Raw genomic sequence first — 1,153,433 nt, forward strand, 5'->3', positions numbered from 1 at the left:
AAAATGTCATGAGGAGCTTGTATGCAATTGTAAGAGAACATGCAACGACCCTGCAGTGATCAGCATGTCTAAATACGATCAGGAGATTATTATTACGCACCATTTAATAATGGAATAAATATTCACCTCAAGTAGCAGTTCTTCTTCATAGAAAGTCTTTTATTTGTCTGTCAAAATGAAATCATGTTTGAGTGTGTTTTTAATTACAATAAAATAACACGCGATGGAAATAGCAGCCCTTTTTTTAGCATTCCCTCTCGCATCGTGTTGCATCGTTCATTTTTAATTGTACTGTATAAGTGAAGTAATGATTTCTATCAAAACTATTAATTACTTACTTGAAACACAGCAGGCATTTTTTCTGCACTCACTATGTGTGGGTACACAGAGAGCTTAACACATTCCCAATAAAGGTTGTAAACAAGTTGAATGCTGGGGGTTTTGACAAAAACTCACGAGAGTCTGGGAAAAAAGACAACAAATTCAGAGACAGCTATTAAATAATAAACAGTTTATAACATGAAAACTGGATTCACTGAAATAGATATTAAAGAGTCAAAATGGTCAAATAAGGTTCTGAAGGCCCAGTGTGTAAAACTTACGGGAAGCAGAGATCGAATTAAGAAATACACCGATTGGCCACAACATTAAAACCACTGACAGGAGAAGTAAATAACATTGACCATCAATTGACAATTCAATGTTGACCTGACATTCATGTGGATGCTACAAGTACCGCCCACCGCCCCATAGCAATGCCACTCCTTGATGGCAGCAGACATCCCCAGCAGGATGCAGCCTGACACAGACACACAAACACACAAAAACAGTTTAGGAAAAACCATGAAGAGCTCAAGGTGTTGACCTGGCCTCCAAATTCACTCTGATGAGTCACGGCTGTTTTGGCACAAGGGAAACCTGCACAGTATTGGAAAGGTGGTCATAATGCACTCATCATCAGTATGTGCTCGACGTGCATTGATTCATTTTAAAGTGGTACACCGAGTGCAGGTGTAAACTGGCGGATGCAACGTTGTTCCACATTTATTGGTTAGGTCCTAGTTATATATGTGTTTATGTATGCACCATTAAAAATCAATAAAAAGAACTCTGAAAGAAAGAACTTCACATCTATAATGGAAGGGGGTCCTCTTCGATGGAGACCACCATGTCTTGCCGCCATCTTGCTAGAGTCGTCCTTAAAAGGCAAAGCACACACAGTGGCAGCCACTGCAGCTTCTGCAGTACGCTCAGAATCAATGGGGTGGGGGAGGATACTCGGTTGCAGTCTGTTAGATGTCACTAAATCCTGCATATGGGTCTGTTAAGTCCTCTTCTCCATTCAGTGCACGACTTTCACCTCCTTTGGTGTTCACAAACACTTGCTACACTATGAATGCCCTACAGGGGTGACCAGCTTTCTGAATTTGTGTACCTTTATCCCGCATTTCCGTGATGGCTGCCTTATCTCCCCATATTTGAGTGAGGCAGCTGAACACACTGTGGCCTTCTTAGCTCAAGGAATGAAGCGGAGCCCGGCAGCAACTGTCAAACTGAGCTCACCTTACCTAATGCCTGGAGTTAAAGAGCAGCTTTAACTACCTTTAGGCAGATTGCTATTCACTATTCAGCTAAGCATGGTGTGCTATTTCAACAAAATACATTGCATCAGCAGTAATTCCCACAGTAAATGAATAGTTAGAGCACTTACTTATATTCACAACATATTTGTTCTCATTGGGCCAGTGGGAGTCGATATTTTCCCTCATGTCTGTTGAAATAATAAATTTACTTTTACCCCATAGTCCAATCAGGTGCTTTACATTTCAAAGATTTGTAAGCGCTCATTTTTTTGGGCCAGTGCACATAAGAAAAATATATTATCATATTACAATGTTGTCTTTAATCACAAGTAAATCCCACACTGCACTTCTGGTGCCTATAATTCACCATATCTTTTACACATATGTTTGGAATTCAGTGTATATGCAAGTGGTATAAGAAGCATAAGATTGGTTCCCGTGTCACTGAAGAGCATTGCATACTTTTGCCTACTAATGTTCAAGTCTGAAAGACACTGCTGACATACTCTAGCATTTGCACAGTACATGACCTGTTCATATTAGTCCCCCCCCCCCCCCCCCATTTCATTTTGTTCGGTTATGTTTGTCACTGTCTACGCTCTGAATGTGTATCAGAAAGCCGGCGTTAAGCTTGTTATTTATTAGAGGACATGAGGGGCAGTGGAAAAGCCCTTAGCTCTAACCAGACAGCTTACCCAGGGCGGTGGAGCCTGCTAATGCGATTGGCTGAGCTGCAAGATGGGGGTCCCATCAATGAAGACAGACTTCTCCCCTCAGGTAGAAGAAATCCAATCACCAACGCCTACTTTTCATTTAGACATCAATCCATGAGTGTGTCCTAAATAATAGTGTGAGTTAGCGAAGCATGAAACTATCGCTGTCACTGAATGTTAAATTCATCTATTACCATGCCTGCATACGTCTAGCCAGCCTAACAGTTAGTGTGTATATGGGAATACTGTGTTGCAATGAGTTGACACCTCTAATGATAAGAGGATTTTTTGTGAGTGTGGCTTTTTGTGGGGAAAAATGCAGTTCAATATCCAACAGATCTGACCCCGTATGAATTGAGAATGCTCTTTCATGTTTTCTTACAGTAACATTTGTTATTCCACTCATATCTTAGATAAAAAAAAAATAAAATAAAAAAAAAAGTTTTTGACAGCGTAATGATCCAAAGTGTGCTGGTGTGCTGCAAAAATAATTCATGTGTAATCACATAAAGCGCCAAAAATAATGAGTTTCTAGCTTTCTCCATTTGGGCTTTCTGATGGGGGCTGATGACAGGACATAAAGGCCTCGTCTTCCTGGAACAGTCCTGCAGGGAGAGCCAGCAGATTTAAAAGGAGCTGGGAGGAGGAAATCCTACTGAAGTGGAATTATTAATAAAAATTTCTAACAGTGTTGTAGAAATGACTGGCTGAACAAAGAGCCGGCTTAGAGCGAAGGAGAAGAGAAGAATCCTAACCTGTAGTGATCTCCTGCGAAACCCTGAAGACTCACATTTATATTTCCAGTTCCTACGAGCTCGACAAAGACGGGGACAATGGGAGATGGACTGCTGCCCGGTGAGGGCTGCACACAATTGAGACTTTGTGGTGGAAATTTGCGTCATGCTCTCGGCGGGGGCCATATTGAATCTAAATGTGCTGTGTGCAAGGAATGCAGAAGCCCAGGGGAGATGGCCCAAATATTTATATGACTGCCCATTGCCAGGTGCAATTGACCTGAAGGAACGATTCATGTATGCGTGTGTCTATAAATGTACATGCCACCTTCTTTAAGAGTGCAACATAACCGTATGTCCCCAGGTAAAATACGCCATATAGGGGTTTTGAGTGTTGGTGAAATATATATATGAGGAGCAGATAAAACAGAAGAGCAGGTGGAAGTAAGAGTCAAGGTAGTCGAGGCCATCTTTGTTCTCTGGGCTACTTGACTGAGCTTCTCATTACTGTAATTCCGCTCATAAGCCAGTCAGTTTAAATCTTTTCTCTCCAAGAACGGCCTGCTTTAATGACGCAGAAAAATGAAATCCATGATTTCAGGGTTCATGCATCACAGGCCTCGTGCCGTCAGGCAGGATGCTCAAAGTCAGCTTGCAGTTATGCCAAGTTTGCAGTTCATCTTTAATAATATTGATCAGCTCGCAGCAAGCTAAATTATTTCCAGCTCCGGAGAAAACTGTGGTGATATTTCATCATAGATAAAAACAGCTTTTAATCTCATTTTGTTTTCTCTGCAATGTGTATTAAAGAGACAAAAGAAGAAAAAAAAACGGACAGACGTTAAGCGTCAAGCTTATGAGAAATGAGACTCAATTATCCCTGTTTTGACGGAGGTTATAATGAAGGCTTGAGGGTTGCACCCAAAAGGATTAAATTTGCAGTTCAGTTTAAAAATTACCTTGATTCCTCATTGTGTGAATTAATTACAGTTTACCCGTATTTAGTCATGAGTGTGGTAACGGCCTTTAAAATTTAAAAAGCTTTATACTGTATTAGACCATTAATCAAGACATGTAACATGTACAAGCACGCGCAGACACGCATTCCCACACCCACCCCTGGTGCTCCCTAAATGGCCATATTCAAACTGAAGACTACTGAGCCGTCCACTGGAGCTGTTGGAGGTTAAGTGTCTTGTTAAAGTGATGTTTGATGGAAGTTGGCGGTCCACTGGGTAGCTCAGTACTTATTGTATTCCCAGAAACCATGGCCACATGTGTCATATAACCCGCCATGACTGACACTAAATTTTTTCAAGAAGAACAGTTCCTCCCAGATGGATGGCATTCAAGTGGAAAGAAAAAAAAACAAAAAACGTTTCGGTATTTGTAAGACAGAAACTTACAGTCACACAGTCAAAACCGGCTTTGCAACATTTCAAAGCAAACAAGTTCTGTGTCTCAGCTCCTCCCACAGACCCAGAATGTAGCTTAGTGTGTGTGTGTGACTCCATAAGCAGCACCCTTCACTCAGCCGGCTGACACTGATTTCACTTTGTGCCGACTTTCCCTCTCCCCGCGTGAAACACAGGCTCCCGCGGTGCGGCTGATCGATGTTGATCTGGAGGATAAACCTTGTTTGTGTGCAGGATTAGAGAAAGTGAAGGTGTCGCGAGGGCTTTGTGCGGGAGAAGATCTCTGTACTCATGGATTACCTTGGTGGAGCCCCTGGGAAGTTTAGGGACTTCAAGAAGGATGAGTTTGAGGTAGACTGGATTAAGGTGGCAGAATGCAGATGGGGTCAAGTGTACCAGGTCAAAATCAAACTCTGCCAGCAAAAATGTGCCCTTAAAAGTTTTGACGCAACCTTGTCTGGGGACGACTTTTACAGGTGGGAGTTAACAATCTAGCGAACAACTCTGCACAGTTGTCAGATGCAATCACTGCTTGAAAATATTTGGCATACTGCCTTTAGACTTATATTGAACAATCTTTCACTGTGATTGTTTGCAGGTCTGCTTTTGTAACATGATTGCTTCCAGTAGTCAAAGTTCAAAATCCCAATATGTATTACCCAAAGCTTTTTTTTTCTATCACAGGAGAATAATAGAAGAGGCATCCACTATAGCCAAATTGAAATTCAAGCACATAATGCCCATTTACGGAATGTGCAGTGAAGCAACTGCTATCGTGATGGACTACATGAGTAATGGATCCTTGAACAGTCTTCTCGCCAGTCACAATCTGATGTGGCCAAAGAAGTTCCAGATGATTCACGAGGTCTCAATGGGAATGAATTTCCTGCACAGCATGAAACCTCCACTGCTCCACCTTAACCTGAAGACGTCCAATATCCTCGTGGACAACCATCTCCATGTCAAGGTCAGTGATCTCTTTTGCATTTTCTCCCATTTCTGGGAAACACTGAAATGATACTATCCTTCCTTTTCCTCCCTAAGATTTCAGATTTTTGTATAATCCACTGGGAGGAGGGCATGAGCAAGACGTCTTTCATGGAGCATCTGACAGCAAGAGGGAACATAAGTTACATTCCTCCGGAGACCTTCACTCAGTGCCCTGATCCTCCAGGAACTACCTTTGATGTTTACAGGTCACTTCCCAAGGGCATTTTTCAAAATTGCACCATTGAAATTGCAGCCTTTTCTGATTCACTGCACAGTCCACCATTCACATAGTATAGCCTTGCTCTCTGCTGTATATATTTTCTAATCTTTCCCCAGTCACAGGGGAATAGTCTGTAGGCTTGACTCAGGTCTGTAACAATTATCCTTTTTTTAAGAAAAAAAAAGGAAAAAAAAAATTTCTCAATGCCTTTCATGTAAGAGACGGACATTCACCGAATACACTGCATCCAAATGTGAGAATATTGGCACCGAAGTGTCTCTTTCTGCTTTGATCTGCAGCTTCGGAGTAGTGATATGGGAGATTCTGACACAGCAGAAGCCGTACGCAGGTAGGAATTACTTCCTTTGAAATGCATCACATCTTCATATCAAATGGATTTTAAGGTGTTACTTAAGCAAGGAGTCATGTAACAGTCAACTGTTACTTCTGGTGACCTAATCTTGCTATGGGTACTTTTTTTTTTTATTCAACATGCGTTAACATGCTGAGGACAAATATATGAGTCTAAATAAGACATCGTTCAAAGTGATGGATGGCAGACATAGTTTTCAGCTAATGCTACCCTTGATATCAATGAATCGTTGGTTAACTGGTTTTGACTGAAATTACACAGTTATTTTATTTAACATCACAAAATTAATGACTAGTTGTCTTTACATGAGAGTTATACAAATCAAAGACAGGAAATTAGGGATAATGACAGAAGCTATCCAACACGGCCTTTGTGAATATTCTCATAAACTGAATGTGGAAGGTAATTTGGCCCGTTGCCCCACAAATATTTTGAAACAAATACTGACACACTGATTGCTCCCTGCATGCGGTCTACAGTTAAACCTTGTGTCTGACATTTGTTTTGTGGACACAGGGTACAACGTGACCACGGTGCTCTTAAAAGTGTCACATGGCAAGAGACCCAGCATGAAGGCGTTTCCTGAAAAGAAGCCCGTTGAGTGCGAGCAAATGATCAGTCTCATGAAGCAGTGCTGGGACCGGGATCCCGAGAAGAGGCCACCGTTCTCAGGTGGGAAAAAAGTAATAATTATGCTTTCAAAGGAGACAGCAGAGGTTATTTGAGATGTCAATAACATTTAGATTTCAAAAAGTTCTTGAGTGACTTGAACCAAAAATATGATGCCAGGATTTTGGGGGTTACTTGTTCAAAGACCAGATGTTCTTCTGTGAAGATGTACAGTGGCAGCAAAACATATCACAAAAGAGGCATTTCATAGACAAGGAACACGTGATTTCATCATCCATATCTGACAGTCAAATGATGCAAGAAATTATTTTTCCCTCCATGCTAAGGTCTAACTAAGGTGAACGTTGCATCTCATTTAACAAAAACAAAATCACTATTCTCTAACATATGTAAAACACGTTATCCCCTTCAATGATACGCCCTGGGAACACAATCTTGCATGCATCCCCTGAGTAAAATACATACATTCAAATGAGCATTAATCATTTACACAAGGTGGGTCACCCCTGTTTAAGAAAACACTTATATCTTGATGAGTGTCATTTTTATTCATAAACACCAGCCACAGAAATATGTGAAGTTTAAAGAAGCTATTATTACCATATCTATGAAAGAATTTGGCTGTAATCCATTCACAAGCCTTGTTTTCTCTGTAGTGGTGCAATAGTCAGAAGATCCCATCGAGTGTTTCTGGAGTATCATTAGTTTGAATTGTCAAACTCAAAAACAGTGCTTGACTGCTATTTTGTTTGCAGACACTGTGAAGAAAACAGAACCTCTGAGTGAAGTCCTGAAGATCCCCGGGTCAGTCCAGATTCACAAGAACATTGATGAGGGGCAGAAATCAGAACCTCGGATGGATCCGCAGAAACAAAAAGTTAGTTCTGCTCGATACACCTCTCCTCCTCTATCCACTGTATCTACTCCATTTTTAATGACTTGGAGAACAGGCGTCAAACATACGACCTGTGGCCCGCAGCCTGAGGTTGCAAAGAGCAAAAATTAAATATAAGACTGCAAACTTTCAATGAAAATAACTGCTATCCCTAATTTGTCGACTGTTTTTGTAAGAGAAGTAGACATAACACAACACTGAGACCCGAGACTAAACAGCAGACGGCAATGTTCCCAAATTGCACTTATTTTGCTTAAGAAAAATATCATTCATTTTTAGAAGGATAGTTTATTATATGTAAACATTCTCCTAATTTACTTGTTCTTCTTTGCACTAAAACAAATTACTTACTAATAGGTTATTATGTTGTTATCTTACTAGTCTGGCCCGATTGAGATCAAATTGGGCTGTATGTGGTCCCTGAACTAAAATGAGGTGGACACCCCTGACTTAGGGCAATTGAACCATAAGGAAGAGGAACAGGTGACCATCATCAGCATGCTAACTTGCTCATGGTGATGCTAGAGAAAAATATGGGCAATCAACAATTGGCTACTGTTGGCAGGAACTCAAAATGTGTTTTAAAGCGGCCTGCGCCTTCCTGCACGTTCTGATGGCAGGATTTGTATTTCAGAGCCTTTTTAGAAGAAGAAAGAGCAACTCACTGTAGCACATACGGTGAAACATTAGTCACCTTTTCTTCGGGTCCTGACTTGTTTGGCAGAAATGGCCAGATCGCTAACTACCTGGCTGCCCTGCAGATAACTAGAAAAGAAACAGGTTATACAAGGATTAATGAGGCTCACAGGTTTCTAATATTTGGCCTGTTTTGTTATTTTCACACGCTAGGGACTCCTTATATGTGCCCCATCACAGATTTTGTTAGGTACAGCACTCATATGCGTTTGTCATGTGCTACATAGAACCTAGGATCAATACCGATGTCACATATCAAAAGCATGTTAGAGCAAGCCATCACAGAGCCCGTGTAGAGTGTGAATATATATACAGTATATGTGGACAAAATTCCTCTCTTTCTACGGTGGGTGGCCGCCCTATTGTCCTGCATGCTTGTTATTTCGTGTCTAATAATTGACATTGTCAAACCGGTTGCAAATCTGTTGTATCATCTGGTGGATCCAACACTGCCAACGAAACACAACGGTTGAAAAGGCTGATTAGGGAACAGATTACAGGTCCGTTTCTGTTCTTCCTGCTATGTTACACAAGCCCTGAGATCCTTCAGTGGAAAAAGAAATATTGTCCTCTCTTCAGCCTCTTATGTGAGTGTCTGTGAAAATGTTCATGCCAGTTCCAGCAGACAAGGTGGCCAAAAAGAGAAAAGTACTCCCACACTTTCCAATATTCCGTGCAAATAGGGCGCTGTGTGTATTCATCCTCAGGAGTTAAATTGAGAATAAACAACTGAAGTGAACTGTACGCAACATTTAAAAGGGGCTTTGAACGCTTGTGCTCACCTACTGATTAATACAGTTGCCTATTAACCACTTATGATTGATGTAAAAACCAGTGACTTTTGTTGTATTTTGTCTTTTTGTCCCCTTTAGATCACTCTGCCTGAGATGTCTGTCTTGCCTTCAGGTAAGAACATAATAGAAAAAGGAAAATCATGTTCAGTGCCTGGAGGGCTGACATTTAAAAAGTGCTATTTACATTGCTCTAACATTTTTAAAATTACATCTTGGACTGAAAAGTAGAGTCAGCTATCAGCGGAAGAAAGAGTAAGAGACACATTCATGCAGCGCCTTTCATTTTCCTCTGGAAGGCTGATTAGGGCATTGACTAGAGATGATTCATAATTCTTTTTCCATTTGTCCTTTTATAGTACAGCTTCTTTGTGCATTTAAATCCATGTGGACACACAGTGTGCTCAAACACTAAAAAGCAAGGCAAACATTTCTCACCTATGGCTGGTGTTGATTGAGCACGACGGCCTTGCGAATACATCACCCTGCTATTGTGCATTCATTCAGGCACATAGCTGTAAACAATCAGATGACTTTCATCAAGCAAAATTCATAAAAATAAAGGTTCATGTGCAGACACTGTTTTCAGCATTTCTGCGACTCTATCTCATATAACAGCCTTTTCTTTTCATAGATGGCCAACACGGAAAGGACGACATTCTCTCTCTTCTGACCAATAAGGACTTCAGTAGTTTCAGGCAGTCTGTGAAAAAGGAGCATGTGCACAAAGAGTTTTCAGAACAAAGGAGGCTCCTTCACTACGCAGTGGCCAGTGGTGATACAGAGAGTGTCGAGCATGTCCTGAGCCTGGGCGCTGAAGTCAACTGTGCAACTGTGAGAGGTTACACTCCTCTTATTGTTGCTGTTCTACACAGGTTTGTATAGAGGTATTTAAAAAACTGTTTTACAAGTCACAGGCTTTTTTTCTAGTTTTCTGTTTCTTCCTGTTATGCTTAAGTACCTTTAGGATACTGTGTGACATAGACAAGATAACTCATCCATTCATACTTGTGCGCTCATCAGTCTGGCTCGCTCTGTCAAAATGCCACCCAAGTTCTTCGCTTTCAACAATGATGACTCAAACATTTGCCGAAGACAAAGTAGACAAAGTCATAGAAACGTCTGTATCTTTCCTTGACGTGTTCCATCTTTATTGACGTCGCTGTAGCCACGGTATTGATGCAGAAGTCTAAATTACCTATTAGTTCCTTGATTTACTTAGTTCTGACTATGCGAATATGACATCCATTCGGGACCTCAGTTGTGCACGTTTTTCAGAATTTGATGAGAGAGCTTTACACCTTCAAGACTGAGTACTGTGGAAAATGTCGTTTTGTCCAACAGTCATCAGAGGGATGACAGAAGCTGTCACAAATTAAAGGCAGGGTGTGTAATTTATTTTTGGTGTTATTTTGTCCAAATTTGATAATGGCCTCTTAGCATATTCATAATTCAAGTGTTATGAAAGAACTATTGACTTCTGTGCCTCCTAATGGCCGTATTTACAGGCTTTGCAAAAATCGGACTGTATTTTTCCACCAATCACAGGCCATTTTACACAGTTTTGGGTGTCCGTATTGGTCTGTGAGATCTAATTCATACTCAAATAGACAAAGTAATATGTTCATGATGCAGTCTACGTGAAAATGTGGTTAAAAATAAAATATCTATGGCCTAAATGTCTCCTGGCTGTATATTCTGCTGCACACGTATGAGAGTTACATCAATATTGTTGTGTGAAAATATGTGTGGTACTCCAGTAATGAAATGTCTTCTCATCAGGCTTCATGACACCGTCTCTTTGTTGCTGGAATATGGTGCTGATGCCACCCAGGGAGATGAGGACCACTGGACGGCGCTTCATTTCGCTGCTCAGAATGGCGATGACAAGACAATCCGTCTCCTGTTGGACAAAGGAGCGGTGGCAGATGCCCGGGAAAAAGCCGGCTGGATGCCCCTCCATTTGGCCTGCCAGAATGGCCATGAAGCAGTGGTCCGCCTGCTGCTTTCACGGCTGTCGCAGGAAGCTATCGTAGAAAAGGAGGAGGCACAAGGAAGAACCTCACTCCACCTCGCCTGCGCCTACGGGCATCTGAACATTGCCAAGCTCCTCCTCTCTCAAGGAGCAGATCCCAATGCGACCGACTTTTCTCACTCCACTGCTCTTCACTTATCAGCTGAGCAAGGCTATAACCGAGTAGTCAGACAGCTGGTGAAGAGTGGGGCGAATGGTGACAGCGCAGACAGCAGAGGATACACTCCACTTCATCTGGCTGCTCTCAAGGGTCACACGGGTATATGCAGGCAGCTGCTGTCAAACGCAGCCCGACCAGACTCTAGGACCCTCCAAGGCTGGACTCCCATGCACCTGGCTGCCCTAAAGGGACATGAAGCCACGGTGGTCCACCTGCACAGTGAGGGTGGTTCTGTGAATGCAAGAGGTGACAATGGATGGACTCCACTCCACCTTGCCTGCCAACAGAGCGAGTCGGAAGTGGTGGCAAAGCTCCTTGAAGCCAAAGCCGACCCAAACATCCCCGAAGACAGCATGGGATGGACCCCGCTTCACCTAGCCTGTAACAGCGTCAATTTCCAAAGCGTCCTCCACCTGATAGCGCATCACACAGACGTCAACGCTGTAAATGCAGAGAAGTCTTCGCCGTTACATTTGGCTGCCCTGCATGGCTGTGTTCCCATTGTAAAGGCTCTGCTACTGAATGGAGCAGACCGGACATTGCAGGACTCTTCCGGTTCCACGGCTCTGAATGTCGCCCAGCAGTGTGAAAAATGGGAAATAGTGGAGCTATTGGAAAAGGAAGGTTGACTATATCAAACTTGGTGAAACCAATATGAGCAAAGTGCTAGCACTAACATGTTAACATTCAACTGAAACATTATCCTCCTTTTGAGTTGGGCTAATGAAGACATAGTTATAAAAATATATTATATTATTATATACATATTTCATTTGACGCTGATTTTCTTGTATTATTTCAAAAATAAATGTGCATTTTTGTACAATTTCACCAGTAATTTAACTTTTGCATAAGTGCAACAGAATATATGGAAATTATATGAGTGAAGCAACAGATGGGGTCAGAATCAGGTGATGTATCCTACTGATTCCTCAACAATGGAAATGAGAGTAGTCACTGCTGTGAAAATGACTTATTGAAGCTTTCATTTGATTAAAGCTGCAGCCCTTTGTGGAGGTATTATTTGTCTAAAAATCTGTTTAAAGCACAGCTGACGGAATCCAGGCTGGCATTTTAAACAGCAACCCGTGTAATTCTTGGACCATAAATGCACGAGTGACTAGCCAAGACAATTGATTATCAATCATTCCCCAATCCCAAAAGACAGAAGGAAGCACTGCCCAGCTCATGCCACTCACACTCACCACAGCCCTGTGTAATTTAATTGAAATGAAATTCATAGATTCAGGAGCTGTTTTGACCTGCACGTTCACAGGATTTTTCCCGGAACCCCTAGAGGCCAACGCTGATGAACGGGGTCGGAGTTTAGCTGCATCAAATTACTGTAGATGAACAGAGCAGAGTTAAATAATTGGACTAGATTTTTTTGTTTTCTGTTATTTTTATTATTTTTTTTCCTTTCTATTTTTGGCAAGGGAATGTCTGCAGTGTCAGTTTTGCAGTCTGCAGTCAATTTTTTTCTCATGACATGTCTGACCCTGAGCATATTAGATGCTGTCTGTTAGCGTCTCTGGGCTGTCTCTGAGCGTTATATCATGACAACAAGGAGCCATCAATCCTCTTCTAATCCTATAGCGGCATTACAATAATTGGAAAAAGGCTTTATATGTGTCATCGTGTTTCTGGTCACCTTACCAGTACCTGTTAAAATCTAACCCAGGAAAATATTGTGCAGAGAAAGACTTCATAGTTACACTAAAAGATTCAGGCCCTGAAACTAAGTATTTATTTAAATTGGCAGACTGATAACATTATGTACATTTTAATTATATGGATGCATATTCCCTTGACACGCTCGATTTCAATTTATTTTTCTATCAATTTTACGCGCTTGAGCATGCTTGGATTCTGATAAACAACATCCTGAATTATGATGCACCAGCGTGTTGTTTTTTTTTTGTAAATGATCCTGACAAAGCGAAGTATCCGTTGGCCCTGCTGTCACTACAATTTATCTACAAGAATTTGAGAAGCAGGTCTCACAGAGAGAAAAGCAGCTCTCCGGAGAGTTGAGTATTTCAGGTTTAGTGGGATGATTTAGAGTTGAAGGTGTTCTTCTAGCAACATAAACTCTCCTGTGAAATAAAACGAAACCTTCAGTGTCCTCACGATTGGAAGCAAAACACATTTGAGTGCTTGTTATCTACAGCAAATGGCCTGTTGACTATTTAACAGATGGGAGCGACACATACATATCTGTGGAATCCAGAGCTGTGCCATTCTGTAACCTGCCTAACAACGTTTTTGTCCTTTTAATGTCTGAATGAAATAGGCCTTTGTTTCTAACCATGCTATTGCTCTTAATGCCAGTGCCTGAAAAAAATGAAACTCACTTTGCCAACAACATCTAATCAGGCCTACATTAATCAATGGTTCTGCCCCAACCTTTTTACACACACGGTGACACATCGGATGCCTTCTATCTCAGCCAGTAATTGGGTTTGCAGGCACCTAAACTAATTTTATTTTCTAATAGGGAGACAAGCAGGAAGAAGATAATGTCATGCAAGTAGCTCGTACCACAAACACCCAGAGCAAAAGAAAGAAGAGAACTGCTTTGTAGTCTTCTTTAATTTGAGTACTTCTGATGTATTCTTCCCTTGATTTCCCCATCCTGATTTATTTAACATACATTATTCATATAGAATGGAATGATAATTAAACACCTTCAGATGCTACTCCCCCTTGTGCTCTTGCTCAAGCTTTGTGCAGTGCAATTATACCAACTTGTACGATTGTTTTAAAGTAAATTAAACACTTCACTTCCTAATTGCATTCATAGCACTGATTAAAAATGGCTACAGCTCACAAGATCTGCATCTGCACACACTGCAAATTTGCTTGTGTATTCAAAGGCGATAGTATAAAATACTACATAATACTTATTCAGATGCAGGCCTCCTACATTCAGTCGGATTTTGTTTTCCTGTGTCGCCCAAGCCTCTGCACACCGTTCAGTGCGTTCACCAAGGTTTGAGGGCACAGATGACGTACAGGTCTGGCTGACATTCGCAGCTCTCGTCTTAATGATGGGATGTAATCTGGCTACTTATCAGTAAAATTTAGCTTCTCAGAGGAGAGCCATTACGCGCTCTGCAGAGTCCCTCTTAACAGGCAGGGTTAAACTCGGCACTGAGCCGTGCCCCGTGGTGTTAAGCAGTTGCAATCACGACCGTTGCAGCTGTGTCTTCTGACCCAGGTGTGCAGGCTCAGCAGGGCCAAGCAGGCAACCAGGCAGGGATCTCTGTTCCTTGCCACAATAATTGACTGAGTGATCTATCATGTCTCCTGGGGGAGGATTTTTTCCAGAGTGATGATATGGAAAACATTTTTTGCCCCCGTCATCTCTTAGCGACCTCTCACTCTGTGATTCAGGAGAAGAAGAAGAAGAAGAAGAAAAAACGTCTGTAAATCCCCAGTGTTGTTACTTGTGACCTCAGTGAATCTCTGCTCGGGTTACTGAGTGAAATACTTTTTTGTTAGACCTGTAAAACACTTTGTGAATTAATTTCTCATCACGTAACACTTTGCATAATTAACACACATTAAGAAGCAGCATGCATACATTAACTTTAGAAACATTATGTTTAATTATTTCCCTGTGTATTATCTTGTCCTACACTGCAGACTGGATACTCAAAGCTATTGAACTATTGCTATCGAATTATCTGTTTTTCTCCAGTGTATTCTTATTATCCTTCCAGCTCCTACCCCTTGGTGTTGTCATGTTAGGGTGAAATGATTAATGGCGGATCTCACTGCTATCTAGCACAGAGCAGAAACTATGGAACACTCCATAAAGGTTTGAATACTCAACACATTACACTTTGCATAGTTTAGCAACATCCTCCTATGGGAATAACTGTTTACTTCTGCTAGGGTTTATGGAAAATCAAGTTTGTGTGTGTTTATTTAATCCATCACACTCCTTTGCCTTTATAATACTCGTTAACACAGAAAATTACCTAATTTAGCCAGCATTAGCTCAGGCATCAGTACCGTTTTGAGTCAAAATGTCCACGTCCTAAAAAATTTCTTCTTATTTCCTGCATAAATCCTTGAAACAACTTAAGCACTTTACAAAACTGCATCATTGAAAGAACCTCTAATTGCCAGTTTGATTACTTAGAGTCAAACAAAAAACAAAAAAATTGCTATTTTTTTAGTCTTGGATATGACCAGTTTTCTAAAAAATATTGAATTAAGTGCATAATTACTTTTTGTACAGCATCAGACTTAAGATGTACTACCCTCTTGTGACTTTAAGGGACATTGACTGCCATTATAACCACATTTTTTAAATCTCTCAGCCATGACACAATAAAATCATTCATTCTGCAATATTAGGGATTCATTCATGAGAAAAATGGTCAAATGTGTCATTTCTAGTGTTCAACACTACAATCAGCCATCGTCAGGATATTGTAGAGGTGCAGGACAAATGATGAGGAGGCAGGGAATCCAGGGGGAAAAGGGGTATTTAATGACAACAGAAGGCGCTGCGGAGGGAAGGGGGGATAATCCAAATACGAGAACTAAACTCAAAATACACAGCACGGATAAAACGACAAAAATCACAGGGACAAGGGCATGGAAGGAACGCATGGAATACACAGGGAAGTAACACAACACAACGACGCGACGGGGAACAAAGGTAAGCTAAGGCAGGGCTATATACACAAGAGGGCTCAGGGATGACAAGACTCAGGTGAAACTAATGAGGGCAACGACACCAGGAGAAACCAATAAGCAATCGACACACAAGGCGGCTCATAAGACAGGAAATCCAGAAACGTAACTAAATAAAACAGGAAACACAAAACATGACACAGACAGACATCATGACAGAAACAGAAGGCACGACAGACAGGAAATAGAGAAACTAAACAAAATAAAACAAAAAAAAAAACTCACAAAAAAAGGAGAGACACGGAACCATGACACCCATTATATGGCCTCTGGTCACTTTGGAGGAGCAAGATGAAGATGTTCTTCTCTGTGGAAAAGGGTCAGAATGAAAAACGCGTGGCCTGTAACTCCCAGAGAGAAGCAGGAAGGTAAAAACGTCCTCGGAATGAGAGTCTGATGTGGGCTTTGTAGTGGAGTCAGATCGTTCTACTTCCTCTCCTGATCTTGCTGAGCAGTGGTTTGAGAGCTCCAGTGCTAGTGCCAGGTGCCATTTGTGCAACATTGCAAAAGAATTAGCAATTGTTTGGTGCTATGGTGCATCTAATAGTAGATTTTTGTGCTTGTCTAGCTAAGCAAAAGGTTTTGATGCATGCTTTTAGGGCAGCACCACCCCTTTGCGTTTTCACATAATGCAATAAGAGTTGTGTGTCTCTTTCTCAAAGGCAAATTTAATATGTAAGTGAAAAAAAAGAGCACAGCAGGTCACAATAAAATAGGTCTCTTTAAAGCTTATCTGTGTTTTGTTCCTGTTTGGGTCCTGCTGCGAAAGAAACCGCCTCTGCAACAGGGGCTCTCAGCGGCTGCAGTTTAAAGTTATATTGCACCAATAAGGCAATTCACTTAAAGTTTTTCAAGTATATTATTATGTTCTTCTTTGCGAGGCGATTATCACTTAATGGCCGCAAACTGCTCTTGATAAAACATTTTAATGTAATGGGCAAGGCATGATAGAAAAAAACATAAAATATCATAGGGATTTTAATACCATTAGAGTAATTTACAGGCTCTCTTCCCCAAGACTCTAATGGCGTCATAGGGAAGGACATTTAATTGTCCAAGATTCACCAGAAGAATCTATGACTCAGGAACAGCACGTCTGGAGGAGTTCATGTTTAATCTGACCATGGCTTTTTTACAGAATAAAAAAAAAAAAAAAAACAATCTGGATGATAGCTAATGGGTTTTTTTTGAAAGACAAATAAGGACTATATCCTTCTGTTTGATTAATCACTCATTCCTTTTTCTGTTAGGCTGATTCTCTTTCATGTTCTTGTTTCCTTCCTTCCTTATTTTTTTTTTGTAATTCAATTTTTTTTTATTGTTAGTCTTCCAGTTTTAAAATGCACTTTTGGAAATATTGAGTAGTTGAGTTTTACCACCAAAAAGACACAAGTCTGGGGTCAGAGGAATTGTGAATTTATGCTAACTACTTCGGACAACTTCACCCCAGAAATGTGGAACTAGAGGAAATTTTCCAGATGGAGGAAGGTTCCCATACCAGTGTTATACTTCCAAAAAGTTGTCCTTCATCAATTTAACTGTATATTGCATAAATATCCCATTTGCTTCCCATAATCTGACAGAATATTCATCCATCTGTCCTGTGAAAAGTCCAATCATAATTTCCTCTGCCATAACGATTAGATGATTCACTATATACACAACAACTGATTCATTTGTAAAATCAAGAAGGCGTGTGGCAGGTTAAACTCTGATCGGAAATGAAGTTCTCTGCCAATTCCTCTAGAATTAGTTTTCGTGTTTTCACTAACTTTAACTTTATGTATGTGGGATTAACTAAAAACTTTTAACATGTAGAAAAACAAAACTACAGCTCAGCTGAAAAAGTAATTTATTTTAATGCCAGATGAACTTAAGAGCACCAAATCAAGAGACAGGAATAAAGGCCGATGAGAAGGTCAAACACTTGACTTTGATGCCTGTTCCAATAATGTGAAATCCAGAAAATTAAAGCTCTCGTATTATTCATATGGATATGCTTTCTACATAAAAATGAAAAAAAAGAAGAAAATCTATTGTTTTGCAGGGATACTGGAAAACGAGTCAACATACTTTTCCCCTCCCAGTTTAATAAAAGAGCAGAAGCTTTACTGAATAATTCCAATCCTTTAATGGCTTGAGGAGTAAAGCCAGGGGAAAGTCATGCAGGAGATTTAAAGTTTTACGGAAGTTTTCACTGCAGCGTAATGAAAAAAGATTTATTGCCACTGCTGAGAAACTTCACTGAATGTCACAATATCAAAATAATGTCCAAACGCTTCTCCCCTGTGACGAACTGCCAGGATGGAACCGACTGTGAATTAAGCACCACTCAGATATGTATCTGTTTCATTTCCTCCTGCTTTCACCCCTTGTCCTTCAGGCTTCAGTAAAAATTACATCCAACCCCGGTAGATGAAAGATAATTGTTTTCATGACAAGCCTTTTCTTCCCTGAAACCACAGATCAGAACAAGAGTTAATCCTGATGCTGCTCACTCCGTGTCACTCTCAAGTGCGTTATGCATGGCGTACAGGCATGTCGAACAGGTACGTACACACAAGTCAGATAAACTAAGATTAGAGTTGCATAAACAAAACGAAACAGCCTCAGGCTGAATACATTCAACTAAACAGAAACTTTGGCTGCTGCCATCAAGGAGTGACATTGCTCTAGGTTGGGGGTGCCTGGTCATGTGGGTGGTGCATGTCTTACATCCACATGAATGCCAGGTCCAAAAGTTTCCCAGCAGAACATTGCATTGTCACAAGATGGTCAAAATTATTTACTTTAACTGTTGGTCCTGTTGGTGATCATAATGTTGTGGCTGATCAGTGTACATGTTCCAGGACTCATATTGTCACAACAATGAATCAGCCTCATTTGGTGTGTACCAGGCAGTAGTGTCCGAGAAGAAAGTTAGCAACTGATTTCCCCCAAATGAGTCACTCAGAAAATTAAATGTCATTTTAAAAAGAAGAAAACAGAAGTTCTTATAGAATTGTTAACCATACTATATGTTTTTTGTTTGATATAAAAGGATTATTTCTTTGAACAGAATGTATTAAGATTCAAACGCATGCCTCAGGATACAGGTGGTGGATTGAAAGACAAAGTCCAAAAAAATCTCTAGGAACAGACTACGACATTTCTGACATGACGTACAAAGACTAACTGGCAAAGTGGGAAGGAGACACAGATTTAACACAAAGGCGACAATGAGGCACAGGTGAGACACATCAGGAGGAACAAGACATCGGAAAGGACAGCGTTAGTAGCTTCCAAAATGTAAACAATTCAACATGATTTTCCGATTTTATGTATCAAGTATGCAGTGATTATAGGTTGCTGCAATAAAGCAACCCTTAAAGAAATTGAAGAACTGAAGAATTGAAATATCAGTAACCGTACACAGTAAATGACATTCCCACCAACTCAACACATTTCTGAAAAATTAGCAAAGATTTCCCTACAAAAAAACAGGAAAGTCCATGCATGAAGCTAATTCTTATCGAAAACTGCTGACTAAAGGTATCTGACGTATCAAATATGATACATGTGGTGTTACGGGGTTGATAATTCTTTTTGTGCAAAGAAGAAAGTATGAATTGAGAACAGGTTTTCTGTTAGAACCCCTCAACAGTCCTTAAAGCCTGGAGTGAGAAAAAAAAATCAATACATCCAATACAAGTGAATGGTGTTTTAGACTCTTGGAAAACCTTCAATTATCCTCTCTGTGCACTGTAGGTAAATATATACTGTATTATTAATCTTCAACACGTCAAACATATTTTCTATTTATGAAAAAATAAATCTCTGGCCCTCAGAAGCATTCAGATAATGTATTCTGAGTTTCTTTTTTCAGTTTATTTTCTTTTGTATCACGATGTGTCAGTTGGATATATCACCAGGTGACAGCTATGTCTTGTTAAGTCACACCCTTAATGACTGTCAGGCTTTATCTGTGATGGCTCAGCTGCAAGGATGTTGATGTGGTCTCTCGTGCTGATAGCTGACAGGAGAGCAAAAGCTTTCACCCCCTGTTCTAAGGATGGACGGTACGGCTAAGATGACTGGAGGACACGCAACAGGCAAAGGATGTTCAAAACATCAAAGCTAATCATTTTAAGAAATGTGGTCGCCTTATTTAAATGCTGATGCGAAACACGCAATTTATTAGGGGAGCTCTCTAACATTACGATGCTGCCTCATCAGGAGAACAAAGCTTTAAACTCTGTGTTTCATCTATTTTACCCACACAACCCACAGTGTGGTAATTGCCTTTACCTTGATTTAACATTTGGTGAGATAACGAGCCTCAGCACATGGATCCCTGACTAACACTCAAGTCTAAGACAAGAGTCAGCTGGGAAAAGAAATAAATACTAAAATGAAATGTATTTAGATGATGTACTATAATTGCTATCTTAGAGTATAATAGATGGCGCACAGAATCCCCCATATTAATGTTTGAATGAAAATACAATGAACTCCTGGTGATGTGGATTGTTTCATAGGCTAAGGGAACAAGTAGCTGGGGGATAAGACTATCAGACTTTTGATAGGCCGAGGTCATTAATCCAAGACCTGACAAAACACTCCGAATACCCCTGACAAATCTAATGAGACACCAAAAAACTGTTTTCTCTGTAAAATTAATTTCCCAGCACACACAGGATCCTTCTCCACTCTGTCTGAAATTAAATTATTGCAGACGTGCATTGAATCTTTTGTTTGCCCGTGTCCTATTAATCCAAAAGTAGTTCGTTTCAACTTTAATCAGCCTTTCAAAAACACCACATCCTTATCCAAAGCAGCTTTGGAGCCAGTAAGTTAATTGCTTGTTTGGCAGCTATTGGATGGACTGCTGGAAAATGTTGTCCAGGCAACTAAGATCTCCAGAGCATGAAATACCACTTTACAATTACAGTAACACTTTTAAATATGCATACACTTTCTTATTTAGCACCATACCTTTTAAATTCAGTGCAAGCTGCCCCCAAAATGAAAAGGCATCCTTTTGAAGTTATGAATTGTAATCTTAAGCCCTATTCACACCTGAAGGCATTGCATCTCGTATTACCAAGAAGTAGCTGTTTTCTTCTGTTACCGCTTCATAAACCCCTTCACAGTTTGTAAACAATGTGATGTATTTTGAGGGGCGGGGCTTAACTGGAAGAAAAAGATCTCAAACACTATAGCTTGTAAACGGCGGTTAGCATATTTGGCACGTATTGATGAGGTGTGGGCTCTCCAACAAAGATATTACAAGAAGTACTGTAGAGGATAAAGTAGCAAATGAAACGTCTGCTTGGACACTAATGAAACACGCAACTAACATTGCGTGAGCTAGTGGTTAGCATTGGCATTAACATGTAACAAGAATCCCCTAAATAATGATTAACTTAAAGTAATTTCAGTCACAATTCAGTCTAACCCATAATGTTTTCCAGGCTGAAACTGATGATGCATTACATATTAATCTGAACTGATATGAAGTGTGCGCGTTTTGCATTTTGTCTCACTCCAATCCTTTCTTTTCATCGCCAAAGCCAAACCAAAGTCGTCTACCACAGGCAGTGGATGGTATGTGATAAAACTGATAAAAGTTTTTGATTTTGGAACCAAAAATACAGCAAGGCAACATTTTCATGGTTGAAAGTGACAGCGTTCGCCTCAAGCTTCCCTCTGTTTTGCCTCCAGCTAACCATATACATATCTATGCCAGCTAACACTGTGATGTCACAGTGATGTAGGTCATAAAGGCGTGTACAGTATATTTGGAACAAAATACTATCAACAATACCACTGGTTCCATCTGATGATCGTATGAGAATGATGGTGAATTAAGTAGCGTTTTGTTGTGTTAAACATTTGTGTTGGTGTCATGTACTATGTAAATACATCAGTATATCAGTTTAATTAAACTTTTTTACCCACCCATGTTGCCAAAGGCCTTTTCTGTACTATTATTGGCTTCAGTTCACAGAATTTAAGCTCCTGCCTCCTGTAATCAAAGCACATAAAATTATTTTAAGCTTTGAGACTGGATGTTTCACATCCAAATATGGCTTTGGTCTCATTGTTAATTTTTTAAGTATGTGCTCTTACAACGATAATTACTTACTAATTAACAAAATTCAATTGTAAAGTGTTCTCTCAACGTGGGTCAGGTGCACCACTCTAATGCTTCTCTGCGGAAATGATGGAGCACGGAGTTCAGAAAGTGGAACACATTAAAAAGAGCTAAAGAGGATAAAGACAAAAAGAATAAGACGAACTGATTTCACCAAGAATGTGATTATGACTCTCCACTCTGCACCAAGAGGGCTCTCCAATCGCTCACTTTCACTCACAGTACAATTAACAACACTCCCCACTGCTCCTATACCGAAATCAAGCCACTGATTTGATAAATTGTGTTAAGATTTAGATTGATACCCTGCCTATGGGGATAAATGATTACAAATGACTCAAGGCCATCTTCACAGCCCTCCGCTAAAGAGGAGAAGAGCCAGGTGGAGTCAGATGGTTAAAGGGGGAGGAGGAGGAGGAGGGAAGGGGATGAGTTGAAAAGCTCAGCTCAGTGAACTTCACTTCAGTAATTTTCCTTCAACATCATACCATCATGCATATCAAGCTAAATTTGCAGAATCAGAGAGAAAGAACAGGACGTGAAGTATTCTGAATCACTCATATCTGCTGCAATATTTTCAATGTCTTACAATTTTCTTCCCTCAGGCACACTTTATATTAAATGACTTCTTTGTTTTCAAACCTCAGTGTGCTCCTGTTTGATGCTCTCAGTTTCCCATCCCCATGCGACTGATTTGCTGGTGCCAATATGAACCAAAGAGTGCTTCCTCCCTCATGACACCATGACTTATTTCTTCAAGAGTTTCATTGTAAATGCAGACAGTCATTATCACTATTCATCTTGAGAAACATCTTGCGACATAGTGAAACATCTTACATAAAATATGTTAAAAGCAGACAAATCCATGGAATAAATGCTAATAATTAGATGAATATTTACATGTAATGCCATATGTTGACCTCTGATCCACAGAGGGAGGACATGTATTGTGAGTGTCATACATTATGCAGTAGGTGGGTAGCAGCCACAGCCTGGGTGGGTGTTTTATGCTCAGCTATGGCTGGCTGAGGCCCAAGTCTGCACATTACTAGAGGACCTGGCTCGCTTACTGATTATGGCAATAACAGTCAAATTATATGGTTGTGTTTGTATTCCTGGGATGTATTGATAACACATCTGTCTTCTTGGATAAAAGTACTGTGAGGTCAGACACATTGTAGAATCACAATTATTTCCAGGCTGAATAGGAGCCACAGAGGGTCATTACACTACACCTTGGAAAAACCCACACAACTAGATGCAACCACAAATGCAACCTTAGTCTGAGCAGAAACCATATCCACGGCATCACAATCAACGGCCAGAGCCAGACAGAGCAGCTGTACTCACAGCCTGTGGCTGTGTACTGCTGGAGTTTGACCTTTTGAAAGGAGTAATAAGCATTATTCTAAAGTGTCACATCATCTCTCCTTTCTGTAGTATCAAAACATTTCCCTAAACTGACAGTGTATTATATAACCTGGCTGGACCAACACGTCAACTCTTCATATGGATAAATGGGAATGCAAAAGGGAAACTGAAAATAATACACAACCCTCTCTAAAATCTCTGCTATTGGTGCTTGAGAACAGTGTTCAGTTAAATTAGAAGAGTGTCTTTATCTCTCTGATAGCTCATATATATTTGTTAGGCTCAAATGTTATATCTATCATCGCTTTAGTGATAAAAATGTATGTGTATGAATCCTGAGGTTAATCGCATATTTGAAGCAATATCTGCCTCAGTCAAGGGTTGTGACAAGGGTTGTGACAAAAATATTCATACTTTTAACAGGCACCTTGTTCAACACTAAAACGAATACAATAATTTAATAGTTTTATCCTTGAGGGGTGCTTAAGCAATTGATGGCTACTCCAACAGGCACATATTTCAAAAAGGTCACGATAAGAGCTGCTCATATTGTCGTGAGTATCTCATTGGCGCCTGAACGATGATAAGGCCAAAGGGACCACAGTGCTTCAAAGGGGCTCTTTTCAAATAGCATATCAGCTGCTTGACATTTAGTGTGAGCAGACCAACTGAGTGCTTCACTTTTAGCAACGTAGAGTAAGTGAATAATTAATCTTGTAACAATAATTAGCTACGTTAATGATAGAGTGAAGTAGTTTTTTTTTTTTTTTTTACTGCGTAGTGCTGCATTCTTTGCCAAACTGTTCCACGTCTGCCGTCTTTTCTGGGGGAACAGCAGCATCTTTCATGGCATTCCCACCAGGGACAGCCTGCTCCATGCCATCCTACATCATGTTTTACAGCATAGCATATAGCAGGACTAATGAACCGTTGATGTTGACCAGCTGTAATTATTCCCTTTATAGCCTTGCCATTAAACTGAGGCTCTTTTTAATTCCTCTGAGGTTTTGAATTGCTCTTGCTGCGCAGGTATAAATGTGAAGTAGGTTTTAACGCCTTTAACATTCAACGCCCCAAACACTGTTCAAGTGAAATTTCTGACACTGTATTCTGAATGGCATCAATTATACATTGTTTAAAAGATCAGCTCTGCCAAACATTTGTTTCATAATGTATGATAACAGCTGTATGGTGCAGTAGAGCTACCTTTCGAATTGGATTGGATAAGAGTGGATAATACCACTGATTTTTATCATTGTTGTTGTGGAGTGATGACAGCACAGGGGTAATGCGTTCATATCTGGACAAGCTTGTTAAAAACTGGGCAGCAACATTCTGTACAAGTTGGAGTGAAACTGAAGACTGGCTGAGGCCAATGTGAAGGGCATTACAGTAGTCCAGTCTTCTCGACATCGACCTGCAGAAAGGCTTCACTTCGGCCAAGAGACGGAGCTTGGTCTAACAACAGAACTGACCTGTTTATCAAATATGAGCCCATTGTTGAAATCTTACTCCAAGTTTTTTACATGTGGTTTAAAAAAGGGGGCCAGAGTGCCAGAGTTTGTTGACATAGGTGATGTGACGAACAAAATACATTCAGCTTTGCTGTTTTTCAAGTGCAGGAAATTACATGCTAGCCACTGCTTTACATCAGTAATACAACCCAGTAACTTACTAATTGCAGTATTTTCATTGAGTCTCATAAGCAAATATATCTGTAAATCATAATTAAATTTTTTTTATAATTGATCCCAGAAGAAGCATATACAGTGAAAACAGAAAAGGGCTGAGAATAGGTCCCCGTGGCACCCCACAAGGGAGGGACACATATTAAGAGCAGAGGTCACAAATCATCAGAGAAGCTCCTGTTTACCAGGTCCGTCCAAAACCACTGGAGAGTGGTGCCATGGATGCCAACATACTGCTCTCGGTGGGATGGAAGGACTACATGGTCGACTATATCAAAGGGTCGCAATGAGTTCCAACAGCACCAGCACAGCGAGATTCCCAGCATCCACAGGCAAGGCAATATCATTGTGACCCTTGCTGATTCAGTGCTATTTCAGAACCTGAAACCAGATTGGAATGTATTGAGAACAGAATGCATCTCTAAAAATGTCTGCAACTGAATAAAAAACTTAACATGTTAGGTAATTAATTCTGTACCAGTCTTCTTTAAAGAAATGATTTAAATGAACAAAAATAATCACGGCAATTTAAGAGAACGTGCATGGAAAGAGGCTTGTGCATTTACCAAAGAGCTGGACTTGATAAAGGTCACGCTCCTCAGAAAGCTGCTCTTCAGAAAGCAGACATTTCCTCACTGTGTCTCTTGAGCAGGCATAGAGCAAGGTGTTAGCAAGTCTTCAACTTTTGAGGGCAACCAGTCAATTGTCTCAAAGGCACTTTGTCTCACTAAGCACATGGCCTTTGGGGCCCATGAGGAGAATAAATGCTGCTGGTCCAGCAGAGGGTCCAGCAGTTGACGTGAAAAAAGAAGATTTTAACAATGCAGGGTTGCTATCGTGAATCAGTTAATTAAGATTTGCCTCATTATTTGAACATGCAGTCGGCACAACAATGCCACGGTTTGAACTCTCCTTCTCCAACCACTGGGGCTATTTTTGGACATGCTTGCCATTGATCTCAGTAGAGCTGTATATTATACAGAGTAGAAGAGGGAAAAGATTCACTGGAAAGAGGGAAGAGAAGGGTAAATAGAGGGACCTAAAATCTCTCTGTAGAGATCCTCCCCCGTGTCAGCTTCTACACTCGTGCACAGCTGGCTGGCAAGGTTATTGACAGTGTCTTTATACCATGCGTAACATCATAAATCACAGGTGAGGACCAGTGTTTGGTTATGTGTCACATCAGATGCAATATTAAGAAACATACTAGACTGGGGACTGCAGAGGTTGTGAGGATGAACAGTATGTGTCCCAGTTTGTCACTGTGTTGTGGTTAGCACTAAGAATAATGGAGTTTCAGAATCAGTAGTATTTGGACTGGAATCCTAGGGTACTGCAGAATGAATGATGCTAGGGACCAAGTGGCCAGCATTCAGACATTTTCCCTGATATAATCAGAAATTTAATCTGTGACATGCTGCTGCTCTGCAGAAGTAGCAGCAGTAAAGAAGATATTAAAACTTAATAGTCTGGCAACAAAGAATGGTCACAAAGACATTGCATTACATTTTAAGCTACTCTGGGTAACACTTTCTATGAAGGTTGTATTTATAATGCCCTATGAATGCACTCATAATGTTTTATAAGGTGTCTATAAAGCATTATAATGGTCATTATTACCATCTATACATATTCACAAGTCGCCATAACCAACTTCATGATGCATTATGACAACTGGTTATGAATGATTATAATTTTAATCTGAATAGTGCATTATAAATATGTCAATATCTGCCTAGTCACTTGTTAATGTTATGATGCATCATAACTACTTTGCTTTGCTAAATGTGCATAGTGATGCATAATGAGTTTTGACTTCGCCTATAGTGCTTTATATCTGTAGTTATAAGTATATGTAATAAAGTTATAATAATGTATACATCTCTCTACAGCACACAGTCATAAAAAGCTATGCAATATCATAAGTGCTATTTGTCAGCGCTAAGTAAAGTGACAAGAATATGACACTATTGTTAACAGATATAAGTTACTATGAGTAATTAAAAGGTGCAATGAACTAAGTACAGAGTCTGGCATCTTTACCCCATATGCACAATGTCAATATCATAGGTGTTATTTGTCAGCTTTAGGTAAATTAGTGCAAATGAGGTGTTGTGGATATAAGACTATTATAAACAAATATGAGGCACAAGAAATTAGAGCCTGGACAGTAAAGACAAAAGGAATGCATTTAGTTCACTTTATTTTCATTTAAACCAACACACATAATCAGAATGATTATCAATGTTCTGAGCACATTACACAAACACATGAAACAGGCCACAAAGTGGCACAGCGTGGTCCTAGAGATGTGGCTCTTAAAAGTGCCTTTGGGTTGGTGACGTGATTCAGGGTCAGAGGTCAGGAGATGGTTTGACAGCAACTACAAGAAGAACAGAGGCAAATCTTTAGTGCTCTAGCTGGGTTTGTTTTTATGCAGAAAGGTTTGATTGAAAACACATAAGCAGATCACGTTTTTTTGTTTAAAGCAGCGTAATGAGACATTGTGTTACCGCATATCGTGCAGGCACCGCGATTACCCGTAGATGGCTTAAGCTAGCTACACGAAAGTTACCAGACACGGCTAGTTTTAATTCACAAATTAGATCGTTTTCATATTCTTGCGTTTAATGATTGAAACCATTCGAAATCATTGCTTTAATATGTAAACGATGTGCTTCATGTAAGCAAAGTAAGACATTAGCTCACAAAACATTAGCAGGACAGAGAGACAACCTACCTGTCCTGGAGAGGACTCAGAAAAAGGAAAGAAAAGACGCTTTACGATTAGTACATACAGTCAATGCTTTACGACAGTGGGAGGAGCTGGGGACGGAGGTGGGTGGGTGGGGTCTGAGGTCAGGGGTCATGGACTAAAGACTGACATTTCTACAACAATAATAATATAAATAAAAACGATATTAAAATAATATCTGACGGTATTCAATAAAGACGGACATTTCTAGCGATCCTGTATAAGAGACCGATATAACAAATAACCATTAATTTTTTTTTCGAATCTCAAAGTGCCGAATCCTGCAGCAAAATTGACGTTACATTAAAAACCGAAATAAGACCATTACAAATCCAGTCTAAATGAAATAAAATCAAACCTCTTCATTGCGCAGTGTCACATTGACAGTCGTCCTCATAGCACGAAATAACTTCCAATTGAAATACATCAGTTTGAAATTCGTTTCGAGCGGCATGAAAATTTGAGAAAAATCGGCAGGCACCAAACAATACATTAATTTTCGTGACAGTTTCACATCCACCGTGACACCGCTTCTTTATAAAGGGTCGCTAGAAATGTCCGCGTTTATTGAATGCCATCAGATATTATTTTAATATCGTTTTTATGTATATTAATATTATTGTAGAAATGTCATTCTTTAGTCCATGACCCCTGACCTCAGACCCCACCCGCCCACCTCCGTCCCTAGCTCCTCCCACTGTCGTAAAGCATTGACTGTATGTACTAATCGTAAAGCGGCTTTTCTTTCCTTTCTCCGCTGAGTCCTCTCCTGGACAGGTAGGTCGTCTCTCTGTCCTGCTAATGTTTTGTGAACTAATGTCTTACTCACATCGTTTATATATTAATGCAATGGTTTTGAATGGTTTCAATCATTAAACGCAAGATAATGAAAACGATCTAATTTGTGAGTTAAAAATAGCCGTGTCCGGTAACTTTCGTGTAGCTAGCTTAAGCCACCTGCGGGTAATCTGCGGTGCCTGCACGATATGCGGTAACATACTGTCTCATTAGGCTGCTTTAAACAAAAAAAAACGTGATCTGCTTGTGTGTTTTCAATCAAACCTTTCTGCATAAAAAAGCAAACCCAGCTAGAGCACTAAAGATTTGCCTCTGTTCTTCTTGTAGTTGCTGTCAAACCATCTCCTGACCTCTGACCCTGAATCACCTCACCAACCCAAAGGCGATTTTAAGAGCCACATCTCTAGGACCACGCCGTGCCACTTTTGTGGCCTGTTTCATGTGTTTGTGTAATGTGCTCAGAACATTGATAATCATTCTGATATTGTGTGTGTTGGTTTAAATGAAAATAAAGTGAACTAAATGCATTCCTTTTGTCTTTACTGTCCAGGCTCTCATTTCATTGTGCCTCATATTTGTTTATAATAGTCTTATATCCACAACACCTCATTTGCACTAATTTACCTAAAGCTGACAAATAACACCTATGATATTAACATTGTGCATATGGGGTAAAGATGCCAGACTCTGTACTTAGTTCATTGCACCTTTTAATTACTCATAGTAACTTATATCTGTTAATAATAGTGTCATATTCTTGTCACTTTACTTAGCGCTGACAATTGGCACTTATGAAATTGCATAGCTGTTTATGACTGTGTGCTGTAGGGAGATGTATACATTATTATAACTTTATTACATATACTTATAACTACAGATATAAAGCACTATAGGCGAAGTCAAAACTCATTATGCATCACTATGCACATTTAGCAAAGCAAAGTAGTTATGATGCATCATAACATTAACAAGTGACTAGGCAGATATTGACAAATTTATAATGCACTATTCAGATTAAAATTATAATCATTCATAACCAGTTGTCATAATGCATCATGAAGTTGGTTATGACGACTTGTGAATATGTATAGATGGTAATAATGACCATTATAATGCTTTATAGACACCTTATAAAACATTATGAGTGCATTCATAGGGCATTATAAGTACAACCTTCATAGAAAGTGTTACCCTACTCGGTGTTGTGAGGAATAGGCACTTAAGATACTTATACCGCATTGTATACCATATGCGTTCATGTGCCTGGCACTGTGAATTACTCTGAGCCCTGCATTCAATGTGTTTACACTAACAAGCAGTTAATCATTCATACATCGAGTTGTGATTTAAATGTTTAATCTCCAGTGATGCTTTTATTCACTAGTACTAAATTCAGATTTATGTCAGTGACAGTTATGGAAAGGCAATGTTATTGCCTCATGTGTGCACTGTATGACTTACTGATAAGCCAGGGAATTTCGAGAATTCATAAATAATGACACATAATAACACTTAACCACTACATATGTTAATTAAAGTGATGTATTAGCTATTATGATGACAGAACCAGTGTCAACAGCCCGTGTGTCAGATATGATTGGTGCTCGTCCAGTGTGAATGGTGTAGGAAAACCCCCCAAAGGGAATTTATTATGGGTATTACATACACACATGTGTGACACAGGACTATGGAAGATGCATATAAATACACATGGATCATACACTGCCTGGCCGAAAAAAAAGTAGCACACTCTAATATTTTGTTGGACCACCTTTAGCTTTAATTACAGCTTGCATTCACTGTGGCATTATTTCGATAAGAAGCTTCTGCAATGTCACAAGAGTGATTTCCATCCAGTGTTGCATTCATTTCTTCTTTTTTTTTTTTACCAAGACCTTGTGTTGGTGATGGGAGAGTCTGACAACTGCGCAAAGCCTTCTCGAGCACATCACAAAGATTCTCAATAGGGTTAAGATCTGGACTCTGTGGCGGCCAATCAATGTGTGAAAAAAAGATATCTCCTGAACCACTCTCTCACAATATGAGCCCAATGAATCCTGGCATTGTCATTTAGGAATATGCCTGTGCCATCAGGGAAGACAAAAACCATTGATGGAATAACCTGGTCAGTCAGTATATTCAGGGCTTTGGGCATAATGTTGCCCAGTTTTCGATAACGCGTTGGACAGTCCATAACCCAGTTTTATCAGTTTCTGCTTCAGTCTCCCTAGATGTTTTCTCTGCTAGATGCATGCCAATGATTTGACCCTTCACAAACTGACTAACATATTTTCCATGACCACAGGATCAACATAGTTGTTTAAGAAATGAGAAGCTACTCATTATATCAGTTGGGGTTAAATAACTTGCTGCCAGCTGAAAGATAATTGCCTGTGCAGTAATTATCCAATAGCAGTCTCATACCTATTTGCTTAGTTAAATGCAGGTTGTGACTTTTTTTTTGGCCAGACAGTGTATATTGAGCAGTACCAGTAAAACAGACAAATAAACCCAGCTGCAAGAAAATTCGATTGACTACTACATGACATGCTTAGGCCTCTTATTGTCACACAGGATTATTTATAGTAAATCAAAGGAAATTTAATCAGATTATTTTCAATCAAAACGATTGATTTCTTCTTCATTTATCCTTAAAAAATATACTTCCAAGGCAGCCTTACTCTGATAGTGTTTGCCAGGGGGGCAAATAAAATCCAAATGTCCTAGGAGATGATACAAGTCCATTAAGCTCTGTCACCAAGTATATCACATCAGTTACTTCACTGCCTGAAGGGACTCAGTGGAATTGACAACAAACAGCTTTTACTGATTCTGCTGTTGTGTGACAAAAAAAATAAAAAAATAAAGGAAATTAAAAAAGATAAGAAATGTCAGAGCTGCAATCAGAAATTGCATTGCATTGCATTTTTACTGGCTGGTGTGGCAGAAAATGAAAGCACAACTGAGGGCTGAAGTTGTCCTCATTACAACTAAAGACTGTGATGTTAGTTAAATGAGTTAAAGCTTGCCAAGAGAATGGTAAACGGGGTGACTCACACCGATCAAGTGTAACATTATGATATTGTGTAGGTCTCCCTTGCGCCTCCAGAATAGTTCTGGCCCATCAGAGAATGGACATGGGTCTTCTGGGGGTGTCCTGTGGTGTCTGGCAACAGATGTTGTTAGGGGCGGTCTTTGGGTGCTATGGGTCGAGGGGAGGGGCCTCTGTGGATTGTGATATAAATGCATCGCCACATGGAATTGGTGCAACAAGTTGTGTAGACTACTGACCCACATTCCAGTCCAGTAGGTGGCGCTACTGCAGCTGCATTGAAATTTGTGATGGAAATTTTCTTCATTATAATAATAATAATAATAGATTAATGAGTGCTTAAATGCTAACCTGCATGTGACGTTTACTGGCATACTGTAAATAATGTGAAAAATGTGAACTACCATGCTGTGTGACTTATCAACATGTTTACTCATGTATCATGACTCATCCTTATCTTGAAAAGTCTTGTAATTTAGATACTACTTGAAAGTATTAGTCTACTAAGATACAAGTTCTTATGTGCCCAGGTACATTAAACTTTATTGTCGACTTCCTGGGAGCTTAACAGATGAACAGGGAAGATGAACAATGCAACATTTAGTAGTTAAGAGATAAAGAAGACCAACTTTCTCTAGTCTTCATTAATTTAGAGACTCTGAATGCTTTGTGTTAGTGTCTAGATGCTAAATTAAACACACCAAAAGACCAGAGTGTTCTTATTTCTTTTATTTCAACAGAAAATTCCCAAAACACATCTGCCAGTTAAACCAAAAGAAGAAAAATAATTGGCATATTAAGACATATTTTATAACTTTATAATACATATATTACATTTCAGTGTGGGGGAAAAAAACAAAAACAAATAGATCAAAGGTCAAACGAGTATGGGTGAAAAAATGGTTGGAGAAAATCTGACTATAGTAGAATGTTATTTCTCTTAAGGGATGATTATGGCCCAAATCTCCTGCAGCTTGAGACCAGCTCATTCAGTAATATGCTACATCTTGTTTCTCGCTCCAAAAAAATAGCTAGACTCATAAAGGCCCATTCCTGTTGTTTAGATTTTATTCATTTTATAAAACAATTATATGAAAGTAATTGAATAGAATATTTTAAAATAGAAGTTGTCATCCGTTTCCAGTCTTAATGCCAAGCTAAGCTTATTCATAGCGGCGTCTGCCTTTAAATGACCAGCCTCGTCCTCCAAAGCCAACATGATGCGTAACTGCATTTCACCAAAGAAAATGAGGAAAAGAACAAAGAAGAAAAATAGAATAAATCCATGTTTTATCAATCATAGTTCAGCTGTACTGCCAACACTTTCTGCACTGTTGCCACTCATTTACATTTTCGAAAAACGTCAGGTCTCCTGACGCAGCAGAAACAGTCGAATGGTCCATGTCCTGACTATCCAGTATATGCTACCGGCAGGTACATCACTCACCGATTTGATAAGTGCCTTGAAAAGCAAACATTTTTCATTCTGTTGCTCTAGTCATGAGCGGGGAATTGCTAACAGCAGCAGAAGAAATGTAATATCGTGTTGTTGTTGCTGGCTGTAGTCCTACATGATTTTTTATTCCCTGATGCAATACTAGATCGTCTCTGGTCTGACTCGGGTCATCATAAAGATTGATGTTAAGCTCAAATGAAAGAATCAGCTATTCATGAGAGCTGGTACAAAGACGCTACCCTATCTCCTACTGGTCCAAGACATGTGGATATGAATTCTTACTCCTAAAGCACAATATAGGCATGTGTACATGACACCACGTAGAAAGTTTGATTTTGAATCTTTATTTTTATTTGTCAGTTTTTCACACTCTCTCTCTCTCTCTCACACACACACACACACACACACCGGTTGGCGAGAAACCACGTTATTACAAATAGTGTCACATTTCTAGCCCAGATTTTCTCAACATCAGGTACAGAGCTATCAAATGGACTTCGGTGTGTGTTGGGTAATAAATAACAACATATGAATAAGAGCAACCAGAGGAATAAAGTTGTGTATGAACGCAATTATCAAGTCAGTATATGCACTTCCAGTCAAAACACACTTTCTCATTGAATTGAATGAGAAGGTGTGACCCAATTTTTTGACTGGTAGCATATATCAAATTTGATTCCTCTTCTTCCCACATCGTACTTCTTTACTTTTCAGTGGCACACAATACGAGTCATTTTGATAACTCTGTACCTGATGATGAAGAGCCACTTTAGCCCTGATTGTATTTTATCTAAACGTATTAAAAAAACTGTATTTATCATATTGGCTATTTCTATGGAGCTAGAGAGCTTTAGGGATGTGCATGTCTTCTGCACACTAATCCCCTAAATATTCACATTTTTTGTTTTATTTTTGAGTCCTGAATGTAGGGGTTTGTGGTTTCACTAAGTCACCAGCAGTCTATGGCTAATATTCATCAAGAGGTGACCATTTCTTTGTGGATAGTGTCTTCAAAAGTTGAACTGAACATGTTGCAAGTCCTGTCGCCCCAAACAACCATACATAAATGTATTGCTGTGTTTAAAGTTGTTCCCCCACCCGGAGAGCGGCCTCAGGAGCTGGGCACCTTGTCATGATTCAACCCATTACACCTGGAAGCTGCTCAGTTCGCATGCAGGTCATTACCAACAACCTGCAGACCAATCCTGGGAATAACAGAGACACTGCTGAATAAGGACATGCCATTTATGGGTCTATCTGTATAGACACAGTGAACACTGATATTTTATGTGGCACTTAACGATGTACCTTAACGTCATTTATTGGAGATATTTTGCAGTATTTTTTTTTTTCTTAAACACACATTTCATGAAAAGTCAAGTAGAGGAGCAGTGTAGCATGCATCACATATCCATTGCAGGCATATAGTCACAGTTAATGTGTTAAGAGAAGCTATGTATAGTACAGCAAATAATATTATTAATAATAACAATAATTATGATAATATTAATAATAATAGACTTTATAAAATTGAAAAAATGCAGATATTGGCAATGCCACATTATACAGCAAGTAAATCGTCTCTTGTCATTTACACACATTCCGATCAGTGATAGATTTCGAGAGTAAGAGCTGACGTTTCAGTTGTAACACTGCCATGAACACTGACTTGATAGCTTGTTTTCCGTCATCAAAACATAAAGTACACAGACAATAAATAGCAGTTTGCCACTTGCATGTGTTTGGTATACACAGATGGCTCCTTACGTGACAAGCACAATGATTTCAGAGACCAATATTACTTTTTTTTTTTTCCTCTCTCCATGAAACAGGTCTTCGTTACAGACATTTCTTGTTTTACATTCAGTGATTTGGAGAACAGGACTCCACAGACAATTCACATATAGAACCAGTTTTTCAGTCACTTAACTCCTCAATGTTAAAAAGCAGTTTCCCCACCGCGGTGCGTTTTCCTTAATAGGATGAGGTATTTGCCAGAAGAGATGCTTTTATTCATCGCTTCTCCCTCAGTCCGATCGGTTAAACGACGTTGTGCCTTAGCAGTGCAGGATCTTAATGAACGCCTTTCTGAACTCCACATTAAAGGTGGTGTATATGATGGGATTTACAGCACTATTGACGTAGCCCAGCCAAGTGAAAGCATTATACATTTCGGCCGGGACCTTGCATTTAGTGCAGTGGGTGTTCAGGATGTGTGTGATGAAAAACGGCAGCCAGCATATGATGAACACACCTGGGGAGAGAAGAATGGAAACATTCGAGAAGGACAGAAAGATTGAGGAAAAAGGAAGAAGAATGGGGATCTCATACTAGTCACACTAATGTGGTTAGCACACGGAGAAGTCGGATTCTTAAGTATGAGAACGATTTCCATTTGTTGCATCACTGCCTGACTTGTTTTTTTGGGTCCTACCAAAAAAAAAAGATGAAAATAAAAACACGTGCAAAGGCAGCCAAGAACTAGAAATATGTGAACTGCACACTACAGTAATGGCATGTGGTAAATTGGAACAGAAGCAAATATTTGGTCCTGATAAATGTAAACCAAGCATCCCACTGGTTTGATGCTGTGATCACTGCATGACGCTTTGCATGTTCAAAGCCCACATCAAAAAATAGCGTAGTTATTTGGTTGTAAAAATTCCTCATCTTATCTTCGGGTGCGTTTTCACATAAAACAGCATCTTTAGTTAGAAGGGAATGAACTTACCAAGGACGATGGCTAACATCTGAGTAGCCTTCTTCTCCTTCTGCTGGGAGATCTTCCTCTTGCTCAAGGTTTTCACAGAAGTCTGAGTCTTGCCGTTAGGTAAGGCCTGCGTCTGGAAGGCCCTGGCTACAACGGGTGCTGGATCCCCGATGGGCTCTTTTGCGGGATTGCCGTTCTTTTCTGCCTTCTGGCCCTCCTCTGGGGGCGTAGGAGGTGTCGAAGTGGGGCTAGCGCTGGCCTTGTTCGGCATCAGTAGCTGGTGGCTGGTGGCTGGAGTTTCTCCAAGAGCGCCCTGTGGCTGGGGCTTCTGTTTCTGGCTGCTGCCGCTGTTGTTGAGCTCATCCAGCTCCAGATCTTCCCCCTCGTTGACAACATCCTTGATAAATATCTGAGATCAGAAGACATGGATACAGATCAGATTTTTATTTTTTTATTTTTTATTTTTTTGCTGATGCTAAAAACTGACGAATGAAGGTAATAAACACATCACACTTCATTTCTTTATTTTAGCTTTACTGTGCTCAACGGAGCAGAAAGATGATGAGATATTTTCCTTTCAAGGTGTTGTCCTATTAAATAATCATGACCGAAAAGATATTGTCTCATCAATTACAGTTTCACCAAAAAAAATGAGAACTAGAAAAAAAAATAACACACACCACTTTCTTCTTGTTGACAGGAAAACTCCCATTAGATTTAACAATCATGGTGCACAACCTCACATCCTCTGGATGAGTGCACTTATCCTGAAATGAAAACAGCTGTGTCAGGCAAGGAGAGGGTACAATGTCAAAGCAGCTGAAAGCAACTGACACAAGAGCTTTTCTAAGCACAGGTCCCACTACCTACTAGGTCAAAAAAAGGCTGCATTGAGCTCTGGCTCTTAAGGAACAGCTTTGACTGCTGCTGAAAACCAAATCCCTTCGCTTGACAGTGTGAACGAATGCAATTCTTGACACAAGTTCATCCAAGAATCAAGAGCATTGAAGAGTGATGCCTAATTAGTAATGTTCTATTACTCCATAAAGACAACATACATTATCTATCAATATGCCAAAAATATAAACCTTGGTGTAAAGCTATGAATAAACATGAGAAATAACAGTGCACCGGATCAAGAGCATTACTTGGCTTCTTGTACAGAGCTCATTGCGTTTGCCTATGTCAGGAAAATCAATGTGCAGAAAAGCTAAAGGTCATTTGAGGGCCATCATGATAAATGTTGCGCAACGGCTTTTGACAACGAAACGCGCCAAACGTAATGTAACACTGAGATTAAAACTGGCCTCCTGGATGGAACGTGTTACGGAGCATTTGATTATGAGGTAAAGAAAAACAGTGTAAACGCAAAAGGTGTCACCGAGCCTTGACATTTCAGACCCTTTGGTTGAATGCTATCCATTGTATTTTCAAAGAAAATCAATCATCTTGCTGTCTGCTGCCATTTTCCCCTTTACGCTGTGTTTCTCTGCAACATAATGCTTGCTCGTAAAGCCATCAATAATAATTGGCTTGAGAACATTTATTGCACTTTCATGAGGAAACGAATGAACCCAAAGGGCAAGGGACCTCTGCTTTGTTTTTGTTTTTTTTGGCCTAAACTGGTTGAAAAGACATTATTCCAAAATATTAAAGAGCTCTGGTATAATAAGTGCGTAAATCGATTCCCTGTTTCGTAGCGAAGTCATAAACTCCTGGCTGTACAAAGAAAATCGTGCTGCTACAGGAGCTCACCTTCAGCGACGCGCCCACATCAGGGTCGGCAGCCTGACAGGCACGCAGCTTTGGTTTTGTGTTCACACGTTTTCTGCGCTTCCTCAGGACCACATAAATTTGCACATAAACCAGCAGGGTGATGATGAAGGGAACATAGAAGGACACAATGGAAGAGTATACCACAAAGGCTGGATTGGCAATCACACAGAGAGACTCATCACGAGTAGCTGCAGAGATAAGCACAGGGTGAATAAAGACCCACCCCCCAAATTATGTAATGTGTGTAATTTTTGTTGTTTTCTGCGACTTTGCCTTCCGGAAAACTTTTAACAGAAAATAAGAACCTTAGAGCCTGATAGTAGGGGTTTCTCTCTTGATTAAAATTGCTTGAAAATGCATCATCAGAAAATGTAATCACTTCTACACTCCCCTCACTTGGAGGTCATTCAGATAGTTTAAACTTCCCCTCTCACATCCACTGCAGTCTCACCTCTCTTGGGACTGGCTTACAGCTTATCTAAAAGGCTGCCACATGGTTCCTATCTGGCGCCAAATGCGGAGATCATATCATCCACAATTTTAAATCCACTGCACTGGTTGCTTAAATTTAGATGTCACTGATTTACTTTCAAAGCTAAATTGGACCCCTCTTTTTTTTTTTTTTTACTTTAACTCTGCACACCAAAGCACACATGTTGGACTCAGCTGTCCTGTCTGTTCAGTTTCTGAATCCTAAGGGCAGTTTTAGTCAACATCTGTATACTGTGGATGTGGCTGTTATTGTGCAGCTCATGTTTTGGCACCTCGTGCCAGGTGCTATCCAACTTCATTACAGGAAATTCTGGATCTAGTGCATTAAAAGAGCTAAAAGTGTCTAGGCCTTGCTTTTAATTTTTGCCTGGGTTTGTGAATCTGTCTGTCAGACTTCATGGAAGTGATTTACTAAATTGCTGGCATACCACTTTAATTGAACGGTTCGTTTCACATGGCACGCTGACCTCGTTACTCAACCCTCACTAATTCACTCAGCTGGAGCAGCTACCTTACACAAACACATGCGCCGTGTGCTCGGGATGACCATTGTAAATACGAATCTCTACATTGTATTTACTGCAAACATTTCACATTCACACTTTTCTCAACACTTTCATAAATTCCATGAAACTTTGGACTCAAAGCGTGCTGCTTCTGCGCCTCCCGCTTTCATGCTTCCTGCAGCTTGATCCGCGGACACTGCTTGTTTGAAAGGCCCGAGAGCCGGCTGAATCGACATTACATCAAGGCACTCAAAGGGGATGAGTGGAGCTTCAAAGTGACTGGATAAGAGCCATGGGAGCTGGTCAGCAACAAGTTGGCTCCTCCCAAAAAGGCCTTAATCAGGACCGGTAATCCACCGTTCTGTGGAATAAGCAATCGAAAGGGCCTGTACAATCGTAGTTGACTGGGAAGTTTTCAATAAGACTGCCCATTGATAAATAAAATCCACTGACAGACAGATTAAAAATCCACAAAATCAAAAGCAAAACGAAGACACCAAGCGTTTTAGCTCTCAACCTCCAAATGCACTAGATCCTGAATTTCCTGTAAGTGAGTTGGATGATACCAAAACATAAGCTGCACAAAAGCAGTAACATCTACAGTATACAGATATTGACTTTTTTAATCAAGTCTGTGTGGCAACAATTTGTCGATTAATCCACAACTGCCCTTTAGATCCTAGAAGCTGGACAGACTTACAAATAAATAATGCTTTGGGTGTAGTGATGAATAATAAAGTGCACCACCAGTACTAAACTGCTCTAACAATTTAGTCGCACATTAAAAATTAAATAAATTCGAAGGCCGGACAGCAGATACGTACGATACTTTCTCTTACCTGTGTTATTTAGGCCAAACAGCAGGGGACACGATATGGCGAAAGACAGTACCCACACCACAGAGATCATTACTGTGACCCTTCTCCTGGAGCTGTAGCGAGTGTTGTACAGCATTGGCATTGCAACTGCTGTGTAACTGGAAGGGGTGGAGACAAGATCCGCCACAGTTAGCATGTATGAAAACAGGAAACCTTCGCACACAAAAGGACACATCCAAAAATGACGAGCTCAAGCTTCGACTTCTTTCATTTTTGATTTAATGATCTGCGGCTGGATGCGCCCTCCCTGTATTTGCTGTTCTCCTTCTTCATCAGTTGAAATTTTTAGCACAAAGCACAGCAGAGAGCAAGGAGAATGTTGCCTGTCATTCTTGATCAGAATCTTTTTGATGGTGGATTGGCCCTTTGGTAGCGGTTATGCGCTGTAGGTTTTGGTTCACATGACAATGAGATACTGTAAAGCAGGCTGTGTTGTTGTTGTTTTTTTTACTTTCACTCCCTCAAAAGAGAGACCTTATTTAACCTCGCTGTGTAGGCTGACCTTATTAAGCAGCTTGATTTGATCACTAGGAAATGTATTACCTTTTACAGCGTCTCAAGAATTGATTTCTGTCTCGTCATGGTTGAAAGAATCAAGGCATGATAGAAAAGACTTTTTTTAGGAGAATATTCAGAATCACGGCCTTAATGAAAACATGCAAGGGAAATAAGAATAGATTCAAGATAACAGCGTATGCAATGTCATTTTTGGACTGTCACACATCCATGGCAACACACTGCCATAAAGACTGGACTGAAACAAAACCAAGACAATGCACAGAACATATATATATAGACTTCCTCTGAACATGCTGACCTTGAAATGTACCTGCGTGGTATTTTGATGGCATGTGCAGAGCACAGGTGGTAGGAGAAGCGCAAACGGGTGGGAGGTTAATTAGAATCCGACGGCGCGTTGAGGGTTATTGGTATTTTGGTGGAAAATGTGACTCAGGCTGCGCGCTGAGCACAGATCACTCAGAAACACGCCTGCTTCCCAGCTGCTGCCACCTTTGTGATTTTAAGAATAGCGAACTTAATGCTCAGAGAACACGTGTAATGATAACGGACTGGTGCTTAAAAAATAAATGAATCATTCTGATGCATCATCTGCCATCCACCAGTGAATGTGTGAAAATTTGCATTAAACATTTATATGTATGTATATATGTATATATGTATGTATGTGTGTGTGTGTGTGTGTGTGTGTGTGTGTGTGTGTATTGCATAGAATTTGCATAAATTAGATATTTAGTCATGTCTTTTAGGACATCTATTTTCAGATCCCATTTTACTTTTAGTATAATGGGAACAGTGCGGTCTGAAATAGACTTGTGGTTGTTGCTAATGATGTAAGAACTTGCCACATACTCTTGCAGAGTATGTGCACGTGTCTACGACTTTATGCATTTTCAGGTTTATTCGACTCAAATTTCTGACGCAATAATTGAAAACACAGTTGAAAGTCATCTCAATTATTTCATACAGCAGAACAACGAACGCTTTTTGTTTAAAAAATGATGTACAGTTTTAGTAGATGTTTGTTTCTCACTGAATCTGGACTAATGTTCGAAACACTGCGTGACTGTGTGGCACATAAACAACAGACAAGGTTAATTTAGAACGATTTATAAAGTGACATGTATGATCATTTACAGACCTGAGGGCATTAAGTGTCTGTGAAACACTGTTAGCTAGTTGTTTTAATGTCTTAATGCGGTTAATGTTTAAAAAAAAAGTTAAAGCAACAGTGTAGTTCGTATTCGATTTTTGGATTAAATATTCCATCAGTGTTTTACTTGGCCCAAACCATGTTTTGGAGTAAAAGGGACTTTCGCAACATTGTACTTCTGGTGTGCAAGTTTTCTTCTCTCATTTTCTTGGCTACCATAGTGACAAAACCCACTCTAACACAAGACTTTAAACGCACATATACACACAACTGCAGGAGGCCGCATACCTAAATTAACACTTATTGTTTTCTTCAGCTTCTCTGACATCAAGCCTCGTCAAGTGTCGTGTCATTTGCATGACTCACAATGAGCATTATTATAAAAGACCGTTTTCTGATTCCATTTACGAACTGTCTGCTTTTTGGCAAACGTACTTCTCTGGAGTTTTCTGAAACCATATTTGGCACATGCACATTCATATCACCTCCCACACAACAGCAGTTTTGTCTTAGGCCCATTAGTCTCCTGCTTCTGAAGGGGAAGTGACTTGATTGGCCACTGTTGTAGGGCATTCAAACCGTTAATAATGCATGGATGTATATAAAGAAACACAAAACTAATTTATGCTTACACAAAAAAATGAGCCCGTTATTTGCTCACCATCCCGTTTTCTTCACGTTATTGAAAAAGAACAAAGCTATAAGGGCAAGAAACAATCCTTTGATGTATAAATCACAATGCAGCCCAAAGCTGCTGAATTGATGAAAGGAAAAACATTCGTGTGCGACTGTTATCTGAACTTTTATAAGAGTGGACCTCAAAATGCACTACAGCCGGGGGAGGGGACGCTTGGACCCCGGATTCTGTGACACTTATCTTCTCCGTGATTAGTATTCACGTGTCTGCAGCCAACGGGAGAAGTCATAAACCATATTTAAATGTAAATGTGGAGGCAGTTCCTCTTCTGGGGCGCTCTAACATTTGTGCAGACCATGCAAAATCAATGTTCGTTAACAAGATTATTCAAATAAATAAGCTACCACGTATATTGTATAAGACACATCCGTACTATCAATCGCTCACTTCAATAAGAGATGAAATTGTTTGTGTGTGTGACCATGGTGGAATTTTTTTCTTCTTTTTTTTTCTTCTTAAGATGAAAAAGCAGCCAAGCAGAAAATCATGTAACATTAAACACGACAGGATGTCTTTGATATGCTTCAGACGTATTCATTCACGTCTTTGCACTTTTGATACATATTCAGCATTACATGATTACTTGCTACAGTTTTAATATTGGTCGCTCAGGCTTAACATGCTTTTCAGAAAAACAGCTTCTCCTTGTGACCGCCTCCTTCAGCTGTATCTGATCCGCTGTCATCTACCAATCAGTCATCATCCCAGTTACACGACTAAATGCATTTATTTATTTTATTTTATTTTATTTTTAGCATTAATTAATAAAGAGCTGTTTTTGCACCAATTTTTAAAGCTGCACTTTGTACCCATTTAAAGCTGCTGTAATAAATATTTTTAATAATATATCAAATGATGATGCCGTATGTTCAAAGGGCCGCTTGTAGCGACAAACCAAGAGAGAATTACCGTCCCGAGTTCCCCCCAGCTCTGAAGAGCATCTCTGCAGGATGAACAGGTTGTATTTTGAAACGGAATGAAGAGCTTTGAAAAGGTTGAAAGTCAGCGTTTGAAAGTTTGAAATCTAATAAAAAAAGGGGTTGCGAGCATGAAACTGCGCTTTGAAGGCTTGCGTAAGCACGCTTTGTACAGTGTGTCTCCTACAAATATTGAGAGATTTGGTTTTGTCACAGTTCACTTCATCTTTCAATATGCGATTAAAACGTTGTTTGTAAAGCTGAGTTTACAAACCCATTTTTCCTGCACACGTTTGCAAGTCGCATGATTTCTTTCGTAACCAAAAACAGACAGAAAAAAAATATCTGGTTGCATGTACTCTTAACCTGCAGCGTACACCATGTTTGACTGACTGACAAAGTTCCTTTTTTGTTACTAGCTAGCTAAATTTATCAACTTATTATTTGATGAAGTTATTTGATGGTTAATGTTATGTACAGATCTTTTTAAAGGAATATTCATCGTGCACTGTATGCTTAGCTGCACAACCAAATCTCCCCTGTTAACATTTTGATAGCTAGTTTTTGCACCCACAATGCAAAAGAACGAGAGCCTGTCGATTTGGCTGCAGATCGTCTTAGAAAGACGTTTTCACTGCAGAATTTGAAGAAAAAGCTGGATATTTTGGAGAAAAACTGCCCAATCCCAGAGCTAGCTAGACTCATCCAGCCAGGAAAAGGAAACTAGGGCTGACAGGCTCAGATGAGAACTCTGTAAATGGTTTCTTATGTTTTGGCGAGTGAAGTGAATTATATTTACATTTTTTATGTATACTTGGCATTTTATTAGGTTGACATTAATGCTTCTGCTGGATTTGAACTGTTTCTTGCTTTTGTAATGACATTCATCTTGCTAAATGAGATGAATGTCTATGATGCAACGTCCTGTTTTATTACATGTCTGTTTGATGTTGATGGTTTCTATAGCAGAATTATTTTGAATATGGATTAGATTAGATTAGATTAGATTAGATTAGATTAGATTAGATTAGATTTTATTGCCATTACACATGTACAGGTACGCAACAATGAAATGCAGTTCAGCAATTAGTCTATATTTTTATTTAGTTGATGCATATGTTGTTTCTAACCCACACGATGTAACATAGTCAATAGAGTCAATGAAACTGACAAAAATTGACAGGGAAGTGTGTTAGTGAAATAAAAAGGGGTCCAAAAGAAATAAAAGACCAGTCAGAGTCATTTTGTTTGAAATAAATTCAGCTCCACGGCACTCATTTGACGTGTATGACTACGGTTACTGTTTTGTCCATCGCTACTTAAAAACCCACCCAAATGATTTGATACTTCACGTGGCACAATCAGTTGCTAACAGAGCTAATCCACAGTAATTTTCCACTGCAAATAATTTGCGGGTTTGGAGAGTCGGACTTGGCTTTTAATTTTGCTCTTGTCTTCAATGAGGATGACCTTTGACATATTTTTTCGAGTAGTAAACAGAATACAGCTTGCTTTCCTGTCACCTCCAGATTTAACTTATTTCTGATATTTTAAAACGATATTTTTTTTGTGCTGTCTTTCCTCCACCTTCTCCCTCTCATGTTTTCTCTGCATTCAGTTTATAATAGGCAGTTGGATTTGTCTTTTAAAGTAGACATAATAATGAATTATTATATGCAGTTAGAATTACTAAATGTGTTAAGGTTTTATGAGGTTTGCGCTCGGTTGTCACAGGTTGCCTGTTATTAAAAACATTGTTTCATTGTTTAGTTTGTTTCATATCCAGCACATGCCGCTGACTGAAATATGGCTGGCCTCCAAAGCTACTGCTGGCAGTGTGATGGAGCGCAGATATTAGCCATTGTGTTTCACTCTCCTACGCACTTGTCAAGCAAGTTTTCATTAATTTATTCACCCTTTTTGTTCCTAAATTGCAGCAATTTGTCATATTGAGGAATTCACATTTATGCCCTGGAACATCCGGTGGCCAATTATTAGGACATGCTGCACGTCATTATCAAAATAGAAAGAATATTGGTGTTGTGTATGGCGTGAAAAAAAAAAAAAAAAAATCCATGTCTGAAATTCATTGTGCAGACACACATGCGTGCCTTGACGGGGGTGCATGCAAAAATAAAAAAATACAAACAACAAACAAGCAGCTCCCTTCTGCTATTCATCAGGTAAAGATTTCCGCTGACAATCCACACTGGAACCATGACAGGCAGGACTAAACAATCTGCGCAGCAGCAAACTCACCGATCAATGCTGATGGCACAGAGATTGAGGATGCTGGCTGTACACATCATCACATCCAGAGTGACAAAGATGTCACAGTGGATCTTGCTAAAGCGCCACTCTCCCACCACCTGGAATAGAAGAACATCAACAAACGGCAGTTTAAAGCAACAGTCAACAGAGCAAAGCTGTAACACTTGCCACGCGAAAGCAGGTCTTTGACAGATATAATATGTTCCCCTCCGCCAACGACGACAGAAAAACAATCCTGACAGTGGAGCTTTCTTGTATGTTTTTCACATTTTATTTCCACCTTGAAAGACAGATTTAGAAGAAAAAATATAATTTGAAGGCCGTCAATGTAAAGTTATGTTCCCTCTGATTGACTGACAGATCATCTGGTTGGTTTGTTCATGACTCTTGGCATCTTTTCACTGATGAAAGAATTGAATACTATGGATTATCGGAAAAAACCACAGCCACTCTCAGTGTAAGTTGGATGATTGTCTTTCATCGAAAGGCACCTGGAGCTACGTATGTTAAAAGACCTGGTCGAAACCTATTTGTATTCATGCCACCGTTGTTCTCCGTTACATGGTCAAATCCCACGATGAAGGTAACAGCATCAGTGATGCTCTGACAGGTCGGACACTACCCACCTCGCCTGATGCCACAAGTCTACCTGCCTGTCTATCCACGGCTCTATAAAGGATAAAGACAAAACAAAGAGAGAGATGGTGTGCGTGTCAAGGGACCAGTCCTGCCTCGTTGACGAATCTTTCACTTTTAACATGGGTCTCCTCTGCGTCTCAACACAGCCATGTTGTTCTCCGCATTCATTATGTCGTCTTTTTACAGCCGTCATTAAGTTCCTTGCCCTTGATATTTATACATCAGCGCACGGGCGGCTCCTCCCTCATAGCGCCTATCAAAAACAGCCCTGCAGTTACAACAGCCTCATCTGTGCTGCAGCCCAGTTCAAAATTATAATTTCAGACATAAAAGACTCAAAGAGTTAGAGCAGCTATACCAGTCCACTCAAATTGTGAGGATATTCAATTGCGTTTTACAGAAATTAAATCAAAACAAATGCACATCCTAAAAAAGTGAAGATATATTAACGGTGGAATATACTACACTTTGCTCTACCGACTAATGTATAACTCAATATTGTCTTTATATGCACTTCATAATTCTGAATGTATCAGCAATAAGATTTTATTTGCAAAGGCAAGGTGTGGGGAAATTGAAAAAGCAATGAGGGGGTCTGGGGAATTGAGAAAGCAGTGACTTAGAATAAGGGTGAAATGAAACTCAACCTCTCTGTTCTTTCACTTAAAAAACTTCTGTCTGCATGAAAATATTATTATTAATAGACAGTCAGACAGTGTGCTCTCAGTATTAGCACTTAAGGACCGCATAGGCACTTTAATGGACTTTTAAAGTGTCACTTACACGCTAGTTTACTTACTTGCTAATTAGTCACCTGAAATGCATACTGACATAAACAGTGAGCTCATCCCCTGAGAATGTTTCTCATTGCCTTGAGACACGCTGTGACAAGTTGGGTGTGCATGAGATTTTAACAGCAAACTTTTTATTTCAAGGTCTGTGGTTCTTGAGTTGTGACGAAGCTGCTGTTTATTTTTCAACGGGGATGTCACAGCTCGATGCAAATCTCCCTTGTAATGAGATACTGACGCTCAAATGAATCTCAGTTAATATTTGAAATTAAATTCGTTCATCTTGTGCAAGAACCAGAAAATGCTTTTGGTTTTCAGGGTTGCCTTCATATTGTGTGTCCCACTGTGCGTCCTTACTTGTGTTGATTCATGCTCAGCCCTTAGATTTTACACTGGGATGAATTCATGGAAATAAGCTTTTCTAAGCTTTGGAAAGGTTTTAAAGTCAGTAGTAAAGCTGCTGCTTGTACCTTGAGGTGGATCGGGCCTTATTTGCATAGTAAACCCAGTGTTGTCATGGATCTCTGTCTGTCATGTTCCATTTTGTTTCCTGTTTTAGTTTGGTTAAGTTTCCGGTTTTGTGTTACTCCCACTGTATGCCCCCTCTTGATTGCTTATTGTTGGTTTCTCTCTGTGTGATTGCGCTGATTTGTTTCACCTGTGTCTTGTCATCCCTTGGCCCTCCTTTGTATATATAGGCCTGCCTTTCCCTTTGTTCCCTGTTGTGTTGTTAGTCTTAAGTCCTCACCTTAGTTTCAGTCTCTGTGTTTTACTCCCATGTTTTTGCCAGTTTTGTAATCCTGCCACCGCTGCAGTTTTCTCTTGGTTTTCTTTTCTTTTTGTTTGTTTTCTATTAAATACATTTAGGTAGAAACCCCCGGCCTCATCTTTTTGTCCTGCACTTGGGTCCACATCTCCACCACCCCATGACAAATGTTCTACATTAAAGCTGGGCGACTGCTGTGCAATGATGCAGAGCTACACTCCGCACAAACTGCGCCAATGCACGGTTTCATTTAAATATAACCAATGTGCCAAGCAACATTGTGTCAAGACTATCCACATGCTGACACTTTTTTTTTCTGTCTGAGAATTGGAAACATGATAACGGGATATATTTCCCTTTCATAGCCATCAGTCTGCTCTGTCAGTTGTCTCCGATTTTTAGTCCTACACTGAACCCATGTCAATCACATGACCTGACAGCGGTTGGCAATATACGTTAAAACAGACCTGAAAACACACGGTAGTGGTGCGCGCTGCCTTGAAAGAGATGTTTATGGCTGCAGCCTGCAAAACCACCCAAAGCCTTCAGAGAACTCATGCCTCTGACCAGATCACCGGAGCTAATAGCCAATTATACACTCAGAGCTAATGAGCATGTTTACTTTCTGAGATAATGAACATTTCCCACTAATTACGCTTGTCATGATATCAAAAGCTATTAATACAGATTCTCAAAGGTGAGATCTGGACACTGGGTATTCAGGTTATTGTACTGTGAATTTATCATTTTAATTTATAGTGTTTCAACTACATACAAAAACAGAAGTGTACTTAATTCACTTTGATTTATACCAGACTCTTAACCTCATCCAAACTCTTCCCCCACCTACGCTCTCTGAATCAGTCACACTTGGCAAAAAACGAAAACTGTGGTAATTAATGCAAATTTAGCATTTAATAATAAAGGGCAAGTTGAATGCCCTGACCACACTCTGTGACTAAGCTCACACTGCAGTTCATTCTGATACATTATTAACATGGGAAACTCAGTCACGCCTATGGTCAGTGACATTCTGGTCTGAATTAAGAAGGAAATAAAAAGTCTACGCAAATTCAAAAAGGGGGGTTGTGCAGTGATGAGACTGGAGCTATTTTGGGTCTTGTAATGAAACCAAACACCACAGCAAACCCCTAAGTGTGTTCGCTGTCGTTAGTTGAAGACATATTTTTTTTTTGATGCGTCTCTGATGGAGGAAGCGTGAGAGGAAAATAATTAAATCTTCCATCCAACCTTCCACTCTTCTGAGCTGTAATTCCTCCAGGATATAAGGTCGTTTTCCCTCGGCAAGGAAATCGTGAGATTTACCTCAGAAACAACAAGAAATTGCAGCATTCCCACTCCTGACAAATTTCTTATTTATACAGATTTGCACTCATCCAACTGCTACTGTCTCGTCGTTTATCCCTCCTCACATTAGCAGGAGGTGACGATCTAGGAGGGGCACGCCAACACGCCAACATCAGATGAGGATCCCACTCCAAACACATGCTGGGTAATCCAGTTTGACTTGGACCAACAGTCAGCGCTTAACTCTCAGCATGTTATCCCAAAGAGGACTTCACCCCCCCAAAAAATGACTGTCATTAATCTTTCTGGATAAAATGCCTGTACAGTCTTGGTTTAAGTCTTTCCTGTGGTGTGAACCTGGCGTGAGTCGCACCCCCTTCATATGTGTTCTGCCATACTGTAATCAAGATCTAGATAAAAATCTGCATTGCTCACGTGAGTAATTTTGAATTTCCAATCTAAGTTAAAAATAATAAGAGCGTGCCTGCAGAAACAAGGGCAGCACATTACCGGACGAGTGTCCCTTTTATCCCCTGCCTATCTGTTTGCATGTTCCCCGCAGTATAGATTTGCAGGAAACACATCTGTCAAATTTTGTGTCCAAAAACATGCTGCGACTCGTATTTGATGGCGGTTCCAGCGCTCGGCGCACTCCACGCCTGTGACCTGTAAACAAACACAGTGAGCAACACACACCTGTACAATTAAACCCCTTCCCACCATCTAACGTTCACTTTTCCACTGCGATATCAGACTCAGTAAATTACTCAGAAAACGTTATGCTAGCATTTGGGGCTTTGATACATGGCTGATTACAATTCAACTCCCACATCCCCGCCATGCTTTGAAGTGGACTCCCTCTGTGTGTACCCAGCTGCCCACATCAACAAAGAAGGCAAGTAAATACTTCTAATAAAAAACCAAGCACAGCGTGCAGGTTGCATATTTAATGGATAAACAATCTTGACTGATTATTAGTGCTAATGATTACACAAAAATGGTTTGTTTATTCGGACAAATTGTACTAGATTGTTTTTTTTTGTTTGTTTTTTATACTCCCCACGGATGTAATATTACTGCAACAGAGTGGCACTTTCCCAATCACCAGTGTGCTGCATGTTCAAAAAAACACACAAACAGGCCTGGACTATGACATTGTATGGATGCACTGTAATCTGATCAGAGTGATAATCATCATGACTCACAGAGAGAGAGACACAGGAGGATTAGAGTCCCTGTTGTCTTAGATTGCCTTTCTCTACATCAGACAGCGTGACCTAAAGCCTAATGGTCAGAAATAACCCCGGGACAGAGAAGATAGATACAAGAGATGACAAAGACGAAGGCGAAACAGGCAGAGATGCGTTTTTTTTTTTTCGCAAAGATAGCCCGCTTCCTGCTTGCTATTGATTTGCTAGATTTGAGATGATTTTATGCTCGACCCAAGGCTGTGTTATCTTTAAGGTTGCAGTTGTTAGCATGCCTAGATGAAAAGGAAACGGCAACGATATCCCGAACAGGAAGGCCAAATTATATATGCCAGTATTTGCAAGTATTATTCCCAGAGAGATCTGACCCCTGATCGGAGAGACTGGTCTGACATGTTGCCATTGTCACTTAGTGCTGCTACATTACAGGCCTTTAACCACTGGCAGGACTGATGTTTACGATGCTGACATGAACACATTAGCCCTCACCCTTGCTTCACCTTGAGCCCCTGACCTGCAGATAACTGCGGGCAGCTTGCTTTGCTCAAATGCTTTTCACCAAATTTCACATAAAGGCATGTCAGAATGTGCTTGGCTATTTGGGAAAAGAGAAGTATGAATAATGTTCAGTTCTTTTGCTGATATTGGAGAAAGAATGTAAACAGCTGTTACATAACAGCTCATACACTACAGCAATCATCTATTTCTTCTATTTTCTCTCTAAAACAATGAGAGGAAAAGGTTCAGAGGGAGCAGAGATAGGGGGAGCATGCTGCTTCATAGGGCAGGCTATTTGTGTCTCTTCAAATATATACAAAGATTACTGTGTGTGTGTGTGTAAAATGGTGTATGGCTGTGTGTGCGTTTCTGCTACCGTACCTCTAAGTAGACGACCCAGGGCATGACCAGCGTGGCCACCAGAAGGTCAGCGACAGCCAGGCTGACAATCAGGTAGTTGGTGGTGGTCTGCAGAGCCTTTTCTCTGGACACAGCCATGCACACCAGCACATTGCCAAAGACGATGACGAAGATGAGCAGAGTGAGCAGCATGGCGTAGTAGTTGTAAGGGTGCTTTTGCTCCCGACCGGTTTCGTTGAAGCCCCATGTTCCGTTTTCATAGAAGCTGTCATTGTAGGCATACTGGGTAAAGACATCCATTAGCTGTGAGTGACGAAGGCCAAGAATGGGCCCTGCAAAGCATGCAGACAAAAAAAACAAAACAAACAAAAAAAAAAGAAAAACAGCATTTGAATGTTGGTGGATTCACATGAATGTTTTCAAGCGGAGAGAAAGAACCGTAATCAGATATTGCCTTAGCATCATCTGTATCCATGCAGTAATTGCTTTACAGAAGCAGCTTAAAGCCCGCTGCAGTCGGTAATGTGTCTGTCTTTATTTTGAATTATAGTGGCGATTCCAAATGTGTTCAAGATGATGCGGAAGCCGTCTGCCATATTTCCATCAGATGAAATTATAGCCACAGAAACGCCAGCATCTTTTTAAAGGGAAAAATAAGACATTCATTAAGGAAAATGCTGGAAATTCAAATGAATCCTGCCTCCGCATTCACCCCAGCACATTGTGACAAGTTTTTACCCTCAACTAAAGACAGCTGGTATAAAAAATATATTTTGCATTTTATAGTATTTTTAATTTTTTCATGAGCAAAAAGTTTTGTTCAATATGTGCTTCCAATACAGCGAGACAATACTGTGTTCAGCACTGAGACATTGAAAGCAAGGTTAATGTAGCTCTTTTACACAGTATATTTTATGTCTTTTGCTGCCTAACCAACTGAAGTCTTGTTTGTAGATCAGGGTCTTCAACATTTTTCAGACCGAGGATCCCCAAACTGATGGAGAGATTAAGTCAGCCAAGTGTATATTTAGAAATATACATTATCATCATTTTGCATTCAGTATTTACCTATTCAAATAATACACAGGTTCAAATATTATTATTCTTTTATTATTTCAAACATGTACAACAGTAGGGTGACCGTGCAATTGCCTGAACATAAATATAGATATATCATGCACTGTTAGCTTCTCTTCTGTTAACATTGCAACGTGCATCTGGTGGGATTTCACCTGGGGAATGAATAGGCTCTCGACCAGTTGCGGAGGAACCTGACAGAGGAGGCTTAGATTGACAGGTCTAGTGTGGTGCTCTGTGTGAAACGGTTCTCTTCTGACATATTTATAAAATCTGTTGGATACACGTGTTAATGTGTATTTAAAGAAGTTTTCATTTGTGGGGGAAAATTGTGGGAAAAAATATAAAAAATAAAAAAAATTCGAATCAACCAAAGATACCTCCGCGGACCCCCTGTGGAAGACCTATGTTGTAGATAATGTCCTGTTTTATTTTGATTTTTATCCGTGTCATATTAAACTTAACTTCTTGTTTGTGCTTGCCTTCCTGCCTGTGTAATTGTGTCATCATGTTCCTTAATAATCCAGCCCTTGCCCCTTTGAGATGATTTGTCTACCTTGTCTGTGTTGCAGCCTGAATTTGCTTTACCTTCTTGCTTTCACCTCATTCATTTTATTTTTTTTTTTTGGATGATTTACATACTCTGGACTCCACTCCCCGTCTGGATTTCTTTACATTTGGACCTCCATTTCCTCATCAAACAACATTTCCTACAACAACTGGTGTTCAGTGGAATATGTGACATCATGAGTATGTTAGCAGAGAATATGATACAAACAACAACCTACACAGTGAAATACTGAAATATTGCTTCATGACACTACTAGAGCAAGTCTGTCCGTCAATCTTCTAAACACAAATACCAGCGCTTCAAAATGTTAGCACTAGATCTTTGCTTCAAACAAATATGTGTACGTTTTATTTCATTCATTCATACAAAGTGCTCTGAAGAGACAATAAACCACCACCCAACCTCCTACGTTTACTAGCTCCCTGTTTTTCAGTGTGGCTGGCAGTGAACTTGTTTTAACAATCCACATTTCTTCTGAGAGGGTTTAGCCTGTCTCAAGTGTGCTCTTTATGTGATCCCAGACTGACTAGATGATGTTGAGATCCCGGCTCGGCGGGAGCCAAAGCAGCTTTTGCAGGACTCTATTCTTCTCGGCACTTAAGACACCACCTTAGGAGTCTTCGGGCTGTACTTTTAGTATTGTTGTCATGCTGTAGAACGAAAATTAGGATCGATCACATGCCTCCCTGATGGGAAGGCTATTATAGGTACCTTGTCACCACTGTACTGGCAACAAACCCAGGAGCATTCGGTACAGCTCTCACCCAATGTCGCTTCCAATTTAACCCAAATAGTCAAGGCAGTTATTACTGGATGAGACAACTCAACATTTACCAGCTTTAGAAAGTTATAGTCAGTATTAAGCTCCTTCTTTAAAATGTAAGATGCATACTTCAAATGTTTTCTGACATCTGACCTGTTTCTTATAATGAACCCTCTAAAGTGCAAGTGCGCACGCACTGACGGCTCTTAACACATAACCCCAGTCTGGAGTTTGTTGTTCTTGCATCACCCATGAGCGAGATAGGTAGCCATTAGTAGCTCAGACAATAAATAAATCATCAGCAGCCCTGAGTCAGCTTTTAGCTCACGATTGTTGTGCAATTTTTACTTAATAGATTACACCCCCGCCCCCCATGACACTTCAGCGGTTTCAGAAAATGAATGAATGAATGATATACGTAACCATGCGCAATATCTATTTAATATATCCATCTAAAAAAACATGTACAAAGCGCAATTGTCCTTCGCGAAAAACTGTAATGGAAATGAAGTTACTGGAAAATCCTATAGTAATTCAGTCATCTTATACCATGTGTTTCATTTTTTTTAATGTTTTTTTTTTCTGTTAGACAGATTAATTGAGCTAGAAGCAAATTTGCCATCTCGCCCAAACACTGTGGTGATGATCCAACATTGTTCTAAGTGGTGACTAAATATCACTTTACTTTGATCCATTTGTCCATTAATTTTTTTTTCCTCCAATAACAATGTCACGCCTTCTCAGTGAATTTGACGCTGAATATCTTGTTCACAGATTTGCCAAGTCAAACTGGGGGGGGGGAACTAAAACGCATGACAACCTTTCAGAATACAGGCAGATCCTATTTTATAATACTCCTAGCAGTGCAGCTCCCTCATACCTGTCTAGATTAATGTTCATGTCATCCTCTGCTTTCGCAGCTCCATTTTCAACCCCTTCCTTCCCTCTCACTCACACTCTAATTGGTTCTGCAGCCTGAAATCCCCTGTCTAAATCTAACTCATTTTCCAACCCAACAATTATTTTCTTACCCTTATTAGAGTTTGTCTTTATTTTCTATTTAAGTTATGACAGTTATCTACTTCCCCCTTGCTACATTTCAAGGAAGAAATGTTTCACCTTTTCCTCTGCTACATTATTTAACCATGATAGTTACAACTTTCTTTTAGTGTAAACTTATAAAAACTTAGCAATAAAAACATTGTTAAAATGTACAAGTGTCAAAGCAGTGTCAATAAATCATTTTAATCCAAAAAAACAACCATACCATATGATTGATTCAAAGAGGAACAATTCCTGTGATTGCTCTTCTAAGGTGGGGGAAATGTGATGCTGCTGTATTCTACAGCGAGTTCAGATGTTTCTCAGCAGTGATTTCTGTCTTTAAAACAGTGCCACAGGCAATATGAAACATGCAGCAGTTATCTTTAGCAACTCTGACACATGTTTTACATTTTTTTCCTTGATGTGTTCGTGTTTCCGGCAGGTTTTTTTCATGGTATCATTAATGAACGCCGTCTCTTCAGCCGGGTCCTTGTCGCTGTAGATGCCAGTAAACAGCACAGACATTTGCTACCTGCTTGTGCACTGTGTAACACTCTTGAAGTGACTTAAGCGGCACCCTGGTTTTATCCCGTTTTGTGGCCCATATCTTACATCTATCTACGTTTGTCTTGTAAAAAGCCCTTTTCAGAGAGTGTTTTGTGTCCTTTTATGAATACCAAGTATTGTTATTCTGAGGTCCTTGAACTTCTCTCTAGATCAGGACATTTCAAAGGACAGACTGTCAGTCATTTGTGAATTTTTAATAGGGCCTTGTACGTCCAGCGTACAGTACATCTGAATGTCACTGCGTTGATGAAATTACTTCTAAGAGGTTCACACTCTTGGTCTGGCCTTGACAATAAATTACATGACTTGTGCAGAGGGTACTTAATCTCCATATTACGTACGCATACGTTTATCAACGCAACAAAGTATTTATGCTGCAACACTGAAACATTGACACATTTCTTCTCTTGAGACACCTGGTAGCCAGCCAAAGGAATAAGAAAAGTTACCAGAGGAGGGCAGAGGAAAGCCTCAGAGAAAGAAGCGGGAGAAGGAGGATTAAGTGAGAGAAGAGAGCGAGGAATCATAGTGAGGGAAGCGTACTCCCGTTAGGATGTGTAAGCATTGCTCTGGGGCACCAGTCTGTGTGTGTACCCTGCAGATGCCCTGTGCTGTCCAATCTTATTTATTTGCCCACTCTACTCCCTTCGTTACAGTATGTGAAACTGTTCCCACTGCTGCCCGCTCATAAACAAAAGCCTGCGCCGCGCTCATCATCTCTGATGCCTTAACTGTCTCCAACAGATTTTGTCCTCTGTGACGTGTGCTCGATGGAAACAGGTGACGCCTCTCCGGCGGATAAATCAGAGGTCAGGGTCAGCGACTAAAAACAAAGGCAGTGTCCTTGTGCTCAATGAATCCTCAACATACACGACACCTTCTGCATGTTAAACCATAAGCCAGTGTCCCCTTTAAATTCAGCGTCCGCAAAGCAATCTAATAATAAGTTTCATCTGCGGGGCTAAGTAGTTTAGTTTAGTTTATATTTCTGGCTGCAACACAATAAGCGAGATTGATTCCACCGCTGCTAATTCAAATTCCAAACCAGGTTCCCACCCACAAACAATGTCATTTATGGGAATCCTCAAGATAGCGTTTACACTAATTGGACCGTGAGCACAAAACACAACACTAGCTGATGAGTGAGGTGAAGATGTGATTTTGAAGGGTTTGTTTGCTATTGCAGGCTTCAGTTTCCCCCCTCTTCCTTTACCTGAGACAGGTGAAGTCAATGTTAATCATGGTGTCTTGTGTTCTCTCCCTCAGGTGAGGCTGATTGGGGCAATCAGAAGGAGCCTATAAGTAGGGGGAGGACGCGCTGCCCACTCTTTCATGTCTTTCTCCGCAACAGCAAGAGCTGTTGTGTGCAAATGTCTTATGTTTGACGGGTCTTGTGTTCTTTATTGTCTTGGTTTTGTTTTTGATTAGGGATTAGTTTGGGATGTGTAGGGTTAGCAGGGAAACACCAGCTCCTACAGCCTTTTGAGGGCTGGCCTAAGTGGCTTCTCCTGTTTTATTTTCCCGGCCCATCGGATTTAATGTTTATTGTTCAGGTTGCTTCTGTTTCTTGTTAGCAAATTGAGGTTTAAGGCAGCTTTGGGGATCATAACCCTGGCCTAGTCCTTGTTGTCAGAATGCTGAACATGAACAGCTTGGAAACTGCTAGCCAGCCAGATTTTTTTTGGACCGAAGTTGAGACTATCCATACATGGTCCCAGAGCCAGAATTTCACACAAAGATCTACTCAGCAGTTATAAAATCACTGAAATAACAGATCTTGCTGAACATAGAAATGCACCTGGAGGCATTTCTGCTAAAAGAAAGATGCTTTTAACGTTGTCCCTATAGATTTATGTATATAATTTTCAGGGTTTATGAGAATACGCTAAGGCTTAGCTTAAAAAAAAAAAAAGCCAGACAGCTTGGAGTACACAGTGAAAATGAAATGGCAAGTTGTTAACTACGAATGTTTTATGAGGGGCATGTTGCCTCAATCCCCTTGGCAATTTGTAAATGAAGTGCTCTAAAACTGCTAATTCAGCTTCTGCGGAAATGACATCGAACAGATGTGTGTATCGGTCAAAGTGAAGCTAAATGATAGTTTCAGTCTGAATATGAGGCTCCTGTCAAACACAACGCAAGACTGTGTTAATCTTCATCAAAGAACAGGCTAAGGCCAGGATGAGCATGGATACAATTAAAATCTGTCATGTAATTATTTCAATGCTCACAAGGATGTGCTTATTACGGAGTCCACACCTGGCCTAGAAAGCAAAACTCTTCTATAGGGAATGAGTGTTCAGCCCAGTCTCATGTCATTTCCCTTCTGATTATTGCCACCGCACCAAATGCTTGAAACGGAAACTTTGAGAACTTCGTCATTTCTTTGTGTGCAGTGGAGATCACTCTCATAGGCAGATCAACATGGTGAACAATTGGCAAACAAGGTGCAAAATACAAGGTTCTTATCTGAACGCATCAAATGCACAAATAATTTCACAGTCGACAGGTTGTAGCTCTTCGTAGCTTCCTAACCTCTCCACTAATAGCAGCTCTTCCGGTTTCACCTTTTGAATGATGAACACAGACGAAGGAGAAAACTCTTAACGGCCATCTGCTGGTCTGAATTACGCGTTTCCCTCCATGCAGGGGCAGAATATGCAGTAGAGTTATGGGGAAACTGGATTCCTTTAACTGACTCGAGTTCATGTGAGTCACTCCAAAGAGCCAAAAGAGAACTGGGTATTTGAGTCGCTGAGTCAGTCACCCAGATGCAAAAAAAACCCACGTCTTCACAAACTCCACCAACTCCCAGTCCCCAGTGATTCACACCGCCAACACCACTGATTCGAAATGTAAGAATGTTGCGTCCCATCCATTAAATGTACAATATAAACATAAATTGCCAGGATTCAAAGAATATGGGCAAAAAATATTCACATAAGAAGTTTTGTTCCTATCTCTTCACATGAGACAATTGTTTTTCTAATGTCAATTCATAATGTGATGCTGAAAGGGTGGAACTTTATAGCGAGGACACTGCAGCATGCAAACAGCAGTGAGTCACACATTAGAGCTGTATTTTATCTTTAAATTTGACAGCGGAAAACGAAGCGGAAAAATCATTTAACCTCCTGATTACCTTCTGCAAGACAAACATAACGCGTATAGTGAATAATTTCTTTGCCAGAGATTACCGGAACCGAGCAGCAGACTTTCAACTCAATAAGGGAGCAGCTCTCCCAGCGGTGAGAGGGTGCGTGTGCTGCTGCTGCTGCTGCTGGGGAGGAAGTGAGCAACTGAGGGATTTGTTTGTTTTGTGAGTGCGGCAAGGCTACTTTGAGCAACTGCGGGATTAATTCGTTCACGGCTCATAGCAGGGAGGGGAAGGGGAAATTGAGTTGAAACCTGAAACTAGAGCTGTTGCTTTTCCCACGTGGCTAATACAGCAATTAACTTGATGCATTGTATATATTTTAACGAGTTAGAATAGCACAATAGTGGCATGTTGTCCGGCCTCTTCCTTGTAGACGCGGGGACGAGTTAATAGAGACAAGGAATCATGATTCACCTGTCAGTTAAATGAATCTCGGGTTTCAAGCGATTTGTTCTGGACTCGTACATACAGTACGTACCAGCTGGAAGTTGGCTGCTCCTTTTGGTCCAGACACGGGGGACGTGAGTCACACTTGACCTTCCATGCCAGCAGTTCTTTGGTGCTTTGGTGCGTCCGTATCTTAACAGAGTCACCATACTTCATCTTGTCCTTGTTTGTTTCCTCCCTACACTGCTTGGAAATGTTTTGGTATGATAAAGGATTTCAATTAAATACAACTATGCTACTAAATGAATATTCACTCTCAAAGAGAACTAATTGGCTTTTCATATCTGCAAAGATACAACTGTGTTGCTGATCAATACTGCTTTCTCTGTAATTATTTCCTGCTTTGAAAAGACACCTTTCAGCCCATGCTCTATTTTCCAGAAAACGGCACTTTGTGTTTTTCAAACAAAGAAAATTGGGATTTTGAGGTACTGCAGCAATTAGCCACAGTTTTTTTTTTTTTAAACCCATAAAAGTGAGTCCTTTGTTCTAGGCATGTCTATTTGTAGCCACCGCAAGTGACACTTGTCAGTGGTGTTGCAAATCTTCTGTCATTATCCTCTCAGCCTCTCAGAAGCTGCTGCGTGTCTTGTGGAGTGTAAATAAGACCATCAGTTATTGACTGACGCTCTATATTTACTGCTGCTAAGAAAACTCTTACATATAAACTCCCATAGATGAAATGACCGTGGTCCGACTGAGAGCTTTAACTTCACAGTCGCGCAGAAACGAAGTAGCCCCATGGGTGTTTTTTCATGTCCTATTAAACAAACGTGGCAGCCAGACAAATAGACAAAGTGTGAAAGCAATGATAAAAAGGAATCAAGTGGACAATTATAGATGAAATTACGTGAAAATTGTTGCACCAGTTGCATCAGTTACCATCACTGGATGTGGATGTGTGTTGGGAACCAGCACTGCCAGTAAACTGGCGAACTGAGGTGAACTGCGAAGCCCAGAACAATCGAATGTTAAACATGATCTGACGTGTAGTGCAATGCATTTCATCTTAAATAATGGCTTGGCTTTATGCTCATCAGCAAACATGCACAAATCCAATGGCCCAAAGAGGTACACTTTTGTATGTGCGGGTCAGGTTACATAACATGTTCACACTTTATGTTAGTGCTTGCCTTGAAAATCTACTCTGAGCTGAAATGCTGCTTTTTTTGTCTAATTGACTGATGGAGAGGTTGCAATGGCATATCCAGTTCCACTTAGCAACGAATGAAGTAAGGCTCGAGGATTTGGTGTTTAACATCTGGGCCTCTTTGTTTGATACTGTTCCAAATGTCAGAAAACGACTTGCTGTAGTAAATTACCGTGAGCATTTATTCACAGTGATGGACTTGGAAATGTTGTGCAAGGTCATGCACCGCACAAGTGGGGGAAAAAATAAAGTGAATGACCCGTGGGCTGGGGGGCACGACTCTTGTGGATCACAAGAAAAGCACATTTGTAACGGCAGAGCAAATAAAAAATAGTCACTATTATTTTGTCAACGATCAAGGGAGGAGACGTTTGCTTTACAGACTACATACCTCTGGTTTCGTTTTCTTTTTTTTTTTCTTTTTTTTGAAATGAGCTTTTCAGTTTCATTATCGTCTTCACTTGCATGGTTACCCCTTTTCTCTTCATATTGACAGTTAAGTGCAAATCAATCTAAATGGCCAATCACCTCAAGCCACGTGTGAGATCCTTTGAGCACGAACCATTGCTTACGAAAACATAAAAACACCATTTGCTAGCCAAGTGTGTGATTACATTTAAAATCCATGCAGATTAGTGTTTTGCCTGGCTTGGCTCAACGACTGGAAGCAGACGAGCTTTGTTGTTGAGATGTGACTTGGACGAGAGTGTACCAACTTGGGAACACAAAGTAGAGATTCTCAGTGCAGGTCTTATGTACTTTAGTCGGCTCAATAACAGCAACTGGAAATGTCTTAAACTGGGTAATGACGAGGCTTGAATGTAGTAGCATCACTGCTGCGGAGTCCATCAGCAACATTTATTTGAGGCACTATCCACAGAGACCTGCTAAGATTCAGCATTACATGAATACTGAGAGCTGTCCCCGCCATAAGGTATTCTTTCCCACACAGCCTTAACCGTACAGAGCATTTGCATTATTAAACAGGTGGATCACAGAGCAGCAGCCACAGCGTATTCAGCTCTCATCATTAAACAGGTTAAGATGGTGCTCCAGCCGTCCAGGTGACCTCGGAATTGTGAGCAGCTGACCTATCCCGGATAAAAGCCTTAAATAGCCTAACCTCACTTCCTACCCACAATCCTTCAGACTCGCATCCATCCACATCCACTTATTCCCAGGTGACCCCAGCGCCGATCCGTGAGAGCAGTAGGCATTATCTGAATATCCTGGATTTCCACAGCAGTGACAAGGCCTTTCTTGCGGACCAGAGAGCTCCCTGGCATCAACTATCCATAAATAAATAAATAAATAAACGGACTGATAAGCCAGTAACTGCCCATCTTTCATTTAGGGTTCAGCTGTTTCCTTTTTTTTTCTTTTTTTTTTTTCCATCAGATAAAGTGAAGAGTTTCTTTCCGAAAAGAAATTGCCAACGTTTGCGATATCTCACACAGACACAGTACGAGTTTATATAAAAGAGATTGAATCTACCAATTTCCAAACAGGGATGTTACAGCGGTGGGAATACACGAATGCCATTTGGTATGGCTTCCATGCTATTGTATGAGTCAGCAAATTAAGCTGTAACTATTTTATTATAATGAGACACAATAATGTAATTACAGGGTAGCAAAAGAGGCATGCCTTTACCTAGCGATTATAAAAATCGAGTCTCGAAATAACTGAGACATAATTATTTTATAATTCGCTCTTGAACACATTGTCTTTTACTCTTGCAATTATCTCAATGTATCCCAAAGTGTTTTTTAATTACAAAACGCATATGGCATTCTGCTGTTTTTAGGTGGTAAGCTTGTAAAGGCTGCCACTACAAAATGATTGTAGTATTACCTTTTATGCTGTTCATTGATAGAAATACTCGTGAAATTGCCATCAAATCCGTTACATTTTAAATGGATCGCGAGTTGGTATCAGGGGGAGGGTGCAAAAAAAAAGCGAATCATCAGGCAGGTTCCTTGTTGCTGTTGAGTACTAATCTCATCCAATCATGCGCCAGAAATGGAGTAATCAGTTTATTAAACCGCGCAATAAACCGCGCTGCTAATCTTACACTAAGCCCCATTTAATCAGTCATTTGGCCGCACTGAATGGCTGCTATATTCTACAGTCATGTAATTTGATTGTTAAACTGGCGTGAATACACAAAGACGCAAACGCGCACTCTGTGTGCATGCAACAAAACATTTGTCAAGACGCACCTCGTTGTTGTTGTTTTTGCCTGTTGCGCCGTATCCCCATTCACATTTGTGTGCGTTATTAGAGGGATTCCAACAAAAACCAATTGAGTGTCAACTTAAATGGATTCAGAAATGTAATTTGTGGCTATTCTGACAGAGTAATTGTTTTTTCTAACCTGATTACACCGATTATTCACACCGGGATTTTATAGAATTGCTTAAGGTAACAGACACAAGCATTTCTGCCTACAGATAGGGTATATTTAGTTTTTCTCTGTGGTCTTTGCATTATTGAATGTTGTTGTTATTTCCAGTATCGGTCTCCACAGAGGTGAAGCAAAACCTCAAACTGATACCACTCTGTCAATACTGTCCAAGAATTTGATTTTACCCTGCGATAGCCTTCATCCTAATGAGTTTTCTATCTGCCACAGGCCCCTTTTTTTTTTTTTTTTTTTTTTTTTTTTCCCAGGTCAAAGTGACTGATGCTGGAAAGTCAATGACCACCCAGTGAATTCCCTTTCACAGAAAAATGGCACCCTTTTGTTGCCGCACGAGTGAAGAGACAAGTCATTGCATTTGTGAAGCCACTTTTTTTTTTACGGGCTGGCTGTGTAGGTGGTAGCTGCTATGACTTTTACTGTGCTGAAAATAAACCTGCTTATTCAGAGTAGCAATTACTCCGTCATTATCTTGCCATTGCAATTATGGCCCCTTTCTCTCTGCACTTATCATTACCAAAGTTTTTTTCCTCGTAGCACCCATGAAGGTGCATTTGGCTTGACGTGACATGCGTCTGACACAAGAGCAATAAATGGTTAATGTTGAAAAAGGCTCCCTCTTAATAAAAATTACCAATGTAAAGGCTGCATTTTCTCATTTCCTTTAATAGCAAATGTGACAATCCGCCCTAAAGGCCACACTTTCTAGTGCATTTAGTAAAATATCCACATCCTAATAAACCACAGATGTATGAAGTGTTTAGGTTTAAAAGCAACATTTCTATCTGTGATTATAAATCCCTACTTCTCTACAGTATGCAGCTGATTATCATCTCTCTGCTTAAACAGAAAAAGAAATAAAGGCACACAGAAGTTTCTTTTACAATGCTGGAGAGCCAAGTTGACTTATGAGGGGGGAAAAAATAAAAAATAAATTACCATAGAGACCACTAGTCATTTATTTGATTGACATATGCAATAACCTGGATCACAGGAAATGGCTTTCAAAGTGCAAGTTTTAACACAGACAAGGGAGTTTTCACTTTGGTGGAGCTGTCACAATGAGATGAAAACAAATGATATACTGGAGACCATCCAGGAAGCCTCAAGACAAGTTGCACTGAAAGGATGGAAGGAAGGAAGAGTGAGACTAAATGGCTAAATAAAAGGCATTGATGCCCACTCAAAAACACAGAATTTATAAAATTCCACCTATGCGTGATTGCTGTTACAGTCGCACATAAAGGTTATTGTAGTGGCGATTTAAGCCATTACCTGCTCAGATCGAGCCATAAGGGTAAAAATGGTAGGGCATACGCACACTGGAAAGAGAGGAAAGGGAGGTTGGTAACAAGCCTCCATCGACCTCATTAGGTTGTAGGGAAGCTCCAACCTAACAACTGGTCTTGTCTCTTGTGAGGGTGCTGCACACACACGCATGCACACACACACATCCCTTGCTGCTTTTCCATTACACACCATAAACACACCGGCACACAAGCGGGTATGGAGGCAGGAGCGCGCACATGCAAATATCCCTGCACAGTCTCCCTTCCCATGATTTTTCCTGACACACCTTGCCTCCTGAACAGAGGCTCATATGCCTCAGGTAAATCAGTTGTTACTTGAGGTACTTTTCGGCAACAACTGTCTTGTTTATGAAATAGCTGAGGCAAACACAACAGGGTTTTTTTTGTTGTTATAGCTATGACTAAGCTTACCGCACAGTCATCTAGCTTTAGTTTATAATCCTGCTGGTCGGTGTTGTTCAGAGATTGACTGAAGCAGGACCAGTGTTCATTTTGGTAATAAAGATGAGTAAAACTTGTGTCTTTGGTTTTTGTAGTATTTCCTTTCTCTCTCATTTTCTGCTAAACTACACACAGAGACCTCCAGCCTCTACCCCTCTTCAAGCTAGGTGGAAATGCAGTATAATCTGGTCATTTTTTTTATCTTGTTCTATAACGAATCTGCAGCCAACTGTGACATTTGTGGCACACCTATATTGCTTTCATTAGTTGTGGACATATAGGACTGAGCTGGAAGCCTCAGTATGATCCAAACAAATGTCAGTGATTACAAAGTTATTATTAGAAACAGAAAATAATAATCTTTTAAGACACAAGGGTTCTTGTCAATGAAAAGTTTACTTGTCTGTGCGAGAATTACATTCATATTCAAAGCGCTTAGGAGAACTTAGGAGAAATAAAATTGATATTTATATATATATATAATTTTTTTTTTTGAAAATGCACTGTGTACTCGGACTCGGACGGTTACAACAGATCTACAGCGAGTTCTTGGGGTGGTGAAGTGCGATTCTGTCAGTTTGCCAGATACAGTGGCTACGAAACCTCAACAATGCTTTGTGGTATTTACATTTGCATAGTAAAAGTTTTTTTTTTTGTATAATGGTGTTGGATTCTTTTGGTGAGACAAGGGGAATAGGTAGGATTTTAAACACCTGTTCCTCCTGTGGGCGTGACCGACGAGAGGAACACATTTTTAAGTGACACGTCGCCTCTAGACTGAAGGTGGCAGCCGAAACATGTCAGGTCTTTAAAATCTTACCTATTTCCCTTATCTCACCAAAAGAACCAAACACCATCATTGAAAGTTAAAGAAGACAAAATGAATGTTTTTGAGCTAAAAGATGTTTCCATATCCTCTGTTGCTGAGGAAAGCTTATCTGCAGTTTGAAAGGCAAGAAACTTACTTATCGGCGCTTTTCAGGGTCTGCCAATACCCTTGTGGTATAAACTGTATATACGTGTGAATGTAACAACCACAAAGCATTGTTGTCAGGAAATCCCATCAGTTGCTAGAAAAGGCCGTCCCGAATTACAGCCAGGATGCTCCGACCATGGGCAGCACAAAAAGAGGCCAGAGGCACCACATCTATAGAGGCAAGGATCGACCACAGCAGACAGGACCCAAGATGCAGACTGTGCAAAGATGCCCCAGAGACAGTACAGAAACTGTAGACTAGACTGGAGGAGAGAGTACACTGGGAGATAAACATGTACGTAGTTCGGATAGTGAATACGAAACTCTATGCCAACTATGGAGCCCACAAGTCCCGATGGGACACAACACTGAAAGTGGGTGCGAAAAAGACTACTGAGACGTCAAGATCCCCTGGGACTTCAAGATCCAGAGTGACAAGTAGCTGCTGGCTAACCTTCCACACAGAGAGCAGAAGAGGGCAGTTGTTAGAGATGTGGCACTTCCAGCTGACAGCAACATCAGGCAGCGGGAACCTGAGAAGTTCAAGAAGTACGAATAATCGGAACAGGTGTGGAAGGTGTCAACGGTGGTTCAAGTGTTAACAGGAACCCTAGGGGTTATGACTCCTAAACTGCTGTAGGGCCTCCCGTTGTTTCCAGAAATGGCATCGCAGATCTCTGTGTAGAAGAGAACACAGCATGCAGGACTCTCACTGCTGGGTCAGTAGCTAATCTGTGTCTGCTGCAAACAGCTGCCTGTGGTTTTATGCTTGATTTTGGTCAGATCCATTGGCAAGCAACCAAACAGAAAACCAAAACAGTTCTCAGTTAAAACTGGCTGCAAGGACAATGTTAGTGCTGGGGTGGTTAATTCTCTGTGGGACTGGCACTACACGCAACCATTTACATAACCAGGACTAATCACTCTGTTGGGTTCTAGTTGCTGACTTGTTCAATCATCTGGTTGTTGCAGGCATTGCTATATTTAGACATTAGAATTTACTAAGAAAGTATTTGATTAGATGTTCATTTATCAAGGCTAAGACCAAAAGGTCACACAGGAACTATGTTTGCCTTGTTCCCCAAACAAAAGTATCTCAGACTGTTGAGGACAATGTGAAGGAAGATGCCACTGAAAGGCTGTTTAGAACATGGGAACATGGCCAGCTTTTATTTGGTGCTTGACACGACAGGTTGGGGGGAGGGAAAAAATCAGAGTGATGCATGAGTCATGTTATGCCAAACTCAAACCTGACACATCACCCCACTTCATCCTACTTTCACCTTTTTAATTGTCTGACGTTTAAAAGCTAAATATTCACAGCCAAAGAACAGCTTTTAAACAAGTTGTGGAAATTTGTTTTATACACAACAGCAAAGAGTCTGTGTGCGTCAGGCACCTTTTGCTGAAGCTGAAAGGGTCTGAAACTAACGTTATTAATTTAAAAATCACCAGAGAAACAACCTTGAATGGACCACAAAGTCTGTCTCGGGGCATTTAGACCCAACACTCTACACAGTGTGATAACAGGGAAGAAATTGCATGTCTCCTGAGAGATTCTTGCTGCTTTTGCTATGAATCTTCATTCCCTTCCCTACTGTCTAATAGTCATCCTGTCAATAGCTGCACAATGTTTTTGGTCCCACTAGTACAAATTGTTACTGTTAAAGAATTCCCCCGTGGGCTCATGAGAAGTTTTTAAGCCATTTGCCTCCAATATCCTATAAAGCTCTGTGAGCTGAGAGATCTTCTGTCCAGTGATGTTCATTTTACATGTGTCTGAATTCAATACACATGTGCATTCATGCACACATATTGTGTGTGACAGTACAAGTCGCCTGATGTCCTGTGAACAGTGTAGCTAACTGTAGCTAAAAACACTTTCACACCTCTTAGGCAAATGTAGCACGTGTGTCTATTTCCACAGTGTTTAAGTGGGACAGAGTCATAGAAAGCTTCAATGTCTTTTTCTTACCATCTTGACTTTTGATTGCTGATTGCTCAAACTTCAACAAACAAGGACCATTGAGCAAAGCACAACTGTGCGATGATCCATTTCTCTCCAGCAGGGCATCGTGTCTGTTATTTTTGTCTGTTTTTAGACGGCCACTTTAGCAACTTTGTGTTCCAAATATAAAGCTGCATCTGTGAAAGTGTTGGTGATAGTCAAATTTATAAACTGCACAATAAAGATAGTGTGTATGTGTGTGTACACCTCACCATGATTACTGAGTACTGTTGGCACTTAAATGTAACGTATGTGTGATAGCAAATAGAAAGAGAAGAGTGTTAGAAAAAGAATATCTATCTAGCGAAAGACTAAACAGAGCCTACTGATGGTAACAAAATACTGGCCACAGGTACTCGTTATGCATACAGTTAATATAAACACACCACTAATGTACGAACTGACCATTCAGCTGGCATGATATAACTTTCTCAACATATAACTGTAACCTGGAGCATAACCAGATCACGATAGAGCTCCTATTGGCTTTTGGACCTAATTGGCTCCTCCATCCTTTCAGTGATGGTGCGGGTCCCTGGAGTGCTGATGTATTTGACGTGCTGGTGAATGGGTTTCATGAGAGAGAAAGAATGTAGGCCAGTCAGATACATTCACAGAGATCCATAGAATTAAATTATTTACTTACTACAGCGGGGCTGCTTCAGACACATGACCACCATGCATATGCCTTAAGTAGTGGCGAGCTGTTTTGGAACAGGGGGATATCACATGTGTCTAGTGCAGATAGTGTATTGCACTAGACTATACTATGTATGTTTAACCTGCCGGCAATGTGGGGGCCTTTTTGAGCATCAATTTAGCACACTGAAAAACTAAACTATTTATGTTTCGGATGGAGGCACATGTACAGGTCACTGAAGCTCCTCGGCAGTGCTTTTTGAAAAATGTTTATTCTGGTCTAAACAACGTTCCTCCGAAGCAGTATTTCCTCCTTAGAGTGACACAACTATATGAAACATCTCATATAGTCTCCTAGGCTCTGTTATCCCTGTGCCGCAGTTAAAAAAAAAAAAAAAACATCTGTGAACCTTGACATTTATGAGGTTTCACTCTTGCAAAAGCATGACTGCGACACGTAATTACGTTGGTACACAAAACAACATTTTACCGGCACTAAAGCATGCAGCGATAAATTAGTAAGCATCACTTCACCTGCCAGAGTTGATCCATTTTCCAAATATTCAGTGCCTTGGTACTACTGAAAAATTAATAGATGACTGTGACATTCCCAAGAGTTTATTTCCTTGTTTCTCATGTAGCTTTCTGTCATGTTTCAGAAATCTGGTACCATGCAGTTAACTACAATAAAAACGTTACCCACTGCAGTTTCCGCTCTTGCAAAACCTGACCACAGTTGTGCCTTCCCAGTTCCCTGCGTGGGGGCTTTCTCTGGTGAATGCCTTTCACATTAGTCTGTTTAATAAGTAACGCTGCGATTGCAGAGACCGGATCAAGACGCAGAACACTGTAAACAACAGCAACAACTTTTGTTTGGATTTGTAATTAGATTTCATAAGCACAAGCCGTGACACTGTGTTGTTTTTGTCAAATACATGTCATTGCTCTAGGGAGCAGTGTGTTGAATTTAAATGTCTGTATTGACTGACCAGCTGCGTCAAGTGGCTTGGTTTAAAAACCTCTTAACCACTGTGTTAATAATGTGCCTTATCCACTTGAACACTATACACCATCCTAATGTAAATATCCTCATATCTTCTATAAAGAGCTGAATTTTGCTTATTATCTGGGCTTCTTTGCCTTATTTTATCTCAAATGATCATTTGTCTTATTTTACATGGACATTTGTCAGGAAGGATGCTTCCAGGAGATTTGATTCAGAGGAGCTCCCTGTGCCAAACAACTGGGCTAGACGAGCGCTGCATCAGGCACCTCTGCTGAGGCTTATTTTCCACACAAGAAGGTGTGACAAATCAGAGACAGGAAAGTGTAGAATTCATAATGTGTCTTGGATGGATGCCAAACAGTCACAAAACCCAGCCTCGGCAGATTAACTAAAGATGCTTTCACAAGGGATTAGCAGTTTGCTCGCCTCTTTTAAGGGAGCATTTAGATGGTTAATTCTGCCCAAGTGGAGTTGACGTGACCAATTTTCCCAGTCAAATAAAGCCTGACAGTGTCCTTTTTAATGACAGCCTCAATTTGCCTACCAGGTGTTATTACCACCTCCAGAGATCTCTACCTGCTGGCTCAATGAACAGCTGCTGACCAAATGTCAGTGCAGTTTTTAGTCATTGGTCGTTAGTATTTTCCAGAAGCCAGTCACATGTCGTTCTTATTTTCTCTTCTTTTCTTCTAAAAGTGATTAAAGGATATTGATGTAAACCTGATCATCAATCTATCTTATTAAGAAGAATTTGAAAACCAAAGCGCAATGCTGTGCACCCAAAGAAAAGGCAATTAACACCTTTAAATTTGTAGTAAAGTCTGGCCAAATACATTACACTGAGAATTATATAAAGGTCAGCAGCACTCTTGGGCAAGTACCAAAAGGTGGAAACGCACACACGTTTATCAGGAGAGCTGCACATAAACAATACAGTTTTTTTTGTTTTGTTTTTTCTTCTCTACCTCATTTATTTCGCCTCCTGGTGTTAACGTGTTAAAGCTTCTCAGGACAGGTTGTGCAGTCACAACAGCAGTTACCTGCCCTCCACAAATTAAGCCTTGTGCCGAGGACCCGCTGTCTCTGGAGAGCCCGACACTAATTACAAATTGGGAAGCACAAACAGATCTGAAACCGCGATTTGGTGAAAGGCACGTTGACAGAGGCACAGTGCCGCTCTGGAGAATTAAACTGTAGCTCACTTAGAGCACTTTTCCTAGCCTGGATTAGGACGGAGACTAAATGTTTGATGTTTTGCATTAACGGCCAAACCAGGATCAATAATGTAAATAGTCGTCCAATACCAGTAAATCCTTCCTAGTGCGTGTCCGTGTAACGGCACCTATACTGTGCTGAAGTGCGCGCACTCACTCATTCACAGAAATTGTATATCCACAGCTTTGGACGACGTATTGCGCTACCATGTGAATCTATAGCCCCAATTACCTTGTTTTTCTCAAGTTTGGTACATCTCACAGAAAACAAAATTGTCTTACCTTCACGCCATAAGTTTGACTGAATCTTTGTTTTTGCAGGCACCGACTGTTAAATCCAAGAGCATCCACAGTTAGCTCCCACTGTATCCTTCATTTGCTTTGCACATTGTTTACTCTTTATAAATTAATCGAGTCGGTGCAGCGGCTCGGGTGCGAGACATTAGTACGAGCTCGTAGGAAAAATGATGCGCTACTGGGAGCAAAACAGCTAAAATGTAAAAAAAAAAAAAAAAAAAATAGAATAAAGAATAAAAAGACTTGATTTACTGCTTTCCGCAGGTTTAGGAAAAACTCGAATAATGGTTTTCCACAGCTTCGATCTGCAGAAGTGAAGCAGGAGCTGAAACTGTGCAGTGTCCTTGTGGTGTTCAGCAGCTTTACGCACGGAGCGGAGTTACCTTCGGTACTGACGGAGGCAGGAGACACAGACCGTAAAGAACTGGAAAATCAAGGCGGGGTTACATCCGTTTAATCCCTTGCAGAGACGTATGCTTCTTTTAATGTGAAATCGTGTTCTCTTATGTTTACCTCAGATTTTCCACTCTTCACTTTCACTTCACTCTGCGCTTTTTAAAAATATTAGTAACCAATTGGGGGGGCGCAAGATATGAAATTCAACTTTTAATGGCAGGATGCAGTTTGTTTATAACTGGGAACACGTTGATTTTAGTGTTTGGAGACTTGGAGAAAACTACAGTGAACACTGCGTGTGGATTTATCCCACTCGTATCATTTCGTATCGTTATATTGCACGGTCGCTTTGTTTTTGTTTTTAATATAAGAAGAACTCATATCTCAGTTCTTATAGCTCTGGTGGGTTTTATCTTCCTATTAAATCATGAACTCTCTTTCACAGGGAATGCTTTGTGAAAACAATTAAGCATCTGAAAGGACAGAAAACCAGGAGTATTATGAGCCTTGACGACAGCACTGAGAATAAATGCACAAAGCATTTCACATTACTGAGATTTATTTACACCTTCATCTGGAATTTGATATTCAGCTGGAAATTACCCACACAGTGTCACCTGCCTCAGACTGTGCACATGAAGAGACATACACATGAGAAGAAAAGCAGTTTTACTGTTCATCAGGATCCATTTTTGACTTCCCATGTGATGCCCCACAATAGGTAGACTGAATGAAGGGGGGGGGGGGGGGGGGGGGGGGGGGGGGGGGGGGTTAAACAGAAGGTCCTTATTCCAGTCCTCATTATTTCAGATCTACACTTGTAATCTTTTACAGCTTCTGAATTAATTTTTCATGAAGCTCATGGGTGGTTATCGTAGAATTCTCCTTAAGATGTACCGGGGTTTCACATCACATTGCTCTGTGGGCAAACACACATGTGAGACTTAAATAAGGGTTATTTGTTAAAGCATAACCCGGATAATACATGCATGGTAACACAACACTGAGTATAATCAATAGAATGCCTTGTTCTCATTACCAGAGGATAAAAATGAAGACGAGCGCTGAACAGGTCTATACTGTCAGGGTCTAAGACCACTCGGCTACACTTTTACATTAAGCCCTATTAAATTGACATCGAAATAAAATATTAATGGTAGACTGCTTGCACAGAAATACATTAGCTGGCATCACGTAGGCCTGACATTCTGTTGTAATTATATTTTAGTTTCTGAAAGCAGGATTCTTCTGAAAAATGTTTTAATTATTGCAGCATTGCTTAGTTTCTGAACCTGAACTCATTTTATGAATTGTGGCATGTCTTAAAAGCTAGAACATGGCAAGATACTTAAATTTTATTTAATTTATTCCTTCAACTTTGCACCCTAAGCCCAACATAAACATACACAACAGTTATAATTAGTCTCTATTCTGCAGAAAGTTTGGAGGCGCAGTCTAGGACCCACGGACACTCTGAGGAAATGTAGGTAAGACGTGTTTGCAACATGAGCAAAGCAGCGCAATCTGAGGGGACACATGCACAACAAAATCAAAAGATGAATCCCAACAGCCAGTAACTACGTAAAACATCACATATTTATGATACTAACGGAGCATTCAGATTTTCTTATGTTGGAGGCAGCCCTCACCAAAAAAAGGTTTTCTCGCGTTTGTGCTCTTATGGGGACATCTATAGCTAGGCAGATGACTTTGTCACTGATCCACGCACAAACACACATACACACACCACTCGGATTCAAATGCCCATGCAGAACGCACACAAACATGCACTCTCCCCAGGCTTGTTGTGGGAGGCGCAAACACATCTAACTGCTCACTGCCAAAAGGTAACACTGCAGCCTGGTGCTGCCTGATAAGGCCTCTTTTAATAATGTGTGCTGATGGGTTGATGTTGGCAGGTTGCTAAATCAATCACAGCAACACTGATGATACTATTCTACCGACCAGCTTCACCCTCAAGTTTCAGTAATGAAATGTTTTGTAATCCACTAAACGATTTCTTCCAGCGACTCATAATGCTGCGTACAATATTTTTTCTCAAGGGGGGTAATGTTCACTTTAGGAACCGACATTCATTTTGAGCCTCATGTTGAAGAGGGATAGCCAAAGCTCAGGGCCACCACCGGTTTGCGGCTGCCGACTTAAAGTGTGAGCTGAGAACCTTGACGTGACACAAAAGGCTCTTTCACTCTCAAACAGCAAACACACGCACACATTCACCATCAATTGCTCCTGAAAGTGAATCATATTTTACGCACCAGCAGTCAGTGCTTTAAAGTTCATCCCATCCAATAAAGAATTTATGATATTGCCACCGGTTAGCACCAAATAAATACGTGACATATTACGCTTGGCACCTAGGCCGGTTCCCTGGCTAACGCTGGCGCTGTAACCTGACATCCTGAGTGCTGAGTGAGACGGAGACAAAGAGGCAGAGAGTTCTGGCATGGTTCCCATGCTTAGAAGACAATAGTGACATCAACTGCAGTGCAGAAAAGAATTAAAGGAGAGATGAGGAAGATGTGATGAAGAGATGTCTGTCTGTGAGGGAAGTGCTAATAGCTCCTTTCAGTGCTGAGAGACGAGATGTTTGGAACGTGCAGTGGCTAATTTTCTGCGTTTGCTTGTCAACAAATTCCACAATGAGACCAAGACAAAAAATTTTAAAAATTGATGTGCTGCACGTCTGATCACGCACAACAGATGCACCATGAACCACAGCGACACTTTCCTTCGTGAAGATGAACACTGTGGATTCTTGGTAGCCCCAAAAATAAAAGCTGATTATCCATGTCAGTGACATATGCTAAAAACTACAGGATCCAGCTGTTGGTGCTTTTGCCGTGTTAGGCATGCAAGTGATCACATACGGCCCTGACTAACAAAACTCTGTCTGAATAAATTGTCACAAAGATTTCTCTTGGTCTTACAATTATTTTGGTGTTCCCTTGACCTCTAGCCTCCAAGATGTCAAAAACACTTGAGTGTTTGGTGGGAAAATAAAGTTTTGCTGATATTTCTTGTTTTAAACCATGCTTTATTTTTATATTTTTTATGGATGTTGGCAACCTAACCAACATGTTGGGGTGATCATTGTGCGCATACAGCTGCTAGTGTTTAGCTAAAAGAGTGTGTAGCTCCTAGTTTGGTTGTAGACTCCAGGGCTTATTCTTTGCTCCCCTTTCCACTGCAACTTATTGTATTTTGCATAACACAGTGGAGTATTTGTTTCTATTTACCCTGTGGACTATTTGGATCGTTTTTAAGAGCGGTGTTCTTAAAAATGAGCACTGGGAAGAAGAATAAAAAGCATAAATGAGGAAATGAGCCAAGATGCACAGTATGTATCGTATTCAAGTAGAAAAAGAACAAGACGGACAGAGCAACAAACAGAAGACATTTAAACAAAAAGGCCTGAAGTGAATTTATATGCATTTTTTTAACAAATTAATTATGAGTAGTGCTCATCCTAGAGATGGCTGCTCAATGGACTATTAACTGAGCAGCCAGTGTCAAGAAAAAGCTAGACGCTGGTTTCTGCAAGAGGGATTATTGTTTATTTCATCACTGTGTTCAGTTGCACAGTTTCCCGCAGAATTTTGGAACTTTTGTCATTACATTGCAGTGAAGCTTTTGCAGCAATCAGGGCAACTTTCCGCCTTGTTTCTTTGTGACATTCTATCAGATGCCACAGCGCAGCGGCTATGGGCAGGAAGAAGAAGGAGGAGGGGTGAGAGAAAGTGATGTTCAGAATGAAGAATAAGTGTAGGAGCAGGAGGAGGAGTTGTAAGGTGAATAATCAAAGCTGGGGAAAAAAATAAATAAAAAAATAAAATCTTAAAAATCTTATCAGAATCATAACCAGGCACTGCATCATTGTCCACAAAGAGAATTGGATGCAAATTGTGGTTTCGTGAGATCAGGGACATGGAGGCGGGTTACAACTGGGAGAACAGAAAACAGCCCATCTACTGTAATTGTAAAGCTCAAGGTCAGTCACTGCTGAAGCTGCCAAGTCAAGCAGCGTGTGAACAGTGTGATGGTGCACAGTGGAGGTTACTATACATTCATAAACAAGCCTGTTGACCTTATGGCCAGTCTGGACTTAGTTCTGGGAAATGACTGTCTGCCTAAATTGAACTTGTCATGATAATGTATCCTCTTCCATCTGCCTGGAGCTGATTGCAGGCAGATTTGAAATTGAAAAGGTTTGTAGTGATTATGCTCAACTCAGACGCCAAATGGAAAAGAAGCAGTTTACAACTTGATTGGATCCAAAAATCAATTCACATTTGTCCCTGTTTGCTCCTATGTACGGTATATTTCTATGCAAATTTACTTCCCTGCTATTTTAGTTTCTTCTTCAAATCATGGGGCATAGATGGATCATCCAGATGGAAGGATGGACGGATAGATGGAACAGACGCTCCAATTCTACAGATGAACAAAAGATCAAAAGAAAACCATGAAAAGGCTGCAGAGAATAAACCATCCAACCTTGTGCACCGTTTTGCTGTTAATGGCAGTGGTGCTGTGGCATGCCACTGACTTTATTGGTTTTACTGGGCTGAAGATCGGAGTGCTGATTCCTCCAGCGACTGCTAGCTTAATCAGCTCCATGCGGGCTCAGTTCCACAGAGGGTCACATGTCATGTTATATCACAGGACTCATGGTTTTCAAGCCTTTGTTAGCTCATTCATTATTTGCTCATTTTATGCGTAGGTGAGATGAATACTGTTGATGAAATCAATTTCAGATTAAATACACAATGCATCATATGGTTACGCGTGCCTGCTGCATGCATGGGAACTAGGATATTCAGCTGCATGACTGACTGTTTCCGATGTGGTATTTTTATGATATAAGGTCCTATATAATTAAAAAATAACAGAAATACAACAGTAAGTTATGGTGGTTCGGACATACTCCGATCTATGAGTCCAAGCGGTTTTATTTTTGTCTCAGCATTCGATTATGTGCATGGCGTCCTTGAGGGCCCATTATCTTATAGTTTTGATTTGACTGACAAAACACGTGTTAGCCCTTGCACGCATAATAAATTTGACCTGTAGCTGGTTTGTTTCTACCCACTGATTTACATCTACAGTTACACGTATGTGTCGTGTCACCCGCCACTCAGTGTAAACTGTCGTACATGTTGTTCCTCAACTCAGTTCTCTCATCTCAAGTTGCTGTTAACAATGGTCAGCACACATACAGTATAAGGAAGTCTTAGTTCACGTTCCTCATATCAGGATGACAGTTGGCTGCACTAGAAGCCCCCAAAACATTGAATGCTGCCAGCGGCTAAGTCACAGTAGCCGATAGGCTCCAGGTTGCTTTGACCCTATTATTATTTTTATTAGAGTGCACTTTTTTCACCTTTTGTACTGCTTCCACACTTTACGTTTTTCGGCTTCCCACACATATTGCAAAGCGCTTGCAAAGCGCATTCACACAGCATGGTCCCGCCTTCCCGCTGAGACCAACCCTCAGCTGTTGAGATTAGAGAACAGCCAACAGTTTTGCTTTCCCACAATCACACCAGTGCACCAGCCCCTGCACTGTGTAGGAGAAATGGGACAACAGACGAAGGAATATAAAGAGGCACAAAAAGGAAAATTCACAACGAAAGATTGGGGAAACCTCTTAAATTCATTTTTTTTCCCGTTTCTTTCCAAGGTTTATTACATCACCGGGATGGCAAAACAGGGCTTCTGCAATCATCCCCCACTAATGTCAAGCGAAGACTACTTTAGCATTCGAGGCAGGCGTGCGCATCACCTTTTGCATGTGTACTATGTCTTCACACTTGGAGAATAATGCCTCAGCAGCATTTGGGTATCATCCTGAATGTATATCACTCATGCTCCTTCCCTTTTCTTTTTCAGTAACCAGTGTCATTATGTGGAGGAATGCACACAAACACCATTTCTCCTGAATATTTCATTTGAATATTTTGCCCCTGTTAGTGTGCTGCTTGTAAATATGCCCCTCTAGCTTCATGCTAATGTCCGAACTAACTCATTATTTTCCATGTTGGCCTGAAATAGACCATTTCAGATTTTTCAGAGGCAGAGAAAAATATGCTGTGGAGGCTTTTGCAACAGTATGATGCTCTTGAGTAAATAGCCCAGACGGCAATAATCAAAGTGCGAAGCTTTAAATTAAAAAGTTTATTTCTTGTGAATGCCTCATATCCCAATTGATAATTGGCTTCTGCACTTTGTGCACAATTTCAGCTGATCACATCACTAAATCTTCTTCTTGCTTTTAAAACTGATGGTTCATCATGTTTTGTGTTTTTTTTTTTTTTTTTTTTTTTGTTCCCGCATGAGGAATTATTATTTATTTCCTCTGTAGCTGACACCATCCAGTCATTTTTTCTGCTTGGCATAACTTGATGAAGAGGGCAAAGTTGGATTTATTAAAAAAGGAAATAACAGACAAATGGCAGAAAAAAAAAACAAAAGATAACAAAAAGACACAGAGTTGCTGGTAGGGCTAGAAAGACTGGCAGAGACAGACAAACACAGAATCTTTGGTAATGAAGGCAGTAGGACATGAAGTGCCCTCAGTAGCAGGGGGATAAGGATCTTTATTTTAAAGAAGCCAACTCTTGACAATAATTGGGAGCTAGTGACTGTGGTGGTGAGTCTGTGATGTGATCATTAGCCCAAGTGTGGAGGTTTCCTCCTCTGTGAGCGAGGGGGCTGGGAGGGGGGCTGGGAGGGTGGGGGGCGTAGAGGACAATGAACAGAGATAGCGAGACAGGCAAGACCGAAAAGTGGAAGATGTTTTTTTTTAGACCAGATTTAAGGTGCCAAAGTTCAAAATCTCAAGGGGAAGGATGCTCAGAGTCAACCCTGACAGAGGTGGAAAATACCCAAGAATACTCTCACTCATCCAGGACACCCGCTGCCACTCAGTCCGCAAGGTGTGAAGACTGAAAGTACAATAGATCTATGTCAGGGAAAGCAGAGGGGAGCAGCTGGTGGTGCTTGTGCTGGATTGCATGGCAACATTGAAAATTGGGCCACTGGCGTCTTGCTGCTATACGAGGCCTCAGTCTGGTTAAAGCAGGGCCCGGGTATGGTTTGAGAGGTGGATGCCTGACTGCATTCACAGTGTGCCAACCAGCGTGCCAGCTATTTGCTAAATGAATAGTATCAGCTTTAACACCACAACAAAAGGGCGAGCACACCGCCAATCACATTACATGTCTCATTACTGCTTGTTGCGTTTTCGTCTTTGGGAGTATACGTGCAGCATGGCACACACAGACATCTGAAACGGTGACAACAGGCTGGAAACGAACACACCGCAGATGGGCATCAGGGCCTGATTGAAAATACAAGGAAAGGACTGCAGCTTCTACGATACCGCCTGCAGTGAGACATGCATATGATTTTTGTGAGATGTCGTGTCTCAGTATCACATAAGGTAACCGTGTGACTAATTCATCTTGATCCTTTGCCATCTATCTCCCTGATGGAGGGCTTTTGCCCTTCACCGCTGGGTCAAGCTTCAGACTGTCACATCTCCACCACCTGACTACCGTGCCCTTCTCTAATTAGTTACAAATGGAACCACAGCTCCAGCTAAATATTTTATTTGGTAGTGAAGGTCATGCAGAAACCCTGTGTAGGATGTTCTTTTGCAAAAACGTTTGATAATTGCAGACATACTTGTTTTTTTTTTTTAAAGTCCAGCAATATGGCCACAACAGGCGTCGTTCTGCTTTACTCAAGGAAAAAAATAATAATTTTGAGAAAGGCCCTGGAGCACAGCTCTCTGTGAGTGTGTCAGCAAACAACAAAGATGGAGAAATGAGCCATGTCCTGTGGAGACCCAGCACATTCCTCCTACATCGCAGGCAGTGTAACTGAAGCATGCATAGTCTGTGTCAAAGGGCACTCATTGATTTGTATGACAGTGTAATGGCTACACACACTGGTTTAGTCTTACCTGCTTACATTACAGCATTGCTCTTTCCAGCCCCATTCCTTTCAGGTCCGTGCTGGGACCATGTTATTCATCGCGTCACAGTGGGAGAAATTTACTGTTCAAACACTCTCCTCATCTTCATTTTTGGATTATGCATTACCCCAGAACACTGAGAAACTGTGATCTGTATTTACATAAGGAGTCTGGACCAGGCAAGAGGTCTCCTTGCCCAGGGTGTGATGGTGTTCTCAAGTGCCGTCTCCACTGTCTCTACACACACACATCCTCGGGCAACTTATGTACCGCTTGTATTCGTGCATGGAGCCTGTCGGCTTCAAAACCGTCCGTTCTTTTCTCTATTTCAATATCTCTATATACTCTCTACCTTCCACCGTGTGCCACATCCACAGTCACGGCCATAGCGGAGCAGAAAGTAATCTTTGTAGCGTGTTGCCTTTTCCACTTCTGGCTCCCTTCACATTTTATGCTGCACTGAATTCTGGGCATCAGTTGGGACGGTCGAGGGCCCATCCAGAGCCCGCATCACGAAATTAATTTCCACCGTAAACCTGTATTCATGCGTGCGCCTTGCGGCAGTTTGTGTATTAATAATAATCCTTGGTGTTCTTTTTGATTGCAATAGTCATAACTCTTATGAATACCAAGAGACCAGAGAGGACAGGGGAAAGCGTATTCAAAGAGATGGGAGACGAAAAAGAGGGAGAGATAAGAAGATGGGATGGGCAGGGGGCCAAGGGAGGCTAGGGGGAGTCCATGAGTAATACAAAATGACACCACAAGAGAGAGATCAGAAGCCCCCTGCTGTCTCAAACGACACAAGGAATGTATTTTTTTTTTTTAAAGAATAAGTAAATGATTTACCTCATGCATTTATTCAATTATAATCAAGTGACACTCTACAGGGAAATCACACTCATAAGCACTGTGGTTTCAATCATCTTTCTGTATGCATGTAAACAAACTTTATATTTTGTACTTCGCAGCAGGTTGAGGGAGTGATTCTGGCCAACCAAAAGCTTTGAAATACTTAGAAATGCAGTCTTTAAAGGGACACGTACAGCACAGACAAGCTTCAAAGGTCTGCTGGGAGCAACACAATCTGGAGCGTTTGTGGCCTTGCCTGTTGCTTTGTGATAGCGCCATCTATTTGACTGGCGTGTGCGTTCACGTGGCTGTTGCTGTAGACAATGTTTGCGTGTTTGAGACCGGTCCGTATCTGGTGGACTGACTGCTGACAGAAGTCCTCTCTGTCTAACGTGTTATTGACTGTCACTCAGTGGGACCTTCACAACCATCACAATCAATTAACATCTTATCATATAGCCAAGAAGTGGCTCCGCGTGGGTTGATTTCAAGGGCAAATATGATATGAGCCGAGTAATCCACTCGCAGAGTTTATTATGGCGCCTCACCAGAACACTCGGGGAAATAGGAGAAACCTGGGATGGAATGAAATTAGAGAAAAACACCTTTTCCGCGTATAGGATATAAAATCTGAATCATTAAATATACGGTTTGTAGTGTAAGCATCGACCTTCCACAGTTAGTAATCCAGCTTCTCACCTCGTGTCGAAACGGCGCCGATTGCAAAGCGCTTGTTCTCTACATAATAAGCTCAGATGTTGTGAAGGTGCTGGCGAAGTTTTAGCTCACATTCAATTAAAGTGAATGCGCTCGAGTCGATAAGCGTCTCTCTTTAAATCCCACTGCACTGTATGTATAGGCAATGCTAATGGGAATGTGTACAAAAGCCTTTGAGATAGCTTCAATGGGAAGCTCATCTACATAGCTAACTTTTGAAAGCAAGACCCAGATAATAGTTGAATATAAACTAATCTTAAGTTTAAAATGGTCACTTACATAATCGCTCTATTTTCATCACTTGAAAATGAATTTTATTAGTTTAGCTGGGTTTACTTTAGGCCACAACTTGGAGGGGTATTTTTTCAGTTTTTTTTTTTTGTTGTTCCTATGTTACTTACTTGATAACAGATCATGTGCACTAGAAACAAATATAAACACCGGAGGCTGCGATCTCCTTGCGTTGTCAGGCAGTTTGTCACCGTCACCAAGAAAAGTGAACTCTGCATTTTTTTTTCTTTATCTCTAACCTAGTTCGACGGTTTCTGTGATGTGCTTCACAACAATGAACCATAGGAGAGTTGAGTCTTCGATACCGAGGAAGATTTCTAAATCTAACAGAGAGGCGGAGAGAGTCTTTCATCTTACTGAGAGATAAGTCTGGCGATGGCTAATTCAAAGCCTCTGCAATTGATCCAACAATATCAAAAAAGAAGAGTTAAGATATGCTAATAATAATACAGTGTGTTTATCTCAGCCACACATTGGCCTTTCACATTGTCCTCTTTTTCCCTAGCTGGGACAGACTTTTTTTTTTTTTTTTACTTTAATTAGATTTAATAGTAGATATCCAATCCTTCAGAGGTCGCACTATCTGGCGTACAAAAGTAATATAAAAAAAAACCTTGCACTTACTACTTCACTGGACCGCTGTCTCTTGTAAATTAACAATGACCCATTTTATTTTTCACGTATTCTCATTGAAACTGACATCTCTTTTTCAGCGGAGAGACCTGTGAGAACTGCGTGAGATGAGGAATTTTATCCGATTTAATCACACCTGTGGGTGTGCAGGGTGCGCAACTCAAAACTGGCTAGCTAACCAGCCCCTTGTCTATGCATCGTGTCGGATTGGATGGAGGGATAGTGGGCGAGACGTGCTCACGCAGGGGACAAGTTGATATGTATTTGCTGCATCTGTGCAGAGCGTTGAATTTAACAGCCCACCAGGTGAGGTGTGTGTGTATAGAATCGAGAGTCTGATCCAGGCTTTAAAGCGGTGAAGGACTGAGAAAGTGTATTGCTCTTTTCGGATGATGAGATTCACCTTGCACCCCGCCCACTAATTCCTCTTGAGCGTCAGTGATTTTTGAACCAAGGCACAGCTCCTCCGCCGCTCAGTCGTCTTCTTCGACATCAAGGCTTTGACCATCCCCCACCGTTGATTCTGCCGAGCTGTTAGCAGTCAGGTCGGTCTATTAACATCACGGTTGACCTGCTTTGCACTTTCCCAGCAAGCTTAACCTCCCTTATTTCAAGGCAATCCTGTTTTTAAAGGCGGGAGACCTCAAGTCTTGTTTATATAGACAGATGAAGCATATTCTTTCCAACATCAGTTCATTTCGAGCTCGGCACCCTTTCCTCTCAATTTTCCAATTTGGTGTCAATGCACGGATTGTTAGAAGATACGAAAGCAGATCCACATTCTCTAAGCGTTTATTCTGAAGAGGAATACTGCACGGCATGGAAACTCAAGTGTCATTGAAAAATGGATGTCAATAGTCAAGAGTGAGAGGTTCTATAAGGGAGAAAGCTTCACATGCAGCTTTGAAAGAGCAGCCTTCCAAGTTCACTTGTCGCTATATGAATAAAAAGAGGAGTAAAACACCAAGAGACCAATTGCTAATTGACTCTAAAACCAGGAACAGTAATATATGTGCGCACACACAGTGTGTTGAAAGTGACTTTGTATTGTCTATCACTTTACTGCCAGTGTGAGAGACAGAAAAAATAATGAACTGAAGGCGCAGATTTCTGTTGTCAGTTTGTTTTTTAAAGGTATGCGGTTCACTGACACACATATCAGCGTCTGCATTTTTACTTTGAAATATGTAGTTTATCCTCCAGCTTTCCTAGTGAAGATGGAGGTACTGTACACAGAATAATTCACTGTGTGTGACTGGGGAGACTAATATATTCAGTCTGCCTTTTTACGACAAGATTGAAACAAGAAAGCCGGCGCATTTATTTTTTCTTCTCCAGGAAATGGATTTATTGAAGGACAAATACATGTCATAAAACGTGTACTTGTGTGTGTATATACTGTGTCTCTCTCTCAGTGTATGTGTGTGTGTGTGTTATAATAAACACTCAAGAGAGCCAGCTTTATTCATGTAAACTGTTACGCTTGAAGAAAAATGGCCGAGAAAGCAGAAATACATGTACAATATCTGGGAAACCCAATTGTCTTAAGCAGAATTACACGCGCAATATCTGGGAAACCCGATTGTCTTAAGCCCCTTGTTTATAGTGCACGTTTGTAGAGCAGTCAATATCTGCACGGAGACAGACTCATCTGCGCCATTAGGAGACCTTTAAGAAATGAATTACTACTTTTGGAATAAGGCAAAACATACACGATATCTGTAATGATTTTGCCCTTAGTCGAGGTAAGAGGCATTTCAGTTCATATTAGGTTTACCATCCCACTCCTCTTGCCCGCATGCCTCACACAAATGCACCAGCAGCATAAATTACCTCTTCAGAGGAGCAGAATACAAAACCTATTATTGGTTTGCTTGTAGCTCTAAATGTTCAGCATCTCTTCTTTGTACCAGTGTAAAAAGAAACTATTTTAAGGTGTAATGTTGAAGAAGGAAACAGTGGAGAGCGGGTTAGCTAACCAATGTTGGAATGTGAGCTGAAGAAAACTCACATTCTTCTTTACAGCGTTTTTTTTTTTTTTTTTTTGGTAAAAAAACTAAAAAAAACTAAAAAAAAGGCAATTTTGATAGAGCGTTTCTGACCTATTCATTCATTCATTTTCTTTAACCGCTTGTCCTCTGGAGGGTGGCGGGGTTGTTGGAGCCTAACCCAGCTGTCATTGGGCGAGATGCGGGGTACACCCTGGACAGGTAACACAGAGAGACGGACAACCATTCACACTCATAGTGCTGTCCAATATGTTGAACAGGTATTAATCCCAGGGTTACTGAATAACAAACTCAGCTTCTTTCATTTTCAACAAACTACTTATAATAGTAATCAGTCTGGACCAACGATGTTTTTTTTGTTTGTTAGTTTTTTTCGTAAAGTTCAGAAAAATAAAAGGAGTCTCATTACTCCTGATTTGAACTCCCTGATCTAATACCTCTCAGTTTATCCTGTAATATGATATTATTTCTTCCCACTACACACACACACCATGCTTTCATGTAATCCTCAGGTTTTCGGTGAAAGTGCAAAATTCATATTTGCTAGTGTCGACAGGTTAATTGGTTCGGGACAGCTGCTGAGAAGCAATTTGTCTACTCTTATCAGAAACGCCTCGTCTCAGTCAAGGTCTATTCTCACATTCATTCACACCTTTCCTCCTCCGTTGGTTCCCACAGTTGCGCAGGGCGTAACCCAATCCAATTCAGCCTATATCAAATTCACTTGATTAAGTGATTTTTATGGCGCAGCGTATAGGTCAAATTCGCGAGGGGAGGTGTATTTGATCTACTGCGGAGAGGTGCAACAGAAAGGTGCTTAGGGAAAATATACTGTGGAAGGTGCAGAGAGTGCGCGGATGCTGTTTGCCTCCCCCTCTGGCTTTCTATTACTTTTTTTTAGTGCTAGACAAATCCGAGGTACACAAGTGAGTGTAACTGAAGCAGCTGCTGGATATAAAGCCAAGACATGTTGTGTACCAGTAAACACCACTATATTCAGGGTTTCGAGTCAAAGATCTGGACGTTTTGTTGTTGTTGTTTTTTACCATGTAATTTACACTTCTCACTAAATGGCACCATCTACTCAAATGTTTACTTTAACCAGGCTCTGCATTACGGCCATCAGAGCCATTTATGATCTCTCTGTGGGCCAAAGCACATTTCGGCTAAGTGGCCTGACCCTTTGTAAACCGTTTGCCATTGCCTCACAATCGCACTTATCCTCTTCTCCCCCCTGCAGTCCTCTCTCCTTTGAAACAATTTGTGCCCTCTGTCAGCTGAAGAATAAGTAGACCTGGGAAGAAACAAACGAGGTATAAACAAACAATATCTATAGAATCTGAAGATAAGTGAATATTAATAGAGCAGTGGTATTGTTGATTTTATCATGGGCATCTAGTCAATTCAAACTCACCACCACAAACTTCCCTTATGCATAAAACAACTATGGCTTCCCCCTTACGCAGTGAGATATTCATGCAGTAGGCCCAGCTCTGCAGCATTTTCTTATACCTTCAATCTTTTTCCATATTGCAATGGTCCAGAACTGTAACAAAACTCTGACTGAGATATGACACTGTAATCTCGTTTTGAAATTAATGTGTACTCGATTAGTGCAGTCACGTCCCCTGTACTGTATGAATTTGGTCCCCACAGAGGTTGCAAGGGGAAAGAAGAGTTTAATTTCTCTGAGGGCCACATACCCGAAAAACGCCTGTCAGGATCACATGCACATCGCATTAACTGCTTGCGAGATACTGTCGGCACATGTCTGCTAAACTTCGGCGTGTTAGCTTTTTCAGCGGGAGCTTGTTGGGACGCAGATGTCAGCGTTTATCTTGAAGCACCCTTGTCCTTGTCTGTAGCTTCACGGAGCTGCAGCAGCGTTTTGTAGACGGACAGATTCAGCTGCGCTTTACCAAGATAAAACACATATTTGTTCAGAGCTTTGCCGTATCTATTATATGATATAAAAAATTATGCTGCCACATTTTCTTTTCTTTTTTCCCCCTTACGATTTGCACTTGCTACAAAATCAAGCTTATGAGGCAAAGCTCAGACTACACTGTCTAGGTATACTGGCGACGGTTGCCAGGCTGCAGCTGCCGCTCTCGCTCGGTCTGATAATCTGTGTACTGTGTACCACTTGTCACTACGCTTACTGCACTCTCTGCCACAGAAAGACACTGACAGAGAAAACATACGGATACCTCTAAGTCAATACATGTGTAAATTAATGTCTTATATTGATCTCCAGTTGTATTTGTCCTAGGGCAAACGCATCATTAAACATCCTTATATCGGCTCTTTCAGAACTTTACCATAGCTGTAAATAATAATGAAACTCACACAAGGAAGTCTTTAAACCACCTTTTCACAGCTTCACTTGTGTAATTACTGCAATCTGTCTGTGGAGGGCAGAATTCATAACATGATTTGCTAACATTATTACTGGTGCTACATTTTTTTTTTTTTAAGTAGGTTTAGGTCATGCTACGACAGTCACTTCTTTCCACTAATGTAACTTCCTGCTTCTCGTCAACCACTCGTCTTGATTCAGGCCTCTGACCCGAGTCAAGGTCAGCTGTTTCCACTGGTAGCAAACTATTGCTGAGATATAAAAGGAATTCTTCAGTAACTGGCCATGCTTTGTGCTTTGCTATTGATCCAATGTGTTCATTAGTTGCTGCTCCAGCTTATTAGTTAAGTGACAGAGGATGCACACATTCTCTGCCAGGGAAGCTTGACGGCTCACTCAGAGTACCAAAGCCAAAATGATAAAAAAAAAATACCCAACAAAGAAAAGAATGACTCATTCAAAAAAAAAAAATGAAAATAAAACAAAACTGTGCAAAAAAGTGCGTAACGGTGTGTTAACCAATGCCAGAGGATTTCTGGAAATTGCTGACTTGTGGCAGACAAGAACTGCTTTTATTTCTCATTGCCCATCTAAAACTTCACCCTCGGCAGATTAAATCTGCTGGTGTGAAGTGTATAATTGAGTTCCATCCAGCGAAAAAGTGAAACGAGTCTCGGGTTGTGAGACAGGGCGAGTTATAATTTACAGTGGTTGCCTTGACTGAGTCATGTTTGCGAGCGTCCCTGGGTGGAGGGCTTGCCTGGAATTCCAGCTATGGATCCGAAAACACCTATTATCAGACAGCAGCAGCTCCCTTGTCAGAGACTGGGTTCTGTTTTAAAACCCTCTCCTTCCCCCTATCAGCTTTTGAATACACAACGTAATTGCAAATCATTGAGAAATCAACAAGATTCATTTCCCTCTCGGCCACTTTTGTGTAATCAAGTCTGGCGATGCATCTTTTTCAGTGCTTCATCTCCCAAGAAATCATGACTGCATTAAAAATCGCAAAATAATCCAGTTTGTGTTTGTGTGCACATTTTGAAAAAGACAGTATTCTTACTAATTCGGTCACAAGGCTAATTAAATAGAAAATTCCACTAATATTCTTGTTTACATGCAGTCAGTCAGCAGCCTTACTCTGATAAATATATCTTTCAACTACATGCAAAACACTTTGGAAAAGGTTCATGTTATTTCATTGTGGGTCTTTTCGTGTTTGTAAGTTAAATAAATAAGATGCTCTGTAGGGCACTGTTGTGGTGGTTAGCGCTGATGACTGAGAAGATGTTCCATAACTTACTGCAATATCCGTCTATATACAAACTCTTTATTTTTACAAACTAAAAGCCAACACGTTACTTGTAGTGCTCTTCAAAATATAGTGGCAGAGTGGTTCAAAAGGCCACATTTATACACTGAATTGCAGCGATAGTACGTGAGTCCTAGAATTAAAATAGCTTTCTGTGAACAAAGTCGGTTCATCTATGAATCTACCTTTGGAGCACAGTATTCCTCCAAACTGCTTCAATCCCGTGAACTTGAAGAATCTGCCCTTGGTTTTTTAAAACACCAAGATTATCTTTAACATGCACTCACTTGCCCTTGGCCAATTCATGATGATAAAAAAAAATATATATATATATATTTCATCCAAGCGAGCAATAGTATTCACAGAGAATAAACATCTTTGTTGTTGTATTTGTAGGTATCTCAACATCATTTCAAATGTGCATGTATCCCTGCTTTGTTTGGGTTCGACTCACAGGGCTGATCCAGGCAAGAGTGTCCTGTGAACATGCTAAAAACACGTAGTAAACACGGTGTAAACTGCAGACAGTCCACTTGTTGATTTATTAGATAAAAGCCCACATCTCAGTTACCTTTGAATTCATCCAGCCTGCAATGTAATGTTCTGCTTTGTGTCAGTTTGCGCGGCGAGCCTCAGGTGTGGCTAAACACACAGCAGTGATTTAGCACTTCTCTGGCAGCCAGGTGTTCATTTCACTAACAATAGAGCTGCGACGTCATTGCGCTGTGGGCCAGCTCCATCCTCTCATCGCAAATTAGAGAGCAGGGCTCAGTCACTGCCTCGCTTCCGAGTCTGACTTGTAAATGGTCTTTTTATTTAAGGCATCCTCTTTGTTTCGCTATTCAAAGATGCCTCTTGTTTGAATTGCGGGTGAATTAAATAAAGGAGATGGATGGGAAAGAGGAAAGGTTAAGGTATACGGTGAAAGGGGTTCCTGTTTAATTCATAGATTCAGTTTTGATTAGAAGTTTAAAACAGCTGGGGTTTTGGATTATTTTTTTAATTATCTTTTTTTTTTTTTATCCAGTATCGGCCCACACTGGCAACCCTTATCGTGTAATGACAATGCGAAGGCTTGGGCTAAGTGATTTATTTGGAAACACACACTACAGATAAAGGAAAACACCCATATTGGCTACAGATTAAGAGCAGCACTACTGAAAATGTAAACAAGTGCCTGCTACGTCTAATCCACACCACAGATGGGCAGAGCAATGGAAGCGCTCAGATGGATGCATGAAATGATTGTTGTTGGCTAACAGACACAGTCTCCAATATTGTCTATTGACAGGTTTCCCTGTGTGTGTTGTGGCATTACAGTTTGTATTGGATTTAAGGAAGAATCCGGCGAATCAAAATTGCTTTATGGCTATATGAAATAGATAAGAATAGCTGGATTTGCAGAATATTGCTCTGCAAATGTCATACATTTGTGGAACTGCGAGAAAACTAACATGAGATGTATACATAATAAAAATCTACCACTAGAGATAGAAGAAGTCAGAGAAAATGAAATACCAAGTGTAGGGCTAATGTTCAAAGGGCTTTGAGTGATTGCATGATAGTAAATGAATATTCCAGAGAAGATGGGTTTCTTATTCAGTAGTTAGGAGCAGCTCTCTATTTGTCAGACACCTCCACCTCTTCGCTCTGTGCCAATGTTACCGCGAGGGAATGATAACAGCTCTGCAACAGAGATGTTGATACAATTATACTGACACTCCAGATGAATTCACAGGGAATGCAAACGGTGTCCAGAGGTACAGTGCTTTGAAGTTGGACAGGTGAGATTTAATGGCTGACAGAGACGCCATAAACACCTGAGTGATGTGTTGTGTCAGCTTTCTATTCCCATAATAGGCATCGACTTTGAAGAATGTATGAGTCAGGGGGGTAAAGGTAAATGGCTAATCAAATATTGACCATATAATTGCGCGATAATGTAGCCAATTAGCACACGCAGGCCGTGGAAATGCTGACAGTGGATTCTGTCCAAAAGCAAAAATTGAGATGCAATGATTTTTTTTTTTTTTTTTTTTTTTTTTTCATTGAACAGGTCTGTGAAAAAAATATGACAAATGTCACCAACAAAAATTGCTGAAAGGCACTAAAGACCTGTCTCAGCATGACCTTATATAGACAGATTTGGTGATATATATTGTAAAATGTCATACTGTAGGTAACCTGGTAGTTTGATATTTTGAGAAGCTTTATTTTTATTGCTTCATTCTTGACGAGAGTTATATTAGAAAATAGTTAGATGAGAATACTGACCCCTCTATGATGCCTTTTAGAAATGATGAGACTACAGCCAGATGAAAATAAAGACTTGAAGTAGAATAAAACTGATAGCTTGGCTCTGTCCTACAAGCTCCTCTATAGCTCACTTACATGCATCATGTTATATAATATTGTTTTTGTTTTTGGCAGGGTCGTTGGTTATTTCCACTTTTCTTTTCAATGTTAAGCTCAGCTAAATAGCTGGTGGCGCCTCATATTTATCAGACAGATAGCATATGACAGCCGTATCTGTGTTCTCATCGAAAGCAGGAAAAATGCATCCTCCAAAGTGAATCCCATGCACATGTGATGTGGAACATATTTCCTGTTACATCTATTTAGACGAGAAGGGTCCAAGCGCTCTAGTTACTCTTCTGCAGTGGCTTACTTTTCAAACAAGCCACACAGTTTTCCCCAGCACATCGTTTGCTCTCAAAGGTGCGTCTTATTACTAATTTATTATCAACACAGCTCGATCGGAGGAAAACAGTCTGAGGCATTGAATTCCAGTTTTATAATTTATGTTGACAAAAAGAGAAATCTTTCACAATCCAAAAATATCTCGCATCTCTCCTTGGCTAGAAACCCATAATCAAGCTGAAACTTGCACATTCCAGAGATGAATTAATGGTGTGGGCTTTTTTATTTATTTTTTTATTTATTTTTATTTTGTGCGTGTGCGTAAAAGTCAACAGCCCTGCTCCGTCTAGAAGTCTACAGGATGAAATGTGTGAAGATTTATAATTATGAGTGGGATGCCCGTGGTTATCTCGAGGAAGAAAGCTTGCATGGGAGAAATTATTCAGTTTCTGTGCCTCCATCTGAAATGTATTCATTCATCTCAAGCAACTAAAGGAAATCGGCCGGCAGGAGAATTGCTGCGGAAGCACCTCTCTCGCTCTGACCTAGTGCGATACAATGCTTTGAAAATCCCTTTTGACTGTACCACACGGTGGACTCTTCGAGAGGAGCGGAGAGGAATCAGAGTTTGTGATATCCCAGTTAGGAAGCAGAAAAGTGAACCATAATAACGACTCACTTTACTCACTCAATATGTTTCCATCTATCACAACTATCTAATGCTAAAAGAGACAGAGCCCACGCCCACCAAAGTGACTATTGATCAGCAATCAATAACGTGTGTTTCTTTCAGACTGTGATGTGTGGCAGCATGCCGTATCAAAGCTCGGGCCACAGCCAAGTGTTTCTGATCGACCAATGACTGATAAATCAACTACGCTATCATCTGAATTCGTTGCAAAATATCACAGTCCTCAGCAAGAAATCCTCCTCCTCTGGCCAACCTGGCGCCCCAACGTGTGACAGACAGAAAAAAAAAGGCAGCGCGGCATTCGTTGCACAGCTCTGATTACATGTCAGTGTTTGATGACGTGATACTCTTTACACTAGGGGGAGACAAAGACCCTTCATAGACAGACATGCATGTGCGTAATAGATTGCATGATTAATGATTTAAGGTCAGGTCTGCACATTTTGCTCAAGCACTTTAGGCAACTTTAAAACCTCTGAGAACAGGCCAGTGGTAAGAGCTGGGGGGGAAAAAAGTGTTGTGTGTACAAATTGCTTTATTAATTTAACAAGGAGCTTTTCATCAATAATGACCCTTTGTGTGATTAGCTGTTTCCATTTAAGAGGTGAGAAAATTAACACCAAATTATGAGTGTTAGTAGTCACCGCTAATCCGCCTGCTTGGTGTGACGTGACTTAAAATGCTCACCACCACACGGAGGCAGCTGGGCCTCAGTTGTTTAATTGAAACGTATTTTGGTAGAATGTGGGCCGTATTACTGGGTTGTATCCTCAGGGAGGCACATTGTAACAATAGAGTAGGAAAAGGAACAGACAGGGACGGAGAGAGAAAGGGGGGGAGGGTTACAGGATTGCACTTTCACCATCCATTGCAAAGCTATAATGTCACATTGTTCCTGAGTTTATGGGATGTGTCGCACAATCAATAACCAATTTATGTGAACTTGATGGATGGATAAAGAGCGCACTAGTTACATTAGTTATGTGCCATTCAGACAATATACTTGACCTTGGTTTGTGGTTTGCGGAGGCATTTCTTCTCTTTCTGGTTTATCAAACCTCTTCACACCATGGCCAGTGACTGCCGTCTTCTTTTTCTTTTTTTTTTTGTACAGTAGTAAGAGTATTAAACCACCATTTTTCCTGGAGCTGCGTAAATGAATGCGTCCCAACTATCATATGGTAATATCTTCGCCAAGCAATCTGCCTTTCTACAGGCATGCCTGTGTTGCTATAACAACAGCTGCTGCTGCTATATCTGTCACTGCTGTGGGTCACGGCTAGCTAAAAGAGCAACGTACATCACATTTTTCTCTAACCGCCAGTCTCTGCTCTACCGTGTGTCCACCTTTTCTCTGCCCTCCATTAGGTCTCTCTCTGACCTTACTTTAAGATAAACACTTTGCTACATTCAGTGCTGTCATTATGCCCAGTGAAGTCTGACAATTTAAAATACACTCGGTTCACCTCAAGCAGAAACTAATCGAAAGTCCTTTCCCGCAGTGAGCTGGAGTGAGCTGAAAACACCAGAGGTGCGTGTTGCGGATGATTTAAAGCCCACTCTCTTCCTTTCAATACCACCGCGGCCACAGATAATAAGAGGAGCATAAGACGGAAGCTTCTGAGAGTCAATGCTGCATTTACCTCTCGGCATCCTTGTAAAAGTAAAAGTCTGAAAGTGGACTGCAATTTCAATGGCATCTGAGCAATGACATGAAAGCAGTAGCAGCAAACAAGAGGAGAGCTTCAGACTGTGGAATGCATTGTATTTAATAGTTCAAAAGCAGCTCACTCACACAGGAGATATTATATCTTAAGTAGACAAAGACCGGCGTGGCATGATAGAATCACCAAATAAAGAAAGTATATTTCTACAGTGTTGTACTATAGAAACAGGCACAATATAGCAGGGCTACTACAGAACATCGGCAACAGTCAAAGCTTCAAGGAGGAAATGTAGCCTGATTGTATGCAGTAAGTAAGATTCAACCTATTGAATGCACTTTGACATCGGTGCAGAACACGGATTAAAGATTAATATATAGGAAAGACCTCTAGATCAGTGGTTCCCAACCAACATTCAGAAAAAAATGTTGATGTGGGATATTGACAGGATCAAGCAGTCAGTTGCTAACATCACTAGCTAATCAGAAGTAGGGTGGGCGTGGGCAAATGGTGACAATACCAAACTTATCTTTTCTCTTCCAAGTTAACCTGTAAAGTGAACGGTATTGGAAGTCTTTCCGAGTTGGAATACAGAATTCCCAAGTTTTTGTGAAGGCGTCATCAAACTCGGAAAAATTAAGCTAGGAGCTAGGAGGGATGAAGCCCCGCTTTTCTCGGATACAAATAGGGGGTGCTCCAAGAAAAAAAGGGTGGGAACCACTGCTCTAGATGAATTCAACAGTATTGGCTTGATACAATATCATTTGTATTCCTGTAGTGTGTTTCCGTTACATATTTGTTTCATCGATGCATACAACGAAATGGGAACAAACGCACATCCATACGGTATAAAAGCTGTGCAATCCCATTTCCTGAAAAATTGTTTTGGCCAATACAAATAAAACTGTGACCCAAAATCTCTGCGAATCTATAAAAGTGTAAGAAAAGAAAACTAAACATGTTCCACAGAGTTGATATACTTATATATATATATATATTAACAGCCTTGACAACAATAGGACAGATTCTTTCCAGGGATCATATGTAAAGCACAGAGGCACTACCCACTACTAGGATGTCTACTCTGGCAGATCCAAATGAAGCGTGGCTGGCACTTATCTGATAGTAAGTGATGGACATGTTTGTTCTTTAACCTGATGTATTTGTAAAAGCACTGTCTGGCACGAAGATAGAAAAGACAGACAGAGAGGGAGGAAAATCGGGAGCACTCGGAAGCTTGTGACTGGCTCTTCACAAGACATAGGCCGTACACGGGGGAGGTCGGTTGGCAGGATTCCCATGGCTGTCTGGGGGTATGACGCCTTCATGTCACATGATACTGGAGCCCCATCGTGAGTGGTCAATACCTAAGAGGAGTAAAGAACACGTTCTGCCTCATTCCACATGAAATCGTGTAAATCCCACTTAACATCTGCAACGGTATATAAAGCTTACATCCCCTAACAGCTGTGATGTTTATGAATATTGCAACCCAGTATCATACGCATGCAAATTTCACACATTTCACATGCTGCATTTGCATTTGCTGTCTTCACTGTGCAGATCTGTGCTGGGGAGTTTAATATAATACTTGAAATGATTAATCACATATTTCTTACGCATGTTTTACCCCCACATTAAATATATTCTAACATTTCTAATGGATAAGCCTTGAAAGGGTAGAGGAATGAAGAGTGAGGACAAATGGAGGATTTGTGATAAGGTGGCAGTTCCATAAATGAGAGGAGAGGAAGCCCTCGTGAAGGGAAGGAAGGAGTGAGGGGAGATGCAACAGGAGCTCGCACAGTTATTATTGCACAAACAATGGGTGAATTCCATGATTGGGGTATCGGGTTGAGAGAATCACATGTAAAATACCGTGTCAACGACAACTGCTTTTATTCGGTAACAGGAGCTGCTGGATTGTCTTTCTGCTCAGAAGGAATGGCTAGGTAGTTTGTCCTGTGGGCAGATTGGTAAAGAAACAGAGGAGTGTCTAAGATCTGGTGGCATGGTTCACTCCAGCGCCATACACCAAAGTCTAATGCTCGCAACAGTGACGGAGTTTCCATCCTTTTAAGACAGGGAGGCTGTATAAACATTTGGCTCTAATTCATAAATTTGATAAAAACAATAAATAAATAAATAAAAACACTGTAATGCTGTCTAATGTCTCTACGGCTTGCACATTAGCAAGACACGACATCCTCATTCAGTATTAAATAGCAAACTTTCAGCTTGCTAAAAACCAAAGTACCGTGACTAAACATGTTCTCAATTCAATATAGATGCACACAAACCGTGCAAATGATGCAAAATTCATTTCAAGTGGAGTGAGCTTTGTGACTCTATCAGCAAATTTTCAAACTCATTCACTTCTTGAGATTATCACTTTTGGTTGCATGACTAATGTGAACAGCCGCCACTAATGCATCGCTAAATTCAAAAGTAATTTCAAGGCAGCGTGCTTGTGGTACAGATCCATTAAGCCCATAAGGGTGCAGCCTCTTCGAGTGGAAGTATTTTCTCGCTGTGAGATGTGTTGCCATGCAGGTCAATGACGGCTATGGAGGGGGCAACAACTCGTTTACTCGGCAAAAACCGATGAGGTTTACAATGTTACGCGCATTTATTACTTGATGCTTAACTTAATGTGCGCCCCAGACCTTGTTCAGTAAGCTTTATCTAAACGCCGTGGGTACATACGGATTATAATCAATTAATTATTACTTATTAATAAAAACAGAAGTCAGCAGCCTGCTCACGGCTTAGAGGACCTATTGTTGCACAGTGCCTTCTATTGCTATTCTGTGAAAGCATTTGCTTTTAGTTTTTCAAATCGGTTTGTGAGGTCATATTTTGTGGAAACATTTTATTGACTTTGATTTGTATTTTTTATTTTCGCTTTATTGTTTGCAATATAAAGCAAACATTTAAAAGTCATTTTAAAGCGTTGCAACTCTTTTAGAATTGAGAGAACATTGCAATGTTCAGTTTGGGCTCTCGAATTAATCCCAGTCTGTTGTTCTTGCAACTGTAACTAACAATTTACATACAGGACAGAAAAGTGATATTTCCATTTTACCATTTGCCATGGTACAAGGCTTTTTCAAATGAAATAGAGGATTTAGACAAGAAAAAAAAAAGCTTAATCCCCTCCATAAGCAACAACAGGCATCTTATAATTTAATCCCTCTCTTCTGAAAACATAGTGTGGGAAAACATCGTACGTATAAAGAACAATGGTGGCTTTATGTGTCAGTGACGTAGTCAGATATGGGATCAGCATTAACCGTTTGAAAAATAACAATAACCGGGTCAGCATGTGTGCCGTGTATTATCGGTGGTGATTGTCTTCAGGACATAAATTGCCTGTTCAGAACGTGTCAAAGTGGATCTGCTGGCTTAGTCAACGCAGGGAAATCCGGTGGGAGCTGACTGTACACGTGTCTTTGACGGCACTGACAAGGTGACGCGAAAAGTCAGTCTCCGATGGAGCTGACAATCCATCAGAGATGTAAAAAAATAAATATATAAATAAAATAAATGTCGTTTAGGAAAAAAAAGAGAAGTCAGCAGTGCTCAGACTTACTCGTGCCCGTCAGGGAGTTCAAGTGAAAAGACAGATTACTGTTGTAGGAGAGTCGCAAGCTGAGCCAGTGTAGACTCAATTACCTCTGTGTCTGTGTGTCTGTCTGTTTGCTTTATTTGTTTCATTCACATACAGGCTGCCTTCTAAATCTCTTTTCCCAATAAGTCATAAATAGATTCTACGTACTAATAAGAAATTCAAGCATACTGTGTTTCGAGTCATAAGAAAATAAAACAAAAACACATGCATGTATATCTGGAGATGTCACAGCAGGTTAGTGCTGAGGACACACAGTGTTTCAATTTGCTGTCCAGTCACATCCCTGCTCTCACTTATCTGTGTGTGTGTGTCCGTCTGTGGATTTGTACATTTAGCTGTGTGAGACTCACGCCGTGTCCTGTGCCTGCTCATCAGACTTTGAGATCTTCCTGTAGCAGTAGACCATTTCTACCAGCAGCCAGAAGGTCAAGAACACGAGCAGCACATACATCATGATCTCGGAGTAGATTGCCGTGGGGTCTGCAGTGGCTGCGGAGTACAAACAGCAGCGGGGGACATGCATTATTCAGCAGCAGGCACACCCTTGATTTATTTATTTATTTATTTATTTTTTGTGCAGGAAAGAGCAGTCAAGACTTTATTTTTCGTGTTTAAGTAAGTATGCTAAGCTCGTTCAAACCTGCGGAACCGTAATCGGCTGTCAGTCACGATAGGGGAGGCAATGTGTCTACATTATACTTGAACAGATTGCTTTCATTTGATTAGTCCAGCTAAGCATGTATGTAATTATCACTATGAATATGAAATACATGTTTTCTGGCTAGCATCCTGCTTACAGATAAACTATAGAAATTATACACAACACTATGTTGCATACAGAATAGCATGATCATACCTTATGATAGTAGAGTCTTTATGAGGAGTTAAAGGTGCCCTGTGGAGAATTTTCCACGTCTTATCTTTGAGATGTGACGAACATACTGGATACATTAACCACCCCAAGAGGCCTTTTTTTTTTTTTTTTTTTTGCTTTTTGCTTTTAAATTTGATGTTACATCATGTTTATTTTCATGTTGAAACTAGTGTATTGCACCAATTGTGAATATGTACTTAAACGTATTAAAAAATATAAATTAAAGCGCAATCCAGTCGTAAAATCACAGAAACTCCACAGGGTACCTTTGAGAATGAAATAAGATGAATAAGGGCAGTGGTTCTCAGAGCATGAGGACGAATTTAGTTTGTAAGTACAGCAGAGCATTACATTTTATCTTTTTTATATGCGTATTAAAGACAAGAAATGCAATGAAGTTTTTTTTAACAGTTTTTGCTCATTCCTCTTCCACCTCTTCCACTTTGTCATGCCTCCAATGTAAGTAATTGTGACCCTTTATCTGTATTCCTATAGTGTGTTACCATTTCCATCCACGTCCTTGTTCTGGCTCAAGAATATATACAGTCTAATGTGGAAACAGTGATCAAATTGGTTAAATCAGGTAGATATTTTGAAGTCATCACATTTTAATTTTGTACTTTCGCTTTGTCACTTGTAATCTATAAGGAAACACTTCGAAAAGCAATCTTTTAATAGACCGAACAGGAGGAAGGATTACAGCAAGCAAAATCTGTTTCAGTGCACATATGGGCGCTGATAATTGCTTGGGCAAAAAAAAAAAAAAAAAAGTGAACTCATCCTTTGAATATCTTTCATTTGAGGATGATTTTGAGCCACTGCGAACCACTGTGCCAGCGAGCGTGTGTACCAAATCCCAGAAAGCCTGCTGACCAGACAGCTGACAGCTTTTTTTCTGATTTGATTCTGCAGTCCCTGCAAATAGAGGCTATTAGAGTAATATAATCCCTTAGATGGGAATGCACAGATATGTCGACCATGAGCTAATCCATTCTACCACTATTGACATCATTGCTGTAACATGATGTTCGGCTATAATGTAGAGGACACTGGTTGCAGGCTTTGGGAAATTTGATACGGCTGTTGAATGTAATATGAAGAAGACACTTTTAAATATGTATACATTGGAAAAAAAACAAACAATCAAATTGTACTATATTTTTTTGAAAAAATGCATTTCAGAGGTTACTCACAACCTATTCACACTCTTCTTTTTAGGATGCAAAACAAACACTTGATGCAACTAGCCTATCTTCATACGCCTCTGGCGGATCTGTATACCATGAGCAAGCATACACAGAGAATGTGAAGTTAAAGAAATGGGGAGGATTAAGTAGTGCCAAATATACATGTTGTATATTCGATTAAGGTGGGGAATGACACGTTCAGCAAGCCAAGCATTCAGGAAGCAGAATACATTACCCCTTATAATAGATAGCAAAGTAGTTGGTTTGAATTAACCCCTTCACTCACAACAGAAGAAAGCGTTGATGGACAATAAAAGGCAGACAAAACAAAAACACACAATTATTCCTCCTACATTAATACAATCACAACAAAGGGGAAAAGAGGAAAGTGGTGTTGTTAGTGGCCTTCACACTGATGCATCACTTAGCGAAAACAACGAGTTGAAAATATATAAATTGGAAAGAGCCCACTTATCGCGGTCTGATAAACGCTTTATACAACATCAGATGAGGGGCATGTACATGCACAAAGAGAGCACTCAGTACGCAGGAGTTAACACAGCACACAGGCTCATGTTTCTCTCTGTATTAAAATGTAGAGCAGTGAAGTACTGAAGAAATCATCACAGCAAAGTCTTTTGACTGGATCTAAGTCAGTTTGATAAAACTAGATCATGTAAATACGATCAGCATGCATAATCACTCCCCAAACACACTGCGGCCTTCCAGCAATTCCAGTATATTTTACCAATATATAAACCCAGCATTTTAAGTTAAACACCAGCACAGAGGAAAAATGCGAACAAAGAAGAGGCTCAAATTTACGCACCTTTCTTCTTCACATTCAGAGTGATGTTCTTGATAATGGAGAACGAGGGACTGAAGAAGCCAAACTCGAAGTCACGACGAACGTGGCACTCATAGAGACCGCTGTCGTTAAAGGTGACGTTTTTGATTCGAATGGACATTTCTTGCAAGTCTTGGCTCCCATTCCAGGTCAGACGGCCTTTAAAAGGTCCATCCACTTCTTCTGCAACATTATCCTCATATTTGTATATCTACGAAGACAAGAGGAAAAGCACAATCTATGCATGAACACATGTATACAAATACGAAGTTCCATCTGATAAGCAGTACTGTAACAGCAACCTACATGGGTTTTCTCCAGTTTGTCGTCTTCCTCTTTTTGTGCAATGTAGTACCAATTCACATATGTCTTTGCTTTGACCTCCTCCCTCTTCATGCAGGAGATGCAGGTCAACTTCATGGATGTCCCCAGCACGGCCTCTGTGTCCGACGGGACATCGACACATACCGGCCTGCTCGGGGGGACTGAGGGAACAGGGAAATGTTTCAAAAGATTCAGCACAGCAGTCAAAACGTTCACAGTCGAAATACGCTCGAAATTCTGGTTTTCTAATCGTGTATTCTTTTTGGAAGTTTGACCTTAGCTGTGCAGAATGGTGCACATGCAGAGTTTGGCAGAGGACGGCTATCTGCTAACTGGGGAACATGAATCTGTGCCAAGACAAGATCACTGTGTGATATCGAAAACTTGAAACCGTTAACCATTACGATTGACTTACCAGGACAGTTGGAATAAAACAACAAATGCACATTCATGGATTCTTTATCAAGGGGAATGTATATTTTTAATGCACTGCAGATGAATTAGCCCTGAATAACTATTCATACCAGTGGATAGGTTTTATAATACACTTGCTGCATTTAGTGTGCATAAAGGAAATCATATGTCATGCAGCAGGAGTTTCTCTTTTGAGTTTTTGAGAGCAACCTTTAATATTCATCACTGAACCCAACAGATTGCCTCAAAGTGGCCCTTCTGTAAATCTAAGAGGATTTTGAAGTAGAAGAGCTAAAAGACAGAGCTTCAAATCATCGTGCAAATTATTATTTTTTTTTTCCATTGACTGACATAATGTAACCTCTTATGCTACAGCGAAAAGCAAAGCAATAAACACATGACCCAGTCTTCCTTGTCGAGTTCATTAGCCCTTGTGTTTTGTGTCTAGCTCGGCATTGGATTCAGTTTAAAGGGAAACTCAATGACCGTTAAAAAGACATAAATTCGGTTATACATCTCCGTGAACACAGGAAAGACTTCAGTCACAATGAGCTGACAGCAAATCTGAGAGTATCCAGACCAGCAAGCACTAATGATGCCCTCTGCCCATTACTGTTGTTCTGGCAGAGGGAGGGATAAAAAGATGACAAAACCTCAAGTGGTGTGGGAGGAGAACAGTGAAGTGTTGTAATGCATTTCCTTCCAACCAGTTCTTTCTTTCATTTCCTACAAGTAAAAACATATACAGTGTGTGGGAAAATAATTCCAGCGATTGTGAAAAAAAAAGATGGATTTCTTGTATGTGTGTGACTGTTGCAGTGTTGCTCTTATGTAACACAAAGCCCCCTGGGTAGACAGTGACAACATTGATTCAATCTCATCCTTTTTTTAACTCTGGGCTCAAACAAACAGAAACAGCGAGACAGAGATTGAGTGCCAAGGAGGAAAATAAGGAATGGGGAAAGAAAAAGAGGGGGAAAGCTTAACCTTGGTGTCCTCTATTTGCTTGGTCTAGTTACTTCACAGAAATGCTGACAACTCTGATCTATGCTGCACCCTGCGACGTCAGTGAGTCTGCTGTGAAACTGGGTCTTGAGTTCACAGCCAGCTGGATTGTTCACAGGGCCCGTGATTAGTCATCGATGCGCATGTAACCCAAAATCTGACGGCACAAGACAGACAACAATCAAACGCTGTTAGCATCTTGCGTAGTTGCACTTACCGAGAAAAACCAAAAGTACCAAAGTGGGAAGATGAACTCTGTATTGAGTTCTCATATTCAGCTCTTCCTGGAGCTGCTGGTGGAGAGTGTCTCTTTAACTTTTTTTGCTTTATTCGAAGTCGTCTTCACAGGAGGTCTGGGATCAGATAGCGGTTGTTGGAATGACTTCAGGACTACGGACAGCGCCTCTCCTCGGTAGACGAGAGCGTAGGAAACTTCTCCCACCGCGACTGAAAATACCAACTAGAAGATTTTCAGGTTACGAAACCCCAAAACAGTTGATCGACTGAGGTTATTTTCTTTCGCGTTGACGTACGAATCAAAGCCTCCCAGCGACCAGCGGCTCGTGCATCATTAGCATGTGAAGAACTAACTTCATCATTTCCTCCACTCGGAGAAATGATCAAGTCGTGAAACGCCGATTAATAGGACCTGTTTCCTCTTCGCCCACAGCTGATGTCATTCAGTCCGGATCCATCCAGAAACGTCAGTAGAAATGTCTTCTTGGGGAAAAAAAAAGAAAAAAAAGGAACCTGTGGATTCTCAAAAGCCGATTTAGTCACTTACTGCTGCGAGACCTGGAGTCCTGTTCGCGCACAAACAGCAAAAACAACGAGCTCCGGCTCTGTTATTTCAGAGCTCAAAGAATAACATTATTGATTGTCTGAAGTCTGTTTCCTCCATTAAGGATGACTGATGACATTTCCCAGACGCGGCTCACTGCCTTTGTTTTTCAGCAGTCACTTGGCGCTGGGAGAGGGCTTGATACGCATGCGTGAGTCACTCCCTCCTACGTTACAATGTGCATGATCATATTATTGTCATTTGGGGAGGCCAGACCAACTCATGATGAAAGGCTGTTCGCTGCTTTAACTCCAGCAGCTGAACAAACGAAACACAGACTGACATTATGTCATGTGTGCATATACAAACCTAAGTTTTATTAAAGCTCCTCCGTTTCCAACGAAAAAAGAAAAAAAAACTGTCTTTCTCTTGTGTGTTATATAATCTTGTTTAGCAGCTGCTGGCAGGGCTCATTTCCAGGACGGTTCATTTGTCACACATCAGTAGCTGCATTATTCCTACTTCCCATGCAGCTTTAACCGTGATAGAGTTCAATGGTCAAGTCTTTTAGTGGTATGCTATGCAGTATGTTGCCATGTGTGTGCTTGCAGGCATAGAGAATAAGCAGGCCTGCAAATAATACGAATGCTCACACATAACACATATATGACACACATGCATCCAGCCATTCATAACCCATATCTGTATTTTGAAATTATATATAGGATAAGCTATTATACAACTCGCACAACTATATTTGGGTACAAACTTATTCTTGTTTTATGACGTGTTTGAGTTTGCCTCACTTTTCTTTTCATTTCCTTTCTTTAATGACTTAGTGGAAGATCACTGCTTAATAGGAGCGGGAAAGAGGAAATATTTTAACTAATTCAGTTATGACCCATTGTACCAACAAAACCTGCACCACAGAGGACTGAAGGGGCTGATGAGCCTGCAGTGATTTAACTCTACGATAAAAAGTAAAACATGTGATGATGTCAATCCAAGGGTAGATTCGTCCGTCTGTCTCTGATCTATAGACCTGCATGCCAGCCAGTATGGATATCAGCAAACTTCCATCAACGGATTGATGAGCGCGCAGTGTGCTTTCTTATGGGAAATCCATTCCCAGCTTTAATCTATATTTATTCTGTTATGCATGAAAAGCGCAGTGAAACTACTATTTTTTGTAACACAAAGTCATTTAGATATCACTAATATATGCAGAAATATTCAACTTGAATCTTTTTGCTGCAGAAAGAAAACATTTTTTTTTGTTTGTTTGTATTTTTTCTTCTACATTTGACAGCTACAGTCAATTATGTCAGTTTTAACATAATTATACATCTAACCACAAGAGATTATGTTTCTGTGTTTTGGGTTACATGTCACATGCTCTCAGATTGGTTGTAATGTTTGATGTAGTTATCTGTCAAACATGTTGAAGAACAAAGAAAAATGCTCCAAGATGAACCTGTGAGCTATGATAATCTCACTGGGACGAGACAGTATTTAATCTTGCAGCCTCTGTTTCTTGAATAATAAGAGGATTAATCCAAAGGAGCCGGGAAAGAAGATAAAAACAGGACATTTCTGTCTTCAGTTTCTTTTGTTATACATATCTGGTAACATGAGAATGAGTGCACATTTAGGCCACGCCATCTTTGAGCCATAAAATGTTGACAAGCGCTTGAAGAGTGAATCAACAGGTTTTGTTTGTTTGTTTTTTTGCAGTGGTGCTTAAGAGTTGCTGGTGGAGATTGTAACACAAAAAAGAAGAGCAAAGCAGCAGCTGAGTGCACAGTTGTGTTGCTGTCAGCATCAGCAGTAAGCTGTCACGTTGAGGAGCAGACTAAATATGGCAGACTCGGCTGAACCACATCCTGGAGATAAGGAAACCATAGCAACAGTAATGCAGTACCATGGTGACTACAGGAGGCCCGCTTAGCGACAGCCTGCAGACTCAGGAAGACAACAGGAAGCCAAAAGCCCTGCTCTGTTTTTTTTTTTTGTTTTGTTTTTCTTTACTGGATTTCAGTGTGTATTAAAAGCAAAGTATTTTAAAGAGGTCTGAGGAATTTCATGACAGGATGCATGCAGGTGAAGTACACAGCACAAAAGAGGTGCACAACATGAAGTGAGTCATTTAAGTGCAGAAATGAGTTGGTTAGAGCGTGTATGCGTTTGCTCATGTATGTAGCATTGATGTGTGTGTGTGTGTGTGTGTGTGTGTGTGTGTGTGTGTGTGTGTGTGTGTGTGTGTGTGTGTGCGCATGTCTACTTGAGGATATGCTCGAGCAGAACCGATTTCTAGGGATTTGGAAGGATTTCAAGATTATAACATGATTACAGCGGACAGCCATGGATCAAACATGTTGGAAATTGAGATGTAAACCTCATGTGATGCTTCCTATGAAAACCTCTTAATGCTGTGATGTGGAAAACATAAGCCGGACTTTACTTTCCATCATTTAGTGTATCTCCATATACCAATCGGGCAGGAGAAGCAAATAACTTGGGACGTTATAATGTGTATGTAATGCTGGGAAACTTAAGGTCCTGGTATTTGTGCGGATGTTACTCAGACATGTAGCACCCACCTAGACCAGACTAGATACGCCCGTCGCATAGCAATGACACTTCTTGATGGCAGCAGCCAGCAGGATGCAGCCTGACACACACACACACACACACACACACACACACACACACACACACACACACACACACACACACACACACAAAACAGATTAGGAACAACTCAAAAACATAAAAACCAGCACAAGGCCTTGACCTGGCCTCCAAAATTCACTAGATCCCAAACTGTAAAAAGTATTCATGGGCCCCCCTAACAACAGTCTGTTGTCAGGCACCACTCAGAAGACCCATTTCCATTCTCTGATGAGTCACAACCATTTTGGAGGCACAAGAGAGACCTGCACAATAATGTTATGGCTGTACTCTGTCATGCAGATGCAATATGAAATATTTTAATTATAAATGATTAAAATGTCACACAAATAAATATATTGCAAGTCTGCATGGTTTTAATGCATTTGACTATTTATTTTGTATTTTACTGTGCGACGATCAAACAAGAAAAAGCTTAGATAGTCTAGATAGATGCTTTATTTCCGATAGATGCTTTATTCATCCTAAACTGGGAAATTTCACAGTTGCAGCAGCACTTGACACACACACACACAGACACACACAAAAACCACACAAAGCCAAGTGTTCCTAAAAATAACGCCTGTGTTGATCAAAGCAACTAGAGCAAGCATAATGTTTTACTACCGAACTTCACAAAGATTTCCACCCACATGACTCCAGTGTGGCTCTGCGCGGAGTTATGCGATGCCACACTCCGCTGTGAGCTGGACACACATGCCACATCACTGGCATATCAGCTAATCTAACTGATGAGGCAAATAATCAACTGGAGCCACTGGACCACACCCTACACACACACACAAACCCATATACAGCCACTGGGCAGAGCCAAATTCTGCCAGGGGTACTTGGCACAGAGCTCTGAGCTAACGCTGATAGTAAGTGAAGACTTGTTCCATCTGACCTTCTGATTTGGCACACAGGGCCCTGTAGGAATACTGACTTTCTATTATAAGACCCAGAACTCTATGTGTCAGATAAACCACTGAGCTAGAAGAAGGCAGCAGTCATGCAACATAGGCTTCTCTTCAGGAGCAGATCCAACTGGCTTTCAGGTTGTTCACCGAATGTTAGGTTCACTTGGGTTAGTCTGTTAGTCACAGAAAAATCTCGCTACAATGAAAAGAGGTCAGAGAGTAAAGGCAGTCCATGTGTGTGAGACAGATAAAAGGGGGAGATAATGAATGTATTTTAATATTAAATATTCACAAAAAACACATGGGTTGTCACCTCTACACAAGGCAGGCGCTGTTATAATCAGAAAGCAGCACAGAAACACCAACCTCGTGCTCAGTCGGCTGAACTTTATTGTCTGATTAGAATATGGTAATGAACAGAGCCCTTCGCTGAAGCCAGTATTATCTCCTGACTAAGAAACTATTTGGACAAGATGACAGATTGTGTCAGGCCACTGCTTGCTGCCAGAAATTATTTCTGTCTGTTAGCACAGATAATTGAAAAGGACACAGCCGAATTGTTTTAAAGCTGGTGAACGTTAAGGCACAGGTCAGCCGGGTCGCGCATATAATAATGGATAATAAAGGCCGAACATGAAAGAGCGCAAAAAGGCAGAAGTGCCCGTATAAGAATTAGCATTTATCGACATTCAGATCCACTTTCTGATCAGCAGACACTCACAAGTCGTCAATATCAGTTTGTCCAGTTGTATTTTCTATTGTGAGCTGACTGTTTAGCTCCTGTTTTCCAAACACACCGAGATGCAGATGATCTTGTCCCTCTGGGATCTGGCAGTCCTGCAATATGTCAAGGATATTGCCCTGGACGCTGTTCCTCCTCTGCTGGTCAGGAATATGACTCTCTAATTTATAGCTACCAAGACCTCTGCTCTCTACGGGTTGTTGGCTGTGACTCTGGCCAGATGAAATACTGTCCTGCCACCGGTCACAGGCAGGACTGTGGCCATCTACACCTGGATAATGCTCATGATCCCCCCGCTGAGCAGCGCTCCTGTCGACTTGTGCGCGGCCTCTTGTTCCATCTTTTGACTTGATGTCGCGCTGCTGGCACTGCCTGATCTTGCCTAATGTGATTTGGAGCTCATTGAGGCGCTGTGATACATAGCGTCTCTTCAGCTCCAGCAGGATTGTTCCATTACGACTCAGGCTTGGCACACTCGCTGGTGTTGCCCCCTGCAAAAGAAAACGTCACAGACTAAATATTGTAGATGATGCGTGCTAAAAGATCTAAATGAATTCATGCACTCTTAGGAAGCAAGTAGGGGCGGAGATAATATCCGTGCATACTTGATTCACTCATTTTTCTTTGAAGTCTTTAAAAGCGAAAGATGAAGATGTATAAACGCTATTTATGTGTATGAAATTCTATATAATGAGCAGAGGGAATGTTCCAAGCAAATATTTCACCTCTCGCAAATTTGCATCAAATAAAACACAAAGAGGTAATTTTTCAAGCCCTTTGCAACACACTTAAATTACCACACACATTAATTTTTCACATCACATAATTATATATGCTGTGTGTGATATTCCTGCTAATTACCGCAGAATGGTTTCCAGCACTGTCCTCTCTCTCTATTTGAGCTCTCTTCTGTAGCTGCATGCTCAGCTGCAAGAAAGACTCATTCATGCAGTCAATTTCTTCCTCTATACATGACATCTGGAACAGGAGGAAACGGTGAAGCAACATCTGGTGCTTGGAGTACACAGATGAGATTATTAGTGTTTTAGATTTGTAACGGTGATACCTGCACTGGTGTCCCTTTTGGTGGTAACCCTGCACAAATGAAGATCCTTTTTAATTCTTCAAAATTGAAAACATCCGTAAAATATTAAGCATATTAAGGAAGAAAAGGACAGCAGCTAAAGGAACTTGGTAATATGTCTAGTGGGAGAACAACCACCTCTCAGAATAGCTTCAACGCTTTCATTGGCGTGCGGTCATTAAAGTCATGAACTCTGTGCACTGGGATATTGGCCCATTCTTCTGGAACAAAGAATCTTTAGGTGATAAAAATTGACTTTCTCTCCACCACTAGTTTAATGATGTTTCTATCTTATGGAAGGAAGAGACGTATCAATGGCTTTAGTCTGAAATCACTTGTTCATTAGTTTGTAGGTGTTCATTAATTATTATAGAGTAATGGAAACTCGGCTGACTAGTCGATGCCAACGAGGCTCCGCAATCACACAGCAGTGGTTTAAAGGGGATAACTAAAAGGGATTAAAATGAATTAAAAATGATTGACTGATCAAAGTTCAGAGGCCCTGCATTAGGTTATGGATTCATGTTTACTATGAATATCAATACCCTCATTAACCAGTTTGCCAGCTATTAATATCTGTTAGTTTCTGTTTATACTGTATAGGATCAATAACCATGCATATCGTCTCAGGAGGCTTTACATAAACAGGAAAAAGCGTTGAGCAGAACAGAGCTCACATGGGGGCACCCGTCTGCTTGAGGCTGGAAAAAAGAGGGAGGGGGACAGAGGAGAAGAGAGCAGCAGAGTGAAACAGACAAATCAATGTATGCATCTGGATAAAGTGTGAATGCAGAATACCAACAGTACATGATACTAGGGGATGCATGATACGCGGCCAATTAATAATGGAAGCTTATATAGTGAGCTGTAATAAGTTTCAATGCCAATGACAGTCATTACATTACAAGGGAATAGGCTTTCATAAAGACTGTATAGGAGGTATCATAAACAAGTTATGTAGGAATAAATAACTATAAGCAACAACTTCTTCATATTCTTCAACTTTACTTTACCCGCACTAGAATTAAATACCTGTCTCTGAGTCCTGAGCTGAACTCTGTTTGATGTTGGTGATAAGCTGCTCCAGCTTGAAATATTTATATCTCTTGAGCCTAAATTGGAAGAAGGGGAGAAACGTTATGCAGTGTAATTGCATTATTTTGCTCATGCTATTTTGCAGGTTTTCACAATCTCACCAACCTGCTGGCCAATAGGTGTTCGGTGAAGCGAGCTTCAGTGGGAACTCTAATGTTGAGAAATTCCTTTACTAATGTGCTATGCCGTCCCTCTGATACATCAGAATGTGACTGATAAAAGAAGGCGCACAATGTTATCTGCCTCCACTCAGTGCTGTATGGGAATGATAAGAGGGGTCTGAATAGCACTTACACACCTCTGCTTTGCTCCATTTGAAAGAAAAGTTGAACAGTTGAAGGCTTAGAGCCGAAATGGCTTCGTGGAGAGCTTGCATAAAGCTTTGGGCTTTGGATCCTGGATAGAAAATATATACATATCACCAAGGAGATTATAAAATCTGCTTTCAAAGATGGATCCCACCACTATTATCCTCCACGCCAAATTGCCTTTGAGGACTTCTATTAGTGTTGCTCTGATCACCTGATGCTATGTAGGCCATGGACTGCAGGATGATAGCGGTGAAATGACCCACGTGCTGGAGTGTTGCCTCTGTCAGATAAAGGATTTGATTGGTCGCATCGAAATAAAAGTCCCCAGAGCAATGCGCCAGCAGACTCTCATTAGACGAAGGGATTGACTTGGCCAGTAGCAGAAGCACACTGGGGAACATGGGGCAGTTTGAAAGCAACTCCATCATCTGACAGCCAAATAGGAAAATGGCTGAGTGCTGTGGTGAGAGGTTGTCCAGAGGAGCAGGGATGAGTTGCCCAGCGGGGTTTGCCTGGCCTGAATGCTGCGTGGCTGCTAAAACAAAACAAAAGAAGGGTTTTTAGGCTTTAATGTGAGCATTTAGTTTCTCTTTATCAGGTTTGAACTGATACTTTCTGTATTCTTTCTGTACCATTGTGCGGATGCTGATTTGACTCATCTTTGGCAAGGTTCTGAAGAGAGTGCTGGATCTCCTGCAGAGTCTTGAACAGTGGAGATACAGAGACCAGCTTGGACAGGTCGTGATCACTTAGACAAGGCGCTGTGCTCCGTGCATGAACTAATGAACAGAGAAAGTACATATTACTATAAACGTGTTGATGTTACGGTAAATGCAACAAACCACTGAACAGATGTGTCCTTAACCTGGGTAAAGGGGAAGAGATCCTCCTTTGGTCATATTCACTGATGAAAACTGCAGACAATTTGAAAGACGAAATGATTCACTGCAATGTCAAAACGAGCAACAGAAATGGAAACAACCTCACTGCAGTACCTGAGTATAGCACACGTCGGTGTCACTGGGTTGCATGTATCCAGCCTGCGGATCACTGACATCATGAGGACCAGAATGACAATAGAGGGGCCCAGGCGAATACTGGCTCTGCCAAGACTCTCCTGTCAGCCTGCATAAGAGAGCCTCCACTGACCTGAGAACAGCTCCCAGTAATGATACAAAGGCCTCAGCTAGAGTGACGGGAATGTTCAATCCCACACACACACAAAAAAAAAGAAGAGAACAGGAATGTGACATAATTTTACTCTCAAAGCACTATAACAGATTTAAAAATAAAACAATTAATGAGCACATTACAGAAATAAAACATGATAATGGGCTTAAATCTAACAGAAGGAGACATACTGAGCTTTTTTGGCTTCAGCTGGATAACTCAGCTTGGCTTAGTTTAGCAAAATAAAAAAATTAATATAAAAAAGCCATAAAAAAGCTGAATGCTGAATGGAGTCTGGCTTCGTCTGTCCACCTACCAATACTTAAAACATGTTATAATTATAGTTCAGTTAATCCACAAATTACATGGGGGGGAAAAAATCTAAATTTTATTTGTTATGCCAAAATTGGCTGTAGAGTGGTGTCAAACTTAAGCAATCAAGGTCTTGGCAAGAAAGTAAAAATGCATATGTTTGAAAATGACCAAACTCTTCCCTTAATCAATCAATACGTTCTTTTATGATTCTATAAGAATTGACTAGTGATGATTATTTATTTATTTTTTAATAGAAGACATTCTGTCAATTGATCGTCGAACGTATAACACAGTCATTTTCATATCACCTTGTGTATCTCTCTCTCCCTCACTGCTGTGAGGTGGCTTATCCTTCATTACGTTGTGGACTAGCATCTCTTTAAGAAGGATCAGTTTCTTATCATCCATACTCTCAAAGACATTCTGAAAGAAAATATAAAGTTTTAAAGTGCTGTTAAAGGTAGCGTTTAAAGTATTAATAAGCTACAGTTAATGGATTTGCTAATGGCTAATACCCTCACATGCATTACAGATTAGGTACTAATGAGACAACTTCTCAATTGAAAGGTTTGGGAAATGTTATGGAAAAGTGGTATCTGCACTGCATACTTCTTTAATGACAGTACAAGTTAAAAGTTGCATTAGGATTTTCCACATCCTGGCAACCAAAAAGTAACCGACCTTGAGGGATTCAGTCTGTTGACAGATGTTTCTATAAAACTCCTGCATGTCTTTGCGGTGCCGGGCCAGCTGTGAGGCTATGTGGAGGTTCTGGTCCTCCAGTTTGTCATAAAGAGTCTTCACATTAAACTCCTCCAAATCGCAGCACCCCAACACACTTCCTAGATGAGAGCAGTAAATATTAATATTGGCTAAGTTATTGTTATCACACCGTCCTTAAGATTTAAGGAGGAGCTATCACAATGCATGGCTGAACCTAGAAATCAAAAGCTTCCTCCTCAGCTTGGCTGTGTTGTAATTCAGTAGAGTATGCCCGGCTTCCTTTAGTGATAACAGCACAAGTCATTAGAGTCTGATATTAGCCATTATTTTCTTTATCATCCATCAAATGGGGAATAGGCTGTTAGCTGGGAGCCGGTCATGCGTGAAGGGTCCTAATGATGAGGCCAATGGATATTTAAAAGCCTTACCACGCTGCATGAATAATGCAATAAGAAATAACAGAGAAACATTAAAGTCAACTCCACCTTCAAACACTAGCAGAGACTAAAAAGTGTAATGCTTGAAAATCAGTCAGATGGGAAAGAGATCCCGGCTTTTCTTTTTTTATAATGATAATAATTTTCTGGAAATATTTTCAGTGTTTGGTTGCAGCTCAAGTGGCTGGATAACTGCACGTTAAGATGTCATAAATGTCCATCAACTGTAAACTGTGTTGGTCTTGTGATGAGTGATTGTATGTAATTAAAGTCAAACTACAGATCAGTTCAGTGAATAGCCGACTGCAACACTACACTGTTATCCAGAGGATTACATCCAGACATCGCTTCAGTGATATGAGAAAATAATTAAGGCTGCACTGTATGTCAGATGTAGGAACTTTAAAGACTCTGCCACGACTTAACATCGTCTCCTCCCTTCCTTTTGTTGATTTGTAAAATTATCATTTTGTCATTGTTCTGGGTCGTCCTACAATCCCAGGTTCACATTTTGTGTATGCAAGTTCAGTAAACACCCCACTACAACAAACTTTGGAGCCCTGGAGCAGGACATGGAAGAGACAGAGTCCATCTGGCCAAAAACACAATGTGCACCAGCACAATGTGTTACCTTGTGCTTACCTCCCTTAGAAATAGCAGGTTCCTCTGCTTCCGCTCCTTCTCCTACACCTCTGCTACCAAGATGGCCACCTTGGCTTGGGACAGCTATGCTGAGTTACCAAACCACAACATTTTTGTGTTACATGTTTAAATGTTTTATGTATATATGTATATATACGGTTGCATACCTCCTTTCTGCTTCTTTACTGTTCAAGATGGTATTTTCCTACTTGGACATTCACCATCAATGTCTTGGCACATACAATACAAAGTCAGTTCTCCTGTCACAGCAATGTACCTTTCTTTGCTGCAAACACACTCCACTGGACAGAAGGGCTCCCCAAGGCTGCGCCACTTCGGCTTTGTCCTCCACTGGGAGACAAGCTTTGCTTTGCCGGGTCGCAGTACTAGAACTGTGGTGGTCAGGACTATAACCGCAAGCAACAGGAGACTCAGGATCCCTGCACACAGTCAGCGTGAAATCAGAAAAAATAGTATTTGCGGCATGACTTCATTTGCTACCAAGGTGCAGGAAACAGGAAAAGAAAATGCAGAAAGGTCAGGACTCCGCAGGCACACATCAAAGGTCAATTTATTGCATGGAACTAATAGATCGTCATGTTTCAGCTCATGTTTATGTTACGTCCTCGAACCCCTAGACCGTGGCATAAAAGCTTTCATCAGTGTCATCAAGAAATACACTGCAAAGGACATTTTAAATAATTAATGTTTGCGATGTAGGTATGTAATGTTAGTTTAAATGGAAAAAGTCAATCATGTAAAAAGGAGACGAAAACAAGAAAAACACCTACCAGCAATCATTCCCCAGTCAGGTAGAAGATTGAGTCTGTGTTGCTTCACAATCCCATATCTGACCAGCTGTGCCGGGGTCATAGGTTGAAATACAGCAGCCCTGGGATCACACTGTGTCCCCTGTTCGCTGACCACCACTACCATGCTCCACTGTGGGACAGCGTTATCCACAAAGACATATTTTCCTGTTTCTGTAAAGACATGGGCAAACCTAGGGACAGGAGAAGGAAACAACGTGAGACCAGAAGAAGGGGATGACTACAATTTTAAATTCAAGATAAGAAATATCGTGTGGACTATGGACTACCGTGAAGAGTTGAAGTTTGTCTGTTTCATGAGTATTTGCAAATGTCGGAAGGCACCAAAGTCCCAGCTGGGGTTACTGTTGAACAGATGGTCTTTTTGATACAGTGGAAAGTGGCTGAGATGCCGGTCTTAAGGATTAAAGATCAAAATGAGAGTGTTTTTTTTTTCTTTTAAAAAATGCACCTTTATGATAAGACCTTTGTGAAAGAAAACAAAATCAGTGGTACCGGTGTGGTTGATAGCGAGATGAAAAATGAGCATGTCACCAGACGAAAGACAGGCTATGGGGTTGGGGATGCGTGGAAAGACAGCAAGGTGTCCATCATTTTCTTCCTCTGTGTCTCTTCTAGTTCTGTGTCTCGTGTTGAGGACTTCGATCGGTTCTGAATAGACATAAAATGTTTAACAATTCCTAAGCCCATGTTGTACATCTTGTAAAACAATATACTGGATAAAGAAAACAGAAACATTAGAAAGATAAATCAATAAGAGAAGTCTGGTCACCTGACAGAAACTGGCTGACAAGGTCTTTGTTAGTTGGAATCCAGCCAAACACTCCTTCAGGGTCAAACTGGACCAAATGTATTTTCCCAATGTGGTTTGCATGGATATCCGGCCCTAAAACATTCATCATGGTCTGGAAGTAAAGAGAAATGACACACAGAGGCAACAGTATATACGCTGTGATTGTAGATTATCATATTTCTTGTGACTAATGAATCTTTAGTATACCATGTGCACGAATGTCTGTTTTAAATAACTGTATTCAGTTATTATAAATCATGTCTTCCATGACCAAACATAATGGTAAACACCATGGCTGGATTTAGATAAATCCTGCACTACAGAAAAATACCGTGGTTGTTTTATTATGTTCCACGGTTGTCTGAAAATGATAAAAAAAAAAAAGTAATTTGCTTCCACATATCTATAAACTGGGCTAAACCCACTCACATATTCATAATGGAAAAAGATAAGACCATGTAGCTATCTTGCTGAGTTACTACACACTTTCATGTAGGTCTTAATTATTTATGTTTTTCCTTTACCAATGATCTGCAGCCGCAACACTTTTGCTATGTAGTCGTGCTGAGACCAGCTGAGGCCCTGATAAATGCTGTGCCAAGCTTTCCGCTAGCTAATCGATGTAGCTAGACGCTACAGTCTGATGAGTCCCCTGGCTGCATCGGTGTAATACTAATGTTGTATTTGTATTTAGCATTTTAATGGTAACTCATTCACAGGTTTAAGGGTAACTGATTAATACGTCTGACAAGAAATGAACTCATTTGGATAAACCGATGTGCTTTCAAGGTTAATCATCATCAGCTCGTCAGTGGCCTTGACAGCTTTCCCCCTCACCCTGGCCCAGATCATGCTGTCTTTTTCTTTGAGGCTGAGCAGCAGGTGTCCATCTGGCATGAGCTGGGCAGAAAGTTGAGGCAGTCTGGAGAGGCAGGAAGTATTACAAATCTCCTCGGCAGATATGTATCGCTCACAGTTGCAGCTGGGGTTTCGAGATCAGAGAAAGACCAAGAGGCAGAGAGACTGTATATCAGGCTAAGTAGCTACTAGAAATCATATTTTATTAACATGAAGTCTTATTAACAAAGTGCCTTTGGTATCATTAACTGACTTAATACGCTCATGTCAAGACTCACATGCCCATCTCCACATCCAGACTCCCTCCGTGCGGTCCACAGGTGATATCACAGGAGTGAAGGGATGGTGACACGCACTCTCTGGATGCTGCCAAGCGGACCTCTCCTGGGGCACACCGTCTGTTCACCTGAAAGACGCAAACAGACACTGACATCTACATGAACTTGAAACGCAGGGATGTTGCCGGCCGTTACATCATCCAAGCCTTAACTAACAGACATTACATTGGATTTCCCACATCTCACGGTCCTGCGCTGATATCCATCTCACATAAACAAAAACAATGTGGAAGCAATCATGTCAAGTTTATTACAAGTTGAGAAAAGTTGTCGATATGTTTAAGAGAAAAATAAACACCAGTTACTTGCACTTGGTGAACTTATATATATTTAATATAGTTTGAAGAACATACAAAAAGATGGGGGACTGATTTTACTGACCTCAGGCTGGCAGTCCAGCTCACTGTCAGAGGTAGAGCTTTTGAAATCAAGTTCATTGTAGAAGATAAAGCCAGTTCTGCACAAACATGAACCATCCGAATACTGGAACGCACGGTTCTTACCGATGCAAGTGCAAGAAGAAGAACCTGAGGAAACACAATGTGATCACCAGACATTCCTGTACAGATAAACAAGCTTTTTTTTTTTTAAACTGTGTAATACTAAAAATATAAGTATATGCTGTTATTTAACCGGCCGGTGAGGAGGAGGAGCTGCCACATGGGAAGCAAGCCTTCTGGGCAGGCAAGTGGTTGTAGGTGTCAGCTGGACATGGGTGACAGTCGGCCATTTGTCCAGCATAGGTGTGGTTGCCGAAGGTGCCAGATGGGCAGGGTATCGGTTGGGTGGATCCCATGGGACAGACATAGCCGAGGGGGCAAGGGTTACTCTTGTAGGCTTCTGTACCTGTGGCATTGAAATGAAAAGTTATTTGGAGTTATGTCAAGAAATGAGATTGTAAATAACTTATATTTTGTAGATGTGGAACACCTGGTGGGCAGTAGTATCCTGATGGACATGAAATGCATTTCAGAACAGGGGAGAGGTTTGGACGATAGGTGCCCCCCTCACACACGCTGCAGCAGCTGTTCTTCGATCCTCTCAGCCCGCTGGCGTTGACAGGCATGGAACCCCCTTCGCAGGACTTCAATGCAGAGCTATTGGCTGGGCAGTAGTAGGGAAACAGACACCTGCGGAGCATGGAAACAGAGTTATTTATAAAGCTTTAATGCACACCCAGCAGAATGAGTCAAAACCCATTAAGCTTTCATCGTCTCAGCCTCAAAGCCCCTCATTTTCGTATCAATCTCACGGCACACAATTGTTTCCATGCCAGATTTTAGGTTATTAGACCTTTCGTGAACTCACAGTTGTTTGGGGTTGTTGTAAGAATGGGATCCCTCTGGACAAAGATAACCCTCTGGACAGACTTGAGGCTCAGCAGTTTCAGGTCCACAGTATGAGCCAGCCCTGCACAGCTTCTCTGAAATTGCACCTGGATTATGTGCAAAAACTCATTTGACTAAAACCTCATTGCTGATTTTTGGGGATTAAGGTTTTTATAAAAAAATATCATCGCATACAAAAGCTGATATGTGCTCTTATTATAACTTGTGCTAATAGACCTACCAACGGGGCACTGATAAGAGGCCCTGCATGGGATCCCTTCCACATTAGGCTTTCCTGTAACTCGAGGGTCTGGGCAGAAGGTGCCCCCTGTGCAGGGTTCACATTGACTGGGTGCAGCCGCACCTGGAAGTTGCCTCTTGGTGCCTGCTGGACAGAATACAGGGGGTCCAGACCCACTACACCAGAAGCCAGGTGGGCAGGGGCTGTTGGAGTAGTCTGTACGCCCTGGGAGAGCAAAAAACAGTAATGAAAGACTTTTTGAATCACTTCACAAACTGTGACCAGAGCAGAAGTAAATTTGCTGCAGTGTCACTGCACATATTCAGCAGAACCACTGAGCTAATCAAAATGACTGCGACATAAGTGTACTACTTTACTTTTCCCTATTTAAGAACACTTTTTTTCTGAGAGGGGAAACCATCTTATAGGTTATTATTCATTAAGTAAAGCAACAATGTGGCTGTAATACTTTTGTGAGGGAGATTAGAAAAATCCAACACTCAATCATTACTTTGGCCTCAAGTGACAAGTCCCAAATTCACTTAATTCCCTCACATTGTACTTCCTTCACTTTTATCTCCGACACTGGCTCACACTACTGCTGTGCACATATACTTAAAATTAATTCAACCCAGAGAAGCAATTTGCTTTTGAACCGTCCTTGCAAATGTAAATTTAAACCCACCAGAGGGACGTGTGCTATGTTATGGGGTATTGTTACATTTCATTGCAGTACACAGACGGCAGAAGACATGACAAAAAAGAAATGAGCAACAGAAACGATGAAAAGGTCACCTCTAACCGCCATGAATAAGCGGCCTGCATTTGTATCAGAGTTCATCTTTCTAGTCAGTGGTCTGAGTGAGATGCAATGTGTCGGACCTGTGGTGTTACAGTGTGAACCGGGGGGGCACGGCAGGCAGTCACCCTTGCTGTCTGCTCCAGGGGAAGCACGATAAGTGTATAGAGGACACTGCCTGGGCCCCGTCCCTCCGTCGAAGTCACTGCCAGGCAGACCATCACAATAGTGACCAGCAGGACACAGATGAATCACTGGATCCCCTGGAAAACAGAAATCAGCAAGGAGATATGTTTCTGTGTGATTGGAATTTATTTCAACAATTTATTAATCACTTTTAAGGCTCATCAGGTCTATGCAATGTTTTACTGGCCTGTTTATTTACATTGGCTTGCTCACACTGCTCAAGGGAAGGCTCTGCTTCTTCTTTATAATTTTCACACTGTTGTTTTTACTGTAGCCCCAAAGCCATCAATCTTGCCAGTAATACTAATTTTAAACATGCAAGAAACAATTACAGTAGCAACTGAGCACAGCTGCCAGGCCCCAAACTATACTGTGCCCATCCTGCCTCCTGATTAGTTTTCAGACTGAGGAATGAAACTTCGCATTTTTTTATATAATTTCTCAAAACCAAATCCACACTTATCATTTAATATATTTAAACACAAATATAGTACCAGGTTTACACCAATACTGAGGCGGACAGGGTAAGCAGTCCTGTAGGCTGGCACCTCCTGGGGTTCTTCTAATGGTATTTGCAGGACATAACTGAGCCTGTTCTGTGCCTTCAGGACAATAGAAACCTAGAATAAAGAATGCATTCTATCATGATTTATCCTCAAAGGCTTAATTGCAAGAGGGAACTTTAACATGTTTTTTTTTTTTTTTTTACATGTAGCATTTATACTTTCACTTTGTTGTTTTGTAAAATCAATTATTTGTACCTGGAGGACATGGCCCTGCACATTGCACACCCCACTGGCACCAGGTCAAATTGGACAGAGGTCCCTGAGGGGTAAAATCTGCACTCCCAGAAACGCAAATGTACCCTGCAGCACAAACACCCTGGATTCTACCAGCTCTGCAGAAAAATATGTACAGAGTTGGTTAACACACCCAGTGCATACACACAGAAACACACTGTACATATGCCCATTAATATTTCAAAGACACTAAGTGCATGCTTCATTGGATAAATAGAATGGTAACCATGTTTCACCTCCCATACTTTACGACCATTATGAACATGCATCTCTAGGTGTTAATTTGAGCATTCAGTGCCCCGTAACCCTTGAACGTGCTGCACTCCTGCATTCTGCTAATTATGAGTATGATCAAAGCAGAGATAAGCGTTTTCCTTTAAGCATGCATCTGCATGCAAGGCACCCTTGGGTCTAACTGTGTGTCAGTGCCGGGTATACGTGGGCGTGAGACACGTGCAGCAGGTCCATGATGTATCGAGTGTACCTGCAGAACTTCCCCGGGGGGCAGGGTAAACACTCTTTCTCTTCCTGTAGTCCTCCCTGGTGTGAGTGGGTGTACGTCCCATTAGGGCACGGCTGAGGTACCATTGTGCCTAAAAAGAGGCAAACAGGCAGAAATGTCATTTATTATATCACAAAGGCAATAACGAAAGCCTTCAGCTTGCATAAAACAAGTCTAAGATTTGATTATTTTCCTGTTGGTGTCAATCTCTTATGGATGTTTCACAGTGCTTCATTTTTTAGCATACCTGCAGGGCAGAATGAGTGTGGCGGGCAGGGCCATGGCTCTCCTACTACGGCCTCCTCACAGTAGTATCCAGGTCGGCAGGGGATGCAGTTATCTGAACCTGGGTTTGGTTGATATTCTCCCGTGGGACAAGGCAAGGCCAGGGCAGATCCTTCCGGACAATAGTGGCCCTGGGACAGAATGGAAATGATAAAGGCTCATCTGCGAGATGGCATTGAATTTGGGAATAAAACAGCGTGCCGCTTTTATCAGGGACATGTTTGAAAAACAATATGAACAGTGGATATAGGAAGACACATGAAGGCAATTCAGTGGGAGAAAGAAAACAATTTAGGGTTGTGTGAATAACATTACCCTGGGACAGAGAAATGCATATGGAGTGGTTGAAGAGAAATCAAAGGGGCAGTAGAAGCCAGCAGCACAGGGGCCACTGGGGCCGGCCAGACCCTCAGTGGAGCAGTAGTGACCTGCAGGACAGGCTGAGCAGCTCTCCATGGATACGCCTCCTATAACAGGGCGACAACAGTAACAGTTTCTGTATACACTGATGCTTATATGGAATTATTCAATTGAGCACACATCACGTTGTAACAGTACCAGTGGTGTTGCGAATACTGCCAAGAGGACATGGGACTGGAGAGAGGCACCCTCTTGGACAGTAGTGGCCCACAGGACAAGGGCCATTCTTGGGGAAGATTTCGGAGCCCTGAGGTGTTGGCTCCACAGCTCCACTTTGGCAGAAATAACCCTCCAAACATTGGCCTAGAGAGGAAAAGAAAATGTAAGTATAAGGGTGTGTGCTTTTGCTTGAAGGCTTCAATAATGTCACCACACAGCTGAGAGTCTGGTCACCTTGTGGCATTAAGGCTCCGTATGAGTCACAGTACACTCCAGAAGGACAAGGTGTGCAGACAGAGACAGCGTGAGCGCCGGTCTGGTTGCTGAAAGTCCCTAAAGGGCAGGGCTGAGGCAGGGCTGTTCCCACAGGACAAAAATGTCCTAAGAAGAAAGCAATGATGACATTTTAATGCAAAAGAAAAACTTGGACATTATTGCTGGTGCATCATAAATGAGAAGCAAATTGCTGTGGTTTTGTTTTGTTTTTTTGCACCTGCTGGGCAGGTAGAGGGCTCTTGAGTGGCTGAGGAGGAACACATGGTTCCTTTGGGGCATATCATGCACTTAGCTGCTCCAGGGGCAGGGCTGTAAGTGCCAGGTTCACAGGGCACCTCACTTGCTGAGCCAAGAGGACAGCTGTGGCCAGCGGGGCAGAGATAGCCATGGGAATCGTCAGATGGAGTGGGACTGGAGCTGCCACCCAAGCACACATACCTGTAGGCGTAAACAGGGAAAACAAACTTTGTATTTGCTGCTGCCATTAGCAAGGTTGAATCTGTCTGTGAGGTGACAGCATTTCAGAGGAAATGTCAAAAACAGGTGTCGGCTCAGGACATATTTATTGGATCTGCTTTCATTAAGGTAGAGACAACACTCCTATTTACATTGACTTAAGTTGCATCAGTATTAATTTGATTGAATTAGACAGACAGATTGGAGGTTCTTATAAATTAAATGGTCTGAAAAGCACCATATCTTTTTTTAATGTTTATGCAGATACCATTACAGTTATTATCCTGCTAGAAGTTCTGCTTATTATTTATAAGAGATTACCACAAGTCTAGAGAAGAACAGGGAGAAAATAAAAATTCTTAAATAACTGATCGATATTTGAATTGCACTTTAATTCTTTTGCCAAATCTGTTTTCGGATCTTCCCATTTCTAATCTGCCGCTCAGGTAATTTAAGATGATGAGGAGATTTGAAACCGGACAAATTGAAGGGCCTGAGTCGAGATGTTTACCCAGCCTGACATGGGAGAGCATCTGAGAGGTCTATTAGTGCAGGACTGTCACAGAACGATCCAGGGGGGCACGGCCGACATTCGTCAGGCCCCTTCAGTCCTCCAGAGATGGAAAGAGAGCCCACAGGGCAGGGGAGCGGATAGCCAGTGCCGGAGGGGCAGTAGTGGCCAGATGGACAAAGATGACTTAAAGTAGAATTTCCCTAAAAACATGAAAATAAAATAATACTGTAACAACATTCATTGCATTTGTACTTATGATGGCTCAGAATACAAAAATGCACATATCTGTATTCAGCTAGCTTCTGGGGAAATTGGTTCATGGTCAAAGCACCATAAATTTACATAGAAAATATCCTGGAAATGCTCCTTTGTGGTATCTTATCTAAGCATTTACATTATACCTAATGGGGCTTTGAGAGATTATTCATGAGGCGTCAATCCATGACGACTTTGAAATTAGATAAGGGGTCCCCAATATCATTATTATCATTAAGAATATTTACCTTGTGCAAATATCTTTAGAATAAACAGAGAACGAGAGCAGCACCTGATACTCAGTAGAGTTCGGGCTTGTTGATCCAGCAGGACAGTAGTATCCTGCTTCACAAAGTCCAGTGGGCTGCGACAGACCAGACTGAGTGCAGAACGTTCCTGCAGAACACACCGACAGAATAATGCCACTAACATAAACAAACTCTTGACTGATCTGGTCTGAACACATGTGTTATTTTTTAGATTTACTTGGGGTTTGAAGCAAAATAAAGCACAGTCTGTTTTTTGTTTTTTCCATACCAGCAGGGCAGGGCAGACAGGCATCAGGACTGGAGGCTCCAAGCTGACTCTGCACAGTGCCAGGTGGACAAGGGAACTCTAATCCTAAAATCAGACCTGCAGGACAGTAGTATCCAACAGGACACAGCACAGGCTGGACGGTACCTTCAACTGAGCCACACCAAAAATGAAATAAAAAAAAAATCAATTCAGACGATATCTAATGAGACTGTAAAATAAAGATGATGAGAGCTGTAACATCAATAAGCTGCGAGTACTTCATCTCAAAATGATCAGCTCTGCTTCGATTAGTAAAACTGTGTGCACGCCTGAATGATTTTGAACAACCAAAAGAGAATGTGTGTGAGTTTCATGAAAAGATAAGGTGTGCTGGTAGCTAGCTAGTCGGGGATTTGTCTCCTTTAGACATGTCTGGGGCCGGACCTGTGCCCCTCACCAAAATAAAACAAACATACGCCAAACAGTTGTGTGTAACTACTAAAAATTATTTATATCCCATATTTTGAATTCCTCTCAATACTGCTGTTAATCTAGTCTAAAAGTCAAAAAGGGTCCATGTCTCCCACCTTGACAGTAGTATCCAGGGGTACAGGTGGTGCAGTTGTCTTGATGTGTGTTGCCTGTTTCAGAGCTGAATGTTCCTGCAGGACAAGCAAATGGAGCTGCTGTTCTACTGGGGCAAAAGAAACCAGCTGGGCACAGAGCCTGATCTGCTTTACTGGAGCCCCAGTCACAATAAAACCCTGCCCAGCAATCACCTAAAACACAAGAGGTTAAAAGAACATGTAATCTGTCAAACCACTAGGCAGAAAAGACAGGGCATATTTAACCTATCCCATAATACTTTACAACTAATTTGCGGCATAAGGGCAGTGTGTAAAAGTGCAGCGCCTTCGGCCGTGCCAATGACTGAGCATATCACTCAGTGCAACAGTATGGCTGTTGATGCATTTTAAATAGCTTTTTCAGAACAAAGGAGCCCTATGGCATAGATGAATGAGCACTGGCTTTAGCTTTACTGACAGAACATTTTATCAGTGGTTTTGGTGTTTTTTTATGTAATAGGTGACAGTCAGGCAACCAAAAATATCACTATTTTATTTAATTTCACCATTCAAAGATTTTACGTACATATTAATTCCATCTACCTGCTACAAGGCCTTGATGGCAGAAAATCCCAGGTGGACAAAGTGATCCAGTTGCGTTGTCTGTTGGATTTGGCACCTTGGCGCCCATGAGACAAAGAAACCCAGCTGCACAAGAACCTGAAGGCTCAACCAAACCTTCGGAGCTACAGAACTGACCCGCTGGACACGCAAGGCACTGACCTGCAAACACAGAGATTGACACCTTTGACTTCGGACCTCACAGTAAAACAAGCTTCGTGCCAAGATCAATCAACAGGTCTCTGAGATCTTTACACTTTACTAGACGTGTCAAGGTCTGAAGCAAATTTGATGAATTAGAAAAGAGAAGAAAAAAAAATCTAAATTTAAAGTGATTAACCCAAGTTGGATTTTTCCACTATTTTTACATTATTAAACCACCCGGCACAAAAACTGTTTCTTCACCTGGGCTGTCAAGGAGCACGTGACCATTCCCAAATAACTCTCACTACACGTACATATTACTGTTCAAATTCACTGCTATATACAGATGTATAGATGCATATACCATTTTTATTCTGAAAGTCTTATTTATGTTGTACACTTTATCTATTTTTTCATACGTTCTTATTTTATGCTTATTTAAGTGTTGTTTTTATTTTCTTGTACCACTGAGCAAAGTGACCGGAGTCGCATTCTTTGTACGTGCACACATATCTGGCCAATAAAGTTGATTCTGATTCTAATTCTGATTAAATCTCAGATTTGATAAAGACACTTCCATTAGCCTTGAAGTCAGACCAACCACTCCGTCCGCAAATATTCTGTGGCAAAAAGTGGAATATTTTTTTGTTGGGAACAGATCTGAGTCAATGACATCATTTGGCTCGGCTTTATGTGTTAGGAGGTGACTTGTTGCCCTCTTTTGATTTACTTTCATGTCTGCTTTTCTCACCTCAGGTGTGTGGAATGAGCTGCTGATTGCTACGCTGGGGCTGGGCTGCCTTCCCACCTGTTTCACATCTCTCGTTATGTTGAACCATGCTTAAGGACTCTCCACTCTACCATTCTCTGCCAGTTCTTCCAGTTGCCAGTCCTCCAGCTAGCCACCGGAATCGTATTATTTGTGTATTAGACTTTTTGCTCAGATCTTTTGTTATTAAAACTTCTGTTGAGCCTGAACATCTGAGTCCTGCGCTTGGGTTCATTCTCTCCCATTTTGCCATGACACACAACATTATGTGGTCATGGACAGATGATTAACAGCGATCATAAATGTTGTGAGTTGTGTGGAGTTGAAATTGTTTGCAAAAAATGGTTGTGACTGGTTGTAGGACTATCCAATTGCATGCACAGGTATTTTTTTTGTGTGTGTGTTTGAGTTGAAATGCGCCTCATGATGAAATCCAAATCCCAGAATCATATTCAGTAGGGAACTGAGCACGGTCACACCAGGCTGACCAGTAACTGAAGGTGACTGAAGTTCTCGAGCGAATAATTATTCTCACTCGTGGCCGTGAGCCCCTGGTTGGGGTTGTAGCTGCCTTTGGGGCATGGGAGAGGCTGACTGTCTGGACTCTCTCTGGGACAGATGTATCCAGCTGGACAGGGCTGAGGGCTTGACACTCCCCTGGTGCTGGAACTCAACGACTGGCAGTGGAACCCCGGGGGACAGGGATTACATTCTTTCTGGCCTGGCAAATCCTGGAACCAGCCTGGTAGAGATATTCAAATGGTGAAGACAACTTGAGATGGCTAAGGAGTTTTGCACACTACAAAGAATTAGCAGTTTTGTAGATTTATGTCTTGTTTACCAAGCGGACATGGTTTGCAGTCATCTTTGCCTTTTCCTCCAGCCTGATTCTGATAAGAACCAGCTGGGCAGGGTGAGGGTACACTGCTGCCCTCTGCACAGTAGTGGCCCACTGGACAAATACCTCCAGATGCTGTTGACATTGGAGTTGCAGATTGGGCTCCTTCCAGACAGTAGAAACCTGGTGGAAACATTTTAATTCAACCTTTGCAGAGCTACTCTTCCATGTCGAGACAGACAGTGCATCACCAAACATAATGAAAGTATTATTTATTACCTGGCATGCAAGGTCCGGAGACTGCGGAGAGGCCAGACTCTGAACAGTAAAAGCCAGGGCTACAGCTTCGACACTGAGAATCATCCACAAGCCCGATTTGGTCACTGTCAAGATATGTTTTATAGTAATTAAAGTATTAAGTGAACACATCATTCTTTGCTTGTATGTCCGCGGTAAATCAAGTTTTACTACTAGCGGCAAAGAGATGAGGTTTAGTCACCATAACATAATACTGCACAACTGACGCGGTTCTGTATTACAAATACTATAGTTTGTGCAAATAAAAGAAATGAGAGATACAAGAGGATGTGCACCTGAATGTTCCTTTAGGGCATGGTTGTGGTGCAGAGGTCCCCACCGAGCAAAAGAACCCAGGGGGGCACTGGAATCCAGTCACATTGTCTAATGGTGAAGGTTCAGAGGCTCCCCCAATGCAAACAAACCCTGCAGCACATGGCCCATTAGGGAAAGTCCTCCCTTGAAAGAAAAGTTTTTTATCATCTTAATAATAGACCAACGATTTACATCTGCCCTTTCCAATTAAATGGCTATTGTGTGCAAGATAGATTTCTTGCACGTAAAAAGTGTATAATAGCCATCAGAGGAACTGATGCATTGTACCTGTTCCTTTACAGTACATTCCCGGGTCACACAGCGAGCACTGCCATTCCTCAATCAGACCTGACGTGTTTCCATAGGTCCCTGATGGACAGGGGTGTTGATTTGACGATCCACTGGTGCAATAAAAACCTCTGTCACAGGGAACTGGATGGGCCATTCCTGGCGTATAGATACATTATTCAAAAAGAAACATTTATTTTCATTCCTTAGAGAACTTCCATGATTTAAGGGTTGATTATGTTTGTGTCCCTAGTAATAAACGCATTTGTCATTCGTTAGAAACACAAGCTGTACCTTGATCTTGACAGTAGAAACCAGCAGGGCATGTCTCACAGCTGCCTTGCCCTTGTCTGAACTGGTAGCTGCCAGGAGGACAGGCTGTCGGCCTGACACTTCCCTGGAACAACCATTAAATTGGTTTTATTAGACTTTATATCTGGACAGTATCATGTGTCATCAGTATTACTAGAACAATGTATTTCAGTTTCATTATTTGTATTGCTATCTTATCTCTAAATTGCTTATCTCCAATGCAGGCACAAGATATGATCAGAAAGTGCCCTTAATGCATTCCATCAGATGTGGAGCGCACAGTGAAAAAACAATAGCAGTGAAGGTGCACGCGAGGACAGTCCTCATCCACACAGGAAGAAAACATCAACTGTCTTTAGTGCATCGCAGTGCACTTGCACATAACAGAATAACAACTACAGCTGAGGAAGAAGACTTATGTAAAGGCATCACATACAATATTCAGCAGTGATGACTGACAATAGCTTGAAGACTTATACTAGATGGCTAACCTTCTCGCAGTAATGTCCCACTGAGCAGGCATGTTGTTGTGGTCTTTCAGAGCTCTGTCCCTCAGGACAGAAGTAGCCTTCTGCACAAGGGCCACTTGGCCTTGCTGTCCCTCTCTGGAGACAGTAGTGACCTGCAGGACACAGCTGGCAAGCCTCAACTGTGGATCCACCAAGAGTACCTAGCAGACAACACATGATTTACACACTGACTGAAAGTGAATTCATAAACTGATAAAAAACAATGTACACAGTATTTGTTGACTTGGAACAGAATCACCAGATCACTTTGTAAATTGACATAATTAAAGCATTAAAAACGCTAACAATGTTATTTGAATACAAAGTACACCCGTAGTCCCTCATCAGTTTCTAATTCATAACCATACAAAGGAGTTATACAGCACATTTTAATAGGATTCTAGTTGTCCGCCGCGAGACAAGAATACAATTACACGATTAAACCACTTTGTGACTGCAATTATTCATAGGCGCTCGAGGGGGAAAATGCTTCAATGGAAGTTTTCATATTTTCCCACATCACTGAACTGCAAAGATAGACACCAGTTCACGTAAGGACATTAGCAGGGAAAACTGACAATGTGTGAAGCAAGGAGGATTAGGCGTATTTCTCAGTTTGGTATTGTGTCTGATTATTCATTCATCATTAATTTGTGAGCCAGAAAGGGCCAGGGATTACAGACTTGTCTTCAATTGTTTGCCTTTCAAAGGAAGAGAAATCATGTAGCACAGAGTTTTTAATGTAATGACAATGTTCACAAAGATGATAAACAATACATTTAATTAATCTAGCAACCCCAGCCATATTACGAAACTCATATTTCACCTTTTAAGGTTCCAGGAGGGCAGGGCAGAGGAAGTGGGGTTCCAACTGGGCAGTAGTGTCCTGTGGGACAAGGGTTGATATAGGGGTCTGAAGAGCCTCGGGGGCAGTAATATCCTGCCGCACAGGGCCCTGACGGGGCATCTAGGCCAGTCTGATTACAATAGGAACCAGCCTCACAGGACTGAGGGTAAGCTGAGCCCAAAGGACAATAGAAACCTGAAAAATAGCAATAAAAAGTCAAACTATTTAACTTCAGCAAGAAAAAAAAGCCCAATCAAGTGGATTACGCTTCCTATGCATGAACTCTCTCCAGGGATAGAGGATTTTCACACTCCGAACTTCTACTTGTTCTATTTACATTTTACTAACCCAGGAGATGTTCTTAAATGTTTTAGGGAAAGCATTAATTTTCATAAACTTATCTCAACTTGAGTTTTGAAGCTACCCAACCTTTCTAAAACTCTGTATCAAGGGGGGAGGGCTTTCACATCTCCAGATCAGCAAATTTGAAGCTTTCAGAAGGAGGCTCATCCAGTGGTGGAAGTCTCTACGTGATGATCGGTATCTTGTGCTGTCTTCAGTGAGTTACCATGAAGATAATTTCATACAAAGTGTATTTGGCAAAATCATTCATTCCTCAGACCATCTGGTCCAGACTCAACCTTTCAGTCAGTGTTTTTCTGAAAAGTGTTCAAATGAAACTCAGATTGGAGCAGTAATACGGCACACGCTGCACCCATCAGATGCAATCAGTCATATGTCAGAGCGGTGAGAGTAAGTGGGACCACCATGTACAATGTCATGCGCGAGGAAGATAACGTGTGCGCCTGAGGGGATGAACGAAGCATTGCATGTGCTGCGAGTTCACTGTCAGAGTTCACCCACCTCTAGGACATATATCTCCTCTGTAGGTGGAACATACATAATGTGGACACTTGAGACATGTCGTCGAGTGAGTCACGGCACGATCTGAATCTGCCTGTGGCGCCGTTACCACTTTGATCCAGCCAGAGTCTTCCCCTATAACAGAACATGGCAGATAAGGCATGAAAAATTGCTAAGCTAAGAGAAGCCAAAGAGCAGCTCGCATTCCTTTTCCACGTGCTGGTTTAGCGGTGTTACAAGGAATCAATGCAGTGTAACACTGTGAAGCAATGATTAATTGTACTTGGCATAAGGTCAATGTGAAAACACTTCACTGGACATTCATCACGATATGTAAAGCTCGACTCCGATTAAATAGTCTTTTAAAGGAAGCATTTATTGTGTCATTACAAACTTAAGAAACTCATATTTTACCTGAGTTATTGAAGAGGGGCAGATTGTGGATCTGGTAGGCGGGGTCTGTCTTCATGGCATAAACCTCCAATACTTCAAGAAGGCAGCCGAACAAAGATGAGTTTGAGCGAGGCGTGGGACTATCTGCACCTCCAGGACAGAAGTAACCTTCTAAACACAGACCTAACACGGGGGAAGAAAACGATTGTGAGCATGGAATGATTATCTCACTCATAACATTTGGTCTTGTGAGTTACACAACTGTGAAGCAAGTCTGACTTGTGTAACCCCCCCCCTCCCACCTGAGGGCTGTGAGGCTCCGCGATCGGCGCAGTATTGACCAGGGGGACAAGGACGGCACTGGGAGTAAGAGAAAGCTCCAGGCTCAGGGAGGAAAGTGCCAACAGGACAGGGTTTAGGTGACCCACTACCCCGAGGACAGACATGCCCCATGGGACAAACATCTCCATAAGGCTGGGACACAGGATAAGGCTCTGTGGACCCCAGGAGACAAAAATGTCCTATGGTAGACAAAGTGGACAGAATTTGCAGTGAGAATGCTGAAATATTGACAATGTGTATATATATATATATATATATAAGTGAACTGTGTGCTTGGGGGTAAACTAAGGCCTAATACAACAGAGACATAAAAATGAAAATACACTCCAATTTCTCAGTTCTTTGACATAAACTCCCAATGTGATTTTAGGTTGTCAGACCTGGGCTGCAGGGTCCAGACGGCTCTGTCAGAGCACTGCTGTTACAAAAGGACCCGGGGGGGCAGGGGGAGCAGTCACTCTGGGACTTCCTGCCAGCTGATGGACTGACATGCCCCACTGGACACGGAGATGGAACAGATGTACCCTCCATACAGTAAAAACCTGGGCATGGTGGTATGTGTTATTTTATCATAAACATGAGTTGTTTGTGTTCAAGTTATGACTTATGCATATATATGCGTTACCTGGGGGGCAGCTGTTACAGGTGGACTGGCCGGGCAAAGACTGAAAAGTGCCTGGGCTACACATGGCTGGCTTAGCACTACCATACGGACAAGCGTGACCAGGTGGGCACTGGAATTCTATGAAAGTAAATGAAAGAGAAATACAGTTCTGACAATGGTCTTCTTAAGCACATTTGCATCACAGTTATCCGTGAAATAAATCCAAGCTGCCATATTTCGCTGTGACCAACATGGTGCCATGGAAACAAAGAAGTGAAGAAGACTGAGGCTCTGAGGAGTATTAATGCTCTGCAAATATCCAGTGGGAGGCAGGGAGAAGAGGAAGCAGGATCGGCTGCGGGTGCCTTGAGTCTGATAGAAATGAGCTTGATGCTATTTATAGGTTCTGGGCCATTTCATGCTCAAATTAGCGAAACATCATCTCAATAAAATTCAAAAAGGCAACGTGGAATCTCTAGGTGTGCAGGTAATGTAGGAGGAGGAGGAGGAGGCGGAGGAGGAGTAGGAGGAGGAGGAGGCAAGCTCATCCGAAGCGTAAAATCACCTCCACGTTGCATGTAGAGTAAGGGTCGGAAAGCGATAGATAATTACAGAACGTCAGTTACAGAGCAACTAAACTTAGACGGAGAGCAGGAACAGGCTGTGCATTACATTAACATTTCTGGAAATCAGTGAATAATAACACGCCAAATGGCAAGCGCCAGCTGAATCAAGAAAAACAGCAGTAAACTGTAATCAATCAAACGCTTGTAACTGGCTTCACTTTACTTCAAAGTGCACTTTTCTTTTTGTCCCACTGAACAAACTGTATCATGACCACATTTTAGGCTGATTGTCTCACCATACGTGATCACACACTGCATGGAGAAAAAAAGAAAATGATGAAGTGCAAAGACCACTGTGGTTAAACCTTAGCTGACCCCTGATGATGTGCATTGTACCTGGCTGATGTCCAGACACTGATCCTGCAGGACAGAACCACCCGGGGGGACAGAGAAGGTCAGCCGAGGTCTGAGCCCACAAGGGGCAATAAGTACCCGGGTAACAAGCTTCACAGTCAGCCTCGGACTCTGCTGCAGACCTCCCAAAGAAAGTGCCTATGTGGAGGAGACAAATTACCAGTAAAAATGTCTTCCATTGTTTTTCTTCTTTTTTTCCATTCTCACACACACACACACACAGATAAGGAAATAGCATGGGTCATATGTGCATGCCATTGCGCAGGCTGCTTTAATTCATTTCGTTTAGTTGCCAGCTGACTCTTATGGCAGTTTTATTGGACTCCCATTAGGTTTTACAACCTACTTTAAAGTTCTGGATACATTATGTCATTATACTGTACCTCTGAGGGCCTTATAACACTGTGCACCACCTTTAAAACCAGTGTAATAAAAAGCCAGAGGTCGCACACATACAGTAGTTCTCTCCAGCAAGTGAAGGGGGATTTATATACTTCTGTTCAGCAGCACACTCTGGATACATCGTAACAGAAACCATTTCCTTTTCTTATTTCAGAGCCGTGTCTGGATGTGTTGGTTTTTCTACCTGGACGACAGGGGCTTGGCTTTGCACTCCCTTTAGGACAATAGTGGCCTGCAGGACACACATCACCATGGAGCTGACCCTGGGTTGAATCACCAGGAAGTGGAGCTGGAGATGCAATATCTCCTGTAACTGAGACAATAGACCTTTATTGGATGTCATTACTCATTAGGTTAGAGAGTGAACTAAAAGGCCAGGGCCATTTTCTGCAATCTCAGGGATAAAAATACTAAGAGAAAGCAGTGGGGGACTGGTAAATGTTTTGTGAAGACCTCCTCAGCTCTGTTATGTCAAAGGCTACGAAAATGTTAAATGAAAGCAGAGGTGCACTGAAAAAAATATTCTGCACAGAAAAGTATTTTTCAAGCATGTGTCAAATAACCTTGGCTTTTTTTATTTTTTTTTATCACACATACCACGTTTCAAATAACCAGTTGTGCACATTCCAATGCATTTTTTACCACAGGAGACAGGAAAAGGGCGAGAAGAAGAAGACAAAGCATGTTACCTGTGATATTACTCAAAGGTGTGGCCGTAATGGATCCCGCTTTGCAGAAGAAGCCAGGGCGGCAGGGCCCAGATGGGGAGGAGAGACCAGCCTTGGCACAGTAGTGACCAGGCAAACAGGGCTGACATATTTCTATAGAAACTGCTCCTGATAGACCAAAGAACACAACTTCAATATTTGATGGGAAAGAATAAATTATGACATGTTTAATACAGTCGATACATTCAGCTAAGCCAGTCTATTATGTTCAAATGCCACCAGCAGTGTATCTGTGTAATTATTCAACGTTATGTCACCATCTATGGAGCTGAAGGTGCCTGCAGGGCAGGGAACCATGTAGCTGGTACCCTGTGGGCAGTAGGACCCTGCAGAGCAGCGGCCTCCTGTCGGGCCCTCCTCCGGTTGGGGGGAAACAGAACCATGGATACAGAGGAAACTGGGGCCAGAGAGATGATGAGGAGAGATAAATGGGAGGAGTACGTAGGAAATGATGGATGATGAGTAAAAAGGACAGGCAGGTATAGACGGAGCATACGGGAAGTTTAATTATAGACAAGGCAGACATACAGTAATTAAACAAAAGCAGGATGTGTTTCAAAGTCTGTCTGTGAGCACGATGAAGTACGTATTCAGTTTGTCTGTGCTTACCCAGGAGAACAGAACCCAGTGGGAGCAGCGAGTCCAGAGGAACTGCAGTATCTCCCCGGAGGGCAGAGCTCACAGCCTGACTTATTGGACAACCCCATCTGCCTGCTGAAGGTGCCAGCTGGGCATGGGAATGCTACCCCTGTCTGTGTCCCTGTAGATAAATAGTGTATAATAGCTGCAGATGGTCCAACACTAAACATCTCAGAGCAGTCTGTGATGACTACCCTCATCTTGATTATTCACCATAATGTCTATTTACACAGTTAGGAAGCCATTTACTGTTTCAGCCACTTGAAATACTAATCAAACAGTTTGACCCTGCAGCATGATTCATGCCACATGTGTATTCGCGTGTATGTGCAAACATGACATGATAACATAATAACATAATAGCTGCATTTCCCCTTTCCTACCTGGTGGGCAATAATGTCCTTTTGGACACAGCATGGGAATGTGAGTCCCAGACACATGCCCTGTGTCAGCATCCACAAAGCCGGCACAGTAAAATCCTGCTGGGCATTTAACACACTCTGCCTGTGGATGAGTAAATTATGCACATCAATTTCTCTACACAGTACAAATTCGAACTGATGACTGCAGATGTTCACTAAAACCCACGGACATTAAAACTAAATGTGTATGTTTGAGAGCTAAGCTGTTAGAGCATTATCTCTTTGAATTCCGGAGAGCAATCATTTCCTCTGAAATGTTCAAATCACGCAACCTTGCAACACAATGAAAACACATTTTTATAAGTCATATGAAGTTCAGCAATAGCCACATTTCAGATGTAGTTTTAAGTAGAACATATACTTCAGGCTGTTATGTCACATTCTGTACTGTCAGTCAGTGAAGGTTATTTTAACTGAATTATAGTCGATGTTCCTCGTCTCTGGGGCAGCATGTAAGCAGCTACTCATTCTCATCTTTCTTACCTGTCCAGGTAAATTCTGATAGGTCCCTGGCAAGCAGGGTACCTCTCTATCAGATCCAGGTGGGCACCTGTTTCCAGGTGAGCAAGCTACCGAGTCCTGCTGGCTGCTGTTTTCTCTGCCTGGACAATAAGAGCCAGATGGGCAGATATGAGAAGGGAAAGAGAGCCCTCTGGTGACACACAGGAAACCTACAAAAGAGCAAAGGCTGTTGAGCACTCTCAGAGACAATTCCTGAAGGGACTATAGCAAAAACAATTCAAGTTATGTAATGAAAGCCTGATCTTCTGACAGACAACATATACACTTTATCTATAATGTGTGCAGAATATGCTGAATTAGTTTTAACCTGGAGGACAAGGCAGGCAGTCGGCGAGATGAGCGTTTCCGGTTTTGTTGCTGTAGCTGCCTATGGGGCAGGGCAGTGGCGCTGAAGACCCCTGGGAACAGTAATGACCTTTAGGACATCTGTCACCTGTCGCCCCTCCATCATCTGGCGTGGGTGACCAGGCCCCAGAGCGGCAGAAGTACCCTGCGCCGCATTTCCCCGATGCAACAGCCTTCCCAGGAGAATCACAGAAAAAGCCTGGATCAACAGAAAAAGAGGGGTGAAATTGGATGAAATGGAAGATTACTTTAAATTAGCCTGCACAGCAGAGACCTGAGAATGAGCTCTGCATACTGTACGAACCCAAGCTGAGATGCAGTGGGTTTTTTTTCTGCTTTTGTTGACATTTTCATAATAACATCTGCTTCTTGTGGTGCTCAATTATTAACTTTAAGAGAGAGAATTTCATTTTCTCATTAACATGCACCGGGGGTCAGTTACTTAACCTTAAGAGCTCTCATAATCATTAGCACTAAGTGATGCGTGACCTGGAGGGCAGGGCAAGCAGTCTTGGGGTTTTGCCATCCGAGTGTGGGGATTGATGAATCCAGCCGGACACGGGAACTGGTGTCTGGACCACGTCCCAGGTGGGCAGTAATGACCCGCTGGACACTCGTAGCTCTCGGACAGAGACCCGTTACCCCTTACGAGACAGTAAAAACTAACAAAGGCAGAAAAGTAGAAAAGAAAACGAATATATTACAACTTGTTTGTTGGTGTTTGCGACGATATTTGTGGATTTATGCTCGCATGCAAAGCATGAGGAAAACTCCTTTATGCGTGTTAACATCCAAAACATGTACTCTGTGCGCGGTTACAGTTGTTGAATAATGCATCATGTTTGTATGTATGTGAAAATGTGTATCTGTTTATGGTTCTGTGTGACTGTGTGTGGCTGATAAGCGAGTTTACCCCTCGGGACAGGCACTGCAGCTGGCTCGGCCGTCTTCTGTGCTGATGGTTCCCAAGGGGCACTGTCGAGGAGCCACGGAGCCCTCAGAACAGTAATAACCTGGTTGTGCGAAGACAAGAGCCATGAAAGAGATGCACACTCGGGCGCACACACAAAGACGCGCACAATACACAGGAGACGGCGTTCGATTTCCAGTGTCAACAGAGCAGCTGCTTATGTTCAGCCCTATTAACTTGAAAGAGTGTTTTGTTTACCTGTTCGCTAAGCTCACTCTGAGCTTATGTAAATTTGAAACTTAATTATGTGCACCGAAAATTCCCATTTCAATTGTGTTTCCAACAATGCTATGTAAAGTGTAGCCTTACATAGCAGTTTCCTGCTACCTGATTGAATTATCCCAGTTTTTCTGATTACTTGCTAGGTCAATTTTCTATTTCTTTTTTTTTTTTTTTACAAATGAGATGCAGATGTCTGAAATTCTAAGGAGACCTCACAACCTTTCGGGCAGGGTGCTCCACGGCCGTCTCTCAAAGGAGGGTCAGGGCGATCCGCACCACCCGAACAGAAGAAGCCTTTCCAGCACTTTCCTGATGGTGCTGAGAGTCCTGCAGCACTGCAATAGTAACCTGGGAGACACGGCTGGCAATCCTCCTGAGAGGGGAAATGAGAGGGACGGGAAGTGAGAGGGAGAGAAACGGAGGCCATGAGAAAAAGAAATAAAAAGCTTTGATTGGAAGTACATACTGATTAGCAGTGGCAACGAAAACACTATACATTATCATATACTTTACATAGGATACAGTACAATAATACTGCAGTGCATAATGCAATTAATATGAATGAGAAATATAATAATTTAGTGATCATGACATGTCCCTTTTCCCCATTGAAGTCAGTTTTGCTATGATCATTTCACACCAATAGTACAAAAAATTTAAACATTTTCAAATGCATGCTGGTGTTATTTCAATTGTGAAGACTTCTCTCAATCACTGTCATGAAGACATGTGAGTGCAATATTGAGTAAAAGTGACCTTTGAGACTAATTTGCTGAGGTCAGAGAACGTTCCTCGTGGACAGGGCAGAGGATGGACGGTGGCCTGGGGGCAGTAATGACCAGTAGGACATGGCCCTCCTTCTCCTGGTGAGAGACACAGAGGTTATTGCTACTATTTATCAACCCTCTGAAAACAAACTGCTGGACAAAACGCTGTGCAACAAATGCGTCATCCACATCCGGAGAATTACTATTTCTTCGCGAGAAAAGTGCAGTATTACCAGAGTACACTTTGATCCGCTTTCTAAATATGTGAATTTGGAATGTGTGTCTTGTAGAGACATTTGTTTACCTGCAGCCTGCGCAAGAGGCTGTGGAGAGATGTTTCCATGTGAACAGTAATATCCTTTCTGACATGGTCCAGTGACAGCTGTGCCATTTCTAGAAGAGCAGTAATGGCCGCCGTCACACTGCCTGCACTGAGAGACAGACCAATAGCCCGGGTCAGGGCCGTAAGTTCCCTCTGGACAGCTTCTCAAGTCAAATCCAGTTCCCTCAGGACAGTAAAAGCCTGCGGGCCACAAAACAAACACAAGGAAATGCATAAATGCGCAGAGATGAAAAAAAAATTTTAAAGTCACAGATAATAGGATCAGCTTTTGTTCTAATGGTTTGTGGTTGCTTTTTCTTTTAAGAAAGAATTTTGCTTCATCAAACTTACAGAAAGGTCACACTGCATTTTTAAAGTGATTTGGAGGGCGCGCAAAACAACACACACAAACCTGCAGGACACAGGTACAGAGAGCCGGACACACAGTACCAGCCTGGCACACAGAGCTCACACTGAGTAGCGTGTGAAACAGCCACATATGTCCCTGGATCACAGGGCACAGGTTGAACAGATCCCTCTGGGCAGTAGTGACCCTCAGGACATGGCCCCCCTGTGATTCCGTCAGTAGGAGTAGATGTGACGGCTCCCTCTAAGCAGAAATATCTGCATAAGGAACACAACAGCACCTGTTACCATGTGCTAGTTTGCGACCCTCTGATGATTCGCTGGCTTTGAAGAACTTCTTCACCGGTGGGTTTTAAATAATAACAAGGACACAAGTGATATTTATTTCTGAAATTCATCAGTGTCTTGCGTACCCCTCACTACAGGGCCCGCTGGGTTTAATGAGGCCAGCAGAGTCGCAGTAAAAACCACCCAGACAAGGCTTACAGTCTTCATGACTATGCAGGCCTGAGCTGTTCGACCAGCTCCCTTCAGGGCAGACCTCAGGAGCAGTGGTCCCTGTCCAGAAAACACAAAATTATACAAATCTTACAAACATGCACAGACTATTCAGAAATGGTAACAACGGCACTGCATGAGAGGCGCTGTGGCTTAATTGGTTAAAGCACCTGTGTAATATACAGGAGAATCCCAGAATCTAACCATTTCATTTTCACACTTGTTTACCTTCTCTGGGTGCGTCACTCCATACACATACATGTAATGTTAGATGGTGATACGTAAATGAGTGTGCTTGGCTGTTCGTCTCTCCGTGTTCAGCCTATTTGGCAACCTGTAAAGGCACACCCCACCTTTCACCCAAAGCTGAGATAAGCTCCAGCCCCCTGCGATTCTCGACATGAAAAGAGATTATAGATAAAGGGTGGCTTTACATAATATAATCAGAATTTAAGTGGAATTGAATGAGCGTCACACTTAAGCACCCATTGCTGGGTGCATCACCGAGCAACTCATGGCAAGAGTTTACCCTACATCAACATTTTATAAGGCATAGATGGGCACAGCGAACTTAGAAAAATACAAGTGCACAAATAATTTGAAGAAAACTGAGTCACAGATAAAATGGTTTAAAATGGTAACTGGCATGAATAAAACATTGCAGCCATGGGCTATCATAGGATAAAAGCCTCACACACTCTAAACCTGGTTTGACTGGCTGGAGAAAGATTCAGGACAAGAGAGGACAGGCCAGTTACCTGAGGGGCAGAAGTGACCAGGTGGACACAGGGAACCTGAGAGTCCATCCACTGGGGTAGGAGAGGACGCACCTTCTCTACACCAATACCCAGCGTGGCATGGTCCTGTGGGTGGAAGAGTATTACAACACACGTTTGTTAATATCTCTGATCTCAAGGCGGCCGGACCAGTAACATAATACCATGATAATCTAGCGACTTTTCCCTTTGTTTAAGTGCAAAGAAGAAGAGGTGTATTAAGAACACGTTTACATTTAATGAACCATAATTTTTACATGTTTTAAGACAAATAAGTGCAATTTCCATTTAGATCTGGCTCTCAGTGTTGTGAAAATCTTACTAAAACACTGCGACCCCTAGAGGCCAAATTAGGAATAGCAATACTTACATTGAAAAATTCCACTAAATGTCTTCTGTCATTTTCCCACTTTCGCAAATTGATCCTGCGGGCCAGATTGGACGCTCTGGGGGGTTTTGGTTCAGTTTTGGTTCGCAGGCCTTATGTTTGACGCTCCTGTGCTAGAGTCTTCAAGATCCAGGTTTAACTAATGCATCATCCACCTGAATCTCCTCAATTAGCTTTTGAGATACAAGTTTCTGACGCAGATATTACAAAATCTAGGCAAACACAGCAAATCAATACTTACCTGGAAAAAGCGTATTTGCAATTGAGTGAACTGCCTATGCAAATATTTAAAACTCTAAATAGTCTACTTTTGAATTTAATATCAACATATTAGCTTCCCAAACCACACATGATGAATATTGAGGAGACTGTGAAGGCTGACTGTTGCGATAAGATGAAATGAAATGAAATGCTGTGTCGTGTCATCATGAGATGAGATCTCTAACCTGCCGGCTCTGACAGTCCAACAGACGGACAGTAGCGTCCAACAGCACAGGGCATGCAGCCTGCTGGGCTTTCTACGCGCTCTCTTGGGTTGAAGGAGCCGATGGGACAGGGGTGTTTGTTTGGAAGGGCTGCACCTACAGGACAGTAATGTCCTTTAGGGCATGGCCTCAACGAGGAGGCATTGGCCTGACCCAGTCTCAAATCACAGTAGTACCCTTGAACGAGGAGAAATACTTATTTTCAGACATGGATAGAAAATGAAACACTTTTGCATGTACTGTTTTGAGGTATGTAAAGGCTAAAAACTTGTTGTTTTAGACAAAATAATAATAACAATGTATTTGTTTTATATAGCGCAATCATCTTCTGTTGGGAATTAAAAAAAAAGAAACAGTTATAAGTGATCCTACCTGCTTTACAGATAATGCATGACGACTGTTTGCCTCTGTCTTGGTATGACCCTGATGGGCAGGGCTCTGGAGCTGAACTACCATCAGAGCAGAAGTGACCAGGAGGACATGCCAGAGCTGTAGCCACAGTCTGACCAGGAGGACACCAGTAGCCTGAGAAGGTGTTACACAATGTACAAGGATAGAAGTAGTTTGGGGCTTTCGCAGAGACTTTATCGAACACACCTTCTGTGTTTTACATGATGTGTCATGCGGATGTTTCGACTGACCTTGGCTGCAGGGTCCAGACGGAGCCTTGAGGCCTGCTTTTTTGCAGTAGTAACCAGCGGTGCAAGGCTGACAACCAGCCTCGCTGGTCAGACCTGACACTGGGGAGAAAGTACCAGCCGGACACAGCTCTGGCTGCTCTGAGCCCTCAACTGAGGAGTGAAATAGACAGATAATCTTATCATTCATTCATCTGTTCATCTTTTTTTATATTAATGTGTATGCAAACTTATAGGGCAATAGAGTTTATTCTAAGATATATGGGTTAGACAGTATGGAGAGCAGCCCACACATGTCAGGAGTTTATCAGCGGGCCAACACAAATAGAAACAAGCTGACTCACACTTTCACCAACAGGTAATTTAGTCCAATCCACCTGAGTCATAATTTCTAGCTATTTGGAGTCTCCAGTTCATATAATTTGCATATCTCTGCGGCTGTGAAAATAAACTGCAGACCTTTTCTATAAAAACAATTCCAATCAATTCCAAAGTTTCTCTATGAAAATATTAGGTTATGAGAAAACTTTGCAAACTCCTGTACTCCGCTCTGTGATGAACAACCTTTACAAATTAGAGCTATTCTAATTACTTAGATCGTGGCCTCTGTTTCCTGTCTACTTTTGCAAAAGGTCACACTATGTAGTTACTCTATGGAAATTAAACACAGATTATCAGCTTGCTCTTTATCCTGACATACTGTAAATGTGTGGTAGTGATAATAAGAGATATATTTTCCTTTGTAACTCATCAATTCAAGTCATAAATATCTCAATATGCCAAGCATATGTCGACCCAATGCACGACCGTATGGCTATTAATAAAAACCTTGTTGTCAAGTTAGTGATACAAGTGTTCCAAGGCAGTAGACACGGGCTTACCACAGTATGTCCCAGGTGGACAGATGCTGCCTGTTTCTCCATCTGTTGGTCTGGCCTCAGTGGCTCCTCCTACACAGTAATACCCTGGGGAGCATGGACCCATCGGCAGAGCCAGACCTTCAGAGCAGCAAAAGTGATTTTGAAAATTTAGATTTGCCTTTTATGTACCGCAAAATAATACGTATAAGTTGCCAAGAGATTCCCATCTGACCCAGCAGAATAAAGAGTATACAGTCAAAAGAGCTGGAATTGAATTGTCTTATCTGGTCTTTTACTCTTTATGCATTGCGGACCATGCTCTCAATAGAAAAACAGATTACATGGAACAGTGTTGCCATCGCCTTAGCATACATAGTGGCCAGAACAAATGAACAACAGCTGCACTGTCAAAGAAGAAATGCAAACCCATATATCAGCCTCAGAATAACACAACGGCAATACGTGCTGTTACTGTAAGTTCTGTTGGTTTTTTAATGTAATGCCATGTTTACAGCAATTCAGTCTCCTGCTGGGAAACTTTTGGACCTGGCATTCAAGCAGATGTTACTGAGACATGTAGCACCCACCTAGACCAGACCAGCCACCCCTATCTCAAAGCACTGACAGTCCTTGATGGTGCTGACCTGGCCTCTAAATTCTCTAGATCTCGAACTGCACTGGAACAAGCCTGATCCACAGAAGCCCCTGTCTTCATAACTGTTCTGGTCATGAGGTGGTCATAATGTTATGCCTGATCATTGTATAAAGACATAAAATGTAAGGTATAAATCATAAATAATATTTTAATATAAGCCTATATTTATGGTAAATGTCAAACCCTGTCAAATACATCTTTCTCCAGTTTCCTGGTGACCGTGTGGTTGAGGCACTGATCACAAACACTAATATCACTGGTTGTCAAATATCATGTAGTTTGAACTGAACACCTACCTGTGCTGTTATTCTCAGTGTGGATTAATAAGCGTTGTGCGTGACTAGGGATACTATAATCAATATCCAAATACCTGAGATGTTACAGAAGGTTCCAGGTGGACAAGGAATGGGCTCTGAGCTGCCCAAGGGGCAGTAAAATCCCACTTGGCAGCGCCCCCCTGTGGAGGTAGCTGGGCAGAGACAGTTGGCATTTGTGTAATTGTCTAGGTCAAAGGGCTGGGAGTTCCAAGCCGCTGACACACAGAACCAACCTGGGGAGGAACAAATGCAGAAAAATACAAAGCGTGAGAAGATGATGTTGATAAATGGATGTTTCCAGTTCTGTCTACACGTATCTCTGTGACAAACGTACATCCATGCAGCATATTCTTGAGCATGACCGCCGGTATCACATGATAAGTTTCTGAGCACAGAATAAAACATGATGCACAACAGAGCAGGACGAGAGCAACACGGAGCAAGGTGAAAGCAATGAGTCATCAATGAGACAAACATAAACAGCTCAATGTACCAGACAGCTACGCCTTTATCAGCCAGAGACGTGTGAGCATTTTGTGGTTCGCACGTGGAGACGGGCTGTTTTTACATTTTTGTACGTATATTAAATACACAGAATTATTTAGAAGCTGTTGTTGTTGCTGAAATGCGGCTGGCGTCGAGTTGTGATGTTTCGTGCTTAATGTGCACTCTTTGTACTCCACCTCAAAGTCTTTCAGGCTGCTTTGGCGTGACTTGCCAGTCCCTGGAGACAAAGGGGTTGCCACAGAGGACGAACTAGACGCTAAAACTCGGCAGCCTGACTGCGATTGTATCTTTGGAATAAATCAGCAAAGACTCTATTACTTACCAGCCTTGCATTTTCCAGACACTTTGGTCAGCCTTTCCTTTTCACAGTAGTGTCCTGGAGGACAAGGCAGGCAGCTGTCCAGACTTTGAGTCATGGGCTCTGGGTTGTAGTAGCCACGAGGACAGGGAAACTGGGTGGCATGCCTTGTTCCTGTTCATGTAATACAATTAAAATTCAGTGCTGGTATTTGCAATATAATGTAGCAATATGAAGACACACATTCATGACTGATAGAGTTTTGCATAAGCATACCATCAGGGCAATAAAATCCAGGTGGACAGGGAAACTTGCTGAAATCGCCAGTCTTTTCTGGGCAATAGTATCCAGCAGGGCAGCGGGAACACGCTGACTGGCCTGTGAGGTTGGTGTAGGTTCCAGCTGGGCAGGGCACCGGGCTAGCAGTACCCTCAAGGCAGTAATGAGCTGGTGGGCAAAGCCCTCCTTCTGAGCCTGGAAAAGAGAGAAAAAATAATTAGACGTGGAAAATTACTGAAATTATGATTGATAAGTACTTAATGTGCTGAATACCGTGATAACTCCCGATTAATTCTGTAATCATTCATTCAACACCTCACACAAGCGGGTTTCCTGCATTTATTTGCATTTGCTCCGCTTTATGATGGTTATTCATAAGATTTTTATTCACACATTATACATTAATTGCACATTCCCCTGTTACGTTTCATGAAAGAAATTACTTTAATGAACAATAACTGCTGATACATGGAACCCCACAGAAATGATTAATGGAGGAACTGAGAGAAACTAAGTTCCCTTTAAAAAGAAGTAAAAAGTTAACAATTAGCAGCCTTTACCTGTGGCTGTTGTGTCTCCACCTGGACAGTAGAAACCCGCCCGACACAGGCCAGATGGGTGAGTAAGACCTGCAGTGCCACAGAACCGACCCGCAGGACACAGGCTGCAGCCAGAGGCGTCTGTCAGGTGAAGGCTGCAACCACACACAGTAAATGTCAACACACACAATATCATTTAAAGGTATGTGATGTAATAATGATCGTAACACTTCTGCAACACCAGCCTGTCAGAGTAGGTCCCTGGTGCACACGGCAGAGGAAGGCTGGACCCCTCAGGACAGTAATTCCCCTTTGGGCAAGCTCCACCTAATCCTGTACTGAAGTTGCCGTCAGGGTTTTGAAAGTTTACACCTTGAGAAATTGCACGTCTTTGTCAGGTGTCCAGTCCAGTTTAGTTAATTTACATGTAATATTGATTGACTGTGGTACCAACTGTGCTGACATCATACATGCAGTGTACCTGCCATGCAGTAGTAGCCAGCTTGACAGGGCCCAGCAGGCTCAAACAAACCCCAGTCCTCACAGTAGAACCCTGTGATGAAAGCACGAAAATAAGATCATAACGGAAACAATAAGCTTTGGAAACATAACCTCTAATTATGCTAATTAAATGTGGTGAGATATTCTATCAGTGTTTTTACTAAAATTAATATTTAGTTTGAACACTAAATAAATTTAAGTTTAAAGAATGAGCTCAATGCACTACACATGATTCCTAGCGTATGTAGTGAAGTATAATAAATCTATGAGCTGCTGAAAACCATGTCACAATACCCTCACCTGCTGGACAAATGAGGCACTGCTCCACTTGACTGAGGCCAAACTGAGGATTGTATGTTCCAGGTGGACAGGGCAGGATGCCCTCAACACCACCACCGACACAGTAGTGTCCCGCTGGACAGGGCTGAACCCCCTCTCCAGACAGACAGTACGTCCCTGAGGGACAGTCCTCACAGGCTTCTGCCCCTTTATCCAAAAAAAAGAAAAAATGTGGTAATGGCTGGATTTGTATCTTAAATTACTGATGTGTTGTTCAGTTTCTTCACCAGAATTTTGTGTACCTGTAGCTTTTGAGTGCGTCCCATCAGGGCAGAGTTCAGGTGAAGCTGAGCCCGTGGGACAATAGTGTCCAACTGGACAAATGTCCCCTGTCACACCATCTGATGGCCTTGACAGTGCAGCCCCTCCTGAACAGTAATACCCTATAAATTAGAGGATACAAATGATGATTTATATTTTCTGAAAGTGCCTACTTTCTTAACATTTCTTTTAGGTGAAAAAAAAAAAAAAGAATTACATAATTATTTATTGATATATAAGTAGGCAAAGACAGACACTTCTACCCACCTGTGAAGTATATAAATACAAGTGCGGCTCTACACTGTTGGATAACAGTTTGACATTTAACAAGATAATTTCCAATACCTGGATCGCAAGTCCCTGAAGGCTGACTGAGCCCAGTGCTGTTGCAGTAGAATCCAGGGGGACAAGGCCGACAGGAGGACAGATTCTGGGCTCCCACAGTGCTGCTCCAGGTTCCTACAGGACAGGGGTGCTGCTGGGGGTACTTGGTCCCTTGTGGACAGATGTAACCTACAGGACAAACGCCGCCCGAAGCCACTGCCACCTGCGGGGATGATAGCGTAGCAGAAATTTAATTAGAATTCTTTATTTTTAGATATAGTTAATCATTAATCTCATTTGTCAAGTAAAGATGCCAAGAACTGGACCAAACAAGCAATTTGCAGAAATCGTTTTTTGGCTGCTGTGGGCAGTTTCAGATGGCAGCTGTCATTCATGTCCTACGCAGCTCGTCCGAATAGCACTTCACTTATTAATTTAACTAATGCAAACTTGAGCTAAACATGCCTTCACTAATTCATACCAAATAAAAATACTTGAGCAGTCAGTGTGTGGAAAACAAGTAGCTGCCACCGAATCAACTACACAGCTTCAAAAGAGGCAAGTTAAAAACTGGTATATTTCCACCTCTTTAATTGCCCTGTATTTTTCCTTGTCTGTGCTCCTTCCCCCGCTCATATACTGCGCCAAGCCGACAAACTACGTCACTTGAACAGAACCAAGTTCTTAGTTTACATCATTAAAGTGCACACACCAGACACAATGTCTTGTATATCAGATGTGAACATGTTTCTTTCTACATAAAAGCTTTTGACACAGTAAACAAAGGATACATGTGTTAATATGACATCAGTCAATTACAGCCCTTAATAATGTCCCCAAAAGAAGTAGTTTTGAAAGCAGTTTTTTTATTAATACATTGTTTTCTTTTCATTATGCACTTTTTATAAAAGACAAACTCTTTAATGGAGACGCTGCTGGAGGCTGAGCTATCAAAGTGGTCACTCTTTATCTTACTGGAGAGGCAGTGGAGGCTCCGGAGGTGCAGTAGTGTCCTGGGTCACAGGGGCCCTGAGGTTTAGAGAGGCCACTTCTGCTACAGAAAGAACCTGCCTCACATGGACGACACTGTTGTGCAGCTTTGGCACCGGGCTGGTCAGAGTAAGAGCCCTGAAGAACCAGATACAATTTTTTTAATATCAGTTCTGTGCATTTGAAGGTAAATTCATGTAGCTAGAGAGGAAGAACACCACCTACAGTAAAGAAGACACACAATTTGAGATCTGAATCCAGTTGAAAGGATACAACCACACGTTCACACACACACACACTAATGCATAGATACGAACTGGAGGACAGGGCTGAGCAGTACTAGACCCTGGAGGACAGTAGTGTCCTGTGGGACACAGGGAAGGTTGGGACAAGCCTGTCTGGTTGCACAGTCTGCTTCCCTGACATTCCATACATGACCGTGCCCCTCGACGCTGTGAAGGATTTACAGACAAAGGAGTAACCTTGACTATGACATCATCATCCCTTATCTAATTTTAACAATACACTTTCAGTGTAGCAGCACTTGGTATTCTGTCTGTATCATTTCCTACCGGCTGAAAAGTACCAAGAGGACATGGTTCTGCCCTGGCTGCTCCCTCCGAGGTATAATGACCTTCCTCTGCTTCTTTCTGAACAGGTGAAGCTGAGCCACCAGTACAGTAGAATCCGGGGAAACAAGGACCCGAAGGCGAAGTGTTGTTGGAGCCTGAACAATAAAAACTGACAGGGAAAGAAACGCGTCAGTTGTGTGCGCAAGTCCAGACTTCAGTTTCACACAGTCCTCTTATACAAATCAGCTGATGATGATGAATAAACATAGAGCAAGGAAGAACGGGGAATGAGCATGAGTGACTTTACCCCGGTGGACAGCTGACACACTCCTCGGATCTGCTGAGGCCAGTGCTGTTGCTAAAGGTGCTGGAGGGACAGGGGAGGGGAGAGGATGAAGCTGGAGGGCAGTAACTTCCTGCTGGACACAAACCTCCAGTTGGTCCATCAGCTGGAGTCTGGAGACAATAACAAAGAGGAAAATTGCAATATAGGGAATTCAGTTCCTGAAACATAGGTTCTCACAATAATAATAATGATCATTCATAATTCGTACTGCAGACTTGGCTCCCTCCCTACAGTAGAAACGCTCTTTGCAGCTTCCAGAGGGCTCCGACAGCCCTACACCGCTGCAGTATTGCCCCCCACCACAAGGGGTGCACTCAGACCCATCGTTGAGAGCAGAGCGTGAGCTGAAGCTTCCTTCGGGGCACGGTTTGGGAGTAGAAGTGCCGTCTGGGCAGTAAAACCCCTGAACAGTGACAGACAGAGAGAAAGGGACAGTCTGATATTTACAGATACTTACTTCACATACGCAGACGAAAGGACACTAAAAGACACGGCCTCGTTCATGCAGAAAGATTGTTTTTCAAAATGCCAGATGTGCCTACCTGAGGGCAGACTAAGGGCATGTGACTTCCTGGTCTGTTGCAGTAATATCTAGATGGGCATAACATGCACGCCTCACCACCGTGACCAAGTGTGTTGTTTCTGTATCTGCCGGCCAGACATGGGTAGGTGTACGGGTAGCCGGTGCCTAAGGGGCAATAGTGCCCATCAGGACACACCCCTGTCTGAAGTATCACAACATAAAAAAAATATATATATATTATTGACATTATTATCTATAATTAAAAATGACCACAATCACACTTCTGTGCATGTAACAATATATCCTTAAAATAAAGTATTATATTTGTATGATCAAGGTTAGGTAAACTACATTTGACATATTATATTAAATGTATTTTTTCATATTCAATTCAGGTCTTACAGGACTGGTAATAGGCTGCTCCTGAGGCTGCTGGGAGTAGCAGTACTTCCCCTCAGGACACTGGACACACTCTTTAGCATCACGCAGACCGGGAAATTCGCTGTAGGTGCCATTGGGGCAAGGAACTGGGTTAGGTTCCTGTGAACGACATCACATTTTAATGTCCCTTAATAGACCTGAACAGCATAACACATTTGAAAAAAAAAAAGGTTTTCTTGTCCTGACTCACGATGCCTCCTCCAGGACAGTAGAAACCACGAGGACAGAGGGTGGCCGAGCGTTGGGGGTCTCGGGCCAAACCCTGAGAGCAGAGAAAACCTGGGGGGCACACCATGACGCTCAACATGGCTTCCTCGCTAGTGGTCTCATTACTGCAGTAGTGGCCCTGCAGGCATGGAGAACACTCCGCAGATCCCTCGTCCTACACACGAGTGAACGTGAGGAAACATTCCTGGAGCTGAAGTTAAAGATATCAAGCAGTATGGGGGAGGGATGGCAAAATCGAGACTGAAACTGCAAAGGAGTTGAGGATCTAACTTCTGAAATTCTGCGAAAGCTGCTTTAGCAGCAAGCACAAAATATGAACTTTAATAAAAAAAAATATATATATATGACTTAAACTACGCTTGCTTATATAAAGATAAATATACTTGATGAGTAATATAAAGCAAAATCATGTGGGTGGAAAATGTTAACCTAAAAATAGGACAAACAGAATGGCTTATAGCTTGGTTGTGTCAGTTATCCAGTCACATTGGACTGTGCTATAGATGGGTCCTTACAGAGTAGCTGCCAGCTCCACACACTCTGGGGGTGACAGTAGCTGAGAGGGGACAAAAATAGCCAGCAGGGCAAGGAGAGCAGTCCTCCAGCCTCCGACCTCCTTTCGAGCGGCGAAATGTGGAGCTGGAGAAAGTCAGGAGGTAGGGGATATACTAAATCTCACTTATAACACCAGCTTGAACCTTCGATCTACCCCACATAGCAAATGCCCTTCCTTATCGTCCTTCTCACATCTTCCTTCACACAATTACCACTTACGGTGGGCAAGGTGCAGGTTTGGAGGTGCCCTGTTGACAGAATGAGCCTTCAGGGCAATTCAGGCAGTCTTCTCTGTGCCTGTTGCCCATTTGGATGCTGAAGGTGCCTGCAGGGCAAGGAAACTGGGTGCCATACGCAGTCCCTGGTGATGCAACAATGACATTGTTATGTCGACACCAGTGACTCATTATTTTTAGAAGAGAAAGACAAACTTTGTGAAATTACTTTTTCATGGAAAGCTGCGGTTTGTAAAGCACACTGAATCTAAAAATACTGTTGTATATTTCAACTATATGTTTGAGAGTATTTTTACATGCTACCTATTTTGTCTCTTAAGTTACACTTGTGTTCACCTTCAGGACAGTAATGTCCAGAGCTGCAGCGGCCTGACGGAGCTCCAGATCCGGCCAAACAGTACCAGCCGTGTGGACAGGGCTGGCATTCACTTTCAGCCTCCAGTCCACTCTGACCACTCCATGTCCCCACAGGACACTTGTACTGGGTTGGGAACATGGTTCCAGGTGGACAATAATGTCCTGCAAAGCAGGAGAGTGGTGGTCTCTGGACACCACCAGTACCTAATAACACATACACAATAAAGTCACCGGAATATGAAGACACATATATAAGATACATGTTTTATTGTTTTAAAGTGATCCTGAGGAAGTTATCATAACTTTTATCAAATATCTCATTTGTGATATAATGTGCCTTTACACTGTTACAGCTTTAAGAATATGCACAAGAGAATAAATAAATATGGATATATGGCTCTCTTTGGTAGAGGTATTCATTGTTAAGTCTGATGTGAAGATATTCGTATAACATAATTATGCACCCTTGAGGCCCAGTAAAAATCAATACGGTGATTCACATCACTTAATAGACTATATATGACAATGATAAATCATACAGAGTTACAGGGTATAAGCATTTAGATGTATTTCTGATTATTATGAGAAATATTAAACAGTGCCGTCAGAGGTAAACTGATCAAGTATATGAAATCTCACCCCGAAGACAAGCATATCGTGCCGGACACCGCTGACAATGGGAGCGGTCAGTGAGGTCACTGCGATTGCTCATAGTACCTGGTGGGCAAGCATTGGCTGGGCCATTGGGTTTCGACGAACCAGGTGGACACACATACCTATTAAGAGGGAAGAGAATTAATAAAGGGTCATAAAACATCTCTTTGTGACATTACACAAAAGATTCAGTGCTTAATCATATCACATGTACAGCACTGACAGCACAAGTTTACAGTATCGTGAAACATTACTTACCCCTGCATGCAGTCCACATCTGGGGCTCTCAGGGCTACCTGTGTACAGGCCTTTCCTGCATAGCACTCTCTGCAATCAGCCAACTCATCCTGACCCTCTAAGGGGTTAAAGGAGCCTGGCGGACAAGGCACTGGATCACTTATCCCCTCAGGACAGTAGAAACCAGCCAGGCATTTCAGACAATCCTTAACACCTGGAGGGAAACGTAGCGGACATGGTGGAGCACACAGTCAATCTACTCCTTAAACGTGTATGTTAGATTCTTTTAGAGGTATCAGTTGATGTTTTACTCCTGTTCTCTCTCCTCTGCCTGTGTAAGTTTCCGTTCACAGCCATCCATTATTTTTCCTATAGTGGACTGTTCCAGCTTGCCATCCACGCTTGTTGTTTTGTTGCTAAATTGGATGCTTTCTGTTTGGCCTCTTGGCATCCATCTGCTGCTATGTTTCATCCTTATATTGCAGGTTATTGTGGTACCGAAATAACGCTTATTTTTATTTTTCTGAGGTCTTGTCTCTGTAAATTGCTCCCATAAATTTAAAAAGGCAACAAGGAAAACCGGTGGAAGCTTGGTGCAAAACAACAGTGGCACAGTATATAAACTCACTTATTCCCCCCTGATGAGGGGTGAAGGTCCCTGGAGGACATATCACCTCTTCCAAGGTGCCAGCAGGACAGTATCTACCCCGAGCGCACGGCAAGCCAGGACCCGATGAGCCTGTCATACACACATATGCAGGGCACAGTGGGCTTGGTGCGCCATGCAGCAACATTAACCTCCTAAAATCCAGCTTTATTTCATGTTCTTTTTTTAGATGTAGTCACTTCCCGTATTTTAGAATTTGCTGCTCCACTGAAGACGGGGTATTGCTGCTAAGAGTTACCTGCAGGACAGTAGCGCCCTTCTCTGCATCTCTTGCAGGCTGCCCTACTTGTCTGACCCAGTTGTTCCCCCGCTGTACCAGCAGGGCAAGGTGACCCATTAGGGGTGGCGGTACCCTCCTCACAGTAATAGCCCTGTGGGCAGAGGAACTGGGAGGTGGGCCGCTGAGGACTACCTTCCAGACAGTAAAACCCTAGAGGAAAGTATTTATAGACAAGAAGAGCATTGGTTAGAAAATATGATCAAGACGTGCAGAACGATTAGTTAAACACAACTGGTTTATTAGGTTTGTGAAACTATTGCTGTGGATGGATAATGTTAAGGGAACAGTGGTATGGTTTTCTGCATTTAATATAGTCTTTGGGCTATATAGATTTGTTGCCATTAAGACTGTACCTGCAGGGCAAATGGTGCAGTCTCTCAGTCTCTGCAGGCCTTCTTTAGAACCATAAGTCCCTGCAGGACAAGGTAGAGATACACCTGCCACACAGTAATGACCTTGGGGAAAGTAAAACACATGTAACATATTTAGCTTCTTCCAAGTGAAATGACTTATCTAGTGGTCATAAATACTAACCTATTGGACAAGGGATGCAGGCTAACTCTCCCCTCTCTTCTCTGTATGTGCCTGGTCGACAGGTGATGGGTTGACTAGTTCTGTGGACGGGTAAGCCCCAGCGAGGGGCCACAGCTCCACCACACAGTAAAGATGTGTCATTACAGCTACGGCACTGGGTCTGTCCAGGTGTGGACGACCAACCAGGAGGACAGGGGAGCGGCTGTGACATCCCGCTGTCTGGGCAGTGGCTTCCTAAGACAGAGAGAGGACGCATTTTTAATCTTTGCGGGACCTTCTCAGTCACAGGTTTTAAATCTGCTTATACACCGAACACAGTATGGGAGCAGATGATATATATTGTCTTATAACTGGACTACCTGCTGGACACTGCAGGCACTGAATAGTACACACAGTGGAATAGGAGCCTGGGAGACAGTCAGTGCACACAGTGTGATCCACGTTTGGCTCCTGGCCAGGCACACACTATAAGGCAGAGTTAAGACGCAGATAAAGATTATAGCGAGTATTCCGCTATTTAGGCAGACTTTAAACAACCATACATAATGACAGGCTAGAATTTTGTTTGTTTTTTTCTTTTCTTTTGTGTTTTATCTAAAATAAAACCTAAAAGACTTTAATCGTGACCTTGTAAGGAAAGCCAGAGGCGCAGACAGAATCTACAGGGCATCTCAGACACTGTAGCACCCCTTCAGGAGAATGTTGTCCTGGGGGGCATAAACTAAGCGTCCCATTGTTTGGATGACATGAGAAGCCCGCAGGACACAGTCTACAGTCCACTCTGTCCTCTGAACTGATTAAACCTGGAAAACAAGGCTGCACCATAGGTCATTAATTAATGAGAGAATGGGAGAAATGACAATGAACTACTATACAACTCATTCCAAACTGAAGACTTTCCTTTTGTTTTTACCTTGCAGACAATGATATTGCTTTTCCCCGTATAGAGGTTGTGTGTTCCTGCTGGACATCTATTAGGGGCTGATACATTGCCAGGGCAACTATAGAAAAGAAATATGTTCATTTATTATCTGTATTACAACTAAATATCATACCAGATGAGTCCATACACATGTTTGCATATGTACATTTTATTTCAGATATTGAGAAGAAATTCTTCAAAGGAGCAAACTGTCTCTTTCTTTGTTGCAAGCAGTTCAAGAGTTTTAGAGAATACAGATGTAAATTTTTAAAGATGGTTGATGACTTACAAGTGACCAGAGGGACACTCCAAACACTGCTGGTGGGAGAAGTACTGTCCTTGTGGACACTGACCGAGGTCTGCCTCTTCGCTGAGTGGGAGCTCGGCAATCCATTCGGATGACACTTACATACAAAATTAATGTAGAAATCTGTCAATCGTCGATATTTGACAGCCAATTCATTTTCAAAGACACTGCTCTTACCTGAGGTGATGCCAGATTTTGTCAGCAGTAGAAAAATCCATGAAGCTGAAAAGTTTAACAGATGCATTGCTCTCTTTGAGTCCGTTATCACCAATACTCTAATCAAGTATACAAGTACATAAGTAACACTTTCTTCAAAGACTGTTCGGTCTTAGCCTACAGCCTATGATTGTTTAGAGGCATGAAAGTGAGAGGCCTCTGAAAGTGAAACATGCACGAAATGTGATTCCCGGGTGCATACTCTAGCTAACAATGGTGTGCAGTGGTGTTCTGTAACTGTATCTGCTGTGTTCATAATGCATGAGCATGTGCCAGAGCTAACCTAGTTAGTGGATCACTTCAATTATTAATGTTTTCCATGTAAGTCATTAAGAGGTTATAAAGAGGACAAATCTTTTATATTTGTACAAATCTAATAGATTTCTGGAATAGGTTAAATTAATTTCCCCAATGGGGATTAATAAAGTATTATTTTATCTTAATGACGAATTTAACATTATGTTTTAACATAAGATATCTACGCCTGTCTATTGCCCTTCAGATACTTAAGATTTCAAAATAAATTATTCAATCCTTGTGTGAAATGGAAGACAAATGTATCCTCTGTTGAAGCAGGGCGTGAGCTGTGGGGCTGAATCTGCACACATGTGCAAACTGCATACAATGTAGATTTTTCCAAGGCAAGTGCTGCATGCATGCATTGCAGTAATAATGCACTTGCAAATAAAAAAAATATTTAAATATGTGTATCGTTATTGTGTCATCATGTTTCCAAAATGCATTTGCCTTTTTACACTTGCAACTGAAATTCACTTGGCAGGAAGTCAGCTGCAATAAATGGAAAGTTATGAATTATTTTTACACAGCTCTGAATCCCTTTGCTTACCACTTCCTGCACCCTCGCCCAATTTCTGGCGCATATATGTGGGTTTCTTTTTTTTTTTTTTTTTTTCCTGCAGGTGCATGCATCACCATATCACAAGAGCACAATATTCTTAAATGCATGTTTGAAAGCGAGAAGAAGACAAACCAGGAACAACTATGATGCTCTTAGTCCACTTGACTTTACTCTATTTGGGGGTAACACAAGGTAAAGTATACATTCTATCTGTCACTTCTTTAGACTTTAGTAACACATCAAGAAAAAATCATGCTTCGTGCTTGAGGTAACATATTGTTTTTTTTATTATTTTTTTTTTTTAATAAAATAAAATTTCTCTTTGCAGATTTTGGGAGCTGTGTTAACATGAAGAAAGCAATTGATTACTTGACCGTAGAGTTGGGCGACACACTTACGTTAAACTGCACCTACAATTGCTCCAGTGGATTTGTCCGTGGCTGTTGGAGTGAAGCATCAGACAACTCCGGCTGTCACGGCGTGCTGAGCAAGAGCGACTTTTGCACAGTGTCATTATTTCTGACAAATCTGTGCGCTGAAGATCTGAAAAAGAACTACACTTGCTACACAGAACATACAGATGACCCGAAACTTCCACAAAAAACAGAGCGAATCGTTTTGCTTCAGCTCCCAGGTAGATGGACATAGTTGCGTCCAAATTGAGATTTAAAGATTGTCTTACAGTAGAAAGCCAGAAATAAACAACATGTTGTATTTTTGTGTTTTCAGCTCCAAGTCATGTCCCAAAGTGGACAGTTACCCCAAAAACAGAAAGTAAAAATGGTGAGGCACCGTGTTTTATAATGTCTAACTCTAAACTTTTTCATACATTACTGTTTTTTAACATAATGTTATGTACATTTTCCAGCATCTCTTCCTGCTAAGCCGAAAGATTCAGGCGGAGGTTAGATGACACGCATGTGAACTTTATTTTGAAATAGCTATTTACATCTTTTTGTGTACATGATAAGTTTCTATAGGTTAATATTGTTGTTTCCATGTTAACAGGAGAGTTTACTGGTATTCAGGTACTGGCAACAGTTACTGTCGTCGTGGCCATCATCCTTGCAGCACTAGCTGTTTATCTGTGTTTGAACCGGAACAAACACGGCTGGAATGATAAAGGTGATTACAAAGAATAAACACTACAGACACACATTTGTTGTACAAATTAACTAATAATAATATCTTTTTTTTCTTTTTCTTTTTTTAATATAATTGTACTGAAATTGTTATGCATTCAAGGGGAGCCTGTTGTGTCCAGGTCAGGGTGAGTACAATTAAGAACCCGCACTGATTTTCATTTACATTTAAAAATCCATCATTTGTAAATTTTACTTTATTTTTCATTTTCCTCATCTCTTCACATTTCAGGTCACCACAACCACCACTGCCTGCCTTCCTACCACTAAAGGGTGTGTATTTTCAAATATCCCCCCAAAAAAGGGGCTAAGGCTCCAAATTTAGCTCTGCCACTCATACCTGTCATTTTCTCCAGGGACACTGTCGACACCAAATGAAAGAGTGACTCTGAGGCTTCCTCCATCAGGTAAGATGATCATGTCTCTTTCTAAGTCCCACAGCATCGCTGTTTTTTATTGAGAAACTGATAATTACTGACGAATCGGTGCATGTCTTTGACCCAGATAATGAAAGTGACACCGAAGTCCCATATGCTGACATAATGATCACCGTCCGTGGTGTCAGTACACCAGAGCTCACTCAGGTCAGCTACTTGATTGCTGGAGAACAAAAAGAGGTGAGAGACAAGACTTCATGCCGATTACTTGCAAAGCAACTTTTTTGCCTCATACATCAGACAACTAAATAATTAACTCTAAAGCCTGTACAGGAAATGTTGATGTTATGATGACGACTTATAGACTACGGTGCATGAGGAGCTAAAGTAACTATGCAGAATATAATACATATATTATTATCTTAAGTTTCAGTGAATATACAGTTACTTGGCTTCGCTCCACAACAAGCTTAAGCCTTTGGAGAAAAACTCATTCTGCTCAACGTACAGCACATCAGTCTTTATGGGGTTTCCAAACAAGACACTTAAAAATGTACACTAATCATAAAACTTCATGTGCTTCTCTTACGTGTTTATCCAGTTTGTACACATTCCATTAGACAGGAATTTCACAAATACACATGCAGTTGCCCGTTTATTTATGCAAGGTATCTAATTTTGGAGAAGCCCCTCAGTGTGATGGCATTAAAATTAAACAGCTCTACGGCTTTCAAAATGCTTGAATCAGTGGATCTATAAACTGTAAATTAAATTGATCTACCAACAGCTTGAAGGTTTTACACAGACGTTACGATTTAAATGGATTTTACTGCTGTTTGCACATTTGCAGACTCCAGAGAGTTTATGCAAACCTAATTAATAGTCAAACAAATAGTTACTTGCCAAAAATGTGCTTTCACTTTTTTCTCTCTCTCTCTCTCTCTCTCTGCTTCCCCTCCAGTGGTGGGGAGATGAATCAAGGCCCCACCTGCATGCCTCACGTTCAGCTGACAGACTCCATGTACCCCAGCCCAGAGAGGTCAGCCGAAAAATGAGCACCAACTCTGAGTATGCAGTCATCACTTACGCCTGACTGAGGCTGCTCTTGCTGGAAAAGGAGGAGAGAGAAGAAAAACATGTATATTTTAAAAACCATATACAGTTTAACAGTTTGTTTGATAGCGTGATTTTGTTTAACATGTACTTATTATACAGGTTTTCTTGCGTGTGCTATGTAAATTTTGAACGTTTGCGTTAAATAAAGACAATATTGCTTGTGAGTTGTCTGGTATCTGAGCCTTCTCGGTATCCGTAGTCACAACCGTTGCTTAGAAACGCATATCAACAACACAAACTGCAGCTAGCTTCAGCTTTAACGTTCAAAAGTAGCTACAAGTGTACACGAATTAAAAGCACTATCAGGTAACAGGTGAAACAATTTTTGTGTGACATTTTTGTAAATCTCACTGAATACATATTTCAGCTGTTTGTGTGTTGTGGCCGCCATATTTAGCGACGAACGTTTAAAGAATAGGAAATTACTTTAGCTTGAAAAGTTACCGGTGTTAGGTAGCTGCTCACTCCGTCCTTGCTACATATCAGGAAGTGAGTAAAATATTGGAAAAAATACAACCTTCGACTTCTCAGATAGCTGTCAGAGGCGTTACCAGCCCCCCATAAAATGTCAGTGCCTTTCTCCAACACTCACCTCCGAGTCCCCCGAGGATTTGGTACACTTCTAGAGGGATTGACCCGAGAAGTCTTACGAGACCAGCCTGAAGACATCCCTAAATATGCTGCACAGTACTTCAACACTCTACTCAAACAAAGAGAAGGTAAGTGTAACTTTGCACGTGATAAAAGGAAACAAATGGGGCTGTCAAATCACTGTCACCGCTGTCAAATATTGGTTTTGTTTATCCTTCTTTGCAGAGAGTGACATGGACCCCGCTGAGTGGGCTGCTAAACTGGAGGACAGATTCTACAACAACCATGCGTTCAAGACTACTGAGGTACAAAATCAGCATACAGCACACCAAGAGTAGAGTGCATGATTAAAGTTTCGTGACTTTTAAGTCACTGATCTCACCATACTTTTAAAGTTTGTTTCTGTTTTTTTCTCCCAGGCTGGTCCTGAAAATGAAACTACCTCTGAAGTGACTATTTCCGAGTGAGTCCCTGAACTTATCCCTAACTAAGCCAGGAGGATCAACAGCAGAGGGAGAGGAGGAACATGAGGGAAAGAAAAGAAAAACACAGTATTATTTTTTCGATGTGTATTACTAAAAGAGTTTGTGGAGTACTTTGATGTGAGGTGTTTGTTAGAAAAAAAAAATCTCTAAAATACATTGTGAAATAGAGGTCTACAAGTAGTAGACCATCAGCCAATAGTGTAAGCACTATTAGACCTTCAGCGTCAAGGTTAAGAAGAAAGGGCAGAGCAGATCAACAAGAGACCGCCAGCTGAGGGAAAAGAGTCGCAATTTCCAGATGAGTGTTCCAGGCATTTTTAAGAACCATTTTAATCTCTATTATTATTCACAATATCTCATTTCCAATCAGTAATTTCTATTGTCATCTACTTTTTAGAGAAAAATCGTTAAAGTCCCAAACTGAAGATGAATCAGGTCATTCAGCAGAAGCCTCACTTCTTTCCACCACACAACCTAATGTGTCTGATTTGACTGAAGGTACAGCTGAAGAAGAAACCCATAATCCTATATCTGTGGAAACAGGACTTTCAGAAGTTGAAGCAATCAACAAGTTCCCAAATGCAGATATACAGGCAGATGAACTGAGTGGTACAGACGAAGAGAAAGACCCAACTACACTCGATCCAGTTGACAGTAACGCTGATGAAACTTGTTCCACCTCGGTTCCAGACCAAAATAAACCACAGTCTGAGTTAGAGCCCACTGGCTTGTTGTCATTCGGAGGGATTTCAAATGTAGATGTGTGCGCTCAGGAGTTAGGAGCGACAGAAGATGAGGGTGCTGATAAACAAGGAGCTGAAGATAACGAGACTGAAGAAGAGGAAGATCATGTTGCAGAGCCAGTGGACATCTTTCCATATTCTGGCCTTGCTGATGTGGATGTGTGTGCTGCAGAGCTTGGAGGAACAGAGAGAACAATGGAAGGACCCACTGTTCAAGGTGAAAAACATGGCGTTGAAGAGGAAGAAGGCTTAAAACAGTCTGAGGAAACTGGCGTAGAATCCTCACTGACTCAATCTGAAATCACTGAGGGCAACCAAGAAGAAGAAGAAGAAGATCAAGCAGAAAAAACTAAAGAGGAGAACAGAACAGGGACTAAAGCTTCTTCTGGGGAGACACATGAAAGTTTAGCTCATACTGTGGGTGGTTTAGATGGTAATTTCATACCAAAGGAGGATTCTTTAGTGGAGATTAGCTTTGAAGATGTTCCAGAGGCTCAACAGATTACTGAAGTTGGGGAGAAACAGCCAGAGGAAGAGGGTTCATTAGAGGTCTTAGAGACTAAGATATTAGAAATGCAGCAGAAGGAAGAGTCCACGGAGCTTGCTCCAAGTGCAACAGACCAAAATGTATCTGATACCCAAGATTATGATATACTTAAAATGGAGGGTGCTGAAACAAATGTTGTCCCTGAAAGAGAGAAAATAGAAAGTCAGCATGAGGTATTGGATATAATACAAGAGCACGTGGACACAAATGATTCTAATTTAAATGACAGTGATGATGAAGAGAAGGAAAAAGGTGTTAAAAACATCAGCTCATCAGATCAGCCCACTGGTGAGGCAGAAAAAGAAAACCAGGAGGATACAACTGATCATAAATATGAGGATAGTGAGGAGATAAGCCAGAGCACATTTCACCAGGGTGAGGATTCTGAAAAGGTGGAAAATGATGTCAAATGTGATGAGACAACAGACGAGGTTGGGGAAGGCGGTTACAGTGAGATGGAGGGTCAAGAACTTAATGATCATGGGCCAGAAAAGAATTCCTCACAAATGACTCAATCAGATACATCTGCGGCTGGTGTGGAAGCAGAGAGTGCAAACTTTGAGGTAGGTGTACTGCATCTAACCGAGGAGAACGTGGGGATTGAGAGAGCACTTGAGGAGTCACAGCCAGGAGATACAGTGGAAAAAGAAGAGGTCATGTCAAAGGAAGCTCATGAACTTTCAGAGGCAAGGACTGATTCTGAAGGGCAAGACAAAGGTGATGCAATCCAGGAAGAAAATAACATCAGTCTCACTGCGGACCACCAAGGAGAGGAAAGGACACTGGAGACTGAGAGGGACACCACAGAGTTTGAAGGCAACAGTAGTGACAAGGTAATCCATGATTAATCTCAAAATGATCAGTAAACACATTTCTGTGTGACTTAAAATGACAAATTAACATTTTTTACTGATAAAATTGTTCAGACTGTTTACCGTATTGTGCTGTAACTTGAATCGATATCTTGCTTTAATACACTGGCCAAAAAAAAGTCCCCACCTGGATTTAACTGAGTATATAGTTACGAGCCTCCTACTGAATAATTACCATATGGGTGATTGTGTTTTTGCTGGAAACTAGTTATTTAACCTGAACTGATGTAATGAGTCGCTTCTCATGTCTTCAACAACCATGTCAAAAGACAGTTCCCATGGTTGTGGATAAGATTTTAGTCTGATCTGTGTCTAGAGTCTAGAGTTACCCTATTTCAGAGTGATGGGGCTACAGGGTATGAAGAGAGTCAGATGAAGTGATGCCCCCATCATGCTTAGTGCCTACTGTACAAGCCTGTGGGGGCAGTGCTATGATCTGGGGTTGCTAACGAAGCTTATTGAAACAGTGCCACAGTGAATGCATGTTGTAATCAAAGCTAAAGACTTACACTTAGACAGACTTTAATGATCCACTAGGGAAGTTACTTGGTCACCGTAGCTTAGTTGCACATAAAAGAAACAACAAGTAAAAAGAAAGATAAAATAAAATATAAAAAATAAGTATTATCTAGTAAAACCAAATAGAAAACAGTGTAATCAAAATATGTACACAATTAGCATTATGAACAAATTTAGTTGGTTGGCACAACAGTGTCCAAGGTGATCCAGTTGAATCCAAAGAAATGTTAGAGAGTGCGACTTTTTATTGGCCAGGCACTGTAACATCTCCACAGGCCGAGGGTGAATGTTTGAGAGAGACATAGCTTTAGCTTAGGCTGCAGTCTGCTCTGCTTCCATTCCTGTCTCAGGTAGCCTATAAATAAACCCTTCAAGGACAACCCCGATCAACATTGGCCCTCATTTCTTTCCTCCCCTGGACTCTCTGGGGGTAGATGCTTGAAAATATCTCTGAGAAGTTCTGGGTGACATGTGGTAGTTTCTAGTTCTTTGAATGTCAAAGAGAATAATTAACAGAAATGTCCAGAAAGTCTCAGAGTTGGGTATTACATCTGTATTTATTCTGCTAGGGGTGTGCGCTAGATGCCGTTTGAGGCCTCCGCTCACCAAATGCTCGTAGAAACTGTAATGCAGTGGCTTTGTTAGTGTCAGAGCAGCTCTCCTCTTGGGAGCCACCACAGCCTCCGCAGATTGAAACTTGATTCGGTAATCTATCATCATATAAGACGGACTAAACAATTTGTCTCTTGAATTAGGCCGCTAACATTTTTACTGCTGTCACATCACAGTTAGCCCCGTCTGATTTGTCTGGACCGAGCGCACAGGGAGGGAGTGTAGGAAGGGGTGCTGAGAACGTTACTATGGTAACCCCTCACCATCCTGCTCTCTCTCTTAGTGTCGTCATGGAATTAATAGGAGATGGTGATGCTGATAGTTGCTAGGCACCCTCTGTATCAGTAATCTACCTTTTATAGCAGCTTTAAAAGCAATGATTAAACCGTAAAACATGACTTTCCGTATTGTTGTACTCACTTAGTGGTTGACTTTATTTCATTTAAACTTTATGAAACAAGACCACCACAAGACTGTAGAGTAAATAGGCCATCTATTCTAGCAGTGACCTAGCCGCAGCATCTCAGATGCCTGCTATGTTTTTCAACTTTTCTACCCTTAACTCTTTCTTTACAAGTTTCCACAATAATATTCCCGTGCCACAATCATCTTAGGTGGATAAATACTATTGTAGTTCCACTAATGACCATACTAATACAAGAAGACCACATCTATAATGATTAATCACGGGGAATTTAATTACACTGTTCGTAATTCCTTAAAATTAACCGTGCGAATTGACTGATAAAGCAAGTCAGCCGAGTGAAATTAGGCGTGCACATAACTTAACATATTGCCTGGACGGTTAGCGTCAGAGATATAACTCAGATAAATGGATGTTTTCGGTCTCTCCCTCTCTCTCCGTCTTGTCTCTGAGGCTGGCAGCGGCGTGTGGGCGGCCATACCAGCTGGGATCAGAGGGATGGAGAGGGCTGTTAGCTCACTCTGCCTCTAATAAATTTATAACACTTCCTAGTGTAAAACGGTCCAAGATGCTTACACGTTTCTTATTTTCACACTATTAGTAGAAGTTGAAAGTCAGCAATTATTGTTTTGCGACCATCTGGCTTTGACATAGTATTTCTAGTTTTAGTTTATCATTGTAACACAGCGATTTTTTTTTTCTTTCATCCTGGTAGCCACTTACGTTTTTCCAAGTTCTGTCCAGACTGTGTAATTTTAACTTATGTGGAAAAAAAATAAGTTTTAACTGTATAGCGCTGAAATAGAAATGCATTCCAATGTCGATCACTTAAGTAAGTTGCGCTTGGTGAGCGTTGAGGTGCGTTAAAGGATCGCAGCAGTAAAATGAACGCAGTAGGTCAGCAACCTTAATGAGAGTGAAAAGACGGAACACATGCTGTTATGTTTGTAGGAGGTCTCTTTTTCCCTCCCTCCCTCTTTCTCTCTTCCTCCCTCTCTCTCCCTCTCTCACTCTGTGCGTGAGCGGGTGTTACTGAACATACAGTGATTGTTAGTAAGAGCCAGTGAGGCATCTGTATTATACCGGAGACTCATTTAAAGAGAGACCTGCTTGGTAGAAAATTTTAGGCAACACAAGTCGTTCTAGGTCAACTCACCTGAAGACTGAAGTCATCTCCGAGAGTGAGAAATGGACTGTCACAACGTAAGTAGACGCTTCAGATGAACTTTTTTTCCAATAAATGGTTATTTTTCTTCCTTATTTTAACCACTGCTCTGTTTGTAGATGCACAAATAGTTCGTGCAGTTTTGTTAGTCGCTAATAATAGTTACTAGTGTTTGGTTGTCCTCAAAGTGCCTGCTGCTGTGTGTGTTGTCAGTTGTTTTTCCCAATTAACCAGGGTGCAGTATCTTACCCATTGTTTATTTATGGTTCTCAAATCATGAATTTTTCACAGAGAAGCGACCACATAAAGGCCTATTATGAGACTGCCTTCAAGCCCGTTTATCATAAGTGAATAATATTACATGGTATTTGCATCAGAATGTTTCCCATCAGTCTGTCTCTGTCAGATTAAGTGTAAGTGTCCCTGAGACAATAAATACAATAGGACCCTCGAGAAGGTGTGTTGCCAGAAAAATCCAGTGCAGCAGCAGCAGCAGCCCCACGTATCTCTGCTGCTCTGAAAAGAGCTGGATTCTGGCTGCTCAGTGAGCAGTCAGACACAGAGGCTAATGAATGCTGGCTGAACAGGTGGGTGGTCACACTCCTACACTGGAGGGGTTTCACTGAAGACATGATGCACTGCTTCACCGAGGTAGTGGGATGACAGTGGGATCGTTCTGTGGGCTGCCTTTGTGTGAAATGTCAGCCTGTTACCATAAGCAAAGCATGGGGCGCAGCCGATTTGTGTTCGCCACACAATTTGAATTGGTGTTTACATAACTCATCAGGAACCATGGCACTATTCCACTGACAGTTTGTGACAAGCAAGACTTTCTCCTCCGCCCACCCCATCTTTCCTTTGGGACAGTGGACGCTGTTCTCTCAGTGTCTGGATGAGTGGCCGGTGTTGACTTCAGCAACATTTTTTTGCTGGGTCATTCTTTTCTGCCCAACATTGCAGAACAAGAGGTTCTTATTATTCGTTAAACCTAACCCCTTTTTAAACTATGAATTCAGTTTTACTTGAATATCTATAAATATACAGTCAAACATGCAGCTTTGTTTTTTTTGTTTTTTGTTTTTTGCAAAGCAGGCTGCTCTGTTGTGTGTGACAGATGATTAATTGTTTCTCAGTTATGGATGCCATATGTGGGCTAAATGTGATTTGTGGCTTTCCTCATAATTTTCCAGAACAAATAAAAGCATCAAGCAGCGGTAGCCTACGACAAAATACTCAAACCACCAGTGTTTTACACAGTGTGTGATAAGAAGCGAAAGAGAGAGGAAAAAACAGGAAAAGTAGGGTACTGACCTCTTGAGAGTTTCATTGAAGTCATGTAAAAGCACAAATTGCTCACTGTGTGTAGCAAGTTGCAGTTAACTTTTCAAAATATGGTATGCAATCTGTTAATTAATGATCTGTTGAAGAATCTCCGCTAGTGTTTTGCAAAGAAAACATCCTCATATGATCATGAAATCTGCTCCTACTGCGATAACCCGCTACTTTGCTTTCTCCTCAACAGGAGGAATGCAGCCGGCCCCAGGAGGAGGAGGACATCATGGACATCCCACTGGATGACCCAGAAGCTAACAGGGCCGCCGCCAAGATCCAGGCTGGCTTCCGCGGGCACATGACCCGTAAGAAGATGAAGCCAGAGGACAAAGCCGAAGGGGAGGAGGTGAGCAGCACTGGGGATGTGCTCAACGGCAGCCAGGGGGACGCAGGTCAGTGGTGTAGAACCACGAGATAAGACTAAAGCGCCATAATGTCGTTTAAAAGGGCATTATGGCTAGTGACTAAACATATGGTAAGAGAAGCTCCCATCAGGAGCTGTAACTACCTTAGGTAAGATAAGGTAAGTGAAGAGAAACATAAGTTTCTTACAATCAAATTGGTCCCTTGAGTCTTGGTGTTTAAACAGTTCAACATTTTATGCACAATACAAAAAATAAATGGGAGATTTAAAGCAGATAACCTAGAAAAACACAGTGCAGTTTGATCTTCCAAGGGTGCCACTCATTTCTCTTGGTTGGAGATTGGTCTTTTCTGAGAGACTTAAGCGTAACGCATGGATGCAGCCCATTTAGCATTTCACACTTTAGTAAAGGAATCAGCTTAAACGCTGTAAATAATTAAATACACCTATTAGAGCCTCTTTTGGCTCAACCCAAGTGTGATTAATACAATACATAACTGTGTGACTCATTTAATTACCCCACTGGGTCTCCAGCTGCAGATGATTGAATCTTTCAATTAATTTTTCTCTTACAGGGGTTGTAGGAATGTATTTCTAGATGGGGCGTTGAATCGTTAGAGATGGAAGATGCTTATCGGAAAGTTCGTGTTACATTTGGAAGATGTCATGTTACATTAGGGTAATGTTTAAATACTGTATAAGGTTATCAGGTTTTTTTTTTTTTTTGCACCACTACGGAGAAGTAAAGACTTTTTTTCCTATGTTTCTGCAAATGACTTACAGCACAAAACGCGCACATTTACTTCAAATATTCTCTAAAATCATTCCAACTACCAACTATGTTACCAGAATGAGAAGAGCAGCAAGATAATGCTCTTGAGTCCCAGACGCTTAAAATTTAGCATTTACTAAGACAAAGCTCCAGTTTCTTTGGGGGTAGCGGTTGACACAAGGGATCTACGTCAATGATTCTCCCTAACCCAGTTGTTGCCTGCCTTGTATCCTTATGAAGGAGATGTATTTATAGCTCCAGGTGCTTTAGGTACAGTGTGTGCTTCAAAGGAACTGAGCAGAATTAATGGACCTGTCGGACTGGAACCGAGCACACGGAGCACCTCCCGTTGGGGGAGACCCCTTTTCACAACGGAAATGCTCATCAATTATGTCAGCCATCACAGGGATTTAAGTTCTTAGGAGTTCACAGTCCTTTAAAACTACTTATCTAGTATAAGTATAAACGAATAGTAAGATACACAGTTTGTGAAAATGAGTAGCAGCACAGAGGCAAGTTTTTTTTCTTTTCTTTTTCCAAGTATTTTTTATATTTATATTTATATATCCTTTTTGTTGTTTTCAATAGATCCACCCACAAGTGACCTTATAGTTTGTGACGATGCATCAGAGCCTTTAATCCTGACCACATGAGTGAATACAGGAAAAAAAAAAAAAACTCTTTCCATGCTCCGCACTGCTTAACTATGCCTCCTTGCCTATTTCTGTTTTTAGAGACAGGAAGATCGGGGGCAGTAGAGAGCGACGACACATCTGTGCCAGAACAGTGACGCCCCTGTCCTGACCTGGATGAAGAGAGAGAAAGAGAGGAAGCGAAGTAGAGAGAGATGGCTGGCGTAGGCTGGCTAGGCTGGCTTTCAGGCGCACCTTTTTACCCCAGGAGTCATTTTCTTTTTCTTTTTTTTTCGACACAAATTAGCAGTAGAAAACGAAACGTTTTCAGGGCGTGTTATGTGAATTTTCGTGAACTTTAACACTCCTTCTCTGCTTCTTCGGCAGCCTCATCAGTACGGATGTCTTTGACCCAGAATTTGCAACTCACTGCATGTACTTGTGAAACTTCTGGTAGTGTGCTAGTTTTTAGATGATGATCTGTGAATGTGAAATGAATGTCCTCTAAATGCTAAACAGGGCTTATTTTGGATGGATCAGTCCCTACCGTCTGTGTATAAACCTTGTACGCATCACTTTTGGTGATTAGTGGCTTAAAATATTCATTATTTTGCATCGTTTCCTGATGTGCTTGTATCTTGACTACTATTTATCTATTTGACTTGCTTACAAAACGATTAAAACATCAAAAGAGAAGTAGCTATGTATGTTCCTATCTGTTTATTACTACCTTTCGGAATCACGCGATTAGTAAGTTCTCAACACATTTCCAAGCATTTTCTATAAATCTGATCTTCCAGAACACTACGCATGCAGTAATTTACACTTTTACAGATGCATTTGGTACAGCTTTACCTTCTAAGACACTGGTTGGATGTGCTCTGTTGTTGTGTTGATGGGTTTTACTTGTTTGAGTCATGTTAATCCGGGTTTGCAGAATTCCATTGTTCGCGGAACAATATATGCTTTAAAAACTGAATAGTAACGTGCTGAACTTTGGTGTAGAATCATGGCATTACACTAATAAATCCACCTTAAATGCACAGAGAAATGTCTGTTTTAAACTTTATTAATTTAAGGGATGTGTTTGTGTCACCTCGTGTTTCTTGCCTTGAATTAAGAGTTTGGAGTTTTGTGGATTACAGGAGGCAGAGCAACATAAGCTGATTGACTCATAACAATACCTGGCATTTACACCAAACGAATGAACTCATTGTACTTAAAATAAGACCCATAAAATAATTAGATTGTACGTGGTTGTAGAGTTTGGACGCATCAAGCTACACGTTTTCGTCCTATCGCCGAGTGCGCTGAGGACACGGAGGGATTCGTGCGCCTGTCAAGCATCCTACGACACCTGCCATTTTGCAATAAGGCCGTTATTAAAGAAAAACACGATTTTGCATCATCTGCCGAGGCAGTCTTGTTCGCTTTATGAGAAACAGGATAGAGCATCTTCAGTCTCCCAGTGCTCCCACTCAGCCCGCCCACACACATCTGAGCCACACAGCGCACTGCACAAACTCAAAACTGCACATGCCTTCTCACACTGAAAAAACACACAGCCCATACTTTAGCGTGCAGATCACACTCAAGTCACCCGTTTTCACTTTCTCACTCTCTCTCACACACACACACACTTTGGCTCTGTCACCAGCTGTAGAGATGGGGCAACCAACATCTAGCTCACAGTGGTTTCTGCAAAGCCAGAGTGCGAATGCTTCCTTCTCAGACTTACATTCCTCCTCCTCCTCCACCTCCTCCTCCTCTTCCTCCACCACGATCTCATAAACATCCTCTATGGGTTTTATATGGACCTATTCTCTCTTTTCTCCTACTCAGTCCCAGAGGTGCCACGGCCACGTTCTCCTGTCTCTTTAATGACTGTGGGTGAACAAATCAATATCCTGCACACCTCCAAACATAGCACAACACCCACTTCGTGCTGTAGACTGAAATACGAAAGTGAGGGGAAAAGACAGCTCTTCAAAACAAATGAAGTGAGCTGGTGTTACGCGGGATATTAATAGATCGGCGTGCGATCGAGTTTGTAAAACACATGTCAGAGTATCACAACATGTTAAGCCGGAGCTGGACTATTATTAGGCGTAGATCATAAGAACAGATCTGCTTGGTTGGTTCATTCTCCTCCTCAGACAGTTTGTCAGTGTGAAAAGATGTGCGCGGTCTCCTGGGTGATAATTAGAGATGAATAAGCCAGGACAAACAGCAGGGGGTGCAGTCTTTCCAGTGGTTATGCCACTGGCCTCGCCATCTTACGGGTGATTTGCGATTTATTTCGTGTCACTTTTTCCACACATTAAGTGAGAAGAAGATGAGGGATATGTTGTCACAGATGACAAAATAAGTAGCGTACCCCCCCCATCAGTCAAAACACATCTCTTTGCATTTTGACACACTTTGTCACGTCTGCGTGCGTGAGGAGGTCTTGTTGCGGACCAAAAGTGACAATGTTTCCTGTCACAACACCGAAATTCACTGAGACGCACAGGCTCCGTCTGTTCCCCCGCCGTTCCTCCGACTGGAAAGTGTCCCCCCTGATTTAGAGCGCGTTGCAAGATGAGAGGGAGAGGGAGGCGCTGCTTTTAGAGAGGGCAGAGGTGGAGGGGAGAGGTTCGACTTTGATGGCTCACTACACAGAGGTCTGAGCTATGGGAGAGTGGTGGCTAACAGCTGCTGTTTCCCACATCAACCTTTTGTTTTTTTTATTTTAGCTTTTATTTTCTTATCAGCTATGCTTCCTCCTCTGCGTGTAAGAAGAAAAAAAACCCGGTTCTTTGTCGTCAAACAGAATGCTCCTAAAAAATCATCACAAAAGACTTTCTGAAAGTGGGTGAGATGACTTATAATGACTCATTCAGACGGATCTCTGGAAAACAGTGAAAAGACTGATGGAACACATGGGGATTTGACGCATAGCAACATGCTTGGTAAAATAAAAACCGACAGCCAAGCTTACGAGCAATTAGGCTCGACAGGAGAAAGATCTGAAGTGTGAAAGTCTTCCATTCAAACTACTGTATCATGCCTTATAGTTCTCAGGCATGAGTCACATCATTGTGATTTTGAGAAATGAAAGGTGATGTTCTCCTTCCTTCACAGGCATATTTGAGATTTAAACATTTAAAAGCTGGAAGTTTCTCTTAAAGGGTAACCTCCGGCTCTTGAATTCTCTCAGCTCGCCTCCTCAATGTATCTTCTACGCCACCTACAGGGCAAAACAGGTACAAAGCCTATTTTTGATATGTTTCTTCTACAGTTTATATACCCTGGCAAAATGTGAAAAATATTGTCCTTTTTTTCAGATTTATTTTATTGCTCATTTTAAATCATGATAACAAGTTGAACCACCCAAATGGCCACTATCAAAAAGACTGGTCACAACCATTAATGTTTGGATAGGAGTCAATAATACCCAAGATGAGAAGTACACCAACCCCACAGTGAAGCTTTGAGGACGAATATCTGATGTTTTGAGTTTTTGTGAGCTACACGGGGACTTTGGTTAAAATTTATGGCAAGATGAATGTGTAAATTTTAAGAAAATACTGGAGGGCAGTTTCCACTCATCAGCCCAGAAGCTGCTCGTGAAATGTTTAGGGACTTTCCAACATGACAATGAACCAAAACACAAGGCCCAATGGACCTGTTTTTGGCTACAGCAGAAAAAAAAGTTTGGAGTGGTCATCACGGTCTCCTGACTTCAGTATTATTGAGGCACGTTGGGAAGATCTCAGAAATGCAGGTAATGCAAGAAAGCCCAAGAATCTACAGGACCTGGAAGCTGTAAGTGAAAGAGTGTTGAGTTTATTGCTCCGGTCCAGAGTGGAGTTTGCACAACGTGACAAAAGTGGGCCAAAGAGGGGGAAATGTGTTGTCTTTCAAACTCAGGCATTTTTGTGCTTTAAGTGGATTCCTCTCGGAGCTGGTTGCAGAGCAGTTGTTCCTCTCAGCAGGAACCTTTTCAAAGTTGCTGAACCCCGTCCTGCCTTAAACTCATTCCTTATTTATTCAGTGTGGGAAAATATTCAAAATATTCTTCAGGATAAATAATTTTCAAAAGAGGGTAAACTTTTACTTACTTTTTTTTTTTTAGCTCTTTTTTTTTGAAAGGGCAGTGTGGAGTGGGAGAGACGAGCTCATTTACACTATGTCTCTGTCTCACATGAACACACACACAGTTGGCTGTTGTTGGCCATGACTGGGGTGCTGTGAGGAGAGTGGGGCTCAGTGTGACCAGGCAGAGGCCAGTGTTGCAGGCAGGCAGGCTGTGGGGAGACTGTCGAGCCGCCGGGACGTGCCCAGGGTGGATAAAACATGCTCACTAAGTGGGAGAAAGACTCTGCCCAGGACACAAGATGAAGGTGGAGAGGAAGCCCTCCTCTACAGGCGACGGTATCACTGACATTCCACCACTGCTGACGCTCCTTGGCCTCCTCCTCCTCCTTCTGTTCGCAGGTAAGTCCAGTCGTTTGTTCACCTATCCATAGAAAAAAGGGTAAGGACCTTCAAGAGACTGCAAATTTTACTAGTAAGCAAAGAGAAACCCGACCGGGCCCATTATCATTAAGTACCATTTCAGTTAATGCCTTTTTTTTAATTTTTTTACAGCCTTTAGATTGCTTTCTTTATTTACGTTATTTTTGTATGACTTAAAATCCAAATAAAACTCACATCCTCATGTTTTCATGCCAAGTTAATCCAGGTTAATTTACTTTTAGGACGTTTTGTACTTTCCCTTGTATTCCACGGATTTGCAGCACAATGGATTCGTTCATGGGTGGTGCTCGACAGTGGGCCCCCGTTTCCAGCTCAAAGGAGCATGGAGAGGCCATTGAAGGTGTTCAAGAAAGGGGACATACAGGTTAAGTGTGATGACAGAAAGTTTTGTGGAGAACTGCTGAATTGGCCTCTTTTGTGCACGGGACGCTTCGGGGCGAGTTTATTCAAGAATAATGGCGAGCAGCGGTTTACAGAAGTGGTGTTTTCGGTTTTAAAGATGCACGGTTTGATTCCACGGCCGTACCATGAGCGCAGTTTACGCAAACAGGCCAGTTTTAGTGGAATCACTGGGTCCAGTGTCTATCTCCAACTTCACCGCTGACAAAGAATTTCTCTCTCTAACCCTCCTCTCGCTCTTTTCAAGGGAGGAAACTAGTCCCAACAATCATGCCCTTTGTCTTATTGCCTTGGCAACCCCTGTCAGGCGGACCAAATGGTTACCACGGCAATGAGGCGATGCCCTGCTAACTGCCTCGCTGCAGAGAATTGTGAACAGAGCAGAGTCTCCTTCTCTCCTCTTTCTCCCTCCTCGGTTGATCTCTCCATCTCTGAGGCCTAACAGTAGGATGCCCCTCGCAGGCCCGCAGCCAATGTTTAGACCTCCATGTGTCCAGCTACAGCTGAGTTATAGGAACCTCCACTGTGAAATATAATAGCTTTGCTGTGTTTGGTTTCCATGACAGGGCTGGTCTATAAAAGGTGAAATGTGGCTCACACTTTAATACCTTATCCCTGTGTCCCTGTGGGAGGTGGAGGACAACTGAGGAGCACAAATCAAAATTAGTACATCGCTTGTTCACTCCGAGAGGTCGGGAGGAATTCCTGGGGAGGGGTTTCTGAGAAACAGATTAGCAATCAAAACATGATTAGACATCGTGGGCCTGGCTAAGAGCAGCACGAATGAATGTTTAGTTTGCACGAGGAGCATATAGTGAGCTGATAAGAAGAAAAAAAAACTGCATCAAAAAACAAACCACAAACATCTCTTCTTAAATTACAAGAAGTCAGAATGATATTAAATGTTTTACTGTGTTCTTTTCTGTCTCTCTACCCAGCCTCTCTAGCAGAAGGTCCCCCCTCCTCCTCCAGTTTTTCCTTGTCGTTGCTCAGAGATTGTTTTGGGTTTCAGACTGCGAACCATCTTGAGACAATGTGTTTTGGCACTCACGCTACATAAATTGACAAAACAGATTTTTATTTTGGTACATCTAAAGTGAGTTTAAGCTTCATATCGCTCAACCTCTGCACATTTAAACACTTGCGTCATTCTCTCTGGCTTCTTATCACAGTGTGTACAGATGTGAACCACAGGTGCATGTAATTATTTGAAACGCGCTGTGGTGTTGATATTAACAGATTTTAAAACTGTATAGTATATATTTGGTTTTCTTTGGGTACTCCAGTTTCCTCCCACCTCCAAAGACATGCTTGTTAATGGTGATTCTAAATTGACCCCAGGTGTTAGTATGAGTGCGAATGGTTGTTTGTCAATGTGTTAGCCTTGTGATAGGCTGGCGACCTGTCCAGGGTGTGCCCCGCCTCTCACCCAATAAAAGCTGGGATATATGCTCCAGGAACCCCTGCGACCCTATAAACGGTAGTAGAAGATGAGATGAGATGAGATGTATTTTGTTTCTGGTGAAGTTGAAAACAAAATAAATGAAAAGCAACAGGTATACAGGCACTATTCATGAACAACAGATTACATACAATGTCAAATAGTGCATAATTTTCCACCATTGTTGCACAAGATCACAATCTCTGCTGTCTTCATTTCCCATTCGCATTTTCAGCCATGAAGTATCAATTGGTGTTTTTTTTTTGCATAATTTCCACATCTATTCCTCCTCGATTTATGAACTAATGTATTCTCTGATCTTTCCTCCTTGAAAGAGCATCAAAGGCAGCCAAGAATATAGTCTTTTGCTTACTCCGTGTTCACCTCTATTTAAATATCAGTTTAGTATCACTTCACATCGGTCTGTTTGACTTTTTTTTTCTTCACAGGTGAAGTGTCGGGGGTGAATGTGACCAGCCAAACCCAAGTGGTGAGGGGCACGGTGGGCAAAGCGGCCCTGTTGTCTGTCAGCTACTCCAGCAGCAGTTCTGACAAGCCTGTTATCAAGTGGCAGCTGAAGAGGGACAAAGTGAAACCCGTCACTGTTGTTCAGTCCATAGGAACGGACGTCATAGGGAACCTGAGGCCAGAGTACCGCAACCGCATCCTGGTGTTTGAGAATGGGTCCCTGCTGCTCCACAACCTGCAGCTGTCGGACGAAGGGTCGTACGAGGTGGAAATCTCCATCACAGACGACACCTTCACTGGAGAGCACTACATCGAGCTCACTGTGGATGGTACACGGCTTCACTCTATTTTGTAAAGTGCCGGCTGCTCTCGTGTTTCAAAACATCAGCCAGAAAATCGATCAAAGTTCAAAATACAGAGTGACTCACAGCGTAGATGTTCTTCAAAGAGCCTAACGGGATTTCACTCGTCAGATTGAATAACTAAAGGTCAGCAACCCTTGCATGTGCTCGAATTTCAGTGTTTTTGTCCTGCTATCCTCCTCAGTGCCTGTTTCCAAGCCTTACATCCAGATGATGGCCTCTTCTGTCTTGGAGTACAGCGAGCACTTCAGCCTCCACTGTTCCCACGACAACGGCACAAAGCCCATCTACGGTTGGCTGAAGGGGGGCAAGGATATGGCCAACGACTCGCGCCTGCTGCTCTCACATGACCAGAAGGTGCTGACCATCGCGCGCGTTGTCATGTCGGATGACGACGTCTACATCTGCACGGTGGAGAACCCCATTAGCAGCATGAAGAGCTTCCCTGTCAGGCTCACTGTCTACAGTAGGTGGCATGTTACACCGGTAGGACCTTAAATAATGCATTAGTATAAATTATGAATGAAGAGGTGATGGTATCATAGCGTCTGATAGGTGAAGGGGCAAAGGTGGTAGAGGCCTAAAAACACTAAATAATATGTTTCGTATTTAAATTATTAATCTGCAAAGTAGGGCTGTTTAAAAAATCGCAATCTCGGTTCACACATACACATGATGATCTCATTTCAATCTCAACGATTCTTAAACATTTCATTTCACAAGCGGGTCACAAACAAATGCTCCCATTTCTTACCGGATTATTTCAAGCGCCCCTAAAGGCAGCACTGCCGCTGACTCCTCCCTCGACCTATGGTAAAGCGTCTTTACAACACGTGATTCCGTAAATGGCGGAAGCCCGTCTGCAGTTGAGTGTGTGGAAACAGTGAGGGAGAGAAGCACGGGGAAGTCAGCGGTAAAGAGAGTTAAATGGATGGCGAAGAAACCTCAGGTGGTGGGGGCGAGAGTCGCCCACAGACCCGAACCGAATTCATGCATTGAATTCGCATTGAAACGTAAGCTCTACATTCTAAGGAAATCTCAATGTTTGATACTCTACTTGAATGACCATTTGAATGATTTTTTGTTTGTTTTGTTTTGTTAAAGTTCATCAGTGCAATTAACATTTTCTAAAAAAAAAAAAAAAAAAAAAAAAAGAAGTGCCAAAGAATCGTGATCTCAATTCTAAGCAAAAACAATCGTGATTCACATTTTTTTTCCGGAATCGTGCAGCCCTACTGCAAAGTCACGAGTAACTAGCGAGACATTGAAAAGAGTTTCAATATCTAATTACTCTCATATATAATGTAGTATAGAAAAGGTACGTACTAAGTAAATGAGTAAAGCTTTAGTGACAAAATACTAGTGGTTCGTGGGTCTGATTATTTTCTTTTCAGCAGTGCCAACCAATCCGAAAAATTCGTGTCTGACTGTGAAGAAAAATCTGAACATTACTGCTTATTTTGCACAAACCGTCCACTTACAGGAGCCAGCAGAAGCAATTATCATCTCAGGCTGGCCCATACACAGGCATGCTGGCCCCTCTAACAATGTTGTTTACAGCGAGTGCAAATCCCGGCTGTGATTGTAACAGAGTTGGCTCGGAGTCAGCTCTTACTGGGCACCAGTATACAGTCGCATGTCACACTGAGGGAGAAGGGAGGAGAGAGAGAGGCGGTCTAATCTAATGAATGGACGGTTATTTATGAGCAGAGAGATGAACACGGAGGCAGGTGGGGAGGACGCTCTGCCTCAGTGGACCACAGTAATCTCGACTTCATTATTGCTGCACCACGATGTGCTCCATGAAGACGCGGCTACGGGGCCCTCGCACTGCCCTTCTGTTCCCTGCGCTTGCACAGCAGCGAGACACAAAGTCTCAAAGTGACTACCCTAATGTCCTGCTTCGCTGCACCCTGTTCATGCCAGCGCACTCGAAACTTGGCAAGCAGTGGGAGGAGAGAAAAAAAAATCAAAACTCGTTACAAGCTCTATATCCTGGCCACGTTTTATTGCCTTGTAGATGCAACTTCATCTAATCCTGCACATATTCACTGTCAAAAAGGAAAATGGACTAGTGGAGGGTTTGGTGATGTTATTGTAAAGCAAGTCAAAGTTGGAAGTTTGTACTCATGAAGCAAAAGTACAAGTTAAGCTGATCAAACTTCTTTTCTTTCTTTCTTTCTGCTGTGGTTTGGCCCTCCCTGTGTCACTCTGGTTTAGGACGGAGCTCGCTATACATCATCCTGTCCACCGGGGGCATTTTCCTCCTAATCACCCTGGTGACAGTGTGTGCCTGTTGGAAACCTTCCAAGTGAGAGCCACTCTTTTATCCCATTCTTCTTTCCCTCTCTCTCTCTCGTTTGCTCTTGTTCTCTTTCTCTTGCTCCGTCTTTCATTGGCTTTGATATTGAATTTGTGGATGTGGCTAGAATCTCAAGTGGTGCAGTGCTGTCACCATGATGCACGACGCCGGACATTTAGTTGGAGAAGTGAAAAGCACGGTTAGTCTACCTGCAGCTTGTGCAATAAGCTCTTCTAAGCTGATTCTTGTTTGTTTTTCGTTTTTTTTTTTTCCCCGCTGTAGAAAGAAGCATCGACCTGTCCCCCAAAGAGCACCTGTCTATATAGAGCAAAGTGAAAATGGCCATGACGGTGAGCAACAACTCATTGTGTATTTAAACCATATCGTGCAACACAGTACTTCTGTAAGCAGACTGTAAATCAGTGCTAAAAATGTATGTTAATGGTAATAAATCTTTTGCAGTTGATGTTGTTCCCAAACCTACTACACTTGGTAGAAGGAGCCCCATGCCACTCTATGTTCTCAATGAAGATGTAAGTCACTTGCTTCTTTGCAAAACATTTTTCTTAACCACATTTTCATAAAACTTTGCAAAAATTATAATTATGGAAATGGAGAAAAAAAAATACGTCTTAAGACCAATCATCTTCGGTTGACTGGTTGGGCGTTATTAGGAATATCTGAAACTCACATGACTAGGGCCTGTAACCTCATTATTTTTAATAATAATAATAATGTTATATTTGGACCTGAATGACTGGAAAATTCAGACAAATGGTTCTGGAGACACTTCACTGAAAACCACAGATGTGAACTGCTTAATCACAATGCCAGGGTAATGTTTCTGAGCAAATCTGCAAATCTACCCAGTAGTTGTTAAAAACATTGCTGGTAGGGGTATAGTTAAAGGGTCATTAAACTTTGTGGGATTCTGGTCTAATGCTATAAACATGTCCAAGCTGATATTTTGGTTCAAACTGCACCTTTTTTTTATAGATATAACACCAGTGCTGTGTATCATTATCTTATTTCAGGAGACTCTGGAGCATTTGGAAGAAGGTTCCGTCAACGCTGTGAGCCAATCAGAGCTGAGTAACCCCGCTATCTACGCTCCAGCCCCTCTGCCTTCCTCCACCAGATCTGAGAGGCCCATCTGGTCCACCCCACGCAGGTACCCCCGCAGCCCCTCTCCCCTGGCGCAGCCTATCCTGCAGCCTCTTCCTGGGCCTCCCCTGCGCCCTCTCCGCTCGCCCGCTCACTCCCCCGGCACGTCTCCGCGCAGTTTCAGCCCGATAAGAAAAGTCCGCCCTCCGGTCGGCATCCCCACCAGCCATCTGCCCGTAGAGGCCGAGTGTCCAGACCCCAGCGACCACTGTCCCTCACAGCAATGATAGCTGCACAGATGTGTGATTTCACTCTGTGATATGCGAAGTGCACGTGTAGTTGCATCCCGCCATGTGAATAATGGATCTGATGCACTGAGACAAGAGTTCACTATCAGCTAACTTTCTATCTTCTGTTATTTATCTATTTCTCTATGGCTATGCACAGGATCTCTGTGAACTTTCGATGTTATTCTCAGAAACAGAAAAGTTAATCCTGTCCACCAGCACGTAGTATGTTCTGTATATGACGCCGAGACAGTAAAGTATTTACAGTTCTGATATATATTTTTGCTCCTTGTGGAATTCTTAATTTTACGGGGAAGTTTTGATATGGGCCTGTACATACTGTATGTAAGTTCATAGTTTTTAAAGGTAGAGCATTTTTTTCTTTTCAGCAATTAAACCACACACTATTCTTATTGCACGTTAAGTCACTTCATAATCCAAGGTAATAAAAACAATTGAAATAGTTTGCTGTTTGTCATCTGATTTCTGTAGAAATTATATTATTTATGGCAGTTGGACAGACAATCCTTGAATTTATCCCTTCCCCGATTCTTGATTTTGAGCGTAATTCTCTTTTATTCCATAAGGTGTCGCCCAAACATTTCTTTAAATACTGTATTCTTATCTGATGCACACTGCTCAGAAAAAATAGACTGGCCAGGATGTCCAAATGTGTAGATTTATTTGTCAAATATCAAATTTACTTAAAAATTACCCAAAAGAGTTTTATACAAATCCTTAAAGTAGACAAAGGGAACTCACTCAAACACAAAAAAGTAAAAATATTATACTTGTGCATATATTTATTCAAAATAATGAGAAAATGAGCCAATATTACATATCTGTGAGTTTCAAATGTAAGTGACAACTACTTTTAAGTGGCACTGTATGTACACACATAGTGAATTTGTAAGTAGGAATGACACCTGAGGCAAAGTGGGAGATCAAAACTCTGACATAATGACCCTAAAGCATGTCATCCACACTTGCACAAAAAAAAATTACTCAAACTTAGAAGGGCAAGCAGACAAGATGTTGCTTTTAGTTGTAGCATTATTGGATGTTTGACCTGAACACTAATATGAGCCAATCCAGTGCATGTCAGTGATGTGTGATCAAATATTTAATGCAATCACCTGTTTCAACAAGCTTTGCGGAACATGCCGTGCTCTCTCTGTAGGCCCTTCATTTTGATTCAGTATAACCTCCAGACCACAATGAAAATAAGTTTATTCAACAGGTGAAATTACCAAAAGGAAAGCTAAGCCTCTTCCTCATCATGACAGACAGGAATTTAATATGTGTGAACAGATAAGCCAATTTAGTAAATTTGGATTATGGACAGTCTGGATGACAGCATAACTGTGAACGTACACGTCTGAATAATAAAGGACCTGAACCTCCTCTGCATTGTATAGATCAGCATGGTGCACTAATCACTGCCACACATATTTAATAAAAAAAAAAAAAAAATATTACTGAATAGTTTAATGCACTTAGCTAGTGAGGTAAAAGCCTGAATGAGTAACGAAGCAACCAAACGCACACACAAACATACACACACAAATGTGGCTCGGTATATCACTATTATCAGGATAATGTGTCCCCTCGGCGGTCCAGCTGGACACTTTTTGTCATGAAAATCGGCCTGATTGGACTGACTGCTTTTATCCTGAAATGCACCTTCCATCGCTGAAGGTGATCGCTGAGTCTTGCGGTTGCATAAGCAAATCAGATTCACCCGTTTTGATCTGAGCTTCGCCTTCTTTGTTCTGCTTGAAACGCCATTTATGCCTCGGCACACTCGGGCTCATGAATAGACATTTTCAGGCACACACACACGCACACACACACACACAGCCACAGCGAACGCACAAACATGTGCATAATCGCTCGTGGTAATTGGAAAAATTAAATGTCCTCAAACAATGAAAGGGGGGGCATCCTTAGTCGGGCTTGGAAACTGGTTTAGATCCATTTTGATCTCACATACTATGCATTAGTCATACAGTCTGCACCGTCATATACTGTTCTCACCCTCCTCCTCCTCCTCCTCCTCCTCCAGTGTGGCAGAAGAGCTGGGAGGCCAGGGCAGTAATTAGACTCTGGGGAACAGCATCACATCAGTGTGCAAACAGTACGTGTGTATGTGTCTCTGCAAGTGCTTGGGCAGAAGGTGTCTATGGGTTTATTAGAGACGATATATGATGCTCTCCATATCTAATTAATTACCTCCTTCTGGTGCCTGGTTGAGCCGTCTTACTGATGTCCTTGTTCACACCAACCCACTGGGACGATATCCCCAACAGAGCAGTGACTTTATACTTGGAAAGTCCTTATCAAGACTTTTTTTTTTTTTTTTTATGTCTAGTCTATAACAAGCGTGGCCTTGGACTCTGTGCAGGTCAATAAACAAAACAAGTGAGGAGGTCTTGACGGTTGCCTGGAATTCTTATGTCTTAACAACTCTTAATGTTTATCTTAAATTGTGATATCTACTTGTTTTATAGCTAGTTCATTTTGTTTTCTGTATTAAAGCTCTAAAACACACCTCTCGCATACCGGCCCTGCAGTGGTATAAAAAGTAATAATAATAATAATTTACATTTACATCTTGCAAATTTCAGGACAGAAACAAAAAAAAGACAAATTAGACAATTTAGATAAAACAGACAGGACAAACAGCGCAGACCTAGACTTTAATGATCCACGAGGGAAATGACTTGGCCGCAGCAGCTTGGTTGCACATGAAAGTAAACACTCTTAAAAACCACAAGAAAGATAAAGTAAGATTAAAACTGAGACTGAGCTAACTGAACATGTGACGACTGGCTGACTGTGGTGGACCAAAAGCCTGGGGAAACAGACAGGTTTTGAGGGTAGCTTTGAATGAGTGCAGGTTTGGGGCGATGCGTATCTTGAAGGGGCAGAGCCACGCTCAAGGATCCGTCCCTGAAAGTGCATCGTCTGGTGCATCGGGTGAGGATTTTGTGGGAGATGTGGAATTTTTCAGGGAGCCTGTGAAGGTGAAGGGACGCTATGGCGTCAGGGCCTGGTGTAGGTGACAACCCTGGCAGCTGAGTTAGACATAGTGGAGTCTGAACATGAGAAAAGTTAATATATTTTTTGTAAATAACTGTTGCGACACTATCTAATTTAGAAACTGCACCACTTTTCTGGTTGAGTTTCCACTTCAAAGACACACATTTCCATATCAATAAGTATGTAGTGCCCAAATAGGCCAGGTTATCCATGACAGAAATGAAATTACTTTTCTTTTTCACATCATTAATCAGAACACAAGCCTTCCAGTTTGACTCTTTGGACCTCACCCCAAACCATTCAATTAAAATTTCCATCAAGATGCACCTCAAAAAACAATATCAGTAGTATTATTGCAAAATATAATATTGTATTGTATTGTATTAGGCATTTTTATTCCATGTATGTATCTGTGCTTTTACTTTTAACTAGACTGTATAACATATAATAGGACATTGTTAACACTGACTCTTTTATGCATCACTCACTATACATCCTGTCTGTTTACTCATATTTAACAGATTACATCAAACCTTTATTCGTTTTATTAACTGTTTATTTAATCCTAAAAAAAATAAAATGTGCCCTCAAATCTTCTAAAAGTGCTCTGCTGAACACATCTGACCAAACCATCTGCTGGAGCTGCTATCAACAATAGAGTGGATAAGTGGACTGGAGAGGGCAACACACACACACACACATTGACACACTTACATAAGAAAAACAACATATTACAACATATATACAACACATATACATACACACATACCAACCAAGGACTCACATTGATGTACAGTAGATGTGTGTCATAACACACACAGTATCCAGCTCACTGTCTATTTGAATTTAAAATAAGAAGTTTCTTAAGTAATAAGATTTGATTGACCTGTCTGATCACTGCAACCTTGGGTGCCTCACAAGTGGACATTATATGTAAGTACCACGTAAGCAATTATTTCCATCCTACGTTTCGAATTTTAAAGACCAAAATAAAGTCAATAAATAGTACAGTGCCACTTGAAAATATGCCCACCCTTAGTAAGAAGTGGAGGCCTCCTGATAAGATATAATTTTCCATCATTTTCCATGCAAGCTTGAGTACTTTAATCAGTGCTTTGTTTGTGCACCGTGCGCCTTCTGGTCCGACAGTAACTGCTGTTTTCTTCACATCCCAGGTTTGCATCAGATAGCAAACAATTTGTGTTCAGCATTCGTTTGTTAAAGCCATAACGCTTGTGTGTTTTTGTCCTTTGAATCAGATCAGGAGGATAAGAGCTCAGGTAAAATCCCCTCACCACTTAAGACGTTAGGGCTGTCTCTTTTTTTTTCTCCATGGTAACGGTCCCATGGCAACCAGAATGAGTACCAGTTAAATTCGTAGTACTCCATACTCCCTCACACCTTCCCCACTACCTCCATCACTCCCTCCCTCCCCCTTCCTCTCTCTCTCTCTCATTCTCTATCTCTATCTCCTCCAAAGCTTTCCATTTCAGTCAGAATAAGAAAAAAGGGGTTAGGTTTAGCACACGTGCGTGTCTGCATGTGAGTCAGCCGCATCTTCAGCACCTGGGACTTAACCTCCAGCCTCCGCAGAGGAAGCTGCATCCCTGACACTGTGAGTTTAGCAGATGTGCCGCTGCTTTCCATCTTTTTGAGTGTGTTTTGATTGTTTTTCCTGTTTTCCATTTTCTTTTTTTTTCTTTTTTTTTTGTATTGCATTGTGGAAATTGGCTGTGCATAGTGGAAAGTAATATGGGGACAGTTTATTAATTATGTTTTAAGTTTGTTGTGTTAAAGTTTGCCATTAATGTTCCTCAAAAATTATTTGCAGATAGAGAACTAAGCATGCTCATCTGGTTTTCTTTCTTTCTTTCTTTCTTTCTTTCTTTCTTTCTTTCTTTCTTTCTTTCTTTCTTTCTTTCTTTCTTTCTTTCTTTCTTTCTTTCTTTCTTTTTTTAAATCTCCTTATGTCATATTTTATAGTTTTTAACAGGTAATATGTGAATAAACTCAGCCATGTCTTCATACAGAAGACAAATGTGTGTTCACTACTTATTGTATTTATTTATTTTTATCCAGAGGATCCTCAGGAGAAGACCGCGACTGTCTGCTCTTCGGGTTTGTTAATCAGGACTCTGGGTGTATAAGAGAGGAGAGGGAGGTCGACATGGGCTCCAGCTCCTCCTCCTATGCCCCTAAATCCATTTACCTGGATGTGGATGGGAAGGTGCAAAAGGTGGGTCCCGGTCCAGATGTTTTGCTTTGAGCATCTTTTTTTTTTTTTTTTTTTTTTTTCATTGTTTATATTCTTGAAAATAATGTAAAATTAGGTGCTGATTGGAACAAAAGACTTCACAAATACATGTAAATAATATTAATTAAATAAGTACCTGATAAACAAGACATACAATATAGATTTAACATAAATTAAATAGTTTAGTATTGTAACTAGGTCACATAGCACTTGTTGCAGATATGCAGAATTGGTATTTAAAATAATGTTACTTATCTAATATTAACACTCAAAGTAAGTATAAAAATCACAAGTAAAGTTACTGCAATTAATGTCGAAAAAAATCCAAAACATTTTAATTGTCACCACCTTTGGGACACCACTGGTTGATTTCAATTTGTCCTCTTAGTCTTTGATGTTAATGAGAATTTGATAATTGGTTTAAATGTAAATCCGAGCCACTAACCTACTAATTAAACAATTTCCCTCCTGGACTCCGATAGCAGCTATTCCCAGAGGTTTCGCGTCTCCCGAGGAGGAGCTTGAATTAGACGCTTGTCCATTTTTGCCGTACGGGTGTCACTGACAGAAACAAACACCTGTTGTTCACAACTTACTCTGCTGCCTTGCATCTCGCGGATGCAAATATGGATTTAGATCTGTTTGTCTCTTTATATCAAAGTTTCTAGAGTTGCCAGTCAAGTTTTTTAATCTGTGGCGATACAGAAACCAAAAAAAAAAAATTAAATAAAAGTTGAAGGCTGACTTACTGAATCTTAGTGGTCACGCAAATGAATGGTGACAAATGGTTTTAAGGTCGAGTTTCATGCCGCGGAGTTCCAAACATGTACAGAGAAACACTTGCCTGTCCGCTGATGTGGAGTGCTTCAAGTAGAGAGCTGGCGATGACACATGTCTGCTCAAGAGCCCCGAGCCGCAGGCCTGAGGCTGATTGTTTGTCTGCTACACCTGCTCCCTTCAAGAAGCTCAGTTTGTGCTGTGGGTTGCACACACCCACTCCTGGATATCAATCCTCCGGAAAAAGATTTTCACACACTCCTTACACGTACTGTACTTGCGCCTCGTAAACTAGGCTGATTTGTTTGCGCTTGACAGGCGTGGATAATGATGATATTTTTAAAAGCTCCATGAAATCCCAGACTCCAGCTGTCGTTTTCTCTCACATTGTCTCCTCAGTGGCTCTCTCACACTCTCGGCCTCATTCAGGCATTAAGCGGAGCTGACCTTCGCGTAACTCTCCCATGTGACCTGGTTGTCTGAAAAACATGAAACTGTGTAACTTTCCCTGCACTGCAAAAAAAAAAAAAAAAAGGCCTTGGCCAGCAGCTGTTTCGAAATTGCTCCAGTGGGCTGTTTTTTTTTGTTAGTAACTGACACCACCGCTTTGTGACCTTATTCCTAAAAACCAATTGATTCACTGTGCATCAGCAGCCTCGTGGAAAACACTTAAGGAACCGCTTGTGTTTATGCTACAGGTGGTGTTCAGCCGCCACTGCAGTCCATGTGACATCAAGGAGCTTCTGTGTTCCTCATCCAACATTCCCAGGTTGGTAGTTCAGTTTGGCTCCTCACATGTAGGTGACATTAGAGAGATAACAATAAAAAAACTATGTTACGAGTAGCTCCACAAAGGAAAGAAAAAGCAACCAAGGGCATACACCGGCATGTAATAATCAAAAAGACAAAATGTGTTTTAGTTGCACACATTGGAGCAGACAGTGATGGATGATGCAAGCAGGATTTCTATGCTGTTTGCCTTTTATTTTGGTTTGCTTTTGCTGAGGGGCATTACGTTTGTATAGGCTGTTGTTTTAGTAGGTTTTCTCCCCTCTTTTTCTGTCTGTGCATGTCCGCCTTGTAAAAATCAAACACGATTTACACGATATCTGTCCTGAATAACGTCAATACCGTAAACGTTTATTGAATGTAAATTATGTTGATTTGAAAAGTGCTCTAGAAATAGAGATTGTTCTGCTTCATTTTTGAATACAAAAAGTGAAAAAGCTTAATTTACAAAACACATTACCAAGGATCTGGTGTAACATAGATGAATAGGTGTGTGACCTGAGAAAAGTTCATATGAGTGTATACAACAGTCTTCCTCTAACTACAGGAACACTGCCATCATGATGGTGGATCCAGAAGGTGCCTTGGTCTCCATTGATCCCACCATGCCCACCAACTCTCCCAAGTAAACACCAGTATTTTATTTCAACTTGTGGACTAAAAAAATAAAGGTTTCAACTGTAAATCTTATATATAATAACTGCACATCTGTTTATTTATAATTTTTTTTCCCAGCTCTTTGTACAAAGTTGTCCCACTGTCTACCGGTCAGCTTGGAGGTAACAAGTCCCACTGTCTCATAAGTTTCTGCATAAGCGGCGACACCTCTACCGTGATGCTGAGCTTGAAAACAAATTTATCTTTGCAGAGAAGGAGGACATGTTTCAGAATGTGTTGTCCCAGGTGGCTGATCAGTTCAGCAGGTGAGACCTTCACGCTAATCGAAACGACCTCACAAACAGCATGACACTAGTGTGCTCCATTGATAATCTGCAAGTTCAGTCAGTCCAGTTTTATTTCATTTTTAATTGTCATGAACCCTCAGCTGTAACGCATCTCATTCTCTGGTTGTTTTCCGTTGCCCTTCTCCCACAGGGCCTTTCGCATCAATGAGTTAAAGACCGAGGTGACCAACAGGCTAGCCATGTTGGAAAAGAGAGTGGAATGTGAGTGCTACATTTGAGGGAAACCTTGTTTTAAAAGGAGGAAACGTGTGCAATGAGGCAATGTTGCTTGTCTTATTTCAGTGGAGGGCTTGAAAGTAGTCGAGATTGAGAAGTGTAAAAATGATCTGAGGAAGCTACGGGATGAAATGACTTCAAGAGGTGGTGGCAGGTGAAACTAAGTTACATATAAAAGCTAAGGCTAAAGCTTTAAATGCAAAATCAAAACGATAAAATATATAATGAGATTCCTTGAAATGTCCCCCAGGGTTAACTGTCCGTGCAAATACAACTTCTCAGACGATGGGAAGAAGGTCACTCCCAGGCGAGATGTCCCCAATTACCCAAAGGTACGTCCGATCTGTGATACAGATGCTTCTCTTCACCAGAAGCCACTTTTGAATAGCTTGTTTTCATTTGATGGTCTGATAACTCCTTTTTTAAAAAAAACAAGTCTTTTATCTTGCACGCACAGTACACACTCTCTCAGGAGACCATTGAGGCGCTGAAGAAGCCAACGTTCGATGTCTGGCACTGGGAACACAATGAGGTGGGTTGATGTCCAACAGCTTAATTCCATTCAGTGTCATTCAAGTGTCATGATGTCTGACTTTGTGTTGCTGCAGATGCTGAGCTGTCTGGAGTACATGTACCATGACTTGGGACTGGTGAAGGAGTTCAACATGAACCCCATCACACTCAAACGCTGGCTGGTAAAGTCACAGCAATAAGACAACAGAGAGGATAAACTGGATTTCAGTTCAATTCCAATAATCAAGAAGACAATCAGAGTGTTTTTGATTTAGAGACTGTGCATTCATTGAGCTGAATGACGGATTCTCTGTCTTCCAGCTGGCAATTCAAGAGAACTACCGTAACAACCCTTTCCACAACTTTCGTCACTGCTTCTGTGTTAGTCAGATGATGTATGGCATGATTCACCTGTGCAACTTACAGGTATGGGTGTGCATTCATGTATGTCAGGGATTTCATTCAGCTGAATTATATACACCATTTATGCACTTTTACATAATGATCGTCGCCACAAAAGGATCGTTTCTTGCCTTCTAAGACTGGATAATCTTCCTTTCAATTGCATTATTTTGACATCTTTTTTTTTGTTGTCCAGGAGAAGCTGACTCTCACAGACATGGGCATTTTAATGACAGCTGCAGTGTGTCATGACCTGGACCACCCCGGCTACAACAACACGTAAGACTCACTATTCTGTCTGTAAGGGTGTTGACGGATAGAGCACTGCAGATGCCCGTTGACCCCCGGTATGTTTTGACATCCTCCGCTGTTGTCGATGAACTGTGAAACTAGTTCAGCATGGAGAGAGCTCAGGTATGAAAACAGGCCGATTCAAATCGCTGTGTTGTTGACGGCTGAGGTTTCAGGCTCGTGAGAATTTCTCTTATCGGAGAAAACTCATGAGGCTACTCCATCCGTCTTAAATCTCAAATCTCAGATTCATTCATGGATCTCACCCATCCATCAGGTACCAAATCAACGCTCGCACAGAGCTGGCAGTGCGCTACAACGACATCTCTCCGCTGGAGAACCACCACTGTGCCGTGGCCTTCCAGATCCTTTCTCTTCCTGAGTGCAACATCTTTGCAAATGTGGACCCCGAGGCGTTCAAACAGATCCGACAGGTGAGATGTGCATTAAAAGCTCTCACCAGTCCGTTCATGCTCAGTTACATTTGAATCCCACACGGTCGTCTCACGTATTTGACTCTGATTTCATATCTTACGTCTTACAATTGCAGGCAATTATCACCCTCATCCTGGCCACTGACATGGCACGACATGGCGAGATACTAGACTCCTTTAAGCAAAAAGTGGACAACTTTGACTTCACCAACGAAGAGCACGTGACATGCGTATGTACACATAACGCCTTGGAAGATCACGTAGCTGTGTAGTGCACAGATGTGACCTCGAAATAGGCAGTTCTTCATTTGCTCAGAGCACTGTAATCAGCAGAAACCAGATGGGTTAGTGTAATAGGGAAAGTGGTTACAGAAATACAGCAGATGCCACAAGACAAACAGACTTTTTTGTTGTTGTTTACTGTAATAATGAATAGACGTCTTTATCCTGTGTGTGTGACTATTGCACATGTGTTTGTGCATGTGTGCGCTTGTGTTTTCAGCTCAAGATGGTTTTGATCAAGTGCTGCGATATTTCCAATGAAGTGAGGCCAACTGAAGTGGCTGAGCCGTGGGTGGACTGTCTACTGGAGGAGTACTTCATGCAGGTGACTCCAGCCGGAGCGTTCACTTCAACCGGTAATACCATGATGTGACGATGCCAACTTAAATAACAACTATTCCTCTACTCTGGTTCGCAGAGTGACAGGGAGAAGTCAGAAGGTCTGCCAGTGGCCCCTTTCATGGACAGAGACAAAGTCACCAAGCCCACAGCTCAGATCGGGTTCATCAAGTTCGTCCTCATCCCGATGTTTGAGACTGTCATGAAGGTAGAGCTACTGTGCGTCTCAAAAGATGTGCTGCTGCTGTAAACAATTAAAAATCACAGCTTGGATGTCTTCCGTCAGCTTTTCCCTCAGATTGAAGAGATCATGGTTCAACCTTTGAGAGACTCTCGTGACCACTATGAGGAGCTGAAGCAGATTGATGATGCCATGACAGAGGTAGAACCTATTCTATCTATCTATCTATCTATCTATCTATCTATCTATCTATCTATCTATCTATCTATCTATCTATCTATCTATCTATCTATCTATCTATCTATCTATCTATCTATCTATCTATCTATCTATCTATCTATCTATCTATCTATCTATCTATCAACTTTGCTCAATCCCACACATTTTTATGCTAAACTCTGTTAAATATAGAGTGATTATGTTGAGTATGTAAGCCATACTGATGAGTGTCAAAACTAAATAGCTAACATAAACATGAACATAGACAAATTCATGCATTCTGCACATATACTTTCAACAAACTCTCCTCATTTGCCAGCTAGCTAATAGGGCTACGACATGTGATGATGAGGTTAATGTTTTGCTGTCAGTTGTTTGTAGCAGTGGGGAGGAATGAGACTTGTTCAAAAATAGTTTGGAAATGTGTTTATTTGATTTTCTTGTTGAAAGTTAGATGAGAAGATCAATAACACTTTATCTGTCCTTTTGAATTCAAACTCCCGAGACCCCACGTCCTCATATGGGAACATTAAGTTTTAGGTTTTATGCTGCTTCTGCTTCATTTAAACCCTTTGTCCTCATTAGTGGACGCTCTAGTCCGCCATCTATTTGTAGCAAAGGCTCAACACACTAGTCGGTGTAAAAACATGATAGCAGATTCATTCTACAGATGCTCGCAGGACAAAAGTGGACGAGGTAGAAAACATCATTGAATTTTACAGTTGAAACTTAATTTAACAAATTTTATCAATTGCTACGAGCTACAACGTCGCTAAAAAAGCACTTGTTTGAGGACCTTGGGACTTCATTGTTGTCTCTGCTCAGCCATATTCAGGTATTAAAATAAACAGTTTTATATTTTGTCACACATTGAGTGACTTTATTATGATATAAATAATGTCGGAATCCCAGTGTCCACATATGAGGACATTCTTTTTTTTCCAAAAACTACTAGTTCCTGTTCAAAGATGATGCTTATGTTTTTATACATATTAGGTTTCACTAATCCCAAGTACCATGGAGAAATTAAAAACGCAGACCAAATAAAAGGTTAAAAAGAGGATAAGGTAGCAGCAAGCACTCGGTTAGCTTAGCTTAGCTTAGTTTAGCTTAGTGCAGTGACAGAAAACAGGAGGAGACTGCAAGATTGGCTATGTCAGCTAGTAATAACAACAGTCTTCCAGTTCACCTAAAGCTCATTAATTGATGCCTTGTATACATCCTCTACAACACCAGGCACTTTTTGACTTAAGTCCCTATATTTAGTTGTATAATAACCTGCTGGAGAAAGCAGTCCTTGTTCTGCACGTCCCCGCTGCAGGAAATGAAAACAGTGGTTGTTCTCAAATCTCAGTTTGGGGTCTCATAGCTCTAATGTCAGGGTAGATATTTTCACAGATAGTGTAGACACACGAATGCAGCACCAAAACAACATTTAAGAAAACCTCAGTAAAATGTCAACCAACAGTAGTAAGAAAATTAGCCTTATAAAATGATAATTAAATGAAGCCTATATGCAATGCTGACATATGTTGCACAGTTCAGTGTTGCAGTTAGATGGTTAATGGTTTTGACCAAGACCAAAGCGCAAAAGACATCAAAAGAAATAAGAAATAAGTAAATTTATATCAGAATAGAATTGGTATCATTGTATCTTTTTATATCAATATTTTCACATTGTGAACTCACAAACCAGGGAATAAGACTGCACGAGCCTGCACACATGCAGCGATCTAAATTTGCTTGCATTGACATGTTGGTCCCTCCCGCAGGGAGGGAAAAAATAAAAAAGTAAACAGGTGAATTCATGTTGACCCACAGAGCGTCATTTCAGCGTTTCACTCGAAGCGGCTTAACGCTACCTGTTATTAGTCATGCAATTTGTTTCACATGGGTGGGGTCTCTCTCTCTCTCTCTCTCTCTCACACACACACACACACTCATCAAATCACTTGCTAACATAAAGGTGTGTCTTTTGTTCAATGAGGCACAGAAGAAAAAAACTGAAAATATGTCATTAGGCGGGAAGAAGAAGTAAGCTCTGCAGTGGGTGAGGGCAGTGGTATTCGTGTAAGTAAAAGTAACTGACTCCCTAGTTGTAGCTTTAGTTCTTAGTTTTAGCGTCATGAGTGCTCTCTGTCTCTGAATCTCTCCCTGGGCTTGACACTAAAACTTTCCTCTGTACTGAACTCTATAAAACACAGACCTTTAAGAATGGGTTGCACTTTCATCGCTTTGGATTCACTCACATATAAAAAACAAAATTAAAAAAAAGTTAGCAAACAGAGGATCCTGTTTAGCAAAACAGGTTTAGCATGAAAATGTACTGACATGGTTGAAACTGTCCGTTGGATTGACATCAAATAAATTACAAAGAAAAGAAAAAAAGTTAATTGCCGTATATATTGGGCATTTTAATTAATTTGGTCTCTGCAGTATGTCATGCAAAATCATGGCTTCATTCTCTCTTTCACCATGACAGAGACAATGGAAACAAAGTGGTGAAACTGTTGCTCATTTGTTTCTCTCTTAATTTTTTTTTCAGTGACCAGACACAGAACATTTTCTTCTCATGAGCTGAGACTGAAACCTCTTTTTCTTAATCCCGCTTGGACCTTTTCCACAGAAATAAAATAAAAGTTTTCACAAGACTCTGAGTAAGTTTTGACTTTCCACAAAGAGGGCAGTCAATCCTAACTCATAGCTCTAAGGCAAATTCAGTCTAATTGCTTTTTTTTTTTTTTTTAATTTGGACAACAACTCCCTGAGCCGAGCTGTCAAAGAGTCCAACCCTATAGTTTTAGTTTCAGCGCTTTTCCTCTAAGGCCCAACTGTTTGTTTCCGAGCCTAATTACAGCTCTTATTTCATTGCAGGGGTCTCCTTTTGTGATCAAATACAGGAAGGACTTCAACAAACGTGAGTGAGGCCCCAGTGAAGACACTCTGTGTTCAGAAGATGACAGACGGAGCAGGAGGGCATGACAAAAAAAAAAAGAAAAAGAAAAAGAGAGTGAGAGAGAGAGAGAGAGAGAGAGAGACCACTTGGCTACATACTGAACTAAATTTAGGCGTCACGGTGGCATATCTTGAACTTTGACTTAGACTTTTGCACTGGATGTTACAGAGACGGACCTGTTGACCTCTCTGTGTATTTATGGTGTTTATGTTGTTATTTTTGTTTCATAGTGCCTCAAAGAGTTTGAAGGAACAGTATGATCGATTGATTGCCATGCATTTTACCAATCACTTCCGAGCAGGCCGAACGGACCAAAGGTTTGGGAAATTTTTCAGCTAAACGATAAATAACTTCCTTTTATTGTCCCAATTTCTTTAGTAGAGAAATAAAATGCACCAAAGTGAGACGTTTACACCTCACTGTAGCAATAAGGTTTTGATTGATATAGTGCATGGTGAGTGTTTTCCATAAGAATAATGCAGCTTCATGCATAAACACACACACACATACACACACACACAAAAACGCAGTTCGTTAGACTCACAACATTTTTAGATGTATTTTTTCAACACTTTTTGACTAAATAAAACCATCCAGAACCATATACTGTCGAATGAGATCTGTGGAAGGCTTTTAGCATCTCACAATACACAATCGTCAGTGACACACTGCTCATATATGAAGGGTAGATGTTGCACATTTTAGAGTGGCTTCTATTTTAGTCATGATCAAGGTTTTTCTTTTCAGGCATAGTATTAGGTCACTATTGATGGCCATAGGACCCAAAGACCCACCACTAACAACATCCTCAGAACGCTCATGTCCATTGTCTGATAAGTCAAAAGTGTTTTTGAGGCACAAGGACTTTAATGAATTTAAAAGACAGAGATTGATTGGCTCAGAAAATGTGAGCAAACACATCATTGAGTGAATAGTAGTGAAGTTAAGACTGTGCCATTAATCAGATTAATTCACGGTTTATGTCAGTGGAAAATATGTGAATGAAGTGTCACATAAACACCGCGTCACACCTCAAACTTCACATGCAGATATTCCAGTTAGTCTCTGAGAACCGTCCCGATTAATGTTTTACTGCCACATTTCAGACTTGAGGGCTTGAATGCATTCAACATGTGCTGCAGAATTATGAGTATACCACCCAAAGGTGCCACTTATCTCAGCCCACGGCCACGCCCCTCCACCTCTCTTTCCACAGCGTCCCCTCGAGCCATGACAGGTCTTGGCGGTTTTCCTCCGGCTACTCCACTGTTTTTTTTTTTTTTTATTACATTTTTGGCAACGTGTTGCCAATTACTTGATAATTACCTCACCTGCGGGCCTCCTCCTCTGACTCATGCTGGATGCCACCCACATAACTCTGATGAAATCACACAACCAAAACAAAGAAACACACAGCGTGAATCACCTAATTTATTGTGCACCTCTTCGCGTAGGCTTGCATTACAAAATCACATTGATTAATCGGTAAATCTCAGTCACACGGTGAGTTGATGTATCTATACCGATCCATTCATTTCCGTGTTGCGGACGAGTTATTTTGATTTCATCTCGGCTGCACTCACTGATGATCTCAGAGCAATAAAAAAAAAAGAAAAACAGAAGATCACATGTGATAGCTGCCGTTGACATGAGGGAAGAGGAGTAGGCAAAGTTGAGCGCGTGTGTTGTTTGAATGAACGTAATTGCCCGTCGTCGTCTCCACACGGCGTGACAGCGTGTATTGACATTAACCTGGAGGAATGCTCTGATTTAACAACATGATAAACATGTACTGCACTCTGGCCCAAACCGAAGCACCATCGCGTTTAAACAGAAGAACCTCATCAGAGACAAACTCAATTTTTAAATGTATTTAAAAATACAGATCTTTTCTATAAGTGACTATAATTGACTGACATCTTGGTTTCTCCTCGAGTGCCTCCAACGCTCATGATCTGTTCCCTGTTTCACTTCCTACACCAAAGATCGCTGTGATGGAGCATCCACCCAGCCTGCGAACTTGTCACTCAGTGCACTGTTAGAAGTTTTCATGAACGCTAATTAAAGTAACTGATATCTAAAAGCCTTTAGTGATTGTCTTTGCCTTGAGGCTGGGTGTCACACCGTGCTAAACTGCCACAATACTTCAATGGGCCCGTTGGCTTACGTGGAAAGTGAATCCTGTATCTATTGCTACAACATCCCCGTTGCGGTTAAATGAGCAAGTGTTTAATTCTTCTTCCAAAGGGCTTGCACGATATTGGAATTTTCCATGCAAAGGTATGAGAGGGGCTTTTGCAGTTGTGACATTTGATCAGAGCCTTGGCTCGCAAACTGTCTCCATTTACAGTAAACAGTGCAACCTCAGTAGTTTTATTTACCTGCAAACATTAATACAAAAGTTAATTTGCAGAACTGCTTCTCTGGAACTGGGCTTTTCAGGATTTCACATTTTGTTGTAACAGCCAAAGCAAAGCCAGATGTTGACAGCACCGTTCATTATCCTGACGTATTATTTAACCATCTGAATTTTAGATATACGACTAGACATGCACCACAATGTATTTGATTTTAACACTTGCCCTTTGCAATCCTGTTAGTGCATTATAAAAACAAATTTTCTGAATGTGCCCGGATATAATAAAACCTTTAGCTCACATGACTGAGCAGCTGTTACAGCTTCCTTGTCTCTCTCATGTGAATGAGGGCCATTGTTGTCATAGCAGGGTCTTGCTGCGTGCACTAGAATGGTTACTTTTCTTTGTCACTGTCAACAGCAAGCATACAACATGGCCGACACGGAAGAACTATTGTTTATGATATCATGAACGTAGTATTATAGTATTAAGCATAGGTCCTCTGGTTTGGTCCAGGGTGTGCCCCACCTATCGCCCGATGACAACCCAAGTGGTTATAGAAGACGAGAATGAGTATAAATACACAATACACACAATAAAGTTTATGTTTAGGGATATGCCAGGTGGCTAAGGTTAGTGCTGTAAGAACAGAAGGAGGTGGTCCAGATTACAAGGCATTAAACAACACACCACATTCTCAAAAAGCACCTGTGCACCATCAGAAGTCTGTAGATCCAGTAAACTCACCTGGTTGTATTTCATTTTCAAAACATTTTCTTTGATTTTCTGCTCCCACCCCCAAGTTCTCTCTTTATTCCAGCCATGGGAAACCGGTGCCACCTTCTGATAACGACATTTCAAAAATTAACTTTGCCTGAGAATTTCTGAATCATGTTTTACTCATAGTGGTGCTCCCCATGACAAGGAGCCTCTTTGTGAAAAGAAAAGTTATCCAATCCTGGCAAATATGTCCAGTTTGTGTCTGGATCCATCCGGGCCTTTTTTTCAAATCTACCACTTGAGGGTGCCAAACGTAGAAATGCTCCAGTTCCACACAGGTGGCTTTAATTTCCATTACCAGCTATAACTATTCATTTTACATATGAGTCCTTTCAGCCTTATGAGAGATTTTCAAAAAACTCTGGCTCCTCCCGAAACTCATCTCAAAATCACGGGTTTGCAGACCTTCACCGGTGGTCTCACGAGTCCTGAGCCAGGAGAACGTTTAAAATAGAAACCAAAAGGTAATTTGATCCAGCTTAAACCTCTCTATTTAGCTTTATCGCAGCTTATCAGATAAAAGAGCATGTGAGAAGGACGTACAGTATTCAGGAATGTTGATTAAAACTGATAAAATGCTCATTCTTCAAGGCAGAGCGGGGCCGAGTGAAAGCACATAAAGCCTTGTAAATATACGTGCGGTGGTATTCGCCTGACATGTTCACTTATGGGTTATGTGCACATGTTAATGGACACTGACAGAGCTTGATCAAAAACGCTTTCTCTGTGTGAGACGCCAGAAAAGCTCTTGGAGTCTTTGTGTGTGTCTGTGTGTGTTCGGTGAAGAACTATGAAAAGAGACACATTTATAGTTGTAGTCAAGAGCTTTGGCCACGACTAAGGAAAACGTCATTTTCCATTTCCTTTTTGTCTTTTTTCCCACCCTTTTCTCCAACTCACCGTGGAGAATTCCTCCCATGTGCATGTGCTCATCCGGGGGTTAAGGTAAGTGTGTATGGGAGTGCGTGTGCGTGCCCGCTGTCAGCATGCCTTCCAGGGTTAAAGTCTTGCAGCGGGAAGAGGTGGATGATCCGTGGCCTACTTTCAAGGGAACCTGAACAAAACCGAAAACACATGGCGCAGAATCGTTACGCATCATAGTACTCATTACTGTCCACTTATCTGTTCTTCATTGTTCTTCATTAAGTGTTTCCAGCGTGTCAGGCAGTCATTTTTTATTTTTTTTTTTATTTTACCGTGACCTGGAGGAAGTGGAGGATTCTCCAACAATCCTTGATTTACCTTCCGTCCGACCACGGCTTAGACCCGTGGCATCGGTCAGGGGAATGAGCCAGCCGCGCAATATTTTCTCTGGTGACCCGACAACGGCTCAGCTCGGACCTGTTTCATGTGAGCAAACACATCACGCAGACAAAGCCACTCTTGTGGGAGAGGCACTTAAATCATCATGGATGTCCCATTACCCCCCCTCCGACTCCCACATTGGCAAGAATGCCAAGTTCCTTGTTTGTCCACTAGACAGTGAGGACACAAGCTAAATTAACTGGAGACATTGCATCCCCGCCGATAATAGCAAGAAGTCAAAGGTCAGAAGTGAAAGTTAACACCCTGCATTTTTGTGCCGGCAGCTGAAGACTCTGTGGAAGAGGGAACAAAGAGCGTTGTCAGATGGCATAAATCTGACCACCAAAACAAAATTGTTTTTCTTTTCTCTTTAACATTTACAGCGGAGGAGATCCTGTAAATCAGTTCTTCCGATTTTTGCTTTCTGCTCTCCCCTCATTCGAAATGTCAAAGTTTTACGTCTCGTTAACAGGATAACTAGATCCGAAGAGTTACTATTTAAGAGCGACGCTTCTTTTAAAGGCTGTGAAGACCTCACGCATTCAGCCACAGGGGCCCTGCAACACCTGCATTACATCCTGATAAAACCAGTCTTAAACGTAACGTTTTCATGAAATGCTGTCAGGTGAGCAACAGAAGGCTTCCTGCTCTTTAAGTAAGCTGTAAAATCGTTGCATTGTCAAAATAATTTTAAAAGATTTGGGTGTCGGTGTCTATACTTAATAGGTTCTTTTTTTATATAACTAATGTAGAAACGTTTTTTCACTTTCTTACATTTTACCAGTTTTCTTAAAGTCTCCCTTATCACATTTTTTTTGGCTTATGTGTCCATGTTCTCAAAAATGGCTCTGCACTGCTGAAACCCCTTTTTGATTTAATGCAAAAAAAAAAAAAAGTTTTTATAATGTAGTTGTTTTAGCATTAAGTTTATTCAGGAACATCATTCATCATAATTTATCATAGCGCCACCGCATGCAACCTACCCTCTTTTAGGTCACTGCAAGGTTTACCTATCAAAGGAAACATTGACTTAAGTAAATATTGAAAGATCTGATTTCCAAAGAGCTGTGCACATAGAGGCTATCTCGGTTCAAGTATCCCTTTCCTGCATACCAGCATCATTTAGTCTTTATCCTTGACGTGCTCGGCTCCCACATGCAGGCGAAAAGCCCATTGTCGAGAGCAAAGCAGCTTCAGCTCTCGTGATGTTGTCAGAGGATGGATTTACCTAAAGGCTGCAAGCTGTCTGTGTTTTTCCTGTGGTGTCCTGTTTTTCAGTCGACATTATGCAAGGAGGTGAACTTTATACAGACTTTGTCATCACGCTGGCGAAGGTCTACCATGCCGCACCAAAGAATTAAGCAGACAATACCAGTCTCATTTAATTTTCTTTCACCCAACTTTCACTTTCTTTCAATGGTAGCGGTGCGGCGAATGCTTATATACAGGATTGTGTGCACTGTGTACAAGTAGGTTAACACTCTAGATTTGTGTTTTGTGGGGAAATAAAACCCAGATTGTGCTTAAAGCAAATATTAGACAGAACAGAAACTAGGAGAGATATTTGTTTTCCACCAACTGTGAAGGCCGTCGGGGGAACATGTTGTCCCACTTTAATTCTGTACAAAAACAAAAAAAAATAGGAAACTAAAGAGCGCTGCACAGTCTCTGTGGTTGTATTTTCGCACAAGTCGTACTGTATGTGTTAAAATGGGAGCAGATATTTTTACAGTGTTGTGTTTCTTTAATTTAACCAAAAGGCTGAAAAATGGGCCTGGAGTCACAAAAGGCAGCTTTAATGTTTCCCTCCACTTACAGTTTACAGCCTTCCAAAAACAGACATTTTACTGGTTTGCCGTTTGTTGGGAGAAGCAGTTAAATTAATAGCTTCGCCAGTCGAGTAGAACGCTGGAAAATCAAAAACGAAACATGCGGATTTAAAGAACTAAACAAAACACAAGCAGCATACTACTACTGTATATTTAAAAAGTATGTCAAGAGGGCTGACAGTTGGAAACGCTAATCCAGTTCACTGACAGTCCGCCGAGGGAGAGGCCTGCACCAGTTTGTTTACAGCTTGATAATCTGGAGCAAGCATCTTGATTGTGTGCTGGCAGAACATCAGCAGCCATGCCGTGACTGCCGGGCCACACAGCAATTACACTGGCCTCTTATCTGCGTGAATAGCAGGCCTGTTACTGCAGCAAAGAAGGGCTAATGACAGATGAACATATGGAGTATGGTTACGACAAAAAGCACCTTAAATGCTTCTCTCAGTCTCGAGTAGTAGTGAAAAATGGGGTTGGGGTTTGGTTTAAGCGATGCTAATCACAATTAAAAACGTGAATGTTTTCAGAAAGTTCAAGAGGTCCTGTCCCTGACTGTTCTTTTACCTCTGCTTGATGCTCAGCTCAGCTACTCAGTGGCTGCCATTAGTCTCTGGGTAGGTATATTTAGCTTCTTTGCATGCTACTTGTAATTTTTCTGCATTGCGAGACTAAACCAAAACAGCAAACTTGGAACCAAAAGCTCCACTGAGCCGTCAGGAACTGCCTGAGTAGACATAACACTTCCTCTGCAGTCAAATGCTCATGTGTCTGTTGGCTTCGGTTTTCTATCAGTTTATGTTACACAGTTTCGAGCCCATGTTTTGTCATGTTGGCACACTGTATTCCCCTTTGTGCCGTTGCTCATAACAGACTCAGAGACAATCGCGGCCCATGGATGTCGTTCAGTTTAGCTGCTCTGGTTAGCAGTGCTTGCTTGGATGGGAGAAAATAATTACACACAGTTTTTTTATAGTGAGCCACCCAGTAAAATGATTGATGGGGTTTTATACTTTTCACAACTAAGAGCCTACACCGTAGCATATGCTGAGGTTGGTGTGTTGGCGTTGTTCTTTAGTTATGGTGCCGAAAATGCTAGTCAACTGTGTTGAGTTTTTCTAGGACCAAGCAGCTCATGTGGGAGCTAATAAATGTTACTTTTCCAGTAATCCCTGAAACACAGAAGTAGGTGGAGGAGGTTTAGTTTTCTTTCCTCGTCTGTCCAATGAGAGATGCACTTCATACCAATCATGGTGGTTTCCCTCCGTGTCGCTGTGGTGTGCTGTTACATCTCTAAGCTACTGTGCTAGCCACAGATCCAGAGCAGTAGCATAAATCCAATTTTACTTTAAGAGGGGCAATTGGACATACGATACCGTCATCATGGGACAATGAGCAACAAAGGCTAACTGTAACGTTGCCTGTGCTTGGACCAAAATTGTAAAATTGATCATACAAGCAGGTGGCGCTCAAAAAGGGGATACTGGAAAAGCTAGTGTTGCCTGGGAAGGTTTTAGGGGTGGAGGCTCGGAAGCGCTACAAATTACAGAGCTGACCTCTCCTGAATCATGCTGATCAGTTGCTGTGCAGTTCATTGATTCTAAGTGATCACACCTTTGTTACAGACGTTCATCGACAGCCTGGCCTCTGTTCGATGGCCAACTGTTCACTCTAGATAATCAAAGCCTTAACCGGAGGCACAAGATAAGACCTAACTTAAATGTATGCCTGCACTGAAACTCCACACGTTTTGCAGCTCACTATACAAGCTTATAACCACACTTTGACTCTGTGTGGTTACATGCACATTAAGGGAGGTTTAATTGCGAAGGAATCTGTGTTCAGTTACTCACCTCTGAATGACTCCCAGCAACCTTATTAAATGCTCCCCCCTGTGAATTAGCAGTAATTTCTGCTTTAACCCCAGCAGGGAAAGGCTTTGATTAATTAAATATTGACTAGATATTCCCCTGTATCCTGAGCAGATGTTCTCAGAGTCATGAGTCATGTGATTCCTCCGAACCACGACCACGACAAACACCATCTGATGAAAGGAGTTTTATTTTTTTTGTTGAGACCCTGACTGAGCATCAGCAATTGTGAAACTCCACATTTTCCCACAGTTTTAACCTTTAGCTTGTTTTTTTCCCCCCTTTTGTTTTACCTTAAGTAGTAGTAGCAAGATTGTTGAAGTTCTCTTGACTGACAGTACCCGTTTACTCCAAGTCCATGTTTGCCAAGTATAGCACAATAGAGGCTTGATGCTTGTTACAAGGTCTATTAAAGATGGTTGAGTCCATGTTTGCATTAAAGACTATTAAAGCTTGCACAAACAGGCTGGAATGAGACGTGTTTCTGAATAATCGCGAGCGGTTACAGAGGAGGCTCAAAGTATTTGTATATGCATTTTCTAGAAACAAAGACAACGGTAGCTCCACCTGAGCTATTATATCATAAAAGCTCTGACCTGCCATAATGGGGAACGATAAATGATACGTTCCTACGCCTGTGTTTAAAGTGGGATTGCCTTTCATCTGCTGCTGGGGCTCTGCCAGGAAAGATTCTCACTGTGGGGTTTTAACGCTGCAAGCCATAAGCCCAAACATGTTTATTTATTTTTACAATTCAAAAGGAGCCCCCCCCCCCTTCACCCCCTCAACACCACCACCACCACCATCACCACCCTCCCACCTCCCTGCTGTATATCTCCCCTTCTCCCTCTGTTATTAACTTTATGGGAATTTCCATGGAATTCTTTCGTAAGCGATTGTGTGGCATGAGGAAGCGTATGCGAGGCTGTCATGCCTTTCTTAGTGAGGCAGAGGTGATTTCACCGTATTTATCTTTTTGAACCATGTCCCTGTAACCGATGGCAGGACATCTGGATGTCCCTCCCCCAGTTAAAAAAAAAGTAGAATAATTGAAACAGCAAGCATTTACGTATTTGAGATTGGGTGAGTTTAAATCTAATCAAATGATGAAATCATCTAAATTCTGCATAAATTAGGCAAAACTCTCTTCTCTCCTCTTCCCCTATTAATGGAGTGGACTCCGTGCACGACTGTGGCATGTTTAAAGGTAGCTAATTTGAACATGCAGTGTCATCGTGTTTACTAAACTGACTCTAACCCTAACCCTCAAGTAATGTGTGGGCGGTAAATGTACACGTTTTGTATCTAGAGGGGCCACATTAACGAGCAGGAAGCCATGCAGGCAAATGTTCGGGCACCTCCCGTGGCTACATAAACTGGCTCATTTTTGCAATAACTACTGTAAACTCCTTTAAACTTCCCATAAAGGCTCTGCACTGAGCTGTACTGTACCGCCACTCCCCCGCTGCAACCCCCAAAGTCAGGCCCCTTCCAGTTAGCCTATGATATGGTAGCAAGAGAGGGCCCCGGCTTAGGGAGGTTTGCAGAGAACACTGTCTGCTGCAGAATGTGTTATAGTTCCAGCAATTGATAAAAAAAATATGTGTTGCTCCTGAAGCCCAATTGATGAAATGCATTTTATGACCTAGTGCATTTTTAATGGCATGTAGGTATTGTTGGTTTTATGTTCTAGCCTGAAGTGCACCTCCCCAGAAATGTGACCACACAACGCTGCGAGGCAGACCACAACAGCATTTTTTTTTTTATCCACATCTCACAGTTGTCAGAGAAGCACAGAAAAAAAAACTCTCCCTCCTTCTGCCTCCTACACACGTCTCCTCTCCCTTTTCCTCCCTGGTAAAAATGAACGTCGGCCGGCATTTTATTAACTTCAGCTCCAACTTGAGCTGTTCAGTTTAACTCAGCACTGGTCGCGGTACACAAACAAACTAGAGTCAGCAGAATACACGCAGAGTAGTGTTTTAGCGGAGTAATTATAGAACAATGCCGACGCACCAGCACGCAAGTAAAGACGCTTACAGCAGCATAGCCTGCTATACGGTGCAGGCCCTGTGCAGTTACAAAATAATAAACCTATTTAAGGGGGAACAAGGGGGGGGTTCTTTGCCTGTAGCCCACCAGTCTAGGTTTGCCACTGTTGTCATCTGAAATGTGGAAAAGAAGTAAAGTACAACCCTCCATTTTGTACACATGTAACATACATACTGGGGCCAATATATTTGAACACAGGCGGCCTTTTATTTATTTTAAATTTAGAGCGGCAATAACTCTTTGTAACTTGATTATATACACGAAATCTATCGTGAATGACGTTTATTATCAAAGCTGTCAGCGCGATAAACGCGATTCTTCTTCTTTCTCTTTCTTTTCTACTTAATTGTCATATAACCTTCACTGAGCTTCCCACTGTGTACAGAGTGTATTATATATATTTACAAAGAGCTTCTCTTGGCTCGCCCCTAGACATGTCTCCCGGCCGTCGTCCAACTTTTCTCTTCTCTTCTCTTCTCTTCTCTCCGTTGCTCCATGCAGGCCTGCGCTCCAAAAGGGTTACCGTGGCCCCAGAGCCCCTCGTGTGTAAGGGGATATCTCCAGTCGGCCTGCAGCAGGGAGCTCGGCTGCCGCCCCAACACACTGTAGGCAAAGCAGTTAAACAGAGGGAAGAAAGGAAAGGAAGGAAAGATATGAAAATATCATCAGAGCACAGGGAAGCAGCTTCAGTTCCTCCAGTCCTTATGTAAATACAACGCACTCTCCAGGGCGCACGCACGCACACACACACACACACACACACACATGCACAAACACTTCTGGCATCTGTCTGGAGGAGAGATCAACTGCAGATCAACCACAGAGCTTGGCTCTCCCCCACTGGCAGCTCTCTTTCTGCAGAGCTGCAGAGGTGAAACATCATCAGCTTGTTGCTTTTGGAGGCCTTCTGATTACCCCCGAATACTTTGTTCAAGCAAACCCATGCGGAGGAAAATATTACAGCTACACGGGGAGTATTAGGGGTATTACTGCATAGCTGCATGTAACAGTGATCAGCTCACAATGCAAATATTGTCTTTCTCTATCTGGAGCTTTCTCTCTCCACCGTGAAAGAAAAGTCTTCCAGATGCTCTTAATCCATACTTTGGCATGCCATTTAAAAATATGGAAAGCCTCGCCGGTTGCAGAAGAGTTGGTCTGCGCTCTATTTTCTTTTTGTTTTGTTTTTCTCCCCTTGTTTAATCCACAGGCAAAAAAATTGTTGTTTTGGTGAACACTTCTATATGGGTGGTATAAATCCCCTGTCGGCCATTTTAAGCTAATTTTGTGCAAGTCCATGCACACACATACGTACACACACGGCTGGAATGCAGTATTAGCACCCTGACTGCACTCGGAGCTGAATGCCTTGCAAATACGCACAATTGTCCCCCATCAAAGGGTGGAAATACTTCACATTTTTAAAAGTAAGAGTGGAAGTGCATGTGTGGTTCTGACACTGGCAGAGGTCCTCCAGCGGTGTGAGCTAAAACCTAGATTACAGTAGCCTAATGTTTCACAGCAACACCCGCATGATATCTTAAATCTAAATGAATACCGACACATTTAAATGGAAAACAGATTACTCAACACCTCCCTACCGGGGCTTTGTAAAGACTTAGCGCATCCTTTTTGAGCCTGGCCCAGATCTAGGAGATTGGATTTTTATTTCCCAGCTGCAGGAGAATGTCGAGATTACGCGCGTTAAGATAATGAACTTCTGCAGCTGTGTTGTCAGAATGAAAAAGCAAACACGCGGCGAGAGTGTGTACGGGGACGAGACAAGGCGCGCGGTGTCTATTTCACAGGTTTTTGCCTTTAGGAATGCAAACAGCCTCTCAGCAGGAACAATCGGGAGAATATTCCCGTAAATCTGAGGACCGCCAAACTGGAGTGCACAAGGAAACAACAGGGACGGGAGGACATTTAGCAGCAGGTCAGTACGGGTGAGTACGACACGCAGGTTGTTTAATGATTTTCACTTTCTTATCTCTCGTTCTTAGCAATACAGCAACATAAAAATAGTTCTTTTCTGACTCACGGCGGGCGCACAAAGTGCGAGTGAGGCACGATACTGACGTGACAAACTATGCGCTGCCTGTTGTGTCAGTAATTACCACAGGACAGTGCAATTGCTGGTTAATCATTAACGCCCTCGGTACACTGTAGCTTGTGTCTGTCTCTCATATCTGCCTGTAGGTAAACAGCCAGCTACTGCACTTTGGACTGCTGTATGTATGGATTCGTGGAAATTCAGATTGCTTCGAAAACTGCCCCTGAGTTTTGAGGCCGCATGCATGCATGATGTTTCACCTATGTGAAAGTTTAATAAAGATGTAAGCCGTTGCAGCCCATCACCTACTCTTGGCTCAGAGAATACTCCGGAGCTCCATCACAAAAGCCGAGTGTTTGCCTAACCTCATCTCCTCCAGCCTACCAGGATCCAGGACCCGGTTTGGTTTGCCTGGCCCACCTAATAATGTTTGCTCTTCTTTATGGCCTCTTTGTTTGTTTTCCCCTTCACTAGTGCTGCCACATTTGGGGTCGCCAGCCCGGAGCTGAGCCCACCCAGAATGACAGCGATAGAGATAACACAACTGGGGGTTTACTGCAGGGACGCCATCCCTTCTCCCCGCAACACAGCGCACAGAGTTAATCTACCATTTAATGTGACTCTGGGATCTTCCTTCAAGCACAGCGCCGCTTTCATCTGTTTGGCAGCTCTCACCCGAGGATTGTCGAGCTTCCCCTCGGGGGCATCGTAAAAATTAAATAAGGTACACGAGGGGAATAAAGGAGTGTATTTTCCCTCAGCTGAAATCTGTGAATCAACCGTGCGCTGTCATCAAAGGCAGCAATTACTTGATAGATTTATTTCGGGAGGTTTCGCAGTTAACGCAAGAGGTGTCGGGAAGATTAAAAATTATGAAAAACAAGATAAAGATATACATTTTCATTGCCACTTTTGCTTTTAAGATAAGAAATGCAGATCAGCAGAGCCTCTTACATCTTATCTTCTATTATTTGGTTGTAGGTGGTTGACTGTAGTGGTGATTTTCACAGAACTAGTCTCATTTTCACACATTTAGGACGCAAGAAACCAAACAAATATGTGGGATAAATGTGTATGATCTTTTTTTTTTTAAGCAATATGCAGATATATAATATAATAGTTATTGTTTGCTTTCTGATCAAGGCCAACTGCAAGTTACAATTTATCCAACCCTTTATTTATCCCTACATGAGAGAGCGACATCCACAAAACTATAATTTACAAATCCGAACAAACACCTCTGTTATAATTGTTGGGGGGGTATTATTAGCCCTGCTCGCTGGAGTGCAGGAGAATCACATGAGGCCTTTAGGGGGATGGGCAAGAGTTTTCCGAGGGTGGTGTGGCTTTAAGAGTTTACTACCATCCCTGCGCCCTCTCACTCGCACACACGGAGAGAGAGAGAGAGCGCAGAAAGTTTGGTGGGATACCGACGGGTAGGAAGTGACGGGACTGTATGAATTTCAGGAGGAGGAAAAAAAGGAATATCAACACAAAGCAGAATGAGAAGCAGCGTGCGGTGATCGTCTGGCTGTGAGCTGTAGTGCGTGTGAAACTGAAGTGCGCATGATCTTAAACAACAACACCGGAGCGAGAAACTTTCAATGGGAGTGAAGTATGTTCCCCACAAGTGAAAAGCAGAGATTTTAGTAAGCGGATTGATTGGAGGTGCGCTTGGAAGTACTGGCACACGGGCGGGGGGGCCATATGGAAGAAGTGTGAGGTATGAACTAGCGAGAGCCCCCGCTTTCAGCTTGAAGGGGAAAGACTTTACGCAAAACCCAAGAACACAGTTGGGGGATATGAACGCAGAGCTGTGGGTTTCGCCTCGAGTTTTTCCTTCATGGGCTTCGGTCTTGCGTCTTTGGGGATGTTTGCGAGTTGCATCTCTGCGGCTTCGGTTCGGATACTGACCCGTCTCTGCGCCCTGGTGCTGGTCGTCGCCGTGGGACTCGGTTCGGAGCTGCGGGTCCGCGTCCGGCTCGCTGACGGACTGGTGACTGAGGAGCTTTTGGAGGCGGACAGCGAGAGGGACTCGATATCGCTCGAATTCAAGCAGGGAGACGGGACGCTCATCACTTTCGTGGCGGACTTCAAACAGGTGAGAGGGAGTCCAGGAAACACTCCAACCAAACGCCGCTGAGCCTTGAGGGGACATTTCCCCCTATTCATTCTGACACGAGTGATATTAGATTTAAGTTTAGCGCATTCAAGTGTTTAATTAACTATAAGTTATCATAACTTGTTACAAGAGAGTCAACTCAACGGTTCCCAAAGTAAAGTCTGCGGCCCATCAGCGGTCCTGGAAGTCTCCAGGAGGTCCAATTAAACTGAGTCTTAAATAGAGGGGATACGTGGTTGATGTGAGATTTAAATTGTGCAAATTCAAATGTTTGAATAACTGTAAACTTCACAGTTTCCAATGCAATGTCTGCAGCGAACAAGTCTCAATGCGGCCCCCAATAAAACTGTGTCTTAAATAGAGTATTACATTCGTAATTTATTCTGCTAGTAGAGAGGTAAATACAGACATAATTCAGTCATTTACATTAATGAAAGCTGGTGAGAGCCAGTGAGTTTCATGTAAAGTGAGATGCCTCAAGACAAAATCTGATCAAGAGTTGTGTATGATTCATATTAACATCAGCAAAAACCCCAAGAATTATGAGTTTACTATTCCTTCATCCTGCATTCCTTTTACTTTTCTCATGACCTACCACAAATGTGTAAAGACCTTTTTAAAGGCTGAAACCATTTAGACACAACGACCTCTCGGCTCAAGATGAACCGTCGCCCCCTAAGCAAGTATGCAAGGTCACAAATCTGTAGCTTAAAGGAAAATCGCCCCTAAAGCTTACAGTTGCTGTAAGTCACGGGCAGCGAGTTTGAAGCAGCGAGCTTCATTCATCTTTTTCCATCACAGTGTGCGTTTCAGAGGTCAGGACAGCTGTTGCTCCTTAGATGTGGACGCCCACAGACCCCAGTGGCTGTAAAGCTCCTGCTGCTGCATGGGTCCAGTCCAGAGCTGATCATAAGAGGCCATTTTTAGCATTCTTCTAAAAGTAGATGAGCAGATCAAGTGTCCCCACCCGTTGCAGCAGTGTGGTCATGATTTCCTTTTTTTTTTTCTCTTTTTCTTTTGGAAAGATGACGCTGTTTCAGTTTTGACACATAAATGTCCTGGAAGGAAAAGCGACGGCTGCTCTGGACCAGGGGGGTGGGTGCTCTCGGAGGCACACAGAGCTGAGGCATGTGTCTGTGATGGTTGCTATCACACAGAAGCTGACAGGCTGGCGAGATGTGAAGGGGGAGATTTACCAGGATTAAGTGGGCATGTCTGACCTTTTTGATCTGCACGTCTGGTTCACTAACTAAAACAGCTAATTTAGAGTTGAAAGAGAGGAGGCCATCGCCCCCGATCACTGGAGACACAATGACAGAAAGAGACGTTCGCTGATCTGTGAGGAGCGGGCGTCCCCTCGGTGGTGCGGTTGCCCCTCGTCGCTTGCACATGCATCTGCACATATGGTTTTGTTTATTAGAATAAATCCAACAGAACCTCTTAGATCACTTTATTTTTCCGCTGCGTGATTTATCCGTTCCAGTTGTAGGTCAGCGTCCTTGCCCTCCTCTCTTTCTTTCTTCCTCCCTCTGTCCCCCTCGTTGTCTCCTGCCCCCCCTCCATCCCCCCGTTCCTCCCGCATGTGGTTTTCATTCAGCTCTTGTGCTGCATCTCCCAAGATTTATGGAAAGTTGGACGAGCTGTCACTTCCAGCTGCCATGAATATACAGTTCAGATGAATGCACGTGGGAAGGAGAGCATTTTAACAGGAATGTTAAACACTGTTCTAACCACGCCACGCAGCCAAAAGGTGGATAAGCACTGCAGCACAGGTTAATGTACTCTCTGGAAGAATTCATTTACACTCGTCACTGAACAAACAAGGATGTGTAAGATTGCGTCCAAGAGACAGCAGCCCATGGGCTCACTGCCTCGTTGTGAATACGTGGCAAAAAACAACTAAACGTTTTAGCTGTTGCGGAGTGGTTCGCTTGATGTGAGGGAGACGTTTAGTCAGCCTTATCCAGGCAATGAATCACTGTGAGAATGAGCAGCGATTTCAGGTGAAAGCATGTGGACATTTGGGAAAGAGGATGTGTGTCATGTTGAGTAAATCTCGTCATGCGGGTGAAACTGTCGAGTAAATTCAAACCGCTGAAGGGGTACGATGTCAGGATTTCATGAAATAAAGGAATCCTGGGAGGGACTTGGTTACCCACCACACTTATTCTGTAACGCAGCGTCATAAAGGGATTTTATGTTTGTGATTTTTTTTTTCCCCCCCTTGTGTCTCGATGAAGTATTTACAGCCACATCTAGCCATTATGTCAAATTGCGGCTATCTGTCTGCAGCTCAGTGACATGCTGAGCGTCCAATTTTGCAACTCCAGACAAATCTGAACGCAGATGTGCCGTTGTTTGAATTGAACAGTCACTTGTTTGCAGAAACCGCTCCAACAATTTATGGTCTTACACAGTCAAAAAAACCTTGAGCTGAACATAAACCACGTCTTGGAGATTAATCTGAGGGAAATGTCTCGCATATTTGAAGGGCTGTCTTGGGTTTCTCCAGATGTAGGGAGTTTGTCGGAGGGGCTAATCAGTTTGTGCTCCGTGTGTCCTGCTTTCATGTCCAACTAATGGGTTTGATCAATGCAGGAATGCGGGTGACTTCGCAGCCCTCTCGGCTGAGTTAACGCTTTAAGAGGGTTTAATATCTGGGATGCAGTGGTGCACATCCTTTCGGAGCCACACTTGCATGTACCATATAGCTTTATAGCATGAGATCTGAGGGGACAGATTAACCTTTGGTACATTCGCGAATAAGGTGTGAAAGTGGGTGTTTACGCTTGAAAATAGTTTTCGCTAGTGTGGATGGGAAGCAAAGGGGGCAAGTGACCAGGATGTGTAGAGGGAACAGCGCAAGTTACAGCGATAACAGGTGGAAAAACCGTCAGTGACAAGAAGTGACGAATAGGCTGTTCCCATGTGACGGAAAGATATAATTCAAACTCAGACATTTACAGCTTGGAGACGAGCCCTCAACTTATGTTCCTATTAAATCCGCCATGCTGATAGCGGCCTCAGAGCATTGGATGAGCCCAGATTGAGCGCTGAATGTATTCTCCTTTCAAAAGTACCGATAGGACGAAGACCTAGCTTTATACATACACCTGTCACTGTTTTTATGTCCCACTTGTTTAACTTGAGAAACATTTGAAATCATTTTGAAATACTCCAACAGGTTTACATAGGAAATCAAGGCCTTGGAACGTCTACTATCAACCAACGTTCAGCTTCTGCACAAAGCTCAAATATTAGTTTTTGAGGGTGCATTAATCTGTAAGCTTTAGAACTAGTCACACACCAGTCAGTGATGATTCGAAAGGTTTCGTAAACGGCACTTATAATGCATTGTCAGGCATTTTCCCTCGGAGCTAGATCACTTTAAAAGAATCCACGTCAGTGCGGATGTGGCGCGAGTGACTCCTCAAAGTAGCGATGGGTCATCGGACCAGCCGACGCGGGGAAGCCCCTTGATGCTGTTTCACACTATCATGTTTACCGGGGCTGGCTTTAGCTTAGACAATGGCGCTGCAGTGTGAATGAGTGTGTGAGCCGTTTTTTTATTAATTCTCACTTCATGTTGACTTTACAAACCGGATTGTGTTGCAGCTGCAAGCCGCGTTGCCCTCGGGTCAGTTCACTGTAGTGTGCGTCCTGAATGTCTTCAAAGCGCAGAGGCTTTTTTGGACACACCCAGCAATAATCTTACTGTAAGAATGAATTGGAGATTCTCCACACGCCCTCGTGTGCTATGTCGAGCACATAATAAAAGTTGTAGGGGCGGAGCCAGGTTGGTTGGCCTTTCTGTTTGCCGTCCCGTCGGGATACAGATTGTGACCCATTTTGCCAGGTTCCCGGTACTCTCTTGGCTTTCACATGCAATTTTAAAAAGACGAACTGATCAGTTGGATTTAGTCTGTCATCTTTATTGGCCGTCAGCCCCATGTGGGAGGCCTGCTGGCAATCCTGTTTGTGCTTTCTTCTTGTTTGCCAAGAGAAGCGAATGCATGTTGTTTTTCTCTGATTGCAGGTCAGATGCAAGTCAGTACAGTCGCCACATTTCCTACTTGGCCCTTTCTTTCGCCTGCCACACCTTCCCTCTTACTCAGCCTTGAAACACCATCCCACTTTGTCACTTGCACAAACATGTGCAGTGGTATTTTTGCAGGTAAGTGTCACCTGTAACTGTCACCAGGAAATGCCGCTGAGACAGTTCAGAGCAGGTTAGGGCCACGAGTCCTTCCGCACCGCTGCTGCGAAAGGTGACGGTGAGGCACAAACAGCCATTTAGGGTTTGTTTACGTTTCAGCAGTAACTTTAGAAGACTTTGACTCCCACGACGTTTCTCTTTTTATGCTTTTTTTTTCTATGTGGAAGAGATAAATTCCTCAGATATGTTATATGTTTAGCGAAAGAAGATGTCTGATTCAGAGGAGCTGCAGTCTTCTTATCTCTGCTCATGATGAATGACGTATCAGTTGGAAGCGCTTGGAGGTCTTTTGCCTTTACACTGGACTAGTTTCTTTTTCTGCTCCGTGCAGCTTGCGTTTGCAGTGAGCGCAATGAGAGGGTCTTTCCACAGATAAACTCATACGCACGTCTTTTTTCCTCCTTTTGTTCGCCGTCGGGTCTGAATCCCAGGAGAGCACCTTCTTCTGTGGCCTCGGTGTGGCCCGTCAAGGCCCCCACATGGGCCCCCTTTGGCCTCTCATGGCCCCTTTGCCCCTGTTGGTGTCTTTATCCTTCATCCCCCTCCCACCAGCCGACCAGATGTTCATCCATAATGCTGCTGATAAAGAAAAAGCTTCTCATTCCCACAGTTTCTCGCATGCATCCAGGGGAAGAGAACAGAGCGGAGAGCGGAGAGCAGAGACGGCTATCGTCAACCTTTTCAGATATTTCTTTTTTTCCTATGCGGGACAGTGGACGGCACGGTGCTGTGATTGCAGCCTTTGAAGGGCAGGGAGACGGCCGTCGTGGCTCGCGGTGTACATAGTTGTTATCTTTCCTAACTAACTCTGAGGTTTTAAGATTGCGTTTGGCAAGTTTAAAAAAAAAAAAAAAAAAAAAAAAAAAAAGAGGTAACAAAGCACTTGCTCTTCCAAAAGCTTCCGTTCTGTTTTTCCCACAGTATCCTGAAATGTCCTTTTGTCAAATTTATGACTGTATCCTTCTGGGGAACAGTCGCCTGCTTAGTTTCAGACTTCTTTATTGCTATTTAACTTAAGTGACAGTGCAGACATTGAAGTTGAAAAGCTAAAGGCACAAGTGTCCACATCTGGGAAGGTATTACATCACCCCTTTGCTTGTCAAATAAACAGATCTTGTGTCACTCTTTCAGACATACAACAGCTTTTCTGTTGGCAAAGGTCTGACAAAAACAAGAAAGCCTACTATTGAAACGGCCGAGGGCTGTACTTAGTTAATAATAATACCATAATATATTTTAGTGCTTTGTTTTTGTGTCTCTCTTTGCGGCAGGATATGACAGATGTGTAACAACAGTTGGAGGCTGAATGGGACTGTAGCCATGTCCATTGTTTATTCCTTATCTATCTGACTCATTTCCTTCCCTGTTAGTACTCAGTTGTAGCCCCCACTCTCATTTCCTGAATGCAAAGTCTCCATAAACAGTTTGACTGTCTGGTTAATTGTATCCAGACTGTGTGTGTGGATGAATTTCTCCCTCTTTGCGGTCGGCACACATTTCGCACAGGTCTGAAGTTTTTTTTTTTTTTTTTTTTTTTTTTTTTTTTAACATATCGAGTTCGATCTTAAAACTCTGGCCATCAGAAAAGCAAGCTGCCCTCCATTGTTGTCAGGATTATAGGCAAGGGGTGGGTGGGTGGAGGGGGGCACCTTTCTTTCCACAGCCTCCCGTGTTTTGATGGTCCATTCACTGCCTCTGTTTACTAATTGGTTGCCTCTCTGGACAGCCAGGTGTGACCAGCCCCGAATGTGACTCCGCATTCCTGCCTTTGGAGCGACTGTAATTAGCTTCGACTCGAGCGTTTCTTAGCTTTAGCGGCTTTTCTCCTGCTCCTTTTGTCCTGTGTGCGTCTCTTCCTCTCCCCCTTCTCTGTCTCCCAAAGTGATCTTTAATCTCTGCCTCTACACCTGTGCTCTCTGACTGGCTCCCCTCTTGCACGCACCACTGCAAATACCCTCCCCATCGCCAAACATGGTAAATCCATATGTTGATGTTGAAGCGCATTCAGAGCAGTCCAGGTCGGCTCGGGATCTTAAAGGTAAATATAGCGTTTCGTCGCGTCAGACTAATGGTTTCAGCTGGGACTTTGTGTGATTTAATCTGCTCTGTGTTGGGCTGTTTAATAGCGCTATAAATACAGACATGGGTTGGTGCTTTTCAGAAGTTTTTGGTTCCAGCGTGAACTACTTGACCAGTTAAATACCTACACAGGCTCACATTGGTCACTGGTGACTCATCGGGGCATGCCTGACCAACGGTGCTCTGCAGACAGCCAACAGCTTTATCAACAGACAGGGTCTTAGAGGGGATTTGAAAACAGGAAGAACCCCCTGCACAGGGGGACAGCCTCTGGCACACTGTTTGTGTGGGGGGTGTTTAAACACATCCTTGTTTGCAAGTGTGCTCTGGTACAGTTAGTGTAAAAGGTGTTGCACAAATCCCACGTAAATGTTTTACAATTTAAGCCTGTCTTGGTGACAGAGCCGTCATAGAAAAAACAAAACAAAAAAAAAACAAGCTTTCTTTTAGTGTTAGCCTTCCCAGCTCTCATTTTCACAGCCAGTAATCCAGGTACACGCTCTGTGAGGTGACTGTTTGGCCAGCTAGGTTACAGTGCAGGAGAATGTCCACTGTAAATGGCACTCTTTGACTGCCTGAATGGGCTTTTGTGCACCTCTTAAATAATCTGGCGCACCAAAGGTAACCACCAATGAAACGGGGGGCCCCCCACCCTCTCTCCTGTTTAACAGGTCTTGGTATGACCCACTAGTCAGGCCGCATGAATGCAGGCTTGTGTTTGGCTGCCGGCCAGTGGTAGTTTGTCTCCAAATGGACTAAGAAGTCCGGGGTGTAAGAGGGGAATCTGTACTTGTGTGGATTATTTATAGCCGTGCTGACATTTACGCTGCGCTGGTCTGCGAGAAAAAAACTCAAGGCTATGCTGTCCTTTGATTGTGGCGTCTTTTTAAAGACAGGGCCATGTTGTGCTTTTAATTTCTAATGCGCGCACCTGGTGATTTTCTCTAATGTTGGTCTGCAAACCTTTAATTTTATTTTTAGAGTCTATGGAAATGGAAATACACTTCAGGCTTGAGGCCTCACCTTTTTTTTTTTTTTTTTTTTTTTTTAAAAGGAGTTGTTGTGAATTCAAGTGGCCTTGCTCTTCATTTTCAAGCTCCGGCAGGTCTACCTGATGATGTGCTCCTAAAGCTTGTGTTTTCCTGTTCATGTTTCACTAACCTACTGTTTGGCAACCTGGGATATTTACGCACAGCAACAAGAAACAGTTACTCCCCCCTCCTACTGCTCCCACACAACCTCTACGATATTTGTCTGATCTTCTGTCAGAGCCATAATGTACCTGTATCTTTCCCCTTCAGCAGTTTGCATAATACCCTCAGGTTAAAAGAAAAAAAAAACAAAAAACACCACCAGCCCACTTGGAACATTTAAAAAGAAGTAGCTGTTGTTTGATCCCTCAGTTCTGTCCTCATTCTCTCTCTCTCTCTCCCTCTCTCTCCCCCGGTGTTTGGATGTTACCTGTCATCAAGAGAACAGGTGTAAGGCCTCCTTTTAATCACACCACCGTGCATTTCGCTCTTTCTGCTTTCTTTTATCTGCCTCTGAATGGCAGCATGAGTCAGTGTGCACATGTGCCAGCGCTGGGTTTCAGGCATGAAGTGAGTCTAGTCTTGTCCAAACAAACAGCTGAATCCAGCAGCTTCTGTCTGGATGGGGGACGTGGAGATGATGTCACTGCTATTACTCTGTTTGCTTCCAGAAAATAGTTTGGATATTACTTTAGCGGTGCCTCAATTGTTGCGATATCGGCGCTGGTTTGTTATTGCACTTTGGGGACGCAATTAAACGTAATTTGACTTAATTGTAGACTGCAGACAGGTAGATATATATTTTGTTCATTTGTATATCTGTGTTATTTAATGAGCAGTTCTTATTGAATTGGATGAGGTGCTAAATAGCATGTTTATGCCTGCGCACTAAGTATCACCCTGTAGTCAACAGATGCTTTGCTTGTGATGAGAACATTCAGATTGTAGTTACACGCCGGATGGTGTTTTTGGCTGCGCGCAGCAACTGGACTTCAGGAAGTTACGGTGCCTTTTCCAAGGATGAGTAATGCACATAGCCCCCCTCATAAAATCACAACTTGTCATCGTCACACTTTGGTTTCTGTTTGGACTAAACAAGCAAGATATAACATGTCAAGTGGCGGTGAGCTGTACAGGTGATCGTGGGTGGATTGTGTTACCTTTCTGACAGTGGCAACTTCCTACTTGACTGCTGGTGGTATCTTTTTATCTATGACACCCTGACACGAGAGGGGTATCGGTTTTCTCATCTAGAAACTGTCTGTGAGAAAACGTTACGGAGACCTTCTCGGAATTTACAGGAAAAAGCTGGTAGATTGACATCACAGAGGGAAATGCTGCATCTTCTACTCCACTGCGTCGCCCTGGGAGCTTTAAGATGAATATTTTAGACGCTGGAAACACGGTTTTTCTTTTTTTAAAGATGAAACCAGTTATTTCCAGGCATTTTTTTGGCTTCGGACATCCCACCAAAAGCAGCACGTAGTCAGGGTCACATTTCAACATTTCAAATGTCTGCGAGATAATAGCTCTAAACTTTTCACGTGGTTTTATTTCGGTTAATGTTTAAATGGTGCAATATCTCGGAAAACGTATCTGGAAAAAGTTCAAAAACTCTGAAGCTGACCTTTTTCTGACCATATTTAGGTGTGTGTTAAGAGTCCAAACTAGCAGCCACTACAATAATATGCTGCTTTAACACTGATCCTTCAGTATATATAATCTAAAAATGTCATAATACAACAATATATCAATCCAAACCAATACTTTTATGCTGTCTGCACATTGCTGCTTATACTTATGTACTTTGACCTGTGTTGGATTTTCTTTCATTTACTGCCAAGTATTTTTGCATTTCTGTATTTTACTGCATCTAAATGGATCTGATAGTGTAGTGGATTCTTCCACTGCGCTAGCACTGTCATAATATTCCCTCTAGTGTGTGTTGTGTAATTATGGCGCACCGTTTGTAAAAGTTGTTGCCACAGTACGTAGTGTTGCTCTGCCCGTTCCCCTTTGGCCTGAACCCAAATGCAGGGCAGCAGGAGTACACACTCATTAATCAGGACACATGAGGACACAAGAGGAGGAGGAGGAGGAGGAGGAGAGAGGAGGAGGAGGAGGAGGAGGAGGAGGAGGAGGAGGAGGAGGAGGAGGAGGAGGAGGAGGAGGAGGAGGAGGAGGAGGAGATCTCTCAGTGTCTATGCTTAACCGTGGAACTGGGTCCAAAGAAGTTGGTGGAGCTGCCCTGCTTCTTCTCTGTAATTACCCAGAGAGCCTTGGGGCAAATCCATGCGGCTGACACGAATGCCTTTCCTCTTCCTTCTCCCCACACACACACCGACACACGAACACACACCGTGTCCCTGCGTAGCTCCATGTGTCTGCAATATGGGAGGTCCTGAAGCCACGGCCTCTGCGTCTCCCTGCGCTCGAGGCCAAATGGCACTTTTGCCCGTCTCCTTCTCGCTGTTACACATATTCCAGCTTCCTCTAGTCTCTTTAATTACTCGCTTTTTTATCACAGCGTGCGAGTGACTGTGGTGTCTGATTTCCGCTGCCTGTGTTTCCATGGCCCTCTGAGTTCATGTTTTCCAAAACTCTGAGCGGTTCAGAGATTCAATCAATATTTGCTCAGTAATTTTCTTTCCAAAGGTCAAATAGTATCGCATGATTGTCTTGTGTAATACCCATGCTTCTATTGTACGCCTGCCAGGAGCTCTTTTAGCGGACAAAAAGTGCTTCTTGGAGTGAAGAACTAGCGATCATGCAAAGTAGTCTATAAAGAACTACGGAGCGCAAACACTTCGGGAAGGCATGGTGTATTGCTTTTGTGCCAGCGTGTATTGTTTTTTTTTTCCACACCGGAAGTGGGACCAAAGAGCTTAAGGAAAACTCAATGGGGTTATCTCTAGGCTTTTTATCTGTCCCAGAGTTCCTCCCGCTCAGGGACAGGACTGCTACTCCTCTGGCCTCTGCAGCCTGTTTGCTTCAGACGGGTGTGTGAAAAGCGGAGGAGGGGTGCTTGGGACTGTGTCTGTGTGTGTGTCTGTGTGCTGAAGCCGAAGCCAAGGAGGGGAGGGGACGTCTGATGAATAGGAGGACAGGTCTGCTACTCTGCTCTCCCCACCGTCTGAGCTTCCCATCATGCTTTGCATTCTCACTCACAGGGCACTTTATGGCCTTGGGTTTGGTGCCAGATCTCTCAGACACTTGCCAACAGCAACACATTTTTTTTGTTTTTTTTTTTTTTGAGTGAATCTCCACTATCAACATTTTCCTACTAGTACATTTCCACATAAAACGACGCGGCCAAATGTTCCTAATTTCTGCAGCATGTGAGAAATTCTGATAAGTTTCTCCGGGAATGGGCCCGCGAGCTTTAATTCGACAGTACAAATAACCAGAGCGCGGCTGCAGCTTCTCAGGCCTACAGACAATAAAATGTATCAACAAACTGTCAAATGAGGCTGCAGCGAGCACAACCCCGCTCTTTACTCCTAGCAGACAGTTGTTTGATCATCTCTGAGCTCCACATATTGAATTACTTACAGTGTCTGGAAAAGTGCTACATTAAGTACCGAAACAGAACGAATATTTGTGCTAATCTGTATGAGCCTGCACATATAAATACTAGGCTATTATAACCTCGCCCCACGGACCACTTCAATGTCTCCTTGGGAATCATCTGTTTATCTGTGCAGCCAGTCATCCCTTTCATCCCCTGTGTGTGTGTTTTTTTTGTTTTTTTTTGCAGGATGTGAAGATATTCCGTGCGCTGATCCTGGGCGAACTGGAGAGGGGGCAGAACCAGTACCAGGCGCTGTGCTTCATCTCGCGGCTCAACCGCAATGAGATCATCCCCAGCGAGTCCATGGCCCGTCTCAGACAGGTACAGAAGAGCTTGAGTTATTGCAGTCATTTTTACATTGCTCGGGGAAATCGGAGGGTGTGATTATTTTCTGCTGCCTCCGCAGAAAAACCCTCACGCCATTCGCCTGGCGGAGGAGCGGCGCGGACTGGAGCAGCTGACGATGAGCGCCGCGGTCAATCTGAGCCGGGCCTGGCAGCTCAGCTCCCACATCCACAACATGTGCAGCGAGGCCCGGGAGGCCATCTACACCAGGGAGGCAGATGTCAAACACTGGCTGGACAAAGGTCAGGATTATCACTGGAACTTGCGGAAACTCTGGCCCTGGTGTTAACATAGGTCTCAAGGCACCAGTTTCACATTCTGTATGCAAACGGCACGGTAGACTATTTTCCAAACAGCTGCTGTCTCCAATGGCTCGTCACTTACTACCGTTTCGGAACCACAGGCAGAGCTGTATTTTTTTGTGTTTGCATCCAGACTTGACACAAACAAAATGAGCTATGAAGTCTGAAAGCACATGTGTTATTATTCAATTAGGTAAATGAAGACACCGGCCATTATTGAGAAAATACAACATTAAAACCACTGACAGGAGAAGTGAATAACATTGAGTATCTTGTGACAGTTCACTGCTCTGCCGGGAAACTTTCGGACCCGACATCCGTGTGGATGCGTAGCACCCACCTAGACCAGACCAGACCAGACCAGACCATACACCCCCACCCCATAACACTGACACTCCAGCAGGATGCAGCCTGACACAGGCACATGCAAAAGATGGTTTAGGAACAACTGGGAAAACATGAAGAACAACACAAGGTGTTGACCTGACCCAAACTAATCAAGTATCTGTGGGATGCACAGGAACAAGCCTGATCCACAGAGGCCCCTCCCTTCAACCCATAGGACCCAAAGGCCTCCAATAACAACATCCTGTTCCCTCACAGCACAGGACACACTCAGATGTCCATTGCCTGATTACTTAAAACTGTTTTGGAGGCACAAGCGAGACCTACACAATATTAGGAAGGTGGTCATCATGTTATGCCTGGTCGGAGTATTTAGCTTACTACTGTACGACTACATCAACATAAACAAAGGGCCAATATGTTGATGAAACTGCACATAGTCTCATCTTTAGCAGATGAATTATTGTTCAGGTGCATTCATAACTTTGTTAATTAAGAGCTACAAGGACAGAATGTTTTTAAGACTCTCCTAGTTAACAAACACTCGGTGGAGCCTTTTTTTTCCCCTGACCATATTTCAAAATAACAGCTGTGTGTTTCCTCTAAACGAATGAGGCAAAACTCTGCTTATGATTAGGCATAAACTGTCTCTTGTGTTCCCACTGTTGAAGAAATGTGGTCACAAGAGGCCCGAGCCACCTTCAAATGTGGTCTCAGTGATCTGATCTCAAACGCATCCTCAGTGCGTGTGTTCGCCCCTGCACAAGCTGGACGGATGTGATCCAATCAGGATGCATGTTAGTACGTGCTCTGAACGGGGCATGTGGTCTGGTCTGAGTGAAAGACGGCTCTGCACACTTTATCTCTGCGCGAACGTTATTTATCTCCCCAACACTGTCTATCTTGTTTCTATCCTCCAAACACCTCTTTCCACTTCATTTTAGAGATATGACTCCACGTGCTATCTTCGTGCTTCTCGATAAGGCTCTGCGCTTGCTCATGCTATCTGTGCCCCCCCCCATTTATCTTTACGTTCCACATTTCACTTGGACAGTGTTTGAGTGTGCGCATTTCAAACTTATTGAACCATTTGTTTTTAAAAGTTTGCAGTTGGATCCAGATTCTTAATGGCCACGAAGTCCCAAATTATTCAGGCTGAGGAGAATCCGCATGACAGCGCCATTGTCCACTGACAGCTTTGTTATATAGGCAACAATGTTGATGGTCATGGTTCACCAAGCACTCCACACCGTTATCTGCAGAGGGAATCATGGTAGCATCCACTTAGCATAACAAAGCTTCCCTTTTGCTGCCCTACGTACCCTCTTTTTCAGCCACTTTGTTCGGCCCCTCCAGTTCAATACAGTACTTAATTGAGTGTAATCAGAAAGAGGGTGATTTGCACAATGGCGAGCTTTTGTTTTTAAATGCCACAAGCACTAATGCGTCTCCTCTGTTGGTGTTATAGGATTGGACAGCTCCATATTCGAGGTCTTGCCCCAAACAACAGAGGTGCCCAGCTTTCAGGCCTGTCATTCTACTAAAGACTTGTGGCAGCCCTGTCTCTGCACGTACAGCCTGCGTTTGGAGTGGTACCCGTGTCTGCTGAAATACTGCCGAAGCCGGGACACGACGGGAAAAGGCTCTACGTACAAGTGTGGCATAAAGAGCTGTAGCAAGGGCTACCATTTTACCTACTACGTTCCCCAGAAACAGCTCTGCCTATGGGATGAGGAGACCTAGCATTTTTCTCTGCAGGGTTAAGAAAGACTCTTTTTTTCCTCCCCTTTGCCAAGCCGGTGCTTCTCCACCCATGCTGTTCAAACTAAACCCAGTAAGACTGGACCTCGGTTTATGTGATGCTAAGTGTGGCTGTCTCAGGTGGGGGAATGCTCCGGTCCAGATGTCAGTGGTAAAACAGACGAATTCAGGTTCCAAGTGAGGCCAAAACCTCGTTAGGAAGCTTCTCCTGGGTGAAATGACGTCTCACTGTCCGATTTGCGGCGACTCCGCCAAGAAGCTGTCACTTTTGTGCCTTTTCGGAGGAATTATTGGAGCAACAATGACCTCTCAAGCAAGCTATGGTATGCACAGAGCTGGACAGCGCACTTGCGGCGGGTTAAACGCCGGCGGAGGAACAATAGCATCCCGTTCTAACTCAGAGTAGCTACACAAATATAATCTTCCATCCTTGTGAAGGAAAATTCAGATGGTGGATGTGTCCTCCTTTCAAAGCTCTGTGAAGAACTGTTTATTTCCAGTGAAATGTCAGTTTATAACAACGTAAACAGGCGGAGTAAGAAAACCGCCTTTCCCAAATGCTGGCTTTATTTATTTTGGTTGCAAAGTGAAATTATGGAGGACTATTTTTGTATCTTTTTATTGTAATAACTTCATCGACCTTCTTTCCCTTTTGCATTAAACAAGCTCTTAAGTCCACATTTCTAAACCGACAGCCCTCTGTAAGTATTCAAACACACTTTAACTTCTTGGCTGTTTTGGATGTTGTTTCTCATCGGTATGTCTTCATTGGTGTACAGACGGAGTAGATCAGCAGACTTATTATTATATTTAAGGAGAGAGTTTTAGTTCTGGTTTGTCCCATCAGAACCTATTCCCACCACTCACATTCTTAGTTGGCTTAAAAAGTGTCAAATAAACCAAAGTCAAAATAAATACTGTCAAAAGAAGGGTATAAAGTTTCTAGAAATTACCTCTTCTCTTAAGTCACTAACTCTGCAGCGTCGCTGTTTAAATCATCTCTACTGCCATCTTCTGGTCAACCAGCGTTTCAGTTTCTTATGCTCTCGACTGTGTCCCACTGCCAAGATTTTTATTTCAGTCACAGGTTCTGTCTGTTCATGTCACCAGTTTATAATTTATGCAAAATCCCTCATCATTTATGTTTCATATGTAATTCAAGGAGCACTTCTTGAATGCGTGGGACCAAATTAAATATTGTTCACTTGACTTGAGAAACAAGTTAGAGTAGGATTTTGAATCGTCTTACCGCCGTCTTCATTTCGGTCTGTACTGCCATATCAAAATTTTGTGTCTTTCTGTGTTCTGCTAACTAAAGAACCAAATGAGTGAAACATTTCTAATTGTGGCCTTTTTTGGTGATCAAGTGCCTTAACATTTCCACTGATGTTTTTTTTTTTTTTTTTTTTTTTTTTTTTTGCTATGTAATTGTAGATTATTTTTTCTATGAAAGAGTTTTGAATATGTTTAAAAAAAAAAAAAAAGCAAAACACAAATGTCACCAAGAGGAGAAAATGAAGCAATTAGGTGATGTACTGGTTAAGAGCTGTTTTACATAAATTGTTTCAATAAAGTTTTTCTGTGCACTGCACATAGAAGTGTTCAAATCACTGGAGGGTATGTTGGAGTCACATTATTAGACTGTAGAAAGAAAATAAGGTACGAGGAGGAGGAATTATAATGATTTTGAATTCTCTTTCTGATGATTGACTGTGTCCATGCAATAATGTGTTCAATTGATCCAAATGTGGGAGGTCAAACACAGATACAGAACAATGTGTAAACAAATAATATATTATGAGAAGATATAATATAATATAATATAATATAATATAATATAATATAATGTCTCCATTTTGTCCCTCTGCTGGAATATGTGTAATACATGTCATTGGCCACATGGTGTCGCCAATCCACAAAGAAATATTAAACAGCCCTCCTCCCATTGCTTTGGGAAGACATTAAGAAAGATAGACATATGCTTTTTTTTTGCTGTTAAATATATAATAGGACCAGCATATTCTGTAACTACGGTATAGTTCAGTCTAACACAACCGTAGCAAGGCTGTGTCGCACTACTAGCTTGTTGCTACGTTTGCATGTACAGCAACTAATAATAATTAACCGGAGTCCAAGGATGCTGAGGAGAGTTGTTCAGTTAAAGGACAACAAATAGCAGCAACAAACCTTCTTCCAGAAACATATCTTCAGAGGACACGGCAAAAACACACACACGTAGACAGGATGTAAACGGAAAGACGGCCATATGTGTACTGTCGAGGTAAATTATATATTTTTTTACTACGTTTGTGAGCGTGTTATCGCCCAACAAAATGCGTTGTTAGCCTTTTAGCTTGCTATCTGACCCAGCTAACTGGCCAGTTAGCCTGTTGTGACTGACAGCATCCTTTTAACCGAGGGATAAGCTGCTGCCTTTTGAGTAAACCACCAACATCGTCGTCATCATCTGCTGCTAGTGGGGTTACGGTGTATATTATATATTTTAAGCAAAGGGGAATAAAAACCGTGCAGTTAAAAACAGCTAACTGCCGATTCCTTTTCAGGGTTTCCATGGGAACGTAATTGTTGCACTAGCAATGTTCGTCTAGAAATCTTCTTTAGCTTTCATCGTTTAAAAAGAAAACAGCCTCAGCAAATTAACTTCATTTAACTCTGCCCTTTTTCATTTATATCATTATCAAACATCAGGCAGCCTACTCTACTAAACGCATTGTATGATAAGAGCACTAACTTACGCCTGAGCTTTATCATGGTCAGTTTACGTTGAAGCTGCGTGAGAAATGTGGTCATTTTGGAGAATATATTTGGTGGTAATGCTGAACTGTATTAAATTCAACTCAAAAGTGTTTTTAGCCTAGCCTGCTGATTCAAAATAGAAATTCAATAATACTACAAGTTGCAGTTTCCAAACACAAACAACTCTTATTTTAAACAATTGCTGAATACCACAACTTTCATGAAGCTATGTAGTGCAGGGCTGTTTTATTAGAATACATCTGTGTACCTAATAAAATGGCAAGTGAGTGTAACTTTCACAAGTGACTGACAAGTCACAACCTTCGTAAAGGAACCCAATCTGTAAATGATATCTTATATCCCATGCTTCTGTACATCTTTTAGTTTTTCTCTGCATAAATACCAAGAAAACGTTAGATTTTGGATTGATTCATGAATTTATGTTTTCAAAGGGCACTTGTCATTTCATGACCACTGCAAGATTCTTTCCCCCTCACGGGAACAGTCTGAAACCCAGCACCCACTAACCTCTCATCCAGTTTCGAAACAAGCTTGAAGTCTTTGAGAATCGCCTCGTTCCAGTCCCCTGAGGTTGGGCCTGTCCGTTTGCGTGGTCTCACCTCCTTGTACAAACGTCACAACAGAAGAAGAGACGTCCCCCTCACCCCACCAGACCCTCAGCCGGCCAACTATAGTGCTATTATAGTTCAAGCAAAGGCTAATTGTTGGTCACTTACAAAGGGTGCACAGTCCCTGGATGGTAATTCTGTCTCTTTCTACTGTAAGCGATATTACAGGGCAACATGTCCCTCCTTTGCATTTTTCTCCTGCCGTGCAATGTGATTTGAAGTTGGCTTAAATGAGTATCAACGAGTTGGACTAGCTGTTTTATTTTTATTTTACTTTTGCATTTGTTTTGTTTTCTTCAGAAAGGAAGATGGTTGTAATTGTGGCCTGTGCACTCCTGTGCCTCTCCTGCTGGGTGTCTTTCTACTTCATTTTGTGCAATGTTAACGGGTCAAGGAGCAACGAATGGAACTGCCGCCTTGTCACTCTGGTACATGGCATCCTTGCAGTATGCATCACGGGGTACATAGGCTACGTGGATGGACCCTGGCCCTTCACTTATCCAGGTAGGACACCTACCCTCTGATCGGTTAAATGATACTGCCACAAGAATGCACACATACAAAGTGGATGCTAGTCTACAACTTCTATATCTCTTAAATATTTTGCTGTAACTTAAGCATTACCTCAAGGCTGCAGTTAACTAATATTTTCACTAGTGACTAATCTGCCCAGATGTTGGAACAAGGTGATGTTTTGGTTTAAATAAAAACAAAAAAACAAATTCTCTGGCTAATCAATTGTTTCTTGATTGAACAGTCATTTTCAGCTGCAGATTGTTTAACATCATGTCAAATCTCATATCATATGCCAATTATTTTTATTATAGTGTGTGCATGATTGTTTTTGCTTTTGTTAAAAAAAAAACAATGTTAATTAAAGTTTCTGTTTTGTGGACGCCAGGTACCAAGAACACCCCCCTGCAGATAAGCGCCATGTTGGTGAGCCTGGGCTACTTCATTTTCGATATGGCGTGGTGCGTGTATTTCCGCACAGAGGGACCCGTTATGCTAGCCCACCACACCATGAGCATCTTGGGAATCCTGCTGACCCTGTGGTTGGGGGAGTCTGGCATCGAGTCGTGCGCAGTGCTCTTTGGCAGCGAAATCACCAACCCCCTCCTGCAGGCACGCTGGTTTCTCAAACAGACGGGACGCTACGGCACTGTGCTGGGGGACGTTGTGGACGTCCTGTTTGTGCTGCTGTTCGTGCTGATGCGAGTCTTCGTGGGAGGCACAATGCTGTACTGTGAGCTGATCTCCCCGAGACCCAGATTCTTCATCAAGTGTGGAGGAGTGGCCATGTACGCGCTATCCTGGGTCTTCATGGTGGACATTGTTCGGTTCACCATACGGAAGAGTAAAAGCTGGCAAAAACAGAAGAGAGGCCACCAAGAGATTGTAGCAGCTAATGGCCATGAATTGAAGAAGGAATGATTGGACTGCATGTCTCTAAAGGAAATCTGTTTACTTTGGACGCACTATCTAACGTGCAGAAGAAAACAAGTTCTCTTTGTTAACCTGAGATTAAAGAGGTTTTTTTAATATAGTACCTACCTATTTGTAAGGTCCGATACGTGTGCATTTTAAAGAAATTCATTTTTTATTGCATTTTTACGTAAAAGGTACCGTTAACAAACAACACAGATGTAGTTTGTCAACAAAAACCAAAGCACTTTCTATAAACACATGAACAGATGTTGCTTTCAGTTGCAGTGAACTGTGGCCTAGTCATATGTGGTGGTGTTGCTCCAAAGGGAAGTTGGGAAAGAAACAGTTTACTCAGCCTTTGCTCCCTGTGAAACATTTTCATTAATTTCAGAAAGATTTTATTGGTTTCCATGTAATCCTTTTTTGTTGTTGTATGTGAGCAGATTTTAAAGGTCTACTCAGGGAAATTAGAAAATATCAGAAAGTTGGAATGAATTTCGGAGAAGTGTGTGTGACGCGTTTAATTTCTTTATTTAGTCAAGTTCATTGTACTTCTAATATTTTTTTCCCTTTTGTCTGAAATCCAATTACAGAGTCCCACAATACACGTGATTCATTTTATCTCCGTCACATAGAAGGATTCATGAAGAGGAACTAGTCAATTACATGGTTTGACGGTGGTAATGAATTTTTACTTTTTGTGTTATTTTGAAGTGTCTGATTTCAGCAAATGTTTGAACATGACTCCACAAGATTAATGTTCTCGACAAACGTTTGTCCTTTGTGCAGATAGCTCCAAATTAATTGAATTTAATAAAGTGTTTGGTGAATGTTTCAGTCTCACAGAGATTTGTCAGGCAATTACATTTGTAGTGAGCTATTATACATTGTGCCAATCAGTTGTCAGTTCTTCTCCATTTGTGTTTTTGAGATGCTCTACGCTCTTTGAGGTGAATGTAGGCTTCTGTGAAGAACATAATGAGTTACCAAACTGCTAGGTTTTTATGTTCTTATTAGTATCAGCTGTTCATGTTTATAGTTTTACTTCACATACATGTGATGTGTTGCTCTCCTGGAGTGTGTTTACCTGGCTGCTGCTGTCAGGAGTCTCTGTATGCATTACTATTATATCCAAGAAAGTACAACATTAACTGGTGTGTGCCTTAGCTGTCTGAATGTACTTTCCCCGTTCTTGTTTGTTTTTTTCGTCTTGTACAGTACTATAAAGTGTAAAAATCAGTTTGGGGTCTCATGATTCACCTTTGTAATCCCAGTCTAAAGTGAAATAAAACTGTGATATGTTGTCAGTTTGTTTTGTTCAACAACAAAAATATCTAAAGGATTAGTTGTATTTCAATCAGTAGATGGGCAGATGAATGATTGGATTGAGGCTGAAGTTACCCAAGCTGACCACACGATGGTGCTATATCAATTGTATATAAATGTTCACTGAGGAGACATGGGTAGGGTCCTTTGGTAATTCTCAAATGAAAAGAAGAAAAGAAAAACATATATATCATCAGTGTGAAATAGTGACAGAAACATTAGGTAGGTTAGTTTGATTTAGTTTATTTTGTATCATAAGCATGAATTAGACCGTTCTTGTAGTGTCAGAGTAGTAGTAGTGGAATAGTTTATAAGTTTAATATAGTGTATGATACTGTATGTAATTGAACTAGTACTCTGAGAGTACTGGTGCTGCTATTGATTGGGTGACAAGATGGATAAAGAAGAGTATCACACATATGTGTGAACATGTACAAATAATTAGATAGTTAAAGATAATGTATAACACATAATTAACCACATCCTAACATGTACTCAAAGGGTTACTAATGCAGTCAGTGAATATTGATTGAATAAACTCGTTCGTGCTTTTAGGGCTTACATACGCTGACTCTGCAATGGTTTTCACATGGTTTTCCAGCAGAATAAATGCATGGACGAAAGCCTTAAGATACTTGTGTATCTCTGTATGTTGTGTTTCACACACGTACAGAGAGCGTGTTTTCTTTTAATAGACTACTTGCCTTTTTTTCCAGGTTTTCTTTATGAGTGAGTTAAGAAGAGTTCATGATAATAAGGGTGTACATTACGGACTGGACAGTAAGTAATGAATACATCACACCACTGTTTTGTCACAGACCAAGCATATACAGGCAGAGAGCCATAGAAAAACACAGTTGCCAAGTTAATGAGGCGCGTCCTTGTTTACAACTGGTATGAAATAATGCTTGTCCTTTATGAGTTGACAACTGTCTTAAACAAGTAACTGATTTGTTTCAACTGATTATTTTCTGTCACTCGACTAATCAATAAACTACCAAATATAAAGTCTCTTACTCTTAGACAGAGCACAGTCGAATGATCAGTTATGTTAGTATATATGTGTTTACATGGAGGTTTATTTTCACAGTTACTTTCTTAATTAATAATTTGGTCTATAAAGGGTAAACAAATTGTGTCCGTCAAGTTTCAAGATAAGTGATGACATCTTCAAATATTTTAAGATATTCAATTAGTGAAGACGGCAACAAAAAAATGCAAACCCTCACATTTGAGTAACACTTTTTTTTCTTTCTTTTTTGCATGGCAACTGTTTTAAACAAATAACTGCTTTGTCTAAACTAAAACTTATTATATCAGTCAACTAATCAGTTGATCTTCTAAATATGAAATATTTTGCTTTTGGACAGAGCAGTGTGTTTAGTAGTCAAATGATCACCAGTCGGGATATTGATTAGTTACTAATAGTCTAATAACGTTAACCTAAGAGCATAAATATGCCTAAATGATTTACAATATCAATAAAAATACCAATGTGCTCGCTGTGTTTTCTGAAAACGTCCAAATATGACTTAGGCAATTATGCTATAAGGCTTATATGCATGAGGGCTTTTATAATAATAATTTAGTCTGTAAAGTAGACCATACAAACAGTGTCCATCACATAGGTCCATGATGATATCTTTAAATACTCAATTAGTGAAGACTAAAAATTTGTAACTTGTAAGTTACATGTACGTGTATGTGAATCTTTACATTATGTGAGTTTTAACCAGTGACTTGACATTTGCCTCTTAAAAAAAAAAAAAAAAAAACTTTAAACAACTATTTAAGTTTTTTGGTTGATCGAGTGAACGATTAATCGACTTATCTGCCGGTCAAATGTGCATAACAACATTGTAAGTGTTGTTCTTTTCATTCATTCTAACCCAGGTATATTTAAATTACATAATACTAACGCGAATACTACACTGCTATCCCTGGTGGCGGAAGTAACAGTCGTTGCTTTGTTGTTATCATTTTTTTGGTGTCGTTTTACAGCGCTCTTCGCTGACATTATGCTGAAAACTAAATTTTCCCATCTCCCGGCGGAAGTGGTTAGTGGACTCCAACAGCTAGCTGGCTAGGGCGTTGCTAGCGGCAGAAAGTGGGATTTTTTTGTGGTACCTCTACACAAGTTGTATTCTTGTTTAAAAAAAAAAAAAAAAACAACAACGCCGTGCGTCGGGGGGAAAACTGCGTTTGATGTTCTGCAAAAGTTTTACGCCCCTTTCACGGTTATTCTCGGTCGTCGTTTCCAGGGGAGGGCTTGTTACTTTCTGTCCCGTTAGCTGGCCACATAGCTAGCCCCTGGTTTCTTTCCATCCACGGGAATTCTGCCGAGAAAACACTGAATCCTGGAAACATGGAGTCAAGGAGCGTAGCGCCGAGCTAAACCACTCCGCTGGCATTTTTCTTCCCTTCAAGGAGACTTTTTTTTCTTTCCCCTGAAGGACGTAACACGGAGGCATATCGCACGCCAGCCCCAACATACATGAGGTGTTGTGTATGTATATTTTTCGGTCGTGGGCCGGCTCATTGTTGCGAACGGGAGTTTGCTTAGTTTGCACACGAAGCAAAGTTTTTTTGCTGAAAGAGCTCATCTGTTTTGTTAGCTAGTAGCTGGCGAGATTCAACAGCTTGTCGCGAGAAAGGCATTTCACGAGAAAAATGCGTTTGTTTTAAACTGTTATTTCAACCGTTTTTTTTTTTTGTTTTGTTTTTGTTTTTTTGAGTGTTATCACCGGTTAGCTTCAATTTGCTAAATTTGTAACACGGCTCGTTTTAAACTCTCGGCATCGAGCGATTCTCATGGTCACGGGAGAGTCTTCCCCACAGACACGGACACGGACGCAGACAGGCATTTCTGGGAGCAGGGAATACCAAATGGGACTGTAGGAATTTCCAGCATCTTCAAAGATCATTTAAGGCACCGAGGCCGAGCGAGGGGTGGTGGCAGACGGACTACATCGCAGGGCCAAGGGTGCCTGTTACATTGGAGCACGGATTGTTTACACATTTCACATCGGCGGAAAACTGGGATGTGATTGCAAAAAAAAAGGAGTCATCGGAGGAGTTCATACATGCACGACAACTTGTGCCACCCGGAGAAGAGTATTTATTCTTGTTGCCCAAAACATTGTATATCGCCGGAGGAGGACGTCATCTGACTGTACAAACGACTACGACCGAGGCCCCGATTCATTTTTTTAAGGTCTGCACTGTAGATTCCTCGCTGCTATTTCATTTTTTAAGTGGGGGGGTTGTGGTGTTTTTCGCATACTGTTTGGACGTGCCTTGCAGCGGGGCCCATCAGTATCCTCACACAGTTAATTGATCCTCTGCACCGTTCTCCAAAAAAATCATCGCCTACTTCGGACGAATGCCAGAGAAGGAAGCTCCAGGAAATCGCCTCACCACACTCTGGAAAATGTTAATAGGATATAATTTGCTGCAAATCTAGAACCGGAAGCCCAATGAGTGACACACAGTCCAGCTTCACTGACAGGTACAGTATGCAACCACCTCCATATTCCTGTTATTTGCACGTCTTGTGCACACATTGATTGCTCAAAGTGTATAGAAAGAGCGTTTTGTTTTGTTGACGTTGATTAATCTGGAAACACGGACCCACAATCGCATGACAACACATCTTACACGGCTCAAGTAAAACACAGCTTTGTCTTAATGCCCGGGTAATAACAGTGTTATACAATTACTAAGGAAGGACACCAGATCTTGATGGAAACTCTGCTGATCTCAGCATGGGTAATGGAGTTCTCTGCGGACCATAAAGTACTACTTAGTCGTCCAAGGATTGAGAAGGCTTGCTACTGTTTGAGTGGCAGAGAACAGTCATCTGTGATCCCTGTACACCTTTTAACATCAGTATTACCCGTAAGCCTTTAAAGCTAACCTTCTCCGACACCTATTAAAACAATCTCTGGATTTAGACAAAAGCTTAGCTCCGTGAGGTAAGCATCTTATATAAGGCAGCTGTCAACTCACTGGTTGGACCAGATGACTAAATAACGTGAATGCACTAAATATTAATCAGGGATCCGGGTTGATTGAGGGTACACAGTCCATCAGTAATATTTGGCTTGCACGAGTCCAGGAATGAATTGCTCTGTGGTTTTCTACCTGGAGAATAAAGAGGTTTCTATTCTCGATCTCATGCATCCTGGCTATAAAACAAGAAGTGAAGTTTTTGCGTTGCGTCAAGCCTTCCCACCTGAGTCCCACATACCTGCAAAGAGAGCAGGCCAATACACTGGAATGTGGTCACTAGACCCAGAATAGAGGGGAGATTATTGGGCACAGGTTGGGATATGAAATATCCTCATGGCTACAGCTGGAGGCTAAAGCCCAACCCCATTTTATATGACCCCCTCCCCCACTTAAATGATGGCAACTGTGGCTGGCACCAACTGTTATTGTGGTGCTTTTATTGTGTGTGTGTGTGTGTGTTTTTTTTTCTCCCCCGCATAGTATTCCATGACAGAGTGCGTGGCACTACTGAGCTAACTGGTGTAGATAGTCAGATATTTCTGGTTGTTTGGTTATGCAAACCTACAAGTAGATTGAAACTGCAGTTGATAAGTAAAAACCATGCATGCATTCCCGATGCCGTGCAACATTTAATATTAAATTGTTGTTAGTTTTCAGATTCTTTTAGAATGCCACACTATATATTTGGTGACACTTGCTCCAGCATGTGCAGGGTTAAGACAGTGCCACACAGATTTCTTGAGAATTCCTATTTCCTTTAGGCGGAAAGTGTGGATGGCTATCTCTTTCATCCGTTTGTTTTGGTTTGTCAAGTTTGGTACCCTTGAAATCACAACTGTTACTCTACCGGTACATCAAGATGCGGGCCAAACAAGAAAAAAAGCAAAACCGTGTCACATCCGCGCATGTGTCTCGCTCTGTACCTCTGTCGCACAAACATTGGAGTTGGCCTGGAGTCAAGATTATTGTTCAGGATGCAGCAGCTTTTGAGGATGTGCACTGCAATAGCTGATGTTGTCAAGTCTATTGATTAATAAACTCTCTCCTCAAGTCTGTCTGTATTCCCCTGATCTGGCTTTCCATCCCCTCCATACGTGGTTTTGTGCATTTTGTTTTTCACTCGGTTGACGTTGGTGTTAAGTATGCATTCAGCATCCATTGGGGTTGGGCCGCCGGCCGCTGGGTCAGTTTAGTGTGCTGTTAGCTCTTTGTCATAGAGTTCTGCTGATCTCCACGTTTTTTTTCCCACCCCCCCTCTGAGGCCCTCCCGGGAAGTGGTGTTGGTGACATCACTAATAGTAAACAATAGCCTTCAGTGGGAGCAAACTGGCCGCCCGCTGTATATTCCCCCCCATGTCTGTCAGTGTGGGTCAGGTACGTTCAGGGAGGCTGGGTCGAGTGTGTCTTCATGATTGCTGAAAAAATGCGTTACACTGAATCCGTGTTGCACCTAATAAGTTTGTCATTAATTGATTACCTATAATTTATTCTAATGTAACGGCACTTCTTCATTTGTCCCTGTTTGGCAGTTGTTTATTTTGTCATTATTCTGTCAGTTATAATGACAAGTAAGGCCTTCAGGTTGTTTATTTTGTCTGACTATCAGATAAAAAAACACAACAGTACAACAATAAAATGACACATGGAAAACCGATAAGAGATTCTGCGACTAGTAAATGTTTGGCATTTTAACTTTTGATGGTTAAATGATCATTCATGCATCATATCTTTTATCAAATAATATAAGTTTTATGGAGCAATAAAGTAATTAAGTCGATGCTGGTCGATCGTAACATCGCGCTGGAGTTCAAATTTCGCCTTACTGCAAGGAAGTTTGCTTCCTCACGATAAACGTTTTCATGAGTGGTCCTGACAGCTCGGTCTTGCTCGTATGCGTCTCTTGTAGTTGGCATCCCTCCCTGATAATGCAGCATGCTTCTGCTCCATCTAGTCAATGCTGATACCGGGGGAAGCTGTGTCAGCTTCTCTGAACTGGGCAATAAAACGAACACCCAGAAGTCATTTAAAAGCTCTGATCAGAAATGGCCCCAACTCAGCACACAACAGAGTATATAAATATAATATAAATATATCAAATTTCAGGAGAAAAAGATAACCTGTCATATCCAAGAGGCAGCTTAAAGACTGCTTCGCAATTTTATGTCGCTCAAAGGAAGCAAAAACAGTTGCTGAGCAAGAGATTACTCTGTGGCAGTGTCATTATGATGATGTAATTATGCAATAGCTGGAGTTAAATTATGAACATAAGTCTTTCTTGCAACCCTGTTTCCAAAAGGCCTCCTTTTTTCAAACAAACACATTCAGAATTCAACATGTCTAAAAAAAAAAAAAAAAATAGCAAATAATTCTTTACGGTACCGTGCCATGTAGTGGTAGAGTGGTCTGAAAATTGCAAACAAACAGGAAGCACAACTCTAATGTCCTACATTTATAAAGAGCATCATCGTTTTGACCCAAATGCGAAACATTTTCACCAGAAACCCTGAGTGGTTTTCTAACTGTGTTTTGGTATTTAGTCAACATGAGTGTCTGCTTAACTTGCATACCAATCATGGAGAAACCGAATCACGACAATTAAACGGAGGTATTTGGAGTTGGTAGCATTGAGCAAGATGAATATGTTTATTTAAAGAATCATCTGCTTGTCGCTGCAACCACCCACAGATGCATGCCGGAAAGTCTCACCGATCTGTAACACTGGTACCCTGACGGCTTTTCCATAATCGCTACTGCAACAGCTGTCCCGTATCTTGTCTTATGTGTGATCCGTGTTTTAATGGCCTTTACTAATTAATCCATGCTGTTTGCACTTCATGCGAGGACTGGAGTTATTTTACCGTTGCAGCTAAAGCCGACGGCGATGCATTTAAGACGAGATATATTTATTTTTTCGACATTAGGTTCTCCGTTCCTTAAACCCGTTGAGGTTTTTTTACGGATGGTAGAAAGTTGGGCTCCTGATTTTTCTTTATTATTATTGAAAGATGTTAACCCCCAAAAGTCCACACCAAATGACCGGCTCGATTCTTAGTTTTGTTTATTTATAGAATGTAAATGAGGACCTTTGGAAGATTGCTCACACCTGGATGTCACTTTGGCAGGCACACACCAACTCCCTCCGTACTCCGCTCGTTCTTTCCAGGCCCCATTTCGCGCTTTACTCGTCGCACTTTCAATCACACGCATCTTTTATTCCATTCTTTGCACCGGTCAGTCCCTTTTCTCCTGTCCTGATTTCTTCTTGACTTATCGTAATCAAGTTAAGCTCGTCTATAGAGAAAGGAATGGAGAAGGCATAGAGGGAAGAAACAGGCGATGCCCCAGGGATGGTGATGTTGGAGGGTGGGTGGAGTCTGGGCATTGAGCTGGGGCTCCCGAGTGCATGGGGGAGTCGGGGGTCTATCACCCAGCTCTGTGATGCTGATGCTTGTGGACACCCTCTACAGTCCTGCCCTGTTAGGCAAAAGAGCTTCAGGGCCCAAACATTACTTTCACTCCACAAAAGACAGGATCACAACAATAGCAGAAAAAGGGGACATGGAGAGAGAGAGCTGTCTTGCCCAAGTGTCATGTCCATGTATGGCGTTTATGGCCTTAAACTAGGCTACTGCCTTTGAGATAAGTCTGCCACTTAAGAGGGAGTGATATCCTAGTGTTGATAGATAGTGTTGATGAATTAATTTATTGCTGTTAACTTGTTAGTATATTGGTTCTGTAAATATATCAGTAATATTTGTTGTATTTGTTATTCGCCGCCCACATGAACAAATCATTTGTCTGATCACACCATTGCTCCTCAGTGGGAAGTAAGCATGATGGTATGGTAACTCTGAGCTGTGCTTACGGAGTGGACATTCGCTCATATTTTCCTCATTAATGATGCAGACGCTTCAACACGTGTGCTTGTAGTCGGAAGTGCATGACTGCTCACTTGTTGTCTGGAACAGCAGGAAATAGATGACTGACGTTAAAAAGCGGCGTCTCTGCTCTCGTGGGTCCCGTTCCGTGGGACTTTTAGTGAGGATGCTCTTAACTGAGCGTTGTCTCCTCTGCGAGGAGCTGTGTTGTGAGGAGAGGCCAGTGACCCACTGCTGCCGCTTCACTGTGATTAATGTTACACTGTCTGTTTCTGCTGATTCAGACACACTAACACACGCCAACGGGTGTCAGAACACAGGTTTTATCACCTACTGGCATTTATATTAAGTGGATGACTGGAAGGATAGGAAGAGAGAATTATCACCCCTTTTTCATAACAATCTTATATGTGTTTAATCTTTCATGCCAATGAATGTCCGTTTAATATGGAGGCGTAGTGGGGATTTTAGCTCTTGCATTCATCTGGCTAAAAAGTGTGGATAATGCCATAGATGGTGCGTTTGAGGGCCTTAACACACCAAGGTGACGGTCGACTGTTTGCCGGTGTCCACGTGCATCTGTGGCCCTCGATTTAGTGGCTTTTCAGCGCACTAATGACACAGGTACTTTTTTTACTCTTCAGCCAATTGAATCAGCGGCGGAACGAGTCTGTAAGAGAGCTCTGTCCTAGCTAACCAGTGCACAAGAAGAGATGCAGATGTGACAAAACTAAACAAAACGGACGAGTTCCAAGGGCACACAGGCGGCTCTTTTCAATTTTCATCTCATCTTATCTGAACATCCAAATACACAAACACTTTCACAGCGATATGATCATGTAGGATTAAAAAAAAAGCGCTGATCGACAGATCAGCACAATTCAGGAGATGTCTGCTTTGATCGACTGTTTGTACCTGCACCTAACTTCCTAGCCTAAAAAGCTAATAAGCTAATAGTGGTTCTTCCAGATCCTCTTTGGAATGAGCTCTATAGACTATTGCCCCTAAGGTAGGGGTAAAATGTTATAGCCATAGTTGTTGATTTGCGGGTTTAGTAAAGGTTTTGATCCTGTATCCATGCAGTGTCATGCTGTAGGTCTGCGTCTGCATGTTTATTTCAGATCAGGATATACTGTAAAGTCACACCAGAAAGTCTGGTTAGGTTCCTTCCTGTGTATCTGTGACCAACACTTCTTAACTTTCATCAACCAGACACCCTTTCGGAAAACACCCTTAAACAAAATACTCAGTTCAAAGAAGTTGCTCATTGATTAGACATAGCTCTGAGGTTTATGTGGCAGGGCTCATGACTAGCAACTAGCGACTAGCAGCGTGGAGGGCGTAGCACCACCTTCTTCCCTTTCCCAGTGCTCGAGGACAGCAGACAGCATAGCGTGAAGAAATGTCTATCCCCCGGCCCTCATGTCAGGAATCCTGATGAGGTTTATTGGGGCAGAAAGGGCACAGTTTTTCCCCCCGAGGCTGTAGCTTGAGCTGCAAAGCTATTGGTCTTGTCTGTCAAACACACAAACTACAACGCCCTGCCTCTCTCTGTCTCCTGCTCTTACTTAATCCCGCGTTCCTTGAAATCCATATTTCAGTGTATGCAGTGCCGCGTGGTCGCGTTAATAAGGTCACATATCGAGACTGGCGATCCTGTGTTTGACATCAGGCTCGAGCGTTGAACAGAAGGGTTTTTTAAAAAAAGTGTGGGTGTAGACGGCTTCTCTCCCGGTAGCAGGGAGTGGAAAGGAGTGACGTCATGGTGTGTTTTTGTGTGCACCCGCATTGTGTGACTCAGGTACATAGATTAGATAACAAGCCGTGCGTTTGTATTCTCTCCTCTTGGCTGCCTGCTGGCAGGAATCGGACTTTTCAAGAGACTGTATCATTACACCATTGAGATAGAATCGCAGACCTGTTTTAAAGAGGTGGCATGAATGGCTGGCTGCTTGAAAAAGCAGACGCTGCCAGCACCATAAGACACTTGGCAGGCCCGGCGGCATGACTCAGCAGCACCAAACGCGGCGGAGGACATTGTGCCGTCACCACAGACTCAGCCTCTCCGGCTCTGCCAAGTTTTCCGGCATAATCTAACATCTGAGGATGTGTTGCAGAGTGTGATGTTGTATTTCATCTCCTGGAATGGGCACGCCTCGGTCTGATCTTTGCAGCCTGGAGGGCAACACCCGAAACCGTCCAATCGTCTCGCCGTTTCAGACAGGCCACACCTATCCCAGCCCCAACAACACCTGTGCTGTGAGCTGTGCTGCTCTTCCTCTGGTAGGGGCTCTGTATTACTTCAGCCTCCCTTAGTACAAGTTACAACAGCTGCATTGTATCGCGGGGAAAAGGCAGGGTCAAACCTGGCTTATTAAGTCTGCTGCGATTCTTCAGTTGGGTACGGCAGCTGCATCATGCGAACTCTTAACTTCTTGATCAGTTTCCTGTTAATGTTAGTGTTTTTTTTTTTTTTTTAATAAATTGCTTATGATTTCACTTTGAGTTAATCACTTGCCTAAATGTGGTCAGGACGATTCTAAACAGAACCGAGAGCAGCCTGAAGTGCTTCCTCTGAATCTTGCTCATGCTGGTGTAGTTCCTTAAACACTGTTTTCCTTCCTCTTCAGTTTGGAAGACCCCCTTTACAGAAATGGCCGTGTGTCAGAGTCCTGCTCCCTCGGGACGGTTCGTCCCTCCCTCCTCTAGCTTCTTTTTCTCTCCCTCCACAGTCTGGTCTGGTCTGAGCGTCTCTCGCTGCCACTGTTGCTGCAGTTGGCCCAGCTTTGCCACAGTTTTCCATCAAAACACCAAACCTCAATGGAGCATTCAAGCCCAGGCCCGCTCCAGCGCTGCCCCTCCCTCTCATCCCACCCTTTTCTGACTCTGCCTTCTTTCTCCCTTTCTCCCTCCCTGCGCATTTAATGGCCTCATCCAGGAAGAGGTCCTAGCTCAGACTTTTATGGCTAGGTCTGAAGAATTGAATGAGCTGAGGAACTGATTATTAAATGTTCTCTGCGGGTTTTCGGAGAGAGAAAAAAAAAAGTTTTATTTTAGCATGTTGGTTTTAGAGTTTCTCCTGTATCTACATATCATCTGTAGTCTGCATTTTTTAAAAATAAAAACCCACACATGAAAAACATAGTAGTCATAGTTACTCTAGTAGAAAAGTTTAAAAGCTCCAAAACTATCAGTGCTTTTACCTCACTATCATTTAGGCCTGTAGATGGGATTTAAATGTAATGCTTAAAACTCTTTTACACAGCCGCTACACAGTATTATCTCTTCTGATGGTAATTTGTTAATTACTCTCCTAATTAATTGTGTAAGCTATGAAATGTCAAATAAATAAAATAAATAGTTGCAGCTGTGATAAGTATATGGTTCTAATAACAGAGTACATACAGTAGCATATTATTAACATATCACTAGGGCATAGAACAATAATATTGTGATGGTTTCCTAGACTGTCAGGCCACGTGGGCTATGACTATGTGTCGGTGATATTTTTCAGTGGAAACATTGCCCTTGAAATGGGACCCTTTAATATATCCAGTCAGCCTTGCAGTCCCTGGAGTCAGTATCCATCAAGATACAGAGCTACCACAGCAAACACCTCCTATCAGAATGGGCTTAGTCACTGCTGCACTGTTTCCTCTCCCACTTCAGCCGCATACAGTATTCCTCTGTTTTCACCGACTGGCGACTTTAGACAAACCTCAGCTATTACAGTTAAGGTAATGCACTCTCTGTGCAGTCTATTAAGCTCTCCACATGACCATGGCAATTATTTACTTTTAACCGTGACCTCTGGGTTACAGATGAGAGCAAGCTGTGGTTATCATCCTTCAGCGACTGTTAGTAGAAAATAAATGAGATCGTATCAACCAATAGACGGTTTTTTTCTTTAATAGCGTTTTTCAGAAAATAAAATAAAAAATCGGCCCTCTGTTCAAAGTAATACTTTTCTGATTAATATCTGTTAATTGCCAGCAGGTTGTTGCTGTTAACGTTTGTGTAGCATCGACAGTTCGGTCATTGAAAAAAAAATCTATCTTTGGTTAGATCAGACCGCCCGTGCAGTTTTACTAAACCACAGTTAAAAGCAGCAGAATATATCTGATGTTTACCAAGGAAATGATCAGCCTAGCACCTTGACTTTTAAGCTGCCTCACAGGTCTTTGTGGGCGTCTGCTGAATGGTGCTATTACTGTAGATATGGACAGCTTTCACAGGAAGTTTTATTTGCAAATATAACACAACCATCGTCTGCTTTTTACAGTGTAAGACGGTTCACATGCATCAGATTGTTCCAACCGTGCATTGACTACCTGATAATGTATTCAAACGCTTTACAGTTTAAGTCTTTCCAATCTGTCACTGGCGAAATAAAGAAGGAAATGTAAGTAATGTGACAGCAGTGCTCTTTTCTCCTTAACTTACCAGCACGAGGTCAACTTAGTGTAAGTGGATATTTATCAGCTCTTTCTGCTCATGGTGCAACAAATCCCCAAAACTGAATGGGGCTCTTATGCCTGTATTACATACCACATAAATCAGGTATGATAGCTAGTTGTCAGTTAGCTGCTTGGCTAATGTACTCTTCTGTGGAGTCTTGTAGTAGGCCTTGAGCTTGTGGTAATTACTTCAAATGTGGCTTTGTGAATTCCTCTTTCTCAGACAAGGACACATTTCCTTCCACATTGAAAGTAACTGTCTTGTTTGATTTCACTTTACAATTGTTGTCTCTTCTCTCTCACGGTAGCGTTGAGGAGGCCTGATTGGACCATGTGATGTGTGTTGATGTAGTTATTGAGCTACTATATAGCCTCGGTTTTGTATGGGCAAACACAAGGATAAAAGATGAAGGTAATACTGTAATCGTGGCAGTTAACTCGTTGTATGTGTTTTGTTTTGACTGTTCCGTCATTGTGCAGTTTTGTGTTTTGCCTTAAACAAAATAATCGTACTTATCTAACCCATAATCTGAGTACAAACATTTTAGCGACCTTCAGAACCTACATATCATGCTGCTAATTGCCCGACATCTTTCACATTCAGAAGTTTCAGTAACAAGACTGATGCGTCACTAATTGAGCTGTGCTCAAAATGCGACTTTCTTAACGCGGTCCTTGTCCCAGTTTACATGCAACAAAGAAAATCGAATAACTGACAGGAACATGTCCTTCTCCCCCACTCTAGGTGGCGATATGTGTGTTTTCAGTGGGTAAATGCGACCTCTTTTCCGGTTGACCTATTACGTCATATAATAAACGAGTCGCTCATGGGACAGGATGGACAATAAAAAATCTTTTTTAATCTTGTACGTAATGTCTGTGCTAATTATGGTGCAGATAAAATACATGCTGTCCGTAGTTGCAAGTTGTTGTTCTTGGGTCATACGCCAGTGCAGCGAGCATGGAGCATGTGCACACTTGTTGTCTAGTTTAACTCCAATTAAGGCGTATACATGTTGGTGAAAATCAATTTCCAATCGCATTATCTGAGTGTCTTAGTCGGAGCGAAGCGTATACATGCATTAATTTTTTTTTTCATGTGCATGTGAACGTTCTGACTATCTCACTACCGCCACTAGAGCTGTGTTGTAGTTATTTTGTTAAGCTTTTGTGTGAATATCTTTTTTAAAAAATTACTTTCCCCACTGTCAGTTTTGCTGGTTGACCCAAAAACCAACGACGGTGACATCAGCACTCTCGTCTAACCCAGCAGAAGTTTGTAATGACAGAGAAAGTTTTTATTATCTGGTGGTTAAGGGCAACCAGGCAAGCTTCTCAGTCCAGCCCTGGAGTGGTATGTTTGTGTGTTTTCACCAGCTTCTGCCAGAGGCCTGGCAGCTTCGTGTTTCCTTCCAGCAGGGTATTTTTGGTTTGCTGCTTCAGAGTGGCACCTATAATTTCAGAAAAAAAAAACGGGTACGGCTGTGTGTATTTATTATCGTGGTGGAAGCCTTTTTATGTTTGATATGCCTGAAATTCATCCAGCAGAAACCCTTGTCATTTTAACTGCTTGTATGCAGAAGAATCTTCTCATTCCTGCAACCTTCTGTTGCACAATTTATTCTTATTGACCGACCTGCATAACTGTTTGAGGGTTTTACTACCTCTTTCATTATCAGTAATTTCCAGAGTTGCTTTTTCTCCTTTTTTCAGCCCCCCCCCCCCTTTTTTGTTTTGCTTAAATTTTTGCACTTTCAACACCTAATTTGGTACATCTACAGTCTTCCTGTTCCCTTTTCTTCTTCTGTGCTTTGTAAATATAGTTCTCCATGGCTGCCTTTTTCCCTCTTCTTAGACGATTAGACGACTTTAGACGATCTTCTTAGACTAGACGATTTTTAATACTAGATGTTTTCTAATAATTTTGCCCTCTGCCTGCTCTGCTCTCACTAATGTACTTTAGATACTGCATGGTATAATATCCTATCTTAGACCTTTTACACTCTTCTAAAACACCACATAGAAGTGTAGCACAGACACCAACGGCAGCCTGACGCATCATCCAGGCCTAGAACATGGTTTGCCTGTCATGTTTTCATTTGTTCCCGTGGCATCAACCAAGAACAACATCTACCTACTCAGTTTTGCCATCTCTGAGCTTGTGCCTTCGCAGCTACCACTTCAGTGTGTGTTTATGTGCTGACTTTTCCATCTCTCCAATTCAGAGGTTTCTTAGGGAGTGGGCTACTTAAAGCTAGCCTTTTTTTTTTTTTTTCTGCTGGAGGCTCTGGAACTTATTACAGTCTGAGGCATTTTCATAAACGGGCCATTCAGCTGCCCCGGCATGACTCTGAATGGGACACAGTGTCGCAAGGAGAAAGAGAGTTAATGTGGGCCAGTAAGTCGCAAAAACCTCCTCATTAGGGCAGGCTGGTCTTCTGAAATGTCCAGTTATCTGTACTGCTGTTTTCGCTTATAGCACCGTGCATTTCAATTTTAAAGTGTCCAAAGCAGCTCTTTGCTATTGCTAAATTACATAAGTGCAGTGTCTCGACACCCCGAATAAATGTATTGCAATTAAATGTGAAAATGAATTTACTGTTGCGGCATTATTTCCAGTGACGCGAGGAAATCTTTTCCATGTTTTCCACTTCATCACAGTAAAAATAATAATAAAACCGGGTCTAAATTTAGACTTTATGGTAACTATGTAACAATATGACGCTCAACCCTGTGGAAGTGGATTTTCTCACTAAATGGCAAAAGGTGGCTCCGTCCGCCCGGAGAAAAATGTGACGCTCGGACTGTGAGGACCCCAATGCCGAATAATGCGTTAATGATAATTGGCAGAAGCTTTATGAGTGTCCAGAGATTTTCTTTTCAGTGGAAAGTACATTACAAATGAAATATGTGATTACCGTTGCCCTTTAAATAGCCACGGAAGAGATTGTGTTTAAGAGTCCCTCAATAACTGAGAGGGAACCTAGAATACAAATGGGTATTTTTCCTGTTTTAAAGTCTACTGGAGTTTTCTCTTTTGTAAGATCGTGGGAGTAGGCTTTTGTGAGAAGCTCAGTCACACACATGCTAATATGCACTCTTCTTTTTTTTTTTTTATCCCCTTTCATTGATCTTTAAATGTAGAATTGATAAGCAATTAACGCCTTCTGTCGGATTTAACAGTGTAGTGTCTTCACATTTCATATCTTATATCTTTTTATTTTATATAATTTGATACAAAAGTAAGTCGGTGCGTCAGCTTCCTAGAAAATGTCACCCTTTCCATATGGTGCGGACTCTGTGGGAGTAATCAGGCGGCTTTGAAGGAAACAGGCCATGTATGTTGTTAGGATATGATTATTAGAGGCAACTTGTAACGTCTGTGAGGAACACAACTGCGACGCACACACACACACACACACACACAGACACACAGCTGAGATCTGAGAGGCGGATGGCGTTTGACCTGGAAAAGACTGTAATCTGCAGCTGAAGAACTCTGATGTTTGATCAGGATTATCATGTTTACCGCCGCATGAGTCTCGGGAGAAGCTGTCGGCGTTGGCACCGTGTTTTTCTCTAGTCCTATATGCATGAACAGCTCAGCTTTACAGTATTGTATTACATTGGTAGTTGTCACGCTCATAGTCGTTCTGTTTTATCTTGCAGGTTTCCCAAGAAAGCAAACAGGTAAGAATCTTATTTAATTTCAGAGACATGCATGCTTCTGAGTTAATAATCCTGTGGTGCACACACACACACACACACACGCACAAACCACTGGTTTACATACACAGGGGTCCAGATGAGGGAAATGAGGTAGGTTTTTATCAGGCCTGGTGTGCTGTAACACAGAAGTCCTCAGAGTTTTGGACCAAACATACCCCACCAACCCCCCACCCATGCACACACATACACACAGAGCGAGGGACAAAGGGGTCCCTCTTCTAAGGGCGGCCCATCACTGCCTTTCACTGTGAACAGAACAGTGGCCTTTCACAGTTGGGGCCAGTATAGGCAAAGGCGGCCATACATAGCCTCCCGAGGTTCAAGCAGGAGTCTAGCCTTGTGGCATCTCCGCTGAGGAGCAGCCTTTCTCTGGCCTTGCACTCTGGGCACTCAGCAGAGCGACTCCACATCCTCTCTGGCCGTCACATTATACAGTAGACACACTCAGCTTGATTCATACACTAGGAGGTCCTCCTGCCACATTATTCCCGACGCTGAAATGAACGATTGTTGGTTCTTTCTGTAGCTGCAATGCCTCCTGTATCTTTCCGTTCTTACAGTGTATAGTGAGACGCATGCATTACAGTGGCTCGGCCTCTATAAAATGCTCCACACAACAGAGCGCAGTGTTGTATTATGAACACACACGCTGGACAATGTGCTGTTTAACTACCTGGGTCTTACAGATGTTTCCCCTTTTCCAGAACAAGCAGCATTCTCACTAAAGACCACCCCCCGGATAAGAAACCCAAAAGTGACAAACCCACGCCATCTTCCAATGAGTTTGACCCTACAGGTAACTTCCCTCTTTCATTTTCAGGTTCCAGTTTCTCTTATTCATGTCTCTTTCACACACTCAAGCGCTGTATGCGACACTGACTGCCTCATAAGTTTCTTTCTGTCACTCTCGCCTATTTCTGTGTATTTTTTATCACGCGCACACAGACGCACAAACCAAGTGTGCAGATGACAGTTTGCACAAGGCATGCTGGGATGGTGAAGAGTGTTGTGTGTATCTTGCTCATGTGCAGTTGTCAAAGACTAATGTGTATCAATCTTTACTTGTGTGGTCTGACCTAAGAGAACTGTTTGGAATCGACAGCTTAACATTTAGTCTTTATTGGTGACACTTCATTACAGTGCATTTCAGTTAACCACTGCAGAAACATATTTTGCATTACATGCTGATTATCTTAAGCAGATAAACAAAGAATGGCTTGATTAATGGAGTGAAAAATCTCCAGCTGTGTGTATAATTCTCACACGGCCGTCGTAGTTTTACATAAATCTTTTGGTTTTGTGTGCTCAGAAAACGGTTGGGTGGTCTCGGGCTTGCACAGACACTTGAGGGACACAGAGAGAGAGAGTTGCTAAGCCTGTTATGCACTCAAGTTTATGGCAGGGTGAGGGTGTTCAAAAACAAGCGAGTTTGATATGGTGACAGTGAGATATGACTGAAGCTTCTGTGTTCATAATAAAACCGAAAATCCTCTGCGCCACATGGTGGCTTATGATGCAACGAAACACAGACAAGATTTGTTTTCCCCGCGGTTACACAAGGCCTCGCTGCCTGTCTGTGTGCAGCACCACACTAAAATCTTCTTACCTACTGAGGTTAGGACCGTGTTTGGATTGATGCCTACGACCTCATATCCGCAGAGAAGCAAACCGGTCTTTATGGATTCTCCTTTGATCGTTATTTGTCATGAAATGTTGCATGTCTGCATGATGTGTACTACTGCATGCCCCTTTTTATTTATCTGCCAGTTGCATGAAGTCATTAACACCGTTTTCCTAGATTTTCTTCTGATTGTACCTTTTCTGTTATCATTTTTGAAGTGGTTTGGGTTGATTAGGGAAGGACACGAGTCGAATCAAGTCCTTTATTTCCCGTAAAGGCTTAAATTGTTGTAGAAATAAGGCTTATTTTAATTATTAAACCAATTACTTTAGGCTCCATCTCTTAAGAAAATTGGGGTGGATAGTCACACCCAAATTTACATGGACCATATGTAGTTTCTTTATGCTACATATTCTTTATAGTAAAATTGATTGCACACTGAATTAACTGGGGCCTTTTATGTTGTAAATGTTCAGTTAAACGATCCATTCATGGAGTCGCAAATTTAATTTAAACAAATTGCTAATTTTAGTGACACCTATCCAAACCATTATGTTTTATTTAACTGCCTATTTGTTCATTTAATTTTTTTTTCTTCTCCCATGATTGTTTCTCCCTCATGATTTTCTCTTTCCTGTTTTGTGTTTCCTTTTCCTTGTGTTGGTTATTGTTTGTTTGTCTGTTTGTCTGTTTGTTTGTGTGCTGCTGTTCTGTCCGTGTCTGTGTTCTGCCTGGTGGGGGCTGTGAGCAGAAGCTCTGGTGGTGCAGAAGAGTGGCAGCAGCAGTGTGCTAGCAGAGGGGAAGCCTGAGTCCTGTGGTAAGATGCTCCTGCTAGGATTGGCCGGTGCGACAGCTGCATCGATTACGTGCTTCCGATCCGGGTGTGAAATTGCCACTAGCTGATTGTTTTTCCACAGATTACCTGCAAATTTGTATTATTGCTATTAAATAAACTGACTAAATGGTCGGAGCGTTGCCCACTTGCCAAAACGTAAGGCGTAATAACCATCGCATGCTAATATAACAGTCCTGCACTAGATCTTAGCTTCATGACGTTTCTAGTATTTAGCATTAATTCACTAGTAACTGTTTTCAATGACTGAGAGAGTCAGTCTGTTTTCGTTTTGGAGGCTGTAGTTTGCAGACACACGTTTCTTTTACATTCTAGTCAGTGGGCTAGGCTAAATAATCGAAACACGCCACAAATTACATCCTGCAGAAAGATCCCACCTTCCTTATGCTGTTCAAACATTTAAACAGTCACAAGATGGATTTAAATGCATCCATTTTCAGCATCACCACAATTTTAGGCCGACTGTGTGCACAAGTGTAAAATCTTGGCAGCGTGTCTAAGCTGGTGTATGTAACAAATGAGTAGTTAACATATTGATTTTGGATTAGCAGGATGCGCAGTTTACTTTCCTTCACCAGTTGACCCAGGTCACGACATCCATGTAGACGTATGTAAATTTTCAATTACGGGATCTATTAAGGGAACTCAATTAAGTTGACACGGGACAAATTACGTCCTTACAAGGACTTACTCATGCTCATAATAAAGCTAAACACCCACTGAACAATGGCTTTAGTGACTTGCTCTTGGCCGAGTCTCAGCATCCCTGCAGTGATGGAGCTTCGTCCCGATCGACTGCTCTCTCGTGGTTGTTACATCATTGCAGGTTTTCGCTGCCGTCGGACAACAATAAACGAGTCAGACGTTGTCAGATAAGGGGAGATTTCCAGCTAAATCGGTGACCTCATGTGCAGCGAGTTTACAAAACAACGTCTGAAGTCTGCTCTCGAGTCATGAGTTCCAGTTTCGGTTTATGACGGTCCACTCCCTGTCTAGGTCACAGGTCATCAAGATAACACAGAAATATCACATTCAGATAAGCACAAAACGGTTCCTTCTAGTCTACGTTTTGTCTGATATACGCTGTATCCTGATGATTTCTTCTTTGTGATCGTGGTGCTGCAGGTATTATCAGACAGTATTAAAGGTCAGTTTATTCTCTAGAGCACATTTCCTTCAGTGTATCGGGAAAGGGTGCTGATTGCAGATTAGTTAAAGCTCTGAATAAAACATTAGCTCAGATGGTTTAACCCGATCACCGATCATGTCAACGCTCCCGCTCCTCACCGTTTACCAAAGACCAACCTCAGGAACACTGTTAATCACGGGGCAAAGGACAAACATCTAGAGGCAAATTCACACCAGCTCTATAACCCACATGGCTTCATCTGCTTCCTTGTCACCCCCTTTTCCCTTCCCCCTCAGCTCTAGACCTAACCCTTCTCTCTACACCCCTCCCCCGAGCCTGGGGCTTTAGGTCCCCCCCCCCCCCCCCACCTACCAAACCTCTCTCCTTGTATTGGCTGCCCTTCCTTCCATTCTTCCAACCCCCACCCCTCCGCTGCCCTTATCGATCGACTCACCTCTCTCTGGTTGATGTTGCGCTGACCGGGAAATCTCAGACAAACAAAGAAAGCAGATCAAGGGTCATCGCCTCCCTCAGCCCGGGTCACTCATAAAAATCCAAGAGGTGTTAAGATTATCGGCAAAACCTGCCTGCTCTTCTCCTGAACCACACGGGACGACATATTTGTGCATTTTACATTCTTTGCATTGTGTTTTCTTTTGCGTGCGCTGTCCTGTCAGTCTAGTCAGTGTCGGCCAGGCGTGAGATAAGCTCTAATCTGCCATGCTAATGAAACCCCGCATTAAGAACCTGAAAAGTTACTTTTTTTTCCCCGACTTGTGAAACGACAACCTTTCGCCTGAAGTGTTTTTACTTCTTATTTGTTACTACTGACTCTTAAGCAACTGGAGGTAGGTGCTAGGATAGGGTCATGTTTAAGTGTGTCTCTAGACAATACACATACGTACACTAAAAACCTGACAGGACGTTCCCTCTGTCCGTATTCCCATAAAATATCTAATTTCTTAGTGTAAGTAATGGGCGGCAGGCTGTCTTTGTGGCCAGGGTTTGAGGTAGAGGGACGTCCGTTTACAGAATATGTAACACCTGATCTCTTTCCACAAAAAAGTTGATTTTTCTACCATTTAATCAACTGCAAAGTCAGATTTTTGTCACTCACAAAAATCCATCCACACAGCGCACGTCCTAATGTGACGACAAACACGGGGGCTTTATCTTTCACAGTGTTCCTCACTCATTCACCGTGTTAAATAAACTTCCTCTAGTGACTTCCTGCTCCTTTTGAAGACGCTCTTATGTCTGTCTGTCCTGTCTGTCTCACTTGCAGGTCTGGTCCATCGATGTGTAATCATCCAGAAAGATGAAAATGGCTTTGGGCTCACTGTCAGCGGTGACAACCCGGTGTTTGTGCAGCTTGTCAAAGAAGGTACGGTTGAGTCTCAAACTTAAAAGGGACGAAGGGAGGATATTATTTCAATGGCTGCTTCTTGTCAGCTGCCTTCGTAATGTGGATTTGGGCTCCGTTTTCATGCGCGAGGATCTCCCAGATGCGAGCGGTAACCGGCTCTCGGAGACCTCCGCCGCTTTTCAGGCTCGTGACGTCACCGACTGAATGCTTTATTTCCTCCTTGGTAGTTTCGCTGTAGCTGCAGCTTCTGCTTTATTATGAGGGGGAATTTGACAGGATGCTTCTGTGGTCCCCCGGTCGTCTCTGACTGCGCAAGGGCCACATAGGCTGCTGCCAGGTAACAGAAAACAAACGAGTGCAGAACTGATGGAAGACTTTCACCGCGCTGCCGTCAAGGCCTGGCAGTGTTTAACTATCCCTATACGGCTTCCAGTTTGTGCTTCTGTTACTGACTCAGTAGAAAGAGCAATCTACTTAGTTTCATCTGAATAATTTATACAACTTCTCTGTCTTTTTCACCGCATTGTGCACTGAGAAGCAAACATAATGAATATCTGTAGTAGCGTGCTGCGGTTTACTGCTTCCCTGACAGATCACATCTAATATGGAAATATGTTCTAGTGAGTTATCAGTCACGTCTGTCCTGATTTTAGACCCACTGTTTTTGGATTGTGTTTGTAGTTCAGTGTCACGAGTTAAAATCTCCACACTGACACAAACTCCAAGAGCCCAAATCTGTTTTGGTTCACAGAGTACTTTGCTGCTGACTACAGAGGCAGACATGGCTCTCATAATAACCTGTCTCATGCCCAAATCCCTTTGTTTGGGGTGGAGCTGTGAAACAGGTCCTTCTCGTAATATAACCACTGTTATGGTTTTGTCAGAATAGTCACTTTGCTACATCTGGTCTGTCAGGGTTGTATAGTGTAACAGAAATATCAACAATTGCATCACGAAGCTGTTGTTTCTTTTTGTTTTTTTTGTACTTTATTTTCTCCCATCGATTTCTTTCTTCCATTAGTTTGATGTCGTTCCTTCCATTTTCTGTTGATTTGATGTTCTCTGTCCTCTGTGTTTGCCAGATGGGGCTGCAATGCGGGCAGGTGTTCAGACAGGAGACAGGATCATTAAGGTACCGAGTTCATCTATTTCCATGTCCTAAAGCTCCTAATGTCACCGTTCTCTTCTCAGTGTCTGATGCGGAGGCTGTGGGCTGCCACCTACTGGCCACTCAGCATCGCTGCACTGTCTGTGGTTAAAATGTTATGTCCTAAAATGAATTTGTGCCTAGAAGGTTTTGGTTTTGTTAATTCTCATCATTTCTCTCTTACAGGTTAACGGGACCCTTGTTACACATTCTAACCACATTGAAGTGGTGAAACTTATCAAATGTGAGTTCCTGTGTCTGAAGTTTAGCCACGTTTTCAAAATAACATTTAAACTAAAACTGAATTAAAACAAAATCCAATTGTCTTTGTTGTTTAATTCTAGCGGGCTCCTATGTGGCCCTCACAGTGTTAGGGCGCCCTCCAGGGCTTGCCCAGATCCCTTTGCCCGAAGCAGAGCCTGAAATGTTGGGCGTTAGCATATCATCTCCAAACTCTCCGGCATCAGAACGCCCCTACAGTCCTCAGGACCGCCTCTCCTCTCCACAGCCACCATGGGTACTAGAGACATTCATCTCTCTCTGTCTCTTAACAACATCTCTGTTTCTGCAAAGTTATTTTTAAACGCAGCTATATTTTATACACCTAACATATGCTCGCATTCTTATCATCATCTGTATTATGAGCCACAGTTCTTTCTTTCTGCTTTTCAACTTCCCTTTTCGTTTTTCCCCACAGGATGAGAGCAGCACTGTCTGCAACCAGAAGGCTGACATCTTGCAAAAGAAGCTCTCAAAAGAGCAGCAGGAGCTGCAGGTTAGCATAACAATCACTGTCACTTACCGTCTTCCCTTCTAACACCTCTTCTTGTAGGCGGTAGTGAGGTGGTTTCCCCTTTTATTGCACAGCTACATAAACCTAAATCCTCTTTAAGGTGCCTCTGTTGAAAATCAAAAGTATCACCTCTCGCTTGTCTTCAAAAAGAACAATGTTTTGGGTTTGGAGACGACGTGCACGCTCGATGAGACTGCTGTTACTCATGCAGTACCTTTCTAAACATTCACTGCAGCATCAACATATGATATATTCTGCTCGACTGATTTTGTACCAGCTGCAGCGACCTACTGTTCCTGCTCTGATTACTCTCCTCTTTCCGTCTAGGCCATGAAGGAGGAATACAGCAGGAACCCCTCCCCCAAACTACTGAAAGACATCCAGGAAGCTAAAAAACACATTCCTCAGCTGCAGGGTCAGCTCCTCAAGGCCACTGGGACGACACAGGTACCAGCCAAATTTAGAATATCCATAGAATATCTGGGGACTCTGCTGGCAGCATCCTCTGTATAATTTTGTGTACAACGTTTAGACCTCGTTCCAGACAAACATTAATCCTAATCTTGTCATAGGATTAGGCTTCCTCTGTGGGAAGCCACTCTTTTGTGTCTGTGTTACAGCTTATTTTATGCACATCACTCACTGAGCCGTGCATTATGTATATCACCGTATTAGTCTGCTGTATGTGAATTCTAGGCATATTGTATGAGATTACACTCTTGAAATATTCACAAATCCATGTATAGACTGATATATGGTTAGCTTTGTTTGTAGCCTGAGCTGTAACATAGATAGATAGATAGATAGATGGATAAATAGATAGATGCTATAATAATCCCAAGCTGGGAAATTTCAGGGGAACGTCTCTTGCTGTTTATAATCACTAACAAATCCTGCATGTATCCTCAGGATGCTGTTCCAGGTGGTGATGCAGAAGACAGTAGCTTGTTTGAGACAGAGCGCACACTAGCCCTTAAAGGAGACAACAGTACAGACCTGTCCTGGAGCAGCACTCCTGTAAGTTCACAAGCTCCATCCCATTCATTTGCATGAGCTGAGTCAGATCTGTGTACGTTTTCAAAGTTTCTGGTGAATCTTTGTAAAATATCGAGATTGAATGCGAAGGTAACGCTTTGTTGCACGCCCACCTTCCAGATATCTCGCATTTTCGGGCACGTTTCTCCAGAGAGCCAGTTTCAAAGAGAGTCATCCTGCCCCAGCCCAAAGAGCACACCCAGGAACAGCCTCAACTCCTGCCACTCCCCTGAGACAGAGGACGCCACTGACCTGGTAGCCACACTGTTTGGCATCTACTAGTTCTCCTCAGAATAATGATGGACTCCCCTCTGCTGGTGTACACTGATGTTTGACAAATGTTGGACCACGGGTGGGAGTTCAGGGGAGTGTAATCTCACAATACGCTGTTGTTTTTTGCTTTGTCTGCAGGACTCTCTGTCTCCTACCACAGTCAGCAGTCCCTCCTATTCCCGCCTTGTCTCGCAAATCATTGGAGCTGAAGATGATTATTTTGATTCAGACCAGGAACAGGTATTTCTTCACAGCGTAACGTCAACATCCCGTCATTCGTTATTCATTAAAAACTGCAGGGAGTTTGAAATACCTGTTTCAACCGTTGCGCCGGCTGTGTTTCAGGCAAACGGCCAGTGTAACAGCTTTAATAGTATTGAGCAGCTCAAGTCTCGCCCCGCCCACCTCGCAGCCTTTCTGCATCACGTCATCTCTCAGTTCGACCCTGCTCCTGTGGTAAGAGACCCTTCCTTCACGCGTTGTTAAGCATCATTTATGTATTAATTTCATGCTTTTATAGCATCCTGGCTGACTCTGAGGTTTCTTTTTTTTTTAATCTTTGTGCCGTTCTCAGCTGTGCTACCTCTATGCTGACCTCTACAAGCAGACCAACTCCAAAGAGACCAGACGGGTGTTCATGGACCTCCACAACTTCTTCATTGACCGGGGAGCAGTACGTCTTCTCAGTGTTTTTGTTATAGTAAAACACACGAGAAAAAGTCTATAATTCTTTGTTTGTTTGTCTTTCTTTCTTTAATGCCATGCCGAATGTTATGTTTCAACATTACTACAATCCTTCTCTTTTTTTGTTGTTAAATGGAATGTTTTTTTCATTTTCATTGCAGCATTTAAAAGTTACCGTTCCTGAATCTGTTTCCTCTGATCTTGGTGAGTATTTCTTTCGTTGCTTCTTTTGTTTAGTTTGGTTGTGTGTCCAGAGTCGCTTTCAGGCGGTGATATTTTTCATACTTTTGCACTTCTATAGTTCATTGTGTTGTCATTGTTTTAATTACTTAGTCAGCCGTGCACACTCTTGACAAACGTGTTAGGAAATCAAATGCTCTAACGGTTTGGAAAGCATTACTTAACTCTAGTACCACCTGTTTGGTGTGCGCGTCACGATCCCTCTGCGCTTTTGTGTAATGTATGAGTGTGTGTGTTTGCAGATCGGCGGCGGACAGAACTGATCCCAGAAGAAATTAACAGGCAGCATGTTCAAACACTGCAGGACTCTCTGCTTCCTGACATTCAGAAGAACCTTGAGGACTTTAGGTAAACTTTCCAACTGTGAATTTTTAGTTTCGGTTCTGAGCATATTGTCAGTTCAACGGTTCATGCAAGAATAGAAAAGAAATCAGTGTTCACTCGATTGCTCACTCTTTTTAGTCAGGACTTATATGAAGCCAACAGTCAGTCGTTCGCCGGTGTCGGGTCATTGATAGCCTGATAGTCTCTGTGACTACAGTGGTTCCAGTGTGTCCTGCACCGTTGGCACTAGTTGGACCTGTCGGCAGCTTTGCAGACCATTCAGCATTTTGAAGTGGAGCGTGTCGGTCATACTTTTTTTTCTGGCTGGCTGATCAACTTGGATAACCACTGCCTGAGAAGAAAAGTGGATGTGACAAAACACAAATTGCAATCCAAATTTAATTACGCCAATATTTTCATTGTTCCAACCGGGCCTCGAACCGGCGACACTTTCCCTCTCCCTCTATCACTTTACTGAGAACTTGTAGCCTCCTAGATGAGGATGGGTACAGATACTTTGTACCATAACGGCACCAGTGCTGACGCAAACTGAAAAGCAACACCGATTTCAGTGACACTGGATTTTTAGTGATTTTTAATTGCCACCCCCTTAGTTATTTTCTTTCCTCCAAGAACTTTATTCAAAATTTGTAAAGTGCAAATATAAAAAAAAATGGATGGAAGTGAACCTTCAAAATTCCTAAGGCCAAACGGTCAAAAGTTTGGCTGTACTTCACCTCAAAAGATGCAGACTCTGCAACCTGCAACAAGTGCTCAAAGAAGATGTTGCGCAGGCTATTTTATATTAATTAATTTATTTATAGTTATTATTTATTTATAGTATTTTATAGTATTTATAGTATTTATTTATAGTATTTAAATTATTATTCTGTTCAACTTGCATGTCACAAAATGCCTTAAAAATTAAATAAAAAGGCACAGTTTCTGCCCAAAATTTGTATGTTTTCCATTCATTAAGCACCGCTCCAGGCACCATTTAATCACTGGCACCGTTTCAAAACTACTGTTTTGGTACCGGTACTGGATAAAACCTTAACGATATCCACCCCTACCCAACTAGTAGTTCTTCCAGTTTCTGCTTTTCAATGACAAACACAAACCATTGCCACCTGGTGGATTAAAGAGGTATTTCCCTTCACCAGGCACAGTGGTGCAAATGTGTAATGTGTGTCAGCGTCCGCCTTTGTTGCCTGTAGTTCTTTGATGTCCATTGTTTGTATCCGTACTCTAAGGCAACCTGATCTTTTTGATACATGCAGGCAGAAGCGCAGTATGGGCCTAACAGTGGCTGAAGTTGAGCTGGCCAGACTGGACCACGAGAGAGGCAGAGACCGTGTCACTCTAGAGCGGGAACGCTCATACGCCGAAAACATCATTGCCAAGATAGAAGATATTCTGTGAGTAGCGCTTAATTCAGAAATATATAAAGACTTTTGTTTGGCTACACATCCACACAATCCAGAACTCCCTCTATCTCTGTTTAGTTTCTCTTCTTTGTGTTGTTTACAGGTTATCGACTCAGACCACAGAGGAAGAGAAATGGTAAGAATCCTTATTTATTTGCCCTGTGGAGCATATGGTTAATTGATAAGAAGAGCATTCCTTAAAACATGTGGTGGAGATTATCTGGGGCTTCAACAGCTCTCATGGCCTCTCAAACCATCTGTTTCTTCACATTGCATTTACGGTCCATCATATGGCTCACAATTATCTAATAGAATTATCTAGCCGTGGCTTATTGTATTAGATTTTTTGACTACTTCAAATTAGTAATAAAAATCTTTTACGGTATCAGTGTCAGTGGCAGTATTTCTTCATCTTTGAAGTACAGTCTTTGATGTTTCGACTGAGAGTACACAACACCAAGATATTGGCGTCATCGTGGCCCCGCTCTGCAACCCCCACGCTTTACAAATTAAGCACTCGGGCATTCTCTTGAAGAAAAACATGTAATTTATGCACTATGTTTATCTTAAATTATGCAAAAGTGCGACTGGTTGAAACAGTCCTGTTTGAAATGCCATATGGTCGCAGCACAGCCCAGATGGTTTGTGTAGAAATTGTATGAGAACGACTGGCGTGACATATGGTACAAGTCACAATATGGATACTTGTTCTCTTCAGATTTCAGCATTGTCTTGTTTTGTTTATTATGATTCAGAACGCAGCTCAAGTATTTCCACTTGTTTTTTTTCTGTTCAGCACCACAATGCAGTATGTTATCTATACGTACATGAAGCACCTTGGAGTGAGGGTTAAGGAACCTCGCAGTCTGGAGTCCAAAAGAGTCCGGATCAGCTTTCTTCCCAAGATTAAGGTACTTCACATGCATCTTCTACGCTGAGCATTCCTCCTCTCCCTTTATCGCCTACATGACACTTTGCCTTCTCTCGTCATTTGATGATCTACAGAAAAGCATGAAGGCTGAAAAGGAGGGAGAAGAGAAAGTTAAGAAAAACAGATTTCAAAGTATCCTTGCACCTCAGCGTCGGCCCAGTCGCATCGAAGCAGCTTCAGGTAAGTTGCGACTGTTAAATGAACCAAAGTAGCGTCAGTACTTCTGAAGCTTTTTTTTCTTTAGAAATTCTGACGTAAGTTTTCTCCTCAGTGGGTAAAGCCCTGGACAGTCGCCCCCGGCCTCAGAAACAGTTGTCTCAGCCTTCGTTGGGGGCAAGCGACCACGCGGAGGCCGTCCGTCTGAGAGGCAGCCAGTCGAGCGAGGGCTCCGAACTCACGCACTTCATGGCCGTCAACACTTCATCCCCAATCAGCGCCACCTACAGCTCGGACAACAGCCGGGACGCTGAAAGTTGTGAGCTGCGAAGCGAACAAATCAAACTAGAACATTAGGTTGTGATGGAGGAATGGTTTCTAACTCATTTCTCTGTCTCGCCAGGTGGGACTCCAACCTCAGGCATCTCCAGGCTGAGTGACGGCCCCCAGCCCGACCCTCTGGAGGGGTTGACGTACGCTGCTCCAAACTTTGATCTTTACAGCCTGGACCAACTACAAGAGGACGACAGAGAAAGCGACAAGTGCGTTTGTCGTCACATTTCGCAACACGATTGCATTAAGATTTCTAATTTACGTCATTGATTTCCCTGTTGATTTTTTTTTTTTTGTAGACCTCATGAGGGAACACCAAAGGCCATAAGAAGGTAAACACTCAAAAGAAATAATGCTAATAAAGGTAATGGGGAATTTATTAACTAGATTAAAAGCTAACGTTTCTTCTTTGCCATAGGCTTGAGGGACTGGGAGCAGCTGATGTCCAGAGTGAGGACGACCAAGGGACGGACTCCGAGCACGATCCCCCAAACTGGCAGCAGCTGGTGGGACGAGACGTCCTAGCGGGTCTGAGGCCTCACGAAATCAAGAGACAGGAAGTTATTAACGGTGAGAACTGAAGTGAACTGAAGCTACATTTAATTTTTTAAAGAATGTAGCAGCTTTTCTGTCTCTTCTTTCTGTCTCACAGCTGTGCAGGGGAGCATTCGCTGTGATCCAACCCAAAGTCTTGTCAAATGTACACTATGTTGAAGCGCGTACAGAGCTGCCATCTTGAATAAACGTCTTGCATTGTGTCTGCAGAGTTGTTTTACACCGAACGAGCACACGTGCGGATGCTGAAGGTTCTGGACCTCGTTTTCTACCAGAAGCTTTCCAAAGAGGCCATCCTGCCTCCCGCCGACATCAAGAACATCTTCACCAACCTGGAAGAGATTCTGCAGCTACATGGTAAACACACAAAAGCACCAGACACACGCACCCGTCTGGAATTTGCCATAAAGTTTCATGTATGCATGACTGATGTCGAACCATTAAGATGGAGTAGCACGCACCAAAAGAAAGGAAGCGTGAATTAAAATAAAGCTGAACTACAGCAACATACACATAGACCATCACATTGTCATGACGCATTCTTCGTATTTGTTATCTCAAAGCACACGCTGACTACCCGGTGCTGCCTTTCCTTTTGAATTTCAGTTTCAATACTTGAGCAAATGGTAGCCGTTCGGAAGAGAAATGAGTCTTCAGTAATTGATCAGATAGGAGACGACTTGCTCTCCTGGGTGAGTACAATTCTCCGTCCAAAATTGTATTTCCTCTTTCAAACAATTTCTTATATTGAATACATTTCAAGATGACTGATATGGTAGGGAAAAAAAAAAACAGTGTGCACAAAGAAATTGAACTGTTGCCCTGAAATTGCTTCATAGCAAGAGGGGGTTGTTGACGCTGGTGTGAGATTGCTTTTCTCAGCCATGGTCCTGTTATTTTTTGACATGATGTCTGTACACGAATGTGGCTTTGTACAGTTTATATGGGACGGAGCGGGAATTATTGGCTTTTTTTCTTACCCTTCACATAAAACATGGCATAGTTGAACACCTGCTTACCCCCTGTAACAAGAGGTGTCATGGCAGGGGAAGCAAGTGGGGGGGGAGTGTTAGCTTGTTCCTGAGTAAACGGTTATGTCAGACAGTGCCCCAGATTTGCCTGACATTTCCGCATCTCAGCATAGTGTGTGATGTATCGGATGTGCGGTAGCCCCGTAAGGGCTCGCAGCCCAGCTCGTCTAAAATCGCTCTATGGGGGATAAGTAGGGTAAACGGTCCCCTGAGGGTCTGAGCATTGATCCCGTCTGCGCTGAAATCTAAGCCGCCTATGAGGACGTAAGCCCGGCCCCCCTCTCTTCCGGGACTCGCTGCACTGATTAAATACTGGACATTTCCATGGCAACTGCCCCCTGTCCCAGATCGCTTGAGTTACTGTCCGTCTCTGCTCCGTCCGTCCGGTCTTGTGTTGGGTGGTTTACAGTTCAGCGGCGCAGAGGAGGAGAAGATAAAGCAGGCCGTGGGGACGTTCTGCAGCAACCAGCCTTTCGCTCTGGAGATCATCAAGACCAAGCAGAAGAAAGACTCCAGGTTCACGTCGTTCATTCAGGTACTCGCATCATGCTCACGGGTTAAACCACTTATATATAGATCTGTCAACTGAATGGCAGCCCGAGCTACTTTTAGTGCGGTTCACTCAGGATTTATGTTTCTGCTAAGGCTGTGTAAGTGCACCCAACTTGTGTTTTGTTGCTTTGCAGGAGGCAGAGAGTAACAGACAGTGTCGCCGCCTGCAGCTTAAGGACATCATTCCTGTAGAGATGCTACGACTCACAAAGTACCCCTTGCTGCTAGACAACATCGTCAAGTACACAGGTGCTGTAGTGTTGCCTTACCACAGCTCTTACCACAATTTGTTCATGTTTTAATCACCACATCTCTAAAAGCTACACACACAGTCAACTTGCAACAACAGATAAAGCTGTTATTACAATCTTCAAACAATCTATCAGTTATGTTCTTAGTTAATTGTACAATGAATGGCAAAATATCCCAGTCACGAGTTTATTCTGTTGCACGGAAGAATGGATATACACAGAGAAATTACGCTTTTAAGCCCCTGTTACACTCATTATCTTAAAAAAAATACATTCAGTTTCCATCTCCACTGACTTGATAAGCGATACTTTATTACATCTGCAGCCTAGGATGACTGTACAGCTCGCCGCACCAGTGCAAGCGTCTGAAATATCTTTCCTGATTATCTGATCGAAATGAATTCACAGCCGCAGCGTCGCTGCTTGTGACCAACTTGAGTCGACTTCATTGTTATTTTCTCCAGCCTTTCTCCCGTGATCCTCTGATCAATTACAACCTACGAGGCAGTTAATGCATTGTGGAAATTAATTTACTCACGTTGCGAGTATCCATGGCAACCAGCCGTATCTCATTTGAATTTAACAATCCGAATCCATTATATAAAAGTGGAATTCGACAGTATCATAAAGTAAAGTCGTAAGCAACGCTCTGTGTGGCAGCATGCCAATTATTAGTAAATTATAGCAACAAATGGAGAGATAATCAGTTTAATGGCGCTGGAGTGATGGTGTACATTTTGGGAAATGTCACGCCCATTATTCGGTTCGTTTTATTCTTGGCTGGGGTTTGGGTGTCACACTGAGAGAGTGGACTAACGATAAAGTATGGCCAGCCATTATGGGACCATAATGCCCCCCTCTGCTTTATCATAATTTTTGAGAATGATGGTGTGTTAATGCTCGAGAGAAATACCAATTTGTCAGACGGCCCCCAGCAGAATTAAGGAGCACTAATTCTATTTGATTTCATAACATCTTTTAGACAATGCTGTGGAAAAGGACAAAGTTAAGCAGGCAGCAGACTGTTGCAGAAAGATCCTCAGTCACGTCAACCAGGCTGTGAAGGAATCTGAGGACAAGCAGGTACGACGTTTTGTTAAATCCCCTTTCAGTTTTATGCAATATCCTAGATTTCTTCTTCCTCCTCCTCTTCTGTCTTATCGTATGTCCTGCTTTTTTTTCCCCCCAACTCGCTCTGCCGCAATTTATTTTTTCACTCCGTGCTTTGCTCCCCAGGCAGTGGCTTCCTCTTAAAGAGCACTTATTTATCCTTTTTTTTCCCATCTCCGTTTCTCCATTTCCTTCCTCTAGAGGTTGGAGGACTATCAGAGAAGATTGGACCTCTCCTCTCTAAAGCAGACGGACAACCCCATGATCCTGGAGTTAAAGGTGAGTAATCTGCGCGAGCCATTTAGCTCCTTTTAAAGCTTACTCAGTTCTTGTGCGCCCACATCTGCAAGATAAAAAAAAGCACTTTGTGAAAGTTGACTTCATGCCCAGCAGCTAATATTCAAAAGCTGTTTTATTTTCCTGTTTATCAGAACCTGGATTTAACCAAGCGAACTTTAGTGCACGAGGGGCCACTATCGTGGAAAGTGAACAAGGACAAGACCATCGGTTCGTAACGGGTGCTTTATAAGAATTTTATCATCGCCGCGTTGCTCATGTGGCGCAGCGTTCGACTCCAGTTGCCCAATGTCTCATGTTTGACTGCAAGTTTCCTTTCGTCTCCTGTCAGAGTTGTACACGCTCCTCCTAGAGGACATCATAGTTCTGCTACAGAAACAAGACGAGCGTCTGATCCTTAAGTGTCACAGCAAAAACCTGGCAGGCAGCGCCGACACCAAACATATCTTCAGCCCCATCATCAAACTCAACACTGTGTTAGTGCGCTCCGTGGCTACAGGTCAGTTACCATGAAAATGTTGAGTAACGTAACTGAAAACATCACGTATGTGGCCTGAATAATATTCATCTCATCCCAAATCTTCTGTTCACCCTCTCTCCTGCCAGACAACAAGTCCTTCTTCGTTCTCTCCATGTCAGACAACGGAGCCCAGATATACGAGCTAATGGCCCCCACAGTCTCGGACCAGAGAACGTGAGACCAAGTGCCCTTTGATTGATCCATATCATTTTTATCGCTCCAGTCATTAAACGGCCTCATAACTGTTATTTTCCTACCGCACAAGGTGGCAGCGTCTGATCACCCATAGAGCTGAAGCCATGAAAGTCAAGCCTCACAGCGTCATACCGTTACCTCAGACCGAGTACGTTCCTCGTCATTATCGCTTCAGTTTGATCAGATCCGACGGTCGCCGGGGTTTGAGTTTGACACTAACGTGAAATGATTCTGCTTGTGTGCCAGTGGAGACCGAGACAGTGTGGAGATCATTCCGGCAGGTGTTTCCAGATTGGGCGCGGACCCAGATCGCACGTCCACCGGCAGCACGCAGTCCACAGGTATATACACGCAGCAGCTCACTTATTATTTTTCCATCCGCATTACTTCAATATTCCACCCTACTTTCATGTGAAGGTTAATCTTTTTTTTTTAATTATGCGACCTCTGAGAAATGTAATTATACCTCCTCAGATAAAGAGAGCAGCCCGGCCTCTCGAAGTGCGTTGCAGAGCTCTCTGCCTGGTAACAGTCCGTTTGAGGGGGTGAAGGCGGATGAGGACGAGGAGGAAGGATTTGTGAAACTGGAGATGCCTTACGAAGGGGCTGAGGATGGCAGGGAAGGAGACTCGTTCAACATGTTTCCCTCCAGGGCGGACGAAGCACTAAAAAGCTGTAAGCATGCATCAAACTTCAAATCAAACTGCTTCTTTTATAGTTAACTATCAGTTTTTAAATAAATCTTAATCTGTGACCCCCTCCTCAGTGGCAGCATTAAAGCAGGTGCTGGTGACCCAGTTGATGTGCCAGGGGCCAGCAGAGATAACCAAACGCTCCACAGGGGCCCGTCTGCTCAGGACCACGTCTCTGAGGACCCCCGTAGACTTCCGCGCGCGGGTGACGGTCCACAACGGCTCAGAGAAGAGCAGCTCCCAGACCGAGGACATGGCTCAGGACCTGGGATCTGGGGACACCGGCTTCTTTGACTCACCTGAGGATTATGGTGAGCATGCACAGTCGGAGCCGACTGATTTACAGATGCAGCAAACAATCACTGTAAGAACTGTGACGTCTTTTTCTAGGGCAGCAGCTTCAAATGGCTTCTTTTGACTCTCTCAGCAGGATATTTAGTCCTGGAGGGTTACGGCGGCACAGGGGAGAGCAGCACAGATGATGACATCTTGGCATCCACTACAGGGAAGCAGCTGAGCGCCTCGCAAGGCTGCGCTGCCGACTCCGGCATCAATTTGAGGTTTTCCTCAACCTCGCAGGCCGGGAGCCTCTCCTCTTTCAGCAGACAGGTCCTGTCTCACCTCAGAAATCTTCAGGCCAACCTCAGCTACCTGAAGGTACCTTACATTTGTTCCTCCTATCCTCCACACTTTACTCACTGTGTGATGTATCCTCCTAATGGTCGTTTTTATTGCTTGATCTGGTAGTAAATTGTTTTTCCCCCGCAGGAGGTGGAGTCCAAGTATAATAATCTAATACGCCAAAGGCCAGAGAGGTCAGCAGCTGACACAGATGGAAACAAAGGTATCTCCGACATGCTCCACAAATCACAGATTACCAGTTCTCAATATATGAATCTTTTCCCGTGTTTTGATCCTCCGTCTTAATCTTTTCCCTCAGATAAGAGATAGTGGAAGTCTGTGCCGCAGCTTTTGGCTCTGGTCCCAAAGAGGAAGTACCGACTCGTAGTCTGTTCCTACTTCTTGTGTCCTGGACTTTCTGGACGTCCTATAAGCTTGTCCTCTCACTGCTGAGCCCTCTAATTTTTTTTTTTTTCCATCGCCGTTGCCCGCGGTCGCCACAGAGAACGAGAGACTTGAGTGTGAGCAAACGTTTAAAGGGAGGAGTCATCTTTGTGATGCCGCGCCCCTCCCCACCTTCCTCCTCAGCACAAGGCAATCAGGGAAGTGGGATTGCCCCAGAACCTCACCCCTCTACCATTTAACACCCATTTCCCCCCCCTGAACTCCCTGCAAGAAAGAGAACTTATACCAAAATGTACAAAGATGTGTGTTTAGAATATATATATATGAAACACAAAAACAAGAAAAGGAAAATTTTAAAATAATGTATTAAGATTTTTTTTTTTTTATCCCAAGATGTATTTATTTTCTTTCTTTTTGTTGTTTTTTTTTTTTTTTTTAAAAAAGTGTTTCCCACATTGCTTGCATGCTTTTGGCCATGGTGTTAACTTTTTGGCTGCTTATCCTGCTCCAGTCGCACAGGGTTAGTCGGTGTGAGCATTGAGTGTGCGCTAGCATACCCCTGATGAACAGCAGGACTATATTCAGACTGGTAGAGGCCGGAGTTGCACTGGTGATGGATAGATCCCATTGTGTTTTAAAACCTCTTTGAATTGTGTCTAGAATTTCAGATAAATTCTAGGTGTGGTGTAAACTAGAATGAAGAGTCCGTAGGCTCTGATCTGGTCCTGTTGCATTTCTGTGCTGACTCCTTCGTCCTCCTCACTGTGAGAGGTATTCTGCCTCCTCTTCTCCTTTTGCGTGTGGTTCTCCCCCTTCTTTTTCCCTGTGAACATGTACGGGTGTGATCCTTCTTCTCTTCCTCGCAGCCCAGTTGCTTTCATGCTTATTTATCCCCCTCCTACTGCTCTATATGTCATGCTTCCTCATCCGCCTCTGGTTATCTTGCCCTGTTGAACCCGCCCCACCCCTCTTCGTCTAAAAGGAGCGGTCGTGCTCCCTCAGTGTCTGCTCTTGACAGAAATGCTGCTTCTTTCTGCTACTGTTGGCAATGCTGATCTGACTGCCTGATAATCTAATAATGTCATGAAGTTCAACATATACTGTAAAATGATTAGAAGGTTATGCATAACTTTACGAAATAAATGTGCCATGACAAATCCAACAAGGAAAAGTGTGCATGTCGTTATTGCATACGCTGACACTTTTTTTTATCCTCATGAAAAGATTTTACGTTACACAAAATACATTACATTGTAGTGTACTTATTGAATGACAGTTTCATTAACGGAGTAATGATTGAGGACCATTTTTCTGCAATTTAAGATCAAGGACACCTGAGCGTTACTTAAGATGGATCAGCTACCTGTCCTCAAAAATGTTTCCCATCCTTGAATTTCTCCACACCCTTTTGTTAAAATTACTCATCTGAGTGAGAAGGAAACGTTCAGTTACGCGATTAATCTTTAAACCTTTAAGAAAAGACATGAGATTGTAACTAGCCTTCTCATCCCATTTTTTTTCTACGCATGAATTATAGTTCCTGTTCAAAGGGGTCAGTGATATTAGGCAGTATATTTAAACCTACTACTTCAGCTGCTCCTCATGTGCCTGTGTGACCTGTACTAGATGTATCACAGTTAATCGGTCAGATGTCCTTGTATTTGAATTCCCATGGGATGACGTGTCACCTTCACACGTGTAAGATTTTTAAGTTATTTAACATTTCTCATCATATTTACAGCGGCATTAAGTTACTGGTTCGTTCGTTTAATTAAATTAAATGACCGAATGTGATTTACAAATTGACCTGCCACAAGCTAAGCTAACAGTGCTAGCATGGCACTCGAGTCAACTTGCCAGATGTGAGTCTAGCAACTATTACCTATCCATACATCCGGACACAACATTAGCAACTAACTGACGTCGTGTTTGTTTACAGCTGACAAATTTGAGTGCAATTGCGAACTATGAACTACGAGGGAAACGGATAGCTAACGTTAGCTAGCTTGCTAGCTGCTAACTTTGCTTTTGTTGCCTTGCTATTGTTTTTTAGTATGTGGACAGGAAAACAGCGATCTAAAGAATTTAATAAAATGCAGATTATAAAGTAGACTGTAAGCGCTTAGTTTACTTTCTTCTTAAATAATCACTTATATATGATTCAAACTAACTACGACGGAGACATCTAACTTAGCTAGCTAGCTAGTTGCTAATGTTTTTTTGTATGTGTGTGTGTTGGACTATGGTGACCAGACGTCCTCGATTTCTGGGGACAGTCCCCGTTTTGGATGACCTGTCCCCAGACTAATGCTGTCCACGAAAATGTCCCCGATTTTAACCTTTTATGAATGAGAAAGAAAGAAACAAAAATGTTGCGGCAGACTAAAACAGTTATTACGGTAGGTAAATGATAATAATAACAATAATAATAATGATAATATAGGTAAAAGCAACTTTCACAATAAACCTAAATAAAATAAGAGGCTATAAAGTCGACTGTAAGTATGTATTTTACTTCCTTATTAAACGGTCACCTGTATATAATCCTCCGCTAACAATAAGGGAAACAGCTAGCTAGCTAATTAGCCAACAATTTAAATTTATTTCTTTATTGTAAGCTGGTAATTTAGGAACCTACGGTTACTTTTAGAGACTGAAACTAAATTTTCCACATTTACTGTTAAATGTTAATAAGCTACACAGGATGACAAACTGTCTTTTGTTAAGAGCTTCTGAATGTTTGACAAGTCAAATAGATTAACTCACTATATTTTTTACTATATTTTGATTATTTCTGCAACATTCACTCTTTTAGTTACTCCACTATATGCATTTTATTTCTCACTCCACTGACGACAATACATACAAAATGGTACAATTACTGTTTTTTATTATAGAATAAAGCAGTAGAAAGTAATTTAAATGTCATGCAGCTTTACCAGATGGAAAATTAGGGATGCTTAAACAGTAATGCATATTTGGTCTAGACTTTATTTATTTATTAAAAAAAAAAAAAAAAACATTTTTAATTTGAGTGTTTGCTTATTGAATTTAAGGAGCATCTCTACCTTTACCAACATACTGCCAGTTTGTTCTTTGTGGAAATGGGAGAGACAACTATTTGATAGTAAAGTAATAACAATTTATTTGAAATTTAAAAAAAATTAATCTTGTATGCACTTCTATTGAATGACAGAAACGCAATTTCACTTCCATCAAGTTATAACATATTCTTAAATCGCCACCTGGATTTAACTAAGCGAATAGGTATGAGCCCTCAGATTGGATGATGACTGCATTTGCGATTATCTTTTAGCTGGAAACAAGTTATTTAACCCCAGTTTCACGTGTCTCATTGCAACACGTGAAATCTTAAGGCTCTTTTTGCCTCGAAGCAACTTTAAAACTGAAAACCCAGTCAGAACATTTGGGCAGCGTAGACATTTTTAGATCATTTTAATTTCATCCTCTTAGTCAAATGTCAGGAATTTCCCTTAGACCTTAACAGAAAGGAATGGTTTGTGTAGACATTTGGCAGCACTAAATGTCAGGGCAGTGAGTAATCTTAAGAAAGGCATCAGAGGAGAGGTTTGATCCAGGACACCACTGGTAGAAGGGGATGCTCATTACCAGCAGGTGGCAAACTTCCCCCATTAAACTACATGTGGAGAGGACCCACCCTAAAACCTGCAGTGACATCAGTGTTTTAAATAACCCAGGGTGACTATTGGTTTTCCAGATATATTTGACTCTGACAAATAAATGGACTAAGAAATGTCTCCTAATGGCTTCCTTAATGAGAGAAATCTACGGTCAAGTGGATCCCGCGGAGGACTGCTTGGCATTTATTATGACCTTTCCCAGGTTTACTGCTAACAGTAGTTGTGTTTATGTCTGGCAGTAATTTCGCTAAAGAAGAAATAAGAATCCTCAGAGCCTGAATGACACCTTTCCCCTTTTTCTCTCTCCGTCACCCCGGCGGTAGGCATGCTGCAGTGAAACGGAGAGAGGAGAGAAGAGAGAGGATGTGTTACGAGGAGACGGGGAGAAGCCAGACGAGGTATAAATTGGAAAATGTTAAAAAAAGGAGGGAGAAAAGACAATAAATTAAGAGTAGTATAAAGGAAGTGGCGACGGACGAGGTGTGATAAAGACACGGGGAGGATGAAGGAAGGACAGAGGTGACAGAGAAGGGACGGTAATTGATTGTCTCGTTTCTCCACATGCGCCTGTCATTGAGCTAATTGGAGTGGCGCAGACAAAAGAGGAGAAAAGTGTCAGTCACGTCAGAGTCTTTCAGGAGGGCGCCTGGTGTCAAGCTCCGATGAGACGAGCCCTTCTCCTCGCCCCGCGTCGACTGCGAGTCAGGGAGGCGAAATGAAAATTTCCGCTGTTGGAGGACTCCAAATTTGGTCCTGTGTGTCCCAAATCATTGTTGCTTTCTCGTCTGCACCCTCTTTCAAGTGATCCTCCTGAATATGGCGTAACAGAAAGCATTCACCCACATGTTCCCAGATGGTGATTTATGTAAATCTGGGATATATTTAGGACCGGGAATCAAGTCGGAAGATTCGATGCGTTTACCTGACGCCGCGTAACACAAAGAGCGGTTGATTATGGTGCCACGCATCATTAGGATTGTTGCCATGGGGCTTAATTCCAAGATAAGCATCCTTGACTAAATAACTCACCTGTGACAGGGAGGAAAGTAAACTAGACTTTTCGCTGTAGTTGGGGACCTCTTTTATCCACAAACAATTTTGGAATAGTCAAACTCTGAATTTCATGACTGAAATCGAGTTTTCTCGTCAACACACACACGTGTGCATCTACAGTATGTGCCTGCACATTTCATTCCCTAAGGAGTTTCTCATCAATATGCTAATCCAGCCGTGAGTGCAGGTGTTATATATTTGATTTCATCCTTCATCGCTGTGTGGAATTACCCGCCCGTTTTCGCTGCTGCCTCACTGGATGCTATAGGCTGTGCTGCCACACATTAACGTATTCAGTGTCACTACCCATGGTAACACTTGCCGTTTTCACTCAGCGATCCGAGCACACGACGGGCTTCCTCCACCTCGTCTGCGTGCTTCATTTTACCGGTTTGCTAGAGTGCTGCGTGCGTCAGTTTTCATCTGGGTGTCACCTGAGTCGCCACCCTCATCGATACGCAGTCAATCACCAACATGAACAAGGTGTGAGGTCAAACTTATGCTCAGGGAACAAGTAATTAGTTATTTTCCTCCATTACTTGTGCATAGTTTTTCCAGTGGAGGCACAGCGGGGTTTTTTTTTTTTTTTTGCAATAAATCACTGTCTAGTTGCGTGGTTCTCATCAAAGAAAGTAGAAAGAAAAATAATAAGAAAATGATGTGAACAGCTCCTGAAAAGTTAAACTCAGCTGTTCGGATTTTGATTTATGACTGTGGTTCTCTTTTTGGAGGACACAGTCTTTATAACTGCTTATCAAACAACCCCTCCCCCATTTACTCTTCAAGGACTGTATTTAAAACTATTTTTTTCCCCCTTCTTTTTTAATTTATTTATTTTTCCCACACCCAAAGTTAATAATCCGGCTGCACTGTCAAATGCACGTCGCACTCAATCAAAGAGGTTCGATGTTTCCTCGCAAAATGGTCACCTCAGTTATAACCTGTTTCCCAAACGGGGCTCCTGACCTTATGAGATTGATTTTCATGCTGCACTTCTCCCCCCTTCATCGAGCGCAAGCCAATATCAGATGGATTGGACTGAAGATCAATGTGCCCTCCACAGTCTGGTTAATCCATAGCCTCTCTGGAGTAATCACTGTCCCGAGCACGACAATGAGACGGGCGGGACGCGGAAAAGATGTGTTAAGCCAACGCTCGGAGACGGATGGACTGACTCCTTTAAATGGGAGGATTATGCTAAAAACGCGCCACTGAAAGAGCATCGATTCACGCGTGCCAAACAATAATAAAAAAATGGACACCTAAACCCATTCAGCAGGGCTGTTGCTGTGGGACACTTTTTAATCAACCCATCCAAGAATGAGTAGGCACCTGTGACTTGGCTTGGCGTTAACTCTGTCTAATTACCGCACCGCACTTTGATGCAGTGTGTGGGTAAAGCGCTGCGGGAGGGCCAGCTGGCACCGGGCTCGGTTCAGTCTGCTGTGAAAGAGAAGCTGGAGAGAGCGCCGCACGGGCGTCGAGCTGTGACCGGGGACCGCGCCCGGGCGGAGCGTACCTCAGAGCCGTGGCACGACGCCGCTGGCAGGCGTGCTCTCCATGATTCGTGATGACTTTTAGTGACCGGCGCTGGCGCGCAGGCTGTCCTGCCAGGTTGCTTGTGCGGAGAGTGTTTTCGTGTCCGACGCCGAACGACGAAGAATAACATCAGACATGAAAACAAAAGTGGGTTGACGGACACACGGCTGCTGCATCCTCCAGGCATGTGACGGGTGACGGCAGTGAACGGAGGCTGCCACACTCCTCCTCCTGATGCTGGATTTGCCTCAGAGGAGAACGTGATTAGTTATTAATCATCCTTAATTCATGGCTGCCACAATAACAACACATGTAAGTGGAAGAGTGGTTCAAAACAGAACGCAACACAGTGGAATGCATCTTTTTCAAAGGGTTCGTCCCTTTTCTTGCAAACTTTGATGGGAGGACTGATGCGACCCTCGTGACTGTTTCATAAATATAAATGACAAACTATCCCTTTAAAATCTGAGCATAATTACTCAAATTTATCTATCTTAACTAGAGAGACAGATGAGCAACGTGAAGAGTAGCTATATTTAGTAGGTATCTGATACCTGCCTGTGAATGTTTATATAATCGTTGCATAAATCTGACTGTGTGTGGCAAACTCCCTGTTTTAATTTCGTACAATCATAGTTGTGAGTCACTGAACGTGAGTCATCAAGGCTTCGTGAGTCTCCCTTTCTTCCGTGGAGTGTACAAAGCTGGCTTAATTGTGTGATTGTTCTTGGTAAGCGTGCGCAGTATAAACAGGCGTCCCGGTTTTCTTTAAAGCCCACATCAATAACTACAGCACAGTGTCCTCTCACGAGTTGCCGATACCGCACCGCTGCGTTGGTTTATGTTTAAGGCATGAGCGGCATGAATTTAACATGAGCTTTGAAGCTGAACAGGTTTGTTTTACATCGGCAGTATTTGTAAACAGTGAATTAAAAAGACGGATTCAGTCTTAAAATGGAAGAGAGGCAAAGCGCATATGTTTTCGGGTATAGATGAAGCTTTTGAAGCAAACCGGAACCTAATTCATGTGGAGAGTTTTTAAAAAATATGAATCCAGAGAGTTTGGTCTGACCACTTTCTGATCCCATTTTGGCCCTTTTCTGGCATGAGTAAATGCGTAAAATCAGCGATGCATCTCAAGGATATATTGACCAAGTGGAAAGTCGATTCTCGTATTCAGAATGTTGGATACGGGAGCAGTAAGCAGGAGTAAAGACCTGAGCAACTTTGATAAGGACCAAATCAATCAAATGGGTCAGAGCACCTTCATAGCTACAAGACAAAGTACAAACAACACGTTCGACGGACGTGTTCATAATGTTTTGGTTACTAATATCTGACTTTTTTTTTCTTTTTCTTGAATAAGTCAGCAAAGGCAGTATATGCAGCAAGATTCATCCAACCCTGGTTTGATTTGTGCTCTTTCACACTAAACAGCGCAATGAAGTATTATGACTACTAATTAATTAAAAAAAAGAAGAAGAAGAAGAAAAAAAAACTGGGGTTGTAAAATTGATGAAACACTTAAGACTGTCAGTGCAAGATTTGTCATCGTAGTGCTTTTAAACATTTGAGTGCTTGATGGGTTTGAACTGTTGCGGTCGTGTGACCGGTGTCCGCCGAGGCGTTGGGAGGGAGGGAGGGAGGGAGGCAGGCCCGGCTTCGCCTCGCTCAGCATTCACAGCTCCTGCTGCGTCCCAGCTTTAGATAAGGAGTGGTAACGCGCGCCTGTCTGAGAGTCCTGAATGGATTGTGAGGTCAGGTGATTTAATCTACCTGACATGTTCCTGCAGAGCGCTGATCAATAACGCTCCTATACTGATGCTAACATCAGGAAGGAATTAATGTGCTTTAAGATGAATAAATCTAAGCGGAATGAGTGTGGGAATTAAAAACGCCTCCTTTTGTTTGGTCGCCTGTCGCTGTTCTCTCCGCAGGCCGGGGGCCTTAAACCCAGTCATCTGGAACTTCCGAGAGGGTCTCCTGCCGTCTGCTTTAACTCATCTGACAGCATCCTGCTGGCTTTTGAAAAGGGCATGAATTCAGTGGACACTAATAATCCCTGGTAAGGCCTTAAGGTGAGCTGTCTCTGCAGACCTACTGGAGCAGAAGTTGACCCACAGGTTCTGCAAAGAATGACTCCAGTCAAGGGCCCTGCTAATCCCACTAAAATGGTTCACAAGGGCACTATTTGGCAGAGGGGGGAAGTAAGGGAAGAGCACCTATTAAGCGGCGGCCCCACGGAGAGCTTTCTACTCTTCGACATTAACATCTTCACCTTGGAAATTGGATAAAAAGTGCTTCTGGCTTTCAAATCAGCTCGTGCAGCGTATGGGCTTCCGTCAAATGTTATGGTATTTTGACCTATTGAAACAATGCCCTTCGATTCATTCTTCCGTTTATGAGCCGGAGCTCGCGTTCTTCAGAGGCATCTCCTGTAGGAAATAGCTGATCTGGAATGGTCTTTTTATTTGCCCTGTTTACGGAGGTCATGCGCTGATAGTCACAATGTGCCAGTGGCTATGATGTAGCTGCCTGATTACAAAAATACACTTTGCTGATGTATGGCCTATTCTACAGACGGGGGGTACTGAGATCGGTGCTCTTTAACCCCTAATAAAGTCAGGACTGACGATTGACACCCAGACTGGATTGTTCCTGAGCTGACGGAAATGAAGAGAGAATGTTGTGCGTTTTGCGCGTTAACCCGTAGGTGAAATTGTCCCAAATTCAAACTGACTTCCTGCTTCTTTCTGGGTCAAAGATGTATCTGCTTGAGTCATACCTGGATAAGCTAAGAGCAGAGAAGTGAGTGGCGCGTGTTGTCTCAGTGGTACATCTCAAGGATGCACTAGCCAGAGATAGCGAAAAGTCGATTCTCGTATTCAGTGTGCTGGATGCAGGAAAAATGTACAAGAGTAAAGACCTGTGCAACTTTGATAGAGGGCCACATCGATACAGCCAGACTTGGTCAGAGCTTCTCCAAAATCGACACGGCTTGTGGGGTGCTCTCTGCTTTTCAACAAAAGATAAATCAAAGCTATTTTTTGATAGGCGTGGTTATTATGTTTTGGCCAGTCGATGTATTCTGACTTATCCTATGGACCTGAAAATGACGGCGCACGCTATGTTTTATAATGATGAACGTTTTACAGAGATGACTGTTCGATCTTCCTCATAAACAGGAATGAGAGTTTTGTGTTCGTGTATCATCTCAAGTTTCGTCTCCCACTCGCCAGCCAGATGCCCCACAAACCGCCATCTGAGTCCTTCCCCCAAACTATTACTATAAACGCTCCCACCTGTTCTCATCGCTCGTTTCTCCTGCCTCGGAATGAGCAATAGAAACACTTAACGGCCCGTTCTCTTTAGCTGAGTGTCATATAGCTCTTCTGTGTGCCCGGATAAAGGTTCGCTGCGAGTGACGAAATTGTCCAAACAAAGCGTGTAAGTCTGGATTTCCTGCATCACGCTCCGCAGCAGCTCTTCTACAAAGAGACTTATCCGCTGTAGCACACGCGGTTCAGATCGGAGCGACGACCGACCGTACGATTGCTCTCCGAGCTGTCACATACACTTAGACTTTGGCTGGGCTTGACTTGGCTTTGTCACTAAGGTGGAAAAAAGGGAATTCTCGGTTTGCCGCTCCGAATTCTTGACACTCTTCACTTCTTCGCCCCTTTATTACCCGCCCTCTCCCTCTTTTTCTCCATCCCTCAGGTTATGTCTTACCATCCCTCTCTGGCTACTGGAAGGAAGCCAGAGCCATTAGCCTGCTGTCAGTCGGAGAGAGGAGGAGGATCTGTCGTGTTAGCTGACGCAAAATGAACAGCACCGCTTGGTCACACGATGCACAATACCGGAGGACCTCAGGGGCTGGAAGGTGATGTAGAAGACAAAGACGGAGTGTTTGTTTTCGTACGCATGGACACAAAGCCAAAGGACCTGACACATACATACAGTCGGCAGCACTGCACCGGTGCAGCAGTAGCCTGATTCATAACTGATGAATATTTACAGCTGACCAGGCCGTGTCTGAAACTGAACTGACTCACTGGGGAACCGAGGTGTCGAACCACTTGTGGTCGAAAGTTGTAAATCGTTCCCTCATTGCGGGCAGCTGTCAAAGTGAAGGGTCTGCACTCCGTGTACGCGTTGACATGCGTGACTGTGTGCGGAGGAATTTACATTTACGTACATATATTTATGTGTATATATGTACAGGTCTGTGGCTCTGGGAACGTGTGAAGTGATGGAAACCTGAAAGGTAATCCAGTATAAGCAGCTGCTCACCTTTTCTCGTATATATCAGTAAAACAACTGCTTCCCATATCTTTGCTCCAGGAAAGACGCCAGCTTAGTATAACTTAAAAGGAAACATATTCATTTCTTTTCTGCAAATGGTTTAGTAATATGAGGCTTTTACAGTCAATACATTTTCTGTAATTACCGCTGTAAATCTGAACTTTAAATATTCATCACTGAATGTGTGTCTTTTTGTGTGGTTGTGATTTGGTGTGTTGATTTAAATCCTTAAACTGGTGAAGCACATAGTTGATATGAGCTGAAAAGTTTTTTTTTTTTTTGCCCCAATAATTCATAATAATTCATGAAACTGTTTGAAAAAGAACAATTCTCCAGCATTTAAACTCTCGCAGTCAGCCCACAGAATAATTAGAAACCGAATATACTGAAGGTGATGAGTGGTACAGCTTCGTGAAGTTAAGTGCAGAGGTCACTCCAGCGCTCTCAGACACAACAACCTCTCAGGCCGACTAGTGGATAAGGGTGTAGATGCCAAAACAGTTGTCAACAGAGTAACTCTCTGAATGCTAACGAGGGAAATTGCTGACAACCCATGTCCTGATTTGTCAGTAAATTTTATTCCCACTCATTGCACCTTGCCTCCTCCCTTCAATCAATACAACAGTAGTGATGCACCCGCTCCCTGACTTCAGCATAAATGTGTCATCCGTTGTGAGTTGCACCACGCACCCGTTTGCATCATAGCGCGGTGACTGTACCCTTGTCCTGCCGTTTCAGCATCAGCAGCCTTATTCACATCCATCCCCTCCCACACACCTTCGCTGCAGCTCATTGGGTATTTAAGTCTTTGTCAATAATGCCTATTGCAGTGTCAGTGGGCTGTCTAATTACAAAATGGCTCTCGCTCAAATATAGTTTGTTGGGGTTCAGACGCGGCCATGTGAGCATGAATCAAGGCAGACACAGTTCTCTGTTACCAACGGCAGATGGCCGGGAGACAGTGGCAGACTCTTGCGCTCGAACGCAACATATTTATATGGTTGATTTTCCGTCTTGCTTCAGTGACTTGTTCTAACGTTCCACAGTAACTAGATTCTACTCAATAAGGCGTATACTCTAGCGTGCTTCAGTAAATGCGATGCAGCTGTCGCCGCGCCAGTTCCACTAGTCAGATTTTCAGCCACAGTTAAGAAATTTCCCGATGCACCATTAACAGCCCATTTCACATCAGGAGACGCACACCTCTGTGACTCGCGCCTGAAACGGGACATCGGACACGCTCGTTCAAATTCTAGTCACTCTTGAGCTGCAACGCTGCACAGCAAATCAGTCCTGCTCAGTGGTTGTTTGGACATCCAATCCCGTCTGCCACCACACTGCACTGACCTGAGGAAAAAACAGCATTTATGCCTTCAGTGTGACCGTGTCAGGAATATTGGAATTGTTTCTTCTCACGTCCCCTGTTAAGTGAATGTGATGGTACAAATACGTTATAGATTATAGTGAGAAACCAGGTCCATTTTTTTTTTTTTTTTTTGTTATTAGAAGTCAAGCAGAAAAAATCATTTGACATCTCCTTTGGTGCAACAAAGAAACAGATGTTGAGTGAGTGTGCTGTGCATGCCTGTAATTGGAAGGATTTGAAAAAAAAATGTGCTGACATAGACAATAAAAAAAATAATAAAATAAATAAATTTTTGTCTTTAGTTTAAATGGACTGGGATGGATGGATTGGAATTATGAAAGAGTAACAGATTAAAAGCATGCCTGTTCTTGTTTTTGGTTTCACTTGAGTTCAACAGATTACCCCACACAAAGTTCAAATGTTTGAATGGTACCAAGACTGCAACCTGGGGATGTATTAAAAACGATCATTAAAAAAGCGAAATCGTTTTTGTCGGCATGGGAATGTTCTGATTGAAATATGCTATGAAAAATGGAACGCTGGGTTTTTCGGCTGCTTTTTTTTTTTTTTTTTTTTTTTTCTGAGGCTTTGGAATCGACGGGCAGCTCTGAGATGGGCCGACGGTTATTAAAGATCACAGAATCTGAGCGCAGATTTCTCAGGGGGTCGGGGGCGGGGGTCAACTGCTGTGTGTTAACAAAACAGCGGTCAGTTACATATCAATTGCGGACAGATCATGAAATTCAGCTGCAACTAAAAAGTATGTGAATTTGTATTTAATTTATTTATCTTTGCAAGTTCTTAATACTCCTCCCAAAGGCTTAACCTTTATCCACTGTTAGTATAAATCTCTAAAAAGACGGTAGAACATTGAGTGCTATACTTGCTTCTAAATGCTCCTTTTTTTCCATTAGTAACATATAGGTGGTGCCCACTTTTCCCCTCCAGATGTTTATCATGAAACCCCAAACGCCCCACCACTCATTTAGAACCGAAGAAGCTACTTGGATGAGTGGTGAAGCATCTCCCAGTGAAGCCAACAAGTGTTTTATGGTTTTTATTATGACCTGGATGACTGAGAACCTTCACAGGTGCGCTTGCTTCTGCTGCATCTTTACAACGCTGCAGCTCTCACTGACTCTTCCTCCTCGTTATTATCTGACAGCATTATGATTGGATTTTGAGTTACCAGGGACAAACTCCTGATAACGCAACATAATAACTGTGATTTATCCAACACGTTTAGAGACCAGCAAATAGTCAAATACACATTCGCCGTGGCTTTGCGTTGGTCCCACGGGGCTTATGAAAAATTAATAACGCTCGGGCTGCATTACCAGACACAAATATCCTATTACGTTCCCATTCTGGCCACATATAATGGAATGATGATGCGCGCTACATCCCTGAGTCTCACTTTTCAGCTTGCTGATTTCATTTTATTTGGTTGATAATAGATCATAAATTACTGAACACGTAGCTGATTGTATAATATGCAAATTGCAGTGGTGAGAATGTGCTCGAGGACGTAGGAAATCTGCTGCCGTGCATTAAATGAATGTTATTTGAAATATGTGAGATGCAGGTGACGTCTAAGGAGCAAAGCCCTTGGTGTATTCTAAAAGCAACTAAAATCTCCAATCCTCGGGAAAAAAAAACACGCGTCAAATGCGTCTTCCCTTATCCGCCTGTATGTGATAACAGTTGTGAGATCCCTGCGAGCAATTCTCTTTTAATCACTGTTGTGTGTGGACAGGCTGCTCTTCAGGATTTCTCTCCACTGTAATGACAACGTGGCCATGATTGTTGGGTGCACCGAGGGCGGGGTGAAAATGTCAAGACGGCATTCTCGACGAACCCCTTCACGGCTCTCACGGCCAGTTAACACCAACCTTCACCTTTCGCTTGCATTGTTTGGCGTTTGAACTATCATTCAAGTCCACGGCCATGAGCCCACCATTGAGCCGTGCGTCACAGAATAGACTTCTTACTGCTGATCACCATCCCTCCCGATGAACCCGTTGGGCGCTTCGGAGTCTTGGATGAGTGGAGGTGATGCTTGAACGAAAAACCAACCAACCAACCGACCAAACGGCCAGTTAAAGGGCAAACACGGAGCAGATATATGACCTTATGTGCAGCTATTAAATCCCCACAGATCTTGACAGATGCAAAGCCAAGGCTGTTGGTTGTTTGTGGATCATGCAGAAGGTCAAGTGGAGTCTTCTCTCGGGGTTATAGTGTGTAGTTTCCACCCTGAGCAGGGGGGGGGAGGGCACCTTGTTGCTTCCCTTTTGGTGCCCTCTAAATGTTGCTGATGCATTCACAGCTGATGGGGTTAAATAAATTACAATGTGTTTATAATGTAGTCTGCCTTAGGGGAGCAGTAAACAGGTAGGAAGCTGCATAAAATGGTGAGTTTGTCATCGCTCGCCTCTGAATCTTAACATGTCTTTATCATCTAATGTATTTTCAGATCAAGAACCTTCCAGAATTGAAAACTTTTAAAAAAGATGTGCTTTACAAGCACACTTCCCAGGAGTCTTTTTTAAACAATCCTGTAAATACACCAGGAGTCCGGAGCGTCTTCCTTTTTCATGTTCGGTTAGTAGTCGAGTGGGGAAGGCACCCAAAAAAAAAAAAAGAAAAACATATATATGCACCCCCACCCTCCCACCCTCATTCTGACTGTGAATGTGTGCGTAAGAGAGAGAAGATCGCCCGCACCTCAGTCTGCCCTGCATCTTTTCAGCGCACCGCAGTGGATTCAGCCGATCAGTACGGGACTACACAGCCACAGCACAAGATGTAAAAAAGAAAGGAGGTGTTTTTTTTTTGGCTTTGAGTGCGTCTCAGAGATACGTTTGTTTTATTTTTGGACTGAGCACCCCGCAAAGCGAGATCACTGCCTGGCTTTATCTTTTCCTGCTTTCTTCTTCTTTGCGCTCTCGCCTCAGTGGTTAGTGGGATGCGGGATACGCAGCATCACCGGCAGCATCGTTAGAATAAAACAGATTCCTGTTCAGCAGGCCGGTCAAAAAAAGGGAAAAATAAAACTCTGTTGGGAAAGGACTGCTCCTTTTTTCTTCTTCATATTATTTTTCATTTATTATTATTTATTTTTTTACTACGCGATAAAGTAAAGGGGATATCTGTCCAACTATTTGGGATGTTTTCTTTTTTTACTACAACCCCTTAAACCGGAGATGATGTGGGCATCCAGGGATCAGATGTAACGGGACTGCTGCTGATCTTACCGGTGTTTTATCTGCCCGTCTGTCTGTGCACAGAGTGTCGGAGGTGGAGAGAGTCGCGGATCAAGAACCAGAGAACTACACAGAGGGGGAATTGAGTTACTCTGCAATTGCGCTTTTTTTTGCAAATCGACGTATTTCTGCGGGCAGAGCCTGTGCCAAAGTACCAGAGATCTTTTTTTTTTTTTTTTTTTGATCCGGACAAGGATCCTGCACAGGTAAGATTCTTCCAGCTGTTTTAAAGACATGCGATATAGTGTGATGCTTGACTGGTTCATATGCTGCGTTAAAGCGAATAACCTACTTGTCATATAAGTCTATTAGATCTCTGTGCAGGGGAACTTGATACTATAAATTATCTTTATATATTTATCTTTATATATTCTATCATGGAGCCTATTTCTATTTCTCCTTGTTTTTATTTTTATTTTATATTCGCGTCTCTTAAACTAATTGTTGCATGTTGGTTTGAATGGAGTGCAGAGCTCGGTTCAGCGTCTCGATGCGGGCTCACAAATCATTAGTTGGTACGAGGATGAAGCCGGGGACGTTTCAGTCGTGATGGATGATAGGAGGACTCACCTAGATAAAGTAGTCACTTTAAGTGGAAGGATTCAGATCATGTGTACATTCACTGAGCTGTGGCTATGTCTGTACCTATTGTTGTTAAGCGTTGATGTAACACTCCGTGCAAGACGTGGAGTGTGGACTTTCATTCATTAGATTATTTATTTCAAGGGAATAAAGGGGGGTTCATATGATGGGATTTAAGATGGTTGGGGGGTGGGTGGGGTGGGGGGGCGCTCCTTTTTGGCACCACCTTGTGGTTCAGTTTAGTGTCTGTTTACGGCTCTGCTCGTGGCATCCAAAGGTTTTTGATGGTGTTATTTATAGCATGGTGGTAAAAAAACAAAACAAAATCCCACTTCTTATTGTCTCATGTAATTAAAGAGATGTGCAGCGATGCAGTGCCATTAAATTGAAATGAAGGCTCGTTCTTACCTGAGGCAATGAATGGTTAAAACTACAAATGAAATATTCCGCTATTCTTGTCCATTATATGCATACAACTTGAATATTTATGTCCTTGTTCAGAAGACATGTTTTGTGTGTGTTTGGCTTCCTCTGTGTGCACTTATTACCCCCAAGCAAGAATTATTTTCATTTTCTACTGCCTATCAGCCTATAATAGTTGTTAGGAACCACCTGTTAGTGCTACACAGTTGCCAGCCAATGCCAGCATTTTTGCAAGCTCAAGTGCTTTGCGTTGATCTTGCAATGAATAAATGCTGCATCCATATAACAGAAACTGCTTTGCTGGCTTTCTCTTGTTATAAGTCACATATTTGCACTACGGAATCAATTTCACATTGGTAGGTTGATTTACAGCCTGGCATTTCTAATTCACATAGCATTTGATGCCAAGTGCCACAGCTGACGCCTCAGAGGAAGCTTGTCAGCTCAGTAGCTGGGGACGGGGGGTGATGTTGGATAGGCTGTGGGTGCGATTAGTATAAACTGGCTGCATAGCTGGGATTTATTCTTGTGCAAAAGTTCAGTTCCAGCAGCGTTTTTGTTCCAGAAACAGAGAGATATTCACAATCCAGGAATAAACACTCAGCAAGCATATGTGAATTAGTCATGTGATGATTGAATTAAAAATATGTTAGTCTTATTGGACATAGATGCACACAGATAGGTATATATGACATTAACCGAAGTCAACACACTAGTGAAGACTGTGAAGAGCTGCTGAAAGTTCAAGAAGCTCAGTTGAGGTAATTTTGTCAAGCTACTTTCATACAATTCTTACCTTTCTGCCATGTTGCACAGCACTTAGTAAAAACTGAACATGAACAACTCCGACTGCTGCCTGACCTTTGACGCTTCCCTCATCCCCTGACGCGTGCGGTGGGAAAGTGAAGGTAGAGGGGAGGAGCAACGGAGTGAGATTCAGTGGCACCAGTGAGAAGTGAAAACAGTAATTAAATGCAATTCAGTTCTATATGTGTCAAGGTTCAGATACCTCGGTAGTCTGGCCAACTACTATTAACGTTATTATCGCAATTATAGCATTTCAGCGTCCCGCTGTTTACAGTCAAATGCGTCGTTTTTCGATAGAATTCATTCTCTCGCAAAACTACTCCAACCATTCTTACCTCGCCAGAGCTGTCCCGGTAACGTTAGTCATTAAATTAGGAGGAGGTTGCAGCCATAGACATATTATGGTTGCAGCTGTTTTGTATGCAGACTTTAGACTTTAAGAATTACCTTCAAGTAGATTAATTCAGCTAGTCTGTGGGAACTTTTTTTCTCTCCAAGGTTCATTGAACGCATCATGAACGGTTGTGAGAACGACGGGTAAGATGAACCGGGTTTAGGTACATTTAGATAAATTGTTTTAGTTTCAAGATGGATTTTAGTGTGTAGTTTTTATGTTGGATATTTACCTTCGACTCGTATAGGACGAAGGCTCCTCTGGTGAGTAATGTTTATTTAGTTGGTTTGAATATCCGTGAAACTAGCCCTAATTAAGAGAGAACAGGTCAATAATTAACTACACCTGGTAGCGGTAGCACGCAAGCTAACATAAGCTAACAAGGTTTGTTTTCCTCGAAGCTAAGTCAAAATAAAAAAAACGGCAAACTTTAATTTAAACAACCCATACGTTGTTTGACAAATAAATCATCGTCATTACTTTTAAGACATTATCTGAGTTTTTATTTTTATATCAGTTGGAACAATATTCAGTGCTAAATTTACCTTTGAAAAGGGAGACAAAGCAGTAAGTCAAGTAAACCGCATTTTAAAGGCGGAGTTCCGCTCTTATCAACAATATATAACACTATTGATAAATTAGTAGTAGTTAGTATAAGGAAATACGTCTTTTTTTCTTTCTCTCTTTTTTTAAAGCATGGACGCTGCCATCTTGCCTACTGTGACCCGTGACGTCATGGGGTTGGTTGACTTGGCAATTCCCATAGACATAGTGAAAGAGAGAGTTTGAGAAAGACGGATGGTGAAGGATAGATAGTAGAAAGTAGATCATATTCCTATATCTATACACTACGTAGTAGTAATGAGCTTACTCAGTTTCTGTCAGAGCTGACTTTAGTAAGCTCAGCTAAAAGCAGTATTCCTCAAATGCCTACTGGTCCAACATAAACATTAATAGTTAATTAGCTGGCAGACTTTAGTGGTAAAAATACTACTTGGCATGCATTTAACGGCTAATGCTAGCTACTTATATGAACGAAACAGACAAGTTAAAACTTATCTTTAATGAACTTTGAAAAAGTATTATTATTTATTACCCAGTTGCCTTTTCAAGAGTCCAAACCAAAAAGACAAATAGGCTTTTTGTGATCATTTCTATTATTAATCAGATTAATATTGCAGGAAACTGCATTTCACTGTTATTCACTACAAAACTACAAAAGATTTTGTATGCAAAACCAAATCTAACAAAAAAAGTTAGTTCACAGCTACAGTTTACATAAAATCAATAATTTGGACAAAAGGAATAAGAACAAAAGACTGCACAGTATAGTTATCTATCTATCTATCTATCTATCTATCTATCTATCTATCTATCTATCTATCTTACATCCCAGAGCATTAAAACGTATATTAAAATATTGCCCAGTGCTAATTACACTTTAAAGAAATAATACCACCTATACTGCCTTTTTTTATGCAGAAGTATAGTACCTTATTTGATGTTTCCTTTTCCCAGTTGTCGAGCTGTGACAGACTTTACAGGGTGGTTAATTTGCTTTTAATAGAGGACAGTAAAAGAGATGAAGGAGAAGGCGTTCTGCACCAGGACTAGTCCAAGTCCCAGACCAGCAGCAGCACAACAGTTGCCTACAGGTAAAGACGTCTCTGTCACAGATGTTCAGACCATAGGGATCCCCCTCTTGGATTCTGTCACAAATGCTGTTTATGGAGGTACAAGCTATACAGCTCTGTGTTTTTTTGTTTTGTGTCCTGACCTAGGTGGATGTGTAATCTAAGTATAAGTCTTTTTGGTCAAGATCAGTTGGTACGGCTGTGTGTCTCGCTTCTGTTTCTGAGATAGGTTGAGATTTGCTGCTTGCTTCACTAGTTTTTTTTTTAAAATTTATTTGTCTGTGTGATCCAGAGTTTATGCTGTGCATTACAAAACAGCTCCACTTTAACAGAGAGATCACGGTGAAGAATTGGTGACAGCTGATGCACGTTGAACAGTGGTTGGTCGTTAGTTTCGACCAAGGACCTGATTTCCAGTACATCTGGATTCTTTGGTTGGTTGTTGCAGTGACGACAGTGACCTCAATGTTTTTTTTTCTTGGGATGACTTTTTTTTTTATTTATAATGTACTTAGAAATAGCCCACACATTATCCATCATAGGCGCATAGCCCCTGTCATATTAAAATACATAACATTTAGAGCTGGGCCATGGTCCAGACCCAGGTCACAGACTGTTCTTCATTGACGTCTAGACTAGAATAGACATGTGTGTAATTGGGTCAACCTCCATGACATGTACACTTAATTATTTTATGTTCTGTTTAGAATTAATAAGATACCTCTTTTAGCCCCAGAACTGATGCTGGTTGCAGATATACTGCAGACCCACTCTGTAAATTGAATATAGTATGCAGAACATTGTAATGATTAATATTTATGATTATGATAATGTAAGTGCCTTCTACTCCTATAGTTTCTTAAAGGTTACGTGATTACTAGTAAAACAAATAATGATGCTTAAGGTAGCAGCGCTTTAAAAGGACCTCAAAAGAAACAGAACCATGCTAATTTTCTATTGTCATTGAGCAATTAAACACATCCACACATCTGAATTGCAGTTCTGTTAGAAATTAGTTCAATCTGCTGGAAGATTTCTAACTCTCAATTATGCAGTTTCTTTGGTGAACTGTGTTTCTCCTTGGTATATATTATTCTTCCAGCATTTTGCTTTTGAGTCAGTCTGTATGAGCAGTGCTTGAATCCATTGCTTTCTCTAAAATTTTAACCCATGATTACTAAACAGTTTGTTATCCTTTACTAAACAAACTATATATAAGTCAATACGACTAAAAAGGAAATTTGACACCTCAATTATAGCTTTAATTTAAGAGGTGTGTTATATAAGGGATGACATGGCCAGTCTCTCCTGAGTGTGTGTGACATTGCTGCTGAGGTCTTGGCTAATTGTGTTGAAGGTTCATTATCATCAGCCTCTCTCTTCCTCACAGTGAGGGACAGAGTGACAATCATTAGTCCTTAACAAAGTCTCTTTTCCTGCGAGTGGAAAGGAGCAGCGCTGTCGTGCTCCGCATCCGCCCTTCTTCATTTATCCAGACGTCACTGTAGTTTGCTCATGCTCTTGGTTGAGTGCTCACACACACATTCAACATGCATTTAATATTTTCCTTTTTTCTTTTTTGAACTAGCCAAACTGAGGTTACTTTGTCTGTCTGCTACCATAGGTCATGCTTAGCATATTCATTGTTGTAAGCTAAATGCTGTTGAAGTCCCCCCCCCCCCAAGGTTACGCTAACAATGTCCTTCAAATGATAAATGCAGCAGGTATGCCTCTCCACCTGCTGGATTTCCGCCCATAGTATACATTACCATACAGTATTCAAGGTTGAATGTTTGGGGCAGATCTTTGAAGGGCCCGGCTGTTGGCTAGGATAGACCCTCTACGTTTTTGTTGAAGAAGGTCATGAGTAACTCTGACTCATACACCTATCAGGCATAACATTATGACCACCTTCCTAATATTGTGTAGGTCTTTCTTGTGCCTGATAATGGACGTGGACTTTGTGAGGGTGTCCTATGGTGTCTGGTAACAGAGTGTTGTTATGGATTGAGAGGAGGTGGCCTCTGTGGATCCGGCTTGTTCCACTGTATCTTACAGATCAGCTTGGGATGTGGTGAATTTGGAGGCCAGGTCAACACCTTGTGCTATTTGTCATGTTTTTTGTGTTTGTGTGTGTCAGGCTGCATCCTGCTGTGAATGGCTGCTGCCATCGCTTCAATGTTATTCACTTCTCCTGTCATTGGTATTAATGTTGTGGCTGATCGGTGTATGTGCGCACAGTCTTTTACTTTCCTACGTTCTTCACTTGCCGTCCTTATTATGTTGTAAGCTGATCTTTACCCACCCTGATAATAAAACTGAATTCCCATTTCGCATCACTTGATCATTCAGTCTGACATTGAGTCCTTGTTAGCCGGTTTTCTGTTTGTGGGGGTGTATTTTGTTTTCTTGCGCTTTAACCTCATTTCCAGTTGACACAGGAGCTGCACAAGCAGTTTCTCAAAGTAATTAACTTCACGTCTTTACCAGCAACCAAATATTTATGTCAGTTTAACAGCTGCTTTTTATGCAAGTAAACTTAAAACATGTATAGCGTAATTGATTTCATCCACGTCTGTTACAGTCTTTTCGCTGCTTTTGCTTCTAAGCCACTGGCCGTGATTGCTTTCAAACCAAGAAAACAGACATCAGTAAGAGCAACATACACAGACACCAGATCTGCTTGAGCTGCTAGAAAATCAGTGATGTGGTGGAACAAAGACAGCTCAGCCAGCCCAATCATGCATCTAAAGTTGACCTGAATGTGCACAGTTGAGGAAAGGGGTCTGCTCATTTTTAAATCTAACTAAGCTTTCAGACTTTAGCTTTAGATGTTACACTTTCTTTGTAATGCTTATCTCACCTCAGACAAGATAACAAACACAAAAAAAAAAAAAAATGAACAAACTTTGTAACTATTTCATATAACTATGTTAGCTTTAGACCTTCATGTTCAGTTTACACTGTGGAGCATGGTGTTAAAGCTTTTATTTCTCACTGGCTCTGACATTTTGTGTGAAAAACAGTTTGACCGAGATGAATCAGGCGGCATTACTTTGTCATCAGTGGACCCATAGGTCAGCATTGATTCGATTAAAGTAATACAAAACCTAGAAAGTCAGAATTGATTTTGTTTCAGTCAAACTGATTCATAGTCAAACAGATTCATGTTCAGTCACAACAAAATTGAGTTCACTGTTGAAACAAAGGTGCTAGCTGTGTTTTGGAAAAATGAAAGCGTTAGCTAAAACTGAGACGCTGTTGGAAAGACTGATTTAGAGCTGCCTTCGCAGGGATCAAAGTCAGGTCATACCGAGTTACATTCTGCAAGCATGTACCAGGAGTTATCCGTGGTATTTGATGGCGATTTATTTGTGAAGAAGGAGGGAAGAGCAATGGGACTTTTAATTATGTCTCACACCATGCTGTGAGCCGCTGTATAGGGAGATTTTATAGTCAAACAACAATCACAGTAGGCTACTAGATAATAAGTGTAAGTAAGCAGTGTTAGTCTCATTTGTGCAGTAACCTTCAATATGGAAGTGGAGATTTCTTATCCAAACCTTAAAAAGATACCTTCCGATCCTCACTGCAGCTCATTAGAACAGGCTGGATACACCTAATCTAATGCAGCCCAATGGTTCAGCAATAAATTCCACCTACCAGAGAGGCATTCATTCAGTTCTCTGTTTATTGTTGAGGTTTTAGTTTGTTTAACAGGTCTTGTATAGAGAGATGTTTCTGATAGTTTGCTCACCACTTGAAGATGAAACATATTAGACAGACATTTAATATGATGCAGCGTGTTACAACTCTGTTGACCTAACTGCAGGTGTACCTACCGTATTTGCCCAACAGTGTTTTTTCTAAATTAAATTAAAAGTACATGTTTATGTAGAAGTTTCATGTAAATAGTCATGAGTAGTGAGCAAGTCTGTTTATTGGTCAATTTGTCTGCATCCAGGACCACTAGAAGGTCAGATCTCAGATTAAATAACCTCTACAATTCATTGGAAAGAGAAAAACATTCTAGAAATGGAAAGCTAGGGGGTATTGTCTGGCTCTGTTTTGAGTAAGTGCTATGCTGAGCAAATGTAATATTACATCTGCGAGGGCCATTTGCAATGTGCTGACAAGAAAAGTGAAGTAAGATTCATGGTCTCATTGTGCACTTGATCAATTGATGAATTGGACATGGAGCCCAACTTTTAAAAGTTGTGAAGGTTAACCAGCTACCACACATCCATCCTTTAACCCATGAAGCATGTGCACAGCAGCCAGCAATGGGGCGAGGTAAAGACTGTCATTTACTGGTGCTGGTGTACTTCAGGGGACCATTGCATAAGACATTTGACAACCTAAGATTACACTCGAGACAAATTCTCTTTCAGATACAGCATTTTAAAATCTTTGTGTCCCCGGTGCAAGAGCACCACAGAATAGTCAAAGGTCATGGCCTAAAGCACATATAAACAGTGTGTGTATCCTCTTGAGCTTATATCTTTACAGATTTTCCTTATGACAGAATACCTGTGTGCACGCTGTGCCTCTGGGAGCGGGTCATCCGTCTGTCTGAGGTGATCCATATCCACTGCACGACTTGTCAACTGTTTAGACAGTGATAAATGAGAAGAAGAATATGTGCAAAACAGGCTGTCATAGATAAAGTAGGAGTTCTGACCTACCGGGGTCAATAGAAAAGAGAAAAAAAACAGACCTACATGCCAGTCGTACTATATGTGGTCCTCGTCTGCACAGCCAGTAAGGTGGTCCCGCAGACTGTCAGTCTCTGTTGGTTTAGAGACATTTATATACAGATAGCAAGCAGACGTAGCAAGATATAAGTTAACTTTTAAATCAAAGTTTAGATTTAAGAAAATTAGAGCCAAGATTTTATTGTTGTTGTCAGTGTTGAGGTGAAAGAAATATTGTGCAACCGTTGATTTCATAAACTATGACAGCTGTTAGTGGCAGATTTAGTTACTTGCTGGCATTTAATGCAAGTTAATTATTTGTTGTCAGCCAAAATACAGAATGAAAATGCCTTGTTGATGTGCTCAAATTTTCAAAATCAATTTTTGTAACACTTCATCACTCCATCCGTCACATGACAAATAACACTCTAGTCCTTCGAAGTCTAAAAGGAAAGATATCTTTATAAATAACCTTTAACCACTAGAAACTAGTTGGTTGTACCACATCATGTTTATACACCTAAAGTATCTTTGTAACTGATTATTAAATAAATAATTTGACTTGTGTGGTATTTAAAAGCAGATGATGGATAGATTTACACCTCGCATATAATAAGTGCCCTTCTGCCATAGATTTTTGCTGAAGGACTGGATGACACTTGTGGATAAAGACACATCAGCAGGATGAACAAAGAGTTTGTGCAGCTTTGAGGCTGACTTTTTTTTTTTCTGTCAAATGACATGGGTGGGAAAGGAATCACAATGGCCGAGACAGATTTGGGGATGACAGTGTTGCAGTGAGGAGTAGAGGGCAGTTACCGTTTTGACAAGTCTCAAGTTTTAAACAAGAGCTGCAACTGACAGTGTTTTGCTCGAAGACGTTTGAAGTCGTGATTAAGTCCAGTACACCTCTGACTCGAAGGCTGCCCATTTTACAGGGGCTGAGGCATTTTTCTTCTTTACTAGTACTCTAAGGTTGTCCCCATCATTATAAAACGGCATCTTTCCCAGCTCAGCTGACTGCTCCTCCGATAGAGACAAACCTCTAATGGCACATGAACAGCAAATGAACTTAATACATAGTCTCCTTATTGATTTAACAGAAATAAGATGTTTGTATTTTGGTGGCAACGACAACCAAACATTTCTAAGGATTAGAAAGTTGAAGGAAACTATACTTTTACTTGTAAACACATTATATCACAGTTGATTTATTCCTGCAATTGGGATCCTAAAATGACAACCAAATGGCCAAGTTGTTTAGGAGCACACAGGGGAGTAGCAGAATGGCTCAAAATGAATGTCCTCAGCAGGCGACTCCCGCCTGCTGAGGACATTTTGAAGGCTCTTGCTGAATGTTAATCCTCCACTTTTCTTTTCACACATTCCTTGTCTATTTCTTTAACATTTTTATGTGTCATAGTTTGAGATGTCAGTCTGTGAAACATAAAAAAATATTTTTTTTATGATTACCTATTATTGGTAACTATGCTGTTACTGGAACTGAGTTGAAAGTTAAATAAATGTACCATTAATTAATTTATTAATTAATCCTACAAAATGACTGATTCACTAGTTCATATTATTGTGTTGAGCAATTAAAATTGCATTATATTATACCAACAGATATTGTGTTTTGCTTAAATATTTAATCTAGGACATGCATGTCAGATTAAGTTAAAAGAAACAAAAGTAGAATTTAGCATCTTCTTTCAAAGGAAACTAAAGCTGCTGCATTGACTCTGGCAGTCGGAAGCCAATCATTCGCCAAGCTCTTAAGGTCACTGCACAATGTGTGTACTTCAGACCTGACCTCTGTAATGGACTTTGAAAAGGCCTGAGACTGGACTAAAGGACGAGGAAAGGGGAGACGTTTAGACTCTTTGTTGACTCAGATAAGCGGTCTTCTTTCTGTATCCTTGTCCTCATTATTATCCTATAAGGGATGTTAGATTTTCACCACTGCAAATCAATAACACATTAAAGTTGTAAAATAATAAAAGATATGCGAGTGGACGGAACAGAGCTCGCTCACTTTTTTATTTGGTAATCATCCATAATTAACGTCTAATTTTACAGATGGCTACAGCTGCCAGTGATTTCGTGTTGGAGGTGAATGCAGTGCGCACTACTTTCTGCTGCTCTACTGGTATCTCTTCATCTGCCAAGGAGCTGCCCTTTAACCTTGTGGTTAGTTCATGTTTGCCCGATGACAACTCCTCAGGTTGGAAGATTGGAGTAATAACTTGGAAAAAATAAGCTTGGAAATAACCTTGCGTGTCTAATGTCTCCTTTTCCTTTTCATGACTCTTGTTGCCATAGTAGCCAGTCCCTAATCCACCACTTTGTGTCATTAGGAGGATGAGCCATAAAATCTGGGTTAAGGTACCATCAATACAGGAACGTGGTGCAATTTGGCCCCAGGTCATGTTATCAGACTGTTGTTTAGTTAGATCAAAAAATGACGGGGTAGTCACTGAAATTATGTCCCCAAAACAACACATAATACTACATAATCTTTTCTTTTTTTTTTTCCTCCACAGAGAAGAGTTTAATCCCTGTCTTCCTTCCAGTAGCATTATACTGGGGCAGGATTTTCTCTGACATATAGGGGCATGAATTTATTCAGGTGGACACTGGACACAAGCAGCAAACTTTTTTATTATGAGACCCAGTGGCTTTGAGATAAAATAGGTTACTCGGGGGCCAGCAGCAGTAACACCGGCTGTGTGTGGTCAGCCACTGTGAAATCAGACAATTTTAAAGAACCTAAAGCAAGTCCTGGCACACAGATATTTCCCTTCCCGATTTAACAGCCGCCAACAACACAGAGTGCAAAAAGTGTCAGATAAACAGTCTCAAAATACACTAAGAATGTGGCAAAGCTTTGGCAAGACTAGAAAGACGTCTGATCTTTAAGGCCTAAGTTTAAAAAATATAAATATATTTAAAGTGTAAGATGAGTAATTAAGATGTTAGTTGTATGTCAAATAATAATAAATATAATAAATGCAAATGTGTCTATACAAATCAGTATGTATGACTGATAGTTTGATGATTGTATGGATGATATCAATGATTGTTGTCAGACAACAGATCTCCTTCATTTGAACATCTGAAAATGATACTTTTTAGACAAATAGTCCATCCTGTATATGAATATCCTTAGACTTGGACAACCTCAACCAAGAGGAGTTGCAGCTGAAGCAATTCTTTAGCTTTCTTTCTTCAAGACTTTATGTTGATATTTTCTCCAGTTTTACAGTCGCTATTTAAGGAAATGTGTCAATCTTTACAGTTACAAACTTCAACAGACTTATAAAAATTTCAATATGGAGATATGCTGTAAGATGCTCATGGTCAATATATTGTGTTTTACATTCACGTTAATTCAGCCACGTTGTCCCACTCTGAGTCACAGCCCTGAAGACTATCATATTCAATCTGTCTCTGTTTGACTACTTCTCCCAATGGTGCGTGCAGAAAATGAACATTGTTAGAATTGATCCTGGTGCGTCGCTCGTAAAGCTCCCCATCTTGTGAACCAGCCCTCCGTGCCTTTTCCATTTCCCCCTCGCTGCTGTGCGTGCCAGTCGGCTTCGGCTGGCAGGCTTGTACTTCACCGTGATTTGTGAACGCAAATTTTTACAAAACATCAATATTCTCTTTTGAATCATGTCCAAATGGGCAATTGTAGTTCTACAGACAAGAGCAAGCTCTATGCTAAATATTGTGAGTTCTTTAGCGTTGCTGGATTACTCCCGATTCAGTCTCCAGCTCTCATTAATTTTACGATGGAAATTAGAACTTTGCTCTCGGTTAGTTTATTACGACCACACAGCGTGAGACGTATACTGTACATTTTTATGTATTGTGGATCTTAAGTGCGGCTTTAATACATAAAACCATAATCTTTCTCAATCTGGCTTTGGAAACTGTACACAGTAGAGTAGGATGCCTCCTGTGGGCTGAGGGAGACTTGTACTGCACAATAAATTTTGCAGCCCCCAGAGTCTAATCCATAGCAGAAAAAATTGCACTCATTTCTCTTGTAGGTTTTAACAAGTGTTATGCTTTGTCTTATGTTGACAGAAAACACTAGTTGTTCTGGTCCCTAGGTGCTGGGTCTAAACATGGTGGTCTTAAGTGCACGGTTCCTGCTTTATTCTTTCTGCTCTCTTTATGGGAGATTCGGATTTCAGTGGTTCGCCCTAGGCTGCCGCGGATCACTTGCCACCGACTCGCACCTTTCTCCTCGACATACATCATTTAGGTTGGTGAAGTTGCGGAGGTGTCTTCCTCCCCCTAGTCCTCATCAACATACACTTGTAGCTTCACAAGATCCCGGTATTTTACAGAGGCCCCTTAACGTGCAGCATAAGCTATGTGACTTTCCCGTCATTCTAATTGTCTGGTGGAGGTCGTGAACCAGTGCACATCTGGACCTTTCAGCTTGATTGACATGCGGCAGCAGGGACCAGTCATATTCCAGGTTCCGAGGCGGTATGTCCTGGCCACTTTTTAATCATGTTCTCCGGGCTGGAGCTGATAAGAGATGTAAGGGTGATTGTGGTTCAAGGAGGACGTCCTTGCACGGGGGCCTTGGGATTATGGCTCTTCAGTGTGTTCTGACTGGGGGAATTAATACATCAGTATTCAGATGGTAGCCCCCTTGAGGGGGTTACAGAGTTACTGGAGAGATTTGGAATGGGAAAGAGAGGCTTACACCATAAGGGGACGTGAATCGAATGCCCTAGGATTGTGTGTAATCTGTGAACTCATTCCATTCTGATGAGCACAGCAGATGACAGTAAGGGTGTTAATAGCATTTTAGATATGATGAGCTCGGTTGACCTTAAAGCTCTGTTTCCACTTCGTTTTCAATACGTGAATACCACCGATATGAACTGAGGCAACGTTTCTCTGTAAAAGGTGTGAAGAAGAGAAGTAACTCCATGCCCCTGCTCCCAGAGATTTCCAGGCTTTCTATCAGATATCCAGAAAAAAAAAAAAACTGTACTAAATAAAATGAGATCAAAAGGGGCCAAAAATAGCCCAGCCATTTTTGCATGTCAGGGCATGCGAGAATTTACGGGCTGGAACGGCGGGGGTTGGTTATCTTAATGTACAATGAAGGCACAATTTAACAAGGCGTAAAAACTTAATAAGCTGATGTATCGAAAACATACATTTTGGACGGATCATATTGCAGCTTGGAAACATTTCCCCTAAGTACCTAGCTTTATTGGTCATATTCAAGCAATGTGGTCCGGATAGATTATGGCTGACAGTGAGCTAACTGACTTGCACAAATCTTATGTGATGTGTGTCAGCATATAGATAGATACTCAATTAACACTCATGCATCATAAGGGACATTTTTGTCCATTTGTGCAAATCTTTCCTCTACATCTGGCATCATTTTTGGCTGTTAGTGCAGGTGGCACAATTTTTTGTAACAAAGTCTCTTGCTACACAAAGTTTGAAATTCTAATAGGTCAAGAGAAGACTGTGGAAAAAAAAATACTATCCCCTTGAGTCAAAGGGCAAAAATGTCCACATCCAAAAAACTGCTGTAAAAACCGATTAATATTTTTTTCTGCATAAATCTCTTAAACCACTTCAGCACCAAAAAACTCAAAAATCATTTTGAGGATTTTAACCTTTTAAATGCCAGTTTGAATGCTACTGTTTGAGGCTGAATAATTTTTCTTTCTCAGTCTTGGATATGAACAGTTATATAAAAATATTGACTTGATTACATTATTAGTTTTTGTGTAGCATCAGATTTATAATGTACTACCCTCTTGTGACCTTAACGAACATTGACTGCCATTATAACCACATTTTTAATTTCTCAAACATGACACAATAACATAATTCATTCTGCAATATTAGGGTTTCGTTCATGAGAAAAATGGCCGATGCATGAAATGTTATTTCATTAGTCATGCTTAAGTTTTTAAGTTTAGCAGGCTATTTTAAGGTGTGTGTGTGTGTATTCAAAGCCACATATGCACTCTTTCAAGAAAATAAAAACACGGGCCCCTCCTCTTACTGCACTTCACTGTGAAGAAAACAGCGGTTAGTGAGTTTATGGACCTGGCTGGAGTCCTGTTACAGACTGTTTTTAGCTTGGCTGTCTGGTCATTTCATTCCTCTGACAACCAAGCAAGATGAAGATGTTCTGCTTTCAAATTTTTTTTTTTTTATTCTTAATGACTCAAGAGGTAGTCATTTAAACTGATGGCGGAGAGTTAAAGTCTGGCCATATGCAATAAAACACAAATGAACATGTTAATGCAGAGAGAAAAACGGTGCTCACTGCAATCTTTTTCTTATTGTGTGTGTTTTGCATGGGGTGTAAATTAAAGGTGAAAGGAACCCTAAATCGTCGTGGCCACTCCTTCACTTCTCCTCCAAAGGGTCATTAAATCAAGCGCTGGCATCCTTACTTGAATTAATAATTCCCAGTGGTTGGCGGATCCATTTATTTATTCGTGTATGCTTAATTGCTTAATCACTTTCCTTTAAATATGCTTCAAGGGAGATTATATTGCTAGTATAGATTTCATGACATTTGCTCACATTGCATACTTCAATAGTAGTTGTATAGTACACAATATACACAAACTGTGTATGTAGTAACGTGTTAAATAGTAGGAGCTAGGTGTGCTATTGCGTTTGTGGTGCGTATGTTTCCTTTGATAAATGTGCAGTTTCTACTGGACATTTATCCTTTCTCACTGCAGAACGACACGGGTTTCTGTGCATCCTATGAGATATTCAGAGATTTGCCAAGTCTGAATAGTCATATCAGTGAACAAACTCACCCATAGTACATGTAGAAATAGTCATCCATTCAAAACAGTTATTTTATTCATTTTTCTGTCCTTTCTGCCCTATTTGTACGGTTTGTTACAGCTCTCTATTTCCTGCATGTCTGTCATAGCAGCGATGCAGGCAGAGATAATAAAAAAAAAAGATGTATAAGAGATTGCATATAATTACCTGTATGCTTATTCTGATCACAGTGTGTAACCTGCAAAGGGAGGAGACTGGAAAGTTGGAGTTTGCTGCCTGAAGCTTCTCATTTAGCCCACTCTATGGGTGCTCAGTCCACACTTCAAACGCACATCCCTACACGCACACACATAAATTTACTTTGCTCTTCTTGATGCACCAGACCTTTTATCATTATAGAACCATCTTTTCTGACCTTTTCAAGCATGATATTCATGAATACATGGGTAATTTTCTCTCCATAGTCTACATTAAGTCGTCCCAGTAGCATTAAGAATAGTTTTGCAAAAGGGGATTCTGTGATGTGTCCTTGGCAGCTCACTGGCTAATTGGGCTCTCATTCATTTCTAAGTAATTTTCGCAATTATATTTCGAAAGCATTATAGTGTAAAATATGGTTAATGTAAAATCTATGTGCTACAAAGTAGGAATTAATTAAATATAGGCATATATGTGTTGTAGACTGTCATGTCTAAGTTACAAATACAGGAAATTATGTTTATACTTAATATATTTAACATACTTGCAGCTTTATGATCCCTGGTAAACATTTCTTTGTGTTATCTGGTAAAAAAAAAAGAAAAGAAAAAGAAATTAATTGTGTGATTATGTGTGCTCGAGGCCTGAACAATAAGCTGCATGTAGTGCTTCATTAGAGCAGTTTCATTATGTAAAACTAATCCAAAATGTTCCGTAGCTGCTCTGGCGACACCCCTTTGTTTTACGGTCGTAGCTGTCGGCTGTTGCGTTAGGTGGATGGGCTGACTCAGGTGCATTCGAGTCAGAGCAAGAAAAATGACACGGTGATTGCCCACATAAAAGAAGCAGCTATTCAGGATGGAGTTGCCATCTCTCTTTGACGTTTAATTTTAGCTATGTGTATATACTTTAAATTTGCATGATTTATCAAAGGCGCGGAGAAGTTTTGCTGATTTAGTGCATCAAAAAAGTTTTCAGCCCCACTGTTCCTCACCAGAGCGTTAATGCATTTTTTATGAAAACTGCTGTTTGTATTAGTGGAGGAATCTTTTCTATCAAAACACCTCATTTCTACGCTGAAAGAAAAAGCTTTTGAGAAGCAGCAAAAATATTTAAGTCATAGAAGTGGCAGGGAAGGCAAAATGAATATGTCCACTGCCAGTTCTGACAAAAACACTGAACACATTCATTGCAAAAATGTGCAGCTTGTTGTTTTAATGGTGACTGCCACACAATGTTAATTAGCTTGTACTATTCATTATTTACCATTCAACATAGCCTCCGTTTGTATAATGTTTTCAAGTGAAATGTGGCTAATTATTTTAGAGGAGTCAGTGCTGTGGATTTCATTTTCATAAGCTGTTTAATGTACAGTAATGCAGAATACGTGATTAACATCAACCTGGTCATCACCATCTCTCCACTAGGATTTACTTAGTGATACGTTATTAAATAATACGAACAGTCTGAGAGAACCATCACACAACTACCTCTGCCATATTTCAAAGCTGCTGATTGATTTTTAGCTTTAGTCTGAGCCCTTTTGTAAAACGTGAAAGGGGGTGTAGAAGAGAGAAGAACTCCTATAAAAATTCCCACTATCATACCAAGAGACAGCGTGCTTATCTGAGTACACAGCTGGCAAACGTTGAAGAAGCAGTTCTATCTGAACAAAACAGAAGTTGCTTGGATAAAAACAGTGCCCACACGCAGTTCCAGACCTAATCTTTTCCCAAACCTCTTAATTATCCTCTCTGATTTACATGGATTTACAAGCTTGGAGGCCAGGCAGAACTACCCTGGTCCACAGAATTTTTGTCGGGAGAAGTTGGTCCGGCTGTGGCAGTGAAATAGTTTGGGTGGGCTTCATGCAGCGACAAAAGAGCAACAGTGGTGTAGTCATACGTGTCATCAGAGCACTGTGAAATCTTCTTTATTGTCCTGTAACCATGACGCCTCATGATGAAATCCAAATGCCATGTGACCATATTCTTAATTAGAACTGAGTCTGGCCACACCATGCTACAGTCCACTGAACAAACATACATCCAGTGTTTGCTATATTTTGTCAATAATTAGTAAAAAGATGGATGATTTAATGTTGATGACCATTTTAATGAGGAATGCATTATTATGAGTTATTATGTATTTAACAAAACTCACTGTAATAGTCCAAATACTGATGCTGCCACCTCATTTTTCGAGGTGGATGTTCTCTGTTGTTGTGTTTCTGCATTGTGGCTTTGCTACAGTGGTGGGTTGTTAGTTATGGTTAGTTTTGATGACAAATCCTGCCACTTGTTGGGTCTCTTTTTAAAGACGTCACAGCCTTCTGATGTTTGGGCTTTGGCCTCCTTCATCATTTGTGGTATTCTTTGCAGCGAGAGCCGTCGTTTGTGGAGACGGACAATGCGCTGAGGTTTTCAGTGTCATTGATCATGCTGATGAGTTGCTACAACTTAAATGCATACACTGATCACGCTATCAAGGATGCAGTTAGTCCATTGCCAACTAAGTATCGGTAAACCCCTCATTCTTGACTGCCACTCTGAAAACACCTTTAGTCATTATGTCTTTAGTGAGTCGTTTTCTAAAAGGTAGGCAGGTGTAAGATTACATGCACCAAACCTCGTTTTACCTTGATTTTGTGAGTGTTAGTGGAAGTGCGACTCCACTTGCTGATGGACAAGTAATATCATTCCTATCACAGCTTGGGTCTGCTCCATTCACATCTGTTTCGATAATGCCTTGTGTACACTTTGCGAGGCTACATCTGTTACTGAGCTATCTTCGGCACCCACATCAAACACCTGCTTCTTCACCTCCTGAAATGCAAATTGCTGCTCCATGTTTTTCCTCCGTTCCTCCACTAAGCACCAGCATTGACTTTAGCATCTGAAACACCTGTGGTGATTAAACAGGCCCTGGAGGGGGCCTGGGTAAAAGAGGAAAAACCTTGGTAGCTGAGAGAAAAAGACAGACAGTGGCAGATTGGTTGCTGAAGGGTTTGTGCACGTGTATGTGAGATAGAGAAAGATATTGGTAAACAAAAGGTGTCTAGTGGCATTTTATCAGCTAGGTCTAGTTTCCTTAGACGTAGCAGGTTTCCTCAGATCTTCTCTTCTCCCTATTAATAACTTAATTAGCCTAATGAGTTGAGCAGGGAGGGGGAAAGAAAAGGAGAGTCAAAAGCTGACGATTTTGTTGCAGGCAATTATTGTACCGTCCTTCCTGTCCTGGCCTTATCTGCTGAAGGGGGAGATTGGGATCACTGGACTAGCAACGTCTTCGAAACCTGGTGTGTGCTGTGGAGTCTGGTATTGATTAGACGAGCAGAGGAGGAAGAAGAGGGGGAGGAGTCTGCAGACAGAGATTAGTGGACCCTGATGTTCTTTGCTTTCAGCTTTGCTTTCAGCCACTGCTAAATGGATATATTACAGAGCACATCACTGTTAGCCTGTCTGACTGGGTCCTCCTTTTCTCCCTCCTTTTTTTTCTTCTGCTGCTTTTTCTTCATCATGCATGTAGTCATGCTTGTCTTACTAATATCCGTAGTTACATCAAAGGCAAAAGCTGTAGCACTTGAATGGCAACGCATGCACATCACCAAATGTATATGTGGCAGTCGTTGGCACAGACATTCTCCTTCTTCCAACCCTGCACTGTGTTGGAGATTTTCTCACACAAAATATAAATAGGCAGTAGTCATGACAGTATCTCTGCTGAACAAACAGTAGAAGAGGTCGCGATGTGTTTTGTTTCATGCAAATTAGTCACACAGGTGTCTATAGCTCAAGACAACCACTCAATATGCAAAACATCAGGAGGAGAGGTGCAGGCTAATCTAAGGCTACCATCACTTCCAGTGCAGCTGCTTGCATATATTTCCCACAGTACAGCTAATGAGGCAGATGACAAGTTGTAAGGCTTTGACATTTTGACAGTGGCATATAGATCTCTCTGTTGAAAAATCTAACTTTGTACCCCACTTGTCTGATGTCAGAAGATGAAACTTAAAGAAACGCCATCAAAGAATTGAGTTTTGACACTTGTTTACGACTAAAATGAGATTGCATCTGGTGCAATCAGCCATACTTGCTGGAAACAGAGTTTTTCCAATGGTAGACATGAGCTGTGAGTCTGGCCGGTGTGTCGTGAGTTTTCGTGCTGATGTTAAGGTATAGCATTTTAGTATGTTGTAAGAAAAAAGACGATGAATATTAGCATGGGGAATTATTCATTTATTATTCTCTTACTATGTTTCCTTCTTTGTTGTTCTTCTTCTTTGTTGTTGAGAACTTTTCCAGCATTTTCATCATTTCTTCTAACTTGGAGTGAAATATAGATTCCATGCAAGTTATTATTCAAGTCAGGCAATCACTGATGGGATATATCTGATCGATATTGGGTCAGACCAACCATAATAAGCAGCCACGATGTGATCGATCCCTAACAGATACATTTACACCGTCATAAAATGCAGTATTTCCAAACACATTCCTTTGTTCATTTAAACTGTCTTCTATAAAAATGTATATTTACTGGATCTGTAAGCTGTGAATGAAGCAGGTCCACTTTGACTAATTTAGTATAGTGTCAAGGTTAGAAGTGTTGCCAGTATTTGACTTTTTTTTATAATTATTGACAATGGTGTTTGTCAAACGAATGTGTGTGGACTTTATTAGACGGTGTTTCCCTAATTATTGACTAGTCAATAAACTCTTCAGCCACACAGCAAGAAAGCCAGGGGAGAAAGGATGAAGACAGTCAGACTGAGGCAGTGATGAGACAAAGTTAAACACACATGCAGGAAAAGGAAACAGAAAAGTGTGGTTTTAGTGTGGTCACACACTAAAAAGTTGCTAAAATCAGATTGAAGAAGTTTATTTTTTGTCACTTAAACCTGGCTTGCCTGCTAGGGAGTCGCCATCTTGAAGTGACGTAATTGAATATGTCACAGGGTTGGTTGGATCCCTCTGAATGCCCTTGGAAATGGACGAGGATAAAATGGATAGAGATCTTGAGCCCCGTATAAATCCTGCTGGATATACTTTTGAACCAATACGGTGTGGGAACCGAGCAGTGGTACCACTAAGAGTGGAAGAAATGGTGAAATCGGTGGTTTAGAGAGAAGAGCGTGTTGGCAACGCTATGTGGTGTCAGTGTGACTACTGCTCACCGATGCCATTGTTTCAGAAAGCATCTGCTGGACTATTTAGACCTAAACATGGTCTGTCCTGTATCACCACGGTGCGTACTCTCTACATTATATGCTGTGAGGTGGAAGTGTTGGAAGTAGCAATGCTTTCACTAAAAGACGTCCAAGCAGAAACACTCTGTGCGTTTACATACACAGCTTAACCGGCCTATGCTCAAAATTAGCTTTGACTTCCTGAATCTGGTCCTTTTCCCAGTTTACATGCAATGGCGTAAATCGAATAATTTACGGGAACATGTCCTCCTTCTCCACAATACTGAAGGGGGCGGTACAGGAGGTAGAACGGTCGTCCTTGGGCAAGACACTTAACCCACGTTGATCCCAGTGTGAACTCCACTGATGTGTGATTGTGAGTGAGTGATGTTGGTGGTGGTCGGAGAGGCCGTAGGCATGGATTGGCAGCCACGTTTCCGTTTCCGCTGTGACTACTGAGGTAGTTTACCACCACCAGGGGGTGAGAAAATAATGCATTCAGTTGTAAAGTGCTTTGAGTGTCTATGATAAGGTGCTATATAAAACCAAGGCATTATTATTATTACTATTATTATTATTATTATTATTATTATCACACTAATGTCACCCTTTCCAGTTGACCTATTACATCATATAATAAACAACTGGAGTCATTCATGCAATTTAAATAACAACAAGATGGATAATAGTTCAGCTTTTTTAATCTCGTACTTAATGTGCGCGCAATTTAATGGTGGAGGTAAGATGTGCGCTATCCCTCAGGTGGTTCTTCTACCGGCTCTGTTTATCTTCTTCTTCTGCGACTGGCTTTCTTAGATGTTTTTGTTCTGGGAACATACGGCAATGCGGTGAAAACCGATTTCCAATTATTATCTGGGTGTCTCAGTCGGATAAGGAGAACTCTGATATTAGTCGGAGTAAAGCGTTAACGCGTGCTTAAGTTGTCCAGTTACAGTCAGATTATGGTAATATATATATATATTTTTCCACGTGTATGTAAATGTACTGACTGCAACTCCCTGTTTGTAGCAGGTAAGTCAAGTTTGCTAAAACAAGTACACGATGCGTGTATCTGACTAAAACCATCTATCTTCTGCTATCTTTCACCATCCATCTTTCTCCCTCTTCTCTCTTTCACTGTTTGTCGCTATCAGAATTACCAACCCCATGCCATCACGGTTACGTATTTATATGCTAACATTTGTTAATAGTGTTATATATTGTTGATGAGAGCGGACCTCCGTCTATAAAAAGCAGTTTAGTTGACTGAGTCCTTCACTTCCCCATCAAATGTCTAGTTTACAAAAAAATGGAAAATGAATTGACCAATGAACATTAAAATAAAATTAAGTAATCAATATAATCAGTAAACACGACAGAATCAGTCGTATCTATTTGCCTGCAAAAATGTTGACAAAGCTTTTTTTTTTGTCACTACTTTTGTTGATGGGTTACTGAATATCTCCCAGTATTTTCATGTCTCTAAGCAACAGTAAAAATTTCGCACAATACTATACTATTAAAACGTATCCATAGCAACAAGTGTCACTGGGTTCTCAGCAAAACGGACTGATGTAGATTCGTCAACAAGGAGCTTATGGTTATGATTTCTGTGAACCACTTTTTTTTTTTTTATCTGGGACGATATCTGCCCAGCTGTCATGCATATTTGCATTTGAATATAATTCATAAACCATTTTTGCAGATGTCCGAACACTGTACTGATGCAACTTGATGGTTTAGGGCCTCTGTTTGTCCATCGCTGGGTTTTCATCACAGCAGAGAGGTTTATTACTAATGCTATAATGAATCACTTTTGAGTGTGATTGCCTCTGGACCCTTTGGGAAAGGTACTGTGTGGCTGAGAGGGCATTTGGCCAAGTCACGCTAAAATAGGAAGCACAACTAATAAAACCAGAGTGCAATAGGTCAGGTGTCTTGGACAATTGACCCCCCAGAACGATGGACCCCTAGTAATTTTTAAGATTTTGCGCAACACATATAAATTGACAGAAAAAGCACATTTTGGCGTACTTACACATTCACTGAGCAAATTTATTCTTTTCTGGCCAAATGTACAGCATCAAAGTTAAGGGCACTTGTAGTACGTACTACTTCGCAAAATAATTATGAAGGGTTATCAGGTTGCTTGTATGAAGTATGGCTCATGATTAGGACTGAACTTTATTTCACAGGTATTGAGGCGAGTGTACACCCTGCATCTTTCTCTAGCTGACATCTCATTAGAGGCATGTCAGGTTCCTCTGCACAATGTTACAGTGATTATACTGCAGGGATGGTGTGGTTTACTGTGATGGAAGGAAAAAGGAGAGAGGCTCCTAGCTGCCTTCTGCTCTCATCATGAGCAGTGATATGACCGTAGGGTTAATTGTGATGCCAGTGCAAGAAAAATCAAAAGCTCTTTAAAGCCCAGAAAGTACCATTTGTTGTGCGCTTTTCTCTATCAATAAAGTCTTCTTAACAAATTGCCCAATTTAGGTCTAATATGACAGTAATAACTTAAGAAGTATTAACAGATTTTTTTATTTATGTATTTATTTTAAAAATAAAATCCATCTGTTTGTGTAAAGTCTGTGATAGACACTTTCCAGTCCATGACCTGTGCCGTCTCTAGTGCTTGGTGGTTCCTTTGTGCCTCAGTGTAGTAGCCATTGGGATTTTATATCCGATGACATCAACACACCTCCATTAGAGTAGTGCTACATTTTGGTATAGTTCTCCGACCCAACATACACCAATCAGCCACAACATTATAACGAGGAACAACAGGAGAAAGAAATAACACTGACCATCTGGTGACAGTTCAATGTTCTGCTGGGGAACGTTTGGATCTGGCATTCATGTGGATGTTATTAGACATGTACCCTCCATCTAGAACAGACCATTCACCCCCGCCCCACAGCAATCCCACTCAGCAGCAGCAGCCATCCCCAGCAGGATGCAGTCTGACATAGGCACATGGACAAAAACAGTTTGGGAACAATTGGCCTCCAAATTCACTAGATCCCAAACTATCTGTGGGATGCGCTGGAACAAGCCTGATCCAAGGAAACCCTCCCTTCAAGCCATAGGACCCAAAGGACCCCACTAATAACATTGTGTTGCCAGACACCATAGGACACCCTCTGAAGGTCCGTGTCCACTATACTATATTATACTATACTATGGATGGACTATGGAGGGACCTATACTATACTACTAGCTTCCATTGAGGGACTTACTGTACACAGGCCATAATGTACAACCAACAGTTTATCACCTCAAAAATTACTTGGATTGGGTTTTGGCTTTCATAGTTAACCTACTTTAAAAGAATTACAACAGATATTAAAGCCCAATATTTCAGATAACTCTCATGATACCTCTATAAAATTATTTATCATAACCATGCTTAATATTATCTGCTTGGAATTTACAACTATACTCTTTATTCCTCTTCCTGTCTTCTAAACCAACTAATTTTAAAGTGATGCTAGAGAAGTTTATATGCTCTAATCAGTCTATGACAATAAAGTGACCTTTTAACTACTAATAAAAACTTTAAAACAAACATACAAAACAATATGCACTTGAAAGACGTTCTATCCAGAGAGTTTGTGTATATTTTTATTTATTCTGATGCTCTAGCATAGTTCCAAGTGTATTATCATAAAGTTATCCTTATCTGACAACATTGTAATCTCAGGTAGTTTTGAGGCATATATGATACTGAAATCTGTAAATTGATGGTGCTTTATATTTTGCTTTGTTTTGTTTTCCTCAACAAATATTGGACAGGTTCCGATCCAGGTGTATTTATGTAGCATATACTATACTGTGTGTGGTTAGATTTTGGCATGGTTATGATGATACTACATCTTTTGGTGCTGATGCTGCAATTCCCCAGACAGTACTTCAGATGCAACCCCCTGGAAACATTTATCTGCTGATGAAGGTGCTGGTTCTCGATGTGTTTATAGGGCTTCATTGCACTCTTCCTAGTGGTATTTCCTTCACTTGTGGGGGCTCAAAGCCAAACACAACAGAATGCCTTTAATTAGCTAGAGTCTCTGCACACAAAGATAATTCTGAATAATGCAGTCACAGTACCTAAGGCTGAATGAACACACCACTTGGCTCATGCCTTGGTTTCTCCATGGGGCATTTCAAGATGTTTTTTTTTTTCCTAAACTGAAGGTTAAGTGTTATAAGGACACTGCACATAGGTGAGAGAAGGCCGTCCAATCGTATTGACCCAATGATTCATCTTGCCTTCCCCTGTGTTTTGTGAATTGGGTTTAGTTGTGCTGTAGCTTTGTTGTAAGTGGGCGGACAAGGTGACCCGTGCCGTAGATCAAACTGCTGAACAACTGTTTGGGGACAGGGTCCTGCCCGCCTGACTGGACATCATTTTTCTCCATTTAGCCCCATCTCACACCTGTAATAGGGTGGTCGTCCACATGAATGCCCACGCCTCCGCAGGGACGGAGCCACGTTCTCACTCACATTGCTCCGTCATTAACAAGAGTCGACAGATTTACGGCACTCTCTCTGCTCGGCTTAAAAGGACAGCTGTCAGTTTCGTCTTTTAAATTCTTTTTGAATGAACTGAGTGGTTTTTAAGGTTTCTTTAGTGCTTTCACTTGATAGTTACTGTTTTAAGCTTTGCCATTGTCAATTCAAATCAGAGTATTGATTGCAGTGCTTCGGCTGCGAGAAGCTTAATGCCCTAAAATTAAAATACCCTGCACATAGTGTAGACTGTTTAGACAACGGCTGCCATTTTAGAGAGACCATGCCGTGGTATTTTTTCCTCTCGGATACACTGACCTACCTGAACCGGTTCTGCTGAAGAGAGGGGGTCTCCTGCTACCAGAAGAAAAACTTTCAAAGCAGTGAATATAAATGTCAAGTTAGAGCGATGGACATTTATTCATACTCTTTTAAAAATTGTGTAGAAATATGTTTGCCTTTGTGCCCTGCTTTTCTCTCTTTTTTTACTGCTTACTTTACCTTCTTCTGACTTCCAAAAGTATTCAAATTTGATTCTTGAGATAAAAAAATCTATCCGTCTATTTAAATATTCATTTGTTAGGTTTGCCTAGGCAGAGAGCCTAAGCTATTTATACAAGAATAACTGCATGGCTCAAAGGTCAGAGTCGGAAGACATCCCACAAAAACTCTCTCTCAAAAAATGGTATTATGTGATTAAGATTCAGTTGGAGCTGCAAGTTTCCTTCATATGGTCTTTTATGAGAATCGTGATTAATTTAGTATTTGTTAAATGTTAAGCTTAAACCATGAATGAAACCAGTTCCAGTCCCATATATGCATCACATGTGTCATTTTGTGACAGGGTGTCATTGGTTTTATTTTACTTATTGCTGGGAATCGTTTAGATTATGACAATTGAATCCATTATGCTTATTGTTTCAGGTTTGTAATGACTTGATTCCAGTTCTATGAGGACCAGAGAATAGACGTATCACTTAAATTGGCAACCATTTTGGTAATGGCTATTTCTCACATTTTATGGTTTTAGCTTCTCAAAAGTTAGTTATTTGCTGCTTTTCCTTTTAATTGCTTCAATGATTTAATAACTCTGAGGTTTGTGCTGTTGGTCAGACAAAAAACTAGTATATGTCAAATACAGTTAGATTATGAGTTTTGTGTCAGTCCATCTTTAAATTACCGTAAACAAATGCTTTTTGAGACGTGGCTTCTATGAGCAAATCTAACTTTGCTAGCTAGCGATTATAAAGTTTAGCGAGTTAACATTAGTCTGGAGTCGTTTCCTTTGGGTTTTGAACAGTTCTCTCTTTGTAACTCTGCTTGGTCTAAAAAATCAAGAGAACAAACATCGTGTTTTAAAAAATTGTGATAACAGAAGTTTTTATTAGCGAACAATGCAAATAGCTTCTCATGCTGCATGAGTTGTCCGTGCTGTTTTCCCCATCAGGTTAAATAAATGAATAAAAGCTGGCAGGTGATTGTATGGGAAACCCAATGAAATAATCACCAGATCATTTCTGCGTTCTTTTAAGCAGCACGGAAAGTCTAAACATCATCAGCGAAAACACTAGCATGCTAGCATGACTATAGGCACAGATGGGTAGCCAGGTCCTGGCAGATACACAAATGTTAATTATGTCATTTTCACACATGCCCTTTTACACCTCAAGGAACTGTATTTGAGAACTGAAATGTCTGAATCATTCAGACTCGTCAATGAACAAGCACGAGCTATGAGTGAAGTTTGCTCAGGATTCTCAAAGCAGAATCGAAATAAAAATGTCCTCACAATTTCATTGTAATCTAAACTCTTCTAAGATGTAAGATCCAGTACATGGATTTAAAACTTTATCCATATCACATTAAATATTATACCATACAGTCGGTGTCTTAAAGAATTATCATTTATCCCAAGACAGACATGGAGTCCCTACAGAGACCTATCAACATCAGGGAGTCAGTCCAGGATAACACAAGGAGACATAAAGTCAGCCTGAATCCACAGAAATGTAATAAGGTCCTTTTGCTTGACACAACCTACCGTGTAGTCACGCCAGACCCTGATTTAATTTATCTTTTTGTGTCTGTGGTGTGCATGTTCCACTTTGTTAATTGATGAATAAATAAAATTAATTTATTTTTACAAGCACCCTTACTCTCACTGCTTTCAACGTTTGCATGGTGTATACACACACACACACACACACATGGTTAATGACTGCTATGCGGAGTGAGTCACACCAGTTAATGTGTGGACGAGCAAAATTAAGTTCGAGAGCAGCTGGGCTCTTTAACATGCGAGTGAAGAGCATTTTCACAACTGTCTAAGGCATTCCTAATTAAAACGATAAAAGGCAGGTCCCAAACACGTAAGCAGTAAAGACTCGTCACTGTGGACCAGGCAGCCTCTGAAATCAAACTTTTTTTTTTTGTCTGTTTAGTAGCTAATTGTGATCATTAAATCGTGAAAGCACCTTTGATCCCATCTTATGAGATGACAAACCCTGCTGCTTTCAAGCTTATGTGATTTTTAAGTACAGCTGACAAATTAGTACGTACCTCATTGAGGGAACTCACTCACTAATGATAAAGACATAGCACCGTTAGAGGCACCTTTACCTGACAGATGGATATTGATCGCTAGTTTGCAACTCTCATATGAAAGCTAGTGTTTTTGCCTTATTTGACACAATAATACTGACAAAAGCGAACATGTGGTCTTCATCTAACTGGCTTTGTGCATATTAGATGCAACAGAGCACTCTCCTTGATGCTTGGTAGTCCAGGGCATGTGCCTGGCCTTGTGGGGGAGTATTGATTGGTTTGACAATGTAGCCAGAGCCCTATTGAGAGACGCATCTTGCATTTTCTCCTGACAAAAATCTAGAGCGCTGCCCTACGTGTCCGTTGTCTGCGTGCGCGCGCGCCGACGGAGGAGTTGAGCCAGGACGGTAACAAGTTTGTGTACACACTCATTTGCACACCATCTGCAACTTAAAAGGACAAAGATGACAACAGAGTCGGTATAAGTGGTGAAAAAAACCCCCACAGGGCCATTGTCCTCACCTTGACTGGCGTCTCTGAGTGCTCGCAATACGTTCTCTATCAGAGGATCAAAGAGAGCCGGGGTTGCTCTGCTGTGTGATGTGTTAGTTGATTGTAATTGAAATTGCTCCTCTCCTCACTCCAAGATAGAGGCTCTTCTGTTATTTTCTTCAACTATTACCCCTTTTGTGCTTGCGGCAGGTAGTCCCCTCCCTCCACCTTTACCTCCCTCGTCTCCCCGCCCCTCTTCTCCCCATCCTTTTTTATTTATTTTTTTTGAGCTGCTCTTCACTCCCCACTTCCTAATGCTCCCCTATCTTTTACCCATTTTCCTGCCTTCCGCCCCAGAGCGGAATGTCAATGATGATCTGAAATTGTGTTTAGGATTCACACAGTGTCCTGGTATAAGCTCATAAGAGTAATTAGATCTTCACCCCCTGTTGTTTCTGCTCTTAAAATGGAGGCTATCGTTTCCGTCCCTTCTCCTCCCCTATCATTTGACATTCTGACGTATCCACGGGCACAAAGGGAAACAAAGGAGAGCGAGAGAGAGGGGCAGAGGAGGCAACAAGAGCTCTGGAGGAAGCAGAGCACAAAACTTGGTTAGAGGAAAAGAAAATGGGAGCATTTTTGTTTCTGATACACACAACATGTTGAGATTCCTTTAAAACAACAGGCCCACTAGCATATTCTGTACACGGACGGCTGAAGAAATATATGTAGGAGAAGAGTATGTCAGTGTTATACACACACAGACACTGTCTCATCTTCTGTTTCACTACACAAAGGGAGCATATTGTCCATATGTATGCACATGGAATGATGACAAATCTTTATTCAGCGTTGAAATACAGTCTGACGTGTGTGTCATGTCCTTGTCGGTGTCTTTTTATCGTCAGGCTTCACTGCTACTTTTCTACACCAGGGCAATTCTAATCCTTAAGTGTTGCCGGATCACGTTTGGCAAACAGACAGGAAAAGCCACAGCTTATGGCTCAAGGGGCTCGGAGTACATTTTAAATCTGTTTTCCTTTTTTTTTTTCAGCTTTGATAATGTAAGCTTTGATAGTTCAACTACATTTAACCAAGCCACCATTAGTGACAAAATGGCATTATGTTGCTGCACCCAGACTGCTAAATTATTGAACAGTTCATTAACGCCTTTACAGGTGCCCACTAAACGTTGTGATTTCATTATATCATCACAACATAAAAAGGTTGTGTGATGATGAGTGACCGTTCCATTCAAAGGCCATAACACATCATGTCTTTTTTTAAAAGTGTTATCTTTAGAAAGCCAGGCCTGTGAGTCATGGATGCCCTGATGTTTTTATACCTCAAAAAGTTTCTCCCGTTCCCTTGTATTTGCTACAATGCCACAGAATAAATGATGTCACTGGACAAAAGAAGAAATCTCAGTACGTGATTTGCAGTATACCAAAAGGACAGACATTTGCCAGCAGCGTCAGGCTACTGCTGAAGATCTGTGTTCATAGTTTTTGCGATGCATGTTGCTTCACTGGCCACAGTCACAGCTTTGCAGATGATTCTGTATGATATGTTGGTGAGTACACTGATGAGAGAGATCCTTGCTGGTGGCTGTTCAGCTGATTGAACTATTGCATGAGAAGGGAAAACAAGTTGATGCGGGTGCAGGACTTTTGTACCGTGGACTGTCCAAGTTCAGACAGTGGGGAGATGTCACGGTCGACCTCGTTGAGGGTAGTTCTCCAATGTCATTTTGGTGTTTTCTGGCCCCAGGCCAGTAAACTTTTAACTCCAGCTTCTAGCAAGAAAAAGGAGAAATCTTTCTTTTGTTGATTGTTTGAATTATTGAACAAAACCTCAGTCTGTAGTCCAAAACGCTCCTCCTTGCAGCACAATGTTACGTTTTAGTTGTATTTAGAAAACGTAGTAAATTTGAACCACGTCTTGGATTCAGGTTGGAATCAGGGTGTTTGTGTGTTATTTCATAAAAAGGTCTTTCTGCCCACGAGAAATGTCTTTTTAAAAAAATCTTATCTTTAGAAAACCAGGCCTGTGAGTCACGGATGCCTTGACATTTTTATACCTTAAAAAGTTTCTCTTGTTCCATTGTATATGCTACAATGCCACAGAAGAAGACATGATTTCACTGGACAAAAGAAGAAATCACAGTGCATGATTTGCAGTATACCAAAAGGACTGCACCGCTTTTCTGAACAGGTGCTTGGAGTCAGAACGGGAAAATAGGCCAGTTTTCTGTTGTGGTGTCCATCTGCAGCTACTGTGCAACAGGAGTACGAGGTATGTATCTTCCTGATTTACTGCTGTAGCCGGTACATGTGCAAATCTGATTTTATTTCCTGAAATACATGGATGAATGTCTTTGTAAACATTTACCTGCTTTTCATTTGAAAGACTGCAGGGACGCACAGAATAGCCTTGATAATGGTAACTGTGGCTTCAATCGCAGCGCACATTTTTAATAATACAGTCAGAGTTTCAAAATTAAAGTCAACTCCATAAAACAACGGCTGGACAGATTCGCCTCAGTTGGCTGCAAAGTTGTTCCGAGGAATTCCCGACATGCCACTGAAGTAACAGTCATAAAACCATCAGGCTTTCTTCAAAAAAGTAATAAACATAATGGCATAGTTTAACCTTAACTCTTTTTATATAAAGCCATCTTTCATGACTCATTTTTGTGCTTTCTAAGACGACAGGGATGGCATTTTAAATGATGCACTAAAGGTTTTGTCCTTCAGGAATTACTCAAGTGAGGGTGGATAATATTTGTGACGTCAACGCAGCAATTTATTGGGCTGGAGAATAAAAAATGATGGATGTTGAAAACCTTATCTGTCTGAGTAAATACTTGATCTGCTGGCCCATCCCTCCTCGCAGAGACATCAATATACATCTGAGAAAATGTGAGCTGGGATATAACTTATTTCACATTTTACATAAAGTTTTATTTGGTGTTTATGCTTTTGCTGGAAGTAGCAGTGAAGATATACACAGGCCATGCGGTGTGCATCCGAACCAGTAAGCTGTGCGAGGTTTATTCATTGGTAAAGAAAATAAACGTTCTGTTGTGCCAGTAAAGTTCAGGCTTTAATAATTATTTGAAATGGGTTAGCTGAATAGGAAACCTGTACAACTGAATTCATGCATCTGCTCCATGATAACACTTTGTAGGGAGAGTTTCAGTGTAAAACGGTTTGGTCTGCAGCGATTCTAACATATTTGCCACGCTGCAAAATGTGTGCTCTGTCTCATATGTGAGAGACTCACATAAACCCATTAGACATAGTTCTAAATGTTCCAGTTCTGTTCTGTTCACCAACAAATGATTCATCGCTAGGAACACCACAGCGATCGCTGGAATTGTAATAAAACAATGCGCTGCTAAATTACACGAAAGTGATAAATGTGAGTGCAAAAAAAATTCTAAATAATGGAATTATTATGATGGGCTATAAAACAGCCAGGAAAACCATGAACCAAAACAATGCAACAGAAAACCAAATCATATTAATGTGAATTTCTTTCAGTGGCTTATTGGGAATTGCTTGCTGTTCGGCTGCATGAGGGGGCCCCAAATTGTGTAATTAACGACAGAATAAACCTCACAAAGCAGCTGGCAGCTGCCAAAATTCCTCTTTTGCAAAATAAAAATACAGTAATTTGGAAATGAAAGTGTACTTTTGTCAAATTTCAAATGTTTTTTTGAGTCATTTTACTACAACCTATCCATAGCTTTGCCTTTAACAGGAGGGTTTTTACCCCCAATCAACCTTTAGCACAAACTTCAGATATTATGTCCTGTTTTCATCCACTTGGTTCCTTTTTTATAAATGAGATTTAAAAGCTGGTTTTAAGAAGTGCAACAAGCGTAAACTTCATTATAATAATATCATTATTCGCTCCGTGTAGATGCAATAAGTCTGTGGCACATCAAAGAACCATTTGATTTTGAGAAAACAAACAATCCATTAGTTGTTGCAGGGGCCTGAGTGCTCTGTGACCGATTACCCTCCCCTCCACTTCGATCCAGCACAGCACTTATTCTTCCCCATCATTCTCCAACCTGTCTTCCCCTCTCCTATCTCTCCTTGCTGTCAATGCACCGGTCCCTCTTTACACCCTATCTGCTCCCACTTTTCGGTGACTCAAGAAAACATAGGTCTCAAAAATCAACGCGCGTCCTTCTTAGTTAGATCGTCCACAGATCCTAGATAGACCGCGCGTATGACGTGAAAATGGTAAAAAATACACCACTCTGCTACACTTGGTTGTTAATAACGCCTGAATTTATCAGAGGGGCAGCGTGATCAAAAGTGTCTGTTCGAGGGTGAAAAAGAGAGAGCCGAAATGAGCATTATGTGGAGGTTCCAGGCTGCCACTTCTAATCTCCCACAGTCAGGGCTGCAGATCGACGTAGCGCGGCTAGCTGCCGCTGATGGGGCTCGATGTGAATGTGGTGGGAGTGACGGCACACTCCCACGGAGAGGCAGAGGCGGTAGCAGCAGCCGCTGATTAATCCTCATGCTGGAACCGCTAATGATTTATTTATTTGGAAATTACAGAGCCCTGGGAGAGCTGGGCACAATTGATAACAAAACCCAAGAGCGAGGGTAGGGAGAAAGGGGAGGGAAGGGAGAGAGGCTCAGAGATCCAACACTTCCTCCCACCTCAGTGCTTGTATGGGCATGTGTCTACTTACGTGTGTGTGTGTTTGCGCTCACCCAGGGGGTCGAATCAAAAGGCTAATTGTCATATTGACGTCGGTGCAAAATTTCCAGTAGCATGTTTTGCTTATTCAGAACGGTGCATGGGACTTTTCTGCTGCAGGCGAGCGTTTAGCGGCCGCACAGGACCCCCGCTGTGAAGATATTGATGTTTGATCACAGGGTGTCTTGCTCTAAACGTAGGGATCAAGGTTTCGCGCGAGACAGGCAAATGATTCGTTATTTTTATGGCGAAGCTGGGTAACAGTGTATGTAAACCTCTGCCCACTGTCTCTGTTTGAAGCAGAATGTGGCTTTGGAGCCTGGGGTGGCAGACTCATTAATACACAGCCTCTTTACATCCATGAAAGCCCAGAGAAAACATACAGCGCAGATTCACACTCCGCGAAATTAGTTAGGATCATAAGCCATGACATGATGTGCTCTGAGGGGATGGCTTGTTCTATGTTTGCCATTAAAGGATGTGACAACGTGAATGGTGGGCTGGGTTGATGACCAGCTTTTTTTTCTTTTTTTTCTGCGTTAATGTTTTTCCAGTCGGTGAATCACAACGAGTGTCGTCTGCTAACATGATTCATTTTGGCTCGTGAACATTTATTAAAGGAGCTCTTCTCTTCTTACCAACCTTATATAAGCACTGTTGGGATCGCAGTGGCTGTGGAAAGGCAAATGAGACCTCTTGATCTTCCCGAGACGATGGTTGAATTTGGATTGGAAGTTCTGATGTTATTTGCTTAGGGGTGTTTGCGGGCTCGGTTGTGTTCATGCTTGTTTACAGTAGGTGTGAATCTAAGAATGAACTTGTTAGACTCTTGGAAGACCCTGAAACATAACCTCAATAAATTCAATAAAATCAAAAAATGGACTCGACTTCAACGTCCTCTCCGGACTTTAATTAAAAATACCGCCTCGCTGCAGACATCACTCCTACCCATTGCTTCTTTGTCAGAAGCTTAGCAAACGCTGCTCTGCATGTTGGATCTGGGCGCTGCTGGATAGAAGTGCTGGATACTCGAGACAGTTTTTTTTTATTTTTATTTTTTTTTATTTGCTGACATCTGACCGATATGCTATATCGGTATTGAATAGGGACACACCTATAGATAGACACACAACAGATATATAAATGAAACTATATATTTTCTTGTCACTTTGCTGCTAATAATACTACCACACAAATACTGTTAATGTCGTCCAGGGAACATTTATTTTTCTGGATTTAGATTTGTTGAGATCAATCAAACTTCCTTGTGAGTTCTTCTTTGTCAGGAAATAATGAATATTTGGAGTTGTTTTCATTCATTTTTTTTTTTTAGTCCTTCACTCCAACTTTCATTGATTTTACAGATATAAAACAGCTTTTAAACCACTGGCACTAAAGTAAATGCCACAGAATTTGTTACATTAGAAGTCTGAAAAGAGATTCAAAGAACTGAACAGAGCTGCAGGTTTCACGATAAATAACCTGTAACGTTATCAATCTCTTCACAGTGGACCTGAGTCATATTGGTTTTATATAAAATTATCTTCATACCATCTCTGTGATGGATTAACCCGGTCACTGCAGTTTGTCAGGCTGCTGGAAACATCCGCCCGGCTACAACAAATGTCCACAAATACTGTTGGGACAACTTTATCGGTCCAGGAAATCTGTCTTTGTGTACTGACACATATTTATACTCAGAGCAGAGAGTGTTGGCGCATGTAATCCTGCATCACCTTAATATTAGCAGATATGGTGACTCTGGGCTGTATAAATCTCAGTGCCTGGTTTGTGTTAGCGTTATTATTATTATTATTTTAGCTTCAGAAAGAAACCAGACACCACCAAACGCATTTTCACAACTTTGTTACACCGTTAGCAGAGCCAGGCAAGTGACATTTTTCTGCAGGAAAGTTTAGCTTTAATTTATTCAGGTCTTATGACAACACACCTCTAACTCCATCTCTTCAAACAGTAAAGCAACTTGGTGCTACACCAAATACACAGCATGTTGTCTGACACATTGCATGTCCCTTGTCCATGTGCCTTGATAAATAGGGAATTTATTTATTTAAGAAGGGCCAAATGCACAAAAAACATTAATCTTGTAAGACAACAAAAGAACTCTTGAGCCAGGTTATAGCAACATTTGCTAATTTCCACCTGTAGTGACTGGGCAGATAAGAACTGATGGAGAAATAATATTAAAATCATTGAAATGTGACAGGTTAAAAATGATATGATGGTAAGAGGACAAAACAGGGAATATTGTTAATTTAAATAATAGTTTAGAAGTAATGGCTTCTAAATATTTTATTTTTAATTGATAACAATTGATAATTTATTTTTCATTTTAATTTATTAGTCAGTCTGAGTTAATGGATGAATGTATGCAGAGTGGACATTTATACACTGCTAGTTTAATATATTATATTTGGAATATAGAAGTTTATGTGAAGCTTCACATTATGCATTACATTATACATTTATTCTTCCGTACTCATTTCCATTGGATTAGCTACGACTGTACAGCCACTGACCCACAGTTACAGCTCTCTTTTAGCTGTGGTGGGTGAAGTTGTGGCTTCGGATGCGGTTCCTGCTGCATTTGCAGTTCAATCAAAGATACTATGGACGTGGTACCTGCACCGTGACGTATTTTACTGACATTAACATTATTCAAGAACACACCATCATGGAAAGCAGATTTTGAGCCCACAGCAGTTGTATTATAGATCAGAGATGTGTTACAGATGCACCGCATTAAGACGCTCCTCCTGCACAGTCAGGCTGCACACATGCAACTCATCAACGTCACACAGGCACACGTACAACACCTGTGTTTTGCTAGCGTTACACCCATTGTCAGTGAACGTGGGAGAGCCATATCATTCCTTGTCAGTCTTAATCACAGCTACAGTCAGCCTTGGCAGCAGTTATTGAGAGGTTAACTAACTCGTTTGTTTTAACTAGCTCTGTTTATTATCCATTAGTAGCAATGATGTAACTGTACGCCCACTTGAGCTTTGGTCACAATCAGCCTCCACCTGTTTCATAATACTGTAAAATAAAAAACTCAGCTCAACCTTTCTTTATGGAGCAGAGGGAAATATGGAAAACACATGAGATAATGCAAAGTATAGCAAGGGAATGTCAAACCTAGAGTTTCGATGGCTCTGTCACACCAAAAAGTCATTTGAAAGCCTGTGGTGTAGGCAGATAACATAAGCATTGCAATGCAATATCTTTCAAGCTGTACTCCTCCCTTCCTACGCAAGTAAGTTCTTGGGATTGTCAGTTTCTCAAATACTAGGTGAAACCCTTTTGGTGTTTGTTTTCTGTGAATAATATATCTTAGCCACTTGCTGTGCTTTCTCCATACTAAGTATGTGACTTTTGGACTTGGTAGTTCTGACTTGACAAGTTTTACTCTAAGTATAGAGTCTGGAGGACACGAGGATGGAAAATATATTCCTGGGCACCTGGCTCGCTGTGAGTGTTAAGGGTTGCTGGTGTCTGTGTTGGTCCTGTGATAGACTGACGACCAGTCCAGGGTGTACCCTGCCTCTCGGCTGGAAACGGCTGTGATAGTCTCCAGCAACCTCCGCAACCCTAGTGAGGATAAGCGGTGGTATAAGCTGTAGATGACAGTAGCTGAATAGATGAGACACCTGGCTGTCCCACGTTCACACAGGTTACCTCCCAATGCGTCATCGATAATAGTGACGGGGCAACAACACATCTGGGCATTTTGCCTGCACTTGGTCAGAGGCACATTTTTTCCTGTTATATATAGTATGTGTGGTGTTGAGTGCCTGTACATTACTGGTGCAACCGTGAAATTTCCCAGATTGGGATGAATAAAGCATCCATCTATCTGTCTTATCTATTTTAAATGGGACCAGTACTTGGACTGCAAGAGATTCACAAGTCCACATGAACACAAGAAACACCCACCCTGTCTTAGACCTGACAAATATTTACACTGTGGTTGAGAGTCCTTGTTTGTTCGATCATTAAAAAAAATCCAATCTCCTAAGTACAAACTGCAGTGCTTTGTTGACAAGGTACTTCATAAAGCAAGTTTAATATGAACCAGTTTACATTGTGTTTCACAAGGGGAAGTTATTTTGCTGTATCCTGAATAAACTTCAAAAGAAAGGACAAGAGGGCACTTAATTAGCTCACTTACTTCGTCAGCGCAGGTTTTACTTCATGTGGAATCTGCATTTTTTTTATTTATAGCAACTTGGGAGTGGGGAGGGGGGAGATACAAGGCTATAAATCTAAAATGAATTACGTACTTGTTACCTGTGATTAGCGGCTAAACTCATGACAAACTGCCCTCATAGTATAGTTACGTTGAGAGTTATAGTTTTGTTCTGAAATGCACAGTAAGGCTAACAGTAATGTGAGATGACAAATGAGACTGGACGAACAAACTAAGTGTTTTATCCATGTGTCTACTTGAAAAGTCACATCTCCAACATTCTCTGGTGAGAAACATATTCTGATGAGGGCATTTTGAAAATTGTAATTATGCTTTGGGGTGGGTGTGAGTGGATCTTTTAGCCCGCTGGCGAGTGCATCAGTCAGAGCGGGGCTAAGCAGAACAGATGCCCCCTGTGACACCGTGACTCAGCCTGATTAATCTAAGGGCTTTGCTCATATTAAAAAAAAAACACAGAGAGCAGAACATCACTCTTCTTCCTGTGCCATCTCTCATCACCACTGCTCTTCCGTTTCCCTCTATTTTTGTTTCACTCCACCTCTGCCTTCCCCCTCTCTAAGAATCTGCATTCTTGCCCCGCTTTACTGTCTCACATCCCACTCAGCTCTCTTTCTTATTCTCTCTCTTCCCCTCCCGACCTTGCTCTCCCTCTCCTTTGCCTTCCCTGCACTCTGTGCAAGAGATAAGTGTATGCGTCTCAGGATTAAGGTGAATCTCCTCATATGTTCTGTTTCTCGCTCCTTGGAGGGTTGCAATCTGCTCAATGGGACGTGAAAGCTTCTTTAATTGGAAGAAGCATGCTGAGCCGTACGAGTACATAGGGGTTTGGGTAGGACTCTGTGTCTGAGCCCCAGTCAGTTTCTTGGTCCCCACCTTCTAATTTGATTCTGTGCCTCACTCGTCTTGTTTTTTCGTTTTGTGAGTTTCCGCGGCAGGCAGCGGTTCTGTGAAAGAACTTCAATCAAGTCAGCTTAGCTGGTTGCATTAATGGCCTTTGATCAGGCCTATATCTTCCAGAGCAGATTTCTCTCCAAATGCGTGTTGTTATTACATGTAAATTGCTTTGTAGCAGGTTGACGATGTCAGCAAAGAAGTCATTCCCATGTTTCTGAATCTCCTCTCGTATCTCACGTAGAAAATCGTTGTGATAATTCTTCGGCTTGTTCAGCTGTTGTATCTGACTGAATCATTCTCTTCAGCCGTCTGCCAAATTATTGGGAATAGCTTGCAGGAAGCACTGTAGACACAGCCCGTTAGCGCTGGAGGCTAAAAACTAAACGTGAAAATGTAGGATGTATCGTTTGGGTCAGTGATGGATTTAACGCAAGATCATTAGTCACAACGCTCATCTTTTCATTATCTTTCCTTAGATAGATTCTTGGCCATGGTGATTACTGTGGTGTTCATTATGTGGGTGTGTCATCGCCAGGCACACTTATTAAAACTCAGTTGATTGGGTTCAAGCTTCTGTCAGTGTCATGTTAAATTGATTACCAAAGGACTGAATTCTGAGCCACGACCTGCAGGATACAGAATATTTCATCAACCAACATACAGTAAATAGCCCGCAAGGTCAAAGCCCATGGAGATGAAACAAAGAGATCAGATGAGACTCAGCATACTTAACCCTACTTAAAATCCTCAGGAAAAACGGCGAAAGTCGAAACCTGTACCTCTGCACTGCAGTGGCAGACAGACTGGGATCTTTAATTAAACTCTTAAGGTCAAGAGTGTTCAGAAGTCAAGATTTTTAACTTTGACAAGTCATTAACAGCCTCGACTTGATTCAGTAGCCAGATTGGTATTAATCATGTACTGATGCTGTTGGTGATAAATAACCTTCATGATTAGTTGGGAATGGTAAGAACTGAAAGTGATGGATAGTTATTGGGATGGTAAGCTCAAGTCTAAGAGATACTTTTTAAAAATGAACAACAATCAGTCCTGCTCTGTGGAAGTTAGCGTTGTGAGTTTGAGCCCCTGGGTAAAGGAATTCAAGTGTCTCTGGGTGTATTTCATGTTAAAATGGAGCGGTAGACGGACAGGCACTTTGGTTCAGCAGATACAGTAATGCAGGAGCTGAATTACACTGTCGTGGTGAAGAGAAAGCTGAGCCGTAAGGTTGAATTTTCGATTAACCAGTTGATTTACGCTCCAGCTCTCACCTATGGTCATGTATTTTGGGTACCGACTGAAAGATGAGGTTCTGCCTTAGGGTGGATGGACTCAATGTTAAATATAGTGAGGACCTCTGAGTAGAGCCGCTGCTGTTTAGCACTGAAAAAGTAGATGTGGTCTGGTTAGGATGCCTTCTGGCACCTTCCCCCTGGAGATTTACTGGGCATGGCCATCTTGGAGTAGACCCACAATTCAACTGGAGGGATTAAATATATCTACTGGCCTGGGGAGGTGGATGGACGTCAGTCTGCAGAGGATATTTTATTATGACCAGCACAGCAGTCAAACAAGTTGGAAGAGACATCAGCATTATTTATTTTTTTGGCAAAACTCACGGTGAACAAGAATTACTTTTTTTTGGTAAGACAAATAAGGTACAGACTTTCTTTGTGTTACACCATGTGAGATAATACGAGGAGACGTTGTCCAAAAGTTGAGTTCATATCTCTTCGTACCATCTGCCACACATCCGCCCTAAAAAAAAAAAATAGCTGTGTGTTTTGCAGTTCGTTGAATCTGCCACATTCACTCGCAACCCACAACACATCATGTCACACGGCGCTGAGCAGTATATACAGTGGAAGACGTGGACTGCTTTTCTGGCATTGAATGACTTGAACCTTATCAAGATGAATGCTTCCACGGATGACCGTCATGTGGAGTACATATGAGTTTTCAATCCTGTCAGGAGATCAGCTACATCAGCTGTCCGGGCCTGTCACACGCCGCTCTGAATCCGACGTGCCCGCTGACTCTTTGCACTCGCCTCTGTATCCAGGTTTGAATTGGGGGCTTGAAAGGGTGATTGGACCGTGGACATGTGATCCTTATTTAATCATGCATTGATGTGAGTAATGATCCTTCACTTCGACTTGGCCTGAAACAATGTGCACCGATAAGCAGCTAATGATGAGATGCGTGTTCTCCGACGGACGGCCGCAACATACACTCTGCGTTCTGTCTCGTCTGCTTTGACTGGCACCCCAATATGAAAACTATAGCCAGGTGTTATTCTCCCTCAGCTTTTGTGAGAGCCTGTAATTGCTTTGCGTGGTGTCCCTTTTTCTCTCGCTTTATCCATCTACATCCCGTCTATCCCCACCCGTCTCATCCTTTGTGATGTTCTCTGCCGTCTCGGCCTCTGACGTGAGGCTTCAGCCTCCCCACTACTGTGATCTCACCTTAATTACTTAAGTCCTTCATTCCCAACTCATGCCTGTTTCATTTCAGCATCACCCTCTGACTTGTCTTACCTTAGTTCCTCTGAATGGCACGCCGCTGCACTCATGTCGCCGGCCCACACACAGAGAGAGAGCGAGCGCTCTTTCCACCTTCACCCTGTATGATGCCTCACCCTGTCTTCTCGCTCCAGCTTCATTATCAAAAGTTTTCTGCTTGCTGCAGGGGGTGTTAGAGATCAACACTGGAGCAAACTCATTAAGGCAGAATAATCATTAAACTGAAAATAAAAAATACTAATATACTATAATTTAATCACATCATTGTTATTAATTACAAGTCTTGAGAGGCTTCTTCAGTTCCCTAATGATGAGTGCATGTATGATCGCAGGAAAGAGAGGAAGAACGCGGTGAGAAACAAGAGAAGAGAGGCCACGCAAAGATTTGTCCCATTTGACAAGGAAAGCTGTGAATAAAGATGACTGCCTCATCTATCAGCCTCTAAATAAAGAGAGCTGTTTTACTGTTTAATGGTCACTCCACTGTGCTTCTATCACCCAAATGAGTCCGGCTGACATTTCCTCTTAAATTCCATTAAACACAGAGGCTCGCTTTGTCTTCATATGCGGCTTCTCAGCTTCCCATAATTCCCGTTTGCATGTGGTATCTGCCACCCAGAGAGCATGCTGGTCCGAATGAAACGCATGGGATTTACATGCGGCAATTGTAGTCACTATTTTTGTACGCTCTGTTAATATTAATTCCCCCTAACCCCACTCTCACGCCTTTTACACCCTGGCTAATGTATGTGTATGTTATGCTCACTAGCATCACATGTGTTTAGAGTCCCTGTGGGATCTTTTCAGGTTTTAATCTGTTTAGCCCGGAGGGTGCTGCTGAGCCTAAATGACTTTTCTAAGTCTTAATAATAAATGTCCAGTAAAATGAATTGTACCAATTTGTGCAGGAGCTAAAGTCCCCTCATCACCATCAGCAGCACCACTTCCAAGTCTTTTACCTTGACTTATTTTTGCAATATTCCTCAAATATTATTATGATCGAGAACCGTCATTACAGTTAATTTTGCATGACTTCACAGTGTCTGCACCGCTGACTTCAGCCCTGGACAAGCAGATCATTTGTAAGATGCTGAAGTCAACTGAGGAACACAGGAATTCGTGTACGTTTTAATGAATAAATCCTCTCGGCTCGTGCGTGACAGCAGTGTCTGTTACTCAGATGTAAACCTGCCACGGGGTTTCCACTTTTAATGAAGGATGTATTAAACCTTCTCATGTGTCAGACATTTTTCTAGTGCCTGTTGTTGCAGAAACAAAGGCTCTTCTAAAAAATGATTTTATCAAACAGAACTGTCCGTTTACTCGTCTATTTCCTGCTCACAACTTGTTAAAGAATTCATGACTTGGTGAGCTTGTTTGTCTTAATAAAATCAAACAGAATGGTGGAAAGATGAATAAATAATGTGCTTCTTAATGATAAGAAACAGTTCACACTTCATCAATAAATACTCCTTTTCTCATCACTATTTGACATTTGCATGCGGACGTACTTAACTTACATTAGTCTCACACCATATATATGTGTAATGATTAAATCAATATTGAGTCACTGATTTATTGCCTTTTGGATTCTTTTAAACATTTCCACCATCATGGAATCTGTGTCTCTCGTTCCATTATGTTTGAGTTTCCTGTTTTATTTTGTTAAGTTCCCTTGGTTTCCTGTTTTGTGTCATCCTTTTTGCATCCTCCAACCTTAAAACCTACCAACCTGACAAAGTCACCATGACAACTGAAATGTATTTCAAAAAAAACTTTTAGATGTTTATCCTGTCATCTTTTAATTATTACTATTATTATTATTAACAGGTAAAACCATTTATGTAACAGTCATTTTGAGTGATAATATTACTTTGTATTTTTGAATTTTTAGATTATATTACTGATTATATAATAATTGAGTGAAATAGACAATTTAATTGTATTGTGCTGTGAAAATTAACCACTTTACCACTATTTGCATTTCATAAGCTTAATTGATTATTAATCTCTAAAGTGGCAACGGTGGATTGAAGGAAATTGCTGAAAGTAGCTGATTATCAGAGTTAATGTGGCGTGAAAGAATTATTTCTAAAATAACAAAACGGCAAAGATGTGTAAATTCACAAACTCAGACTTTTCATTTGAAGTTTTAAAGACACAACACTCATAAGAGTGTGTTCACACTCCATGAAGGGAGCCTTCATCTGGAGATGGAGGGGAAAGGTGAATTTATGCTTATATCTAAAAGTAGCACATGGTTTCTCTGTCTCACACACAGACAAATGTGTGTTTCTACGACTTTATCTTATTGTTATTTCACACAGTGTCGCATTGCCCGGTGTTTCATATTAGCAAGTGTTGTAGTAGTGTTCAACTGGAGAAATTGTGGTGGAGCGTAGTGGGAGGGGGCTTCTGTGTTCACAGTAAATGTGGGTTTCAGATCTTCACAAAAATGTGACCGAAGCTATGATAACGTAATCGTCTGAAAGCGCTCGCGTTCAAACAGAAAGGTCAACTCGATTCTTTTCTGGATGAAGAACAATTGATACAACTGATTTTGTTGCATGTTAATTGACACGTTTGACCTTTCTCTAAACTTAATAATAAGCCAGTGGGTTGTGTTTATGTGAAAAACAAAGATAACAAAACGTCCTACTCGTTCTCGTCCTCGTGCTGATCCTGTAAACGCGGTGTTTGTTTGGAGCTGGCTCGCACGATTTACACTGAACTTATTCATTCATTGAGTCATTCGTCTACACACACACACGGACACACTTATTAGAGTTTTGTAATAATTGTCACTCACAGAGTCACGTTAATCCAATTGAGATGCTGCTACTCATCCGGGCCGGATGCCGTAAGTAGCTGAAGGGGCTTCAGGATATGAGATGCAGGCATGTGAAATCACAGAGCGAGGAAAGGTTGTGTGTCTAACTGTGTGTGTGACTGTGTGTTCAGTGGGCATCAGTGTCTTATCTCTCCCATTGTGCTGCCGCGCATTAATGAGCTAATTGCTGTTAGCGTGTAATTGCGACGTTAAGTACAGATGGACAGCGCTGCCACTACACACAGATCGATTAAATGCAATTCAGGACCCTTGTCCTTATTAATGGCTGCAGCATCGTTGTCACTTCGTGCATCTCGTCCAATGAAAACAATGATAACCGCAATAGACAAGGAGTAACTGATTACAGGTTGGCTGCTCTCACCTTGCCTCTGTCTTTAGGATCCGGATACATAACACACACAAACCACAATGAGCACTTTCACTCGCCTTATTCGCTCTGTTTCCCTCTTTGATTTGTTGACCTCTAAACCTGGCTTTTACTTTGCTGCTGTTCAAAGGAACTGTCAATCTCAAGGCACTAGTACAAAACGAGAACCCTGTTTTCAAAATTAAGGACGTTTCTGGTAAAAAACCTCACATCATGCAGTCCTGTGTTTTAAACAATTTTTAAGAATACAACACGTGTAGCATCTCAAACATCTAAAGCGAGTGTCTCGATGTAAACCGCAGCGTTGTGAGTCGCGAGGTGGCGGGTATTTGTGGATGAAGAGTTGAGTAATTGTTGGATTTACCACCTCCCTGTGCCAGTAAATGCAACACAGTCGTGGTTAAATCCCGAGATTTGTTCTGACTTTTCAGTGCGGGTTTCATAAAGTGCCAACAGGCGCTGAGAACACAAAAAGTATTTAGCGAGATAATTTTCTTTCTGTCACTGGGCGCGGATCAAGATGAATGATTTATTTGACCAAGATTAGCTGGTGTTGTTGTTCAATATTAGAGCTGGGCTGTATTTGCGACGGCGTCCCTCCCCCCATAGCTTACAAGAGGGTAGCAGCAGGCCTGTACATGTCCCAGCGGCCCCCATCTCCAGCAGCACTGTACCTCATTCATAACTCTTGTGCTGTGCTGACACTCTGATTAATGCGACCAGACATCTGCAAGCTGCCTATGCCAGGCAGGAGCAATGCACAGAGTCTATTCACCGAACAGCCAGAACTGTCATATCTCCGTCCACGTCAGCTCGTGTCAGCCCCCCCATCAAGGCCACAGGCTCCCCTTCACCTGGGGGTGGTCTCCCCGGCAGCTTTGTTATTTTTTTTTTCAAGGAAACAGCCTCCGTTCGCAGTCATTATGAAAAGTTTGCACCCGGTCCCATCGAAGACGCTTCCTTGCCTCCTTGGGCCTTTTTGTTCTCGCTCCTTTAATGAGAACGCATGTTGGGACCGTACGACGCATTCGCAATCCGCCTTGATCTCCGCGTTCTTCTCCGGCTGCTAATCACCACCCAGAATCGGCCATATTTAAAATTGAATTTGGAAGAGCCAATGCAATTTGGTCAATTTCTAGACTCTCTGACCGCCGTAATGTAGAACTAATGAGAATCTTGAGCCTCTAATGATATCATTGAATTTATCTCAAATGTCCGAATGACTTTGGACGATCGCTTTACTTTGTAGCTTCGCGAGGTGAACGTCACTTGTTTTCTTAGTGTTTTTTTTTTTTTTTCTCTCCACGTAACACATTGCAGAGCCTCATTGAGCAACTGGCACACATGCACACTGCTCTCTTTACTGCCATTAAACACATACCTGGGGTGCTTGGCCACCGTAATGATGCTTGACTCCAGCACCCACAGATTGGCTTCCAGTGTCGACCATCAATCTACCCAACGAGAGCTCGGCCGCAGTCTGTAGTGGCTGTCGACACGTCGGAAACCTCGTTTGTTAGGTTGCCGCTGAAGCATTTTGAGCATTTGTGTTACTTTAGCGGCATACATGAAACGGTTGTTGATTTGACGGAGGTTCGGCGTCGCCACGTAGCTGCTGGTAAACAGAGAGAGAGAAGGAGCGCGAGGTAGTGAGGTCTAGGAGCGAAATGAGCTTGGCAAATGACGAATGCCAATAATGGAAGCCTCTCGTCAGTAAATAAGCGGAAAATGAAGACACCAGCAAGTCTCTTAAAGTTCATTTGTCGATCCCTTCAAAACGTGTCTCAGATTGTGCTTAGTCATGTCCTCAGCTCATTTCCTCAAGTTGATTGAATCACGGCGGCGTCGGGCGGCCGTCGCGATAGAGGGGTGAAGCGATGCTGATGTCCACGCGGGGAGAGAAGAAAAAAAAAAACGTAAATTGTGTTTAATAACTCCATTCCTTTGACTGTCAAACTCCACACCCCCACTTCATCATCCTATTTTCATGGCTCTGTTGGTACCATTACATCGCTCTATTTCTTTGACAGCAGTGATCGATTTTATGTTATATTTAAAAGAAGGGAGGGCAGAGGTAATAGACCCATTTTTATGTCCCTCAAATTACTTCAAGGCTCAGTTTTTTGTTTTTTTTTTATATATATACATTCTGCACATGTCATCAATTCACAGATCTGTTGTGCTTCCAGAGATACACTAATCAAAACTGTGACAGGTGAAGTGAACATAGTGAAAGGCCGAAGTGAAAGCGCCGGTTTTTCACGGCGTGTTTGTGTGTGAAATTTCACAGGTCCTGACACTGTCCGTCCCCGTCAGGGAGCGAGAATCTATTCATGTGCCGAGCGCCGCGATTCCACCGTGAATTCTTTTTAGAGAGAAGGAGGCAAATTGTGCGAATGTTGAAAGCAAAGCCTTAGCATGAGATATTACATATGGCAGGGCAATTTCCATCCCGAGCAGGAGCGGCCCTCCTCGTCCGGCGTTTAATTTTCACATGTGATTGCAAAAGATTTTTTCCGAGAGCGAGTTGGTACTCAGACTCTGTCAGATTAGTTTCAGTGGAATTGGCACCTTTCCCCATATCTAATGCAGTAAATATGGAACAGCCACCGCAATCACACTCGTGTTGTATTTTATGACTGCTCGCATAATTTGAAATCATCTCCTCCACCTAATGCGTGCGCCGGTTTCCCGTGTGGAAGCAAAACAAGTAGGTGTGCGCCCACATAAGATGTAAACCCACTTGGTTACTGATTGCTTCCAACACTCGCGTCTTGAAAGCTTGATTTTCATGTCATGAGCTGCCATCTCGGAGCAGGTGAACGCCGTTAAGCAAGCGTCTTAACAATCTGCGCTCGCGTCAGTCATTATGCTGCATTACAGCCCCTGCTGCATCCTCACCCCCCCCCCACCCCCACCCAACCACCCACCCGCCTCGCCCCCCTCCTCCTCCTTCTCTGTGCTTTCGCAGAGACAGGAAACAAGTCTCTGGGAAGTGAGGCTGCACAAAACCCACGACAGCATCTCATTATCCACTAAATAGCACCAGATTAATTACAATGACAATGACAGATGGCTTGTTACTGGATCATTGAGACGGGACCCGGGGGAGGGACGGAAACATGCAGGTACAGAACAGTGACTGTACAGCAGTCACACACGTGTAATATTCCCTCCTCTAATCCATCTGCTGGACCCTTAATTTTTTATTGCACAACGAGCTACACAAGAGATATATACGCTCTGTCCTCTTTGCAGAAACAAGTGCACACCGAGGAGTGCTGCAACGTTACCGCAGACGCTCCACAATGTTAGAGACCAGCGTCTCAGTCATTCATTAGTCCAGATTATTTGGAGGGAAGTATAGAGTGTAGTCAGAGCTCATTATTTTCTATTTCGGCGCCACGCTTTCACAATTTGTTTCCTTTTAATTACTTGCGGGGACCGAACCTGCAGATCTTTTGTGTTTTCCTCACAATTTTCCTGCCAACTTTTATAATTGGAGGTTTCCGTTCAGTTCTTTTCGCAGAAACATCCAGCGGCTGTCGCTGTGAAGCGGCCGTTTCCTCTCGGGGGGCAGCGTTCGGAAAAATGTTTAGTTGGGTCCCACAAACAAATATGAATTCGTCAATACATTATCTACACAAAGTACTGCAAACATTGATGTCCTTTCCCGGCTCCCATTTGCCCCGTCACAGGCGCAATCTGTAAATTGCTCAGCTGATCCTCCGCTCTTAACATGGAACTCCGTGCCGCTGCCCAATTTATTTGGTGCTAGTGAATTACATGCTCCTGCTGGTGTGCTACTCAAAGTGCCCTACATTTATTCAGTAGCTGCAGAGCAGAAAGAATAGTGTCAGGTAAAAGAGAGCGAACAGGTCTTTGTTTCTCTTCGGCAGATACAAGTGTCAGGTTCAACAGAGTGACGTGAGCCCTAATTTTAATCAGGGTTATATTCAGCGCAGACACTTTTTCATAGCAGCACAGAGGCTTTGATTTGAGTGTTGTTGTAATTTTACGCGAGACAAGTCTGTTAAATGTTGAAGTCCCAAATGAAGGTAGTCGGCAGGGACGGGGGAACCTGGAGTCTAGATACTCCTGGTGGTGGTGGAGCAGATGGGCTGATGGAGGGTGTTGGCTGAGACAGAAAACAGTGTCAATGGGGAGGAATTCATTTCAAGAAAAGGGAGATGGAACTGAAACGGAGAAAGTGACAGCGTGAGAAGGTGTTGATGAGGGAAATAAAGACCATTTATTCTGTAGAAGAACAGAGGTAAAACATGTGGGAGTAGATATTCCTTATATTATTACTGAACATTGGTAAGTAATAGTAAATAAAAATTCAACTTCACAGTAGGTGATATTCTCAAATGTCTAGTTTTATCTGATTTGATCAAAGCCTTAATATTTTTGATTTTGTGTTAAACGTATTAAACACACTTGAATCGTCTCTGGAGTCTTTGGCTCAGCTTCCTTGTTGAATTTCACTAAACCTCCGTTTGTTTTACCAGCTGAGCGTAGTAATGATAATTTATTTAGTGTTTGCATTTGTTACCATAGTGTTTTGTTAGCTGAGAAAGTCTGTCAAAGGCCATAGGATCATAACTTCCAATGGTGAAGTGTCACTAAACACATATGCAAGTACTGTTACTTAGCAGTTGTGAACAGTTTTGCTTCCTAATACTTAAACTCTGTATTTAGAAACAGCAGCTTTTTACGCCACTACATTTATTTGACTTCTTTTGTTGGTCGACATTATGAAACACATGTTTAACACATTTGAATATGTAAATTTTAAATCAGTCTTCCCCACCGTTCAGGCCTGTGACCCTGTTCAAAAATAAATGTGCTTGTCGTGTTACATGGATGAGTGGTTGTGGAGATTTGACCTTTAAACTTCATAAAGAGCTCTGCTCAAAAATTCAACGTTTGATTTAAAAACCAAAAAAGAAAAACAAAAAACAAAGATTAGAGAAACATCCAAACCCTGAAATCAGATTTTCTCATCATAACTTTATCTGCTTGTCTTTCCTTTGCCCTGACGCATTTCATGACCTCTCGGATATGTGAGGTCAGCCTTTATTTTGCACTGATTTCTTTTCTAACCTCACTGCGAGTAGGATTTTAAATGTTGTACTCGTACACGTGAAGGTACGCACACGCCAGTGCAACATCAAGAGCAAGAACTGTTGACAGCCGAGGCTGGGGACCAAGGCCGACTGTAACGTCTTTAAAATTGCACTTGAACATAACACAATGGCTACAGCCAATCGCCAGCTGGCACATACAAACTCTCTGGAGAAAATAATTGCGGGAAACAGAAAGTGCTGCTGTGAAGCTTGTTACATACTCCGCGAGACGGGAGAAATTTCTGTGTATAATATGTTTTTGCTCCTAGGACTGCGAGAATAACAAAGGTTTTTTTTTTTATTATTATTGTTTTTTTTTATACATCTTGAGAAACTCAAGTACCGAACTCTGGGGAAGTCCTCATACGTCACACAAGCATTGTGGGAGATGCGGGAGATGACCAACGAGAGGCTCTTTTCTTATTATTTTTGGATGTTGGCCACTTGTTTTGACGACCTTATCCGTCAGATCTCACTGTTGATTCATCATCAACCCACACACACAGTAAGATAATCTCTACCCAGGAGAGATTAGCATCAATACTAACATCTGGGTGCTCATGGAGTGGCCAGCAGCATTTCCACTTCCAATCACAGAATAGTAACCGGTAACCGGAAAAAGTTCTGTTCGGTTGATGTGTCAAGAACTCTCTTGCTGAGTATGTGGGAGAGTAGGAAGCTAGGGAGATCTACAAACTGCTACCTCATGATATTGGTATTTCTACTTAAATTATCTAAATACTTTTCCCCATTGCTGTTGACAAAAGTGTGACATTACATAATATATTTTAAACAAAGTAATTAAGCCATAAACATTGTTCACTTGTTGATGCTGCTCTGCTTTTATTGCATTTTCTTCTTCTCTACACCTTAGTACCACAGCATGACGGTGCTTTCTCACGACCAGCCATTATTATTTCCCTGGACATTCACTCTTCTGAGTGCTTTAAAAACAAACAAACAAAAAAAATCACCATCAACACTTTTTTTTCTTCTTTTTTTTTTTACTGAGAACAGTTTGCCAGTTTACTGTCCTGCGACCGCCCAATGGTTTCATCTGAGGATATAAAAAAAGTAGTCGAGATTGAAATAACATCATTTGGGAAATAGATTTTTAAAGTTGTAACTACTTTGATCTACGTTTGTTTGCTTTGTATGGATGGACTCCATATTGTACTTTTGCCATACTGTAAAGTATGATATGGAGCTGCGTAAATAACATTTACTGGACTTTCTCTGGTGCTTCTGTTTCGTAAATGGAAAAAAAAAAAAACACATGGCAGACGCACACAGAGAAGCTACTACTTGTTAGATTGTGCAGGGGGTACATATGTTTTCATCCCTGCTGCCCTCAGCTTGTTCTTTGTGTCTGTCAGTCTGAGTCTTTATCTGTGTTACCTGCTGCTTTGAGATGAAATGCCGTGTTTAGTAGATGAAAGCGTTTATTGACTTTGACCAGTTCTAGCGGTACGAGCGTAAGCACGCCCATCTCTATACTTCCTTTCTTCGGAGAGCGTTTTACAGGCCACTGGCATCTCCATATACTGTACAGCGCTGTAGATCTGGGGCTCACACTAAATTCAGTTGGATATAGATTCAGATTAGGCTGCTGGAAATCTACTTAGCTGTGAAATCAAGTCCTCAACAGTTCCACAGTGATTTAGGCAAGCAGGTAATAGTCGTGTTCCAGAGGGTGCTGACTCTGAAAAGCTTTTTGGCGACGGTGGCTGCACAGTCGACTCCCTGCATAAAGCTAAAATCGTAGTTTCCGCGTACTGTCAGCATCGTATGCCAAAAAAAGAAAAAGAAAAAACGGCTGAAATTAAGTTCTGAGGCTGCCAAATTTTTTTTTGCAAGAGATTGTGTGAAAGAAAACCATTTGTTCAAATGATACTGTGACTCGGTACTAACTTGAAATGGATAACTTTCTGTGTGCTCACTCTTTCTGTTATTTTGGCTCGGTCGTAAGGTGTAAAATTGATAAGCACATCCTCTGTTAGGAGAGTTTGGAGAGCATCACAAGTGGTGCTAATAGTGCGGTGCACAATTCTCCACAAAACACACACATTTAATAAAGATGTCAGTTACAATAAAAGGTCCTGTTCAAGGCCGAGGACTAACTGTATGTGAAATATGCACCAGGGGTCTGTGTCTTCTTCTGCTATTGCAGTTTTTACAATCTTTTTATTTAAATCATACAACCATTGTCGTCATAGCTACAGTGCATGAGCCAAACTTTTAAGATACTTTCAAGCTATTAAGTGCATTTACACTTAATATCTTGATGTGAACGTGACCAGAATTCTGCCTCTTTCTCTGATAACAAACATCATCTCTCACCGCGTGATAACCTGGAGATGCATAAACGGCACAAATTGGGTATTTATTCTGAAACATCTGAGCCCTACTTCTGTGCCTTGAATCTTGAATAAAACGTCTTGAATAAAACATCAAGCTCATTTGGACTTGCTAAACGTTGACCTTTATTCACGAGTTACTTGTTTACTTGCTCGGTCATTCGAGCTGTCTCAAATATTGTAATGAGAAAGTGTCGTAAACGAGAGCCGTTTTAATCAGTGATTAAAGCTTCCAAAATACACCAAAAGCTTAAGATTATGAATGATGTAATTAGCAAAACATGTTTAATGGTTTTACATCATTCAAATTTCAAACGGTGTCTCTACTTTTAGAGACTTTTCCTACAGTCTTGTTGGAGTTCCTGTGTCTGCTGGACACTTTCTGGCTGATTTTCCTTCACATTATAACAGCGATAATACGCAGCAACTGTAACCACACTTGGACCCATCAAACAAAAATCAAGATTTCCAATGATCTAATATCTAATATATGCACTTGTCTCTTCCATGACTTATTCTTATGCTGTCCCGTTAAGGAAATAAAACTGTGGGAAACAAAGCCCATCCTCACTAACACAACAGAGTCGAGGGGTTTATTCGAACCAGCCACTTACAGCGACGTGTAGCTGAGCCTCGGTTACATCTGTTCAACCCAACTCATGCTCTCAATCCCATCAGAGAAAGCAATAATAATGTGCCAAGCTGTCATGAAGGCAAACACTTGCTATTTGTTGATATTATAACAGTAAGTCAAAGAATTATACAGTTATACTATTAAGCTAACGATATAATCAGTTGTGTTTGTCGTGCAGGTCTTTCTTGGGAAGAAAAATGAGAACCTAAACAGCTGATAATATTTCTTACTGAAAATGGAAGTAGTCAAAAAGCAAAGTGCATTAGTTCCACTAAATCCAGATCTCAAATGTCTGGCGCAGAATGAATGACTCCTGACGTAGCTCACGCGTAGATTTCTGTTCATCTTGGCTCAGTGCTGCTGAATAACAGCGCTCTTCAGTTTGGTACCAAGGTCAGCTCTTAATTTATGATGGTGACTCTTGTCATTCTTCCCGCATCGACTTCTTTCATACATCCCCGCCATTTATTTATTTATATTTTTTTGTCGGAGTCTGCATAATAACCTCGGTGGAACAATGTTCACAGAAGAACACGCAGGATTCGCAAGGTCGCGTTGAACTCAGGTGGAGGACTGAAGTGGCGAGGTGTCGAGGAAGAGCATGAGATTCAATGGTTCCAGGTGTATTAGAAGGTCCCTCAGCTCACGATAAACAGGATAACAAATGGTTATGGTTGCGTAGCTATTCACTGAACTGAATTACAGTCGAGCGGCGGTCTCAGTAGACTTTCAATCATATCATCGCTACATCCCAAGAATCCTAAATATGCGGCATTGATGAAAGATGAAAATGAAAGATGCGCATAAGCTTATGTTGTGCGTCATATGCAGTATGTCATTCCTTTTGTGTTCCTCTTTAATTTATTTATTATTTTCTTACTGCATTGGTTGAAAGTTAAAGTCACCCTAGTTGTATTCTCTGGTAGATTGGACGGCTAATGAATCTGCGAAGGGCAAAGATCTCTCTGGGAAAACAAAAAAGCCTGGATGTATGAAATTTTTGTCATTGTATTTAGTCTGGGCTGCTTTATGTGCCCGTATTGGACATTCATGTCCAACTTTTCCCTCTCGGTCAGTTCCCTCCCTGCAGAGTGTTCATTACACCCGGCTTACAAACCTGACGGTGATTTCACTTCACTCATTACTTTACTCTCAATCAACTTGTCACCCTGCTGTCGTCTGACTTCATTTGTTCAGGTACAGGTCTCGGGAATTTGTAAGTGCTGGACATCTCCTCATTAATACTGTTTAATGAATAGTGTCTAATGTTTGACCCAATTCATCTCAGCCAAACAACGTGTCAGGATTACGGTTTAACATTGAAGATATATACAGCGATCTGGCATAACATTACGGCCACTGACAGGAGAAGTAAATGACACTGACCGTCTTATACTGATACTGTGCTCTGCTGTTTTTGGACCTGGTATTAGCGTGGATGCTACTTAAACACGTACCACCCACATAGACCACACCAGGAATTATAGATCAAGAAATCAAGAAATCATTATCTGGACTGAATAACACTAAGCTAGTGTTGTTGAGGCCTTGTTTATGACGGCATGACTTTTGATCTCTTTCTCTCTCTCGTAATAAATAATATTATGACATGCTCTTTGAATGTGAGTCCAGGACTGTTGCAGTCTACAGTTCATTCCTGTTCCAGTGGCAGCACATTGGACGGCAGCCAGTTTCATAGATATTAATGGGCACTTTAAGTGGAGAGACGGTATGAATGGCGCAATGAAAGGGAGGACAAAGCCAAGTATGTGTGTGTGACAGAAAGTTGTGACGACTGCGTTGAATACAATGTCTGACCCTTGAATATTAAAGGATTTAATGTTCGGGAAGAAGGAGGAGATGTATAATGGCTTTCTATTATACGTGACTGTAGAGGCACAGTTTGTACTTTTAGTTCTATATTTAAAATTCACTAATGGATATTAGCTCAGAAGTACGATGTAAACAAGAGTATGACTAATGCATGAAATTAGGTGATGCCGTACCTCTCCATAATGTTTGTTTTTCTTTCTTTTACTCTCACTCACGAGGCACGAGTAAACATCGCAAATCAACCATTAAGGATCAGACGCTAAAGAAATAAACCTTGTTCCATAATGTTAGTGCTCAGGGTATTAAAACCGTCAAATATGTAAATACAGCAGCTGTATAGATAAGAATAAATTTTACCTTGTAGCTTGCTGTTCATCACCAATCATTGAGACCATATCAATAACAGAGGGAAGTATTGATCACAAACTAACAACCAACGACTTAATACTTATGGCAAGATTTTTTCCGTGTGCATGACAGTTGAAGTATTCAGCCGTCTTGTCCTCATGCATCTTCACTTCGGTGGTTTATAACTGTCAGAAACTCACATCTTTAGACACACATTGTGGTCTCTCAGTAACTTAACCACCTGGTCTCTGACTGCTAAACCAAAACTATGTAAATTAATCTGAATGTGTGCAGTATTTATATTGTGTGTGTTTTGTGTATTTTAGATAAAGAGACGTACTTTTAATTAAGATATTTATCCAAATTCGTCCATGTAAACTGTTATTACAGATAGCAGAGTGCACACAGCTGACAGCCTTTTCGTTTCTTTCCTCCTCCGTTTTGTGTTATGAGCATGCTGGTGGTGTCTGCGCTGCCAAATGGAATTGCCCTTACCTCTTATCGTTTCAGCCTTTTAGCAAAAAAAAAAAAAAAAAAAAAAACAGTTGCCACACAGTTTAAAAATAAGAAGTTGTTGGGTTCGCCTGAATTTCTTTGTTTTGGAAAAAAATGCGTTGGTTGTGTCGGCTCTGTTGGTTGAATCCTATAATGGCTTTTATCAATGAAATCAGAAGAAAATAACATATTGCATGCAGCATTCACTCAAACACAACTCTGATTGGTTAAAAAAAAGCTACTGTTGTCTCATATACGACCCAGCTGAATGTAAAAGGGTTAAGGCATTAATGAAGTTGTTTTGAACTTTGAATTTGCCTCCTTAGCCGCCATTGTACCGGAGAAACCGAGGGCCATATACCATATTTTTCTTGTTTGATGACCACTGATCCTCTGCTGCAGGTTCATCTGGGTATGTACACGCCTTTATTTGAGTGCAAAGAGCATGAGTATAGTCAACTATTTGAATTTTTGTCAAAGAAAGTTATCAACTAATGCAATGCTGACAAACTCACTGCAGATAGTCCTGACGGACCCACATCATTAATGGCGTCACCCTACTTGTGTAATGCAAATGGCAAGAAATGAAACATTTCAGGAAAAAAAAGTGTTATTTGTTCAGGAGAGTGAGACCATTTATCACATATAATGTGATGGAGTAGCTGTGGAAATCTTGGAGAGATGGAGATTCCAATGAATTTCATTTGTGGGCCAGTCAGCAGAACGCCTCCACATCAGAGGCTGAACGTTTTCAGAGATTCCGGGGAGTGTTTTTAAATTTGAAGCAAGATGAAAAAGGCGGTGCGCCATTATCTCGTTCAGTGCAATTACTGTGGCGGATTTGCTCAGGGAAGATTTGCTTTTATCATGTTTATTCAAATGTTTATGTTAATTTGTTAAAAGTGTGCAGGTTGTTCTCGTTTCCTTTTTTTTTTCTTTTTTTCGTGCGACTTGACGTCTCTCTCTGGGTGGGTGGTTGAAGTCTGTAAACAAGTTGAAAGGAAAGGAAAAAAATTCTGTATAATGTTGTGGGTTGTGATGAATTCAGAAAGAGGGATTCCCATGCTTTTAATTAAGAATACGTATAGATGCATAACACTGACAGAAATTGAGAGAAATGTGCCGCGTACGAAACTCTAACGTCCATTTCTAAAAGCAGCATTGAAGAAAAGTGGTGTTTAGATTGTTTCATGTGGAGCTGGAGTATAGAAATGAAGTCGAAGGAGTCTCTGGGTGGCAGACACTCTGCAATAATGAAAATGATGTAGAATGCTGCATTGATTTACTGGTGCCGGGCAGTATGTTGTGTTTCAGTGTGAGATAATAGTCTGTTAAATTGTAGCGAAGATAACCGTTCCAGTCACTTGGTTTGATTTCTTTCTTTATCAGCGCTATGAATTTGAGATGGACTGGCCTTGGCCTCACCCCACTTTGGCAGTGTTGTCCTTTCCTTCTTTCACACAGACACAGAGGGTGATGTTGACCGTTACAACAACGTTAGCACCGTGGGCCTCGCCTTCTTTTATAATTAGAAATCGCGCCGCGCTCCTCGTTCACGAATTCAAGTCACCGACTAGTCGCAGCGGCTGTAACGGAGGGAAGGATGGAGGGGCTGAGTGGATGAGAGCGTGTTGCTTGGAAGAACAGGCTCGGAGCGCGACGACTGTCTCTCTCTGGGTGTCATCCTCCTTAATCACTAAAGCAGGGCTCCCAAGAAGTCGTCACCGGGGCTGTTTCAGTCAGCAGAGGAAAGCCTTGACTTGTGTTTTGTGGATTAAATTATATTCAGTTTACAAAGCATGTGGAGAAAGCTTTGACGTGGTGACGAGTGATGCCCTCAGGCTCTGCGCGGGGTATGTGTCCCATGCCATGTGTTAGAGTTAAGGCAGGTGTTTTCAGATATCCTGCTGCACCGAGGTCTCGCAGTAGATGTCACAGCCTGTAGCAGCTGCGTTTGTTGTGAGGAGGGAGACAACTCTGGTTTATGCCGTAGACATGTTGACGGCTGAGGTAGCGAGCTTCTAGTCAAATCGTCTGTTACAAAGGAAATTGCTGTTACATTTAAATTTCACTGTTATCCCGCTCTCAAGCTGGATTGCAAATTGAAGGATTGTGGTTCAGATCTACAAGAGAGGGAGTCTTTGTTGTGTGTTTGATGTGTTTTTAGTCCTAAATGTTTTAAATTTCTCAGTGTTGCTCTCTACATGTTGCATTGAGATTGTGAGCGCGGTTGCTTTAATGTGCAGCCCCTCTGAAAATATAAACGACTTGTTAGTAAAATTGTAAATTGTAATTGCAACATTTAAAATCGATTAAGGTTTATTACGCACAAGATGGTCGACATCATTGCGGAATCTATGCCCACCAGCGCCTTCGGGATTGCCATTATTTAACGTGGTCAATTAAGACGCCAACAAGGACAATATTTTGGTATAAATGAAAAAATGCAAGAATAAAAACTCTTAATTCTGTCAAAAGTAATATAACGATAATAAAGAGCTACAGCCACGTTACAGGCTCTACAAGGCTAAATGCAAGAAAACAACACAGTAGCATGCTCACAGTGATGCTAGCATGCTAATGTTTAGCAGGTATAACATGTAAACCACCTTTTCTGCCCATCTTAACATACTAATATTTGCTATCATCAGTGCTTTTGCATGTATTTGGTCATAAACCAAATTAGTGATCAAAGACACACTAATATTTGGCCCAAAATTCATTGCTGTCTACCTCATAGTTGTCTGAGAATTCACTGTTTGGATCTTCAATGCTCAGGATCAAAATCATAGGATTCATGGTCTCTGCAAAGAGGATATCTGCGCGCGGCAGCCAACGCTGTTTGAGATATTTCAGTGTGGACCGAAGTGAGTGCCTAACCAACCAATTGACAGCGCAACATAGGCGTCCCTGAAGCCATGCTGGTAGCTCGGTAAAGACTGAACTCCAGCACAAGACAATGGGGTTAATGGTCTACGAAAACAGCTGGTCCCCGTGGCCCGCTGCATACAAGCAGGAAGGATGAACACAAGGAAAGGAAAGCCGCTCAGCAGCCCATGATGGTTAAAGCAGCCTGTGGCCTGGGGTGATATCACTGTGAGGCCCAGTGTGTGGCTGATCTGATTGAGACCATAGATCCAGCCTATCCTGGAGCACAGAGCTAAAGATGGCCGGCTGTCTCAGGGAGAAGGTGATTGATGGAGGCAACCACAATCTAATTTGGAAAGCAAATGAAAGGCGTATTCGTCTCATGTCAGAATACGCGGACATGTCTGCACGTACCGCCACCCGCCCGGCATCCGAAACCATTGTTTTGTTTGACTTTTAATTGTGTTTTGTGCATGTTTTGCTCGAGGAACATTGTCTAGACATATTGTCAGTCAGGATTTGGTCTGATGAATGTCTCTGTGACAGGTTCAATGTGGCAAATTGTACGAAATCCATGTGGGCTACACATACCTTGAGAGAATTCTCGATCAACAAATACTTTACCTCAGGCCTGTCTACATTTTACATTCAGGGAACATCCGTTATGCACATCTTCCATCATTTGTTCATCAGATTCATCATTCATGCCTGTTCTTGATCTTTTTCTGTCAGCCTTTGCCAGTTTGCTTGATTGTGGATATTAAACACTGCTCGATTGAATCAGTGGTTTTAAGAGATCTTAGAAAGTGCTCGTAGTCTCAAGTGAAACATTCATCAACTCTGTGTTGTGATTTTTGATATTGACACCCTAAACTAATTTCCTGGTTCATACTTTGCCAATACAAATTTCCTGAACCGTAGTTGTCACTTGTAGTTCAATAAAAGAGCGTTAGTCTCAAGAAGATGAAGTAGGAAATTAGTTCAGAAAATGAATTGTCTTTGCACATTATTTTTCTATATGTCATAAGCATCAGCATATATAATGCCAACTTTGAGCTGCAGAGCATGGGCTTCTCTTGTGAATTCAGACTTCATTTTCTACGAGGTAAAACAATTACTGGCAGGCAATACTGCAATTTGAGTTGATCAAATTATTGGGAGGCAGAGGAAGGATGGGAGTCACAGAGAGGTGGGTGGGCGGGACGCAGAGAGATACACGAGAAGATGAAATGAGAAGCCACAGGCAACGAAGTGGAGGACGTTGGAAAATAGGAAGGGAACCAATTAGACAGGACGAACGACAGAGCCACGAGGTCAGGAGTTTAGTTGGCCCCGCTCTCTTTAAACCTTAGACTTTGTTCACAAAACAATAACATCGATTCACAAATAGAAATAGATTCACAGTCTATCCAGCAATACAGTTCAGATATGGTTTGTGTTGGTCTAACTCAAGGGTCCCTTTAACTTCATCTGGCATGAGGGGCAAACATTTGAGGATCAGAGTTAAATAATTAATGTTGCATGTGCAATCGATATTTACTAGCTATGTGCAGCAAGCTAACCCTGATGGCCTGAGTGTGTTCTAGTAACGCGAATCAATGCGCAGCACACAGCTTTGCAACGAAATGAGTTTTACCCACAAATATAGTTAAAGAAATAAAGAAAATCAATCAATGGCTTATATAGCGGTTGGAAGCCGCTAATAAACCCATGCGAGAGGATGTCATTGAAAAACGGTATTAAAAAGTGATTAATAAAGTAAACAAAAACTCTAAAAATAAGTATTTTTATTTCTATAAATGTTCAACATGATTGTGGCCTAACAGTACTACCTCATTCACGACAAACAACTGTAGGCCACTACGTCTCCGCTAATGACTGCAGCTGTGATAGAACGAGGAAAACAAACAGACATCTGGAAAAGCTAAAGACCATTTGAAGTGACAATGTGTGAACATGAAAAAAAATATGTTTTCTGACATGTCGCACATACATGTTAACATCTAATTAAACAGCACGCCGTGAGGCAATCAAGAGGGAGTCAATTAGTAGCCTAAAAGTCTCAAGTAATACTCAGGCATTTGATTTGATTGGATTTATTTGACAATTTCATTTATAATAACACCAGCTCTGTCAAAACATACGTGCAAAAGAAGAAAGAAGAAAAAGTCAGGATTGCACAATAAAGCCCAGAGGCTTATTTCCGTTGTGGTCCTTGGAGGAGGAGGAGGAGGTGGTGGAGGGGAAGGTCAGGACAGCAGATCTAAAATGGCCAGATAAACCTGACAAGCTGCGAATGGTTTTAAGATTTCCTGGCAATCTATTCCATAAAGTTATTGCCACATACAAAAAACTTTCCTTCCCCATGGTACTCTTAAACCTGGGTGGAACGAAGTCTGTGGAACTGCCTGTAGTGGAATGGTTATGAATATCCCTCACCTGGAGGAAACAATTATTGAGGGACATCACAATGCACAATTCTATGCATCATGCACAGCTCCATCTGTGAAACTGTTTCCTCTACTTTTGATCACCCAAGATTCTTAAAATGAAAAGGTGATTAAGGTGAGTTCTCATCGGGAGTTTCAGAATAACGCTAACGACTTTGTTTTGAGAAGTCTGTAGTTGGATTTTAAGGTATGAAGTTAAGCCATTATACCAAGAACAGGCAGGCATTGTCAGGCATCTTTTTAGCCTGGCCTACATCTAACATAAGACTGTCCAGCACACAGTCAAGGTATTAAAGCACAGTGTCACTAACAACAAAATTAAAACCAGGGGACTTTTTCAATTTCATCTTTGTTCCAAACATTATGGATTCTGTTTTTCCTAAATGGAGTGACAGCTTGTTATCAGTCATCGACCTGCTGATATTAAGAAATATTATTAAATCAAGAAAAAACAGTACTGCAGAGTCATCAAAGTATAAAAAAATTCACTCGAAGAAACAGACTTCAGGTCATTAATGAATAAAATGAAGAGTAGTGGTCCGAGTACAATCCCTTGTGGTACTCCAGTCCATAGGCCTAGAATGCTTCCTATCTTTGAGGTAAGATTTGCCCAACTGATTGCTTTGTCATTAAATCCAGAGGTTTTCAGTTTGGACAATATATGGCATGATCAACTGTGCCAGATGCCATACAACAAGGAATTCCTCGTTCTATCTCCCTCCTGATGTAGTCACTTAAATACAATAAAGGGGTATCTTGTGGAGTGGGATTTACAAAATCCAGACTGAAAATCATATCTTAATTTGTGTGAGGACAGGTAGTGGTCAGTTTTACTAAAAATTATCTTCTCAAAGATCTTTGACAGGCAGCACAAGATAGAAACAGGTCTATAGTTCTCGTGATCTAGTTTGCTCCCTTTCTTGTATAGAGGCACCACTCTACCAAGTTTAAAATCACTAGGGAAAAGACCTTGCTCAATTGAGAGATTTACAATATGGGTAATGCATTGAGTAATGATTTCAGCTCCGTTTCTAATCAATCTCGCTGGAATATTATCAAGGTCAGTTGCTTTGGAGCAGCAGGCAAAGCCCAGAGAGAGAAATGACAATATCTTACCTGCACTGGTAGAAATTTTACCTCTTCCATCTTGGAGGTCCATGTAGCGGGACCAGGTGGCAACTCTATTTAAAAATGCAGCAACTGCCATTTTTAAAAGGTCGCCAAGTGTAACACGTTCACTGAAGAGGCCACCTGGCACTGCTATGACTAAAATGGTTTTAGCATGCCAGGTGCTACATCTCTGCTGCATCAAATTTGGTTGCAGTTGAGAATTATTAGAGCTAAGTATTATATTTGAAACCTTATCCACAGAAGCCAGCGTAATTCATTTTGTCCAGCTGTGACTGACTAAATTTGAGGATGTTTTTGAAGCATACTGTTTTGCCTCTTTACTTCATTTTACGGCAGCAGTCAGCATTGTCTTGAAGGACATTCTTAAGATGTTTTTGTGGCCTCCTGCCCTTAAGTAGATTAAGTCTTTGTTGTGCTACATTTTTGTTGCATCATTGCCCCCGAGTTCCTCTTCTCAGTAGAACCCAGTGTTGTTCATTTTGGCCGTACAGTTTCGTATTTAGTACTGATGAATCTTGGTGGAAAAGGTGGAAATAAAAATAAAAAGGCTTGTTCCGAAGGAGTTAAAAAGACAAGTGTGTCTGAGACGACATTACTTGTTAGAGTGGATGTTGTTTGCACATTATTCAGCTTACATCCCTTATTTTGCGGCAATAACCAATTAGCATTCAAGTTATGTGGAAAGAAAGCCTTGATCATTACAGACATGGCATACATTGCCCTGTTTGCGTGTGCTTTTATCTGGAGTATTTTCTAATTACTCACAGAGACCACAGCTCTCTGCAAGAGTTTGCTATGCATAATACACCACCTGCAGATCACGAACCTCTGTATTTGTATATCATAGTTGTGTATTTTGCTTTAGGAAAGCCACATAAAGAGAAACAAGCCCCCATTAGTGTTTCCATCAAGATCAAACTCTCATGACCACATTGGGATGAAAACTGTTAACGGCCTGAAGTATGTCACTCATGAAAGCATGACCATTATGAATCAAAGGGATAGATGTAGGATCATCAGTAGAACATAACAACAGATGCATAATTGCTCTTAAAACATGTTTCCATTAGCGCACTCCATAAACACCATTGATTTTTAGCAAAGATTATAGTTTAAGCCTGCAGGTTCAAATCCTAATTAAGATGATGGTCTGCTGTGGTAAGAGGACGGTATTACCTAACAGATAATGTTCGTGATAACATCACATTTTATGGAATGGATGGATGAAATGTTACACCCGGAAGCCTCTGAGATATTATCTCTCACAGAAATCACTGATATTTTTCTGCAGTGTTTAAGAGAAATAGAGGAAATATTTGACGTAACACTTGAAGTGCCAGTCCTCTAGCTTCTGATCAAAATACAAATGTTCAGTGGGTGTCTTCACGTTTTATCAATGTAAACTAAAGAGGGCACATATATCTGGCACTGTGCGAATGCCATTAATGATGATTTATCTAGATGTATATAAATCATATATGTATGTACACTGGTCAGGCATAACATTATGACCACTGACATGAAACACAAATAACATTGACCATCCAATGGTTTGCTACTTAGACATCTTGTTACTTAGACAAGTACCACCCACCTAGACCAGACGAGGTACCTGCACTGCATAGCAATGACACTTATTGATGGCAGCAGCCATCCCCAGCAGGATGCAGCCTGACACACACACACAAACAAAAATAGTTTAGGAACAACTCAAAAAACACTTAGAACAGCACAGGGTGTTCACATGGCCTCCAAATTCACTAGATACCAAACTGATCATGTATCCGTGGGATGATCAACAGAGGCCCTTCCACTCAACCCACAGGACCCCCCACCCCACCCACTACACCCACCCCACCCACTAACAACATCCTGTCACCAGACATCACAGGACACCCTCACAAGGCCCATGTCCAGTCTCTGATGAGTCACAACTGTTTTGGAGGTGCAATGAAGACCTACACAATATTAGGCAGGTGGTCATAATGTTATGCCTGATCTGTCGATCACAAACGTTGTATCTTCCTCAGAACTTTGTAAACAGCTTATGTTTGTACTTGCTAAAATTCTGTAATCAACAAATAAATGACACATTAATGTGATGTCAAATACAGGGAATTAAAATAGAATTACATTATTGCTGCCTTCAGACCTTTTGTTGAGAACCGCCCTTGTCCTTGAGCTACCACATGCCTTACGCGTGCGTTTTGTATGCCTGTGTGTCCATGATTGTGTTGATTTCATTTACAGCCTGACGTCTAAGCAAATGCAAGGGCCATTTGACATTAAAACGTTTAATACATTCATAAATTAAACTCAGAATTCAGTGCAGCTGCTGGCACGCGCCAGCGCGCATCTCTCAAGGCCCTTTCTCAATGTCAGCTCATCTTCATGGTCAAGCATCTCATCAAAAAGCCATTATTGTGTGTCGTTGTGTGTGTCTGTGTGTGTGTGTGCGTCAGCTGCCTGTGATTGGCAAACAAGTTGAGAAAGAAAACAGACTCCAAAACAAAACTTGAATTACCTGGTGAATAACAGACAATACAATAGAGGGGTCGGATGCTTTATGAAGCACTAAGGGCATGAGACTCGTAACGATCACAGGAGTGTGTAAATTAGCTTATGGCAAACAATGATGGTAATGAATGACTGCTTATACGAGGGGAGATGAGGCTGGAAGGAGCAGAGGCAGCTGATAATGAAATATTGTCAGAGAAGCAGTTGAAATGAGCCGAAATAGTTTTGCATGTTTGTTTATGGAGTATTAGGGTTCGGTGTTAGAAATGTGAAAGGATTTTTCTGCAGCTGGAGTTGCAAGGTGGCTCGCTGGAATGTGTGGTAGCGAAAAAAGGTGCACGGGAGGTGCTGATGACGTCTTTTATCAGTGAATTGAAGGTTGTGTTCACTTTTACAGAGTATGTTGTCAAAGGGAAATGTTTCAGTGGTGAAGAACGGTATAAACCCAGTCGATAGACACACATAGGAGACTGTCCATCTATTTCTGAAACCAGGACGTCTTGGGTGCCCGAAAGAATATAGGGTATGTTTTGGTTTGTGACGACGAGATTGATTTTGTCTGCTGGTCATAAATCAGATGTCAATGTTCTTGTCTCAGTGATCGACTTAAAGGGTAGAATTTGAATCTTGTTGAAATATAGATTTTTTTTTTTCCTTACGAAACGTCTCTTGCCAGCAGTAGAGTCATCAGCAGGATTCCCTGACAAAACCTCCGGAGGTCGTGCTGCTGCACCGTCTGCTTCCATGGAATCGGTGGTAAATTATGCATATACCTGTGTACCCCCAGGGGAAAATATTGTACTCCGGGTCATGCATTATAAATGAACGTGAACAACTGTAGGATGCACCGACGCCTGGTATCCTTAGGTGAGGTTAAAACCCACCAGGATTCAAAGTCATGTTTCTTTGGTAATTCTGTCCACCTTGGAGACACGTGGGAGGACACTCTAGTAGTATTGAGGCTACTGCTGAGGATCACTCACAGGCTGCCGGGATCAAAAAGGTCTATGAAATCCTTCCTGTACACCTCAGGCCTACAACATTAGTTTCCCGAAAGTCCGCGGCGTTGCGTCAGTTGGAGCTTTGTCAGGAACCCACCCGACCTTGTCTTCATTGTCATATCTGGGTCTCTTTGTAGAGTCTCACCATTGAGTGGCACCTCTCCATGCTAATAAAACCAAATCGTTCTTTTTTTTTTCTTTTCTTTTCTTTTTTTTTTTTTCATATGTCTTGAATATTGTCAAGTTCAAAGCCAACGCTGTCTTCTCAAGTTCCCATTCTGGGGTCACAATGTGCAAATGGATGTGCATCTCTGTTCGCCGCGAGAAGACGAGCGAGAGAGTAACAGTGGGAGAGAGTGTGTGTGCAGCTGCTCGTCGGTGTGTCTAGTGCAGAACTGATTTAAGGCCCCAGGCCACAGGAAGAAGGCTACTCTACACTCCAGGCACGTCCCTGAAACCAGCAGCAGAGGAAGCACTATTGCCATTCAGTGGCGTCGACTGCAGACACCTAAATGAGTCTGTTCTGTCCTGCAATGCCCAACGTGGCAGTCTGCCACTTACTCAACTTCGCTGGCTCCTAATATGGCCTCCCCCTCCCGCTGCTACCTCTCTCCTCTCGCTTGGAGTTCATCCTTCCTTTTTCTGCCTCTTTAAGCCCATCAGTCTCACAATCTTATCTGTGTCTTTTTTCGGCCCCCGCACTCATGCATCCCTCCTCGTCCGTCCTTGCGTTTAATCTTTCCGTCACCTTTTCTTTGCGTTCACAGTTCAGCTACCGCTCCCCGTTCGGGTTAGCGTCCTCTCACGGCTCGACATAAGCCAGAAGCGTCAAACTGACGCGCTCGGAAGTGGCTGGAGGGTTCGGGATATGTGTAGTTTGTGACCTAAATGTGTCGCGGCCGCGGTCACGGAATTACGAGCGTGTCGCGAGGGAAGCTCTTCCTCTCCGAGGCGTCTTTGTGCTAATTAACGCGCATGAGCCTGGGAAACAAATGTTTATTTACCTGCTGTAAATTATTTCAGCCTGTCAAAATCTACACAGGCCGTGTCAACTCTGTGGTAATGGCTTGTCAATCAGAATAACTTCCGCTGAATGGCGATGGAAAAACGTGACCCACAAAGTGAATCGGCTCAAATGCCTTTTGCTGAAATGAAAATATGGTCCTCTGTGTTTGGGATCATAGCTAATCATGCACCCGGTTTCCTTTAGATCATTTTCCTCACCGTCTGTCATCTGTTCTCTCTGCCCCTCTGGAGCTTTTTACTTTGCCTTCCTTTCCACGATCTCATGTTCTGTATTATGTGTTTAACTAAACTATTTTTTTTAATTTTTTTGTATCTGTGTTGACTTTCAACCAATATAATAAAAATTTGTCTGTGCAATGTTGACGAAAAATGTTCCGGCAGCTAGATTATCAAACAATAGAGGGATTACGGCTTTTGTTTTGATTGAATCTGTTTGCCTCTGAATATATTATTTTACACTCACTAATGTCTGTCTGGATTGTTAGAGAAAACGCTGAGGATTTGTTTCTTCGCGGCTGCGTGTCGGCGCCGTCGCCGTACACAACTTTTCACCTAATGTCTTTTTTGCCACCTGGGTTGTTGGTGGGAAAAAGGAGCTGGATGGCTGTTAGCATGAGGGACGGTGTGGTGACAGCTTTTGAATTCTAAAAGCTTTATCGGTCCCCTGCAGCCTGCCTGGACAGTTTTTCTGCTGCCTCTCATCTCTCCTGTGTGTTGCATTGAATATGGTTCTCCAATTGGGGTCATGGCACCGGCCGATAGGAAGCTATATTCTTTTGTAACTAGAGGCAGAGCTAAAGAGTTCAGCATTAAGAACAGCAGCAGAGAGGTAGAGAGCTGGCAGGAGCTGGCAGGTCTGACCACAAGCTGACTGACGAACCCTTTGAAGAGTCTCTTTGATGCACTGCAAACATCAGAAAACAAGAAATACAATGGTGAGATTTGCAAAATACAGATAACGGCTTCAGGGCAATGCCCTCCAGTGCACTAGTCCTAAGTGTTGTCACATTCTTGGTGATTGCATATAGAAATTTAGCTAAAAAAAAAAAAGATCTGGAGCTTTTCATTATTTCATATTATCTTTATGAAATTGAATTGTACAACTATCCTGATTTAGTTTTCCCCACTTTCTTTGTCCAGTGATGAGTTCAGATATTGTCTTCAATATTATATAACCAAAGATTTTCTCACTGGGATAAAAAAAGAACGTATTAAAAGAGCTTCATCAGACCTTTTAACTTCTATCACCAAAAGTCCTCCCACAGAAGATTCACAGTAATTTATCAGAAGCTGAATATAGATGAATACTTTTATTTTGTATTTGAATATCAAATGAATGTCATAACAATGAGTTGCTCCGAGACTCAAACTGTGAATATGTTGGATGTAATTTTGGAATTGGCGATGACGTTTGCGCCTGAAATATTTTCATATCCATTTAGAGCCGTGGTTCCCAAACTGGAGTGTGAGTCAGAGATCATGAGAGGGCCCACTGTGTTTTAGTAATAATGATAATGATGAGTCAAAAAACTACAACACAAAAAAACTAGTATGCTACTTGCATCTCTGTGGCCATGACCAGTTTAGAAGCACAACTAGGATGAGCTCGTCAGCTATCTGTTCTCTCACTGGACGAGCTGGTCCTTCTCAGCTGACTGACAAACGCAAACAGGCTGAAGACTCACAAGTATCAAACAAGAAGGTAGAACTACATGTCAAGAATCACTTAACTTTGTTCCTTTAAAGAACAGGACCAAACCTGGCTCAGTTTGTCATGTGGTGCAAGTAAAGGGAGCTCCGAGGATTAAAGTTTGGGAACCACTTACTATGAGGACATTTTTTTTGAAGCTTCTACCGCCTGAGCGAGGCCTGCAATCTTTCAGTTTCAGACTTTTTGCTTTTAGTACTAGCAGCAGCATTACAGTAATGGCATATACTGTACATTCCACCTGAAATGTGGTAGGAGTGTTGGGTTGCTATACTGCACTCCAGAGCGCAGATAAATCAAAGCCTTCCTAACCCGTCACCTCTGCTGCAGCAGCTCTTTGGTGCTGTCTTGTTTGCCCATTTGTCCCTCTTTCCAGATCACCTATAGAAATTGATGCTCACGCCAAAGCAAAAACAGAAAAATCCATATTGCTCCCCTGCCCTTTTCCATATTACATTGATTTCACGGTAAAATATCAATCTGCATATGTCATGTACCGCAACTCTCAAAGTCATGCTAGTAGTAAATCGACATAAAGTCGCATCAGGACAGTTTTTCATCAAGTTCTTTTGTTTTATTATTATTATTTTTTTTTTTTTTCCTTTGCGGATCCAATTAAGGAGAAATCTCCATCCAATATAAGCCGCGGTGCATTTTGTTCATGAAGTGCAAACAACATTTTTGAGTACACTTTGATTGAGTACACACACACACACATGCACACACACACAAACTCATTAACTTGGTCAGTCACTGCCGTGTTGACAGCTGTGAAAAACTGCTCCCATAAAATCAGCTCTCACTTCACTTTCTGTAACTATTAATTAGGAAATATCCAAGTTATCAGAAGAAACACGCTGACACGAGGTTCCCCCTATAGTGCGCCGCCTGTTTTTCTCCCTCTCCGAACTTTTCCTGAACAGATGGAAATACCTTTCTGCTAACCAACAACTAAAAACATTGATTTACGTTACAATAATAATAAAGGGTGCGTGTGAAGAAATGCGGCGAGACGCGCGGCACCGCACGCCATCTGCGAACTGCACGGATGAAATGAAGGTTTCACATTCCCACCTCGCTTTGGCTCTGCAGCTTCACAGCTGGCTTCGCAGCTACAGCACGTGTGTGATGGAAATGTGTATCTACATTTTATATTTATCACACTTTTGATTTATTTTTTTTTTCCACGACGCGCATTTTGACTTGTTCAGCAGCCACTGGTTGTATCAACCGTGGCATTTGCTGTTGTGCGACGTGAGTCATAGTGATTGGTTCTTCCATGACAAAACATGTACTTGTTTATTGCTGAGAGTGACATTTGTTTCTCAGTCAGCGTATGTATCACCCGTTTGTGTCACAACATGTTAGCTCTTCCGCATCTTGACTGGAGCTAATAATGCTGCGATAGCGTAATCATGTAAGATTAAGTTGGAGTTTGAACTTGGAAAGTGGGTGAGTCCGGTTTCTACTGACTGATAATTATAGTTGGCAAATTAGTTGTTTGTGCAACCTACTAAATTAACAATTACCTGTTTGTCAGTTGCCATATGAAGTGTGTTTATGATGTTCAACACTTGTTTCTGAGCGTGAAAGGCTGAACATTATCTGTGCGAGCTTTGTCTACCCATTATTTTCTATAATTGCTACAGACCAAATTTTATTTGAGCGTGAGAGCTTGCAGAAAAAATCCAAGGCTTCCGGCCAATCGTCGCTGTGCAGATGGTCCAAAATACATGAGAACAGCTTCATCAAGTCTCGTCGTAATCCTGTTGTAGTGCAGTGGGTTGTGGGTATTTTAAAAAGTGCCCTGCAGCTAGTCTGGACTGTTTCTGCTACATCACAATCATATCAGTAGCAAATGTTTCTTAACCAAAGGACAGCTGCTTATTTCTCGTAATGTGCTATGATTTTATGCACTTACAATGGAGAGTTTTTTTTTTTTTTTTTTATGCAAGCGCGGAGGATTTATTCAAAGTCGGTTTCCTTTTGTTGTTTTTAAAACTGCTGGACACTTCTGGTATTTTTCTGCCTTCACATATGCAGTGTTAAAGATATTTATTGCATTACATTTTGAATCCCTAATTAGAGTCTGCAATGCACGGTGCGAAATGACTCCAGTTGATGACATTTACTGGCAACAGTACAGTTCATTTGAAGTGTTGACGTTGCGCTTCAGACGTGGTCCTGCAATGCTGCTGCTCAACTGATGTAAAAGTTACTGTGTCTTTTATTGGTCAATGCCGGTGAAGTACAAAAGGAATTTTAATCCTTTTGGCAGCGTGTGATAGGAAATGGATTCTGTACCTTTGGCTTTTATATGGCAGCCTGAAGCTTTGAGATGGGTAGAACGTAAAGAAAGGGAAAAAAGGGAGAGGGAGGGGAAATGAGTCGGAGAGAAGAGCCGGCTGAATGAACATTCAGCAACAATATCCTTTCTGCTGAAACTTTACGTATGTCAGCACTTCAAAAAGTTTCCCCGTTGCTGTTTAACCCACATCCCGCCAAGAGCTCCGCATATTCATTTGATCTAACCTTTTATTGCGTTGCTGCTGTAAATCGTCTCGAGCTTAGACCCGTGCGTTCCTTAAAACTTGTTGCAAGTAATTACAGACGAGTGGATTTCCCAGCTGAGCGAGACTTTGAGCACAACAATTGATTCATCTCCGTGGAGTCACTTTAGTCGCTGGAGGACTTCCATGACATGTTGGTAAAGTAGCAGCGGTAGTAGATATCCGTTTTTTTGTCACACTGTCTCTTGAGTGAGAAACCAGCTCCATATAATGAGATCAAAACGGCGACAAGACCAACCACCAGAACTTAATTATCGTCTACCAGCGATATAACAGCGTGCTTGTTTGCCTCAATGGTCAAATGTGACAGCTGAACTAAAAATGGTTGGGCCCAGTCGTTGAGGTGTTGAAAGAGGTGTGCGCGGTTGGTAAAAGGAATCGAGACACGCCATTAATAATCCAACCCGCGCTCGTTTTTTTTACCATAATGTTAAAGTACGCTGGGTGAAAGTTAGAGCTACGCTTACGCTCATGACTTACGACTGAAGCTTTTAGCGCTTAACAAGGACTTAATGGTTATGTATGTGTGTGTGCGCGCGCGAAGATAGATTACGTGTCAAGTTCATATGTGCTTACAGTGACTCACCGCATCTGGTGTGACGTAAGAGGGCGATTTCACCGCGGCGCTCGGTGATTAGGTGGATCTCCAGGGAGAAGTTTAATTCTCCTCTGAGTAAGAGTGCCATTAAAATGCAATGACATGAGATTAATGCTCATCTTGTAAGTGACATTTACTTTCTCATTTACTGTGGAAATTGTCTGGCAATATTGTGCGCCAGGCGTTGTTTGGAATGCTGATGAGTTCGGAGAGCTGTGCGAAGCGTGTGCCGTGACAGTATGAAAAATGCCGGATGTTCCGTGCGAGGAGGAAGGGGCCGTCTAGCTGAGTAAGGGACAAACCGTAAAATAAGACCATCAGCAGAAGTGGACGGTGAACTTTGAAACTGCGGTTTACAGTGTAGACTTGCGGTGTGTTGGATAAATGACTGCCCTCAGAGTTAGTAATGGGACTGCGGCACCAGATATGTAATTTATGAAACACCACCGCTGTTTGAAAGTTGCTTTTTGAAAATGTGCAGTTCGCTCGCGCCTTTGTTCGTCTTTTGATTTCCCTTGCGCTCTTGTGATTTTTACTTAAACCCTATACAGTGTGAAGCTGATTGCACTTCACGAAAGATTGTGTCCTCCTGCTTTATATAGCCATATTCATCCTCTTTTGTGTTTTCTGACTCATGTTTCTTTTCTTTTCTTTTTTGCTCTCTCTCCTACAGAGTGCCTCAGCTCAGCCTGCAGAGACCGAACTGTGTGTGCGCGCGCGTGTGTGTACATACACACTTGTGTGGGAGCCGAGGGGCCACACACTGTATGCGTATGTGAGATGAGGAGAAGCTAAGTGGCTACCGCAACCACGCAGATCACACAGCCTCCTGTGCTGCAAGATGGATTAGAGCCCCACACCTCAGGAGATCAAAGGTAGGGGAAGATGTTTGGTAATCAGCCGCCACTCTCCTGCCCTGTTCAATGACTGCATGGGGAGAGTGAAGGAGGGAGAGAGAGAGGGAGAGAGAGGGAGAGAGAGAGAGAGAGAGAGAGAGAAAATAATGAATGACAATGAGTTTAGATTGAGGACTTTGTGCCATCTGTGTTCTGAGGGCTGTCATATCCATGTGTGTAAGAAAGACTAATGGACGTCATGAAAAATTCTGTTATCGTTTCATTTGTCAAACTTTCTATAGCTCTTTGAAAGTGCTTCCATCTATACTTAACCACTTAAACCTAAAAGCCCGGAAACACCAAACCTGCATCAAACAACTTCCTCCAGCAAAGGCCGACTGTGACATCGCTTCAGGTCACCTGTGTCTGGTCCATAGACTGTGGGCAACGTGTCCCCACTTCGTTGCATTGCCCAAACTGATGCTATTTCCCCAGGCTATTACAGGCGGTGCCATCCTGTAACTTTGGAGCCAGAGTCTGCGCAATATGGTCTGTAATCGATAACCCACCCAAACTACCTCCAAACGCACTCGTGTTTTCATTTAATTAATACTGCGCTCAGCTCTACTTTCACCAGTTATAAAAAAAATGGCGGATTATACACTGCGCTTCATTTTTTTATTTATTTATTATTGCAGTTGGCATTGCAGCTTGTAGTGATCATGATGTCACATCCTGTTTCTATAACTATTTAAAATGGAACTTCTCAGAAAAATAGAGACTTGAAAATTATGTGTATTTTAGTGTCCCACCTCTTCCCATCCATTAACATGGAGCAGGTGGAGCTTAGGACCTATACTGCAGCCAGCCACCAGGGGGAGCTCTACTTGCTCTGACTTAATTTGTGAGGCGCTGTTCTGTCGTCCATCTTTATACTGTCTATGGTCTGGACCAACAAGTTGCACTTGAACACACTGCGAAGGCTGCAGCCTGTGGTGACCTGACACATAAGTTCTGTGCTTGCATGAAATGAAATAACTGCTCATACCAGCAGGTGGCAGTAGTCTGTTTTCATCATTCAGAAAGAGAAGTCGGAAGAGCTACAAGCTGAGCTGGTCTCTCTTGACTCATGCCGATGAGTTTGTCTACATTTGATTCATTGTAGAGGAACGTGTTATACTGTAGTTGAATGACTGGATACTCAGATGAGATGAGCTGTTTGAACTTTGTTATGTAGCGTGCTTTTGTTATTTCAGGTTCTCTCATCGTGCACTGGTTTGCTCAGCTGAACAGCCAGAAGAGAGAGCGATCTCTTATTGACACACTCTGCTGCCAATTCCACTCACTGACTCAGTTAAAAGCTGCCGACAGTGATCCAGCTAGTAGCAATGGTGCGAGACACAGAACAAAAACTAGTGTCACTGATGCTCACAGGCTACGTGACACCGCTAACAGTTAGCTGCATGTATCACCTACGTTCAGAATTAACCACTGTAGGAACTGCTATCGGTAATATACCTTGTATTACTGTGACCATCCACAGTACATTGCCAGTACCTTTGTGGATCATCATTAAAAGACGATGTACAAGTGACAATACATACGTGACATATCACCTATGGACAAGAATCATACACAGCAGTGAAGCAAGTAGTGAAACAAAACATGAGCAGAGACTAAATTTGTTTTGAAATGTGTTGCCGGTTTGTGGCAGAATTGGTTTATACTGCTGACACCACTTAAGGCGGATATCTGGGTTCAAGAGGTTAATTCAAGCGGAAAAGTATCACCAATCTGAAAACATTACTGGTAAACATCAAGATAGACCTCTGAATTGCCGCCCACATCTCCAATTTTGTCAGCGGTTCCAAAAGACCTGGAGTTGCAGACACCACAGAGCCGGGAAAAAACACACACACTTCTGCTCGCCGTTGCTATTAGTATGCTGTATCACTTGCTCTATCTATAAATAAAAGCAACAGCAGAGGCAACAAGTTCTCCAGCAAGTTCTCCGGGAGGGGTTGAAAGTAATTCTGGAAAATGGGGGGAAAACGCTGACTGAATTAGAAACAGATGAGGCAGGTTAAAGAAAAATAAGGACGGAGCATAAAGGTGAAGGACGCTGATAACGCGCCGCGAGCTGATATACTCACCTGGAGCTCTGCTTCCAGCGGCTGCACAAGAAACTTTATGCTACAAAGATAGTAGTCGCTGTGTTCGAAGAACGGGAAATCTCCCAACTCTACAGCATGTCCTGCCAAAATAAATAAATAAAACGGCCATATCTCTATCTGCATCCTCATAGTGAAACACCCCGCGTTGATTTTTGTCGTCGCCACAATGTGTAAAAAGCAAAAGTGGACCTTTTTCCCATCACAAAATGTTTTTACAGCACTTACCACTGACAACAAAAGCTTCTTATTGGTCTATAATTCAGCACTGTTTGCGTGAAAATGGATTACTTTATTGGGATTTCTTCAGCTGAGAAGCTTTCGTCCGTCCATAAAAAAAAAAAAAAAAAAATGGAACCATAAAAAATGCATTTTCTATCTTCTCTTTTTACTGGTTTCTCCCCCATGTGCTTTTAACAACAAGCCCGGAGGATGAAGTTTTACCTTCAGTTACCTCCTCTCAAAAAAGGCACTTTCCTTTCCATTCTAAGTATCCTTTTGTAAAGATGTATGTTTCCCTCGTGATTTGTGTCAATAATTCCATATTTTTCAAAGCTCCTGTGTAAAAAAATGCTCCTCTTTGAAACTGTGACTAAGATAGAAATCTCAAATGCAAATCATTTAAATTTGTAGGAAACTAAGTTTTATTGCAATAAAATCAGACAAAGAAAGAAAAGAAGTCAAAATTAAATCCATCTAATTAAAACAAATAATCTCCCTGAGTGCTGTTATTACATGAGCTGACTACAACGGATGAGACAGGAGGCAATATTTCAACATTTTAGTACGTAGGTGATTTACGTCAGTAAACGTTGAATGCTTTTATTTTCACGTGTGTTGGAGGCAGCAACGAAACAAGGTTCCAGGTGACTTCAAAGTAACCTTTTGTCCTGAAAGCATAAAAGCAGGCAGACAATTTGAACACACCGTGACTTTCTGTTCTCTTATCCTCTCAGGGCCGCCTCTCTACTTTTTCTTTTCTCTGTGACCTCTCTTACGCTTGCATTTTGTTTGATTTCTGACAAGACAAGCTCACAAAAAGCCGCAGAAGAAGTTTATTTTTAGCCGAATAAGGTGCCAGACCGGACCCTATAGAAAATGACTGCTAGTGTCAGAGTTGTGAATTGCGCTGTTTATTTAGAGGACAGGATTCGTCGTCGTCTGGAGGGGAGCCTCCATCTGCTGCCCGCTGTGCTCTGTTAAGACAAAAATGACAAAGCATCGCAGGAGGCTTATTGGTGAACGGTGAGAGGATCTGGATCAGCAATCAAGCCGACGCGTTTTAATGGAATCAAAGAGGGGGAATGTTAAAGGGAAATGAAACGTGCATGTATTGGTCCTTGTACTGCGAACGAACTACCGTATTTCCTCTAATAGTGGCCGGGGCCTGAATACCTGGCCATTACTGGGAGCAAATGTTTATTAGAGGGGGGCCTTTATTTCTAATTCTTTTTGTTTCGTACAGGTATGTACCGGTATATTTGCTCAAATTTTTCACGGATGGTCAGAACGGATCAACGAATAAATGACACCATTGTATTAGTTTGAATATTCATTTATTGGGCAAATTGACGTATTAAAAACACACATTACGGTACCGTACACATGTCAAAACTTTACGGCAACTTAAATGCCCATATCATACTTATTCTTTGCGGGTCGATACTGAAGCGTTACGCAGCTTCTACTCCTGTATTTTGCTCTGCATGTTTCAAAACCTTCTCCTTGAAGTTCACATCAAATTTTCTGTTTTGCACCATGCTGCTAAAACTCCCTGTTTATACAGTGTTTCGTCGAAAAGCTAGTTTCGTGTGGCTCTTCAAATCTGTTGGTACTCGTTGTTACTACATTTGTCTGACATCAACACACACTGGCGCATCCATAATGATGCAACATAAGGTTATTTTCTCTTTGATCTGGCCTGTATTTGAGGCCGACCCTCGGCCACTATTAGAGTAATTACGGTAAATCCGAATTAACACCTTTGCTAAAGAGGCGATTCGAGATATTCGAGCAGATGGACGTATAGAGCATAGAGAACGTTTCAATAGACGGCTTTGTTACGGCAATGAGACGATGGAACGGAGGATAAAGATATTAAACAGTTGCTAAAATCAAAGATCACCTGCTAGAGAGTCGCCATTATGAATTGATCGAGTGCTTCATTTCCCCTTTAAGAAGGACCCTTACAGTTGGAGATGAACAGCTATGTGGCATCAAGAGACCATGAAATGTTGAAGTGATGAGAGGCGATGCTAAGAGAGCGAGCAGAACTCATTTCAACTTTAAGGTGATTGACATACGACAAGTTGAGTGAGTTTTTCCCAAATGTTTATCACAAGGAAGCACCATCCAAGACTTCCTTCCACCAACTGCACCACTCTGATATTGGACTCGTGAGTGTCAGGCTAACCCAGATGGAGTGGCAGCATCATCGACAGTATTTCTTCCCAAATAAAAAGCTGTGATGGCAAAAGGACTCTGCTCTTGGCAATCCATAACTTTGATCTGAAAACTGTTTTAGGCCTGTCAGTAAAAAAAAGTGGATAAATGGCTCAGAGGTAATGTTAAAAACACATCAAAAATGTTGAAGCTCCGTCTGTACACATTCAGTATTTTATGTGCGTTTTCCTTTCTGAAATTGAAATTGGCTGGAGTTACCTGGGCAAGCGCGGTCTGGTTTCAGCGACCCAACTGTCGGCGACAAAGCGACAGCTGATGAGCAAATCGCTCTATATGTGGATGAGGCTTTAGAGAAAAAAAAGGTAGAATAAGTATACAGGGCAGTTTTTTTTTTTTTTTTTTAAATCAAATCTGCATTAAAATTGTCTTAAGATCTTACAGACGCTGTCACTGTCAGAGCTGTTCGTCCACCAGAAGGACACACTCAGCCTGTACGAAGAATGAAGGATAATTCACCATCAACTTTTCAATTATTGTAACAGAATCTCTACCACACAGACGCACACATTCTAGTAAGACCACTGATTTAGCCCATGTCCTATTACTAACTCTTACAGGATGTGTGCCAGTGAGAGTAAACCCAATTCATATTCAGGATAACGCGCTTTTTCATACTTTTTAAGCCACCAGATTCCCCCAGAGGCGGCTTCAGTTTGCTGTGAATGCAAATGCCAGAACACACATTGTGCTGTAAAGACACTGGACTTCTCTGAGGCACCAGTGCCCTGTGAAATCCACTGCTGACGGAATTTGACTTTTTACTGACTTTGGCTCAAGGAAAATGGTTCCAAGAGACGGCTTCCTTTTCATTGCTCGCGTGTGCATCATCGTGTTTGAGGTGCAAGTATTAAACACCACTTTGGTGCAGATGGTGTGTTATAGCCCCTTCAGCTGCACCGTTGTCTGTTCGTTGGACATGTTGGACGGGTTCCGGTTCAGTATATCTTTCTCATTTGCTGCACTTAACCATTGTCTGCACATTATTCTCCTTTAGCAGAACCAACACGTGTCTGTCATACCCAGCTCCTTCTTTTCCAGAGGAAGTCTTGTGTGCTTTTGCGCGTCCGTATGGGTTTGTGCGCATTGCATGTCTCTAATGAACTGTTTATATGTCTGAGTTGACTGAATTCATGAGTCTGCCTTAACCTGTCTTGTGTTGCCGCTGGGCTGCCTGCCTTCGCCGGCTGCTCCTGAGAAGCAGAGATAAGACCCGCTGATGTTTGTCTGCTCCCTGGCAGATTACTGAGGCCGACAGGTACAAGGACTCTGGCAGCCGGCTGCAGTGTGTTGGAGGCCGAGGCAGAACTTGCTCTGGATACCTAAGCTGACCAAAGCACCAGACCAGCCGAAATACCATCTGGCATCTACTGTGTGTGTGTGGTACTTGCTAATTGCTGTTCAAAGGGAAACACATATGGAAGAATGTGCACCGATCAGCCATAACAATATGACCATGCTATTGTGCAGGTCTCCCTTGTGCCTCCGAAACAGTCGTGACTCATCAGAGAATGGACACGGGTCTTCTGAGGGGGTCATGTGGTGTCTGGTAACACAGTGTTGTTAGTGGAGAGGTGCCTCTGTGGGTCATCCCATAGATATTTGATCAGTTTTGGTTCTAGTGAATTTAGAGGGCAGGTCAACATTTTGTGTTGTTTTTATTTTATTTTATTTTATTTTATTTTTTTATAGTTGCTCCCAGACCGTTTTTGTGTCTGTGTATGTGTCAGGCTGCATCCTGTTGGGGATGGCTGCTGCCATCAAGGAGTGTCATTGCTCTGGGGTGGGGGTGTCTGATCTGGTCTATGTGGGTGGTACATGTCTAAGTCACATCCACAAGAATCCCAGGTCCAAAAGTTTCCCAGCAGAACACTGAATTGTCGCAAGATACTCGATGTTATTTACTTCTCCTGTCAGTGGTTTCAATGTTGTGGCTGATCGGTGTACGTAGCTCTGAATATATATTTGAAATCTATGATATCTATTTTAGTTTGTTCATATTGTTAATTAAAACCTAACCACTAATATAATTGGATAAACAGTGACTGCAGTTCAATTTAGTAGATCACTCGTACACCGAGACATGAAAGATGATAAACATACTGAAAACTCTACATCTTAATATATGGTTTTGTTTGCTGTAGTTTTTATTCTATAACATATTAAATTATATTTTCTTTAGAAATGAAAAAAGAAAATTTGATGAACAATATATACAAACAGCTCCTTCATTGTAGTCAATATTTAGTTTGAGCATTTCAGAATAACTGCGATATTTTTTGACCTTTAAATTAAATTTTAGAATATAATAACAGACATAAGAAATACATATTTATCAGCTGTTTTTGTAGATACCATCGTAGAAGTGGTTAGTTTTGGTTGTGAAAAAGGATGATCTGAACCTGTGCATGATGGTGCCAACCGTGTTTTGTATGCGTACTCCTAGAGCAGCAGGCTGTGAACAATTAGGATGTGATTAAAGCACATGGCCCGTTTTTTTTGGTGCTTTTCTAATTAGGCCTTTTCTGTTTCTGTTAAGAACATTTCGCAGGGTTCTCGGACAGAAAATCACTCTTGTTACTTCATCCACAGAGGCGAGGGCAGAGAGGGTGAAAACGAAAAAGGAGCTATAATGGAGCTTCTGTGAGGTTTGCTCTGGGTGTTGAGGAGATCAGGAGTTTTATCTGCATCATACCTTTGTGTCTCTGGTTTTCCAAAAAACTAGAACATTCTACGGCTGAAAGGCAAAGTGGAGAGAAGAGCAGTCGACAGAGTTAAAGTGTTGATGTGCAGAGACCAGACAAGACGACGGGTCGGAGACAAGTGAAAACACAGAGACGAGTGAAACTGTCTTATCAAACTTGTTTTATAAAATAGATCACAGATTGTTTGGTACATCTTTTATCAAATTAGGTATTCCTTGTACACCGAGCCAGCCACAATATTAAAACCACTGACAGGAGGAGTAAACAGATTTGACCGCCTTGTGACAATTCAATGTCAATCATTTGGATCTGGCTTTCAAGCGGATGATACTTAGACAAGTACCACCCACCTAGACCAGACGAGGTACCCGCACTGCATAGCAATGACACTCCTTGAGGGCAGCAGCCATCCCCAGCAGGATGCAGTGTAGGAACAACTCAAAAAACATGAAAAACAGCACAAAGTGTTGACCTGGCCTTCGAATTTACTAGATCCAAAACTGATCAAGCGTCTGTGGGACGATCCACAGAGGCTCCTTCCCTCAACCCACAGGACTCAAAGATCTGCAGTCAGACACCTCTGATGAGTCACAACTGTTTTGGAGGCACAAGGGAGACATACACAATGTTGTGAATGTGGTCATATTAGTGTATATCCTCCACTGTACTTCATTATAGATAGATAGTCACCTTATGTTTAAAAAATGTCATTGCTGGATAGAATCTCTAACAAAAAAGCCTGACTATGATGTCGCTTAACGTCACCTGTGTCTTTTGAAATAGTTGAAAGAAAAAAAGCTCACGACTGGACAGTAATTTCTGTGTCTCACCAGCAGGGGAGGTGGCAGAAGTGTCTATTTGTCGTTCAAAAGATTGGGGGACAGGAATAGATACTATTAGCTGTAGAAGCTCGAATGTGCTCTAACCAAACATAAGGTGCTTGTCTTAACTTCAGCCCTCAGTTTGTGTTATTTAAAACTCTGGTTGATCCGTCCTCCCTGCCTCTCTGCATCTCTCTGTCATGCGAACACATCTTTCTTTCCTCTCTGCGCCTCACCGTGTTCCTGTTTGATTGAGTTATGTTTGATCAGAACTGTTTAAATAGTTGTTTCAATATTTACGTGACTAATTGTGAAGATGCTGCGTGATTGCGACTCAACTGGCAGATTATAAATTGTACGCCCCCCACGTCATGTGGTAGACAGGGCCTTCGACATGCCTGACAACTTTACTGGAAGATGAAATTAGAAAAAAAAAAAAAAAGAACACTGACAAACACACAGGAGCAGGAGAATAATAGAGGATTCATGCACGGAAAGCCTTGACTGCAAATATACATGGAGGAGAAAAAGCACAGAATAGGGAGTAGGTTTTAGAAAGAGTTACAATGCAGATTTTCCTAAGGTGATGCACAGCTTATGAATGAGCCTCAGAGAGAATTAGACAGTGACTCATAGTCACTGACTGATGAGCAGAATGACAAATAATTTAGGAGAGCATGTGTGTTAAAACATGTACTACTTCTTAGGTCCTTAAACAATGAAACCGTCCAGCACACTGCCATATTGCTCAAATCCCAGGTTTACTGTGTAAGAAAGTTACTGTAATTAAGAGTGAGCCGTCTTAGATAATGCCTGCATAGCATATGGGTGAACGCAGGGGTGGCTTTTGGCACTTCTCAGCTTGCAATCAGTGGCGGCATCTGGCGCTGGTGAATTCCAGGAGATATTCGAGCAGATAGACGTATAGAGCACAGAGAACGTCTCAATAGACGACTTTATTGCGGCAATGAGACGATGAAACGGAGGATAAGAACGAATTTAGCAAAAACATTTTCATTTAAAAAAAGATTGTGCAAAAGTGGGTTTGTTAGTTTTTTAGTTTAATTTTAATTTAATTTGGTTTAATCATTTCTAATTACCTGGTTAAAACCAGAAGAATCTTTGCTATAAATGTTTTCCACACCCTCTGCATTTCAAACAACGAGTTTGCTGTTCAGCCGTGGATGTTGAGGGTAAAGCGCTGCTTATTCACTCAGCCCTCGCACATTTCTTCATATCAGCCCTTAGATTAAAAATGATGACTCCCCCCTGGTCGCGGGTCACACAAACACTTACGACTCAGTTGTGCAACATGGAGCAGTGATTTTTGTCAGCATTAGGAACAGCTGCTGGGCTTTATCGGCACATAACAGTGCGTAATAGGAAAATCAACACCTCAAGAAGCATAACCTCTGTGAGGTCTTCTCTGCCGCTTGCGTTGCTGTTATTTATGATTGCGCTCTGTAATTTCAGCTTCTTAAAAAAGATCCCCAGTTAAACTCTGTGGCATAAATCATCAAGTCACATAATGCACTGGTTCTGTTGGTTTTCTTTGAATTAGCGGTCGTGTACTGCGGACTAACAGGCAGCCTGTTGAATGGCAGCGAATTCCCCGCAGCTACAGGTGTCTAGGACCAGAAAACACAGAGATATATGGAGAGTTTCAAGGAGAGGTAAAGATAAAAGATAGAAGAAAGAAGAACCAAGTTAGAGATCATTGGTATGAGGCGCTGCAGAAGGGAATAATAGATAATAAGAACTATAGAGGGAGGTTCAGAGAAGGAGGGAAGGCTGTGAGGACTTACAGCCAGAAACTGAGGCAGGGAGAGAGACACGACACCTCAGATATTGGAAGCTGCTAGGGAGGCAGAGAGGGAGTTTGATGAGTGGGTGCGGCGGGCAAAGTCCCCATCAGCATTTCTAGATATGATCAGTGAGATACTGAAGGGCAGCGACGGGCAGAGGGGCTGGACGCGTCAGCTGGCTCCAGCGGTGTGTGGTGAGGGGTGGTATTGTTTCAGCTTCTGTAGACGCTCTCCAATCCCATTTATAAATTGGAAGCACCACCACTCACAGTCACACAGAAACTGGCTGCTGTCACTGGGTAATCTGGCTGATAGATGGAACCACTTTGCCTGGCGGATCTAATGATGATGGGTCAGAGCTGGAACATGACTGTGGGGTAACATGAAGACGTCGGTGGTGGCTGATGGTGCTCTGTGTGGCTGAGGGGGAAAAAAAAAAAAACACTTTGATCCAATTGATTTCGCTCATAATTGTCTGGTTAAGGCTGGTTAGAAGTACTAATGGGTCAAAAAATTGGATGCATATTGTGAACCCAGATTGGCTCCGAATCGCATCGAGCCTTTTTATCATAAAGCAAATGTTGGACTTATTCAATGTCTAGTTAGAAAATTGCCACCATGGTGGAGGAGACACCATCTGCACTCACCAGCAGCATCACAAAAGGGTTGCTGGATTAGAAAATCACACCGTGATAGTTTAATTTTTAATGGTTTAAGTAACACATATTCATAAAAGTACTCTTTCAAACAGCCTGATTATACAATGAGGCATGTGTGCACAGAGGGTTTCAGTTGGCTGTGCTCCTTCCCATAAGGGGAACGGAGCACACACACAGAGGAGCTTGGCACAGCTTAGCGTGTGCAGCGCAGTGAGAGTTTCTGTCTTGCAACTATGGTTATGCCGCTCTCTCTCTCTGTATGCCATGGATGCATACTGTTAAAGCTACAGCAGATTTACAGCTCAACAGTTGATTGTGTTACTTTCGAAAACTGGTTCTCCCACCAGGAGTTGGTGCTGAAGGGTCTGACATGATGTAAGGACATCTGATGTAATCTTTTTCAGAGCCACATACGTAGCACAAACACTCTTGATAGGTTTTATTTATTTTTTCCTTCAAGGCTCATGCCATCTCAACACTAACTGATACATTGCTGTACCTAAGATATAGTGGTGTCTGAAGATTATGTGAAACGTTTTTTAAGAATTACAGCTGAGGCATTGCCAAGTTTTGGAGTTGGGGAGTATTAGAAAGTTTACTTCTAGATGTAATTCACATTTCAGTAAAAAAAGAAAAGTGGGCCGTCTTGCGTAACTAGAAAACAAAAAAAACTAAATATGTTGGATCAAATCTGAAGTAGATGAAGATCATTTTGTACCTTTTATTGGCTGGAGAAGAAAAAAAAAAACAATTACCAGAAAACAGCTGAAGACAGTAGTAGTTAATGTTGAGGACCTGGCTGAAGTAATGAAAAATACATATAAATATATATATATTTGATGAAGCAGTAAACTTTCTCCAGACAATTTCGATGGACTCTGAAGAACCTGGATTGAATGTATAACATAAATCGATTTGGAGGATGCAGCTTGTGGGGCGTTCTGGTTTGACGCCTCTGAGTTTGACATTTTTCAGTTTAATTTTGCGTCGGGAATTTATTCACGGCGTCTACTCTGGTAATTTCTCTGTAATGTTTTTTTGTTGTTTATGTTGTAATATCTTGCAATTCAGTTTAATAAAAACAATGCTCGCCTTCACAGCTACAAGCAAATACTGTTACTCATTAATTTTTCCCCCATGAACCTGCAGCCTCCGAATAATCAAGGATTGCATTTGTATTCAACCCTGTCCCATTCCATGCTGTTGCGCATGCAGAGCTGGGATGAATGAACACGGTTCACATGCCATATTTCCATTCTCGCCGGGCTTTTAGCTTCCACTGAGCCGTGAACAGCTCTCACGCGACAGCGCAGGTACAGAGCATCTGCGAACAGCAACGAGACAATTTGCTGTCGGATAACCTCGTGGTTGCATGTGAGTGACGGGTCCTTATCAGAGCTCCCAGCGGCTGATCAAAGTTGAAAGGGGGGTCAGGCTGAATTAAAGACTAGCTAATTAAAACGTCCAGGGAACGTGCCAGCCCTCGTTTCATTTATCTCCTCGAGCACAGTTGGGTAAAGAAAGAGAGTTGTGAGAAAAAATAAAGGTGCGTTATCCCACGAGTTAAACTTGATCTGATATTAGGGGATAGATAATTAAAGTCTGTGTGTTTAGCAACAATCGGAGACATGTTGTTCTATGATATCTTGTTTAAAAGTCCCTCCTGTGAGTGAGTATTTTTTTTTTTTTTTTGGGTAGGAGATTGGCAAGAGTTTGTGCACTTGAAAGCAGAGTACAGTCAATGGATAGATCGAGGGCCCGGGCAAAGAAATAAAGCATGTAATGGGACATCCATAAACGCCCTATTGTGTTTTCTGCCCGCTCTCAATTTGTCTTCGTGGCATGGCCTTTTTCAAAGCTTCCATTTTCAAAGTCTGTTGGCAGAACAGAGACTCTGGGGTTGTGTATTTGCATGTGTGTGCGCGTGTGTGCTTTTGTATAGAAGCATGAAGGCTGGTTCTTGGGTGATATAAAGGTCACTCCCAGATCTACTGTGTAGACTCCCATCAGTTGGCGGGGCTTTTCTCTCCGGGGGCAGATGGAGTTTAGAGCTTACGAAGACCAGACCGTGCATTCACACACACACACAACACACAACAGAAAAAAAAGCAAATAAATAAGCTGAAGGGAACTGCTGACTCTGTTAAAATAACATTGTGCATTTGTGTGTCTTCTATGGCTGAAATATTTCACATTTTAACACATCAAAGGAAACTTTCCTTTGTAAATCTTTGTGAAAATGTTCAATCGATTGAAAAAGCAGTGCTTATACACCAAGCATCACGACATTAAAACCACTGACAAGGGAAGTAAATAACATCTTGTGACGATACAATGCTCTACAGGAAACTTTTGGGGCTAGCTTTCGCCCATTCGGCCCAGCAGGATGCAGCGTGACAAAGGCGCACACTCCCAGAGGCACACAAAGGCCTCCTCTAACAATATCCTGTTGCCAGACACCATAGGACACCCTTAGAAAACCTATGTCCATTCTCTGAGGAGTCACAACTGATATGGAGGCACAAGGAAATAATTAATTTGGAAATAATCATTAGCTTACCCTGGATTCTCCCCCAAACTTTTCTTTATTTACTGATGAAAACAAGTTTATTCAAGTTCTCAAACTACCCCTAAACGCTCCTTAGACATAGAAAGTAACACCCAAGCAATAATACTAATGTAGGCGTGGGAGAGCCTGTACCATCAGGTTGTCCAATAATCTAATAGTGTGTGTTCTCTTGCACCGGAGTTTTTGTTGTGAAGGTGTCTGAGGCTGACTGACACCGCGAGCGAATCATCCTAATGAGATGCCATGTTGCTCTGTGGAAATGATTACCTCAGGAGGAGAGGCATTAGATTGATGAGGGCAATCTAATGCCTCCTTCCCCGGGATGCATCAGCGCCTCCGTCCCTACCGCCACACCATTTAGACGAGGATGCTTCTCTCCCTCTCAGCCCCGATGACCTGTAACACCTCCTTGGGGAGTTAAAAGGGGCGAAATCTGTGCTGTACCACCTTAGCTTCAAGTGACAAAATCAATCCGAGTATTCTGCGGCTCGCCTGGAAGTTCAGTTTCTTAAAGTCATCAGTCACACCTTGCCTCAGCACATGCTGATTCCATGGCAACCCACTATTACCCCTGACTACTGGGGTAATATCTTTATAGATCTTAAGTCTCTGATGTTTAGTCTCTGAGCTCAGTCGTCTAAAATGACAGATAGAAAAAGGATATTTGTTTGAAAATGCAAGCGGGGAATTTGAGATGTGGAATAAAGATGTGTCGTTTAGCAACAATTATGGTGGATTTCTCCTAAAATTTTAATGCTGATTTATCGACAGCTGAGGTTATTGATGCAATAAAGGATGATTGCTGAGTGTCCCATTTGTTACTGTTTGGCCCAGCCTTCTGAGTGAGATTGCCTCTAAGGTGGCTTAGAGACCCATTAATCAGGGCTGGGTTGATCGCTTCTTGGGTCAGCAGTGATCTGAGGTGGGGGGAGCTTCAGGAGGAGGATGCAGCAGTAGTTTAATAGCTCACAGTTAAAGCAACGGTAGAAGTTGTTTTCTTCTCTGTGGTACTTGTGTCCGTGTAGATCTCATTTTCATATTTCATCACTTAACATACGTTTTGGATTATTGGAAAGCGGACAATGATGGCAACATTTATCGGTGCAGACATCAGTTACATAGATTATGGTAATGAGTCTGATAAATGTCAGTAAGATTAGCTCAAAGACTTGTCACTACTGTGCTTGTGACAAGTGTTGGTGATGGTGGAGTGACTGGTAGCTGGATGCTTTAAGCATTAGATTGATAATGGGCAACTTGTATTCACAAACTTGAGCATATTCCAACAGGGTAAACAAGCCCCACTTCCCCGTTACTTTCTGTTTCAAATTGTCCATCGTTTGCATCAACTTCGACAAGATCAAACCTAGTGACGGTGCAGTTCTTGAATTTCTTGAATTGTCAATTACGTACTGATGATATAATTCATATTTAGCTTCTGTGTATTTAATCTGCAACAACCTAGCAAGCAACAAACTGTCCATTTGGCCACATGTGAGGTAGATCATTCCAACTGTGAGCCTTGCATGGGTTAATTTCGGTTAGACTTTCGAGGCTAACTATACTCAGTGGTGTGAAATGAAGCTGTGATCGGTACCACTTGGTTTTTAAAGAGCTAGGATAATAAAGAGAAGTGAGGAAGTATATGAATTGATAGTAGCCAAGAGTTCTGCAGAGGACGTAATGAATGAACGTACAGAGCAGAGTGAATGAAGTTGTCCTCCTGGTGAAACCTTTACTTAGCTCCATTCAACAACCTCTTTTCCTATCTCTGGTAAAGCATCAACAGAGCCATACGCATGTTTTACAGGTGAGCAAATGACCCTGTCAATCTAGTAATTATGAAGTGGAACGACTCCAAGGTAATGAAAATTGTCATCCGGCTGCATAACTTCACAAGCAGTTTATACAGTGTAAACTGTAAAGTAATGCATACATGAATACCGTGCAGATGTCTTACATGACACATAACTGAGCCACTGAATGCTGACTTCTATTTATGATTCAAACTTATGTGTATAGTTCAGAACAGTTCTATTGTGCCCTGAAGACATCATACTAATACATTCAGACCTTGCTTGTCTCTTTCCAGACTCTTTAGTGCCTAATGAAGCTAAAGCCTGCTGTTGGTAAAGCAAGGATGCTTAAGCCGCCCGTGTTCTAGTGGTTTCTGTTCTGCCTATACAAGATCTCACTTAACATGCTGATGTAGCTCTGGAGTGGATCCTTGGGGAGACATAAGGCAGCTCTGAGGCCAAGGCTTAACTCTGGGATTTGATGCTTCACCTTTTCTCAAGTGTGCTAGCGCTCTATTGATACTTCCTACAATGTATATACTGGGGTTTCTACCACAAGAACATTCCTCAGGGACTAGCAACCTTTAGAAATACTTAGAGCAGGGACCAAAGTCTAAGGTACGGTAAGTTCCAGGGACATTTTCTCTTTTTTACCCGTCAAAAATCCCTGATCATGGGTAGTACTTTTCAAAAGTACAGGAAGTTTGGGGCTGCCAACTATTCATGATTAGTTTAGTGCTTGCAGCATTTTATCTCACAATTAAACTTGTGTTTTCTTACTTTAAATCTTGTATTTAGACCGTGGTGGAAATTTAGCTTAGGAGCAGTCTCAAGGAACCTTTTAGTTTCTCTTCCAAAGTACCTCGGTACTTTGGGTGGAAATCTGACTTGTCTTTAATAAGTTTCTGCTAGAGGCGCTTATTACCATCAACATCTTTATATAATGAAAAAAAATAGTGTGTTAATGTATCACCTGCAATCTACTTTCCTCAATATCCGAATCAGATCACTTCTGCTCAAGTTTAATAAAGGCTCCGCATTGCTTGCTTTGACTTTCTTTCTTTCTTTTTCTTTTTTTGTTTTGAAGTAAACTCCTCACCTAGGAATTCAAACCGTCTGCAACACAACAATCATCAGCTGTGTTTGTTGTTCCTTGAGTAGATTACATTCAGGCCATGAGTCTGCCAAGGACATTACGCTTGTACTGTTTGGCAGGAACTTATAGCACTGGATAGATGCTGTCAGTAACACTGATCCACTTTACTGTATGAAGTATGCCATCAATAGGGCAGCTCATCATCCATGCACAGAACTGCTGGTTCTCAGTTTAGAGCAGCTATATCAATGAGCAGATATAGATTTTTCTCCCTCCCCCCACCAGCCACACCGAGTCTTAACCCTATGGATAGCCAATATATGTCTGATGGTTGGTCTGTGTGCTATTGAAACATTCGTGGTCCTTAGCCCATGAATCCTAATGGCTTTAGTGATACTGTTCTGTCCTTAGGGTTAGGGTTAGGAAGATCTAGAGGAATTTACGGACCAGCACAGGACAACCAGTGAAGTCAAGTCTGGGTGTAAAGCAAACTGAACAGACTTTATTTAAATACAAAGGCAAGCGAAAATCTGCTTGAAGCATAAATAGTGGGGGAGGATTGGACCAAAGCAACAAACAAAAGGTCTAACCATCTTCTGTACTAAAGGTTGTAACAAAAAAACACACAAGTGGCACCAACCAATGATCATAGTGTAAATAAACACAAGGTTACCTACGTGATAAGGTTTATAGGGTACTCCAGTCTTACCTATAGTCCACACCTTCCACCACAACTAAAATAAATGGTACTTAAATATCCACACGTCTCGATGACAAATAAAGTAAGTAGAAGAAATCAAAATAAGAGCCAAGTAATAAAGTAGCTTAGTAGGAAACAGGGAGTAGAGACTGGATCAACTGGACCGTCAGGAAGCGAGGATCCCTTCTAATGTAGTCTCTGGATCATAATTGGATGATGTGGGGCCGAACCAACCAATCAGCAGACTTCTCAGGTGGAATCAGTTGTGGAATCAACTGTGAAGAGGGGAGGGAAACAAAGGAAATACATCGCCCCTGCACGGCACGTAAATGATACTTTTCCTTTCTCTGCTCATGATTTCAGTTTGTCGAGTCTTTTGGTTTATGGCTAAATATTTGCTCTTGGCATTCCACAACACAGCTGTGCTATGTTATTTGATACATTCTGGCATTCTTACATTGGCAGCTGATAGTACAATGGATAGCTGACGGGAACTGTTATTTACAAGGTATTAGGAGCCTGCCAATTTCAGGTTTTTGTGAGGAGTGCTCTTCAGACAATAAATTATATCCATTATCTCCCAATTTTCTGTGGCTTCCATCGACTACACATTGTATACAAAACTGATGACAGGAACCTTTTCTATCCACTTCTCAAATTAAATGAGTCATTCTAAGATGCTCAACAGTGAAAACACTGGAGCCATTTTATGTTTTTCTATTCAGATTTCAATGTTTTTAGAGGCGAGATGCGTCATCTCTTAAAAGTGGTTTTTCATTGCCGTCAGTATGTTACCTGCCAGAAAACACAGACACACTGTCCTTGAGCTCCAGAAATTCTCAAGTGAACAAAGACAAGTGAGATCTCTATGATACGTTTGCCTTTGTATCTTCTCCTCATTCTCGAGTCTCGTGCCTTTCTCTGCCTTTCTTTTTTTCCTGCACAAACACGTACACACAGCATTCTGTTTTCAAACTCTCTGCTATTTATAGGGAGTGTGTCTTTGCAAAAAAAGTTTCTGCAGTATATTAAGCAGTGTTTAAAGGTTTTTACCGGCACTCTGAGTGTTATACTGAACTAGCTAATCCCCAGCAGCATCTGGACCTCCCAACAGTTGATAGCTTTCTATAAATTTTAGCAGAGCATTGCAGCAAATCGGCAGCAAATTTATTCATAGTTCAAAATCTATGCATGATAATGGTATCATTTCAGTCTAATCTCAGTTGACATCTTAAACCGTGGTTTTAGCACTGTGTACCGTGTACTGTTTGTCCAGTTTAAAGCTAAATAGTAAGGAATTGGCCCTTAGTCTACTATGGAGTAGATTTGCACAAAGTAATGAAAGGATCTCTGATCTCCCATTGAGTATGTCAACTTACTTTGTCATAGCTCCATTAAACCGTTATCAACTTGTCTGGGTTTACACTAGATCCATAATTTCAGAGTGATCATTCCTCCCTAAATATAGATACATTCTTCTGGTTTCAAATGAAAGGAATAATACAAGCTTTGGACGTTTGATCTTCAAAAGAATTTGTTTGTACAATTTTATGAAACATGTCACCTATCAAATTTTATTACAGAGATAGGAGGATATGATGACACACGGAGACACAGATTTTATTTTTGACTCTCCCTGTCAGAGCAAAATGATCAGACAGACGACCAGATGGGGTTCACACAGATTCTCTGTTCTTCCAAATTATCACTATTACTAATTTCTAAAAAGAGAAAAATCAGCTTGTTCAAAGAAAAAGCATGATTACACATTATGTTAGAAAGACCTAAAATCAGTGATGGCAGATGTCAAAACTGTTAGGGAGCACAGAATGGATGGTTTGTGTATCAGCTGAAGGTGTTCCTGTGCTTTGTCTTTGAAAAAGTTCATTTATATGATAATTCATGTACTGTCCTCTAATAATGTGTATAGGGTAAGTATTGTATAGTAAATATGATAATTTTATAAAACCTTTCCTTGAACATCACTTTTATGTCTTTTTTTCACTTTTATATATTTTTTAGAGGTGTATTGCTGTGCAGAGACACACCTCTCTGCCTGGACAGTGGATGTGCAACTGGTAACAGCTAAAAAAACAAACAAAAGAACTAAACAAAACAAAAGTGTGGGCTTCAGAACGTAACCAGAAAGCATTCATTCAGTCATTCATTTTCTGTAACCGCTTTTGATTGACGCAGTGATTAATTAGTTTGCACTCGTTAACGCCGCTCCCTCTCTTCATTCGCTCATTCAATCAACTTGAATGTTGCGTTTACAAACAGTAACAAAGCGATATATATATTATAACTTTAAAATAAATGAATTAAACTGGTGAACAGACCTTTTCTCCAAATAACTAAACACTAAATCTTGAATAAAAGCTTAACAGCGAGTTGCAATTCAATAATCATCACTTCTATTAGTCATACCCTCTCCCTTTTAAGGTTTTATAAATTATTTTAAACGGACGGACTTCTCAAGTACACCCTATAAAATCTGAAATCCTGCATGATGGATTGTATATTGTTCAATTAATCAGAGCATTTGAATGATGACATTTAGGTGGTTAACATGTTTCATGAACATTAGCTTTCGATTCGATGGGATTGATTTGACATTCTCAGTATAGACTCAAGTTAAAAACTGATTGACGTTCTTTTCCTCTATATGTGAACTAGCATTTGTCATCGGCTTCTTCCAGGTCCGCTCTCCTCTGAGTGCTTGTCAGGTGGTCGCTGACCTTCATACATGGAGAACTGTATGAAATATTGGACAGTTGGGTTGCCATTAATAGAAAGAAAGAGGTGTCCAGAGAGCAGCAGAACAGCGAATGGACACGTTGAGAGACAAAAAGGCAGAGCGGTCTCCTTCTCTCTATGGGAAACGGATTCCATTCTCACTCTCACTGAGGAGTAGCGTCCATGCTGTGGCAAACAAACCGCCGTCTCTTTGTACCTCCGTCTCTGTGTAATTGCACCCTTGGCTCTTTTTTCACATAGGCCAGATTTATCTTGGTAGCAAGTCTCACCAATGCAGCACTATCCACGAGTCGCTCCAGCTCCCCTGACAAGGCTTGTTCTCCCATCAGGATGACAGTGGGATTCACCGTGGGGGATTTAGCGCTCACTTCCTACACACGAAATAGAAATAAAACTTAGAATACGCTTCCATTTCTGCCTTAAGTAGCAAATGCATCTGTGGATCCATGAGAGGCTGCTCAGTTGTGGCAAATAGAGGCACTGAGGTAATTCATTACCATTATCCCTTGATTGGCAGTTATTTGGATGGCTCCTCGGCTGTAGTTTGGACGTGTTGACTCAGTATTTTGCTCGGCTGCAAAGAGGGTTGCTGGGACTTACATAGGTTTGGATCAATGGCTGGGTTAGCAGGTGGACATCCTGGGTATGTGCGGTATGCCGGTCCCTGCAGTGTTTACTCTGCTGTTCTGCTGAACAGTTGAGGGAAATGATGAAATAGCTCTGTCTGACAGAGCACTGTCATGCCTCAGTTAGCGCTTTGGGAACCCAGCAGCCACTGCAGTGCAGCAGACCCACAGATGGGCAGAGCATAGTTGTTTTTAATTCTCTTTTTGGGAAGATTATCCCTAGACTTTAATAAAAGTTGACGGAGCATTATTGTTAATCTGTTTGTCGGTCCATCTATTTGATCCATGAAATAGAATCGACGAGGAAAACATTACCTACCCACCTGACGTGCTGTTGATCTTCCACACGACCTGCAAAAGCATAGGTTCTAGCTGGTGTGCAGCGATGTTTAAGGATGATGGCACATATCAGGCTAACATCCAACTGAATGTTCGGATCCTCGATTTCCTACCGAAGCGTTGCCACTGTCAGCTTGTTTTCTTCCCACAGTGCATCCCGGTGCCCCATTTCCTCAGGTAAAATACACACAAATAGTCATTCATATGCCGTTGAGGAATATATACCATGAAAATTTAAATACATATTCATGTACATCCACATTCATCCTCACAGGATGAATACTGAAGACTTAGGTAATCCTCCTCATCATCTAGAGCTGTCAACATCTCTGTATTGTATGGATTGGCTCATGCTTATTTAATGTTTCTAGAGAATATGTCATCTAATGATTGCATGGTCTTTGTTCCCATAAGGTTCACATTCTCAATAACTAGAAAATGAATATTGACTTTTCATTATACTCCATTATCAGGCCTAAGTGCAGCCTCGTGGAGTCACTACTATATCTGTAGCCTCCTTGTCTTGTTTTAATTTAAAGCATATATTTTGCCCTTGTTTCACGACTCCGATACGTACGTAACACGCTGCAACAGCTCGTCTTTCAGCCTCACAGAGTTCTGTGAGAGAAACTACTGAAGTTAAACTACAACTTTATAAAAAGTTTAATCATCATTCTGTGTATCCGTTGAAGTGAAACCAGCATGAATTATGCTATGACTGGAGTCCATTCACACATTTTTCGTTTTTTTTTTTTACCTGTTGGTATTTTATCTTTCTTTTTGACAGAACTACTTTACAGCTCCAATGCACCTAATTTATGTAGTCAGTGGCTTTGGCATTCACACATTTTCCATCTGGATATGTACCAATATTCCAAACTGATTTCCATGCTGCCCAACAGAAAGCAGTGCTACAGAGAAACCACCAGCAGCTAGACTACGGCGGTCTGAGAAAATGAGTGTTCCATTATTTATGCTCCCCTCACTAACTTTATGATGCCGTTAGGTGGTCATGCTGTTGTCCTCTGTCTCCTTTTATTAGCTGTGGTGCACTGCTGCATTTTAATGGATATGTCAAAGAATGAAGTTTCCTTTTGGCAATGTAGCAAAGAGACTGTTTTTTCGGGCTCAGTGAAACAAAAGAGTAGACGCTGCACGTCATCAGAAGAGAGCGGTTTTAATGAGCTGGTTTGTATGCCTGCCAAAGTCTAACGCTGAATGTGTAGCATTTTACTAGCTAAGCACTTTTTACCGGTACTGGTCAGAAATTTATTGGTATCTACTGTGTAAGCATAGTGATTTTACCATAGCTGCATTCTTTTATTTGACTTCAGTATCCCATTTCCTCAAAAACTTGTTTTTATTTTATGAGTTCTCTGTTTACCTAGTGAAGATACTGGTGTTAGTTTCCTTCTCTTATATCCTAATGGCACTTTTTAGCAAATACAGCAGTTTAAACCATATGATCTCACCACCCAGAGATAAGCCCGAACGTACAGCCTCTCTGCTTTGCTTCGTACGGTGTGATGGTCCGACTTACAGTCTGCAGCGGCAACACAGTTAGCGACGAGGGACAAACCTTGTTTAGAGGAACCCTACCTCTGTTCTTTTCTGTTTTTTTCAAATCGGAGGCACCTGTCCAGTCTTTAGCAAAAAGCAGTGATGCAGGTAAGAACTGCGATGCCCTCCACTTCCCTCATACGCACACAGATTGCTGAGATGGAGAGGGACAACATGTTAGCTTGGAAGCCCGTTTTGACGAGCATGCAGTTAGAGAATCCTCTATGAATGGCTTATTGCGCATACAAATAGTGTCCTTGCATACTTCTTCTAGGGAAAGTGTATACAGGCACTCATTGCCTGTATACATGTGGCGTGCAACAACAGTGTAAATTCAAACCATTCCTAGCATTTCATCCTGTATCAACCACCCACTACCCTGTGCAGCTCAGTGCAGTGGCATTTGCTAATTTACTGTACAAAGGCTGAAACACACAATACAAACAAAAATGGCATCAACATTCATAGGTTACAGATACAGTACAATAAATAGAACAACAGTTAACTTACCCGTCATCTACTGTTAGTAGCCATGATGTGCACCATTAGAAGCTAATAAAGAGTGGGAACATTTTCGTGACCCTTAATAATAAAACTGTGTCTAATATAAGGGGTAAACTAATGGAAACATGCCAATTTGAATCATAAGCATGAGCATATGCACTGTGCATTACTATACAGACTGATCAGTCACTACTGCATCTATTTAAGATTGCAGATAAGAATCATTGATTCATTTTTCACATACTACTGATTATAATCTAATAAATAACCTCTCCTTTAGTAGCTGTATCTGTGACTCAGCTGTCTCTCAAGTTCTAGGGATTCTAGTCTTTGGCATAAACCCGGATATTAGAGGGTTTCATTACCTAATTAGTGTTATCAATTTAAATGCAGGTCACGGAAATGAAGAGTGACATTCATTAGCGCTGTTTACGGCAACAGCTGACCGATTCCTCTGCTCTTAAGCATGCGCCATTGACTCTGCGCCAGAGAAACAAACTGCTCACGGGACTTCATAGTCGTTTTCGTTTCGCGTGCTCCGTGTCACACGGCATTTGTTGAATACGTGACACCCTCAGTGGAAAGACAGCGCCCTGCCCTTACACATAGCTTACGAGCCAGCTCTTGATATTTAAGCGGGATTATAGCGATGCCATACCCCCAACCCTTCAGCTTATTTTGCTAATATGTTTGAGTCAAGGTGTGAAAGAACACCAACCTTTCGCAGCGGCAGTGTCTACTCGCCCTGGCTCCAGTTCAAATATCAATATTGAATGTGTCTTAATCCTTCCTGTCTCAAGCATACCCGTGGGCAGATCTCATATTAATGTCTCTAGTTCAGAATATCTGTCATTAAAAATAGAACTTCCAAAATGCAAAAAATATAAAGAAGTATTTCTCCGCTGCCAGTGTAGTTACACCTCGTGCCAGGTAATAACGGCGTGAATCACGAGAAGGCCAGAATGGGCAAGAAGGCTCTCTTGATATCTAAAAGGCACAATTGGAAAGCGTTGCCTCGAACAAAATGCCATGGCTATCTGCTGAAACTGCGAATGGAGACATTTTGTACTTTTTTTTCAACAATCCCGTTATCCTGTTGTGACACCACACAGGGAGTAAGAGGGAACAGAACAAGAAGGATAACACGCAAGACTATCTAATAAGACCACTTGTCTCCAGGCGATTCCCATGTTGATGTGCACCCCAAGTGAATGGGGATGTAACCTAGGCAACATCCAGAAAAAACTGTGTTTAGAATTAAACACAGTGTATCAAAAACTCCCGCTGCAAGATATTCCTGCTGTTGTTGCCTACAGCAGTTTAACTAAAAAATAACATCTGGTAATAGGTGTTGGTGTCGTAATTGTAGGCTTATTAAAGTGACTGAACTGAATAGACCCTACTGACAGGCCAGACTTAGGGCCATGTCTTTGTGTGCTGGGCCTGTGGTGGACTGCCGACCTGTCCAGGGTTTTACCCCGCCTCTCACTCAATGACAGATGGGAGAGGATCCAGCCCTCCCGCCCCTCACCCCCACCCAGCCCTCTAGAGCACAAGCAATTACCGATATTGAGTGAATGGTTTTGACTAATTATGAACATATTGCTGCTTCCCTATTGATCAGGCAATGGATAGCAAAAATACAAGGAGACATCGGGCTGTCTTTCCAAGGAAATTAAGACATTTGTTAACCCTTTAGCAACAACAATCCATCCTAGGTAACTTAACTCTTGAATGTATTACATCATTACAATAGGAAAGCAGTGACTTAATTATTAATTCATTCAGTGTCCTTGTTTGTTTCTAAATTGTTTTGTGGATCCTGGCAATTTCATCTGTCCCTCGATCCGTTTGATCAAAGTGTTTTTTTTATTTTTTTCCAGCTCACTATTTTCACATAGCCTTTACTTGGTGGTGTTCAAGGATCCAGGTTCAAGGAGAATGATGAAATGAGATTCTGATCTTTTAGTGTGTTTGTCCTATTGATAACTTGAAATTATATGTTTGCCTCCACAGTTCATATCACTGCATCGTTGTTTTTTTCCCCCCCTTTCCCTCTCTCCAGCGTGCTCGCCTTCAGCCCACTGGTGCTCCTTGCATTTGCTGGACCGCGTACAGTATGAGTACAGCTGGCCCTTTGTTTCCTCAATTTAAAACATTACAGTGTTAAGTGGTGTTCTTTTACTTACTGCAGACACAATTTATGTTTCTTTAATATGCAGGAACACCACAGTGGTATGCATCAGGATACTAAACAGGCCAGCAAGCCAACTGTTTCCTACAGTATGCAGATAAGGAGCACTATTTATTCAAATGTTCAAACACAGGTTAGTTCTGCTTTGGTAGCCAGGGTAGTTGCTGTTGTGAAACAGCCTTTCGGCTAAGCCACACAATCCCTATCCTCCTCTTTTCAGAGGCTTTGGGCTGATTGCAGAGTCTTCTTCCAGATAATGTCAGGTCAGGGATTGTTTACCACTTCGAGGTACCTTTCTTCTCTCCATCAAATCCCAACTTTGAAAGCAGTCATTGTTTTGCTTGAACTTCAGCAGGGAAAATGGTTGCAAACAGATAAATAGCTACATGCAGAGGAGTACATGTGCAAACACTCCTACATAATGTGGTAACATTGTGTTTGAAGTAGAGACTTCATTCGAAACATCTCTGAACAGTGTGGATCGGTATCCCACACAGCGCATCCCTGCTCCCTCAGATCAGCGTTCAACCGTTCTCCCATGTGGCCAAAGCTTGGAATGAATGCAACACACTGATGTATCTCGGCAGAGAGGGGCAAAGCTAACAGTTTGGTTGTCACAAGAGGAAGGTTTCAGACAGTTAACTATGCTAATCCCCCCAGTATTTGTAAAGCCATAGGCTAACCTTCAGGTTATTACAGTAACATTTTTTCATTGATTGATTGTGTTAATTTGCAGTTTCAAGTCAGTTTTTAAATTTCTCAACACTACAGTAAATTAATCACTCCATAAGTTGCTACTTGAGGAAAAAAGGCCACATTTTTAATGCTTGTTTGAGAATCACTATATGTAAATCTTTTTTAGTAGTAGATCACAAATTAACCATTTTCAGCATCATAGAAGGTAAGTTATTTCCTGATACAGTGATACCAGGGTGATTATAATGTTCCATCATTGTGTTGTTCAGATTATTAATTTTTCAATTTGAATAAATATAAGCAGTGAACATAAAACATTTTTATTCACTATACTTACATAGTATTTTAAGAAAGTGCTGCCTTCGATAATTATGTCTGCAACTAATAATTTAAGATGAAAATATATACATTATATATATATATTTAGATAGCATCAGTAGCATTACAACTTGTCTCCAGATGCTTTAACGAGACCCTACAACTTTGTTTCGTGTAACAGGAAGAGACCGTGAGCAGAACCCACCACAAATGAGGGGACACACACATCTGCTTGAGGTTGAAACAGAAATACTGAAAAAAAGAGAGGAAAGAATTGAAAACAGGAGGAACAGAAAGAACAGGATAATACGTACATCTGTCACACGTCCGACTAAAGCGAACATGAATGCCCGTTGACAACATCTCACGGCTCCACGTATGATCAAACATACATTCAGAGTATCGAAAACTGTTTCATTCTGCATTATCTGTGTGGTGTTTGTTTTTGAGGCTTGTTTAGAAACTTTATTCACTGTGGACACGATCAGATCGAAATCTCATATTATTATTATTGTTGTTGCTGCAGTTAGAAGTTAATGAATTAGCCGAGTGCTAGGTCAGTGAATGTCGGTTGTATCGGCTCGATAGCACCGTGTGATTGTGCAATATTGTTTATTTTTGTGAATATAATATCCATTGTCTGGCTGGCTTTTTAAGTTTTAAATTAATTTTGTGTCTGTGTAGTCAATGCAGGATCCTCATAACGATAGGAATGCAAGAAGGCATGTGTGTTTCCCACATGAGCATGTGAACGTGTGGGTGAGAGGCTGAGGTGGACGGGCAGGGAGCGACGCAGGTCATTGAAATGTAGACAAGCTTTCAGCCAGATGCTGCAGAAATCAATCGCACTGTAACAGATGGAAAGATCACTAGTAGCGTGATTCTTTCACCTTATTGTACTGGGCCCTCCCCCTCCCCATGGGATATTCAAGATGCCTGTCTTCTATAATGAGTGTAGCCTATAGTTCGAGCACACACACATGCTTCTTGGAGAGGCTTTCGCACAAATTAGGTCTTTCTTTTGACGTGTAGAGGTTTTATTTTGGAGAGTATTTCGGCAGTCAGTAGGATGTTTGTTTTCAGGGCGATAAATAACCACGACGAATGGAATCAAGGTGGAAAAGAAGAACACACACTGTGGTATACCACAGTGCCTCAATCGTTTCTTCAGAGGAATTTTACATTTCCTTGAAAAGATGTTGAATTTTCCACAGTCACACCTTAGGGGTTGAATTGTGTTGAGTTTGATTCTCAAACTTTTCTCCAGTTATTGTGCTCAGTATTGAATGGTAGAATATTGCCTTTTCTCGTTGTGTTTGAGAAGAAAGCGCACCATTTATATTCATGCCTATTTATGAAGTTATTATGGCTTTTCTATTACAAGGCCCATCCTTTAGTCAAAGTGTATTATGTGTTGAATCCTGCTTTCGGATGAAACAGTATTTGCAGGGAAGCCTGTTCCCAGCAGCTTGCTGATTTTCATATTGACATAATCTGTAACTGAGCCAAGATTAGGTCTGGTTTCCCTCCTTTGTGCAAACCATTGTTTAAATTGATAATTTTTACATTCTAACACAGGCGGTTGCCCGGATGTTTTTCCCAGAAATACACACAGCTGTTCTCTGTCACTCTCTATCTCTCAAATGAATCTTTAGATGTTGTTTGAATAGTTGACAGTGATGGCTGCTGGACAGGCCAGTTGGCCTTGACGGTATTATCTGTCCCTTTGGTTGGCACAGCTTTTGATTTTGTCAAAATAACTGATAAATGTTGTTCACACAGTGGAACATGTTGCCAAGAGCGGTTTGAATGAGCTTGCCCACTTGTGAATTGGATTTTTGTTGCCAAAAGTCTGCATTGTTAATGTAAAAAACAACAAAAAAAAAAGTACATTACACTGGGCCCCAATCCACACACAACGATACCAGTTAATTTCTCTGCAGATACAAAAGCAGTGACAGCGTGAGCTCATTTTCCCTTCTCCTGTACGGCTTTTTCTGCGTGACATAATACGCAATATCCCGGAGAGAACATTGTACCATATATCCACCAATACTGCAACGCTCATGAAAAAAAATGTCATTGTTCTCCAGACAAAAGAACGTGTCTTGTAGGGGAACGGTTATGTCAAGTTACTCCTCGTGTTTTACTGCAGAGTTACATCTAATAAAGGGGATGCATCTGCTGTGAATTCCTGTGACACCTCCTACGCTACGATGCTGCTTTACTGTACCTTAAGGGAAAAAAGTGTTGGTAGACAAGGCACCCCTTGAGAGTTTGGGAAAACAGACAGATGCGCGTAGACGCCCTGATAGATATATATACGAACACGCGGGGATAAAGTGAACACTACAAAAGCACAGAGTTAGGTTAAGGTGCGGACACAGCCTTTTCACACTTTAAATTAAATCAGCAGCTTAACTTGTTATCAATTAAAATGTAGAACACGGACCTGTGCTTGTATTACAATGTAGACAAATTGCTTTGACATACAGTCACACAGTGCACAAGCAGTTAATCAAGAGCACGGCGGACAGAACTTATCAGTATTATTCAAACAGCAATACAAAACCTAAACTTAGACATCCTTTCATAAGCCTTGGATTCATCTTATCCTGCAAATTGCTGGAAGTGGGATTACGCAAAGAGTTGTGACAGTTTTCAGCTCTAAAGGCTTACTGGCACGGCCCTCTTCTTTCAATCTATTTGCACCAAACTTGCCCACCAGTTTGCAATCGGCAGCCTGTTTCCAATTACAGTCTAATTTTACCAAATGATTTCCGAGTGTTGACTGACAAGCTTAATGAAAAATCCCCATTAAGACCGTTTCAGTGTGATGAAGTCATTAAATTTAATGCATCACATGTTGCCAGCTACTGTGTGCGGTAAGCTCCGGAATAAATTCTGAAGGTTATCGAAGTCCACAGCGCGATCGCTCATTTCAAAGTGACCGCTCGCACCAGCCTGCAGTCTCAGAAAAAAAAAAAAAAGAAGCTACGCCAGCATCCACGCCTGGTCTCATGGGACCTACGCGCCAACGCACCTTTGGGAGCGTTGTGCTTGGCAACTTGTTTCCCAGCAAGGTCACACCATAAAAACATACTGGTGGTCATTTTAACCAACTCTTCACAACAACAGCTCTATTAATAAATGAGGAAAACTAGTGAATTTAATTCAAGTAAATATCAGCTGGTTTGTCTGAATTTTTTCAGGTTATGTCCAGACACATGCAGCCTTACTATAACTTGACCTCCAGTATGCTTTGACTCGTATTTTTAAACTCTGAAGTTTAAAGCCCAGAAATATTTTGGCCAGACGAATGAAAAAGGAGTTGGAAAAACTTTCAAGGTAGGTGATATTTGCCGTCATTGACTAAAATCCTTTAAACAATGATGAAAAACAACTGAAGGCCCCCATCCTTTTTAGCATAATGTTTGTTAACACTATACTCTGTCAATAATGTATCGGTGGTCTGCTGCGTTGTTACCATCAAATCTGTCAAATATTCCGTCAACCAATTCAAGCATTCAAGAAAGTCTTGCACTAAGGTGCAATCAAATACATATATATATTTTTCAAAGTACAGTATATTGCTAAGAAAAAAAACAATCCCTCTGCAGCCATGATAGGAGATCTGTGAGCCACCATTCATTTTAGTGTTGTCATCTAATTCTAATTCTTAATGTTTGCTGACTGGCGCTTAATACAAATGAGATCACTTTACCAATATTTAATCATAAACATTGACTATACACTGATCAGCCGTAATATTATGACTAATGCCTAATATTGTGCAGGTCTCCCTTGTGCCTCCAGAGCAGTTGTGACTCATCAGAGAATGGACATGGACATGGACCTTCTGATGATTGTCCTTAGAGACAATCATATGTTTCAGAGGCAGCCAGTCAGCAAGTAGTCACACCAGCAACTAGACAGTCAACACTTAACAATGGATACATTAGACATACCAGCATAGACCAAAATAGGTTTTGTACCAGGCTGTGAAGTTTTAACATTATTAGGTTGGCATATTTCAGCCTCAAATTAACATGCTGGGAAACACCAACTTGAATATTGTTGGTTCAAAAGCTAATTTGGCTGATTGTATCTAAATTATGTATCTGCAGTCAAACAAAATGCTCATAACTAATTTAACCTTCTTTTAACTGGACATCCAGCACTCAGGATTGTCTTGGGAAGCTGTGTCTGCACGGACTGGCAAATTTGCATGTTTAAGAAAGAGAAAGCTCTCAACTAAAATGTTTTCGCTTACTGCTATTTTGAAGTGCCATTAAATGTAATCCCAAATCAGCTCAGGGGGTGGGTTAAAACGCCTGCTCCGTAATGAATATTTATATTCAGCGGATCATCTCTGACCCGGGATGCTGATCCGATATGAAACAAAAAGAATTAACACGAAATTGCACTCCTTACCAAAACATGCACCCAGAACTCTGGGAAAGGGGTAGTTAGGGACAGATCCTAAGATGAGGGTGAGCACTTAGTGTTGGGAGCTGCGAGGAGGTGTGGAAGCGAGGCTGAAAGAAGTAGAAACAGAAAGCTGCAGTGTGTAGGTGGCGCCCACGCAGCTCAGCTTGGCTTAGGTTGCCCTGCATTAGCTACAAGGCTAGAGCCTGGGTGTTGGAAATCTCCTAGGAAAGGGACATATCAAAGACAGGGCAAGGGGCCACAATACAGCTTACACATCCAGTCAGAGTCAGCCACGCACATGTGCATTTATGCGCGCAAACACAAAAGGAAACAGAGAACACACTTGCTCCCTGAACGCCTATTGATTGCTTTCTGTGTCTCTCTTCTGCTCCTCCAGTTTCGGAGTCCCCACAATAAAGGCCTGTCTTCAGTGGAAAAAAACATTTAGCGGTTGGAAAATGCAGCCCCAGCCTGCAGCCAAAAGCTGTACACACACACACAAAAAAAACAACAAGATAGTGTATAGGCTTTCATACTAAAAGCACGTTTGTATGGAGAAGTATTGTGTTTCTTTTGGTTACATGGAAAACTAAATGCTTAGTGAAAAGGATGGCTATTACACAGAGAGTCTATTGTATTAAAGGAAGAAAAGCTGCTTGGCCTGGTAGGCAAATGACATCAAAAGAGACATCTTGGCATGCCTTTGGGCTTTTGGCATGTTGACATGCCACAATCAGACACATCTTGCACCTTTTATTTCTTCTTATTAGCTTTTGGATCTACGCACAAAAACTAAACAAAATAGGTGACAACCACCAGGACATGATTTTTATTATTATTATTATTTTTTTTTTTAGTCACTCCTGGAGATGATTCTCGCTACACTATCTCCACAGGCGTGTGGATCGTCCCTGGCTTCCGCGTGTCGATATTGTAAATGTTACTTGCTTCATTTGTTCGTGACATAACGAACGTGTCTCCTATAGCTCTTTGTCAGCATTGTTATTATTGCTGCAGGCTGAGTGTCAGACTTTGACAACTAGGTTTTGTAGTCAAGGACTGCAGAGTATTGACTGGGGACATTGGCTCCAAGAGACTCATTACGAATAGGCTTTTGTATGAGGGAGATTTATATATACAGCGTGTATGCTGCTGTGTATGTCTTTGTGTGCGCAGGAAGCTATAATATAACACACATTCAACTCTTGTATAATTAATGGGCTGCTTTCTAATTTTGTATATTTGTGCAAATAACTGGAAACCTACAGTCTTTGCGCTGTATAATTTAAGGCGGTGTGTCTCCGTTGTTATTACCCTATCTGTCTTGCCATTTTTTTTTTCGAAACCCAGACAAACATTTAGCTGACAGGTGGTGGCAAAAATGTCAAATCTAATGATTAATTTTAGTTTTTTTTCTTTTTCCACTTTGTCCATCTTGCCTCTAATCACTCTCCGTCTTGGGTCGGTTCGGCGCGTGTGTGGGTTTGAGTCCTGTCACTTAACTACTGTATGAGGGGGACTTCAGAATGTCAGTCGGTCGAATATGATTGGTGGGTCACAGGATGAAAAGCAAATTGATAGAGGGAATGTCTGTTTGCCTTGAGAAAACACGACGCGTGGACCCATCATTCAAACGCCATTCTTCCTCAGAGTTGCGTTCAGCTCAGGATACTCTGACATTTAGATATATATTAAATAGACCATTGTCACTAGTAATAGCATGGATGGAATTGCTGCTTCGAGAGCTAATTTAATATGAAAGATAACTGATTTTAAGACATTCAATCCAAATGCATGCGTGTTTAAAAAAAAAAAGTGAGTGCTGATGGATGATTGAAATTTTGACAGTGAAAAAGGTTTTGGGCGTAATAGTAATTTCCAAGATTATTATTGTAACTTGCCCAATGTGACTACTTAAGCTGCACATTAAAGTAACACAATATAAAGCAATGAATTGACATGAGCAGTTGCCTAGCAACTAGTTTGGCTTTCCATAGTTTTGCTGAGAAAATAGCGTAGCCTCCACTTATGTCAATTCTCCGGCTTGTGCCACTGACACGGCATCTCCATTGTACAGTATAAGGGCTTTTTGTGTGGTGGAGGATATGGATAGGATGCATGTGCCATTTCTGAGAAAGCAAAAAGGGAAATTAGGGGGCTTTAAAATGCCTTGGCATTTCAGGCTGTAGAACAAATGGAGGAGCACGAGAGAATCAATTACTTGTGCGGTCGGTGCCACTGAAAACCATTGTGAGGCTCAGTCATTCTTGTGTTCTAATTCTTTAGACAAAACAGTTCACAGTCTGAATGCCAGCGTCGTACTTGAAGGCACCGTAAAGAGCAAGCATTTCGAATGGCATTAAAACGCTCAGGCCGGCAGCGTCGTCTCTCCCAGGTTGAGAAAAGTGGCGAGGCTCCTGTTCAGTGCATGCTTAGACGGTGCTAAAACAAGGCAGCGTGCCATTTTATGCTTTTTAGGGCCGCTAATGGAAGTTATTTTTAGAAAACATTGATAAAATGTCTTTCTCGCTCTTCATATAAATTCCTCTCTCTGTTTTGTGCTCACGTCGGCCCACTGCACTGAGATGAATCAAGTAAAAGCCGGTATTGCGCGAGAAAGTGAGGCACGCAACGCTAGGACCCACACTGATGTAAGACGGGGCTAAAAACAAAGCCCCAGCTGTCATTTTCACATCTGTATTTATGGTGGTCGTTTGAGCTAATTCCCTTCTGTGAACATGAAATATCGTGAAGAACCTTCTTCTCACCTCCACTAATAACTGCTGTTGAAGCAGCACATTTCCCACTTATGTGACTGTCTGAAACTAAATAAATAAAAAGCTGCATGCCCGGTAACGTTGGAACCACCAAGTGGAAAACCCTTAAAGTGCTGCGATAAAGTTCAGACAAGACTGAGAGAACAACATTGTTTTGACACCTCAGTGTGAAGCTGTTGTTTTTTGTTTTTTGTGTGTGTGTGTGTGTGTGTGTGTGTTTGTAGGTTTGTATCCACTTGTAGCCAGCTTGAACTCTTCTACTACTATATTATCATCTCTCCCTATAGATAAAAGCGCACACAGTTTGGAGGCGGGCACCAGTCGGTGAATTGTTCTACTGTTACTGGCCACTTAAACAAAGCAGTTAATGAAACTCAAACACAAATTCATCTTATGGGCAGTTTAGGCTTCAGCGTTACTTTGACACCGTGGCTACGGCATCAGCCCAGACACTACACCAACTCTGAGTCCTTTGCAATCACTGCTTCCCCTCAAGTGATTCTTTAGAATAAAGCTGAATTTATCCCTCTGCAGCATGAAGCTGACCTTGGTTTCGAGTTATACTTGTGCGCTGGTCACAGGCGGTTTAGGCTTCTGCATCAATTTGATGCCTTCGACGACAGCACATACGCAGAACGTAACACCTAGCTGGATGTGCGCCTCCTCGGAAATGTGACTACGCAAGAGCTGTGATTGGTCCGCTTTGTGTTTCTGCGCTTCAGCATTTCTGACTGCTTCTCCAATTTTAGATGTTTTGGATCAATGAAGATGGAACACATCTAGCAAAGGTTGAGAAATGGAAACAAAAATCAACTCAAGGAGACACAACAAAGAGCCATTCATACCTGTGCACTGGCTCGCTCTGTAAAAACTCTTGTAGGTACCGTCTTTCTTGCCAGTTGGATTCATTTTTTGTTTCGAATGTTTGTATCTCCAAACCTCCTCGTTTAACTTTTCCTCCAAGTGTTCCATCTTTATTGATCCAAAACAATCAATTCAAAATTGCACGGATGGAGAAGCAGCCAGAAATACTAAAGCAGAAACACGCCACTGCCAAATGGACCAATCACAGCACTTGTGAGATGCGTCGCCGAGGTGCACGTCTGGAGTCGTCGTAGTTACGGCATCTAATTGATGCAGAAACCAAAACCGCCTACGATGAGGGCGTGTATTTTTGGCGCCAGCGTCGGCTACATGCATAGGTTACGGCATCTAGTCGCGCAGAGGCATAAACTCTTTAAAAACTTTATTCTAAAGAATCACTTCAGTGGAAACACTGCCTGCAAGAAACTCATTGAGTGTGTCAGGGTCAGAGATAAAAATCATTCAGAAGAATTAATCAAAGCATCATCCAAAATTAGATTCCCAGATATATTTGTTTGTTTGATTTTTGACCTAGAACTATTTATATTCTAATAATACCTAGAGGAGTGTTAGAGTTGAGAGAGGCTGCGGATGACATTTATTTTTATCTTTCCCCATAGCGCAGATATTAATATAGTAATGACTTCTAATCAGATTTATTGTATGCTCACACATACAAGGAGTTTGTCTGATCTGTTGCCAGGTCTCAGACATTGAGTTACCCTCTATTATTAGGCCACAATCGAACACGAGTGCCTTGCTAGCTTTCACGAAGAAAGGATTTACCACAGCCCCTCACCGTCTGGCTCTGCCGTTTAGTTGGAGCCTTCCTGCCCTTGTTCTCTTCCCAATGTCACAAACCACACAGGGCTTTATTTAAGTTTAAAGGAGCGAGGGTGACCAGTCAGTGTCCATCACGACAAAACAACAACCCTTTCTTTTATTTCCCATTCCCCTTGTCTCACTCCTTCCGCAGTGTCTGCCTGTGTCTGTGAATCTCTTGAAGCCTGGCAACAGATCAAAACACAAATGACAGCCAGAAACCATGACAATTTATCTGTCTATTTATCTAGCTACATGTTTCTTTTTTTTCAAATTGCAAATTTCACAGAACTGATGGTGATGTCTCCATGCTGCTTGTTTTTATGTGAACAGCTACAGTAGAGCAAAGAGTAACTGATTGTCATTGATTAATCGGTTAGTGGATTAATGGAAAAAAATTATACTTTTTGTTCATTGCAAAGTTGTCTCACATTTACAGATTTTAAATTTGACTATTTTTTGTCTTATGAGTTATTAAATTCGACAGCAGTTCTTGTACTGTTAAAAAAACTATTCATTTGATTATCTGTGCTTTACAAAATGAGAAATGTTTCTTATTTTCTGCACATTGACCTAAAAAATGTCTAAAACATTGCATTCGTGGTGGTGCGACACCAGTATGTGTTGATGTCCAGTTCGTGGTGGCGCTGACGGAGGCGCCATCTGTTTTATAGCTCTCGCGAAAGTGCTCTATAGCCCATAGGAGGCTTTCGGCAAGTGATGTTCTGTCATTGTAGAGTGTCTCGGATGTTGTAGCCTCCTCTCTGGGCTGTTGTCATTCTGCTCGGCCGAGCAGTGTATCTTACGTGACACTGCTGCGCTGGTTGAGGGATGTGAACAAGAGGAGCAAAGAGGGGGGAGGAACTTTGGGAGGAATAAGATGACAGAGGGAAGGGAGAGACGAGGTGAGGTCACTGGCTGAGGTTAGAGGATGTGTGAAGGGGCCAAGAGAAGCGAGGCAAGAGGGAAGAGATTGAGGGAGAGTGCAGAAAGAGGATAGGTGGCATGCTTTGATATTCTGCCTGGTGGAACCAAGCATGTATCAGCTCTTCAACTTCCCTGCTCCTCCGTTGGGTGATGAAACCCCAGTTGCAGTAAATTAAATTTAATCAGAAAAAATTTCCACACAGGCGAGCTGTGAAATTTCATAATAAGTCCTGGTGGGTGCGAGTGCACGCACGTAAGCATGTGTGTTTTTTACGATTGTGGATGCATGACTCTTTGAATCTGTGCCTGTGTGCTTATGAATGCACATATGGGGGGGGAAAAGAAAAATTATATAATCACGGGCTCCACTCAGTAATAACGTGCCAAGTAGTTACAGCTTTGCAGCTGCGGGGTTAAGACATCATCATTGGAGCCATTTACAACCTCACATTTCCTCCGTGTTTATCCTTTTTTCAAAACCTCATTGAACGGTTTTAGTATCACTTTATAGCGGCACCTTTGAAAGGCTTTAATTTCTCACCAAGGAAATTGTCACCTCCGGGGAAGAGTTTTTACTGTGAATGTTGGAATTTTGGACACGTTACACATGAGAGTTGAATGTTGCGCAGGTTAAATTAGGATTTTTTGCAGAATTTCTGGAAAGTTGCTTGTGTGCCCTCAAAATATATTTACTACAATGATACAGCTTGATCCTTAGTGTCAGTTGAGAACATAAGACTGGACATCTTTGTCTTTAGGTTCATCACTTTTATATATCTCCCTGAGTTACGAGGATCAACCATCATAAATTCAAATTATTTGACAATGGCACTGCATTATTTAACAGGGTGGCAGATACGCCTGGACCAGTTTAGTTTGAACTGCAAAAAGGCTTCAGAAAGTAAATCTATGCCCGTGTCTACGAATTGAAATGTCTGATGAGTAGATATCTCCCAAGCCAGTCTGAGGTATCAACATAGAAGCCTATTCAGTCATATTTTCATAGATCAATATTTGCCAAGAAGATGATGATAAAAATTTAATAATCACTCTGCGCTTCAATCTTTTCATTGTGAATTATTATGCGAACAGAGTGACCAGTGGTTGATTCTGTTGTGCCAGATGGGTTTTGCAAACTTTGCTAATCTCCAACAGTTTCTTTCTGATTTCGGAAAAATCTACATGATGTAATGCTTTTCTTAAATATTGGATAGGGTAGATGATAAATATTAAAGAACAGACATGGAGACTGTGACTCCTTCAACACACATTTCAGAATAAACAGAAGAGTCAAACCTTATTCCATGTTAATCGACTTTATACTCTGCATTTCAGAGTTTCAGGCTTTTTAGGTTGTGGATAATTGAAACTCCAAACACAAACAAAGTCTCAGAACACAAAGTGTGAATGATTTCCCCCACCTGGCTGCAGACGAGAGGAAACTGGGTGCAACTGGGCTTGACTTGGAAGAGAAGCTGAATTTATTTTTAGTTATAATACATAAAGAGGCTGGTTGTAGTTGTGCATAAAATGAATAAATGCTAATTTGCACATTTAAATTCTTTGGTAGCGTTTCTACACAATTGAGTAGGCAAGTTAATTTGGTAAAATGCATAATCCTACAGCATGTGTTTAATATACACAAAATGAAAGCCTTAATTTGTCCACCTGGGAAGAACAACATTAGAGAGTCCTTTAGAGATTAGTTAGTGTTTATAGAAAGAACACAAAGTCAGTTAGCCTCAAAACATGGGGCCCTTCATTTAATTAATGAAAGCCCCAAGTCTGTGTCCATGCTAATTCACAAAGACGTGTGATGTCCTGTGTTTCCACTCGGCTTGAGCAGAAGGAAACACGTGTGTTCACTTCCTTATGACCTCTTGCCGTTGTGTGCAGTGATGGTATCCAGTGCTCTGAGCTTTTGTCTTTCCCACATCACATTCAGTTCTGAGTCTGTGTCAGGTCAGAGACATGTGCAGGTAAGTTCTTTATATTGTCACTAACACATTTTTATTTTTTTAGACTATTTGTACAAATACACTTCAATGCACAGAATTCACTACTGCACATAATGGGCTGCAAGAGTGAGAATGTAAAAGCGATTGCAGAAGTCTTCCTGACATGACTAAAAAAGTATCCTGCAAGGACAGCCACTATATCCACATGATTAAACTTGGACTCTGTGCTGTGAAACAGCTTTCTGATTTGACATTTATAAAAAGCTCAGAAGATTGTTTACTTCAGATCTGACCGATATTGTTGTTGCGCTGTGAGATTTAAATATTTAATTAAGTTGCCGCTTTGTAGATTACACGAGCTGTCTGTCTAATCGGAGGCTGTAGTGGAAACACATGCTCCCTCTCCTTTGCGATGACCATGGATATTTAGTGAAATTCAAGGAAAAGAACATAGTTGTTGGCTGTCACTCATCAATCAAACATTATTATTGACATTTGGATATCTGGGTCACTGCTTAAAAGAAACGTCTTCTGACACATAGACATTTATTTAGATGCACACATCAATCTGTAGCAAACTGTTTAAAGTAAATGCAATTCTGTACCAAAATAAGCACCAAAATTGTATTATGCAGCCTATTCCCGTCCACTCCTTTCGTTTCCTCTCAGAGATACATTCACTTATCAGGGAAGAAAAAAATCCACTGATGCAATAACCTGGTCATTCAGTTTGTTCAGGTAGTTAACTGGCCTCATTCTTTGGGCATTGTGTTGCTGAACCTAGACCTGAGCAACTGCAGCAACCCCACATCATAGCACTGCCCCCACAGGCTTGTAGACATACCTATTAGACCAGGAGTCACCAACCACATTTGTCAGAGGGCCAGAATTTTACTAGACAGTCACCTTGGGGGCTGGCCCCAAATAAAATAAAATAAAAATAAAAATTTGGCATAACATTATTATTTAATGTTTATATATCTTTTAATTTTATTACAAAACTGAAGGCATTTTTAGCCTTTATGAGTCAGGCCCCTATCACTTATACCACAGTCAACCACCAGGAGTGCTAGAGATATTTTGCCTAAACTCAATTCAAGTAAACTTTATTTATAGAGCACTTGGAAAACAAACACAGTTGAAACAAAGCCTTGATAGGTTCATCACTGGCTTCAATACAGTTTCTGTTGCTTTAATATAGCGGACCACATGATATTTTCTCCTTGATCTAGAATTTTGGAATCCAGTCGCGGGCCGGATTGGACAGTTTGGCGGGCCAGATTCGGCCCATGGGCTGCCAGCTGATGATCACTGTAATAGCTGCTAGGTACGGTGGGGGCATCACTTCATCTGCCTCTTTTCCTACCCTGATGCACCATCACTCTAGAGCAGGGTAAATCTGGACTCATCGGACCACATGACCTCCTTCCATTACTCCAGAGACCAATCTTTATGCTCTCTAGCAAAATGAAACCTTTTTCCCAGGTTAGCCTCACTGATTAGTAACTTAAGACTACACGGCTGTTCAGACCCAATTCCTTGAGTTTCCTTCGCATTGTGTGGAAATGCTCTTACTTTCACTATTAAATATATCCCTGAGTTCTGCTGTTGTTTTTCTTCAATTTGATATCATTATTTCTTCATCAAAGGTGATGGTTCCCCAGTCTCCTTCCAGTTTTTAATAATGTGTTGGACAGATCTTAACCCAATTTTAATAGTTTATGTTTCAATCTCCTTAGATTTTTTTCTCTCTGCGTGATGCATAGCAATGATTTCACCCTTCTCAAACAGACTAAAATCTTTTCCACGATTATGGGATGAGTCTTTAAGAAGGGTTGTTTAAGAAATGAGAAGCTGCTCATTGCATCAGTTGGGGTTAAATAACTTGTTGGCAGCTGAAAGATTATGCTTGCACAATAATCCTAAAATAACCCATGCAGTAATTATCCAAAAGGAGACTCGTACCTATTTGCTCAGTTAAATCCAGGTGGCGACTGATAAGAATACAAAGACATATCTGGTCTGGGAGGCTGTGTAGAGGTGGACAGAATATCAATAAAGGAGTTATAGCTCTTTCTGGCATTGCATAAGTTGTAATTTTTAAAATATAGGTGCAGTAGTTGAGATATAATTTATCTTTTTTTACACTGTGAAAATCTGTCTACATAACAGGTGGGTTGTTATGTAAATTTCACAAACAGTCCTGGTGACAAGGTACAGCCTTGATGGAATTCACATTGTTGTTTCTGACTATTATGTTGGAGGAACTAAGCATGTATATAGGCAGGACTCTCAGGCTGTCAGTCAATCATCATTCCAACCCACATATGCGTTCGTAACTGAAATCATTAGAAGAGACATGTTTCATGTGAACATCTTCATGAGAAAGGGACTAAGCTATGCCTTTTCTCTTTTAAGGTTATGGTTTAAATCTTTTAAAATGTATCAATCTATATACAGTTCACAAGTCAACATATAGTGGTACTCTGACACTTAGTAGGTTTTTATTCCTTACTCTATCCAGCTGTATAACAGCTCATCTTTTAGTAACAACTAAGCTACTTTGACCAAGCAATGTCCCTTGTGGATCATTAAAGTCTGTCTAAGTCTACCAAATCATGCTAGAGATACAGTTATAGAATCAATATGAGCTTAAAGTGCAGGCTCTCAGCTGTAATTTGATGGGGTTCACATCCAAATTGTTGGAAGGCTTTAGGAATAGGAATTCTTTAATATGTAGGCACGTCTTTTTCAAGGGACCAAAAGTAATTGGACAGTTGACTCAAAGGCTATTACATGTGCGGCATGGGATATTCCCTGGTTAATCCTTCGTTATTTAAGCAGGTAAAAGATCTGGAGTTGATTATACATTTGCATTTGCATTTGGATGATGTTACTGTGAGTCCACAACATGCAGTCAAAGGATATGTCAGTGGAAGTGAAACAGACCATCCTTAGGCTGAAAAAAGATGAAATCTCACATTGAGATAGCTGAAATATTAGGAATGGCCAAATCATTCTTTTGGTACATTCTGAAAAAAAGAAAAAAAGACCGCATTGGTGAGCTTGAGAACTCAGGCCTGGACATCCACAGAAAACAACAGTGGTGGATGATCCCTGGATCCTTTCCATCATGAAGCAAAAAAAACCCAACCAAGTGAAGAACACTCTCCAGGAAATAGGTGTATCAGTGTCTAAGTCTACAATAAACAGAACTTTGTGACAGAAAGTACAGGGGGTTCACCACAAGGTGCAAACCATTAATCCGCCTCAAAAATAGAAAGACCAGATGGGACTTTGTCAAAAAACAACTTAAGACACCAGCCCAATTCTAGGACAGCATTCTTTGGACAGATGAAACTAGCATCCACCTGTACCAGAATGATGGGAAGAAGAAAGTATGCAGATGGCTTGGAGCAGTTCATGATCCAAAGCACACCACATCCTTTGTAAACCATGGTGGTGACAGCGCGAAGCATGGGCATGCAGGGCTTCCCACAGCACTGAGTCATTAGTGTTTATTGATGATGTGACAGAAGACAGAAGCAACCGGATGAATCTGAAGTGTATAGGAATATATTTTCTGCTCAAATTCCGCCAAATGCTGCAAAGTTTATTGGACAGTGCTTCACAGTACCAGTGGACTATGACCCAAAATGTACTGCAAAAGCAACTCAGGAGTTTTTATTTATTTATTTATTTTAAGACTAATAAGTCGAATATTCTGCAATGTCTGAGTCAATCACCAGATCTCAAGCCAATCAAGCATGAATTTCACTTGCTTAAGACAACTCTTAAGGCAGAAAGGCCCACTGACAGCTGCAGTAAAGATCTGGCAAAACATCACAAAGGAGGAAATCCAATGTTAGGTGATGTCCATGGGTTCCAGACTTTAGGCAGTCATTGCCTGCAAATGAATAAATGAACGTGTTATTCATTGTAATGTTAATTTGTCAAATTACTTTTGAGCCCCTGAAATGAGGAGCCTTTGTTTAAAACTGGTTACTATTCCTTAACATTTGATAGGATATTTTTGTTTAACCACTTGAATTAAACCTGAAAGTCTGCTCTTCCTTTGCATCTCAGTCATTTCATTTAAAATTAAGTGTGGTGCCATGCAGAGCCCAAATCATGGAGACTGTGTCACTGTCCGTACATTTCTGGGCCTAACTGTATTCATGTCTTTCTAAGGTGTGGCATCTTGAAAAGATTACGTGATCAAACAACTTGTACACATTGTTGAGCACAAGGACACGGATGACATCAACTTTGTCATTTTAAGTGAGGTGCCGTTGCAGACAGAAACTCACCTTTCTTCCCCTCTGTTCATTGTGAGCTTTGATGAGCCTTGGCTTACTGCTGCTCTCTTGAGTTGAAGAGAACATCTGATCTGATTTAATGATGAAATGCATGATTTGCATGAATCAAGTGTGACTGTGGAAAGGATACATGCGAAGCAGGACAACTTCTGTGAAGCTCAGTGCCTCATCATCACTTTTTGACAATAGGCCAGGATTGGGTTGCAGAGAGTGATTGTACTTTCCATGTTAATGATGCCTTTTGCCTCAAGTGCATGGCTACTGTAAGACTGTGGTGCATGCAGATGTTTCTCTTGCATCTATAAACAATTGCTTCAAGCACAACGGTGTGTTTGCATCCTCCTCTTTGCCCCCCTAACTCTCGAATACAGGGTGGATGTGCTTTTGTTGTTGTAGTTGTTGTTGCATCATACCAGCTGCTCAAGTGTATACATATGTCCCAATTTATATCCTAAAAAACAAACCTGTAGTCTGTATTGATGAGTTTTTGAGCTCAGACCACCCTTAGTTTTGTGTGAGCGCATACAGCGCTCACAGCTTCCATCACAACATGACACAAGATTACATGAATACCCTGCATTTGATAGATAAATAACAGGTTCAGGACACTGAGGTAGGAAGAAAATTAGTTTCTCCACTGCTCCCTGGTTCTTGTGGTTACTATGGACACAAAGAGGACTTGTTTACAGAGGAATTTCAAGCTAGCATTAGATGCTAATCAGTCAGTGTTGGTCCATATTTTCTATGAAGCACACTAGAGTTGGAGGAACGATAACTTGAAAAAGGAAAAATACATTGACAATTCTATCAAATGGCATATCTATTAATGATACCATTGATCACATCAGGGACATAGAGATAAATGAGAAAAATAAGGAGACATGGCAGGCGATAAAGGCAAGGATATTTGCTAATCAGGTCAATCAATTCATTACGCCCGGGCTCTGGCAAATGCCCCACCAACGTGTCCAGATTACGCAAAGATTCTGAATATTTCAACCGACCGCACACAATAGTCGAATCAATCATGGGTAGATAGTTGGCAGATGCTTGATCTGCTGATAAATATGTGTAAATTCATGGTGTACTGCTAATGATGCATTTTCAAGTCGTGGCCCAGAGAGAAGAAGTAACTGAAACCCCTGCCCAAGTCTGAGCAGGTACGCACCTCAGCTGAATATCTGTGAATAAAGGCTGATGACTGCAGGAAATATATGCAAGGACAACCCAACCTGGTGACCTACTTTCTGCTCATAGTGTCGCTACCCTTAAAGTAACAGTTTTCCAGTTTCTGGTTTTGTTACTGTTCATTTCTCAGCTTACTATGGCTGCTTCCTTTTGGTTTAAATACTCTCTGCCATATTTCAAACTAATAAATAAGACACATTTTTGCTGATCAATAGCAGAATAGTGCTGAGCTCAGTGATGAGACCTTTTGCATTTGCATGGTCAATTCAGGAGCAAATGCTTTTCGCATGAAGCTACAGAAACGGGAAATGTTCTGTTAGCATGTGAAGCTATGCCTGAACCAATCGACTATTGTCTGCTGGCTTGAATTCTGCACTCATATCTGTGTATGAGGATTACATAAAAAGTAACTTCATTCGTTTGAAGCTGGAATACCCGGAGAGACCCCACACAGGCACACGGAGAACCTGCACACTCAAAACCTTCTTAGGCATCAATGCTCACCACCACACCACTTTGCCGCTCCCTATAGAAGGTAACTTATGAAACATATTTATTTCTGTGAATGTCTCCACAGACTTCCTTCTGTCCTCTTAAAATATATACAGTAAATATTGCTTAGTCTTCAGACACCTCCTCCACCTCCATAAGAACAACTGAGGAACCCCCACCTTTCATCCTCTCTTCCTCCATTTCCCTCAACGCCGCCTCACCTTTATCTTCCCCTCTCCTCTCCTCCCGTAGTTGCTTGATGCATGCCTTCCTACCCCCTTCCTTCCTGTTTTGCCACCTGCACAAACAACCTTGGACTCCCCCTGATTCATCTGATCTTGTGTCTCATTCGGAAACACATTCCACAGTCTACGTCTTAGCTCGTTCCCCCGTCCGTTTCCATTCCCCCTTTGACCTTCTCAACTTTTCAACTTTTCTGAACCTCGCACAGCCCTCGGCGCCGATTCACCAAGATGCCCCTGTCTGACAGTTACCCGCCCGCGGGCAGCTATGCTAAACAAGCTTGTGTAGTGTTGTGTGCAAGCTTATTCGAAGAAAACTTGCAGGTTGGGAAATGTCACAAGCACAAGTCATGTTTATATCAGTCCAGTACACGGAAGCCATACAGTTGCATTTGTCAATTTTTACTCTGTGCATTTATGCTTTTTAATACAGACAGTTGTATTTTCAGGTTTCTTTTAAAATGAATTAAAAGTAATCTACCTGGAGATTCAACTGAAATGGCAAGTCTGGTTTAAAAAAAATAAATTAAAAAAAATTGTGGATTCACTAGTCAATGAACAAGAGTGGAGAAGAAGTGGCCGAGGCTCAGGATATTAAAATACAGGTATATTGTGGAGTGGGTGACAAATGCCAGTCCAGCATTGTGTTAGTGTCCCTTAGTGTTGCATATATGTGTTTCAGGTAGCAGCAATCTCATAAAAAAATAATAAAAACTGTGGTCGTATTCCAAGGTCACAACAGCACAACGCATTGAATAGTCATAAAAGATGAAATGGAGGTGGATTCTGCTTATTATTATCTGCAGTCCTTCAGCCTACTTTCTTTTGTGGCAACGGACTTCCAATATATTTTTGTCTGTTCCATACAAACATATATATATATATGTGTGTGTGTGTGTATATATATATATATAAATTAAAAATGTATAGAACTGATCTCCTTTTCTCTCAATTCCTCTTCACCCCTTCACCATTGCCCTGTGTCACTGACTACAATGTATTCTGAGCAGTAATTAAGCAGAGTAATCCTGTTTCAGTGACAATGAACTACAGCAACCATAGATCACATATCCTCATGAAATGAATCACTGTGGAAATAATTGTAACATTACCGGAGGCATTGCAGAGGAGGAGCACTCTGTAGCTGCACAACATCTTACACATAGCCTCCGGACACTATGCCTGCTGTAAACCACATGGACCTTTGCAGAGACGTACTTCATTAATCAGAAAATTAATCTTTCCACGGGTTAAAATGGGTGATAAAAGACCTATGTGTGCGTGTGTGTGTGTATATATATCCACTTGTGTGTCTGTGTGAAGTGTGTTTCTGTATATTTCAAAATGTTGCTGTTCTCAAACCCAGAGCATACATCATTTTGCACAGTGAAGGTCAAACATCCAAATGCATTACTGAATGTAGGGGACGCTCTAAATTATGGGCAACGGAAGCTTTTCACAGCTGATAATGAAAGCCACAATAAAAACGTAAGTTTGCGCATGTGTTTGTACTTACACCGCCTGATTAGACGTCCTCTCAGGAATTGGCGGACATGCGCTGTGCAAAATGTGCTTGTGCTTATCAGGGCTGCACAGTGAACACCGCATTCAGTTTAGTGCATTGAATTTGGTAATATCCCTCATAGCTCCTCCCTGTTTCACCCTAATCCATCCCAGCTTTTGAGCACAAACTGGTTTCACTGTCCCTTGTACTCCACCGGTCACTCATAACATTATGACCACTGACAAGAGAAGGAAATAACATTGACCATCTTGTGACAGTTCAGTGGGAAACTGGGAAACTTTTGGACCTGACATATTCGTATGGATATTATATGTCTATCTCTACAAAAAAGTCTGACTAAGATGTTGCTAACGTCACTTGTGTCCGGAGAAAAGTTGCCTTTGAACACAGTGTGAAAGACTGAAGCTCATGACTAGACAGTACTTTCTTTTGTTACCAGCAGGGCAGGTGTCAGTAGTCCCTATTTGTCATTCAAAAGTTTGGGAGACGGGAATAGCTACTATTAGCTGTGGACGCTAGAAGAGCTAAAATCATCTACCCTGGTTGTCCAAAGAACCCAGAGAAATTTCTGTCACCAACTTGTCCTCCCTCTGATTCAACATGCTGAATCAGAGGAAGGAAGGCAACTTGCAAGTGATGGCCCTACTAAAGCCTAGCAAAACTCCCGCATTGGCGAATTCTCTCACCGTTTTTATTGTGCTTCTTCGGTGTTCATCGAACTGCATTCTGCACGGTGTCTGTTTTACTGTAGGAGTGGGACTCATATCTGGGTTACACTGGAGATCAGGGAGGCAGGAAACCTTGCAAGTGTTCTTCGTCTCCGTGCTCTTCTCTGTGCCATGACAAATTGCTTAATTAGAATGCATAGGAGGCAACATGAAGGCAAGGGGCAAAATACCATTCAGATCGCAATTAATTTCAAATGCTTGCTGATGGAGTTTTATTTCTGTCGAGCTGGAAGTTTTTCTTCCTGTCTTTTGTCTGAAACTCTTATAAACTAACTTCAGATTGTTTTCCTGCCTCGTCGCGTCTGTCATTATCACGTTCTTGCTCTCTCTTAATAGTTTGTCTCACTGATGCTCAGTAACCCTCTCTCTATAGTTACGTTAAGGCTGTGCAGCTTGTGTAGGTGGATGTCACTTTCATCGTGGAAGTAACCTGACAATAACAATACCTTCCTCTTCTTGTTTCAGCTCAGAAACTGCCGCGATCAGTTTGATATGCTTTGTTTTTGCAGGGGTCATTTTGAAATGATTTCCTGTTTTCATGTCTCGTTTAGCATTTTTTCTTTTTGTTTCGTGCCTTTGGCTAATGGGCGTTGTGCCTTGAGGCCACATTTGTTCATAACTCTTGTGCAGAACTGTATTTTAGCTGAGCTGCTGCTTCTGTCTAAAACGCCTTTTTATTTATTCATGTCTGACCGAGGGCTCAAGCAACAGTGGTAGGAAGATGGAATAAGAGGATTTTCAGATTAATTAAGCGTTTTCTCAAAATGTCATGGTTACTCGAGCGTCGTCCAGGAAATGCTAATGACTTACGCTGATGATTAGCATAAGATTTTTAGATTCACATTTTTAATATTTGAATATATGCTCCCCATTTAAAAAACTATTTGTTTCATTGTGACATTTTTTCCATTTCATTTGAGCCTATCATGTTTATGAGACAACCAAACGTATCTTGTTTTTAGCTGTAAATCAATGACTTACCACTCTGAACTTCTCCAGGTCAGAACTATATATTTTCTTGCTTTGATGATATGAGTGCTACTCTTATAAACTATAAATGTTATACTGCCAGAATGATTTTGACATTGGAAAGTTCAACACGTATCAAGACATATGTATAGCATCCATATAGGGCTTCGTTGTCTGTGAGCACATGGTGTGACGTGTTTTTATTTATATTGTAGCACTTCCACTGTAAAGATCACACTGATCTCTGTCTGAATGAAAGGCAGCTCTCAGAGACACTTCAACGGCTTCTGTGTCAGAAATAAAAAGTTGGTTTCCTCGCAGCTTTTATCGATGTGTACAGGGTTCTTGAATAATTTCAGAGTTGGGTGGGTTTAGGACAGAATCTGAGTTGCTGCTGAAACACTGTTTGCTGTTTCTGATGTTCACCTCCATTATCCACCACCCTGCAGGTACAAGCCATTTCTCTCGCCGACTGTGCGCTGCCACAGAGGCAAGTTGAATCTGTGATTGTTTTCCAGCCAGGCTTCCATGATGGATGACTAGCATGGCTGCTTATTATGATGCCTACACACCATAGGTACCTCCAAGAACGGCAGATACGCTCTACTTAAAGCTTGAGCATCTTCCCTTAAGCAGAACACACATTGCCAGTGTGACACAATCACAAAACATGTTCTGAACGTGTCAGATAATGTCCGTTCAGGCACATTCAGCTGAAACTAGATGCTGCCGTGTCTGTTAATGTCTCTTACTGTACCAGTGTGGGTGCACTTCATCGGCTGCTTAGATCACACAAAATTGATTAATTGAACTAATTAGGGCACAATTTATGTTTTTCTTTTCACTATCAGTCCAAACACTTTGCCTTTGAATCTCTCCCAGTAAATGGTACGGAACAACATCAATTGTGAGGCGACGTTAGTGTGGCAGCATCTTGTAAAAACAATCAGGAGTTCTGCCTCTGACTCATGTCATTACAGTTTTAGCTGCAGCTGAAGAGCAATTAGTTGCGGGTGCAAGTGCCAAGATGAGCAGACTTTAGTTAATTACATAAGATACTTGACCCACATCGGCATCATGGTTTAAACCTTTTGAATTAATTAATGGACAGCAAAATCTACATTTGCAATGTTCCTGATTCCTCCAGTACGCAAACTCACTGCGGCATTGACTTTCCTTATATAGTTTCATGCAAGAGTTAGCAAATGGATTTTATGCGTCTTTGTTTATCACCTTGTGATTGGTTGTCTCTGTTCCCTATTACAAAGACTGAATACCAATATTTAACTAGAGGGAAGGTTGCTGATGATTATGTGGCCATGGTGACGATATTTATCTTTTATTTTCCTCTATACTGCATAACGTGTGTTCACTAATGCCATTGGGCTTCATGATTGTTTTGGTCACAGTCTAAAGTATACAAACATTCGCATTTTTAGGTATTTCCGTAAAGCACGTTAATGTTTTAAATCAGACAAAATAAAAATATACCTAAAAGCCATAATTGTGAGCAGAGCTGCCTGTCAGCCGTCTGATATTAATGGGAGTAAATTTGATGTGTATTGGACACGGTAAAGTGCAGGGCTAAGAGCACTGTGTCCTCCACGTCTGCGGCTTTACTCCGTCTGCAAAGAAAACAACCCATAGATATGTCTATAATTGTGGTATTAGAAGGAGGTCTGGCTTGTACCTCATTAGAGGAGGAGCACATGGGACCTTGGAGCCTTTCAGGACAGGCAGGGGAGAGAGAGATTGACAGAGAGAGGGATGGAGAGAGAGATTGATTGCTTAGTCACAACAGAGATGAAAGCAAACTGCAGCAAAAAATGGACACCAACATACAGACAGCTGCACACAACAAACCTCAGGCATTTAGTAAACACGGGGCACACACGAGACACATCTATATGAATGCTGTGGTTGCATTAATGGTATCGATGACCAGGTTCGTGCAGTATTAACTCAATGCACTTGGAAACATAGGTAGATTAAATTCAAAGTTGCTTTGGTGATGTGTTGAAGGACAAAGTCACAAAAAGCATTCCACTTAAACATAGAGCTTCTCATAGTGGGAAGAGTACAGTCATGAGGTCTGGGTAGATGAATGGGTCAACAGAACGTCAGATGCGATGTCACATTTATGCAGATGCAGGAAGTTTGAGCTTCAAGAAGACCTTTTTGAGTGGATGAGGACTTTACTGTGACTACTTATCATGAATACGTGTTAATGGAAGCTTATTGGACTTTTTTGATTTTTCTTCTAATGACTCAATACAGTGATGTCAAGACTTGATAGCGACCTTCTTTGAGTAGGAGGGGACTTTGCTGAGACTACCTAGCTTGCTAGCTCGTTAACAAAGTAAGAACTTACTGAATGATCCTAAGAAATATGACCGAACCAAGCCATTTTTGTGCTAAAACAAACACCTAAAGACACAAGTTTCCCAAAAAGTAATTGGTTTCAGTGGAGCTTGCATTTTGAAGTTCTTTAGCATAACAACAGCATCCTGTACAAGAGCCACTGAATTGGCTGGCTGTCCTGCTGTGTATGAAATATCATGAGTTTAGTGAGTGTATGAGGCCTGAATAGCATCTCTTTCTTTAGGCAAAATTGACCCCAGTATTTTATCGGCTGTCTCTCAAAATACTCCCACTTTAAGAGATGGCCTCTGATTTAAAACTAGAGAAACTTCAAAGATGCATTTCATTATGCTTCCTTCATGTTTAAGGTAGGTTTGACTTCACTTGCACATGAAAAGGAGGGTACCATAAATAAGGCTTCATTTGTTATTGTTGCTCTCAGGACTGTCCATGAGGTGCACCAGCGAAGCATTTACCTCCCTCCACCGCTCAAGTCGTTGGTTGGAAGGTTAGGAGACAACCCCAGTGGTGGTGATGGCCGGCCGTGCAGCAGCATTCAGCCTGGGAGTTCATCAACACCTCATTAGTTTTTGTGCTCTACCTCTGTGTTCTAAAACCAAATACAGGCAAAACACCTTGGCGAATACTGCACCTTGCAGTTTGACCCTTCACGGCTGATAAATTAGAATGACAAGCTGTTATGATTCGGAGGGACATTGATTTTGAAATCAAGTTTGTTTCCCTCCGATGCGTTTTGCCAATTGGGAGCCGTAGCCGCACGAGTCTGCCAGGAACATATTTTCAGGCTTGTCTGCTTATGACTTGCGTTTCTACTTCTCTCTCTGTTGCCCTTGGTGTTGCACAGTGTGATTGAGGGTGTATATCCCCCTTGAGTATTCTGTTGGTCTGAGTCATTTAGTACGGAGTGTGAAGGGCATCAAATACACTAACGCAACGAAACAAACAGTAGGCAGGGTCAGATATACACCAGTTTGACCTTTGCGTGGTAACACACACAGCGTATACCATACACGAGTAGCAGAAAGAAAATGTAGCATTTACAGCAGTTGAGTGCATTGGGAGATAAAACGAACATTTGTTCCACATCCTTTCATGTTTGATTCAGCCCTGCCCTTTTCTTCCCTTTCTCATTTCATTTCTCCCCTTACGCGTCGCGAAATAACACTGATTTCTGCCTCTCCACGGGACACTTGTGGGATTATCTCGCCTGTGTAATTCCACCGGGCACCTCCAGGAAATTCAAACCACCAATCAGACACAATTGTAGGTGCGATCACGAGAACTCATTTTGGATGATTGTGAATTGTGCTCTCTTGGTTAAGTGAAATCTTAAATGCAGACAGATGTAATAGAGACGCTGTGGAAGTCATTAGCATTGTGCTATTTATAGGCTGGTTTTTGATGAATTGTCGGGTGTTAATCCGTATGCGAGTTAGGGAGAAGGAGATAATCAAATATAAGTGACTGAAACATTTGCATAATACTCTATGCATGTTTATTTACACGGAGTTTGTGTTGAGCAAAGTCCTCACTACAGGGCCTGTTTACATCAAATGAACACAAAATGACCTGAAGATATGATATTAACAGCTTTAATTAAAACCTGAGCCTTGATCTGAGACTCTGCTTCATTGCTGCCTGTTTTTCCTGGTTTGCCAGGAAAGCTGCAGATAATCAAGAAGAGAACAGAAACTTGTTAATTTATGTAGTTTCACAGGTTTCTTCAATGCTATAGCCAGTCCTCTTGAAAGTACTCATCATACACTTATTGTCACTGTGCAACCCACACTGAAAATGGAAAGGAGAAAGACTTTGAGTTTTCTGAGGACGCAAGGAAGAAATGTTCTTTTAAACCAATAAAACCTGGCCCGAAAGATCAAGGTACAACGGTGTGGGTGATTCCATGGGAAAAGACTCAGGAAGAGCACAGTCTTGAACATGAAAAGGTTGACTGGAGTAAAATGCGGGTTGACAAGTCACAGTGCTTCCGGGCAAATGTTCTACGGACAGATGAAGCAAAAATACAGCCTTTTGGCAAATCACAACATCTGTATGTTCTTTAACAGAAGAAAAAAAAATAAAAAATGTCAGCCCCGCAGTGAGAAAGACTCCAAACTGAAATCAGTCAAAACATACAACTAAAAGCACCTAAAGGCCGTTTCCCGAACATCCTAGGAGTCCTGATCTTAATCCAACCGAAAAGCTGTGACTGCTGAAACTCTCAAAGAAGGTACTAATCAAACTGGAGAGAAATGGAGTGGCACGCTTGTTGAGACTGAGCCAAATTACCAGTCGACGAGTGTGGCAGTCTCATTAAGAGCTGCGTACAAAAAGTGTTTGATTACAGTGATTCGCCCAGAAGGGTTCGGTTAAGGGTCCAAATATTTATTCCCATTTGTTATATTTGAAATAACGTGTTCAGTCAAAAATCAAAAGGAGCATGCTGTTATATTATTATATTATATTACGTGTGAAAAAGTGGGTGCCAGTTACTGGTGCGAGATTCTCGTTGAAGAGATGTGTTTTTCCTCTTGTTTATTTGAGGAAAAGTGTCACTTCAGCCACATTTCTGTGCTCTTTATAGTGATCAATCGTCACGTCGAAATGTGAATGACATGTTATTTACCAGGGTGGTGACCACGTTCATTACAAGCTATTAAGCCTTTCCAGCGCTGTGCCCGTGTTGTTGCATGCCTTGCAGGGAATCTCAAAAAGGTTGGCGAGCATTAGTGAAACGACTGATCATTGATTTGCGTTATAAATGTATGAATTCAAGAAAACCAATCATTCGTTCTTCTTTCTTTTTTCAAGGCAAGGCCGTGCAATGCAAGATATTATAATAGTTTACACACTGCTTTGAATAGCTTAAATTCAGATCAGATCAGTGAGATTGACATGTCACTGGACCTGTTGATACATTAATGTTTTAGCCTCTTCCTGCACCTTCCTACTTTAAAGGTTTTATAGATGAAGCTGACAAGAGAATTCAAGCGGAAAGCAACACAGATCCCAGAAATAGCTTTGTTTACCTCATCTGTACATTTCCCGTCATTGAGATGACTATTGATTAGCAATTTGTTACTTTCCACTAGTCACTCCCATCTGCTTGTGGCCTGACCGGCAATAAGTGAGCGGAATGGATGGATGCCCTTGAGTTCCTCTCTTGTTATGTACTGTAAATGCCTTGGGATCACCATCCTCGCGGTGAAGAAAATGCATGAAGCCGGCCTTGAAAAGGGGTAATAGGGTAATCATATGGGACATATGGCGACTGAGCCGGAAGCCATGCGGCATGCACTCGTAGCAGAATAACAGATGAACCGGTCCTGCAGTCTGATAATGTTCAGTTTGAAGGCAATGCTGGTCGGCCCGAGGCTCGAGTCATTTCTCCAGCAACCCTTACAGTGTTTAAGTAGCCTGAGGACAGCGCTCGCTGTGACACTTCATTTATGTGAGCAGATTATTGCAAGGGGGAATATTCAGCCTGCAAATATCCGAGGTCATTGTTTAATTACAGGTTCTAACTGTGTCGACCTTTAGGGATGATTCACGTCCGCTCTGCTGCCTTCGTGATGTGGAGCCAAATTCGTTCCTGGCCTCCAAAACAGCCTGGTGTTTATTTCATACCTGCAATCAACAACATTGTTAAATATGGATGGGACGGACTCCCATGTGATCATCCTTTACTAGGCTCTTTGAACGTCTCTGGAAGGTGGTTGCACCAGTTTTGGTCATTTTCTCAGTTTATCCATCCTTAATTGTGACTTTGCTCCTCCACTCCACTGTTCTTACACAATTCTGTTTTCTTTTCTCTCTGACTTAATCACGTGAACATGGATGACATATAAATGAGGTGAAATACAACACAGTCAGCGGGAATACCAGACACGTTAATTATAACGCAGCGTGGTTACGTTCTGTCGAGAAAGGACCTCCAGGACTGTTTGAACCTTTAAAATTAGGCACCTGTGAGTGCCTTTATAAACAAGCCATTTGTGTAGCTGTGAGTGCGTTATCGGTTGTGTTCCCCCTCTTCTCTGCCAGACCCACTCTGAGCAAGGCTGCGGTTATTTCGAGAGGTTGAGAGGCTTGTTTGAAAAATGAATTAATAATGTTTTTGGACTGATCAATCAGTGGCTTCGCTACAGCATTAAGCCTGCTCGTCTCTCTTGTTAAGCTGGAAGTGTTGTTGTGACAGCCGGAGGTTTTGCAACCCAGAGCTGTGGGATGGCAGGATTAATTCAGATACAGCCAAAAGGATTGCCGTTATAATTGCAGGCAGAACAATTGACGCCCACGCCTCACGTGAAGACACTGCTTAATGAGTCAAGACTTAAAATCTGAATGAAGCTAGTGGCCAATCTGATGAAGATAAAGGGCTTAGTTGCCGGGGTGGTGACACCATGCATCTCAAGCTGTTAAATTATACTCAGCGCAGAACAGGTTTTTCAGTCGAGAGTGTCTTGCTTTGCGAAAAAATGCACCTGGGAAATCTGTCAGGAATTAGTGAGGATAAAAAGATGACTGATTTGTATCTCAAATGTATTCATTTAAGTAAAGCTTAATGCCTCACAGATTGTGACCTTGACTTCCTTCGTTCTTTCGGATGTTTCGTTCTTTCGTAGGCTAGACACACTGACAAAAGACAACTCTGCAATAATTTCCTTTTGTTTTTTTTTATAAAATAAGTGATGTTAACTCTTTAGAAACGCTTCTGCCTGACTAAGCATTCTCACATGTATCTCACTTATTTTTATAGCCCAAGGTTGTTTTTGGACTGAAATATGTTGATATTGAGATATTTATTATATTTTTTTGCATTGTATGTGTTTTTTCATTTTTTTTTTTTTTTTCTATCCTGTGTTACATCACTCGATTGCATGTTTCTTTTCTTTTTCCATCCCAAAAGTCTGTCCCAAAAGCTGTTGTGCTGGTCAGTTATTCTCACTCTGGCCTGCAGCCTAAAACGCTGCACAAGGAGTTTGTTGTTCTGGGAAAGTGTATCTTTCAAAAGTGAAACCAATTCCTGGTACAGGGAAGCTCGAACAGAATAGAATAGAAAACCTTTATTTGTCCCACAATGGGGAAATTGCAGAAAAGACATGGCAGTGGTGAGATTTGAACCCACGCCTTGTAAACCTGTGGCTTATGTCAGAAGTGGGATTCGAGTCCGTGCCTCCAGGGGTGACTGCAACCTGAACGCGACACAGAAGGACTGGCCGAGTGTTCACTTAATTATTTCTAAACAAAGCACTGCTGTAAATTCTCCAATGGACTCCCCTCTTATATTAGCTTAGAGGATTCTCTTACAGACATCAGACAGTCGGATTTCCACCAGACCTGTATTGCCCCTGACAGGCGGCCCGTCGAGGTTTGGTGTTAATAAAACGCGTGCTGACTGCTGGGACATGTTGGTGAACGTCACACTGTCTGTGACAATTCAGTTCATTCCTGAGCAGAAACTCGTTGGGCATTTCAGAGAACAGGCCTGTGACAGACATTTTCCTCATACAAATACCTTCTACTTTGACAAGTTCATTGCTTTTTTGTGTTTTTTTTCTCACGTCTAGACATTTCAAACAGACAGACTCTCTTAAAGCTCACTGCAAACACTCATCTGAGTAGGATGTATACCACGTGCATATAATTTTTTTTTGCATCTTGTCGCCTTCCTCAGCCAATTTGCTTTTGTGTCAGATCTGTGAATCCCAGTGCAGCTGCGCTACATAAATATAAGCAAATGTGTGAGTTTAATTATGCATCTGACTTGCCTTTGGTTTAAGCTGTCACATTTAATTGTCCGTTTGCAATTGAATTACACGACGTTTGGTGTTTGCTTGACAGTTTTGATGTTTGGATTGTGTAAAGCGTTGCTCTGACAAGGCAAGTCAAACAACTGTCACACCAACCTGCTCTGTCAATCACTGATCCTCCCACTTGTTGCTCCGCTGCCTCAGCAAAGACGATCTGAAACCTCTTACTGAGGCGCTCATCCTGAATGTGGAGCAGCTCATTTGGGACGCTGTAGATTTTACTAAATAAGAGTTGGAGTTGGCTTTAAAATGATAACGTTTCTCTTGGAATTTGTAGAATAATTTATTAATAGTGACAATAAAATTGGTAGGTATTCTGTCTGACACCCTTAGAAACAAGTGCAGCAGTACACAGTTTAGTTCATCTCCCCTGTGGAGGCTCAGCAGCTAGTCGACATCGACACATATGTTATTTTTAGTGGCTCAGAACCACTTCTTGGGTTTTCACATGTGTAATAATGTTTGTAACACACAAGAGCATTGATCCTGTAGCTTGGTTACTAAGTCAGCATTTTAATGCTACATCCAAAAACAAACCCATGAACATCTTAATGCTTCACATGGATGCATGGATACACCTCGATCTGGATGACCCACGTTCTTGATCTACGTTTTTGTCCCACCCCGTGGCTGAGGCCACACCTGCGTGGGTAGTTTGCAGCGATCAAAAACAGGAATCAGATGTGTTGGCGCTCCAGACACCTGGTACTTCCAGCTAACGTAACCATGTTTCTGAAAACCAGGATATGGACTTTTGCCGTATGCGGCACATAAAGACCACGTAAACTCATCCATGCAAAATACAACAAGCCTTTTCACTGAACTCTCCCAGTATTTTGCCACAATTGTGCTTCTAAGAAATTGTGTTTCGAACAGAAACAGAGTGAGATGCAGAGCAAATTGGGGCTGTTGCCAGTCGGTGAAGATGATGAATGTCTAAGGTTAGCGTCGCCGCCGGCTAGTCAGTCAAGAAAGCCATTACCTCTGCCCCCCCATCAATATCATGTATTAGGGTGAGGGTAACTGTCTTGTTTATGGCCTTGCATACTTCTCAGAAGACAGAGCCGCTCTGCATTAGTTTACTCCTGCGCTGCCCACCACTGATAAAACAAACTCGCTATATTTGTACATCTGTTAGCTCCAACAGCGGTAAACAATTTATTGCCCGTAATGAAAAAAAGTACAGTTTAAACAACTTAACCTTAAGGATTGGGTAATATAAGCCATTCTCACAGTTTTTCCTTCTAATTTTATCACATAAAAATGCAAATGTTTACAATATGTGGACTTTTTACTTGATTTTGCTCTCAAACACACACACACACACACAAGCACCAGGAGCTTTAGAGGCTGAGATTTGAGAATGAGATAGAGGAAATATTATTATATTGGTTTTGAGTGTCCTTTTTCCTCCAAACGCTGTATAAACACAACGACCAATTTGTCAAGTGTGACATTCACACTTGAAAGTGGTCTGTGCTGCAAGACTGTGTCCCTGCGTGGCTTTTGTAAATATGGGACTTTAGCAAAAAAATTATTCTGTGTCCGTGTGTGTGTGTGTGTGTGTTTGTGTGAATGTGCATGTTTGTATTGAGCAAGCGTGGAGCAGCACCAGTGAAATGCGGCATATTAATAATTTGTCACAAGGAAGAATTGCTATACCCTACTCGAATATAGTGCAAATGTGTTGTTTTTTTCCAAACCGAAAACCTCCTTTATCAGTCCTCCTGGTATTTTCCAGTCTTGCAGCCCAATGAATGAATGCAAATTTAACCAATCCCCACATTATTTTGACATAAATATAACCATCTGTAACCCATTTATCTGAGTTTTCCTTTGCATATTTTTTTGCAGTTCTTTATTTATAGCACTAGTAGCACAGAAAGATTAATTCCCAAAATATATTTTGGCTTTTGCTGCAGTTAATTACATCTTTGGAGTGTTGTGAGTTTGTTTTTTGTGTTTTTAAGCTGTATTAATTGTGTTCTGGCTACGAGTGAGGAGAGAAATAAACATAAAAACAGGCTGATTTTAATATGTTGGCAAATACCTCCTCAGGTTTAAAGAGCATGTTGTTCAACACCGTATTTGAGCGCAGTGAAATCTTTAAAGGGGATTGACTTGCTTTTTTCTTTTAAATAAATCAATCACAACAGAAAATCTTTGTTACACTCTATAGTATATCTGACGCTGACTCTTTGTTTCCAAAGCCTTGTTCTGAACGGCTATGATTACACACAGCAGTCCCTTTTCTCTCAATTCATTTCACCGTCGTAGCCTGAGCTGGCTTTACTCTGCGAGTGAAGAAACAAAAGGAGAGTTACAATGACCGACATTTTATTTCACAATCCTCAGCCTATTCGGTATTCAGGGGAGGCTTACGCTGAAAATGCTGTGGGTACAACTCTATACTGTATGATTGCCTGTCTGTCTACCTATTCCTGCCAACTCGCAGTAAAAGTAATCTGTTCCATTGTGCTCTTCATTCCTCCACAGCCGTTGCGTCTGCAGTGGGACTTGTTATAGACTCTCAGGGAGACTCATCACAGCCGTATCGTCGCGAGGTATCTCTCCAGTGTGTTGGTTTTTATAAAGACTAAAAATATCTAGAAATACTGCAGCAGTGACCCAAATTTACCAGTTAATAATTGTTCTTCAGACTTCGATGCTGCAGAGGCGGTGGAAGAAGAACTTATAACCTTGCATGCAGTGAGGAGAACACACATTGTATTATCAGTAGCAGGGTCAACCGGGAGTCTTTGTGTCTGATGGGGAGCCAGTATGAGCTTACAGCTTTTGTACTCTTCCTAAGGCTTCTAAATTATACTCTCTCGTACCATGCGGATAGCTGCACCACAAATGCAGGGTTGTTATTATTTTCACTTAACAAACTGGTGGGTACATAGACATCTGCACGGACCCTCACGCACACCCGTTGATGACCCCCTGGGATTCTTGCAGAAAGTATAGCATCAGCTAATACTAAAGAAATGTGTTTCTAAAGGGAACCGTCCACAGTGTTGTTGGTTTCTGCCTTGATGAAAGAACTAAATCATAATGAAAGAACCACAGTGATTAATGTTTAGACTTCAGGCCTGAAGGTAGAATGTGTAACGGAGAAGGATATTTGAGATAGAAAGTCTTACGTAAGTGGAGAGAGGGGATGCGGAGAAACAGTGACGTCACCCCGAGACTTCCTGAAGTGTGGTTCAGTGTGTTTCCTGTAGCTGTCGCCATCTTGCCAGTGCCCGACTCCACTGTCACTCAAAGTGGCCACGTCATTAAGAAGGTGCAACTCTTAGTAGACATCAACCGATATGGATTTTTAGGACCAATACGTTTTTTTTCTACATCAGCATTGGCCGTTGGCTGATTTTTCTCCCTCCATTTACATGATAAAAATGATACAATGGCAACAAAAGTTAAGTCTCAATTTAACCAAAATCATGAACATTTATTGAACTCAAAGAATATTTAAAGCTCTTAAACTTAGACAGACTTTAATGATCCACGAGGGAAATTACTTTGTCACCGTAGCTTTGTTGCATATAAAAGTAAACTCTAGGAAAATAAAATAAAATGAGATTAAAGTAAAATAAAAATATAAAAGTGTAATCAAAAAAGAATTACAGAATTAGTATATGAAAAAAATTTACAAAAATAGTTGGCAAAACAGAGTCCGATGTGGTTGTTTGATCAGTTGCATAGCAACAACGGCATGGATCGTGTCATGTTTATTTAGTCGATGGTGTTACCTTGTCGTTGTCCGCTGAGGGAAGGATGCAAACGCCAACGGAGTGTGTCCAAAGCCGACACAGTCGTACCTTGGGCCTATGAACCAGGTCTCCAAAGCTCTTCTCATGACACACTCCCTCTGGGTGACATCAAGCACACACAAATAAAAATAAAAGTGGTAGAGCACAAGCAGGGGTGATTCTAGGGTCAGAAAAGTTAGCTAGCAAACTCCTACATAACAACAACAACAGTAAAAGTTAGGGCAAACAAAGATCCATTTACTTTGTCACTCAGCATCAGTAAAAGTTAGGGCTGTTGCTAACGACTGTAACCTTTAGCGGTCCTGACGTGCTAATCGGTCGTCCGACCGGGCTATAGGGCCAAAAGAGTAATCGGTTGTTTGGTAACCGTTTAAAAAAAAAAAAATAACCAACAGAATTTTTTTTTTTTAACTCTTGTTTTAAGGGGTGCTTGACATGCCAATGGGTATCTTCCAGTTCCAGGTGCACACACTCTGCTAGTGGGGGAGGGGCAACGTATGGGCTGCACGGGTCTTAACCAGCCGATATATCGGTGGATCTCTAACTCTTGATGTCATAAATAGGAAAGCTATGTAGAAATGTACCTCCCATAGAGGTAATATTTATATATATTTTATATTTATTTCTACTGTAACTTTGGGCATGCGTTTGGACACGGACTAATGTGGCCATTTGCAAATTTTTTCCTGGAGGTTGCAAGCTGATCCACTTTTGTATCTGCACAATTGAAGACAGAGTAGAAGAAAAAGTTAAATGAGTCAAATATGCTGTTTGTTTCTTGGGAGAAGATTAGAAATGTATGGTAAATTAGTTATACCTGAAGATACTATGGTTCACAAATTCTTCTCGATTTCTGTAATATCAGAACCTCTCACTTTTTATACAGCTTCTTCACTTGTATTTTTCTTTTCTCTGTGGAATCACATATGTGGTCAGAAACATTAAAGTGGCCGCATGCATTTGAGGCAGCTCCGCAAAAGTGCAATAACAATCAAATAGCAGAGACATGAATCAATTTGTGCTTTTGTTTCTTAGATGAGGAGCGGAACTGAAATTGATGACATAGATTAAGGAGTGTTGAAAAATGAGGGCAATCATTCGACTCAATTTTCACTTTACCCCCACATCGAGTGTATTGGAATTTGTGCTGAACTCTAAAATGAATGGGCCGATCTCACTGAAGAACCATTAGCGTTTCAGATTGCATTGACTACCAGTCTAATGGCTGCCCAGGCCGGGGTTTCTACTCAATGGGGATTTTGCCTCTTAAGGCTGCTGATACATATCTGGGCTATTATTGATATTGATTTTCCATTTTTAATTTCACATGTATCAGATCAACTTGCTGTATGCGTTTTTTTTTTTTTTTCCAACTCCCTATTACAGTAAAACAAAAGTACATAGAAGTCGTAAAGGGTTAATTATTTCAATACTAAACTCTGTGTCCTGGGGTTTCAGATGTTATTTCTATGAGAAAATTTTATACGGTTGAAAACATGCTGTTTTAAAGTCAAGCTAATTGAACAATGAATCGCTACTATCCCTGCGTGCATAACAATATAAGCTGTAAGGAATTTTCACTACTCAATTAATTTTGGCCTGGGTCTCGCTTTTTGCTGCTGTTCTTTCTCTTCCTCTTCTCCCCTGCGAGCCTCGGGGGTGAGGTTTTTGCAGATGTTATTTGCATAGTTTTAATACATAAAGGCTGTGAAATGATCTTGATGTGTTGACGGTCCTATCCTATCGCTTTCCCCCCACGGCTCTCCTGAGCAATAACGCTGTGATGTAGTGCGAGAACTCCCAGGACCTGTCTTAGGCAGAGAGCATCCGAACGTTACGTAAATACCGGGAAAAACAAACAGTAGGCAGATGAAGGTAAACCACAGGTAAAGGATTATTCAATGTGGTTGCCAGCTCGGTTCTCTGATCGTCAAATTGCAGTGGTTGGGGGGGTTTATTCTTGCCAGTGTGCGTCAGTCATACTGATATCCTTTTCCATAGCCGGAAAACCTGCCAAATATATCTGCTTTGCTTTTAGTTACATCAATAATGTAGTAGCAGCAGATACTTTCACGGTGTCAGGTGTTACAGGCATAGAAACGTGTTTCAATACCGATGCAGGTAACAACTCAGCAACACAAACTAAAATATTTAAGAAAATATGTCAGTTTTAAGAAGGAATTTGGTCCATAAGAAGCTGAAGCTGAAACTATCTGTCCTGTCCTCTGCTATGTAGAAAACTAGGCTCAATCTTAAGTCATGAATTACCGCTAGTTATTGCAGAACCCTGAGTGGGTTTTCAGGTCTCACTCTTTAAACACTGTCCTCCACCGAAGTCCAGGAGGCAGATGAGACACCCACGTGTTAATGCCGAGACGGCGTACTGGCATTTCTAAAACAACCACACAGATCCAACAGGGACTTGCTTTATTTATTTATTATTTTATTTTTTTGTGATAATAGAAGCCCTACATTTATCTGTCTGGCAGTGCTAACCCTCCAGTCTGCTACCTTCACAGGAGCCCTTACTGACATTTGGATGTGGAGCCAACAGATAAAACAAACTTACTGCATTTGGGAGGACAAGTCTGCAGAGGTTTATTTTCTGTCTTGTCAAAAACAAAGTCTTTTCTTAAGTTCCACTGAGCTTTCTAGTATAATACAGTCACTCTGGTAGCACTCGTCACTGACCTCTTTCAGTATTTAAAAAAAAAAGTATAGAGCCCAAGACTGTTCTCTGTTCTCTGTCTCTGCCTCGGCTCACCACCCACTCCTTTACCTTTTAAAAGCTGTTAGAAATCAAACTCTGATTTAATTTGAGCAGGACTTTTATACACCGAGTTACAGCAGAGTTTCACATTAAGTTTCTGATGTTCCCTTTGTTTCGAGTGTGCGGTCAACACAGTCAACACATGTATGCTGAACCATGACTGGTGTCTCTGGTGGAAATATCAGAGATGTCATTGACATCTCCTTTGCATCAATGGGATGCAGTCAAGCGATAAACCTTTTACAGTTTCTTGGTCACTTTATGCGTGTAAATACCTCAGTTACCAACAACCTGGACAAATTATTTGAGTAGAATAGTTCTGCAGCTCTTCAAACTCCTGAACGCCTGAAGTTTAGAGAGTTAATAAGATGCATTTTCTTCTAAAACAAGGACAAAATCCTTCTATCTTTCTGGAGGTGAATTGTGGGTCAGCTGGAACCGGTTCCCCTCTCTGAAATCTTCAACAAATAGAAATAGAAATAAGTTTATTCATATTTCTCTCAAGACTCATCCCCTCCGTTCGTGCCTCATTATCCTCGCTGTGGTGAATCTTTTGAAGGAACAGGTCTACAATCAGCCTCCCTTTTGATTTATCATCTCTCTGACTGCAGCTCTTTTCCGTTTTCCCCTCCCACCATCAATGTTTAAACAGCCCCTTCTTTAACTCGGCCGTGTGTGATTTCAGCGAGTAAAAAAAAAAAAAGAACAGAAAGTAATGAATGTGCACACAGACCGCATTATCATATTAATATCTTTTGCACGTTGTACTTTTTGGCGTATCATCTTCTTGAAAGAAACGCCTTGTTTATTTGCAGGAACGCTAAGTTTTGTTCAAAAGAAAATAAAGTTCAAAACAGCACCTGAGCTGATACGGATGCATAATGAAGGAAGATAGTAGCATAGCCAGATTTTAAGTGTATCAAGAATCTGTTTCCTTTTTTTCCCCCCATGTTGACGAGACACTTTGACTATTCGGAACATGTTGTACAGTTTTCTGCCTGCATCAATAAGAGGTAGCAGGCCCGCTGATGTGACAGATGCATTCTAGCATAACTGGCCTTCACTGTAAAGCAAGCAGCAACATTACAGCCTAAGTGCGTGTGCTACAAGCGGGATCTGTTTGAAGATGATAATGATTGCTGTGAAGAAAAGGCAGCTCTGGACAAGTATTTCAACCCGAATCGTTTCCCATCGCGCTCCCATCTCACGCTCACCTTACTTGACTCTGGCTCCCCGCCGCCTTTCCTTCGGTGACACAAGTAAAAAAAGAAATCAAAAGTATCCTCTTATCCAGTAACGGAGAACAAGCATCAACGGGGGAAGCAGAGTAATCAAGATTCCCAACACCGCTACTCAGCAGTGTCAGACTCTCACTAACATAATCCCAGCATGAAACAGGAGGGATGGAGGGAGCCAAAAAGGAAGAGAAAGACGAAGTGGCGTATATCTGCAGGTTTATTAGTATTCTGCGTAGCTCTGGTGTCTGTGTGATGATGCCTGATGTGTAAATGCTGTGCTGTGCTCTGTGTATTTTTCAGGTGGCTGTGACAGGGGCACCCCCGGGGCAGGACCCATGAGGAGTCATAGAAGATGCTCACAGCCTGGGCGCTACTGCTCTTCTTAGCCATGTGGGTGAGATGCACCTCTGGTGGCCCGCTCTCCTTCCGAATAGGTAAGTTGCAATAATTTTACAACCAGGTGACGGTGGGAAAAACACATATTTTATCAATCAGAACTGTTTGATTCCTATCAACTGGCAAAAAACTGAATCAACAAATATCTCTTTGTTTTTGCTGAACTTAACCCTTTAAGAGCTAAACATCCGCCCACCCATAAAAAAAGAAAAGCTTGCGGTGTCTGAATTACCGTAATTCACTGACAAAATTCCAAGTATGGCCAAACACTGGGAGGATGTTAGGAGGAATTTGTTGATAAAACCAAGTTAGTTATACCCGTGAGATGTCACAAAGGTCTTCAAGACAAAAGCACAAATTCAAAGTGTTTGGCAACACTTTGAATTTTGTCAATCAGTTACGGTAATTCAAGTACTGCATGCTTTAAGGGATCGCCGCGATCCATTCGGTTTTAATGGGTTAAATAAAATTATAATTTCTGTAGGATGCCAAGTCACAGTGATAGTGCAGCACAGACTCTTATAAAAGGGTCTTAATTTGTTCAGAAATGTTTTTACGATGTATTAATTCATACTCAGTTGCACAGCTTTGACTAACAACCAAGCAGCCACTTCCGCCGGTGGGACGTGCCAAAAAACAGATTCTCGGATGAAATAAAATAAAGTTTACAGTTAGGTACAACAGCTGAATCCCTGTAACAGATTTCCCCATAAATATCTGTTATTTATGGGGCAAGGAAGGCAGATTTTTTTTTTTATATAGCTCACCCATTTAAGGAGTATTAAGGTTTTAAGTTATGTGCAGTCAGCGGTGCGGTTACTTTCAGTCACAGATGGGTACTGTTATAATATTCAAAATATTTCAGTATTCAAAAATATTATTTTTTTCTACTTCATTTCCTTTTAATTTCTTTTCATATGTTCTACCTGACAACACGTGACACTGTCACATTTGTACTAGCAGTGCCGTCCTAACAGTGTCTGTTTATTGAGTAGTTACTATGATCTTAGACCCATTTCCAACTCCTAACCTGCAGCACACCTTGAGCAAACCAGTCTGGCCTGTTCCCCTATGACAGATTTCAGCATTTTGGACAGGGAGGATAGCATATTCATGTCTTTGCCTGGGGGCCCCCTATAACCTAGAATCACCACTAAATGTAACCCATGTAAAATCTCTGAATTAATATATTTTTTTAGACTTTGTTTTTCCAACATCATATGATGATTGTCGATTGAGTTCGTAGGTTTCACCGCCAGCAGCTTTGAGCGTTTTAAGACAAAAGCATCGCACTTTGAAAACACCACAGTAATTCGCTTCTTCTGGAAATAGTGGCAGATCGATGGACGAAGGCTGAAGCTTATTAGACGTTGCATCTGAGAGGGCACGGTTCAAAAGTCTCATAACCTGCCTGAGCGTGCTGGTAACCAATGGGGGTGGTTTCTTCTTGTTATTATTCTCCCACAGTCAGCAGCTCTCTGACGCCCTGTCTCGCTCCCCATCTATCAAAAGTTTGAATGACTGCCTCTTTATTTATGTATAGACCCCCATTCTTAGGTGCGAAACTGTGTGTGTGTGCGCGTGTGTGAACTGTATAGAGAAACAGATGGGCAATACAGATAAAGAAAGAGATTGAGAATAAGATTGAATCTTCAGTTCACAGCCTGTGCTCACATCACAATCTCTCTTCTTTTTTTTTCTTTCGGATTTGTCAGCAGGGAAGAGAGGTGGAAGTCAATAGCACAAATAGTATATACAAATCCCCATGTGGTTATTGAAGGCTGGCAGAACCAAATAAGGTGTTTCTCATTGTGATGAATTTAATGCTGATCTTTACTTCTCATGTGAAAGAGAACAGTATTTTTAGCTTTCCAGTATTACAAAGGTCAACAAAATTGAGTCAGTTCCAATCAATGTTTCTTTTTTTGAACTAGGCATTTTCGTACCAGTCAATAGTTTCCTCTCCTTTCTGCTCGGCCTCACAGCTCAACCCCTTCGACGTCTGCTGAGTTTTTGGTGGATTTGTCCACAGTGTCCCAAAGTCTGTATTTCCAAAGCACAGCTTCAGATTTTACTTCACCGTCACAAACAACACACGATCGTTCCTTGTTTGTGAACACTGTTGAATAAATGACTAGCAGCCCCATGCCTTTACCACCTTCCACCTGACTGCACAATAGCACCTCCAGAGCAGTGGCGCTTTGTTCGTCTCAGTTGTGTTGCATCATTGGCGGATAATTAGGCGCCTGGCTTGTTTTTTTTTTTTGTTTTTTTTTTTTTCTCCTTTTCTTCTAATGTCATCCGTGCGCAGTATCCGTCTCTTTGCCAGTGTATTTTCAGTAGAAGGCATAGATATGCACAAATAAACACACACACACACCAAGGCACACAAACAAACACATACCCCCAAACACCACCACAAATTCCCTGCCATTTGCACTCCAGGAGATGGTATTTAACGTGGCTGTCCCCCGAGGCCTGCCTGCCTGGCATAATGTCACTGTCTGGCCTTCTCTCGGCGCAGCGCTGCCAAAAACAACCTCCTGTCCCCACCACGGTCCCCACCAGGACCAGCCAGCAGCCAGCAGCCGGCAGCAAGCTCAGTGCAGGTGAACTGAGGAACTTCTCTTTGTCCGGGCTGTTGTTGCGTCAACCATTTTCCTCATGCTGGTGAAAAACTGCTGCAAACATAAGGAAATTGTTTTATATTTGGGTGTTGTGTCTTTATTGGTGACGTGATGGGAGGCGTTGGAGACAGACAGGGAGTGATGAGATGAGAGAGGGGATGGCAGGCAGCAAAGGGCACCGGCTGGAATCGAACTCGCACCGCTGCAATTTCTGCACTTTTGCTGTCGTTTTGCAACCGCGTGTGACTTTTAATCGGGAATTAAGTTTGGTCGCACGCCATTTGGACGTCATTATGGGGACGTTTTACCCAATACAAGAATAAATGTTGGAAATTGGCACGAGAAAGTGTAAATACCGGCTTACTTAACAGCTTAAAGTAATCAGAAATATCAGCGTTGGCTTAGAGTACAGGAGTTTTAACGTCAACCCCAGGTTTTGATATCATCACACACTATAAAACATTTTCCTTTCTGATCTCAACTGTGCACACACACACGAGGGGGAAAAAAAAACAACGTTACACGCACTACTCCCTGATCTGGTAGATTATCCAGAATTGCACTGAATGCACCGGCTCACAGGGAAGCGGACGTAAACACAATGCAGACTGCAGCACAGCCGCTCGCTGTAAATCTACTCATCTACACTCCAGTCAAATCAGTGGTTTGCCAACTGCAAACCTGAAGAACAAGTAAGAAAAAAGAAGAACTCGCTCTGACTTAATGATACTTTACGACTGGAGAGAGAAACTAATGTGACGGATGAGAAAACGTCAACATGGGGTCTAGCCTCAAGGGTTAGTATGTTAACACCATCAGAGACTCCACATCTTTGTAGTTTTGTTATTTAAAATCCCAAATATGAAACATCTCTGACATTAATCAGATGGTCCTAGTGGTTCCGGAGGTTTAAGGAGAGATCAGTAGATCCTCACTTTACGTAGTGTTTACCATTTATTTTCATGCAGCCTCCAGCAAAGTTGGATTAATCACGGACAGCGTGTGGTCACAGCGATGAGATAGTGTCTGACTTTGTTAATAAAGGGAGTGAAAACGTAGGAAAATAACCCACGTGATCTTTAATTATAGCTCCATTCATCAGCACTGCCAACTTTATCTTACAGTAGAGAGCCCCCCACACACCACTCCGTGAATGTTTCATGCAGACGCACACACACACACACACGTGGTGCCATTGCCCAGTTCAAAATAACAATATGAGAGTCAATTATCTTCTGTTCTTAAATCAAAGGCAGTGGGAGGTTATGTAGGAGATGGATTCCTTTTCCGTTTTATAGCCCCCATTGAAATGAACTTAATAAGAATAGTAGCAGGACGAATGGTGTATTGTGATCATTAAGATTTAAAAAAAAAAAAAAAAGTGAATCTCAGTAACATGTAGCGAGTCTTTTGACAAATAGCCGTCTGCTTTTCCCTTAAAGAAACCCAGAAAGCAGCACATCGAGTTCAGCTGTCTCACAGCTTACAGAATACTGTATTTCCTATCATTGGGATTCACCACAGGCCAAGCCACCCCCCTAGAAGAGCGCTGAATTTAGCCGCTGGCACCGACTGGGTGTAGACTCACTCTAGTGCTGTGAAATTCCCTCAGTTATCCTCTCGCTTACCTTAAGTGTTCTGCCTGTGGTACTAAAAGCGCTCAGGCCTTGGGTTTAATTTCCCAGCGCGTGTGGTCCCTCTTTCACCATCCAGTAGACTGAGGATTATTACTGCCTTTCGCTGACATGTTCCACAAGCAATATCTAATGTGTCCAACACCAGGATTTGGATTCATCCAGGGTCTCGAATAGAACTCTCGAATGCCATTTTCTTGTTGGCTACACTCAGATGCGCAAACGCAGAGTTGGTAGCAGGACAGAAAACCATTTAAATGTTGTGAATGATTTTACATGAGCGACATTCCCAAAAGCTCATCCCTTTGAGGATGAACAGTATGACCTCACGAACATTAAATATGTTTATCCTTTAGCTTGAGAACCTTATGTTAATAAATGGATTTATTTAATTGTGCGTCTTATCCACCGTTGACTCTATCTGATACAGTTTGTTTCATCGATCACGTAGTATTTCCATTTCAAGATGTGTTTATCTTGTCAATATACACTTGTTTACTTGGAGTAAGTGATGCAATGGGCAGCGGGGGGATGTATTAAAGAATTATGATTTGCAGCCACTGACATTTATTCGAATAATTACTTTTCCTACTATCGTGCCCCGAGGGAAACTTCAACAGCCAAGATGTCTGCGTTTGTTTATTTGTCCATTTACTGAGTTATTTAGCGTCTCACTCCATTAAGAGTCACAGTGGCAACCGGGTGGGCATGCATTATTTCCTCAGTGGCTTCCTCCAGCTCTGTCAGTAACTCCCAAACGCTCAGAGGGCAGCAGGGAGATGTAGTCCCGCCGGCAATGTCCAGTGATACTCTCTTCTGGTTGTACACCTCCAGAGGGACAGACACAGTGTCATCCTTAAAAGATCCCTTAAAGTCATTAACCTGACCCTCCCTGAAGCAGCACTTTAACACCGTGGTCATCCTGAAATGCTAAACTTCCACACAAATGTGGCCAGAATAAATTAACAACATATTCCTACAGCCTCTCCCCAAATACCACATGCTGCTTTAGTGGTTTACTAGGCTCCATAAAGTAAAAAACAAACAACAACAACAATAAAAACTGATACTGATAATACTGGACATAAATGTTACTGTTTAATATGTAGTATTAGAGTTCACTTTTACCTAATATTCATATTTAGTGGCATAGACAAGCATCATAATGACTACTTAGCTAATCCTAACAGTGATTTTATCCAACATTTGTTCTCAGCTCTCTTTCAATTTGGACTTAAAAGTACAATTTTAAATTAATAGCAGATTTAAAACATTTGAATACACAACATCAAGTTTTTAAATTGCCTGATGTTTTCTTAACATTAGCGTTATCAGAGCGCTTTTAAAAACAGCAGGAACACTTTACCCGAAGTGACAATCAACTGATTTATGTAAATAGTTTCGAATCAAGTCCCACGTATTAGCAAAACAACCAGTGTTGACATTTTAACTTAAAATGAAACAACGGTGAAATGTTGGGGCACGTGTTCTGCGTTCAGTCTGCTCATAAACACACACGCATCCACTTCCACATTTCTTTACGTTGCTCTACAACCACTGAGGTGAGCCGCAAAAACCGGCAAAAAACGGCTCCGCGGGAAAACAGAACTCTCGTTGCTTCTCCGCTCCCTCTTCTACGCGACAGAGGAGACGTGATAGAGGATTCTCAGTGGGCCAAATTCAATTGGCTGCACTTTCCAAGCAGCCGAGGCTGAGTCTGCTCCATCTTTACCTGCCAACGCGGGCGCCGTCGGAGCTGTTAACAGGGTGGGATGCGGCGTGTTGTGAGATGGAGATAAGGAAGGCAAAACACACTCAGCAACCAGTAAGAGTCCCAGGAGCATGAATGTTTAACTTTAGGTTCTTGCTGTGATAATGTGGGATTTTTTTTTTATTTATTTATTTTTATACATATTGTATAAAGTGTATTGTGTACACTTGTTTAAAAAACTACCCGCCCTAAAACTCGTACCCTTGCTTGTCCCACATTTGGCAAATAAAATGCATAAAATGGGATTCATTCCACCCAAACACGTAGAAACCACTATTTACAGATGTCAGACGCACATCACGTCACATTCGAACCCACATGCTTGGTGTGTGCCGGGGTTTCGTTCCTGTGATATGACACAAATGTGTAATGCTTGTGTGTGTGCGTGTCGCCGCACTGAGGGCATGTAGGGTGGATCAGTGAAATTGGAACCCACAGGTAGAGTCTAATAGTGCAATTAGCCCTGCTGAGGTAATACCCACAAGTCAGCTGCACCACGCTGTCAGTTCCCCGGGTTCAGGCCCATCTACACTCACAGTGACTTATTAAGGCTGGCTGCTAGAGCCACCGCAGCTGAGTCACTGCGCCCTTGCCTCCAGTCAGGTTGATTCTGCCCTCGTGCGCTCTGATTTCAGCTGGCATCTATGAACTAATTTAACTCGCTGTTACTGGAAGAGCGGAGAAGATATGAAGTTGAAGGGAAGGAGAGTAAATAACTATGAGGGGAAATATCCTGTGTTATTTTCTCGGTATTGAGGCTGAAGGTGAAAATGATGTCCAGCTCAGGAGCCATATGACTTTCTTTTTTTTTTTTTTAATCAATCTCCCTGCTTTTATGTGCTGTGCGAGTCATTAGGTTAATGACACTCCGACATGTGTAGTCACAGACCTGAAGCTACAGGGCACATTTGAGCTAAGCCTTTTTTTTAAAAAAAAAAAAAAAAAAGACAACCACCTGTTATGAGCCAACTGCCCAGTTTTCTTTGATTCGCTCAGATGCTGCTGAAGGTAATCAGGACAAAACGGCGAAGCTCAATTACGAAACAAGATGTTTGTGTCCGGAGGCTGTTCTTTGTCAAATTGCAAAGTCAGTCGCCTAATTTGAAGATGCTTGTTAGAGGTTTTGGGGGAAGGAACTCACTCGTTTGAGCTGAATGCCGCCCGTCTACAGGCACAGACAGATCTGAACCCGGGGCGTCGACTGAAAGGGAGAGTTTGTGATTAATGTCGGGGGTTTTAATTACCAGGGCAGGTGCTGGGACCAATCGTTTACAGGATGGCAGCAACGGCCGATAGGACTGACGTTATGCGATTATGCACGCTACTTTGTTCGTGAGCTTAGAACATGCATTATTCACTAAATCTGATAAAGCCACAGAGCACAGGTATGTGTGTGTGTGCATGTGATTATTTAGCTTTAACTGCAAACACACACACACACACAAAACGCCCCGAGTTAATGCATCCCCATCGGAATTGATGACGACAGATGCGAATAAATGTTTGCTCATTTGCCTGTGCTCATGTGAAACACGCTCACAAGTGCGCGCTCACAAGAAATGCTTTCGGTGACTTCGGATATACACAAACATGAAAACACTGCTCTTTAAATTATTAACTAACTAATTACAAGCTGCAGGGGGATGTTTGCGGATGTGTAATGGAGCTTGCGACATGCTGAGATGGAAGGCATGGGCTCAGTTTATAGAAAACACAGTGAGACAATCAAAAGTAAAGATATGTCCTGTGGTGGTGTAGGAAGAAGGACAGAACCAGGGCTTTTGGTTGAAGTTTCAATGAAATGAGGTTGATGATCTGAGAAATTTAATACAGGATCAACACAAGAAAATTTATTCCCCTTGCTCACACTAGACAAGATGTGAAATACTTTTTTTTTTTTTTTAGGAACAATATCTGCGCACCCAGTCTCATGTCAAAATGTGAAATACCTACGTTTGTCCACAGTGCAAAAACATGAGTTTCACAATTTGGGGCTGAAAATTGTAAAATGTTAACGTTTTTTTAATCCTGTTTATTTCCAACCCAACCTTCCTCAGTATGAATTAATCAGATTGATTGAATATATTCCAAATTTTTACCCCCCCCAAAAAAAAATAAAAATCCTCTCTTTGATTTTCCGTGGACTCTGTTTTAATAACACACACACACGAAAGCAATTTCATGTTTAAAAGATGTGACTTTGAAACGTACTCATCTGATTTGTCACGCCCATGAGGCTTCATATCCTTCATATTCTTCTATTCGAGGAGTTCGGATTTCGTATGCCATCACTTTGAAAAATAGTTTCTGTGTATTTTATTTTTACAAGAATGAAAAAAATAAGAAAACAGCGATGCAGAAAACTCAACTCTGTAATTTCACCTCAAAGCATGTCTTGCAACTGAAAAGAAAAATAAAACTGAGCTTCAGTTTTCTCTCTCATCATCTCTCAGGCCTTATTTTAGGTACAAACTAGAAAACTGTGTGGCACTGTTGACTGTTCATAAATATTGACCCTCTGTGACGTCACCAGTGAGTTTCAATGAAATCTGGTTTTGAAGCTCAGTGTGAGGGACACTGGTTGAGTGTCTTCCTAGCTCCCAGCTAATTAAAGAGGGAGGAGATAACGAGTGCAGCTTCTACATACAGTATGTAGACATCCATATTAGTACTCGCAACCTGTCACTCAAATCAGCCGTGCCCTTATTTGTGAATCATTTTTAAGCTTTGATATGATCTGAAGGGCAGATTTATTTTGAAAAAATGCCTGCACAGTTGTTTCAGTTACAGAGTCACAAAATATTTTATTTTCAACAGGCTGTATTTTTTTATTTTTTTATCATCATTATTATTTCTGCTGTGAAATTGGCCACTTTAACACGGTGATCTAAAAGGGTCAGCTGGCTTTTGGAGCCTGGTTTTTGGCACTTCTGTGTTGGCTTCAATTTTCAATCGCTTTCTTGTTTGCTTATGTTATAATGTTTGCTTTATTGTTTTTTTTTTTTTCCCCAGATGTAACTGTTTATCTTAGCTTTTGAAATGAGACAGATATGATCACTCATATATAAATTTCCTATTGCCTGTCTCATTGTCGTCATTCGGTTTCTGTAGAAACACATTCCTATGCGTCGACGCCGTGGTCTCTTTGTAAAATCCAGGATCCAGGAATCCAGTCAGAAATTGTTACGGTTATATTTAGAGGTGCGCAAATACCTACCCACATCAGTAAACTACGGTCGTGTTTCTGCTCCATACTAGTTATGTCATCTAAAATAACTAAGACTTGGATTTTCTCAAGGAGAAACAAGTTTTTTTTTTTTTTTTTTGTTTATATTCATTGCACAATTTGCAGACGAATCTGCACAAGACAAGGACATCAATTTGTTCCCAGGAATAGCTGTGTTTGTGTAGCAGAACTTGAGTCCCCTCATCCATTACAGTCAGTGCATTGTGGAGAGAGCAGCGCTTTTAAGGGGAATTAGAAGAGATGATTTGATTAGAGATGATTGATGCCAACTCACCACTTATTGTAATTTATTCTCCCTGTTCTAAACCAATTTACACCTGCAGTACGCGAGCGCCACTGCTGTGCTAATGCCTTTGGCCTCGGCATTACTAAATGTGGTTGCCAGGGCCAACCATACGAACTCTGTGAAGCCGTGCCAGTGCTTTCACCTTGGTTCCTGGAAATATAGCTGTAAAGACTGAAAATGACACATTTTTTATGTCCTGTGGACCCTGTGGCCATTATCTGCTGGCAGCTGGAAAGGAATCATAGCATTTGTTAACCAGGCTTTGATTAGGGCAAAACAACACAACAACCATGAAAGGTTCCCATGAATGCATGTGTTGGCTCATACATACACAATTTATAAGCGTCACTGCCAGTAAAGTCTCCTGATGTCTTCACATGGAGATGCTTGTTACTCTGATGCAGTGACAGCGTTTTTACGCTCTGATAAATCAACCAGTGCAGCACTGCCATGTGTCACAACATGTTCTGTATCCACAGTACGTATCTATGATCACCACATTTTTTTCTTCAAGACACAGCATCTGATCTTTTACTATCATATGGATTTCAATAAAGCTGCAATGGTACAACATGGTACAAACAACAAAACATTTATCACTGGCTGCGTTTCCACTCCTACAAATACCTAGATATCTCAATAAAAAACTGGTAATGGAAATATTTACATTTCGAAAAACCTCTCAAATGTCACTAAAACACTTTAACTCTTATGGTTTTTCAGACATATTGATATAACGGTTTATTGCAAAAGTGCAATGGGACGTCTTTTCCCCGTCAGGGGTCATGTGACCAGTTCATTGGAAGACCATTTACTCAAAGCGAAGCCTCGCGTGACCAGAAATTGAGAGAATTATGGGATATCACGAGAAGAGACTTTACGAGAGTTACCGCTCATTCACAACACCTTTCAATGGAAACACGTACAATTGTTGAAATTTTGTGAAACAGTGTAGCATTATCAGAACGGCAAGGCTGCTGATAATGTGACTCCTTTGGCTCTGTTGGTTGTGCCATCTTTATGCTGAACATCTCCCCGCAGCTTTACAACAAAGTGGTTTTAACATAATCATCTTAAACATTTAATTTCAAGTATGACCATATGCAAATTAAATTAGCCAACTGGAACGAACTGCCAATGACCCACATCATTAACACATTCATCATTTTGAGCGTGACATTCTCCATTGAGAACAGTTAAATACTACGGCAGATTACTGTGTGGACCATTATGAGGATGATGGCAGGTCATTTCGGCTTGGCGGTATATTTTTTCAAATTCAAATGTGCAGGTAAGGACGGAAGGTATTATATCTCCGGGACTTGATGATAATAAACACTGCCCTCCTGATGATGGCGTCTCACCTCTTTAAAATCAACTGGGAAAAAATATAAATGGTATCATTATGGATAATAAAAGCTATCACATTCATTCTAACTCTGACAAATGCACAGAAACTACTGAAGTACAGCATCACTCGCATGAACAAACCAGCACAAGCAGATGAAGACAGGAAGACTAGGTCAGCCTGCAGGTTGTCCCAGAAACAAAATTCCTAATGCGCTCAACAAAATGGCCGCTCCAGGTGGCTAATTACTGAGTTTACTTTGGGTCGCACTTGAAAACAATTGAAAATGATTTCTGCTGGAAGCTTGTACCTGGGTCTTCAATATCCACTGTTCGCAGGCTGTTTTCAGACCCACCATAGCCACGCTAATGGGAAATACACCAGACTGAGACAAATGTATTAATTATGTTACTTTTTTTTTGTGTTATGTTTCTTTGTATTTTCAACAAATAGAAAATCAATATATGTTTCAACACTAGGGAATAGCTTTCAATAATATTTCATGTGTTTCAACAAAGAAAAGACATTCAACTTGTATTGTTTATTGTGACAGTTTGAAAGCCACGAATAGTTAATCATTAAATCAGGGGTTTTCAACGTTTTTTCAGGCTACAAACACCCAAACTGTTGGAGAGATTAAATAAAGATCCTCTATGTACTATATGTGTCCTATATTAAACTTGGCATAATGCTATTTATAAATATGCATAATTAATACATTCAATATTAAGCTATTTGCACAGGTTAATTTTTTTATTTTTTTTTTTATTTCAAACATGTGTAGCAGTAGGGTGGCTGTGTAACTGCCGTAAACATAAACATACCTGACATGAACACACATACATACATGGGATTTCACCTGAGGACTGAATGCACTCTTTTTAAATTTGTGGGGAAAATATATATAAAAAATGTCTCATCAACCAAAGATTTTGTGACCCCCCGTTGCAGTACATCCATGGACCCCCTAGGGGTCACGAACCACCTTTTGAAAACATATGTATTAAATTAATTATCCACATTAAATTTATCTTTATCTTTGAAATAGTCTAGCCCCGGCCACCTACACAAAGTAACTGACAGACACTTTCAGTGTTGACCATGTCTTTTATTTGGTCCTGCTCGTAGCCGTGTTAGTGTAGGGGGCAAAGAACACCACAAAAGGCTGCCCTTACAAAGAACTGTCCATGTCCAATTCATTCCAGATAAGAAGCTTCACTCACACAGACACACTTAGAGGACATGCTCACATTATCCTCGCTGTACTGGAGAGAAGACATCGTGGACTGGACTGTAAACTGATCGCAGGTTTACCATCGCTAATGGGCGTAGGCTTCACCGACGAGATGTAGTTCAGCGATATGTCCGGTCACTTTCATCCAGCTGACAGTTGCTGCTCCTTACTTCAGTCTCTGCGGACTGTGGGATGGAGTGAACCCGCTCAGTTGTGCCTTTTGTCTTGCGATTTTGGATTCCCCAATTTCTGCAGAGCACTCCTTATTACTGCTGACCTGTGGAGGGTGAAGACGGTCAAGTCCAGTACACAGATACCAGATACCAGATACGGATACCAGCTGCTGCATTTCAGCAGACAACAAGGAGCTCCACAGAGGTTTCACGCTATTCCCTCTTCTGTCTGAGCCCACTTCACCACCAGAACCCTGCCAAGCCTATAGAAATTGCCAGTGGAACAACGGGGACATAATCCCTCTTTGGACTCTTTGGACTGGAGGGAGATACTTCCTGGCCAAAAAAAAGGAAGTTACAACCAAAAATCGCACTTTTTTTTTTTTTTTTTTTTTTCATACAATTGCTCCAGGCTACCTTAGAGCGTTGTAAATCAGTTTTTGCCCAACAACTTAACAACAGCATAAAATACCAAAGCAATCTTTTGTGGTATCATGTTTAATCCATTAGTAACGCTGAAAATGAAACACCTCTGATCTCTGCCGAATTTGATTAAATTGCATTTAATCTATTTAGGCAGTTGTGAAATAAATATGCAGATTTGCGCATTTCGCTGGTGTTTGTGTCGTTTCGAGATGCTACTTGTTGGCTTTCGCGTTTTAAGATTTTCTGGTGTTTCGCTCCTACCGCGCCGCTCTCCCGTGTTCCCATATAATCAGGTTGTGACTTTGCACACTGATTTGGTTCCCGTGCCCCGGTGTCAAATGCTTTTCTTATCTCATCCATCCATTTTATACCTGCACAAGCGAATTATGCACACACACACACGCACAGATGTGGAGACCCCTCTCCCATGGCAGAAATGCACACTCCTCCCCTGACGCCTCCGTTCTGCCAGTCCCACTCCATTATGCCCCGTCTTTGATCATGCCTCACAGTGCAGAGTCTGGCAAGCCCTCAGAGCCCCCTTTGCCAGCTGTTGCCAGGCCCTCTGCCATTACAATCGATTGGCACAGCCATCGGCAGCTGCCACCCTCGCCTCAAGCACCACCTCTGGCTGCGCAGCTGCCTAATGTGTGACTGCGTTGCTACCTGTGACTGTGTGGTGACATGTGCACCCACCTGTGCACATGCCTTCACCCGTCCTGTTATCTGCGTGTGCATCTGCGGCGCTGCCTGTGGTTCTGTTTGAAATCCGCTGCCATGTGGTAATGGTTAATTTACCAGGCCTTTCTCCGGGGTGCAAGGAGGGACTGTTGCTGGCTGGTTCTCAGTTAAGTGTAGGCTTCATATCAAATGTGTGTTTGTTTATGAGAACAGAAGGCAGCAACAAATATCTGCAGTTATGATGTGGCCACAGATTTCTTACGGACTTGTACAAAAAAACATTTTAGTCTAGTTTCTTCATCCATGACTGCTGTACTTAAGGTAATTTTATTTTAATTTAAATTATATTACGTCTTAAGATGTACAAACAGTGGTTAAAGATTTCTCTTTGAGTGACATTTGGGTTGCAAGCTCTCTGCCTAGGTGCCGCCCACCTTATCACTAGATCCACTAGTGATATTAGACAAACAAAGACAGACGTGGACAAAGACAAAACATGGACATTACAACCCAAATAAAAACACCTAACAAGACAACCACCTCCATTTGTAATGGGGATGGAAGAAGAAGCAGAGCTTATCTATTTCCAGTCCCAGTCGTCACAAATACAAAACCAAAACAACAAAAGGCAAAACGACAAAAACGCACACACACATTAAGTTACTCTGTTACAAACCTCTGCTTTTTCAAACAAGCAAATTCTCATTTCCCATTTTCCCCTCTTCCCTCTTATACATTTCAAAGGCTCCTTTTCTAAACTTCCGTTTAAATCATTCCATAATTTAACCCCGCAAACATGCTACACATGCTAATGTTATATACAGTCAATGACTACCACACAAAAACACACATTTCAACACAGAATATACTGTACAGTGGCATATTTAAAAAAAAACAAAAAAAAAAAAAACCCTGAGGATATTCCTTTGGTTAACCATGACGTTAACATGTTAATGTATTTACGTGGCTATAAAATCACTGCTTAATGTACAGACGCAATTTATTTTTCATTCTTTCACGTTATGTGCTTTCCCTGTAAAACCATGTGATCACTAAAATGGAACGGGAGCGTTGAATTAATGATACAGATAACATCATAAGTCATAATGCATGTCATTATGAAAATGTGGGTTAAATGCAGAGGGGCACATTCATTTATGTAAATAAATATAGTCGCTGCTATATGTGCGGATTTTAAACGAGCTGCTGCACATTGTTTTGCATCATGTTTTGCATCATGATCCCGAGATCGTTCTCCTGGTGAGGAAAGAGTCATACGAGCAGAAGTGCAAGTCAGCAGCTGAGACCAGTCAGAAGACAACCGGATGGATTAACAAGGTACAGGCAGAGGACAAATTACATATTTCATAGCTGGACTTCATGGACACTTTTGACAAGTACGGGCACAATTAAAAACACATGCCCACATATAACTGGGACTGTAAAGCAGTGTGGCAGTCTATCAGCTGTGTACAGACAGGTAGGCTATTTTCACTGCGCAGCCAACTGTGTTATTAACTCGCTCTGCACTGAATCAATTGACAGGTCTCCAGGTCTCAGTGTGTGTGTTAGTGCGTGTGTTTGCATGGCTTTTCTCCTTTCTTCCTTCGCCTCTCCGGTCTCCGTCACCGGCTCCCTGACTGTTCAGGGTCAGTGCAAGATTGTCCCTCTTGTATTTCTCCTATCTTCTTACCTCAGATTACACAGAGTGCGCTCCTGTAGGGAGGCTCCATGGATTAAAGTCCGCTCCTGCTCACCTGTGTCCTGCAGTGTCCCCGGATCCCTCACCTTATCAGCCGCGTTCACTCTCCAGTAGGTGCTCCCATGTGGACCCTCTATCCACTGGTCTTCTTTCAACCCCGGTAACAAAGGCCCATTGTCATTTGTGTGTCCGCACCAGACACTGAAGGAGAGGTACATGTGTTGTTCACAGAAATACACACTCCCGCTAACAAATGGAGGTTATTTTCAGCACCAGATTTAACGACGTGATGTTTTCCCTCGTAGATCCCTTGAGGTCTACCACAGACATTGTAAGCCCTCAGGTTCTGTTCACTAGGGAAGCCTCACTAGTCTGTGACTGCACTGAAAACTCCTACAGCTAATCAACGTTCAGGCCTCGTTTTAGGAAACCATGCATCTGTATGCATGCGTGTGAACAACCATGAGGTGCTGTGGTGGTGCTAGATGGCCTCCAGATCCCCAACCAGCACCTTTTTCTGGATCCCATGTGATGTCTAAGTTGTAGGATAATGAGGAGTCGCCCTTAATCGAAGCACCGGATAGCAATGGAGGCAGGGAGACACTGCCTGTGGGGTTATGTGGGTGTTGAAGCACAGAGCCTGAGCTACAGCGGTAACCGAGAGATGGTGATGACGACACACGCGTAGACCTATACACTTTTAGCTGAGTCTGCGGTTATCCTCCCTGGAGCTTTATTAAGCTAGCCTATGGAAACTTTGAGTTCCCTCGGATACATTCTACTCCCCTTCAATTCCCCAGGACTAGCAAATGACTTTTCTTGCTCTTCCTCCCTCCGAACATCTCCCGGTGCCTTTTCTCTCTCCATGTTCCCTCCCCTCTTTTTTTTTTTTATCTTTGTTGTCTCTTCCAAAGTACCTTTAGTCTCTTGAGAACCAAGTTGCCCTGAAGCCCAGTTGGAATCTCTCTCCTCATCCTGTTCACTGCAGATACTAACGCAGCTTCGCCAGCATCTGCCTCCTCATGCCGCATTTAATCCCATCTGATACTTCGCGGCGCTGAATATGGTCTTGCTGTAGCCCCCTTTACTTTCGTCCACTTGATGTTTATTTTATTTTCTGCTATCGCCAGTGTTCAATTTTAACATTTCGTTCCAAGCCATAAACATATTCCAGTAGTGGTTTGATTGAATCTGGTCTCTTCCACATGTTTCATCTGTAGATCCTCACCGTTTTTCATCCCAGAACTTTCGCTTAATCTCCCAAAGCATGTTGGTCAGATAAGATTAGGAGCAAAAAGATGGTCACAAGGCTCTCCGTTTTTTTAAATTTATTTTGTCTCTCCTTGAACATATAAAAGGAAAAGGAGAAGAAGTAAAGGTGGGGAAGACAAATGTGACTGTGAGCCGCTTTCAGGGAATATCCACTACATATCTGTGCTGATGCTGTTGAAGTGCCTAAGGAGCTTTGGGTTTTGTGTCTTCATGTGATGGATACTCATGGAGGCCACAACTTTAGCCGTGTCCCCGCCTGCACTGTTGAAATGTTGATAAAAAGTCGATAGTTCATGTGCAGTGGCCATCATTCAGAGTGGCAGTGTATGAGCACACGCCACAATGTGTGAGGGGGAAAAAAAAATAAAGAGGAGGAGAATGAGGCCGAGTAAGAGGGAGAGAGGCAGATGAGTGATTGAAAAGCAAGGTTACTAATGTCCTTTTCATGTGGTGGATTATACTGTAGCATTGCCCTAAAGCAACAGGATGACAACTGGCTCCCTTGGGTGCTTTCAACCCATCTGAGACGCTGAATGTCTGACCATTTCACCAGGCTGTCACATCAAAGGCTGTCACAGATACAGCCGTATGGTAATAACGGATAACGGGAAAATGGTCCAGTCCTGCAATCTTTTTCTCCCTTTGAAAGTTGTGATTCACTTGAGGTTGTGCGTGTCTGTGTGCATGAAATCTGTCTGGTCCATAGACCATCACCTTTCTTTTGCTTTTAGCATATATATATATATATATTTATATATTTATTGAGTCAGCATTCAGGTTTGGAAACCATAGCGCTGTTGTTGGTTATTCCCTCTGGAGTGTGCCAGGATATGTAGCTGTCGCTGTCTGACTCGGTCAGTCTGAGTGTCATCTATCTGTGTGCAGTTCATGCTCGGTTGTGGCGAACATATGTAGCAGGTTTCCAGTTAGATTCAGCAGAAGAAGCCGTTTAACCTTTCAATCAGAGCTCCCGTGACTGGGCCAATTGTCAAAACTGTTTAATGAGGCAACGCTTCTCCATACTTATTCTTTACACGTCTTGGATTTGTTTGCCTTTAATTTCATCAGGCCAATCCATCACACTGGTTGAAGTACGAAGGCACGGATCGATACCGCCTCTTCCTGAGCTGGAGGCAGCGATGCATAGACTTTGACAAGTTGATTGTCTTGTATCATGTATTTACTCCCAACAGTGAGGGATTACTCTTATATTGTTCAGGAAGCATAATGCAGATTCAGTTTTCTTTTACACTTGGATTATCAACTATTTATTGTACTTAAACTCCCCAGCAAATGCATCAAGAGTTACATCATTATTGTTTAGGTTGATTATTTTTGTCTGTATTAATTTCCTTCACATCTTCAAACTTCATGAACTATATGAACAAAACATTTGGTGTTTTGACTTCGATTGTTAGACTGTCACAGTTTATATCAGTTTATTAAGTAATTGTAGCAGTCCCGAAGTCAACATTAGTGCTCAGGTCTAGAATTTGACCTTTGGATGAGTGCGATTTATATCTAAGATCTATCACGCAGTTATGGAAGAGGTGCTCCTGTCATCTAGTGTAAGAAATCCTCTGAAGTAATAAAGGTCAGTTTCCTGCAGGTTTATCTGCCCTGTCAAATTGCCAACGGCTCCCCTCAGCCTGCTTATGGTGGTCTGTTTATGGTGAGCGGTCTGTTTTAGTGCGTGTCTGAATTTTAGTGCTATTAAATACCACGGCATTGGAAAAACGTACATTTTGGTCTTTTCCCTCTGTTGCTGATGTGTTTTGTAAACGCTTCCTTTCTTTCCTCTCATCAAGTCCACTTCTTTTATTTCTTCTTCTTAACCTCCCCCCCCTCAACCTTCCGTTCATTTGCAAGACGGTGGATCTATCTGTAGGCTCCGCCTGTTGTGTGAGATACACTGACTGACAGGTAATGACACCCACTGAGAGCTGGTGGTCCCCCAGGGCCCCACTGTCTGCTTGCCTGCCAGCTGGCCCGACTGCCTGTCTTCCTTCCCCTGGGTGCGGAAGTCAAACTACAACCGCCGCATCAACGTGGTTTTCATCATAATAACCATCATCCTCCTCCTCACCATCATCATCTTCGAGATTATCTTTGAGGCACAGACATCACACCGAAAGTCTGCCGTCTCACTGTCTGTCTCTGTCACAATCTGTCAGTTTGTTGCTCGTCGCAACAGGTCTGCCCTGGGTTTTCCCCTCTGTCGCCATCTCTCCCTGTCACAATTTCGTTCTTTCTCCCTTTGTCTCAGTCCGTAACTCTCCCTTTAAATCTCTTTCCATTTTCCGTGTCTGACAGTCTGATTCTCTCCTGCTCAGCCCACGCTATAACTCATTTTCACTCATTTGGACTCTGAAAGAGTAAAAAAAAAAAAAAAAAAAAAAAAAGAGTGAAAATTATGTTTTGACATTCATTTCCAGCGTTCGCCATCCATCTCGTTTTAGTAGGATGACTTTGTTACTCTGAATTAGTACGTCTGCATGTGGAGCTGAGACTGATGAGATGACGGTGGTTTAAAGCAGGACAAAGTAAATGTCCATGCAGATGTATGAGGGCGTGTTTTTGTAAGAAAGACGGGGAAGGAGCCTCTGTCATGATTCATTGGCGTTGTCTGGAGAATTGATGGGAACCGTAAACTGTGCACCAGGTACTGCTATTTTCCCTGAAGTGATGGAGCTTATATTTTCTCTGTGGCCGTCGAAGATCCACAGAAACATATAACTGCCCTGTTGTATAACACATGTGGTTATGGGAATGAGTAAGCAGTATATTATATACAGGTGTGGGCCAAATATTTTATATTCCTAAGAATAGAGACAGTTTGAAGACCAGTGAACACCACGTACAAGTACATATCCTTCATTTTTAGCTCTTGTTTTTTACTAAAACAAACAAAAAATAAATAAATAAATTGGCATCATGACTTAAAAATGTCTGCCCCATTATTTTCAGCGGTTACATCAAATTTTAATCACCAGTGTAATGGTTTTGTCATATTTATTATTTGTTTTTTTTACGTTCCTTTATCTATTTGTGCTTTCTTTCTGTGATACACAGTCCTGCCACGGCTCTGCGGAGACTACTCCGGCCTTAAAGAATGATGTCCTCTGTTGTGTCCAGTTCTGACAGGAGCTGGCAACACGCCACGCTATGTATATTTCTATTTCTGTCGTCATGTTCGACCCAGGGGAATTCATTCTTCCATGATGGAATGAATGTCGCCCTCCTCTTTTACGTGTGCTCCTATTTCACTGCCGCCGCTTTCATATTCCTTAAATCCTAGGTCCTGAATAAAGCTGTCAGGCGTGAAGGCGGGAGGCTAAAAGCAGCGAAGGTGGACTGTACTGCTTTGTTTGTTTTGGGGTTTTAATGCATTTTTAAGGCATAATGAACAACGGCACCATGTTCACGTGTCCATATGAAAACCACAAGCCCTTGATGAATTTCAGAGGCCACTGCTTGGTCACAATAGGGAGCAGACATAGAGCAAAAAATATTCAGGTTTGTACCCAATGGGCCAGTCAAAGGTGTACCTTCCAGCTACATTACCTTGTAAAAGTAACAGTTCTTTAATTTTTCTGTCAATTTCCGAATCTCCCTTTTATTTCACGGTCTCTATCCCTGCTACAGTGCAGTCCTACCAACTCAGCAGAACAATTTTCACTCACTGCCAGCTGATGTAAATTAAAAGTTCACTGTCCCATGGTGTTCAGTAAACATTTAAAGTGCTCCGTGGGCCCTGCAGAATCTCTTAAGTCTCCCTTATTAAATGAGGCTTAAATGGAATTTGTGCTGAATTACTTGAAAGATGTGTTAAAGTCACACATTCCCCTCTCCTCTGCCAGCTTTAATACATTCAGTCGTGTAAATGCCAACTGTGTGGCTGTGAGGCAGCAGCCATAACTCAGCTTCCTCTCTTCAGATTGCTGGTGCACGTAATAGAGACCCAGTGTGGCTGTGTTGCCGGAAACCAGTCCATGCTAGCGTGGCCCAGACACAATGAATCATACTCCCAGCTGTCTTTCCATGACAACCGTTGCTCATTCTCAATCGCCCTTCTGTCAGAAATAACCAATTCCTTCTAAAGTTGAGCTGTTTGCCATCAGCTGCTTAGAACTGATGGCCACTGGACGTCATGAAGACATCAGGATTTGAAGCGTCGGTCTTGGCTCAGCCGATTCAAGAGAAAGTGAAGTGGGCGGGCTACTTTGCATTGATAAATTGCTTTCAGACTTTCCCTACGTAGTGGGAGTGGAAACGAGCAAATAGCAGCATCGGCCTGTCAGTGAACGTACTGTATACTCAGAGGAGGATAAACGTATGGCCCAACATGTTACTGCTAAGCCAGCTTCTTTCCGTGGTTATCCACTGTAGTTTTTCTCGTTTGGCGTCCGCCGCTCCCAAACCCACTGAGCGGCGTCCGTTTTCATCAATTTGAGTGCTCCTGTGACAGATTCTCCGCTGACTTCATTTTACGCCGTGTGGATGTCCTGTAATCATGCTGACATTTGCTGGGTCCCATAGGTGGAACTCTTCAGTAAACAACTTCAGTGCTTTCCGTTTATCTGATGGGATTGAGCAGACACTGGAGGTGCTCCGCTGGTGCTAACATATTAACAATTAGAGGCAGGAAAACTTGCAGCGTGGCTCTATTGGTTATTTTGTTCTTGATGGCAGCACCTACAGTCATTGCACCATCGATGTTCCCTATGTTTTTGTACCACATAAAATGTTTGGATTTTATATTGATTACTGTGTCGCTGTGGCTCTCCTGAGCCTTTTTCCATGAACCATACCATATTCTGCAGCTCTTACAGTCTCTGTGGAAATGCTTTAGCTTGTTGTGTGCTTGCACTCGGGTCACTGCTATAACTCTGCAGTGACGCCCGATAATAAGCTGAAGTGCAACAGAAATTAAACAGTGACTTTATGCAAACAATTATTCCCAAGATATATATCCAGTGCTTACGACGCACACTCAGACACACTAAAAGCGCTCCACTTCCCATGAGTCCTGTCCGTTAAACGGCCCTGTCTCACAGAGCTGCTGCATAAAACCTTCGGCCCGTTATTCTCCCGAGTGAAATGAGCGTCAAGTCGTTGTTTAGCGGACACACTTGACACGCGGACGCGCAGAGTGCACACATGTGCGATGACACGACTGTACACAGGATGTTACAGGACACGGTAACACTTGCGTATGACACACACAGATAACTATGATTATGTCAGACAGCTGTCATCGCCCTGTCTCTCTGATCCACACCCACAGTGCACTTGGCTTCTCCCTCTTCCGCCCTCTCCCATCCTCGGTTGCATATCCTTGACTTTTGAGAAATGGTAAATAAACGAACCTTCAATCCTGCTGAGGTCCTGCTGGATATTTGAACTTTGCTCTGTTTTGTTATTCAGTTTGCAGCTACATTGCTAAGTTTCAAGGGGTGTAGCTGGTGCATCACGTCAGGTACAGCGCAGACTGTAACGTTACAGGATTTCGCATTGTTTCTTTATCTCAGGGTTAACTTCCTTTCTTTGTCATCCACCCTCCTAGAAAACAATGCCTCTGAGGAGACAGAGACTAAACTCTTCCTTTAAATCAGAAAAAAATAATGTTTCAATATAATTATTTGAATGTATTATTTCTGTACTGACCACCAGCAGCCTAAATATGCATTAAGAGGAACTTTTTACAGGCCAGTAAAGTCAGCGTCAGCCTTCAGCCTTCAGATTAATGAGACTTAACACATCAGTCCACTTGCACACATTATGATGGGAGTGCGTAGGCCGTAATTACATTATGTGACATCAGGAAATCAGTTTCTTGTCGCCAGGTCTTCCGTGAGCAAGGTTTTTTCTAATTATGTAAGATAGCACCTCCGCTTCCCTCGGTAGTTCACACCACAGGGCGGACGGATGAGAATGATTAAAGTGTGGAACCAGAGATTCCATTTGCCATGCAGTCAGACAAGCAGACAGATTGGCCGTGGTACAGTTCTCAGCCATGCCGCTCCGAGTGTATTAAACAGCTATTAGACAAGCATGACACACTGTATTTTCATCAGCTGACATACACAAGTGCATGGGCGTTTTGCGCACGGGCAGGTACGTGCGCGCGCACGTTCATGCACTCGCGAATAAATCGTGAATGTCTGACTGAAAAGGCCGTGATAGCTGTCTAGATTCTGCGCTAATTAACGTCAAAGCGAATATCAAACAAATGAAAAATGCTGTTTGTAGAATGCTGAAAACACCCAATTAGTTGAGTGTTTGATTTACAACTGTTATTTACATGGATTAAAAAGAGAAAATTGCAAAAAGGAACAAGGCCACTCTAATGACAGCCCTGAAATGAATAGGGAGATTCTAATAGTAGGGGTAAATAGACTTTCAGTATAATGCGTGTTTTGTGGGCCTGTGTTCCCTGATAAAAGTGATGGTTGACCTTTTAGACAAAAAGTAAGAGACTGTGAATGTGATGTCCAATCCGCAGACGTCACCTTGACACTACTTGCATGTCATTGCCGCAAAGAAAATTGAAAATGGAACTTTCATTTGGCTCAGCCTCCTCAGTTCCTTTGGCCTCTCGCTTTGAAAAAAAAAGAAATGTACGAAGCCATTAAATTGAAAGGCAGCTGAATGCAGGTGCACAGATAAGGCAGCCCTTCACATTTTCCATTTGTGAGATCAGTGACCTTTGCAATTACTGTTCTCTGCTTCTTATATCAATTGAGGGCTCTTCATTTGAGTAATACATATTATTCACGATAATTCATATCAAGCTGCAACATGTGATATAATTGACTTGTTTCTTCAGGTAGCCTTTGCTGGCCTGTCATTCCAACAGGTGACATCCAATCTGGGCCAACCTTTTGATAAAGTTCAGACTTTTTACCTTGAGTATAATGAGAAGTATAACAGTTTGTAGCGCTACATTTTAGGAACGGTGTTGCTGCTGTAGCAGGCTATTAAATGTGATCAGAATCAGATATAAGTCAATAATGCCACATGTGGTAGCTTGATATGAATTAGATAACATATATTATTATCTTTACACTAGACACTTAGTCACCTGGCAAGAAATGGGCCGAACAAATTCAGATGTTGTCCAGACTTTTGCCTGGTAGATCCAGGTTTAGCTGTGCTAACTACAAGCTCTGCTCTGCTAACGGCCTTCCCGATTGGTACAGCCAAAAACACTGCAATAATTCACTATATTCCACAAACTACTTAAGTCTGTGCGCTTTGTTTGCCTTCCCGAGTGCCTCCAACATGGTGCCTTCCTGATTGTTCATCCTCTATATGGTTCAGTCGATGTTTTCCAAAGAATTCTCTTGCAATTCATTCATGAGCCAGAGAAACAAAATTGGTATATTGTACAAAAAGGAAAGAGAGAAAGAAAGGATAATGGTTGGAATTATATCAGCTGTTGTATTATTTGGTGTATTTTGAAAGGCATCCAAGTGCACAACCCAGCGCTTAGTGGCTTCTTATTTGCTATTAAGCCCAGTACAAACCTGCAGCAGGTACATGGAGATGTTTGTGTGCATTGGCATGTTTTCAGGAAAAACAATCAGCTAATCAGCCAGCTACAACAAAACAAGCGGAGCCCTAATGAAGTTGCTAAAGTAGAAGTGGTTGCCAGAATGCCGGGAAAGGAGCATTTGCAACAAATATAATACATAAAGGACTCATCAATGACTTCATTCAGAAACTGGTGGAGCGAGAGTGGAGCTGAGGCAGGGTGGTGACACCTTAGCAGGTGGCTAGCAGCCCGCGAGGACACCTGCCTGTCACTCAGTGTGGCCACGTTCTTAATATTGTATAATTTCAAGCCTTGATATAATTTGTGAGTTAGATAAAAAATAGCTCCCACATAGGTAGATAAAGCTTTAAGCATCCTCATTCCTGCTGTAAAGTTGGGTATTTTAACATGAATGTCATATGGGAATTGACCTGCATCTATAAATGACTCAGAAATAGCTGCAGTATGTTATTTGTTCTGTTAAATTTCATCTGATGCCAAAATATAGCAAAAGCAGTGGCAGTCCTACACTGTCACTGCTTTTCACACTTTTCGCACAGATCTTGCAAAGTGTGAAAACTGAGTGTATTGAATTATTTTTTTTTTACCATATTTGATTCATTTCATATTTCATATATATGAAATGAACAAAAGTCTGAGTTTTGAATGAATCACATCCTCAGCCTTACGCATGGCTACATATTCTCAGTGCAGCCCGTGAGTTGACATTATAGATTAATGATTTATTTTACCAGTGGAAACCTCAATAGAAACAGGTCATTCACCATAAAACCAAGTTTAACCTCTTGACCATATCAGCCACTAAGAATTACTTTGTGTCAGTACGTATAACAAGTTGTCAATAGCAATCCATCATATTTGCTTCTGCAAAAACAATAACTTGTGCTCCTTTCTCCAGGGTCGACCTTTCTTTGCTTTCTTTGTCCAGTATTGGATATAATTTTTTTTCAAATCCAGTGTCAGAGTCGTGCTTTCAGCACTAGACACTTTAACTAGTACTCTGCAAAACGGCAGACAACACTGATCCCTCTGAAACAACAGCAGCAGAGAGTGAGATAACAGCTCTTTGTCATTGGAGAGATTATATGATCATTTGTTCTTTGGCCTTTTTATTTAGTTAACTGAGCACAAAGTCTCTGTGGGGGATTTTTGGCCTGGAGTTGCTGAGTTTGGAGTTTATTGTGCCCCATCAAAGATCTGCCGGGTCAGTCATATAGTTTTGGGAGGCTTTATGCAAGGGACAGTAAAGTAAAAATAAATAAATAAAAAACAGCGATGTAGATCTCAGTGCCATTAATAAAGTCTACTTGCAAAGAAATGGCTGCCATCAGTAAAGTGAGGTCACTGCTGTCATGTTTGGTTGAAACATTCTCCATAATGAAATACTATTAGCTTGTTATATATTTATTTTTTGATTATTTTTGTCCTCTGACTGGGCTGCCGCTCAAACCCCATAGTGCAGTTTAATCACTTGATCAAGACGCCACAAAGATGTGAACCTGTGACCCTTTGGGCCTCAAAGCTGCTTTTTTAGCCACTACTCCACAGCTCCCCCAGACTCACACTCTTACATGTGGCCATGCCAGGCTATGAACAATATACATACTCACTCAAAAAATCATGTTTTGTAGTAACCAGGAATAACTGGCACGCACTGTAGAGTATATGCTGGTGAATTCTGGGTTTATGCTTATTAAAGCTCCAGAAACTGCCTATCCCAGGACAAAATAGAAATCTACTTTATTGTTACTGACTTCATTTCTAAAGAAAGTACACATCTGGGCATGTTCACAGTGAAATCTCGAAATACTTTAGTGAAAGGGGGCGCCTGGAAAGCCAGCCATCTACCAGCCAGCTGCTGGCTAGCTTGGGGCTGTAATTCTGAGTGGCTTTATCTGTATGTTCATTCCTCACCCTGAATTGATTCTGAGGAGAGTAGCGGTCCCACAAGGCAAGAATAACACTGCGCATTTACTGCATGTGCAGTAAATGCGCAGTGTTATCCCGTACGAACAAAGGTTATGCTCTGTTGTATTTCCAGTTCTAATGAATCTGTGTTGAATTGCTTTACAGTATCTCTGTTTCACTTATTTGATCAAAGGCCAAGTCCCTCTGAACTCGCCCTCCCCATCAGGTAACAGGCTCTCCCCCAGGCGAAGCCCACAAGTTGGCGAGCTCATTACCATTAATTACCTCTTACAGTAGCTGAAGAGATAGTTCATTTGATCTGCATTTATCATTTGGCCTGAATGGAAAGAGAGATGCAGCCATTGAGTTAACAGAAGAGCAAGCAGATCCTTCAATAGGATAATGAGGTTTTTACCCTTGACCGCAGTGTTCAAGAGACACTACAAGCCTCTATGTGCTGACATAAAAAAAAAGAGGCCGATAGAAGAATAGAACTTGTAAATCATACATTCATGTTGGATTATTTCCACATGTAAATGCAGGATTCAAGCTGACATGCACTTTAATGGAACACGTGTGCACATTTGTGTGCGCAGTATGTTTATGTATGTGTAATATGATCCTGTCTTTCCTTTGTTTCACACAAAGGTGAAGGTTATTGTGAGTAGAGTATGGTGTCGTTTGCGTATAATGATTTGCCAGCGTGTTATTCTTGTTGACATTCCAAGGGTGTTGCAGTAAAAATCAGCCAGAGCTCGACTCAAGTGAAGGATGAGAAATCCTGAAAGACCTCATCAGGTTACGTTGCAGCGGTCTCACAGGAATACTCGTGTCCTTACCTGCTTTTAGCTGAGCTGCTCCTCCACTAAAACGCAGCCTGTTACGTTGTGTTTTAGTGGATCCAGGCCCAGCTCGAGCTCTCGCTTTGTGAAAAAGCGGCCTTGCTTCTGTGCCTGCCGTCATATATTGACCACTCTGAAATGTCAACCCCTGTGAGGCCGAGGCTGAGTCAGAATTAAAAGTTTAGCTCAGACTTTCACTTACTTCTGTGGATAGATCTATTTAATGTGAATTATGCTCAGTTCAGTCTAGTTATTTTAATACACTGCATCAATAACAATACACAGTTTTTCAAGACACTCAGCCAAAAAAAATGTCCTTTGTGTATTAAGACATTTTATGTGTAAGCAATGGAGGAAACAAGGTGATATTTTTTCTTTTACTTGACAAGAATTGTGGCATGCTCGCATAAATTTATTAAAGGTATTTAGGAATAGGAGGATGACTAAGGCTTCTGCTCACAAGGAAGGTTTTCAAGTATTTATTTATTTTTTCATTACGAGGCATTTTTAAATGTCTGTAAATGTCAAAATTCAGTGGAACTTACTAAATATCACAGCACTCCTTTCACAATGTGTTCTGTTTTCACAATAAAGTGTTTTTCTTTGCTAATGAATTAGTTATGAAGTGAGTTTCCCTGAAGCTATATCCACTTATCCACCCGGTCAGCGTTTGACAGTTTCCTACAACGTCGCTTGTACTGTGTCTACTGTGTTTCCTTTTTGTTTTTTTGTTTTTACCCATTTTGTGTGTTTCCTGCCAAACATCAATTCACATGTAAGTGGATGGAATGAATGAATCCTCAAAGTTTGCCACTCCTGACAGATTTGTATCTCAAACTGGGGGAATTTACAGCTCTCAAGCTGCTAAAATCTTCATTATGTTCATTAGCTACAGCGTACAAGAAACACGGCAAGACAAGTTGCTTGCTATCAGTAGCCATTTATTTTTTACCGTGTTATTTCACATCACCTGTACCTGTCCCTCAGTTGCTTGCTAATCATATGCAATCCCATATAACATAAGGTAGCTATTAGCATATAGCATTCAATGAAGCCCTTTAGAATGAGCCAAAATCAAAACAATAAGCTGAAAGACTATTAAATGCATCCATGGAGTGGAGGAAGACTGTCCTATAGATCTCTCCCTTTTGGTTGTGTGTCATCCTTTAATTATTTTTGTTTGTGTTGAAAAGGGAAACCAGTGGCACCCTACCACTGATGCTAGCTTGTGTATGTTGTCATAGCCTAGCTAAGCCAGATTTATGCTGTCTGACATTCATATGACTCATGTTTCAACCAATACCGAAGAGAAAACCCCTCTGCTTATGACTAAAGCTTTACAACAAAGGCCTTAATTGTTAACTGTTCACCAGTTTGTCCTCAACATCTTTTATAACAGACAGAATAGCTTCTCCATCTGCGGCCATTTTGCTACGAGCGAAATCAACTCAGAGACGAGGGCACTACTGCTACAATTCTGACAACTGCATAAATCCCTCTCAGATCATTTTATTGGCCGACATATCTTCACCGAACATAATGAATTTTGATTGGATCAACTCCAGAGATTCCCTCTCTAAAATGTCTTGGCTGGGGAAACTTCGGGCCGGTTTCCAAGCTAATCTCACCACTGAATCATAGCAGGACACAGGGCAATCAAAGTGTCTCATCTTGATTATCAATCATCTTATAGATAAACGAAGTTGAAATTAAAGGGGAAAAATAATATTTAAACGCGCTGCTGTGTCTCCATCATAGGTTTTTCCTCACGATATTGAGTGTTGTTTGTCAGAAAAGGAGAAGCAGAGAAGTACAGACAGCTGAATGAATGAATATTGACACAACTGTGTTTTGTGTTTGAGCTTTCATAAAAATTAAGCCTTACATTTCTCAAATCTGCACTCTTTGAGGGAAATGAAATCTGTAGTGGAAAAGGAGCTCCAGAATGATTGGACTGAATTTTTTATTATTTTTTTTTCTTACAAAATAGAGGCATGAGCAGTTTGCCGTACTTGAAACTCTGAGATCGTTCTACACTTATCGCATCATACTCTCAACTCAAGTTCACCGCTTATGGTCGAGAAACATCCCTCGCCTCCTGCACATGAAATTTTAATTGAATGTTTGCCTTTGATGTTATTACGGCATTCAAATAATATAGCTGTGATCATATTAAGCTGTTGTCAGCTGTACATGATCAAGAGGGAGTCTGTTAAGTGACTGAAGAAATGAATATGTCCTTTGTCCGTAATGTTTCCGTCAGACGGAGATTAGAGCAACCTCAGATGAACTGTTGCTCTCTGCTCCTTAGCAAAGCATTTTAATTGGCTGTGGAGATTGGCCTGCTGTGTCTCGGCCCCTTGATGATATCAGATGAGTGGATGCGTCTCATCTTTGTAAGTCGCAGTAGTTCTTGTTTATTCAGCCGTGTGATCAGCAGGGAAAAGGTCACTTCAAACATGCTCGTATGCACCTCTGCACATTTAATGCTGATATGATTAAGCTTGAAGTTAAAACGCTGTGTTTTTCTTTAATGCGCCACACTACATTTACCTTTCTGCCACATTATACCTAATTGTATTATTTTGTGCCTTATTAATTTCACAGTTTTCCAGACTGGTTACTTTTATCTGTGGCCTCATCTTGGGCTGTAAATGTAATCTATTTAACTTGAGAACCTTTGTGCTAGCCCACTGTAATTACACTAATTACAAAGCCTGCTTTCAGACGTCTGCTCACTTCATTGTGTTTTCCTTCCCTCCCTGGGCATGGACCTGTTGAAGTGCAAGGACAAATAATTTGTTCCCGCAGCCTGCTCATGCAGTTGTGTCGACACACGATTAAGTGTTTTTTCAATTTTTTTTTAAACGAATATGTTTCCGTAATGACAACACTGCTTAGTGATCATTTACATATTACTGGCTTCTTGCAACTCGTTGAAGTACTGATTGTATCATTGAAAGTGATAATGAAAAAAAATACTTTTGACAGTTTGACATCCACAATGTTAAAGGTCACAGAATAAATTCACAGTGTTATTCTAATGGAAAAAAAAAATATCCAAGCACTAATACAAATACATGTGCATTAGTTATTATGAGCTGGGGAATGATTAAAATCCTTTTTAATAACAGAGCTCTACAGCCTTATTGTGGTATGATTGCATTATTTTTTCTGCATAAAAATGAGAAGAGTGCATTATCTACACCAGCCCCTTTGTAATTGACTCAGCTAAACTATATGCTTCCTGTAATAATGTTGCATTACTACAAATATTGCACACAGAACACACATAAATTATTTCTGGGTATAACATGTCTCGTCGTTTGTGGTTATCTGATTTATCTTTGTAGCGCTCTTCTTACATGGGATATTTCCTTTGAAAAAAAGTTTAAATTCAATGTTTTTACCTTTACGAAATTGCAAAAAATGTTTTGTGTTTTAAATTTTATGCCGCAGTGAACAAGAAATTATATATATATATTTTTTTTTTTTTGTACAATACCTTAATATAAGTGAAACATGTTAGAGCTTTCAAGGTTTAAACAGTAAAGTAATGTTTACATTAAATAGCACTATGCTTTTTATGACAAATGCATATTCTTCACACTAAAAGCTGCTCCCAGTGTACGGATTTATTAAGTACTACGCTGTTCCATTGTAGGTGCGCTAGATTAATGGAGAGCAGTGTTCGTAAAATGTCACGCACGTATTGGTCCTAATAAATCCATGCACCTTGGGAGCAGCTTTCAGTGGACTGAACTTTTTATTGTGGAGGGGAAAAAATAAGTTCTCAGCCTGAATGATCACGGCTGCACAGGCTCTCACTCTTGTGGAAAAACGTCCACAGTCCGCAGTGTGGGTAAATATGTCTCTACTTTTTCTTTTCTCACACCTCACAACCCATCTTTTCTTTTTCCTCTCCCTTCCCCTCAGCTGCCATCCTTGACGACCCTATGGAGTGCAGCAGAGGAGAGCGCTTGGCCATCACACTGGCCAAAGACAGCATCAACAGGAGCAGTAATCGCTCCACCACGAGCAAGCTGGAGGTGGACATCTTTGAACTGCTGAGAGACAGCGAATACGAAATGGGGGAAACAAGTAAGTAACACTGGAAAATATAACAATCATCAGTCAAGAAAGGCCAGTGTACGTTTAGGCCAATGTATATTTGGACGCTATATACTGGTGTTCACATCCTGATTGGAGAGGAGGTCTGGGAAATACAACTGTTTTCATACATCCCCTTTGTAAAGAGCTCATAAGTAACCGGACAAGTAAACATAAATAAAATGTAGGTACAAAGTCCAGCATACAACATCTTTAATCCAAAGGGAAGCAGGAGGTCATACACAATTGGCTGGCAAACGAACTGGCAATGAGTAGGCAAAAATCCAAAAAGACGAAGAACAAGACCAGGCATACACTTCAGGCAAATAGGAGTAATACTGGGACGCAAAGGCACAAAGTACTAAGACAGTCTGTCAAGGAGAACACAGTGGGGCAGGCTGAAATACACAGACGCAGGTGAGACACATAAGTAATCAACTAAGGCGAGAGAAAGAGGGGAAGTAAAACTGACAAAGACACTGGGATGACAAGGCTTTCAAAATAACACAAGAAGCACACAAGAAAACACAAGTAACAGACAGCTAGGCCCCTCTTGTAGCTGTCTTCAGTTGTTTTTTGTGGTTCTTTTGCCTTTAGCTTTGTGAAATACAAATATAGAATATTTCACTACTTTACCTTTTAAAAAGCTCATTTCAGTGTTTTGGATCAGTGTCCGTCTCAACGGTAGGGCGCCGTCCAATCAGCTTTAAAATCATTATGTCATTAGGCTGAATTCGAGAACATTTATCTCTGTCTACTTCAGAATTCACCCGGCTGCTTCTGTGTTTTGTCACATCATCAATAACTCCAGTGAATCAGTGTCATTGGAAGCCATTCATGCTCGTGGATGACACTGTCTCCGCTGCTTCAGATCATCGTCCGTTCCAGACTTTCTCCATACTTCCTGCTTCCTGTGACTCTGCAACGGATCGATCTTAATTTGATCTTTCAAAAGGAGAAGGTTTTTAGAGTTTGTTTTTTTTTTTTTTTTGGCAAAATCAAATCTGGTCTTTCTGTTGTTTAATTATGAATGGTTTGCCCCGTGTGGTGAACTTTCTGTATTCTCTCTAGGGAAGGATTGTTAATGGACACGGCATATCTACCCTGTATAGAGCAGCTGGATATTGTTCTTTATCGGAGAAAGAAACGTCTGTGAAGGTTCTCAGTCATCCAGGTCAAAGGCGTTTGAAGAAACACATCTGGACTTTCTTGAGAATTTCTTGAAGAGGTTTAACCACTCATCCCAGTAGCTTCTCGAGTTCTGAGAGACTGGTGGGAAGTCGAGGTTTAAATAGGAAAACTTGCTTGACTTGTTTCTGTAATAACCAGAAACTGGTGCCAGTAATTTCCATTAACAGCTGGGTACTTACCTGTCGTTAAGGAGGGGGACTGTGTGCCTAAGCTACTTACCCTACGAATGGTGCTCTAACGAAGCCATTGTCAGTGGGAGCCTCCGGTCTCAAGGTGTGAGGCTGAACAAGCTACTCAGATGAGCTGCGTCTTCAAGAAATTCTACAAGTCCAGTTCCCTTTCTTCAAACACCTTTTGGACATGGGAAGAAACCTGATTTGGATTTTATATTCCTGTAATCCCCTCTGACGCATTTGATTTTCAATTGACACACTTGGAAACAACCAGCTTTTGAGTCTCTGAAAACAGGGATAACTGTATAAAAATGATGGTTGAAACAATGGTTTTGTCAAATAGAAGCAAACTAATTATTCAATGTGGTCAACAGACTGGTATTGATCAGTACTACTGTATGCTGTATTATTGACAACATTATGTATGCCACAAAGTCTAAAGCAAAGCATAATTTTATGTGAAAAGGATGTAATCAGTGTCAAAATAGTGATGACATTCAACATAAAGGCTGCTGAACCATTCTAAATGGGCCAGTATCAGATTATCTAGTCATTTGCAGCAATGACAGTGACTCTATTAACGTGAGCTGTTATCAGTTGTATCAACACTTTTACTTAACAGATACCCAGAGCATCAGCATGCCATGTGGTCACCTGCTGCCTCACAACTCTGTGTTTAAAAGGCTGATTTTAAAATTCTAACGATAACGCTTTGAGGTCAGTATAGTACGGCAGGCGTCTGCAGAAAGTCACAAAAATAAACAGCTATGATAAGAAGCGGGGATTGATTTTAAATAAGATTATTCACACTTTTATGAACTCTAGAGTTTCACTAGTGTCGCTCAATCCATGGAAACGCCGCTTCACTTACCACAACCACTTTCTCTGCCTGGTTAAAGACAAACCCTTCATAACCCTGCAGTGTATTTCTGAGCTCTCAGTGTGTACGTGGAAAATAACTTTTGTTGCCTTGTGCGAGCCGGACTGTGTGTGTCTTGTGCAAATGTTTTGTGTGCCTCAAGTGTGAGTACATAATTAGAGCCTGGTATTGGATTAAGTACGGCTCAGTGGCCGTGGTTAAATGGAAATATCACAGAGGGAGCGCTACCTGCGAAGAAAAGTCCCACCTCCACCTTTCAAGCACCCGCTACAGCATTTAAATAGCTGCCTCGTTGGGCCGGCGTCTGCTTTTAAAGGCAGCAAGCACCACAGGACAGGACTCTTGTTCACGAAGTGCAATTCTCAGATACATATTGGGTTTGATTTAATGCCGCCGTGTGCACGCTTGAAGGGAATATGTTTATCCCAACTGTCTGACAGTCTTATATTGTTTCTGGTACTATCTTTTCTTCCTTTTACCAGTGAATCTCCCCCTTCATGTTGTAACTAGCAAACTCATTACATTATATTAATGGCATTAATCATTTCTCATTACAGAGTTGTAATCATTTTAGGTTTCCACCAGCTTGTATTGATCAGTGGAAATCAATTTTAGGCCTGACTCTAATGGGCTTCAGCTGACCTTGTGACCTAGTTTGACCACAGTGGGCAGCACAGAGCTATACTGACAATTTATGGAACTAGTGTGTACCTGTATAATGTGTATCGACGAGGACACTGGTTCCCAGCAGGTAAAGAAATAAACTGTGGTATTGGAAGTAGAGCTTTCACGCTGACCTTATTCACACAGACACAGTCCAGAATGTAGAAGTCGTCATAGTTACACATCTTTAAAGGGCCTGAAGCTTTTAAAGGGAAGGTATTCATGGTTAGTTAGTTAGACTTTATTACTGGAAACACGTGCTTTCTTCTGTGTGGCCACCACTTTACTGTACACATGGACAGACGACGCCACCTCAGTCTGAATCATAGGTCTTCAACAGGGGGTCTGTGACCCCTAGGGGGTCCGCAGAGGTACTGCAGGTAGGGTAGGGTCGCAACATCGTTGGTTGATTAGACATTTTCATGTATTTTTCAATTTCCCCGTACAATTTTCTTCCACAAATTTAAATTTATTTAAATACTCATTAACCTGAATCCAACATATTTTAGTAAAGGGACAAATGTAGGAAGGAGACGTTATCTTTCAGTCAGCACTTCACTCATTCACCGATACAGGAGCTGTCTCAACAACGCACAGTTTCACACGGAGCGCCACACTGGACCTGTCAATCTAAGCCTACCACACCCGCCCCCATCGCTGCTGAGCCAATCACAAGGCCGCATATCACAGGCTGACTCTGTCAGGTTCCCCGCAATTGGCCGAGAGCCTCTTCAGTCCCAATGTGAAATCCCAGAGGCACGCTGCAATATTAGCAGAAGAGAAGCTAACAGTGCAGCCAAAACTTGAATCTGTCAATTATTGCTTTAACTGTCAATTATTTATACATACACCAGTTAGGCATGTTTATGTCAGGCATGTTTACAGCAGTTGCACTGCCACCCTACTGTTGCGCATGTGTTAAATAAAATAAATAAATGAATAAAATATTTGAACATTTGTATATTTGAAGAGCTTAATATTGAATGCAAAATTCTAATGATGTATATTTATCAATAGCACAAGGCTGACCACATATAATAGGTAGGGGGTCCCTACTTAATCTCTTCATCAATTTGGGGGCCTTCATCTGAAAAAACCTTCTAAATTTTAACTCTCAAGTCATCCCACTGTTCAGTTAGCGTGGTGTAGTCAGACTCAGTTCTTATCAGAATATAAGTCTTCTTTCATTGTGGAGTTGCACAAGAAAAAAAGAAATCTTCATGCAACTGAATTCTTCTACAATCAGTCAGAGACATTTTGTTCGGAACAAACTGAACTCCACGGTGCCCATGACCTGTGTGAGTATGTCACTGTTACTTTTTGATCGGCCGAGCGGATCTTTGCTGGAGCCAAACCAACTCCCAACACAGTTAGTCCCGATCAACTTCCCCCCAAAAAATGTTTGTGGGTCGGGTAAGTTCAGTCTGACTTCCAGACTATTATTTAATTTCAAATTGTGTAAGAAGCCACACACACACACACACACACACACACACACACACACACACACACACACACACAGTATTTACTGTGCAGAGACGGAGCAAATGAAAGTGTCACCGGAGTTAGGATTCACGCTGGCTTGCAGTTAAATGACTCAGTTTGATAATTCAGTGAAGCCATGCAGACAGGTGCAAAAGTGTGTGTGTGTGTGTGTGTGTGTGCAATACAGTGTAAACGTGTGCATACATGTGCACCTAGTTGTTTGTGTAAGGTGCCACTGTATTCATGTCTTACAGGCCCCATGGGTGACTGGGAGATTACTTATTAATCATTCGATTCACTGCCTCGGGATTCACAGCACAGGCCTGGAAACGGTTCCCCTCTGCCTCTGTCGCACACGTGGCTGGTTAATGCTCTATGCTCGCCCCACTAGCCCAACAAATTACCATCACACACACACACACGCTGGTGCGCACATGCTAACAGCGGAACAGTACATGGAGTCTGTGCATGCGTCTGCCTCACACTATTCACCGCAGTGTCAATTACGAGGCAGCAATTATAAATTCACGACACGCGACTGAAGAGTAAAAACCTCATTCAACTGAACTGTTTCTGTCTAACGATAAATTTTCAACCCCAGAGATATACCCCATAACTCGTCCTTGTAAATGTAGAATTTGGAAAACAACTTGAGAATCGTCTGTCACTTTTGGGAATATTATTGCATTCATGTGCAAATGTTCATATACCAGATTTTCTGTTTCAAGCCTCCAGATATTTCTGTTCATCACTATTTCTTCTTCTGTCCCTCTGTCGCTCAGATGTGATGATATCTCATATTTATATCAGTTTCTCCCACAAGCTAAATTCCCACGGGCGGTAAGCTCTTAGGATTTTCTTCTTTGTCGATCCGTCTGGGCACGCTTAACACGGAGTAATGTGTTTGTCCTTGTGCACGTTTCACTAACAGACGTAGTTTCGAGTTCCCCCGAGACAGTAAAACGCTGGTTCAGGCCGCGGTCTGTTAAGAGGCCGGGGTAGTCAGCATGTGCATCCATTAACATCTGGCTGAAGTGGGCCTTTTTTTTTTTAAATGGCTTTCTTAACACTAACTGTCTTACTTTTTTTTTTTTCCTCCCCTCTTTATGTGCCTCTCCGCCTCCTACCTGTTTTCTCTTAGTGTGCCAGATCATGTCTAAAGGGGTGGTGGCAGTCCTGGGTCCGTCTGCCAGTCCAGCTTCCAACTCCATCATCAGCAATATATGTGGAGAGAAGGAGGTGAGTTTGTGCACCCAGCTGGCCCGTAGCCGGGGGCCCACGTTCGGCAGAATGCTCACAGTGTGAGCGCAAAAGAAAGCGTTTGGAACAATGATGCTCATTAGGGGCTGTGTGATTTCTGTGGGAGCCTGAACAGGAGTGAAGTTGTTTGTGAAAATGATGAAATATTTCACCAGTGTCGTAACTCCCTCTCAAATCAAAAGCAACCCTGGACATTTAACCTCCTCTGGTCCCCCCATCATTAGGAGCTGGTTGGCCCACTGAGGTTTTCGTTCTGAATAGCCACCTAATGCCAGATGAAATCAGGATATCAGCCAGATGATGGCATAATATTGGTGTATTCTCCAATCTGAATAGGGAAGATAAACATGTTTTCCACAATTTGAAAATGAATGAGTGGATTTGGCTTCAGAGCTCGACTGCATCCAAACAGATCTCAGCTGGATGCTAATTGGCTTGTCTGAACTCTGACATGGTGTGTTTCGCTGTCTGATGTCGGGAGACAGAGCGACTTTGATTTACAAAACCATAAACAAGATCAAAATCAATTAAAACCATGTTTAAATTCACAGATTTTTTTATTTTTTTTTTGCTGCCACGCTTTGTTGAAATCTGCTAAATTAAACACATGTTGTTTTACGCTATTTATAGAACAGTCATGTTTATTATTAAACCGACACGTCAATGTTAATTACATCTTTGCTGTCTGTTGTATAATAAGATTTTACATGTCAGTTGTCTATCACGTTCATCATTCATTCAGCTTTCAGCGGCGTGTTCTGCCGCGCTCCTCGTCATAATTACATTCGGTCGACAGAGAAGCGGCTGCATTTAACTCCGGGCATTTTATCAGAATGAATACTAAAAGACGTCCCATAACCACGTCCCATAGTCTATAAAGTCCTCTGGTGCAGTACGGCCCGTCTTTCTAATGAGACATCAGTCTGTTATAGCGGGAGACAGGCCGGGAGACCCCGCTGCTTAAAAATCTCTGGTGGCACTGACTGGTGGGGCTGCCTGCTTTGAAACACCGACTGCGATAATACCACCGTATGAATATTAAAGAGCCTATTAGGAGAAAATTCACTCTTTTGAGTTGCTAACTGATAAATAGAGTGTAGTCATAAAATACTCTGAGGAGCTGATGCTTACTCAAAAGATTCACAGTTTCCACACTCTAGCACAAAGTCGCAAAACACACTCTTTGTATTGCACATGCAAATGAGTTGGGCAGTCATTTGCATTTACAGAACACTTTGAACTGGAGCCAGTTGTGCGTGTTTGTCAAAGAAAGTGATGGGATTATAAGATCTGCTGTTGTCATATTAAACTAATCTGTTCCTTGTGTAAGACTTCCTGAAGCACTAATCAGGCCCTGGACAGTGCTGATACCAGCGCTTTAGTCTGCCGTAGTATTTGGGTTAACACCAAATAACTTAGTCCTACAACGGTGTCAGGGAACTACATGCAGCGTCTTCATAGAAAAAATCAGTCCTAGGCTTGTGATGTGCCAACTGGTTGTCCATCTTCATCCGCTCTCAGCTTCACTGTATTATTTAGCAAAGTTTATCGTGATAGCGGTGTTTACCACAGCCCCGGGGTTGTTTATCAGTCCCCCTTTTTTTTTTTTTATCAGAGCCACATAAAGTGTCGAGAATTTAGACCTGAATTGATGGCAACACATTCCACGAACCCAGTGTTTAAGATTATACAACTTCAGGAAGCTTTTTACTGGCGGAGGAAGGCTTCACGTGAAAGCAGCAATAGTGCAGTATATAAATACACCATTACAGGTGCATTGAAAAGGTCACTAAAGTAAAATTATGTAAATTTTATTAGCAGACTGACCTTAAAGAGCCCATACATCTCCGTAATGCATAACATTGCCCCCTGTGATTGATATACTGTTAAACGTTGTAATATATTCTTGAATTATTGCAGAAACATCTAAGCAGCGTTTTACTGCCACAGTTGGTCAAAGTAGAGATGGTTTCACATCCTGCAGGCTAGAGTAGTGGAGTAGATAGTTAAGACGTAACCTGACCTCTCCATTATGCTGTATTACCCTCAGCTCCTCACCTTTTCTTTTTGCATTATCGTGCATTGCGCAGCGTTGTGCGTCACAGGAAGCACACAGAGCCTCCAACTGCTACAAGGTGTTTGACTTCACACGGAGCTCATCTTAGCTGGTTCTGAGAAACGAAACCGTAAAATGGTTTGAAGTACTTATTCTCATGATTTAGTGAGAAATGCGCAGTTTGATGCGACGTGACATGTTTCCCACCTCACGCGAACATCAAAAGGAAACTGGAGTTCAAAAGATAGTTTTGTAGGGTGGTGCGCTTCTTCTTTTACCACATGATAAGAGCGAAATGAGACAAATCCATCAGTCATATGTGGTTTGTTTATCAGATGTCTCCACTCGTTTGTTCAGTAGATCTAAGATCTCACTCATAAGCAGAGATACACTGGTGTTGCCTCCAGATAAAAATACCAAAGGGATGCATAGTCGTCATGAAAGTGGACAACAGCTTTCTGCACCCGGGGGAAAGGACTTTTCTCTCGCTCGTCTGCTCTGTTACATAAAATCATTAGGAACTATTTCAAAGCTATCTCTCGAATAATGGAATAGCACTCGCCCTCTGGTTTTTGGATGTTTTTTGATTTAAGTTATCAAATCAAAGACTGTTGCACAGCTCAAAAGCATCGAATGAAAAACATCACATGGATAAGGATCAGTAATTGAAAGTCTTAAAAGATACATCTTGAAATCACTCCTTCAAAAGTATACTCTGGCCCCGATCTTTGAGTCTTTGTGTCAAGAGGCAAGATCATGAAACTATTCTCATAAAAATCACGTTTTTTGCAGAAAGTTGGCGCCGGTTTGCTTGTTTTTTCCCTGAATATTTACAGTAACAACAAAATAAAGCAGAATCACGTTTAACTCAAGGGCCCCCTCCAGAATATTATGAAGAGGTGAGAGCGTGCAGATTTGTATTCCAACCAAAACACAACACCAGCAGATTTCAGTGATTAGATCCTCCATCTCTGGCTTAAGGTGTCTAAATCAGCATGTGTGTGTCTGTGTGTTCTCAGGTCACCTTGCGCTTCTCATTTCTGTTATGGGAATTCCTCACAATTGGCCTTCATTAGCATGCCCTTATATAATATATATATATATGTATATCATATAAGATACCTGACATTGTGGTAGCATCACAATACATTCCACAAAGACTGTGATATTAAGATACAGGAGCTGCTGCAAATTGTTAACACAGGGAAGATAAAAAAAAGAAGAAGAAGAATAAGTCGCAGGCTGCAGACAAAATATGGCATTTAAAGAATAAAGCCAAATTATGCCATTGCTACCAGTTACACAAAGTCAAAGTCATCCTTGATGAGATGAGTAGCGCAAATCTTGAACGGCTATAAGTCATCCGGCGGCACAACGGAATAAACAGCTATCCTTCGGGAAATACTTTAAACCTTTATCCTGTGCTTGGCAGTCTGCAGCGCATCTCTGCTGAAGGACTGCTCGGGAGGAGAGGAGTAAATAAGCAGCAGGAGAACACACACACACACACGCGAGCGGAGTGCTATGTAATGTGATCAGAATCTCTTTTTTTTTGTGAACAAAACAGAAATGCAGTTTTGCGACAGAGTGACCACAGATGTTCTGACTCGATTAAAATGAATAACCGCGTCGCCAAGCGTGCGTGATGTCCCTGCAGCGTGTGCCAGGGTATGTTAATATATAGTATATTTGTCACGCTAACCCCGCCTGCGGATCATCGTCCTGTTTCTAAAAGGTAAAAGCAGGTCACGCTGAACTGTACCAGCACGAGGCACGGACGTGTACGGCTGGTGTTGTGCGTGCGTACCTGACTGCGAGCGCCTAATCCCTCACTGCGAGGGTGAAGCCACAGATGCTGGCGCGCTAACGGCTGGTTGCCTGGGACACCGACAGCAATATTGTGGCTGACAGACCCCACTACATGATCAGCGCATCATCTGCTGGTCGCTATCAATAACTCGGCGGGTTCCGCTGCTGCTGCAGAGAGCTGCTCCCACCGAGACGACAGAGGAGGAGTGGGACTGAGCCTGAAACCTGAACTTCCCGTTGATAGGGACTAATGGGGAAAACAGCTACAGAGAAAGTAGAAGGTGTTGACTGTGTGCAGGCTGGTTGTTTGTTTCCATAATAACAAGCGAAGCTCGGGGTCAGGATTTCAAGGAAGGGCAGATTAATATCCACTAATGAGAAACATTAACCGGGGCTTTGGATGAGGGGCTCCTGCTGCTTCCCAGGTGCTTATCTACTGGCTGCTGCAGCAACCAGCTGGAGTATGCAGTGCAGCTTTTGTCATCTGTTTTCATGTGAATCTCAAGGATAGGAAATCAGATTCCTGTGCGCACATTATAAGTTGTGACGCAGATGTAAAGGAATAGATTCAAGGATGTTTCTTTCCCCTTTCAGATTATGACAAGGCGCAATTTAGAATCCCCGTCTCTGACTGACATTAGTTATCGGGAACTTTCAGACTAAATGTCCACGATTCAATACTCAATACTTCAAATTCATCCTATTTCTATCCCTTGCGTCCTTTCCTCTACCACAGAGAATGAAATGTGCAGTAACCCAGTGTCTGCTTAAGTGGAAAAAATGTATTCCTCTAAGATCCAAACGTGTGTCAGAACTAGTCATGAATATTGATGTTACTCCTGATGTCCAGGGGTTACTTTAGGTTTGCAACGCCATCTGCAGAGGTTACACAACTGCGTGTCGGTAGGGTGGTGCTCAGGCTGGATTTCCAGGTGAACCAGAGGTCTGCTGGGCAAACAAAGAGCGCGCTGGAGTGAGGATAGGGGTCAGCGCTAAGCCGTGGGAATAGGCAATAATAAGAGATTTACGCATTTGGAGACACGCTGGAAAATTCAAATGTGCTTTTATGCAACCACCCAGAGAAAATCTTGCAATTTAAATGTCACTTATGTGCAGATGCTCGAGTACTAGATTAGCTGTGCTTTTAAGGTGTCTTTATCGCTCCCTGACTCATATTCTGCCTTCTTCCTCTTGCTGTATCACAGGGTGAGTTGTCGTGCTGAAGCGAAACTCTAAAACTCATTTAGTTCATTTTCTAGATAGTTTGAGTCAAGTATAATCCTTAATATTACTTCATTAGCAGGCATATTAACTCCAAAGGTCAAACTGGAGTATTTATTGAACCAGAGCAACAGACAAAACTAAACTGCTCTTGAATAGTTATTGAACAAACTTTAAAACCTGTCCTCCAGCATTACAAGAGTATGATTTTCCAGCTCCAGTGTCATAATTGTGGGGGATTCATGGGAAGCTCTCATGAATCTGTTCACCCATCTGCCCAGGTGCAGTGCAGTGTTTGTTTTCACTGTGTGTGTGTGTGTGTAAAGCGGTCCAAATTAATTCAAAAGGGTGAGTTGTTCAGCAGTGCAACGCTACACATGCTGTGGAACCGCCTCGAGTCACATGATAAGCCAGCTAGCCAGACCAGCAAATCCTCTCTGGCCGAGAGACTTTTTACATGGCGGCTCACTTTAGACTGCCTCTCTTCCAGATGTTGCACAACAGTTGGTCATAGCGAAGCCTGCACACCACGTCCTTCTGTTTGTTTATTTCTGCCATTTCTGTTCCAGTTTCTGCTCGCCTTTCCTCTCACACAGGTGCAAACCGGAGTCATCCATCTGTCATACCTGCTCTGTGATACTGTTTGTGATTTGTTGTTATTGTGACAACCGTTAAATCGAGCTCATTTGCACCGGTATCAATAATTTGAGAGTGTTCTGGATGGTTTCCAGAATTTGTTGGAGGGTTTACATATTTTGACTGGGCTTGCGATTCACCGGGAGGAAATAGAATGGGGGCGTGTGAGATACGAGGCTTAGCATGTCGCCGCCGAGACCAGACTTCAAATAAGCAGATGAAAACGGAAGGATGGATTATTATCTAGTTTTCATGTTAATACGAACTGCTACGGTGAAACAAAACACTGCATCTGTATATTCTGATGGAAATAAAACAATAAATGACTGTCAGTGCATAAATCCTCTGACTTTAGCTTAGCTGATAGCGTCATTAGTTTCATTCGTGCACTGTTACACATTATTGCGTGAGATTTTTTTTTATCATTTATTTTTTATCAAAAACTATTTCAGTGATGGTGTTGCAGTCTCCAATAATGTGTTTAAAATAACCAAAACTGTGAATCAAGCAGCTCGTTCTGTTAATGAACTGTCTTAACAAGTTGTTAATGTAACCGAATCTTTAATTCAGGGGCGATTTATTATCATTTTTATTTTTGTTGTTGAGCACGGCCTTTGTTCGCTCAGACGTCATCATATGCCACCGGTTCTGCTGCTACTGCTGCTTGACACATCACCCAGCCTGTAGCATCAGACGAAGCAAGGCTGGTACAGTATGTCCCCACATCAAATTCCATTATCGTCTAATCACATTCATCACAAAGTTGGAGGGACAAGATTTGGATAGTTGGTACATCTTTATGCGGGAGTTGAGGATTGATCGAGACCTTTCGAACTCTAGCAAGATAGTTTTGTTGCCTGATCGTTGTCATTTGTATGCAGAAAAGGCCAGACTATTTTTATCCCATACATCAATTTTTATCTCATAAATCAGTGGAAGACAAACATGACGGTCTCTAAAACCTCTGGCCTTTGCTGTGTCGTGTTACGCTAGGCTCCTTTTTATTTTTCTCCCACATCCGCAGATTTAACCAATTTTCACCTCCCTGCCATTGTCCCGCCTTTAATGTCTGTTATTACTGCCCCTACACAAGCCTCAGCTCTGTCCACTCTCTTGTGCTTATTATCACCTCTTTCTTTCTTTCTTTCTTTCTTTTCTTCTCCTGTCTCCTCCTGTCCCTTATTTTTTTTTTCATTTCACCTCTTCCACCTGTCATTATGCTTCCACCCAAGTCTTTCTCTGGCATAGATGAAACCACTCTAATAGAAGGGTGCAGTAGTTTTCTGAAACCAACTTCCCTTCTCTGTCTTTCTGCCTCTGCTTAATCACCCTCTGTCAGTCTCACAATGAATCTCTATGTTTGGGTGTGTAGTGGCATTAGTTCTGCTGAGTTGGGCTTGTTCTGCTTGAGGGAGTGGGTGTCACCTTATGGCGCCGCTCATTGCTGGTACTTGGCTTTAAAACCACAAAGTTTTTCCAGCTAGCAGTGACAAATGACAGATTTTTAGCCCCGACACTGGATCTAATCTAATTAAACATTTCTGATCTGCATTTTCTTCAATAAAGTATGCCCAGATGGAAGAGGAGCCACTCCATGTCTGGATTGGAAAATCTAAGCTGCAGCTTGGATTTTTCTGGCATTGTAGGAGAAGTAAACTGCACGTTGAATTTTAATAGGATTCCTTCATTTCATAGATACTCACAGCTTAGTATTCATACAGATTCCTCACTCAGAGAAATCAAAATGCAGCTATGTGTAATGCAAATTTGCTATTAGTTGCTGCTTGAAAAACAGTATTACTATTCACTTGGGCTGTTTTTATTCTCTCCACTTGGCACTTGTTAACTTCATTGGATACTTAAAATATTAGGATCTAATAAAAGAAGCTATCCAACCTTCCTTCCAACGCCATGCCAAAAGAAATCATACAAAGACTACTTTTTTTTTTTTTTAGTTGGGCTAGATTGGGCCCGTCTGCCTGTGACTTGGAAAGTTTTAGGAATTAAATATTAGCCTCAGAAGTGAAAGTAAAAAAAGGTTTAATGGCAGGTGCTCAGCTGAAGAAGTCTCGGAAGCGGAGCTGCATCATCCCTCGCACATTTATTTCCCTTTATGGACTTTTTTTTTTAAAGAGCTTTTCTGTTTGCCTCAAACAAACTTCTGGTGCCACTCATTTATAGCCAATTTGGCACATATGTGAAAAGTTAATATTAGTAAAATGTAGGTTGTAGTTGTTAGCATTGTTTCCAAAAAACTGTAAGCCCACATTTTATTTTTCAATTTAATATACAATTTTTTATTGTATATTGTACATTTATAAAATTTTATGGTCCATAGCAGCAAAATGATTTTACAAGTGATGTCTCAATTTTTGTCAAACCAAGTACTAGTATTCATATTTAAGTACTCACAATATAAGTGGCATGACTCATACATACACTTAAACAGGGTTCGAGTACAGATGCAGTAGATATACTCCCACTTCTCATTTAATTCAATGTGAAGGTATGTCCAAACGTTTGACTGGTAATGTAGTTTTTTTGTATCTCTTTAAACCCAGTCAGAGCGGCCAAGTCTTTTCCAGAAGTGAGCAGTGAGGACCTCATAATCGGCCCAAAATAATCCCAGAGCCTGCATCTGTTCCATTAGACACTGTAGCAGTATGCTACATTATTCAGTAGCTGGATGTAGTAGGTGCTGTTCCAGGGGGTTGGCATGTTTTGCTGCAGTCTTTTTCTATTGTGGTTAAGCAGCGGCTGTATGTCTTCCAAGCAGACTTAGGCTTGCTTTCCACCGTGTAAAACACTTCTGTAAGCCCAAAGACCATTGCATACCTTCTTCCTCTTCTTTTGGGTTTATTGGAAAAAACATTTTGGAGGTTTATTCGTGTCCATAATTCCACTGCCTACCTGCGTTGCTCCCATTGGTTACACATTGTAACCCCAGGTTCTGTGAGGATAGGCATAGTATGTTGGGTGCGGGTTTAAGTTTTACAAGGATCTGTACATCAACACTCTATGCATCTCCCTAGTTTTTACCTTCAAGTGTGTGGAGTTATTTCACATTATGAAATGCATAATGCATGCTTGAGTTACAAGAGTATAGTGGTTGTACACATATCTGTAAAAAGAAGGTCAATTTTAAGCAGGCCGTACAAGATTCCTGTTTAGTCTGCTTGCAAATTACACACATTTGCTTTTCCTGTGTCTACTTAATCATAATTACAAAAGCACAGCTGTCTCCTGCACCTCCGCTGTCCCTGTTCCCCCAACACAATTGATCTGTTTTGTCAAGGCAACACCAGCACGACTTGCATGTGCATTTCCAGATCCACCGTCTTGTCAGGAAGCAGTCTTTTGATTTGATCACTGAGATGAAAGCGAGGAAACTGGAGTGACTCCCAGGTGAGCAGCGAGCGAAATAGATTTCAATTTTGCTGATTGTTGTCGTCAAGAGTATGACGAGGGGCTCCATTCCATATTACAATGTCACTTTGTTTCATCTTAGTCAGCTGTGTCGAGTAGCTGTGTTTTTTTTTCTTGTGTAGACGGAGACTTTTCCCAAACCAGCTGATATTGCTCAGCTTTCTGCCAGCTGCTCACCGAATTAATGCGCTGCCATTCTCACTCTGTGAACCGAAACTCATCAAGAACATTCAAGTCTCTTGTCTCTCCATCAACATGTTTGTGTACCACTTAAAAACCAGGTTTTTCTAAGAATGTGTTGGCCAACTGCTTACTGGTTTTGTTGTGTAAAGTAGATCTATGCTTTGTTGGGAAGTGTAAGTCAGACATTTGGCCATATTCCCAGAACTGGATTTATCCCAGTGTTAGATTGGAAAACAATTCCAATCAAAGCTCCTTGTGGAAAATGTGCAGTGCCCTTGAAATGGATTCAGCAACAGCAAAACATTTTCCTATCCTTGATAAACACTGATGGATTTGTTGTAGGCATATGCAGTCATTCATTGGTAAAAACATTACTTCATTTCATCATCAAGATTTGAGACACCTCCACAACATTTTCCTTCCTTTCAGCTGGAAGCCAAACAGGGAGTTTAAAAGTATTTGACTTACGTTTTCCCCACAAAGAGATTTGTTCTAAAACAGAGCAGTGGATTGAGTAACAGCGTCTCTGGAGGAAAGGAACTTTTTTCTCTCTCAACTGGATGATCAATGAGATAGAGATCTCTTGGTCAATGTTCTACCCTCGTAAAAGGCACCATGGGATCCTCAGCTTTACTTCATCTTTATCGCTGGACTGCTTCTGCTCTGACCACTGGGACATGCTGTGGGCTCATTACTACCACAAATAGAGATCTGGCTGCATGAGCTGAGGGCTGCGCTGGCGGTCAGTGATGGAGATTGTTGGGAAGGCAGCATCGACACTCTGCCTCGCTTATCTCTGGTGTCTCATCTCTGCACACTCTCCCACGAGATCTTTATTTCCTTTTCTGAATGCCAACAGCTGGTCTCCCAAATCGCCTTATAAACCTTTTGGTTCAAAAGGGGATCAGGTAGCTATAATAGACTACCACCTGGCCTCCTCCTCCATCTCTAGCTACCCTGCTACACCATCCCTGCCAACTTGATGTTCCAGCCTTGGCATCACACTTGCTGACTGATGGACAATGTCTTCAACAGCATCTGTTCTCTAATACTCAGTGGCCAACATAATTCCCTGGCTTGTGATGAGCTATATTCAGCCAGGCTTTAGACTGTGGTATGCCATTGGCTGGTTTGCTACGACGGATGATCTCCAAACTGATAAGCTCTGTCCATTTCCTGATGGTAAGCAAACTTCTTTCTCTAGAGAACAGTTCCCAACGTTCCCTTTCAGCAAATCTGGTTTTCTGCTCAATGAAACTGAATGGCTGCTGTCCACCTGGCTGAAGCACCGAGTATTTTCAAGAAGTTAAGTCCTGTGCCAAGCATGTGTTGCTAAATGATGGCCAGGTCAGCATGTAGTAATGCAAATACCATAAAATTCGAGAGCAGTGATACCGTGATACAGTTTCGTTCTGCTGCCGCTCTGAATCCAAGCCAGCAGATGTAGATGCTGATTATGTCTTGGCTCTCAAAATCTCACTAACGCGCATCCACCTCCTGTTCACCTCCCCCTCAGTCGGACCCCCTCCTATCAGGTTCCTGTTCGGTTCACACCGCACACGTAGCATAATGACTTGGGATCTTGTCAGCTCAACAGCCGAGGCAACCCAGAGCTTGTAGGACTGGACAGAAGGGAAATTAACTTCCGCCTTCACTCCAGCTCAGCGCATCCATCTCCTTGCTAATTCCTGGTCAGATTTGAAACCAGAGCATAACCTTAAATCTTCTACTGAAGACGGGTTATCAGAGGTTATTGCTAAGCTCATACATAGCAATTTCAAACAAACAGCCAGTCGCACATCGTGAAGATTGAAAATGTGCCGGTTCATTTTATTCCTTGTTTTAATAGCCAATCTGAGCAGATCAGAGTGCAGTCACAGTGTAATTAAGACAAGTACATTGTAAGCACATTGTAATTGAATTGAGGTATTTTTGCTGCCAATTAAATGGGCCTACTTCTCCACTGCACACGGCTCAAGTGTGCGTGTATGTGTGTGTTACCTGTGCAAAGCCTGTGTCCTGTGAGCGCTTCCTCATTAAACGCCTGTCAAACCTCTGTCTGCAGACCTGCCAGCCCTTCTGTCACACTGCAAGAAACACATACGCACACACAGGTCTACGGACAACAGCACACATCCAAGCCAGAGTGAGCAGACTCTTTGAGCAGTTTTTTCCACACAATCTGAAAAAACATAGGACTGAGCTGTACCTTCTGTGGTTGGGTTGTACGAAAAGTTACAGCTTTGAGCACCTTGTTCTCAAAGTGAAAACTTGGATGTCTTGTCTTGTGCTTCCTGGGCTTTTCTTAACCAAAAAAATGCTTTTCACTTTACCTGCCTTGGGCTGTCACAGTTATCACATGATAATCACCAAATCGTGAACATTGAGATGACCTTGTTTGCTTTCTCATTTTCATTCACCTCTTTAAATACAGATGGACGAAACTTACAGAAATGCATATTTAGATCACTTTTTACACATTGTTTAACACAGTTTAAGGTTCAACTGACTCTCTTTTAATGATGTTGCTACACGGGGAGAACTGATGCCACCAACTGCTTATCATGTACCCATTACTATGGTGACTCTCCACCAGTCAGCCACAACATTAAAACCACTGACAGGAGAAGTGAATAACATCAACCATCTTGTGACAATGCAATGTTCTGCTGGGAAACTTTTGGACCTGACCTTCATGTGGATGTCACTTAGACATGTACTACCTGCCTAAACAAGACCATGCACCCCCACCCCATAGCAATGACACTGGCAAAAACAGTTTTGGAACAGCTCAAAAAATATGAAGAACAGCAAATCTAATTAAAATATACCACTAAATTTGCCTAAAACTAGTGCATAAGTGCAACAGTGCCATATCCTGTCACATTCCTAATAGATTATTCTGCAACAAAATGCCTATTGTACTCTTCACCATCCTGCATCTTCTAAATAATAAATGAGCGCCACTAAACTCAGCTTTACTTGGACTTTACTCTGTCTGTAGCCTACTGAGACCAAACAATAACAAAGCTAAATGCTGATGTCGTTATTGAATCCCCTGAAACCACACGTCTTGAAAAATGAACCAATAAAGAGGGGAACATCAAACAGATTGTCTCTGACAACAGAATCTAATTTAACACTGCTAAATTCAATGACACCATTTAATGAGTGCTGATTGCGACCCCTTTGCTATTCCTCGCTCCCCGTCTGTGTCCATTATGTCTGTTTGTTTTCCTGTCTTTCTGTCCTGCACACACTTTCCCTTGTCTCAGCCTCTCCACTGTCGCTCATTTCATTGCTCTCTTCTTCTGTCGGTCAGACTGTCAGTTTCTCCCCATCTGTTTCTCTTTTTTCCTGTTTTTCTCGTCTTTCACTAGCGCTCTGACTGCCTCTCCTCACTTACCCCTCATTCCCCTGACACACAACTCTTTCTCCACAGTAGTCACTATGGTATTTCCTTCTGTTTACAGTAAATCTACCAGATAATTGAAGGTCTGGTTACCTTGGGCTTCTTTGTTTGTCAGAAAAAAAATTTCTCCCTACCAATTTACGTAATAAGTTTCACTCCCACAACAACGGTGTCACAGCCTTGAGCAGATGCTTTCAACCTGATTTTTGAAGAGCTGATTTTTTCGTAATATCTACAAGTTTATGTCAGTACATCAATAATCTCTTTTGAATTTCACTGCTTGAATTTGACCACTGGGTCTGTGAATAATACTGCACTAAATTTATGACAATTTCTACCAGTTTGTTTTCTGTAAAAATAACACCAAAAACTCAAACTTAACCTTGCAATAAAAAAGATTTCTGGACAAAATATAAAATTATGTTTCCTTAATGGCCCCATTGGTCTCAGCAGATGGTAGAAATTAGGCCTGTGGTGAACTGCAGGAATGCAAAAATTATAGATACTGGGCTCAGGCCGCTCCCAAGGATCAGAGGAGAAATCCAATGTCTATGACAAGGTTGGGTGTCTGGAAATGTGAAAGTTTATATTCGTACTCTGATAAACATCAAACATGTTTGACACAGAATTTATTAAAATTATAGCGATGACATCATTACTTTTACAGTAGCCAATGACAATGTTGTACAGCATTGCTAAATATTGAATCCCTTTCTGACATTAGCTAAGCAAATCTCAGCTCCAGTTCTCGGTGAAGTATAGACAGCATGATCTCCAAACATTTTAGCATTCACACTTATTTAACCTCCTCCTTTGTTATTTCTCACTGTGAAGTATAACTAACAGTGTTGATTTGCTGGTGGGGCCATGCAGGAAAATTTTGCAATGCAATCCAGAAATACCTCAATCAGTACCGTACAACTAAAACACATAGTCAGACTTGAACCCGGACCTTCTCACTGGGAGGTATAGACGCTAACCACCACACCACTCTGCCAATCTAATGACATATGTTGTTACATCAATAGCGTTGCCAAACAGCAGTGTTCAACGTTTCACTATATCAGATACTCAATAACATAACAACAATAAAAAAAACAATGCATGACTCATGATGTAAACGGCATACACCCAGTACACAGCAATCAATATACAAAGTCACCATACACAATATACCACAGCCAAGCTCCACAGACAGGTGAACAACCTTGTGAGGTTGTGTGCTCCACACACACCCACACATGTATTGCCAGTAACGCATTATACAAATTCCATTCGAATGCAAACAATATGTAAACTAAATTATCAATGACATTTACATTAAAATAAATTAGACTCACCAAGCGCCTTTTTCTAAGCTCCCAGTTAACTAGGTTTTCCTCTTAAGTCACCCCTGGTTGAATGACCTAGTTTTGTCTTTTCTCTCTTGAGAAATGATTAAATCCTGCGGTCGATTTGGTCCAAAATCTTTTACCTCAAATTGCTGCTCAAGTGGTAAAGCCCTAAATTGTGCATTACCAGGTAGTCATCTCGATTCATCACGCACTGAATGAATGAAACATCAATTAGCTCTTACATTACATTAGTCTATGCTTGCAAGACCTGTGCAGTGCCTTGCTTCTAATCAGCCAACGAGAAGAGTTCTGGGGCCCTGCTGCACAAAATGAAATGTGCACTGTAGATGCACATTCACGCGCAGCAGTTCACCAGTCCACAACACTGCAGGCCAGTGCCATCCCAGCTGTGCCCCACCGAGCAGAAACAGAGGAAACGGAGCATCCCAACGAACTATTCACATACAACTACACTACAAAAAGTGTCTACAGAGGAAATTGCGTTCACCAAATGAAAACTGTATACATTTCATTGAGGAGCTTCACGCACCTACAAAGACACACACATCAGTAGATTTACAGGTGGACAGTATAGTATTAAATATTTGCCTTACGGTCAAGTCATGTTGCATATTTAACCTAGTAGTTATGTATTCTGACCCAAGTTAATTTGTTTTCATGATTTTTTTTTTTTTTGCATTCATGTATTTGTTTTCATTGGAATATCAGATTCTATCCAGTGCTACGGTGGATGAGTCATTTACCAGCTGACATTGTTTGCCATTTTGCACCGATGTAAATAAAGCGGATGAGAACTGAACCATAAACACGAGCAGTAATGATATCTAACGAGGAGCATAGAGATGCTAAAAGTTTCTGTATAGCTGGGTTAGGAGATAACATGTAGTCATTTGACTGGATGTGACTAGACATCATGCGTGGTGAAATGGGCCAGTTTGGCACTAAACACAATCATTGTAGATGAACACTGATGATCACTGGTGAGTTTCTGGCAGAGCTAAACTGAAAGTGCCACAGCTGTTAGATGCAAAGACTCTGTGAAGCTGTTCCCTGCAACAACACATGTCCGAAAGATTTTTCTGTTTTTATTTTTAGGGATTAATCGACCAGCAGAGCGACTGATGGAAGCTGTTTGTTGCAGATAAGAAGTCTGGCAAGTGACTTTGATGGGGCTGACAACTTGCTGTTACTAATGCGGAGATTGATTTTCTTTGCTTGAAGTACCCCTGGTTTAACTCTGGTCTCAATACTAAACACTTTGTCACTTCAAGAGGATAGCGACCAATTAATTGTTGCTGTGGCCAGGAGGAACTGTTTGAGGAGTGATGTATAAAGAATGTCCTGTCTTGCTGTGCTGTAAAATACATCTAGCTGCCTACAGTTCCCCTGCTATTTTATTGTTAATATTGTCCTTGATAAAGTAGAATTTTTATTAGAACTTCAGTTAATTTCATTTGGGAAAAAAATATGAGGAAGTCTAGTGGGGTATTGAAGGCTGCATGCTGTGGAATTTGATGATGAATCAGGACTCGGAGCCAAGTAGTTTCCCTGGGATGCCAGCATTTCTCGCAATAGGGTCCAGTGGACCACTTCAACAGAAAAGGACAACGTGTCTGTAACTGCAGTTTGTGTGTGAGTGCGTGTGAATATACGTATGTGTTTGTGTAAGCAGCTTTCTAAACCCCCACTGCTTCAGATACAGCCTATCCAAGCGTGTCAGGTTCTAAGTAAGAAGGGGTGGGTACCTCCACTCTGCGGAATATGGATGGAAAAAGGAGACAAGTGAAAAAGAGTAAACAATCCTGAGGTATTAGAGGAAGGGACAGACATGAAAAAAAGGTTGTGAAAAATTGTACAAATGCAACGGGGAAGATGAAGGACATACCTGAATGGGGGCACATTTCCCCAGTGTGGTGTACAGCTATTACCCAGATTTTAGGACTCCTTGAGAGGAACGAATGCAACTCCAGCAAGGCCTGTCAGTAGTGGGCGCACCTCCATCCATCCAGACACCCAGGGACTCCATTACACCCTGATGGGCAGGGATAGAAAACCAATCGAGAGCATAGGGGTGTGAGGGGGAAAGCGATGTATGGGCGCTGGGAACCGCAGAGACAGGCAATCTGCCATGATAAAGAGGCTGCCTTCCTTGTTCCTGCTTTCGGACCCAGCACGTCCTCCCGCATCCCCTTCAAGCCCCACTGCGCTCTACTCCAAAGCCTTGCCAGCTGACTGACCTGACACCTGCCACACTGATTCGCTCTCTCTCCACCCATTTCATCCTGGGCCTTCACTGTAAGCCCTGGCAGCATGTTTCTGTCCCATCACATCATACCATGGAGAGCTGACGCAGAGATGGATTTTATTTGGGGGGAAATAGACGGGAGTAGGGTATGAATTGGGGTGGAATGTAATTTACGGTTTTCCTGAAGTTCAACAGATTTGTAAGGTGCTCTACTCTGGATTTGTTGCTCTTCTCAGGAGCGCCGAAGGCCGCAAGGTGAGCTGCAATGTGCTTAACCTCCCCTCAGACAGACTTTGTAGGAATCAACAGTATTACATTACCTGTTGCTGTTCCATTGTTGCAGTGCGCCGAATAGGAACTGCCAAAATCAGTGGTAAATAAAAAAGAAAAAAAGTTGCCTCTAATTGCACGAGAAATAATATTAAAACGGATATGAATGATTTCCTTTATAAAATGTGGTGTATATTAAATGTAGACCCTGTCTCACCTGTTTGCATAATGAAGGAGAAATGCAGTGACACAAAAGGGGGGGAAAAACAACTTCAGGGAGTAATAAGAAGGACGTGCAAAGAGAAAATAATACTGAAATAAACCCTTGCTAAATATACAAACTAATCAAATCACTTCATAAATAAATCAGACAAATAGGAAAGTGAATACATATGGGGATCATTATGAAAGCAAACAAGTACAAAGGCAAATTAAAACAATTTAATGCATAGGCATGTTTATTCATACATTTATTTACATCAAATTTAAATTATAAAGTGACTATGTGGCTGAGATAGTGAGTTGGCTCTCACCTTGGAGTGGAAATGACAAAAGATACAATAGCCCAGAGAGTTAATATCAAATATAGTGTTCAGAATATAGTAAAACTACAATAAGAGAGAGAGAAAACATCAGTCAGGCATAACATTAGGCCCTAATACCTAATATTTAGTAGGTCTCCTATGGGTTGAGGGGAGGGGCCTCTGTGGATCATCGCACAAATACTTGGATCAGTTTGGGATCTAGTCAATTTGAAGGCCAGGTCAACACCTTGTGCTGTTCTTCATGTCTTTTGAGTTGTACCTAAACTGTTTTTGCCATTTATGGGGTGGGGGTGCCTGGTCTGGTCTAGGTAGGTAGTACATGTCTAAGTGACATCCACATCAATGCCAGGTCCAAAAGTTTCCCAGCAGAACTTTATGTAGTCATAAGGTGGTCAGTGTTATTTACTTCTCCCGTCAGTGGTTTTATTGTTGTGGCTGATCAGTGTGTGGAATAATAGTCCTCAAATTTAAATACCAAGATTTTCCACATTTTGTCTGTTGGCTGAAGATTTCAGTCGTTCAGAAATGATTAAACATGATACCTTTATTCACTCTTTGAGAGGCTTTTAATAATCCAGTTACTTTTGGTCGTCTAAACTTTCAGGACTTTATACGAAAAAGGTTGTAAACAGTACACAACTGAGAGTGAGCATTGTTGTGAATTAGCAATGGTGGGATGTTGGAGTACTGAACTTAGGCAAAAGTAATACAAGGAAACATGGTGAAACAGTGTTGCTCTCTCTAGTGGAGTGGAGTTGCAAGTTTTTGTCACCCTATTGATATCGCCGTTGTTGACTTCACTCTTTGAGTAATAATCTTCTAACAGCTCCAATACTTATCCCCAAAGCATCCTCGCACACTCCACAGGTTTGGGAGAGAAATGCTTTGTGAGATTTTATATACCGTGTGCGACTGTGTGCATGAATGTGTGTAAGTGCCTCCTAAAAAACACGGTGTCGAGTGGCTCCATAGCGAGCCCGGCAAATAAATGCTCTTCAGCTGTCGGTGATGGGCTGTTATGCTAAAAAATTTCCCTAACAAGAGCTTGTTTGTGTGGGTGGAACAAAAATAAGTTTTTTTTTTTAGATCCAGGCTTGTACTTTATAAGAGCTTCAGTGCATCAGCCCCTGAAACAATACTTGTATTGAATATGCACATTTGCACAGACCCCTGGGTTATCATCGCTTGCTATTTATCATAACAGACCAAACTGATTTCTTCAGAGCTACTCTTTCTTTTGTCTGCTGGCGTCGTAACTATTTTTATCCTGCAGTGGGTGCAAATATTTAAAAAAAAAAAAAAAACTTACCTGTATGGGTTTATATCTGTCTTGTGTTTGGATTTCTTTTAATTTCATTGCGTGTGTGAAGCATATTTTAGCCATGTGTGTAAGACATGGCATTAAATAAATATAGCTTTACCTTGTTATATCTGTTTGTTTTTTTCATATCTTTCGTGGCATCTGCTCCATTTTAAACTTGTTTGCCGAAGTTAAAAAACGCATCAAGTCAACAGCAGGTGATTAAAGTGCAACAGATAATCTGACACGAACATCTCTTTGCAGGTGCCCTACGTCAAGGTGGCTCCAGAGGACATCCTGAAGGTTCAGTTCCCACGGTTCACAACTCTGGACATGAGACCAACCAACACCGACATCAGCCTGGCTGTGGCCGGCCTTCTCACCTTCTTCAACAGCACCACCGCCTGCCTCATATGTGCCCAAGCCGACTGTGAGTACGGCGTTCGCACCCCCGTCACACGGAGCGCAGTCGTACATACCTGGGGAGAGCGCTCACACGCTGTCTTCCCTACATCTGCCAACAAAGTGCAAACATTTCTGTTTAATGTCTGCTCTGTTTTAACACGCGTTAGCACACATGGGCTGCCTGCCTGCCTGCCTGCACGCGCGCCGACTGTGTTCTGACAAGAGACACAGCACTTATCAGCATCGCGCCCCATGACACGCTTCCTCCTGAAGCGGCTCAGCTCTCCGCAGCCGCAACTCCCTCGCAGCAGTAGGTCCAAAATATACGTAACGTTTCCTGCAGAAACTTTTCCGTTTCTCACTGTCGGCCTTAAATTGAAATAACGATACAGCGCTCTATTCTGCAGGAGTGTGTGCGCGCTGTTAAAACACTGTCTACCGATCAAAACACACTTTAAGATGAATAAAGAGAAAGAGGGTGGAGGTTGCAGCTGTAACCACCAGTAATCTCACCACCTTCTTGTCCAAGGCACTCATTAGAGTCTAAAGATACTTAACTGAATGACCTTAAAAAAAAAAAAGCCTGAAAGTCTCCTCAAGGGAGGTTATTTTTGCAAATGGAGAGGAAGATTAAATCATGGCTTGTTCCCACCCTCTTGTAGCCCAACACGCAGTAATTACAACTACCTAGACAAAGGCGCCGTGACCCTGAGTGGCACCGGCTAACCTTTTTCCTAATCAGCACGAGGCTTTGAAGGGGGAAGACGCGAAATAGACTTGAGACATCAAGCATGTGTCACACAGCCCAGAGATGGCAACGAGCCACTGTGAACTGCCCACCCCGCCTATCTCACTTCTCAGTTCTTACGCCTTTCAACTTCTCTTTGGACGCCTCCTGTCTTTGAGTCCGCTTTCACTTGTAACCTTTACGGGAAGATTTGTCCCTTAAAGCTCCGTGTTTGGTGTGTTAATTCAAAACTTATAATTGGAAAATGTTGCTGGTAAAGAACTAATTAATTTCATTTTATTTAACCGTTGTTTACCCCTGACTGCATCAGCCTGTTATAACTTAAAGGGTTCAAATGTATATCATTAGTTGTTGTTCCTCCTAGATATTCCTGTACCTGTCAGTCATTTCTTTCTATTTTCAAGCACAAATCCGGTGTCTGCGGCATTTATTCCGCTGAGAATTGATTAATACAGCTCTGGCGAGAATGGTGATAACAAGTGAACCTTTTAGGCACCCCTGACTTTAATATTGGCGAGTCTGATGAAAAGAAACTAATTTTAACATTACATTTCTTTCTCCCTCTGGTTGTGTGTGGGAGTACCAGCCACGGAGGGATTCTTATTCTGTGTCAGTGGGCTAAGGGTGGACGGAAAAGGAAATGAAACGAAATGAAAAGAAGGAGTGAAATGGGGGGAGATGAGAGGTAGATAGAGGAGAACAGGGGGACTCTGAAATGAGGGGATGCTGTTTGGCAGATGTGGGAGAGGTGGCATGTCGCGACTGGGGTGAAGGGCAGGGGGGAGGTGGAGGGAGGGAGACGCACTAGAATGATACTTTAACAACGACGGGGAGACGGTCCAGGAAATGACGCGGCCGCATTGATTGCACTCTCTTATGTGAGGCTCGCTCATTCAGTAGAAAATGGAGCAAATGGCAGTATGCCTGGATTTGTGTGTGTGTGTGTGTTCGAGCATGTGTGGGTCAAGGTCTGCATTCAGCAAAAGCATCAGCTGAAACTTATTGGAGTTTGGCCGCTGCTCCGCCGGCCCCGCCCTCCTTCGTCAGCTCACCCAGTCAGTCGGCCGGTCGGCATCCTGCTGTCGATGGCTCGTCCGCGTGTGCCGGCCTCATTAATCACCCAAGGCAGTGACAGCCTAATAGAGCGTGGCCAATTCATGAATATTTTCTAGGAATGGCTTAAGGGGCAGCAGTGGAGGTGGAGCGCTGCCCAAAAGCGTGGTGCACACCAGGGTGGACATAAATCTAGCTGCTAACCCCCAGTATTGACAGCAATGGGTGCAGGAGAAGCATTCTTACGGAGGATACGATGCGCGTGGTTGACTCTTCGGGCCCGCCCGGATGCCCTACATGTGTATTTTTAGTCAACAGAAAGGGACAAAACCTACAAGAGAGCGTGCACAGGATTCGCTGCCGCGCGCGAGCGTGCGACAGGCGTGTACATGAGTTGTGTTCCCATCACTCAGAGGCGCCGTGCTGCAGCTTTGCACTTTCATTAGTCAGTAAGCTGAGAAAGAACATCTAGTGCGCTCTGAAATTTAAATGCAGAAGCGGCACAGGTACAGGATTTCAAGTTCAACAAAAGAGTCGGCCTCAGATGCTCGCAGAGAATGCTTTCCCGCCTTTGATAGACACGGTTGGAGCTCACTCCGTTGTTCTACTTCATCTAAAATTAGCACTTTATGACTGCGTCGTGTTATTTTGTGTTTCCTTTCTACATTGCCCGGTGATGATCCAAATCCCGTGTCGTAAATTACAACTCTGTTACTTTTTCTGAGGGTTCCTCGCGTCTCACACTCTATGTGTTGTGACCATCACTAGCCTGTAATCAGTGCTAGTCAGATGGAAGAGGCTCCTCAATGACCTGTGAAAGGTGGAATGTAAACTGTGGTGTTAGAACGATGCAGTGTACGGGCAGGTTTTTGATGATGGTAGTAATTATACTGTTGCTGCTAAAGAGATGATGATGGTGGCTCTAGTCCTAGTAGTAATTTCTTTTTGTAGCACTTTGTAATCTAAGAAAAGTCCTCCTTGGACGGATGGAAGACAGAGTGCTTTAAACCTCCTCCCTGCTTTATATGAGGGTGGGATGCTCACGCAGTATAATGAGATTTTGTGTTTGTGCAGAGGGAGTGTGCTTTGCAAGCAGGGGTGAAAATGTGCTTTATTTGTCATTGGAGTGAGAGTTAAATTTAAAGCCTGTACTTTATTCTTTCTTGTCCAATTAGGGAAAATGTGAAATGGGATTTAGGAAGAGTTGCCACCTGCGTTGGCGGTGGCCATCAAAAAAGAACAAGGGTCCTGGAGCCCAGAGAGGTTTGCCATGTGACTTTAATATTCTGGGGTTTAAATCTGGGGATTAAATCTGGGTTTTACCTTTTCAAGTAGAAGAATCTTTTGTGGCGTTTTCCAAAGGGTACGGTTCAGAATCATCTTATTCTGTCACCTTAGTCATTTCAGCAAGGCCTCTAGTATGATGATTCTCGTCAGACAGCTGCTGTAGTGTAGTGAAGTTTTAGTCACCTCGCCTAAAAGCGCTCTCACTTTGCCTGTTTACGACGAACACGTCGAGCCTAAGCTCGCGGCCATCTTTGTGCGGTTACCACGGTTACGGTTATTATTCTCACCTGTCACGATGTTGCCGGATAAGACTCAGTGTCCACGTCCCACTGCTCTGAAGTGATACTCTCTCTTTGTCTCGCATTTTCTGAGCTACCGGGGAATATTTCCACGGAACAGCAGCGATTCATTCAGATGAAATGATTCACCCGTCTTCCTAATTAAAATGCTGCCTGAATCTAGTCTGATGTGAGATGTTAAATTCGGGGAACATCCTTGACATTGTTTTCACACTGATAGCGAAGACTTGTTGGATAACATTAACAGCGTTATAACTGACTTTTTTCCCCCCTCTGATCAGCCCATAAAAGATATCAGACTGAAATAACATTGAAGTTACATCCACATCACCTGTGTTAGATTAACACTTATCTTCTTCTGCTGGCTGCTTCCTTCCATAGCTTGTCCCAGATGTTGCTGCTTATTGTTTATTTGCTATCGTCCTGTTCTTCCAGATAACTTTACGGACAGACACGAAACCTGACAGCATCTAAGGTGCTGCTCATTAACTTCAGGGAATCACAAAAAAACACATAGCATTAATCTATTAATTACTGTCTTAACTCATCTATCTGTCCTGAACATTTAGTTCCAGTTAGCTGCCAAAAAAGCAGTTCATTTCATCATTTTTTTTTTTTTTTTTACATTTTTTTGTTGAAATATTACTCTTAATTCGGTTCCAGTTTACTTTTCGTCGTGAAAAATACGTTGTCATAGATTTCATTCCTCAAGCTCAGGAATGAAACATTAACCTTTCTTCAAGATAAATCATTTTGCAGCTCCCCGTGAGACCTATGAATAATGCACTTGAATGCCGTAGAGGAGAACGATCAGCTGGAGCTCATCAGATCTTCACCTTGTCGTGGCACTTGTACGACAGTCGCTATTAATGGCTCCGCGTTTGCAGTTATTTGGGTTAATGGGAAGGGGCAGACGTGTCAGTTTGTGTACAGCGGTTTAAAGTCATGGCTCCAACGGTGACAAACTCATAAAACTGTGTCTTGCTCTCGGCTCAAGGCTAAATGATGAGTCACCGTAATATATGGCTGTCAGAAGGACTTTTTCGGTGTGTGTTAAAAGCTTCACCTCTGACCGAAGGTTTTATCATATATTATTTACCTATCTGGTGAATTCATATTCAGCTGCCGTGCAATATTCTAAGGTTAATAATTTCACTGCTGCTTTTCTGTTGACGCAGTATTTACCCTGCGATGCTTTGTGTGTCTGTGTCTGTGTCTGTGTCTGTGTCTGTGTGTGTGTCCGTGTGTGTGTGTGCGGATGAGATTTTGCAGACATCCCGCAAAGACACAATGTGGAAGGTAAATGAGTGGTTTCCTCGATTGAATGTCAGCCTTCACCTTTGTCTGTGTGTCTGAGAGGGAGTCGAGGCCGCGTGTCATCCATCTTAATGAGTCTGGTAACACACACAAGTGTGCACCTCCGTACTTGTGAATGCCCTCTTTGATGTGATGCGTCCTCTAGATTCATATCACTAATTGTTCAAAACTAGCAACAACACACTTCACGCGGTTAGTTAAGTTAAGTTTTGAAAGCTTGCATGAGAGTTTGAAAATATTTCAAATATTTCTAAAGTCATGCATTCATAACAAAGCCTTCTGCAAGCTTTCAAACATTTAAACCCACCAAGTGCAACAGTTGTGTCCCTTTATCAGGTGCAAATGTATTGTGTTGTTAAAGTCATTCTGGGATTTGGATTAAAGTGGTTTTACTGTGATACAGCGGCAGCAGTGAAGGTTTTGCCTTCCTTAAGCAGGTTGATTCACTTATGAGTAGTAAAGCTGGTGCACATGCATGATTCCTGTAAGCCTGTGCAACATAATGAAGGATGTGAATAAGTGGAAAGGGTATTTCTAAAATAAATCCAATGCAGTGTTATGACCATAAGCCGCCCTCACACAGAGCCAGGTTGCCTGTGACTCTGTGGAGGGAAAATACTTTACAGGACGACACAAAACCCCACAGAACTTGTTTCCTCTGTACAGTGACCCGTACAGTACACTAGAGAAAATCTCATTTTTCATGCCTCTCCGTGTTATTTCTTTGACTGAAACCGGATCACCAGAGCAAACAGTGAGTGAACAACGTGGCTGCGTTAAAGCCCCCAACTGAAAAAAAAAAAAAGAGGAAGAAGAAGATTGTGACTCCCCTTTGAATCCTGTGCTGCCAGATCACTAAAGAGAATATGTGCTTCCTTCTGCGTGTCACTCCGCTTGTGTACAATGTTTAGCCAGCAGCGTCTACGACGGTACAGTGAACGTTTAATGTCACGAAATCGACCTGTGATCGTATTTGATTCCTCGCGGGAAGTGATCAAGGGTGGATGCAGGAGGCGGACGAGGAGCAACCGAAGCTATTTCAAGCTCGTTGGAATTATTCTGCGTTATACTACAAAGGGAGCTGATCTGACAGGTTTGAGACACGGGCAAGCAAGGCAGCGGTCGGAAGTGATGGCTCATGAGGCGCAGGTAGCCGCGTGTAAGAAGACAAACGCACGCTAACGCGCCGTAACTGCCATACACACAGGCTTTAAGTCAGGCAGACGCTGAGTGAACACATAATTGCAGGAGCTTTCAGACACGAGGCCGGTGAGTGGTTTGTATTAATGTGCTACGGAGGAGCTGGAGGAGTGACTTTTATAACTTCAAATTGCTGCATCACGATCGGCCTCCGTGTCACCGACCGCTTGCTCGTCCGTCGTCATGGCAAAAAGAATCGCATTAAACGTCTGTGACTTCAAAGTCTGGAGTGCCATTTTATTACCTAATGGCAGGTAGACGCTGTGCTAATGGACGTCGTTTTTCACAAAGTTCTGTCCTTTTTCAGTGACTCTTATTACCTGTTATAAGAACTGTTACATGAGCGTTTCAATCCCTCAGGCGCGATGTCAAGGAAAAGTGGCGCAGGAGGGCAAAGCACGAACGCGTCACGCCACAAATCTGCAGCCGGAGGTCGATGGCGTAAGATTTTGAAGTTGAATAATGATGGTCGACATAAACAATAAAAAATGTGAATGAAGCCATTTGTATGACTACACCACTCCAATTCAGTTTCCCTTTAACTCTGCTGTGCCTCATGTCGTAAATCATATCATAAAGTGTGACACAGCAGTGTCATTACGCATGAAACACCACTTCTCCTAAAAAAGTGTGTGCTGTGCTTTTTTCTTTTCTTTTTTTTGTTTGATTGCAGCCATTTTCTGGCGGTTTAATGAAAGTGGGTTGTCTGAGTAGGTGGTTGTGCGTGATGCTGCTGCTGCAATTTAGCAGGCCTCTTTTTAATTCAAACGCTGCAGATTTATTAACATATATGTCATGCTGTGCTGACATGACTGCAGGAATTTAATGAACTAAAGTAGAAGCCCTTCGCGCAGGATTGGACACATGTGGACTGCACTTGTATTAATTTAAGATACATTAAAACATTTTTTCCATGTTTTGTACCAGATATTTAGTTTTGATGCTGATTGTAACAGATAAACTGGATTAAAAGTAAATATTTTTTGTGGATCATAAGATATTACATTACAGTTTAAGCACTAATTTCAACAGTATGCAGATGTATTTTTTTTTAAAAATACACATTTTAACAATTTGCAGAGAGTTGCACATATATTTTTTGTGCTTCCATTAAATAAGCAAATTCTGCCCACCACATATTGAATATCATATATTTCATAATATATGAAATTGTGATAGATGCCACCTGGCAGTGGCATATAGTAAAGGTGGAATCGTATTTTCCCACATTCAGCCTTTTGACACTTTTCAATGATGTTAATGCCAATAATACAGCTTTGTACAAAAAAAAAGACTCCCTCTAAGTGTCTCATTAGGTGTAGGGCTAGTACAGCTATGGAAAACTTTAGGTTTGGAGGTGTTAATAGATTGGTTTTATATGAGCCTTTTCCAAATTATATATAGTACATTAGTTTCAGATCCTCTCTCCACTTCCCTGGTCTCTTTATGGATGACCCTAGTCCACCCACCTAATTCGTATATCTTATTCCTTCCCTGTACGGTCGACTATCATTATCTTTTTCTATTGAGAACAAGAGGGATTGATTTTGATGCGCTTTTTAATTTTAAGTATTACAAGAAGTACTGGTTACTGAATGTGCTATAATTAGCAGCTATTGTGTCAGATTATACCCAGGCTTCATTGTCCCTTTGTACGATACAGTCATGTTTCTAAGTGATGGAGTTTTATGTTTTTTTTTTTTTTTTTAAAGGTATTCTCTTGCCTTCAGTGCCCAAAAAGTTCACTACACCCAACCCACATTTTTTAATCAGTTATTAACAATGATACTAACTAATATCAACTAATAAAAATAGGATGAAAGTTAAATTTGGGTACGATAGTACCAATTAACTCCCCTGTGTTTTTTTTTCACCAACAAAAATCTTATTCATTCAATTTTTCCCTGGGTCCTCCTCACACTCTGCCGTGGGTGTACGCCCCAGTAGGAGGGCCTGACCCCCACTTCAACAGCCTCTGAACTGGGAGGGGGGGGTAAGCACAACAGTGACAAACGCAACCTGGAGCTTAGTGGATCTTAGAGCAGACTTATCTATTTGCAAATTATCCCTCTTGGGTCAAAACACTGGAGAATTTCAAATACCAGGCCCATTCATCTCTGTCAAAGGTTCTTTCTGTGTCCAGTCAGAAGTATCTGGAGCAGTCTTTGCTTTATTGAGTATGTTTAAAAACCCTCTGGAATAATGGAAGACATTTCTGCTGTGGATTAAATTGTTTGAGTCACTGGGCCCAAGTATTTTTCTTACTTTTCTATCATAACTTGTTCTACACATTTGTTATGTCTTTTTCTAAATAAGCCCAGAGCATTTGAGTGTAAGAAAGCTTTCATGAATGTTTCATTTAATTCATTTGGGTCTACAGTGGTATCTCCTTGGTGGTTTTGGAGGATGTGATGAGCTTTTTGCTCTTTGCAGGTGTTTCTTTCCTATGACAGGATGTTTGTTTAAGAATCAAAATGTCTGTTACTGCTTTTGATGCCAGTGGGCCAAGATGAAAACCTGATCTTTGCGTCTTCGCATTTTCTTCCGTTGTATTTTACCTCTGGCATGTCTGCTCAGCTTCACCACCAATTATGGTATTTGGTTCCATGATAAACGCCTTTAAAATCTTCCTTTTTAAAGGCGTTTATCATGCTTTATCATGCTTCCAGCTCGCCTGTTGCACGACACTGAGGTTTCCACTGTATTTGTTTCAAAGTAAGAGCTTATTTAGCTTCCAAGAAAATTACAAAGTCTGGATCATCCAACCATTTTCACTTTAAATGCCACCTCCGTGATTTGAAGTCCTGGCGCCCTAAGGACTCTGGTGCATGGTCTGAGATTAGAACTGTGTCGGGAGAAGACTTCTGCACTTCGAATTTGCACGGATCAGATCACAAAGAAATCCTTACACGAGTAAGATGAATGTGTTCTGGAGTAGCATGAAAACTTTTAAGTCACTCTGAGTAGTTTTCCTCCAGATATCTGTCACGTTAAATTCTTTCATGAAATGGTGAATTATTCCCTACCTTGAAGGACAAAACTGAAATCTATTGAAAAAATCTGCAAACGTCTATTGGTGCACATTTGATCCAAATATTTAACATTTACCTTTTTTTTATCGACAGTGAAGCCCAGATGTGATTTTGAGACCTTGGTTCGAACCGTAAGGCACGTTGTTCATCAAAATTCCAACAACTCACCTTGTGTTGCTTCATCTGAACGCCCATTGGTCCCCTCCTTCACATCCGTGCCTGGCACAAAAACACCGCACAGATGGCAGAAGTAAAAAATTTAATGTCAGGAACACCAAACTGCACCGCCACACCTAGGGCTCTTATATTCATTCAGGTCGTGCTTTTCTCACTGTAACGCACCTCACAAATTAGTTTAAACCCCATTATGGAAAATTAGCCCATAACCTCTCAGGGTCTGTTAATACACGGATGCGAAGTAACAGGTAAAATGCTGCTGGGAGCTCTGTGATTAAGTCGGCTATGCTTTAATTAGGGCAAATCCCACATACCCAACTGGACTCATATGGTCTGAAACGATGGGACAGAGTACGAGGGAAGTTGCTGAAACTTCGCATGGTGTTTGATAGCTTTACAGTAATTGCAATTAAAAATAATCTGTCAATTTGTTCTGCACTGAAAACGCGTATGGAGCCATTGTTGTTGTCGGGAAAACAAATCACAAACCGTTGTTTATATCTGAGTGCAAGGAACGCTAATTAATTTCATTAATCTCTCCCTAAATGTGCCTGACTGTATTTTCTTTAAAAACGCTTCATCTCCACGGGGTAGTCTTCCCTTCCCTTACGAGTAGCTCTCTGTGTGTTTTCCCGGCAGGCTTATTGAACTTGGAGCAGCTCCTCAGGCAGTTCCTCATCTCCAAGGAGACGCTATCTGTGCGCATGCTTGATGACAGCCAGGACCCGACCCCGCTCCTCAAGGAGATTCGAGATGACAAGACCGCCACTATTATCGTGGATGCCAACGCCACCATGTCTCATATGATTCTGGAACGGGTCAGTACGGTTCAAGTGATAGTCTGAGGACTTTATTATGTGCCTGCAATCAGAGCATAATCCCAATCCACATTTATGATACTAAGCGTTTAAAAGTCATTGTATGAGTGAAGACTTGAAGTTGTTGAAGATACCTATATATCCATGTGACACAAGAGATTTAAAAATGACCGTTTCACCACTTTAATCCATGTTTTTAATCAGAAATTTTGACTCAACATAACATAGTCTAATTTTATTTTATTTTTTCAATTTGAAGCAAATTTAATATACAGTCCCTTTTGTCTGGGTCCTTCTCTCACTCATACATAGAATACATTTATAAATGTAATATGCAAAGCTGTGAAGGTCATCTTGTCAGAGACAAAGGAACTTCCTCGTGACGTTAGTGTGCACTCTTTCTGTCAGTGGCGTCGCGGTGTGGTCTCTTTGTGCTTCCTTCGATAACGTCACGTACCAGTAATTATCGTGGACGCTCGGACTCCAACATAATACCTCTAGATTGGACGTGAATGACAAAAAGCCTCGTCGGTATCAGTTAAGGTCATTGTGGGAGCTGAGACAATGAGGGTGTCTGGTGGCGACATATGGTCTTTTAGTAATTAATACGCACCTCATTATTTCTTTAAGACGGTGGATGGATGGTGAGAGTGGAGGAGGAGGAGAAGGAGATGTTCCTCTTGCCTTCCACCTCTTTCTCCTTTACGTCAGTAGCGTTTGATCTCAATCAAGTTTTCAGGCTGCCATCGGTGGTCATCCAGTCACCATAGCAACACCGGCAACCCTGGGCCAGGGAGCAGCAGGAGACCACACTGGGATGTCTTTCTTTCTCCGCTCCTCTCCTTCCCCCGTCTGCCTCTTCAGTTTCAATATGGAGTTGCTCTCTGTTCTCGCTCTCTATTCTCTCTGTGTTCTTCTGAGAAGATTTCACTGTGTTTCTTCACGACTCCCCCACCATGTGGTCTTGTACGCCGCCTCTGTGGCTCACTATGTTGTCTTCGTTATGTGTTACTCTGTCTTTTAAGGGAGAATCCTGCAGCAGGGCGGTAGAAAGTTGGCAGTCCCACCTCTCATGCCGAGTGCGTAGTTGCCAAACATATCAAAGCTGCGCACCGGCATATTTGCCAGTCTCAGATGATGATAAGAGCGCCTAGCTTGTTTGGAGGGACTGAATCGTCCTTTGTCATGCGAGATGTTTCCCCCTTATTTGTCTGTTTACATCTTACATCAAACCCCTCTGCAGACAAAGGTCTCCGTCTCTGAGGTTTTAGGATTCGGAGGGGTTTAGGTCAGCAGCGTTAGCATTCTGAATGTAATCTCATTCACTCAGGCTTCCGCTATTGTGCACAGCTGTACAGACGCAGCGTGGGTTAGATAGTGAGTCCAGTATATAGGGGGCAGCATGACCCGTGCGCACCCTGACCAAAAGCTGTGTTAAAACAACGAGGAGATCAACAGCAGAAAGGGGCAGCTTATTCCAAATTCAGAGAACGGAGACCAAAAGGACTTTTCATCAGATGGCATTGTGAGTGAAATGTGAGAAAAAGCGTTTTAGGCCGTGTAACATGAGTTTCTGTTTGGTAGTATTAAAGGCCCACGAGGAGCAGCCCTTCACATACTCCTTTCTGTTTCCCGCGTAAGGAGAGGAAAAGCTCTACCGCCTTGTGTCATAACATTTTACTCTACTTGCTGTGTGTAACCTTAGGCCAAATGCTAACAAACAACTTTTCTAATCCTGTAATTACATGACACAGAGAAGCTTAAAGTAGTTTCAGAGTGAAACGGTGCTAAATATACTCGGTACAGGACGCCTCATGAAGACATGTTGGTTATTTGGAGTTTAATTGCGCAAGGTGTTTTTGGTATGAGATAATTATCACTTTCCTACTTCTTAGCGGTTTATTATTGATGCTTCTATATATCATTTTACTTTAATATTAAACCGGTGACTCACCTACGTTCATGATATCGAACAAATACCCACAAAACTTTTTTGCATGCGTGACAGCTAAATAACTTATTTCTGGTGATACACAGCCTGAGAAATGTACTGTCAGTGTGGAGGCTGTTTGATATATTGTTATTATAATATCCATTTCACTACAAACCAGTACGGAAAAATAAAACTCTCTGAGACCGAGGCTTGATTCATTTACATAAAGAATTTGACTCCAGGGTAAATGTTAGTATGTGGAAAAGAAATAACTTTTTTTTTTGGAAAAAGGGGGGATTGATTGCATGATTTTCTTTTTTGATAATGGCTTTCATAAAATGAAACTATGAAAAGTTCACCCTGTCCTTCACAACTGCTCCTCACTCTGACTTTGATTTAATCAAATTGTAAGACAGAGCGTCGAGCGGCATACTAATGTGCCGCTGAAATTAATTGCTCCATTGAGAGCCTTCGTCAGATAAGACTGTGTCTGGTCTTATCAAGATGTGGATTTGATCTGGTTGCCGTGGAGCTAGAGTTGCACTGAATCGCTGACCTCCCAACTCCTCTCTCCCCCCGTTTGTTCTCCACTTTCTCTTTGTTTGTTTTCTCCCGTGTTTCTTCGACCTCCAACTTGAGACCTTTTTTTCTCAGTCCAATCCTCAAAAGTCTCTATTGTGGTTTATGTACTTTCTTCGCCTTACATTATTCCTTATCTCCCCCTCTTGCCTTTCTCTTCTGTTTCTCCGCAGGCGTCAGAGCTGGGGATGCTGTCTGTCTACTACACTTACATCTTCACGTCTCTGGTAAGGAAACGGAACGAGGTGTGGGCTTTGAAAAAGTACATTTCACACCTACGGGAGCACATCAGCACGCTAATGCTGTGGTCATGTACTGTATCAAAATAGCACAATTTAATTAGTACCCCTCACTTGAATGATTGATTGAACGGGCAGAGCACACCTCATTATATCTGTATAGCTGCACAGTTTATTTTCTTCCTCATTTCATCAGACTGTAAATTAGAGGTGTAGAAGTGTAGCGGACAGGCTGGCTTCTTTCACTCCGCACATCAGATGAAGCGGACTTCTTCAAGAAACAAATAAATTATTATAATTTTTCTAATTCCTTCTACAAATATGACTGTAGATGATGTTTCTGCTGCCATTTTTTCTGATAATTTGCGATTGTGGAAATCCGGCCAAGCTCCTACTGAATGGACGATGAAGTCATCCTCCCAAGAGTCAGCATCCATTTCTGTTAGTGAATGAGATGAGAAGAGCTCTGCATGTTCTTCCTCTTGACATTTCTTTCTTTCTGTCTTAATGAAGTATTTGTGCTCACAGACTGGTTTGTATTGACATTAGATTATTTTATTTTCAGTACACCATCCATTTCCACATACATACATTATAGAAAATATACAGTTTAATGGAACTGAATAACAGGTGTAGGCAGAAGCCATGTCCGTTTTCATATCTTCATAAAGAAAGAAAAAAACAAATAATTACTCGCAAATATACCACAAAAATTTGATTTTGCCACATTGCATTATTCACAGAGGAGTTTACAGTTTCTTAATGTAAACTTAATGTAGCTTCATAAATGATGCGTCGCAGCGGGTGCTGCTTCTTGTTTACAATGACAATGTCCTCAAAAGTGGTGACGGAGGCAAACAGAGAAAGAGCTGAGGAGGCAGCTGAAGGAAATGCATCTTTGCAAAGTTGCTTTGAAAGCAGTAGCAGGCCACCAGCTGAATCATTAGGCACTTCTTTAATACTTCATTTCCAGTTGGTATACTCAAGGGTTTCCTCTGCAGGATTCGCTGCATGTTAAAATCTTTCAGTGGAAGTTTATCAGTTGGTTTCATGATGGTTTATTCTTTTGCATATTATTCCGTATGTGCAAAGTCTGAGGATTGTTGACCTCTTAACACCTGGGAAAGAGATCTCCCTCTTGTTTACTTTTTTTTTTTTTTTTTTTTTTTTAAAAGTCACTGTTGAGAAGTGACTGACCCCAAACCTGAGAATAATGGTGTAAGTCACATAGTGGCAAAGGGATCTGTGAGAGTTATTGTTGGATCATAAAGATAGCAGCTCAGAGAAAATTTGATGCTACAGTAAACTTAGCAGCTAGCTGCTCCCTAATGGAAATTAATGAGGTTCAAAACACTTTGCTCTAATAGCGCTGTAGAGATGATTCATATCAAGCTGATTTATGACTCATTAAGAGTGGGCTGCTGCCATCTTCATATTTTCCTCCACAGTCCTTGACACAGTCAGTTCTCTTGTTGTGCAGCTCTTTTCTTTTCTCACTTTCTTCAACCTGCTTGTTTTTTCCTTTGTCTCCACACCTAAATAATCTCCCTCATCACGTTACTCTGGTGTTGCTGTGCAGATGTGCTGGAGGGCACAACAAAGCGCGCAGATTTGGATGCGAGATGATGGCCCCATAACCCCCCCCCGCCACCCCCGCCACCCCCACAACCATTATTACCACGGTTGTCTTGAAAATCTAGATGCAGCTCATTGACGCCATCGGTTATTTAGCTAACATCATTAAAAATGGTCAGAAGGTTGCCCCGGGCAGCCTGAGGTGTAATCCAGAAGCTGTATGTATAAAAAAAATTACAAATAAACGGAGGCACTTTTGTCTCCTTAGCTGTCGTAATAAGTGATTCATCATATTTATTGTATTTTTAAATGCTTCTGCCGCTTGTGATGCATGTCCAGCTCTCACAAATACAAAAAAAAAATATATACATGCACACAGACACAAAAGAGGACAGGAACAAGTTTCATTATGTTCACAGTTCGCTTCATTGTTCCCCCATTTTCCGTGTTATCTCACCGTGAAAGTACATCTCTGAACATGGCAATAATACATTGAATGCTTGGATCGCTTTTCCATCCCCTTATTAAAGTGCACTGCCATTTCATGAGGCTGTCATGTCCAGACAAAATGATAGCGTTGGTCATTTGTTCAAAACAGTTTAACACACCTCAGAACATTTGGTGCAAAGCGGGATGTTCTCCTCGCGCAGAGATGATTAGGGTACCTAGATTGAGCCATTGAGTAAGTGTTTGGTTTAACAAACTCTGGTTTGCCCGAGACTCTGTCCTTGTAGATTGGTCTCAGCATTTGTGTGGGTGATGTGACACAGACACACACACTGAAATGGTTTAGGAACAACACACACACAAAAAAAAGCAGAAAAACAGCACAAGGTGTTGACCTGGCCACACTAGATCCCAAACCGATCAAGTATCCGTGGGGCACTGGACCAAGCCTGATCAACAGAGGCCTCCCCCTCTCAACCCATAGGACCCAAAGACCAGACTAACAACATCCACAGGACACCTTCAGAAGGCCATTAAAGTGAGACTTACACAATATTAGGAAGGTGGTCATAATGTTATGCTTTATCCGTGTACATACAGCACAGGCTTCCAACAGTGGATTTTCTTATATGAATGTTATTTAATGTGAAATGCCGTGTTGACCTTATTCACAGATTTGTGTTTTTCCATTCTTTGTAGTCATCTGAACATGCCATGCATCCGTTAAAGCAGACAAACACCAAGTATCACTCTCACAAACTCCCACATGTTTAGCATCTGGAGAAATCCAAAGTTTGACTAGTCCGCTATGTTCATAGTAAGGATTTAGCCAAAGTGAGCCAAAGTTAAAGTGAAACTTCCTGGTTCTTTTCCAGGATAAGAAACAATATTTTTTAAAAATCCTGTTGACATTACATTAATATCTGTCAGCCTGGGAACTGGGCGGATGATTGGCTGCTTCATTTGTCTAGATAAGATAAGAAGCATTACTTGAAATTTGTTGAAAGGAGACTAATGTCATTAATTCACTGCTGAAGTTTTTTAGCAGCCCCTAATGAACGCTACTTCCCCGAAAGTCCCAGACCTTTCCAAAGTAAATGTCACAGCTTTGAGAAGAGAAGCTAGCGCATGGGCGAGGCGAGTCGGGGGCTGGCAAATTAGTTCAGACATGTCTGAGATAATAACAAAGCTCAGAGAGGACTGAAAAATGGTCATATTGTCAGGCAGCAGAGGATGATGCATAAGGCTGACAAAACATGACTTTAGATGAGATAATCGAAGTAATCGATCTTTAATCTAATTCCGATTAAAAAAGAAAAAAAGGTTTCAAAGCCTCATAGCAATTGATGGTAGATGCCAGTTCGCCTTAAATAATATTTTCCCAAAAGAGAGATGAAAATAAATCTGAAAGAGAAAGTGTGTCGAGTGACAGATGACTTAGATGTGACGTGATGACTTAGACTCCGACTGCAGTCTATATTTAGCTGCCTAAGTGTACCCTGGGGGGTGGGGGGGGGTTGGGGGGGGCATGTCAGAAAACAGCCACAGACAGAGACTTCTTCTGAATGCACAAATGACCTTTTTCGTGTATTACTCGTTCAATTTAATTTCAGCTTTGATATAATTTGATTGAAGTAATCTTTTTTTTTTTTTTTTTTTTTTTTTTAAATGCCTTCTCTCTGCCTTGGGGCTTCCTTCTGACTGAGTTATTCTTCAGCCACATACGAGAAGCAGAGCAGATAGATGATAAAGGCGGCGGTTGTACGAGCACTAATCTTTCTGTGTGCACTTGTCAGTTCACGGGCGCGTGCGCACACATGCGTGTGTGTGTGTGCCTACTCCTAACTGGTGTTCCTGTCCCAGTGTTTCCATCACGTCAAGGAGCGAATAAGATTTCTGAAGTCTGTTCAGAGGTTATCACTTACAGCCTCACCTTCCTCCCTGAGACTCCTTTTACATTCGGAGACCTGTGACCTGAAGATTACTTTACTTCTCCCGAGGAGTAATTTTGCTGGGTAATAGGAATTTTGGCAACATTTCTAGGTGATAAACATGATCAAAAGAAGCTTCACATGCCCCACATATTTTAAATTGTTTATTATTCCTAGTAACAGTGACTGCTGTTTTTGTCTTAAATGTATTTTCTAGTGCTGCCATTTTTAAACCTCATGATAATTCTTTCCTAGCTTCCATGGCTGTGAACTCTGAACTCTTTTAATAATTGAAACTATTCTGAGACTATCGCGGAATCTCATTACCAGAATAGATGTTTTCTAGTTTCTTGCACCAATTTAAATATGTCTTTGTGGGCAGGAAGTTTCACCTTTTTATGGCACCTAATGAATGCGAGATGGAAAGCTGAAGATCACGTTAGAGTCACTGATTATATCTAATGTTTAAGCTTTATGTTTACTGTGCATTACGATCAAAAGAAATTATACTCCACATCAGCTGCTGTCAGGAGTTTTTGGTTTGGATTTAATTGCGTGACTGAACAAGTGAGAGTTCACCTGAGTGTCTGCAGCGTTGTGTTAATTTGGGTAAAACAGATACCGTGTGTGGTTAATGTTAATTTGGGACCAGCTTCTATTAGCATGCACGATATGGCCTCTAAACTGATCACACGGTTTTATACATGAGTCTTTTAGAGAAGGTCTCCGCTCTCTTACTTTAAGAAACAAATCCTGGTTAGCAGAGGTTACCCACTGCAATCACGCACCAACTACACAAGAGGCGCCGTTAAGTGCTCAACATTTTCCTGCTGGGTCGCAACATTGAAAGGTTAAAGCTGTGGCTAAATGAACGTCAAGATGATCAGTGTCAGGTTAATCTCTCTCTGCTTCCCAGTGTACTAAAGCTTTAAATGGTGGTAGTGATCGAGACAGAGTAGCTGCAACAACTAGACGTTGGGCAGAGAACATTGTGGCAGAATGAGACGTATGAATCCAACTAAGGTTGTGTGGATTGTGGGTGATCTTCTGTGGAGGTCGGGTAGAATGAAGTAGACCTTAGGGAGTGTTCAAGGAAGGGTTCTGATGCTTTAATATACAGTATAATAAACAAAAATCTGCATTCAGAGAAAGGGTCGCACTCTCAAAATGAAAGTAGACAGTGTGGACAAACATGTGTTACCATGGTTGTGTCTTTTCCGTGGCTGAAAGCGCTTAAAGACTGTAGGCATGCGTTAAATATACACAAACTGACAAGTGAATGTGTTGAAACACACAAACGTCCTAAACTATAGATGCCAAAATAAAGTGCACAGACACACTGGAGTGCACAGCACGCAACAAAACTAAATATGCAGTGTGAAGTTTGATTGTGGTACGAGATATGTACTGAATGTCATCCTTGTCTCTGTCTGTCTTGGCCAGCTCTCCTGGCCAGTGAAGGGAAAATAAATGAGATTTCAAAGTCTGAGGAAGATAATTATAGTGCTCTCGCAAAATATCAGAAATCTCTGCATACAAGGGAAAACATGTCAAAAACCTGTCTGCTTCATAAAAAAATGCGACGCCTACTGCAGGACACGGACTCTGCCCAGAATATGCACTCACTGGCCATTTTATTAGGTACACCCGTTCAATTGCTTGTTAACACAAATAGTTAATCAGCCAATCACATGGCTGCAATTCAGTGCATTTTAGTCATGTAGAGGTGATCATGACAATTTGCTGAAGTTCAAACCGAGCATCAGAATGAGGAAGAAAGGAGATTTAAGTGACTTTGAATGTGGCTTCCACAGTCACCTTTGGGATGTGGTGGAACGGGAGATTCATATCGTAGATGTGCAGCCGACAAATCTGCAGCAACTGTGTGATGCTGTCATGTCAATATGGACCAAAATCTCTGAGGAATGTTTCCAACACCTCGTTGAAAGTATGACACAAAGAATTAAGGCAGTTCTGAAGGCAACGTTTTACTAGTAAGGTGTACCTAATAAAGTGGCCGGTGAGTGTACATGCCTACACAAACTGCTGTCATATTAACTCTATTATCTATCACATAAAAATGACATGCAGTGCACCTTTATAAGAATGGAAGCAGGTAATGAAGCATGCGGCGTTGTTGAAAGAGATGCTAAATATGAGGTTTTCTCAAGAAGACACGTAAGATTAATTATTATGTGTCAACATCAGTTAATCCTATTTGCGAACATTATACTCCATCAGTAGTTTAAAGTTGCATGTTAAATTGTTTTACTGTTACTATGTGTCTAACCATTGCAATTCCTATTTTATTTTTTATTTTTCTCCCCCCTATTTTGTCCAACCACCCCCTGCTTCTGTCTCCCTCCTCTGCTGACACTTCATTTGTATGTGGTCCTGACACCCCTGACTAACGATCTGCCACGCCGCTCCCCTGCCTAATCTGTTTCATCTCGAGACGCTCATCAACGTCCTCACGCAGCTACCCATCACAAGTCGGGGTTTTTGTCAGGCGCACTTATGGATCTGACTGTTTTCAGTCTTCATTTTGTCTTTATTTGGTTTATTCGGCTGCATGTTGATCTTAATAATCCAGTTTGAGGAGCCGGGGAAAGAAGGAGGGATCTTTCTTCTCCTCCCATCATCACCGAGCAGAATTATTGCGCTGCCTTCTAGCGAATTCTGTCTGATGTTTTAAACCGTGCAACACACAGTTCAAGCGCATCATATTTAAGTGAGTTGTTTTGACGATGTTGAGTGTGTTTGCGTTTTTACTCATAAATGGCAATAGTCTATTTATTACTCAGGTCCCTATGGAGAATACGTCTGTGACCGTTCACTGACTGTCATTAGAGCCAGAGATCTTCAGTGGATCAAGTTCTCTCTTCTCAATCTCTGTATTAAAAGCCATACAATTTACATAGAAGCACCTGGTAATGGCCTCGGAAATATCCAGTGTGCTTCTCACTATATTAATTCTGCTCTGTGATTTCAGAGGTGCAGGTCCTAGTTAATGTTATGCTTAATCTAAAAGCACGAATTCCCTTTAGCTGATGGTGCTAATCGGAATTAGACATGCAGGTGATGAAGTGGAAAAGGAGCGCGGGCGTCGCGCCGATCGCATCAAACATTGTTTCCTTTATTTCATTTGATAAAGCTCTCGGCGGCGCTTTATTTTCCCCTCTTCCCATTAAGTCCACTTAATACCAGCTGTTAATATCCTGGGCTTTAATTGTGAAAATCTAATAGAAATCTTGGCCCTTGGGTCACAGAGAGTGGAGAGATTAAAACCAAAACAAGATTCACAGAAAAAAAAAACTGAAGAGCTCCCTGAGGCTTCTGCCGTTTCTCTGTGTGAAAACGACAACTTTTGTTTTTCACGGGAGCGACGGCGCTCCGTTCGGCTTTAACTTGAAGCGAGACTCACGCACGCCGGCGCGCCTGTCTGATGGATGCGCGTCCGCGTCGGCACACCTACTTTTGTCAGCCCCTGCTCCACGGCTACCGTGGAAGTGATTTGTACCCCCGCGATCCAAGCTACTCTGTGAGACTGAATAAATCACATCGCGTTGGGACTGACTCATCATATGTTGTCAGGATGCCTAATGTCATTTGAAGGTTAGATGAGTGCAGGATCGGGCCTGGCGCCGCCTCGCGTGACACACTTTCACTCTGTGATGTCAGTTTGCGTCTCCATGCAAGCGCGCAGGCTCTTTCTCTCTCGCGTACCCCCCCACATACATCAGGACACGCTTTGACACACGTAGCCGGCTGACATATTATGCCTCTCTGCAAAGGGGTGTGTGTGTGTGTGTGTGTGTGTGTGTGTGTGTGTGTGTGTGGAGGGGGGGGGGGGCACTGGTTCAGACCCCCCACGTACCCCTCCGCCTGTTTGTTTTGTTCTTCATGTTCCATTTCCCCTCCACACACCCATGATCCCTCTTGTCACCACAGTCATTGTCATGCATCCGCAGCCGAAAAGCTGCCAACACTTCGCGACTGTCACACACACGCACACACACACACACGAATGATAAACTCAAATAAATAAACTCAGGAGCAAGTTCGCCCACAAAACATGCCGTCCCCTCACACATACGTGCAGCTCTAACATCTTGGCCCCGCTTATCTCCTGCCTGTATATCTGCCTCCAGGAAATAAGCTGTGTAATTTTTGCCTTGTGCTGTCGCTGTCATAAACCGACAGGAGTGATATAAAAACAGGCTGCATGTGCACACATTTTTTTTTTTTTTTTTTTTTTTCATCTGTCATATTGGTTGAAGAGCTAATTGGAAGGTTTGTCTGTTGGGCTGATGAGGGTAGTTAGGTTTTACCTCTGAAGCACGGCTGAGGCTGTTATTCACGAGTTAATCCCTTTTCTTTCCCAGACTATGAAGTGCTCCCCGCCATTTGTTCTCGGCCAGCTGGGGTTCTGGGCTCGACATGCTCCGTGCCTCTAATTATTCCTCCCAACACTGTCAAATGATTAAATGTTTCCTGACTGAATGTCCTGCTAAAGAACAGAGGACATGTATGCCCGCCTCCCTGACCTCTCTCGCAGTCTCTTATTGTGTAATTTTGTAAATTTTGCCGAGAGTAGTGAGGAAGAGATGGTTTCTGTTTGTCCTTGTAACGTCACCTCTTTCCTCGCTGTCCAAACCTGCTTCCTGCATCCTGCATCCCATCTCTTTTTCCTTTTCTCTGAGTGTTTCTCATTTTGCCTCCATCTCTGGGTGTGTCTGGCCTTGATAACAATATAGTTGAGGTGATACAGGATTCAATTTCACAAGTTTATTGTTCTGGCAAAAAAAAAAAAAAAAAAAAAAATCTTGTCTCATATCTGTGAATGCGAATGAATGGAGGAAACATTGCTATAAAAAAAAAAGGAGGAAAGAAAAAAGCTACTTCACATCTTCTTCGCCCTCCATCTCCTGTGTGTGCTGTGGTACAGAAGATTTACAACCCACCCCCTCCTCCAAAACTAAATAAAAAAATTAAAAAATAAATCTTGTCAGTCAAACTGCTTTAGAGGGCAGCCACTGTGACTGTGAAAATGATTGGGATTTAATTAATTCCCCTCCACGGCTTATGTAAAGTTCATATTTCCCTGTTTAGACACAGAGTTTGAGAATCAATCAACTGAGTAATAGAAAAGGTAATAGGCTACGTGGACGGTGACAACACAGAGCTGCATCCAGCCAGAATATAAACTGTGTCATTATTATGTCAAGGCAAGTGTATGTCACCAAAATGTTGTCGCCTTGCTGCTCATTTGTAATGCTAACATGCCATCTCCAATTTAAAAAGAATCACATTTATTGAATTGGTGCTGCAGAGAGCAATTATGTACTTGCCATTAACACCGGAAACCTTGACAGAATACATTTCATTGTGGCTGAAATTAATTCACATTGTAGACATTGTATCCAATGTGTCTTTTGGCCATTTTGTTTTCTTGAAGGAAACGTTGGCGCCATTATTGTTACTGCTCAAATTATGTTAAACTGGAAATGTTAAAAAATTTAATAAACAGGTTAATGAAACGCTCACATCTGTCCCCTTCCTTAAGGAGCGAGCATATGGCAGGAGATTAGCCTACAGCAACTAAGAGTGTGGCAGGGAACCAAGAGTTACATATGTAACTAAGGAAACAGGTAATATCTAAGAATTAGGAAATCATAACTCAAGAAAAGTTTCTGATGATGCTCCACATTCAATTCAATTTCAGTAGAAAACTGTCTGCTACACAGCCATCCCAAGAACCCTATAGCAAGCATATGAATACTCACAGAGAACCCAAGAGCAACTGATTAGAGGAGTCTTCAACGTTTTTAACGTTTTAAGTAGGAACCCCTACCTATATGTGTTCTATATTAAATATACGTTATTATTATTATCATTTTGCATTAAATATTAAGCTATTCAAACAATACATGGGTTTAATTTTTTAATTATTTTTTTTTTATAAAATATTTTTTATGTGCAACAGTAGGGTGGCCAACTGCCGTCCACATACACATACCTGACATAAACATAGCAGTGCGTGTCTGAGATTTCCCCTTGGGACTAAATAGAATCTCGGCCAATTGCGGGGAACCTGACAGAGTCATAGTGTAATATGCGGCCTCATGATTGGCTCAGCAGCGTTAGGGGCGGGGCCTACTGTGTGCTAACGGAAAGATAACGTTTTTTGCCTGCATTTATCCCTTTACTAAAATATATTGGTTTCACATTAATGTGTAATTAAAGACATTTATATTTGTGGGGGAAAATGGAATATATATATATAAAATGTCCAATCAACCAAAGTTTTTGCGACCCGCACTGTAGTGCCTTCGCGGACCCCCTGTTGAAGACCCATGACTTAAAGGAACCAGAAAAAAAAGAAGAAGAAATACACATAAAAAACTAATAAGATAGAAACTTTGAGAAAGGATTACAGTCAGGACAAATTTTGATTCTCGCTGGTGTTGCTTGTCCTCAGTGGAAAGTGCTGAAATAAGAGAAGGGCCAGAAAGACTGGAGGCAGTTACATTTTCAAGGGTGCGCGTGTCCTCTGTAGACGAGTGGCTGGTCGGGTAAGACGTGTACCCGCACCTCTGCCACCCTGCTTTTGATTTAGATGATATTCGATTAAAGAAGTCATCCTCATTCTCTGCAGTCTCTCTGCACCATTAACTATCCAATAAAGCCATTATTAAAGGGACCCAGGCTTCAGTGATTCTGTGCTGTGAATAGTTGGGGAGAAAATGTCATGTGTTAAAGCTGTTTGGCAGCCAGAGATGAAAACAGGTTGAGAAAGATAGACGGCGCGTCTCTGGATTTCACTGTAAAAGGTCATCATCCACTAGTGAACTAGCAAATGTCGAAACATCAGTTACCTTCATTAGAGCCGAGGGGACATTAATTTCCATGTAGGTTGGAATTTCGTCTCTCATGCATGATTTGCTGACATCTCACATTACAACATTTATGTTTCTTTTTCATATCTGTATCATGTAATACCAGGAGGTGGAGCTGATCCTCTGTTTGATCCGCTGATACTGTAGCTTCCATTTGACGCTTGAATGTGCAGACGTAGAGAGAGAATGAGATCGCTGACGCTTCCAATCCGTTTATTATGCACCACATCAGATGGCACAGCTGATTAACGTTCTCATTGTTATTCATGTTGTAATACTTTTTTTTTTTTTTTTTTGTATTACCATTGAAAACAATTTGCTTTATTAAAACATCATCTGTTGATTGTGGACTCTCGTGTCCTGGTTTATTGAGGCAAACGTGCGGGTATTGAACATAAAAAGCTTGCAATTATATTCCATTATTGCTGGTATTGTGGGATGCACTGGGCGAGGCACGCAGGTATCCGCCTCAGCCGTCTTTTCTTTATTGATTGAACTTATTGTTTGGTATTCCAGGTTGGGCAAAAAAGCAAAAAAATAAATATGAGTATCGACTTAGTCCTAGGCCTGCAGTTCCCTGAATGTGTTTACACTCTGAGAAAATATCAATAATCAGTTACCTGAATTCTTAAAATAAATAAATACACAGTTGCATGCAGATTCTAAATGGACCCTAGGTGTGAGCGTGAGTGCGAATAGACTGGCCACCTGTCTACGGCGTACTCTACGGTGGTAGTAGAAGTAGAGAGGAGATGAGTTGCATGCCGGGTAGACTGGACACAAAAATCCCGTTTTGAGTTTCACCCTCGGACTTTGCTCACAAAGACAGAAGAATGACAGATGCTTGGAAGTGTATATCCGTATTCATGAAGGGCGCCCATTAATCATTCATGGCTAATTTTGAAGGTTAACAGGTCGGGACGTGAGGTCTGTTCGTGTCGAAATCGTAATAAACGGATTGGGATTCATGAAGAGAACCAGATTTAAGAAAGGTAGATGTGGGGGAGAAAGACGGCTGAAAAGTGTTGAGCGCTTTGACTGCAGTCTGAAAGTGTAGCACCGTGAAGTGTAAGTGTTAGGGGACTACCAACAACCCTGCATGTTTAATATGTAAGCCAGACCTCCCTGCTTTTTCACCCAAAACACAGCAGTGCTGAAACACAGCCCGAGCAGTCTTGCTCACCATAAAATCGTTGAACTCGAAGTTCCCCGGTCTATTTTTATCCGCACTTACTAGCCGGGCGGTAGCAGGGTGCTTGTGTAAATGAAAGTAAACTATTTGGTTTGGTGTCCCACCTCCCAGCCTCAGACCTTGGTATGTGCGAGTTCTGTGGTATTGATTACTCTGTGTCAGCCCTATTACCGGCAACTCTCCCTCTGAGCCCCATGTCTGAATGACTCAGTGTTGACAATTGTATTACAGCCTATTATCTTCCAAATCCCTAGGCTTGAGTCACAGCTTACTGGAAGGTCTGTTTTGGAAAGTTAAAATTGTTCACTGACTTTATATCTGACTTCCTTTCTTTCTTTCTTTCTTTCCTCAACTTTCTTCCCGCCACAGTCACGTGTCCACCTTGCCCCCGTGGTCCTTTCCGTATCATTAACATAGTTGATTCTACTTCTTTCCTCTTGCTCTTTCTGTTCCTGCTGTGTTTCTATTTCATTACACATTTTCCTCATTCGGCTAACTTGAACCAGCCTGTTCTGTATAATGAGCTTTCTTTGGGGCCGTTAGGAAGTCACCACAAGTGACCACTTCAAATGAAATTTAGCCAACGCCTGACCCTGACTCCCTCTGGTGAGCGCAAATTTCTCTCTATTGTGCTTCTAAAATATCAGTTCCTCTCTGATTTGGAGGCCCATGTGGACGAAGGTGTTGGAGCAGGTTGTCCACTGATCTCAGGGGTTGGCAGTTCAGTTCCCAGTCCCTCCACTTTCAGGGCCTCATTGAATCCAAAACTGTTCCGGGAACAGCAGGTGAGCACCTTAATTAGCAGCTCTGTCTCCATCGATGTGTTTGTGTTTGAACAGGAAACATTTTGAAGCACTTTGATCACTACTTAAGTAACAAGGCATTATGTAAGCGTCGCATAATGGATGTAAAGAATGTTAAGTTTACTGCGTGGGAGGACACGGATGCTTCTGTGTGTCTGAGGAACATAAGAATTTTCTTTGTTTAATACTTTATTGCTCCATTTAAAAAAAAAACAAAAAAAAACAGACAGGTCAAGATGTTAATGGTCGGTGACTCCATGTGCCCAGATTTGTTCAATAATTGTTATTTTAAAAGTGCTAGTTATTCAAAACTAATACTTAAAAAGTGCATGTGTTTCTCCAGCCTTTGACTTGTGTACTTGATGACACATTTCCACGCCCACCAGAAAACCATTAGCTTTTCTGGTGTTTTAACCAGTGGATCTGATATCGTATTCTGATTATCATTTGGTGCAGACACAAAGTTCAGTACACACCATCAAGCTGAGCTGGTCCAATCAGGATTAGCGAGGAATTGTCAAAACAAATTTGGTGTCTCTGTATGTCCTGTTGCGTAAGCAGGTGAAGTTTGTTGTTGAGTCAATAAAAATGTTTAAACCTTATTCAAATATTTATTAACTTAGGCTCCGGGTCAATGAACATCGACCTAAAAGTTCCTCGACGGAGGTGGAGTCGTGTCCTCTGCAGACGATTTGGGAATTCGGCTCAGCACGTCTCTATTGATATCACAGCATGCGTATCACCTCCTAAACTGGATGGCTTCCATTTTCTTTGGCGACGACTTGTAATGCATGTGTGTACTGTATCCTTAACAGCTTCCATTCGAATTGTCCTGCTGATCCAATTAAAGGCGCTGCAATTTTTTTGCCTGAGCTCGGAGTAGCATTATAAAAACAATACTAGGAAAATGCTCACACTTACAGTTACTGGAACACGATGAGCTTCCAGTAAACAAGGTAAAAGACATAAAGCACTGCAGAGGAAAATAACCCGGCGCTGAAGCCAGGCAGTTTGTTGTGATACGAAAACAAAGTGCCAGTTCAAAACTAAATCTGAATCTTTTTGGTGCAAAAGTCGACAGTGAAGCTCCACCGCTGTGAATTCACAAGCTGTAGAGCTGAGCCAGCAAGACTCGCATCACCTTGGCTAGTCAGCATCGATTAAATGAGGTTTAAGTTTGTTTTGATCAGAGACTGTAAACTTTTCCTTTGCACGTCCTTCACACCAAATATGCATTAACCTTTCAAAATCACCTGCGGAAATGTGTGATATTAAATTCTACAAGATCCACCAGATATCAGTGTGACTGACGAAGCCATACGTAAGGATTGGGCCTCGTGAACACTATACATTTTGCATTAGTTTCCTGCTGTCCTCCTAAAAGAGAAGGAACATCTAGTCTCTGAGATGAGAGGTTTCTTGGTCGTGATGAGAAACACTCAGCGGATCGATATGAGGCACTCTGGGCTTCACTGAGATGAACAGAGTTTAGATGGAGTCTCATCTCCATTATCCTCTGCTCTCCTCTCGTGGCCCCCTCCCACCCCCCCACCCTTACCTCTGTGTCTGTATTTCAGCCTCCCACTGCCAAATCGCCAGCTTTTGAAGTCCGGGAACCGGTACAGGTTTCGCAGAAATAATCTGCTCTTTGGAATGCGAAACTTTGCAATCAAAGCAGTCATGAGTAATTTGAGGACACGTTTTTACATTTCAGATGATTTTGTGCTTCCTTCCGTCTTGTTTCCTTCATGAAATCCTTTTGGGATTTAGCTTACTGGAAAAGATGGACTGTTTCAAATTCCAAACATATGCTACTGTCTGCAATATTCATGGTGTTTTTTTGGCCTCCGCTTGCCTAAGAATTATTCTGGGCATAAGGTCCCTGCCTCACAAATAGGTTGTTACTGTTGCAGGTCAGACATAATTCCATGAATAATGGAGCAAAATTGCTCATTTGTATCCAACACTCTGCAGGAGTGCTGCCAGATTGTTTTGATGTATGCAGCTATTAAATGCGTTGAAACAAAGCCAATGCATCAACTCCGGCATTCTGCACTAAGATGTATGGTGTGTTAATTCCACGGTCATCTCGCCGTGAATTAAACTAGGTGGCCACTAGAAATGATGCAAGTGACAGGTTAGTACTCCCCGCAAGAGGAACGACTTGAGTCTCGTCCACATTCAGCACCGTGAAGTGTGACTGTGACTAGTGAGTAATTGGACGAGCTGCAATTACAGTCGTCTTGTCCAGCTGCTCTGTGTTGAATCTCATAAAGAGAAAATTCAGTACATCATTTATCCAATTTTGCTATTACAACCCAGGTTCATAATAAGTCTGTAGGCATGACATTTGGTACAGCTCCCTCTCTCCTCCTCCTCTCCTCTCATCCCACGCTCGCTGAGAACACCGTAATTAAGAGGCTGCATGAAGCTTTAGAGCTCAGCCCGTATTTACGTGGCAATTGATACAAGCATAAAGTGACTTATTGCAATAAACACTGCAGGAACATTCCAACTATTAGAGAATAATCGGTTTGCCACTGGAAATGGATTTCATCACGGGGTGAAGACCGAACTCAGGCCAGTTTTCCCTCCCGTGCAACAGATCATCAGTGAGCAATCATTAATTTGCACTTTATCATTAGGAAAATCAATATGTAATTTACAGAAATGTTTCTCAGTCACAGGATGCCGGAGTCGGACCATCCTGCTGCGATGCCAGATAAGAAGCAGAGATGTTTTTTTTAGTTTTTTTTTTTTTTTTTCCAGATTGTCAGCGATGATTATCACCACTGACAGTTTCTGTCTTTATCGCACATTTTACGGAGCAGAAAATAAAGAGTTTAACATCTGAGCGTGCTGCATCCGTGGAAACTCTCCTTAAATGTCTCCTTAAAGCTGCACTCAACGTCTTTATATTAACAACGGCTGAAATGACTGCAATGTGAAAGAGGCCATGTTTCGTGACAAACCCACAACTATTGATCTTCCAGTTTTTCAGTTTCCCTCGGTAGCTTTTAAATCAGCTAAGCTCTTCAGCTGTCTGATCAATCATCATTTCTTTTTCCTGCCTTGAAGCCCGATGCCAGGCAGCAGATAAGAAATGTTAGGCGCCAGCAAGTTGGACCAGACACCGAACTGGCGCCATAGATCCTGCAGCCTCCGATTCAGGGAAAGTGACGGCAGTGAGGAAGAGTGTGTAAACCTGAAGTATTTCTAATGGTCAACAGGGGGCGAAAGAACTGTGGTTGTTTGAGAATCCTGAGGCTCTTTTAGAGTACTGTAGGACATAGATGAGGTAACTTGCGGTAACTCATCAGTGTGACTCACCCTGTAAAAAGGCCACCCAAACACTAGTCGGCGCTGTGTTTTTTTTTTTGCCAGTCGGGCTAATTTTTGATTCTGCTTCCTGTTTCACTTTCAACAACGGCGACCGAGACTTTCACTGAAATTTCAGCAAAATTTCACCAAAGATTAGATTAGTTATACAAATGTTTGTATCTGTGAACCTCCTCAGTTAAACTTTTCTCAATGTGTTCCCTCTGTATTGATCCAAAACAATCAATTCAAAAATTGTGGAGATGGAGAAGCAGCAAGAAATACTAAAGTAAAAAATAGGCTACTACCAAGCGCATCAATTACAGTTATGGTCTGCGTCGCTATAGCATGTAGTTATATTTCTGGGGAGGTGCACCTAGCTACAGGTTCTGCGCAGATTCTACGCAGGGTCTGCATATGTATAAACCTCCTCTTACTCTACTTCTCACTCTATGTACTTCTGTTAACCCTTTTAGACGTGAACATCCACCTGCGCATTAAGAAAAAAAAATAAATAGAATTACCGTAACTCACCAATGGAAAACATTCAAAGTGTGGCTGAACACTGGGAAGTTGCACTTTCTGGGGGAAAAAAAGCTGTCATTACGGTTATGATGACGCACCACTGCTGTAGGCTACAGTTTGGGGAGCAACACGCAAGAGCAGGGAGCCACAGGAAGAGAGAGTTGTTTGGAGGAATTTGTTGGTAAAATCAAAGTTGGTTGAATCCTTGAGATGTCACGCAGGTCTTCCAGACAAAAGCACAACTTTTCAAGTCAAGTCACGCTATTGCAGTCTTACCTGCAGAATCCGATCTTAATAAAGACAAAATATGAGATATTAGCAACTGTTGTATTATTGGCCAATTAATTCAACCTGTTTAAAAAGTATGACATTTTAATTACTGATATATACAGCAAAATACATCGAATCAAACAATACAAAACAGAAATACATTTTAAAACTATTTATTATTATTTGAGGATGAGCCTGGAGGAACTGAGAAATTACAGGCTGTGTATAATCAGTGCAGACTTTTCTGGCCTTTTCATACTCTGTAAATCTGTGAAACAGAAGTGAGAACAAGAATACGACAAAAAAAATAAACTTTGTGGCTTAAATGTTCATCTTACTCCTTGTTAAACCACATTTACTTAATTTATCCTGTTTTATAGTCTAATTTATTGTTTGAAAACTTTTACCTAACAATGTTTCCCAAACTCTCAACCATGGCACACATAAAACTTACTGCCTTTTTAAACCGTAATTAAGTACTGAAAGTGCTGCATTCATGCTCTTATTCATGCTCAAATCAAGCTAACGTTAGCTAATTACATTAGCTACTACGTTAATTAACAGGCTAATATTAGCTCATTTTCAAGCCCTTACTCATCAGAATGGTTCTTCAAAAGTGTTTGACGTTGTAGACGGGCTTACCGAAATCATTGTTTTGCCCGTTTTGCATTCTGATTGTGTGAGAGTATTTTGAGTTCATGCTATCAGTTGCTATTTTTTGATTTTTAAAGTTATGGTCGTGGTTAAAATAGACAATGAAACAGGAAACGCTTTAAGGCGTGGCTACCTTGAGTTTGAAGTTTTAAATGTCAGGTTGTACAAGTGGTGATGCCAGATCAAACGCTTTCACGTACAGTTGGTCAGTTCTGAGTTTTATTTTGCAGGTTACAATAGAGTTGAAGGTTTGAACAAAATTTGAGCTGTTTTGGGATCACGTTGCCGTTTATTTCTAGAGACATTATAATGCTGCATTGAGCGTATAAGAACACTGTGCGGTGCTTTTGCAAAGAGGAAGATGACTATTGTATTATCATTGTGATGTGTGTGGTGCAGTTGTTTATGCTGCCTCTTTCTAATAGTGTTGAGAATCACTCAGGGATGTAGATGTAGTAGCTAGATGTGAGTAGCTTCTGTGGTTTGTTGGTGTAGGATTCCTGTTCTTCAACTGCATTGTTTGTTATAATGGGATACACTATGATCTAACATTTTGCTGCTTTTGAACAGATTTTCTCATCTACCCCTCACTTCTCTTCATTTTTGCACCCTTTCCTCCACACATGGCTACTTTTGACTGCTGCCAGATGTGCATCGCTTTCTAACAGCACAACTGCTTAATAAGGCAACAAACATTTCAGTGATGTGTTTGATGCTTTCACTGAACCCAAACTGGAAATTCAGTTATTACTTCATAAACTGTATTCCTGCCAACGACCAGAAGCAGAAACACTAAAGATCCCATTTAGTTGCGTGACAGTTCATAATACTCATTTAATTTATGTAAGATTTCATGAGTCACTGACCATGCAACTCCAATTCATTGTTCTGACTCATTTGACATTATTGCGATGTTCCATTACACCATCGTTGACCAGTAGCCTCCAACTATAGCAAGCTCCATTCATTTTAATGGCACTTTTAACAGTTTTTTTTTTCTTTGAAGAAGTTTTTCAAACACTTCAGATGACTCACTGAAATGCTTAAACTTTCCATATTCACAAAATGAAGTTTAGTGACATTGATGAAGCAGCCCTCGGTCCTTAACATTCCCCGCACCGCATGCATACATATTGCATATTCCCTATGCACCCAAAGTCACATTTGAAGGGCTTATCTAGCGATTTCGCATAGTTTCTAGTTGAGATATGTGAGCTTCAGAAAGAGGATAGTGTACCATGCATGTAGCAGAGATGCTTCCTGATTCTGGGGATGTCCTTGGACCCTACAGAATCACTATAATCTCAGCATTTCTGTCATATTTGAGAAGATCAGATCGATGAGAGGAGCCGGGAGACACTGATTGAGTCATAGGAGAGTTTTGGTCTTTAGGATGTTGGCTTTAAGCAGGCTTTCTGGCTGCAGAAAAAAAAAAAAAAAAAAAAAAAAATATGTGTGATGATAGGTTCATGTGTGAAGGGTGGAGGGTTCATGACAGGGTATCCCACTATCAGTACGTCGGCAATAGCAGTCCTCCCGGGATCTCATTATTCGCAGCTCAAGCTGACTACATTATTTTAAACAAGTGGTCATATATCTGGGCATTTCAGCAGGTGAGTGTACATATGTGCACGGATGAGTGGCTATTTTAAAGGAACGAGACATCACCGAAAGCTGAGGCGTTTAAATATCCAAAATTAATAAAGAGACACTGAGAGAATACAGATGAGCTGGAAACAAAGGATATATAGAACAGAGAGTTCTGAGTTGTGGGGCTTTCAAAGGGAAAAGGGCAAGAATTTAAGAGGTGCAGCCACAGTTTTTGGTTGGCTGGCTCGGGTCCCGGCTGCTGATTGATCTCCAGGTGACAGCCGGTGTCAGGGGCCCTCGGCCAGGCTGTCATTCCGTCGCGCTCTCCCTCCCTCGCATCCCCCCTCCCTCCCCTCTTCGCTCCGTCACTCCCTCTCTTTCTCTCCCCCACTGCTTTTTAAGACAGTTAATCTCTCACCTTCCTCCCTCTCAATTCATTCTCTCTCTCTCTCCCACTCACTCCCTGTCTCTCTCTCTTTATATATATGTGTGTTAACTCCTCTTCATCAATCGGTTCCTCCACCCTCCTCACCCCTTTAGTGGTGACAGTTGGTTTCTCTACTGCTGTCTGTTGTCATCCAACTCTGCCTTTTCGTCCCCCCGCCGCTGGGAACCAACTATCCAGTACTAAGCTTTGTCCAGTTCACATCACCTGTTTACTATACTAAGAGTTGCACTTTGTGCACATATTTCTCATGTTGTGGCAACATAACTATGCTTAAATTTGATTTCAATGTGTTCCTTATGGGGACGATTCAAGTTGACATCAAAGAACTACCAGCAACAAAGGCTGACCGAGACTTCGCCTCACGTGTCCTGTGTCTCTGAGAAAATGGTGATTTGAACCCTCCACACCCTGTGACCAGCTGATACATCTGAGAGGAACCCTCTGTCTGCCTTTTGTTTTATTTATCATCATCACTTCTGTTTCTTTTCTCCTGAACTGTTTCGCTGATCAAATCAAAGTTACAGACAGACTCAGTCTGCCAACTGGGGTACGACTAGTGCCAAACCTGCCTAACTAGACATCAAACCCAGAACCAAAGATCCTCTGTGATGGCCCAACATCACCAAGTAGTGGTCTCCAGGAAATATACACTGATCAACCACAACATTAGAACCACTGACAGGAGTAATAAATAACATTGATCATCTTGTGACAATGTACAATGTTCTGCCAGACCAGACTGGGGCCCCCCACCGCAATGGGAGTGTCAAGCAATGACACTCCTTGATGGCAGCAGCCATCCTCAGCAGGATGCAACCTGACACAGACACACACAAAAACATTTTAGAAATAACTAAAAAAAAAATCCCAATCCCTGATAAAGTATCAGTTGGATGATCCACATTGGCCCCTCCCCTGAACACATAGGACCCAAATGCCCTCAACTGTTTAGGAGGTACAAGAGAAATCTACACAATACCAGGTCATAATATTATGCCTGATCTGTGAGTAAATGATACATCCTCTGAAGTGACAGAAACACAGCTCTGTGTCTGAGTGTGAGCATAATTGTAAAGAGTGTGTCCCTTGGAAGTCCATGAATGGAGCTCATTCCCTTTCTTCAGACACAGCCTCGGGATATTTTGGTGACCTTGGCCTTGTGTTGCAATGAATTACAGAGCTTTGACTTTCCTGCGTGTGGGCATCCTCCACTTTCTGTTTGTGTCAGTGCCTACGCGTGTGTGTGCACATGCATACATGCAGGCACCCTTGAGAGGCATGTTTAATGATAGTCTCGTTTGCACAACTCTGACTCTAATGATCTATTAAAGCGCTCTTAGCCAGTAATTACATGGACAGTCCCAGAAGGCTCATGAGGCCCCAAAAGGGAATGCGAAACATAGAGGGAGAGACTATAGGAAACGTTGCTGTAATAGCCAGGAATCGATACAGAGTTGGCTATAAACTTTCTGTTAAGTTTTATTGTAAAGAATGAATAACAAAAGGAGGATTCTATTTTCGCCCTGCTGTGATCACCGCGGATGTTTAAACTTGAGATAAGGATTAAGTATTTCTTAAGCTTTGCTGAGGAACATGTAATCCCTATCCTAGGTCTCCTTCTTCTTCTTCTTCTAGACAGAACTGTATTTTTAGTTCTAGGGTTGCAATTAGATACTCAGTGATATATAAACACTCTTTAATTTGTCTGTATGCCACAAAACAGACACCCGAGCTGTTTCACACCATAAATCTTTTAAAATTCAACAGTTTCAAAGACCAGGTGGCCTTCTCATTAACATGACCATTAGACCATTTTGTCATCATTAATAGAAGTTAGCAGAGCAGCTAGTTGCCCCCTTCAACTTCACCGCCGCGGCCTCTAATTAGACTATATGTGGTATACTCTTTCTGCCACTTAAAAAACATATCGGAGCAGGACAAATACCAATCCACTCTGACCACATTACGGTAAATAAAGAAAAAAAAAAGACAATAAAGAGAAAAGCAGCATATGCAAGACTTTAATGATAAAGAACAGAAGCAGACGAACTTTGTCTACACTGTTTCCAGCAGCAGTCCACAAACTTATAAATGATAGCAACCCTTGGCTTCACTACTGCTAGGCACCATCCCTCGTTCCCTGCGTCTTATACTTTTTTTCTCGGCATTTGTATAGATTTATCTAATTTATATGAACTACAGAAACTGTATTTCAGAGTTACCATCTCCTCAAACTCCAATCAGCTTGACAAAGCTTGAGTCAATTCACAGCCAGAACCAAATCCAGTCTGACTGCCCCATTAGTAAGAGGAGGACATTAACAGCAGGTGCTCTCATTATGAAAGGAGGGTAGATTCTTCAAAATGAATGATATGCAAGATTTATCTGCAGGTTTCTAGAAGACACAAAGATGAATATTTCTGCCGGCGTGCTATTAATATGCATCGTCCCCTCCTATTGACTCTCCTCTTGGTTCCTTGGCCATCGATTTGTCTTGCAAATACACCTTACATATGTGAGTCTGTCTCGCTGTGCAGGACAAATGTCATACTCATCTTGCATACGTGTCTTTACACTTCCTTTACTACTCTGTGTATTCTAGTGGCTCGTCATGAGCCTCTTCCATGCCTTATCCACACTTACCTGGAACATATTGATTAGCAGATCTGCAGCGCTTCATAGCTCAGGAACCCCCGGCCGCATGCCAGTGTAACAAAACATTTGGGACTTACAGGTTCAGGTGAGGTTGGCACTGGGGATAATAGGCTTCCCACACAAAGTCAATATGCACTGCTGTGAGTCTGTATCAGTACAGTCACACACTGGTGTCTTCATAGTGAAGTGACTCATGCTTGGTCTCCTCTTGGTCTGAGAGCTTTTTCCACTTTCCTGCTTATCAGTTATTTAATTTAACTGACCTATTCACTCTTTTTGGCTGAGCGTCCATTATCTGATTTGCCTAATCCCCTCTCATCCATTTTGCTCTCAGGAATGAAAAGGCCATTTTACTGTTTTTCTTTTTTTTTCAGTCCTTCCTAGCCTCAGGCTTGGTACGCTTTGATATCTCCAGGAGCCTGTTAAGGTTTCTCTGCACCTCAGTAGTTGTTTTTTTTTTCTCATTTGATTGAATATGATCTTGACCCAGTTCAGAAATATAACACTGTGCATGATTTGGGTTATTACATACCTTGCATTTATTGTACATACCATATATTTCCATACCGCATTTATGAAAGGGTTGGTCTTCCTCCTCTCCAGCTCACTCACTTATCTCTGGCCTTGGCCTTGTGGCAGACAGGTTTGGTCTGGTTGTCATAAGCTAGATGGCAAAAAGGGTCTGGCAGGTGAAGGCTGCCATGAGGGGGAACTGTGTTCTGACACCTCTATTACCTTTGAGAGACGTCCATCCCCAGTCGCACCCACTGCTCTGCCTCGTCTCTATCTCACCCTGTCCACTGGCTGCTGCTCCCCAGACAGAGGGAAAACATCTTGTCCCTAGAGCAAAAGAGCCAAATAACAAACAGCTTCTATTTTCCTCTCTTGCCAACCTGGAACATTTGAATAAGACATGGATTTCCAGCTCAGTTATCTCGCTGCTGTAGGTCCCTAATCGTAGCCCATTAGCTTTGCAATCTAGTATTCACACTGTGACCTGTGCATCAGGGAATCCATATGGCCGTTGGAAAATGCATGATTTTGTGCATTAGTGCATAACTAAGTGATGGGAGTGAGCAAATCGCTGCGGCTTTGTCATGTCAATCAACCGGAATAATGGAAGTTAGTGAAATCTGAGTCGGACAAATTAAATCCGATGTGAACCTCTTTGATTAGCACATGCCCTTTTTACCTTGACAATCATGTCATCTGGTGTCATTTAATAAACAGGTTATGTTAGGATGTAACAGCTCCCATCGAAGTGATGCACATTCATTAATAATTCAGTCATCTTTATCTGTCTTTCCATGTGTGTCCCCCCCCCCCCTTCCCCGTCACAGGAATTCACTTTACTGCGACTTGACGATGTGGCGGACCAGCGAGTCAACATAGTCGGCTTTTCAGTCTTCAACAAAACGCATCCCTTCTTCCAGGATTTTGTGCTAAGCCTCAACCGCTCCTGGCAAGAGAACTGTGACCATGCACCATTCGCTGGCACCCCGGTTAGTACACACCACACCACGCCAATAAATTCCTTACCAGAAATAGCCTTTTTAGGCGTTGTTTTGTGTTCTTCTTCTAGAGTCTCTTCAATCAGGCTTAACTCTTATTTCACCAACTTACCCAACTGTGTCCCAACTTCACCATCCAAAACAGTGGAGTCACAGAGATATGAAAAAAAAAAAAGTCAGTGAAATACACACAGGTGACATTTATCCAGCTAAATGCGATAATTTCAGGAGTCGCTGTAGGCGGTTGTTGTTTCCCACACAGCTCATTAGCAGCATTTGAAACCCTAGTTTTAACGTTCAAAACAGCATCCTCCCTGTTGAATTTGCTTCAGCTGAAATTCGCAGCAAAAGAGCTACTTATCTTCACAGCATCCGCCCTAAATCATCCACTGTTCTCATCGAAGCTGTGTCTGTAGCTCGACGTCTCCCGTTCTGGTGTGAGAATGAGCGATTTTAAAAGCAGCCTCGATTCGCCCAGATTGCTGCTTACATATGTATAACTGAAGCCAGACGCCAGGTTTGTGTCGTAAGACGCTGGAATAAGGAGATTTGTGCAAATCTGATGCCGGCTCAGTAGTTTTTGTTTTGCAGCCACACAAGACAGAGATCCTCGTGCTTTAACATGTCATGCTGTCATCACAATCTCAGAGCTACTTGACGAGAGTTTTCTGCCTCGGTTTAATCAAATGAAAGCTGATGAATGACCTGCATTAACATGATGAGCCGTACCTGTCTATAAATCACCACCTGTTTTTGAGACTTAAATTTATGAGAGTTTTATGACTCCTCCATAAACCGTCTCACAGCTAAGCACCCTCACCCATTTCTCCAGAAGTGTCTTTCATAAAAATAGGATTTAATAGGAAACAAGAATAACTTCATAAGATTATTATTTCACCTAAAAGGGCTGCTTTTAATCATTTTCTTTGTTCTGAAACTTACGAAGTATAATTATGCGTTTGTGCTAAAATAATAATAGCTAAAAGTAATAGGATTTCTGAATAAAATAGAGGGGAAAACATGATTATACATAAATGGAGGTTTAAGTATTGTAAATCAATTAAAACAGAAAAGAAAAGAATTAGGGGAAAAAATGCTAACAATTAAAAATAAAAACCAAGAGAGAGGAGAAACAAAAAAAAAAGCCACTCTCACAAATCCTTGTTTGCTTAAGGGCTTCATTAGGAACCAGAAATTCAGCAAAGTCAACTAATAAATGAATCCTCTCTGTTTGAAGTTAAAAGAAAGTGAAAAAGAAAAAAAAACATACATTTGCCCCTCGCCCCTTCTGCTTCACACTTGCTGGGTGGTGGAGGAACAGGTTAAGAATAGTTTGAACGCAGCTCAGCAGTGCTCAGCAGGCCACTCGCATACTTAGCCAGCCTGCGGCAATTAGGACTTGCGACTAATTAGCTAATAACTAGAGAGAATAAAGGCTGATGAGCAAGAAACTGATTAACCCAGTTAGACGTGTGCATAATATCTTTTCATCCTTTCTCGTATACACAACAAATGCTCACTTGTGGCCTTGACGTGTGGCGCGTTTATTACTGGGAATACGTCCACGGAGAAAATGTAGGTGGACGGGTTGAAGGGTCATGTGAGAAGAAGGTTTCATGGGAGACAAATTATGTTGCGTTAAAATATCCTGCAGTTATGCGATTATATTTATACTCTGACATTATTACCAGACACTCAGACAGTTGTTAGCAGAGAAGGCACACACACATACACACACACACAAAAGCTGACACGCAGATACGTGTGAGGAGCCGCTACACCAAAACTGTCAAAATAACATCTATGAGGTGGCACGAGGACCACAAAACTGCCCTTAAATATTTACAGGTAGGTGTAACACGGTTGCCACTTTTAGTCTGGAATCTATTGGACTGCAGCTTTTAAATCACGTAAACGTTAGCGGTGCACATCATCACCGGCAGTCAGTAATGTGTTTCTGTCATGAGATTCTATTCGGTGTAATTTTGCACGCCACAGTATTTCTCCCGTATCATCAGCTGCGACAGCTGCAAACGCCACCGACTTCAACCATTTGGTCCCCCTACATGCACACGTTCTCCTTTCCAGAACCCCATTCGGCCATTCGACACAGTGCTCGTTTTCTAATTCTCCTTGTAATGCCGCCTTAACAATGTGACTTTACTGTTACCCACCAACAAGACATTATGTCCACGTGTCAACCCTTAATGCATCGATCCGCGGCTGTAATGTCTTTCGGGTACGCCATATTGCTCTCAATGTGCAATTTACCAATTACGTTTCAATTTAAGGTCGTAATACATCACGGCTTTACTGTTTAATGGCCCTATTGTAGTTTTCTTTGGGCTCTCAAATTTGCTATGCATCACAATCCCTCTCAGCCTTGTGTCAATATCTACCAAACACAGTGGCCATTTCATCTCCACTTCCATTACACAGATATACAGCAGTGAAGCTCCCATCCGTAGGTGCTAATGCGTGGCATCGTGCATTTTAATAAAACGCACATAGCAGGATGCAGTGGTCGGGGCTGTGAGGGTGTTTGTACAGAGGAGATGAGAGAAAAAGCTGCCTCTCCCACTGTTTTCTGGCCCTTGCTGAGAGAGGCAGGCAGTAATTGGAATGGTCAGGGTGTGCCAGCTTCATTGGGGATAAGAGCAGGAAGGACAGAGTCTCTCCTAGAGACAGAGAGAGAGAGATGGTTTTCAACGCTGTCAGCAGATCAGAGTCTTTCTAATGATCTAATGGAATAATCTCGCTGTCACTCCAGGGATGGGTTAACCCCTCACCGACCGCTAACCGCTGACATGTTACGCTTGCAGTTTGTGTGCTTTGAGTTTTTTTTTTTTTTTTTTTTTTGCATTTTAGTGTGTGTGTGTCTATGTGTGTTCATTATGAATGCACCTTCTCCCTCTACCCCCCAACCCTCTCCCTCTGCAGCTCTCGTCAGCCCTGCTCTTTGATGCAGTGTACGCGGTGGTGGCAGCGGTCCAGGAGCTGAACCGAAGCCAGAACGTTGGCGCTACCCAGCTCTCCTGCAAGTCCTCCAAGATTTGGGAGCACGGCACCAGCCTCATGAATTACCTGAGGATGGTAAGATTGCTGCGAGTGATAAAGCTGACAAGAGTATTTGGCTTAAAGGAAATCTTCGACAATTTGGGGGAATGTGGTTATTTGCTTTTAGGAGTTAAATTGGTACATCCAGCAGCCCTAGATGGGAAAATCTGTGCGAAGAGATGCAGCTCCTCTGAAGATCACAAATTGACATGTTACACCTCATTATCTCCCACGGTGTTATCTGCTGTTAGAGGAAGCATCTACATCACAAAATACATGAAAAAAGTTAAGCAGTAATTACACCATGAGTAATGAACATCATCTAAGTAATGTGGTTGTTCCCTGCCCACCGGGGAACGCAGTCTAAACACAAACCACACACCAAGCAGCTTAGCTTAGCTTAGCTTAGCTTAGCTTAGCTTAGCATGAAGAATGAAACAGTAAGAAGTAGCTAACCGTGACTTTTTAAAGCTCTAAATCCAACAAACTAACACATTCTCTTTGGTATTGAATATTGAGCACACTCACACTCAAGTCCATATGTCCGTACACTGGTTGTCTAGGTAACCCTGTATATTCCCATTTCTTTGTAATGAAACAAGTAGTAGATAATAATACTGTAAACGCATGAGCAGAACTGGCTCTTCTTGACGCCCACTTTGAGCTTGGTGAATGTGTTTGTAGGGACCGAAGTTGTGGGCGGTTTACATGCACGTAAAAGACCAATTATGGCCTTAATCGGACTTTAACTGGACAACCTAAGTGCATGATACTCTGACTTAAATCGGAGTTCTCCAATTAAGACACTCAGATAATGCGATCGGAATTCAGGAATCTCCACCACGTATCCACTTAATTGGACTACAACAGGATAACGCGTGTGCGCACACTCCCTGAAACAAAAACATCCAAGAAAGTCGGCCGCAAAAGAAGAAGGTAAACAGAGCTGGTAGGAGAACCACCAGAAGTTGCACACAAATTACATACGAGATTAAAAAAGCTGTACTATTTTCCATCTGGTTGTTGCCTGTCTGCTGAAGGAACGACTCTTGTTTATTACATGACATAATAGGTCAACCAGAAAGGGGGCCGTATTAACATGCTATTATCCTGCTGAAAACACACATATCGCCACCTAGTGTGGAGGAGAAGGACATGTTCCCATCAGTTATATGATTTTCTCCGCTGCATGTAAACTGGGACTAGTACCGTATTCAGAAAGACAAATTCTGAGCATAGCTCGATTAAGCTGTGCATGTAAACACACTGAATGTTTGTGTCATATGTCAGTCAACTGTATCAGTCACATCAAGTGGTTGTGGTCTCAAACGTATCACCTCAAAGTGTAGTTTAACTTTGCATCACCAAAGTTTTTTTTAATTTTTTTTTACCTATCACTGCTGATAGTGGCTTCCTCTGTGTATAAAGTTATTCCCTAACACAATCTTCTTATAAAATCCAATGTTTTCATGTTTGCTCTTTGTTTTTGTGCAGATTAAGCAAATGTGATATAATGTTTTAATTAGTTTTGGAGGGCCTGGTAGTCGAGTTTTACTACCTCCAGAGAAATTAAAGCTAAATGTTATCCCTTGCTTCCAATCTTTAAAAAGCTTACTCACAAATTCATATTTACTGCACACAAAGGCCAGCGGTAACAGTCTTCTCATGCAGCCCTCAACAAAAGAGTAAATAAGCATATTTCACCAAAATGTCAAACCGTTTAGATTTTTAGCTATAGGTTGTTTACGTGCTTTTTATTTTTGTCAGATAATGGCTTGAATTTGATATCAGATAGCCAAGCCTATCAAGAGCTCCATTGCTGCTTCTCTTTTTAAATGTTAATTGGATATTTTAGAGCCTAGATATATTTACCACATGGCCGATAACATCTACGCTATTGTCGCCTTTAAAGATACACGCCCTATTCTCTAACCCAGTTTATCTCATCTCTACTTTCATAGTGAGAGACAATGTAGATAAAGATGTGCCATCACCGAATAAACCCAGTGTGTTTCCTGTTAGTGAGAAATGACCGTAAGTGATTCGAGGCACTTAAATGTGACACGTGCAGGATTTCGGACTGTTTGTCTTTCTCGTTCAGAGAAGGAAGGCATGACTAATCGATCACCTATTACTACAGCCTTATTATTCTAAATTTGATGTATAGCATTTCAGTAGCTTCACACAGAGCCAGTAAAGTTAATGTAGCCTCAAGTCATATCCGTAATAGGTGCTGCAGAGAGGAAGGCAGTGAAGGAGGGAGGATTTCTTGGTGAGGCCTTGTAACGTGTTGCTGTCTCTGTGTTGGATAGGTAGAATTGGAAGGTCTAACAGGCCACATTGAATTCAACAGCAAAGGACAGCGGTCCAACTACGCACTGAGGATCATGCAGAACAGCAAGGATGGCCTAAGGCAGGTAAAGTAACTCCCAGTCTTACAAATCTGACGTTGATGTTATTTGTCTTCAAGGAAATCACTTTCTCTAGGTTCACCAGAGCAGCCTGGGTGAAGCCTTAGCCGTAGCATGAAGTTCATGTGAGAAGAATTTGCATATAAATAGTCTTCTTTTTTTTCTTTTTCCTTTTTCATTTTTGAAGTGACCCACACAGATTCCTTCATTTTGTCTTCAGATAGAAACTGGCTATAATATAACTGTTATTGCTGAGCACAAAGCACTTCAGCACAGTCCTGTTCCCAGTAGGGCACTACCTCTGGCAAATGCTGCAGTTGTCTTTATGGCGGTGAGGTAACCGGAGCAGGATCGTTCAGTGGGGAGCGGCGATAACACTTCTTTAGTTGACATCTCTTGGTGAAAACAATCTCTATTATCTCGCAAGCATGAAAGTCAAGGTGCCAGAGCATGAAAATTAAACATTAGAGATGCCCGTTTAAAGGTGAGAGAAACATGTTTTGATGAAAAATAAATGTCAGAAGTCTCTTTTGGTGGATTAAAACAAAACTTTGTGAGACTTTAGAGTAACAAAATGGCCGTTATGTATCAGCAGGGATTTGCAGGCGATCAGTATCAGTCACTGACTGTGGTTCCCAACATTTTTTCCTTGAGTCTAAGAAAAACAGGCCCCCGACCCCATACACAAACAGACGCACCATTGGACCTTGCGGAGTATTATGCACTTCCATCTATACATGAATCATATTCAGGGCTTAAAGTAGAAAAAAAAAATCCTGAGCCTGAACTCTCTTCCGGGGGTGGGGCTCATTAGTTTGAGAAATTATTCGATTAGCAATTTAACCATTTAATTCTGTTTCAATTTATGCACAAATAACTATAGATCATATTCTAGCTTTAATTGCAAAATTTACATCCCAACATTTAATATTAATTATTATTTTTATTTTTTTTTTACTATTTTTGAGTTCTTTGTTTGCCATTAGGACACATTCTCCTAGCTTCATAAATTTACTCTCCATCTTTCTGATGACAGTGACCTCGATGGCTTAGATGATGCCTTCACAAAACCTCAGGAATTTCAGACTTATGATATTGTAGCGTTCACATTACAGGTTAACTCGGAGGAGAAAAAATATGTCTATACTGTGGTATACCGGCAACGTTTTGTGAATATTAAAATATGTGCAGCAGATGTGTTTTATTTTGGAAGCAGTAACTTCCAAGTGACAACTCAGAGCTAATTTTTTCCCAAGTTGTCTTGAATGCAGCATCAGCTGCAGCTGGTTCTATACCATGCTTCCCAGATCCACCCCCACCCTACTTCTGATTGGCTAGTGATGCTAGTTTGGAGGGTGAAAGTTGCTTTACTCTCATTCTATTGGTAGGTGAACTCAATATCCCTTATCAGCATTTTTTTTTCTTTTCACCAGAGATCTGCACAGTGCTGGAATACTTGATATTGAACATGTAGAGAAGCACACTATATACTGGTTAAAACTGGTGAATTAGGTGAAAAGTGATGGTGAGCTCAGACCAGACTGGTGTGGACTCCAGGTTGGGAACCACTGCTCTACATGCTTCACCAGGTTTCACTAAAACCACCTGAACCTCCTCACACGGTCTCAGGAAGCAGTGTCGCCCTCAGTTTTACATCGGGAGACGTACGGTGGCTTCAAATGCTTTAGACGCCCCTATAGATTAAGGACATTACAAGGATTACAAAGAGTGGACGTTGTCGGTATTGAAACACGAGTGACGAGAGGCTTAGCGCGGCTTAGAGGGCTATCTGTTAATGAATGGGTGGCAGAGCTGCCGGTGCATTCATGCCATGTACCGTATCTATTGTTCAAGGGTAGGTGATGTTATAGCTGCGATTTCTAATGCTTCATCTCATGTGTACAAGCTTTAGACGACGGATCTCTAATATTTCATTTGCAGAAGACTTTTCAAAGTCGCCTCGGTACATTTTGTCCTTGTACGAATGTCTAAATGTGGAATAAATGTTAAATTCAAGTACTGCGCGAATTTCCGTAAAGCCCCTGATGGAGAACCACTGACCACTGAGTTTAGTGAAGCAGAGAGAGACAAGAACATTGCATCAAATTCAAGACTGGCTGGGGAAAATCTCTTTGGGCGAAGTGATAACCCAGTACTCTCCCATCCATCACCTGCATCCCCGAACGCCACGGTGGAACTGAGCCGTCACCCGCAGTAAAAATCTGCAGTTGATCTCTCAGGTAAAAATCTCAGCTGGATGTGAGTAATGGACGGAAAGTGAAAATGATTCAGAGGTAAACACCAGCACAAAAGTAGCAGAGGCATTTAATAAGTGTGTGCCTACAGATAAAGAATCTGTCTGTAGTCATGTTTACTTTTATGGTAATCTTTGGATTTTTGAATATTTTTTTAAAGATAGCGTCCTTCGCATGAGTCGCATTACTGAGAAGCCCACCATTTCGTACACTGATGTGTTGTGACAGATATTACCGTGTGTACTGGGCATAAATAAAAATATATTGTTTCACATAATGGGAGAATTGAGGGGTGAAATGCAAACAATGGATGCGCGTGGATGAATTATGTAAGAACAAATATTATTTCAGTTTCTTTTGCCAGCTCTTTCTAAACAAATAGTTCTCGTAGTCCTAGAATTAAGAAACAGTTCAACTTTTACCTGGTGATTTATTCAGTGTGGCCTAATTAGGGAGGGTGTTGTTAACCATTATTATTATTTGGTTATTAATTAGCAAAGACAGCGTTGAATATGATTTCGCTTTAATGATTGTCGATGTAAATTGAAAATGCTTGCTGTATTATTGATCTGCAAAGGTTGCTTTCACCCACTTAGAGTGCGACGCTAATGGAAATCTATGTCATTTAGTTCAGTGAGTCTAAATGCACTGGAAAGCACTGCTGCCAGACTAGCCGTCTGTTCCAGGGAGTCTTTGTTGAGTACTAATCTGAAAAATAACAGAGGACAAAACTCACAGCGGTGTTCCAGATGAAGTTGGAAATCAGGCGAATCTTCTCTGTTTAGCTCAAAAATGTTCACTTGGTCTTCTTTAAACCTCAATAATAGTGTTGATTCGTTTATTAAGACGGGCGGGAAAGACAGGGCGTCATCTGGTAGATGTGACGTGTCGTTTAAAAAGGTGTTCCTCCTGTAGGCGTGACCGACCTGACGGATCTGACGGATCCACCAGGCCAACCACGCCTATGAATGGAGGAGAGAGTCCCATTTGTGAGACAATGTTTCACTGTGATTCATGGTCCGGTCCACCCACTTCCTCATCTCAGTGTCCTACATAATCCAGCGTTTAAATTTCTTATTTTCTGATTTGATGACTCTTGCTCCTGTCCAGTCCATAATGTAATTTTTTTTGGGTTTGCAATGTTCTGATATAGCCGAGTCTGTTCTTTTGCTTTTTCTTTTTCTGTTCTTGTGAGTCGACCAGAGATTTCCTTCTCGCATCCCTTCTTCCCTGTTTAGGTTCTTGTGCGTAGCAGCTGTGCCGCACTAGATGTGAAACACTAACGATCGAGTTAGTGCTTTATTTTCAGCTTTGTGCTTTTTTCTTTTCTTTTTTTTTTCCATTCTCTTTAGGTTCTCGTGCCTAGCAGCTGTGCTACAGTAAATGTGCAACACACTAATGATGTGCTTTTTCTGTCATTTTCAGTAAATGGCAATGGATGTAAACATTGTGATGGTGTGTTCCACGGCAATATACATATCCATGTGAAGTGAAGTTTTTGGGGCATTAGAACTGGTTTGCCTGTGCAGACATGGATGGATGGATGGATGGATGGATTATACACACACAAAATAAATAAAAATGAGGCAGAATGTATAAAAAAGTATGCATAAAGTAAATCATAAAATACATATATAAAAGTATATAAAAGAAATATAGACAAAATACATACAGTATATAACACAATACATATGGATATGAAGATATGTGATAATATATATGTATAGGTACGATGTACGGTACAGCATATAATGAGATTTATAACTCTTTATAATAAGAAGAATAAGCATTGATTTCAAATATAGTCCAGATGTGAAGACACACTTCTCATGCTTTATGTTGTAATGAATTACCTGTACGGCTTCCAAGTTTACAGTTAAGGGACAACTGATGGTCTTTTTGTGACAGTCATTTCATCAGATGCACAATATGTAACACAACAGTATACTCGGTTTCATCATATCTGCCTTGGCAGAGCACACGTAAGTGATGGGAGTCACGTTAATCAAGCTCTGCAGAAGAGAAGAGAAAACATCATCTCGTTTGTTTTGATGCAACCTAAATAAATACAGGAGTCAATCTCCTTTTTCTCGGCCCTTCACGTTTTCTCCGCTGTTGTTCAGTGCATACAATGAGAGGATTAAAGCTGACTTCGTGCTGGCATCTTTACTGCCCGATAGTGTACGCTAGTTGCGTGCAGCCTGCTCATAAAACGGTTTTTCTGTCAGGACATTCCCTCTTATAGACTGTTGTTTTCCATTTAAATATTATGCTTTATCTCCGTTTATGTTTTCCATGGCGCTCTAACAAACCGCGTATTTACCTATTCCTCAGCCTGACAGTCATGGTGTACACTTTCCCCGCTGTCCCTCCCAGCTGATGTGTTTTTCTGCCTGTGCTGCATTATGCGTAATGACTATTAACTTATCCATAATCCAACAAACCGTCACCTCTCAACTTGGCAGATGGCTTCATTTGTGCATTCTTATCATCTGCATTTCAAGTAGTTGTTGTTATTCTGTTATGACGCCGGCAGGGCACAGACAGTTGAGGCGCGGAGATAAAACATTTAAGCATTTCACACGGGATGATCGGGAAAGGAGGAGATGTCTGAATGTGAAGACGCTCTTACCTAAGCAACCTGTGACACGGCCAGACAGTGGCCCAGCTGCCTTGATTAACCTTGTCTGTCTCCTCATGTCCCCCGTTTATGCTGGCGAGGGTCCAGTCAAGCAGAAGGATAATGCTATCAGGCCTGATGTGATGATTTCAACCAGAAGTATTATAAAGCAGCCCTGCCAGTTATGTTAATGAGAAGAGGCAAGGTGTTAGACTGGGGACAGGTTGGGGGTGTTGTTTGTTTTGTTGACTAACACCTCCCACATGCTGTGGGGTTGGGGCTTGCTTCGGCCGGCCAGACGCTGGAGGTGCCAGGGCCTTGGCAGGGATGAGGAAGGTGGCCGGCTGCCCGCACGCACGGTTACGCATGCATGTAGAGTTTAGGCAAAATATTTGCAAACCGGAACACAAGTTGATCGGGTCTATTGTTTGGTTAAAGTGGAATAACAGGAATCGCACTCAGTGCCCAGTAAATGCACAACAATAATAATAATAATAATAACGAAGCGTTTCAGTCAAACAGGAAATTAAAAAGAAAAACTAACATATTGTGCAGTGACCTGCAGCATTCTACCCTTTTCATTTTACGTGTTTCTTACTGGGTAGCACCCATCACCCCCCTCATCTGAGTCTTGTGAAGATCACCTCACATGTGATACTCAGCTCCTCGGGGGCTTAACACTCTCCAGCCGCTCACCATCACAAATTGAATTTCTGTGGCAGGCATCTTCACACATTTGAAGGGTTTCCTGCTGCTTGGTCTGCTATCTATCTATCTATCTATCTATCTATGCATTGTCATCCATGCTTTGTATATTTTTCATTCAAACTTCTTTATTTCGCATTATTCATCACTGAATAATAGAAGTGGATCTTGACCAAACATGTTCTCATGTTAAATTCGTCAGACTTGGAGTTGCGTGTCCTGAAATGTCCCATTTGGAGCACAATAACTGTATAAATATAATAAAACACACATTTCACTGATAACTTCAAGCTTGAAAACAGCCATTTGCGATGACAGTTCATTTAGCCGGCCTTATCTCCTGGATGTGATGCGCCCGCATTATACAATCATAGTTATTTGTTCAGCTTTGGCAGGCGAAAGTGAACTTCCCAGCTGCTCCTGTGCGGGCCGCCAGGTGGGCCACTGATGATGGTGGAGCTGGCGCGGCATTGTCCGCACTCCGGCCAAGTCACCGCTGGCACCTCGAAAAGCCGACAACGGTCCACAGAGGAGGTGAGGGAGGCAGGTGGGTGGAGGAAGAGAAGGAAAAGAGCGACAAGGGGGGAGGGAGGGGGGCGAGAGGGTGACAGGCAGAGAGTAAATGAGGCAGAAAGGGCGTGAGAGAGAAAAATAGGGCAGAAGGAAAAGAGGTAAAAAACGGCGGTATAAAACCAGAAACGGTAAAATTATATGTCAGCAGCTGGGGCTCTTTCCTTCACACCTGCTCTGTCTTAGCTGTCACCAGCTCTCATGCTAAAGGAAACAACTGTGACCTTCACCCCCACTCCTGGTTGGAACGTCTAATGGTATTATTTAAAAAGAAGGGACTGTAATCCTCTGTATCTGGTACTTCGTCCCTTCGTGAGTCTGTGTAATGAGCCAGATAAAGGGGGCTCGTACATAAGAACGTCTTGAACTGTTTTTGAGTGTGAACATGTTTCACAGGGTTTTACTCTCCAGATGGTGTGAAAACCAGGGTTACGCTGTAAAACAGTATCGTTCTGGATATATATGACTCAACCTGTTCATCTGAATGCAGATGGCAAAATATTAGGTAGTTTCCTAACTCACACCCTTGTTGCTAGAGTGGATTATACACCAATCAGGCATAACATTATGACCTAATACTGTGTAGGTCTCCCTCGGGTTGAGGGTTGAGAGTTGAGGGGAGGGGCCTCTATGGATCATCTCACAGATACTTGATCATTGGGATCTAGTGAACTTGTGCTGTTTTTCCTGTTTTCTTGTGGAGTAGCTGTGTTTACATGGAGCAAAATATTCAAATTAGAATCGGTTGAGAAGCCCAAACCAAATAAAAATGCTCCATATAAACACCTATTTTGGAATAAACAGGGGTAAAATATTCCTTTTCCCAAACTGATCGAAAGTTATGAATCGGAACAAAGTGAGGCTGAGTTCCGTCTGAGCGCATGCTCTGTCTTGACGTAAATGTGCAGTGACGATTCATCAGGTGAAAATAAGGCACCATCAAAACGGAGCGCACAGATCTTTGTGGTGTTCGGAGGGGACACGGGCAGAACGAGGGGGGGAAACATCTCAAAGCACCAACAAAAAGACTCACTTCTGTACGCCTACTCCTCTTCAGTGCCTCCAGCAGGAGCTGTTGCATTCATAAACAATGGCAACTACCATGCTGATTAAACGAGAGACCTCCATCTTTGATCAATCATGTGATGTTTTCATCGATATGTGCATGTCACACATCTTTAAAACGTCTGTTCCGATCAAAAATAGTGGTACGAATAGATCACCTCACATGTAAACAGTTGACCTGAAACCTTCAATCAGAATGAGAAAAAAGTTTCCATGTAAACCCAGCTATTGCTGTGGGGTGGTGGGTTATCATGAATACCAGATCCAAAGGTTTCCCAGCAGAACATTGTATTGTCATAAGATCAAGATCAAGATGGTCTGTGTTATTCACATCTCCAATCAGTGGTTTTAATGTTACGGCTGATGTGAATATTTCATTGTTTGGGATCAAAAGCGTGAGAGCAGTTGTCTTTTGTTGTTATATTGGGTTGTGGCAGCTGTAGAACCGCTCTCTGACTGTCACGAGGCAGCGTGTGTTTCCATGTGCGTGCATGTCTTTTTTAGTTTATATGTGCGAGTGTTGACCATGGTGCTGCCGTCCCCCTGCTGCCTGCCTCCCTGCCTGCCTGCCTGCCTGCCTGCCTGCCTGCCTCTTGGCTCTCCACACACTCTCGCACAACAAGCCCACCACCATTTACTCTGGTTTAGCAGAGGCGCTAGTCCTTCCAAAACAAACACGCTGCAGCCCGCCAGCCGACTGCACCGCAGCACACACACACCATACCGACAGAGCAGTCCAGCATCTCCACAGCCCCCTGGCCTCCACGGACGGCCCCTCAATTTCTGCGTGGAGCTCAATGACAGCAGCGCGCCGGTTAATTGGAGGAAGCTGTAAAGTGAGTAATTATTGCAGTTTGGATTCGGCAAGCTGTTTCCCGTTAGAGGCTCTGTTGTGTGAGAGTATGTGAAGAGGGTGCTATCAAAGCTGTGCGCGCATTCCTATGCCCGCGTATGTGTCCGCACATACTACGGGCACATGTATGCATCTCCGCGCAGTGCAGGCAGGTAGGTGGTGAGTTGCAACTCTCTCGGCCAAGTTCAGGAGAGAAGAGAGTCGCTAATTAAGTTTTATAATGGAGATACTTAATCACTCCTTGGTACCGAAGCCACCCGAGACAGGGAGAGAGAAAAGTATTTTGAGTTGCAGACTAAGTTGGAGAGGCTATAAGAGGCTCCAGAGCAGGAAGTAGGTTATGAGAGGGTTATGGCGGGTCGAACTGACCAGAAGTGAGGAAGGCCAAAGGCCAACTCCAGCCTGACTCCAAGCAAATTGCTCTCATTATTGAGTCCACGGGTACTTTGCAAAATTCACTGTGCAAGAATAGATGTGGCTGTGACATTTTCTCACATTTAGACATTTTTGTGGGTTTTTTTTTTTGTTTTTTTTTTTAAGCTTGATAGCTCTGACACATTAAGTTGAGCATGGGCGTACAACTACTGTGAAAGAAGAACTAAAAGGAAATCTGAGGCATTCTGTTCGTGACTCAAACTTTACTGTAGTTGTCCTTGGAGCTGGACCTTTAGTTTTCAAATTGTGTTTCTCATCAAAAAAATGTAAAAATAGGACGTTTTCTTTAGCATTGTGTGTTTTTTTTTTCTTACATAACTTCCTGTGAAGTTTTAGAAGTCGCCCACAGGAAGATTTACTGAAAGAGAACGTGTCCCATCTCTTTCTTTTATCAGGGAGGAAAACATTGTGGCATTTGCAGTGAATTGACTAAATACAAAGAGCTGATTAGGTTGTGAGCTCGTGTGGAGGATATTTTAGTCACGTTCGACACCACAATCAAACTCATTTTGAATATTTTGCTTCCCATACTTACATGGGACTCTTCACGATGTTTTAAAGGCATGTGGATACAGTGTGCTTCCTTTTGTTGTGGATATTGATTTTCTTTTTCCTACACACTGTAGTCCCAGTGCATTCATACGTCCCCGTAGTAAATCTTCGTGAAGAGATCATCAATAGACTTCGACATCATCCAGAGCTGCCGTAGCACGTCCTTTTCAATTTCCTGAATTATCATTCGAACATTTACAGCCAGATTGCTTTTTTAATAAACTTTAGTCCCGAGGTGTCCTTGTGTCAAGGTCTTGAGAGGTGGAGCCAGGCGGTGCAGGTGACGAAGCGAGAGGAGGCCCTTTTTCTTTTTATCCATGTCTGCTTCCTTCTGTCTGAGGGAACGCAAAGTGCCTGGAATATCTTAGCCCCGCGCTCTCTCGGACACACGCACATTCGCCCACAGTACGGACACAGCTCGTTCAATTTCTTTCTCTTTTCCGTCGGATTTATCTATATTCCGTCACAGCGGCTCCTGTGTTTATTATAGCAATCTGCATTTTTCTTCCTTGTCCTTTTTTCTCTCTCTCTCTTCCTTTTACGTCGCTACCAACACATCTCTGATAACGCTGTTACCCGCGCCGCTTCCCGCTGCTGGAGATGCAGATGTAGTCAATTCAGTTTCTGTCCACTGCGGAGAAGGTAAAAGGGGAAAAATGTGTGAAGATGAGAAGGGCGGGGTGGGCGAGCAGCAGGTTGACAGATTCAAGCCTGCCTCCACCCTTCTGCTGTCCTTCAAGGACGTAATCATGGGAGGCTGGTGCATCGCAGCGCACCACAACGCGGCTCGGAACTCTTTCTCTGCCGGGCCTCCAGCGGAGATGAGCACATCTTAACCAGGTTTGATAGACACACAGGGTCTAAACACGCCAGAGCTGCTGCTGGGGCTCCTGCCACGAAGGTTAGAGTGCGTTTGGAAACTGAGGCGACCCTCTGATCCCCTCAAGCTGTGCCGTTCACACACACACGTCCCCTGTGTGGGTGCGTGGGCGCATGCGGTGTTTAAGTTAGAAAGAGATGTCTGCTTTAGAGCGGAGGCCGCTGCCTGAGTTTTACACCGCAAGAGGTGGTCGTTTTAATTAGAAATAAAGCAGCTCCAAATGGCCTTGTAAATCAGGGCGTTCGGGATATGTACGTTTCCTGGCCTGCGAATTGAGTGTTGCCATGAATCCTTTTTTTTATGCGTCCATCATGAAAGGGCTGCAAAATTTAAAATCTGTAAGAAACGGTCCCCGAGACAGTAACGAATGTGTCAACAAACTAGGTATACAGCCTTCTTTGGAGTCAAAACCGCAATTTGCCCGCAGGGGGAAAAATACAGTGTTGTGACATAAATTGCACTTTATTTGCCGGCGTGCAATGCAGCTGTATTATTTCACTGTTAAATAAAATCGTCCCTGAAAAGTTGCAGCGCGTCTCCGAGGATCCGATCAAGGGGCTGTAAAGCCTGCTGGGAAGACTTTTTATATCTGTATTTTACTTTGTACAGTATTTTATCTGTCGAAAAAGCCGCAGCCCATCAGGACGCAACATCACAGTGTGGTTTTGCTGTCATTCCGCCAAAGACGCCATACGCTTGTGTGTTTAAGTTTGGGTGTGTAGTCGCTTTTTTTTTTTTTTTCCTCGCTGGGACCACAGCGCGCAGCATGTCAGACCACATTAGCGTCTGGCGATCATCCATTAAACATGATTTCTCTTTTGCCTTGTTTATGCGCCACTGTTTTACTCCTCCGTACACTGAAAGTACTCTTTGCCAGGAAACCCCGATGTGCCTTGAACCTCAAATTAAATGTGTGATTTCAGTTATCACTTCCTCAAACAGCCTTTTTTTTCCCGTGCTCCCTCCATTATTTATAAGCAGTCCTCCTTTGGGTAGCTCCTTCTTTTATGTTGCTTTAATCTCTCCGGTGTTAGTGATGCTCTCTGTTCTTCGTACGTTGATGTTACTTCTTTTTTTTTTTTATCGTATCGTATATGTAAAGCTTGTCCGGAGGAAGCATCCTGATGTCGGAAACGGTTACATAAAGTTTAGTTACAGCATAAAAGCCACATGTCCTCCCGCTAATGTCAGTAATGTCCAGTCACAAAGGGATGGCTCGGTTTATGGGCCGCTTTGTCTCCTCTATTTTATTGCACACAAAGCTGTCTCTGTTATGAATTAAATGTCCTGAGTTCTGGAGGTCAGAGAAGCTTTGAATGTTGGTGAAAAAAAGAAAAAGAAAAAAAAAAAACAAGTCGTCTACTAACAGAAAAGTCAAGTCACTTTTATTAAATTCTTTCTCATTTAACTTTCATGTGATTTCCTCCAATGTGGAGGAATACTAATCACAAGTTATAAATGTAATTTAATGTATTGCTTTTGAAGTATAATTGGGAGATCTGGCTGAGCATGAGTGGGTTTGATTCTCATTTGTACACCATGCGCATGCATGGACTGTATGATGTGCTTACTTCAGACCCTCTCAAATACAGATACATTCAGCAGGTACGTAACAGTCACGACGCATCTGTTGATTTAAACATGTGGGACCGAGGGAAGCATTGTTTACAAGTCATATTAGTCATCTTGTGACATATTCTCCCTCAAGACGTGGTGTGTTTCATTTTCTTCTCCCTGGAGACTTTTTTTTTGTTTTTTCTCCAGCTGGTCAAAGATGAGCTTTAGCGCAGTCGCCTTCTCCCGAGTGTTGGCGCAACAACTGTGAGACGGTACGTTGATGCCGCACAAATATCCTGGCGCCGCTCAAAGAAAGTCTCGTTGAATTGTACCCGATCAAATGAGAAATCAACACAATCCCACTGAATAATCTTCCCCCGTGCTGAATCTGTAGCTACATATTTGAAATTCAGACTCACATCACTAATCCGCACACACCGGCATCCTTTGTGTGTGTCTGCTGCTCTCCTTTGTTTGGTCTCTCGGAGACGTACAGCAGTCCCCTTTCCTCTTTTGTTTTTCTCAGTTTGCACTTTGCAGGCTGGAGATGGGGAATAGATCAAAAGCAGAATGGATGAGCTGTTTTGCAAGATCCCCCAGTCTTAACGGATTTCAAGGCTGGGTGAGGCTGTGTTGCTTGGCTGGGCGTGAGTGTCTGTGTGTGTGTGTGTGTACGTGTACGTGTGTGATATGCATGCGCATGCAAATTTATGTGTATGTGCCTGAGTGTCTTTGTGCCTGCAAGTTTGCCTCTGTGGTGCACCCTTGAGTTCCTACCACGACCGTCGATGTTTCTGTAGCGTAGCTGCAGAACAACCGGAGCTCCTTTTGTAAGCGTGTGCTGATTGTTTCATTTGTTCTCTGTTCTACTGAGCAGACACGCTCTCCTGACAGTCTTGTTAAATTCTTCAAAGGTTCCCATTTGATACCAGATTCACATTCTTTGTGATATTATTTTGTTATTTAACCAGAGCCAGTACATTCACTCTGCTTGCCTCAGACATACAGATGAACAAAAGCTGAGGCGGCAATAAAGTAAAATATGAGAGTCTATCCTGTTCAGTCTGTGCTGTAGAACTTATGGCTACTTCTGTTATACACCAGTCAGGTATAACATTATGACCACCTTCCTAATATTGTGTAGGTCCCTCCTATGTCTCCAAGGCAGTTGCGACTCATTAGAGAATGGACATGGTCCTTCTGAGGGTGTCCTGTGGTGTCTGGTAACAGGATGTGGGTCCTATGGGTTGAGGGGAGGGGCCTCTGCGTTCCAGCGCATCCCACAGATACTTTGTTTCATTTTGGGATCTAGTGAATTTGGAGGCCAGGTCAACACCTTCTGCTATTTTTCACGTTTTTTTGAGTTGTTCCTGAACCATTTTGTGTGTGTATGTCGAGGTGTCTGGTGTGATCTAGGTGGATGGTACATGTCTAAGTAACATGTCTCAGTATCAGGTCCTAAAATGTCCCAAACAAACATTATATTGTCACAAGATGGTCAGTGTTATTTACTTCTCCTATCAGTGGTCTTAATGTTGTGGCTGATTGGTTTAATTAAATGCAGCCTCCCTGCGAGCTGTAGTGGAGGATGTTTTTTGTGCGAGCTGCTACACAAAGTCACAGGACGTGGCCTCGCTAATTATTATAGAAAATACACAAATATAACAGATACACGCTGCTGATCACAGACTCAGAGTGTCGACAGCATCTTTTAAAAGAGGAGACGGCAAGGAGAGCTTGTTCTCCGTAGTTTACAACGGTCTGAAAAACTGTACTGCGAACTACACAACTACAACAATTTAATGATCTGCTTGTTTCACTTATTTGAAGTGGGAAGTATACAAGGCGGTTACCAGAGCCTTGAAGGTAAAGTAACGATCAGCTGTCAGCCTGGTGACGAGCAGATCAATTCATATGTCGTCGGGGTCTTAAATGTGAGACCCTTAAGATGATACTATATACAAGAATGAGAGCGAGACATTTTATTGTTTATCTACTGTTCACATCCTCATGTCAAACAGTAATGTTTGACAGCGCAGTGTTTTAGCGCTGCATGTCACTCACCTTCATAAAACCAACAAACCTGGAAAAGAATAGGATTGGCTAAAGGCAATGAACAAGTTAAAAAAAAAAGAGGTCTTGTTCTGTCCTCAGTGTTTTGGTTCCTTGTGGAATTGAGGAGATGGAGACGTTTAAAACAGAACACGTCGTCTGGATGCAGAAGCTGAGCAGAGACTGTGGCTGCTGGGGCATCCGTCGTTAGTTGTCTTCCCAAGGAGGATGCTGCGCTCGGAGAACGTGCAGCACCGCTTTGAAGACCCTTTTTTCCAAACCAGAGCTTGTGTCTCATTACACGCGCCGACGATGCCATTATTAATCGTAAAAGCAAATAATGAGTATGCTGACACGCGTTTGTGTTTGTTAAGCACACATCCTAGTTTAGACCAATGTTTCCCAACCTGTGGGGCTGCGGCCCACTGGTGGGCTGCGAAGGTATTGCAAGTTGGCCGCCAAATCATTTCATGTGGCGATTTAATGTGCTTCTTTTGATATTTGGATTTTGTTTGGATCTGATATTGGATGTTAAATTGTTATATTTGAGAACGTATGACAACTGTTGAAGGATACCGTTGTTTGTGAATCTTTTGTGAATCAGCCTTGTCATTTCTGTGTGTGTTTGTACAGCTCCTTGAAAACTTTAATACTCAAGGTGTTGCAACATATTCCAGATGTCGTGTTAGCGACCGTGGAGCTTCCAAACATGTTTTTCCCCTATACGGCCTCCGTGTTTATGGGGTCGGAGGGTGGCGGCGAACATTTTTGAGTTGTGAAACAAACTGTAGCCGGGTCGTTATTTGGTCATTACTTGAAGACTAACAAGCCTCTACAGCAGAAATATCATCAAGAAGCACCGCCATCTGTAGCTCCTTTTTATCACTCGGCATTAAAGTCACGACTGTGTACTTTTCCTCAATCTTCTCTTTACTATACAGCAGTGCCAGCCTCCTACACCACCACCTGTGTCTGTCTAGCCCCTGAATATGCCTGCGGCGCCACCCTGATAAGTCTCATTCCTGCTGGTGATGAGTCATACCACAGAGAGATTCTGTGAAAAGATAGCCCTTTTTCCCCCACTCGCTATTCCATAGAGGGAACGCGCATAACAGTTGCACACAAACACAAAAACGCCTGTGTTTGATTTGAACAATGGGATCATTGTGAGGCAGAGCGAGCGCGCTCTAAAAATAACTGCGTTCTGTTTAGTTTTAACCAGCTCCTGATTCAACTGGTGGTAATGTCCTCTGATAGATAGAAACTGAATCCACTTCAGCACATTTTCTTTAAGCTGCGGTGGCAATAAAAGTCCATCCTCGATGGCTGGGAGGATATTTCACTTTGTGCGGCGCAGGCAGCCGCATGCACACACTCCAGCACACATTTCTGTCACAAACTCATTTGCACGGCCGTGACACCTGAATGCTTTAGCCGCGGTGTAAGTGGGCTGTTTGACATTATGCCTGATAATGGCAGCCATTGCTTCTCTCATATATGATGGATGTGTCTGTCACGGCGCGGGCTCGATACACCCTATTGGACACGGCATTTTTCTGACATGAAAATCAGCCAATCCTGACGCCTCAGTGAGCCGCCACCCTAATCTTTTCCTCATGCTGTAATTTCAGGTTGCAGAATGAACCCTGGGTAATCCCTCACAGGGCGCAGTCGTTCCACTTGTTGTCACTTTCTCTCGCGCACGCTCTTTTTCCTTGCTCTCCTGCTCTTTACTTTGCACCAACATAACCACACAGCCCGGCTGTCCCTCTCTCTTTCTCTCATATACTTTTTTTTCTGTCTTTCTCTCTCAGTGTCTTTTCGGTCCTTTCTGTCACTTTCACCGCCTTATGGAGCTGGTGGTGCCTCATACTTTCTCATCGATTTTCTTTCCTCACCTCACCTCCTCAGTAAGTGATTGACAGCACCCCCTGCATCTTTCCGTTTCCCTCTGCCTTTTCCTTTATCCTCCTCTCTTGTTATCCTTCTCCGTTCCCCTCGCTGCCGTTCTGTTGCTCAGGACGCCGAGTGGTGCAAAGCACTCGTCAACATCCCCGAACTGGATTTGCTGCGAAGTGTTCATTTATCGTATAGGCAGTGTAAATACCAGATTAATGGCACCGCAAATGACATCAAGATAAAGCGCTTGCATTGTGTTGCTGTGCACAGCACGCAGTCTGGTGGACGGCGATGTGCAGCTTCCTCTATCCGTGATGGAAGCTTATGAGTCTCTCGGGGGTTGTGTAATGAGGTTTTATGCCATGGTTCACCAGGATTAATGCAATGCTTCACTTCCACAAGTTTGCGCAACCTACACAGTTACTACAAAACGTACTTCAAGGGAAATGACATGTGAGATTACTGGTGTTCTCTTTAATGGCAGTCACTGTTGCAGACTAATTAATTTTTCATCGGTTTAATTAGTTGCGTGTGAGCATCTCTGGAACTTTTAGATACTTTTATGTCGTCTTGTCATCTGGTTAGCGCTACGTAATGATCCTATTTCTATCTATGTGCAAATCATACATTTACTGCGGGATGATTCATGAAGAATAATGACATCAAAGGTTTTCTGTGTACTTGATAAATGCCACAGCGCGTTAGCTCCCTAGCGTTGGCTTCCTGCTTACATTAGCTAATGTATACATCTTCCTTCCTCTCAGTCCAAGTGACTCACCGACAGCACAGCTCCGCTTTATCCCCGGTTCCCAGCTCAAACAGAGTTGACAGGAGGGCCACCAAAGGGCCAGTTCCTCCACCGGCAGCATATGCTCCTTCTCGCTTCCTGCTCGCAGCTCCCTCGTCTCCCATCCCTCCACCTTCCCTTCCATTCCCTTCCCTTCCCTTCCCTTCCCTTCCCTTCCCTTCCCTTCCCGGGCCGGAGTCACGGTGCCACCTCATCCCATTACCCCCTGAGTCACCCCCTTTCCTGACACCTGCTGAGCCCAGCCAAGCCACAGACTCCCACCTCCCACCACCTCCACATGCTCTGACAACCGATTGTGTACGCTGATTGCTGAACAGCATATTTCACTGGTCCTGTTTTTTTTTTTTTTTTCTGGTCGTGCTGCAGTATGTTCACATTTTCCCTCGCTCTCTCTTTCTCTGTGTCTCGAAGCCGTTGGCACCAGTGTGGAATGTGTTGTGCCGGAGGTTTGTGTGTAGCCGTGGTCTATTATTTGTGTGAGCAAGGTGATGTTTCTCCCAACAAGCACACTAGAGGAAATGGAAGGCAAGATGTTTTTGATCATATACTCTCAAAGGAAATCTTTGAATCCGGGAGCGCTCTTTCTCTCCCAGTTTTTATTTTCTTTCTTTCTTTTTTTTTTTTTTTTATCTCACAACAGAATTTATCATCACTGCAAGGAAGTGGTTAAGCAGCTTCCATAAATAACGCTGATCAACATAAGTGGCCTGAAATCTCTTGAGAGTTTTGACAGTATGACCTTCTTCTTTCTTTATTTATTTATATATTTTTTTTATCAAGCTTCAATCTTGGTCCAACCTGCCAGAATACTCCCAGGGGTTTTTTAGGATGTAATCAGAGCGCTCCTTCCAGTGGCATGAACTAAATCATACCAACAACGTGTCAAGGCTAAATTAGATGCTATATTTTCTCATTTATATACTCCTCTTATATAATATTCACAATGGAGGAAGCCTTATTATTGCAGGATGTTATTCCTCCACAGCCTTTGAGATGGTGTTGGTAATGTTTACACAATGAGGTAGATTACAGAGTTTGAATGTAGATGACTAAAAGCAGAAGGGTTTTGGATCATCATCTTATTTCTCAGTGATCTCCCCAGGTTGTTTTAATGATATTCTGAACGTGCTGCAGCCTTTTTTCTGACACGAGCTGTAATCTGACCAGGAACGCAGTGTTGGAGGAGGAGGAGGAGGAGGAGGACCTCATACGTTTTTGTAATACCCCACAGATATTAAATCTAAACAGGAGATAAGCCGCAGCAATGAAAGTTAAACAAACTATAAAGAGACACGTTTTGTTATCTCGATCGAATTTCTTAAGGTTATCTCCTGGCCCCACACGCACGTCAACAGCTCCACTTATTTTTGACTCTGAAATCACGTCTGTCTATGTCAGCGGCGTAAGTGGAATGATAGCTTTTGAGTCTGGCGTGATGGAGAAAGGTAAATTGCTGATAGTTCCGCACCTGTTGTGTCGTCTTGGGCCCCATACCTCTCACCAGCAAAGATGAATTGAAATTTTGAATATAAATTAAAAAAAAAAAAAGTCATCATGCAACTCTCACCCCAGCTCAGGCAAAAAAGTCGAAGCCCTGACGTCAGGCCAGAAGTGAAAAAAAAAAGTAGTTTGTTTTACTGGACTGCTTTGCATTTTTCACTTTATCCTGTACGTGTTCAGATTTTAATAAGCTCCAGTGTCTAACCATTAGAGGAGCCATGTAAATAATTCAAGGTCAAAGCATAGCAATCACCAAGTCCCCCCCCCCCTGCTAATGCCAGTATAGTAAAGTAGAGGTGATTGAAAGGAATGTGCGAGCGAATGTAAATCTGCTTAACAAGATGCTTGTGTTTATCACGGAGCTTTGGACCGACAAACCTGAGCTAAATAAATGAATAAAACAGGAGATGGCAGAGACAGACTGGAAGGGGATGGAAGGAGAGATGCTGTGTGAGGTGGAGGTGTGAAGTCCCACTCAAGCTGTAATGAGAATGTGGCTCTGCGCCACAGGATCTGCAGGTAATTGGTTTAATGAATGCATTCTGTTGCTTCTGATTTAACACATGCCCCGTGTGCACACTCCTCGTGGAGACACACGGGTTACTTTTGTTTCTTCCTGCAGTCTCGCTAACTTTCGCCGCCTTCTTGTCTCACAGTGTGGCGATTTGTCCACTGCTTCGTCTCTGTCCTACACTGTCTTCTGTGAAGGTCATGCTGATTGTCCTTTAGAGGAGGAGGAGGAGGAGGAGGAAGAGGAAATTAAGTAAAGATTGTTTCTCTTGGCCTTTTCCTGCTGATGGACTTAGTGACTGATCTGTGTGTGTGTGTGTGTGTGTGTGTGTGTGCGTGTGTGTGTGTGTGTGTGTGTGCGTGTGCGTGTGTGTGTGCGCTCACTCACTTTCCAGATTGGCCTGTGGCACTCTGAGGATGGACTGTCCATGGAGAAAAAGCTTCCATCAATCAATGTGACAGACACACTCTTCAACACCACTCTTACCATCACGACGATATTGGTAAGTACTGTAAATACACACACTGATACACACACTGATGTTCCGTGTATTTTTATTAGCCCGACTCCAGCTGATCTGTGGTTGACAGACAGTTACCATATCAAAAGCCCATTTTTGTGTTTTAGGATCCAAACACGGTTCTCTTGGGATCAGAGGAGCTGATGCCGCGCCATTGTTTTGCCCTGAATACTTTAGATGAGGCTACATCACAGCGTGTCAGCAGACGCTAACAATTTAACGCGTCAGCCATCCTCGGTCTCTGTTGTAAATATAAATCCTAGAGTGCCAGTTTCTTTCAAAAGCTGTTCTAAGGGAGGCGGTTTTTAAGCCTTTTCCCTTAATCATCTGTCATGTTTAATGAGCCCTAATCAACAGTTTTAAAACAAAATGCATGCTTTCCGCAATGAAGGCCATATTTTTGCAGCACGACTGGAATACATTTGGTATTTTAATCATTACCGAATTTAAATTCACATAAATTATTGAAATAACACCAAAAATCCCAAATTGCTGTTTTCACCTCGGCTGTCATTATTTAACAAATGTCAGAACTAATTTCAAATCATAAAAATTCAGCTGAGCCCAATACGTATTATAGTATTAATGAAAAGTCATATAGGGATTAAGATTAAGTTTGTACTGACATGACTCGCGAAAGCAGCAATGACTGAAATGAGAGAGAGAAACAAGAATAGTTTACGGTCTTTTCTCAACTCTATGGAGTTTTGGTCGACACAGGTGAACAGTTCAAGCAGTCTTACCCAGAAAACATCTGTAAATCTGCAGCAGGAAAGACACAGAATAAAATGTGTCAGGAAGATAACGAGCTAATGAGGGCACAGAGAACAGGTGAGGATACTGGGTAGATGGGAGTGGCACAATGGCAAATGATTACAGAGTATAATAATGAGACAGACTGGTTCTCCATCAGGGATGACAGCATTGCTTCCATCCTCTGATCACCCACCACCTCCACGGGGTCAAGAGGGGCAGAACAGAACAGAGCCAGCCTTCTTTCACAGATCTGTTCAGTCTCTTCTTGTCTGCCACTCCAGCAGACCACAACACGGTAAATGGCTGCTGCCACCACAGAGTCATAGAAGGAAATCAGCAGTGCTCCCTGCACTCTGAAGGTCCTAAGTGTTCTTAGCAGGCAGAGTCTGCTCTGGTCTTGGTGATAAAGGAACGCTAGCGAGATCAGTCCAGTCCAGTTTAAGAATCCTTTATCTCTATGTCAATTCCCTTGTCGTTCACCGGTGTGTGTGTTTGTTTCCCTGCGGAAATTCTGCAGAAATTGTCGGCCTCATCCCGGACGAGGATGCAGCGTCATCTGAGAATTTTTGCAGATGACAGCTGGTTAGCGGGTGTCTGAAGTCTCCGGTGTACAGGGAGAAAAGAAAGGGAGCCATAATAGTTCCCTGAGGAGCTCCTGTGCTGCAGATGACTAAATCAGACAAACATAGCCCTGCGTTCTCGCATCTGTTGGTCGGATAGTCCGATATCCAGGATGTGAGGTGATAGTCCACTCACGTGCCTCCTCTCTGCCCATCTTCTGGATTAGCCAGAACTTAGGAGGGGTTAGACACAGCCAAGATGGCGCCAGTCAGTGACATCACAGAGGGTTTGTCCCTCTTTACATGCAATTAAACAGACACACTTGAAGCTGCAGTCTGCCATCACCGCCTCCTCGCCAAATCACGCTCCAGTGACTCTGTCGTGCGTTAGTAGTCTCTGTGCGCTGAGCTGTAAACACTGTCAGATTGTAATGGTGAATAATTTCAGGCGGTTTGTCTTTTCAAGAATTCATAGTTTTTTTACTTCACATGACAGAACATGGGAGTGGCCGTGTAAAGAGAATGTCAGGCAGCTTTGCCAGGAGGAGAGATGCTGTTCAACAATCTGACAGCTGTTTGTTTAAAACACAATGACACCCACAATCTGCATGTGCATATAGATAATTTAGCTCCTGGTAATCATGTATGAGAGTCTCAGCGATGTTTAGCGGTGACTCATTTGTTGCAGCAGACAATGCTGCAATGCAGGATGCATGGTGAATTTAAAGTAAAAAAAGTGCAGGTGATAGGTATTTAACCCAGCTGGAATGCTCTCAATTCTCCACAGGTTTATAAGGGACTGTGCCGTTCCTTTCGAAAGCAGAACTGCCGGGCGGTGACACATTTATTTAACTGGACACAAATGCAGCCTCTAAAACGCAGATGTGCCACTGCGCTATGTTAATATATTCTCCATCAAATTCTCAGCAGTGACGAATTACCCATCAATAATTACCTTCCTCCTTTGATTACCAGAGCGGATGTTTTAGGAATTTCCAACCCTTTTGAGAACAGTTGCTTTGTTGTCTTGATGCACTTCTGTAGAACATCACAAGCGCACAAAACCATTCAGGTTTCCAAAACCTGTCACTCGTCCAGCTCCTCCTCCTCCTCCTCCTCCTCTCCGAATCGTCAGATGATAAGGCGCAAAGTAGCTTGTGTGCGGAGGCAATTGGCCCGGTGTGTTACTCTGAGTGTCTGACTTATCTGCTGCAAGCCACGGGAATGAGGGAAGGACATATTGCCATATTTCGCCACTGAGCCTCTCACTGTTCTCATTGAGACTGATTGGGACTCAAATGGAACGGTTCATTTCACACAGGAATAGAAGGGCGCGGGGGGAGGATGAAGATGTGAGGATGTGTGCGCGCTGGTGTGTGTGTGTACAAATGAGACAATGTTTTCACAACAGAAAGAGGGTGTGAAAGAAAGAATTGGCCGCGCACAGAGCTTTGATTTCACTTTGGATATATAGAGTCCCCGGACCAAACTTCGGAAGCCACCAAGGAGCAATTTTCAGTGCCTATCACAGCTCATTCATCATGGTGTGATTGTTGTGTCGCTGTTATCTCGCTTGTGGGCGGCAGACGAGCCGCGGCTGGAAAGGCTCCATGAGAATTCCTCACCTGTGGGCTCGAGAGAAAGCAAACACTTACTGTATTTATGAAGGCCTTCTTTGTGTGCACTTTTGACACGGCCACCTAGCCTATGCGGGTCAGTTTCATTACGCCTACACGTGGCCGCCACCTTCCCACTTCAATTTCAACAAACAGCTCTGGGAAAGAAAAGAAAGAGAAGAAAACAGGAAGAGAATTGATTATCACTTTACAGCAGAGCCACAAGCCATGTGTTTGTAATCATTGATTGAGTTTGTTGCAGGCACTGTTTAGGTCTTAGCGAAAATGTCTTTACACCCTCAGCGGTAACATTGATATAATAAAAAAAAAAGTAAATTTTTTGCCACCTTGAGATAGATAAATTTCTCAGGGCTGTCTTGGTCTAAATTAATGTTTTATCCTCTTTCCTAGAAAACAGACTCTTGTCAGTCCGTGAAAAAAGACCAATCAATCAGGGTTCAAACAGACACTCTCTCAGGTTCATTGCCAAAGGAATCACACACCTTGAATCTTTTTGCTTTGTATTCCTCCTGTCTGGTCCTGGTTACGTGTGTCTTCTCCTGCGAAAGCTCAGCATCGTCAACCACCACGCGCCATCAATTTACACATCCCTGATCAGCAAATACAGCACAGTGGTGTGCCTTTGTGTGTGTGTCTCCAGCTTGATCCCAGAGTCCAGAGACATGCTTGTTAGGTTAATTGTTTATTCTAAATTGCCCGCAGGCGTGCATGTGGTTGTTTGTCTTTTTGTGCTAGCCCTGTGACAGACCCATGCAGGGAGCGGCACCCACCTCGTGAAGATAAGCACCAAGATAATCAATGAACATCCCACATCCTTCCATGCATGCATGCAGACACAGTTTGCACATAGAAGCCCTGCTTTTTGTGCAAACAAACACATATACACACACGCGCGGCTGAAGTCATGCAGGTGAACGGTTCTGAAATCAGCATTTGAAAAATGGCTTTTATTTTTCTGTGCAGCTGTAACAGCACCGAGGGCAGATACCATCGCCAATACAGCACATTACACCCGGCGAGTCCACAAAGACTAAAACTAGGACGCGATTTGTCTTTTTCGCTGGCTTCATTTAATGCACATGGTTATTATGCCTCTTTCAAATCCTTTAATAGCCTTGGGTGTTAATATATCATTCATTTAATTAGTCTAAATACTACTCATGTACCACTCGCACAAGATCCACGACCAGATTTCACCCCGCTTTTCAAATCAAATTCATCTGAACAGTTTTTTTTTTTTTTTTAATGATAATGCCTGAAACGTACCTCATGTAGGAGCCATTTGCTGCCTTTTTTCAGCTGCAACTACACCACCCTCGGCCATTCTGTCAGTTTTCTTTCAGACTACCCTTGTGTCGCTGAGTGCTTTCAAATCCACTCACATAAGCATTGGTAAGAAATCAACAGTGCACATAGTGCTGGCTGATAAAAGCAGACACAGAGGCAGATTTTCTGCCACACGGGCTCAGAGGCACCGAGGCATGTGCACAAGAATTTGGGCACACTGACACAAGATCTGTCCCCGTTTTTTTTTTTTTTTTCTCCACGTCTGTGTGTACTTGTTAGCTCTCTGTTTTCAACCCATTTCTCTTTTTCGGTTTTCGGCGTGGAGCGCCGAGCGGTTCGTCAAAATGGCTTTATTAAAAATTTACACGACCTGGCCCTTTTTTTTTCTAATGACCCGGTATTTTTACAAATTGTGCATCTGTGGCTCCTCTCCAGAGCCCTGCGAGAGAATTCTATCTCGGCTGCCAGTCTGCTGTGCTCTAGAGAGCGGGTTTCTAAGGATAAGAAGACTTGAGGAAAGCGACGAGGGCTGTGTAAAGACATTTCGAACGCCCTGAGGTTTTAAGAGGGGAAACTCCATCTCGGTGTGTGAGACTGAAAGTGAACAACCCCCCCGACTACTACCACCACCACCACCACCACCACCATTGCACCTGGCACTCTGTGTCTGCTTCCTCCTTGCATATGCAAGCGTGCGCTCCTTCCACCAAAGTTATCAGTCTGCCACCAGACTCCTCATGGCCTGGGAATAAGAGGCCGCTTTGAAAGTCTGCATTTCTTTATGGCTTCAAACTCATAGCTTTATTGCTGTTTTGCTGTGGTGTGCAGAGGAAGGTAGACAGAATTTCCTTGTGATTTTGCGGCACACTCCCAGCTCTGTGCAGACATTTCAGACCCTTATACAGTTATTTTTATATGATTTTGTTCTTGACTTGAAAATGGCTTCCAGCCACAGTGGATTGCTCGGTTTCTGTTTTGGTAGAAGTTTTTCGGTATCAACTTTTAAAAGCAGCTGTGCTTTGATTCCTGCAGCTCAGCACACATCTGGCAGAGACGCTTTTACGGAACAACTGGAGCTCAGATTGAAAGTACAGAAGAAGAGAAAAAATGACATTGTGGCTTGATAACACTCAGACATCATCCGTGTTATTGATGTGGGGTTTTTACTGGCGTGATGGATGTTTCCACGTCTGATTTTATTAGTTTGTACTTAACCAGGTCAACGCAGACGGGAGGAGAGATACGAGATACAAAGGCAGTATTTTTTAACCTTACTCAAAGAGACTGAGCTTCATAATGACAGAGGCCATTTATTATAAATATAGCCACTGGACATAAATCGGCAAGAATTTTCAAAAGGACGTGAGCGCGCATTCATCCTTGCACCTCACCGTTCTTCTGCTTTTTAAAGATCCCTGCTTCCAGCTTTCAGACGGGTCGACTCTTGAAAGGCTTCGGCGGTTTATGTTGTGGCTCATGTACCGTGAAACATGAGCATAGATGTTGCGTTTAGCCGGCGACGTGACATGTTTGGCATTTTTAAAGGCACCGGTGAACAAAGAGATTTACTTTTATCGAGTGGTGCGCTAAAAGCTCGACTGAATCTGAGCCCAGATGCATTTTGTTTTTCCTTCTTCTCTTTGAAACACAGACTGATGAAGTCGTATTGTTTCATTGTCGATATCCGATTAAAACCCAAACCAAAAATGTTTTAGTCCACCTTGGAGTAGTTTTCCCACAACCAGTCAGTGACCATCAATCTGACGTGTAGTATTTCCTACTGAAGACAAGTGTAATAAGAAGTCCTGAATATACGGTTTTATAGAGGAAGTATTTATTCCAAAAGAACACAGGAGAAACACAAACCAAAAGATACTGCAAACCTTAAAGGAGTCATTCAGCTTATCTAAAGTGCCGTCGTATTAGGAATGTGTCCCTCGTCGTTGCATGGCCACAGGGTCAGAAGCAAAACATATTTTAACCAACTAAAACATAGCCCTTCTAAAAAAAACAAAAAAACAATATTGATTTAATCCTATTTAATCCTACACTTTATGTACAATATTATCACCGTTAAATCACTGTCTTTAAAGCCAAGGACAAAGCAATAATTTTACCTCACAGAAGATGGGAGCTGTCCATTTTATAGCTGTGTGACTTTGGTACTTTACCATCTTTTCAGATCCAGATCCAAACTATAACGCACCAAGGTCACACAATGAATAGGGCAATATAAAGTTTCGAGTTGCCCGTGGTGTTTATTTGTAGGTGGGGCTTCTTTTAAATGACCTCGTCTACGTTATTAGCTCATAGCCCGGCTTCTGTTCCAAGCAAGGGCGCTCTACGCCACCATCTGCACACTGACTGTGGTCTCTCAAGGAACCTCACATCAAAGGAAGCTCTCCTCGTGATCGGGTCAATATGTTTGGTGCTCTTTAATGAGGTCGTGTTTGCCACGTTCATTACGTTGTGTTAACCGCTCATTAGCTGGCTTCTTGGCATTGACTACCAGCTGTGTTCTCACGACACAGCACCGATGCATTTTGTGACTTCCAGTCATTATGTCTAATTAACCAAACTACACATGAGTCCACGTGCTGTAGCCTCTAGGGGTGGGCGATACTGGGAATTTTGTTGGCGCCGATACTGACTTTTAACTTGAAATGTCGTGATCAACGAATCACTTTGTAATTTTGCCTTTCCTTAATTGATTATGATTATGATGAAAACATAATCATAATTATGACAAAATAAACCTGTTCTTATTAACTAATTACAGTATAAAACAGGAGGTCGGGAAAAAATCTTTGGTTGATTAGACATTTTTATATATATTTTTTAATTTCCCCCCACAAATTTAAATTTCTTTAAATAGATATTAACATGAAACCAACACATTTTAATAAAGGGATAAGGGATACTTTGATACTGAATGCAAAATGATAACAATAATGTATATTTATACATTGAAGACTCCTACAAATTAAATTCCCCTTTTACTACACACAGTTGTTTTAGTGTAAAATAAGAAAAAGGAACAATGTAATAAAAACATAACAATGTAAACAACACAACAGCAGTTGAATATAAGTCAGTAACGAAGTCCGTTGAGCAAAATAAGTACACAAAAGCAACAATATAATAATAGATATAAAAATGTGAGGTACATACATGTACATAGTATCGATCCCCTACCGATACCAGTGTTTGTATCGAGCCCTAGCATCAGAGTGATGCAGACGGAGACAGCTGATCAGCAGCTGTTTTATTCTCATCCTTATTGCTGTTATCACAGGAGGCTGTGCAGGTTCTACAGTCTACAGAGGTAAAGCTGCTCAATCCTCCCACTTCTTTACAGGTGAAACTACACTGTTGCTATAACAACAGCTCACAGTAACAGTTGTGCCACCTGAAGTTCACAAGTGTCCTCAATTTCGGTGTATTAGTTTGTGGTTTTCCCTGGGATGTATCAGTAGTCAAACAGCTACCACACAAAGAATTTCCAGGTGCGGCGATGACAAAACAATTTCATTCCTGTTCCAGCCTTCGAAAATACAGCACCACATCATTACTGCTGATGCTTCATCCTCCTGAAGGCTGTCGCAGTCGGCTTTGAAAGGCTCACACGCTTTTCTCTGCGGTGAGCTGCACAAACCCGCTACAGGCGTTTGTGCTAACACACGTAGCCGACATTAGCTTAAAGCTTAAATAAAAATTAGAGGGCAAATACATTTTTTTTTACCCTAACCTGTTTTTGAATTTTAAAATGTCTGCTGTCATCGATCCAGAAAGGAGAACTGTGTTAACCTGAGGAAATCTTTCAGGCGTGTTACTCATTGTTATCTAATGCCAAGTAACTAATCTGATTCTGGGTGCGTGGATAATACAACAGCAGTGTACATAACGCTGTCTTTTTTTTTTTTTGTTGTGTAGTTGAGACAGAGCGGACCCGTTTGACAGTTGCATTATTTGAAAAATAGCACAATAAGGTTGGCTGCAGAATACATCACTGCGGCGCTCTTTAAATCTCCCCACAACATCAACTAAACGACAAAACAAGACATAAATAAACAGACAGCCGAACACAGAGTTGGTTCTCTAAAAGACAGGTTGTAAATAGGTGTGTATTGGTGTGTGTGTGTGTGTGTGTGTGTGTGTGTGTGGAAAGCCGCTTTTGTTTCTTATTCACTTTTTGCTGGATACAGCAGATTAGCACGCACCTGTCATGCTCCTGATTTTAGTGCCTGGCTCTGTTTCAGATCCACAAATTTCATTTTTCATCCGAGGCAGTAAACCTGTTGGAAACTGTGACCTCCGAAGGACGTATGGGATTCTTCCACCATCCTTCCTCACAGTAAAATCTTTAGTCAGGTTGCATAAAGCAATCACATTAAACATTAAAGGGACACTGCAGTGATGTTGTGAAGTACTTTATATAAACTTTCAAGAATTGCTGAAATTGAGGAAAGAGACACATCTATTAAATGTTAGACTTAACATATGTAACAGGACATGTGATGCAATAAAAACTCAAGTAGCATAAGTGCCAACAAACTGCAGTACCTTGAATGACCACTGGAGGCTGGCTCCAAAAGTGAGTCAATCTCCATAGACCTCTATGTTAAAATCTCCAACTTTGCGGCAGAAATAAACTTGTTTACACCCCGGTAATAAAATATAAATGAATAACAACTGTACCCTGGGGGAATTTTATTAAACTTAGCCTTTAAATTATATCAGGCCTTAATTCAGGGCAGGGATGCTCTGAGTTACAGGTGAAAACCGTCTCAGGTTGTTAGTTGTGCGCCAAGGCATCTTATTTCTACTCAAGCTCCACCTCTGCCTATTTTTTAATTAGATTAGTTTAATCAAGATTGTGACAACCAGAGCTGCAACACTGCGCTTCAGGAAACCTATGGGTGACAACACAGAGACTTCTTTTAGGTTCACTTACAATTACTGGCTTTTCACTTCATTTTGCAAGTACATTTGTCAGTCTGAATCGTTATTGGTCCTCCTCCAATATGGCTTTTAAAATATGCATTAGATACATTTAAAAAGAATATACAGGGTATAGCCTCTTTAGAGGGTGTGACATTAAAGTTTAAAGGGCTGCTCTGCGAGCTTATACTAACGGCTACAATGATGGTCTAATGGTGTTAGTGTTAGTGAGGAGGCCATGTTGTTTTCGTGATACTGAAATTCATAAAGGGAAGTCGAGGGTCAGGTGCCCCCTCGACCTGATGAATCCTTCGATTCACATCACGCAGGTTTCATCCGTCTTTATATGCAGTCAGTGTGCGAACCATGTGTGTTTTTCAGGAGAACCCGTACGTGATGCTGCGGCAGAACCACCAGGAGTTTGAGGGGAATGACCGCTACGAAGGCTTCTGTGTGGACATGCTGAAGGAGCTGGCAGACATTCTCAAGTTTAAGTATCGCATCCGGCTGGTGGGCGACGGACTGTACGGTGTTCCTGGAGCCAACGGAACGTGGACCGGCATGGTCGGAGAGCTCATCTCAAGAGTACGTATCCAAACACACAACCATAAACGATCACATTAGCTGCCTCGTAATCCTTCCCAGAGTCGCACATGTACACAGTCATAAAGCTTTCATGTGGCTCAGAGCTCGCAGGTTTCCCTCATGTCATATATTATTTTTTTCATTTAGCGATTGACCTTTTCAGTTGGAAGAATTGCATTATTCAAAACAGTCACAGCTTGTTTGGGGCTTGTTTCCTGTCAGCTCCTTTCCTAAAGCCATCTGAACTGACCTTAACAGACTTTCTCCCTCGAATCAGTCCGCGCTGTTGCTTTTAAACCTCCGAGTGAAGTCTTACATTCTTCCGGCTGTGCTGTTTGTAGCTGTTAACAGGCAGATAAGGTTATATAAGGGAGCTGAGAGGATAAGAGCCGGAGGAAAAGAAGTGAAGAGGAAGACTGGGGTGAGGAGGAGGAGGAGGAGGAGGATGGGGGAATGAAGTGGAGAAGGACTGAGCTGACTGAAGAGGTGATCTGTCTTAATTCTGGGGGCTAATGGAGGGCAAAGCCATTAAGTATGTAAAGCAAGAAGTGTCTGCTCCTGTTATTGTCACAGGCTGCCACCCCCTTCGCCCCCGTAAGTTGCTTCTGGAAGGCTGACCTTCACGAGGGCCATAAAGTCAACATGTGTCTCTGACAGGGGCTGTGGAGTGGTACGATGGGGGCAGACAAAAAGTCGAGACTTGCTTAGAGGGGATTTGTCATTGGACGGGGAACGTCTGGAGGGATGTTACACAGTGGACAGAGAGGCTTGAGCTTGTTTGGATAAAGGCTTAGAAAAGGATGGCAAAGATTATGACAGAAAAGACAGGAAATGCCATTTTTAAGGGATAACTCGAAACAATATGAGATACGTATTTGGTTGCAGCGAAGGAGGGCAGCCCAAGGATATTCTGGACAACGGATACCTGAATCCCTGCCAGTACCACTCAGACTGAACAACATTTCTCTGTGTGATGGTGATTAGCTTGACGGGTGTCAGACCGCCTTAGCTAAACAAAGAGCCGGGCCAAGAAGAATCCAGACCAAAGTACAGCTTGTTCTGGTTCCTTAATCCACGGCGCTGCAGATAGAGAACAAACTCACGCAGCTCCTCCAAAGACTAAACTCTTGAAGTCAAACACTACATCCTTGAGGGTAATGTTTAATTCATCTTTTAAGATTCACAAGTTTTCCTTTTGTCCTTTTCACACCGTTAGCCTGATGTGATTGAATGCAAGTGGAAACAGGTGTGATGCAATATTGAACGTTGTGCTGCATCTTTTTTTCAGTAATACTAAAAGGCATAACAGCATGCAGGCAGTGGAACCCAGTAATCAATATTAATATTCTATCACCGCATAAATATTTCAGTGGGCCGTTAACACTGTGTGTTCATTTTTCAAAGGATCAGTGACTTTCTTTGTTAAAATTGCCTGGATGGTCGTTCCCCTGCTCGTGGCTTCCTTCCGGCGCTGAGAGCAGGCAATCAGACTCTCAAACAAAAAAAGAAAAAGAGACTGGGGAAGGCTGATGATGGAGGGTCGAAGCCTGCGGGCTGAGGATAGGGCAGCATTAGGCCTCAAGAGCGGAGCGTTGGCAGGGTCGAGGTTAAAGAGGTGGACGTTGTAGGTGTGATGCACTAATTGAAGCGCAGACAGAATCAGAGCGTGACGGGAGCGTTTAGATGAAGCCTTTTAGGCCCAAAGCCTATCTGGAAAACGTTTTCACTGCAATTTTATTACTTCAAAATGGATGCAAATCACGCTTTCTTGTACGTCACATGCCACAGAAATAGTGTGTTGTGGATTTGAGTGGCGTCTGCAGTGCTGCAGCAGAGCGCCCCTCTCCTCGCTCTTATCCTCCCATTGCGCTCCGTCTCACCAATCCTCTTAGCCCCCGTGCAGCCGACAAAGAGCAATGCATTGCTACTTTCACTCTTTGCCCCTCGGGGAGATGAAAAATCCCTTGCAGTTGCACTTTGCTGGCATGTATTATTAGCAGAGAGCCATTCAGTATTCAGCTGCATTGACCATTTCTACTTGTGTGTGTGTGTGTGTGTGTGTGTGTGTGTGTGTGTGTGTCTTTGTGTTTCAAAGTGTGTGCTTTACCAGCCTCCGCTTTGTCAAGTGATTTGTCTTGACAGTGCTCCCTTGGCCAGCCACAATGGCTGGCCTGAGCTCTCATGTGCCCTACACACACACACACACACACACACACACACACACACACGGGGCCAATGCTGGATTATCCTCACCACATATAGTACTACTAGCGGACAAAGACTATAGGATACAAAAGAGGGAATTACCAAACAGTAGTCTTATGTCATCTTCTTTTAAAGTGCCCAGATTGTTGGTCATGTCCGTGACATTGTGTTATTCCTTAGAGCCGTGTGTTCAATGTGCCTCTGAGTTTGTCATACTACTCCCTCTGTCTCTGTTTTCAGAAAGCGGACCTGGCGGTTGCAGGTCTGACCATCACAGCCGAGCGCGAAAAGGTGATTGACTTCTCCAAGCCTTTCATGACCCTCGGTATCAGCATCATGTACCGCGTCCACCTGGTGAGTCGCAGACGCACACACACACACACACACGCCCTAACCATCGTATGTCCCGTCGTAGAGTTTGCAGACATGTCACAGCAGTTTGTCAGATGTGTGGAAGTGCTGGAAAAGAACCAGTCTCTCTTTCAGCCTCTAAGTCCTTCTGCAGCGTCTGCTCTTTTGCACCTTCATGTGTTCTCATGGCTCTCCCGTCCTCTTGCTTCTTCTCTCCTCAACTTTTTACAGTGTCCAGTCCTCTTCGCTTCTCCCGCGTTCGCCATTCCCTCCTTCTGTTGTTACGACCCCCCGTTCTGCCGGGCACCAGATGGTGCGTTTTATAGCGTGAACTTCCTGACGAATGTTGCAGTTTCACACTTGTTTTTCTCCTGGCTCTCTGATTGGGTTTGGCCGTCTTACTCGCACAAGCAATGCCCTCCGCGCTCCGCGGAGAGCAAGCCTGAGCTAAGAAACAGTGAAACAACAGCAGTGCAGGTGGAAATGAGCCAATGTTTGCAGAGTCAGTGGCCCATTAATCATCCCCCACCCCTCCCAAAAAAAAAATAAAAACCCAAGGTGACACAACGGGACCTGGTGTGGCACCGGCCACAGTCCACACTCAAGTGTCCTGGCACATGCGCAGGCTGACATTAGTGTAGTATCCCAGAGGGGCCTTTTACTCCCCTTCCATCTTGCTGCCGTCTCTATTTTCTTGTAAACTTCCCTCCTTCTCACCTTCCCATATCTGTGCACAATACCAATAGCTGTAGCAGCAAGTGACTCAATCGAGCGCCAACACTCGGAGAGAATCAATCGATGGTCACAGCAGGTGCAGTGTTAAATGGGCCGATGGTCAGCGCATGACCTCTGCAGCAGGAAGCAGGCAGGCGGGTGGCAGCATGAGGAGATGATATAGAGCCGGCACCCCGCGGGGCTGCTACATCAGGTCAAAGAGTTGAATTAGCGCAGACGTGACCCAGTTGAGCATCAATAAGAGAGAATTGAAGAAAGCGGCCGAGATAAGATGCATGACATTTTTAAAGAAACGTAGATGGAAAAAAGAAGATGGGCATCCCTGTCTCTCTCTCTCTCTCTCTCTGTCCCCATCCTCATTTCCTCATGCTCTCTTTACTTTCCTGTTCCCCCCTGGCATTTACTTAGATCAGATTCAGAGCGGTCCCTCAGCATGCTCTGAAATTCAATATTTGAATTTGTGTGACTGCACTTGTTTAGTTCTAATCCACTGACTATTGATTTCGGTCACAGTGATTTCTACAAGGGGGTCTGCTGCTTATTTCAAACTTTAAATGAAAATTTCAGCCGGATCAATAAGAATGGCGAATGCAGTAAAGTAAAGGTGCCTGTTGGGTATTAATTACCCTCAGCCATTTAATCTCAATCGCTGTCTTTCGCTGGCTTTCGTGCAGTTACGAATTTTAACCGAAGCTCCGCACCACAGTTGGTCTAGGACGCTGACTCAGCAATAAAAAAATAAATAAATACAGGAACCGCCCTCAGACACCTTGGTACCTGTCTAAGGTGCAGCTGTCTTGTCTTTTTTTTATGGTTGGTTGAGGATTTGTAGTTAGGTAATATATACAGCCGTAAAATAGCGTGTGGCATCTGTTGTGGTGTAAAACATACATGTGATCTGAAGCCATATAGATGAAGTTGATTTGAGTTCACACACCAAGTCAAAGAGTAGCCATAAGGTATGTTTTAGCGCCGTCTTGGATCAGAGTTATGAACGTAGACACTTCCTAAAGCTACTGTCTGCCTCGTCTCATAAAAACCTTCTCTTCTGTTACATTCATCATCTGAGCAGCCCGGCACTCTGAGGTACTTTATATTTATTCCAGTTCCATCGTTTAAACTTTTAATATGCGGGCTCCCAGTGCGTGTAACAGAAAGAAGGACTAGTTTCAATTAGACATAGGAGTTAATTAGCGGTCGTGCGGAAGCTGTGTCAGATGCAACAGCTGCCCGTAGGGTAGATCGCACCATTACAACCTTTATCGACTCTCCGGCCGCACGCGCTCTCGGATGAAATCACTCACATGCCTACGCCGCCGCGTGCTTTCACGCATATGCAGACACGCGCTGCTGCCCGCGTGAACAAATCACCCGGACATAAAGCCAGACAACCTGGCGAGCGCAGGAGGTAGCAGGATGTTGTTATGGATGTGACCCGGTGACCTCCGCCAAATCAGCCGCTCTCCACAGATTGTCCCCGCGGCCATCTCAACAGCCGCTAACAGCTGACAGCATCTGCTCTGACACAATTAGAAATTGCGCACGCTATCAAAGAGCCCGGCGTTAAAGAGGGGAGGTGGAGAGGACACGGGGATGGAAAAAGGCGACATAAAAGAGAATGAGCAAGAAAAGGGTAGAAAGAGAGCCAGAAGAGGTGGCGAGAGCAGTAGAGTGCGAGAGGTAAAATGACAACGGGAAGTCTCCTTCGGTATTCAGGCGGGCGGACTCAGGGGAGGGCAGTGTGGTATGAATACCAAGAGGCAGGATGACTGGGTGAAATCCTTGACTGGATAACCTCACCAGCTCCTTCAGCCGCTCTCCTGGCAAGGAGGCAATCACAACAATGGAAAGAGAGAGGAGAGCATGGTGGGGTAGTGTAGGGTAAAATGAATGAGCTCTTCACCTGTGGGATAAGAGGAACAGGAAACATGCACGTGCAGCACCATAACATGCGGCTATTCTTGATTCTTGAAAAGAGATTATAAGGAACGTTTGCGGCTCTGTGACACCCTCCGTTAAATGACTCCCCTGCCACTTATGAAAAATACGCATGGCGGCAGGTTTTTCCGCGTGAAGACGCGGTGCAACCTGTCGCCAATGGCGCGCACTCGCACTTGGCTCAGAGTCTGCAGGACTTTTTGTTTGCAATTCACGCACCGAGGCGACTGTTAGTTTAATGCTTTTATTATTTTCATATCGTTGACCCCTGTTGTCTCTTCCGTGTGTTTACCTCAATTAAACAGTCGCCACCACACACAGAGGCACGGTTGCTGTGTATTCCCCAGCCAGCAGTCAACAACCTCCTGCCTCCTGTGCTCAGCAGCGATGCTCCTTTTTTGCGCCGGGTTGCCCAAGCACGTACTGTATCTGCCCTGCTGCGGATGACTGACAGCTGAGACAGCTGTTGACAAGATTTAAAACACAGGCACACACACAAACAAACACAAAGCCGCTGACAGTCTGTCATGCACGCACAGACTCACCTTCCTGTGAGATCACTGTTTAAACAATAACCCCAGGCCATTTGGATAGACTATAGGAGGTACTGCGACTCTCTTTAATTGTCAGTGTATCACTGTGTCGCTTATAACTGATAAATTACTAAATACACGCAGTATTTGCTTGCATAAATTATTAATGAACGAGTCAGAGTTAAGGCCCGGTGAAGGAGAGATGCCCGTCCTCTGCTCACGCAGTGCCCACAAAGCAACTTTAAAACCGCACTGGTGGATTTAATTATTTGGCCACATGCACAAGCTGCAAACACAACATCCTGCATATACAGAGCAACATTAGCATTCGTTTAGATTTTCACTTCCAGCAACTTCTTCTCGGCTTTAAATCTGCCTCCTTGGCTGCTAAATGCTCCGCCGTGTGTTTAAAATAGACAGTCGCTAACTTTGTGCGCCTGCTCTTTGGTGCCGAGCAAGTGACAGAGTGATCGCAGGAGCAGCCTGGAAATTAGGTTTGGGAGCGGTGAATGCGAGCAACAACAATTAAATGAAAACAGTGAGTTGTAAGGTGTCAAACACTCAAGACAATGATCCCTTGACTCAAGCTCAGTGATAATCTTCCAACAAGAGCGACCCTTTCAGAGTAATTTGATCCATTGTTCATGTAAAATGCTAATTAGTGTTTTGTGTAAGGCGTCACAGTGAGGGTTATATTTTTTATTGTTATATTTTATATTGAAGAGTTTTTTGTTTTTTTGTCGAAGGGATACCACAGCAGAGCTAAAACAAAGATGTCTGGGACTTGTTTGTGTTTTCTTGAAGAGTTTGAAGTAGGATTTAGGTTTTTATACCAAAACATGTGGGTGATCCCCATCAGAAACTGCCCGACTCAACAACAGCATAAACTGGGTCCAAATTTTCTCATTGACGGTGAGAAGCTATTTCAAGGTGTGGCTGGAGATGAAAACCTTTTTAGGGATAAATGTTCAGACTGTGTTGGAGATGGCTGGTAAGTAATCTGTCGGTCACCTCCACTGTTCAAAGACGGATTTTTCATTTTCGCGTTGATGGCTTCCTTCACTCCACTTTGAAGCCATCTGTCTTTCTCATCTAAAAATGAAAACCTAGACTCCCCACCAGTCGTTTAGAACTGAAGACGATACTGGGATGAGTGGTGAAACATTATAAATATATATATATATATATATATATATATATATACACATACATATAATCAACATGAAATGAAGAAATGAACAGGGAGAGTTACAGTTTCATTTGTTTTGACATATCTATTCATATTTAAACTGCTATATCTGTAATGTCAATAGCAGCACGACCGACCGTAATAAATGCAGTGTGTAGTTCCGAATGCTGTGTAATCAAATGTACCCCGAAACACGCCGAACATATAGTTGACATTATCTAGAAGCCGAATGGAGCCCAGCGTAGCCGAACATGCAGCGAGACCGAAAATATCACTGAAGTCATCTGAAAGTGCCATATTAAAAATTGATATCACAAAGGAAAAAAATACCGGTATTCGGTACGAACCAGTTATACCGCCCAACCTTACCCTGGGAATGCACTACAACCTGCTGCAAGATTGTAGTATATTTTGTGCAGTTTCACATTTAGCTGTAGATCCTCATTAGTGCGTCTGCTGGAGGATTTCTCCTCCAACTTTGACTCCTGAAAAACTTATGTTCGAGTCTTGAAGAAAATGCACATTTCTGGGAAGCTCAGCTCCCGCCGTTGTGCTCCTCGTGCTCCTTTGTCTTCTCCTGTCGTTCGCTCTATTTCTGAGTTGCTCTCATGCACTTTCCCCTCTCCGCCATCTGTCAGCATGGGAGTCCCCAGTCTCTGCAGTTCTCTTCATCTTAATAATAGCACCTTGGTGGAAACTTAAGGTGTGGGCAAGCGAGGCCAGCAGTTCACAAAACGCTGGTTCAGCATGCACCAAACTGGACTAATGTCAGCACAACGCACTGCTGTTACCCCAGTCATGCCAGAGCCAACTAGTTGCAGCTCGGCAGTGACACTCTCTTTACTCCACCTCTGAGGTGGCCATTGTGTGTGTGTGTGTGTGTGTGTGTGTGTGTGTGTGAGAGAAAGAGAGAGAGAGAGAGCGCTCTGCTGTTCTATTTTCAGACAGCTATCATCATAAGCAATTACACTCTGCAGATAGACTGACATTCATTATGGCTGGCAGGCTGATTTGAAACTTGCTAAAAATTATTCTGAGGCCGTCTCTCCTCCCGCTTTCTGCAAGAGCTCCTATTTTAGTCGGTCGGGCTAAAACGCGAGTGATTACAGGCGCATTAATGAATTCTTCTCCGCGCAGGTTTAAATGGGTATTCGTTTATCGTAACAAATGCTCACCAAAATAATTTCACCCTCTTTGCCTCAAATTTAATTTCGGGGGGCCTTTCGGAAACGTATTACCGCCGTGTTTTGGCATGCGTCACCTCCCGCAGGAGTGTCTTGTAGTGTTTATACACGCCAGTGATTTGGGCGCGATCGGGCGGGCCGCACAGTGCCACCCCGGTGTCACGCAAACGGAAGATAAGGAAGTTCTTCGTGACTGCCTCTCGCAACGACACATGAACAGTTGGTTGTTTGATCACCTCCGCTGTGTAACTGTCCTGCTGGCCCCCTCCGTTTCATAGTCATTAACAGATGGCGGACGTGCATCTGTGGGTAAATGGCTAATGTCCCCCCGCTGATGTTCGGTCACACAAGGCTGTAAGCCTGGCGTGCACGTCGGAAATATGTACAAACACACATGCATTAGAAACGAGCACGCGCAGCCGTCGTGACACTGGTTCACCAGTAATTGGTTTCATTTAGAGGACAATGGCTGCTGGTGCCGGATAATGAAACATTAAGAATTAGCCCCTATATTCCCACTGGTGTGCCGGCTGCCAACTTTATTTTGGTCACTTTATCTCCTGGTTACCAGTTCAAGCTGATACACAACAGCCCGTAGCTGTTTTTCGTACAGATAGCCTGTTTGGCCAAGCCTAAGCTATTAATCTTCTCTTTTTTTTTCCCCTCCAAGCTGGGACGCTGCGCTCCTAGTCGTGCTGGAAGTCAACTATAGGTCATTGAAATGAATTTATGTTTAATGTAGCTATAATGGTTTAGCTGATTATTTGACCTTTCTTTCTCTGCTGCATGCAACCGTGTATAAAGTGCCAATACGGGCGTTTCTTACCCCTTTTAATAAGTCTGACCTCTAATTATTCTCAATAATCGGACATGATAGGTCATCTAATGCGGCTGTAATATAGCGCTGTGTTTCATGTAAAAGTATGCCTTAGACCAATTAATGCGAAATAGTTGTCGGTTAATATAAGTGTTTGTATTCTTCAGAGGCAGAATCTGGGAAATAAAAGCTCTTATCTGTGATGTTGTATCAGTATACAGCCCCGCGCCACTCTGTTGACAATTCATGGGAGACCCAGTCTGTGCTTTCAGACAATGTTGATCTGAATGTTTACATGCAAATGAGATTCATATAATTATAGTGCTATCAGTCTGGGGCAGGAAAATCTACTCTTATCACATCCAAATCCATTTATTTACTGTCACAGTCACCTTTTTTCATCTTCTCCAAATAACACGGGCGGCGGTAAATGTTGGTTAATACACACCGAAATGAACTGAGGCAAAGGAATCAACACTGGCAATCAACTGCTAGTTTTTTTTTTTTTTTTTTAATTAATCACCGCTCTGACTGTATGCTACAAACTTTCCGTCAAGTTCATTGTCAAACGTATTTGCAGCTCCGTTTTTGACTCCTGCCACGACGAAAGCTTTGAGTTTTGAACATGGAATCAAATTGTCTGATTAATGATTCCGACTCTGCACTGTGTGTGTTGTGTTTCAGGGACGTAGGCCAGGTTACTTCTCCTTCTTGGATCCCTTCTCCCCTGGCGTCTGGCTCTTCATGCTCCTGGCCTACTTGGCTGTCAGCTGCGTCCTCTTTCTGGTGGCAAGGTAAGAAGCTCACCATTTAAATGCTGCGCCGACGAGGGGGAGACAAGCAAAGGCTTTGGGTACAAAGAGTAAAAAACAAACACAAAAAGGTTTGTTTTGCGGATGTATGGAGGAGGAAACAAGTGTCTGTTCTTCTTGCTTCTCCTCGGTCTGTGCAGTTAATCCTCCACATCACAGTGAAAGAGACGTTCTCTTCCCAGTGGTGGGTCCCCAGCGTCACACTGCCCCCTGCTGTACAAGGAGGGAACTGGCACAGCTGCTTCTGAAAACCTTGATTGCTTATACAACGGGAGCATCACTGTTGTGCTGTATCATAAGATCATTACATTAAAAAGAAGATCTTGTTTATAATTCTCCAGACTGTGGATGCATTACCTCTCTGTAAAGGAAGTTGTTTATGGTATGTAATATAATAGAAACTGATTTGACTGATGACCACTTATGTATATAACAATATAACACTCTATTTTTTTCTGATAATTGCTAGGTATAATGTTTCCTCTATTATCAATGTAAGAAATAAGTCTTGTTTTACTTGCAGAAGGAAATTATGATCTCATTTTTTAACAGAGACGAATATTGTGTCTCAATCCAGCACGTAACTTTAGTTTCGTGAAGCAACATTTGAGCACGCCAGGCGCGCTGCCTACACTACAATGGTAAAATGGTTTAGTTGGAGCAGCTCTTAGGGAGTGGAAAGCAGGTTGGTTCTCTCTCTGGAGAGCCAAGGTGACTTTGTGCTCAGCTGAGTTGTTTTGCTTCTCATCCTTCACTCCTCTTTCTGTCGCCATTTCTCTCGCTCTCCGTCTCTGGAGTTTTACTACCATCAGAATACTAAATCCAACTTTCCTTCCCGTTGTCATTGGTTAAATCCCTCCGGACTCTCCGTGTTGTCTAAACCTGTTGTCTCCCTCTCTCCAGATTGACGCCGTATGAGTGGTACAATCCTCACCCTTGTCTTAAGGGACGCTGTAACCTGCTGATCAACCAGTACTCGCTTGGAAACAGTTTCTGGTTCCCGGTTGGAGGCTTCATGCAGCAGGGCTCCACCATCGCTCCGAGAGCTCTGTCTACACGCTGTGTCAGCGGAGTGTGGTTAGTACTGGCTATAAAGGCGCACGGACAACTGCGTGTTTCAAATACGCTAATATTCATAAGAGAATTGTATGTGTTCTGGTGTAATTTTGTGCACATGGCTCCACCGCGGAACTCACTTCATCCCGTGATGACATGATGCACGAACTAGACAACGTCTGTGTATGTCTGCCATTTCAGTTAGAACTTCATCCAAACCGAGCAGTGCCATCTGTCTCCACACAAACCCATTCATCCACTGAAAATCCCATCATGTCCTCTCCGCTGAGGTGCACGGTTATTTTAATCCTCGTACATTTTCGCCCAGATGATCCATCTTCATGCATGTTCCCGCGCATTTACATACCTTTGTGGGCTGCGCACATGTGTTTCATTCGCTCTGCCTTTCCTGCACAGGTGGGCCTTCACATTAATCATCATCTCATCCTACACTGCCAACTTGGCTGCCTTCCTGACAGTCCAGAGGATGGAGGTGCCAATAGAGTCGGTGGACGACCTGGCTGATCAGACGGCGATAGAGTACGGCACCATGCACGGAGGATCCACGATGACCTTCTTCCAGGTCAGAGTTTGCACACGTTGCTGTATATAATACACTCCTCAAACTCCTTGGTGACACATACATACGGTGGCACGTGCACAGCCTGAAGCAATCAATGGGGCATCTGGGGTTTTATCCTCCGCATCACCTTCCTGTCCTTCCCGTCTCCCTCCTCTAACCACTGGTTTTATCTGTTTCCTGTCTGTGCTTTGCCACAGCCATTCAATATCCTTCTCCTCGGGGAGATGGGCACTGTCCTGGTCCCACGCTATCCTCTTTCATCTTCTCAACTTTTGACCTCGGAGAGACAGAAAAAGACAGTTAGAAACAGAGAAAGGCGCGAGAGAGACGGACAGTGAAGGATGATGTAGGGGGAAGGGAAGAGAGACATTAGCCTTGTGTTCCTTGGCACTTTTGTGTCCACTGGACCTTGAATAACTCAGGGAAGACAGGCCAGGAGGAAGCAGAAGGCAGGCGGTGATGTTAAGTGAAGTTCCTCCTCTGAAGTGTGTAGTAAGTGGGAAAAGGTGTGCGCTCAAATTGAACAGGTGCACTTCCTCCAGGGAATCAGAGTTGGAATAAATGCGTCCACAGCACCTCCACAATGATGGTGGACATGTATCTGCAGCTGACAGACGTTTGGTGTCTTTCTCCTTGAACCTGTGCAGAACTCTCGCTACCAGACGTACCAGCGCATGTGGAACTTCATGCACTCGAAGCAGCCCAGCGTGTTTGTGAAGAGCACGGAGGAGGGGATCGCCCGCGTCCTGAAGTCCAACTACGCCTACTTGCTGGAGAGCACCATGAACGAGTATTACCGCCAGAGGAACTGCAACCTGACTCAGATCGGGGGACTGCTGGACACCAAGGGCTACGGCATCGGCATGCCTCTGGGTGAGTGGAGAACCACGTGATGGAGGGGGGGTGGAGAAAGTTTCAGAGGAGAGCTGAACTCGATGGATATAAGTTGCAAAGACAAAAGAAAGTTTTTTGGAGGGTAAAAGGAGTTCAGTGTTAAATGAAGGAAGCAGAGGACGGAGCTGATGGTTTCACTTAAGTGCATTGTGTAATTCATAGCGAAGCCGTGAAGAGCAGGGGTCTTAGCTGGAAGATACACAACGAAACTCACAAAAGGGAGTGAAATTGAAAAGCAAAGCCTCGGCAAAGCCAAACTACGAGCCGCTATCATGAGGCGAAATGATGCAAAAAGTGAGAAACTAAAAGGGAGACTGACTTTAATAAAGCGACTGGTGCCTTGCTGTGATGGGAGAAGTGAGACAAGAGAAATGTGAAATGTTCCTGGAGTCGTTTGTGTACGACTCTCTCGCTGCACTCAGAATAAACACATGGGTTTACTTGGACTTTGATCTCAGGTTGAATCAAACTGGAGACGAGGGAAAAACACACTCTTTAGAATAAACAAGATTCATCTCAATTTCTTTGATGTTTAAAGTATCGAGTATTGGATGGTGTTCCGTAGCACAGGCTATGATGTGACGTGCACAGAACAAGATAGTGAGCCTTTTAAAACTTATACTTGTTGAAACAAAGTCCGATCAAGTGACATAATCCATCTTTGTTGCCATGGTCGCGCCTGAGTTCATGCCTCCTCTCTTCCCTCCAGGGTCAGTGTACCGTGATGAGTTTGACCTCGCCATCCTCAAACTGCAGGAGGACAATCGCTTGGAGATCCTCAAGAGGAAGTGGTGGGATGGTGGCAAGTGCCCGAAAGAGGAGGACCACCGAGCCAAAGGTTCGTCTCCGGTTAATCCTCATCTCGTTTTGCGCCGTCGACGCTCTTTCGTTCCTTAATTTTCTCCTCCGCTGATCGCCTCAGGTCTGGGGATGGAGAACATCGGCGGCATCTTCGTGGTGCTGGTGTGCGGCCTGCTGGTGGCCATCTTCATGGCCGTGCTGGAGTTTGTCTGGATGCTAAGGCACGCGCCGGGAAACGAGGTGAGAGAGGGCTATCTAACCTGCATCTGCTTTGTCTCCCTCTCCCCTCCCTGGCACCCTCCCCCTCGCGGAGCCGCTCGGTTTTCCCACAGTGCACGGCTCTGACAGCGAGTGTAGCGTCTTCTCCTCCCTCCCCCCACGATCAGCACAAAACCAAAGATATACCTCACAGTTTACCTCACTCTGAGGAGCGCATGCACACGTGCATACATTTAGTGTGTTTTTATATAGCAGTAGAATGTTACAGGGAAAACACATAATGGACGTAAAATGGGACATTGATTGTAGATCGTATTAGTGAACATATGTTTACAGGGTGCTGTTAGTAAGACTGTTTTCATGGACTTAATTGCAGTTGTTTTAGCTTAGCCTTATCTAGTATATATATATTATTTAAAAGATGCCTTGTAGTGTGTGTGTGTGTGCGTGCGTGAGTAAGTGTCCGTGCGTGCATCTGCACAGAAACTGTCCAAATCTCATTCATTCCATCTGAGGGCGAATGATTGACAGTAATGGACGAGTATAGTGGCGATCAACCAGAACTTAATAATGGACTGTCAGTGCAACCAGATGCGGGGAGCAGAAGGGAGGATCTGTTTTCTGCTTTACTTAGTTTAGGGGACGAACAGTTGCAAGTATTTTATTTAACTGTGAAAACTTTATGCTGTCATGACATACATCTTAATGTAGCTCCGTCTGCGGTGGGGACTAGACAGCAGCACCGGGCCGTGACATCCGGCTGTTTGGAGCGTTTTCGTAATGACAAAGGCGAGTTTATTGTTAGTAAAGGAGCTCTGCTCGAGAGGGCGGGGGGGGGCTTTCGCCATTAATGCAAAATCAGAGAGAGATGTGCATGCGGTGATATAATTATTTCTGATGTGATTCATTTTAAAGTATACTTGATGACTGTCTGGCCTCCACACTGTGATTTTAATTCAATAAACATCCAGAATGTGAAAGTCAAACTCATGTGATTTCTTCTTCAGACTGATGTTTTGATGTACTGTGGGAAGTGTGTGTGTGTGTGTGTGTGTGTGTGTGTGTGTGTGTGTGTGTGTGTGTGTGTGTGTGTGTGTGTGTGTGTGTGGATTTAAACCTGTGTGTGTTTGTGTAGTTGTTGTGTTCAGCATGTGTGGATTGATAATTACTGTCTCCTGTCTCCGTGTCTGTGATTGCAGTTATTTGACTTTCCATATTGTATATTATTGAACACTTGATCATCGGCGCAGAAGATAAAACGTGCCACATGTTGATGTGAGCAGTAATTTAGACTGAAGGCTGTTCAGTGTGCACACACTAATCAGTGATAACGGAAATAACATGACATGACATGTATGTGTTGTGTGTCTGTGCTGTCCACCAGTCTGTCCCGATCAAGTCAGTCAGTCAGTGAGTTGTCTGGCCTCTCTCCCTCTCTCTCTCTTATCTTCCTCTACCCTATCTTTTTCTTCCTGTGTGTGTGCCTGCAGCAGTCAGTGTGCGAGGAGATGCTGCGGGAGCTGCAGGGGATCGTTCTGTGCCGCGACAGCCTGCAGGTGAGGCGCCGGCGGGCGGCGCCCATGCTGCGGCCCCGGCCCCTGCCCCTGGAGGAGCGCCGGGCGCGAGCCGCGGCCGCCAGCCTCAGCAACGGGAAGCTCTGCGCGGGCACGGGGCTGCCGGAGCCCCTCTCCCACAGACTGGCGCAGGAGGCCGCCCTGGTCGCGAGGGGGTGCAGCCACATCCGCATTTGCCCCGAGTGTCGGCGCTTCCAGGGGCTCAGGATGCGTCCCGCGGGGGCCGGCGGGGCCCTCCCGTCCCCCGCACACAGTGAGGAGAGCATAGAGTGGGACAAGACCACAAATAGCAGTGAACCTGAATAACACCTGGCGACTCCAGCAGGACTAACTTTCACAGCAGCCACCTCCCTTCTTTCCAGGGGTCAGAGATCATGTGGTGTTTTGATTCAGCCGTTTGGAGTTTGTTCTCAAAGGGCGGGACAAAGCTGTGGACGGTGCTTTGCCCCAGAGGCGACAGCCTGAGTCCGTTTTTGGAATCTCCTTGGGTGATTTTTTTCCTTGGTCATAGGAGAAGCTGATGAGTCTGTCTCGTTGTGGTCGGTCCCTGTTGGCCCTCTGTACCTTTTCGAAACAGGACGGACGAAAACGGCCACGGGACATTTGTACTATGCAGTATTTTCAGTCATCTATCATTGTGCTGTTTCCTTTTTCCTTTTTAAATTATTTCTCTCCTCTGTTGGATTATTAGTACTGAATATTGTTACTCTAATGTTAAAAAAACAAACTTTAATGACTTTTTTTTATCAGACAGTTTACTGTATGTGCGTGTATTGCCTCTGAAGAGCTGCATAGGCGAACAGACTAATGCAAAGGTCATCCGTCAAATCCTTTTATTTTGAAAGTGCCAAAAACCACAAGTATTGGCCTTGTGGCTGAAGAAAGCACCACGGCCTTGAGGAGACAACAAACGAACCCGTTAAAACAAACTTACAGACACACGGACTTCTTTTATAGTAGTGATATTCTATTAAAAAGGAAAAAAAAAAATGTTTTAACTGTTGGTATCTCTGAAAGACAGCAATGCATGTCCGGAAACGCCGGCAGGTGCTCGCTGAATGATTAATTGCTGAAGTGGAGGCTGAGATGTGAACTGAACTGAAAGAATGGTTTCCTGTTTTGAATACCTGCGTAAAAAAAAAAAAAAACACACAGTGGCTACACACAAACACATTTAATTTACGTCCTCCCTGTCCCGACATCTCTTTCTCCTCCATCTGTCCTCTATAGTTGGCACAAGACATGTTCAGGTTACTTACGGACCGGCCTGCGTGCGAGTGAACACCCGACAGTAGGAAGATTTTTATGTGAGCGGTTCGACTTGAGTTCTTTCAAATGTCAAGGCAGTTAAACTTGTAGTGAATGTGATGTTTTACACACTGCTCCGAGGAGCCTCTCATTTCTGATTTAGATGTGTTCACGCTCTTCACCAAACCGAGAATACGTGAACGGGGTTCATCGTGCAAACCGGAGGAAGCTAGGAAGCGATGGTCGAGTCGTCGTGTTTCTGTCCAGTCAAGTTGTTTCACTCCGCTGAAATGTATTCACTGATCCTGGTGTAAAAGAATAGATATCTACTTATCAGATATACCTCCAGACGTGAAAACACAGTGAGAACAAACCACCAGCAACAGGCATCTTCAGATCCACCTACTTAACACGACTCTTCCTTGCTGCGCCCGCCGGTTCCTGCCGTACAAAAAGCCCGACTGTTGCACACTTTGAATCGGTGGTCTCCACCCGTCCGCGCCGCTCCCTGCTTATCTCTGATGTGTCCATCATTTCAAATCCGCCCATCACGTTCTGTCAATCACCGTCCTCCAGAAGTAGGCCACCAGCTTGAAGGCACCATCTCCCGCACTTTTATTAGCCGCGCTTCGTTATGTCTCACCTGTGGTGTGTCGTAGTCCCTGCGTGTGGTCTTTCAAATTGGAAAACTTGGTAAAGGGAGGATTGTTTCCCTTACACGTTATTTTGCCGAATGTTTTTATGTAAAATGTTTTGTTTTTTTTATGTCACCTTGCTGTTAAATCATGCTGGGATTTGTGTTAGCATTTCATATATAGATGTTATTTTTTACTCTCTCTGTGCATCCAGTCCTCCAGTAAGGAAGCGCTGTTGTCCCAAAGGAGGTGTGTAAACAGAGTCAATCTGCAGGTTGCCCGACGTCCTGTTCATTTTATTAGTTCATTTGTGTTAGCAGAACAGAGACGCACACTTCCACCTGTACGATGTTTCTAGGGAAACATTTATGAATTCGCAAAGTCCTCAGAATATTAATGTCAGCTTTGTACATTTCTTCATAGAATAACTTGTTGAAGGCCGATTTCCAGTCAAATCAAAGCAGAAAACATTGCAGTTTTATAAAAAGAAGTTTTTATCCATTTGCCGAATGTCACCAAGGAACTGATGAGGGTTTGAAGGCTCCGGCTGCTCTCGATGCTAACTTCTTAAACACTGAAAACATTTACAGGGGTGCTAAATCAAGCGTAGTTGGAATGAGATTGCCAATTACCTCGAAGGCGCGAAGAGCAGTAGAGTACGAATTAAAACAAATCCCTCCGAAACACTGGGGCCACCTTCCATGGGAGACCGGCGAGAGAGACGGCTGCTGCATGTCATGTTGTTTTCTTACGTTGACGTTTTTATTCAGTTATAAATACGTTTCCTAAACCCTCCTCCGTTCTTTGGCCTCCTGGTCCCTTGCTCCGATGTATTCGACCTTCTCATCTGCTCACGTCTGTCACGCTAAATAGCTCCGGAGCGCGCTTCTTTAAGCTTCATTATTTGGCGTCAGGAGGAACATTCGGGCGGCGCTTGCATGAGGATGAGGGCGTTTGGGGTTTTCTGGCTGAGCAAACACAACAACTGCTGAGCGAGGCACAAGGATCGGATGCATCTACCTCTCGTTTTCTCGCCCGTAACTGAATTAGCGTCTGTGCACTTGCGAATCCTCCCGAGCAGCTGAGAATTTGAGTGGGAAGGAAGTGTAACGGGGGCTAATGAGTTTAACTACTCACTCATGTGCCGTATAAGCATCCGCTCGCCCATAGTCCATCTATCACTGTGTTTTTAGTGGATTTTTCTGTCTCCTCAGGATGGTGAGCGAACACCACAAAACACACATCATCTGATTTACAGTCCTCTCCTCTCCTCTCCTCTCCTCTCCTCTCCTCTCCTCTCCTCTCCTCTCCTCTCCTCTCCTCTCCTCTCCTCTCCTCACCGACTGCATGTCACTGCTGTGTTCAGTTTATATTATCCTCCTGCCTCTGGTGCTCCAGCTCCATAAATTAAGTGCGTCTCTAGCCCGGCACCGCCTGGCTGCCATTGGATTTATGGAGCCCATGATGAGCGTTGAGTGCCTGCGGAGGCGCCCTGTTGTAGCACCTAGCAATACCCACTAGGTGACTGTTATTGTGCAAGGATTTAGGAATTGTAGAGTACCTAGCTTGATGCATTTTGCCGCCCTGACTCCTCAAAGGCGATACATTTTTATTTTAGTGTGTTTCAGTATTTGCTGGCGTCTCAGTTACACAAACTTCACATTTTTGAATTTCTGAACCTCTGTGTCCACTTTCAGGAAGCCAAAACATGAAACCTGAGTCATTTATTTTGAATCTTTTAAATATTGTATATCGTGTGTCTTTAACTCTGTATTCAGTTTGACTTAAATGTTTTTTTTTTTGTTTTGTTTTTTACTGCTGTGAATCTGTTCATCACATTTCTCCTGCCAACACTACATCCCCTTTATTTCCTCTCTGACGGCACACGACTAATGATTTTAAGGATAACAATTGAAATAAATAAGAGACTATTAATGGTAACTACCAGATCCCCAGCGAGACCGGTGTAGATTTTAAGTGAGAGCTTTCCCATTGATTTGCCGGCAATTAATTGTTGTTGTTGCTGTGCTCGGAGGAAAAGGTGTTCGGAGAGGAGTAATTCTCCACCAGGTGAGACGCTGCCCGGGCGGTTACACAGCCTTTTGTTCGCTGACAGTTGTTGAACATATTGACCAAAACATCTTGACATTGTTTGTCTTTCAGAGAAATAAAATGGAGCTTCATTTACTTTGAGTTTCGCTCCCTCACTTTTCATTCCCGCCGTGATCGATGGGGCCATAGATGAGGAAGCATTGATTAGATAGTTGTGCGTGTGTTTGTTTGTTTGTGTATGTGTGTGTGTGGTCTTTTGTGTACACTTGCCTCCATGGGAAATGACTGTGTGCGCATCCCGATTCATCAGCCTGAAGCTGCCTCGTTGCATCGTCACCCAAAACGCTGGACAGCGTTCAACGTCCGGCGCTCTTTGTCGGGTGTTCGCCAGAAAAATGGAAGCGGCCGCCTTTTATCATAATAATCGCAGCGGCACTTCACAGCGCAGTCGCATTTTTTACGCATCAAACTGACAACATTGGACTTTGTTGACCTTGGGTTAGAGTTTCAAAGACTGAAGTGCACATCAGTCACTTTCCATAATGACTCCATCTTTTACCGAGCATCATCCATCCTCTGGGGGAGCACTTCAAGTGACAGAGTTCAAATTAGAATCTGCTCATTTATCATGTTCAGTCTGGACAAAGCAGGACCTTGTTGTTGTTGTTTTTTCCCCCTGCCCACTATTAATACAAAAAAGACTCGTCCATAGGGAAAAGATGCATAAGGTTTCAAGGACCAACCCACAACAGTTCACAGGTGTGATGGACAGAAAGGCAACAGAAGGATGAATGATGGAGTGAGGTAGAGGATGGATGCCTGTTTGGGCTCCTTGCCGCTGATGGCCGAGAAAGGAGGAGATTCTGAATGGGTCTCAGATAAATGTAATCTCAAACTATGAAAAGAGGAGGGAAGGATGTGGAGAGGGACTGGGGAGGGGCAGGGTGAAGGGGTTTGAATGGGAGGGAGAGGATGGACGGGGTCTGCCGGCTGAGTTAACCGGGCATGAGGAAGCTTGACGGCAATTAGGGGAGTGGTTGAAGCATGGAGCTGCTCCTGAACCTCTGTTAACTTCATTTGTTCTGAGTTTCATACTGTTTTAGAGTCTATACTTACTTTACTTACACACTTTTGCCTTTGATGCTTACATTTGAATCACATTGCCTCTGTATTTATATTGTTTTATTTAAATACTTCTTCCACCACGAGGTCTATTTATAGCTCAGCTTTTTTCCATAACGCTGATGTTACAGTAAGACACACTGCTACTAAACCATTATTCTGTGCCCCTCCCCTAACAGGTGCATGGTGTGCGTCTTGTTTTAAGTATTCGGCAGCGGCAGCTGCCCCGCTACACCCGCAAGCAGGAACTCACGCCCTCTGAAGGCAACGGCTCCGTGCAGTTTGAGGAGAAAACACTGGTTTTCAGATAAAGGCCTCTTGAGTTCCTGTGTTAATTGGTCATTAGAGCAGAGAATTATCTTAATCCCCCGGTGAAGCATTCATTACCCCGCAGATGAGAGACTAAAAGAAAAAGATTGCACTGGGCCATGTAAAAGATGCACGAATGACAGCCTTGCAAGTGAAATCTGTTTATCTTGCTCCCCGCAGGGGAAGTCGGCTTTTATCGATGGCAGGCAGCTAAATCATATTTCCTGCATCATTAACTGTTATTTTTGCCTTTCTCTTGCTGTTGTTTATTGTTAGTCTGCTTCATATTGAACATTACTTTTAGTTTGCTTTTTTTATTATTTATTTTTTTATGCTTGCTTGTGGCCAGTTCTGCTTTCTTGCCTTTTATCATATTTGGCCTCTGAAGCACAGCCAGAGAAAACTCCATTAACGGTGCCACCTTTGCTAACTTCGCTGTGAGCTTGTTGTGAAGTCATGAGAGTAACACTATTCTCTTACCCTCTTTCACTAATTGCACACCGCATTAGAGTTCCCTCTTATGGTTTTATTCATCTTAATTTATGTTCTGTCAAAGGCAAGTGTGCAGCATACACACATAACACTCCCTGACTGTAGTCATTTGCTACATCTAGTGGACATTAAACAACATTACAGAGAGGGCGCACTACTGAATACAGATAAGTCTCTTGTACACTGATGGTTAAAAGTATAATAAAAACACCTATTGGTGTTACAAATTGAATCTGTCACAGACTTCACTTTCAGTCGCAGTCGTCTCGTCAAAGATGCAGAGACAAACAAATGCATCTCACTGAGGCTTTCGTTTGCGAAGGCCGTGTCTTTCAAGTGTCCAGCGCATTCAGGCCAAATTCAGAGAGCACTTCCTTGTAATTTCGGTGGAGGCCCGCGCTCTTCTCCTCCCGTCCCCGCCGAGCCGCATGCAGCTGTGCAGTCAGGCCGTCCAGAGTCTCCTGCAGAAAACAGCAAAATTAAGATGCGCGCTCAGATTTTGCCTCGGAGTCACCCTGTTGTCTGGCCTGATAACCCTCTCCCTCAAACGCCTTTATCGCTGATGAGTTTCGGGAGTGAGCTGATGGAGAAGACGTTTAATTAGATTCTGTGTCATACTGGGGAAGCGGGAAATAATGTTAATTACATATTAAAATCCAATCTTGACAATCAGCCTCTAACAGGGCTCGAGGCTTGACCACTTACCTTTGAAGATCTGAGAGCGGAAAATTTGCATGCGCTGTATGTGATCAGTCAATCAGGCTGTACCTACAGAAGGTCAACATCCACCGCATCTTAATGTGAGATTGTACTTTAAATATTCAAGTATCACTGTCCTGTAGTTTAGCATAACATTGTCCTTGATTATTGTTGATATCATGAACCCAAGCACTTTTTTATACTGTTTAAAACTGCTTTTAAATAGACAACAGGATCCTTTAACCGCTAATGGAAAGTCTTCCTGTGACTCACTCAGGGTGTAAAATGAAGCACATCACTTTCGCGACTGATTTCAAATCACTTTTCACATTTCACTGTCCCGAAATAGTGATGTGCATGTATAAAAATATATATGCACAGTTCTGTACTGAGGTTTTTAGAAAGCTGCTTCCTGTTGGTGACTGTGTGTTATCTCTAAAACGAACGGAGAGTCTATAATGTCATTAACCTGTAGGACCATTGAAGAAAAACATAAGACACTAAAACCCAGCATGAAAAAAGACATCTGGCTTTAAATAAGCAGTGGAGCAGATGGAAATCTGATTACAAGGCTGCACCTGTGTTTAATATGCAAGTTACAATATGTGGTTATCTTGATCTTTGCTTTGCTAAGACTCAACCTGATAACCTCACCTGTGCCTTTAAAGCATAAAGCGCTACATGCCAGACCGTCCTGCGAGTGGTAAAATAATAAAACACCTCTTGGAGTATGCCATCTGCTCTGTATAAGACAATGCAGCCTGACAAAGGGTAGAGAGCTCACACGAGTCAGTGCACTGCTCATTGAGATGGAGCCAAAAGTCTATCACACTGTCTTGTTTGCATAGCGACACACACGCGCACACACACCCAGGCACATTATGCAGACGCGCTAATCCCTGCCTGTCGCTTCTGCTAAACAAATAACCGAGAGCGAGATCACGCGAAGCTGGCCTCACAATACAGGCAAGGAAGAATACCATCTATGTTAGGTCAACACAGAAAAATGTACAGTGATCCACAGTGTGAAAGCGGTTCACCTTCATTGACTTGGCACACATCTACATGTATGTTTAAGGTGCATGTGACCTCAGAGAGGCAGAACAAACCCACAGGAGACTGTTACTGGCTACTTCTTCTTCTTCCTTAAATCAGCTTGTGTATTAAGTAGGCTGGTGTTGGACTTACATGCAGGACCTTCTCATATTCTGTTTCCATGCCGTCCAGCTTGTGTTGGAGGTCTGCTATGATGCCATCCTTCTCCTGTTGCACTTTCTCACGTTCCCTTTTCTCTTTGCTCAGTTCTTCTTGACAAAGGGCTGGAAAAAGCATACATTTAACAGGTTATTCCAAGTCTTTACCATTTACTGTGGACTTTAAAATTAGATTTATTCATACCCAGGTCTTCCCTCAGCTGGCTGACCTCCTGCTCCAGCCGCTTCACTTTGTCGGTCAACTCCGTCTTCATGGTTTTGTACTGGCGACTGAAGTCTAGAGTGACATTCGTGTCAGCCTTCATTGCTGATTCACTATGTAAGGCTAATGTAGCAATCAGCTTAACCAACCAGCTAATTAGACTTTTTGTTCTTCATAAGAAATTACCCTTGCCAAACATGCCCCTTGTCCTCGCTCCCTAAGGGCTCCAGACTTTGCTCAGGTTATTAAAAGACAGACTCATTTTTCATTCATGCCCTGCCTGTACGTACCGGAGTTGACGTCCCTGTGGTTTTCCCTCTCGTGCTGCAGCTTCTGCTCCATGTCTCTCATGCGTCTCCTCAGGTCGATTCTATCAGACTGGACCTTTCTTACTGACTCACTCTGCAAGGCTGCGGGAAACGTGCGGAAATTAGCACAGGTGGCAAAAACTCACTTTTTTTTATTATTTAATTAACGCAAACTAAATTATTTATAAAACATGTTCCAGTATCAAGATATGCTTTAACATGTGAGCAGTAATTTACTGTTAGCTAAACTAGCAGGTACAGATTATACTTGTTCAGTTTCCACTGGTGGATAAAGTATTTGTTTTGTTTACTTCATGTCACACTACAATGTTAAAACCTTCAAAGAAGATAACAGTAAGGCTGTTACTCAATTAACAGATAGGAAGCAACTAATTAGCTTTAACTGCGTGACCTATATACATCACACGGTATATTTTGTATGTGGAGTCTTAATCAGAAAAATAATTCATGACCATAACTGTCAAAAAGGACATTTGTCTCTGAAATGTAGTGGATCAGAGGAAGATGAGGAAGGCATTAGAGTAAGTGCACTTCTAACTACGACACTAGCTACTAGAAGTGTGCCAGTGCATGTTTTGTATGTAAAACATTGCATTTCTATAAAGTCTTCAAGAAAAGCCAATGCAAATGACTTAATACTTTCATGTTTTTCTTGAAACAGCATAGGGACAGTGGGAAAGTGATATCGCTGTAGCGAATAATTTAGTCAATCAACAGAAAACAACAGCTATTACTAGAAAAGTAAGTAGTTGTATCAAGCAACAAACGTTTGCTGGTTCTGGTTTCTCAAATGTTTTTATGGATTGTAGATTTGATCTTTAGGAGTTTTGGACTACTGGTTTTCTACCCTTTAATACCCTTTTATTGAAACTATAGCCACACAACATTGTACATTTGCCACTGAGAAAAGCACAACTTAAGAAATGACAGATGCATTTCTACACTTTAACAGTTAATAAGAGTTACATTCGGTTTATAACTTTGCTATATTATAACAATTAACACCTCACCTATGTGATCCTGCAGAACGGCTACATCCAAAACACTGCGCCTATACTTTTCTTCCAAGACATTTTCACCTGCAATAAGACAATAATGCACGTGAGAAATCCCCATTTTAACTTCTCCAAAACGAGTAAGCATGTAAATTATCTCACCGGCAAAGTTACTTTTCTCTGGATTTTTCTTTGAGGTCTTTTTTGTCTTTTTCTTTGGAGCCATGTTTGCTTGCTGCGAGGCCGCCTGTTCAGACCTTAGAGCTCTCTAACCTACAACACTGACTATAATGGGGATGAGTCTTTGTTGCCGGGCACCGGTTGCTGGGTGAGTTGCCATGGTGCCCAACTGTGCTGCTTGATTGATAGTTGATTGACTTTAGTGGCAGCCAATCACCACTAGACTGAGACACCGTCGTGTTTTAAGCCCACGAACACAGGCCGTGTGTTACTGGATCTTTTTTAGTCGTGTAAAGGGCGTCTTTTGTTGTCAGGGGCGACCAAACCCCACGCCGGGAGAATCCGAGGCTGCATTCAGCATCTCCTCGACGTTTTATGAATGCTGTACAGGCAGAGGCGCGCACCCGACTACATTCATGACTCGGGGACGCGCGCCGAGAGAAGGCGTGGAGTGTGGTTTGGGTTGAAGGAAGGGGGGGTTGAACGGAAGGGGACGTACAGGAAAGGAAAGGGCCGCACATACACGTCACGGGGGGGAAACTGAAAATTTCTGGGCAATGTTTAATTCCCACTATTATTTATTCGCCCTTGTTCCCGTGTATGGCCGTGAAGCTTTCGTAGTTTTATGTGCTACTTCCTCCCCTCAGTCATCGCCGAGGCTTCTCTGTCGTCAGCCTCACGTCCCGCAGAGGAAGGCTGACACTGTCACACAGCCACTGAACTTCCCGTCAAGACACGGCACGGGCGAAAAGATCTGCTGCTGCTGCTGCTTCTGACAAAAAAAAAGGGGAACGACATTGGGGGGTATCAAGAGCAGAGAGAAGGACGCACTCGAGTCCGTCTGGGCAGAGAGACGGTGTCTTTGTCCTCCCGCTGAGGACGAGCAGAGGCAGGTCTGCTAATTAGCCCGCAGAGAGGGGACGGTGAGCGGCGCGGCTAGCTGCAGGGAGTGAGTGACCGCTGGGCTCGTTTTTTTCAGCCACAACCGGGACATTTATCCGGCAAACTGATGTTAGGTTTACCGATGGGAGCCTTTTTCCGATAGTCCTCCTTCCCTCCCTCACTCCCTCCCTCCGCCTACCCACCGTCGGACCCTGGCTCGGATTCGCCGCTCGGGCGCAGTCCTCGCAGGGGGGTACCGGATCACCATCGCCCGGTCCAGCTAACTCCAGGCGGCGGTTCGGTCCCCCTGACCACTTCCCTGCCTCTGGCCGACTCTAGGCGAGCCCGACGATGGCAGGGAACCTGAAGAAAGGCGGGGGGATCATCGGAATGATGAAGGATGCCTTCCAGCCACACCACCACCACCTCCACTCCCATCACCAGCCCGGGGCCGTGGACAAAAAGACGGTGGAGAAATGCTGGAAGCTGATGGACAAGGTTTGTGATGGGCAGAATTAACTAGCCATTAACTTTGGCCTTTGGATACCCAGGGTGACTGCTAACTAGCTGTAACTAGCTGGCTGATCTCCTGCTGCAGGTCTGTTGTTGCTAATGTGCAGCTACTTCACAAGACATGCTTAGCTAACTGTAGCTAATGTGCTAATATATCCTCCCTCGTTCAATACCTTATATGCCAAGCTACCTCCCAGCACCGTATAAACCTGAGACATTTAAAGCAGCATTACATGAGCGATAGGCCTCGGACATAGAAATAGTTTCTCTAATACTCTGTTTGTTGGGGCTGTTAACCCTCGCGGCTAACTAGATTATACGTGGTACAAAGAGTTAGCTGCTTCGACACCGTTTAACCACAGAGGTGTTTAGCAGAAACATTAGCAACAACTGAGAAGCTGCTGCGTTCAAAGACACGACATAAAACCTTCTCAACTGAACGCACTTATTGGCAGGCTACTAATTTACATACAAAGGCTGCTAGCGCTGTTGCAGTCTTCCCTGTGCATGAAGTAAAGTCTGCCCAGTCAGCTGTATGTCAGCACTAGGAAACAAGGGTGACAAGTCAAATCGAGAAAAAAAAAATAAGATATGTCCATCTAACTGGGCCAATTATGATCTTTTCACAGGGTAGACTCATCTCACAACTTTACTTCTCGGAAAGAAAAAAAAAAGTCTGCAACAGTTTGACCCCCAGTTTCCTGTGAGATTCACACAGCTTGTTAGACTCTCCTCCTCTTCCTATTTGAGGCCTTAGTTTTGAGCTGTGATCTTCAGCGATGGAGCACTTTGTGAACTAAAAGAACCCATATTCTAGTTAATTTCTACAATGTCTACACTAGAGGCCATATTTGAGGAGCTACTGTAATTAAATTAGCCAAGACAACTGATGTGAAACCGAATCGCAAGTGCTTAGAATTGTGTTCTCAGAGCATCTCCAGCGCCCCTTTAAAAACCTTGTCTGTACATCTTGAAGTGCACGACAAGACGGCCGGACTGCTCACAAAGTGCTACTTAAACCACCTACTCGTGCAGGTTACACTATGAAAATAATTTACCATGCACTTCTGACCCAGTAAAACAGGTGAGGGGCAGCACACTTACACACAAAGAAAGTGTCTTACCTTTGAAATGGCTTTGAGACGCAAAGTATTTTTACTCCCACGGGTTGTTTAAAATAGCCACAGAGATATTTCTCGGTGCTATCTAAAGGAAAACCTCAGCCCAGGCTGCAGACCAGTAGACCAGCACCTGCGGTAGTATAATGCAGTTTTTCTTTGAGAACACCTCCTGCACGGGCCTAAGTTAAAATTTTATCATAACTGCAAGGGAAATTTCCACCTTCAGAGTTGCCTGCATTAACTCCTCTCCTGCTGTGCTGAGCCTATCAAACCTAAACCATTATAATAAAGCTGTTAAGTTACACTTAGCGTCTAAGGCTAAAGGCAGGTTCTTCTAGTTTGTAATAACTAAAACAGTGAAAGCTGAAAAACTGATTTGCAAAGAAGCAATGCGCATAAAATCAAATTGTGTAGTTATACAACTTTAATTTCTTTTTTTCTTTTTTTTTTTTACCACATTACTAACCACAGATCAGTTTTTATGGGCAGTCCCATATTTGTATAATGTGCTTGTGTCCGTACCGGTATTTTATTGTTTTAGTTTATCATCATCCTCAATCAGTCCTAAACTTCCAGATTATTTTTCAGTGCATTATAATTTTTACAGTTTAGTGTATTTCTGTCTCTTCTGTTGCGTTGCTTCACCCTTTAGGCTAAATCAAGTAATTCATTCATCTTAATTGGAAGTCAAGCTTAGAAAAGTGTAACCGCTATCCGTATGAGCAAGTACTGGCAACGATACGTTTGTGTTCAACAAGACATTTTGGCAGCAAAGAATTTCAGGCCATTATGTTACGCAAAGATAATGAGTTTAATGACAATAGTTTTGTGCTGTAACATTATATTTGTGGCAACATAAATGTCTGCGGGTGTGACTGTATCGTTCTGTAGAGGAGCGCTAATGATTTTATTTTTTTGTCTCGGTATAGACAGAGAACATCCAGAAGGTTAATTTATCTCACCATAAACAGTACTTTCTCATGTAATTAAACTCGATATGTTTTGAAATCTGAAACCACTGGGGAAGGAAACCTTTTCCAGGAATGGCATCTAAACTTTTCTCCCATCCGGTTAACCTTTACACCTTGAACTCGATGCAGAGAGTCTACTACGTCTATGCCAGGTGTAAAATCAGCCAGGAGAGACAAAAGAGAGGAAAGGACGTGGAATGCAGTTTAGCTTGGAGGCAGTCGACATTTTACTTGAAGACAGAAGCCTTAATATACGCTGACATACGAGAGCCCTCAGTTGTTTTGGCCTTGGACGTGTGCATGCATCAACGTGTGTCGAGTTATGAGTACGTGGTATCATGGCAGATGATAATGTCAGTGATGTAACCTTAGTGATAGTCTTATTTGGTGTCAGATATTAGTGTTTGGAGGCCTTGAGATATAAGACATTGCAGACGTGGTGCTGATAATAATACTAAAGGTGTGTTTGGTGCAACAGCTGAACTTATCCAAAATACTGACCTTACAGTTGAGTTTACTAACTAAAACCAATTCAGTCTGTAAAATCAGAAGGGTATTTCTTGTTTGTCTGCATTTCTTACTGCTATTTTTTCATTCAGCCCATTGATCCGTAAGACCTATTGAAAAGCGTTATGGATTAACAAAATGACTCATATCTTTAAAAAAGGATTTGACCTTATTCATGTGGACATGTTGCACTGAAATATTTCAACTATGTCCTATTTACACCCAGTATCAGTAGCAAGACTACCTTTTAATGCTGAGACACTAGTGAAGGCCCACAAGCTCATATCGTTTCCTATGTCCTAAATGTCCTACTGGTCAATCGTGACCCCGTTCTTTTTAATAAGCATTTGATGATGAACACAATGGCCTACAATACAAAATGAAAGTACAATATTTCTACCATGTCGAACTGTAACATACGAAGTTGGGATTTGACAAAGTCTAGGTGCCCTCTACTTGGTGGTCAATAGACCAATGAAGGCCAACAAATGCTGAGTTAATCAGTTAAACATTCAGATTATAAATGATCAAAAAAATGCAATGGTTGATATGAATGGTGATCAAATAGGTTAATTTGTAAAATCAATAGATATTTAATTTGATATCACACAAGAAAATCAACAATTACTTAATCAGTTGGCCAACTAATTGACTAATCGATTAATCTTCTAATGTAATCTGTTTAGATATTATTCCCTGGCCTGTCGAGAAGACGTTTAGAAGGTGCGTTGAATAGAACAAATAAATCTCATTTATTTAGTTTGACTTCCTGGAAGCCATGAAAAACATTGTCGCACAAAAACAGATGAAACTGTTGGTTTGGTAATGAAAGAGCGTAAGAGTCCCTTTGGCACAGATTCATGTTTTAAAGCGTATTGTTGATAACAATTAATAAAGTCAAACCTTTTGAAGTCTTATTTTCCCTTAAAGACAAAAAGGAGAGGCAAGGAAATTCAAACTGACATTCTTGTAGAGCTGTTCCTGCCATATATCTGTCTAGTTCATAATTGGTAGACAATAATTTGGCCTGGTCTACAAAGAATGAGCCATGTCCTGTTGCTGACATGTAATTGTTCAGTCACCACAGAAGCTGACGGCCAGTCAACACGGGCTCAAATCAGGACGGACCTGACTTTTTTTGTTTTTAATAGAAGTGGACTTTTTGGCCTGTCCAATCTCACAAGTCAGTTTGACTTGTGTCCAGTGGTAAATGACTGTGTCCATACAGAACTTAATGACACAGTGTTCTAGGCCGTCCGCCAGTGTCTTTTATAATGGTCAACGAAGTGACTCAGACGCAGTTCAGCAGTACAGTGTGATGGGTGAGGAAAAGTTGAACATTGCTGAGGATGAAACATGAGTTCATACACCCCTAGTGAACATGCTTCACTCAAGCATAACGTTAATTCTTAATGGTGTGAATGCAGACACTGGAGGTCTTCTGTGACTCATTTTCTCACCATTCACCCTAATTCTGCTAAGTCAGTGATTGTTATTAGTCAGTTTGGTTTGGTTTGACATTAAAAAAAAACGCTTGTGGACATATTTGAAATGGTTCACTGGAAGCTTGTATCCACGTTTTCGCTAAAATAGCCCACGCTTCAGCCGGCGACATTTGCAAGGCAATCATCTTTGAACGTTCAAGTCAAAAGAATGTGTCCTTTTTAAGGCAGAAGTGGTTTAGGGTGTGCATATAGAAATGGGGAAGTGTAAACACATCAACAGCTTCTCTAAACATGCTAAAGAAGAGACGATTCCAACTGTGCTGACCTATAATCGCATAGGCGTGTGCAAGCGTTTCTGTCTGCAGCAGTAGACGGACGCTTAAGTTTTTGCAGTAAGAACAGAAGACCTGCATCGATTAGTGCAGGTATTCCTTGTTCATATCTTTCACGGAGATACAAGTAGCCTAAGTGGTGCTGGAAAAAAATTCACGATGTCTTAATGGATTAAATCCATCACACTCGATGTATGCATTCCATTATGTAATACACTGACGTGAAACACTCGGAAAGCTCTGAACTTACCAGGGCTTTCAGGGGCCTTTCTCCCTGTCTTTAACTTGGTAGGCGTTTGCCTTTCTACAGGCCTCCTGTCTGCACTCACTGACGTTATTTCACTCCAACGCTGAGTGATTCAATACAGAAAGGAGCTGTAATATGCAGTGTTCTCTCTATATGATATAAGTAATTGAACCAAAATGCATAGTGACACATGAGTGAACTCCCTGTCTTTCTGTGTCACTCTCCTTCACCGCCACCTCACCACTCCTCTTCTAACATTTGGCGTGCTTTTCTCTCATGTAACCCTCTCGCACCCATTTCTTGTCTCTAACGGTATCTTGTCCTCCCCCTCACATCCTCCCTTTCTGCAGGTGGTGCGTCTGTGCCAAAACCCCAAATTGGCTCTGAAGAACAGCCCCCCTTACATCCTGGACCTGCTGCCAGACACCTACCAGCACCTGCGCACCATTTTGTCTCGCTATGAGGGCAAAATGGAGACACTGGGGGACAACGAGTACTTCCGGGTCTTCATGGAGAACCTGACCAAGAAGACCAAGCAGACCATCAGCTTGTTCAAGGAGGGCAAGGAGCGCATGTACGAGGAGAACTCGCAACCCAGGTGAGTCGAGCGGAAAAAAAATTAGGGCATCCGTCTCCATATTAGCTGAGTGGTTATGTGAGTGGTTTCTCTGTTCTCCGCTCAAAGCGAAGCCATTGTGTTGATTCCTTTAATGAATCTGTTTGAAAGGGCTCATTCGGAGGTGTGAATTTTTCTGAATCCATCGGTTCATTCTGAATAATTATGACTGCACTGGCACACGATTGCACCCATCCCCAGCCCCCGGCGTGGTTGTAGCTCAAGATGTATCAAAACAAGAGGATGGATGTGTTGTGGTTTGAGCATGTGAGCGTCTGAGGTCAGATTGGCGCTTAAATCTACAGCTGCCTGCATGCCTGTCACTTTGTTTTTGTGCCTCCCTATCTCTACCATCTACTTAAACCTGTTCTCGTCGTGTAGCTGTCTTACACTATGGTTTTTTAATCATACCAGCCCCCCCAACCCCACCCCCTCGTCTCGTTCTTTGTTCTTATGGGGATGATCTTGTCTAGAAACATAGAAGTGTGTAATCTCTACCGAAAACTAGCTTTTCTTCAGGGTGTTTACAGGCTGCGGTAATTGATAAGGAACTGTTTGTGATTCCCATGTTTAAAGAATCCCAAATGAAAGAGATGATCCTTTTATGCAAAACGTTCAGCCGAGGATGTGAAGACACTGGAGCTTCGGCACAAAGTCGTGGTAGTTTCAGTTTCTAGTCTAGATGCTATAAGACATGGTTGGAACGGGTAACATGAGATAGTAAGATGGACATGAACATTTCATGAGTGATATGAACCAGAGTTTTCCCCAAAGCTGCCTCTGGACTTTTCCTTTATCTGGCTGATAGTGAACAAGATGACTCGGTAAAGATTTTTTTTTTAATGTTGCCAAGGCAGCTTTTTATCTCTGTCTGCTATGAACTGAAATCATTGCCGGAGGGGAGAAGTAGCCAAGTATAGCTTTTCTCCTGCATTTTATTTTTGAAATACGATTACTTAAGCCAATTACAAGTTTCCTCAGCTTCATGTAGCATTAGCTGCGTTTCCATTGGTTTTTCACGAAATAAAAGCGATATTTCTGAAATTGTGATATGTACGCGTTTCCACTGAAAGGTGTTTAGCGATTAACGCCTTAAACTCTATTGAATTCTCCTCACACAAGACTTCACTTTGAGGAAGGTGGACTTCAAATGAATTGATCACATGACCCGCTGAGTCATCTCTGGGGACGTCGGTTAAAAGGTGTTTCCATTGCACTTTTGCGATACGCTTTTATATCGATATATCTGAACAACCACCTCACGAGAGCGCAAAAATCTTTTAGCAATATTTGAAAGGTAGGCCTTTCCGTTACCAGTTTTTTATTGCGATATATAGGTTTTGCGCATTTCTAGAGGTAATGGAAACACAGCAATTGTCTTATTTCGCCCTGCAACATTCCCATGTTACACATAGGTATGTTGTTACTTGGAATTTTCTCATTTCGAGATGTAGTAATATTCTTCAGTCAAAGCAGAGCGTAGCCTATTTCTTCCACCTCTGTCCCTTCAGTGATCAATATTGAAATGTCATTTTTGCCTTGTGTTATAGTTATAGGAAACCTAATTTATTGAATTGTGACCAGTCAAGAAGGAAAAGGTAGCCATCATGGCGTTAGCTGATCGTGTGGTTTTGAAAAGAGCCAAGCCAACAATCTGCTGATTGTCGCTGAGACATTAATGAGCCTCCTTTTTGTGCTGTGCGACCATTAGCGTCAACTTTTTAGCTGATTCTAGCATGTTGGAGTATCAGTCGATCAGAGAGATCACTGTGATCTGAGATCACCTCAAATTAATGCAACTGTAGTCCAGCGTATCGTCACGATGTAGCTCTTCCTAGCCTCCTAGCCTAACGACGAATACACGCTACCGCCACCTGCTGGTACAAAGACTCATTTCCTTTCATACAGATACAGAATGTATGTGCCAGCTGGCTGTAGTGTTTGCTTTTGTTCTTTGATGTTGGTTTCATGTGTCTGGCCTTTAAGGGCAAACGCTGCCAAGAAAGCAGATCACAGAGATGGTGATTTAGAAGAGCAAACCATTGAATAAGCCAGAAGTGGTTTAGCTAGCAAGGCTTCAGAGCTTCAATGCTGACATAATAAACTCGAGAGCAGATTAGCCCACAAAGTAGCCCTCTGTGGATCGTTGCATTTCTAGCCCTGCTGAGTGACCTCTTACTGACTCATGTCATGAGATTTTGCAAGAAAACCTTGAAATGCTTACAGTCTTAAGTAAAGGATGCTTAAGGAGATCGCTCGTTATCTCTCCAAAGATAATTTATGTTTTATCAGTTTGGCCTATTTGACAGTGACCGCCGCATAAACACCATGCACACTGTTATCTAATAGTTTTTAATAGAACTACTCACAGAATCAGAAGTATCTGATTCAAAGACGGCTTCTTTTTCCATTAAGATAACCATGAATATTAGTCAGTAGAGAAAATTAGGTAACCATTATATCTAGCCAGCCTTGAGAGATACATCCTCATCTTGTTGCTCAGTTCCTTAGTGAGATTGTTCTCTCTCAGCTACCATGACCGTAATCTTGCAGACAGACAAAAAAACCCCACTGAGGAAACCAGAGAGAAGAGGAAGCGCCTATTTCAACCACTCCTGCATTTATCACAAGCCTATTAAGTTCGTTTTTGGCATCGTAACGATTTCTCTGTGAAATGTATTTTCATCACTTCGTTGCACCAAGAGGCTGCGCAGAAAGAAATTTCTGCTCGAAGCAGAGGAAACACACACACACACACACACACACACACACACACCGAGTAGCCAGGCGTCGTTCACAAAGACGGCTATTGTCTGAATGGAGAAGGCAGTGGCAGTGACACTAACCAATGAGTGTCGGCCCACTTAAGAATGCTATAGAATCAACCAATGACGATCAGATGGTGGAGGGGGACTAGTATGTGGTCAGGGTGCAGTTGAGCTTAGCACAAAACTAAGTGACTAACCGAAAAGCCGAACTGAAAGCAAAAAGATAATTGTTGACTAGTTTTAAAAATAGACTGCTTTTCACTGTTTTCGTCAATTAAAATATGAGAACACTCAGTTATTATTTCCACCGCTGTGACTTGAGTCTGCATTGCTACTGGATATTTATTGTCTCAAATGACAATGATTGGGACTCAACCGTGGCTTAATAGCTATTTTCAAATCATGGTGAGAGATCCAATTGTATCGAGAAAGCCCTAAATGCAGTGTGGGTGGATATGCTATGCTGTGATGCCGTGCAGACTTCTCCGCAGCGGTTCCCCCAGAGATTCAGGCCCTCTATTTATCTAGCCCCCCGCTCCCTTATGAGCCACGCAGATAGTTTAGATCCAGAGATGAAGTGGAGTCGAGGTACAGCGGCATAGGTCCGGGTTTGTTTTTTTTCGTTGAGCAACATGCTGCTGACTTTAGTGGCAGCTGAGTTGTGTAGGAAGGAGCTGCAGTGTATTTAGTGTTTTTACGTACTGACAGTGGGGGGGGGGGAAGAAAGGCTTCATTGTTGTTCACAGTGGAAGAGAGTCAGGATGAAAGCAAGTCTACAGTGAGCGAGACCTAATTATTAACACCGAACACCCATATTCAGTCAGAATCAACATTAACACACTCAGCACTTCCTCCTTGTTTGCTCCACTTACTTCCTCTTCTGGCTTCACACGGCACAGCAGAGGCATTTTCTTCCCTCAAAAAGTTGACAAAGCCTCACACAGAAATATGTTCTAATCTTTATTTATTTATTTTTTCATATTTTTTTTTTCAAACTTTCCACCGAAGCATAGAAATACGAGTGCCTAGAAGAGTAGCGGGTCGCAATCTGAACCAGATCACCCTTTAAAATTGTTCATTTTTGCTCATCAGGAAGTAGATCTAAGCAGCTATGTGGCAGCTCAGCAGCAGTAAACTTCAACTTCTGCATTAACTGAAGCAACTAGTGGGTGTGATGTGTAAATTAGGTTTGGTCTCTCCTTGCTTTCACTGTGCTTCTTCTCAGCCAACGCGGCTGTTTTGACTGAGCCGGTGTATTATTTTTGCACAGAGTCAGATGGGAAACCTGTGTTAAACATTACACATCGCACAGTCAGAGCAGAAAGGTTGATCGGTGTGTCCTCAAAAACGGCTCCCAACCCTCCCATGGGTCTCACCGGACACTGCTCTGACCTTTCTGTTTGATCGTCTTCCTGGGCTAAGCTGCCATTGCATCCTGACTACTGTTGATACGTCCAGCTGGTTACAGGAAGTGGTGAGCTTATAGACTACAGGGTGATGCAGCTGCTCTGTGAGACCGCGCACACTGCAGAAACTGATAGACCCGAAGGCCTGAACGGCGTAAATATTCTTTTTAGTGTCAGAGTTTATTATACTCTAATTTGTCTCGTATCTTATCTTGGCTCTCCTAATCTGTAGCTAGTGAGGCATTATGGCTGTTGGCGCCATTTTAAAGCTCTGTAAGCACTCCACAGTAGCGGCGTCAACATTTTCACATCCTGATTTTTTTTTTCTTACTATAGGCAGTGTATGCTTAAAGACATAAACCGGCTTAAATGCATTTAAATAACAAAAAAAATTTAAAAAAAAATATTTTCATGTTAATCTTCAGTGTCTCTCTAACCATGCAATATTGCTGTCATGATGTCATGACTTTTTATTTCTCATATGAACTAGTGTTTTATATACTGATTTTAAATAATAAAAAATAAGAAACAAGCAGATTTCATATTTGCTAATATATGTAATTATGGCATAATTAATGCTATAAAAACACTTACTCGCTTATCCATTAAAAGAAGAATTACTGAGGAACAAATGTTCACAGTTATACTCATGTTTTGCATGTGTATCACAGTAAAATAAATCCTCACTTTCTGGAAACTAGTACAGAAAATGTCACAACTATAAAAGTCATTTTAAAGGCCAAACAAATGATTGATTCATCGCTCACTAGTTGACAGATTAATCAGTAATGAAACACTTGTCAGTCGGTTGCAGTCCCACATGCACAGTTCACATTTTAATTTTCACACCCTTTTGCCTTTCACCTCATTACTCCCACTCTTTCTTTACTTACTTCCCTACCTTCCTTTACTGACAGCATGTTTCTCCAGTTCTTTGCACAATAGAGAAATGCATTCCACACATGCTTCACCGATATTACTACAATAGTCAGTAGGAACAACTTCCTTAAGCTTTTACTCATTCAGCCGGATTATTGTACAGCCTTTTATTCTATCCTGTCATTGTAAAACATATATCCTAATGGTAAGCGCCTCAGTAACGCACTCTTTAAAACACGCAACGTGAATCCAAGCCCGTATAACTGCGTACATCTTCAGCTGAAGTGTAGCAGCGGCGTGCACGCTTTGCATGAAGCGGAGGTCGGGTCGGGTTGGGGGCAGGTGCTTGACACTATTGTGTCTAACGATGCTACACCGTCGCGTTGTCTGTGCATGTGTGTGTGTTTTGGACATAACTCCGTTTCTAAGGTCGGTTTAGACGTCGGATATAAACATATCGCGGCGTGAACTTTATTCTGCCGCTGTTTACAGTAAAGTTATTCTGCTCAGTGGCTGATGAAGTTCAAACCTTTGTGGACAAAGAAAATCATGTCATTCTACGGTACAATACCTCTGGTATTTGCAAATGTCATTTTCACTTATTCCTGTTTTGGTTCACCAAGATAGCCCCGGTCTAAATGTGAGTCCCATATGACTTCCTATTTTCTGTCAAAGTGCCTGACATGCATGTGAAACAAAGGTCTGTCTCTGAGAGCGCGGCCTTTAACTTTGACTATCTCGAAGGCCATCTTATCACTCTGCTGTAGCTATAATGAAGTAGGAGATGTTTGGGTTTGGAGGATTGGTTGGAGTCATGAGGAAATGCGACGGTGATGCATTACAGTGATGTCAGATCAAGATGATTACAGGAGAAAGTTTGCATGTATATCATCCATTCCTATTTTATCAGTAGCTGCTGGGATAGCTTCGGTTTTATGATTTAGCTAGCTAAGCTCATGGTGGCGTTACTCCTCAGTCATTGTGGGTTTGTTTCAGTGTGACGGGTCTCCATGTATTTCGGTGTGAAATGTGCTACGCTGTATTGTTAAGGTTTTGAGAAAGCTGTGAACAGGGGAAATACTCCCTGCGGTATGAAACATTTGGGAAAAAAAAAAAGGTTCTTTGTTAATAGGTCACGTATCATTGTCTGGTTGTACACCTCACTGGAAAGGAAATGAGTAACAATCACAACCTTTTATCCCCAACTGTGCTTAACTTTACAGAAGACTCAGAAATCTCCAAAAGTAGCTCAGGTTGACTTTGTTCACACTCATTCCTCGCACTCACACTCAGCTACAGTGTCTCATGCTGAAGGTTATGTACTGTACTGTCTGTTGCTGAAGGAAGTCCGGATTTTAGCGCCATTGCTTCGCCCTGCTACTTTCACTCTTTTATGAATCGGTCTTAATGTGCTGCCTTTTTGGATCATCGCTTTGTGCAAACCAAGACGAATTAAGAAAAAGCCCGTCTGCTGCAGCAGGGAGTCTTGGCAGCTAGCTGGTTGGTTGTGATGGAGCTTGGAGTAAAGCGAGGGAAGCTTTTAGTGGTTAGCCTAACAGCCAAAATGCTATCGGTGCTGGGAATGGAAAACACGCTTCACACTTCAGAGGCTGCGGGTGTTTCAGCTTCAATTACATTTTCCTACACTTGTAGCACGAGGCTCAATGTGCAGATACACACGCAAATAGCAAAGCATCATGGTTATTTCTGTGGCAGCGGTATCGGTGAGCAGACTAGTCCGCGCGCTGTTGGGTTATGGCGATTGGCATGACGCAACCCAGATCTTCTACAACAAATACTTGGTGTTTCTGCACACATGGATAAATGAGCTCAGATATGGCTATTCATGTGTATTCAGAGGATTAAGCCAAAAACAACCACTTTTTTTCCTCCCAATCTTTTATTTTTCCTCTTCAGTAATCTGAGTTTAAGGCTGTGCCATTCACCACTTAGATGAAGATAATACACTTTTAAAGAAGTTGGACTTTTTGATTCTGAAACACTCAGTGTCTTCAGATCGTTGCTTAAGTGTAGAATTGTGTTGGCATGTGTCTAAAAGGAGACCTGGAACGAAGTTCCACTTATAAAGTGATGACTATTTAAGTTTAAAACACGTCATCTGCTGTGTTTCAGAGTACAACAACTACATTTATTTTTAAAGTGTATATATTTGTTAAATCGTGTCTAAAATAATATGAATCTGTGTCTTAACAAGATTATTATCAGTGTGATCTGACACAGAAAAGGTCATGAACCCGGGAGTCTTGCATCAAGCAGGATTGTGTCAATGTGTCCGTTCTGAATATGTGTTATTTTAATTTTTTTTTAAGATTTCTTAAAATGACGACAAACCTTGGAAATTCATTTGCTTTGTGTTGAAATACTGCGTTTTCTGCAGTTCACTTCCATACCATTATTGCGTCATATCATTAGCCTAATAGTTAACACTATAACATCGTAATTTCTGTTACAACTGTTACAATATCAATAAAAATACCAATTTGCTTGCTAAAAATTCGAGTTTTTTCTTGTTTTACGAAAAAGTTCAAATGTGACCTAGGCGGTTACACTATTAGGCTGCCGATATGCCATATTTCTGCTTGCTGGAATAACCGTGCAGCTGTCATCAGAGCCCGTGATCCTGTTCAGCTTGGGTGCTTGGGTATGACTGGAGCGGTACAGTAGAACGTGACACTTGCAGTGGTGCAACGTGCTGGAAGTCCTAGGGTGTTACCTGTATTGGCACGTATTGACTGTGTCAGTGCATTGTGATTGTTTTGTCTCGTCTCTGCAATATTAAATACTACAGTAACAAAAAAAAAAGCAGTGACTAATTTCTAAATGTTTTTGAAGATGGCACAGTGACAGTCTCAGGGTGCATGGCGTGGTATGATTATGACACATTGCTATGAATGCTTCCTCAAAGGGGTTTTGTAATTATTAGTTCGATTCATTCATCTTACAAAATATTGTGATTGTAGCTTTGTTTTCAGGCTCGGTTTAGGTCTGATGTGCATTTCCCTTTCGGAAGAGATGCAGCTGCGCGGTAATATTACAGCTACTCGCGACTCTGACGGTCCAGACAGGCTCTCATTCAGTAAGGTTGACCCTTGCTGGCTGTGCTGCGGTGTGTTAGCGCAGTGCAGTGCTGGCTGGCTAGCTGTGCTACTTTATCACGGCCAGCAGGAAACAGGAAGGGAGCAGCCAGCTGCAGGGTCAGAGGTCACTCTATAGCATGAGGGGGATGGAGGACAAAAACCTAGTGTTCAGAGAAAAAAAAAAAGGTTTGGCCTCTTGCTGTGGTCTTTATAAAAACTAAATAAATACGTTTTTTTAAAAAAAAGTCACTGTCTGATGATGGATGACAGTCCAGAGTAGGTCAGCAAATAACTAACTTTGTGCGTGTAGACGACTGTCTCTGCATTGTCACTACTGGCACAGCAGCTTAAACAGTGGTAACAGTTGTAGGGGTGGGCTACTGAAGTGTTGGCTGCTGCCCAGTGTACACACTCTACAGAGACGCCATTGTAGGATGGAGAAGGACAAGGACAGAGAGGGGCCGAGTGATGCTGAAACGGATATCTGCTTGTCCTGTCGTACGAGTTTAAACTCAAACCCGAGTCTCAAGTAGTTGTTCAAAATAATACTCTGCCTTTTTTTTATGTAGAACTCAACCATACGGACAAAAAGACAAAGCATAGTGTCGTTCATGTGACACACTGTACTTGATACTAGTCTGACTAGTGTTTGCTTTCACATTCATTCGCTCTGTCCCTGAGTCAGCCATACGATATGGATGTATGCTGTTACGACATATGCCGTTGATACAGGATTCATTAGAAAACTAATATTAACTGGTATTAGAAAAGAAAATATTAGAATAGACTAAATAAGTGGATGTTTGGCCGGCTGTGTTAACTAAAACGCTTCGTAACGTCTCTTTGACAGTTCACACATTCTGAACAAACTAGTGTAGAGTCGCATGTTTGGGGACTTTTTGACTAAACAATTATATAATGGCGCTTCGTGTGAAGCTTCCTGTGCTACTGCAGGTATTGTAACTTGACTGTCTGTTGGCTAAACGTATCTTCCTGCATGCTTACCGCACGTTTCCCTCCCTCTTTCACTTATGCACAACCTCAAGTCAAAGCGTGATTAAACCATATTTTTTAATCTAATGGAAAAAATAATAATTTTGGACTCAAAATGAGAGCTGTGGCACTGTTATGATACGCTGCCAACACTGCTAAGTTGTTGGTTTTTCTTGTCTAGGAGGCCAAAACCAAATGTGCAGCAGCTGATTCATTGAAAGACTTTCCCAGCTTTATACATGTATAATACATGTGAAGTCCAACATCAAGCGTTCAGCAGCATTGACCTCTTCAGATTACACATTACATTTCAGAGCAGGGCTGTCACAATATCGGTTTTTCACTTCGTTATCACGATAATGAAGTGAAAAATAAGGGCAAAATCAAAGAAATACATGTTTAACTTTATTTATGTCATACATTTTCTGTCTTTTAGGGGATGACTCACACTCAAAATAACAGCAGAACAGAAGAGAACAGGGACAGAAATAAAACACACACTGTGTTCAAGTGGCACTGGATCATTTACACCAGGGGAGGGCCAAAATTCTTCCCATGAGGGGCCAAAATTGAATCCGGGGAAGAGACATGTGCCAAAAAATGAACATTCATGAACATCATTTATGTTCAAAGAAATTACTGAACGTCTGTCTAGCTTCTTTAAGAACAATAATCGAAGCACTCTGAAATATATGAAGACAGACATGGATCATTACTATTAGACATATAGACATTTAGGGCGATAGGCCAGACTTTGGTGCAAATAAAATGGGACAAAACATGAAATTAAATCAGTACTGTGCTTTCTAGTGCAATAAACAAAGTAACATAAGACAAAACATGCCCTCATTTATCATATAGACTTTAATAATATAGTATACACTGCAATGGACTCAGCCTTGGTAAAAAGATAATCGTTTTCCCAACTTTTTTTGAATTTCCATTTGTCTGTGTGCCACTGCCTAACGCGCTCCATCTGCATCCTCCCGCTCGCTGCTGGTCTTCTTCACCTCACAGGATTCGAGCTGTCAGCAGTAATCAGTGAGCAGTGATCGTGGGAAAAAAATTATACAGCGGGTCCAAAATTTACATGATATTATCATATGTGTGTTTTTAAACACGATATTGAAATTTAATTTTTTAAATACCACAATTATCGTTAATACCGGTGCACCGTGACCGTCCTATTTCAGAGCCCATGCAAATTGTGAGCCCAAGTGAGAACTTTCAGACATATGAATAGCACTTACTGATGAATTAGAAATGAAATGAAATGGTGGGTTTGAAGACATTCATTTATATGCTTGAAGTATTAAGTAGCCTCCATGAATGTTTGAAGTTCAGAAATGAGGAGAGTGGATTAGCAGATTCATGAGACGGCACGCTAACCTAGATGTGGAAATGAAAGCTGTGAGCGAGGAGAGATTAATTCCACACACACTCGAAAAAGAGAGAGAAACCTGTCTTCGTGTGACTGCGGATGAAAGCAGAGCAGGAGGGGGGTTGTTGTAACTTAGATAAAAGCGCAGAGTAGAGGGAGGCTGATAAGGGGATGGATGAGACAGCAGCTTTAAGGCTCGGTAGGCCGGCGAGGCCAGGAAGCGGTAGAAACGGAGGACGACCTCCTGCTGTGATGATAGCTGCTGAAGAAAACGCACAGAAACCCACAGTGTCGCAGGCGGCCGCCTTTCATGTGACGACATCAGACGGGGGAGGATGTTCTTAACTGTACCTCCATGAGCTCTTCAGGGAAGCACTGGGAGCAATTGAAGCTCTCACTTGCCACTTCGCATTACTGACGACTTCAGTCCGTCCATCGTCATGTTTTTGCCGTAGATTTCAAACGTGCTGAGCTGAGCGGTTCAAAAACGAGGCTTAAATGCGTTGATGCTCTTTGCAAGCGTTGCATTTTTCTCAGCTAGGTTCCTGTCTGGAGTAAAAATGTCCTCCTATCAAGCGCTGGTCTATTTTGGCCGGGTCTGGGCATACACTAATCTTATTCATCCTTCGTAAGTCACTGTCCTCCTTCCTCATTCACTCTTTCACTCCACCCCTCTCTCCGCTCATAGGGTGTGTACTGTAGTGTGGGGCAGCTGCAGCGTAGCCGCGCTTTCATTACCGTCCCTCTCGTGCATGTCAATTCACCCTGCCCGACATCCAAGCACAATCTCCCTCTGTGCTGCCTCGTAAATCCTGGCTTTCTCGGCGTAACACTTCTAATGCTGCGATGCCGTGCGGGGGTATAGTGATGACATTGTGCGGCTTCATTCCCTCATTTCCTAGTCTCCCTTTTTTCCCCCTTTACCCTCCTCCCTCCAACTTTCGTCTTCCTCAGTGATACTCGTCTCATCTTCCTTGTTGTGTCATCCTTCTGTTTTCCTTTCCTGCTACTCTCTTCCTTTCCTAGTCTCTGCTCCTCAGGCACTGAGCCATGAGTGTGTGCGTGTTTGTGTGTCTGTAAGTACCGTCGCGTTTTCTCCCTAAGCTTGTGTCTATTTCTTTGGGGCATTTCTGTCGAGGCAGCTGAGGACAATTCTCAAACAAGCAAACGGGAACTCGGCCTCAAGTCAAATGTCTGCGTTTCCTGTTCCCGTTCTTCCACATTGAATCAATCTTAGAGAATTTTTTTAGTAACAATAACCTGTATTTGTCTTAGAAATAAAGTACATAAAACACAAAATCAAATATATTTTTTAAAAGACGAGGCCAAGCATTCATTTTGCCTCATTATATGTGTCATAACTAAACTGAACAGGCCTGGTAGAACAACAATCAAACCCAGGCTCATTGTTCTTGTAAGTAACTGATACTGTTTTGTATAAAGCGGAAATCAAACTTGCGTCAACTGATCGATTATAGAGGTTTGCTATGTAATTTTCGTCAGCTCAACACCGCTAAAATAAACTTATGCTGGCGGAGGAGATGCTAGGCAGCTTCAATGTCTTCCCGGAGCTGGAATTAAAGTGATGCATCTGTGAGAACTTTCATCCATCCACACAGTTTGTTGGTGGATGTGTTCTTCATCTCCTCTGACTGGAAGAGATGGAGAAAACAAGCTGACAAACTAATAAGAGAAAAATGAATAGTGGTCAGAAAGCACTCGCAAAAAAGAGAGACAGATAAGGGTTTCACATTTAACTGGAGTCATCGTTTCTTTTTGCTGACGTGTTCCTTGTGCAAGTTTATTCTTGATACAAGAGGAAAACGTTTCTGTATTTATTGACAAATGAGTTGTTTTCTGACTTGTGAGCCAAATGGTCTTGGTGTAACCTCTGGCCTAAGTATCTGCATTTCTATGACATTACAAAAAATTTGCATGAAGGCAGATGGTTGATTTATAAAGTAATTGTCACCCACAAAATCGCATCACTGCATTTTTTTGCATTAACACAGATGGCTGAGCCACGGAGGTTATTATTTATAGTTAACTAAGGAAACTGCATGTTGGCTATGCATTTGAATACTTACATGCTATTTCTGCACTCCTGTTTCCTGGTTTTTAATCTGTAAGAGAAAATGTATGTTTTTTTTTTTCTTTTCATGTAAACTTCCAGTAGCTCTTCATGTTGCACCTTTTCTACTCACTTAAGACACTGACTACTAATTGACCGCTGTGAACAACTTTTCTGTTACTTGTTAAAAATAAAAATACATTCGACTGACATTTACAGTGATCCGTATTCTAAAGAAACGCTCTTTATTCTTTACTATTCACAAATGCTGTTGATGGCTATTGACAAATTTCTCTCTTGATTGAGCTGAATGGGCTGATTATCTTTTAACAACAAAGCAATGATAAAGATGTGAAATCTTACAGTCTCTCCTCTGTTCTTTACAGACGAAATCTCACCAAGCTGTCGTTGATCTTCAGCCACATGCTGGCTGAGCTGAAGGCCATATTCCCCAACGGTCTGTTTCAAGGTGACAATTTCCGTATCACCAAAGCAGATGCTGCAGAGTTCTGGAGACGTGCTTTCGGGGACAAGTAAGTTCAATTGTTCCAAGTATTCACTTTTACACATGGATGCTATTTTACCCTTGGGTCGACCAAGGCTTAATTATGGGGTGTTCCTAAGCTAATGTGTTGAATTAACGTCTTAAATAAAAAGCAAATCGGTAACAAACGCTGTGTGTGATATCTGAAGGAAATGGTTTGTGTTTCATACAAGCCACATGTCAGCTTATAGACTGGTTGTCAGACTAGTACGTGTCTCTGATGTGAAATCAAATGTACATTCATTAATCCCTTGGAGGTAAAATTCACAAACGTGTCGAGAGAGAAAATTACCACCAATTACATCAAAAGGTGTAAAAGGTACAGTTATAGTGATACAACACGATATGTTCAGCAATCAGCAGCAAATATTCATCTGCCCGAGGTATATTTATACATGTATCCTTATATGTACACATGCAGTATCTGTGGCATTTGTATGCAAAAAAAAAAAAAAAAAAAAGCAGAATTTGTGTAAATGTGGGAACCCATACTTTGTATGTTGACACACAGTTGGGTTAATCAGTTTCCGTGTTCAAACAGCTACGTCTGATACTAAGTGAACACAGTCATGTGAGATTAGACGTGTACTTTACAGGTTAATAAAACTTTAATTTGCCAGTAATGAGATAAATATGTGACTTGTGTATCTTGCATCAGCAGCAGGATCTTGTCAACAACAGGGTCAGCTTTTGGGAGAGCAAAGTTCAGCATTTAGCAAATGTTGGCCTGGGTGCGTTGAATTCGCCTGTTTGCATATGTCGTAGCAAAAGATCTGATCTGGTTCGTGTGACTTTCAAAGCTGTATTTTGCAGTACTGAAATAGCTTGGACACTCAAGCATTTCCTTTTTCTCACATGTGTGTTTTTACAACCTCTACCTCTTCTCTGGAAATGTGTCTCATATCTTTATTTAGAAGTGCTCATGATGTACTCAAGCAGTATGTAACAGGTCGTGAAAACCCAAGTTAAACTTACAACTTACTATACCCACATACCCAGATATGCAGATCCATATCTACCATACATCTATAAGTGATGTTGCGTGTCAGTCTTTTCAAGGGGATGACGCCAGCTGCTTGGTTTTGTTTCATGTGTTACAGAACCATCGTGCCTTGGAAGGTTTTCCGTCAGTCTCTCCACGAGTTTCACCCTATCAGCTCCGGCCTGGAGGCCATGGCCCTCAAGTCAACCATCGACCTTACATGCAATGACTACATCTCTGTCTTTGAGTTTGACATTTTCACCAGGCTGTTCCAGGTAGATATCTCACAAACAAACACACACATACATTCTGCAGCTTTCATCTTTGTGTTATCATTTAATTTTGGTTTAATAAAGGGAGAAATGTGTAAAGGACGAGAGTCACGGAGAAAAGGGTGATGGGGAGTAAACATAGCGCCCTGTTAGCCTCGGTGTAGGAAACAAATTTCATTTGATCAGCACATAATGAATTTAAAAATAATCAGCCCCGTCTTTTTTCGGCTAACTCTATCAACTTGTTAAGGATAACCTCTTGACTTCCTTCACTCTGCCCATTGAGTACAGGTAGACTTGCATTCAACAGATTCGATTTTATTGATTATGTGTTGGTTGCTGCATCATGTGGCTCAGACAGGTTAAGATCCTTCCTGTGGACAGACACTGTATGAACACTGCAAGTCTTTCTAATTCCTGTCTTCTGGACACTCAATAAATGGCGTGTTAAAATGTGAAGTTTAAACCTGATGGGATAATTTCTTAGAAATGTGTCTGATCTAAGTATGCAGTTTGTGGCTGTAGTGCATAGGTACTTTTTTTTAGTTTTCTGTAAATACCCCAACTTCATTCTGTAATTGATGGATTATACAAATAGGACACTTCATATGTGCTGGTAACTGTACCATTTATTCGCCCATCGTGCATAACATTATGACCACCGTCCTAATCTTAGGCAGGTCTCCCCTGTGAGAGAACGGACATGGGCCTTCTGTGGTGTCTGACAACAGGATGTTGTCAGTGGGGGACTTCGGGTCCTGTGAGATGAGGAGAGGGTCAAGATAGTCAATGGTTTTCACCTCATGTGTCAGTGGTTTTAATGTTGTGGCTGATGTATTTAGCAGTTGTATACCCAAGGCTGCTGGAAACAACCAGTTTGTTTTATTTTAGTATATGTTTATGGTTAAGGTGCTGCACGACACACTGTAAACTCTTCTTCAACAGTTTAGTACGAAACTGCTGTAGAAGTGCGTAAAGCCTTATTCAAAGACGTAATCTATATTATTTAATGCAGGCATTTTGAAATTAACCAGCGGTTAAGTGATAACCATTGATGACACAAGTAAAACTAATTCTGTTTTCTTGCGCCAGCTTTTACATGCAGCAGCGTATGTTGTTTATTCCCTGAGTGACATTATCCCCGGCTACTTGAGAGCATGGCACAGGCGGCCGTAATAAAACCTAAACAGATTACAGACATTTCCTATGACACTCCCTCACACAGAAAAAGTCCTCCTCTAAATGTCCTCAAACTCAGAAGAGGAAGTGAGCCTGTGGCCATTTTAAGCTCTGTCCTTGATCTGCAGTACACTCAGGGTGACATACTGCTTTTCAAATGTCTCACTTCATGCAATATCAGGCTGAATGAGTGTGGTGTTTGTAAATTAGAATATATGCAAAAGAGAAATGATATGCAATACATCTAACTGAAGCCAATAGGAGGAGGCAGCTTTGAATTGTCACTTCCTGCCTGCAAGAAATATAAGTAACTGGCATTAGACATTAATTTACAAATGTAATGAAGCCAGAATGGAACAGGAGACGTTGCCATTTACATGTGAGCAGCTCATCATCTTAGCAGCTCATTTTCACTGATGTATGTGTTATTTCTACTTCCTTTCACACACCAGATACACTGGTGATAGCAATTGCGGAACCACCTACTCACTACCGCACTCAGTCAGCGTGATAGGAGTAGTATAAATTACTTTATATTGTTTGCTACAGTCTTTAGGTGAAAGAGGAATGCCTAAAATGTTGACCAGTGCTAGAAGCAGTCCATTTAACCTCCTTTATTCTGTGGCTCCAGATGGTACCAGATGGAGTTGTTTGCTATTTTGAGTAAAACAAATGATACTTAGATCATAGTAAATCCCACTGAGCAGTTTGAACGTCATCCATGATGCAGTATATTTCTCCATTTCTCTGCTCATACTCTTTTAGCCACGTCCGTTCACTCGCACAGCAGATGACTCACTCCCTCGCTCTCTTTCTCTTGTGTGTGCGTGTTTGTGTGTGCGTGTGTGTGTAGCCTTGGTCGTCCCTGCTGAGGAACTGGAACAGCTTGGCAGTTACTCATCCGGGGTACATGGCCTTCCTCACCTACGATGAGGTGAAAGCTCGGCTGCAGAAATTCATTCACAAGCCCGGCAGGTGAGACACGACGGTGCAGAACATCACGAAGACATGTTATACAATTTAAATTACTTTTGTCTCTGTGCGGAAGATGTGCTGTCATTTTGTTGATTTGAGTGCTCCATGTTTAAATGGGCCCTGACTTCCCACTGACTCAAAATAAATGTTAGTCACATTTTCATTTCAATTATTGGAGCTTATACGTGTCACAAAATCATGCTGATGTTTTCATAGGCAACCGCGTTGTGGTGTTGGTGGGTTTACTGTTAAAAACAGATCTATTTTTGTCAGTGCTCAAGATGGTAGATATTTATGTTAATTGCCAAGGATAGTCTTTACATGACTACACTGACGGAGAGGGCACAGCTTCAATCCCGGTGCCAGATTCGCATACCGTTTATTCTATAGTGTGTGTGGGGGCTTGTGTGTGAAGGACCCAGGGCAGCGTGGCACTGGTACCTTGCATCAATGGCCTGATTGTACACTGAGAGCTGATGTCACTCTTCGGGCCTGGCCTGTGTAGGGCCACGTTGACATCTGAGCAGTTACTGGTCAATGTGAGTGCAGCATTTTGACACTATAAATTACAGCTTGCTGTCAGGGGAATTTTGTTGGGGCTACGGGTACAGCAGTTGTTCCACTACAAGGGTAAACATGAGGCCATCACCAAGACGGCTTTATTACTCAGTCATTTTGATGACTGATTAATGTGGTGTTCCTTTTTTTTTTTATGTCCTCCATCAGTCACATACCAGTGGTCTCAAGTTTGCCCCTAATTCCGCAGTTAGAGAAGACCAACAAAGACTGGGTGTTCTGCATACTTCCCAAAGCTGATTTTTAATTTAGTAATTCACTTACACGTATGTGTCTTCTTATAAACTGGAAACCAGAGAGTAGTTGCTAGGAGAGTGGTGCTTTTCCTGTCCAAGAAACAACCAAGTACAACAAACTGCAGTACCTTTTATGACCACTTGAGGCTGGCTACAAAAAATAGTCACTTCCCGTAAAGTGCCATGTTACAACGGCTTAACTTAACACCAGGAATAAACACATTTACAGTGTAGTACTGAAGCAGTTTTGGTCTGATTTCCCCTCTTATTACAACCGCACAAGGGCAAATTTCTATATAATTCAGGCATTTAAACTATACTAAAGTCTGCATAATTTAGGGCATGGCGGCTTTGAGTCACAGGTGGATGCCTTCACACTTTGCTAGACGTCTTCCCAGGCGTCTCAGCTCGACTCATGCTCCACCCTTTGGCCCATTTTTCAATTAGACAGAAAGTGAGGCATAGTCGTGCGCATTCAAGATGGCGACAACCAGTCCCACCCACACTGAGCTTCAGGAATCCTATTTTACGTCATGGAGGTTTTGTGCCAGATTTGCTCTCTGTCTGACTCATGTTCCCTGTGTTGTTTGCCTGTTTCTAGACAATTTTCCTGATTCTGGACTTTTGCAGCAGGCATTAGGAGGGAAGGGCCTGTCCCTTCATCGTGAACACTGACGCATTGTTATCCAAACACGATTGATGTTGGCATTTAATTTCATGAACAGAGACGGTTTTGCGTGTGTTTGGTTTATTTCAGTTTGTCTGCCGACTCTCTTCCTGTACCAGATCTCGAAATGACGTTTTCTGTTCTTTGCCAAACCGCATTATTTTAGTCAGTTTCAATGATAAATGTGACAGTGCCATAACTGTAGCTGCTTTCTGTTCTGTTACTACTACATCAAACCCTCTGTGTGTACATTGTTCCCGTCTGTGCATTATGTAGTTAATGTTTTTATGCAATATGACATGTATGACGTGTTTTTCATGTCATTTGGTTTCACGTGTCGTCTTATCTTTGAACCATGTTTTCCACTGTTTGTGTGAATGGTGGTCAGAACGTCCTCTTCACTTACTGATCATTTGACACGTTTCGGCTTATTTCTCGTCTCTCCTCAGTTACATCTTCCGCCTGAGCTGCACACGACTGGGCCAGTGGGCCATTGGCTATGTGACAGCAGATGGAAATATACTCCAGACCATTCCCCATAACAAACCTCTCTTCCAGGCTCTCATAGATGGTTTCAGGGAAGGATTGTAAGTAAACTGCAATGTCATTAAGATGTGTGCTTCATCTGAACCTCTTAGTTACTGTTCTGCTTCTTTTTGACTAGTTAATGGTCTTCATTCGATGCAGTAACATATTCAGGGCTTCTCTTTTTCTGTCAGTTCTCCTTTTTTTTTTTTTTCCTCCTCTTCCTACAAAGCATTTATCACTCCGTACACTTTAAAACCCTGTTTTGCATCCCACAGTTGAATATCTCTTTGTGCTGTAAACCTATCCAGTCGTATCATTTCGCTTGTTCCCATAATTTCAGTGTAATCACAGCCAGAATAGTATTGTTGGTTTCCAAAGAGCATCTCAGTCGTTGTATTAGCCGATCCGATTGAAACTCGTCTTTTTGTGTGAAAGCCGATTCTTTGTTTAATAAACTCATGGTCGGCCTGTTCCAGCCTCTAATCAGATGCTGATTTACACCGGGGAAGCTTATAAAATATCACTCCTTTATCTAAGAAACATTTACCAAATGGTAATTACAGTGTCTGTACAATCCTCACGTACTGGACATGCATCAGCTTGAATTGAATGAATGGACCGAACAAATGTTTTCATTACCACAGCCTGTTAGGCGTAGGTGCAGTATAATCATTCTAACTTAAAATGATGGTAACTTTAAAATTCACATTCTTGTTGAAAATAACTAAGTATACTTTGAGCAAACTCCTGTGCGAACCTTCAAATTTCATGTGCCTCTGAATCCCCAGCTATTTATTCCCTGACGGCCGTACCCAAAACCCTGACTTGACAGGACTGTGTGAGCCTTCGCCTCAAGACCACATCAAAGTCACACAGGTCAGAGCCTCGTGCTTCTCATACTCTTTCCTTTGCCTTGAATATCTTACATATTCTTGTAAGGGTTTTTTTTTTTTTACCATTTTCTCTTTCCTTTTTAGTTGGATACACAAGCCAGAAACAATGTGATTAAATGTTGCATGACCAACATGAAACAGAAGGCACTTTTAAAACACATAACAGTATTGTCAATGAGGAACATACATAATTGTGCAACTTTGCAAAGGAATACCCACAATGGTGCAGTTAACCACTTACATATCTTGAGTTTTCTAAAGGTTATGAACCGACTCATTTTTGCCTAAACACAGGACTGAAACTAAAAATACGCCCCCACACGTTTTAATGAACGCTCCGGATCCCACTCGGCTCACTTCAGCATGACTTCAGGTGCTGCTGGCTCCGTATGATGTTACTGACTTGTCATGTTTCTTCCCCCTCAGGAGCAATATGAGCTGTACTGTGAGATGGGCTCCACTTTCCAGCTTTGTAAGATCTGCGCTGAGAACGACAAGGATGTGAAGATTGAGCCCTGTGGTCATCTCATGTGCACAATGTGTCTCACTGCCTGGCAGGTACGAGAGTGGGCGGCTGCAGTGGGTTTGTGTGGGCTGGTTAATTGTCGTTACTCACACCTGTTGAGAGGAGAAGTGTCCGTTGAAGTGCCCTTCTTTGTAGACAAAACAGACATATAAGAGCGCGTGACCTTCTTTCATCCCGCCGCGCTATTAAATCTGCCTTTCTGTCTGCGTTACAGGAGTCAGAAGGTCAGGGGACAGGTTGTCCCTTTTGCCGCTGTGAGATTAAGGGTACAGAGCCCATCGTCGTGGATCCCTTCGACCCCAAGGACAACAGCGGAGGCTCTTGCAGGGCGACGTTCGGGGCCGAGGGCGCGCCGTCACCCAGCTACGACGACGATGACGACGACAGACTTGAAGACCCCCACCTCATGATGAGTAAACTCGCCTGCTCAAAGGTACGATTGTGGAAAGACCTTGACTCAGTTGAAGCTTAAGTAATTTCAGTCTTTGCTCAAAGTTTCCAGTCAGGACGAGCTCCTCTGTTATTTTCCATTGATAAAACACTGAGGCGCTCAACACCCATGGGTATGGGTGCACCACATGGGCTCCTGCTGTCATCTTATCTTCTGTTTTTTCTGAGAGTCTCATGTCTGCGCAGATAAAACACAGCCCGTCTTGGCCTTTTCACTTTTTGTGAGCTTCAAGCTCACATCTCCTATCTAAAGTCTTTCATCTCCATCTTTCGTGGTGCCAGAGGAGCAGCTTCTTTGTGCCTCTTGGTATTTGGTATGTGGAGGATTCTCCCCGTCTTACATCTTTTATGTGCCTCTGAGAAACTCTGTGCATTAATCTGTTTTAGAGTAAGTGAAGACCTGAGATGATCACAAAAACTTTGATATGGTCCCTGAATGTTCTTTGGCTTTGATGACTCTGACTCTGCCTCTTTGAGCATTTCTATGCATTTACTTGCGTGTGTTTTTTCAGTGTTTTGTGTTGTAACAAAATGAGTCTTACTGAAGTTTTTGTATTATTTGATGGAGATTTATGAGATTTTCTTATTGTGGACAGATGCATTTAAACAAACTTGTGTTTAAATGTTCCTGATCAGATGTGTCTCTTTTGCTTCTAATCTAGGTGGAGCGCCCCCCTTCACCCATGTCTATGGCTCCTCAGTCCTCTCTTCCCCCAGTGCCCCCCAGACTAGACCTGTTACCACACAGACCTCCCAACCCCCCTGGTGCCTCGAGCCCTGGGGTCTCCACTAAGGTAACCAAGCAGTATTCAAATAAAAAAATAAAATCTAGTAAATTCAGTTCAGTCAAAGCGCTGACTTTCAAGAACATTCCAGCATTTCCACTCACTCCACTCATTATTGCACATATCTGCTAAAATGTGGATAAATGGAAACTGTCGCCGGGGAGCTTGAATTATCTGCCGATGATAAACATTTTCTGTCGGTGGTGTTCATCTCAGCTGTGCTTATTATTGTCTGTGATGACGAATTAGTCCATGGTGGATTGTTTCCAGAGAAGAAGACAACCGCAGTTTTCTTTGGTTTCATACCAATGTCATATGTTGTCTAAATGAGCCCCCTCCGTCTCCGTTTCTCCCCTCTAGGCAGCATCTCACCACAAAGACAAGCCTCTCCCCCCTCCACCAGCGCTGCGGGATCTCCCCCCTCCACCTCCTCCAGATCGCCCCCACACAACCGGTAGTGCCCCAGATCTAAGGCCTCAGAGGCGGCCGTTACCGTGCACTCCCGGGGATCCCCCTCGAGATAAGCTCCCTCCCACACCTCCGAACCGGCCCCTGGCTGACTGGATGTCCAGACCTGTTCCCAAGGCCCCCATCTCCTCCTCCTCGTCCTCGTCATCCTCCTCATCCACGCAAGTCTCGAGCCTGGGAGTGGACCTTCGAGCAGGTGTCCGGGAACTCTCCAACAGGCACTCCCTCCCCTTGGCACTGCCTTCAGCTCTGGACACCCGCTCAGACTCGCAGAAGAACAACAGCTCTCTCAGTCTGGACCACCAGCTGGTCAGAACAAGCACAAAACACAGCACACTAGGCCTGGGTTCACTGGGTGCACTTATTAAAGCAGGGCGATGAAATTAAAATGTATTGGGACATATATAGCCAGCATTAATGCATTTAATCAAAAGTGTACGATGAGCTTTATAGTATTAATGGAAACAAACGGGACACCCCAGAATTTTTAAACGAAGTTGGGAAACATGATACAATGTATGTGCGCAGATGTTTTTTTAACTTTGAGTAGAGCCAGGCTAACAATTCCTCCTGTTCCCAGTCTTTATGCTAAGCTAAGTTTAGCTTAGCAGTAGCTTCACACGCTGGTGCTGTTGGTTTTTCACATCAAACTCTCAACAAGACACTGATTAATGTTTCCTAAAATGTTAAACATTTCTTTTAATTTAAAATAAAGTTTCACTTTCAAGTTTCTAACGTGTCATTTTCTTCCCCTGCAGACTTTTGCCGCAGTAGTTGGTCAAGATTATGACAACCCCAAAGTCAAACCTTCCTCCTCAGCCAACGCCATCTACGCTCTGGCAAACAGGTACATTGTACTGGGTCTGTAATGAAATGTTTTTTGATCATGTGCAATCACGAAGCCGTATAAAACATATTTAAGAAAAAAGTAGCATTTTATTGACTTTTACATTTCTGATATAAATATTTTTGAACGTGTCCGTAGAGCAACTCCAGCCTCACGACAAGTGACGGGAGAGGAGGCGCGAGACAGTGACGATGACTCGGAGTACATGATCCCTCGCCCCATCCTGCCCCCCATCACAGCGCCACCAGAAAGGGAGACCCCACCTGTACCGAGGCCCCCGCAGCCTCACTCCTTATTAACACTCCAGTCACAGAACCCCGCCTCCATACTCAACTCACGGTATTCAATCCTCTCAATGCATCTACCTCCGCCTGTTAGTTATTGGATCCGTGTTTCATTTTGTTATTGCTCTTTGTTGTTGCAGACTGGTATTGGGAGACTTAGAGGACAATCCTCTAATGTATGAAGCCATGTACAACATCCAATCCAAGTCACAACAAGCCAGAGATTCAGGTATTTTCTCAAAGCAGCCTTGGTAGAAGGACAAATCACCAATTACTTTCTTGTAGGAGTTTAAATTTATATGCTACCCTCTGCGGACCTTTTTGTTTGCCGTGCTGCAAACATTTATTTGTTATTTCGAAATTAAACACTAGCGGGACAGCACTCGCTCCAAGCTCAACGCCTCCTCTTCCATCCTTCCAGATTATTCAGAGTTGCCGCCTCTGGCGTTGTCGAACGGCCCCCGGGACCACGCGGCGGAGGACAGGGACGAGGAGGAGGAGAACGGCTACGACTACCCAAAACCCCGGCTGCCGATGCCCCCCGCCCGACGCACCCTCTCAGAAATGGGAGGGTCTTTGTCGTCGTCTTCCTCATCCTCCTCCTCATGTTCGTCCTCTACAGCTGCTTTCAACCGGTTTTCTCTAGATTCAGAACCTGGAGCTGCAGCACGTAAGTTTTTATGACAGATAAATCCTCAATCCTGCTAAAACTGCTAATGAATTAATGCTCTGAATTACTGCAAAAGTTATGTGACTGGGTGACATGGTATTTGACGTCTATGTGTGGCCAGCCTTAAAATATATTTTCCAGAAGCTCTATGTAGTTAATAAACTACTATAATTGATTGCCGTACATTTCTGGCTCTGGTACATATGCAGATAATTTACAATAGAGGGCTGTTGAGTAACAATACAGCTAGAAAAACAGTCAGTGTTGTCTCTAGGGCGATCAGCGCACCTTAGTCAGGACTCGTTGGAATCTCAGACGGACCGTTGAGATGTCCTCCAACGGACGTATCGCTAGCAGATGTGACACACTCTGCAGCGTAAAGGTAAAGCAGCTGCAGGAAGAACGGACCGGGGAGAGCCGGTTCAGAGCAGCGCTCCCAGGCAGCATGGGAGTGTTGTTTTACGGGGTTCTGGTGGAAACACTGACGAGCTCAGTGGAGGAGTGCTGAGAAGACGTTTCCTGGGTGTGCTAAAGTGAAGCTGTTTTGTGGTGGCAGCGGTAAAACTTTTAGCTGTTTTTTCATGAGACAGTCTTTGCTGTGAGTAATCGCACCTCTGTAGTGAGCTGACATTTAGCGCTGATGACGTTTACCGGGTGTCTGATCATTCCGCTAAAGACTTGCATCTTTGTATCTGAAGGTCTATTAAGTGGCTTTGGGGCAAAGTGACGAGCTCTCGGATTATAATTGGACTCTTTATGACATGCTCTTGCAGTGTAAAGGACAAAAAGTACAACTATAGTAAAAAGAAGTTTACCTCAGGCCCAGTTATGATGATTAGGAACAAAGTGATTGCGGAAGAAGTCGTCACAGACTGACTAATCTATGTCTGATGTAGTAAAAACCACCAGAACATTGTTCCAAAACATTTGACTTCAAATGTCCACACGCTCACTTGTCCCGTTTCCCTAGCCTTCACAGAGGCGGTGGAAGCTCCAGAGAGACCTCCGAAGCCCCTGCCCAGACGAATCAACTCGGAGCGTCGGCCCAGCCCCGTCCCGCCCGTCCCCGCTCCACCCTGCAGTGGGGCGACAGGAGGAGAAGCCAACCCCGAAATCAGTAGCGAGATCGAGCACCTCATGAGTCAGGGCTACTCTTACCAGGACATTCAGAAAGCACTGATGATTGCACAGAACAATATCGAAATGGCCAAGAATATCCTGCGTGAGTTTGTCTCCATTCCCTCCGCACACATTGTTACATAGCACACTCTCCGTGCCTCCCTCTCGTGTTCGCTCTCACGCCCTAGCTTGGCCCAGCCTGGTTCGGTTTAGGTTGGCACAGACCAGCCCAAAACCCAAAGCCCATTGCCTGCAGCACTACCTCCGGTGCTGGCTGACGCCCTACTCCCCTGTGGATTTTTAACCGGCTGTTACTGCAGCGAGCTCACCGTATCTCTGGGACTCTGCACCCTGCACTCCATGCGCTTTCGAAAAGTGTCAGGCCTTTGTTTTGTTTTTTTTGTTTGTTTTTTTGTTTTTTTAAACTGCTACAGCGGGCCTCTTCGTTTCCAAGAACATCTCGAGACTGACTGAGCGCGTGCAGAAGAGAGACAGGACGTGACTTAAGACGAGACTTTCGTAGGAATCCTGGGAAGAGAGATTCTTTCATGTTAAAGGCTCTTGCTGATGTAACCAACACCTCACAAATAAAAACTAAAAATGTATGTCTATATGAAAATTTAATATATGAGTAAATATATATTAAATGTGTGTAATATATACAGTACGTGCATATATAGTATGTGAAAATGACTTCAGCTTTGAGGGTGGCTGCAGGTCCAAGCGTGTATGGGTGGACGGGGACCAGATTAAAGGGGGGGGGTTTGGCCCTTTCTGTCGGACAGAGACATGTTGGACTTTTGAGAAGAGACACATGAGGATGGGGGAGAGTCGGGTGGGGTTGGGTGGGGTGTGGGGGGGCCTTCCTCACCGGGATGTATCAGTCGGCAGCAGCTTGAAAAACATGCAGCAGAGCTTTTTTTTTTATTATGAATTCAGTCTGTTATGGCCTTTGATTAACAATGTTGCTTTGGTACTTCTTCTTTTTAGGAAGCTTGTTTTGTCGTGTTGTAATGTCAAAGTAGCATGACGATGGTTTCAGGTCTGGACTGTGTGCGCAGTGTGTGTGTTTGTGGATGCATGCGGGTGTGTGCGTGTGTCAGACCTAACTCCTCATGGCCTGCTCTTAAAAACAAACCCCCCTGTTCCTGTACAACATGAATGTGGAATTACAGTCGGTATACTCGGACTCGTGCTCTGTAAACGTACTACTGCTCTAAGTCATGCGGCGGGGCCTTAGCGTAGCTGTGGAGCCTGGCAGTGAGATTATTAGAGGACGTACTAATGTTGACGACCCTGCAGTACCAGACAGGCTAGTGTTGTGTGACCCGTGGCGGCTGAAACGTTTTTCGTTCTGTCTTTGTCTTTCATTTCGTCGGCCGGCTGGCTCTGGGTTTTCTTGTCTCCAGCTCGGTCCGGTGTTAACGAAACAAACAAACAAACAAAAAAAAAAAAAGTCATCGTTTTACTTTGGTAATATATTATTGTATTATGATTATAAATATTGTTATTCTAATTAATTCAGAAGTGCTTCACTGCTGCTACTATTGTTAGTGCTAAACAATTAAGCCTTAAATGTACATTTGTGAATATTGTGTTTAACCGTCATCCTTGTTTCTTTAAAGTGACAGTATCATCTGTTTCTCCAGTCCGTAATGTAGCATACTTGAAAGTTCAAGCGGCTTGTTGTCAGGCTGTCGACTCTTCAGTGTTTTAAGCATTTCTTTTTTTTATATATATCTTCTATACGTAGTCTCTGTATAGCAACAGTTAGGACGCAAACAAAATGCTTTGGGAATGGATCGCAGCCGTTTGGTAAAACTCTTTCACATCTGTTCACTTTCCCCCCCCCCCACCCTGCTGAGAGGGAGTGATTGCAGAGGCTTTTAAATAGTAGGCTCATGGGTTTGCTGGCCCACCCCCAAGTCTACGATAAAAATCAGTGTTTGGGCCAACTGTAAGAATAAACTCAGGAATAACGTTTGTCGAAACCAGTGGCTGTCACAAACCGGAGGAGGCTCATTGGCTTAGATAGCAGCCCCCCAGGTAGCCAAAAGTATCCGCTCAATGAAGTCACACAAGTAGCCTATTACCTTTCTTTGTCATGTTAAAACTTGCACACTTTGTTTTTCCTTTTTTCTTTTTTTTTTTTGTTTGTATTATTTCCAGTGTTGGCGGCGACTAGCGACAGCAGCTTCATTTCATTGGTACTATGAATGATTAACTTCATGCATGGAGCTTTTAGGTACATTGACCTGAACCTCTCCCAGCATATGAAGAATGTTTTTGTTTTTTGTTTTTTTCTTAGGAGGGTGTCAATCATGTCAATAGCTAATCAGCCCGTAGTTGATTCGGGGTCATGCAGTGGGCTGACTGGACGCCATCTCTGCGCTGTCTGACCGTCTCCTACTTCCTCGTTTTGTTTTGTTTTTCTGTTCCTAGTTGCCTTGAGAAACTTCTTGAATGATGGGTTGACAGTCGGGGAGGTCCCCAATCCTCAATACTGTGCCGGTGTTTTGTTTCGAGGACAGCGTGTCACTGTCGTGTATTATTTACCTTTTTATTTCGTTTTTGCACAGGATACCAATTTGTGCTTTGATACTGTCACTCTAAAGAAAACCAAATTGTACAAAGTTAGTGATATGAAACCAGAAAAAAAATGGCTTTTTAAATTCAGTTTGCATTCCTGTATTTTGTTCCAAAGTTTGTTTGTTTTTATTGTTTACTTAATGTGAATAATTCTGTGAGCAGTGCCATACGTTTAGAATAAGGCCTTGTTTTTGAAGAGCGTTTGTTTAGGCGTTGATCTCAACCCGTTGGTCTCTGAAGGCTGATGATGTGTGCGGTGTTGCTTGTATTGCTCTGTCCTCTCTGCCCCTTCAGCCCCCAATCAGGACTCATCCGTGAGCTCGGCCGCTGCTCTGCGAACGGCCTCGGCTCCTCCCAGGTCAGCGCTCAGGCCTCAGGGATGCTCGGTGCCTGACCAGCCCCTTCCGTTCCCCTCAGCTCAGCACCGATGTTGGGTCATTTCAATTCTCCACCAGAAGAGGGAGCCGTCGTTCCACGTAGCCGCGTCCGCTTCTCATCAGTAAAAAGGCATTCATTCATTTTTCTTTCTTTTTTTTTTTTTTTGATGGTTTTTAAAGCTCATATCACTTTCAAAGTATGCACATTGCTGTTAATAAAATGATAAGCAAAAGCCAAACCTCGTCTCTTTTATATACAAGTACGTTTTTGTTGCGTATATAACACATTTTGAAAAAGTTTTATCTTAAAAACTTGATTGTCTTTGCACATCTGAAAAAACACAGAGACTTGACTTATTTATTACAGTCTGGACACATTTTAAAATCAGTGTCTTGAGACAATTTAGATGGTTATTAAACAAGATATAATTAAATTGACTTGAAAATTTTAATTGATTTGAAGAGGGGAACCGTCCATCAAACTCTGTCCATAATAAGAGGAGAAATTACTGGAGCAGCATGAAAAGACGGATACAAAATCAAGATCACTTTAAGAAGCTGAAGTGATCATGACTCTGGAGTGATTCAATGATCCAGGGCTATTTTTGTTTCACTTCTTGTAGCTGGTAACTCTGCATCTTGTATTACAATTTGGTCAGTAATTGCATTTATAAACCAAAATGTGATTTGACTGCTCATCCGGTAGATCAAAACACCATAATAATACTCCTTAATAAGCTAGTTATGCTGTCGGCCATTTACAAATGATATTGTTAAAGATATGTGCTCATTAACATTTGCAGCAGAGAGAGACAGTGATAAATCGTTTTAGTTTCCTCGGCTCCTCTGGCCTTTAAATGAAATGTGACACTAACCCTCATTTTATTTTTTATGTTATTTAAAGAAATCGTTCTATTTTCATACTGATTTTCATTCTGAATATTGATTTAAAATTGGACAAACATTTTTTGGCAAACTTTTCATGTTGCTTTGATTAAGGCCACAATATGTAACATTCAAACTATCACTTCTAACCTGATTCTGTTTGTCCCATAATTACATACTCCTTAAAAAAAAAAAAAAAAAAATCTGATATCAAAGTCTTTGTTAAACAGAAGAACGTGTCCACACTAAAGGACTTTTTGCACAGCACTGCTTTAACACATCCAGAAGAGGAGGATCCTCTTCTAATTCGAACAGACACACAACTATTTCTTTTCATTGAGCAGTCAATCTTTATTTTGGTGTAATTTTCAAAAACTAATTAAAATGCACTTATAACAGATTTCGAACATCTTTAACAATGGTAGTTCTTAAAAATAGGAAACGGAAACAATAAAAAAAAACAGGAAGGGTTTAACAGCTGCACAGAGTGGCTTGATTGTCTTTTAAACTTCACCTTGCATACGTGGAGTCACAGTCATTCCCCCCTCCTCAGTAGTCAACATGAAAATCAGTTTTCATTATTCTTAAACCAGGAGTGGTTGTCAATTTTAAGGCATCATGTCTGAGGGGGGTATTGCGTCTCTCTGGGATCAAACTGATGTTTCAAGTTTCAGTCGACACATGAACGAATCAAACGGAAACGTGTCTTTTCCTCGTAGCGAGGGCGACTTCATGCCGTGAAGCATATTTTCCCATGGAGCAACAATCTGTTCTGCCCTCATCCCTCCTTATAACAAACAAAAACAAAAAAACAAACAAAAACAGCTACAGAAATACATGTCATTAACATATACCAAAGAAAACAGCTGTTTCACATTAGGGAAACACAACAACACGACTGCGGGAAGGAATCAGTGCACCGGACATTAAATATAACTAACAGTACAAAACGTGGAGTCTTCTTTCCTTTCAATGTCATTTCTAAGGCTTCTGCTGGCGACGCTTAAACACACACAAATAAAAAAAAAATAATCAAAGCTGTGAAGGAAAGACAAAATGCTGATTATTAATTCTACGTGCAGTCCTGAACAGATTATTTCACACCCGTCTCACAGGATATTATTAATATGCACAAACTGGGGAGTGTAAAGACGTGTGTTAAGATGTGAATGATATGTGACTAAATGACCTGAAACTTTTTTTTTTTTCGGAGCTAAAAGGCAAACGCTTGGTGAAGAAGTGAACTGGCTGTAGAGGTGAGCCCCAGAATTTCAGTGTACAGACTTAGGGAAAAAAAAGAACAAAAAAAAAGATATCTACCCACTATAAAGCTCCCCTGAAAATGAAAAGACTATCTGGTCATTTGTTTTTGGTTGTTTTTTTTTTTTCTATGGTGTTATTTTAAATAAGGAAATATATACATAGATTATAATATGTACACGTGTCGAGCTGTTTCAGGCTGCTCTTCAGTGATTGCTTTGTCTGAGGTGATACAGAGACGCTCCCTGCTCAGCTTTGTGCTCTAATTCTTGTTCTACGGACGATCAGCTGCATCATACAAGGCTTGCGGTAAAGAGAGGTACGTTCTAGCAGAGTTATGATTTGGAGTCGTCGATCAATCCCCGACAAAGAGGAGAAAGAAATGTACTGGGATGTGAGGGACAACGAGCGAAAGCGTCAGTTTTGGAGTAATGGTTACAGTCCCATCGTGATTTGCAGTGCTTTTCCGTGACATAGCTCTGAGGTGGGAGCTTGAAGGCATCGGCGGGTGTCAGCCTGAGAGGGAAGAACAGGAGCAGCTTGTCGGTGTGTCTGCGGTCACCTCCTCACTTCTGCTTGGGCAGGTACTCGGAGCTCTTCACTCCAGAGAGGCAAACACATTAACACACAAAGAGAGGGGAGGGAGGGGTGGAGGGAGGGTGTGTAAACATGACAATATACTGCAATCAGACAAGCAGAAGAGCGGAATTATATTTGCTCCCGGGCACAGGTTCAGATTAGATATCTACCTGGTCGCTAGGTAGCTGCTTTTCTCCGTTGACCCCGAGGAGAATGGCCTCCTCCGTGTTGTCGCTCTTCATCTCCACCACGATGTTATCTTTGTTGGACTTCACTTTGGAGCTGCAAGAGGCAAGGAGAGGCCTTCAGCTGTGCAACTGTTCGATTGTGCGACGGGAGGGAGCGGTGAGTAAAGCTGGAGGATGGTTTGATAGTAGTAGACGACTGTGCAAAGACTTTCACCCAGTAATCATTGTGATGAAATGATGTTTTATGATTACTGAGGGGTTTTGTGAGTTTTGTCTGATCTGAGGTAAAGTACATTCAGCTTTCATCACTGTTGCATTTCAAATTAAAATGGCTATTAAATGTGGATTAAAATGAGTTAATCCATGAATAAAAGTGAAATTTCTCATGCATGCGTCTAAGGTAGGGGTCTTCAGTGTTTTTCAGGCCAAGGGCCCTCAAACTGATGGGGAGATTAAGTAGGAACCCCCTACCAACTATATGTGCTCTATATTAAACTCAGCCTAGTGTTATTTATAAATATACATTAATATTATCATTTTGCATTTAGTATTAAGCTATTTCTCATCCCTTTATTAAAATATGTTGGATTCATGTTAATGTGTATTTAAAAAAATATGTATAAAAAAAAAAAAAAAAAATATATATATATATATATATATATATATATATATATATATAAAATGTCTAATCAACCAAAGATTTTGCGACCCCTCTGTGGGGCCTCCGTGGACCCTCTAGGGCTCGCAGACCCCCTGTTGAAGACCTATGCTCTAAAGTGATGCAGAGTAATAATGACGCTTTACTTTATTGAATCTGAATCTGCATCGATTCAGGACTTATATTCTGTTGTGTTGTGAAACCTATAATAGTGAACTGTGGTACCGTGATATCAGTCACATTTTCCAGCCCCAGCGCTTTTAATTTCACATCCCGTCGCGTGTTTATGCGTCGCGTTGCTCTCACTGTACTCACAGGTCTTTCTTGCCGGACCGGCCGCAGATTTTGCCTTTTTTGTAGAGGAAGAAGAGCACACTCCCCAAGATGGCCAGGAGTAGGAGGCAGATGATGATGACCACAATGACTACACCATTGCTCTCTGGTGGAGAGGAAGCACAAAAGAAGGCACAGGGTTACGCACAGCAACTGGATTGAAGCGAAGAGGCAGGAGGGTCTGGCAGAGGTGGCAGTGGAGGTGGAGGTGGAGTAGCGTTCTACAGTTTGCCTAAAGAAAGTGTGGAAGCTGCAGCGTTTGAGCGAAATACGGTGCAAAGAAAAAATTCTCAGGGCCGCAGGAGAGGTGTGCTTATACGACAGCGTGCCAACATTCAGTGAAAGAGTGACCGATGAGATGAGCAACCCATAGACGGAGTCATGTTTTGCTCATCGGGACAGAGGCTCTGATGAACGCTGGGGCAGCGAGGGAAGAGCTGAGGAGGAGGAGGAGGAGGAGGAGGAGGCGGAATCGAAGGAAGCAGCTTTCTGCATTAAAGGCGGAGGAGAATCTGTGGTGACATACGAACCTTTCTTGATTTTCTGTGGCGATTTTGTTGTGGCTGAAAAAAAAAAAGCAGCAGAGCACAGCTCGCATCAGCAGGCTGGACGCGCACAGACACACACACACTCTGAGGCAGTTTAGACCTTCAGCCCAGGCTTGGATAATTGTTTAATCTGAGCAAATGTGTGATTCAGAGCTGGTCTGACAGGCGAGCTGTGATCAGTGGCACGGCAGTCATTTCCCCAGGTATCCCTGTTTAATCGTATCTAACAACACTTTGAGAGAAACATCGACCCAGAACAGTTTTCCTCTGAGGGGCTGGAAATTTCCTGGCATGACGTACGTTGAGGCAAAGACAAAACAACACAAGGCAGAACCGTAATGGGAGTCAGGAGACTCGCTCTGAGTGCATTTAAAGCATCAAGCTCCTTCCCCGGGTCACGCTGACGCTTGTGTGTGTTTGTGGTTGTGTACTCCGCGTACACGTGCTACCATAATGCTCCTCTTACTACTAAGAACACTTCCCTTTGCAGGAGGTTAACTGATCACCTTTTAGAAGCTTAACGCTGCAACGTGCATTCAGTCACGCTTCATGCGAGCAGGAATCAACGTAGCCCATAAGACACCTTGCAGCAATAACAGGCCTCAGTGATATAACCCATTTGAAACGATAAATGCCTTGTAAAAGAAAAGAAAAAATATGAGACACTGTTTTTAATCAGAGCAATCACTAACCAACGCTGCAGTAATGACCTGATCGGTCACGCCGCTGTGGTGATTACTGCTGCCTTTAGGTGCTTTCTAGTTTTCCTTTCTCACTCTCATTCTTTCTGTGTGACTCACAGAGAGACAGCTCGGCCAAACTAAATGAAAGGAAGTCTGCAAACCGAATAACAGTGACCAGGAAGCTAATGACCTTATCCGACAAGCTGGAGTTTTGCTCGATTCGTTTCCCTTTTTGCCGTGGATTTGGTGTGAGGCAGGCACTGTGCAGAGCGGCCGTCGTCTTACCTGTGTTATTAGAATTGGTAATGGTGGCTGTGGTGGTGGTGGTGGCTGAAGTAGTGGTGGTGGTTGTAGCTGGTGTGGTGGTGGCTGTAGTTGGTGTGGTGGTGGTGTGTGCAGCTGAAAACAGGTAGAAGCACAGAGGGGAAGACGCTCCATGTTAGTACACCGGGGGGGGGGGGGGGGGGGGGGGGGGGGCACATTTAGCAACCACACAGCTTCACAGTGTTTAGTTGGAAACGATAACAACATGAGCCGAAATGTCCATAAACACAGGCAACACTTTTTATAGCACGGAGCAGAGCTCAAGGTCTTCAGACAAAGTAAAAATAAAAACACACTGGTAATGAGGGGAGGAACAGAAGGAAAGAGGAAGGGAGGATAACCGAACAAAGACATATGCACATTTAAACACAGAAGAGCCCAGACAGGAAACTGAAGGAAGCAGAAGGAACTCACTGGGAAGGATGGCCTTGATGTCAAAGGCCACAGAGTGGTTGCCATGTACATTAACGGCGTTGCAGAAAACGGTGATGTCAGAGTTGAAAGTGACTTGGGCGACACTCCGAAGTCCCTCCCCAGTTGCTTCCTCAGACAATATGTTGACCTGCCGCAAACACGCAGTTTAAAGACACGGACGAAAGCAGCAGCACCTAAGTCACTTGAGGCCCTGACGCATCGTGTCACAAACTGAACAAAAGTCATAGGTCTGACAAGGGAGAAGTCTTTAACACAGGAGACACAGTTTGAAGAAATGCTAGCACTAAACATGACCAAATCCAGTCAATGTGACTTTTAAAAAGGTATTTAGTCACAAACAAAGTATGTCTCTGGCGCAACTGTAAAATATGGCGTCAGTCGTGGCCATGAACCAAAGAGCTACTGAGATATTTATCGGGGTCACTAGAGTCCGTGTTATTTAGAAATCATGAATCATGAAGTCATCCCGATAGAGTCAGGGTTAGCACAATGAATTTTAGTTTCTGGCTTTGTCATGTATTCTATGCAGAGGGTTTAAATGACACTGCATTTGCCATAATAGACCCATGTTAGGCCTCAAGAGAATAATTTAAGGCAGGGGTCTTCAACGTTTTTCAAGTCAAGGATCCCCAAACTGATGAGAGATGAAGTAGGCACTCCCTTATGTGTTCTATATTAAACTAGGCCTAGAGCTACTTATACATATACTTTATTATTATCATTTTACATTCAGTATTAAGATATTCAAATAATACACAGGTTCGAATATTAATTTTTTAAAATTTCAAACGTGCAGCAGTAGGGTGGCCGTGCAACTGTAAATGTATATTTAACATTGCAGCGTGCCTCTGGATTGCACCTGGAGACTGAATAGGCTCCCTGTGCTTGATTGGGAATTTAAGGAGGAGTTGAGCATGTCTGGTTGCAGCTGTATCCTGTAACCAGGAATGATGTGTTGTACCTGTCCAGTAGGGGTCCAGAAAACCTTGGGAACAGGGTACCCTCGGACGTTGCAGGTCAAGTCAACAGTCTCAAAACTCTCTATCTGTGTGACGTCCGGCCCCATGATCTGTGGCGGCCCTACGTAGAAAGAAGCGAGCAATTAAGTACAACAAATATTGACAGAACAAGCTGCAGTCTTATGTTTGCCATTAAATAAAAACTGCCACATTGATCAAATATACAACTAAAACCACGCAAAATGCGACATTAGAAATTGCGTTACACATTAAAGAATAGTCTGATAGCACTATAACCACACTCACCTTTGACATGAACGTCAAGTGTGCCGGTAGTTTCCATTCCATCAATCTCAGGAACAGTCACCACACACACATATGTCCCTGCCGTGTCAAACGTGGCATCCTTCAGTCTCAAAGTGTTATTGTTTGAAATCTTAGCTCCATTCTGCACATCAGGACAGAAGAACATACAGTGAACATACAGCCCTCAATCAAGGGGCTACCAGTCCACAGTTTTTATCAAAGCGTCTAGATGTGCTGCCTGTCACACTGGAGATTTACAGAATCGAAGCCACAATGAACTCTAAAAGTGTCCACAAAAAGCCCCTGATTGAATCAATGTTTTCTGAATGCAACATCGACACAATGCAGCTGCTGCTGCTACACGCTCCTGCGATTGGTTTATTTGTTCGCTGTTGAAGTAGTTGTGTTGTAAGCATGTGTGTGACCTTAAACCAGGCTTTGTCAGTCCTGAGGGCAGAAGAGAGGGCATTGCAAGTAGCTTCCAGCTCCCCTCCTTGGGCCACCACGATAGAGCCTTTAGGCGTCACAACAGCACGATCGAGATCTACGCAAACCGAGGGAGACACAAGAGAAAAGAAAATCAAAAGGAGGGGGGGGGCAGCAATGGTAAATGGTATTTGTCGTTATGGTCACAGCACAAAACAGTACAAAGTGCTTACAGTGAACAAACACTCTGGTAGAGTTTGTGATTTCGGAAAACGACTCCAAGTCGTAAGTAGTACACACGTACTCTCCACTGTCCAGGCGGGTCACGTTGTTCAGCACCAACACATTGCTGTCCGAAGACTCTTGACCCTACGAGAACCAACAGTAAGTTCGCCTCATTTTACTTTCAACTCAACATCAATGAGAAGTCTTTCAGGTGCTCAGATAATGAAAAACAGTATTCAATAAACTAAACTAAACCTGTATTGAGATTGTTTTTGTCACTGGATCAGCTTGAACTGGGCTGCTGTCATTGGTGTGAATGAATCACGCGAGTAAACAGGTTGATTTTCCTTACATCTTTCCTCTTGATTGCAAAACTTGCAAAATGAAGATTCCCGTTGCCATCACATTGAAGCTCGACTGTGTCACCTTCCTTGATTTTGCCCTTCGGCGACTCCACCCAAATATTTACTTCAGTGTGGGGGTCTAAAACAGAGAGAGAGAAATTCAAGGCCAAATTGGTGGTGGATTTTCTCTAATGTTTTCTGTGATATTTCAACTTGTAAAACCCACAGAGGACAGTGATGTTGATAATGTCAGTCTCTATCATATTGGTCGCTCCGGGAACAAAGTAGACGACCTCGCAGTAGAACTCAGAGTCTTTGTCCTCCTCCACCACCCTCATAAAGAGGTCACTCTCGATTGAGAACAGACCGGTGGATTCGGTCGTGGTGGTGGACACCACATTGACCTCTGGAACACACAAAAACATTTACAAGGCAGACAAGTCAGGGAAAGGCATTAAAGCACATTAATCAAAACAGAGAAGTGCATTTCAGACGTTGACGTCAGTCGGCCTTACTGTCCGGAATATTGCGAAGTGGAGTGCGGTTTCTGTACCACGTGACGTTCGGCTTGGGGTATCCATTTTTCACATTGCAAGTGCCAATCTAGAGGACAGGAGGTGATTCAAAGATTAAAGTAGATTAAAGTGAAGGCTTTTATGATTTTACTTTTGTTGATCATAATTGAGATCTTGCTCACCTTGGATAGCTCCTCTTCATTGACTGAGATCCCTGTTTGTTCACCGCTCTTAATGGTGAGATCCTTTGGTGGTTCTGCAGGGAAATAAAGATGTGACTCAAAAATTAGAGAGGGATAAATTCTCCAAGGAACATTCATGAGGCCTGGCACCAAAACATCTGTTATCGTCAACAGGCATGCTGGCTTCCCAGTGGGGAGCTGAAGCGTCACCTGAAGCACTGAAAGGCTGTGGAGTGATTTAAGGACTGAAAGGAACTGAAGGGTCGGTTGAAGATAATAACTGAGGTAGATGTGGAGTCAGTTGAAGTGAAAGAGCTAAACGTACTGAAAGAAAGGGGGCACTTACTGAAAGCCCATTTACATAGATAACTGTCATTAATGAATAGAAGATAGAAGAAGCTGAAGCGGCAGCAGGAGATGGAAAGAGAAAGATGCGAAGAGATTGAAGTGGTAGAGCTGGAGGTTAGCAGGCATGTGCCCTGAAAGCAGCTAAAATGTACCTTGTCTTATAAGTCATATAAAAGCAGAGATGGAGAGTGACAGATAGATTGAAAAGTGTGTTGTTGATTAACACTGTGTGACAGAAAGGGAGATATTTGACTACTTGAAGGTTTGAAGAGAAATGTGGTGAAAGATTAAAACAAGTGTAATTAAACTGTATAAGTAGTAAGTCTTATGTCTTACTTAGAGTGGAATGTGAAGGTAAAGAGAAGCTCCAAGGAATAAAACTAAAATACAGTTTTGATGCTTCCACCATCATGAAACTACTCCTTTCAGAAATCATCGTATTTTTATTCTAATACGCTGCTGACAGATATGTGAAGTTAATCTTACTGAACACTCTCAGCTTCGTGCGTCCTTTCCCAGACTCTCCTGTGAAAGTACTGATGGAGCAGATAAAATCCACTTCGTCTTTCAGAGTCACATCTCTGATGGTCAGCACCACGTTGGTGTCTCCGGTGCTGTTCACGCTGATCCGGTCTGTGAACCTCGTGTTTTGGTCTGCATAGTTGCCCATGCTGTCCTGGTAGTAGATTCTCTGCTCCTCACCTGATTCCGTCACCTAAACGTCAGAGTTCACGTGCGTGAAACATCACATTCGCAGAAACTTTACACCTATCTGTGTGTGTGTGTGTGTGTGTGTGTGTGTGTGTGTGTGTGTGTGTGTGCGTGTGCGCGCGCGCACAAGTCTTGATGAAACTCACATAGAACCACTGCAGGATCCTGCCGCCAACACCTTCGGACGATGTAAACATGCAGGTGATCTGAGCTGTTTCTCCCAGGTAAACCTCCACTTTGCCCTCCATATTCACCTCCACGCTGGCCCATCCTGAAGGGAGAGAGGTTACAGTTTGCAGCTTAATATGTGTTTTGTGTTTTTGTTTTTTTTGTGTTTTGATTCCGACCATCAGCCTCACGTTTACACCAAAACTCAAAAGATGCACGGCCAGTTTTTTTTATATAATTTTTTCTCTGAGGAAGAAAGAAAGAGCTTTAGTTTTAGTTTGATATGCATCATTAATTATTCACTAAGCCCCTTTCCATAGCCACTTATCTATTTTTTTCCCACAATATCTTTTCCTCTGCTGTATATTAGGAGACCTGGATGGAAACATGTGCAGTCTGATCAAAAACCAAGACACCTTACCAACCGGATAGATATTTCATAATGAGGAAATAAGGAATACATACACATTTATTTTGAATTGCCAAGACAGAAGAAAAGCACGTTGACTCTTTGTTTGGCCTTGCTCACAACTGATGGAACTAATGCTGCCTTCAAATGTGGTTGTTTTTCACAGTGTTCACAAGAAAAATCCAGATAATTTTCCCTTTTTGATAAAGTCCTTTCACCACTTGTTAACTTGCTGAACCAATATCATCCAGGCACCAACAGTTACTTGGCAGCGTTTTCACGGCTTATGGCTGATGTTACCAGTTAAAACCTTAAAAAGTATTTACCGTCCACAGCCTGCAGGGCGGTCGCCACAAGCTCACAACTTCTATTTAAGGTTTCCAAGTGAGTTGGCAAGCGCCAAATGTCACAAGGTCCACGAAAAAGATCAGTGTGGACATTAAAGAGTTTGATGGCGTGATAATAATGACATAAGCACCAACAAACAACAGCCAAACAGCATCGTGGCACAAAAAAAAAAAAAAAAAAAATGAGAGAGGAAAGTCATGGTGGGTCACAGGGAAGGGAGAGATGCTATGACAGGAATGAGAAGCCCACCCATGTCCACATTAATGTTCTGCATTCCAACATGTCACCCTCTCACAGGAAGAAAGACTCAATTTACAGGCAGTATAGAAGCCCCACTGTTCCTTCATGATCTGTCATGAGTGGTTTTCCCCTTCCAGGGTCTCCCGACTTGACGCATCCCACTAGTCCAAGGGAGGAACCCCCAATTCAATTTTAAACGGCAGTGTTTTAGTGGATGTTACGAGATGCCAACCAGAGAAGTAGCCTAGAGGTTATGAGACAAGGCGGGTAGTCCTACCCTGAGCGCGTCTGTTCATTGTGTCGGCTGTGAACGCAGCTTCGCTCTCAGCAGAGACAGAAAGTTTATGCTGCTGGAGAGAATGTTAATGCGGTTTGCCACGCGCCCTGCGCTGACCTTTCTCGAATTTATTACAAATTCATAACTCTGGTAATTAGATTTTAAAAAAGATGTGCACTGAATCCACCACGACATAAAATGCAGTTAGTAAAAAAGAAATAATCAACTCAAGGTGCATGTGAGGAGCTTTGGTCATGATAGCTGTTATCATGTGTTCGTTTGCTGAAGCATTAAGACAAATAAAACACGGAACTCAGTGGTTATATAACCTGTAATCAACTTACATCCAGCTGTATTGATCTTGTGTGACCAGTCGATTCCTGACTGTCTCTCTGTCCTACAGGTCTCAAACTCCTGGCTCGAGCTAACTCATGTCACTAGTGGCTGACGTTATTAAAGTTTTGATGAGTAATCATTAAACCAGCTTCTATTTCTCTGTTTTGGCTCTTCCCTTGGGCGGGAGGATAACTTGAACTCAAGTGTGTGTGTGTGTGTGTAATCCGCCTTTCATTGATAATCACTGACAAAAATAGACTTGTATCATAGACAGTTCCCCTGTGTGCAGCAGTGTGACTAACCCGATGTTCAGAGCTGACACTCGGACAACCTCTGTTATGATATGATAAATAATAACCCAGAAATACCAACACATTCTCAGTGACCAGCTGATCCCAGAGCCGAGCGGGAGAACTGATCTGATTTACCACTGCTGTGTAAAAGGCTGGTGTCCGTGAGACTGCTGTGAAAGGAAGGAAGTTTCATCACTTTTCTGTCTACTCCGTCTGCGCTTCATCCTGAGCGATACATTATCACACTGGTTGGATATTTATTGTAATGTAGGCGTGAAGAGATCACAAGTAGAAAATGTCAGTGCGCACAATGCAACACATTCCTACACCCAGCGTGGACAGGAAGTTAAAGCTTGGGAAGGCAGTAACGTTTAAAGTGACCAAATGACCTTTCAGCGTATTGTAATTTAAGTGGTCTGAGTGAAAACTGGAGTTCTGCACCTCGTCTTGGGTGCGTTTTTGTTGCTTTAGCCGCGATGAGAGACTTTGGCCAGTCACAGGTTTTTTCAGAGAGAGGGTCTCCGTACTGACTGTTACAGCTCTGACGTATAAATCAAATGGCTGACAAGATGGTAGATGAACGATGGTCCCTTCATGGGCAACAACTAACAAATGAAGTAGAGACTGACAGTGAGCTATTAAAAAAAAATACTATATTGTGTCTGAACTCTGCATCTGCAACAACCTCAAACTGTTGATGATGATCTTCTCGTTTTTTTGTTATGATATGAATTTTTAATATACCGGTATACCGGTGTATTTGCTTACACAACGTTCAGAACGCTGCGCCGTGAGACACTGTTTCTGACCAGACCATCTTCAAAGTAGCGCTTCTAAATTCTCACGGTCCGACTGCGAAGCAGCGGCGCGGTGTGAAAAATGAAGCGTCAAAATGAGAAGACTTGTGCGGAAAAAAAAAAGGAAAAAAGGTGCCGTGTCATTTGTTTGTTTTTTTAAGGTGACCAGACGTCCCCGACGCCTGGGGATAGTCCCTATTTTTTGTGACCTGTCCCTCGGCTAAAGCTGTCCCCGAAAATGTCCCCAATTTTATCTTTTTATGAATGAGAGGGAAAAAAAAAAAAAAAAAGACTGCGCGCAGACTACATTTATTACGGTAGGCAGTCGCGGTGGCATTGACGTTGCAGGCATGGCAGTTTAAATGTGTTTAAATATGAATAAATATGTCAAAATAAATTAAACCATGATGTCTGTGTTTCTTCTTGACTTCATCTCTGAGCTGTAAACGTCAGGGCCATGCAAACCTGTTTTACTGCTAGTGTGGGATTATTCTCAATATTTACTCCTCGTCACAGTAAAATAGTCCATCCTTAGTCAATCTCCTGCACGAATTCCTCTCTCAGCCAGCAGAAAACGATGAAAATACGTGGTTATGCATGAAAAAATAAATAAAACAGAATTTTGAAAAATACAGTGATATAGATTTCTGGTCATACCGCCCTGCCCTAGTGCTTGGTTATATAACTATCCTATGTGGAGTGCTGCAAAGAGTTTAATCTGTCATTAAGAGTAGTCAAATGTTCACAACTGTCTATCTCTACAGGAAACACAGAACCGCAAAGAACCAGGCCGGCAATACTCCTGGAACTGCAGCTACGGCATAAATAGAGAAACACAATACACCTGCGCTCATTTTTGCTGTTTGCCTTCACATGGGTTCAACAAAGCAAAACCACGTTGACAAAGAACTTCCTTGCAGCTGAAAATTAAAAAGTTATTGATGCACGGTTTTAGAATTGCGAGCGATAAATCAGCCAAACAGTCTTCCAAGATGCTCTTAGTAGAGGCACTTCAAACGTAGAACTTATAAGATCGATATCGTGATGTGAAGTCTGGCTTTAAGTGAAACCAACTCATCAAATGGCATCTTGTTTTTTCTTCCTCATGTCTCTTAACACTAATCTTTAGGTATCTGTTGCCTTTCTTTTGTTTTCCGGTTTGACAAGACTGGATCTAATCGAGGTTTAAAGTCTGGTACCAAACAAACACAATCTGCTGCTGAAACATATGCACCTGTAGAGAATGTGGAGGACAGCACTGAGAAAGAACACATCTAAAATCTCTAAAATAAGACAGACTTGTGGTGTCTTAGATGGAAAAGCTTGACACCAAGACTCCAGAGCTCCATCCTGCTGTTGCAGATAAATTGAGTTAACACCGGGGCTGCCACGTGCTTCCCCTCGCTAACACAAGTTTACATCCCCGATACCCAACAAACTCCACCTTTGCTCTCTGCAGCAACAACAACAAACAAACACCTCTCATCTCTTCTCTCAGACTAACTCCCTAAATGTCTCCCCCCTCTTCTCTCCCACCTGCCTCTCTCTCTCTCTCTCTCTCTCGCTGTTGCTGTTTACCACTGACTAATGGAACTGGACGGATGCTTTCCTGTTAAAGAAATCCAATTAGTTTCTCTAACATAGACATTTCCTGACCATTAGGGATGGAAAGACAACGCTGACTCACTCGCAGCACCCCCTCCCCCACCTAAGGTCCCATCTACAGTAAAGAGTTGGGATGTATGCGTGGTGGGGGGGATACTCAGATCCTACTTCGCTGTTCTGACTCAAATCTCTCCCCGTCCTGTCTTGCCGTTGGATTGTGTTTGCTCATGGGAACCTCAGTCATATCTGATTAGTAACTTGACCATGAGTCTCCATGGTGCCCCCATCAGAGGAGCTGGCACTGCGAAGCCTCAGATCGATCCTTTCTGATGGTTGAGAAGGCAGATATTGGAGTCTGCACAGTGGATAACAGCCTTAAATCAGTATGACAGAAAAAAAAAGATGAGCATTTTCCCTGATGGCAGGAATGCTGGGAAAGATGGGCCTCTAGGCTTTCCACACGCTCCGCAGACAATAATGAGGAGTTCAAATGATGCAGTACAAAAACTAGTCTATCTTTGAATAATTAATTCGTCAATTAATCAGATCATATTCCTTCCATCCAACCATCCATTCAGATCATAGAGAACTGCTCAAAGGTTTTAGGCGTCCAAATTCTTATTATTATTATTATTTATTTTTTATTATTATTAATTTTTTTTTTGCCCGGTTATGGTTCAGATCCAGCCAATTGTCATGCCTCTAAATTTATCTGTCGCATGAATTTGTTTAACCCTCTTGATCTTCCTAAGTACGAAACAGTCACTATGAATTTTTTTTCACAGGCATAAAACTATAACCACCTTCCTAGTATTGTGCCGCAGAAACAGTCGTGACTCATCAGAGAACGGACATGGGCCTTGTGAGGGTGTCCTGTGGTGTCTGGTAACAGGATGTTGTTAGTGGGGTCCTTTGGGTCCTGAGGGAGGGGCCTGGATCAGGTCTGTTCCAGTACATCCCACAGATACTTGATCAGTTTGGGATCTGGTGAGGTCAACACCTTCTGCTTTTTTTTCATGTTTTTTTTCAGTTGTTCCTGTTTTTGTTTTTTTGTGTGTGTGTGTCTGTGTCAGGCTGAATCCTTCTGGGGGTGGCTGCTGCCATCAAAGAGTGCCATTGTTCTGGGGTGGGGTTGTCTCGTCTGGTCTATGTGGGTGGTACATGTCTAAGTAACATCCACAAGAATCTCAAATCCAAAAGATTCCCAGCAGAACATTGTGTTGTCGCAGGATGCTCTATTTTGTTTACTTCTCCTGTCAGTGGTCATAATGTTGTGGCTGATCGGTGTGTGGCTGACAAAAATAGAACTAAAGCTGTTTTCAATCCAACAGAAAATCTAATCCCTCTTTAAATAATTCATTTAAAATGAAAAAAAAAAAAACGACAAGATGCTCAACTTCGAGCTCAACCGAACAAGAACCTTACAAGAATCACACTGTTAATATTCCCACAGATAAACAAACCATTACAAGGAATACCTGTCTTTGATTTGTCAACCTAACCGTCTGCAGGTCACGCTCATCCCCACAAGAGTGTCAGCGCTGATAAACTTCAAAGATCTCTCATCTCTGTTCAGATGCGGGTGATCCCTCAACAGAAATAGACGTCTCCGTCCAGCTGTCCCACCAGAAAACACAGATCATCCCACTGAACGGGTGGATTGTATTCAAAAGCAGCACAAAAATAGGTGCAATTAAAGATGAGACGGATACGCCCCACAGCGTAGATCTTATAAAAGACAGAGACAGACAGGATAAGATAATCTCACTGGGGAAGTCATATCAAAGACAATGCATGTCCGAGAGAAGGCTTTGATATTTTTCAGTTCCCGTCTGTCGAGAGCAGTGATAACAAAGCTTCCTGCCAGGCTCTGTCGAGTTTTATCTGCCTCCAAAACCCCTCTGAGAACACGAACCTTCAACAAACAGAAAACTATCACCAGGTGATCAGCAGACAGGTTTAAATCAGGAGTAATTATTCTGAAACGTCCACGACGGCGTATTTTAAACATTTGAGCCGTCTCTCTGACAACTGCAGCAGAATGATGAGATGTGGCATGTGGTCTTTCAAAGGATGAAATCTGTTTTGAGTTTCTCTCCATGATGGTCTCATTGACAGGCCGCCGTCAACCCCAGTCCCCCCCACCACCATCGGCTCTGGCAGCGAGCCCAGACCGGTGATGGTCATCAGTGAAGCGGCAGACAGGACGTAAACCTTCAGCAGCACATTAGCCGGCAATCCAGATAACAGCCCTGTGCTCTTTACGACCGGGTGGCAAAACAGTGGCTCTGCTACAGAACACGGTCCTACAGGGATTGGAGGAGTCACTACCTTTGGGAATCGGCTGCACTGCAAAAACAGCATCACTAGAAAGAGGTAAAATATTCTTATATTCAATCAAATCATCTACCAGTGGTTTAAGCTTTTTTTTTTTTTCCTTGACAAAAATTCTTAAAATAAGCACAATGTTCTTGTCCCTGAACAAACAATGAGACGCATTTCTTTGACACAAGGATTTTTTGCTTTCTTTAAATTCCTTTTTTGCAACGCGAAATACATGCATGTGAAAAAAACGAATTATTGCCTTAATCGGACAATAACAGGAGAACTTAAGTGCATGTAAACACGTTACTCCGATTAAAATCGGAGTTCCCATCATCCGATTGAGACACCCAGATAATGCAATTGAATCAGACTTTTCAATCGGATAATGCGTGTGCGCATGCTCCACCACTGCTGCGCTGGCGTGTGATCCCGGAACAGGCATGTCCAAGAAAGCCGGGCGTAGAAGAAGAAGAAGAAGAGAAATGGAGCCGTCTGAGAGATAGTGCGGATCTTATCTGCACCAGAAGTAGCGCGAACATTATGTACATGATTAAAAAAATGTACTAATATCCGTCTGGTTGTTGTTTGAGATGCCGGTCCGCCGCATGAACGACTCTAGTTTATTATATCACGTAATAGGTCAACCCGGAAATCGGGCCGTATTAACGTGATATTAACCCGCTGAAACAACATATCGCCACCTAGTGTGGAAGAGAAGAACAGTTATTCGATTTTCTTGCGCTGCATGTAAACTGGGACAAGGACTGTAGTGAAAAAGTCGAATTTTGAGCATAGCTCGATTAAGCTCTGAATGTAAACGCATTGTGTGACTCCACAACTCAATCGTCTTGAATGAATAAACTGAAGACCAGATTATCTGCATGGTTCAGGAGAGGTTAGGTTTTCCTAGCCTCCCCGTATTTCCTGTTTTGAGAGACAAACACAGACTACTGCCCCCTGCTGGTATCAAAAGGCTGAAGTCTTCGTGGCGTGTTCAAGAGAAACTTTTTAGTCTAGACACAGGCGACATCGCAGTCTGACTGGTGTAAGTTTGGTGAGTTCTTCCCCGATGGTAGATTTCAAGTTATTTTGCACAAAGCCAGACAAGATAGCCCTTTCTCCTACAAATTACATTTATACTCCCCTAGTTTGTTCTTACAGTTGCTTTGTGATTAGAGATCACAGGGCGGTAAAAGCAGGCATAAAGAGCCTTGAGTGTGAATAGTTTACTACGCCTCATATCACAATTTTCCTTATAAAATAAACCCATCCTGTCTTTAATTGGACTCATTTTGAGTGAACAACATGAACACTGTTCAGATAAAACAGTACATTGCTGCTGTCATGTTTTTATTTTTTATAAATGGTCAATGGAGTGGCCTATTAACTCTCTTAAAGGATCCAAAATTACAAGGCACTTTTTGCTTCACACATTACATTAGGAGCACATTTGAGATTGTATTTTGTGTGTAGTGTTGTGTGTGTTATTGTGCAGTGTTTGTAGCGCAGTGTCGTAGGCATCTCTGTACGCCCTGTGGCTCTGTATTGGATGTGGTTTTGTTTGTTTTTTTATATTCCGAAAAATACATATGTTGCTAGTGTGTTCTTTTTTCCAGACTCATTAATCTAGCGGGATTTCTTCACAACTTTGTTGTTGCAAATTAGCACCAAGCAAATGTTCGGGTCAATCTGGCATCTAGCTGGCAAAAATATCCTTTAATGAACAGACAGGCTGACATTAGACCAGCTGGCACTGAAGCAAAGGACTAAGAAAGGACTTTGTCAAATATGATAGAAAAAAAAAAAAATCTGATCAAAGCAGCAGCGGCTGACAGGATGATCACTGAGGTCAAGAGAAAACAGACACACACACACGAAACCACAGATTTTACAGCCTGTCTGTCTGGAAACTGTGAGATGATCTGGTACACACGCACACACACACGCACACACACACGAACACGCACACAGACAAACTAAGGAGTCTCTAACATTGTGTAACTACTGACCTGAACTTGAAACACGACTTCAGGAACAACCAGCACATGACATACTTCCTACTCTGCAACGTCTCATTGACTTCTCTCTGACGTTTTAGTGAATCGGTAGGCCGTCTCCATTCCATTTACCTAAAAGACGCCTGCAGCTTTGTTTGCATTACAGAGCGCCTTGACATAATCAAATTCTATCACCACGTGTTTAGATTTTAAGGTGCTGTATTAATATTTACATAGCGACGAAATCCTTGTGCTTGGACTCCAATTTATGTTAAATTTAGTTCTGGCACAAAGGCCGAGGCTCCATCACACCGAAGTAAAGTTGAATTTATGTTTCTGAGTGTGATGTATGCCGTGGCCTGATGTGCGTCTCCCCAGAAACTCAACCACACGTGGCTGCGATTGTGACTGCAGCAGCTGCGATTGTTCTGAAATGCATTTCCTAATCCTCGTCTCTCAGCGGCCGTACGAGCACAGAAAACGCTTCTTCCATCCGCACATCATCTACTCAGATGATGTGTGTTTTGAAGGGATTTCAGGAAGAGTAACTGATCATTCAACATTTATTATCTCCAACTCCAACATGGGCCGCTCAGTTGTAACAGCCGCAGTCTGACGTTGAGGCTGGGTTTAAAAAGAAATAAAAGACAGGTTTTATGGTTCAAATTGATTTTCATTTGAAATATTTATAAAACCCTTGGGACGTTTTTTTTTTTTTTTTTTTTTTTAATACATGCTATTTTCTGCTCCCCCCTCTTTCGAAATCACACTGAAAGAGATCAAAAAGATGACAGAAGCTACGACTCTCTGACATCACCGTCAGTCCTAAAGGCTAAAACACGGCACCAGAGACGAGCTGGACAAAAGCAGAGAAATAAGAAAGCCGTGCCATATTGAGGAAATAATCCAATTTTTGAAACTGAAATATCTCTAAATGAATCAGACTGAAATTTGGAAGAAAAAAAAATCAAAAAACTGACTGATTTGGGAAATCAGAAGCGATACCCAGCCTCGGTTTCAAGACACCGAGTATCTTTACATGAGGACTATAGTGTTTTAGCCGCGTGGTTGCACAACGATGGTGACTGAGAGACGAGGTCAGCATAAATGCAGGATAATTGAAGTCACCCTGAATGTAACGAGTGCTGCATTAAGTTTAATTAGAATTTACTTCATAATTTTACGTCTTGGCAGAGATACCGAAACATAGAATGCTGGATCTTTGGAGAAGAAATGCTTCCGCTAAAAGACGCTGGTAAAAATGAAGTGACAACTCTGTGCCATGTTTCCAGGCCTGTCACATCTAAGAATAACAATGGCCTATCAAGCTTGTTTGCTTACATGATACAGCATGAATTACACTGCACTGACCCGACTGGCACCAGAAATAGCAGCCCTACTTCAGGACATGAGGGAGAGCAAGGGCATGGGAAAACAGTGTCTCAGTCAGGTCAGTCTTTGTATGCATGTAAATGGGTCTGCGAAGAGTGAATGGGGTGTAGAGTTAACGTGAGAAAACTGATGCAGAGAGCAGAGAAAGAAGAAAAGAGAGAGATGAGGCAGGGGAAGAAATCACACTGGGAGCCAGAGGTGTTTGCTTCTCTGAGAGCGACTGCTGTGGCCTCTGACATTTATCACGCACTAATCCCTCGGTGACACACTCATAGTATCTAAAGCTAAAGATAAAACCTCTCGCAGCGAAGAGACGCAAAGAGAGGAGGGAAATGCCAGAACTTCCCCGGCCTTTGGTATTTCATTTGCTCCTGACAACCTGCAGGAAGTGCAGGAAGTCTTATCAGAAAAGGCACCTTCAGCTTTATGGCTGCGTTCCAACATAGTGAACATCTAGCTTCGCAAAGGCTGAATAAATGTCTTTACAACTTTTTCCTTTAGGATGTCAGATGTTTTTATGTGGTGGTTAGCACCTACACCTGATAGCAAGAAGGTTCTGGGTTCGAATCCGTCGGTTTGCATGTTCTCCTTGTGTCTGCGCGGGTTTCTCTGTGTTCACCCTGCGATACACTGGCGACACGTTTAGGGTGTACCCCGCCTCTCGCTCAATGACAGTTGGGTTTGGCTCCAGCCCAGCCTTGACAAGCACCTTCTACACCCTAAAAAATAAAGGTTCAAGTTGGAACCAAAAGTGGTTCTTCATATTGATGCCACAAGTTCTGCAAAGTTCCTCAAAGAACTATTTGTTATCCTGTTTTTCAGCGAACCTTATTCAGTTCTCCAAAGAATCTTAGTACGCAAAAAAGAAAAGGTTCTTGGACATCAAAAGGATCTTCAGAGCACTTGTAAAGAACCTATTTTTTGCAGATTATATATAAAAAAATATTCTCCCTTCATAGTTCAGTCAGACTTTGACTGTTTGACAAGTTCTAACACGGTGTGAAATGGAAAACACAAACAGCTCTGTATGGAAGAGGCATTCGATCCTAAATGCAAGTTCACTTAGTCTGCATATCCCAGGACACATAAACAAAATACAGAGTCAATTTCTCTAATGGCAAAAACTCTGATAACCGATGATTGAATAATTGAAAGCATATTTTTTCCCTAACCCGCGATAGCAAAATGCACTTCTATGCAAAGTGGTGGATCACAGTAAGTGCCCCGAATTTTTTGCCATTTAGAAAAAGATCTATAGACACACATTAATGATGATGGATGATTTTTCATGCTGCAAATAGTGACGCATTCAGTGTTTCCTCTTTACTTTAATTTATACTTTTATTATTCTTTACAAAGTAAATAGTACCACACATCTCCTGCTTTTGATTAAAGCGGCGCCTCTCGCTCACCCTGTCCTTCCACATCAAGCTGTAGGACAGTTTACTTGTCATTATGTACATCTGCCAATGTCACAACAGTGCAAATCATTATTCAGGCCAATGATACCTGAACAACTAAGCCGTATAGTTAAAAATTACTTTTAAAAGTGTTATTTTAAGAACTTAAATGAATTTGTGCCACAAATCAATGAGAAAATGACAACTTCAAATGGCCATAAAAGTTACTTTTTAAAATGTCCTCATCTATTAGAATTATATAGTATTGATGTATTTTACTTAGCCAGTGGGAAATGAATGGTAATAATTGGGTTTAGTTAACATCTGGTTTTGTAATGAAACTACAACAAACCCGCGTGCCTGTGACTTCATACCACCAGAAATCAAATCTCCAGCAAAACAAGGGAATCGTCACCGACATATTTGAGGGATGGACGGATGCTCCCACTCCTCCGCAGTTATGTTGCCAGAACAGTAGCCTCCACTTAGTTTTGGTCAACTCCACTCAGCTAAATGTTGCTGAAGAATGTCAGAGCAACTCTTAAAAACGTGGCCCCTGAAGGCCATCTCGCACATCCCTCATCAATCACATCAGTCCTGTGACGCTCCCCGAGGCATTTTTAACACACTCACGTCACACAGAGCTCACAGGAGAAAGACTGACTCATGTATCTCCCCGCGCAGATCCGTGCTCAGAGGAAAGGTTTCTCAATAAACTCCATAAACATGCAGCAGACTTTATGATGCCATGAAAGAGGCACTCAAATAAAGCCGTTTGATTCTTCTGCAGCACAGATTAATCTTCATATCCACTTAATAATCCTGTAACTCCGCAGACAATTCACTGGTTCTTTGATCCACAGCTCACGACATGTTGTCTGCTTTATTCTTTTTATCCCATTTCCTTGCATTAGCTGGCACAAGTAAGCCAAGATTTCATTTATTAATGAACGATCTGCTGATCTAATTCAGGACAGGAGAAGAGATTTCTAAAACTAGTCTTGTTGCTGTTCCACGTTGGCTGGGCTCTTTTCCCGCTACGCCGGCTGCACACTGCGACTCTGCTAGAGCGGCGCATGAGGCCGGGCCAACAGCACCAAACAGAAATAGCATCAAGTAACTGGACTCCGGAGAACTTGCAGAAGTTTTCCGGTGTGAATGAAGGAAGACGGGATGGGGTACAAATTAGTAAACCAGACGTAGCTCACCAGTGACCAGTTTTACACAGCGCCGCTCAATTGACGCTCAAGTCCAGTGAAGTGATGATGGTCACCAATTGTAGTACCTGTGCAGTCATGCAGGTGTCCCTTTTTATTTTGTACAGCGCACCACAACCTGTTAATGGTTTAACATTCAGATTGCATTTGGTGCATCTAGAGGTACAGCAATAAAGAAAAAAAGTGGGAGAAGACAGGCAGCAAGCTAATGCATGTTTTAAAAAATTAATAATAATAGTAATGCACTATTTAATGTTTTATTACAAATGCACGTAATGTGTTTGTAAGATTTTATGATTGATACAAAGTGAGAGAAAACGTCTGTGAAGGTTGTCAGTCATAAAGGACAAAGAAGAGCAGCTTGCAGAGCTTCTTTAAGTGTGCGTGGGGGTTTCTTACTGCTTCTACTTAAGACTGTTTTGTGGCCATTATGCTTTTACTAGGGAGTTGATATTGAGAGTTTGTGCGATGTGGGTCTTTCTCTTGACATGATGAGACACAGATCAACAATTAAAGAAAAGCCTTCTAATCATTCTATGCAGCTGAAACACACTGCACTGCTTTGCAGGACTGGTGTGTGCGGGGGGGCTCAGGTGATGCTCTAATTGCCGTGTGCAGAGACAAAGAGATGGACAGTGGCAGCTGCAGCAACCAAACTTCACATTCCCACGATGCCACACAAAAAACAAGGTCAACTTGTCCCACTGACCTGCCAGACACTTTCTCCAACACACACACACACAGAGATCCCCGGGGCTCTGGAGCCAAATGCCGGCAGTATCCACTCAACATGCCATTAGAATTAACGATTTCCAAAAGGCAGAGGAGGCGAAGAATGTAAACACGGTGGAAAGGATCAGAGTGGACCACACAACAGGGGAGACGGGGAGGGAGTCACATTGCTCCCCGATTTCTCCTGGTGATCTGACGTTATATTACATTTCAACGGACCACCTGCTGTAGCGATCAGCCCGGGGGGGAGACGGACCTGGCTCGGTTCTCAGCGCGCCAGGCTCCATCTTTCAGAGAGGCTCTGCTGGCTCACAACTGTGACAACAGTACGGTAATAAGCGCTTCGATGAGCCTCTCAGACCACCACCTATGGGAGCGGCAGCGTTCATTCACTAGGAAAATAAAGCAACTAGCATCACAGTGTCACCAAACCAAGCTGTGTATGTTCATTAGGGCTATCAGGAGAGTGGCCATCAACAGAGGAATGCAGGTCAGGTGAAGCTCGTGAACACATTTAAAGTTCATTTAAAGTTCAACTGACACAAATATCAGATATCTGGGTCTGCTGCCATCCCAGTGGTCTGAAGACACAGGCAACATTGTGAAGGCTTTTTTTTCAGCAGAAGGTACAGCAAGGCCACTGAAAGGTTTTCTTCAATTAAGTCCATCTATTTCCATTTTATTGAGGTTTTTGCAGAACCTCCTCTAAAAGTAGGTCTTTGGGTTGTAAGGCCGGAAGCTTTCTTAGAAATTCTCCTATATAAGGAAATGATAAATTGTAAAAGTGGGAATGACTAGCATTCATGTGTTCTTCCCCTAGACACATGTTGATTGGTTACCACAGTTCAAAGTGAAAACAGTGATGATGGATCAGTTGCAGCAACAATGATATGGATGGCATTTGTTACATAACATGTGCAGTGAAACCAATTAAAGCCAATGCCTAAGTGACAAAAGCTGCAGTTCCTCAGATGACCACTTGAGGCTGTCAGTTTCTGACAGCAGCCTACACTGAGCTCCAAAACCACACTTCAGAAATCCTGTTCTTGACGTGATATTATATACACAGTCAGTAGTGTCATCCCAGCTCTGCTTCATGCAACTGCAGACTTTTGCTTGTCAGCACTCTGGAAAATGAAGACTTAGACTGGAATAAAGTCCTGAACTGGCAGCACCATCGTTAACCGAGCACTCTCAAACCACAGCTGTGAATAGCTAAGCTCCAGCCTTCGGCTGCGAGGGGCAGCGCAGGTTTCTCTGACCTGAGTCTAATCCCACTTTGATAAGCAGCTCTTTGGTCTTCCCTCACACTCCAAAGAGAGTTCGCTCTCTTAACCCGGCGTCCTTCAATAACTACTTTGAAACAAGACCTACTTCCCTTTACTCAGAGATTCCACAATCAGCTACTTTCATCTGCTCCACCCCGCACACCCACACACAGACACATATAAAAAAAAGAAATGTGGTCATTTTCCCATGTCTAACTGTACAACTCCCATGATATTAAAAAAAAAAAGAAGAGGAAAAGAATATCTATGCCTACTTGCGTTACTGTGTGTGTCTGTGTGTGTGTCAAAGTGCATCTCAGTAGACCATTTCCACATGCCTGCTCCCATGATGGTACAAACGCCCCCTCCATCCTCTTTCCCACGTCCTGAGACGACTAAATTGTCTCCATATCAGCCTCTGTGCGAGCAGTCAGAAATAAAATAACACAAGCTGTTGAGAAGTATGGGAAAGGCCAACAGGGACAGTATTTTAGTTCAGCGCTGATTGTCCTGATACAGGAAAAGAGAGAGAGAGAGGTCTCATGACATGGCTTCACAAGTATGAGATGTGCATTGCTAGCTGCTGGCATATTAGAGCTAAATATAGACTGCACATTCACACACACATGCACACACACACAGAAAGCTTTCTACCCATTGACTCATGGGATAAGGTATTCAGGAGCAGTCATCTCCTTTTTTGGTGGGTACCGCAAGCGAAAGTAATGAATCACAAAAAAAGTGTTTCTTTTTTTTTGTGATATCCTTTTACTGCTGCCTCTGTGCACACATGTGCGTTTTCTGACTGTGTGAGTCACACACCCTCAGATCAAACTAAAACCGGTCCTGATAAGGTTCCAAAGTCGAACAGCTGAAAGGCAACACGCGACGGCTGTGCTAGTCATGTTTGTAATGTTTGTAATGTTTGTTTTGAAGCCACTGATGTGAGAATACATTTTTTTTTAAAAATGCAACAGTCCTGAGTGTATTTAAACACACCGCACAGTGCATGTTGCATTTGAGTGCATATGCAGTGATGAGCAAAGCTGTTACTTCCTCGTAAACAGAGCATCTTCCAGCGTGTGCACATGTACAGGGTCTATTTAGTCGCACTTAAGAGTTTGCTGTATGCACAACACGGGGCTAGGTAATAACAGATGTTTAATGTTAAGAGTTGCTGTGTTTAGATTAAGTTGCAGGTCCAGGGTCTAGTCATTTAGACCCTAGAGAGGTTCAGAAACATTAGGATCATAACAGTATATGTGAGGAACAGTGTGTTGGACGATAGGTCCCGACACCCAGTAGAAATTAAAAGGAAATAGCTGCATTTTTAAAAATACAGCAGAGAAGAGACAGAAAAGGGCTGATTTTTGTAACATTATAATGCTGTTTATTTGGTGTGTATATTTGCTTTTTGTGGCTGTTTGTATTTGCATTCTTGCGGTCCTGAGCCAGTCTCATCCAGGGTGAAATGTCAAAGGAAGCTTTTAGTGCGTGCGTGCGTGTGTGGGCATATCTGTAGCTAGTATTAGGTCGTTGCAAAATCCACATGCATGCGTCATGTTTTCAGTTTAATCCGCGCAGTTTTACTGGTTAGGTATTTCAGGGTCTGTAGTCTGTAGTGATAAATCAATTGTGGGTAAAGGTTGAAAAAACACAAGAAAATATGAAAACCCTAAATAAAAAGGCGCTGACGTGCTACAGAAAGAGGAAATGTGATCGGGAGACCTGCGTCGAGAGGTGTAAGACCAGTTGATGCACTGTTAGCGCTTCAATTTCACTTCACTTCAGACACGACGTCTGTGTCTCAATGTGAGGCGTCAAAGTAGAGGTCAAGGTACCGTTTAAGTTTGAACGAGAACAAATGTCCGGTACGATTGGAAGAGGATTCACAGGTAAGCTCCTAAAACAAACATGCTCTTTATCACACCCCAAGGTTTTGCAAAGAAAAGCAATAGTGCCAGTGTTGATGTGAACTCCTCTCGTGGTCACATGCTTTATTTTCCAAAAGCTTTGCCTGTGTATCAAAGTAGAAATGATAAGGTTGTTTTAAAATGTCCCGCGTGCCGCGGTCTGAGGTCCTGGGTGTTTGTGCCGCACCGTGATGCAACGGAGCATGAAAAACAATGATCTCTATTGACGGCATCAGCTGTTTCCACTTGGAGAGTTAAAACGAAGAGACTGATCCTGGATCAAGTCATGTCGGACCAGCTTCTTACTGATTGTCTGGTTTGACCCAGATAGAAAATACATTCCAGTTTAATAAGAGAAAAATGAATTAGCTGGAAGAAAAAGTGAAACTCTTGAAAAGCTTTGAGATTAAGGCAAACAAACAAAAACACACACACGCACACACACATTTAGGCTTAAATAATCACTTGGACAAACCCCAAAGTCGGGGGAAGACCGTGAAAGTTAACCACTAACAGTGACCTACTGTAACTAAACACTCTGAAGCACCAGCAAACACACCATCAGTCTGCTCCGCGGAGTCAGCCACACAGCGTCAGGGCCGAGGACCAGTCAGGTGCATTAGGTTAAAAGGTTCCTAATGTGCATTACCTCAGCACGTAGCGTTATTTCACAAAAACATCATCCATTATTAAGCATGGTGTTGAGCTAACAGAGAAAAGACAAGAGATCCCGACCGGCCTCTCGTCTCCACTTGTGCCAGTGCAGCTCCCAGAGGACGACTTCAGCCCCGAGGATCGGGGCAAATCTACGCTTTGTACTGCCAGGGCTAAAACGACTGTTGGGCTAAAATAATTGTTTGGCGTCTTTCTGGTGCATTGTTGCTGACTGAGAGTGAGCAACATGGAGGAAAACACGATGGACACAACACAAATGAGGAACACAAGGCTCCAGAGCTGTTAAGTGCAATGGGAATCTATTAGCGGAAATGGAATATAGCATTCATGATTATGTTTTTATTAGTCTATAATCACATTATAATAAGCCCTTCATGTCTTCATAGGCCGTGCGTTCTCAACAAACTGCCGACTATACAAACTGCATACGATATACTACATACAGTACAATATCCATAAGGCTAGGACACACGACATTGTCACAATAATAAACCTTGAACTCTGACAGTCTGTAGTGTCAAATATTGGTGACAAAATAGTTGCTGCTACAGCAAAACCACATTCATCTGTATTTACTGTTCTTACTATGTCATCTCATTTGTGCTCCATCTGTGACTGAGTTGTGTGTCACACTGCTGCGCTGAGGATTGCGGGTCAGAATAACCAGAGCAGCATGCTGGGTTACTGTACGTACTGCAAAATGCCATTGGATGTTGCAACATCTTACTTACATGCTAAGCTGCAATCCAACGCAGATGCTAAAAACTGGGCCACTCATGATTCGGTCCTCTATGTTGACATACCCAACCTCGTGGCACAGTCTTTGGTATTGTTGCCATTGCTCTATCGTGTCAAGGCCTTCAGCTAGATGTTAAGGGCCAGCGTTACCCAGACAGAGAAACCACCGTGTGACGTCACAGAGGGCTCGTCTCATCTCATTATATACAGTCTGTGGGTTTTATTTTAAGTTCTCCTACATGCTTGAAAACCTTTGAAAACAGCTTTGTAAGAAGCGACTAAAACAAACCAAAATGATCCAGCTGTTGCAGTAAATATCTGAGAGCATATAGTCCACAGACTAATTAAAAATGACAATAGCTCATGTTGTAAGACATGTTTACCAATCTTTGCTACGTTTCTCTACTTGATTGTGGCGTCTGAATCAAAAGAGCACTTTTTTCTACCGGATACGAGTTATTCTGCCTGTGCTTCTCTAAATTAAACTGGGGTATATTGTCTCCTGCAGCAGTGTACGATGAACTCTCGTCACGGCGGGATTTGCAGAGGATTGCAGTCCGCTGAGCTCTTCAAGTCCGAAGCTTTAGTTGCCTTGCGTCTGAAGATGCCCGTCATGCAAATCCACTGAATAACGTCCATTTTTGAGGCCAGACTCGTGTCCTCGTCCCATCAACCCAGCACAGGCTAATCGACCTGAATTCACCCTGTTCCCTGCAGCTATATTTCTCTGGTCCCCTAACACCAGGCGCAAGAGGTCAGATGATAGGTTTATTAGTGATACATCATTTTCCATTCACAACAGCTCGGCAGCCGCCCCTCTGCAGCCCTTGGCCACCGCCTCTGGTAAATGAGCCACCGAAGTCTCATCTCTATCACATTAAAAAAACAACAGAAGTCTCTCTGCCCAACAGCGAGTGCTTTTCAGACATTAGTGCAGAAACAGAGAGAGCTCTGTGCGCATGTTTGACCTCAGAGGTGATAAAGAGGTGAAGGAGCACATAAATCAGCGTCAGGATGAAAAAACGCTACCCCTACCAACTCAAGATTTCTACAGTATATATGTGTGTATGTATAATGTTTGAAAAATCAAAGTTAAGAAGCACCTCTCCCAGATCTGAGCAGTTCGAAGCTACTTTGTCTGGCACGGCTTCAAACTGACCTTCAGATTCATGTCACAAATCTAAAGCACATGGCATCATCCCCCCCTCCCCCTAAACTGCTCTCATGAACACACTCGACTGTATATCACATTGGATAAAAGCAGTCATACACTGAGGTTTGCTGCATGTGCACTCCAGCAGCTCTGCAGGTGTTGTGTCTCTCACAGGAAGCAAAGCAAAGTGTCACAGGTTCCCAGGGATAATTTTTATCTTTTGTAGACTTAATCAACATTAGAAACCATGTGTAATGGGTGCTTTCCATGATTGCTGATTTGGTGCCTTAAATGCCCCGCGGCTCCTTTGATGGCATCTTTTGAGATACTAATCTGTTCATACATTGCATAACGAGAGACTAGAGGTTTTAACCACTAGTAAAGTCTCAGATACTGACACGTAAAGATTTTTTCAGTATTTCCTGTCTCTCCACATAGATCACCTTCATTTTGTAGCGATACTGTGCTTCATCATGCGTCGTTATGTTTCTGCTCCGATTTGAACTGCGCTGTTTCTCGGAGCCCGCCGACGTCTGTATGCGACAATCAGGCCTGAATTAAATTTTATCTCACGTCATCTCACAACATTTTATCCCTAAATAGTCCGAGGCAGATCTAATCATCCTCATTTATGAAAACAGATCCCGAAGACGAGAGTAGGTCTGGAGACTCTCTACGTACAACAATATGTTGGCATGTTTCCTGGGGTGCCGCTCGCACATCTTGACGATTTCCCTCTCGGGTTTCCAGTTTCTCACGGCACAATAGTAACTACAGGCGAACTGACCAGTCAACAGGCTCAGACGAGAGAATGGTTTGTGTTTGTCGTGTCAGAGTGAAAGGGCTTTTTGGTAAATAAGGAAATAAATTACTGTCTCACAAATTAAACAATTAAACATAAGCGTTTGTTTTGCAATGTCACTTAAGTTAATGAATTGTGGCACCGAAATATTTTACGATACACATATGGTTCATATATCCCGCTTCCCTTATCCCCTGTGACAGTGTGAGCAGTGTCGATTTCAACATTTTGGTCCCGCAACGCTTCAGAATGTTAACTATTCCTTAAACCCTCATTTTGACATCAGAGTCAGTGCGACCGACAAGAATGAACAGCTGGCTCGTCTGGGCGTCACCAAACAACTCTTGACCCTGAGTGACAAAACATAAATAAAAAATGTATTGAAGATGCTGGTCTTGCAAGCTTAGAAAATGGGAAAAAAATGTCAAAAGTAATATTGAAAAAAACAAAAAACGATTGATTTCAAATCTTTAGACTGCCATGCTCCGTGTTTAACTGTGTACCCCTGTCACTAGTATAACTGTAAATTTATGTGTATGTTTATGTGTAGTGGCCCAGTGCTAACATTACACAGTTTATTTGCTACAACCATGATCTTTCCCACAGATTAATCATAACAGCAGAGAATAACAAACCACAGCACAAGCGAACAAGTGAGCACTCACTACTCACAAAAGTCACTGACTGGCCACTCGAGACTGTCTCCAAAACCCTGCCTCACATAGTTATTATACAGGATTGCTAAAATTACAAACAGTCCCCGTCAGGGTAGGAAGCTTCTTTTGAATAAATTGAGTAATAAAAAGACCAAACTGAGAAAAAGTTTTGCCAGTGTCGGGTGGCTGGTGAGCGTTAGTGACCCTAGTTTCTGCAGCGTGTCGCACACCGTAGCTACAAGTCAGACCGCTGGCAGGAGTTGTGTCCTCCAATCAGCCACAACATTAAAACCACTGACAGGAGAAGTGAATAACATTAACCATCCTGTGACAATTCAATGTTCTGCTGGGAAGCTTTTGGAACTTGGAAAGACATGTAGCACCCACCTAGACCAGACCAGGCACCCCCACCCCATAGCAATGACACTCCTGGATGGCAGCAGCCACCCCCAGCAGGATGCATTCTGACACAGGTGCACACACACAAAAACAGTTTTGGAACAGCACAAGGTGTCGACCCGGCATCCAAATTTACTAGATCCCAAACTGATCAAGTATCTGTGGGATGCACTGAAACAAGCCTGATTCACAGAGACCCCTCCTCTCAACCTATAGGATCCAAAGACCCCTCACTAACAACACCCTGTTTCCAGACACCACAGGACACCCTCAGAACTGCTTTGGAGGCACATAGGAAGGTGGTCATAATGTTATGCCTGATCGGTGTGTATGCGCCAGCTGTCCGTTGCCTGAAGTCTTTGCGATGTGTTCATGCAATTTGGTCCAGACACTGGTGATGTCACAGCTGGTGTTCTCTCCAGTGGTAACGCTCTGATGTCGGCGCGTGGGCCTTTCAAGTTTGTCCATAAAGCTGCCTCCCTTCTGTGTACTCACACATACTGTAGTATCAACACCACCGATAAGGCAGCCGTCTGGGAGTTTACAAAACACAACAATCACATGTACTCCTGCACAAACAGCTAAACTTTTCACATTCAGAGGATATACAGAGGGATTCAAGCGTCTGCGGCCAGACGCAAACCACAATAATTATTTATTCTGAGCAAGAAGGACATACCAACAATCCAATCCGACATACTTGTGGGGCACAAAAACACAATGTTGCCAGGATCTTTCTAACTGTCTGCATTTTTCATATGAAACAGTTACAGTAATGATGAAATAATGGGTTAATCAGCCTCATGCTAACACGTTGGTTGCACTACACCACGCCTTGGCTGATGGGCCAATGTCTACAGAAAATAAAAACAGGGAAGAGCTGATAACTTCAGCAATGTTACTTTGGTTTGTTATTTAAGTGTAACTTAGCAAGTCATCCTACAGAGCTGAGTTACAATCATTACAACAACCCAGCAGTGGGCAGATGTCGATCATATCTTCAGGAAGGATATGCTTGATATTTATAACTGTGGGGAAAATTGATAATAAGACAACTGATAGTGGAGGGACGCGAAATAAGTAAGAAGATTCATAACTTTCCATTCCACAGGTAGTGTATTTGACAGCTTCGTTACAGCATTTCATGACTTATAAAAGCTTCACATAATGACCTCCTTGACCAGAATAGGAAGGTCTGAGGTCACTAAAATACATTTTTAAACGTCATTAAAAATAAATTCTCTTGCTTTTTCGAACAGTCCGACTCACAGACGTGTCTCATAGTGATATATTGTAGTTTTAACGTCAAGTTTGTTCAGTTTCTGGGTGTTCTCAGGGATCAGCTGCTGTCAAAGGCCACTCAGCTTCACCTTTGCTGAGAGATTTTTATATCTTGTGCTCATTAGTCTAAAGCCATTTAACACAGGCTTGGAAATGAACAAACATTAGACCAAACAACAAAGTTTGGGTGTGTGCTCCTTCCTGTGTGTGCTGTGAGCCATGGTTGCATGTCACCACCTTCACTCAGTATACATTTTTCTGTCTCATAAATGCCAAAAGCCTTTTCCTCCAAGGGAAAGCTTTGTCACGTGTTTTTTGATATACTTTGCACCTCAATGTGTCGCTGTTGGATAGGAACTAATCGCTCCACTGCATCTTCTGACCTCCAAACTGTCCCTATTTTATACATATTAGCAAAACCAAAAAACAGATAAACAAGTAATGGGAGTTTACTTTGTGTCATTAAAACATTTAAATCCTCCTTAACCTTGAAGACAAACAGCTAATTTTATCAGCTACTTATAAGTACTAGAGTAACCATCACTGGTTACTGCATTACTGTTGTGGGAACAATCAGAAAACTAAGTTGTGCACTGAGAAACTTCTTGTGAATACCCTCTCACAAACCCATAAAATATTTTGTGTACTAATCGCACAATTGACAATGTCCCGTCCGCAGAAACACGGAGGACAAAAGCAAAAGTCGATGGTAAGAATAGTTTTTAGTCACACAAATGCTGTAAAAAAGTCATCAGAGTGTTAATCATAGGTCTTCAATAGGTCTTAAAAATCCTTGGTTGATTAGACATTTTTCCTATATATTTTTTTAACTTCCCCCCACAAACGCATAAGTAACACGGTGCCAAGACAGCCGAGCTCCACTCCTCTTCACCTGTGCTGCCCACAGTGAAAGACAAACCCAGCTTCGACTAAAATAACCCGTGATGACAACAGGTCGTTTAGTAGTTGCATGTTCGCCGGCCCCAGTTTGCGTGCGCGTTTCCATGCGTGTTTATGTGTGTCTGGGAGTGTGCACCAGGTGCACGCAGCTGCCTGTCTGGCTGGTGGACTTCAAAGAGCCGTTAGAGCCGACGTTTCAGTCAGAAGGGGAGAGCTGGCTCTTCAGATGTTGTTCTAGCTGAGGTGATCACTAAACTGCCTGATATGAATGGATTTGCCCTGCAACCAAATATAGAGCAATACATCAGAGCACAGTGTGCTGAGGCCCTCCGATAGCACTTAGAGATGAAATGCCTCAGTGCACATCTGCAGAGGGGGGTTAGTGTTGTGTTAAGGTTTTCTGTCGGGCCACAAGAGAAGGTGCGTTTCAAGAAACAGGTTGTATTAAAGGAGTAAAATGCTGTCAGAAGCTTTGAAAACGGACATAATGAAGTGCCGGTTGGAAGATCCACTTCATTGTAGATATTGGCCCATTTTGAGACGAGGTGCATTTTTTTTTTTTAAGAAGAAACAACTGTGTTGACAAATGGCTGCATTTTAGTCTGTTCTGATAAGCGAAGACTGAGCAAAGCAATCAATCTGCTTCCTTCCTTCCCTTTACACAGTAAACACTGACTGTGGCAAGTGTTTACATTAAGATATCATTCAACGAGACTGCAGATTGTTTCATTATACAAACAACCGTATGCTGCTACTCGGGGAACGCACACCAAATGACCCCGATGACAGCAGCACAAAAGTCCTCCGAGGTTTCTCCACCGGTAAACCCCCCCACCCTCCCTTCCTCCCTTCACCTCCTCCATCGCTGCTCTGCCATATTGACCCAGGTAATGGTGATAATGGATGGTATTCACATCAATAGGAAGATCAAACAGTAAACGGAAACCCTTTGCTTCAACAATTCATGCTCCCGAGTGTGCAGAATCACCCCGTTATAAGGGGGAGATACTGCAGAGGACAAAACACACTTAAAAACAAAGTGTTTTTAACTCTTGCTACAGGCTGCTGCCTATATCCACTGTAAGGTTACAGTGTCACTATAGAATAGCAGCGCTAATCTTTTAATGCCCGTGCATGAAGGTTTTGTTGAAGCGCAACAGCTGTGGCCACATATGGTAATTACCGTATGGATTATCGGATAGGACACACTGGATCTCTGCAGATTCCTCTAAAGGCCGATTTATGGTTCTGTGATGGTGTCCGCTCGCTTTGCTCTCCCTCAGCGCTGAGCGAAGGACTGTAGCGATTCAACCAAAAGAGACGGCTACAGAGACATGTTGGCGTTCAGCACATCCCACTGAGTGATGACGCCATTAGAGTATGTGCCGACTGATTGAAAGGTTTGGCTTGAACTGGAAAGAGACTGAACACAGCTGAGTTCGCCATGATGAGGGCGGGAAAAAAAAATACAAGAATGGAGAATCACCAACAAGAAAGACAATTGCCCCATACTAAAACTCAGTTTCCCTCCACGACAAAGGCTTTCTTTGTCCCATCCTTTCTTCTAAGTCAATACTCTTATTCTTCATTTGGACGAGTATTCAAGTCTTCTTTGGCTCTATTTTAATAACTATACAGTCACCGTAGTGGCTTACATTCCTGTGAACCTTTTAATTCCCTCACATAAACCATGTTGACACCTTCACACCGACACTCACAACCTCTGTGCCATATTTAAGATCTGATCAGTTTCAGGCCTTGTCCGGCGTCCTACTATAAAATCCACAGTTCATGGCACAATATTAATATTCACAGTAAAATTACTCTTTGTACTGTTTCCTTTCCAGGATTCACAGGGGGATCTGGATTGTGTTTCACTAATCCTAACAACCCCAAATTCACCAAAACATTTTTAGACATGTCCAGATTGATGTTACACTGTCACGGCCCAGATCAAAAACAGCGGCGGACGGCTCCTTTTTCTCCGTGCTGTCCTGAGTAGTCTGTTGCATGGGAACACATAAACAGAGCATGAACAAGACTTTCATTCGGGAGATAACACGCCATGTGCCCATGACAAAGTAGCTCCAGATAAGGTGTTTTCAGGGTATAGTGGCTGATGTATTTATATTAAAATCTCATTCATATATTCTATTAAAAAAAAGTTATTTATACTTGACAGTTTTAACTGTCAAAAAAAAAAAAAAAAAAAGCAGACAGAAGCGAAACGGTCACAGTCCTCACAAGGGAGAAATCTGAATTTAGAGACTTCCATTTCAAACCCGCTGTGCTCCGCTGATCCTCTGCCAGATTACTGGGCCTCAATTATCTCCGCTGCAGTCGAGACGCAACAAGGGAATTTATTGTCCACGACCAGTTCTCTTCATCTGAGGAGCAGAAGTTGTTTTGAGCACATGAAACCAAGGCACGGCGCCTCGGCCGCAGCAGAAAGTGATGACCTTTAAATGAGCGGGGTCCAAAGTGGCTGCCCTTTGGCCCGGCTTGATTAGCTGATGTCACAGGAAGTGAATAGTATCCTTATCGGGAGTCACCGCCAAAGTCCTGCAGCATGTCCGACTTCCCTCTGACGTCATCGGTGGGCTGGAGCTTTTGCACGAGCACAATTACGCTCATTCGGCCTCCGCGTGCACACATGCACCCCATGCATGTGTTACAAACAGAGCGTCTTTGCAGAACCGGCGGGCCTGAGTGGGCGCTGATCATCATCGTCAAATGCCTGAGATAATGACTATTAAACATTTTGAGTAACACTAAACCACAAGCTCGCCACAAATGTTTTATGAAAGTCTGCTAAAACACATTAGTGTTGGAACAGCTACTCAAACAGTTCAACCAAAAAAAAAAAAAAAGAGGCTTCAGATATTAAGTTATGAAAAGATAAGATAGAAAATATGAAGATAGACTAAATATATGTAGTTTTCAGGGCTGTATCAACAGAACATACAAGTACTTAGGAGAAGTCTTTGTTTGAAACTTATTCTATTACTCATGGACTTAGCAATCCACTCTTTTGGTGGAAACAGCACTCCAAAAAAATGTCCAATTTCTGGATTATCTACTCCTACATATAAAAGGCAAATAAAGGGGTAGATGTATTGGGAGCGTGGTGTCGGGAGGTCAGAAGACCAGAGAGGCACACGGACAGGAAGCTGACTTGATAAGAGCTGAAGGCGTTTGAAAAAAAATCACAAACAATGGTCTCGGCTCAAACAGGAGATCAGCACAATGCAGTTAAGCGCCAAGAGAGATCCGTGTGCAAGGGTGACAAGCAGGGTTAAGGAAAGGTAGAGGCGCGGGGCAACACAGGAGGGAAGTCGAGTCAAGGAAAGGAAAGAGCGTGGCACGCTGACCTGTCTTATTTAAACAATGTAATGTGGGGAACTGTCACAGCCTCCTGACTCTCTCATGCTCTCTAAAAATAAACATGTGCATCCCACAACTTTTTTTTTTATCCTCCCCTCAGATAACTGATCTAAAAAAGAGCAGCCCGGACAATGAATAAGAAGAAGAACTTCTCCCTTCGCCGGCGTGCGAATGTGCACACTATAAACCTGAGCAGGGAGAGCAGTGTCTCACTCTAGGAATGTGTTTGCTTCTGTGCGAGGAACATAGTCGAGCTATTCACTGCTGCCTGGGCAGCGCTGAGCCACTTGATCACTGCTGGGAACAGAGGAGTTGACAGAAAGCAGGCGGAGAGCTCCCTCAGTACAAGTCAGTGGATGTCAGAGTGGCTAAAAATACGCGCAGCAAACAAACCGTATATTCATACGCAACAGGGATGATCGGATCATGATGTCTCTCTATGGAAATTTAAATTAAAAGTTTTAGAGTACAGGTGTCCAACAAGTGACCCATACAGGCCACATATAGTAGTCAGCTTAGACTTTGTGTTCCTCCTTTTAGGGACATCAAAGTATCTGAGAACAACAAAACAACTGTGCAAAGGAAATGCATTTGAGTTAAGAGGGAAAGGGTGAAAACTGCACATCTAATCTCATGAGGAGGGTGAAACTAACTTTTAAAAGATGAGGGATGTTAAATCAGACAGTAAGGACACACAGCAAAGGACTGTCGCTATCCTATAATAATAATAATAATAATAATGTAAGCATGAAGAGAGCTGTGCAGTGTCAAATCTTTCTCTGCAGCTGCATAAATAAGAGACGCTGCAAGAAACTAAAGTGTCTATCCAAGACAACAGCTGACTTCTCCAGAAAGTCTCTTCAGGGATTCTTTGCCACATAAATGATCATTTTCCCGCGGCTGTCTGTGTTGCAAGGAGATAACAAGGAAACGCAACCCGAGCAAGTCCTATCGCACAGACTGCTCAGTTTCATAACTCGTGCTTTTATGAGAAATCTCTCAGCTGATTTGGTTTCTTGGGATCTTTCTGTCTGCACTGTAAAAAATAAAAATAAAAAACAAACAAACTTTGCTCAGCCAACATCCCGCATTAAAAACCCCCTCGTGTTCAGTCGCTCACCTCCCCAGGTGTGAAAGAGGAGCAGGAGTCCGACAAGCAGGGAGGCGGTGTCCGGTGAAGCCATGTTTCGCCGGCTCGGTGCTGCAGATGTCCGAGGTTTGAGTGTGTGTGTGGAAGGAGTGTGTCTGACAGGAACTGGTGCTCTTTGAAAACTGTGTGAAAGAGAGAGAGGGAGAGGGAGGGAGAGGGAGAGAGAGCGGCGGCGCAGCGTGTGGAGGCAGATGATGCAGAGGGGGCAGAAACGAGCGCTCCGCTCCTCCACTGTAAAAAGAGGCTAAACTACAAAACAAAATCAGCAGTGAAATCCTTCATATTTCATTTTTGCATTCTCAAATTCTCTTTAAACAATTGCGCCACCGCGACGTTGTGGCTCACGTGTTCCTGATAAATTGACTTACTACAACAGGTCAGAGTTTAACGAGTTAGCTGCTGAGGAGGGTATTTTTTGCAGTGCGCGGGGGAAAAAAAGGAATAACTTCGCTTCAGAGGCGCATGAGGGCGGAGGTCTGCAGCGAAATACGGTTTAATTTACAGCTTCTTTATTGTTGCCAAGACTCTTAATGTGATACATCTCCTCACCAAGGGCATCGTGATTTATGTTATCTCAACGGGAAGCCTTAACTGGCGAGGAATCTTTTTCTGAGTGAATGATGAGAGTGGATTGAGTGTGACAAGGTGTGGCAGTTGAGTTTGAATGAAAGCTTTTGCAATAATACGTTATGTGCTATGAGGATATCACTGTCTGCAGTCATGCGCGGGGGGAAGGCAGATATCGGTAAGGAGGAGGTGGTGGATTTGAGCCTAAAGCAGAAGGGTCGATTATCTTTAGCCTCCAGCTTGGTGCTTTTCATAAAGCTTAAACAGACAAGACTTTATGTTTTATGTCTTGGCAGAGAGGCTCATTTAAATGCGTAAACATCACAACACAAACCAATTTAAACTACATTTCAGGCAAAATAAAAGTTCTTGTTTGAAGTTCTTGAATTTAATCTCTGGTCAAAATCAAATCACCTGTAGTTGCCATTTATACACACGCATGTGAAGGCGCATTTGGAGCAGTGGGCAGCCACGTAAGACGCTCAGGAAGCAGCTTTGTTTTCTTAGGTGCCTACTCAAAAGGACCTTGACAATGGAGGGGATAAAACCAGTGACCTCATCGCCCAAAACCTTCTTCTCTAACACTGGAGTTGTTCAGATGAGATCGTCAATGCAGATATGACACCGTCAGGCAACTGCTTGTATAAATTGTATAGATGTTGATGTAAGAATATTTACTTTATCAGTTTATTGTGAGGTGGGGTGTCCCTATAAGTCACAAGGTGCCAGTAAATAAGCACCTTTAGCCAATTAAGCTCATTTCCAGCTGTAGTCCCTGGTCAGGTGGGTGAAATACAGTACAAGATATCATCAACATAGGTAAAAGCAGCAACAATTTAGAAATGCAATGCAGGTCAAGCAAGCACATAAGAGGCACATTTAAAAAAAAATTAAAATAAAAACATAACAGAAAGCATGCGTCAAGCATGGAGTCGACTATTAGAGCCATGCAAAAAACAAAAGCTTCCGTGGTACTATCAGAACTACAATCACATGCTGTACATTACAGTACACAAGCACAAACAGTCTCATGTAGCACATGCACTCCCTAGCAGCGCAGCAGAACACATGCAGTATCAAGCAGCGCAAAACCATTTACAGATGTTAGGAACATGTCTCACTTAGCACATATATGAACGTATTGTTACAGTGAGTGACGTTTGGGTGCATGACGTTCATCCACGAGTTCCTTCCGAGAGACTGTGCGCACATAAATTTGGATCTAGTCTCATCTGTGAAATTTCTATGTATAAAGTGAGGGAAAGTTTTACAGCATGTCAAGGTCCAGTACTTCTTGTTTTTATTGGATCTTACACGCACTGATTGCCAGCACACGATATGCAGCTGGATTATCCGTCATTTGCAGTTACAAAGATGATCTTTATCAACATCCCAAAAAAAAAAAAAAAAAATGTGCATGACTCCTTCTTCGTGCTAGATGCCAAGCTTATTATGGACATAACGAGGGAGCCGAATCAGCCTGACTCCCCGAAGAAATTAATCTGAAAACTGTGCGTCTGCCAGAAGACATCATTTACATGGCGTTGACCTCCTGGTTGACTCTGACAGGTATAACTGTGTGTGTACATGGTTTTGAATGTCGTGGTTTGCATAGCCACACGGTTTGCCAAACTGTAATAGAGCTCCTATATGTCACTGGGATGGATGAAATGAAAATAAAATAGACGGGGGCAGTCAGAAAATGACACAGAATACCAGGCAGTTGACCCTCTGGAAACACACCAAGTTGTTCTGGCTGGCTTGAGCCAAATCAAAATAATTACTAAATTGTAGTCTGACCAGACTGTGAGAGACTAAAGAGCACATTCACACATGAACCCTGACCTTTTAGAAAATTAACAAAGTGGATTTCAGATCATTCTTTAGACTCACAACAACATATCTGACAGTTTATATTTTTAAACATAAATGTAAACTGTCTAGATCTGTCAAGATGGTTTATTGTGTTAACTTTTATCATTTAGTGGCGACAATAATGATGATTAATTTTGAAATGATAAAGTCAACTTTGAGAATATTAAAAATAAAACCACACTAAGCCACGGACACAAACCAGAGAACCAGAGACAATTTAGACACAAAAACAGCCAAACTGTAAAAGGTTAAAATACATTCTTCAGGTGCTTGGCACGGTGATATCCACATGAGGGACTAACATGTTTTACACACAATACAACACTTCCCTAGACTTTGTGTAGACGGTGATAAAACTTTAAATGGTCAGTGCAGTCGCAGCGGCCGTTTAATCTTAGCATTATTTGATCCCGTGTGAACAATCAAAGTCTATGCAGTTGGACACGGATCAAAGAATGGCAGGACGTGCCATGTACACTGATCTCTGTGGCCTTTCGCCGCTGGAAAACATTGCTGTTTGCCATCTGTTCGGCCTGCCAAGGGAATGGAAGGAGCAGGCAGCAATATGAAAATGTTCACTGGGGCTAGATCCACTTCTGACAATCATTTTTGTACGTGTTCGTACTTTTTTTTCGAGACTTTTCCATATTATTGAGGCTTGACATTGCTGGAAGTAAGGAAGTGGGGACATTGCCCAGGACATAACCATGAGGCACTACAGAGCGCCACAGGAAATCATTCCTGCCTGTGACCATCAAACTGTACACCTCCTCACCCTGAGTGTCAGACACTAATCAGTTGGTTGAATGAATTCCTTCTTGTGCAATATTATTCAATCAGAATCATAACACAATTTATATAAATATATATACACTGATATGTGTATTCTTATTCTAATCACCTACTCATTCTACATCTTATTGCCTACATTACTCTTTCTTCTGAACACTTTGAGTAGGAGCTGCTGTAGCGAGAAGTAATTTCCTCTTGAGATCAATAACGTCATCCTGATTCTGATAACAGATAATTTACTTTTTGTTCTTTATTCAGCTCGGGTTGTGTCATGACATATTCGCTATATAATTAATTCAAAGAAAATTTGCTTTATCAGAAATGTGGGATTTGTTTTCTCAGTCATCTCGCTGCTCCGTTTCAAGCTACGTCCTTCAGATGTGTGTTGTTTTTTCCTTTATTTTCATTTGGTGCCAACTAAATAAAAAGGCCGTGAGAGAGCTTCAGGGACCTCGCCTGCCAAACTCTCACATGGTGGGACGTGGACGTCCCCCTCTATGAAAGCCGTGGTGTACGATGAAAATGAGGACGAAGAGAGTGAAATCAAAACAGATAAAATGTGAGATTGTCTTGAGAAAACACGATGTTTGACTCACAAACAGCTTCTACCCTCAAACAGTCAGACTCTGAACAGTTCATACACTGCTGAATCACTTCCCCACCACTCCCACTGACTGTATCCCTTGCATAACGACACAAAGCACTTCTTAAACTCAGGATGTCAGCTTTTTAGAGTTCTGCTATTCCCTTTGCAGTCTTTAATAGTATTAAATTCGCAAAGTAAGAATTTAATTATCCAGTCTAAACTGCTGTTTCAACTGTGCCATGTGATAATAAATATCTTGAATCTTTCTGTACAGGTGCTAATGGCTAAACCTGACATGTAAGCAGTTTTATTTATTTATTAGCATTGAAGGTTTTTGTTTTTCTGTCTGAATTTGTTTTGTGGAAGCAACATATCACAGTTTCTTCATCCTAAATTCATGTGCTTCCTAAAATTTCTCCATGGCCCCACAGTGATATTGTTTCAACTGGGTTTTGTGTTGTCGGAAATTCAACACAATATCCTCTCTGGATCGCCGTATCGCTGCCACGGACAATTGCAATTGTTTGACCTTTTACAATGTGCTTTACAGCAGAGATGTTTCATGTTGTTCAGTTGAGTTCCTGTGAAGTACACACATTGAAGATTTAAAGATTTCTATCTAAGCTAGAGCATTTATTTTTAAACCATCTATAGAAATTGTCAAGTAGTCACTGTGTTTCCTGCTTTTAAAAAAAAAAAAACTGGTCGCAGACATACGAATGTAAAAGAGCGTCGATGTCTTTGTTTCCTTTAGGGTGAGGCGCGATCCTTATGGTTTGCATTGATAGCTAGATGTTCTCAAAACAACTGCATTGTTTTACCACTCAAGGTCGGTAAGTTACGACTGAATCTTCCTGGCTGCCAACATGGACATGGCACAAAGAGGGTACAGTGCAGTATAGAGATAAAAAATATAGAAACCATTTTTTCCCAACAGCCCTCTTAAAATTCCTTGCGGACAAATTGCAAGAATGTCAACCTTTTCACCCCTTATTTAATATGATACATCCTGGACAGGGCGTTTGGGAATATCAGGGGGCCACTGGGTTTGGGAATGAAGCAGACAGAAGCAGGAAAGCCCCATCCCTTCCCCCATTAAGTTCCCAGGGACTGCAAAGCCCTGAAACTGTTTGAACCTGCTGACAGGGGGGGCAAATAAGTCCAGCAATCTGCTGTAACATCACAAAAAAAATGTGTATGTGAACAACTGCATGAAACAAAATAATAAAAATATTTTTTAACATCGAACTTGACTTAAATCTGTCTTAAAGATCACTTAAAAAATAACCTGGTGTAACCCTTGTCAAATTAATACAAAAATGTGTTAAAGTAGCAACTTTATGTTTTATGAGACTACTTTTTGGATGTGAGCAGTGACTTCCTGAAGTGTTTTAAATTATTTCCCCAGTTTGTCGGTTCTTAAATAGTTTATGTTTGGCAGAAATTAAGATTTCAGACACATAAATGAGCCTTAAACCAGCCGTGTTGTAATTTTCATTAAATGTGATCATAAAATTGCATTGTGGGATTGTTATTTTTAATAATTAACACTCAATATTCAGAGTAACAGTAAATAGTGATGTACTTTTTTTTTGGCCATGAAATATGCTGCCTTCACTTCACTCTAATTAAAAAGAAAAGACCATGTGAATGCTTCAGTACGTACAACTTCGTAACTGGAGGTTTGCAGTTGTGACGTGTTTGTTGATGTTTTCAGAAATGTGCCTAGCTTTCTTGTAATATGTCTAAATAAAATGCTGATACTCCAATCTCATCCCGCCTTTGCATTTACCTGCCTAATCGTTAGCTAGCCGGTGCTACATAGCTACAGTCGGCTGTTAGCACCACTGATGTCATGTCTTACAGCCACTACAGATGGTGCCACTTGAGCACAAAGTATTTTATGTACATGACTTCCGACGCTGTGGCCACCAAGCTTACGTGTTGAGCGAAAAGGCAGCTTTCGGCCAAAAGTTCCCGAAAACACCAAGCAGTTTTTCTCCGTTTCCCGCTTTTGTGCTCAGCAGAGCTAACTAGCTACGTTAGCTGCGTGTCGATTGTTACATGATCTTATTTATATAGTGCTTTTGTATCTATTGGTACTTCAAGTCCTTTATGCCACAATGACACATCTACTCTTATAAGCACACTCACATTCATACCCCGGTGCAAGACACAACTTTGGGTTCAGAAGAGTTCATTCATTCATTTATTTTCTGTGACCACTTGTCCCCTGGAGGGTCGCGGGGAGGCTGGAGTCTATCCCAGCTGTCACAGGAAAAGAGGGGAAGTACACCCTGGACAGGTCACTAGTCTGTTGTTGGGCTAACACAGAGACAGACAACCATTCACACTGACACCAACAGCTAATGTAGAATCACCAATTAACCTAACGAGCGTGTTTTTGGATGGCGGGAGGAAGCCAGAGATGTTCTGTTTAATTGAGTAAAGGATGAATCTTCTGTCTCAGGCCACTGAGAGTTGTCGATAACGAGATGGGAGATGCTTTTTAGACACAATCACAGCTGTTGCGATCTTCATTGCCATGACATGCAGTAATGAGCTCCAGGCTACAGCGTAGGGAACATGCAGTGTTGGTGACAAATGTGTGGCATATATCCAACGCATAAGCACAAATCTACCTAAACCCCTCAGTAAGTAACTGAAAAGAAATATTCCCCACAATCTTAATTTACTTCTGTAAGTAGAATTAATTGTTACACACACAGCATTTAATCAAGTTGTGTATCCTAAGGTGTACGCCACAGTTTGTTCCAAATAGGATTCCTCATTAATTTAAATGAATTTAAACCAGAACCTGGCTCCTTTAAGATTTCCACTCATGATGCACACACTTGAGTGTCCTCACCATGCACCCGGTTGACTTTTAGTGTGTGCGTGGTGATTTATGTTTACCCACTACTTCTGTTTATCTCACCAAGGCTCACAGTGATGTGCCCATGAGCTAAGGAAGGCCTGACGGAAGGAAAGAGAGGAAAAGAAGTCATTCTTTCCGAGCTGCTGAGGCCGGACCCTTGTTTTTGGGGGTAGTCCGCCGGTCATGAGAGACAGCTATTGTCCCGGTCGCTCCAGAGGACGGGGGGCTTTTGACCGAGACACTGGCATGGTGAGGGGGCTCGGGGGAAGAGTGGGAGAGAAATTTGAATTTCTGCTCAACTCCGTCACAACAAGGGGGATTGTGACAAAGAGACACATTGAGACCTGCATGGGCCAAGACAGAGCTTCTCCATGGTGATCATATGTAACAGTGGCATTAATCACAATAAATCCACCCACTGACATGTTTCTTCGGTGTCTCAGCCTGGGAAGATTTCTGCCTTAAAGAGAGGTCAAGAGGAAGACATTAACCTACAAAAAAATGGTTGATGGCTTCAGACTCTTATCTCTCAGAGTGATTCATTGAGAAAGAATTGCCAAATGAACAAATAATTTCTGTTAAAATTAAACACAAATGAGTTTGAGAACTGTTGCTGCACATTCATGGAGCGATGTTAGTCTGCGTACAACCATCTTCTTTTTGTCACACACATTAAAATCAGTCAATCAGTCGTGTATTTCTAGCTGTACAATTGGTGGATTTAGATGGACAGACTATCATAAAGGTGCCAATTAATGATAATTCAGCTGAGAAAGTTTTTTACTGACTGCGCTTTATATTGACAGATCAGTCATACCTCCATTACTGGGAAGAGGAAGCATCAAACATTAGCTGCAGTAAATATAATCAGTGTTTGCTTTCTGTGTTTCATCTAAACAATGTATTAATTAAGTAGAAACTATTAAATAATTAAATGAATTATCAATTGTTGTGTGCTATGATGTGAGAACATTTCCACATTTTGCAGTAATGTCTGTGGCAAAATGAATTACAACAAATTCAAAGTAGTAGGCAGATTAAATGACAAATATATTATTCTTAACTAGAGATGAATGTGAAGTAATTTTTTGATTATTAACCTATTAACCCAAGCATTTGTTTGGAATGCACTGTAATTTCTTTATTTCACTGCAGAGATTATTTCACTGCAATTCACAATTTAAGTCACCAATGTGTACCAAACTATAAAAGTTGTTTATTTTAATGCAAAAGCAGAATTGGAAACAATGAAATCCCAGCGTCCTCAAACGAGTACCTGTAAATTTAGTTAAATTTGCACGTCATATCAAACTAGAAAAGTTAATAAGCACAAATAAAAAAGTGTATTGACCCTTCACTACCAGTACATGCCTCCTTATGAGAAATCTAAATGAAGCAGAATAAGATGCCACAAACCTAAAACGTGATGTCCCCATATGAGGACGCCGGGTCTCAGGAGGCCTAAACATGATCAAACCAATGATTAAAAAAATTGTTATTTATTTGTCATGAAGAAGGAATCTCCATTGTTTGGTTTTGGAGCATCTTATAATTTTTGTGAAGATGCAAAATAATGAGTCATGAAGCAGGAAGCTATCACCGCTTTTACAAAGTAGTGGACATCCTGCAGACGCACGGATGAGATCCTGAGAAGAAGACTCAAAGACCAGGAATGTCACACTGAGGGACTCCCACAGTCTTAGTCATCCTATTCATATATCTTCTGAGTCACACAAGGAAAATCGTCAGTTCCTTTTTTATCTCACCGTCTTCCTCCGTTTTCAATCGCTGCCTCCCTGGGCCTCTGAGTGAGCAGAGGAGGCAGCAGGCTTGAGGCGGAGGGCTGCAGAGGAATGCGGGGTCCCGCTCCAGGTCTCGACCAGTCTGCACTCCAGTGATTTCCACTGTTTGGAGTTTGTGTTTTCCCAGAGAAGCTTCTTCGAGTCTGCCGCCTACCCTCTCTCCTCCTCCTAAAACACACACAGACACAGATGTATTCTGAATGTAAATGTGTGTGAGTCTAGCATACTGGCTCGCAGCCAAAGTCATCACTGAAACAGAGGACCTAGACCCCAAAATAAACCACAGAATCTGGGAACACAACACAAAATTTAAAGACACAGCCTCAGTGACTTTGACGATTTTGAAGACTGCGGAGTAAAAACTCTGAAGTCAAAAATATCTAACAAGGGTTTACCAAAATTTGACGCCTAAAACAAAGACCTATTTTTTTTTGAAGCATTGATTTGTGATCTGGAGAAATTTAACCTCACCCTGTTCAGTTCAACTCTTAAATAAAGGGAACCCAGCTACAGTATTTCTAGTAATTACAGGACCCATGATGTCTTCAATAAACAGTGACAGTGAGGGTGCTTGGGTGGATGTGTGACAGCAAGTAGAACATCATGCTGGAAAACAGATTTAATCTTGTGACACAGACGTACAATTATCATTTTTATTTTAGGATTTTACAAAGCATGACTGCAAGCATTCCCTTACAGAAAAGGAGTAATTTTCTAGACGAAAGGTTGCAATAAGTAGCTGGTAATCATAGCTCAACATAACATAGTGTGGTGTAGCCAGACTCGGTTATACAGTATATCACAATATGAGTCTGGTAACACTGAAATGTAAAAACAACTATCTGTCAAATTCCTTCCTTTAATATAATAATACTCTTGCCACATGCAGGTATACACTCACCAGCCACTTTATTAGGTACACCTTGCTAGGAGAAGGTTGGACCCCCTCTTGCCTTCAGAACTGCCTTCATTCTTCGTTGCATACTTTCAACAAGGTGCAGAAAGCATTCCTCAGAGATTTTGGTCCATATTGACTTCACAGCATCACACAGTTACTGCAGATTTGTCGACTGCACATGTATGATGCCAATCGCCCGTTCCACCACATCCCAAAGGTGCTCTATTGGATTGAGACCATTAGAGTACAGTGAACTCATTGTTATGTTCAAGAGACCAGTTTGAGATGATATGAGCTTTGTGACATGGTGCATTATCCTGCTGGAAGTAGCCGTCAGAAGATGGTACACAGTGGTCATAAAGGGATGGACATGGTCAGCAACAACACTCAGGTAGACTGTGGCATTTAAACCAAGCTCAGTTTGTACAAAGGGGCCCAAAGTGTGCCAAGAAAATATCCAGCACACCATTACACCACCACCACCAGCCTGAACCATTGATACAAGGCAGAATGGTTCCATGCTTTCATGTTGTTTACACCAAATTCCAGTTTTGTTGAGCTCGTGTGAACTGTGGTCTCAGTTTCCTGTTCTTATCTGACAGGAGTGGCACCAGGTGTGGTCTTCTGCTGCTGTAGCCCATCTTCTTCAAGGTTTGACGTGTTGTGTGTTTAGAGATGGTATTCTGCATTCCTTGGTTGTAACGAGTGGTTATTTATGTTACTGTTGCCTTTCTATCATCTCCAAACAGTCTGCCCATTCTCTGACCTCTCACATCAACAAGGAATTTTCGTCCACACAACTGCCGCCCACTGGATATTTTCTCTTTTTCGTACCATTCTCTGTAAACCCTAGAGATGGTTGCGCATGAAAATCCCAGTAGATCAGCAGTTCTGAAATACTCAAACCAACCCGTCTGGCACCAACAATCACATCATGTTCAAAGTCACTTAAATCTCCTTTCTTCCCCATTGGGTTCAAGTTCAGCAAGTTGTCTTGATCACCTCTACATGTCTAAATGCATTGAATTGCAGCCATGTTATTGGCTGATTAGCTATTTGTGTTAACAAGCATTTGAACAGGGGTACCTAATAAAGTAGCAAGGGAGTGTATTTGAGAAATCAAGAACATTTTAAACATTTGCACTGTGCATTATAAAATAATGGCATTCAACACAATCATGAGATGTTAATCTCTGGCAATTGGGAATAAAAACTGCTGAATTCAGTGTTTTAACTGTTATTAATATGTGTTCTTAAGACTTGTAGTCCACATTGAACTATCCAAAACAAAACAAAACAAAAAAAAGCAACTGGACTTTGAGTTCAGTTTAGAGAAGACGTGTCGCCACTCATCTGAGTAGCTCCTTTAGCTCTAAGGGACTGGTGGGATGTTTGAGGTTTAAACAGGGAACTCTGAAACTTGCTTGAACTCAACAAGTCCAGTTGCTTTTTTGGATATACCATGACCTGGATGACTGAGAACCTCCACAGACATATGTCAACACTGAACCCACGTTAGCACTTCTAAATTTTGGATTATAGAGTGGTCAACAGATTTTTTTCTGGGTGTGGGAGAGCAGACAAAGAGGTGGATGTTTTCAGACATTCTTGTTCCTTTAAAGAGTGGAAGTGTCCCAGCAGGTGAGAAGCCCAAACCAGTCATCCCTGAGACCTCATTTCTTTGAAGGAAAAGCGTCACTTGTTCAGTTTGTCTTGCTGTCTCTGTTTCATCCTGTACAAGCGTCTCTTGTTTCCACCGCCCATGTCCTTGCACGATTTATTTTTGTGCATCTTATATTTAACATTGTTTGTTTATTTGATCTAAACAGATATGAAATGATGTGTTCCAGGTCAAGTTTAGGACAGACCACAGGGATTGTCACCACTGACGTTTGTTGAAGCAAGTCTTTAGGTTGCTGGTGCTTGAGTTAGTTTGAACATCTAGTGCGGATAAAATGACAAAATAGTTGCCTCCACCATCTTTGCAGGAGGCTGCATTTATAAAAAGGGGAAGCCAGTGAATTTGGATGGAGCTGTTGAGCTAAACTGTGTGGTGTCCACTATGGAAACAGTGAGAAAGGCTGCAGGAGGTTTAAGACGCCGTTTGAAACCTCTGGTCTATGACAGGAAGGATTTGGTTGACCATGAAAGAAAGGAAACAGACTGCTGGCCTGCTATTGGACCAGAGGGAAGGACAGCTACCATAAAAGGAGCAGGTCCAGAAGTAATGCACAAGACTTTTTATAGCTTCTTGCACTACCTCTGCGTATCCCTGCTGCATCATTAACTGCTTAAACAAATGCTGTTTGTCAAGCATCCAAAGGTTCAGAACAGGATTTCCCATGATCGTATCAGACAGCGTTTCCCTTCACAAGAAAACGAAGTGCAGCCCTTAAACGCTCCGATGGGGAGGATGAGGTACAAGGCAAGGAAGGAAATACTCTTGATGTTGTCAGGATTGCAAAGCGGTTTTGTTTCATTGTAGCTGATGTAATGGGAGACTCATCTCAACACATGAGATTGTGTTAAGGAAAACAGAATGGGTTGATGAAAGGGGAAAACACTGGTATGACATTAAAGGTCAAAATGCTGAAAATTATGGTGGCAATTATTTCATCACACACAATCATGTTTCCATCACTTCAGCTGCCATCACATCGACTCACCCACTGACAGACCAGAGACATGTGGCTTTCAGGTGGGCGCCCCCTACAGACCGTCATGGACAAATTAGGGGTATAACAATAATCATATTTGCTAATGCCAGCATTTACGTAAGAAAATCCCCAAATGTATCTCAATCAATGGCTTTACTGTGAAAGCTTTTTTGTTCCCAAAAAAAGGAAATGGTTCTCAAACAAGTACAAACATGCAGCTTCAAAACACAAATCAGACTCTAGTTCTCATTAATTATTTTCAACCTACAATGTTTCTTGTCTTAAGCATACTGCAGTTGTTATATACTGGTGGTGTGAGTGTTATTGTTCTCCTTTATTATATCAGTAACTATTAATTAGATTATTTGATTGTTGTTATTAAAATAAAATTCAAATGAAAAAGATGTTGCAACGGATTATGACATTTCTGTGATATTTGTATTCATTTTTATCAAATGTAAAAACAAAACAGCCAGATCGTGTCATTATTATTATTATTATTGTTATTATTATTATTATTATTATTATTATTATTATTATTATTATTATTATTATTATTATTATTATTCAACGTATCTAGCGGCTCTGCGTAAGCTCACCGGAAGGAAGTAGAGAAGTCAGCTGACCAAAACAAAAATGGCGGACACAATAACGGCCGTGAACACGCTTGAGTTTTTTGTGCATTCCTTTTAATTTCAGCTGACGCCTTTGCGGATTACTTATTTTGTGAAGATACCGTGTAGCCAACGAAGTGTTTCCGGGCCGTATTTTGGACGGAGAGCGAAAACGAAACCCGGAAAATAAACGGAAGTGTCCGCCTCTTGTTTGAAACTAAACATCCGCCGGAGTAACGCGTGTGTTTATCATGTTGTCTCGTCATTTCAGCCGAGCAAAGAAGAGGAAAACATGAAAAATAAAATCGGTAACGTTCAACGAAACTGACGGCGGTGTATTATTTCACCTGATGCATGTGAAGGCGACGACAGAAACAAGATGTAGCGTCTGAGCATCGCACCACGAACCAACAAACAAGGCATGGACATTAACTTGGATACGAGCTGACCGAGAACCGAGAAGTTAAAGATATATTACCATGGGTCTGGTGAACTTTGTGATCTCCACTGTGGGAAAATGCCTGGATGCGTTGTGCTTGCTGCTGGACCTGAATTTTGTCATCGTCCACACCGTGGTCCGGACTCTGCTGGCGGTGATCGCCTTCATCAACAGCCTGCCCACCCTCCTCCTCACCTCGGTGCTGGAGCTGGGAAACTTCCTCCTGTTTTGCACCATGTCCTTAGCAGAGGCGACGTCAAACCTCGCCCATGGTACAGTCACCATGCTGGGGAGCTTAGTGCTGGCTCTGGAGGGGCTGCTGGAGAGTCTGAAGATGGTGGGTTACCTGTCCATGCACGTCCTCCTTCGCGGGAAGGAGCACCTGTGTCGAGGTCTGCTGTCGCTGCTGGAGGGCTGCGGCATCGCCGTGAGCCTGGTGGTTTATTTCACCAACACGGTGGTGAACTATGCACTCATCGGCACCCAGAACATCTACTTGGCCGTGTCCAGCGTGTGGCAGACGGTGTCCAGTCCGCTGCAGAAGGTGCTGGAGCTCGCGCTGACTTCGTTCACCTTTCTCTACAGCACCCTGGTCGGGACCTCAGCCATCCTGTTGTCACCTATTAAGCTGGTTTTGGACTTCCTGGTGTCTTTGGTGCACATGTTCATCAGCGTCTTCATACTGAACATCTACGGCCTCCTGCTCACCATCGCCATCGCGCTGACGACCACCGCCTACCTGAACCCGGGCCTGACCCAACAGGCAGCCGCGCGTGTCGTGGATTACGTGAACTCTTTTACTATTCTGCGTAGAGTGTATCTGCCCCTCCACCGCCTCGCCGCGGCCTTGCGCAACACCCCGCATTATGCACGCAGCAGCGTGTACCACCTGCAGAGGATGCTGCATCATCTCCACATACTTGAGAGGAGATTGTGGCACCAGTTGTCTCAGCACAGCAGCCAGCTGGGCCTTGTGCTGCGGACAAATTTCCACAGGGACAACAGAGCGAGAGGCGACGGCGACCCCGGAGACGAGAGGCGGGACCCGCCCGACGGGAGAGCAGGGGACGGAGCCCAGCAGGAGCTGCAGGATTTAGTTTTCCCCTCGTCGAGCACTGACAGGCCGCTGAAGAAGCAGCCGTCTTCAGGCAAAGACGCCAAACCCCTGCCTGCTGAGAATTTGCTGACTCTGCTGAAGGAGCAGGAGGACAGGAAGAAGTGCGTGATCTGCCAGGACTGCACAAAGACGGTGGTGCTGCTGCCGTGCAGACACCTCTGCTTGTGTAGGGACTGTACGAACATCCTGTTGAGGCAGCCTGTCTACCAGCAGAACTGCCCGCTCTGTCGCCACATGATCTTCAACACCATGGACGTGTACGTATGAGGGGCCGACGAAAGTGGATCTGCGTGCGTCCGACATCGAATACCCTCACGGCCTATCAGTATCTATACCTTCTTAAGTTTTGCCACAACTGAAATGACATCATACTACTTGCGTATTTACTAAGCCACGTCAAGTCTGGTGACGTTTTGTATTTTATTTGCTGTCAACACATTTCTAAAATCACAGCGCTCCTTTAACTCATACATATGTAGTTTGCATTTCATTGGTTATGGGTTAATTGGGATTTGTGGACTTTGCTTAGCAGGAAAATTGAGAATATCACCAGACTTGTGTGCTTTCAGGTTTTAAGGAGCTGTAGAGAAATACTAAAGAAGACAAATGCTGTGTCCCAATTCCATACTATACACTAACTGTATATATACCTGGTTTATGCTTCCACCATATGTCAAGCTGCAACTCTAAAATACCACAGCTACAAACATTTTGCAAGACAGACATTGACTGAGAGCAGCCATGAGCTGCTTCATTTGTGCTTTGCATTGTGGAATAATAGTGTCAGCAGTACATGACACCGCATACTGACATCTTTGCTTAGAATTAGTCTGTTGTATGGATTTGGCTCACGGCTGCAGTCTCCGATCTAGCACTAACACGCACCTATTTAAATGTCCTGGTGTCGCCACGTCATGTCTCAGGGCTCGTAGGCACGCTAACCTGCCCTCCCTGATGCTGAAGTGTTTACCACCGCTAATGTCTTAAACTATCGTGCTTTCAGTGGCCCAAGCTGTGACGGAAGAAGGCTAACACTGTGCTTTTCTGCACGAGTACATACGAGATTCCGCACGCGCTGTTATTTATGAATGGTGTAGACCACTTTAATTTGTGCTGTTACTTTTAACATAGGCCTGTGTAAGCAGTTAAAGGGTTTTCTAAAGGGGATATAATTTTCCAGTCAGGCCTCATAAAATGCAGCTTTATTCCATTTAGTTGTTCTATTGATAGTGATGGGGCGTCTTTCCAGTCTTCCACCAGAGGTGTGTTACTGTCACCGACGACAAATAATCCATAAAAGGTTTCCCCTTTCTTTTGACGATGTAATAAAATGTATTTTTGTTCTGTAAAAGGACCATAAACTAATAAGGCTTTATAATTTAGCGGCCGTTTCTTTTGTTTTTGCTATATAAGCTGAATATTGATCCATGTTTAAAGTTTACATAATTTTGACACACTTATTGCGTTGTTATTGATGGTGGATGACGTGGAGTTAGATTTTTGGAAAGAAGAAAGTGCCATCAATTGTATGACCACATGTGCTTTTTTTAAAAAAGCTTCTTTTTTTTTCTTTAATTAATTTGTACGATTTGAAAAAAAAAAGGAAATATTTCTGTATAATTCCTGAGTGGGTTGACATTGATGAGATACCGTTCTGTTATTCTAATACATACTGTATTACACAGATATCATTAATGGAAAGCGCTGTGATTGTCAGCTTTCGACGAGGTTGTAAATGATTCCTAGAGACTGCAGAGACTCCTCTCAGGTATTTCTAAAATGTCATTCCCGACTAAAGACTGCAGTGGACTGAAAACGGCTCACGTGACCATCACCTGTTGCTACTTGCAGTGTGTGTGTGACCTGCGTGAACAGTGTGGAGCAGTGTGATTCAAAGACATGAATGTAACTTGTGTTTTTTTTTTTGTTTTGTTTTGTTTTGTTTTTTTAAATGCGATGGCTGCCATGTCACTGGCAAGTCTTGTGTTCCTAATAAAACAACAACAATCACTGAACCTGTCGTCTTAATCAACCGTAGACTGTGAATAAAGATGGAACCACTAAAAAGCGAAGACAAAATAAGTAGAGCTCGATACCGAGTGAAATTCAGGCTGGTCAGAGCAGATACCGTTACCTATTTCAAATCATAGCTTTGTAAAGAATCCAAAACATCAAAGTGCTTCATTTATTTATTATAAACTATATTGAGGCAGCGGCCTCATTTACAACAGAAAAACAAAACGGGACATAATCATAGAGAATATGTGAAAAAAGATAAGTAAAATAAGACCATTTAAATAAATTATTGTCGTTGTATTAAACTCCACTATAAAAATGGATACTTGCATCTTAATTCTGACGATGTGCTCTTCTTCTGTCCGCCTCATCATAAATGCCTCGTATAGAGGGTATGCTCGTGATGTCACAGCAAGTCGCCATGGTTACAGCCACTGAGTGGAAAAAAGTGACAGGTGAACATGGAGATCAGCAGCATTAGTTTGAATCACAGGCCTTAATGGCATCTAAATTGTTAAATGAATTTAAAAAAGGTGAAGAGCTGTTGCTATATGTGCTGCTATATTTCACTGTGCCAGTCTGGGGGGCGCGACCCCACGCAGCAGAACCTCTATTCTGTGTTGCGGTTCAAACTGAGGTGTTTCACAAGGTTTGTTGTGTTGCCACAACTCATGAATAGTTAATGATATACAGTTCCTCAAATGACTGAAGTACCGAAAGTATGGATATTTTGATTTGATAATCGATTTTAGATCTATCGATCGATCTGCAAATCAATAGGTTGAAGTGACGAAGATGAATGAGGTCGGAGATGATCTACAGGTGTGGAGGAACTCGGCGAGTGAGAATAAGGGTTTATCTCAGGAAGCATCAGCTTTTTGTCCTCTGGTCCCTGTAAAGAAAGAGAGAAATGGAAGAAAAAAAAAGACAGGAGAAGGGACTGAGACCAACAGAGATAGAGAGGGGTTAAATATAATTTCACGGCCTTGTAGCTGAGCCTAATTTATTTTACTCGAACCAGAGAAATGACAGTGACCATGCTGTATTTTATCATGTCTTAACCAGCAGAGCAAGATATAAACACTGTGCCTTTTATGGAAAACCTAAAAATAATTGCATTTTTAAAGCTGGAGCTGGCCTTACAAAGTTACTTATCAAAATGAGCTAATTTTATGCTCAATTAACTTAACAATTAAACAAACAATTCAATCCACTTTAGCCTGAGCGGCAGAAAGTTGTACAAATAGTAGAAATCGGTGCAAGAAGTCGCAGTAGTGCCCCGGTGGTTAATTCTGCAGTGACTAAGGGACACATGGGAGAACGGTGGAGTAGATCAGCTAATTAAAAAATAATAGAATATGTGATTAAAGCGAAAGCATAGTTAATAGCCAAACTGAAATTGCTCCGAGGGGGAATCTTAATCCATTTGTTGTCAGGATAATTAAAATAACTACCAGCTACAACGAGTGCACACCTTCAGCCAACCTTAGTGGTAAAACATGAACAATCTGAGTCTGAATGCAAATTTGACCAACAAAAAAAACAAAACTTTCTTCACCCTCACTGATTCACAGCTCTCTCTAATCAGCCGACTATAGGAGTCTGCAGCTTACTTATACATACTATGTCTAACCACTTTGTCAATCAGCCAAACCTTAAATATGTTCTACTCCGCTGCCGTCGTTTTAGTTGGAAACTGCTCTCCTTCACCTTGTTCACCTCCAGTCTTCACTTCCAGAACTGGGGTTAAACTCCACATCCCATCCAGATCTTCAACCCTCATCCCAGTTACCACCACCACCACCAGTGTCTGGGCCCAGTGGTTTTCCTATACATCTGCCTCCTCAAACCTAATATAAAGGTCACATTTCTTTTATTGTGCACATTTATAAGTAAAAATACACTCAGGTATATTCACTTGTCTATCAGAAGAAAATGGTTGTGGGTATCACTACTGCATGTGTCAAATCACTTTATTAGTCTTTTTTTTCTGGATTTACATTTCTGTTTTATTCCAAGAGTAACATGATGATTTGAAAGGATAGTGACGACAGATGTCAGCTTTACTTTGCACTTCCCGTTTAAAATGCTGACTTTTGAGTCGCCTTAAATTACGTTTAATTTGCCTTTATGTATTTCTATATTTTAATCTAATGAAATCACTGAAACGCCCACTTGTCCGTCCCACTGCTGTTGTAAACTGTTGGGCAGCATATAACAACCTGAGGAGGAACAAGAGTGGCATGCTGCTGCCCGTGCTGCCTTCAGGAACATCGTAGGAAAACTACTACAGACTACTACTCAAAGCACAGAATGATGAAGAGGCACAAGTGCGTATGTGAAAAATGACTGAAGACAGAATTATATTTAGCTTTCAGGGTCCTGCTAGTTTTCATTTTGTCACGCTGTCACACCGCCATTGGCCGACTGGAACGAATCCCGTCGCATTCCCAGATGTCATCGTTGCAGATCTATTTGTGACAGAGCCTGCGTGACCCGAGGGTCTCTGTATTTAAAACGGCGATGCAGATTTTCCACGACTGGAACGTAACGAGAAGAACCTAATGGAGGAATCTGTCACCGAAGACAATGCGACGGTCCAGAGATGGTGCAGCCTTCGGGTCTCGCATCAGTGGAGAGAGAAGGGGTCACTTTGTGTTTGAGAGTGTTTATGGAGGCTGTGGAGAGGTTGCAGAGTTAAGGGGGAGCGGGAGGCCCCTAATGGTCAGTTGGGACCACTTCCACAAACGCATGACGATTCATCAGAGTCATGTGGGTTTACAGCTTCAGAGGGTTTATCCTCATTCCCCAAGTTCACTCTAAAAATACCCCCAGCTTCACACTAGACCTCTGGTGAGATAAAGGAACGTACCCAGCAACCTCAGTCCAAATACATATTCAAATTTCTATTTTTATTTCAACCAAATCGAATTGGAACTTTTCATCCCAGACCGTTTACTCGCACAGAAGCCTCAACGGGATGAGATTAAATCTGACTCTGTGTCCGCACGTTTCGACTTGATGACCCCAAACTAAACACTCTGCTAGAGATCAAAAACAAATCTGGGGACTGTTTATTGCTCCTCCTGACCTGTGAGTGCCGCCACAGCAGGGTTTGTTGTGAACAGGGATGGTGTTAACAGAGGAGAGGAAGTTCGATGTCAGGAGAAGAGCAGGAAGAAGCAAACCAAGGAGAGCTTCGTGCTCAGGGGAGCTGACCTCTTCCCTTTGACCTCGGTGGTCCTGTTTGGAGGCAGTGTGGGAAAATTTTAAACTCGAGTGCACTTCACTCAGGCTCTTTTTTTTTTTTTTTAATCTTGATCTCCCAATGAATGGGAAAATGTCTGTTAAACCAGTGGAGTTCAGTCATTAGAGTGAGTTTCTACCTCCATAAAATATCAAAGGCGGTAAAATCACACAGAATCGGTGCTGACCTGGAGACCGCCCTAACCTCCCGTGTGTCCTTGTGCTCAAGAACAACAGGAGAATATTTCTATTCCTGACACAGGTCAGTCTGACATGACGTGACCTGACTATATCGTGATGCAACACCTGAAAAGATACTGAAAGTTCACATATAATTTTTAGATCGAGAGTCAGTTCGACAGTAAAGAGATAACGAGAAGAGAGACGGGCAGCTCATTAGTGTTGGCCTCCACTCAGCTATATTTAAGAGGTTTGTTGTAATTAATCCAGATAATCCTGATAGCGTTTAATAAATGCAGAGAGTGATGTACGAGCAGCACAGAGATTAAAGCGGGCGACTCCTGGGGTAGGAAGCTGGATGACAGCCATCTGGTTGGAGGCCTCATTAGGAGTCCATGTGATGCCTTCAGACTGAGAGGGATGGGAAAACATGAGAAAATGAAGGACGCTGAGGGCTTTTTTATTTTTTGCAATTAGACACGTCACGAAACTTGAAAGGAGACGTTTGAGGAGAATTGACCCGATGTGCTACAGAGATGTAAACTTCTAGTGGAGAGTAGAACCCCACCCCAAATCAACTTACTCATCTTAGGTGCTGACCTCAAAACTCTGTTCGGTGTTCACAGATTTTCCATTTTCCTCGAACAGCGTTGATGTTGCACTGGCTTTCATGCATTTATAATGAGCAGAGTGGATCAACGAGGTGCTCTTATCGATCCGCCCTCCGTAAATTGGAGGTGCCTCACAAACGAGCTTGTGCCTCTGGTTTCGCTTCAGTTTCTAAAATACACTAGAGTACACATGTTTTTTTGACTGATTGTCTGTTTATCATTTTAGAGCGAGTGTCAGGATTTAAAAGTAATCGCCTAATTTCTATTTCTAGCTAAAATAAATATTTCCAGTGTATCTTTGTGACATGGGTGGAAAATAGATGGTGGTGCAGTTATTTAACTAATTAGATCCAGAGCCGCACATCCCAAAGGCATCTCAGCACAGTGTTGATACAGCTGAGTGAAATCACCAGTTCTGCCCAGACAGTCTTGGTGCTCTCCTTTGCAGACTGACCTGAACCGTGGTACAACACTGCCCCCGGCTGGACTAAAATACTGTAACACACACTGGGATGGCACAGTCGGAAAGCCAACAGCAAAATAAATACATGACTTCAAGGAGATTCTCTAGATTTTGCCGGCGTGATGGAAATGTTTCCATCTTGTGCTGAACTCACATCATATTTAGATGTTTCTTAGATTCTCCATTCAGATGAAGGGTTATTTTCTTTCTGTTGTTTCTGGTGTTCTCTTTACAGCCGGTCCTTGTTTGATGTGAGACGTTAGTTAAAGTACAGTGGATGTGTTCGGTGATTTTCCACCAGAAAGTGCAGACAAAACTTTAAATATATTGTTAAATATGTTTATATGTGTAAACTACTTCCACTCTCTCACATTTGTCCGTTAAATTTAAAGCTACAGGATGCAGCTGGTTAGCTTAGCACAAAGACCAGTAAAGGGGAAATGGCTAAGATGCTTTTAAAGAGGTTTACAAAACACACGTCTGCTTCCAAATCGAAGCTGAACAGGGAAAATTCGAGTCATGAGATGGCAACGGAAAGAATTTGAAGTAAAAGTATGATAACAAAAGGTGCTGCAGGGATGTCAGGGTAATCCAAACACACAGAGCCAATGGACACTGGTGAAGACTAAAACAAAACAAAACAAAACAAAACAAAACAAAACAAAAAAAAAAAACAGGAACACAGGAAGTACAAGACAACAAAAACCAAGGAAGAACTTTACAAAATAAAACAGGAAACACAAAGAAAAAGCAAACAGCAAATATTAAAAACTCAGTCATGACACAGAATAATATAATAATACAATCTAAATGTAACCGATAAAGGAGCGTTATAGATATTTTTAATGGTAATCACTCCCATGTTACGTCCAGAGGAAATGTGGCTGTAGCCCCGCCCCTCGCATACACTCCCACCTGAGCTCATCTGAGCTCAGTCGTCTTACCGTCCTCACGCCCCATTTGCAGCCTCGTTTTAATCCAAATGTCAAACTCTTACCGTGCTCTCGTTCAGGCACCAGCCCGCTGTGTCTTTCAGGGAGTGATGTCACCGTCTGCTTGGCCATCGGCTACAAACACTTACAGAGTGATTTACAGGCCTAATGGAAATAACTGATTGAAGCCAAGGGAACAGTGATTAACTCCTTGCATTTCTCGTTCTGCCCCGGAGGGAATACTTATATGGATACATTTCAAACTCAATTATGTGTCTCATGGAGAAAGGGGAAAATAACATTTCCTCTTGTCTAAGGTTTATATACGACAGGCCTCTCATTAATTCTGGTCTTGTCATGGTTTAAGTCTCCTACAAAAACAATTATGCCCCGAGAAAAATATCAAAAAAACGGAGGGGCAGGCTCTTCTCAGTAAACTTGGACAATGATACAAACCCATGATTGCTGACGGGAAGAGGGCGACGTCTGACTCATATCAACCCGCTCCCAGTGTCTGTGTCTGAGTCTGTGAAGGTACTCACAGCGTTTGGTGGAATCATTAGGAAGAAGTAAACAAAGTGAATCCAGTTTTCCAGCCATTATTCATTTTGGTTTTCGCTTTGGTAGTTCTCTATCTTTAGGAATTAAAACCAGAAGACTGGGTGTTGGATTGTATTAACGAAAGCGCCACATGAAAGTTAATCAGTGAGGCAGAGCTGGAAAGTAACAAATTGCATTTATTTATATTTCAGTCGCATGCAGCTCTTACAGCCTTTTACGGCTCCACGCTAATACAGTGAAACGCAGCAGTCTCCCGCCAATACGTTTATTTAACTTTTAAGGTTAAAGCGTTACACACACGCTGCTCATAAAGCACAGTGCAACATAGTTTTTTTCACTGAGATTCACCTGGAAGTAAAGAGAAAAATTCATTAATGTAGCAAAAGCTCTGGTGATAAGACATATGGCACATGAAGTAAGCGGGCGGAGACCAATGATTAAGACTTTATGGGGACAGAGGGGTGGAGATGGAGAAGAGGAGGGATGCAGATGGAGTGACAGTGACTCGAAGTGAGTGACAAAGCACAACGAGAGAATGACGAGAGAATGATTGGCTCAGAGGAAGTGGTGAAATATCAATCGAAAATCAATGGATTTATTTTGAAAAGCATGGGAAAATGGAAGAGACGAGGAAAGAGTGATAGTCCACATTCACCTGCAGAGGGGGCAGATTAAATTTGTGTCTAAAAAAAAGGAAACTGGCTCTGGATCTTGCATTGATTCATGTCATAATATGACACTTTTTACTGAAGGACTTTTACTACATATTTTTCTCATGACTCCCTGTACTTGTACTTTGAATAGAAGCCCGATGAGTATTTTTACTTTAGTGTTTTATTGGTACTTTTGGACGTGAAGTGAAATGAAGTGAAGGATCTGATCCTATGATCCATGTCACCAGGAAGTGGCTCGACAGCCCTGTTTGAAGTTAAAGGAGTGAAAGTGACCAAACTGATTCTCATTCAACCTGATTTCCAAACATATGCCATCCATCTGTGGGGACAAATTTGGACATTTTTCTCATATATAACCCTAATATTCCAGAGTGAATGACTTTATTGTGCCATGGCTGAGAGATCAATAAATGTAATTATAATGGAAGTCAATGGGTTACAAGAGGGTAGTCAATTATAAATCTGATGCTACAAAAAAATAATAATCCAATCAAGTCAATATTTTAGATAATCTTGGTCATACCCAAGACTGATCAGAAAAACTGCCCCAGCCACACAACATTAGTTTTATGGAAAATAGCTTTTGTTTTTTTTCTCTCTTGTAAAAACAACAGTGACGTCAAGTAATCAAAGTGGCATTTAAAGGGTCCTCAAAATGACTGAATCTGTGGTAGTTTTATAAAAACTTTGCAAAGCAGTTTAAGAGATTTATGCATAAAAAAACATGAATCCGCTTTTATAGCAGTTTTTGGACATTTTAGACTTTTTTTTTTCCCCCTGAATTTCAAGATTTGTGCAGCGATCACAAAAAAATGTGCCATATGCACTAACACAGCCAAAATGGCAGCCAAATGAAGAGGAAAACTTTGCCCAAATGGACAAAAATGTCTCTCTGGTTGCCTGAGGGTTAAAGTGTAAATGTTAGCTCATGTTAGCCTGTTTAGACACTGATAGGAAACAACTACAAAATATGAAAGCTGTTTGAATTTGCGGCCTGGTGCAGGCTGGTCAGCCACTGTCACAACATCTGTTACAAGAATGAACCGTCACAACAGCTTAAAGGCTGCAAGTGAAGAACAGACACAGAATAAACAGAGAGTGAATGTACCTCACACTTCACCAGTACACTGTGTGCTATTCTAGTAACATTGTCTGTTTTTTTTTTTTGTGTGTGTGTTTTTTTTTAATGTAATACTGAAATACAGCTGTGCAAAGTTGCGGCCCATTGACTCGCCTCTATCCAGAATGTCTCAATTACAAAGTAGAATAAACAAAAAAGGTTCATTTCAATCAGTTGCCTCTGGCTTTGTTTTGTTCATAAGCACATTTCATGCAAACACTGCGGAGTTTTTCCAGTCTGAGTACACCAGGAAGCCGGTGAAGGTGCTGTCTGTCTTGGTGCTGGAGTAAAATCCGTTGTACTCGGAGAGGGCCATCTGGACCCACACCTGGTCGCCAGGGACGAGGTGGAGCAGGGTGCCGCCTGACAGGGATGCAGGCTTGGGCCAGTTGCCGTAAAACTGAAAGTAAGACGCCACCGCGTGGCCGTTCTTCATTATGTCGAACTGCAGGCTGGCGCGGTAGACGGTGGCGTGGACGGAGAAGTAGTAGACTCCAGGCACCTTGCAGGTGAAGCGTCCCGTCTCCGTGTTGTAGTCGCCCTGCTCGTTGATCATGGCATTGTCGAAGCAGACTGCGTCTCCCACGTTGAGGGGTAAGGTGAGGCCCTGAGACAGCTTGGCGCTGAAGGCTGATTTGGGTGCCACTGCACACTCTCCTGGCTGACCCCTCTCCCCCTTCGCTCCAGGGTCGCCTCTGTCTCCAGTCAGACCTCGCGCTCCTGTTTCGCCTGGTGAGGAAGAGGAACACGCAACATGAGCATCCAGCCCGTACATTCATCGCACACTAAAACAAACACAACCGAGTACCTTGGTCTCCTCTGTCCCCCTTCTCTCCTTTCTCCCCCGGAGCGGCATCCCGTCCGTCCCTCCCATCTCTCCCCGGCTGACCGGGGCTGCCGTGGACTCCAGGAGAGCCGGGGATGCCGGGCTGACCAGTGCACAGACTGGGAGGGATCTTGTTGTCTTCTAGCTGGGCGGACAGATGGACTTGAAGGACGAGGAAGGAGTGAAACAAGGGTAACAGTCTGAGTGAGGTCATTGCAGTGTCACTTCTGAGAACACACAAACGGAAAGAGTTTAACGATACGAAGGAAAAACATGTGGAAGCCTTACGGTTCACAAACAAGCCTGTGTTTGGACTGCGGACTGGATACTGGACAATAGATACAGCTAAACAAACAAAAATCACCACAGACCCCAGTTTAAATGTAAATAAAGCAGTTTGAGGCCAACAGAAGGCGGGAGGGCACATATAACTATTTGAAATTGTGGCACATGTAAACACTGAAATGGTAAATATTTAGTGTTTCTTTTCAAGCATACTATTACACAGGATTATTAAAGTTTCCACTTCGTCCGGCGCTGCTCTCTGAGGCAAACCTGCGGGATGGCGAGCTGCTCACATTGCTGCGCTATGTCTCCATCGTGAGTTAGTCTTAGTCACTGGCCAGTGTTATGAAACAATGTGGGAGTGAAACAGGCTGACATTTAGTAATGTATGAACTTCTGCCAAAACTGTAACACGGGCAGCATCGCTTCAGAGGACGTGGCCTTTTGTCATTTCAGGAAGGACTAAGTTAAAAGCTTCTGAAAGTGATTTTTTTAAATCATTCCTAAATGGAGATTTTGTTCTTTGTGTTGATGCAGGTGCAGTTTACAGCCCCGGCAGGAGATTCGGTTTTCTCAATATAGTCGAGCGACTAAGAAAAGCACTGCTCTGTTTCAAGGAGGAATCGATGCATCTGCAGAAAATAACTTTAAATAGTCTGACATTACAGCCCGCTGCACAGCTCAGCATTACATTACAGCATCACATCTGTCACGTATGGTAATTAAAAATTAATTTGATAAAACATTCAAGACAAAAACGATGAGAAAGAAATACTTGGGTCAATATATAATTGAGGGACTTTTAAAGTCCATGGGATCGCTGTATCTTGCATACATTTTTATTAAATGTAAAAGACCTAATGTTTTTTTATGTTCATTATAATCATGTCTTTTCAAAATTCAGAATCACTTATTAATAAAAAACATGACTAGATATCTCTAAAATGTCAACTAAATAACCCTCTGAATTTATCAACAACCACCTTCTAATTTAGTTTTGTTTTCTTTTTGTTAAGTTGAGATAATCACTAACAGATTTTTGGCATTATATAAAATATTATATGGAAAATAACAAATTTTATCTGAGTCCGAGAAACAGCTTTCAGCTAAGTTACCCATTACAAACACATTACATTAAATCCAAACCACAGGATCTGACCCAAGGTACTTCTTTTCTCGGGTTTCTTAGTTATTTAACATAAAGTAGTGTGTGAGTCAAGTGTGGATTTAGCCAACAGTGTTCAATATATTTATAAATAACTTTCAGTTTTAATTTACTCAATTGTACATGTAACATTTAGAAGAATCTTTCTATTTCTATGTCGAATTTTTTCCATAAAAATGGAAGGTGGTGAATGGTTATAGGCGGCCATGTTGGTTTTAGGCCTGAAAACAGCCAAAGAAAAAGTCAACTATGCTAAACTCAAAAACTACTGCAATTTGACCCATTCTTATCTGCTCATAGTGTTGATACTCTGATTTCTGAACAGATGTTTCTACTCAAAAGCTACTCACAGACTGAAAAGTCAGATTTTCTTTCTCTTTGTGTGTGTGTCTGTCTCTTCTTCCTGTCTGTGTCTGACCATAAATTAATAATAATCCCAGGCCTCAGTTGACCCTCATGTGCAGCCAGAGATGTATCAAGCTGTAAATTTCTAAGTTTCTGCTCTGTATAAATTTAAATAATTCTTATTATATTTGTATCGTAACTTTTCTTTCTTTTCTTGATGCATTCAGGTACAGACAGTGAAGGCCACGATGCAAGAGGCTGTCGCCCCGACGGGACGTCCGTCTGAGGGGAGGACAGGCGTCAAAGGGCCGCTAAACTTGTGAACTGGGCAGGAGGGAGCGTTTACAGCTGTTTAACGTCTAGTAATGAGATCCTGCTGTCTGTGGTGTGCGACAGTAATGACAAAAAAAAGTTTTGTTATTTTGTTATCTGTCAGCAGGTCTTCTGACTGGAATCGAGGGCTCACATCCACAACAGCTGCACCAAGAAGGAAAACAGAGGGGAAAGAGAGGAACGGTGAGAGAAAATGAGGGAGGGATAAAGAGTTGCATGTCAGCATTCCTGGGAGAAAGGGAGAGCAGACAAGAGGACAAATTCTGCAGAGTCTGAGCAGCTGTGTGCCACCACTCCTCAGTAGCCCTCGGATGATTACAAACATGAATGTTTTCAATAAAAGCATGAAAGAAAAAAAAAGCCAGGCTACAAGGTTTCGGTGGAAGCTCACGCTATTTTGACTCGGTTTATGAAGGCTGTAATGCATTTGGAGAGCGAATTTATTACCTTTTATTACCTCCCAAAGTCCAAATGTTCTCAGTTTAAAAAGCTGCTTCTAGGGGCCGTGGGGAAAGCTTAATCCAAATCGCCGATGGAAACTTGAGCTTTGATTCTCAGTCAAACTCCAGTTTTACCAGCTGGGTGGTTAAGATGAACATTTAGACGGAGTTCAATGATCTGACTTCTCTGGAAAGACAAACTTAGGGAAAAAGTTTGGCAGGTTGCCTCTAGACCAGCTGCAGCGTGAGGACATGATGAACATTTACTGTAACTCAGCTGCCCATTTGTTTTAACCATATGCATTTTAATGTGTCCTCATCTGGAAATACTGTAACCAAATACATATACACGTACTTAAGATTTGAGCTACACGTGCTTCTATTTGTTTTCTGCTACATTGTCAGGGTTTTTTTTTTTTTTTTAGCTTATGGTTATATAAAGAAAAATGTAAAATGAGCTAAACAACATCATGCATTTTGCACAATATTAATTGCATTTCTTATAATAATGATAATAATGATAATGATAATCCAGCACTGTAACTCATAATACCACACAAACTATGTTGCATTTTGCTGTATAATGTGTAGTTTTGCCACTTTAACTACATTTTAACTACATGTGTTTGTACTTTTACCTAAGTTTTAAATGCAAGGCTTTTATTGTGGTCATTCGGATGCAAGTAGTTCTGTCCTCAAACTCTGATAGACAGCTTTCATGTTTTCATTCAAAATGTTTAGTTCAAGACAAGAAAAAAAGAAAAAAAAAAAAACAACTTACCGGATGATGTTGTGGAGTCTTTGGTAGCCGCTGATGTTTGTGTGCATCGAAGAGAAACCACCGAAAGCTGTTCCTCCCGACCAGAAAGTCTGACTGGGGAGAAAAAAAAAAAAAAAAAAAATGAAAGGAAATCGTAATGAAACCCAATTAGAAAGTGGGGTGGGTGGGAGAGGAGGGGCCTTGGGCGGAGGACACAGAGGAAAATATGTGATGTTGCTCCAGCACAAATAAAGGAGGAATAGAACTGAAATGAAATCGGTGAGAAGGAAGAGATTCGGAGGAGGGGGGTTGAGAATTTAGAAGGGCAGGGTGAAAGATGGAGGAATGTTTGGGTCATTGCATAAGAGAGGGGAAACTATCCAAGATGTAACCGCAGAGATTTCAGAGGGCTGTAGTCAAAACAGTCCAATGTCACCTCTAATGTCTTCGGTGCGGCTGAACACGGTGAAGAGAGACAAATAAAAATATAAACTGACTTTAAAAAGGGGCCATCACATCAGTTTCTCTCCTCTGTGATCTTCATTATCTGCCTCCGAGATGAAGTAAATTGCTCGACCCAGATATCATCTCCTAATATCAGCCTTCCACTCGAGCAAGACGCTGAGAATAATCCGCTTTTCCCTGTAATCCTTCAGTGGTAGCGTCAAGTTGATAAAGGCGGAGGTCTTAATATCTTCCTGGCAAGCTTACATGGTGCAGCTCATAAGCCAATGAAAACAAGTTTTCGCTCTTATCGCGCAGCAGCGACCGGGCCTGTGCCAAAACTGGAGACGGTGTGAAATCAGGAGTGCACTGGGGCGAATTCTTGGATGATGAGGAGGTTTGGTTCAACCATGAGCACAGCAATGTTTATTTTTTTCCCCCTTATTAATGTTGGCCTGTTGTTTCAATAGATAAGTCTGAAATATCTCAACAACTGTTTGAATGACTGTGGATGGATGAACCCTGATGACTCTCTGACCTTTCATCCATCCCCACCTTCAGGTTGTCTCTTGTGGATTCTGGTAATGTCAGTTGTGTGTTACCTTTTGGACGGACAGACTGCGGGGAGATTTGGAGATTTAGCGGTGGCTAAAAGACGTTTCCAATACACTGGAACAAGCATTGATTACAAATCTACAAATGTTAATATTCTGACTCATTTGTACTTTTTATTTCCCATTGTTTTCTCATGGGAAAAAAATCTATCTCTGCATTTAACTCATTTCACTCACTCATTTTTTTTTTTTCCACAAAGCTGTGTGTACACTAGGAGCAGTGGGCTGCTAAGTCTGGAGAACAGGATGGACGTTTCTCTAACCATTTAAAGTTACACTGTGTCTGCATCTCAATTGCAGTTTGGTGCGGAGAGAGGCACAGTAGACGCGCTATTATATGTAATTGTTTGTCTTTAGGTAAGTAAAAGTGAAAGCTTTTCTGACCACTGCTGTAAACATGTGAGCACATTGTAAATAATTTCCTCACAATTAATTGAGATGATATGTTACAAACCGTCGCAAACTGAAGTCATTAAAGTTACATAAGTGCTTGTGGGCATACACTCTAGGGTTGAAGCATTTTGCTGCGAATCAAGAACAAAGCGACTGAACACATGGGCCTGCTTAATGCTTTTACACTGAAATGCTGGTTTTATGGGAGAGGGGAGGGTGCGAGGAGGGTCAGCAGCTTTCCTTTGAATTTGAGTCACACGGCTGTTGTGAAGAGTGCTTCCAGCAGGATCCTGTGGAGGCAGCGAGCTGTAACCCAAGTTAAGACATGTATTTAATTAGCTGAACCAGAATCAGCACATTCTGGGTCTGCTGCTCTAATTTCCTGTAAGAATCCATAAACTGCTGCACAGAGGGATTTACTGTTAATTTGGGCCATTTGGCAGCCCAACAATTTGATTTAATTTCCAGCGGGTGGTGGTGAAGTTATAGCTAAAGAGTGATTGGATTAATTAAATGGAAAGGCAGTTTTTGGTTGGGGTCTGACTCTTAGAAGCCGTCGCACTCTCGCAGTTCAAACTCGCAAACTACAAACACAGATGATGTGCTCCTTAAAAGACATACTCCAGCTTCCCACAACATTTAGTGGGAAAGGCTCAGTTTTCAGTTTTAAGGTTTAAAAATTCCTCTGAGCTGGCGTTGTCTCTTTGTTCCAAGTACTCACAGTCGGCATCTGTGGCACCGCTCTCCAATGGTTTAGGTCAGACCTGGCAAACAGGAGCTTCTCTGTGATGATTGGTGACCTCTGCTCTTATTATGCGTCCCTCTTTGTGTGGGGTGCCACAGGGATCAATCCTCGGCCCTATTCTCTTTTCATTGGGATCAGTTATGAAAAAAAAATCACAGTCTGTCTTTTCATTTTTATGCTGACGATCCGCAGATATATTTGACCATGAGTCCCAACGAAAATACTGCACTTACCGGATTGTATTGGACCAATTACTTTCTGCACTCGAATGACAGTAAAACCGAATGTATTTTGTTTGGCGCGTCACCTATGTCGAATGTTTTCACAACAAACTCTTGTACTCTGGCTCCATTTTTTAAAACCACATGTAAAAAATCTTGGGGTAACATTGGAACAATGGGCTCTACAATTAGTTCTGTTGTTAGAAGAAGCTTTTTTCAGCTGCGTCTCTTGGCCAAAGAGAAGCCTTTTCTCAGTCGGCAGGATCTTCATCAGTTCAAGACTGGACTTCTGTAACACCCTTCACGTTGGCCCCAGCCAGCCTTTGACTGGATGTTTCCAGCTTGTACCGAATGTTGCTGCGTGATGTTTAACAAGCATGTCCAGACGTGAAAACATTACCCTTGTGCTGTCATCACTCCACTGGCTTCCAGTTCGTTTTAGAATTGATTTAGATACGTCTGTTGTTTGTTTTCAGTGCTGTAATGACCTGGCTCCCTCCTACTTGTCTGAGGTTTTTAACTATTGGCGATCATGGCAGGGCCCTGTCCCCCGAAATCCACACCACTTTTGACCTCGGCCTTATTAAATCAAAGCTGAAGATGTACTTTTTTTAGATTGGAATTTAATTCCAACTAGGTCAGTCTGGTCTTAAGTTGTATTTTATTATTCTTATCTTTTCTGTTTTACGTATTTCTGGAAGAAACAGCACTGTAGCACTTTCCAGTTGAGTTCTTATGTATTGTTTTTATGACTTTGAGGTAAAGCACTTTGGGTGCCTTCTGGTTATTGTAAAGGTTTATACAAATAAAATTTGATTGATTGACTGATTGATAAGAGACTCAAACTTTGCTGTTATAATTACGAGTGTGATGTAGCTGCAGCGCAAACAGTTTATAAGTTTATTTTGTTTATTTATTTTGGAAAATCATACAGCTTAGTGTCTGGTGAATTTAGAGGCCAGGTCAACACCTTGTGCTGTTCTTCATGTTTGTGGTGGTCAGAGCTGGTGTGTTCTAGGTGGATGCTACATGTCTATATAACATCCACACAAATTAATGACAGGTTCAAAAGTTTCCCAACAAAACACTGAATTGTCACAACGTGGTCAATGTTGTTTAGCTACTTCTCCTCTCGGTGGTTTTAATGTTTATGGCTGATCAGTGTATTTATACTCACAAGTTAGAAGTTCTGAGTTCTCCTCACTGAACTTAAGATATAATCATGGAAATATTTATCAGATTCCGTGACAATAATAAGAATCAGTCTCTTACTTTGAACTCTGGATGTTCTTCCTGTTGTTCCAGGCGTCCACTGGTTTTCATTTCCATCCCCTTTACTTTTAATTTATTTATGTGGTTTAAGGTCGAACAGAACACCCTGCACTTCTGCCTCGAAATAATAATCTGAATTTGACGGTGATTTAAATTAACTGCACAATTCAGCTCGGCTCATTAAAGGGCCGAGGATTTAATAATGTAGACAGAAACCAGCAGATGAATAGAAGATTAGAAGAATTCATTCAACAAACTTCCTTTGGGGCAAACAGAGGACTTTTTAAGGACTTCACATGAAAAGCTCTGAAATAAACTGAGATCACTCTCTAAACCACTGGTCCGATCAAAAAGCGAACGAGGCAAGAGGCAGAAAAGAGTAAAGGAGACATGTTTATTATTTAAACTATCACTTAAATAAAAAAGTGCATAGAAAATAAACATGATTAGAAACTTTTTTTTTTACACCTATGTACAACTTTGTTTCCTAATTATACATTCAACCAAGTAGTTTGTGGTTTGTTTTCACGGTGATGGTTTTCCTTCATTTTGTTGACGTGTATTGAAACAACACTGTTGAATGGGAGAAAATATGACTGTCGTGAATATGTCGTTATTACAGAGAGCAGGAGGAAATATTGATAAGACAATTCAAGGCAAAAGAAAACAAGCCTGTTTGTAATCCACGATCCCTCTTCTTCTTCTTTTCCCCACTGTCCTACTCTCTCTTTGACACCACATCTCGTCCTAGGCTGATAGCTTCTACACACAAGAAACAATTAGAAAATTACAAATACAGGTTTAAGTACTCGTCCGACCTCTCCAAAACCTTGACTTGCAAAAGAACAATTCAGGGTGGATGCTGCACAAAATAAATAAATTAAATGTTCTCAACATCAGCATTATGACTCTCTCTTTAAAAAAAAAGAAAAAAAAGAAAGAAAAAAAAAAGACAGTACATGATAAGTAAAACCAAAGCTTCGGAGGAGAGAGAGGAGGTCAGGGAGACGTGAGAGGTGGTTCCAAAATGGTGGGATCTTTAAACTCCTGGTCAGTCTCCACAAACCAGACTCTTAATTTTATCACATCAAGTAAGCCGTCTTAAAAAAAAAAAAAGAAAAAAAAAGAAAAATCCCTGTTAAAACATACAGTTTTAAAAAAAAAACATTCACTACAACAACCAGGAAACAAAACGAACAAACAAAAGGAACCAAAAATGGCGGCTGACCTCAAGAAGTTCACGACCACATTAATACAGTTACATTTCTCATCACATTAAAACCGTTTCCTTTTTCCAGAAAATTAAAAGAAAGAACTGCAGCGCCCCCTGCTGACGAGGGGGCGCACACAGGCACAGCAAAATTGGTACTGGATATCAATATACAAAAGAATGATGCACGTTAGTTTTATCTGATAGTACTGTAACACAAAACCATTATAGAGTACATTGAAACATTGCTATTAACCATTATAAATCTGCTGTTTTGCTACTGTAACTAAGTTTGTCTGTCCATTCCATATATTGTATAGATACTAAAGTACAAGAAATTACTATGCATGTTTCCGTATAATATTGTTAAGTATTTATACTATAATTACAGATAATGACGGAGAAGGGCCACTGGTGTGGCGTGGTAAAATGAAGTCCAAAGAACCAACAGAGACTAATTCCTTATTGTATATATATATATATATATATGCGGCTTAAAACGGTGAAATAAAAGACTTATTGATCACTGAACCCTCTGACCCTGAAAATGCAGAAGTGGATCTCTTGAAGTGAGAGTCGTAGACAGAGCCCTTGGCATCAGTTGTCACCGACGCTAGCGTGAACTGTTTGATCTAACCCAGTAAAGAACCTGCCGTCCCTACAGACAGAACCGCCACCGCTGTTTATACTTCAGTATTATTCCCAGTGCTGAAATGAAGCTGCTGCCCAGCTTGAGGTCGCATCTACACGTCTTCCACATCTACCAGGGTTTGACGGTACGAGGGCCGAGGGCACGCGCCCCGGCCGACACAAGCATCACCAGGTCATCACAGGTCTGGTGATTGTGGAGGACGAATATACATTCATTGGTGGACCTTAGCAGCAGAACCCAGCGAGCCCAGAGTCGGTGCCGACGTACAACTGGCAGGCTGGCCTTTCGGTCAAGGTGGAGAAGCGCAGCCGGGGGTCGCACACGCACTGCACCGTGAGGAAGGAGAGGGCTGCTGGCGTGGTCCCTCGCCTTCGCTATGTTGCAGAAAAAATAGTCAAGTGCACTTTGCTGGACCGACCCTAACTCAAAGCATTCTCAGTGACTATCTGTGCTTGTGGTTTCAGCATCGGAGTTGCGTTGTTTTGTCTGGAGAGAGAGAGAGAGTGAGAGAGCTGAGGGTTCCTACGTCTATTCAGTGCCTGTGTCACAGCTAAAGTGCAAACCCGTCCTTGGTCATGTTTGAGTTTCAGTTTCAACAAGGGGCAGTGTGGGAGGAACTGCTAACGGCCTGTAGGTGGTAACGAAGTCAGAGTGAATGGCGGACGATAAATTAACGAAAAGGGATGAAACGAGAGTAACGGACTTCAGTCTCATAGCGGAACCAGTCAGTCTAAAACGGTCCGCGCAACTACTCGGACCAGGACACGAAGGCTTGTCAAAGAGAGAAGAGGCTCGTTTACAACTAAGGCAAACCACAAGGAGACTGACTGACAGGATAAAAAAAATGATTTCCAAAGCTGGCTGTCACCAAGACAACGTGGCTTTTGTTTGTTTGTTTGTTTGTTTTATTAAAAACCGGCTCAATGGAGATATGGTAGAACTGGTTGGTGGAATTAAAAGAAAGGCACCTCTATCACCTCAAACTGACGGGACTCTCGTTGGATTTTACACGTGTGAGTAAGTTGCGGCTTACTGTAAGCTCGTCGACCAATGGCTGATTAGCGAGTGAAAACGGGATCACTTGGATCGATATGACCGCCTGGTAGCAGCCCGCTCAGTGGGCTTGATTCTCGGTGTGATGTGGCGTGGAGACAATAAGGCTGGAGAGTGGAGAGATCGGCTATGGATCAACAATCTGAACTCTCTCAAGTGCATAATAACAGTTCACATGTCTGCCGTACGGCCAGCTAGAACTGGAACAATGAAAAAGAACAAAAAAAAAAAAAAAAAAACAAAACAAAAACAAAACAAAAAAAAAAAACGTCAGCTCTGACCAGAACGGCCCCAGAATAGATAAAGAGCTACTGGTGGACTGAACTTAAAGGGGACCAAGCCACAGACCAGCGTCAGTCTTTGGAATCAAAGAAAACATTCAGGCTACAAATTAAAAAATAAAAATAAAATTACAATTAAAAAAAAAAAAAAAAAAAAAAAAAAAACAAAGTTGAAAAGGCAGCGGAATACAAAACATAGAGACCAAGCATTAGTGTTTGTAAACCTCTATTTCCTACAAAAATGGCAATAAAATAAATACGATTTTTTAAAAATATAAATACCATCATTAAGTGCTATTCACTAGTGAGTGCTTTTTAAGTTTTTTTGTAGAAAAATATACATTATTTACATTTTTTTCTTTAAAAGCAAGCATGATATTTCCCTGTCCATAATAAAAAGACAGATAACAGACAAGACTTTAGAAGACTTAATACAAATAAAAAAAGTCCCCCCCCCCCCCATGGTTATCACAACAGGCCAAGAAGAAAACAAGCTGTGTCAAAGTTCAATTCGAGGGCGTGATGTTTGGTTCTCTTTGCTGCTGTAATTTGGAACGTGGTTCAAAAGTCCGAGATCGTACAATTACCAAAAAAAAACAAAAAAGAAAAAAAAAAGAAAAACTGATAAAACCAACAGCATGCACGAACACGTCTGTCTGCACGCCTCCAAAAAAAAATAAAAAATCAATTATAAATACGTCTACTCAAGCACATCAGTAGGTTTCTCTGGTCCCTCGGCTGTCAGTCCACCAGAATCTCTAGCTGCCTCGCTCTCTCAGGCCAGAGGCTTCATCCCATCAACAACATGTCTACATAGCTACCAACATGTCAAGACTCCAAAAGTCCATTTAAGTACATCAGGCGGCCTCAACCTCTGATGTCATCCTTTACGCAAACGGCCAAATATTTAAAGAATCCATCTCCCTCCTTTTTTTGCTCTTTTCCTTCCTGTGGCTCCCTCTAGTGTTCCCACCTGTACAGCTCCCAACAGACTGCTAAACAGGAGCAGCTCCTATTTACAGTGTCAAATGTACACACTTACAAGCTTTTAATTAAAAAAAAATATAAAAAAAAAAAAAAAAAAAAAAAAAACATTTAGGGGAAGGTTCCTGTAAAATCACAACAGCTCTGTAGGCATCAGGGCACATTCAGACATGGAGTTGTGCATCGATAACAGCTGACACGGAGATAAAAAATAAAAACAAAATCTAATTTTTTACTTCTAGTAAAATTACTGTCCCTTCAACAAATTGCACTTTGGTGTAAAATGGAACCAAGATCTTTGATTTTTTTTTTTCTATGTTCACTTTAGTAGATCATAACATATTTGTAGAAAATTAAGGAGGATGGGCCAATGTAAAAAAACATTATGAAGGGGTAACTTTATCATCCAAATATGAAATTAAAGTTGATATTGCAATGCTGTGAATTCATTACTCACCTCGGGGGGTGAAACTTCCGGTGCCAAATGTAAATGAGACAAAAAGGAGGCACAGAATTTCTACAAATGGCCCGTCCTCCAAAATGGCGCTTTCTGCATATACAGTAACGCCAACAAGCTCCATCTCTGAAGCGATCTGCCAACATCGGCAGCAGAAACGCTGAGAGATCGCGGCCTGTCGGCAGCTGTGGTCCTTCGTAAGACCATAAAATCATCATGAAGGCAGTGCCGTGGCGAACCCCCAGCAGGGGGCGTCCTCAGATCATTGTGGCACTGCTGCTCAACAATCCTCTCTGCAGGAACAGGCATCAGTTGAGGAACTTGCGACACTTCTTGGCGCCGCAGTTGCAGGGCAGCTTGTTGCTGGCGTCCTCGATGGGGAACTTGTAGTCGTACGTGAGCTCCTCTCCACAGTAGATGCGGCGAGAGGCGAAGATGACGATGTGCTTCTGGCCGTCCACGGTGATCACCCGAGAGTAGCAGTTGGGCTCGCAGGAGTGGTTGATGAAGCGGGCGGCGTTGCCGTGCACCGTGGCGTCCACCACCTCGTAGTCGTCGATGCGAAACATGTAACAGCCGATCCCCTTTTGAGGAAAGAGACCACAGTTTGGAGATGTGAGATTTTCCTCACATTAAAACGACTTGATTTATAGCCGAAGCTAATTCCAAAGACCTCACCTTTCCATCGTAATATTTCTCCCGTTTGTCCGTGAGCACAGACCGGATGACATTTCCAGAGTATTCGATGACCATCTCCCCAGCCTCAATGGTTTTCTTGCAGTAGAGACCTCGGCCATGAATTGGAGACCTTCAAAGGGGTAACAGTGATGAAACTTAAGTCTCTGTAGGTATAATCTTAAATCCTTTTAACATCCCAAAACATTCAAAATGTTTATCAATGTTGTGAAGAGTGAAAGTGACTTGATTTGATAGTGGTTAGGGTTACGATAGGTGTAAAACCCCTAGCTACTCAACCAGGTAATTATAAATTAATAACAGATTGAACACATCGATCTAACCTGTACACTCCAACAGTTTCCTTCGAGGTGGCCTTGAGCTGTTTGAATCTCACAGCAAGCGGTAGCTCCATAGAGGCACGCCTGTGAAAAAGACATGAAGTTCAGAATATAAATAATTTTGTCGAAGATTTTGAATAATCTTCTTTACTGTGAAATGAATATGTGAGATTCTGTGTCTGCTGTCACACACCTGGCTGTCCGGAGTTGCCCCTCCTCGTCATCCTCTTCCTGCGGCCTGAACTCAGGAGGTTGGCGATGTTTTGAGGCCAAGAAATTGAACATGTCAAATACAGACCTCCTGAAAGGAGTGAACCAGGGGAATAGAGCGAGAAAGAGACACAATAATATTAGAGTCTGAAAAAGATTTTAATCTTCATTCAAGAGCCATTGTAACAAAAAAAAAATCCTGAGACTGAACTTTTTTAATTAATTTGAGGATCTCTTGTATTAGCAATTTAACTATTTAATTCAGTTTCAATTTATACAAAAACAAATGCAGATCATATTCTAATTCCAAATTGCAAAATTTACATTTTTTACTATTTGTGTGCAGTTAGGACCCATTCTCCTGGGTTCAGAAATTTACTCTCCATCTTTCCTTCAAGCAACTTTGAACTCTGGCTTAGATGATGCCTTCATGAAAACTCAGAAATTCTATATTCTCTCTCTATATGTACTCTCTATATAGGATATATTCTATATCCTGATATATTCTATACCCTATAACTCAGAGGAGAAAAAATATGTTTGGTATATTGTCACTGTTTGCTGAACATTAAAATATGTGCAGCAGCGATTTACTTTTATTTTGAAAGCATTAATGTTCGAGTTTGACAACTCAGAGCTTAATTATTTCCAAAGTTGTCTTGAATGCAGCATCAGCTGCAGCTGGATCTCAACCAAGCTTTCCAAGACCTCCCCACCCAACCCCACCCTTCTTCTGATTGGTGGACAAGGTGACAAGATGAACCTGTCAATATTGCGCATCAACAAGTTATTTCTTTCTAAATGTCTTTTTATAATCGTGATCAAACACCACACACTGGAAATCCGGCACAGTGCCAGAATACTTCAAGTCCAATCCAAAGTCCTGTGTGTCAGAGGTTTGCTAACCTGTGGTGGATCTCTGCCCGGGCCGAGCCGTGGGGATTGATGGGAGGTTCGTCGGTTTCCTCGGGTTTGTGGAAGCGGAAGCGGTAGCTTCGACAGTGTCTGGAGCCGTACAGCTGCTCCAGCAGGAAGACCACCGCTTCATGAACGACTCCGAGCATTCTCAGTCCATTCACACCTGGGAGGAGAGGAGAGAGAGACATTTACACTGAGCCAGCAGAGTCTATGAGAGTATATGCACTCTGACTGGTGCTAAAACATTTTATTTTTTATTTCCATGTCGTCAGTATAGTGCCTTACCATCAAATGAGAGCTCTTTGAGTCGTGCATTGGAGCGAGCTTCTTGTACCTTGTCAGTCAGGGATTTCCAGGCCTCTGTAGAGGGAGAGTCAGGGTTTATGTCCAGAGTACGGGATAATATTTTGCACAAAGCGAATGTGCTCCAAACTGTATTTACATTATTTAGAATTATGTCACAGTATACATAGTTATATAAGCAAGTCGTTCTTCTCACCTTCGATGCTCTCACAGCGAATGTGGAAGCCGTCCTCGCTGCAGATTTCAAAGATGATGCCTTTTTTGGGTTTGCTATCCAAGCCGGTATCCCTGCTGTTGCCATCCTGGTCCGGTGGTAAAGACACAGGAAGAGATCCCGTTCCTCCAGCTGTAGATGGTTTGTCTTTGCCCACTACTTTCCCGGGTAAAATGTGTCCTTCCGATGACTTCTTCTTACCGAGTACACTAGAAAAGACGTGAATCAGGCATCAGAAGGAGAAGTACTCTCATGATTATTTGAAAAGAGGTGCTTAATATTGATTCGCCGTACCTCTTGCCGGCCGCCTTATCTGGAGGCTTTCCTGTGTCCATAGGCTCAGGTGAGCTCAGCTCTTTGGAGCTGCGTGGAAAAAAGATTGAGAAGTGTAAATTTCTACAAAATAATTCATTGTTCTGGAGAAGCACCTCATGAATACAACATACTTTAAAATCCCATCATTCTCCCTCATCTTATTCATGAAGAATTATAGGATATTGTGTCTTAACAATATGTATAAGAGACCATATATATATATTTCAAGGCATAAACAAAATACCACATTTTCAAATAACCTCAATGCCACATTGACTTTGAATTACAAACTTGACAATTATTGGAATAGGAACAAACAGAGCAGACAGCTTTGATACAGCTCAACCAACCAAAACTGCAAGCGTGTCACACCTTGGGTTTGAGGATGGCTGGCGTCCAGCAGGGCTGCTGCGATGTTCCTCTGCCTGAGAGGCCTTGAGCTTCTTTCCACTGCTTATGTCTGCACTCTGCCTGTTCCTCTTCGCTTTGTGTTTTCCCTTTTCCACTCCTGGAACTGCGGCAGCTCCTGACACTACCGCGGTGGAATTCAGCGGCCTTTGTTCTGATGATCTGGAAATCGGAGTTGTTCTGCTGCTCTGGGAGTGTGCAGAGGCCTGTGTATGCGTGAACACTCCAACAACACGTCCCTTGGCAGGGCTTAGAGGGGTGGATGGGTTGGGAGCTAAAGTGACAGTGTTGTTTGGACAGGAGTCCACAGTCTGGACTCTGTTAATGGGCTGAGACTGATGCTGTAAGTGAACATTACTGCCTTCTGTCTCTCCTTGCTGGTTGACAGCCATGCTAATAGTCTGCTGGGTGGGCAGGACGCAGATGCTGCTCGCTATAGATGTCTGAACGGACGAGCTGAGCTGCGACATCAGAGGAGCCCCCGACGCTGACTGAAGGACTACTGGCTGATCTGACAGACCCAATCCGTGAGGACCTGCTTTAAAAAGGAGGTTGCTGATCTGCCCTGTGATCTCGGTGGAGCTGAGGACAGGGGTGGAGAGTGACACCGAGCCTGGTGCAATGAGGCTAGCAGCACCACTAGGGGGCATGGACACAACATTCAACACAGACTGACTGGGGTTGAGACCAGAGACGGTGCAAGGTAGGAGATGAGTGGAGGAATCGTGACCCAGAATACCAGGCTGGGCTGTACCAGGGATCCTCTGCTGAATGAGCGTGGTGGGATCCAAGTACATAACCCCACCTGACTTTGGTCTCTTGATGATATTGGGAACCTTGCGCTGGGTAGTGGACAGGGTACCTAACTCCACCAGACCACCAGGCTGACCAGGGATGCTAGCAGTAATCTGAGGGGAAGACAAGTTGATGAGGGTCATGTTGGGAGGGCATACTTCAGACGGAGCCAGGGTGGGCTGGCTACGGGAGCGGGCTAACTTTTTGCTTTTTCTTGGCAGAAGACGAGAAATAGGCCTCTTCTTGCCATGAGCGGAGGCAATTAGAGTCGGGGAAGAAGTGAGGGAGGAAGGACTGGAAACTATGGCAACGCTGTGACTCAGCTCGTGCGGTCGACCGGCCTCCGAGACCAGAATCTGGGGCTGGTCGTGGGACTGAGAGGGCAAACCGATGATGAGCCCCGACGTGGTGCTGGGGATTCCTGTCTGGAAGCCCGCCTGTGTGGGCCCTGTGAAGGTGTGGATCTGAGAGGGGTGAGACATGGTGCCCAGGACTTTGCCGCCAGCAGGAAATATAGACTGGGCTGGAGATAAACCGGTGTTTAACCCTGTGGTAAGAGTCATGGAGCTCAGCACGGCAGGAGAGCTACTGTCCATCTTTTGAGTGACACCATTAGGAACGGGCTGGAGAACATAGAGAGGCTGGAATTGCTGATTGACTACAATGAGCTTGTCGGGCCCCGGTTTGATGACTGCCGGGCTGGAGACCTGACCCTGGGAAGGTCCTGGGCCGGACACTGGACTGGGGCTGCCTGCAGCTGCTGCTGATGCTGGGATGTACTTCTGGCCCTGAAGAGGCAGGGATGGAGAACTTGGCAAACCAGGTGTGCTGGAACTGCTGGGAACGTCCTGGTTAGCGGGGGCTTCGACCACCTGGCTAATAGCAGGGCTGGGAATAAACTGCTCGGGGGTCATGTGGCCTTCAGTGACCTGCGTGTCCCTGTTTCCCAAAGTTGTGGCATCGTGCTGATTCTCCGCTGGCGACACGCCTGGCCCCGCCCTCTTCTTGTCCCCACTCTTTTCTCCGCTGATGGTGTCCTGGTCAGAGTTCAGGCCCAGCATGCCGCGGTCCGAGGTGTTTGAGATGAGACTCCCAGCGGTGTGGTTCTGGCTGGTGCTGACGGTAGGGCTGCGTGTGGTCAAGACGGAAAGGTCAGAGGGCAACTCCAGAGGAAGATACGGCTCCTCGACAGATATGGAGCTATTCACACTACTCTCCACCACCCCTCCGCTTTCAGCACTGGGCAGTGGCGTTGAAAAGTCGTCAAACAGTATGTCTTTGCGCCTGTTGACATCAACCCCTACGTAGCCCTCGTCCAGCAGCAGCTCTGAGGAAGACGGCTCAGACTGCTGACCCAGAGCTGGCAGTGACATGGAAGGTGTGTTCAGGACGAACTCCATGATGTCCGACGGCAAAATGTTCCCGCAGTCATCACTGTTGTTGTTGTCAGAGTCGGATTTGAGCAGGTCTGTGCTGAGGGACAGCTGGGCCTCAAGGGGATCCTGACCCTGACTCTGCGGCTGGGACTTGACCCCGCCTCCTAGAGGAAGACAGTTCTCCTTCTGGTTCTTTCTGCCTTCTCGCGTGTTGCCGCTCACCGCTCCACCGCTGTTGTCGGCTTCCTTACTCGAGTCGCGGGAGTCGTGCTTCTCGGCGTGTCTTTCTCTGCCCCTCCTCTTAGGAGCGCTCTTATGCGGGGTAGAAGAGGAGGTGGCCGTAGTGGTTGTGGTGCTAGTGGTGCAGATGCTGGTGTCGCTCTCTGAGCCGTCGTCAACCCCATCGAGCTGGCCGATGCGCTGCTTTCCTAAGGTCCTGTTAAACACACCAAAGACAATGAGGCAGATTACTAGACAAGTAAAAGAAAAATCACGTTTAGGTAATTACTTCATCAAACTTGTGTGCACTTACAGAGCACTCAGCATGTCCTCTTCAACTTTTTCTTGAGCCCTTTGTTGTTGCTGCTCCTCGTCTTTAAGAAAACGCTGAAGCTGGGATCCCCTTCCCAGACACTGGTCTAATCCTTCTATAGACGGCAGGCCGTCACCGGGGTTAATTATTGTTCGGGTGAAGTTGTAGTAGTAAGGGTCTTTACCCCTGTGCTTCATTCCACTGTCGTCGTCGTCTCCGCTGTCCCCCGATGAAGACGAGGTGCTCATGTCATCGGCCCCGTCCACTTGCCCCTCAGCTGACTTCTTGCGGCCACCAGTCCTCCTCTTGACCACATTCCCGGCTCCGTCCCCGCTGCCGTAGAAGGGAAGGTCCTCCTCACCGTATGAGCGAACCCCGTAGAAGGGCGTGAGGCCAAAGAACATATTGGAGCGTGCACGGGCGCTGCGTCGAGGGTAACGGCGCTTAGCTGAGCCCGATCCGTCACTGTCGTCCTCGTGGTGTTTGTCTTCCATGCCTCTGTCGTGGTCATCTTCCGGGCCATCGCCCTCGTCCTCGGTGCCTTGAGTGAGGAGGCCGCGGTGGTCTCTGAGCTCGCTGCACGAGTGCTCTTTGTGCAGCTCGTCGTCCTCCGTCTGGGTCTGGGTGTCAGATTCGGAGCTGTCGTTGCTGCTGGCAGATGGCGAGGAGAGGAGAGCGGAGCGGGCGGAGCGACGACTCCCCTGGCCAGCAGGAGAGACAGTGGAGGCAGTGGTTGTGGAACAGGAGGAAGAGGAAATACCCCCGACAGTGCTGGTCCCATTAGGGTCGGTTTTGACATCGGTCTTCAGCGGAGCAGCAGTGGCCGGTTTAACCGATCGCTTCGTCTCTCTGGACGACAGCGGCAGCTGATTGGTTGTTTGTTTGGTGTGAGACTGGGAAGACGTTTTCACGCTTTTCTCCGCGGTTACACCAGCCTGCTGCAGCTGCTGCAAGTTGTCCAGACTGGAGCTGTTCTTCCTCTCCGGACAGGAGTAATTTTCTCTGCTCTTTGACGAGGGCCTGTCGCCTCCCTGATTCTCGTACTTCTCCCCCTGAGCCTTCCCAGGGGCTTTGGTGCTGTTTCCGAGCACTGGAGCTTTGCTATTGCTGCTGTTGTGACAGCTGGGGTTTGTAGCATGAGTGTTGGAGCTGCCAGTGGCTTTAGTATTGTTGTTGAGAAGGGGAATCTTGTTGCTGCTGTTGCTGTTTTGAAGGGTCTTATCTCTATCGCGGTCTTTGGACACGTCTCTGCTGCCTGCTGTCTTAACTTTGGGCTGTTTGTCTTTGGCAGCTGAGGCTGCAGCTGGGGAGGCCAGGTGCATGGAGCCTCGTTTAACGGCATCGTCTTCTGCTGATGTCCTTGACAACCACAGCGGTTTCACAGCTGCTGCCGTGGCTGGACCTGACGAGTAATCGTTTGATTTCCGTGTGTGGGATTTCTGAAATGAAGGTTGCGGGGAGCCAGATTTCCCAACAACAGAGTCCTTATGGAGTGAAGATGCTATTACATTTCCAGTGCCACTACTACTCTCCTTCCCTGAGCTGGCCTTGTCCTTGCACTGGATGTTTGAGGTGGGCGTGGACCGGTGACGAGGCAACAAATTGAGGCTTGCAGAAACTTCCTGATCTTTGCTTCCGTGTTTCCCTTGTCGGTCTGCCTGCTTGGTGATGCCACCTCTCTGCTGACTTGTGAGAACAGCAGTGCCCACAGGAGGGGAAGACTGGCCTGAGCCTGCAGGTGCCAATCTTGGGCTCTTACTCTCACCTCCTGTCAGTTTGGACTGACTACCGGGGTTACTGTCTTTCCCTGAGCCAGAGTCTTTGTTTCTCTCTATGTTTCGATAACTGGAATCTCTAGAGGAAAGTCTACCCTTGTCAGGGTCTCTACTAGATGACCTGTCTTTTCCTTGGCCTGAGGGTTTTCCTGTTTCCCTGCCATAATGTCTATGCTTCTCAGAGTCCCTTAGTCCTGAATCTTTACTGAGTGACCGTGCTTTGTCCCCATCCTTGTAGCTTGGATCTCTCGACGATGATTTACTCTTATCCGTTTCCCTAGTGCTCGACTCTCTGCTTTGCTGTCTACCCTTCTCAGAGTCCCTGTTTACTTGTCTCACCTTCTCTGAATCCCTTAAGGGATCTCTACTGAGAGGTCTTCCCCTCTCCACTTCTCTCAGACCAGAATCTTTGCTCAGTGGCCTCTTCTTTTCTGATTCTTTGGCTGATATTTCGCCCTTGTCAGAGTCTTTTTGCCCAAGTTCTCTGGACGATCGACTCTTGTCAGAATCCTTAGAAGCTTGGTCTCGACTCGAAGTCCTCCCCCTGTCTGTGTCTCTGGATGGTTGCTGTTTGTTCCTGTCCGCGGAAAACAGCCGACCCCTCTCATCGTCTCTCTGGACCGGACATTTCGAGTCTTTGCTGAGATGTCTGGACTTTTCCGGGTCTCTGGCAGGGGATGGAATGAGGGGAGGGGGCGAGGTGAGAGGTCGTGACAAAATCTGCGGCGAGGAGGTGACCCCTCTCTGTCTGTTCAGCTGGTGGGGAGGAGGAGAGAGAGAAGGGGAGCTGTGACGACGCGAGTCACTATTCCGCATGCTGGGGTTTACCAGGGAGTCTCCCACTGTCACTATCTCATGGCTTTGGGGCTGCGAGGTACCTCCTACAAAACAAAAAGAAAATTTAAATGAATGGAAATTAAGTTCTTGGACCAAATTCTTTCAAATCAATGTTCAAAATTTGAAAAACAAAAAAAAAAGGATGCATATTTGTACCTGGAGATGGCATGGGCCTGGGACCTAGTGAGCGCTGACAAGGGGGGTAGCTGGGGTGTCGATTCCTGGTGTAAACCCTGAGCTTGGGGGTGGTGGTGGGGGAAAGGGTCTCAGAACGCCTTGGTGATTCAAATGGATCAGGAAAGTCTAGATATGTGAAAGAAACAAATATTTAACAGTGCTTTTTGGTTGAGATATCCTTCTTAAAAAAAATACGGTGCACACTGAAACCTTGACCATGCTGAGTTTGTAGGTACCTGTTATGGGAGGTGGGCTGTGGGCTATTGTGCGGTTCTCTTCAGGAGCCATCATGCTCTTCAGGTCAGACTCCGCCACTGGAGGGTGGCAAACTAGGATCCTACAGGTATATACACATCGCTTTCGGGCATCTAAAGTACTCCAGTACACCCGTGAGCACCTGGAGGGAAGATCATTTATTTAGTTTGACTGAATTAACTTCCCTGCGCCAGATAGATGCACTTTAACTGCAGACTGAATTTCCACGCTGCTTCTAATGATAGCAAAAACCCACTTTTAGGTCAATTAAAACGTAGAAAGCTACTTACTGGTATCCTACAGGGAAGAGTCTGCGTTTGCAGTCTGACAGTTCAGTCAGTATTCCCAAACAATCGATGGTCATGGAACCTGAAAGGATGCAAATCAGCATTTAAGAGATGTTGGGAGTAAGTAAAGGAAACTGCATGATAAATAGACGTTTGTCAACTTAACCAACTGTCAACACACCTATCATCATGTGGACATTTTCAGGCTCCAGTCCTGACAGCCACTTCCTCCTGAGACTAATGCCATCTAGGTCCACCAGGATCCTGCGCGTCACCTCAAACCCAGACACCACCTCCAGAAAAAGTACACAAACACAGGAATGTTGAAGAGAAAATAATGGTTCATCTACAGGACTGATTGCTTAAAAAGATTTACCAAGCTAAACTCATTTTCTACTTGGCTGCCATAATACAATTTCCTTACTTCTCCTTTGATGAGGTCCCTGTGCTTCGGACAGTAGACTTTTTTGTCCTCCAGGAAGATGCAGTGGCACTGGCGGGCACACATGAAGTGGTAGTTACTGGTGCAAGAGGTGAGGCAGCAGCTAACTGTGGCCCCTGGCTTTTGACACTTCTCACAGCGCTGGACAGAAAGCAGAAGTTTTTTTAAGTGTCTGTCCAACAAGTATACACTTAAAAGAGTGGGAACTTGTGTGGGCAAAAGTGTCACATCTCACCAGCTGTTTTCCCCTGAGAACAGCCATGTGAACATTTTTCAAAGAGCCATCGTCGTCTTCAAACACTTCAGCCGACCACAGAGCACAGTTCACATGGGTCCACTCGTTCTGGCCGATGTACAGCAGCCGTCCGCCCTCCTGAAACATACAGAAATGTTATAAGTCACACAGATTGCTCGCTTTGCCTTATGCGCGTTGAACCCTTCAGAACAAAACGAATCACCGGAGATCCACTGTTTTTGAATTAGCATAACTCACAAAGATTTGCGCTAATGACGAAATTCAAAGTGTGGCTGAACCCTGGGAGGTTGTACTTTTGTCTGGAAGACCTTCATGACATCTCAAGGGTTTTAATCTAATTAGCCAGCTAATGAATTAGCCTAAGGCTAGCCGTCCAGCGAGGGTCTGGTTTGTTAGCCAGGACAACGGGAGGCTAACAATCAAACCGCCATGAACTCAAAACATAAATAATAATTAATAATACTTTGAAATAAAGTGTGCCAGTTTGGGAAATATTAATCCACCACGTAAAGTAGGAAACATTAATGTCTCGTTCACATTACTTATTCCATACGACCAATGTTAGGGTAACAACGACAGACTTGGTTCGGTTTGATGTGTTGAGCGGTTATATTACAATATTAGTGTTATATTACGGTATGGATCCAGACATAACACTAATCTAGATGTTGAAACAAGGTTATATGTTACAGTTTAAGTTAGACTGTAATGTAAATTTAGATCGAGGAACCAAAATGTGAATATTCATAATAATATTATGTACACATACACATTCTGTACATATAACACATATATTATTTCACATGACTATTTGTCTGAGTGTGATCCAGATGTTCTACAAGAGATGAAGAACTGGACTATCAGGACTTCTCATCTGGGCAGAGAGCACTTTGAAAGTCATCACTCCATCACCGGTTTTTATTACAGCCCAGATGTGTTAAGTTTAGTGTTAAGTTTTGATGATTTTGACTTTAATTTGTCATTTTTGCTCTTAAAATTGTTATGATTAATGTTTTATTTGTATGTATTAGTATTTGCTTGCAATAGAATTAATTGAAATGAGACTCATAACTTGTTAGCCTGAGTTAACCCGGTAGCACAAAGTTGGGTGGGCAGGTTTCAACGTTCAGGCTGCTTTAGCTCCATCCCAACACGATCCCCATATCCATATCTGGAGTATCCGAGTGGGGGCTCCGCCCACTTCTGTCTTAATTTTCAAGGTTCATATGCAGCCAATGGTTCAGCCACACTTTGAATTTTGTCCATCGGTGAATTACGGTAATTCGAATACCACAAGCTTTTTTTTATCCGCAGGTGGATGTTTCGGTCTTAAAAGGTTAAATGAGTGGAGACTGATGTTTGACTCACATTAGTGTTCTCGTCTCCGTACTTCAGACAAAGAACACACTGCCTGTTGTCAGTGACACCAGGCGGAGGAGGGAGCTCTGGGCTGTCTTCACGGTCTGCAGAAAAGTTTGAATGCACATGAAAACTAGTAAATGACAAGATGTTTTAAAAAAAGAAGTATCTGTAACGTAACTGTGTCTGGCCTTACCAGGCAGAAGTGGTGGTGGTGGGGGTAGAGAGGGAGGTAGCGGAGGAGGGGAGGTGGGAGAATCTGGTTCACCGGGGGTTTTGGGCCGGGGAGCTGGGATGATCTTCTTCATGAAGTGTGGGTGCTCAGCGCGGGAAAGCTCCTGTCTCTCCTGCCACTGGGCATAGTTGTGGTCCAGGGACGGAGGCAGCACAGCATTGGGGAGGAGCAAACTGCTGGGGAGTAAAAGCACACGGAGGCATGCACTTTAATTTACAGCCAGTTACAATATTGATTGGGTAACATGCGGAGTGGTAATTGTTTCATTACAAAAGGCGGAGAGTAAACAATAGAGCAATATCAAAGAACTTCAAAATGACATCAGTGAAGGCTGAGGACATGAAAACGTTGTGTGGCAGGAACTGGTTTACATCAGAACAACACTCATTACCTAACCACAAATTTATAGGTCTTACTCTGCTCCTTCATCTACGTTCAGAGGCATGGGGAGAGGTTTTTGAAATATTTATTCACCTATTTCATAACTGAAACAAGTGATATAAAATGCACATGCAAAGAGGCCTTTAAATTTCTTTAAAGGAGACATGTGTTGTTTTTAAAAGATGATGATACAGCATGTCCAACGCTATCGTCATATGACAGACCTGATTTTCCTAAATAGGATATAAAAATTCTTCTGAGCATGTGATTCCAGTAATAGAACAGAATGTCATTGCAAGGAAGTCAGACGAGCGTAGGGTATGGTGTCCTTGGCTCCTTGTCAAGTAGTTTCCTAGGTAGGATGGGACCACACCAAGGAGAGCTTTATAAATGAAAGTCATCCAATGTGTGTTTTCTCCTGTCGGACAAGGGTGACCATTCTGCTTGTTGACACAAAGTGCAATGATGGGTGAGATTTGTGCAACCAGTAACAAACCACAATGCACAGTGATATATAGTGTCCAGAGGGAGAAAGGCTGCTGACACAAGATATTTCCTAGCTTTCTGTTCCTAAAATAAAAGCCCAGTTTAATCTTGAGTTTAGAGCTTGATATAGGCTTGATATATGGAATTTGGAAGAGAGGTGATGATCAATATGGAAACCCAAATACCTATACTTCCTCCGCACCTTGTCCTACTTTTTATTCTCTTCTTCTGGAGTTTGGCTTTCCTTTTAAGTTTGCCTCACTCTTTCTTTTCTGCTTTCTCTTTCTTTTCTTTCTTAGTCTCTGTCTGTTGAGCCTTCAGCCCGTTCTCCTCCTCAGTTTCTCTCTTTCCTTCTAACAGGTCTTTCCTCATTTCTTCCAGCTGTTTCTTGGCTTCAGTCAGAGCTTACGTCTCCTCTATCAGATCTTTCTTCTCCTTTATCAGATCTTTCTTCTCCTCTTCCAGCTCTCCTCTCATCGCTGTCAGATCTCTCTTCTCATCTTCGAGGTCGCTCTTTTCCTCGCTGAGATCTTGCTTCTCTTCTTCCAGTTCTTGCTTTTGCTTAGTCAGAGCTTTCTTCTCCTTCCCCACTTCTTTCTTTGCTTCTGACAGGTATTTCTCCTCCTCAGCCAGTTTCTTAATCTTCTGCTCCACGTCTTTCTTCATTGACTCCACTTGAGCTTTTTCCTCTTCCAACTCTTTCTTCTCCTCTACTGCTTCTTTTCTTAATTTGTCCTCCAGGGCGCTGTATTTTGCAGCCTCATCTTTGCAGAGGATTTCATCAAGTCCATCTGAGAGACTTTTTTCCTCAAAGTTCCTCAAAGGAGCAAGATTTCACTCGCTCTCTGGCTCCTTCAGCTCGTTTAACTCCTGCTGGTTGTCACTGAAGTTGTTGTCAGTCTGTGAGCAGACTTGAGAAGGTTTGCTCTTTGTCTAAGCAGACTCAGCACACGTGAGTGCAAAGATTGCTTGGTCACCCTTTTCATTTTTAATGACCTCCATTTAGTTTTGCAGTTGAATGAAGTAAGGGTTGTACATGACTGACCACTAACCCTCGGTGGGTTGGGAAGCATTGGCTGTGAATGCCCCTGTGGGTGGTTGCGGAGGATTACAGGCAATTGCCTCTGTGGGTTGGAGAGCATTGCCCTGAAGAGGATTGCGTCCAAAACCTTTTCTGGGAACACTGCTCACCCTCCACATTGGTGCTGGGTTTTAAGTGTCAGCCAATGGATCGGGAAACAATTAAAGAGCAAAGAATTTTACCAGTAGATGTGTGCTAGAACAGATTATAAGTTGTCTGTAGTAGACAGCAGTCTTGTTTTGTGTTGATGTATGTATGTCTGTGTAGACTGGTTTTGTAGATGCTTCTCCATGGTAGACTGTGATGAATCACTCCGAAGTGTCTATTAGATGACTCTGACTGCCGTGCTGCTGTGTTTAAAAGGTCCGAGATGATTGACGATATCGTCATTCCACTGCCTTTGAAGATTAAAAAAGCTCCCCCACAGAGAACAATCCATTCCACCAGTCACATACTTTTTAATTTTTTTTTTAAATGAATTAAAACAATTAAAAGGCTAAATAATAAGTAACCACATCCAAGACGGTCTGCCAAGTTGAGCAAGGCCGCAAAGTGTCTAAATAAGCCAGCAGCGGCCTCCAAAAACAAATCCACCCAGTAATGGCCACGGGATCCACTGGATGGATCACTGGTTTTTTGGACTGGGGCACTGATGCACAACCCAACAAAGCAAACTGACATGAAAACCGCAATTAGCCCACAAATACAGTCTATGTCAATGGGCCTTCAAGTGAAATGCGAAACCATTACGCTTTGCCTCCCACAATGTCTGGAGGAGAGGAAGAATAAATGGCCTGGGAAAGCTTGCTGCTAAATATAGGGAGCGAGTGACTGAGTGTTTTAGTGAATGAGAGAGAGCGAGTGTGAATGAGTGTGTGTGTGTCAGGAAACTCCAGTGTGCAGAGCAGTAAAACAAAATGAGAGGGTAATATTACTCAGATGAGAAGAAGAGAAGTAGGTTTGAAAAGCTTTCAGCTGATCTTCGTAATAAGGTTCGTAAACAGCATTGTTTATTCAACGTGATCAATATCAATCCTCGCTGTGAAGGCACGTGCACTACTCGATATCTGCTAAACTTCCTGAAGTTTCAGGGAACTGCACCCATGATTTATTCAAGCTCAACCGAGTATAAACTAACAGGAATTGTTTTATTACGCCTTTGCTTGTAGTCCCATGAGAAGGCGGTTTGCTGATGTGGCCAGGGCGCTCGTATGTTCACAGAATCTCGTCACAAGCAACCCATGCAACTTCCGAACGTGAAGTGAAATGCTGACGCTTGTGATCGGATTACCCTGGACACGTGTTAATACCAGGCCCGAACATGACCACTGACACGGCCATCGCACCGGCTGCATTCAAAATTCATTCATTGTCATGTGTGTACATAATGAGTGGTAGCTCCTGGCTTAAGTAGTGCAAATATAAAACAATAGAAAGCACTATAAATAAAAATTAATATATAAAGTCGGCGTGGTGGGGGAGCTGTGTGTCTATGCCGGGTGTGTCTGCCCATCAGTGCTCACCCTTGTTGCATGAATGAAACAACATGTCTGAGCAACATAAAAGTGCTGAACACATCACTATCAAAGAGAGAGAGTTATTTTAACTTTTTCTGCGCTGAAGGACAGGAGCACTTTCCAAAGGGAGCACAGATTTGTATGTGAGTAAAGGAAGCTCCAAAGAAAAAAAATACTGCTCTAGTAAATGAAGATAGATTCAGATATTTTAAGAATCACACCGCACTCTGTTATTCAGAGTGCACAGGCCCCTGCATTTACCACTATACTGTCCTACGGGATAAATAAATCAGAGAAAACTCACCACTTCACTGGTGTTCTTCATTCAGTCTCAACTTAACTTGTCTCCAACTGAACTTTGAAGATTTCCTTCACCACTTAAATAGATAAAGTTACTGTCACATGACATCCTGATCCTTCCCGCTGGCTGTTATTTCCACTAAATATCTCAGGGTTCGACTGTTCAGTCAGCCCACACATTTTATAAATATTAGTTCGCTACTTTCTGGTTCCCTCCTATATACAGATGATGATATAGCTTTTCCCAAAGAAACCACATCTTACTCCTCATTTCAGTAATTATAGACCAGCAGTTCTAGAAAACTGCAGTCCTCCGAGTTTTTGGGTCATCTCACATTACAGGAGTATTAAAATCAAATTTCATTCTGTGTAATTACAGACATAACTCGAACTACAAGTTTAGAAAATAATGCACATACTTCACAGCACAATTAAGACTGAAAGCACAGCCAGCCTGAGGGCACTGCCTTCAGTCTTGCTGACTTTCAGGATTGGGGATTTAAATTCTTGTCTGGCACTTTCTCCTGATTTTATAGCCGTACTTCCAATCATTTAAAATCCCGATAAAATTATCATTCAAAAAGTGCTAAATTAGCGCTTCATCCACTTAATTTTGAGAAAAATGTGATCACTACACTTTACCACCGAAAAGTGTAATCTAGAAGTAACTGAAAGGTAAATGATGGGCTTATGTAACTGTAATGAGTTATTCAGAACAGACACCGAATGCAGCGCAACCATGCAACCTCTTACATTTGCTACGCTGCGATAGACACTCACTTGGCAGAGACTTTTTTCCTTTCCCAGAAACTGGATTCCTTCACTTTGAACCACGGGAAGATTCGGTCCATTTGCTGAAACAGAAAACATTTAATTATGTTTCAAAGCAGCGTGCACAAACCCGTATTTTAGGAAAGATGTGTATTAATACTGCCCCGACTTGATCGAGACCCTTAAAAGGAGCAGAGGGTAGAACATAGTATTCACAACTACAGGGATCAGCCATGATATTATTATGCCTGAATTGAGGCATGAACTCCACTAGACCTCTGAATATGCGCTGTGGTATGGTGGTTTTTGATATCAGGGTATAACATTTCCAAGGAAGGGTGTAGATGGTGTCTGACAATGTGAAGGTAGGTGGTACGTGTCAAAGGAACATCTGCATGAATGGCAGTGATCCACGGTTTCCCAAAGCATCACCCTGTCTCTGCTGGGTTGCCTTCTTCCCCTAATGCATGCTGGTGCCTTGATCGGCTCTGAGTAAGTGACATCTCCCACAGAACCTGACACGTTGCCAAAGAAACCACGGCTTTAATGGGAGCAGTTTTTACGTTGCTGTTGTAGGTTCTCCCATAACGTTTGGAACAGGGATAACGTTTCGGTTAAAATCTTAAAGCCAACCGCTAGATGACACCAAATCCTTGACACTGTACCTGCTGGATGAGCATCCCATTTAAAGGATGAAGACATTTTTTTTGTATAAATATGAAGGTTGTGAATGGGTAAGTAAAGGCTCTTTTAGTGTACTGCTCGTCAGTCTGGCTCATCTGTAAAAACGCCACCAAAACACTAGTCGGCGCTGCATCCTTTTTGCCAGCCGGGTTCGTTTTTGTTTCTACTTCCTGTTTCACAATGGCGACTGAAACTTATGCCGAAGTTGAGTCTTACTAATGTTTGCACATAACCTCCTCAATCAACCTAAACTGTGAAATGGAGAAGCAGCTGTAAATACTAAAGCAGACACATGCTACAACAAAGCGGACCAATCGCGGTTCTTGCGGTCTGTGTCGCATTGTTAAATTTCTGGGAAGGTGCACGTCAGCTACGGCGGTAGGGTCTGCGCTGCCAATTTGACGCAGAAATCTAAACCGTCCGCAGACAGAAAGGAATATGGCGTCATGGGATTTCACAAGCAACAGACAAACTGTCTGTTACAACCAAAACGTCTACAGCAGCTCTATAATCAATTTGTGACTACTTGTCACCTGAACTGTAATTTTGCTGCATGGCGGTTGAGTTTATTTGAGGTTCTTACCCGAATGAAGAAAGACTTCACCATGCTGTTGGCTTTCCTGCTCTCGGGCTGGCCTCCGTCACTGTTAATGGCTGCCTGAATGATTCGCACAATGTCATCGCTAAAGTCCAGCTGGGGGGAGAAACGAAATTAACACAAATGCAAAAAGTCATTTTTTTAAAACTGCTGAACATTAGTCAGAATTTAAGTATCAGGTCTTTCAAAGAGCTTGTATGTGAATGAATCCTCAGAGACCCAGTCCTGCATCAGATTATTAGGATGTTGGGACTTTCTAATATACTTAGCAAATACTGTATTTATGTTGTAAGTTGAGCAGATGCCAGGACTATGTAATGCTTCTTAAGCCTGTTTGATTCTAATTTTATTGAGAAAGTACAAAAATCCGATTAATTTGAATCAGAGAAATGTTTTAAACTTAGCATTAATATATACCTCCTGTCATCATGCAACTGTACAGTAAACAAAAGGACTGCACCCGCGCCAGTTTGGGCAAACAATGTAACACACTTACCAGTGAAGTGTAACGGCCCTGATCCATCTTTTTCTCAACAGACTCCAGGTCTGGAGGGGAGTCAGTGGGAGGTGCGGAGGCGGCTTCGGTCAGGACCGGAGGGTCCGGGCCTTCTGGGGAACGACGGGATGGAAGACTCTCCTCTGTTTCCGGGTTCAGCTCTGGAGGCTTGACCGCCTGTTGAAAAGCCAAAGAGTAAAAAGCTCTCAACAATATGTTCATTAAGCTGCTTTTGTAACAGGATATCTCTGTGAATCCACCTGTGTTTGTTCAGTATTTAGATAAAGTAAGAGAATGTAATGTTTCAAACAGAGAATCAGAGCAATTCCAGTGCGTTGCGTTCGTCTCTGACCTGTCTGTAGCGTAATAGATGTGTGGATGTGCGGGAGTTGAGCAGTGCAGTAAGGACATGGCGAATGCGGCCCTGAAGCTCCCTCTCCAAAGCCGTCCTCCACTCGGCCGGATGGCGCTCAGTACATTTGGTACACGTGTAGGCGACGCTCTCTGGCAGCTTTGACAGCAGTTCGTACATTTCATCTGACGGTGAGCGACATGACAGGTCATTATTACTCCCATTATTAGGTTCATTGTCTTTCAGCAACTCGTCAGTGTGACAGGACTCACTGCACACCACACCCTGTCAGTCATCTGCTTAGACACAGGCGACCGACGAAGCAAATGAAGTGTGACGAGCTGTTGAACACTAAATACAGTGCTTTGCTCGTGAGGAACACAGGGTAAACACGAGCTTTAATGTGAAATGACTGGACCCACTGACCTGTAAGATTCTCACACTTGGCATGAACCCAATGGTTGCAACGGCCGCACTCCATCATCTTGCTGTCATAGTCATCATCGTCATAGCACTTATCACACAGTGGGCAGAAGTTCCCTGAGAAAGATGGTAACAGGAAGTGTAAGTTTTGACCGCTTAGCACAATATCACTGACATTCAAATGTCATCCTGAGTATTAAAAACACAGCTCAAGTTCCCTCACGAAACTAACAATGCACACGATAGCTGGGGGGGTGAACAGTCTGATAAACTGATAAACTGTCAAAAATCGACAAAAAGTTAAAAACCTGAGAGTCTCTTTAGACCTGGAGCCTTTTGAATGAGAAGTGAAACATCTTCAAGAAACTGGAGTGAGTCCAGTTGATTCACAATTTAAAATTTTCAAAAAGTAACTTCCATCTGTTTTTATCTCAGAGAGAATACCAGTCACTGGCAGACGACAGGTCTTTCCACTAACCTTTAGCAAAGAGTTTGGCACAGTCATGACACATGGAGAAATCGTGCGACCACTGGGCATCCCAAGACTTCCCAGGTTTCGTGGCTCCACAACTCTTACAGCGCACACACTTGGTGCAAACCTGAAAAACAAAAAACAAAGGTGATGTCAACATGGCGGGAACGTGCAAGTTGCAAGAGCACACTGCAAAGAGTTTGCTCGTGCAGCGGTGCGTGCGATGGTTGTGATAGAGTTGTGTGCGGATCCATACCCAGACTCTCTTCTTTTTGGTGGGTCTGTTCGGGTGGTTGGGACCCAGGCACTCCGGGTGATAGCTGTTGCGGCACTTATCGCACTCTAGCAGCTGCTGCTACAGTAACAAAGGGAGAGATGAGGAGAGATGAAAGCTCAAATATCAATATACATTTCCCCCCCGATTCAGTTTGACACAACTAGCTACACAGAAGCCTGGATAGCTCAGCCGGTAGAGCCTCAGACTTTTAATCTGAGGGTGATGAAACTTTTAGGGATGATGAAGTCACTTGTTCAGTCATGGCCACGGTGTCTTGAACAAGCATCTAAATCTCCCAGACTGTGTGCCTTGCATGGCTGGAGTGTGCTCACTTGGAAGAGTTACATGCAGACAACTAATTCTGTGCATGTATGTATTTATGCTGCGTTCCATTTGTACTCAGAAGTCGGAATTTCCGAGTTGGAGTTTTCAACTCGAACGCCCCCCGAAGTCGGATTTTCTGCTCAGGAAGTTGTAGAATCCCTACTACCCCCAAATTGAGTTACCAAGATGGCTGCCCCCTGTGTATACAGTAATTAGAAGCTCCTGTAATATTCTTTTTATTGGCACTTCTGATTAATTTGTAAATCGGTCGAACCGGCAGTATTTTTCCACTTTAATGTGTTGAAATGCTGTTACAGTGTAATTTAATGTGTTATATGTGTTATATGGGAACTACAAGCACATGTCGCGCCAACAATGGCAAAAAACAATAGCCCGGTAAAACCAAAACATAGCGAAACACCATCGTGGCAAACTGATTAATAGTGTATTCTTTTCTGCATTTACATTAAACAATTACAACTCTTGAATATTTTTATAAACCTCTGCCACGGTGGTCTTGTAAATTTCATCACTGTAAATAACTCTAGTAAAAAACTCATGAGTTGGTTCTAGTTATCTATTTGACTTACAATTTGTGTAGCTTAATTAGCCTAAATTTAGTTTAACAATGTAGCAATAATATCAAGATTTTAAAGATTTTAAACTTTTAATTTCACTCAAAAAAATGCAAATATTGAAGACTTTCATGGACACTCCCATCTAGTTTCTGACTTCTGTAACTAAAACGCCAATAACTCAGGTGTGACATCATTCCCTGGGCTGAATCCCGCTCTCCAAGGTAAATTGGACGCACCAATAAATACACCAATAAATATCATTTGATTTTTTTAAAAGATGATCTGTACATGTAAAATTTTATACAGTTTTAACAACACTGTTACCCCAGTGGTTTACGGCAGCCAAGGAAGGATGAAAATCATCATCAAAGGCATCACACTGCGGCTATAATGTGAAGGTATAGAGGTGTACTTGGCAGGACTTGGAGGCAGCCAATGAAATGGGGAGGGCAGTCAAGCTTTCCTTGAGGCTCTGTGTCAACACAGTAAGTCCATAAAGTTTACGTGCCGCAGATTGTTATTGCAAACCATTCTGTCATTCACAGATACTGAACTTCACAGATGAGTCGACAACTATTAGGTGAGACCTCCACACAACATCTGTTCAGTAATTCCATATTGCTTAAAGTGAAAGATGCAATCATACGAGTTATGCTATGATATATATGAAGCAGTGTGACATGCCAGTGAACCTGTCAGGGGCTGAGATTTCAGACTTTCAAGCCACACTCAGCTGTGGACTCCAGCTTGCCAGAGACCTGCTGTTGTTGAGGGAGCTCTTTGGTCAGAGATAAAAGCCAATCACAGTAATGAATTGCCCTCCGGGCAGAGATTTTTTAAAAGAACCAGTTGCAAAGAATCAATTTTCTTAACATTAACTTCTGCCATTGAATGACCGCTGACCAACAAGTTCATACATCTTATTAACATATATTAAAAGGGCGCTTGATTGCGTTGCCAAGACCAAATATGTTCATAGGCAATTCTAAAATGACAACCACACAAGGCTCACACCATGCATATTTTACACAGGGCTCGAGATAAATAATAAAAGCCTGGCAGGATTCCAAGAAGCTGATTAAATGCTGTCTGCTGGCAAAGGCTCACAAGCTTCTTTCTAGGGAAGATTCTCCAGTCTTTACACACTGTCACTCTTAACTAAGCTTCCTTTGTGTCCAGCTTTAAAATGTACAGAACTGCACTGAATGGCTCACTTTAGTTTTCTGGTGCTGGCGCCCACAGGCCTGGCAGTATCGGCATCGTCGGCAACACCAGTTCTCAAACTGCTCCTGGAGAGGGCGCTCCGACTCCCCCAGGCAAAAGAGATGGAACGGTTCACAGCAAACCTGGCAGAAGACAAACTAAAGAAAGAGGGAGGCAACAGTGTGAGGAGAGGACGGCATGGGAAGAAAGGTGGCTGTTAGAATGTGAGCTGAGCAATAGCTCTGGCAAAAAGGAAAGCAAGCGCAAATTTTCTTTTTACCTCGACATTTCCACTGCTCGCGCATAAGAAGCAGAGCACCCTGGGTGTGACAGGCACGGAGGTGAGAAGGCTGAGGCCTCCAGCCTCCCACACCTTCTCCACATCATGGTCCCTCTTGAAATCCACTCTGATACGATGCACTCCGTCGCAGGGCGCTCTGGACTTCACCTGGCCCCTAGTCGAGGGAGTGCTCAGCCAGTTTAAAGTACTGCTGCCGGGTGGTTTGATGGTCAGTGGCTTCACGTGTTTGTCGGGTTAGGAAAGGAGAAACAGAAGGCAATTAATGTCAGATATGTGATTAAAAAAAGGGAGCAGGATAAATCTCACACAGTGACTTCTTACCTTGTCTTTTGGTCTCTGTTTGGGAGACAGAGGAACAGAGCGAGAGGTTGGCTTCTTCTGGAGCTTTGATTCAACTGCGGAAAAGAAACAGAATAAAAATGAAGCATAAAATGCATTTTATTATTGCAACATTAATGCAGGACGAAACGTATGGCCGTGCTCTTACCAATCTCTGAAATAGTTGGAGTTGAGCTCTGCTGTTGAACTGAGACCTGCTGGATTTTCTTCTTGGATTCGGGCAGAGGAAACTTGGGCGAGGAATCTTTTTTTGAAAGTGGCTGACTCGCAAGAGCCCGTTGTTGCTGCTGCTGCTGCTGCTGCTGCTGCTGCTGCTGCTGCGACGGTTGGTGAGACTGCGTAGACTGGGACGGGGAATTCTGGGCCGAAGACGAAGCAGAGGAGGACGATGACGAGGATGACGAAGATGACGATGTGGAAGAGGATGACGAGGAGGAGGTGGAAGCTGGTGCAGATTGCTGTGGTTTGTGTCCCTTTTTACTGGGGACGCTGCTCGTGCCTGAGAGCTGTTTGGGGTCCGGTGTCAGGTCTGGAGAAGGAGTCCGGACTGTGACCGCGCTGGGGGCCTGAGAAGGATCGTCTGGGGAAGGGGAGGATGAGAGGTCCGGGGATGGCTGCCTCGATAGCGGCTGCGGTCTCGTCTTTTCCTCTCCCGGCTTTAAAGGAGGAGTCTCACACTTTTTACGTGCAGGGTCTTCCTTTGATGGAGCTGGAGGTTTAGGGCCAGACTCTGAGTTTGGTCCTTTTACCGGATTGAGACCGTCCTTCTTCTCAGACAGCTTGTTCTTTTTCTTGTCTTTCTTGCCTTTGCCTTGCTTTTGAAGCATCTTTGAGGGCATCCACTGCAGGTTCTGACACTTTCTCATCCTTGGAGTGAGAAATATAAAGTTTCAGCTTTTCATTTCTTAAAAAATCATTACAACATCAAACTTCAAACTTACTTTACAATTATCAATCATCACATGTGACAACCAGCCCACAATCAGCGACTTACTTGCAGCACTGCTTTTTAATGTTTCGCCCTCCGAACTTGGGCTTGTCGAGACAGTTGGTACAGACGCCACAATCTTCTGGAACCTGGCAGCCTGAGCACTGACCACATCGCCGCGACCGTCGACCCTTCTTAGGAGGAGCTTCTTGAACCGATTTTTGTCGAGTTTCCCGTGGCTTTATTGGTGGGGACTGAGGCTCCGCTTCCTCAGAGCCTGCTACTGAAGACTTGTCTGTAAAAGAGATCCACCACAGACAGATGTCATCACTGGCACACTGTGGCACGGTTTTTGACTCACCAGCGTTTAAGAAACTTAAAGGGGAAATGAAACGTACATGTATTGGTGCTTGAACTGCAAAATACATCCGAATGAACGCCTTTGCTAAGGTCAGATATTAAGAAGTTTACTTTTCGTCATGGAGCTGGTAGGATACTTCAGCTGCTGAAGAGTGTGAAACGTTTTTGATGAAAATAAACGGAACGACACGTCGAGTCTGTTATAAATCCACTTGGTTCAAACTGTTAACGGTGCGGGAGCCGAGCAGTGGCACCGCTACGAGTGGAAGAAGTGGTGGAGCCAGTGGCTTGGGGAAAAGTAACTGAACTGGCTGAAATAATCATGAAAATCGCCGCGTGCATAAATATTATTCATCCCACTGCAGCTGTCGTTTATTTAGAATTTCGATTTGCTGTTGTTATAGACACATTGTTCGTGAATAAATCCAGTGAGCCGGCGTAGTTTATACGGACCAATCCAAATGTTTACTGTGATCTGATCGTCATTCAATTCTGGGCCAAATGACAGAAAAAAAAAAGAATTAAAAAAAAAAGGTTTGCCTGCGGGGATTTCCTGGAAGGACGGAGTGCGCTCTGCCCCGCGATAGTAATATTCTGCACGCTCCCCAAACGGAAGAGACGCGATGACTTGCGCAAGATAATGGAATTGAGGATAATAGCTGTGGATTATCTAATGTCTGGAGATGTGGCACTGCTTTGGAAAACGTGGAGTCACGGTCAGAACGTTTGGAGCTCTGGCTGACTGTGTTGTAACAGTGATGTTGAGGCTGCGTGTGCTCAACAGGTGTTTACGTCGAGGATATTAGTACCAAACACTCGAGTTTCTATGGTGGGTTTGGTCGAAAAAAGACTTTTTGAAATTGTGTTTGTCGGCTAATGCTACCTACTCATTCTCTGCCTGGCTGCTAGCATGTTAGCACGTTAGCATCCTCTCCCAGTGGCGGACCGATGCCTCTGAGCCGCCCGGTAGGAGGACAGGTTATAGGCGGCGAAATAGCAAATAGCGGGAGCCACTTCAGCATTTAGTCTGTTGTGAACAACCAGCTTGTCCGACTCAAATGATTTCTCCTCAGTGTAGACGTCCACCATAAATTGCTCACTGCCTCCCCTGGCATCGGTGCCATCAGAGGGTTTTTTTTTTCTCTTCAGTACCCAGAGCAGCAGCAGCAGACTGTTCTCCGTTTCTCGGGCAGTTTATGAATCGGACTATTTTGCCCTCGGCTTTAATCTCGTAAAATCAATTTTTAAATCCAGGAGCAACGCAATAATGACCTCCCTTTGTCTCCTGAAGTCCACTTGCTCCTCTCTGTCCATCTTTCACGGCCTTTTCCTAAATCCGTGTTTCACTATATTTAACAGCCTTTATATTTCACTGTGTTCTTTTCACTATACGTATCTTTCACTATCTGACTAAAACCATCTTTCTCTAGCTCTCTCTTCTCTCTTTCACCATCTGCCACTATGGGAATCACTGAGCTGATCAACCCAATGCAACACGGGGGTATAGTACAGCGAGATGCCGGCACCCATGCTTAAAAAACATAACGCAGTATTTTCTCCTTATATGCTAACATTTGTCATGTGTGTTATATATTTTTAATAAGAGCAGAACCTCATCTGTCAAATACTGTTAACTTGACTTAGTTTTCATTTCCCCTTCAAGTGACTTAAGTGAAAGAATGAATACATTCCAAATATTTCACAGGCTGACCCCTGCTGATTCATGATTTCACTGTATTCTGACCTCACAACAATTCACGTGAGCTGAATAAGTCTTACCATCGTTCCCCATGGAAGATAGGATCTTCTCTCTCTCCTCCCAGGGCAAGGCACTAAGTGTGGGCATGTCGTCGGGGAACACTGCCCGGTTACGGCCGAGAGCCACAGCTGCACGCCGACATACATGCTTGATGCGTGGGCCACGTACCGAGGCCTCTGACGAGTCACTCTCCTGACCCTGCGCGAAGCACACATTACCACAAAAGGTGAGGCAACTATGTGAAAGGCAACATGATAAAAGCAGCTGTGGTGAGTGTTACACAAGGAGCGCATGTTTTTTTATGTCCTCGGGATGTTAGTTTCATTTCAGTGTTTCATTAGTCGCTGAATAATGTGCCGCAAGGACGAGGAGGATGGCGAGGTGGCGAAGGAGAGGATGAAATGGGTTGGGGATAATTTTATCTTCAAAATGTGCACTGCCAGACTATAAACAACTAATCCTTAGATTAACAGAAGAACAACATGGGAGAATATTCTGCCGAAGGGACAATACTTTCAAAAGCACAGCCTGTGCTCCTTTCTGCATAATGTATGAAGCGAGGAGAATTCCCCTTAAGTAACACCCTCTGTGGGACTTTCCTCTCATCAAGTTTCAGTCTCAATCTTCAGAGTAGAAACACAGGTTTCTATTTATAGCAAACATTCACAGCATCTTGTCAAACTCACTTGCTTGAAGCTATATGATGAAGAACGAGAGAAGCAGAGTGCATCTATGAAGGCTAGATACAGAGCGTAAACTAACCTGGACCTTGGTCTGCTCTGCAGGCTTCAGCTTATTCTTCTTTATCTCAAAGAGCTGGGCTTTGGCCTTTTTCAGTAGTCCGACTACCTGCTTGTCAGTCACAGGATGTTTCTCTGCTTGTGCCAACACTGTTCGAAGAGAGGAGACAGGGAGCTGTTGTCTGCCGGGCTGCGCTGGAAGGCTTGCGGTCTGCTGGCTAGGAGCACTTCGTTTCTCTTTCTCCTTTTCCCCGTCCTCCGTCTCTGCTCCTTTTTCAGAAACTCTGCCTTTCTTAGGTAGACGTCCTTTAGCAATGGACACAGGAACAGGGGAGTGGAGCCCACGCACATCTGAGGAAGCCGTGTCAGAAACCGTGTCAGCAGATGTTGATTTCTTTCTACCTGGAGTCTTTTTTGGAGCGAGAGATGAGAGAGCACTTTCCGAGTCTCCATCTACAGTAAACATGCCAGAAGGCGCATTGGGGGAGCCATCTGGTGTAGAGACCTTACTTCTTTTGTCCAAATCTTTTCTCCCTTCCCTCTTATTCTCCTTCTCCTTCTCTTTCTCACGGCTTTTCTCAGAATCCCTTTCTTTTTCCTTTGGAGCAGGTTCTTGCAGAGCTGACGAGCTTTTTTCTTTGCCTCCTTTCCCGGCTCCTCGCCCCGTGTCTTGGGCAGGGAAATGAGGGAAAAGTGGGGAAGAAGTTGATGAAGTAGTTGACATAGGAGGTGGGTTTCCAGTGGCCCCTCTTCTGCTATCAGGTGTTCCTTGAGAGGACAAACCCCGCGATACAGTGGAGAAGGTGCTGAAAGGAGGAGGAGGAGTTAAGGCACTAGTGGCTAGTGAACTTGCAGACACCCCGGGCAAAGAACTGGGGCTACTAGTGGAGACAGAGCCTGTCAGCACAGACATCTCAGGGGTGCCTTTCCCCACAGACATCTGGCCTCCTATTTGGCTGCTGCGTCTGGTCATTGAGTGAGACTGAGACCTCGGGTGGCCGCGCACTGTTCCCGAGACCAGCCGCCTCCTGCGCCGCGACGTCCTGCCGGAGCTGGAGGACGTCTGGTGCGGGGAGAGGGAACCGGGGCTGCTGCCGGAGGACGACTGCAGGGTAACAGACTCAAATATTCGAGAGTGGGCCTCGCTGGGAGTGAAACGTGGGGCGCGAAGCAACGGGCTGCGCTTCTGGAGTGGCGTGTCGAAGCGGGACGACGAGGGATGTTGGTGGTGGGCGTGCGGGTGAAGAGGAGCAAACAGACGCGTCCCTGTTCCTGCTCCGCTGCCTGGTGCTGGAAACGCGACTGGAGCAGCTCCCCCTGCTCCACCAACGCCCTGGGGCAGCAGCCCAACATCTTCAAGTGTGAGAGGGGGAGGACGGAAGTTGTCAAATATGGGCTTCCGAATGAGGCCCTCTTTTGCATATTTAGCAGAGGAAAAGTACTGATGCCTAGGGTGGGACAGGGATGTCCAGCGGAAGGTGGGCTCCTTCAGGATGGAGCGGTTTCGTTTGTCTGACAAGCTCGACAGCGACCCGGGCAGGAACGGCGGGATGGGGTGAGGCATCCACGACGACTGGGGGTGATGTTCAGCGATGGCAGTCGCGTTGGCGGAACCGGACTGGGTGGGCTGTGGAGGGGTGAGGAGAGGGGGAGGAGGAGGGGAAGAAGAGGAGGAGGCCGTGGATGAAGCTTGCTGGGAATTTACAAGTGCAGAGGAGGACATCAGAACTCCTGTCGGCGGGCTGATGATTGGCTTTTTAGTTCCAGTGGTGAGGGCCTCTCGCACCCTCTGTTTCTGACCTCCCCGGCCGACCCCCTGCCCTCTCCTGCCTCGCCGACTCCTTTCCACCAACACATGCTCTGGCTCTGGCTCAGAAGGGGGAGAGGGCGGCCGTGAGCTGTGTAACAGGTTGGCCTCCCTCTCTCCCTGTGAGGACGGAGAATGATCCTCTGGTTCTGACAAAGCCTGCGTGGCCTCAGAAGCCTGAGAGTCACACGATGAGTCATCCAAGCTCGGGCTGCTGGACCTGGAAGACTCTGCAGACGAGAGTTGGGAGGAATGCTGTGACACAGCACTAGAGCCACAAGACGGCGCACTACTACTGAACCGCCCGTTGGCTGTGTTGTTGGTGTTGCTGTTGAGCAGACTGGCAGCGGCCGATGGAACAGTGGGAATGGGGGCAGGAGAAGCGGGAGGGGGGAGGGAGTCCATCGGAGCCGTTGTGCCAGGGCTGGCGACAGCAGACGTGGAGGAGACGAGTACCGGAGCAGGAGATGAGGACGTGGTGGAAGGTGGTTGGGCAGATGCGGGGACAGATGTGGGAGTCGTTTCTAACCGTGCCATCTTAGTATGAGGTGGTGGGGTCCCAAAACTCCCCTCGTCTTCAATGAAACGCTTTGGGGTTTTGATGATGCGAAGAGAGACAGTGCTGACCACAGGCATGATAAACTGCCTGATGTTCTTCAGTGGGGTCTTCCTAATGCCAGCTTCAATAGTTCCTGCCCCACTGCCCCCTATGGCCACAGCTTTGTTCTCCAGTCGCTTCTGTGCTCCTTTCTTTGCACGCTGGAGCAGCTGTTTAGCAATGGTAGCATCAGTGCGTTTCGAAGGGGGGACGATTCTGACTGGCTTTCTGTGCCGAGGGCTTTTTCTGAGACCCACCGTCCTGCCTGACTTGGAGGGAGATGGGGAGGCAGGTGGATTGGAAGAGCCCTGGTCCTCGGCACCGTCCACGTCCCTCAGCATAGGCTGCTGAGGCGCGTGCGGTTCCGTGCCTCTGTCCCCACCTCGGACCCTGAAGGCCTTATGCTTTCCTTCCCCACATTCAATGGAGGCAGACAGCTGTGCAGCAGCAGCAGCTGCGGCTGCAGCTTCGGCTTTGAGTCGCTCAGCTGAGGGTGGTCGTCCACGTCTGCGTCTGGGTACACCAGGCAGAGTCTTGAGGCGTGACTTGAGAGGGGCGAGTTTAGTCTCTGTCAGTCTCTTCAGGTTGGTAACTTTGGATTCACCCCGTCCACCTTTGGGAAGCTTAACCTCAGTGTCATGTGGCTGAGCCGAGCCCACCGGCAGCCTCTTGGCGCCCTTTCTGTCTTTGTCCCCCTCTGTGTCAATGCCCATTTCGAACCCAGCCTGCCTGCTGTCCTCCCCTGCCGCATGGCTGCTCGTACTCCAGGCTTTCTTGCTGTTTGAAGAAGGGGGGCGGCCTCTTCTCTTTTCCCCACTGCCAGGTGGTCTCCCAGGCAGTCTTTTCACCTTCTCTGCTGGCCTTTCGGGGCCCTCAGGTTGTGCCTGTGCGTGGGAGGGAAGTGATAAGGAGGCAGGTAAACTTGTAGCAGCTTTCTGGGCATTTGGAGCCCGAGGTGGGCGGCCTCTGGGCTTCTTCTCCTGTATGGGTGTGCCTGCCAGAGAACAAAACAGAGATCGCTTAGTCAGACTATATGCACTGGATATGGAAAAAGTGCAGGTACAGTATAGTCATCTCAATACAGCTGTTAGGCTTTAATAAACCAGCTCCGTGTAACATTTTACCTGAAGAATTTGTGGAAGGGCTCTGTATTTGCTTCTGTTCAGCAACTGTTCCAAATCCTCCAAACCCTTCTTCCTACAAAGCAAAAAGAAAAAGAAAGAAAACATCAATAAGTTGTGACCACAGCATTGGTTGGCTAACAGGTCACATTTATAGCATCCATCATGGCACATAATTGTCAGATGACCTATATGCACAACACTTGAGTCACTGCTGAAGTAAGACCGTGGCTTCGGGGCCATAATAATGTGCTCAATCTCACTTTCACCTCTGGCTCGCTTTCCCTGGCTTGGGGAATGACACACTTGCAGTTTCAGTAGGTTTGAACCACAACAGACAGTTTAACATCCAAGTCATACTGGTGACTAACACACAGCCATGTGCTCTTGCTCCTCGAGGCAAAAGTGAAATGCTATGGTGATTGGTCATACATCCGCACGCAGCCAATAAAAGCACATAAACGAGGTCTAAACTCTGTTGTGAATTCACATGAGTTTAGTTAAGGTATAACACTCATCTTTTCAACAATCACATCAGCTTGGATCATTCCAGCAAGCGGGTTGAACCATTTTAAGTGTGGGTTCAGGGCTGTACCATAGCAAAGTCATGTGCTGCCTAAAAGTAAAAGGGTTTCATAAAAAGGGACATACATTTTAAGTCTTGGTTAAACTCTTTCGTCTTTTACGTTCATTGAATTACAGACTTCTCTGGGACTTAATTTCGATGGCTCGAGTAATTAAGTGTACCACTGTAAATGTAGTACATACAGGCTGCACATCAATCCTTCGCAGCAGGGCCTTAGGATGCGCAACGGCTAAACCACCAGAGGACGATTAGCATCTTCAGCATCCTCTGTGTGCTACTACTTCTTGCAATCAATGTGCTTAAGAGTGGTGGTGGTAGTGAGTATGTCATTTCATCATGTTTATTTATAGCAACGTGTGGGGATGCAGTTGAGGTCTTGTTGGCCCAGTTTGGAGAGCAGCTGCTATCCAAGTGTGTGCACACAACTACATGCAAACCGATCTGCACCAGCCAAGGATTACACACATCACAATGTTAATAAGTGGCACCTACATGTGTCTGACTGACACACACACACACACACTGTAGGATCCAATTCAATTACAAAGCATTAATGTATGCTGCAAAACGATCTTTCATCTGCTCAACATATAAACAAACAGCAATAACAGACAGCCAATACTGCTGTTAATCCTGGCAGGCAGTATTCATCTGAGAGTCCTACGTTCCTCTCACAGTGCTTTCCAGCATCTCTTCCCTCCTCACAGTAATACCAGCATCCTCTGCTCCCCGAGCAAGCTGCTGCTCTTGGTTGGTGTTGTTGCAGAGCGCAGGGGGGCGGAGTACCAAAGGAAGGCACTGACTCGCTGTGATAGTGTGAGTAGCAGTCGATGACATCACGAAACACCTCGCTAGAGGCAAGTGCGTAGCGCGGGCTCAACGCATTCATGTGACGCGCACACACATACATGTTGTGCACGTCCGGATTCTGTCACCTCAACATGTAGGCGCGCGCTTAGTGGGGAGGGGTGGTCTGTGCGTGAACTGCACATGAAGATGTAAACAATCTGAATGCGGGGGAGGGGAACACAGTCAAACCGGAGCGGGGATAGGAGGAGGGTTGTGGGAGGAGGGAGAGGAGGAGAGAGAGGGAAGAGGCAAGGGAAGCAGCATCTTGACCACATGCACCATCAACAACAGAGAGAGCGCAGTAGCTGTCCCATGGGAAAACTGAGGATGAAAAGGGTTTGTGTTTTCAACATGCTCATGCAGAAGCTTGCAAAATCCCAATCTAAACAGCCTCTCCCCCCCCACACACACACACGACAAGGCTCCCCTTTCCTCCCCCCTTATTCCTGCTCTCTGTCATGCTCCCAAACACGTATTCAGTCACTCAGTCATTGCTCGCTCGCACACCGCCCACTGGCTGCCAAGCACTGAGCGGCAGCGTGTGAAATACAAGGCTCGCCATGAGCCCAATAGTAGGGCAGGGACAGGGAGGTAACTTCAAGAAGTAAACAAACACTGTAGTAGACTAGCGAGGTAAGGTTCGTATACTACCATGCCCTGGACCATGCAAGGGAATAAAGTGCTACTGGAAAGAGCTGGGTTTCCCTTATTTTCTATTTTATTTCTTGTACAGATGAAGCACATTCTTCACCCCTGCTTTCTTTTGCCACCACCACAAAATTCAAAGCAGTTTTCCTTCCAGCTGGTCTGTCACATCTAATCTAAGGGATCAGTGCACACATTACTATGATATGATATGATACAATACACTAAAAGCAAGAGAAAAGGAAGTCTAACTGATTCATAGTGGAGGTAACTTCAGGAGGTGCAAGGGACTGTCCCTGGCAGTTCTGAGACGGATGTGAATAAAGCTGGAGTTTTTTTTCTCTGTATCATTTTGACAGCGCTTTTGCGCTCTGAGAAAGCTAACGGGACTTTTGCAGACTTTCAAGATAGCATGTAGGAGACAACTCCCTGCAGATTAGGGACCTGTTTCACAGCTTTATACCAGAAAAGTTGTTCCACACTAAACAGGTGATGTTCTGAAATGCATCTACATTTGGTTTTGGTCACTTGACTATGGAGCCTCAGATTTTATGTAACACAAGATTCACTTCACCCACCTAGCCCTGTTAGAACTTTAAGGTGCAAGTGCTGTAGTGAAAGCTGTAACACTTCAGTCTAAAAATAGTGGAACCGCAGGACAAAAATCATAGAAGCAGAAAGATGTTAAAAAAAAGTCTTCATCATGATCAGTCAACCATGTCCTCTAAAAGTTATTTAAGTAGCAAAATTGCAAGGGCTGGGGACTGTACAGGTCTTGCTAGCTCAGCTAACATAGTATCATAACATACCATTAGCTAATTCACATTTCATTCATTCATTGCATGATGAATCGAATTGACTACCTGGCTAGTGTTCGATTTAGGACTTTACCACTTGAGTAGAAGTTGGAGATAAAAGGCACATCGACCGGAGGATTTAATCATTTCTCAAGAGGGAAAAGACAAAACTAGGTCATTCAACCAGGAGCGGTTTAAGAGGAAACCTTGGTTAACCGGAAGCTACTCAAAAGGCACTTTTAAGTCTAATTTATTTTTAATCTCAGTGGAACTCATAATGTAGTTTACCTATTGTTTGATTTATAGTGGAATGTGTGTAATACTTAACTAGCGATACGTGGGTGTATGTGGGGGACACAACCTCATGTGGGCTCCCAAACAGAGCTGTCCATCTGTCTGTGTAGCTGAAACGTCTGTTTGGCTGTGGTTAATTGTGTGTGGTGACTTTGTATATTGATTGCGCTGTGTATTGGGTGTGCATCATTCAAACCATGAGTTGTGCAATGTGTTTATTGTTGCCACGTTGTTGTTTCGGTCTTGAGTATTTGATACAGTGGGATCTTGACCACTGTCGTTCGGTGGTGCTATTGATATGATATGAATATACGTCATCAGATAGGCATTGTGTGACAGAATTATTCAGTTTGTTGTCAGGTGCAGTTTTGTCATCACCAGGTGCTGTGGTCCCTTCTCTCACTTGCTATTGTGTTTTTGTTGTGAGGGTATTGATCAGGGTATTTCTGGACTGCATTATGGCATGGTCTCACCAGAATTTCCGAACCAAAATCGCCACTGATCCCCACAATCACTAAGATGGTTTACTTTCAAAGTACTGTCGTAAGAGATGGAATAAAATCAATGTCATTTAAGCACATCGTTCACGTTCATGTTGGTATAATCAATTAATCTTGCTGACAATGTCAATACTGTGGTTTCACATCAACAGCCTACCCATATTTTTCACACACAACAACCCTTTAAATATACTGATAAACACAACACTGACAAATCAGCTACCATATTTTGCAGCCACCAGACCAACCTCCAGCTCAAGATCTTAATCGAGACAGAGCGCTACAGTCACAGCATCGTGCTACTTCAGTGTTCTAATCTAATATAAAAAGGAATAACTCCTAAAGGTATTATTTTTCAAAGACTACAAGTTAAGATGAACGCAAAAGTGTGTGCTGCAAGTGATACCACATTAATGTAATATAATACAGAGCATTCATTTCACATAAACAGATATTGTTGTGCATGAGTGTCATAATAAATGTACCATTAAGTTTGTGTAGGAATAAAAAAAAATAACATTCAAAAGAAATGAATTTTGCAAAAGAGATTACCAACAAAGTGGTACGTGTTAACGATGACAAAATACAACAAAATTACAACATTCTGGTAAAGCTCAAATGACGTTCTGAAAAACCTTTGCTACACAATCATAAGGATTAAAGCCCAAGTGATACTGCAACTGGGAAAAAACATCAGACTGTGTTACAGTAACTGACTCCAAGTACTACAAGATGACATAAGTAAAGTCTAAACTCATACATCTTAAGAACAGGAACACATCAGAACAAGTAATTGCTGAAAGAGGGACTGGAATGTGGCATAAACTCAGGGGAGGGCTGTCATGTATATGTACAAGTTTTAGTCGGTCACTTTGATGCTAGAGCACAACTCTCCCCTACTAGCCTGAAAAAAAAACACTTTATCTTGACACATTCCAGGAAGCTTTCCACTTGGATTTACTGTACAGGCATATGCATCTTCCCTTCCTGGAATGTGAATTGATGGTGAGCTCACGCTCTTATATGGCCCGCTGATGACACATCTGTTCAAAAAGGCCACAGAAGAGAATTACACTGTGGCTCTGCTTTGTGACCCCTGTCAGCCCCGAGCAAAAGGTGGACATTTGTTTTTTCCAAGTGTCCAAACAAGGAGTGCAACTGTTTCACATTTGCTCAACACCACACAGACCAAAACAAACACTTTCCAGGGTGGGATTCTTACAACACCTCACACGTAAGGAGACGAAGGCGGTCGCCGGACAAAGACAAACAGACTGATTGGCGTGTGTGTGTGTGCGTGGTGTCTCTCACTCTCACAGTAACACTCACACAGGCTGGCAGTCACCCAGTCGCTCACATCCCCTGCTACCACGGGCAGCGTGAATTGAAGTTTTAATCAAAATAAAGACAAAGAAGACACGCCTCCTCCTGACTGCAATGAGGGACATAAAGTCTGAGGGACACCCCTGCCCCTACTACCACCACCGCCACTACCACACAAACTCACACAAAGAGTAAGAAAGATGACACAATTGCCGCTTTTCTCCCAGTCAGGCAACTCCTAAAGCAGAGGTGAAAGCCCCTTGCCCGCCTGCTGTAGCCGAATAAAGCCATGGATGGGAGGGTCTGTGACTAATTCTCCACCCAGCGTTGTCCCGTTGGGAGGAGGGGGGTCACCCCACACCCTTTGATATCCCTGCCTGCACTCTTTCAGCCGCCCGCACTTTGTGAGAGCTGGAATAAAAGCAGACACAAAGCTTCCTGCTCCAATCCACACGCTGTCTCGGGGATGGGTAAGCGGGTGTGGGGGTCTTCCATTTAAATAGGCCAAACACCTGCTTGACCAAAGCCCCTTCCGCTCAAACACACCATTTCTCTCAAACCAGTGAGGCAAAGAGACATTTAGGTTGATACATCTATTCAGCTGCGTTTTTGTATGAACGATTAAACTTTGGTAATTATATGTGAGGAGGACGGATGTAGCAGAAAGAAAAATACAGTGAGCCAAGAACACAAAAGGAAATTGATGGAAAGTGTGATTTTGAGGGACAGTAAGGCCGGGGCAGGTTATAGGGTCATTTACAAATAAAAGTCACCGTGCACTGCACTGAGGACCAAAACCAGCATCAATAATTTGGTCGCATCTAGAAAATTAATGTAGTACACACAGACACACAAAAGCTAATAAATGCCTTCATTTGGACAGCAGCAGCCAACAAGCAGCCTTTTGAGCCCCCCCAATAGGCTTACTAATCCATTCCAAAGTGGCAGCTGTCAGAAGAAAAGTTGCTCTGCCTCTCAGACGGGGCTGTGTGCGTCTGAAGTGGATTTGGGGTTTTTCTGCTCGGATGGAGGATGGAGGAAGGAGGGGCGGCCGAGTGTCCGGCTGGCGCTCTGTTCAGGGTCGCCCTGTGAGCTCAGCAGGCTGCAGTGAGCCTGAACAATCCTGCCCCGGTCTGGCCAGACAAGCACTACGCTGCTTCTCAATGAAATCACCATGCTGTGTCCGCAACTTCCATAGGCTTCAGGTTCCATGGGGATTTAATGGTCCGGTCAGTCTCCACACATCCCATATACTGCTGTAGCGTAATTTACCAAAGCAGGGGAGGGAGAGACCCCTAATGACTAAAACAGTCATGTGCCTGTAAGGATGATGTTTCACATGGAATAAATGTTAAAAATAAAAAACTGAAAAGCAAAGCAAAATATACAAACGAGAAAGTCCCTTTGCTTTGCCCATTTATACAACTGAAGCTGCAGCAGGTTTGTCTCTGGTCCAGACTGTCTCTACACATATTCAATAGTGTTATAACATTATAAATTATCAGAGTTTCAATATAGGGACTGAACCTTAGAAAGCCAATGAATTCAATGGATACAGCCAATATATTGCTACGATACTAATGTTTCTTCTTCAGGAGGAAATGCTAGTAGGAGCTCCTGGTCTGCTTACAAAGATGTTAAATCAGATTAAACGTATTTTTTAAAACGTTAAAATACATCAGCATATGTTCTCCGATAATCTTCCAAGCCCTTCAGTTAGTTTATGATAAAATATGATCAAATTTTTCTGTAAAAACAGATAAAAATATTTCAGAGCAAAAAAAAAAAAAAAAAAGAAAGAAAGAAAAAAGAAAAAAAAAGAAAACATGGTCAAACGCATAACTAATATGTATGCAAACACTGCTGAGCTTTAATCAAATAAGGATTCAGAGAAGGAGCAGTGGAGCTGGTGGTAAACATCCCCACACAGTGTACTCCCACTGCAATGAACGCATGCTGCACATCATGAAGAAGGAAGATGGTAGTTCGCTAAGGCGAACACACCCCCACATCACACGGTCCGTCAAGAAGGGGCTCGTTGTTATTGTAGCCAGCCCTGCATGCGCACTGTCACTACCAAGTCATATTTCTCTCACAAAATGTTGCGAATTGAGCCACTAACCCCGACCAGAGTACTTGTAATAGTACTTCCACGGAGGGGGGAGCGATTTTAAGTATGCGGCCGTGTCATCGCCGAGCATTATAAACCCGATATTATTTTTGGTACTAGCTACGTAGTGACTGTAGAGAAGGGGAAAACATGTCCACCTCCCATTTTCCTATGCATCAGCAATAGCCCCGATGGCTAGCGTGGCGTACTGCGTAGCATGGTAGCTGTCCTAGCTAAACACTGAACAGCAATGCAAACGATATGGTGGGGTTGGTGTGCGAGCTCCGCCAACTTTAGCTCCGACGCTTAAACCCGCTGCGGAGCAATGTGCTCGCCAGAGGTAAACACGGAAACCTCCCGAGCAAAACTGCAACTTTAACGTGGCTTACGACAGCGTAGTTTTTAGCTGAGATGTGTAGACAGCTAGCCAGCGAGCTAACCAGGCAGCTATGCTGGCCAAGCCTCGCTGAGAGCTTGACACCTCACTGCAAACACTCAGCCAAGGAGCTCACGTTGTAAATACTAAGCAATTTAGCTGGCAAAGATGGTCGAATAGAGAGCTATTAAAGCGAGTAAAGTTGATAATGAACAGCTCGTTCCCGGAGACGCTGCAGAGAGACGCTATGTTCACGTTAGCTCGTTACAAACACCATTTGTGTACTCTCGCCTCCTCCAAGTTGACATGTCTTGTTTTCAAACACATTACACGCTTCAATATTGAAGATCTCGTGATGTTACACCACAAGGAGACGACTTTATGATGAAAAAAACTGTGGGTTTAAATGCTAGTTTACTTTATGAATGCATAGTGGGGCTAATGCAGGATGGTTAGTTTTACTATTAACGTGTATGAATTTGAAGGCAACATGTCTAGCCTTGAAGGCTTCAAATCAAGCTAATGCCAAGTTGCTAATTAGTAAACCAGTGGTGAAGGTGTAGTTACACAATGTACATTAGTCGTACACGGTGCTGGTGTGTGTACTGTGCATTAACTCTACTCTACGTTGTAATTAACAGGGTAACACTAGGGTTTCTCTGCTGTGGTCGGGCTAGCAGACTGACGTTAGCCCCTGTTCATCCAAACTGTGTGCATGTAGCCTGTCCTCTCACTCCACTGAGGAGAAAACTTTCTCCCCAAGAGAACTAGTGAGACCATAAATCTGAACACCATTTGGTGTTTGCGTTGTTTCTGACTCAACTTTGACGTTATAGCGCGTTATTGTGGAGTTTAAGGCCACACAAGGAACTCAAAGTTAACTGAGCATCCTGGCAATGACAAGTTTGCTCGCAGCCGCACTTAACGTGAGCTAACCATCGGTCCTCTCGGTGGACCGTGCCCCGCTGCCGTCTCCGCTCTCCCGGCTCGTCCCGTGCTTACCTCCGCGCTGCTCGAGTCGCTCGATTCCCCCAAAACATCACGAAATTTCTGCAGGTTGCTCCCGATAACCGAAGAGACCTGTAGTGCAGCATCAAACCCGGGTCCGAGCCCAGCTGCGTTAGGGTGGGCTCCAGAGACACTCCGCAAAGAGGCAGTAACCCTGACTCGGCCCGCTCTCCTCCCGGTACCGGAGTTGCTGCTCCCTCCGGGCCGAGCGGGGAACCGCCACCGACAGCTGTGCGCCATTTTACACTCTCTGCCTGTCTGCCCTGCGATCAGAGATACCTCGGTGGGCGGAACCCTAACCCAGCACTCCACATAAACAACCTCCACCACAGCGCTAAGCTCTTACTGGCCAACACGTCCTTATGCATGTTGCGGGGCGGAACTGGAGAAACCCCGACAATGCATTTCCTCAGCGGCCCTATTCAGGCTCTGTATGGCTGAATCCAAATCAGGTTCAGGGGCTTTGCCCGGGAAAGGAGCGGCCCGTTTGAATCGCAAGGACTGGAAGACTCGCAGTGTGATTTAAACTTGAGAAAGCGAGAGGGTTTTATGAGGTGCAGTCAGACACAGTGACAGACGCACACTATGATAATAGACCGATAATTACCTGCGTATTTGCGCAGACAGCAATTAATTCTGCACCCTACAAAAAAAGTGATTCCTTTGTCCGTCTACCAACACCCCACACACAAACTAATATTTAAAATAAAAATGATTCAACTTCTTATCATTACTATGGTGGCCCTGAAGATTAAAGCACAGCGACATTTCAGAAAACACAACGACATTACAGAAAACACAACAACATGACATTTCAGATTAGGGAAAGGGTACGGACAACACTTCTTGACAACACTTCTTGTTTCTGACTGGACACAACCCGTGCTAAAATATAAGCTGATGTGATTGGTTGTTTAGCTGCTTGCCAAGAAAGGACAAAACCCAACATTTTCTGTTTCTACTCAGCTGTCTTCATGCACGAGTTTTAAACCGCTTTGGGAAGAACGGAAGAAGAGACAGCATTTATAGAGGAATATATACTGATTACTTGATTTTAAAAGTAAATGTTAGATTACAAGTTACTTTATTAGTTACATTCAGCCTCTGCGGACAACTCCCTCTTGCTGTCTCAACATAACAATGACAACCATTTTTGCCAATACTCACTTATTTTAACTTAAAAACTATTTCCTGACAAAATACATGTTTCTAACAAAAAAATTAAGATAAAACCAATCTTTCTTGAATTCACTTAACATAAATACTTGTTTTTATAAAGTAAAAACAAATTAAGTATGATAAACTTTTGCAGTGTGTGTTTTTTTTTTTTTCTTTTTCTAACCCATCATGTTTTTCCTCCCATGTCCCCTTATGGGGCTCCATACAAACATGAGACACAGCTGATGGAAAAAATAAAATATTTTGACATTACTAATATTCTTTAGACAAAGGATTTTCAAAATTAGCATATCAATTTAAAGAGTATTTTGGAAGTACAAAAATACTCAGTACCTTCACTATAATATTTTGTGTATACTCTTGCCTGATTGGAAAATGCACTTTCTATGAATATGAAAATACATACATATGATACATACATATAATACATTTAATCATTAAGTTTTTGACCAGAATTGCAAGAATCAATAAATGAAGTAACATAACATTAACCACACAAAACATACTGTAATCTTAAACATAGGTATTTCTTAAAGATTTTATAAAAACTTTATTTAATGTTGTTCAAATCCCTATGTTCATTTATTATTCAGAGATGAACTAAATGAGGGTAATGAGGATAAATGGGGACAGACACATACACAGAATGTCATGTTTTTTTTTAATTGCTTACATTAATATTATTTTTGCTGCATTTATTAGTGTCTTTAGAACTATAAATGACTGAAATATCATTCTTAGTGTATGTGCAATAAAAGCTTCAAAACTGACCTAACCCTAACTTTAGCACACATATTAAACCTCTACATGCTGAGTGGAAGAAGACTCTAAAACTTTTAAGATCCTTCCTATCAATGATGTCATAAAGTGTTACAGCTATAAAAACACTATATGTCTATATATTTGTGAATAAGAACATAACAACGTCTTATATAACGCACATTAGTTTTATTTCTTAATCATACTGTACATCCAACATAAACATTTTATGATCACAGTTAAAACAAAAATATTGCATTATAATTTAAACCAAGTTATCATTCGGGAGGTGGTAGATATTCAACACAGTATGAAAGCATGCCAACAAATACATCATCATCCTCTCTTACCATTTCAGCACGCTTGATTTTGAATTAAAACCTTTCAATACAAAATGCTGCTCACCAACATTAATCATCTTCTCATCTTTTTTTTTCCTTTTGTATTCTACTGCACAGCTCCATCTCTTCCTCAAATAAACAAACTCATAATAGTGTCTGTTAGATGTATGAAACAAATCAGATCCTCATTCGCCGATATATACTGCAAGGCTGTTGGTTTTAGGCACCGATTCTATTGACCCACTGCTTGCCCACACGTTAATACAGTACGCTAGCACACAACAAAAGAAATCTGTTCAAAATGCTAGATCGGGATACATCAGTTGTTCTGTGACGAGTGTTAATTTGAAGGATGACGATGGGTGTTATGTACACTGCCAGTCAAACTTGAACCGAACCCTGTATTTTTGTCTTTTTGGGGTTTAATGTCAAGAAATGTGGTCTGTGTAAGGACCCTTCGACAAGAATCATCTAAGGTTTGAATAAACAGAGAACTTTTAGTCAAAGTCGGAGAATCCAACCAGCACTCACATTAATAATCTCTAATCACTATATGTTAAAATTCAGACTTACCGTGGAACAAAATACCAATATAGTTTTGTGCTACAGAAATCTTGTTCTGCGTGAGAACATGTTTTTTTTTTTAAAAAAAAAGCCACTCAGTAAATCTAATCTTATGTTATAAAATCAAAAGTCACACTTAAATTTTAATTGCTGTTCGTGTTTACAACATTGGTTAAGGTCCCCTTGAGGGCAAACACACAGGGTATTTGAAAGGCAGTTTATGACATGTTCTGTAAGGAAGTGAAATTAAATCAGAAATGACTCCATCCATGGCTTGCGAGCTCCCACAAATACTTACCTGACTGTATAAAACCTGTTTAAGCCCAGCCGGTCAGTTGGGAGTTCATACAGTACATTCACGTACTGTATGAATGGACACGTCCACAGTTCTGACTGTAATGACTAGTTAGATTTAGAGACAGAGAAACCAGAGGCTGCATCACCCTATTAATGTTTGGGACATAACCATGGGAGCATAACAGCTACTGTGTATGGAGTCTGAAGGTGGCACCAGCAGGTGGGCTACAGTTTGTTTGGACAGAGTTGATCCGTTAAGCATGAAAGCTGCAAGAAAGGGCTACTGATGGTCGGACTGGAGGAGCCAAAACAAATCCATAGAGGCATGAGCACCTCGGATTAGCCATAAAGCAGAGGAGCAGGCGGGCCAGGGAGAAAAAAAACAGCGATGCAGAGAAGAGTCATTGTTTGTCACAGTGAGAGATCACACGGCTAGCCACTGGGTCCCAGCTGCAGCCTCTCCTGCTTATGCTTATCCAGCCACTGTAAGATCTGCTGTTTGAGTTCCTCGTTTGGCCTGATCTGGTCCATGGTTAGAGGGCTGCGGTTGAAAGGGTCTGTCTGGTCACTGAAAGGAGGACATCATTAAAAAAAAAAAAAAAAAAAGTTACTTATTTGACTCCTGCACACAAAGTTAATGTATCAACACATCTTTCTGCAAAGGTTGTCCACTGAATCCACCGAATTAACTAACCTGAGAAGATGCCTTGCTATAGTTGAGCGGTCTACTGTTACATTGGAAGAAGGGAGAAGAACAGGATCCAGCATGAGAGTGGACATGATGGGGTCCAAGAATTCATCCGGAGCATCTGCATACGTCTCCTCCTCCTGCTGCTGCCGGTCCGCATGAGACTGAATAGACGCACAATGGCAACAAACATTGAGAGTATGTCCTACAATATTCACTAAAGCATAGGTCTTTAACAGGGGGTCTGTGGAAGCACTACAGGGGGATCACAAAATCTTTGGTTGATTAGACATTTTTTTATATACATATATGTATATGTATATGTATATGTATATGTATATTTTTTAAATTTCTTTAAACACACATTAACATGAATCCAACACATTTCAGTGAAGGGATAGCTTAATAGTGAATGCAAAATGACAATAATAATGTATCTTTATAAATAGCACTAGGCTGAGTTTAATATAGAGCACATATAGTTGGTTGGGGGTCCCTACTTAATCTCTTCATCAGTTTGGACCCCTGCACTAAAGCATAATCTATGACACAAACATTTTTGAACACAAGGTGTACTCTAGTGTTTGTATTTATGGGAAACCACTCCAAGTAAAAAGGTACCTTTATTTTATCTGCAATGAGCCCAAAAGCCACAATCATGTCCCCAGGCTTGTTAATCTTCTTCAGGACTCTGACTGTCTGGGAGAAGAGAGTGGGAGAGTACGATCGTCCGTCCTTTGGGACTGTAGCACAGAAATTCTCCTCGTCACTGCCAAAGACAAACGTGTTCAACAATGTTCGTCTGTATTTCTTCTCCAGAGTATAAATCATGGCCTAAGAAATTAGATTAATCAGATGGTAATTGATCAGGAAGAATGTTTCCAACATACCCCAGGTTTAGGTAGATTGTGCAGATGTCAGAAACAAGCTGCTGGGGTTTGAAGTCGAACTCACTGAAGTCCTTGACTTTAAGAGCACCCATCTTAGGACCCACCAAGTGCTGCAGGAAGTAGTTCAACATGGAGATGATCCTCTCAGCCAGGAAGGGGTGAACAAAGATGCCCTTGATTTCTGAGAGAGAGATGGTTAATTTTTAAAAAACAAAACAAAACAAAGAACAGATGAAGATTTATAAAACCTTAAGAACATAATGTTTTCTAACTGACCTGAGGTGAGGAAGGCCAGAGTGCCAATGGTCTCGTTGGACATGATGTTGTGGAAGCGTCCCAGCTGTCCAAACATCTGTAGGCTGGACTCCTTCTCTCTTCGGGCATCAGGGGCCAGGCCTTCCCACTCCCCTCGATCTCGCTCCAGCTGAAGAATCTTGATTTTACTCAGGTACTATGAGAGGTGAAAAAAGAAAAATGTGTCAGGAAATGTTATTTTGATTCATGTTATTTTGATTCAGCCAAAATAAAATTAAGGATTAAAATGAACTTCTGATCATATAAAATTAGGTTTTACATCCAACTAAATGATTAAAAAACTCTCAAACTGGAAAACCAAATATCTTATGCATTGATTAAGCTCATGACTAGACTTCTAAGTCTCACCTGAATAGCCTCATCCAACAGGAAGATGGCGTCGTTCATCAGGAGGTTGAGGAACCTGAGGAACAGAGGGGGGTTCATGGCCTCCAGGTTCTCAGATGCATAGTTTGCCAAATGCTGAAACAAGACACATCAAACAGAATGAAAACCATCCGTAAAGAATCTGGATAAATAAACTCCTGGAAGTAAACCGTGTCTTCTTATCTGCACCCAACTCTCAGCTCTATACCAGCATGTGTAAAGAGGACTATGAGGGTACAAGCTCCCACTTGATCCCCTTTTCAAATAAAACCTGTGATTAACTTTATTCCTCCACTTGAACCTGAAAACAGTTTCGGTCAGGTACGACGAGAGGGAGTGGGAGCTCATCGGCTCTGTCTCCAAAAACCAATGTCTGAAGAAGTTGCTCCATAAAATATTAAAAGCATACCATCCTACAAGTGTTCATGTAATGCCAACATTAGTATTCAGAAGTCCATGTGTGACTTTAATGGACCTCAGTGGAGACCATCAGACCATCATACTACCATATGAAGTTCTGAAGAGACACTCAAAAGAATTAATTTCTTATTACCTTGATACTCTCTCTATAGTTGTCTTTACCCCACATATACTTGAGAATTGGATACATGGGTCTCCTGTAGTTGAATTTCTGTTCAAACTGATGAGGATCACCTAAGGCAAAAAAAAAGAGGAAAACTGAATAAAACCAAACACGCACCATTTATTTTCACTGCTACTTTTCTTATCTTGTTATACTTAGCACAAACACAGGTGTGCACACACAGTCAAACCCCAAAGAATCCCAAGAATCTGCTTTTCTTTAGTTAATGTGACTGTTACAGGACGTTTTAGTCAAGCTAAGCGGCAGTTCCCAGATACAGCCACAACCAAACCGCTTCACCTGTGAATTCAATGTCCACGAACACAGTGATGAGGGCCTCGGCCAGCTGAGGAGCATGTCTATAGGTGCAGAAGACTCTCTCTCTCTGGAACACGATTGGCTGAGCAGCACCAGGAGCCAGTGGCTCCATGTGAGGCATCACTGCCTCCAAGACCTCTGCAAGCTTTGCTCTTAAGTGAGGATTCTTCATCCTGTTAAGTATACAAGAGAGGATAAGTTGAGGGATGGCTTATCCTATCCTATGTTCCTTTTACATGATCAAAGGACACAGACATGACAGAGGGAGGCGTGTACCTCTCTACGTTGCCCATGAAGACAGTAATGAAGTTAAGAATCTGCTCCAGATTTTCAGCCGAGGTCTCCAGGACATCGTCCGCAAACCGACGCAAGAAGATGAAAAAATCTCCCAAGTTCTCTGCAAAGAACTCTGACAAATAAAAGGCAGACTTTAGTTGTTTCCACCCAGTAAAGGAATGCAGTACAAGTGAATGAATATACTATGAGTAACCAACCACTGCCACATTACATGCACAGCTGCACGAATCGCAACAAATTTTGTAAAGTGTATGACCCACAGTTGGGTTAAAGTGTTGGAAATAATTTTGTGCATTCACCTAAACAACCACACCTTACCTAAAAGTGATTGTTGACTATGAAAGAGCGGTTCAGTGGTCTATAATATAAAATTTATTACATGCTGGTAGGATGTGTTAACATTATATAAAACAAGGAGATGTAAGAAAATATTTCTTTCAGTTGTTATGAGGTGGGGAGGGTTCACATCTTCAAATTTATGAGGCAAAACAATGAAATATTAACCAACCTGAACCAAATCAAGTCTGAGAAAATAAAGTTCTACCTTCCAGGCACCTGATGGATCATTATAAGAACCATAGATGAAGCTGAACTTTTTATTCTCTGCTGTGTTTGTAGTTATGCAGAAGAAGTGGTCTACCTGGTACGTAGCAGAGCATGGTATTCTGCAGGGAGGGCAGGGGAAAACTGAGTGCTACATGTTCAGACCCCTGGTTTCCCATGCCAAGCTGGACGAGCAGAGCAGCAGTGGAAGCTTGGAGGTTAAGGCAGCATTGCAGCATGGCAGGCTGCGTAGTGGCAGCTTTGGTTGACAGATAAACAATCATCAGACGCTCAAACTGCTCCAGGAGCTGCTCCGACATGGGGTTGCCTGTTCGCTGGGCCTCCTGCCACGTCACCTGGAGCCGGTGGAGAGACTGGTTCATCTTCACCATCTGCTCATGGAGTCTGCACACACACACACACACATTATGCACACAAACAGAACAACATGTGTTAATACCGACATATGGAGGTAGTATGGAGAGGGGCATACAGTTCACTACAACACTGAGAGATCTGTTGCACTTTGAAGGCTTTAGTTGAGTTATGTCTATCTTTCTGACAGATTTTGGCGTTTGATCGTCTATACCTGTGGAAGCCGAGATGCATTGTGAGTTGTGTGAGGATGAGGTTTTCTGTGAGTAAACTGTAGGACTGTGCAGACTCCACCGGCTGCTGGGGGGGCACGGGGATCAGGCAGGTTTCCTTCTCAAGACCTGGTATGAAATAAAAGTGATTATGTATTGGCTTATGTTAAATCTAAAAATAAAGAGCTGTGCAATCAACCGACAACTGAAGAAGCAAAATGAATATGATGCTGTGATGTGATGCTGTGTGTCATATATTCTGACCTTTTGCATGCACGCTGCGATTGCGTCTCTCTTCTTCACTCAGCTCTTTGAGGGCGCAGTAGCTAGGGTTGAAGGTGAGCAGTTTGGGCGAACGTGGCCTGCAGAACGGCTGGCACAGCTTTAGCAGAGCTGCTCCGAGGTTTAAGAAAAATGCGTCAGAGGCGTACATCTGGAAGAAGATCTCTGGCATCTGATTAGCCCAGATCTTGGCTCGGCCAGCGTTAGCCTGTAGACAGTTGCCCAACCATGACAGCAGCAGGTGGCGGGTCTCAGCAGATCGCTGGAGCAAGTTTTTCAAGATCTGGTGCAGCTTGTCGTGAAACTGGCCCATAAACTGCAACAGAAGGGGAGGAAAGGGGAATTAGACATTTGACAAAAATAACAAAAATAAAAACAGCAGCTAAAAGGATCCTGTTTACCTGGTGTATGTTGGCCTCCTGGACCTTGGTCTCCTGTGCACTAGAGCGAGAGGGATTCAGGAAGTAGCCATGACCTTCTACCACTCCTGGAGTTTTCAGCAAGCAGGAGATATTAAGTACCGTGCCCAGGAGAGTCTTCTGATATTGCAAACCATTAGCTGGGTCTTTGGGTTGAATGTACTCCACAAACACCTGAGACAACCAAAAAGAAAAGTGTTGTACTGATAATGAAAGATGGTGCCATGAAATAACACACCATGATGAGATTACTGTCTATTATTGTACATTACTTAATTAGCAGCGAGCATTAAAATGATCTGTTGCTGTTGAAATGTGCACTACCATAACATTTGCTAAAGTCACGTGTGTCTTCTGACCTTGGCAATATCTTTATGGTGGCTGAAATAGAGGAGAACCTCAAGGTAGGAGTAGAGGAGAGGCTGGCAGAGGTCCAAGTCTTTGATGCGTCCCTGGAAAATGTCAAACACCGGTACCATCACCTCCTCGAAGGTACGCACCTCTTGGTCTGAGAGTAGGCCAACAATAACCTCCTCCACAAATTCAGCCACCTCCTCTGGCTCTGAAACACAAGAGACTTTGTAAGTATATAAATCCTGATAGGACACCTTAATGAGAACAAGCTGGGACACAATTAAAAGTGAGAGGTGGAGAAAACCAAATAAGATAAGAAGGAAAAGTCAGGCCACAACAGGCCGAAACCAGGACCTACGTGCTCCGCTGAAACCTTCCAGCAGCAAATCCAGGAGCTGTTCATACACATTCTGACTGATGTAGATCTCCGGGGTGAGCAGAACTGTTCGCGTGTTGGAAACCGTCAGGTTCTTGCAGCGGACAGCAAATGAGAGTAATTTCTCAGGTACCTTCGTCACCTGGTGCACAGTTAAGAAAGCAGTCAGTGAATTAAGAGACAAACTGTTCCACTTACTGAGAATGGTCTATCAACAGCTGGCAAGCTTTGAAACTAATAGTAGCATTAAAGAGATACAATTACTATAATGTAGAAAGCAATAACACACCTCTTCCTTAGCTCTTTGGTAACAAGCGAAAAGATAAGGGATGGCACATTTCTCTCCAGCATCACGGTCTGCAGACAAGTTAACGGCGCTGCATGATGTCATGTAGATGAGGTGGTTTCCTGGCTCTAGCAGCAGCAGACGATTAAACAGAGCCTGGAGGAAAAAGGAAAACAAGTCAGTCCAACCCACACACTTATTAATAAATAATCAGATCTTCCTGTCATGTCATGCAATGTTTGTACTAATTTGTTACAGGAGGTTTGTAACTTCCAAATCTGTCACTTTCTTGTCATTTCTTCATCCAGAAAACTGGTTTCTTAAGATGACGGATAGAGAACAGACAGGCAGGCGAGAAAGAGCAGTGTCGTTAAAACACGTTGACATTTGACCTGCTCTATGTTGTCCATGTCCAGCCAGTCTTGTCCATCCAGATCTGCAGCCATCTCCTCCAGGTAAACACAACGAGGAGGGATTCCGTTACCTCCTCTAAGACTTGGGTCACCTGAGAGCGAAGGTTCATGTCAACTCAAATAGTTCATCAAGTCAAAACAAGCATGTATGCTGGATTATTGAAAAATGAGTAAGCAACCCAAACGTTAGAATCAATAAGGCGGGGAGGGGGGGGATCAAATACACAACTAAATTTATCAAGGGGCTCTGGGGTAAAAAAAAAAAAAAAAAAACTGGCTGCATTTCCTGAAAATCATGACTCATCCAGTCTCAGTGATGGGGTTTAAGCCGACTCACAGTGAGACTTCACCGAGGCAGAGGTTCTTACATTGTCTTAAAGGAGCGGTGAGTCATGTGTTACTCACTGGAGACTTCAGATGTGACTTTCAAGACATTGAGCAACAACGATCAAGGTCCCAGAGAACAGTGATTCTGCTCTCATTTAGGAATAATACTCTCTCAAGTCTCATCATCAATCCCTTTTCTATTAAATGGCCCTTTCAGAAGAAACTGCAGGGGAAAATAAAGATTTCTGGAAATGTAGATTAGATTGTTTATTATAGAGAACCTTGACTTAACTTTGCAACTGCTTCTCACACACAGGATTTTAGAAAGGCCTGGCCGGCTTTTGAATTAAACCCAGGCTATTAGAAGAACTCAACTTACAAGCAAACTAGATTGGCATTTATCGGTATATTACGATGACCCCTGAGTATGCTGCGAAAATCAAGAACCATCTGCACGGACAGGAAGGTCAAGACGGTGGCTGCAAACACAGAGCCTTGATCTCATTATCACGGAGACTGTCTGAGATTACGTGAAGCAACAAAGGCCTAAAAATGCACAGGAGGACCTACCTCCATTTGTCAGATTGAATTACCTGAAACCACTAAGGAAACTACCACCCATAAACAACCAAAGCAAAACTTCCGAAGATCGAAACCAAACATAAGACAGTCTGATATAATAAGAAAGCTTCAACAAAACTTATGTGTCTATGAGTGTTGTACGGAGCCAGTATTAATACAAAGGGTGTGTCTAAGTTGCACAATGCAGTCTGGGCATTATTAATTACTTACTGTTGTCCAGAGTGATGAGAAATATTCGCTGGATCATGTGATTGACGTTGAGCTGTTCGCACAGCTCCTGCCGGGATCGGAAGGAGCGGCTAATCTCTGCCACCGAGTCATCATTGTCATCAACGCTGTCGGACACAGAGTTCTCTGACTCCGACTGGCTTTCTCCCGAGTCCTCCACTGTGGTAGCAGACACAGACGTTGAGTATGAAGCCACGAGGGCACGTTTAAGCAAGGGATTAGCATAACCAAGAAAATAAATGCTGACGCTGACGAAATATTATTTTGTTGATTTTTTTTTGAAGTTATACGTAAATAAACCTCTGCAACAACCTAAGACTAAATATGGGCATTTTTCAAATGAACTAAAAAAAAAAGTATTTGTGGCATACGTGAAAGTTTGTGTACCTTAAAGATTATTCACTCATCTGATAATTCAACTTTATTTTAACGCTCAACAACCACAGGCTCCTCTAAGCCGCTAACTGAAACTCTGAAATGAAGGTAACCGATGCCTACGCTGCAAAGGAAAGTGATGAAAAGATATGCGATTCAGACATGCCAGGGTCAGAAATGACAGTTAAAGTTAACAGAGAAATGTTTCTGGTAAAACTGCACATCTACTGAGAACAAAGGCAAAGCAAAATCCACCGCATGACTGGAAAGGACAGCTATGTGCAGCGTTGATGCACAAATGGGGTCTACATGAAAGATCGCGTCATGTGGAAACCTCACCTGCAGCCTGACCACAAAAGTCAACGTCTAAAAATGCGCACTGTACATGTGGAAGAGCCAGAGTCATTTTGGAAACCAGCGCTGTGAGTTAAGTGTGGGGGTGGGAATGCTCTGCTCTGGAGTTGAATAGTACATGAAACACAGCACAGATACAAGAGTGGATGGTGTTGAACATAAGCAGATTCAGAATACAAATGCTGCGACATATGAAACAGATATGTGGCTGGATTCTAAAACAGGACAATAACGTAAAGCATGCTCAGAATTCATCATATCTGCCTCAAGAAACTACAGCTGAAGCTTCTGAAAGAACCTTGTAGCTCCCTGGTTTTATCTTCAGGAAATATGTGGGAAGATCTAATACCTGGCTACCTGTGTGCGCAAGACGGCCTAAAAATATCTAAGAATGTGATGGGATCTGCAAGGGCCACTGTCTGAATTACAACTCATGTTGTTTTCAGTTTTCAAAAGTAATACTTAATGTAAGAAAAAATATATAATGGCCATTTGCTGCAGGGGTTATATTTACTTCTCTTCAAGTAAGTGTTAAGCCGTGCCCACATGCCTCAATAAAGTTCTTGTTTGTATTATGCAACGAAGTGCGTTATAGCTCTGAGATCTCTGAGATACACATAAACAGTTTCTAATTAGAGGATAGCAGGGAATCTGATAACTCTACTCACGTGGTGGTTGAGCAGAGAGCTGTTGTGGTTTCTGGCTTGATGCAAACTGTTTGGCGTCGGCCAGTGAACCGAAGAGGGCAGCGAAGGGGTTGCAAGAGATGTTCTGGTTGTTGTTGCCCTGGTCTGTCATCTCACTGGGCCTCAACACTCACTCCATCCAAGATCCCAGCCTGAAGGAGCAAGTCATACAAATTAATAAAGGGCAGTGAAAAAAAAAAAGTCCTGCATTAAAAGGAATGTGAAGCTCTTGGTCACTACACAGTCAAGGCTGATATACCTCAGAATGAAACCTTTCTGGACTGATCACGCTCCGGTTCTTTCATTTTTGTATCAGTCACCACACTTAATCATGCTTTTTACAGCAGCTTTTAATAATCTCCATCCTGCAATTCTGCAACTGATTAGTATCTCACGTACCTCACATTCTCAACATGTCAAGCAAATGACACATGATACCATATTCTGTTCCACGGGTTTCTGTTTTGTGTTACAGTATTTTGTAACTCATAATTGGTCATACTGGTTTGAAATTAATGTGTCAAATTTTTTGTAAAGTCAAAAATATATTTCTATGATAATCTTATATCTTATTCTCCAGAAAAAACACAGATTCTCAGCAAGAATATTAAAACCACCAACAAGTGACGTGAATAATACTGAGGTTTCATTAAAATGTAACGTTCTCCTGGGAAACCTTGGTCCCGACATTTATGTTGCTGACAACAATGTTCACCACTGATGTGCATTTCATCATTTGTGTGTGTATGGACATCCTCACAACAAATAATTGCAAGCAGAAACATTGATAATGTAGTAAACTGAATTCACCACACATGAACATTGTTGCAGACTGGCCCTGTGTGTGTCCTGTTCCTGGGAACCGGCTGATAATATAAATCATGGTAATCAAACCACAGCACCTTCTCCCATTTACATATGGTCCAGCTCTGATGCTCACATGTCCATTGTAGGTGCCTTAGGCAGTGGACACAGGGGTCAGCATCATCGATATTTGGCTAAGCATGACCTATTCACTTGTTCACCACTTTTCCTACCTGGATCACTTTACATAGGTACTGGCCACTAAAGAACGGGAACACTCAAGAGCCCAAGAACTGCAGTTTTAGAGATGCTCTTACCCAGTCATACCAGCCATCGTTTTTTTTTTTTTTTCTTCTAACACATCAGCTCCGAGGACAAAATATTCTCTTGCCGCCTCATATATCATACCCACTGACAGGTACCGTGATAACCAGACAATCAGTGTTATTCACCTCACCAGTGATTATTACCAATGAGTCATACTGTTACAGTTCATCTGTGTATGATTTAATGACACTGGTGCAAGCCTACAATGTTCCCATTTTCCCTCTTCTTATTTTCTTCCCCACAGTGACTTTTCCTGCAGACTTGATGATTATTATTATTTCCCTTTGTACAGTTTGTACAGTTTGTGTAGAAAGCCTGTGTACTTATGAATGAATGATGAATAAGAAAAGTGTAGAGCCGCACATGACTAAAACAGCTTTCATGTTGTTGTGTTTGCCAGATTTTATGCTGGAGGATACATACATACATAACTTTACTAGATCTTATCTGTTCAGATCATTCCACATGTTTTACTTGTGCCATAACTGCGTTATTATTTCTAACAGTATGGTGTATATACCTCAATATTAGTTGGACATTTTCATTAGATCAGAGAGGGCTGATAGACCATAGTAGTGTGTTTATTAGCAGAAATAATTTCTGATGTAGTTAGAAAGTTTTAGGGTGACAATGAGAAAGAGACAGACTGTGAAACACCAACCCTGGTTACTTTTTGAAGCCAAAGTGAACACATGACTGTCTGTCACTGTCTGGTCGTGACTACTAGTTGAGTCCTCACCTCTTCCACGGATCAACGTTACTACGCGTTGTCACGGTTACCCATCAGTCCAGCACCTTTCAGCAATAACTTCAGAGAGCTTTTCCAACTCGTCACCATTACGCTATAGACCTTTTAACCAGTGTAGTAAGCAGAAACAGGCTACGTAGCTAACTAGCTAGCAGGTTTAGCCTGGCTAGTTAGCTAGTGTGTACAGTAGCAAGCTAAGCTGTCACGGGGTCACTACGGCTCTATCTCAGCAATGGTTTCACAAACTAACGCGTCAATTTCACGTGCTATTCCTCTAAATAACACATATAAACGATAAGCAGTGGTGTCGTACCTGTTCGTCGGGAAGAAATGCGTGTTTTTGGTTCGAAAAATCGCCTCCACGAAACCAGCGACAGTTCCTCAGTAAATAGAAACTGTACACGTCATCAAAGTGAGACGGAGCCTGCTGTGGTGCTGAGTAACTAGAACTTTTTATTTTGCATGACTGTTCTTTGTATGCTTTATGCATATATATATATATTTAAATTTTAAAAAACACTCAAAAATACCTTTTGAGAAACATGACTCAACTGAAGCTTTATTTATGAAGCACCTTTAACAGTCGTTTAAGGTGCTGTACAGCAGAGGGTGCAGAGAAGTAAAAAGATAAATATATTACGACAAAACAATAAATGAAAACAAGAAAAACAAAAAAATCACATTAAATAATCAAAATTACATAACTTAAAATTATTGTGCGCTCATGTATTAAATTATTAATTATTTATAAGCTGAAGGCGGTTAAGAGAGGACTGATCCAGGCCAATGTACAGGGAGTTACAATAATCCAATCTACTGTAGATGTAACAAAGGCATTGATCTTGTCAAGGTCAATCCTGGAAAAGAAGCACATGGTCTGCTCATTATTTAAAATGTCTCTCAAAAATGACACCAAGGGTCCTAACACTGGACTGAATGTTGGAACTGAAAGGGCCCAAGATCTCAGAAGAGCAGGCTGTGGAGGTGTTTCCTCCAAACACGATAATTAAACAAGCACTTGGGCATCTATAAGGCTGCAATACTCTGTCACACGATTATATAAACATGAGTTGTGTGAAAAGTATATTAGATGAGCTAAATATGACATTGAGTGATTTATTTATTTATTTTACAAGATGTACTAAATTACCTTAAACAGCGTTGTCAACCTATGTCAACGTCTTTCAAGCCTGCAGTGTTTCCTCGCCGCCATCAGAGGGCAGCAGCAGATCACACCTCTGACTGTGAACTCGTTTCTGATGTGTAGGTCTTCCCTTATTGATGTGCACTTCCCTGTAGCCAGATCTTTATGACTCTGGCTTTGTGTTTGGATCCCTCAAGTTGCAGAATGAACAGGCGCTTTGCCCATGGTGTCACTTGATGGTTGGGTAAAAATCTAAACCTTTAGAGGCTCTTAAACATTTACACTGCGCAATACATGGAAGCAGAAATCTGTTAGCCATTAACAGCATCTTCCCTGAGCCCCTGTAAGCCAACATCACAGAGGAGATTGGTTTCTGTTTCATTCAAGGGCTTTTTTTTCCTCCAATCTCCAAAGCAGATTATGTGAATTATGCAAGTGAGAAGTTTCAGTACCTGGTGAAGTAATTATTATGTCACTGAGTATTAGTCATCAATCCCCTGCATGCATTTTATGCAACAGTGTAGTACAAATTCGACCCTGAAGTTTTTTTGCACTTACTTTTGAACAAATTTGCACATATCTGAAAAATATTTGGGTGGTTTTTAAGTACGTGTAAGCCTAAAACTATTTTTTTTCCCCCCCTGAATAACAATCCCAGTACCTGATCTTTTTAGGTGTGATGCTGTATTTTTATAGCATGTTAAAATGTCTTTTAACCCTCCAAATTAAAAACCGTTTATTAGTTCTATTTTTTTTTAATTGTATTTCCTTGAATATATTCTCTTTATAAGGGCAGAAAAGTATATAATATATATCACAAGCACATTATATATTATATAATAATTGCTGATTATAGGAGCACTTATCTTGTTTGATGGGAGGTCAGCTGCCTGAATCTCTTTTCTTTTTTTGTTCCTTTCATTAAGGTTCAGAACATGAGCAGTCTAAAAAGCACACAAAGACCTGAAAGGATTATTTGATGTTTATGAAACTATCCGACGGTCATTCCTGGTGCGGTCAGTCAGACAGTTTAGGAAACAGCACACTTTGTAGTGAGCAGCTTCAATACTGAACACTCAGAGAACTTATACATATACATGTGTCTGCTACACAAAAACACACACATACAACAGAGTTAATAAAATAATGACATTCTCAGTGTATGAAGGTATTCAGTGTTGGTCATACAAACATTTTTTTTTTTTACAAAAAGAGTGACTACTTACATCCAACTTGGTAAAAGATAAATTCAGTATGAAAATTAAATGTTTGTTCGTATATTTCCTGACCCTTTGTCTCTCCTTGATCCTTTAAGTTAAATAATCTGAACAAATACTGTCCTCTGCTCTACGCCTACCACGTATTTCAAATAAAATCATATATAATAGAACAAAATATTACACAATTACAAATAAGGCACAATATTTACAGTCTCAAGCAAGTCCTTCAAAGTAATTATGTGAAAATGTTAGTGTTGTCACAGTTTAGATTGTTGTAAGGCTCAGCCTCTTAGTGAAATGTCTTCCATTAAGTGCCTGTTTGACGAGTCTTTGTTCGCAGTGGCTCCGTTTTTCAGTGTTTTTATGGCTCTTTTTCACCACACGCTTTGCATGGGGAGCTCCACTTATCCGAGCTTTTCTCCTGGTGCATCCTGCCCAGCAGTCGATAAGTTGCCATAGCAATCAATGTCCATTATTGGCTGTACTGTGCCCCTTTGCCTCGTCTTAACCAGTCCCTCCAGGGGGACTGGGCTTTGTCCGGATTAGTGTCTGAACTCCAGGTGGAGGAGGCCGAGGACTGGCGTGACAAGGTGGAGGGCGTCCTGCTGGGTCTGCGGAAGAATGACATGCCGTTGGAGATGGGCTTCTTCTGAGAAAGCTCCGACTGCTGCTGGGTCTTGAGCTGCTGGTTGATGATGATCTGGATGTCGTCCTGTGGAGGAGGAAGGAACCACTGTTATTGTAATTTCTTGCTTTAACGTTGATCATCATTTTATCCACTAGAAATTTTATAATTCATACTTTATATTTCTGTATATAAAACACATTCTTCTTGACTTATCTCTGCATACACATGCCTTCTATCACTACATTACTCATTTCTTTTGTTTGTTTATCATTTTTCATCTTTGTATTGCAGATAACACCAGTTGGTATCTACACATACAAGATTTGAGACAATTTGATCGTTAATAAACGTGTTTCATTAGAGAAGGTGAAAGTATATTTCTTCTCTCAGCTAAGAAGGATATTGAAGAGAGAAAAGAAATCTGTGTTTTGGTTGAAATATTATCGTCTTCATCAAAGCATGAGAGATCAGACACTCTGGCAGATGGCTCGGCTTGGCATAGTGTCTCAGCGGCAGAAGGACACACAGACGGAGACACCTGCCGTTCATATCCCTTTAAACTGTCTGGACTGAGAGAGATATGGCTGCATCTGTCCCTGACCTTCTATTGAGGAAACTCAGACTGAGATGCATTCATGTCCTGTCCTATTATTAATACAACTGCAGACAGGATGTCTCAGAAAGACTTTCCATCAGGATGCAGGGCTTAGAAGTGTAAATTAAATGTATTGATCGTGCGAAAATTTCTGCAGAGGACGAAGGGCCTCACCTGCCAGGCCTCCAGTTCCTGCGACAGCTCCAGTTTACGTTGTATGGCCTCTAATAACTGGTTGTTCAGAGACATCATGTCGTTTTTACTTCTCACCAGCTCTACCTCCATCAGGTTTTTCCTGCCAAAAAAAAGTGAAACCTCGTCAGTCACATACAAACACTGTTAAAACCAACCACAGTTAAATTCTTTTTATTCAGGAATACGTGCAGGATACGTAAGCAGTATCCAGTCTTTTAATTATTCCAGATTAAAGTGAACTCTGGAAAGTGTTTTTTAATTTCAAATACAATCTTGAGAAAAACATGAGTTACATACTTGGCTATGGCATCGTCTCTGTCTCTGATGGCTTGGTGGACGACGTCGGCTTGATCTTTTATGTTCTGCAGCTTCTGCAACAGCTCAGCGTTTTCCTTCTGCAGCTTGACGTTCTGCAGGAGGATAAAACACTGTAATTTACACACAAAAAAAACAACAATATTTTCCCATTAATATTTATTCCACCCTCCAAGAACTTTCCAGACAGGCACTTTTGAGTTTGTTTTGATATACTTTGAAAAGTCGATCAGGATTTCAAACTTACTTTTCTTACCATAATAAAATATTTAAAGGCAGTAACCAGGCATAGGGGTATAATATTTTGGGAAAATGTGCTTGTGATTGCACACAGACTGCACTAATGTGTCAGTGGGCTATGCTGCGATTTAAGCACCAAAGCGCTTCACATTCAACATGTCATATAAAACATATAAAATATAAATCAACATCAATGTATCAAGAAATGTAAAGCTATTAACACTCGGGGTGACCAGAGAAATAAAAAAAGATCAAATGCTATTGAAAGCCAAGGAGTAAATTTATACTAAAATAAAACATTTGACAAAAGACAAATGTTGCATAAGACAAAATGCAATTTGTGAACATTAATTAACTTTTCCAGGTGTTATATTTAGAAAGAAAACTAATGTAATGAATGTCAAACATTCATGTCCAGTGTTTAAAGGTCACACAGTGAATTGTTTAATTTATGCTAATTGCAGCTGATAGGGAACTATTTTACGATGAGATGGAAAAGAATAAAACATAAAACGTACGACTCCAAGTTTCTTAATCTCGATATGACACTTACTGACGTACTGCAGAGATAGTTACAAGGCCAGGACTGGCACGGCCAAATTGTCATATAACGCTTCACTTACAGGCCCTTCTACTCATTGACAGACAGTGTTTGTTCACTACTAGGTTACCTGATCTCTCAGCTCCTGCGCCGCGCTCAGATTCCCACACTGATCACCCGTCCTGTCGACGAAACCCAGATTCAGCTCCTGGGACAGAGACATTAACAAAGAGATCAGGTGACGGCCGCTCACACACACCCAAAGGAGTTTCTGTGGCTGTGCCCTATATGCAGGGTGCTCTGGGGTAGGAAGGGGTGGAGCTGGAGATTCAGTTACAGTGATAAATGCATGTTACTGAATGCAATTCAAATGCCATGAGGAACAAGTGGACAATTGTATATGCTCACTAATGGCACAGAGAGGCTTAGTAAAGTGCATAAGGTATCAGTTGCGCTAATCCACTGGCATCCAATGTGGGCAGAAGGGAACATACACTCACTGACAGTTCATTAGGTACACCAGAGAAAACAAATTCCAAATAACAGTCGTGCACTTTATCTTAGCTTCACGAAGGTTACTGTATTCAGCATTTGTTTCAAATAATATGAAGAGCTGTTGGTTTAACTGTGTTTTTCATTTTGGGGAATGTGGTTTGTTCTATTATTAAACTAAACAGAGTTGTACCCACACGTGCTTCTATTATTTTGACTATTTTAGTCAGTGGGGTTGTTTATGGCTTCAAAACAAACTAAAACTAATTATAACATAAAGCTATGATTTAGTGCAGTGACTGTTATATTAGATTGTTTTCACTCGTGTACCTGATGAACTGATGCCTGTGCGAAGACACCGTGATGACATTTTTAACGGCCACCAGGGGGCAGATAGGCTGACTGAGTCAACAGGTTGCTCTATGTATAAAAGATTAATGATTTTTCTGAAAGAACAACCAGCTTTCAGTACACCCGCATTACCCTGGATCAACATTCATCTCAGCGCGCAAAAGAAAACAAGGTGAGCTCAAAAAGCCATAAATCGGCTCTGCTTAAAATTAATACCTGTCTGCGTTTCAAGCACACGTGACCCAAACAAACTTCAGAGCTCAGAGTTGTGCCTACGTGCTCTACATCCATGCACTACCATATACGATTCAAAGACTGACGACATAAAAACCACAGTGTACCTTTCCCACTCCCATTTGGTTTCAAACAACAAGGTCATCCCTTTGTTCGCATATCCCGCCCTGTCCTCATTTTGTGTGGCCGCTGCTCACCTGAGAGCTGGATGTCTGCGCCAGGGTTTGGGCCACTCCCTTCAACCGATGCAGCATGGCCTGCAGGTCTCCATGCTGACCCGCGACCTCTGACATCCCAGAGCTGTTGGGTGGCTGGGTCAGTGGGAGCAGTAACTGAAGGATGGACCCCATTTCTTGAGTCATCTGAGCAGAACAAGGGAGAAAAAACGCATTTATTCATGTGTAGTCGTTGACTTTCTGAAAGGGTTTAAAGTGTCAGCCGAACTTCCTGCTCCGCTGTAGCTCGAAGCTGTTACAGTATATTCAACCTACAATACAGGAAACATAAGCTGCCACAAGTGAACCCCAGAGATCATTTCTGGGCCCTCTACTGTTCTCACTTTATATGATACCCCTGGGGTCCACATTTAGGAAACGTGGTATTCCTTTTCATTGCTTTGCTGACGATGTGCAGCTGTACTCGCCATTACATGGTCCCTTCTAAGGAATCTGTTCATGCTGTGTTCGGTTGTATGAGGGACATTAAAACATTGATGGACTTAAACTTTTTTAGACTAAATGAAAATGAAACTGAGGTCGTCCTGTTTGGTCGCCTTTGACCTGGTTGAGGTTCTTGCCAGCTCCCTTGGTCCACTAGCACCTTACATAGGATCCCAGGCTAAGAATCTTGGTGTGATTGTTGACGGGGCGTTTGAATTGGACAAGCAGGTCGGCTCAGTGACCTTTTCAGCTTTGGCTTCTATCAAAAGTCAAACCCTGCCTGAAAAGGACTGATCTAGAAAAAGTTACCCATGCCTTTATCACATCTCTTGTAGATTATTGTGACTCTCTGTACGTCGGCCAATCAGAGCTCAACACAGAGCTGCATTCTGGACAAGAGCTTGTTCAGAATGCAGCAGCTTTCCTCTTCGTTGGCTCCCAGTTAGGTACAGGATTTATTTTAAGATTCTTTCATTTGTTTTTAAATCTCTGAATGGGCTGCCCCCAGAATTCTTATCTGACCTGGTGAAAGTGCATCGTCCCTCCAGAGCCCTTAGGTCAGCAGATCAGATCGTCCTGGATGTTTCTCGTTTCCCTTCTTAAACCAAGAATGCTTCACTTGCTTCTGTCTGGTCTGTGAGCAGCCATCCCACTTTTAAAACCCGCCTTAAGACCTACTTTTTTTCACCCTAGCCTTTGGCTGAGCGAGTCACCTCTTTTGGATCTTTTATCTGTATTATTTTACTGTTTTATTGTTTAGTTGGCCATAGGCTATTTAAACGTCCTATAGAAATAAAATGGGCATTGACACAAAACAAAGTCATAAACAAAAGATTTCTTTTCCTGTTTTTCTTTTGCCACGCCACATATTTCTATCCTGTCTTGAGTGACATCAGGTGTTTACACCTGAGGAAGGTATGACCTCATCGTTACTGCTTTCAACTTTGCTGAGTACAATACATCACATGACAGTGTTAATCTCATGATGACAAAGATATCTGAACATGACAGATGTGTCCGGTGCATACAGTTGGACACCCAGGGGACTATTTAATTAATTTGTGAATGGAAAAGAAGTAAATACAAAAATAAAAAAAAAGGTTTTATTTGCATTTATTCAAACATTAATCCACTGTTTGATTTTATGAATAAAAAAAGGACCTTGAGGTACTTTATATATTCTGAGAGCTCTAAAACGTGTAAACTCTCCAACAATGTGGCCATGACAAACAGGAAATGTAGTGAATGACTCATGAGTGCAGTCACACATCGCACTTTCCTGCTGCAACCAAACAATAACAGCAGACAGAGAGAGACACAGGCAGTAAACCTGTTGTGCTGTCTACTAAATGTCAGTCACATATTTTATAATATTTCTTTGCAGCGTCTTTGGTGTAAAAATCTGGATCTTCACACCTACTCCTCGTAGAATGCATCCTCCCGTCACTCATAAGTCACACTGTCCCCAAGAACAACATGTTCTGTCACCGCGTTCCTTTTTGCAGACACGGCCACTCTACTTTCAATACACGCGTTTCCTAAAATTCAACCTATGGATGATGTTTTTCTGACGCCACTATCGTGTGACCTCACTCCTTCAGAAAAATCTATATCGTTTTATATATTGTTGTTTTCAGCCATCACGGAAACTTCCTCTAAAAACACACATGACCTGTGAATCATTGAAGGCAGGACTACAATTGAGGAAGCTCTAAAACGAGCACTTGCAGTATGGAGATAAAAAAGTCTGTGCAAACAATCCTATCGAAACTGCTGGTGGTGTTTCAATCGGCGGGTGCTCATTTGAATTGAATTTGAATTGAAGTTGAATTTACAGCCTCGTAGTCAAGGCTGCTTGTCTTTGTTGTTTTGCTCTGATAACGTGTCCTATTTCCGGGCAGTGATTTATTTTTGTTTTTGCACCATGACACGCTTTCTATGTCATGAGAGGAGTTTAAAATACTTCTAATCATTCTCTCCCCTTCTGCTAAAAATCTCATTTAAACATTTAACGGGAGGAAGGTGTGCCAAACTTTTGACTGGTAGTGCATCTACAACTAAAACATCCCCAAGAATTTCATAAAACACTCGGATATGTAGTGCCAAAGAAACAGCTGAAAGATTCATATTTTCTCACTACATATTTCCTAGTAATTCCTATCAGGCATTTTTCCCGCATTGAAGAAAATCAATGAAAAAAACCCAAAGCAAGAAAGAAAAGCTCTGTAATATCCTAAACAGCCGGAAACTGTAGCTTCTGCCAAACATTACGCAAGCAAGAGTAAACGGAATTAATTCAGGACTATTTTTATCTGTGGATTAATACACATTCGGCAATCTAATGAGATTTACTGGCAGCAGGTTAGTGTACCAATGTGGCTGAATGAATAAATTACAGTGCTTGGGTTCATGCTGAGAAAGCAACGTAACCCAGTAGCTTGTGGATGTGTTATAACAATAACAGATTTGGCAATGGATTAGCAGGTTACCTCATCTTTGCCCACTCCCAGGCCGGCCGTGTCCAGGCTGCTCTCCAGCTCGGACAGCAGAGAAGAGTCACCAAGGCGCAGGGACGCCTCCTCCTCAAGCTCCTCCACCTGGGCCTGCAGCCGCTGCGAGCGACCCCGGGCCACCTCCACCTCCTGCCACGCCTCGGCTAGCTGGAAACACAAGGGGACACAAAAACACACACACATGAATGAACACAGATAAAGAACCTGCACACGGAGTCTGACACACAAACATGATTGTGATAAGCTGACGGCTGTTCATAGATGATATAGATATGTGATTTTACCCCAGAGTTAAGTGATCTCTCAAAAATGAGACGCGCTTGTCAAAACACACAAACATTCACAGAAATCCTGACGAGCCAGATTCCAGATTCCAGCTTGCAGCTTCCAGCGCAACATGAAACTCAGCGAGCACGAGTGGAATCCAGAATTGCGGACGAAAGTCACAATGACGGGGATGAGGCGATTGTTTAGCAATGCTCTCCATAATCCCTTTGTTACCGGGGCTCTTCCATTCATACACAAACTGGAACCGCGCCGTGTTGTGTTGCGTGCCGCTACAATGAATAACTAATCGGCACGTCTTTGAAGACAGAAGACAGAGCGCTTGTTGTGTCTGGTGTGTGTGCTTTCGCCACAGGTCCCCGACGTTACGTGTTTGTGTGCGTGCGTACCTGCTGGCTGCGCTGCTGGTCGAGTTGGTCATGCAGAGCCAAGCGGGCGTGCAAAGAGGCCAAACTCGACCTCAGCTCGGCATTTTCTGAGGACACGCTCTCCAAGCGCTGCTCCAGTGCCTGTTCCTTCTGTGTGAGACGCAACACCTGGGAAAACACACACACAAAGGAAGATATGAGATGTGAAAACTCTCTCCGACGCCCACCATTTCCCTTAAATCACACACCATCAATCTAAAAAGGAGCTGGAAGAGGAAAACAGGCCCCATTTTTTTTTTTTTTTTTTTTTTTGATGGAGTGTGTAATATGAAACCACACAGACACAGGCTGGTGCAGCTTGTTCTGGTCAGTCTGTACCTGTGAGCACATGCTGCTTTCACAGGTTACAAAAAAAAAAGACACATTAACCGAGACATTCGGGATTAGGTTTGACTCGGTTTGATGATTGAAAACTAAACTCTCAGTGGTGGCTCTTTACTTGTGTTCATGGTAAAGAAGTTACCTGCTCTCTCATGGCGCTGATCAGCTCCTCATCCTGCTGCCTGTTGTTGCTTTGTCCCTTTTGTTGGAGCTCGTGCTTCAGAGCCTGCAGTTCGCTCGACATGGCTCTCTCCACCTCCATCGCCTGTTCCAACGCACACAGAGGAGAGCCACGTCAACAAAAAGAAACATTTTCTTTTGCTTTTTGACATGAGGAGGAGGTTAAAGAGTTCTTTTAAAAAAAAAAAAAATCATCACTGAGTCAGAAGAGTTGTAACAAACACGTGTTTCGGTGAAACTCCGAGACAAAGACAAAGCCCGAGGCGAGAGCTGTAACAGAGCGGAGACAACAATGTTGTCTCTAAAAATAACCAGTCATATAGTAGAAAGTCTGGCGGGGGAAAGCCCCTGTAATCTAGAGGACGCTGAGGATTAGGCGACTAATATTACTAATATTACAAATATGTTTTTACCATTTCTGCTAAGGGCCATGCTACGAAAGCAAAAATAATGGTAATAGTGGTTCCAAAAACTGGGGGCCAGAAACCCTGTTGGGGTCCCAGGGTAGATCTGAGAGGAATGGTTCTGTTCTTATGGTCTCTAAAAATTAGCTCGGACTGAACCATGTTACCAGACTGGACAACTGAGTCATTCAGACCAATCACAGTCCTACTGTGTGAGGAACTACTGTGAACTACTACTGTGAGTATATTTTATGAGAGTCTACGGCGACGCAGAAAGATGCGATTCGGCTGGTTGAAGCTCGGCCAATGAAATGTATTTAAATAAAAATTAAAGGAAAGCAGGAAATGCATTCAATATACATATGTGACGCTCACAGTAAAACGTTTACAGGATCACTCATCATAAAGGAATGAATGAATCTCTGCTGCGTCTAAACACAGTCCAACAACACTGATCGCTAAAGCTAAAGCTAAAGCTAATCACTTACAAACCTATGGAAGAGTATTAGGGCCACCCATGAGAGAAAATTATGGAGGAGGTAGATTTTTTTTTTCATCATGCACTTTGAGAAAAAAAAAGTTGAAATTTCAAGAAAAAAAAGTTGAAAACGCAAAAAATAATAAAAGTGATTAGCTTTAGCTTTAGCTTTAGTAATCAGTCTTGGTCCACCGTGTTTAGGCACAGCAGAGATTTTTTTTTTCCCCTAACACGCTTCTGTACAAACCACGTGATGTGTTAAATGATAAATAACTTCTCCAAGCTCCTAATTGTGTCTCCCATTCTCTCTCAAGTTCAAAATGTTAATGAAACAATGAAAGACTCTGTGCTTCACTTCTAAAGTCTCAGCGAGCAGAGCACCCGTCCCCCTCCCTCCCTCCCTCCCCCTGTCCTGCACTGGTCTGGTCTGGGACAACTTTGTTCCCCTTAGTCAGCAGTTTGGCGGGCCCCTGTCAGGTCCCATCACGGCCTCATAATACGAGATGAAAGGCCGGCCTCCGCGGCAGATGGAGCAGAGGGCATCTTGGTGCGGTTGGTGGCATTGGACAACAGTGTGGTGGAGGGTAAACGTGGAGGGGGGAGGGGGCAGCTTGAGAGTGTTTGTGGGAGGAAGTGATGCCGGCGCGAGGGTTAAAATTACAAGTGTGTGTGTGTGGTGCCGCGGATGGACAAAAACAAAACGTTGCATGCAGACAAATTGGGGGGGGTGGGTCTAAAAGATGAGCACTTGTGCTTGTTAGTCGTCATTAGTGCTGCATCGTCTCTCCCACAATAGAGGCTGCAGCCCACCGAGGAACACCAAAGCACAAGTAGAAAGGGGGACACAAAGCTTGAGATGATATCCCCTCACAAGCCCCCTCCCAAAGCCTCAAGCCTTCACCAGCCGAAGGTATCCAACAGCTGACTACCCCAGTTACAGCCGAGCCCCTCGGGGGGGGGGGGGAGCCAACAGAAAAGACGGCTTTCCCCTGGGATTCAGACATGTTTGGGTAAGAGGGGCAGCAACGGAGGAGAAAATGAAAGATTTATATCTCTCTGCCGTGTATATTGTCTTTTCCTTTTTGTCTATTAGCTGGGCGACGCCGGCAGAGGGAGCAGAGGTCACGGGGGGCTTGTCTCAATTCAGGCTTCTCCTTTTACAATAACGGAAACCCACAGCGAGGGATCTGTCACAGCTGTCCAATAACTCACCATGACCCCCGGACAGCGTAGGTGATCATGTTAACAGTGGGTGGAAAGAGAGGAGATGAAAGGGGTGCTTCATCTGTTGGCCCAGCACAGAAAAGACACTTGTCGGTACAAACGGGGTGGACAAATTATTAGGAACGCCTCTCGGGGAAAGGCTGATTTCATTTGTGGACACCGTATCAAGTCAAAGGAAGATGATTAACTTTATACCACTACTAAAAATATACAGTAAAAACACTTTTTTGATGAAGCTTTAACAGTATTCCAAAGAACAGACTCAACAATATATTATATTCTTCATGGGGGAGGATTTAGAGGAGTTTTCTAACTTCACTAGGTTGGTTTTCTATACAGTACCTAATGAACTGACCATGTTTTCATTTTATTATTTACTTAGTAGTTAATAAACCACGTTCAATATTGACTGTACTTGTACATTATGTTTGAGGAGCTTGTCTTAAGAACACTTTGTGATTACCCGAATTGTGAGTAATCACACTCTGTCCACCTTGACACGGATCCAAAACAATGTCCTGAACTTACTGCACCTTTGTGGATGTGTTACTGATTCCTGTATAGTTGAGTAACTAACCAACAAACACCCTGAATATTATCAGCATTTCAGCCAATCGTGCAGTAATCGTACTCCCTTTCCAGTCCTTTCTTATCTACTAAATGTTTTTATATCCAATATGTATACTTCTGTACACACTCGTTTTGTCTCCCGGCACAAAACCACATTTTCCTTGTAGACTGACTGGAAATGCCCTCCTTACACTGACTAATTAACAAACTCAAGAGTCAGACACTGACAGCGTCATCCCTGAAGGGTTCCGCGTGGTTTTTTCCTGCTGCAGGAAAGATAAGCAGAAGAAAAACACAATGAAATCACTCGTCACTCTCTGATATTTCAACACCTACTTTCTGCTCCTGTTTAAACACTCGCTGACCCATCATCTGGCAGCCTGGCACACGTCAGCGTTGTTTTTAACGCAGCCGTTTCCTCAAATGCACTCGGACGAAGATTCACACCATTTTTTTGTTTCCTATCCGTGTGTGTTTTTGCCCTTTCTGTTTCGGCTGCTGGTAAATTCCTTCCAACTTCTTTCTCTCTCAGGTTTCTGTGTTGATGGTTTCTGATGAACTCCTCCAGATTCCTGTCATTCACTTCTCGCACTCGCGGTTAGAATAGATCAAGCTCTGCGAAACCTGTCGAACCTTCACATACATTCAAAACTCTGCACTTGTATGCTAACATATATGGTTTTGTGAGTCCCTGATGTGAAGTTTTGCTAAATTTCTTCATCGTCAATGATAATAACTTAAATATATTTGGGGTTTATGCTGCTGTTGGGCAAATTATGACACTTAAAGGTTTTGGAAACTTGTGACAGGCTTTTTTGTCTTCTTTCTTTTTAGCGTTTTCACTTTCTATACGCAACTTTTCCAGACAACAGTCTACAGATTTACTGATAATGAAAAAAAAAACAAAACCAGCAAAATGAAGCCGCAGCAAAACACCCGCAGTTCCACTCGTAACTGTGGCTGCGCCGGCACACGATCACAAACATACGGTCAGAACTCACCGCAGAATCAACGCTACCCTTCACCACGTCTGGCAAAGACACCTCAGACATGGATTCTTCTTCACACTTGGTTCCTTCAACACTTTCTTCTCTGACTTTTTACAACCACACAGAGTCCAGTCCAGAGCTGCCCATGTCTGATGCTGGGCAGCCAAACGAAACATCCCCTTCCCTCTTTCAGAACAGTTCAGACAGATATAGGCTTTTATCTAAATTGGCTCTTTCCTGAACTTCTAGGGAGTCTGTTTTCCTGTTCTTCAGTCAAGCCACAAAGGAGGAAAAGACAAACTAAGTTCCTTATTTTGTGGACCTTGACTCATGGTGGGGGGGAGTGCACAGTCGTCTGGATTCATTTTTAACTTCGCAGTCTCAGCTTTGCATTTTTAAAACAGCACAAGGATCCGCTCTACTAAGCGTGTTCTGTCGCATGGAACGCAACGCGTCACGACTGTAACGCCATGGAAATCTACTTTCTCAGACTAGGAAAACCACTCAAGGTCGTCTGGCTGCGCGATCCAATCAGTTAACCCAAGGTAAGAGATAAGAGGCCGTAAATTACGTCGGACTTTCCTCCCAGAGTCCACCGCTTCCTTGGGATCAAAGACAAGAGGATCATAACTATTTGGCAGGGAGTCGGTAGCATGTTCCCATTTATCCATTACGTCAGGCAAGTACCCGAGTTAAACGTTAACTTGATGTCACTGAATAAACTGGTTTAAAAGATAATAATGTTCTCATGCAGAGCTGCAGTTATTATCGTTACAGATTAATCGGCCCAATTTATTTTATCAGTTAATAGATTGATGGTTTACAACAAGGACGATGGGATCAAATAATGTTAAGAAAAAATTGATTTAAAGAAATTTCTCTCCAGTTAATTGTTGCTTTAGATCCTGGCTGCCCAATGTGGGGCCCACTAATTATATTTGGCCCACGCCTTGTCCACTGTATACATTTTGTTTTCCCACCGTGGTGGCGTGTTAGGCAGTGGCACACAGACAAACGGAAATGAAAAACAAGTGGGGAAAACAATTATATTTTTACTGAGGTTGATTCCACCACAGTGTGTGCTACATATACACTGAGGTGGAATTGACCTCATTCAAGTTTGATTGAAGCCTATGTGATTAATGGGGGCATGTTTTGTCCTAATTACTTTGCCCTGGTCAGAGTGCTTCAGTTATTTTTCTTATTTAAAGAAGCCAGATAGATTGTTTTTTTAACATAAATGTGGAGCAGTGTCATTAATTTTTCAAAATTATTCTGTGATAGTGTTTATTTTACACATGCATGCTGTGTATAGCCATATTTAACTTTTGGCCCATGACCCTAATCCCGGATTCAATTTTGTCCCTCGATGGGAAGAATTTGGACACCCCTGCTTTGGATCTGTCCTCAGGTGTTGAATTCTTTTCCCACCAGACTGATAAACACACTGGTAATGTGTACAGTGAAACCAGAGCTTCACACAACTTTCACTCCCCCCTCTTGTTTACATATAGTTTCCATCTCACACAGATGAGCCAGCACGGATCATTTGCTTGAGGCGACCATCTCACAACAACAGACTAACTCCTGCCTGTGTCTCCTGCTTAGATGAAAAACCCCTTTTTGTTTTTTTCAAAACTTGGATTTGTACAATAAGCGTCTTGCCTTGCACGGCGCCCACAAACAGCCTGAGAGTCTGGCCTCGCTTCAGACCAGATAAGCACGGCTCACACTGATACCCGAGCGGCTCCCAGAGAACACAGAGTTTCAGCGTGCGGATCGGCTGACGGCGCATCCCGCAGCCTTGGATCCACTGCAGGTGTTAGTTTCACAGAGTCCCCTCAGATCGCGTCGCGCGCAGAGCAAGAGATAAAGTTCGCAACTGTTCCGCAAAACCAGTGGCACTGTCTACTGTGTGAGACTCACGGTGTTGAGCTCTTCCCTGAGCCGCTGAGTGTGCTCGCTGTGCTCCAGCTGGGCTTGACTCTTCTCCCTCTCGGCCTCGCTGAGCGCCTGGGTGAGCCGCTCCACCTGGGCGCTCAGGTCCCTCACATCCCTCTCCAGGTCGCCCACCTGGCTCTCCCACTGGGACTGGCAGCCCTCCAGCTTCACTCGCAGGTCATGCCTCCCCTGCTCCAGCTCCTGAAAGAGGGCAAGCACAAGAAACACAACATGTCACTTTATGTCGGTCTGAAAGTATAACACTAATAAATTAGGCTTTGGGAAGAAGCTGAGTGACCACATGCACCTGTTTGGGGCTGTAAAGCATCACAGGAAATATGTGACAGCTGAATTAAAAATGGGGTAACTGAATAAAGGAGTAACTAAGTCAACTTGTGGACTCTGAGGATGACTTGTGTTTTTGGAACTGTATTTATCGAAGATGAGCCTTATTATGATGTTTCTGTATTGCACCTCTGTTATTTGTTATAGTGTGGGAAAAAATGGAGTATCTGAGGTTGCTTTGTGGATATACAGTAAAACACATATACACAGGTGTATGAATGTAATAGATGCATGTTCTTTTTTTCCATTAGAGCTGAAATGATGCGTCAATCAGTTCATCAAAAAGGAGGTTAATCTACAAATCCCCTGATAACTGATTGATAATTTTAATGATGACATGTCAAGATGATCAGCAAATTTGCTTTAATAAAGCCATTCATGCAGCTTTATTGCACGTTATGTCAGATGAGCTGCTGCCACATGTTCAAATCTTTGTACAGTACTTTATCACATTAACACGCTGACCACTTGTTCTGGCGCTGATTTAGGCGACAGTCGCACCTGATAAGTTTTAAGACTGAACATCCAAAGGTGTCATTGACCTTGGTAATGCAATAAATCCATTATCCAGTCTGATGTAACAGGTGTGCGATTCTGGTGGGACGGCGTCATTACACCTGCCGAGTTTCCTTTTTCTCTGGCCTCTCTGGGGTTACGTGTCGTTTAGCGAATTAAAAGTGGACGATCACCCCCTGTCAACTTCTTCGAGGCGTCTAAAATGTGCGGCCAATGTGTTTGCTCTCTTGGTGTAAGATGTAGACGTTAACTGCAGGAGTTAAGAATCACTTAAAGCCTAAGCAGAAGAGGGAAACCTCTTTTAGAGGATGCAAAGAGGCATTAATCTGCAACCACGTGAATACCAGAGCACAAAATCATCTTTTATGCCTGTAAAATATATTTAAATCAGAATATTATACCAAAGACAATGCAACCCAAACATCTGTTTTCCTCCTTATTGTGTCAAACTGAATCATCATATCAGCCAATTAAAACCACTTTATTATGAAGAGCTCTGCCATACATTCAGCATATAAGATGTTTCCAGTTCATTACTGAGGTGGTAGTTTTGAGGCCCTGCGTAATATTTTTCCTCCACTAATCTCGGGGATGGGCAAAATATTAGGAACACTTTCAAATAGCCCATTGTTCTTTCCGTGGATTGCATAAGACTGACAAAGCTATCTGATAAAGTGCCCAGTGCTCTGAATTATTAAATATGTGACATACATCAGTAAAGAAACGACGATCTGTCTGCATTTTAAACGCTTACATTTGAATAAAACATCCTCTGGGTATCTGATATAGTTGGTAATCTGATCTTTGGGAATAGATTAAATAAATTTCTCTCCTGACTCAAACCAGATAAAAAACAAAAAACAAAACGTAAGCGGATATTTTACTGCGATTCCATTGAGTATAATTATCCACAGCTGAAATAAAACACACTTTTTTACTGGGGTACTTTCATTTACTCGCCTACTTCAAACACTGGCAGCCACGACGTCGTCCAAACTTTTTTTATTTTTTTAACCAGAGCATTTTGCAGAATATCTTCCATTTTTCTAACATTTTACTTTATTCCGTGTCATTTAACGACGTTTTTTTCTACATAATAGTTGCTCTTACCTCTAGCTTGTCCGCGTATTTGTCGTGAAGTTTGTCGCTCTGCTCTTTCAGTTGACGATTTTCCAGGAGCAATGCGTTTCCCAGCTGGGCTGCCAAAATAACCTCTTCCTCCTTTTGTTTCAGAGCAGCCAGAAGTTCATTGGGGTCTTGATAATCTGTTATTTCCTCCGCTCCGTAGTCGAAGTAGAAATCCTCCTCCTGCACCAGGTCCATTTTCTTGGACTTGAAGCTCCATTCCCCGAGTCGATCCATGACTGAATCAATCGCACCTTTTTAGTTAAATAAATTGATTATGCTAAAGACTGAAGAGCAAGACGCGCTAAAGAGGTGCCATTCATGTGCTACTGAGATGTCCCTTCGTGAAACTTGCGTGTAGCAGCTCTGTCAGTCTGTGCGTGATTGAAGCTGAAGGTTTGAGCTCTACAGTGAAAGTAGGCAGCTCCTTCTGTCACCGGCAGCTGACTGTGTGTTTTTTTTAAGTCTCCAAGGGGAGTTGGCTTCAGTCACCTGAGCAACAGTTACCTCCCCGATCAACAGGCAGACTGACACCTGTCCTCATCCAGAGCGCAGCCCCCCTGTGGCATCGTGGAAAATTACGCACACCTAAAGATAAGAATTTCTTTACACCACCAACACAAAAAGCTGCTTAAAATGGGTTATAGTGGTGGTTTTATTTAAGTAAACAACAACATCTGACACATGTGTGATGAATCCACAGTAGTTCCTCTTCATATTCAGAATCAGAATATTTTATTAATTAGTACATGAAATTGTTTTGTTGGTGTTGTCCCACAAAGTTATTTGACAGAGTCAAATACAAATAGATTAAAGTAATATAAGAATATATATATATATATATATATATATAAAGAATAAAAAAAAATAAGATGTAAGATGCTTAAACACTAATATTGCACAGTATAACTGAGGTGAATGGTTACAATAAGGAAATAAGAACGTTTTAAGTGTTAAGTGTTATAAAGTTTGATGGCCACAGCCCTAAGTGTGACGAACTCTCAGCAGGAAGAGTTATAAAGTTAAGCAGGAAAGACCTTACACTGGAAACATATTTCCTTCATTTATATTTCATGTAATAACTGTAGTGTCAATATTTTGACAAGTATCGCTTACACATTTCTTTGGAATTTATATAGCTTCATTATTTGTCCAAGTAATAAAATCTGCATTTATTTTAATGCTTCATTTGATGATTTATGTGTCACAGGCGTGTCTGTTTTCCGTACTTGCCCTTCTTATAATGATGGTGTAGATTAACTTCCTTAACACAAAAACAACAAAACACTGATTGTTTTCTCCAGTACAATTTTTAAACACGAGTGGCCTCATCCATCCGTAACATGGATGCAAATAACATATGCAAACGTATGTGAGCCCGCTACAAGTTTTAACCCCTCCAAGTCAATAGAACCGCCTTTGGCAGCAATCGTGCTATGACACCGGGGCAGTCCTCTGTCTGTTTTCCTTCATGCAGCAAGTGCCTAACAAGTCCGCTGTGCAGGGATTTTGACTGCCAAAGAGGGGGAGTGTCAGCCTGCTTTGTCTAGACGCTTTCCAGAGGTCGAAGGTCAGCCTCCTTGAGGTCTCACGGATCAAGGGGGCCCGTGTCAGGGGAATAAAAGACAAAGCATCCTGACGCATGGCAAGGCTTTTGTAGTCAGGGAGACCGCAGCTTCTGTACATATGGCAGCAGGGGCCAGGCAAGCGAAGAAGCACTGTACGTCAAGGCCCAGCACGCCTCGCTTCCATTGTCTCCATTGTTCCTGCTCAGATTAAAGCTCACTGATGAGCCGTAAGTGTGACGAAGTCCAACGGGGGCACATGGGCTCGATAAAACAATCAGACGAAGCTAATAAGGCACTTGTGTTCATGTGTGCGCACGTTAAGACGTGAGGAAGTAGCAGATGTATTAAAGTCTCACACAGGATTTAAATATCGGCTACCTTTAGCATTTACTCCACCAAAGATGAAACCATCTTCTACTGAGTCAGACCACAGACCAATTATCTCCCTTTATTCCCACTTAAGGTCAAGGTTTTCTGCTCACAGAGCCTCTGCTACGAGAGAGAAGAGATTAACTGTGGGCTAACCGAGCAGAACCAACACGATAAAACCTTGGTTGACATTTTGAATCAGAGAATAAAGTGCTCCCTGGCAACTCTAATACTGTTCATATAACCCTGTCTGTGCTGCGCGTGTAAGACCTGAGATGGTGCTGAATGTCGTAAATTAGATTAAGAGTAAAGGGCAAATAAATGTAATCAGCGCTGATCAGTCTGAAGGTGAGGCGGCATGGTGAGTGACATAAAAACATACGTCATAACTTGATGATAAAGTCCAACCCAAACTAGATGACGGGAGATTTTATGAATACACCCGGTAATAAAAGAAGTGTAGTGTGGGTTTGGGATGTATTTGTAAGGATGATAACAGGCCAAATGCTAACGGAAAATACAGTAAAAGTCACTGTACTTTTATATTGCAATCACTGAGTCACTGTCGCTAAAGCAACAACATGTAAACATCATAAATGTTGGTGGAGTTCAATGTCATAGGTTGTAACACTGACACACATCTGTTTGCGAATGGGTCCCAGGAGAGTGACATTTCTCTCACACCAAATATATGGACGGACCCCTCCTAAAGGTGAGTGAAAAATAAGAGGCATAACCCTGAGCTGAGCTCTCGGTTTGGTTTTATCCAGTGAACTGGTGAATGGACAAAGTTTGTTTGTGAGTCAGCAGCTTCTGGCTAAAAAGCTTACAGCGCCACCACCTGGACAAGCGGTGTTATTCTTGTTGGGTTACGTCCTCTTCTGTAATATACTGTAAAAACCTGGATGTCATCTCCATCAGGATGCCAACTGAAGTTTGCAGCTCAGGTGCCTGTCACAGTTATTTGTGCAGTTCTGTTTTGTTCAACGTGGAGACATTTGGCAGTGTTTGGTTGTGGAGACCAACGATAAGAATGCATGTCAATTTTTTTAATGTAATATTTTTGTGCATTCTGATTGGTTTGCATCAATTTGTCATGTGCACCTCTTGTTATCTTGTGTCAGTCACAGACCCAGATCAGATCCAAAAATGCTTCAGACTGCAACCACAAGCTAAAGTTTCAAACCCATGACTCCGATAAACCCTCAGCACAGCAGTCATTATGACCTGCAGGTTAAAAACAGGTTTGATTGATGACATTAACGGTGGCCCTTTTCCATTTACTTGTGTCAAGTCCATTGTGTTATACATGCTGGCCCATGTTGAACGTTGTGCTATATAGGCATTAATTGTGTTACTGACTGTGGAGACCAATAACAATAACATATGTCTGAAATTAGTTTTCTCTGAGTGTTTTGATATGTGCCTGTTCCGATTTTTTGTGTCTATATACGATACACACTCGCGCACATGCATACACACACACACACACACACACACACACACACACACACACACACACACACACACACACACACACACACACTTGCTTACTAATAGACATAGAACTGTTCAGCTTAAAAGTATTTGCAGTCCTCAAAATTTGAATTGCTGCATTGAAATTATTCAAAACATCAGAGGATTTTCAGTCCTGATAGTAGACCAAGAGAACCCACTCTAACAAATGAAACAGAAATATTAAACTTGAGCCACTATTGAATATCTGTGAGCTGCAAAAGTGAGTGTACCTCTGGGGCAATTACAAGTTAATTTAAAAGCTAAAATTATTCCATATTTCCAGAAGTGTTTCCGGTCAATGTAGTGTTATCATTTTATATATATATATTCTTTCTTCTGTTGGATGTAACTTACATATTTTAAGGCCTGTACGCCCTCCGGCCACTAGGGGACGACATGCGTCCCGTGAAAGGAGGAAGCGCCGCAAATTGGTAAACACGTTTGAACTTTGAGTTGTGCGGCGAAGCAGACTTATTGTAACTAATGCAAGTGTATCACTGGCAATGGAGAGGAGCGTAGGGGTTATTTCAGCTATTAAAGCTCTGGGGTAACTACCATTTTATTTTTTTCTTTGTTTGTATTGTTCTTGCTGCGTAGTCACCTGGCGTTGCTGCACTTTAGTTTGTTGTTATGGTAACACAGGTGGACTTAGCTTTCAAGCTCGCTGCCATCAATTAGCACTTCATTCTTATTATGTACATGATTATATAATTTACTGTCGTTATCCTGGGATCTCCGTCGCGTCTTTATGCTTTCTAACATGCCTGCCAGGCTTTCTCAGTTTATGCTGCCAGGTAGTTTCACCTGTCGTATCTACTTCCTGCTCAGGTATCCGGGCGGTACCTGCCTCACACAGTGCAGCTGTGATGAGCTTCCTTGTCCCATGCTCACCTGGCTGTCTGCAGAGCTCAGGAAACTCTGTCCCGAGCTGAGAGGTGACACAGCCTTTATTATACTAAACCTCTATCTGATGCTTAATGCATTAATATCTGCCTGTAATGAAATGTTTTGTATAAATAAATCTGCTGCATCCTTTCCTCTTTAGACTCAAATGGGACAGGTGAGGTCTTGCTGGTGGGAGAGCTGAGACATTTACTGTCAAGCATGTCGTCTCCCCTCGCAGCGCTGACCTCCGAGGTGCTGGGACCGTCCGTCCTCAACAAAATCACTGGTGAGATATGGTAGTCTATGGAGAATCGTCGTGCTTATTGATTTGCTCTTTTACTTTACAGCTTATTCTGAAAAATGTCGCACAATCCTACAGAGTTCCTTGTGTCAGAATTGCAAGCGGCGCACATGATCCAGCATAAGGAATTACATCCCGAGGAGAAAATAACAGGAGATGAGTCTGAAAAAGAGCAGCGAGTGGAAGAACGCCACCATGACGAGGCTGAGTTTTGTCAGGATTTTGAAGATGATGACGATCGCAGGAAGGCGGAGATGCAGGCTGAATGGGTACTAGTGCTGCGTGCCCTCGACATGGATGCCTCCTCTCAGTTTGCAGATGTCATGAGTGAGGTAAGACTGATTAAAAGAGAGGTGTTTATAACCCTTGTCGACAAACGGAGGAACCCAGAAAGGATTTTAACGTTTATTTTCGCGCAGGTGAAGTCGAGGCTTGCCCGTCTACCGAGCGGTGACATGATGAACCCTCTTCTCAGCACCAGCCCCAGTGCAGAGCAATGGGTAAGTGCCCAGGGCTGTAATCATTTTATCATACATCTGATGTAAATCTGTAATGTGGGTCTTTGAACTCTTTCTGTTTCTCAGATGCAAGTGAAAAAGATAAATCAAATCCTGTTGGAGGATTATCAGTGTCGGCGCCAAATGATCATCAAACGCTTCCAGGTTACACTGCAGTCATTTGCATGGGGAGAAAAACAAAAGGTATGTTAAAACACTGCACCTGTTTGAACTCACATTAAAGGGCCAGTGTGTAGGATTTAAGGGGATTTATTAGCAAGGATAGAATACACTAGTATCAAGTATTAATCTTTATTTCCATTAGTGTATTGTGTATTGCTCTGTTTTTGTTATGTTAGAATAAGTTCGTCATGTCTACAGAGGGAGAGGATCCTCTTCTACAGTAGCACAGGACAAACCAAATACTGGTTCTAGGGAAAGTCTTTCATGCTTTAATATGGAATTAGAGGAGTAGGATGTATTGTTGCTATGCCCAGTAAAATTTTTAAATTACCGTATTTAGAAATGACACAAAAACTCAGCGATGTCTTTATCTGCAGACCTGTTGTCATCACCCCCCAATATCAAAGAAATGCTCTGATCTAACCCAGTTAACCAATTTTGTCATGTTTTTGTGACACTGACACTACAGCGCCATCATGAGGTGTTGCTGCTTTTCCCGCAGCAGGTTATGTGGGCAGCCAGCATACACACCATGGTAAAATTAAACATGCCTGTTAAGCCATTTTTTTTTTGTAAAATTCACAGGAGCGTAGTTTAGTTCTGGCCACAGTGCCTCCTCTGTCATCCTTCGCTGGCTCCTCTCGAGTGTCTCCGTCTCTTCTGCTTGCTGCCAGGGAAGATCAGTCCTTCATTGACACAGTCAAGCCTGGAAAGAGTACTCCTGTCTACAAGGTACTGCCATGAGTTTACCTGTGCTTCTGAATTAGACTTTCTGACTCCAGCTGAAAAATGTTTTCTAATTGTCTTTATTTTCACTAGATGCTGATGGGCAGCGTACCGGACAGAGGAGGAAGACCGGGGGAGATAGAGCCACCTATGCCAGTGTGGGAAGACCGAAGAGCGAAAGGAAACAGATGGGGACGAGGAGGTGGACACCAACATCGGCAAAAATCCTCAAAGAAGAAGAGAGGCAAACAAGATTGATCTGGATTGATTGATTTTTTTTTTGTTGTTGTTGCTTGAATTGAGAAATAAGTGATTATATTTCTTTATTTAAAATTTTCCTGTGGAACGTTGTGTGCGATATAATTTTATAGCTATAAATTCATATATAATTTAAAGTTTTAGCACATGTACATACCTGACTGTACATTTCTAAAATAGCTTGCCATTGGAAGAATGTAGCTGGTATATGACCAGAAAGTTTTTGTAACATTTTTGTTGATATGAAAGAAAACACAACAATAATTATTTTATGCGCTGGCTTTCCACATTTGTAGATGGGTTTGTTGAAGAATAAACCTATTACTTACAGATTTACTGTTGTTTTGTGTAATCCTGGGAATACATTTATTTTGAAAACAGACTCTTACAGACTCTTACTCTTTTATTGTAATGTAACGTTCAGGTCTTATTTTTAGAAAATAAAACACCAGATGAAAGCAAACTACAACAATTATTTAACATGAAACTTGGATTATTTTTCCGTCACAGGTCTTGTTTGTCTTTTGCTGCCACGGGAAAAAAAAAAGGTTACTGCCATCTTTTGACCAGTACATGATTACGGACCTTTTATATATGAACGCCCCTGAAACTTGCCTGCGACCCCTGGATTCCTTTGTAGCATGGTGCCTTAATGTTCGTCACGTTGTAAAGCCCTCACTCATCACTGCAGTTTATACACTCGAGTTGAGTGGCCGTCTCTGGCAGCACGCCGCCTTACACATTGGCATATTTTTAATTTATAAAGCTATCTTAGGAGTACTCCCCGACTATTTATGCCATTACATCTCAAAAAACCCAAAGCAGTTACTGTTTACGTTCCAATGATTTGTACTTATTGAACGTGCCCAAATCTCATTCTGAACGTGGTAAACACTGTTTTAAGTGCTCTGCACCTGCTACTTGGAACTCCCTACAGAAAACTTTAAACTTAAAGGAACTAATCACCCTTTTAAAAGACCATGGACCGGCTAAATTTCATCCAACTTTGTCCTTGTTTTAATGTAAATTCCGAGCCTTAGTAATGGGTTTTGTTGCCACTAATCGCTTCTCTGGTGTTCCTTATCATGGGAGACATATATACATATATAATTACAAAAAAATGACAATGTGAATGGGTTAGACTAGCATTAGACATACAAGTGTATCATTGTAAAGTAGGGAAACCCTCTGTGGTTTGTCCTTATTGCCCATTAATTTTAAGTATGCCATGTACATTTATATAAGCTCAATAATCATCGTTTCACTTTATTGCTTAAATGGCTTAAATTGATAGATCGATATGCATGCATTTAAATGCAAAATAAACGCATTTAGCGCACTGTACATGATGAGCACTCAATCAAATAAGTAAATAATAATGGTAAAATAATAATTCACATACTGTTAGTAAAGTTTGTATTAAACATGACATTTTACTTATCAGTGAGCAGGTAAAGGTCATAATTGTTGACCAAAAACAACTCTGTGCATGTCTATTTATTCTATTATATTTAAAGATAAATAAATGAAAATCGTTTGAGGTGCTTCGTATGGTCTCTATTTTATTTAAAAAAAATTTAAAAAAGAATGAATGTAACTAAGACTGAAAAATAATGTTATGACACAAACCTTACGGAATCATCTAGTTGTCTCCGTCATACCGGAAGTTAGCCGGGACACAAATGATGTAACACAAAGAAAGTTCCGGATTAACCAAAGGTCGCGAGATATACGGCATCGTGAGAGAGGATTGAGTTCAGTGTTGCGTCTGTTTTCAACAAATTCACACTTAAACGAAATTTAATTGTTTGAAAATGCCACGAGGAAGCAGAAGCCGTACGTCCAGGATGGCCCCTCCAGCCAGGTGACATTTAACGTTTAATATTTACTGCCCTTTGTCCAACATTTTGTAACCCTGCAGTGTCGTATGTGTGTAAGCTAATGCTAGCCAGAGAGATTACTGGAAATTAACTTAAATAGATTATAATTATTGGTTTTGTACATTTAAATGCGTTGTTGTTTATCGGAGGACGTAGTTTAAATGTAATTGATAAAAACAACTGAAGGTCACCGGTTTAATCGGTATGATCGCTGTTATTACCTGTTTTGTGTCTCCACAAACCCCCAATTAAGCATTTTCAAGTGGAATTGCATAAAATAAGCGACTAACTCCAATTTTATTTAAGTGGAACTGCTGTTAAAACAAATGAAAAGAGTTTTCTGTTTGTTTTTTTTTTCTTCCATACACAAACAACTAGCAAATCTTGTATGTCATCATATTTTTATCCCGACAAACCTCTTATCAGTGACCTTTATGCAACACTAAGCACCACATCCTTCACACAGATTTGCTCAAGAAAATATTTGTCCTTCTTTTCCACACTTGTTCACCTGTGAAATTCACTTTGTGCTAACTGAGTTTTTCCCTTCACAGCCGGGCACCACCATCTCCTCCACCCATGGCCAGAGCGGCACCCCCTCCTTCCCACGCCCCAGCTCCGATGCAGGCCCCTCCATCCGCCGTGGGTGCGCCAGCAGCACCCAGGCAGCCGGGCATGTTTGCCCAGATGGCAACTACAGCGGCCGGGGTGGCGGTGGGCTCCGCGGTGGGACACACCATCGGCCACGCCATGACGGGAGGCTTCAGCGGGGGAAGCTCCGAGCCAGCCAGGCCTGACGTCACCTACCAGGTAAACTCAAATTCAGGAGGAGGTAGACTCGAATAGTATCAGGGAAGATTAGTGCCTAATACATGGTTGGAAGGTCATCAGTAAGACGGAGATGAAGCAGACATCACATGTGGTGTAATTAGGAGTTTAGTTTATGGTAAACAATAACCAGATTACCTGTGCCCTGACTGTTTCGACTATTTATTCATGTGGGGAAAAATTTAATTGAACGAATTTCAGACTCTCTTGCTTACCTTTATTAAAGGGAACAAACTATTGATGTTTACACAGAATGACGTGTTTTGATGATGCATTTAATCATTTGTGTGATACATGAAGTTGCTCTTAAAATAAAAATACCACCCATGCACTAGATAATTCAAGCATCCCATCGTCTGTCCTGTGTCTGTTAGGAGCCGTACCAGGCCCAGCCCGCGTACCAGCAGCAGCCACAGTCCATGTACCAGCAACCTCAGCAACAGGCCTGCTCCTACGAGCTGAAGCAGTTTATTGAGTGCGCCCAAAACCAGAGCGACCTCAAGCTGTGCGAGGGCTTCAGTGAGGTGCTCAAACAGTGCAAGTTTGCTAATGGTGAGTAAACAGATGGTATAAAAACACATCCAGCCATTCGTATGAAACTAACTGGCTAGTGTCATACCTTTTGTTATTTGATTTTGTCATTTAAATATAGAAGCCACATGACTTTGCACTATTTTCATGTGAAGCGTTGCAGTTCCCAGTGTGGCCACAGGGAGGAGTAGCTTTAAATGCTTCACGTGACTTTGTTTCTCTCTGTTGAGTTGGATTTTTATGTAAGTTAAATTCCTCTGACTGGATCAAGTGTGAAAACGTTTCTTTACTCTACAGGTATGTCATGAGATGGAGACAAAATCCTGCTGAGTGAAGATCACACATATTTTCATCAGTGTACCGGATAACTAGGAGTGTGCCTCACAAGAAATCAATCAATAAACTTTATTTTGACAACATCAGCATCTTTATTTCTTATGGGAGCTTGTAATCATAGTCTTATAAATAATGTTTATATGTTTTGGTGTGACATGTTGTGAGTTTATTGTTTTGCCATGCTTGTAATTTAAAAAAAAAATCTCTCATATATGACAAGATTCATAGAAAAAGTAAATAAGAATAAACACCTTCCACCATCGGCTGGTTTGCTTGTAACAACTTTAGGAATAAAAAATAAAGCACTTGAACCATAAACTCTGTGTGATGATTTATTTCTCCTCATACAGACCACGTCATTACGTCGGAGAGTTTCTATTTTCTCCTGCAGATTACTTAATCAGAATTTAATAGCAAACAAAGCGGGGATACCGCGGGGCTGCTCCACCTGTCCTGTCACTCCGGGCTGCAAACCGAGCCGCGCATGTGGAGAGATGAAGCGCCTCTAAATGCGTCGCTGCCGGGAGTGTGCGGAGTGTTATTTCACGGAACCGTTTTTTATTGTGCGTCCAGGCTGTGCCGTGGAGGCGACGGTTTATTTTCGGACGCCTGACATTAAGAGTTCACCCTTCACAACAACATGGCAGGAGAGGAGCCGCAGAGCTGCAGCACCGGACCCTGACTGGAGCTCCTCAGTCGCCCTTTTATTTATTTTTATTTTTTTAACGTGTGAACACTTACTTAATAATTCTAATAATGGATAACCTTCACATGTGCCACTGACGGACACGGTGAGTAACCCACAGAGTCGTCTTTAATTCTGTATATTTATGAATTGGAGCTCGTAAAGGTCAAATATTGGCAGTGGAGGGAGGTCCGGCTCACACATGGTGCCTGAACGCTACATTAGTCTGCGACATGTTGGATGTAACATCAGGTTTAAGTTATACAACTTTGACGCAAAACACGGCATTTAAAGCAACAGTGTTAAAGCAGATAACATTATCCAAACAGAAAGAGTTATATTTTTATTATAAGCTTTATAATAGACACGTGTCTACATTACATAGTATATTTATAAACCTTAAAATACCTTTAATACCAGGATAAAACTAAAGGGAAGACTGCATGTTCATTTAAGGGGTTAAATTTGATAAGAGTGTCAAGAAATTAGTCCAGTCGACATCTCTAATTAGTAACAAATTATCTGTGTCTTCCCTCATTGGGACCCTATCAATGATTACTGTATATATGCTTTAATGAAGTTTATAAGATGATCTTTTCTAAAAAAAAAAAATAAATAAATAAAAATAAAAATCTGCAGTGTTGACTTTAATCTCTTTCCTTTATCACAGATTTTCTGTTTAATACCTTTTAGTACAACAACAGAGTTGTGTGATGTAAGAGGTGGCTTTTGTGTTCCTGTCTGCAGCCTGTTGTGACCTGTTATTAGAGAGCAGTTGTGCGCTTGTGGCGGTGAACCAACATTGTCATGACCAAAGAGGAGGAGATCCCCGACTGGGTGGGAGCGAAGGAGTTCTACGACAAGTATGAGCCCAAGGAGATCCTGGGGAGGTTTGTTGATACAGCACACGAACACACATACACACACTGTATTGTGGCCGCACATGATCTGGTGGTTATAATGGATTAAGTAAGGCTCTATCAGCATCATGATCATGGACGAGTTTTATTCTATGTCAACCCTATCTCTCAAAGTCCCACTTTAAAGATTCAAAAAACATGAAAAACACACATCTTTGTTTTATCTATGAACTTCCTTAAGGTTCAGTTTCACCACAGCTTGATTTAGAGCTCGGGCCTGAACAGCCGTCACTGCCGTTGCCAGACAACCACAACGGTTTCCTGGAAGTTTCCCACACGTCCCCGAGAAATGTGCTGCTCATTGTCATTCCCCACCAGCTGTCAGACGGTGGTGCTGTTACGTAAACCACATCGTGGCTCGGGGAAGGCTGTGTTCATTAACTTGGCCGTGTTTTGTACAAAGGGTTAGTGTTCAGAGAGCGGGCCCTGGGACTCATGCTGGTACATTCTCACGTGCAGGTCAAGAGGTCAGCGCATGAGGACAATGTATGTCTCTGCTTGTATTCCTCACACGAAACCCAGTCTGCTCCACTAGCAGAGCGAAAAAATAGCAGATGAGGAAGATTTATCCTCGCGCCATTCCTTTATTTGTCACCAAACACATGAAAGTCTGAACGTGCTGACTCGTGCCCGCAAACATGTTGCCTTCAAGTCCGCCCGTCCAAGCACAAGCCTGCGTTGAGAAACGTGCAGGTGAGACGGCTGTGTGTGTCTTTCCTCTTCCCTCAGGGGGGTGAGCAGCGTGGTGCGCCGCTGCGTCGACAAGCGGACCTCTCAGGAGTACGCGGTGAAGATCATCGACATCACCCCCTCCGACAAGATGACCTCGCAGGAGATCCAGGAGATCAAGGAGGCCACTGTGAAGGAGATCGACATCCTCAAGAAGGTCTTCGGGCAGGACAACATCAGTAAGAACGTCTCCCGGCAAAGAGTTTGTTTGGCCTTTGACCTTCATCACTGATTGAGTGAACTCTTCTGATTAAACCCTGATTGTGACTCAATCGTCTCTGTCCTCTCCAGTACAGCTCAAAGACTGCTTCGAGTCCAAAGTCTTCTTCTTCCTGATTTTTGACCTGTATGTCGTTTTTTTCCGTTATAAAACAAAGATTTCATTCTTCAATTAACAGCAGCAGCTGCTCAAAGGTTTTATTTTCTTCCGCTCAGGATGAAGAAGGGTGAGCTCTTCGACTACCTGACAGAGAAGGTTACTCTGAGTGAGAAGGAAACCAGGTCAGTGAGTTTTTATGAAGAAAATAACAAAACAAAACATGAACTGTGGTGATTTCTTTAAAAGACCTTTAATGAGTTTGGTGTGTGTTGGCTTCAGGAAGATCATGCGCGCTTTGTTGGAGGTGGTCCAGTATCTGCACAGTCAGAACATCGTCCACCGGGACTTAAAGCCCGAGAACATCCTTTTAGACGACGATATGAACATCAAACTCACTGACTTTGGCTTTGCGGTGCAACTCGAGCCAGGACAGACGCTCAAAGGTCAGTGAAACATGGGTAGCGACTCAAATCATAGACTTTGTCTTTAAAAAAAAGAAAAAACACACACATACGCAATATAAGAGGCCGGCTGATAACAGAAAATCAAAGGTGATGACATGTAAGTGTCCAGACCAGCACTATTAAAGCTATGTGCACTTCTCAGTGCAGCAGCTGTTGGCGGTCGGCTGAGAATCTGGGTCCGGTTGCGCAACGTGCTCTCTACCCTCTTAGCTGCTCTCACAAAGGTTAAGGGAGAGGACACTTCGATCTATTTGCTGCAGCTTCCAGACGCTGGCGCTGCTCTGACCTTTCAGACGGACTTCTCAGAAAGCATCAGACCATTAGCAGAAGCAGTTGGTCGGGTGTCTAACGGAGGTGTACACTATCAGGTGTTTATGTTTAGTCGGTAAATGTGTAACGTTATACCTCGATTAGGACAGAGATCTTACTTCAGGACAGCAAGGATGATGTACTGTAACTCTGCTTCACGTGATCTGAAAGCTGCCACCAAAATGAATGTCTAAATTAATAGAAAATAATATGTATATTATGACCTTCCTTATATTGTGTAGGTCTCCTTTGTGACTCCAAAACAGTTGTATCTCATCAGAGAATCAACATGGGCCTTCTGAGGTTGTCCTGTGGTGTCTGGTAACAGGATGTTATTAGTGGGGGTATTTGGGTCCCTGGGTTTATAGGAGGGGGCTCTGTGGACCAGGCTTGTTCCAGTGCATCCCACAGATACCCACAGTGGTCATAATGTTAAGCCTGATCGGTGCAAGCTCTTGAAAGTAAATAGTTACATTTTTCTTTTTCATAATAGTTGGAAAGAAGTTGAAAAATGCATGTGTTATGTGGTCGTCTCTACATCTCTTTTTTTAATGACTGTGTCCATGTTTTTCCAGTATAACAAAATCAAATCAACAGTCGGAAATAAAACAATAACTTTGATTTTTGTTTTTAATGCCTGTACCTTAGTTTACGTGTGAAAAAAAAACATTGTAAATACATATGACTGGTCGCAAAAACAAACAAACCAGGAAATTACTTTTATTTTATTGCAGAGGTGTGTGGGACCCCGGGTTACCTTGCTCCTGAGATCATCGAGTGCTCCATGGATGCGGGACACCGCGGATATGGCACGGCTGTGGACATGTGAGCAACAAGTTGTCCAAAGATCAAATGTACAGCCTCTGTTAGTTAGTAATAAGGGACCATGAACGATGTCCACAGTAGTGCCAAAAGTTATAATTATTCAGCTGTCACTTAAGCTGTTCCAGGTTCTTAGGTCGAATTGTCTTGTTTGCAGATGGAGCGCAGGAGTTATCATGTACACGCTGCTCGCTGGCTCTCCACCCTTCTGGCACAGGAAACAGATGCTGATGCTGCGCATGATCTTAGCAGGAACCTACGAGTTCTCGTCTCCTGAATGGGAGGACCGCTCAGACACCGTTAAAGATTTGGTAGCCTTGTTTTTATTTTTACTTCTACTTTTAACCTCCCGAGACCCGGCGTCCTCATACGGGGACGTTACGTTTTAGGTTTGCTGCGGCTTATTCTGCTTCATTTAGACCCATTGCCGTCATAAGGAGACACTTTTGTCTGCCATGTACTGGTACCGAAGGGTCAGTCATTCTCAAGTACACGTTTGAGGACGTTGGGATTTCATCTTTCCAATTTTGCTTTGTATTAAAATACTGTTTTATATTTTGGTTCACATCGATGATTTAAATTGTAATTGTAACAGTGAAATAATCCTTGTGTCCACATATTTTTTCAAAAACTACTTCCAGTTCAAAGATGAAGCTTATTTTTCTACATCTTAGGTCCTACTAATCCCAAATACCTGAAGATCTTTATCTTATGTTAAAGAAACTAAGATGTATTTCAAACAAATGCTTAGGTCTCAGGAAGTTAATGTCAGTAAATTTGACGATGGAAGGAAACTAACATCAAAATCTGAAGCTGCATCAAAGTAAATTATGCGTTTTCTCCTCAGATCTCTCGGATGCTGGTGGTGGATCCGAGGCAGCGTTTCACAGCCACAGATGCTCTCAACCACTCCTTCTTCTCACAGTATGTGGTGGATGAAGTCCGACAGTTCACTCCATACAGAAAGTTCAAGGTGAGACTTAATCAGACTTTAAAAAAAAAAAAGTACTTTTTTCACTTCAGTCAATCGAAAACCTGCATACATAGATTATGTATTAAACCTACATGTGATCAGGTTTGATTTTGTGCTTTGAGTGGAATCAGTTTATATATGCAAGTTGGTCTGCTAAGAGCTATTTATATCATCACAGCATCACAAGCTTTTCAGACATTTCTCCTATTTGTACACTGGCCTTGTTGTGACTGAACCATTTATATTTTACATGTATTTAAGTTATGTATTGGGTATGTTTACAGCGTGTCAATATACATGTTTTCTAGTTTTTTTTTTCTTTGAATGTCCAAATTAATAGAATGCTACATTGTTACTTGACATCCAATAGTATTTTCAGCAAAACTACAACCTCCAGGTTTATGTGCATAAGTATAGCTACTTAATTCAATGGGGAAAAGGCAAAAATCACTGTTTTTATGCAGTTTTCCTCATTTTTTCTTATTGACCTTTCCTCATCCTTCTCCATCAGGTCATCTGCATGACCGTGCTCGCCACGATGCGAATCTACTGCAACTACCGCCGCGCCAAGCCCGTCACCAAGGACGTGATCAAGAGCGACCCATACGCCGTCAAGCCCATCCGCAAGCTCATCGACGCCTGTGCGTTCAAGATTTACGGCCACTGGGTGAAGAAAGGCCAAACGCAGAACAGGGCGGCGCTTTTCGAGAACACTCCCAAAACCATCCTGCTGTCGATAGTCGCCGAGGGAGACGAGCCGACGCACCACATCTGGTAACAAGCACCAGGGACAGATTCACTGGGACTTAACAAGGGGATGCACTCATGTCCCCCTTTGTATAAAAAAACTGGTAAACATCACTGAAATTCACATTAACCAGACAAGGTTGACTTAAGTTTACTTTGCTCATGAATTTTGAAAAGAGACTGTTTTACCTCAGAAACTGCCAAGTGTGGCAGACAAGTCATCTTCAGAGACAGGGAGTGTTAATAAATTATGTTTTCTGTTCAAAATGTTGATTTAAATTGTATGTCAGGTTTTAAATGAATTTAGTCGCTTAACTATGACAGTTTCTACACAGTAATATGCAAACACTGATAGCTGACACGTGGTTTGATCCGCTATGTTCTGAAATATAAAGAGATTATAATCCGTGGTTCAGGAGTGGGAAATGGATTTTATTGTTAAAGCAACATGTTACCACTTTTCTTATAAACACGTGAGGACTGTGAAACCTTGGCTGCAAAACTAGTGAAGCTGTGAAGGGGGTGACTGAGAAGTTTGTGGTCCGAGGTAGAAGATGAGGAGTCCTTGTACACGCACATGTAGTTCAACTCTTTGGGTGAGAAGAAAAGTTGAAGTGGCGTTATTTTTGGGTACTTGGAGCCAGCACTGTCCAATCACTGTCTTTGTGCAGTCATCTGCTACCTCGGGCTCACAGGTCAAGGGGGTCAAAGAGTTCATGTTGGCAGCTCTGGAGGATTCTTACAGCATGGTGAAGAGGTGGGATGCTGAGTTCAAACACGGTGTAGAAAGGCTAGAAGACCATGCGGGTGATCACTGAAAAGGATTTACTCCTGCATAGCAGCCCCACCCATTTGCTCCATGATGCCTGGATTAATTGCACACATGTAGAAGACCATGTTGCTGGCTTTTTTTTCTATATTCTTTCTTCTTTAGACCACAAACTAACCAGTCGCCCTTAGTAACCTACCATTTGATCATTATGCAAGGTAACCTATTCTGTACTGTACTATACTTCTTACTGAACTGGTAACTGTGATTGCACTTTAAACTGTATGCTATGAATTTATGTAATAAAACATTTAACTTAAACAAGTGGACACTGGAAAGTTTACAGACTTTCTATGACGCTGAACTTTTCTGTTGGATGTAATTAAAATAAACAAATAAAATTTAAATGTAATTCACACAGGACTCGTTTAGTTTTTTTTTTAATTTATTTATTAAGCAAAAATAAGGTACAATCACTTTAAAAACAAAACCATCACAGGAAGATGTTCCTTTATGCAATGGAGCAAAAGAAGAAAAAGCACAATGAGTTACACAGAGATAATAGTTACCATGAGTGGACGAGTTTTCCCACAGTGGAAACAGTCACCGGCCACCCTAAAGAAATAACCAAACAGACACAATCAGTATCAAACCAGCAGTAATGCCAAAATGTTTCATTGTACTCATTTCTACGTAGCTGGATGAGGCCGAGGGAGGCACTCATCCAGTGATTAGAGTAGAAATGAGACCTGGCTTTTGCATGGTGTCTGACTGTATCCAACACAGAACAGCTGGAACAGAATTCGGCCATGCCCCCGAGGTGACTCCTGTTAGTGCTCGGAATAACAATCATGTCACCGGCGAAGGGACAAACATACCGTTCTCGACTCCTTGTGCCATGGACTTGGAGGTCAGTCGGGGCAAAGTTACATGCTGGAAAGTATAACAGAGAGGATGAGCTTGTGCAATATTTAAAGAAAAATTAGACTCTACCTAGTACCATGTTACTGTATTCACTCTGACATAAGAATGAGGCATGTAATAAGCACTTATCCTGCTGACGAGTCAGTGTGTGAAAATAATCATTTAGCATGGTGTCTGACTGCATTTACTACGTCAAGAGTAAAACAGAATTCAGCCATGCATTCAACACAAGTTAATTACTTCATGTCTGCAGATATCAACCCAAAGAAAACTAATCTGCAGACCAGAGTTTTTATAGAGCATTTGGAGCTTTGACTCAAATGTTGGACTGCATGTTTTGTGAACTTTGTTGTGACACTAATTGCAGGTCAGACAGTGAACTGACAAATCCCCCTACAATCATGTTTAATTTGTACCTTTTAGTCTAATAAGAACATTTGGTCATCCGTGATGGCTCGGCTTCAGGCCTCCTCCTCCTCCCCAGTGTCATCCTGTGCAATCAACATAAAAACAGAGGTAAACACACCTGTTACTACAGGCAAAGTAATCTGCATTTCTAAAATAAAGCAGAGCAGACCGTCTTTTTTTCACCTGTGCACGTTTTTAAGCTTGGGAGCACAACTGAACTCTCAGGCCAACTATCTAGTTGCACCAATACCAAACATCACTGTTGTTAAATGATGTCCATTCACATTATATTCTGTGTGGCCATCACCATCTGTCTGTCATATCACTATTTAAGAAAACGAATTGCAGGCAGACTTTCATAATCATGAACGCCACATGCTTTCCACGTGTCCATACTTACAAACTATCAAACACCTTACTCCTTAATGTAGGTGGCAAGAATTACCTGATCTGAGCTTCGGCCTCAAATTGTCACGGTTGATGTGAAGTTTTAATCTTCCGCCCGTTTTTATAAAACTCCTTGAAGTCATTTTCCAGTCATACAGACCACTACACTACCACCTACCAGCTCCAACGTGGGTCCTTTAGCATCTTTAGCATCATCCGCTTAGCTTCACTTTTCTTCGTCTGTTTCCGGGGTCCCGTTCTTATTACTGGTTGAAAACAGCTCTACGCGATTCATCGCCACTCGCTGGACTAAAGGGGGAACTGCAAGTCCTGCAAAATGAGAAAAAGTATTTTTGATCTTTTTCTTTTCTTTTCTTTTCTTTTCTTTGTTTGTTTGTTTCTTTGTTTGTTTCTTTGTTTCTTTCTTACAAAAAAAAACAAAAAACAAACAATTCTAAAACCATGCTAGCCACAGAAAGTTTTTTGTTTTGTTTGTTGTTCTTTGCCATTTATTAAATAATACAAACCAGTGCACCCAACCTTGATCAGCTATATGTTAAAGAGAATATCCTATCTACTTGTCTAGTTGATAGATAAACAAAATTGTATCTTTAACAATGAAGTTATGTGTAGGCACAAAAAAATGTTTATATGAAAAGACCTGCCGGTTTTTCAAGTCTGCTCCATCTCCGTGACGACGTATCCAGGCAGGAGTGTCATAACAGACAAGTGGAAAGTTACCGGAGCTCAAACGTGCCGGAAAGCCTGAGGCCTAAAAATTAAGAGCCTGAAAGTGAAAAAAGAGGATTACATGTCAGTTGCCTGATAATTACATATGTTTTACTACTTGTTTGTTTACTTTTTAAACAAATCTTCCTGTAGCTTTAATTTCCCCTTTCCTTGTAAATGTTTGTCCAGTACACAGTGCATTATTTTTGTTTGGTCATGTTATTTAATTTCTGTCTTGGGTCATTTTGTTACGTATTTCTGTCATTTTACATTTCTTGTGGAAATGGTACCCATTTTGTTGTTTTATATCTCCTTGTAGTGATTTCCATCTATTTGTGGTTGTTAGGTTCTTACTGTTGTCATCTTACATCATATTCTCATAATTGTTTTCCCTCTGATCTGTGTTTAATTTTTTTTTCTGAGTCGTTTCATATCACTTTGTGGTGATTTCCATCTTTTATGAGCTATGTTTTTTTTCATTGAATTGTGCGTACTTGTTGTATTTTTACACCTCTTAAGGGTTTTTCCATCACTTTGTATTTGCTTTTTTTTTCTCTTCATGCAAATTTTGCATAGTTTGCATCTCTTTCACGCAGTTTTCACCTCGTTAAAGTTTTTGGTTTGTCTTTGCGGCTGTTGTTATTTGTGGTCATTTTACATATCTGGTGACTTTATGGTGATGTTCCACTTTTTTGTGGTGTGGTATGTTTCTCTTTGTGGATAGTTTGATGATTGTTTGACGTCTCTCATTCTTTTCTTCTTTTCTATGCCACTATGTTTTGAGGGCTTTGTTTGTCTTTGTGGTCGTTTGACACCTTATCATCTCTTTTTGGTGTTTGTCATTCTTCTTCAAAGTCAGTTTATATCTATTCATAGTGATTTACTTATTGGAGTTCTTTGGTCGTGTGTGTTAGGTGATTTTTTTTAGTCATTTTCTGGGCTGCTCTGGTTCTCCTTGTGGCTAATTTATATATTTTGTGGTCGTTTGACGTCTCGTACGAATTGTCATTTCTTTTCTGTTTTCGTAGTTGTAGCTTCCCATAGTTTCTCCTTCTTCTTCTTCTTCTTCGTCTTCTTCGCGGTCTTGCTGTCGTCATGGAACTGAGCCAGAGGGTAGTGGGCGGTCCTATGGGGCGGTCCCTCCCTACGCTCTCTCTGATTGGTCAGCGCGTTTCTTCCTCATCGGTGTCGGCGAATCCATTGCAAGCGGTCGGTACCTCTTTATGCTGAAGCTGCTGTTCGGTCCTTTCCGAAGCTGTCTTTATCAGTAAGTATCACAGAACAGCTCGTTAAATGTTTATATATATATGTGTTTTTTACAAAGACACAATTCTGGTGTCTCGGATTGAGTGTTTTCCTACGTCCTCCATTCAAATAACGGTCAGACAAATGTGAAGTGCAGCGGTAGCCAGGTAACAGTCGGTTAATTTTTTTTATCGTTAATATTGTTGCTGACGGTGTCTTGCAGCTGTGGCTTCAACCGAGCAATGAGTGTTTCATTTATCCGTGTTTCATCATGTTTACTTGCGGGTTTAATGGTGAGCCTCGTAAAGCTGTTCCCACTCATTGAGTCGGAGGGGTGACGCAATCCGGGTAGAGGATGTCCATCCACCGGTCACTCTTACGGTTTGTTTAGGCACTCTGATTTATGTAACCCATTTTCTTTGGCACACAATCCCGGGACCGGGACACGTGTTTGTTTGAGATGAGCTCCATCGATGCTGAAACGTTTAGGTATTTCAGTGAATGGATGCGTTTGCTGCTCCACTGGATAAAAGTCATCCAGGGCTCAGTTCATTTGTGAAACCAGGCAGCTGCTGGAATCAACCCCCAGACCTCAAGCTGAGCAAATACAGCACGGGATCCAGCTTATGAAAATTAGATTTGCCCTCAGATGACTTCCCAGTGTCCGCCACATCATGTGACCTTTCGTGTCTGGTATAAAAACCTGCCACCAGAGATGTGAATCCATTTAAATCATTGCCCTCAAGCTGTGTGTGCTTTTCTTTCCCCCAGCACTATGACAACTCTTTCGGAGACCAAGGAACTCTTCAGGAGAGCGGACGCCGTCTGCTTCGATGTGGACAGCACGGTCATCAAAGAGGAGGGCATCGATGAACTCGCCAAATTCTGTGGCGTTGGGGATGCAGTCACTGAGATGTATGTGGGCACGTATCCTGTGTGTATACGATGGAGAAAAGCTGCCGATTGTCGCAAGTGCTGAGCCACCGTGTGTTTTCCTTTCAGGACTCGCAAGGCAATGGGCGGCTCGATGACATTTAAGAAGGCCCTGACTGAGCGTCTTTCCATCATCCGATGTTCCAGAGAACAAGTAAACAAACTGATAACAGACCACCCGCCGCAGCTGACTCCAGGTGTCAGGTGAGTGTGTGAGGGGTTTGTTAAATCGAGTCATTCGGGAGACCTTGTATTGCTCTACATGCACAAACATTGGCAAGAAAATCCTGGGGCCTCATTTTTCTTGGAGCGTGAATAGCAGCTCTTGATGTGTGTAGTCAGGAAACTCATGCAAAATTACTTTGAAGTCAAATGTTGAAGGACAGCATTGTGATCATTTGTATGTACGTAAGTGGCAAGTTGATTTAGACCCCAAGCTTTCCAATAGAAAGTTGTTGTTCAGTGTTAGGTTCTGTACAGAAAGCAAATTTGCTTACATTCAAAGGAATAATTCCTGCCTTTGCTGACTTAAATGCAAGAAAGTCCAACGATTAGCGAGCAGTTTAATAAAGCATCACATTCTTCTCAAAAATAGACGGGTATTCCAAAAAACCCATGATGGCAGTCACAAGTTCATCAGCGTGATAGATGACATCACACATTATGGATTTATATCTACACACTAGGCCCAATTAAATCATTTTGATTGCGACTGTTAATTAAAGCCTGCTCCCTTCTAATGGTTTAATAATGTCCTGCGTGTCCCTGTCCAGGGAGCTTGTGGATCGCCTGCACCAGCGCAACATCAAGGTGTTCCTCATCTCCGGTGGCTTCCGCTGCATCGTTGAACACGTGGCAACTCAGCTGAACATTCCTCTGCATCACGTCTACGCCAACCGGCTCAAGTTCTACTTCAACGGTAAGAGCCAAAGAGTTTGCGTCTCTGCTCTCATGTGACCGGAAAGCTGTAAATGCGTCTGTCTTTAAAGTATGCACTGAACAACGCAGGATCAGATCTGTGAGCCGGTTCTGAAAATCACACCAGTCCCTTCAGTTTCTAATCTGAAACAAAGTTTTTAAATTTTATGCTGTTCACACGAGGAGTGACAAAAGTTATACAACGACCAAATGTTGCTAGATCCATTTGCAGGAAGTTGTCGCTGACAATGTTATATTATTTTATTTAAATATTGTGTGGCATCAGTTTTTTGTCTAACTTCCCACATTCCTAACTTGAAAATGACTCGTAGCCTGTTGCTTTTTCTCGCTAGTATTGAGCGCAGTAATAGTGTCTGAACTGTTTAAATAAACTCTAAATAAAATGATATCTTGTCCCAGGAGAGTACGCTGGTTTCGATGAAAGTCAGCCCACGGCTGAGAGTGGCGGAAAAGGAAAAGTCATCAACATGCTGAAGGAACAGTACGGCTTCAAGACCGTGGTGATGGTCGGAGATGGGGCCACTGACCTAGAGGCCTGTCCTCCAGCTGTAAGTGAAGATCTCACGTATTTTGCTTTAAAACAGAGTTTAATGTCTTCTTTTCGGCCTCGTTGTGAATGTGGCGTTCTCCCTTTTATCCTCAGAGCGCTTTCATTGGATTTGGTGGAAACGTGGTGAGGTCGCAGGTCAAGGAGAGGTGTTCATGGTACGTGACGAGCTTCGGGGAGCTACTGAAGGAACTGGAGAAGATTTAAAGACGCTAAAAGCACACCATTACTAATTTAACATTTTATATTTGCACCAAGGGTGTGTCACTGACAGTTTTATCCAGTGCACATTTTCCCTTAGATTCCCAATAGATTTTTTTTTTTTTTTATAATGAAATAATTGTTTTTACACTAAACACCAATTTTACCTTAATGGGGATGTTGCCCCACTGATTTTTATACTAGAAGATACTAAAAAGTAACCAAACACTGTCTGTGTGGAGGTTAATGTTTTAGTGTTTTTGCACTGTTTACATCAAAGCCTGTAGTTAAGCTAATACTCCAGCGTATTCTGGCATGTGCAATGAGCAACAGAAATGTTTTAAATCTGTGTTCTGTACTAAAATGTGTAACCAGACATGTCACCGAGTGCGATGACATCCTGTAAATAAAATCAGAATTAAAAAAGAGAAGAAGCTATCGAGGATGAACGACTTTAATCTGTGTCCTTGTCCTTTTTCCTCTACATTGATCCTGCTGAGCAAAAAAGACCAGATAAACATGCTTCTTTTAAACAATAAACCCTCTACTACAGTACGAAGCAGCGCAGCCGTCCGCTTTGATTTCTCTCTACCGTACAATGATCGTTATGCCCCGTTAAAACACACTGGATAAAAACCGTTTTTTAAAACCTGGCATGCTTGTTGTTACAAGAAAGAAAGTGGAAGCCATAGTTACAAACACAACACCATGAAACACTATCATGACAGGGAATCTAGATACATCCAGGAAAAGCAACTGAAAGAAGGACCAAAACAGTATCTGATTTATAATAACAAGACATCAAATATAAAATTATGACATCTGCATTTTACACCGTTATAGTAGATATTTGTGACAGTGTTTATGAATATACAGAGGTTTTTCCAGCTTCGGTCAGCGAGGGCATGACTTCAAAGAGCCACTCTCACCGCACTTAAAAAGTAAATCTGTATTCTCAATTTACATTAAATAAAAATCTCCCGCACTGAGCAGGGAGCTTCAGCAGTCTTTATTTTAATCTGTTCCCTCACTTACACGCCACACAGCTGCTTGTTATTTTTTTTTCAAGTAACTTTGGTTCTAAACTTAGAGGCGAGCTCTCTTCATGGACCAGTTTTAATGTGGCACGAGACGTCGGACATAACGACCATCAGGAGGTTTGAATTGGTCAAATTTACTCGCCCTGCCCCAGAACCCGAAAAAAAAAAAAAAAAAAAAAGAAAAAAGTTATGCGGTGACCGTAACTGCCTTTCATTAACTATTTTAATTTAAAAAGCAGGTATTGCTGCCTGCTCTGTCGGAGTGACACCTTGAGAAAATAAAGCGGAGAGGGGATGATGTTTGGCAGCACTGACGGGAGGTCGAACCCATTGTGATAGTTGATGCTCTGGATGGATGTGACATTCAGAAGGGTGCCACCTGATATCAGCCTCCAGCTCGCGTCTCTTTTTACTGCAGCGGGGAGGCCTTCGTTGGGATCATGATCCTAGAATCCATGTGTTGAATCAGAGGAACTGGGGAAGAAAAAAAAATGAAAACAGGGAAGTTTTAGAGCTGATTCAGCCTCTGCTCATAGTTTAAAGTCCTTTTCATATTGATCCACCTCTAAAAGTGTCCTAAGTGTTCTCTTACTTATTATTGTCTCTTACTTATTCTGATTGTTCTGAACACTGTTACACTTTGGGTTGGAGCTGCTGTAACGGAAAGTAATTTCCCCCTGGGATCAATAAAGTAATTCTGATTCTGATCTGATTCTGATCCTGAAAAGCTCTATATGCTCTGTGTGTGTAGAGCATAGGTCTTCAACAGGGGGACCCCTAGAGGGTCCGCGGAGGTACTGCAGGAGGTCGCAAAATGCAGAATGATAATAATAATGTATATTTATAATATACACTAGGTTTAATATTGAACACATATAGTTGGTAGGGGGTCCCTACTTAATCTTTCCTTCCTTGGTCTGAAACCGTTTGTACAAAACGATTTACTCGTCTCACCTGTGTAATACACCACCTCGTCCCATCCGTCCTGCTGCCAGGCGCCGTCCCTCGTTTCTTGTCTGGACTGAAGATCTTTGTAAGCTGAAATCAATCATATCGCGTCATAAAAGTGTTCGCTTTGTCCAAACTACAGTCCAACATCCAAACAGTTTACAGTGACAAAGAAAAGAGGGAAACAAAACTAATCCATCAAATTGAGAAACATGTCTCTCAGTTGATCATAGATCTTCTGATGACTTAATAGTAATTTCAGGCCTTGCCTGATGATCTAAGTGGTGACATTGAGTGTAATTCAGCATGAAGCTGGTGTGTAACCATACCCCAGAGGTGATGGACCATGTAGAGGTTACCGATCTGTGAGAAAAACCCTCCCACAGCTTCACTGTTGTGCTGGCGGTATCTAATGGCTCTGGCCCTGCCGACAAAAACAATTTCGATCACAACACAGGCCAAAAACAACAAGCGTGGCGTATCGAGACCGGGCCAGTACACACCAGATACTTGACCGGCGTTCAAAAAAACATTTCAACATCATCAGGGAATTTACTCTGGACTCTATTTAATTCACACCACTGGGTTTAGTGCGTGAGCACGACCACGACCAACTCTCTTTGCAGCACCGGTCCAACCATAAGACGTGACGCCATGACTAAGCGCACGAAAATGTACGAATCTGAACGCCGGCCAAGTCTGCGTGAAATGAGCGAACTGGTTTCAGATCCATCATGTTTTCACCCCAAAGAAAACAAGACACAGGTTTTCACAACATAATCACCGCCTGGATACGAAACTGCGAAGCTGTTCAAATTACTGAGACTTGCAACGGGAGCTCAAGCTTTCATCTTCACAAATTATAATGAAATTGCTTTAAACAGCTTCGTTGGCATTGTTTGCCGAACTGTAGCTTTCGTGCTCATTTTAACCAGATTTCTAGTGATTGGTTGTCATAAAAGCAAACACGGGAGAAAATGAACTTGTATTAGTGTGGGCTTTGTATCAAATGCGACCCCCCACCTCCCCTCTCGCTATGATGACAAAATCACACAAAGCCTGTGAAGAAAAAACACTGCATGCGATTTACACTGATGAGCCATAAATCAGTGGGTGGGGATGTATAAGGGAACAATTTGTCCTCAAAGCTGGTGAGTTGGAAGCAGGAAATATGTGGAAGGATTTGAGCGATTCTGACGAAGGGCCGAGTCGTGGTGATGGCCAGAAAATCTGCACCACCGCAGCTCTTGTTGGATGTTCCCGGTCTGTAGCGGTCAATATCTGTCAAAGGTGGAGGAAAAGTGGTAAACTGACGAAGGGTTCAAGGGCATCTAAAGCTCACTAACGCATGTGGGGAGTGAAGGCTCGGCCGTGTCTTCTGGTCCAGCAGATTGTAGCTGCTGTAGCTCCAATAGCTGATGGTTCTGGCTGAAAAGTGCTGGAACAGACGGGGCATCAGAGTTGATTTTGCAGATCAGTCGAGACGCCGAAACCTGTCAACTGCCTGAGGATCCTAAAATAACTATACGTAGCTGATTATGGAAATACATGCCAACATTGCCGTTGTTATTGGGGGTTTTCTTGGTATGGAATAATATTCAGGCGGTGGTTCGTGTCTAAGTGGAGAACTTGACATTGTAATGAGGTCACCATGAGTGGTTTTAATGTTGTGGCTGATCAGCGAGCATCTAAAATTGTGCACATAATGATTTAACGGTGTAATTTTACAGCACGGACGCAGGACCCGATACATGCTGGGATTGTGGACAGCTGAATAACGGGCTCAGGCCACACAAAAGAAGTGTGTGTGGAAATCTGAGACATGTGCAGAAAGCTCACATCCGCACTTTAATCCATCGCAATCTCGACCGTGTTGCTGATGAGCGCTGATCTCTTGGCTCCGTCGGCTCAAATTCCTCAACTACTATGTGGACACATTAGTAGCGCACACGTTATTCCACCTGATTGTGAATCTTGGCTCGGGGGGAATGACAGTGCAGCTTCAAAATAGGGGGCTCCCTGTGGAATAACTCCTATTAATGACGAGGGAGGTTTTATACAGTGCAACTGTTCTGTAACTACAGCTCAGTGAATCAAATGAATTCAGGCTGACTTACCAGTAATTACCCCACTCGATCATGGTTCCTGGCTGCGGGGAAAGAAAAACACAATATTCTTCATTACAGTAAAACACATACAAGCGAGCCTCTTTCCAGAAAAAACATATTAACACAAATACATGGCAAAGATTTAGCGCAGGCATTCTGTCATTGGAAAGATAAGCTAGAATAACAACTACACCCGTTGGCTTCCTCAATCATTCTCCAGAGCTTAAGACAACAAACGCCCTGCTGTTTCTAAGAAATCACCTCAGCCTGTGATGAGGGATAATAGCTCGCATTCATCACACGTCAGTGAGAGCGCCGATTAAGAGATGGTTCGGTCTTTCAGATTAGAAAGAGCGACTTAATCTGCCGAAGATGATGGCTGAGTTCCAGTACTGAGCAGGAGCGCACAATTTCAGATTCCTGGGGGGTAAAATGCCAGATCGGTACAATACGATACGGTAAGATACGATACGGTACGATACGGTACGACACGATAAGATACGACACGATAAGAAATGAAACACTTTTTACAGCGGCTCAACTTTCCAGGAAAACAACAGTTGGAAAATAACAGATTACAAACCACATACACCACAGGGAAAATCACAAAGAAAAGACTTTTAATTGATAACACACTTTTTTGCACTGGGGGAAAAAAAAAATCACAGACAGAAAAATGGTTTGAAGTCTTGGCAATATCGATAAGTGAAAGATGCAGATGTATTACCGTGACATGCACTCCTTTAGCCAGTTCATTAGGTACAATGAATGCACTCTAATATGAAAGTCCTGAACTAAACCTTATCTTCGTGAAGGTTATGTTTAAAATAACAGAGAGAGCTGAAGATTGAACTGTGTTTTCAGTCGAGGCTGTGGCTTGTACCAACACATGTTCCTATTATTTAGACAACCGAGTTTTAGTTTCAATGGACTTCAGTTACCATCCTTCATGAGTTGATACATGACTGGTATATTACAATGAATTAGGTACTCGTGTTCCTAATGAAGTGGACACATTGTGTTAAGCGGGCGATTGTAGCCACGTTCCGGAGAGCTGCTGCAACAAACATTTACTTCCTTCTTCTTATGTGTGAAGCCGTCTGCTGCTGAAGGAGCTGCTAAGGGCCTCTCAGTCTCATGCACCAGATTAGAGCTGTTGAGCCGACAGCGCATCCAGTATAAAACGCAGCACTAATGGTTCTCTGACCAGGATCTTTGCTCGTGTATAACACCAGTTTTGTGAGAGTAATTTAGAAGTCACAGAAGGAATGCATGTGACTGAGGGGATCATCAGTTTAAACTGAAAAATGTGAGCTATGAGCTAAGTGAAAGAGCAACGGTTTCCCTTTCTACTGAACTTGTTGTAGAGTTTAGCCCTCAATGAGCAGCCTGTGTGGGCTTATGCAAAACAGCCAAAATAAATAAATAATAGATTTTCCATCTTGTGGTTCTACATGTATGTAAAAATAAAGAGCAGTAAACTCAGCACAAGCTGTTGATGCACTCATGTACAGCTTTTAATTTTAACAAATGTAATAAAAATGTAAAGTCGAGCATTAGAATGGGACATATTTAAACTAGAAGCACCTACACTATTTTACGGCTACAAAGTGAGTCACATAAGTCCCTCATGTGATCCTGTATAAAACCTATTCAGATGCAAGACTGTAGGAAAAACCATGCACTGGTGTCGGGTGCTGGAGAAACAGCGCTAATGACGCAACAGGCTACGGCTCTGCTACTCACCCTGAGCTGGTAGGACCTGAGCTCGTAGATGTTGGGACCCTCTCGGGGCACAGGCTCGTTCCAGAAGCTGAACTCCAGTAGGAGCTGATTCCTGCGAGACAACAGCATCTTACCCCGCTCCTTCCTGTAGGCCGTGAACTCCTGACAACCAGCGGACGGACATGAGCAATCGTGAGCTTTACTTCAGTTACAAGAAAAATGATACGTCGGTGCTAGCCTCTTAACGAAGGACACCGAAAATGACGTGAAAGAATCTTCACCTTGTTCTGCCTGAGCTTGTTCATGACCTCTGTCAGAGCCGGGTATCCACCTCTATAACGCCACATATGAACTGAGGAGACAAGATAAAATAACTACAACGTCACATCAACTACTTGCAGAATCCAACAACAAAATAGAAAATCTAGAAAACACTGATTTGTTTAAAAAGCCCAAAGCAAGTCGTTTGGTTTGCCACACCATGAACTAGATACGTATGGCCAATTCATTTCCTAATTCTAACACCTGGATATTGACCGTATACTTTCCTGAGTGTGCGGGTGACAGACCTACACACTCAGGACAAATGTCTGTGTGTGTGTTGATATTAATAATCCTACCAGCCTGGTCTTGTTCTCCATACCAGGTATTCCATGTTCCCACCAGCTCACAGGAGTAGTTCGTATCAGCGTGGATGGAGGGCAACACTTCCTCACTGTCACGAAGTAGAAACCAAACACAATTTATCCACAGATCTAAATCTTAATAAATAAATCCAAATAATAATCACAAGTTGTCTGAGGCACGTGTCTTCTGTCTTATGTTGCCACGTCCCAAATTAGTCCCTAACTACGAGTACATGGCCTCCAGTCATTTTAGGTATGAGCGAAGCCCTAAAGTCATGCCAGGCCATCAATCACCACACAGGAATAGACTGCTTTGAAATATTTTTACAGTGCACACTCAGTTATTCTGCGTTACAACTTCAAAACATGACACACTGTTTTACACTCACCAAAGTTTGTTGTAGGCATCCAGGCACTCTGGCTTGACATTGTGGACTGAAAAGCAAAGGTTTGAGTCACATTACTATTGTTATTATTATTATTACTACAGAAGGCATCGTAAATCCTGCAGTGCATTGAACTTACACTGAATTTTGTAGAGGTTGCTTTCTTCATTTTTGGTCAGAAGATTGGAGTGTGCGTCTTTTCTGGGGTCAACCTTCCTCACAAAGAGTGACTTGAACCAGCTGTCCTCACGGTTTCTGCTGCTGGACACTGCAAAGCCCCTGCAAACCCACACAGAGAAGTCACGAAGAACCACCACGGTTTCCCAATCCACTTCATTAACACCAGGTTAGATGAACACAAACAAAAATATCACGCAATTATCTTAATAATTAGGATAATGCTTCACTTCAGGGTAGGGGGCTGCTGAAATATTTAAAAGTAAAGACAGTTTTAAATGCATCCTTCGGTGCTTTACACATATCACCCGTAAAAGATGCATGCATTTTGTAAAAACGTGAGCAGACTGGTCAGATTTGCAGTAAATCTGCAGCAAGAATCAAATTGACCTTGAACGTTTTAGACGCCCACAAACAAAAGATGACAGAAACTTGCATTCTTTCACTTTCACAAACAAACGCACGCAGCTTTAATCGTAATTTTGCCACAACAAAACAAATATGGTGCAGCCTGCGAGTTAAGTTTAAGCTGAAGGCCACAGAGGACTGGCTAGCAGTCACCGGGCTAGCTTGGAGAGGCTCACTGTGGCCACGGAGGCGAGAAAACAACACGCACGACAACCGAGGTGAGACGCCACAGAGAAGACAAAAGGACATGCACACTGATGGGAGCCCCACCTGCCCCAAACCAGGAGCTGTCCGGCTGAGTGGGCCCCGCTTTTAGCCCGACCCAAGCTACCGCGGACTCTCTGAAGGACTGCCGACGCCATCTTCAACTCTGCTAATGCTCTTCCACCGAGCGGATGGAGGCTGTTTACCGGGTCTGACCACTAGATGGCGGCGGAGGGGCGCGTCCACAAACCAGCCCCTGTTTCGAATAGACGAATAAGAACATACAGAAAACAGTAGTGTGTTTGTGTGTGCAGGGAGGCTGAGATGTTTTCTGGAATCAGACAGTGTGTTTAACAGTGAAATGAAAATGTGGAATAAAGCAGAAGGAGTGACTAAAACTGAACAGTTAAAGATACATCTACAGAAATAAACAAAGCAATAAAGAAAGAGGGCAAGGCCACAAACAGGCAGCAGCCATTTCTTCTTCATGGTGAGTATGTTCACATGCACATTAGTCTAAAACTGTTTTTATGTTATTTGGGATGTGACATTTACAGGGAATACCTTTTGCACTAGTGTCTTTACATCTAGTATCCCGGTTTTCTCTTGGTTTTGATGATGTTCCTGAAATGAAGTTTACAGGCACCACGCAAAACCAGTTTGTTCCTGTATATATGAGCTGAGATGTGAGCATAACAACACTCTGTGGTTGTGTCTTTGATTCCCAGGGAACAGGGAACAAAGAAACATGGATATTGTGTTTTTATGCAAGCAGTGATTGGGTAATCAGGTTTTGGGATAGTTATTGCGCAGCATCTAACCAGGATACCATGGAGACAAGCTAACTAAACAGAAATCAGCCACTATTGGTGACTAAGTCAACTAAAAGGTTTTCGCTACGACAGTATCCAAAGAGAATGAAAAAAAGTCATTTTATGAACTAAGTTTTGTTTCTTTTTATTCTTGACTTTTTGATGAGCCATTTCATCACCTATAAATATTTTTTTCCAATGTAAAGACTGCAATAGTACTGGTGCTTTTGACCTTTCTATGGTAGACTTTAAATCCTCACGGTAGGTTAAACAAAGGTGCAATGAATAATAATAATAATTTAAAAACACTCTGTTGTTTTATTGTAGCAGTTCATAAAAGGAGCATACTCTCTGAGCCAAGCAGTTAAAACACCAGACTCTGAGACTTTATCATGGTTATTAATTAGGTCCGTATAGTCGTTTCCCTGCTTTTACCCAACATGTTTGAAATGATCCTTCGCTGTTGCCTCTGCATGTGGGATCATAACCAACAAATTATCCTCAGCTGACAATCTGGCAGATCTGGGGTCCCTGGAGGTTATGATTAATGTGAATCCCTCCCTTCTGTCAGTCCTAATACAGATAGAATGTGTTTTAATATAACTTTTCTATCTTTGTGAAATTTGTCATGAATATCTCCGCCGTATGAAAAATGAACATTTCAGATGATGGGTGCATATAAATGCTGTTAAATCTGTGATATAAGCACATGAATTAGTGCAAACATCTGGGCTTCCCACTGCCGTGGAAAACGCTTCAAAGTGAAAACAATAAGAACATTTATGTAATTTCATGTATGTGCAACATGCTTTGAGGCACCACGGCTCAGTGCAGCCACAATACTCAGGTCGAACAGGCGAGGGCGCTAGTATTCAATTCATAAAGAAGCGGCGGCCGTTTCACTGCACTGCAGTGAAGTTAAAACAACAATATCCACACCTTCAAACTGTGGGCCTGACATGACACAAACTTGCCTATAACTCTACAGTGATGATCTTTGCAGCCAACAGGAAACGATAAAATGTCTAGAGTGTTAAAACAGGAGCCTGAAACTGCATCTCAATTTATTCATGAGTCTAGAGAGTGAAAATAACTGGCAAGTAGGTCAGGCAAAAATCAAAAACATCACACAAGACAATATGAGGGAAATACGGCCCCTTTATTCTTAAATACAGAATAGATAAAGGAGGTGGTGATGTTTTTGTTGTGTGCGAGGCCTTCAGGGCCCTTCATGTCACAATTGCAGGATCCAGTTGAGTGATGGAGAAGCTGATGGGGTTGCAACCATGGTGGAATTCAGTTCATTTGAGATTGATTTATTATTTGACAGAGTGACTCTGAAGCTAACAGGGACCACATTGCTGAAGTCTACTTGGCTTTAGGAGAGCGACTACTTACCACCAGTGGAATTCAGAAACTATGGAGGGATTTGTTTTAAGTTCAAAGACATGAATCATGAGGGGGAGTTTTCTCCGTGAAGCATTTTTGAATAACAAAAGACAAAATGTGGATATGTCTGGGAATTCAAAGAACGAACGTGTCCAGTTAAATTTTACTCTTTCTGTCAGGAAATTTATCAATGTGGTAGATTTTGGTTTGGAAACCGTTACAGTGCGTGCTTTCACTAGTTTCACCAGAATCCAGCGCTTTGATGTGTTATCTGATCTCGTATGATATTAAAATACCCCGTCACAAACAACCGTGTAAATGTTCAGTAGTGCTTGAAATCAGCACAATGCAGTTCTTTTAATGTCAGTGTCAGTCCGAATTAACTGATCTGTGTCTTTAATGAACCCGGTTGAAGGGCACGTTTTATTAATGGAAGAAGTGAGATCAGCTTTTGAACAAAGAACTCCAGTTTCACTGCTCCAGCGCTACACGAACTGTACCTCATTACCAGTATAGTGAAAGGTACGTTGTAGGGTCTTATCGTAACATGGCATGAACGTTTACTTTGTGCCTATTTTATATTACAGTTTGATTCCTTGCAGGAGCTTGACTAGCTCATTTTTTTTTAAGTGAACACCCAATCAGCTGATTTGAACTGCAGTGCTTGTTTTGCTGTGCTGCCTTAAAAGCAGAGCTTGAAAGTCACATTTTGAACTTTTATTCAACCAAAACAAACTCAACACGGGGTACATTTCAGAGTTCATAGCACATATTTTTCATCCTTATAAGGAAGCAGATTAAGAGGGCCGGTGTGAACATTTGCATGTTATAAAGGTTTATTCTGATTCCCTATGTAGCGTCCTTTTAAACAGTCCCCGATCAGAGTGATTTCATCAGGGGTGAAGAAATATTTTCCATTCAACATTAGCAAATGTTACTGCACACCACGTGTTTTGTTGGTAGATTTGTGCTCCATGGTCATGATTGCACCTTTGTCACAGCTGACGTTTTTACTTGTCATAGCAGGAATAGCAGAGGAGAAGCGAATAAGTTTGTTACAGCCGTGACAGTAAGCCAACATGCACAACAGCTGTGTCTTCTCTAAATGGGATACAGCCACCCTCATTACACCTGTGCTTTTCCGGCAATTACAACATGACTGCTGTGAAAATTAAGATAAATGGGGTTTTGCACTATGCCTAGAAGTTAGGAATTCAAATTACTCTTAATGCTCAAATTAAACAACACGTTAGACTTCGTAAACTGGAGCTTTTATAATGAGTGTTACTTCACTTCTATTTATCCTTTGTTATTTCCTATGTTTAAGGAAACATGTGTTTCTTGTCTGTATGACATGTGCCTTTTGCGCAGCACTTTGTAAAGTCAGCCCTTGAATTGCTGCCTACTCTGTGATCCTTTTTGATCATTTCATTGGCCACCAGCCATGCCGGTCCTAGTTTGGTGCTTTCCTGTAAAGTCACTTACAATATATTCAGATTTGGTCTTGGATGCAATGAATTTCTGTAAACCTCTGGTTTAAGAATAACAGCTGCAATAACAGCTGATATGAATCCTCTTCTAATGCACCCGAAAACAATGGACGCTATTCATCAAGGCGTTTAGACGACTTTAAAAAAAAAATCCCTTGAACCCACATGGGTTAATATTTCACCCCAGCCTCTCATATACAGGATATTCAGCGTGAATCTTCAGAAAATTGAATATCTCGAAGCCAAATTATCTAACTGGCTGTCTCAGTTTCCCTCTCCCTCCTCATATTGTCTTTGGCTTCATTACAGGCATGCTTCTTAGTTAAAGCTTTCCAAGAAAGGATGTTGGACATGTGAGAAAATACTTCAGACATTTTCTTTATAGCCCTCGCTCCTTATCATGTCTGGGCTGTGCAGTGAATAAATGCCGCTCTGCTGCACACAGTGGCACTAAAACATTGATAGTGTCTGTCCTAAGTGGATTTATATCCAGAAATAAGTCTGTCTGTGTTTGCATTCAAATTATGTAATGTAGATAAGAAAATGACCGCTGCCTTAACTGTTGGAGTGGTTCATGATAGCTGGCAAACCACAGTGGCACAGCTTAACACGCGAAGCTTCGCTCTTACAGAGCTGTATTGTGCATGGAGTCAAACGCTGACCCATGATCAGCGTCTCGAGGTCCTCATCACCACACCAGATGTTTTTTTTTCTAAATAAACCTAGCAGGGAACTTCATCTAAACCTTTAATTTGCACAGGAGAAGTAAATATCATTGACCATCTTGTGACAATTCAATGTTGCGAAACTTTTGGACCTGGGATTCATGTGGATGTTACTTGGACATGTACCACCCACCTGGACCAGACCAGACCCCCCCACCCCATAGCAAGCCATCCCCAGCAGGACGCAGCCTGACACAGGGACACACACAATGTATGTAACATATACAACATAATGTAAATCAATAATAGTGATGGTAGCTTTCAGATCACATGTTGCAGAGTTACAGTACAACATCCACAGACCTGACTAGCTGCTTCTACTGATGGTCGGATGCTTTCTGAGAAGTCCCTTTGAAAGGTCGGAGCAGCGCCAGCGTCTGGAAGCTGCAGAAAATACATCCAACCAGTGTGTAAAGGTTTGGGAAATTACCTTTTGTTTTGTATGTAACAAAAGTCACAATTATGGCTATCAAATAGAGAGCAGTGTGATGTTCAAACACTCAAGAAAAGGTACAATTATTATAAAACAGTTGCTGCACAGCTGGACATCCACTACAAATGAACAGCTGCACTGTGGTCTAAAGAAATACGGAACTGTAAACTGTTTCAAATAAATACAAAATAAAGCATTTCAGGATGTGTTCAATATTGAATTTTGCTCTTAGTTAGGATGCAAGTTGCCTTTTGTGTTTCATCAGCCGGTCTGACATACAGTATTAACCATCGTTATAGTTAAGTCCAGTCATATTTAATTTTATTTCATTAACCACAACTTGAGTAGCGTGCAATACTATGTTCTCAGACATTAGATTCAACTGAGAAAAAGCTTCAAAAACCTTTATTCCAGGACCAAGATAGATCCATATGTATAGCATAGAGTGACTCCATAATATTACAACGCAGCCATCAGATGACAGCATTTCAGACTCATTGTAATCATATGTTTGTAAAGCAGAACCAGAAGGGCGATGTCAAGCCAAAGTAACAGAACCTGAACCACATGACCTCTTTTCAACAATGGCAATTAATGCAGAAAGGTGGAAGAGACGGCTCAGTGCAGTCTTTAAGTTGTTAAGGGGATCTTATCTGGTTGAAGAAACGGAGGCTTATTAGTTGTCTCTCTGATGACGTATCTTTTCATAAGTGCATCGTCTTCCAAGTGTTTTGTACTGTCCGCCTTTGTACTGTCTCCTGTCTTTTGTACCGTTGCCACTGTCTGTCTGCGCTGTCTGCACTGTAGAGTCTGCATAAGCTTGCACGGGCGTACTTTATGCTCAGTCCCTCAAATTGCACTTAGTCTTACGTCATTATGTAGCTCCGTGGTCTTGGAGGAAGGTCCTCTTTAGCTGTCTCTGATATTTGTGTCTACCTTCAACTGTTCCCTGAATGATGGTATTGGTAAAGGTGTCATTCCTTGTAACATGCTAGGCTAGGAGTTGTTATTGCAGACCCCTAAGATCCATGACCTTGTCCTTAGGCTCTTGGTGTCAAACACCTAGATTCTTCTTTCATGATCTGTAGAGGCAAAGACAATCAAGTACATTTTCCTCTTCTGTGTCATCCCTGTTTGTGATTTCTTGAAGACATTTCCCCACTCATGCGAGTAGCGCCTAGGCTACTTAGCCATTCATAGGGTAAGCAGCCTAGGTACACAGTCCCCCCTCCTTAACGACAGGCAAGTTCCCAGCCATTATGGAAAAGCAAGTTTCTGAAGGGTTTTACCCACAGAGTTTTCCTATTTTAACCTCAACTTCCCACCAGTTTCTCAGAACTTAAGAAGCTACTCGGATGAGTGGCAAAACATCTTCCAGAAACATGACCTGGATGACTGAGAACCTTCACAGACATGTCCCAGTTTGCGTTCTTGAATTTGAGAAACGTATATGTGTTCACTTACATGGATTCCCACTCATTATGAAATGTGGTGCAGCATTGTTGCTGAAAGATGCACTACCAGTCAAAAGACACGCCTTCTCATTCATCTCAATGAGAAGGTGTGCCCAAACGTTTGACTGGTAGTGTATATGATGTTATTTAAGCAACCCAATGACAGAGGGAAAGAGTGATTATTTAGGAAGGCAGAGTAGGTGACATAATTATAAACTCTGACACTAAATGCACAACGTGTTGAAAGTTGTTACTTTATACAAAAGAAGTGCAGAGTGAGATCAACTGTTGGAGTTGTTGAAAGCCTTCTCTGTCCTAAATTATCGTTTCCAGCCCAGTGTCCAAAGCTAAGTTGTCAACCCGCGCTGGACGTTATGTCACTACCATTACGAACAGGATAAGTTTGCGGTTTAACTTTGTATTTGACAGTTTCATAGTCTAGACTTGAGCCCAGTCCCTGGATTGTGTGATATGTTTTAACTTAAATTATCCCTCTATCAAGATTTGAGAAAGGACAGAAAGCGGTCCTGGGAAATAAAGGAATCCTGCGTACTTGCTGTGGTATTTCATGACGTCGGATTCTGTCTTTTCTTTCTGTCTGAGCTGCTACAGCCTTGCACCCTTTCTCTATACAGTAACAGACATAACTGAGGGGTGCAAATGAAAAATTAAGGACTCAATGCCAAAAATAAGATTTCTGAGAGGGTGGGAAGCGCCTTCGTGAGCCAGGTCTTCTTTCACCTATTATATGTTTGTCTGGAAGCAATTTGGCCTTTACATCAAGTCACACAGGAAGGTATCCACAGATTACAGCCATGTTTTTCTCATATATCACAGGCCACTCCACAAGGTCACTGCACTGATTTTGATTTTTTATTGAGACAGCAGAATTACACGGGCCGTCTTCCCACTGCTCGCCAGTATGTGAGATAATGGAGGAATGATAGGCCCAGATATTTTCTCTCCTTTGTCCTGATCAAACATTCGCTGGTATTTCAGACCACATGTTTTCTCATGAGTTTCTTGGTAGACGTAGCGAGTTTGCGCCGATTAAATTAATCAGTATACGATGCGCACCATTGCAATTGCAACAACTAGTGTCTGTCCAGGAATATTTTAATGTTTCTCTCCAAAACAAAGGCACATAAAGGCTTTGTCGTATTTCTAAAGTGATTACAAGTGAACTACATCAAGATGAAATATCGCATCGCATGATTCTTCTCACAGTTGAGCATCCTGGATTTTTTTTTTTTCCTCACGGTGCTGTCATGTCTGTAAAGTAACTCATTCATTTTCCATATTATTTTTTCCCCTATTGTGGTTCACAGGTGGCTGAAGGATATTACTTTTATGACTGCGATGACCTAATCCCCATGTGGATGAGACAAGTTGTATCGATCAGAACAAATATCTGGAAAACGTTAATTACACTTATAAGCGGCTCACCATGTGACACTGAACTTTCTGAATTTGAGAGACATGCGATATATTTAAGTAATGGTCAGACATATTTTTGTATAGGAATTATAGTCTGTTTCCAGATATACAGTATGAACAGAGAACTACGATTGGTTTCATAAATAAATATTGCAGATATTAAAATAAAACTGTGGTGATTGTGGTGCCATCAGAGGCCACTTCCAGCTGGAAAGAAATATGGTCTTGTATTGTGTCGCCACATTCCTCTCAGTAGGATCTTCACAATGTCTGCTAAATGTGTGGCAGATAAATGCCAGAGAAAAAGATCTCCGGAAAGTAAATCAGCTGTAATTATTTTCCACACTCTATATCTATAAGACCCACTGAATCTATAGGGTATATTGCAATAATTACAGACCAGAAGTGATCAAAGTAAAAATATTGATTCAGCTCCTTTACTCAAGTAAAAGTAAAAAACACAGGCTCTTAAATGTACTCGATTAAAAAGTAAAAATTATTTTATATATTTTTTATTTTTTTGCCATTAATGAAACAATATACCTACTGATAATTTTGTAAAATGAAAAAACAAACAAAAAAAAACAAACAGAATACTCTAGACTGAACTGACCAAAGGTCTTGATTTTTGCATTAACATCTGGATCATTTCTGAGTTCTGGTTTTAACAGCTCTATTTTCTTGAACACCAGAACCTCATGAATTTTAGGTTGGCATGACAACAGGACACAATGTATTTGCCACAAATCATTCTTCTAATAGTATATTTAAATAGCATCGTGGGTCAATTTTACAGGTGAAATCAGAAGAGGAATGAAGTGTTTCGGTGCTGTATTTATGACTGCTGTCAATAAAACTGGAAAGAACAGACTTGATTTTTTGATTTTAATATAAATGTTTTTTTTCATGAGGAGTTTTACTTCTATTGTGTTTTATCGCAGTAGGTGCAATCTTATGTTACACATCCTTTGCTACAACCTCTGCTAAAACATTTTTTGCTGTTTTTGCTGCTGTTGATCTACAGGGCGTTGAATATTAAGCAAGCTTAGCAATATTAGCCACTTAGCAATATCTTATATCTGGCAACAATAAATTATTTTTATACAACTACTAGATTTTTAGTATTAACCTGTATGACCTCTGACATTATTTTTGAGTTATGCCATATGCCAAGACTTGAAAACTGGAATGGAGAAACTTATTTTGACCTCGTGTTCATGCCAAACAGAAAAAGCATGATGATCTGCTGTTGTTTTGGCTTCTACCAAGCACCACTGACGAAAGCAGAACATTTGAGTCATGGACGAGCAAACTGAACACAAGAAAATAAACAGAAAGGAAAGATTTTCGGTTTTACCTTAGAAGGTTATTTAGAAAACATGGATAGTCTTTTTCCCCAGAACAGCTTTCCTACACGTATCTTAAGTTTTAATAAGAAGAGACATGACCTCAGAGTTTTTCTCTAAAATTAACAGATTTCTGGCAGTATGAGCAAAATAAATAATGTTATTAGTAAGGACATCCGATTTTGACGCAAAAATCACCCACAATTTTAATTGACGTTTGTTAATAATCCGCATTGTTCCTGTGGCAAGCAATATGGATGTTGGGAACAGGTCATCGTGTTGTTTGTTATTAAGCTTGCCTCTTTTTCCTTAGGAAATGTCTTCTGATGCAATCTGTAAATACAGTGATACAGGATGATGCAAAGCCTTGGAGATTAAGGTAGGCATCTTTGGCCATATTGACCAATGGGTCTATATAAGCAACTTCTTTCGTATATCATCAGATGGCCAACTCAGCATTGAGTAGCCACGCCCTCTTCTCTGGTCCTGAGTTGAAGAGACCAGCTTCTGAGGGTGGGCAGCCGGTGATCATGTGCTCTGTAGTCTGTTAACTTGCATGACGCACTGTCTAATAGGCCCCACTTCTTCAGAGATCATTTGAAGCGGCCGACCCCAGTGCGTAAACAGTTCATAGAAAGTCCATAGGTGGTGTGACAGGCCTTCTCCTTTTATGCCGCCTCCTGGGTCCTTGATGTATTGGTGGATGCGTCTCCCATGTCTGTGATGTTGTGTTCCATGATGTTGCCAGCCAGGCGTCTCTGGACAGGTCCTCAGGAATAGACTGTTCCATCTCTTGTGCTGCCTTGTTGTAGGGATGGTGAGAGTTAAGCCTGCCTGGTGGTGCCTGTGTTATTGTGGCTTGGTCCAGGATGTGCCAGTTATACTTCTGGGCTTTTCTTGCCAGGCTGAGGGTAGCCGCATCCCATCGGAGATTCGCTTGACCAGCAAGGACTGGTGGGACTCAAGGGTTGGCTTCAGATAACCAGCTAGTATCTGGAGGGTGCTGTTAATAACAGTGTCTACCTTGTTGACGTGTGGACTAATACTCCAGGCTGGGGCACAGTATTTGGCAACAGGTACGACAAGTGCTTGTGTGGCCATGTGTAGGGTCTGGGGCGAAGCTCCCCAAGTCGAACCTGCCAGGCAACGGATGACCAACATCCACCCAGAAGTCGCAAGTATTTTCTGGAACTTGGCAAATGAAACAAGATTCAAAAATATGTAGAAGTTGGTTGTGGAGGCACTGGTTGTCTTTTGCGTCCTCGGGCTGTCCTTTCTTTTCTTGCCTGGAGTCGTCTGTGGCATCAGATACTTGGTGATACCACATCAAGATGCATAATATGCGATATGCGATGCATAACTTTGTGAGAGATGTGAGGGGACTGTACGAACAGAATGATTTAAAACATGTAATTAAAATAGTAACCGTTGATTAGAAATGATGGTTCGTGTTTTACTTATGGTCCACCGAAGGATGTGTGTTGCCAGAATTTTGTGCTCTTCCAGCTTTTTCAGAGTTAAACAGTGACCTAAGCAAGTTTTCTATCCATCATCCTTACAAAATGGTCTCTGGGGCCATTTTCGGAGGATGACACGCAACAGGAAATGAGGGTTGTGTGAATGTTGTCAGTGAGCAAAGGATTTAGAGGATTAATAACTAATGTAACATCGCTGTTGTTTCCCTGAGATACTGAGACGCTGACGTTTTCAGTTTTCTTTGCGGCCTTTCCATCATGTGATCTCATCGTCAGTCCACGTTACAGCGAACAATTGAATTACATGATACGACAGAAGTATTGTTTAAAATAACAATAAGTGTTTTATTATTGTACTAGTGGTTTTATTGCGGTCACGTATGATTAGGTGACGACTGTAATAAAAGGCTTAGACACAACGGTTACTTCCACTCTGTAAATCGCAGATGTTCAAGGAAACAGCTGAAGTTAAAACATGGCCATTGCTTGTCATCGTCTTAACATGTTTGTGTTCTTCACTCACCTGCAGTTACAACTAGAAACAACGTTGTGCTTGTGTTATTTTCCCATTGCCCCCGAAAGCATTACTCCTTCCTTTCCCTCCCCAAACCTGCTCTGTAGTTTAGCCTGATGGAGAAAACGGCTCAGACACAACTCATGTAGCATATGAAGTTGTTTCTGTTGTTCACCAATAAAAAATTATGTTACCAAACCCAATGTTTGTCGTTTTTTATTTAATGGAGATTTGCAGTTATTTAAAGAGAGTTGTTCAAGCCAGAGGACGACTCTAGAGGCAACATGAACTAGCTAAACTATTGCTAAGAGCTAGCTAGCAAAGTTAGACTGAAAGTCAGCTGTTAACTGTACAGTAATAAGCAACTAACTAAAAATAAAAAATAATAACAAATTAAGTGATGAAGTGATTACCAGATCACAGACTTTCACTTCCAGTTCTTCTCTGACGAGTGCACATTTTCGCGCATTTGTAAAAGGTATGGTTAGGGCGCTCCTATTTCACCTGGCAACTACAAATACTATTTTCTGATTGGCTGCTGATATTTTCTGATTGACTGATTGGTCTCTGATTGAAGCAGCTGCCTGCCTTTGCCTCATCTATTTATGGACAAGTAATTTCTTTTAAAGTCTGTGTGCAGCGAGTTTCGGCATTTTCCGGCGTGAGTAATGTCATGTGTGGCGTGAGAGCGTGTGAACTTATTGAAATGCATGAGGATTGAGAGCCCTGGCGCAGAGCCATGTCTATTAGGTAGCTGCTACATAAAATATGAATTAACTGCTAACAATGAATGAAATGAGTCAATGCATTTGGTTTATAAAGTCTGCTATGAGTTAGAGCTAAAATAAATATGGTAGTTGTTTAAACGCTTACACTTAAATGCTTCTTTAAAAGTACATAAACACAAGAAAATAAGAATTGTACTTTAAAAACTATAAGGCTGTTCAGAGTCCTTTTACTGAAAGCACATGCAAAACGATTACATGTGTCACTAACATCTGAACAACCTCTGTTAAAATGAAACAATTTATTTATTTTTTTTGTTCTAGAAATATTCCAGCTATGAAATTGCTTTGAGACTTTCCGTGAATTCCACGTGTAATAACCCTGCTTCAACATCTCTTGAGATTGCCTCAGTTTTGTACCATATGCGGCCATGAATGACAATAACAGGTGGCTTGCAAAGTGATAAGCATAAAAGGAAAAATCCAAAACTCCATCTGTGAGTGAACCACAGTTAGTATAATGTAAATTTAATTATTTAATATGAGAATTACAGCTTTAGGACTAGATGTGAAACCAGCCGGAGTGTGTTTTTTAGATTTAAAAGACAGATTCCTTTGGAGCTATAGCTATAATAAACTGTAGGTGCCTTGTATGTTGCTGCTTTCTGCAATATATTCTACAATATATCCAGGATTTCTTAATTAGTTTATAGTAGATGTTGTATGTTGACACAGCTAATGCTTAGTTCTTGTTTCCTTATTTTAAGTACCGTCTACATTTATCAACATTTTATGAGACACCATGTTACCTTTCGCTCAGCCAAATGTTTGCAGTATTAGGTCACAAGCAGTAGACTGTTCAAAAGCATCGAGCCAAACTGCACATCTGAATTTTATTATCATGAAACACTGTTTCCATGAATGAAGTTGAGATGTATAAGAAGAGAGTGGTATACTGAGAAGAATTTAAACAAGTTAGATTTGCATCTGGTTGCCTCAGATGGACGGCAACATTTGAAGAAAGCCAGAGGTATCACAAATATATTTCGTTGTTAGGTCTTTTACTGAAGACGTTGGAGATCGGCCACAATTTTAAAAAGTGTATTTTTTTTTTTGCAGAAATGCAGTTCAAACATGTCAATATGGTAAAGCGCTCGTTCATTGAAGGAGATAACAGCACATGGTTTTATTTAAACGGAAATTCCTGTAAGGTTTATTTTTCAATCTCGTTTGCATGGTCGATAATATTCTCATGGCGATCAGAGTTTAGTATGTACACACACGCATCTCTAAACTGGCATGGTGTTCCAGTAACATTAAAATAACTTCCTCTAAAGGATGATGTTGTCAATATCACGGAAAGATATTCTGACAGAACGTGGCAAACACTGCGTCCATATGAGAGTAATTTCCTGCGCATGTTAAAAGTCAGCAGCGTCAGTCAGAAAAAATGCCCCGAAGACGTCGGCGAAGCATGCTTTCCTTTTTTTACCGATGGTGTCTGTATTGATAGGTGTATGTCAAATTTTCGCCTGTGATTTTAAGCAGGTGAGACAAGCCTCATGAGGTAACAACCAATTTTCCCCATGAAAAGGCGCCGATTGGAATCAAGTTCAGGAGAAATAAAAAACAGTGTTGGATGACTGCATTGTTTGGAATTGTTCTAGTCTGTGCTTACAGTTTACCTCATTGTTACCACATAGTAATCGATAAAATGTGATGTGTGTGACATATCCAAGAGGGCATGTCGTGACCAGCACTTTATAACTGTAAATGCAAAGATTGTAGTTGGCATTGATGAACGGCAGTGCAACAACACTGTCTTTGTTCTTAGCTTTGATCTAGCTTTTTTTTTTATTAATACTTTGAAATATTTTGGACTAATTCATAGTTCAAGAATTATATTCGTGTTTCTTTATTTTTCTGCACTTTTGAATAGTGAATCCATCTTAGTGTATTCTGGGAAAACTGAACCTTTGTTGATGAGATGCAGCATGTGTGATATTGCTCCACCATTTGGTCTGTGCCATAAATCAACAAGGCTGATGTTTGGAACACTGCGGTGATGTGGGATTTAAGCTCTTTATGCCTGAAGTTTGGGAAATGCTCTCTCCAGATCTGCGTCCTGGAAGCTGCTTTTAGTTTGTAATATTTTTTTCCAAAATTGAAATTTATGGTGAAAAAGGTTACACCGAAAGGTTAGCAACGCTGTTTTGTCTTCGCTGAGCGTCCACATTTCCAGAGAATAAAGAGTTATGGCGTTCACCCTGCAATACTTTTCATTAAATGGGATCCTTTGAAGGTTTCTTGAACATGATGCTGTATTCTGGTTTGTCAGCACATACTATTCTTAAGCAATATCTATAAAAGGCAACTTAACAAGCAACTGGACTTGGTTTGCGTTTTTTGAAGGCGTTTCATCACGCATCTGAGTGTCTTCTTCAGTTCTAACCGACTGGTGGGGAGTCTGGGTTTTCATTTTGGAACATCCGTGGGTGGTGCACTCTCACACGTTAATGACCCAGTATTCACCTGAATTAGAGTATATTATTCAGATGAACCTTGCACATGTATTAGTAGTCTAATAATACATTAACAACCAGAAACTGTTTAACCAGCCAGTTAAAAGACACATTTCTCTACTTTTTAACTAGCTAGCTAAATTTGCTATTTAAGGCTACACAAATCTCTTTGATAAACATTCCATTACCAAGATATGCAAACAAACCTTAATCTTGGCGTTTTCTCCTCTTCCTCTTTCTTCCTGTTTATCACTAACGCCCCTTTTTTGCGACATTTTTTTGCCTTCTACTACAAGCGCTTAAGATGCACAGTGCATGCTGCACGGCAGAAGGCCACAACATTACTGGTGCAGCGGCGCTTTGACATTTAAAGAATGGTTAGGCCTACATCAGCAACAGCACTGTGTGGACTTAAAATTGTGTTTTGTACAGTAATATAGCATAATACATTCATTCTTTGTTAATTGCTCTCGGGGAACCCATAGTGGCTGCGGGGCCCTAAGCAGACTGTTAGTCCAGGTGTGAATGGGTATGAAATTGCTCGGGACGTCATTGCTGTCCCTTGTCATTCAGATGTACGTGATTGTCAGGCGACTACCATCGACACATGTTCTGAAGTAAAACCCTAATCTGCCCACTAGTCAGTTAGAACCGAGGAAGCCACTTTGAGGAGACTTTTTAGACACGTCATGTCCCAGATGACTGATAATTATACTCTTGCTCAGTGTTATGTGATTGATGAGTATTGGTCATTGGAGTCTTGATGTAACCAGTGAATATCTGGAAGACTAAACAGATGAAATCATTATTTGTATTTTGTGCCAACATGGACTTAAAATGAAGGAGTTTTGAGTAAGTTTTTGAATATGATGGTACACAGATGTGACAGTGCCTTAGTACTGTTGAGAAAATTCGTCATAGCACTGGTGTGTTTGTCTTAATCATGATTAATGGTTTTTATTTATATTTTTGTGCGTGGGTTGGATCAAATGTCGGTATCAACATTCTTTTTTTTTTTCTACATTATGTCTAGAAATGTCCGATGAACGCACAGATTTTCACTTAGCTGAAGAATTTGTAGTAAATATTTATATTTTTGGAAATTTGCTTTATTTACTTCATTGAATCCACTTTAACTCCCTTTCATGGTTGAGATGTAGTCAGCATAGAGTCAGTGAATTGCATGTTGTACAATAAACTGATTGCTGTCTCATAATTTCAAGATTGCATACACTAAGTTCTTTTCTGCCAACTCAAGGAGCATCAATCAGCAGACACTTGGCCCGACGCCTTGTTTTCATTTCCTGTACCTAAAGATGAAGCCGTCATCTGAAGTATGTAAACACAGTTACGAAGGCTTAGGTTAATTGCTTCCTTTTGACTTGATATTTGCAGTTTTGGCACCAGTAGAGTAGATCTGTTAAAGGAATATGTATATTTGGCGTTTAGCATAGATCAACATCTACGAGTCTTCCAACAACACTAGCAGAGATGAATCGACGGCTGGAACCATCAAGAGTCGGTTTATTTAACAGAAAAGCAGTTACATATATCAAAGGAGACTAGTAGCCCCTTTTATGTGGAATTATATATCTCTTTATTCACAGAAAAATAAAAAACATGAGGTATCTACCTCGAGAAAAATGTGACACCTCCAAGTACTTTTTAGGGAAGAAGTGAAATATGCACAGGTTTTATGCTGTCCAGTGTCCATTCATGACATTGATATATAGCAGGAATTTTATCCAAATGTGATCTCATACATTATATTTTTGGCTGTTTTTCTAACAAATAATACCATCACCCTTAAGGTAGCAATTTACACATAAACCAGGTAATAAATATGTCTCTTTTTGGCTTCTCCACATGTCCAGCTGATTCTTGTGAATGCGTTATCTCAGGAATGTGTTATGTTGAAAATTGGCACAAGCATTCGCTGGGCCTAAAGGATGAAGTACTTATATTGTTTATATCTGTGCCTGTGCCCTATTTGTTGTTGCATGCTTGCTTTTCTTTTTTGTATGTTTTTTTTTTCAGTTACGGTATTATTTTAATTGCATTTTGTATTAGCTGTACGGCTATAATCCCTCATATTTAAGTATAAACGTTCATTAGTAGAAACATTGTCCCATTTTAAAAATCAACCAATCAATCCATCAATATTTTTGTGGTCAAAGTTTAAAGTCAGTGTAACCTAACAAACATGTTCCACACCCTCAAAATTTTGCACAATTATATGTTTATGTTATAATAAAACATAGTTTGCTTCTTATCTATATGTATGGGTCGCCGTGTGTAAAGTTGAGCGTGTTAAAATGAACACACGATTTTTCCTACATTTAGCTCCAAAATACTAAAAAAAATGAGGTGTGGATTTTTCAAAGTCAGTTTTTTTTTATCACATTTACTAAATGTTAAATCTAAATGTTGACTGTTAACTCTAAATGTAAAAGTTAAATCAAAATGTTAAACGTTAAATCAAAATGTAAAATGTTAAATATAAATATAAATATAAATGAATTAACCCATTTAAGCCCAACGGCAACAATAGTTGCCAAAGTGTATACTTGTCATTTTCTACTTATAAATACATTTCTAAATACTATACATGTTTTATATGTCAATGGCACGTGAGTAGACACCTTAGAAAATCATGCTAAGAAAAATAAATAAAAATCCATATACTTCCTGTCACATGGCATTGCTGACTTTCTGACCCATCCCACAGAGGGCATGACGATGACAAACCCCTACAAGAAAAGGTGATTTGACATAATAATAATATTTTTTTTTTGTTGACATATATATAATATAATAATTTTGAAAGTCTCTAGAATCACCCTGACAACAAAAATATCACATTGGATGTATAGTTTTTTCTTTATGCAATCATTTGTCCAAGCAGCAACTATTGTTGCCGGTGGGCACATACCTTGTCAGTAGCTATTAATGTATTCACGCATGTTGGCTAACATTACCAACATTATAAAGGGCCAATATTTGGTATCAGTAAAGTTTTTGATAGTGTTAGCTTTAACATTTGGTAACCAACCCACTGGACTGGGTCAGGGATCAAGGCTGGAGAGCCACCTGGTTGCAGGTTTTACCACGACAACCTCTTCACAACCCTCTCCTTGGTGGATGAGATGACCAAAAGGGGCTACGGGACCCGTGGCACAAAGTGTGAACACCAGCACTTTGCTGTATCACTTACACCAGCTAATATGTTCCTGAAGACATCACAGGGTTATTCTGATATCTTGTTGAAGAGGAAAAGCTGATCGTGAGATGGAATGACAACAGTGTGGTCACAGTTGAGTCCAACATGGAGAAAGAGTACTCGGATGTCAAGACTCAAAGATGGAACAAGCAGAAACGTGCAATGGACAGAGTGAAACAGCCCACGTGCATCAAGGACTATAATACACAAATAGGAGGTGTTGATCTACACGATCACTGTGTGAACTGCTACAGGCTCAGCATCCGGTCCAAGAAGTGGTGATGAGAATCTGCCAGATCTGACAACCTACATCACTGTCCCCACAACACAGGCAGAAGATACCAGAGGTGCTGCCGAAGATGTGAAGGGTGCACTCCGTTTGCTTGTGAGAAATGTGGTGTTGCACTGCACATAGAGTGCTTCAAGGTCATAAAACTACCCAAAAGAGATACAGTAAGGTGGGAAAGGAGAAGGGAATGCAGAAATGTTGAAAAATTTTGGATGTGTGTTTATGGATTGTTGAATATTAAGTTTTAATAGAATTGTGCACACAGTTTTTTTAAATAATAAAAGTCTTTCTCAATAAAGATAGCTGAATTTCATGTTATTTTTTGTGCTCTAATTCTAATTTGTGCTCTAATTCGCTTCCCTTTCACCATGAGAGGGGTAGATACAAGGTAGGTGCCCACCGGCAACTATAGTTGCCAAACATTCAAATGAGATTTCCTAGAACAGAGAGCACAAAATGGTGGAAATAACTTTAGAACATGTTCATATGGGACTCAATTAACATGGTAATATGTATAAAAACAAACAAACAAAACAACAAAAGACAGAAAATTGACAGATTATGGTCTTCGTTCAGAGTTTGGCATCAAAATGACAAAAGTTAACCAAGTTGACATTTTCCTTTAATGACGGTTTTGTAATCGAGCAGAATAGCTGGAGACCAAAAACTAAGCTATTGGTTTGGATGCAATGTGCAACCTTACTGCTACGTCTCGATAAATATACAGAATAGGAAATATTTTTCAGGGCTACACAGTAACTATTTTCATGTTCACGTTGAGGCATACCCCGTTTAAGGATGTGAACACTCAAATAACCTCAAAGCTGAAATACATTGCCCTACTCCTCATGCTCCTGCCCAAAATAATGTTCTATATATGCTTACCAGATATAGTCTTACCCACCTCTTTGAATGTTGTTTCAGATGTTTTTACAAGTCCATTGTACTTCTGGCTTACAGTCACCATGTGTCTGCATTAGTGTAGTTTCACAAATTCCGAGGGGAAGCCACCCTGCCAGCACGTTGACAGACAGGATACACTGCAGCGCTGCTAAATGCTTATCACTTTATTGCTTTACTGTGTTTCCCAAGATTGCTTAATCCGGTTGCGAGTGATTAATTCACTTCTAAACGAGAGGTCATGTGAAACGACTAGTGGCCTGCCACCTTGTGCTTTGTTTCTCATTTATTTATAGTGAGGCAAAATGTTTTTTTTTTTTTTTTTCTAGAATGCAGTGAGAAGAAACAATATCAGATGCTGGAACTTTCCAATACATTGGAGTGGTAACAGAGCAGCGGTGTAGCTTAACTTCAAATTGTTGATGTTCCGAGAATCTTAACTCGTTTATAAATACTTGTACTTTATAAATACTTGAGCTTATTCTTAAGTATTTTATGTTAATTCCCTACTCATAGAAAGGAAGACAGTCTTGACTCTTGGATAAACCCTCCAGTCTCACCTACCTAATCATCTAAGTTGTAGATTCTCTTTTTTTTTAGTGTTACATGTCATAGTTCAACACATAAAACTACGAACAAGGCAGGTAGTGTCTTTTCTAACAGTGTTAGATTCATTTTAGCCACTACTATACTGATTAATGACTTCCTTGACTTCCTGTTTTGTTACAGTTGATCTGTCTTCTGGAAGTTCATCTTGGAACAGTCATTAAAAAAAAAAAAAAAAAAAAAAACTTTAAGCAAAAAAAAAACTCTTTAAGCACCAATCCACATCAACCCATTAGAAATTAATTGTTAACACATGCAAAAATATGCATGCAGATAACTAATCTCAATTCAAAGAAACATACTGCAGTAGAGAATATGATCTGCCAACACGAGGTTCCCTTTGAAATCTAAAGTCTAGCCGTTACTAAGAAAGCATGGCAATGAAAACATAATACATCACCCATATGGCCGTCTCTTGATCCAAGTTAGCAATATGTCAGCACTGTCGTACATTCTTGGTCTGCTTGTGTTTGACAATTTTTTGGACCATCCACTGTTGCTGCTTTCCATGCCCCCTCTTGCTGTGTCCCATGTTCAGCGTTTTTTATTACCTTGGCTATTTTGCACGTTATTCATATTAACTGCAACATAGTTAATGTAAAAATGATCGAATGGTATTACTCTAGTTGCTTTCTGTCCATTTTAATTGCGTAAGGGCTGATGTCACAATTTGATGGTCAAGTCTATATTATTTTCTAATATTAACCCTCTGGTGTCCAGAGTGTCATTGAGTTTTTTGCCTACTTTTGGTTTTACCTTAATATTTCATCTTAAAAATGGTTTATATTATCTTGTTTGGTTTCATTCTTTTCAGCACAATCTCACCGGTGTCAATTTACAATTGATTTTTTCATTTTGACAAACTGTATTAACACCTAAAACTACACTAAATCTATAATAAGTTAGATTTTTCACTGTGAAAAGCACAAACATGTTTAATGAACCATTTTTATAACTTGGAATGTAAATCTAAAGTGCAAATTTCAAAAACTTATGAATAAAACTAGCAAAAAAGTTATTTACAACTATTTACATTACAATGTAGGAAATGCATTACACATTTTTGTATAGCTATTTACAACCATTTGCAACTATCATTTCCTGATTGGTTGATGAAATGCATTTTTCCACCAATGGGAAAGTCAGTGTCATGTTTTTTTGTTTGTTTTTTTAAAGCTGGCTAGCGATCTCTGATTGTAAGCGTTCTCCTTTTCACGACTTCTCCCGTGCACCATACGCCCACCAACATGACGACAATGTTCTGGAAAAAGTGTGGCGTAAATTATTCATCATGAATCTAGTTTTATTTGGCCTGTCAACACAATTTTAAAAAATGGGATATAGTTTGAAATTAGCACTTTCTACAAAAGTTGAAACAGAGATTCAGTGACTCTGTGTCTTGCTGCTATGTCGTCTTAAATTGGTCATGTGACTTGGATGCACCGGCACGTCTGTTGACTAAAATATCATTTTAACTCAAGCAATGGACCATATAGAGCCTTATGCTCACTTTCAACCACTTAGTATTTGAAGAGGGAACTATCCACTTATTTGACCAAATAAGCTGTTCGGGTGAACTCTGGTGTGTTTGCAGTATTAATATATTCGTTGTTCTTTGTCCCAGTTGATGTTAAAAGATGTTAAGTATAAAGTATAAATCTTCAGAGCACATGTTAATACTCCAGCAAAGACTTTTTTATTGGTGCTCCTCTTTTACTGGATATATATTTATTTAATTTATTTTTGGCAGTCTGCTGTTGGAAAGCTTGTGCGGTAACAGTATGTTCACAGGTGTTGTAATTATAATACAAAGACGGAATTAAAAGTTGATCCCCCTAAACAGAATCTTTGCTTCTCCTGCTGTCAGGCCAGGTGGTTCATGCTTGGTCAGGTCCTCCATTGTACAATAACAACGAAGACCTTCTGCACATTATTTATGGCTCTTTTCCTGCAGCTCCACCAGATGTCCAAATGCTGGTCTTGCTCAAGAATCAGCGCAACCCACGACTTGCTTTATGCACTTTTGAAGATGAGGGTTCAAAATGACTAGACTTGCGGGATTATCACCTCAAATTTCTTTGAAGACGTTCACACTGTGTCTGCAGGCTTAGACTGAGGTACCTAAGTGACCACAAATACAAATATATTCGCAAAAAAGGTTCATAGCTGAGAAGCGTAGTCTGATCTGTTTAATGATGAAAATTGTGAAGGAACACTCTGTTTGCACTTTTCTATTTGGCAAATGGTTATGTCATAAAATCATTTTCAACTAGGAAGGCAACATAATACTGCATTTACTTTGAGTCTCCACGTGTCACTGGTTTCAGATTGTTCTGCCTTAGATCAGTTTAGACTCTAATAATTTTTCCAGCTATGTTTAAAATATTTAGCCAACGTTATCATCAGTGAGTATTAGTTGATAGCAGATATAAAGTGGCATGCAACACTTCTGTATCAGGATATTTCACAACGTTTTCTAGATTTGTCTGCCAGCACATTTGACCGACCTAATGTTCTTTGGACATAGCGTATAAATCACATTTACTGACCGAATTTGCTTGAAGGGCACCTTTTTATGAGACGATCATTTGTAATGACCGAAGCAAAACATGTTGAAACCATATTATATTTCACAATTAAACTTCCAACAAAGTATTTTTTTAGTTCAATAGAAATGATCGCATTTGCTGAATCACTTCCATTACTGGAAGTGGAGGGGAGCGATGTGGTAAACATGTGAACATGTGTCCTTTAATAGAAGAAGCTTGTTTCAGACTGAGAAGAGCAGAATTAGGACTCTGACATGTTGTGAAACTTGAATTAAATTTTCCCCCAATCCCTATATAGAGCCCTATATTAGTGTTATGTCATTTTGCAGTGGTGTCCAAAACCTCAGTGATCAAATTCTATGTCCTACATAGGGCACACAAAAATTCCCATAAAGCATTGCAAAAAGTAGTGACCATCCTATGGTCACTCAACGGATGGTGGATATCTCATCATGCATTGGGTGTCTAGCGGCGCTGCCGTTAATGACCGTTAGTGAGGCACGTTTTGAAGTTTCATCGCAGAAATATGAAACTTTTAAATGTAATTTTATTTTTTATTTCATGAACATCACTCAAATTTGTTTACAAAATCATCACATTTTAGTAATGTGTAAGTTATAATGGGATAACCTGGGGAGCCGCAGCAGTCGGACACATAATGATGCGACAACAGTGACGTCATTAACTGTGCATCAAACCATGATACGCGTAGTGTCAAAAGCTGTTGGGATTGAGCTCACTATGTAGAGAAACCCTACAAAGGGAGTATGGGTTAGCGAGTGAGTGAACGATTTCAGACACAGGGATAGTCTAAAAAAGACTGTATGTAAACAGTTTTATCTAGTATTTGGATGGGGACGGGAGCTTGGAGATTGGGTTGAGATTATTTAGTTCTGATTGGTCAAGGTTTGGGCGACTTAATAATTGTTTGGAGAATTGAATGTTTAAAGCAGGGTTGGGTGGTTCCATATAACAGACTGCTTTTTGTAACAGGAACACTGTGGGAACAGGAGGGTCCAGTGCTCCCTTTTAAAAAGTGTCAAGGAGTAATGTTCATGGGCAGGTGCTGTCAGATTAAATGTTGAAGAGAGAAAACTCATTAATGACCGCAGGGCATGCAGATACCACAGACAGACCTTAGGCAGGATGTTTAATATTGGATTGCATGTGAAAAAATAAATGTCTGCGGTCGTCAGACGAAGGGCAGTAGCAACCGGGAAGAGGACTGAATTAAGTGTGGAACAAAACTTTGGGAATGTGAGAATGTTTTGGTGCAGCTGATTTGGTTGATTGTTGATAATTTAGACATAAAACCAGCATGTCCTTCATCTTTAGATACATGGCTGTTTAAGAGCTTGTGTTGTTCAGGAGGTTTGGGGACAGAGACGGGGAGGCAAAGGCTTAAAATCTTAAGATGTATGGAAAGAGTGTTGAGTTGAGCTGGTGTGGAGCAATAAAAGAGCTCAAAGGACTACAATTTTGCTCAGGTTTGATTGAAGGTCTACATGAAAGTTAAAATCTCCAGAGCATAAAATTTAGTCAGGGCCCGAAAGAGTCGATGATAAAAGCTCGAAGGATTCAGTGCGGAAAATTACATCAAATTACATGTTTGGGCTGGCACCACACAGGTTTGACAGGGTCACCAAGTGTGATCAAACTTTTCACCTCCACGCCAGCAGTTTGATCTCACAAAGGGTCCTTACACCCATTATGTCCCATAATGGGTGCAACTTTTGTGTTATGTTCCTGGCAACATCTATGGAAAAATGACTGTGCTGTGCTTTTACTGCTTTTTTTTTTTTTTTTTTCAGAAGCGCAGTTGCCCACCCCCCCTTGTCAAAACTCTAACAAGACCGTTACTCTGCTGTGACGATTTATGAGCCAGTGACACAATAGCTTGACATGCTCGTTCCCGTCTTATTTTGTTTTTATTTTGTCTCCACTGTGACAGGAGGCGATTTTAAACGTTGATTTGATGTGACTTTAATATTTTATTTTACATCTCTGTGCCCGGCAGAAATGTGCTTTTACTTTGTGATAATGAGTGGCGTCACGGTGCGGCACAGACTACTAGGATTTTCCGTTTGTGTTTTATATTTTTGGACAGTTATTGCTTTTCACAACATATGGCAGCTTAATTTCTTATGATCGAATTAGCAACAAAACACACCAGCTCGTGGTAGCGAGCACTTTTTTCCTTGCTATAAACACTCCCAGTTAAACCAACAGGATGCTAACAATGATCGTGTGCAGTATGCAATCATCTGTCAGCTCACAATCTATCAAGCTTCCACTGCCTCTCGGTGCTGATCAGCTTCGACAGATCAAGCCGCAGAGGCTGAGGGCGCTGATTACCGCAGACGAAAAGCAGTTGAACTGTACCAGTGATAACATTGTGAGTATGAAAGAAAGCATGGCAGGAGAAGCAGAGCAAGCCAAAAAAAATTAAGTCAGAGTCTGAGCCTGACAAAGTGGCTGTAACAGTAACGACCTGTGTGTGGAGTTCGCAGTGAACCTGTTCACTGAAAGCTGTGAGGTTCGTTGAACTACTTTCTCTTGCCTCATAGATTTTTGACAATACATGTTATTATAGGATGTCATGTTTAAGATGATGTAGTAATGGTGTAAATTCTACAGTTTTGAGTGAGAAGCACAAAACCTCAACCTTTGCAGAAAGATATTCTAATCTCACTGATTAGTCTCCATATTGTTTTGTTTTTTGCAAGTTTCATTTGTCATTAGCTATTTAATCTGTGCCTGGTTGATCATGAAACAGAGACGTGAGGTCTTAATATGGCTCGTAAAGTGCAGTTTATTTTTAAAAAAGTTTCCAAAAATATAAATTTCATCTGAGGAAATCCTTACGACTGTCATCATCTTGCAGTATATGAAAACGATTTCATGATTGTTTCCTTCGCTGAATCGTTACCTAGTCTCCTTTTATTCCCTGCAACATGGGTCTAGTGAACTTTCTTGCAGGTTTATTTCACAACAGACTGGGAAGGTTTTGTTTTATCCATAATGTGCCTGTCAGACAATATTTGTTGAGAGAGGTGTTGCCAGCAAATGAGTCAGTTGTTCTTTAGCAGTGACTCTGACACAAGCAATTTAGTGATTTACAGACCCTCTGGTAAATATTATATTGACATAAAATCCTCATGTTCTTATTTCAAAATATAGCATCATGAATATCATTTGAGGTTCCTAAGGAACTGTCACTTGAGGATGAACGTTATGTGTTTTGGTGGAAAAACAGAGTTGTCTTTGCATAAAAATTTATATAAAGTTGGAAGAAACCCTCTGTGATGTCACCCGCAGGTTTCTTCAAGAGCTGCTCTGAAGCTCACAAGCTGTCACCATCTTGGCAGCACCTGACCCAGTCTTAGTCACGACTCACGGACAGAGTGAGAGGAGCTGAGGCGGCTAGGTGAAACCTGGGCAGACAGTTGGTAATCTATGAAGGAATCCAACTGTCACTCAACACTGGTAATTATGCATGACTTTAAGCCTGAGTACAGTTTACATGGGAGAGTTTTATTCATAATTCACATCCTGTCTTAAGTGGGAAATTAACTATAGAGGCCAACACTGTTTTTCGTACCAGACTGTAAATATGTTAATAATTATTTTGACGTCTAAGGAATTTGATGTTTTTGGATCCATCGGCGAGTGGCCATTTGAGGAACTGCACTTTAAAGGCACTTTAGCACTGGTCAATTTTTCAGCCCTCAGAGAGTAACACTAAGTGAAGATGACTGTTTTTATTAAAAAAAAAACAAAACATTTTTTTCCTGAGAATGTCCTCTACACACAACCCCCAACAGTAGTTGGATGCAATGATTTTGTATTCGATTAGAACATTCATCATCCAGAATCCAGAATCACTCAGAAATCATATGACTCTTTTAATGTTATTGTGTGATGGGACTTCTTGAGGTCTTACCTTAATCAAGGTCATTGAGTTTTCTTCTTTACCATTCGTTATTACACAGGATGAGATGTCACAATCCCTTGTGCCAAGATCCCACGCAAAACACATTTAAAAGCCCAATCCAACTGAAAACCCGTCCAGCAGGCTAGCAGTCAGCTACCAGCTAGCAACCAACAAGAAGACACCAGCTAACTAGCCTAGCCAACAGCAGTAGGTAAGAAGTGAAGGCATATATGTGACTACATGTCAACCAACACTTCTCCCCTCTGCCATGATCCGAGGCAAAACACATTTAGAAGCCCAATCTAGCTGAAAAAAAAAACTTATTTTGAGGACCACTCCTCAGTGTTCAGCCAATCCCATCTCATTTAAATTCATTCAAGATAGAATATTCAAAAATGCAAAATGACGAAAGCATAGAAACAAAAATAAAATAGCACACAAAATAATTCATAGATCTATCTATCTATCTATCTATCTATCTATCTATCTATCTATCTATCTATCTATCTATCTATCTATCTATCTATCTATCTATCTATCTATCTATCTATCTATCTATCTATCTATCTGTCTGTCTGTCTGTCTCTGTCTGTCTGTCTGTCTGTCTGTCTGTCTGTCTATCTATCTATCTATCCTCACACATCACAATGTAGAAGAGGCCACTGGCAACAGTAGTCTGGTAGAACATGTTCATTAATGATGAATGAATGAATGAATAAATGAATGAATGAATAGTCTGAAAATGAACTAAAATGGCTTGTTCTCTCCCAACACATGTATTTTAACGAATAGTTTTAGACATTGGACAACAATTACGCAGTAGGATTTCTATACTGTAGGTGGTGACATTACTGTCCAAACATTGACCTCCTTCTGTGTTCACAACCTATGAGAAAAGCCAGATACAAGCTCAGACCCAGCAGTGCTGCAGGCCACCCAGCACTCCTCAGATAAGATAGAAAGAGCATGAGCAGCTACCACTGCAGAGGTGCTGTTCTGACCAGCCTGAAGCTTTTATACAGCTACAGATAATTGTGTTTGAGCCATGTGCCTTCTGATAATAGATCATTCAATATCTGGTGTCCATTAATATTGCATTCTTGCTGCATTCTTGGCATCCTCCTGATTGGCCAAGAGTGATGTCAAACCGGGCAGTTGCGAGTTGTCAAAAATCACAGACCCAAACAGCATCCAGCTGGAGAGAGACAGTGATGACAAGATAATCATTTATTCACTGAAAAACCTACAGCTGCATTCCTGGATATGATTTTAGAAATGACTTAAGTTAGCGTGATCTTACTACAGAAAATTTGCAATTGCCCAGTTTAATGACACGTCTTGTTCCTCAATACAATAGTTTTGCAGAACTTTTCCTGTCCACCCCACTTGACAGTCACGTGCTTTCAGACAAGTTGCATTCAGTCAGTATTCATTTAGACTTTTTTTTCTGGTATGTTTTTGTCTCTTCTGAAGGAATCATGAAGTAATAAAATGTTCAAGTATGTTTTTACTTTAGAAATAAGAATCAATTCTCAAATGATGTGGCAGTCTGGATCTACTGAGCCGGCCACATCTTGAATGAAACCTGCCTAGGGTAGCATACAATTTTTTTATCCCTTGTTGAAAACAGCTGAAAACAACTGAAGTCAGGTAAGGTATTTTTTGGACTTTCTAAGTGTTTATAATTTGTAAAAAAAAAACAAAGAAACATGACTTTCCGCACATTTCCAATTATTACAAACACCAAGAAGGTTAAGCTGACATTCCTGGACTTAATGAAAATCCTGAGAAGATCTGATCTTGCTTTTGTGGATTACATTCTGATGAAATATGTGGCCAAATCATTTTATTAAATCAGAAGGGGAGGCCATAGACATTCACAGATAGAAGCCATACAAAATGCAAGGTTATATTACAGTAAACCACAAAAAAAACACTGTACATTAATTTCCACTGATATATGTAGACAGATTATTAATTCTTTAATATTCACTTTAATAGCCTCCAAGCTCCACACCCACCTCACCTGCAACAACCTATACAAAGTCTTTCAATCCGGTTTCTGCCAATAACACAGCACTGAAACAGCCCTCCTCAAAATACTAAAAGATCTTCTCCTCCGCCACCATTCCTCATCCACTCTCCCTCTGGCGCAAGGTGTCCCCCAAGGCTCGGTGCTTGCCCCCCTTCTGTTCATCATCTACCATCATCATCCATCCCATCGGCAAAATCATCCACCGCGATGGTCTCAACTTCCACTGTTACGCTGATGACATTCAACTGTACCTCTCCACCAAATCCAATTACCTCCTCCATGCTCTCTACCCTCTCAACCTGCCTCTCAGAAATAAACACACGGACGAAAACCAACTACCTTTAACTGAACAAGACCTCCTAATCATCGATCCCAAACACCTCACTCAGTCAGCTCAGCACGTCTGTCCAAACATTGGCAACTCACCTCTGATTTCCTCTTCCCACACCCGCAATCTTGGATTCATCCTTGACACTCAGCTCACCCTCAAACAGGTCATCAAAACAGCATGATTCATGGGAGGTCAGCTTGGTAAAGTGGTTCAAAGCTTTTCCTATCCTCCTAGCTAATAGTAGTTCTTCCAGTTTGTACCTTTCAATGATGTTTACAGATTTCTATCAACTACTGGTATGAAGAGGTACTTCCTTTAGCTGTAGTTTTTTTAAAGCTAAGGCTAGCTGAGTAATTTTAGTTGTTGGTATGTAGTTTGGTCCGAGCTATGGGTAGGAGGTTGTTGTTTTTGGGTTTTGGTTCAGTCTGCATGTGCGAGGCGGACCACAAGACTGTTTGGTAGATTAATTTTGTTTTTGTGGGTCGTCATTCAGTCCTGTATCCTCAATCCCCATCCCCTACCCGAACCAGGGTCTGTATCCTCATCCCACCCCTTCCCTTCTGGAGAGAGACACCTGACCGACACAGTTTATTAAATATCAATTAAAAGGGCTAAGCCAATACTTTCTGCGGTAGCAGCATGGAGGGGGGTGACTCCAGGATGATGGAACTCACTCTTAAGCCTTCTTGAGGTGTCGTGGGCCTAACTTAACAAAACATTGGCGAAGGGAGGTCTCCACTTGAAAACCCCAATGATGTGTAGCATATTGCCTGCTGCTGTTGGCTAAGCTACTTAGCTGGTGTCTTCTTGTTGGTTGCTAGCTGGTAGCTAACAGCTAGCCTGCTCTCAAGTTTTTCAGTTGGACTGGGCTAATAAATGTGTTTTGTCTGGGATTTTGGCACGAGGGATTTTAACATCGTATCCTGTGTAATTACGAATGTCTCTGTGGTGTGTTTAGGAGCAACCTCTTTGTCCAGACTCAAGCGATGTGAGGAGATGTCACAGTTGGCTTTTGTTGACAGTAGTAGAGCTTAGTGTTCATGTCATTTTATTGGCCTCCAATTCGATATGCCTTTAGGAAGTAATATGGTATTAATCTTCGACAGATGATTTATTTGTTACTGAAGTTTGTTACAGCAGGTTTTTAATTACTAATTCCAAACAGATGTGAAACAATGTAATGTACGCCACCTGTCGTGTCAGTCAGTGGTGGCCCCACAAAACATGGCAATACATGCGTTAGATTATATAGAGAGGAATGCAACAACAGACATCGGTTACTTCAAAGCAACTGAAAAAACAAATCCATACTGGCTCATCCTTGGTACGTCTTAGTTCACATTTTCCTCTCATCATTCCCTCCCAGATGAACACAGCTGCTGCTAAACAAGAGAACAAGAAGCACTTCAGGACAACTGGAGTATCAGAGGATCATAATGATGATGATGTTGATGATGATGATGATGATGATGATGATGATGATGATGATGATGATGATGATTGTGATTGTGATGATGATGGTGGGGTGGGGAGTGTTTTTGTTTGCCCAGTGCCTACACTCTGATCAAGATGGTATTGCTTATTTAATTCGCCTGCATTGCAGAACAATAATGCCAAACCCTTCCTGAACATGTTCAGTGGACATATCACAGGCATTACGCAGTGGTTTTGCCCCATTAAACATCCATATTTTCTTGCCAAGAACCACATCCAGAAAGAGTAAGCTTATAGCTGTAAGAATGCAGGACCACTGCAACAATGTGCCAAAGGGATTGTCAGGAAAAGACCTCTGCTGTTGAATAGTGCATCTGTTTTACGAGGAAATGTTCTCTTAAGCCTTTTCTTTTGCTGTCGCCCTTAGTGTACAGAATTAATGTCTGTCAAAGCTGCAGTGCCAGCAAGTACTGGCGGCTAAAGTGTGTCATTGGAAACGAAATTCATTAGAAAAATTGGCACAACAACACAGCGATTACAGTTCCGCTACATTTTGAAGAGGAACAAAGTTATATGTCAGGTCTTATAAATCATACTTTCTTGTATGTTAAAAATCAAATTAAAAACAGTCTGGTCCCTAAAAGTTTGTGAAATCAATGAGACATGTGGGCAGAAAAGATGAAAAAAAAAAAAACATTACTAGCCAAAGTAAAAGTAACAGTAGCAGTAAATCATTGAAATTGCCAAGTGAAATGTAAGTGGTTGGTCTGACATTGCTCATAACTTGGGCTCGGTTCCCATCACACAATGAATTTTGTGTCTATAAAGCTGCTTTTTATTACACTATGATTTCCCATGCTTGACTAAATTCATTTAGTTGCCGTACATACATACATAAACTATGGTTTTATCTGGTACGTGGGAGCATAGACAGGGACATAGACCAAATGTTTGGCCTTCAAGTCAACTGAACATACTCCTCTGTGAGCACGACCTGCCAGTCCTGTTACCCGGCTGCCTTTATCCTTTGTCTTTTTCAAAATCTTTTTCCTTTGTTTACTGCACTCGTAATTACACAGATGTCACTAAAATAGCTAGAGTTGGAAAACAAGTACTAGTGCTGATTAGTGTCTTCATAAGACTGGAGATGGATGGTTCCTCCTTGCTAGTGCAGTATGCCGTGATTTTGAACAATAACCTTAGCTCTAAGTTATGCAAGATTGAAACTTCCAATAATTGCAAAAAAAAAAAAAGAAGAAAAAAAAAAGAATGACGCCCATGTAGAGCAGGGATATGTATGTTCACCACAAACACTTTGAATTTCTTCTATACACATATAGGAAGTGAAACAAAGTCTGATCCACTTTATGTTTAATGCTGGCAACATCCTTCAACAGTAACCTACAATATTATTGAATATAATGAATATACAGTATTTAAAGTCTAGTTTTCTCCAGTTTAGCAGTCGTCTTTGACTTTATGATCTTAACTCTTATATTATATTATGTACTTGTTCGCTGTAGGTAATGTTCATCCAGCAGCTGGAAACAGCTGGAACAGATTTCCTCAGACGCTGTTCCCACTTTCATTAACCCAGCTGCATGCTGATGCTAGTGTAGCATAGCTTTGGCCTCATAGCTAACAGAATTGGACAATCACAGTCCGTTGAGAGTTATGCAGACATGATTGTGATTTCATACAATACAATTTTACTTGCACTTGCTTCTGTATATATTGCCTTTTTTGTCAATTTAACCGAGGAATGATTAAATGCTTTTAATGTTGCATGCCTCTATCTGATTGCTGATGAGAGATAATTGATTTTCTGCATTGCCTTCCACATACCTTAGTTAAATGCTACAGATAATTTTGCTGGTTAAAAATTCTGATTTTTTAATGGAAAAATTGTTATGATACCATATCACATCTTAGCAACAAACATAGATCCAAAACCACACACAACACTTGCCGGACGAGACTGTCAGTTAGAGCGACAGTTTGACCTTTTCTGAAGGTTTGCGGGGAGATACAAACCAGACAGGCAGACAGACAAAACTAGAGGCCAAGACGGAGACTGTAATCCAACAATGATCCCAATAGGTAATCAGGCAGGTGGCCAGAACACAAGGCTGCAGAGTTTTCTTGCAAATACACACAGACTATCTGGGAAATGAGAACTACACTGTCTACAGGGAAGGCAGGGATATGGGTGCTAAAAGGAGGGTGGAGAGGGGATGTTCGGGCGGAACAGCAGATTGGAAAGGATAGGGTTCGTGACAGAGGAAGGAACTGGTGAATGAATGACACTGTCAAAGACTGTTAGCTTTGAGTGGTCTGTAACAGCTTATTAATAGGGGCGTCGCATATTTATTCCCTTTTTACAACAAAGTGACTTTGCTTTCTCGCAGTAATGATGATTCATTGTTATCATCTAATAAATATAAACTATTGAATCTCTGCATCATCGCAGATGTATCTCTGTTGCTGCCAAAATGTAACATTTTTTCAATGAAAATATTAAAATAATAATATTAAAATAATCAGCCGCTTTCTGTAGTGTATTCAGAATGTAGCTAGTGTTTAGATATATGGGAAATGTGACTCTTTAATTTCTTGGACTGAAGAAGAATTCTCACTGTTTCAAGGCTGAGCCAGAATGAAGAGAATAGAGATTTAATTGAATAATTAACGCCTGCTGTGATATATTCTGTCTTCGTCTTGGAGAGTGGTTCTCTCCCGGAGCCTCCTCGAGTACAATGGATACTTTGGAGATTGAGTCAACTCGTGTTCCTGTGACTAAAAGTACAATTTCTGTGACTAAAATGGCCACTGCTATCTGTGTGATTGAAAACAGCTGGAGGGGAAGAAAAATAGAAACTTTGTGTATTAAAAGGATGCCTCAGCTATTGGCAGAAAAAAAATCCTTAGTGTTATAATGGAAAGTCCTGGATAATCTGGCCAGTAAAAGTTGTTGGAGACTTTCCTTCACGACTCAGAAGGTTGTATTTGGAGTCCGCACTAATTCACCATCTCAGCATGCTAGCTAATGCACAGCACTCTCCCATCTTGGACATGGTGTAAATTATGTGCAGCATCTCCTGGGAACATTTGAAAACAGGGGTCATAATTAACAACAGGGCTGCAGCAGGAGCTTTAGTGTGCATATTTTGCAATGCTAAGCGGTGCAAATTGTATTTATCACAGGGCTGGAGGGGTTGAAAGAAATTTTGTGGCGCCTTTGAGGATTAAGGCAGATGCTCAAACCTAAGCTCTTTCCGGACTTAACAATTCTCCATGAATTTCCAGCTTTTAAGGGAAGATATTTTTGGTCATTTGTATAAAAGCTGACATTTACTTTGGCTTAGTTGCAGCATATCAATCACATGAGTGATGTTATTAAACCAACGGTATCCTTAGATATTAAACTTGTTTAAATTTTTATACTTTTGGAAAGATTAAGGAAGATACTTCTCATCTTACATGACTTGCCTGAAAGAGTTGCAAAAGTCGCAGACTCGTATCATATTTGCTCTGAACACTTAATTTAATTAAATTTAAAGTGTTTTTGAAGAATATGATTACATAACTGTGTGATAAGTTAACCTATGACATTTTGGGTGTAAAATCTTTCCATCGTTTTTCAACATTTGTGTGAAATTCTGGCATAATTAGCATATGAATTCTTGGGTCAAGGCCAAAATACCTAACCACCTAATTGTAATCAGATTTGGTCTTTGCTGCTTACATCTTTAGGAGCGTCCAGCAGTATTAAACCCTTGATCTGGTTCAAATCTGTGGTCTTTAACCTGTACAATCTCAGAAAGCATGACAATGATATTTCCACAACTCCCTCCCCACAGAGCGGTTAAGGTGCCTCTATAAAGCACTGACACTATTACTGAAGATTTAAAAATCTGTCTTTTTAGGAATTACTGTTCAGTGGCTTACTCAACATCAGCCACTACACGAATTTCCCACCTTTGTGTCCTTTTTCATTGTTCTTTATACAAAAAAAGGCATCTTATTCCAAATCTTATATAGCATTTTTACTAGCTTGACAGGCACACAACTCAGATGTGACATAAAAAGTGCAACAGCCCCTATAATAAGCACAGTTTCAAAGATCAGGGCAATAGCAAGTATACAAAAAGGCAGTCCATCTTGAAGTACTGGCACCAAATCAGGCAAGTAATCACTGGAGAGTTGCCGCAAATATGGCATAGCAGTCCTCTGCCAAAGACTAAAGGTGCTTTCAGACAGTGAGCAGTTGCGTTTATGGCTGCCACCCAGCAACACCATCACTATTCTTCATCTTGAATTGGCACACTTTTGAAAGCACGTATGAGTAAACTGCATCAGTCAAATACTGAGGAGCTGAGTGGGAAATAGGAAACAGCTGAGCGGGTGTGGTGATTTTATATATTGTAGTGGACTTTAGGGATGTAGTTGGCTGTAATTCACCATGATTGGTGGTTTTGTGTATGTTCTACACACTGTTATATGTTACTCCTTTCTGGTTCGTGGACACGGCCCTTTTCGCAGCAGAAACTGCGAGTTGTGTTAATGGAAGAAGGAAAAGGGCAAAAGAGAAAAATGGTCCGTGGCTGCTCATTTGCAAGTTATTAGAATTATTTAGTTTGCCCTCTGCTTGGTTTTGGTGATCTCTGAGGATAAATGCTGTTTACATGAAATGTAATGTCAGGGTGGACACATTTCACCAGGGTGGATTAATTGATCCCAATAAAAATGGTATTTCTTGCTTATAATATATTATATATTTCAGCTAAATTATATGGAGCTTGTTATTCCTTCACATTTCAGTCAAATCAGTCAAACTACTGGGAAGCATTTATCCAATTTGTCAAAGTTTGATTTACATTATATAAAAACACAGGGACATTTAAAAATGCTGGAATCTTTACAGTATTTAAACAATTTGGTTCATGGCTAATACAGACAGAAAAAACGAATTTATTTAAAACTGACAGGCTTTTTCATATACCATAAAAGGAGAAATAACATCAGGTGATTTTTTTCAAAATGGCACTTTCTCTATTCTTGGTTTCTGTAATGCTTATTCTGGGTTGATAGCCATCGTTTACTGTGTTGATACTGGAGTCCGGTTGCAGTGATTCAGTATGCTGCTATCTCTCATTAAGTGCCATTAAGTTTGAGTTATTTTTTTCTTGGACGGATGCATATTTTACAGGGATGTTGAATTTGTCCTAATTCCAGTACTTAAAACTCAATTTAGTTGTTTTTTAAATATTATCATTAAGTGAAATTGCTCGGTGTAGTTTTTGAGGAACTTTGCATCCTTCTGAGAGTGAGGACACTATTGTGCAGTTTCAGCTTTTATCTTTGTTTTTATTGTCAGTGACAAAGTTTCCAGTGATGCAATGTGCAGCCAGTTTCAGGAAGTGATCTAACATGACTTTAACTTATCACTATGTGTTCATTAGTCTCTGTGTCCTTTTTCTTGTTTCACTTTTTATGTATTTTTGTCAATCAAATTTATTGTGTTCACTTGTTTTGAAAGGTGCTATATAAATAAAATTTGACTGATTGATGACGCAAACTGAATATATCTCACTCTTATCGGAAAAATTGTTTGTGGGCTGATCTAGACGTGTGTAAGTTTGCTTTCACGTCTATAATTTGTTTCGACTCCAAGAGTGATTGATACAACACTGTGTTTACTCTTGGTTTGGTTCATGTTCACAGAGCAACGTTCTGACACGCCCTCGACATAATGTCCTCGCAAACAGTTTTGTGATTCGTCTTAATAATTGGATTTCAGGAAATAGTCTAATCAAAAATGTCACGTCGGCAGCGAGCGTGGGAACTGGCGTTTCTTGCTGTTTAAACTTTGTCTTGGTTTCTCTGTCTCGATTTCCCCATGAACACAAACTGAACCGAGGAGAAATGCAACATTGCAACAATATCATTTACACGCTGAATCTGGATGAAATATACTTACTTACTCCTCTTCGTCCCTGATGAGACATAAGGCTTCAACAAGCTTGGCAGCACGTTGGGCCTCTCCCTATGACAGGTTCATCTGATCCAGCTCTTGCGTCACATTTCTGCGCCAGGTGATGGTGGTGTCCATCTTAAGGCGACCTTTGGGATATGGTTCTGCTCCATCCGTAGCACATGTCCTAGCCATCTCAGACGCCTGTGTGTACTCTTCTCCTTGGTGATGGCCCGGCTCCTTGTTTTCTTGTAGAAATCATTGTTGGAGATGCTGTTTGGCCAAAAGATCTGACATATTCGCCTGAGGCAAGAGTTGTGGAACACTTCCAGTCTCCTAGTGTCCGTTTTAACCACTCGCCAGCTCTCTGAAGCATAGCGGGATAGACTTGACATTGCTGTTGTATGAGCATCTTCGTTTTAAGGCTGTACTGCTTGATGCTTTTCGACGTCCCACTCGACGAAATGTAGAGGGTATGCACGTGACGTCACAGCAAGGGAAGTCTCCATGGTTACGGCCACTGAGCGACAGTTGAGCATGGAGATTAGCAGCGTTGGTTTGAATCATAGGCTTTAATAGCATCTAAATTGTAAAATTAATAAAATTAAAAAAAATAAAAAAACGTGGAGGGTTGTGATTGCGATTTACTGTACCAACAGCCCTGAAAAGCAGTCGAAGATATATTTTTACAGAAGAACAGAGAAATAAATTGATCGCTGCATTACGAAGAAGCAACTGGAATCCAGGAACAGGAACCTGGTGTTGTGGTTCACATTTGTCAGGCAATGTTAATTTATGCTGTTTTATTTTTGATGAAGTCATACATTACTTCTTAAGCTACGTTCTGGAGGGCTGTCGGATAAGTCTGTTGATGTTTTAGCGAAGTTACGGCCGATTGTACGGCTAACGTTACTTCTCAGTAAAGCTCTTAGCGTTAGCTTTGTTTATTTAGCTACATTTATCATAACTTAAACTACCTGAAACTGAGGCTAGTCCACTTTTCCAAATCCATACTAGTTCATATAGATCACTGTCGAGTCCAGTTGTCATTAATTTGATCTGACAGTCTGCATTTTTGCTGTATTTACTGCCATATTTCACTGCTGTTGCCACTCACGGGGGCGTGGCCACATGCGTCAGTGACATCAATGCGTACCCTCTATAGGTGTGGAAGTACTTTAAGTAACAGGACATTTGTGTGATTCTGAAGTTGTAAAATTTCTCTTGAACACTTAAGAAGTAAGGCATGTTGATGGCATATTTCTGTGGATGTGTGTTGAATATAGAGCATCTTTAACTTTCCTGTGTTGTACAGAACTTCCCTTTTTTTGTATAAGCACAATGTCAGATGAGGAGTGACAGGAGAAAAAAAAGAGGTGTAGCAAGCCTTTAAAGAACATTTTACTTTGGATCATTTCAAACAGCCACATTTCTGGAAAGTGTCTTTGAGGGTGTGACCCACTTTGACTTGGTATGAGAACGTGAGGGCTTATCTGCGGATTGGGTCAGTTTGTCAGTCTTTCCTTCAAGGTTATTCAAGAAAATGCTTCACACACTGCGTGAAATATGGTTCTAAGTACTTATCGCATGTGAACTCCCTTCTCCCCGCCATGGAGCTGATCCCAACAGTTCCGTTAAGGGGGACATAAGGAAGTTATAACAATGTTAAGGAAGTGTGTTAGAGTGTCTGTCGGAAATGAGTGCTGCCACGCTTAATTGAGTCCTGAGAAGTGGACTTTAACTAACCTCAGCTGAATTTCACGTACAAGTATTCTGTCTATTCGTAACTTTGATCTGTACAAACAGGAAATTTCTATTTTGTTGTCCTTTAATGATTGCAGAGCTGCCTTTTTAAGTCGGGACAAGTTGGTGAAATGCATGGGAAATTTTGGTCTCACTTAATTGGTTTTCCCATGACTATGAAGTGCAATGTTGTTAACGTCTCACTTTATGTTGTGGTATCCTAAGCATGTTTCTTGAGGAACGACGTTTTATACGTGGAAAACCTGTTTCCTCAGCATTTTATATTACCCATGTATTCTTCCCTCGCTGTTGCGCGGTATATTGTGGGACTTTTCTATCCCAGAGCGCCAAAGAAAGCCTGAGAAATTCTCTGATAAGGCCGAAATCAAACATTCTGCAAATACGTGCACATCAGTTTTCATTGCAGCAGTGACATTGCCTTACTCTGCCAACAGCGCTCTCCCACCTCCCGTGTGTTTGTCTTTAGGTAAAATGGAGGCAAAGCAGATTTTTTTGGATGAAGTGGAAATATTTTTCATACCTAAATTTGTTCAGCAGCTGCCTCTGGCGAGAATATATTTCACACACATAGATGAGGTTGTAATTATAGAATAATCGTGGAAAATAGAAATATTTTCTTCTTTTTGAATGAGGCCATAGACACGCGATGTAAGACACCTTACTGTCATTGTAGTTTGAAAAATAAAATTATGTGTGGTGACTCTCTGAATACAACAGCACCTTAGAACATTAGATCATAGGTCTTCAACAGGGGGTCCGCGACTCGTGGAGGTACCTTAAATACTCATTAAATTAATCCAACATATTTTAGTAAAAGGATAGCTTAATATTGAATGCAAAATGGTAATAATAATGTATATTTATAAATAGCACTAGGCTGAGATTAATATAGAACACATATATTACGTAGGTACTTAATCTCTCCATCAATTTCTCTCCTGCATTGGAAGACAAAAGCAAAATTTCAAAAAATAGTCGTAAGACAAAAGAGGTACTAAAAATAAAGGCGAAAGTAGTCTTGGTAATTGTAGTGGTAATACTGTTACTGGAATAAGATAAACTCAAGGCAACAGTGGCACCTTACAGTGGACAAACTGACTTTGACCTATTTGTCGATATCAGTCAAATACGTTTTGCCTCTTTTTTAGATCTAAACGGCAAAGAATACATTTTCTGTATACACTCCTTTCCTTGACTACCACTCCAGTGATTTTGGCCAGCGTTGGACCACTATTGGATCTTCTCTGCACATAACACTCCTAAGTACTGTAAATAACCAAAAGCTTTGCTCCAGAACTGATTGGTACTCATCCAAAACAATTAATAACAGAAACAACTATCCCAGCGCTTCAGTCATTTTTAAAAGATGGTGTGATGAAGTGTCGTTCTACTAAACACACACCAAAAAAATATATTAAAAATCAGCGTTTTGTTTCATATGTAGCCATCAACCTGGCTGTGCTGTGTGTGCATTTGAGACCTAGTGGGACTTTAATTATCACTAATAAGGTTGAATAATAATTGATAAATAAGGACTTGGATGTTTTACTGGAGTGCTTGCAAAGTTGTCTTAAATCTCTAGTCTTCGGGATTTTAGTGCCAAACATGAGTCACCCTGTTTCCTGTTCTGGCCCCAACCAGAACTCATCAGTTTTCCCCGGGTGCCTGGGCTTGGATCTGATGTTAACTGGAACCTGCTTTATATACAGAGCAATGCTAAGTGCAGAGAAACCACATCTGGAGTGTGGTCTGGACGTGTGTATCACTCTTTGGAGGCGGGCCATGTCTGCGTGTCTGTGTTTGCTGGTGACAGAATGACGTTTCTGCAGCACCACGACGCTCTCCACCAATCTCTGATGGTTTTCGCCCTGCGGCGTCCCTCGGCACGAAGATAAAGAGAGAAGACATGGCTCAGCTGTGGTCTGACCATTGTATTTTGATTGTTGCATGAGCTTTGGTAGCTTAAAAGACAAACAGACCTTAAAAGCAGTCAGTCTGTGGTGTTAGACATGGATGTATCTCCGTGGATAAAGTAAAACCACCCGACTTGGCTGACCAGTTTCACTCTGTGATTACTGCATGATCATGACTTCAGAGCAATGCAGAACCCCACACCGAGATGTAAACACTTACCCGGTGAACAAAGGTTCATTGTATAAATGGTAGCCCATGTGTAGACTGTTAAACCGTAATTTTCCTCATGCTACAAAAAATATACAAGAAAACAGCACCATCTGTATGGGCATACTAGCTGTTTGAACTTGAGACCACTGCAGGCAGCCAGGGCAGTTCACTGTGGATGCCACCGCTAAAGGTAACGTGTTTCTGCTCGGGGAACAGATGTTGTATTCATTACATGTGTCATGATGTCCATACGGTGTAAGAACGCTGGAAAGGGAGAATGGGTGGGCTGGAGCCATACGTATAATCGAATGAAATTGGAAGGTGTAAACATGTTGAAAACTGAAGTCATCAGGAGTGGCAGCAACTTAAGGTTATAATTCTACCGATATTACAATATCTGTTCAGTGGAAATTAACATCACAATGTCTATGTTTATATACTGTGTCAGTGTTTATATACTGTTCCGCGGCCACACATTAATGTAACATGGCATTTGTAATGACAAGGTATGCTGCAGCTGAATTCTGTGTATGAATAGATTGGTTGCAGTAAACAGTTTTTTACAATACGTCTCCCACACAAAGGTATTTCATATACTCGGACTGCCTCGCTTCCCCCAAGTCAGCTCCAGTTATAATTGTGCATGACATTTAATAATGACGTCCCCCCATGTGCTTAATATTTAAACATATTCTGCTGTGTTTTCTGCCTCACGGTGGCTGATGTGTAATATGAACATGCGTGCCGCATTTGACTGTTGTTCCATGTAAGAAACTTTAATATTAAAGTAATTAGATTAGATTTTAATGCCTCCTCAAATTAAGTGGGGTTTTCTATAACTGAATTAACCACTATATCTCATTACTGCATATTATTTTTTAGAACACTGCTTGTTTTTTTGTTTTGTTTTTTACGAAACATTTCCATTTTTGTTAAAATGTGAGCTGCACTGGGTAAATTTACTCATTATTATTTGGAGCAGGAAAGTAGTTACTGTAAATAAAGCCTCAGTGGCTCGAAACTTAATATATTTCTTCCTTAGAGAGTAGATATCTTTTCTTGCGGTGACCTCGAAAGTTGTCTTTACAAACCTAATTTCTCCTTCTACTGCAGCCAACAGTCAAAGTAAATTATATTTTGGTGATCCGCCAACTGTGTTAATGTGCCAGACTAATTAAAATTGAACGTAGCAACAATTCGGGGACTGTGAAGTGGCACAAGGAAGGTCGAAACACTCGTAGTGAGTGGGTTCTATGAAAAATATTCTGCTGAGCTTCATTTTTCTAGACTCATAATCAGTAGTTTTGATGCACTGGCAGTTAACCTCTAATTGATGTAAGAAAAACCTTCACACACTTAGACAAAATGATCTCTACTAAAATTCAATCTATCAAACTTTATTTATATACCACTTTTCATACATAAAAGATGCAAGGCAAAGTGCTTCACATTAAAAACAAACGCCCCTAACCCCACATGCCCCAGACCCTCATTCATGCACACACACATGACAAACAGCATACAACACACAAGCAGTCATACCCCCACTCCTCCCTAACCCACCAAGTGAGGAAACACCATTCTTTAGGAGCAGCCCACGGCTACAGAGGAGGCCTCTACAGAGACCACCCAGGCCTACACCACGGCTATAAAGCACTGGAGCAGGACCCCCAACCATCCAGGCCAGGACGGCACCCAGGAACGCCCAGACACAGCTCCCAGCGTGGAGGGCCCCTATGAGGAAAACACTAGAGCTAAAAACTAAGAGACAACAGAATAAAATATGAGCAACATAAAAATGAATAAAAATACAATAAAAACAACATATGAGTATGAATAAAAACAGAGTAAAAACAAAAGAAATCTTTTAAGAGCATTTAGAAACAATAAAACACTAAGATCAGCATACATAAATAAATAGATAAATAAGTGTTACTAAAAAGAAGTTCAACAAGAGCAAAAAAAAAAACAAAAAAGCATAAAATAAAATAATGATGATAATAAAACTCACGCTGAAAGCTACAGTTTCATAAATTATGTTGCTGTATTCAATTTAATCAAATTAAGGAGAAACAAATTTTCTGACACGTTTTTCAATAACGCTACTTAGCTGAAGATATACTACTGCACGACATACCATAAATTCTAAACCATTTTCTTTCATCCGGGAAAGTGAAAAGAAATTACAGTTTGTCAAGCCACCAGCACAACACAACCAGCAGTTCATAGTTTAATTAATAACAGTACGTTTTTGTGACCTCGCCTCAGCCTCCACCGAAGTCTATGTTCAATCTCAGCGTTGTTGGCAAAAACACTGCGCGACTAAGCCGAAAGGAGGAATACCAGACATGAGCTAAAAGAGACATTTAGTCCCGCAAATAAATTGCGAAAAACACCGCTCTCATCCAGAGTACACTTCTGCTTCCCAAACAGACAAGTCAGCCGGGGGTTTCAGTCTTAAATCAGTCATGGAAAGAATAGTATCATTCAAAATAAAGCGTTAGTGTTTAGCTTAGTGTTATCCAGATTCTTCGGTTGGAATTAACAATTTATTTATTTTGAAAGTAGTTAATGTTTCTGTGTTATTGGCTAATAATGTTTTGGGGGGACTAAGGGAGCCGTTTTTATCATGTGTCTGCAATTTTTACTCAGGAGAACAGTTTTCAAATCAGCTTTCCAGTAAGCATGATATACGCAGTCATAAGTCAGCACGCTAGCACAGTAGAATCTCAGACGTTCCTCAACAAAAACAAAGAACAGTTCAATCCATCCTTTATCTGCACCGTCGCCTCATGTTGCCTGTGGAAACCAGAAGAGCTGCTAATAACTGGGAGGCTAACAAGAGCTACATTCCTCCTGTCACGCTGACCACTTTGTCTACACTTCAGGTTATTTATGTATTGAGATGCTAATGAACAACCAGAAGAGTGTTGTGTATTCCCTGTAAACTTTCTCCTGTCGTGCATTGGTTCACTGGGCTGGACAGCCAATCAGTGAAACCAACTAGACGTAATGACAAAAAGTATGGTTCACCGATGATCTGACAACCTACAATCAACTTGCTGTGCCAGGCAATTTTTGCCTTGCCTTTCTGTGTCTGGAAATATTTTTTACACAGTAGATAATAAACAATTAAGTTACGTAATCCTGTCTTGTTGCAGCTTGCATGTCTCTATTTCATGTAACTTCAGCAGCCATTGGCCAGCAAAATAACCACTTAGAGTTTAGTGCTATCAACAGCTACTCAAGTTCAAAAACCTTTCGTCCTCTCTGCACGAAGTTCTAGTTTAGGCATTGGCCTGCCATCAGATTCTCTCTTTAAGTTGTTGCGGTAGAGGTAGTTTTGTAAAATTGTTTTTTTACTAAATCCTCCAAATCTCCGTCCTCCATCAGTGCACTTGCTAATTTTGCTAACCAAACTTGCTAATCTCACGTTTCATTCAGTGGCTTGATGATGATGATACTATGTTTTGATTGTTGTAAGGCCAAAGAGTGGCTGGCTTCCCTCGATACAGTCTTGGCCAATCACAGGTGAGCAGTGTTATGACAGTAGCTTCACCTGATTGGTTCATCATTCTTCTTATTAAGGGAGCTCTGCTACTCACCACTCTTTGGCTACGCAACATTTAGAGGGCGCTGTTTTACACATGGTAAAATTCTCAATAATTAGAAAAGGGACATAAGGAAAAGATGAGAGTGAAACAACAGAAGAATTGCTGAAACTGTTAAAATGGGTGTTTTATTACTTAATGACAGATAAAAGAGAGGAAACATGGCTTCCCTTGGCCTCCAGGAGAAAACGCCAATGTTCAAGTTGCATTTCCCCAAAATCAAGTCCTGCAGTAAAGTTTTATTTGCCTTAGTTTTGCACCATCTTATGTCAATAAAAACAAAGTTATTCCCCCTTGTCATGAACAGGTAGTTATTTTATGATTAGCTTACACATGCAGGAAAACAGTGGCTGAATGCGGTGCATAAGCCTCTCAAAAAGATTTGTTGGCGCTCAACGTAGAAAGAGAGTTTGTGGTATGACAGCGGTTACAACAGACACAGGAATTGCAGAGAAGATGCTTGGGCTCGAATGGAAATAATTTCCATTTGGCTGAAAAACTGAAGCTTAAAAGTATGACTCAACTCCATTATTCAACCAAAAAAATATGTATGCTTTGTGTTCAACTGTACGAACGCTTAAAGGCTGATATTGTAAGAAAGCCTGACCTAACTTCAAGGAAGTCATCATGAGGGAATAGGAACACTAATGATAGACGTCACTACTATGAAGGATACTGTGTGTCTTGGAAAGCAGAACCCATTAGCATGCATGCAACAGCCCTGTCTGTCAGGTTTGTGTCTGAGAGAGTAATGACTTTGGCCGCAGCCCCTGCCAGTAAAAAGCACCTCTGCTCAACCTCTTCTACTTGAAATCCCAAATATGTGTCCCAGGGCAGAGCAAAAAGATGGACAATGACAGCCTTGTCAGCGGTGAGGTGTTTCCTCTGTAATGGCTGGACACGGCGAGCCAAGATGAATCTGACCACAGGTGTCTGGAGGGGAGGTATCCTTTAGTGGCTCCAGTGCAAATACTGCATTGACATAATTTCTGTGAAACAGTTCATCAGTCAGGAGTTAACAGAGTTGTTTTAAACTGATTTCTTGATAGATATTTGTTAAATGAAGGCAATAAAACACGGCGATGTTGCTCTAGTGGTGTTTTTTTTCCGTTATTGTGTTAAAAGGCCTTTGTCAAAATGTTACAAACTGTTCACTCCCACAGAAATGAAGTTCTTGCGATACAGGTGTGCGGTGAATTCTGCTACACTTTTTTTTTTTGGCGCAACAGGCTAAGCAGCCGAAGCCCATAAATGAAATTTATACAAGCTGCATGCAGGATTTGTAGACCCCTGCTCTGCAGGTACTGTTGAGAGCACGCAGTCAGGACTCATTGTGAAGCAGTTGTGTGGTGCAAAGAAGGGTCACCAAGTCCTCCCCTGTTACACAACCGCCTATGACATTTATCCCGGGTGAAGGGACTACAGAGACTAGCACCCTCGTGTTTTTTGGAATCCCCTCTTTCTGTCATCTGCCTGTGATGCAGACAGCTTTCTCCTTTCCTTACTAGAACCATGTGACTGGCTTCCACACATGGGCTGCTTCGCATGGCGCGCTGCTGTTTCCAGCCTCTTCCCGGAGCCAGTGACAGTGTAATGTCTTGTTCTTATATTTCGTGGACACATGCTGATCGTTTCTGTATTATTTCCTGCGCCTCAGAGCTTTCTGGATCACTCGTTTAGGAGAAACAGCGAGAGCTAATGTAACCGCTTGTGTTGCAGGGATCCGCAATTTAAAATCGCAGAGAGCAGGTAATTATCCGGGGTACGCGGTTTGCTCCTCTTCAGCCTCTTTCTTGACTGTTACAGATAAGTATGCTCTGTATCCATGCAAATGCTTGGCAGACTCTTCAATTCCTTCTGGATGGGGGGGAGAGGGGGGGGGGGGGGGGGGGGGGGTCTTTCTCTTGGTCTCTCTCTCTCTCTCTCCCCCTCTCTGTGCGTCTCTTTCCCCTCTCTCTCTCTTTCCTTGCTGGCAGCAGCGTCCGTACTCTTGGCAGGAGTGACCAGAATAAAAACAGCAACACCAGACATAGAGGAGGGGAAAAAAAGTGATCCATTGAACCAAAGCCTTTACCCTCTCTTAATTACTCAGACTCTCATATCGTTTCCCTTTTTTCTTTCCAGTTTTTTCACCACTCTTTGAGACTTTGGGCTAGTGGTAATTAGCTAGAAGAGAATAAAACCAGCTGATCGGGAGAGGGGTGGTGCATTTTGGAGCGAGATGGCTAACAGAAACATTCTGTGGCTCTTCTGTGGACTCTTCCTCTTAGCACTGATTCAGCCCTCTCTTCAAGGAGGTAAGTGCGTGCCACAGGTGAACGGAGCCGTAATCTTTGCTGCATCAATCACAGGTTAAGATCGAGTTTGTTTCCTGTTTTTGTTCCTCAGAGACGTTAAACTAAACATCTTAAACGTTTTGCTCATGCTCATCAGCTGCAAGGTATCGAAGATATATTACAGCTACAGGATATATTACAATTGCATGAAATAGTTTAGGGCTTTTTTTTTGTTTTATTTAACTCGCTTTAAAAATGCAGCTTGCTTGGTATATTTGGTTTGGTCATTAAAACATACTCATATATTGATCTTGCACATTTACTAATCCTTGTGTAGTTATCAACCAAATGAAGAGGGCTCCATAATAAATGCAAAACAGGTTGTCCTTTGCAACACATGTGTCACATTTGAGCAATATGTACAATGGTGTTAAGTAAGAACTGAGATACAGTTCTGTCCAGTAATAGTCTGCACAAGAACTGACCCATGAGTTTAAATTATTTTAACAACAGTGACAGATACATGTCATTAGCATGTGCACACTTCAAATGTGTATTATGAAGCAATCTTACTGTTTCTCATGTGTATGTTTTAATGTACTTCATACAGTTAAACTGGCTCACGTCTATTCATGTTTACATGGCTGCAGACCCTTTCCTAAAAGATGTCAGGAAGAGAAGGTTCCAGCTGGCACTTCTTTTTCCTGAGAAAGTCCACATAGCTTAAATTCACCCGTGATGAACTCCTGGTCAGACAGACACCGTGCACTCTTGCACCAGTGTGCAGATCCGTTTCAGGTGCAGTTTCAAGTCACCCTCTTATCTACTTCAGACGGAAAGGGAGAGAGGTTGCGAGCATGCCGTTCCTCCCATTATCATTCAGCTAGTGGGCTTGCTCTTCTCCTCTTTCTGCATTGCTTTGATTAGCTCTCGGTCTGTGTTTTGGCTGAGATTCTCCGAGTTATTCAACCCCCAACTGGAAAACATGTTAATCATCTGGGGCTGGGTACGCTGCACTCAAGTCCATTTCTTCTACTTTTTTTTTTTTGTATTTATTTCCTTAAAAGCTACAACTGTTTATGTTCCTTATCATCCAGTGTCCAAGTGTCCTGTTAGATTCAGTATGGTTACGTTGTTAGATCCCCCAAATAAATATTTTGCCCATATAAAGCATACTTCTGTGGCTTTCTCATTTGCCTTTAATTTTTCATTATCTTTTACCAAGTCTGTCCTTGTCAGGTTGTAGGTTGAGGTGAATTTCTGTCTGCTCTTTAACTCAGAACACGTTTATCATATATGCTCCGTGCCAGCTGCATTTCACTTGACCATAAGGACACATACATAGTGGGTAAAGGAGCCAGAAAATATCAATGTTGGCTTAACAGCGAAACTTTGATCTCGACTGAGCGTTGAGTCCGTCCATATCAAACATTTATGCGGAGCTCCAACTCGTTCCATCTGCGTCTGGGCACACTAACCTGAAAGGAATAAAACATCTGGACACGTTCCATGGGTAAATTATCTGTGAGTAGCCTGAACCTCATTAACACCCAAACCACCCATTTAATGCCTCTGCCCAGAAAACGCCTCCTCTGCTTGAGAAAAAGTCAACCGCTGAATTACGATGAAGTTCTTAGACCTGCCTGAATGCTTTCCATCGACAAGTGTAAATGAGTTATAGTCCTAGGGGAAACATCTGGGATGGAGTTTGTTAATAAATATGCCCGCTGTCATTTTTTCTACACTATCACCATGTGCAAGTCCTATAACCTTTTGGTTCTGACTTGTGCGGCATAGGAGGCAGACGTACTTAAAGTTATACAAACAAACAAACGGGCAACATGTGTCATATAGATAGATAGATAGATAGATAGATAGATAGATAGATAGATAGATAGATAGATAGATAGATAGATAGATAGATAGATAGATAGATAGATCGAGCTGCATGTCTCCTTATCAAAATGAATTTGTGTTGACACAGCTTCTGCTCAGTTTTTTTTTTTTTTTTATCTATGACATTCATTGCATTCCTCCAGACAAACTAAACAACCACCTGGTGGACTTAAGGAGGTTATTCGCTCTTATCTTTACTACTACTGGGAGACAACTTCTCTTCGGTTTTTATTGTAAAGTTTAGCTTATCTTTGTGTTTTTTACCATAACATATTTATCACGTTTTTTTCAAGACAACCTGAATGAACCAACTGGCGGGTCCTGCTCCAAAGTTAGACACAGTTAATGGCACCTTTCTGATGGACAGAAACTGGCACTGAGCTCAAATGAAAAGAGAAAAATAGTTCCTTTGTGCTCTCCAAAGAATTTATGTGATGTTTTCTCTGGTACTGCTGGAAGCCAGTTTGCCTCATTTGGCGCTGGGCGGGATAAGCCCAGAAGAATTTAATACATTAATCAATGACGCTGGACGCCTGGATTTAGGTGAAGTCAAACAAGATAGCTGGTGCAGCTTGGATGGCAAACACTGGCTGGGCCACTAAACACTAGTAGGCAGCGTAAAGCGTTTTTTGATTCTCTTGACCGAACAAGCAAGCGGTGCCTCAGGCTTTATTGGTAGCATGTGCTATGAACACCTCTTTGGCTCTAACTCCTCTTCTGGCGAGCCCGAGTGCCAACCACAGCACACTGGATTAATGTGACGTGTAGGCATCCCAGAGCTCAACAACTCTACGTCGCAATTAAAGAGGCAGACCATTTGAACTGCCGTCTGAACAAGACGTGGGGGTTTTTCAGCCATGTTTTCCCTCAGCTTCTTTACTGCTGGATCCACAAATTGGATTGTTGATGTAGAGCGGTTTGGTTTAATTTTTTACTGTCGTGACTCATTTGGTTTGAAGCTGTTTGGTTACGCACACGCGTATTGTGAAAGAGCTTGCGACCATGTGTCCGTGTGTTACTCCGTTCCACTAAAGTGTTAGAAGATTGGACAAGTCAATCCACGTTACAAAGCTTTATTTCAAAAGTGCGATGCCTTGCTGGGAAATCACTCTCTCTCTCTGCATCGGAACGATTACGAACTTGTCGGCCAAAAGGTTTGCTCATCATAGTTTTTACCGTAATTACTGTCAGGGGTGTCGTAAGGACTGGCTCATAACTCTAGGATGGATGAGTTGTTTTAATACACATAATTGAAAAGGGACTGTACAGCACATGTCTAGGATGGAATTTCTTAGTATTATACACATATTTTTATTAGTGACTTTTTGTAAACCTAACGGGCTGTTTAATGCAATCACTTGACGGGCTGGCTGATTTGCAGTCCGCCATGATTGTTACTCAAATTCCTTCAGGATTCTCACAACACCTTTACTCATGTAGATAGATGTGTCTGTACGCTTACTGTGAGGGCAGAGTAGTCCGTACTCCCCACTGCTAGACACACATATCAGTGAATATTTGTTTAGCTCCCTTACTCTTTGGTTGTGGATAAATGTCAGTCCTACCATCTCCCAGTCAGATGTTTGGTCTGCAGGCTACCAGTGCCAAGTGTTCAACAAAGAAGCACATTAACTCAGATGATTCATTCCAGCCACTCCGCGAGCAGCCCTCACCAGGCTGCGAGCTGCTGCGAGCTGCTTTGAGCTGCTTTTTGAGCTGCGGTCTCTCTGGGCCAGCAATCTGAAATGGCTCCTGTCAGGAATGTTTTCATCTTCACCCGCCACCGCTGATGTCCAAGATCTTCTAGGTTTACAAACAATATGAGAACAAGAGAACAGTTTTAGTTTTTTTTTTTTTTTTTTTTAAAAACTGATGACGAACTGATTAGAAGAGATGGTAATTAAATGGATTTCCGATTAGTCACATTACGTCAGTTTAATCAAGGTCCTCTGGCATGAAAACATTACATTCTGTGTTGTAGTAGTCTCTTGAACCAAAACTAGTTTCTTGTGAGTACTGGTGGGGCCAAACATGGCACAGTTTGATCTTTGATTGGATTTAATGGATCTAAAACAAACAGAGTGACATTTCTTCTTGTTTTTGCAGCCTTGTTTTGTCATATTTTAGGAATTCAGCTATCAGAGGACATGCCGAGTTCCCACATATACTTCATAGGCTGACATGGCCGTGAGGATTATGTTCTCTTTTAGGTAAATCGGGGATTTTATGATTTCAATCTGCTTTTGTCTTTGCCAGAATAAAAACTAAAATGTCAATATCGCGTTCATAAATCTGATTGATGATTTCTTTCTTAGTCATGCTTGTTCTCACAATTCAGAGAATTCAGATGCGGAGCCAAAATATGTCAGGGAGTTCATTTGGGGGAAAAAAATAAATAAATAAATTGCCAAATACTGAATGTTTCATGATAATTCACATATTGATTTTTTTTCACGCGTCACATCCTATTATTATTATTATTATTATTATTATTATTTCTAGAAATGCAAGCCTGAAGTTGTTGGACTCATACCAACAGTTGGTGAATGTGGTCACCAACTGTTTATGGTGCTTTCGACATTTCACTTGTAACTCGGTCAGTTCCACCGCACGATATGATCACATAGTCTCTGGAACGGGGTCATAATATGAACGGATTGTTCCACTAGCTCGTAGTGATTTCACATGGTTGATGGTTATCTTTAAGCACAGCTTATTCTTCCGTTATGTCCGTCCCTGCAGTCCGCACACGGGAGAGTACACAGCTGTTACAACATTATTATTCGTTCATTATTATTGTTTCAAAGACGCAAAACTTTCCCAATCTTGTAGCGAGCAGCTTCCAATGGAAAGGCTTCACCCAAGATGCCGAAATTCAAACCGTGATTGGGATTTGAGTCTCCTCGCCTTACACGGCTGTAGGGACGTATCGCTGAGATGCGATTGGGCAAGTGTCTGCAGAAGAGGAAGGTGAAATCAGGTGGCTGCCGGAGCGGGATGGATTTTTCCCTCTTTGAGACGCTCCTCACATTTTTTCCTCCGGCCCTCGAGCGCGCTGTGGAAAATAGACAGTGCAAAGGGCGACTGATAGTAGGCCAGCTGTCACATGTCTGATAACGGGAGATGCAAGGGCGCCAGGAACCGCAGTGTTTGCCTCACTACTCAGTTGCTCTGGTTTCAGTGTGAGAGCTTTCCATAAGGAGAGAACCAGACCGACTCTTCCCGGGTAGGGGTTTCGGAGAATCGCAGTAAACAGTTTGCTATAGAATTTCGTTATTTTGTCATAATTCTGTCTTTTGATATTGTGCGAATGACAGGTGGGGGTTTAGTGACAGACTTCTCAGACCGTTTACTGGGATCATGAACGGTTCTCCAAGTCTTTGCGTGGGGAATGCTATAATTAACAAATTTGTGAGGTTGCATGTTCACATGGGTTTGTTTTGCATGCCTGAGAGAAAGGCAAATTGTTTAAGAACCTCAGGGTCAGGCTAAAGTCCTATTACTCACCAGCTCGTTGTAAATGAGGTAAAACTAAGCACTTTTAAGTCACAAAGAGCAATTGTAAAAGCTGCCATTAACATGGGAGGTTCTGTGGAAAGACCCGTCGCTGGCTTTGGTTTAATTTAATAACAAAACAAGTTCTGAGTTACAATTTCCCAACCACTCTACCATTCAGTCATTATATTCAGGCTCAATAATCCTTATCCCACACACAATGAAGCATTTTAGCCCGTACAAGTTTTCCACTCAGTCTTTAATTTGTGATAAACCCATAAATCACGACTGTGTTTTCTGTAGGCTCTGGCAAACTACCAAATAACAGATCTTGCCAGCCAAACAGCTGATAAACACGTCACTTCTTACTTTCCAGGCCGACACTCAAATCATGACATTATGCGAAGCTAAACACACAAGGATCTGGACGTATTCCCCTCCACTTGTTCGCTTGTGTCTAGCGAACTACATCATCTTATCGAAACTCAAAACAAGGGAATTGGAAAAAGTAAAACACTCGGACACACATATGTTGTATATGAAAATGATTTTTCTCAAAGCCTTTGAGCTTTTCACACTTTGTCTTCTTTATGTTGTTTATCTACAAATTTGAATCGTCTGGATATTGAATTCTGAAAAAAGTTGTGTGGGCTTGTTAGACATGGAATTTAATAACAACGTGTCGCTGAGATGAGATTTTCCCTCCTGAAGGGAGAATTGTCAAAAAAAAGCAACTTTATTTACAATTTCAGGGCCGATGTCGCTTGGAGGATTTTTCTTGGATAAAACTTGTCAAATATACAGTCGGTGATGTACTGTGATGTCGAGATTATACACAGCTGCAACTTGTAAATTGCGAAGTGTAATTTCCAGTCTTTTTTTTTTTTCATTTTTTAAATACTATCAGTGTAAATTATAAGTCTGTGGTGTCGCTGGAGTCTTATTGAACAACGGCCATTTCTGTGTATCTGTCTAAAACCTCTGATTAATGACAGTAACGATGCCACCGGGTTGAGGGACCGTGGGCCTCTTTTGAAGAAGCTGATAGCCAGACAAAAGACGTGCTGAATCCTTAGATATCCACTGGATGAAGTATTCACCATCGCACAGCCAAGAATGTGTGTTGACTTTGACACCACGTCCAAGTGTGCTTTCACCACGGGCCATATGGGCAGCTCAAGTTGGAAACCATAAAGCTTCGTGAAATACTGGAAGTGTGTCGACCCTTTACATTGGCTTACATGCAGCATGCATGTTAGCAATTACCCTCGAGGTCACTTAGGACTTTCTTGTCTTTCTCAGTCTATTTGCCAAGTTGAAGTGTAGTCTGGGGGGTTGCACTCAATCAAATCACCTCACCTGAAGTGCATTTTCAAAGCATGTGTCTTTTGACATGTTGGAACTTTGCGTACTGTTTCCACCGAGTCCATAGTGCGACGTAAGTCTGCTGAGCTCATAGTCTGCAAATTAGGTGTCGGTCAGCGGTGGAGCACTCTGTCCATCACAGCTAATATGGTAGATATGACATGTGTTGGGACTGGACTTTATTCAGCGAAGAGTAACCAATAAATGAAGAGCAAATGTTCCCTGCTTCGTTTTGATTTAGAGTTTCGAGGGCTGCAAGAAAAGACTTTTAAAAATCGCACCAACTCAAACGCTCAGGACTGTGTGGTCAAATCGCTGAAAAGAAAAATGTGAGCGCAAATGTTTGGCCCTTTCAAAAGTGTCAGGGTTTAAGCTCCTTGTGCAACAGTTTTCAGATCACCATTAACAACTTAATCACATGTTTCGAACCTGGAAAAATGCACTGGCGGAAAAGTGATATTTGAGTAAGACTGTAGACGGGAAAACTATTGTAAAACTGACTTTTTTAGAGGCCTTCGAAACTTGGATTCAGACTTGAAAAATGTAGATGTAAGACTCTTTTATTTTTGCGGTTTCAGTTCATGACATTACATTAATCCAATCCAAAAGGAACGTAGTTGGTGTGACTTTCCACTCGAAAGCAGGTTTAGCTGTAGCTACCAACCCGCTGGTTGGTTTGTGATACCGTATATACTCTATGTGTTGATCATAGAAAGCAAATTCCAGCATTCCTTGACCCATGTAAGGCCTCAAAATGATTTTTTTCCCCCTAGATGCACACTGTGTTTACTGAGCATAATGCTGCAGGAGGTGTCAGTATCTCATCCTCTGACAATGAGATTTAAACATTTATTAGAATTAATCCCCTTTTGCTGATGACTGGCTGTTTTTCCCTGCTTACTGACAGCTCATCCGCTGTGGGTCGTACAGCTGGATCACATTCCAGTCCAAAGTGGGATGGCGATAAATTAAAATCACTGTCAGGATTCCTGTGAGTGCATGTGTATCATCACCCTCTTAATGCACTCTTAGAGCACTCGACTCTAGCCACAACAGTAAGCCCAATTAATTTGCAACAATCATTGTCATTTAACTCACAACAAGAAAGGTTAATATCTCACTCAGTTTTAGTATTAGTTTCTTTTGCGTATTGTTCATTTTATGACCAATGTGTGCAAAAGAAAGAAAGAACGAAAGAAAGAGGGGATAAATTTCTTAATCTTTTCCAGTGGAAATAAGAAGCTCCAAGCAGGCTTATACCCAAAAGGCTACATTTCACATTCTTATGAAATTGTCTGCGCAAAATTACATCAGTAATGAAAGTCACACATAGTAACGGATATCAAAATTGTCTTTCCCAGTTTTTTTTTTTTTTACTTGTCATCATCAATCACATCACAAACACTCAGGAAAAACTCTTGACTGGAGTCATATGTAAAACAAATTGTGCCACGTTTGAACCCTTGCGGACTGCGAGTCAGTCTCGTCTCCCCACAAGCATTCCAGCATATTCCCATGACCTGGCTGAGGAACGTAAGCGCATGATGATGACGATAATTAAGACAATCATGAGGAAATCTTCAAATTTATTGAGGTGGGTCAGGTCTCTTGGCAGAGGTCAGCGTGCGCCTTATTTGGATGCACAGCCTCTGTGAACCTGATGCACTCTGTAAAAGTGGTACAGTAGCCACGATGGGATTCTGAGCAAAAGGAAAAGTGGAGCAGACGCGCGGTCCCTCCTGCTTTTACTTGCGTTGCCGAGACAGGAAATCCTCCTTTTGATTATAAACTCGAGGAGCAGAATTGCGAACAATCACTGCACACCCCGCTGTGTGATGCCTGCACCTGAGATCTGGGCCATGGAGCTAAACGCGCGGGCGAACTGACAACTACACGCATGAACGCAAACATGAAATGACCTGACTGTTGGATGACCAAATGCTGAACAGCTGGTCATTGTTATTAATTTGTCATTTTCTATTTGAGCCGGCAGGATTTTCTGTGATCAGTTCTACAACTGTACTATTGTCTTACTCCACGAATGTCCCAGTTAGGTTGAGTTAAGTCGTTTTTTTTTTTTTTTTCGTTCATGGAGTCATATTTAGTACAAAGATGCAGCTGCCACTATAATTGTTCCCACTTTACACTTTGGCTGAACATAAAAGCCAATGTAGGAGACATTACACATGATCATCGAGTCAGTAAACCCTTATTGGTGCATTACTTTCAATCATGAACAAATGTTTTACCGTCGTATTTTGAGTGCAGTTTTGGAGTGTGTCATGTCGCCCTCGCTGGCCTCAGGATAAATAACTCAGCGCGGATTTGCGGATTTTCATACTTCCTCGCAGTCATCCCACAGTTCACTGTCTCAACCTCAGCTGTCCGACCGAAAGAGTAATGATATTACTGTGGCACAAATCCATTACATTTGTCACGTCTTGTTAGCGAACTGGTCAAAGCCTTCTCCAGCGCAGTTGAGCAATACGCCAGAAAGTCAATAAAGCGCACAGGTTTTTAGATTTTTTTTTTTTTTTTTTTGTGCAGTTTTTCAGTGGCAAATGTCATGAGAAGTCGTTCGTCCAGATCTGACAGTAATGCCTTGTAATTTTTTTCCCTTGATGGCCACGCTAAGTGGACAGAACTGAAAGCTCCGAGTTCACACACCATTCTCTAATAAACACATGGACACCTTTGACATGTGGTTTAAATTAAATGGCCTCCAAACACATGTAATAGCCATTAAACATAATCATTGCAGTCTTTCTGTCCCGTTCTCTCATTTGCATCGTGTCTTTGTGATGTAAACCAGATTTTCCCCTCAAAAAAATATAACTTTATAATTTTGGCACGAACTCACGTCCCTTCGGGTTTAGCTGTTAGTCGTCCCAGAACAACTGGAGCCGTTTTTTTTTGTGCTCCTTTTCTTTTATTTCTGTTGTTGTTCCTTGCACACATGAGGCCACTAAGTCTGGGACCCAGAACGATCATCTCAGGAGTTACTCCGCAGTCGGAGCCAGAAATCAGATGAGGAGCAGGGCTGGGGAGGTGGGGGTGTAGGTGGGGGTCGAGTTTGTCTGCAGCGGTTTACTGAAAATGATCTTCCAACTGCGGTACCTCATCAGTATGAAAACAATTTGAGTTTTCTCCTCGTCAAATCAATAAAGTTTTTATTTACTTTTACGCTTTTTGTGTTGGGTCTGGGTCGAGCTGCGGTGTTGAGGTTTCATTTTTCCAAGGATTTATTTCAGATTTGTCTGGGTCACAGATGATGAATTTGTTTGAGAATGTTCTTCTAAAAATGGTGCCATTGTTTGGCTTAACAGTGCAAAAAAAGGTAAAGCACATTGATCTCTCCTTCAGTGTATGTAAACGGGATAACCTTTTCCTTTTTGCTAACGTGTGTTTCAGGTGTTTATGTACCACCCGGCCCTGGGTTTGGACCAGGAGGCACCGGACCAGGAACTGGATTTTTTCCAGGTAACAAAGCTTCCAGTGACTGTCTGTGCAACTTAATGAAAATGATCCAGAACACCTCCCCGGCGCACAAAGAACTCTTGTCTTTAGGGAGGCCTGCGTGACATTAATGATGCAAATCCTTGAAGAAAAGCTCACACACAGTTAATGTGATTATTTGGTCTTCTTCAGAACCTGAAATACTCCTTTTCTCTGCATCATGTGAAGTGGAAATACCAAAATGCCAACTTTCTGGATCTGATTATTGTTAAATGAAGACATTGTGCGCGCGCCCTGTCTGATACAAAGGGATAAATAACAGTTGGAGCTTGAAATGCTTCAGATTTGTGCAGCTGTGCTCAGTTTGCGTTGACCTCTGTGGAGTAATCACACTTCACTCTTCACTGTCTAGGTTGCGTTTTCTCAGTAATGACCTGGCTAGTTATCGCGTGACCCCGTGTCCTGTACAAATATTAAGAATGCGCACAAATATAAAAGTACGCATGCATAAACTTATATGGATACATTCTTTATATAGCGTGCAATGTCTGCGTGGTCCCCTGCTCCATTACGCCATAAAACATATCGTTCTGTGTGCATCTCCTGGCATCTTGAGAGAGACTTAGACAAGAGTCAGCTGGTGAGATGATGAATTGCTCTGCCAAAAGCCTTATAGTATGCCATAAATCAGCGGTCTGTATGGTGGTTGTTTTACTAGGTACTGCTGGAGGAGTCCCCCAGGGCTATAAACCAGCTAAAGCTGCAGGTAAGAGAGAGATTTTAGATTCATGATTTTTCCTCAAATTTAAAAATGTGTTTTTAAGCATTGCATCGAATTTGTCGCGAGAAGATGCATGGCTGATTTGGAAAAAAGAAGCTAAACCACCCCATTTCCTTGTAGTATCCTACATATTTCACATCATATATGACTATATCACGACTTGGATATCTTGTCCAAATAACTATCGCGTCCGTTGTGCAATCGTGCACAGCCACAGAAAATCCGTCTGGTGTGTGTCATTTCACACATCAATAGCAGATATTTTCGGCTCTGCGCGCACACACCGCCTCAGCAACAGGTCACCAACCACATGCAGCCTCAACACTTGCTCAACAACTTTAACCCTATGTACCTTTTCTTATTTAAAACTACGGCTCGCGGATACGTGTAATGCAACACTTTTATATTTGAGTGCTACGCACACTTTAACATCCAACAGTGTAATATTTACACAAACAGATTGCTGCCCGACAGACACATTTCCCTGTCAACACTCAGCTTTGGTTTGGTCAGATCAGGGGAAACACATGGTGAGACTTCCTTGTCACTCCACCGCAATCTAAGACAAATTAAATTCTAGGGATACTGTCGGGGCAGTGAACCATATGTTTTGAGCTAAACACTGTGGTTAAACCAGTTTATTGGAAGAAATTATGAGGTTTGAGGTTTGCCTGTTGCATAGCTCTCCTGTACAAGTTGATTGTTCAGCAATAAAGATTATTGCGGTTTTAACAATGGCCCCGAAAAATAACGCCACGACAACATGACATAAACATTTTAAACATTTTCCCTGACATTAGGGGGTTATGGAGGCGCGGGCCGTGGCGGCGTGGTGCCAGGAGGTGTTGGCCCTGGTGGTGTGGGCATTGGAGGACTGCCAACAGGTATGAAGACACACAAAATGACTCACTTTAACATCTTACATCTGCCCCGAGGAGCTGCTCAGGACCGTTGTAAGATGTTTTGTTTGTCATTAGTCAAAATTTGACAGGAATTCCTCTTCAATAGAAAGACTAGTGTGTTCAAAATGCCAAGTTGCAGGCAATGTAGAGCAGCGGTCTTCAACGTTTTTAAAGCTAAGGACCCCCAAAATGATGAAGATATCGTCATTTTGCATTCAATATTAAGCTGTCCCCTGTTCCTTTACAAAAATACTTTGGATTCATGTCAATTTCTAAGAAATTTAGAAACATATATATATATATATATATATATATATATATATATATATATATATATATATATAAATGTCCAATCAACCAAAGGTTTTGCAACACCTCCCTGTTGAAGACCTATGATGTAGAGCAATATCTATATCCTGTCAACATTTACACATCTTGAACGTCCCTTTTGCCACGATGTCATGATGTGCTTGTTTTCACCCAACAGGACAAGGTGGAAAAGCCCCTAAACCAGGTAAGCTGGAACCCGTACAAAAGATCATAGTGTTTCATAGAAAGTCAAATAAAATGCATCTACTATATGATGTACTGTATATGCTTCCAAATGTGAAAAAACTAGAATGTATTGAAATATATTGCAAAATTACATGCCTCATTGTTCAGTTTCTACTGTACAGTAATGTCAACGAAGCAATGTTTTAACAGACATTTTACAACATGGAAACTCCTTTGCATTACGCACAGTATTGGAGTCCCATGAAAGGAAGGAAATATAATATGTGTTGTTATAGGGTGGGCATTGTAGGTTAAATCTACAGTATAGCGCACCATAGGTGGACCTGCAAAAAAAAAAAAGACAGTCTATTGATTTGCAGTCACCAGGTTTTCCTTATCACTCCTGTTCTTCTGTCAGCGTTGGTTTACTCTGGCTTGGCAGCGGTTTGTGGCGTCCCGACTGGGTGGGACCATGCACAGATTCCACCACCACAGCTCCCGCACCTCTGCTGTATTAAGAGCACTAAGGAGTGATGATTGGCAGAGTGCAAACAGCCATCAGCGCCTGCCAAATAATGGTGCCAGAGCACTGATTAATGTTATTGTAATGTTAGACCCTTACAATATCTGGAAACCTCCTTGTTGAAATTTACCACGGCCCTTCTCTACGATACTGTACAGTAAATATTTTCCTATGCTGTATTTCAGTCTGCGCCACATTGGGGCTCTAGCAGTGTTTAGCCATCGTTTAATTTCCCTAAGCACTGCTGATACAATCTCAGCCTACCTCTCTGTGTTTAGAAAGATAAGGAACCGAGCAATCGTCTTATAGCCCTGATAACACATGGAGCAGGTTACAGAAGGGTCCCTCTGGAGTGCCACACCTCCACCCTCTTGTAAGCGTTTCTGGAGAGCCATTTCATGAAAATGACCTAATATACAGTATTTGGTGGAAGTTGACTTTGGCACTCAACAGCAGAGCATTGCTTGGGAAATATTGCCCTAGCTTTTGTGTTCACTTGTGTTTTCCCTCTCCCCTCCCCACCAGGTGTACATGTCAGAAATTAAGAAAAGGGGAAGTAAATAATCTCGAACGCAGCTCCCTGTGTTTGTTTTAATCACCACAGTTTGAGGTTCCGTTCCATGATGTGTGGAGAAAAAGAAGTGCATACCTGGAGGTCAGCTTTGGCTTTACAAACTTTTAAAATGAAAGGAGAGACTTCAATTCACAGGGGAGTTGTAATATGTTCCGCTTTATGGCTGCTCAGTAATCCTTGAATGTCGGTTTCCATCACTGGTGCTTTCCATTTCATCAGCCTATCGCCCGAGGCTATCCAAACCTTGATACGAGAACTTTCTGCCCGCTTTAAAAGTACGACGCTTACATTAATGTATATAAATGCACGGCTAAGGTTCACCTGTAGGTAAGCCTCGTGTAGCTGCAGGTTGAATCCATCTTCTCAGTCAGCGTTTCGCTTGTGCTGCAGAGAACATGCCAGAAGAAATTACCTGCTACCAGCACATGAAAAATCACTGACCCTTCTCTGTTAACCTTTAATATTAAAAGCAGAATTCTGCTGTTCGAGGAAAACACTGATAAACTACTCATAGATGCATACACACACACATTAAAAAAAAAATAAAAAAAAAAGAGCTGCCATTCATTCCTATGTGTAAGTCGAGCAGAGACATGGCATTCCACAGATATGCACCTTGCCTGGCCCGTAATGAAGAACAGCAGCTGGCTTTGTGAGTAGCGTGACTGCAGTGAATTGCAGCATAGCTCATGCAAGACCTTGTAAATGTTACACTAATTGTGAGGCCTGTCAGCATCCAGCTTTGACAATACACTGAAAGCTGGAAAGAGTAACTTTCTCCTTATGAGCAGCTGTTGAACACTGTCCTCTTTGCCTGCATTGCCTCAAGCAAAGGTGGATTCCACGCTGTGATGTGAATGCCAGAAGTTATCTTTCTTAAGCCAGTTTCTTGTCACTTTCGGGCTGTGTGAAGGTTAACAAGAAACACGGGGGTTACTGTTTTTACTGTGATTTGCGCGTTGATGTTTTATTGTATCATTACGATGGTCTGCTTCGGGATGAGACAGGATGTGTCTGGGTAGGAGATCCACAACGTCTGCGTTTACCTCCGCAATCTGATTGTACAGAGCGTGATGGACAACATTTGAAAGTAATAACGCTGTCTTAAACTGACAAAATCAATGTTACCCAACACTGTGTCAGTCAGAGCGGTGAGGACTTATATCAGCAGCCACGGTCTGTTAGCAATTTCATTTAGCAGTGAAAGACCGTGGCTGTGTTTCTAATATTTTCTCCATCTAATATTTTCTCCATCCCCCATATCCACGAGGTGTTTCGAGACTACGCGCTACAAAAATCTGTCTTGTTGTGAGAGTGTCTGTCCGCCAGCTTTTTATTAGGCATGTGTGAGAAAATTGTAATGACTAAAGGAAAAAGTCTGAAGGCTGGCTGACAGCGGGTTGTTTGGGGGTTCCCTCGAGCTGGCGTCAGCAGCGGGCTGGTGTTCGTCGTAGATGTTCTGCCGCGGCCGCTCCAAAATGAAACAAGTCTGGAGATAGATGGCTTAACAGTTCATCAAGGGCTAAAGCAGATTTTAGATATTGGCTCAAAAGTGGACCGGTTAATGCACTGGGCCTCCGAGGTAGCTCTCCCAACTGCTAGAAAGCCAGAAACGGAGAAGGAAACTGATATTGTGAGTCTGGAAATATGAGCTTACACTTCGGTTTAACATTATGATGCAATTTTAATGCAATTTAACTCAACACCACAGCCTACAGTCTCCAAAATGACTTCATGACGGTAGGATTTATTACTGCTAATTGGTATGTGTATTAGACTGCAATAGTTTTAATGTACCACATAAGTGGGTGTGGCGGCTGGGTGTCTCCAGGCTGCACCTTTAAGCCACATCTACTGGACATATAAACCAACCAACGCATCATTCTCACTTAACAACTGACCTTTGGTTGCTAGTGCCAGGGTCTGTTTAGCTGTTTGCCACGTCAAATGTTTCCCAGTGAAACAAGCAGAACATAAAAAAATAATTCTAATGCGTGGACGAACCGAGCCTTTGCTTGAACAGAGATAGGACAAAAGTGGTCGTTGTTGTTTCCTCCAGGTTGTGTCATATGTCTTCCAACTATATTCTTTATTCTATATATCCAATTGGTTACCAAATTCACATTGCCTGAAATTTCAATTCGAGATTCAAGATACTGATCCCCAAAATTATTTTGTCACAAGAAAATGGACATATATGAACAAGACAAAGACATAAAAATAAAAGAAAAGAAAACAAGAATAAGATGTGGGAGAAAAAAAAATGTATAGTCCAATTTAGATGAAATATACAGTAAATGAAACGTTTTATCTAAAGCAGGAGTCTTCAACATTTTTCAGGCCAAAGACCTCCAAGCTCATGAGAGATTAAGTAGGAACCCCCAACCTACTATACTGTGTGTATTCTATATTAAACTCAGCTTAGTGCTATTTTAAGACATTTAAATTTGTGGGGGGAAATTAAAAATATGCATATATAAAAAATGTGTAATCAACCAAAGATTTTGCTACCCCCTTGCAGTACCTCCAGTGACCTGCAGTGCCCCCCTGCAGTATTAATATTATTAAGCCATCCTTTATTCCTTTACTAAAATATGTTGGATTCATGTTAATGTGTATTGAAAGAGATTTCAATTTCAATTTTCAATTCAATTTGATTTTATTTATATAACAATACAAATTGTCTCAAGATGCTTCACAAAAACCAGCCTGCAACCTCCAGAGCAAGCCTGAGGGCGACGGTGGCAAGGAAAAACTCCCTTTTAGAGAATTTGTGGGGGAAAACCTATGATCTAATGTGTCTTGTGTTAGAGATTAGCTCTCATCTGTTGTTGCCACATTTCTCCGTCTTCATATTTGAACCCCCACTTCCACTGAACAAACGTGGTCTTCCAAATTACTGGAAGAAAATTGATCGACCAGACTTCTGAAATCTGGAATCATATGGGATCCTAGACAGCAAGCCAACCTGAGTTGTTAAATATAATACGTAGGCGGGTTGGAGTGTTTACAGTCAATGGCCAGCATTTGACTCTATATATTTTTGAACCAATAAATCATTTTAGGATTTAAATTGCAAGGCCCTATGGTACACCTGATTCTCTTGGATAATCTTCAAACTCCCTGGTTCATATCAACTACTTACTGACGCCAAGTGAACTTGTCGGTTTCACAGAAAAAAAACAGTGAGAAAAGGCAGAGAATTGGAAAGATACAATGGCCGTAGGGAGGACAGACAGGCGAAGGGGTGAAGTGAGGAGGACGGAAAGAACCGATAACTCTCGCGGACATGCCGTATATATGTCAAACACGCAGACAGCCTGTCACAGGCGCACAGAGTTACAGTATGCGCAGATTCATTCGCAGAACGCGCGTTCTTAGAGGGCTTGCTGAAAGCAAAAAGACGACTGATAGATTGAGGTGAGGATGAAAGTGTTTAGCCAAAAGAAGATGAACTACGAGGAGGTTGAGTCTCCTGGAGCACATGTGTTTTTCATTACTGCAGCCCCGACCTGTCCTCTGAACTGTCAGAGACTGGAAGCATCTGTAGGTGAATCTGCATGAGTGTATGTAAATATGCGTATGGTCTTCATATGTATGCAATTACAAGTGTGATCACGCATGTGCAAAACAAAGACGCATTAATTCTGAAGAATGTACCCATAACGTTAGATGACATACACACAGACGCACCGTGAAAGATGGGACTTTTCTCTTCTCTTGTCCAACTATCTTTAATCCGTCTTACACCGAGCCCCCGTGTCAAGCTTTCGGGATTTTGGAACGTGAACTGTCTGCGAAGAAAGCTAAGCTTTTTTTTTTTTTTTTTTTTTTTAAATATCAGAACCACCCCCTCGCTGTGCTCAGCCCACCCAATATACACACAGCTTGTTTGTTCACTTTGGAAGGGCCTGTTGTCTCCCAAACAATCTTTTATAGATGATGTCACCAGTTTTTGTTTTTACTGTCTTCGGTTTCTTCGCTAGAACATCAGAAGAAACAAACTGATTTCCGAGTACAGCGAGATAACATGGAGCCTTTATTAGTTTTTGCTGGTGTTTGAACTGGCAGGCGTGCCCAGTGCCGAAGCATTACAGCTCCTAATCCTCATTCTGTTTTCCTGCACAATCAATCAGTGCTTTCGCTTTGACTCAGTGATATCTCCCCAACCTTTCACCAGGCTACTCTGTCATGTTTGCGAGGTTGTTTTCTAGTGAGCATGTTACCACCAGTGTATTTTTCCATGTCCTCAGTGTTAGTTGACGACCCATCCTTCGGCCTCTCTCATAGCCTCTCCCCTGCTCCCTTTGCCAGCAGGTCTGGAGCACCGACCACTATCCTTGTCCATCTGGCAGCACAGTTTAAGTGTTGTTTACACAGTGATAGTGAAATCCCTTGCCGTTATTTTCCTAAAAGCTAATGACGGCAGATCAGCAGTTCAGCAACGTTGTTTTAACCGCTGGTAAAAACGGACTCTCTGTTAGATCTGAGGCCCTGCTTTGTAGATTTGTGGGGGTTTGTTGAGCGCTCCACACAGTACGCGATTCATTATACGCATATAGCATTGTTCATCTCTTCGGTGAATCTCGTTTTCCCACACTTTCATTTAAGAGCTTGTATGTTTAAATGATCTCAACTTGGTGAAATGTGTCTCTTGGATTTTTCAGTGCTTCCTATCAGGCATCACCAACGCTGACTTAAATGATCTATGAAGATAAATGGCGTCTAAATATCCTCAGCTTTCCGGCCCCCGTAGGTATCCTGATGAGTTCACTCAAAGCTCCAAATGCGTCTAATGTTCAATTTGGTCAACAACTTTTCCAACTGTCAGTTGTTTTCCGTTTGAAGAGCATCCATATATTTGCCGTTGTGAAATGGCTCACACGGCTGCACGGCGATTACAGCCAGCATAATCAGGGGGAACTTGGAAAATGCTTTTGTGGCTGACTTAAGGAATCTAACATCAACGTTTCAATTTGCGTGTTTTGAGCTGAGCCGACCTGTCGAGCGCTGCTCCCTCTTTTTTTTTTTTTTTTTTTTCTGCCCCGAGTTGTCAGAAAAGTATTCAGTGGAATGGCAGTTAGATGCATGTGCGGACCATCTGGAAGAGGAAGCACATTTGGCCAACTTTACATACCATGGCCACAGGCTGCGTTTGTTGACTGATTTTCTCGCACTCTCGCGCATAATTTGCACAATTGAACTTCCTCACACATGGAAGCCACTGATCAGAAAGCGGCAGTTGTGAAAAGAGGTGTAACCGCTCTCTGTGCGGACGCACTCTGCGTGCGCTGCCGTGCGCTGTGACGCTCGCGGCGTGTTTCAGCCGTGTCTGCACATCTTTACAGTACATGTGGTGAAATGGGTGCCAAAGATAAAAAAGCCAACGGTATGAACGCTGTGTTGGGGATACTATTCAGACGTATGCAGGGGCTGAGTATTGGCAGAGCAACTGTGGCATTCCTGAGAAGGACTCGGAATAGCAGCGGCTCTGAGCTCTCACAGAAAGAAGATCAGCTTATAGCGTGTCCCGCTCTGTACGGCATGTATTATAAACAATGACATCAGGCACTCAGTGCATGCCGTGTAACGCATAGTATACAAATTAACAGTTTGAATTAACCCTCAGTAATAATGGTCTTCGTGCAGATGTGTTTGAAATAAGGCACATGTCTGCGGCACCGAGAGACTTGTAGACGTCACTGGGCACGACGGCCTGGGTTGGCAGAGCTGGCACCGCTTGTATGTAATCCACATAACGTGTAATGGCGACTTTTACAGTTGCAGTTAATTTGGAGTCATTTGCAAGAGCCGCTCGGTGCCTCAAAGATGATGTATGTGTTCCACTGCCGAAGTGCGTGGGTTGGTGAGACCCTCCAAGGTTGCCTCACCAGTGTAAGAACCTACCACATAATGGAACAAAAGCAAAAGTATCAAAGCGGTGACTCATGATTCATACTATACTAACAGTTTTATTGCATTGACTTTGACCTGAATGCCGCCCCAAAAGCAAAAAATATTAAAGGATGAGGCAGCCGTAGACCCTTTCCCTGTTTGTCTGTAGAAGATCTGACAGTTTTGCACTCGGGGTCATCTGGCAGAGAGGGAGGCTCAGGCTTGGGGACCTCTCATTGATCGTGTCAATGACTGCATGGAAAAGGAAAGCAAAAACAATAAAGGGCTCGCCGCCAAAGTTGGCTGGCTCACACCAGCCAGCGAGGGGAAAAGAGTTTGTGTGTAGCGGTGCGACTGTGTGAATATGTAATTAGTCCAGCATGTTACTAGCCCCGCTTCTCACAGATCGGTGCCCGTGACTGACGGCACACCCAACCTTGAAGCGACACGGAGCAGGGGAGGTCACGGGAGAGGGAGGGGGAGAGGAAGCGAGGGGAGCTTCAGTGTGTCCACTTGTCTCACGCGATCTGGCATCACTACAGCTCCTCACATCATCGTGCTTTAATCCAGCTCGTCCTGCGTCACCTTGTAAGAATGCAATCCATCCACCAACTTGGACGTGGTACAGAGTGATAATTTGATACTGATAAAAATCTGGTGTCATGACAGTGAAGGACATAATGATGGACTTAGCTTTCAAAGTGAAAATTTATATGGGACCACAGCCGAAGAGCGCAGTCTGGCCTCCGGTTAAAGTAAAATACGGATTCTCTCAGGACCTCCAGAGGAGCTCTGCACATTTATTTCCCATCACACATTCGTACGACCATGACGCATCTGTGGTACTTGCAAGTACAATACTCTTTGCATGTTTACTGTTTATATTGCGGTGTTTAGCTGAACACAAGGCAGTTGCTCAAGCTGCTGTGACACTGGTTTCCAAGTTGGATAATAGCGCCGAAAAGATATATAGAGTTTTATTCCTCTCCCCGGTTTGTCATTAAATATGCATTTATTCATACAGTGCATGCCCGATAGATATAAAACTAAGATTACAACGAGAAACAAGTCCCCAGAATTTCCTGGACGTTTTTTCAGGGCTCCAGCTCCGAAGTCTGCTTTTCTCGCGTCTGCCGTCAGTTACAGTGGATCGGTGCCATGGAATTCTTTGCTCCCTTAAATTAAACCCTTCACCAGGCCCAGCTGGTTCACAAAGTAGAGCGAAGGGGAGAGCTGGAAGAAAACGGAGCTGGGGATGGAAAGGAGCGAGCAAATACTTCTCTCCCTTCTCACGTTTGGCTTCCTCCAGTTGCTGCCATTAACGCCTCGCGTCTGGTCAGCACAAGCCCTCAGACACCGACCGGAGAGGAAAGAATGAGGGAGAGAGGGAAAAAAGGGACGGCGAAACAGGCAGAACAGCACTGAGAGAAGGAGACAGAGCTGAATACACTGATTTGATTAATGTTTCTTGTATTCCTCTGGTCCTGAAACAGAATTACCTTACCTAACCCCAATGGAGAATGAGTGAGACAGCTCAGAGATTGAAACCAGATATTTCTGTTCACTCTGGCTCTAATCCACGTCTTGTACTGAACCCGAGTTTGAGAACATGACTGGTGACTGAGAGACCCAGCCACAGTGTCTGCCCAGTTCTGCTCCACTGTCCTCAGTCTGTGTACTGATGCGCATGACGCCGTGCAGCAGCAGCAGCAGCAGCAGCAGCAGGTAATGAATGTGACCACCTGTCCTTCATCACATTTTCATTCTCCTGAAAACAAGACTGCTTTTTGTCAGAATAGGTCTAGACTTGTGTTTTGTTCTGTGTGCTCACTGAGATCATTCCTAAACACACCAGCGCGGATGATTCAACACGGTTGCTCGGTTATTCAAAGTCGCACATTCCGCAAGGTTTCGCCTCAGCAACCTGCTTGTGCACTTGCCACTGCACAGTGGTCTTTTCTGAATGGAAACTGGCGAGTAAACCATGTTTCTGTCACCTTTTTTTTTTTCTTTTTATCTAAACGGAGGAAATTATGATGCATTACAATACTGCATCACTTACCTTCCAGTTTCCTTGGCCCTAGTCTTCCCTCCTGTGTAGTATTGGGTTTCTGTCCCTTCCATCTTGTATTTAGAGAATTGAACTTTTGTGGGGTTCCTTTGTCCAAGGTCCAGAGGCAGCTGTGGTTTCAAATGGTCTCCTGGGCTTCCTATTATGACTTAAGGGGTCTTTGAAAAAAATCAGGCAATGCATTAGTGTGCGGAAATCCTTCAGGTTGTCAGCAATCAACTAAATATTGGGAACCGCACCAAAAAAAGTGATGAAATCACATCAGGGTCATGGCACAGACTTTCCGTGTGTGTGTTCATGACAACAAACAATACCGGTGTAGACTTCCAATGATGTGTGAGCTAAGACAGGTCTATTTGTGTGAGCAGACGTCCTGTAATAATAGTAGTCCAACAAAAGCGCGCTTGTTTGAGCTAACAAGATGGTGTAAATATGGCTAAACAGAGAGCTCCACCCTCCATCGCCCAAATATACAAGCAGTAGATAGATGACAACCCAGTAAAGGTCCAGAGTTTGTCCTCAAGCTTTGACCCTGAAAATACACAACCTCCTGAGTAGTATTTGTTTACTTGAGCATGTTTTATTTGCTCAGTGTCTAATGATGTCAGACATAGACAAAGTAACGGTTCTTTTCCTTCCTTGTCTAAATCTGGTGTCCATCCAAGGCCTGTGCTCACACACATGCACGCCTTGTCAGGAGCACGTCTGACGTGTCTGCATCTTTTCTCCCGATCCCGGAGTCAGAGAGTTGAGCTTAACGTGGCAGGTGCTGGTCGACCCTGAGCACGGCTGCCAGGACCAGGTTGGGCCGCGCACATGTGAGCACAGGTGGGCCAGATGATGGATGAATAAGCTCCAAGTCGCCACAACGCGGCCTGTCTTCACTCTCTCTTCATGTTTTTCTTCCACTGACACGCATAATCTCTTAGAATGTGCGCTATATTTCCAACACTTATACGGACAAACACAGTTCAGACTGGCCGGTGAGACGCTCCGCGATCTGGAGGCTGGACCAGACAGAACAATTTCAAAGTAGCGAGCCAGGCCGATTCACTTTTAAGGGTTTTTAGCCGTCCGCAACGTTCCACACGTCTTTTTGACCCTCCTGTTTGCGTCAACTGCTCACAGATACGACTGAGACAAATCTTCTCCCGTCTGTCCCGCCAGCATGGCCTTGTCTCGTTTGTCTCCTCGGCAGAACAGACACCGAAGAAGAGAAAGTCCTTGATCAGTCTGATTTATTTGAGAATCGATTGTTATCGTCGTTTCTTTGAGCCGCGTTAAGCAATCATGGAGATCAAGACGAAAGCTTTGAAAGAGATGGATTATTGCAAGGACGCTTAGCTTAGTGTCTGGGCTCGCGTTGCATGCTCTGTCTGTTTGCCAAGACCTTGGCAAGGCTGGTGCCCACATTTGTTTTGACTTGGTCCTGAAACTCCACACCCCTTCGTCCCTCCCGTCTCTCCCAGCACATTCCTCCTCCTCCTCCTCCTCCTCCTCCTCATCATCACTATCATTACCTGCACCCTACGGCTTGCAGGACAATCTCATCCTCCACTCAGACCTCTCCCTTTGTCTCTCCCAGCTTGTTTCTCAGGCTTGTTGTTCTCACCACAGATCCTTCTGGCTTACAAGTATTGATGAAAATGCATTCCTTGGTGGACTAGCTTTGTTGGCAGCGTTCAAATTTCTTTCTAGTTTCAAAAACAGACATTACTCCGACCTGTTTGTCTCTGATTGGAGAGCTCGTTCCGCCTGCGGCAATGTTCCTGACATGACACTCATTCACATGTGTTAGTCTTAGGAAAGACTTATCACTTCTCTGGAGATAATGGGCTTGTGTTTGTGAAATGTCACACTAGTTTTGACAATTTTTTGAGAAGTCTCTCCTAAAGTAAAGTTGCCCCCGGTCTTCTAGTCTTGTGCCTGCCACTAAAACCCCGGCAATGTAAGGATTTTACGCAAAAGCATTTTCCGATGAAACGAGAGAATTTAGTGGATTATTTTTCATACTCATTTTGCAAACACTCGCATCCATTCTATTTCAATTGACAAGCAGATGTTGTGTATTTTATTCCATGATGTTCCCCTCTGTCCACACTTTCTCAGTTTCTCAGTATACTTTTCTCACACTTTCTTTGTTCTCGCAGTGAATCAAGCCAAACTTTTTGGAGATTATTATTATTATTTTATTTTTTTCTGTCCCAGAAAGAACAGACTGCTCCCTCCAGTGTCAGGAACAAAGCATAACCAGATACAGAACCATTGTGTTATTTATATCACGTGTCTCTGTCAGTGGGGGTCAGTTTTGTCCCCTGTGTCCTTGGCTCTAGAAAACTTACATGTGTGCAAATGTTTTCAATCAAATGCAATTAAGCTCACACGATGTTGCGTCTTATAACATGTAATTTTTTTTTTTTTTTTAATGTACAGCATGATGTACTTTGGTGGTCCTGGACAATGTTTTGCTGAAAAGATTGAGCAATGGCTTATTTTTCTTGAAGGGTAATTACAGCAGAATAAACCACAAGTAACTCATTGTGGCCACAGTGAAGGAATCTATTTTCTTTGACTCCCTTCACCTCCATCTACAGTTTGGAGTCCAGTCCCCTTCACTCAGTTTCTCTCTTGTGCTCGCTTGTCATTTTCTGAACTATTCAGGTTATGGCAATCTAGGAGCCGGAGGTCTCGGAGGACATGGAGGAGGTGAGTACTGCACTACTACTACTCTCTAAAACAGGTGCCAACAGTCACCACACTCGCTCAACTTCCTCCTGTCGTTTAGGTGGCTACGGGGGATATGGTGGAGGCACTGGGGGCTTTTTCCCAGGAGCTGGACAGAAGGCTGCCAAAAGAGGTACAGCAAATAGCCAAGCACGTCTGGCTAGATTTATAACATCGGTTTCCCATAAAGAACTGTGATGGTATCAGTTTTTTTTTTCCTCGTTTCTACGCAAGCATGTGTTCAAGAACCTTGTCAGTGCAGCGGGCTGCGTGCAGTGGAACCAAGGGTCATCAAACTGGATGATTGAAAATCGGTTGTTGAAAGCAGACGCTGATTTTGTTTGTCTTACTTGTTTTTTGAGCTGTTTTGAGAGCTGCAGTGATATTACGTATCTTTCCTCACTCTCGCTCTTGGAACTGGAGGCCTGACAAGTTCAAGGACGAAAGTAACTTCCAGGACTAAAGTAAAATATCCCTGCAGAGGTGGACCAGCTCTCCCGCGCCATCTAAAATGTTGCGTTAGAACAGGAAACACCATCTGTAAGCTTTTGTGTGAAGCATGAGTGATTAGTATTGATATCATCCATGTTAGCTGTAATTCTGCTGCTTTGGACCAGGAGTCTTCACTGTTTTTTAGGCCAAGGACCTCCCTACTTACTGTGTGTGTTTTATATTAAGCTCGGCCTAGTGTTCTTTATAAATATACCTTATTATTATCATTTTGCAGGCTCAAATATTCACTTTTTATTTCAAACATGTGCAACAGTAGGGTAGCCGTAAACATAACCCTACCTGACGTAAACATACCTAGCTGGTATGTGTGTGTATGTAACTGACAGGTATAGAAAATAATCGACAGATTCGCGTTTTAACAGTGACACTGAATCATGTGTAGTATTTAAATAAATTTAAATCTCTGCTACCACACGGAGGCGACTGAAATTTCTGCCCCGCGGCGCACTACCGCACAGACGTCAGACTGTTCTGAATACTGACCGAATCCCCGTTGAACTCTGGACAAGTCTCTGTGCTCGCATGTTACGCAAAAGGCAAACCGAATGTTTCGCATTAATACTAACTCAGCGTGAAAACACTGTTTGGCAGACAAATGTACATTTTCATCGTAGAACTGCAAATCTTAGAAAGGCTGAACCTCGGCGGAGATCAGACTGACCTTGAAGCCTGTGATGTCTGTGATACATGCACGTGAATTGATTTGAATTAGGCCGGCTCATTAAATATGAACTCTGGAGGGCTCAACTCATGGCCAAAGCCTGTAATGTGGCAGAGAGCCCATGCTTTAGTACTGGTTGGCAATGACAAAACTTAAGTCTCGCGAATCAGTCTGGTCTGTTTTCATGACACTCAAAATAGCAGCGACTTCCTCTGATACAGCAGAGATAAAAGAAAACGTTCCCTTGCCAAACTTGTCCTCACCAAATCACACAGACTACATACTTACAGGCAGTGCGCAATGTCTGTTCGGCAAACTATGGAGAATTTAAGATTTAAATGAAAAAAAAAAACAATGTTTAAACAGATAAACGAATGTGTTTTATCCTGCTGCCAAGCTCCTTTATAAACGAAGCTGACAGCTCATTTCCGGTGCGCAGGGATAGCCAGAGAAATGAAGCATTCGATGAGGCAACGAAAATTCCACGCATGCTGGCTGCCCCTTCTGATTAGAGTTAAAATCAGCCACGTTGCCTTTGGTCATAGGGTGATGACAGACTGGTCTCAGAAAACCAGTGACCAGTCAGTTCATCTGGCTCAAGCCATGATGCAGCTCATTACTCCTTGTCAGTATGTCAGGGCCCTCTAGTGGCCATTGGGTGTACAACATTACAGTTCTCCATGGCTACTTAAGATTCTTTTACACTGTTGTCATTACCACACAGTATGTTAATGACTTTAAAAAAGGAATTGGACTTTAACCTGAAATCTGAAAGTTATAATTTCTATGCCTGAGCACTCTCTTTATCAATAGGGGCTGGAGGACATGGAGGAGGACCTGGAGGTACTGGAACTGGATAATCCCTGCTGGATGCAAGAAACACTTGACACATACTATTTACCCAGATTTAATTTGCACATTTTTTTAATTAACAAGTTCATTTAAAACCCAAACTGACTCATTTAGTCACACAGGGATTTATTCTTATGATAAAGAGCCATTATGGGCTACAAATCCAAATTGCACTTTTTTTTAAAAAACAAAACAAACAAGAGATCTGTTAACAGTGTTACAAAATCCTGTTGAAGGAGAAACTGCTTTGAACTCTGTACCTCTACAAGAAGGATTTGTGTCTGCTTTGCACACTGTGTATGTGTCACAGTCCCTTCGATGAGCTAAGTGTAACCGTTTATGTTTTTTTGTTTTTCTTTTCAGCACCCGTTATTCCTCAGACAGGCCTTCCAGGAGGGACTGGTGGTGGCGGAGGAAAGAAAGCTGCCAAAGTGCCAGGTTTCTGTAGACTCCATGATAAACAATACACTCACACAGCTGAAGACAGACAGGATGCAGGTCTCTAGGCAGCGGAACCGCATAAAATGTGCACTCCACCACATGTGGCTGGAAATATTTGAATCATTCGAGCTCCGCGTGCGATGGGGCGCGGCAGGACAACACCCGTGCACATATATATATATGTATATTACTAATTATTTGTAAAGTAAATGGCAAAGAATTAGTTTGCAAATTAATATTTTTTAAGGGGGATTTGTAGTTTTTGAGATTTGCCTTATGTGTGAGAATTCTTTTAAAAAACAGTTTCATCTACTGTGCTAACCTTCTTTATATTGCACTTGAAATATAGCAATATGCACCCTGATGTCTGGCCAAAACAAGTAAATAGTTGCAAGCCTCCAGTTGGATAATTACTACATGGGTGATTGCCTTTCAGGTGGCATCAAGTTATTTAGCCCCAACTGATCATTTATTAAACAACCATGTGCAAAGACAAAATCCTGTGGTCGTGGAAAAAATGTTTAGAGTCAAATCATTGCTAGGCACCAAGCAGACAAAACATCTAAGGAGACTGAAACAGAAACTACTAAAGCTGGGTAAAGAACTGTCCAACACATTATTAAAAACTGGATGGATAGTGGGAAACCGTCATCTTTGAGGAAGAACTGTGGTAATGAAGTGATGAATCCATCATGCCTAGTGTCTACTGTACCAGTCTGTTAGGGCAACGCTATTATCTGGGGTTGCTGCAGTTGCTCAGGTCTAGGTTCAGAAGCTTTATGCCCAAAGAATGATGTCACCCGACTACCTGAATATAGCGAATGACCAGGTTATTCCATCAATGGATTTTTTCTTCCCTGATGGCATGGAAAGAGTGGTTCAGGGAGCATGAGACATCATTTTCACACATGGATTGGCCACCACAAAGTCCAGACCTTAACCCCACAGAGAATCTCTGAGAAGATCTTAGTGAAAAATGAATGCAATACTGGATGGAAATCACTCTTGTGACATTGCAGAAGCTTCTTATCAAAATACTGCCACAGTGAATGTGTGCTGAAATCAAAGCTGAAGGCGCTACGACAATAAAACCAATGACAGTTGAAGTGAATAGACATCTTCTCATCTTCACATTATAATGCTAAGAAAACTGTGATCCTGACATCCTAAAGGTTGTTGCAGGCACCCAGACCACATAGCAATGACACTTCCCGACAGCAGCAGCAAAAAAAAAATACTTTGGAACAACCCAGAAAACATAAATTATAGCACAAGGTCTTAACCTGGCCTCCAAACCCCTTCAAGCCATAAGATCCAAAGGTTTCCACTATCAATGTCCTGGTGCCAGACATCACAGGATATCCTCAGAAAGCTTTACTCAATCCCGATGCGTTTTCCTTCCAAAATCTAAAATACTTTCTGTGCTAAATATCCAGGATATAAAACATATAAAATAAACAGCAAACTAATTTATAAAACATATGTGAGCTAATGCTCTGAGATGTCATAAAATACTACTCCATTAAAATGATATGTGATTGCTGCCTATTTGTTTGACTGCTGAAATAAAGTCAGATTCAGGTGAAACATCGACGCAGTCACTATATGACTATTTTCTTTGTTGAGTTGAGGCCAAACGCTGCAGCGGGTCTCCAGATACAGTAAACAGTTGCAACATCCACAGAAAAAAGCCATAAACAGGCTAAGAAGTAGCCAATTGTTCTGCATCCTGTCTGGCTTCTTTGTGACAGGGGGTTCTCATTGCCAAGCTTTTAATTTCCCAGGTCAATGTTGTCACACATGACTCATGAAAAAAAAATGAGACCACTGATATATTTCACTGTGGATGCAATAGTACAGTACTGTCTCCCCATTGTTTGTGACAGGTGTGGGTGTGCCTGGACTTTACCAAGGCGGGCTGGTGCCAGGAAACGGTTTGTCTCTTTCATGGATTAATCATTAATCACTGTTCTTGTCAGAGTTTATCATGGGCAGTGCTTTTACAAACTAACATTGTATGGGGATTTCATGTAGTTGTTTTCTGGTTGCTTGTTGCTCCTTCAGGGTTCGGTGGACGTGGAGTTCTGCCTGGGGTGCCCACCGGGACTGACCTGAATCCTAAATCAAGTAAGGTTTGCCTGGGCGCTGGCTGATTTTTTTCTCAATGCATTAGAATCCTTCATTAGGCAATATTACCAAGGGGTGTAAAGACTGAGAATTAATAAATTTGTTAATGGCTGCTGGTTTCAGAGAACATGAATCTAAAAATGTTACTGGAAACACAATGGTATGGATGATTTTTAGTCTCAAGGCCACTTTTCAGTATCAGTGCTGCAATGTACAGTCTAATATCGACATGTAACTGGAATATGTGATTCATCTCATGTAGTTGGAGGAGGAGGAGGACCTGGAGGTCAAGGACCAGGTAATTATAACCTTATTTTTTTTTTTTTATTATTATTTTTTTTTTTAATGTTGTTACTATTAGCCGATCTGAATTGACATATATTTTCCCTGTCACGGCAGGTCGTGGTGGGTATGGTGGACAAATGCAGCCGGGAGTGTTCCATGGATATCCCCTCAAATCACCCAAAGCTCCAGGTGGGATTTGAATCTACGCATGAACTGTGTTAGTCAGGTCAAGGACCCCCAAACTGATAAAGAAATTAAGTAGGGACCCTCTACCTTCTATATGTGTTCTATATTAAACTCAGCCTAGTGCTGAACAAAATAACGGACAGATTCTAGTTTTAACAGTGACAATGAATCGTGTGTAATATTTAAATAAATTAAAAATTTGTGGGGGAAAATACAAATAAAATATATATAAAAATATCTAATCAACCAAAGATTTTGCAATCCCCCTGCAGTACCTCCACGGACCCCCTAGGGTGGCGGACCCCCTTTTGAAGACCTATGTCCTAAGATATGATATGTTCATTGAGACTGTTTAAGCATTATCAATGTTACAGATCTTTTTTCTACAGTGTACAGACTGTTTTACTCGCCTTACGGTCTGATAACCCACGGGCACGTCTGTGGGTACCACCCAAAGGTTTTCTATGGTGCGTTTATCATTCTAGAGAGAGGAGTCTGTCTTTGGAGCTCCAGAAAGTTGCTGCTCATTTTGTCATTGCCAGCTTTCTGGTGGTCTCTAAAGAAGAATATTGCCTCAGTCCCCGGCATTTCACCTCTTTTCTAAAATCGCTGCTACTAAACTGTGCTGCAGTAGAGTAGGCTTGCCCGCTTAACCCCCAAACCCCAAATGTGTTAATTACAACTTGTGTTTCTAGCTTTATTCCATTTTTTTTAGCATCATCTTCAAATAAACACAGCTATATTGTTTGTTTAATAAACGGCAGTTTGGATGTAATATATAGACAGGTATAGTTTAGGTTTTTGTATTAATATCATCCTCAAAAGGAGATAATGATGGTAAAAATGGAAACAGAGCTCGGGCAGACGTTTGGCCACCAACATCAGCTAAACTAAAACAATCTGAAGAACCTGGAATACTTTACATTTATAAATGAGAATTACTTTATAATTCTGGACAAGGTACAGGCTGCACAGGTTTAGCACCACAACACTGCAGACACAAGTTGAAACAATGATCTATGCTGTGGTAATGAATGAATAACTGCAATTAATGATTTCAGAGCGGTAAAATGATTTTTACAAAGACTAACTTCAAAAGACTTACTAACATTTTCACCGGTGGGTAGTTAGAGTTAAAAGTGTGAGCAATGGCTTTTAATGCTGTGTTGGAATTATGATCCCTACATAGAAGCCTTTTCCCTCATCATGTCATTTTTTTTTTTTTCTTTTCAGGGAGCTATGGAGCAAAACCCGGAGGTGGCAAACTTCCCTTTGGTACAAACACCTTCTTTCTTTATTTTTATTTTTTTTTTTACCTTTTACAGAGATTTGGCCACAGTAGCAATCCATCAGCTAATGATGTGCTACTTCATGATGTGTGCTTCAGGTTACGGGGGCTTTGGTAATGGTGGAGCCGGACTTCCAGTCAAAGGTGTCCCTGGATCGAGGCCTGGATATCCTGTTGGAACCGGTGTGTGTTCTTACAAATGTAATGCTTTGAGTTGTGGAGGTAGAAGAGATCAAAAACATGCCTGTATTTTTTCTGTCTGCAGGAGTAGGGCCTGGGGGCATCTCACCTGCTCAGGCTAAAGCTGCCAAATACGGTAGATCACCACCCTCATTAAGCACAATGTTTTCCTATTGGGAAAAAGCATGAAGCAAATGGTGTAATGGAATATAAAGGGATGTAATGAGAAAATAATCTGTATGTGACTGAAATCTGTGCTCTCTGATCCAGGTGCTGGTGGCACTGGTGGACAGTATCCAGGGCAGGTGCCTGGAGGTATAATATTTAAAATATAACATCATTTTCTCTTAAGATATGTTAGCGGTCTTGTGACTGAAGGAATCATCAGAGAGCAGAAGATTTAATTGTTTCATAGTGGGAAATACAAATATTAGCATTATTTGAGGCCCATCTGTGTATTATCAGTTTTTGTGTGTTGGTGAATTTATGATTTTTTGTCTGTAAATAATCTAACACCAGGATATGGAGCTGCAGCCAAGGCTGCTAAATACGGTGAGATTTATTTATTTATTTATTTATTTTGAAATAAAGAAATAAATGTTTCTAATCTCATGTGGGAACTTTCAGAGAAATTAGATCTGTTTAATCTACTGGTGGTCAGGAGTACAAATGTCTCACAATGTTTTGTCTTTTAGGAACAGGACAACTGGGAGCAGGAGGACAATTGGGAACAGGAGGACAACTGGGAACAGGACAATTGGGAACAGGAGGACAATTGGGAACAGGAGGACAATTAGGACCAGGATACGGAGGATATTCTGCTGCTGCCAAAGCTGCAAAATATGGTATGGTCATTGTTTTGATTGTAGTTAACTAAAAGAAATGTAGCTGACTTTCCCAGAAAAAAACAAACCTTATAAATGAAGTCTTTTTCAGCCTATATTCAGGTGAATACGCTACAAAGCCCAGCTGGTTCATGTCCAAACTGATAAACCTTTTGTTTTTGTTGCAAATATTCACTCAGTTTGAATCTGATGCCTGCAACACTTTCCAAAGAAGCTGAGACAGGGTCATGTTTAGCATGTGTTATATTGCCGTTCCTTTTAACAACAGGAACTGAAGCTTTGTAAGTGGAATTGTAGGTGGTATTGATGCATGTCTTTAGTTTTTAACAGTCTGGGGTCTCCATTGGCGTACAGGTCTGGGACTGCAGGTCTAGTACCCAGGCTCTTTAACTACAAAGCCACACTGTTGTAACAAGAATGTGTCTGGGCGTTGTCTTGCTGAAATAAGACGCATCTGATTGTCCCTTTCAATTGTATGCAGTTGCTTATGACCGGCTCATTCTTTCGGGGATGCTCCTTTTATAACCAGTTATGACATTTACCTGTTTCCAGTCAACCTGTTCACCAATGGTACGTTCCAGACAGATGACACCTCCACTTTCATTGTTTTGTTGCCCGCATCCCAGCTTCTTTGGAACGTGCTACAGGCTTCAAATTCAAAATGAGTGAATACTGGAAAGAAAGCAACAAAATTGATCATTTTCATTATTAAATATCTTGTGTGATATAGGTTGGAAAAGATTTTCAAATCACTATATTCTGTTTTTATTTTATGCAACATCCCAACATCATTGGAGCTGGGGTTTGTAAAATGAACTTGTTTTCCGCAGGAGCAGGAGGACAACTAGGAACTGGTGGACAGCTGGGAACAGGAGGACAACTGGGAACTGGTGGACAACTGGGGACAGGAGGACAATTAGGAACAGGATACGGAGGATATTCCCCTGCTGCTAAAGCTGCTAAATACGGTATAGTAATTTTTTTTAACTGTGCATTTTTAAATTTTTTGTTAATCAATGGGAAATCTAATTGCTATCGTGTAGCTGTCTTTATATGAAATCAAAACAAACTTCAAAACTGCAGGAGTGGGAGGACAATTGGGAACAGGAGGACAACTTGGAACAGGAGGACAATTGGGAACAGGAGGACAACTGGGAACAGGACAGTTGGGAACAGGGGGACAATTAGGAACAGGAGGATATTCTGCCGCTGCCAAAGCTGCTAAATACGGTATGGTATATTTAGCTAAATGTGTATTTATTTTTTTTCTAAATCAGTGATCAAATCAGATTTCTATCATGTGACTGGCTTTACATGAAATTTAACAAACTTGTTTTCCACAGGAGCAGGAGGACAACTAGGAACAGGACAACTGGGAACAGGACAACTGGGAACAGGACAACTGGGAACAGGACAACTAGGAACAGGACAACTGGGAGCGGGAGGATATTCTGCTGCTGCCAAAGCTGCTAAATACGGTATAGTATTTTCTTATTAATTGTGTATTTCTTTATTTTTGTATCAATCAAAGAGCAATCAGATCATGTAGCTGGCCGTACGTGAAAGTGAAGCAAACTTTTTTTTTTACAGGAGTAGGAGGACAAGTTGGAACAGGAGGACAACTTGGAACAGGAGGACAACTTGGAACAGGAGGACAACTAGGAACAGGAGGACAATTTGGAGGATATGGAGGATACTCTGCTGCTGCTAAAGCTGCTAAATACGGTGAAGACTTTTTAAAAATGGTTTATCGCCGTCCTTTAGATGTGAGTACCTGAAAATAATTATGAGATGAACTTGTTTTCCACAGGAGTAGGTGGAACAGGGGGACAGTTAGGAACCGGAGCACAGTTGGGAACAGGAGGACAGTTAGGAGCAGGAGGGTATGGAGGGCCCGGAGGAGGTGGAGGATATTCTGCTGCTGCCAAAGCTGCTAAATATGGTAACTGAATGTGTGCTTACTGTAATGCCTGCAATTGAAACAGTTTAAGTTATTATGCGTGATTCATTCGTACTTTTTTCCATTCCAGGTGTTCCAGGCGGACCAGCGGTAGGTGGCGGAGGAGGGACTCCGTATTTACCAGGATATGGATGTAAGAATCTCCACAGATGTTTCTTCTACATACAGTACGAAAGAGATAATTAATGGTTTTTCTTTTTGTTAAAATTCTCTAATTTCTTCATTATTTTTTTGGCTTTCTTTTTGGTGCAGCTTTGGCAGCTGGTGCCAAACCTCCTAAATACGGTGAGACTGTTGTATCTCACACAATGAACTGAATGCTATGTCTCAGTGTGTAGCCACAGTTATTCCTCTTATCTGTATATTAGGTTTAGGTTAGTTTATCATTCTTAAAGTACAGTTTACCAGACATCATTCATACATTTATATAAGTCACAGGCTCCTTAAATACACTAATATATTTAACTTGGTTTGATCAAATGATAAAGACCTTAGACAAAATGTGTCTATTGACAGGAGTCCCAGGAGCAGGTCTAGGAGTCCCTGCTGGACCAGGACAGGTACAGCCTGGTTTAGGTGGACATGCTGGTAAGTTGTAGAATATTTCAGTTTAGACAATGAAAAGACATTGTTCAACACACATGCTTTTGTTCCTCTAATAAGTGCTATGTTACAAACACATGTTTTTCCTCAGGTTATGGAACTGGAGTCAAACCCCCAAAATATGGTAATGTTCATTGACCCATTTGAACAATAATCTGAAATATCTTTATGCTTGTTAAACCTTTGATTTCATGAGATGATAATAATGTTTCAGAGGGTTGAAAGCCCAGTGTAGAATTAGAACTGGGTGGACAGGGGTAGCAGGAATACACGTTAAAGACAGCAACAGAAATAAACATCCACTAAACAAGAATGCATATATTTTGTGTGGGAAAAGTGCTATTTTCAAATACCTATGTGTGCTATTTAACTGCTGGCATTAACAGTAAACTAATGAATCTGCTCTATTTCACTTAAATAGGAGTTCCAGGAGGAACTGGGGTAGGAACAGGGGTAGGAACAGGACAGGTACCAGGAGCTGGCCCATACTCTGCTGCAGCAAAAGCTGCTAAGTACGGTAAGTCAAATGAGCTTGATACACACAAACACTACAAACTGTAAACTAGAGATTCAACCAGATCTGATTTCCTGATTTAGGCGGTGCAGGAGCTGGGTTGGGAACAGGAGGATTAACCGGAGGTGGACAGTATTCTGCTGCAGCAAAAGCTGCTAAATATGGTGGGCAAATACAAATAAAAATAAAAGACAAATAATAATAATAAAAAAAAAAATTCCATGCAATCAGAAACATTTCTTTGAGAGTAAAGTGATTCAAAGGGAGCAATTTTTAGTAATGTAATTTCAGTTTTCAGTGAATAATACAACCTGCTCCCTTTTCCTCATTTAGGTGCTGGAACAGGTTTAGGAGTAGGAGGAGTACCAGGGGGTGGACAATATCCTGTTCCCTCAAAAGCCGATAAATACGGTACAACTAATGATACAACTGTGACACATTAACAGATAAACAGAGAATACGTTTGATAATGTATTATTCTTAATCAACATGCAGCCCACTCACCAGGACCCCAAACCAAAGAAAGCTCAGGAAACAGTAGCTCTGAATTAGGGATGTAACAGTACATGTATCAGCCCAGAATTATGACATTCGGTTTAGGTTTATCGTTCATGTCTGTGATCATGGAATGAAAACTGTCTCCATGTGAGTAGTAGTATTTTTCACCGTTCACCTGTGCTCCTTCCACTAGGTGTCACTGGACTTGGTGTACCAGGAGGGACCCCACTTCCGGTTGGCAGTGGTCTACCAAATGGCTCATTTGTAGGTGGCATAGGTGTCCCCGGAAAACCAGGTAAAACTTGAGCATATTTTAATTTTTGGAGGGCGACTTTACAAGTTTTGTGTGCGAATGATCTTTTATTACATTTACAGCTAAGGATGTAGGTCTTGGTGGAACATCTGGACCAGGTACAGTGACTGATCAAAACTTATTTCCTCTGAGATTTACTGTGCATGTTAGATAACAGATTTTTCTGCCACAACCTAAAGTACAGCTGAACAAAGAAGTTCTGATCATCTAACTGACTTTTATATACTTTAAATGTATTTTTAACCCTTAGACGTTCAATGAAAGCTTCAGGCCACCCCTTGCAGGCCTTCAGCAATAACCCAGAATCAGCATACCTGGCCCACAGCCGCACTCTAACTTGGGATGAATGATTTATCCCCTCTGCATTTCCATTACTCATTCCCTGGCCACAAAACGTACACGTTGTTTGTATTGCCAGTGCTACCTGCTATTGACCACCTCTAGCTTACAACCTCACAGCTGTATCAAGATTCACCGTACAGCATCTGTCTTTCCCGGTATCTCTCACCCTGTGCCTGTTCAATACAAATGGATGAAAGTGGAACCTGTTGTCTTTTTGGCAGAGCCCACGCATATTTCTGCAATTGCAGAGACCCCAGTGGTCCCAGATTCCAGTAAGACTCACTGTTTGCATAAAGCCTTTCACCATAACGTGAAATAATGTGACATTAATCTAATGTTTGCAGTTGTAGTTGATGTTTTGGTGTAGTCTGTGTCTATCCACTCAGTATTTGTGAATGTGCCAAAAATGCTGTTTGGATAGACCGTAGAACATTGTCTTTAGCATGCATTCATTATTTTAATACGTGGCGTTCGCCTTTGTTTTTGGACTCTAAAAACAGGCATTATTCAATTACGTCTTTCAGCATTTCACGTGTTCTCAAGCGAATTTGGTCATTTATGCCACCAACCTTATGCACTCTCTCAAATACAAAATGATTTCTATAAGACACTCCTTGAATGTCATTCAGTGCTGAAAGAGAAGTTGATTTGACCTGTGTGGTCCTGACACTTCCCCCAGTATCATGTCATCTGTGGTCATTGTTTTCTCTTTTTCACAGCAGTACATGTCTTGTGCACGCCTTTCTGTTTTGCTAACAGCTTGCTGTGCTTGATGGATTGTTGTCATGAATATCACATACATATACATAGATTAGTCCTTTAACGTCATCTTTCTGACTTTGTGAACGCTGTGGTTTGTTTTGTCTACATTAATGGCTGCACCCATTATCTGAATTGGTTTGAGTTTAGTTTCTGCTTTAGTTTTTGTGATATTGACACGGCTTGAGTTTCCTGAAATACTTGCCATTAAATTAGCACAGTAATAATCAACACTTAGATACTTTACATGTGTGTATCAAAACATCTGTGAAGCATCTGCTGTAGAGTGCTTTCATTCAGTGGATTATAAATACTCCTGACTCAAGATTATTTTACGTTACAAACATTTATTTTACATTAAGCCTTGTATTTAGTTCCTGTTTGTCATTCCCATCCTTCCCTTATCGTTGTTAATGTAACCATCAGAAAACAGAAAAAAATAATAATTTAAAAGCAGTTTGACTAACTTTGATTTTTCATTCTTTCATATCTCTTGTACTCGTCGGTCGGGTGAAAACAGGCGGTACGTTCAAACTAGGTTATTCCAATTAAGTTATTTATTGTATTCTATGTCTCGTCTTGTTTTAAATCTTTCATTTCCACTTGTTTGACAGTTGGCGGTGGTGTTATTCAGCCGAGTGGTAAGTTACACAAATAACACTGTTATGTCTATTTTTAATGGAACTTTACTTAATATAGAGAGTTTAACTTGACACTACTTTTTTTTTTAATTTCACAGCTGGCACAAGTGTTGGTAAATGAGTAGAAATTTTCTAATACTGAAATATACTTAATAATACTAATTAGACATCAATAATTAGGAATGTGCCAAAACCTTTTGTACTTAATTGTTGCAGGTGGTACAGGAGTTCAGGTTCCTGGTGGTAAGAACCTTTTATTCTATTAAACAACCAGATTTACTTGGATTTGTACAACATTCATTTTGTATTAAAGTTTAACTTTTTTTGTAGTTTTACTTGTGATTGCTCTCTGTGTCACATATTTTATGCTCAGTGTCATCTGATATATTTTCTTTTTTGTGTGTTTCTAGTTGGTCCAGGTCAGCCTGGTGAGTGTTAACAGTCTCTGTGTTTGTGGTCGTCATGTGTTAAATTTGCTGGACACTTAAAACTGTCACAGTTCAAAATAAGGCGATAGGAAAACCAGGAGATGAATTGACACGTGTGTTTTGTATCTCTTGTCAATCACTAGATACAGTAAATGTTCTTTGGTGTCAATACAGCATATGACTATTTCCTTACTCGCATCTTACATTAAAAAATCTTTTTTTTTTCAACTTTTTATTATTTTTTTTTTTTTCAGTTTTGCAGCAATTTATAACCATTTTATTGATTTATTTTGTGTTTTTGTTTTCTTTGGTTGATGATTTGATGGTTTATGCATTATTGTTTTCTCTTGTTTAGTTGTACCTGGAGTCCAGCAGCCTGGAGGTAGGCCCGTACTTATATTTGTTTAATTATTTACCATGTTAAGTGTATGGCACTGTTGCCTCACACCAAAAAGGTTCAGGGTTCAGTCAACCAGTCGACTGCCAGATTGTGAAGTCTGCCTGTTCTGTGATTAAAACTAAAATGGGAGTGCATTATGTCCATCTGGCCACAAGGTGGAGGCAAATACAGATACAAGAGCTGTGACGGTGCCTCTGCTGTAGTTCCTTTCTTTAACAACACTGAACTCTGCTGTTTTCAGGCGCAGGTGTCAAAGGCCCTAAACCAGTGGTTCCAGGTAAAGATGAGATATATGTTGTTACCATGACTCGTGCAATGTATAATATGTTTCTACATAACATCTTGATCTGGACACACTGCTTCAGATTTCCATCACATTGACCCGTAGCTCATTTCACTGCCACAGCCCTTATATGACCCATACATTGAAATGTATGCATACGTCTAGATTTATATAATTTACAAATGTATTCTTATTTATAAATAAGTTTCATTACTCATTAGGATAGCTGCTGCACACATTGTATTAAATCCGTCAGCCCTGGTTAACGATCTCATTAATACAGTTTTTTATGATCTCTCTCTTACGTAGTATTTATCTTAACACACACATTCTGCTTGGACGAGTTAACGACGCCGCCTCAGTCGATTAAAGCACCACTTTATGTGTAAGGAAAGCTGCATCAGGCCTTTCTCAACCCAATTATACCTCCAGTAGACTGAACTGTCATCAGTCTTGTGCTTCTGCAGGTTAGCAATTTGTGGCGGCCTTTTGCCGTTCTGCACTATTTTGATTGTGTGATAATGACACATGAGACCAAGTTCAAGTTGTTTATCAACTAAACCTAACAAATAAATGTCTAGTCCGACCTGAATCCCCTACAGAGGGACACATTACATTGGAGGTGAATTAGGAGTGCATAAAATAATTTATATTTAATCTTACATTATAGATTTGATGAAACTGAATCAGGGCATTTGATTGAAAACACACCTTTAATAAATATATTCCATCTATGTCTGGATATGATGATAGATTAATTTTGTGACACCCAGTTTTTCCTTCAGAGGATATTTTTGTCGTCTTGCAGTTGTTTGCAGGTGCTAAAACCGAAAAATCAAAAATGTAATGCATCATCAGTTTATGTCTGGATAACGTAATATCTATCTAACTACATATAGACTTTAAGCTATATATAGACTAAATCATGACTGAAATGACTAAAGTTAATCCTTATTTCGGGGATTCTCATCATTACATGTTAATGCAAATGCTAACCGCACTTTTTCTTTATGTACATGCTGGGTTTCTCAAATAGATACTGTAAATGTCTGGTGGACAGTCCTGTCAAATCGTCCATCACTCACTGTATGGACAATTTGAAAACAAAAAACAAAAACACAGAACAAAAAACAAATAAACATCAAGTTAATCACTGTTTGGGGGATTCTTGTTACACGTTAATGCTAATGCTAACTGCGCGCTAACGCAACGTTAGTTAACGTTACGTGTGTCATTAGTGTCCAAGCAGAACTTACATTTACTACTTTACCCTCCACAGTGGTTCCACTTACGTCTTGTAATATCTTTGTTGGAGAGACTTCACTTTGATACAGACAGTCCCTCCGTGTCCTCCTTTGGTCAAATCGTGCATCCAGTGAGTGAGAGTGTAGGGTCGGTTAATATGGTCCCATCAGTCAGAGTCAACTTTTTAAATTCACGGTCTCAAGAGTGAGTGTATTAGTATATTCTCTAAAATATGCGTTTTTCTCGTCCATTCTTGCCAAAAACGTCACATTGTTTACGAACCTAACGATGAACCTGCAGTTTCACCTTTGCATCCTCAGTCTTCTAACATGTCTCCTTCACATGTGCTGGAGCAGGTGTTGGTCCAGGCGTTGGGTATCCTTACGGCGGACCTTACGGAGGCAAGTTTCTTGTACTTTCTCTTTACCATTTATAGATCTCGTTTTAACTGCAGTGAGTATAAGTCATACCTTTTCTCTGCTTTAGCGCCTTATGGTACTGGACCTGGTACTGGACCTGGGATTGGACCTGGAGTCGCCCCACTGCCAGGAGCAAAGCCTCTGAAACCTCCATGTTTGTTCATTTCTTTTGCTTTAAACACAACAAATGGGGTGGATATATTCTGCCATGCTTATGTTTTTTACGTGTTGACCCTTTTGCATGTGTGGGCTCATTTGTTTTTGTGTTACTCTTTGTTGTAGTTGTGGGTGGAACAGGAGGTGGCGCAGGAATCCCTTTGGCAGCAGGAGGATATCAAGGTCAGAATAAGGGCATTCGTTAACAGGAAAAGGGCATTAATACACCTTATTTCCTCTTTTTGCCATTTCTTGGATGAGACAGTCCCCTACACAAACTGTAGGAGATGAGTCAGTAATGCCCCTTTTTTCTGTCGTCATGATTCAGGGGGATACAATCCATATCATCATGGTTATGTGCAGGGTATGTATGAAAGGAAAAGCAGCCTCATAGCAGTAAATACCTAATGTTTCCCCCGTCGTCTTTATAAAACCACAACTTCATTCTGCCCACTGCTCAAAGTGACAGTTGGACAGGAGATGCCATCACACCGCACTTCCTGTGCAGGAAATTGGCCAACATGCTGATAAGTCTATATGAGCATATCAGGAATGAGGAGCTGCTTTGATGAAGGAAATCAACTTCTGTTTTGGTGGAGGCAGAGTTTCTAGTCTCTCTTCACGTGGTCTTGAACCCTGAGCAGGACAGACGTTCGTGTGGGTTAGAGGCCACCATGTGTAAACCAGTCTGTTCCCCGTTGTGGCAGGTGGAGGCGGGTTAACGTATCCCTCTGCGCCTGGACTCGGAGGTGCTGGAGCTAAAGCGCCCAAACCAGGTACTGTAACAAGTCTGTCAACGCCACCACACATGGAAACTATGTAAATGAGTCCTCTCGTGTTGTTACAACCCCCCTGTTGTAAAAGTGCCGCTAATGCTGTTTCCCACACTGCCTGAATTTAAATTTAATTTCAGTTTATTTTATTTAAGCAGGGACAGTGACACATCAATGAACATTCCTTTCAAGAAACTAGAGGGCTAAGACATCATCTTATACACACACATAATCTTACAGACATATAATCATAACAACAGCTTTTATTTTAAATGTACAAAAAGCAAAAAGTCTACTGGACTCCCATTCATATGAACCTACAAAGAATTGACACTTGTAGCTACGTTTCAGGAGTGTCACGCTGCAAATTAAAGTTGTTGAAGCTTGTTGAAGAAAATAAAAATTAGTTTTGACAATGACAATTTACATCGCAATGAACCATCTTTTGCAGAATTGACACCCACCCATTGCATGATTTGTCTCTTTGATAAGTGCGTGTTGGGTGCAGTTAGTTCAGCAGTTACGGTTATTCAGCCAAACATCTGCAGAAACCAGCTCCGCCAACGGCAGCGGTCCCTGCAGCGCTTCTGTACCGTTAGGAGTTTGTAAATGGAGCAAGTCGACAACACACCATTTCCCGCTGGAGACTGATTACAGTTGCTGTGTAGAACATCACAGCGTGATTGTTTGAAGATAGCGCAACCCCCCGGAGAGGCCTGCCCTGAAATAGAAAAACTCTGCCAGGGTGGATTTGGATGAGGTTGTTTCTGTGATTTATTTATTTATTTATTTTTTTAGCTGCCACTAAAAATGCCATTTGAAGGGGAGAAGTGACAAATACCGTAGCCATAGAAACGCTCATCAAATGTATATAAAAAAATGTAAGAAACGTTCTCATGTTTGGTTTATTTAAACAGGCTACGGCAATGTTGGAGTTGGTGGTGGATATCAGCAAGGTGAGGACTCCGGCTCGCTTCTTTATAAATTTCATCTGTTTTATCGTTTAGCCTTTGTGCATGTTTTTAATAGTAATAAAAAAAAAAAAAAAAAGAGAGAGAGATTTAATGTGGTCAGAGTTTATTTCCGCCGTCCACAACAAATTTTACCCTTGCTGTGTAGCTGCTGGTCTCTTCTTTCCTCCTATTCCCACGAGTGATGGATGAGTGTAATCACACAGCAGCAGCCAACAGTGTGGCCTCCTCATGCTTCCACACAGATACTGTACAGGCCAGTCATAAAAAAGCCACGACCCTAATCCTTCTCCCAGCGGCCAGAGATATGTCCGTCTGTGTGAAGCGTCGTCGCAGATGGTTTAATAACTTTCATTTGGCGGCTTAATTTCTTCCAGCAGGAAGGATTGCCAAACCGAGAACACAGTCGTTATCAAAACTGGGTCAAGTTGTTATATATATATGTTGTCCCTCTAAGGACGTTTTCTCTTGAAAATACAAATTCTTCCACCAGTTGATTTGTGAATCCTAGTAACTGTATTTTATCTACAGGTGTGGCTCCTGGTTATAGAGGAGGATACCCCCAGCAGTACTACCCCGGTACGAGACCTGCTTCCTGTGTTCAGTGAATGATAGGAGATACTGTACATTAGTGTTGGTGATAAACAGCGTTCTTCTGTGTGTGGTGACCCGTAACTTGAGCCATAAATCAAGTGTGACAACAGAACAGATGAGAAACGGAGCCATTTATCTTTAGAAGGTGGACTCTCACTCTGTCACGGTCAGCTTTACTAAAATGTCTGCATCCTAAATGTGGGGAACCATAATCATGAATGTGTTTTAAATACACGAGGACGTTATAATTAGTGTTACATCTTGGACTTGGATACATTGAGAGCTTTTCTGGACCAGACAGCTCAGCACCAGATTTAAGTGCCTCCCTCCTGGTCCTCTAATGTCAACACTTTTATTCCTACCACTTCCTGTGCAGGAGAAATACATCAACCCCCCCATGACAGACCCAGAGTGGTTTCATCTTAGCATTAGTCTGCTGGCAACCACTCATCTTGTCTTTGTCTTTGATGTTGTCTAGGTGGATATGTGCCAGCCCCACTGACTCCTCAACAAGGTACCAGATACCCACATCTCACAACCTCGTGATAATCTGCATGTTAGATCTTACCGCTGCTGGGACGAGTTCATGGAAAGAGTTTAAACACTGTAACATAACTGATTTGATCTCAGATTATCTGAGGTGTCTTCAAATTTTACACCTCATATTTATCTTCTTATATTTTCATATAACTTCTGACACATTCTCACAATAAATTTAGTTATTTTTATTCATTTACATTCTGGCAAATAGAAATTAAATTCACAAGCACTGTCAGAGCTCTCAAACTGAGTCCGCTGTTGAAGAAGTTGAAATGTGTGTAGACTAGATATGAAATGTGACGCTTGGATTCATAAAAGGCTGACGTTCTCATCACTCCCCACAAACACACGATGGCTTATTTGTTTAGCCACTAGTTTTGGTATTCAAATGATGATATAGTTTTATCAACCAGTAAAATTACACTGCTTTTGTTAAGTTCCACAGTATCTCTGTGTAATGGCGTGTTTAATGGGGCAAGATCCAGGTCTCTCTCACGTTAATGACGCCGAACACGTCCGCTGACATTATATTAGCTGTTCTACCTCCATCAGGAAATCCATCTGTAATTTCATTTACAGCTGCTGGAGGCGAACGTTATTGTTTCTGTTCCGTGGAACTCTGCTTATAGGAAGACTACCATGGAAATCTGGTTTAGTCGAAACCTAAACTTCAGTCATCCATGCTGCGAAAGAAGACATTAAACATTTGTTCTCCAGAAATTTTACTATTCAAAACTTCCCCATCACAAAAATAAAGAGTTGTCGCACCTGGAAAGATTAATCAGGTTGACTCAGTAACATGAATACAACCTTCGCCGATGTTAAGAAAATAAATGCATCTCTGATCCAGCGATTAAAGGAGGTGAGGAGAAGATTACGTCCAGTCAGTTAATCCTCGGACAAGACAGCCTCCGTACCGAGATACGGCCCAGATTATCTGACAATGTGAGGTGTTAACAGCTCTGATCTGCCCAAGCTGCTCCTACATCCATCAGGGCCAAACATGTCTGATATTTAGGATTTTAATTCTGGGCGATTACATCAGTACATCCACAACAACCAGTGAGAAAATCTACACGGACGAGGAGCTGACAGTGTTGTCAAGGAATAATGAGCGGCTAGCTAGCTTACTACCGTGGACAAATATTAAAACTGACAGCTAACCTCCATAATCACCTCCATGTCTGACTGAGGAGTAGACAGCTCGGTTGACTGCATCCCTCAACCATGTTCCCCCTGCACACTGGTTTAACATTCTGATTATTTATTTATTTTTTTCATCGAATCGCAGTCGGCAGTGACAGCGAGTTTTTCTTCTTCTGCTACTGCCTCTTTTTTCAGAATCTGATTTATTACCACGTGTGCATAAATGTACAAGGAATATGTTGCCACAATGTCATAGTGTTTTGTGCAGTAAGGTCTAGGCGAGCAATAAGAAGAGTGCAAAAAAAATATGAAACAAAACTGGGATTCGCAATAACAACCAAAATGCATCATTGTAACGTATAGACGCAGGTTGTGTGTGTGACGTTAGCGTGCGTGATTAAACTCGGCCTTGTGCTATTTATAAATGCATGTTATTATAATCATTTTGCATCCAATATTAATTCCTTATCCTTTTATGATAATATGTTGGATTCATGTTAATTTGTAAAAATATCTAAAATAAACCAAGCGTTTTGCAACCCCCCTGCAGTGCCTCTGCGGACCCCCTAGGGGTCACGAGCCCCCTGTTGAAGACCTACAATCTAAGTATTATCCTGTGGCTTGTGCATGTTTGCGATTAAAGAGGAGAATATAAAGCCCCTCTAGTCTTTAGCTTTACTGTGGATCAGAAGCCGTACAGCTCATCTGTGCTCTTAGAAATCACCTTCAGACTTTTTTCCTTGTGGGTTGTTTTGCAGCCAAGGCAGCAAAGTACGGTCCACTGCAGGGCTTCTTGGGCACAACCGGAGGAGGAGGAGGAGGAGGAGCCTACAGAGGTAAGAGACCGACACACACTCACACATCAAACCCCAGGATGAATCTTCTATATTTAAGTAATGCTACCAGGTATTTGTGTGGCACTGAACTGTTGTTGTTGTGGTGGTGGTGTTTGCTGCAGGTGGAGTTGCAGGATGCCAGGGCAAATACTGTGGGAGGAGGAAGTAGAGGATCTCTTGAGATCCAGTGACCTCAAGAAACCATGGTGCTACTGCATGATCGAGAATGTACATTTAAATATGCAAACGAAGCCCCATTAGACAACCTGTAAAGATGTTTGTTTGTACTTGACTTCTGTTTTTATACAAACCCACCGACCCAGAATTTTGTACACGTTCTGATGTGACGTATATTATTGATAATCATTAATGTGTTCAAGTTAATCCAGCTTCAACTGTGCTGCACCGGCCTACGAGTGGGTTTGTGACACCGTGTGTGTTGCTGTGCTGCGTTATGTTTCTGTGTGTGTCTGTGTGTGTGTTGTTTGGGCATGTGGTTGTACTGTTGTGCGAAAGACTGTCTGAACCATCGGCTGCCAATGTGACCTAGGAATGATTTTGCTTTTAATCCTGACGCACGTTGATCTGTCTCACCTGGCTGCCCAGAGCTCGTCTCCTCTCTGACATGTCACAGGGTTTTTGGTCGGAGCTCGGTCCAAGAACTGATGAAATCTGGCCAATCTCTGCGTCGTTCCTGGCTCCCTGTCTTCTCCGCTGCTATTTTTAGGCCTGCTGGGGATGAAGGCAGCGGGAAATTGGGGCTCCGGCCAACCCATCTGCTCTCAGCAACTTTTTGCTGATTCTAATCGCCGTGCAGTTCAGTTTTCTCAGCATTTTTAACGTTGCCAGATATTTTCACCTCTTTACGGAAGACAATCAAAAAGTGCTTTATTCTCTTCGGGAATTGAAAGGCAGTGCTAACCTATAAATCAGATGCGACTCTGGCATGTACATGATGTATGTCTGTTTAATTGTGTCTGGGATAGATAGAGCGCTTCAGTCTGCTTCCCATGTTTAGTCTCATTTACATTATCTAACTTGTCATTATTCAAGTTTTTTTTCACCATGCTTTGACTCATAGCTTTATTGTTATCAGGAACGTGTGAACATAAATCAATCCCTCTGCATTTACTCACTGTTATTAACTGTATTACAGATTAATACTCTGTTTTAACGGGACGGCCTGTGTGTTTACGTGAGGCATAAAAATCCCTTTATTTACTTGAGCTGCTTCTAAAAAGGCTTTACTGACCAAAGGTTCATGAGCGCTGTTGCCAAGTGATCCCCCCCCCCCTCCCCATCTCTTTCTGTAACTGTGTACTGTATTTTGTACTAATATGATGTTAGCTGGCTTCAGTTCCTTCACTTCGGTGCTGTGTAAGAACTGTCTGTGAGCCTCGCCGGGTCAGACCTTGTCTAATGTGGCGTGGGAGACTCTTCATCTTTATTTAAAGCTGTTTTTATAAGGAGGAACAGTGTGGTTTTGCACTTTTTAAATTTTCCACGACACACATGTGACTTGTTCCCGGACACCCCGGCATTTTATTTGCTTCAAATAACTAAATAAAATGTGTGTAAAGAACGCGCGTCCTCTTTGGTTTCTTTCAACTTCTCCTCGCACACACACCTCAGAGTTGATAAAAACCATCTGAGTCTGGGTGTATGGGGGGATCCTGAACATCTCTCTCCTGCTTTAGAGCTTTGTTGCGTCTCCAATCTGCTTTTTTCCCCCTATCATACGTAGTGTATTTTAAAACATGTGCACAATGTCGAATTAGAGTCTCTGTCACTGACTACAAGCTCAGTTCTTATTGTGCCAGCTGGAAATAATGAACTCATGCTGCCGCTTTCTGAGGGTCTCCGGGGGGAACCGCTGACCCGTGAGCCACATCCTGTAAAAGTAGCTTACATTGTTGTTCCATCGGCAGAAGCTTCAGTCCCACAATCTCCCACTTCAGAAATACCACGGGGGTCGCGCGCCGTTTTACAACAATAACACATTTACTTTTATTACTGGAATATTTTCACTCAGTCCATCCAGTCCACATCATTCCTTAAAGGTCTCCAAAAACTAGTGAAACTCGTGCCTGTTAATTGAAAATACACTTCATTGGACACATTAATAAAAGCCAATCCATTATAAGATAACAGATCAGCTCTAAATCTTACCTACCTTCATGAAAGTGTTTAGCACTTGTTTCAAATAACAGAGAGCTGGTGATTCAGCTGTGTTTTCATTTCAGAGGCTGTGGTTTGTAGTACTATTGAACTGTATTCTGTTGTATCGTCACGTGTATTATTTTTACAACCAGTGGGTTAAAAAACAGAAGAAGCACACCACAAACTACATCCTCAAAAATAATCAGAGTGGAATCACCACCTTTCTGTTGCTTTTAGTATAGATTCAACAGTAGTAGGAGAGTAGGATGCGTTTTCACTAGTGTACCTAATAAACTAGTGAGTAAGTGAGTGTTCCCTACTTCCTTGCACTTAACTCCATATTTGCTGAATAATGTGTTTACCTTAATAAAAACTCCACTTTTTTTCACACTTTAACTGCTTTCAGATTTTGAAATGACACGTTTAAACTAATATTTTCACTTCAACTGCTTTCATTTCAGCTATATTATTGTTTTCAGTGACTTAACCGCTCACACTTGTACATTTCAAACACTGTAACCCCATCAGATGGTGGTTAAGCACTTGTAGTTACTTGGTAGTTAGTTACTGAGGTGTTGTAGTGTTATAGCGCCTCTCCCTTCCTCCTGACACCGCCTCCTCCTCCCCCAGCTACAAGAAGAAGAAAAAAAAAAAACACTGCATTCATTAACCAGGGCGTGTTTGTGGTTGGCCAGCCACTGTCTTCCTCTCCCCGGCTCCGCTGCTCCATTGGTCGGCGGCTCTCTTGAATGAAGCGCCGCAGAAACGTGCAGGCAGCAGGCAGGCAGGAGGGAAGCCACCGACGCACAGCAACACGACCCCCGGGCGGGCTGCGCTGGTGGTCGGACACCGGTTATCTGTCGACCAGGGGCGACTGGCTCTCTCCCTGAGCTCGGTGGTCGGAGAGTGGATGAGGTTGATGCTGCTCTGCTGCACCTGGAAGGACGAACGCATGGGAGAGGAGGAAGGTGAGGACGGAGCCCGTTTGTTTGGGTGTGTGAGTGTGCAAGAGAGAGAGAGAGAGAGAGAGAGAAAAGCTGCAGGGGACGGGGACGCGTCTTCCTCCTCCGAGGAGGAAAAAGTATCAGTAAATAAAAACGCTTTGCGGGATTTTTTCATGTTTGTGCGATCGGGTTACTGCTTGGCATCGGGGTTTTGTGCGGGGAGCGTCAGGTTTAGTGTCCACACACTGCGCTGCCGTGTTTCCACCGGCTTGATGCGCCCATCATGTTTGTGTGCAGCCTCAGGCCACGGAGGATGTTCGTTTGAACCGGTCCTCTAAAACAGTGACTAATCACACTTTAAAAGAAGCTGATTAATTTTAAAGAACTTATTATGGGTGCCTCTGTTTACTGACGTTAAACTGCTTAATCCTATAGCCACACCTGATATTCCATCAGTCTATTCATAGATTTAAGGTAAAGATTAAACCATGATTTGTTTACTGTATTTCCCCTTTTTTTCCCTTTTGTGTAAATAGTTTTATACAAAAGATACTGTGCAGGTGAAACAGTTGGTTAGTTTAACACAATTTGATTAACTATTTGCTCCTGGGTACACGTGACCAACCTGAACAATGGACACCTTATATTTGTCTTTGCATTGCAGAGAGTTGAGCTCATGTGATCTGTGAGAAATAAGCAAAGAGAGGTAGTGCGAGGTGTAGCACAACATGTGGAAGAATGCAGGTGAGTTTCTGTTTGCCTTCACTGTCCCGTCTGAGGTCAGACGCGATGAGGTGAGGGGAGCAGACGTCGCCCACTTAGCTGATCCCGTCGTTTAAACTACAGCGTCAGGCCTCCGTCTCTCTCAGGGTTTACAGAAATGAGCCGACCGCACGAAACCTCAGCCAGGACCAATCAATGGATGGAGAGATAATTGAAGCAGCAGGGTAGTGATCTACTGTAGATCAATACCAGCATCCAGATGTTTGAGCTTAATTGCAGCTTTGCACACGAACCAAAGGATGGATGATCCTCTGTTCTGAGACACCACTGTTATAACATCAGATTAGTCTGAATAATAGTTCCAATCTAAAAACCTTCTGGGTGCTGAACAGGTTTTTTAAAGCTCTAGACGTTTCCAGGACATGACGGCACGTCCAGGAGCCGTAATGGTAATAAACTCTAATCCGTTACGGATGAATGAGGCCTTGTTTTTGTTTTACTGATGAAACTGATCATCATGAACGATGTTACTTTGCATCTCGCCCAGTCCTGCTCAGGGCCTGACGTGTTTTCAGGCAAATGAACCGAAGCAGCAGCAACAGTATTATCTACTGTCGCCTCATCCAGCTCTCAGAGCCGCTCTCGCTTTGATGCATCCCAGAATAATTTGTCCCAACTTGGCCAAATTGCTTTTTCCTGGAGCTGTAATTGTAATGAACATTTGCCTCATTAGGAGCATGAGTCTGTGATCTGCTGGCTATTAACAGTCGCCTCTTATCAGAGGAGCTCCTCTAATGTCCGCGTTACAAACGCACAGACGTTGCAGGATGACTCTTCTTCTAAAGAAACATTTTCTGTGCCGGTATTGATGGGATCAGTTTGGCACAAAAACTGTTGAGCTGCCAAAAACCCTTTGTTTCAGTTAAAATGCTATTAAATAAACATGCTAATTGCCATATATCTTTGCCAACTTAAATCTACCATCAATATTATTCCAGTACTGAAACAAAGAAGGATGCTGCAGACTTTCCATTAAATAATGTAACATATCAGTGGTTTCACTGAGGAAAATTCTCATTAAAACTTCCTGCACCAGACCGAGTCAGTTCCCAGTTTCTTAATCCGATGCCGTCAGAGGCCCTGTGCTGCGTGCGTCCGGCGATTTGCATAGAAAACGAGGCAACAGCCTCACGCAAACACACCTCGCTGTTCTTGATTTCATGCACGACGAGCTGTGAAATGTTGGCTTCATGCTCCGGCCTCTGTCTCACGTGTCGTTACAGCGGGGGGGAGCTTGCCCGTCTGTGCGGGATGCAAACAGAGGATCTACGATGAGCAGTACCTCCAGGCCCTCAACGCCGACTGGCACACCGTCTGCTTCAGGTACCGACACATGCACGAACCCCTCCTCCGGGACTACACACACGCCCTTAAATCTGTAGTTACTTTAAATCTGACCGCAGCAGGACACGACATGGATTTGCCGTCATATTTGGGGTATTGTGTGGTGGGTTTGTTTGAATGCGGCGGCTTGTTTACGAATCGGGTGAAGTCACTTGATTTTAGCTCAGTTTCTGGGCTCCACCACTCCCTATTGTGCTGCCGTGCTTGTTGCTAACGCACACATTTAGGATTTGTAGAAAACTGTGAAGCAGTGACGTTATGACCTCTGACCACAGCAGGAACAACTGATCATCGTCGCATCACATTTAGATGTTCACACATTTGTTAACGCTCAGTTGCTCGTTACAAATATGACAAATGTAACTCACTTTTAGCTCTGTTTTTGGTCTCCACCAACTGCCCAGAGTAAAGTTAATCCCGACAACCGCTGTGTCATTTGACAGATAAATGAGAATGAAAATATGACTTATAGCAGCTTTAAAGGCCGTGCGTCTCCCTGAGAATGAATGGACGAGTAGAAATGTATCCGTTTGTTACCAGACAATGTAATCAGCGAGGCCTCCTGGTTGCGCTTCATTCCCCGTCTCATTCTCTTTGTCTTCCTTGTCTTCTGTCTTCTTCTTTCTTCTGCCAGCCGCTCAGATATTTGCTGACTCCAGTGTATTAAATGTAGGATTTTTACCGTATGCGATCAACAATCTTAAAAACTATCTCGCAGATCTCACATCCTGACCTGACAGATGATTAAACAAGTGTGGGCCTTAGCTCGGTGTGATTTCTAGTGTGAGGTGCATTCAATCATATTTCTTAGAATCTGTTTCATCCCGGCTGTAACACACCTGGCATGTTCCTACCTGTTTGTTTTGTACTGCCAAATTCTCAGAGACCTGAGAACAGGTTTTAGAGCACACATTCACATCTTCTCCTTTTCATATATATATATATGTATATATGTATATTTATATATGTCATCTGCCGCCTTCATTTCTCCTTTAAATCTCCTTTGATCAGATCTTGTCATCTTGTTTTAGTGATTCAGGGATAGAATGAATTAACATCTAATCATCCAGTTAAATTCAGAATTTTGCAACAACAACAACAAAAAAAAAAGATTCAGTTCGGTTCAGGTGGTTTACAGCCTACGTGAGGGGTGCTGCTCTGACCCCACCATGAAATCACCGTTACAGTTTACGCAGAAGCTCCTGTGACTCACATTTACGACCTGCAAACATTACCACACCATCCGACCATGTCACCGAACAAGAAGATGCAGATAGACAGAAACTGAATCAGCCCGGTAGCTTGAACGTGCACCGACGGGTTCGGGTTTGCTCCTCTTTAGTAACTTAGATACAAACTTCCTTCTCCTGTTCCTGTTGCTATGGCTCCTCCATACAGATTATTTACAGGAACATTTATAGATACATTCACAGACGGAGGCTCTTTCTCCACATCAACCAACGGTTCTTACGTCGATGAAGTGTCTGTTGTGTTGAGCTCTCGTGTCGAACACGAAGGTGACACCAGATTACCAGAGTGTGTTTGTGTGTGTGTTTAGAAGAAGAATACTTTGGTTCGTGTTTCAGACGCTGGTAAACCAGAGCAGGCTGTGTGTGGGCAGAGAGATTTTGCGGAAGACGTCTTTAAACATTTCTCGAATTTTAACTAGCGCGCTTGGTTTCTAATGAAGTCGCTGTCGAACAGATCTGAACTTTCAAACACAACGTTCGGCTTCAGAGTTGAGCTCCGCTGTGCGGCCGACGCTGAGGATGAAGTGGGTCACACTGCATTTAACATATACAGATAAGATTCAAACCAAATGTCCTTCACGAGGAGACGCTCTCTGCTGCGTGCCGTCCTCACTTTAAACGAATGTGCCGAAGTTCAGGCGTCACTAAATCTCCAGATCAATACAGTCGCCTCGAGTTGTATAACCTGAAGAATAACAAGAGAGTCACAGATGGGTGAGACGCTCTAATGGCCATCGATTCTTTCAGTGTAGCAGAGCAGGACAACTTTATATCAACTGTTAGATTCTTATATAGTATTTGAACTGAAACAATTGGGAATCTTCCCTTAATTTAAAAAAAAACAACAACATTTCACTCAACACAAAAGGCTATAAATATAAAATAATTGTGTTATAATAAGCGCGGGTTGGCATGGTTTTACAGAGACTGTTTTGTTTGTCATAAATAGAACATGGTTGTTTTTCTCTCTGATCATTTTATGTAACGTCTCCATCTCTCATCGTCTCATCTCGTCTCTCTCTGCGTCACCTCCCGCATCTCTGACAAGCAGGAGATCAAACAACCTGTCGCTGAGGAAGTCTCCGGAAACGTTCAGCTTGTTTCTCACAGCATCAGAAACAAATATGATGAGAGTTTGTGTCTTTACCGGCTGAATGAAGATACTGGTATGAACGGCTTGTATGCGTCCCTGGCTGTAAGTGCAGTTGTAAATGCAAGAACATAAGAAAACAGTGCAACAGTGCCTTATTGTGATTTATTTAATACGCAACAACACGTTACATTCCTTGGCACAGTCAAAAACCATATGGCTTCCCCAGTGTGAGTGCCTGTTCCGATTAACCCACCTGGTTAGATAGACAGCGAACCAGACGTCTAAAGACCTGCTGGCACAAACACACAACATAACACTCACAAGAAACAAAAAATGAACAGTTTGGCTCCTACAGGGTCAAACGCAGCAGAATCAGTTCTATATTCATTTTTAAATGCACATATTCTCCTTCGTCATCAAAGCCTGATGCCTACGTTACCCACAATGCAGCTCCAACCATCGACAGGTTAGCCATGAATTATTCCATTCACATCCAATCTGCCGGTTTTTGAATTTTTATTTTGTGGGTGAACCAAATTTGTGTGTATGTGTGCACGGTGAATGTGAACGGCTGCTGTCTGAGAGTAGAGAGACTCTGTAGTCAGTGGGCTCAAATGATTTGGTAGTACCGTGATGTGAGTGGTTGCCATTTGTTGCTGGATGATTTCAATGCTTCAGCTCCATGAAAGCTATCTCTGTGGTTAAAGTACTAAACAATAGTGTTGGGCTGGGAACAATCAGCTGTGTGTGGCTACGCTGCACAGAGCCTCAAACATGCAAAACAGAGATTAAGGCAAGAAAGAAAAAAAAATAAACAAAAAACAGGAAGAAACCTTGAGCAAGACCCCACTCATGTGGGAGGGGACCCATCTGTTTGAGGTCACCCAGGCATCATGCAGATAAAAATACAAGATCGGCCGTGCATATGTGGGATTGATGATGCATTAAAAAAATGGATCGAGCCAGGGTACAGTGTGGTCATAAAGTTACCCTTATAATTTAAAAAAACATAATTAGACATTCTATAGTCTCATAACTCCTCTTCACAAGTTCACCAAGTCGTTCGCTGGTGTGTGGAGCGAATGTTGCTGATTCCGCCTCCTCAGACCAGAGCTTAAATTCAAAAGATTAATATTGTCAGCTGCCACTAGGTGTTACAAAAGAGCCACATTTCGCTGACAGCACCTTTAATATTGGCGTTTTATGTCAACCGGCTGCTCTTCATTGCCGTAGTAAATGTCCAGACACGTCTCCCCCGTCTCTGTTCATCTGAGCAGTCATCTGCTGCTGAGTGGAAAACTCACCGCTCAGTGTGCCATTAATGATTTCCCCCCGGCCGGATGTCTGAATGGGAAATCTGAGGAGGGTATCTGGGCACAATGGGTTTGTGGTGACTGCATATGTGTGTGTGAGTACAGATAGGGAGCTATATTTGACCTCCTGGGCGTGGGTGAAGGTCTGATGGAGTCTTTTATTTGCATAATTTGGAGTTTGAAAGTAAAAGCACTGCTTTGCATGTCTTTGTATGTGCACCATCGTTAAAGTGTGATGTGCGTGTCTGATGCGGCTGGTTTTAGGTCTGAGCCGGCTCAGATGTGCGGTGTCAGGTATCAGCCTGCAGCTTTCAGGACTTCTGCTCACCATGTTAGCGAAACGACGCATAAGAGAGGGAAGTGGTGCGAGTCTGGAAGATGAGGAAGAGCAGAGCAAACCGTGACTGGTCTTCCTCAGGGGGAGCGGGATTTGAGATGGATACGCTAGTCACAGGAAATATCTGTGGAGAATAGGCCAGTGGGACAGGAGCCTACATCCAGACAAAACTAAAATGTCAAAGTGAAGAGCCCGCGTCCATGGCTACAGTGAAAAGGAAGCAGAGATCAGAGGAGAAAAAATTAAAATGCCCAGAGTGTTTTTTTTTTTTTTTTTTTTTTCAAGGGAGTTTTTTTTAGAGACTGTCAGAAGTCGTCCCCTGGGTGAAAGAAAAAAAAAATAACTCTGTTCCTCAGAAATCAGCCAGGGCACACTGTGTGCTTCATGGGAAAATGCAGCCGTGCGCTCACTGCAAACTATTTTCACTTGTTCTCTAGAAACAAACAACCCAGTGACTGTGTGAAGGGGGTGGTATAGCAGCTGTTTTGCCGGCATTTGATTGATTGTAATTTATATCTAGTTCTGTATGTGTTGGATTATTGAATGTCTGTATTACTTGTAGTTTAGTATTATTAGTATTATTTTTATGACCCTATTAGATATGAAACAAAGGCCTCCAACTTGACTCAAACATGTGCCGTCACTGTAATTAATTATTGTTCATATAATAAAAGACCAAACCAACATTTCTGTTGGTAAAGGAAGGATACAACTGTACAATCTTGGTAATCGTTGTATATGAAGTTTATGCAAAGCTGAAAAAAATGCAAAAAAAGAATACACATTCCTCTCAAAAAACATCTGCGACATCTTTTAAACGTTGTGTTCAGTGTTGGCTGACTTCAGGTTGTGATAAAGTTATCTCCTTGATAAGATCAGAATGAGGATGTCTTCCACACACTGTCCACTACTTTCCCTCGCTCACAGTATATAAAGATGGACAAACCCTTGATTTTGACTGATTTTGTGCAGAACAGTTTTGAAGCTCAGTGTGGGTCGAGCGGTTCGTCGCCATCTTTGAATTATCTGAATGCTGCTTAATTCGTGGCTAATTTATAAATGGGCAAAGAGGTGGAGTCAACAAGCCATAGAAATGATCAATATTGGGTCTGATCCAGGCATTTCTAAGAGGATCATATTGGTACTGAGCCATGACTGACTTTATTGTAGCAATTTAGGTCTAGAAAAAAAAAAGACCAAAGCCACGTCGCTGTAGGGTTTTCTAGCATCAGAGGTATGAAAAAGACTGAAGCATCAAGTGACTCAACATGTTTGCTGGTTTGTAACTTTTCTCTGGAAAAAAAAAAAGCAGTCAGCAGTATGAAAATTATGCAATGTGGATGTTAGGTGTGGTGGTACTAGGAGGTCATCTTTCAGTACTGAAAACTTGATTCATCACATGAGTACACTCAGGGAGAGGCTGCGCTAAAACAACAAGAAACACTGATCACTGCATGTAAAAGAAGAGAAGTTTCCTGGAGAAAACGTCAAAGCAACAGATGTTACTGACTAGGACCTTTTTTTTGAAATAGAGAACACAGGTTTTCTGGAGCCAAGGTACAAGCTACATTAGCTTTGACCGCGCTACTCACTCTACTTAATATATAATATATAGGAGAGGGAGGAACTTCATTTAAGATCGGATCAGGATCTGGTTTGATCAGTACTCAATATTAAACCATCGAGATTGAATCTTGGATCTGGACATCCCTAGAAAAAACAACCTAAACGGAGAATCATGTTTTAGTCACACTGCAGAGGAACTCAGACCATTAAAAGGATCCTTAAGAATCACAGTGTTTCCATATTTTTAATCTTTCATTTATTCATCGTTACGTTTAAAAGCCGTGAACACTCAGACTGACGCTTCAGATTTGAGGAGATTAAGTCAGAGCATCACTTGGCATTCACACCTGCATAGTAAGAAGCGTGAAGCCTCCTCATGAAAGGACTCGGAGCCTCTTACTGTCTCTTACTAATGTGGAATAAGAGGATTTCTAATCTTGTGTTTATTAACGTTATGTGTGACCCTTTTGGTTTTATGTTTTTCGCCCTGACTGAATGAATGTAGCATAAATCGCCGGCTTATTGTAATGGTAAGAATCTATTTTTGCTGCAGCTACATTAAAAATTAAACAGCTTTCAAAATGTGCATCGAGCTGGATAAACTGAGAATCAACACTTCTGCTTTTTTTATTTTATTATTTTTTTTTAATACTGTGAAAAGTCGAGTGTGCTGCAGTCTCTCTGCAGTACACTGCAGCGCTGTCCTGCCCACAATAAAACTATTTCTGCTCGACGATCACTGACCCCACCGTGGCCTCAGAGGAATACAAAAGGCTTCTGCTTATTTAGCACTTTAGCTAACGACCTCCTTTTTTTTTTTTTTTTGTCTTTGCATGGCGTGCACATAGAAAAATGTGCTTTCAGATCATCTGCTGCCATTGTCACCGTAAACATGCAGCTTTTATGAAAATGACTGAGGTAAAGCTGTTTAGACAAGGCCGTGTTTGCTGAAGGACGAGCTGACACAAAGCTGGCGGCAGCTCTGTCCCTTTGTTCTGCAGGACACGTTCACGTCTCTGTCTGTCTGTCCCTCCACTCCCTGACTCACGTCTGCAGGACCAACATCCGGACTGCAGATGTGAACGTTTATTGGCAAAAGCTCCTCTTCTCTCCTCTCCGTGGTTCTGTATTTCAGTGAAGTTTGGCTCGTAACTGACAGCATGAGGAGCTGCGGTGACTCAGCTTATTCCACCTGCAGGACTCTGCCTGGTAACAGAAAGCTGCAGGACACGAGATGATTCATGCGTTCGATTGTTTACTGGGCTTCGTTAGGAAATGAATCTCTGACTGAGCTGTTACGTTAATGAGGTGAGGCTGAAAACATTCCTTCAGGAAAAACTAACTTATTACAGATAATAAACACAGAGTGGAGCCCGGAACGATGGATGAGTTGTTTGATTAGCTAATTAACAGAAAATAAACAGCTTCTATACTGATAATCAATTAGTCATTAATCTTTTAAGTCACGTCAAACATTTCCTGCAGCAACGCCATCAGTCCAGGGGTGAAAAAGCTACGTGTCTGCTTCGACTTTTAAAGCTTTGAATCCCACATGACTAAACTAGTCCAATCCTGTTTTTACTATTTCAGAAATACGTCCGCTTTTATCTTTTAAAGACGTGGAGGTCTTTTCAGCTGCCAGGCTTTAACTAGAACCAGGACGCGGAATCATATCACTCTGGCGTTTCACCCAGGATGTTTCAAAATCAATTTTAAGATCTTGCCGAATAACTTTAAAGCTTTTCATGGCCCTTTTAGCACCGTCCAGGTTGGCACATACTGTGCTTTAACCCTTTGTGGGGCAAGGAACCATATGTGGTAACTTCAGCACACACTTTTAATTGCGTCCCTGCGCCTCTCGATGAGGTTGAGAAGCATCACCCAGACATCTGTGAAGATCTAGGAAACATTCTCAGGTCAAATGTGGTCTGCTAGGTCCACCTCTGCTCTGAACGCTGAGCATAACTACTTTAGCTTTCACAAGTGCCTGAATCAGCACTTATGTTCTAATGGTTTAAATACATTTGTCTACCACTGAAGGGCAATGGCAGCCATATATAGTAAATTAATTATTATTTCGAAAAGATTTAACAAACGTAAAAGTCTTCTTATGCCTTACAGTAACACCTGTTACAACCACAGGGTTGAAATTTTGAATGATTTCAACTATAAAAGGTTAAGTGTCAGGGGGTGGGGCTTTTAAAGTCAGCTGACTCTGTGATCTCCTTGAAGTCTCTATACTTAATGCATGCGCTTATTTATTCATTTATTTTTTTTTTGTTTATTGAGATTTAATTTAAATTTTTTATGATATTCAGATCATTTGTGACTCATCAATGAATGGACATTGATCTCCTGAGGGTGTCCTGTGGTGTCTGGTGACAGGATGTTGTTAGTGTGGGGGTCTTTGGGTCCTGTGGGTTGATGGGTGGGGCCTCCGTGGATCATCCCACAGACACTTGATCAGTTTGGGATCTAGTGAATTTGGAGAGCTTCACGATTCCGACAGATTGTTTTAAGATACCAAGACACACCAACAGTAACTGCTACTAAAAGCGTCTCATTCACACATTCATACTTGCCCAGTGACACTTAAGCATGTGGCTGATGATGATCAATCCTGCAGAAAGCACACTCATGCTGCCCTGTATTCCTATAGTAATGTGTAATGAACAAGAATGGCAACACTGTTCCTAAACTTAACAGTCAACACAAATTCCTTCGTCTGCGACCAGCGATAAGCTGACGTCAGATAATCAGTTCACCATTGTGAGGATTCCTGTGTTCCTGGGTCAACATGTCTGAGATGTTTCTGTCTGACTCGGCTGATCCGTTAAAGGCTGCTGAGGTGTTTTTGTCGGCGAGGTGACACTTCGCCGTGTGTGATTAAGCCGAGCTGCTCGTCTCATCTTCGCCGAAACAGAGCCCCTCTCTTCCGAGGAGGTCGGCGAATCGAATTATTTGAGAGGAGGTGGAAGGTTTTAATAGAGGGTAGATAGCTGCAGAATTAGATTTGCGCTGCCGAGATCTTCGAGCGGATTGATGGGTGCAGGAAATGGGCCGTTCAGATTACTCCCGAGAAGAGCCTTTCACCGGCTTTAAGGAGAAGATGCAATCTGCCGTGGCGTAGGCCGGGCTGCCATCACGGCTGCCATGGGCGAAGCCTGGCCCTGTCACGGGGTCACGTCGGCTCCCGGAGGACGAGCGGAGAGGACAGGAAATAGTTGATAAAGAAGTGTGACCCCTCTGTGCAGCTGCACCGAGAGAGGAAGTAGAGGAAGGGAGAGAACGGAGCGCAGAGAGCGAGAGCGGCATTGATGCTTGTGACAGCGAGGCCGCTCGAGCTCTGTGAGAGGAACGTCAGAGCTGCTGACCTGAGTCTGTCGTCTGGACTGTCAAAACAAGGCCTCCGCTCCCACGGGCGAGATGTCAGCGAAGAACCGACGCAGCAGGAAGCGGCAGGAGCCCATAACGTAAGAGCTCTTGTGAATTTGTAGCGTTTGGTTCTCAGATCAGTCAGATTTGAACTTAAAAAAAAGTAATCTGAAGTGAAACTGGGCTTACTTGTGAACATGGGAATGTTTAAACTTTCAGTGTTTCTGGGAATTTTGTAGAGTTTGTGTTGGTTTAAGTTCTTTTGGACGTAGTTGAAGTTAACTAGTGATTTATTAGCTCGTTAATGGATTAAGTGAGTTGCTGTTTGGTCTGTTAAATATAAGAAAACTGTAAAAACACTGATTTTCTTGTCCAGAACCTGTTGTTGAACTCAACTGAGAGTTACAGTTAGATACGTTTCCTTCTTCTTTTTTTAATATAGAATAATTAATATAGAAGTCACAAATAATTGTTTTATTTTCATCACTGATTCATTGCTTTCTGGTCTCTAGAGGTACAGAACAGCACCAACTGAAATCCACTCATTCCTCTTTATGGCGTCTCTCCCACTTCCCTAAACACAATCTCGGTCAGACCGCCGAGGGCATCACACTTCTGTCTCCCAGTACACAAACCAACTCTGAGTTTGTCTGGACTTCCTTCTTTTGGAAGTGTGACACAGTGAATCAAACCCGTCTGTCCCACATGTGACTGGACGTAATCGTTCCTGTCTCGTTTATTTAACATCATGAGTTACGTGTTTCTGACTGCTAAACGTCAGGCCACCACAGACAGGAGAGTCCCGTTTAACTAACTTTTTTACTGTGCGAATGTACAGCCAGGTAGACGGAGATTAAACTCAGTCATTTGTCACTTTGAAAATCATTTTTTTTATTTTACACGTTTGATTGAGTTAATGTTTCTTTACAAAACTTTACTCAATGAGCGAATGAACACTCCACCTTTCTTTGCTTGTATTTATTTCCTATATTTCCTACATTTCTCGTTGTGTTTGCTGCAGTAACAAAGCGATTTCCTCCAAAATGATTCTCAAAAAGTAAATCTTCATTTCCTCTTCTGCGGAAAAAGGAAATCATTACCTGTTTCCTCTTTTCAGGTCCTCCACCACACGACTACCTTTTATTTGAACCTTTTTGTTTTCAGATTCACCTACTCTCTGCTTTATTCTCTGTTAGTGAAGTATTTCTTTGGGATATTAAACACCTGTACTATGTACTACATAGTTTTAGAGCTACTAGCCTTAAATACTTCACATTGTATTTTAGTGTTTCAATCATTAATTTTTTTTAATGAAGCCTTTCATTAAAAACAAATTAATATCTTTTATAACGTGCAGCCGGAGGCTTCTTCTTCTCTGTTGTCTGATAACATTTACAAAGGGGAGGACTACTTTGTCCTGAATTTTTTTTTTTTTTTTTTTGATTAATCTTCTTTCCCCAGCTCTAACCTTTGGCTCTTACTGCCGCACTTTAATCACACTTTTCAGAATTCAATTGTGTCACATTTGGAGCAGATAGAGCCCAGACTTAAACCCCTGAATGTGATTAAAAAAAGGAGATTAACACCCTCACGTTGTTAGTTCCTCATATTTTATTTCACCTTGAAGACTTCAACCTTGCCTGCTTGAATAACCAGCCGTAGTTAAGTGAGTGTTAAAAGAATAAGACGACGATATCCAGCAAAGAAATATTTAAGTATCATCTGTCACAGAACATTATCAACACCTGTTTGCTGTTCTCGTCCATAACTCAATAATTCACACACTGTGAAATATCGGGGTCAGTTCTGTTTATGTCTAAACTTTTATTCAAACATAATCAATTCTTCTCTTGATACAACGTTGACTCTTGACCAAGAATCAAGGCGATAATCACTGTAATTGTCTAAACACTGGTGCTGACGTCTTGTTGCTTCGTGGTGGTAAAGGATCTTTCTCTGTTGAGGTACTGACACACAGCGGCGATATATTTTTTAGCATACCTGCAACTTACTGCATCTCTGGAAGGCCACAGACACAATTTGACCAAAATGTACTTCAGCAGACAGTGAGCAACAGGTCAAGAGATGGACAGTTGCAGAGTCTCAAACCAGAGCTGCAAGAAGACGCTGCTAAATATCACGTGGCTGAAGCTTTTAACTCGGTGGACAAATTTCTGAAAAGCAGGTCTTGGAAAAATGCAATTGGAAAAAGTTTCCGTCAAAATAAAGATTCGACTGTTTCAGAGCTTTTTTTTTTTTTTTTTTTTTTTCAAACACATGGGTCAGTTTTCAGGCCGCCATGTAAAGGGTTTCAGGTCTGTAAAACAAACTAATACCACCAGGAGAACAGTGGCAACTATGAAATTAATAAAAGGAAACTTTCAGATAATATTTGCAGAGATTTGAATGTTTTTGTCTTTTGAAAACATAAAACCTTGAAACACTCCTTTTAGATTCGAATTGTGGACTGATCTTAATCCCACGCTTGCCCCTGTTGTTTTCAAATGAATTCAAACTATTAAACTGAACCGAAACCAAAAGTTTCACTTCACTCATGTGTTTAAACCTGGACTTTGGGAACCTGTCTGTGTAAAAGAGACCTGGTAATGAATGAGAACAACACTCATCGCGGTTCCCAGAGCTCCCTGATCCCTTTTATCGTTTCCTCTCTGTGGAACAAGTGAGAAGGCCCCAGACACTGACTGTGCTGACAGTCTGTCAGTCAGAGCAGCTTAACAGACACAAAGGAAATGGCTACTGTGCACTTCATTTAGTCTGCCGGGGCTCCTGTTTACCGGCTGAATAGACGACCAAATAAAGAGCCTGTCCCCCACAGCCCGAAACGTCGGTTCATCAGAGTCAAGGCCGCGGAGGAGGGAATTATTTCTACCGTTTGAAATGCACAGTCTGCCTCCTTCTCCTGCGCCTTGCTTCTTTTAGGGAGTATTTGAAGGTTTAATATCAGAGTAAATGCTGAGTGTGTGTTTGCCAAGGTCAGGGGGACACGCTGAAGTCTGATTGGCTGTGGGATTTCCTGAAGCCGCCCAATAGAGAGACAAAGATACGGAGGGGGATGTGGGAGGAGGGAGGTGATGAGGTAATGTGTGTTTTTTTTTTTTTCATGTGAGAGGGTGACATCATCGCTGTGGCATTTCAAGTTGCCATGGAGAAGTGGGCGGGAGGGAGGAGGGGGGTTGATAAAGTAGGGGGCACAGAGAGGGGGCGCATGGGAATGGGATGAAAGCTGGTTGTGTTAATGTGTAAAAGCTGGAATAATGAAACCAGTTTAATGGTTATAGGGTGGCAGTGTGAGGTCACACCAGTCACACGGGTACATTTGTCGCTCTCGTGGTCTGGGACTTAAATTCTCTGGAAAATATCAGGGGCGGTGTATATTGGCTCTGGATCAGGGATCTATTTATTTCTCACCGAGGGGGTAGACAGCAGTCTCCCACAGACAGTCTACCACTTCCTCAGCTTTGTCCCATCTATATATATATGTTATCTGCTGTATGTGTGTGTGTGTGTGAAAGAGAGACAGACCATCCCTCTAACCCACATCGCCTGCCTCATTCTCAGAGGTTGCTCCTTCTCTTTGTCTCCGATGATTTCACCTCGGTCTGTGGGAGTACAGTCACAACAGCTGAGGCCGATTCACACACTAGACACATTTGTTTTCGTCACCGTCAGACTCCGCACACTTGTCGTCCATGGCCTGATTTATCCTGATTTTTCTGGAAGGCCCGCGCCGACCTGCGTATTGACGTATTGATCACAGCTACTCAAAGCGTTTCTGCTGTCTCCGCAGATAGATGGAAGACGGATGTCCCTCTGAGCTTGACGCAGATGATGGGAGTTTAATAATAAATGAGTGTGTGTGCCTGTGTGTGTGTGAGAGAGAGAGCGGTGTGGTGTGGCTCCGCGTAAATCTTTCAGCTCTGCGTCTGTCAGGTTGTAAAGATCCGACCCTACACACCTCTACCGGGACGCGCGCAGTATTTCCCTTCGAGCCCTTCTGCTTCCTGCAGAGATCTCAGCCTCCGCGTCATTTAATGACCTGTGGTTACAGATACACACAAGCACACACACACACACACACACACATCGTAAAATGCTGACCCGAAGTGGGTGGTCATCAAAGTCAGTGTGGGAGTGAGATTAGATTCTGGTTTGGTTTTATTCTGCTGTTTGGTCAGAGACTAAACAAAACACAAGGGCAGCGTGTTTGTGTGGTATATGGCCGGTTCATATTTAGTGTCATTCTGATCAGATAAGAGCGAAGACAACTCTGTTAATGAATTACAGGAATATATTCGGCATATTTGATGTAATATTCCATAAGGAAAAAAATATTCTTTAGCTTTGAGCTTCCCAAATGTCCAGTTTAGTGCCTGTCTGACAGTCTCCCTGTGCACTCTGCAGATGTAATGGCCACTAATGGACTTGTTTTTAACTCTATGGAATTTATAAACCAATTTTTTTCCAAACTTCTCCAGATTAATGGACACTTCAAACACTAGTTAATTGCGGGACCGAGTTCAACTGTGGAAGCATGTGGCAGAATATAAACATTCATGTTCGAGGCCTCAAAAGCTCTCACCAACACACAGCTGAGATAATGGAAACATTTAGCCCCAATAAATAATTAATTGTCTATTCGCGGGGTTTTTATTCATGTGTTCCTCAGATTGACCTTAACTGATCCGGACGGTTAGCTAGTCTCGTAAGCCAGCAAATAATGAGCACTTTTACTCTTGACCAATTTAACGTCAAATAAAAACTGCAAAAATTTATGTTATTTAATTCAGAGGTCTTCAACGTCTTTCAGGCCAAGGACCCCAAACTGATGGAGAGGTTAAGTAGGGACCCCCTACCTACTATATGTGTTATATATTAAACTCAGCCTAGTGCAAATTATAAATACACATTATTATTATAATTCTGCATTAAATGTTAAGCTATTCAAAAAACATACAGGTTCAAATATTAATTTATTTCATCTCGATGTTTTGTTCAAGTGACAAAGCGATCCATTTTGGCCTCAGTACTAATACGGCAGCATGCTTCTGGGATTTTACCCAGGGACTGAATAGGCTCTCAGAGTCGGCGCGTAATATGCGGCATTGTGATTGGCTGAGCCGCAAAAAAGGGGCGGGGACTGCTGTGTGCAGGAGGCTCAAAGTGACGGATCTAGTGTGGCGCTCTGTGTGAAACAGTGCGCTGTTGAGGCAGCTCCTGTATTGCTAAATGAGTGAAGTTTTGACTTCAAGTGTATTTAAAGAAATTTAAATTTGTGTGGGAAATAAAAAAAAAAAAAAAAAAAAAAAAATCTAATCAACCAAAAATGTTGTGACCCCCCCTGTAGTACCTCCACGGACCCCTAGGGGTCACAGACCCTCTGTTGCTAATTCATTAACTGACTTAAACTATATACTTAATATTTAAACTGAAGCTACTATGATCAATAAGCCCTTTTCAATACTCTGGAAAAGTTTAAGCTGTTTCCATTGTTGCTAAATACAACAGTTATTTTATTTTTAGTTTTGTTTCGTCAGTGAGATGTAGTCAGACCAATAGCTCAAAGGTATTTTATATTTTATTGTATGAACTATACAACCAGTCAAGTGTTTAGACACACCATCTCACTGAATTGAATGGAAAGGTGTGTCCAAACGTTTGACTGACTAGAACCAGAATTTGATTAAAATATTAAAAGAGGCCAAGTAATAGTTTTAATCTACGTGAACAGGAAGCAGAATGGTATAACGTGATGTTTATGCTGAATGGTTACATATGTTAATGCCGATGAGACGTTGTACATCATGACGCCTCGTTCAATATGTTTACATTTTTATCGTCTTTCAGTCAGAAGGTCAAATTCCTCTCATACGCTCAGACTGTTCGCATCAGCTGGGACAGATTAATCACGCTAGGTGTTGACCCAGGTCGGGCTGTCAGCATGATAAATAAAGAGTCGTTCTAAAACACATTGTATCGTGAAACTGTCCAGTGAGATCATCTCAGAGGGAGAAATTAATCTTGAATAACAGCAAACTGCTAAAAAAAAAAAAAAAAAAAGCAACACATGGAAAAGCCATCTGTGTCTTTAGCTCTGTTTGCACACCTACCCAAATGTTGTTTCATTCATCCACAAAAGTTGCATCAATAATATAAAACCATTTCCCCCACGGTTCCTAAAATGAAAATGCAAAAGAATTCCTCACCACAAATATATTGAGATTGATTTTTTTTAATTAATTATTTAATGAGCAAAACATTTAAAATAAATAAAGGAATTGTGTTTTAATTTCTTCAAGACTTTTGTGCTAGTGTAGTATTGTAGTATCAGCTAAATGTAGCACCTCATTTAGTGCCAAGTTAGCATGCTAACCATGGATGTTATGGAGAAGTGTATATTATTCTGCCAAGCATCCCGCAGATGTTTTGTTAAATCACAATGATCATCACAATATTTTTTAGGAAATAATGTGTGCATTAAGTAGCTAAGTTTAAATCAGTTAACAGTAATGTGCACGTGCAAACCTGGAAGATGATTGCCCAACACAGCGCCCTCTTGTGACATTCACAACCAATTTACAATTTACTGAAATGGCCGAGGTGTAATATAATTTAATTATATTGTTAGTTAGTTTAGTTGTTTTATTGTTAACTCATTTCTCATACATTAAAATGAGTTAATAGTAGTCGTTAGCTCGCTAAACTGTTAGCATTGTTGCCTAGCAACGGTGCTCTCACAGCTGGTGGTTGTTGTGACCACTTCTGTTGTAACCACAAGTTTATGGGTTTCATTTGATGGCAACAAGATAAATTTAAGTGGGAGAACGTGTTAGACTTCATGTTGGCATGCTAGTGTTAGCACAGTGTTGCACAGCCTCAGAGTTTTGCTGTAGGCTTCTCGTCTGTTTTTCTTTTGTCTAGTTTTTTGCTACCATGTTATTTATGCCACCATCCCTTTGGATTCATAAAGTGAATCCTTGGAGGACTCCAAGCCACCTGGCTGTCCCACAGACGAGAGATTTCCTCTCAGAGTTCAAAAGCCTTGACGGGTTGCAGACACTTAAGTAAGTAAATGTCAGATTTTTGTGGACTCAGATGTAGGAAGGTGAGAGTCCGGGGGTAAAGGCTGCCTCCTTTTGACCTGGAAAAGGGAATTTATTACTCTCTGAAACACTTTCAGCTAATTCCATCAGGGATTTGAGCAGGAGGGGGGACAGTTGCAGATTTACTAACCGTCCTCCCTCAGTCTTTAGCTCCTCTTTCATTGGTTGTTTCCTGCCCTCGGGATCCAGCTGGGTTTCATGGTGTCTGAAATCTGCTCTGCTCCCTCTCACTTGTCTGCGGGAGTTATTTATTCCTCAGCAGCCTGCGTGTCTACGCATTTCTTTGTCTCCTGACATTTTCCTTGTGTGCTGGGTCAGTGTATCTTAAATCAGTCCATATTATTATGTCTCCATTGACTCTACATCTGCACTTTTCACTTCCAATCTTTGATTGATCTGTCATATAATGTTTTTTTTTTATTATTATTATTTTAAGAGCTTAACAGAGTATGACAAACTGTTAAGCTTCCACCCAGTTAAATTTTTTTGGGGGGCATCATAGCAGGGCAGGCTTTCACAATAATAATCCTCTTACACATCAATGCCAATGCACACAAACGCACAAAAAACACCCAAAACGGAGTCTAAAGACACACATTAACACACTAACACACTAACCGCAATCTCAGAATAAGCGGGCATGTTTGCTGGCGTATTTTTTCCACCTAATCTTGGGTTTGTAGCTGAGCTTCGCTGCTTTTCTCCTTTACCTCTGGGATCAGATTCTTGTCCTGGAGGCACATGTTCAGCGTCTCCATGTGGGAGTCAATAATGTATTCACACATATCTTTAATACTCTGCAGCCACTCCCCGCTCTGCTCCGAGAGGAATTTCTGCAAAGTAGCTGAGCATTAAGATCACTCCCACCCCTCTGAGTAGTCGTGTGTATCTGCGTGCATCCCAGCCCAGGTACGACTTTGCCCCAGCAGGGGTTTGCAGTAGATGTGTATCTGTGTGTGTAGTGAAAGGCTGTTATCGAGTGGCACGAAGCCAAGACAGCTGAGCAGATCCTGGCTGGGTGCTGCGGACGTCTTCTGAAAGCCTTGACCCACTTCCAAGTCTCCTCCTCCTCCTCCCCCCCGCTGCTGCCCACCCAAACACGCTGCATAGTGAAGCAGCTCTGCCACAATCTGCTGAGCTGCAGTGAAGCTCCGCATGCCGTCACTGGGGAGACGGAGTGTGTCTCTCTAATAAATAAATTGCCTGCGTGCGTCAGTGTGAGCTACGAGGTTGCGTGTGGTTTGCAGAAAGTGCAAGACCTTGAGCGAAGTCAAGGAGTGCCGCTTCTGCTGGATACGTGGAAGCCTTTCACAGTAGTAGTTTCTTTGAGCAATGGTTATATCCTCACAAAACATTTCTACTGCAGAGACCCACACATTTAACCGTCCAATTAATTATCTGGTGTTAACTGTTAAATGTCACTTTTTTTTAAATGTATTGTCTGAACTAAAGTGAAAGATATTCCTGTCAGATGAGATGAAGTGAAACAACAAACCTAGGAACCAGGAAATGTTTGTCATTTAAGTTTAAAATGTCAAAGTAATTTATACATTTAATACTCGTGTACTAAGCTTGAACCTGCACTAAATCCGTCATCATTTTTCAGATCTTGCAGGTTGAATGTCTGTAGTTCAAGAGAAATATGATTTACACTCACGCTGTCAGTGACTGGTCGCATTAAACCGTATCCTTTGGGAAAAAGTCACAGATAAATGGCAGGTCTGAACCGGGAAAACAAATATTAAAGACAAGCGGCTTATTCAGTGTTGCATTGCGTTAATATTTATGAAGAAATATATTGTCTGAGATTGTTAAATTGTAAATCTTTGGTTGCACCTGAAGAATAAATTTACTTCACAGTAGTTTTTTGTCATAATACCCAAGAAATGATACAGTGATGGAAACAGAAGGGATGGGATGAGGGGGCAGTGTGCATTATTGTGCTCCACTCTTTGAAGCCATGCCCACTCTTTAATACTTTAGATCCAACAGACCTCGTTTTAAGCTGCCCAGAGCAGAGACTGGGCCAGACGGCTGGGTGATGGGAGGGAAGCTCCACTGGGAAGGAGAGGAGGCAGTCACTTAGGCATGGACGTTAGACACAGAGATTTGAACAGATTACTAACAAGTACATGCGTGTGTGTGAGCACGTCAGCAGTCCGCTAATGCATGGTAGTCTATATGACACTCAGGGGGATTAGCACACATTTAGATTTATGGACACACGCAGAGCAAATGCGCTAACTCACAATAAGACAGTGTTTACGAGATGCATATGCGCCAAAGACATTTTCAGATCAATAGGAAGATCAGGAGGGCTCCAGGTGATGTTATCTGTGGTGTGTTCAAGAAAAGCCTCTGCGTCACACCAGATAACCGTGGTTTTTCACTCTGAAGCAATTGTTATTGTAGCAGGAAGTGACCTTTCCTCACCCGGGTTTCATTTTGAATATCAAACCAGCATGAGATGTAAAGATATTCACGCTGTTAGTGAACTTGGACATGGGAGGAGGTTTGTTGTTTCTCCCACACTGTCTGTCTCCAGACCATCTCCTTCTGTCTGTCTCCATCTCTTTTGTCGTCTGCTCGTCCGTCTGTCAGCGTCTGACGTCTTGTCGGGCTGACGGACCAGGCTTTGATTGAACTCCAGTGACAGGCCAGACAGAGATCTGCTAATGAGTGCGTGTAGTGGTCTCACTAAGATAAATCAGCTCCTGAACGTTGGTGTTGATGGATTCAGGCTCATTTCAACAAGACTGGTTCGTTTTTAGAAAATAAAAACACTGGTATTTTTCAGTGAGAGAAATGCTTTTGCGTAAGGGACTTTAGCTATAATGTACTGATTAATATTTATGCAGCTACTATGTGTGGTTAATCTTATAGCCAAAAAGTCTTAAGATCATTCATCTGACCCTGTTTAACATTTAGGAGATTTGTGATTTATACGTTCCTGTCTGTCCTGCTAACTAGGCTAACTAGCTTCCATGCTAGCTGTATATATAAAGTGGGTTTCAGAGACACTGCTGTGATGTGGCCGTACAGTTCTTGTTCCAGTAGATTTACGTTCCCACTGTTGGTGTTTTTGAAAGTATTTTTTTATAATGTTAGATACTATCAAAGACTAGCCCACTGATAAAGGCTAAACTGTGTCTATCTCTAACATAAAAAAGTCCTTTCAAGGTTGATGTAACTTTGTTTTGTCTTTCTGTTTTCCTTGTACTGCTCAGTCATAGCTGTGATCTCATTTGTCTGTTGGTTGGTGTGTGTGATAGATCCACAAAGGGACTCATCGTGTCTGTGAAAAACTATAATTTCACAATCTGCAGGTTGTCATTAGGCGGGTTAAAGTGCAGTTTACAGAGCGCGGTACATTATAATGTTCTGTCAACACAATAACAGTTTAATGTGGTGTGCGCCTCGTAATGTCCCCAGAGGTCTAATCTGTTGATCGAGTAAAATTATACTCTTGTTCGTCTTTAAATTTGTTAGATCCTCGTGATAATAGCAGCTTGTTTCCATTTATGCGAAACTGTGTTATTGCTGATCACTCTTCAAGTTTCTGACTTTGTGTTGTGTGATTTAATTTTGTCCCGAGGGATCTTAGTGATGACTTGCTTTAAATTATCAATTTATTCAATATCAATTTGTTGAAAGGTACCGTGCAAATAAAAGCGCCTTACTCCGATTAAAATGAAAAATGAATTAAGTTTATGGAGTAATTAGACAGAGGTAATCATGTGCAAATTCTTTCCTTCTCCCCGGGTCTAATTTAGCCGTGTTTAATTGGATAATGACGTGATTTTAATCTTCCAATAATCTTTAATTTCTCTGTTTGTGTGTGTGCTCTCCTGTCAGGTGTTGTGAGTGCAGCGCCTCGCTGTCACACTGGTATTATGAAAAGGACGGACGGCTCTTCTGCAAGAAGGACTACTGGGCCAAATTTGGGGAGCTGTGCCATGGCTGCAATGACCCAATCACCACCGGCCTCATCATGGTAAGAGGATCTGTCAGCTCATCGCTCATCACCCCCCAACCCGGCTCTTTGTCTGCCGAAAAACCTCAAGTTACACCTCTGACACTCATAGCAAACAGATAATGCGCTCACCTGAGTCCATACATCCCGTAGAGTCGGTGTGTGCCAGCAGTGGTGGGTCCGTGCCAGACCTGTAACTGACCCTGATGCTGTCAGCTGCTTTGTCAGGTTGTCTTACGGACCACCAGCGAAAGTCAGATCTGTTGTTGTGATACAGGAGACGATCGTGTGCGCGGTAGATGTGGTCACAGCACCGCAAAGGAGGGAAAACAATAGACTCTCCTTCTCGTGATGAGTGTTGCTGCATTATAGAAAACACAAGTGGAAGGTAGTTCTCACTAGGCTCCAGTTTATTTTGTGCTGCAATTGAACTGGAGAGGGGCAGTCGAGGCTGAGTTCGTGCCGACTGGAGGGTTTACAGTTGTGTTTCTCACCCCGATCACCAGGTTATAAATCGTGCGTATTATTCCGAATAGTATCGTAGGTGATACAGAGGCTAACAATCCACCGAGCTAATGAGCAGGTAACCTCGTACAGGGAATGTGAAGGCCTTATGAAAGGGACGAGGCAATTAGGAATGTTAAGATTTCCATTCATTCATTCATTATCTGAAATGGCTGATCCTTAGAGGGCCGTAAGGGGGCCGGGGCCAATCTCAGCTGTCACTGGGGCGGTGTACGCCCTGGATTTATCTCTAGTCTATTACAGGGCTAACATAGAAGGACAGACAACCATTCACAGTCACATCCACACCTACACCTCTTTGGACTGTGGGAGGAAGCCAGAAAACACCTGAAAACACGTGAACTCCTCCCAGAGTAACAAACTGAGACTAATTTTTTGAAAGAGGTAATTGGACAATAAACATAAACATGAAAGCATGGATCCATCCTGTCTTGTATTAACTGTTCAGGCTGGTAGTTGTGGTGTATTGGCAGGGAGGGATTTTTTTCTTGGCACATTTTGGGTCCCCTAGTACCAGCTTAATACTGTTAAAGTGTGACCATAATCATCCTCTGGTAGCTTGTTCCAGCGCGATAACAAAGCACAATGTCACGAAGATAAAATCGTCTCAAACTGTTTTCTTGAACACGATAATGAGCTCACTGCGCTCAAATCACCTCCACGTTCGCCAGATTACAATCTGATAGAGCACCTTGGGACGTGAGGGAACAGGAGATTCGACAAATGTGCAGCAACAGCGTGATGATTTAAAGTCAACTTGTACCAAACTGTCTGAGGAACGTTTCCTTGTTGAATCTGTGTCACAAAGAATTAATTAAAAATGAAAGTATCCAACCTGGTACGAGTGAAGTGTACCTAATAATGTGGCCAGTTAGTGTAGTTCATAGTTAATATAATAGAATTCAAGTAACATAAAGAGCCTTGACACTTTTTTTTAACAGTCTGTTTCTCTGCCTCTGTTTCCTAAGGATAAGGACGTTTATTTGTGTGTATTTCTACGACGTAATTATGTTGACTCTAGGACTTTTGCATAAACTGACGGGTGTTTGGAAACCTGGTCTGTGTGTAAAGTTCGGCGCATAATCCCCCCTCTTCGCCATCGTTGGTACGTGCGACGTATGGCAGTTTTGGATAATCCTTATTGTGTTCACACGGTACGGTCGGGTTGTCTGCCTTTGGTGGCGGATGATAGGAAAATTGTGTCAGCTGGTTGTGGAAATATTTGAGGCTCGTCTTCTGGAAAACTGCTGCCTGTCTACTTTGCATGAAGGTTATGTCACAGGGAAATCATCCACACCAAACATTAGTTTGCATCATGTGGATGCATTTGAATTTTGGAATATGTTGTTGGAGGCGGTGAAAAATTGTAAAAGTGGAATTTCACTAGCAATATGCTCGTGCTGCTATAAGTTTAGACACAGTTTAGACACAGCCTCAGTACTGTTTAATTGCCTTTTAGCTACATTTTAAATTGTGCTAATAAATCAGAGGCCAGTGATTACAATATGCTTAATGGATGTGTTAATAAACTGCCTTTAAAACCACGAAAACCAGGTTATTGACTGAATCAATATCCGACGGTTGGTGGTCCTTTCATAGGGGATTTCATTCTCTGCACACAAAGTATCCGGTCTGACACATTGGCCTCCCGGTTGGAGGCATGTAATGGACACGATGAGCAGAAATCATCCATGACTAGCTCGGTTAGCCTCCAGACAGCTTGCCTTTTGCAGCACAATCTCGTTAATGAAACATGTAGGAGGGTCTAAAGTGAATTACAGAATGCTGCGTCCTTCTCCGTCTCTGGTTTATTGCTCTTCTTACGTTGCAAAGTCCCTGATTGACTGGCTCTGCAGGTGCACTTTAGAAAATTTGAGAACGCTCAGCTTCAATCCCCAAGACGGCCAAACCAAATGTACTACCGCACGGGCATTCAGACCAAGGTCAGCTAGCTGCGAACGTCTGCGCCACACCCAGAGAGAGGGAGACGTCTGCTCCGGCGAAGCACAGTCACCTGTGCCGGCTTATCAGAGAAACGCATTTTCTATTTTTAAAATAACACTGATACCGCCGCTCCTGAAAGGGCTGCCGTCACCGTCTGCGAAAACACTTGGAGCTCCGCGAGGCAGCGATGAGTCAGAATCTGCAGACAGAAATATGGACCTGAGGGTCGGCCAATCAGAAGCACTAAATCAGAAAGGGAGAGCTGTGTTTGCATTTCAGGGGATTACATCACTCCTGATACAGCGATGTCCGTCACACAGGCTGAGCCCAGCTCTTCTTTAATATCTTTGTTTGAAAATCTTTCTTGCTCGCACTTACACTTTTCTTCTAACTTGTTTATCTTCACTAAGGAGGTTACGTTGATTTTCATAGGATTGTGACACAGTTTGAGTAGTTTAGGTTAGTTTATTTGGATCCCCATTAGATTCCTGAACATTATATTTACTGATGATCGCACTCACATCATTTGTTTTCCTACTCTGTGTGTTCATAAACTAGTTCTGGCTGAATCTGGTGTAGGGCACATGCTGCGTAGCCTCGATGTTTTGCTGTGTTTCCTTCAAAGCACTTGTCGGATTAGCTTCCAGCGTATGAAACTCCTCCAGCTCAAACCTTTTGAAATTTGCAGCGGTGTGTTTGGTGTGTGCGCGCTAAATGTTTTATTTTTTTTTGTATTTTTCCCAAACTGACAATCCAACAAGCTTTGTGCGGCTATTGAAGTGTGCGCTGCAGAAAATGTAAGCAGGATGTGAACCTCTCTCTGGCTCTCTCTAGTAATTCCTCACACATTTATCAGTTTCACACTTTGGATGCTTTCAACGACTTTCGGCTTTCCTGATTTGTGCAAATGTATCCACGTTTATGAAATTCGTCACACAGGTGACGTGACGAGTTTCTGAAGCAAAACTACGACAGCGAAACAGCAACAAAGATGAGTTAAGCCGGATTTGATGAGAGGCGCTCGGTTGAATTTTATTTAATCTCTAACCGGAGTAATTTCTGTCAGGTTGAAGAAATATTTCAGCGTAAGTGTAGCCAGTGACGGCACTTTGACGTTTGTTCAGAGCAGGTGTTTACTGTCCTCAGACTGGAATTAGTCTGGAGCTTTTTTGATTTTTACGGGATGTTGTCAGATAAAAATATCTCCCCACTAGCTAGACATGTAGTCTATTAGGAGAAGAAGAAAATGTGTGACCTCATCAGCGCTCCTATTTTCAGTCATTGTATCAAATTAGATGAATGGTATCGTCAAGATTATGCATTTACTCTTTCATCCTTGTTGGATGACATATGTTACAAACTGGTTTAAGTAGTGTACGTCTCTCTGGTTTCTTTGTGTTCACTATCCAATAAAAGCTGAATTTCTTAGTTGTGTGTCTTTTATGTTGTTTGGTCAGTAACCACAGCTGCCCTGCGGATGGGGCTATTGTTCAGTTATCTCTTTAACTATCATATTGTCTCTGTGTTTGCACAGCGCGAGCAAGCAGGCGCGTTGATGTTTAGATGTAAACAGGTGTGTATCTGCAGCTTCAGCCTTGAGTAAACAGACCGAGCCAGAGGACGTCTCTCCGTTATTTACTGCCTCGGTTTAATCAGAGCGATTTATGTGCTGTACGCCGAGTTAACTGATGCAATTGAATTTCCTCTCCCGTCGTCCCTCATTCCCTATCCCAGTCCATCACATGGACCGCTGACAGATGAATCTTGAGCAGCGACATTGCCCCTCATTCGTTTTAGAGTCAGACAGTTTTTCTCCAAACACCTCAGGGCTGAAATACACCTGATGGGAGACGAGCCAGACATCGAACTTGGTCTCTTAGAGTGAGAGGCGATTAAATTCTTTACGGTTTGTCACTCTTTACTATTTTTCATCAGCCTGCTCTATGTATCATCAGCATCCTACTGTAGATTAATGATTGAGTAATTATGTTGATGAGGAAGCACTCACATGTGACAGTTATTTGATGTATGTACATTTTAGTTCTGTAGTGAGTGGTTGGGTGCTTAAAAAACATGAATAATGAATAGTGAGACTACTGGTACTTACAGTTGCTGAGGATTGTTATTTATTGTATGTTGTCATTCTGCAGAGGTAACGTCGGACGCCTCCCTGAATGTGTCATGTGCTAGATAAGAACCTCAACATCTAATATGAGTAAATATTTTGCACGGTGCTTCAAATTAGAGTTTCAAGTAGTTTAGTGTTTTAATAAATAAATAATCACAGAAACGCTTTGATAAGCACAGTCTGCACACATTAGGGCCGGTTTATGGTCAAATTTAACAAACAAATTCAATGCAAGACGACAACAGGAGCATCTCTGACGTCCTTTTCAAACTGTAGTAATGCTAACCACAGCAGTGTCGCTTTAAGTAAGACTGTAGTTGTACGTTTGTTTCTGAACCACATGAATACATGAATTAAATGAATCATACAGCCTTATCACAATTAATTCCGCAACAGCTGCTCTCCTTCATAAATCTGCTGACCAGTTAATGAAGTTATCACTCGTTTACATGCACGTTTACATGCATGTACGTTTACATGCACATGAAAAAAAACAATATATTGCCTTAACAGGACTTTAACTGGACAACTTAAGTGCATGTAAACACGTTACTCCGACTAAAATAGGAGTTCTCATTATCCGATTAAGACACCTAGATAATGTGATTGGAATTCACTTAATTGGACCACGGCTGGATAACGCGTGTGCGCATGCTCCACAACGACTGCGCTGGTGTGTGACACCGAAACAAAAACATCCAAGAAAGCCTGTCGCAAAAGAAGAAGATAAACAGAGTAGGTAGAAGAACGAGATTAAAAAAGCTGTAGTATTATCCATCTAGTTGTTGTTTGAAATGCCGGTCTGCAGGAACCACTCTTGTTTATTATATGACGAAAAAGGTCAACTGCAAAGGGGGCTGTATTAACGTGGTATTAACCCGCTGAAAAGACACATATCGCCACCTAGTGTGGAGGAGGAGGACATGTTCCCGTCAGTTATTCAGTTTTCTCCGCTGCATGTAAACTGGGACAAGAACCACATTCAGAAAGATGAATTTCAAGCATAGCTCGATTAAGCTGTGCATGTAAATACACTGAATGAATCAAATGTCTGTGACCCTTAGGGGGTTTGCGAAGTCACTGCAGGAGGGCCGCAAAATCTTTGGTTGAGTAGACATTTTTTATACATTTTTATACATTTTTTTAATTTTCCCCCACAATAGCACTGGCCGAGTTTCATATAGAACACATATAGTAGCTGGGGGTCCCTAATCTCTCCATCAGTTTGGGGGTCCTTGGCCCGAACTTGAACTTGAATACCCCTGCTTTAAGTCATTGTGTTGTCTCGGGTATCTGCTCAGTATGATCCTTAACTTTATTTATTTGAAAGGCTATTTGGTTGTGAATATCCTAGGGACTTTCTTTGTTTCAGTTTTCTCTTTTGGTTCCTGATTTTGCAAGACGTATTGTTGTAGTTGGAGATGAAATCTTAAGACATTTCTCTGAAACCACATGATATTCTGGAAGTTTTAGGGCGTTTCATGTTCCCCTATTAAAATGTGAGGTTACCTCATGTACTGTACCTCCTGCTGCTAATGTCAGTTTCAGTTTCAAGTAAGTGTTAATGAGGCATTTTTTCATATATATTTTAGCTCTTTTGGTTTGTGTGTTAAGCTGTGGCTTTAAGAGTGGGCCATATTGAGAAATTGAGATATTTTTTGGTTTGACTGAAATGGAAAGTCCCAGACCCACAGCGTGCTCTATCAACTCCCACTGGTATGATGCAGATTTGTGTTACGGGGAATCTTCCAGTTGTTTCTGTGAATGCCTGATGATTGTTTGGCCTCTAAGTGAAGACAAACACTTTTAATAAGTGTTGGGAAATTGTGAAAATGTTGTCGGTCCATCGATTTTACTGCCTCACAGATGTCAGGAGTCACACACAGAGGAGTGTCAAGCTGTTTGGGGACCCTGTGTTTTGCTCAAGGACACTTCAGCTAGAATGTTCTATTTTTATTTTTATTTTTCTGTCATAGGTCACAACCTGGCTAGTGACCTTCTGATATTCAGACACTTGCGTAGCATTTCCTCTTCCCTGTGTGGAAATAGTGACGAAAGAAGCATCCTTCTTGGCTAAAATCCCCCCTGTGGAGTCGCTGTGGGTTGCGTAGTTTCACTTCTCACCTGAATGTCAACTCAGTTTAACTCATCTTATTGTTAGTAAAGCATATTATTAGTACGGCAGGTATTTATTCTGCGATGCTCATTCTTCAGTGAGAAAGTTACAGATTCTTTTTTTTTCACTCCCGGTACACACGGAAAAAGCTTAAAGCTTTAAAGTCGGTGCACAGGTTGTCCATGAGTGACAATTCAGGGATGAGGATGAACCTGTAAACACAGGGAGGTAGAGAAGAGTCAACGAGTCAACAAACTATGTCTGCAATACTGCGTGCATTAGCATTCATGTCTCACAAGGCTGCAGAAACCAAACCACAGAGCGTAATGATTTGATTTGGAATGTTTCAAGCTGAAGATTGTGTCCAATCACGCTTTATACCCAACTACATGATGTGTACAAGGAATTTATCTCGGTCTTTGGAGCGTAACAACAATACTTACTTACTAAAGTAAAAAACAAATCTATAATGATGTATCTTATTGTCATTATTGTGAAGTGAGAAAACCTACTCTGCTTCTTTGGTGCATAATGGAAAACCAGAAATGCAGGAAGTTGCCGAACAACCGTTACTGATAAGGTCTGGAATCGTGTTTATGAGATGGGAATCTTTCTGGAGGTGTCATGACATGTCGGGACCAAAAGAGTTGAACGGCTAAATCAGCGGCACTTTCGCTTCAAAATAATCAACATATAGAGTTTGGAGTGGCATGTCTAGCTAATTAAACCTCATAATTGTGTATAACTTGTTCATTGACCCCTCCCCCGCGATGTTGCCCACTTTCTACTGCAGCTTATGTAGCGCAGTAACTTAATCATATTTCGCCTACAATCCGCCTCCTTCTGCAGTCTGTCTCCAACACTATATCATAAGAACCAGCAGCCAGTGAAGAGGGTGCATTTATCTGTCTATTATTATCTGCTCACTCCTCCAGCGGTGGCAGGGGTCGACTCTCAGCGCCAGGCAGGGCACGACTGGGACGCGTGAATTGTGACTCTTTGCAAGTAAAGAAAAACTAAAAAGAGTATAACAAGATTAAAACTACTGTGATGTGAGAAAGGAGGTTTACAGCCAATGTCTATTTTTGCTTATTTTATACTGTTTATAGAGTCTGCAGGCTCTGAAACAAGGAGTTAAATGGCCAAACAAGTCGTTCTGGTCACATAATACTATGGAAAAAATGGAAAATATGGGTGAAAACACCCATATTTCACACTGAATTGACCAACTTAAACCATTCTTAATGTTCCAGCTTCTAAAAAATAAAATAAATGCTCATTTTAAGTCGAATATTTTGCCTTTAGGTGACTTAACTGGATAAAACAAGCACGTGGTGGCAAATTTTATTATTTCCTGACTTAAAAAAAACCAACAGACACTGAAAACAATCATTAGTTTCTGTTCTAATCAGTTTATTTCATTGTGATTCATGGAAGAAAAGTACAAGTAAAACTCGCCGCACCAGTGAATCACTCGTGTGTTTGAAGCTGTTGTTAAATGCCTTTATTGTATCTAACTAAACTAAAAACAGCAGAATAAATCCACATTAACAAAGATCAGTCCCACTTGTAACCGTCACTCTGTTGGTTTCACTGGTGTCGAAATGCGATTGCAGGAACTGGGGTAACATTGGAGAAGTGGGGGGTGAGGAATTCACTGAAGACTCACCCCCCCCATGGTGCGGTGGGGGATGGAGGGGTGAGTGTGTGTGTTCGAAAACCACCGGCTGGCTGGCGGCTTTGCGTGACTGGGGCGGAGCCAAACAGGAAACGATGAGGTCATAGCAAAAGTCAGAGAGAAGAGGAAGGCAGGGTGGGAGGAGGGAAGGAGGGGCCGAGGAGTGACACTGATTCAGTGATGAGCTCAGCTGCAAAGGCGTGGGCTGCTCTCTCTCCCCGTCTCCCTCCCTCCCTGTCTCTGCCGGCTTTAGCCAGTGTTTTGTTGTGACAGCGGGGGAATCGCCTGCCTCAGTAGAATGAACTAGAACAGCGAGGAGAGACGCCGGCTCTCGCTGACATGGTGGGAGACTTGTTTTTCTGGAGCTTCTGCTGTCTCAGGCTGTGGAAAAGGGATAAGAAGGTGAGGCTGTTCGCTGCCGATGCTGCTGCTGATGCTGCTCTGGGCGTCTTAACGTGCGATATACACTATTCATGAGCCGGTGAGGAGTCGGGGAGGCAGGTCTCACGGGCTCAGATGGTTTTGCCGGTTGCTTCTGCAGAGTCTCTTTTGCATCTTGTTTCAAAGCTAAAGCATGATACTTTGTTATAGTGTGTCCCTTTAAACCGGATCACTGTGTCGCTGTGTAATTACAAAGCTGCTCCTCTTTTTATGTACGGTGCCCCAGATTTTTTTTTTTTTTTTTAATTTTTTTTCATGTCATGAAAAACTGATGAGCCATGACATGCTTACTATTTTTAGAGGGCTTTCTTCCTCCAACAAAAGTCTGATTCAGGATTGTAGCGCTTTTAGAGACGCCACGTTGTAAATGTTTCCTCGTTTTAGCTGAGCTGGATGTGAGACACGCACAGAGGAGGGAATGCATTGACAGTGTTTCTACAGGCCTGTGTATGTTGTGTTGCTGTTTGTGCCAGAAGGGGGTTTCCATTCACTGAGCGTCAATGTAGCCTACTGTCCTACGTCTCGGCCGCTCAGTCTAATTGTGTTTCTCTAAATGATGTCAACTGTAACTTGAAATTCTATGAGTGTTTTTGGGAAGCAGCGTTGCTCACTTCAACTTTTGACCTTATTCCCGCAGTCTCGATTGCACCTTTGTGCAACATCTTGATCAATCGTTTTGTGTATTTAAGCTTGAGGAATTCCCAAATATTTGGTATTTGACCCAGTTGTAGCCTCGTCTCTGTGGGGAGTATCAAGTACCAAATGCACGTGCTGCTTAAATTATTTCTTCAAAACGTCCGCATGAGGTCACTTTTTTTTTTTTTTTTCAAAACACGTGCTGATTCTGTGAGCTCACTCACATATGGACCGTGTTTTAGAGTTTAGCAAACGAAGGAGGCTTCAGAGGAAAGTTCATTACATCAATCGTGAGATTAAGCAGAGCCAGATCCCCCATCATTTAGTGAGGCCATTCAGAAGCACCCTCAGCAGTGTTGATATGAGGTCACTGTACCACGTTTAGCTGGAGTGGAGATAAGTCAGAAAGGTCGAGCTGGTGTTTATGGACATGGAGATGAAGGGCATCGGCTCATAATGAGTTTTCCCTACATGCAAACACGCATGATATAAATCCAGAGGAATAGTAGATGGTGTGGATGAGTCACTGATAATAAATGTTCTATGAAGCACAAGTGAATAAGCTAGCAAATAAAACATTTTTAGTTTCATGTTCCTCCTCCAATTTTCCTGTTTTTCCCACCATTTACTTGAAATTGCCGGACTGATAAAATTATGTGTCTTTTTCCCTGCTGACGCACACACCGATTACATTCTGTTTTGACGAACATAACCTGCAAGGAAAATGTGAAATGATGTGAGTAAGTTTGGAAAATGTCACGATTAAAATGTGAAACACGTTGAAATGTTACGGAGGCAAAGTAGGAACTAAATTATTCAGTTTGAAACAAAGTGCAAACAAAATGCTGAGCTGTTTTCACAATATTTATACAAACATTATTTAAAGGTTTAAAGTGTTTCTAGCTTGAGTCTTGCCCAAGCTAATTAATATGTCCAGGGTGTTATTAACCAGATCTCAGCTCAGGAAAAGTCAACGTGGCCAAGTTGTCAAGAAACTCTGACTTACTACCCACACGCTATTTAGCTGTTTAGTGTTACTGAGAGCATTAGACCGCCATAAATCCCCCAAAACGACTTACAAGGGCCCATTCACATTCCACGGCAAGTAAGGTCGCACTAATAAATCATTAAAAACAAATAAAGCCTAAGAGCCATGCTACATCAAGACAAGTGTCTCTTGCTGACTGTTGCCTGTTGGAGTTAATGAGGCAATGTTTGAGCTTGCTTTCTCCATAATTTTTACCGTCACAGTCCACAGGCTGCAGCTGGTTAGTTAGTCAGTGCTGAAGAAAACCTCAAATCTCTGGTAAAACTAAAAGAACAATGCATTCTACTGTTAAGATAGTGCTTGTGTATTAAAACCTTTCTTTCAGTTCATTCCTTTTGTATTGTGAAATAATAGACAACCTCATCTTAACAGTGCACTAGCTCATCTCACATACTTTGCCTAGTAATAACATTAAGTATTTACTGTGTGGAGATGTACTAAAGCTGGAGTTAAATAGGCTTTAACAGATTTTTTTTTTTTATGTAAAAATTATCACTTGCTAAATTTACACCCACTTACTGACGAGCGTGGTGTTAACTGTGTGCTAACTAGCGGAACGATAAAGCTAATGTTAGCTTGTTAATAAATGACTTGTCTTAAATCTAACCTAAAACCTGATTAATGATTTCCCACTTCACTGAAATACATTTCAACAAGTATTTATTTATATAGTATTTATTCAGTCTAGAGATAAGCAGCTGCTATATTTTTACACCTGTAACTGTCATTGCTAACATATCACCTGTTGAGAGTCTGAGATCAGACTTGACACTTGATTTATAATTGTATTGTAACTAGGAGGGTTAACATTTATAAAATTTAAAAATACACATTTTTAAGTACAAAATACTACTAATAACATCAAACAAAACAACTATATATATATTGGCATAATGTTGGCATTAGCGTTAGGTAGCTAGGTTAGCATGCATGTCCTTTTATTCTCTCCACACTCTCCGTATTTGTTAATAGTTTAATAGACTGTATTTATGGAGATAACTGAAACTAGCTCATTGCTAAGAAAGATTATAATCTGTTTTACAGAGTACATGTGATTAGAAAATTATTTTGTTGACCTCGTAGCAACTCAAACAGCAGAAGAATAAACACTGTATTGGTTTTAACAAGCAAAAACACAAGAGGAGAAATATTGTACTGTCTGTTTCTGTAAATATAGAACAACAAAAGATACAAAAGCCTTTTGATTAGCAAAGCGTCACTCAAGGCACACATTAGATTGATGAAGTCGAGATGAATATGTAACAGAGAGAACCTTCAAATTGACCCGGATGCTCTTGAACGCTGTGAACCCGGTTTCCTCAGCGAGACATGTGCACACAGTTTGATTTGTTGTCACTAGAAGAGGCCACAAGGCTACATGACAAGGCTACATGACCGGCTAACACACAGTCACACACTCACAACGTGACGATGAGCTAAGAAACAAACGGATGAGCAGCGGAACCGTTGGTGTGTGTAAACACATGTGACTCCTTTCTCGAGCCTTGTCTTTTTTTAAAAGCTGGTGGTCACGCGGTTGAAATGCATCAACTGATGTTTCTTTTCTCCAGTTTGTCTTTATATACACACTTGGAAGAGGAAGCATGTCCTAAATGTGAGGGCAGCAGCTGCCGCCTGTCAGATGTGGTTTTAAGGAGGGTGTGTGAATGTGTGTGTGAGGACTGCACGGCAAGCAGCAAATGGCCGACGCAACGTCAGGTCGTGTAGAGCCACACGCCCTTTTTCATCTCTGTCCAGCTGTCCTCTCTTCCAGTCTTCGCCATTTGTGGGGTTGCACACACACATACACACACAAAAAAAAAGCTTTCCAGAAACAAATCTACTTCCTCACTAATCGCTATAAATAAATTGTCACATTTCATTTTAAAATCACTAAATAATGTTACTACTTAAGCCCTTAAATTCACTATACTCATCTTGCTTTTGTACCTCCTGGTGTGTTGTGTTTATACCCGCTGTCTGTGTTACACAGTGGTTGTTTATGGCCCCCTTTTATGAGGACAAAAACAAATTAAGACGGTCAATAAGGCCAACAGCCGCCTCATTTCCTTAACCATTACAAAGCCATTACACTTCTGCTTTCTTCTCTGCTTTGTTCATTTTTTCTTTTTTGTCGGCAGGAGAGCCGATCTTTGCCGTTTCTCACTTCAAAAGCAGCGAGAGAAGGATTTAAAACACACAAATAAGTCCAGGTGTTCTAGTGTCAGAGCGGCATCTTTAGCTGGAAGGAGCTGAATTACAGAGAAAGCAGTTAATTAATAAGCGTCTGCAGCGTCGTCCTGGGTGCAGCTCGAGGCCCCGCGACATGTGTTTATCTGTTTGGGTGCGCTCGTGGTTTGACTGCTGCTCTCCCAGGACCCAGGAGGAGGGTGGAGCAGCAGACATATGGTTATAGACAAGCATTTTATTGATTCTTTGATCTTCGCGTTTTCTCCCCTTTTGTTGCAGTTTTCCCCTTTTTTTGTTGTGGTTCTGCTGCACACTCAGAAGTTGCGTGCGGAGCCTTGGTTCTGCTGTCACACTTTATGATTCAGGTTTGCATCCTTGAGTTCATATTTTAGTCGGATGAGACAAGCAAGTCATAAATTTTGTCTGAATCATAAAGGATATTCTAGGGTAGAAACTAATGTGTGCTAGTAGCTAGTGGAGATCATTTTTTATAGTTTATCAACTATTTGGCCTGCGAAATAGGAGAGGATCCAGAATACTTTTCATCTGACCGAGTTTTCTTTGTCCAGCGTGCCTCCATACAGCGCCCCTCCTTAGTCTTTTGCTATACCGCATTAGCATTGCAGATCATTGCAGTTGAGGCGTGCTGTCAAGGGGCCCACTCCTTCCAAAAAATTCTGCCACTCAGGGCAAAAAAAAAAAAAAAAAATGAAACCACAAGCCTCTGGGGAGCAAACAGCTCCGGTGGGCTCGACCTTAGGTGCTTAACATCTTTGCTCATGTTTAATCATGGTTCTCATTAAGTGTGCGAGTGTGCGGGTCCTTTGCATCGACGCACGCAAAATTACCTGAAGGAGTTAAAAGGGGTCGATAATAATATGCGGAGGTGGCAGCCGCTTAATCAATTGTTGTAGTCGATTGAGCCACAATAAGCGAGGACATGCTGCTTTAATGAGAGACGTTGAAAGAGTATCGAGACTTGATCTATTTTAGTATTTTACCTGCCTTTAGTTGTGAAGAGCCAGAGCCTCCAGGGGAGCATCATCCCAGATCTGCCAGGGCGAATTATCCGTCTTTTTTTTTTTGTTCCTTTGGCCATAACTTAATTCTCCCTCATGTTTGCAAAGCTGCCCAAAGCTCTGGGGGCGATCTGGCTGCAGCAAACTCGATCTCTGAGCTTGTAACTTGGCATTAGCCCCAGCGACCAGACCTCGCCCTACTTCCATGACCACTTCTTAAAGCCTCACGTTGCTTCTTGTTCCACACATATCAAAAAAAAAAAAAACCCCTGAATTCATTCCCTCAAGCGGGGCTTTCCAGATCAGACCTGTTTAACATCCCGTGCATCTGTTTATCATTTACATCTTTGTTCTTGTCTTACAGGTCGCAGGGGAACAGAAGTATCACCCAGAATGCTTCACCTGCCTGAACTGCAGGGCGTTCATCGGTGATGGAGACACGTACGCGCTGGTGGAGAGATCCAAACTCTACTGGTGAGCATTCAAGACACGAGTCTCAGCGGACGCTGGGTCTCGGCTAGTTTTTGGTAACTCGATCTACTCCCGCTAGCTAATCCGCCTGAAATCCTTTTGAAAAGATAAGTGCATAATTGTATGATGCGCCTAATCTGTGTATGATTAACGAAATGCTTTGGTTTGGTTTCAAAAGACTTTTATTGAACATTAAGAAAAAATTGTGTTGACAGCTGGCGGGGTAATTGTTGGAAATGCACAGATTTTTGACTTTATTAAGTTTAAATTTCGGTTAACTTCATATTTTGTCCCCGACATGCACGCGTTTCCCGGTAATGAACTCAGAGGAGACGTTTCGTAATATCAAATGAGCAGCAGTTACAGTTTGTTGTTTGCGTTCGGTTCTTTCTTCACTTCATGTGCTGGTTGTCCTTGACTTGGCGTAGCTGCGGGGTTGCGTTAGTGTGACTGTCATAAACCGCAGCCTTTAAACACAGAGGTTTGAATGTGAAGCGAGCCCCAGTGCACAGAGGCAGACAGAGAGCTGTGCAAATGTTTCCGGCCCTTCAGGATCTTATCTACCAGGCGCTGGCATCAGAGGGACGTCTGATTTAATCCTGCTGCATGACTCTGAGCCAAACCATTCAGACAACATCCATAAAAAAAAAACTGGATGCAACAGCAAGAATAATTAGTCCTTCAACAATTCTACACCGCTGAGTCAGTCTGGATGAACATGAGGAGACAGAACCTGGAGTACCCTGGAAGATGGTGTGTGGTAGACCATTATTGACTCACATGTTTCCAAGCCGTGTTGATTCAGACGACTCAGGAAAGCGGATCAGCTTCAGGATAAACAACACAGATGTGTGTTCTGGGTTAGTTTTGAATCAGCTCTCAGTTATTTCCTGAGTCATTGTTGAATTCCCAGCATGTGTTGTGGTGAAAAGTTGTTTTGTTTTTTAAGCCAAACTTATATAACACGTTTTTGACTAATAAAAGGTCACGCTGACCCTCGACTGTGCGGAACAATGGCTGCACAGTGTGGTCTTCAACCGAGCTGCAGCAACATCTCCGTCAGCAGCATGTGACGCCGTACAAACCGTTTTGATGGGAACTTTCTTATGATTGCACGGAAAGCTCACGCGGATTCCCATTTTCTGCTCTTTAATGCCTGTTTTTGTTTTCTTCTTCTTGTCCTTCTCCAGCGGTCACTGTTACTACCAGACCATTGTGACCCCGGTGTCGCTGCCGGACTCGCCATGCTCACGCATCCCTCACACCGTCACCCTTGTGTCCATCCCGGCCTCTGCCGAGGGAAACAACGGACGCCGAGGCCGAGGCTTCTCCGTGGCCATCGACCAGCCGCTGAGCCCGACCAACGGCTACAGCCCCGAACATGGACACACTGTCAGAGTCTCCCAGTGAGTCTGCGTGTTTGCATGTTTTTTTTATGGGCGTTAGCAGAAGAAGTGCTGCGACCTTAGGAGCCGTGATACGGTGAAGGGCAAAATATGAGGAAGGAGCGTTATGAATGGAGGACAGGGAGATAGATGAGATTCATTTAAAATGTATAATAGAGTGGAAGGAACAGGAAATGAGCCGGAATGTAAGTCACTGTTATTCAAATGAGATGTGGGCTTATTTGAACCCAGGTCAGAAGGGAAATGTTGAACGTGCGGGGAAAAAAGGCGTCTGGAAGTAATTAAATCTTTCTCTGGTTATTGTTCTTCTTCATTCAGAGTGGATGCAGAATGCATCAGCCCAGATGTGAAAAACTCCATTCATGTTGGAGACAGGATCCTGGAAATCAACGGGACGCCCATTCACAACGTCCCTCTGGACGAGGTGCTCGCCGCCATTCTTTAGCTCTTTGTTAATAAAAGATAAAGACAGGGGTCTTCAGGGTTTTTCAGGCCAAGGACCCCTTATCCTTTTGCTTTCTGAATTAAGCTATCCCTCATCCTTGAGATAGAAATTTAAAAATATATACATATAAAAAATCTAAGACCTATGGATTAAGATTTAATTTGTGTATTTATCTTCCTGTTACTGTAGAAAAGTGAAAAACGCTTGTTTGGAACCAGATGTGTTGGTGAACAAGATTAATACCCCCTGTCACCAACAATAAATATTAGTTTGTGGTTAATTACAGGACCTGAATCTGTATACAAACACTGGGCACTAAAAAGCATTTTCAACCACTGCTTAGGTGATTTTTTTAGAAAGGTTTCTGTTGTTCTAATTTCGTTCCGTCTGAACTCTCCTCTCCAGATCGACCTGCTGATCCAGGAGACGAGCCGTCTGCTGCAGCTCACCATCGAGCACGACCCTCACGGTCAGGGGCAGGAGGGGGGCGGCCCGGAGGCTGAAGAGCAGGTGCATGGCCCCCTGTCTACCCCTCTGTCCGAGGGCCCTAGCCTCGTCCTGCCCATCACCCAGCCCCCAAACCCCGACATCAGCCACCTAAGATCCCGCATCATCACGTAAGCAATAACAGACTTAGTCCTCTAGTGCAGTGTCCTCTTCTACTGCTTTCTACCAAATTAAATGTGAAACTGAATTAATCAATTTTATGGTCCGGCAACTGTTATTTTTAATGGATATCAGTAATTCTAACAACTTCATTTACACATATTATATTCTCTCGTGCCTTCCATGCATTAAATAAGTAGCTTCTGTAATTATCACCGTCTCAGTAAACGGTAACCAGATATTCTGCTCTACTCCTTTGCTCTCTCTCTCAGGCGGAGTTACAGCATCGATAAGTCACCAGGCTCCAGCAACGCGGCGTCTCCGATCTCCCAGCGGAAGGACATCAATCGATCAGAATCGCTCCGCGTCGTCTCAAATCCAACTCACCGCATCTTCCGGCCCTCAGACCTCATCCACGGAGAGGTGCTGGGGAAGGGCTGCTTCGGACAGGCCATCAAGGTAGGTCTGAATGCACAGAAACTAAGAGCTGCGTGTGAAACATGTGCAGCATGCGAAGTAGTCATACCTAAAGCGTCCAGGAGGTGGCAGCAGGGAGATCTTTAAGAGAAGTGCTCATAGAAATGAGGATGAATCTACGTGGTTTTCTCACAGTGACATGTAGATTGTGTGTCAGTTAAAATCTTCCACCTTGTTGCTCAGCTCTGTATATTTTTTTGTCGTTAAGGTGACTCACAAGGAGACAGGGGAGGTGATGGTGATGAAGGAGTTGATTCGTTTTGACGACGAGACACAGAAAACATTCCTCAAAGAGGTGAGTGGTCAGTTTCCTTCTCAGGAGCGTCAGATCATAGACTCGTCAGCAAAAGTCTGACACAGAAAGGCCTAAAAGTTGGTAAAGTGAGTTTGTCACAGGTTCTGACGGAGCTTTGCAGGTTGTGGTTAAAATGAGCAGCTTCTCTGTGGGAAAATGAGACACGAGCGAATGTAGGAGGAAGGAGGGAAGAAGTAAAATGCACAAAATCTCATCAGTAAAAAGGGAGTGCTGTTTTCAAAAAATGACAGAGGATGAGAACCTATTTTATCTCCCACACAAAGCTTCTGCTCTCCCCTGTCTTTCCAACACTTTGTAAAGATACCAGAGAATGACTCATACATATAAGTTCACTTATGAATTATTCTGTACGCTCCTGTTTGGCGTTCGTTACCATGAACTCACTCATCCAGTTAAAACACTTGAAATTAGATGTTCAATATTTGTTCCACTGCCGTTGTTTACATTTATTTTTTTATTATGTTGTGGCAGTTCTGGGCTTTTCCTTTGTAACTGGTGTAGAGTAAAAAAAAAAACAAAAAATATCAACCCCAATCAAGCAGAATAATTACTCCTGCTGGCTGTTTGTCTCACTTACAGTGAGTGTCCTGTAATCATGTTTGGTGCTCTGGTGCTGTTTGATTAGAAAAAATAATGCAGCAAACTTTTCAGACAATTGCTTGTGTAATACTTCTAATTTACAGCCCAACATTCAGGGAGGGAAATGATTTATTAAGTGTCAGTGGAGGTCATTAAATTAACATTTGCAACATAAAAAAATACAGGAAGCTTAAGAATAAATAGAAGACGTAAGTCAGTGTTAATGTGACACGTCACTGTTATTAATTTGTACAAATTAGCCAAAGTATCAGTGTTTATTTTTTATTTTTTACGCCTAGCACTCTAGTACCACAGAGTATCAGAGATGTGGCCATGGTTGAACAATAACAGATGTAATTTTAAACCGTTATAATAGTTTATTCCACAGAAGAGGTGACAGTGTGTCAATCTGTCTGTTCCGTTAGGTGAAAGTCATGCGTTGTCTGGATCACCCCAACGTGCTCAAGTTCATTGGAGTCCTCTACAAGGACAAGAGACTCAACTTCATCGCAGAGTACATAAAGGGAGGCACCTTGAGGGAAATCATCAAGAAAATGGTAAGAAAGGCGTTTACTGTCTCTTTTGTCTGATGGCAAAGTGGTGTCATTGTTGTTGCCTCAGGTGGGCGCGTTGCGAATAAAATAAAATGACATTTCTTTGTGATTTTTGCTTTCAGGACAGTAACTATCCCTGGAACCAGCGGGTCAGTTTCGCCAAGGACATAGCTGCTGGGATGGTGAGTTCAAAGACAGAAATCAGTGCGTAATTTAGAAGATGGTGCAATTCCTTGTGCTGTCTTTACGGCTGTCTCCCTCTAGTGGACGTGGGAGTGAGTAACAACACTTGTGCTTATGATGCGGCCGCATTTTTCAATCCAAAAGTCAGAAGTGTAAATTGCCGCCTAAGTTCCTGAAGGGTTACGACAGTGTTTCCCCCTGACGGGAGCACAGTGATGAATGTTGTTGGTGGCTGCAGCTACTTGAGCTGAACGGATGTACTTGACACCGTCTAAAAGCTTCTTTTGTATCTGTCTCTCGTTCAGACATACCTTCATTCCATGAACATAATCCACCGGGACCTCAACTCACACAACTGTCTCGTCAGAGAGGTAACGACTCGTCTTCCTGTATTCTTGTGCATGTGGTTTTTGTGGACATACCGTAGCACGTGAAGCATGTTTTCTTTAAGGATTAAACAGAGCACCTGTCATTTGTGGAGCCACTTTAGAGGTGGATGTAAGAGACTAAGCCTTCTGAAAACATCCTCCACACGAGTAACTCACAGAGATATTTATGTCCTGCAAAAACAAAATGTGAATTGTCCACACCGGTGCTATAAAGGAGATTAGCTCATCTTAGATATTCAACACTTTTAGTAATAGGCAGCACATTATAATAACATTTTATGACACAATTAATTTTTAAGGACAACACGGTGGTGGTGGCGGACTTCGGGCTTGCTCGCCTCATGGTGGACGACAAGCACGAGGAGAAGCTGACGCAGGGGAAGCTCCCCGGCCTGAAGAAGCCCGACCGCAGGAAGAGGTACACTGTGGTGGGAAACCCCTACTGGATGGCTCCTGAGATGATCCACGGTACGGTGCCGCGCGCTTTCACATGCTGTTTCTGCTCCTCGTAAATATTCACCACGTTTTACTGAACTCCTTCCATAAATTAACTAAATCTGTTTTTTTTTTTCTCCTCCACAGGGAAGAGCTATGATGAGAGAGTAGACATCTTTTCCTTCGGTATCATGCTCTGTGAGGTAAGAGACCCTCAACACTCGGGTATCTAGAGGGGATTTGTTGATTATTGCATCAAATTCCTTCCAAATGATTTCATTTTGGATGAACGTCTCAAAATTAGACTGTGTTTTTATATGTACTTAGTTTGCTTTACTCTCTCTTAAATCATCTAAATCCATTTAAAACCCTCTGGAGCCTAAGGTGTTCTGCAGTTTTATTGCTCACATACTTTGGCCCAACTCCACGTTTCTTCTTGGACTATATAGTACTAGGGTTTGATTTTTTTTTAAAAAATGGTGTGAGTTTGTCAAGCTTTCAAGTTTTTCTCGTAATAGATAAAATATCCATTTCGTTTTATGAGGGGACGTTCTCGCTCCTCCAAAATTCCTCGTGTCTCGGGGGGGAAATTTACTTTCCGACCGGCCGAGTGCGGCCCCACACCGTCGTAGGCTTTGGGCCTGGCCACACACCATCCACATAATTTAGGCTCAACGGTTTAGTTCAGTCACTCAGAAGCCCCAGAATACTATTCCTCCAGATGGACTCCATTACCCAGAGACTATTGCAGGGATTAGAGAGAGCAGAAAAGCAGAGTTGTCTTCATGTGGCTGGGGACGGGCGGGCGAGCGATAGTTGTGGTCTTTTGAAGCTTCAGTTTGAAGGGTTCACTGGCTTTTACTGAGGGTGGGGGCTAAGGGGGACTTGTGATACTCCCTTCTTACTCTCCCTCTCTCATTTTCTTAATCTCTCCAGATCATAGGCAGGGTGAACGCAGACCCAGACTACCTCCCCAGGGCGACGGACTTTGGACTGAACGTCTCTGGTTTCCTGGAGCACTACTGTCCCCCCGATTGTCCTCCCGCCTTCTTCCCCATGGCCGCTCTGTGTTGTGACCTTGATGCAGACAAACGGTCAGACATCTAACACGGAGTCAAAGTCAAATGTTTCCTCAAGGGACAGTTTACCCAACATAAAACAGTTTCTTTTAAAATCCCTCTCACAGTTTTGCATTTATTGGCTGTAGTTCAGTGTCTAAATATAACACAAATCCTCCACTAATATTTCATGATGCAGATAACTCATTAAACCCAGCTTGATACAATCTGGGTGGAAAGATTCTGTTTTGTGTAGAGGAGAAAGTTGGGTGAACTGTTCCTTTGATTACAAAATAAAATCTAAAAGATCATGTTCAGACCTGGTATTAATGTTCATCCTGGCTCATCCAGTCACGAATGGGCAACAAGTACGTGTGTGAACAGAACAAAGACCCACTGGAGACGTGTTTTAGATCCGATCACTCAGACCACATGTGGAAGTAATCTGTCCCTGTAGTACCCTGTGTACATACAGTGTGTTCTGGTCACATTGACAATTGGATTGGGGTAGTTTTACCTCATTCATTCACAGAAAACACACAGAGCTGCTCTTTTAAAGGGTCGCCATAAAAGGCACAAGCTCTGTAAGTGTTACCTATTCATCAGTAACACCAGGTCTAAACATGTCCAAAAAAAAACTTTCACAATACAAATAAATCAAAAATAATTCTCAATCTTCTCCCTTAAATCTTAGGCCTCCCTTCTCCAAACTGGAAGAGTGGCTTGAGAACCTGAAGATGCACTTGGAAATCGGCCTGCCTCTGATGTCTGAACTGGACCAGCTGCACAAGGCCTTCTGGGAGCACCACAGCGCGCCGCCCCCAGAGAACGGCCTGCACACCCACCCCGAGCAGCCCGAGTAGGGCCGAGCACGACGGGCGGGAGGTAGCGGGTTAAGTCCGGGTTAACCCCCCTACGAGGGCAGCGGCCGCCTGCGTCGGGTGGCGGAGGAGGCCGGAGGAGTTGTGAGGAACCACCCCCTCCACGTCTTGAGCGGGCGGAGGCTGGCTCAGGCTTAACGAGTAGACTCAGGGGGAAAAATGTGGATCTAAAAAAGCCACCTGTGCGACACGCGCGCACACATTCAAGGGACATTACGGTAGCTCCAGCTCTGCTGCACCTGAAGCTAAAGTGGAACACGCCATATGCAATCAGACCCAACTTTCCAATCATGTAGATTTAACATCACACCAGTCCAGAATACTTACTGTAGTGTGTATAGTCGAAAAACAAAAACGCATAAAGCAAACCTCCAGCAGAATCACTTAGGTCCTCTACAGAGTGCATTGTGCAGTATGTGTTTGTGAGTTTGATTTTGCTTTTGTTTTTGGATCCCAAGACCCGAACCTAACGACAAATGCAAAAGAATAGAGAGGCCAGTGTGTTGTTAAGGTTTAAATCCACTTGTACACATGAAACGAAACCTTTTTAAGCTTTAAACACTTCCCTGATGAGTGCATGACTGTAAATAACACTGTCAGGTCAGATCCCGGGTTCGTGATCGTGATCCCTCTGACCTCATCCCGTCACAAACCACTAATTATCGTACACGTGTCGCTGCCCCTCTCCACCAGTCATTGTGTAGCACTGAGTCGACGTCGAGGTACGCGTTTGGCCCAAATTCGGTACGCTGTCTCTCATTTTTAAGAGCGCATTTCATTCACATCCAGTTCCAGACCAGTGTACATAGCCGGCGGCGTTTGTAAATGTTTTAAATATTGTAAATGTACAGACATATTTTATATACGTATGCTACATTGCCATATTTTTTAATCGGCCGGCGAGTTGAGACGAAAGGGCGCAAAAGTCTGACTGCAGTTCAAAAAGGGCACAACAGAAAGTTTTATGTATTTTTTTCTCTGCATCATCACCACTGTGGGAGGTTGTGGGTTATTTCCCTCCATCCAAAAACAAACAAACAAAGAAAGAAACTCCACATTTGATTGGTTGTTTTGGAGCAGCCGTAGATGTGTGCTGGAGTAAACTTTATCATCGTACTGGATTATCTAATCGTTGATTTAAAGGGGTTAATCACCCCTTTTAGTCTATTACGACGAATTTTATGTGATATTTTGAGGGCAATCGATTAATGCTAACGATTCACTCTCGTCTCATGTACTGTACAGTAGTTCAGGTGAGGGAATAACGTCACCAGGTACTGCCTCATCACAGATGTCTGTCCACAAGAGGATCATCCACTGTTTGTTTACATGTAAATGCTAGCTGTAAATATCCCCCTATATACGTGTCTGTCCTGTCATCTCTCCATGTGCATCGCATACACGTCATGCGTACTCCTCAGAAATAATCTGTCAGATTTCTCTCTTCTTGCACCTTCTAACACAAGATTCCTGTCTCTGATTTTATTTTTATTTTTATTTTTGAAAATTTCCTGCTGTTGTTTCCACCAGCTGCATGATGTACTAGCTAGGTCTGCTCAGCTTCTACTCCGAGCTACTTGTGTCTCTAAATATCGTGGTTTTAAATAAGAAAACGAGGAAAGACAGAAAAGGTCGGGCTCGAAAATAGAAACGAGAGAAAGAAAAGAAAAAAAAACAAACACAGCATCTGCTTTTTTACCCACTGAACTCCTTTTGTATACATTTGAGTACTTTGATTTGCACTATATATTACCAAATGGCTGTTTGAAGCCATGTTTGTTGATTTCTTCTCTTGGGCTACTTGTGATAAGGAAATAAATAACGTCGGTTCAGGTTGATAAATGAATGCAAGACACTGATAGAGCCTTTCAACTGTAAAACTGTAAGAAAAAAAGGGGGGGTTTCTGGGAGATTCATCCTCTTGATAGAAAACTGGACCGTGAGAGGATTAGTCTCCGGTTATATTTTTGTGCACAGTTTAAATACAGCTTTGGCAGCAGCTTATCTGATCTCCCTGTAATCTCGTTTTTAAGTAAACTCATATATCCAAGGCAATATTGACAATATTTACAGTTTCAAGAGGAATACTATCATGTGAGAAAGTCTCTTGATCTTTGCTACCAAGAGGATGTGATGTCCCAGCTCTGCCTGCTGCCTACAGACTGGTCCTTTGTGAATGATGTCCTGTGTTGTTGTTTCTGACTGCTCGGTTTTTCACATGCGACGCCCACAGAGGCTGCGTCCACTGCTGATCCTTCTCATAAATAGAGCACTTAAACTGGCCTTCCTCACCTCCTCACCATACTCTTTTGGCTCAGGGCCGTGATTTTCCTCACAGTTCATTTGATTCAGCAGCCTGAACAGGAGACCCCGTAGCGCATGTTAAACTCGCGTCAGTACTCGTCACACAAATCAGGCTTCTCCAAGTCAAGCGCTCCCCCTCCCAGCTGATGTGTTCGTCCGCGGGCATGTACTGCACACGAGCGTTTCCTTTCTCCATTCCTGTCTGAGCCATGTCGAGCATGTTAGATGTGTCTGTGAGGACGTGTCGATGATCACTGAGAATGTTGCCGCAGCACTTCTTTGCAAAGGATCGTTACCTCTGAACAATGCTGTGCCTTTGTTGTAAGCTAGCCTTGCCAACGACTCGAAAAACTGATTTCCTTTTTGTATGGATCATAAGTGCAAGTCCGATTCAAGTGGAATGAATATTATCGCCGATACCATGTTGTATGAGATTTCATCTGGTTCTGTATCATATTTATATTTTCCAGATCTCCATTGTCGGTTTTGATATTTTAATATTTCTTTTTTTTGTCTTATTTAATTTTTTTTTTTACACAAGCTGTGAAAACAATTCTGCACTTTAATCCTGAACGTGAACATTTAGACTCTGAGGAGGCGACTGTTTGTTTTTCCTTTTGTCACAGCTAAAAATAAAACTGTTGCTCCTTAAACAAACCGGAGGCTCAAAGCGTTCTTTCAAGCTGAAAATGTTCCACTTTTGTCACCTGTGTTCACTCCATCAGTGAGATACCAAAGTACAGCAGCTCTAATAATGTGTAGTGCGTAATATCAGCTTCAATCCTTTACTTCACACTTGAAGATCAGCTTTATCGGCTGAGAGAATGTGGGGGCTACATTTTAAAATAGTGCTTCTTTCTGCTTGTGAAAAGTGTGTTCGTAGATCGACCAGTAGATGTCGCTATTTAGCTCTGCTGATTATTTTTATGATGAACTATAAACAGATGAGAATCTCAAACTATAATCAGAAAACATAAATACAGCTAGACTGTCCCTTTTGGCATTAGTGTGTCAGTAGAGGTTAAATTTTAGTTGATGCAGTTTCTTTAAATAACATAGATAGCATTACATCGTATTCTGATTGTGCTGAATCTCCACGGCATTTGCTGGTTTGTTTGCTTTTTATATTTTATGCAGCAACCAAACATAGAGTGAGTATAAATGGCTGTTAAGATTTGCGCAGTTCTGTGTTCATTTTCAGTTTTTTATTGATTCACTAGTTTTCATATATACTTTATAGGACTTAAGTACAAAAATAGATGCGCCAACTATAAAACTATAATGCACCAACTGTGGCTGTACATTCCGTTCATAACATACACTATGCATACTTCTTTAATTGTGTACACATTGTCCTGTAAGACCTGGCTTAAGCTCTCATACTGCCATTTCGGTACATAAGTGCACTATCTATAAATAATATATTCTTTACACTTCTGGTGAGATGCTAGCTGTCACTGGTTCTCTGCACGAGAATAATAAAGTGGAATCTAATATGTATTGAAGCAATTATTACCTTTCTGGCATTTCTGAAAATGCTCCTTATAAGCATATGGGACACTAAAGTGTAAAAGAAATCCACCATGTGTTGAAATTCATCAATATTCTCGTATATTTCTGATAAAAAGTCTGACCAATCATTTTACTCTATGCTATGAAAATGATTTGCTGAGCATCCTGGCTGTTGACAGACAGAACTTTAATTTTGTGACTATATAATATAAAGTTAAAAGAAACCAATAATAATGGAGCAGGGGCGTGTCAACGGTTCACATTTTTACTAAGTGCTGTGCAACCTTGGCAAAGACGTTAACAATTGGTTTAAAGGGGAAAAAATCAATTTAATGCAACTCTTTGTTTGTTTGTTTTCCTGACGTTGTTTACGTCCTCGTTTCACTTCCTCCCCTGACGCTAACAGCGGCTGACCGCTCTCCGGCATCGCGTGGACAAGTTTGCGGTGGACAGGTGCACGTGACCATCCCCCCTCTCATCACATCCACGTGCGATTGTTTTCATTCCGACGCGGCTGGTGCGTCGTGACGTCAGCGGGCTGGAGGCGACTCGTCACTTTGAACCAAGCTGCTGCTGCTGCTGCAGGGATACAAACACACACATTCACTGGAGTAGACGGGTTTGTCCGCGCACAGCACACACACGCACACACACACCGGCACTCCACAGCGTTGACATTTAGAGAAGACATTAAGGAAATACCGAAGAAGAAGAAGCAGAAGAAGGTCGTCGCTGCTTAAAGTTTCAGATGGAAAATTCGTCCAGCAACAACCGGTTTCGGTCCGCAATGTTCAACCACGGTGAGTATCTTTTTATGTAACACATGTAGGATGTTTTATATCACTCAAGTGATGCTCGTCTCCGAATTAAACCATGCCCTGCCTTTACATTGCGTTATTTGGTCCGTTAAAACACACACGACCGTCACTGTCCAGACACCGAGCTAATTGGGCTATGAGTCAAAGTTGATGAGAGTGCAGATCATATTAATGTGGGTGCAGAGAAATAGTTTCTGTCTGACGGGACAGAGCGTACTCTTAAACGGAACTCCCTGGAGAGCCTGGCAGCTCGAGCCCCACACGGGACACGGGCAAACAGCACACTGTAATTCTGCAGCTATGCGAGAGTGGTACCAAGGTCTCACCACACTGAACTATTCCTGAACATTGAGCCGGATTGTGCCGATAAACAGAGGGCTGCAGCCGGATGCACAGAGACTCGCCCCATCAAACTGTTTGCTTATTTTCTCCGCAGTAGTCGTAAAACAAGACGTTCTGGCTCAGTATGATGTGTGAAGAAGCTTTGCACTCGAGTCAGCCTTTACGTCTTTCTTTCGAGAGTTTCTGCAAGTCAAAATATAAGCTCCTGTCGTATTTTCTGCAGGATATAGTCTATTTTTTAAAGATAACATAATAAAATATATTCAGATTTTTGTTTAATTTTATTGACTACATTTTACTACTGGCTGCAGGTACAACTATATATTTCACTGTGCATTATATTATGTATAACTGTGCATGCGATGAATAAAACTTTCCTCATACAATATTATACTGTATGTCTGCAGTTAACTGATACTGACTGTGTTGCTCATGCCTTATGCTGCTGCAACCAAAGTGTGTGAGCGTGAATGCTTGAAACATCTTTTAAATGTATCCATTTCTATGATCAGTTGCTCCTCTTCACTGGTTCACCAGCGCTGCAATCATAAATATATATATATGACCAATGAATAGATCTAAATATAACACTGCATTACTGCATTAATATGAAGTGGTCCTTATCTCTCAACAAAATGGACAATGCTACTCTTTTGAATGTCCTTTTTGCTATGAACATTGATGTTCACCAGTGCTGCAATCATAAATATATATATGACTAATAAATAGATCTAAATATAACACTGCATTACTGCATTAATATGAAGTGTTCCTTTCACAAAAAGAAACAAATCTATTTTAAGTCCTTGTTGCAGGAAAATGACTCTAAATGGCCAAAGATTCACCTTTCGCACCTCTGTTAAATAATTTTTTTCTTTGTGGGGTCGCTTCAGATTTTACATCATGGTGATAAGTTCAAATGTTAGTTTTTCCGTGTTACTACTTATGATAGTTTCAGCTCTCTGGGAAATCGTTTGAACTAATGACACGTAAGAGTCGGAGAATCGAAAACCTTCCAAAAAAAATAAGGCCTTTGTAAAAAATTAATATTTTAGTTTCGCTGTACTTTTACTCCAGCATTAATCAATAATGATGTAATTATTGAACATTTGCAGATGCTCACCTCTAGCTACGGCGTAGGATCTCTAAAGTGTTGTGGGAGTATAAAGCGAGCTTTAAGTGTGACTGTAAACAGCAGCTAGTGTGACAGTGCGTGGTGGGGATGGGTGGCACAGTCAGCAGAGGCTGACATTCCTCAGGGGAAGCCTCGTGGAGAGATGCTGCCATCCTCTCCGCTGTCTGTGGCTGCGCTGACAGCGTCGCTGGTGGAGGACCTCGGCACGTTGGTCAAGAGCGTAACCACAGGAAAAATTCACAAGTCAAGCAAATAAAGCAAGTAGCTATTATAGTATACGGTAGGACGGCAGTTTAACATCAGTTACTTCTCCTGCGTCTCTGTAATGAGATGTTCTCGGTCCTAAATCTGCAGACACTTTTGGAGAGCTGAGATTGTCTGTGTTTAATTTATAATTTATCTGTTCGTGTGTTTACTCTGTCAACACTCAAAGGAGTCTTATTTGCATGACGTCCTGCCACAGTAACTTGGGGCATCTGGAGTGGTGCATGCTGATGCCCATTTCATTTCAGAGGCCACCACCAGTAATAGGCAGCTCATACATTATATATTGTCCATATGTAGGAGTCACCAAACTACTGCATGTGGTTGTAAATGTTGGCAGAAGCTATAATGATATTTCATTCCCCTGGTCGCAGTCTCAGCACAGTCTGCTTTGTTTGCTTTGTTAGCTTACAGGCAATGATGTTCCTGGGTTTTAAGTAGTCAATCAATATTTGTATTACAGCCAGTAAGGTTCCCAGGAAAGGAAAGGCAGCTTGGAGTAAAGAAATTTGTTTTGCTTCTGAAAGAATGAGTAAATGGCAAACATCATGAATAATTTGGGACGTTGCCTTACTGGGGAGGCCAAATGTTTGAAAAGGGCCAGACTCTGAGATAGTGCCAGTTTCATTAATGTGTGTTTCCAGAACTTTTACCAGTGGGAGGTTTATCTGTGGACATGGTTATTTTCATGATGCACAGACCAAGTGACTGTTGCCATTATTTTCAGTGAAAATCTGAAAAGCTCCTGCACCAGTTTATACAGGGAACACAAGCTCCTCTTTGAAGCATGCATAATTAGATACTTTCCTCACTGGTGCTTTATCACAGCTGTATGTGCAAACACAGGGATGATGTCAAACTTTCAACACATCCTAATTAAAAGTGTGCTAATTATTTACTGTGTGCGGCGGCAAACGTTCTTTTCTAAAAATGTACGATGGAAATGTGGGAACACCGAAGTGAGTGTAGTCGAAACAACTCTGTTAGGTAGAGAAATGTGCAGAAATTTAGTCTTTCAATGTTTTAGAACTAATTTTTCAGCCAAGTCACTCGTCACCCATCACTTTGTAGCTGGCAGCTGGTTGGTAGTGCACGTTTCAGCCTGTGGTGACCAAGGTATTGCTCTTGTATATGTCCCACCCCAATGTCAGTGTACAAAATATTGCTTGTGTATGGACAGAGTTAGCAATTTTTGTTGTCTCCGCTCTTAGCCAGCAATGATGCTGCTCCATCAGGGTTCACCAAACCCTCCCAGAACCTCTGTCACTGTGGTGGTTGGAACGAAAGTCGTGGATGGTGTTTCCTTTTGAGAAACACTCAAACACCTTTGAAGAATGTGAAATTCCTGCTTAGAACATCAAGTATCCCTTTCAATAATTTCAGTATTTGATAAATGATTCAGATCAATATAAACGCCTCCACCATAAAGTATGTGTTATGAAGTAATCCTGATTCTTACCTAATACCAGCATCAATCTGTTGTTACTAGTATGTTTTTATATAGTAACATGTAATGATGTGTCTTTATATCACTTAAACATGTTGACAGAAATGTGTTTCTGTTCCTCCCCCATGTGTCTGACCTCTGTCGGATTTGGATTTCCACATCTTTTCTCGTGCCGATCGTTCATCCTCCTCTGACCAGATGATGAGGTAAGAAGAGTTTTCCTCAATCCTCCAAGATGAAGATGAAGTAGGTCAGTGGTGCAGGGAGATTTAACCTTGATTATCTCACCCGGTTGAGGACAGTATGGTTTGTTGGTGTCAGTGCATTTTATCCCTGTTGATCTGTGCTGTTAAGCTTCGTTTTTGTGTTAGTTTTAAAGGAATTCAATGTGTTGCTTATTTAGACTTTTTCGTTCACAAAGCCTTCAAACTAAGCCTGTGATTTTTTGCTGTGAATACTCTGAGCTGGTGTGACGTATCTTCGCTTAAGTGGCTTCAGGGTTTTTCTTGACACCACAGAAATAGCTCAGTAGGTGTGTTCACAAAGCCCAGATTTTCTTGTTCCTTGTCTAACCGAGTGACAACTAAGAATCCTCTGTGTGCGTCGCCTTTGTTTATGTTCCTGCTACTTTTGTGTGGGTTTCACTCGTCACATCTGAGTGGTTGCAGTTGCTCTTCTGAACTGAACCGTGATTTGAGTGATGGCGGTCATCTGTTATCACCTTTCCAGTAACAAGCAGTGTCACCTTAGTGTCGAAACTCATCCCCTCCTCCTCCTCTTTACTCTCCTTCTCTATGTCGCTGTGTACATCCGAAAGCGTCGTGCAGCTGTGTTTGGCTCGGCTAAGTGGTGATGAAAGGGGGGCGTGTTTGTTTTCAACCCCAAACAGTTCACAGACGGGTGGAGAGGAGTACGGGTGTGACAAACCCTGGTTCCTTCCTCAGCAACATTCCTGGCCTATGTGACAAACCTGCTGTGTATGTTGACAGCGAGAGCACGTTATGAGCAAACTTTCATCATTTGTCAATGACCCAGACGCTGCTGCTGCTGCTGACTCCCGGCTGGGATACAACATTTGCTCGTTACTCTCCTGATGGTGTGGATGGTGTTTTGCTGTGTAGCTGATTAAATAAGCAGATATCCAAGTCTGCATAATTTTGGTTCCTGCGCTTCAAACCACACCCATTGTGTAATTGTCAATAAACACAATGTTTTCTGAAAGCATCATCGGGTTGAGACTGACATAACTAAAGTGCCCTTCCCCTGCACCCACACCCCGTGGCAGTAAACCACGCAGGACTCTGGGGTGTGGTGAGGCTAGAGGGTGGCTGCGGCTTTCCTTTCGTTCGCCTAAAAATGCCACATAGTCGTACACACACGCAGACGCTCTGACGTCACCTCTTCGCGGACAGTGCCAGCCGTGGAGAGCGTGGAGAAGAGGACGCTTGTCTCTCCTGAGAGAACCCTCTCCACAAACACACACATTTACCACGCTGCATTCCTCTGTGGCTTTTGCTCAACTAGCCATTACCTTCGTTTGCCTTCTGTTGCCGCTTGCCTCCGAAGCCAAAGTGGAGGCAGTCTATACTTGGACTTTATTAGCCATTAGCTGGCTAGCTAGTGCCGCGGATGCTATTTTCCCCCTCTCCTCTGCTTCCTCCTGTAGCTGCGTCTGTTTTCCTCATTTGCCGTCACTGCCAGTGTGTGCACGCTCACTGCATTCTCATCGCATTCTCATCGCAAACCGGAATGGCAGAGTCTGCAGATATGCAGCACCACACCCACTCATGCATTGCTTGACATGCTGTACATATTGTTAGGAACAATGACAGGTAATTGACTCATAGGAATGTCCAATGATGGGTGTGAATCATCAGTTCTGATGATCTTTAGTTAGCAACCCTGATATTTAATTCCAAGTGTCTTCACATTATCTTGTACAGCTGAACCATTACTGTATCAAATGTTGTATTCTTTCTTGTGCAGAAATTCTATCATCCCTGACATTATCTCAATGAACCTGCACGCCAGCAAAACTGCCTGTCTACTCTATCAGCCTTTTATTGATACATGTTGACGCATCAGTCATCAGTGAAACCTGAGCCAACGTACTCTTTATCTCCACACTAAGTAAAGTGCGTGGGCTTCATTTCAAAGCATGTAGTGAGATTGGCACGATAGTGATGCGGACAGTATTTGGGGCGGTGGGTTTAGCTTTGACAGGCAGCCCCCTGGGCTTTTATCAATTTGATGTGAGGGCAAACAATCGGGTTAGGGAGCAGGCACGCAACACTTCAGTGAATTCAAGGCCACTGCAAGACAACATTAAAGAGATGGTGAAGGATTATGGAGGGATTTGTTGTCAACAGAGGATGCAATCATGGGTTTAATGTTCTTTGGTAAAGCGAGTTCTGCAGGAAAAGAATCATCTGCGCCACTGTACCATGAACTATGTAAGTTCATGTAACACCTTCATAAGGTTGTGCAATATCTGTGGTGCTTCATTACAAAGGGAAAACTGCAGTTACAAGTTTAGATTTTAACCTCATTAATTATATAGAGAAGCACAAAAATGGAGTATAATTAATTTGAGGCATGGTGTGAATAAAATGATTCAAGCATGTTTTTTTTGTTTCATATTTATCTTTATTTGTATAACACATGGCAAATAGACAAGAAACGCTAAATAAAAGAGCAGAGGAATGACATGTAATAAGGATCCATTCTCTGCTGAGAGCACTTTAAGCCTTCATGTCATTTGGCCATTGGGTCACTACATGCTAGCTCGTTGTGGACTGAGGTTTAATGGGACTCTTGTGCTTTGCAAACACCAACATCATCATCATCATCTGTTGGTGAGTTGGTAAGTGACTAAAAAATGCCATTCTTCTGGCTTATTAAACTGAAATTCCCAACAAACTCCCCTGTGGGACCTCTGTTTGAAACGGCTCCATGAATTGCCCTGTTTGGTCCGCGGCTAACATCCTAACTTCCTATGCTCATGGCTTCCTTCCTGTCCCTGTTGGGCCGGATCATCAGACCGTGAAGCTAACTGGACAATGTCTCCATCTCTGCAGATGTCCCACGTCAGCCTGAGCTCGCCTTCCGACCTCCACTCTGCAGAAGATTTGGTCAGACGGTGACCTTAAACATATTTCTAAAGCCTTGCAGAAGTGGCCCCTGCCAATCCCCCCACATGCTATAAATAATCCCAGCCCAGTTCCCATGGTCCCCACCGAGGTCCCAGTACTCAGCTAGCAATGCATAATATGCTGCACTAGAGAGAACAACTTTTTCTGGTGTCTCATTGATGACGAACTTTCAGGGAAAATTTTAGGGAGGACTTCAAGCAATGGAAGACATTGTCAAAGTCTCCAAAAAGGCCGTGATGATTTAAGAGAACAAAAGGTTTTGGTATAAAAATATTTTGTGCTGTTCTCCAGCTGATCTTTGTTTGTACGACTTTATTTAATAGTTTATCTAAGAATTGTCTCGACAAAATATGTCATCCACATGTGTACGTAGCTGTGGAGCTGACTGCATGGTTTGTGACCACACTTAAATTTACATCTCTAGTGTGGCTGTCACTCTTTTTTTCTTGGCATACCAAGATTCCATGTTCACATTGCTCAATTATAGCGTTTGCAGCATCCATTGCTAACCTCTAACTCCTGTGGGACAGCTCTCACATTCTTACAGTTATTTAATCTGCGGTTTGGAGGGCAGTCATCTGGAATCAGCCCGTTGAAAATATACTCGGCTATTAGCAAGTGTGAGCTTGTTGGACCATCGTCACAACTACTGTGGAGCTTAACAAATGCAAGAAAAACTCTATAAAGCATCAGTAATAAATACCATAATATTAAATTAAATAGCATGTGGCCCAGAAACGTCACTATATATCTACGGATTTTAATGAATCCACCAGTAGCAGTGGCTACGAAGGCAGTTCATGCTCTAGACATGCTACGTGTCTTCACCGCTGTCAGTTCAATGAGAGCTCCTAATAACACATTAGAAATGAGGGACAGCTCAGGAAACGTAGCAGCCAGACTGCTGTTTGTTAGGCCTGGGCGTAGAGTTGAGATGCCTTGATCTAATCTTTGTTCTTGTGGGACCAAAGTCAGTGAGTTTACTTTACACAGTAAGTGATACAGCGACGCAGGAGACAGATAACGATTGGGACAGTCTTTAAACGCTGGTGTCACAGAGCCAGTAGGAGTCTATTCAACATCTTACCCAACATATCTGAACCCGTGCGCACACACGTTGTTTGCAAACACTGCCCTGAGCCTTAAACTTTTCACATCTGATAGGTGCTGAAATCTGTGTGTGAACATTCCTGCATAGACAATTGAGCACTAATGCATAGAGATGAGGCCAGCATGGTGCTCAGCTGCAGCACCCTCCGCTCCCCTAAAGAAAACACTTCCAGATGCTCCCACCATGCTGCAGGACAGTGAGAGGAAATTCCAGACAAGCCAAAAGGAAGAGCAGGAGGAGATGGTGGAGATCTTCCAGAGGACAGAGGATGTAGTAAAGGATGTTTAATGTCCCTAGTGAACATCAAGTATAACATGTAGATTCATGTAGTCTGTCAGTGTATACTTTTGAAGGTAATTAGGCCCTCTATCTTAAACATCTGGGTTGAAGATAAAGAATATGAAAAGGAATGGATAGGTGAATATAATATGACGAAGAGGGGAGATCTAGATATGTGAGTAATACAGCAGCACCAAGTATGCGAGACTTCTATAAAAACAACTCTGATGACTAAAGTCGGAGAAGCTTACCAAGATAATACCAGCGATCTTATCGGGGTTCAAAACCAGACGTTAAGAAACCAGTTTGATCCGCTGTGTTCTTACGTTTGCACCATCAGCATCGGCAGACAAAACAGCACGCAGATGCAGGTATCAGATTTAAGCGCTTGGGTGTAAGAGGAGCGTGGAATGTGTTCACATGCTGTGACATGATGATGGATGGAAGGGAGCTGAGCGGGTGTGAGACACCGCGGCACAGCTCAGGAAACGCTGCTGCCACTGAGATTTCAGGAAGTGGTTTAGTGAAAGGGATAGAGATCGGTGTCAGTAGATCTGTCAGACTAGTTGTGGTTTGAAGTACTTCACAGGTTCCTGGAGCTTATTGACCCCAACTGAAGCTGATAGACAGACGCCACACAAACAAACTCACCCAGTGTAAGTAAACTGTGTGAAACCTCATTGTGGTTAGGGCAGGAAGAGACCAGGTGAAATGTAACTGATCAGTGTTTGAACCAGGCCCTTTTGTGAATGTGCATGTGTGAGTCTTCATCCATATTACTCCATATTACTAGGCAGCCCGTTTGAAACCAGACACTGGAGCCATATCCACACTACTGGCACGCTACCATTTAGTAAATATTTACAACTGCTGCAGTGGTTTTATGGGAATAGTTTGTGGAGTTCCTGAAGTCAGGATTCGCTGTTATTTTCTGCTCTGGAAAAAAAAAAAAGTGTATATTTGGTATCCAGCAGGTTTGAGCTGCTGATGATCATCGTTAAGTGAATTTAGCTTTGTGTACAGACATTAGCAGCACATTACATTCAACTCATGAACAATGACCGTTTCTCTTTGTCGGGATACGAAGGCATGTGTCAGGTTATTGATGACTTTTTGATTTGTTGTTTGGTTGTATTTGCTCTCGGTACTTTTAGGGGCCTGATTGTATTTATTTCATTGTGTTGAATCATTTATCTGTATTTTGCTGTGTACATGTAAAGGATGTGAAATATGAAGTCTATTAGAAAGAGTCACATTGTGAAGGCGGCATTTTGGGATTTTGAGTCTGAAGTGGGAATTGGGATCATTCGAACTGGGCGTAGTGCACAACATGTGGTTCTCATTGAAGGATCAAAGAGGAGACACGTGGCTCCTGCCTCCCTCCATCTCTTGATCCTGCTCCCCCCTTCCCCCCCCTTCACCTCTGTCCCCTTTTATGTGCTCCCTTCTTTCTAAACTCATTTCTTTGTCCTCCGGTGTACGAAGGAGCCCTGACATCTATCTAAGAAGGAACTCACTCCTTCATGCTTCAAGCTTTGTCTCTCGTCTCCACATAGACATACTCACATATTATATATACACCAGGATCCCTCCTCATGCCACCTCACTCCATGTGTCTCCACCCTCAGTGCCAACAAGTTTCTGAACCTCATAGGAACGACTAGAAATAGACATACATTAAGATTTTTATTTTATCAATAATGATCTTAACCTGTAGTTGCATACCTAAATTACAGCTATACTTAACGTGTCTATTAAAGATGCTGCAAATTATATTGTCTAAATTAAAGGTTCACACAATGAGTCTACACAGAAACTTCTTGAGATGTAACCGACACTGTTAAATGCAGAGTGTTCAAAAACCACTGATTGTCAGTGTAGCCCAACAGGAAGCAATATACTCATTACCGTAGCTCTGTGTGAGGTACTTTTAATTTCAGGTGTCTGTCTTATCATGTGTGCGTCTGTGTAGGCCTGTGTGTGTGTGTGTGATCTTCAGAAGTTAGGAGGATACCCATTACCGACTGCTTTATGGAGCTGGCCTTAGTGTTTAAGCCCTACAAGCACCTAATGACTTCCTTATTTTCACCTTTAAAAACCCTCTCCCAGTCTCCTTTTAGACTCCTGGTCACTGAAAAGAAACTAGAAAAACATCCGGTAGTTTTAGTGGATTAACGGGTTGCCGTGGGCAACTCGTTATGGGGTGATATACACAGGCAGGGCTTATTCAGACCTTTCTCTGAGAGTCTCCAGTATTTGTTTTATAGTTTTTTTGAATGAGATTTTGACAAAGACACAGGAGGCAGGTTTTTACTGCTTGTGGGCCACTGTTCTCTTAACTTTTCATTATATGCCCGTACAAAAGGACGTGGTCACGCTCATCCCTGAGGACATTTATAAATACTATTTAACAGAAACTGTCTCTAAAAGCTTAAATAATAAAAGTTGTTTTAGTTTTGAAGTAACTTTTATCTACGAATACACGTGTTTTTGAAGGCAACATCTTTAAAGTCTTTAAGTCGTCTAAGTATCTTTTCAAAATATAAACTCCATCAAGGTCAAGATCATGTGTAACTGTGTAGGTGAACTCTATTTTTGACTCAAGACAATCTCCTAAACTTGTTGCTGCTGGCATGTACACCTGTCCAGACTTGACTTTGTCCAGTTGTCACTAAATCACTGACCGTGTCTTACTTACTTCTTACTTAGAGAGTTTAAATGACCTGTTAATTAGTGGAGAGTAACCAGAGAGGATGATGTATTATTGCTGTGATCTCCATCTCAGTGTAACACAGTATTCATTAATTTATCAGCCACAGGAAAACAAACTCTCAATAATCCATAAATGTTTACTGTGAACAATGTCTCCTCATTTTGTGCAGGTGGTTTTGGGTAAATTTAGGGTGTTTTGCCAGTGAACTCAAACATATTTATTCTCAACAGAGAACTAAGTCGACCTAGAACTGTCTGTTTCTCTGAGATGCCAAGAGAGAAAACGGAAACCAGACCCACCTGTCGCTGGCAGAGAAAACAGGCTGAGGTGGAAGTAATATTTCCACTACTTGGGGTCACTTCTCTATATTAACAATTACCCTTAAGAATCTTAAGACTTAATATTATTCTTTTAACCCACAAGGCATATCTTTTGTTTGTGAACGCTCTTGATTGTTGTTTTTAAATGTAAAGAGTTGGTGCCTCCCACCAACCAATAAATAACCTCCCTCTATGTGTTTGCCCTTCCACGCCACCTGTTAACCACAGTGCTCCAGACGACCTCTTGTGCTGCCTGTCGACGATATGATATATGATACGATGTTTGCGAGGAATGCAACGTAATTTAGGAGCTCTCTAAAGGAACGCGTTCATCCTTTGAAGGTGCACTGGGTCAAATTACATAACACTCACTGTGAGCGTATGAAAATTGACGTGTGACCTTGTGACCGTTGAGAGTCGAGGTGACTTCTCGTGTAAGTAGTTAAAATGGGCGTGAGGGGTTAGGGTTAGGGGCGTCAAAGGGTTTTGGTATGTTGGACCAAGACGTTCTGTCTGACCACATCGTAAATCTAAAGTGTTAATAGATCCAAATGGACAGTAGAGGACATAGTTTAAAAACCGAATAACAGCCCCTCCTGAGAGATGTTGTGGTTGCGTTTTGATGTTTGTATTTAAAAAAATAAATAAAAAAAGACAGTGATTCATGACGTGAAAAACGATTATTGGATTTTGAAAGTGACAAAGACACCCCTCATCTCCTGGGTTGGACATTTCTAAATGGGACAGGGTTTTGACGCTATCCAGCCGTTGGATGTGTACCTTTGACAAGTCATAAATCCCTCATAAGTAATGTAGTTTTCTTGTCTTCTTGCTTCTGAGACAATACAGAGAAACACTGTAGGTGGACAGTAAGATGTAGCCCTGAGGCCATGTTTATCTAAAATGACAGTTGTGGCCTTTTCCACTCAGCCACTTTGGTTGTGACATTGTTTTCACTGGAGAAACCATAGCACGAGTTGCAGAGAAAAAAATAGCACCTTGGCACTGCATACCATCTCAAGACAATATGCACCAGCCTCCGGTGCCTTTAAGAAAGCAAACACATCAGTAGGAATTCCTGGGTGACACGAATACGCTTGAACAGTAAATTTCTGTCATCGAAAAGGCAGCCCGATGGAAGTCGTGTCTTAAAGCACATCTCCTACGGCCTGTCGGGGGTTGTTAATCTTTTGTGGGGTTTAGGCAAGTTTTTGACTGATTTACGTCTCGCTCTTGTTAGCGCCGGAGTCTGCAGTGCACCAGTAGTCTCTGAATACCTTTCACCTTTCAGACTCTGTGGAGACAAAAGCCCGGCTTCCTCACTCCAAACAAGCGGCCTCTTCATGGCATAGCAGTGTCTCTCTCGCATCGCTGCTCAGTTTCTCTTGGAGTCACGCCAAGAGGGGTGCCCCATCTCTGCAGCGTTATCATCACCGTGCGATATTGAGGCTGTGTGCATTGCGATGTTACTAACTAAGACTGATCTGCTTAAACAGAAATGTGTCTCAGTTGCTCATTTCTTCAAACGTGCAAGACGGATGCTGAAATTCGAGGTCTTATATAGTTTTAGCTGCACCCTGCCCCTTTTTTTCTTGTGAATCCTAAAGAATGACTGATTAGAATTAGTTGAGAACATATAGTTGAGTGTTTTTCTTTCTAATCAACAGCAGGGTTTGTCGAGCAAGTTCAGGCTGCTGACTTAGGAGTCTTGTGCTCGCTGGTGTCTGGTCTATTAATAGAGCTAGCCTGAGAATTCAGACTAAGGTCAGCAATCAGATTCCTGCTCCCAACTAGTGGAAGGGAACAAGAGTGAAAAGTCCCTTTCTGAATTTATGCATTTTTTACATTTCTCTTTACGTACATAAACTTTCAGTCTTTTCACACTGTAAGGTAGTGGTGTCCTCTGCTGAAGACTCCCCTCTGTAAAGTGCAAAACTGTCTAACTGATGCCCACTTTAGATCACTGCTTTTTTCTTTAAGCTCTTTATGTAATTCTCTTAGTGGAAAGTACCCATGGGATGTGTCCTCCACATCTCAACAACTGCGTGATGTGTTTTTAATTCATGAGATGAAACATTTTTATCCACTGGAAAAGTGCTTTGCTGCAGCTCTGCTGTGGAGGCTTCAGAATGAGGACACGTTGGAAAAAAATCTCTCAGTGGTGGCCTGTGCCACTGTGAACAATTTATACGTGCGCACTCTTTCCGCACTCTTCATTGTTTTAAGAAAAGAATTAAACACCAAATTCTCTCGACATTCTAAATAAGTTTACTCGTGAGATGGTTTCATTCATTTGTCCGAGTGCTTGTGGGGGTCTCTTTACAGATGTTACAGATGTGTATTACTGGATTATTATATTAGCACAACACAGCTGCTGGCTAGACAAAGGCACCTCTGTTAGCAATCTGTCCACTCACACAGATAGATAAATAGACACACAAGCGTCGGTTAACATAAACAGTCGCACACATCTGCAGTTTTCCAGCTTCACCGGCACAAACCCAACTTTCACACAGACTTTAAACAAACACCAACACAGGACCCGTTCTTCCACAGTCGCAGATGGCCTGTATGAACCCACCCAGATTACTGTCACTGACACACTGACATCCAGTCAGCACATCACAGATCATATACCAACACAAATCCCACACAGATGAAGGGTTGAATCAGTTTTATGATAACCATTTTTGATGGTTATCAGTGTGTTTATTTTCTTTAGCAACAGTTAACTGTTCATGTGTGAATATCTGCATCTTTATTCACTTTGTCGCGATATAAATCTGCTATTTTTGGTCCGTGAAGATTATTCTCTGAACATCTGGTGAACTGTCTGCAGTGAGTGCTTCTGAAACAGATTCAGTAACAGAACACTATGTTGCAGAAAGCCAGTTAACCCTTTAACATTTGGCTGGGTCACATGTGGGACAGTAGTAGCTTTTTTTAAACACTTGTAACCAAATGCTGCGTGTATTATGTCATTTTCTTCTGATTTCATTGATAAAAGTCATTATAGGATTCAACCAACACAGTTTTTCAAAACAAACAAAAAAATCAGGCGAACCCAACAACTTCTTATTTTTTTTTAACTGTGACTTTTGTGATATAAACTTCAGAGTCTTGGCTTTCAAAAGAGAACAAGACCATGCATGAGCTCTGAAATGTTCATGAACAGCATTCGATTTACTTTGGGTATGTCCTAAATAGGCATTTTTTGTGCAAAAAGGCTGGAATGATAAGCGGTTAACTCATATTTTTTATGGTTCTTAGAGACATATCTTACTTATTCTAAATGAGGTGACTGAAATGCAGACTGCATTTCATGGGTGAGCTGATCATTTTTGTCCTTTTGGGGTCATGCCTGCAAGGGTAGAGTGAAATGAGCCAACGGAAAAAAATGCGGATAGTTATGAGATGTTATTTGATTCTGGGCATGTAATCTGTGGATCTGTGCCTCGCGGTCGACGTTGCTTAAAGCGTGTTCTCTCCCACTCTTGCTATCTTTCCGTCAGCGTTGTTAATCCCTTCAAAATTGCCCTTCACCCACATCCTTCGCTACACATCACTGTCATATTGTGCCATAGTGGCTCGGTCGCTGCCGTTCCCAGCAGCACTGAAGCTCCGGGGCTCTTACACAGTGGAGTTCATTCCTCCGTCCAACTTGCCTCACAGGACTCAGGGTTTCTGAGTGCCACTCCCTCAAAGAGGCTTCTTACACTCGTAGATGACAAGGGAAACAACGTCTGCATTATTTAGCCTTGTGCCTCTGCCACTTGAAAAGTTATTTATACAGAAGAAAATTCTTTTCAAACTCCGAAGCAATGCCAGGTTTGTGTGTTTTATCCTTGCTGGCAAATAAAAACAACCAATGATTAAAAGAACCCGTTTACCTTGAACTGAGGACATTTGCAAAAAAAATCATCCAAGTAGTAGTATTCATAATTTATTTGTAGTCTGCATATGTTTTGCATGTACTCTTCTCCTCTGTTGTCCTTGCTTACACAGGTATTTTCAACCTTTTAATGCGCCAAATTCTGGATTTGCTCAACTTCACAGATGGTGCAGTTTTAAAATAAGAAGGAGTTTGGGATTGCTCTCTGCTTTTAACAGTTCTTTCCACAGAAATATGGCGATGGCAGTTATAGATTTACCGTTGGCAGGCAAGAAGCTCATAATAGGAGGGTAACTTCTGTCTGACATTTATTGCTCAAGTGTTTTCACATCTGCTGAAATCCCAATATAAAACTGAGTGTGTCACCACACTTTCATGTGCCTGAGTGTGTTGAAACACAGCATTTCCAAATTAAAAGTTGGCACTTTAAATGGGCTGTCAGTTGAGTATTCACTTGAAAATAAAAGTAAAAAGTGAACTTTTCAGTATTATTTTCCTTCAGTGTGTTAACCTGAGTTAAAGGTTGCGCTCAGAGACCCTGCAGGGTGTCAGGTGTCTCAGGGAATCTGTGCCATTTCCTTCTGACTCTCTTTTGACACTTCATTTGCTGGAGGTGTAAGAACTGGTCAAACACTCCTTGTGCCGTCCAACATTTCATGCTCTTTGATTTTGGATTCAAGAGTCGTTCAAAAGCTGCACGAATACCCTTTCTTTTAGTTTAGCCTGCGTTTTTCAGTGTTTCACAGTAAAAATTAAATTGTAAAGCTTTGTGGAATATATATTGAATATTTAAGCTGTTCTGAGAGTAAAAAAATGACCACGATTAGCATGATTAGCTGGACCTTAGATGCCTTAGATGATGCATAAGTGAGGGAGCCTAAATAAATGCAGTCACACCCAGATGAAGGTCTCCAACGTCTTTGCTGCTTTTAAACCATAATGCTTGGACTTCATCCAAAAGTTGTTTTTTTCTTTTCACATTAATCCTGTGTTTATTATTTTGCTTTGGAGTCACACAGACAAACCTGTCAACTCTTGTCCCTATTCAGGTTTTACAAACAATTTATCCAGTATTCATCCAATGTTAACTGTCCACTGTGTGTCTCCACCACGGTCTCCAAACAGATGATTCCTGAATATAATTCGTAAGAAATAATCAATCAACACAGTTGACCACAGTGCTGTGCACGAACATGAGAACAGATAGACTGTTAAAAAAACAGTAAGAACCAACATCGAACTCACTGAACAGAGTTAAAAGACGTGTTTTAAGAGAGGATTTAAAAACACTTAGTGAGCCAGCCTGCCTGATGTGCAAAGACAAGTCAATCCACAGCTTCGGGGCAGCGACTGAAAAAGGCGCGGTCACCTTTCAGCTTCATCTTTGTCTTCGAGACGACTAACGATGACTGATCGGCCGGCTTGAGAGGGCGTGACGGAGCGTACGCCTGGAGCAGGTCGGACAGATACTGTGGGGCAAGGCCATGAAGGCATTTACAAAGAAATAAAAGGATTTTAAAATTAATCCATAAACTTACCTTGAATTGAGCCACCGTGAATTGCTGTCAAAATTTGGGCAATTGTGCTCTTGTCTGTTGGCCTCAGTTAAAAGTCACGCAGCAGGTGGAGTTGAGTAAGTGGCGCCTGGCTGAGCCCGCATGTTTAAGTGCTGTAGGAGTCTAAGCTCAGCAGTAATCATTACATTTCCAATACTTTTCTAAAAGTTTTATCGACAAAGCGTTAGATATTGTCCGGCAGCCCATCTCCCATTTAATTTTTTTTTTCTGATGTGCTCTAGCTTCGCTCTGCCGTCCTATCCTCACACTCCGGCAAACCTCTCCCTTTTCTATTTTCCCATAGTCACTGCTCATTCTGCAGTGTCACCAGCCCAGTCACCAGCTCGTGTCTGTGTGCAGCATCACGTTATTAATGTCTGGCTGCAGGACTGCATAGCTCTGCTGTGGCTGCAGGAGAAAAGGTTTGTCTGCGCAGACCTGGAGCAGCTCACGGTCGGACGCCGTCTTCCTCTGGGTGTGTGTGTGTGTGCGCGTTATGGCCATCTGCAGAGCGGTAAGCGGAGCGTGTCCTGTGCATTGTGATGAGAATTGACATAAGCTTGCTTATAAGCTACACAGCACGTCCCTTCTGTCTCCTGGTTTATAGTGTGTCTTTTGTAACTGACATTGATAGTGTCCTCTGGCAAACCAGAGGCTTTAATAGAAAAACTGTTCTTTTATAATAATAATAATGCGCTAATGACTGCCTGTGCACGTCTTGAGCTTGATAATTTACTAGTGGATCAGGGATGTAGAACAGTAAGTGTCAGGGATTTTTTCATCTGTGTGCTCCTGGCAGGCAGATACAGTTTCATTCCAGCTGTGCAGCAGAAAAGACAGACAGCTGTCACCCGGAGAGGTTCATCAGATATTTGTGGAGGAATGTGAATCCCACGTGAAGGGTTGGATGCCTCTGAGTTGGACCGCCGTATGTTTGAGCAGCATGCGCTAAAGTCGGTGGCATCACAGATGAGTCGGTTGGCAGAGCATCCCGTTGGTGCGCGGGTGCTCGAGTCGAGGTTTCAGTGCTTCGTACGTGTGTGCGTATTTTTTTGTTGTTGTTTTTGGTGTGTTTGGGCATCAAGATTAGAGAAGTGGATTACACCCGGGAGGAGGAGAACAGATGGGAGGAAGAGAAGGAGGAAGGGAACAATTATGTATAGTTCAAGTTGGAGCCCAGGCTTCGGTCGGGCACCACCCCAGTCACCAATGCCATCTGGTGAGGGTACAAGTCACGGATTGTCGGATACCAACAAATCCTTATTACACATTAACATTTATTGTCGTTATGTTGCATTTAAATCATTAATTGCATCAAATACCATTCAGTCGTTTAAGGCAGATGGTTGCAAAGAAGTACATACGAGTGCACATGATACGATTTATTCTCACACTAATAAGAAAGTAACAAAAATCAAAAAGCCTAAGCCCCAGGGCCAACCATTTATTGCTCAACTGTTTTCACATCTGCTGAAATCCCAATATAAAACTGAGTGTGTCACCACGCTTTCATCTGAGGGTACGTGAGGGTAAGTCACAGATTGACCAGACCACATTTGGCCACCAATCACTATTCTACATGCAGAACATTTCTTGTGCTATGGCTGCTCCCTACAATGCTGTCCTCTGGGAGAAAGGCAATCTAAAACCCATCCCTTATGGCCCCAGATTAAAGCGGCTATGGAGAATATTTATATTCTCATGTGATTTTTTTAAATGTACCAATTTAAACACACTTATGAACCGATCTGGCTGCAGAACAGACCCAGCACTCATGAGAACAGAGGCTGCTGAGACCACGAGGTGGGAAGTCTCTAGCTGGCTCCTTCACAGGTGCAGGCCAGATGTAACGGCCTCATTCTTTAAAACAGCTTTCAGCACCGTAGTTTAGAGAGGTTTTTGAAACTGTAAAGGTCGGTCAGAGAATCCACAGCCCTGCTGCTTATTATGCTAACAGCTTCTTAATCGTGAGCACACAAGGGATTCCTCATGCGGTGTCTGAAATGTCAGTCACAGGTCCTCGTAGGCTCAGTTTTGTGGCCTCCTGCTGCTTGTCAATCAATGATGCTGTTAGGAGCAAAACAATGTTTGACGTACGAGCTTAACTGCTCGATCACCAGGGAGATGATCCAGGAGGACTGGTGGGGAAATAGAGACACCTTTGCACTTTACAAATATTGGATCCAGATGAAACTTCATAATCTTGTTCATGCTAATCTATTGTATATTTATCTCCTTTGTGACCCCAAACTTTGTTCATGGGAGTCCACAGACCAAAGGATGTTTACGTGGTAGATATCTCGACTGGTGCTTTCTTTGGAAAGGAGCTGCTGAGACTCTTTCTGCATGATAAGAATTCAAATATCTAACTTCGTTCTGACTTGAAGAAACACTGGTGGGAATAATACAGTGGTACATGTACACTGGCCATCTACTCTTTGTATTAATTGCTGTCTAATGCGCTCAATTTGTGACATTGACAGAGAAGTTTGAACACTTCTTGCGCAGTAACATTGTACTTCTTTTCTCACTGTGTTTCCAGTTAAACAATCATTACAGATGTAATGTTACAGCATTTTCCTATGAAGTGGAAATATGTTCAGTGCAACGTATTTTTGCTGACCTGCAATTTTTTCCGTCGTCAGCGCAGCAAGATAAATCCTCTAATGACAGACTTTAGCCTATAGACTATGTATAGAGTTACAGCTAATTACATTTCCTCTGTGAAACTGGCGTATTCAGTAGGACACTGACAGCCATTTAAGCAGGCAGATAAACACCCATTCTGTCTGCACTTAAAACAACAACATCAATCAACACTAATTAAATAATCAAAACACAAATTAATCAAACTCATTTAAATATCAAGTCGTCTAATCTGCTCTTTTTATAAAGACGCATTTATTTAAAGGGCTTTTATAGTTTGCTTCTCAGTTACTTGTGCACACATGCAGTGATAGCAGCGAGCTACCGTGCAACATGCTAACCGCAGGGAGCAATCTGGGGTTTATTGTCTCAGACTCTTTGACATGCGGTAAACAGGTGCCATAGCTGTGATACATTGACAACAGGCGCTCCCTGGAGAATGACAGCCGCCAGACTTGCAAAAGTGGTTTGCCCAGTTCTGCTGCTGGCGAAGAAGTGTCGTGATCCTTTATTCTAGACACTGGAAAAATACTCAAGGAAAATTCTGCTCATTAAAATCCTTCATAAGTAAAAGTGTGGAGATGTTCTTACAGAAGCAGTAAAACTAGTGGTTTTATAGTAAAATGACACCTATGACTCACACATGTCTATAAAAATGACCATAAATAAATATCTGTAATGTTTTATTGTGAGGTAGTTTATAATCCGTGTTCGGGCCTCTCCAAATCACTGAGTCAGAGAGGATTTATTTGATATACAAATCTGTTTTTCACATAATGGCAATTTTACTGCGTTGCGCCTTGTCCTCAAAGGGACTGATGTGTAATAACTGTACATAAAGGTGCACTCACATACGGCCAGTTGTTCCGTACTGTGCCAAAGCATGAATGACCCGTCCTCTCCTGTCCCATTATCCCAAACTAAGTGGGCCGAAGCATGCTTACCTCGGACATCATGTTGATGACATCATCATTAAGTATCTGTTGTTTATGTTCGGTTACAGAGTGAACCCGGCAATGCCACTGAACTTGACTCAAAATCTCTTCCTCTGAGCAACATGAACCCTTTTGCCGCTGTCATTGTCGTTGTGATGGAGGGATGTGAGGGAGGTCGTTGCTTTATACGTCTTGGTTACGTTTTGTGTGCTGCGTAGTTAACAGCGTTCGTGATGAAGCGTTTCCTGAAGTCCACCTCTCTCAACTGCACTGTGCCAGGGAAGTGTGCTGTACTCAGACACGCTACGGTTGCACTCACACTAGCCATTGAATCTGGACGGAGGAAACCGTGCTCGGATACAGAACGATTGTATAGTGTGAGTAGATGTGATGCTTCTAACAGATAAACACATAAACACTCTTCTTGTTAAATGTCTAAACTGAAAAGATTAGGAACCACTGGTTAAATCTGTCTGTTATTTCATGTAATATCGTAATCAGATTCACAACTGTCTGTTTCTGTTAAGTAAATGCAGTCGAGTATAAAATATAATATTTAAATATAACAAAAATGTAAAGGAACCTTCTTTGGAAATACTCGAGGAAAGTACAGTAACATCAAAGTTGTTCTCTGAACAGTCCTTGACTAAATGTTCTGCTTTCATTACAGAGTTGGTTCAACACCGGCCAAATCACTGATTATCGGAAAAAATTAGATAAGTAAATAAGACTGATAAGCAGCAAGTATCACATCAACAGGAGCTAGAATGTGAGAGGCATGTAAGCCGCTCTGTCATCATGTTTGCTGCGTGCAGCTATTACAGTCTGGAGCCAACAAAGAAATAGTTCAATGCTTCACGTGATGTGAGTTTTTTTGAAGGGTGGCAGCAGTTTTGGAAACTTGGACGCTTCCAGAAGCATAATGGAAAGGAGCGCGTCCAGACACATGTATTATTTACACTTTAATATAGAGGAAAATATGATATTGAATTGGTCTGGTCTGAGTAGATGCCTACGGTTTGATTGCACTGTATGAGTTACGCTTCTCTCATTAAACGCATGCCAAGCTCAGATGTACAAAAAAGGGCTAAAAATGTTCTAAAACCTCACAGATTATTTGCCAGGAATGTGTTTTGCCTCAAGTTTTATCCATGTTGCGCATGACGTAATGAATACTCAACCTCCAGAATTTGTCTGCCTCTGGGACGGCTGACTGTGGTTTCTTAACTTCCTGCTGAGAGAGTATTGACTGAGAAAAGTTTAGCTACTTTGTGGTCGTTTCCATTCAATTACCACCTTTGGCAACGCAGGAAACCCAGTCCAGACGCTGATGTAATTTCTCTTATTGAATCAGCTCAAGACACAACAGTCCTTCTGCATGACTATGGCTCCAATCTCAGGCTTCAGTAGCGTTTTGATAAGGCCCGGCAGGAGCCAAAAATCACACAAGGTGGTTTTGTGTTCGTGTTCTGTGGGAGCGAGACGGGCTGGAATTCAGTGTAACAGCAGTGAAGCCACACAACAACCCACTGACTTCCTTTCACCAGGGTAAATGGAGTTCACCACCCCAGCAGATGTTGGGGTTGTTTTGTCTGTTCTCTTCAGGTGTGTTTTTCACTACTGTGTTTGGGTACAGTACACCCGTCCTAATACTTATCGCTATTGCCTTTTTACACTGGACTCAAGCCAGACAGTTTCTGCTGTGTCTTTGTGTTTGTTCTGCGTCCTGGCAGTCAGCTCCTGCTTCTCATTTTGAATAATGACCGAGAATAAACCGCGCAACTCATTAAAATGTCCAGGTCTCTGCCAAAGGTAGTAGAATAAACTGCAGTTACTCAGCTCAGGGGAAACCAGACTCTTTGTTGTTGCTTTTGAAGTGTAATTTCAGTGCATTAAGTGTGTTTGTGCAGTTGATTTTGATAAGCCCTACGTCTGCTGGATATTTTTAACAATTCTTCCTATATTTAGCCAGGTTACAATACACCACGCATGTGACTGCTAATGATGCCATTCAGACTTCTCAAGCTGTTAGACACAATTCAAACAGAACTGCACAAACACCCCAAAGTTGAGAATACAGGTCATGTATTGCGGTAATTGCTCTTATTTTATCCCGATCCTTTGCATGTTTGTTATGTTGCTGCTTAGTGAGGAATAAGCAAAGGAAAAAAGAAAACTCACATGATCTTGAGACAGATTTTGGACCAGCTTGAAGTCACACTCTCTGCAGGCCTGTGAGTCCACGTGGGTTAGTGGACACACTGTACAGTAAAGGCCGGGTAAGCCACAGTTGACACAGTCTGACCACACACAGTAAATCTCATGTAAAGCTTTAAATGACTCCTGATTGTAGGGACGTGATGTGATTAAAATGGATTGAACAATGGCATTCCTCGCTTGTCATCTGGAAATGCCTTTCCTTTGCTTTAAGTCGTCCAGTGGAAGCCCCTCCACAATGAGCCTTTGTTGCACCGTGCCACCTTTTTAAGGGGAAAAAACAAAGTAAGAAAACGCTTTAGCTGCTTTCCAACAGGAATCTCTCGTCGTCCGATAAAGATCATTAACAGAATGGAGGAGGAAGTGTAGGAAGTGTAAGTTCAGCAAATCCAGCGTCTCCTCATGCCGTGCTATTGTGGAAAAATATTTATGTTCCTGCAGAGATGGTGGATATCTGCTTCAAAGGGCGTCTGGTGCACTGCATTTACTGTACTGTTGGGACAGTCATCACTTTCACAGACAGAAAATGTGTATCAAATTTGTAGTTTATACATGTTTCTCGTCTGTGTTTGCATGATGGTCTAAAAGTTGTCTTCATGTTGGGGCTGGCTTTGCATAGTAAGTTCTGGTCTGGACCCAAAACGCAAGTTCCTAGTATCTTATTGTGCATTTTTATTACCTGAAACTTGATGTGACTTTGCCTATATATGTATAATAATATGAGACAAATAGTATTTACTATATAATATTAGTTAAAACCATATCATAGCTCTGTTTTCTATTATAAAAATACAATAAGGAAAGCACAGGTGTCACTTGACAAGGATTTGCCTCATTTAGCTCATTTAGCAACACAATTGTGCACACAATAATATTCCTGAAACCTAAGGACTTCTGTGCACGTCCACAGCTGAGTCACACTGTTGACCGCCCTGAGCAGCAGGTGGCACTGCCCTCCCTCCCTCCCTCCTCGATCCTCTGCAAAAACATATCTGCACATAGAATGTAATGTACATAAAACATAATTTCCTGTTTCATACTGATTAGTTGTTCACTCTTGAACTTTTGAATAGCTGTGTGTTGGTTGCTGGTCTGAGTGCTGTGGCTTTTATCAAAAAAAAAATAACTCATTCCAGTCCTGCTGGCCTCAAGCCAGATGACCCCTCAGTGTAAACAGGGACAAAGAGACGTTTTAATCATGTGATCCCATCAACCCTATACAGTAGCATTTAGCTGTCACTTGTGTTTGTGTGTCTGACTTGTGTTTGTGTGGGCCAACATTCAGGTTAGTGCATGTACGTACGTTTAGCTGTCCATCTTTGAGGCTCCGTCAGCCCTTTCAGACCAGATCACCCTCCTGACGTGATCCAGCCACAGAGGATTAAAGCAGAGCTGCAGTCGTCTCCCCAGACACCATCTTTTCTTACGGGGTGTCTTCCGTCTGTGAGCCTACGTTTCTTTTTTTTATCTGGGTCAATTCTGAGCTTATGTCACATTAAACAGGGGTTTCAGTGACATCTGTCTGCTTTGTTCGACTGGCGCAGTCTGTAGATGCTATTTGTGTTGCCCTCTCTCCACTTCTTATGGTAGTTATTACAGTTGTATAAGTTGGCACAGTTGCCGTGAGAGCTATTAAGATTGGGATCATGTTACGTTTCGTTCTTCCTCCCATAGGCGCAAAATGAATTCTCAACTGAATTCTGCTCCTGTTTTCGCTCTCCCTCCGAAAAATGTGGAAGATTAGATCGCAGCTTCAGCTCCAGCCTTGTGGCATAGGCAGTCCTGTGGTGCTTTGTTTCGCTGGCGCTCGGAGTTTTACAAAGCCCAAAAGTCCAAAACGTCACACTGAGTTTAGACTCGTGAGCCCATTCACTTCTCCGCTGTTCTGTACAACCCCACGCAGTAACTTAATCGCATAATCCTAATTCTTTAAGAATGAGTGAGTATTGTAAGGCTTACGTAGCATCGAGATTCGTCAAGATTAAAGAAAAACCTTTGTGCTCTGTCCCATTTAGTTGTGTGTGTGACAGAAAGAGAGAGCGAAACTGTGCATTAGATAAAAAGATTATTTGTAGCATGTAGGCCACCAGCCACCTCTCATCCCACCACTGACACACACACACACACACACACACACACACACACACACACACACACTTCTTGTACTGATCTGGCCCTGGCACTGCCAGCTGGGAGGTCTGAGTTGGATGTGATGGCCATTGTTTGAAGTTATTGACACGCTGCTGTTATCTTCCTCTGATGCTCAAACCAGTATGTTTTCATTTTGAAATAGCTGTTCCTCCGGATACGTCATATCTGACATATGTCCAAACAACCTCAGACATACCTGAGCTCAAATATTATTACAAAGGTTTATTCTATTGTGTGCGTGCTGATCTCACATGAAGAACAAGCCACACTGTAGTCGTCATCCACGCAGAACAGCACCTCTTCTCAAGGCAGGACGCTCCTGCACACACGAGCTGCTGCCGCTCATCTGCATATCAGCTGCAGATTGGGCAAAACCGCAGAGCAGGGCGGAGCTCTCGAAATGCTCCAGATGCAGAGCGGCAGAGATCGAAGGTGTACCTGTTTAAAAAAGAAAGAGAGAAAAAAAAAGATGTTTCCAGGTCGAGTGGTGGGGGGTGAGTAGGAGAAATTAGGATGCCATCTGACTGGTGAGGCATGGAAAATAGATGTGCTTATGTAACGTGGGGAGCCCTGAAGCTAAAGAAGTGACACTCTGTCTGAGGAGCTATCCGAGGCCTTTCTTCTGCTTGTCTGGTGGAGCTGAAGGAATCTCGCTGGTTCTGAAGGGATAATATGGCAGCAAACTCACAAACTAACAGCGATACGGAGGTATGTGTTTTCTAGCTGACCCTGCAATTAAGAGGATCTCTCTGTGACTTATGCCTGGTTTTGTCTTTCTGACTGTGCAGCATAGTAATCTGTGGCTGCAGGACTCATATCGTGCATATGTGTCATGGTTTAGCTCGTCCTTATGGAGCCACACGCACAAGCTGAACTCTTCACACGGATGCATGTGACCAGGCCTTTTTATCCAACAGGATTTTTCACCAGTAATGACAGTTTTCTGCTGAGCCACTGCAAATATTTGAGCTTTTCTCTTTTACCCATCTCTAAGATGTTGAAGCACACCTGTTGATTGATGCGTGTATTGATTGGACGTGACGGCTTAATGCACTGAGGACGTGAGATATTGTTTCTTGGGAGTTTGCACCGACACATCATCATCTTTTTTATCTGTCTTTGATGTGCAGCTGAGAAAACCTGGGAGTCTGAATTGTGTTTTCTTTTGCACTGAATATGCGAAGTTGTGGTCACGTGATCATTTGCATGAGCTCTATAGCTGTGTGAGTGTGTGGTGAGGTTGGGGTTGTGTGTGTGTGTGTGTGTGTGGGGGGGGGGGGGGGGGGCTATTTGGATAGTCTGCCTCTCCTTCTCTTTCTGTGCTGAGCCAGCTTCACACAGAGCCCTGCTATAACTATCCAAACAACCACAGCATTCACACAGAGCGCACATGGCTGACTTCACCACCTGCTACTGGCCTCATCACAAGGGAAAACCTTAGTGGTGTTCGGCCTGTGAATTCCACAACATTCAGATTTGAAAGAGGAAAACACACAGAGAGAAAAACACATTTTTATTCATAAAAAACAAACTTTTGCTTAAAAAAACAGCTAAACCTAAAAATTAGCCATCACATTGTTTATAGAATAAACTGCAACAATTCATGCGCCATCTCCCACACTTCACCAGCACACACTTAAAGCGAGCATTCCTGCCAACAGCCTGCTACGCTCGCAGAGCAAAAAGTGATTTAGTGAATAACGGCATTGTAATTATCGTAGCCGAATTCCAAATGACTCTGTCGGCTGCCTCTCCTACCGAGCTGAATTGTGCTTTCATCAGAGGAGGTCAATAAGAACACGCTGTATAGTTTCTTTATGACTTCTGGCAGCTTCTGATTGCATTTCCCATGTCGTACACTTGAAGAGGGCTCCCCCCCCCCCCCCCCCCCCCCACCCCACCCTCCCACCCCGGGGGCTGCGTTTAATGCAACAAATCATCATCCGTCAGCGCTGCGTCAGCCAAACCCACTACCACGGTCCAACAGTAACAAAGCAGCAAAGTCAACCACACAACTTGTTTGTGTTCAACTGGGTTTCACGTCCTTCAATTGTTTCTCAGGGGCTGCATGGAGGTTTAACTCCCACCATAAAATATATTCCATATCTCCCTGACAAACTCAAGAGGTTATTTCTCTCACAATGGCCTCCTCGATAACCTCTGGTGCACAGTGAAGAGACTTTGTGTACCAGTCGATCAAGCCCCTCTGTCTCAAACTGCTTATTAAAATCCATTACATATTATTGGATCCGTTGGTCTGGGCTGTACATGCAATAAACAGAGCTGTACTCAGATTGTCTCATGACAAACAGGACATTCCAGGTCAACCTCTCCTCCAGAGGGAGTGAAACAGTCCTGTGTAGTCAAGTGCATTTTTATCAGTGTTGCAGGAAATGCCAAAGACGCAGCTGCTGACAAAGTAAGATATGTCATTGCTGAACCCTTAATGTTTGTGCGCACATACCATTGTTTAATTTTCCTTGTCTCACTGACTTGGCTATGTAGAAAATGTAGATAAATGTCTTTAAGTAATGTGAGGAAGTCTTTAGAGCGTTTTAACTAATGTGGGGAAGTCTTTAAAGCCAAATGGACTTCATTTGTCTCGTTGCATGTGAAGGCTTATTTATTATGAGCTGGTTCTTTCATTTTTTTTTGCTTCACAAAAGCGTCTTCCTCCTGTGTTAAGATTTGACCCTACCACGCTGTGCTTTCACCTGGTCTGAAGCTTACTCATTCTCTTTCATCTCCGCGTGGCGTTGCCGATTATTAGTCACGATGAACTGAACCATCGGCCAGTTATGGAAATTGTAATTGGTTCAAGTCTCCGCTGAGACTCGTTCCAGTGGGAGCGTCTGTGTCGTAGCCAAATGGAAATTGATGTCAGGGCCCATTAGGTTTAATACTAGTTATAGAAGATTGTTTTCAGATTACCGCTTAATGCTGCAGAAATAAGGATGAGGGGACAATTCGTTTGATCAAACACAGGCTGCAGTGTCAAGAGTCTAAGACGTCTTTCAACTTTTCGCTGGTTCTTTATCCAAACTTTCAGCTTGGAGGTGTTGGATATTTTTGTGGCTCATTAGAGCTCGTCTCACTGTTTTTTTTTGTCAGCAATTAGTCTTGTTCTTATGTGTGTTGTTTTCTCTGCTTTGCACACAGTCACTTGACTTTGGTTATTATTGGTTCTTGACTGGAAGTGGCTCCTCTGACTCATTTATAGACTTGAACCTGCCACTAATTCAAGCAAAGGATCAATGACACTATGTGTCAGGATGAACTTAAATGGTTCATTTAAGCCATGATCTGAGCAGGGACATGTTTGCTTGCGTTAAAAATGGGCACACCTGGACTTCTAAGACTGATACCGTTGAATAATTCTTCTTCTTTTTCTAAAGGAGGAAACATGAACAGAAATGTCAAAATTCTCCTTCGCGCAACTATGTGGCAGAGTTATGTGTTTTTCATTTAAAATGGCTAATCTGTCTTCATCTTGAAAGGCAAACTGAGAGTTAATGTGCTTTTTGAGGTATATAGTCTGGTTCAGTGGGAGAGAATAAATTTCACCGTGTTCCAGTTTTGACTTTGTGAGTGTGCGATGCAAAGCTGCTCTGTAGAGTGTGTAGAATAAAGTGAAGCCATTACCAGTACGCAGTAACCTGATATTACACTAAGAAAAAAAATAAAAGGGGTTGTGTTGAGGGAATGCCACTGAAGGAAAGCTGAAAGACACCTTGAGTAAAAGTGTAATTCGAAATATCCTGGTGGCATTAGTCTCAATAAAACCTATAGTGGTATAATTTGCTGCATAAATTTGCTCGTGAATGAGGAAACCTTCTTAATCCTCAATTTGGTTTGTGAAGGCAAATGTGCCGGTTATATATAAACAGTTTATAATGAATTCATGTGTTTATTATTGAATCCAGCAGGTTAACTTTACAGTGCTTGTGTTACAGACTTCGAAGTTTGCTTTGTTGGAGTTCGAGCAGACAAATTAATTGGCAACTTTGATTACTGGCAAGTTATTTAGATCCTATGAATAATAATTCAGAATATACTGGTCACTGGTTTTATATCTCGTCTTAATGTGTGAATGACGCGGCCCCGACGTGGCTTTATGAGTGTTAAGTAGACTAGGCTATGGAGGATGTATAGCCTGGTGTGTATCCTGGTGTGTATCCTGGTGTGTAACCTGGTGTGTATCCTGGTGTGAGGCCTGTGTCAGATCAGTGACGTGTTGCTCATCGATGCCACTGATCAGGTCCCCGGGCGCTGAGCGGCTCGATGGAGCCAAAGGACGCTGTGTCCTCTGGGATGGACGGGTATAAATGCTGGAGCCTCTGGTCTCTGCTCTCCACCGCCTGCTGTAGTTGGGTATGAAGAGCAGTTTACGCAGGAGCAAGAAGAAGAGGTTTTACGCACTGATCAAAGGTAGCACAGGTGAGGACGTGACAGAGAGGAGGTGAGGCTCTGCGCGGAGGAAGCAGATTTTACGATACGCCTTTCTCAGGAAGAACTGTTTTTTGTTCTGCTTTGATTTTGTTTTCATTGTGACTGAAGTTGTGATTGTAGCTGCAGACGGCACCTGACAGTAGCTTTGTCCTCAAGCTTTCTATCACTATATTCCAGCAAAAAGTAAGAAGTGGTGTGATTTTTCTGCATTTCTGCTCTGAAGCCCCATCGACAGTTTCTTCTATGTAGGTTACAGAGCCCACCATGTTGGATATTGATCTCAGTGATTTGGTTGTAGCACAGGAAAAGCAGGTCACTGATTTCCTAAACTGTGTCCTCTGGCCTTAAGCCCTTAATCTCATCATAATTAAAATTGTAGGCCAAGGATGGAGGACATGAAGTAACAGTGCTACAGTATCACATTTAAAATGGAAAGAAACATTTTCTTTTTGTTTGTTTGTTTGTTTTTTTTTACCATCAGACTTGAAGTAATTTCCACAGGGGTAATTAACATAAACAGAATTTTCGATTTTCACTCTGAAAATAAATGTCTCTTCAGGGAGACATGTGTTTCGCTTTGTTGTTTGTTTTTTTTCCTCAAACTTGCTCTGACTTTTTCACTTTGCGTAACCACAGCTGGGAGCGATCATCTTATCTGCTGGCGCTAACGTCGCTCTCAGTGGTGCGTTTTTAATGGGGCTCGAAACACTGAACAGGACGACACCAAAAAAAAATAACCAATGAATAACAACAGGAAGTTGGTCAATATTATATTGGAAAACCGTGGAAACGGCCTCCCACAAAATCCCGTTATGCAACGTTCAGGCATCTTTTTTTTTGCAATCATCTCGGCCGCTCTGTAATCGTCACCATTTCTGTGGTAAATGGTGCTGATATATCATTTATTTCTTGGCTTTTATTTAACATTTTTCTTTTCATCTTTCCTCCTTCATCTGTCTCTCCTCTCGACTCAAACCCCTCGAACCCTCTTGCGCCTTATTTTCACTCCCGGGCGGACTCGTTCTCCCTTTTTCCCCGTCTAAACCTCTCCTTCACGTGGTGTGTGCTCCCTTATGATTGGAGATTGCAGAGTGCTCTTTAGCCCCAGTCGCAATGGAGGACAGTGACCACGAGCCTCTGTCTTCAGACGAGCACGACTCCTGCCCTGCCTCCCCTAATCACAGCAAGGAGCATGATGATGCTGAACAGGTATTGGCGATAATTCCACATCCGTTGGCGCTGGATGAACGCTTTAACTCTTAACCTCTTTTAAGGAGTAACTTGATGCATATTTCACTCAAACTAAATATTTCAGAGCTTTTTTTTGTCCCTAATCTAACGTAGAGTTAACGAACATAACATGAGAGCAGTGTCACGGTGTGGACCTGCTGCTTTCTGAAGGCCGCTGCATTATTTATCCAGCAGGGAGACTTTTGACCAGCGCTAGCAGAGCTGTGGTAACTGGAGTACTCACAACGGAGCTGTGTATCCTCTTACAAGAGAAGCTCCTCTTTCCGTTTTCTATCGCCGAGTAAACTACTACGTGTATATTATGACTGAAATCATAAAGGAGGCCTTCAGCTCAATTTGGGTGACAGGTCGCTCTCTGTTTCCGTGAAGAATGGACAGTAATTACCAGCTGACTTACTTCTCACATGTCGCCTGTTTCTCGTGAGAAGTTGGAGGCTCGCTCACATGTTTTCTAACGGGTTCAGCAGTTTCTGTCTGAACCGAAAAGAGAAAGTAAGAGGAAGGTTAGGAGCTCTGTGCTAATATTTAACAACAGAGACTACTATGAATATTCAGCATTTAAATTTCTAATTTCTTTTCTGCCTCTGGGTCTCTACCTTCCCTCCTGCACTGGCACCGCACCTTCCCTTCACCTCTTTCCTTTTCCTTCTTCTCCGCTTCTCCCCCTTTGACCTCGACACCATCTTTTAGCATTCAAGCCATTCTGAGGACTCAGAAGTGGAGAGCATTTTGCATGACCCTCAGCACCACGGAGGGCGCGGCCCCCCCCACCACCACCACCACAACCATCATGGCCACGAGGCTCATGATGCAGACAGGGAGGCTGAGGGCGAAGACCGCCCCCACACCCCGTCTTACCTGCGGCCCCCCGTGGCCGGCAGGGCCCAGTCCGACTCGGGCTCGGACCCCAGTTTGCCACACAGCAGAAGCGTGGAGTTCGACCTGTCGTCCTCCGTCAGCCCCTCCAGGCCAAAGAGCCCCTGGGGCCGTTTCGATCCCTATGACAACCATGAGGTAAAACGAGGACGTTGCAGTCATGAAGCTCAGAGAAGACAAACGAGCTCTGTGCGGTTTGGTTCTGCCTTTAAGGGAGTAACGTGATGAACATGTCATCCGAGGGGTCAACGGTGAACAGGACTGTATACAAACTGAAATGTTACAGTCTTGTGTGCGCTTATTATTTTCTAGTGGGAGTGTTGCTCGTTGCTCTTGTTGTGTCGATGACATTACGCAGCAGATTTCTCGTGGGAATCACGCCAACACTGTTAGAGAGATTGATAACGACGCTGAAAGCAGCACAGTCATGTATTCATGTAATTTGTGTCTCCCTTACGTTCCTTTTCATCTTCTTCTTTAGGACCAGGATAAGGAATATGTGGGTTTCGCCACGCTGCCGAACCAGGTGCACCGCAAGTCAGTCAAGAAAGGATTTGACTTCACGCTCATGGTGGCAGGTGAGAGGAATCCTTTCACATTAGGAGACATTCGATCTTAAGCCCACTGTTTACTTTGAAGAGGCTGCTAATCACGAAGCCTTAAGCCCTGTTGTTCTTTGTTTGAAGGTGAGTCTGGCCTGGGAAAGTCCACCCTGGTCAACAGTCTGTTTCTCACAGATCTGTACAAAGATAGGAAGCTGCTCAACGCTGAAGGTGAGGGACCCGCGGCCTGTTTGTTTCTCCTTTGTTTTTGTGCTGCGACATGTTGTTGTTGACGTTTAACTTTGAGACTTTGTTTGTGTCTTTCCCCAGAGCGAATCACGCAAACAGTAGAAATCACCAAACACACGGTGGACATAGAGGAGAAAGGAGTCAAACTGAAGCTCACCATCGTGGACACACCTGGCTTTGGGGATGCTGTAAACAACACTGAATGGTAATTAAGGACAATGACCTGAGTGTAAATGAAACTATTAATCTTCATGGAGCAGATAAACTCATCTGCACGGTTTAGTGCAGTAGTTCAGCGGTTGCACGGTCTGCATCGCCTCAGACACTGAACGTCCCTGTGTGTCTCTGCTCTAGCTGGAAGTCAGTGGCTGACTACATCGACCAGCAGTTTGAACAGTACTTCAGGGATGAGAGTGGCCTCAACCGCAAGAACATCCAGGACAACCGCGTACACTGCTGCCTCTATTTCATCTCACCCTTCGGCCACGGGTATGACAAAGCTGCAGTTCTCCTCTAGGGATTAGTCAGCCTGCTCTCTTATTACTCCTCATAAATGGGCACATTAACCCTTCTCTGCTGCAGTGTTTAACGTCTCTGCTAACAATAAAATCATTAACAGAAAACCAGATCATCAAAGATCATCATCAGACTTTGTCCTGTAAACCACGAGTAACAAATATCTGGTGTAGCAGTGGTTACCTGCACTGCGTTCAGCCCCATGAATTGTTAATGCAGTTAACTCAGTGCTCTGCTGAATTTACATCTGGTGCAGAGCTTTCACACCAATCGATTGTTGACTCAGTCGGTGCTGACGTGGTTCCTTTCACTGCGTTTGTGCACATGCATCGTCCCACATCACTGAGCTCGTCAAGGAAACAAATGTACCATAAAACCTAAGTAATGCTGCAGTGCGCCGGCAGTGTGTGGCAGCCACGGAGAAACTGCTCCATCTGCTGGTGAGCTCCAGTCATTACACATCAAATGCCACAACGAGACGTCTCCTGTCTCCAGTTCCCTCATGACTTTATGTCAAATCGATATCTCTAGGCCACAAACATAAAGTTACAGGTGGGGATTGTGGCTTCATTGTTTCACAGCTTCACCAAAACAATGTCTGTTCAAGCAGATTAACAATAAAAATGTTTGCGTGCTCCAAAAAATCATCAAAGACTATATTATTTTAATGGTTTCTAACATGTAGAGAGAGCATAGTGTCTCACAGTCCTTCACCAGTGTCCGTGTCTCCTCTCAGCCTTCGGCCTCTGGACGTAGAATTTATGAAGGCCCTTCATGAGAAGGTCAACATCGTCCCCGTCTTGGCCAAAGCAGACACGCTCACTCCTACTGAGGTCAAGAAAAAGAAGTTCAAGGCAAGAAAATCAACGCCGTCTGTTTCTACGGGTCTCGTTCTACTCTTGACAAATATTTCACTGTGTGATTTCTGTCCCTGCAGATCAGAGAGGAGATTGAGCAGTACGGGATCAAGATCTACCAGTTCCCCGACTGTGATTCTGATGAAGATGAAGAATTCAAGCAGCAAGACCTTGAGCTGAAGGTGAGCGCCAAGGAATACCAGGTGCTGTGAAATCCCCCTTTTATTATTATCTTTTTCTACAGTTTGATGTTTGCTGACATGAAAACATTGATTTATTTTATTTAATTCAAACACAGAACAGTAATTAAATGTATTGGCCTGAACACATCCAGCACCGTCATCCAATTACTAAGTGCATTGTTGACGTTAAACTTTTAATTCGTGATCTTGACCGTGAGTTACTTCACAGTCTCGATGAGTCGACCTTTTTCTTCACTGAATCAGCTGGCAGTGAGGCAGTGAGGCTGCAGTCAGTGTGCAGCATCTGTCTCTGCTTCTGTCCTCGGGTCGTCTGATACGCAGCAGCGTGTAAACGAATATCTGTGTTCAAAAACTGACCTTAAAACGTCCAGTTCTATTACTGGAGATAAGAAAAAGAAAAAGAAAGACGTTACAGAGACGCTGACACTGAAGAAGTAAATCAACTATGAACACATCTGCAATGCAGCGCTCCGCACTGCTCCGGTCTCTCTGTAAATACGGGTCCATCTTCCAAACATCGTTTTCATTTTACGGCCCTTTCTCTTCTGCCTTGAAGGAGAGCATTCCCTTCGCGGTAATTGGCAGCAACACGGTGGTGGAGGCCAAAGGGAAGAGGGTGCGAGGTCGTCTCTACCCCTGGGGCATCGTGGAAGGTAAACCCAGTTTTTAAAGCTTAGATATATCATTATTGAAGAATGTTCACTCTAAAGCTGATCCTCCCACTTCGGTTCGCAGTGGAGAACTCGGCGCACTGCGACTTCGTGAAGCTGAGGAACATGCTCGTTCGCACGCACATGCAAGACCTCAAGGACGTGACCCGGGAGACCCACTACGAGAACTACAGAGCGCAGTGCATCCAGAGCATGACCCGCATGGTGGTCAAGGAACGCAACCGCAAGTACGTATCGCGACGCAAGAGTTCGGACGTTCACTTCCGTGCTGCTTCTGTGCACGCGATTCACGCTCCTTCCTCTCCTCCCTGCAGCAAACTGACCAGGGAGAGCGGCACGGACTTCCCCATCCCCGTGGTGCCCGGAGTGACGGAGAGCGAGACGGAAAAGCTCATCCGAGAGAAAGATGAGGAGGTACGGCAAGCCGACCACGAACCGGAGTCGCATCACGACCACGAGCACGAGGCCGAGCACAAGTCTGAGCAGCAGCACTCAGACCCTCGGCCCAACACAGAGACACACTCAGACCAGATAGCCGACGAAGCCCTGTGAACGTCTTCACGCTGGGCTCATCCACAAGCTTTCAGATCAACAAGCTTTAGTTTCTGAAAAGACGCCGTGAATTAGTTGATTATCTATTAAGCCTTATGTCCCTTTTCATTCCGAGCTGAGTAGGAAACCCTTTATATTTAAGACCTAATCAGTTAATGTCTGAAGCTCCAGAAACTGCTTTTAACCCAAATCTAATAATGTCTGTTCCAGCAATGACTGGACCATCACGCTGCTGAAATGTGAAACACTGGTGATAGAATAACCCCGTTAGTTTTCTTAAAGACATTTTCCCCACTCCTATTAGTATCTTCTTTATTTATAAATGACTGGTGAGGAGTGTGGAAGCGGAGGTAGTCTGCTCACATGACCGGGGTTCGTTAACAACCACATCTACTGTTGGAGGAAAATGTTTTTTCATGAGAGAAAACCGAGAACCATTAACTCTAAAAACAACAAAAAAGATGAGAACAAATTTACCTCATTTCAGGTGACTGTCTGGTTGTTAACAGACCCTCGTCGTGAGAGTTTTAGGTCGACAACAGCCTCAGATATTCCTCATAAAACATAAGCACACACCACCCATGTAGACATGAAGAAGCTACACGGATAAAACATCTTCAAGAAAACTCCCGTCCACTGGTTCTTTGTATTCGACTTGTTTTTGATCGTGACCTGATGACCGACCGTCTTCACAGACGTCCATAATGAAAAGAAACATTCCCTATAGATTATTATTATTATTTTAATTCTATGTTATATTATTTATTATTTCAAGTCCCCGTTTAAATGAAGACTGACTGAGCGTGGAATAAAAACCTATATATGGCTCAGTCAGAGTAAATTCATATAATGAAGACAGAGCTGATGACGTGTCAGTACTGATGTGTTACAAGTTCCCTCCTCACCTCCTTTTAATCCCCCCAAATCTATTTATTTCATTAAATAAAGACACTATTATTTTCCTTGTATGTTTTATTTTTGTTTTCTGTGTAAGTAATTGAACAAAGCTGTGACATAATCTAAATATATACTGTAACACACACAGTTTTAAGATTGTTAGCCTGCATACATTACTAGAAACACACAAAACTACAGACAAACAAATGAAGCATTGTGACACCCAAACAAAAACGTGATAATTAAGTTCAGCAGCTCTCTGATATAAATACATTTTAATATCCGTAGTGTAGATGGAGAAGCCTCCGACTCCCTGTATTTGTTCAGCTCAGGTCACGTGATGTAGAAAGAGGCGATCGATCTCCAGAGTGTTATTGATCCGGTGTCTGTGCGGTCACGAGTAAATAATTACCCCCGACAACACGCTGCACATCCCGCTGACGCGCTCCACGTTAAACTCGTCACTAACGTCCCTCTTCTCGTTTCTCCCTCACAGCTGCGGCGGATGCAGGAGATGCTGCAGAGGATGCAGGATCATTTGATCATTCAGAAAGACGCCTATTAACGCGGGAGCCCGGTCACACTGTGTACATATCTCCCCCTCCTCCACTGGGATTTAAAAAAAAAAAAAAAAAAGAAAAGAAAAAAAAAAACACGCTTAGGAAACAAATCCACTCTGAATGCGACGTCCCGAGGCGTCCACGCGGCCTCCACCCAGCCTCATCAACAGCAGCATGTTACACGGGGATCAGGGAGCTGGCGAGAAGGTGGGAGGATGTTCTGACATTTGCAGCTTAGCAGCTCCCTTTATCCTCCTTCATCCAGAACCTCTGACGTGAACGACTCTTCTGTTTGAACCGGCTCCGCTGTTTGTGTGAATGAATGAACTTTTCTTTAGCCACACGATCGCAGGGTTGATTTTTGTACATGATATGAGGTTTACATCAAAAAAAAATACTGGTGCAAGTGTTTATTTTTATTATCTCTATAAGTAAACATCCATGTATACTGTAATAATTTAAATCTCTATATCGCACTCGAGCATTTTTCTTTTTTTTCTCTCTCTTTCAGCTGCTTTTCATTTTTGTGTGTTCCTGGTTTTATTTAACTACACGCTGCGACACTGCTTGACATAATATGGATGGTGTTTTTATGTTCACGTTCGTTCTGCTGAGGTGTCTGTTATTTTTGGTTTGATCTTGTTGCAACGATGGTTTAGATTCATGTAAATTTCGATTCGTCGGCATGTTTATCGTAGTCGCCTCCTCCTGAACGTCTTTAACTGTTTACTGAGAGTCAATTCAACAAATACAATAATGTATCTTTAATCAGGATAGAGAAGCCCTTCATAATTATTTGGAAAATCAGAGTTGTTTCAGAGTGAGTGACTTTGATGAGACAAGACCAGATGTTTGTATAAAGTGAGCAGGGCTGCACCAGACGTGTCTCTATTTTTGCATGTGTTTGTGAAGGTTCCTCAGACCGACGATCAGTTTAGTGATCGTAATGTTATTAGTGGTCAAGGAAAATGGATTGAGACCAGATTTTTATTTTGTTACTTTAGCTGGTTATAAGTATTTGTTCTCACTAACTTCAAAAATAATAATGATGAACTTCCCAAATTTTGGATTTACCTTTAAAAGTGTGATTTTTTATTTTTTAAAATAACTTATCAATGCCAAAAGTGGTTATCAAAATTATGAGTGAACCTGATGCCAATGGTTTTTATGTTTTAAACTTTTTATTTTATTTTATTTTGGAGGTTAGATGACTCTGACTTGTGTGACTTTGTGCTTTAAAAATAATGACATTCCTCGAGCTTCTATCCCAGAGTCAGGTTATTGTTTCTAACTTTGTTTGTTTTATATTAAATTTGTCTTTTTGTTATGCTAAGTTTTTTGAGTATATTTATGTAATAAATTTATAAATGAAACGAGGATACAGAGAAAAACATGTACAAATTCTAATATTGTAATAAAAAATATAATTTCATGCTCAATCAGACACTGAGTTTTATTTTTCTATTTTTTTTAAATGGGTTAAATGAAATGAAAACACAACTTTCACTGTATTTTTTTTGTTATATCCGGGAAGTAAACCACATCCCACAGCATTTATTAATAAATATTATTAAAACATGACAAGGTTACAACTGGAAATATCAGTAATGATTTACTATTTGCACGATAAATACTTTCTACTTTTGTACATGTTCATGACTATTTAATCATACTTTCTACATTCTTCCTTTTGTTTCAGTACTTTCTTGTTACTTTCTTCTTTACTACTTTTCATTACTTATTTGTTACGTGTTACTTTTCAGTTACTTTACTATTAGTTACTTTTTCATTGCTCGTTACTTTTAGTTACTTTCTACTTTTCATTACTTGTTTCTTTTTAGTTACTTTACTTTTGGTTACTTCATTATTCCTTCCTTTTTAGCACTTTTTTGTTAATTGTTACTTTTTTAGTTAGTAATTTTACGTTACTTTGTCCTTTTTTCGTTACTAGTTACTTTCCGTTAACTTTTTCCATTGTTAGTTTATCCTTTTTTGTTACTCATTGACAATGATAAATGCAGTAATGGTTTGATGTAAATATAAAATGCTCTTTGCATTTCTGTGGCTCCAAATATAAAATAATCACTTCACTTAAAGAAACAACTCCACACATGTGTAAACATAATACAATTTATTAAGTATCCTTCTTTTTTTTCTTTTTTTTTAATATAAATTTTAAATGTTACATATTTTCCAGGCTTTTTACATAATACAGTTAGAACTAAATGCAGCCCAACATTTACAGGCTATATGTACACAACTTGAACTTTCTCCATAGGGAAAACACACAAGTATATTGTTGCTCCTTCAAGTATCTGGATCCCCATTAACTCTTACACATTTTGTTTTGCTGCAATATGATTTCAAAAGGAAATTGTCGTAAAATGTGAAGCTTGATTTATCTTTGCACTAAATTAGTTCTTTATTTTAATAAAATCCTGCTGTAATCATATTGCATCAAATCAAAATACAAAGCAGATAAGGACCGAATACTTTCCAAAGTGGCCGAACGTGATATGAATATGGGAAGAGGTCTGTGTAGTCGTAACCCCCCCCCCACTGTACATGGTCCCAAGAAATAAACAGAAAAGAAGCTATATTATAAAATTTACATAAAACAAAAGTTATTCTACAAATGAAACAAGCATCAGTAAATCTTAAAATACAAAATCAGTTTACATTTTATGTACATTTGATACTTTAATAAAGTAATCGCAATTTTGAAAAAGGGTTCGACTTCAGATGAATGCGCTACTCTGCTTCTGTTCACATATCAGTACATTCAGGTTAAATTAGAAGAGCACAGTATATTGCTGTTCTGCTAAGTGCTATGTTAAACTGCAGGTCGATTGTTTATTGAGAGGAGCAGAAGTTTTCACAGTGCTAGCATTGGAAAAAAGGAAAGTCTTGAATAAACACATTAACTGGATTCATGTCGGCTGTTGAAGTCACTTTGTACCGTTCCCCCCGTTATGAAAGAAAGAACTTAAAATCTCTGCCAAACATCTTACGCATTCAGTAATTTGTTGAAGTTCACGAGCGCCGTAGTAATCGCTAAATCAACAGTCATGATGGCTGGCGAGCGGTCGCAGCAGGCAAACACGCATCCTACTACCACTCGCCCTGCGAGACAGCACAGAAACACACTTTACTATACGTCGTGGACCTTTTCGTGTATTCACATTCAATATCTCCTGCCTTCACGTCCCTGACTCAAGCTGATGCATGTAAACTTGCCTCTGCCTGTGTTGACATTATGGGGGAACAGAAACTGCCACTAAATTATTTATATTATTTATACATACTGATATAACATTATCCCAAAACTTCTACTTGTGCTCAGTGTATGATTGCCAGTATGTTTGAAGGAAAACTACTAGAGAGAGTTAACAATATGATTGTAAGTCCCGCGCTAAAACCCACACTCAAACAAGACTGCACATTCTTCTGCTCAGTGGTCATTGTGTGACTGATGTCCTGCAGCATGACACTTCCCTGGAAGATTACCCCCCCTCCTTGCCCCCCCTCAACACGGTGTAGATTTCCACTAAACGCAAACAGCCAGCAGGGGGCGCCATTGTCGTGTGCACCTTCACCGAGGACAGCGGCTCCAGTGCAGGAGCTGGAGTTCAGTGCATGTTTTAGCTCCAGTCCTGCAGCATGTGGCTGCTGAGGAGGAGGAGGAGGAGGAGGAGGAGGAGGAGCTCCTCTGAATCACATTCTCAATGTGCTGGTCATGGCTCCAGCTCCTGACCCCACACTGTCTGGACTTTGTTCTGGCAGCGCAACATGAAAATAACTACTGCTCCATCATATGCAGCAACAGATAACCAGCGAGGGCCCAGAGCTGCACTCCAGCCCACTGTGTATTATTATTACACGCACTCAGCGTGTCGACCCTCAACCACACGTAGCCCCGGTGTGTCCTACCAGGACCTGTGCTAGACTAGTACTGTAGGAGGTTTGCAGTTGGTCTGAGGATTGTTCCCAGGTTTGTGTCCGCTGTAATGCTTGTGAATGATATTAAGTTCTGCAGATCTCGAGGTCTCCGGCAGCTCTCCTGCCCTAGTGGGGGGGCTTGTCGCTGGCCTGTGGGTTCCCCTCTATGTCGGGGTGTCTGCTTTCAGCCTGGTGGTCCTGCCACGTGGTGTTTTCAGCTCAGCTTCAGAGTGCTGATGGGGAAAGAGGGCATGGTCACCATGGTCACAGGGTTAAGCACCGTCTGACCCACCAACTGTGGGTGGTGCGCCATCATTTGGGTGCTCACTGCTGTCTGCTTACCAACTATGGTGGCAGCTGGCTGGGCCGACGCGGCGCCGTTGATGTGGGGGTGGGCGTGGTTCAACGTGTGAGTGATGTGACCGACCACAGCTGGCTGTGTGACGGCCACCGGTTGAGAGTAGAGGGTGGGTATGTGCTGGCTCAGGTGAGCCACCGGGTGCACGGTGATGTGGCTGATGTGCTGGTGGCCCGTGGCTAACTGCACCGAGCTAGTGGTGGAGGGCGCCAGGTGGGCGATGTGTTTGGGACCCCCTCCCTGGATGACGTGGTTGACTGCCTGAATGACTGAGGGGTGGGACACCGAAGCGTGGGCGATGACCGTGGGGTGCAGACTGGGCGTGGTCACCATCTGCGCCTGGGCGGGGATCAGGGGCTGGCTCGGGGTGACGGGAGTGCTGGATGTAGTGGCTGCGAGCGCGGGCGGGGCCGCGGGCTTGGACAGCGGCTGCGGAGGAGTCACCGGGGGCAGCAGCTGGACCTGGGGCTGCTGCAGAGGGGCTTTGTGCTGGATGGAGATGTGCTGGGTGATGAAGGAGGTAGTGGTGGTGGTGGCGGGCGTCAGAGCTGGGGTCTGAGCGGGTGTTGCAGTCTTGTGCAGCTCGGGTTTCATGGTCGGAGGCACGGTGGGCGAGGCCGACGGCTCTCTCGGCGCGGCCTCTTCATCTAGATCGTCGTCCATGATGTCTTCACATTCTGCATCACAAACAAATGACAATATTATCAGACTCAATCCATGTTGCACCAAGATTAAAAAGTGGAAAGTGGAGATTTCACAGGTCAGAGTTAGTGGTTATCAGGACAGACACGTCTTACAGGGGTTGCAATGCCCTCAGAGAATCAAATCCCACACTGACTGTCCTCCTACCTGAGGCGGTGGAGGTTGAGGCCTGGTCCTCCTCAGGCTGCACCGTCTGTCTGAGGACACGGTCAATCTCTATCACGTCCATCCACTGGCTCAGGTCGTTCTTCAGCTCCGCTAGTCGCTGCTGGGTCGCGATCTTCTCTCTGGCCAGTCGCTCCATGTCGTGCTCGTACTCCTTCTCTTTACGCTTTAACGTCTGAAGGGAAAAAGGCACAAAACGGAGAAAGTGTTGGCTGCGTTTTGTTTAGGAAACTGTGAACACAGCGGGAGTTGGTGCCAGTTGAGGTTCAGTTCATTACGTTGACATGTAGGTGATGATGAAAGTAATATGTTAAGACTTGCTTGGTGGTTTTGTATCACACTGCAGTGCATTGATTTATGTTCTTCTTGTTAAAAACATCATCAAGTTACCTTTTGGATGTGTAGAAATAAATGACAACTCTACATCCTCACGAATTAGGACAGAGTTGAATCAATCTTTCTCAGGCTGTTCTCAAATATTTATTTCTATTCATAAGAAAATGTTTAAACAAATTTGAAAAAAGTATTTAGTATTTAGTTTATTTTAGTATTACATCGGTTTCGGATACTTCTTCCACTACTCTGAACTGAAACAGCTTTGTGGTCCAGGTTCCGTTATCGTCTGCACTGATATTGAAAAGTCGCTTACACATGCTCCCTCCTTACTTACCGAGAAGTAATGAGAGAAAATTATACATCAACCAGACTTTACAGCCCATTAATCAAGAACACGTCTATCAAATATTGATCTAATAATAAATCTTGACTAGCGTCTGACTGCAGCAGAGGGAGGAAGGAGGAAAGAGACATGGATGGAAAGTAGGAGGGGCTTCCAGGCAATGGCTCCCTGACCCAATTTCCCTTAACCAGCTGACACATGACAAAACCAAACAAAGTCATCTGGACTTCCTGTTCCCTGCAAGACGAGGAAAAGTTACCAATGAAAACTCAATTAAACTCCACCTGAAATCCTCGCTATTCAAAGAGTTCAAAGAGTTCCTGGGGAGTGGCGTTATTCAATCGAGCACAATAATTACACCACAGGATTTATCACGTCGAACGCAGCTTGGTTAAACTCTCCAGCCTGCGCTCAGGATCAGGGAAGTGACACCGCCTGAAACCTGCCACCAGCAACCTGATGACTCGCTGTCATAAAGCTCCGAAGGGTGGACTTCCTGTCGGTGCTCATGCCAGCGTGTGCGGTGTTTGTGTGTGTGTCTGAGCATAAGGTACATGTGCAAGTCATCCTGTGTGTGAGATTAAGTAAAGGGCATCTGTACGCGTTGTGTGTGTGGCCTACTTGCGTTGGAAGTGTTTCTGCTGGCGTCGCCTGTGCATGTGCACCTACAGTACAATGCACATGTTCATAAATAGCAAAGGGGGACAAAAGGCGGGCCCTGTGTGATTGGGCACCTGTCTCTCTAGTCCTTATCCAGGATTAGAAATGCACGGGCCAAGCGCTCTGTGCTTTGGCCGTGTCCCGCCGGAGGTGTTGTCAGTCACTCAGACACAAACTCAGAGGGAGTCTCGTCGACCGTTAGCCCAAGACGGAAAAAAACACGAACAACCTATTTAACCTAATCGCTTTAACATAAACAAACAGATTTTTGTTGTTGTGACCAATGGGACAGGCCCAGCATCAGTGCTCTCTGTCTGTCTAGTTTGTCTTGGACCAACATACAAGCAAGAATTGCACCATTTCCTTTAATGGAGGAAATCAAATACTGAAGTGCACTACATTTTAAAGCTTAATTAACAGTACACAACTGTACACAACCGATACCAACGCAAAAAAACAAAAAAAAACAGCATCATTAGTTTAACAACATCATGTGCTTAACTGAATCTTTTGGTTGTCATGGAAACAGTTGAAAACCTCTCAAAGTTTCCTCGGGAACCCTTAAAAGACCGTGTACGCTGGGTGGCTGCCTCCTTTTACCCCCGTGTGGCAGGCAGCCGTACGCATGTGGCGCCACAACTGTGCATGCGAAGAAGTATGACTCATGGAGTGGGAACGAGAGGGAGAGAAGAAACGCTCCACAAACACAGAGACCCACTGAACTCGCCCTTTTTAACGGCGGACGGAGGCGTGCTCGTCCCTTCTGAGGCAGTTAGTCTGTTAACCATCATAACTAAGTCAGCGGCAGATGGATCCCACATGACTCCATCGCCACGCTCGTCGTTTCACCAGGTCGGTGAGACGCAAACGTGCCAAGAAGATTCTTCGCGCATGACCGCGTCCCCATGAGTGTTCAGACCCCTTTCCGCGCAGGCGAAGGCCTCACCTCGCTCTGTTTGTGAAAATCTAGAGCAGCGCTGAGCCAGGCTGCATTTGTGAGCGTGTTTGTGTGTGTGTGTGCGTGAGTGAGTGCGCATGTGCGTGTGTGCAAGGTAAACACAGCTCGAGCTCTGTCACAAGCAATGCGAGTGCCGAGCACATGGCCCCACGGAGAGCGGGAGAGGGAGGGCGGCAAATAGCGGGGGATTGAAAGAGAGCAACACAAGCTGTACTCACTGACTCACTTTTGCAGCGGCCGGGAACAGACAGCACAAGGCTGGGTTTTTTCTTAAAGGGCCAGGAGCACAGGGGGGGGGGGGGGGGCACGTTGCAGACATGCTGCTGCTCGGCCTGGCTGACTGATGAGGCTTCTGCACACGGGTCTTGTGACAGTAAGGTAACCATAAACCCTTGTCTTACTGGGTCTTCAAGCTGATGGAGAACTTCACGTGATGCCTGACTCCAACAATTAAAGGCTTGTCTGTGAGGGGGGGTGCCTAGTTTTGCACGCCATTCCTTGTGTGCGAGCTTGTGCTGGCTCTAGCTGGCCTAATTACCTCATTTTGGTTAGTCAGCTGGTCAGTAGTCCAAAATACTGGAGCTGTGATCACATAGTGTGGCTGGACAAGCAATAGTCTGAGTCTTACAAAAAAGTTTCATAAAGACAACACTTTAATATTCCTGCTTTATAGTATATTGTTAATTAGGATCTTTCAAAGGACACATATCTGGTAGTTTCTAACATTAGTGCAGCTATGTTTTAAGGCAAGGCTTCAAAGGAAACACCACACTGAAATCAGCTCGTAATGCTGCCAGTATTAAACATTTTTTAACTCCTCTATACTGAGCAGATGGCCCGCCACGTTTCAGACTGGCATTTGCGGACAAGCAGCAGAGGAACAAGTTTAGTCGGCTTTGAGGAGGAAATGAAGCGCGAGTGGAGTAAACTGAGCCTTGTGTTTACCGCTCCACGCTCCCTCCCTGCTGCTGGCAGCTAAGCCTTGTGGTATGGCAAGTCCTGCCTGTTGCAGCGCTGGGCGGGGGCCCAGCACGGGGGGTGACGTCACGCGGCTCAGGCTGGCCATGTGCTTGCTGCTCATGTGGCCTTAAAAGCTCAGAGAGGCAGGATGGAGGGAAGGAGGGGGGAGCAGAGAGGAGGAGCGCTAACGCATCAGGGCTTATTTTACAGCCCTGGCATGCAAAGCTCAACTACAGTCTCAAGGGGAAAGCCTTCAGGAACAAGCTGTAACACCTTAAAGGAAAAACCAGACGCCAAGTATAACTCATATAACACAAATAATTGGTTTATGTAACATTTTGTCTTCTAACTGCAGAGTCATTTTCACTTTAAATACGACGAGGCTGTGGAATCAGACGTACGAAGCTGTGGCTATTGAATTTCTACGGAGAGCTGATAAAATCCTCCCTCAGTAACAATATTCATTTTCAGATAAACTCTTATTTGCCGTCAGATGAACACTCATCGCGTAAGATGCTGAGTCTAAAGCTTGTCATTTGAACCTCTCCTAAGGTGGTTTTGTGTGCAAGCTGCCAGCCCGGAGGAAGCCAAGGACAGGGGCGGGGAGGGGAAGGGGCGGGGCGGGAGGAGGCAGCGCTCAGAGAGAGGTGTATGCAGGCAGGACACGCGTTCGTACCACCCATGTCAAGATGCCAGTGCACGCACGTGTTCAGTCTTTATTTGAGCGTCCTGTCACCCAAAGTTCCCTTCTTTCACTCCGCCCCTCCAAAACAAAACAACACCAGCCAGGACAAAGGAAACGGCACCTCGCGACTAAGCGGCACGTACGAGTGAACTTACAAAAGCAGCTAAACCGGAGTGACCTACAATACTCAGACTGTTAAAGCACGGGGTTAACGGAGTCCGACTAGAATTGGTGACCATCTTTGAATTAAGTGGGAAGGGTTATGAAAGCTTCTCTTGCTCTATTTTCCTTAAATGCAGCCATTGTGGAGCTCGGCTGCTGATAGGAAGAGACAGGCAGGTCAGTCTGCCAGACCGACACACCACACACACCGTGTTGCTTAATCACAGAGAGGGGCACAGGGAGGGAGATTGGGTGACAAGCTATGCACCCACGCTGTCCTAGTTTCCCTCAGTATCCACACACACAGAGAGGAATTACCAGACTGCAGCTTCTCAGAGCATCAAACCAGCAGCTTCTCTCGAATATTAACATTAGCAGACCTGCACCACAGTTATATAATGAGGGATATGAACAACAGAGAGACGGTGCTTTCATAGCGACCTTAAAAGTTTAGTAATAACTACCAAATGAAACAACTGCAGCGTTGAGGTAAAAATATAATAAAAGCTGAGGCTATGCTACAGAATGTACCTATAAAGGAAAATGACCCCACGGTAGACACCAACGCCCTCACAGACACAGTCTGAAAGAGTTAAACTAGGCCAGTGGAGTTTTACACCAGCTGTTTACAGCCGGGATACTCTCACGGAGTGTCTGACCCACACACGGTGAGTCACCGGTGGAGACGCCGCACGTCAACGATGGCGCAAATGGGGAAAGGCTATTAGTTCAGTTTGAGCATCAAGGAAGAAGAAGATGAATAGATCACCAATTATTTTAGATGAACTTAAACGGAATCTCAAAGCTGCTAACGTAACCCATAATCACGTTCATCACGGCCAGAGTGTAACTGCTTATTTAGAAGCGTACACATGCTACAACAACCATTATAATAACAATAGACACAAAAGGGCAAAGATCGTCAGGCTTGTTTTTTTGCAGCTGAATCATAAGAACGTGCTACATGGATTACAGGCTTTTGCGTTCGCAGTCACCGTTGACTTCAACTTAAATAAGGTTCCCGCTTAATACAAACAGGTAGTGAAACAGAGCAGAAAGTGAAGCTTTCCTCGCGTGACGCATGTGCTGCAGTTGATTCTCGGCCACCGAAATACTGAGCACTCGTGACTATTTGTGGGCAACGCTTAACAGGAACAGATGAGGACTGCAACGTGAATTCAAAAAATAAAATAAATAAATAAATAAAAAAAACTTCATCCATGTTGTATCATGTATCTTTTCTTCCTTACGTATATAGCTAAAAATAATCACTTTCCAAACACTCAAGTATTTTGTGGAAAGCAGAAATACGATACGTGAATAAATACAGCTGGAACTTCACAACTATTCGCTCCGAATGAATCACGTCTTCTCAAACACAGAAACAAACCCTGATAATTACAGCTGCGATCACGCGAGCCCTCCTCCTGCACTGGAAGCTCCACTGTGGTTTGGATTTTTACGAACACAGAATTCATTTTTCTGTAGTAATCACGAGTAGCAATTAAACCCGTACAAACGAGTCTTTGATGAATGCTATATGCCAGCTGAATTAGAAGACAGGCTTACCTGAATGTATCTCAGCGCACTTCTCAGCACACTCAGGTTGGAGGTTTTCTTCTCATCGATGTTCGGGATGTTCTTCTTCAGAGTTTCAAAGCACTCCTTCAAATGTGCTCGTCTGACAAACACAAGACATAGACAATAGACTTTACACAGCTGCTACACTTCCATTTATCCAAAACCAGACGACAACACAATCTAAGCCCAAGATGAAGCTTAACATTAAATTTAAACTGCTGCAAATTAACGTGAGAATGAATTAATTCCAGAGAAATTGTTAATCCGGCATCAGGAACTAACGGGAAAGGACTTGTAAAGTAACTCTGTAAATTATTGTTCACGTAGACAGGTTGAACCCACCTGTTTTTCTCCAGCTTGTTGTGCACTTCTCTTGTGCCCGTCCTGCCAGAGCACAGAAGAGAGTACGATAAGATATTCATGCCCAAAGGGGCAGCGTGACAAGATTAATCAACATCAGCTGAAGCTACTTCTTACTTTGTTTCTAGAGATAATTTGGTGATAGAACAGTCAAGCATGTCCCATGTAAAGCAGAATTCATCATCTGGGCTGAGTAATCATAACATTAACAAGCACACTTTAGAAACTAGTAGATTAGGTGGACAACACATTTCACATACGACACATGATCATTTTGTACAGACAATGTAACAGCTTTACAAATGCTATATCTTTCTACTTGGAGACTTATAAAGGATTATGGACAAATACACTGATTGAAAAATTGAACGTATCAGTTGCAGCCCCCATGTAGCTATAAAGGAATTAGTTGACGGGTGAACTCTTACCCTCCAGGTCTCTTCTTGCCGTCTAGGCGGCCGTCATCAGGCGGACTCCCCCGGCTGATGGGGCCGTTCTGTAGGGGAGCCTGCTGAAGTACGTGGGCCGCATGGGGGAGCAAGGCGTGCTGCTGCTGGGACGAGACGATGGAGCCGGGATAGCGCTGGAGCAGCTGCTGGTGTGCCTGCTGTTGCAGTTTAGCGTTGTTAGTTGGGGTGATGAGCTGCGGGTGGTGGTGGTTCTGGATCAGTGGCTTGTGGTTGGTGGTCACCACGTTCGAGTGGTCAGGTTTGGGTTGTGGAGAGCACAGCAGAGCCGCGGCGCTCTGCTCCTGCGGGGAGTGGGGGTCTCTCTTAGGGGAGGCCAGCGGAGGAGCAGCCGGGGGAGAGAGCGTGGCGACAGGCAGGGTGGGTGAGCCCGTGTGGTTGGGAGTGACCACTGGGATGGGGATGACCGTGATGGGCATGGAGGGAGGAGGCAGAGACGGCGGTATGGGTGCAGGGCGGCACTCGCTGTGGAGCTCCTCTGCTTTAGAAACATTGTTGATGTGTGTTGTTGAGTTACAGTTAACGTCCGAGTGCCTCAGCTCTGTCAGCTGCTGCAGACGCAGCTTTTCCTTTAGTTCATCCTCTGTGGAGGAAAAGAGATCTGTTAGCAGCAGAAATCCAGCGGCTTCCTCCCATACATACCGCACAAATAACAGTACCTAAAAATATGAAAACTCTTAATATTTACTTCATGGAGCTAAATGACAACAACACTGCGATATTCACAAAGAATTTCAGGAATGTGTGAAGGGAAGTAAACCTGGCCAGTTTTACTTTCAAGCCCTCATACCAACCAAAACGAGGCCTTTTATCACCCCAATGAAAAAGTCAGAATAACAAGTTAACAACAAAACTAAAACTTTATCCAAAACTCATGTCACATGATGTCATTAGAACATATATATATATACATATTAGAACAGAGAATATTACTATTCATCAGCCGCGCAGCAATGTCAAAGAAACGACTCTTTTACCACAACAACTGTGAATGCTCCATTACTATAAGATCAGTTTGTATGTTCGGGTTCAAACACTTGCTGTGGTTTAGACAGAAAATTTGAATTTCTGGGCTGATTCCTCGTCCTTTAGCGTCCTCGCCTTTTAACATGTACAGAATTCTACAAGAGCATAATTGAAGTCTAGCTTCAAGCTTCCTCTGACACAATTAAGCTGTTGGTTCAATAGAGGTAGAACCTGCTGTAATTTAATCTCAGTCACAGTCCACTGACCAAGTTGTGCAGGGAACGTGAGGGCGAGTCCTCATCCTACCAAGACACATGTCCAAAATTACTTTTAAGATCTCTGAAAACATGTTTAAGTCGAGGGTATACCATGTTGAATACTGTAAGGACAGTAAAATACAATCCCAGTTTATTTATATTAACAATTATTAATAAGCTTATCAATGTAGGTGGTGGGTTTTCACCACGTTGGAAGTAAAAAGAAACGGTCTTTGAAGTCGTCATGCATTTTCATTTAACAAACTGTCCTTGTAGCTATGAACCCCCCTTCACATTTGAAAATATTCAGTATTTTTATGAACAACAGAATGAACTAAATTTGTTCGTCTTGCTGCGATCCATCCAATCATCTCCACACTATTAATGTTGCTGAAAGGTGCTGTGGTTGCTATGGCAGCTGTGGTGTTAACAGTCAGAAATGTCACATACCAGTAGTCGTCATTGGTTTCATTATGAGGGAGACCAGGGCACTGCAGCAGTAACACTCTCATACCTTCACACAAGACTAGAGATCCACAGGTGGAATAGACTTGACAACTAAAACCACTATGTTCCCCCTAAATACTCTACACAATGTAAAGTATTAACAAGGTACATGTTACAGTGACCGTCCCCTAAAGAATGCCAGTGTTGTTAATGTAGATTTTCAGCCTTTAATGCACGCTCATTTGTTAGTTTGCTAGTAGCGTAATACAACAGTCCTTCGAGAAGTCAAAGGTTATAAGAAGTTCATAAGAGTCCATTCAAAACTATGTTTACAAGGTGTATTTTGTGGTGCTGTTGAGTTGTAATGTACTGAAGTGAGAGGTGGTTCTGTTACATTCGAAATAAGAGGCTAATCAGTTTCATGAAGACGAGCAACATTGGTGGTCGTTTGTTTGCCTGAGTCGGGACCTTTACTGACCCTTGTTTCTGGGACTGAGACACAGGCGACGTGGGTGAAGTCACAGTTGACCTCTGTAGTTCTTTGAAGTCGGTTTGGTGTGACCCTACCTTTACGAGGCAGTGGTTTTAATACAATGCTGTGACAGACTCTGTTTCTTTAATCATACATTTAAAGGAGGCTCAATTTTGTATTATGTAAAATAATTCTACAAAGAAACACCCAATACTTTAGTGATATGAGATACATTGAGTGTATAGTGTACAACAGATTACAGTCTAATTGTATTTGTCCAGCTGTTAAGAGTTCAAAGTTCAAGAGCATTGTAGCCCTACTTTTCCACCCACAAAACCTTTCACCGAGTCTCGGTGCAACTATTACAACCCATTAAAAAAAACACCTCCAATATAGTCTTCTGTGTAACAGAGCTGTATTTTTTTTAACTCCTATAAAACCATGTGTATTATGGACAGTGATGCAACTTTCTGAATATGTCAGCTATTGCTAAAATCATGTGCAAGTAAGAGGAGACGTTTCCAGTTCCAAACAGCTTTTGAGATTATTTTTAAATCATGTCACACCTGACAGTTCATTTTTTGAATGTATGTATACTTCACTGTGCTGAAAACCGTCAACTCCGAGTAAAAAAAATACAAAAGTACAAAATGTTCTGGTTAATGTTCTAGCTTTCTTACGGTGCATTTTCGGTTATGATACCTAATAATTAGGTATCGTGGCATCGACCCCCGCCCACACACACATAAACACGAGACCCTGTTTGAGAGAACACCTATGAAACGGTCACAAAAACAAGAGGGTTCGTATAGACATTATATAACTGCAGCAGCACATAGAGAAACACTGGCCTACTTTCCTCCACACAGTGACCTGCTCTACAGTAGCAGAGTGGGAGGAGGGGGAGGAATCTGCTCTCCCAATGCAGCAAGGCGGGAGGAGCTGGGAGAGGGAAAAAGAAGGAGCTCCCACTATGAGCTCAAAGTTAATGTCTTCATAAGGCTCAAGAACCACAGCCCCGATCACAATCACCCATTCACTAAACACTTGAGCGTCCACACAAAACCTGCTATATTAGTACACAACACCGGCTCGTGCGGGCCTCAACTACACAGTGAGCTTGTTCACTTCCGTACACCTAAGCTGTTGTGTTATCTCGTTAGCGTGGAGATAGAGATGTTCCCTAAATTCTGCGCTGAGATAGTTTAAAGCCTTTTCTACAAAAGTAGTTCAGCTCATCTTAAAAATATTTATCGTCTGAGTCACATTTGCCGCAGCTCAAGAATCTACATGTTCCAAGTGGACTATTTTCAGCTTCACTTCCTTGTAATAGGTTAAACTGTTGTAATAGAAGAATGACTTAATCTTGTGTTTGTGTTTTAAGTTATGCTTTAATTTAAAATGAAACATCTTTCTATTTTGTAGAAATCAGACTAATTTAAACTAATGTGTATCACTTCTAACACAAATACAGCATAGGACTGACATTAAGGTCACTTGTCTCTTCCATCTGTTGTTACGTTAAATAGCTTAATCTTTATGATTATAATTCCACACCCTCTGTAATGGCTTTTAATCTGAATCCATTATCTACAACCATCCAAACTTTGAGATCCAAACACAGCCCTGCACGGAATATAGGACATTTTAGATTTTTTGTTGTACACTATTCTCCTACAGTGTTGACATTAAGTGGATGTTGGTAAAACTGCCACAGAGCATTGTGGGAATGCAGAGAGAATTTACTTTCTAACAAAACATTGATATATCTTGGTTTTCAATGAGGTTTGACTGAATCAGGATCGGCCTCACTGGGCGAGCATGTTAATGCCACAACAAGGCTTGGTTTCAGTTGTCTGGATTGCGATGTCTGCATCTTATTTTTGTATATTGACTGCACGAACAGTATGTCTACATGTTACTTTGTGCTTCAAGATTGTTGTGTTGCTGGTGCAACGCGCTCCAAATGTATGTTTCAGAAAATAAATCCACAAATCATGTTTGCAGAGCGTGAGATGCGCAGGTATTTATGACGGACTAAATGCTGTAGTGAGTCATCTTCTCCATAAACAATCTTTGGGAGGGGTTGCCCAGCACGCACGTGGTGAAAGGGGCGGTGTCACCACTGCTGTTTAGCGCGCGGGGGCGTGGCTTGTCGGCCCACGTCATCGACAGACACTCGAAGCCCTCCACGAGCGTCTGAAAGGCCAGAGTTTGTTGGGCTTTTTTTTTTTTTTTTTTTTTCAAATAAACAACACACGAGCAGACCGAAACATGGAGGCACGCGGCGTTACATTGCCGCAACACGTCGTACGTGGAAGCAGCGGGAGGAACTGAGCCGCACAGACTAGTATTAGGGAGAGCCTGACAGCCAGAGACACATGATCCCCAGCGGACGATGTCAGGTCATTATGTAAAACGAGACTGGCATTCCCTGCGCCACCGCCCTTTACCCCCTTCACGTATTTTATTTATCTCAAATGTTTCGAAGCAGCGTGTGCGGTTGGTCGGAATGACAGACCGAAGCAGAAAGGGAAAGGATCGGAAAAAAAAAACTTAACAGTGACGCTGCATGTTAACTGTCTATGCAGCAGGTTTCAATGCAGTAACTCCTGACGCTGCAGCAAAAAAAAAAAAAAAAAAAAAAAAAAAAAAACGAACGCTTCACAGCTATCTCTGACAGATATTATTCAGGATAAGACGCAGACTGCTACATGAACCAAAGAAGGGGCTGACTAAATTGCACAACAGCGTCTGAAAAATCAAAATGAATATGAAAGTAAAAGTTAAAAGCCACCGACTGACGGAGACGCATGTCTTCCCCATATATATATATTTTTTTTTTAATAATTCAAATGCACTATGACGGAGGTGCATACTGTAATTAGTTCAGAAATGGCGCTGGGAAAATAACGATAAACGGGGATTATCTGTAACCAAGCAAACAAACAGTTCCGCCGCGCGTCTCGTTGAACGTCTGGACTGCGTTACAAATTATATTTCCTGGTTACCCGCGTCGGAAAACTATAACGTTATTTATAATAAAACACAAACTTACCACGTGCTTTCTGTTGTTGCTGGGCTTGCAATTCCAAAAACTTGGCTGCTTCCAGGAGCGTTTCGATGCTCATTTCTGTCCAGGTGGAGACACTGGCTTAGATCTGAAGAGAAAAGCGGCGAAGCGAATGCGATGAGCGCCCGTGTACTACAGGGAGAGGTCCCCAGTCTAAAGCTGGAAAAAAGGGTAATCGGATACCCCCTCGGAAGAAACTACCACTTACGTAGAAGAGTTACAAACAAGATGGCGCTCAAAGTAGTACGAACAAATAAGGTTTGTGAATCACGCACCGTTTGTAACCGCCCACAGAGAAAATGGCAAAACACGGAACACGATGTGGACGGTGACCGAGCTGTAAACCGGGTGGGCTGAGTCATACCCGTGAGTGTCGGTGACCGATGTTCATTTTAACTTGTTGGAAAAAAATTATTAAAAAAAGAAATTAACTCTGTGCTGCCCAGAGCCGTCATTCTCCGCCATGTGTCGCTTAGCAACCAGTTTAGATCAACTCGGCAACAGCGACCGTTAACAAAGATGGCGTTTACTAACTACAGAATTATTTAATATTATTAAATATTATTTAAACTAAACCTCTATTAATGCCACTTGTGGTGAATTGTGCTTTCTAATACGAATTACCACTTAACCCGCAGAACCAAAAAGAAGCAGGATATTGGAGTCCAACATCCAAGCTCCCCACCCCAAACACCATGAATATAAAATTATTCTAAATTACTCTTTATCACCACAGTAAACAGAGGAACGAAAGTAAAAGTACTCACGTGGAAACAGGAGTTTCATGGTCATGTATGTGTGCAACATTTTAATGAAGCAGCTAGTGAAGGTAGTTTTCTGCCACATTTCTGCTTAATAATACAGACTATTCAAATATTATTAACCTGAATCTGCAAGGAAATTAGTAAAGTACATAATAAATGCGGAGGATTATGGTCAGCCCGAGCCTCAAGTTAATTCACTTGAAGCTTATATTTTCACTGCATAGAGCAACTATGTATATTTAAGCTGATTACTGCAACATTACAAGTTACATCATAATCTAACCCACACAGGTCTATCTGGAGGAGCATTACAAACATAGACATCCAGTACAGTATCCTACAGAAAAATATTGTTAGTATGTTCTTTCAGTGACTTTTTGGGAAATAATTCGCTGATTACGTGTAACAAACAGTACACAGTAAACAGACTGGGGGAATCATGGTAAAAGACATGCTTTTTCTGTAACTGTCTGTCCCTCATTTAAACAACTAGCAAATCATATTATCAATCATTGATTAATTTGTTTATTACTGTTGTTAAATCAGCCAAGTCTGAATAGTTTATCAATTTTCTCATCCTATCTCAGCAACGGAGCAGCGTTTCTCAACGTGAAGAAATACAATAATCTACTTATGGCCTTTTAAACTTTAAAGTGCATATTACAATACCAGCCTAATGAAGCAGCAGATCAACAAATGGGCCAGCCTTAACATTACTTCTCTACTTTCCTCGGCTCTCACATGACTCTCACACGCTGCTGGAGTCAAAGTCCGGCCGTGACTGAGCAACATGTAGTACGAGCAGGAACCGTGTTTTTTGCTTATGACAGCGGTGCACGTACGCACACATGACCTTGGACATTCAGGCCTGTTTTCCTGTTATTCACTCGGCTCTGTTGAGGACTAGAGTAATAATAGCTTGATACAATACGAAAGGCTCTCCAGGCACAGGAAGGACAGGGGAGCTCCAGGAACTTCCTAAATTACACACAACTTGCCGACACAACTAAACGTGCCGACAATTAAGACAAATGGGGATCAGCCGTTCTTCCAGAGTACGATGTTTAATAAAACCGCAATTACAGATTTTAAACTTAGTCCAGTAAATCACAACTGGAACTGAAGAAGCACTCCCCTCTTGTGGTCATTCTGCATAATCAAAAACACTTGAAGGATGCACTGACAATGAGTGAAATGTTATAAAAATTTACATTTATTCCAAATGTTTTCACAACTTTGAGAACATAATTTACAGTACAGAATACCTGAAAAGGTAAAGTGACGTAAGAAAATCAGATGATTTGAATGTACTGGTATTAACCTCCAGTAGTTGTTCTACAACAAAAATTTTCATAAGCTTTCGACTGCTGTGAGAGATTAAACATCCATGATGGGTATTCAGTAGCCATCTTGTCCCTCTGATCATTTAGGACTTTGTGACAGACTTTAAAAGCGTATTTTTCAGGTAAGTGCACAGCTGGTTCATCAGGTCTTTGTTCTGGCCCTCGACCCAGTGCATCTCAACCAACACATCGCCCTCCTCCAGCATCACGTTCAGCAGACACTTAAACAGGAAGTGTTCGAGTGCGCTGGGGCTCGGGGGTCCTTTGGGGGGCGATTCGCTGGCTGCGTCAGCTGTTTCCTTGGGGTCTGTTTCCTGTCCCGTTTCTGTGCGGGCCGACGACTCCATGTCCACGTCTTCCAACGCCTGCTCTCCAGCCGTGGTCTGCGTTTCTTCTTTACTCGGCTCGTTTGAGGGCGTACCTTTGTTCTCCGTGTCCTCATCCTGGCTGCTGCTTCGTTTTGGAGGGGATGTGGGTGGCGGCGAACCAGGACCAGCTGTGGCCACAGCGGTTTGAGAAGTGGTTCCAGCGCAGTGAGGAGCTCTGGGAAGCTCTCGCAACTGACGCTTGTGCTCTCGCCTCTTCTGTCGTCCGTGGATCCAGGTGTTCTCCACGGCCGTCAGGAAGAGGCTCTGCTCCTGTTTTCTGCAGGGAACGCGTTTGTGGAGCACCTGCAGGGTCAGACACAAGACTATGAGGCTGATGTCAAAGGTGGTGACAAGAAGCTCGACAGTTTTGTTTAGCTGCAGTTCACTGCACAACATGAGTGTGGAGAACGGTTTCACGTAAATGTGGCGCATGTCTTGGACTTTCCAGCCGCTACAGCCAAACTGGTTACTGAAAGTATGTTCATGGCTCCGCAGTACAAGTTATTCTGATGATATTGTTTCAACATTACATCCAAACTTTCATTTAGTTGTTAATCAGAGCAGTGACGCTGTAGCAGTGACAAGGTCAGAAAAGCCCAAAGCTCAGATCAAATGCTCCACAAAGATACAAGAAGAATACACAAACCACAGTAAAGTCTTGAGTAATTAAAGCTTCCATTAGAACACAATGTTTACTTACTCGCACAGCGCTTGAATTTGTCAAGGTGTGCACTCACCAGAAAAAAACGACGTCAACATTTGACTGGCATACCAATGGCAGCCAATAAACCCACTGATAGTTTCCATTCAACAGCAGTGATAAATGCTATGCAGACGTTCCGCTGAACATTTGATGTTCACGGTTCCGACCGCAACATCTGCAGCTTCACCGGTCGTCATTTTACGAATCAGTCTTTCCCATTCCACGGTGTTGCCCTCAGCTTTTTGACCATTATGAGTAAACATCTGGTTACAGTTCACCACATGCTGACGTCAATGCGCTCAAAACAGTAAGTGAAAGTACAGAAGAGTGCGATTTGAGACGCCAGTAATTACCACTACTAATTACTGTGTGAGCGCTAGTTCAGCGCGAAATCTCACCCGTAGGTCAGTGAGCGTCTTCTCCAGCAGAGCAGTGACGCAGTCCACAGCGCTGCAGCCAGTGCTGCCGACAGCTGAGGCCTTGGCCTTGAGCTCCTTCAGGCCCGGCTCCGGAAGTGTGAACGACAGGGGTTTACGCGCCCTCTCCAGTTTACGCTTCTTACTGGGGGGAGACTGAGACAAAACAAAGTGAGGGTGAAATAATTTAACAACCTGAACTTAATGTTATTATGGACAGGTGAAAAAAGAAAGGTATATTTCAGAGAAAACAGAGCGATAGGAGGTCAGGCAAATGAAATGTCTGTGTGTTAGTGTGGTCGCCAATACCACAGATATGTGTGGCTCTCTGCTCCACAAGATATTTTTATACCAGGCACATGATTAAACTAGAAATATTTAGACAAATCAAATAGAAAAAATGCAAACAACAATAGAAGAGAATCTGGTCCAAACCAATGTAAACAGTAAGACATCCTGCAGATTGAACACGTCTGGAATATTTCCAGCTGTTTTGTTCGTCACCAAATCTTGTTTACGCTCTGTGTTACTCTGTCCCCCACCATATTCACTTGGTCTGCATAATGTTAGACCCGCTATTTAGCTTTATTTATCTAGTCTGGTCTATCTAGCCAGTGTTTGGTTTTTGTCTACATTTTCAGACGTCTACATCAGCGACTGGGAATAATTTGAGTGATAGGACCAGTCCTAAAAATGTCCAGACCGAAGCTGCCAGCAGAGGGCAGTGTTTACTCAGTACTGTAAATTATTTTGGCGAATTAAGATTCTCTGTGGGAGAACCATGTGATCTCCCCCTCCCATCATCCAAATACATGCTCTGATGATTGTTCATGATTCTGAACTGTGAATCAAAATGTGAATGGTTGTCTGTCCCTCTGTTTGAGCCCTGCGACGTACTCGTCACCTATCCAGGGCGTATCCCAGCTCTTGTCCAATGACAGCTGGAATAGACTCCAGCCCTGCAGCCCGCCAGAGGACATATGTTGTTTTGATTATAGTTCCACAGTTAACCTGAAAGACGCACCTGTCAGATCAGGACTGCACCTCCTACATTAACTTCTAGTTCCACAACACCTCGAGTCCTGACAATGTCTACCCTACTTTACTTCCTTTGATTAGAAAGTTAGCTTAAGCCTCTTCTAAAATAAAAATGTAGAATAAAATTATCACTGGCATAAGCAAAAGACAAACCTGCAGATGAAGGATGTTTGTTAAGAACCACAAGAGGGCGCTCACGCCATGCGAGCTCCACCTGAAGCTGCACTAAATCAAACTGTTTACTTCTAATCCTCTGTAATGTCACGCTGTAATGGCGGTGGAGGTCATTAACCAAGCATGTCTGAGTAAAGCAGCTCTGCAGCGACCGACTGCTGCACATCCACTGCAGATGATACGTTAAATGCTGCACTCATCAGTCACTGCGGGCTGAGGGGGAAAGCGGGGAGACCACGGGGGTGTGCGGCGGTGACGGAGCAGACAGCATGGCCGACTGACCTACAAACGGCGAAGGAAGGAGCAGACTGTGACCTTCACTCTCCTGCATTGATCTGGAGTTTCAATTACTCTCTTAGTTTAATAAACTTTCGTATCTGAAATTTAGAAAATGTATGCATTTCCTTAAAACGAGTGTGAAATAATAAATAACTGAAGACATCTCTGTATCTGCTGTCAAGGAAAAAAGGAAAGTAAGTGTTCACTGTATTATTTATTTATTATTTTTTTCATTATTGAATTTTACTTAAAACTGTAGACACTTATTTAGCAGAGATGGGCACTTTCAATTAATGGGTTGACAATGGACGCTGCCTTATCTGGCTGCTTGTTAGAGCTCCTTTTATTTCTTATTGTTCGTCCCAGACGTCTCTCCCCCTCTCTCCACCGCGCTCCGCGAGCCCTGCAGCTCATTGTTCAAGGAAAAGAAATCAATAGAATCCATCAAGGCAAACCTGTCTGATTGTACCGAGCATCCTTGACACAGATTCTCCCGCTAATACGCGGTTCATATAAACACGCACGCACACAGATTCGGAGACAAAGAACATGAATCCCACACATGCAGCAGTTTTACACACACACACACACACACACACACACACACACACCTCTTTACTGAATCACATCCTCTTCCACTCTATTATTAATCCCACTTACCCACTCTCACCTCACTCCTCTCTCTCTCCCCCACTCACACACTATGGGTGGATGACGGCCTCACAATAAAAGCCTGGCACAATTTTGAAAACTAGACAGGATGAAAAAAAAAAAATAACCACTGGAGTCCAATGAGAGCTGTTCTCTCCAGATATAACGCTGCTCAATTATCCATCTTGACCTCCCGAGTCCATGAGCACTGACACAGACACAAATACACACAATTAAATAAACAAAACGCTGCAAATGTCTCCTACAGGCACAAATTATAAATCATATTCTGAACTTCTCCCGCCCCCAATCATTTTTTTTTTCTTTCAAGTCCCAAAACCACCGCATGGACTCTGGACCCCTGTGATCCCTCCTCCTGCCAGAGGCCCGTATGAGCAACGAGCAGCCTCAGGGCTCAGATCAACCCTGACCATCCTTTCATTCTGTCTGCCTGAGCTGTGCGTGCATCCGAGTCTTTTGTCTGCGTTTGCCGAGTCTTTTCCTGCGTCTTTTCCCTCTTGGTGATAACTATAAATAACGAGAGCTGACGTTATTCCTGCTTTTAAAGACGGACTCTGTGGCGACCTGGAACCTGACCAGAAATGCAGCGATAACGTGGCGTTTCTGGGCTGATGTGGCAATAAGTAGGTCAAAGTTGCGTGTCACATATGTTACGCTCTACGTGCAACATTAATGAGCACATGCATGTGCGCCGTATGTACCAGACGAAAGCAGAAACATGCACACAGGCAGAATTATGTAGTCGACCGTGCACAGAATCACACGTACAGAAACTTGATGTCACGTTACCACACACACAAACACACACACACACAGAAACGCACACATAAGCTCAAGGGGTCGGCCTGGTGTGAGTGAAGGCAGATGAACGTGAACACGGTGGAAGAGGAGGAGGAGGAGGGCAGAAAGAGTAAATATAGGCCAATTATTCTGCTCAACTGCTTTTGTGCTGAAAAGGCCAAAACAGAGAAGACTTCAACATCATCCATCAGTCTCTCGGCACTGCAGCATCGCTTTTACTCCTCTTCCTTCCTCTGACACTTCCTGTTTCATCTATTCATCTCCAGCCACTCTCCCTGTCCAGACAAGTCAGCGGCACAGTGTGTGTGTGCGTGTGTGTGTGTCTGTGTGCGCACAGTCCTGGCCCTGGCAACTGTTGCCTGGCTACGGCATGTTAGAAAAATCACATAAGCATCTCCCCGGAGGAAGGAGTGAGTGCACATAATGGAACGAGGCTGGAGGGAAAGAGGATCTGGCGTGGAGCGAGACGGAGCTGGTGCATTATTGAGGAGCAAAGCTTGAGCTGAATGACCAGTGCTGATGCAGATATGTGGAGCTTATGATGCACACACACACTTTTACAAACTTACGGGAACGATCACATCGTCATAGAAACTCCAGGCCAGCGCCCATCGCATGGTCCTTCCTTGGCAGAACTCGGTGTGGGTCACTTTAGGCACCTGAGCAAAAAGAAAGGAGACGTGTCTAAATTAATGAAGGGATTACAGCAACAGATCACAGGGAGTGAAACGTCTGGATCCCTTCTTCTAACAATTATTACGCCATGTTTCTGTTTTTAAGAGAACATTTGAGCCGGACCATGGTCATTTATTTGCTGTAGCTGTAACTATCTTTTACATGTTTTGGAAAATGCGTGGGTAAATTTTAAGAATTTAATCTGTAGCGTCTTCCTAAAAAGCAGAAATCAGCTCTAATCTTTGATAATTTGATGCACAAAGGGGCCACGGTCGACGACTCTCTGTACACACACATTTAGGGACTTTTAGCGCTCATCATTGTGGGTGCTAAAATAACAAGTCAGGATCTGTGTTGTGAAAACACATTTGGTGTGAAAATCCTTGTGCTAACAGAGCGCTTTAACCGTCGGTTAGGACCTCCTCAGTAAATAAGAAGAAGAGGACACTTAGACGAAGGTCACAGGTCAACCAGCTCTGAGTCCGTCACATTTGCTAAATGAAATACCGCAAAGAGAAACGGGGGGACACACTGGAGAGAAGACGGAGTAACGGGCGATAAAAGCATTAGCATATTAACTAGAGAGGGTTTCTTTTTACACGCCACGTTAAAACGAGGCGTCGGTCTCCTGCCTGGATGCCAGCCAGGGATGCACTCGCTCTGATGAGCAGCGACGGCAGCCTCGAAACCTCTGGAGGAGGTCTGAGGGGCGGCAGGTGCAGACAGGAGGGGTCTCTCTCTCCCTCTTTCTCCTTCTGCACTTGCGAGGAATGAGACTGGCACAGGACCAGAGGCCTGCAGCAGTCAGGAGTCATGCGCTAGGCTATTAGTTAGGCTAATGACGCTAATGCATGTTAGCTCCAGAGCACCGTGTGACTCAGTCATGCACCGCTAACAGAAATCAGCTCATTCACGGTGGGTCCGTAACACTGCTTATCTGGCACATCAGAACGATCAGATCTGCTCGGAGGGGGGTGGGGGGGGGGACTGTTTTAACAAGTCAGCACTAAATCCTCCATGAACTAACTGAGATCTAAAGCTGTGGCTCTCATCGATTGTTTGTCTTTGTTCTGGGTCTCACCGGCCACTCACCCCTTGCTTCCTCAGCTCCTCTTTCAGTGGTGTCAGGCTGCACTTCTTCCCCAACATGCAGCTGTACCACCTGCAGAAAGAAGAACCAACATCAGCCGTGCGCGAGTGAGATCAAATGAGCAGAGGTGAGGCTTCGGGGGGAGCAACACAAAGGGAAAGCAAAAACATGACAGACAGGAAAAACATCCGAGAGTGCACGCCCCCACCCCCCTTCCCCTCAACGGAGGAGAAGCTGTTTTGAAGTCGCCCCTGTGGCCGAGGCCTGATCGATAATCTCTGCTGTGCAATAAAGACATGAAGTTGGTGGAGATCAATGAGCGGTGGGGTCCGGCCCGGGATGATGGAGGGAAGATAAACACATGAGGGAGCCCGGCTGGAAGGACGGACGGTCAATTCCACAGACTCTATCAGAGAGTGTGTTAGTTTCAAAGCCAATCAACTGGTGTTTATTTATTTATCACCAGTGTTTCCAGGCTGTTGTGACTGAATAAAGACACAACCTAAGCAAGTTAAATGTCTAAACAAACCGTTGAAATCGAAACTGAACTGGTCAAAACTGTCTTTTTTTTTTTTTTGACCTGATCTTTGCCTCTCAGGCTACAGACTCTTGATGGAGAGAAACTTAACATGATTTCCACTTATTTTTTCAGGATTTTATGTTTGATTTTTAATAGGCAGCAGTGGAGAGAGATGGGAAAATTTGGATGAGAGAATAAAAATGACAGGCAGTAAAAGGACGAAGACCAGGCTCCAATGAGGGAAAGAAAAAAAAATGATGGGGTGCCAATCAACCAGGTGAACTATTAAAGTGTTCCCTGCATTTCTCATTAACGGCAACAAAGTCCGACTGTGACACGTCTCAAGTTTCCCATGTCTGTGCCAAAAAGCTGCACTTGAACACACCGCAAAGAGGACAGCTTATAATCAGCTGGCACATACAGTAGTAACAGTAGTAACTCATCATACCAGCAGGTGGCAGTCGTCTGTATTTATTGTTAAAAAAAAAAAAAGAAGGGGAAAACAAAGTTAGCTGGGAGGCTCGGAAACTAGGAGGAGCTATAGACTCCAGCACAGAGCTGGCCTCTAATGAATTATGATGTTTACGTAACTGAATGTTCAGACTGGACAAAGATGAAGACGTTAAATGAGAAAAAAAAATAAAATAAATAAAATTGCGTGTGACCCAACTTTGCATCCATCAAGAACGTATGTCGCCTGAGAGAAGAAGGTCAAAAAGGCAAAAACAAGGCAAACAGCCTTTAAATGTTTTAAAGCGATAGCACAGAACAAGGCGAATAGTTTTATAAAAGTCTGTCAAACCTCCAACCATAGAAAGGCACAAAGCTGCTCGACCAAATTACAAGCTGTTTAACCAGTGACTGGCATTCGGAAAGGGCACAGGCATGTAATGAGGTGAGGGATGTGTGAGGAAACCCGGAGGGTGAGGAGGGGTGAGGGGGTGGAGGGGGTGGAGGGGGAGGCAGCAACATGTCAGCCTCAGCTGACATAATGAAATATTGAGCAGCTCTAATATTCACAGATGTTCGCCGCTTTTCAACACAGCGGGGAGGAACACCCAGAAGAGATCCCCGAATTCTCCACCAGCCTCCACCTGCAGCTTATTCAAGAATCCCAGAGAGTGCAGCTGCAGCAGCATCTAATTCAATCCTCACTCTCTTCATGTTTCTGAGGGGTGTGATTACATTCTTATTACCAGAGATGGTGATTTTCACATCAATGGCTCGATGAATCGGGAGTGTTACCTCATTTCTTACTGCGGTTTGGCGCGTTCGGCTGCTATCGTCGCCCTTGTGTGCGACAGTGATTACCCTTTGGTGGAAAGAGGGGAAAGAGGAGCAGGGCGGGGGTGGCGGGGGGTGTCTCCACGGACCAATCAGAAAGCCTGGCGGTGTTTCCATGGCCACCTGGCGGCTCTGGCGTCCCAGCATGCTTTAGGGAGTGACAGTCGGTTCCGGTTGGTTTGGCCGGAGCCTCAGACTTGTTAGACGGGGTTAGCTTGTGACGTTCCCTCCGAACGTAACACGGGAGCAGGCAGGTGTTAACATCAGCCGCTCTCACCGGAGCATTATGCAAACACACACACACACACACACACACACACACACACACACACACACACACACACACACACACACACACACACACACACACACACACACTCCGCTGCATAAAACACACACACACTAAAATCCCAGTAGGAGGCCGCGCAGGTGTGGCACCTCTAATCAGTTTTAATAGCACCACTCTGCAGCTCCCTCCACCCGGGTCTCACTCGGCTACCCCGGTGACAGGCCTGGTAACGGGAGGGGAGGAAGGGAGGGGGGGAGGGTGAAGTGATGGCGGCCGCCAGAGACTCCCCCACCCATTTATCCACCCACCCAAACACAGCTGTTCCCCTGTGGGCTCCCGGATACAGCACGGAGCGAGCGAGTGCCACAATCATTAGAGCAACTGTGGGTGACAGCTCCATCAATGTGCAGCCATCCGTCGGCCCATTTCACCCTCTCGGTGTCTCCCCTTCACCGTTACTACGCTCTCAAAGCCTCTCCACAACCAGCCGCTATCTTTCCTGCGCGTCCATCTGCCGATTTAAATACGCAGCTGTGAGTTCCTCGAGTTTGTCTGCTTAGATTTACTTCCACACAGTAACCTGTAGCTATAGAAAATGTCCCATCTTTCTCCCCCCTCCCCACCTCAGGCGTTTCTTTAGCTGCAGACTGTCATGAATGATCCTCTTGACAAACTCCAGCTCTCCGCCCTCGGCCATGATCTCCGTCACCCCGCCCGTGTTCACCGAACTGGGAGGAGGTCGCCGTGAGTTCCTGGAGTTTACCCCCTGGAGAGGGCGACAAGACAGACAGAGATTAAGATGAGATCCTATTAGAGGCTTGTTACTATGGTGTAAACAAACAAGTGCGGGCTTTGCTCTCTTTGAGTCGAATACCTCGCCCTCCTCCGGAGTTCACGTGTTCAGACATGACTCCAGAAAAACATTTACAGAGTTAAAGGCGGGGCGTCGTTCACCTTTGCTTCCAGCTGGTTGGCGAAAAACGGAGGGTTGCACATGCAGAAGTCGTACACTATTTCGGTCTCTTCTTTCAAGGCGTCCATCAGCAAAGTCTTCTGAGGGACTTTGACAACTGAGAGTGGGAAACACAGAGGCGAGAGAGGGGATGTGTAAGCTGGATGTTTTTGGGGAAAAACACAGTAATTGGTAATTTGCAATTCGAGCTGAGCCGACTAGATTAGACTGGGTGATTCAGACAGGAAGTCGGGTTCAGAACATTGTGGAAAAAAACAATCTTAGTCCCGACACCAGGAAGCAGCATATGAAACCTTTAAGGAGCCAGGGCCTGCTCCCCCTCACTGCATAGTGACACACTTCCTCTCATATACAAGGACACAGTAAATGGCTTACAGTTTTATCATATATAAAATGTTGACTTCATCGGTACAGCCATACGTCTTTAGCGCTTCCAGCGGTGCACAGCTGCCTGAAACTTCCCCGGGGGATTACTGCAACACACGCCTAGTATCCAACACGTTAAACATATTTCTAAGTCTAGGTAATAGGTCGAATTTAAAGACTTTTTTTTTCCTACAAGGAAAAACACGCCACTTTCCTTTTCAAAAGATCCACAGTCTTAGTCCAGCCCACTCTGTGGGTTTGCTGCTACAGTTGTACTTCAGTCAGGCGTGACTAGACGCTTATTGTGGCTAATGCTAAGCACATTTGAGAGATATTATAGATATTACTGCGTCTTTATTTGTGGTTCAACCGTTTCTCTCCATTAAGCTGCAACCAGAATAGAGATAAAGCTAGAGACTAGTTCCTCAAATGCCCTCAAAGCTGAGTCAATGCCCATTGACTTCCATGCTAAAAAATTCAATTACATCACGCTAGTTTTGAATAAGTAAGGGCCAGGTTGCTTCATGTAACAAGCGGGTGTCGTCATTATCTTCACCAGCCGCACCTCCTTCACCACGTTTGTGTTAGCAAGGTGGGAGATGGAGACGTGTCTTCAGACTCTCTTTGAGACACAGCAGGAAAGACAGAAAACAAATAACACACAGTTTGCTTCAAACGTCTCCTCGGGATGACGACCAACCTTTCACCAGGTCAGACAGGTTGTTCTGCTCCACGTTCTTCGTCGCGTAGTCGAAGCAGATGTCGTCCACCTCTGTGGCGAGGAAGTACCAGCCGTTCATCGTGGCCCCCAACAACGGGTAGATGCAAGACGCCCCGGTGCCTGAGGAAACACGGCGACGTGTGTTTTTTAGGACAGTGATTGATTATGTTGTCGCCGAACAACGTGGAAATGTGCTGCCGTGTTGGTTAAAGGGCAGATGTCTAATAAGGTGACGCGATGTGTTTCTGAAGAATTATCCTAGACTTAGTGGTCGTAATGGAGAAGGGTGTCAGCTCCGGCGGTCGTTATTAAATCCTTCACATCTAACAAGGACCAAAGCCGCATAATTCAGACTGGGAGGTCATGCATTAGAGAAGAAAACAGCCGTCGGTGATTCATCAGAGAGGACGACAGCTTCAGTCTGCTAACAGAGAGGGTCGGGGTCGCCAGTCAGAGACCTCAGGGTGTACGAACGACATGTTTTCTCTCTCTCTCAACAAAATGGAAACTAGCAGCGACATGTGGATGGGGATTAGGCTGATGAATACTGGGAACGCTGGGAACGACTGGGCTCCTGTGCTGGAAGCATCGGCTGACATTTCATGTGCAGCAACGTGAAGAATAAACAAGCAGCTGAATTAGCATCAGCCCCACTAGACACCTAAACCTGCGGCTCTAACATCCGAGTTCAGTCTTTAACGTTTAAATTATGGAGCTGAATGAAGTGTGGTATGGGAGTAGTAAAAAATCTTGCAGACTGGATTTTAAAATGTTAACAAAATATGAATATAAACAATATGTCTTGGTTTAAAAAGCGGTAGGATATATATTTTAACAAATACATATAACTAGAGGAAATCACTAAACATTCTCAGTGACACTGTCAGATGACACGTAGATTTGTACCGATATCGATGCCCCTGCGTGGTTGCTTCTGGCCATCGATGAGGTCCTCCACCCAGTGGATGTAGTTGAGGCGCAGGGGGACGGTGGGAATGAGGCGCTCCAGAGGGATCTCGATGGTCAAACCAAAGTCCTCCTTCAGCAGAGTGCAGGTCAGAGCTCTCACCGCCTCGGGCTCTTTGAAATTCACACTAGAAGGAAACAAACAAACAAAAAAAAGGAAAATTTTCATTACAGCACATGACAAAGGCAGAAAATACTTCTCCCAACCTAAACTTCATCTGACGATAAAATTACAAATTCAGGTGTATTAGAACCGAAGTCTTATTTTATGTTTTAAAAAAAGACTGATAACACCTGCCAACAATGCATTGATATGACATCACTGCTTATTTTCCAGTCGGTGAGGTCAGCGCTGTGCGACTACAGACTGCTGCCACCTGCTGGTACGACTAGGTACTGATGTGTCAGCTGTTCATCGGCTGTTGTCTTCGCGATGTGTTCAAGTGCAGTTTTTGGTCCAGACATGAGCAACATCACGGTCGATCTTTCTTGGGACCTTTACTCAAGTTTAGCAAGATTGCCTAAAACCAGATTTAATATATATATATTATATATATATATATAATATATATATATATATATATATAATATATATATTATATATATAACAATATATATATATATATATATACACATATATATATATATATATATATATATATATATATACATATATATATATACACATACACATATATATATACACATACATATATATATATATACATATATATATATATATATACACATATATATATACACATACATATATATATATATATATATATATATATATATATACACATATATATATACACATACATATATATATATATATAAATAATAACAATAATAATAATAATAATAATACTAACAATAATGTGTAAACACGCAAATATGTTAAAGACCAGGAGCTGGTAATGAATGTTGGGTCTATAATGTAACCCAGTCCATCATTTAAATTAGGATTTTAGATTATTTAATTTAGTTTTTTTCATATATATGGGAATTTTTGTAAAGGCAGGATTAAATTAGTCAAATATGACATTAAATAAACAAACAAACAAACAAAAAAAAAAACATATCCAGATGTTAAGATTAAAGTTCTTAAGAGGCAGTCTGGCTAATAATTTTTACTAATTGCCTTCGTTTTATGCAATAAAATGTGGTTACAACTTATTTTCACAGCTCTCCACCTAATACTACATAGATTTTAATAAATGGGGAGGGTGAACAAAGCTACATCAAAGACAAGAAGGTTATTTGAAACAGGAGTATCCGTTTAAAGGGTGGTGTTAATTCAGGGCTTTGCTGAGTCTCTTGTTTTAGCACGAGACGGCAATTTACCAAACTGCTCTTAATACAACACTTCATTAACCTCCAGCCGGCTGCAGCTCTCTGCTCCAGACCCCATTACTCCACATTAAACACACGCACACAGCACACACACAGACGGGGGACAATGGGGAGATAAGCAGCCCATCAATTCACAATCCGCTGCTGATGACAATGAATTTCACATTTCCAACACAACTCAGACCTCCCACTTTTTACTCCCAATTCTCGGTCCCGCTCTCCCGCCGCTTCCTCTCGACATGTTTAATGATTTCAGCTGTCACACTAGCAGGCACGAGTGCGGCACACAAAACGAGTGGGCGAGTTAGGTATAATTAAAGCTTTGCGGAGCGCTTTCGCACCTTGGCAGATGTAATTAGACACATCCCGGTGATGGGAGCGTCTGGCGCCTCACGAGTTTGGTGAGGAAAAACATCCAGCGCTGGTCGAGGCGGAGCCAAAGCAACGCTTTGTGCTCACAAATCAATTATGCACAAACATCTGAAATGTTTGCTCTTTTATTGTTTTAGTATTCAGCCCATCACAACAAATACAAGTGAATCCAGGTCTGCTTCATTTTCCTCCCAGTATTTTCAGGTGAGTGTGATAACAGTTAAAGTGTTCAGACTCAAAACAATAAGTCAGTGTATTTGTTGAGTGGACTGACTTTTAGCAATAAGTGTATAATTTCACTTTTAGTCAGGATCAACTGAGCTGAACTTAAAAATTAGTTGAAAACAAGCGTCAACCAAAAACTGCAGTTCCTCCAATGGCCACTTGAGACTGTTTCCAATAGAGAGTTAACGTCTATAAATTATAAAACTATAAAACTATAAAATAAAATAAATAATACAACATAAAAAATAAATATAAACTTAACATAAACTGAATATTCCATATTCTACATATGCAAAAAGGAGTATGGGGAAGTATAGACTTATTTTATCCCATCCCTTATTAATAGATCAATAATATTTAAAGCAGGTGTAGACCACTGACTATAGTGACTGAGCATCACCCATTTGATTATGAACCTTGAAAATGAAGCCCAAAGTGGGTGGAGCCTGCGGTCGCCATGATGGATGAGCTTTACTCCGCCCACACTCGGATACTACAAATATAGACATGGGGGGTCGTGTTGGACATTGAGATCCACCCACCCAACTCTCCGCTACCTGTTAGCTCAGGCTACTACCGGTCACTTTCCCGCCTCCGATCAATAGTGAAATAAACTATGAAGAATTAATAATGCTGTAAAGTGTAAAGTTGGGCTTTTTAACACGGAGGGGTTTATGGGGATTTGTTCCCTTTGGAGCCAGCCTCAAGTGGCCACTTGATGAACTGCAGTTTTTTGCACTGGTACATGAGCTTCATTGCTCAGACCTGGATGTTGCCGCTTAATGTAGACATGTTTTCAGCCTGGAAAATTAAATTTAAACGATATCTGGGCTTAATGTTATATATAATTAAGGGCGTGGCTGGTACAGGTAACAGGTAGGTGACTTGAAAGGTTGTAACCATCTGCTTAAAGTCCACTCAAACTCCAACGTTTTACTCAGTTTTTAATAATCCAATATTTTCAGGCTTTCAGCCAAAACAGTGAAGGCTTGAGCCACAACACTGAAATTCAAGACTACTCTACAGGAAACACATGACTGACGTCACTCTGGGTTCATTCATCTTTGCAGATTCAGGCGTGTTGACTATGAGCTGAGACGGTGCTGGATGGAGAGGACATTTTTGTTCTTTCTTCTCTCCTCTCTTTACTTCCTGTCACCTCTGTACTGCATTAGTCAAGCCACAAAATGTCCACTAAGTATTTCTTAATTAAAGCGCTTGAATCTTCTAATTTTAGCATCAAACCGGCCTCAGCCCTGAGCAGATTCTGCTCTGCGTCTTCATTCAGGAGTCACGGCAAAGACAAACGACCTCTGATGAGAAGCCATTTACCTGTCCAGTCCTACATCAATCTTACCCAGTGTCTCTTCACCTAATGAACACAGAAGGTTAATGGTTTCAGCAGCTGTCGGCCTCACACAGAAAACTAACACCTAGTTCCTCTGAGCATCAACGACATCATTAAAAAAAAACAACCAGTGGAGAAATTAGCATTTTTTTTTTTTGTTTTTTTAAATGGCCCGAGCTTCGGGGAGGAATCAGGCTAATGAGGGAGAACTGATGCATCAGCACATCACTCAGGCTTCCCCAAAAATGAAAGCCGGCCTCTGTCATCTGTCCGGCTCTGTGATATTCTGCCCCCTTTCATTTCTCCTCAGAGGCATCGTTAGATAAGGATCAATATTCAGTGAGGGAGGCAGCTCAGGCCGGCCCCCTCTCTATTTTTAGCCCCGTGTGTGCGTTTGCGATGCAGACCGATCGCTCCCCATCAGCGCCGCGCGTCTCCATGGCAACCCCACCTACTTGAACAGACGAGGAGAGCACGCAAATCCGGCCACGCTGGAGCAATGGCTGATGGCAGACGGAGCGTGAGCGTACCCGCGACTCGCGCCGTGCTGACGCCATCCGCCGATGGGATACAGCATGGGACAAACCTGAGAGGAGAAGTTGTGACGAGGTGAGGTGGAAAATCAAAGTGTAAAATCAAACTGGACGAGGAGGTGGTGGTGGTGGTGGTGGTGGTGAGAGGGAGGGAGGGGGCGGGAGGGTTCAAATGCTGAGAGGCAGAAAAAGTTCTCGTTTTAGGCGGGTGAGAGAGGACGGGCTCATTAAAGTGGAGGGGAGTTAACTGCTGAGACAGACACTCGCTCTCACCACCGCCACGCTTACATGATCAGCGTGGAAGCGCACACACACTAACTCACACACTCGCCCACAGTAACACACACTAACCCTCCGTCCACAGAGGGGTGACCTTCAAGGTACATCCGCTTCGCTCCTGAGGAAAACATTTTGTGCTGATTAGCTGCAACTTCCCTCTCGTCAGGTGATTTTCACAGAGTCCTCGCAAGAGCAGCAACGAGAGCAACACTTCAAACTCAGCGTGAATTTAAAGAGAAGCTGCTCCTGAATATTTTTAAGCTCGTTTAGCTGCCGTTATGCAGATGTGTTGACGCTGAAGGGACAGATGATTAGATCCTAAAACAAAACAGCAGTCTGGCTGAAATCGTTATTTCATGGTAAGATGAGTTTTATAAGCCCTTTAACTTTAACTTTGATGAAACAGAAGATTAAAATCAAAATAAATGATGAAATGATTTTTAAATGACGCCACCTCAGTTAATTAAGTGTGTGTGAATCTCTGGTTATTAAAAACCTAAACTCATCTCCAGTCATTTAAATCACGTCCTCTTTTCCACATGGTCAAACTCAAGTCATTCTCAATTTCAACATTATTATTCTCGTCTAATCATTCATAAACCCGCCGTTTAGTCCCAAGTCACCGTTCTAGTTGTCCGGAGGTTTCAATCAAAGTCTCCACCAGCGTCTAAGCTCCTCAGGGTTCAGTCTCTATCAACAACCGTTACCTGGGACTCTCCTTTACAATGTCACGTCTCATCAGAGTCTAACCACTAAAATATTTAGTCACACAGGCTCTTGTTACATCAATGAATTTCACCCTTTGCTTCAAAATAAATGTCTCCTCTTACTGAAATGATTTGGAGAATGATGCTGGGTACGAGCTCCTTCATAATAAAGTAAAATACTGAGCAAATTTCTCTATTTAAAAATGGGCTTTCGTCTATTACTAATGTGATTAGTAATAAATCTTTGGAAAAAAAAAAAAAGCTGGTGAGAAAAATGAACATTTCACATTAAACGTCACCCAGACTCCCACTAATCTATCTGATCAGATTCCACATCCAACCAAATTCTAACTAACCAGAATATTTAAGGGTTTATCTACTTTTCTCTTCACCACATTTCTGCTGCTCTGCTCCGAGCTGCTATCAGGCCTCTCCACTGACGATCCCTAAACGAGAGGAGGCATATCTCCCCCGAGGATTGAGTGAGTGCCTCCCTAAGATTACTCTCACTCCCCCCCCAAACTCGCTGCTTAAATACTTAAAAAAACCCAAGCAGATGAAGTCATTGAAGAGTACAAAACCGCTCTAATCCCTGAGCTGATGGAGCGACGGTCTGACAGAGAAGAAGTTTCTGGTGAAGACTTCTACCAGAGCTGGTATCACACAAACACACGCACATCGGTTTGACACGGATCAATGCTGCTGTAATGACAGACTTAACCTCTGTCAACGGTGAGGATGGAATAAAATGTTGTTGGCTTCCAGCCAAATAAATAACATTTAAATTATAGGATATATATGGACACAGAATTATAAAGATAATGGTGTAAATTAATGTTCATCTATTCTGAGATAGATTCAGGTTTCAGCCCAACTTTGTTGTCAAGACGACGGCAGCGCAGCTCATATCGTCTCCATAGAGATTAGATTCCATGTTTCTGACCCTCCAGTAAATACAACAACGCATGATGTTTCCCCACCGTGGGACAGACAAATGATCAGATCAGTGGTTACTAGCTGTTTAACATATACTGAAATTTCCTACAAATCGCCCCAGTCTGCTCCGATTGAGTCGGTTACACAAGACATTTTTATTCAGATCGTCAGTGTCCACGTTAAGAGAAAAAACAATGGTAACATCTTTTTGATTTTCTAATGTTATGATGTGGACATAGTGAGTTATATGAAGTTGTTCAGATTAAAACTGACATTAACGTATAATAAAAGGAACTGTGAGTTAAAGGTTTGGCACAGCTCACATTTTCCTGCTGTCAAATAAAATTCACAAATAACAAGATGTGGTCCCATTCTCCAATTTCCTAAATTAAATCTCCATAACGAGCGTCGAACCCAAACGCCGGCAGCCTATTGTTAGTCATCTATGTGTGCGTCAGTCAGTCAGTCAGGGAGGCACAGACTGATAATTAACACCTGTCACAGATGGACATCCCGTCAGGTTTTACAGCGTGCCCACACATGTACGTAAGATGATTGACTGGCCACCTCACAACCACAGAGGACCAGCCCACACCGATATGTTCAGACACACACACACACAGATGTTGGTGCTCATCTACATAACACAGACAATAATGAGCACTACCTGTTCCACACAAACAAAGGAGTCCAACAATAACTGTGGATTCTTACATCCGCTGATAGTGTGTTTTTGTTTTGGTGGACAGATAAATCTATTGGCAAAAAAATAAAATATAGATGTAACGTGACGACATATCGTCCTAAGATAAACGTGGATCTCAGTTGTGTTTGTCACTAAAATAATGGACGAGATCAAATATTCGATGCGAGGACATTTTGTACTGAGAAGTATATGATTTTTTTATGGAGACTCAGCTCAATAAACACAGCATAATAAAGCTGATTTGTAAATATGAAAAAGTAGTACAACAGTACATTAAATCTGCAATGCATGAAAAAAAATAAAATAAAATCTGCTCAGAGATTTGAGGTCTGTCAGGTTATAATAATTCTGATGAGCAGAGAAAACCTTATATAATAAAACAAGATACAACTGCGGTTAGAAGTCATAATAACTTCTAACCGCAGCTAAAGAGAGGGTGAGTAAAACTGTAATTAATAACTTAATTAATAATAATTAGTTCTTACAATGAGGCCATGAAGGTGGCACATCTGGATGAAGCGTTGCCTTTACTAACCTCCTGAGACATGAGGGTTTTTTTTGCCGAAGCATTTTTAATTTCTCCAAGGTATCTTGGATTAGTAGGACCTAAGACATATAAAAAATGAAGCATCATCTGTGAACAGGAAGTAATTTTTGTGGAAAAAAAATGATGTCCTCATATGTGGACACAGGGATTATTTCAATGTATAACACAATAAAGTCACCAAACAGCTGTGCTTTATCTGCTGTAACACTATCATTATGGGTTTTCTGTGAAACAGCATCAGATCGAGACGAGTTCAAATATTCCCCTTCCTTCATTACATACTAGCTCAACTATTAGGCATCAGTATCACTTTACTGGATGGAGACCAGTTGCAGAACAGCTAGACGTGTCCAACTGAGGACACAGGACGAACTTTAGAGGCAAAAAAACAACAGCTCCCAGAGACACATCTTCACATATACACAGCAAACAAAGAGAGATGGAGGCCCCTTCATGTGTGTTTCAGAAATCATGAGCGCACACTGTTTGACGTCAACACCAGTAATCCCACCTCACGTATTCCTCCTTTGTTCTCCTGCCTTTCTCTGGACTATTTCACATTTCCCAGTAGCATCTTACTGAGCAACACACACACACACACACCTAATTGTGTCTAGTTCGACTCAAACACATGAAGCTTACTGGCCCCTTGTTGACTGACACTCACTTCTAACCATATTGGAAGTTTAATTCAAACTGCCACTCATTCATTCTCATACAGCGAAGTCTCACTGAAGCAGAAAGACAGGATAGAATAAAAACTAAATAAATAAATAAAAAGAATCTTTTTTTTTGTCTTGGTCATTAATCATTCGTCCAGTTTTGTTTCTCCTCCTGCTGTGGTCAGAAGCTGAGTGAGCAGTAAACATCTGACCGAGTCAGCCGGGACACGAGTGTTGCTGAATATGTTCCTCGGGGCTCGACTAAAGTGAGGCTGGTGAAAATGAATGCAGTGTATGATCAAAAATATGTAGACATCTGCCCATTGCATCACTGTGGGAGTGCTGACCATTTGCTTTTAGAGCCACGTGAATCAATATGCACATCAATACTGGTCACATGAGGTTAAACATGCCGCGCATTGTGTGTAACTCCACTATAACTGGGCCAATGATCACAGAAACCTGACACACTACAAATACTTATAACAGTACTGCAAACGACAATAGACGTGTTTCCAGGGGAAAGGGGTGAAAGGGGTAAGAAGAGAATAAAATATTATTAAGGGCAAAATAGTCAGATAAAAACAAAGTCCCTATGACTTGGCCTTCTTCAAACCCAGCTTCTCCTTGTTCCTTATCAACAAGGTACATAAACAACATCAAAGGTTGATGCCAACCATGTTAAATTAAATCTGAAACATATGAACAGGGACACAGTCGCAGTGTGATCCCTCCTCCTCCTCCAAACCATTAACTGATGACAGAGGTGATGCTCAGTGTCAGCTACTTACACAGGTCTTCCGGCGAGGCTGGTGTGTACGTGCTGCTGGAAGTCCGGGTATTTGGAGGCCAGGTAAGCGAAGTCAGGTGGTTTGTCTTTGTAGCGGTTCCGAGGATGCATGGACTTATTCAGAGCCATGGTCACAGCCCTGGGTCAGGAAACGAGATTTAATTAAAGTACTGACCAGGAACAACAAGCTGAATTAACACTATCTTTTAAATCGTTTACGAATCTTAAACTTATTATCCTTCAGAAGCTTGTTATGGCACAAACTTACAAGTCTCATAAATCACTTTTTGATAACTTTAAACCGGAGTACGAACTAACGGAACCGAGGAGCTAGTTTGAAGCTAACTAGATGCTAATATATCTCCAGCATTAACACCTGCTTACCTTTACAGCAGGTTTATCTTGCTGTTGTTAAAATCTTCCTGCAGGCGCAGACTTTTATAACAGCAGAGAAAACCCCCCAACACAACTCACGTTGTCCAAACGTTTCTTTACTTTCTGCAACTCTCTTCCTGGTTCTCGGCGACGTCACACTTCTACGCCGCCTGCGTCTTGACGTCATTACCACGGTTCCTATGACAACTTGGATTACAAATCAATTTTTTCTTTAGATCTGGGAAGAAATTAGCAAAATAAACGCGTCATTTGATTTGACACAGTTTGAACATTGTTTAGGTGCACTTAACACTGGGTGCGGAAGTCAATAGTGGTAATATTAAAATGTAAAAATAATAGTTATAAATTCCCATGTGTAAATAGAAGTAAAAGTAAAAATTAAAACACATTCGATAATCATTTAAATTTTATGTGTAAAATCTGAACGTAATAAAAAAATAATCTTTTTTTTCTTAAATGTCTGCTATGGTTATTTTCTTCAGGATTTGAGACTTTTGCAAAACTTGTTAAATTACTTCAAAAACATTACAATTAATATTCAATACCACAACTTTATAACATTACTTTTTTATACATTTTTGTCTTAAAATGTTTATCTTTACATTACCTTTATAGGAGACAAAATGTAAACTTTTTTTAAAAATTAATTTTAATCCAAATATTCAACTTCTTTGAACAACTTTCTTAAAATAACTAAACACTCCGAACAAGTAAGACACAGAGACGCAGTTTTTTCTTATTTTATTATATCGCAAACAATAATGACACCCAGGTATATTGTTAACAGTTTGCTGTGTGAAGAGTGAGACCATAGTGGCGAAAACATCATGAGCTCTCCTGTAGGAGCTTGTTGTGCAGTCTGAAGCCCTCGGATGTGGTTGACAGGCAAGTTACAGAGGACAGAGGGACTAAGAGGCCGGGGCGACCCACAGAAAGTCACAACATTGTCTGTGGGTCGCCTCACACGCCAGACCAGAGCAGCACAGGGATTGCTTGGGACCTGCAAATGGGAAGAAGTTTTTTTTGTTTTTTTTTTCTTTTTCTTGAACACTTTTACACAACATCAGCAGCTCAGCTGTGTTGTTGCTTTTTTTTTTTTTTCCTCTCCACCGATTATTACAAAATAAACAGAACACACATCGTCCTGACCTTTGATTTACCACATTCCTCGACTAAAAACCAAGGAAGGGAATTTTAATTTACATTTTGTGGTCTGGCATGTCATAGCGTGAACCTGAGGAGACTCTTAACATTTCCCAAAGTTGGTCACAGTGCTGGACCAACGAGGAGCTTGATTTCTGTCGGTAAACCGGAATTACACGGACAAACGTCTCCATTTTTTGGCTTCAGCTAGAACATTTAACACATTGGCATCTTCATTAGCCGTGCCAAATTGTACTATAAACTTGATCGTTTTCTCTCAACCCAAAGTTTTGGACAGAGAAAACAGCCACTAGCAAAAAAAATAAGACCGTTGTTTGGGGGCAAACACCAACGGGAGACGATAATAATCCCTGATAGCGAGGACTTCTCCTTTGGGACATCCTAGTCTGCCACAATCCCATTGCATTTACAGGAGGAGGAGGAGGAGGACGTGGAAGCTCCTTCAACATAGCATCACCACAACAAAACCAGCCTTTATACAACCAAAGAACAGAGCTGTCTGAACTCACCGAGCCAGCCAGTGACCAAGGACACGGCCCTGGACGAGGGACAGTTTGGGAAAAGTCTCCTTCATGTTTGTACAGTGAGTGTGTAGCTGGAGCCGGCAGATGGTTGGTTTATCTTGGCACAGAGGCTGCTAACGGCTAGCCTGGCTCTCTCCGACAGCTGAGACCAGTTGCCAGGCAACCGGGGAGACTCCAGTAGAAAAGTGCCTGTATTTTACCACGTTTTCAATATTACAGGCACCACTTAGAGGTTTTCAGTGTCTTAATTTACTGCAAATGCTTTATTACTATTGGGATTTTTAAACAAAATAATAATAATGAAGATTTTCACAAACTGTTCAATTGTACTTTAGTTGCCAGGCAACCAATATACCAGATTCAATGGGGAACCAGTTGAGCAACTATGTAAACTGAAGGTTTAGTTTTGTAGCTGCACCGTTACACCGTAAAACTAGCGCTTTCCCTCAGTTTCCATTTATATGGGCTGAGCTAACCAATTGCTGGCTATACATTGACGTAACATCTTCAGCGAGGGAGCAAACACACACCTTTCCCAAACTGTCAAACTACTTTTAGTACAAACACAGTTTCCATTATTCATACCAATTAGTCTGATAGGAATGCTCTGAGCTTTAGCAAGTGTACGTTTCCGACAGCTCTGCCTCTCGGTGCAGGTCAACATGCAGCAGTGCTACATCAACAGGTCACACGAGGCTCACAGTATAGCCACTAGCAAGAGCTTGAGCAGCAGATCACCACATCCAGTACACACAGGAAGAGGAAAACTTGGCAAAGAAGCTAAGATAAGAAGAAGATCGGTTAAGCAGTGGAATTCTTTATTAGCCGAGAACAGCACTGGAATGAAAAGGCTAATCAGAAATTATAGGTTTTTATGCGTTTATCAACATCATTAAACTTTAATGTCGCCTTTGTTCGCCGTTAAACGACCAAAGAGAAAAACAGGGATGTGCAAGATTAATGAACCACCTCGCCAGCTACTATTAGAAGCGAGACGTTTCATTTTTGTTGTCCTACAAGAGAAGTGGAATGGTTGGGTTATTTTCCAGTCTGAAACCTTCCTGTATTGAGGAAAGCCACTCAGAAGACATTTTCACACGTGTCGAGTGGTCTGTGTGTGTGTGTGTGTGTTCGTCTGTAGAGATCATCGGGCTTTAGTGTCGTCACCGGTATCAGATCCAGGGGCTTGAAAAACAAAAACACCCCAAACCCAGCGTCAGATTCGTCTACAGACGAAACACCACCAGCAGATCGCTCGGCATGTCCGTCGCTAGCTTCCCCTCCTCACTAATCAATTTCCATTCAGTTCATCCTTTAGTGCGATCATACAAAACTGCCAAATCTCTCACTAACGAGCTAAATTTACATTTTATATTCACATATTTTTTTTTTTTTTAAATCAAAAACATTTTTTTATTTTTTAATTATGCTGAACATATAATTCAGAAATAATAGATCTTTGCACATCCCAGATTATCAAACCCAGGGGGCTCACTTTGACTCATCGTCATCATCATCATCATCATATTGTTTTCTTTTTATTTCACTTCAGAGGCGCCGTGGGACAGCTGAGCATCTTTAAACTTTACTTCCTATGGTGCACCGACTCCCGACAACCTTGAGCGGCGACGGGAGGAGGAGGAGGAGTGGACAGGGGGTTCATCTCGAACCAGAGTCTGACATGCGAGGTCTCGGGGAAGTTGTCTCCTAACTAGAGAGACACAAACACCCGAGGTCTTCGTCAAGTGCTAGATTAGACCGTTGTAATCCCTGGACTCGGTTGCCGCTGTGACCCAGGGCGCTCGCTGAAAGCCAAACTAAGTTGCTCGCTACATCGGGCTTCTTGTAAAAAGCTTACTCACAAAGCCACTTGTATTTTTAAACGGGATAATTTAACCTAAAGCCTAGCAGTGGTTCAATGTGCCACCACGACAAGAGTACAAAGCAGTTTTCAAGCCCCCGAGGTCCAAGGACAACAGTTTGAAACATTCGTATATACAGCCATTAAAATATTACCTAGTTCCACATGAAGAGAAATGGTATGCACACTTGAGAAGAGATGTTATAAAGCTACAGATTATTTCAATAACAACGCCCCACAGACAATCGTTTATCGCCTTTTCCCGCCTCAACTCTCCAACGTGTCACCAAGCTAGGCATCAACAGACTACGACAGTGAAGGAGAGAAATAACAGAAAAAAAAAAAAAAAAAAATCCTAAATAAAAAAATAGACAAAAATAAATCTTACACATAAAGACACTGTCATTTCTTAAATTATCGTTTTTTTTTTTTGTTTTGTTTTTGTTTTTTTAGTGCCCTACGTTTTACACCCAGTCAAAAACATCTGCCTTCGGTTGGTCGGTAAGGCTGCGTGACAGACGGCCAGCCCCGTGTTAAACCTATGGTACTTCTAGACAACGTTATGTAAATTTACAGTATACAATTTTGGATTACCATGCAAGAATACTTTTTTGTGTAACATTTAATAGCTCGATCTACATCCAGGAATAATTTACACAGAAGGACAAAAGTTATTGGACCAGAGAGCGCGATGGGTAAATAACCATGGTGGTAAGTGCAGCTGGAGGAGACGAAGATGTGCAGGTGAGGTTTGGGTGAGGTGGGGGGGTGGGGGGGTGGATGGAGGAGGCTGGATGACGGGAGACAGGGAGGGAGGGAGGGAGGGAGGGAGGGGGGACGTGGGATCCAGAGGAGCTCCTGGGTTAATTGGGGGGTGGTGGTCCAATCCTCCGAGGTCCAAATCAGCGACACTCCCACACTTTTAATGTTTGATCTACGCTGCCGGTGACCACGTAGGGAGCAGCCTTGTGGAAATCTGTGGAGCAAACGAAACAGTCGTCAGAGCAGAGAACGAGGACAAAAACGCTCAACAACTATTAATGCAAAAAGACTGAAGCCTAAAGGGGAATTTAAAATGTGCCGCGGCCTCACGGGATATAGTCCCCTGAGAAGGTTGATATTATTCTGTGGCGCACACGCAGGAAGAGACGAGCAGCGATGTGGCAACCGGAGACCTCTGAATATTAATTAGTTCAGTGAGTGGTATCGAGGAAGGGTGAAGAAAGGTCTCAACTTTGAGACGATGCATACGAGGGGACGAACATTAAGCAGCAGGGAAACAGCATCCATGATGGTGGTCGCTCCCACAAACATTCACCGCGGTGGTGCAACACTGAGTCACTGATGATACTTTGTGGTGACAGAAAGAAGAGCTGCCTCCATCAATACACCAGCAATATTTTTATGCTCTGCATTCAGGGTTGAAAACATACAAGAGTGTTACCTAGGCAACCAGAGTGCAGAGCATCCACTAGACTTAGACAGACTTTAACGCTCCACAAGGGAAATTAATTGGTCGTAATTACTTAATTGTTATAAAATGAGCTGTTATATATCTGGACAGAGTAAGGAATAAAATAAAAGTGAGCAGCTACAAAGAGATGGACGACGAGAGAATCACTTCCTATGGGAACGTGGGTATTTACTATATGAGGGGTAACTGACTGATCCATGCATCAGTTATTTTAATGCATCAGAATGACGGGGTACATGAGTGTATTTGCCCCCAGGTTGAAGACAAGTCATCAAAAATATTTTATTTTTACGGAAATAGAAAGAAGGGATAATATGTAATAATATGTAAATGTCATCAATCTGTTGACATGTTTGACGTCACAGTAGATCAGCCTGGACAACGACTGACTCAGTCACAACTAGAATAAAAATAGAGACGTCATGTTCTTACACCAGAGCCAGAGTCAATCCAACGACACCACTAATCAGAAACCTGAACATGAACATGCTGGATATGCAAATGATGCCATCATCCCCCTGAAAAGCAAAGCTCTCGGTATCGTACAACAGCAAAGGAGGAAAACACTTTTGTCCCCCGATGATTTCAAACAAAGGTGCTTTGTGTGGTTTTTTTTTTTTTTTTCGCACCACGATTCGACACATCAATAGTTCACCGCGATCCTCTTTGGTTGAGGCAGGATTTAAGAGGACTGGGTTTCAAACGGCCTGCCAAGAAAAAGTTGGCCCAAGAGCTCCTCAGGAGAGTTCCTGAGCCTTGATCTGCTGAAGAGCCGCACATACAAGGAGAGACGGGGGGGGGCAGGAAAATCCTCGAGCGTTTGTACACTTCTTAAACCCCAAGCTGCCGGCGAGCCCCAGGACGCTGGTGGAGACGCTGGGCTTCTCAAACCTTTTCTCCGAGCAGAGATCCACTACTCAACGCGGAGGATAGAGAAGTTCCCTGCAGCACCTCCACAGACCGTGTGGTCAAACAATAACAAGGATGACGATTTCTTTTTTTTCTTTTTCATTTGTTTGTTTTTTGTAGGGTTTGTAGGAGTTGCTTACCCAGAGAGGTAACAAAGTGTTCATGGGCACACAGGGTTTTCATGCAGCGCTTGTTCTTGTAGTCCCAGATCCTTAAGGTCTTGTCATCTGCACAGCTCACAATAAACTTTCCTCCAGGGTGGAAGAGGATCCCACGCACCCAGTTGTCATGGCCAACCTATGACACGCAGCAGAGATTAAACAAAAATGTTCATACAAACCATAATAAAACACTTTATTTAAAGACTGTTATCATGAGACTGAACTCACCAGTGTCATAAGGCACATGCCAATGCTAACATCCCACATCTTGATGGTTTTGTCTCTGGAGCCGGACAGCAGGAAGGGGCCTGGTTTCCCACTCTTCTTGGACTAGTCAGACACACAAAAAAAAAGAGGGGAAATCAAATATCAGTCATTACTGATGATTTACACAACTGAAATAACACATTTTATGTTCAGTCTATGTCACACACATGTTTTAAGAATTAACGTGATAAAATATATTTAAAGAATTAAATACCACAAATAAAATAGTCACAGTTTATAAGGGACTGTCCTACTCTCTATCAATTCCTGTTTCACTAACAGACACTAACAAGCACGTCAAATCCACTTCTATGTCAACGCGGAGAAAGAAAGGGGCCGATTCAAATCTGTGCCAGCGACACTGGAAAGACTATTGGAAAATACACTGAACGTCTGATAAGTCGATGCTTTTAAAACGATCAGTGAAGTTGTGTTTCAGAGCTTGGGTCTGTTACAACGTCCTCAGTCACTCTAGCAGAATATTATCCAAAACTTTTAATTTAGTGTTGTTGGCAAACGGTCTGGGAGCCGATGTGTAAACATCTGTGTGATAACATCAGGATTTCAGGGTCTGTCCAACGTCAACATACGACGCCTCAATTCGTACTTCGATTAAGAATCAAAACAGCTTCTGTACAAGCGAACACGTGCAAGGGACACTTTTAATTTGAATCTGTCAAGGCAACAATTGGACACATTCAACATCACAAGGCATAAGGACGGAGCGTGTGCCGACTCCAGGCCATGTGGTGAATCTGTCTGTGTGTGAGTGCACACTTTTCATTTTGAGCTGGTCGGTGCACATGGCTGTCAGTCGGAGCAGTGACGTACGAGGCCGCTCACATGGACACGCTTAGCGTCACCTGACAGTGAGAAACATTTGTTAAACTGTGTCTTGGTACATAACCATGAGGTTACCGGTTAGATCCGCTTTTACTGACGCCACGATTTTGGTGTGACAAGCTGTCAGTCATTTGGCTCTTGATTTAACGTCCTTTAAATCCACTAATTTATCAGCAGTTACAGTTAATTATCACACTTCAACTCATCTGTTTAACTTTAATTATGACAAAACAAGTCACTAGTTTTCTGACTTCCCCCAGGGTTTGACTGATCCCACGTTCTTGACTTTCTTAGGCGGCGCTACTCATTTTCTAATCTGAGATATAGTGAACCGTCACTGTTATGATATCCGTCAGAGTAGTGCTGCACCATTTGATAAAAATGTGCATAAAGTGGACAAAATTGTGATTGCAATGACAATAAAATAAATAAATGATATCATGAGTCTTCTTGCTTGACTAAAATGCAGCGAATAGTGATTGTTTTGATGTGTTTATTAAGGCATTTCTGAAAAGTGAAAAGGTAAAAGCACTATGGTTAACTCAAAAACTGACTCGGTACCATTATTTCACAAAAAATACTGAAAGGTTCAAGCTAACACCACTTCAGAGGTTCTTGGAAGAAAAACAAAACAACAACATATGAAAAACAACCTGTGCTGTGTCAGTTCTTCAGAAAGATTTGTTGTTTTGCTGCAGGACGTGGCAACTTTAACCTTTTTTGTTTTACTTTTACACAGCATTTCTTTCTGTTCAACGTCACCGTACCTGAATCCAAAATATCACCGTGTAACAGACGTTGCATTTTTTTTTTTCCTGTTCGTGCATGCTGGTTAGTCATGTGACCGTACTCGCTGCACACACACTAGGAAAGTTTGGTTATGTAATGGCGCAGCCTTAAATCGTGACTGCGATTAGATCAGGTGATATGCACCATGATGGTAATGAAGACGCACCATCATGTTTGGGAATGTTTCTGTCTGAGTAGATTAGTTTGTTTACCGTCTGCTCTTCCTCCCCTTTATATTCAGAAACTTCTATTTCTCCACTCTCCATGTTGAATTAGTATTGTTCCCCCAACGTTAGGGCACAATGATTGGATATTTACTTTGGTCAAATACTAAAACAAGCGAAATAACTCCCCGAGTGCACCTCATTCAACAGAAACCTCAGATGAACCACAACCCTTCCTTTACCTCGGAGCCTGTGGCATCGAGGATGGTGGGGTAGGCGCTCTCCGGTGCCCAGGAGATACACTCGACCACATGTTCGTGCTCCCGCAGCTCGGCCTTGCATTCTTTGGAGGCCACGACCCAAACGCGAACTGTCTGGTCGTTGGAGCAGCTGGCGAGAAGTGTGCCGTCCTGGTTGGGTCGCACCATGCGGACCCACTCCCTGTGGCCTGTGAAGGTCTTCACACAGTAGCTAACGGGCGGAAAAGACGTGGATGTGATGAGTTAAAACAGTTTAAAAAACAAAAACAGTGTTCATAACAGTGGTTTGAGGGTGTTTAGTTTTTTTTTTTCATACCCAGTTGCCACCTCCCACATTTTTATGGTTTTGTCCCTCGAGGCGGAAACGATGTGATCTCCATTGGGCATGATGGCTACAGACGAAACATTGTGGTCGTGTCCTGCGAAACAGAAAAGACGAAAACATGAGCTTGTAATCAAGATTCACAAACAGCACAGTCCCTGTGTAAAACGGCATTTAACCATTTCAACACGGCAACACACGAGGCTTTTAATCTTTCCTCCTTCACACTAACCACAGTTACAGTTTTGACACATTTCAGCACTCGACAAAACCAAAAACGAAAAACAAAACAAAACAAAAAAAACGACGGGTTTGGTCATAATTAGCCAATTAAATGACAAGCGAGGCAGCCAATTTACCAGGGCTTATTTTGTTCCACGGAGAATAAGAGATGTCTAATTACCTAGATGTTGGGCCATATTTAAGCTGCTCAACAGATGAAGACAACAGCAAGTATACTCTAAAAGGCCCGCTTAAGTATGTGTGTGAGTGTGTGTCTGTATGTGTGCACGTGCACTTACACATGCCATGAGGCTATGATAATGGGGGGCGGCTACACAGAAAAGTGCTATCTGGTGCTGAAGAGGATAATTAAACTGCTGCCCAAATCGGCATTAATCTACTTCACCAGTTGGCCCCGAGATTTTTTTTTTTTTTTAAAGATGTGGAAAACAGAAGTGGTGGATTAGGAAGGGTTGAGTAGATAAATTAAAAGTGAATGGAGACAGTGGTGTAAAAGAGGACGGGGAGAGGAAACGGTGGAGAATAAAACTAAACAACAGGTCCGGTTTACTACTAAGTGGTTTTAGACGCCGATGTCCCTGCATCTCGAATGCGGCTCATCTGTTTAAGAGGAGAGTCAGTCCTCAGTTACAACAAAAAAAAGATGGCAACCAGTGAGATCCGTCGCATAAATTTAAGAATGCTAGAGCGATTTATGTCTGTTCGCCGAGCGGGATTATTTATTTCATTAATATTCATTGACATCTGCTTCAGTCAGACATCAATGGACACTTCTAGTAAACGTTTTAAGATGAGAAACGTATTATTTTTATATGTACTCTGTGGTCTGTAAATCAGTAGTAATGTAATATACGCTGTCGTCATTTACTTGGCAATTAGGGTGAAATGAACAGGGTGCGACGCCTAAAGACTGATTCAGTGCTGGCATGACCGGAGGCACGGCACATACTCTGATAAGAAAAGAATAAAGACGGTCTTATTAAAAGCATAGATCTATATTTAGACAGAAATCATGCGGAGACCATGACAGAGGATTTAAAGCAACAAAAAATAACTGAGGCTGCAAATCTAATACAAAACAAAAACGCAAAGAAGCCAAGACTTTGAAAATTATAAGAGTAAAATAAAGAGGCACTTGAGGTTATTTATTCATCTCAGGTTGTGCTTCTTTAATGTTGTCCAGAGAGAAAGAAACTATGATTTTATTATATGCAGCAAGGACTGAATCAGCTGATCAGTCATGTGAGTTAAATACTCACTACGTCAGAACATATTTGGAAAAAAGAATTTTTTTTTGTTATTTACTTTGTCATTTCCACCGACTTACAGCTAAACTCACTAAACAAATGTGCATCAAAGCACGTTATAAAAATGTAGCTACACATTATTTACAGTAGCTGTGATGCAGATTTCAGATCTTTTGCCAAAAGTGTGAAAGTGCTGAAGTAGTTAATGGCGTCATCCTCTTACCATGCATGGTCCTGATGCACTCGAAGCCTTGGAAGTCCCACAGCTTGATAGTCATGTCTGCAGAGCAGGACGCTAGCAGCTTTCCAGTCTGGTCAAATGAGATGTCCTGCACTGAATCCGTGTGGCCCTTCAGTGTGCGTTCAAAGTCTCCCGTCTCGTAGTCCCACACCTGGCGAACAGATCACATCGTTTCATTATCTTTAAAAGGCGAATGTTACCGGCAGACACAACTGAACCACAGTCGGCGCATCACTGAGAAAACGCACTTCTGCTCTTTTATTTGAAAATGAATCCCTCCAGCACAGACGCCGAGTGCCGCATCATTCTGTGCTGAGAGCTGAGAGACAAACCGAGCTGCCGAGCGAAGTCGCATTACAGTCGACAATGAGACACACTGATGGTTAAATTATTAAACATGACCAGACTCAGATTTAATGCAGACATTAGAGACGCTGGGTACTGAATTGCAGCCTCTGTGACACATTACTGTTGCTAATGTCTGGGACACAAACCAATTAGGGTTACAGTTAGGCCTGATAAAAGCCAAGAAACGGTTTATTGTGCTCCGTGCAGCGCTGCCAGTTGGAGAACAGACACAAAATGGAGTGAACAGTTAAAGCCTCGTTTTCCAGCCTGAGATAGCTGTTGAATCTCTGGCTTTTAAGCAGACAGACGGTCTGTCACGGAGGGATAAACCCTCCTCGGTTCCCCTCTTGGGGTGAGGGATTTTGGGCAGACGGTGACAGAAGACCCCCGCCACCCTTTCCTCCCCCATTCCTGTAGTTCTTCTGCCTCCCCCACAAAGGAAGCTACAGATGGCCAAGAGCTATCAGATCCATGAGGGGGTTTATTCCAGAGCAGTTCACACCAGGTTTAAACAGAACAGCCTTCAGTAGCAGCATCTAAACCACAATTAATCTACCTGTAACTCAGTGGCATCAGAAAGATAAATCTTCTCCACGACATGACACAGTCTCACCTACTTCCTAATGATTAACAGTTTGAATTCCTTGAGTGAAAAGGCCTTGGATAGAGACCAACAAAAACACTACGTCTACCTTTGCATGTGCCATTTGTGAAGGGATCCATGAAAATAAGCCGATACTCTAGTTCTCTGCCCTCGTTCACATCAACCTAGACGACGGCTGATGTGCCATCAGGATGATTTGGTGATTTACATAAAATCCACAGAGTGAAATAAGGTCTGCACACAGCAGATCTGAGAAGTTTAAAGTGTTTAAAGTGACAAATAGGAGCACAGAGGAAAGTTGGCATCGACATGCATCTGGTTAATAGATGACAAAGATCAGGGGAAATCGCAACAAGAGAAAAGTTTCCATCTTTGTCTTTCTTCTGGTAATTATTGTCACTCAAGTTAAACTGAAGCCAACTTCCTGATCTATTCCTGTTACTAGTCTACTAAGAATTCTTAAAATACTGACAACAAATTCATGAGGAGGGTTTATGACTGCGCAAAAATGCATTCACTGCAGACATTATCTGAAAAAAGAAAAAGCATTTTGAGCCCAGGTACGAGCTTGAAATTATCTCAGCTTGTAAGATTTCTTAGATTAAAACCAATTACATTTCACCAGAAAAACCTCCCATAAAACAGTAAATTATTCTGCTTTCTGCATAAAATAAACAAATAAGACGTCTGACAATGTGCTGAGTTTCAGGCGTCTTTGAGCTCGATAACTGACAGGGAGTTCAGTCTGAGGTTAGACACCAACACGACGTTGAAAGCAAACCAGCTCCACAGTCTGCTCTGTGTAAAGAGTACAAGGTTTACTCTCTGGTTAAAAATTTAAGAGCGCTCTTCAGAAGGAGAAAAGTAGGACACGGAGGGAAGTCAGGCCAGGCCACCGAGAGGCGAAGCGAGCAGGAGGAGATGTGCAAGAAAGCTGGACCGAATTTTAGATTTGGAGCCAGGCGTGACTGCGCCCGAGGGAGGGACGGCTGATGGCGTGTGGCAAAGGTGGGGCGACTAATGCTTTAAGAGGAAGATAAATGAGGCAGGATGCTGAGGGGCGGGGCTGCGGTGGGAGCGAGGGGTGGGGCTGGAAGAGGAGGAAGAAGATGCCAAAACGGAGCGAGGGATCCCTGCTGTGGGGGTTTAGTAAGGGAGGAGATGTACAAGTGTCTCTTATTGTCTCATGAATAAAATATACACAACAAACAGCTCAGCAGAGTATTGGTATTGTGCAGTGAAGCCGTGGAGAGAGGTGCTGCTGTAAAAATAGCCCAGAGACAGACGAAGGAGTTTATATATGGAAACTAGGGATACACAAAGAGAGAGATACTTCTAGGAAGGAGCGACTGGAGCTGAAAGCAGTGAAGCGTTAACAAAAGGAGGAGGAGAAGGAGGAAATTGGAGAAACAATTAAAAGCTGTGTTGGTTAGAGTTGCCACCAAGCTGGCACTAAATTAAAAAAATGACTGTGGTGTGGGAGGATGCATGAAAGCAAAAAAAAAAGGACAGTAGATGTTTGCGAAGCCTTTGTGTCTTCAGAAGAAGAATATATACACACAATATTACGTTTGAACACTTTCTCACATTTAGACCAAACATCATCAATAAAAATATTAGCATACTCAAATATTACCCGTACCGAGCAGCTGTGCCATCTGTGCAAGCTGTGCAAGCTCGACATCAATACTGTTGCCATTAATGTCTGATAACACACTAGCACACACCAATATGCTTAATTATGAGAAATAAATGATGCTGAATGACATCTTAAAACTAATATTGTACAAACAAGCATGGAGGCTGCTTTTTAGTGCAACGTTTAAGGCTCATCCGCAGTATGTATCGATTATTATAATGGAGGCTGTACATCTCAACCTGCAGACATTCATCTGTCAAACCCCGCTATCCATCGTCCAGCAGCACTGACCTTTATTGTTGCGTCCTCAGACGCAGACACCATGACACTGAAGACCGGGTGGAAGATGACGCGGGTGACTGGACTGCGGTGGCCACTCAGCGCGTACCTCTCTGGCGGGCGGGGGATCCACTCTTTGGGGTCACGTTTCTGACTTACGGGGCCGCCCAGGGTGATCTCCTCCTTAGCTTCATTCAGTTTGGATTCAAGCTCCATTACCTGCCCGGAGCGTACAGGTTACACGTCAGTATAATGTACACAAATATGCACACAGTCTGGGATGTGCCTTGGGTATGGTGGATGCCTTCACTCAGCTCTAATGTCACGAACCATTCACAAGACTACAATCCCCATGAGCATTATTTAAGGAGGGGGTAAAAAAACACAAACCTTCTTTTGTAATCTGATGACTGAGGTCCATTTCTTTTCCAAAAGGCCGGCATACTTCTTATCCAATTCTTCATTCTGTTGGGGAGACACAGGAGATATCAGACAAAAATACAGCCAATCAAAGTAGGTGAGGCATGTGGGAGGGGTGGGGGGGCCAGCTGGGGGGGCATGTTGAGGTCTTTGGCCACAGCAAGAAAGAGCAGGGAATTATTTACACGCCCCTCACAGGCCGACGCAGACTGCCAGACACGACCAACCTACTGTACCGCACACATAAACACAATCAGTCTGCGCACACATTAACACACACTGTAGGTCCTAATCCTTCTCACACAAGCTAATCTCCTGCAGACAAGAACGGCTTAGGCAGCTTACAGCCACACACCCGGTACTGGAGGCAGCGGTGGAAGTTAACTTGTGGCAGTCCTGGCGGGGAGACGCCTGATTCCACCTGCGGGATAATACCTCTCGCTGGCCACTACCTTTTACGTAACAGACTTCAAGGCACAGACTGTTCCCTGCTGCCAAGAAGGAGGAAAACAATGCAGTGGCGTGTTTTCTCAGTGACTGCTGACAAGAAAAAAAAAAAGATGTAGAAGTAGGGTGGCAACTAATAATAATCAGACTATCAGAATGTCACAAAGCCTTAAGGCCATGACACACCGAGCCAACGTGGGCCGTCTGCCAGCGCTCATGTTGACTCGCAACTGTTGAGCTGAACTAGTGCATGAGAAGAAAAAAACAACACAAATGTACCACATCATCGGCACTAGTCGAACCCTTGTTGTCGGCTTTAAACGTGTTCAACTGGCTACGCAACTGGTTGGCGAGCGGCAGCAGATGACAGTAAACAGAACGAGGTTCAAAGGGCACACAGAAGGCTTTTCTTGCTTTAGATTTGCACAACAACTGGATCATTTAGAAAGATTAAACTTCAGACCACTAATTAATCCGTCTGCTCAAGATGAGCCCAGGTCTGTGCGAGGGTTTGTAGCTCTTCCTAACTTCAGAGTGAAAGATGAATACAAACTAATGCAAGCTATTGGTTTGAAGAGTTTCAAAAACGTGGTGTGCACTAGTTGGCCGTTAGCTGTTGTCTCAGTGATGTGTTCAAGTGCAACTTTTTGGTCCAGACACAGGTGACGTGACAAGAAGACACAGTCGAGCTTTGTTGTGTCTGGTCCTTGACAATTTCAAATGGCTTCATTCGCTTCATTTGTTTTCCATCATGTGGAGAACAACCTGAAAAATATAATGTTGTTGATTGTTTTGACATTTGATTTGTTTCAGCTTTAAATTAGATCAAAATTGAGGTTCAATTCAAGAAGGTCTTCAGCAAAACAAATGCATATAAATACCACAATGTTGCAGCTATAACATTTTAAAATGTTTAAAAGTTGCCGTCCTCGTCTCCTTAAATTTAACTCATTAGCATGTAATTTAAAACAAAGAAAACCCATGTAAAAAGACTGAAGCGTTGCTTTGTTGTAGCCTTATTCTAGGGTTCTGGTGCCACAGTGTGTATTACCAATGCCTCAAGGGGACGACTAACTATCAAAGCATCAAAAACCCACATTGACAGCCACGGGTGTCAGTGAGGGAGAAAATTAGCACCGCGCTCCAATTTCACAGCCACCTCCTCAGCCTCAGCTGGAAACAAAAGCAGACATCCTTGAGGTGCGCGGAGTAGCAGGCAATACCAATGCCTATATTTAACACTTCTCAATGAGAGGAGGTGATTCCTCGTGGTGTCAGAAAAAAAGACAAAGACGTGCACTGAGGCGCCGGGAGAGAGACGGAGGAGAAGGAAAACATAGGAGGAGAGCGGTTTGGACGAGTCTGCAGTCATCTAATCTGCCATCTGCCTGGACCCAACACACACAAAGACACACACACAAAGTGACAAGTGCCAGACTTCACTGCAACACACCATCCTGTTGGCAGAGGGTCACAAACAGCCACATATGTATGTGTTTGTCTGTGCAAGTAGGTGCACACATTTTCTTTCACGAGGAAATAAAAAAAAAATATCTAGAGCATGACCTCTATTAATTATTCCTTCTAGTGCACACTAGCAGGCATAGCATTAACCTTAAAATGCTTCTCAAATTGCCACAAAGGGCCAAAGGTAAAGAACATTTAGTTCATAAAAAGCATCGATAATGAACGTCTAACGATGTGGCCTCAGGAGAAGGCTGCTAAAATCCACATGGTTGTTTAGCATGGCCCTGCCAGTGTGTGTGTGTGTGTGTGTGTGTGTCTCAGCGCTAATACCCAACAGGGTGCACCCATCCCTCCGTGCCATTCATTCATTATTCAGGCTGCTTCCAAAGGGCTGCGGCATGAAGAGCGACCAGGGTGGGCTGTTATGTGAACATAAGGTGGAAGAAAATGTGCCACAACTGACAAATGCAAAGGAAGCTCCTTAAATTTAGTTGAATGGTTAAAGAGTATGTTTTATTCTAATGTAAATTCTATGTTACAGTCTACATTACTACAATACCACACGGTTTAAGTGCTGACGTCCACGGTTAAGTGTGACTACAAGTCAGCATCCGAATCATACACTTGTCATCTGAGAGGTAACAGTCGGTCAAACTGAGGCAGACTAAAACAATCATCATAGTCATGATGTGTTATTGTTTCATTGGAAATTACTTTATAACACAAAATAAGCATTAAGCTGTTTCATATAGTACAGGCGTACCTAATAATTTGGCCACCTAGAGTGTTTGTGACCACATTTACGCTCAACTAATTACAATTTTATTTAAAGGCAAAGCCAATAATGTTAAAGAAAGGACGTATGTGATGATACTGCTGGAGATCCAACATTTACAGGTGAATAAATGCGTCTCTCGAGTTCATTTAGCAGACACGTGGAGCAGAGACCCCCCCTAATCAGACGGAGCATCCTAATTGGGTGCAGGTGCTCCCGGTCACACTCGTGAACGTGTTGACTAAAATGGGAAATAAAGTGGAAATCAGGGCATATTGTTTGTCGTAAATTGGTCTGATTGGTTGTGCGGATGCACAGGTCCACCTTTAATATACTCACATTATCTAATTCCGCCTCCTTCTTGAAAGTGGAATATGCCTCTTCGTATCCATTGGAACGTAGATAATCGGCTATCGCTCGATTTCTGAAACAGACAAAGAGGAACCCTAATTAGTTCTCCTGATTAGCAGACAAGATAGTGGTTAAACTGCCACCGGAGCGACATGCGTAATGAAGCAGTATTCAACATTGTGAAACAAAGACAGAAAAACTGAGAACGTTCAGGACGCGTGCCAGACAGAGATTTAAAAATTTAACGTGATTTTAACACATTCAGGCTGTTATCACACTATATAATAAAACTGCTTTATATGCACAAACGCAGTCCAACACTTCCTACAGCAGAACAATATACGCCTGCTCTTTCTCTCATGCACAGCCTCCTCCACCCTTCTGACACAAATTGAGAACACATCTGTCTGGCTTCCATAATGAGCTCTTGTTGCTGTGGGCAAATAATGGGAATGGACGACTCCCCGTGGTGTTGGATATGGGGAAAAAGGGAGTCAATGTACTTCCCATCATCACTCAAATAAAAAAAAAAAAAAAAAAAAAAGAGGCAGGCGTATTGTGGACTGGATTACGCCTGTGAACTCTACATGCTTCTGGCTATCGATACTCCCGTACGTCAGGCTTAAGTTTACCAGCAAACACAAGCAGATATTCATAGGCGTCAGGTCCTTTGAGAAAGCCGACACAAAAGGCAGCGGTGGGGATGGTAGCAGCGGGATGTAAGAGTCTTACTATTTCAAATATGTGAAGAGAGATGTCCAGATAGGACAGACAATAGACGGGTCGGGCAGAGCTGAAAGCGAGGACAGAGGAGGCTACCGTTACTCTTCCTGTTTTTGTCTCCTGAGCTGCCATGAGGAAAAACCCACAAACACACACACAGCTATCATACACGTTAACACACTTTAAGGGGCCCGGCTTTACGACTGCAGCCTCAGCAGTCGTTCAATTTGCATTGAAGTTATTAATGACGTTCAAGTCGGTCAGTATCAACAGGTCAGGCTTTTATCCTCCATCTAATTAGGTTCTCATGAGGGTGCAGAAAAGTGAATTATTTATATCTTCTTTTTTCTCCAACTAAGATGCTCACTTGCTGCACTTACTATGCAATTCATGTACTCTGTTAATCCTCCTAGAGAAGGCCAATAGCTGGATTTAGGGCCAAACATAATTTAATATTGCCCTTTATTATACTTCAGTTTAACTATATTGTGATCATTAAAAGTTAAATTACATTTAAGCTTTATTTCTCTACCTACTGGGGGACAAATAAAGGTTTCTAATTCTAATTTAACAAGATCTATTGAGATGATACATAATGTCTTACATAAAAAAAAACGTCACGCCTATAATTTTCAACTTTTGTCACCGAGGTGTTTAATGTTTGTTTTTTTGGAGGACTGAGTTAACCCTGGTGATGATGGTGTTTTATGTAAACAACGAGGACAAAAAAATACGTCTGACTTAGCTCAATATGACAACACCTTCACTGTGACCTCAATTACACATCAACAAAAACCTCGTAATTACTTTAGCTCATAGTGCGACCACAGCGTAACATAATAAGACAGCCACCAAGTGTGTGTTTGCAATCTGATACTTTGGAAAAATAATCTTAATTGTGATATTAATTACAGTCATATCACATTCTACATGCAATGTCTGCAGCCTGATAATCACCCATTACAGCAGAGACACTAAGAATACTGGAAGGTGTGGCAGCATGAAAACAGTCATAAATAATTAGAGCAGTAGCTATTAATCTTTGCATTATTATAATTTAAATGATTCCAGTTATCAAGACGTGCCAACAAGGTGCTATCACAACTATCAATGGTGATGTAATCTGGAAAGAAAGTACTACTAGTACTTATCGGTGAAAGCAGTTTCTTTCTTTCTTGGCTCTGGAGTTTGACCCTTAATATGGACATTTTTTCCCCCCTTATATTTCCATTCTGAGTCCTAGAGCTTAATCAATGTGCACAGATGAAGCACTCAAGTCATGAAAAGATAAGTTCCTCTGACTGCGAAAAGGAACGAGAACCCTGGTTATTTCTTCTGGATTTACGATGCATTTGTGCTTCTTTGTGCTTTTCCAGTGGCGCCTTAAGTTATTTTATTAAATGCTAAACTATGCACAAAAAAAAAAAAAAAAAATGTAACAGACAGCATAAGTTGACACTGAATTCATGAATGCCTCATAGAAATGCTCCTTTCCTTTAAATGGTCGTACCATATTTTCTTGGCCCTCCTGTGTTTGTGCACAACATTAATGCCACGAGACGCCAGACAAGCTGTCAGGGAGGCTTTGAGGTGCCAATACGAAGGGGGCGGGGGGTACAATCTGTCGGCCCAGCCTGTGCCCCCCCGCGCCCTCTCGGTCAGCGTTGAGCAGCGAAGCCCCTTCTCCCTCGGCCCACCTGAATCCCCCTGATGGCAGGAGCAGACCTCATTACAGCTCAAGGTTAGCGGGAGGTTATCTTACTTCTCTGACAGCCTGCTGCAAGTCCCGAAAGCTAGTCAAGACACCCAAGGTGATGCTGGCACGTCTGCAAAAGAGTGTGAGCAGGAAGCTCAGATGAGGTGTGTTTACCAGCTAATACGCCAGCAACAACAAGGCAGATCAGAGTACAACAAGTTAGCTCCTAACACCAGCTACGTCTCATGAAAGTCATTTTCATGTAACATCTATATCTAACTTTAGATAATGTGTAAAAAACCACATGCTGGATCAGTCTATCTTTGCAGCTGCAGGGAACTAGACGATAATGGGAAAACAATAGAGCACGCACAGCTACGTCATTTTCACAAAGCAGCACAGACACAAGTGAACAAAATGGGGGCTAATGTTTAAACATACAATAATAATTAAAAAAAAAAAAAAAAGAGAGCCACAATACTAGGAGCAGACGTGACCAAACACTCGGCTGCTTAACCCTGGATGTGCCAAATGACCAAATATCACGCGGCTTCTAATGTGCACGGCTCCCAATGGCTGTGAGGAAAAGACAGACAACAAGGTAAAGAGAGAGAGCGCTAACTGGCTGATCTCTATGGTTACCAGGAGCCCGCAGCTAAATGATGTGATGGGGAGATAGTGAGAAAGACGACAGGGTGATTATGTGGACAGAAAGACAGACAAGAGTGGGGGGAAAAATAAAAATAAGAAACTTTCACTCTTGCTGAGATCACAAGGCTTCATCTGTGAGGAGACCATGAACAAACACTAATCACCCAACAACTATTTGAAAACTCCAACAACGCCGGCGTCTGCTCAATAGTGCAAATAATCTCACGTCATTAAGTAAATTCTATCTAGTCTCATCTGTGTCAGAACTGTTCGCTCCTGGTCTTTAAAGCCTTAATGAAGTGAGCAGTGAGATGGGGTTCAGAGACGGAAGAGACGCATGAGCTCATCCTTCGGAGAAAAGAGGTGAGTCAGCCATCGAGCCACCGCCGTCACTTCCTCCCGGTTCGTGCTCCAGCATCGTACACTGAACACTGCAATTTAGACATAAACACTGGCTTCACAAGATTCTGTACAAATTACACAAAATGTTAACATATGGAGAAACCGAACCGACGTCAAACAATAAAACAAACGAAGGCTGACTACAGGACAGAAAGTTGCACCTGAACGCATCGCAGAAACTACAGCCAGATGACACATAGTGAAAGACAAAAAAAATGCTGAGTCTGAATTTTTAGCACCACTTATTTTTAAGCCTCTGTAGTTAAGACGTCGTCTCCTGGCTTCATAAATTTACTCTCCATCTTTCTGACCACAGTGGCTTTGATGAAAAAACGCAGGCTTGGATGAGGCGTTCACAAAAATTCAGAAAAAAAGATCTCATCTCGGAAATTTCAGACTTCTGATATCATAGCGTTCACGCCACAGGTTTACCTCGTAGGAGAAAAAATAAGCTTGGTATGTTGTCACCGTTTAATAAAATATGTGCAGCAGCTACTTATTTTTATTTTGAAAGCAGTAATTTCAAAGTCTGACAACTCAAGAGCTCAAGCTTTTAGAAACAGGGATAAGTGAACGAGGCTGTGACCCGGCCCTGGTCTGTTTCAATGGTCAATAGATTATTACATTATTCAATATGTGTAACTCGTTTTATACATTTTCATTACACATTTCAGAACTATCAGCACACAGGGGCGATGCCACGTGAAGTGGATGGTTAAATGAATAACACCTTATCAGATGTCGGAGGCTGGAGGCTGTGTCAACAAAAGCACTCCTTATAAAAGATATTCCACCCCAACACACCCAATGCAACACATCCACTGGGTTATTCAATCTTTAAAAATGGAAATCTAAAGTAAGAGGCAACAAAGCATATCAAAGAGGGAATGTCTAATTCATATGTTAAAACGCACCATAATTAAAATCATGACAGATTCGTTGATAATTAGTCCAGAAATGAATCAGACCAGAAGAGACTCTTGCCAAATCACACACTGTAATACATTTAACAAACAACACATTAGGCGCACAGCGATCCCATCAGCTACAGTTGCCATGCTGGGACATTTCTTCCTGCTATATATCTGTCCACGGAGCACGAGCCTTACAAAGGAACATTTCTAGACCACACGATGTATGGGTCCCTTCACCGCCGCTGATAAATGTTTAATAGAAAGTAGCACTCTGAAAAGTCCCTTGGCTCATATAAACCTCACCTTCCTATGGATTATTTCAAGAGCATATATCACAGCCTATAATAGCAGGATCTTTACCCACGCACAATCTGACAACTACTCCCTCTCAATGAGATTTTCTGGTGGCGTAACTGCATCAATAGTTGTTCTGTGGGATGATAACCACAGTGTAAACATAAAAATGACAGGGCTGTGCTTTGTGTTGATGCAAACAATGTCCCTGTTGAGTCACAGAGAGTGTATGAACCCGGTGTGGTTCGTCATGTAGAAATGTAGAAAGGGGAGTGCGGTGTTATGTTTATTTCTGAGTTGAGTGAACGAGACTGAAACAAGCAGACTATTCATTCAATTAATTCGAATGGTAAAGATTCAGGAAACATCGGTTTGCAAGTTTGAACCCTAAAATAACCACAAGATTAAGTGCAACTACTCAGTAAAACTAGCCTGGAAGCCCAACACAAATCGTTTTTATGGGGGAATTTCCGACTCTGTTCGGGTTCAGTGTGTCTGGAGTAGAACTGTTTAGGATTTATCCAGTAATGGACAGAAGATTAACAGCAACGTAGTCACACGTAGTCACGATTTTGTTTACAAAACACGGTTGCCATCGGAGAACTGAGACGTTTAGATTCCACCGTAACGTTTCTGTAAAAAATATTGACAGCTCAATAACTTTCAAGGACAAACTGTTAACAGGGGTTAAGACATTTATTGCTCCGATTGGCTGTAGGACTGTCCTAGGTTTTGCTTTCTCTATATGAGCCGATACACACCCATAATAAAATCCCATCGTATTAACAAGACTCAAATTCTGACAAGAGTTGACTCAGGTGACGTCACTTTACAATCAAATGACGGTAGGAGAGCACTCCTTTAATCTCACCCACTCATCTCACTCATTAGATTAAACATACTAACGAATCTGACAGAAAATAAGACCACAAATGCAGCTCAAAAGAAAAAACAAGAAGAGCAGCAGACTGGTAGAGAGATAAAATGGCTCAGAGCAGCTGATAACTTCTTAGAAAGAACTTTCTAAGAAAAGAAAAGAACAGAAATAAAAATCATATGACAGGAATTCATGACAGGGTCTATTATTTATCTGGCCAGACAGACGAAGAGCAGTCCTGAAGACACCAAGTATGTCACCTGGAAGCAATCATCGTTTAGATTAAGCAGACACATCATTTTAGAAGAGAAAGAGGGAATGTCCTTTACTTGATTTCCAACTTTTACTCATGATAAAGATTCTTAGATGAGTGATTATCATAATGGGGCTAATACTAATGTGTAACAGGTAAGTTATGAAGGAAAAAAGGCCGTTCACTATAGGGCTTTTTTTCATGAATAATTACAAGTTCACAACATGTTCTAAGATGAAATAAGGGGACATTTACAGCCCAGAGATAAAAAAAAAAAAGGATTTAAATGTTATCAAGATGAACTGAAGAAACAATTACGTTTTCATTTATTTTGACATATTTATTTATATTTAAAACAAGGCTCCAAAGTTTTGAATTTAGTTTGGAGTGATAGTTTTTACTGGAGGTGGGAGGGGCTGTTTAAAGATAACCAACCACAGTAATAATTATAGTTGATTAAGTGATGGCGTGATTACCAGATTCTTGTTCGATGAGTGCACATTTTCATGCATTTGTGGAAGGCGTGGTTAGGGCGCTTCTACTTTACCTGGCAACAACAAATAGATCAACTATTTTCTGATTGGCTGATTGGTCGAAGCAGAGCAGCCTGCCCTCACCTCATCTAGTCATAGATTAGTAATGTCCATTTGCACCAGGTTTCATCATTCTTCAGCGTGGGAATTGTTTTCTGTGGCGTGATGGCATTTAAACTGCTACGTCTGTAACCTCAATAGCAGTGCGACCTGTTACCGTAGTAACTCGTTGTAGTCTGCGTGCAGAATTTCTTTCCTCATTCATAAAACGTTAAAATCAGGGACAACTTTAAACGAGGGGACAACGGGGACTGAAAAACCCACAGAACTGACACGGCACCTTTTTTGGAACCAGTTCTTCGTGGAAATGTTGCGGTCAGAAACCGTGTCTCACAGCGCACTGTTTCGAATGCTGTGTAATCAAATACACCGGTATGCTGGTATATCACAAATTCATATCATGACGGAAAAAAATACCGGTGTTCAGTATGAATCAGTGCACCGCCCAGCCCCACGTTCACTCGCAAATTAAGAGCAATATAGTGGAGATCAGCCGTTAAGCCGGGGCAAAACTTCAAAGGGGAAACTCCCTCTTGTAGGGATTCACAAAGAAGATCCTACCACTACTGTATTTCTATCTTTTCTGGATTATGAGGAATAATGAAGGAGTAGTTGAAGATCAAAGGCGGCACAGGCCTGAAAGACCAGCTGTGTGTCTACGCACCAATACACACAACAATGTCACATTTCATCTGTAGAGGGTGTGTGGCATGTACACATTTGCTACAGCGTGGTGATGGTGGAGTTTTGTTGACAGAGCTCAAGCCAGCAGTAAATGTTTGTTTCTTAAATCCCCATGAGACTGTGTGCGATTCAACCTTTGATAAATAAAGGATAACAAGGCAACAGCACAGTTGTGAGGACAGACATCCACCCACATACACAAAAACACTTTCTACTAACCTTACACTATTTGTACTTGTATTAAGCTTGTATTAAGCATGCTTATTCTTGTCATTGTAATGTGACATACAATACCATGATCAGTGGGTTTTAATTTGTCTTTAGCAATTATCAAAATAGTCGTTGCTTAAGTCAACTATCAGTTATAGTTATTTGACTAATTACTACAGCTGTATTTCATGGGGAAGCCATGAACAGCCACTAAAAACTCAAAGGTGTAACAGTCCCAGGTTTCTACATCAGATAAACTGGTTTTCTTCTGGTCCCTTTTATATGGAGGACAATAACTGATTAATATGGTACAATGGTTCATAAAACAGAGACTGTAAAAGATTCCAGCCCATCTGTGTGGCAGCGATAGACACCACCGCACATTCACCCACCCATGTCCCAAACCTCTCTGTTGGTGCAGAGCTGACCAACCATAAGATGGCATCCATGTGCCGGCAAGAAATGTCTTTTTCTTTTCTTTTACTTTCTGTAATTTTGGGGGAAACCCATTGTCATTTCTTTTGGGTCCCTGTGAATCACAAGCAGCTGCTTTGTGATTTGTACAAACTGTTGTTTCTTTAAATCTTTACACGCCACTTTTAAAGAATCACAGTTTGAACCAGTGGCATATGAGGACACTACAACACACCTATTTGTTCCAGGGCTCAGGTGGAAAGAGTGAAACCCTAATTCAGATTATATGCATGTGCATGAACAAAGCGACATCAGACAACTTGTATTTGTGTATGTAAACATGATACCTGTTCTGAGAAAGAGGGAACGATTAACGAGTTTAAGATTATTAAACAGAGCATATGTTCACTGTAAACTCCTCATACCAACACTGAATCAGTCACCTCACTGAATGGCAGCTCGTTTGTTATGTCACCACATTCACAGCCAGGGGATGATGGAGACAGGAAAAAAAAAAAATCACATGATGTGATATCTTGTTGCCTAAGACACGGGGGAAGGCTGAGAGGGATTTGCTTTGAAAACCAGAGAGAAAGTTCAAAGCAAAAGGCCTCATCTGCACATGGGTGCCTCCAGGTCCTTCAGGGGAGCACATCATTTGTGTTCTTGTATCTATTTTTACTACATGCTGCCGGGGATAAGTCCCCTGACCCTGGTGGGAAACACAAACGCACTTTTCATTGACTAAAATAGGCAAAAAATAGAGTTGTTGTGAGGCTACTGCGCAATCACAGCATCTGACTGAGGTGCTGACAAAACAGCACCAGTTCAGAGGACAAAGATTATTTCTCCTTTTGGGATATGCTGTTCCATCCCAGGATAATAAAACTGCTTTGCTGTCTTTCTGATCTATGTAATAGAGCAGCTCAGTAATTACTGGAAAAACAAAAACAACACGGGAGGATTAACTGAGATTCTTATTGTTTTTGCGTAATTTTACGTTCCTGTTGTCAAGTAAAAGAACTAAAAAAAAATAACAATGACAAATAATAACATAATGCCAAAAACAATTGCCCTGATTGCACATGGTGAGGTTAGCTTTGTCAGACTGCCTGCAGTCATTTGATTGTTTCTGACGGTTAAAAACGTTGATGAGGGGAAGAGGACGTCTGCAATGGGAACAAACCTTATTCGCCGGCCAATGGTAAACAAGGTTGTGACAAACAAAGGAGGGGCCCAATGAAAAAAATTGTGTGAATGGAAGACAGTCAGTCGGTCACTGTTCCCATTACCCCCTCTGTCTGACTCACAACGGGCCGCCCGGTTTCCAAGCCGGCTCACCAAAATGAGACTGCCAGTTAGGAAATGAGATCTTAGGGGCACTTTATGGTCGACTCAATGAGAGCACGGAGCGAGCCAAGCGACATCTCCAACGGGTGGAATGCAACATATGCTTGAATGTGACTCGAGTGGTCCCACATCAGTTTTCTCTAAGCTATGGGGCCATGGAGACTTGTGCAACAGAGGAGAAAAGAGGGTTGGGGGGGAGGCAGCAGCAGCAGCAGCAGCTAGGGGGGTCCTGGCAGCTTCTTCTGAATAGCAAATAGCATGAAAGATTAGCATTCCAATGGAAATCTCCATACCGACAGACCCCTCCCACGGCACTAATCACAGAAAACACAGAAACATTGTTAGGAATGTGGAGAGCCTTGTCATGTGGACGTTGATGCACTTCTCAGTGACAGTGCAGGAATGGGAGTGAAAACGACAGCCAACGTGAGACGAGGTCTCCAGCTCGTCTCATGTCAAGTTGGCGGCGAATATCTTCGCCGTGTTCTCCTTTCATTAGACTCCTTCAGTGATCATCAGCAAGATCCTCTAGTCTCTTTTAATGACCTTGTATCTCACATTGAGATGTTTCCACTTTTTATCTCCTGCCTCAGGGGTTAATTACGAAGCCCGCAGACTCAGCAGGGCTTTTCCTACTTGATATATACCACACAGCTCATGAGCAGATATTTCTTTTGTCCGTATGCCACTTCTCAGACATGTTGGGCTACGAGTACTGACAATGTGCACAGAGCAAATGAATAATCTGGATTAACTCTTTTCCCCTTGTGTTTATTGCGGGGCAAAGGTGGAACTCTGAGCCCCTGCTAAGGTCAGATGGGGGCAAATTGTAACTATCTAACATTTGCCAGCATTGTAGGTGGAGGATCGATGCATTTGTGCTTCAGTCCTCAGGGGAGGTCAGGAACCTTCAACCAGTCATTGATTCATGTTGAGAGGTAACAGTGAGAAAACTCAATCTTCCCGTTTAAACTGAATCACGTGGTGAACACACACGTGTGTCTGGAATCGAACAGATTTGTTTAATATAATAAAGGTTAATTGTAACAGGTCTTTCTTGAAACTATTTCAGAAATGTCATTGTTTTGCTTGGGCACAGGGGTTCAAACATAAGGTAAGTGGAGGAAGCTCAAACGAGCGCAAGTCAATCATCGGGCTCGTTCTAATGTGTACTCATACCACCGGGCGGGTTTTTAGTGTTTGACCCACACGTTTCATTAGATGAGTGTCAGTTAGACATGTGCTGCCACAACATGTCAACAAAAATGTCGGACAAGACGTAACCCTAACCTTCACATTTGGGTCAATGATGCTAGACTTGGTGCAACCTAACACCCTCAGGATTAGACTGTTAATTTACCCGATTAGGAAAAAATATAGGATATAAATAAAATGCTTTAGAAGAAAATCAATAAGTTAATTTGAGATTTCTCAACTGTCTCTAGTTTCTTATTTCATTAGTCAATTTTCAAATTATACAATATGTTTGGACATTAAACAGTGGGCTAAATAACATGAGCAGCCTGATAACACTAACTAATATCTATGATGCTATCAGCCAGTCATTTAAATAACTGAACAACAGCCCAGCGGAGATTACTTCTCTTATCTAACTGGAAACCCCTTTGCCTTTCAGAAAAGCACCAAACAGTTTTTCATTTTCTCAAATTTACACAGTAATGTCAGAAACAGTTGCGCTGGGAAGCTGTGCAGGTGCATGAAAACACAACGAGCAAAGCACGGCGTATTAATCCACGTCTCCGTATCACGCTACGACAGGTGCGTTGACAACTTACAGTTCATCTCGTTGTCGTTGTGACAGCACCATGATGATGATGGGGCGGTGTAGGCAGGGCCGGGAGGGATCAGTTGGTAAAAAGAAGAATCTTGTGCAGCTGCTGCTCTCCTCGGTCAGGAGATGAGCTGTGCTGATCCAAGCAACACGGGGGAGAGGACGAGTCGTGTACTCCAATGGTTGGGCTGGTTGGTTTTATCCAGACAAAGACTCAGAGTGAGAGGAGGGGAATGCAGGAATCTTCCCCCCGACCGGCTGACTCCAGGGACGAGAGTAGTGGAGAGCCTGCAGACCAGTCACCAGTCAAGTCTACACTGCATCTGGAGAGGAGGGAGAAGGGGAAAGTCAGCATTAGGTATGCATGACAGATAACATGAAGAGAGGGTGGGGATGAAATTGTTTATAGCCTAGGAGTACTGCACCAGTGTTTTGCACCAGTTTATAAAATGGCTGGAGAAACACCCAACAATGACAGAAAAGGGAAAGAACAGAGCTGCACTTCCTCCTAGAAATTAAATTAATTTTCCCCTAAAAAGCTTTAACAACACTCAACAAGTCAATGAAAACCGTATCGCAGAAATTTCACCAAAAACACCTCCTTTCATTTCTATTTTCCAGATTTAATCCAGCTACCTGTCATCACAGTCTGTCATGTCACCAGGCTGGTTTGAGAGCTCTGGTCTGGTCTCCCAGCAAATGCCTCTCTGTGAACATACAAGACTTGACCCACATTCTCCGCGCAACGCACTTCTCCTCTCAGGTCGACAGCAGAAAAGAAAAACAGGACACACCAGAGTGGGCTCAAGTAACGGCCGTGCTCTTGTCAAATTCCCCGTTAACGTTGAGATAACAGTAGCTGTGTTTCCATCGCAGAGTTCCCCAAAATAAAAGTGTTATTTCTGAAATTTAGATAAAGCACTTTATACGTGTTTCCATTGAAAGGTGTTTTGCATATGAGCAGTAATTTTCGTAAAAGTCTCGTCTCGCGGGTTTTCAATTTGAGGAAGACGGACTTCAAATGAACAGGTCACATGACTCAACTCCAGAGATGCCAGTGACGGGGACATGCGAAAAAATCAATATGTCTAAATAAAACACCTGATATGAGCATAAATGTATTTTAGCCATATTTGAAAGTTTTTTTGTTTTTTTTTAAATGTAGACACTCCCAGTTTTTTATTGTGATATTTGTGTTTTACGCATTTCTAGAGGTAATGGAAACGCAGCAAATGGCTGTTGGCGCCAATAAGATATACATGAGTCTGAAAATGTGTTTATTTTCAGCAATGGAGCAGTAAATGCAATACAGCTAGAAATGACTTGATGGAATCACATTTTACACTGCATTGCTGTCTTAAAAAGGACTTTGCCAAAGCAGGTACCCACTGGAATAAGCCTCTTAGTCTACTGGGAACAGCCTGAGCAAGTCTCTGCCAAACCAGTAAACAAAAGGTACCAACTAAGCCAAACGACCTCTTCCAGAGACCTGCAACTGTCAAAACTGCGGCGAGGCAGACATCCAGACACATGCACAGGAGGCAGTGTGCTGCAGAGCTGCTGCAGTGAGGGCAGCGACAAGTCTCCAGAGTAGCCATGAGGACTGGGAACACCCCAGGAAACTGCAATCGAGGAAAAGTTACACATTTCGGCTGATGATGCAGGAGTGATATTACCACAGGGGAAATTCTTCCAATTCAATCCTATTTTTGCTTGCAGAAAAAAAAATCCACAGTGGCTTATGGCTGCAGATGTAAGATTGACATACCTGGCAAACAGAGTCCACTCTGCTGAATTTATAAAGTGCTTGTTTATCATGTGAGTTTGCTGATTTATTTGCATATCAGAGACAGCAGCAGAACAGTACAACGGAGAGCAACCTAACCTAGCCAATAGCTAACCTCTGGACCCTGACTTCACCACCTGGCAGCAGTCCAAACGTCTGCTTACCTCTGACTGTGTGTGGGTTATCGCGTGCAGTGGATTTCTGGCCACTGCCCAACAACTCTGCCATGATTCAGGGTCAACGTATTACACAACTACACAATAAGGCGATGGTACTGAGGCTAAAAATGGGTCCGTCCACACACCAAACGACCATTAAAAGACATGCACCATCTGCATCAATGTGTGAAAATGAGGTCACCTACTATATACCGATAGTACTCTCTGCGCTGCTGGCAGCTGCCAACGCTGTGTGCATCCGTTAATGTTTTCGCTGTCTGAAAAATCTCATTTCCAGTTTCCAGTATTGAGCAAAATGTTTGCACAATCAGGATAATTGGCTCGGCACAAAATTAGGTTTCTTGATAGAAGGGGGTATGTACTGCAGCTGTAGTGCATCTATAAATCTGTCCACTGATGGTTAATAATGATAATATATCTTCCTCCGATTGATCCTGTCTTCAAGTAGTGGCAGGAAGTCTACAACAGTGGGTTACAGCATTTAATTGAACCAAATGGTGTATATGCTGTTAAAAACACCACGTTGAAAATGATGGTGAAAATATTCTGTCTTTTGGATTTATGAAAGTCAAAACTGTGACGAACCACACCCAATGTCTGTGCACATACTCTGTAACGAACATCTGCCAAAACACAGAATCTGTGTCTAAATAACCAAAATTATAAAAACAAAAAAGATGAACGTCAGCAGAAGCAGAATGTTACAGATGCTAAAGGAATCTGCAAGAAACTACAGCAAGTCTTAATTTAATGTCAGCCTGAGTTTAACTTGACGCCACCAGCCAAATACGACAGACGAGGTACGTGCACAACATTTTCTGACTACCAACGTCTGAACAAAGGAGCACGCCTCTGTGGAACGCAGAACAAGAGGAGGTCTTAAGTAAAGTCTGCTTCCAGTGTGAAACTGTATCCCGGGAGATTATCACAAAACATATCACAGCAATGTTGACAAAGCTCATCACCTCCCAGCCACCATTGATTCACAGGTTTCTTTTAGTGTCGTTATGTCACTCTTCCCTTTCTAAAGACGGCATCTCAAAGAGATGGAATCTGGAGCACCTTCATTTTCTGATGGTGACTTCATCTTGATACCTTCTGCAGTATGTCGACAACGTTGGCCTCGACTGCCTTTTAAACATAGCAGCATTAACCATGAACAACAATGAGATGCAAAGAAAGAAAAAAAAAAAACGCAAGAAGCTAGTCAAAGCATCATGTGTATTTCAGGTATTTTCTGCGTGATGTCGAAACCTGTCTCCACCTGAGGGCAAATAGCACCCGAACAATGCAGGTCAACAGACACCACTTGAAATAAGTAGTGTCATTTTTGGCATTAACAAAGAGTAAGTCTAGACACTACTATTGACTTCCTGAACCGTTTCAATTCTAAAAACAATTTGAATTAGGTATGAAAGAGATTTTCAGAAACCCAATGTCGTCATTTCCACAGTATTTTACTTCTAGTTGGCACATCAGACTTATGGCTTTAGCCTAATCAGTCCACATCATTTTTAAATGCAAACTGCTGCCACACATCAGCATTCAGACTTGCTGATACTCCCCAGGTTGTAGCTCCTGTCCCTCACATGTGGACTGGTCTTCATTTATAACAAAATTGGACGCAGGAAATTGCATTTATTTAGGGGGAAAAAAAGCAAGTACCTCATGAATTGGTGTTGGATTTTAAGCTACATTTCATGAATTTACCAAGAGAAATGAAAAGCTAAGCTACCGCCTATTCTGTAGCAGTGACACCAACACTTACCAATTTAGATCAATGTAAGTAGATACCTATAAAAAAAAGCCAGTAGTACATTACTGTGCTGCACCTACTGGATAAAAACGTATATTTTATTGGTGAGCAATAAAGAATGGTAGTAAATGAAGACGACTGCCTACTGAGATCTGAATGTGAATCTGCGATGTGAATCTGGGCAACAGCAAGGAAACCGAAAGGTTGAATCATCTGTAAATCATTTCTACTTTCTGTGAATGATTCTACTTGGTAAAGGACTCAGAAGCCACTCAAATGGCTTTATGGCCAGATGATGATAAAACTGGCCGAACATCTGGCACAACTTTTGATGTGAGGCTGTTACACCATGCGATGGGCTTTTATCAGTTAAGCAGGTTGGTGACAATCGCCCAACGTCATTCACTCTGTACGACCCAAATACTCTCGCTGGCCATCATCGTAACAGATGTGATACCTGATGAAAGAGTCAATGGAGGCTCCCACACACAGAGGAACAAGACACTGAGCAGACAGGAAACCAACCGGAGCAACAAATCAATCACATGCCAATAACAACCTGCACACATAGAAGGAAAGAAAACAATTGAGGCTGTTAGGCCTCCATCATTCATTCATGTTGGAATACAACAACAGCAAAGATTAGTGCACTTGAATCTCTCTGCACAATGACAAGCTGATTTTTATGGCTTTAAATACAGATGCGTGTTGTTGAGTTACTGTTGACATATTAGCGCGCTGTAAATGTGTTCAAACCAAACATTTTGATTCTCCAAGCAGCTCCGGCAAGTTTTTAAACAAAAACTGGTTGCAAGGAAATCATCCAACAGCCTCCAGGGCACGTTGGCAATGATGTCAGTCTAATGGAAACATTGTCAGACGCTTCCTCGTCACTTGCAAAACGTATTTATCAAAACAGCCCGTCAAGACAGTCATTTGTAGGGTGAGCGGCAGTCGCTGTTGGCAGCAGGAGATTAATGGCCGTCTGTCTGGAAGGTCAACCTCTGTGCTACTGTCCACTTGGCGAAGGAGACCAATATGGGCACCTGCCCTTCAGCCTGCCACAAGCACAAAGACAAACAGCCCCTCGCTCTCATCATTATCTGCTGGTACAGCATGGAGAAGAAGGCATCTCATAAAAACTGTATACGTTTCTGCTTTTGCCAACAATCTTCCAGTCTTTACTTGTACAAAACTACCCCAAAAATAACTACATTTGGGAGGAGAACCCCACAAAACCACTTTCTGTCCTTTGCCTCCCCTGCTGATGAATTAAAAGCAACCGCCAGCAATTTCTAAAGCTTTCCACTGCAGAGATATACAATTGGTGCTGCTGTATTTCCACTGCTGACATTACTGAATAGAGCCTGGCTGCGGGGATGCACTTATTCAAATCAACTTCTGATAAAAACTCGGGACTGGGAAAGTAACGCTTTCAAGTAAAACCAGCTGACCACATTCGCTGAATAAGCACGTCTGTACTTTACATACGCACACACACAGACACACAAAAAAAGAGAGGGCTGGTGTTCTCATAGTAGCCCTTAGCGTGAAGGTTGAGCCACGCTTAGTCTGTATATCTGCCTTCATGACGTTCAATTAATGCATGGAAAAGCATTTCCATGTTAACATAAAAGACAAATTAATTCATAAATGCATATTTGAGAGCATAAATTGGGCTGCAACAAATGCAAGAAGTATAATGAAAGCATTATCCTGTATTATTAGCATTACGGTTGAGTTCAGATATGCTTTACACTGCAAAAAAATAACTTATTCTCTCTTCAAAATGGATGCACTTAGTCTTAGACTAAAACCAAAAAAAACTCTTACCTGAGAGGAAAGTAAGTGGTAATTTTTTAAAGCTGTAAACGTGTTTTTTTTTTCTAAATAAATAATACAGGATTGCATCAATATGCCATGATCCCTGTCGAGCAGCAGCAGCAGCAGCAGCAGCAGCAGCAGGGTATAGTCCTTTCAGGCGTGGCTGTGAGAAGAAAAGTAGCCAGTGCTTTATATCCGATACCAAGACCAGGTTTGGCCACCATTAAGAAGGAGACTCAGTGTGAGCTGCCACAGCGACGATTTACATTCACCCCACTGCGAGAGGTCTGGCTCCACAAATTCCTGACCCGAATAGCTCAACCGTGAATCCACACAATGAGAGAGAGAGAGACACAGAGAGAGAGAGGGGACAAAAACAAGACAGGACACTTGAGCACTGCTGGGTAGAGGCAGCTCATACAAACACATCCAGCCTCCGACGTGCTCCACCCTGATTTTCAAACGCGGTGCCAACAAACCCGCATGAAGACGACGGGAGCTTCAGCTGAAGCCTGGCAGCATCAGAGCAAACCCACGGACACTGACACGGACACACACACACACAAAAAAAAAAAAACCCGCAGCCGAGCTAGGTGATGTCCAGTTAAAAATAAAAAACAGATGACTAGCGCCACTTCACATGCCAACACTGGATGCAGCGGCGAGTCAGAAGGAAGAAGATGACAGCGGTAAAATGTTACACATCTAACATTAACCCTTGGTTAACATCGTGTGGCTTGCATTCACATTAGTTGTGGAGAGGTTGACAGCACTGACGCCGCTTCAAACTATGCTAATTACTGGTTAATACTGACTTGTGATGCAGGCGAAACGCAAAGGTGATTTACGATGGCAGTGACACGCCTAAACTTAATACACTGACATGCTCCCTGAATTAATGATTTCGACCAACCTCAGTCTCACTCGGTAGCTCAAATGCCATCTACTATTTTAAAGCTCACTATCTTAGCTAAAGTTGACATTAGCCCAGTTAGCAGTCAGAAAGTTAGCTCGTTGACAACATCACCTCTTCGCGCAAACAGCGACGATAAAAACGCACTCGGGCTCCGTTAGCCACAGTTAGCACACACACAGGGAGGCGGCTTTAGCTATCTGCACCCATATTGTTTCAGTTTACAAGGTTGTTCATGTGGACACAAGGATAAACTCCGCTGACAAGGTACCTGCTGCTCCAGTCCAAGCGGCCTATCCGCCATTTTGAGACATAAAAAGGAGGTGCACAAATTACAGCCACATCGTCATTTTCCCCACCTAACGCCGGATTCCTTCCACCGTCGCTAAGCGGAAAACTTCTTCAACTCACCCTATTGTTTGTGGCCCGTGGGTGTCCTCCGCCGTCTCTCACGGTAACACGACCCGACGGGGCGTGAAATTTGCGCTCCTAAATATGATCTCGTGATGTGGAGGTGAACTGTGTCCGTCTCCTCTCGCTACCGCATTCGCCTTCAAGCCGGGCGCGCGCACGACGACCCTCGCGTTCACGGGCGGGCGGGAGCGCGCACGCCCTTGACAGCAGAAAAAAAAAAAATTATTTGCTCGTTAACTCTCGCGTGACTGCTCAGCATTAGTACTTATTTTGATATGAAGCATCACTTTTTATATGTATTTATTTATTAATTTATAACGTGATGCCTATTGTCGGATCACTTCTGTATATATTATTAATTTAAATGTAGCATACATTTAAATTTTAAGGTAGAATATTATTTCCAGCACACTTCAGGTGCAGATATTACCATTTTTACCCCACTACATTTATCTGATTGCATTGTATAACCATTTTGCAAATTATTAATTTACATATAAAAACATACAATTCGCATATAGATGTGCAGTTATAGATTAAACTAACAATATCTTCCAAAAATGCTACATTAAATTATTAAACTCCTTTTTGCTTGTAATATTTTTTTATGTTTTACTGACTTATTACTAGTTTTACTCTAATTATCCCACTACTTGTAATGCCTCACCACTAGTTACTTGTATGAGTTACAGTATAACAAAAACTCAAACAAATGTTTTGCTACTTTTTATTCATTTTTTTTAATATAAAAGCATAGTCAGACCAAAAATAATTAGATTATTTTGTAAAGAGCAACACACAAATACCACACACCATCAGGGGGAAGCAGACTCAAAACACTGGGCATAAGAAGCCTTTGTGCAGAAGAGATTTCATCAGTGAGAAAACACAAAACCCTCAGACAATCATCGCTTTGGGCATCACACACGAGACAATAATGATGCGGTATAACCTGAAGCAGTGAAACGCATATTATTTGGGGACAGATATTAGACTTATTTTCCTTCTCACAACATTTTATAAAATAGTTTTTGAGCTAACTTTATAAGTAACTTTGCATGTAATCCATATCTGAAAATGAAATGAGCGTTTGATCTTTGCGTTTGTGTCGGTAAACATTCATGCTCCACAACTGATTTTTGTCAGTTTCAGACATTCAGCTTGCAGCGTAACTCCAAATGGTACATCTGCAAATTAGGTGTGAAGGAATACACTTTAAAGTTATGCATTATATCGTTTGTCGTTTAGCATCTGATAAAGTAACCTCTCATGAACGTTTGACAACTATTCAAGAAATAAACGTTATCCTAAACTGAACTAATTGGAAGCACTGTAGACAGTTTCAACGCCTTTTAAGATATTATTTCCATAAACTATTGAGATATTCAAAGAACAAACTTACTAGATTTGTACAGTTTGCCCATTAAAATGCTAAACATTAAATTTCCCTAATTTTCTTTTCATCAGGTTAAGCATAGGTGTGCATTTGTGCACCTGCACCGCCATCTCTCCTGTCATATAGGTTCACAATGAGACAAATGTTAGAGTGACCCCTTATGGACACACACGGTATTACCGCAGAGGAACTTTTGGGGGAGCAGGAGGAAACAAAAAAAGTAAACAAACAAAATCAATTACGAAAAAAAAAGTAATCATACAAGACACCCAGAAAACATAGGGAGGTATAATTCACCTTTATAAATTTGTTTACCTATTATCACCATGGTTCCATTCAGAAGCATAAATAATAGGCACATCATACGCACACCACACTCTTCTCATGTTTTAGGAGTATCGCTGTAGTAACCTCACCTCCCCGTCTGACGAGCTAGCCTTTTATTTTTTTGCATACAGCTCCCACACGTTCAGGTAACTCAGCCAATACAGTAAGTAGTCCATAAAAACTGCATTGTTCGGGAAACAATCATCTCCAGCACCATCGCTCTATTGCTTTAATCACATACATCTTACACACGGCAACAATTAGGTAACAAATTGCCATGGGAGGGATACATTGCATGTATACAAGCGCAAACAAACCTTTTGTCAGTCTTGTTTTTTGTTTTGTTTTTTTTGGTACATCACATTGAAGCAGCCCTTCTTTTGTCCACTTTTGGTGGTGCTGCAAATGTGTTAACAAACAGCACGAGAAAGTGCACTACCACTGCTCGCTCCTGGCTGGTTTATATCGCAAGTTACATATGAAAAAATTACGGAAGTCAATGATAGGGAAACAAAACAGAAGAGGGGGGGAAAAAAACAAACAAACACCCAGCTACAACGAACCGGGTCACTACTTGCCAATGTTGAGGTTCATTTTCACTTCATTTATAAAGCAGATTTACAACACTGGTGGCCATGAATGTTTTCTGAAAAGAGGCTTCAGATGTTTAACACATTTAGTGTGTGTAGAAATAATAATAACGCAAAAAAAGAAAAAAAAACATTTGGAAAGCTGATGTTTCTCTTAGCCTCTATTTAAATCTATGCAGCAGCAGCAGCAGCAGCAGCAGCAGCAGCAGCCTCGGCCAATAGGTTTTCCATCAGACTACACTATAAAGACACACACACACACACACACACACACTACAGTCAAACAAACATACAAACACACATGCACTTATTTTCTTTCAGTGTGTAAAAATAGAAGATTGAACACAGCTAGTATATAGTTTGATAAACCTACTGCGTAGTATGGACGTTTTTCAAATCTGCATTTCCATTAACATTAATCAGATACCTGTCTAAACCCAATAGAGATTTATACATCTTTTTTTCTCCCCCCGCTTCTATACATTTTCTATAAAACAGACATGGCTTAAATTAACTGATGATCAAGAGGCATAAAATACCTTGGTAATTCTCCTGTGCACTTTTACAAAACATTATTTACTAAAAAAAAAAAAAAAAATGAAAAGAGAAAAAAAAAAACAGCAAATGAAGTTTAACCAACGGTTGAAAGCTCACTGTGTTGTTTTGCTTGTTTGGAGAAACAGAAACCATAGGACACAGCAGGCACCCACCTGGGATGTCACAAGTACAAATGATAAACAATTAAGTGAATTAAACCATCTGGGATCAAAGTGTGCGACTGCTGCAAAGTGGCTCAAAGACGCCACTGAAAAAGGGGGGAATTTACGATCTGAGGGCCCCGCTCGACGAATCTCTAATTCGGTGACTGTATTCTGGTTTTAGTGCACAGTAGAAAGCAGCCCTGAGTTCTAGGACAGGGTAAGTGCCGTATCATCTCGAGCACCGTTTTACGGGGGCGGCTACATGCCCGGGGGTCTTCAAGGCTCTTTAGGCAACGGCAGGGGAAAGTGTGGTCCTGGACTAACGGTGCTGTGGGAAGTCTGAAGGGGGCTGAGAAGAAGCTGGATGTGGGGACATGGTTCGGTGGATAAGGCTCTGGTATACAATGTCATGGTCATTCTTGGTCTCCCTTCCCCAGGCTGCAACCACTCTTTCAAATATAATCCTATTTCTAAGCAGCTAACACCTTCAGTGAGTTCATCACCAGGTTCTCGGGCTGGGGATTTCTCAGATTGCACGTTACATTGATTCTATGTCGTTTGTACTGTCTCCTCCCTCCCTTCCTACCTTGTAGGAAACTCCTGCTCGGTCTTCCTTTGTCCTACAGTTCATAGAGTTTTTTGTCTGGACTGCCCCTTACCCCACCCTCCCCCTGTTTATTTCAATGCTGTTTTACACTGCTCGGTTCTCGGGTCCACAGGCTCGGTGAGCGGCTGTTGCGTCACAGCCGCTCTTCCCCCCCAAATAGCAGAAAGTAGCTGTGCTGAGAGCTGTCGGGTGCTAATCGATTGGAATTTTGTCTTCTAGTTCCAGTGGGCTGTACTCAATGGGCTCCTCGCTCTTTCCCAGCTCCTGCAACTGCTGCCGCCTCTGCACCTCTGCCTTCAGGTTCTCCAGATCCTTTTGGCTGAAAAGGAAACAAGAACGAACACATGACCTTCTGCAGAAGACATTTGCGGTGCAGCTTCACTCAGAGATGCTGTTCGCCATCAGTGCAAATATCCAAACCTTATTACCTGGATCAGGTGTTTAAGGTGGTAGTGTTTACCAGAAGGATCACAAAATAAACGTTTTATTTGAAAGACTGTGGTCCAATAAGAGAAGAGACTTATATCTGTTTCTATTCTATACAGGAGTCCTGCATGTACATATATTCACACAGCTTGTCCCGCATAATTTAATTGATTTGTAACAAAACGGGTTCATTTTAAGTGCTCCATTTTATCAGTAGTTACAGAGCTGTGGTTGAATACTTGCTATGAACATTCGTTCTTAGAACAAAGAAATTTAAGGAAGTCCTTCTGCACTTTTATAAGAAATATAATAGACATTTCAAGTTTCCCTGCAGTCAAACAATAGCATGGAAGAATTAAAGGGGCCATACTGGACTTGAGAGAAGTAAGTAAAAACTTATTCGCTCTAAAGTAATTTTCACAAAAAGCTGATTAAATCCCCCATAAAAGCTTTTACATTCAAGTTTCCCTATATCATTGTAATTTATTCAGTGTCCTAAAGACAGATTTGTTGTCCCAAGAAGGCAGTCCTACATATAAGAACCCCATGTTCTGTACATGCACTGCTTCTCACTCTACCTGAGAGGTATAAAGATGATGCCGTTGATGATGTTGAGCTGTTCCAGGACGCTGGCCATGTTGGGGGCAGTGAACTGAAAAACAGATGAAAACAAAATTAAATCAGCTCTGAATGTTTTGGACTGAATGAGACAAGAGTCACAGAAACACGCCTGAGTCGGAGCAGTCACCTTGAGGGGCGTGATGCTGGCGCTGGAGCCGTTCTTGTAGATCTCGTTCATGGTCCTCTGCAGAGCTACAGCCTGCTGGGTGAGATACTTCAGATACTCCGAGCTCTCCTTGGTTTTCTCGTGTGCCTCGCCCATCTGCGAGTAGGGGGGACAAAAAACATTTTAAAATTTAGTCACAGCCGATAATAATAAATAAAAATAAAAAAATAAAAAGAAGCGAGTCAGCTCCTGCAGGGCCTACCTGGTTCTTGTAAATGGTGTAACCCTCCTTCTCGTGCTGCAGAGCAGAGCGGAACTCGGCCTTGCTCTCGTAAACCCTCGCAACCAAATGATGGCTGAAAAGGAAACATCAGGTAAGTCATTATGTCGGCGTTATCCCAACTCTATCCTCGAGAGACCCGAGCTTTTGTTTGGTATGCATTTTTAATTTTCTAAGGTATCTGGGATCAGGAGGAAATAAGAAGTATATAAACTAAGCATCATATTTCAACAGGAAGTAGTGGTTTTTCCAAAAAAAACAATGTCCTCATATGTGGATGCTGGGATTATTTCATTATCATGTCATAATAAAGCTACCAACAAAATATAAAACTATTTATTTTATGACCTGCACATGGCTGTGCAAAACAAGTACTAACGATGAAGTCCCAACGTCCTCAAATGTGTACTTGCTAATTTAGTGATGTTGTAGCCCGTTGCTATTGATAAAATTTGTTAAATTTGTGCGTCATATCAAACTAAAAACTTTAATAAGCATGAATAAATGAGTTTTAACAGTATAATTTGATGAGGTTTTGTTCCTCCTCCACTTTTGTCCTGTGATCATCTGTGGAATGAATCCAATGAAATGCCCGCGATCACGTTTTTACAGACTAGTGTATTGACCCTTTGCTCTTTGCTACCACTAGATGGCAGTCTAAAGTGTCCACTAACGAGAACAACGGGTTTAAATGAAGCAGAATAAGGTGCAATAAAACCTAAAACTCAATATCCCCATATGAGGACGCAGGGTCTCAGGAGGCTATACACACAAATGAGGAATCTCTCCTCACCTGAGGGCCACTTTGAGGGACCGAGCCCCGTGATACTTTGTGTTGATGGTCAAGGCGTTCTCCAGGAATCTCAGAGATAAATCATACTCCATCACTCCGTGCAGCACCAGCCCGATGTTGCTCTGTGAAAGCCAAGGAAACAGTTATTAGTGAGAATCCTGTCCTTATTTTAATCAGTATTAGAATCATTTAAGTATTTTATAGATATCACAAGACTGCACTCACGTCTAGTAGAGCCATCTCTGGGTGGTCCTCCCCACAAACCAGCAACATGAGGTAACGAGCGCGATAAAGCAGCTTCAGGGCGGTGGACAGTTGGCCGTTAGCAAAGCAGTACAGAGCCAAGTGCATCTGAGAAACGAGTGGAACAAGCATAAATGTTTAAATAGTGTATTAAACATAACCGATAAAAATAATTTCCTTCTTTTGTCCTTGCTGCTTACATATTCTTGAATTGTGTTGGGGTGCTCGATGCCGAGGACGCGTTCACTCATCAGAACAGCCTTTTGCTGGTTGCTGAGAGCCTGCAGGTTAACGTACAAAAGTCATTTAGGGTCCAGAAACTCAATTAGCTGTTAAAGCAAAGCCAAAGTTTCTGCTTTTGCACGTACCTCAGGATGATCTCCCATGATGTAGTTAAGGCGCGCCAGCAGACGCAGGCAGGCGCAGATCTCTACGTGCATGGCTCCGTACACATTGTTGAAGAGGTTAAGAGCCTCGTTGATGAGCTCACAGCCCTCCTTCAGAAAACCTAGAGACAACATTCATGTACGGTTAGAAACAAATACACATAAGGAGCGATTGGTTTGAGTCCGTTTTAAATCAGGCATCACCTTGCTGAACTTTGGCCTGTCCACTCTGGAAGAAGTGGAATGCGTCTGAGGCTTTGGGGTTGACGTGCTTCACCACGGGGAAAATGTTCAGGATGTCCTCCTCCGTGAAGGCAGGCTTGTGGCGGCTGTCGAAGTTGTACTCCTTTATCAGGATCTAGAAGTCAAACGAAAAACATTTATTTTAAACAATTTGTAACAGAACTGTAGCGATGGCTGTTCAGTAAAGTGACACCAGGATCATTGTAATTTAAAATGTGCGTTACCTGGATGCCAGTTTTGACTGAAATTTCTCGGAGAAGATTTATTTTGTGAAGGTTGTATTTCTCCACCACCTGGTCGACACTTTCACTGATAAAAACAAATAAATAAAAGAAAACAATGCATTATTAGTTTTCCTTTGTTTAGGTTCATAAATACATTAGCATTTCGTTAGTGCTTTTATTTTGAAGGCATTAGGTAACTGGGGCACACCAGGTGAGGTAATAAATAGAGGAAGAAAGAGACAGGTGAACTAGGCACTTTTTTTTCCAGTGGGGTGAGACAGGCAGCAGAAGTCATTGCCATATGTTTTCCTCTTTGTCAGTCTAAATAAACCACATCAAATGACATGTTTTCCTTGACATTTTACTTTCTTCTCTCAATCCCTGCATGATCTTAAATACCTGATTTCCTCAGTGGCCGTTTGATTTGAATTCAGTTTGTTTATGTAGTACTCTTTTTTCTTTTTTGTTATTAGTTTGAGACAAATAGTCACCATTAATAAAAAGTCAACACTGGGTCATAGCTCAACACTATTTTGAAAGGGCTCTCTCACCACTGTATGGTGAAGTGATAGTAGCTCTGGGCCTCGGAGGCAATGTTCTTCCACAACTCGCTTGGCGTCAGGCTGGCCCACGCCGTGTTGTCACCGCCACCGGGGACTCTGTTGCGACGCTTGCGGTTCTTGCGGCGTGACACCAGCTCGTCGGGAGGCAGGTGGGCGACGGCGTCGGGGAAGGAGCTCAGGAAGCAGTTCAGGAAATGGCTCACGGCGGCAGATAGGGCAGACAGCTCCACACCCTGACAAGACGACAAAACGTGGGTCTAAATAGACGCAGGTTTTTCCACTTGAAAGGTCAGAAAGATAATGAGGTGCACGTCAAATGTTACAAACCTGAAGGTATGTCTTGAAGATATGTTTTGCACATCTGGTTATCAGCTCACTGATTCCTATTCTCTAAAATGCAGAAAAACAAAAAGAAATGTTAGTATGACCAAAGATCCACAGTTTGCGTGTGTTCAGCTTTAGAGAATCAGTCTCACATAGAAGTGCTCCAGCTGGGCTTTGGCGGGAGTCTTGTCCACAAACTCCAGAACAGTCCCCAGATAGCGAACATTGATGCCTCTCTGGTGCAAGGCCTCCGTTAGCGTGGCTCCGTCCATTGGCAGAGCGCTGTGGTCCAAACAGTCCTTAACCTGGTTACAAAACACACACATTTACAATCGAAACACACTTCACCATGTGTTTGACCTGGATGTGTGCGAGCGTCACTGACCAGAGAAGGGATCTGACAGGACACCAGGAAGGCAGCGGCGTCTTTGAGGAGCTGCTTCTGCTTCTGGACGTCATCCGCGCTGTCGTCTGGGAAACGGACTCCTGGTTCAAAAGCACACACACGTCACGTCACTTTCCTTTTATTCGCTTAAGAATAAATTTGGAACCAAATGTGCTAAAATAAAATTCAGTTCAGGGAATTAAGATGAATGAGGTAAAAATGTGACAGTTATCTTGACAGCTCTTCAGCTGAGAGGATGATACTTCAATTAATTTGACATGTTAAACACTGCAGCTTCATACCGAATGCATTCCTGTCAGGATTAGTTTTTTTTATTACCTTAATGGTACATTACAGACTGAATTATCCAGATGTTCTTTTTTCTTTTTTTTTTGACAGTGAAGGTTTTATGTCTGTTCTAAAGCTTCATTTTTTAAGGTATTCCCATTTTTAAAGCCTTTTTAAATCCATACAAGATTAAACATCCTTCTCGGGCTTACCTGGAGAGAAGATGTCTGGGTTGAAGCGAATATCGAAGGACGTGTTGCTGATGGAGCCGACCGCCTTGCAGGCATTCAGGACCACCTCGCGGCTTTTGGGATCTGTGTGGGATTGGCACCACATGCACGGATGAGATCCAACAACGTTACAAGTCACAGCGACAGACACTTAACGGCAACATGTATGAAAGGTGATGCTATAAGCCATGTCCACATCAAGCCAGGGATTTATTCCTACACATAAACACAACAGTTCTGGGCTGAAGTGCTTGTTTAAGTACGTATGGAAGAATTTCAGTGACTGTAACTCTGTGTTATCAGATACTTATTTGTCTTTTTATCAGTGAGACTGTTAATGTAGACATGGCCTTAGTTGAGTCGCCACCACATTTCGATCACAAATACAAACAGGCCAGTCTGTTTGACAAGCAGATCACTGTGAACCACAACCAACCGAGCGCCACACAAACCATTATATACACAAATCAAACATAGATTAATGGCCACAGAAGCTGATCATTCAGTTTATTGGGTCAATTCATGCTTCAAGGCAGGCTGGAGATGAGTTGATCGGGAGCCAACACCAACATATATCCCACTGCGGGCTGAGGACTGAACAGGGACAGCTTGTCAGGTGGAAAGAAGCCACTACGATCCAGGTCTTGAGCTTAAACCCAGCAGACACTCTAGCTCATAGCTGCAAGGCTATGCACACATAGGCTTTAAATTTATGTTAAAGGCTAAATTTGCTCTGATAAAACACTGATTCATTTCTATGTAGTTCTCCACCAGAGAAGCTCTCCCTGCGTTGCCCTGGCCTCGCTTATCGGGGTATTTTGGACGTACCAATACCAGATCCGTCTTCGGCAACTAAGGTCTCCGCCAGCTCTTTGGCCTGAGCTAATCCTGGAATACTTTCGTCAAGCTCCTTACCCTCCAGTGGGCTCTTGCATTCCCCGTTCGGTACGGCCGCGGGGTCTAGGGGCCCGTTTGTGGCGGGTTTTGAGGAGTTTTCTTCACCGTCAGTTGCTGCCTGTGAAGCAGCGGCAGCGGCGGCAGCGGCAGCGGCAGCGGCGGCAGCGGCGGCAGCGGCAGCGGCGGCGGCGGCGGCGTTCTCTGTCTGGCTTGTACCATCTGTGGGGACGTCCGTTGCACCGGAAGAATCTGTGGCTGTGGTCTGTGTCTGGGCGGCATCGCTCGTTTCTGTGGACGCTTCTGTGATGGCAGGTGCATCGCCCTTGTTGGAGTCCTTGTTTGCTTTCTGCTGCATGAGCTGCAGCGCCGCCATCTTCATGAAGAGAAGATATCTGGAGAGAATCAAAAGGTACAACACGTGTTTGCAAACTCTGGAAGAAAACTTCACACCAACACATAATCTAAAAGACAGCTCCAAGTTTTCCCAGACACACAAATAATGAAATCTGAATGCTTCATTTCCAGACTTGTATCCCCATAAGAAGGCTTTCTCCAGGCTAACCAGCGCCTACCTGTGCTCAACAAAGGCTTCGATGAGCTCCTGGCGTAGACAAGCCAGGCGATGGCGATGCTGACGGGGGAAGCCTTGGCGCTGGCTCTCTGGAGACAGCTCCTCGCCGTCCACGGGCAGGAAGTTGAGGTCAGGAGGGAAGGTGCGAAGGAGGTCCAGAATATAGTGTCGGCCATCATTCCCGATGATGCCCTTACATTCGACGGAGGAGCACAGCTCGACCGTCTCATTCTTCTCGTTCAGCACGTTGTGACGCTGGACCTGAAATGAGCAGCAGGTGGAGACATTGAAACGGGACTTAGAGGAAAAGTGAAATAACCAGAAGTCATTTGCTAAGGCTTCCTGTTGAAGTTGAGATAATAGTCGTGTTGCTGACCTTCAGAGGCCTGCTGGTCTTATCCAACAGCTCCATATATTTGCTGTGAGACACAACTGTCTTTCCAAAGTCAATGGAGCCGTAGATGACGCTCTGCTCCTGCTCTCGCTCCAGGATGCCGGGGATGATGGACTGGGCCGTGACGCGGTAGCCTCTGTAGTCCACCACCACCGTCCCCAGGGTGTAGAGACCCTCCACATCCACGGCCCCGTAAGCTCGTACTCCGTTCAAGTCATTGGTGGGCGCGGCGTGAGCGGCCGCGTCCCCGCCCAGCTCGCGGTAGTGGTCCCGCACGTCAAAGCCCAGACTGAAGAAGATGTTGTTCCAGATGAACATCTGCATGCGCGTTTCCTCGCCGGGGTTGATGGCCATCACGTTGCCATCGATCACTGCCATGGCGCCTCGAGTGGCAGCTGCTGCAAAGTCGCTGTGGACCTGCAGGAGAAAACGATGGAAGTGTTAGTGATTTAGAAGAGTTTAGAAGAAGAAGTCATTAAACTGTCACCAGTTTAATGACTCAGGCAATCCAGCTTTATATGGTCTCATAGATTCATTTCAAGGGTGCTGAATTAAAGGCAGGGTATGTAATTTATTTTTGGTATCCGATAACAGCCTGTCAGTGTATTGTAACTCAAGTGTCAAAAGAACAATTGTCTTCTGTGCCTCCTCCTGGCCGTATTTTTCCACCAATCACAGGCCATTTTACAGAGTGTCACTGCTTTACGTGTGGTTACTCTACGATGCACATTCACGTCCCATTGCTAGTGAAGGCAAAGATAATGTCCTTATGGCTTATATGATTTATACGTTTTCATGATGAAAAATAAAAAAGGGCCTGGGTTTAAGCGCGTTCATGGGAAACTGCGGCTGTAAACAAGAATGGAGCTGATTTATTATCTGTAAATGTACTAAAATGGGAGCGTGGAAGGTTCAGGTACCTTGAATATGGCCCTCTCTCTCAGCAGCCGCTCAGGAAGGTTCTTTCTTGGCAGCTCTCTGGTGGTCTGCAGCTCCTCATTCCAATCTCTGGTCTGAAAATATATCCATACAAACAAAACACCCATTGATACAATGAAAAAAATAATAATGATGTGAATAATGTGCTGCTGGATTTAGCGTCGCTCACCTGTCCGGGTATGTGCTCCTCATAACCCAGACGAGAAGTGTAGGCGTCCTCAGCTCGAACACAGTCCATGGCGTGGTCTACCTGTGGAGCCGTCCAGCTGTACACTTGGAAAGGAGTAGCTATCCTCTCAAACGGGTGTCTCTGGACTCTGCAGCAGAAACAAAAAAAAACAAAAAAAACACAGTCACTTCAATGAAATTCAAATTCCAGCATCAGAGTTTTGTGAGGTTACTAAAGGTTGACTTAAAATGATTTAGTTTTGCTGAATTTGTGAGCTTGAAACTAAAAAAAGTAACAACGAGGTGTTTTAACCTTTTCTTTTGCAGGGCAGTGAAGTTCTTCTTGAAGGCGGGGCTGATCTGGCTCAGCAGCTCCACCAGAGAATGGCTCAAGAAACTGGGATTGGCTGGTTTGGGGTTGAAGGTGTAAGTAGTAGATCTGTGACAGACACAAGCACATTACCATTAACCCTTTGACTTCCACGCTAAGAAATACAATATATCATCAAATATCATTCATTTTTTATCTATATTAATAGCGTGCAATGCGAAGTGGGTATTTTGACATATTGTTATTAAAATGTATACACAACAAGTCTACAGATTCATGCTATGGTCATCAATTCAAAAGTGCTGCATCTCAAAAAGTTGATATTTAGATATTTGCATATATAATGTGTTTACACATGAGCAAAATGAGAAATTAAGCATTTTATTGTCTACTACTACAAAAAAGGTTAACTGCACAGTTATTACAAGGGGGTTATTGCATTAATTATTATTGTGAATGTTTATAGACTAACACGACTGACAAAATCTGAAACAAGAACATATCAAGAAGCAAACAAATAGCTTGGCTAAGTTTTTATTTTTTACCTAATCACAAACAACTCTCCTTTTCAACTTAATCCAATCACATCTCATGGATTTAACTCCTAAGCGTTTGTGGGCCTCCAAAATTAGCATCCTGCTCTCAGACTGATGAGCTTGTACCTTAATCAGCCCTCAACGAACTGTCCTCCTTTCAAAAGAATGTGCAACTCCATTTACTGACTGCTGTATTAAGAGCTGTGGATTGTACGGCGGCTGTAACGTTAGAGTGGAGATAGACTGACTGGTTGAGGTAGAAGCCGCGTGTAGAGGCAGTGACGCTGACATGGCGCTCCTCCACAGTCACAATGTACAGGTACATGAGGTCACCGTGCATCTTCCTGTTTCCAGGTGGCGGGTTCCAGCCGCTCATGGTCAGGACCTTCAGGCACTGCATAGGCTGTTGAGGATGTTACGTACAGAATGGGAAATTTAAACACACTGGCTTCAATCTCACCAAGAATAAAATGTTAGCGTAAAGGCAGTGGCCGAGCCTGAACTGAACCTCACCTTCCAGTCCTTGTTCTGTGGCTGGAGGGGCACCAGAGGACGCTCTTTGCTGCTGGGCAGGATGTGCTCTGGGGGGGTGCAGTCGATCTGCTCCAGCTCGCTGCCCTTCTTCTTGCGCTTCCCACTGTCTGCAACCACATTAACGATGAGCAAGGTGAGCGTTTGCACATTTCCGTACATTAAAGTCCTTCCTGCAGATGGTTGATCATGACTGTGCAGGACAGCAGCTCTGTCATATTAGACCATACAAATACAAACGTTCTGCACTTTCATGCATTACAAAAAGCCTCATCACACACTGGTGACGCCATTGAGGGCTTTAAGCATCCTACCTCCGAGGTCGCCATCTGTGAAGATGCTGAGGAAAGACAGCGAGTTGCAGTCCACTCCATTGTAGGCGTCTGAGGGGTCCAGACTTTTCAGCAGGTCTCTGATGTGACGCACGTGGATGCGGGCTTCACGCACCGTGTAGGGCTCTGGAAAAAAGAGGAACAACGGGGTAAAGCAACAGATCACACTCATAAAGATTTGTAATGAGTCATTTCTGTGTCATTCGGGCTCACAGTCTCACCCAGCAAGATACCGTGCCAGGTTGTAACCAATACATCCATGCAAATGATGGGAAAACTCAAGTAAAGTAATGTCGATCTGATCTGTCTGGTTTTAGCTGCCAATGACCTCATCACCTTTGCTAATCGCGTATTTGTTTTCACACTACCTGGTTCGTCAATGTGATCCTGAATGTAACACTAGAGGCTCTGTCAGTTTGGCGAGTCACACTGTGGACATTTTGTGATCGTTGGCCTCGAGGCTGTGACGCACCAAGACAACAGTCGGCTGTTCGGTGATCAGTGAGCGTCCGTGGCTCCAGTATGTGAGGTTTGTCCGGTGCTTTATCCACTAGTTTGACCTCTGACGGCAGCTTTTCAGCCAGAGTCGATCACAGAGATTTCTGGTTCTTGGCGAATCAGTTCACAAGCAGAAAAACGCAATGAAAGGAAACTCTGATGTAATTCATGAGATGCCAGCTCTGTACGACTGTAGCTCTTCCTAGCTCCATTCACCCCTTTTAAATGCTGTTATGAAGAGTTATTTCCTGTCACGCAGGTGCAGAACATTTGCCTTTTAGATTCGGTCTCTGTTCAAGTGCAGCTTTTTGCTCCACACTGTCACATGAGGTTTGAGGTTGGTTTAGCGTGTCAAAGCCTTAAAACTACCTACTCGTGACGTCCCAAGCTTTAGAGTATGAAACTCATGAATCTTACCTTCCACCACTTTGAGCAGCGAGCCCTCCTGCAGGCCCTCAATGGACTTGAGCTCAGCAAAGTTGTCCAGCACGTTTCCATCCAGCTGCAGGGAAAAGCAGGTGCGGTGGCACGTGTCCTCACGGTCCATCAACACCTGATGGATTTCCTGTACCATTTCCTGCGGAGATACCTGATGTACGGGAGGAGAGAAGAGATCAAATACTGTATATATCTAAAGGAAAAACTAACAGTTAACATTAGATGTAGTTCTCCAGGAACACATTAGCTGAGCTTACACGGAGACTTTTTCCTCATTCCGATTAAAGGTTTCAGGTCAGCTGTTTACATGTGAGGTGATCTATTCCACGTCAAGACAGCGCATGCTCAGACAGAACGGAGCCCGACTACATTCTGTTTAACCATTTACATGACGTTCAATCAGTTTGGGAAAAGGAATATTCTACCCCTGTGAAACTGAATGAAATTTCATTCAGTTTGGGCTTGTCTATTCCGATTGAGATGTTTATATGGAGAATTTTTCATTCGGTTTGGGCTTAAAACCAATTCTAATCTGAACATCTGCCTCCATGTAAATCCAGCTACTGATCAAACGAACAAGCATTTGAGTCTATGTTTGAGCACACAGAGCCACCCGTGAAGAGTTGATCTTTACCTGCAGGTCAAATGGCTCTGTTCCTGGTGCCTGGATCTTCACAGTGAAGCCCGTGTCCTGGATCACTATCACTTCCTGCTCATTAGACTCCTCCGCTCCGTCCGCCTCGCCGTTCCCATCCTGCTTCGATTCTGCCTCCTCGTTGTGCTCGTGAGCTCCATTGCCATTCACCATGGCTGTATCTGCACTGTGCCCTGAGAAACAGAGACCACTCTTTAAGCGAGAGCATATTTAACACAGATACGGAGGCACAAAAACTAAAGTGGGTAAACTCTTCAGGTTGCCTACTTAAATCTGCAAGAACCCTTTACCACGCAAAGGGAAAAGCTTGTGAACACAGCACAGTAACATCAGCAAACAATTGTTAATTTACACATCAGATCAGGTGTGCAACATCTGAAGGGAAATCTTTCTCTTGAGGTGCAACACTGGACTTTCTGAGGAGCAGAGAACCAGGTCGATTCACAGTTTGACACATTTTCACCCAAAATGAGTTGATCGGGGAGCTCATACTGGGTGCCAGTCAGGTCCAAACGGGAAGCGGTGTCACAAGAGGGCATGCACTAAACCTGTGTCAATATGGACATTTGCTTAACTTCAGCAGAAGAATTAGGTCTCTTTACAAGAAAGCTAAATGAATGCTAAAGTACAGAGTGATTTGTTCTGTGGTTCCTGAACAGAATTGGTGCACAAACTTGAACCAAGCGCATTCTCTGCTGAAAGTAAGCCTCTGCTGTCTGGAGGTGGTAGTGTACAGTGGGTTTTTAGCTTCATCACCCACTCTGTATCATGTTCCAAGGCTACCATTCGTCAGCGATCTTATCAAGGAGCAGGGACTATGTGAGTCACTATCATTACTATCATTATTATATTAAAGGTGAACTGTACAACTGTGTTTCAGGAAGTTTGTATCAAAGAGGTAGCCTTACTAGTATTACTCTGCACCTTTGAAATAGCTCTCAGTTTCACAAATGTCGGTGACCCCTGATCTAGATTAATCACCTATACTTTCATAATCTGTCTAGAAAACTCTTGACAATAAGTAACCAGAAAGTAAGAATCCAGTATCCAACACCAACCTGCTGAAACCGACACTGTTGCAACACTGGAGGGAGCCTGGCCAGGAGGCCTTGAGGGACTGAATCCAAAGGATTTCAGTATTCACCAGAGGGAATTATTAGTCACAATCATGGTTTCTTAGCAATGATTGTAGGAAACACAATATCTGCAAGTCAGCAGCTGCCTCGTCTCTGTTATAGATATGAAATTCAATATATTTATAAAAGAAGTTTTCTCTTATTGTACAAACTGAAAAGCTGCAACTAGTGACAGATTATGCCTTTCATTATTTTTTTTTACATAATGTTTAAGGTGAGAGAAAATGTCACCAATATAAATGAGGCACATTAATTCAAAAGGAGAGGACTGGTACGGATCTGAGACAACTTTTTTTTTTGTGTCATTGGGACACAACTGGTGCCAGCCAGTGTGTCCTTGCTTCTTGTCAAGGGTAACACTGCGTCAGGGTTACTGAAGAGAAGGGGCCGGTGGGAGGGGTGGGGCTCCATAACTGGACCACGACCTCGGGTAGGGACGAATGGTGGAGTCGTCGGGGGTGGAGAGGGGGGAGGATGAAGAACAGGAGAGAAGAGCGGCAGGCCACGCTCTGAATAACAAACACAACGGCTCCAGAGCAGTCACGCAGGGCAATAACGTTAGAACGAAAGAAGCGAGGGACTTGGTGTCAAGTTTTTCATGTCTCCATTTACAGGAGAAGAACTGAAACATTTCATTTCTTAGCAGACTTGAGGTCTTTCCTGAGGAACTGAAATACTGTTTCAGGAGTTAACATGGACATGAGTGAAGGTATATTGTAGAATAAACAGGAAGGGGTCCTTCAGTTCTCCATAAACAAGATTTAATCAGGTAATCAATTAGTGTAGCATTAACAGATCACTAATCAAGAGAAAAGCCAAAATACAGTTGTTCAAGCTTATATTATTATATAAGTCAAACATGTTTCAGTTCTGAATAGTAGACAAAGTATTTAAAGAAGTTGCCTCTGACTATGCTTTGAGCTACTTTAAGATTTTCTTTGAAGAATTAATCAATGAAAAAATTCTGCAAAAACCTTAAACACAGACATGTGTTACGTATTAAAAACCTGAGATATTTCATCAAACCTTCAGAACTTTCACTCAACTTCAACAAATGCTGATTAATCTATTCAGAGCTGACGTATGGAGTAGAAAATCACCTCGTTTCAGTAGGGAAACGGTACAGTAAATACCATAAGCCAGATGACTGAATTCCAGCAGACTAAGTGTTGCAAAACTGCAACCATTTTACCCCACAGGGCTGGAAGAGAAGTTCACTAGGACACTAGGGGGAAAAAAGGAGCCACAGTTAACAGCAAACAGGGCAAATATCTCAGCTATATATAATATCACAAACATGTTAGAACACAGTAATTACAAATCATTCACAAATTAACAGATGTCATGGTCGGACAGTTACCAGGCAGAAGACGTGAAGGAGGTCGTGGCAGGGAATCGGTCGAAAGTACGACACATCAGACAAAAGCCAGACAAAATGAAACAGTACAAGCTTAGACACCAAATGACAGATTTTTCCTCTTAATGACACCAAAAGCTCAGGGTGATAATTCATCTCCTTTCAGACAGAAATCTGATTTTCTTCACTCTAGCCCTCTTGTCCAGCCACTCAGCAGCCCTTGACATGGGGGACCATGGCTGCTGTCATGGCAACATGAACCAGCCAGACAACCCTGAAAACAACAACACCCCTGCACAAGGCCCCTCTGTAATCGTGTTTTGCAGCACCGCAAGGTGGCATCCTCCTGGTGGACTCTAACGGCAATGGACTCATGTACAAGGTCTGTGTTCATAAAGGAGTCCAACAAGAAGGGCAAGACTATAGAATGAAATGTGGTAATTACATGCTAACACACACCCTAAGTTTACAAATGGTGATGCACCATTTAGTTGATATCTATTTAATGTCAGTGTTTCATATCATTTATACTTTAAATTTTAATCTAATTGTATTACGTTAATACTTTTTTCACTGTGATGATATGAGAAATCAAATGTTCAGATGTTTAATAGGACCTGGAGACTGGTGGTCCATATATGAATACAGGATGCAGAGATAAATCATGAAATGATAACTGGACTCAAAAATTCAAGAAAACTAATTATTTAACTTGAAATTATAGTTAGCCTTTATCCTATATATTAAAATACATAGTCTGCAGCACATTAATCCTTCTTAAAATAAATTGGACATTGGACATAATGTTTTTATAGTTCAGTAACCTTTGCAAAAGAAGATGGGGAGAGTGTGGTTAGCTGAATGATGAGGAAGACAGTTAGCCAGCTGAACAACTGTGCCAGGGTGTCAGTGATTCCTGAGATTAACCAGGCCAGTCTTCACCCTACGCGAGCATTAAGCTCCTTAAAACTACTGAAAGTGACCCTCACCTCGATCTGTCTGTTCTACCATGTGCTGCTAGTATGTCCTCCTGCAATTCATCGTTTGACACACAATACAATGTAAAATCAAATGCTCATGCTGAAGATTTTAAATTGCAAGGTGACATAATCAGATTACATGTGTTTTCCCCCCCAGTCCATGCTCCCTGCCTAAATTTGGCAAGTTCATTATTACATAAGACAAAAATGTGTTAATGCCAACAAGTGAGAATTATAAACCCAAACTGTGGTATTAGAAGAGACGCCTGTTGTTGTTCTACCCACAGATTATCAATTTTTTTGCTATGGCTGTCAAATGGCGAATCTACTGCTCCATGTGGGCTTGAAGAATAGATAAGAGCACAAACACACAATTCAAGTCAACATCCTACCAAAAAAACAGCGGCAATTAAAACAGAATCAACCCCCAAACTCACTGGACAGGTAGAGCAGCGAGACAGTGTTTTCACATTAAATGGGACCTACAGAGACAACTCAAGGTCCCACATGTGAACCTCTCGGACAGGCTGCAGTGACTTCTGGAGCTCTACAAGTTCAAGACAACTTCACCGGCTGACAGCCCTCGCGTCAGTTCAATCTGCCTCCGCCGACAATTACCACCCAGCGCCCCGCCTCATCGCCGTAATAACAACAACTTTCATCTTACATGTTACTCACCAGAACACACTATGTATTATTAGCGTAACCTTCTCTTTCACCGTGCATGCACCACCATGACTTTTTTTCCCGACTACAACCAGCTTCCGGTTCCGAGTCGCGGAGGAACGCTCGATCTCGTCATGCCCGGCGGGGAGGAGGGTGCACCGGTTAGAGGGTGACCATCGACCACAGAGCGACTCATCCACCGGAGATCGCTCAACACGCACTTTTGTTAACAAAATAACGATGTGACACATCTGTCACGGGGACCACCAGGCTCATATGCCCCGGCCGACGTTAAACAATGTGTCCGGCTCCCCCTACGTTCACACGGGCAGTGTGAAGCTCCACTGAAGGTGACCTTCAGTTGGTTCCTGTTACCGAACATGTGCGTCAGTACGAGTGAGCCCAACACTGACCGCTGCACTAACTTCACCCACAACACCACCGGCTACACAGCCGGTGCACGGGTTACCCGAGAAACACCAGTGTTCAGTGCAAATGCTCGACTTCTGTGCGTGAAACGACGCTACGGTAGTGGCAAGAGCGGCTAATTAGCATATTAGCTAGGATGCTAACTAGCCGCATAGTAAATGAAGGAGCTACCGCTAGCATGCCGGCTAATTTGTTTAGGTCAGCCTGGTCGTGACAGGTTGAAGTCCATGCCGGTGTCTATGACCTGTGTGTAGGGACGAGTCAGATCTTATGTTCTTATGTCACAGAGTACGGACATTAATACCAGGCAGCTTATTAGCAGGTGGTGCAAGATGGACCCTCCACACAGGAGAGACTTCCAAGGAGATGATTGTGGGGGAAGGAGGAGGAGGGGGTTAGGCACCACCTTGAGTGAGGACTTTTAAATCACATAGCAAAGTATGGAGGTAAATGATACCAGCTTTGATGCTTGCAAAGCGAAACCAACAAATCCGCATTTTAACTAGGGACACGCACTAATGATGTCATTATAAAGTTGGATTGTTCCTGCATGCATGATAATAGGTGCAGTCGCTACATGTATGCTGGGTAGTATAACGGTGCATAGGAAGCAGTCAGTCTGCAGCATCCTCACCACAACCGCAGGAATCCTTCAGACGTGTCTTGCTGGTTTCTTTGCCGTCCTGCGCTCCATCACCGGCTTCATCCGCAAGATCAACCGGATTACAGTCGGGCACTGACGCCGGGATGTCATCTGTCTTGCTCACCATGGTCGGCAGTCAGTGTGGAGAAAGAAATCCCCCAGCAGCTTTGCTTGAATATGCGAGACAGTTGACGAAATACAAAAAAAATAAAGAGGTCTGCTTCTCCGGCTACCGCAGGCTAGCTGGCTACATGCGAAGGGTACAAGCTTACAAAAACAAGTCTACTGAGGAAGGACAGTGCTGTACATGGTGAGGATCACACGTGGTTGTCTCCTCCCCTCCTCTTGACCTCTTTGCCTTTGCGTTGCACTTCCCCACCCCCTAAGCGTGGCGCTACGGAAAGCCACGGGCGTCAAATCCTTCTCACAAACTTTGATTTCTAAATTGACGGTTCAGGTTTTCTCCCGCGCTCGAGATAAAATGAAAACAATGGTTGCTTGAAAATACACATGACTGTATTCAGCAACACAAATAGAGATCTGATTGCATTAACTCACCTCTGACAGTTTGACTCAGATGTCATCAGCTCCTGTCAGTCAGACACTTTTTGTCCTTTAACCCCCTGCTGCTCAGTGGCATAAGGCCTGTGCAAAACCATGACAAAGTCAGTGTCTCCTTACACACGTTGCACAAAGGCTGTAGGGTGATTGTAAACCTGATGTATGGTGACATAAGTTAAGGATTTTGTGACATTAAAAGCAATTTCCCCACTGCAGACCAAATAAATGTTTTCTAATTTTAAAACAGAGCAAAGGAAGGCAGTGTCCATCAATTAGGAAACACAACACCCTCTGTTAAATTAACCAGACTGATGCTTGCACACTGGATTAAATCAATATTTTTATAAGAGACTGACAGATCTAGGTGTTAAGTGTTTTTATGTTATTATTATTGTTTTGCCCACAGTGACAACCGACCTTAAAGACAGTTTTACAATTTCTGCATGACACATGTGTTGGATATATATACATGAAGATCTGAAATGTGAAAGCTGTAAATAGTCCCATCCTGTGGAGGGCAGTAACAGCGTAACAGCTGACAGCAATCTCTGAAGAAGAAGAATCTCTACAGGTCTTAAAAATACATTTAGACAAAGGGGCCCTCTTCAAAACAGACCCAAAGATAAGGATTATTTAGTAATCCCACTTTATACACCTCATTTTATACAGTGGCTGAAACCTGGCTGAAATTATAAACATTTAATATTTTAGAGGGCCAATCAGATAATTGAACCTGAAAGGATGCAGTAGATGTATTGCTTGTAATATTGATTGGTATAACTAGATTTTATAGTAGATAAAATTAGTCATATCATCCAATATTCAGTGGCTCTAGGTGAAATACTGTTTCTAATATTGCCATAATCACACTTTTATTTTGTGAGCTTGTTTCTACAAAGAGCAAAACAATATTTTTTTTTAGCATGAAATCTCATCTTTGCCTCCAAGAGTCCAAAACTCTTACTAGGATCTGTGTAAAATTATTCTGCACATTTTTACAATAGTTTTTGTACCACATTTTCACAGTTTACTTTAAAAAAAAATCTACTGTCTATTAATCACATGTATTTCAATCTTATAATACATACTGTAGCCTTTCATGAGCACACACTCAGTTAAATATATGTGTTCGGACACTGACAGTCTTTGTGGTTTTCGTGGTTCAGCCATGGCATGTGATGTGGAAGTTGCATTTACACAATGAATATAGGCATGGTGTATAAAAATGGCTGCTCAAAGCTGCACTTTAAGCCCGTTTTCATAATATAACAAAACAGATAAAATATATTAAATGTATGTTCCTATATAAGACTCAAACCACATGGACTTTGTGAGTACATAAATTTTCCTGCGCTTCATTCCTGTGAAATAATTTAATCTCAGAAACAAACCAAACAGCCGATTAGACAATCCTCCATTTTATTCCAGTTATGTGTACAGTAGATCGCAGTAGGAAGCTAACACAGTATATGCGGTAATCAGTCATTAGCTTACGCTCACGCTCGCAAACCAAAGCCACACACCAACCCGGAGCAACGTCCATATGCTTTCCATGTTTGGTACCACACTGCATTATTGCTAGAAACCACATGACATGTCAAACAAGAGTTGCCACATAGAGTCCGGGGAAATGTTTCTCTAAGATGCAAAAAGAACTCAAACCAGGACTGGAAAAATGGAAGACGTTCTCTTGTAGGTGTGAGTCTATTATTGTCACTTTTGAAAGTAGCCAAGTTTGTATGATGCGAGATGCACTAAAATGTAGAAAACTGAAACAAGGTGGTAAAGATTTACTCAATCTAGCTGAAATAGAAAGACATCTTCGTTAAGGCGTCACACCGTTCGTCTTCATGTTTATTTTAGCGCCGATGCCTCTTTGGCAGTTTCCCTCAAAGCGGTTGCGCACATCAGCCAGTCTTTTGATCATTTGTCAAACAAATTACCATAAATAAAAGTTCATCTACTGTATGTTAAAGGATGTTAAACTGATTGATTATGGACGGTGGATGGAGAGTTTAATCCACCAGCTGCTGCTTCATTTTGCAGCAGGAGGAGGAGTGATGAAGGCTAACAGTCTAAAGTTGAGGTTTCCTGTTGGAGGGGGAACAAAAACTGTCTCATAAAACCCAAGGAAGAATAGTGCACACAGTCATGCTAATGGCTTACCAGCTAAGAGGCGAACAAAAGCCCTCGTCACGTTTGCATTTTTGCCCAAAGACAAGTTCATCTTCATCCAGACAGTCCCGGGCGGCGGCATAATAAAATGCCCATTTGCTCGATGCTGCCTCACATGCAGCTTTTCTTTGAATCCTTTACACGGATTTGCCTCTAATAAACTGTAGCATAACAATAAGTGACAATCAAAACTGTAAAATGAAACAATCCGTCGGGCGGTTCAGAAAAATACCAAGCAAAACATAGTCCAACGATTACAAAAGTTAAACAATCATAAAATCTATTTTAAACGCCTCAAGTGTCCCTAAACCGGCTGACAAGACCCTACTGATAGTATATAAATATATTGATATATTGCTTTATTGGTGACATACTCCTAAAACATAATGCTAGAGTAGCTGTGGAAGGCAAGAAAAGCCTCACAGCAACTAACCACTATTGAAGAAGGCTCACGTCAAAGGTACCGACTGCAGTCACTGATGCTCAGTTAAGTCATGGCTCAAGTAACGACCGACTCACACAGCTTTGAATAAAACACAGAGGTTGACGCACAGAAAACTTTTCTTATGCCAAAAGGACTTGTTTTCACGCTGCTTCTTTGCATTTCTTACATCCTCCATCATAAGGCAATAATTACAGTGGGGTCTAGAATGGACAACAATGAATTCATAATGGGAACCGGTTAAACAAGGAAATAGCATAAAAGCTGTTTCCTGCTTTAAAATCAGTTGAAGTTTTAATTTGATCTTTCTTTTTCTGTTTCCTTCTTCTTGTTACACTAGACGCCACCACGTGCATGTGTTTTGATAACTTGCCTTTGTGTCCTTCACAGTAAGGTCACCCTCTTTGTGTCGTAAAATATCTTCTTTAAATACGTGCGTAGGTCGAAGATGTACCAAAATCCTACAGTTAGGTTTTTATTTGTCCATGGTTTGTTTTTCCTGAGGTGAAATCAAACCCCCAACACGACAACCTCGAACACAAACAAGTTGTAGTGGTAGCGGCCGTCTTTGTGTGTGTGTGAGTGTGTGTGTGCGCGTGTGTTCAGTACACAAACCACACCTGAGTAAAATGTGGTCCAACGAGTCGGAACTGATTATCACCTGAATGTGGCCTGCTCGTACAAAGCAGTCACTGCAAAGGAAGTCAGAGTATCCTTTTAGTAAAACAGACGGTGTGGTTTGTGCGTGGCTGGCTGGCTGGCTGGCTGGCTAACGCCGCTGCTGTCCGACTCCACATAAGACAGGCACTGATAAAAGTTGGTTTTCATCTTTGCGGAAACAATTTACAGCTGATTTAATAGTTTTAAATCGAATGTAGCATGAGAAGGCGCGACGCTTTTCACTGATAATTTAAGTGATATGTATGTTTTATTTTTAAAGAGGTGCCTTAATAAATGAATAAGTTAGAGGACGATGCCGTGTGACCTTACAGTATATTACATCATGGACATCCAAGGAATAAATGTAGATTCTGAATCTATTGGTTAATTAATAGACCGGTTTCATAGCAGACATTTTGACAAGTGTCGAAAGTCACAATTAACAGCATAGTGTGCTGTATTTAATTTACACTACTTTTGTTTGGATTCTAAAATATTGGTGTAAATTTGCCTTAAAAAAAATAATTAAAAAAAAGCTCCATTGCATGAACGCTGCTTTTAGCTAAATTCTATGAGAAAATGATAGCTGCAGCTATGAGTCATGCAAAATGAGGACAATGACGAATCGGAAAACTGAGACTGCTGCTTCTTAACGAAAGAGTGAGCAAAGGGCCTCCAAGAAGAAGCCAAATGGGTACTGGATACAGCTGCACCCATACGATCTGATATGTTCTATGTTGAATATAATCTGCCGTGAAAAAGGTCTACTTCACCAAAGAAACGTAATTATTGTTCCTGGAGTCAGTTAGAAACCTGATCAGCACGTTTCCCCTTAAAGATTTACTGTAGCACTGGTCTCTTTTGTTTATTTTAGGCGTTTAAAATGTTAACGCGAGGGGAAACTGGTTGACGAATAATGCGATCTCTAACGCAACCGTGTTGTGTTCGGCGGTCGTGGGTTTAAAGAAATCCGAATTTCAGGTAACCGTTTCTAAGCTCATCAAAGTGAGTGAAATGCACTTTTTTCTCCAATCTCCAATCGCTTCTTAGGTCAGGCTTTTCCAATCATTTTTTTCAGAAGCGCCCACCACTTCAGACATTTTCAGCTGTTACTCGGTTAGAGGACACACAAACGTTTGGCCACATGGAGGAGTCTGCGGGTGGGGTGGGGGGTGGGGGTGTCTGTGTGTGTGGGGGGTGGGGGTGTTTGGCCTTGAAAGGTCACAGTTGGCTGGGTCGCACAACCGCGCATGGAGTCCTCTTTAAATGGCGGCTACCGTGGTCAAACACATCGTCGCCATAAATCAAGAAGGGGCTACTTTAAAACAAGGCCCCCGCAGTACACAGAGCATTAGACAGCAGTGTAAACAGATCCTTCTCATTTCTGACTTAAAGTGACACTAACTGACGGTGGCTTTGCACATTATCTAAGGTTATATCAAAGTCCATATATAAAAAGTGTCTATAGTAAGTGTGATATAATTAAATAGCTAAAACCAGCCGCAGTATCAATTCAGTCAAGGTGCAGAACAACAGCATTAACAGCCTGACAGGAGATAATGATACAGTTTTTAAACTGATGTCACAGTATTTCCTAATCTGCCTTGGTCTCAGCAGCAGGGGGAGCTGCAGCTGAAGACATCAGTCTGGCAGCTTCATCCTGGGGCTCCACCGGCCCCTCCCCACCTCCCTCCTCCTCCTCCCCGTCCTCGTCTTCCTTCTCCAGGCCCGGCGGAGGTTGTCTCTGTGCCACGGCGTGCCTGGAGCGGGCCCTGTGCCTTCGGGGGTGGAGGAAGAGAGCGGGGTCCGGCATAGCTGTGGGCTCAGCAGGGCCCATCACCTTCTCTATCGGCACACACTCTCGGGCGCGCTCCACCCTCGAGGCTGCCCGGACGCTCTTACGCTTGGGTTTGACCACGGGAGAGGAAGGGCAGGCCCCTGAAAGCGCATGCGGAGAAGCGGCGTTCTGCTCGGCAACGTACTGGGCCCCCTGACCGCTGGCCCTGGCGAGGAGTCCGTGCCTCTGCTGCATCCGCTGGTGGTGCAGTTTCTGCCTGGCGGCGTGCAGCTGGAAGGAGAGGTACGCCGCCGCCTCCGTTTGCTTCTGCAGCTCCGTGTTGAGGATGGTCGAACAGTGACTGCGGCGCTTAAGCTCCTCGAGAAAGTGCCGCTCCTTTTCTTTGAGATTGGCCCTGAGGGCTCCGACCAAAGACCCCTTGTGAACCAGCTCCTTACGTAGCTCTCCTAAGGTGCACTCCCGATCCGCAAGGCGGTTTTCCACCTCCCGACAGCGGGCCTCCAACAGCTCTTCTTCCTCCTGCAATTCTGACACACAGAAAGAACAGAATTTAGTTTTTCCACATGTATATGCTCTAAAACATGGGTATTCAACGTTTTTCAGGCCAAGGACCCCAAACTGATTGAGAGATTGAGTAGGGACCCCCTACCTACTATATGTGTTATATATTAAAGTCGGCCTAGTGCTATTTATAAATATACATCATTATTATCATCTTTTATTTAATATTAGGCTATCCCTCATCTGTTTACTAAAATATATTGGGTTCATGTTAATGTGCAAATAAAGAAATTTAAATTTGTGGTGGAAATATACATAGTAATAAAAAAACGAATCAACCAAAATCAACCCTCCCTGCAGTACCTCCGCAGAGCCCCTAGGGGTCACAGTCCCCTTGTTGAACACCTATGCTCTAAATAGGTGTCATAGGATATATATACTATGTACAGGATTTAACTATACGCAAATTAATTTATGACCAGAGATGAACAGAACTGATCATCCAGATGTAATTAACAAATCATCCTGACTTATTAAAAACGTTTGGATGAGGATAATCCTCCACCTAGAAGATGATATAGAGGCTTTAAAGCTGGTTCAGGCTGTTGATGGACATAACACACACACGTGGGAAGACTAATCTCCACCCCCTAACGAGCAGGCTGCATTACTGTGGAAGTGATCATGATTTTAGGATTTCCTTGAAGCATGTATGTGAAGCATTGGGAGGTAACATGTGTGGACTTGGCTAGGAATCCCAGAATGCATTTCATGGTTGCTGATGTTACAAATACAGAATGACCGTCCTACGTCCTCATGTCCTCCAGAGTCTATACTTAGACTTAGACTTAGAATTTAATCTGTCAAGTCCAAACTACCAAGAATTTAACTCCGACATTCGCGTACTACAGATAATCGCAAGGCTAACACACAGAGACAAACAACTGTTCGCACTCACGCTCACATCTACGGTCAATCAATCAGTCACCAATAAGACAAACGAACATGTCTTTGGAGGGGTGAGGAAACCAGAGTACCAGCAGACACAGGGGGAACATGTAAATTCCAGAAAGGCCAGAGCTGGACTCGAACTCGGACCTTCTCGCTGGGAGGCATCAGCACTAACCACAGAGCCCGTTATAAATAAATTAATTGGCAAAAAAATGATATTCCTAGCGCGTCTGGCGTGTCCTCCTCTCATTATCAGCTTGAGCTGTTCTGGTGACTCATTACATAAATGAGTCTTTGTTTCTGGCACAATAAACCCCGGAAATTGGCTTTTCATCACAGCCAATTAGTGCTGAGCTTGCAGATCTTCTAATATTTAAAGACTTAAATAATGAATCAAGCATTAAAAGTCAAATAAAACTGTAGACTGCATTCGTTTTGTTGTTAATTGCTTTGTCCATATCCAGGATAGCGCTGAAACTACCCCGCTGTTTGTTATTTTTAATATCAGCCTTTTCCTCCGCTGTCAGCTCTCTGTCATCCGAGAGCCCGGCTGCCAGCTCTGACTGATGCTCAGCATTTATGTGCAGTGAGCGGCGTAAAGACAGGAAGAGGGAAAACACGCAGCGCGGATCATTCAGAGAGGATTTTTAGAGTTAAAACCATGCAGTGTTTACGCTCTAGCGCCGTCAACGCTGCACCATGAACCTTTGTATATTCTCCAGTAAAAAAAAGAAGCAGGCCCCTCGCGATTCACTGCAGAAAAGAAAACGATTCTAGCAGCGACAGAGCACGACTCCCAACGGAGCTGCGAAAAACTTAGAGCCTGAAGGCCAAGCAGAACCTCTCCGCCAAGGTCAGGATTAACACGTTATCCTGCTTATTGTTCCTTCTCTCTCTCTCTGTGTTTTGCCTCCATAGACAACCTTTGTGCTCTTTCATTCCTGTGAAATTCCCCGGAGAAGAGGGAGCTATTGGTGAAAAGCCCCGAGTCAGGGCAGTAACCTCCGGGCGAACCGGAGATTACATCCACAGAGGCTGGCACCGACCCTTCTGCCCCTAGTCTGGCTTCATGAGCAGGAGAATCCTACTGGGATGTAAATCCTGGAGGTGAAACTGTATCAAAGCTTGGTATTCATATTAGGCTCTAGTGTAACAAACTGAAGAAGTCTTTGTTTATGAGAGTGAAGCTGTTGCATCTGATTACTTCATGCCCTCCATTTGCCGTATTTCGCATTTTAATCTGATATTCTTTTACCCCTTTTGTTCTCTCTGTGGGCCGATGTGTATCAGGTTTTCTGTCGCCCATCACCGCACCCGGGTTGAGCTCATACGCTAACTATAGACTACTTAATGCGATCTTCGCATCCGTCCGCAGCCCTCTCCCCTCCCGCGCTGTCTGCATCTGACCGCATTCTGCCGCCTTGTCTTTTTCCTTAATCGCCCTGCCTCCCTTTACCTCTCCCCCTTCCTCCACCTCTTCCTCTCTCTTTTCCTACATCTCTCTCGTTATCAGCAAAGTCTGTAAGTGGACACCCCCACCGGGACCTCGAGGAAAAACGAGAGCAGGGGAAGAAAGAAAGAAAGAAAGAAAGAAGGATGGATCAATTTGTCGGGCTGGGAGGAGCACGGAGGGGCTTGTTATTGATGGATCGGGGGGGAAAACCTGGAAAAGGAGATGGGATCTAATGGCTGAGTAATGCAGCCAAGCACAACACCCCCCCCCCTCCTAACTCCCTACAAGCACACGCAACATTTCGACTGATCTTTCTCCAGCGCGTCTCTAATCTGAAATGACAAAATGGTGCCTGACTCCGCATCTGAAACGGCCATCAGTCTAAAATGCCCCGGCACGTTTTTCCAGCTGCATCCTCCACGTAGGTGTTTTCACGCAGGAATATTGCGTGAAAAAAAACATAAAAAAACAACACATGCACCTTGCACCCATGATCGGGCCTGTGTGCGTCGCATGAGACTGCCCCACCGAGTCTGAGATGAGATGATGGAGTGAGAGATACGGAGGCGTGGGTGAGAAGGAGGAGGAGGAGGAGGAGGAGGAGGGCTGACAGAGATCCGTCCCCTGGGGGATGGGAGGGTGGACGGTGGAGGGATGCAGGCGCAGAGAGATGCTCGGTCCGGGGGGGTTGAGGTTGAGTGCGGTGAGGACAAACTAGATCAGAGAGATGTAAACACTGTCTTTGTGTCTCCAAAACGACGGAGGACAAGAAAATATGTAGGAGGCCCAAATACAGCCGGACAAAGACGGAGAGGGTTTTAATGAATCTCAGTTTTTTTTTTTTGACGTACCTATTTGGCTTCTTCCTGGAGGCTTCACCTTCAGTTCGCTTGTCAACTCTGGAAAACACACAAAAAAAGGAGGCGTTAATGAGCGGGAGATCATACAGTTAGAGGTTAAATATAGACGGCGTCTTATTAAGGCTTCGCTCTGACGGTTCTTCTGTTTGCGGGCGCCGGTTAACATAACAGATGCTCGCTGCAGTTTTCTAGCACATTTTCAGAGCACCCCGTGCATAATTTATGAAACAAAATCTGAAACTTTACATCAAAGACTGCGTTCCAGAGACACGATGTCCTGCTACAGACTGGAACAATAAAATATGTCTTTATTGTAGCTACATTAGCATCCGTGAGCCCTTCCTCCTGAAATCAATATGCATATAAATACAAACTAATGGCTAGGCAATCTTGGTCCGGGAGGGGGGGGGGTGCAAATGAAACAAAGAGAAAGAGCTGAACAAACTGCTCGGCGCTTATTGATGTAAAGATATCTGATGACGCCGAATGGCACACGTGCTGCTTGCCTCCTGTAAATCTGTTTGCCTCCTGCGGACGGCTTTCACATCTATTTTACTTGCGGCGTAGGCTTGCCTGTCTGAATTCTGGGCGACAAAGCTGTTTAAATCAAAGACGTTCTCATTTTACCGTTAGCAGAGTGGGAAGCGGTGGCACAGATGTGACATTATATGCTATTACTTGTCGGACGTTGACATTTTTAGATGGATCAGTCAGAGGTTGTTTTTCTATCGGGAGACGGCGCATTCAGGCTGGTAATTGGTGTTCAGTCATTTGTGGCATTAGACTCCATTTCAGCAGACTGACGCGTGGGCAGGCGGCTGGCGGGGTCTGGCCTGTCAGTTATCCTGACGGTCACTCAGAGTCGCCCGGCGGCGGGGGCAGGGAAATCTCTGACATTCAGCTTATTCAGCTCTCACATCAGCACAGTGAAAGCGAGGTGGGGGGGTTGCGTAGATTTGATTCATTCTCACAACTTAGAAACGTATCAGTCGCACAGTTTTAAAATCCGTGAGTCTCCACTAAACTACGCGCACTGACATTTTCAGCTGCTGCTCATTTAAGTTCATAAGCAAAACTGGGTGTGACAATCAAGTTGTGAGCGCTGAAGGTTGTTGTCTTAAAGGAACATCTGCAGTGAACGACGACGGCGGTTCAGATTAATATCTAGACACGCGCATGGCCTTCTCCTCCTCTTGCTCTCTGTGTCACACCCTTTCTGCTTCCCTCTGCAGTCAGCACAACACGCCCACCCGTGCAGCTGGCATGAAGAGAGAAAGACGAGAAGGGGGCGGGAAAAGGGAGGAAGAAGAAGACAGCAGAAGAGGAAGAAGGAGAGGAAAGGAAGGCGTGAAGGGGAGAATACGAGAGAAAAACAAACTCTGGCTCAAAGTGCAACGGGCGAATGCATGACTTTTTACCGTCACCGCCAGAAGCATGAATTCATTAATTTAAACTGAACGTCGGCTACATTTCTTAAAACAAAAGTCAAGAAATGAAAACGAGGAGCATCCAGCGTACGTAACGCTACGTAGGTCAGGCTTATCTCCTGCAGCCAAACTGAGCATTCAAGGTTTTTTTCTGTTTTTTTTATTTGATTCAACCTTGAATGTTGCACAGATGCCGTGAAGGGCAAAACACACACACACAGACACACAAACACACACACACACAAACACGCAACTGATTTCTTCTTCGGCAACACATCATATCAGGGAAAACCAGACGGCAAAAATTGATTTAATGCCTTTATGCTGATGAGAAAACTCCCTGAAGAGGTCAGGAGTACAAAGGCAGGACTAATATGCGCGGCAGCATCATCAGCTCAACCTTGTTGTACCCTTCCAGGATAAATATTTGAGAGCTGGCGGGGGAACAACCATCACACCTGCTAACTGCATTAGCCTCTCCACCTCCAGCTCTACAGCCACTACTCTGATTGCTCGTCGCGTCTTTTATGTTTCTGCATCAAAAACTGTGCGTTTGGAAACACTAAAAGTTGTACAAGTTGTCCGATGCATGAAATGAGCAATATTCGATGATGTTCGTGATAGCTGCCAGGTGTTAAGTACAGGATTTTAATTAGTTTTTGGGGGATATAAAAATGTAATTTCACCGTGGCTGTTTCAGTTAAGTTGGGCTCAGGCCACAGGAGCTTCAGGAACGAATTCACCCCTCCTGAGAAATCAGGTCCAGCCGTTGCTCGGCGCCGAGGTTCGGCTCAGATTATTTAGTGATGTTGATGATTAAAGATCCCCTCTGAAACCCCTTGAATTGATTGCGCACCCATTCATCCCCAATCTCCAGACTAATATCAGATTATCTACACAGAGACGGAGCTACCTGCTTTCAAAACTGTCAGGATTTTGAAGCTCCCGCACCCACAGCCGAGCCTGAATTAGCTCCAAACGTTTGAACGATAAGCAGCAAAAACAAACGAAAAAAAAAGACAGCTCCCACCAGAATAGACTGGAAACGGCATGCACTAGTGACCATTTGATCTTACTCTGCATCAGAAACACATTTGCCAGGGGGAAACTTAATTTATGGCGGCTCTTCCACTCCAGCACGAGAAAACCACAAGCAGTTTTGAAGATGTTCATCTAGATGGAGTTGTGCGAGTGTGGCGCAATAATGTCCCAGAGCATGCAATCACTCAGAAACCTCAGAGGAATGTGGAAATTAAAGGCTGAGCTATGGGCGGGAAAAAAAAATAAAATAAAAATATGGAAAGCAGAGTCATGACACAAGCTGCTGCAGGAACATGATTTACTTGTGTACGTGAGTTCTCAGGAAAAAAAAATAAAAATGCACAGCGCGTGTTGCCCCGTTGAGAAAAAAAAGGAGTAAAAACCTCACTCATTTTTTATGAAACAAACTGTTGTTTTTGCGAGGCCGCCACTTGGACTGAAAACTATAAACAATCTGAAAGCATGCGGGCCACCATCTGCATCTGCACTGGGGGAGCCCACAGAGAGAGAAAAGGAGGGAGTTATTCTCCATCTCTTTCTGTTGGCGGTGTAACCTCCACATGCAGCTGCACTGACCAGATGTGCAGCAGAATTGCAAAACGACGAATGGGGTCGTTTTCACACTGGGTCGGAGCCAATTCTCCCACAACTCACACTAACACACACAAAAAACAATCCCCCCGCCCTGCTCTCCCCTTGTATTCGTTCACCACAATCCTCCTCATATGGATTACTAAAGCTATAAAATCTCCGGATTAACAATGATGGATATGTCTGCATATCCATCTCTCCGAGGATGAATTGTGTGTCTGCCAACAAACAGATAACCAGTGTTTTCTATTCAAAAATCTGCTCACACGCCGGCATAATGGGATTCCCATCCAGAGGGCTGGTTATTTTAGAATTACTAAGAGGTTCAGGTGAGAGGAGGGAACTGCTCCAGGGAATGGGTGAAATTAAACAGGAGCTATCCTCGCCAGACTGGTGACTCCAGTGTGCATGCGTGTACGTGTTCGTATGCATGCTTGATTAAATGGGAGGCATATCCATTAGGCCTCGGACAGGAAATGATGCAACCTACAGGAATTGAAGCATGACATCACCGTGGAGCCATTGTCTGGCAGTGACTGGTGCAGACACACGTTAGATGAACAATGGGGACTGAGCACAAACGCGAAGGAAAGTGACGACTGCTCTGCATGTAAGAGTCACAGAAGAGGTTTACGGCCATTTTCAAAGTAAAATACTAAAGTAAAAAATACAAAAAGTACAAAAATAAAAGTGCAATAATTAAAAAAGGCTTCTACTTTAAGCGCAACCTGGATAGAATTAGTGAAATATCATTTGGATTATTCTGAAGCAATAAAGTAAAAAAAAAAAGGAAGAGTGTTCTATCCAACAAGCCATTAAGCCCATTATTCAAAATCCTAGTAAATCCTTTCTCCGAGGGTCAACGAGAGGGGTCCATGCTCAGCATTTTACAGCAGCTAAAATGAAAAGCGATGCGTAAAGAAGATTAGCCAAAGGGTTCCTGAAATAATAAATCATTTACCGGCAAACCATTTAAGTATTAATCAATGAATCCCTTCAGCCATTTCACATGATTTGTCTGGTTCTGACCTAGTTAGCCGCAAGAGGTCAGGAGTCTCCTCTTCTAATTCTGGGTTCTGATAACCACATTTTGTCAGCGCGTGTCACCTCACCTGTGCACCGTTTCTGCAGCGAGAGGATCTCCAGGTGGAGGCCGTGGAGCAAAGTGAGGTGCTCCTGCCTGAGGAACACCACGCTCCTCTGCACGCTCTCTACCTGCCGAGACAGGCTGCTCTCATCACCCATGGCTGAGTCTGGAGACACAGGAGGAAAAAAGAAATCAGTGACAGGTTCTCACTCCACCAGCATCCATCTATCTTCAAGAGATGGCCTTGTTCAACTCCACATTACACCGTGAAGCTAAAACTCCAGCTGCTGAATGCAACTTCCTGGTCGTCAGCCACAAATGGAGAAGTGTATGATAGGAATTGAGGTCATGTCAGAGCTATAAATAAGGCATTGCTGACCAGAGAAATCAACAGAAATGGAAGAAAAAAACATGAGACTTTTGTTAAGACTCAATCACGGATACGTCACAGACATGCTCTGCGCTAGATAAAAGTCTCTGCCTACCTTTAAATGGATGTCAAGTAGCGAAATTTAAGAAGTGTGACGTGCAGGCGTTATAAAAACGTCCTCCGATCCGCGCATGCTGGCCTCCAGTGGTGCTGGTCCAAATCCTGACGCTGGCTGCCGCATTCACCCAAAGACATCTTATCTGAGGCGTTAAAGTGCTTCTCGGCAGCATGTGACGCCGTTTGGATCGAGGAGGACGAGGCTGGATGGCTGCGTAAAAATGCAAAACCGCCGCCGTGCATGGCACCGCGGTCCGCTGACGAAAACCGCTCCTCGTCGACCATCAGCTGGTTTTCAAAAATCCATCGACGTGAAAGTGCGCAGTCCGTTTTTTTTACTTATTTATTTATTTATTTTTTTTTAACGTGCGCACATCTCACATCTCACTCCTCGCCCACCGGCGGAGACACCAAGCTGCGCGAGCGAACGATGAGCTAGCACCGATCGAACCGAACATTACCGACCAGTGATCAGCAATGGAGAGAGACACATCACGGTGAGCGAGCTGCTGGAGGGAGCGACCCATACGTGCACGTCGGCCGGAGAGGATCGACCCAGAGGCCAGAGAGAAACACAAAACTTTATTTAAAAAAGTCACAGCCAAGAGTGACCTGGTTGGAGCACGAAGACCTCTTCTTACTTCATGACAAGTTGTTTATTTGAGAGTCAAACGACGATTGTGATTCCAGCACCATGGACAGAGACGCGGCAGGCTGCTGCAGTGGTTCTCAACTTGCGGGTCCCGGACCTTATGAGGGTCGTTCATGAGAAATTGGTTGAAGACATAAATGTATAAATATTAAAAAGGATCGAGGTTCTAAGTTAAGTTAAGGATCTATGTTCTAGGTATAACTCATCAGTCTGTGAAATCACCCTCCCAAACCAGGCAACATATTAACATAACATAGAAATACCATTAAAATCAAGCTTTTAAGTGACAACATAAAAACACAAAGCATTTAACAGTCTCTGATAAAAAAAAAAAAAATACACGTATTTGATACTGAATAAATTGATTGGGTGAGGATGCAGTGTACAGTAATGTAAAAGTGCACATCTCTTATATGGACACACACACAGACGAAAAACAAAACACTATATAGAGATATTTTTTGCATTATATAAATACAATATTTGTATGTCTTCTTGTATGCTAAAAAGTTTGTAAATTCATTTATTTCAGTGTTAAAAATTCCAACTTTTAATCCCACTGAGACCTGAGCTTGTATTTGGTCTGCGTTTTTAATTTTTCCAAAGTATTTACAATTACTTAGACGCCTCATCTTTCAACATGAAGTAGTAGTTTATGAAAAAAAAAAATAATTAAAAAAATTATATATATATGTATATATATATACATATGTCCTCATATGCCGACACTGGGATTATTCATAATTTTTATATAATGTGTGACAAAGTATAAAACTGTTTAATACCTGCATATGGCTGAGCAAAACCAAAATTGCAAACAATGAAGTCCCAACGTCCTCTAATTTGCTATTGATAAAAGTTGTTAAATTTGCATATCCTATCAAACTAGAAACGTTAATAAGCAGAAATAAACAAGTTTTAACCTTTGTTACCACTAGATGGCAGACTAAAGTGTCCACTAATGAGGACAATAGGTTTAATGTTCTCATATGAGTACGCAGGGTCTCAGGAGGTTAAAATACTTTAAAATATTATGAATCAACTTTAGTTTTTAATAAAAATAAAACCTTAGCTCTGTTTAATCTAGCTACAGCATTAATATGTTTGATACTGAAATCATTTTATTAGAAACAAATGAACCTGTAAAATGAGCAATTTTATTTGACCATTGAGTAAATTTTGCCGATAATACTTCAGTGGTGTGAATTAAATAAACTGTGTTACAGCCTCTTTGAAATTCCTCCTTATTTTATCTAAACTTTGACTAAAATGTCCCACATACTGTAGGACTCCTACTTCACAACATACATACAGCACATTAATCCCGATACAATCAGGAACAACAGCAGTCAAAAAACGCACCACTCATTTCTCATTTCATCTTTATTATCACGTTAAACAAATAATGTCATTATATAAACATAGAAACTGGAAATTTAATTACAAAACAATTTCTGCCAAAACACGGAAAAATAAAACTGTTATATTTACAGTCATATATAAATATGACAGTTTGAGGCAAAACTGGCACAAAAAAAGAAAAAGAAATTATAAGCAGAAGCTAGGATAGTTTCCATTGCTTTAGTACAGCATTTCATTTTCCCTCCTTAACGGAGGAGACATAAGTTCTTAACAAGCCGCACAGTGTCTCCACTGGTATTACTTCACCAATCACCATGACAAAAAAAACAAAAAAAGCTTATAAATGAGTAAAGAAAGACACATTGACGTGGTAATTATTGTTGGTTGTGATGATCCAGTCTTCTCTCCTTCTCTAATAGTGGAGCTATTAAAAGAGTCGAGAACCAATGCAGTCATTACATTTATTGTGTACGATGAGGAATGAGGCTCCACGGTCACTGCTACTTACTCTGCAACCACATCCTGAAACTGTTTTGTCCAACAGCTACAAAAAAATAAAATAAAACCGTAACATCTTCTTCTTGAGGCCTCGGTACATGTTTGGAAGTCGAACCCATAGAGGCAGTAAAAAAAAAAAAAAAAAGGCAGGACGTGGAGTGCAGAGAGAAGTTCAAAAGGGTTCCCTTGGAGTCTTTAAGACTTAAGTACGAGGCGGTTCCTCCCATGTTTCATCACAACTCATTAAAACACAATTAGCAAATGGTATCATAAATGCATGACCTCAATAACATTACAGCCTTTACACAACACACTTTCACAAGTGTAAGCTCAGCTCGCTTGTTAGAAAAAAAAAAAAACTTCAATTCAGCTGTCTTCACTACAACCACAAAGCTGCTCTAAAATAAAATGCAAATCAACATTCACAAACGGGGAGACACTCTGATCCTAAACAACCCTGATCCAGACTTTACTGTCTTCTCCCAAACAGTGTCATTTCATTAGTGCAGTGATGTTTGGAGTTTAATGTGGACAGAGTCACACAAAGGCTTCAGCTTGTGGATTGTTTTTTTGTTTGTTTTTTTGCCACTTTATCAGCTTTAAGTGCTTAGTTTTTAATTTGGTTGTGGCGTTTCCTTTCAACTGCAAGTGAGCATGTTCAGTTTACACACACACACGCTGCTGTGTTTGTAATACGGTTGGACAGTCTGGTTCTAGGGCTTGAACATGAACAGATTCAAGCTGAGATGACTGAGGGCTCGCTCTCACAGACACTGAGCGGAGAAAATTGTATCTGAGGAAGCATAAAAAGTAGCGAGACGCCCTCCAACGACAGGACGAACACGGTCCCGTCGGCTAGAATCGACTATTTTCACAACAAGGAAACCTTTTGAACAACTGTTCATTTCATTTTTAATCCACAGCTTGTCTTTTAGTACAAATAAATTAAAAAAGATAAACAATTATCCAAACACTGATTATACATGCACACAGACAAAAAAAAAGAAGGAATTAAGCAACAAGGCAAAACACAAATGGCATCAAACATGACCAGGAGGACTGTTACGATGTGATTTGAGCTGGAAGAAGAGGCTGGCATGAAGCAGCCACGTGTAAAGCAGTTTGCCGTATTCACAGATCTCAGACCCTTTCTCCCCCACCTTAGTGGCACTTGTTAGCAAACGAGGGGCAGGGCGGCAGAGATCTAGGAGGAAGTTTTAGCCGGTGGCAGCGTCGAGGTCACTGTTGTTTAGGTGTGAAGGAATGTGCTGTCCTCCATTGGCTAAATGAAGAATGGCAACTCCTGCTTCTCTCTGAGAGCTCCTACTGCAGACTGTACGCTACGGGAATACACACAAATTACAAAAATATGCATGGCAGTTTATAGTACAGCACTACCTATGACGTTTAGCCTCTATTTTTTTTTATTATTTCATGTCTTTTCACAGGACACAAGTGCACAACTGACTGCTGATGGGCGCACAGGTGACTGCAATTCTGACAGGAGGCAGAGGTGACTGGATGTCGTTTTGTTTCTTTTGAAGGTGGACTGAGATAAAGACCGGGTGGGTCAGAGTTTGTACTGTATGATTATAATAAATGTAAAGCCTCTTATGGCTAATTCATCAAACTTAAACAGTCCATCAAATATCATGCAGCTTGTTTTGTTCTGCTTTACTTAAATATGGCTTTAAATGCGTAAACTATTCTCTCCTTCCGCTAGGACTAACATCTGCTGAAATTTCTTAATCTATAGACAAAAAAAAAAGTTCTTGTGATTTATCATTTTCTTTCCTAAAAATCTGCCAAACACTGACCGCAAAGCTTGTGTTAGAAAGAGGCAAAGAACTGTTGCGAGTTCTCTGAGGTAGCACGCGTTTTTTGTAGCTGAGGAGATTTTTTTGGAAAAAAAAAAATGTCCATAATATGTAATATAATATATATATAATAGGAATAAAAAGCTATTGTTATAATGAAACTAAAGATATCGTCGTATTTATTTATGAGCGTCGAAGGGCTAGTTTTGTGAACAGTGCGTCGTCATTCGTCAGGCGCTACATTTTAGAACAGATTTAGCTGAAACACCCCTCGGGACAATAAGGCGCTTGGTGTCATTTAACGAGGCCTCGCACTGTTCATGTGAAGATCACAGCGACACACGAGCACGGAAGCCAAAACCCAAGCCGGAGACAAGGCTGATGGCTACATGGATGTGTGACCAGTGTTTGAAGAGACGCCATTTGATTTCACTTTGAGTGCATGTTCTTCAGTTTCACACGGAGGCGACAGTACCGAATCTCAGCCACAGGTGTTAATATACAGTAACGCGTATGTTTAAAATAAAAAAAAAACAAAAAAAAAACAAAAAAAAAAGGAATCCTTCTTGTTTCTCTTCCTCCTTATCTCTACATATCCTTCTCTTTCTTAGTCTCCCGGGTGCTGCTCTTTAAAAAGTCGCTCCTGAGCAGCCGACAGAAGAGGACAATGTTCATGCACGTCATGATGGCCATGCCCACGCTGCCCAGCGTGTACGCCAGGAGGGGCACCTTGTCCCTGTTGAGCACCAGCCAGCGGGTCATCCAGGCCAGCGTGTTGATGCGGAACACCACGTACGTGCCCAGGTTGATCATGCTGTTGACGCGGTACATCGTGCCCGTGGCGATGTTGGACATGCGCAGGAGCTGCCTGAGGTGAAGGAACACGGAGTTGATCTCCACAAACAGGGCCACCACGGCGAAGCCCACGTAGCGGGCTGACAGCACCGAAAGGCCAAAGCAGGTGATCACCTAACAGAGGAAGAAAGAGGGAAAGAAGTCAGCAAGGAGCGACGTTACAGTGGCTGCAGATGAACATGAGCATCATGTGCTGGATGGTGGGTTAATGGTGATGAAGTCAAACAAATAAATACTAAAATAACTTTAATACTAAATGAAGAGAAGAACGTTTGAATGATTCTGATGCCAAGGTGGCCCCAGGCATAAACTTCTGAGGTTACATATTGTAATTTCAACCTCTGACGTGTTTTATTACATGCTAACGTGGAAGGTCACAGCTCATTTCTGCTGAGCAGCGCTTATGAAAGTCTGTGACGTAACCAGCAGACACACACCACAAGGGGGCAGCAAAGTTATTCAGAACCTGAATCTGAGAGGGGTAAACTCAGATAACAAATCCTGACGTTACAATGAAGAGGTAGGATCAGGGGGGAGATTACAGAAGGCATATGATATGTTGTGACACAAGGGAAAGCTGTTGTCCAACACACTCACAGCAGCTGTGTTTGAGGTACGAAATCTGGAAGACAGTGAAAGTGTTTATGCCAAAACAGAGTTTTGAGCCACAGGAGCCAGCAGCCACTCGCAACATCAGACTCAGCGCTGACACTCAGAGGCTGAACCACCGACACCGGCGTGTATATGCATTAAGAGCGAATGGTGGCAATGAAGAGGAGGCGGTGAAGGAATATACGAAGTAACTGCAGGTCTTAATGTTAATACAGGTCATGGGATACAGAGTGCTGTGGGAAAATAACCTTATCTCCTTTAGCCATGGCTCATTATGAGAAGTGTCTTGTGTTTTGTGCATGTGTGTTTCACATGACCTGACAGGATGCATTCCCTAATGCGGCAAGAAGTCATGTGACACACTGTTGTAGGTTAGACCAGAAAACATGTGAGGAAAGTCGACACTTTCTCTAATTGTTGGAGATGCACCGATTACAACGACACCAGGACATTTTTCCTCATAGAATCTGTGGTTATAATACATAACCAATGCTGGTGAGGTCTTTTGAATGAGAGAATTGTTGCCAATCAGTCGTTAGTAACACAGCTCGACATTTTAAATATTCTAACTTTGTCTTGGTTCAGGTGCAGCTCAAACAGGCTGCCAAAGAAGACTACCAGAAGAAGTGTCGACCCGCTGCAGCAGCATGAAGCTACATTACTACTTCACTTTAAGGGAAAGATGCAGTCTGGTTTGGCTTGGCCTGAAGTGTTGACCAGAAAAATGTGTTTCTCCAGTGCTTTGGTATCAGATGTGATTCCTGCTGTGACCATGCTTTACCCGAAGTAACAAGAGGAGAACCATGGCATCAGAACAGAGAAAAGAGACTTTCACTAAAAGGAAAATAAATGTTGGCCAAAGTGGAAACTCTTACTAAAGTTTATAAAAATAACAATCTCTGGGAATCAAAAAGCTTCATATTAAACTTAAAGGCAATCTGGAAAGTAGCTGACATACTTTAATCTGGAAGTGGTTGACAACCTGCAGCCAAGACGATCAACAATAAATGTTGTTTTTGGGATTGTCCCTGACACAAACACACACTGAATTACACACACACCACAAATGCAATTCTACAACTTGCCGGGTTATTTCTAGAGTGACAGTGGCAAACAATGGTAATAACAATGACAATGACAAAACTGAAAGCACTGCCTCATGTCAACATGAGAAAATATTTTTGTATTGTTGTTCGGTACACTAATAGGTGAGATCACACAGCAGTGTTGGTCACTGCAGTCACCCTCCCATCACATTTCAGTGTGGTTGCATAAATGCTTCCACGCAGTGTGACACATGCTCCTCGATGAACAAGGTGTGACACCCTGCTATTAAATGTCATCATGGTAGGCAACAGTAAACACCGTAGAGTAAAAACATTGTAACTAGAGTCAAAAAACACTGTAACTAGAGTAAAAAACACTGTAACTAACTGTAACTAGAGTAAACACTATAACTAGTGTAAAACACTGTAACTAGTGTACAAACACTTTAACAAGAGTAAAAACACTGTAACTAGAGTACAAACACTGTAACAAGAGTAAAAACACTGTAACTAGAGTAAAAACACTGTAACTAGTGTACAAACACTGTAACAAAAGTAAAAACATTGTAACTAGAGTACAAACACTGTAACTACAGTAAAAACACTGTAACTAGAGTAAAAAACACTGTAACAAAAGTAAAAACTCTGTAACTAGAGTACAAACACTGTAACTACAGTAAAAACACTGACAAAAGTAAAAATACTATAAGTAGAGTGAAAATACACTGTAATTAGAGTACAAACACTGTAACTAGAGTAAAAAAAACACTGTAACTAGAGTCTCTGTGATCATTGGATTGTTGTACAACTATTACTGGAATGTTTTTTTTCTGTTTTGTTTCCTGTTGGTCAGGGTCCTTATTTATTCATTTTTATTAAATTATTATTTATTTATTCATTTTTTTTAAATTAATTTTGCCAAATCTACAACTTTATGCAGACAATGAAAATTTTACATTCTTTTCATAGCAGCCTAAACATCTGGGTCTGTCCCGCATAAAATTCAAGGCAGTTATGTTTTCAAGTTAGACGGAAATAACATGAGATCCAGACTTAACTTAGGACATAACAAATCTCTGTCACCCTCGAGAACAAGCAGGCCTTACTGTGATAGGGGACAGTGGGACACAACTACAACTAGGATGGATAGCACAGATTGTTATCCTTTAAAAACCCAGGATCCATCGTACTCTAAGTACAAGGCCGACCTCAGATGAAATCAGGCAGCGTGGAGCAGACACATGATGAGACAAGATACATAGAGTTAGACACAATTGACCATAATCTGTGGCCTGGTGAAGGATCAACATGGTCTGCATTGGAAAGAAGGGGTGGGGTTTGTGTGGTGCAGCTGTTCGGATGGTAAATTTATTTTGGTGAACACTGTCCTCAGTTTATAATCACAATAGCTATGTACATTAACCCATCCGCGACTCTTCAAACTTAAAGAAAACAAACCAAGGACTCTCGGGACATTTATCTTTTAACCTTAACACTCATAAACAAGCCCATGACCCCGGTTTAACCTGATTTTAAGCACCTGTTTACACACAAAAGCGCACATACACCAGGGCCAGGCCAGGCCACGGCCTCAACCAGGGGTCTTTATCTAAAGTCTAATGTGATGGGAGCAGATAAAACATCACAGAACACGTGGCTGCAGGGGTCAACACACATTCTTATGAAACCTTATGATATAATTACGAGGACAAATTCGTTACCAAAGACTGTGCACTACTTTATGATGTTGTAAAAAAATCGGGAGGCATATAAAATCTCTTCATACATATGGACAAGTGTTGACTTGCTGAGGTTTCATAATGCATGCAATTTATGGTGGGCTCTGTTTTACTGTGTTTGTACTGTTCTGTCAGCCAATTGCAGGCATCCGTTTGGTAATCTTGGTATGAACACTGATAGTGAAGTAGCTCACAGGGTCACACACAGTGACACTTTACCTCCTCAAGGCCTCCCAGAGTAAATATATAAGACATAAGATGAACAATAAAAAGCTAAGGCCACTAGGGAGGCGACTGAAAACTGATCTGACTACACCGGTTCACCATCGGGTGACGATGTCCTCAAATGACAGGCAGCTATGCACCGTCAGCTAGTTAAAAACTGATCCCGGGAGCTCTCTCCGGGATCCGGTGTTAGTCATTCATAAAGGACCTGGGCCAACTTTCGCTACCAGTACTACTGTCAGCAGCCTCTGCTGAGGGGGACTCACTGTGACCCCACCTACCAGCTCCTGGATCTATCCATGATGGAATTGATTCAGCATTAGTTGGATTTGCAGCATTAAGCTTGTCTTAGCCACCAGAGCCGGGACTGTGGTCGGGCAGAAACACACAGAGCATGACACCTGTCGCATCCAAAATGAAGACCTGGATTTAAAACCACAATGGGTATTAAAAAAGATTAAGTTGTGCTGCTTGAAACACAGTCAGTCTAATCTAAAAATAAGATTCGATGTGGTTGGATTTATTTATTTTTAACCGGATCTGAAAGGGATAGTCGGTTAGTTTAAAAATATAATGTAAAGCTACTGAACGTGATTAATAACATGTGGGCACACACCTCTTTCCCCAGCACCAAGATCCATTTCCATTTAAAGTAAAGTATAACAGCTAACTGCCGCTGATTAAGACTGTGGTATATAATCAAACGCTCCAAAACAGCTACTAAAACCTGCCGATGAGTTTGTTCCACCAAGGGATTTCTCCAAGTTAAGGAGTGATTTTTTACAAATTGGAAAACAGTCTCATACTATGAGTTATAGTTCTTAATAAGCTCAACCACTTGTCTTAGGGACGCCTGCAGAAAATCCAGACAAAGGACTGAAAAACAAGGCAGTGTCAATGTTTGTTCCCTACATTTTGTCCCTTTGGGCTCAATTAGACGTAACCTAACCCAGACCCTGGTGAGGGACCTTCGGCTTTTCCCACTTTAGGGTGTAACGCTGGGTGTAAAGATGGTATGTGAGCACATTAAAGGGTGGTATGGAGGCGGAAGCTCTGTCACAGAGGGACATGAAATCCCTAAACCTGACTTTTAGCTTCAAAGAAGGTGAAATACACATAGAAGAAAGTTTGCATCAAGGTATCTATATATAAACTGACAGGAAACCAGGAGCAGTTAAAGTTTTATTTCTGCTACTATGTCAAGTATCAAGAAGTAAACCAATGCATTCCTTCTCGTTTTTTTAAATGTGTTTCAAAGTGAACAATTAAGCAAGTGGAAGATGAAATGACTTCAAATGAAGTTGCACATTCCCTTTACATTTCAAACAAAATCGTATTTTATTTTCATCTTCTACGTTTTCAAAGTAACAGAAAAGGAAAAACACCTAGTAGCCCCCCCTTTGGTAAACATCACAGCTTGTAAACGTCAATTCTTGTATGAGTGATTTTCGCCCATTGTTCCTTGTAAAAGTCTCTCAGTTCTGAGAGAGATTCCTGGGCTGTCTCTCATGCACTGATCTTTTCTCTTTTCTATCCAAAGGTTTTAAGTGTTGTTTAGGTCTGGAGACTGTGAGGGCCACGGCAAAACATTCAGCCTGCGCCTCTTGAGGTAGTCCATCATGGATTCTGAGGTGTTTTTAGGATCATTATCCATTTGTAGAAGCCATCCTCTTTTTAACTTCAGCTTTTTAACAGATGGCGTTACGTTTGCTTCCAGATTTTTTTCGCTCATTCCGGCCATAAAGTTCTATTTTAACCTCGTCCTCATCCACAGGACTCGTCTCCAAAACCCATCAGACTTGTTTAAATGTTCTTTTGCAAAATTCAGACGCTGAATTTGAAACGCAGGAGCGGTTTTCTTCTGATGACTCTTCCACAAAGACCATATTTGTGCAGGTGTCACAATGTACCACAACTCCAGTGTCTGCAAATACTTCCCGGAGTTCCCCTGCAGTCTAACTTGCTTTTCTAGCAATCGTACGAGCACTTCTCTCTGACAGTTTTCTTGGTCTTTGTGGGCATCAAACCTTTTCAGTTTCAGAGTTTTAAGCAACTGCTTAGAGGAGCCCGTGGCTGCTGATTGTTGGCACAAGGTCAGGGGAGCCTGGGTATTTATATAGGGTGAGTAGATTTGAGTTTGTGAAAAAGAGGACCCTTCAGCAGTGGGGTGGGGACATTAGATGTAAACATGTTTGAGGCTCTAATAGAACAAAATCCCGGTTTGAAATTGATTGAAAGTTTGAGTTTGACACGTTTCTAGGTCTCAAAAAGAGGACATCTGGTCACCCGAATTTATAAAGCTTTGCAATTTCCATCGTGTGGTCTTTCCTAAAGATGAGTGTGAATAAAACATGATTTTGTTAAAAATGTTAAGGGAATGTGTCATCTGTAACTTCACTGCTTTTGGAAATCATTTCATCTTCCACTTGCTTAATTTTGACGAGGGGGGCCCCCTACGTTTCTCACACATCCATCCAGACGGGCTCCACCTTTTGTAAACAAACTTATCGGTTGATGTACTTATCTATACCAGCAGCGTGACATATTATCCAGGTGTACACCCTGCAAAACAATGTCGTTTTAAACCGACATCTAACCGCCTATAGACTTACGAGTGACAGGGAATTAATGCTCGTCTGTGACACCAATCACTTTCTTTTTTTTTTTTTTAAATTATAATCCTTTTTCTAAACACAAATATTTTATCTAGAGCATCAGAAACATCTTGGATTTCACATATATAGTTTCCACCATATTCTACTGTAGTCTACTTTGCCTCTGTCGTCGCTTGCTAAAAACTCAAACTCAAATATGACTTAGGCAATTGTGCTATTAGGCTAATTATGATATATATTATTACAACAAACTGCTCCAGGCTGCACAATGATTACAGACATCAGATACAGCAGGATATTTACAATCGCTCTCCTCTTGAGATTGAATAAATTTAAAAGAACTGAGTTTTTTTTCTGCTGAGTATTTCTCTCTCTGTTTATCTTCATGCAAGAATCTTGCTCTCCAGCTTTAAAATGAAACTCGGCTCGTCTTCCCATCTCGACACATACCTCATCACAGCCACAGTGGGCTCAAAGCTGCTTTATTGAGATGTCAAACCAGTTTCCTCGATAACTCGCTCGGTGGCTCAGTCACGAGGAGGAGGAGGAGGAGGAGGAGAATTTCAGGTTTGGTGCAGTTGGTTACAACCTTTGTACTTTGAAAAGGGAGTGCGAGGGATGTACAGTATGTAAATGAGAAGAAAAAAGAAAGAGGATGATGCAGGGTGTTATTGGAGGTCATTCTCTCAGGAAGCACACGTGAGATTAACACAAGCTAAACCTGTATGTGTTTACCCCTGAGGATTGTCAACAACAGGAGGGGCCAAAACTTGTTGCTTAGACATGTACCACCCACCTAGACCAGACCGGGCACCCCCCCACCCCATAGCAAGGACACTCATTGATGGCCGGTTCAGGAACAACTCAGAAACATGAAGAACAGATGATGCCCTGGCCTCAAAATTCACTAGATCCCAAACTGATCAAGTATCTGTTGGATGATCTACAGAGGCCCCTCCTCTCAACCCATAGGACCCAAAGGCCTCCACCAATAACATCCTGTTGCCAGACACCACAGGACATCCTCAGAAGACCCATGTCCATTCTCTGACAAGTCACAACTATTTTGGAGGCACAAGGGAGACCTACACATTATTAGGAAGGTGGTCCTAATGTTTTGCCTGTTTGTGTGTATAATTCATTCATACACAAATGGTGGCAGGAACGAGCTAACTCGATCTGAGATCAAAGAAAGTGAAAGCAGGGGCAGGGTTTGTGTACACGCCTGTGATTAAACGCGACCAGTGTAAACTGCGACTGAGTCTTGTTTGCATGTTACACTCGAGATGAATGACTGTGGCTTTTGTTTTATTGATTACAGCTCCAAACCTCCACGCTGAACGCAGATAAAATAAAACACATACGCATTACTCCCCGCGCTCTTGAGATAAGAACACAACACTGATACGTTTCCTAAAAACCCATTAGCGGTCGGGGCAGCGCCTCCTTCACGCAGGTCACGAGGGGCAGGAAATAACCTGATGAGGTTGATGCACAGAAAGCTTTTAGGGACGCTCAACAGACAGACGCTAAACATCTGATGATAGCCAGGCCAGCAGTGGGCGGATGCGCAAGGAGGGAGCTCCTCACAGCAGAGTTTATGAGAGAAAATGGAGAAAAGGCTGTGGGGCTATAGGAAACATGAGACAATAACGATCACACACTCACACAACCACATAGGAAGTCCAAAGTTCGAAAAAGACTATGGAGGACTGAAGGGTGGTGGTCATAACTGCTATCATGCGACCTGCGTTAACTGTGGTCAGCAGACAGCGCCTGTGTCACAAACATCTGCTCTGCAAATGCGATTACTTTGGGTAAATATGATCTATTGGAAACGTGTGGCTATTCATTTGCAAGCACTGCAACTATTTCTCCGTTTTATCTGTACGTCTGTGATCCTCCGGTGAGCCTTCGGGGAGTCTTTGGGGTCACTTGAGGTATTCAGGCATTCGGCGTAAAGGGAGGAGAAGCGGTTTGGACTGCCGTTACCACACAGCGGCCAAGGAACGTTAAATAAAAACACAAAGATGAACTTTTCCACCGCATCCTAAAAGTCATTAGGAGCAGGAAGCACCTGACAGCTCTTGAGATCTGAGGATACTCCAAACTGTTCGTGGTTGTAAGGCTTTGCGGTCGACCTTGTTTACCTTTGAGTGCAAAGAAAGGCAGGAATGATGCACGTGGAAACAGCTGTATTCCAGTGTGGTACGTCCAAAACTGAGTGTTATTACATTACACACTAAAAGGAACAGCTCAGCATTTAAAAAAAAAATACGATTACTGTTATTTTTTGTTAATGAAATGAGACCGATGTCAAGTCTGCACAGTAAACATGTAGCCACAGGCAGCAGTGAGTAAATTTTAACTTGGCACATACACTGGAAAGACCGGACACAGCGAGCTTGGCTCTAGCCGTCCTTCACTCAGCCAGGATAACCACAACTTGTCATATCTGCATTTCTGTATTTGTACACACTTCCTAACACTCACTACCTTTAGACAAAGCACCGTTAGCTACTGCTTCCTGCTCTCAGTGATAATGCTCAGATAAGTAAGCCGTGTCATGTGATAAGATCCACTGTTCTGCTGGCTGATGTTGTTAATGATGCATTTATTTCCAAAAAAACGTCACTGGTTTGCTGAACTCAACGAGACGCTGAACAGGTTGACTCCACTCACTACAAGTCCTCAACGTGGGGCGGCTCCTACGCTGAACTCTCTCATGCTCGCACGCCCGCCCGCCCGCCCACGCCGCGTTTAGAATCACACGCAAGCGCTGTGGTATTCCCAGAGCCTGTGGACCTCGGCCAAGCTTGTTCTCTACCTTCTTCATGCTTGCTTTTTGAGGTCGATGGGTGTGGCAGCCGCGGAGAACAAACGTACAGTTCCCACTTTGCCCAGCCCTGTTTTTCCAGAGAGGACTCATTGGTTACTAAGTGTCGACTCCCTCTGTTTTCTAAACCCGCTGATGGACGAATGCCTCCACAAAAGGCATTCCTGGTTGCTGCGGCAACCAGGACAAACGCTTTTTCGGCTTTGGAAAGCGTGGCACGTGCGTGTATGCGTTTGTAACACAACTGCTCTTTGCTGCGGTCTAACTGTGAGCTGAAGACACTGCATCAAAGAGGCTCATTCACATTTTTGACTGATAACATTTCACTCTCCTTAGGCTCGATTCGCAGCTTTCTTTACTTCTTTTCTGTCTTTATGCAAGTACTTTCCCTCACTGGTGCACATGGTAAATGGTTTATATTTTGATGTGCAATTCCAAAATGTGAAAAAACGTTCTGAAACTCAGCCACACACATCTCTACAAGCGCATCTCGGCATCACTTCTGCTGTTTAAAGAGACGCGTAGCTCATCCTTTGCTCCGTGAGCTGCTTCTGTCGCCTAAACAATGCACAAGTAAATTCCTCAGGACTGGACATACCATGAGGAATCAGATATACACAAACGCTACCACCACGCAGAGAGGCTCTCATTGGTCCGCGGCCATGTGAGGGGGCGGCGCAAGCTGCGGAGAGTGGGAGGATGAGTGGGAACGGGGGGAGATGTTTGGAAGTCATATGAGGATAGGCGGGTGGAGAACAAGGCAGCGTGTGTGCGTGTGATATATGGAGTGGGGTTGCAGCGCAGGGGGGGGGGGAGTACACGTTTTGCAGAAGCCCCTCTCAGGAAGTTGGAGGTTTTCAGTGTGTGTCGCTCACAGGAGCCTGTGGTTCATGTGGAGACCAGATGTCTGTCCTCCTGTCTGGGTATACACAGACCCCGGGGGAACTATGGGAGATCCCGCCAAAAAATGTCGACGACACACACACATCGTAATATAACAATAAAAAAAAAAAAAAAAAAAAACTCATGCACGCGTTCCATTCTCTGTTGCAATCCCTCTCTTGTCTCTCTCTCTCTCCGCCATCCCAACGGTCATCATCATCCTCGGTATGTGGCATGATATTGTTGTCTCTCAGTTGCTCAAGCTCGCTCGGCTCACTGAGCTAACAGTTTGCTCTGCTGAAGTTTCAGCGAAAACAAAAGGACGATCCAGCAGCTCGCTCTGTGTTTGACACAGGAGACGCGGAGAAGTAACCCTGGTTATCACACCCACAAAGTGTGGGTCAAAAAAAAGGAGAAGCGTCAGAGCCCTGGCTAGAAAAAAAAAAAAAAAAAAACATACCATAAAATCTAAGCATCCCATGAAATATCGAGAAGTCTAAGGCTCTTTGAAGCATGAAAAGATTACAACAACTAAATTCTTGACTATTCTCAGCGTTGAGATCAACCACTGGGATCAGCCTTGTGTGGAGTCTATCCAGGTCTACAAATTCTGCCATTAACATCAGTCTTCCTTAAACATGCGGTGGCTGCAGGAGGAAGAAGTTGAGGCAACAAAAGCGAGTGATGAAACAGGAGGCCGAAGCAGGCGTTCAAGTTAATCAGGTTCTGCAGTTGATGGACGTCGGGGATCTTCCACTCACTGCTGGGATGCGCCCGCGGTGACATCCAAATACGGTAAGTTCGTGCCTCCATATGGGACGTTGCTTGTTGGCAACGTGGGACTTGACGACAGAACTCTTCACATAAACATCTATTTTCACTCCTTGTAAACCGAGCCAAGTTCCTCTCATATCTGAGGGTTGGTACTGGAGGAACCATGAAGACGCAAACATGACAAACATGGCTGGGATGGTTTCCAGGTAACAGCAAAACAATGACGTGTGTTGTTGCACCAATGATAATTATATATCTGATGATAAACTCCTTTTGCATGTTCATTGACAAAGACTGAGGCCAAAGACAACAATATTTAATGGAAAGTTTCAGCTTATCTGCTTCTGTTATAGAAGATCTAAGCCACTTGCACTGCCCTGATTACGTCGCAGCAACAGGTTTACACTTCACGTCATCCAAACCTGAGGAAATGTGACGAATGATTAATCGTTCTGTATTTTACTCTATTTGCGTCAAACCTCATGGGATGATTTTTGCAAATTGGGAAATAGCAGAAGACAGTTGAGAAATGAATTACTTCCTCAGGGAGTTTTGAACTCCTGCCAAACTTATTGTGTGTGTCAAAGGTCACCTTGCTCATTTAGGGAGTCTGTGACGAAGACTAAAATCGGCGTCAGCGTTGAATGCTGCAGCCAGTGAAAGAGAGTGGGAGACAGCCACTTAACCTGCGCCGCCCTGGGAGCGCCTGCTTTGGTCCCTCTCTGCAAAGACAACTAAATTCAGCCTAATGAAAGAGGAGTGAGACACATCAATGGAAGAAAACAAAAGGCGTGAGGCAAAACGCCACGTGAGAGGGCCGAGGAAAAGCAGAAGGGGTTAAACCTGATTGTTGGTGTTTCCACTGAGTATCTTTAATAAAAAAAAAAAAAAAAGAAACACTGGATGTATCACATGCTTTCGTTCTCCGTGGAAAAAATAATGTGCCTCTCTGCCTCTGCTGGCATCTTTTATTACAAGCTCACAGTTTCCGAGAGTCATGGGCAAATGAAGCGGAGTCGAAATGGGGGTGAGGGGTTTTATTCACCAGGAGGAACGAACCTAGTGAACGGTTCTGATTGCCTCTTTTAAGCTGTGTGTTTCTTATACGTAGATATCTTATGTCTATTTATAGATAGAACTTATTTGAGGTCCTCATAAGACGCTACACTATTTCTGTCAGAGTTATCAGACCTTCCTGTTTTCCACAGGAAGCATGAGGTTATGGCAGGATCTCATCAGGCGTGTGAGTGACTGTGGCAGGACTCACATTTTTCTAAGAATCATAAGGAAGCAGTAATCTCGTTTTTGGTCAACTCAGAAAGACCAGAGTTAAAAAAAAAAAAAAAAAAATTAATGTTTGACTTGAAAATTTCTCGCGACAACACACATCGGCAAAACTCACACTGATTCGTCCACGATAAGGACGAACACCAAACAAACAAAACCGTCGCAGTGGAACAGCGGAAACAAAGACACGAGGAAGCGATAACTAAATACGCATTTGTGCTCACAACCTGAAGATGGGGGTGAGGTCAGGAGCAGAGAATAGGGGAGGGTCTGTCCAGTGATTTAAAATTCTGGTTACAGCTTGAGCCGGTTATGTAGCTCGAAACTATGGCGCAGGTTATTTATTTTCAGGCCACTGTTATCTCAGAAATGAAGGTTATGACCATTAAAGTGAACAAACATAACACAACAGACGTAACATTAAGGCCCATGTCCATTTTCTGATGAGGCAGAAATGTTCTGGAGGCACAAGGGAGACCTACACAATATGAGGAAGGTGGTCATAATGTTATGCCTGATGGGTGTACTTATACGCTAAGTTCAGGCTGACATTCAAAATGTATTTTTATGCCAGTTTTTAAAGACAGAATCACCTTCCGCACCTACAGCATTTCACAAAGTAATTCCCTGCCCGTGTTGTTTCAAGGCTTACACCTGTCAGCAGAGTCACCGTCTGGGAGAAACCACCTTTACGTTCCCACCTGATTCTCCGATAATCTCAAGAGCTTTGTTTGTTCAGTTACACATAAACGCTCTAAAGGCGGGATGGTACATGCACAGAGCGGCTGCGTGTATTAACCTGAAGACGGACCGAACCAAACAAGTTTCTATTACAATTTAGCTACACAAGTTTGGACAGAAGTAGATTCATTGAAAAAAAAAAAAAAAAGAGAGAGAATGGAGATCTGGTGTGACGAGGAGGAGGAAAATGAATCAGCTGGCTGCTGCTGCGAGGAGAAGGTTCACTAGAGAGCAGCCTCCTGCTCCTGACCGTATGACCAGCTGCTCCTACTTGGTTCCTACTGGGAAAACTCCTCCTTCAGACGAACAGTGTTCGCAAATCAATCCCTGATTTGTTCGTTATGAACATCTAATGCAGTGATCTAATTTATGCCGGTTGCATGAACAAAAACAAAAACAAGGTAATAAGTGTAAAAAAAGATGAGGCGAATGCTGCACTGGGCTTTGAAATCGAGCAGGGATCATCACAGAACCGAATGCATGAAAGTTTTGACGATGGTACAATAGGGAAAACGAAGGGAGCAAGGAGAAAGAGAGTTCGCTCGCTGTGAAGCAGAGAGCCGTGTGAATGGGACAAAACGAAGTCTCCGTCCCTCCCACACTCTAAAGACAATCTGAAGCCAGCTGGCTGGGGCCAAAGCGCCCATTCACTGGACTTCCAGGAAGTGAAGGAAAAAAGGCAACACTTTCAAGACAACAAAAAAAGAAACAAAAAGGGGAGGGGGGGATACAGTCTCTCAAACTGTGTTAGGGCTTTTGCCACCCACGAGACGGGTGGCGCTGCGGCTGGTTCCCACAACTAATCCAGGAGGACTGGGTTTGATTACGGACCTCGAGTCTCACAAAGGGGGACTAAAATCAGCACGCAACCCTTGGTAAGCTCCTACGCCAACGGACGCAACACGACCGGTGAATGCTCTGACCTTTGACTCCAGTAAAAACAAAAAACTGACAAAATCTAGAGGAAAAACATGAATTGGCCAATGATTTACTTTCAAAATAGTTTCCAAATGAATGAGCAATAAACAGAAGTCTGGTAAGATGAGCAATAACATAAGAGACAAACCAAACACAGGATCTCCACCAACAACACTTCCTACCGAAGGTATTAGCTGCACGTTTTGTTTATGATCCGTCACGCTGGTTTTTAGGCCAAGAATTTGTTGCAAGGAAATGACCAGATCTCATCTCACAATCATTTACCTATGAAACATACCAGAGAACCGCGTTGGTGTGTTTGGGTTTTTTTGAAAAATGTCAGCATGTCGCAAGTAGCTCTGTGATGTTTTACCTTTTCAGGTCTTTTCTATTGTGTTATTGGTTCTTTTTTTTCTGTGCTGCGAACCATTCGACATGGTTTTCGTTCATTTTTGTCTTTTTGTGCTGCTTTTATTTTGTTTTTGTTTTTTTTCCTGGACTTTTTGTGTTTGGCTGTTTTCCCCCCTCCACCTCCCCCATGAGCTGCCTGGAGTGAGGCCTCAGATTCTCCCTGAAGTTCAGAGGAAGCGCTGGGGGATGCCTCGCTGGAGCCGGAGGTGAAAGAGCGGAGAAGGAGGTTCAGGTCGGTGGTGCTGCCTGTCCTCATGGGGAACGTGAGGTCTTGGGTGGACTGTGTGTGCGCTTGTTGGGACCCAGAGGGAGTGTGTTGTGAGAAAGTGCTTTGTGTTTTGAGGAGACTGTAGCGTGTCTGTGCCCGGCTTCGTGGACTCTACAGATGGACGGAGACGCGCTCCTCGGTGTTGGAGTTTACATCCCTCCCTCAGTGGACAAGGAAACACCATGTGACACGATCCGTGCCACTGTTGCTATGCAACTGGCCAAACAACTGGATCAGCTTGGACGCTGTTTTGCCAACTACTTTTGTAAATTTGTCCACAATGATAATTCTTGATTTACACCGATTTTAAAGTCTGTCTAAGTCTATAGAGCGTATATGTCTTTGTATGGATTTCGAGCATTTGGTTGATTTACTCGTGTGCAACTGGAACATAAGAACGCAATGTGCTAAAGTCTTTACGCTGCACAAGCCAAATCCTCACTGACCTGATTTCTAAATTTTGCAGACAAATATTTCCACATATTTCAGGTTGGAAAATATTCCTGCGTTAACACTGAAACGCACACATAAATCTTGGCCACTGCACAGGACAAACATACCCCAGACATGGCAGAGATAATACACCATAATACACCAGCTTGGCAACAGAAAGCAACAGCAACAACGTCAGCGTGGTCCTGGATATAGGTCAGGCAACCTGAAGTGGGAAAAGAAAATATACAGCCAGGGTGTTGTTGTATATAGCCACTTCAAGTCACTTCCCTGTTTATTTTCCAGGGTTTTTTTTTTAAAGGAGAGGGCGGAGGAAGGACTTCACTTATCTGACCCGCTCCTCCTGCCCCAGCGTGCCAACCTGCTCAGGGTCGGCGTGTCATGAAGATAACCGGCCTTTCGCAGGAAACTGTTGTGTGTATAAGTGGAGAGACGGGAGGGAGTCGGGTGGAGTTCGGCGTTTGAATGCATAGCGGAGGGGGGGGGGCTGTCACACCGGAATGATTGTCTCTTTGTTCCCGTCGCCCTTGTTTTTCGCGACTAGACGAGAAAGACGGGTATTTTGTCTTTCTCGCATCTCTACTTCTGACAGGTGTGGGGTCTGGGTTTTAGTGTGGAATCTATTCAGTGACTACTGTGACTGACTGGTGAAGGCAGAAGACGTCTTACACAACTGAAAGGGTCTTTAAGGTGAAACATCTGGGGAGAAAATCTAAAATGTCAGACCACCGTTACGTTATAAATGACTGAAAGGCCTACCACGGTGTGATGAAAGAGCAGCTCCCAGGAGTGATTCAGCTTCTGGTAGACGACCATGTCAAAGAAGTCATAGATGAAGTAACCTGTGGGGACAGAGACAGCATTTGGCCAAGGTTAATGTCTCATCTTTTGGTTCGGGGTCGTTCATTAATCAACCAAAAAAACAAAAAACAAAACACAGACAGACTCATTTGACAAGAGCAGCCTTCGCTTGATCAAGTGTGTCAGAGGGGGGCCCTGCTTCCATGACGACAGCGATGGAAACCAAGATGCGTCTTGGAGAGGGGCTATTCATATCCACCACCCCCACCCCGCTCCCTGCCACCAGCCGTATCCATGGCGACAGCCTTTTCAGAATGCTGGAAAAATAATGAAGGGCTGAGGACGGAGACGGAGGGGTTAGAGGGAGCCCAGGGCTTCTGGCGTGGCAGGAATTAACCCCCTGATGTGGGGAAATCTGACACCGGTGGCCCTTCTGTCGATGCGACGAGGCGTTTGGGCTCCGCTCGCCATAAACAACGCGCCACGAGCCGCAGAGCAAACGGTCGCCGCCGTCAAGCGTTTGATTTCCACATTCGCGTTAACTGGGCTCTTTTATAGGACAATGAACAGGCAAGACAATGACGTCTTTAAACAGCAGTTTTTTTTTTAACAAGAGGGTTAGGTTTGGGTCAAGTTTTGCCATAAACAGCCAACTAGAGCACGCGTCTCGTTAACAAACGTTTACCTTGACCTTATTATAATGATTCCTCCAACACCGGCTGACATGAAGACGTAATAAAGAATCAGTGACAAAGAGAAACTAAACAGATGTTATTTGTATAAGAGGAGCATTCCTCTTTCTGTCTTGAGGCCACGTTAAAGTTCTGTGCAGATAATGTTTACAATAAAAACAAGTGTATAAGACGCTTTATTATCAATGGCAGCCAACCAGGCCTCAGGCTGACGGAAAGAATACGTTTCTGACGTCGGCCTCTTAAGGAGCGCGTTTGTTTTTTTTTCCAATTGAAGATCTTCTCGGGGAGATTCGATGACGCGTCCGCATGAACAGGGCATTCCTTTCTTAAACCAGTTAGTCCGACTTCAGGGTTTCAGGCTGACACATGACTACAATGACGCTGTGTGTGAGTGACTCAAATAGAGAGAAAAAAAAAAAAAAAAAAAACTCGATTAAGACACCTGACTTAGACTAATGCCGACTGTGTTATTGCAGCACGTCAACATCTTTGTTTTGGCTTTGTTTTTGAAGTCTGTGTTTTTTTTATGTATTAGAAGTCGCCATCAAGTCTTTAGGTGAAACAGCGACACAGAGAGTTGCTTTACTCACAGAAAAGACATTGTTCTAGGTTGTGCCAAAGACACATCTAATGCATAAAACTCCAAACACGCTGAGGTCCGAGATGCGCACCACATTTCTGGCAGCGATCGACCTCCTCTTTCGAGCACCACTGGTATCTGCTGTGGACAGCTTGCACAGATCAACTGACTTTTTGTTTTTTGCGCACTCGCTTCCTCTGTGATGTCACACCACCGTACAAGGTTGCGCGTGGTGCCAGGGACCCGACCATAATGCCCCCCATTGATCTTCACACACCAGCGCTGCTCCTCGCTGCTGCCACCGTCCAGGCCCAGGGCTTCCAGAAAGAATGCCAAACATCCCGGGAATCCCCTCGGGAGCCCGAGTTCCTCCGGCACGCATCCAACAAATTTGGTGGATTTGAGAGGGCTCACGTGTCATCGATTTAGACTTTGACTCGCTAATAGGGGGGGGGAGAAAACGTGGGCAGTTGCTATTTTAAGAATCGCAGGGCAGCATGCGCACCTAGGTTTGAGAAATCCTAATGAAATCAGGAAAAAAAATCTAATTTATGCATGGATGGCGGTGACTTCTCTGAAGCCTACATTGTGAATTCCAGCATCAAAACCCCCATAATGTACAAAATGTGAACTCCAGTCAAACTATATTCACTAGAATCACATCAGAGGGATCAGATCTTAGAACACATGCCAGTAGCTGCTACACTCAACTCTGGTCAGCTTTACTTCAGCTTGACCCAAGTAAACATTTTAATTTATCACTGTAAATACAGTATATTGTAAATATGAACAATGAACAACCCGCATTTAAGAAATGGGTAACTCTGTAAAAGCACACTGGTTTCATAGTCAAAAGATCTCTTACACAACTTGCTTAACTAATATAAATAATTGTCAAGCTGTGACTTGCGTTTGCTGTGCAAAATGAAGGTTTACACTGTGAGATCAAATTGGCGCCGGCACTTTGAAGGGAAATGAGAGTCGCTGGGGTGGGTTCGTGTCACTTGCCTCGACTTTACCTGAGGAGGGCGGCACCTCTAAGTTCCCACCACTCGCCAAAACCAACCACCACCTCCAGCAGATTGAGCTACTCACCGATTGAAAAGGACACCAACGCATGAGAAAACACAGAATGCGTTTCTATCAGGTCCTCGGCCATCTGTGGCTGGACGAAGAAGCTGGAACAGACGGTCGGATAAAGCATTTTAAAGTTTAAAGAATATTAAACAGTTTGAGGAGTTTCACTTGAGAGCAACATCTTTACACTTAATCTTAATACAATATATGATTAGATTAGATAGATAGATAGAAGCCTGCAAGTATCAGTATAGGTATAATATAAGATATAAAGTCGGATGTATATGTAAAATATATGGTTTCTATATTGACTAAATAAAATCTAACTGAATTAAAAAAAAAAACTGTGCATTAACTGTTTCCCCAAATAAACTACAGGAGATTATGTATTGACAACAGTGAAATCAATATGTCTCCCAAAAAAAAAGAAGCGCCAAAAAAAAAGACATGACAGAATCAGTGCTTTACATATAAAAATATATATATTTAAATGAATAATTGAATGAGGCATGTTTAGTCGCGGTTAACTCACCAAAGCACTGCCCATATCGCAGTGATGAAGCTGTGCACGAAGGACGTGGAGATGTTTCTCCATTTCCACGCATTCCTGCAGGCGGACTCGGGCATGGGGAGTTTACTGACCCCCGTGTTGACAAGTCTGAAAAATCCGACTGAGCACCCGGTCGTTAAAATCACTGATCCCAGCTCCATGGTCCAATGGTTTTGTGGGGGTTGTTTGGTTATTTAGTTATTTTTTGTTTTTTCCAAGCAGAAGATGAGGGACTCACAGGCCACGGTGGTCCAGGTTGTCTCTCCCCGGGAAGCTGATTAGAGACGCGGCGGACTTGTGGCTCGGGTGCAAACAGGAGACAGCGGAGGGACTTGTTAACGCACTACTTTGAGAGACAGTCACGTTGACATACCGGCGTATTCCCAATTATTTCCGCTCACACAGGCTTGTCAGACGCGGGCTGGAGAGCGCGTTTCTTTTCACGGTTATCTTCCACGGAGGGGAAGGCGTGGAGGAGACTGTCAAAAGCCCTGAGCCGCACTAAACCGCTGGCTGATGTTATTGTTTTTCTAATTATCTCCTCGGCGGCGATAACAGCTCTGCGCCCTCGGCTGGAGTCGGTGGATGTGGACGGTGAATGGAGGCGTGAGTCCTTGTTTATGGTTGTGAAACCGCCCTTTAGTAGAAGCCCAGTGCCCGCTTGTGTAACTTTTTGACATCAACAGAAACCAAACAACACCACCACCCCTCACCCCACCCCCGTAGGCCCGCCCTACTACGAAGGGGCGTGGCCACGGACGAGCTTCACGTGTTGCGAGGCGTTCGGGTGCTGTCGGAGATGCCTCCTTCACAGATTTAAGACACGCTTTACAAAAATAAAAATAAAAATAAAAAATAAAAACAAATAGCAAAGGGTTGTTTTGCAGATTTCTTACATCTCAGAGCGACAGTTTCTGAAGTATCTTAGTCACTTATATTAAACAAATTGTTGTATGTTCACATAAAGACGTGCTGCACAGAAACTCGTTAGTATTTTTGGTGCTAGAAGAGATGTCAAAAATGTACCAAATACTTCCTAAGACTCATATTTTGACAGATGTACACTTAAATTAGACCAGATGAGTGCAGCACATTGGTAATAATGTTAAAAGCACACTGCTTGGGCAATATACACCAATCAGCCACAACATTAAAACCGCTGACAGGAGAAGTGAATGACACTGATCATCTTTTGATAATTCGATATTCTGCCGGGAAACTTTTGGACCTGGCAATTGTGTGAATGTTACTTAGACATGTAGCACCCATTCAGACCAGACCAGACGCCCACACCCCATACCTATGACATTAGTCATAACAATAGCTGAGTAACTTTAAGCAAATACTAAAGAATAAAGACATCAAATCTATTACACCACGCAAGTTTAGTCGTAACTACCCTTTACCAGGTATTTATACACAGACAATTTAAATATAATATTTTTTTATTATCACTATCAAGAGTAATATATGGAGAATGATCAATTATATATGGTGAGAAAGTATTTTATCCATTTATCCATTTGCAGTTAGAGCCAACAGTCTACTGTGAAAGTCAGCTATGAGCAGGCCTTGTTTTAATTTTAGTGCTCACTATGTCTTTGCTGTTTGCAAATAAAATAATGTATTATTTCAGGAAGACGAGCCTGAATGTGCTAGAAAATACTTCTCCCCTGCTCATAAATTTGTAAATGACAAAGGTCTCCTTAATGCAACACCGCTTCTAACACCTCATTGGCTCACCAACAGCATGGCTTTATGGGAATAGTAGTTTGTTATGAATGGAGAATACGTAAGAGCAGCGTGTTGCTTTGGTTTTGCCTCAGCGATCATTGTGCATCAGTAGTATTTGATATTCTGAAGGAATATCGAAGCCCAATGAATATTTTAATTTTCATTATTGTGTCATTTAGTGAAAACGACCGAAACGCAAATAGTTTCATTCAAACCCGAGTCTGGCCGAAGACATGAATGACTGCCCTAAAATCTGATGACACAGCGACACCCCGTGACTAAGAGCCAGACCAATGTGACCTAAAAATGTATTCTGATGTAAGAGTCTCGCACTAAATCGTCTCTTGATGAAGGGTTATGTATTCAGCTTTTGTTTAAAACAGCTGAGAGAGCAGTTGATTGAGCTGTGTTTTCATTTTGGAGCCTGTGGTTTGAGGCACATGTTTTTATGTTTTCATTAGTCAGGGGTTCAATAAAGGTTTACAGCAGCATTTATGTATAATAATAAAGTTTTCTTATTATGATTTTTTTTTCTTAATTGAACTCTTATAATTCTTATAATATATACGGACTTGAAATGTTATATATAAAGAAGTGGACACATTAGGGATAGCAGTTATTGTCATTGAACAAACACTGTCTTTGCATGCATTCTTATATATATTGATATATTTTATATTTTTATATCAAATGTGAAAGTTGGGACACGGTCACACTGTACAGTTATTTTTGTGTTTCTGTCATGTTGATCATTGAGTCATCTGACAATGTTTAGTTGTGGAGACACAATGTGCACTTCCTGTTGTCTTGTTACTATCAAACATGTTCAGGTCAGGATTGGAAATGCTTCAGGCTGCAGACTGAGACAGGTTGAAAGGACAATTTATTCCAAAATTCAATTGAATGCATTGAACATCCAAAAATGTGGTAGGCGTGAAGGGACATCTGGCTGATAGAATTAATGTGAAGTTAGTGTAAGGTATCCACTTCCTCATTGGTGTGTGGTTGAATCAATCACAGTGACACTGAGGACACATACTGCATACTGTAGCTCTGCTGGCAGACAACTTACTGAAGTAGCTGCTTTGATTTATTCAGCACCAGTTCTCACAGCATAATTCCAGCAACAGATACCAGAACATGACGCTTACAACACATTTATTTTGTGCTGTGCAGTAGCTGTACCTCCTCAAGTCCAGAATATTTTAACACTAGTTTGGAAAAACTGAAGCTGTGACAATATAACACACAGATGTCAAACATATGGGGCCATATGCAAAGAGTGAAAATTACAATTTACAACTGCTATCCCTAATTTGTCCACTTCTTTAGTAAGATAAGTGGACAGAACCAGCACTGAGACCCAGGGCTAAACAGCAGACAGCAATGTGCCCAAATTGCATTTATTTTCCTTGACAATTTTAATTTTTTGAAGGATAGTTTATTAAATGTAAACATCCTCCTTTAATGACACAGGTCTTCACTGTTTTTCAGGCCAAGGACCCAAACTAATAGAGAGATTAAGTGGGGATATTAAACCTGGCCTAGTGCTATTATAAATATAAATAATTATCATAATTTTTCATTCACTATCAAGCTAATCAAATAATAGAAAGGTTCAAATATTCATTTTTTTATTTTAAACATATGCCACAGTAGGGTGGCCATATGCCTGCCGTGAACATAGATGTTTTAACTTTAAACATAGCTAAATGTAGTAGGGACAGTGAATCACCAATGTCATGACACACAAACTCCCACATTAGTGAGATGTCTGACCCTGAGGAGAAGCACACACCTTATCTAACCTCGAATGAATGGATGTTGATGGGACCATTTACATTACAGTTACACTTTAAACTTTACAAGTCCTTAATCCCTTGGTTGAAGTCAATATAAAAAGTGTTAATATAAAAAGTGTATTATTTCGATCAAGTTTCATAACTTTGTTGTGTCTGCACACAAAATAAACACAGAGGCATCAAAAACATTTGAGCTCCAGCATCACTAGCAGCTCTGAGGATTAATGTCGGGAACTTGAAACGAGTTTTCCTGGAATATACTTGTTTGTTTGGATTTGTGCCTGTTCATCATGTGGACTTTTTGTGATTGTCACTACATCAGGCTCCTTATGTGGAAGCTGATACTGCAATAAACAAATGACACTGTCATCAAACATCTGGCAGCATCAACAGCTGCTGTCCCACACAAATATGTGGTTCCTCTACACCCTGTAGCTGTCTGCTTTACTGTCTCTCTAGAATAATGACACCAATGACACGTGTGATGGAAATTTCCATTGAAAAAAAACAACACTTTAGCCTTTGGGAGGATTTAATTCAATATGTATAGTTGGGACTACGTCAGAGTGATCCAGGTGGCAGATGAGCCGTGACTGTAGAGAGTTTGCTTTGTTTTATTCCCATCTGATCATGTTGCTCATTCTCTCCAGAACACGAGTTCAGCAGAGAGTAACAGGTAATTTGTGACACTGATTAAAAGATCACAAGAATTCATGAGACAGAAGGAGCTCTGACTGTTGTGTATATCCTCATGTAGCCTCTGTCTCTCTTCATATTAGCTTCATATTATTTAATTTGCTTAATTAGACGATGTCAGATGCCGTTAAACCATTTGAATTGATTTTTTTCTGTTTTTCAGTTAAAAACTGAAAATAAAATATATCTTAAAAAAATGTCCACAAGAATACGATAGAAATACAATGAAAATACCATGGAACTCAATAATTATCATCTATATCTCAGGTCTGCTGTATGTATGTATACATATAGGGCAGCATTTACAAATAGTGTCACAACCTATTGAACTTATAAAGGAACTTAATTACAACTTTTGGGTGAAACGACCAAACTGAATACACCATTTGTAATTATTATTATTGTCTGTCTCTAGCCCTGCTAAAGTCCAGGCGTACCCAGCCTCTGAAAATATATGAATGAATGAGGAACTCCTCCCTCTAGTGGACAGAAGGCCGCAGTGGAGACTAATCTCAGGATCCTTTACTTGGTTCAGTTCCTTCACAACCAGAGGAAACTAAGATCATCAATATTTTGATCTGGACGTAGTGTATGTAATTAAAAAAGAAAAAAGACATCACTGCCATACATCTTGGTCAGAGGGTAACAGACGATCATACGGTCATGACTCGCCTCTCTGTCTGTGTTTATTTGCTCAACTAGAAAGAGGTCTGCAAACAAGGTTAAAGTAGACAAGGAAGAGGGGTGACTGACACATGCTTCCAATGATTGGGAGCACGCGGTCCTGCATTAGTCCATCATTCTGTCCTCTCACACCGAGGAGGAAACATGAGGCCGTGGCCCGTCCTGCTGCTCGCTCTGCTCCCTCACATTTTTGCCGCAGAAGGTAAGAAGTTTAAAAATCAGTTTTAAGGTTCAGGAATGATTTTGATTTTCTTTCTGTGGCTACGTGTTTTGTTCGAAGCTTTTGTCATTTACTTTTTAATTCACTTAACCAGTCAGAGATGTCTAGTGTCTACACAAGTAGACACGCTGATGGGATGTCTTTTGTTTTTTGTCTTTGTGCAAAATCTTCATTTATTTAAATTTAAACCTATGTGAAACAGTGAGAGGTTTCAGATGATAGTGCATATATAGAGTGGACGTGTGAATGTTAAAAACTTAAGATATGATCGAACATTTTTGTTAAATCTGTTTTAAGTTCACCATTAACATCCAAACACTGAGCTAGAAAATGTAACGTATCCCGGTTTCCAACGAATGGAGGGAAATTGTTTGTTGAAAAGCACAAAGAATGGAAAGAAGACAGTGAACGCCTCGTGTCATTTCATCTTCAGAGTCCTGTCTGGGCCGCTGTGAAGATGGCTTTGACTCTAAGAAGGCGTGCCAGTGTGACTCCATGTGCAAGTATTACAAAAGCTGCTGTTCTGACTTCGAGGTCACCTGCGGCATGAGAAGTGAGAAACATTTCCGTTCTTATTCGTTCGTTCACAGTGAAGTCACAACAATTGTAGGAGACGACGATTGCTGACGTCACTTTTATCTCCCTCCAGCTCGCGGAGACACGTTTGTGGTCGCGGAGGACGATGATTTCGGCCCGTCTAAAGGCATCACTCCTTCCTTCCAGCGTTCAGCACACCAGCGGCCCTTTACCACCGTCAGCGGTCTGCAGGCGCCCACGGAGCATCCCACCCCAGGCTCCAGGCGCAGACAACGGCAGCGTACAAAGACCCCACCGCCAGTGACTCCAACTCCTGTACAGATGGAGTCTCTCCCTCCTACAGACAAGACTCGTGCCCCCCAAACAGTGCCTCTGACCCAAGAGACCCACAACACGTCCCATCTTCCTCTGATCGCTGAAACTGCAGAGGCCACCACCGTTCCGGAGACAACCACTGATCTGGAGACAACCACTGATCTGGAGACAACCACTGTTCCCTTGACAACAGGAACCACCGAGGCCCCCGATCCAGACGCCATGGTCTGCAGCGGCACGCCCTTCGACTCCTTCATGCAACTTAAAAATGGCTCCATCTACGCCTTCAGAGGTGAGCCAGCAGCTGAGGACGAAGGGTGCGGTCCTGTCGCTGCGCCTAGTTCGTGCTCTGAAGGTTGTGATGTTTCCTTCTTTGTGATTTCCAGGGGAGTACTTCTTTGTGCTGGACCAGAAGTCGGTGCTGCCCGGTTATCCGAAGCTCATTAAAGACGTGTGGGGCATCAAAGGGCCCATTGATGCCGCGTTCACCCGCGTCAACTGTCAGGGGAAGACCTACATTTTTAAGGTGATGACACAGAAAGTGACCTCGTATTACCAATTAACCGCATGTCTCCGTAATTAAGAACTTAATTGAATCCAAACTCTAACCAGGGAAACAAATATTGGAGGTTTGACGACGGGATGCTGGAAGACGACTATCCTCGAGACATCAGCGTTGGCTTCGATAAGATTCCTGATTACGTGGATGCGGCGTTCGCCCTCCCTGCTCCAAGTCACCACGGAAAGGAGAAGGCCTTCTTCTTCAAAGGCAGACATGATTTGTCATGTGTTTCCACCCATTTCTTGTCACAGTGTCGACATCTTCCTGACGTCGCATGTTTTAACTCGCTTTTTTCCAGGTGACCAGTACTACATGTACGAGTTTTTGCACCAGCCGTCCCACGAGGAGTGCGTCACCATGTCTGAGACGTCTCCTTCCACGCTCTTCAGGCGCTACACTGACATGTACCACAGCAACTACGAGCGTTTCTTCGGGGAGCTCTTCGCCGACTGTGAGTGGCGCCGTTGTTGAGCATTTGAGCGCGAGTCCCGTTTTACGCTTAACATTCTTTATTTTCTCTAGTGCCTCAGCACCACGACAAGCACCACTTCATCAACAAGGACTGGAAGGGCCTCAAGTCTCCGGTGGGCGCGGCCATGGCTGGCAGGATCTACGTCACCGGCCGGACAGCACCGCCGCCGCCACCTCCACCTCCACCCCCCCGCAGAGACTACCAACCTGACCAGCAGTGGGGCCGGCAGCAAGGCCAGCAGTGGGGCCAGCAGTACCAGCAGAACGGGTGGCAGTGGGGTCAGAGGAGGAGGAGGGGCCGCTCACCTTACTGGGGCTCCATGGCCGAGCAGGGCATGAGCATGGGTCAGGACTTTGCTCAGAGGGGGATGGAAATGGGTCTGAGACTGGCGGAGAGGAGGATGGAGATGGAGGAGAGGCTCGGCCGAGACTGGGACAGACGGTACGATCAGGACTGGGACCAGGACAGACGGAGGGACAGTTACCGCCAGAACAACAGGGGCAACTACGACTCCAGAGACTACTACGACTTTCTCCAAAGGGATCAGCCCGTGCAGAGCGTCTACTTCTTCAAAGGAGGTAACACGGCAAATCATTCACGCTGGTTCTCTTTTAATCCGTCACCACTGCTGTCTTGTACTGGGCTGTACAGACTTACAGGAACATCACAGGGTTAGATAAAATTATAAAAATGGCTATAATTAAAAAAAAAATAAAAAATCCCATGAGTTCTCGTCATTACCTTAATGCCTGAGCCTCATGGGGGCTCTAATCAAATCAAATCAACTTTAACTTCATTATCCAAAGGAGGAAAATAGTTTAGTCAGAAATACTTCTTTCTGGTGAGGTAAAATAAATCTGTTGTTTTTTTAACTGACTGGTGGATGAGTCGAGCCACAGATGTAGAGGGCAGACAGGAACTCATTTGCTCTGTCTCACCACAGAAACCTTAGTATAACTAGTTTCACATGCTGCATATTAGCCCACATGACTGCAGAAACATCCACTGCAGTTTCATTTTACTCTTGTGCGACCTTCAGTTTTCTGGCTTACAGTCCAACTGCATTTCACATACTGATTAGCAGCTTTTCAAAGTCAAAAAGCTTAAATGAATGACTGCCTGCTTTTTTTTGGGGGGGGTTTAAATGTATCTTCTAGATAAATACTACAGAGTGGACCTCAAGACTAAGAGAGTGGATCGCGCCGTGCCCCCGTACCCCAGGTCCATCGCCAAGTACTGGCTCGGCTGTTCAGGCACCGTTGGAGCAGAGAAGTAGAGGAACATTTTCACCGGAGCAGCTTGCGTTAAAGGGGGTAAAAAGTGTGTCAAACATGTTCAGTGTTAAGGCAGAACCGGGTGCTCATCTACTTCAGCAAATATTGGAGATCGGTGAAAGTCCGCATGCATTCATGGCTAAAGTGCAGCTAGCTGATTTTCCGAACTGTACTTATGTCTTGTGTCGTCAATGTCTGTTTTTCATACCCAGCTATAGTAAAAACAAAGATAGTAGTAGTAAACAGTAGATAAATTTACATATTGATTATAAAAACCCCTGCTAATCTCCAAGATAGTTTTTAGAACTTTACTACTTTTCATTGCTTAGTTATTTGAGTCGTAATTACAGAAGCTTTTTAAATCATGTATCCACAGTATTCATAGTTTATTATCTCATTATTAATCACAGACATATATACAGTGAATAACAGAAAAGATAAGAGGAGAGAAAAACATTATTTTCACATGAGTTTTTAACCTAAGAGTGGACTCACGACACACACAGGTATCAGAGGTCAGTGGCAGGTGTGTCGGTGCTCGAGGAAACTTTGATGATAAGGTGGTGAAACGTTTTTACGGTCCCAGTTTTTGACATGTAGTGGCTAGTGAATCAACCCTGTTTAGTTTATTTTTACACGTGTCATTCCTGGCTAATATAATGTCAGAATAGAGGACTTCACCTTTTTTTAAAACTCAGTTTACACTCTAAGCAGAAACCTTCTAGGTCGCATAAAAATGTGTGTCTACAAACCTCCAGTCTTTGTATTTCGTTATTTCGCATCTGACTCCATAAGTTCCAGATGTTACAGTACTTGTATGTATTTACTGAAGTAAATAAAAGCAATAAAACCAACTGTGTTCTTATTTGCCTCTTATAACCCCAATACTACACATTATATCGGGAGTTTTCATGTATCTTTGAACCTGAAGTCTAATATAAGTTAGTCTCCTATAGAGGGTACGCATTGACGTCACTAACGCCTGTGGCCACGCCCTCGAGTGGCAAAAACATGGTGAAATGTAGCAGTGAACGCGACGAGACCGGAAAAATGTGGATTATCAGATCAAATTAAGGACAACTGGACTCGACAGTGATTAGCTTCGGTTTCAGATAGTTTAAGTTGGTTTTAGTTAATTTCAGTTAAGATAAATGTAGCAAAATAAAAGATGCTAACGCTAAGAGCTTTACTGAGAAGTAACGTTAGCCATATGATAATGTAGAGTCTGACTGGATGTTAAAAGGAGGACGAGGAGTGATCACAAATATTCTGTTTATTGTTGGAACTGAAATAGTTACTGTCGACTGTAACTACGCCAAAAAAATACGACAAACCTATCTGACAGCCCTCCAGGACGTAACTTGCTAAGTAACTAAAGTATGAGTTCATCAAAAAAAAAAGGATAAATTAAATTAATTTATTGGATTCCAGTTGTTTCTTCTAACACAGCGATCCATTTACTTCTCTTTCCTTTGTCAGTAGGAAATATCTGTAAAAATATATGTCCGACTGCTTTTCAAATCTCTTGGTACAGTCAATTGCACAACGCTCCCTCTCTCACACAACGCTCTAATTTTACAATTTAGTTGCTATTAAAGCCTATAATTCAAACTAATCTCCGCGCTCAGCTGCCGCTTTTTGCCGCTCAGTGGCCGTAACCACGGAGACTTGGCTTGCTGTGACGTCACGAGCGTACCCATTTATATTAAAAGAAAGACTAATGTAATCATGTAAGCTGCTCTGGTGAAAAAATCATTATAAGAGCTGTCATTTTTTCCCCTTTTGTCTGTTAAGTTGACAAACGTGTGTTTCTATCAGACCCGCTGACGTGGTTTCTCAGAGGTTACGAGTGTTTAATCAAGACATTTTCGTAGCAGGGCTCTTCTATCACGTTAACTGCTCCCTGGTTGGTGATGATTTCAGTGAGACTTGCAGTGTCTCCTGCTGGTCCCACGGTCAAGTAGGTGCCCTCGGTTTGTCCAGCACTTGGCTCGCTACGTTCTGCCGCGTCTCCTTCGGCCCTCAGGCCTGACGCTGAGTCAGCCGGGGCCATCTCTGGCACGCTCTTCAAAATGGACGACAGCGGCCGCTTCGGAGCGTCGCCCTCAGCTGGCTGCGTGTCGCTACCAGCTGCTGAGTCGGTGGAGTTGTTGGAGAGGTGCTTCCTCCTGATAGGTTTGCAAACCCCGACCTCCCCTCCAGGCGGCCCTCCCTGCTCCCACACGGTTGCCCGAGCTCCTAGCTTCCTCCTGGGCGGTTTGGCAATCCCTTCAGCTCCCTTCGGCTTGGCCTTGCCAGAGTCCTGCTCCCGTTGTCTCTGCAGGCTGCCAAGTCTTCTCAGCATGGCCTGAACGGGGCCTTCAGAGGTCGGCTCCGTCTTCGACACGGGCCGACCTGCCTTGCCCACCGTCACGTACACTGTGGTGACCTTATGTGGGGCCCCCGCCTGGTCATCAGAGGCGGACGTTGGCGGCTGGTTCCCTTTTTGAGCAGCCGTGTTGGACATAGTCCGTCTTCGGCCTGATGCCCCAGGAACCTGCAGGGTGGCCCGGGATGGGGTTCTGTCTCCATCCTGGTCCGCCACCTCGCAATTTGACTCCTGATTGTTGGTCAGCTGCACATTCGCCCCGTCCTCCCTCTCCTCACCCTCAGCTTCATCCTCCTCCCCAGTTCTGGCAGTGCTTCCCTGACTTTGAAGGGTGGACAGCATCAGAACCCCCCAGGGTGACTTGGGTTTGCCGCGTGGGAGGGCTCCGGGTTCCTGAGCAGAGCCTCGCCTCTCCTTGGGGCTGAAGCGCGTGCCCTCGGCAAACGAGACGGACGGCCGCTTGGACTTTGCGATGCTGGAGGTGCGGGGGATGTTGAAGGGTGAGGTGATGTCCTCACTGCTGAAGCCCGATGGGTCCAGGAACATGTTGCACTTAGAGCTCATCTCCTGGAACTCACCGCCAGCCACGGTCGGGATGTCTGTGAATTAAACGCAGAAAGTCAGGAGACCTTTCACGGGCGGCGGTTCAGGTCATTGCGCAATGCTCAGTGAGCGCTATTCCGTCTCCAAACCTTCTCTAGGAGGGACGCAGTAAAGAGCCTCCCCCTCCTCCTCATCGCTATCGAAAGACGACCCCTCCGTCACCCAGCCGGAGGAAGGAGGCTCAATGAAGCTGTGGTTGAAGGTCAGCTCCGGGTCATGGTGAGATACTGTGTGCGCACGAGGCACAAAAAAAGAAAAGAAGAAAAGATGATAAGAAGTCCATACACAGCTTGACAGGGTTTCAGAGATATCAGCGGTTGTTCATACAGTGAAATGTATTGTGAAGAAATGTGGAAATGTTTTTAAAATGAGTCAGGCCACGAATTATTTTATCTTATGGCAGTGACTCTGAAAAAGAGGTGAGGTTCAGATAAACAGTTGAGTGTCCTACCCTTCAGCAAGACACCTGAACATTACAGCCTGAGTTCAAAACCGCTCAAACGTTCATTGGACAAGCAACGATCACCAGTTTATTTTTGTGCTGTGCTGTAAATCTCTGCGGTGGCACGAACCAGTGACTCGGGGGAGGCCGGAGGACCAGTCAGAGATGCAGGGGAGGGCGGCGCCAATGTTTGCCAGGACGCTGTAGACGTGGTATTTCATCCGAACTGACCACCCGCCCTCAGCCAATGTCGCCCTAAAAGAAATGAGGTTTGTAAATATATACTAGGAATTTCACATGTTTGTGTCAGATACTTTCCAACAGCGACATGTCTTAACTGAAGTATATTTAAATTAACTAACCTCGAACACAGTTTGTTGCACTAATAATGAGATGACAATTTGAGATAGAGTAAACAGAGCGCTGACCTGTCTTTGCTATCAATAGGGCCTCCTCCACAACACAAACAGCAGCACAACACAGCAACAAGCAACAGGAGCAGAGGAACCAGCACCCCCGCTAACACAGCACCTCGGACACCTGACACACACACACACACACATCGAGAGACACGTGATGCACAGAAGGGTTCTGCGGACTCATTTGGAGAATATATGTTTGGATGGAGGGACGTACTGTTGGGACAGGCACCGGTGACTGAGTGGCAGGTGACCCCCTCACCACAGTCGCAGACCGAAGAGCAGTTGAGGCCGAACTGCAGGGCAGGACAGCTGCTGTTACAGCTGAATAAAAAAAAAAAAAAAAAGCAGGATCACGTAATTACATCACTACGCTGAGCACAAAAACACTGAATCATGATCTATTTTAATCCTCAGTAAACACGTCGTTATAAATAAACACATCAGGGGGAGGAAAAATAAAGGGGGTCACAAAAGGCTTTATCTGCTGACGGAGACTCTATATAGCAATAACTATATGACTAAGTATACTAAACGTTAAAATGTTTGAATCATACATGTGTCTTTTCATGTGTTTTTCTTTCATTTTTTTTGCCCTCTGGGTTTGAGCTCATAAAAACAGAGTTAGAGGGTTGTGTTTGTGGCCAGTGGGTAAATTAGAGATGCCAGAGCTTGAATGCACCAATGAGGAAGAGAACAGCTACCTCCTACATGTTCACTAAGCTGCCCTACAAAGAAAAACACATCTGGACGCTGTAAATTGGGTCATTTGTTTTGCTTTTCCCTGCATTTAATTTCACGCTGTCTCGTTTTCAGAGTATTTCTACGATCATTACTGGCTTTGCAGTATGACGATGTTTGTCTCTGCCTCGGCCTACTCCGGAGTGTTTATCTATCAGTGGGGTTAAAACCTCAAGCTGTACAGTAACATTTGAAAGCGTCCTTCTCCGCTTCTCTGTTCAAATATTTCCACATATATTTTATCATGCAGGCTCCAGGGTCAGCAAACCTCGAGAATAAAAGCCCTTATCGGTCGGCTGATACTGTACCAGCCAGCTCACCTTTCTCCCTGAAAGCCTGGCTGACAGACACATCTTCCTGTCACATGATGGCAATCGCCATGGAAACAGGGGCTACACGGGAAGTTGCAGGCGTCTCCGAACGTCCTGCCGGGGCAGGGCTCCTCACACCTGGACGGGGACAGAGAATAATAAGACCAGTGGTCTTTCCAATCTCAAACCTCAGACGGCTTAAACTGATGTTTGTGGACATTTCCCCCCACATGGCAGGATTTATGGCCATTGCTCACTCAATATACCGTACATACACAAGCAGAAACAACATTCACACAGATAAACTTCAGTGTTTTCAATTCCCAGTTGTAACCACAGGATGATACAGTAACTTTTAACATCTATTCAACTATAAACCGTAGCATGGCAGACAGTTTTACGTCTCTGGAGACTGGAATCTGAAAACACACTAGATAAGGCTGAGAAAGAAACTTCGAAAAGTAGCTGCCGCCTGTAATTGGTTCTTTACGTGGCATAACTGTCTCAAACACGTATTCCGACCTGGGTCCCGTCCATCCGGGGTTGCACCTCCGACACGTCCCGGTTTCTGGGTCGCAGGGCTCGTCATCTCTGCACCGTGGACATTTGTCCTCGCAGCCGTCGCCGTAATAACCCGACGGACACCGCTGGTCACATCGCGTGCCGTTCCAGCCGGGGGCGCAGGCCTCACACTTACCATCGGTGGAAGAGCAGAGCTCTTTGTTTTTACAGTAGCCACAGCTAAAAGGTAACATTGGGAGAGTTTATAACGGGAAAAAAAAGCATTGTGGGGTTTTTAAAGTTTAACTTTCACCTGGCGTAACTACCTCATTTTACAGCCGCTGCCGTACGTCCCTGCTTCACACGACTGGTTGCAGGTGACGCCCTGGTACCCGGGGTAGCACAGGCATTTTCCCGTGGCGGCGTCACATCTGCTGTGCGCCAGGTCACATTTACACCTGTTGTCACAGCTGGATCCCCACGAGCCGGCCACGCACTCACACGCGCCGGTTTGCTGATTGCACGGCGACTGGTTGCACTTGCAGACGAAACCGCATCTCTGGCCCCAGTAGCCCCGGCGGCACTGACAGTAGCCGGTCACCTGGTCACAGCTGGACCCCATGGACCCCCTCAAGTCACACTGGCACAGCTTGAAGCAAGTCGACATCCACCAGCCTTCCTTGCAGGTGCAGTTTCCGTGGACGGGGTTGCAGAGGCCGTGTCGGACGCACTTGCAGGCGTGCTGGCACAGGGGGCCCCAGCGGTTTTGGTTGCAGGTGCACTCGCCGGTGACAGGATCACAGCGTCCATAGGGGTAGCACTCGCACACCCGGCGGCAGTCTGGACCCCACAACTCGAGAGGACAGCCTGGCAGCAGCCGAACACAAGCAGCAAACACATGTAGCGGTTAAACTGAATCAAAAATACTGGTGGGTGTAAAACATCGTCATTAGTCTTTTGAATTTTCTTTATTGGTTCCCATACAGGAAGCAGATTAGGTCCTTACTCAGAGCACCTCAGTATAGGGGGATGTGAACCTGTGACGTTCCCAAATCCGCTTCTCTTAACGATTTGGCCAATAAATCACATCAGAACCTACGTTCGTCTATTTTAAACATTACATAAAATAAACCTGTTCGTCCTTGTATAACCGAGTATCTGTGTTCTCATCAGGCTCGTTTCAAATAGGCACACCTGACTTCAGCTGAACTGAATCAGACTAACTGAAACATTTCTTTGTAGCGAAGAGAGCGACGCTAATTCCCAAGTCTCAATAGAAGCTGATTGTCTCTTATCCAAATCAGTCTATTGTTATGTTTTTAACATTTAGTCTATTGTTGGCATTTATAAAATATATCGCTCTGATGAATATTAAATCAGTGGCTTCCTGGGTGTGTGACTCTAACAAAAAACATCGGTCACATCCTTGACATCCACGTTACATTTCATATGAGTTGTGTTCAAGTCCATTAAAACTCCTAAACGCTGTTGTTTTCTAACAGATTCATGCCAAAGGATGCACAGTTTCAATTAAAAAAAGCACATATTCCATTTAAAAGGTCTGGTTAACAAAACTAATTCATTAATAAACTCACACCCTCTCAGATTTTAATTTTACATGTGTGAATCTCCTGCTATCTACCTCACTTAACGCTTACAACAGGTGACCTCTGAATAACTCACTGGTTTTACACTGAGCTCCGAAGAAGCCAGGTGGGCAGCGACACACTCCGGGAGACAAACAGATCTCCTCCTTTAGACAGGCCTGCTCACCCTCACATATAGCTGGACAAACACACACACACACAGAGAACATACAGTGAATGAGAAGGCCACATAGCTTAATTTCTACAGATGGCTGACCACTACAAATACTCACGGACAGAGCACTCGTCTCCCTCTTGACGCCATCCAGGGCAGCAGACCGGGCTGGAGGGGTCTCTGGATGTTCAGAACATAATCAGATCAGCCTGACAAAATCAGAAGGATCACTGTATATCCGATAATATCTGAAAATCCACTCTAAACACCACGACAAAACGAGGACAAGGAGGCTGGAATGTTTAGACTAGCTGGAGATGACCAGCTCAGTCCTCAAGAAGGTGGAGTTCATCGAGGAGCTCATTCTCGGGCATGTGCGGTCGCCATGTGTGGGTGAAGGTGAAGTGTACCTGGTGTTCTGGCAGACGTTCTTCCCAGACGGGTCCAGCGTACGTTCAGAGGACAAGCGGCAGCAGACCAGAGCACTCAGAGCTCCGAGGAGAAGCTTCATCTCCACGCGAAGTCCGAAAACCAAAAACCTGGGATCAAATATGTCTCTGCCTCGATGTTCACTCCCGACTCCTTTCTTTCCTCTCAACTTGTTCTGCTTTCAGTGGGGAGCACAATAGGAGGCAGTGTCTCTCTTTCTGTCCCCCCTCCACCCTTCCCTCCTTCCCCTTCTCTCTCTCTCTCTCTTCGCTTTCTCTCCGGTGAGTCGTCTTGCGGCTCCAGCGCAGCCCGTAAGAGGTCGAAGCCCCCGGGTTTCCTCTTCCCATTTCCTGGGGAAGTCAGAGCCACTTCCTTCTATTCAGCCAGACGCAGAGCATTTTAAAGATGGTCGAACACTCACACACAAAGCTCGCCACACACACTGGCGGGGCGCGCACGAACTCGAACTCACAGGCCTGATGTTCGCCCTTTCCCAGAATGTACTGTTGACCGTCTTACAGGAGATGATGAAGAAAACCCCCCCCCCCCGCCCTCCTCCATCCTTGTAACTCGTCATAGTTAGTACAAAGATGGTCACATGCTCACTATGACTTCATATAAAAAATCCTAATACAACAGTGTCATTATTTGCTGTTTTTTAATTTGATCACGGGAAAAAAAAAACGGACCGAGATGATTTGAGGTTTCAACAAAGTCGTGTGTTTAATGGATTTTTACTGAAATGTCACAGAAAATCCACACTTACAATAAAATGCACTCACATAATGGTTCACATTTTAAATGTGTTTTCATCAGCTGAAACGTTCCATTATAAACACGCTTACAAAAATAAACCAAAAACACAGTATTTTAGGAGTAGGAAGTCTGATTGGTAGGAAGTGCATACATTGTCCCTCAAAAAATGCCACTGGGAGGTCTGAGTAGAGCTACTATCAGACGTTTAAAAAGGAACAGGGGGGGTTTATTATGTTGTCGTCAGTTGAAGGAGACGTGTCATTACCACAAGGAAGTTCGTTTTAAAGTAATCAATGTGCAGAGGATGATACTCCCGGCAAAAACACACTTATGGCACAACCATTACATACACATCAGCTTTGGCTCGGTGCAGAGACTGAACTACGATTAAGAAAATATATTTTCTACAATACAAGCAGTGAGCTAAGGCTTAAGGGGTTAAAATGCACTCACTGCTGGAAGAAACTGGTACTACACCTTGAACATAGAAGTGCTTGAGATCATGAAAAATGCATGTTGCTAAAAAATTCCCCCACTGAGGTATGAGTTACATGATCATTTCTTGCTGCAAAATAAATTTTACCAGTTATAAAAAGAACAAATGTCCCTCTTTAATTTACTGTGTTTTATACTCCTGTAGTTTGTTTCATTTCAGAATATTTACACGTATATTGTCTTTGGTTTTTGTTTGATGATGTATATAAATATTTATACATAAAAATCTACTTTTTTAAAATGCCTTTCTCGTAATTAAGAACATATGATTTTTTTTTAAATACTTGAATGTTACAAAAGGAAGAATCTTTAAAAAATGTTCCTCTTAATACTGTACTCCACCGTATCGAATATCCTGTAGTTAAACAGGTCCCCTTGTTTATAACTCCAATGGAAAAGAAGAAGACGTATGGCAAAACTAAAATAAACAAAGTGGGAAATGAATCAAGATCATCGTAGAACCTATATAGTGATCAGCTTTAAGGGCTCACATGTTCTCCGTCCTCACTCCCACATAACACTTTTGTGTTATACTCTCTGCATTCACATAACCAGCTGAGGGAGAGGAGGGCGTCTGACTAAATCGGAGAAGTGTCACAGTGCAAACTCGGTGGTCAGTACCAGACTCAGGACGGTTGGCGCTCTGCCTCCTCGTTGCCTTCTGAGTCTCCGATGATCTCCCAGGTGGAGGTGGAGTTAGTCATGTGGGTCGGGCTGCGGCCGCTGCTCGACCGCGTCAGAAAGCCAAAGCTGTGGAAGAGAGAGGCCTGAGGTCAGATCCCTCGTCAGGGATTAGAGCTAAATATAGAGCAGGACTGACATGCATCTCAGGACAGTGTCTGCAGAGCAGCACATGGATGGATTGATATCTGCAGTGTTTCTGTTTCAATTCTTAAGTTGATTTTTTGATGTATCATCTCTCTTTTTCAATTAATGTGCAGCGCAAATCTCAGGACAGTTTAACAAAAGGCTTCATCACCACTGTAAACTCATATGAGTAAGGATATTGAAGCAGAGACGATGATGAAACATAAAATACCAAACCAGAACTTGTCTGGCTTTTTTCTTGTTTCCTGTCTGACTGGTGCAGTGCAGCAGTGTAGGCAGAAAGCCGTACTCACAGGTTCCGAATGCGTGACTCCGATGGTTTGTCAGGCCCATCTACTTCTGTGCCGTCCACCTCTGTCTGCCCATACAGCGAACTCCTGTCTTCCTCATCGCTGGAAAGAAAAATGAAACCGTCTTCAGAACATATTCCATATTCTGACAGAACAAATGCTTTTTGATCGCAGTCCTGTACGTGACGAGTGTCTTGCGTGCGACAGACAGACCTGCTGTTGCATTCGTTGACAGGGATCCCGAGCATCTTGGCCTTGATGAGCTTTCTTTTTTTATTGATGGCAGAACGGACGGCTTCTAAGAGGAAGCCTGGACACCTCTCCTCATTCAATATCTCTCTGAAAACCATTGACATTTGAAAGCATTAACGGTGAAAACGTCCACATACTCAACAGCTGCATCTACATTTATGTCAGCTTCCTAAACTAAACACACACACTTGACCCACCTCTGATAGTAGTTGAGCTCCTCCTGCACCAGGAAGAGGTTGGTTTTGAGCTCATTCCTCTCAAACAAGATGTCTCGTACCTCCTTCTTGGTAAAGCACGGCTGATCGGGATCCTTCTGGTCAGGTGTTGACTTTTTCACTGACTTAGAAGTCGGACTTGGATGCGACTGAAGGGAGAGCAAACAATCATCAGATCTGACCACAAAACTACTTCAACAACAAAATGTCATGGGCTCGTAAGAAGAAAAACGACATGCTTTTAATCTGTTAGGAGGATTTTGAAAGACGCTGGGATTTAAGTGCAAGTTTTAGTGGTTGGCCTGGACTCTTCAGTGTGAGCACATTGACAAGACGTAGGTTTAAAAGAAGGTGCCTACAGGGCTGTTGCTGTTGGTTCTGTCCAGCTGTGCCAGGAGGTTTTCTATCTCTTGGCTTTTCTCCTTCAGGTCGGCCTCCATGTCGGCCTTCCTCTCCACGGTGCTCTTCAGCTGGGTCTGCAGCACGTTCTGCTTGTGTCGCAGCTCCGCGTTCATTTTCATGAAGCGGTCCAACTGCTCCTGGAGCTGCACACAGGAACACACACGCAGATGAATATGAATAACAAATTTTAAATTTGAATCGTGAGACAGTGCACATGTCAGTCTCTGTGTTTTTTGCTAGTTATAAATACAGAAAGATGAATCAAAAAGACTCTATATCAGTAGTGTTTGCTACAATGTTCAGTTTAGATGTAAGGTGGTAATTTAAATGTAAAATCATTTTTGGAGGATAAGGGTTGAGGTGCCGTTAAACTGTATTGAATTAAACACATTTCCAAAAGCCCTCTGATGATGAATCCCATAACTCTCCATGAGACAGAGTCAACTTTTGGTTAGTTAAAGTCTGAGAGGCCAGTTCAAGTTCATGTTGACACAATCGCCTACATAAAAGACATTTCTGTTTTATCTTTCATCCTCCGCCTCTTTACAAACAGGCCCCCCAAAACTGAGCACCACCCACCCCTGCCACGTGTCTGCATCTGACTAATAATTGCAGAAGTAGAAATGTGTTGTCCATTCATGCACCAAAGGTCAGAGGGGAAGAGAGGGCAAGAAATGAAACCACACAATGTGGGACAAATGCAGCATTCTTTGTAAGGACGACAACAATTCTAGGCATCTGTTTGAGAAACAACTAATGGCTGCCTGAGTTTAGGGCCTGAGGTTTGTTTTACTTTCTTCTTCTCACTCACGTCAAGTGATTGGGAACAAAAAGCTAAGCATTAACAAACACACCCAGTTAAAGCTGCTATTTAAATCATGTGGTATGCGTGTCATGACACAGTTACCAACACGTGCAAACACTCATATAAGAGCACACAGTGCCCTGACTTGTTTAAAGTGCAGCTTAATTCCTTAACCAGTGACTGTGTGGATAATCTCTGCACTCTATCCCTACTGACTGGCACACTTCCCATCTTCCAGTGGGTTTATTGGTGTCTTTTACATGGTGTAACCTTTCTTTTGATGCCAACTGTAACACATGACTGTGCAATTATGTGAGCATTACAAAGCTATATACAAATGCATATTACAAAACTCCCAATCTGAGTGACTCTCTAGTAAATGGAAATGGGACATATCTTCAAGGAAACAGAATGACAAAGTCACAGCCATTCATTTAACTATATCTTTGTCTCCATCCATGTCACATACGTGGAAAAACTAATACTGAGAAAAGAAAGAAATATGTAAAGAAATGGGGAATTGAGAATTGCTGTGTATATGTTTGTCTAGTAAAGCTATTAAAGTAATAGGTGTGGCTTTGTGCTTCCTTACCGCTTCCACTTCTTTGGAGATGGTGGTTATCTCCTGGACTTTGGCCCTCAGTTCATCTCTCTGCTTATCCACAACCTTCTTCAGCTTTAGCATCACCTCCCGCTCCTGTCGCTGAGCATGGTCTAAGGCATACACGCACACAAACACATCACTTTGCTTGCCCTGACTCTTGTTATAAGTTAAGGGTTATGCTCATCAGCCAATGACAATATTTAGTTATGGAATAGATGCTGTTTACTGATGTATAGTGTTGAATAATCTATCATGTAATCAAGTATTTGAGATCCAGAAATTAGTGTGACTACTGCTTACAGTATATTTTCATTTTAGACAGTGAACATGTGACTTTAGTAATTCTACAGATTCAGAGAGATTTAATTCTTGGGGAAAACAATCCATGTCAAATAAAATAAACACACACATAAAGGTTATAGCGCCAAGGTTCCAAACCACTAATCCATTTTTTTTGCAGATGAGATGAAGGATAATATTCACAATCTTGATGCACTTTGTACATACGCATAGGTTCAGCTCATCCAAGTCACATACATTATCTGTGAAAAGTCTTTAGTCTTATCTTGTGTAGTTCCAATTTTATGTGGCCAGCTTTTGAGATCTCTAAAATAATGCTAATAATTTCTGAAATAATTTTTATTTGTAGCGCTTATAGTATAAATCCCTTAACTCCTTGTCTACTTTTTTTATGCTAAAAGAAACATTCCCAAATTCAGTCAACAACAGCTCCAGAACGGCCTAGCTACATACCAACCTTGGGATGGATGAGGGACAATTCTTCCACCAACATCAGGTCACAGTGACATTGGAAAAACTTTTAACTTTTACTCTTGGAGATGAGTGTTAATTAGAAAACAGTTAGTTAGAGTTAAAGAGTTATTGACACTGATGTTCCTCTAAAACTCCTCAAATGCAACCATACCAAATTTGTTGAAACAAAAATGAACTAATATACTGTTTTGTTCCACTTTTTTGTCACAATAATAAAGGTTTATTGGCTGTTGCAGCCAGTTTTGGTAGTTAGTAGCCTATTAGCCGTTGCAGGCCTGGTTTCAGGACAGGAACCTGGAGGGCACAAAGAGTTAACGTCTAGAATATTCAACATTGTTTTTCCTGAGTGCCAAAGTTCCAGTAATGATATATAATCTGCAGAAATCCCAGAAGAAAATATCACAAAGTTTCACTTCATCTCTGCCACTTCACACTGAAAACTTACTAATAGCTCAAAAACATGGGAAATAAAACCTTGGTTAATATGTAGCGAGATACAATTCTTGGAATAGATTTGGAATGAAGTCATAACCTTCAGAGATACTGGCGCTACAGCAAAAATAATGTCTGTCTTTCAACACATAAAGCAGTAGTTTAAAAAAAAGTCTGAGTCCATTACATAAAATGAATGATCAGGTTCAACCAGCCTCTTGTCAGATTAATCACTTAAGCTTTAAGACGGCATGTTTTTCCTGTCAGTACATGGAAGAGTCAGAAAAGTGAAAGTTTTCACTCATACAAGTGAGGACTGCCCTGTAAACACTGAGGTGACTCAGTCGACTTCTTTCAGCCGCAGTGACCGTTACCCCACTGCGTTGACGCTACATTATAACTGGTTGAGATCCTTTCCGCTTTTACATATATTTGCATTCTTGGAGTAGAGAACAAAAACATAACCAAAAGGCCTTGAGGTTGATTTTCTTGTTTGAGCAGCAAGTAACAATGTTTCAGTGGTTCACTGCTGTTTCAAGTGTATCTGAAGTACAAGGCATGAAGAATGTGGGGTTATTTCATATTATTGTTAAGTTATTTTCCACATTATGGATGCAGAGCCATGTTACATTTTGTTCACTCTGTCAAAGAAATGAAAAAAAACAAGTGATTCCCTCAGGCTTTATGAAAGGGTGTGGTAGAGTCTCCGTTTTTGGGGTGGGATTTAAAGAGCCACACAAGGACTATGAGAACAACATGCTGTGAAACTGAACTGAAAAGCTTTTGCCATGATTCAGGGAGTACTCTCAGTGAGTATGGCCCACATTTGAAACAATCCATGGTGCTGGTAGTGTTTTATAGTTATCTTAAACAAAAACAACTCACACCACATACCTTCTTGTGCATGGCTGCCCTTCAGCCGGCTCATCAGCTCCTCCCTGTCCTCTTGGAGCTGCTGTACCTGGACCTGAAGCTCCTCGCACCTCTTCTTCCACTGCTCCTCCTTTTGCACCAACTCCTGCTTAAGAAGACAGGAGCCACGCTATAAAACCATAACCTCAGAAAAAGGGTATTTAGAAAAAACAACAACAGATCTGAAGTAATGTGCACTGGAGAAAACCTCTTGAGCTTGCACAAATCTGGATACAGCAGTTCACTGACAACTGCTTCCAAGTGGGTGTGTCATTTTATGATTAAGTCATTACAGATGTTTTGTTAAAGTGGCTCCAAGGTATTTCATCAGCGAGGTCTGACTTGCCACAACCACACCTCTTCATATAATTTCAGCGATGATGCCCTTCTACAATCCTGTAAGACTTCTAAGAGATATGCAGTGCCGAAACACATTTCCCACGACGGTGACCTTGCAATAATATAGATATAACAACACAAACCAAATATGCAGAGTATGATTGCACTCTGTCAAAACAAACTGCTGATGTGTTTTTCATACAATGAAAGACTTCTGCACTGGAAGTTCCCTTTGACTGTGATTATTTGAGGGCAGAAATTTTTACTAGCCATATGTAAAAACTCAAAAATTCCAACCTCCGCAGCCCTGTGACGTGTAATGTAATGTGTTTATTTATGATAAAGGCTTTTGGAGATCTAGCTTGAAGCTTTAGCTTGTGTAGTGTCACATTTAGACAAAAGTAACCTTAAGGCTGTTTGCGTATTTTACAGAAGGAGGTCTTTAAATATTAGGTTGTGTAGAAAATACACCTGAGGTGGTGGCTGGATTAATGTCCCCTCCACAATCTTAATTTATGTGCTAAACTTAGCTTTTGAGTACTTATTCCTATACAAATAACTTTGTGTCAGCTTTCCTCACACAAACAACAGGGTTTCGGGCCATGGGGTCAGCAACATACTAACAGAATTAATGTTTTTTTTTTAATCATCTATACAATTGAAAGCCACACCTATTGTAATAAAGACATTTCGGGATAAAGAACTGAAATTTAAAACATCCTCACTAGTTAAGCTAGTTAGCTGTAGCACCACCGTAGTTAAGGAGAATAACTCTCCTTCCGCCGTTGCCTTGACGACGGAGGGGTTTCTGGTCGGCGGACTGATATCAATTAATTGTAATTAACAGTTTATATAAAATAACGGAGGGAAATAAATGTCGTGGGATAATTGTCGTGTCAGGTTTCCTTCACAGAAACGCGTCCTGCAGCTTTAATGTGTATGTTTCTGTTGCATTTTGGAGGCGTCGGCCACGTAATCCCCCGGCCTATAGTTTGTCACGACGCCGAATTCCCTCCCCCAAAACCAACGTTATAACCGTCGATGAAACGGCGCTATTGTTGTTATAACACACACAAATATATCTATAAACGACGAGAAAGAAAAAAAAAGACATGTGTGACGCTGGTTCACTCGTGTTTACAAAATGGTGGGACATACACAGACTCCCGTGTCTCTCACCCGTGTGTCATTTTCACCGCAGAAGCCCTCCTCGCCGTCTTTCCCTCCGCGTCTCTTCTGCTGCTGCAGCTGTATGGTCTCGAAGGTCCTCAGCAGCTCCTCTTCCCTCAGCTTGTGAGCCTGGTTCCTAGAGGCGAAGCTCTCCAGCAGCTCCAGCACTTTCACTATCCTCGGCACCAGACCCTCGACGCTTTCTTTGCCGTAGCCGTCGATGACTTTCTCCACCTCGGCGCCGACTAGTTTGGCTATTTCATACACGTCGTTGACGGTGAGAGCTGAGCACGTCTTGTCCAAGCAGCCGTGCTCCGTGCTCCTGCTCTCCGTGTCCTCCGTCTCCATCGTGTCCGAGCGCGGGGCGCCTCCACTCACATGTCACTCTTTATCGTCTGCTATCGAAACCGACAGTTGCTCGTCAGCGCGAGATGAACACGAGCCGTAACTTTAAAAAACGAGCTCGGGTGTTGTTGGTGTAAAGTTTACAGCGAGTACTGCTGAGGTCCGCGCTGGAGACACGTCTGAACTTAACCTGCAGCTTGTTCTCCTTCAGACAACAAACACCTCGTCACATTACAGCAGCCTATTAAAAAAAAAAAGAAAAAGGTAAGCGCACGGAGGGGAGTGCATTAAAAGGCTGGACAGTTCCGGGCAGTAGTCTGTTGTGTAGTAGCTGCAGGATCCTCCTACTTTCCTGACCAATGTAATGCGAGCGCACACATGTACATGCTGAAACTCGTCTGCCAGGTCGAGCATACTGATGCATGCAGCAGAGCATGAACGCTGCATTTCCTCTGTGCTCGTGCAGGCACAAACACGGGCCCATACTTCAACTTTCAACAAATGCACCTTCACCTACTCAGAAAACAGACTAATCATTTAACCCTTTCGAAACAATCGGAAATCAGAGCACGAAATGTGTCTGAGTAAATGCTGCATGCAATGTCATTTTCTTCTGATTTCATTGATAAAAGGATTGTTATAGGATGCAACCAACACATTCCCTTCAAAGCAAAAAAAATATATATATAAAAAAAAAATAAGGCCATCTAAAATGTTCATGAACAGTATCCAATTTACATTGTTTTTAATCACAAAAAGAGTTTTTGTTTGTTTTGTTTCTTTTTGCAAGAAGGCTGGAATGAGCTGGACTTATTTTGGCACCACTGAAACCAAACCAAGCTGAGTGAAATTTGACCTCCTAAAGAGGGAAGCAAGCCAAAGAGTTCCCTGTGCAGTCAGAATAAGTATAAATGCTTCACTTCCCTTCTACATACCGCACATGTACATTTTACATTAAAAAGAAAAGGTTTTACAACACCAACATAAGACACTAATAAGCCAATGGTTATAAAAATTGTGATCTTTATTTAAACCCAAGCTACAATGTCACAGTACAACACAGTAACAGGGAAATTACCGGCTTGAAAATTCAACTTTCGCTTTCTTAAGGGATAAGAGGAAGTAAGTCCTCATCTTTCTGTAATAATGTAATTCAGCAGATTACACCAATGTATTGTGTACCAAACTACACACAAATGAACAACGAGAATACACAAAAATCAAAGACTTGCTCTAAGAAGCCTGACTGTAATAAAGAAAGAGAAAAAAAAAAACATTTGTAGAAAATATCAAAATAACAAATTACTAAAAGGTCCGAACGCCTCAACATAAAAATTTCCAAACATCGCAGTTAAATGTGTTCAATAGAAATATTACAGGGTGTGCTGTTCTGGACTGGCTCCACATGATTCTGGCAGAGCTATCTACAAAACACGTTGAGAGCGGTGCGTCGACCCTCAGCCGTACATGTCCTCGCGGTCTGCGTTGTAGATCTCGCCCTCCTGCAGCGAGGCAAAGTTTAGGAAGTGTGAGGGCCGGTGGACTTCGTGGTAGAACTCCTTGGGGTTGGCCAGCTGCAGGTCGTACTTCATGTTGGGGTCATGGCGCACGCCTGTAGCCAAGAAGAGTTGACAAAAAAAAAAAAGTTGACATTTAAATGTCAAATCGAGACAGCTGCTTGTGGCAAATTTTGAGCCGAGGCATAAAAAATAAAATCAATTCAACAGACATGGGGACACAGTGGAAAAATCAATGTTTGGCACCGATTTCTCACAGATGATAAAGCACTGACACAGATTCAAAGTCTGTTACAAAACACAACAATTCAACTTATCCAATAAAATAAAAGTGAATCTTATAACAGCAGAAAAAGTAAGGCTACTGACCCATGAAGTTGTAGTTCCAGGAGACTTGTCCAGGCACCATGAAGAAGCCCAGGAAGCGGTCAGAGAGCAGCATCTGCACTCTCTCATAGTGAGATGGTAGGTAACCTTTAGGGTTGTTGCCCTTGTCCGTGTTCTGCCGACCCCATTCGTACCCGCTGGGTGTCAGCTTGTAGGCGGTGAGTGTGCATGAGCCTGGGGTGAAGCTGAAAAACACATTTAAGATGCATTTAAAACACATTCTGTCATCGTTTGTGGTTTAACACGTTCTCACAACAGACCTTTGATACCTTTTGGTACCTGCAAGTGCGTTTCCTGACTAAGTTAAAAATAAAGATGCAATCAATATCAATAGATAAGCAAAGTAACTTAAAGTCTAAATCAAAGTGTTTATTATATATTTATTGTGTGCAGAGGGAGTCACAAGTAGGACCACTGCATCCAGTATGCACATGTACCTGCAAGTGATGATGATGGTCTTTTCTCCGTCCCAAGAGGGGTTGTCGGCCATGATCTTGGCATGGGTGGTGACGTCCTGTGGTGACAGCTGTGGAGACTCATTAGGTTGTGTGTGGATCCAGCCAAGGGGCTCCATTTCCTGTGTGAGGAGAAAGGGAAAACAAAATGTATGTTGTTACAAAGTAGCCTGTATAACTCACTAGTTTATCACAAACTAGTAAAAATTAGCTTGAAGAGTCTCAGCGTGAGCGTCTTACTTTAAGGTATTCATGACCAGGCAGCTGGTTGGGCAGGTGGACAGTCTGGTGTGTGCCCCACTGAGGCACCATGACGATACAACGGATCTCCTTCACCTGGGGGTTGTCTGGAGGGCTGGTGCCGTACAGGTAGCCTGCAATCTGAACAACATAGCATTGTCAGCAAACATAGGAACGGGCTTGTGTGTCGTCGTCTTTGCAAACGCCTGATAAAGCATCCCCAGAATGAGTGTCATGTCACAGGTTGTTGAAGTTATGTGCATGATTATGGACACATACCTGTGCTCGCAGATCTGAGATGCAGATGAACTTCTTGAGGACATTTTTGGGCAGGATGTAGGTGTATCCTGTTTCCTTGATGTCATCAGATGAGACGTAGATGTGGTTCGTTCGGAGGTGGAGGTTGGCAGCAGATATGGCCCTAATGGAAAAAAGTGACCAAAATTATATAAATGTTGTTTAATGATTGTCTTATATCCATCTCTGACAAAAAAAAAAAAAATCAAGTTGCCTGCATACCTGACTCTCCATTCAGTCTTGGAGGAGAATGTCTGGGTCTCATAGTTGGAGGTTGTGGAGGTGATGATTTCATCTCCGTGCTTGTTGACAGTGCGGGTCTGCGTGGCTGTGAGCTGCGACTGCTCTTTGGTCTGCTTCTCAATCTCGGCAATTTGCTGACGCTGTTGTGATGGAGCGGAGATCTCCATACCCAGGATGATGTCACGGATCTCAGACTGAGTCAGTGAAGCAACGTTCACGCTGGAGGAAGAGAAAGGAAGCAGGGGCTATTAAATGCATGTTTGGTTTTAGACTGCTCTACAGAGTTACATTGAATGGAAAAACAATGTCCCACATAAACTTCCAAAAGCTGCTGCAACCGGAAAACTGGAAGAACACTCACTTGTTCTTTTTGCCATAATCTGCCAGAATCAGATCCTTGAGTTGCACTTCCACCTTGATCCACTCCTCATCAGTGAGCGTGGGCCAGATGTGATGGGGCTCTGTGATGGTTGTTTTGTCAGGTTTCAGGATGACCTTGGCACGGTCGTTGTTGACGTGCAGCGCTCTGAGGATCAGGATCAATCTGGAAAAGGCCTAGAGATAGAGCAGACAAACAGACACCAACTATTTAAACAAGGGAATACGTTAATGTCACCAAAATAAATCTATACTGTTGAACTTTTTTTGTCAGCTTGGATCAGGTCAGACAAACAAAGAGATGGCTGTCATGTACTTTGATTTTGGGGAGAGACTCACTGTGTAAGATGAGATGGTCTTGAGCCAGTCATCATAGAGGTTGAAGAGCACCATCTGTGGCTCTGTGGCCTTCAGGATCAGATCTCCAAACTTCTCCACCTTCAGACAGGCCTGGAAGGGCAGCTGCAACTCTGAGCCCTTGATCACAATGTTGGGGAAGTCGAGCAAGTGGACCTGTGCAGGGAGAGGGATGGCATTACAACTGGAAAAGCTTTGTGGTTTCAACTTTCAAATGATCCTTCAAGGTCTTTATTCGAGCAGTTTTGTTTTGCTGGTCTCACCTCCAGAGGGTCCAACATGCCCTTCCTGGTGACGATGATCTGCTTCGGCTGCTCTTCCACCGGCAGTGAACGAATCAGGGCAGCCACTTCTTCAGCTGTTTTCCATTTAGCCAGCTACAGAGATAAATCAGTCGAAGTCAGATTTCGTAAATTATTCACTTGAAATTTTAAATAATTCGGTCAAATAAACACAATAGCAATCAGAGGGGGAAAAACAACATGAGCCAGGCTGTGTAAATACAAGAGTTATGTTTGAGTATCACTGTACCTGTCCGAGACGTTTCTGTCCAGCCCACACGGACGTGTGGATGATCTTGAGGAAGAGCTGGCCAGTCCTGGGGTTGAAGATGAAAATGGCTCCATTGATGGGCTTCGTGGTCAAGTTACCCTCAAAGGTCTGTTGAGAAAGGAAAGAATACATGTCACTAAATCCAAATACCACATTCTAATGTAAGTGCAACACATCCAGATATCTCATTTACACATCACTAATGGTGCATTGTTACAACAGCTTAATCCCCTCACCTTGTGGATGGTGACTCTGTAGACGTTCGTGTCGTCCACAAACCAGATGATCTGGTTGGAGAAGAGTTCACCGTAGTTCTGTGAGGACAGGTACGGCTCAGTGGGCTCAGAGGAGTAAAGTTGCAGACCTTTGCGGATGCGCTCCCTGAGCACATACAGGGCAGGGTTGGCCTTCATGATCTTGGCCATGGCCTGCTGGATCAGAGGTTTGCTTCCAGGGAACCAGTTGCCATAAGCGCTACAGAAGAAAAAAAAACAGAGTTTAGAACAATTTAGATTTTTGTAGTAGGGTTTTTTCCCTCTAACTAAGACTGAAGGAAAACAATTAATCAGACTCTTATGTTGATATGCTACCTAGGCGGCTAGTGTGAAGACTTTGTAGGACGATGCTGAACATAGTTGCTGTCATAAACAAGTAGATGCCAAAATCCGAGCAATGCTGTCAAGCCTTCGCCTGACAAGTTTCTAGTCTTGTTTTTTTTGGCACACACAAAGCATGAGTCTCATGAAATCAAAGCCACTGTTTGACAGATTATAAAAGAGACACTTTAAAGAACGTATTATAACTTAATTATCTAAATGTAACTGGAAGGTGACTGCAAAACAGATGAAATCTCATTATTGCTATCTTAAAAAGCCAAATAAACCTCAACACTAATTTATAATAACATTGAACAATTGCCTGTGTAACTGATCGTGTCTTATTCCTTTATAACAGTCCTGACCTGTGGAGGTTGTAGGCCAGGTCGATGGCAATGAGCACCCCGGTGGGGGAGGGGTAGATACTCATGTTGTCCGTGGTGTAGTCAAGGAACTTGGCTCTGGCGTAGCGCTCAATGTCGTGAGAATCGTAGTCGCCCCAGCGGAGCTGAATGTCAATCCAGTACTTCTGTGTAGTGGTGCTGTCCATCACGTCTCTGTAGGGCGAGGTCAACATTTCAATTCAGACACACTTTCATTACGACAGGTTATGGTGTAACCTTTGACATCATGAGTCAGCAATAACAATCATACTTTGAGTCAGCGAGCAGAGATGGTCGAGAGACATTCCACTTGTATGATGCAAAGAGGAGGATGTCAGCGCAGGAGGAGTTCATCTTGTACGACTTCCTGGGGTGGATGGTCTCCTTCTGCACCGTCTCGATCTCCAGAGCATCCAGCTCCTGATCAAACACCTGAACACCAAAAACAGAGATATTAGATGGAATATAAGCAATATAAGAGGCTTCAAATCATTCTTAAAATCCCTGTACTACAGAGTTAAATGTAGCACAAATGAGCAGGACCTACCTGACAGAGATCCATGACGATGCTCTCATGAATCTTCTGCCACAAGTGAGCTCTGAAGATCTGAATGAGGGAGATCTTCAGCGTGGGGATCTTGCCGTGCATGAAGATTCCAGTCAAATCGAGCTGTACTTGGAAACCCACATACACCTAGAGATAAAAAGAGGATAAACACCGTAAGTCAGTCTGGACAAGAAAAGCGAGGACAACAACAAACGACCCACAACAACTGGTTCTACTCACGTTTGCTCTGTTGATGGTGGGCGACCACCAAAGTGTGAAACGTCGGTTGGGGATCTGGTTGAGACCAGATCTCTGGGCATTGGTCAGCTTCTTCCATTTCATGGACTCCTCAAAGCCACTGGCCTTTTCCCTGTAGCGCAGAAAGAGAACGGGAAATTAGAAACAGAACAGAAAGTATTGGCATCTCTGGTTTCTTTGGGTGTTTTCCCAAATGCATTGTTATCACTTTTCGTGTCAAAGAGTTCTCACCAGAAGAGACCCTCCCAGGTGGGGAAATAAGTGCCTTTGAAGAGCGTGTGCTCCAGGATGCCCTCTACTCCACCCAGAGCCTGGATCATGTCTGTGCGATAGTTGTTCAGGTTCCACAGTTTACCGTCGTGTCTCTGGTGGGTCCACCAGAATGGATTCTGCTTCAACACCTGCATTCAGTCAAGACAAAGACACCATCAATCAATGTTTGATGCTAAATGTAAAATACAATGTGGATGTAGTGAACTCACTTTATCTGTACATTCATACAGAATGAGATTCTCCTTCATACCTGATACTGTTTGAAATCAGTCCTGACTCTCCAGCCTTTGTCATAAGCCAGAGTGTGTCTGTCCTTCTGGAAAAGTGTGTTGATACGGGGGATTCCTCTGTCCCAGGAGTCCTCCAAATCCTCCAGAGTCAAACGCCTGGAAGAAAGAAAACACATGTCTATCACTCATTGTTTTGTCTAGATTAAGCTCACGCAATATATGTGTTATATCAGTGTAGAAGAGAATCAAGCTGTTGAGGTCTCTTATTCAGATCAGTACCTGTTCTGGGCGATGGCCTCCTGTCTCTTGAGGGCGTACTCGGCCCAGACCCTCTGAGAGTCAATGAACTCGCTCTCCCACGGCTGAATGTAACGATACAAGTTAGGAATGAGCTGATCTTCTTCATGGCTCATTCCAGACCTGAAGTGGGTGATGCCCACATCTGTCTGCTTGGACCACCTGGTGAAGAGAGAGACCGTTTAGTTTGCATCACAGTTGGGAGGTGAATCTGACACATGTCTGAACAATGACTTACCGCAGGTCTGACTGTGGGATAAGCACGTGGCCCATGGACAACATGCCGAGGCCGCCCAGCTCTTTGGGAGTGTAGAAGACCACCGGAGGGAAGCGGCTAGGCATTTTGGAGTTGAGGCCGATCTTGATACGGGTCTGGATCTTGTTCTCACACTTCACCAGCAGATCTAGGAGCTCCTGTGTGTTGACCACAGCCTCACGGAAGTACGTCATCAGGCCGATCAGAGCCGTGTTCCATTTGTTCACGATCTAGATGTAAAAACAAGACATGCTGAGATATTACGACGTTGTAAATGTTGCTTTGATTCTCTCAGTTATCCTGCTGTTAATACACTAGTTTATGAAAAAAAAAAAAAAAGATGCGTGCCAACCTTTGTGAATGTGGTGGATCCAGAGGCCATCAGGATCTGACGCACTCTGTTGTGGAAGCGCTGCATTGATTCATCATCCACACGCAGGAAACACTGCGCTGTCCTCTCTTTGGTTACCTGTATAAGTAAATATGACAAGTGAGCTTCAAAGCCAATTTAAAAAGAAGAAAAAAGGGGAGTCTGAACAGCACAAACGTCTGGTTGACACCTGCTGCTTATTCCTCACCTCATTCTGCAGGTTCCAGACTCCGTCCTTGTGGGTAAACTCCTCATAGCTGGTGCGGCACTTGGGGAGGATGCGGCACTCAAAGCCACACATGTTGAAGAGCAGGTTGGGGTTGTCTTTGCTGTAGACTGACACAAAGCTGTTTTCCCATTGGACTGTGGTCACAGATCTTGGAAGTCGGTTCTTGATGTCCCAGAACACTGCACGTCCACTGGGAAGATTAGAGTTAGATAAATTAAGCCCATGTGTTTCAAACCCGACAGTAATCTGATTTAAAAATTTTAATGATGGAACCGGAATGAGAGGAATGAGATCTGTAATAAACCAGAACAAAAGGCTGGAGGAGAAACTCACAGGTTGACATCGTGCTTCATCAGTCTCATGCGGGCGTCACGGGGCCAGCACTTCTTGTTGTTGTAACCCACGATGTTTTCATTGTTGGGGTCTGGGTGCTCTGTCAGATACCTCTGAATCAGGTCCCTGGCCTCGTCAGCAGAGAACCTGGAGGACACATGAAAGATTCATTAAGTATTTTGTTTATTTGCAGTTTATTTGGCAGATAAGTCAGAAAAATAATGTATCTGTTTGATGATTGTAATTCCACCTGAAGAAGATGTGGATGCGGTCGATGTAGCGGCAGTACAGTCGGATTGGGTGGGCGCTCTCCGTGGCGGTGTCCTGGAAACTGAGGAAGTCATTGGGCATCTGAGGCGGGCCGGCCATCTCACTGGCGCGGTGCAGGCCGAGCACCAGCAGGTCCATCACCAGGCCGTAATACTGCACGATGAACGAGGCAAACTGCAGCCCCCTGATGATGCCGTAAGAGTTGGTGTGGTTCATGTCCTACGTGGTAGAAACAAGAGACAAAAATGAACATTTAAGTTTAGATTTAGCTCAAATACGGAAAGAACTGAGTTATACACTATCCCTAAGATACAGGAGTAACTCTGAGTGCATTTACCTTGTAGTTGATGACCACATTGTTCTTGGCCGTCATGTAATCAGCGATGTTGTGATCGACGATAAGACGCAGCAGCCTGTTGAGCAGCGTCAGATCAATCTTCTCATACATCTTCTCATAGCGAGACTCCAGCATCACATTACACTCTCCCTCTGCCGTCTCCCACACGTCCTGCAAGTTGTTGATGCCTGAGGAGAATGAACGCACAGCTTAGAACCTTATAATAAAGTTGGCTACACAAAAAATCTTTCTAAATATAACCAGCATGACTCGAGCCTGACCTTGGCACCACTTGTAGACAAGCAGTGGTGGTGGTTCGGTATCGGCGGGCTTGATCCAGGGTGGGAAGAGGCGTCTCTTGTCTGCTTCGTACCACAGGTACTGGTCCAGGTAGGCGTCAGTGATCTTCTCAAGGGGCTCCACATCGTACACCGGCACCAGGTGGCTGTACAAGTCCATGAACTCGATGCCCACCTTCAAAAGAAGAAAATGTTCTGAGACTGAGCGAGGACTAAAGAAATAATCAATAAGACAAGAACGACTGAATTTCTGTGAAATTTCATTCAACTGCAAATGAAATTTAGCAAGTATCTGAATTCCTTGATCCTGACCTCTTTGAACGCTCTCTGTGTGAGCAGGTGACGCTTGATCCTGGAAAGAGCCTCGTGAGGGTTGTCATAGGCCTGCTCTATCAGTCCCAGCTCTTCTCTCTGACTCTGGTTCAGACGAGACTTCACACTAGGAGACAAAGAAAACAACAACTTAAACACACATAAAAACAAATACTCAGGCAGTTGTGTTGCACGTTTTGAATAAGCATTTGCTGAAGAAGTTGGTCATGTTCCAAGTTTACCTGTATGCCTCTTTGAGCCTCTCCAGAGCCAGGATGAGCAGCTTGGTGTCGTGCTTGTAGGACAGTGGAGGGAACGGGATGGGAGAGAATCGCCGACTCTCCAGCCAGTGCACGGTGGTTGTGTAGATGGCGACGGCCTCTTCTGCCGTGATGTAGGGGCCGTCCTGTAGGAAGAATGTACACACTTCAAAATTACAGCAAAAATGAAGACTGAATATAAAAATAGATTGGCAATTATCTTTATCTATTACCATACTAAGTTGAAATTAAAAAAACAGATGAACAAATCCGATATCTGAACAGTGAGGAGCCAACTGAAACTGCAGCCAGCAATTATAAAACCACTATTCATTTTAATATCCCTCCAGTTCTTACGCACAGGCAAGCAAACCAATGCAAGTGCGCCTTTGTAAGAGGGATTCCTTCAAAACTTGAATTACACTGAATGTAATGTGTTTCATATCTATTTTTTTTGGATCCCTCCTGATCTATGCATCTAGTTTATGAGTCTTACCTTCAGGTAGTTGTGCTGTCTCTCCTGCTCAGCTTTCAGGTACAGACGAGTCAGTCTACCCAGGTTCTTCTTGCACACGGTCTTGTCCACGGTCGCTCCACGACGAATTCGCTCACGGTTGTAGTGCGCTGTGTTGGTCCACCAGTCAGCTTTGGCCTTCACATATCGCAGGATCATGTTCTCAATGGGTGTCGGGAGGCCAGGTACCTGAAATGATGGAGGGGGAAATGATAAGTATTTGAATCACTCTTTCACAACTTACAAACCCTCCCAGCGCTCAGTCACAGTCAAAGTGATTCCCGTGATGCACTGACCTTCCATGGGATGTTGGCTTTCCAGCACCTCCAGGACTCACTGAGGTGCTGCAGGATGGTTCTGGCCTTGTTCTGTTTGATACCCTCAGGCATCATATCCAAGATGTCATGCATCACAGCAGCACGCAACTCCAAGTCAAAGTGAGACTCCACGCGCTGTTTGGTCACAGTCTTGGCCACTCCCTTCGAGTGACGTCCTATGAGGGCAAGGGAACGGAGCATCTGCTGCTTAAACTGTCACCATTATTCAAGACAAGTGATGGCTTGGTTCACACCATTGGTTACTTAAACATGGAATTACATGTGCTTACCTTCAAACTGCCTGGCTAGCAGATTCCCCAGCCACCTCTCCAAGAGGGGAGTGATGCCCCTCATGAAGAACAGCCACACTCTCCAGCCAGGACCCCAGAACCCACAACCTGGACCTTTGCCCACAGGACCCTGATCAAACACAAAGAAAACACAATTAAAGTCTATGGTGAAAAATCTAATTGTTATCTTACAGCTTTTTTTGTAGTTGGCAGGAAAATGGCAGATCTTCGGTTCAAACAATGTGCATTTACTCACAGTGTTGAACCGGTAGTAGATGAGATGTTTCAGGTCTTTGCACATCCTGATTTGTCTCATCAGCTTGTACTTGTAGCGGTACATGCCAGTCAGCTGACCCACGTGAGCGAAGATGTACTGGAGACCATCAGACAACTACAACACAGAGACAAAGCACTGGGATTAGACAAGTATGAAATCTGTGACTGGATAACCAACCTCCAACTGTATGATTAAACGTTTCAAGCCCCTAGCCCTTTGAATCTAATCCTTCCACTCCTAAACTCAATATAATACTGTCTGGAGAGTAAAGTTCCTGAAACTGAACTCACAAATGCAAATAAATAATGCAGGTAACTGGCTAGTCTTCAGCTGAGGAGAGACACACTGTGCATAATTAAAAATGAACTAACCTGGAAAGCGTCAACGTTTCCCAGTCTGTACTGCACGTGACTGTCCACCACCAGTTTGCTGAGACGCAGCACTTCTCTGCACAAATGGAAGGCATTACCGAATCTGGACTTCTTTCTCTCCTGGAGGACACAAACAAGAAGGCAGTTGTAGTTAAGTTCTAGTTAACATAGTCAAGAGTGTTCTTTCAAAGTACTTTTTGTGAATGAAAGAATAAATTTAAATTCACATTCTTTTCACTTATTTTTGCATGATCCAGGCTCATGGGATGTACTTTGTGGTCAGATGTTCAGGTCAGTTGAGGGTTTTTCGTAGGTATTGAGGTCTACGTGATGAGCAGTTGGTTGTAGCCCTGTCTGCAAACCTGCAGGCCGACCTCCACCCAGTCCAGCTTGGTGGACTGGAAGAACTTTGTGGCCTTAAAGGAGCGGAACAGATACCTGAAAGACAACAAAGGGAAATACTCTTAAGTTAATGAGGGTCTTTGAATATAAAAACAAGCCACCATGAAATAAGAATGTGTGTAATGGTGCTCACCTCTTCTTCTGGGCTTTGGGTGGTCTGTGTTTAAGAGCGTTGAGGACATAGTACTTCAGCAGTTTCTGGTATGACACTCGAACTTTCACTGGCTGGCCTGCAGGGCAGTGCTCGCGATACCTGTAGAATTTTTTTAACATTTAGTATTCAAGTAAGTAGTGAAAGTTTGTCTTGTTCTAACATTTTTGGGATTTGCTCACCAGTTCTTGATCAGAGGGATATCAATGGCACGCCTTGTACGGCCAGATCGGAGGTTGAAGGGTCTCGGTGCCCAGAGCAGCGCAATGCCATTGGCTGTGTGGTCTGTGTAGAGTGGGGTCTCTTTGAGGAAGGGCTCCACATACTCGGGAAGCTCAAACTCCTCATCATCCTCAGGCAGAGGCTCCTGACTCTGTGTGAAGGTAAGAAATAGAAAGGGAGTTACTTACAAATAAAATGTGACTCTAAATACTGAAGAAGTAGAAGGAGTATCTGAATGGTGAAGACTATACTGCAGCTGCAGTCAGTAATAAGACAAAAAGTCACCATTCAATTTAATATCCCTCCAGTTCTTACGCACAGGCAAGCAGACCAATGCAAGTGCGCCTTTGTAAGAGGACTTCTTTAAAAACTTAACTTTGCACTTTGTTATTTTTGAATCAGGTAATTATTTCCTGCCAGAATAACATCCGACACTTACCTTGACAGAATGTCTGTGTGAAATGGGGTTGATCAGCGGGTCAAAGTAGAACGCTGGAAGATCTGGATCCTCCGTCTTGATAAACACTACATTTGGTGTATGGTACCTGAAAAAAACAAAGATTTAAAGAGTCATTAGGAAAGATGATGTAGCAAATTAATGAGAAATGCATAATGAGGTATTTTGTATTAATGTTAAGGAATCTTCATTGATTCATTTACCAGGTGAGGTGGACATGGTGTGGCAAGTTGTTGTACAGATAGGGGAATGCAATCTTGTACTCTGTCCTGATGGGCTGTCTGATGATGATTTTGTTGATGTCATTGAACTCATTCCAGTCTTCATCCCTGCAGGAGAAACAGAATTGTCACTTAAGAGACATGTTAAACGGCATCTACTTTGTGTTTAATAACAGCAAACTATTAAAGCAAAATGAAAAGCCTAAAAAATAAATCAGCTGACATTCACAAGCATGCAAGTGGAATTTAAACCAAACATCTTCCAAATTAAATTGACAGTGGAAAGTATGTATGTCTATGATTTCCAACTGGTGTGAAGGACATACTGGAGGTTGATGTCTCGGACCAATGGCTCAAACTTTGGTCCCCCAGGAATTGCCATGTTCAAGGCCTTGGAAGTGAAGAAGGCCTTGAGGTCAAACAGGTAGAAGTAGTTGAAATCCACTAAATCTGTCAGCAGCTGATTGGCCAGACGGTAAAGTGTGGACATCATGGGCAGTGTGAACTGCCAGCGACGATAGGTGGTGCCATTCACAAACCTGTGCAGAACAAAATGTTTGTTTGAGTTTTCACACAGAAAGTAAGTATTAAAAAAGGAATCTATTAATGTACACATTGGTGCTTACTTGGCAGTGTCTTTGAGGGGCTGATGTTCATAGAGCCACTCCACAACTGAACTATCTTCCTCAGGATCAAGCTCCATCTGGATGGCCTCCAGGGGTTCCACATCAAGGATGTTGTCAGCATAGTCTAGTGGCGGTTCCTCATCATCAAATGGTGGGAAGCGCATGCGCTTGAAATGCCGACGATCACGCTTCTCACGACGCATCATGATCCACATGGTACTGAGATGAAACAGAGAGACACCAATGACTGACTAATATTCAAAGAAATGTACATGCACAGTGCACTACATTTTTTATTTCTCATGTTTACCAAAAGACTGGGACACTAGATGGTCTCTTACCCCCACTGAGCAATGTAGACTGGCTCTATGACCCAAGGGATTTCATTCACAAAGGAAATAGCTCCGGTGATGTGGTAGAGTACGGGCACATCTCTGATCTGTTCCCAAGGCATAGGCATGTTCTCCAGCAGCTTCAGCACTGCATGGGGCATGTACTTGAGGGCACTGTTTAAAAAAAGACACAAAGCTGAGTCAAGGCAACAGGGGAATAATTTAAATCAGGTAATGTAACGACGTGTCTAAGACAAATCACTAGCTTTTATTAAGATTTTAAAATAGTTCGGACTCATTCTTACCCAAGGTAAACCCTCTTGTCATGGCGAAACTTCCTGTTGGTCATGTCTCCATGGTCCCTGATGATCTTGCGGACATGCTCGGGCGGCATGTCTTCCTTCTGAGCATCCACAAAGCCAAACTTTCTCTTCTCTGAGTAGCGCTTTGCCTGCAGCTGCTGCCATTTTCTTGCTGTAGAAGTGCAAGACATTTAATAACCACATCTGTCGATCTGTGGGGTTACCCTTTATTTGGGAATGACGCCATGAAAATAAAGACCAACATACCTTTCTCTTGTAGTTTTTCCTCAGACATGTAGTCTGGGACCGGTGCAGGTGGAGGGGGTACACCTGGTGGCAGACTCCCCGGAACCCCCCTGAAGGGAAAGGTAGCTGCCATGGCGCCTCGCTATTCAAAACAGAAACAAAGACTTACAATCCCGACCTTAAATAGTTGACGTTTGACACGATACGGTAAAAAACTCCGAGAAGTTCTGTAACAGGTTACAATATTAACAGTTTAGAAGAAAATCTCCATTATATGAGCACACAGATTCTGTGGCTGGCACCGAAGAGTTTAGTTTTATTAGCTAAGAAAATAAGTTAAATACACATCCTCTACAAACACTGCAGGCTTCTGTCGCGCTGCAAATTATTGAGGAGAGGATTATTATTTTGGTTGTTTTGTTTACTTGGCAGTTATGGCACATTGACTTGTATAACTGTTATATCACTAGCTAGCTAGCTAGCTAAATTAGCTTAACATGGCTTCCTGAACGGCGGAAACCATTGACACAAACCTTTACATCTCCACACATTTACTGGCAAGTATAGGCTTGCAATATTAACTTAAACTACTGTTAATAGTTTGCTATTGCACATTAAACACCAACTTCACGGTGCAACACATTGGTAGACTATGGGACTCTCAGGTCTTTGATTAGGCCAAGCATGGAGGAGGAAGCTAAATGCTAAAGTTAGCACGGCACTGAACGAATGTATAAAAGCACAAAACGAAAATGCATGTAACGCCACGTACCTTCGCTACCCGCACTCACAGAGAAGCTCCTTTACGTTGAATTGTTATCCACACGCGAACAGCTACCACAACATTTCTCTCGTTTTGTCCCTTTTTACCGCCTCAGTGTTGTGTTGATTCTTCTTCACACGAAACACGACGGACAACGGCGGCCACACGATGGACGCACTACAGTGGGAATCACAGACGACACTTACGCCGGATATAAGCGGCTCTTCCACAGACGTGAATCAGACTCTACGTAGAAACGCTGCGCAAACGTAGATCAAGCGCAATTCTGTGAATACCCGGATGTACCAGCTTCCGTCGCACTACTGTCCCCTGCAGTGTCGGAGTGGCGCCTTCAAGATTAGTTATTGTCATTTTTCATTGAGTGTCTGCGAAAAGGGCCGATTCTAGAGTTTGTGTAAAACTAATTTGTCATAAAGATATCATTTGGTTTAAAAAATAATGAAAGGAAACTGCATTTAAATGAGAAGATGAGGTAGGAACAATAAGTACAAAACAAACTTCTTCATCTCAGCTTTTAGTCATTAACTGTTTACTGACTTCATAGTACGCTAACAGATGAGGGATTTTTTCATGCATAGAAAAGTCCAATTGTTTCACTCCTCCTATGATGTCCTGGCTGATCCCGAAACCCTTATCTGTGTGGTGTCTTTCATTATCAGAGCACATTTATTATACAGAGGTAAGTGCGTGGTGGTGCACTGCCCAACTTAACATGACAAATAAATGATTAAACCCTTTGCACCTACAATATAAACGCGTGTCAGTCTTCGCGTTGAGTTAAAATATGAAACATAAAAAAAAACACAATGGTAACTTTTAAAGAAACATATCTTTGTTAGTTTTGTACATATCTCTATGTAGTCTGTGGTTTTATACTACAAAATTCTGCGCTCCTAATTTGTGCGCAATGACGCTTTTATTCTGAAGATAAATGTACCGGAAGAGGGGCGAATGTGACCTGAATGCAACTTTTCATTCACCACTAACCAGTGTTCACCCCTGATACCGTGTGGAAACACTGCTTTTCGTGTGTTTGTACCATTGCTTTGAACGTCTTTCTGGCGAAATGGCGACAAGTGACGACGTGCGGGAAAACGTGAAGGTAGTTTATTGCTGAATGCGGAGCAGCCACCGCTCAACTACGAGTTTGTGGAGATGTTAAAAGCTGCTCTGACATTACATAATAGTTTCTCAACCAGAGTTGAGAGAGAATGAAAGTTGTGTTTTTTTTGTCTAATCTCAGACATAATGAGGAAGTGCTTTGAAGACAGTTAAAGCAAAAGTTCTTCACAAATAGTTTGACACGAAATTAAATGTGTTCCTCATGTTTCATGCTCCTTCAATTCAATTGTGAAAACAGGCTGTTGTGAGTAGTATGTAGCCTATTTTTTGTTACATTTCTTTGTGAAAAATAAAATTAAAACTTACAGCAGCCTGTAAAGGAACACTTTTAAGTGTGACAGCATGAGTTAAGACTGTGTGTTTTCTGTTCCGTCTGTGCAGCAGTACTATGGCAAACGAATGGAGACATCCAGTGATTTGCAGACGAGTGCATCCTCCTGCAGTATGCCCCGCTCGGTGCCAAGAAGCGTCACAGAAGCTCTGAGCCTGGTTCACCCCGAGGTGACCAAAAGGTACAGCTGTCTCCCGTGACTCATGTTTACATTGACTTTTGAGTATTCGGATGTAACTTTTGAGTAGATTCGGATGTAAATACAGGTAAGGGCCGTCTGACGTCACCTCCGATGGTGCCGGTGAGATAGCTGCAGGGTCTTCAGCTGGGAGCCACCCTTCATTGACGTTTCACTCCGTTAATCCCAGTACATCTCACGTTGCAGGCTGCAGGCTTGGGTTTGGGGCATTGCAGAGTTGGCAGTTTACCTCAGAGACATGCCGTCGACGCAAGCTCGGAGTGGGGTGGGTGTCGTGGGTGGCCTCAATGAGGAAGCTTAACCTTGCTTGAGGAGTCTTCCACACGTGGGCCCATTTGATGGTCCTGTCAAATTCTCCCTGCGCTTAAAAAGCAGAGAAATCTTTCAAGATCTGGCAGCATTTTAAAGATCAAAGATTTAAAGGTCAAAGCAACCAACAAACAACTGTGCATGTAAGTAACTGACATAACCCCAAACTGGAGAAAACCAGATGAAACTCTTGCACGTCGTTCAAACATTCTGTAATTTATAGGAGAAATAATATGTAGAATAAATATTTTTACGAACGCGATTCAACACACAGGGCAGAAAACCATTAACATGTTAAGAAGGATACATTTAAATCTGTCAAACCGTTGTGTGAACATAACCCAGTGACATCTTTAACATCTGGAAACTTTTCCCTTAATCTGTAGTAGCTTTTAATTACCGATATTTTTTCTCCAGATTCTTCGGCTGCGGCCTTCCGTTTCCAGCGAAGCTCGAAGGCTGCAGGGTCCTGGACCTCGGCAGCGGCTCCGGCAGAGACTGCTTCGCCTTCAGTAAACTCGTTGGGCCGAGCGGACACGTGACTGGGATAGACATGACGACGGAGCTGGTACTTACACACGAAACTTACGCACAACTTCACTCGACCCCTGTACTTTCTCATACGGATTAAGCTCCTATTCATTTAGATCACAGTGTCTCGTCAGTACGTGGAGTATCATCAGAAGAAGTTTGGCTACGAGAAACCCAACGTCAGCTTCGTCCAGGGTTACATGGAGAAGCTCGGGGAAGCCGGCATACAGAGTGACTCAATCGATGTCGTGCTGTGGGTTGAAGCTGTAGCTGAGATACATGAGCCGGTTATAAAAATATGTGACAGGTAGTTAAATAGTTTTTCCTCTCAAATCTGTCCAGATCCAACTGTGTCATCTGCTTGTGTCCTGATAAAAGAGCAGTGCTGCAGCAAGCCTACAATGTCCTAAAGGTTCGTCTGAAGAATGAGAATAATAATTTAAAAAAAAAACGCTGCGCGGAAGTAAAATGTCTTGTGTTCATATTCTCATCTCTTCCTTGTTTCATGCAGGAGGGAGGCGAGCTTTACTTCAGCGACATGTACGCCAGCAGCGTCATCCCCGACCACCTGAAGCAAGACCCGGTCCTTTGGGGTAAAGCAAAGCGACATTATCTTCTTAACTGAGTAGAATAAAAGCTGAGTACATAGCACATAACGTCCTCTCTTGTCTGGCTGAGGTGAGGGAATGGGAGGCTCTCTGTTCTGGCGAGACCTCATCTCGCTGGCCCAAGACATCGGCTTCAGCACGCCGCTCCTCGTCTCAGCCAGCCTCATCGTGGTCCACAACAGTGAGCTCAAAGCAAAAGCAGGTAAAAAATAAAAAGAAATATCCCTCCGTAGACAACAAAGTGAACAGTGTTTTTTTTTACTGAATATCTGAGCGAGCTTTTCCATTTTACAGGGGACATCAGCTACGTTTCAGGCACTTACAGGCTCTTCAAGCCGCCCAAAAGTCCAGTGGCGACAAAAGCAACCGTGACCTACAAAGGAACCGTGGCAGACTTCCCAGATCAGCTGAAGTTTGATTCCTCCCACTGTTTCAAGGTCGTCACTCAGGCTAAGGCTCAGTTGCTTTGTCAGTATTTACACTGCAACGTGTATTAAATGGTAAGAAGAAGCCTGACGTGAAGATGTTTGGGTTTACTCCGCAGAAAGACGAGGCCGTGGAGGTGGACGCGGAGATGGCAACAATCCTCCAGAGTTCCCGTTTCAATTCAGATTTCGAAATCCAGATGCTGGATAAACAGCCCTGCTGCGAGTCAGCTCCACAGGTAGCCGATATCCTGAGTTTATAAACGCTCTAATCCTGAAAGGAATTAACTGCTGACCCTATTGACAAATCAAACACAACATTTGAAATAGGCGGCATCAGAAGTGTGTAAAACAAGCTGTTGGCTTGGCAGCTGTACAGCCTAAGTTCTGATATTTTCACGTGTCCACTTGAGTTAGTGACCATTGATCTTCTTTGTTTTTTCTCAGTACTGCCACCTCAACCCGTTTCTCCTGGCCGACAAGCTGGGATCCTCTGTGAAGCAATGCTCCAAAACAGGCAAATAAAGAGGCAGCTGCATCCAGAAAAAAAAATGGTTTTGAAGATAACTGAAAAACCTTTTAAAATTAAATGTTGATATTAATTCACATTACAGGTTAATTCAGCACAGCACAGATTGCATTACTAAAAGCAAAGCTAAATCGAAAGTGTCACTAGAGCATCTTTTCTGGTTCAGTGTCCGGTGTGATGCCCGACTCAGCTTTTTATGCTTTACTTTAACTACTGCAACTACAATTTTTTTTTTTTCTGTTTGGCAGCACCTTCCCCTTTTCTGCTGTTTTCTTTTAGGTTTGACTGTTCAGTTTTGTAAAGTAAAAAATTAAATATTGATTAATACATTTTATTAGATAATCTCAGACATGTTCATAGTCAACAGTGATATTCTGTAACAATATAATGAATAACAGTGTTCACTTCTCATTAAGATGTCTTTTTGTGAAGAATGAAATGAATCTTTCTCTGCAGAACTGTCACCTCAAATGCAACATCATTACCTATCAAATGAATGTGAAACATACATGAAATAGAAAATACATGATTCTGCCATCGTTTGTGAAGCAAAAACCTGATCTCTGTACTAGCAGCCAACATGACGGAAAGTAGACTGTGCTTCTCAAAGGAAGATTTTAATGTATCATTAAAACTTAATAAATGCCCTGACACATAAATACAACTGTCAAATGCCTACACCATGAATGTTCAACAGGGAGTTACTGCATTTTGAATGCAAAATGATAACAGTGATGTATATTTATAAATAGCACTAGGTAGCGTTTAATATACACATATAGTAGGTAGGGTTGTCCCTACTCAATCTCTCAGTCTGGGGGTCCTTGGTCTAAAAATCGTAGAAGGCCCCTGGTCTAAATTAATAAAATAAAACTGAATGCAAGGAATCTCTGCACACAAGGAATGGTTTATTGAAGGGAGTGTAACAGAAACACAGGATGACAACCTCAAATATGATAAAATATAAATGTAAATGTGTTGAAATTCCCAATAGACAAGTTTTATACCTGAGTATAACATCACAAAGCGTCTAGACCTATTGTAAGTAGCTATGAGATGTTTTAAAATGACACAGTGTCACTCTGTAAAGAGTAAATAATAAGTTATAGCCCTGCTGTAAATATGAACGGACAAAGGCATTTAGACATTACAGTACAAATGGAACAAAAGAAAATAAATGTTTATCACTGTATTTGGTGTGCGTTATAGTTTAGTTTTTAAAATATCTTACTCATAATTATAATGTGGAAAGATGCATGAGTTTTGAAATTAAAAAAGATAAAGTAGCATGTAAAATATATATATATTTTACTAACATTTAAATTGTTTTCAAGTCTTTAAACTTTAAGTGTCTATCACACTTTTAGTGGTGATATCTACTTCTGATATGTAACAGAAGTCACATGTCAACAATCCTCTTTGTGGGGGATCAGGTTATGTAGCGCGCACAAAAGCAAATACTATGGTAACACTTAATCAACACCAAAGGACCAGTCTGACTGGCTCGCAGCAGACCTGCGGCAGTAAATTGTGCAATTGAGTTTGGCACTATTAGATAAAGAGGGAGAGAAAACAACGAAGAGAGAGGCGACCTCCTTCCTCGGTGAGAGGCGTCGCTCCTGGATACAGCGGGAACCCGGTTACATCTGCAGCCAGCTCAAGTCATCAGCTCTGCACAGATTAGGAGGGAAGAGAGTAAACATTCAGTGTCTTAACCCGTGATTTGGGTATGATGTTTACACAGAACGTATATCATTTATTTCCTTTTAGTGTTTATGTGACTATTATCTACATTTTTAATTTGTTAATTTGCGGTGCATGTTTACTGTTGCATCTTTAATATCCTGCAAGTCTCCATCAATGTCCACCACCTGGCATAAACTAATAGTTAAATAATAGTTAAAGGGGCTATAAACACTATTTTTAAATGTTATATTTACCAGTTTTTACCCGTTCTGGTCCATCACTTATAACTCTGTCACATGCAGCTTGTTTCAGTGAACCAGCCATGCAAATTGACGCAGAGTTGGCATTTTGGCGACTGACATATTGCTCTTATTGAAACGCAGGTTGACTATACTGAATGAGAGGGTGGAGCTGGAGTGGAGCAAGGGTCAGATCTGACTCAGCAACTTTTAGCTGTTCACTGTGCCTCAAAACACACTTTGTTTTATCACCTGTTTTACTGTAAGTGTGACCTGAATGCACAAAGAAGCAGAAATGCCTTGAGTATCCACCTCATTTGGATCATACAGGCCACATTGGAACTGGTATTAGAAGGGTGTAAACACATCTTCTTTTTTTGTTATATGTGGTTATAAGTGGAAAAACGATACCGGTGAAGCTTCAAAAGTTCAAACTGAACCCGCTGTTTTTACGACTGAAGTCATGTTGTGCGTTTAATGTGTATATAAATTTAGTTATCAAATCAAGTACAAAGTTCAGCTTGAATAAACATGGTTGCTACTCACTGAGCCTGTGCCTTTGTTATGATCTGGCCAGCTGCCATCAGCTCAGCCAGGCGAGCCACAGCGGGATCAAACATCATGCTGGCCGCAGCCACGACCACCTCATCCCTTTTAACAAAAGACAAAAAAAAAAAAAAAAAACACAGAAGTTTAACACAAATGGCAAGAAGTCACGTTCAGCTGTATGAGGAGGAATTACTTCGCAGCGCCTCACTTTATGTAGAAGGCCAGAAATTTCCTTTCTTCCACTTTGCCTTTGAAAATGATCTCGGTGTATCCGTCCCCATAGCCTAGGAAGAATAAAAAGAAACAGAGATTCAGTGCAACCCAGGGTTATATATATATAAATATATATGTGTCACTTTCTCAGGAAATACTCCACCTGCGTATCGGATACTCTTCCCAAGCAGCACGGTCCAGAAGAAAGGCACAGATTCAAATCTGGTTGGTTTCTTCAGCATGTTGAGGGCTGCTACTCTTCCTGGTTCCAAAAAAAAAACAACAAAAAAACAAGAATGCTTAAAATGTTTATGTAACTGTCTTCACAAAAACAAATCAGTTTTTTAATCATCAAGCCTTTTACCTTGAGCTTGTGACATTTGCCAGTGACCAATGTTGACCCTCTGGTCACCGCGGATGGTCAGAGGGAAGGAGGTGATGTCTCCAGCACTAAAAATATCTGGTATATTGGTCCTCATGAACTGATACAAGAGAGTTTATAGCAAGAGTCTCAATATTAGACATTCAGTGTACAGTACTTGCACAGCAATTCAGTATATATAAAAAAAGTATATATAAAACAAAAACAAGCCCATTAAATCAACTATATCCATCAGTCTAGCCTAATCTGTGTATGTAGTAATGTTAAGCTTTATGTATATGCTTTGTTGGCTATGTCAATAGAGGTGATTACAGTTTGGGTGAGCGCGCTCTATTGACTTTGTTACCTTATCAACAATCACAGCTTTCTTTGAATCCACTTCAACCTCACTTCCTGACAACAGGTCTGAATTGGGGATTACACCTGAAAAACAAATGTTTTTGTTTAATTATTGCAGAACTGTACCATCTGATCTGATTTATTTTGTTAAATTAAAAATGACGGATATAGTAGAGCAACAGCATCGACAAACGATCTTCAAAACCTCTCAAATCTCTGATCTGCATTCTGTGATATCTGTGATATAAAAGGGTGCATCCCAACATCTCGAGACACAACAATAAATTATTAGAGTTGTCAAGATCAACATGATTATAACCAAATACCTTTTGATGCCACAAATATTTTTGATGTGCAATTAAGGCACGTTCGTCCTAAGATTTCAAAGATTTCAATGCGTGATATAAATCATTAACAGCTCAACATGTTTCACAAATCAGCAGAACTGAACAAATCGCTTTGGGAAATCAGGAAACAATGCAGCCTTAACAAAGCCAAAACAAACCTCCTTGAGCAGTAATCGTCCTTTAAACTTCAAATTTATTGTTGATGCGAGCTGTGTGACCGCCGGAGCACTTTGAGTTTTAAAGACCACTTGCTATCCAAGCCAGACGGATCACGCTCAGTTATTCTGGAGAATATTCTGCAAATTTGTTTAAACATTTCAATCAACTGGCAGCCCAGAAAATTACCAATTCCAGCAATCACCACATCAACTTCCAGGACTGTGCCACTCTTCAGCACTGCGCCCTTCACCTGAAAGAAATAAAGACCAGATTAAAGGACCGACAGCAGAATTAACTTCAGAAGTAACATGTAACATTAACATTATTCAACTGAAATCACTGCAGGAAAATCACAGCTTTAATGGTAGAAAGTAATGTTCATGTTGGGTCACTGTCATTATTTTTTTTTTCTGCTATAATAAGTAAAGATTACTGCCACAAGTTGTTTTAATAATAGAGTAAAATGCTACCTTGCCGTTCTCCCCTCTGATCTCAGTGACTCCATCCTTCATGTAGAACTTCACATTTTGTTCTTCCAGCATCTTAAAAGAAAAAAATAAGTTTAAGTTTATTTTTTTTAAAATTAAAACTCAAGAAATCCCTTTTGCACAATTGCTGTCAAAACCTTACTTGCATGCACATGTTGCCAATCTCCGGCCCCAGAGAGCGCTCATAAGGGTAGCTGGAGTTACCAACCACAGCCACACTGGCGGCTTTGTCCGATAAGTAGGAGGCCACCTCCATACCTGCAGGAAAGTGGTTGCAAGATCTTATTTAAAACTGAGAAAAGAGAGGATCATTTCATCCAAACAAAACAAAACAAGAAGATAACCTATGAAGGACGCTCCAATAACGGCAACTTTCTTGCCGAGGCAGGAGCTGTGGATCTCTTTGGCGTCTTCGTAACTCTGCAGCAACTTCACTCCCTTCAGGTCTGATCCAGGACAGCTGAGAGGCCGAGCTCTGTTGAAAAAAAAAAAAAAAGATTATGTTGCTGTTATCTAAACTCAACAGTTCCACTGATCTCAAACCTGATGCTTTTCAGTTTGCTTTTGTTGAGGATCAAGATGAACTCGCCTGCAGCCCGTGGAGATAAGGAGCTGGTCATACCGCTGCACAGCGCCGTCGTTCATCTTCACCGTCTTATCAGTCGGGTTTACTGACATCACCTGCAACACAACACAACATACAGAATGACATTTCTTCTGCAAAGCACACGTTTGCTGCAGAGAGGATCGGGTTTGGCAAGGCAGACTATTTTCGAGGCATACTTTCTATCTTGTCGCATCATGGAAAAGCAGTGGTTTATTAATGACGGCTGCTTCCCAATGCTTTTGTCTCTCACCTCTTTCTGCGTCCGCACTTCTATCCCATACTGTTGATAGAAGTCACTGGAGCGGAGGAGGATGCTGCTGCTGTCCACATTCAGAGCCTGGAAGAGGTCATGAAATTTACTAAAAAACAGCAAACACTGAACTACTCATTCAGCAGAGTACAGTCGTTTGTTCTTACCTTGCTCAGTTTGGGCTTGTCAAACGGAGCCAGGGTGTCTTTGGTGATAATAATAATCTGACCCTGGTAGCAATTTTGTCGCAGCATCTCAGCACAAACCAGAGAAGCGGGGCCTAAAAAAAAAAAGAAATATATATATATATATTCAGGGTGGGTTTTTTTTCTGTCTGAGATTTAAGAAATAAAGTAGAGTTTAACCACATCTGGTGCGTATTATATCAAGTCCTTACCTCCTCCTACGAGCACAATAGTGTGTTTGACGCCTGGTTCCATCTTACACATCTCCTTCACTCGCTTGGTCGACTGCAGAGACTGATGAAACAAAAACACAAAGGAGTTTTTTTTTTTTTGTTAAGTTACTTATTAAACACAAAAAACGTGATCATTTTAAGCGTCTTTTACTTTTGTTTCTTACTTTTCTGTTGATGGAAACATACACCTTGCCATCCTCAACTTTGACCTGTAAATTTGAACAAAATTAATGATCATTTCTCTAGCTGCTGTCCACCTTCAAAGCCTGAAAGAGGAATTTATTAATGTTATTAACAAACACTGAAAGAAAAAAAAAAAAGCTCTAATTCTAAATAAAGGAACTGTTCTGAAAGCTTCAGGAAGTTCCCTGAACAACAGACAGCAGAAAAATGGTGAAATACATTGAGGTTGACTGCAAATTTTAAATTAAACACTTCATTTGCTTGATTAACTAAACCGCTGCATAGGTGTGAGACAATATCTACTCTGAATGTCACATGTAGAAGTTCTGTTACACTTTTGTTTGAATGTTTATGAGCTTAAATGTAATGTTCACAGTAAAAAGAAATAAGTGCAACCTAATCTTATATAGATAGGAGAAGATCTATCTCTTGGATTTATTATCCTATACTATTTAGATTTTTTTTTTACCTTGTAGCTGGGCAGAGAGTCCAGACCTGGATACTCTTCAATATCTCCAGTTTTCACATTGAAGCAAGCTCCATGAAAAGGACACCTCACTCTGTCACCGACTAGTGCTCCTGGAAATGAATTAATTCAGATATGTTCAAGTACATAGAAACAAATGTTGATAGCTATATTTACATACATACATATAGTGAGTGAAAGAATCTGGAGACAAATTAGGGCTGTACCTTTAACCAGAGGTGCGTTGTAATGAGAGCACTGACTTCCAACAGCGCTGTACTGACCCTGTGTACGGACCAACAGCACCTTCTGATCCTCCACAGTCACCTCTTTCATCCTATTATAGTCACAAAACACAAAGTGAGAGATGTAGAACAACATAGCAATAACACAGAGTCACAGATAACTAAACCAAAAACCCGGTCTTCCTCCAAAGGACCTGTGACTCACTGTCCATCTTTGAGGTCGTCCACTTGACACACCAGCCCAGTCACCTCCTCATCTGCTTCTTGGCACCGACTCATTCCTGCGAGACAAAAATCACGCGAACACTTGAATGAATCTGTTGTTGACTCTGTCTGTTTTATATCTACAAAAGAATTACACTTATTTTTGGCAGAAGGTTAAAGCAGCTGCACCCATTATTTAAACAACCTTTAAGGGTAAAATACAAAACAGATAAGAGTTTAAGTAGTTCAGTCGATACACAAGAGAAGGGACATGGAGTCCCGCACTAAATCTTAGTGTCATGAAGGTATATGGTAATATATGGTAATATGATATTCAGCATTATCTTGAAATACCTGAGAGAGTTGTTGATTAAGCTGTGTTTTCATTTTGGAGGCGGTGGTTTGTTGAACTATTGAAATGTGTTGCACCAACATTTTTTTTCCATTATTTTGACAACCCTATTGTAATCAGTGAGCTAAATAACAGAAACACTTTAGTGTTTGATTCAATACAGTTTCACAGCACTTCTAACTACTTCCTCCAAAACGACCACACGCCTGAATAACCACCTTTCTGACCATGGAAAGTGTTTTGGTGCAGGACTGTCACATTAGGAAGAATTCGTTTTCACATCACAAGTGTGTGTATTCTCGTAACTATGACGACAAAAAAAATGATTTCATAATATAATTTTTTTTTCACTATACAATTCTCAGTGTTGTTATATTTGTATATTTTATTATAACATTTTCCTGTTAAATTCGTTATTGTTTCTTGCAAATATTCTTGTCAAACTCCGCGCTACTATCCCATACGTAGGATAAATAAATATAACGTTTATGTGACAAAATATCCTATCGAGTGGATGTAAAGTAGCACATATTATCCATGTGTGCATTTCAAACATTAAACTACACTAATTAGACAAATATGTTTTCACCTGTTTTCTTGCACCTGAAGGTGAGAGAATCCGCTGCTCGGGCCGCTTCGGATTCCGCAGCGTTTTAAACAAGAACGAGCGCAGCGGAACCGGCCGCGTGACAGCCAGGCGGAGTCCCGTGCGTCGCGCGAGCTCCTATCACAGCCAACCGTAACCAAGGAAGGACTTCCGGGGTCAGAGGCACAGCTTTACACCCTGAAATCCACTGGGGGGAGATAATTCCCAGCTCCTGCAGGATGCACACACGCGCGCACCCACACACATACATTAGCACCAACAGCGATAATATAATCATTTGTCAGCTGTCCAGTTATTTATTAGACACTAATAAAATGTGGGAGGGTATAAAAAAAAATGGCTGTATTTCTACATTTTTCCTCCAATTTGTGGGAATATCCTTAAATTACAGCTAAAAAATAGTCTGAACTTCAAGTCATTATATAGGCTATTTGTGACTGGAATATGTTTTGTGAAAACTTGAAAATAGTAAAAACAAATCTGTCCGTGTCCAAAAACATATACGTTCAGTATTTCTGCTGATAAACCATACATTATAGACTGTAAGAATTATGTATTCTGTAATTTGAGTGATACAGAGTCTCGCCTTTTTAATGAAGTGACCCCTGAAGGTCACATCTTGAAGCAACAATTATAGCTGTGTCAGCCAGCAGACCGTGCTACCAGGTGTCACTTTACATCTGAAGTATTTTTCTTATTTGAGTCGAATTTGTTCAATTGTTAAATAAATCCTCCTCATTACCTGTCTTAGTCTGGAGTTTGATGCATTTCCAATCCTGACCTGGGTCTGCTTGAGTAATACAAGGAAACAGGAAGTCCACATGAACCACAATGACAGCATGAAGACACAAGGTACAGTGTGTTACAGCATGTTTTACACATCACAGCAAAATTATCACCACTTGTCCAGATGGTGGAGCTATAAGCTTATTATCCAAAAGATGACTTTCAGACTTCATCAGCTCTAGTTCACTGGACCAAATTAAACTGAGAGTGCACTATCACATGTTAGTTCTTCTTTCTCAGTATTTCAAATATCAGAGATTAATCACATTCCTACACTTACTTGTTTAGAGTAATTCACTTGGTCAAGAGCAATGTTGTTACAGAAATGAAGTATAAAACGACCCAAATAAGAGTTTTTAATAAACCAAATTTCTTTATTGAACATGAGTTATGAACATTTAAAATAGATTTATGAGGAAACAATTTGGTGTGTTGAGAGAAACGTTAACTTTCTGAGACACGTTCATGACAAAATGTTCTAAAGAGGACATGGCATACACCCCAGCACAGTTTGCTCTATGATGCTGTACACCTGGGATAAAAAACATAAAAATTTAGTAGAAATGATTTTAACTAAGTCTTGCTGTCTGTCTCCCTCCAGCCTGTTTCTCCAGGGCTCCCTTGTCTGTGTCTCTGTGTTTGTATTGTATGTGTGTCTGTGCGGTGCTGCTCGCCTGCTTTTCTACATCTGCCTCTTATCACTTTATTGTTTTTGAACCCATCATGCACAGGAAGGTCAATCACTTACCCCAGAACACTGCTGTAGCTCACCAGATTTTTCCAAAAGTGAATTTAATGGACCATCCACAATGTCTGGCAGTGGGATGTAAGGACATTATTCACCTTATTGTGCAGGGACTAGTTAATGGCTAAAACACTGGAATATTATCATGAGTCTTACAAATAAACCCATATCTCCAAAGAAATCAAAGCATAATATATATATCTAAAGTTACATTATACTGCATAAAATCTTACTACAAGAACATGAAAGATTTTTATGATTTTTGCAACACTTGAGTTCAGCTGATTCAGTGCAATTTTCACGAATCGCATTTGTATTCAACAAAACGATTGCACAAATTGCGACATTTTTTGGGCTTCGTGGCTCTCCTTCCTTGCGACCTCCGTGGCACGAGCAGGTCATTTCGTGGGCGAGCTTTGCACTGAACGCGCGTCCACTGCAGCAGCGATTGCTGTGGGAGGGGGCCGGGCCAAGAGGAGGGGGGGACGGATCCCGACGAGGAAACTGACTGTGACACAAGACCGGCTGCATCTGATCTGGAGCCGGTGGGCGGTGCAGACCCCTGAAGATACAGGGAACCTGCGGATGCTGACCAAAGGATGCGACCGGTCAGGAGTTGCCTCTAGAGGGAAGCATCATAGTTGGTATTTTTTTTGTGGAAACATGACATCGGATGCGGAGGAAGGCACCACCATGAAAACAACAGGCCTCCTTTGTCTGCAAAATCTCAGTGGAAAAAGGATAAACGGACAATAATTAGTTATTTTCCTGGAAAAACAGTTTTGTTTTCCAGATCGATCCTGAGATTTTGCCTCTGCAAGGACGTCTCTTCAGGCTGTAAATCTATTGGTCGGAGGGGTGAGGACGACAAAGCAGCAGCTTAGAAGACGGGACGGTGCGTAAACACCCGCTGCTCAAGATCTACTTATGAGTCTTTAAAGGCTCGCTGCCAGAGAGAGGTGATGCAATTTGATGAAAGCTGTCACTTGTGATTCACAGCTGAGGCCTTGCTTGGAGCATCTGCAGGAATAGGCTGTTTCCAGGGCTGGATATGACTGAGGGGGGTTACAGGCCCCAGTAAACAAACTCATTTCAGTGGTGTAGACCAGTACGCATCCCCTGACACCGCACAGGCTCGTTTGCGTCGGTAGATGCTCTTCTCTCTGACTTTCTTCCTGTGGCGACTCTATCGACATTTCTCCATCATGTTCAGCTCAGACAGACTCACCGTGCCGGAATATGTCAGCCGGTTGCAGAGAGGGAGGAGCGGTTCCGGGTGCGATCCCAAGGCGATCTCTCCGGGAATCCATGCCGACGTGCAGGCGGTTTTGGACACCTCGCTTCCCGCCCTGCGCTCCGCAATCAGGAGGCTTAAGTCGGCCAAGGAGACCTCCGACTCAGACGAGACCCGCGGAGCCATAGCCGAGATCTTTCAGCTGGTGGAGGAGGCCTGGGTTTTGCCCACCGTGGGGCGTCAGGTCGCCGAGGAGATCTGCAACAGAATCCGGCTGGATGGAGGCCTGGAGCTGCTGCTTCACCTCCAACAGACACCTGCCGTGGAGATCACGTACGAGTCTGCAAAACTGCTGGAGCAGATTCTGATCTCGGAGAACAGGTAGGGTGAAAACAACAAGGTGGACACTTGCACTGTAAAAATACATTTCTGATGTTGTTTCTCATTTGGTATATTTATTGTGCAGGGACATAAGCATCTCATTATGCAGTGCAAAATAGTTTATTTGCATTTAGAGACAAGCACGTGGAAAATTACGCGTTCAGCTCAGCTCTGACGAACAAAAAGAAGCTTAACACAGCAGGCTTTATGATCGAGGCAGTTTTATTGGCTGGTACACCGATCAGTATGACCCCTGACAGGAGAAGTGAAAAACATTGTCCATCTTGTGACAATTCAGTGCTCTGCTGGGAAACCTTTGGATCTGGCATTCCTGTGGATGTTACTTAGACATGTACCACCCACCTACACCAGTCCAGACACAGCAATGACACTCCTTGATGGCAGCAGCCACCCACAGCAGGAAGTAGCCTGACACAGACACACACACACAAAACGGATTATGTACAATTTAAAAACAAAACAAAACAAAACAAAAAAAACATGAAGAACAGCACAATATACATAATATACATATCTTTGGGATGCACTTGAACAAGCCTGATCAACAGAGGCCCCTCCGCTCAACCCAAAGGATCTAAAGACCCCCACTATCTTACTAGACACCACAGGACACTCCCAGAAGGACCATGTCCATTCTCTGATGAGGAACAACTGTTTTGGAGGCACAAGAGAGACCTACACTATATTGGGAAGGTGGTCATAATGTTATGCCTGATCAGTGTGAAAACCACTTTTGTACCACCAGTTATATGTTTAATTTACAGTGTCAATATGAGAAGCTGAATGCCTGGTATGTTTACCTGATGAATAATTTAAAGGAATTGTTAAATTAAATTAATTGTTAAGTTAAATAAAGGAATTCTTTGGATGAGAGCCTGGACAGTAAAGACAAAAGGAATGCATTTAGTTCACTTTATTTTCATTTAAACCAACACACATAATCAGAACACGTGAAACAGGCCACAAACGTGGCACGGCCTGGTCCTATACTATGTCATGGTGGTTATCATTGGAACAAAACTCACAATGCCACTGAAATCTATCTCGGGTCATTATGAAATTTTCCATATGCAAGACAGTCTTGCAAATGATGTGATGCAGATATAAAACCTGTGTGAAATCACATAACAGTAAAGAGGCCAACAGCCCAACGGTAGCCACCAAGCGACCTAATTATTGAAATTTGTAAAACACCCAACTTCCCCCTAATCAAAAATATACCTGCTTAGCCTCATGTACATTGTATTTTCTTATATCAAGCATGCGTGACCCATGATTTCTAGCAAGCCAGTACTGGTGTTGCCATGATGCCGCCAGACATCCACTTTAAAGGTCTGCCATGCAGCCTCCTGGCATTATTACACACTGACAGACACACTACAAGACAGTAATAAAGACAAAATATTAAGACAGACACACACAGACAGATGGATAGAAAGACATAATGGCATCATGGCAACACCTGAAAGTTATAGAGTGGCAGTACTGGCTTGCTAGAAATCGTGGGTCACACATGCTTGATATAAGAAAATACCATGAACATGAGGCTAAGTGGGTATATTTTTGATTAGGGGAAGTTGGGTGTTTTACAGATTTCAATAATAAGGTCGCTTGGTGGCTACTGTTGGGCTGTTGGCCTCTTTACTGTTATGTGATTTCACACAGGTTTTATGCCTGCATCACATCATTTGCAAGACTGGCATGCATATGGAAAATTTCATAATGACCCAAGATAGATTTCAGTGGCATTGTGAGTTTTGTTCCAATGATAACCACCATGACATAGTATAGGACCACGCCGTGCCACTTTTGTGACCTGTTTCACATGTTTGTGTAATGTGCTCAGAGCATTGACAATCATTCTGATTATGTGTGTTGGTTTAAATGAAAATAAAGTGAACTAAATGCATTCCTTTTTGCTCTCATTTCATTGTGCCTTATATTTGTTTATAATCTTATATCTATATATAACAACACCTCATTTGCACTACTTTACTTAAAGCTGACAAATAACACCTATGACATTAACATAGTCATTTATAATATTGTGTGTATATGGGGTGAAGATGCCAGACTCAGTACTTAGTTCATTGCACCTTTTAATTACTCATAGTAACTTATATCTGTTAATAATAGTGTCATATTCTTGTAACTTTACTTAGAGCTGACAAATAGCGCTTATGATATTGCATAGCTGTTTATAAGTGTGTGCTGTAGGGAGATGTATACATTATTATAACTTTATTACATATACTTTTAGCTACAGATATAAAGGATTATTGTGCAACTCATTATGCATCACTATACACATTTAGCAAAGCAAAGTAGTTATGATGCATCATAAAACTAACAAGTGACTAGGCAGATATTGACATATTTAAAATGCACTATTCAGATTAAAATTATAATCATTCATAACCAGTTGTCATAATGCATCATGATGTTGGTTATGATGACTTGTGAATATGTATAGATGTAATAATGACCATTATAATGCTTTATAGACACCTTATGAAACATTATGAGTGCATTCATAGGGCATTATAAATACAACCTTCATAGAAAGTGTTACCACTAATTCATTGTTTGCCTTATCATCTCAGCGCAACACATTATGCATTACACGTCTGTGTGTACCTCATCTCGTCTGTAGGTCACTGGTCAGACTGTATGAATTATAACCACAACACTAATTTATGTTGACAGGGATTATGTAGCACGCATAGGTCTGGGGGTCATCCTCAACCTGACTCGACAGCAGGAAGATGCCCAGCTGGCTCGCAGTGTCTCCGGCATCCTAGAGCACATGTTCAAACACACCGAGGAGACGTCCGTCCAGCTCATCTCTAACGGTGCCCTGGATGCCCTCCTCTTCTGGTGCAGAGGCACGGACCCCACTGTGCTGCGTCACTGTGCTGTGGCCCTAGCCAACTGTGCCATGTACGGAGGCCACCGCTGCCAGCGGTGGATGATCGAGAAGCAGGCTGCCGAGTGGCTTTTCCCTCTGGCTTTTTCCAAGGAGGATGAACTCATCCGCTTCCACGCCTGCTTGGCTGTGACTGTCTTGGCTGCGAACAAAGAAATTGAGAAAGAGGTGGTGAAGTCGGGAACTTTGGAGCTGGTGGAGCCGTTCATCGCGTCTTTGGATCCGGATGACTTCGCTCGCAGTTTATTGGACAGTGCAGACTCTATGCAGGGGAGGACCGCATCCGATCTACAGCAGCTCTTGCCTTTACTGGATGGCACAAGGCTGGAGGGAAAATGCATTGCAGCCTTTTACCTTTGTGTTGAGACCAGCATCAAGTCTCGTCAACGCAACACCAAGGTACAGTCCACTTGTGAATTATTTACTGCTCTGGTGGATTTGTTCTGAGTTGCGTTTTTTTCCTTCCTCCAAGATCTTTCAAGAGATTGGGGCAGTGCAGAGCCTAAAAAGAATAGTCATGTACTCCAGTAATGGCACAGCCTGCGGCCTCGCCAAGCGGGCGCTGAGCATGATGGGAGAGGAAGTGCCAAAACGAATCCTGTCAACTGTACCCAACTGGAAAACGTGTGAAGTGCAGAGATGGCTGCAGCAGATTGGCTTCAGTGCCTTCTGTGACCGTTTCCAGGTAAGTGAGAGAATCGATACTACTAGTACCTATTCATCTAGAGCTCAGTTGGTCTGTCAGTGATGTGTGAGGGATTTTTGATATAGGAGCTTCAAGTGGATGGAGACCTGCTGTTGAACATCACAGAGCAGGATCTGAGCTCTGACTTGGGCATGACTGCAGGCCTCACCCGCAAGAGGTAGGTGGTTAAACTGTTTCAAGGCTGACCAGTGTGACACTGGTGTTTCTTACTTTTAATCTTGTACTTACTTAAAATCTCATTGTCAAGGTTTCTCAGAGACTTGCGTGTGCTGAAGACCTATGCCAACTACTCCACATGCGACCCAAACAACATGGCTGACTGGTTAGTCGAGGTGGACCCTCGATTCCGTCAGTACACGTACGGCATGGTGCAGTCGGGAGTGGACCGCAGCAACATCCAGACCCTCACCGATCTGCAGCTCCAGCACGACTGCCACATAGACAACGGAGTCCACAGAGCAAAGATATTGTCTGCAAGTCGCAAGCCCTTAAAACCGTGTCACACCGATGCTCAGCCTGCGGGGCCCGATGTCTTCATCAGCTACCGTCGCACCACCGGCTCCCAACTGGCAAGGTCAGGACCAAAGTAGGATTGGCGAGAAAAATTATCAAATTAAAGTAGTCAAAAAAAAGTGATTAATCAGGCACTACTTTGTTGATGTCATCCCAACACCAGCCTTCTGAAGGTGCACCTGCAGGTTAGAGGATACAGCGTCTTCATAGATGTAGAGAAGCTGGAGGCCGGCAAATTCGAGGACAAGCTGATTCAGAGTGTGCAGAGGGCACGTAACTTCATCCTGGTCCTGTCCGCCAACGCACTCGACAAGTGCATGGGTGACACCGGCATGAAAGACTGGGTGCATAAGGTCAGGCATTTTTCCATCCTCTGTTTGTCGAAGGGTTGAAACCTCAAATGTCAAAATTATATATGTATATATAAGGTGAGTATGTAACTCAGTCATCCGGGTCGTGGTGTAACTAAAACAAAGGTAGCAGGACTTGTTTGGGTTTCTTGGGGATGTTTCAATTTTCACCCTAGTGGCTTCATCCGTTCTTCTTAATAGTTATTTCTCGACACATCTTGAGTCTTAAGAGTTAATATCCATGGGTCATTAGAGAACCATTCATCTGGATGACACCACCCAGATTAATCTGAACATCTTCTAGTTTATCAGTGACCAGTTGACCACATGCTGCCACTGCTCCCTTAATCTTATCCAAAAACAAAGCTGAAATAAAGTCAGTTTAAGCTTCTCAGGAACAGAAGTCATCTTTATGGAAACTCCTGTAGTCCAGTTGTTTTAGTTTTGTTTTGTTGTAACTCTTCTCAGACATAGCTCATCCACATAAAATGTACATATTGTGATCATATGATGTTCTACTCCCAGATGGTTCCAGTAATTTGCGCTTTTCCATGTTGGAACATCACATTTTAGTATTTCACAGAAAATATAATTTCTCTTTCAGGAGATAGTCACGGCCCTGGCTGGTAAGAAGAACATAGTTCCTGTCACAGATAATTTCATGTGGCCTGACCCCATGTCTCTACCAGACGACATGAGAGCAATTCTCAACTTCAACGGCATCAAGTGAGTGGTTAGTTTGGTGTAAATCCTGTCTGTAACATGTTTACCTCAGCTTGTTTCGTCATGCTATGATTATTAATAAAGCATATGCATTAAAGCATTAAAGCATATGTCTTTCATGAATAGTTTGAGTACACAGATTGAGCATTTGAATGCACATCATCAAACTCCTGTTGCCGGTTCTCTTGACACAGATGGTCCCATGAGTATCAGGAGGCCACCATCGAGAAGATCCTGCGCTTTCTGAAGGAACGCCAAGACCAAATTGACGGCCCAGTCGGCTCCAAAGGGCAGAAGAAGAAAGAGGCCGACGTAAACAAAGCTTGACCTCAGCTATAATCCTGTATATTCCTCCTGTCCTATATGTCGACCTGTTTCTGCCCTGCCCAAAAGCATGTGAAATGAATTCAGTTACGTTAACACCTAATATGGAAACATCATTAAACAAATGAATGGGATTTAAAAGGGGACTTCAGGTTGTACGTAACAAGCCTTTAAAGTCAGCTCTCTCACACTGCTGTATATGTGTAATCAGGTACAGTATACGCCTTCTGTATCTCAGGAAAATAACTGTGATAGACCAGTTGTCATTTAGCACCCAGCAAAGTCATCCACGAACACTTCATAACGGTTACTGCATAAGGAATCACCTTTTGTTTAACCTGTAAAAAGGACCAACGCAGGTCTCTGATTTTACTGACATGTCTGTTTTGTTTCCAGGTTGTGTTACAAAAAGAAACCTCAACGAAAACATCCGTGTAGTATTAAGGAAAAGTTTGCATTATTAGAGTAGATAAAGGTAACATACACTAACAGAACTTAAAAGTACAGTTGATATCAGATTTATTTCTCAGTGTTAAGTCATGATGATTAATTAATTATCCATCTGCTCAGCAACTGAAACTGTGTACTAGTCAAAAAAAAAAACAACAACGGAAAACTAATCCAGCAATATAACACCTCGGATAACAGACTACTGTAAAGTCAAGAAAAAGATTCTGCTCTGATGAAATAAATATGATTTATAAAGTCCTGTTAATGAACCACAGTAGCCATCAGGGTGTGTTAGTCAAGTTCATTGATCAATAAAATTGCTGTAACTTGCAGCCTCGTTCGGTATCAATAAGGCACTCGGAGGCTTGAAATGAGATTTATTTAAGTGGTCTTTCCAAATTAAGTTATCCGATCATGCCTTAATTTTGTTTTCCTGTAATGCTCACCTCATTAATTAAATGTACTCCTCTGTGTATTTATTAAAGTTATCTTTGTTTGTCCAGTACTAATCATTTACGATGTCTTCTGAAAGAGTGAACCAAAAATTTGCTGCATTTATTTAAAACATAATGACAAAACAATAAATCATGTACAAAAAAGCGTAATTCTTCATTTTGACATTAATTCATAAAACCATATTTTCCCACAAACAATTCAAAACGATTTCAGTTTGCAAATATTGCACAACAGACGATGACAACAAGAAAATGCAGTGGTCGCAAGAATGGTCACATGATCCCGGGCGAACCGCAGCCCACTGTCAACAGCGATCTTCATGCAGATCAATTCACATTAGCTCGGTAAATACTGCCCTTAACCTCTTAACTTCCCTTCGAGCATTTTAAAGCCGATTTGGAAGCTCGTGTTCCCAAACTGCGCAACTAGGACGTGACCCCGGTGTGCATGTTGGGTTGTGGGTTTCTGCTTTGGGACTATCCAGTGTTGGTGAAGGGGGTGGTAGTAGTGGGAGGGGGGGGCTCTTGACCCATGCGATCTGCTTCATGTCAAGATGTAACTCAGTAATGCCTGGCTGCCTGTAGAGTACTGACACTTTTACCAAGGGGTTCAGGACAGTCCTCAACACGACTGACTCTCCAACTCAAATGTGAAAACAGGTAACAAGGAAAACATGCATTTTAACTTATTTTTACACTGCAGAGTTGCTGGTGAATTTTTTTCCTGGAATTATTCAAATCTCATCTCATAATAATAAATCAGAAATTATTTGTTTTTGAAATATTTGATCACATTTTGCATTGCAATTGCATTGCAGTCCAGTAATAAATCTCATACTGTGAACGACCATAGAGGTATAAATGAGGTCCTCAGAAGTGTCCTAATACACATTCTGTGTACAATACAACACAGTTTACAACAGATATAAAATTTACAAATGTATAAGTCCCTTTTTACATACAGTAGATCACCTTCATTCATTCTGTGTCAGTAAAAGATCGTCTTGGATCAAAACGGTAGGATTTTACGACTTTTTAGGTTCTTACACTCATTATCTTTGTACTATATTTGTCTTTTTTTAATTGATTAACAAAAACAATCATCAAGTCGTCATGTTAAAATGCTTTAGTGCATTTTAACAAGATTCAGTGACAAAAATATGTAAAAACTGCTGCAACTTCTTTGTATGGCTCATCTTTTATCGATATCAAAGGATTTACTGACAATATCACAGCTTAAAAAATATTGTTAAAAGTACTTTTCCTACTACTTTTCTGCTGTGAGAGGAAGAGGAAGGAGCAGTGTGCAATATTTAACACCTAAACCTGGAGTTCTGTTATTGACAAGAAATGAATCAATAAAAAATAGAAATGTTAAGACTTGTTTTTCTGTTTGTAAGTCCAGAAAACTTCTATGTTATTATAAAGACAGACAAGGTTTAGGAGTGATGTCAGTCAGGACGTCTCTCTTCACCCTTTAGTCTCGACCTCTTTGGTGCGACTGGCTGGAAGAATCCCACTGCAGAGCTAGTTGAATGTGTTAAGATGTTGAGATCCAAGTGTCTCCCATCTTCTCAGCAGCTCACCTCACAGAGTGACACCGGGATGAACTGTAGCTCTGTGACGGACACCTGAACTGTCCTTCTGATCAGGATGCTGGGGAGTCTCTGAGTCCTCTCCTCTGGTCTAAACACTGCAAGGTCCTAGAACGACAAACGTGAAAATGGTTTACCAAATTCGATTTTCATACAGTGGATATTCCACAAGGTGCCAACAGTTGGCCGTTTATTTTCTGGTGTTGTGCCGTGTCTGTGTTGGTAGTTTTTGTGGCGTGTCCTGCGCCACTGGCAGTAGTTGGACCCTAGGGGTCACTCAGACTGTCTGCTCAGATTAGAGCACCAGCACATTGGACAAAAAGTGACAAAGTGTTCAAAAGGCACACAGGAGGTTCTTCTTGTTTCACAGCTTTAACTCATCCTTCCCTTCAAATAAATGATTAATTACATAAAAACATGATTGTGTATCATTAATAAACTGCAGACCAACTGATCAGCATGGTTCCTTTCCTCTTTTGAATGTCAGACACAACTTACTGCCACCTGCTGGAAACAATTAAGATCCAGTTGCAGAATATACACTCGGCACTTTATTAGGTACACCTGTTCAATTGCTTGTTAACACAAATCGTCAATCACATGGCTGCAGTTCAATGCATTTAGGCATGTAGAGGTGATCAAGACAGCTTGCGGAAGTTCAAACCGAGCATCAGAACGGAGAAGAAAGGGGATTTAAGTGACTTTGAATGTGGTACGGTCGTTAGTGTCAGACGGGCTGGTCTGAGTATTTCAGAAACTGCTGATCTACTGGGATTTTCACACAACTATCTCTAGAGTTCACAAAGAATTGTCTGAAAAAGAGGAAATATCCAGTGGGCGGCAGCTGTGTGGACAAAAATGCCTTGTTGATTAGAGAGGTCAGAGGAGAATGTGCAGACTGGTTGGAGATGATAGAAAGGCAACAGTAACATAAATAACCACTCGTTACAACCAAGGAATGCAGAATACCATCTCTGAACACACAACACGTCAAACCTTGAAGAAGATGGGCTACAGCAGCAGACGACCACAGTGGGTGCCACTCCTGTCAGATAAGAACAGGAAACTGAGACTACAGTTCACACAGGCTCAACAAAACTGGACAATAGAAGATTGGAAAAATGTTGCCTGGTCTGACGGGTCTTGATTCCAGCTGCGACATTCAGATGGCAGAGGCAGAATGTGGCATGAACAACATGAAAGCATGGATCCATCCTGCCTTGTATCAACGGTTCAAGCTGCTGGTGGTGGTGTGATGGTGTGGGGGATATTTTCTTGGCACACTTTGGGCCTGTTAGAACAAACTAAGCATGGTTTAAATGCCACAGCCTACCTGAGTATTGTTGCTGACAATGTCCATCCTTTTATGACCACAGTGGACCATCTTCTGACGGCTACTTCCAGCAGGATAATGCATCATATCACATAGCTCATATCATCTCAACATGACAATGAGTTCACTGTACTCCAATGGCCTCCACAGTCACCAGATCTCAATCCAATAGAGCAACTTTGGGATGAGGTGGAACAGGAGATTCCCATCACAGATCAAAAAGGTGTTGAATAAAGGCAACGACTTGAAATAACTCTACAAATCCAGTTGCCTTTATTCAACACCTTTTGGATTAAATGACCTGGATGACCGACACAGACATATCGCATCATACATGTGCAGCCGACAAATCTGCAGCAGCTGCGTGATGCCATCATGTCAATATGAACCAAAATCTCTGAGGAACGTTTCCAACACCTTGTTGAAAGTATGACACGAAGAATTAAGGCACTTCTGAAGGCAAAAGGGGGTCCAACCTTTTACTAGCAAGGGGTACCTAATAAAGTGGCCAGTGAGTGTATGTGCAAACTGCCTGTCAGCTGCAGTCAACTTTCTGGTCAAGACAAAGGCAGCATGAGGTGACGTTACCATCTGTCTTTGTTGTCAGGAGCTTGCTGTGTCTGTACCTTTAGACAGTGCATGAGAAAAGAGCAACACTTACCCAATTGTCCCAATAGGTATGAAGAGGATGATGGCACCCAACAGGAAGGGGAAGCCCTTCATGAAGTGCAGGGTGGCTGGGTAGATGGAGTTGAAGAGACCGCTGCCCACCAGATAACACAAGCTCTCCACACAAGCAACAGAGGCGAACAGAGCTCCTGGGAAAAAGTGCACAAACACAATTATACACACGAGCTGTCCCTCACGACAAAGAAACGCGTGATTCAAATTAAACCGCACTGAGACGTTACTGACCCAATTAGCTCACTGACTCGTTCCACCACTACACAACCGAAACGTTGAGCTAGAGCTCACTTCCATGTGCGTATGTGTTACATACATACATACACACATACAATCCTCACATCTGAGGAGACTGACCTTGCTCTGATGGGTCCACCAGCTTGGACAGCTTTGACCTGAGCACAGGTGTCGCAGCTATGAAGAGGAAACACAGACCGTAACCTGGTGACAGAAAAATAAACAAATACTTACTCAGATTGAACAGTTAAACACTATTATAATAATCAGAAATTGATAAAACAGTTTTTATTTTGTGAAACAAACTACATAAGATCCAATTTAAGCACCAAAATAAAATAAAAAAACAGCACATTCGTCAATTTTGTCTATTTTCTCAATTGCAGATTTTTTAGTGTTAAACATTATAAGAATTTATTTGTGTCGTAACACATCCTGTACATCAAATCCTCAATACCCTGCACATGTATATACAGCGTTAATTATTCCCAGGAGCCAGAAGCTGACACAGTAGTGAGCTTTTTATTGGCTGCGAGTCGAAGCTGCCAACACACACCTGTTCAGTCTGGCGCATGCTGAGCTGTACTCATTCCTCATGTTAAAATGTGAAATTAACTCCATACAAAGGTTTCGGTAGAGCAGGGAATACAAATTAAAGGAGGCGGGAAACTCCTCCTAAACGTTAGTGGTCGTAATAATCTTCACTTGTGTTATCCTGACCCTCTCACCCGTGAACATGAGCTGGGTGGTGTTGGCCACAGAAAACACCACCAGCCCAGCGATGTTGGACGCCAGACTCACGAGAGCCACCCAGGAGTCCTCCAGGCAGAGCTGCATGATCTTCAGCCCCAGCAGGCTGCTCAGGTAGGCCAGGTGGTGGGCGGCCGATCCGTAGCCGATGAGGGCCGGCCCCCAGCAGAGCGGTGAGCTCAGTTCGTACAACACGTACAGGTCTCTGCTGCCGAAGTGAACCGTCACCACCAGAAAGAAGCACAGTGTGTAGAGCCACAGCTTACACCTGTGAAATCTACCGCCAGCCTCGCTGCTGGTGCCTCCCGTTGAGTAGAGGTGCCAGACAGCTTTATGGTGGCGAGCCGTGAGGAGTTTGGCACTTGGGTCTGGCGGGACAGATTCCCGGACAAACAGGTAAGCGTACAGGGCTGCAGCCAAGTTGGTGGCCAGGACCAGCCAAAATGGGTTAATGTAACTGAAAAAAAAACAGAAATTAATACATATTTTTTATTTTCATTTTGAGTGTCCTGGTGTAAACGAACCCCAATTTTCTTACCCTTGTGCACGCCGCCACTGCCCTCCGATGATGCTTGCCAACATCCCCGACAGACCAAGACAAGCCTCCAAGATTGCCACCCTGAAGGTGCGGGACCGCCTGTCACTGATGTCCGCCACATACGAAAAGCAGCCTGCCAGGACGGCATTAAAATCACCCGAGAGGCCGCTGAGCAGCCTGCCCACCAGAAAGCAGGCGACGGGCAGCTTGAGGTACATCACCACCAGGTAAACCACCGCCTGCAGCGCGAGGCCAAGGTTGGGGACGATGAGGACCGGTCTGCGGCCCGCGAGGTCGCTCCATGAGCCCAGGAGGGGCACCACCAACAGGCTGACAGCAAAGCCTCCCAGGCTGATGTACAGGTTCCAGTGGGCTGTCAAGGTTTCCACCTCCTGTAGAAGATAAGCGTCAATCACACTGATCAGAGAACAGTCGTCACAGTGAGTGGAGACACTGTGACGGCACAAAGCTGATGCTTCTATCCTACGTTTCATTTTGTCCCTCCATTTCCCAAATTAGTTGCATATGACACATTGTGCACTCTCTCTAAACTCTTAATAGTAGTAATGCACATTCAGCATATCTGCCTCGCTCAGTTTCAACTTGTGACCGCTGTTCCTTATTGTAAAACTGCTGGTGGGACAAATGCTGTTATGTAATTTCTCTCAGTGGCTTAAAATGACCTTTATTTCTGTGTCACTTGAATTTCTTCTACGTGTTCCCATGTTTGTGTCCCCTCTTGCATTTTATGCTCCAGAGTTTTTGTTGTATTTCACTGTAGCTTTTTATAATGTTTTTTAAAAGTCTAATTAATATTCCTTATGATCTTTCTTTGCATGTCCTGTTTTGTATGTTTTTATCACTTATATGACAAAAATGTCTTTACTGTTCAATCATCCGAATGGCTTTGGATAGAATTATTTCTGGGAGCTTTTTAAACTTTATTGATTTTTTTCTGCCACTGGCCCTAAAAATAAAACCTGTACATAAATTTAATTAATTTATTTATAGTCACGAAATTATTATTCCTTGACTTCATCTTAGTTCATGTCATAGGGTTGTTATTGTGTGCTGCCTCTTTAAATTCAGACACTACACAGTAAACACTGAAGCACAATAAATGTGTAATAAAACCCACGCATTAATTTGTAAAACCAACTTGTAAAACCATCTTATTGTCAAATCTGCACATTAAATAATCAATTTTGAGTACGTTTTAGCAGACACAGGTCCACCTCACAGATATTTTTCAGTCAGACCAAATTAACTTGCTAAAAGTAGCCTCCTGGCTACACCGGCACAAAGGCTGACCTGTGGCCGGATACAGAGCCCTTTTTTCGGCTGTACCTTCTGAAGAGGGTCCGGCGGGACTGAGCTGTTGCTACACCCCGAGCTCTTGGAGCCGTTGTAGCCGAGGTCCTCGCTAATGCGGTCCCACAGATACTGCGTGGACAGAGGAGCCTGCAGGGCCAGGGAGAACATGGATAGGAACAACACTGGCTCCACGGACACCGGCACGGAGCATGTACGCGGCGGTCGTGGGAAGCTGGTCGTCGGCACTCCAGCCTCCACCTCCTCCACCACCTCGTCCTTGTGGTCTTTGAGATCGGGTGAGTCGAGCACATCTTCGGGGAGAATCGCCGCGGTGTCCGACTCGTCCATGTCGAACCCACCCAGCTGGCAACATTAAGAGTTAAGATATTAAGTTAAAAACTAAACTAGCACAGACATCATGTGACCGTGTAGCTAACGGTGGTGTGAACTGTGCTAACAACACAGGTGCACATTAAAGCGTGGACTTGTCTCCCCCTGCTGGACGAAGACATGAACTACACTTTAATGTTTATACTTAAGTTTAGGGCAAAATAAATATATGAAACGCTAACTTTGACTTTTATTCTGTTTACTGATATGTTTTGCAATTTATATATTGTGTGTATGTAGTTTAATACATTTAAAAATAAGCTTATTATAAATATTATTTGGCAGAATGCTATTTAACTTAACAAATTAACAAATGGATGTTGCTGATGTAATGAAATGTCTTGTTCAGGTTGGCCTAAATGCAGGAATAACAGAAAAACTGAAATTGAAAGCAGATTAATGAGTAGATTAAAAGGGATGGTTGGAAAGTCTTGTCTAAATGGGTACTTTCCTTTTGCAGTCTTCAGATAGTGGTCAGGCTAAATTAGAATTAAATAACTCACATAAAGCCAATAATCCTCCTAGAAAAGTAGTCATTCATCATAAATGAATGTCAGTTTCTTTTGGCTGCGTGGCAAGACATTTAAGATACGCCTAAGATAATCTTCTCAGTTTTGTTTTTGAAGGACAGACGGACATCATTAGACATCAATTTACGTGCTATACCATCATCCCTGTCATTTTTATTAATTAACTGTGACTGATGCAAATGAGCAACATAGTAAAACTGTAATAATATATATATATATATATACACACACACACACACACACACACACACACACATATATACACACACAAAACAACAAAAACATCCCTCTCACCCTCACGTTGTGGTATCTGTGTCGTCCTCAAGCTCAGGTCTCTACCAGAGGCCTGGGAGTTTGAGGCTTCAGGTGTAGTTCTGGGATCTGTTGGAGCCACTCTCCCGGTTTGGGGGTCACTACCTCGAGTGCTCCTACCACCACAGGGACCAAGCTCGCCTTAACCTTCCACATCTGTTCCAGCTGCTCTTTCAACCCTTGGTACTTCTCAACCTTTTTTGTGTTCCTTCTTTCTGATGCTGGGATCAGCTGGTATCTCCACATCTATCACCATCACCCTCTTCTGCTCTTTGTCCACAGCCACTATGTCCGGTTGGTTAGCTAGGACCATGTTTGTCAGTCTGGAAGCTGTAGTCCCACAGAACCGTATTTTGTGGTGTGGTGCTTCTATTCCATATTGGTTGCAGATGTTCCTGTACACTATCCCAGCCACTTGGTTGTGCCTCTCTATGTATGCTGATCCGACTAGACGGCCGTTGGTACATGCCATGTAGGAACTTGTCCCTCCAGGTTGTTCGCTCCTCTTCCTCTGTACGCTCATCGGGTTTATGTTGTCTGAGAGCAGTTCATCATTTGGGGCCTTTTTCCTGACGTATTCTTGGACTTTTGATGTTTCATCCTGGACTGTGGCCTTGATGCTCACTAGTCACTGTGTATATGTATATATACATATATATGTGCAGGTAAAATAAGTATTGAACACATCACAAGTTTTCAAAGTGAACATATTTCTTAAGGTGCTATTAACATGAAATGTTCACCAGGTGTTGGTAACAACCCAAGTAATCCACACATAGAAAGAAACCAAAACAAATAATTTTAGAAATTAAGTTATGTGTAATAATGTAAAATAACAGAGGGAAAAAGTACTGAACACACTTACTAATATTCAGTTAATACTTTGTACAAAAGCCTTTGTTGGTAATGACAACTCCAAGAGATGGAGAAACTGTATGGAGAAACTAGTCTCATGCATTACTCAGGTGTGAATTTGGCCCGTTCTTCCACACAAACAGTCCTTAAATCTTGAAGGTTCCATGGGCCTCTTCTATGAACTCAGAATTTTAATTCTTTCCGTAGATTTCCACTTGGATTCAAGTCAGGTGACTGACTGGGCCGTTCTAGCAGCTTTATTTTCTGTCTCTGAAGCCAGTTGAGAGTTTTCTTGGCTCTGTGTTTGGGATCATCGTCTTGCTGAAATGTCCACCCTCGTCTCTACTTCATCATTCTGGTAGATGGCAGCAGATTTTTCTCAAGAATGTCTCGATACATTTTTCCATTCATCCTCCCTTCAATTGTATGAAGTTTGCCAGAACCATATGCAGAAAAACAGCCCCACACCATGATGTTTTCACCTCCAAACTTCACTGTCGGTATGGTGTTTCTGGGGTGATGTGCGGTGCATTTTGTCCTCCATTCGAAGACTTCAATTTTGCTCTCATCTGACCAGACTATGTTCTCCCAGTGTTTTACAGGCTTGTCCAAATGTTGTGCAGCAAACTTCAAACAAGCTTCAACATGCTTTTTCTTCAGAAATGGGGTGTTGCGTGTTTAGCATACGTACAGGCCATGGCCGTTGAGTGTGTTGGTTATTGTTTTCTTTGACACAATTGTACCTGCTAATTCCAGGTCTTTATGGCCATCAATTTGAACTGAACCCGCTGATATTCATTTGAACTGACAAGGAGCAGGATGGCTTTCAGATCACTGATAGATTTCAGCTGGTGTCTTGGCTTTCCATGCCTTTTTCCACCTCCGTCTCTGCATGTGTTCAATACTTTCCCCCTCTGTTATTTTACATTATTCCACATAACTTAATTTCTGAACTTATTTGTTCTGGTTTCTTACTATGTGTGGATTACTTGGGTCATTACCAACACCTGGTGAAAATTTCATGTCATTTACTGACTTAATGAGTAAATGCGAATAAAATAAAAGTTTGCCTGCGTTGTTCCTGTTGTTGTGCTTTAACAACATGTCTTTCTGTCAGTTGTCTTTGTTCTTGTCTTTCCCAGTAAGAACAAATGCATTGCTACATTCGATGTCACATTCATGGGCAGGACCATAAAAATAGAAGGTACTTCCCTCACTTTAAATCGGTCACATGCTCTAATCACGTCTGTAATTATCATATAAAAGCCTGTTAATAACCAGAATATAACGTGTTTAACATGAAAACCTGACATTAAGGTGTGGCATCTCTTTATTTGTTATTTCATTTACATGGAATTATGTCCTGGGTCACATGAAAATGCTAAAAATATATATTATAATATACAGCTCATTACAATTTTCTTTTTAATGAATCATCTGATTTATAAATGTGAATATAAAGGAAGAGTATCAGTTTCAGGCAACCATATAAGATTGAAGATGGTGTGACTTTACCTTGTATGACCAACACTATAAACGTCATACTGATAGCATTTAATCATTCTGGCTGCCATGAGAGTTAAAAAATGATACTTCTAAACCACTAAAAGCAAAAGTTCGAGTTTAAGTAGGTGTTGATAAATGATTCATGAGAAACATTTGAGTGTTTTTTTGGATATTCTGACTCCTACCCCAGGCATCCATTCAGGCTTCACATCTCACCGTCTCCAATCCACCAGAGGAAAGATTAGAGTTTTGTGCATTTTTTTGTTTCTTGATTTTGAAAGTCATGCTGCTCACATGTGCCTAAAACTAACCCCTGGGTACAGATAAAGTTTTCTGACTCTGAATCGGAGTTTTTGAAGAAAAACAAACAAAACAATAATTAGCGAAGATATTACATTTCCGAGCATGCATCTTTCTCTGGGCAACTGTCAGGGACTTTCAACTTCAGAGTAATTACACACCTCATGCCACACAAACCACACTCCTCAATCCTTTGTTTCCACATTTTCATATTCACACGCACACTTACAGTCGTAGGAGGAGGATCCGGTTTATCTACATTTTAGTCTCTATGAGAGGGTTTTCACTGGAATCACTGGAAACATTGTTTTCATTTCTTTCTTTCTTTCTTCTTTTTTTTTTGTTTTGTTTTACAAGTTCCACCCAAAGAAGTTATTTCGACACTCGAACACTTAATCCTGTTATCTAGATAAACCTCAAGATGATCCTTTCACAGGGCACTGACGACAACAGTGCTGTCAGCGGTGGTGGAAAAAGTACTCTGACCTTTTGTACAATAAAAATACATTCTTACAAGTGCGTAAGTAATTACACTTACACTTTCTTTTTTATCTATTATATTACTGGGTTATAAATACATTCATTAACATTCAACCGATACTTAAGTTTTGCAGCTGACAAACACTGACCTGATTTTATTAATTCCACATTTTATCAATTAATGACTTAATTTACTCCAAATTATTAATTAATTACTTTAAGATTTGTCTTCTAGACTTGAAAGACAATAGTAGTGAATAATGTTTCCCCCTGAAATATGTTGTAATCCAAGTAGAAATTAACCTAAAATCATATCACTGAAGAGAATTGCAAGTGCCAAAGAACAGTACTGAAGTACTTGAGTGAATTGCTCATGCATGATTGCACATGCATGAGTTAAGTTTTTTTCCTTAAGACATCTTTTGCCATTACATCTTCAATGCGGTGACTGAGCCATGCTTGTTCCTCTACGTGTGTCAGTAGTTTTTCTGTAGAGTGTGCAGTGACGTCACTGACCCCCGTGGCCACGCCCCTCCGTGAGTGGCTAAAATGCAGTTAAATGTACCAGTAAATACAGCGAGACGGGGAAAAAAATATGGATTATCAAGTCAAATTAAGGGCAGTTGGACTCAACAATGATCCATACGAACTAATGTGGGTTAGGAAACGTGTACTAGGTTCAGTTATAGTTAGTTTAAGTTAATTTTAGGTTCATTGTGATAAATGTAGCTAAATTAAAGATGCTAAAGCTAGGAGCTTTGCTGGAAAGTAACGTTAGCCATAGCTAACGTTAACGACCGGACGTTAAACGGATGACGAGGAGTGATCGCAAATATTCCATTTATAGTTTTATTGTTATTTATTATTGGAACTGAAATAGTTACTGTCGGCCGTAACTACGCCAAAACAACAGCATTGACAAACTTATCTGACAGCCCCCCAGGACGTAACTCATCAAAATATACAGCATAAATTAATATTATACGACACAAAATGTGAACCACAACACCATGTTTCGGTGCCTGGATTCCAATTGTTTCTTCGTAATGCGGCAATCTGTAAAAATATATTTCTGACTGCTTTTCAGATCTGTTGGTACATTCAATGCACAACAGCTCTTCACATTTTTTTTTAATTTTTTTAATTTAAGTATTAAAGCCTATGATTCAAACTAATGCGGCTAATGTTCAGCAGTCACTTTTTGCCACTCAGTGGTCGTAACCATGGAGACTTCGCTTGCTGTGACGTCACGTGCATACCCTCTACTACACTGAAGGTCAAAAGGTTTTTTCTTCCGATTATGGCTCTTTGTTGCTTACCTTATCTTCTTCCCCCTTCTACGCACCAGGAAAGCACACCCTCTCCATCCAGGCCCTTCAGTCTAAAGTTAATTTTTAATCACATTTTAGGGTGACATCCCGCATACATGGCTATATAAACTGAGACTTTATGCATTTCCATTTCTCAAACTCTCCTTGGTGTCACTAATAATACTTTTTTCACGTTGGATGCGTCCGTCACACTCTGTGGATCATGTCGAAATTCTTTACATGGGTCTGGAAGTACAGGAATTACCTTGTGATAGTGCTGACACCGCTTTTGCTTCTACCGCTGCCGATTGTCATCCCCACCTCGGTAAGAAATACACACATGCGTGTGTTTGTCTCACATGACACCTCTCCATGTGTTTAAGACCTTATATGTTATTGTTTAACTGTATTATCTAATATAGTAGCCCAAAGGTATACAATATACTGGATATTAAAAACTAACATAAATAAATATTTAGATACCATGCAACTGATCAATTCTCCTCAAAAACCAAAAGTCAGTTAAGTGCAGATCACATTTCTTTAAATTAAACAAGTATATGAAAACAACTAGTGCACGTTTTTACTCATAATGACAATTTCAATTTGGGGAAGTTTAGTCTGACTCTGTCTGTTTTCTCTATTTTGGCATCTGCAACACATTCTACAATGCCTCTGGTCTATTGAAGCATAATTAAGAGGTTATGGTTCAGTCCAGTCCTAACTACAGGCTCTGTCAAAAAGGAAAGTCTTACACCTAACCTTAAAAGTAGAGATGGTGTCTGCATCCCAAACCCAAACCAAGACAGCCTAGAACAGTTTGTATTAAAGAAGCCATGGGTAAAATGTCAAAGATATCCTGATGTTCTACTGTCTCATACTGGATATTAAACAACCTGTGCATACCATGTATATAACACTATTTGTGCTACATGCACTTACTGCTAATTGCGCTTCTGGTCAGATGCTAAACTGTATTTCATTGCTCTGTACCTGGGCATGTGTAATGACAATAAAGTTGAATCTAATCTAATCTACAAAAATCTGAAGTGCTACTTCAAACACAGTTATTTTCACCGACTAGAGAGGTGAAGTCAGTCTGTATCCCAGAGGATGTCAGGATCTGTGCGTTTTCTGTGTTTTCCCACCAACACCTTCACGAATCACACACCACACCGCTTACCAATATCTAACCAGCCTTCAAACGCTGATGACTCTTATCAAGTAGGCCATAGTTCATGTGCTTTTAGGAGAGATTCTCAGGCTATGGTTCGTCTGTCTGCAACAACATCAACACTTCTTCATCATCATGGCTTCTGATATGTTTTTTTCTATCTTTGCATGTTTTTAGAGAGGGAGTAAGACCCACATTACATGATTAAGATTAAAAGAAGGAAACACAATGGGATCTGTTTTCATTTCTATTGGTTGTATCGATTTGTGTTATAAGTGGAAAACGTACTCAGTCAAATACCCCCACTGTATTTAAGTACTACTACTTCTAACTATTGCTATTTGATAAAATTATCTTGGCTTCAACAAAAGATTTAAGCTTAAAATCCAAGAAATATATAATTCATACTTCAAAACAGCGCAAAGATCACATGTGTTATCACAGATGTAATTAAAGTCTGCTGTAAAAGTCGTTATATAAGATAAGTGCGCACTCTCTGGAGAATGATAACAGAGAGAGAGGTGTGATTTAAAGAAAAAAGGGCTGACTCGGCAGATGACACATTGGGATTGAAAGTGATTTGAAATGTTATACCTGTACCAAAGAGAGAAACAGAGAAGAGGTGGCGAAAGGAGAAATATCTTAGAACACTAGGCACAAGTCGTAATGTCTGAGGCAAAAAAGTATAATTAATAATACAGACCTTTTGAGAGGATTATACACTATCATTTCAAGTATTACAGTATGGTGACATGCAGTTCATTAGAAATGCTATATTTACACATATTTACTTTGCTTTTGTCCAGTTAATTTCCTAAATCCACACATGAAATTGCAATCTCTCACACAAAGGAAGAGGTTTAGTTTCGACACACCTGTATCCACATCTGTGCACAAATTTTAACCACTGCACCAAAATGAAAGCGTTAACCTTTGATAATCAAAAAGGATGAAAGCTATCAATCTGGAGGTATATTTGTTGTTTTCTTAGCCAAAACATGCCAAAGGATGTCCTGTCACTGACCCTTTGGGCCGCGTAATCTTCAACCGAATTGAAAAGGGGGATCACGTTCGGGGGTTAAATCTGTCTCGATGAAATCAAAGAGCACAGTCTCTGTCCGCCTCAGGTTGTTACAGTTCATATAAATTGAATAGATATGCTTCCACGATTGTTTGCTTTCCGTACAGCAAGTAAATTCTGTAAGCCTGTTAAGTAAAGTTAAGCCTTGTTTGTGATTACAGGAGGCAAAATGTGGCTATGCGATAATCCTCATGGCGCTGTTTTGGTGTACGGAGTGTGTCCCTCTGGCCGTGACTGCCTTGCTGCCTGTCGTCCTCTTCCCTATGATGGGCATCATGAAATCGCAAGAGGTATTTCCAATTGTAAACTGTATGATGGCAGAATTTTAAATTTTAATGTACTTTGTTTGTTTCATTGACCAGGTTTGCGTCCAGTACCTGAAGGACTCCAACATGCTTTTCATTGGCGGGCTGCTGGTGGCCATCGCTGTCGAGCAATGGAACCTGCATAAGAGGATCGCCCTTCAGGTTCTGCTCATTGTAGGGGTGAAGCCATCTCTGTGAGAAACTATTTCCGTACACTACAACAATGCAGCCGCAATAATAAAGTAGAAATAGCATTATTCTCACTGGCACAACGAGCCAGGCAGAGCTACCTGAAAAACGAATGAAATTAAGCAGAGCTGGCAAGAACAAAGTTAATCTGAGAACAACCCACAACCCTGCAAGAAGGTGCAGCATCGTTTGAATTTGCGGGAACGCAGCAGTTAGTCTCTTTTCATCCTGTCCACTGTGGTCTCTGCTTTTTGTAGCTCACCTTTCTATACATCCATGATAGCTGGTGATTGTCGGAGGGCTCCTACACACCTACTGCCCAAAGGGTACAGCACAGAAAATGTAAAATAATAAGAAAATATATAAGAGGACAGTCTCTGTAGATAAAGAATGGATGGCTTCATGTTAGACCTTATTGCTCGATTTGATTTGCTGAATGTGATCAAATTCCTGCAGCACATCCTCCAAAACTTCCTTCAAGCCGTTAGATCATCATATAGACCCCTTCATGGCCTACGTCACTGTGACGTCACAACGTTAACTGGAGGCAAAACAGAGCGAAGCTTGAGGCGAACACTATCAATTTCAACCATGAAAATATCGTCTTGCTGTATTTTTTGGTGCTAAAACCGAAAAATTACCACTTACTCCTTGTAATATCTTTGTTGGAGAGGCTTCACTTGATAAAGACAGACCAGATTTCATCTCCTCTTGGGGAGTGAGTGTATTAGTATATTCTCTAGAATATGCGTTTTCCTCGTCCATTCGTGCCAAAACAGTCCATTGAAATATGCTAACCGACATTTACAGGCTATAGTGTTTGAGAGGGTTTGCATCCAGTTAAGCCCCGCCCCTCAAAAGACATCACATTGTTTACAAACTGTGAAAGGGTCTATTCATGTCTGCGGTTATAGGATGAAATGCTGCTGTGCTGTGTTCAACAATCTGCGTGCTTTTGGCTGTGGCTCTGTAACTTCTCACTATCCAATTATTTGTTTCACTTCCAGCCTGTTGATAGGCTTCATGAGCACCACAGCTTTTCTGTCCATGTGGACCAGTAACATGGCCTCCACGGCCATGATGCTGCCCATCGCCAGCGCTGTGCTGAAGCAGCTGTGTGTCACGGAGGCCAGCGCTGAAGAGAGGAAGAGGAATCAAAGCTTGGATGCTGGAATGGATGGTCTGGACAACCAGGTATTTGAGATTAGTGACACCAAAGAAAGCAACGACAAGGAGCTCGAACTACAGGGCCACAGTAGCAACTTGGGTGCGTGCGCTTTTGATTATTTGTTAGCTTTATTTTTATTTGTTTACCTGTTGCTCTGATTCTGTTGAAACTGAAACGAGTTCATGTAGTTTTTTTTTTTTTAATCGTCCTCCCTTCCTCTTTTTGAAAAAACTTGTAGCAATACTTTTCAGTGTCTCTTTTCAAATGTCTCAGCTCTGTCCCAGCAGAGCTTTGTGACAAGAATCTGGACGTAGAGGAGAAACGACTGGAGAGGGAGCGGAGGTACGCGAAGCTGCTGAAGGGCATGAGCCTGAGTGTTTGTTATTCTGCCTGCATCGGAGGAACAGCCACCCTCACTGGAACCACACCCAACGTGATCCTGAAGGGCCAGATGGATGAGTATGACCCGAACGTACAAATAAACACATTAAATATATTAATTATTAATTAACTGGGGTCAGACTGACTTTTTAGCGAGGGAAGGAGGACGTGATGTAGCTACAGTGTCAGTTAGGGTAAAGTCCATTAGGCTAAGCAACAGGACTAGACAAGTTTTTATTGTCAGGTCTCTAGTTTCATCCAGTTAGTACTGTGGCTTTAAAAATTAATGTCATATGACTATCACTACATCTAATGGACATGTTTTTTTATATATAATGTTGAGTTGGTAGATTCAGTAAAGAACATTATTGATTTCTTTAAGCAGTAATTTAGTTGGCACTTTACCAACAGAGTTGAGTCATGTGTTTGAGTTTCACTTTTTAATTTTATCATCAACAGTCTCTTCCCAGATAACGGAGGCGTCATCAACTTTGCAAGCTGGTTTGGCTTCGCATTTCCCACCATGGTGGTCATGCTCGCCCTGTCCTGGTTATGCCTACAGTTCATGTTTCTGGGCTTTGAGTAAGTTTCGTGGACTTGAATCATACTCCCAAGCGATCCTCATTAATGTTAAATGTCTGACGATTTGCTCTATCTGCACTGCGTTGATTCAGCTTTAAAAAGTCCTTCGGGTGCGGCACGAATAAAGATGGCGACAAGCAGGCGTACCAAGTAATCAAAGATGAGTACAAAAAGTTGGGCAGGATGAGCTTCGCCGAGATCTCTGTGCTGATCGTTTTCACGTTGCTGGTCCTGCTGTGGTTTACCAGGGACCCGGGGTTCATCCCCGGCTGGGCCACCGTGCTCTTCAACAAAGACAAACCGTGAGTACAGCCGCTGCAGCATTTTGGACGATTCCTCAATGGAAAAGTGAACAGTGGAGAGAATTTGACCCATTCTGGGAGTAACTCTGAGAACCCTGTGCCAGATGTTTGAACTGATGACCTGATATTTGAGTGATATTTTTGTGACAGACATGTCGTACTTTGTTTCTCATCAGGTACATCACAGATGGCAGCGTGGCCATATTAATGTCAGCACTCCTCTTCTGCATCCCCTCCACGTTGCCC

The 1,153,433-nt window shown here is 42.3% G+C and overlaps 45 protein-coding genes, 3 long non-coding RNA genes and 2 other non-coding genes across 96 annotated transcripts in view; 25 read left to right on the plus strand and 25 right to left on the minus strand.

The window, feature by feature from the left end:
- Positions 1 to 231, plus strand: part of LOC125013819 (uromodulin-like 1) — a 5,797-nt gene extending 5,566 nt beyond the window's left edge. Inside the window, exon 5 of the mRNA XM_047594720.1 lies at positions 1 to 231. This exon is cut by the window's left edge and continues 620 nt beyond it. The gene's annotated coding sequence lies outside the window, so the exon portion shown is untranslated.
- A 4,305-nt stretch (positions 232 to 4,536) lies between these two features.
- Positions 4,537 to 13,134, plus strand: ankk1 (ankyrin repeat and kinase domain containing 1). Its single transcript, XM_047593279.1, has 9 exons — positions 4,537 to 4,921; positions 5,130 to 5,412; positions 5,490 to 5,641; positions 5,955 to 6,004; positions 6,545 to 6,700; positions 7,414 to 7,535; positions 9,122 to 9,155; positions 9,675 to 9,915; positions 10,823 to 13,134. The coding sequence occupies exons 1-9, from the start codon at positions 4,737 to 4,739 to the stop codon at positions 11,862 to 11,864; spliced, it is 2,265 nt and encodes a 754-aa protein (XP_047449235.1). The 5' UTR covers positions 4,537 to 4,736; the 3' UTR covers positions 11,865 to 13,134.
- Positions 13,135 to 32,459: 19,325 nt separating this feature from the next.
- Positions 32,460 to 70,302, minus strand: drd2a (dopamine receptor D2a). Its single transcript, XM_047595197.1, has 8 exons — positions 69,765 to 70,302; positions 50,712 to 51,022; positions 45,109 to 45,218; positions 39,525 to 39,661; positions 37,667 to 37,875; positions 36,592 to 36,678; positions 35,933 to 36,320; positions 32,460 to 35,455 (listed from the first exon to the last, which is right to left on the minus strand). Exons 2-8 carry the CDS (start codon positions 50,988 to 50,990, stop codon positions 35,259 to 35,261), a joined length of 1,407 nt encoding a protein of 468 aa, XP_047451153.1. The 5' UTR covers positions 50,991 to 51,022; positions 69,765 to 70,302; the 3' UTR covers positions 32,460 to 35,258.
- A 21,130-nt stretch (positions 70,303 to 91,432) lies between these two features.
- Positions 91,433 to 100,570, minus strand: scn3b (sodium channel, voltage-gated, type III, beta). 2 transcript variants are annotated; one of them, XM_047594848.1, is made up of 6 exons: positions 99,845 to 100,569; positions 98,191 to 98,369; positions 97,867 to 98,095; positions 95,327 to 95,465; positions 93,224 to 93,307; positions 91,433 to 92,712 (listed from the first exon to the last, which is right to left on the minus strand). In XM_047594848.1, exons 1-5 carry the CDS (start codon positions 99,897 to 99,899, stop codon positions 93,244 to 93,246), a joined length of 666 nt encoding a protein of 221 aa, XP_047450804.1. In that variant the 5' UTR covers positions 99,900 to 100,569; the 3' UTR covers positions 91,433 to 92,712; positions 93,224 to 93,243. The 2 variants fall into 2 exon arrangements, with proteins under 2 accessions (XP_047450804.1, XP_047450805.1); XM_047594849.1 differs by lacking the exon at positions 93,224 to 93,307 and having other exon boundaries at positions 99,845 to 100,570.
- Positions 100,571 to 103,137: 2,567 nt separating this feature from the next.
- LOC125013066 lies at positions 103,138 to 113,938 on the minus strand. The gene is made up of 22 exons (XM_047593358.1): positions 113,718 to 113,938; positions 113,277 to 113,404; positions 112,978 to 113,122; positions 112,120 to 112,252; positions 111,843 to 111,998; positions 111,617 to 111,743; positions 111,309 to 111,520; positions 110,795 to 110,957; positions 110,518 to 110,606; positions 109,397 to 109,557; positions 109,024 to 109,138; positions 108,226 to 108,416; positions 108,096 to 108,144; positions 107,863 to 108,009; positions 107,442 to 107,765; positions 107,218 to 107,315; positions 107,025 to 107,131; positions 106,857 to 106,936; positions 106,502 to 106,525; positions 105,807 to 105,835; positions 105,602 to 105,718; positions 103,138 to 105,231 (listed from the first exon to the last, which is right to left on the minus strand). Exons 2-22 carry the CDS (start codon positions 113,282 to 113,284, stop codon positions 104,716 to 104,718), a joined length of 2,991 nt encoding a protein of 996 aa, XP_047449314.1. The 5' UTR covers positions 113,285 to 113,404; positions 113,718 to 113,938; the 3' UTR covers positions 103,138 to 104,715.
- A 2,472-nt stretch (positions 113,939 to 116,410) lies between these two features.
- LOC125013850 (neurogenic locus notch homolog protein 4-like) lies at positions 116,411 to 123,379 on the minus strand. Its single transcript, XM_047594756.1, has 13 exons — positions 123,291 to 123,379; positions 123,015 to 123,194; positions 122,709 to 122,915; positions 120,095 to 120,244; positions 119,850 to 119,953; positions 119,300 to 119,502; positions 118,550 to 118,770; positions 118,291 to 118,437; positions 118,036 to 118,200; positions 117,793 to 117,944; positions 117,440 to 117,608; positions 117,175 to 117,283; positions 116,411 to 116,788 (listed from the first exon to the last, which is right to left on the minus strand). The coding sequence occupies exons 1-13, from the start codon at positions 123,295 to 123,297 to the stop codon at positions 116,638 to 116,640; spliced, it is 1,965 nt and encodes a 654-aa protein (XP_047450712.1). The 5' UTR covers positions 123,298 to 123,379; the 3' UTR covers positions 116,411 to 116,637.
- Positions 123,380 to 150,919: 27,540 nt separating this feature from the next.
- LOC125013709 lies at positions 150,920 to 153,849 on the plus strand. The gene is made up of 10 exons (XM_047594592.1): positions 150,920 to 151,248; positions 151,385 to 151,690; positions 151,786 to 151,839; positions 151,925 to 151,960; positions 152,065 to 152,181; positions 152,302 to 152,326; positions 152,431 to 152,471; positions 152,555 to 152,605; positions 152,703 to 152,815; positions 153,537 to 153,849. Exons 1-10 carry the CDS (start codon positions 151,200 to 151,202, stop codon positions 153,666 to 153,668), a joined length of 924 nt encoding a protein of 307 aa, XP_047450548.1. The 5' UTR covers positions 150,920 to 151,199; the 3' UTR covers positions 153,669 to 153,849.
- Positions 153,850 to 153,917: 68 nt separating this feature from the next.
- On the plus strand, positions 153,918 to 163,792 carry spa17 (sperm autoantigenic protein 17). The gene is made up of 7 exons (XM_047594757.1): positions 153,918 to 154,410; positions 154,508 to 154,587; positions 154,702 to 154,745; positions 155,165 to 156,894; positions 159,671 to 159,687; positions 161,172 to 161,373; positions 162,852 to 163,792. Exons 1-7 carry the CDS (start codon positions 154,257 to 154,259, stop codon positions 162,905 to 162,907), a joined length of 2,283 nt encoding a protein of 760 aa, XP_047450713.1. The 5' UTR covers positions 153,918 to 154,256; the 3' UTR covers positions 162,908 to 163,792.
- Positions 163,793 to 166,946: 3,154 nt separating this feature from the next.
- Positions 166,947 to 174,099, plus strand: hepacama (hepatic and glial cell adhesion molecule a). The gene is made up of 7 exons (XM_047595240.1): positions 166,947 to 167,228; positions 169,560 to 169,907; positions 170,125 to 170,406; positions 172,161 to 172,251; positions 172,525 to 172,592; positions 172,705 to 172,775; positions 173,277 to 174,099. Exons 1-7 carry the CDS (start codon positions 167,129 to 167,131, stop codon positions 173,631 to 173,633), a joined length of 1,317 nt encoding a protein of 438 aa, XP_047451196.1. The 5' UTR covers positions 166,947 to 167,128; the 3' UTR covers positions 173,634 to 174,099.
- Positions 174,100 to 177,839: 3,740 nt separating this feature from the next.
- pde9ac (phosphodiesterase 9ac) lies at positions 177,840 to 187,895 on the plus strand. Of its 3 annotated transcripts, none has more exons than XM_047593292.1 (20): positions 177,840 to 178,290; positions 178,755 to 178,911; positions 180,405 to 180,475; positions 181,043 to 181,120; positions 181,231 to 181,274; positions 181,364 to 181,418; positions 181,591 to 181,661; positions 181,743 to 181,830; positions 181,927 to 182,008; positions 182,134 to 182,208; positions 182,285 to 182,371; positions 182,511 to 182,615; positions 182,788 to 182,870; positions 183,160 to 183,316; positions 183,433 to 183,546; positions 183,819 to 183,923; positions 184,017 to 184,145; positions 184,224 to 184,319; positions 186,331 to 186,407; positions 187,212 to 187,895. In XM_047593292.1, the coding sequence occupies exons 2-19, from the start codon at positions 178,843 to 178,845 to the stop codon at positions 186,373 to 186,375; spliced, it is 1,554 nt and encodes a 517-aa protein (XP_047449248.1). In that variant the 5' UTR covers positions 177,840 to 178,290; positions 178,755 to 178,842; the 3' UTR covers positions 186,376 to 186,407; positions 187,212 to 187,895. The 3 variants fall into 3 exon arrangements, with proteins under 3 accessions (XP_047449248.1, XP_047449246.1, XP_047449247.1); XM_047593290.1 differs by having other exon boundaries at positions 177,841 to 178,290; positions 186,325 to 186,407; XM_047593291.1 differs by lacking the exon at positions 186,331 to 186,407 and having other exon boundaries at positions 177,841 to 178,290.
- A 13,013-nt stretch (positions 187,896 to 200,908) lies between these two features.
- oafa (OAF homolog a (Drosophila)) lies at positions 200,909 to 216,900 on the plus strand. The gene is made up of 4 exons (XM_047594088.1): positions 200,909 to 201,638; positions 212,743 to 212,877; positions 212,963 to 213,143; positions 215,017 to 216,900. Exons 1-4 carry the CDS (start codon positions 201,381 to 201,383, stop codon positions 215,289 to 215,291), a joined length of 849 nt encoding a protein of 282 aa, XP_047450044.1. The 5' UTR covers positions 200,909 to 201,380; the 3' UTR covers positions 215,292 to 216,900.
- Positions 216,901 to 217,240: 340 nt separating this feature from the next.
- On the plus strand, positions 217,241 to 221,426 carry tlcd5a (TLC domain containing 5a). Of its 3 annotated transcripts, none has more exons than XM_047594091.1 (4): positions 217,241 to 217,590; positions 218,519 to 218,847; positions 218,996 to 219,199; positions 219,597 to 221,426. In XM_047594091.1, the coding sequence occupies exons 3-4, from the start codon at positions 219,004 to 219,006 to the stop codon at positions 220,127 to 220,129; spliced, it is 729 nt and encodes a 242-aa protein (XP_047450047.1). In that variant the 5' UTR covers positions 217,241 to 217,590; positions 218,519 to 218,847; positions 218,996 to 219,003; the 3' UTR covers positions 220,130 to 221,426. The 3 variants fall into 3 exon arrangements, with proteins under 3 accessions (XP_047450047.1, XP_047450046.1, XP_047450045.1); XM_047594090.1 differs by having other exon boundaries at positions 218,519 to 218,826; XM_047594089.1 differs by lacking the exon at positions 218,519 to 218,847.
- Positions 221,427 to 223,491: 2,065 nt separating this feature from the next.
- Positions 223,492 to 257,227, plus strand: arhgef12a (Rho guanine nucleotide exchange factor (GEF) 12a). Of its 3 annotated transcripts, none has more exons than XM_047593988.1 (41): positions 223,492 to 224,957; positions 237,465 to 237,485; positions 238,229 to 238,320; positions 239,897 to 239,962; positions 242,413 to 242,511; positions 243,576 to 243,625; positions 243,827 to 243,884; positions 243,985 to 244,157; positions 244,338 to 244,415; positions 244,761 to 244,880; positions 245,343 to 245,450; positions 245,589 to 245,723; positions 245,880 to 245,981; positions 246,087 to 246,197; positions 246,316 to 246,414; positions 246,587 to 246,629; positions 246,908 to 247,013; positions 248,270 to 248,407; positions 248,520 to 248,552; positions 249,213 to 249,327; positions 249,422 to 249,527; positions 249,619 to 249,822; positions 249,907 to 250,045; positions 250,136 to 250,168; positions 250,255 to 250,406; positions 250,602 to 250,748; positions 250,998 to 251,083; positions 251,832 to 251,957; positions 252,109 to 252,223; positions 253,208 to 253,308; positions 253,537 to 253,614; positions 253,767 to 253,842; positions 253,964 to 254,131; positions 254,239 to 254,326; positions 254,418 to 254,495; positions 254,594 to 254,688; positions 254,822 to 255,022; positions 255,114 to 255,350; positions 255,470 to 255,696; positions 255,808 to 255,883; positions 255,980 to 257,227. In XM_047593988.1, exons 1-41 carry the CDS (start codon positions 224,926 to 224,928, stop codon positions 255,988 to 255,990), a joined length of 4,323 nt encoding a protein of 1,440 aa, XP_047449944.1. In that variant the 5' UTR covers positions 223,492 to 224,925; the 3' UTR covers positions 255,991 to 257,227. The 3 variants fall into 3 exon arrangements, with proteins under 3 accessions (XP_047449944.1, XP_047449943.1, XP_047449945.1); XM_047593987.1 differs by having other exon boundaries at positions 223,494 to 224,957; positions 255,467 to 255,696; XM_047593989.1 differs by lacking the exon at positions 239,897 to 239,962 and having other exon boundaries at positions 223,494 to 224,957; positions 255,467 to 255,696.
- Positions 257,228 to 257,410: 183 nt separating this feature from the next.
- On the plus strand, positions 257,411 to 266,784 carry LOC125013923. The gene is made up of 3 exons (XR_007113414.1): positions 257,411 to 257,763; positions 260,051 to 260,125; positions 266,040 to 266,784. It is a non-coding gene; the product is annotated as an uncharacterized LOC125013923 (long non-coding RNA).
- Positions 266,785 to 270,721: 3,937 nt separating this feature from the next.
- On the plus strand, positions 270,722 to 550,832 carry grik4 (glutamate receptor, ionotropic, kainate 4). Of its 2 annotated transcripts, XM_047594955.1 has the most exons (22): positions 273,600 to 273,725; positions 274,981 to 275,117; positions 342,460 to 342,661; positions 405,920 to 406,053; positions 436,661 to 436,825; positions 442,368 to 442,465; positions 461,209 to 461,374; positions 471,102 to 471,280; positions 473,966 to 474,019; positions 497,679 to 497,840; positions 500,790 to 500,942; positions 503,219 to 503,323; positions 521,974 to 522,081; positions 531,662 to 531,865; positions 534,311 to 534,424; positions 541,502 to 541,611; positions 542,533 to 542,706; positions 543,103 to 543,268; positions 543,916 to 544,141; positions 544,872 to 545,000; positions 545,085 to 545,203; positions 546,673 to 550,832. In XM_047594955.1, exons 4-22 carry the CDS (start codon positions 405,972 to 405,974, stop codon positions 547,060 to 547,062), a joined length of 2,904 nt encoding a protein of 967 aa, XP_047450911.1. In that variant the 5' UTR covers positions 273,600 to 273,725; positions 274,981 to 275,117; positions 342,460 to 342,661; positions 405,920 to 405,971; the 3' UTR covers positions 547,063 to 550,832. The 2 variants fall into 2 exon arrangements, with proteins under 2 accessions (XP_047450910.1, XP_047450911.1); XM_047594954.1 differs by lacking the exons at positions 273,600 to 273,725; positions 274,981 to 275,117 and adding an exon at positions 270,722 to 271,462.
- A 1,795-nt stretch (positions 550,833 to 552,627) lies between these two features.
- Positions 552,628 to 556,588, minus strand: ccdc153 (coiled-coil domain containing 153). The gene is made up of 6 exons (XM_047593243.1): positions 556,216 to 556,588; positions 556,069 to 556,137; positions 555,020 to 555,139; positions 554,712 to 554,804; positions 554,502 to 554,632; positions 552,628 to 553,075 (listed from the first exon to the last, which is right to left on the minus strand). The coding sequence occupies exons 1-6, from the start codon at positions 556,277 to 556,279 to the stop codon at positions 552,947 to 552,949; spliced, it is 606 nt and encodes a 201-aa protein (XP_047449199.1). The 5' UTR covers positions 556,280 to 556,588; the 3' UTR covers positions 552,628 to 552,946.
- Positions 556,589 to 556,756: 168 nt separating this feature from the next.
- On the plus strand, positions 556,757 to 590,609 carry cbl (Cbl proto-oncogene, E3 ubiquitin protein ligase). Its single transcript, XM_047593238.1, has 16 exons — positions 556,757 to 557,613; positions 562,602 to 562,849; positions 575,850 to 575,996; positions 577,108 to 577,264; positions 579,294 to 579,415; positions 581,344 to 581,481; positions 582,211 to 582,298; positions 582,742 to 582,873; positions 583,056 to 583,274; positions 583,954 to 584,085; positions 584,437 to 584,853; positions 585,303 to 585,391; positions 585,530 to 585,730; positions 585,816 to 585,904; positions 586,097 to 586,345; positions 587,316 to 590,609. The coding sequence occupies exons 1-16, from the start codon at positions 557,467 to 557,469 to the stop codon at positions 587,606 to 587,608; spliced, it is 2,868 nt and encodes a 955-aa protein (XP_047449194.1). The 5' UTR covers positions 556,757 to 557,466; the 3' UTR covers positions 587,609 to 590,609.
- A 1,036-nt stretch (positions 590,610 to 591,645) lies between these two features.
- On the minus strand, positions 591,646 to 628,326 carry mcamb (melanoma cell adhesion molecule b). 4 transcript variants are annotated; one of them, XM_047593239.1, is made up of 17 exons: positions 628,165 to 628,326; positions 600,486 to 600,610; positions 600,115 to 600,343; positions 599,281 to 599,354; positions 599,099 to 599,186; positions 598,810 to 598,989; positions 598,592 to 598,722; positions 598,248 to 598,383; positions 598,014 to 598,132; positions 597,589 to 597,730; positions 597,285 to 597,403; positions 596,303 to 596,450; positions 595,850 to 595,963; positions 594,864 to 594,896; positions 594,316 to 594,439; positions 593,325 to 593,436; positions 591,646 to 593,171 (listed from the first exon to the last, which is right to left on the minus strand). In XM_047593239.1, the coding sequence occupies exons 1-17, from the start codon at positions 628,226 to 628,228 to the stop codon at positions 593,142 to 593,144; spliced, it is 1,968 nt and encodes a 655-aa protein (XP_047449195.1). In that variant the 5' UTR covers positions 628,229 to 628,326; the 3' UTR covers positions 591,646 to 593,141. The 4 variants fall into 4 exon arrangements, with proteins under 4 accessions (XP_047449195.1, XP_047449196.1, XP_047449197.1 ...); XM_047593240.1 differs by having other exon boundaries at positions 591,646 to 593,176; XM_047593241.1 differs by lacking the exon at positions 595,850 to 595,963.
- Positions 628,327 to 640,871: 12,545 nt separating this feature from the next.
- rnf26 (ring finger protein 26) lies at positions 640,872 to 644,434 on the plus strand. The gene has a single exon (XM_047595220.1). It carries the CDS (start codon positions 641,343 to 641,345, stop codon positions 642,684 to 642,686), a length of 1,344 nt encoding a protein of 447 aa, XP_047451176.1. The 5' UTR covers positions 640,872 to 641,342; the 3' UTR covers positions 642,687 to 644,434.
- A 6,150-nt stretch (positions 644,435 to 650,584) lies between these two features.
- c1qtnf5 (C1q and TNF related 5) lies at positions 650,585 to 657,027 on the minus strand. Of its 2 annotated transcripts, none has more exons than XM_047595093.1 (3): positions 656,398 to 657,027; positions 653,031 to 653,210; positions 650,585 to 652,951 (listed from the first exon to the last, which is right to left on the minus strand). In XM_047595093.1, the coding sequence occupies exons 1-3, from the start codon at positions 656,732 to 656,734 to the stop codon at positions 652,431 to 652,433; spliced, it is 1,038 nt and encodes a 345-aa protein (XP_047451049.1). In that variant the 5' UTR covers positions 656,735 to 657,027; the 3' UTR covers positions 650,585 to 652,430. The 2 variants fall into 2 exon arrangements, with proteins under 2 accessions (XP_047451049.1, XP_047451050.1); XM_047595094.1 differs by having other exon boundaries at positions 653,031 to 653,275; positions 656,398 to 656,548.
- A 6,654-nt stretch (positions 657,028 to 663,681) lies between these two features.
- kmt2a (lysine (K)-specific methyltransferase 2A) lies at positions 663,682 to 703,076 on the minus strand. 3 transcript variants are annotated; one of them, XM_047593880.1, is made up of 34 exons: positions 702,791 to 703,076; positions 694,312 to 694,384; positions 690,805 to 694,181; positions 690,063 to 690,240; positions 687,990 to 688,218; positions 687,144 to 687,862; positions 686,978 to 687,051; positions 686,636 to 686,872; positions 686,367 to 686,513; positions 684,230 to 684,325; positions 683,980 to 684,100; positions 683,505 to 683,618; positions 683,079 to 683,263; positions 682,727 to 682,903; positions 682,216 to 682,326; positions 680,958 to 681,031; positions 676,374 to 676,588; positions 676,187 to 676,281; positions 674,798 to 674,935; positions 674,545 to 674,703; positions 674,302 to 674,413; positions 674,124 to 674,202; positions 673,815 to 673,975; positions 673,558 to 673,704; positions 670,790 to 673,445; positions 668,051 to 670,693; positions 667,658 to 667,726; positions 667,346 to 667,572; positions 667,132 to 667,206; positions 666,835 to 667,009; positions 665,912 to 666,019; positions 665,722 to 665,802; positions 665,381 to 665,510; positions 663,682 to 665,286 (listed from the first exon to the last, which is right to left on the minus strand). In XM_047593880.1, exons 1-34 carry the CDS (start codon positions 703,034 to 703,036, stop codon positions 665,011 to 665,013), a joined length of 13,704 nt encoding a protein of 4,567 aa, XP_047449836.1. In that variant the 5' UTR covers positions 703,037 to 703,076; the 3' UTR covers positions 663,682 to 665,010. The 3 variants fall into 3 exon arrangements, with proteins under 3 accessions (XP_047449836.1, XP_047449837.1, XP_047449835.1); XM_047593881.1 differs by having other exon boundaries at positions 676,374 to 676,585; positions 684,230 to 684,328; XM_047593879.1 differs by having other exon boundaries at positions 684,230 to 684,328.
- A 1,827-nt stretch (positions 703,077 to 704,903) lies between these two features.
- On the minus strand, positions 704,904 to 717,501 carry ube4a (ubiquitination factor E4A (UFD2 homolog, yeast)). Its single transcript, XM_047594723.1, has 20 exons — positions 717,398 to 717,501; positions 715,188 to 715,357; positions 713,773 to 713,949; positions 712,633 to 712,745; positions 712,244 to 712,396; positions 711,937 to 712,096; positions 711,584 to 711,786; positions 711,207 to 711,398; positions 710,788 to 711,121; positions 710,526 to 710,652; positions 710,034 to 710,341; positions 709,373 to 709,505; positions 709,079 to 709,269; positions 708,749 to 708,849; positions 708,178 to 708,291; positions 707,791 to 707,965; positions 707,515 to 707,695; positions 707,246 to 707,393; positions 706,631 to 706,788; positions 704,904 to 706,504 (listed from the first exon to the last, which is right to left on the minus strand). Exons 2-20 carry the CDS (start codon positions 715,315 to 715,317, stop codon positions 706,369 to 706,371), a joined length of 3,234 nt encoding a protein of 1,077 aa, XP_047450679.1. The 5' UTR covers positions 715,318 to 715,357; positions 717,398 to 717,501; the 3' UTR covers positions 704,904 to 706,368.
- Positions 717,502 to 719,192: 1,691 nt separating this feature from the next.
- si:ch211-235m3.5 (BICD family-like cargo adapter 1) lies at positions 719,193 to 735,468 on the minus strand. 2 transcript variants are annotated; one of them, XM_047594868.1, is made up of 10 exons: positions 735,003 to 735,468; positions 733,017 to 733,232; positions 727,388 to 727,510; positions 726,886 to 727,032; positions 726,188 to 726,358; positions 723,237 to 723,401; positions 722,093 to 722,170; positions 721,164 to 721,294; positions 720,846 to 720,966; positions 719,193 to 720,160 (listed from the first exon to the last, which is right to left on the minus strand). In XM_047594868.1, exons 1-10 carry the CDS (start codon positions 735,252 to 735,254, stop codon positions 719,921 to 719,923), a joined length of 1,644 nt encoding a protein of 547 aa, XP_047450824.1. In that variant the 5' UTR covers positions 735,255 to 735,468; the 3' UTR covers positions 719,193 to 719,920. The 2 variants fall into 2 exon arrangements, with proteins under 2 accessions (XP_047450824.1, XP_047450825.1); XM_047594869.1 differs by having other exon boundaries at positions 721,164 to 721,276; positions 735,003 to 735,467.
- Positions 735,469 to 738,878: 3,410 nt separating this feature from the next.
- im:7138535 (uncharacterized protein LOC797998 homolog) lies at positions 738,879 to 741,652 on the plus strand. The gene is made up of 8 exons (XM_047594344.1): positions 738,879 to 739,019; positions 739,301 to 739,407; positions 739,518 to 739,643; positions 739,737 to 739,990; positions 740,078 to 740,158; positions 740,243 to 740,359; positions 740,924 to 741,070; positions 741,158 to 741,652. The coding sequence occupies exons 1-8, from the start codon at positions 738,976 to 738,978 to the stop codon at positions 741,320 to 741,322; spliced, it is 1,041 nt and encodes a 346-aa protein (XP_047450300.1). The 5' UTR covers positions 738,879 to 738,975; the 3' UTR covers positions 741,323 to 741,652.
- Positions 741,653 to 743,014: 1,362 nt separating this feature from the next.
- chchd2 (coiled-coil-helix-coiled-coil-helix domain containing 2) lies at positions 743,015 to 745,215 on the plus strand. Its single transcript, XM_047594068.1, has 4 exons — positions 743,015 to 743,186; positions 743,757 to 744,012; positions 744,405 to 744,582; positions 744,859 to 745,215. Exons 1-4 carry the CDS (start codon positions 743,137 to 743,139, stop codon positions 744,867 to 744,869), a joined length of 495 nt encoding a protein of 164 aa, XP_047450024.1. The 5' UTR covers positions 743,015 to 743,136; the 3' UTR covers positions 744,870 to 745,215.
- Positions 745,216 to 745,401: 186 nt separating this feature from the next.
- Positions 745,402 to 751,483, plus strand: phkg1a (phosphorylase kinase, gamma 1a (muscle)). Its single transcript, XM_047594067.1, has 10 exons — positions 745,402 to 745,688; positions 746,330 to 746,472; positions 747,232 to 747,410; positions 747,523 to 747,577; positions 747,667 to 747,732; positions 747,830 to 747,993; positions 749,058 to 749,148; positions 749,303 to 749,456; positions 749,993 to 750,118; positions 750,630 to 751,483. The coding sequence occupies exons 2-10, from the start codon at positions 746,390 to 746,392 to the stop codon at positions 750,894 to 750,896; spliced, it is 1,185 nt and encodes a 394-aa protein (XP_047450023.1). The 5' UTR covers positions 745,402 to 745,688; positions 746,330 to 746,389; the 3' UTR covers positions 750,897 to 751,483.
- Positions 751,484 to 752,078: 595 nt separating this feature from the next.
- LOC125013415 lies at positions 752,079 to 753,635 on the minus strand. Its single transcript, XR_007113384.1, has 4 exons — positions 753,412 to 753,635; positions 752,975 to 753,049; positions 752,513 to 752,567; positions 752,079 to 752,249 (listed from the first exon to the last, which is right to left on the minus strand). It is a non-coding gene; the product is annotated as an uncharacterized LOC125013415 (long non-coding RNA).
- Positions 752,310 to 752,447, minus strand: LOC125014230. The gene has a single exon (XR_007113485.1). It is a non-coding gene; the product is annotated as a small nucleolar RNA SNORA15 (small nucleolar RNA).
- On the minus strand, positions 752,640 to 752,778 carry LOC125014231. Its single transcript, XR_007113486.1, has one exon. It is a non-coding gene; the product is annotated as a small nucleolar RNA SNORA15 (small nucleolar RNA).
- A 1,546-nt stretch (positions 753,636 to 755,181) lies between the features above and the next one.
- Positions 755,182 to 758,405, plus strand: psph (phosphoserine phosphatase). 2 transcript variants are annotated; one of them, XM_047593979.1, is made up of 6 exons: positions 755,182 to 755,349; positions 756,099 to 756,242; positions 756,330 to 756,464; positions 757,034 to 757,179; positions 757,599 to 757,747; positions 757,843 to 758,405. In XM_047593979.1, exons 1-6 carry the CDS (start codon positions 755,306 to 755,308, stop codon positions 757,951 to 757,953), a joined length of 729 nt encoding a protein of 242 aa, XP_047449935.1. In that variant the 5' UTR covers positions 755,182 to 755,305; the 3' UTR covers positions 757,954 to 758,405. The 2 variants fall into 2 exon arrangements, with proteins under 2 accessions (XP_047449935.1, XP_047449936.1); XM_047593980.1 differs by having other exon boundaries at positions 755,348 to 755,494.
- On the minus strand, positions 758,384 to 765,796 carry nipsnap2 (nipsnap homolog 2). The gene is made up of 10 exons (XM_047593978.1): positions 765,636 to 765,796; positions 764,920 to 765,059; positions 764,784 to 764,829; positions 764,389 to 764,483; positions 764,050 to 764,120; positions 763,790 to 763,930; positions 762,053 to 762,084; positions 760,265 to 760,359; positions 759,942 to 760,025; positions 758,384 to 759,461 (listed from the first exon to the last, which is right to left on the minus strand). The coding sequence occupies exons 1-10, from the start codon at positions 765,725 to 765,727 to the stop codon at positions 759,397 to 759,399; spliced, it is 861 nt and encodes a 286-aa protein (XP_047449934.1). The 5' UTR covers positions 765,728 to 765,796; the 3' UTR covers positions 758,384 to 759,396.
- An 89-nt stretch (positions 765,797 to 765,885) lies between these two features.
- Positions 765,886 to 795,241, plus strand: LOC125013362. Its single transcript, XR_007113381.1, has 3 exons — positions 765,886 to 766,059; positions 790,774 to 790,941; positions 795,122 to 795,241. It is a non-coding gene; the product is annotated as an uncharacterized LOC125013362 (long non-coding RNA).
- Positions 795,242 to 810,245: 15,004 nt separating this feature from the next.
- elna (elastin a) lies at positions 810,246 to 857,496 on the plus strand. Of its 16 annotated transcripts, none has more exons than XM_047593955.1 (52): positions 810,246 to 810,411; positions 810,787 to 810,959; positions 821,106 to 821,174; positions 821,869 to 821,916; positions 822,732 to 822,815; positions 823,321 to 823,347; positions 835,053 to 835,097; positions 835,177 to 835,248; positions 837,103 to 837,132; positions 837,505 to 837,579; positions 839,469 to 839,516; positions 839,647 to 839,709; positions 839,972 to 840,007; positions 840,109 to 840,183; positions 841,414 to 841,455; positions 841,568 to 841,651; positions 841,734 to 841,784; positions 841,919 to 841,963; positions 842,168 to 842,200; positions 842,344 to 842,493; positions 843,324 to 843,461; positions 843,577 to 843,723; positions 843,837 to 843,971; positions 844,084 to 844,218; positions 844,304 to 844,435; positions 844,524 to 844,586; positions 844,706 to 844,738; positions 844,970 to 845,041; positions 845,148 to 845,180; positions 845,478 to 845,573; positions 845,654 to 845,734; positions 845,904 to 845,981; positions 846,262 to 846,363; positions 846,444 to 846,479; positions 846,945 to 846,995; positions 848,003 to 848,005; positions 848,097 to 848,123; positions 848,222 to 848,236; positions 848,340 to 848,366; positions 848,534 to 848,551; positions 848,907 to 848,933; positions 849,193 to 849,228; positions 850,836 to 850,880; positions 850,966 to 851,052; positions 851,181 to 851,237; positions 851,383 to 851,418; positions 851,762 to 851,830; positions 852,745 to 852,783; positions 853,330 to 853,377; positions 853,871 to 853,906; positions 855,837 to 855,914; positions 856,037 to 857,496. In XM_047593955.1, the coding sequence occupies exons 2-52, from the start codon at positions 810,884 to 810,886 to the stop codon at positions 856,081 to 856,083; spliced, it is 3,180 nt and encodes a 1,059-aa protein (XP_047449911.1). In that variant the 5' UTR covers positions 810,246 to 810,411; positions 810,787 to 810,883; the 3' UTR covers positions 856,084 to 857,496. The 16 variants fall into 16 exon arrangements, with proteins under 16 accessions (XP_047449911.1, XP_047449913.1, XP_047449917.1 ...); XM_047593958.1 differs by lacking the exon at positions 810,246 to 810,411 and having other exon boundaries at positions 810,655 to 810,959; positions 843,837 to 843,860; positions 843,891 to 843,971; XM_047593957.1 differs by lacking the exon at positions 810,246 to 810,411 and having other exon boundaries at positions 810,654 to 810,959; positions 843,330 to 843,461.
- Positions 857,497 to 858,741: 1,245 nt separating this feature from the next.
- limk1a (LIM domain kinase 1a) lies at positions 858,742 to 905,659 on the plus strand. 3 transcript variants are annotated; one of them, XM_047594263.1, is made up of 16 exons: positions 858,742 to 859,042; positions 861,025 to 861,124; positions 881,056 to 881,194; positions 895,263 to 895,372; positions 896,560 to 896,775; positions 897,094 to 897,199; positions 897,626 to 897,837; positions 898,099 to 898,285; positions 898,512 to 898,598; positions 899,624 to 899,755; positions 899,875 to 899,934; positions 900,241 to 900,306; positions 900,624 to 900,792; positions 900,907 to 900,962; positions 901,696 to 901,853; positions 902,512 to 905,659. In XM_047594263.1, exons 1-16 carry the CDS (start codon positions 858,985 to 858,987, stop codon positions 902,678 to 902,680), a joined length of 2,025 nt encoding a protein of 674 aa, XP_047450219.1. In that variant the 5' UTR covers positions 858,742 to 858,984; the 3' UTR covers positions 902,681 to 905,659. The 3 variants fall into 3 exon arrangements, with proteins under 3 accessions (XP_047450219.1, XP_047450220.1, XP_047450221.1); XM_047594264.1 differs by lacking the exons at positions 858,742 to 859,042; positions 861,025 to 861,124 and adding an exon at positions 869,952 to 870,177; XM_047594265.1 differs by lacking the exons at positions 858,742 to 859,042; positions 861,025 to 861,124; positions 881,056 to 881,194 and adding an exon at positions 889,759 to 889,966.
- A 1,402-nt stretch (positions 905,660 to 907,061) lies between these two features.
- On the plus strand, positions 907,062 to 944,554 carry septin4b (septin 4b). Of its 4 annotated transcripts, none has more exons than XM_047593463.1 (14): positions 907,062 to 907,314; positions 910,719 to 910,726; positions 937,025 to 937,150; positions 937,883 to 938,206; positions 938,550 to 938,646; positions 938,755 to 938,841; positions 938,941 to 939,064; positions 939,214 to 939,348; positions 940,112 to 940,229; positions 940,313 to 940,435; positions 940,992 to 941,088; positions 941,171 to 941,333; positions 941,421 to 941,520; positions 943,052 to 944,554. In XM_047593463.1, the coding sequence occupies exons 1-14, from the start codon at positions 907,263 to 907,265 to the stop codon at positions 943,118 to 943,120; spliced, it is 1,623 nt and encodes a 540-aa protein (XP_047449419.1). In that variant the 5' UTR covers positions 907,062 to 907,262; the 3' UTR covers positions 943,121 to 944,554. The 4 variants fall into 4 exon arrangements, with proteins under 4 accessions (XP_047449419.1, XP_047449420.1, XP_047449421.1 ...); XM_047593464.1 differs by having other exon boundaries at positions 907,063 to 907,314; positions 940,313 to 940,414; XM_047593465.1 differs by lacking the exons at positions 937,025 to 937,150; positions 937,883 to 938,206 and having other exon boundaries at positions 907,070 to 907,314.
- A 677-nt stretch (positions 944,555 to 945,231) lies between these two features.
- mnta (MAX network transcriptional repressor a) lies at positions 945,232 to 960,295 on the minus strand. 3 transcript variants are annotated; one of them, XM_047593462.1, is made up of 7 exons: positions 959,992 to 960,292; positions 954,753 to 955,374; positions 954,307 to 954,348; positions 953,953 to 954,064; positions 948,262 to 948,454; positions 947,397 to 948,089; positions 945,232 to 947,287 (listed from the first exon to the last, which is right to left on the minus strand). In XM_047593462.1, exons 1-7 carry the CDS (start codon positions 960,062 to 960,064, stop codon positions 947,280 to 947,282), a joined length of 1,743 nt encoding a protein of 580 aa, XP_047449418.1. In that variant the 5' UTR covers positions 960,065 to 960,292; the 3' UTR covers positions 945,232 to 947,279. The 3 variants fall into 3 exon arrangements, with proteins under 3 accessions (XP_047449418.1, XP_047449416.1, XP_047449417.1); XM_047593460.1 differs by having other exon boundaries at positions 945,232 to 948,089; XM_047593461.1 differs by lacking the exon at positions 954,307 to 954,348 and having other exon boundaries at positions 945,232 to 948,089; positions 959,992 to 960,295.
- A 1,670-nt stretch (positions 960,296 to 961,965) lies between these two features.
- On the minus strand, positions 961,966 to 982,610 carry mettl16 (methyltransferase 16, N6-methyladenosin). Of its 2 annotated transcripts, none has more exons than XM_047594947.1 (10): positions 982,294 to 982,610; positions 981,911 to 982,048; positions 973,389 to 973,576; positions 972,462 to 972,602; positions 971,377 to 971,492; positions 971,046 to 971,188; positions 968,332 to 968,401; positions 967,134 to 967,223; positions 963,583 to 963,756; positions 961,966 to 962,784 (listed from the first exon to the last, which is right to left on the minus strand). In XM_047594947.1, exons 2-10 carry the CDS (start codon positions 982,036 to 982,038, stop codon positions 962,197 to 962,199), a joined length of 1,638 nt encoding a protein of 545 aa, XP_047450903.1. In that variant the 5' UTR covers positions 982,039 to 982,048; positions 982,294 to 982,610; the 3' UTR covers positions 961,966 to 962,196. The 2 variants fall into 2 exon arrangements, with proteins under 2 accessions (XP_047450903.1, XP_047450904.1); XM_047594948.1 differs by having other exon boundaries at positions 982,384 to 982,488.
- Positions 982,611 to 983,031: 421 nt separating this feature from the next.
- Positions 983,032 to 1,016,988, minus strand: LOC125013974 (lissencephaly-1 homolog). The gene is made up of 11 exons (XM_047594949.1): positions 1,016,827 to 1,016,988; positions 1,009,962 to 1,010,280; positions 999,093 to 999,177; positions 996,035 to 996,109; positions 995,657 to 995,863; positions 992,757 to 992,925; positions 991,038 to 991,140; positions 990,704 to 990,932; positions 988,627 to 988,728; positions 988,378 to 988,534; positions 983,032 to 986,830 (listed from the first exon to the last, which is right to left on the minus strand). The coding sequence occupies exons 2-11, from the start codon at positions 1,009,991 to 1,009,993 to the stop codon at positions 986,757 to 986,759; spliced, it is 1,233 nt and encodes a 410-aa protein (XP_047450905.1). The 5' UTR covers positions 1,009,994 to 1,010,280; positions 1,016,827 to 1,016,988; the 3' UTR covers positions 983,032 to 986,756.
- Positions 1,016,989 to 1,017,542: 554 nt separating this feature from the next.
- cluha (clustered mitochondria (cluA/CLU1) homolog a) lies at positions 1,017,543 to 1,037,546 on the minus strand. 5 transcript variants are annotated; one of them, XM_047593799.1, is made up of 28 exons: positions 1,037,055 to 1,037,545; positions 1,031,832 to 1,032,025; positions 1,031,177 to 1,031,348; positions 1,030,244 to 1,030,387; positions 1,029,912 to 1,030,039; positions 1,029,647 to 1,029,801; positions 1,028,845 to 1,028,970; positions 1,028,533 to 1,028,680; positions 1,028,345 to 1,028,437; positions 1,027,407 to 1,027,841; positions 1,027,032 to 1,027,291; positions 1,026,657 to 1,026,851; positions 1,026,478 to 1,026,596; positions 1,025,545 to 1,025,646; positions 1,025,045 to 1,025,145; positions 1,024,812 to 1,024,964; positions 1,024,663 to 1,024,725; positions 1,024,324 to 1,024,568; positions 1,023,773 to 1,023,857; positions 1,023,510 to 1,023,663; positions 1,023,288 to 1,023,427; positions 1,023,120 to 1,023,200; positions 1,022,902 to 1,023,027; positions 1,022,677 to 1,022,798; positions 1,021,866 to 1,021,959; positions 1,021,625 to 1,021,759; positions 1,021,455 to 1,021,528; positions 1,017,543 to 1,020,769 (listed from the first exon to the last, which is right to left on the minus strand). In XM_047593799.1, the coding sequence occupies exons 1-28, from the start codon at positions 1,037,188 to 1,037,190 to the stop codon at positions 1,020,643 to 1,020,645; spliced, it is 4,107 nt and encodes a 1,368-aa protein (XP_047449755.1). In that variant the 5' UTR covers positions 1,037,191 to 1,037,545; the 3' UTR covers positions 1,017,543 to 1,020,642. The 5 variants fall into 5 exon arrangements, with proteins under 5 accessions (XP_047449755.1, XP_047449753.1, XP_047449754.1 ...); XM_047593797.1 differs by having other exon boundaries at positions 1,026,391 to 1,026,596; positions 1,037,055 to 1,037,544; XM_047593798.1 differs by having other exon boundaries at positions 1,026,478 to 1,026,851; positions 1,037,055 to 1,037,546.
- Positions 1,037,547 to 1,039,026: 1,480 nt separating this feature from the next.
- ccdc92ba (coiled-coil domain containing 92Ba) lies at positions 1,039,027 to 1,051,522 on the minus strand. Its single transcript, XM_047595211.1, has 4 exons — positions 1,051,096 to 1,051,522; positions 1,050,636 to 1,050,776; positions 1,046,456 to 1,046,503; positions 1,039,027 to 1,043,226 (listed from the first exon to the last, which is right to left on the minus strand). The coding sequence occupies exons 2-4, from the start codon at positions 1,050,766 to 1,050,768 to the stop codon at positions 1,042,496 to 1,042,498; spliced, it is 912 nt and encodes a 303-aa protein (XP_047451167.1). The 5' UTR covers positions 1,050,769 to 1,050,776; positions 1,051,096 to 1,051,522; the 3' UTR covers positions 1,039,027 to 1,042,495.
- A 1,592-nt stretch (positions 1,051,523 to 1,053,114) lies between these two features.
- On the minus strand, positions 1,053,115 to 1,075,509 carry tlcd2 (TLC domain containing 2). Its single transcript, XM_047594850.1, has 4 exons — positions 1,074,774 to 1,075,509; positions 1,074,260 to 1,074,342; positions 1,071,848 to 1,071,930; positions 1,053,115 to 1,056,395 (listed from the first exon to the last, which is right to left on the minus strand). Exons 1-4 carry the CDS (start codon positions 1,074,950 to 1,074,952, stop codon positions 1,056,015 to 1,056,017), a joined length of 726 nt encoding a protein of 241 aa, XP_047450806.1. The 5' UTR covers positions 1,074,953 to 1,075,509; the 3' UTR covers positions 1,053,115 to 1,056,014.
- A 4,189-nt stretch (positions 1,075,510 to 1,079,698) lies between these two features.
- Positions 1,079,699 to 1,083,941, plus strand: vtna (vitronectin a). The gene is made up of 8 exons (XM_047594595.1): positions 1,079,699 to 1,079,909; positions 1,080,361 to 1,080,480; positions 1,080,577 to 1,081,071; positions 1,081,166 to 1,081,305; positions 1,081,392 to 1,081,548; positions 1,081,640 to 1,081,792; positions 1,081,864 to 1,082,391; positions 1,082,971 to 1,083,941. Exons 1-8 carry the CDS (start codon positions 1,079,852 to 1,079,854, stop codon positions 1,083,087 to 1,083,089), a joined length of 1,770 nt encoding a protein of 589 aa, XP_047450551.1. The 5' UTR covers positions 1,079,699 to 1,079,851; the 3' UTR covers positions 1,083,090 to 1,083,941.
- On the minus strand, positions 1,083,457 to 1,090,904 carry scarf1 (scavenger receptor class F, member 1). Its single transcript, XM_047594593.1, has 11 exons — positions 1,090,644 to 1,090,904; positions 1,090,352 to 1,090,413; positions 1,090,156 to 1,090,257; positions 1,088,799 to 1,089,339; positions 1,088,494 to 1,088,712; positions 1,087,981 to 1,088,109; positions 1,087,137 to 1,087,243; positions 1,086,929 to 1,087,040; positions 1,086,631 to 1,086,755; positions 1,086,148 to 1,086,285; positions 1,083,457 to 1,086,054 (listed from the first exon to the last, which is right to left on the minus strand). Exons 1-11 carry the CDS (start codon positions 1,090,742 to 1,090,744, stop codon positions 1,084,931 to 1,084,933), a joined length of 2,760 nt encoding a protein of 919 aa, XP_047450549.1. The 5' UTR covers positions 1,090,745 to 1,090,904; the 3' UTR covers positions 1,083,457 to 1,084,930.
- Positions 1,090,905 to 1,091,359: 455 nt separating this feature from the next.
- LOC125013349 (Rab interacting lysosomal protein) lies at positions 1,091,360 to 1,099,677 on the minus strand. Of its 2 annotated transcripts, none has more exons than XM_047593946.1 (8): positions 1,098,946 to 1,099,677; positions 1,097,410 to 1,097,536; positions 1,095,298 to 1,095,419; positions 1,093,858 to 1,094,043; positions 1,093,481 to 1,093,647; positions 1,093,245 to 1,093,370; positions 1,093,035 to 1,093,133; positions 1,091,360 to 1,092,663 (listed from the first exon to the last, which is right to left on the minus strand). In XM_047593946.1, the coding sequence occupies exons 1-8, from the start codon at positions 1,099,282 to 1,099,284 to the stop codon at positions 1,092,540 to 1,092,542; spliced, it is 1,290 nt and encodes a 429-aa protein (XP_047449902.1). In that variant the 5' UTR covers positions 1,099,285 to 1,099,677; the 3' UTR covers positions 1,091,360 to 1,092,539. The 2 variants fall into 2 exon arrangements, with proteins under 2 accessions (XP_047449902.1, XP_047449903.1); XM_047593947.1 differs by having other exon boundaries at positions 1,097,410 to 1,097,533; positions 1,098,946 to 1,099,663.
- A 610-nt stretch (positions 1,099,678 to 1,100,287) lies between these two features.
- Positions 1,100,288 to 1,114,630, minus strand: prpf8 (pre-mRNA processing factor 8). The gene is given in 43 exon segments (XM_047593950.1): positions 1,100,288 to 1,100,893; positions 1,101,168 to 1,101,370; positions 1,101,623 to 1,101,762; positions 1,101,881 to 1,102,021; positions 1,102,160 to 1,102,301; positions 1,102,400 to 1,102,639; positions 1,102,782 to 1,102,975; positions 1,103,138 to 1,103,311; positions 1,103,419 to 1,103,532; positions 1,103,687 to 1,103,815; positions 1,103,944 to 1,104,181; positions 1,104,669 to 1,104,860; positions 1,104,958 to 1,105,118; positions 1,105,234 to 1,105,380; positions 1,105,474 to 1,105,603; positions 1,105,723 to 1,105,892; positions 1,106,015 to 1,106,150; positions 1,106,274 to 1,106,453; positions 1,106,530 to 1,106,777; positions 1,106,900 to 1,107,016; positions 1,107,126 to 1,107,336; positions 1,107,480 to 1,107,626; positions 1,107,730 to 1,107,968; positions 1,108,087 to 1,108,274; positions 1,108,368 to 1,108,560; positions 1,108,698 to 1,108,824; positions 1,108,940 to 1,109,103; positions 1,109,454 to 1,109,660; positions 1,109,768 to 1,109,964; positions 1,110,079 to 1,110,208; positions 1,110,335 to 1,110,469; positions 1,110,727 to 1,110,919; positions 1,111,054 to 1,111,164; positions 1,111,262 to 1,111,381; positions 1,111,462 to 1,111,652; positions 1,111,941 to 1,112,046; positions 1,112,162 to 1,112,287; positions 1,112,506 to 1,112,718; positions 1,112,806 to 1,113,024; positions 1,113,147 to 1,113,311; positions 1,113,443 to 1,113,611; positions 1,113,707 to 1,113,827; positions 1,114,458 to 1,114,630. Coding segments are annotated over 42 exon segments (7,014 nt in total). The 5' UTR covers positions 1,113,819 to 1,113,827; positions 1,114,458 to 1,114,630; the 3' UTR covers positions 1,100,288 to 1,100,738.
- A 333-nt stretch (positions 1,114,631 to 1,114,963) lies between these two features.
- Positions 1,114,964 to 1,119,201, plus strand: zgc:153372 (uncharacterized protein LOC767695 homolog). Of its 2 annotated transcripts, none has more exons than XM_047593948.1 (10): positions 1,114,964 to 1,115,148; positions 1,115,973 to 1,116,103; positions 1,116,848 to 1,116,998; positions 1,117,078 to 1,117,214; positions 1,117,304 to 1,117,373; positions 1,117,473 to 1,117,554; positions 1,117,640 to 1,117,771; positions 1,117,864 to 1,118,006; positions 1,118,114 to 1,118,233; positions 1,118,442 to 1,119,201. In XM_047593948.1, exons 1-10 carry the CDS (start codon positions 1,115,074 to 1,115,076, stop codon positions 1,118,517 to 1,118,519), a joined length of 1,119 nt encoding a protein of 372 aa, XP_047449904.1. In that variant the 5' UTR covers positions 1,114,964 to 1,115,073; the 3' UTR covers positions 1,118,520 to 1,119,201. The 2 variants fall into 2 exon arrangements, with proteins under 2 accessions (XP_047449904.1, XP_047449905.1); XM_047593949.1 differs by lacking the exon at positions 1,114,964 to 1,115,148 and adding an exon at positions 1,115,412 to 1,115,571.
- Positions 1,119,202 to 1,119,410: 209 nt separating this feature from the next.
- Positions 1,119,411 to 1,127,083, minus strand: aifm4 (apoptosis inducing factor mitochondria associated 4). The gene is made up of 20 exons (XM_047593943.1): positions 1,127,000 to 1,127,083; positions 1,126,240 to 1,126,468; positions 1,125,300 to 1,125,375; positions 1,125,077 to 1,125,186; positions 1,124,853 to 1,124,962; positions 1,124,365 to 1,124,409; positions 1,124,180 to 1,124,261; positions 1,123,950 to 1,124,062; positions 1,123,783 to 1,123,869; positions 1,123,515 to 1,123,606; positions 1,123,270 to 1,123,400; positions 1,123,068 to 1,123,183; positions 1,122,908 to 1,122,979; positions 1,122,624 to 1,122,687; positions 1,121,939 to 1,122,015; positions 1,121,575 to 1,121,692; positions 1,121,374 to 1,121,472; positions 1,121,206 to 1,121,281; positions 1,120,995 to 1,121,099; positions 1,119,411 to 1,120,194 (listed from the first exon to the last, which is right to left on the minus strand). The coding sequence occupies exons 3-20, from the start codon at positions 1,125,371 to 1,125,373 to the stop codon at positions 1,120,164 to 1,120,166; spliced, it is 1,602 nt and encodes a 533-aa protein (XP_047449899.1). The 5' UTR covers positions 1,125,374 to 1,125,375; positions 1,126,240 to 1,126,468; positions 1,127,000 to 1,127,083; the 3' UTR covers positions 1,119,411 to 1,120,163.
- Positions 1,127,084 to 1,128,169: 1,086 nt separating this feature from the next.
- On the plus strand, positions 1,128,170 to 1,135,925 carry sarm1 (sterile alpha and TIR motif containing 1). Of its 2 annotated transcripts, XM_047593942.1 has the most exons (9): positions 1,128,170 to 1,128,683; positions 1,128,788 to 1,129,403; positions 1,132,131 to 1,132,749; positions 1,132,823 to 1,133,035; positions 1,133,122 to 1,133,213; positions 1,133,304 to 1,133,630; positions 1,133,733 to 1,133,922; positions 1,134,524 to 1,134,645; positions 1,134,837 to 1,135,925. In XM_047593942.1, the coding sequence occupies exons 2-9, from the start codon at positions 1,128,940 to 1,128,942 to the stop codon at positions 1,134,967 to 1,134,969; spliced, it is 2,160 nt and encodes a 719-aa protein (XP_047449898.1). In that variant the 5' UTR covers positions 1,128,170 to 1,128,683; positions 1,128,788 to 1,128,939; the 3' UTR covers positions 1,134,970 to 1,135,925. The 2 variants fall into 2 exon arrangements, with proteins under 2 accessions (XP_047449898.1, XP_047449897.1); XM_047593941.1 differs by having other exon boundaries at positions 1,128,170 to 1,129,403.
- A 14-nt stretch (positions 1,135,926 to 1,135,939) lies between these two features.
- On the minus strand, positions 1,135,940 to 1,142,781 carry slc46a1 (solute carrier family 46 member 1). The gene is made up of 6 exons (XM_047593945.1): positions 1,142,356 to 1,142,781; positions 1,141,009 to 1,141,400; positions 1,140,449 to 1,140,927; positions 1,139,841 to 1,139,924; positions 1,139,461 to 1,139,617; positions 1,135,940 to 1,137,574 (listed from the first exon to the last, which is right to left on the minus strand). The coding sequence occupies exons 1-6, from the start codon at positions 1,142,668 to 1,142,670 to the stop codon at positions 1,137,520 to 1,137,522; spliced, it is 1,482 nt and encodes a 493-aa protein (XP_047449901.1). The 5' UTR covers positions 1,142,671 to 1,142,781; the 3' UTR covers positions 1,135,940 to 1,137,519.
- Positions 1,142,782 to 1,147,921: 5,140 nt separating this feature from the next.
- LOC125013565 (solute carrier family 13 member 2-like) overlaps positions 1,147,922 to 1,153,433 on the plus strand; it is an 8,889-nt gene continuing 3,377 nt past the window's right edge. Inside the window, exons 1-8 of the mRNA XM_047594350.1 lie at positions 1,147,922 to 1,148,330; positions 1,150,422 to 1,150,550; positions 1,150,623 to 1,150,759; positions 1,151,762 to 1,152,021; positions 1,152,210 to 1,152,381; positions 1,152,763 to 1,152,885; positions 1,152,978 to 1,153,187; positions 1,153,364 to 1,153,433. The exon at positions 1,153,364 to 1,153,433 is cut by the window's right edge and continues 10 nt beyond it. Coding sequence (XP_047450306.1) covers positions 1,148,229 to 1,148,330; positions 1,150,422 to 1,150,550; positions 1,150,623 to 1,150,759; positions 1,151,762 to 1,152,021; positions 1,152,210 to 1,152,381; positions 1,152,763 to 1,152,885; positions 1,152,978 to 1,153,187; positions 1,153,364 to 1,153,433 — 1,203 coding nt within the window. The 5' untranslated portion in view covers positions 1,147,922 to 1,148,228. The remainder of the gene's footprint in view (positions 1,148,331 to 1,150,421; positions 1,150,551 to 1,150,622; positions 1,150,760 to 1,151,761; positions 1,152,022 to 1,152,209; positions 1,152,382 to 1,152,762; positions 1,152,886 to 1,152,977; positions 1,153,188 to 1,153,363) is intronic.

Source organism: Mugil cephalus, chromosome 9 (genome assembly GCF_022458985.1).
Source record: "Mugil cephalus isolate CIBA_MC_2020 chromosome 9, CIBA_Mcephalus_1.1, whole genome shotgun sequence".
In the NCBI taxonomy this organism is placed as follows: Eukaryota; Metazoa; Chordata; class Actinopteri; order Mugiliformes; family Mugilidae; genus Mugil; species Mugil cephalus.

Excerpts from the sequence above, each read along its gene's own strand:
- vtna (XM_047594595.1), top strand. The coding sequence starts at position 1,079,852 with ATGAGGCCGTGGCCCGTCCTGCTGCTCGCTCTGCTCCCTCACATTTTT. Across the intron at positions 1,080,481-1,080,576 it reads GGTCACCTGCGGCATGAGAA|CTCGCGGAGACACGTTTGTG; the intron begins GTGAGAAACATT and ends ATCTCCCTCCAG. Across the intron at positions 1,081,793-1,081,863 it reads CGGGGAGCTCTTCGCCGACT|TGCCTCAGCACCACGACAAG; the intron begins GTGAGTGGCGCC and ends TATTTTCTCTAG.
- ccdc92ba (XM_047595211.1), bottom strand. The coding sequence starts at position 1,050,768 with ATGGGTGATGAGAGCAGCCTGTCTCGGCAGGTAGAGAGCGTGCAGAGG. Across the intron at positions 1,046,504-1,050,635 it reads GCTGCAGAAACGGTGCACAG|AGTTGACAAGCGAACTGAAG; the intron begins GTGAGGTGACAC and ends TGTGTTTTCCAG. Across the intron at positions 1,043,227-1,046,455 it reads TCCAGGAAGAAGCCAAATAG|AATTGCAGGAGGAAGAAGAG; the intron begins GTACGTCAAAAA and ends TCTGTGTGTCAG.
- phkg1a (XM_047594067.1), top strand. The coding sequence starts at position 746,390 with ATGACCAAAGAGGAGGAGATCCCCGACTGGGTGGGAGCGAAGGAGTTC. Across the intron at positions 747,578-747,666 it reads TTCTTCCTGATTTTTGACCT|GATGAAGAAGGGTGAGCTCT; the intron begins GTATGTCGTTTT and ends TCTTCCGCTCAG. Across the intron at positions 747,733-747,829 it reads CTGAGTGAGAAGGAAACCAG|GAAGATCATGCGCGCTTTGT; the intron begins GTCAGTGAGTTT and ends TGTTGGCTTCAG.
- tlcd2 (XM_047594850.1), bottom strand. The coding sequence starts at position 1,074,952 with ATGGAGCTGGGATCAGTGATTTTAACGACCGGGTGCTCAGTCGGATTT. Across the intron at positions 1,074,343-1,074,773 it reads GCGATATGGGCAGTGCTTTG|CTTCTTCGTCCAGCCACAGA; the intron begins GTGAGTTAACCG and ends CGTCTGTTCCAG. Across the intron at positions 1,056,396-1,071,847 it reads TGCTCTTTCATCACACCGTG|GTGATCACCTGCTTTGGCCT; the intron begins GTAGGCCTTTCA and ends TTCCTCTGTTAG.
- scarf1 (XM_047594593.1), bottom strand. The coding sequence starts at position 1,090,744 with ATGAAGCTTCTCCTCGGAGCTCTGAGTGCTCTGGTCTGCTGCCGCTTG. Across the intron at positions 1,090,258-1,090,351 it reads GGGAGACGAGTGCTCTGTCC|CTATATGTGAGGGTGAGCAG; the intron begins GTGAGTATTTGT and ends GTGTTTGTCCAG. Across the intron at positions 1,086,286-1,086,630 it reads CGGCCTCCCCCGAGTCACTG|TATCTCACCATGACCCGGAG; the intron begins GTTCGTGCCACC and ends GTGCGCACACAG.
- slc46a1 (XM_047593945.1), bottom strand. The coding sequence starts at position 1,142,670 with ATGGACGAGTCGGACACCGCGGCGATTCTCCCCGAAGATGTGCTCGAC. Across the intron at positions 1,139,925-1,140,448 it reads CACCCAGCTCATGTTCACGG|GTTACGGTCTGTGTTTCCTC; the intron begins GTGAGAGGGTCA and ends TTCTGTCACCAG. Across the intron at positions 1,139,618-1,139,840 it reads GGTGGACCCATCAGAGCAAG|GAGCTCTGTTCGCCTCTGTT; the intron begins GTCAGTCTCCTC and ends ACTTTTTCCCAG.
- elna (XM_047593955.1), top strand. The coding sequence starts at position 810,884 with ATGGCTAACAGAAACATTCTGTGGCTCTTCTGTGGACTCTTCCTCTTA. Across the intron at positions 837,580-839,468 it reads GAAAGCTGCCAAAGTGCCAG|GTGTGGGTGTGCCTGGACTT; the intron begins GTTTCTGTAGAC and ends TGTTTGTGACAG. Across the intron at positions 842,201-842,343 it reads AGCCAAGGCTGCTAAATACG|GAACAGGACAACTGGGAGCA; the intron begins GTGAGATTTATT and ends TTTGTCTTTTAG.
- ccdc153 (XM_047593243.1), bottom strand. The coding sequence starts at position 556,279 with ATGGCTCCAAAGAAAAAGACAAAAAAGACCTCAAAGAAAAATCCAGAG. Across the intron at positions 556,138-556,215 it reads AGAGAAAAGTAACTTTGCCG|GTGAAAATGTCTTGGAAGAA; the intron begins GTGAGATAATTT and ends GTCTTATTGCAG. Across the intron at positions 554,633-554,711 it reads CCAGCTGAGGGAAGACCTGG|CCCTTTGTCAAGAAGAACTG; the intron begins GTATGAATAAAT and ends TGCTTTTTCCAG.
- pde9ac (XM_047593290.1), top strand. The coding sequence starts at position 178,843 with ATGGGCTCCAGCTCCTCCTCCTATGCCCCTAAATCCATTTACCTGGAT. Across the intron at positions 181,831-181,926 it reads ACTTCAAGAGGTGGTGGCAG|GGTTAACTGTCCGTGCAAAT; the intron begins GTGAAACTAAGT and ends AATGTCCCCCAG. Across the intron at positions 182,871-183,159 it reads CACCCCGGCTACAACAACAC|GTACCAAATCAACGCTCGCA; the intron begins GTAAGACTCACT and ends CCCATCCATCAG.
- cbl (XM_047593238.1), top strand. The coding sequence starts at position 557,467 with ATGGCAGGGAACCTGAAGAAAGGCGGGGGGATCATCGGAATGATGAAG. Across the intron at positions 557,614-562,601 it reads GCTGGAAGCTGATGGACAAG|GTGGTGCGTCTGTGCCAAAA; the intron begins GTTTGTGATGGG and ends CCCTTTCTGCAG. Across the intron at positions 582,874-583,055 it reads TGTGTCTCACTGCCTGGCAG|GAGTCAGAAGGTCAGGGGAC; the intron begins GTACGAGAGTGG and ends TCTGCGTTACAG.
- LOC125013066 (XM_047593358.1), bottom strand. Across the intron at positions 111,999-112,119 it reads TGTCAGCCAGTTTCTGTCAG|AACCGATCGAAGTCCTCAAC; the intron begins GTGACCAGACTT and ends ATGTCTATTCAG. Across the intron at positions 105,836-106,501 it reads AAGCAGACGGGTGCCCCCAT|GGTTACCACCAAAAGGGACA; the intron begins GTGAGCTCTGTT and ends TCATTTGTGCAG.
- LOC125013850 (XM_047594756.1), bottom strand. Across the intron at positions 118,771-119,299 it reads GCTCTCCCATGTCAGGCTGG|GTATGTGTGCTTGGGTGGCA; the intron begins GTAAACATCTCG and ends TTACGCCTACAG. Across the intron at positions 117,284-117,439 it reads ACACTCATTCTGCCCTGCAG|GCACAATGGTACCTCAGCCG; the intron begins GTATGCTAAAAA and ends GCCTCTTTTTAG.
- sarm1 (XM_047593941.1), top strand. The coding sequence starts at position 1,128,940 with ATGCTCTTCTCTCTGACTTTCTTCCTGTGGCGACTCTATCGACATTTC. Across the intron at positions 1,133,036-1,133,121 it reads CCTTCTGTGACCGTTTCCAG|GAGCTTCAAGTGGATGGAGA; the intron begins GTAAGTGAGAGA and ends TTTTTGATATAG. Across the intron at positions 1,133,214-1,133,303 it reads GCAGGCCTCACCCGCAAGAG|GTTTCTCAGAGACTTGCGTG; the intron begins GTAGGTGGTTAA and ends CTCATTGTCAAG.
- mcamb (XM_047593239.1), bottom strand. The coding sequence starts at position 628,228 with ATGGCTTCACCGGACACCGCCTCCCTGCTTGTCGGACTCCTGCTCCTC. Across the intron at positions 596,451-597,284 it reads TCTGGACCCCTACTGGACAG|GTCAACATATTGTCTGAGGA; the intron begins GTACAACACATC and ends TGTTTGCGGCAG. Across the intron at positions 593,172-593,324 it reads AGCAGCTACCTAGCGACCAG|AGCTCCGAGTACCTGCCCAA; the intron begins GTAGATATCTAA and ends TCTGGAGTGAAG.
- spa17 (XM_047594757.1), top strand. The coding sequence starts at position 154,257 with ATGTCAGTGCCTTTCTCCAACACTCACCTCCGAGTCCCCCGAGGATTT. Across the intron at positions 154,411-154,507 it reads TCTACTCAAACAAAGAGAAG|AGAGTGACATGGACCCCGCT; the intron begins GTAAGTGTAACT and ends CCTTCTTTGCAG. Across the intron at positions 154,588-154,701 it reads ATGCGTTCAAGACTACTGAG|GCTGGTCCTGAAAATGAAAC; the intron begins GTACAAAATCAG and ends TTTTTCTCCCAG.
- scn3b (XM_047594848.1), bottom strand. The coding sequence starts at position 99,899 with ATGAGAACTCAATACAGAGTTCATCTTCCCACTTTGGTACTTTTGGTT. Across the intron at positions 98,096-98,190 it reads ACAAACTGGAGAAAACCCAT|ATATACAAATATGAGGATAA; the intron begins GTAGGTTGCTGT and ends TTGTCTTCGTAG. Across the intron at positions 93,308-95,326 it reads GAGCAGGCACAGGACACGGC|GACAAACTACCTAGCCATTC; the intron begins GTGAGTCTCACA and ends ATCTGCCCACAG.
- aifm4 (XM_047593943.1), bottom strand. The coding sequence starts at position 1,125,373 with ATGAGTCGGTGCCAAGAAGCAGATGAGGAGGTGACTGGGCTGGTGTGT. Across the intron at positions 1,124,262-1,124,364 it reads ATGTTTCCATCAACAGAAAA|TCTCTGCAGTCGACCAAGCG; the intron begins GTAAGAAACAAA and ends TTGTTTCATCAG. Across the intron at positions 1,123,607-1,123,782 it reads AAGTGCGGACGCAGAAAGAG|GTGATGTCAGTAAACCCGAC; the intron begins GTGAGAGACAAA and ends GTTGTGTTGCAG.
- zgc:153372 (XM_047593948.1), top strand. The coding sequence starts at position 1,115,074 with ATGATGTCCTGGCTGATCCCGAAACCCTTATCTGTGTGGTGTCTTTCA. Across the intron at positions 1,117,215-1,117,303 it reads GACTCAATCGATGTCGTGCT|ATCCAACTGTGTCATCTGCT; the intron begins GTGGGTTGAAGC and ends AAATCTGTCCAG. Across the intron at positions 1,118,007-1,118,113 it reads ATTCCTCCCACTGTTTCAAG|AAAGACGAGGCCGTGGAGGT; the intron begins GTCGTCACTCAG and ends TTTACTCCGCAG.
- oafa (XM_047594088.1), top strand. The coding sequence starts at position 201,381 with ATGGGCTTCGGTCTTGCGTCTTTGGGGATGTTTGCGAGTTGCATCTCT. Across the intron at positions 212,878-212,962 it reads CCATGGCCCGTCTCAGACAG|AAAAACCCTCACGCCATTCG; the intron begins GTACAGAAGAGC and ends CTGCCTCCGCAG. Across the intron at positions 213,144-215,016 it reads CAAACACTGGCTGGACAAAG|GATTGGACAGCTCCATATTC; the intron begins GTCAGGATTATC and ends TTGGTGTTATAG.
- LOC125013349 (XM_047593946.1), bottom strand. The coding sequence starts at position 1,099,284 with ATGGAGACGGAGGACACGGAGAGCAGGAGCACGGAGCACGGCTGCTTG. Across the intron at positions 1,095,420-1,097,409 it reads GGGCAGCCATGCACAAGAAG|ACCATGCTCAGCGACAGGAG; the intron begins GTATGTGGTGTG and ends TGTATGCCTTAG. Across the intron at positions 1,092,664-1,093,034 it reads GAGTCACGCATTCGGAACCT|CTTTGGCTTTCTGACGCGGT; the intron begins GTGAGTACGGCT and ends TCTCTTCCACAG.
- ankk1 (XM_047593279.1), top strand. The coding sequence starts at position 4,737 with ATGGATTACCTTGGTGGAGCCCCTGGGAAGTTTAGGGACTTCAAGAAG. Across the intron at positions 4,922-5,129 it reads TCTGGGGACGACTTTTACAG|GAGAATAATAGAAGAGGCAT; the intron begins GTGGGAGTTAAC and ends TTTCTATCACAG. Across the intron at positions 9,916-10,822 it reads ATTGTTGCTGTTCTACACAG|GCTTCATGACACCGTCTCTT; the intron begins GTTTGTATAGAG and ends TCTTCTCATCAG.
- septin4b (XM_047593463.1), top strand. The coding sequence starts at position 907,263 with ATGGAAAATTCGTCCAGCAACAACCGGTTTCGGTCCGCAATGTTCAAC. Across the intron at positions 941,089-941,170 it reads CCCCTGGGGCATCGTGGAAG|TGGAGAACTCGGCGCACTGC; the intron begins GTAAACCCAGTT and ends TTCGGTTCGCAG. Across the intron at positions 941,521-943,051 it reads TCCGAGAGAAAGATGAGGAG|CTGCGGCGGATGCAGGAGAT; the intron begins GTACGGCAAGCC and ends TCTCCCTCACAG.
- LOC125013709 (XM_047594592.1), top strand. The coding sequence starts at position 151,200 with ATGATGCTCTTAGTCCACTTGACTTTACTCTATTTGGGGGTAACACAA. Across the intron at positions 152,182-152,301 it reads ACACGGCTGGAATGATAAAG|GGGAGCCTGTTGTGTCCAGG; the intron begins GTGATTACAAAG and ends TATGCATTCAAG. Across the intron at positions 152,472-152,554 it reads TGCCTTCCTACCACTAAAGG|GGACACTGTCGACACCAAAT; the intron begins GTGTGTATTTTC and ends CATTTTCTCCAG.
- arhgef12a (XM_047593987.1), top strand. The coding sequence starts at position 224,926 with ATGAGTGACACACAGTCCAGCTTCACTGACAG. Across the intron at positions 245,724-245,879 it reads CAGAGGACGCCACTGACCTG|GACTCTCTGTCTCCTACCAC; the intron begins GTAGCCACACTG and ends CTTTGTCTGCAG. Across the intron at positions 247,014-248,269 it reads AAGAACCTTGAGGACTTTAG|GCAGAAGCGCAGTATGGGCC; the intron begins GTAAACTTTCCA and ends TGATACATGCAG.
- cluha (XM_047593796.1), bottom strand. The coding sequence starts at position 1,037,190 with ATGGTGAGCAAGACAGATGACATCCCGGCGTCAGTGCCCGACTGTAAT. Across the intron at positions 1,025,647-1,026,390 it reads CGAAGACGGATCTGGTATTG|ATCCCAAAAGCCGCGAGGTG; the intron begins GTACGTCCAAAA and ends AATCCCACACAG. Across the intron at positions 1,023,028-1,023,119 it reads CCAACACAATTCAAGAATAT|ATGCACTTGGCTCTGTACTG; the intron begins GTAAGCAGCAAG and ends CTCGTTTCTCAG.
- drd2a (XM_047595197.1), bottom strand. The coding sequence starts at position 50,990 with ATGGATGTCTTTACCCAGTATGCCTACAATGACAGCTTCTATGAAAAC. Across the intron at positions 45,219-50,711 it reads CCTGGGTCGTCTACTTAGAG|GTGGTGGGAGAGTGGCGCTT; the intron begins GTACGGTAGCAG and ends CTTCTATTCCAG. Across the intron at positions 36,321-36,591 it reads CTGTCAACAAGAAGAAAGTG|ATATTTATCAAGGATGTTGT; the intron begins GTGTGTGTTATT and ends TTCTGATCTCAG.
- LOC125013974 (XM_047594949.1), bottom strand. The coding sequence starts at position 1,009,993 with ATGGTGCTGTCACAACGACAACGAGATGAACT. Across the intron at positions 992,926-995,656 it reads CTGAGGACGCAACAATAAAG|GTGTGGGACTACGAGACGGG; the intron begins GTCAGTGCTGCT and ends TCTGTTCGCCAG. Across the intron at positions 988,729-990,703 it reads TCGATGCCACAGGCTCCGAG|TCCAAGAAGAGTGGGAAACC; the intron begins GTAAAGGAAGGG and ends GTGTCTGACTAG.
- kmt2a (XM_047593879.1), bottom strand. The coding sequence starts at position 703,036 with ATGGCGCACAGCTGTCGGTGGCGGTTCCCCGCTCGGCCCGGAGGGAGC. Across the intron at positions 682,327-682,726 it reads AGGGCCGTTACACTTCACTG|CTGGACTTTAGCGATGACAT; the intron begins GTAAGTGTGTTA and ends TTCTCCCCCCAG. Across the intron at positions 667,573-667,657 it reads GATAAGGCGGCCGGCAAGAG|TGTACTCGGTAAGAAGAAGT; the intron begins GTACGGCGAATC and ends CGTCTTTTCTAG.
- mnta (XM_047593460.1), bottom strand. The coding sequence starts at position 960,064 with ATGAGCATCGAAACGCTCCTGGAAGCAGCCAAGTTTTTGGAATTGCAA. Across the intron at positions 954,349-954,752 it reads GGCAAGAAGAGACCTGGAGG|GACGGGCACAAGAGAAGTGC; the intron begins GTAAGAGTTCAC and ends GTGCTCTGGCAG. Across the intron at positions 948,090-948,261 it reads CTCAACCTCCACCGCCTCAG|AATGTGAAGACATCATGGAC; the intron begins GTAGGAGGACAG and ends TTTGTGATGCAG.
- grik4 (XM_047594954.1), top strand. The coding sequence starts at position 405,972 with ATGCTCACAGCCTGGGCGCTACTGCTCTTCTTAGCCATGTGGGTGAGA. Across the intron at positions 543,269-543,915 it reads CCACGATGACCTTCTTCCAG|AACTCTCGCTACCAGACGTA; the intron begins GTCAGAGTTTGC and ends GAACCTGTGCAG. Across the intron at positions 545,204-546,672 it reads GGCACGCGCCGGGAAACGAG|CAGTCAGTGTGCGAGGAGAT; the intron begins GTGAGAGAGGGC and ends GTGTGCCTGCAG.
- si:ch211-235m3.5 (XM_047594868.1), bottom strand. The coding sequence starts at position 735,254 with ATGGATCGACTCGGGGAATGGAGCTTCAAGTCCAAGAAAATGGACCTG. Across the intron at positions 721,295-722,092 it reads CGCAGGAGCTGAGAGATCAG|TGTTTTATCCTCCTGCAGAA; the intron begins GTAACCTAGTAG and ends TGTAAATTACAG. Across the intron at positions 720,161-720,845 it reads AGGAACTGGAGGCCTGGCAG|GACGACATCCAGATCATCAT; the intron begins GTGAGGCCCTTC and ends CCTCCTCCACAG.
- c1qtnf5 (XM_047595093.1), bottom strand. The coding sequence starts at position 656,734 with ATGACCCAAACATTCCTCCATCTTTCACCCTGCCCTTCTAAATTCTCA. Across the intron at positions 653,211-656,397 it reads AGACTCCACAACATCATCCG|TCCATCTGTCCGCCCAGCTA; the intron begins GTAAGTTGTTTT and ends TCGTCCTTCAAG. Across the intron at positions 652,952-653,030 it reads GGGGGACAGAGGAGACCAAG|GCGAAACAGGAGCGCGAGGT; the intron begins GTACTCGGTTGT and ends CTTCCTCACCAG.
- ube4a (XM_047594723.1), bottom strand. The coding sequence starts at position 715,317 with ATGACAGACCAGGGCAACAACAACCAGAACATCTCTTGCAACCCCTTC. Across the intron at positions 712,746-713,772 it reads TCTCATCACTCTGGACAACA|GTGACCCAAGTCTTAGAGGA; the intron begins GTAAGTAATTAA and ends CTTCGCTCTCAG. Across the intron at positions 708,292-708,748 it reads ACTATAGAGAGAGTATCAAG|CATTTGGCAAACTATGCATC; the intron begins GTAATAAGAAAT and ends GTCTTGTTTCAG.
- rnf26 (XM_047595220.1), top strand. The coding sequence starts at position 641,343 with ATGGGTCTGGTGAACTTTGTGATCTCCACTGTGGGAAAATGCCTGGAT.
- limk1a (XM_047594263.1), top strand. The coding sequence starts at position 858,985 with ATGAGGTTGATGCTGCTCTGCTGCACCTGGAAGGACGAACGCATGGGA. Across the intron at positions 897,200-897,625 it reads ACAACGTCCCTCTGGACGAG|ATCGACCTGCTGATCCAGGA; the intron begins GTGCTCGCCGCC and ends TCTCCTCTCCAG. Across the intron at positions 899,756-899,874 it reads GGGAAATCATCAAGAAAATG|GACAGTAACTATCCCTGGAA; the intron begins GTAAGAAAGGCG and ends TTTTGCTTTCAG.
- chchd2 (XM_047594068.1), top strand. The coding sequence starts at position 743,137 with ATGCCACGAGGAAGCAGAAGCCGTACGTCCAGGATGGCCCCTCCAGCC. Across the intron at positions 743,187-743,756 it reads AGGATGGCCCCTCCAGCCAG|CCGGGCACCACCATCTCCTC; the intron begins GTGACATTTAAC and ends TTCCCTTCACAG. Across the intron at positions 744,013-744,404 it reads GGCCTGACGTCACCTACCAG|GAGCCGTACCAGGCCCAGCC; the intron begins GTAAACTCAAAT and ends TGTGTCTGTTAG.
- im:7138535 (XM_047594344.1), top strand. The coding sequence starts at position 738,976 with ATGGAGAGGAGCGTAGGGGTTATTTCAGCTATTAAAGCTCTGGG. Across the intron at positions 739,644-739,736 it reads CGTCCTCAACAAAATCACTG|AGTTCCTTGTGTCAGAATTG; the intron begins GTGAGATATGGT and ends ACAATCCTACAG. Across the intron at positions 741,071-741,157 it reads AGAGTACTCCTGTCTACAAG|ATGCTGATGGGCAGCGTACC; the intron begins GTACTGCCATGA and ends TATTTTCACTAG.
- psph (XM_047593979.1), top strand. The coding sequence starts at position 755,306 with ATGCTGAAGCTGCTGTTCGGTCCTTTCCGAAGCTGTCTTTATCA. Across the intron at positions 756,243-756,329 it reads GGGGATGCAGTCACTGAGAT|GACTCGCAAGGCAATGGGCG; the intron begins GTATGTGGGCAC and ends TTTTCCTTTCAG. Across the intron at positions 757,180-757,598 it reads GCTCAAGTTCTACTTCAACG|GAGAGTACGCTGGTTTCGAT; the intron begins GTAAGAGCCAAA and ends ATCTTGTCCCAG.
- hepacama (XM_047595240.1), top strand. The coding sequence starts at position 167,129 with ATGAAGGTGGAGAGGAAGCCCTCCTCTACAGGCGACGGTATCACTGAC. Across the intron at positions 169,908-170,124 it reads CATCGAGCTCACTGTGGATG|TGCCTGTTTCCAAGCCTTAC; the intron begins GTACACGGCTTC and ends TATCCTCCTCAG. Across the intron at positions 172,776-173,276 it reads TCTATGTTCTCAATGAAGAT|GAGACTCTGGAGCATTTGGA; the intron begins GTAAGTCACTTG and ends ATCTTATTTCAG.
- mettl16 (XM_047594947.1), bottom strand. The coding sequence starts at position 982,038 with ATGGCTCTGAATAAGTCCATGCATCCTCGGAACCGCTACAAAGACAAA. Across the intron at positions 971,493-972,461 it reads CCTGTCTGACCTGGTGAAAG|TTGTCAAAGTCCCTCAGAAG; the intron begins GTTGGTCGTCAT and ends TCCCACTCTCAG. Across the intron at positions 967,224-968,331 it reads AGGAGCTGAGGAAGCAAGGG|GTGCCTAAAGTGACCCACAC; the intron begins GTGAGTGGCCGG and ends CTTTTTGCTCAG.
- tlcd5a (XM_047594091.1), top strand. The coding sequence starts at position 219,004 with ATGGTTGTAATTGTGGCCTGTGCACTCCTGTGCCTCTCCTGCTGGGTG. Across the intron at positions 219,200-219,596 it reads CTGGCCCTTCACTTATCCAG|GTACCAAGAACACCCCCCTG; the intron begins GTAGGACACCTA and ends TGTGGACGCCAG.
- nipsnap2 (XM_047593978.1), bottom strand. The coding sequence starts at position 765,727 with ATGGCGTCGGCAGTCCTTCAGAGAGTCCGCGGTAGCTTGGGTCGGGCT. Across the intron at positions 764,830-764,919 it reads CAACCTCTACAAAATTCAGT|TCCACAATGTCAAGCCAGAG; the intron begins GTAAGTTCAATG and ends TTTGCTTTTCAG. Across the intron at positions 760,026-760,264 it reads CATGGTCCATCACCTCTGGG|CTTACAAAGATCTTCAGTCC; the intron begins GTATGGTTACAC and ends GATTGATTTCAG.